Source organism: Ranitomeya imitator, chromosome 4 (genome assembly GCF_032444005.1).
Source record: "Ranitomeya imitator isolate aRanImi1 chromosome 4, aRanImi1.pri, whole genome shotgun sequence".
NCBI classification, from domain to species: Eukaryota; Metazoa; Chordata; class Amphibia; order Anura; family Dendrobatidae; genus Ranitomeya; species Ranitomeya imitator.
The window spans coordinates 702,910,035-704,063,467 of record NC_091285.1 but is presented as its reverse complement, the minus strand read 5'-3'; the positions used below and the strand labels follow the sequence as shown (position 1 = coordinate 704,063,467).

The 1,153,433-nt window shown below is 46.0% G+C and overlaps 2 protein-coding genes and 1 pseudogene across 2 annotated transcripts; 1 reads left to right on the top strand and 2 right to left on the bottom strand.

The window, feature by feature from the left end:
* The first annotated feature begins 300,914 nt into the window (after window positions 1-300,914).
* On the top strand, window positions 300,915-929,297 carry LOC138677399 (uncharacterized). The gene is made up of 32 exons (XM_069767493.1): window positions 300,915-300,959; window positions 341,551-341,849; window positions 352,553-352,594; window positions 354,650-354,949; window positions 360,114-360,410; window positions 447,231-447,530; window positions 463,476-463,775; window positions 508,756-509,058; window positions 525,690-525,992; window positions 577,778-577,819; window positions 591,923-591,964; window positions 597,686-597,733; window positions 601,388-601,411; window positions 603,992-604,045; window positions 634,063-634,107; window positions 640,681-640,719; window positions 653,455-653,508; window positions 656,949-657,002; window positions 664,565-664,609; window positions 664,814-664,852; window positions 727,829-727,855; window positions 740,084-740,128; window positions 740,333-740,371; window positions 806,977-807,087; window positions 850,267-850,349; window positions 852,089-852,147; window positions 854,629-854,855; window positions 884,984-885,252; window positions 900,344-900,472; window positions 918,045-918,174; window positions 918,252-918,302; window positions 928,421-929,297. The coding sequence occupies exons 2-32, from the start codon at window positions 341,573-341,575 to the stop codon at window positions 928,705-928,707; spliced, it is 4,065 nt and encodes a 1,354-aa protein (XP_069623594.1). The 5' UTR covers window positions 300,915-300,959; window positions 341,551-341,572; the 3' UTR covers window positions 928,708-929,297.
* Window positions 929,298-1,009,470: 80,173 nt separating this feature from the next.
* Window positions 1,009,471-1,010,407, bottom strand: LOC138674802 (olfactory receptor 11L1-like; annotated as a pseudogene).
* A 7,581-nt stretch (window positions 1,010,408-1,017,988) lies between these two features.
* LOC138674801 (olfactory receptor 6F1-like) lies at window positions 1,017,989-1,045,460 on the bottom strand. The gene is made up of 3 exons (XM_069762618.1): window positions 1,045,302-1,045,460; window positions 1,024,468-1,025,358; window positions 1,017,989-1,018,096 (listed from the first exon to the last, which is right to left on the bottom strand). Exons 1-3 carry the CDS (start codon window positions 1,045,458-1,045,460, stop codon window positions 1,018,067-1,018,069), a joined length of 1,080 nt encoding a protein of 359 aa, XP_069618719.1. The 3' UTR covers window positions 1,017,989-1,018,066.
* Between the last annotated feature and the right edge of the window lie 107,973 nt (window positions 1,045,461-1,153,433).

Genomic DNA, 1,153,433 nt, shown 5'->3' with positions numbered 1-1,153,433 from the left:
GTCTATTAGATAGTATTAGGTCTAAAAGTGCTGCTCCTCTGGTTGGATTCTGCACCAATTGTGAAAGATAATTTTTCTTGGTTATTAGCAGAAACCTGTTGCCTTTATGGGTTTCACAGGTTTCACTTTCCCAGTTAATATCCGGGTAGTTAAAGTCCCCCATAACCAGGACCTCATTATGGGTTACAGCTTCATCTATCTGCTTTAGAAGTAGACTTTCCATGGTTTCTGTTATATTTGGGGGTTTGTAACAGACCCCAATGAGAATTTTGTTACCATTTTTCCCTCCATGAATTTCGACCCATATGGACTCGACATCCTCATTTCCTTCGCTAATATCCTCCCTTAAAGTGGACTTTAGACAAGACTTTACATAGAGACAAACCCCTCCTCCTCTCCGATTTTTACGATCCTTTCTAAACAGACTGTAACCCTGTAAGTTAACTGCCCAGTCATAGCTTTCATCTAACCATGTCTCGGTTATTCCCACTATGTTAAAGTTACCTGTAGATATTTCTGCTTCTAGTTCTTCCATCTTGTTTGTCAGGCTTCTGGCGTTTGCGAGCATGCAGTTTAGAGGATTTTGTTTTGTTCCAATCTCCTCGCTGTGGATTGCTTTAGAAATGTTCTTACCTCCCTTCTGAGTATGTTTTCCTGGGTCGTCTTTGTTCGAGTCTAATGTTTTTCTTCCCGTCCCCTCTTCTTCTAGTTTAACGCCCTCCTGATGAGTGTAGCGAGTCTTCTGGCGAATGTGTGTTTCCCAGGTTTGTTGAGGTGTAGTCCATCTCTGGCGAGGAGTCCATCGTACCAGTAATTCACACCGTGGTCCAGGAATCCGAATCCTTGTTGTCTGCACCATCATCTTAGCCAGTTGTTTGCATCAAGGATCCTGTTCCATCTCTCTCCTGGTGCCATGCCCGTCTACTGGAAGGATAGAAGAAAAAACTACCTGTGCATCCAGTTCCTTTACTTTCTTCCCCAACTCTTCAAAGTCTTTGCAGATTGTCGGTAGGTCTTTCCTTGCCGTGTCATTGGTGCCAACATGTATCAGAAGAAATGGGTGGACGTCCTTGGAGCTGAAGAGCTTTGGTATCCTATCGGTCACATCCTTGATCATCGCACCTGGAAGGCAGCATACTTCTCTTGCAGTTATGTCCGGTCTGCAGATGGCTGCTTCGGTGCCTCTCAGTAGTGAGTCTCCCACCACCACCACTCTTCGTTGCTTCTTGGCTGTACTTTTTGCTGTCACTTGTTGCTGTGTGCCCTTTTCTTTCTTGCTTGCTGGTATTGCTTCATCCTTAGGTGTGCCATCTTCATCCTCTACAAAGATTTGATATCGGTTCTTCAGTTGTGTGGTTGGTGATTTCTCCATGGTCTTCTTGCTTCTTTTGGTCACATGCTTCCACTCATCTGCTTTTGGAGGTTCTCTGACACTTTTTTCACCTTCTGTGACCAGTAGAGATGCTTCTGTTCTGTCTGGAAAGTCTTCATTCTATTTGATGAGTTTCAAAGTTGCTATTCTTTCTTCCAGACCCCGCACCTTTTCTTCTAAAAGGGCCACTAGTCTACACTTCTGACAGGTGAAATTTGATTCTTCTTCTGGTTGGTCTGTGAACATGTAGCACATGCTGCAGCTCACCATGTAGGTTGTCACATCTGCCATGTTGCTCCTAGATCCTGCTGACTTGCTGTGTGTTTTCCTTCTTGTGTAATCTACTCAGCCAAGCTCTCTTGCAATAATATCCTACAGGAATATGCAAATTAGCCTCCCCAAGCTTGAATCCCTGGTTTCAAGTGTCCTAGTGTTTCCTAGTGTCCTATCAGAAAGAGTATTCAGTGCTGCAGGTTCAATACTAACAGAAAAAACGACTCGTCTGGCTACCAAAAATGTAGATGATCTAACCTTCATTAAAATGAACCACAACTGGATTTCGAAATCTTTTGCCCCACCTTGCCCGGCCGACACCTAGCTTTCCTATGAAAAGGTCTTGCCTGTGGACTATTCTGAATGGCTTTTCCAATCTCGTAATTTTCTGCACCTGATTGTCCAGCATACGACATGTTTACACCTCACTAAATGGCCAAACTCCCCACACGGGGCCGTGGTATCGACACTTGGCGACAGCACCCGTGAGAGTGCTGTTTGTCTGAAGAGGTGGGTGTGCCCGCTTTTGGTCGACGGCACTGCCACTGGGTCCCTCATAGTACAATAAAGTGTCTCTGGCGGTGGTGGTGCGCACCCATTGTCAGACACACCGTTGTAATATGAGGGGCCCTGGGCCTGTACCGCCGGCCACAAGACAGTTCCCCCCCCCCAGCTCAAACAGTGCTCTACCACTTGCAAAATTATCTCACTGCTCCACCAATGTTTAGTCTATGCGCTGACATCCTTCAATGCCTGCCACTGACAATACCATTGTATTGACATTATTGTTATGTTAGGCCTTCGAAGCCTGTCTGCGGTCACTCCTTCCACTATGCCTCCACTGACCACACCACTGCTGCCCGTGTACCCCTGGAACCAATTTAAAATTGCCTACAGCCAGCCCAATTTTTTTACTTTAGGCCTTCGATGCCTGTCTGCGGTCCGTTCTTTCCACTACTACTACACTGACCAGGCCACTGCTGCCCGTGTACCCCTGGAACCAATTTAAAATTGCCTACAGCCAGCCCAATTTTTTTATTCTAGGCCTTCGATGCCTGTCTGCGGTCCATTCTTTCCACTACTACTACACTGACCACACCACTGCTGCCCGTGTACCACTGGAACCAATTTAAAATTGCCTACAGCCATGTGTTATTATTTTAGGCCTTCGATGCCTGTCTGCGGTCACTCCTTACAATATGCCTCCACTGACCACACCTCTGCTGCCCGTGTACCCCTGGAACCAATTTAAAATTGCCTACAGCCAGCCCAATTTTTTTACTTTAGGCCTTCGATGCCTGTCTGCGGTCACTCCTTCCACTAGGCCTCCACTGACCACACCACTGCTGCCCGTGTACCCCTGGAACCAATTTAAAATTGCCTACAGCCATGTGTTATTATTTTAGGCCTTCGATGCCTGTCTGCGGTCACTCCTTCCACTACACCTCCACTGACCACACCACTGCTGCCCGTGTACCCCTGGAACCAATTTAAAATTGCCTACAGCCAGCCCAATTTTTTTATTCTAGGCCTTCGATGCCTGTCTGCGGTCCATTCTTTCCACTACTACTACACTGACCAGGCCACTGCTGCCCGTGTACCCCTGGAACCAATTTAAAATTGCCTACAGCCATGTGTTATTATTTTAGGCCTTCGATGCCTGTCTGCGGTCACTCCTTCCACTACGCCTCCACTGACCACACCACAGCTGCCCATGTACCCCTGGAACCAATTTAAAATTGCCTACAGCCAGCCCAATTTTTTTACTTTAGGCCTTCGATGCCTGTCTGCGGTCACTCCTTCCACTAGGCCTCCACTGACCACACCACTGCTGCCCGTGTACCCCTGGAACCAATTTAAAATTGCCTACAGCCAGCCCAATTTTTTTACTTTAGGCCTTCGATGCCTGTCTGCGGTCACTCCTTCCACTAGGCCTCCACTGACCACACCACTGCTGCCTGTGTACCCCTGGAACCAATTTAAAATTGCCTACAGCCAGCCCAATTTTTTTACTTTAGGCCTTCGATGCCTGTCTGCGGTCACTCCTTCCACTAGGCCTCCACTGACCACACCACTGCTGCCCGTGTACCCCTGGAACCAATTTAAAATTGCCTACAGCCATGTGTTATTATTTTAGGCCTTCGATGCCTGTCTGCGGTCACTCCTTCCACTAGGCCTCCACTGACCACACCACTGCTGCCCGTGTACCCCTGGAACCAACATCAGAAAATATAAAAATAAGTATTTTGCTTATAAAAAAGAAAATACTGGAGAGATATCAAATGCAGACATTTTAACATTAAAAACAAACACATACAACAAAAATCTGGTACAGTACTAAAAATGGCCACCAGCTACAATAACTTTCTCCTGCAAGTAGTTAACTGAAAGTTTTTTTCAATTTAAAACACAGATATGGCATCCACCGAGTGTTGTCCTGTCGCGTCTTCTTTATATTATTGCCAAGAAGATGCAAAACAATGAAAATAATAAAATCATTATTTACCAAAAAAATAGAGTAAGTCAAAACCACATTGCAAATAAACATTCATTACAAATAAAGAAGCAGGGCGCGTCCGAGGGTGAGTATATACCTAATAAGAATATAATCACCCTCGGACGCGCCCTGATTCTTTCCGACAGCCTTCCTTCCTAAGAATCAGCCCTTCCGTGGTGTAGAGAGAGGGTTTGTTACACTCCAAGGTGTTCTCCAGGTTGCCTTTCCTGAGCTTCGATCTTCATGCTCTCGTTTAGTAGTTGTCGGAAAGTAGGCTGCATTAGGCCTACAAATTGGGTATGGGGTGGAGAGAGATGGTGTGTTACACTCCAAGGTGTTCCCCAGGTTTCCTTGCCATTGCTTCGGTCTTCCGACTCTCGTTTATTAGTTGTAGAAAACTACACTGCATTAGGCCTAAAAAATGGGTATCGGGTGGAGAGAGATGGTGTGTTACACCCCAAGGTGTTCCCCAGGTTGCCTTTCCTGAGCTTCGATCTTCCGGCTCTCGTTTAGTAGTTGTTGGAAACTACACTGCATTAGGCCTACAAATTGGGTATGGGGGTGTAGAGAGATGGTGTGTTCAACTCCAAGGTGTTCTCCAGGTTGCCTTTCTTGAGCTTCGATCTTCCGGCTCTCGTTTAGTAGTTCTTGGAAACTACGCTGCATTAGGCCTACAAATTGGGCATGGGGTGTAGAGAGATGGTGTGTTCCACTCCAAGGTGTTCTCCAGGTTTCCTTGCCATTGCTTCGGTCTTCCGACTCTCGTTTAGTAGTTGTAGAAAACTACACTGCATTAGGCATAAAAAATGGGTATCGGGTGGAGAGAGATGGTGTGTTACACTCCAAGGTGTTCCCCAGGTTGCCTTTCCTGAGCTTCGATCTTCCGGCTCTCGTTTAGTAGTTGTTGGAAACTACACTGCATTAGGCCTACATATTGGGTATGGGGTGTAGAGAGATGGTGTGTTCCACTCCAAGGTGTTCTCCAGGTTGCCTTTCCTGAACTTCTATCTTCAGGCTCTCATTAAATTGTAGTTAAACGGAACAACTGCATTTGGCGTACTAGTTGGTTTGGGGCCTACTATCGGTGTCTGCCACTCCTTGCTGTTCTCCTGGTTTCCTGTCCTGAAATTCCGTTTTCAGGCGCTCGTTAAGTAGTTGTTAATGTTAGACTGCATTTGGCCTACTAGTTGGGTTGGGGCCTACTATCGGTGTCTGCCACTCCTTGCTGTTCTCCTCCACTGAACAAAGCTGTGCCGCCTGTTTACTACGGTTGCCAATTTTGAACTGCATTTCGACTACTTACTGATTTGGGCCTACTCTCTGTGTCAGCCTCTCATTCCAGTTGTCCTCCACTGCAATGCCCCCTGGTTATTCCTGTGTTACCAATTTTGAACTGCATTTAGCCAACTTTATTCTTTGGGCCTATATCTGTGTTTCCTCCTCATCCTGCCCATTGCCCAGCCAGTGATAGATGAGTCTGCTGGTACATTGACCCATAACGCAACATTCCCCGTGCACGCTACACAACAACATTGTGACCCTGCTGAAAGTCAGGTTCCTCTTCCCGCATACCATACCACCTTACACGGGGACAAAGAGGAAGGTGCAGATGAAAGTGCAGGTTCCTTCATCAGGTGGGGGGAGGAATACTAGTTGGCGACGTCACTGGCACAGGGCCTCTCATGGTACGCAAAAGTGTTGCTGCCGGTGGGAGGCGCCCCCGCCGTGCAAACACACCGCTGTACTTTGAGGGGCCCTGTGCCAGTGCCAATGCCAACGAGTGGGCCCCCCCTGCTTGCTCAGGTTCACAGCACTTGCAAAGTTGAAATACTTACCTCTCCCTGCTCCACTGCCGTGACGTGGTCCAGATTTCCTGGGCCCACTAATTACTTGAACCAGCCCTACCCACCACAACTTTAGCCAAATGACCCCCAATTTCAAATGCCTTCCAATTATTATAAGGTAAATTACGCTTGACAAGCTTCATTAAGAAGAATGGATGGTTTTGACATTAAAATGGGCACTCTAGGTGTTTTCCTGGCCCCCACTCACTGCCGACTATGCTGCCCCATTGACTTGCATTGGGTTTCGTGTTTCGGTCGATCCCGACTTTACGTCATAATCGGCCGATTTCACTCGACCCGACTTTTGAGATAGTCGGGTTTCGCGAAACCCGGCTCGACTCTAAAAAGGTCAAGGTCGCTCAACTCTAGTCACCACAGCTATCAAGCAACCTGTTATAAGGTGAACAGGGAATACTCCCTCTCATTCTTTGGAAATAAAATAAAGCTGAACTGTCCAAATGCAAGTGTCTGGTGTATCTATAGGATTTTTACATAAAAAGCATGTTTCTTTTTATTTATTCATTTAGTAAATAATATTCAATCATACCCTTTCAATCTTTTAAACATTTCTTGAAGGTTTCTCCTGATCTTATGGTTATTCAGGCTGTATATAATCGGATTCATAATTGGAGTCACCACAATAAACAGCAGAGACTTAAACTTGTTAATGCTCAATGAACTGTTATCTGATGGTGCCATGTACACCATCAAGATGGTTCCATAGTAGATGCAGACAGTGGTGAGATGGGAGCCGCAGGTGGAGAAGGTTTTTCCCCATCCACCAGTGGATGGAAGGATTGATATGGTGAAGAATATCCTAATATAGCTTAAAATAATTAAAGTAAAAGGTGTGACAACCCCAAAGATGGACATAACAAAATCAAACAAGACTAAAATGTTAGTATCAGAGGTAGCCAAATCAATCACTGGTTTGAAGTCACAGAAGAAATGGTCAATGACATTCCGACCACAAAACTTAAGCTGCCAAACCCAAACGATCTCAAATGATAAGTTAAATATCAAGAACCAGGTGGCAAGAACTATCTTGAGGCAAACATGAGGTTGCATTATGGAACTGTAGTGCATAGGGCTGCAAATGGCCAAGTATCGATCATAGGACATAATAGCAATGAGAAAACTTTGGGCAAACCCGAATAGGAAGAATAGGTAGAGTTGGATAATGCAGGACCTCACTGGCACCTCTATCATATCCAACAGTATAATATTGAACATCATGGGCATAATGGTCGTTGTTGTGAGGACATCGGCCAATGCTAGATGCTTGAGAAAGAAGAACATTGGGATATTGAGGTTCTCATTGGTGGACACCAAGAGTATAATAAGAAGGTTTCCAATAAGTATAAGGAAGTAAGAGAAGAGGAAAATGATAAATAAAAGTATTTTATATTTATATAGACCATTAAATCCAAGAAGGAGAAAGTGAGTAACTTCTGTCTGGTTCCCTTCACACATTTTTGTTAAGTGTGAAATTAACAAGAGATGCTGGGTGACATCTCTTCACTGAAATAAAATGGATTAGGTGAGTAATTGCAGAGTACATTAATTTATAATTATACATACACAGCCTAAACTGAGAAACATCAGGAACTATATAGAATTTACAGTAAAGCAAAATCCCAGACATGGGAGATGAGAGCGGAGCTATGTATTTATACAGAACTTGGATTACTCTGTGGCTATCATCATGATCTCGGATGAACACTTCTTACGTCCTACACTGTGTGTAATGTTGGCGATAATCACATGTAAGATATGAAGTTGTCATTGACTTTTCTCTGTAAACATCTATATATATAATTGTCTAAGGGTTTTTCCGTCTGTCTGTCTGTCTGTCCTGGAAATCCCGCATCTCTGATTGGTCGAGGCCGCCAGGCCTCGACCAATCAGCAACGGGCAGAGCGACGATGATTTCATAAAGGACGTAGACATCCCGCGCCTCTGATTGGTCGAGGTCGCCAGGCCTCGACCAATCAGCAACGGGCACAGCGACGATGATGTCATAAAGGACGTAGAAATCCCACGTTTCTGATTCAGCGACGGGCACAGTATCAACGTAGATGTCATAATGGTTGCCATGGCGACGATGATGTCATAAAGGTTGCCTCGACCAATCAGCGACGGGCACAGTCTGCCGCGAATTCTGGATTGATCATTGTCCATATACTACGGGGACATGCATATTCTAGAATACCCGATGCGTTAGAATCGGGCCACAATCTAGTTTATGGATAACTTAGTTGTCTTGGCATGGTCCAGTTCTACTCCATTAGAAGGTTGATAAACTTGTATCAGTGTTAAAACATCTGTACAACCACAAAGGGAACCGCAGTAGTCCAAGCCACCAAGAAAAACCAAAGTCTTCGAGTTTGCTTTTACTATTTTATTGGCTTATAAAAATTCTGAGTTCTGTAAAAAAACAAACAAACAAACAAACATGTTTTATATCTCCTTGTCCAAGAGCTTAATTTTTTCTGTATTACCATCAATGAAGCTTTGTGTTTAGTCACACAGTTTCGGGGTACATAATATGGTTATATTACCTCTTATAGCATTATTTTGCATTATTTCGATGACTAAAACCAGCAATTCTGGTGGGTTTTTTTTTTTTTACTTTACCGATTGGCTTAAAAAATTCTAGATTTTTTATGGATCTGATTTTTTCTGGTCTGGTCATAGTAACATCAAATATATATATATATATATATATATATATATATATATATATATATATATATATATATATATATACAGTACAGACCTAAAGTTTGGACACACCTTCTCATTTAAAGATTTTTCTGTATTTTCATGACTAAGAAAATTATAAATTCACACTGAAGGCATCAAAACTATGAATTAACACATGTGGAATTATATACTTAACAAAAAAGTGTGAAACAACTGAAAATATGTCTTATATTCTAAGTTATTCAAAGTAGCCACGTTTTGCTTTGATGACTGCTTTACACACTCTTGGCATTCTCTTGATGAGCTTCAAGAGGTTGTCACCAGGAATGGTTTTCACTTCACAGGTGTGCCCTGTCAGGTTTAATAAGTGAGATTTCATGCCTTATAAATGGGGTTGGGACCATCAGTTTTGTTGAGCAGAAGTCTGGTGGATACACAGCTGATATTCCTACTTGAATAGACTGTTAGAATTTGTATTATGGCAAGAAAAAAGCAGCTAAGTATAGAAATCGAGATGGTTTGGGGTGAGCTGGACCGCAGAGTGACGGCAAAAGGGCCAACAAGGGCTAAGTATTTCTGGGAACTCCTGCAAGATTGTTGGAAGACCATTCCCGGTGACTACCTCTTGAAGCTCATCAAGAGAATGCCAAGAGTGTGCAAAGCAGTCATGAAAGCAAAAGGTGCCTACTTTGAAGAACCTAGAATATAAGACATAATTTCAGTTGTTTCACACTTTTTTGTTAGGTATATAATTCCACATGTGTTAATTCATAGTTTCGATGCCTTCAGTGTGAATGTACAATTTTCATAGTCATGAAAATACAGAAAAATCTTTAAATGAGAAGGTGTGTCCAAACTTTTGGTCTGTACTGTATATATATATATATATATATATATATATATATACACATATATATATGTATATATATTTTACATTTCTTTATTGATAAATGGGGAAAGGAGGGTGGATTTATTATACGTTTGGTTTGTATTTTTTTTTTTACTTTTTACATTATTTGTTGTTCTTCTTAGTGGACTTTAGCCTGCTATCTTTAAAGGGACTCTGTCACCTGAATTTGGAGGGAACAATCTTCAGCCATAGGGGCGGGGTTTTCGGGTGTTTGATTCACCCTTTCCTTACCCGCTGGCTGCAATATTGGATTGAAGTTCATTCTCTGTCCTCCGTAGTATACGCCTGCACAAGGCAATCAAACACCCGAAAACCCCGCCCCTATGGCTGAAGATTGTTCCCTTCAAATTCCGGTGACAGAGTCCCTTTAATCAAACTAGCTTGGTCTACTAGATCTTCTACCCTAGTGACGTTACGCTTCAGAAGCTTGAATTTTCATTTTGTACGCACTGTATTCCCATCATGTGTCACTATGAGCATTTTCACATCTTCACGCTTGAAGTACAAAACTGCAATATACAAGTCTGGTTCTATATGGAATTGAAAAATGTAGTTATTTAATGTCGGTCTTATACACTCCTCAAAATTTACATTTCAACATCAAGAAGGAAAAGTCATGGATTTATGGAAACCCAGGTATCGATAGCCATATAAATGACAACATTTGAGGAAGGTTCGGCCTCACTGACAGTACTTGTTCACACAAATCATCAAGATCCATTGCTGGCAGATCCCATTGCAATTGCCAATCCATGTCGTCTCAGATGTATGGGATGGAAGTTTTAGCTGCAGGCCATGGTAGCAAATGTAAGTAATGCAGGCTGTTCACAATAGAAAGATAAACATGGCAGCGTTGTGTGGAAAAATAGCTCTGGACACTTTAGACAAATGGTTGTTCCAAGGGTACAACTGTACTTCTAGGATGTTACATAATAAGCCTAAGGTGTCTAACAGTTTCTATACCAGGTCTATCTACTTCACTGATGATTTAAGCTTTTTTTGGATGAAATGATAGCAGGAAATTAATCTGGAGACCGTGTGATCATGGCCATGAAGACATTTGTCATGGAACATTTCGACCATCACATTTCCTATGGGTTGGCATAATATATGGTATCCAATCCCTTTAATATTCACTTCAGGTTTCCTAATATCTCAGAGTTACATTGAATTGACCATGGGACTAGTGGTTCAGCCATTTCACCAAGGTGCGCCAAGAACTCATTTTCTACACAATAGTGCAAGTCTGCATGTTTCTCTTGCTACTTTGAGTAGTCTTTGTGGCCAAACCATGACCACTAGTGTCTCCAGACTTGTTTTCCATCAAGAATTTCCAAATATCACTGGTCGACAGTTGCCAATAGAGCTGCCAGCAGCAAATCTTGATGATCCAAGTACATTTACAAAAGTAGTCCATGCCTCTAACAACCATCAGTAACCTCATTGACAGCAGCCATTTCATGTAAGTTCGTGTTTTTGTGTGCATGGTGCTCATCCTCAACATCAAAATGTTAACACAGTTTTGTTTTCAATTTTTGTATCATTTGCATATCAATGAAATGTCTATTCATTCCAATTGCATTCAGGATTTCCACAATTTCATGACTTTTGCAATTTTTATGTTGAATGTCATTTCTTTAGTTCCAATGTTCCTATTAAAAATAGAGCCAAACATGTTGCACGTCTTTCTGCATTTGTTCTTTGTGATAAATTATGTTATCTGAAATCCTGTTGAAAATCACAAACAATACAACAAATTATCATAAAGCCACTACATATGATGACCCCTAATATCCCTCTACGAGGAACAATAGATTCTATTGATAGTACTTACAATAATTTCCAGACTGGAGATGGGGATGACAAAAGTCTATATGTCTCAGTGATCACATTGCCTTTTATTTATCCTTTATTTCTAACTACATCATCATCTCTGGGATGGTGCTGGGGAATTAATAAAAATGTGATGAGATTTAGTTAATAAGCAGTAAAGGGATTTATTGTTGTAATTACCCCAGGGTCTAAAAAATATTACTGAATTGGGGATAGAGTATTGGAGGCATTTAGGCAGAGTTCATAGCATTAACGTCCTTGGTGCTACCAAGTACAATCAAAAGTCCTTTCATGGCCAAATTAAGTAGAATATTTTTTTAATAACACTGGTCTTAGCTCTGTACAAAATTTAAAATATGCAACGTGTGTGCTAAAGGACATTGAAGAGGACCCGTTATGGTGCACGCAGAGGTCAAGTCTGTGGGACAAGTGAAACTGTAACTCTTGCGGGAGAAGAACAAACATGCTCACCCATGAGCTTCTAACTTCACTTTGCAGGGGTCGCGGGACACCATTGTTGAAGCCAGAACAGTGCAAACAGGTGGTCGGTTGGATTGCAGATAATATTTTCTGCCTGCTTCACAGCATCACCATGTCTTGCACATGTTCCAGTCTCACTAAGCAAGAGTCTGGACCACAAAATCCTCAACCTGATTCACCTTCCTCCCACTACGGCAAGTCTCAGGAGACAATGACCCCACACTTGGACATTCTGAGGAGCTTTTTACCTTTTGATTCATTGATTCTGTCCTCTCAAAATTAAAGAGGGACACAAGGAGATTGTGTGTGGTGGTGCCCAAATATTTGAGCATCCATGGTCAAATGAAACCAATATTAGGGAACCGTAATTGTTCTCAAAAGATAGATGATGATGAGACACAGTTGCCAAAAAGTCATGTTAAGTCAACAAGTCAGGAGGAGGACCAGAGTGAGGACGTGGAAGACGAGGTGGTGGATAATAAAGTCACTCACCAAACCTGGCAAGGTGGTATGCAGAGCAAATACAGCAGCATAGAGTGGGAGGGATCCCCAGAATGTCAACTGTCAGGAAAAGGCAGTGATGTGGCCAGAGGGAGTGGGTGATCAACTGTTACCCAGAACACCCACATGCGGACAGATCCAAGGCCAAGGGTTAGGTTTTCCTCAGTCTGGTACTTTTTTACAGAAAGTGCCGAATACAAGAAAATGGTCATGTGCAACCTGTGCTGTACCAATCTCAGCAGGGCACAGGCCACTACTAGCCTGACCACCACCAGCATGCTCGAGCATATGTCATCCAAGCACCTAAATAAGAAGGCCAAACACCTTGATCCGCACTCAGTGTCTTTGGGTGACACCACTGTCTCTTCCTCTGTACTGCATGCTTCCTAATCCCCTGTCCATGCTGCATTTGCAGGCACCTATCTTCGTCCATTTGTAAGTACCATCAACAGCCACATCCACATCGTTGTCCCTTTGTTCATCTGTCAATATCCCAGGCCTTGTTACACGAGCATAAATTCCAAGTCACACACAGGCCCAAACACTAAACAGACACATATCCAGATTGCTTTCCCAAGAAATGTTGATGTTTAGTCATGTGGATACTAAGGCTTTCCATAACCTCATGGAGGCAGCCGTCAGTCGACACTCGATCTACAACTGACGGTATTTTGCCTGGAGAGCCATCCCTGTCTTACGCCATCATGTGTCCCATGTTATCACCCATGCCCTGGCCAACGCAGTTGCTGGAAATGTTCACTTAACCACCGATACATGGACTAATGCCATGGATGCTACATTTTACTGTCGACACACTCGATGAACGTGGTGGAGGCTGGTACTGATTTGCACCCACGTAAGGCACATGTGCTACTGACACCTAGGATTGCGGGCCCAAATTCCATCAGGTTTTCTTCCTCCTAATTATCCAGCTCCTGCACTCCCTCTACATCCTCATCCTCCATCTCAGAATTATCATCCATATCTGTCGCAATCTGTAAGCACTGCCTCAGTGATGCAACAACAGGCTCTGCTTAAACTCATGTCTAAAAAAAGAGAGAATGGACAGCAGCACCTCCAAAAATCATACACTGATCTAATGCTGCTAGGCAAAAACTGAACATGAGGTTCTAAGTTAAAATTCTGATCAGAGTGTATGAAGCCCACTGCCATGTCACAACGAACCTCCTAGTGTGTCCCTATCGCATTAAAGGAGTGCCGTTTTGCACTAACCACTGCCGCAGCAACAATGCCCCAGCAAGGGCGGGCATCCTGGTCCCTCACAGCGCCCATGCTGCAAGGCTTAGTCCTCATGAATCCAGACCACACCTCCTACAAGCACAAAGCCAAAGCAACAATGACCACCATGCATCAGCAACACCAAATGAAAGGAGCATTAAAACTCTCCTTCCTTAAGCTCTCAAGTGAGAGCAAAAATAGGCTAGACCCCTTTTGCAGTAACCTGCTAATGTAAAATGAACTATGACCAATGGGAGGAGTGCACATCCGGAAAAAAAAGGGCAGAACATGCAATATGGCAAAAAAGAGAGACTGGACAGGACCTCTCAAAATGATACATTGATCTATTGCATCTAGGCAAAAAAATATATATAACTGAACATGAGGTTCTTAGTTAACATTCTGATCGGACTGTATGAAGCCCACTGCCACGTCACAGAGAAACTCTCAGTGGGTCCCTATCACATTAAAAGAGCGGCATCTTGCTCTAACCACGGCTGCAGCAACAATGCACCAGCAAAGCGGAAAGCCTGATGCCTTACACGCTGGCCTGGGCATCTATAGGGCATGTTTTCTGGTCCACTCAAGCTGCATGTATGAACTTTAGAGCAATTCTGGTTCTTAAATTCATCGTCATTTAGGTGTTGCTCAGCTAGTGACATGGTTCAGTGAATGGGGGTACATGGTATTTGCTGAACATTGTGGATATATTTATTTTATATTCAGGAGCTTCAAATCGATATATTGCTGATCGAATCTAGTGAGGGTTAGTCATTGTCATATCATGGGCATAACTAGCCATTTTACCATGCTTTGGTGTTTTTAAATGTTTTTATTTGTCTGTTTTGTTGCATGTGTTGACTCCGACTAATAAAATTAAACATTTCTGTTTTATATTGGGTGTTCTTAATCTTGTGGGCATGCATCTTTTCTTCTTCCTTTTCTCAATGTTTATTCGCATGCATTTGGAGAACCCACATTCATATTATTGCTCAGTGGTGCCCTCCATTCTCTTCCCTTCTCTGATGGTTGTAACCAGTGAAGAGCGAGCACTAAAATGCTCGGGTGCTCGTTGCTGAGTTCAAGCAAATTGGAATTCTCAGGTGCTCGACCCGAGCAATGAGCCCATTGTAAGTCTACGGGAAACTAGAGCATTTTTATTACGACCCACTCGGCAGTCTTTAGAGGGACTAGACATTTTGGAAATCGATGGGAACAGCTTATGGGCAGCACGGTGGCGCAGTGGTTAGCACAGCAGCCTTGCAGCGCTGGGGTCCTGGGTTTAAATCCCACTGAAGGACAACATCTTCAAAGAGTTTGGATGTTCTCCCTGTGTTTGCGTGGGTTTCCTCCGGGTTCTCCGGTTTCCTCCCACATTCCAAAGACATACTGATAGGGAATTTAGATTGTGAGCCCCATCGGGGGCAGCGATAATAATGTGCGCAAACTGTAAAGCGCTGCGGAATATGTTAGCGCTATATAAAAATAAAGATTATTATTATTAACACTGCTCAAATGACATAGGAACAGACTGGGGAAGACCCCTGGAAGCATTTCTGACTCCCAGGTCACTGCTGTAAACAATGTTGTCAGTCTTACACCATTTTTACAGACCCCCAATAAAACATAAAAAAACAAAAACAAAATGGATTTTGCTGGGAATTATGTTAAGGTACATCCTTTCCATGGTAATGACTTGTATATAAGGCAAAATAAATAACCAAAAACAAAAATGTTCCTCCACCACTTGGGCTATGTTCACACGCAGCATTTTTTATGCATTTTTGAACTTTAACATTGCTTTCAACCAATACAAATGCATTCACTGGGAAATGTCATTGTAACATGTAACCCCCCTAGCTGACCATGTAGTGGGTGACACATAAGGAGACACATCTTGTTTCATTTATGAAGGAGGGGCTCTTAAAGTCACAGAGCCTATTTTATAGGGCCAGCAGTCGGCGGCCCTCACTATTCATCCATCAGCCGGCCATGCTTTGCTGTTCTCATTATTAAACAGTGGGTCTCCTATGCTGTTATTGCTTATGCAATGAGTGGCTGGGCTGCCAAAAATTAGGACGCACTCCAATACCCCCTTGAAGAGCCATACAGGAGGGCCTCCAGATAGCAATGATCCCATTATTAGGAAGTTGGTACTCCCATACTGTTTGCCTATGCATTGAATACAAGGCCTGCCCTGCACCAAATTTAGATGCACCCCAATAATCCTTTGAAGAGTTGTACAGAAGGGCAGCCTGAAAGCAATGTTCCCATTATTATGAAGTGGAGGTCCCATATTTTTTCCCTATGCATTGAATGCAAGGCCTGCCCTGCCCCAAAGTTACCCACACCCTAATAAGCCTTTGAAAACATTTACTGGATGAACACATGAAAACCTAGTTCACATTATTCATTTGGTACTGACATACTGTTTGCCTATGCAGTGAATGCAAGTCCTGCCCTGCCCCGCCCCAAATTTAGACGCCCCCCAATAACCCTTTGAAGAGAGGTACAAGAGGGCCTCCTGAAAACAGCATTTAGGGCCGTTCTATGGTGTTGTGCATGCGTTTGTTTTTGCCTCCCATTGACGTGAATGGTGTTCGGTAATATTCGGCGAATATTGCAAATTTGGCGTACATAATCCGAATCGAACATAAACATATTCGCTCATCTCTAAACTTTGAAGCTTTCATAAAGGTTAAAACTGGTCGCAAATGGAGGTTGGTAAATATAATTTTTTTAGATCTTCTTTGTTACTGCATATACTGTATTTATAATATTTACGTCTCATTTGTTGCAGATTTACACTGAACAGTTAGCATTTACAAAAATATCTCAATTCTGATTTATTTCTCAGCTTGTGCTTTTTACTTTATATTAGGGATTTCTCATTGGCAATCTTATTATTATTAATCAGGAATATAAAACGTAAAAGATAACACGGATATATTAGAACATCCTATAATAACTTGAGTAGCCATAGAGATTGGAGAGCTAATGACTATTCAGCTGCTGATGTACCCAGACGGCGTAAAAGAGTGAAAGATCAAGACCAGGAGTCAGAGACAATGTTTTGTGTGGTTATGTTTTAAGTACTAAGTTTCACATTTGCACTCAATGAGTAGTGTTGAGCGATACCTTCCGATATTTGAAAGTATCGGTATCGGATTGTATCGGCCGATATCCGAAAAATATCAGATATCGCCGATACCGATATCCGATACCAATACAAGTCAATGGGACACAAATATCGGAATGTATCCTGTAATGGTTCTCAGGGTCTGAAGGAGAGGAAACTCTCCTTCAGGCCCTCGGATCCATATTCATGTGTAAAATAAAGAATAAAAATAAAAAATATTGATATACTCACCCTCGGACGCGCCCTGGTTGTAACTGCTGCAACCGCCATGCTTCCGTTCCTAAGAATGAGCGCGTGAAGGACCTTCGATGATGTCGCGGCTTGTGTTTGGTCGCGTGACCGCTCATGTGACTGCTCACACGACCAATCACAAGCCGCGACATCATCGAAGGTCCTTCACGCGCTCATTCTTAGGAGTGGAAGCACTCACGCCCGGTTCTGGACTCCCCATCGTGTGCTTACAGGTGAGCACCCTCATAACCTCAGTATGAGTTATGGTTGACCATGGGTTACGGTTAGGGGTTTGGGTGATGGCAGGCTGCCTTCATGTGATCTACTTATAGCATATAACACTTTGTTTGGGATGTGGCAGCTACCCAGCTTAGTATTCGGTGTGGAGTCCTTGGTGCACTCACGTGTTGTTCCTGCATTTAGCATGTACTTTTTGTTTATTATTGTATTTATAGTGTGGTAATAAATTTTCTATTTTTATATATACCTATTTGCTCTCGTGTCCTCCGTATTTATGACTTGTATCCAGTAATGGTTCCCAGGGTCTGAAGGAGAGGAAACTCTCCTTCGGGCCCTCGGATCCATATTCATGTGTAAAATAAAGAATAAAAATAAAAAATATTGATATACTCACCCTCGGACGCGCCCTGGTCGTAACTGCTGCAACCGCCATGCTTCCGTTCCTAAGAATGAGCGCGTGAAGGACCTGCGATGATGTCGCGGCTTGTGATTGGTCGTGTGACCGCTCATGTGACCGCTCAGCAACCAATCACAAGCCGCGACGTCATCGAAGGTCCTTCACGCGCTCATTCTTAGGAGTGGAAGCATGGCGGTTGCAGCGGTTACAACCAGGGCGCGTCCGAGGGTGAGTATATCAATATTTTTTAATTTTTATTCTTTATTTTACACATCAATCTTCATCCCGATACCGATGCCCGATATTGCAAAAATATCGAAACTCGGTATCGGAATTCCGATACCGCAAATATCGGCCGATACCCGATACTTGCGGTATCGGAATGCTCAACACTATCAATGAGTCAACCATTGTATTGTAACCCTCATGTTCACAATGTTGCCCTGCTTTCAGGGCTACGATTAAACTAGGATTATTATAACAGTATTTCCATAGCCCATTCAACTCTGCAGGTTTAAGTCTACTCTACATTATTCACTGTGACTTTCAATGTCAACGCTTTAGAATCACAAAATGAGTTTCCACAGTCGGTGCCAATAAAATACTGATACAATTCATTTCATGAATCAAATCCCGGGAGAATCTCTTGTAACGGCTTCACATAAACAAGCACTGAGATCCCATAAGAAATAAGATCTCATAAGGACGCGTCTATTATGGGAATTATCTGTCCCACACAAATCGTAGATTGCTTATTTGACAACATTAATGGCTGCTAGTTATTTTGTTTTCATCGTATCTGTTTCTCAATTATTTGAAATTAATCCATTAAGGATTCACCTTAATTAGGCACATTGTTAAAGAAGAATATTCAAGAGACATCAGTGGAGGATTCTGTAAAAACTGATTAATATGTATAAATCATCTAAGCAAAATATTAACCATCCTCCTGTAGTCAGCATACACCTCATATACACTCATCTATATCATAATAACGTGGTTGACATTTACAGTGGACTTTCCCATTTATTCTATATCTCCTTAATGTCTCCTCTTCTAATATTTAAACTGCACATTACAAAACCATATTTTCACTAATAATAATAATAATAATAATAATAATTTTATTTATATAGCGCCAACATATTCCGCAGCGTTATACAAATTAAATTAAAGCATGCCTGCTAATGACTTAATATGTTGGGTCTGTCCACATATTACTCAGTAATCATGTTTTAGAAGGTAATTGCTATTTCTAGTCCCTCTTCATACAAAAAATATGTCCAATATAAAGGTGTTTCTCATAAAATTAGAATATCATCAAAAAGTTAATTTATTTCAGTTCTTCAATACAAAAAGTGAAACTCTTATATTATATAGCGTCATTACAAACAGAGTGATCTATATCAAGTATGACCTACTAACAGCTAAATCTAATGGTCACTACTCCATGCTAATTCTCTTGGATCTCTCTGCAGCATTCGACACTGTGGATCATCAGCTCCTCCTCACTATGCTCCGCTCCATCGGCCTCAAGGACACCGTTCTCTCCTGGTTCTCCTCCTATCTCTCTGACCGATCCTTCACTGTATGTTTTGCTGGTTCCTCCTCCTCTCACCTTCCCCTTACTGCAGGGGTTCCTCAAGGATCAGTCCTAGGCCCCCTACTCTTCTCGTTGTATACTGCCCCTATTGGACAAACAATCAGTAGATTTGGTTTCCAGTACCATCTCTATGCTGACGACACCCAATTATACACTTCTGCTCCCGATATCACACCGACCTTTTTAGAAAACACCAGTGATTGTCTTACCGCTGTCTCTAACATCATGTCCTCCCTCTATCTGAAACTAAACCTGTCAAAAACTGAACTCCTCGTGTTTTCTCCCTCTACTAACCTACCTTTGCCTGACATTGCCATCTCCGTGTGCGGTTCCACCATTACTCCAAAGCAACATGCCCGCTGCCTTGGGGTCATCCTTGATTCTGACCTTTCATTCACCCCCTACATCCGATCACTGGCTCGCTCTTCTTACCTGCATCTCAAAAACATTTCTAGAATTCGCCCTTTTCTTAATTTCGACTCTGCAAATACTCTGACTGTTTCACTTATTCATTCTCGTCTGGACTATTGTAACTCTCTACTAATCGGTCTCCCTCTTGCAAAACTCTCCCCGCTCCAATCTGTCCTGAATGCTGCAGCCAGGATCATATTCCTCACCAACCGTTACACCGATGCCTCTACCCTGTGCCAGTCATTACACTGGTTACCCATCCACTCAAGAATCCAGTACAAAACTACTACCCTCATCCACAAAGCACTCCATGGCTCAGCACCACCCTACATCTCCTCTCTGGTCTCAGTCTACCACCCTACCCGTGCCCTCCGCTCCGCTGATGACCTCAGGTTAGCATCCTCAATAATCAGAACCTCCCACTCCCGTCTCCAAGACTTTACACGTGCTGCGCCGATTCTTTGGAATGCACTACCTAGGTTAATACGATTAATCCCCAATCCCCACAGTTTTAAGCGTGCCCTAAAAACTCATTTGTTCAGACTGGCCTACCGCCTCAATGCATTAACCTAACGATCCCTGTGTGGCCTATTTATAATAAAAAAAAAATAAAAAAAAAGGTTCCTCGCATCATGTTCTCATACACTTTATGCAGTATTAGCCCTCTGTGTCTGTACTGCTACATACTTAGGCAGGTAACTGGTTCATGCAGCTTTACATGAACACCTGAGCCTTACACTATAGCTGGTCCGAATAACTAAAGCAATTGTTACCATCCACCTCTCGTGTCTCCCCTTTTCCCCATAGTTTGTAAGCTTGCGAGCAGCAGGGCCCTCACTCCTCCTGGTATCTGTTTTGAACTGTATTTCTGTTATGCTGTAATGTCTATTGTCTGTACAAGTCCCCTCTATAATTTGTAAAGCGCTGCGGAATATGTTGGCGCTATATAAATAAAATTATTATTATTAAGTGTTTATTTCTGTTAATGTTGATGATCATGGCCTACAGCTAATGAAAACCCAAAAGTCATTATCTCAGAAAATTACCAGATACCAAACCACCATGGAACACGAAATCACCAGATAGTCCAAAAGCATGGGAATATTTAAAGATATGTATAAGGATGGCAACAATATAAATATATTAAAAATATGTAATATAAAACTTCCACAAGGACAGGATTACATAATATTCAAACTCAGCAGAATAGCCCCCAATAATAAGGAAATTATATTTTTTTTAGTTGTACATATCATAAGGTGCAAGGGATATCAAATAAAGTGCAATAACTCCATAAAAAATGTGTTTAATTTTTTTTTTATATTTAAAACAATATAAGTGTAAAAATTGCATACAAACGGCTCAATAACATTGTGTAAAGAGTGCCAAGAGTGCATGATAAAAAATAATAATGTATACAAATAACAACACAGTTGTTTTAAAGTGCCCGAGTGCATAGACCTATATAAAGGTCTAACAACATGTGACCAATACCAGGGGTATGATAGCACAGCAATATATCTCTTGTATATACCTGGGGGGTAGGGTGAGTCCTGAACCTGCGGGCGCCCGACGCGTGTTTCGGAGGTATCTCCTTGACCCCCTAGGTTTCGAGTTCCCACTGCCGCACAGGGAAAATCTTGATCCATGTCTGCTGTGGTCTCCCATTCTCCTCCAGCTGCAGTGGAGCCTGCTCAGCGGAGACGTCTATCCCAGCATCTGTCTCAAGCTGATACTGTGCAATTGGTTACTGCTGCCTTTCCAGGATCTGCCTTTGTAGCCAGCACTGATCAGCAACGAGCTGCCATTTCAGGGACTAAGTCCTGGTTTTAGCAGACTGAGCATGCCCATGGGACGACCTCTCATTGGAGGTCTGGGGTCACATGCTCAGATCCTGTTGCAACTCCTATTCTACAATCAGGACGGTCTCGGAGCGCTACTACTATAAAAGGTTCACATGGCCACTCAGCTATGCACTAGTGTAAACCTGTAAACTTCTGTGTGTGGATGTATGCCTGTCTATGTATGAAGGCTCCTAATCATTCCCCTTCTTAGAGTTGTTGACTGCTTGCGAATGGTGGAGCTACCTATCACCTGACAGTGCGATCCCGCACATTTAGCACAAGTTACTGCGTCTCCAGTATTAGCAGCGACCACCAGTGTGGCTCCCTGCGCAGATAGTGTGCTTTCCTGACCCAAGTTAGGGTGGTTAGTGGCGTCTGCCAGAGTGGCGTTGCACGCAGTGTTGTGCGGTAAATCTTAGTTAATTGCCTGACACCACTGTAGCGGTGTTGAGCACAAGAGGTCTAGAGGGATGCTTACCCTTAATCTTGGGGCAGAGTTCTGTGACTCCTTGCTTGCGCTCTCTGTACGCTATCGTGGCCCTGTGACGCAACAGGGTTCGCCTTCTTCATAACGGGTGAAGCTAACCCATGTGTGCCTACTGTTATTGCGATTGCATCTTATATCGCCTCTAATTGATATTTGGTGCTTTCCGCCAGTCTTAACATTACACTAGCGCAAGGGTCTGGCTTGTACTGGCAGATGAACAGCGTCTACACCAGTTTATCCAGCAGCTGGAGGGTAGGTTGGCGGCTCTTGAGCATACAACCTTGGCTGTGGATGTTGCCCCAGTCACTGTTCAGGCTTCTAGTATAGCTGCAGCCAGTTTATCCACTGCTACCCCTGCTCTGACCTTATCCATTCTCCCGCTACCTAATAAGTTTACTGGTGACAGTAAGCTGTGTCGGGGATTCGTGAGTCAGTATGCCAAACACCTTGAGCTCCTGGCTGCACGTTTTCCTTCAGAGCGGGCGAAGGTGGGATTTATAGTATCCCTGTTGTCAGGTAGGGCGTTGGAGTGGACAACACCGCAGTGGGAGCATGACGATCATGTGGTGCAAAGTGCTCCAAGGTTCATGGACTCTCTAAAACAGGTCTTTCTGGGACCTCGTGTCACCCATGATTCGGCGCTCCAACTGCTGGCATTAACACAGGGTTTGTCCATGGTCAGTCATTTTGCCGTCCACTTCCGGACTTTGGCAGCTAAGCTGGAGTGGCCAGATAAAGTCCTTATCTCAATGTTCTGGAAAGGACTGGCTAACTAATTGAAGGACGCCTTGGACACTAGGGAGATTCCTGCCACACTGGAGGAGCTAATAGCTATATGCACTCGCATTGACCTCCATTATCATGAGCGAGGGTTGGAGCGAGCCCAGTGTAGGCAGAGGTTTCCGTAGGTACCTACCTTCACCAGCCCTCTGGAGTCTCCTGTTCAGGCATCCGAGCCCTATGAGGCCATGGAGGTTTCTTGAGCCGGTCCTAAGTCTTGGGCTGCTCAAATACCCATGGTCTGTAATGTATGCCAGCAGTCAGGAAATTATACCAAGAAATGTCCACAGCGGCATGGAAATGACCGTGTCTAGTAACTGTAGGAGGAGGTTCACTAGACATAGCGGCGTTTTCTTCCAAATTGTCCTTGAAGGGGACAATTACCTTTGGCCTTTCCACTATTACGGTCGAACTTTGTGCTGATTCTGCCTTCTCCAAAGAGCAAGCAATACCCCTGGTTATGTTAGCCAAAGCTGTGAACGTAAGAGTGGTGAATGGGTTGACACTACCTTCACACCTTCACAGATTACACACCAGACTACCCAGTTTACATTATCAATGTCTCCATCCCATCAGGAGATCATTTCCCTTCTTGTCATTCCTGACGTAATAGATGAGATTCTGCTAGGGATACCTTGGTTGCGTTACCACTCCCCACATATAGAGTGGTCATCTGGGAGAATTATGGGATGGAGTAAATATTGTGAGGACAGATGTCAGAGGGAGTGCATTCAGGTTGCCACTACGGAGGTATCTGCAGATCTTACCTCTCTCCCCAAACACTATTGGTCTTATGCAGACATATTCTCCAAGATAGCTGCGGAGACTCTTCCGCCTCAAAGTCCCTATGACTGTCCTATTGATCTTGCCAGTGGCAGAGCCTCACCGGGGACGTGTCTATCCCATGTCTCTTCCGGAGACAGAGGCAATGTCACAATACATCCAGGAGAATCTGGCAAGAGGATTCATTAGGAAGTCAGTGTCACCTGCGGGGGTGGGGTTCTTCTTCGTACATAAGAAGAACAGAGAATTGCATCCATGCATTGACTACAAGGGTCTTAATGCCATCATCATTATGAATAAGTACCCTCTGCCCTTGTTATCTAAGCTCTTTGATAGACTACGAGGGGAGAAGGTATTTACTATGCTACATCTGCTGGATGTTTACAACCGGATTCACATCCATGAGGGGGACGAATGGAAGACGGCTTTCAATACCAGGAATGGGCACTATGAATATCTGGTGATGCCCTTTGGGCATTGTAATGCCCCAGCCATCTTCCAAGACTTCATAAATTATATCTTCCAGGATATGCTCTCCTCCTCGGTGGTAGTCTATCTGGATGATATTCTCATCTATGCTCCAGATTTGGACTCCCACCAGAGAGATGTTTGCAGAATCGTCGACCTCCTACGGGCAAACTCCCTCTATTAGGATTAGCTATGGATCCAGCCAAGCTACAAGCAGTGATGGACTGGCAGGAACCTCATTTTCTCATAGTGATACAGCGCCTTATGGGGTTCATTAATCATTATCGTCAGTTCATTCCCCACTTCTCAAATTTGGTAGCTCCCTTGGTAGCCCTCACCAAGAAGGGTGCAAATCCCCAAACTGTGGTCGGAGGAGGTCTCCAAGGCCTTCTTATCTGTTAAGTCTCATTTTTCTAGCACTCCCATTTTACATCATCTCGATGTAAATAAGCCCTTCACTATAGAGGCGGATGCCTCATCCGTCAGTGCTGGAGCGGTCCTCTTTCAAAAGGATGCCCAGGGTCGGAAGCATCCATGCTTCTTTTTCTCCAAGACCTTCACTCTGATGGAGAGGAATTATTCCATCGGGGACAGAGTTATTAGCCATGAAGTTGGCCTTTTCAGAGTGGAGACTCCTCTTGGAGGGGGCTCGCTTTCGCTTCCAAGTTTACACTGACCACAAAAATTTGGTGTATTTGCAAACAGCCCAGTGGCTAAATTCTCGCCAGGCTAGATGGTCTCTGTTCTTTTCCTGGTTCCACTTCACCCTTCATTTACTATCTGGGGAGAAGAAAATTTGCGCCAACGCTCTCTCCCGCTCTGTGGTGTCATCAGAGTAGGAGGAGGAGGAGCCTTGGCTAATTGTCCCCTCTGAGAGTCTAAGAACTGTAGCTTCGGTTTCGCTAGAGTCTTTACCCCCAAGCAAGACTTTTGTGCCGTCTAATTTGCGATCGGAGGTACTTTCTTGGGCTCACTCGTCCAGGGTTGGAGGACATTTCGGGATCAAAAGGACATCGAGCTTCTGGCGAGGACGTACTGGTGGCCGTATAAGGCCCGTGATGACAGAGACTATATTTGGGTGTGTGTCTCTTGCGCCAAGAATAGGTCTCCTCGACAACGGCCTGCTTGGTTACTTTACCCCCTACCGGTTGCATATAGGCCCTGGGAGATGGTCAGGGTGGACTTTGTGGCAGGTTTACCCAAGTCCAGTGGCTGCAGGATTATTTGGGTAGTTACCGATCATTTCTCCAAAATGGTGCATTTGGTGCTTCTTCCACGGTTACTTTCTGCACGGGCCTTGGCGGCATTGTTTGTTAAACATGTTATCCACTTACACGGTATGCCTGACAAGATTGCAAGTGACCGGGGTCCCCAGTTAGCATTGAACTAAATCTCTCTTTAGCGAGAGATAAACGGGTTGGTAGAGAGGGCCAACCAGACCCTGGTCACATACCTACAACATTTTGTCTCGGCCAGGCAGGATGACTGGGCATCCTTGCTGCTGTGGGCAGAGTTTGCCTTGAACAACGCCATAGCCTACTCCACTGGGCAGACCCAATTCCTTCTTAATTTTGACCAGCATCCGCGGGTTCCTGTGCCCATGCCTGTGTTTTCCGCTGACTCTCGGGTGGCAGAATGGGCAGTGGAAGCACGGTACATCAGGGACTACACATAGGATGCCATCTGGGCCTCCAAGGAGAGAATGAGGGTCTCTGCCGATGCACATTGGTGCCCCGCTCTGAACTTTGCTCCTGGTAACTTAGTGTGGCTCTCTGTTGTGAGTTCTGTTTTTGGGCTCCCTCTGGTGGTTACTGATGGTACTGGGTGATTTGTGTTCTGCTGTCTCTGGTGTCCACCTGTTCTATTAGGATTTGGGAGTTTCCTATTTAACCGGGCTTTCTTGTCATTTCCCCGCCGGCTATCAAGGTTATCAGAGTGTTTTGTTACCTCAGCTTCTGGCTTCAGTAATCTTCAGGACAAGCTAAGTTTTTGATTTTCTTGTTCCACGTTTTGCTTTATTTTTGTCTTGTCCAGCTTGCATATAATTGTTTCTTTGCTGCTGGTTGCTCTAGCGGGCTGTAATTGCTCCTCATGTTCCATGAATTGGAACATGAGTTCAAGTAATTACAGGATGGTTTTTTGAAGGGTTTTTTGCTGACCGCGCAGTTTACTTTTGTATCCTCTGCTATCTAGTTTTAGCGGGCCTCATTTTGCTGAATCTGTTTTCATACTGTGTATGTGCCTTCCTCTCATTTCACCGTCATTATATGTGGGGGGCTGCTATTTCTGTGGGGTATTTCTCTGGAGGCAAGAGAGGTCTGTGTTTCTTCTAATAGGGGAAGTTAGATCTTCGGCTGGTGCGAGACGTCTAGGATCAACGTAGGCACGTTCCCCGGCTATTGTTATTTGTGTGTTCAGGTTTAGGGTCGCGGTCAGCTTATGTTCCATCACCCTAGAGCTCGTTGGTGCTTGTCCTTTTGTGATTCCCTGCCATTGGAATCATGACAGCTCTCCACCTGCAATATCAGGCTGTGAGTTGAGTCCACTAAGTTTGCACCTCGCTACTTAGGGCCCTTCAAGGTTCTGGCACAGGTAAACCTTGTGGTCTACCCTCTGGCTCTTCCTCCACGTCGGGGTTTCACTGACACCTTTCACGTGTCCCTCTCAAAGCTAGTTTACATTATCCGGTTTTCTACGTCATCTGCCGGGACATCGGGTTCATCCTGGATGATTACGAGGAATTCTATCTTGGGGTGCAATGTGGTATGTGGCAAAAAGTACTATCTGGTGGACTGGAAGGGTCACAGCCCAGAGGACATAACCTGGGAAGCTGTGGAGCACATTCGGCTCCACTGCTCATTGCAGCCTTTGAACGTAGCAAGGCCCAAGGAAGGGGGCCAATGTTAGGTGTCGATTTCCCACCGCTGCACTGGCAAAATTCTCCTCCAGCCACAGTGGAGCCTGTTCAGCGGAGACATCGATCCCAGCGTCTGGTTCAAGCTGAAACTGTGCGCTTGGTTACTGCTGCCTTCCAGGCTCTGACTTTGTAGCCAGCACTGATCAGCAGTGAGCAGGCATTTCAGTAACTAAGTCCTGCTTTTCTCATACTCACCATTGGAGATCGGGGGTCACATGCTCAGGTCCTGTTGCGACTCCTATTGGAACATCAGGAAGGTCACAGAACGCTACTATTATAAAAGGTTCGCATGAAAGCTCCTAATCATTCCCCTTCCTAGAGTTGTTGACTGCTTGCTAATGGTGGAGCTACCTAGTGCCTGACAGTGAGATCAAGCACATTTAGCACAAGTTACTGCATCTATTAGCAGCGACCGCCAGTGCGGCGCCTTGTGCAGTTAGTGTGCTTTCCTGGCCCAAGTTTGGGTGGTTAGTGGCGTCCACCAGAGTGGCATTGCATTCACTCTTGTGTGGTAAATCTTTACTTTACTTGAATTCCTGACACCACTGTAGCGGTGTCGAGCACAGAGGTCTAGAGGGACTCTTACCGAGTCTTTGGGCAGAATTCTGAGACTCCTTGCTTGCGCTCTCTGTGCTGTATCGTGGCCCTGTCACGCAACAGGTTTCACCTTCTTCATACTGAGTGAAGCTAACCTGTGTGTGTCTCCTCTTAACACCACCATATAGTCCATCATTACCGAGCAGCAGGTGTCTTTTCTGCATTGTGGACTCCGGACTGCGAACGCATCTTATATCGCCACTAATTAATATTTGATGCGTTCCGCCAGTCCTGACACCCAGGTCTACACGTTTCAAGCACACACTCTTATTCCTGTCATTGTGTGTGTCCAAATGCCAAACAGTTGTAAGGGAATAAGTAGAGTAAACATCAATAATAGGAAACTGAGATTGTTCATCACACCATGAAATAATAATAATACATATATTTAGGATAATATGTAGGGTTGAGCGACCTTGACTTTTTTAGAGTCGAGCCGTGTTTCGCGAAACCCGACTATCTTAAAAGTCGAGTCTAGTGGAATCGGCCGATTATCGCGAAAAGTCGGGTATCGACCGAAACACGAAACCCAATGCAAGTCAATGGGGGAGCATAGTCGGCAGTGAGTGGAGGCCAGGAAAACACCTACACTGCCCATTTTAATGGCAAAAACATATATTCTTGTTACAGAAGCTTGTCAATCGTAATTTAGCTTATAATAATTGGAAGGCATTTGAAATTGGGGGTCATTTGGCTAAAGTTGTGGGGGGTAGGGTTGGTTCAAGTAATTAGTGGACCCAGTAAATCTGGACCACGTCACGGCACTGGAGCAGGGAGAGGTAAGTATTTCAACTTTGCAAGTGCTGTGATCCTGAGCAAGCAGGGGGGGCCAACTCGTTGGCATTGGCACTGGCACAGGGCCCCTCAAAGTACAGCGGTGTGTTTGCACGGCGGGGGCGCCTCCCACCGGCAGCAACACTTTTGCGTACTATGAAAGGCCCTGTGCCAGTGACGTCGCCAACTAGCATTCCTCCCCCCACCTGATGAAGGAACCTGCACTTTCATCTGCACCTTCCTCTTTGTCCCCGTGTAAGGTGGTATGGTATGCGGGAAGAGGAACCTGACTTTCAGCAGGGTCACAATCTTGCTGTGTAGCGTGCATGGGGAATGTTGCGTTATGGGTCAATATACCAGCAGACTCATCTATCACTGGCTGGGCAATGGGCAGGATGAGGAGGAAACACAGATATAGGCCCAAAGAATAAAGTGGGCTAAATGCAGTTCAAAATTGGTAACACAGGACTAACCAGGGGGCATTGCAGTGGAGGACAACTGTAATGAGAGGCTGACACAGAGAGTAGGCCCAAATCAGTAAGTAGTCGAAATGCAGTTCAAAATTGGCAACAGTAGTAAACAGGCGGCACAGCTTTGTTCAGTGGAGGAGAACAGCAAGGAGTGGCAGACACCGATAGTAGGCCCAACCAAACTAGTAGGCCAAATGCAGTCTAACATTAACAACTACTTAACGAGAGACTGAAAATGGAATTTCAGGACAGGAAACCAGGAGAACAGCAAGGAGCGGCAGACACTGTTAGTAGGCCCCAAACCAACTAGTATGCCAAATGCAGTTGTTCCATTTAACAACTATTTAACAAGAGCCTGAAGATAGAAGCTCAGGAAAGGCAACCTGGAGAACACCTTGGAGCGGAACACACCGTCTCTACAACCCAGACCCAACTTGTAGGCCTAATGCAGTGTTGTTTCAACAACTACTTAACGAGAGCTAGAAGATCGAAGCTATGGAGAGGCAACCTGGAGAACACCTTGGAGCGGAAGACATCATCTCTATGACCCAGACCCAACTTGTAGGCATAATGTAGTGTTGTTTTCAACAACTACTAAATGAGAGTAGGAAGATCGAAGCAATGGCAAGGAAACCTGGGGAACACCTTGGAGTGGGACACACCGTCTCTACACCCCATACCCAATTTGTAGGCCTAATGCAGTGTAGTTTGCAACAACTACTAAACGAGAGTAGGAAGATCGAAGCAATGGCGAGGAAACCTGGGGAACACCTTGGAGTGGGACACACCGTCTCTACACCCCATACCCAATTTGTAGGCCTAATGCAGTGTAGTTTGCAACAACTACTAAACGAGAGTCGGAAGACCAAAGCAATGGCGAGGAAACCTGGGGAACACCTTGGAGTGGGACACACCGTCTCTAAACCCCATACCCAATTTGTAGGCCTAATGCAGTGTAGTTTGCAACAACTACTAAACGAGAGTAGGAAGATCGAAGCAATGTGGACGAAACCTGGGGAACACCTTGGTGTATAACACACCGTCTCTCTACACCCCATACCCAATTTGTAGGCCTAATGCAGTGTAGTTTGCAACAACTATTAAACGAGAGTAGGAAGATCGAAGCAATGGCGAGGAAACCTGGTGAACACCTTGGAGTGGGACACAACGTCTCTACACCCCATACCCAATTTGTAGGCCAAATGCAGTGTAGTTTGCAACAACTACTAAACGAGAGTAGGAAGATCGAAGCAACGTGGACGAAAACTGGGGAACACCTTGGAGGATAACACACCGTCTCTCTACACCCCATACCCAATTTGTAGGCCTAATGCAGTGTAGTTTGCAACAACTACTAAACAAGAGTAGGAAGATCGAAGCAATGGCGAGGAAACCTGGGGAACACCTTGGAGTGGGACACACCGTCTCTACACCCCATACCCAATTTGTAGGCCTAATGCAGTGTAGTTTGCAACAACTACTAAACGAGAGTAGGAAGATCGAAGCAATGGAGAGGAAACCTGGGGCACACCTTGGGGCGGCATACACCGTTAGTAGGCCCTACCAAAGTAGTAGCCCCAATGCAGTTTTAAAATTCCTAGAGGCTGAAAACAAGACTATTGACGCTCTGCTTTTTTCAAAGGAGGACAGCTGTATTGAGTGGCGCAGACAGACACAGGTAGTAGGACTCAAACCAAAAATGTGGCTCACTGCAGTTTAAAAAAGGTTACAGGGGTACACAGGAAGCATTGCTCTGGGCAGTGGAGGACAATTTCAATAGTGGACCACAGACAGACTTTGTACGCCTACTATTAAAAAAAGGATGCTCTATGCAATTAAAAATAGGTTCCAGGGGTCCACGGGCAGCAGTGGTGTGGTCAGTGGACGAGTATTGGAAGTAGGGACCGCAGACAGGCGTAGTAGGCCTAACATAACAAAATTAGGTTGTAGGCACTTTAAAATTGGTTCCAGGGGTACACGTGCAGCAGTGGTGTGGTCAGCGGAGGACAATTTGAATTAGGGACTGCAGACAGACTTTGTAGGCTGTCCCCTGCATCCAACACATTAACCCAGTGCGCCATAATGGACACGTAACTTTTTGTGGACATGCCTACTGGTCCATGCGTCTCTTGTCAGGTGCGCCTTTCTACTGTTTGATTGCCTGAGTGCTATGACAATGCAGACTTTTTCATGCCGGTGGAGGGCTGGCATGGCTTTTCTCGCAAAAGAAATGTCGACTGGGTAGCTTTAACCGTGGTACAGCGTAGTTCATCTGGGCTTTCTAAATATAAAACAAAGAAAAAAAGGAGGCTCCATGCACTTTCAGCTGGGTTCCAGGGGTACACGGCCAGCATTGGTCTGGTCAGTGGAGAACTATTGGAAGGAAGGACCGCAGACAGGCTTCGATGGCCTAACATAATAAAATTGGGCTGTAGGCACTTTATAATTGGTTCCAGGGATACACGGGCAGCAGTGGTCTGGTCAGTGGAGGAGTAGTAGAAAGAAGGGACCGCAGACAGGCTTCGAAGGCCTAACATAAAAAAATTGGGCTGTAGGCACTTTTAAATAGGTTCCAGGGGTACACGGGCAGCAGTGGTCTGGTCAGTGGAGGAGTAGTAGAAAGAATGGACTGCAGACAGGCTTCGAAGGCCTAACATAATAAAATATGGCTGTAGGCACTTTAGAATTGGTTCCAGGGGTACACGGGCAGCAGTAGACTGGTCAGTGGAGGCCTAGTGGAAGGAGGGACCGCAGACAGGCTTCGAAGGCCTAACATAATAAAATTTGGCTGTAGGCACTTTTAAATAGGTTCCAGGGGTACACGGGCAGCAGTGGTCTGGTCAGTGGAGGAGTAGTAGAAAGAAGGGACCGCAGACAGGCTTCGAAGGCCTAACATAAAAAAATTGGGCTGTAGGCACTTTTAAATAGGTTCCAGGGGTACACGGGCAGCAGTGGTCTGGTCAGTGGAGGAGTAGTAGAAAGAACGGACCGCAGACAGGCTTCGAAGGCCTAACATAATAAAATATGGCTGTAGGCACTTTAGAATTGGTTCCAGGGGTGCAGGAGCAGCAGTAGACTGGTCAGTGGAGGCCTAGTGGAAGGAGGGACCGCAGACAGGCTTCGAAGGCCTAACATAATAAATTAGGGCTGTGGGCACTTTAACATTGGTTCCAGGGGTACACGAGCAGCAGTGGTCTGGTCAGTGGAGGAGTAGTAGAAAGAACGGACCGCAGACAGGCTTCGAAGGCCTAACATAATAAAATATGGCTGTAGGCACTTTAGAATTGGTTCCAGGGGTGCACGGGCAGCAGTAGACTGGTCAGTGGAGGCCTAGTGGAAGGAGGGACCGCAGACAGGCTTCGAAGGCCTAACATAAAACAATTGGGCTGTAGGCACTTTTAAATAGGTTCCAGGGGTACACGGGCAGCAGTGGTCTGGTCAGTGGAGGAGTAGTAGAAAGAACGGACCGCAGACAGGCTTCGAAGGCCTAACATAATAAAATATGGCTGTAGGCACTTTAGAATTGGTTCCAGGGGTGCACGGGCAGCAGTAGACTGGTCAGTGGAGGCCTAGTGGAAGGAGGGACCGCAGACAGGCTTCGAAGGCCTAACATAATAAATTAGTGCTGTGGGCACTTTAACCCCTCTGTGACCTTAGACGTACTATCCCGTCGAGGTGCCCTGGGCTTATCTGACCCTGGACGGGATAGTACGTCATAGCCGATCGGCCGCGCTCACGGGGGGAGCGCGGCCGATCGCGGCCGGGTGTCAGCTGCTTATCGCAGCTGACATCCGGCACTATGTGCCAGGAGCGGTCACGGACCGCCCCCGGCACATTAACCCCTGGCACACCGCGATCAAAGATGATCGCGATGTGCCGGCGGTACAGGGAAGCACCGCGCAGGGAGGGGGCTCCCTGCGGGCTTCCCTGAGCCCCCCGCAGCAACGCGATGTGATCGCGTTGCTGCGAGGGTCTCCTCACCTCCCTCCCTGCTCGAGCCCCGGATCCAAGATGGCCGCGGATCCGGGTCCTGCAGGGAGGGAGGTGGCTTCACAGAGCCTGCTCAGAGCAGGCACTGTGAAGCAGCCTGCACTCCTATCAGATCAGTGATCTGACAGAGTGCTGTGCAAACTGTCAGATCACTGATCTGTGATGTCCCCCCCTGGGACAAAGTAAAAAAGTAAAAAAAAAAATTTCCAAATGTGTAAAAAAAATAAAAAAAAATATTCCAAAATAATGAAAAAAAAAAAAAAATATTATTCCCATAAATACATTTCTTCATCTAAATAAAAAAAAAAAACCAATAAAAGTACACATATTTAGTATCGCCGCGTCCGTAACGGCCCGACCTATAAAACTGGCCCACTAGTTAACCCCTTCAGTAAACACCGTAAGAAAAAAAAAAAAAAAACGAGGCAAAAAACAACGCTTTATTATCATACCGCCGAACAAAAAGTGGAATAACACGCGATCAAAAGGACAGATATAAATAACCATGGTACCGCTGAAAGCGTCATATTGTCCCGCAAAAAAAGAGCCGCCACACAGCATCATCAGCAAAAAAATAAAAAAGTTATAGTCCTGAGAATAAAGCGATGCAAAAATAATTATTTTTTCTGTAAAATAGTTTTTATCGTATAAAAGCACCAAACCATAAAAAAATGATATAAATGAGGTATCGCTGTAATCGTACTGACCCGAAGAATAAAACTGATTTATCAATTTTACCAAACGCGGAACGGTATAAACGCCTCCCCCAATAGAAATTCATGAATAGCTGGCTTTTGGTCATTCTTCCTCACAAAAATCGGAATAAAAAGCGATAAAAAAATGTCACGTGCCCAAAAATGTTTTCAATAAAAACGTCAACTCGTCCCGCAAAAAACAAGACCTCACATGACTCTGTGGACCAAAATATGGAAAAATTATAGCTCTCAAAATGTGGTATTGCAAAAAATATTTTTTGCAATAAAAAGGGTCTTTCAGTGTGTGACGGCTGCCAATCATAAAAATCCGCTAAAAAACTCGCTATAAAAGTAAATCAAACCCCCCTTCATCACCCCCTTAGTTAGGGAAAAATAAAAAAAAATGTATTTATTTCCATTTTCCCATTAGGGCTAGGGTTAGGGCTAGGGTTAGGGCTAGGGCTAGGGTTAGGGCTAGGGTTAGGGCTAGGGTTAGGGCTAGGGTTAGGGTTAGGGCTAGGGTTAGGGCTAGGGTTAGGGCTAGGGTTAGGGCTAGGGTTAGGGCTAGGGCTAGGGTTAGGGCTAGGGTTAGGGCTAGGGTTAGGGCTAGGGTTAGGGCTAGGGTTAGGGTTAGGGCTAGGGTTAGGGCTAGGATTAGGGTTAGGGTTAGGGTTGGGGCTACAGTTAGGGTTGGGGCTAAAGTTAGGGTTAGGGTTTAGATTACATTTACAGTTGGGAATAGGGTTGGGATTAGGGTTAGGGGTGTGTCAGGGTTAGAGGTGTGGTTAGGGTTACCGTTGGAATTAGGGTTAGGGGTGTGTTTAGATTAGGGTTTCAGTTATAATTGGGGGGTTTCCACTGTTTCGGCACATCAGGGGCTCTCCAAACACGACATGGCGTCCGATCTCAATTCCAGCCAATTCTGCGTTGAAAAAGTAAAACAGTGCTCCTTCCCTTCCGAGCTCTCCTGTGTGCCCAAACAGGGGTTTACCCCAACATATGGGGTATCAGCGTACTCAGGACAAATTGGACAACAACTTTTGTGGACCAATTTCTCCTGTTACCCTTGGGAAAATACAAAACTGGGGGCTAAAAAATAATTTTTGTGGGAAAACAAAAAGATTTTTTATTTTCACGGCTCTGCGTTATAAACTGTAGTGAAACACTTGGGGGTTCAAAGTTCTCACAACACATCTAGATAAGTTCATTGAGGGGTCTAGTTTCCAATATGGGGTCACTTGTGGGGGGTTTCTACTGTTTAGGTACATTAGGGGCTCTGCAAACGCAATGTGACGCCTGCAGACCAATCCATCTAAGTCTGCATTCCAAATGATGCTCCTTCCCTTCCGAGCCCTCCCATGCGCCCAAACGGTGGTTCCCCCCCACATATCGGGTATCAGCGTACTCAGGACAAATTGGACAACAACTTTTGTGGACCAATTTCTCCTGTTACCCTTGGGAAAATACAAAACTGGGGGCTAAAAAATAATTTTTGTGGGAAAACAAAAAGATTTTTTATTTTCACGGCTCTGCGTTATAAACTGTAGTGAAACACTTGGGGGTTCAAAGTTCTCACAACACATCTAGATAAGTTCATTGAGGGGTCTAGTTTCCAATATGGGGTCACTTGTGGGGGGTTTCTACTGTTTAGGTACATTAGGGGCTCTGCAAACGCAATGTGACGCCTGCAGACCAATCCATCTAAGTCTGCATTCCAAATGATGCTCCTTCCCTTCCGAGCCCTCCCATGCGCCCAAACGGTGGTTCCCCCCCACATATCGGGTATCAGCGTACTCAGGACAAATTGGACAACAACATTTAGGGTCCAATTTCTCCTGCTAACCTTGGAAAAATACAAAACTGGGGGCTAAAATATAATTTTTGTGGAAAAAAAAATATTTTTTATTTGCATGGCTCTGCGTTATAAACTGTAGTGAAATACTTGGGGGTTCAAAGCTCTCACAACACATCAAGATGAGTTCCTTAGGGGGTCTACTTTCCAAAATGGTGTCACTTGTGGGGGGTTTCTACTGTTTAGGTACATTAGGGGCTCTGCAAACGCAATGTGACGCCTGCAGACCATTCCATCTAAGTCTGCATTCCAAATGGCGCTCCTTCCCTTCCGAACCCTCCCATGCGCCCAAACGGTGGTTCCCCCCCACATATGGGGTATCAGCGTACTCAGGACAAATTGGACAACAACTTTTGTGGTCCAATTTCTCCTCTTACCCTAGGGAAAATACAAAACTGGGGGCTAAAAAATAATTTTTGTGGGAAAAAAATTTTGTTTTATTTTTATGGCTCTGCATTATAAACTTCTGTGAAGCCCTTGGTGGGTCAAAGTGCTCACCACACATCCAGATAAGTTCCTTAGGGGGTCTACTTTCCAAAATGGTGTCACTTGTGGGGGGTTTCAATGTTTAGGCACATCAGTGGCTCTCCAAACGCAACATGGCGTCCCATCTCAATTCCTGTCAATTTTGCATTGAAAAGTCAAACGGCGCTCCTTCCCTTCCGAGCTCTCCCATGCGCCCAAACAGTGGTTTACTGCCACATATGGGGTATCAGCGTACTCGGGACAAATTGGACAACAACTTTTGAGGTCCAATTTCTTCTCTTACCCTTGGAAAAATAAAAAATTGGGGGCAAAAATATAATTTTTGTGAAAAAATATGATTTTTTATTTTTACGGTTCTGCATTATAAACTTCTGTGAAGCACTTGGTGGGTCAAAGTGCTCACCACACCTCTAGATAAGTTCCTTAGGGGGTCTACTTTCCAAAATGGTGTCACTTGTGGGGGGTTTCAATGTTTAGGCACATCAGTGGCTCTCCAAACGCAACATGGCGTCCCATCTCAATTCCTGTCAATTTTGCATTGAAAAGTCAAACGGCGCTCCTTCCCTTCCGAGCTCTCCCATGCGCCCAAACAGTGGTTTACTGCCACATATGGGGTATCAGCGTACTCGGGACAAATTGGACAACAACTTTTGAGGTCCAATTTCTTCTCTTACCCTTGGAAAAATAAAAAATTGGGGGCAAAAATATAATTTTTGTGAAAAAATATGATTTTTTATTTTTACGGTTCTGCATTATAAACTTCTGTGAAGCACTTGGTGGGTCAAAGTGCTCACCACACCTCTAGATAAGTTCCTTAGGGGGTCTACTTTCCAAAATGGTGTCACTTGTGGGGGGTTTCAATGTTTAGGCACATCAGTGGCTCTCCAAACGCAACATGGCGTCCCATCTCAATTTCTGTCAATTTTGCATTGAAAAGTCAAACTGCGCTCCTTCCCTTCCGAGCTCTCCCATGCGCCCAAACAGTGGTTTACTGCCACATATGGGGTATCAGCGTACTCAGGACAAATTGGACAACAACTTTTGAGGTCCAATTTCTTCTCTTACCCTTGGAAAAATAAAAAATTGGGGGCAAAAATATAATTTTTGTGAAAAAATATGATTTTTTATTTTTACGGTTCTGCATTATAAACTTCTGTGAAGCACTTGGTGGGTCAAAGTGCTCACCACACATCCAGATAAGTTCCTTAGGGGGTCTACTTTCCAAAATGGTGTCACTTGTGGGGGGTTTCAATGTTTAGGCACATCAGTGGCTCTCCAAACGCAACATGGCGTCCCATCTCAATTCCTGTCAAGTTTGCATTGAAAAGTCAAATAGCGCTCCTTCCCTTCCGAGCTCTCCCATGCGCCCAAACAGTGGTTTACTGCCACATATGGGGTATCAGCGTACTCAGGACAAATTGGACAACAACTTTTTGGGTCCAATTTCTCCTGTTACCCTTGGTAAAATAAAACAAATTGGAGCTGAAGTAAATTTTTTGTGTAAAAAAGTTAAATGTTCATTTTTATTTAAACATTCCAAAAATTCCTATTAAACACCTGAAGGGTTAATAAACTTCTTGAATGTGGTTTTGAGCACCTTGAGGGGTGCAGTTTTTAGAATGGTGTCACACTTGGGCATTTTCTATCATATAGACCCCTCAAAATGACTTCAAATGAGACGTGGTCCCTAAAAAAAAATGGTGTTGTAAAAATGAGAAATTGCTGGTCAACTTTTAACCCTTATAACTCCCTAACAAAAAAAAAAATTGGTTCCAAAATTATGCTGATGTAAAGGAGACATGTGGGAAATGTTACTTATTAAGTATTTTGTGTGACATATCTCTGTGATTTAATTGCATAAAAATTCAAAGTTTGAAAATTGCGAAATTTTCAAAATTTTCGCCAAATTTCCGTTTTTTTCACAAATAAACGCAGGTACTATCAAAGAAATTTTACCACTATCATGAAGTACAATATGTCACGAGAAAACAATGTCAGAATCACCAGGATCCGTTGAAGCGTTTCGGAGTTATAACCTCATAAAGGGACAGTGGTCAGAATTGTAAAAATTGGCCTGGTCATTAACGTGCAAACCACCCTTGGGGGTAAAGGGGTTAACATTGGTTCCAGGGGTACACGGGCAGCAGTAGACTGGTCAGTGGAGGCCTAGTGGAAGGAGGGACTGCAGACAGGCTTCGAAGGCCTAACATATTAAAATTTGGCTGTAGGCACTTTTAAATTGGTTCCAGGGGTACACGGGCAGCAGTGGTCTGGTCAGTGGAGTAGTAGAAAGAACGGACCGCAGACAGGCTTCGAAGGCCTAACATAATAAAATATGGCTGTAAGCACTTTAGAATTGGTTCCAGGGGTGCACGGGCAGCAGTAGACTGGTCAGTGGAGGCCTAGTGGAAGGAGGGACCGCAGACAGGCTTCGAAGGCCTAACATAATAAAATTTGGCTGTAGGCACTTTAAAATTGGTTCCAGGGGTACACGGGCAGCAGTAGACAGGTCAGTGGAGGCCTAGTGGAAGGAGGGACCGCAGACAGGCTTCGAAGGCCTAACATAATAAAATTTGGCTGTAGGCACTTTAAAATTGGTTCCAGGGGTACACGGGCAGCAGTAGACAGTAGTGTTGAGCATTCCGATACCGCAAGTATCGGGTATCGGCCGATACTTGCGGTATCGGAATTCCGATACCGAATTCCGATACTTCCCGCGTATCGGATACCGGAATCGGAAGTTCCCAGAATTCAAACTGAACGCAGCAGCCAATGAGGAATGATTGGAAGTGTGGGCACATCCTGTTTAGCATGGTGGGCATGTAAGTACTGGCAAGGCTGTGATTGGCTGCTGAAATGATGTCACTCTGCACTATAAAAAACGCTGCCGCCATTTTCCGCTCACTCTGCTGTGATTTCAGTTAGGGACAGGACGCTGTGTTCTAACTGAGGGCCAGTTGAGCTAGCTAATTGCTTTATTTTCCTTTCCAAAGGCTAATTTAGCAAAACGCTGTGTGTTCTTCACTGTTCACCTTCCTCTTGCCTTGCAGCGCTGTTTTAACAGCGTTCTGCAAGGTCTCTGTGTGTGTGTGTGTGTGCAGCTCACTCTGTAGTCTGTGTGCAGCCATATACCCGGTTGTATTCAGCTCAGGGGGGGTTCACACTGCCTCACACAGTTGTCCTTTTTTGCTCATAGTGCAGCCTGCTGCACATTTTTTCTCAAATTTCCTATTAGTGTTTTTCCACCCGTCTACAGCTAAATTGTGGAAAAACACTACATAGGATAACCTAGAGGGGGTTTTTTGGGCCTTGCAGCGCCGTTTACGGCTGTCTGCACGGTCTCCGTGTGAGCCCAGCTCACCCTGTAGTCTGTGTGCAGCCATAGCCGGTTGGATTCAGCTCAGGGTTCGTTACTGGCTCATACCTTGAGAAAAATTTTCCTTTCTTTCAAATAGTGCAGCCTGTTTAAAAATTTTAAAAAAATTCCCTATTAGTGTTTTTCCACCCGTCTCCAGCTAAATTGTGGAAAAACACTACATAGGATAACCTAGAGGGGGTTTTTTGGGCCTTGCAGCGCCGTTTACGGCTGTCTGCACGGTCTCCGTGTGAGCCCAGCTCGCCCTGTAGTCTGTGTGCAGCCATAGCTGGTTGGATTCAGCTCAGGGTTCGTTAATGGCTCATACCTTGAGACAAATTTTCCTTTTTTTCAAATAGTGCAGCCTGTTTAAAAAATGTTTAAAAAAATCCCTATTAGTGTTTTTCCACCCGTCTCCAGCTAAATAGTGGAAAAACACTACATAGGATAACCTAGAGGGGGTTTATTGGGCCTTGCAGCGCCGTTTACGGCTGTCTGCACGTTCTCTGTGTGAGCGCAGCTCGCCCTGTAGTCTGTGTGCAGCCATAGCCGGTTGGATTCAGCTCAGGGTGCGTTACTGCCTCATACCTTGAAAAACAATTTCCTTTTTTTTCAAATAGTGCAGCCTGTTTAAAATTAAAAAAAAAAAATTCCTATTAGTGTCTTTCCACCCGTCTCCAGCTAAATAGTGGAAAAACACTACATAGGATAACCTAGAGGAGGGTTTTTTGGCCTTGCAGCGCCGTTTACGGCTGTCTGCACGGTCTCCGTGTGATTTAAACTAGCTCTGTAGCCCGATCTGCACAAAAAAAAAAGTAAAGTTCACCAAACACAACTTAACACTTGTGTAGGCCACATTTGAAAAATAATAAAGTTTAGTCCACACTTTACAACATTAGTGTTTCTTACACCTGTTAGGAGGAGCATTTCAGGAATAAGCACACTAAGGCCTTAGTACTTTTCTGCTTATCTTTATCTGTCAATCAAGATGAAGAGGGCAGGGAGTAAGGCACGTGGGCGTGGGCGCGGAGCAGGGAGAGGAGCAGGGAGAGGACGTGGTGATTCTGTGCCTGCTGCGGGCGCCGGTGACTCGTCGTCACTCAGTTTCAGCAGGGAACAGTCCTTCATGCGCAGCTTTGTCGGAGACCGCCGTGCACCGCTGCTGCGTGAAGACCAAATTGAAGCCGTTGTCGGGTGGATGGCAGCTAACGCCTCGGCATCGACTTCAGTTAGTGCCACATCCTCTCAGGCACAGAGCACTGGAGAGCAGCCATCTGTCTCTTCACCACCTGCCAAATTGGCCAGGCAGTCAGAGAGCCCAGGACAGGAGCCGTCTCTACTTCTGTTCTCTGAATCTCTTGGCTTGGAAACAGGGGGCCAGCCAAGCAGCATTGGAGAAATGGAAGAAGAGGCAGTGTGCAGTGATGCCCAACAGCTTTTTCTCTCTGACACTGAAGAGGCAGGTGGGCCAGTGCCTCCGGTGACCACAGCGCAGTACGCATCTGATGATGAAACTCAGGTGCCGCTTTCTGATGCGTTCTGTGCTGCCGAGACTACCCAGGAGGAGCAGTTGGTGGCAGAGGGTAGTGGAGATGATGAGGTCCTTGACCCATCGTGGCGTGAGGAACAGGAAGGTGGTGGGAGCAGCTCTGAGGAAGAGCTTCCCCTTACGGGCCAAAGAGGGAGAGGGAGGGGGAAGACTGCGGAGCCTGTAGCCTCCACTTTGGCACCCGTTAGGAGCCTGTCTCTTTCCAAAGCCAAAAAGGGCGCTCCCAAGACTTGCAGTGCCTGGTCCTTTTTTGACACACTTGCAGATGACATTTGTTTTGTCAAATGCAAGCTGTGTCATCAGAAAGTAAAAAGAGGGAAAAATGTCAGCAACCTCAATACCACAAATATGTGGAAACATGTGCGGACCAGGCACGCGGTGGAGTTACAGAAACACATTGAAGACGTAGGCCAACCAACAGCGGCAGCTACCACCTCTTCATCTCGTGTTGCCTCTTCCTCCACTGTTGTCCAGAGACCTAGTGTAATTCCACCCACAGCACCACCTTCCCAGTCATCCTCACACTCCCAGTCTACTCTACAGCCATCGGTAGTACAGGCATGGGAGAAAAGGCGGGCATTCTCGGCCAACCACCCCCGAGCACAGGCTCTGAATGCAGGCATTGCCAAACTGTTGTCCCTGGAAATGCTCTCGTTCAGGCTGGTGGAGACTGACAGCTTCCGTGACTTGATGGCATTGGCAGTCCCACAGTACAAGGTGCCCAGCCGCTTTTACTTCAGCAGGCAGGCTGTCCCTGCCCTGCACAGGCATGTTGAGGCAAACATAAAACATGCACTACTGAACGCCGTCAGTAGCAAGGTCCACCTCACCACCGATGCGTGGACCAGTCAGCATGGACAGGGGCGATATGTTTCCCTCACTGCCCATTGGGTTAATGTTGTTGAGCCAGGTACAGATCGTGCGAGTGGCGCAGGACGTGTCCTGCCCACTCCAAGGATTGCAGGAATCCAGTCTGTACGCATCGACTCCTCCTCTTACACCAGTTCCTCTGATTCCTCTCTGCACAATCCGTCACAGTCCACCTCCACATGGACCCGTGAACGTTTACCTATGACCGACATGAGCACAGCCGTGGCCAAACGTCAGCAGGCCGTCTTGAAACTAGTTTCATTGGGGCATCGAAGCCACACAGCGCAGGAGCTCTGGAATGCCATCAAGCAGGAGAGCGATGTGTGGTTACTGCCAGCGAATCTCCAGTCAGGCATGGTAGTGTGTGACAATGGCCGAAATCTGGTGGCAGCTTTGGCCCTTGGCAACCTCACTCACATCCCATGTCTGGCACATGTGCTCAATTTGGTTGTGCAGAGCTTTCTGAGGGACTATCCGGATCTTGATGCCCTGCTGCACAAGGTCCGCCTAGAGTGTGCTCACTTGTGGCGTTCCAGCTTGGCCAGATCACGCATTGCTGCTCTGCAGCGCCGATTCTGCCTTCCGGAACACCGCATCATATGTGACCTACCTACCCGGTGGAATTCCACGTTACATATGTTGGAGCGGTTGTGTGAGCAGCAGCAAGCAGTTATGGAGTACCAGCTGCATCAGGCGCAAAGAAGTCGCAGTCAGCGCCGATCAGACTTCACAACCACAGAGTGGGCCACTATGAAGGACGTCTGCCAGGTTTTGCGTCCTTTTGATTATTCCACGCGGATGGCAAGTGCAGATGATGCACTAGTCAGCATGACTGTCCCCCTTATCTGCCTGCTTCAGCAAACTTTGCAAGGGTTAAGGGATGATGTTGTGGAAGAGGTGGAGGATGAGGAGTCACCTTTTCCATCAGCTTCTGGAGAAACAGCGCCACGTGGTTCCTCACAAAGGGGTACGCAGGGGCCAATTTGTGAGGAGGATGAGGAGGAGTCAATGGAGGAGGAAGAACTCTGTCCAGAGGAGGGAGCGACACAATTGTCCAGTGGTCAGTGTGTACAGCGAGGGTGGGGTGATGACGAGCGGGCAGAGATCATGTCTCAAGCAGGGGACAGCGTTTCTGGGCCAGTTGGCACTCTGCAGCACATGGTGGATTTCATGCTGCAGTGCCTGAGAAACGACCGCCGCATCGACCACATTCTCAACATGCCTGATTATTGGGTGTTCACCCTCCTCGATCCTCGCTACCGGGACAACGTCCAAAACCTCATCCCTGCGTTGACCCGGGAGCGTAAATTGCGGGAGTACCACGACACACTGGTGAATTCCATCATCTTCTCCTGTCCAACTGAGAGGAGTGCTGCTAGTGCTTTACAAAGCAGCTCAGTGCGTCGAGGCAGTGGGGGAGGCTCTGCCCAAAGAGGGAGCAGAAGCAGTGCCTCTGCCCAAGGCAAGCCCAGTATGGCACAACTCTGGCACACTTTTGTGTGCCCGCCCCAAATGTCTACACCATCACCGGCGGCTCCAGTCAGCAGGAGGCAACGGTTCCGTCAGATGGTGACAGACTACATGGCTTGCCCTCTTACTGTACTCCCAGACGGCTCTTCCCCGTTCAAGTTTTGGGTCTCTAAGCTGGATACATGGCCAGAGCTAAGCCAGTATGCATTGGAGGTGCTGGCTTGCCCTGCGGCTAGTGTCTTATCGGAACGTGTCTTTAGTGCCACAGGTGGTGTACTAACAGACCGTCGCATGCGACTATCCTCCGATAACGTTGACCGGCTTACTTTCCTGAAAATGAACCAGGCCTGGATCTCGCAGGAATTTGCCACTCCTCTGCCTGATTAAGTAATTGGGTGTCATCTAGGTCTCCTGCTGTGTTCATCTTTCTACCACCTGAACTGCTATTCCTGGGCTCCAACACCGCCAGTTGCGGCTCAGAAGTGCAGGCTGCACAGTAAAAACATACGACCCAGTGTTATTGGGTTTCAGTAACATCAGCTGATCCCCATCTGTGTAGCCGGCAATGTGTCCTGCGACCGCCACGCTGGCACAACAACCTAAATGTAAGGGGACCTGACCCCCCCCCCGTCGTTTGTTACTGAAAGAGCCATCTTGTGCAGCAGTAATGCTGCACAAGGAAAAGGTAGCTCTTTTTTTTTAGCTCCTTGCACACGCAGAACTTAACACTTATAAAATGTGTTCACTGATACCGTTATACCGTCCCGGAGCTGGGACTTTCCTTCGTAATGTGACGCAGCACAGCCGTCATTCCTACCCCCTTGGTGCCATGCGCTGCCTCCTCAGCGTTGTTTTAAGCTGTCACGGAGCCTGCGCTGTTCTGTTATCCCTTGGGCATGCCCTATTTGCGCTGCCTGTCTTCTGACATAATTTGGTGTCAGGCTGGCTGCGCCTGTGCGGCCGCGCTGCCCGAGATCCCGCCTCGCAGTGTCTTCTGATTGAGTCACACTGCGGGCCTGGGATCCATGGGCATGCGCAGTGCATATCTTCCCCTCGGGCTCTCGCTCATTTCCCTTCCCTTCTTTAGACTGTGCGCCGTCAGCTGATCCCTAGCATGCCACGGCCGTGACACCGCACAGTCTGAAGAAGAGGGAAGGAGGGGAGTGAGAGTCGAGGTTATGCACTGTGCATGCCCATGGTTCCAAGGCCCGCAGTGGGATTACGTTAGACGAGACTGCGAGGTGGGATCTGGAGCAGCGTGGACGCACAGGCACTGACAGCCTGACACCAAATTATGTCAGAAGACAGGCAGCGCTAATTGGGCATGGCCAAGGGCTAACAGAACAGCGCAGGCTCCGTGACAGCTTAAAACAACGCTGAGGAGGCAGCGCACGGCACCAAGGGGATAGGAATGACAGCTGTGCTGTGTCCCATTACGAAGGAAATTCGCACCTCCGGGACGGTTTAACGGTATAAGGGGACACATTTTTAGTGTTTACTTCGGTGTTTGCAAGGAGCATAATTAAAAGAGCAACCTTTTCCTTTTGCATCCTTAGTGCTGCACAAGATGGCTCTTTCAGCTACAAACGTCTTGGGGGGGGGGGTTAAAGGTTCCCTTTCAACTTGCTCCAATCAGGCTTCGGCCTACACTCTGTTCCTCTGCTCCTCCTGCTGTCCCTGGGCTCTAACACCGCCAGTTGGTGCCTGGAAGTGCTGTGTGCACAGTCAACAGTCGCTCCTCTGTTATTGGGGTTCAGTAACGTCAGCTGATCCCCAGCTGTGTGTGTGGCAATACCTCCAATCTGCTCCTCCTGCTGTCCCTGGGCTCTAACACCGCCAGTTGGTGCCTGGAAGTGCTGTGTGCACAGTCAACAGTCGCTCCTCTGTTATTGGGGTTCAGTAACATCAGCTGATCCCCAGCTGTGTGTGCGGCAATACCTCCAATCTGCTCCTCCTGCTGTCCCTGGGCTCTAACACCGCCAGTTGGTGCCTGGAAGTGCTGTGTGCACAGTCAACAGTCGCTCCTCTGTTATTGGGGTTCAGTAACGTCAGCTGATCCCCAGCTGTGTATCCGGCAACGTGTCATGCGACCGCCATGCTGGCACAACTAAAATGTAAGGGGACCTGTCCCCCCCCCCCCTAGGCGTTTGTTACTGAAAGTGCCACCATGTGCAGCACTAATACTGCACAAGGGAAAGGTCGCTCTTGAAATTATGCTCCTTGCAAACGCTGAACTACACACTCATGTAATGTGTCCCCTCACACCGTCCAACCGTCCCGGAGGTGGGACTTTCCTTTGTAATGTGACGCAGCACAGCCGTCATTGCTACCCCCTTGGCACCGTGCGCTGCCTCCTTAGCGTTGTTTGATTCCGTCATGGACCCTGCGCTGTTATGTTATCCCTTGGCCATGCACAGTTTGCGCTGCCCGTCCTCTGACATCATTTGTTGTCGTCCTGGCTGCGCCTGTGCGTCCAGGCTGCCCGAAATCCAACCTCGCAGTGTCGTCTATTGTGATCCCACAGTGGGCCTGGTATCCATGGCCATGCGCAGTGCATATACTAGCCTCTCACTCCCCTTCACGCTTCTTCAGACTAGGCGGCGTCAGCTGATCCCTAATAGCATGCCACGGCCGTGACGCCGCACAGTCTGAAGAAGCAAGAAGGAGGTGAGTGAGAGGCGATGATATGCACTGCGCATGCCCATGGATCCCTGGCCCGCAGTGGGACTACATTAGATGACACTGCAAGGTTTGATCTCGGGCAGCTTGGACGCACAGGCACTGCCAGCCTGACACCTACATGATGTCAGAAGACGGGCACCGCTAACTGTGCATGGCCAAGGGATAACATTACAGCGCGGGCTCCGTGACAGAACTAAACAACGTTGAGGAGGTGGCGCCTGGCACCAAGGGGGTTGGAATAACGGCTGTGCTGTGTCACATTACAAAGGAAAGTCCCACTTCCGGGATGGTTTGATGGTGTGAGGGGACACATTATATGAGTGTGTACTTCAGCGTTTGCAAGGAGCATAATTTTCGGAGCCACCATTTTCCATGTGCAGTATTACTGCTGTACAAGATGGCTCTTTCAGCAACAAATGCCTGGGGGGGGGTTAAAGGTTCCCTTTCAACTTGCTCCACTGCAGGCTTCGGCCTTCACTCTGCTCCTCTTTGATTCCCTGGGTTTCAACACTGTCAGGTGCCACCTGGAAGTGTTGTCTACACAGAAAAAACACTAGGTGATGTGTCAGTGGGGTTCAGCACCGCCAGCTGTTCCCCTGCTGTGTAGTCGGCATCGTGTCCAGCACAAGCCACGCTGGCACAACAGAACAAAAGCTGCCACCAGTGCAGGCTTCGGCCTACACTCTGCTCCTCTCCTCCTCCTGCTGACCCTGGGCTCAAACACCGCTAGTTTTTGCCCGGAAGTGCTAGCTGCACAGAGAAAAACACCAGCCAATGTGTTAGTGGGGTTCAGCAACGCCAGCTGTTCCCCTGCTGTGTAGCCGGCAACGTGACCTGCAAACGCCACGCAGGCACATGAACTGAAATTAAAGGGAACCTGGCCCCACCCCCCCAGGTGTTTCTATGTATAACAGCCACCTAGTACAGCAGTACTGCTGCATTTGTACAAGGTGGCTGACTTTTTCTCCTTGCCCACGTTTAATTAAACACGTACTAAATGTGTCTCATTGAGACCATTCCACTGTCCCTGAGGTGTGACTTTCCTTTCTAATGATACGCAGCACCCCCCTTGGTAGCGTTTCCCGTCTTTTGACATCATGGTTAGCTGGCTGCGCCTGTGCATCCGCCCTGCTAGAAACAACGCCCCTCGTTGTCATTAGAGTTGAGCGACCTTGACCTTTTTAGAGTCGAGCCGGGTTTCGCGAAACCCGACTATCTCAAAAGTCGGGTCGAGTGAAATCGGCCGATTATGGCGAAAAGTCGGGATCGACCGAAACACGAAACCCAATGCAAGTCAATGGGGCAGCATAGTCGGCAGTGAGTGGGGGCCAGGAAAACACCTAGAGTGCCCATTTTAATGTCAAAACCATCCATTCTTCTTAATGAAGCTTGTCAAGCGTAATTAACCTTATAATAATTGGAAGGCATTTGAAATTGGGGGTCATTTGGCTAAAGTTGTGGTGGGTAGGGCTGGTTCAAGTAATTAGTGGGCCCAGGAAATCTGGACCACGTCACGGCAGTGGAGCAGGGAGAGGTAAGTATTTCAACTTTGCAAGTGCTGTGAACCTGAGCAAGCAGGGGGGGCCCACTCGTTGGCATTGGCACTGGCACAGGGCCCCTCAAAGTACAGCGGTGTGTTTGCACGGCGGGGGCGCCTCCCACCGGCAGCAACACTTTTGCGTACTATGAGAGGCCCTGTGCCAGTGACGTCGCCAACTAGTATTCCTCCCCCCACCTGATGAAGGAACCTGCACTTTCATCTGCACCTTCCTCTTTGTCCCCGTGTAAGGTGGTATGGTATGCGGGAAGAGCAACCTGACTTTCAGCAGGGTCACAATGTTGTTGTGTAGCATGCACGGGGAATGTTGCGTTATGGGTCAATGTACCAGCAGACTCATCTATCACTGGCTGGGCAATGGGCACGATGAAGTGGAAACACAGATATAGGCCCAAAGAATAAAGTGGGCTAAATGCAGTTCAAAATTGGTAACACAGGAATAACCAGGGGGCATTGCAGTGGAGGACAACTGGAATGAGAGGCTGACACAGAGAGTAGGGCCAAATCAGTAAGTAGTCGAAATGCAGTTCAAAATTGGCAACCGTAGTACACAGGCGGCACAGCTTTGTTCAGTGGAGGAGAACAGCAAGGAGTGGCAGACACCGATAGTAGGCCCCAACCCAACTAGTAGGCCAAATGCAGTCTAACATTAACAACTACTTAACGAGAGCCTGAAAATGGAATTTCAGGACAGGAAACCAGGTGAACAGCAAGGAGTGGCAGACACCGATAGTAGGCCCCAAACCAACTAGTACGCCAAATGCAGTTGTTCCATTTAACCACAATTTAATGAGAGCCTGAAGATCGAAGCTCAGGAAAGGCAACCTGGGGAACACCTTGGAGTGTAACACACCATCTCTCTACACCCCATACCCATTTTTTAGGCCTAATGCAGTGTACTTTTCTACAACTACTAAACGAGAGGCGGAAGACCGAAGCAATGGCAAGGAAACCTGGGGAACACCTTGGAGTGTAACACACCATCTCTCTCCACCCCATACCCAATTTGTAGGCCTAATGCAGCGTAGTTTCCGACAACTACTAAACGAGAGCATGAAGATCGAAGCTCAGGAAAGGCATCCTGGGGAACAGCTTGGAGTGTAACACACCCTCTCTCTACACCCCATACCCAATTTGTAGGCCTAATGCAGCGTAGTTTCCGACAACTACTAAACGAGAGCCTGAAGATCGAAGCTCAGGAAAGGCAACCTGGGGAACACCTTGGAGTGTAACACACCATCTCTCTCCACCCCATACCCATTTTGTAGGCCTAATGCAGTGTACTTTTCTACAACTACTAAACGAGAGGCGGAAGACCGAAGCAATGGCAAGGAAACCTGGGGAACACCTTGGAGTGTAACACACCATCTCTCTCCACCCCATACCCAATTTGTAGGCCTAATGCAGCGTAGTTTCCGACAACTACTAAACGAGAGCCTGAAGATCGAAGCTCAGGAAAGGCAACCTGGGGAACACCTTGGAGTGTAACACACCATCTCTCTACACCCCATACCCATTTTGTAGGCCTAATGCAGTGTACTTTTCTACAACTACTAAACGAGAGGCGGAAGACCGAAGCAATGGCAAGGAAACCTGGGGAACACCTTGGAGTGTAACACACCATCTCTCTACACCCCATACCCATTTTGTAGGTCTAATGCAGTGTACTTTTCTACAACTACTAAACGAGAGCCGGAAGATCGAAGCTCAGGAAAGGCAACCTGGGGAACACCTTGGAGTGTAACACAACCTCTCTCTACACCACGGAAGGGCTGATTCTTAGGAAGGAAGGCTGTTGGAAATAAGCATTGCGCGTCCGAGGGTGATTAGATTCTTATTAGGTATATACTCACCCTCGGACGCGTCCTGCTTCTTTATTTGTAATGAATGTTTATTTGCAATGTGGTTTTGACTTACTCTATTATTTTTGTAATTAATGATTTTATTATTTTCATTGTTTTGCATCTTCTTGGCAATAATATAAAGAAGACGCGACAGGACAACACTCGGTGGATGCCATATCTGTGTTTTCAATTTAAAAAACCTTTCAGTTAACTACTTGCAGGAGAAAGTAATTGTAGCTGGTGGCCATTTTTAGTACTGTACCAGATTTTAGTTGTGTGTTTGTTTTTAATGTTAAAATGTCTGCATTTGATATCTCACCAGTATTTTCTTTTTTATAAGCAAAATACTTATTTTTTTATTTTATGATGTTGGTTCAAGGGGTACACGGGCAGCAGTAGACAGGTCACTGGAGGCATAGTGGAAGGAGGGTCCGCAGACAGGCTTCGAAGCCCTAACATCATAAATTGGGCTGCCTGTAGGCAATTTAAAATTGGTTCCAGGGGAACACGGGCAGCAGTAGACAGGTCAGTGGAAGTCTAGTGGAAGGAGTGACGGCAGACAGGCTTCGAAGGCCTAACATAACAAAATTGGGCTGGCTGTAGGCACTTTTAAATTGGTTCCAGGGGTACACGGGCAGCAGTCGTCTGGTCAGTGTAGTAGTAGTTGAAAGAACGGAGCGCAGACAGGCTTCGAAGGCCTAACATAACAAAATTGGGCTGGCTGTAGGCACTTTTAAATTGGTTCCAGGGGTACACGGGCAGCAGTGGTCTGGTCAGTGGAGGCCTAGTGGAAGGAGTGACGGCAGACAGGCATCAAAGGCCTAACATAATAACATTGGGCTGTTGGCAATTTAAAATTGGTTCCAGGGGTACACGGGCAACAGTGGTCTGGTCAGTGGAAGTCTAGTGGAAGGAGTGACGGCAGACAGGCTTCGAAGGCCTAGCATAACAAAATTGGGCTGGCTGTAGGCACTTTTAAATTGGTTCCAGGGGTACACGGGCAGCAGTGGTCTGGTCAGTGGAGGCCTAGTGGAAGGAGTGACGGCAGACAGGCATCAAAGGCCTAACATAATAACATTGGGCTGTTGGCAATTTAAAATTGGTTCCAGGGGTGCACGGGCAACAGTGGTCTGGTCAGTGGAAGTCTAGTGGAAGGAGTGACGGCAGACAGGCTTCGAAGGCCTAATATAACAAAATTGGGCTGGCTGTAGGCACTTTTAAATTGGTTCCAGGGGTACACGGGCAGCAGTGGTCTGGTCAGTGGAGGCCTAGTGGAAGGAGTGACGGCAGACAGGCATCAAAGGCCTAACATAATAACATTGGGCTGTTGGCAATTTAAAATTGGTTCCAGGGGTACACGGGCAACAGTGGTCTGGTCAGTGGAAGTCTAGTGGAAGGAGTGACGGCAGACAGGCTTCGAAGGCCTAACATAACAAAATTGGGCTGGCTGTAGGCACTTTTAAATTGGTTCCAGGGGTACACGGGCAGCAGTTGTCTGGTCAGTGTAGTAGTAGTTGAAAGAACGGACCGCAGACAGGCTTCGAAGGCCTAACATAACAAAATTGGGCTGGCTGTAGGCACTTTTAAATTGGTTCCAGGGGTACACGGGCAGCAGTGGTCTGGTCAGTGGAGGCCTAGTGGGAGGAGTGACGGCAGACAGGCATCAAAGGCCTAACATAATAACATTGGGCTGTTGGCAATTTAAAATTGGTTCCAGGGGTACACGGGCAGCAGTGGTCTGGTCAGTGGAGGCCTAGTGGAAAGAGTGACGGCAGACAGGCTTCGAAGGCCTAACATAACAAAATTGGGCTGGCTGTAGGCACTTTTAAATTGGTTCCAGGGGAACACGGCCAGCAGTGGCCTGGTCAGTGTAGTAGTTGTAGAAAGAACGGACCGCAGACAGGCTTTGAAGGCCTAACATAACAAAAATGTCAAAACAATGGTATTGTCAGTGCCAGGCATTGAAGGATGTCAGCGCATAGACTAAACATTGGTGAAGCTGTGAGAGATAATTTTGCTAGTGGTAGAGCACTGTTTGAGCTGGGGGGGGGAACTGTCTTGTGGCCGGCGGTACAGGCACAGGGCCCCTCATATTACAATGGTGTGTCTGACGTTGGGTGCGCACCACCACCGCCAGAGACACTTTATTGTACTATGAGGGACCCAGTGGCAGTGCCGTCGACCAAAAGCGGGCACACCCACCTCTTCAGACAAACAGCACTCTCACGGGTGCTGGCGCAAATTGGCGATACCACGGCCCCGTGTGGGGAGTTTGGCCATTTTGTTAGGAGTAAACATGTCGTATGCTGGACAATCAGGTGCAGAAAATTACGAGATTGGAAAAGTCATTCAGAAGAGTCCACAGGCAAGACCTTTTCATAGGAAAGTTAGGTGTCAGCCGGGCAAGGTGGGGCAAAAGATTTTGAAATCCAGTTGTGGTTCATTTTAATGAAGGTTAGATCATCTACATTTTGGGTAGCCAGACGAGTCCTTTTTTCAGTTAGTATTGAACCTGCAGCACTGAATACTCTTTCTGATAGGACACTAGCTGACGGGCAAGCAAGCTCCTGCAATGCATATTCTGCCAATTCTGGCCAGGTGTCTAATTTGGATGCCCAGTAATCAAATGGGAATGACGGTTGAGGGAGAACGTCGATAAGGGATGAAAAATAGTTTGTAACCATACTGGACAAATGTTGTCTCCTGTCACTTTGAATTGATGCAGCAGTACCTGTCCTGTCTGCGGTCATAGCAAAATCACTCCACAACCTGGTCAGAAAACCCCTCTGGCCAACGCCACTTCTGATTTCTGCCCCTCTAACTCCTCTGGTCTGCTGGCCCCTGCAGCTCGTGTGAGAACGATCACGGGCGCTGTGTGCAGGGAATGCCAGAAGCAAACGGGCAACAAGAGTTGACTGTTTTGTTGCTAATATTAGTTCCAAGTTCTCATGTGGCATAATATTTTGCAATTTGCCTTTATAGCGAGGATCAAGGAGGCAGGCCAACCAGTAATCGTCATCGTTCATCATTTTTGTAATGCGTGTGTCCCTTTTGAGGATACGCAAGGCATAATCCGCCATGTGGCCCAAAGTTCCAGTTGTCAAATCTGCGGTTGTGCTTGGTTGAGGGGCAGTTGCAGGCAAATCTACGTCACTTGTGTCCCTCAAAAAAACAGAACCCGGCCTTGCCACGCCACCAATTTCCAGTGACCCCGGGAAAGCTTCCTCATTAAAAATATACTCATCCCCATCATCCTCCTCATCCTCCACCTCCTCTTCGCCCGCTACCTCGTCCTGTACACTGCCCTGACCAGACAATGGCTGACTGTCATCAAGGCTTTCCTCTTCCTCTGGTGCAGACGCCTGATCCTTTATGTGCGTCAAACTTTGCATCAGCAGACACATTAGGGGGATGCTCATGCTTATTATGGCGTTGTCTGCACTAACCAGCCGTGTGCATTCCTCAAAACACTGAAGGACTTGACACATGTCTTTAATCTTCGACCACTGCACACCTGACAACTCCATGTCTGCCATCCTACTGCCTGCCCGTGTATGTGTATCCTCCCACAAAAACATAACAGCCCGCCTCTGTTCGCACAGTCTCTGAAGCATGTGCAGTGTTGAGTTCCACCTTGTAACAACGTCTATGATTAGGCGATGCTGGGGAAGGTTCAAAGAACGCTGATAGGTCTGCATACGGCTGGAGTGTACAGGCGAACGGCGGATATGTGCGCAAAGTCCACTCACTTTGAGGAGCAGGTCAGATAACCCCGGATAACTTTTCAGGAAGCACTGCACCACCAGGTTTAAGGTGTGAGCCAGGCAAGGAATGTGTTTCAGTTGGGAAAGGGAGATGGCAGCCATGAAATTCCTTCCGTTATCACTCACTACCTTGCCTGCCTCAAGATCTACAGTGCCCAGCCACGACTGCGTTTCTTGCTGCAAGAACTCGGACAGAACTTCCGCGGTGTGTCTGTTGTCGCCCAAACACTTCATAGCCAATACAGCCTGCTGACGTTTGCCAGTAGCTGCCCCATAATGGGAGACCTGGTGTGCAACAGTGGCAGCTGCGGATGGAGTGGTTGTGCGACTGCGGTCTGTGGACGAGCTCTCGCTTCTGCAGGAGGACGAGGAGGAGGAGGAGGAGGAGGGGGTGCGAACGGCTACAGCCAACTGTTTCCTAGACCGTGGGCTAGGCAGAACTGTCCCAAACTTGCTGTCCCCTGTGGACCCTGAATCCACCACATTTACCCAGTGTGCCGTGATGGACACGTAACGTCCCTGGCCATGCCTACTGGTCCATGCATCTGTTGTCAGGTGCACCTTTGTGCTCACAGATTGCCTGAGTGCATGGACGATGCGCTCTTTAACATGCTGGTGGAGGGCTGGGATGGCTTTTCTGGAAAAAAAGTGTCGACTGGGTAGCTCGTAGCGTGGTACAGCGTAGTCCATCAGGTCTTTGAAAGCTTCGCTTTCAACTAACCGGTAGGGCATCATCTCTAACGAGATTAGTCTAGCTATGTGGGCGTTCAAACCCTGTGTACGCGGATGCGAGGCTAAGTACTTCCTTTTTCTAACCATAGTCTCATGTAGGGTGAGCTGGACTGGAGAGCTGGAGATCGGGGAACTAGCGGGGGTGCCGGTGGACATGGCAGACTGAGAGACGGTTGGAGATGGTATTGTTGCCGCCGGTGCCCTAGATGCAGTGTTTCCTACTACGAAACTGGAGATTCCCTGACCCTGACTGCTTTGGCCGGTCAAAGAAACCTGCACAGATACTGCAGGTGGTGCAGAAAATGGTGGCCCTACACTGCCGGAAGGGATGTTGCGTTGATGACTATCTTCATTGGCCGAGGGTGCTACAACCTTAAGGGACGTTTGGTAGTTAGTCCAAGCTTGCAAATGCATGGTGGTTAAATGTCTATGCATGCAACTTGTATTGAGACTTTTCAGATTCTGCCCTCTGCTTAAGGTAGTTGAACATTTTTGACAGATTACTTTGTGCTGATCAATTGGATGTTGTTTAAAAAAATGCCAGACTGCACTCTTTCTAGCATCGGATACCTTTTCAGGCATTGCAGACTGAGCTTTAACCGGATGGCCACGCTGTCCTCCAACAGGTTTTGACTTTGCCACGCGTTTTGGGCAAGATACGGGCCCGGCAGATGGAACCTGTTGCGATGTTGATGCCTGCTGCGGCCCCTCCTCCTCCGCTTCAGAACTGCTGCCGCCTGCACCCTGTTCCCCCAATGGCTGCCAATCGGGGTCAAGAACTGGGTCATCTATTACCTCTTCTTGTAGCTCGTGTGCAACTTCGTCTGTGTCACCGTGTCGGTCGGTGGTATAGCGTTCGTGATGGGGCAACATAGTCTCATCAGGGTCTGATTCTTGATCAGCACCCTGCGAGGGCAATGTTGTGGTCTGAGTCAAAGGACCAGCATAGTAGTCTGGCTGTGGCTGTGCATCAGTGCACTCCATGTCAGATTCAACTTGTAATGGGCATGGACTGTTAACTGCTTCACTTTCTAAGCCAGGGACGGTATGTGTAAAGAGCTCCATGGAGTAACCCGTTGTGTCGCCTGCTGCATTCTTCTCTGTTGTTGTTTTTGCTGAAGAGGACAAGGAAGCGACTTGTCCCTGACCGTGAACATCCACTAACGACGCGCTGCTTTTACTTTTACCAGTTTCACGAGAGGAGGCAAAAGAGCTAGAGGCTGAGTCAGCAAGATAAGCCAAAACTTGCTCTTGCTGCTCCGGCTTTAAAAGCGGTTTTCCTACTCCCAGAAAAGGGAGCGTTCGAGGCCTTGTGTAGCCAGACGACGAACCTGGCTCCACAGCTCCAGACTTAGGTGCAATATTCTTTTTCTCACGACCACCTGATGCTCCACCACTACCACTACCCTCATTACCAGCTGACAATGAACGCCCCCGGCCACGACCTCTTCCACTAGACTTCCTCATTGTTTTAAAAACGTTACCAAACGAACGGTATTTGTTGCTGTCACACAACTTACACGGTGAGCTATAACTTCAGTATGATTTAGCTACCCCTTTACAGGTGGGTGAGACCACAACAGAAATCAGCCACAATGTTACACACTCTGTTGTTGTTGGCAACAAATGAGATGCCACACACGCAGGACTGTCACTGAAGCGCAAATGTAAATATTTATCTCCCACTGATTTGTGTTTGTTTTTTTTTAAAGGGAGACTTCAGAAAAAATTAAAAAAAAAAAAAAAAAAATTTTTTTACAGAAGAATTTATAAAACAAATAAAATGAAATGATTGTTTCAGGGAGAATTTAGGGAAAAAAAAAAAAGGCTTTGTAGGGCCCACTGAGTGATATAGTACGCACACAGGAGTCAGGAGTGGCACACAAGCCCAGAGGCCAATATTAATCTCCCACTGATTGATTTAGTGATTTTTTGTGGTAGATTTTGGAACCCAAATCAAGCAAAAAAATTAATAGGCTTTCTATGGCCCACAATTGGGGAGAGAGAGAGAGAGATGGCACACCCAGGAGTCAAGACTGGCACACAAGCAGAAGGGGCAATAAGAATCTCCCACAGATTTTTTTTTTTTTTTTTTTTTCAGGGAGACTTTAGAGAAAAAAAAATAATACAAAAAAAATGATTTTTTTCAGGAATAATTTAGAAACCAAAGAAAATAAAATGATTTTTTCAGGGAGAATTTAGAAAACAAATAAAACAAAAAATAGGCTTTCTCGGGCCCACTGAGTGACAGACGACGCACACAGGAGTCAGGAGTGGCACACAAGCCCAGAGGCCAATATTAATCTCCCACTGATTGATTTAGTGATTTTTTCTGGTAGATTTTGGAACCCAAATCAAGCAAACAAATTAATAGGCTTTCTATGGCCCACAATTGGGGAGAGAGAGAGAGAGATGGCACACCCAGGAGTCAAGACTGGCACACAAGCAGAAGGGGCAATAAGAATCTCCCACAGATTTTTATTTTATTTTTTTTTCAGGGAGACTTTAGAGAAAAAAAAATACAAAAAAAATGATTTTTTTCAGGAATAATTTAGAAACCAAAGAAAATAAAATGATTTTTTCAGGGAGAATTTAGAAAACAAATAAAACAAAAAATAGGCTTTCTCGGGCCCACTGAGTGACAGACGACGCACACAGGAGTCAGGAGTGGCACACAAGCCCAGAGGCCAATATTAATCTCCCACTGATTGATTTAGTGATTTTTTGTGGTAGATTTTGGAACCCAAATCAAGCAAAAAAATTAATAGGCTTTCTATGGCCCACAATTGGGGAGAGAGAGAGAGAGATGGCACACCCAGGAGTCAAGACTGGCACACAAGCAGAAGGGGCAATAAGAATCTCCCACAGGTTTTTTTTTTTTTTTCAGGGAGACTTTAGAGAAAAAAAAATACAAAAAAAATGATTTTTTTCAGGAATAAGTTAGAAACCAAAGAAAATAAAATGATTTTTTCAGGGAGAATTTAGAAAACAAATAAAACAAAAAATAGGCTTTCTCGGGCCCACTGAGTGACAGACGACGCACACAGGAGTCAGGAGTGGCACACAAGCCCAGAGGCCAATATTAATCTCCCACTGATTGATTTAGTGATTTTTTGTGGTAGATTTTGGAACCCAAATCAAGCAAACAAATTAATAGGCTTTCTATGGCCCACAATTGGGGAGAGAGAGAGAGATGGCACACCCAGGAGTCAAGACTGGCACACAAGCAGAAGGGGCAATAAGAATCTCCCACAGATTTTTTTTTTTTTTTTCAGGGAGACTTTAGAGAAAAAAAAATACAAAAAAAATGATTTTTTTCAGGAATAATTTAGAAACCAAAGAAAATAAAATGATTTTTTCAGGGAGAATTTAGAAAACAAATAAAACAAAAAATAGGCTTTCTCGGGCCCACTGAGTGACAGACGACGCACACAGGAGTCAGGAGTGGCACACAAGCCCAGAGGCCAATATTAATCTCCCTTTTTTTTTTTCCAGGGAAAATTTATAAACCCAATAAAAAAAAAATAATAAATAGGCTTTCTATGGCCCACTATCTGAGAGAGAGAGATGGCACGCTTAGGACTGGCACACAAGCCCAAAGGCCAATATTAATCTCCCACTGATTGATTGATTGATTTTTTCAGGTAGAATTATGAACCCAAATCAACCAAAAAAATAAATAGGCTTTCTATGGCCCACTATTTGTGAGAGAGATGGCACGCTCAGGACTGGCACACAAGCCCAGAGGCCAATATTAATCTCCCACTTTTTTTTTTTTTTCCAGGGAAAATTTATAAACCCAATAAAAAAAAATAAAATAAATAGGCTTTCTATGGCCCACTATCTGAGAGAGAGAGATGGCACGCTTAGGACTGGCACACAAGCCCAAAGGCCAATATTAATCTCCCACTGATTGATTGATTGATTTTTTCAGGTAGAATTATGAACCCAAATCAACCAAAAAAATAAATAGGCTTTCTATGGCCCACTATTTGTGAGAGAGATGGCACGCTCAGGACTGGCACACAAGCCCAGAGGCCAATATTAATCTCCCACTTTTTTTTTTTTTTCCAGGGAAAATTTATAAACCCAATAAAATAATAAAAAAATAGGCTTTCTATGGCCCACTATCTGAGAGAGAGAGAGATGGCACGCTTAGGACTGGCACACAAGCCCAAAGCCCAATATTAATCTCCCACTGATTAATTTATTGATTTTTTCAGGTAGAATTTAGAACCCAAATCAAGCAAAAAAATTAATAGGCTTTCTATGGCCCACTGAGTGAGAGATGGCACACACAGGAGTAAGGAGTGGCACACAAGCCCTGAGGCCAATATTTTTCTCCCACTGATTGATCTTGTGATTTTTTCTGGTAGATTTTGGAACCCAAATCAAGCAAAAAAATAAATAGGCTTTCTATGGCCCACTGAGTGAGAGATGACACAGACAGGGATGGCACTCTAGCAGAAATGCCAATCTTAATCTCCCACAAAAAAAAAAAAAAAAAGGAACTGTCCTTCAATTACTATCTCCCTGCAGTAATCTCAGCCAGGTATGGCAGGCAGCAATAAGGAGTGGACTGATGCACAAATTAAATAAAAAGTGTGGACAAACAAACAAGATAGCTGTGCAGAAAGGAAGGAACAAGAGGATTTGTGCTTTGAAAAAAGCAGTTGGTTTGCACAGCGGCGTACACACAGCAATGCAGCTATCAGGGAGCCTTCTAGGGCAGCCCAATGAGCTACAGCGCTGAGGAAAAAAAAAAAAAGAAAGGAGCTTCCACTGTCCCTGCACACCGAAGGTGGTGTTGGGCAGTGGAAATCGCTACAGCACAAGCGGTTTTGTGGTTAATGGACCCTGCCTAACGCTATCCCTGCTTCTGACGAAGCGGCAGCAACCTCTCCCTAAGCTCAGATCAGCAGCAGTAAGATGGCGGTCGGCGGGAACGGCCCTTTATAGCCCCTGTGACGCCGCGGACAGCAAGCCAATCACTGCAATGCCCTTCTCTAAGATGGTGGGGACCAGGACCTATGTCATCACGCTGCCCACACTCTGCGTTTACCTTCATTGGCTGAGAAATGGCGCTTTTCGCGTCATTGAAACGCGACTTTGGCGCGAAAGTCGCGTACCGCATGGCCGACCACGCACAGGGGTCGGATCGAGTTTCATGAAACTCGACTTCGCCAAAAGTCGGCGACTTTTGAAAATGTTCGACCCGTTTCGCTCAACCCTAGTTGTCATATTTATTTTGACAGCGAGGGTGTGGTTTATGGGCACGAGCAGTGCATATGTTCGCCTGTCTTAACTCATCTCCTTCCGCCTTCTTCAGACTGTGCGGCCTCCTGGCCGTGGTAGGCGATAAGGGATCAGCTGAGGCCGCCCAGTCTGAAGCAGGTGTAAGGACGTGTGTGAGCGGCCAAAATATTTACTGCTCAAGGCCACGAATCACAGCACCGCAGTGTGACTTTATGAAAAGGCACTGTGGGTCTGGGATTTATGGCCATCGTTAACCGCACCGGCCAACATGAAATGAGGTCATAAGACGGGCAGCTCTAACAGGGCATTGCCAAGGGATAACACAAGAGCACAGACTCCTGTACAGCAAATAACAACGCTCAGGATGCTGCGCCAAGCACCAAGGCATTATTTGGGACACCTGTGCTGCGTCTCCTTAAAAAGACAAGTCACGCCTCCACAACTGTTTGACAGTATAATGGGCTAAATAGTGTACGTGTTTTATTCAGCGTGTGCAAGGAGAAAACTAAATAGAGCAACCTTTTACTTGTGCAGCAATAATGCTGCACAAGGTGTGGCTCTTGTACCTTGCAACACCTGAGGGGGGTTAAAGGTAACCTTTGAAATTGGTTCAACTAGGCTTCGGCCTACACTCTGCTCCTCTACTCCTCCTGCTGACCCTGGGCTCTAACATCGCCAGTTTTTGCCCGGACATGCGATCTGCACAGAGAAAAACACCAGTCAAAGTGTCAGTGGGGTTCAGCAACGCCAGCTGTTCCCCTGCTGTGTAGCTTGCATCGTGTCCAGCACAAGCCACGCTGGCACAACCGACCAAAAGCTGCCACCAGTGCAGGCTTCGGCCTACACTTTTCTCCTCTTCTCCACCTGCTGACCCTGGGCTCTAACACCGCCAGTTTTTGCCCGGACATGCGATCTGCACAGAGAAAAACACCAGTCAATGTGTCAGTGGGGTTCAGCAACGCCAGCTGTTCCCCTGCTGTGTAGCTTGCATCGTGTCCAGCACAAGCCACGCTGGCACAACCGACCAAAAGCTGCCACCAGTGCAGGCTTCGGCCTACACTTTTCTCCTCTCCTCCTCCTGCTGACCCTGGGCTCAAACACCGCCGGTTTTTGCCCGGACATGCGAGCTGCACAGAGAAAAACACCAGTCAATGTGTCAGTGGGGTTCAGCAACGCCAGCTGTTCCCCTGCTGTGTAGCTTGCAACGTGACCTGCAAACGCCACGCAGGCACATGAACTGAAATTGAAGGGAGCCTGCCCCCCACCCCCAGGTGTTTCTATGTATAATCGCCACCTTGTACAGCAGTACTGCTGCATTTGTACAAGGTGGCTGACTTTTTCTCCTTGCCCACGTTTAATTAAACACGTACTAAATGTGTCTCATTGAGACCATTCCACTGTCCCTGAGGTGTGACTTTCCTTTGTAATGATACGCAGCACCACCCTTGTTAGCGCTGCCCGTCTTTTGACATCATTGGTTAGCTGGCTGCGCCTGTGCGTCTGCCCTGCTCGAAACAACGCCCATCGGTGTCTTATTTTTTTGGACAGCGAGGGTGTGATTGATGGGCATGTGCAGTGAATATGTTTGCCTGTGTTCACTCATCTCCTTCCGCCTTCTTCAGACTGGGTGTCCTCATGGCCGCGGCAGGCGATAAGGGATCAGATGAGGCCGCCCAGTCTGAAGCAGGTGTAAGGACATGTGTGAGCGTCAAACATATTTACTGAACAAGGCCACGAATCCCAGCCACGCAGTGTGATTTTTTGAAAACACACTGTGGGTCTGGGATTCATGTCCATCGCTAACCGTAACGGCCGACATGAAATGAGGTCAGAAGACAGGAAGCGCTCACAGCGCATGGCCAAGGGATCACAATAGCGCAGACTCCTGTACAGCAAATTACAACGCTCAGGAATCTGCGCACAGCAGCTAGGTGTAAATTTTGACACCTGTGCTGCATCTCCTTAAAAAGACAAGTCACGCCTTCACTACTGTTTGACAGTATAATGGGCTAAATAGTGTACGTGTTTTATTCAGTGTGTGCAAGGAGCAAATTAAATACAGCAACCTTTTACTTGTGCAGCATTAATGCTGCACAAGGTGTGGCTCTTGTACCTTGCAACACCTGAGGGGGGGTTAAAGGTAACCTTTGAAATTGGTTCAACTAGGCTTCGGCCTACACTCTGCTCCTCTCCTCCTCCTGCTGACCCTGGGCTCAAACACCGCTAGTTTTTGCCCGGAAGTCCTAGCTGCACAGAGAAAAACACCAGTCAATGTGTTAGTGGGGTTCAGCACCGCCAGCTGTTCCCCTGCTGTGTAGTTGGCATCGTGTCCAGCACAAGCCACGCTGGCACAACTGACCAAAAGCTGCCACCAGTGCAGGCTTCGGCCTACACTTTGCTCCTCTCCTCCTCCTGCTGACCCTGGGCTCAAACACCGCTAGTTTTTGCCCGGAACTGCTAGCTGCACAGAGAAAAACACCAGCCAATGTGTTAGTGGGGTTCAGCACCGCCAGCTGTTCCCCTGCTGTGTAGTCGGCATCGTGTCCAGCACAAGCCACGCTGGCACAACCGACCAAAAGCTGCCACCAGTGCAGGCTTCGGCCTACACTCTGCTCCTCTCCTCCTCCTGCTGACCCTGGGCTCAAACACCGCCAGTTTCTGCCCGGACATGCTAGCTGCACAGAGAAAAACACCAGCCAATGTGTTAGTGGGGTTCAGCACCGCCAGCTGTTCCCCTGCTGTGTAGTCGGCATCATGTCCAGCACAAGCCACGCTGGCACAACTGACCAAAAGCTGCCACCAGTGCAGGCTTCGGCCTACACTTTGCTCCTCTCCTTCTCCTGCTGACCCTGGGCTCTAACACCGCTAGTTTTTGCCCGGAACTGCTAGCTGCACAGAGAAAAACACCAGCCAACGTGTTAGTGGGGTTCAGCACCGCCAGCTGTTCCCCTGCTGTGCAGCTGGCAACGTGTCCTGCAAACGACACGCAGGCACATGAACTGAAATTGAAGGGAGCCTGCCCCACACCCCCCCAGGTGTTTCTATGTATAACAGCCACCTTGTACAGCAGTACTGCTGCATTTGTACAAGGTGGCTGACTTTTTCTCCTTGCACACGTGGAACTCAACAAGTACAAAATGTGTCTCATTAGAGACCATTACAATGTCCCTGAGGTGTGACTTTCCTTTTTAATGACACGCAGCACCCCCATTGTTAGCGCTGCCCGTCTTCTGACATCATTGGTTGGCTGGCTGTGCCTGTGCGTCCGCCCTGCCCGACACAATGCCCCTCGTTGTCTCATATATTTTGACTGCGAGGGTGTGATTGATGGGCACGAGCAGTGCATATGTTCCCCTGTCTTCACTCCCCTCCTTCCGCCTTCTTCTGACTGTGCGGCCTCATGGCCGCGGCATGCAATAAGGGATCAGCTGAGGCCGCCCAGTCTGAAGCAGGTGTAAGGACATGTGTGAGCGGCGAACATATTTACTGCACAAGGCCACGAATCCCAGCACCGCAGTGTGACTTTAGGAAAAGCCACTGTGGGTCTGGGATTTATGGCCATCGTTAAACGCACCGGCCAACATGAAATGAGGTCATGAGACGGCCTGCACTAACAGGGTATTGCCAAGGGATAACACAAGAGCGCAGTTTCCTGTACTGCAAATAACAACGGTAAGGAATCTGCGCCCAGCACCTAGGTGTAAATTTGTACACCTGTGCTGCGTCTCCTTAAAAAGACAAGTCACGCCTCCACTACTGTTTGACAGTATAATGGGCTAAATAGTGTACGTGTTTTATTCAGCGTGTGCAAGGAGCAAAATTAAATAGAGCAACCTTTGACTTGTGCATCATTAATGCTGTTCAAGGTGTGGCTCTTGTACCTTGCAACACCTGAGGGGGGGTTAAAGGTAACCTTTGAAATTGATTCAACTAGGCTTCGGCCTACACTCTGCTCCTCTCCTCCACCTGCTGACCCTGGGCTCAAACACCGCTAGTTTTTGCCCGGAACTGCTAGCTGCACAGAGAAAAACACCAATCAATGTGTTAGTGGGGTTCAGCACCGCCAGCTGTTCCCCTGCTGTGTAGCTTGCAACGTGACCTGCAAACGCCACGCAGGCACATGAACTGAAATTGAAGGGAGCCTGCCCCCCACCCCCAGGTGTTTCTATGTATAATAGCCACCTTGTACAGCAGTACTGCTGCATTTGTACAAGGTGGCTGACTTTTTCTCCTTGCCCACGTTTAATTAAACACGTACTAAATGTGTCTGATTGAGACCATTCCACTGTCCCTGAGGTGTGACTTTCCTTTCTAATGATACGCAGCACCACCCTTGTTAGCGCTGCCCGTCTTTTGACATCATTGGTTGGCTGGCTGTGCCTGTGCGTCCGCCCTGCCCGACACAACGGCCCTCGTTGGCTCATATATTTTGACTGCGAGGGTGTGATTGATGGGCACGAGCAGTGCATATGTTCCCCTGTCTTCACTCCCCTCCTTCCGCCTTCTTCTGACTGTGCGGCCTCATGGCCGCGGCATGCGATAAGGGATCAGCTGAGGCCGCCCAGTCTGAAGCAGGTGTAAGGACATGTGTGAGCGGCGAACATATTTACTGCACAAGGCCACGAATCCCAGCACCGCAGTGTGACTTTAGGAAAAGCCACTGTGGGTCTGGGATTTATGGCCATCGTTAACCGGACCGGCCAACATGAAATGAGGTCATGAGACGGCCTGCACTAACAGGGTATTGCCAAGGGATAACACAAGAGCGCAGTTTCCTGTACTGCAAATAACAACGGTAAGGAATCTGCGCCCAGCACCTAGGTGTAAATTTGTACACCTGTGCTGCGTCTCCTTAAAAAGACAAGTCACGCCTCCACTACTGTTTGACAGTATAATGGGCTAAATAATGTACGTGTTTTATTCAGCGTGTGCAAGGAGCAAAATTAAATAGAGCAACCTTTGACTTGTGCATCATTAATGCTGTTCAAGGTGTGGCTCTTGTACCTTGCAACACCTGAGGGGGGGTTAAAGGTAACCTTTGAAATTGGTTCAACTAGGCTTCGGCCTACACTCTGCTCCTCTCCTCCTCCTGCTGACCCTGGGCTCAAACACCACTAGTTTTTGCCCGGAACTGCTAGCTGCACAGAGAAAAACACCAGTCAATGTGTTAGTGGGGTTCAGCACCGCCAGCTGTTCCCCTGCTGTGTAGTCGGCATCGTGTCCAGCACAAGCCACGCTGGCACAACTGACCAAAAGCTGCCACCAGTGCAGGCTTCGGCCTACACTTTGCTCCTCTCCTCCTCCTGCTGACCCTGGGCTCAAACACCGCCAGTTTCTGCCCGGAAGTGCTAGCTGCACAGAGAAAAACACCAGCCAATGTGTTAGTGGGGTTCAGCACCGCCAGCTGTTCCCCTGCTGTGTAGCCGGCAACGTGTCCTGCAAACGCCACGCAGGCACATGAACTGAAATTGAAGAGAGCCTGCCCCCCACCCCCAGGTGTTTCTATTTATAACAGCCACCTTGTACAGCAGTACTGCTGCATTTGTACAAGGTGGATGACTTTTTCTCCTTGCCCACGTGGAACTCAACACGTACAAAATGTGTCTCATTGAGACCATTCCACTGTCCCTGAGGTGTGACTTTCCTTTCTAATGATACAGGATCATGGGGTGCATTAAAAGAGGTCTGGATACACATGATGAGAGCATTATACTGCCTCTGTACAAATCCCTAGTTAGACCGCACATGGAGTACTGTGTCCAGTTTTGGGCACCGGTGCTCAGGAAGGATATAATGGAACTAGAGAGAGTACAAAGGAGGGCAACAAAATTAATAAAGGGGATGGGAGAACTACAATACCCAGATAGATTAGCGAAATTAGGATTATTTAGTCTAGAAAAAAGACGACTGAGGGGCGATCTAATAACCATGTATAAGTGTATAAGGGGACAATACAAATATCTCGCTGAGGATCTGTTTATACCAAGGAAGGTGACGGGCACAAGGGGGCATTCTTTGCGTCTGGAGGAGAAAAGGTTTTTCCACCAACATAGAAGAGGATTCTTTACTGTTAGGGCAGTGAGAATCTGGAATTGCTTGCCTGAGGAGGTGGTGATGGCGAACTCAGTCGAGGGGTTCAAGAGAGGCCTGGATGTCTTCCTGGAGCAGAACAATATTGTATCATACAATTATTAGGTTCTGTAGAAGGACGTAGATCTGGGTATTTATTATGATGGAATATAGGCTGAACTGGATGGACAAATGTCTTTTTTCGGCCTTACTAACTATGTATGTTACTATGTATGATACGCAGCACCCCCCTTGGTAGCGCTTCCCGTCTTCTGACATCATTGGTTGGCTTGTTGCGCCTGTGCGTCCGCCCTGCCTGAATCAATGCTCCTCGTTGTCTTACTTACTTTGACTGCGAGGGTGTGATTGATGGGCATGAGCAGTGCATATCTTCGCCTGTCTTAACTCATCTCCTTCCGCCTTCTTCAGACTGTGCAGCCTCATGGCCGCGGCATGCGAGAAGGATGCGAGAAGGGATCAGCAGAGGCCGCCCAGTCTGAAGCAGGTGTAAGGACGTGTGTGAGCGGCCAAAATATTTACTGCTCAAGGCCACGAATCACAGCACCGCAGTGTGACTTTATGAAAAGGCACTGTGGGTCTGGGATTTATGGCCATCGTTAACCGCACCGGCCAACATGAAATGAGGTCATAAGACGGGCAGCTCTAACAGGGCATTGCCAAGGGATAACACAAGAGCGCAGACTCCTGTACAGCAAATAACAACGGTCAGGAAGCTGCGCCAAGCACCAAGGCGTTATTTGGGTCACCTGTGCTGCGTCTCCTTAAAAAGCCAAGTCACGCATCCACTACAGTTTGACTGTAGAATGGGCTAAATTGTGTATGTCTTTCATTCAGCGTGTGCAAGTAGACAAATTAATAGAGCAACCTTTCACTTGTGCAGCATTAATACTGCACAAGGTGTGTCTCTTGTACTTTGTAACACCTGAGGGGGGGTTAAAGGTTTCCTTTGAAATAGGTTCAAATAGGCTTCGGCCTACACTCTGCTCCTCTCCTCCTCCTCCTCCTGCTTCAACACGGGCTCTAACATCGCTAGTTTTTGCCCGCAAGTGCTAGCTGCACAGAGAAAAACACACGCCATTGTGTTAGTGGGGTTCAGCAACGCCAGCTGTTCCCCCACTGTGTAGCCAGCAAAGTGTCCTGCAAACGCAACGCAGACACAAAGCTGCCTCCAGTGCAGGCTTCGGCCTACACTCTGCTCCCCCTGCTTACCCTTTGCTCCAACACCGCTAGTTGGGGCTCTAGGAAGACAATCTTTAATAGACAACGCATCTGGGTTCCAGCACCTCCAGCTGGTTCTCGGCAGTGTTTTTGTCACAGGTACTCCCTCGTGCCAAACCTGGTTTCAGCACCGTCAACTGTTTCCGGGTTGTGTCAAACTCGCTGAGACGCCTATGCTTGCCCCGTCGTGTTGCAGTCGGGTTAGCCAACTCCAGGGTGCCTCCAGTTTAGGAGCTTCCTATGTGGGCTGCGTGAACTGGTAGTCAAGGCTGGTTCTGTAGTGCCAGTAGGCCCAGCTCCCCCTGTAGGACTGTTGGGGTTCGGTAACTGCGGCTGCCTCGCGGCCTAGCTGTTCTCTCCTCTCCTGTGGGCCTTGGGGTCCACCTCCTGGTTCCAGCACCGTCAGCTGGTTCCGGGCCGAGCCTTTGGCTTAGGTGCCTCCTCCTGGGTATCCCAGTTCCGCCAACGCCAGGCGGTCCTTGGTAGTGCTTTTAAGCGCGGGCACCTACAGCTTAGTAACCGGGTTCCAGCACCGTCAGCTGGTCCTCGGTCGTGCCATTGGCTCTTGCACACTGGGGCAACGCATCCGGGTTCCAGCACCGCCAGCTGGTTCTCGGTAGTGTTCTTGTCACAGGTACTCCCTCGTGCCAAGCCTGGTTTCAGCACCGTCAGCTGTTTCCGGGTTGTGTCAAGCTCACTGAGACGCCTATGCTTGCCCCGTCATGGTGCGGTCGGGTTAGCCAACTCCAGGGTGCCTCCAGTTTAGGAGCTTCCTATGTGGGCTGCGTGAACTGGTAGTCAAGGCTGGTTCTGTAGTGCCAGTAGGCCCAGCTCCCCCTGTAGGACTGTTGGGGTTCGGTAACTGCGGCTGCCTCGCGGCCTAGCTGTTCTCTCCTCTCCTGTGGGCCTTGGGGTCCACCTCCTGGTTCCAGCACCGTCAGCTGGTTCCGGGCCGAGCCTTTGGCTTAGGTGCCTCCTCCTGGGTATCCCAGTTCAACCAACGCCAGGCGGTCCTTGGTAGTGCTTTTAAGCGCGGGCACCTACAGCTTAGTAACCAGGTTCCAGCACCGTCAGCTGGTCCTCGGTGCCATTGGCTCTTGCACACTGGGGCAACGCATCCGGGTTCCAGCACCGCCAGCTGGTTCTCGGCAGTGTTCTTGTCACAGGTACTCCCTCGTGCCAAGCCTGGTTTCAGCACCGTCAGCTGTTTCCGGGTTGTGTCAAGCTCACTGAGACGCCTATGCTTGCCCCGTCGTGGTGCGGTCGGGTTAGCCAACTCCAGGGTGCCTCCAGTTTAGGAGCTTCCTATGTGGGCTGCGTGAACTGGTAGTCAAGGCTGGTTCTGTAGTGCCAGTGGGCCCAGCTCCCCCTGTAGGACTGTTGGGGTTCGGTAACTACAGCTGCCTCGCGGCCTAGCTGTTCTCTCCTCTCCTGTGGGCCTTGGGGTCCACCACCTGGTTCCAGCACCGTCAGCTGGTTCCGGGCCGAGCCTTTGGCTTAGGTGCCTCCTCCTGGGTATCCCAGTTCCGCCAACGCCAGGCGGTCCTTGGTAGTGCTTTTAAGCGCGGGCACCTACAGCTTAGTAACCGGGTTCCAGCACCGTCAGCTGGTCCTCGGTCGTGCCATTGGCTCTTGCACACTGGGGCAACGCATCTGGGTTCCAGCAACACCAGCTGGTTTTCGGCAGTGTTTTTGACACAGGTACTCCCTCGTGCCAAGCCTGGTTTCAGCACCGTCAGCTGTTTCCGGGTTGTGTCAAGCTCACTGAGACGCCTATGCTTGCCCCGTCGTGGTGCGGTCGGGTTAGCCAACTCCAGGGTGCCTCCAGTTTAGGAGCTTCCTATGTGGGCTGCGTGAACTGGTAGTCAAGGCTGGTTCTGTAGTGCCAGTAGGCCCAGCTCCCCCTGTAGGACTGTTGGGGTTCGGTAACTGCGGCTGCCTCGCAGCCTAGCTGTTATCTCCTCTCCTGTGGACCTTGGGGTCCACCACCTGGTTCCAGCACCGTCAGCTGGTTCCGGGCCGAGCCTTTGGCTTAGGTGCCTCCTCCTGGGTATCCCAGTTCCGCCAACGCCAGGCGGTCCTTGGTAGTGCTTTTAAGCGCGGGCACCTACAGCTTAGTAACCGGGTTCCAGCACCGTCAGCTGGTCCTCGGTGCCATTGGCTCTTGCACACTGGGGCAACGCATCTGGGTTCCAGCAACGCCAGCTGGTTCTCGGCAGTGTTTTTGACACAGGTACTCCCTCGTGCCAAGCCTGGTTTCAGCACCGTCAGCTGTTTCCGGGTTGTGTCAAGCTCACTGAGACGCCTATGCTTGCCCCGTCGTGGTGCGGTCGGGTTAGCCAACTCCAGGGTGCCTCCAGTTTAGGAGCCTCCTATGTGGGCTGCGTGAACTGGTAGTCAAGGCTGGTTCTGTAGTGCCAGTAGGCCCAGCTCCCCCTGTAGGACTGTTGGGGTTCGGTAACTGCGGCTGCCTCGCGGCCTAGCTGTTCTCTCCTCTCCTGTGGACCTTGGGGTCCACCACCTGGTTCCAGCACCGTCAGCTGGTTCCGGGCCGAGCCTTTGGCTTAGGTGCCTCCTCCTGGGTATCCCAGTTCCGCCAACGCCAGGCGGTCCTTGGTAGTGCTTTTAAGCGCGGGCACCTACAGCTTAGTAACCGGGTTCCAGCACCGTCAGCTGGTCCTCGGTCGTGCCATTGGCTCTTGCACACTGGGGCAATGCATCTGGGTTCCAGCAACGCCAGCTGGTTCTCGGCAGTGTTTTTGACACAGGTACTCCCTCGTGCCAAGCCTGGTTTCAGCACCGTCAGCTGTTTCCGGGTTGTGTCAAGCTCACTGAGACGCCTATGCTTGCCCCGTCGTGGTGCGGTCGGGTTAGCCAACTCCAGGGTGCCTCCAGTTTAGGAGCTTCCTATGTGGGCTGCGTGAACTGGTAGTCAAGGCTGGTTCTGTAGTGCCAGTAGGCCCAGCTCCCCCTGTAGGACTGTTGGGGTTCGGTAACTGCGGCTGCCTCGCGGCCTAGCTGTTCTCTCCTCTCCTGTGGACCTTGGGGTCCACCACCTGGTTCCAGCACCGTCAGCTGGTTCCGGGCCGAGCCTTTGGCTTAGGTGCCTCCTCCTGGGTATCCCAGTTCCGCCAACGCCAGGCGGTCCTTGGTAGTGCTTTTAAGCGCGGGCACCTACAGCTTAGTAACCGGGTTCCAGCACCGTCAGCTTGTCCTCGGTCGTGCCATTGGCTCTTGCACACTGGGGCAACGCATCTGGGTTCCAGCAACGCCAGCTGGTTCTCGGCAGTGTTTTTGACACAGGTACTCCCTCGTGCCAAGCCTGGTTTCAGCACCGTCAGCTGTTTCCGGGTTGTGTCAAGCTCACTGAGACGCCTATGCTTGCCCCGTCGTGGTGCGGTCGGGTTAGCCAACTCCAGGGTGCCTCCAGTTTAGGAGCTTCCTATGTGGGCTGTGTGAACTGGTAGTCAAGGCTGGTTCTGTAGTGCCAGTAGGCCCAGCTCCCCCTGTAGGACTGTTGGGGTTCGGTAACTGCGGCTGCCTCGCGGCCTAGCTGTTCTCTCCTCTCCTGTGGGCCTTGGGGTCCACCTCCTGGTTCCAGCACCGTCAGCTGGTTCCGGGCCGAGCCTTTGGCTTAGGTGCCTCCTCCTGGGTATCCCAGTTCTGCCAACGCCAGGCGGTCCTTGGTAGTGCTTTTAAGCGCGGGCACCTACAGCTTAGTAACCGGGTTCCAGCACCGTCAGCTGGTCCTCGGTCGTGCCATTGGCTCTTGCACACTGGGGCAACGCATCCGGGTTCCAGCACCGCCAGCTGGTTCTCGGCAGTGTTCTTGTCACAGGTACTCCCTCGTGCCAAGCCTGGTTTCAGCACCGTCAGCTGTTTCCGGGTTGTGTCAAGCTCACTGAGGCGCCTATGCTTGCCCCGTCGTGGTGCGGTCGGGTTAGCCAACTCCAGGGTGCCTCCAGTTTAGGAGCTTCCTATGTGGGCTGCGTGAACTGGTAGTCAAGGCTGGTTCTGTGGTGCCAGTAGGCCCAGCTCCCCCGGTAGGACTGTTGGGGTTCGGTAACTGCGGCTGCCTCGCGGCCTAGCTGTTCTCTCCTCTCCTGTGGACCTTGGGGTCCACCACCTGGTTCCAGCACAGTCAGCTGGTTCCGGGCCGAGCCTTTGGCTTAGGTGCCTCCTCCTGGGTATCCCAGTTCCGCCAACGCCAGGCGGTCCTTGGTAGTGCTTTTAAGCGCGGGCACCTACAGCTTAGTAACCGGGTTCCAGCACCGTCAGCTGGTCCTCGGTCGTGCCATTGGCTCTTGCACACTGGGGCAACGCATCCGGGTTCCAGCAACGCCAGCTGGTTCTCGGCAGTGTTTTTGACACAGGTACTCCCTCGTGCCAAGCCTGGTTTCAGCACCGTCAGCTGTTTCCGGGTTGTGTCAAGCTCACTGAGACGCCTATGCTTGCCCCATCGTGGTGCGGTCGGGTTAGCCAACTCCAGGGTGCCTCCAGTTTAGGAGCTTCCTATGTGGGCTGCGTGAACTGGTAGTCAAGGCTGGTTCTGTAGTGCCAGTAGGCCCAGCTCCCCCTGTAGGACTGTTGGGGTTCGGTAACTGCGGCTGCCTCGCGGCCTAGCTGTTCTCTCCTCTCCTGTGGACCTTGGGGTCCACCACCTGGTTCCAGCACCGTCAGCTGGTTCCGGGCTGAGCCTTTGGCTTAGGTGCCTCCTCCTGGGTATCCCAGTTCCGCCAACGCCAGGCGGTCCTTGGTAGTGCTTTTAAGCGCGGGCACCTACAGCTTAGTAACCAGGTTCCAGCACCGTCAGCTGGTCCTCGGTCGTGCCATTGGCTCTTGCACACTGGGGCAACGCATCTGGGTTCCAGAACGCCAGCTGGTTCTCGGCAGTGTTTTTGACACAGGTACTCCCTCGTGCCAAGCCTGGTTTCAGCACCATCAGCTGTTTCCGGGTTGTGTCAAGCTCACTGAGACGCCTATGCTTGCCCCGTCGTGGTGCGGTCGGGTTAGCCAACTCCAGGGTGCCTCCAGTTTAGGAGCTTCCTATGTGGGCTGCGTGAACTGGTAGTCAAGGCTGGTTCTGTAGTGCCAGTAGGCCCAGCTCCCCCTGTAGGACTGTTGGGGTTCGGTAACTGCGGCTGCCTCGCGGCCTAGCTGTTCTCTCCTCTCCTGTGGACCTTGGGGTCCACCACCTGGTTCCAGCACCGTCAGCTGGTTCCGGGCCGAGCCTTTGGCTTAGGTGCCTCCTCCTGGGTATCCCAGTTCCGTCAACGCCAGGCGGTCCTTGGTAGTGCTTTTAAGCGCGGGCACCTACAGCTTAGTAACCGGGTTCCAGCACCGTCAGCTGGTCCTCGGTCGTGCCATTGGCTCTTGCACACTGGGGCAACGCATCTGGGTTCCAGCAACGCCAGCTGGTTCTCGGCAGTGTTTTTGACACAGGTACTCCCTCGTGCCAAGCCTGGTTTCAGCACCGTCAGCTGTTTCCGGGTTGTGTCAAGCTCACTGAGACGCCTATGCTTGCCCCGTCGTGGTGCGGTCGGGTTAGCCAACTCCAGGGTGCCTCCAGTTTAGGAGCTTCCTATGTGGGCTGCGTGAACTTGTAGTCAAGGCTGGTTCTGTAGTGCCAGTAGGCCCAGCTCCCCCTGTAGGACTGTTGGGGTTCGGTAACTGCGGTTGCCTCGCGGCCTAGCTGTTCTCTCCTCTCCTGTGGACCTTGGGGTCCACCACCTGGTTCCAGCACCGTCAGCTGGTTCCGGGCCGAGCCTTTGGCTTAGGTGCCTCCTCCTGGGTATCCCAGTTCCGCCAACGCCAGGCGGTCCTTGGTAGTGCTTTTGAGCGCGGGCACCTACAGCTTAGTAACCGGGTTCCAGCACCGTCAGCTGGTCCTCGGTCGTGCCATTGGCTCTTGCACACTGGGGCAACGCATCTGGGTTCCAGCAATGCCAGCTGGTTCTCGGCAGTGTTTTTGACACAGGTACTCCCTCGTGCCAAGCCTGGTTTCAGCACCGTCAGCTGTTTCCGGGTTGTGTCAAGCTCACTGAGACGCCTATGCTTGCCCCGTCGTGGTGCGGTCGGGTTAGCCAACTCCAGGGTGCCTCCAGTTTAGGAGCTGCCTATGTGGGCTGCGTGAACTGGTAGTCAAGGCTGGTTCTATAGTGCCAGTAGGCCCAGCTCCCCCTGTAGGACTGTTGGGGTTCGGTAACTGCGGCTGCCTCGCGGCCTAGCTGTTCTCTCCTCTCCTGTGGGCCTTCGGGTCCACCTCCTGGTTCCAGCACCGTCAGCTGGTTCTCGGCAGTGTCTTTTGCTCTTGTACCTTCTGCTCCCCATCCTGGTTCCAGTACCGTCAGCTGGTTCCGGGCAGAGCCTTTGGCTTAGGTGCCTCCTTCTGGGTATCCAAGTTCCACCAACGTCAGGTGGTCCTTGGTAGTGCTTTCAGGCACGGGTACCTCCTGCTTAGTAACCGGGTGCCAGTAACGTCAGCTGGTCCTCGGTAGTTCCATTGGCTCTTGGACCTTCGGCTACCCATCCGGGTTCCAGTAACGTCAGCTGGTCCTCGGTGGTTCCATAGGCTCTTGAACCTTCGGGTAGCCATCCGAGTTCCAGTTCCATCAGCTGGTTCTTGGCATTTTCTCAGCCTTCTTGTACCTTCTGCTACATTTCCAAGTTGAAGACCCTAAAGTCGACGACCCGGAAGACCACCCCGATGACGACGACGACGACCCGGAAGACCACCCCGATGACGACGACGACGACGGCGGAGACGATGACGGCGGAGACGACGACGGCGGAGACGACGACGGCGGAGACGACGACGGCGGAGACGACGACGGCTGAGACGACGACGGCGGAGATGACGACACTGGAGACGACGACCCTGGAGACGACATAGTAACATAGTAACATAGTAACATAGTTAGTAAGGCCGAAAAAAGACATTTGTCCATCCAGTTCAGCCTATATTCCATCATAATAAATCCCCAGATCTACGTCCTTCTACAGAACCTAATAATTGTATGATACAATATTGTTCTGCTCCAGGAAGACATCCAGGCCTCTCTTGAACCCCTCGACTGAGTTCGCCATCACCACCTCCTCAGGCAAGCAATTCCAGATTCTCACTGCCCTAACAGTAAAGAATCCTCTTCTATGTTGGTGGAAAAACCTTCTCTCCTCCAGACGCAAAGAATGCCCCCTTGTGCCCGTCACCTTCCTTGGTATAAACAGATCCTCAGCGAGATATTTGTATTGTCCCCTTATATACTTATACATGGTTATTAGATCGCCCCTCAGACGACATGGAAGACCGAGAAGCAGAAGAACAAGAGGCTGCAGAACAAAGAGCAGAAGAACATTAAGCATAACACTTAATATCAGAGCAAAAGATATTATCTAAATTATATGCAGAAGAAGACTAAGCAGTGTATGGGGGTGAGTCCGTTCCTCCTCGTGGTGCCCCTGGATAAAGCCTGATACTGCAGGCCAAACTGAACGAGGACAAATGTAACTTTTGTGACTGGCAGAACGGAAGGTGTAATCTTCAAACTTTTATAGATAACAACTACGGGAATGCCTGTCACAAATGAGAATATGATGAAGAAGTAGAATAGGAAGAATAATAACAGTGGAATAAAAAGAATATGTAGAATAGGAAGAATAATAATAGTTGAATAAAATGAATATGAAGAATGTAATCAAAAAAAAAAAAAGGTAAAGGATGAAGAAGAAGATGAATAAGGTGAAGAAGAAGATGATGTCGAAGATGCTGATGATGATGAAGATGAAAGTGTGGTAAAAGAAAAAAAAAAATAAAAAAAAGAAGGGGAAGAGCGTGGAATAGTGAAACATCAATATCTGACAAAATAAAAAAAAAAAATTAACATAGTCAATATCTTTGTCACTCCGAACGTCTTAATTGGCATAAACCTCTATGACTTTAATGTCTCCGCCACCTCCCCAAATACATCCGGCATTATTCTTAGTTGTTTTCCTTCATGTAGAATGAACCTACAAGGCAAGAAAGGGTTTATTTTAATTCCGATATTTTGGTCCCATTGACTTGCATTGGGCTCGGGTATCGGTATCGGCGATATCCGATATTTTTTGAATATCGGCCGATCCTATCCGATACCGATACTTTCCGATATCGGAAGGTATCGCTCAACACTAGTAGACAGGTCAGTGGAGGCCTAATGGAAGGAGGGACCGCAGACAGGCTTCGAAGGCCTAACATAATAAAATTGGGCTGTAGGCACTTTAGAATTGGTTCCAGGGGTGCACGGGCAGCAGTAGACTGGTCAGTGGAGGCCTAGTGGAAGGAGGGACCGCAGACAGGCTTCGAAGGCCTAACATAATAAATTAGGGCTGTGGGCACTTTAACATTGGTTCCAGGGGAACACGGGCAGCAGTAGACAGGTCAGTGGAGGCCTAGTGGAAGGAAGGACCGCAGACAGGCTTCGAAGGCCTAACATAATAAAATTGGGCTGTAGGCACTTTGAATTCTCTTGCAGGGGTACACAGGCAGTGGGCACCATTGGTGTTGTCAGCGGAGGCCGATTGTAATGAGTGTCTGCCAGTTAGTAGTCCGAAAAAATCAATACATGTTAATGTCTCGCATTACAACAAATAGAAAAACCAAAAGGGTGCAATCATTAGGTACAGGGTTGGGCTCCTCTGCGTAGTTTCAGACCTAGTAATTTTGCACAAAGTATTTACTTGGGTAAATATCGGACACTGCCCCTGACTATGTTAAGTACCATCATACATGTCAACACAATAAACTAGAAGAAGAGGGGACGGGAAGAAAAACATTAGACTTGAACAAAGAAGACCCAGGAAAACATACTCAGAAGGGAGGTAAGAACATTTCTAAAACAATCCACAGCGAGGAGATTGGAACAAAACAAAATCCTCTAAACTGCATGCTCGCAAACGCCAGAAGCCTGACAAACAAGATGGAAGAACTAGAAGCAGAAATATCTACAGGTAACTTTGACATAGTGGGAATAACCGAGACATGGTTAGATGAAAGCTATGACTGGGCAGTTAACTTACAGGGTTACAGTCTGTTTAGAAAGGATCGTAAAAATCGGAGAGGAGGAGGGGTTTGTCTCTATGTAAAGTCTTGTCTAAAGTCCACTTTAAGGGAGGATATTAGCGAAGGAAATGAGGATGTCGAGTCCATATGGGTCGAAATTCATGGAGGGAAAAATGGTGACAAAATTCTCATTGGGGTCTGTTACAAACCCCCAAATATAACAGAAACCATGGAAAGTCTACTTCTAAAGCAGATAGATGAAGCTGCAACCCATAATGAGGTCCTGGTTATGGGGGACTTTAACTACCCGGATATTAACTGGGAAACAGAAACCTGTGAAACCCATAAAGGCAACAGGTTTCTGCTAATAACCAAGAAAAAATATCTTTCACAATTGGTGCAGAATCCAACCAGAGGAGCAGCACTTTTAGACCTAATACTATCTAATAGACCTGACAGAATAACAAATCTGCAGGTGGTTGGGCATCTAGGAAATAGCGACCACAATATTGTACAGTTTCACCTGTCTTTCACTAGGGGGACTTGTCAGGGAGTCACAAAAACACTGAACTTTAGGAAGGCAAAGTTTGACCAGCTTAGAGATGCCCTTAATCTGGTAGACTGGGACAATATCCTCAGAAATAAGAATACAGATAATAAATGGGAAATGTTTAAGAACATCCTAAATAGGCAGTGTAAGCGGTTTATACCTTGTGGGAATAAAAGGACTAGAAATAGGAAAAACCCAATGTGGCTAAACAAAGAAGTAAGACAGGCAATTAACAGTAAAAAGAAAGCATTTGCACTACTAAAGCAGGATGGCACCATTGAAGCTCTAAAAAACTATAGGGAGAAAAATACTTTATCTAAAAAACTAATTAAAGCTGCCAAAAAGGAAACAGAGAAGCACATTGCTAAGGAGAGTAAAACTAATCCCAAACTGTTCTTCAACTATATCAATAGTAAAAGAATAAAAACTGAAAATGTAGGCCCCTTAAAAAATAGTGAGGAAAGAATGGTTGTAGATGACGAAGAAAAAGCTAACATATTAAACACCTTCTTCTCCACGGTATTCACGGTGGAAAATGAAATGCTAGGTGAAATCCCAAGAAACAATGAAAACCCTATATTAAGGGTCACCAATCTTACCCAAGAAGAGGTGCGAAACCGGCTAAATAAGATTAAAATAGATAAATCTCCGGGTCCGGATGGCATACACCCACGAGTACTAAGAGAACTAAGTAATGTAATAGATAAACCATTATTTCTTATTTTTAGGGACTCTATAGCGACGGGGTCTGTTCCGCAGGACTGGCGCATAGCAAATGTGGTGCCAATATTCAAAAAGGGCTCTAAAAGTGAACCTGGAAATTATAGGCCAGTAAGTCTAACCTCTATTGTTGGTAAAATATTTGAAGGGTTTCTGAGGGATGTTATTCTGGATTATCTCAATGAGAATAACTGTTTAACTCCATATCAGCATGGGTTTATGAGAAATCGCTCCTGTCAAACCAATGTAATCAGTTTTTATGAAGAGGCAAGCTATAGGCTGGACCACGGTGAGTCATTGGACGTGGTATATCTCGATTTTTCCAAAGCGTTTGATACCGTGCCACATAAGAGGTTGGTACACAAAATGAGAATGCTTGGTCTGGGGGAAATTGTGTGTAAATGGGTTAGTAACTGGCTTAGTGATAGAAAGCAGAGGGTGGTTATAAATGGTATAGTCTCTAACTGGGTCGCTGTGACCAGTGGGGTACCGCAGGGGTCAGTATTGGGACCTGTTCTCTTCAACATATTCATTAATGATCTGGTAGAAGGTTTACACAGTAAAATATCGATATTTGCAGATGATACAAAACTATGTAAAGCAGTTAATACAAGAGAAGATAGTATTCTGCTACAGATGGATCTGGATAATTTGGAAACTTGGGCTGAAAGGTGGCAGATGAGGTTTAACAATGATAAATGTAAGGTTATACACATGGGAAGAAGGAATCAATATCACCATTACACACTGAATGGGAAACCACTGGGTAAATCTGACAGGGAGAAGGACTTGGGGATCCTAGTTAATGATAAACTTACCTGGAGCAGCCAGTGCCAGGCAGCAGCTGCCAAGGCAAACAGGATCATGGGGTGCATTAAAAGAGGTCTGGATACACATGATGAGAGCATTATACTGCCTCTGTACAAATCCCTAGTTAGACCACACATGGAGTACTGTGTCCAGTTTTGGGCACCGGTGCTCAGGAAGGATATAATGGAACTAGAGAGAGTACAAAGGAGGGCAACAAAATTAATAAAGGGGATGGGAGAACTACAATACCCAGATAGATTAGCGAAATTAGGATTATTTAGTCTAGAAAAAATACGACTGAGGGGCGATCTAATAACCATGTATAAGTATATAAGGGGACAATACAAATATCTCGCTGAGGATCTGTTTATATCAAGGAAGGTGACGGGCACAAGGGGGCATTCTTTGCGTCTGGAGGAGAGAAGGTTTTTCCACCAACATAGAAGAGGATTCTTTACTGTTAGGGCAGTGAGAATCTGGAATTGCTTGCCTGAGGAGGTGGTGATGGCGAACTCAGTCGAGGGGTTCAAGAGAGGCCTGGATGTCTTCCTGGAGCAGAAGAATATTGTATCATACAATTATTAGGTTCTTTAGAAGGACGTAGATCTGGGGATTTATTACGATGGAATATAGGCTGAACTGGATGGACAAATGTCTTTTTTCGGCCTTACTAACTATGTTACTATGTTACTATGTTACAATGGTATTGTCAGTGGCAGTAATTTACGGATGTCAGCGCATAGACTAAACATAGGTGTAACTGTGAGAGATAATTGTGCAAGTGGTAGAGCACTGTTTGAGCTAGGGGTGGGTGAACTCTCTTGTGGCCGGCGGTACAGGCCCAGGGCCCCTCATGTTACAACAGTGTGTCTGAGGTTGGGTGCGCACCACCACCGCCAGAGACACTTTATTGTACTATGAAGGACCCAGTGGCAGTGCCATAGACCAAAAGCGGGCACACCCACCTCTTCAGACAAACAGCACTCTCACGGGTGCTTGCGCCAAGTGGCGATACCACGGCCCCGTGTGGGGAGTTTGGCCATTTAGGGAGGTGTAAACATGTCGTATGCTGGACAATCAGCTGCTGCAAATTAGTTAAGTCATTCAGAGTAGTCCACAGGCAATACCTTTTCATAGGAAAGCTAGGTGTCAGCCGGGCAAGGTGGGGCAAAAGAATTCGAAATCCAGTTGTGGTTCATTTTAATGAAGGTTAGATCATCAACATTTTTGGTGGCCAGACGAGTCCTTTTTTCGGTTAATATTGAACCTGCAGCACTGAATACTCTTTCTGATAGGACACTAGCTGCCGGGCAAGCAAGCTCCTGCAATGCATATTCTGCTAATTCTGGCCAGGTGTCTAATTTGGATGCCCAGTAATCAAATGGGAATGACGGTTGAGGGAGAACGTCGATAAGGGATGAAAAATAGTTTGTAACCATACTGGACAAATGTTGTCTCCTGTTACTTTGAATTGATGCAGCAATACCTGTCCTGTCTGCAGTCATAGCAAAATCACTCCACAACCTGGTCAGAAAACCCCTCTGTCCAACGCCACTTCGGATTTCTGCACCTCTAACACTTCTGTTCTGCTGCCCCCTGCAGCTCGTGTGAGAACGATCACCGGCGCTGTGTGCTGGGAATGCCTGAAGCAAACGGTCAACAAGAGTTGATTGTTTGGTTGCTAATATTAGTTCCAAGTTCTCATGTGGCATAATATTTTGCAATTTGCCTTTATAGCGAGGATCAAGGAGGCAGGCCAACCAGTAATCGTCATCGTTCATCATTTTAGTAATGCGTGTGTCCCTTTTGAGGATACGTAAGGCATAATCCGCCATGTGGGCCAAAGTTCCAGTTGTGCTGGGTTGAGGGGCAGTTTCAGGCAAATCTACGTCACTTGTGTCCTTCAAAAAACCAGAACCCGGCCTTGCCGCGCCAACAATTTCCAGTGGCCCCGGTAAAGCTTCCTCATTAAAAATATACTCATCCCCATCATCCTCCTCATCCTCCTCCTCCTCTTCGCCCGCTACCTCGTCCTGTACACTGCCCTAACCAGACAATGGCTGACTGTCATCAAGGCTTTCCTGTTCCTCTGCTGCAGACGTCTGATTTTTTATGTGCGTCAAACTTTGCATCAGCAGACGCATTAGGGGGATGCTTATGCTTATTATGGCGTTGTCTGCACTAACCAGCCGTGTGCATTCCTCAAAACACTGAAGGACTTGACACATGTCTTGTATCTTCGACCACTGCACAACTGACAACTCCATGTCTGCCATCCTACTGCCTGCCCGTGTATGCGTATCCTCCCACAAAAACATTACAGCCCGCCTCTGTTCGCACAGTCTCTGAAGCATGTGCAGTGTTGAGTTCCACCTTGTTGCAACGTCTATGATTAGGCGATGCTGGGGAAGGTTCAAAGACCGCTGATAGGTCTGCATACGGCTGGAGTGTACGGGCGAACGGCGGATATGTGAGCAAAGTCCGCGCACTTTGAGGAGTAGGTCGAATAACCCCGGATAAGTTTTCAGGAAGCACTGCACCACCAGGTTTAAGGTGTGAGCCAGGCAAGGAATGTGTTTCAGTTGGGAAAGGGAGATGGCAGCCATGAAATTCCTTCCGTTATCACTCACTACCTTGCCTGCCTCAAGATCTACTGTGCCCAGCCACGACTGCGTTTCTTTCTGCAAGAACTCGGACAGAACTTCCGCGGTGTGTCTGTTGTCGCCCAAACACTTCATAGCCAATACAGCCTGCTGACGCTTGCCAGTAGCTGCCCCATAATGGGACAACTGGTGTGCAACAGTGGCAGCTGCGGATGGAGAGATTGGGCGACTGCGATCTGTGGACGAGCTCTCGCTTCTGCAGGAGGACGAGGAGGAGGAGGAGGGGGTGCGAACGCCTACAGCCAACTGTTTCCTAGACCGTGGGCTAGGCAGAACTGTTCCGAAATTGCTGTCCCCTGTGGACCCTGCATCCACCACATTCGCCCAGTGTGCCGTGATGGACACGTAACGTCCCTGGCCATGCCTACTGGTCCATGCATCTGTTGTCAGGTGCACCTTTGTACTCACAGATTGCCTGAATGCATGGACGATGCGCTCTTTAACATGCTGGTGGAGGGCTGGGATGGCTTTTCTCGAAAAGAAGTGTCGACTGGGTAGCTCGTAGCGTGGTACAGCGTAGTCCATCAGGGCTTTGAAAGCTTCACTTTCAACTAACCGGTAGGGAATCATCTCTAACGAGATTAGTCTAGCTATGTGGGCGTTCAAACCCTGTGTACGCGGATGCGAGGATAAGTACTTCCTTTTTCTAACCAGAGTCTCATGTAGGGTGAGCTGGACTGGAGAGCTGGAGATCGTGGAACTAGTGGGTGTGCCGGTGGACATGGCAGACTGAGAGACGGTTGGAGACGGTATTGTTTCCGCCTGTGCCCTAGATGCAGTGTTTCCTACTACGAAACTGGTGATTCCCTGACCCTGACTGCTTTGGCCTGGCAAAGAAACCTGCACAGAAAATGCAGGTGGTGCGGAAAATGGTGGCCTTATAGTGACGGCAGGGATGTAGCGTTGGTGAGTAGCTTCATTGGCCGAGGGTGCTACAACCTTAAGGGACGTTTGGTAGTTAGTCCAGGCTTGCAAATGCATGGTGGTTAAATGTCTTTGCATGCAACTTGTATTCAGACTTTTCAGATTCTGACCTCTGCTTAAGGTAGTTGAACATTTTTGACAGATGACTTTGTGCGGATCAATTGGATGTTGTTTAAAAAAAAAGGCCAGACTGCACTCTTTCGAGCCTCGGATCCCTTTTCAGGCATTGCAGACTGAGCTTTAACCGGATGGACACGCTGTCCTCCAACAGTTTTTGGCTTTGCCACGCGTTTTGTCCCATCTACGGGCCCGGCAGATGGAACCTGTTGCGATGTTGATGCCTGCTGCGGCCCCTCCTCCTCCGCTTCAGAACTACTGCCGCCTGCACCCTGTTCCCCCAATGGCTGCCAATCGGGGTCAACAACTGGGTCATCTATAACTTCCTGTTCTAGCTCGTGCGCAACTTCGTCTGTCACCGTGTAAGTCGGTGGTAGAGCGTTCATGACGGGGCAACATAGTCTCATCAGGGTCTGATTCTGGATCAGTACCCTGCGAGGGCAATGTTGTGGTCTGAGTCAAAGGACCAGCATAGTAGTCTGGCTGTGGCTGTGCATCAGTGCACTCCATGTCAGATTCAACTTGTAATGGGCATGGCCTGTTAACTGCTTCACTTTCTAAGCCAGGGACGGTATGTGTAAAGAGCTCCATGGAGTAACCCGTTGTGTCACCTGCTGCATCCTTCTCTGTTGTTGTTTTTGCTGAAGAGGACAAGGAAGCGACTTGTCCCTGACCGTGAACATCCACTAACGACGCGCTGCTTTTACATTTACCAGTTTCAAAAGAGGAGGCAAAAGAGATAGGGGCTGAGTCAGCAAGATAAGCCAAAACTTGCTCTTGCTGCTCCGGCTTTAAAAGCGGTTTTCCTACTCCCAGAAAAGGGAGCATTCGAGGCCTTCTGTAGCCAGACGACGAAAGTGGCTCCACAGCTCCAGACTTAGGTGCAATATTTTTTTTCCCACGACCACCTGATGCTCCACTAACACTACCATCATTACCAGCTGACAATGAACGCCCACGGCCACGACCTCTTCCACCAGACTTCCTCATTGTTTTAAAAACGTAACCAAAGTAACGGTATTTGTTGCTGTCAAACAACTTACACGGTGAGCTATAACTTCAGTATGATTTAGATATCCCTTTACAGGTGGGTGAGACCGCAAGGAAAATCAGGCACAATGTTACACACTCTGTTTTCGGTGGCACCAAATGAGAGAGATGCCACACACGCAGGACTGTCACTCAAGCAGAAATGTCAATATTGATCTCCCACTTTTTTTTTTGATTTGTTCAGAGAAAATTTAGAAACCAAATAAAAAAAAAAATAGGCTTTCAATGACCCACTATTTGAGAGAGAGAGATGGCACACTCAGGAGTCAAGACTGGCACACAAGCAGAAAGGGCAATATTAATCTCCCACTGATTTTTTTTTTTAGGGAGACTTTAGAAACAAAATAAAATAAAATGATTTTTTCAGGAAGAATTTAGAAACCAAATAAAATAAAATTATTTTTTAAGGGAGAATTTAGAAACCAAATAAAAAAAAAATAGCCTTTCTATGGCCCATTTGAGAGAGAGAGATGGCACACCCAGGAGTCAAGACTGGCACACAAGCAGAAAGGGCAATATTAATCTCCCACTGATTTCTTTTTGATTTTTTCAGGGAGAATTTAGAAACACAATAAAAAAAAATAGGCTTTCTATGGCCCAGTGCCCACTAGTTGAGAGAGAGAGATGGCACACCCAGGAGTCAGGAGTGGCACACAAGCAGAAAGGGCAATATTAATCTCCCACTGATTTTTTTTTTAATTTTTTCTGGGAGTATTTAGAAACCCAATAAAAAAAAATATAATAGGCTTTCTATGGCCCACTATTTGAGAGAGAGATGGCACACTCAGGACTGGCACAGAAGCCCAAAGGCCAATATTAATCTCCCACTGTATTTTTTTATCAGGGAGAATTTATAAACCCCACAAAAAAAAAATGAAAAGGCTTTCTATGGCCGACTATGTGAGAGAGATGGCACACACAGGGATGGCACTCTAGCAGAAATGCCAATCTTAATCTCCCACAAAAAAAAAAAAAAACAGGGACTGTCCTTCAATTACTATGTCCCTGCAGTAATCTCATCCAGGTATGGCAGGCAGCAATAAGGAGTGGACTGATGCACAAATTAAATAAAAAGTGTGGACAAACAAACAAGATAGCTGTGCAGAAAGGAAGGAACAAGAGGATTTGTGCTTTGAAAAAAGCAGTTGGTTTGCACAGCGGCGTACACACAGCAATGCAGCTATCAGGGAGCCTTCTAGGGCAGCCCAATGAGCTACAGCGCTGAGGAAAAAAAAATGTAGCTTCCACTGTCCCTGCAAACAAAAGGTGGTGTTGGACAGTGGAAATCGCTACAGCACAAGCGGTTTTGTGGTTAATGGACCCTGCCTAACGCTATCCCTGCTTCTGACGAAGTGGCAGCAACCTCTCCCTAAGCTCAGATCAGCAGCAGTAACATGGTGGTCGGCGGTAACGCCCCTTTATAGGCCCTGTGACGCCACAGACAGCAAGCCAATCACTGCATTGCCCTTCTCTAAGATGGTGGGGACCAGGACCTATGTCATCACGCTGCCCACACTCTGCGTTTACCTTCATTGGCTGAGAAATGGCGCTTTTCGCGTCATTGAAACGCGACTTTGGCGCGAAAGTCGCGTACCGCATGGCCGACAACGCACAGGGGTCGGATCGGGTTTCATGAAACCCGACTTTGCCAAAAGTCGGCGACTTTTAAAAATGAACGATCTGTTTCGCTCAACCCTAATAATAAGACAATAATATATTTTATGTCTACATTATAATAATTATAATAATGATGCATACTATTGTTTAATCTTACATGTGTGTATTATTATTATTCCATGGCGTGAAGATTCTGAACAATCCCACTTTCCTGCTATTGGTGTTTACTCTCCCGTTCCATTGCAAATGTTTGGAACTTGGACACGCACAATGTCAGGCCTGTGTCCCCTGGAATCCTTTAAACCCACCCCCTTTCCTTCCCCCCAGTTTGACATTTTTTTTACCTATTTTTTCGTTTTTAAGTCATGTTTTAACTTTACTAAACCTTGCTGCGTTCTCATATAATAAAACAATATTGGTCCCAGGGCAGTTTGCTAATATTTTAAAAACAACCAATTCTCATGACATTGTATATTACATAAACAGCTTCATGAAATCAGTTCAATCATCTGTTCTTTATATAAGGCTCTTTCGCTGTATGTATTTCTCCTCATGCCTGAGGATGTAAGTCTACAGCTCGACATGGAACAAAATCCAAGAAGAGTTTGAGCAAATGAAGAGCTTAGCTCCCATGGAGGGAATATTCACGAAAGTGTTTCTTCAATGAATAATATAAGATGATAAGGAACTTTAAGAAACAACCGAAACCCATTGACTTACAGTTTTAATCAAAATTAGGTAAATTGACAGCACTCACATTGTGGACAACGACATCTAGTTCACTAATATTCTCAGGTTGTTAAATGACTGCTGGAAAAAGTTGAGAAGAGATTTTTGCCTTATACAAAGAAAGAAAAGGATACAAGAAGAAACAAAGACATTGCTCTTAGAGATAGAGCTGGAAAGAAAGTTTGCAAGCTGGAACTTGAAGGACCCTTGACAACACTACCTTGATATGAAGCTTTAATGGTGTTTCTTTTCGGTAACCACTTAAGCCACAAATTACTGGCACTGTCATTTTTTGGCTTTTAATGACCCTACTACTCTGTTTCAAAATTATTTCTTTTTTGAAGCTCATTTGGACATACATAAAAAAAAATTATAAATAGTTATGAGGCTATATGTGGGAAATATGCTGGACCATGTAACATACCAGCTTGATATAGGACCTAGTCGACCAAAAAAGGGCTAGCTTCTGAAGTGGTAACATGTCCCTGTGAATAATCTTCTTTGTTACCAGAAGTAAAGCCTCGAATGATGCAAGATGGCATCAGAACTGAAAAGTTGGTTTTCAGAATTTTCACAGCTCCACAAAAGATCTTGAAATGTACATGTGACGAGAGCCATCATCATTCCAATGCCAATTTCTGAGCTACTCTTCTATTTATCTGTTATAACATTTTATTTTTGTGTTTTCACAGGTACAAAAAGCCCCGCCCAACCTAACTCAAGCCAAGATTCAATTTTACTAGAATATGCCCTTCAAAAATACATTAGTAATACATTATGAATAAAAGCAACCAGCAGGTCACTGAATTTCTTCTCTTAGGTTTCCCAGATATTATCGGCTTTTGGGCCACGGTTTTATTTATTGTGATTTTTGTGGTTTACATTATGACTCTCATGATAAACACTATGGTTATGGTGTTGGTGTCTATCAAGCAGCAGCTCCATTCCCCCATGTACTTTTTCCTTCAGCAATTATCACTTGTTGAATCCATGTTCTTGACCGTTGTTGTTCCTAACATGCTCCGTGTCATCTGGTTGCAAGGAGCCACCATCTCTGTTACCGGTTGTATAACTCAGGCCTATTTGTATTGTGCCATAGGGTGCACAGAGTGTCACCTCCTGACAGTCATGGCTTATGACCGGTATTTGGCCATTTGTAACCCTCTTCGCTACAATACCATCATGGACACTAGACTTCAGAATACCTTGGTCATTTATTGTTGGGTTTTTGGCTTCCTATTAACCCAGATCACTCTTAATTTTATTCGTCAACTTTTTTTCTGTGACTCCAATGTGATTGACCATTTTTTCTGTGATCTTGCTCCATTTGCCGAACTTACATGTTTGCACAAGTTTGCCTTCCAGCTTATGATCTTGATTGTTGCTGTTCCTTTAATGGTTATACCTTTTATATTAGTTATTATCAGTTACATTTGTGTCTTTATAACAATTATTGGCATCTCTTTGGCAAAAGGAAGAAAGAAAACTTTCTCGACTTGTAGCTCTCACCTCACTGTGGTCACCATGTACTATGGAACCCTCATAACTATTTATATGGTCCCGGCTAATGGAGATACTTTGATACTTAACAAATTGATTGCATTTTTGTATATTGTCATAACTCCTCTGTTCAACCCAATCATATATTGCTTGAGAAACCAAGAAATGAGACTTGTCATGGAAAAGTTATTTCATGTGTCCAATAAAAAATAGAGAAAGCACTATAAAAAAATAGCTGTTTGCTTTAGAAAAAAAAACATTTTAAAACTTCTATTGCCTATTCTAGGAGCGAATGTTTGATGCTCCATTGGTGGTACTTGCCTTTGACAGAGGCACTCTAACAGGCACTTTTTCTTTTTTTCCATTGGGCATTTTAGGTTCAGATTGTAAGTGATGATACAGAGGACCATAACTGAATTAAAGGGAATCTGTCACCTGAATTTGGCGGGCTATGTAAATGCTCTGTTACCGGTCTAATGGGTGGAGTTTCTTCATTTTTCCTCCACCCCATCCTTCCCCACTCACCGCAATATTTTCCGGAATTGGAGTAGGTGTCCTCCATAGTTCGCGCGTGCACAATGCAATCTTGTCTTGCGCACGTGGGCAAAGCCGAAAGCTTTACTGCGCATGCGCCAGCGCACTATGTTCCAGAAGTATTTCTCTGTGTTCTGGGACATAGTGTGCCAGCGCATGTGCAGTAATGCTTTTCAGCTTTGCCCGCACATGGGCAAAGCATTCTGCGTGTGTGCGAGACAAGATTGCTTTGCGCACGCGCAAACTATGGAAGACACCTATTCCAATGCTGGAAAATATTCTGGACAGCGGGGAAGGATGGGGTGGAGGAAAAAGTAGAAACACCGGCCATCGGACTGAAAACACGGCATTTACATAGCCGCCAAATTCAGGTGACAGATTCCCTTTAACCCCACATACAAATTATTTGTGTTGAAATTTAATCCTTCAGCTCTGTCTAAAAATGCCTCTACTTATTTATTTAAGGGTTTACAGCTCGATCTCGAACCATAGCCACGTGATGAATTAATGCCCTTTAGGAAGATTAATCTTGTGCAAACCTAGATAGGATCACAATGGTCTTTTCCAATGTTATCTTAGTAGTATTAAGCCATCAGTTTACGAAAACCTGATAATGGCTTTTATTTATGGAAAGATCTTTAGGAAGGTAGTGGGATGCATCTTTCCCTCGAGTCCGGGTATTGCAAGTGGCCCATGGCACGATTCACATTTAAACCTGCAGGTAAGGATTGAGTGTGTTAGTTTTGTGGTTTCTTGTGCAGCTGAGCTGGAGGTTCTGTACATGCCTGGCTGTGTGAGGTTGAACAGAGACCAGAGCCAGAGACTTGGGTAAAGCCATTACCGCACCCGAGATTCTTATAGCGGTTCAGGCACCCATGACAACAACCTATATAAAGACGATCCACGCTGCAATCCAGATGAAAGGGTTTGAATTATATTTGTAAAGTTGGAAAACAAAATCTTTGTTTTGAACTTACTTGGGTCACTGCCTCACTACCATACTGGCATGAAAGCTATCGCCTTGCACTTCATACTATCAAGATAACAGCGGAGAAGATCATGGAGGACATATCTAGGCTTACACAAGATCAATCTTCCTAAACAACATTCATCCATAATAAATTTGTTCTGGCTGTATTTTATCTCTTAAAGATTCTTATTAATACTGTTTTTGATCAACAATTGCAAAAAATCCATCCTACCATCCTCAAGGTGCCCTGATCAGGACAGAACCTACACAGTCTATTATTAAAAACTTTACCATGTGTCAGAGTTAATCTCAGAGTGTAAATAAGGGCAGACAAAAGGATTGGGTCCAAATCTATGGACACCAGTCTGGTGAAGCTTTTAAATGTAATTATCAGCTCAGGAGAGGGAGGCCATACCGGGCTTGCACAAAATGCAAAAATTTTGTATCAGACAATGTAGGTTCTTTCGCGATCAGGGGCACCTTGTCGATGGTTGGATGGCTGTTATGCTATTTTTTTTTAATCAAAAACAGTATTACTAAGACCCCAGTGTCATTTAAATGCACTTTTGCTTTTTACTTATTTAGTTACAGCAGGGTTTTTGCTCATTTTGTTTCTTGAAAGTTTTGTATGCTTTATGGCCAATGTGAACATGTGTTTATGATCTGCAAGTATACTAACTTAATCCAAGCTCAATTGTGGTGTTATTTCTTTGTATTTTTGCATTTTGTGCAAGCAGGAGCGTGGCCTCCCTCTCCTGAGCTGGAGATTACATTGAAAAGCTTCCCCAGACTGGTGTCCATAGATTGGGACCTGGTCCTTTTGTCTGCCCTTATTCACAGCCTGAGGTCAGCTGTGACACATAGTAAGGTTTTTAATATTAGACAGCGTAGGTTCCGTTCTGATCAGAGGCACCTTGTTGACTGTGGGATGGCTTTTAGGCTTATATTGATTAAAAACAGTATTACTAAGAACCCCGAGTTATATAAATACACTTTTGCTTTTTACTTATTTAGTTACAGCAGGGCTTTTGCTAATTTTGTTTCTTGAAGACACAAAAGAGAATGGTAAAACCAAAAACACTCAGTTTGAAAAAATGTTTGCAGTAATCCGCAAGTGCTAGTAAAAGATGTAAATAACAGGGTATTTGGTTGATACGTTTTTTGTAAAAAATGTATACTAAGCTGCTCTACCAATCTTCACGGTATACCCTTATCAGAGCAGTCCTAACTAATGTATGCAATCCCTATCTGATGTATTTAAAAACCTGATCATCTGTATATTACCTGTGTGAACAGGGTTCAGAGAGGAAAAATCCATGTGTGCATACAGGACAGAACAGCTTTTGTGCAGCTAGCCCAAGAGGAGTGGTGGAACTCCCCAGTCTTGTAGACACAAGAGAACAATCATGGAAACAGGAACACATGGGCTACTTGCACAGTGAACAAGTCTGTAAGAACATGTTCACACACCACCAAGAAACCTGAAGACACAAAAGAGAATGGTAAAACCAAAAACACTCAGTTTGAAAAAATGTTTGCAGTAATCCGCAAGTGCTAGTAAAAGATGTAAATAACAGGGTATTTGGTTGATACGTTTTTTGCAAAAAATGTATACTAAACTGCTCTACCAATCTTCACGGTATACCCTTATCAGAGCAGTCCTAACTAATGTATGCAATCCCTATCTGATGTATTTAAAAACCTGATCATCTGTATATTACCTGTGTGAACAGGGTTCAGAGAGGAAAAATCCATGTGTGCATACAGGGCAGAACAGCTTTTGTGCAGCTAGCCCAAGAGGAGTGGTGGAACTCCCCAGTCTTGTAGACACAAGAGAACAATTATGGAAACAGGAACACATGGGCTACTTGCACAGTGAACAAGTCTGTATGATCATGTTCACACACCACCAAGAAACCTGAAGACACAAAAGAGAATGGTAAAACCAAAAACACTCAGTTTGAAAAAATGTTTGCAGTAATCCGCAAGTGCTAGTAAAAGATGTAAATAACAGGGTATTTGGTTGATACGGTTTCTTGGTGGTGTGTGAACATGTTCTTACAGACTTGTTCACTGTGCAAGTAGCCCATGTGTTCCTGTTTCCATAATTTTGTTTCTTGTAGGTTTTAAGTTGCTGAATAGCAACACATAACAGGCATGTAACAACTGATGCAATGATTGTAGTAGAGAGGATGACCTCATAAACAGAGAAGAACGGAGGTATCACTTATGTGCTGCTGAAATCGAAGAATCGGTGAATTTAAAACATTTATTTAAACAGGTTTAAATGTCAATGCGTTTTGATGTCACGCAGGACCTCTTCTTCAGGAGTAACCTGGTGAGACTGCCATTTAAACTGTGTTTCTTGAAAAAGACCACTAAACCTGGAACATGGCATGTCAAAGTTCAAATGTGTCACACGGATGAGCATGGCTGCTTGTCAATTTTCCAATTTGAAAAGCAAAATTAAATTGACACCAGTATACTAGTATGCACGGCAATAAAACTTACAGAACCCAAGGGAGGAATGATGAGATAAATATGCATAATAAATAATGAAAAACATCGCTCAAATAAAAAATATATATAAGATTTGAACTGAGCTACGCATAGCAGTGACTGACACATTAAGGATTAATGGTCATTAAGTGGTCATTATTCCAAATGGTTGCATAATATCCTTCATAACCAGCATAGAAGGATTAGGAAGAATTGCATGCTGGATTCCATTTTTTTTACATCAAGATAATATAATTAAAAAAAAGTTTGTTGAACAAGAATATCCCCACAAGTTAATTACACGTGCTTTTGATTATGCTAGTAATACCAAACAGGAGTGCCTTTTGAAAAAGCTCCTAAATAGACTAACAACATACATGACTACAATTTCATAACTGCTTTTGTATAAATCAAGGTCATTAAAGCAAATAAACAATACAAAGGTGAAATAACGCTGAAACATAATTGATCAAAACAATAGGACACATCCTATATTTCTGGAGTGGAAGTAATGTCCCAACGATTTCCGAGTTTTATTGGCCAATACCAATGTTATCACTTATTGGTGTAATAATGATATCTTTTGTCATTGTAACAAGTAGACAACAAAAAAACTATTAATAACTCAAAATACTACTGTAAGTTATTTATTTTAATAGAAAATGTAATTAAAGAGAAAAGGTAGTTAGAATGAAGGAAAGATAATGAAAAGAATAAAGAAGGTGTTAGGTCTCGAGTTCCCACTTCTGCACAGGGGGAATCTCAAGCCGTCTCCCATTCCTATTCAGCCGCAGTGGAGTCTGCTCAGCAGGGACGTCAGTCCCAGCGTCTTGCTCGGTCTCACTCTGTACAGAGAGTTACTGCTGCTTCTCCAGCTCCTGCCATTAAAGTCAGTGCTGGTCAGCGGCGAGCGGACTTCTCTGGGACTAAGTCCTTGTTTGCGCACACTGAGCATGCCCAGGGCAAGATCTCCCGTTGGAGATCGAGGGTCATGTGCTCAGGCTCTGCAGCACATTCCATTGGTCCTCTTGGCAGGTCTTGGAAGGGCAAAGTTTCTGTGGCCACTTCCTGTCCTGCAACTATATAAACTGCGCATGACCGCACGGCCATGCGCTAGTGTACAATTATTATGTGTGTGTGTAGATGGATGTATGTCGATGGATGAAAGCTCCTAAGTATCCCTCCCTAGAGTTGTTGACTGCTCGCGGATGATGGTAGCTCTCTAGCGCCCGACTATCCATCTGTATGTTACACACATCACAGCGTCCTGTAGCTGTGCCTGCCAGTACGGCGCTGTGCGCTTGCCTTGCGCTTTCCATACCCAAGCCTGGGTGGTTAGTGGCGTCTGTCAGTGCTGCATCGCACGCACTCTTGTGCTCATATATTTCTGATAAGGTTCTCTACACACCCAGTTGCGGTGTTGTGCCAGCAAGGGTCTAATCGGACTTCAATCCCTTTTGGGGTTAAGTTCGCTGACTACTTGCTCGCGCTCTATGTGCGGTACTGCGGTCCTGTGACTTAACAGGATTGCTTTCTTCACGCTGGGTGAGGTTTAACCCACATGTGTATACTTTAAAGTACCGCCATATAGTCTGTCATTTACTAGCAGCGGGTTTCGCCTGCACGGTGGACCCCGGACTGCGAACGCATCTATATCATCTTTCCTGGTGCGTTCCGCCAGTCCTAACATTACACTAGCGCCAGGGTCCGGCTAGTGATGACGGACAAACAGCAATCCTTGCGGTATATCCAGCAGCTGGAGGGTAGGTTGGCGGCTCTCGAGAGCGCAACCTCAGCTGTGGATGTTACCGCAGTTGCTGTACAGGCTGCCAGCGTGGCTGCAGCAACTTTGTCCATTGCCACCCCTGTTCCGACATTTTCTCGCCTCCCGCTGCCAGAAAAATTTTCTGGTGACAGCAAATTTTGTAGGGGATTTGTGAGTCAGTGCTCTATTCATCTCGAGCTTCTGGCTGCACGTTTCCTCACAGAGTGGGCTAAGGTGGGATTTATTGTGTCTCTATTGTCGGACAGGGCGTTGGAATGGGCTACGCCGCTGTGGGTGCGTGGCGATCATGTGGTGCAGAGTGCTCCGCTGTTTTTGAGCACTTTGAAACAGGTCTTTTTAGGACCTCAAGTCACCCATGACACTGCGCTCCAACTGCTGGCATTAACTCAGGGTGAGTCCTTGGTCAGTCATTTTGCCGTCCAATTCCGCACTTTAGCATCTGAGCTGGAATGGTCGGATAAAACTCTTATCCCCATATTTTGGAGGGGCTTGGCTGACCACGTAAAGGACGCTCTGGCCACTAGGGAGATTCCTGCCACACTGGAGGAGTTAATAACAGTCTCCACTCGAATTGACCTCCGTTTTAACGAGCGGAGGTTAGAGCGAGCCCAGTGTAGGCAGAGGTTTCGGCTGGCTCCTACTTTCGCCAAACCTCTGGAATCTCCGGTCCTGGTTCCTGAGTCACATGAGGCCAGGGAAGTGTCACAAGCGGGATCTAAGTCCCGGACCGCTTGTGCACTCAGGGTCTGTCATGTTTGCCAGCAGTCTGGACATCTAGCCACCAGATGTCCTCAGCGGTCGAGGAAACGTCAGCGTCTAGTGGTCGTAGGTGGAGGTACACTAGACACGGCGATGTTTGCCTCTAAATTGTCCTTTAAGGGGACAAATACTTTAGGCTCATTCTCCCACTCGGTAGAGCTCTGCGTGGATTCTGGGGCGGAGGGCAATTTTATGTCTTCTGCCTTCGCCCAACGCCACGCAATACCTCTGGTTATGCTAGCTCAACCTGTAATGGTACGAGTGGTGAATGGGTCGACTCTGCCCTCACAGATAACTCACCAGACCATCCCTTTTACTCTGTCCATGTCGCCATCTCATCAGGAGATTATTTCTCTGCTCGTCATTCCAGAGGGAATTGATGAGGTCCTGTTGGGAATACCTTGGATACGGTACCACTCTCCTCATATCGAGTGGTCCTCAGGCAGAATTCTGGGATGGGGTGAATCTTGTGGGGGTAGGTGTCAGAGGGAGTGCGTTCAGGTTGCTACAACGGAGGTACCCACAGATCTATCCTCTCTCCCCAAGCAGTATTGGTCCTATGCAGACGTGTTCTCCAAAAAGGCGGCGGAGACCCTTCCGCCCCATCGCCCCTATGACTGTCCTATTGACCTCTTGCCTGGTGCTGAGCCTCCCCGGGGTCGAGTCTATCCGCAATCTCTCCCGGAGACGGAGGCAATGTCACAGTACATCCAGGAAAATCTGGCAAGAGGCAAGAGGGTTCATCAGGAAGTCAGTGTCACTTCCTGATGCAGAAGAAGAGTGGGGAATTGCGTCCATGCATAGACTACAGAGGTCTTAACGCCATCACCGTTAAAAATAAGTACCCTTTGCCTTTGATATCTGAGCTCTTCGATAGGCTTCGGGGAGCAAGGGTATTTACTAAATTAGATCTGCGGGGTGCTTACAACCTGATTCGTATCCGTGAGGGGGACGAATGGAAGACGGCTTTTAACACCAGGGATGGGCACTATGAATATCTGGTGATGCCCTTCGGGCTCTGTAATGCCCCAGCAGTTTTCCAAGACTTTGTGAACGATATCTTCCGGGATATGCTTTCCACCTCGGTCGTAGTCTATCTGGATGATATTCTCATCTACTCTCCAGATATTGACTCCCACCTGAGAGATGTTTGCAAAGTCTTCGACCTCCTACGGGCAAACTTCCTCTATGCCAAGTTGGAGAAGTGTATGTTTGAGCAGGAGTCCTTACCTTTCCTAAGCTACATCATCTCAGCCCAGGGATTGGCTATGGATCCTGCCAAACTACAGGCTGTGATGGACTGGCAGGAACCCCATTCTCTTAAAGCGGTGCAGCGCTTTATGGGGTTCATCAATTATTATCGCCAGTTCATCCCGCACTTCTCAACTTTGGTAGCTCCCTTGGTTGCCCTCACCAAGAAGGGGGCAAATCCCAAATTGTGGTCTGAGGAGGTCTCCAAGGCCTTTATCTCTATAAAGTCACACTTCGCTAGCGCTCCCATTCTACACCGCCCCGATGTTGATAAGCCATTTATCATGGAGGTGGATGCCTCTTCTGTTGGTGCTGGAGCAGTCCTCTTCCAAAAGGATGCTCAAGGTCGGAAGAATCCTTGCTTCTTTTTCTCCAAGACCTTCGTACCAGCAGAGAGGAATTATTCCATCAGGGACAGGGAGTTGCTAGCCATGAAGTTGGCTTTCTCGGAGTGGAGACATCTCTTGGAGGGAGCACGTTTTCCCTTCCAGGTCTTCACAGACCATAAAAATTTGGTGTACCTGCAGACAGCTCAGCGGTTGAATTCTCGCCAGGCCAGATGGTCCTTATTCTTCTCCCGGTTTCATTTCACCCTCCATTTCCTTTCTAGGGAGAAGAACATTCGGGCCGACGCTCTCTCTCGCTCCGTTGTGTCTTCTGCGGAGGAGGAGGAGGAGCCTCGGCTTATTGTCCCCTCCGAGAGCTTGAGAACTGTGGCCCCGGTTTCACTGGAGTCTGTGCCCCCGGGCAAGACTTTTGTTCCATCCAGTTTGTGACCAGAGGTTCTCTCTTGGGCGCACTCGTCCAGAGTGGGGGGACATTTTGGCGCCAAAAGGACATCTGAGTTACTGGCGAGGACATACTGGTGGCCGCATATGGCTCGTGATGTCACGGAGTATGTTCGGGCGTATGTCTCTTGCGCCAGGAACAAGACTCCTCGGCAACGGCCAGCTGGTTTGCTTTATCCTCTGCCCGTGGCGGACAGGCCCTGGGAGATGGTCGGGATGAACTTTGTGGTGGGCTTACCCAAGTCTCGTAACTGCACCATTATCTGGGTGATCACCGACCATTTTTCCAAAATGGTGCATTTGGTGCCTCTTCCACGGCTACCATCTGCACGGGCGTTGGCTGTCTTGTTTATCAAGCATATCTTTCGCTTACACGGTATGCCAGACAAAATTGTTAGTGACCGGGGTCCCCAGTTTGCGTCTCGATTCTGGAGGGAGCTTTGTCGTTTACTCAGTATTGAGTTAAATCTCTCTTCGGCATATCATCCCGAGACGAATGGGTTGGTAGAGAGGGCCAACCAGACCTTGGTCACATATCTGCGACATTTTGTTTCTGCCAGGCAGGATGACTGGGCATCCTTGCTACCATGGGCAGAGTTTGCACTTAACAATGCCGTAGCCGACTCCACCGGTCAGACTCCATTCCTCTTAAATTACGGCCAGCATCCGCGTGTTCCTGTGCCCATGCCTGTGTCTTCCGCTGATCCCAGGGTGGCAGACTGGGCTCTGGAGGCACGGGACATTTGGGATCGCACGCAGGATGCCATTCGGGCCTCCAAGGAGAGAATGAGGTCCTCCGCCGATGTTCATCGGCGCCCCGCTCCGACCTTTGCCCCTGGCGACTTGGTGTGGCTCTCCGCCCGTAACATCAGGCTGCGAGTTGAGACCACTAAGTTTGCTCCTCGCTACTTGGGTCCCTTCAAGGTTCTCGAACAGGTTAATCCTGTGGTCTACCGCCTGACTCTTCCTCCACGCTTGGGTATCACCGACACCTTTCATGTGTCCCTCTTGAAACCCATATACATGTCCCGGTTTTCCGAGTCATCTGCCGGGACATCGGGTTCGTCTACGGACGATTACGAGGTGAACGCTATTTTGGGGTGCAAGGTGGTACGCGGCAAAAAGTTCTATCTGGTGGATTGGAAGGGTTATGGTCCAGAGGACAGGTCTTGGGAGCCTGCTAAAAACATTCGGGCCCCACAGCTCATTGCTGCCTTCGAGCGTAGCGAGGCACAAGCAGGGGGGGGCCCTAGGAGGGGGGATAATGTTAGGTGTCGAGTTCCCACTTCTGAACAGGGGGAATCTCGGGCCATCTCCGCTGCGGTCTCCCATTCCTATTCAGCCACAGTGGAGTCTGCTCAGCAGGGACGTCAGTCCCAGCGTCTTGCTCGGTCTCACTCTGTACAGAGAGTTATTGCTGCTTCTCCAGCTCCTGCCATTAAAGTCAGTGCTGGTCAGCGGCGAGCGGACTTCTCTGGGACTAAGTCCTTGTTTGCGCACACTGAGCATGCCCAGGGCAAGATCTCCCGTTGGAGATCGAGGGTCATGTGCTCAGGCTCTGCAGCGCATTCCATTGGTCCTCTTGGCAGGTCTTGGAAGGGCAAAGTTACTGTGGCCACTTCCTGTCCTGCAACTATATAAACTGCGCATGACCGCACGGCCATGCGCTAGTGTACAATTATTATGTGTGTGTAGATGGATGTATGTCGATGGATGAAAGCTCCTAAGTATCCCTCCCTAGAGTTGTTGACTGCTCGCGGATGATGGTAGCTATCTAGCGCCCGACTATCCATCTGTATGTTACACATATCACAGCGTCCTGTAGCTGTGCCTGCCAGTACGGCGCCGTGCGCTTGCCTTGCGCTTTCCATACCCAAGCCTGGGTGGTTAGTGGCGTCCGTCAGTGCTGCATCGCACGCACTCTTGTGCTCATATATTTCTGATAAGGTTCTCTACACACCCAGTTGCAGTGTTGTGCCAGCAAGGGTCTAATCGGACTTCAATCCCTTTTGGGGTTAAGTTCGCTGACTACTTGCTCGCGCTCTATGTGTGGTACTGCGGTCCTTAACAGGATCGCTTTCTTCACGCTGGGTGAGGTTTAACCCACGTGTGTATACTTTAAAGTACCGCCATATAGTCTGTCATTTACTAGCAGTGGGTTTCGCCTGCACGGTGGACCCCGGACTGCGAACGCATCTATATCATCTTTCCTGGTGCGTTCCGCCAGTCCTAACATTAGGGAGAAAGAACAGGATGCGGGTAAGAGCAGAGGGGTGCGATAGGTACGGGACATGTGGCAACCCCCTCGGGTTGGCCTCAATCCCCATCCAGCAGTGGAGAAGATAATATATTATTAATATTGATTTCCTGCCATGAAAGCAGGTTGAAATAGAAGGGCAGTGTTCACATTGTGGAAGCATCAGGAGCGGTTTCAAATGCAAGTTAGGATCCAGATAACCACGAATCCAGTTCTGGGGTTTCTCTGAATACAATCCAGGGAGCCCAAGTATTATAGAATTTTTCGGGGTCCCCAGTGGACTGGTTTATCAGTTATTCCATTCTATAAATATTGTTAAGTTCCACAACAAATTCGGAACACGTGGGGGAACGGTCCTGCTTCCAATATCGGGGGATCAAATTCCTAACAGCCGTGAGGAAATATCTGAGTAGACTCCTCTTGAACCCAGAGATCGACAGGTCACACAAGGACAGAAGGGCTAATTCTACTGTGGGTTGTATTTTGCGAATAGATAATCTACTATATAAAGCTGAATGTGTGTGTGTGTGTATGTGTGTGTGTATGTCCGGGATTGGCATCTGCACCGTCGCAGCTACAGCCACAAAATTTTGCACAGTCACACGTCTGGACCCCGAGAGCGTCATAGGCTATATTGTGGGGTGAAATTTTAACCCCGCGCTTTCCAATTCACCAAACAATTTTGCCCCTATCTACATAATGGGGAAAAAGTGAAATGAAAAGTGTTGGAGGTGTCGCAGCTAAAGCCACAAAATTTTGCACAGTCACACGTCTGGACCCTGCGAGCGTCATAGGCTACGTTGTGAGGTGAAATTTTAACCCTGCGCTTTCCAATTCACCAAACCATTTTTCCCCTATCTACATAATGGGGAAAAAGTGAAATGAAAAGTGTTGGAGGCGTCGCAGCTACAGCCACAAAATTTTGCACAGTCACACGTCTGGACCCCGAGAGCATCATAGGCTATGTTGTGAGGTGAAATTTTAACTCCGCGCTTTCCAATTCACCAAACAATTTTGCCCCTATCTACATAATGGGGAAAAGTGAAAGGAAAAGTGTTGGAGGCAAATTGACAGCTGCCAGATGTGAACAAGGGGGACTTAAAGAATGCGAGCGATGGCGCCAAAGAGTATATACCGTACAGTTGCTAAGGTGGGGCCCCGACATGAGATACTCACCACACATGGGGATATGAACACACACACAAAATGCGCCACACACTACCACGTGCTTGAACACATATACCACCCTCAGCACACATTTCACCACACATACACCAACCTCGCCACATAAAAGTCGAAACACAAAAGTCGCCGCTCAAAACTCACCACGCGCAAAACTCGCCACATGCAAAAAATAGGCTCACGCAAAACTCGCCACAAGTGCAAAACTCACCTCATGGAAAACTTGCCACACGCAAAACTTGCACATGCGGAAAAATTGCCACATGCATAAAATTTGCAACACATGCAAAAGTTGCCTCACACAAAACTTGCACATACTCAAAAGGCACCAGACATAAAACTCACCACGCGCAAAACTCGCCATGCGCAAAACTTGCTGCACACAACTTGCTACACTAACCTGTCACATGCAACTCGACACACAAAAAGTTGCTACACGCATGTTGCCACACAAAACTCATCTCACAAAAGTCGCTACATGCATGTCGCCACACACAACTCAACACACACAACTTGACAAACGAAACTCTCCCTAAAACACACACAAGTCTGGTATTAGCCTTCAAAAATAAAAATCTGATTAATAAGCAGACAAACTACAAGAGCAACAAATGTACCATATAGGAAATACGGCAGCTGTCAGTCACATGACCTGTCTATTATGTGTATGTGTGAGCTAATATATACTGCCAGGGGGAGGGCTTCCTGTTGGCTGGGGATTTATCAGGCTGCCAATTTATCTTACAAATACTGAGGTAAAAATACTGAGCAAATAACATGTTAACGAGGTCTAATACAGGAGATCACACAGGTATATACTATATACAGGAGAGATGACACACAGATATATACTATATAGAGGAGATGACATGCAGGTACATACTATATACAGGAGGAGATGACATACAGGTATATACTATATACAGGAGGAGATGACACACAGGTATATACTATATACAGGAGCAGATTACCTACAGGTATATACTATATACAGGAGGAGATGACATACAGGTATATGCTATATATAGAAGATGACATACATGTATATACTATATACAGGAGGAGATGACACACAGATATATACCATATACAGGGGAGATGACACACAGGTATATACTATATACAGGAGGAGATGACATACAGGTATATACTATATATAGAAGGAGATGACATACAGGTATATACTATATATAGGAGGAGATGACATACAGGTATATACTATATACAGGGGAGATGACACACAGCAGGTATATACTATATACAGGGGAGATGACATACAGGTATATACAATATACAGGAGATGACATACAGGTGTATACTATATATAAGGGAGATGACAAACATGTATATACTGAGGTGAAAATGAGAGGTGTGAGGTGAAAATAAAAAGGTATGAGTGCAAAATGAGAGGAGTGAGGGAAAATAGTGTAGTGATCGGAAAATGACAGATGTGAGGTCGAAATGACAAGTGTTAGGCGGGAATGAGAGGAGTGAGAGAGAAAATGAGAGGTGTGAGGGAGAAAATGAGAGATGTGAGGGGGAAAATGAGAGATGTGAGGGGGAAAATTAAAGATGTGATTGGGAAAATGAGAGGCGTGATGGGAAAATAAGAGAAGTGACGTGCTATAACTAACCACAGATATTTACTATGCCCAGGCAACGCCGGGCTCTTCAGCTAGTTTATTATAAAGATCAAAGACTGACAACCACAGTTTCTTTATAGATGGGCATTCCCACCAGATATGAACATATGTCCCCTTTTCTATTACGCATCTCCAACATGTATCTGGGATCACCGGCTAGACCCCCCCCTCCCCTCGCATTCCATAGTATTATCTGAGTATCACCTCCGATAAGATCACCCTCCAGGTCAACCCACTTCTTATTATATCTGCTGTGATATAGCTCTAAAATGCAAGTTCCAATTGATGCACGACTATAAACCAGAAAATCCGGAAGTCCAATTCCCCCCGTTTTCTTGGATCTGCTTAAAACAAAGTATGATATTCGTGATCTAGTATGATACCAAACGAATCGAGTGACCGCCTTATTAAGACGCGAAAAGAAGGAAGCAGGTAGAAATAATGGGATTGTCTGGAAATAATATAAAAGACGTGGCAATAAGTCCATCTTAATTACATTAACTCTACCAAACCAGGACAACTGAAGTTTGTGCCACCTTTCCAGGTCCAAGTCTGCTTTTTGTAACACCATCTTAAAATTTGCGTCATACATTCCAGAGGTTTTAGCTGTTATTTTGACCCCTAGATATGTAAGCGAGTCAAAGCTCCACCCAAAGGGAAAGGAGGCGCGCAACCAGTCCACCTCTAATAGTGGTAATGATATATTTAAATCACAGATTTAAGGGAGTTCATTTTAAAATTGCTTAGATGACCAAACTTTTGTAATTCTGAGATAACATTTGGTATACTGGTTATAGGGAAAGTAACATATAAAAGAATGTCGTTGGCAAAAAGTGCCAGCTTGTGCTCCTCCGATCGTAGTTTAACTCCCCTAATAGAGGGATTATTACATATGGCGGTGGCCAGATATTCCATCGACAGGATGTACAAGAGAAGAGAAAGTGGGCCCCCGTGCCTCGTGCCATTCCCAATTGCAAACGTATCCGAAAGGGCACCGTTTACCTTTACCTGGGCGCTAGGGGAGGCATATAGGGCCTTAATTCTATGTAGCATATTTTCTCCCAAACCAATCCCTCTCAGGGCTTGAAACAAAAACTCCCAGTGCACACTGTCGAAGGCTGTTTCAGCATCAATCGACAGGATGCACATGGGATCTCCACCCCTGCCCCACCCAGTCTATCAGTGAGATGGTCCGTATGGTGTTATCCCGCACCTCCCTACCTGGGACAAAGCCCACCTGATCCTGATGTATCAAGCCCGGAAGAAGAGGACTCAATCTATTTGCAATCATTTTTGCATAAATTTTAACATCTAAATTTATCAGAGATATTGGACAGTAGTTTTTGCACAAAGAGGGATCCTTATCCAGTTTTGGTAAGACCGTGATGTAGGTGGTTAGAGCCCGATGAGGAAAGGAACCACCGGAGGAAATAGAATTGCACACCGCAAGAAAGATTGGGCTCAATGATGTGGAGAATAACTTATAAAAACCAGCTGAGTATCCATCCGGTCCTGGACTTTTCCCCTGCTTCAAGTCTTTAATAGTTTCTGACACCTCCTCTAACGTAAATTCCCTTTCTAGATCCAGCACCTTATCCTCCGATAGGAGGGGTATATTGTTCTGTTGTAGATATGTGTTGATTTTGTTATGGATTGAAGATGTAGACATATCTTGGTAGTGTCCAGCTATGTTGTATAGGTCTTTGTAGTAATCACTAAAGCCCAAAAGAATGTCCCTGGTATTGTGCACACTCCCCCTTCTCCTATTTTTAATAAAGGGAATAAATGTGTTTGAACCACATGGGTTAATATATCTGGCCAAAATCTTGCCGCTTTTATTTCCAAATTGATAAATGCGATTTCTGAGCCTTTCCCTGAAGCATCGTGATTTTTTATCCAATATGGCGAGCAACTTTTGTCTTGTTGTAGATAGGTGTGCAAACGTAACATCATTAAGATCTCTCTTATGTTGTGTTTCTAAATTATGAATTTGGTCTGATAGTTTAATTATTTCTGCAATTCTCTCCCTCTTCAAGTGTGCGCCATGTGAAATAAGAACGCCCCGTATTAAGCTTTTTAGAGCTTCCCATTTCACAGGAGGAGATGTGGTATCCCCTTCGTGATCTATTATAAAGTTGGAAATCGTTTTCACTACATCGGCTTTGCATAATGTATCTTGAAGTAAATTCTCATTTAGACGCCATGAGAATCCCGGTTTTATGTTGGGATGTAGCAGAATTGAGAAATATATCGGAGCATGATCCGACCACAGGATCGAGCCCACCTCTGCCTCCACTGGTAGATCTAATAAGTTATGTGAGATAAAAAAAATAATCTATTCTGCTATATGTGTTGTGTACCTGTGAAAAAAAGCTATAATCCCTAGCGTCAGGGTGGAGGACCCTCCATATGTCCACCAGTCTCATACCATACATTTGTTTCCTTATCCGACTAATAGGAGAAGAGCAGTAAGAAGTCCTACCTGAGGAGACGTCTACTGCTGGATTCATGGGGATGTTAAAATAACCCCCCAGTATCACAGGAGAGGAGCCGGCGAACTCCCCAAGGCGTCTCCCACACTCCGCCCCAAAATTCTGCTGACCTTGATTCGGAAAATAAACATTCATAACCGCTTTTAACAATCAACATAAAAATATATGTAAAATTATCTAAGACCATTGGTATATTTTATTAAATTATTCTCTTTTGACCAACTGCTACCTTAGGACGTCCTCCTTGATCTTTAGAAGATGTTCTTCAATGAAAAACACACTTGCTCCCAGTAGAATTAATCATAGAATCATAGAATGGCAGAGTTGGAAGGGACCTCTTGGGTCATCTGGTCTAACCCCCTGCTCAAAGCAGGATTCACTAAATCATCCCAGACAGATGTCTGTTCAGCCTCTGTTTGAAAACTTCCATGGAAGGAGAACTCACCACTAGAGTTGAGCGACCTTGACCTTTTTAGAGTCGAGCCGGGTTTCGCGAAACCCGACTATCTCAAAAGTCGAGTCGAGTGGAATCGGCCGATTATCGCGAAAACACCGAAACACGAAACCCAATGCAAGTCAATGGGGGAGCATAGTCGGCAGTGAGTGGGGGCCAGGAAAACACCTACACTGCCCATTTTAATGGCAAAAACATCCATTCTTGTTACAGAAGCTTGTCAATCGTAATTTAGCTTATAATAATTGGAAGGCATTTGAAATTGGGGGTCATTTGGCTAAAGTTGTGGGGGGTAGGGCTGGTTCAAGTAATTAGTGGGCCCAGTAAATCTGGACCACGTCACGGCAGTGGAGCAGGGAGAGGTAAGTATTTCAACTTTGCAAGTGCTGTGATCCTGAGCAAGCAGGGGGGGCCCACTCGTTGGCATTGGCACTGGCACAGGGCCCGTCAAAGTACAGCGGTGTGTTTGCACGGCGGGGGCGCCTCCCACCGGCTGCGACACTTTTGCATACTATGAGGGGCCCTGTGCCAGTGACGTCGCCAATGAGTATTCCTCCCCCCACCTGATGAAGGAACCTGCACCTTCATCTGCACCTTCCTCTTTGTTCCCGTGTAAGGTGGTATGGTATGCGGGAAGGGGGACCTGACTTTCAGCAGGGTCACAATCTTGCAGTGTAGCGTGCACGGGGAATGTTGCATTATGGGTCAATGTACCAGCAGACTCATCTATCACTGGCTGGGCAATGGGCAGGATGAAGGGGAAACAGATATGGGCCCAAAGAATAAAGTGGGCTAAATGCAGTTCAAAATTGGTAACAGGACTAACCAGGGGGCATTGTTTTGTTCAGTGGAGGACAACTGGAATGAGAGGCTGACACAGAGAGTAGGCCCAAATCAGTAAGTATTCTAAATGCAGTTCAAAATTGGCAACAGTAGTAAACCGGCGGCACAGCTTTGTTCACTGGAGGAGAACAGCAAGGAGCGGCAGACACAGATAGAAGGCCCCAACCCAACTAGTAGGCCTAATGCAGTGTTGTTTTCAACAACTACTAAACGAGAGCCAGAAGATCGAAGCAATGGAGAGGAAACCTGGGGAACACCTTGGAGTGGAAGACACCGTCTCTACACCCCAGACCCAACTTGTAGGCCGAATGCAGTGTTGTTTTTAACAACTACTAAACGAGAGTTGGAAGACCGAAGCAATGGAGAGTAAACCTGGGGAACACCTTGGAGTGGAACACACCGTCTCTACACCCCATACCCAATTTGTAGGCCTAATGCAGTGTAGTTTTCAACAACTACTAAACGAGAGTCGGATGATCGAAGCAATGGAGAGGAAACCTGGGGAACACCTTGGAGTGGAACATACCGTCTCTACACCCCATACCCAATTTGTAGGCCTAATGCAGTGCAGTTTTCAACAACTGCTAAACGAGAGTCGGAAGATCGAAGCAATGGAGAGGAAACCTGGGGCACACCTTGGGGAGGCAGACACCGTTAGTAGGCCGTACCAAAGTAGTAGCCCCAATGCAGTTTTCAAATTCCTAGAGGCTGAAAACAAGACTATTGACGCTCTGCTTTTTTCAAAGGAGGACAGCTGTATTGAGTGGCGCAGACAGACACAGGTAGTAGGCCTTAAACCAAAAATGTGGCTCACTGCTTTTTTAAAAAAGGTTACAGGGGTACACAGGAAGCATTGCTCTGGGCAGTGGAGGACAATTTCAATAGTGGACCGCAGACAGACTTTGTATGCCTACTATTAAAAAAAGGATGCTCTATGCAATTAAAAATAGGTTCCAGGGGTCCACGGGCAGCAGTGGTGTGGTCAGTGGACGAGTATTGGAAGGAGGGACCGCAGACAGGCGTAGTAGGCCTAACATAACAAAATTAGGTTGTAGGCACTTTAAAATTGGTTCCAGGGGTACACGTGCAGCAGTGGTGTGGTCAGTGGAGGACAATTTGAATTAGGGACTGCAGACAGACTTTGTAGGCTGTCCCCTGTGGACCATGCATCCAACACATTAACCCAGTGCACCGTAATGGACACGAAACTTTTTCTGGACATGCCTACTGGTCCATGCGTCTCTTGTCAGGTGCACCTTTCTACTGTTTGATTGCCTGAGTGCTATGACAATGCAGACTTTTTCATGCTGGTGGAGGGCTGGGATGGCTTTTCTCGCAAAAGAAATGTCGACTGGGTAGCTTGAACCGGGGTACAGCGTAGTTCATCTGGGTTTTCTAAATAAAAAACAAAGAAAAAAAGGAGGCTCCATGCACTTTCAGCTGGGTTCCAGGGGTACACGGCCAGCATTGGTCTGGTCAGTGGAGAACTATTGGAAGGAGCGACCGCAGACAGGCTTCGAAGGCCTAACATAATAAAATTGGGCTGTAGGCACTTTAAAATTGGTTCCAGGGGAACACGGGCAGCAGTAGACAGGTCAGTGGAGGCCTAGTGGAAGGAGGGACCGCAGACAGGCTTCGAAGCCCTAACATAATAAATTAGGGCTGTAGGCACTTTAACATTGGTTCCAGGGGTACACGGGCAGCAGTAGACAGGTCAGTGGAGGCCTAGTGGAAGGAGGGACCACAGACAAGCTTCAAAGCCCTAACATAATAAATTAGGGGTGTAGGCACTATAACATTGGTTCCAGGGGAACACGGGCAGCAGTAGACAGGTCAGTGGAGGCCTAGTGGAAGGAGGGACCGCAGACAGGCGTAGTAGGCTTAACATAATAAAATATGGCTGTAGGCACTTTAACATTGGTTCCAGGGGTACACGGGCAGCAGTAGACAGGTCAGTGGAGGCCTAGTGGAAGGAGGGACCGCAGACAGGCTTCGAAGGCCTAACATAATAAAATTAGACTGTAGGCACTTTAAAATTGGTTCCAGGGGAACACGGGCAGCAGTAGACAGGTCAGTGGAGGACTAGTGGAAGGAGGGACCGCAGACAGGCTTCGAAGGCCTAACATAATAAATTAGGGCTGTAGGCACTTTAACATTGGTTCCAGGGGTACACGGGCAGCAGTAGACAGGTCAGTGGAGGCCTAGTGGAAGGAGGGACCGCAGACAGGCTTCGAAGGCCTAACATAATAAAATATGGCTGTAGGCACTTGGAATTCTCTTGCAGGGGTACACAGTCAGTGGGCACCATTGGTGTTGTCAGCGGCGGCCGATTGTAATGAGTGTCTGCCAGTTAGTAGTCCCAAAAAATAAATACATGTTAATGTCTCGCATTACAACAAAAAGAAAAACCAAAAGGGTGCAATCATTAGGTACAGGGGTGGGCTCCTCTGCGTAGTTTCAGACCTAGTAATTTGGCACAAAGTATTTACTTGGGTAAATATAGGACACTGTCCCTGACTATGTTAAGTACCATCATACATGTCAACACAATGGTATTGTCAGTTGCAGGAATTTACTGATGTCAGCGCAAACATAGGTGGAACTGTGAGAGATAATTGTGCAAGTGGTAGAGCAATGTTTGAGCTGGGGGTGGGGGAACTCTCTTGTGGCCGGTTGTACATGCCCAGGGCCCCTCATGTTACAACAGTGTGTCTGATGTTGGGTGCGCACCACCACCGCCAGAGACACTTTATTGTACTATGAGTGACCCAGTGGCAGTGCCGTCGACCAAAAGCGGGCACACCCACCTCTTCAGACAAACAGCACTCTCACGGGTGCTTGCGCCAAGTGGCAATACCACGGCCCCGTGAGGGGAGTTTGGCCACTTAGGGAGGTGTAAACATGTTGTATGCTGGACAATCAGCTGCTGCAAATTACGAGATTGGTAAAGTCATTCAGAGTAGTCCACAGGCAATACCTTTTCATAGGAAAGCTAGGTGTCGGCCGGGCAAGGTGGGGCAAAAGAATTCGAAATCCAGTTACATAGTTACATTATTACATAGTTATTAAGGTTGAAGGAAGACTATATGTCCATCTAGTTCAACCCATAGCCTAACCTAACATGTTGATCCAGAGGAAGGCAAAAAAAACCCATGTGCAAAGAGTAAGCTCCACATTGGGGAAAAAAATTCCTTCCCGACTCCACATACGGCAATCAGACTAGTTCCCTGGATCAACGCCCTATCAAGGAATCTAGTGTATATACCCTGTAACATTATACTTTTCCAGAAAGGTATCCAGTCCCCTCTTAAATTTAAGTAATGAATCCCTCATTACAACATCATACGGCAGAGAGTTCCATAGTCTCACTGCTCTTACAGTAAAGAATCTGCGTCTGTTATTATGCTTAAACTTTTTTTCCTCCAACCGCAGAGGATGCCCCCTTGTCCCTGTTTCAGGTCTATGATTAAAAAGATCATCAGAAAGGTCTTTGTACTGTCCCCTCATATATTTATACATTAAAATAAGATCACCCCTTAGTCTTCGTTTTTCCAAACTAAATAGCCCCAAGTGTAATAACCTATCTTGGTATTGCAGACCCCCCAGTCCTCTAATAACCTTGGTCGCTCTTCTCTGCACCCGCTCCAGTTCAGCTATGTCTTTCTTAAACACCGGAGACCAGAACTGTGCACAGTATTCTAAGTGTGGTCGAACTAGTGACTTGTATAGAGGTAAAATTATGTTCTCCTCATGAGCATCTATGCCTCTTTTAATGCATCCCATTATTTTATTTGCCTTTGTAGCAGCTGCCTGACACTGGCCACTGAATTTAAGTTTGTCATCCACCCATACACCCAGGTCTTTTTCATTGACGGTTTTGCCCAGAGTTTTAGAATTAAGCACATAATTATACAACTTATTACTTCTACCCAAGTGCATGACCTTACATTTATCCCCATTAAAGCTCATTTGCCATTTATCAGCCCAAGCTTCTAGTTTACATAAATCATCCTGTAATATAAAATTGTCCTCCTCTGTATTGATTACCCTGCAGAGTTTAGTGTCATCTGCAAATATTGAAATTCTACTCTGAATGCCCCCTACAAGGTCATTAATAAATATGTTAAAAAGAAGAGGGCCCAATACTGACCCCTGTGGTACCCCACTGCTAACCGCTACCCAGTCCGAGTGTGCTCCATTAATAACCACCCTTTGTTTCCTATCCCTGAGCCAGCTCTCAACCCACTTGCACATATTTTCCCCTATCCCCATTATTCTCATTTTATGTATCAACCTTTTGTGTGGCACCGTATCAAAAGCTTTTGAAAAGTCACATAGTAACATAGTAACATAGTTAGTAAGGCCGAAAAAAGACATTTGTCCATCCAGTTCAGCCTATATTCCATCATAATAAATCCCCAGATCTACGTCCTTCTACAGAACCTAATAATTGTATGATACAATATTGTTCTGCTCCAGGAAGACATCCAGGCCTCTCTTGAACCCCTCGACTGAGTTCGCCATCACCACCTCCTCAGGCAAGCAATTCCAGATTCTCACTGCCCTAACAGTAAAGAATCCTCTTCTATGTTGGTGGAAAAACCTTCTCTCCTCCAGACGCAAAGAATGCCCCCTTGTGCCCGTCACCTTCCTTGGTATAAACAGATCCTCAGCGAGATATTTGTATTGTCCCCTTATATACTTATACATGGTTATTAGATCGCCCCTCAGTCGTCTTTTTTCTAGACTAAATAATCCTAATTTCGCTAATCTATCTGGGTATTGTAGTTCTCCCATCCCCTTTATTAATTTTGTTGCCCTCCTTTGTACTCTCTCTAGTTCCATTATATCCTTCCTGAGCACCGGTGCCCAAAACTGGACACAGTACTCCATGTGCGGTCTAACTAGGGATTTGTACAGAGGCAGTATAATGCTCTCATCATGTGTATCCAGACCTCTTTTAATGCACCCCATGATCCTGTTTGCCTTGGCAGCTGCTGCCTGGCACTGGCTGCTCCAGGTAAGTTTATCATTAACTAGGATCCCCAAGTCCTTCTCCCTGTCAGATTTACCCAGTGGTTTCCCGTTCAGTGTGTAATGGTGATATTGATTCCCTCTTCCCATGTGTATAACCTTACATTTATCATTGTTAAACCTCATCTGCCACCTTTCAGCCCAAGTTTCCAACTTATCCAGATCCATCTGTAGCAGAATACTATCTTCTCTTGTATTAACTGCTTTACATAGTTTTGTATCATCTGCAAATATCGATATTTTACTGTGTAAACCTTCTACCAGATCATTAATGAATATGTTGAAGAGAACAGGTCCCAATACTGACCCCTGCGGTACCCCACTGGTCACAGCGACCCAGTTAGAGACTATACCATTTATAACCACCCTCTGCTTTCTATCACTAAGCCAGTTACTAACCCATTTACACACATTTTCCCCCAGACCAAGCATTCTCATTTTGTGTACCAACCTCTTGTGCGGCACGGTATCAAACGCTTTGGAAAAATCGAGATATACCACGTCCAATGACTCACCGTGGTCCAGCCTATAGCTTACCTCTTCATAAAAACTGATTAGATTGGTTTGACAGGAGCGATTTCTCATAAACCCATGCTGATATGGAGTTAAACAGTTATTCTCATTGAGATAATCCAGAATAACATCCCTCAGAAACCCTTCAAATATTTTACCAACAATAGAGGTTAGACTTACTGGCCTATAATTTCCAGGTTCACTTTTAGAGCCCTTTTTGAATATTGGCACCACATTTGCTATGCGCCAGTCCTGCGGAACAGACCCTGTCGCTATAGAGTCACTAAAAATAAGAAATAATGGTTTATCTATTACATTACTTAGTTCTCTTAGTACTCGTGGGTGTATGCCATCCGGACCCGGAGATTTATCTATTTTAATCTTATTTAGCCGGTTTCGCACCTCTTCTTGGGTTAGATTGGTGACCCTTAATATAGGGTTTTCATTGTTTCTTGGGATTTCACCTAGCATTTCATTTTCCACCGTGAATACCGTGGAGAAGAAGGTGTTTAATATGTTAGCTTTTTCCTCGTCATCTACAACCATTCTTTCCTCACTATTTTTTAAGGGGCCTACATTTTCAGTTTTTATTCTTTTACTATTGATATAGTTGAAGAACAGTTTGGGATTAGTTTTACTCTCCTTAGCAATGTGCTTCTCTGTTTCCTTTTTGGCAGCTTTAATTAGTTTTTTAGATAAAGTATTTTTCTCCCTATAGTTTTTTAGAGCTTCAATGGTGCCATCCTGCTTTAGTAGTGCAAATGCTTTCTTTTTACTGTTAATTGCCTGTCTTACTTCTTTGTTTAGCCACATTGGGTTTTTCCTATTTCTAGTCCTTTTATTCCCACAAGGTATAAACCGCTTACACTGCCTATTTAGGATGTTCTTAAACATTTCCCATTTATTATCTGTATTCTTATTTCAGAGGATATTGTCCCAGTCTACCAGATTAAGGGCATCTCTAAGCTGTTCAAACTTTGCCTTCCTAAAGTTCAATGTTTTTGTGACTCCCTGACAAGTCCCCCTAGTGAAAGACAGGTGAAACTGTACAATATTGTGGTCGCTATTTCCTAAATGCCCGACCACCTGCAGATTTGTTATTCTGTCAGGTCTATTAGATAGTATTAGGTCTAAAAGTGCTGCTCCTCTGGTTGGATTCTGCACCAATTGTGAAAGATAATTTTTCTTGGTTATTAGCAGAAACCTGTTGCCTTTATGGGTTTCACAGGTTTCTGTTTCCCAGTTAATATCCGGGTAGTTAAAGTCCCCCATAACCAGGACCTCATTATGGGTTGCAGCTTCATCTATCTGCTTTAGAAGTAGACTTTCCATGCTTTCTGTTATATTTGGGGGTTTGTAACAGACCCCAATAAGAATTTTGTTACCATTTTTCCCTCCATGAATTTCAACCCATATGGACTCGACATCCTCATTCCCTTCGCTAATATCCTCCCTTAAAGTGGACTTTAGACAAGACTTTACATAGAGACAAACCCCTCCTCCTCTCCGATTTTTACGATCCTTTCTAAACAGACTGTAACCCTGTAAGTTAACTGCCCAGTCATAGCTTTCATCTAACCATGTCTCGGTTATTCCCACTATGTCAAAGTTACCTGTAGATATTTCTGCTTCTAGTTCTTCCATCTTGTTTGTCAGGCTTCTGGCGTTTGCGAGCATGCAGTTTAGAGGATTTTGTTTTGTTCTAATCTCCTCACTGTGGATTGTTTTAGAAATGTTCTTACCTCCCTTCAGAGTATGTTTTCCTGGGTCGTCTTTGTTCGAGTCTAATGTTTTTCTTCCCGTCCCCTCTTCTTCTAGTTTAACGCCCTCCTGATGAGTGTAGCGAGTCTTCTGGCGAATGTGTGTTTCCCAGGTTTGTTGAGGTGTAGTCCGTCTCTGGCGAGGAGTCCATCATACCAGTAATTCACACCGTGGTCCAGGAATCCAAATCCTTGTTGTCTGCACCATCGTCTTAGCCAGTTGATTGCATCAAGGATCCTGTTCCATCTCCTGGTGCCATGCCCGTCTACTGGAAGGATAGAAGAAAAAACTACCTGTGCATCCAGTTCCTTTACTTTCTTCCCTAACTCTTCAAAGTCCTTGCAGATTGTCGGTAGGTCCTTCCTTGCCGTGTCATTGGTGCCAACATGTATCAGAAGAAATGGGTGGACGTCCTTGGAGCTGAAGAGCTTTGGTATCCTATCGGTCACATCCTTGATCATCGCACCTGGAAGGCAGCATACTTCTCTTGCAGTTATGTCCGGTCTGCAGATGGCTGCTTCTGTGCCTCTCAGTAGTGAGTCTCCCACCACCACCACTCTTCGCTGCTTCTTGGCTGTACTTTTTGCTGTCACTTGTTGCTGTGTGCCCTTTTCTTTTTTGCTTGCTGGTATTGCTTCATTCTTAGGTGTGCCATCTTCATCCTCTACAAAGATTTGATATCGGTTCTTCAGTTGTGTGGTTGGTGATTTCTCCATGGTCTTCTTGCTTCTTTTGGTCACATGCTTCCACTCATCTGCTTTTGGAGGTTCTCTGACACTTTTTTCACCTTCTGTGACCAGTAGAGATGCTTCTGTTCTGTCTAGAAAGTCTTCATTCTCTTTGATGAGTTTCAAAGTTGCTATTCTTTCTTCCAGACCCCGCACCTTTTCTTCTAAAAGGGCCACTAGTCTACACTTCTGACAGGTGAAATTGGATTCTTCTTCTGGTCGATCTGTGAACATGTAGCACATGCTGCAGCTCACCATGTAGGTTGTCACATCTGCCATGTTGCTTCTAGATCCTGCTGACTTGCTGTGTGTTTTCCTTCTTGTGTAATCTACTCAGCCAAGCTCTCTTGCAATAATGTCCTACAGGCAAAAATTGGTGATGCTTTCTAAGCAGCTGGTCCCGGCTGTACCCAACGATCTTCTAGCTTAGGGAGACTTCGCTTCTCCCAGAAGGCACCTGGAATATGCAAATTAGCCTCCTGAAGCTTGAATCCCTGGTTTGGTGATGCTTTCGAAGCAGCTGGTCCCGGCTGTACCCAACGATCTTCTAGCTTAGGGAGACTTCGCTTCTCCCAGAAGGCACCTGGAATATGCAAATTAGCCTCCTGAAGCTTGAATCCCTGGTTTGGTGATGCTTTCGAAGCAGCTGGTCCCGGCTGTACCCAACGATCTTCTAGCTTAGGGAGACTTCGCTTCTCCCAGAAGGCACCTGGAATATGCAAATTAGCCTCCTGAAGCTTGAATCCATATACACTACATCCACTGGGTTCCCTTGGTCCAATCTGGAACTTACCTCTTCATAGAAACTGATCAAATTAGTCTGACATGAACGGTCCCTAGTAAACCCGTGCTGATACTGGGTCATGAGGTTATTCCTCTTCAGATACTCCAGTATAGCATCCCTTAGAATGCCCTCCAGTATTTTACCCACAGTAGAGGTTAAGCTTACTGGCCTATAATTTCCGAGTTCAGTTTTTGTCCCCTTTTTGAATATTGGCACCACATTTGCTATACGCCAGTCCTGTGGCACAGACCCTGTTATTATGGAGTCTTTAAAGATTAAAAATAATGGTCTATCAATGACTGTACTTAATTCCTGCAGTACTCGAGGGTGTATCCCATCCGGGCCCGGAGATTTGTCAATTTTAGTGATTTTTAGACGCCGCCGCACTTCCTGCTGGGTTAAGCAGGTGACATTTAATTGGGAATTTTTATCACTAGACATTTTGTCTGCCATGGGATTTTCTTGTGTAAATACTGATGAAAAAAAGTCATTTAGCATATTGGCTTTTTCCTCATCCTCATTCACCATTTCACCCAGACTATTTTTAAGGGGGCCAACGCTATCATTTTTTAGTTTCTTACTATTTATGTAGTTAAAGAATATTTTAGGATTATTTTTACTCTCTCTGGCAATGAGTCTCTCTGTCTCAATCTTTGCTGCCTTGATTTGCTTTTTACAGAATTTATTTAATTTTCTGTATTTATTTAATGCCTCCTCACTACCTACTTCCTTTAATTCTCTAAATGCTTTCTTTTTGTCACTTATTGCGCCCCTTACAGCTCTATTTAGCCATATTGGTTTCCTCCTATTTCTAGTATGTTTATTCCCATACGGTATATACTGTGCACAGGTCCTATCCAGGATGTTAATAAACGTCTCCCATTTTCTTTGTGTATTTTTGTGTCTCAGGATATCGTCCCAGTTAATTGCACCAAGATCCTCTCTCATCCGTTGGAAATTTGCCCTCCTGAAGTTTAGTGTCCTTGTAACCCCTCTACTACACATCTTTTTAAAGGATACTTGAAAACTTATTATTTTGTGATCGCTATTTCCCAAGTGACCCCCAACCCTTATATTTGCTATGCGGTCTGGCCTGTTGGTTAATATTAGGTCTAGCAGTGCCCCCCTTCTTGTTGGGTCCTGAACCAGTTGTGAAAGGTAATTGTCTCTCATAATTGTCAAAAACTGATTACCTTTGCTGGAACTGCAGGTTTCTATTCCCCAATCTATTTCAGGGTAGTTGAAATCCCCCATAATAATGACTTCTCCTTGAGTCGCAGCTTCATCTATTTGCTTTACGAGGATATTCTCCATTGCTTCCATTATTTTTGGAGATTTATAACAAACCCCTATCAGTAATTTATTATTTTTTCCCCCTCCCCTTATCTCCACCCACAGGGATTCTACATTTTCATTAAATTCACCTATATTATCGCGCAGGATGGGTTTTAAGGATGATTTTACATATAGACACACCCCTCCCCCTCGCTTATCTGTACGGTCATTTGTGGTTCATTTTAATGAAGGTTAGATCATCAACATTTTGGGTGGCCAGACGAGTCCTTTTTTCGGTTAATATTGAACCTGCAGCACTGAATACTCTTTCTGATAGGACACTAGCTGCCGGGCAAGCAAGCTCCTGCAATGCATATTCTGCCAATTCTGGCCAGGTGTCTAATTTGGATGCCCAGTAATCAAATGGGAATGACGGTTGAGGTAGAACATCGATAAGGGATGAAAAATAGTTAGTAACCATACTGGACAAATGCTGTCTCCTGTCACTTTGAATTGATGCAGCAGTGCCTGTCCTGTCTGCGGTCATAGAAAAATCACTCCACAACCTGGTCAGAAAACCCCTCTGTCCAACGCCACTTCGGATTTCTGCACCTCTAACACTTCTGGTCTGCTGCCCCTGCAGCTCGTGTGAGAACGATCACGGGCTCTGTGTGCTGGGAATGCCTGAAGCAAACGGTCAACAAGAGTTGATTGTTTGGTTGCTAATATTAGTTCCAAGTTGTCATGTGGCATAATATTTTGCAATTTGCCTTTATAGCGAGGATCAAGGAGGCAGGCCAACCAGTAATCGTCATCGCTCTTCATTTTTTTAATGCGTGTATCCCTTTTGAGGATACATAAGGCATAATCCGCCATGTGGGCCAAAGTTCCAGTTGTCAAATCTGCGGTTGTGCTTGGTTGAGGGGCAGTTTCAGGCAAATCTACGTCACTTGTGTCCCTCAAAAAACCAGAACCCGGCCTTGCCACGCCACCAATTTCCAGTGGCCCCGGAAAAGCTTCCTCATTAAAAATATACTCATCCCCATCATCCTCCTCGTCCTCCTCCTCCTCTTCGCCCGCTACCTCGTCCTGTACACTGCCCTGACCAGACAATGGCTGACTGTCATCAAGGCTTTCCTCTTCCTTTGCTGCAGACGCCTGATTTTTTATGTGCGTCAAACTTTGCATCAGCAGACACATTAGGGGGATACTCATGCTTATTATGGCGTTGTCTGCACTAACCAGCCGTGTGCATTCCTCAAAACACTAAAGGACTTGACACATGTCTTGTATCTTCGACCACTGCACACCTGACAACTCCATGTCTGCCATCCTACTGCCTGCCCGTGTATGTGTATCCTCCAACAAAAACATAACAGCCCGCCTCTGTTCGCACAGTCTCTGAAGCATATGCAGTGTTGAGTTCCACCTTGTTGCAACGTCTATGATTAGGCGATGCTGGGGAAGGTTCAAAGACCGCTGATAGGTCTGCATACGGCTGGAGTGTACGGGCGAACGGCGGATATGTGAGCAAAGTCCGCACACTTTGAGGAGCAGGTCGGAGAACCCCGGATAACTTTTCAGGAAGCACTGCACCACCAGGTTTAAGGTGTGAGCCAGGCAAGGAATGTGTTTCAGTTGGGAAAGGGAGATGGCAGCCATAAAATTCCTTCCGTTATCACTCACTACCTTGCCTGCCTTAAGATCTACAGTGCCCAGCCACGACTGCCTTTCTTTCTGCAAGAACTCGGACAGAACTTCCGCGGTGTGTCTGTTGTCGCCCAAACACTTCAAAGCCAATACAGCCTGCTGACACTTGCCAGTAGCTGCCCCATAATGGGACAACTGGTGTGCAACAGTGGCAGCTGCGGATGGAGTGGTTGGGCGACTGCGATCTGTGGACGAGCTCTCGCTTCTGCAGGAGGACGAGGAGGAGGAGGGGGTGCGAACACCTACAGCCAACTGTTTCCTAGACCGTGGGCTAGGCAGAACTGTCCCAAAATTGATGTCCCCTGTGGACCCTGCATCCACCACATTCACCCAGTGTGCCGTGATGGACACGTAACGTCCCTGGCCATGCCTACTGGTCCATGCATCTGTTGTCAGGTGCACCTTTGTACTCACAGATTGCCTGAGTGCATGGACGATGCGCTCTTTAACATGCTGGTGGAGAGCTGGGATGGCTTTTTTTCGAAAAGAAGTGTCTACTGGGTAGCTCGTAGCGTGGTACAGCGTAGTCCATCAGGGCTTTGAAAGCTTCACTTTCAACTAACCAGTAGGGCATCATCTCTAACGAGATTAGTCAAGCTATGTGGGCGTTCAAACCCTGTGTACGCGGATGTGAGGATAAGTACTTCCTTTTTGTAACCAGAGTCTCATGTAGGGTGAGCTGGACTGGAGAGCTGGAGATCGTGGAACTAGCGGGTGTGCCGGTGGACATGGCAGACTGAGAGACGGTTGGAGACGGTATTGTTTCCGCCTGTGCCCTAGATGCAGTGTTTCCTACTACGAAACTGGTGATTCCCTGACCCTGACTGCTTTGGCCTGGCAAAGAAACCTGCACAGATACTGCAGGTGGTGCAGAAAATGGTGGCCTTACAGTGACGGCAGGGATGTAGCGTTGGTGACTAGCTTCATTGGCCAAGGGTGCTACAACCTTAAGGAACGTTTGGTAGTTAGTCCAGGCTTGCAAATGCATGGTGGTTAAATGTCTATGCATGCAACTTGTATTCAGACTATTCAGATTCTGACCTCTGCTTAAGGTAGTTGAACATTTTTGACAGATGACTTTGTGCGGATCAATTGGATGTTGTTTAAAAAAATGTCGGACTGCACTCTTTCGAGCCTCGGATCCCTTTTCAGGCATTGCAGACTGAACTTTAACCGGATGGCCACGCTGTGCTCCAACAGTTTTTGGCTTTGCCACGCAATTTGTCCCATCTACGGGCCCGGCAGATGGAACCTGTTGCGATGTTGATGCCTGCTGCGGCCCCTCCTCCTCCGCTTCAGAACCACTGCCGCCTGCACCCTGTTCCCCCAATGGCTGCCAATCGGGGTCAACAACTGGGTCATCTAAAACCTCCTCTTCTAGCTCGTGCGCAACTTCGTCTGTGTCACCGTGTAAGTCGGAGGTAGAGCGTTCGTGACGGGGCGACATAATCTCATCAGGGTCTGATTCTGGATCAGTACCCTGCGAGGGCAATGTTGTGGTCTGAGTCAAAGGACCAGCATAGTAGTCTGGCTGTGGCTGTGTATCAGTGCACTCCATGTCAGATTCAACTTGTAATGGGCATGGCCTGTTAACTGCTTCACTTTCTAAGCCAGGGACGGTATGTGTAAAGAGCTCCATGGAGTAACCCATTGTTTCGCCTGCTGCATCCTTCTCTGTTGTTGTTTTTGCTGAAGAGGACAAGGAAGCGACTTGTCCCTGACCGTGAACATCCACTAACGACGCGCTGCTTTTACATTTACCAGTTTCAAAAGAGGAGGCAAAAGAGCTAGAGGCTGAGTCTTCAAGGTAAGCCAAAACTGGCTCTTGCTGCTCCGGCTTTAAAAGCCGTTTTCCTACTCCCAGAAAAGGGAGCTTTCGAGGCCTTCTGTAGCCAGATGACGAACCTGGCTCCACAGCTCCAGACTTAGGTGCAATATTTTTTTTCCCACGACCACCTGATGCTCCACTACCACTACCATCATTACCAGCTGACAATGAACGCCCACGGCCACGACCTCTTCCACCAGACTTCCTCATTGTTTTAAAAACATAACCAAAGTAACGGTATTTGTTGCTGTCAAACAACTTACACGGTGAGCTATAACTTCAGTATGATTTAGATATCCCTTTACAGGTGGGTGAGACCGCAAAGAAAATCAGGCACAATGTTACACACTCTGTTTTCGGTGGCACCAAATGAGAGAGATGCCACACACGCAGGACTGTCACTCAAGCACAAATGTCAATATTGATCTCCCACTTTTTTTTTTTTTTTCAGGGAGACTTTAGAAACAAAATAAAAAAAAAGATTTTTTTCAGGAAGAATTTAGAAACCAAATAAAAAAAAATGATTTTTTCAGGGAGAATTTAGAAACCAAATAAAAAGAAAATAGGCTTTCTATGGCCCACTATTTGAGAGAGAGAGATGGCACACCCAGGAGTCAGGAGTGGCACACAAGCAGAAAGGGAAATATTAATCTCCCACTGATTGTTTTTTATTTTTTCAGGGAGACTTTAGAAACAAAATAAAAAAAAAAATATTTTTTCAGGAAGAATTTAGAAACCAAATAAAAAAAAAAATAGGCTTTCTATGGCCCACTATTTGAGAGAGAGAGATGGCACACCCAGGAGTCAGGAGTGGCACACAAGCAGAAAGGGCGATATTAATCTCCCACTGATTTTTTTTTATTTTTTCAGGGAGAATTTAGAAACCCAATAAAAAAAAAAAATAGGCTTTCTATGGCCCACTATTTGAGAGAGAGAGATGGCACACACAGGATTCACGACTGGCACACAAGCAGAAAGGGCAATATTAATCTCCCACTGATTTTTTTTTATTTTTTCAGGGAGACTTTAGAAACAAAATAAAAAAAATTGATTTTTTCTGGAAGAATTTAGAAACCAAATAAAAAAAACATGATTTTTTCAGGGAGAATTTAGAAACCAAATAAAAAAAAATAGGCTTTCTATGGCCCTCTATTTGAGAGAGAGAGATGGCACACCCAAGAGTCAGGAGTGACACACAAGCAGAAAGGGCAATATTAATCTCCCACTGATTTTTTTTTATTTTTTCAGGGAGACTTTAGAAACAAAATAAAAAAAATGATTTTTTCAGGGAGAATTTAGAAACCAAATAAAAAAAAAATAGGCTTTCTATGGCCCACTATTTGAGAGAGAGAGATGGCACACCCTGGAGTCAAGACTGGCACACAAGCAGAAAGGGCAATAGTAATCTCCCACTGATTTTTTTTTATTTTTTCAGGGAGACTTTAGAAACAAAATTTAAAAAAAAGATTTTTTCTGGAAGAATTTAGAAACCAAATAAAAAAAAATGATTTTTTCAGGGAGAATTTGAAACCAAATAAAAAAAATAGGCTTTCTATGGCCCACTATTTGAGAGAGAGAGAGATGGCACACCCAGGAGTCAGGAGTGGCACACAAGCAGAAAGGCCAATATTAATCTCCCACTGATTTTTTTTGATTTTTTCAGGGAGAATTTAGAAACCAAATAAAAAAAAATAGGCTTTCTATGGCCCACTATTTGAGAGAGAGAGATGGCACACCCAGGAGTCAGGAGTGGCACACAAGCAGAAAGGGAAATATTAATCTCCCACTGATTTTTTTTTTATTTTTTCAGGGAGACTTTAGAAACAAAATAAAAAAAAAAATATTTTTTCAGGAAGAATTTAGAAACCAAATAAAAAAAAATAGGCTTTCTATGGCCCACTATTTGAGAGAGAGAGAGATGGCACACCCAGGAGTCAGGAGTGGCACACAAGCAGAAAGGGCAATATTAATCTCCCACTGATTTTCTTTCTATTTTTTCAGGGAGAATTTAGAAACCCCCCCAAAAAAATTAATAGGCTTTCTATGGCCCACTATTTGAGAGAGAGATGGCACACTCAGGACTGGCACACAAGCCCAAAGGCCAATATTAATCTCCCACTGTTTTTTTTTTTCAGGGAGAATTTTTAAACCCCACAAAAAAACAACAGAAAAATAAAAAGGCTTTCTATGTCCCACTATGTGAGAGAGATGGCACACACAGGGATGGCACTCTAGCAGAAATGCCAATCTTAATCTCCCACAACTTATTTTTTTAGGGAGAAAAAAAAAAAAAAAACAGGGACTGTCCTACAATTACTATCTCCCTGCAGTAATCTCAGCCAGGTATGGCAGGCAGCAATAAGGAGTGGACTGCTGCACAAATTAAATAAAAAGTGTGGACAAACAAACAAGATAGCTGTGCAGAAAGAAAGGAGCAAGAGGATTTGTGCTTTGAAAAAAGCAGTTGGTTTGCACAGCGGTGTACACACAGCAATGCAGCTATCAGGGAGCCTTCTAGGGCAGCCCAATGAGCTACAGCGCTGAGGAAAAAAAAAATGTAGCTTCCACTGTCCCTGCAAACAAAAGGTGGTGTTGGACAGTGGAAATCGCTACAGCACAAGCGGTTTGGTGGTTAATGGACCCTGCCTAACGCTATCCCTGCTTCTGACGAAGCGGCAGCAACCTCTCCCTAGGCTCAGATCAGTAGCAGTAAGATGGCGGTCGGCGGGAACGCCCCTTTATAGCCCCTGTGACGCCGCAGACAGCAAGCCAATCACTGCAATGCCCTTCTCTAAGATGGTGGGGACCAGGACCTATGTCATCACGCTGCCCACACTCTGTGTCCACCTTCATTGGCTGAGAAATGGCGCTTTTCGCGTCATTGAAAGGCGACTTTGGCGCAAAAGTCGCGTACCGCATGGCCGACCCCACACAGGGGTCGTTTCGGGTTTCACGAAACCCGACTTTGCCAAAAGTCGGCGACTTATGAAAATGAACGATCCGTTTTGCTCAACCCTAGTCATGGGAGATTTCAACTATCCAGACATTTGTTGGAAATCTCTCTCAGGCAAAACTAACAGGTCAAGCAAATTCTTATCCTCTCTTGCTGACAACTCTTTCTTCCAAAAGGTAGGGGAGAAAACAAGGGGATCCTTGGATCTAATCCTTATAAACAGGGAGGAAATGGTTGAGGAGGAGGAGGTATGAGTGGCTGGGACAATAGGAGGTTCCCGCCGACCGCCATCTTACTGCTGCTGATCTGAGCTTAGGGAGAGGTTGCTGCCGCTTCGTCAGAAGCAGGGATAGCATTAGGCAGGGTCCATTAACCCCCAAACCGCTTGTGCTGTAGCGATTTCCACTGTCCAACACCACCTTTTGTTTGCAGGGACAGTGGAAGCTACATTTTTTTTTCCTCAGCGCTGTAGCTCATTGGGCTGCCCTAAAAGGCTCCCTGATAGCTGCATTGCTGTGTGTACGCCGCTGTGCAAACCAACTGCTTTTTTCAAAGCACAAATCTTGTTGCCCCTTCCTTTCTGCACAGCTTCCTTGTTTGTTTGTCCACACTGTTGACTTTTTTTGTGCAGCAATCCACTCCTTGTTATTGCTTCCTGCCATACATTGCTGAGATTACTGCAGGGAGATAGTAATTGTAGGACAGTCCCCTTTTTTTTTTTTTGTTTCGTTATATCTCTTCAAGCCACTTTCTGCCACAGAAAATATACTCTAGTACAGTGGCCCAGATTTATTCACTAGTCTCCCTGAAGAAGAAAAGAGTGCAGATTAAAATTGGCAAATCTGTATCAGTGGCAGTCCTGTGTGTGGCATCTGTCTCAAATTGTGTACCACATTAAACCTAGTGTGTAATACTGGGTCAAATTTCTTTTAAATTCTCCCTGAAAAAAAAAAAATAGTGGGAGATTAAGATTGGCATTTCTGCTTCAGTGCCACTCCTGTGTGTGCGCCACCTGTCTCTAATTTTGTGCCACAGAACATATACTTTATGAGAGTGGGCCACATTTCTTCAATATTCTCCCAGAAAAAATAAAAAGGGGGAGATTTGAATTGTTATTGTCTGCATCAGCGTCAGTCCTGTTAGTGGCATATCTGTCTGCCACTGAAGCTGTGTACTGTTATACATTGGGCCTGAATTTCCCTGCAGTCTGAACCACCTATAAAGGGATATATAAATCCAACAGAAGTTTGAGTTCACCTTGTAACTGGTTTTACAGTAACAAATACCGTTAGTTTGGTTACGTTTTTCAAACAATGAGGAAGTCTGGTGGAAGAGGTCGTGGCCGTGGGCGGTCATTGCCAGCTGGTAATGATGGTAGTGGTGGTGGAGCATCAGGTGGTCGTGGGAAATGCAATATAGCACCTAAGTCTCGAGTTGTTGAGCCAGGTTCGTCGTCTGGCTACATAAGGCCTCGAACGCTCCCTTTTCTGGGAGTAGGAAAACCGCTTTTAAAGCCGGAGCAGCAAGAACAAGTTTTGGCTTTCCTTGCTGACTCAGCCTCTACCTCTTTCGCCTCCTCTTCTGAAACTGCTAGATGTAAAAGCAGCACGTCGTTAGTGGATGTCCACGGTCAGGGACAAGTCGCTTCCTTGTCTTCTTCACCAAGAACAACAGAGAAGGATGCGTCAAGCGACACAACGGGTTACTCCATGGAGCTCTTTACACATACCGTTCCTGGGGTAGAAAATGAAACAGTTAACAGGCCATACCCATTACAAGTTGAATCGGACATGGAGTGCACAGATGCACAGCCACAGCCAGATTACTATGCTGTTCCTTTGACTCAGACCACAACATTGCCCTCGCAGTGTACTGATCCAGAATCAGACCCTGATGAGACTATGGTGCCCCGTCACGAACGCTATATCACCGGCTTACATGGTGACACAGACGAAGTTGCACACAAGATAGAAGAGGAGGTCATAGATGACCCAGTTGTTGACCCCGATTGGCAGCCATTGGGGGAACAGGGTGCAGGCGGCAGTAGCTCTGAAGCGGAGGAGGAGGAGCCGCAGAAGGCATCAACATCGCAACAGGTTCCATCTGCCACGCCCGTATCTGGCCAAAAACGCGTGGCAAAAACAGTTGTAGGACAGCGTGGCCATCCGGTTAAAGAAGCTCAGTCTGCAATGCCTGAAAAGTAGAGTTGAGCGACCTTGACCTTTTTAGAGTCGAGCCGGGTTTCGCGAAACCCGACTATCTCAAAAGTCGGGTCGAGTGAAATCGGCCGATTATGATGTAAAGTCCAGATCGACCGAAACACGAAACCCAATGCAAGTCAATGGGGCAGCATAGTCGGCAGTGAGTGGGGGCCAGGAAAACACCTAGAGTGCCCATTTTAATGTCAAAACCATCCATTCTTCTTAATGAAGCTTGTCAAGCGTAATTAACCTTATAATAATTGGAAGGCATTTGAAATTGGGGGTCATTTGGCTAAAGTTGAGGTGGGTAGGGCTGGTTCAAGTAATTAGTGGGCCCAGGAAATCTGGACCACGTCACGGCAGTGGAGCAGGGAGAGGTAAGTATTTCAACTTTGCAAGTGCTGTGAACCTGAGCAAGCAGGGGGGGCCCACTCGTTGGCATTGGCACTGGCACAGGGCCCGTCAAAGTACAGCGGTGTGTTTGCACGACGGGGGCGCCTCCCACCGGCAGCAACACTTTTGCGTACTATGAGAGGCCCTGTGCCAGTGACGTCGCCAACTAGTATTCCTCCCCCCACCTGATTAAGGAACCTGCACTTTCATCTGCACCTTCCTCTTTGTCCCCGTGTAAGGTGGTATGGTATGCGGGAAGGGGAACCTGACTTTCAGCAGGGTCACAATCTTGCTGTGTAGCGTGCACGGGGAATTTTGCGTTATGGGTCAATGTACCAGCAGACTCATCTATCACTGGCTGGGCAATGGGCAGGATGAGGAGGAAACACAGATATAGGCCCAAAGAATAAAGTTGGCTAAATGCAGTTCAAAATTGGTAACACAGGACTAACCAGGGGGCATTGCAGTGGAGGACAACTGGAATGAGAGGCTGACACAGAGAGTAGGCCCAAATCAGTAAGTAGTCGAAATGCAGTTCAAAATTGGCAACCGTAGTAAACAGGCGGCACAGCTTTGTTCAGTGGAGGAGAACAGCAAGGAGTGGCAGACACCGATAGTAGGCCCCAACCCAACTAGTAGGCCAAATGCAGTCTAACATTAACAACTACTTAACGAGCGCCTGAAAACGGAATTTCAGGACAGGAAACCAGGAGAACTGCAAGGAGCGGCAGACACTGTTAGTAGGCCCCAAACCAACTAGTACGCCAAATGCAGTTGTTCCATTTAGCCACAATTTAACGAGAGCCTGAAGATAGAAGCTCAGGAAAGGCAACCTGGAGAACACCTTGGAGTGGAACACACCATCTCTCTCCACCCCATACCCATTATGTAGGCCTAATGCAGTGTAGTTTTCTACAACTACTAAACGAGAGTCTGAAGACCGAAGCAATGGCAAGGAAACCTGGGGAACACCTTGGAGTGTAACACACCATCTCTCTCCACCCGATACCCATTTTGTAGGCCTAATGCAGTGTAGTTTTCTACAACTACTAAACGAGAGTCTGAAGACCGAAGCAATGGCAAGGAAACCTGGGGAACACCTTGGAGTGTAACACACCATCTCTCTCCACCCGATACCCATTTTGTAGGCCTAATGCAGTGTAGTTTTCTACAACTACTAAACGAGAGTCTGAAGACCGAAGCAATGGCAAGGAAACCTGGGGAACACCTTGGAGTGTAACACACCATCTCTCTCCACCCGATACCCATTTTGTAGGCCTAATGCAGTGTAGTTTTCTACAACTACTAAACGAGAGTCAGAAGATCGAAGCAATGGCGAGGAAACCTGGAGAACACCTTGGAGTGTAACACACCATCTCTCTCCACCCCATAGCCAATTTGGAGGCCTAATGCAGTGTAGTTTCCAACAACTACTAGACGAGAGCATTAAGATCGAAGCTCTGGAAAGGTAACCTGGAGAACACCTTGGAGTGGAACACACCATCTCTCTCCACCCTATACCCATTTTGTAGGCCTAATGCAGTGTAGTTTTCTACAACTACTAAACGAGAGTCGGAAGACCGAAGCAATGGCAAGGAAACCTGGGGAACACCTTGGAGTGTAACACACCATCTCTCTCCACCCGATACCCATTTTGTAGGCCTAATGCAGTGTAGTTTTCTACAACTACTAAACGAGAGTCGGAAGACCGAAGCAATGGCAAGGAAACCTGGGGAACACCTTGGAGTGTAACACACCATCTCTCTCCACCCCATACCCAATTTGTAGGCCTAATGCAGCCTACTTTCCGACAACTACTAAACGAGAGCATGAAGATCGAAGCTCAGGAAAGGCAACCTGGGGAACACCTTGGAGTGTAACACACCCTCTCTCTACACCACGGAAGGGCTGATTCTTAGGAAGGAAGGCTGTCGGAAAGAAGCAGGGCGCGTCCGAGGGTGATTATATTCTTATTAGGTATATACTCACCCTCGGACGCGCCCTGCTTCTTTATTTGTAATGAATGTTTATTTGCAATGTGGTTTTGACTTACTCTATTTTTTTGGTAAATAATGATTTTATTATTTTCATTGTTTTGCATCTTCTTGGCAATAATATAAAGAAGACGCGACAGGACAACACTCGGTGGATGCCATATCTGTGTTTTAAATTGAAAAAAACTTTCAGTTAACTACTTGCAGGAGAAAGTTATTGTAGCTGGTGGCCATTTTTAGTACTGTACCAGATTTTTGTTGTATGTGTTTGTTTTTAATGTTAAAATGTCTGCATTTGATATCTCTCCAGTATTTTCTTTTTTATAAGCAAAATACTTATTTTTATATTTTCTGATGTTGGTTCAAGGGGTACACGGGCAGCAGTAGACAGGTCAGTGGAGGCCTAGTGGAAGGAGGGACCGCAGACAGGCTTCGAAGGCCTAACATAATAAATTGGGCTGGCTGTAGGCAATTTAAAATTGGTTCCAGGGGAACACGGGCAGCAGTGGCCTGGTCAGTGTAGTAGTAGTGGAAAGAACGGGCCGCAGACAGGCTTCGAAGGCCTAACATAACAAAAATTGGGCTGTAGGCAATTTAAAATTGGTTCCAGGGGAACACGGGCAGCAGTAAACAGGTCAGTGGAGGCCTAGTGGAAGGAGGGACCGCAGACAGGCTTCGAAGCCCTAACATAATAAATTGGGCTGGCTGTAGGCAATTTAAAATTGGTACCAGGGGAACATGGGCAGCAGTGGCCTGGTCAGTGTAGTAGTAGTGGAAAGAACGGGCCGCAGACAGGCTTCGAAGGCCTAACATAACAAAAATTGTGATGTAGGCAATTTACAATTGGTTCCAGGGGAACACGGACAGCAGTAGACAGGTCAGTGGAGGCCTAGTGGAAGGAGGGACCGCAGACAGGCTTCGAAGCACTAACATAATAAATTGGGCTGGCTGTAGGCAATTTAAAATTGGTTCCAGGGGAACACGGGCAGCAGTAGACAGGTCAGTGGAGGCCTAGTGGAAGGAGGGACCGCAGACAGGCTTCGAAGGCCTAACATAATAAATTGGGCTGGCTGTAGGCAATTTAAAATTGGTTCCAGGGGAACACGGGCAGCAGTGGCCTGGTCAGTGTAGTAGTAGTGGAAAGAATGGGCCGCAGACAGGCTTCGAAGGCCTAACATAACAAAAATTGGGCTGTAGGCAATTTAAAATTGGTTCCAGGGGAACACGGCAGCAGTAGACAGGTCAGTGGAGGCCTAGTGGAAGGAGGGACCGCAGACAGGCTTTGAAGCCCTAACATAATAAATTGGGCTGGCTGTAGGCAATTTAAAATTGGTTCCAGGGGAACACGGGCAGCAGTGGCCTGGTCAGTGTAGTAGTAGTGGAAAGAACGGGCCGCAGACAGGCTTCGAAGGCCTAACATAACAAAAATTGTGATGTAGGCAATTTACAATTGGTTCCAGGGGAACACGGACAGCAGTAGACAGGTCAGTGGAGGCCTAGTGGAAGGAGGGACCGCAGACAGGCTTCAAAGCCCTAACATAATAAATTGGGCTGGCTGTAGGCAATTTAAAATTGGTTCAGGGGAACACGGGCAGCAGTAGACAGGTCAGTGGAGGCCTAGTGGAAGGAGGGACCGCAGACAGGCTTCGAAGGCCTAACATAATAAATTGGGCTGGCTGTAGGCAATTTAAAATTGGTTCCAGGGGAACATGGGCAGCAGTGGCCTGGTCAGTGTAGTAGTAGTGGAAAGAACGGGCCGCAGACAGGCTTCAAAGGCCTAACATAACAAAAATTGTGATGTAGGCAATTTACAATTGGTTCCAGGGGAACACGGACAGCAGTAGACAGGTCAGTGGAGGCCTAGTGGAAGGAGGGACCGCAGACAGGCTTCGAAGCCCTAACATAATAAATTGGGCTGGCTGTAGGCAATTTAAAATTGGTTCCAGGGGAACACGGGCAGCAGTAGACAGGTCAGTGGAGGCCTAGTGGAAGGAGGGACCGCAGACAGGCTTCGAAGCCCTAACATAATAAATTGGGCTGGCTGTAGGCAATTTAAAATTGGTTCCAGGGGAACACGGGCAGCAGTAGACATGTCAGTGGAGGCCTAGTGGAAGGAGGGACCGCAGACAGGCTTCGAAGGCCTAACATAATAAATTGGGCTGGCTGTAGGCAATATAAAATTGGTTCCAGGGGAACATGGGCAGCAGTGGCCTGGTCAGTGTAGTAGTAGTGGAAAGAACGGGCCGCAGACAGGCTTCGAAGGCCTAACATAACAAAAATTGTGATGTAGGCAATTTAAAATTGGTTCCAGGGGAACACGGCAGCAGTAGACAGGTCAGTGGAGGCCTAGTGGAAGGAGGGACCGCAGACAGGCTTTGAAGCCCTAACATAATAAATTGGGCTGGCTGTAGGCAATTTAAAATTGGTTCCAGGGGAACACGGGCAGCAGTGGCCTGGTCAGTGTAGTAGTAGTGGAAAGAACGGGCCGCAGACAGGCTTCGAAGGCCTAACATAACAAAAATTGTGATGTAGGCAATTTACAATTGGTTCCAGGGGAACACGGACAGCAGTAGACAGGTCAGTGGAGGCCTAGTGGAAGGAGGGACCGCAGACAGGCTTCAAAGCCCTAACATAATAAATTGGGCTGGCTGTAGGCAATTTAAAATTGGTTCCAGGGGAACACGGGCAGCAGTAGACAGGTCAGTGGAGGCCTAGTGGAAGGAGGGACCGCAGACAGGCTTCGAAGGCCTAACATAATAAATTGGGCTGGCTGTAGGCAATTTAAAATTGGTTCCAGGGGAACACGGGCAGCAGTGGCCTGGTCAGTGTAGTAGTAGTGGAAAGAACGGGCCGCAGACAGGCTTCGAAGGCCTAACATAACAAAAATTGGGATGTAGGCAATTTACAATTGGTTCCAGGGGAACACGGACAGCAGTAGACAGGTCAGTGGAGGCCTAGTGGAAGGAGGGACCGCAGACAGGCTTCGAAGCCCTAACATAAAAAATTGGGCTGGCTGTAGGCAATTTTAAATTGGTTCCAGGGGAACACGGGCAGCAGTGGCCTGGTCAGTGTAGTAGTAGTGGAAAGAACGGGCCGCAGACAGGCTTCGAAGGCCTAACATAATAAATTGGGCTGGCTGTAGGCAATTTAACATTGGTTCCAGGGGAACACGGGCAGCAGTGGCCTGGTCAGTGTAGTAGTAGTGGAAAGCACGGGCCGCAGACAGGCTTCGAAGGCCTAACATAACAAAAATTGGGCTGTAGGCAATTTAAAATTGGTTCCAGGGGAACACGGGCAGCAGTAGACAGGTCAGTGGAGGCCTAGTGGAAGGAGGGACCGCAGACAGGCTTCGAAGCCCTAACATAATAAATTGGTATGGCTGTAGGCAATTTAAAATTGGTTCCAGGGGAACACGGGCAGCAGTGGCCTGGTCAGTGTAGTTGTAGTGGAAAGAATGGGCCGCAGACAGGCTTCGAAGGCCTATCATAACAAAAATTGGGATGTAGGCAATTTACAATTGGTTCCAGGGGAACACGGACAGCAGTAGACAGGTCAGTGGAGGCCTAGTGGAAGGAGGGACCGCAGACAGGCTTCGAAGCCCTAACATAATAAATTGGGCTGGCTGTAGGCAATTTAAAATTGGTTCCAGGGGAACACGGGCAGCAGTGGCCTGGTCAGTGTAGTAGTAGTGGAAAGAACGGGCCGCAGACAGGCTTCGAAGGCCTAACATAACAAAAATGTCAATACAATGGTATTGACAGTGCCAGGCATTGAAGGATGTCAGCGCATAGACTAAACATTGGTGGAGCTGTGAGAGAAAATTTTGCAAGTGGTAGAGCACTGTTTGAGCTGGGGGGGGGACTGTCTTGTGGCCGGCGGTACAGGCCCAGGGCCCCTCATATTACAACGGTGTGTCTGACGTTGGGTGCCCACCACCACCGCCAGACACTTTATTGTACTATGAGGGACCTAGTGGCAGTGCCGTCGACCAAAAGCGGGCACACCCACCTCTTCAGACAAACAGTACTCTCACGGGTGCTGGCGCCAAGTGGCGATACCACGGCCCCATGTGGGGACTTTGGCCATTTAGGGAGGTGTTAACATGTCGGATGCTGGACAATCAGGTGCTGCAAATTACGAGATTGGAAAAGTCGTTCAGAATAGTCCACAGGCAAGACCTTTACATAGGAAAGCTAGGTGTCAGCCGGGCAAGGTGGGGCAAAAGATTTCGAAATCTAGTTGTGGTTCATTTTAATGAAGGTTAGATCATCTACATTTTGGGTAGCCAGACGAGTCCTTTTTTCTGTTAGTATTGAACCTGCAGCACTGAATACTCTTTCTGATAGGACACTAGCTGCCGGGCAAGCAAGCTCCTGCAATGCATATTCTGCCAATTCTGGCCAGGTGTCTAATTTTGATGCCCAGTAATCAAATGGGAATGACGGTTGAGGGAGAACGTCGATAAGGGATGAAAAATAGTTAGTAACCATACTGGACAAATGTTGTCTCCTGTCACTTTGAATTGATGCTGCAGTACCTGTCCTGTCTGCGGTCATAGCAAAAACACTCCACAACCTGGTCAGAAAACCCCTCTGGCCAACGCCACTTCTGATTTCTGCCCCTCTAACACCTCTGGTCTGCTGGCCCCTGCAGCTCGTGTGAGAACGATCACGGGCGCTGTGTGCAGGGAATGCCAGAAGCAAACGGTCAACAAGAGTTGATTGTTTGGTTGCTAATATTAGTTCCAAGTTCTCATGTGGCATTATATTTTGCAATTTGCCTTTATAGCGAGGATCAAGGAGGCAGGCCAACCAGTAATCGTTATCGTTCATCATTTTGTTATGCGTGTGTCCCTTTTCAGGATACGTAAGGCTTAATCCGCCATGTGGTCCAAAGTTCCAGTTCTCAAATCTGTGGTTGTGCTTGGTTGAGGGGCAGTTTCAGGCAAATCCACGTCACTTGTGTCCCTCCAAAAACCAGAACCCGGCCTTGCCGCGCCAACAATTTCCACTGGCCCCGGAAAAGCTTCCTCATTAAAAATATAATCATCCCCATCATCCTCCTCGTCTTCCTCCTCCTCTTCGCCCGCTACCTCATCCTGTACACTGCCCTGGCCAGACAATGGCTGACTGTCAACAAGGCTTTCCTCTTCCTCAGCTGCAGACGCCTGATCCTTTATGTGCGTCAAACTTTGCATCAGCAGACGCATTAGGGGGATGCTTATTATGGCGTTGTCTGCACTAACCAGCCGTGTGCATTCCTCAAAACACTGAAGGACTTGACACATGTCTTGAATCTTCGACCACTGCACACCTGACAACTCCATGTCTGCCATCCTACTGCCTGCCCGTGTATGTGTATCCTCCGACAAAAACATAACAGCCCGCCTCTGTTCACACAGTCTCTGAAGCATGTGCAGTGTTGAGTTCCACCTTGTTGCAACGTCTATGATTAGGCGATGCTGGGGAAGGTTCAAAGAACGCTGATAGGTCTGCATACGGCTGGAGTGTACGGGCGAACGGCGGATATGTGAGCAAAGTCCACGCACTTTGAGGAGCAGGTCAGATAACCCCGGATAACTTTTCAGGAAGCACTGCACCACCAGGTTTAAGGTGTGAGCCAGGCAAGGAATGTGTTTCAGTTGGGAAAGGGAGATGGCAGCCATGAAATTCCTTCCGTTATCACTCACTACCTTGCCTGCCTCAAGATCTACAGTGCCCAGCCACGACTGCGTTTCTTTCTGCAAGAACTCGGACAGAACTTCAGCGGTGTGTCTGTTGTCGCCCAAACACTTCATAGCCAATACAGCCTGCTGACGTTTGCCAGTAGCTGCCCCATAATGGGAGACCTGGTGTGCAACAGTGGCAGCTGCGGATGGAGTGGTTGTGCGACTGCGGTCTGTGGACGAGGTCTCGCTTCTGCAGGAGGACGAGGAGGAGGAGGAGGGGGTGCGAACGGCTACAGCCAACTGTTTCCTAGACTGTGGGCTAGGCAGAACTGTCCCAAACTTGCTGTCCCCTGTGGACCCTGCATCAACCACATTTACCCAGTGTGCCGTGATGGACACGTAACGTCCCTGGCCATGCCTACTGGTCCATGCATCTGTTGTCAGGTGCACCTTTGTGCTCACAGATTGCCTGAGTGCATGGACAATGCGCTCTTTAACATGCTGGTGGAGGGCTGGGATGGCTTTTCTGGAAAAAAAGTGTCGACTGGGTAGCTCGTAGCGTGGTACAGCGTAGTCCATCAGGGCTTTGAAAGCTTCGCTTTCAACTAACCGGTAGGGCATCATCTCTAACGAGATTAGTCTAGCTATGTGGGCGTTCAAACCCTGTGTACGCGGATGCGAGGCTAAGTACTTCCTTTTTATAACCATAGTCTCATGTAGGGTGAGCTGGACTGGAGAGCTGGAGATCGTGGAACTAGCGGGGGTGCCGGTGGACATGGCAGACTGAGAGACGGTGGGAGATGGTATTGTTGCCGCCGGTGCCCTAGATGCAGTGTTTCCTACTACGAAACTGGTGATTCCCTGACCCTGACTGCTTTGGCCTGGCAAAGAAACCTGCACAGATACTGCAGGTGGTGCAGAAAATGGTGGCCCTACACTGCCGGAAGGGATGTTGCGTTGATGACTAGCTTCATTGGCCGAGGGTGCTACAACCTTAAGGGACGTTTGGTAGTTAGTCCAAGCTTGCAAATGCATGGTGGTTAAATGTCTATGCATGCAACTTGTATTGAGACTTTTCAGATTCTGCCCTCTGCTTAAGGTAGTTGAACATTTTTGACAGATGACTTTGCGCTGATCAATTGGATGTTGTTTAAAAAAATGCCAGACTGCACTCTTTCTAGCATCGGATACCTTTTCAGGCATTGCAGACTGAGCTTTAACCGGATGGCCACGCTGTCCTCCAACAGGTTTTGACTTTGCCACGCGTTTTGGGCAAGATACGGGCCCGGCAGATGGAACCTGTTGCGATGTTGATGCCTGCTGCGGCCCCTCCTCCTCCGCTTCAGAACTGCTGCCGCCTGCACCCTGTTCCCCCAATGGCTGCCAATCGGGGTCAAGAACTGGGTCATCTATTACCTCTTCTTGTAGCTCGTGTGCAACTTCGTCTGTGTCACCGTGTCGGTCAGTGGTATAGCGTTCGTGATGGGGCAACATAGTCTCATCAGGGTCTGATTCTTGATCAGCACCCTGCGAGGGCAATGTTGTGGTCTGAGTCAAAGGACCAGCATAGTAGTCTGGCTGTGGCTGTGCATCAGTGCACTCCATGTCAGATTCAACTTGTAATGGGCATGGCCTGTTAACTGCTTCACTTTCTAAGCCAGGGACGGTATGTGTAAAGAGCTCCATGGAGTAACCCGTTGTGTCGCCTGCTGCATTCTTCTCTGTTGTTGCTTTTGCTGAAGAGGACAAGGAAGCGACTTGTCCCTGACCGTGAACATCCACTAACGACGCGCTGCTTTTACTTTTACCAGTTTCACGAGAGGAGGCAAAAGAGCTAGAGGCTGAGTCAGCAAGATAAGCCAAAACTTGCTCTTGCTGCTCCGGCTTTAAAAGCGGTTTTCCTACTCCCAGAAAAGGGAGCGTTCGAGGCCTTGTGTAGCCAGACGACGAACCTGGCTCCACAGCTCCAGACTTAGGTGCAATATTTTTTTTCCCACGACCACCTGATGCTCCACCACTACCACTACCCTCATTACCAGCTGACAATGAACGCCCCCGGCCACGACCTCTTCCACCAGAGTTCCTCATTGTTTTAAAAACGTTACCAAACTAACGGTATTTGTTGCTGTCACACAACTTACACGGTGAGCTATAACTTCAGTATGATTTAGCTACCCCTTTACAGGTGGGTGAGACCACAACGAAAATCAGCCACAATGTTACACACTCTGTTGTTGTTGGCAACAAATGAGAGAGATGCCACACAAGCAGGACTGTCACTGAAGCGCAAATGTAAATATTAATCTCCCACTGATTTGTGTTTGTTTTTTTAAAAGGGAGACTTTAGAAAAAAAAAATAATAAAAAAAAATGATTTTTTAAGGAAGAATTTATAAACCAAATAAAATGAAATGATTGTTTCAGGGAGAATTTAGAAAACAAATTAAAAAAAAATAGGCTTTGTAGGGCCCACTGAGTGAGAGAGGACGCACACAGGAGTCAGGAGTGGCACACAAGCCCAGAGGCCAATATTTATCTCCCACTGATTGATTTAGTGATTTCTTCAGGTAGATTTTGGAACCCAAATCAAGCAAAAAAATTAATAGGCTTTCTATGGCCCACAATTGGAGAGAGAGAGATGGCACACCCAGGAGTCAAGACTGGCACACAAGCAGAAAGGGCAATATTAATCTCCCACTGATTTGTGTTTTTTTTTTTCAGGGAGACTTTAGAAAAAAAAAATACAAAAAAAATGATTTTTTTCAGGAAGAATTTAGAAACAAAATAAAATAAAATGATTTTTTCAGGGAGAATTTAGAAAACAAATAAAACAAAAAATAGGCTTTCTAAGGCCCTCTGAGTGAGAGATGACGCACACAGGAGTCAGGAGTGGCACACAAGCCCAGAGGCCAATATTTATCTCCCACTGATTTAGTGATTTTTTCAGGTAGATTTTGGAACCCAAATCAACCAAAAAAATAAATAGGCTTTCTATGGCCCACAATTGGAGAGAGAGAGAGAGATGGCACACCCAGGAGTCAAGACTGGCACACAAGCAGAAAGGGCAATATTAATCTCCCACTGATTTGATTTTTTTTTTTTTTTTTCAGGGAGACTTTAGAAAAAAAAATACAAAAAAATGAATTTTTCAGGAAGAATTTAGAAACAAAATAAAATAAAATGATTGTTTCAGGGAGAATTTAGAAAACAAATAAAAAAAAAATAGGCTTTGTAGGGCCCACTGAGTGAGAGAGGACGCACACAGGAGTCAGGAGTGACACACAAGCCCAGAGGCCAATATTTATCTCCCACTGATTGATTTAGTGATTTTTTCAGGTAGATTTTGGAACCCAAATCAAGCAAAAAAATTTATAGGCTTTCTATGGCCCACAATTGGAGAGAGAGAGATGGCACACCCAGGAGTCAAGACTGGCACACAAGCAGAAAGGGCAATATTAATCTCCCACTGATTTGATTTTTTTTTTTTTTTCAGGGAGACTTTAGAAAAAAAAATACAAAAAAAATGATTTTTTCAGGAATAATTTAGAAACCAAATAAAATAAAATGATTTTTTCAGGGAGAATTTAGAAAACAAATAAAACAAAAAATAGGCTTTCTAGGGCCCACTGAGTGAGAGATGACGCACACAGGAGTCAGGAGTGGCACACAAGCCCAGAGGCCAATATTTATCTCCCACTGATTGATTTATTGATTTTTTCAGGTAGAATTTAGAACCCAAATCAACCAAAAAAATAAATAGGCTTTCTATGGCCCACTATTTGTGAGAGAGATGGCACGCTCAGGACTGGCACACAAGCCCAGAGGCCAATATTAATCTCCCACTTTTTTTTTTTTTTTCCAGGGAAAATTTATAAACCCAATAAAAAAAAATAATAAATAGGCTTTCTATGGCCCACTGTCTGAGAGAGAGAGATGGCACGCTTAGGACTGGCACACAAGCCCAAAGGCCAATATTAATCTCCCACTGATTGATTTATTGATTTTTTCAGGTAGAATTTAGAACCCAAATCAACCAAAAAAATAAATAGGCTTTCTATGGCCCACTATTTGTGAGAGAGATGGCACGCTCAGGACTGGCACACAAGCCCAGAGGCCAATATTAATCTCCCACTTTTTTTTTTTTTCCAGGGAAAATTTATAAACCCAATAAAAAAAATAATAAATAGGCTTTCTATGGCCCACTATCTGAGAGAGAGAGATGGCACGCTTAGGACTGGCACACAAGCCCAAAGGCCAATATTAATCTCCCACTGATTGATTTATTGATTTTTTCAGGTAGAATTTAGAACCCAAATCAAGCAAAAAAATTAATAGGCTTTCTATGGCCCACTGAGTGAGAGATGGCACACACAGGAGTCAGGAGTGGCACACAAGCCCTGAGGCCAATATTTTTCTCCCACTGATTGATGTTGTGATTTTTTCAGGTAGATTTTGGAACCCAAATCAAGCAAAAAAATTAATAGGCTTTCTATGGCCCACTGAGTGAGAGATGGCACACACAGGAGTAAGGAGTGGCACACAAGCCCTGAGGCCAATATTTTTCTCCCACTGATTGATGTAGTGATTTTTTCAGGTAGATTTTAGAACCCAAATCAAGCAAAAAAATAAATAGGCTTTCTATGGCCCACTGAGTGAGAGATGACACAGACAGGGATGGCACTCTAGCAGAAATGCCAATCTTAATCTCCCACAAAAAAAAAAAAAAAGGAACTGTCCTTCAATTACTATCTCCCTGCAGTAATCTCAGCCAGGAATGGCAGGCAGCAATAAGGAGTGGACTGATGCACAAATTAAATAAAAAGTGTGGACAAACAAACAAGATAGCTGTGCAGAAAGGAAGGAACAAGAGGATTTGTGCTTTGAAAAAAGCAGTTGGTTTGCACAGCGGCGTACACACAGCAATGCAGCTATCAGGGAGCCTTCTAGGGCAGCCCAATGAGCTACAGCGCTGAGGGGAAAAAAAAAATGTAGCTTCCACTGTCCCTGCACATCGAAGGTGGTGTTGGGCACTGGAAATCGCTACAGCACAAGCGGTTTGGTGGTTAATGGACCCTGCCTAACGCTATCCCTGCTTCTGACGAAGCGGCAGCAACCTCTCCCTAAGCTCAGATCAGCAGCAGTAACATGGCGGTCGGCGGGAACGCCCCTTTATAGCCCCTGTGATGCCGCGGACAGCAAGCCAATCACTGCAATGCCCTTCTCTAAGATGGTGGGGACCAGGACCTATGTCATCACGCTGCCCACACTCTGCGTTTACCTTCATTGGCTGAGAAATGGCGCTTTTCGCGTCATTGAAACGCGACTTTGGCGCGAAAGTCGCGTACCGCATGGCCGACAACGCACAGGGGTCGGATCGGGTTTCATGAAACCTGACTTTGCCAAAAGTCGGCGACTTTTGAAAATGAACGACCCTACTGAAAAGGTATCTGATAGTAGAAAGAGTGCAGTCTGGCATTTTTTTAAACAACATCCAAACGATCAGCGCAAAGTCATCTGTCAAAAATGTTCAACTACCTTAAGCAGAGGTCAGAATCTTAAAAGTCTAAATACAAGTTGCATGCATAGACATTTAACCACCATGCATTTGCAAGCCTGGACTCACTACCAAACGTCCCTTAAGGTTGTAGCACCTTCGGCCAATGAAGCTAGTCAGCAACGCTACATCCCTTCCCTCACTGTAAGGCCACCATTTCCCGCACCACCTGCAGCAAATGTGCAGATTTCGTCGCCAGGCCAAAAGCAGTCAGGGAATCACCAGTTTCGTAGTAGGAAACACTGCATGTAGGGCACCAGCAAGAATACCATCTCCAACTCTCTCTCAGTCTGCCATGTCCACCGGCACCCCCGCTAGTTCCACGATCTGCAGCTCTCCAGTCCAGCTCACCGTACATGAGACTCTCGTTAGGAAAAGGTAGTACTCATCCTCGCATCCGCGTACACAGGGTTTGAACGCCCACATTGCTAGACTAATCTCATTAGAGATGATGCCCTACCGGTTAGTTGAAAGCGAAGCTTTCAAAGCCCTGATGGACTACGCAGAACCACGCTACGAGCTACCCAGTCGACACTTCTTTTCGAGAAAAGCCATCCCAGCCCTCCACCAGCATGTAAAAGACCGCATCGTCCATGCACTCAGGCAATCTGTGAGTACAAAGGTGCACCTGACAACAGATGCATGGACCAGTAGGCATGGCCAGGGACGTTACGTGTCCATCACGGCTCACTGGGTTAATGTGGTAGATGCAGGGTCCACAGGGGACAGCAATATTGGGACAGTTCTGCCTAGCCCACGGTCTAGGAAACAGTTGGCTGTAGGCGTTCGCCCCCTCTCCTCCTCCTCCTCATCCTCCTGCAGAAGCAAGAGCTCGTCCAGAGACCGCAGTCGCACAAGCACTCCATCCGCAGCTGCCACTGATGCACACGAGGTGTCCCATTATGGGACACCTAGTGGCAAGCGTCAGCAGGCTGTATTGGCAATGAAGTGTTTGGGCGACAACAGAAACACCGCGGAAGTTCTGTCCGAGTTCTTGCAGAAAGAAACTCAGTCATGGCTGGGCACTGTACATCTTGAGGCAGGCAAGGTAGTGAGTGAAAACGGAAGGAATTTTATGGCTGCCATAGCCCTTTCATAACTGAAACACATTCCTTGCCTGGCTCACACCTTAAACCTGGTGGTGCAGTGCTTCCTGAAAAGTTATCCGGGGTTACCCGACCTGCTCCTCCAAGTGTGCAGACTTTGCTCGCATATCCGCTGTTCGCCCGTGCACTCCAGCCGTATGCAGAACCATCAGCGGTCTTTGAACCTTCCCCAGCATCGCCTAATCATTGACGTTGCAACAAGGTGGAACTCCACACTGCACATGCTTCAGAGACTGTGCGAACAGAGGCATGCTGTGGGAGGATACACATACACGGGCAGGCAGTTGGATGGCAGACATGGAGTTGTCAGGTGTGCAGTGGTCGAAGGTACAAGACCTGTGTCACGTCCTTCAGTGTTTTGAGGAATGCACACAGCTGGTTAGTGCAGACAATGCCATAATAAGCATGAGCATCCCCTCAATGCGTCTGCTGATGCAAAGTTTGACGCACATAAAGGAGCAGGCTTCTGCAGCCGAGGAAGTGGGAAGCCTTGATGACAGTCAGCCATTGTCTGGTCAGGGCAGTCTACAGGACGAGGTAGCGGGTGAAGAGGAGGAGGACAAGGGGGATGATGGGGATGAGTATTTTTTTCTATGAGGAAGCTTCTCCGGGGTCAATAGCAACTGGTGGCGTTGCAAGGCCGGGTTCAGGGTTTTTTAGGGAGACAAGTGACGTAGATTTGCCTGAAACTGCCCCTCAACCCAGCACAACAGCAGATTTGACAACTGGAACTTTGGCCCACATGGCGGATTATGCCTTACGTATCCTCAAAAGGGACCCACGCATTATTAAAATGATGACCGATGATGATTACTGGTTGGCCTGCCTCCTTGATCCTCGCTATAAAGGCAAATTGCAAAATATCATGCCACATGAGAACCTCAAACAAATATTAGCAACCAAACAAGCAACTCTTGTAGACCATTTGATTCAGGCATTCCCAGCACACAGCACCTGTGATGGTTCTCACACGAGCTGCAGGGGGCAACAGGGCAGAGGTGTTAGAGGTGCACAAATCAGAAGTGGCGTTGGACAGAGGGGTTTTCTGACCAGGTTGTGGAGAGATTTTGCAATGACCAATTTGATTACTGGGCATCCAAAATAGACACCTGGCCTGAATTGGCAGAATATGCATTGCAGGAGCTTGCTTGCCCAGCAGCTAGTGTGCTATCAGAAAGAGTATTCAGTGCTGCTGGTTCAATATTGACCGAAAAAAGGACTCGTCTGGCTACCCAAAATGTTGATGATCTAACCTTCATTAAAATGAAACACTCATGGATTTCGAATTATTTTGCCCCACCTTTCCTGGCTGACACCTAGCTTTCCTATATAAAGGTCTTGCTTGTGGACTCGTCTTACTGACTGTTCCAATCTCTTAATTTGCAGCAGCTGTTTGTCCAGCATACAACATGTTTACACCTCCCTAAATGGGCTAACTCCCCCCACGGGGCCGTGGTTGCGCCACTTGGCGCAAGCACCCGTGAGAGTGCCGTTTGTCTGAAGAGGTGGGTATGCCCGCTTTTGGTCAACGGCACTGCAACTGGGTCCCTCATAGTACAACAAAGTGTCTCTGGCAGTGGTGGTGCGCACCCAACGTCAGACACACCGTTGTAACATGAGGGGCCCTGGGCCTGTACCGCCGGCCACAAGAGAGTTCCCCCCCAGCTCAAACAGTGCTCTACCACTTGCAAAATTATCTCTCACAGCTCCACCAATGTTTGGTCTATGCGCTGACATCCTTCAATGCCTGGCACTGACAATACCAATTTGTTGACATGTATGATGCTAGTTAAAATAGTCAGGGTCAGTGTCCTATATTGACACCAGTAAATACTTAGCGCTAAATTACTATGTTTGAAACTCAGCAGAGGAGCCCACCCCTGTACCTAAGTATGCCACCCTTTTGTTTTTTAGTTTTCTTGTTTTGCGAGACATTAACATCTATTTATTTTTTGGGAGTACTAACTGTCAGACACTCCTTACAATCGGCCTCCGCTGACAACACCAATGCTGCCTGTGTACCTCTTCAAGATAATTCAAACTGCTTTGAGCCTATTTTTTTATTTTAGGCCTACTAAGTCTGTCTACGGTCCCTCCTTCCAATTGTCCTCCGCTGAACACACCAATGCTGCCTGTGTACCCCTGCAAGATAATTGAAACTGCTTTGAGCCTAATTTTTTTTTATTTAGGCCTACTAAGTCTGTCTGCGGTCCCTCCTTCCAATTGTCCTCCGCTGAACACAACAATGCTGCCTGTGTACCCCTGCAAGATAAATGAAACTGCCTTGAGCCTAATTTTTTTTTATTTTAGGCCTACTAAGTCTGTCTGCGGTACCTCCTTCCATTTGTCCTCCGCTGAGCACACCAATGCCGACCGTGTACCCATGTAACTTTTTGTCATCCTGCAGTGAGCCTACTTTGTGGTGTAAGGCCTACTAGCAGTGTCTGTCTGCGCCACTTAATACAGCTGTCCTCCTCTAAAAAAAAAAATGGCGGATTTTCAGCTTTTCAGAATTATAAAACTGCATTGGGGCCACAAGTTTCGTTGTGGTCTACATACTGAGTCTTCCGCTCCAAGGTGTTCTCTCTGTTGCCTCTTCTTCGCTTCTATCTTGAAGCTCTTTTTAAGTAGTTGTTGAAACAACACTACATTAGGCCTTCAAGTAACATAGTAACATAGTAACATAGTAACATAGTTAGTAAGGCCGAAAAAAGACATTTGTCCATCCAGTTCAGCCTATATTCCGACATAATAAATCCCCAGATCTACGTCCTTTTACAGAACCTAATAATTGTATGATACAATATTGTTCTGCTCCAGGAAGACATCCAGGCCTCTCTTGAACCCCTCGACTGAGTTCGCCATCACCACCTCCTCAGGCAAGCAATTCCAGATTCTCACTGCCCTAACAGTAAAGAATCCTCTTCTATGTTGGTGGAAAAACCTTCTCTCCTCCAGACGCAAAGAATGCCCCCTTGTGCCCGTCACCTTCCTTGGTATAAACAGATCCTCAGCGAGATATTTGTATTGTCCCCTTATATACTTATACATGGTTATTAGATCGCCCCTCAGTCGTCTTTTTTCTAGACTAAATAATCCTAATTTCGCTAATCTATCTGGGTATTGTAGTTCTCCCATCCCCTTTATTAATTTTGTTGCCCTCCTTTGTACTCTCTCTAGTTCCATTATATCCTTCCTGAGCACCGGTGCCCAAAACTGGACACAGTACTCCATGTGTGGTCTAACTAGGGATTTGTACAGAGGCAGTATAATGCTCTCATCATGTGTATCCAGACCTCTTTTAATGCACCCCATGATCCTGTTTGCCTTGGCAGCTGCTGCCTGGCACTGGCTGCTCCAGGTAAGTTTATCATTAACTAGGATCCCCAAGTCCTTCTCCCTGTCAGATTTACCCAGTGGTTTCCCGTTCAGTGTGTAATGGTGATATTGATTCCCTCTTCCCATGTGTATAACCTTACATTTATCATTGTTAAACCTCATCTGCCACCTTTCAGCCCAAGTTTCCAACTTATCCAGATCCATCTGTAGCAGAATACTATCTTCTCTTGTATTAACTGCTTTACATAGTTTTGTATCATCTGCAAATATCGATATTTTACTGTGTAAACCTTCTACCAGATCATTAATGAATATGTTGAAGAGAACAGGTCCCAATACTGACCCCTGCGGTACCCCACTGGTCACAGCGACCCAGTTAGAGACTATACCATTTATAACCACCCTCTGCTTTCTATCACTAAGCCAGTTACTAACCCATTTACACACATTTTCCCCCAGACCAAGCATTCTCATTTTGTGTACCAACCTCTTGTGCGGCACGGTATCAAACGCTTTGGAAAAATCGAGATATACCATGTCCAATGACTCACCGTGGTCCAGTCTATAGCTTACCTCTTCATAAAAACTGATTAGATTGGTTTGACAGGAGCGATTTCTCATAAACCCATGCTGATATGGAGTTAAACAGTTATTCTCATTGAGATAATCCAGAATAACATCCCTCAGAAACCCTTCAAATATTTTACCAACAATAGAGGTTAGACTTACTGGCCTATAATTTCCAGGTTCACTTTTAGAGCCCTTTTTGAATATTGGCACCACATTTGCTATGCGCCAGTCCTGCGGAACAGACCCTGTCGCTATAGAGTCACTAAAAATAAGAAATAATGGTTTATCTATTACATTACTTAGTTCTCTTAGTACTCGTGGGTGTATGCCATCCGGACCCGGAGATTTATCTATTTTAATCTTATTTAGCCGGTTTCGCACCTCTTCTTGGGTTAGATTGGTGACCCTTAATATAGGGTTTTCATTGTTTCTTGGGATTTCACCTAGCATTTCATTTTCCACCGTGAATACCGTGGAGAAGAAGGTGTTTAATATGTTAGCTTTTTCCTCGTCATCTACAACCATTCTTTCCTCATCATCTATAACCATTCTTTCCTCATGTTGCGTCTGGGTTGCAGAGACGGTGTCTGCTGCTCCAAGGTGTTCTCCAAGTTGCCTCTCCATAGCTTCTATCTTCTAGCTCTCATTAAGTAGTTGTTGAAACAAAACTGCATTAGGCCTACAAGTTGGGTCTGGGTTGTAGAGACGGTGTCTCCAGCTCCAAGGTGTTCTCCAGATTGCCTTTCCATAGCTTCAATCTTCATGCTCTTGTTAAGTAGTTGTTGAAACAACACTGCATTAGGCCTAAATGTTGGGTCTGGGTTGTAGAGATGGTGTCTCCCGCTCCAAGGTGTTCTCCAGGTTGCCTCTTCATAGCTTCAATCTTCATGCTCTTGGTAAGTATTTGTTGAAACAACACTGCATTGAGCCTACAGGTTGGGTCTGGGTTGTAGAGATGGTATCTACTGCTCCAAGGTGTTCTCCAGGTAGCCTCTCCATAGCTTCAATCTTCATGCTCTTGCAAAGTAGTTGTTGAAACAACGCTGCATTAGGCCTACAAGTTGGGTCTGGGTTGTAGAGACGGTGTCTGCCGCTCCAAGGTGTTCTCCAGGTTGCCTCTCCATGGTGTTCTCCAGGTTGCCTCTCCATAGGTTCTATCTTCTAGCTCTCGTTAAGTAGTTGTTGAAACAACACTGCATTAGGACTACAAGTTGGGTCTGGGTTGTAGAGACGGTGTCTCCCGCTCCAAGGTGTTCTCCAGGTTGCCTCTCCATAGCTTCAATCTTCATGCTCTTGTTAAGTAGTTGTTGAAACAACACTGCATTAGGCCTACAAGTTGGGTCTGGGTTGTAGAGACGGTGTCTCCCGCTCCAAGGTGTTCTCCAGGTTGCCTCTCCATAGCTTCAATCTTCATGCTCTTGGTAAGTAGTTGTTGAAACAACACTGCATTAGGCCTAAAAGTTGGGTCTGGGTTGTAGAGACGGTATCTCCTGCTCCAAGGTGTTCTCCAGGTTGCCTCTCCATAGCTTCAATCTTCATGCTCTTGTAAAGTAGTTGTTGAAACAACACTGCATTAGGCCTACAAGTTGGGTCTGGGTTGTAGAGACAGTGTCTGCAACTCCAAGGTGTTCTCCAGGTTGCCTCTCCATAGCTTCAATCTTCATGCTCTTGTTAAGTAGTTGTTGAAACAACACTGCATTAGGCCTACAAGTTGGGTCTAGGTTGTAGAGACGGTGTCTCCCACTCCAAGGTGTTCTCCAGGTTGCCTGTTATGTTTGCTAATGACAGGTATTATGAAGGCAATCCAGAGACACAGTGTGCTTAGCGATCAGAGCGCACACAGTGATCTGACAAATACCCAAAAATACAAGAACAAGCTCTGAGACGTGGAAACTCTGTAGACTGCACACCTGATCCTATCCTAAACACAACTAAAAGCGGCTGTGGATTGCGCCTAACAACTACCTAGGCAACTCGGCACAGCCTAAGAAACTAGCTAGCCTGAAGATAGAAAAATAGGCCTGACTTGCCCCAGAGAAATTCCCCAAAGGAAAAGGCAGCCCCCCACATATAATGACTGTGAGTAAGATGAAAAGACAAAACGTAGGGATGAAATAGATTCAGCAAAGTGGGGCCCGATATTCTAGGACAGAGCGAGGACAGTAAAGCGAACTTTGCAGTCTACAAAAAACCCTAAAGCAAAAACCACGCAAAGGGGGCAAAAAAAACCCACTGTGCCGAACTAACGGCACGGCGGTACACCCTTTGCGTCTCAGAGCTTCCAGCAAAACAAAAGACAAGCTGGACAGAAAAAAAACAACAAAATAGCAAAAAGCACTTAGCTATACAGAGCAGCAGGTCACAGGAACAATCAGGAGAAGCTCAGATCCAACACTGAAACATTGACAAGGAGCAAGGATAGCAGCATCAGGCGGAGTTAAGTAATGAAGCAGTTAACGAGCTCACCAGAACACCTGAGGGAGGAAGCTCAGAAGCTGCAGTACCACTTGTGACCACAGGAGTGAATTCAGCCACAGAATTCACAACAGTACCCCCCCCTTGAGGAGGGGTCACCGAACCCTCACCAGAGCCCTCAGGCCGACCAGGATGAGCCGCATGAAAGGCACGAACAAGATTGGAAGCATGAACATCAGAGGCAAAAACCCAGGAATTATTTTCCTGAGCATAACCCTTCCATTTAACCAGATACTGGAGTTTCCGTCTAGAAACACGAGAATCCAAAATCTTCTGCACAATATACTCCAATTCCCCCTCCACCAAAACCGGGGCAGGAGGCTCAACAGATGGAACCATAGGTGCCACGTATCTCCGCAACAACGACCTATGGAATACATTATGTATGGAAAAGGAGTCTGGGAGGGTCAAACGAAAAGACACAGGATTGAGAACCTCAGAAATCCTATACGGACCAATAAAACGAGGTTTAAATTTAGGAGAGGAAACCTTCATAGGAATATGACGAGAAGATAACCAAACCAGATCCCCAACACGAAGTCGGGGACCCACACGGCGTCTGCGATTAGCGAAAAGTTGAGCTTTCTCCTGGGACAAGGTCAAATTGTCCACTACCTGAGTCCAGATCTGCTGCAACCTATCCACCACAGAATCCACACCAGGACAGTCCGAAGACTTAACCTGTCCTGAAGAGAAACGAGGATGGAACCCAGAATTGCAAAAAAAAGGAAAAACCAAGGTAGCCGAGCTGGCCCGATTATTAAGGGCGAACTCAGCCAACGGCAAAAAGGACACCCAATCATCCTGGTCTGCAGAAACAAAACATCTCAGATATGTTTCCAAGGTCTGATTGGTTCGTTCGGTCTGGCCATTAGTCTGAGGATGGAAAGCCGAGGAAAAGGATAGGTCAATGCCCATCCTACCACAAAAGGCTCGCCAAAACCTTGAAACAAACTGGGAACCTCTGTCAGAAACAATATTCTCAGGAATGCCATGCAACCGAACCACATGCTGAAAGAACAAAGGTACCAAATCAGAGGAGGAAGGCAATTTAGCCAAGGGCACCAGATGGACCATTTTAGAAAAGCGATCACAGACCACCCAAATGACTGACATCTTTTGAGAAACGGGAAGGTCAGAAATGAAATCCATCGAACTATGTGTCCAAGGCCTCTTTGGGACCGGCAAGGGCAAAAGCAACCCACTGGCACGAGAACAGCAGGGTTTAGCCCTAGCACAAATCCCACAGGACTGCACAAAAGTACGTACATCCCGTGACAGAGATGGCCACCAGAAGGATCTAGCCACTAACTCTCTGGTACCAAAGATTCCAGGATGACCAGCCAACACCGAACAATGAAGTTCAGAGATAAGTTTATTAGTCCACCTATCAGGGACGAACAGTTTCTCTGCTGGACAACGATCAGGTTTATTCGCCTGAAATTTTTGCAGCACCCGCCGCAAATCAGGGGAGATGGCAGACACAATGACTCCTTCCTTGAGGATACCCGCTGGCTCAGATAAACCCGGAGAGTCGGGCACAAAACTCCTAGACAGAGCATTCGCCTTCACATTTTTAGAGCCCGGAAGGTATGAAATCACAAAGTCGAAGCGGGCAAAAAATAACGACCAACGGGCCTGTCTAGGATTCAAGCGCTTGGCAGACTCGAGATAAGTCAAGTTCTTATGATCAGTCAATACCACCACGCGATGCTTAGCTCCTTCAAGCCAATGACGCCACTCCTCGAATGCCCACTTCATGGCCAGCAACTCTCGATTGCCCACATCATAATTACGCTCAGCGGGCGAAAACTTCCTGGAAAAGAAAGCACATGGTTTCATCACTGAGCAATCAGAACCTCTCTGTGACAAAACCGCCCCTGCTCCAATCTCAGAAGCATCAACCTCGACCTGGAACGGAAGAGAAACATCTGGCTGACACAACACAGGGGCAAAACAAAAACGACGCTTCAACTCCTGAAAAGCTTCCACAGCAGCAGAAGACCAATTAACCAAATCAGCACCCTTCTTGGTCAAATCGGTCAATGGTTTGGCAATGCTAGAAAAATTACAGATGAAGCGACGATAAAAATTAGCAAAGCCCAGGAACTTTTGCAGACTTTTCAGAGATGTCGGCTGAGTCCAATCATGGATGGCCTGGACCTTAACAGGGTCCATCTCGATAGTAGAAGGGGAAAAGATGAACCCCAAAAATGAAACCTTCTGCACACCAAAGAGACACTTTGATCCCTTCACAAACAAAGAGTTAGCATGCAGGACCTGAAAAACCATTCTGACCTGCTTCACATGAGACTCCCAATCATCTGAGAAGATCAAAATGTCATCCAAGTAAACAATCAGGAATTTATCCAGATACTCACGGAAGATGTCATGCATAAAAGACTGAAACACAGATGGAGCATTGGCAAGTCCGAACGGCATCACTAGATACTCAAAATGACCCTCGGACGTATTGAATGCAGTTTTCCATTCATCTCCTTGCCTGATTCTCACCAGATTATACGCACCACGAAGATCTATCTTAGTGAACCAACTAGCCCCCTTAATCCGAGCAAACAAGTCAGATAACAATGGCAAGGGATACTGAAATTTAACAGTGATCTTATTAAGAAGGCGGTAATCAATACACGGTCTCAGCGAACCATCCTTCTTGGCTACAAAGAAGAACCCTGCTCCCAGTGGTGATGACGATGGGCGAATATGTCCCTTCTCCAGGGATTCCTTCACATAACTGCGCATAGCGGCGTGTTCGGGCACGGATAAATTAAATAATCGACCTTTAGGGAATTTACTACCAGGAATCAAATTGATAGCACAATCACAATCCCTATGCGGAGGTAGAGCATCGGACTTGGGCTCTTCAAATACATCCTGATAATCAGACAAGAACTCTGGGACCTCAGAAGGGGTGGATGACGAAATCGACAAAAATGGAACATCACCATGTACCCCCTGACAACCCCAGCTGGATACCGACATGGAATTCCAATCCAATACTGGATTATGGGTTTGTAGCCATGGCAACCCCAACACGACCACATCATGCAGATTATGCAACACCAGAAAGCGAATAACTTCCTGATGTGCAGGAGCCATGCACATGGTCAGCTGGGCCCAGTACTGAGGTTTATTCTTGGCCAAAGGTGTAGCATCAATTCCTCTCAATGGAATAGGACACCGCAAAGGCTCCAAGAAAAACCCACAACGTTTAGCATAATCCAAATCCATCAGATTCAGGGCAGCGCCCGAATCCACAAACGCCATGACAGAAAACGACGACAAAGAGCATATCAAGGTAATGGACAGAAGGAATTTGGACTGTACAGTACCAATGACGGCAGAAATAGCGGACCGCTTAGTGCGCTTAGGACAATCAGAAATAGCATGAGTGGAATCACCACAGTAGAAACACAGACCATTCAGACGTCTGTATTCCTGCCGTTCAACTCTAGTCATAGTCCTATCGCAATGCACAGGCTCAGGTTTAACCTCAGGCAATACCGCCAAATGGTGCACAGATTTACGCTCGCGCAAGCGTCGACCGATCTGAATGGCCAAAGACAAAGACTCATTCAAACCAGCAGGCATAGGAAATCCCACCATGACATCCTTAAGAGCCTCAGAGAGACCCTTTCTGAACAAAGCTGCCAGCGCAGATTCATTCCACTGAGTGAGTACTGACCATTTCCTAAATTTCTGACAATATACTTCTATATCATCCTGACCCTGGCACAAAGCCAGCAAATTTTTCTCAGCCTGATCCACTGAATTAGGCTCATCGTACAGCAATCCGAGCGCCAGGAAAAACGCATCGACACTACTCAATGCAGGGTCTCCTGGCGCAAGAGAAAATGCCCAGTCTTGAGGGTCGCCGCGCAAAAAAGAAATAATAATCAAAACCTGTTGAATAGGATTACCAGAAGAATGAGGTTTCAAGGCCAGAAATAGCTTACAATTATTTTTGAAACTTAGAAACTTAGTTCTATCTCCAAAAAACAAATCAGGAATAGGAATTCTTGGTTCTAACATAGATTTCTGATCAATAGTATCTTGAATTTTTTGTACATTTATAACAAGATTATCCATTGAAGAGCACAGACCCTGAATATCCATGTCCACACCTGTGTCCAGAATCACCCAAATGTCTAGGGGAAAAAAAAAGTGAACACAGAGCAGAAAAAAAAAAAATGATGTCAGAACTTTTTCTTTCCCTCTATTGAGAATCATTAGTTTGGCTCCTTGTACTGTTATGTTTGCTAATGACAGGTGTTATGAAGGCAATCCAGAGACACAGTGTGCTTAGCGATCAGAGCGCACACAGTGATCTGACAAATATCCAAAAATACAAGAACGAGCTCTGAGACGTGGAAACTCTGTAGACTGCACACCTGATCCTATCCTAAACACAACTAAAAGCGGCTGTGGATTGCGCCTAACAACTACCTAGGCAACTCGGCACAGCCTAAGAAACTAGCTAGCCTGAAGATAGAATAATAGGCCTGACTTGCCCCAGAGAAATTCCCCAAAGGAAAAGGCAGCCCCCCATATATAATGACTGTGAGTAAGATGAAAAGACAAAACGTAGGGATGAAATAGATTCAGCAAAGTGGGGCCCGATATTCTAGGACAGAGCGAGGACAGTAAAGCGAACTTTGCAGTCTACAAAAAACCCTAAAGCAAAAACCACGCAAAGGGGGAAAAAAAAACCCACCGTGCCGAACTAACGGCACGGCGGTACACCCTTTGCGTCTCAGAGCTTCCAGCAAAACAAAAGACAAGCTGGACAGAAAAAAAACAACAAAATAGCAAAAAGCACTTAGCTATACAGAGCAGCAGGTCACAGGAACAATCAGGAGAAGCTCAGATCCAACACTGAAACATTGACAAGGAGCAAGGATAGCAGCATCAGGCGGAGTTAAGTAATGAAGCAGTTAACGAGCTCACCAGAACACCTGAGGGAGGAAGCTCAGAAGCTGCAGTACCACTTGTGACCACAGGAGTGAATTCAGCCACAGAATTCACAACAGTTGCCTCTCCATAGCTTCAATCTTCATGCTCTTGTTAAGTAGTTGTTGAAACAACACTGCATTAGGCCTACAAGTTGGGTCTGCCTTGTAGAGACACATAATCAAAGCTGCATAGAGCCTATTTTGTTATTTTAGGCCTACTAAGTCTTTCTGCGGTCCCTCCTTCCAATTGTCCTCCGCTGAGCACACCAATGAAGACCGTGTACCCATGTAACCTTTTTTAAACCTGCGTCGAGCCAACTTTGTGGTGTAAGGCCTACTTGCAGTGTCTGGCTGCGCCACTCAATACAGCTGTCCTCTTTTAAAAAAATGACCTGCAATTATCAGGTTTTCAGCCAATCAGAATTTTAAAACTGCAGTGGGGCTACTAGTTTGGTTGGGGCCTACTAACAGTGTCTGCCGCTCCAAGGTGTTCTCCTGGTTGCCTTTCCTGAGCTTCTATCTTCAGGCTCTTGTTAAATAGTTGTTAAATGGAACAACTGCATTTGGCCTACTAGTTGGGTTGGGGCCTACTAACAGTGTCTGCCGCACCTTGCTGTTCTCCTGGTTTCCTGTCCTGAAATTCCATTTTCAGGCTCTCGTTAAGTAGTTGTTAATGTTAGACTGCATTTGTCCTACTAGTTGGGTTGGGGCCTACTATCGGTGTCTGCCGCTCCTTGATGTTCTCCTCCACTGAACAAACCAGTGCCGCCTGTTTACTTCTGTTACCAATTTTGAACTGCATTTAGCCTACTTACTGATTTGGGCCTACTCTCTGTGTCAGCCTCTCATTACAGTTGTCCTCCACTGCAATGCCCCCTGGTTAGTCCTGTTGCCAATTTTGAACTGCATTTAGCCCACTTTATTCTTTGGGTCTATATCTGTGTTTCCTCATCATCCTGCCCATTGCCCAGCCAGTGATAGATGAGTCTGCTGGTACATTGACCCAAAACGCAACATTCCCCGTGCACGCTGCACAGCAAGATTGTGAGCCTGCTGAAAGTCAGGTTTCCCTTCCCGCATACCATACCACCTTACACGGGGACAAAGAGGAAGGTGCAGATGAAAGTGCAGGTTCCTTCATCAGGTGGGGGGAGGAATACTCGTTGGCGACGTCACTGGCACAGGGCCCCTCATAGTACGCAAAAGTGTCGCTGCCGGTGGGAGGCGCCCCCACCGTGCAAACACACCGCCGTACTTTGAGGGGCCCTGTGCCAGTGCCAATGCCAACGAGTGGGCCCCCCTGCTTGCTCAGGATCACAGCACTTGCAAAGTTGAAATACTTACCTCTCCCTGCTCCACTGCTGTGAACCAGCCCTACCCCCCACAACTTTAGCCAAATGACCCCCAATTTCCAATGCCTTACTATTATTATAAGGTAAATTAAGATTGACAAGCTTCAGTACCAAGAATGGATGTTTTTGCCATTAAAATGGTCACTGTACATGTTTTCCTGGCCTCCACTCACTGCCGACTATGCTCCCCCATTGACTTGCATTGGGTTTCGTGTTTCGGTCGATCCCCGACTTTTCGCGATAATCGGCCGATTCCACTCGACTGGACTTTTGAGTTAGTCGGGTTTCGCGAAACCCGACTCAACCCTAAAAAACTAAAAGTTGCTCAACCCTACCCATGACCACTATGTCATATTATTTGGAGAACTTGGCTATTTGATGCATAAAGAGTTCACCCATATCTTCAGCTTGCACAGGCGGCCTGTAGTAAATGCCTACAATGATGTAATTTCCGTTGTTATCGCTTTGTATTCTTACCCAAAAAGTTTCCTCAGAATTCCCAGTCTCTGAAACTTCATTCTCTGTGCAGATATACGCTTTTCAAACATAAAATTCGACACCTCCTCCTCGTTTATCAAGTCTGTTTCTTGCAAATAAGTTGTATCCTTCTAGCCTTGTATTCCAATCATGTGTATCGTCCCACCAAGTTTCACTGATTCCATTGACATCATATTTCTTCTAGGGAGAAGGACTGTGCGCCCTTGCCTCGTAATCATCAATTATTTAGCATAAAAAAGCATTTCTAAAAACTGTTCATGCTGCCTTGCCATCTGTAATAGTTTAACACATTTCACTCATCAACAATCTGGCGAGACTTTTTATATAAAAAGGCACATGACATGTGGATCTAGTTTTGTGATATATGTTATTATATGTCCCTGTCAGAAGTTTTGTGTAGGAAGAACTACCCAACTGCTACACAAGAGGTTAACTTCACATCGTTCAAATATACAGAAGGAATTCCTTAAACACGGGCTTTCATGTCATTGCACTTTCACATACAACAAGGAAAACAAAGAATTAAGGATTTTTCCGATGGAGGAGATCCCCATACACATCCATAATCGCTTTGAACATCTCAATCAAAAGGAGATTTTCTCGATATACAAATTGGGCTCACTCACCCCTAATTTTTTAAATGAAATCACCGACACTTTTTTATAGATAATTTATACAAGAATACTGTATGTTCTAATATTTTAAATAATTTTCTAGACATTACCCACCTTAACTTTTTTTACATTTTAAATTTACCCTTTACAGCTAGAATATACGAATTTCTAATATTTGATATAATTCCTAGACACTACACTTTCCACCAATTTTTCATCATAAAAATTATTTCCTTATCGGTTGGATTTAATTATTTTTCTTCTATAGTATCATCACCCACACTTCCCGTTTTTTCTGTCATTTTCTTTTGTGGCTCTTCATCAAGACAGCACAATAAATATAGTTTTTCTTTTTTGTAATAGTTTTTTCTTTTTCCTTTTTATCCTAATATATAACAACTCCATTTTACTTTAATATTGTTTTTTGTCATTTGGATTCATTATCCCTCTCCCGGTATGTGCGTTCTTTGACCCATGTTTGATCTCTAGTGATTTTGCACCTTTTCTGGGGTTTTCTTTACTTAACCCTCGTGGTCCCATGCTGTATCGCTGTCTCATGGTGTTTTTTGCCTCATTTCCTCCCACTTCTTGTTTCCTTTAATGGGTGCCTGTGTAGGCACTGCGGCACTGCATACTGTGGACCTCTCAAGCAATCGTCGTGACCTCTTCGGTATTCTTCTGATTGAACCCACATTTATCCCCACACTTATCCCCATTTCTTTAGTAAGACAATTCCAGTTTTTTGTTTTTATACATATAGTTTTTATACATTTATTTATATACTCACAATAACTGGACACTTTTTCTACACCTTTCTAGGAATATAATATAAATAGTAACTTTATTCACAGACTGTTTCAGTCGACCATTTATACACCCTGCCTGTATACACAGCATCAGTTCATAATAATATTCCAGTTTTTTAGAATCCACTTTTTGCAATGCTCAAAGATTTTTCCATTTTCTATGATTCTTAGAATTTTAAATTAATAATCTTTTCTCTTGTTTTCTATAGTATCGATTTATTATATTTGTTGAAAAGTGCTAAACTGGATCCACAAATTCTTCACTCACTCGCTGGTTTTGACGTCTGCATACTAGTATTCTGCTGTCAATTTAATTTTGCTTTTCAAATTGGAAAATTGTCTAGCAGCCGCGCTCATCCTCGTGACACATTTGAACTTTGACATGCCGTGTGCCCGGTTTGGTGGTTTTTTTTCAAGAAACAGTATAAAAGCCAACTATACCATACAGTCTCACCAGGTTTGTCCTGATGAAGAGGTCCTGGGTGATCTCGAAACGTGTTGACTTTTAAACCTTTTTTAAATAAATGTTTTCATTTCACCGATTATTCGATTTCAGCAGCACATAAGTGATACCTCCGTTCTTCTACTTATTTCATGCAACAAAAATTAAAATTAATTATGTAAAAATCAAACAATGTGATTTTCTAAAGTTTTTTAAGATTCTGTCTCTCACAGTCAAAGTGTACTGTACCTACGATAAAAATGACAGACCTCTCTATACTTATTATTAGGTGGGAAAACTTATTTTCCCCACTGTAGCATTTGAATGGCCATGTACTCTTTACCACTGCTGTCCTGTATGTCAGGCTTCATTCATAGATCCATTTAAAAAAAAAACACATATGTGAAAAATGCTACCGGTATCAGCAGTGTTTTGTCCGTGTGTCCGTTTTTACTATCAGCCAACGATGTTTTGCACAGATGGATCAATAAGTTCTTCTATCCAGGATGCCACCTGTGTTTTTCATGGATCCATACACTTGTGTTGGCTCTTTTGAGTCATGCTGCTGGGAAAAACTAACTTGTCTCCATGAGTTTTGTTTGGACACATGGTCTGTGAAGGAACATGTGAAAAGCACCATAAATTATAGCGGATATGTGTCCTATGTGTGAAAAAAACACATACAACACTAACATTACTTACAGCATGTGTAACAGGGACGTGTGAATGATGCCTTCAAATGAAAGTGTTACAAATAAGGTCAACAATATTCCCCATAGCTTTTTATAGTTAAAAACGATTCTGACAGTGCACCAGATACACAGGAAGACTGATGTGGAAACATAGATGATGTGAAATTCTTAAAAAGCACCTAACCATCTGTGAGGTGGCCATGGTGGCAGTCATGGTGAGGGGCTGCTGCTCCAGCACCCTGCAAAGAAAGGGGAGACTGTGGTACCAAGTGGTGGCCAACCGCATTGTGCTTTTTCCAAGCGTTCTGTGCTTTTCCGTACTGTGAGGCCCTCCGGCCTGTTCTGCCTTTCTCCTGAATCACTCTCCAGCACTTTCTTAACATTACAAATATAATAAGCTGCTTTCCACGGCTCCCACAGACTGACTGAGAATCGTAAAGTCTCCCCTAGAAAAACTCAATCTCTCACTCTTACCCATCGCAACTTGGAAATCCCCAGCTTTACCTATTCTTATACTGGCACCCTAATTTCCTGACTCTATTGTGCCTCGCTAAGCCATAACCAATCCTATCCTACTTTATAGCTATCCTCTTATCTCATCCTTTACATCTTTCCCTAATGTCACAATATCAAAGCACAAAAAACAGATGTAAAGCTCATACACAATATGACAACCACATTGTTGTAAGTAAGGTACACGTAAGCATTATTTACATTACCATACATTAATTGTACGCACATCAGCATTAAGGGGAGATGCGGATGACTCCTACTGTCACACTCTTACACCTTCAAGCATTTCTTCTAAAACACCTCCTTATATCCTTAATGTTGTCGTAGCTAGTGTTGAGCGATACCGTCCGATACTTGAAAGTATCGGTATCGGATAGTATCGGCCGATACCCGAAAAATATCGGATATCGCCGATACCGATACCCGATACCAATACAAGTCAATGGGACACCAAGTATCGGAAGGTATCCTGATGGTTCCCAGGGTCTGAAGGAGAGGAAACTCTCCTACAGGCCCTGGGATCCATAGGGATGTGTAAAATAAAGAATTAAAATAAAAAATATTGATATGCTCACCTCTCCGGCGGCCCCTGGACATCACGCTGGTAACCGGCAGGCTTCTTTGTTTAAAATGAGTGCCTTTAGGACCTGCGAATGACGTCGCGGCATCTGATTGGTCGCGTGCCGCTCATGTGACCGCCACGCGACCAATCAGAAGCCGCAACGTCATTCGCAGGTCCTTAATTCCTAGAATTAGGAGTTTAGTGAATGAGAATGACGTCGCGGCTTCTGATTGGTCGCGTGGCGGTCACATGAGCTGCACGCGACCAATCAGAAGCCGCGACGTCATTCGCAGGTCCTAAAGGCGCTCATTTTAAACAAAGAAGCCTGCCGGTTACCAGCGTGATGTCCAGGGGCCGCCGGAGAGGTGAATATATCAATATTTTTTATTTTAATTCTTTATTTTACACATCCCTATGGAACCGATACCGATACCCGATACCACAAAAGTATCGGATCTCAGTATCGGAATTCCGATACCGCAAGTATCGGCCGATACCCGATACTTGCGGTATCGGAATGCTCAGCACTAGTCGTAGCTGTTTTCGTTCTGACCCAATGTCAGCTGACAGATCACCAGTGAGGCCAAATTGTGGAATTATGCCCGCCATTTTACAAGCGCGCTTGGAGACAAAAAGACACCGCACACATTCTGTGAGCAAGTCACTTTTATCTGAAGTAATAGAGCAAGAAGCAATATTTTATACTATTTACAGCAAATGTAACTCTCAATGCAATTCATGTAGCCCCCACCATCACCCAGGGTCATACTGACCTTTATTCTCTCATGTACCCAGAGCATGTTATGACTGACTATTGAGAACATACATGATAAGAAGTGGAAAGGAGACTAGCAGACTACTACAACAACAGATTCTAGAAATTCAAGCAATTAAAGGCAAAAGGCACTTAAAGGCAAACTACTAACCCTTCTATATCAATGAGAGCAAAGTTATACTATTAAATTCTATCACATCTTCAAAGAGGAGGAGGCCATAGATTTCCATGAGTCCATTAGAATGTGGAAACCTGCATATCTCCGCCCATATCACTGATTGACAGCCATTCACAGTAAATATACAGAGAGCTGCTTATCAGTGGTGGGGTTGGACCAGGAGACACAATACCACTAGTCCTGCAGAGATATTCTCCTGCTGAACAAGCATTGTATTAAACAGCTAACCATAGCCCAGTAAGTGAACACATCACTGTAATTCTCCATTAAATCATGGCGCTCTCGGATTACATAGCAAAGCCCGCTGACAGATCCCCATTAATTATATTATTTACTAGGGTGGGGGTGAGCACAGCGGATAATGAACACAGGGCCTATGGAATAATAGAATGAGTAGGAAATGCACATTATCCCCTTCCCGACATGCATGTACGGCGGCACGATCACGCGGCCTCATGCTCAGCACGATCGCGTGCTGGTGTCAGCTCAGTGTGAGAGATGACACGATGCAGCAATGCCCACAATCGGTGGTAGCACCAATCGATCGCAGGCATTTAACCCCTCTGTCACTGCTGAAAGCAGCATCAAAGAAAATAAGTAAAAAAAATCTATAAATAAAAAGTGTAAAAATAAACATTTTTTTAAATCCTCAAATGCAGAAAAAAGATGCAATTTTTTTTTCCAATAAAGACATTTATTTATGTAAATAAAAAAGATAAACAATAAAAGTGCAGATATTTGGTATCGCTGCATCCGTAATGACCCGCTCTATAAAAATGTCCGACTAATTAACACCTTCTTTTAACACTGTAAAAAATAAATAAAAAATGATTAAAAAAAGAATTCTTTCTCTACATACTGCGGAACAAAAAGTGCAATACAACACGATCAAAAAAATGAATGTAAATAAAAATTGAACCACTGAAAACTTGATATTGTCCCGCAAAAAAACTTGCCATACAGCGTCATCAGTAGAATAATAAAAAAGTTATAGTTCTCATAATAAATTGATGCAAAAGAAATTTTTTCTTCTATAAAATAGTTTTTATTGTGTAGAAGCGCCAAAACATTACATAGTAACATAGTAACATAGTTAGTAAGGCCGAAAAAAGACATTTGTCCATCCAGTTCAGCCTATATTCCATCATAATAAATACCCAGATCTACGTCCTTCTACAGAACCTAATTGTATGATACAATATTGTTCTGCTCCAGGAAGACATCCAGGCCTCTCTTGAACCCCTCGACTGAGTTCGCCATCACCACCTCCTCAGGCAAGCAATTCCAGATTCTCACTGCCCTAACAGTAAAGAATCCTCTTCTATGTTGGTGGAAAAACCTTCTCTCCTCCAGACGCAAAGAATGCCCCCTTGTGCCCGTCACCTTCCTTGGTATAAACAGATCCTCAGCGAGATAGTTGTATTGCCCCCTTATATACTTATACATGGTTATTAGATCGCCCCTCAGTCGTCTTTTTTCTAGACTAAATAATCCTAATTTCGCTAATCTATCTGGGTATTGTAGTTCTCCCATCCCCTTTATTAATTTTGTTGCCCTCCTTTGTACTCTCTCTAGTTCCATTATATCCTTCCTGAGCACCGGTGCCCAAAACTGGACACAGTACTCCATGTGCGGTCTAACTAGGGATTTGTACAGAGGCAGTATAATGCTCTCATCATGTGTATCCAGACCTCTTTTAATGCACCCCATGATCCTGTTTGCCTTGGCAGCTGCTGCCTGGCACTGGCTGCTCCAGGTAAGTTTATCATTAACTAGGATCCCCAAGTCCTTCTCCCTGAAGGACTTGGGGATATAAATTGGGTATCATTGTAATTTTACTGACCTGAAGAATAAAGCTGCCTTATCAGTTTTACCACAAATGGAAAGGTATAAAAACAAAACAAAAAGCAATTCCTGAATTGCTGGTGTTTGTTCATTCTGTCTCTCAAAATTGGAATAGCAGGCAATCAAAAAATGTCATGTGCCAGAAGATAGTACCAATGAAAACATCAGATTGTCTCGCAAAAAAACAAGCCATAACATGATTCTGTAGTCAGAAAAATGGAAAAATTATGGTTCTCAAAATATGGTGATGCAAAACGTAATTTTTACAATAAAAAATGTCTTTTAGTGTGTGATAGCAGCCAAACATAAAAAAAACTAATATAAATCTGGCATCGCTGTAATCGCACCAACCGGAAGAATAATGTCTCCTAATCACTTATACAACACAAGGAACAGCGTAAAAAATGAATAAAATCAATTCTTCACATGCTGTTGATTTTTGTCTCCCAAAGATCGCAGTAAGGATCGGTGCACATTTATTCTGCACTCTCTTCTGAGCTCTTACACCGGGGTTTCCATTTAAATCCATGAAATACGTGATTCAGGCAGAAACCTGGCAGAATATTCCCTACAATGAGGCAGATGAAGGCACTGTGGATGCCATATGACCTGTGATCTGGCGGTATCCATTTTTTTAGGATTGCATAAAAGTGCTGTCGGCCACAGTTTCTTGTCATCCGTAGGCAGGGTGTGTCAGCGTATTTTGCGCATGACATCTTCCGTATGTAATCCGTATGGCATCCATACTGCAAGATTTTCTCGCAGGCTTCCGGATCACTGTTTTGAGGACTTTTCTGCATATTACGGCTGTAAATAAACAGACCGTATTTGAGTATTATGAGTGTGAGGCCGGCCTAAGTCATATTGCAAGACTCGTTAAAAGGTGGATTGTGACTTGTAGGATCGTTACTTCCAACAGGTGGCGCTATAGCGATCAAGTCCTTTTTTTCTCTGAAGAAGCAATTTGCATATTTTTCCCTTCCACATTCCAAAAATTACTGTGAAGCACCTGAAGGGTTAATGAACTTATTGAATGAGGTTTTCAGTATTGTGAGGGGTGCAGTTTTTAGAATTGTGTTATTTTTTTGTATTATCTTTTCATATAGTCACTTCAAATGTGAGGTGGTCGCTAAAATATGGGTTGCTAATTTTGTTGTAAAAATGATAAATCACTGGTCATATTTTAACCCTTATAACTTCTTGACAAAAAATATATATCTTTCAAAAAATTGTGCGATATCACTCTGATTTAAAGGCGAAAAAATTAAACGTTTGAAATTTGCTAAATTTTGCCAAATTTTTGCCAAATTTCCATTTTTTTCACATGTAAATGCAGGATATGTCAAAGAAATTTTACCGCTATCATAAAGTACACGTGAAAAAAGCCTCAGGATCTGTGGGATCCATTGAAGCATTTCAGAGTTATGGCCTAAAGTGACAGTGGTCAGAATTGCAAAAATTGGCCTGGTCAGGAAGGTGAAAACAGGCTTGTGGGTGAAGGGGTTAAATAACAATTTGGGGGTCTGTGCATAATGTATTCATATATTTATGGGGTGGGGAAATTGTGACTATAAGAAAGTAGTAGGATTGTAGGATAGTTGCAGAAAACCACAATGTTAGGACGTTAGCACTGATGTCGAGCCTCAGCCGCAGTCTTGGTGGAGCTCAGCTCGGAATTTAATGCTATAGCTGCACGTTACAGTAAAGGGTCTTTGAAGAACAGGTTTAGGGTTTGGGAGATAACCTTTTGTTTGGGCTGGAATTTCATTGTCGGTTTGTTTCAGAAATGTATCAATCAGATATTAAGATTTTTCTCACGAGAGTCTAGTGTTCAGAAATGCATTTTGGATGGTTTAATAATTAGTTGCCTGTAGAAAAATATTTCTAGTATTATTTTCTGGGATGTTACCAACAGAATAATACATTGTAAAATTTGTGTTAATATTACTGAAAATAAAACTAGCCAGAATTACAGTGGTGGAAATAAATATTTGATCCCTTGCTGATTTTGTAAGTTTGCCCACTGACAAAGACATGAACAATCTATAATTTTGAGGGTAGGTAGATTTTTAAGATTGATTAATAGAAAATCAAAAATAAAATCCAGAAAATCACGTTGTATAAATTATATAAGTTTATCTAATTTATATGGAACATAAAAACTTGAAATGTATGTCCAGAATCGCAGTTTATTCCCTGCTATCAATCACATCTTCCTTTAGTTTGACCTAATTTCACATAAAATGTAAATCCTGATGCCAAAATGTAGATAAAATATAAATGTTACCAATAAACAAATCCTTTCCATTTGAAATGAGAGTTCATTTTTTAAGGATTTTATTTAAAAATCTCTAGTCTCTTACATTACAAAAAAAGTTTTCTCTTTTACTTGATTCCATTCCCGAAATTCTGTCACATTGCCAAAAAAACATTTCTGACTTTTGGGCTGGAAGGATAGCCATGATGGTCCTCACTGTCTTCATGAATTCATGTTTAAGAACACAAAACTCTCCAGCCAACTCACCTCCTTGTAGCGGGAGGCAGGCTCTCCTCCTGGAGTGACAGTTCGGACCTAGGAGCTTTGTCCTGCTGCAGCACATTGTTGGTCTGTCAGGGTACCGTCACACTATACGATTTACCTACGATCACGACCAGCGATACGACCTGGCCGTGATCCTAGGTAAATCGTAGTGTGGTCGCTGGAGAGCTGTCACACAGACCGCTCTCCAGCGACCAACGATGCCGAGGTCCCCAGGTAACCGGGGTAAACATCGGGTTACTAAGCGCAGGACCGCGCTTAGTAACCCGATGTTTACCCTGGTTACCAGCGTAAAAAAAAAACAAACAGCACATACTTACATTCTGGTGTCCGTCAGGTCCCTTGCCGTCTGCTTCCCTCTGCTTCCCGCACTCACTGCCGGCCGTAAAGTGAAAGTGAAAGCACAGCACACGTCACCGCTGTGCTCTGCTTTCACTTTACGGCCGGCAGTCACTGAGTGCGGGAAGCAGAGGGAAGCAGACGGCAAGGGACCTGACGGACACCAGAATGTAAGTATGTGCTGTTTGTTTTTTTTTTACATTTACGCTTGTAACCAGGGTAAACATCGGGTTACTAAGCGCAGTCCTGTGCTTAGTAACCCGATGTTTACCCTGGTTACAAGCGAACGCATCGCTGGATCGCATCGCTAGATCGCTAGATCGGTGTCACACACACCGATCTAGTGATGACAGCGGGAGATCCAGCGACGAAAGAATGTTCCATACGATCTGCTACGACGTACGATTCTCAGCAGGATCCCTGATCGCTGCTGCGTGTCAGACACAGCGATATCGTAACGATATCGCTGGAACGTCACGAATCGTACCGTCGTAGCGATCGAAATGGGACTGTGTGACGGTACCCTAAGTGTTTTGAGTCAGGTATTGCTATATTTGCATATAGAGATAACAGAGGCGTTGAGCAAGCACACCGCTCAGGAAAGTGAGAGCAGTGAATTGGAGAAAAGCTCTGGAAAGGAATGTTGGTGGCCAGCTAATTTTATTGGACTGATAAGAGCAGCAGGCTCAGGAGCTGAGATTTTGTGGAAGAAGATGAGCAGCTGTCTACTGTATAAAAATCAATAGGCTGGAAAGAGTTTGCTGGAAATTCACGAGTAAGCTTCTCACCTGTCAATGTAGCTAATACGCAACCAAGGCCTGATTCTGGTTTCCAAGCTCAAAAAAAAGTGAAAGCCTTGAGCCTTGCATTATTTATGGGGCACCCCTCGGCTGTGTGGACACTAATTGGGCTCTGTCCTTCTCAGCCCTTATCCACATGCGTGTCATTTGACAAACGGTAAGGTTTTAACATTAGACTTAGGATTGTCCCAGTTACAGTTGTCTTGACAAGGCGGGATGGATTTCACATTTTTTAAATCAAAACACATGATAACTAAGGCCTCTTTCACACATCAGTTTTTTTCCATCTTTCACAACCAATATTTTTTTAGAAAAAAAAAACGGATCCAGCAAATGTTGCTGATGGATCTGATTTTTTCTCATAGACTTGTATCAGCGACGGATTGTGACGGATGACCTTCCGTTTCATCTGTAGTTTGACGGATCCGTCGTAACGTCTTTGTCCTTCGGCCAGAGAGAACGGACATAGTAAAGTTTTTCGTGTACATCGAAAAGTCGGACAGCGATGGATCCTGTGCCATCCGTAGTTTGCTGTAATGGAAGCCTATGGGCGCAGGATCTGTCGCTGTCCGTCAAAAGACAGAATCCAGCGACGGATTCCGTTTTTTGAAACTGAGCATGCCTGGAAGAATTTCTATGCCTTTCTTTTAACCCATTTTTCCATTCAGGGTCTCCATCAGTTTTTGACAATCTGCACAGGATCCGTCTTTTCAACACTTTGACGGATTGTGACTGATTCTAAAAAACTGATGTGTGAAAGAGGCCTGAATACCGTCTATTATTTTCATGCACTACGCCATTTGTTTATTTACTGCTGGGTATTTAATGATTACGTTTCTGATTTTGTTTTTTCTTCTGTTCAGTGGCTACTTTGAACATATGCTTACACGTTGCGTGCACACCAATTTATATCCCAGTTGTTACCTTTTGTTTTTTTCACATATAAATTAGGATATAACTTTAATTAACTTTATGAGGAGAGATTCCTCTATTCACTGGCTGCCCAAATACTATGTGAGCTTTATTATGTGGGTCATTACATTTATAACAGCATCAAATTCAATTAGATTTAATTATTTTTACTACTTTTGTTCAATAAATAAACTGAAAGAACACTCATTGCTTCGACATATTCTAAGAGCCAAGTGTTTGCAATGTTCTGTCAATTGAGCTGTCAGGTGACCTATTTTGTGTACGACAATACAGAATTCTCAATTATTTTATTTTCTGTTATATATAATATTTATCTTGATTACTTTTTGCTACACTTGTTTGGGAAGTGGAATATACAAAAGAATCATTAATTCTTCATTGTATTTTTTATTTTATTCAGACACTGTTTATTTTTCAGTTTGACATTAAATTTATTTTGGAAGTTGATATGATAATTAATGACAGTAAATGATTTATGCAGTTTTGTGAGGCTGGGTGAACAAAAACCTGCAATAATGATTTCTAAGAGATCTCATTGAAGTGGGGGACATAGGACTCTTCAACCAAAAGAGGAGAGTATCAGTATCAGCAATATTTTAGAGACCCTCAAAAAAGAGTCTACCACCCAAGAGAGATGGTGTTTGTCTTGAAACTTCTTAAAGTGAACATGTCTGCAAAATTTTGCTAAGTAAACTACATACACTGTCAAGTTGGCATTGTCATTCTGATTAAAATAATACCAGGGGTGAAGAAATCCATCTTGAGGTTCTTGTGTAATCAGTATTAAAAGTTTTCAATGATATGCATAGTTACATAGTTACATAGTTATTAAGGTTGAAGGAAGACTTTAAGTCCATCTAGTTCAACCCATAGCCTAACCTAACATGCCCTAACATGTTGATCCAGAGGAAGGCAAAAAAAAACAATGTGGTAAAGAGTAAGCACCACCTTGGGGAAAAAAATTCCTTCCCAACTCCACATACGGCAATCAGACTAGTTCCCTGGATCAACGCCCTATCAAGGAATCTAGTGTATATACCCTGTAACATTATACTTTTCCAGAAAGGTATCCAGTCCCCTCTTAAATTTAAGTAATGAATCACTCATTACAACATCATACGGCAGAGAGTTCCATAGTTTCACTGCTCTTACAGTAAAGAATCCACGTCTGTTATTATGCTTAAACCTTTTTTCCTCCAAACGCAGAGGATGCCCCCTAGTCCCGGTTTCAGGTCTATGATTAAAAAGATCATCAGAAAGGTCTTTGTACTGTCCCTTCATATATTTATACATTAACATAAGATCACCCCTTAGTCTTCGTTTTTCGAAACTAAATAGCCCCAAGTGTAATAACCTATCTTGGTATTGCAGACCCCCCAGTCCTCTAATAACCTTGGTCGCTCTTCTCTGCACCCGCTCTAGTTCAGCTATGTCTTTCTTATACACCGGAGACCAGAACTGTACACAGTATTCTAAGTGTGGTCGAACTAGTGACTTGTATAGAGGTAAAATTATGTTCTCCTCATGAGCATCTATGCCTCTTTTAATGCATCCCATTATTTTATTTGCCTTTGTAGCAGCTGCCTGACACTGGCCTCTGAATATGAGTTTGTCATCCACCCATACACCCAGGTCTTTTTCATTGATGGTTTTGCCCAGAGTTCTAGAATTAATCGCATAGTTATTCATCTTATTACTTCTACCCAAGTGCATGACCTTACATTTATCCCCATTAAAGCTCATTTGCCATTTATCAGCCCAAGCTTCTAGTTTACATAAATCATCCTGTAATATAAAATTGTCCTCCTCTGTATTGATTACAGAACGAGAAACACATGGGCTACTTGCACAATGAACAAGTCTGTATGAACCTGTTCACACACCACCAAGAAACACAAAAGAGCACAGTGAGGTCAAAAATACTCTGTTGTAAAAAAAATCACAGTAATAAGCAAGTGCTAGTCAAAAGATGGAAAAAAACATGGTATTTAGTTGATACTTTTTTTGCAAAAAAATGTATACTAAGCTGCTCCACCAATAGTGGTGGACGATTGGTAGAGCAGCTTAGTATACATTGTTTGTGCTTCGGGGCGGCCTGTAGGTAGGTGTCAAGACTCTGTAGTTAGGTGTTTTAGGTCCAGGGGCTCCTTTCCTGTCCTTATCGCTAGGGGCACTCTGACTCGCTCTGTTCTCTGGATTACTGCTGATGGTGATGATGCCGAGGCCACAAACCTTGCCAGGTCTCCTTAATCTGCTCTCAGTCTATACCCTTCCCCCAGATTTGCTTGTCCAGATATATCAATAAACCTTCTTCATAGCAGGAGGTAGGGGAAGAGAAATGATGCGTAAAAAGACTAAGTTTGAAATTGAAGACTGTAAAAAATGTACACAGTGAGTGCCATCGCTAAATTGTAATCAGAGAATTTGGCCCAAAAATCAAATTAAGAGAATAGTTTTCGAAGGCATTGTCTGACTGTTGCTTTGAGGATGGAAGACAAAAATGAAATCCAGAAAAGTACGGTAGTCTGAATCTTGTCTAGAATTTTGAAACTTATAAACATTTATGCGCCTCCACCCTTTTTTCTCTTCATTAGTTAAATTAATATATATATATATATAATGTATGTATGTAGGTACGTATATATATATATATATATATATATATATACTGTATATATATATATAAAACATAGCTTTTTTTGGTACCCTCAACCACACTAAAAGTCATAAAATACCATTAAAAACTGTACCTCACCCTCAGAAAACAAGCAGTACACTGTTTTTCTTTCTTTGAAAATAAAAATAAATATATAGTTAATGTCACTTTAAAAGATTTCAAGATTCCAGATTATCTTTTTCAAATTATTTTTCGGTTAACATAGGCATATAATAGATTGTACTTTGTTGGGAAGATGTAGTTTTAAGTACATCTGTTAGGTGCAGGGATTCTTCCTCTGCACAGGATGGATCCAAAGCCTTTGTTCTTCTGCGACTTTCCATTCAATCTCGACCGCAGTGAATGCTGATGAGCAAAGACGTTCTTCTCAGCGTCTTGTTCAGACTCATGCTGTGCGCTTGGTTAATGCTGCCTCTCCAAGTCCAGCTATAGTAACTGGCAATCCTCAGCGGCAAGCAGTCACTCCTGAGACTTAGTCCAGGATTCACTCTACTGAGCATGCTCCTGGGTCGACTGGTCGTTGGTGGTCAACCGTCACATGCTGAGGTACTGGTCTGGCTCTGGACAGGCCAGTGTGCAAGGTCCTGTCAGATTGACAAAAAATATAAAAGGATCTTTGGTGTGCCAAGATTATTTGTGTTATGTTTGTGGAATAGTTTTTGTGTGCTCAGGGCAGGATTATCACCTACTAGAATTCCAGCTTTGTGTGTGTGCATAAGTCCAGCATTCAGCCCTTAGAATTCCGGCACCTCCGGAGAGGAGTTAGTGTGTATGCCCTCGCTGTGTCTGAGTCCACCAACTGTTCCATTGTCACAGTGGACATTGCGTACACCTGTGATGCTAACAGTGTACAAAATTAGCACCATATTTACTCTGCGGCTGTGTGTCGATAAACATAGTCCTGTTGCAGAGTTTCTTTCTGTCGCTGTGTGCGACTGGCACAGTCACATACGTTTCCACTGAGTGACACTGTTAGGTGTCAAGTTCCCACCGCTGCACAGGGGGAATCTCAAACCATGTCCTCTGTTGTCTCTCATTCGTCCCCAGCCACAGAGGAGCCTGCTCAGCAGAGACGTCATCCCCAGTATCGTGCTCAAGCTGATGCCGTGCATCTGGTTACTGCTGCCGTGCATCTGGTTACTGCTGCCATCCCAGGTCCAGCTATTGTAACCAGCATTAGTCATTGGCAAGCAGATGTTCCTGGGACAAAGTCCTGTTTTTTGCCTACTGAGCATGCCCGTGGGACTACCTCTCATTGGAGGTCAGGGGTCACATGCCCTGGTCCTCAAGCAGCTCCGATTGGACCACTGGAAAGGTCCCAGAAGGTTGAAACTATAAAAGGTTCATATGGCTGCTCGGCCATGCGCTAGTATAACTTCACACCATGGTGTGTAAGGATGCATGTCTGTTCTGATGAAAGCTCCTAATTGATCCCCTTCCCTATCGTTGTTGTTTAAGTGTGGGTGATTGGAGCTCACTAGTGCCAGTTAAGTGCCATCCAGCACTAAGCACATTTCCCACAGCGTCATTAGCAACCTTCACCAGTGTGGTGCCGTGTGTAACTACTGCGCTTTATGGTCCCTAGTTAAGGCGGTTAGTGGTGTCCGCCAGAGTGGCGCTGCGCACATTCAGTACACTGAAATCTTTACTATAGTTTTTCCCTGGCACCGCAGGTTTGGCGCTAAAAGCTAGTAGGTCTAGAGGGACTATAACCCCGTGTCCTTGGGGAAAAGTTATGCGACCAAACACTAGTGTTCATACAATGGTATAGCGGCTCTGAGGATCCATATCCATACATACCGGGTGACATTAACCCATATGTTTTCATTATACCGCCATATGTTACTATGTTACTATGTTACTAAGGCCGAAAAAAGACATTTGTCCATCCAGTTCAGCCTATATTCCATCATAATAAATACCCAGATCTACGTCCTTCTACAGAACCTAATAATTGTATGATACAATATTGTTCTGCTCCAGGAAGACATCCAGGCCTCTCTTGAACCCCTCGACTGAGTTCGCCATCACCACCTCCTCAGGCAAGCAATTCCAGATTCTCACTGCCCTAACAGTAAAGAATCCTCTTCTATGTTGGTGGAAAAACCTTCTCTCCTCCAGACGCAAAGAATGCCCCCTTGTGCGCGTCACCTTCCTTGGTATAAACAGATCCTCAGCGAGATATTTGTATTGTCCCCTTATATACTTATACATGGTTATTAGATCGCCCCTCAGTCGTCTTTTTTCTAGACTAAATAATCCTAATTTCGCTAATCTATCTGGGTATTGTAGTTCTCCCATCCCCTTTATTAATTTTGTTGCCCTCCTTTGTACTCTCTCTAGTTCCATTATATCCTTCCTGAGCACCGGTGCCCAAAACTGGACACAGTACTCCATGTGCGGTCTAACTAGGGATTTGTACAGAGGCAGTATAATGCTCTCATCATGTGTATCCAGACCTCTTTTAATGCACCCCATGATCCTGTTTGCCTTGGCAGCTGCTGCCTGGCACTGGCTGCTCCAGGTAAGTTTATCATTAACTAGGATCCCCAAGTCCTTCTCCCTGTCAAATTTACCCAGTGGTTTCCCGTTCAGTGTGTAATGGTGATATTGATTCCCTCTTCCCATGTGTATAACCTTACATTTATCATTGTTAAACCTCATCTGCCACCTTTCAGCCCAAGTTTCCAACTTATCCAGATCCATCTGTAGCAGAATACTATCTTCTCTTGTATTAACTGCTTTACATAGTTTTGTATCATCTGCAAATATCGATATTTTACTGTGTAAACCTTCTACCAGATCATTAATGAATATGTTGAAGAGAACAGGTCTCAATACTGACCCCTGCGGTACCCCACTGGTCACAGCGACCCAGTTAGAGATTATACCATTTATAACCACCCTCTGCTTTCTATCACTAAGCCAGTTACTAACCCATTTACACACATTTTCCCCCAGACCAAGCATTCTCATTTTGTGTACCAACCTCTTGTGCGGCACGGTATCAAACGCTTTGGAAAAATCGAGATATACCACGTCCAATGACTCACCGTGGTCCAGCCTATAGCTTACCTCTTCATAAAAACTGATTAGATTGGTTTGACAGGAGCGATTTCTCATAAACCCATGCTGATATGGAGTTAAACAGTTATTCTCATTGAGATAATCCAGAATAACATCCCTCAGAAACCCTTCAAATATTTTACCAACAATAGAGGTTAGACTTACTGGCTCTTTCCTCGTCATCTACAACCATTCTTTCCTCACTATTTTTTAAGGGGCCTACATTTTCAGTTTTTATTCTTTTACTATTGATATAGTTGAAGAACAGTTTGGGATTAGTTTTACTCTCCTTAGCAATGTGCTTCTCTGTTTCCTTTTTGGCAGCTTTAATTAGTTTTTTAGATAAAGTATTTTTCTCCCTATAGTTTTTTAGAGCTTCAATGGTGCCATCCTGCTTTAGTAGTGCAAATGCTTTCTTTTTACTGTTAATTGCCTGTCTTACTTCTTTGTTTAGCCACATTGGGTTTTTCCTATTTCTAGTCCTTTTATTCCCACAAGGTATAAACCGCTTACAGTGCCTATTTAGGATGTTCTTAAACATTTCCCATTTATTATCTGTATTCTCATTTCTGAGGATATTGTCCCAGTCTACCAGATTAAGGGCATCTCTAAGCTGTTCAAACTTTGCCTTCCTAAAGTTCAATGTTTTTGTGACTCCCTGACAAGTCCCCCTAGTGAAAGACAGGTGAAACTGCACAATATTGTGGTCGCTATTTCCTAAATGCCCAACCACCTGCAGATTTGTTATTCTGTCAGGTCTATTAGATAGTATTAGGTCTAAAAGTGCTGCTCCTCTGGTTGGATTCTGCACCAATTGTGAAAGATAATTTTTCTTGGTTATTAGCAGAAACCTGTTGCCTTTATGGGTTTCACAGGTTTCTGTTTCCCAGTTAATATCCGGGTAGTTAAAGTCCCCCATAACCAGGACCTCATTATGGGTTGCAGCTTCATCTATCTGCTTTAGAAGTAGACTTTCCATGGTTTCTGTTATATTTGGAGGTTTGTAACAGACCCCAATGAGAATTTTGTTACCATTTTTCCCTCCATGAATTTCGACCCATATGGACTCGACATCCTCATTTCCTACGCTAATATCCTCCCTTAAAGTGGACTTTAGACAAGACTTTACATAGAGACAAACCCCTCCTCCTCTCCGATTTTTACGATCCTTTCTAAACAGACTGTAACCCTGTAAGTTAACTGCCCAGTCATAGCTTTCATCTAACCATGTCTCGGTTATTCCCACTATGTCAAAGTTACCTGTAGATATTTCTGCTTCTAGTTCTTCCATCTTGTTTGTCAGGCTTCTGGCGTTTGCGAGCATGCAGTTTAGAGGATTTTGTTTTGTTCCAATCTCCTCACTGTGGATTGTTTTAGAAATGTTCTTACCTCCCTTCTGAGTATGTTTTCCTGGGTCATCTTTGTTCGAGTCTAATGTTTTTCTTCCCGTCCCCTCTTCTTCTAGTTTAACGCCCTCCTGATGAGTGTAGCGAGTCTTCCGTCAGCCTTTACCGAGCAGCAGGTAATATCTCTGCACGGTGATCCCCAACCTGCAAACGCACCTTATATCTTCCTTTATACTATTTGATGCATTCCGCTAGCCCTAACAATATACTGGCACCAGGGTCTGGCTACTAATGGCAGACAAGCAGTGACTGCAGTGGTACATCCATCAGCTGGAGGGCAGGTTGGCGGCTCTCAAGCACACAACCTCAGCTGTGAATGTTACCGCAGTAGCTGTTCAGGTTGCTAGCACTGCTGCAGCCAGTCTGTCCACTGCCACCCCTGTTCTGACTTTATCCCACCTCTCGTAGCCAGGTAAGTTCATTGGCGACAGCAAGTCATGTAGGGGATTCATGAGCCAGTGTACAATACACCTTGAGCTTCTGGCTGCACATTTTCCCACAGAGCTAGCAAAAGTGGGAATTATAATATCCGTCCTTTTGAATAGGGCGTTGGAGTGGGCTATGCCACTGTGGGAGCACGACAATCATGTGGTGCAGAGTGGTCCGCAGTTCCTGAGCATGCTGAAACAGGTCTTTTTGGGACCTCAAGTCACCCATGATACGGGGTTCCAACTTCTGGCACTGACACAGGACTCGTCCATGGTCAGCCATTTTGCCGTCCACTTCCAGACTTTAGCATCTGAGCTGATCTGGCTGGATAAAATCTTCATACCTGTATTTTGGAGTGGGCTGGCTGAACATGTGATGGACGCTCTGGCCACTAGGGAGATTCCTGCCACACTGGAGGAGCTAATAGCGTTATCCACTCTTATCGACCTTCATTTTAACGAGCGAAGGTTGGAGCAAGCCCAGTGTAGGCAGAGGTTTCAGCTGGCTCCCACCATTGTCAGACCTCAGGAATCTCCAGATCAGGTGTCCGAGCCACATGAGGTCATGGAGGTTTCTCAAGCGTGATCTAAGTCCCGGGTCGCTCGAGTACACATGGTCTGTCCTGTCTGACAGCAGCTGGGACATTATGCCAGGAAATGTCCCCAGCGGTCGGGAAACCACCGCGTCTAGTGACCATAAGGGGAGGTTCACTAGACACAGCGGTGTTTTCCTCCAAATTGTCCTTCAAGGAAACAACTACCATTGGCACATCCACTCATACAGTAGAGCTTTGTGTGGATTCTTGGGCGGAGGGCAACTTCATGTCTTCTGCCTTCGCCCAATGACATGCAAACCCCTGGTGATGCTCACCAAACCAGTCACCATACGAGTGGTAAGTGGGTTGACACTGCCCTCACATATAACACCCCAAACCATCCCATTCACTCTTTCCATGTCTCCTTCCCATCAGGAGATTATCTTCCTGTTAGTCATTCCCGAGGGAATTGAGGAGGTCCTCTTAGGGATACCTTGGCTATGTTATCTATCCCCTCATATAGTGTGGTCCTCAGGGAGAATTCTGGGAAGGAGTGAATCTTGTGAGGGTACATGTCTGAGGGATTGCATTCAGGTTGCTACAACCGAGGTACCCACAGATCTTTCCTCTTTCCCTAAGCACTATTGGCCCTATGCAGACGTGTTCTCCAATAAGGTGGTGTAGACCCTTCCACCTCACCGCCCCTATGACTGTCCTACTGACCTCTTGCCTGGTGCTGAGCCTCCCTGGGGTCAAGTCTATCCACCATCTCTCCCGGAGATGGAGGAAATGACTCATTACATCCAAGAGAATCTGGCAAGAGGATTCATTAGGAAGTCTCCCATTCTTCCTCAGCGCCAGAGAAGCCTGCTCAGGAGAGATATTGGTCCCAGCATCTTGCTCAGCTAATGTTGTGCATCTGGTTACTGCTACCATCCCAGGTCCAGCTATTGTAACCAGCATTAGTCAGCGATGAGCAGACATTCCTGGGACTACTGAGCATTCCCTGGGGGATGACCTTTCATTGGAGGTTGAGGGTCACACGCCCAGGTCCTCAAGAAGCTCTGATTGGACCACTGGGAAGGTCCCAGAAGGCTGCAAATATCAAAGGTTCGCATGGCTGCTTGGCCATGCACTAGTGTAACCTCAAAACATGTTGTGTATGGATGCATGTGGGTTCTGGTGAAAGCTCCTAATTGATCCACTTCCCTAGCGTTGTTATCTGTGAGTGGGTGGTTGGAGCTGACTGACTAGAGCCAGTTAAGTGCCATCCAGTACTAAGCATGTTTCCTACAGTATCTTCAGCAGCGTTCGCCAGTGCGGCGCCATGCACAACTAGTGCGCTTTCCAGTCCCTAGTTAGGGCAGGTAGTGGTGTCAGCCAGAGCGGCGCTGCATGCTCTCAGTGCTCTAAATTCTTTTTTATAGCTTTTCCCTGGCACTGCAGGTACTGTGCCGAACCCTAGTAGGTCTAGAGGGACTCTAACCCCATGTTCTTGGGACAGAATCCTGTGACTGAACATCTAGCATTCATTCAGCGGTATTGTGGCTCTGTGACGCAACAGGGTCCGTCTCCACACATACCGAGTGACCTAAGCCCAGGTGTGTTTTCATTATACCGCCATCTACTGTCCGCCATTACCGAGCAGCAGGTAATATCTCTACAAGGCAGACCCTGGGCTCTGAACGCACCTTATATCTTCCGTTATATAATTTTATAATTTGGTGGGTTCTGCTAGCCCTAACAGATGCTACCAGATTGCGAGTCACTTACGTTCACTGCAAGTATCACCATTGTCCTTTAGCTGCAGTTTGCCATCTCTGCATGGTGGACCTCGGGTGGCGAACGCACTTCACTATTACATTTTATTTAGTGCGTTCTGCCAACCCTAACAACATCACTTATTTTACTATATAATGTAGTAGAAATTGGGGAAAAATTGAAACTAGGGTGAATACACTTTCTCATCATCTCCCCGCCTATTTTATTTAATTGTTTGAGGGGATAAAACATTTAAATAATAGTTGTGAACTTTTTTTAGTTGTTTTATACTTATAGGAAAAGAGGATTGCTTAGACTTCACTGCGTGGTCTAGATTGTGTCTATCGGGTTGCAGATTGGAGTCCACCATATGGTAGGCGATTGTATATTATTAACCTGACATTAGAGCCCAAGGAGCATCTACATGTTCGGATTTTCTAGCAGTTGCTCCCCTGCTTCCTCTGGGTTACACATATTATGCAGTACACGTCTTCCTCGGGTTGGTCGGTCTAGTTGCAGTTGCTTCAGATACATCCGGTTATCGGGATGTCACAATCAGCGGCTCTACAATGTTTTCTAATTACATTCCCAGTAGTTTCATTCCCCAATGTTTTACGTTGCATTAATTATTCCCTATTGACTCATCCAGAATAGATACATTGAGTATCATTAATATATAAAAGGATGTGAACAATCCCCTGGACTCATTTCATATAAACTCTGACAATGATTAATCTACGATCTTCACAATGTTGGCAGCAAGATGGAACATGTTGAAATGATATGGCAATATATCTCAGAAAGTGACACCGTAACTATTGCTGGAATAATAATGATGCCTCATTATCATCAACAGCAGATTACCAAATTAGAGGGCCTCTTCATGTACAGTAAGTGCTTAACTCCTTCGCTCCTGGGGCATTATGTTTTTTGTTTTCGTTTTTTGCTCCCCTTCTTCCTAGAGCCATACTGTTTTTATGTTTCCATTTAATATGGCCAAGTGAGGCCTTGTTTTTGTTGGAGTTGCACTTTTGAAAGACACCACTAATTTTACCATATAGTGTACTGGAAAATGGGAAATAAAATTCCAAGTGCACTGAATTTGCAAGAGAAAGTGCAATTCCACAAATGTCTATTTTTTTTTACCATTTTCATTAAATGTTAAAACTAGCCTGCAATTATGATTTTCCAGGTCATTACTAGTTTACAGATACCAAACGTGTTGTTTTTTTATTTAAGCGGTAAAAAAAAATTCAAATGTTGTAAAAAAAAATGTCTCCATTTTTGGAATCTGGGGCTGGGTGATGGCTTATTTTTTGGAGTGCCAAGCTGATGGTTTTATTGATACCATCCTGGGGTAGAGATGGTGTTTTGATCACCTTTTATTGCGTTTTATTGCAATGTTGCATTGACCAAAATACCTAAATCTGCCATTTGGAATTTGTTTCTCGTTACACCATTTACTGTTCAGCTTAATTCTTTTTACATTTTGATAGATGGGGCGTTTCTGAACTAGGCAATGCGCCAAATATGTGTATTTTTTATTTTTTTATTATTTTATTTTGAATAGGGCAAAAGGGGAGGGTGATTTATATTCTTCAAATACGTTCAAACAAATGTTTTTATACTTTTTACATAGTTAGTAAGGCCGAAAAAAGACATTTGTCCATCCAGTTCAGCCTATATTCCATCATAATAAATAAATACCCAGATCTACGTCCTTCTACAGAACCTAATAATTGTATGATACAATATTGTTCTGCTCCAGGAAGACATCCAGGCCTCTCTTGAACCCCTCGACTGAGTTCGCCATCACCACCTCCTCAGGCAAGCAATTCCAGATTCTCACTGCCCTAACAGTAAAGAATCCTCTTCTATGTTGGTGGAAAAACCTTCTCTCCTCTCTTTACTTACTTCAATAGTTCCCTTAGGAGACTAAAAGCTGTGATCTTCTGATCGCTTGTGCTAAACACAGCCATGTTTCAGCCACTGGGCGGTGATCACAGCAGATTGGCAATGAAAACCACGGGGGTCTCCGGTAGGGTTGAGCGACTTTTACTTTTATAGGATCGGGTTGGGTTTCACGAAACCCGACTTTTTCAAAAGTCGGGTCGAGTGAAATCGGCCGATCCTATAAAAAAGTCAGGGTCGGGGTCGGCCGAAACTCGAAACCCAATGCAGTGCATTGGGTTTCCAATGGTTCCCAGGGTCTGAAGGAGAGGAAACTCTCCTTCAGGCCCTGGGATCCATATTTAAGTGTAAAATAAAGAATTAAAATAAAAAATATTGCTATACTTACCCTCTGACGCGCCCTGGTACTAACCAGCAGCCTTCCTTCCTTAGAATCAGCGCGTGAAGGGCCTTAGATGACGTCGCGGCTTGTGATTGGTCGCGCGACTGCCCATGTGACCGCTCGCGCGACCAATCACAAGCCGCGACGTCACCGAAGGTCCTTCAAGCGCTGATTCTTAGGAAGGAAGGCTGCCGGAAAGAAGCAGGGTGCGTCCGAGGGTGAGTATATTCCTATTAGGTATATACTCACCCTCGGACGCGCCCTGCTTCTTTCCGGCAGCCTTCCTTCCTAAGAATCAGCGCTTGAAGGACCTTCGGTGACGTCGCGGCTTGTGATTGTTTGGCGCGCGAGCGGTCACATGGGCGGTCGCGCGACCAATCACAAGCCGCGACGTCATCTAAGGCCCTTCACGCGCTAATTCTTAGGAAGGAAGGCTGCCGGTTAGTACCAGGGCGCGTCAGAGGGTGAGTATAGCAATATTTTTTATTTTAATTCTTTCTTTTACACTTAAATATGGATTCCGATACCGATTTCCGATATTGCAAACATATCGGAACTCGGTATCGGAATTCCGATACCAGATTCAGAAGATCGCCGACCTCATGGCCGACCCCACACAGGGGTCGGGTTTCATGAAACCCGACTTTGCCAAAAGTCGGCGACTTCTGAAAATGGCCGACCCGTTTCGCTAAACCCTAGTCTCCGGCATACACCCAGCTGTCATACCGACCCATCAGGACCACGCAATCATGTGACAGGGCACCAATGTGCATGGTTAGTGATGCTCTCGTGGCATGAGAGTGTTATATGCCGCTGATCAGCTCAGCTGTCATGTGCCAGAAAAGATGCAGGCTCAGTGCCAGAGTCCGCATCAAAGGGGGATACATGACATATGACGTATCTATAAGTCAAATGTTGTGACGGGGTAAAAATATTGGAACTTACTACAAAAAGATAAAAATTTACTTTAGACTAAACTATAAAAGAACAAGAAAATTATGTAATGATCCAATATGACTAGTGAAGAAAATACTATTTCTTGCTCTTAAAGCAACATGTTGGGGTATGTGAACTTTTGATATTTTTTCTGTGTGAATGTGCCCTCCATATTATCCTGCTTTATGTATGTTTTTATATGTATTGTGGTAATAAATTATCTAGTTTAAACCTACCATTATATGGTGTGCAATATTTCTAAAAGGTTATTATTGCGATAATAATGTAGAGAGCAGTGTAGCAGCACCACAAGTATACATTTGCCATGAGTGTAAGAAATGACATAAATCAGTGAAGATCGGTACATACAAGAAACAAGTTACTGCAAAATCTTTATATACATTTTTCTTGTAGGAGTTTATCAATATAGTGTTTACATATGTACAGGTAGATAGGATATAGCAACATAACTGGGAATGACAGTGTTAAATCCCAGCTCTGCAGTGTTCGATTAGAAGCACCTTCATGGTTTCTCTAAGAATCAGGAAGTAGATTCAGGAAGTAGATTTCAGGAAAGCTGGTCGGAGTCTGTCCCTGAATGGAGTGACTGAGGAGCAGCAAATGTGTTAGCTCGTGAATGCACAGACCTTGGACACCATACTGGATGCTTTTTTGAAGCTAAAGAGAGAAAAGAATGTCTGTGTGAGTAAAGTCTGCACCGGCCATGTGCAGAGAACCACAAGTATCACTGGCTACTATGGACAATAGCTGTTTTGTTTGACCAAGCTGGGGGTAGCTCAGCCATATATGAGTAGCCAGAGTCTATACTGCTCAGTTAGTGACCAGACAAGGCTGAGATCTATGTTTATGGTTTCGTTTTGGTGTTGCGCAACTTGCAGAAGCAATAAAAACTGCACATGTTTGGTCTAATACTGCTTTGCTTACGTGAATGATACCTAAGGCCTAATGTCTAATGTCTACAAAAAAGAGGTAATCCTTACACTATATATGTATCTAAATATATAAAAGCCAGACTGACTGTCTCTCTAACACCACACACACCTATACATATACATATATATATATATATATATATATATTCTGACCCTAATATTTTATATATATATATATATATATATATACTGTATATATATATATATATGTTACTGTAAAAGTCAGAAGGACGGTAAAACCTAGGATTTACCGGTCAATCTGGACATTCACCAAGGCCATCGGTAAAAGCTCAAAATTAAAAGTAAAATTGGTCTTTTACCAGTGAAGTCTTGGTAAACGGAACAGGATGCCAAAAAAGGCAGTGTGAGTTACCTATTTTATTTCCTGACTATCTTTTTTATTTTGAACCAAAACAAAATGCTTATTTGAAATTATTTATCTTGCAAATGAGGAGACTCCGCCTCTACCAATAAAGAGAGCTCGGTTGGCGAGTGAGCCGACAGAGACCGCAAAAGATGGCACAGTGTGGCATGAAGTACAAGTGGGGAAACATCTCCATTTGACCCCAATAGAACCGTACCCTACAGATGGAGAGCCAAGTGCTAAGGCCAGACGAAGTGTCCAGAGTCGCCTTCCGAGCTTCCTCTGTTTTATCAGTCTTGACATGCTTCATAGCATTGAAGAATGGACTACTCAACATGCACGTCACACGGAGCAGGTGGATTGGTTCATGGGTCTCCCGGAACTAATGGCATTTATTTCAGTCATTATCTTGCGGGGGGTGACCAAGGTTCCATCACTACGTGACAGCTGGTCAGCAAACCTGGGAAACCCAAGGATTATTGCCACTATGACCCGAAACCGCAGAACTGTAACCACGGACAATTTCTTTACATCATTGTCACTTGCACAATGACTGCTTAGCCGGGAAACCACTATCCTCGGCACAGTCAACAAGAGTCGCCGGGAAATTCCTCAATCCGCTAGACAGATGGCCCGCACTGAATTCACCACTCAGGTGTTTTCAACCACTGGTGCCACACTGACAGTGCATGCACCCAAACGAAAGAAGGCCGTCTACATTCTCAGCAGCATGCACAGCTGTTGTGAATTCTGTGGCTGAATTCACTCCTGTGGTCACAAGTGGTACTGCAGCTTCTGAGCTTCCTCCCTCAGGTGTTCTGGTGAGCTCGTTAACTGCTTCGTTACTTAACTCCGCCTGATGCTGCTATCCTTGCTCCTTGTCAATGTTTCAGTGTTGGATCTGAGCTTCTCCTGATTGTTCCTGTGACCTGCTGCTCTGTATAGCTAAGTGCCTTTTGCTATTTTGTTGCTTTTTTTTCTGTCCAGCTTGTCTTTTGTTTGCTGGAAGCTCTGAGACGCAAAGGGTGTACCGCCGTGCCGTTAGTTCGGCACGGTGGGTCTTTTTTGCCCCCTTTGCGTGGTTTTTGCTTTAGGGTTTTTTGTAGACTGCAAAGCTCGCTTTACTGTCCTCGCTCTGTCCTAGAATATCGGGCCCCACTTTGCTGAATCTATTTCATCCCTACATTTTGTCTTTTCATCTTGCTCACAGTCATTATATGTGGGGGGCTGCCTTTTCCTTTGGGGAATTTCTCTGGGGCAAGTCAGGCCTATTTTTCTATCTTCAGGCTAGTCAGTTTCTTAGGCTGTGCCGAGTTGCCTAGGTAGTTGTTAGGCGCAATCCACAGCCGCTTTTAGTTGTGTTTAGGATAGGATCAGGTGTGCAGTCTACAGAGTTTCCACGTCTCAGAGCTCGTTCTTGTGTTTTTGGGTTTTTGTCAGATCACTGTGTGCGCTCTGATCGCTAAGCACACTGTGTCTCTGGATTGCCTTCATAACACCTGTCATTAGCAAACATAACAGTACAAGGAGACCAAACTAATGATTCTCAATAGAGGGAAAGGAAAAGTTCTGACATCATTTTTTTTTCTCTGCTCTGTGTTCACTTTTTTTTTTTTTTCCCCTAGACATTTGGGTGATTCTGGACACAGGTGTGGACATGGATATTCAGGGTCTGTGCTCTTCAATGGATAATCTCGTTATAAATGTACAAAAAATTCAAGATACTATTGATCAGAACTCTATGTTAGAACCAAGAATTCCTATTCCTGATTTGTTTTTTGGAGATAGAACTAAGTTTCTAAGTTTCAAAAATAATTGTAAGCTATTTCTGGCCTTGAAATCTCATTCTTCTGGTAATCCTATTCAACAGGTTTTGATTATTATTTCTTTTTTGCGCGGCGATCCGCAAGACTGGGCATTTTCTCTTGCGCCAGGAGACCCTGCATTGAGTAGTGTCGATGCATTTTTCCTGGCGCTCGGATTGCTGTACGATGAGCCTAATTCAGTGGATCAGGCTGAGAAAAATTTGCTGGCTTTGTGCCAGGGTCAGGATGATATAGAAGTATATTGTCAGAAATTTAGGAAATGGTCAGTACTCACTCAGTGGAATGAATCTGCGCTGGCAGCTTTGTTCAGAAAGGGTCTCTCTGAGGCTCTTAAGGATGTCATGATGGGATTTCCTATGCCTGCTGGTTTGAATGAGTCTTTGTCTTTGGCCATTCAGATCGGTCGACGCTTGCGCGAGCGTAAATCTGTGCACCATTTGGCGGTATTGCCTGAGGTTAAACCTGAGCCTATGCAGTGCGATAGGACTATGACTAGAGTTGAACGGCAGGAATACAGACGTCTGAATGGTCTGTGTTTCTACTGTGGTGATTCCACTCATGCTATTTCTGATTGTCCTAAGCGCACTAAGCGGTCCGCTAGGTCTGCCGTCATTGGTACTGTACAGTCCAAATTCCTTCTGTCCATTACCTTGATATGCTCTTTGTCGTCGTTTTCTGTCATGGCGTTTGTGGATTCGGGCGCTGCCCTGAATCTGATGGATTTGGATTATGCTAAACGTTGTGGGTTTTTCTTGGAGCCTTTGCGGTGTCCTATTCCATTGAGAGGAATTGATGCTACACCTTTGGCCAAGAATAAACCTCAGTACTGGGCCCAGCTGACCATGTGCATGGCTCCTGCACATCAGGAAGTTATTCGCTTTCTGGTGTTGCATAATCTGCATGATGTGGTCGTGTTGGGGTTGCCATGGCTACAAACCTATAATCCAGTATTGGATTGGAATTCCATGTCGGTGTCCAGCTGGGGTTGTCAGGGGGTACATGGTGATGTTCCATTTTTGTCGATTTCGTCATCCACCCCTTCTGAGGTCCCAGAGTTCTTGTCTGATTATCAGGATGTATTTGAAGAGCCCAAGTCCGATGCCCTACCTCCGCATAGGGATTGTGATTGTGCTATCAATTTGATTCCTGGTAGTAAATTCCCTAAAGGTCGATTATTTAATTTATCCGTGCCCGAACACGCCGCTATGCGCAGTTATGTGAAGGAATCCCTGGAGAAGGGACATATTCGCCCATCGTCATCACCACTGGGAGCAGGGTTCTTCTTTGTAGCCAAGAAGGATGGTTCGCTGAGACCGTGTATTGATTACCGCCTTCTTAATAAGATCACTGTTAAATTTCAGTATCCCTTGCCATTGTTATCTGACTTGTTTGCTCGGATTAAGGGGGCTAGTTGGTTCACTAAGATAGATCTTCGTGGTGCGTATAATCTGGTGAGAATCAGGCAAGGAGATGAATGGAAAACTGCATTCAATACGCCCGAGGGTCATTTTGAGTATCTAGTGATGCCGTTCGGACTTGCCAATGCTCCATCTGTGTTTCAGTCTTTTATGCATGACATCTTCCGTGAGTATCTGGATAAATTCCTGATTGTTTACTTGGATGACATTTTGATCTTCTCAGATGATTGGGAGTCTCATGTGAAGCAGGTCAGAATGGTTTTTCAGGTCCTGCGTCCTAATTCTTTGTTTGTGAAGGGATCAAAGTGTCTCTTCGGTGTGCAGAAAGTTTCATTTTTGGGGTTCATCTTTACCCCTTCTACTATCGAGATGGATCCAGTTAAGGTCCAAGCCATCCAGGATTGGATTCAGCCGACATCTCTGAAAAGTCTGCAAAAGTTCCTGGGCTTTGCTAATTTTTATCGTCGCTTCATCTGTAATTTTTCTAGCATTGCCAAACCATTGACCGATTTGACCAAGAAGGGTGCTGATTTGGTTAATTGGTCTTCTGCTGCTGTGGAAGCTTTTGAGGAGTTGAAGCGTCGTTTTTGTTCTGCCCCTGTGTTGTGTCAGCCAGATGTTTCTCTTCTTTTCCAGGTCGAGGTTGATGCTTCTGAGATTGGAGCAGGGGCGGTTTTGTCACAGAGAGGTTCTGATTCCTCAGTGATGAAACCATGTGCTTTCTTTTCCAGGAAGTTTTCGCCCGCTGAGCGTAATTATGATGTGGGCAACCGAGAGTTGCTGGCCATGAAGTGGGCATTCGAGGAGCTGGCGCCATTGGCTTGAAGGAGCTAAGCATCGCGTGGTGGTATTGACTGATCATAAGAACTTGACTTATCTCGAGTCTGCCAAGCGCTTGAATCCTAGACAGGCCCGTTGGTCGTTATTTTTTGCCCGCTTCGACTTTGTGATTTCGTACCTTCCGGGCTCTAAAAATGTGAAGGCGGATGCTCTGTCTAGGAGTTTTGTGCCCGACTCTCCGGGTTTATCTGAGCCAGCGGGTATCCTCAAGGAAGGAGTCATTGTGTCTGCCATCTCCCCTGATTTGCGGCGGGTGCTGCAAAAATTTCAGGCGAATAAACCTGATCGTTGTCCAGCGGAGAAACTGTTCGTCCCTGATAGGTGGACTAATAAACTTATCTCTGAACTTCATTGTTCGGTGTTGGCTGGTCATCCTGGAATCTTTGGCACCAGAGAGTTAGTGGCTAGATCCTTCTGGTGGCCATCTCTGTCACGGGATGTACGTACTTTTGTGCAGTCCTGTGGGATTTGTGCTAGGGCTAAGCCCTGCTGTTCTCGTGCCAGTGGGTTGCTTTTGCCCTTGCCGGTCCCAAAGAGGCCTTGGACACATATTTCGATGGATTTCATTTCTGACCTTCCCGTTTCTCAAAAAATGTCAGTCATTTGGGTGGTCTGTGATCGCTTTTCTAAAATGGTCCATCTGGTGCCCTTGGCTAAATTGCCTTCCTCCTCTGATTTGGTACCTTTGTTCTTTCAGAATGTGGTTCGGTTGCATGGCATTCCTGAGAATATTGTTTCTGACAGAGGTTCCCAGTTTGTTTCAAGGTTCTGGCGAGCCTTTTGTGGTAGGATGGGCATTGACCTATCCTTTTCCTCGGCTTTCCATCCTCAGACTAATGGCCAGACCGAACGAACCAATCAGACCTTGGAAACATATCTGAGATGTTTTGTTTCTGCTGACCAGGATGATTGGGTGTCCTTTTTGCCGTTGGCTGAGTTCGCCCTTAATAATCGGGCCAGCTCGGCTACCTTGGTTTCTCCATTTTTTTGCAATTCTGGGTTCCATCCTCGTTTCTCTTCAGGACAGGTTGAGTCTTCGGACTGTCCTGGTGTGGATTCTGTGGTGGACAGGTTGCAGCAGATCTGGACTCAGGTAGTGGACAATTTGACCTTGTCCCAGGAAAAGGCTCAACTTTTCGCTAATCACAGACGCCGTGTGGGTCCCCGACTTCGTGTTGGGGATCTGGTTTGGTTATCTTCTCGTCATATTCCTATGAAGGTTTCCTCTCCTAAATTTAAACCTCGTTTTATTGGTCCGTATAGGATTTCTGAGGTTCTCAATCCTGTGTCTTTTCGTTTGACCCTCCCAGACTCCTTTTCCATACATAATGTATTCCATAGGTCGTTGTTGCGGAGATACGTGGCACCTATGGTTCCATCTGTTGAACCTCCTGCCCCGGTTTTGGTGGAGGGGGAATTGGAGTATATTGTGGAGAAGATTTTGGATTCTCGTGTTTCTAGACGGAAACTCCAGTATCTGGTTAAATGGAAGGGTTATGCTCAGGAAGATAATTCCTGGGTTTTTGCCTCTGATGTTCATGCTCCCGATCTTGTTCGTGCCTTTCATGCGGCTCATCCTGGTCGGCCTGGGGGCTCTGGTGAGGGTTCGGTGACCCCTCCTCAAGGGGGGGGTACTGTTGTGAATTCTGTGGCTGAATTCACTCCTGTGGTCACAAGTGGTACTGCAGCTTCTGAGCTGCCTCCCTCAGGTGTTCTGGTGAGCTCGTTAACTGCTTCGTTACTTAACTCCGCCTGATGCTGCTATCCTTGCTCCTTGTCAATGTTTCAGTGTTGGATCTGAGCTTCTCCTGATTGTTCCTGTGACCTGCTGCTCTGTATAGCTAAGTGCCTTTTGCTATTTTGTTGCTTTTTTTTCTGTCCAGCTTGTCTTTTGTTTGCTGGAAGCTCTGAGACGCAAAGGGTGTACCGCCGTGCCGTTAGTTCGGCACGGTGGGTCTTTTTTGCCCCCTTTGCGTGGTTTTTGCTTTAGGGTTTTTTGTAGACTGCAAAGCTCGCTTTACTGTCCTCGCTCTGTCCTAGAATATCGGGCCCCACTTTGCTGAATCTATTTCATCCCTACGTTTTGTCTTTTCATCTTGCTCACAGTCATTATATGTGGGGGGCTGCCTTTTCCTTTGGGGAATTTCTCTGGGGCAAGTCAGGCCTATTTTTCTATCTTCAGGCTAGTCAGTTTCTTAGGCTGTGCCGAGTTGCCTAGGTAGTTGTTAGGCGCAATCCACAGCCGCTTTTAGTTGTGTTTAGGATAGGATCAGGTGTGCAGTCTACAGAGTTTCCACGTCTCAGAGCTCGTTCTTGTGTTTTTGGGTTTTTGTCAGATCACTGTGTGCGCTCTGATCGCTATGCACACTGTTTCTCTGGATTGCCTTCATAACACCTGTCATTAGCAAACATAACACACAGCGTTGTTGAGACTGAGGATACCAACAAAAGGAAGCTAAACACGGTCACACAATACAACCACACAAAGTGCGGTGTGGATGTAATGGACCAAATGGTGCGGGAGTACAGCGTGCGTGCAGGAACACGGAGATGGCCAGTCGCCGTGTTCTACAACATGATTGACATGGCAGCACTCAATGCTCATGTTCTTTATCAGGCATGCACTGGGGTGCAGGAGAGACGGGTGGACTTCCTGGTTGAGCTTGCAAAAGAGTTAGGTGGCCGTCATGTGACTGAAAAGAAGGCACGCAAGGAGAAACTCCTTTGGCAACTTCCTTCCACACCCAGCCGTGGCAAAAAAGGGTGAAGTGTCAGGTCAACCATCGATGCACGAACAATTGTGCAACTGAGAGATGTGTTGACTGCTACAAATACACGTGTGGCAAATGTACCAGGGACATACCCAGGCAGTGCCAAGTATGTTCCGACATGTTCAGACAGACTGCTGAGTGAGTGCTGAAATGCTAGTCACACAAGGACATGCCACTCACACACACACAGCCCCCTGTTATGATTAGGTAATTCAGTACCACAATGGACATAGAAGTCAGAGCACATACAGTGACCTGACAATAACCCAAAAACATAGAACGAGCTCTGAGACGTGGGAACTCTGCTGACCGCAATCCCTAATCCTCTCCAACCACACTAGAGGCAGCCGTGGATTGCGCCTAACGCTCCCTATGCAACTCGGCACAGCCTGAGAAATTAGCTAGCCTGAAGATAGAAAATAAGCCTACCTTGCCTCAGAGAAATACCCCAAAGGAAAAGGCAGCCCCCCACATATAATGACTGTGAGTTAAGATGAAAAGACAAACGTAGAGATGAAATAGATTTAGCAAAGTGAGGCCCGACTTTCTGAACAGAGCGAGGATAGGAAAGGTAACTTTGCGGTCAACACAAAACCCTACAAACAACCACGCAAAGGGGGCAAAAAGACCCTCCGTATTGACTAACGGCACGGAGGTACACCCTCTGCGTCCCAGAGCTTCCAGCAAGCAAGAAAAACCAAATACGCAAGCTGGACAGAAAAAACAGCAAACAAAAATAACACAAGAGCAACTTAGCTATGCAGAGCAGCAGGCCACAGGAACGATCCAGGAGGAAGCAAGTCTAATACTAGAACATTGACTGGAGGCCAGGATCAAAGCACTAGGTGGAGTTAAATAGAGCAGCACCTAACGACTTCACCACATCACCTGAGGAAGGAAACTCAGAAGCCGCAGTACCACTCTCCTCCACCAACGGAAGCTCATAGAGAAAATCAGCCGAAGTACCACTTGTGACCACAGGAGGGAGCTCTGCCACAGAATTCACAACAGCCCCCCACTGCAGCCTATGGAAAATATGTGTGGAATTGTTTTATTCCTTGTAGTTTTTTAACATTTTTATAACAAAAATAAAAAGCATCCTTTGATGCGTGCTCCTTTACTCCCCTACCCCCATGTATTTGTCTTTACCCTTTCCCCCCTCCCCTCTTCCCACTCCTCCACCAACATCCCTCCCTGTTGTATAATTTGATTATATTGTTTTCTTGTTCACTGTTTGATCACATTTGTTTGGCCATGCCGCTTATACACTGCTCATCTTGAAAATGTGACTATTTGTTTGATGTTGGTGTGAAATAACCCTTTAGTGAAAAAAAATCTTATTGGTTTTTAAAAAAAAATAAAACGCATCAAAACAAATAACAGTTGTTCTTTTGTATATTTTTCACACTAAAATTTCAGTCCTCTTGTGCGAATTTTTTTCGCGCCAAATTTGCACAAGAATGAACATGCGGCGATTTTTTTTCGCTAGTGTGATTGAGGCCTAAAGGTACAGTTACACATTACAATCTCGTTGACGATATCATTTTAAAACATCACATGATCACGTCGTTTATGCAATGTCGTTTTCACATCGTTGCGTGGAATGTGAAGATATCGGACGAACACATCGTTGGATCGCTGATCGCAGATTTGAGGTCAGGATCTCAAATCTGACGATCCTCGTCCAATTACGTGTCAGAAGATGTGCAGCATCGTTCAGTGTAACACTGAGATGAACGATTTTGGTCTAAATTCTCCTATTCCTGCCATTGTGAAAAATCGTTCTGCAAACGTTTGCAATGAGGCTAACGCGGAGCCAAAATTTACATAGTTAACAAAATTGTTGCATGTGACGCCTCTTGGACGATGTGAAACTGATTGCACGAACAATGTGATCACGTGACATTTCTAACTATATCGTCGACGAGATCGTAACATGTAACGGTACCTTTGACCGCTGCGGATCCGCAGCAGTTTCCCCTGAGTTTACAGTACAATGTAAACTTATGGGAAACAAAAAACGCTGTGCACATGCTGCAGAAAAATCCGCGCGGAAATGCTGCGGATTACATTCCGCAGCATGTCACTTCTTTTCTGTGGATTTTCACCTGCTCCAATAGGAAACTGCAGATGAAAATCCGCATAAGAAACCGCAGTACAAAACGCAATAAATCCGCAGTAAAAACCGCAATGGGTTTTCACTGCGGATTTTGGAATTCCGCTGCGGAAAAATCCGCAGTGGAATCCGCAAAGTGTGCACATAGCCTTAGACACAAATGCTTCTGGTCATTACTCACAGCTGTACCTTGCTCTAAAATTTCTAATTCTCTATTTAAAAAATATAAAAAATGATTCATTGTTTTAGCGCTTTTTTGCACAAATAATACTAAACTAAGTACAATATGTACAGTCTTTATATTATCAAATACAATAAACTGAACAGAACTAACTTGAAACTTGAAACTACATGGGTAAACTCTATGGAAAACAGCAAACAACCTCCTGTGGTGCAACAGTAATGGCCTTAATTACAGAACAAAAGACAGTGAATAGAGATAAGATAAGCTATAGATAAAATCCTTTAGGTCATTTGACCCTTCTCTGGGTTTCAAAGGTAGAAATGTCAAATGACCCCTCTCTGGGACTTCTAGTGCTAGACCTGTCCTCTGCTTTCGACACGGTTGACCACTGCCTCTTACTACAGATCCTCTCCTCCTTTGGCATCAAAGACATCGCCCTATCCTGGATTTCCTCATACCTTTCCAACCGCACATTCAGCATCTCCCACTCCCACACTACCTCCTCATCCCACCCTCTCTCTGTTGGAGTCCCCCAAGGCTCTGTTCTAGGACCCCTACTCTTCTCCATCTATACACTTGGCTTGGGGCAACTCAAAAAGTCCCATGGATTCCAGTACCACCTCTATGCTGATGACACTCAGATCTACCTCTCTGGCCCAGATGTCACCGCTCTGCTGTCCAGAATCTAAGAGTGCCTATCAGCCATATCCTCCTTCTTCTCCTCTCGCTTCCTCAAACTCAATGTGGACAAATCTGAACTCATCATCTTTCCTCCATCCCATAGATCTTCCTTACCTGACCTATGTATCGCAATCAATGACATCATGCTTTCCCCCGTACCGGAAGTCCGCTGCCTCGGAGTAACCTTCGACTCTGCCTTGTCCTTCAAACCGCTCTTTCCACCTCCTGTCGCCTCCAGCTCTAATATATCTCCAGAATCCGTCCTTTTCTCAACCGTCAATCTACTAAAATGCTTGTGCATGCCCTCATCATCTCCCGCCTTGACTACTGCACATCCTTTTCTGCGGCCTCCCTGCTAACACCCTTGCACCTCTCCAGTCCATTCTTAACTCTGCTGTCCGACTAATTTATATCTCTCCTCACTACTCCTCTGCTTCCCCCCTCTGCAAATCTCTTCACTGGCTCCCATTCCCTCAGTGTATCCAGTTCAAATTACTAATACTGACCTTCAAAGCCATCCACAACCTGTCTCCTCCATATATCTCTGAACTAATCTCCCGATATCTTCCCTCACGTGATCTCCGGTCCTCAAAAGACCTCTTTCTCTCCTCCACACTTATTCGCTCCTTATCCAACCGCCTCCAAGACTTCTCCCGAATATCCCCCATCCTCTGGAATTCTTTTCCCCAACACGTCCGACTATCAACCACATTCGGATCCTTCAGACGGAACCTGAAAACCCATCTCTTCACGAAAGCCTACAGCCTGCACTGACCCCGCTGCTGCCTCATCACTACCGGAGCTACCGCCTCACCAACACCAGAGCTCCTGCAACCCTCAACCTACTGTCTCCTTCCCCATAATCCTGTAGAATGTAAGCCCACAAGGGCAGGGTCCTCGCCCCTCTGTACCAGTCTGTCATTGTTAGTTTCTTTATTGTAAGTGATATCTGTAACTTGTATGTAACCACTTCTCATGTAAAGCACCATGGAATCAATGGTGCTATATAAATAAATAATAATAATAATAATACAGGGTAGATGACACACATGTATATACTATATACAGGAGCAGATGACATACAAGTATATACTATATACAGGAGGAGATGACATACAGGTATACACTATTTATAGGAGGAGATGACATACAAGTATATACTATATACAGGAGGAGATGACATACATGTATATACTATACAGGAGCAGATGACATACAGGTATATACTATATACAGGGGAGATGACATACAGGTATGTACTATATACAGGAGGAGATGACATACAGGTATATACTATATACAGGGGAGATGACATACAGGTATATACTATACACAGCAAAGATGACATACAGGTACATACTATAAACAGGAGGACATTTTCACTTCTGGTGGTTGTGGAGCGCCCCCAGACGCAGGGCCGCGGGTTACTCGGTACCGGTCCTCTCTGTCTCAGTCCTAGGATTGTTACGGTGGCTGGACCCGGTCGGTGACCCTGCTAAGGGGCGCCCAATGAAAGGGTGGTGAAAGTTGTTAGGTGTTTGTGACGCCACCTGTGGTGTTCGGTCAGGGTGACCGACGCTGCTTGGGGTCTGCTGGGGTGATGTGATGGCAGCTAGCTGGTATACCTTCCCATGGGTGAAGTAGATCCCCAGGGCTTCCCAGTGGTGTAGGTGGCGATGGTGTGAGGCGCAGTTAATAACGAGGACACAGGGTTGCAGTCTCTTTACCTCTTTACTGGTGACTTCAGGATCCTCAATCCGGAGCACTGTTAACAGGGCTGGCTGTGACCGGCCGGTCCAAAGGACATTCAGAGTTCCCTTTGCAGGTGGAAATCAGTGCCTACCAACTAGCGCCTGTGTGTTGTAGTCCTTCCCTGCTGAGCATTCGGGATAGTCCTCCCAACTGTCAAATGCTTGGAGTCAGTTACTTCCTCGGCGTTCTGGCCACCGGCTACGCACCTCAGTAGGATGTTGCCGATCTCGGTACACAACTCCTACTGGCTCTCCTTTGTGCTTCGATCTCGTTTCTCACTTCTCCACAATATACTTCGCTTCGTGTCCTTTCTTTAGATGCCGCCGCAAGGTAGTGCAGGCGCGGCTCTGTAACGATCTGTCCTTGTCGCTAAATCACTGCCAGGTTCCCATGCCTGACAGCGACCCCTCTGAATCTTCCCCGCAACACCCTGTGCCATGGGTTGTTGCCTGGACAAAACCCAGCCAGCTTCTGACTAACTTCCTATCCAACCCCCAGTTTTACCAAAGTGTGAGGAGTGGCCTAGTAGATAGAACCTTTTGCTGCCCCTGGTGGCCGGAGTGTGAAATGTAGTGTGTGACTGTGATACCTGGTCAGGTGAACTCCTTTAGTGCCATCAGACGTACCATCACTCCCGTTAGTGGCAGAGCGACATTACTGCAACGACCAGGTCTCTGGGGCGCTGCACTCCCCCGGTTAAATCCAGTACTCCCGGACTGGGAAGAAGAACAACAATACATGTTAGCAAAAGACTTGCAAATTTTTTAAATGCAAGGAACAAATAAATATAACAATGCTTCCCTTTATGGGAGGTGAGAACACTTGAACGTTACAAACGAAAACAAGGTTAAATATTTTAAATAACACTCTGACTATAAAGAACTTCTGGTACCCTGCCGGGTATTCTACTAAGTGCAAATTCTGAACAATAATTTAACTTCTCCTTTAAGGGTGTATAGCCTGAACCCACTAAAGGCTTACCATAAAATACTATAATGCAAACTTAACTTTTTCTTTATTTTTCTGACTTCACAAATGCAGGACCGCCTAGCTCCTTGTCTGGGCCTACTGTCATTGTTCTTCTATCAGCGCAATCAACCATCTCTCTATGGTTCTCAGGAGGACTCTCTAACCCCTACGGGTTCACTGTGTTGAAATTCGGCTTCCAACTTTTCCTGTCCTCAATCTCTAGTAACATTATTAACATTTCCTAAGTCTCAACACTATTACAATTTAACTTTCTTAAGGCAACATTATAATTAAGTGCAACACGTGAACATTCCCTTTAAGAGGGAACTAAGTCTCTTTGAGGTAGTGCAGATTCTCTCTATCTGCAAGTCCTTTGGAATGCAAGAAATTCTATGCTGTATTCAGAAACAGTCTCTTCACAAAGTCTTATTTCTTTGTAAAACTAGTTGAGGGCACGTTTAAGAAGGTGCGAACTATTTGCAAAACCAGTTTGTGAATCATTCACTGTCCATGATTCGGCAGTGTTTTAAACAGTGATGATTTTGTGCAAAATAAAACAAGAGGGGTCCCGGGTAAACAAAGGGACCCCTTTAAGTATTAACCCTAGACGGTGTTAAGGACTGGCGGAACGCACCATGTATAGATGGTACGAAACTAGGTGCGTTCGCAGTCCGAGGTCCACCGTGCAGGTAAAAGACCCTGCAGCTAGCAAGACGGACAATATGGCGGTACACTAAAGGATACACGCGTGGGTTAAACCTCACCCAGCGTGAAGAAAGCGATCCTGTTAATCCACAGGACCGCAGTACCGCACTAGTGCACGAGCAAGTGGTCAGCGGACTTAACCCCAGAAGGGATTGGAGCCCGATTAGACCCTTGCTGGCGTAACACCGCAACTGGGTGTGTAGAGAACTTTAAGAAGTATAAGTGCACAAGAGTGCGAGCGATGCCGCACTAACGGACGCCACTAACCACCCAGACTCGGGTATGGAAAGCGCAAGGCAGGCGCACGGCGCCGTACTGGCAGGCACAGCTACAGGACGCTGAGATGTGTGTCTAGTGCTGTAGGCTAAGTCGGGCGCTAGGTAGCAGCCATACACCTTCCGCGAACAGACATTCAATAGGGAAGGGATTTCAAAGGACGACTTGCACTCACAACATACACACATCAACAATTGTTAGACAATACTAGCGCATGGCCGTGCGGTCATGCGCAGTTTATATAGGAGCAGCACAGGAAGTGGCCACAGCACTTTTGCCCTTCTAGGACCTGCCAAGAGGACCAATGGAATGTGCTGCAGAGCCTGAGCACATGACCCTCGATCTCCAACGGGAGACCTTACGCTGGGCATGCTCAGTACATGCAGACAAGGACTTAGTCCCAGAGAAGTCCGCTCGCTGCTGACCAGTACTGACTTTAATGGCAGAGACTGGAGAAGCAGCACTAACTCTCTGAACAGAGTGAGAATGAGCAAGACGCTGGGACCGACGTCCTTGCTGAGCAGGCTCCACTGCGGCTGGACAAGAATGGGAGACCGCAGCGGAAGTGGCTCGAGATTCCCCCAGTGCAGAAGCGGGAACTCGACCCCTAACATTACCCCCCCTCCTAGGGCCCCCCCCTCCTTGGGCCTCGCTACGTTCAAAGGCAGCAATGAGCTGCGGAGCCCGAATGTGCTCCACAGGCTCCCAGGTTCTATCCTCTGGACCATGACCCTTCCAATCCACCAAATAAAATTTTTTGCCACGTACCACCTTGCTTCCCACAATAGCATTCACCTCAAATTCATCCGTGGATGAACCCGATGTCCCAGCAGAAGACTCAGAAAACCGAGACAAGCGAACGGGCTTTAAGAGGGAAACGTGAAAGGTATCGGTGATACCAAGGCGTGGAGGAATGGCCAAACGGTAAACCACAGGGTTGACCTGTTCCAGAACTTTAAACGGGCCAATGTAGCGAGGAGCAAACTTAGTGGACTCAACTCGCAGCCTGATGTTACGGGCGGAGAGCCACACTAAGTCGCCGGGAGCAAAGACCGGAGCGGGGCGCCGGTGTGTATCAGCCGAAACCCTCATTCTCTCCTTGGAGGCCCGGATAGCATCCTGTGTGCGGTCCCAGATGTCACGTGCCTCCACCGCCCAGTCTGCCACCCTAGAATCGGTGGAGGACACGGGCATGGGCACAGGGACACGCGGATGCTGGCCGTAATTAAGGAGAAAAGGAGTTTGACCAGTGGAATCGGCTACGGCGTTGTTCAGGGCAAATTCCGCCCAAGGTAGCAAAGATGCCCAGTCATCCTGCCTAGCAGAGACGAAATGTCGCAAATATGTCACCAGAGTCTGGTTGGTTCTCTCCACCAACCCATTCGTCTCGGGATGGTAAGCAGAGGAGAGGTTTAACTCTATGCTGAGTAAACGGCAGAGCTCTCTCCAAAACCGAGATGCGAACTGGGGACCCCGATCGCTGACAATCTTATCAGGCATACCATGCAAACGGAAAACGTGTTTAACGAACAACACCGCCAAGGCCCGTGCTGAGGGTAACCGAGGAAGCGGCACCAAATGCACCATCTTAGAGAAATGGTCAGTGACAACCCAAATAATGGAGCAGCCACGCGACTTGGGTAGACCCACCACAAAGTCCATTCCGACCATCTCCCAGGGCCTGTCTGCCACCGGTAGAGGGTAAAGCAACCCAGCAGGCCGTTGCCGAGGAGACCGATTCTGGGCGCAAGAAACGCACGCCTGAATGTAGTCCCTGACATCTCGGGCCATATGCGGCCACCAGTATGTTCTCGCCAAAAGCTCTGATGTCCTCTTTGTCCCAAAATGCCCCCCCACTCTGGAGGAGTGAGCCCAAGAGAGAACCTCCGGTCGCAAGTTAGCTGGCACGAAAGTCTTGCCCGGGGGCACAGACTCTAGCGAAACCGGAGCTACAGTTCTCAGGCTCTCAGAAGGGACAATAAGCCGAGGCTCCTCCTCCTCCTCCTCAGATGACACTACGGAGCGGGAGAGAGCGTCGGCACGAACGTTCTTCTCCCCGGAGAGAAAATGGAGAGTAAAATGGAACCGGGAGAAGAACAGGGACCATCTAGCCTGGCGAGAATTCAGCCGCTGGGCCGTCTGTATATACACCAAGTTCTTGTGGTCAGTGAAGACTTGGAAGGGAAAGCGAGCTCCCTCCAAGAGGTGTCTCCACTCTGAAAAAGCCAACTTCATAGCTAGCAACTCCCTGTCCCCGATGGAATAATTCCTCTCCGCTGGTGTGAAGGTCTTGGAGAAGAAGAAGCAAGGATGCTTCCGACCTTGAGCATCCTTTTGGAAAAGGACTGCTCCAGCACCAACGGATGAGGCATCCACCTCCAAGATGAATGGTTTATCTACATCGGGGCGATGTAGGATGGGAGCGCTAGCGAAGTGTGACTTAATCGAGAGAAAGGCCTTGGAGACCTCCTCTGACCACAACTTGGGATTTGCTCCCTTCTTGGTGAGGGCGACCAAGGGAGCTACCAAAGTTGAGAAGTGTGGAATGAACTGGCGATAATAATTAATGAACCCCATAAAGCGCTGCACCGCTTTAAGAGAATGGGGTTCCTGCCAGTCCATTACAGCCTGTAGCTTGGCAGGATCCATAGCCAAACCCTGGGCAGAAATGATATATCCAAGGAAAGGCAAGGACTCCTGCTCAAACACACACTTCTCCAACTTAGCGTAGAGGGAGTTTGCCCGTAAGAGGTCGAAGACTTTGCGAACATCTCTCCGATGGGAGTCTATATCTGGAGAGTAGATGAGAATGTCATCCAGATAGACTACGACCGAGGTGGTGAGCATATCCCGAAAGATGTCGTTCACAAAGTCTTGGAAAACGGCTGGGGCATTACAGAGCCCAAAGGGCATCACTAGATATTCATAGTGCCCATCCCTGGTGTTAAAAGCCGTCTTCCATTCATCCCCCTCACGGATGCGAATCAGGTTGTAAGCACCCCGCAGATCTAACTTTGTAAATACCTTTGCTCCCCGTAGCCTATCAAAGAGCTCAGATATCAGGGGTAATGGGTACTTGTTCTTAACGGTAATTGCGTTAAGACCCCTGTAGTCTATGCATGGACGTAAGTCTCCAGTCTTCTTCTGTACGAAGAAGAACCCAGCCCCTGCCGGTGACACTGACTTCCTAATGAATCCTCTTGCCAGATTCTCCTGAATATACTGGGACATTGCCTCCGTCTCCGGGAGAGATAACGGGTAGACTCGACCCCGGGGAGGCTCAGCACCAGGCAAGAGGTCAATAGGACAGTCATAGGGGCGGTGAGGCGGAAGGGTCTCCGCAGCTCTTTTGGAGAACACGTCTGCATGGGACCAATAGTGCTTGGGGAGAGAGGAAAGATCTGCGGGTACCTGTGTAGAAGCAACCTGAACGCACTCCCTCTGACATCTACCCTCACAGGATTTACTCCATCCCAAAATTCTCCCAGAGGACCACTCAATATGAGGAGAATGGTAGCGAAGCCATGGCATCCCCAACAGGACCTCATCAATTCCCTCAGGAATGACTAATAGGGAGATTATCTCCTGATGTGATGGAGACACAGATAGGGTGAAAGGAATGGTTTGGTGAGTAATCTGTGAAGGTAGTGTTGACCCATTTACCACTCGAACGGTCACTGGCTGGGCGAGCATCACCAAGGGTATTGCGTGACGCTGGGCAAAGGCGGAGGACATAAAGTTACCCTCTGCCCCAGAGTCCAAGCATAGCTCGACCGTGAGAGTGGATGGGCCTATGGTAATTGTCCCCTTGAAGGACAACTTTGAGGCAAACGTCGCCGTGTCTAGTGTACCTCCTCCAACTGCCACTAGACGCTGACGTTTCCCCGACCGCTGAGGACTCTTGGAGGCAAGACGTCCTGACTGCTGGCGAACATGACGAACCTTATGTGCACGAGCGGACTGAGACTTGGATCCCGCTCGTGTCACCTCCAAGGTCTCATGTGACTCAGATGTCTGGACTGGAGATTTCAAAGGTTTGGCGAAGGTAGGAGCCAGCCGAAACCTCTGCCTACACTGGGCTCGTTCCAACCTCCGCTCGTTAAAACGGAGGTCTATACGAGTAGAAATAGATATTAACTCCTCCAGTGTGGCAGGAATCTCCCTAGTGGCCAGAGCGTCCTTAACATGGTCAGCCAGGCCCCTCCAGAATATGGGGATAAGGGCTTTATCCGACCACTCCAGCTCGGAAGCTAACGTACGGAATCGGACGGAAAAATGGCTGACCAAGGACTCACCCTGAGTTAATGCCAGTAGTTGGAGCGCTGTATCATGGGTGAGTTGAGGTCCTAGAAAGACCTTTTTCAGCGTGCCCAGAAACAACGGAGCACTCTGCACCACATGATCATCACGCTCCCACAGCGGCGTAGCCCACTCCAACGCCCTGTCCGACAACAGCGAGACAATAAATCCCACCTTAGCCCGCTCTGTAGGAAAACGTGCAGCCAGGAGCTCGAGGTGGATAGAGCACTGACTCACGAATCCCCTACAAGTTTTGCAATCTCCAGAAAATTTTTCTGGCAACGGGAGGCGGGATAATGTCGGAACAGGGGTGGCAGTGGACAAGGTTGCTGCCGCCACGCCAGCAGCCTTTACAGCAACTGCGGTAACATCCACAGCTGAGGTTGAGTTCTCGAGAACCTTCAACCTACCCTCCAACTGCTGGATATACCGCAAAGATTGCTGAATGTCCGCCATACTAGCCAGACCTTGGCGCTAGTATTATGTTAAGGACTGGCGGAACGCACCATGTATAGATGGTACGAAACTAGGTGCGTTCGCAGTCCGAGGTCCACCGTGCAGGTAAAAGACCCTGCAGCTAGCAAGACGGACAATATGGCGGTACACTAAAGGATACACGCGTGGGTTAAACCTCACCCAGCGTGAAGAAAGCGATCCTGTTAATCCACAGGACCGCAGTACCGCACTAGTGCACGAGCAAGTGGTCAGCGGACTTAACCCCAGAAGGGATTGGAGCCCGATTAGACCCTTGCTGGCGTAACACCGCAACTGGGTGTGTAGAGAACTTTAAGAAGTATAAGTGCACAAGAGTGCGAGCGATGCCGCACTAACGGACGCCACTAACCACCCAGACTCGGGTATGGAAAGCGCAAGGCAGGCGCACGGCGCCGTACTGGCAGGCACAGCTACAGGACGCTGAGATGTGTGTCTAGTGCTGTAGGCTAAGTCGGGCGCTAGGTAGCAGCCATACACCTTCCGCGAACAGACATTCAATAGGGAAGGGATTTCAAAGGACGACTTGCACTCACAACATACACACATCAACAATTGTTAGACAATACTAGCGCATGGCCGTGCGGTCATGCGCAGTTTATATAGGAGCAGCACAGGAAGTGGCCACAGCACTTTTGCCCTTCTAGGACCTGCCAAGAGGACCAATGGAATGTGCTGCAGAGCCTGAGCACATGACCCTCGATCTCCAACGGGAGACCTTACGCTGGGCATGCTCAGTACATGCAGACAAGGACTTAGTCCCAGAGAAGTCCGCTCGCTGCTGACCAGTACTGACTTTAATGGCAGAGACTGGAGAAGCAGCACTAACTCTCTGAACAGAGTGAGAATGAGCAAGACGCTGGGACCGACGTCCTTGCTGAGCAGGCTCCACTGCGGCTGGACAAGAATGGGAGACCGCAGCGGAAGTGGCTCGAGATTCCCCCAGTGCAGAAGCGGGAACTCGACCCCTAACAGACGGTACTAGCAGCAAAACAGCATGAAGACAAACAATCAACTATTTACAGTTTCAGGTCTCCGAGGTTTACTCTGATTCTGGTGGTCACATGTCCGCCGGCAGCAGTGGGCGGGGCCATCCGCCCGGATACCTGCGGCTACCAGGTGTGGTTCCAGGGGCCCCTTCGTTACAGGCAGGAGTCTGGATGGCTACAGTTCTGGACCCCAAATCGGCCTGGGTACTAGCCGTCACTGAGGCCAACCCTTCGGCTACCAAGGTGGTAGTGGTAGCAACGGTGCAGGTTTTGGTCTTGACAATGGTGCACGTCGGAGTAACCACCATAGTTTCAGTAGTAATGGTAGACCGGTCACAAGGGGGCACCTTTGCTACGGGGGATGGCTGTGCTGGAGCCTTGGCCTGGTGCGCTACCGGACCTTTCTTCTTGTACAAATCCAATGCGAACCAGCCCTTTTCCCCAAAATGTCTGGTGTATGTGACAATGTCCCCCGGGGAGAGATCCCGATCCGGATGTCCCTCCAGGAGGTGCGACTCCACATCCCTGCGGTTGACGAACACCTCCGCATATAGCCCCAGTTCTTTAATGAAGCCCCAGCCTCCATGAAGTCGAAAGGCTACCACTTGGCGCTGCTTCCACAGGGCCGGGTTCGTGTCACGGTCCTTGCGGGCCTTGGCCTTGACCGCCCGGTCTTTCCGGTCGTAGGCCTGACGCTGGGCCTGATATTCGGCCTCCTTCTCCTCCCACTGCCGGGCAAGTTGGGCCTGGTACCTCTCCCAGCTGAGGACCTCCACTCTCTCTCCCTTCCGCTTTTCGACCCCGGGGAACCCCATGAAGTCTGACCCGGGGTTCGCCCAGCGGTATACGGTCCGTTCGGCGTGGACTTCACCCGACAGGGTAGTGGGCTCAGTCGGGGCCTGGAAGAACAGCCCCATACCCGTGACCTGGTCCCAGGGGTCAAAGCGCTGAAGGTGGTGAGTGCCGTAGGGAGGCAGCGCTGCGAACGGGCCCACCCACAGGTCCTCAGTCACAGGGGCAGGATCGGTGTCCTTACCTGCCACCACAGTGTCCTCGGGGTCGGCCGACTCTGCCGACGACAGGCTCGGCGATGGGGTCAGCAGGGGCTCCGGTCACTGCACAAGGGGCGACATCAGCGGCGATGGATCCTCCACAGGCGCCACTGGGTGCGAGGACTTTGTCTTCTCCTGCAGCTGCAGGAGTTGATCGATCAGCTCCTCCATTCCAAGCTGCAGGGACTCGGTATCAGCAGTGAAGGCTCTGCCACGGTGCTACTCCGGGTAGCTGGGGGAGTCTCCGGCTTTGACCCCACATTCCGGCTCCGGGTGGCTTGTCATGGTGTCCTCCATGTGGCTGCTGTCCTCTTTGTCCTTTTCCCGCTCTCTCCTTCGTGGGCGGTTTCGCTACCTTTGTCTCTGCACTGAGGATCAGGAGGCGGATCTCAGCCGCTGTTTGACACGTCATCAAGGTACAGAAATATTTAGACTGAGCGGCCATTGTCTTTCGCGCTCTTCAGCTTGTGCACGCCCACTCCACGCCCTTCTTCTTCTCTTGCGCTCCTCGTGGCACTGCAATGGCGGCAGTTTAGGCGGGAATCCTGCGGCAAATAGCAATACACATTCCTTGCAATAAATCACAGTTCAAGTAAAATTCTAACACAGTTCCAAGGCACACATGACCTGATTCTTCAGGCTTAAGTACATCCTGTTCGTGACCCCAAGTTGGAGCGCCCCCAGACGCAGGGTCGCGGGTTACTTGTTACCGGTCCTCTCTGTCTCAGTCCTAGGATTGTCACGGTGGCTGGACCCGGTCTGTGACCCTGCTAAGGGGCGCCCAATGAAAGGGTGGTGAAAATTGTTAGGTGTTTGTGACGCCACCTGTGGTGTTCGGTCAGGGTGACCGACGCTGCTTGGGGTCCGGTGGGGTGATGTGATGGCAGCTAGCTGGTATACCTTCCCACAGGTGAAGTAGATCCCCAGGGCTTCCCAGTGGTGTAGGTGGCGATGGTGTGAGGCGCAGTTAATAACGAGGACACAGGGTTGCAGTCTCTTTACCTCTTTACTGGTGACTTCAGGATCCTCAATCCGGAGCACTGTTAACAGGGCTGGCTGAGACCGTCCGGTTCAAAGGACATCCAGAGTTCCCTTTGCAGGTGGAAATCAGTGCCTACCAACTAGCGCCTGTGTGTTGTAGTCCTTCCCTGCTGAGCATTTGGGATAGTCCTCCCAACTGTCATTTCTATTCTGATGTTCTGCTTCGTCCCCCAGTTTGTTATGGCTAGGACGCACCCGTATGACGGGTAGGCTCGGAGCTATTCTGGGACCCTAGAGACGCCCCTCTCCACGCTTGCCCCCTATGTCTTCTTAGGTGATGTATGTTAGACAGCCAACCTATAATCAACTGTCCTGCCTCTGTTCGAAGTAATGCTTGGAGTCAGTTACTTCCTCGGCGTTCTGACCACCGGCTACGTGCCTCAGTATGCGCCTCAGTAGGATGTTGCCGATCTCGGGGCACAACTCCTACTGGCTCTCCTTTGTGCTTCGATCTCGTTTCTCACTTCTCCACAATATACTTCGCTTTGTGTCCTTTCTTTAGATGCCACCGCAAGGTAGTGCAGGCGCGGCTCTGTAACGATCTGTCCTTGTCGCTAAGTCACTGCCAGGTTCCCACGCCTGACAGCCACCCCTCTGAATCTTCCCCGCAACACCCCCTGCCACGGGGTGTTGCCTGGACAAAACCCAGCCAGCTTCTGACTAACTTCCTATCCAACCCCCAGTTTTACCAAAGTTTGAGGAGTGGCCTAGTAGACAGAACCTTTTGCTCCCCCTGGTGGCAGGAGTGTGAAATGTAGTGTGTGACTGTGATACCTGGTCAGGCGAACTCCTTTAGTGCCATCATACGTACCATCACTCCCCTTAGTGGCAGAGCGACATTACTGCAATGACCAGGTCTCTGGGGCGCTGCACTTGCATCCAGACCCACAGTTAAAATTAATATGGATACCAAGAAAAGTGTCACAGTAACAAATATGGAATTTTGTCTTCTTCTATTAAAAGATCCCGTGGAATCTGCAGCTGGGATCTCCGTGCACTGGAACTGCTGAATCAGCATGCTGCAGGCAGAGGGTCCGGCTACCGGGCAGCAGCAGCAGCACAGAGACGTGTCCTGGAGATGCAACAATGCGCTGGGAATTGACTGGGCACATACAGGTCCTTCTCAAAAAATTAGCATATAGTGTTAAATTTCATTATTTACCATAATGTAATGATTACAATTAAACTTTCATATATTATAGATTCATTATCCACCAACTGAAATTTGTCAGGTCTTTTATTGTTTTAATACTGATGATTTTGGCATACAACTCCTGATAACCCAAAAAACCTGTCTCAATAAATTAGCATATTTCACCCATCCAATCAAATAAAAGTGTTTTTTAATAACAAACAAAAAAACCAACAAATAATAATGTTCAGTTATGCACTCAATACTTGGTCGGGAATCCTTTGGCAGAAATGACTGCTTCAATGCGGCGTGGCATGGAGGCAATCAGCCTGTGACACTGCTGAGATGTTATGGAGGCCCAGGATGCCTCAATAGCGGCCTTAAGCTCATCCAGAGTGTTGGGTCTTGCGTCTCTCAACTTTCTCTTCACAATATCCCACAGATTCTCTATGGGGTTCAGGTCAGGAGAGTTGGCAGGCCAATTGAGCACAGTAATACCATGGTCAGTAAACCATTTACCAGTGGTTTTGGCACTGTGAGCAGGTGCCAGGTCGTGCTGAAAAATGAAATCTTCATCTCCATAAAGCATTTCAGCCGATGGAAGCATGAAGTGCTCCAAAATCTCCTGATAGCTAGCTGCATTGACCCTGCCCTTGATGAAACACAGTGGACCAACACCAGCAGCTGACATGGCACCCCACACCATCACTGACTGTGGGTACTTGACACTGGACTTCAGGCATTTTGGCATTTCCTTCTCCCCAGTCTTCCTCCAGACTCTGGCACCTTGATTTCCGAATGACATGCAAAATTTGCTTTCATCAGAAAAAAGTACTTGGGACCACTTAGCAACAGTCCAGTGCTGCTTCTCTGTAGCTCAAAAGTGGCTTTACCTGGGGAATGCGGCACCTGTAGCCCATTTCCTGCACACGCCTGTGCACGGTGGCTCTGGATGTTTCCACACCAGACTCAGTCCACTGCTTCCTCAGGTTCCCCAAGGTCTGGAATCGGTCCTTCTCCACAATCTTCCTCAGGGTCCGGTCTCCTCTTCTCGTTGTACAGCGTTTTCTGCCACATTGTTTCCTTCCAACAGACTTACCATTGAGGTGCCTTGATACAGCACTCTGGGAACAGCCTATTTGTTGAGAAATTTCTTTCTGGGTCTTACCCTCTTGCTTGAGGGTGTCAATGATGGCCTTCTTGACATCTGTCAGGTCGCTAGTCTTACCCATGATGGGGGTTTTGAGTAATGAACCAGGCAGGGAGTTTATAAAAGCCTCAGGTATCTTTTGCATGTGTTTAGAGTTAATTAGTTGATTCAGAAGATTAGGGTAATAGGTCATTTAGAGAAACTTTTCTTGATATGCTAATTTATTGAGACAGGTTTTTTGGGTTATCAGGAGTTGTATGCCAAAATCATCAGTATTAAAACAATAAAAGACCTGACAAATTTCAGTTGGTGGATAATGAATCTATAATATATGAAAGTTTATTTGTAATCATTACATTATGGTAAATAATGAAATTTAACACTATATGCTAATTTTTTGAGAAGGACCTGTAGCATCCATAGGGGCTGCAAGGTGACCCGCGCCTCACTGCCGCTGCCTCCTCCCCAGGCATAGTCTATTTCTGTGAGTAAGTGATTAAGCAATGGAGAAATAGTTATATTAAGCAGGGAAAATTATTGTCCAAAAGCATGGCCACAGAGGAGAAATTGGAGAGAAGTGAGGGAAAAGAAGTGAGCTGTGGACCAGGCCACCTAGTAATAACCTCTACAGTGGGTACGGAAAGTATTCAGAACCCTTTAAATTTATCACTCTTTCTTTCATTGCAGCCATTTGGTAAATTATAAAAAAAGTTTATTTTTTCGCATTAACCCCTTTCTGACCTTGGACGTACTATCCCGTCGAGGTGACCTGGGCCTATCTGATCCTCGACGGGATATAGTACGTCATAGCAATCGGACGCACTCACGGGGTGAGCGCGGCCGATCGTGGCCGGGTGTCAGCTGCTTATCGCAGCTGACATCTGGTGCTATGTGCCAGGAGTGGTCTACGGACAAACATGATTGCGGTGTGCCGGTGGTATAGGGAAGCATTGCGCAGGGAGGGGGCTCCCTGCGGGTTTCCCTGAGACCCCCGAGGCAACGCGATGTGATCGCGTTGCTGCGAGGGTCTCTTACCTCCTCCTCCTTGCAGGCTCGGATCCAAGATGGCCACGGGGCTGCATCCGGGTCCTGCAGGGAGGGAGGTGGCTTCACAGCGCCTGCTCAGAGCAGGCACTGTGAAGCCTGGAGCTGTGCATGTCAGATCGCTGATCTGACACACTGCACAGGAAAGTGTCAGATCAGCAATCTAACACTATAACATGATGCCCCCCCCTGGGGCAATGTTATAGTGTAAAAAAAAAAAATATTCCAATGTATAAAAAAAAAATTAAAAAAATTCCAAAAAAATTCCCCCCCCCAAAAAAATATTGTTCCTATAAATACATTTCTTTATCTAAATAAAAAAAACAATAAAAGTACACATATTTAGTATCGCCACGTCCGTAATGACCCCACCTATAAGACACTACCACTAGTTAACCCCTTCAGTGAACACCGTAAAAAAAAAAAAGGAGGTAAAAAACCGCTTTATTCTCATACCGCCAAACAAAAAGTGGTATAACACGCGTTCAAAAAGACAGATATAAATAACCATGGTACCGCTGAAAACGACATCTTGTCCCGCAAAAAACGAGCCATGTTGGACCACGTCACGGCAGTGGAGCAGGGAGAGGTAAGTATTTCAACTTTGCAAGTGCTGTGATCCTGAGCAAGCAGGGGGGGCCCACTTGTTCCCATTAGCACTGGCACAGGGCCACTCAAAGTACGGCGGTGTGTTTGCACGGCGGGGGCGCCTCCCACCGGCAGCGACACTTTTGCGTACTATGAGGGGTCCTGTGCCAGTGATGTCGACAACGAGTATTCCCCCCACCTGATGAAGGAACCTGCACTTTCATCTGCACCTTCCTCTTTGTCCCCGTGTAAGGTGGTATGGTATGCGGGAAGAGGAACCTGACTTTCAGCAGGGTCACAATCTTGCTGTGTAGCGTGCACGGGGAATGTTGCATTATGGGTCAATGTACCAGCAGACTCATCTATCACTGGCTGGGCAATGGGCAGGATGAAGAGGAAACACAGATATAGGCCCAAATAATAAAGTGGGCTAAATGCATTTCAAAATTGGTAACAGGACTAACCAGGGGGCATTGCTTTGTTCAGTGGAGGGCAACTGTAATGAGAGGCTGACACAGAGAGTAGGCCCAAATCTTTAAATAGTCTAAATGCAGTTCAAAATTGGTAACAGTAGTAAACAGGCGGCACTGCTTTGTTCAGTGGAGGAGAACATCAAGGAGTGGCAGACAACGTTAGTAGGCCCCAACCCAACTAGTAGGCCAAATGCAGTGTAATATTAATAACTACTTAACGAGAGCCTGAAAATGGAAGTTCAGGACAGGAAACCAGGAGAACAGCCCGGGTGGCATCAACCGTTATGGGGTATGAGCGTACTCAGGACAAATTGGACAATAACATTTAGGGTCCAATTTCTCCTGTTACCCTTGGAAAAATACAAAACTGAGGGCTAAAAAATAATTTTGGGGGGAAATTTTTTTTTTATTTTCACGGCTCTGCGTTATAAACTGTAGTGAAACACTTGGGGGTTCAAAGTTCTCACAACACATCTAGATAAGTTCCTTGGGGGGTCTAGTTTCCAATATGGGGTCAATTGTGGGGGGTTTCTACTGTTTAGGTACATCAGGGGCTCTGCAAATGCAACATGACGCCTACAGACCAATCCATCTAAGTCTGCATTCCAAATGGCGCTCCTTCCCTTCCGAGCCCTCCCATGCATCCAAACGGTGGTTCCCCCCGACATATGGGGTATCAGCGTACTCAGGACAAATTGGACAACAACTTTTGTGGTCCAATTTCTCCTCTTACCCTCGGGAAAATACAAAACTGTGGGCTAAAAAATAATTTTTGTGGGAAAATATTTTTGTTTCATTCTTACGGCTCTGCATTATAAACTTCTGTGAAGCCCTTGGTGGGTCAAAGTGCTCACCACACATCCAGATAAGTGCCTTAGGGGGTTTAGTTTCCAAAATGGTGTCACTTGTGGGGGGTTTCAATGTTTAGGCACATCAGTGGCTCTCCAAACGCAACATGGCGTCCCATCTCAATTCCTGTCAATTTTGCATTGAAAAGTCAAATTTCCCTCTTTCGCTTCCAAGCTCTGTCATGCGCCCAAACAGTGGTTTACCCCCACATATTGGGTATTCGCGTACTCAGGACGAATTGTACAACAACTTTTGGGGTCCACTTTCTCCTGTTACCCTTGATAAAATAAAAAATTAAAGCTGAAATAAATTTTTTGTGAAATAAAGTTAAATGTTCATTTTTGTTTAAACATTCCAAAAATTCCTGTGAAACACCTGAAGGGTTAATAAACTTCTTGAATGTGGTTTTGAGCACCTTGAGGGGTGCAGTTTTTAGAATGGTGTCACGCTTGGGTATTTTCTATCATATAGACCCCTCAAAATGACTTCAAATGAGATGTGGTTCCTAAAGAAAAAATGGTGTTGTAAAAATGAGAAATTGCTGGTCAACTTTTCACCCTTATAACTCCCTAACAAAAAAAAAGTTGGTTCCAAAATTGTGCTGATGTAAACTAGACATTTGAGAAATGTTACTTATTAAGTATTTTGTGTGACATATCTCTGTGATTTAATTGCATAAAAATTCAAAGTTGGAAAATTGCAAAATTTTCTAAATTTTTGCCAAATATCCATTTTTTTCACAAATAATCACAAGTAATATAAAATAAATTTTACCACTATCATGAAGTACAATGTGTCACGAGAAAATTATGTCAGAATCAGCAGGATCCGTCAAAGCGTTCCAGAGTTATAACCTCATAAATGGACAGTGGTCAGAATTGTAAAAATTGGCCTGGTCATTGACGTGCAAAAGACCCTTGGGGGTAAAAGGGTTAATGTATAATCTGCACCCAATCTTGACTGAAAAAAGCAAAAATGCAGATTGTTTTTGCAAATTTAATAAAAAAATAAAAACTGAAATATCACATGGTCATAAGTATTCAGATCCTTTGCTCTGACACTCATATTTTAGTCACATGCTGACCATTTCCTTGTGATCCTCCTTGAGATGGTTCAACTCCTTCATTGGATTGCAGCTGTGTTTAATTAAACTAATAGGCCTTGATTTGGAAAGGCACACACCTGTCTATATAAGACCTCACAGCTCACAGTGCATGTCAGACAAAATGAGAATCATTATGTCCAAGGAACTGGCCAAGGAGCTCAGAGACAGAATTGTGGCAAGTCACAGATCTGGCCAAGGTTACAACAGCATTTCTGCAGTACTCAAGGTTCCTAAGAGCACAGTGGCCTCCATAATCCTTAAATGGAAGAAGTTTGGGACTACCAGAAGTCTTCCTAGACCTGGCCGTCCAGCCAAACTGAGCACTCATGGGAGAAGAGCATTGGTGAGAGAGATAAAGAAGAACCCCAAGATCACTGTGGCTGAGCTCCAGAGATGCAGTAGGGAGATGGGAGAATGTTCCATAAAGTCAACTGTATCTGTAGCCCTCCACCAATCGGGCCTTTATGGCAGAGTGGCTCAACAGAAGCCTCTCCTCAGTGCAAGACATATGAAAACCCGCATAGCGTTTGCTAAAAAACACATGAAGGACTCCCAGACTATGAGAAATAAGATTCTCTGGTCGGAGGAGATGAAGATAGACCTTTATGGTGATAATTCTAAGTGGTATGTGTGGAGAAAACCAGGCACTGCTCATCAACTGCCCAATACAATCCCAACAGTGAAACATGGTGGTGGCATCATGCTATGGCAGTGTTTTTCAGCGGCAGGGACAGGATGACTGGTTGCCATTGAAGGAAGCATGAATGTGGCTGAATACAGAGATATCCTTGATAAAAACCTCTTCCAGATTAATCGGCATCTCAGATTTGGCTGAAGGTTCATCTCCCAACAAGACATTGACCCTAAGCACACAGCTAAAATACAAAGCAGTGGCTTCAGAACAACTCTGTGACCACTCTTGACTGGCCCAGCCAGAGACCTGACCTTAAACCCAATTGAGCATCTCTGGAGAGACCTGAAAATGGCGTCCACCAGCGTTCACCATCCAGCTGACAGAACTGGAAAGGATCTGCAAGGAAGAATGGCGGAGGATCCCCAAATCCAGGGGTGAAAAACTTGTTGCATCATTCCCAAGAAGACTCGTGGCTGTACTAGCTCAAAAGCTCCTTCTACTCAATACTGAGCAAAGGGTCTGAAGACTTATGACTAGGGTTGAGCGAAACGGATCGTTCATTTTCAAAAGTCGCCGACTTTTGACCTGTGTGGGGTCGGCCATGCGGTACGCGACTTTCGAGCCAAAGTCGCGTTTCAATGACGCGAAGAGCTCCATTTCTCAGCCAATGAAGGTGGACGCAGAGTGTGTGATGACATAGGTCCTGGTCCCCACCATCTTAGAGAAGGGCATTGCAGTGATTGGCTTGCTGTCTGCGGCGTCACAGGGCTATAAAGGGGCGTTCCCACCGACCGCCAAGTTACTGCTGCTGATCTGAGCATAGGGAGATGTTGCTGCTGCTTCGTCAGAAGCAGGGATAGCGTCAGGCAGGGTCCATTAACCCCCAAACCGCTTGTGCTGTAGCGATTTCCACCGTCCAACACCAACTTTTGTTTGCAGGGACAGTGGAAGCAACATTTTTTTTTCCTCAGCGCTGTAGCTCATTGGGCTGCCCTAGAAGGCTCCCTGATAGCTGTATTGCTGTGTGTACGCCGCTGTGCAAACTAACTGCTTTTTTCAAAGCACAAATCCTGTTGTTCCTTCCTTTCTGCACAGCTATCTTGTTTGTTTGTCCACACTTTTGATTTAATTTGTGCATCAGTCCACTCCTTATTGCTGCCTGCCATACCTGGCTGAGATTACTGCAGGGAGATAGTAATTGTAGGACAGTCCCTGTTTTTTTGTCATTTGTGCTTGAGTGCCAGTCGTGTGTGCGATCTCACTCCAATTGTGGGGCACAGAAAGCCTAGTGTCTATAATCCTTTTTTTTTTAAATTCTCCCTAAAAAAAATAAGTTGTGGGAGATTAAGATTGGCATTTCTGCTAGAGTGCCATACCTGTGTGTGCCATCTCTCTCACATAGTGGGCCATAGAAAGCCTTTTTATTTTTCTGTTTTTTTTTTTTGGGGGGGGGGTTATAAATTCTCCCTGAAAAAAAAAAAAAACAGTGGGAGATTAATATTGGCCTTTGGGCTTGTGTGCCAGTCCTGAGTGTGCCATCTCTCTCTCAAATAGTGGGCCATAGAAAGCCTATTTATTTTTTATTTTTTTTAATTTGGTTTCTAAATTCTCCCTGAAAAAATAACAAAAAACCATGGGAGATTAATATTGGCCTTTCTGCTTGTGTGCCACTCCTGACTCCTGGGTGTGCCATCTCTCTCTCTCAAATAGTGGGCCATAGAAAGCCAATTTTTTTTTTATTTGGTTTCTAAATTCTCCCTGGAAAAATAAAAAAAAATCAGTGGGAGATTAATATTGGCCTTTCAGCTTGTGTGCCAGTCCTGACTCCTGGGTGTGCCATCTCTCTCTCTCAAATAGTGGGCCATAGAAAGCCAATTTTTGATTTAATTTGTGCAGCAGTCCACTCCTTGTTATTGCTGCCTGCATACCTTGCTGAGATTACTGCAGGGAGATAGTAATTGAAGGACAGTCCCTGTTTTTTTTTTTTTTTAATTCTTCCTGAAAAAAAATAAATAGTGGGAGATTAATCTTGGCATTTGTGCTTGAGTGCCAGTCGTGTGTGCCATCTCTCTCCAATTGTGGGGTACAGAAAGCCTAGTGTCTATTATCCTTTTTTTTTTTCTCCCTAAAAAAAAAATAGTGGGAGATTAAGATTGGCATTTCTGCTAGAGTGCCAGTCCTGTGTGTGCCATCTCTCTCCAATTTTGGGGCACAGAAAGCCTAGTGTGTAATACTGTGTTAGGACTGGCGGAACGCACCAAGTAAGATGATATAGATGCGTTCGCAGTCCGGGGTCCACCGTGCAGGCGAAACCCGCTGCTAGTAAATGACAGACTATATGGCGGTACTTAAAAGTATAAACCCATGGGTTAAACCTCACCCAACGTGAAGAAAGCGATCCTGTTAAGTCACAGGACCGCGGTACCGCACATAGAGCGCGAGCAAGTAGTCAGCGAACTTAACCCCAAAAGGGATTGAAGTCCGATTAGACTCTTGCTGGCACAACACCGCAACTGGGTGTGAAAAGAACCTTTTCTGCAGTATATGAGCACAAGAGTGCGTGCGATGCCGCACTGACGGACGCCACTAACCACCCAGGCTTGGGTATGGAAAGCGCGAGGCAAGCGCACGGCGCCGTACTGGCAGGAACAGCTATAGGACGCTGTGATGTGTGTAACATACAGATGGATAGTCGGGCGCTAGAGAGCTACCATCATCCGCGAGCAATCAACAACTCTATGGAGGGATACTTAGGAGCTTTCATCCTTCGACATACAGTTAGGTCCATATATATTTGGACAGAGAAAACATTTTTCTAATTTTGGTTCTAGACATTACCACAATGAATTTTAAACAAAACAATTCAGATGCAGTTGAAATTCAGAATTTCAGCTTTCATTTGAGGGTATCCACTTTAAAATTGGATGAAGGGTTTAGGAGTTTCAGCTCTTTAACACGTGCCACCCTGTTTTTAAAGGGACCAAAAGTAATTGGACAATTGACTCCAAGGCTATTTAATGGAAAGGTGTGGGCAATCCCTTCGTTATGTCATTCTCAATTAAGCAGACAAAAGGCCTGGAGTTGATTTGAGGTGTGGTGCTTGCATTTGGAAGATTTTGCTGTGAAGTAAACATGCAGTCAGAGGAGCTCTCCATGCAGTTGAAACAAGCCATCCTTAAGCTGCGAAAACAGAAAAAACCCATCCGAGAAATTGCCACAATATTAGGAGTGGCAAAATCTAGAGTTTGGTACATCCTGAGAAAGAAAGAAAGCACTGGTGTATTCATCAATGCAAAAAGACCTGGGCGCCCACGGAAGACAACAGTGGTGGATGATCGCAGAATAATCTCCATGGTGAAGAGAAACCCCTTCACAACAGCCAACCAAGTGAACAACACTCTCCAGGAGGTCGGCGTATCAATATCCAAATCTACCATAAAGAGATGACTGCATGAAAGTAACTACAGAGGATTCACTGCACGGTGCAAGCCACTCATAAGCATCAAGAAGAAAAAGGCTAGAGTGGACTCTGCTAAAAAACATCTAAAAAAGCCAGCACAGTTCTGGAAGAACATTCTTTGGACAGATGAAACCAAGATCAACCTCTACCAGAATGATGGAAAGAGAAAAGTATGGTGAAGGCGTGGTACAGCTCATGATCCAAAGCATACCACATCATCTGTAAAACACGGCGGAGGCAGTGTGATGGCTTGGGCATCCATGGCTGCCAGTGGCACTGGGTCACTAGTGTTTATTGATGATGTGACGCAGGACAGAAGCAGCCGAATGAATTCTGAGGTATTCAGAGACATACTGTGTACTCAGATCCAGCCAAGTGCAGCAAAACTGATTGTCCATTTGTAGTATGAAACGACGACCAATGACCCAAAACAGAAAGCCAAAGCAACCCAGGAGTTTATTAAAGCAAAGAAGTGGAATATTCTTGAATTGGCCAAGTCAGTCACCTGATCTCAACCAAATTGAGCATGCATTTCACTTGTTAAAGACTAAACTTCAGACAGAAAGGCCCACAAACAAACAGCAACTGAGAACCATCGCAGAAAAGGCCTGGCAGAGCATCAAAAAGGAGGAAACACAGCGTCTGGTGATGTCCATGAGTTCAAGACTTCAGGCAGTTATTGCAAACAAAGGGTTTTCAACCAAGTAATAAAAATGAACATTTTATTTAAAATTATTGAATCTGTCCAATTACTTTTGACCCCTTTAAAAACAGGGTGGCACATGTTAAGGAGCTGAAACTTCTAAACCCTTCATCCAATTTTAATGTGGATACCCTCAAATGAAAGCTGAAAGTCTGAACTTCAACTGCATCTGAATTGTTTTGCTTAAAATTTATTGTGGTAAGGACTATAACCAAAATTAGAAAAATGATGTCTCTGTCCAAATATATATGGACCTAACTGTACATCCATCTACACACACACATAATAATTGTACACTAGCGCATGGCCGTGCGGTCATGCGCAGTTTATATAGTTGCAGGACAGGAAGTGGCCACAGAAACTTTGCCCTTCCAAGACCTGCCAAGATGACCAATGGAATGCGCTGCAGAGCCTGAGCACATGACCCTTGATCTCCAACGGGAGATCTTGCCCTGGGCATGCTCAGTGTGCGCAAATAAGGACTTAGTCCCAGAGAAGTCCGCTCGCTGCTGACCAGCACTGACTTTAATGGCAGGAGCTGAAGAAGCAGCAGTAACTCTCTGTACCGAGCGAGACCGAGCAAGACGCTGGGACCGACGTCCCTGCTGAGCAGACTCCACTGCGGCTGGATAGGAATGGGAGAACGCAGCGGAGACGGCCCGAGATTCCCCCTGTGCAGAAGTGGGAACTCGAGACCTAACATTACCCCCCCTCCTAGGGCCCCCCCCTCCTTGGGCCTCGCTACGCTCGAAGGCAGCAATGAGCTGCGGGGCCCGAATGTTTTCAGCAGGTTCCCATGACCTGTCCTCTGGGCCATAACCCTTCCAATCCACCAAATAGAACTTTTTGCCGCGTACCACCTTGCACCCCAAAATAGCGTTCACCTCATAATCGTCCGTAGACGAACCCGATGTCCCGGCAGATGACTCGGAAAACCGGGACATGTATACGGGTTTCAAGAGGGACACGTGAAAGGTGTCGGTGATACCCAAGCGTGGAGGAAGAGCCAGACGGTAGACCACGGGATTAACCTGTTCGAGAACCTTGAAGGGACCCAAGTAGCGAGGAGCAAACTTAGTGGACTCAACTCGCAGCCTGATGTTACGGGCGGAGAGCCACACCAAGTTGCCAGGGGCAAAGGTCGGAGCGGGGCGCCGATGAACATCGGCGGAGGACCTCATTCTCTCCTTGGAGGCCCGAATGGCATCCTGCGTGCGATCCCAAATGTCCCATGCCTCCACAGCCCAGTCTGCCACCCTGGAATCGGCGGAAGACACAGGCATGGGCACAGGAACACGCGGATGCTGGCCGTAATTTAAGAGGAATGGAGTCTGACCGGTGGAGTCGGCTACGGCATTGTTAAGTGCAAACTCTGCCCATGGTAGCAAGGATGCCCAGTCATCCTGCCTGGCAGAAACAAAATGTCGCAGATATGTGACCAAGGTCTGGTTGGCCCTTTCAACCAACCCATTCGTCTCTGGATGATATGCCGAAGAGAGATTTAACTCAATACTGAGTAGAGGACAAAGCTCTCTCCAGAATCGAGACGCAAACTGGGGACCCCGGTCACTAACAATTTTGTCTGGCATACCGTGTAGGCGAAAGATATGCTTGATAAACAAGACAGCCAACACCCGAGCAGATGGTAGCCGTGGAAGAGGCACCAAATGCACCATTTTGGAAAAATGGTCGGTGATCACCCAGATAATGGTGCAGTTACGAGACTTGGGCAAGCCCACCACAAAGTCCATCCCGACCATCTCCCAGGGCCTGTCCGCCACGGGCAGAGGATAAAGCAAACCAGCTGGCCGTTGCCGAGGAGTCTTGTTCCTGGCGCAAGAGACACACGCCCGAACATACTCCGCGACATCACGGGCCATATGCGGCCACCTGTATGTCCTCACCAGTAACTCAGATGTCCTTTTAGTACCAAAATGTCCACCCACCCTGGACGAGTGCGCCCAAGAAAGAACCTCCGGTCGCAAACTGGATGGAACAAAAGTCTTGCCCGGGGGCACAGACTCCAGCGAAATCGGAGCCACAGTTCTCAAGCTCTCGGTGGGGACAATAAGCCGAGGCTCCTCCTCCTCCTCCGCAGATGACACAACGGAGCGAGAGAGAGCGTCAGCCCGAATGTTCTTCTCCCCAGAAAGAAAATGGAGGGTGAAATGAAACTGGGAGAAGAACAAGGACCATCTGGCCTGGCGAGAATTCAACCGCTGAGCTGTCTGCAGGTACACCAAATTTTTATGGTCTGTGAAGACTTGGAAGGGAAAACGTGCTCCCTCCAAGAGATGTCTCCACTCCGAGAAAGCCAACTTCATGGCTAGCAACTCCCTGTCCCCGATGGAATAATTCCTCTCTGCTGGTGCGAAGGTCTTGGAGAAAAAGAAGCAAGGATGCTTCCGACCTTGAGCATCCTTTTGGAAGAGGACTGCTCCAGCACCAACAAAAGAGGCATCCACCTCCATGATAAATGGCTTATCAACATCGGGGCGATGTAGAATGGGAGCGCTAGCGAAGTGTGACTTTATAGAGATAAAGGCCTTGGAGACCTCCTCAGACCACAATTTGGGATTCGCCCCCTTCTTGGTGAGGGCAACCAAGGGAGCTACCAAAGTTGAGAAGTGCGGGATGAACTGGTGATAATAATTGATGAATCCCATAAAGCGCTGCACCGCTTTAAGAGAATGGGGTTCCTGCCAGTCCATTACAGCATGTAGTTTGGCAGGATCCATAGCCAATCCCTGGGCTGAGATGATGTAGCCTAGGAAAGGTAAGGACTCCTGCTCAAACATACACTTCTCCAACTTGGCATAGAGGGAGTTTGCCCGTAGGAGGTCGAAGACTTTGCAAACATCTCTCCGGTGGGAGTCAATATCTGGAGAGTAGATGAGAATATCATCCAGATAGACTACGACCGAGGTGGAAAGCATATCCCGGAAGATATCGTTCACAAAGTCTTTGAAAACGGCTGGGGCATTACAGAGCCCGAAGGGCATCACCAGATATTCATAGTGCCCATCCCTCGTGTTAAACGCCGTCTTCCATTTGTCCCCCTCACGGATGCGAATCAGGTTGTAAGCACCCCGCAGATCTAATTTAGTAAATACCCTTGCTCCCCGAAGCCTATCGAATAGCTCAGATATCAAAGGCAAAGGGTACTTAGTCTTAACGGTGATGGCGTTAAGACCCCTGTAGTCTATGCATGGACGCAATTCCCCATTCTTCTTCTGCACGAAGAAGAATCCTGCCCCAGCAGGTGACACTGACTTCCTGATGAACCCTCTTGCCAGATTTTCCTGGATGTACTGTGACATTGCCTCCGTCTCCGGGAGAGATAGCGGATAGACTCTACCCGGGGGAGGCTCAGCACCAGGCAAGAGGTCAATAGGACAATCATAGGGGCGATGGGGCGGAAGGGTCTCCGCCGCCTTTTTGGAGAACACGTCTGCATAAGACCAATACTGCTTGGGGAGAGAGGATAGATCTGCGGATACCTCTGTTGTAGCAACCTGAACGCACTCCCTCTGACACCTACCCCCACAAGATTCACCCCATCCCAGAATTCTGCCTGAGGACCACTCGATATGAGGAGAGTGGTACCGTAGCCAAGGTATTCCCAACAGGACCTCATCAATTCCTTCTGGAATGACGAGCAGAGAAATAATCTCCTCATGAGATGGTGACATGGACAGAGTAAAAGGGATGGTCTGGTGTGTTATCTGTGAGGGCAGTGTCGACCCATTCACCACTCGTACCGTTACAGGTTGAGCTAGCATAACCAGGGGTATTGCGTGACGTTGGGCGAAGGCAGAAGACAAGAAATTGCCCTCCACCCCAGAATCCACGCAGAGCTCTACCGAGTGAGAAAATGAGCCTATAGTGATTGTCCCCTTAAAGGACAATTTAGAGGCAAACGTCGCCGTGTCTAGTGTACATCCACCTACGACCACTAGACGCTGACGTTTCCTCGACCGCTGAGGACATCTGGTGGCTAGATGTCCTGACTGCTGGCAAACATGACAGACCCTGAGTGCACAAGCGGTCCGGGACTTAGATCCCGCTTGTGACACTTCTCTGGCCTCATGTGACTCAGGAACCAGGACCGGAGATTCCAGAGGTTTGGCGAAAGTAGGAGCCAGCCGAAACCTCTGCCTACACTGGGCTCGCTCTAACCTCCGCTCGTTAAAACGAAGATCTATTCGAGTGGAGACTGTTATTAACTCCTCCAGTGTGGCAGGAATCTCCCTAGTGGCCAGAGCGTCCTTTATGTGGTCAGCCAAGCCCCTCCAAAATATGGGGATAAGAGCTTTATCCGACCATTCCAGCTCAGATGCAAAGTGCGGAATTGGACGGCAAAATGACTGACCAAGGACTCACCCTGAGTTAATGCCAGCAGTTGGAGCGCAGTATCATGGGTGACTTGAGGTCCTAAAAAGACCTGTTTCAGAGTGCTCAAAAACAGTGGAGCACTCTGCACCACATGATCGCCACGCTCCCACAGCGGCGTAGCCCATTCCAACGCCCTGTCCGACAATAGAGATACAATAAATCCCACCTTAGCCCGCTCTGTGGGGAAGCGTGCAGCCAGGAGCTCAAGATGAATAGAGCACTGACTCACAAATCCCCTACAAAATTTGCTATCACCAGAAAATTTTTCTGGCAGCGGGAGGCGAGAAAATGTCGGAACAGGGGTGGCAATGGACAAAGTTGCTGCAGCCACGCTGGCAGCCTGTACAGCAACTGCGGTAACATCCACAGCTGAGGTTGCGCTCTCGAGAGCCGCCAACCTACCCTCCAGTTGCTGGATATACCGGAAGGATTGCTGTTTGTTTGTCATCACTAGCCAGACCCTGGCGCTAGTGTAATGTTAGGACTGGCGGAACGCACCAAGTAAGATGATATAGATGCGTTCGCAGTCCGGGGTCCACCGTGCAGGCGAAACCCGCTGCTAGTAAATGACAGACTATATGGCGGTACTTAAAAGTATAAACACGTGGGTTAAACCTCACCCAACGTGAAGAAAGCGATCCTGTTAAGTCACAGGACCGCAGTACCGCACATAGAGCGCGAGCAAGTAGTCAGCGAACTTAACCCCAAAAGGGATTGAAGTCCGATTAGACTCTTGCTGGCACAACACCGCAACTGGGTGTGAAAAGAACCTTTTCTGCAGTATATGAGCACAAGAGTGCGTGCGATGCCGCACTGACGGACGCCACTAACCACCCAGGCTTGGGTATGGAAAGCGCGAGGCAAGCGCACGGCGCCGTACTGGCAGGCACAGCTATAGGACGCTGTGATGTGTGTAACATACAGATGGATAGTCGGGCGCTAGAGAGCTACCATCATCTGCGAGCAATCAACAACTCTAGGGAGGGATACTTAGGAGCTTTCATCCTTCGACATACATCCATCTACACACACACATAATAATTGTACACTAGCGCATGGCCGTGCGGTCATGCGCAGTTTATATAATTGCAGGACAGGAAGTGGCCACAGAAACTTTGCCCTTCCAAGACCTGCCAAGATGACCAATGGAATGCGCTGCAGAGCCTGAGCACATGACCCTTGATCTCCAACGGGAGATCTTACCCAGGGCATGCTCAGTGTGCGCAAATAAGGACTTAGTCCCAGAGAAGTCCGCTCGCTGCTGACCAGCACTGACTTTAATGGCAGGAGCTGAAGAAGCAGCAGTAACTTGTAGATTGTGAGCCCTCGCGGGCAGGGTCCTCACTCCTCCTGTACCAGTTATGACTTGTATTGTTTAAGATTATTGTACTTGTTTTCATTATGTATACCCCTCCTCACATGTAAAGCGCCATGGAATAAATGGCGCTATAACAATAAATAATAATAATAATAACTCTCTGTACCGAGCGAGACCGAGCAAGACGCTGGGACCGACGTCCCTGCTGAGCAGACTCCACTGCGGCTGGATAGGAATGGGAGACCGCAGCGGAGACGGCCCGAGATTCCCCCTGTGCAGAAGTGGGAACTCGAGACCTAACATACTGGCCCTGATTTCTTGGCAATTCTCCCTAACAAAAAAAAGTAGTGGGAGATTAAGATTGGCATTTCTGCTAGAGTGCCAGTCCTTTGTGTGCCATCTCTCTTCAATTTTGGGGCACAGAAAGCCTAGTGTGTAATACAGGCCCTGATTTCTTGACAATTCTCCCAGAAACAAAAAAAAAGTGGGAGATTAAGATTGGCATTTTGTGCTTGAGTGACAGTCCTGCGTTTGTGGCATCTCTCTCAAATTGTGGGCCACAGAAAGCCTAATGTCTGCAATACTGTTTTTTTTTTTGGTTTTTAATTCTCCCTTTAAAAAAAAAATGGGAGATTAATATTGGCATTTGTGCTTGAGTGCCAGTCGTGTGTGCCATCTCTCTTAAATAGTGGGCCATAGAAAGCCTAGTGTCTGTTTTTTTTATTTTGGTTTTTAAATTCTCCCTGAAAAAAAAATAAATAGTGGGAGATTAATATTGGCATTTGTGCTTCAGTGCAAGTCGTGTGTGCCATCTCTCTCAAATTGTGGGCCACAGAAAGCCTAGTGTCTGTTTTTTTTTGGGGGGGTTAAATTCTCCCTGAAAAAAAATAAATAGTGGGAGATTAATATTGGCATTTGTGCTTCAGTCTCATTTTGTGCCACAGAAAACCGAGTGTGTAACATTGTGCCTGATTTTCCTTGCGGTCTCACCCACCTATAAAGGGATATCTAAATCATACTAAAGTTATAGCTCACCTTGTAAGTTGTTTTACAGTAACAAATACCGTTACTTTGGTTACGTTTTTAAAACAATGAGGAAGTCTGGTGGAAGAGGTCGTGGCCGTGGGCGTTCATTGCCAGCTGGTAATGACGGTAGTGGTAGTGGTGGAGCATCAGGTGGTCGTGGGAAAAACAGTATAGCACCTAAGTCTCGAGCTGTGGAGCCAGGTTCATCGTCTGGCTACACACGGCCTCGAACGCTCCCTTTTCTGGGAGTAGGAAAACCGCTTTTAAAGCCGGAGCAGCAAGAGCAAGTTTTGGCTTTCCTTGTTGACTCAGCCTCTAGCTCATTTGCCTCCTCTTCTGAAACTGGTAAATGTAAAAGCAGCGCGTCGTTAGTGGATGTTCACGCTCAGGGACCAGTCGCTCCATTGTCCTGTTCAGCAAAAACAACAACAGAGAAGGATGCGTCAGGCGACACAACGGGTTACTCCATGGAGCTCTTTACACATACAGTTCCTGGGTTAGAAAGTAAAACAGTTAACAGGCCATGCCCATTACAAGTTAAATCGGATATGGAGTGCACAGTTGTACAGCCACAGCCAGATTACTATGCTGTTCCTTTGACTCAGACCACCACATTGCCCTCGCAGTGTACTGATCCAGAAACAGACCCTGATGAGACTATGGTGCCCCGTCACAAACGCTATACCACCGGCTTACATGGTAACACAGACGAAGTTGCACATGAGATAGAAGAGGAGGTCATAGATGACCCAGTTGTTGACCCCTATTGGCAGCCATTGGGGGAACAGGGTGCAGGCGGCAGTAGTTCTATAGCGGAGGAGGAGGGGCCGCAGCAGGCATCAACATCGCAACAGGTTCCATCTGCCGGGCCCGTATCTGGCCCAAAACGCGTGGCAAAGCCAAAACCAGTTGGAGGACAGCGTGGCCATCCGGTTAAAGAAGCTCAGTCTGCAATGCCTGAAAAGGTATCCGATGCTAGAAAGAGTGCAGTCTGACATGTTTGTAAACAACATCCAATTGATCAGCGCACAGTCATCTGTCAAAAATGTTCAACTACCTTAAGCAGAGGTCAGAATCTGAAAAGTCTAAATGCAAGTTGCATGCATAGACATTTAACCACCATGCATTTGCAAGCCTGGACTAACTACCAAACATCCCTTAAGGTTGTAGCACCCTCGGCCAATGAAGCTAGTCAGCAACGCTACATCCCTTCCATCACTGTAAGGCCACCATTTTCTGCACCACCTGCAGTATCTGTGCAGGTTTCTTTGCCAGGCCAAAGCAGTCAGGGTCAGGGAATCACCAGTTTCGTAGCAGGAAACACTGCATCTAGGGCACCTGCAAGAATACAGTCTCCAACCGTCTCTCAGTCTGCCATGTCCACCGGCACCCCCGCTAGTTCCACGATCTCCAGCTCTCCAGTCCAGCTCACCCTACATGAGACTGTCGTTAGAAAAAGGAAGTACTCATCCTCGCATCCGCGTACACAGGGTTTTAACGCCCACGTAGCTAGACTAATCTTGTTAGAGATGATGCACTACCGGTTAGTTGAAAGCGACGCTTTCAAAGCCCTGATGGACTACGCTGAACCATGCTACGAGCTACCCAGTCGACACTTCTTTTCGAGAAAAGCCATCCCATCCCTCCACCAGCATGTTAAAGAGCGCATCATCCATGCACTCAGGCAATCTGTGAGTACAAAGGTGCACCTGACAACAGATGCATGGACCAGTAGGCATGGCCAGGGACGTTACATGTCCATCACGGCACACTGGGTGAATGTGGTGGATGCAGGGTCCACAGGGGACAGCAATATTGGGACAGTTCTGCCTTGCTCATGGTCTAGGAAACAGTTGGCTGTAGCCGTTTGCCCCCCTCTCCTCCTCCTCCTTGTCCTCCTGCAGAAGCGAGAGCTCGTCCACAGACTGCAGTGGCACAACCACTCCATCCGCAGCTGCCACTGTTGCACACCAGGTGTCCCATTATGGGGCAGCTACTGGCAAGCGTCAGCAGGCTGTATTAGCTATGAAGTGTTTGAGCGACAACAGACACACCGCGGAAGTTCTGTCCGAGTTCTTGCAGAAAGAAACGCAGTCGTGGCTGGGCACTGTAGATCTTGAGGCAGGCAAGGTAGTGAGTGATAACGGAAGGAATTTCATGGCTGCCATCTCCCTTTCCCAACTGAAACACATTCCTTGCCTGGCTCACACCTTAAACCTGGTGGTGCAGTGCTTATTGAAAACTTATCCTGGGTTCTCCGACCTGCTCCTCAAAGTGCGCGGACTTTGCTCGCATATCCGCCGTTCGCCCATACACTCCAGCCGTTTGCAGACCTATCAGCGGTCTTTGAACCTTCCCCAGCATCGCCTAATCAGCGACGTTGCAACAAGGTGGAACTCAACACTGCACATGCTTCAGAGACTGTGCGAACAGAGGCAGGCTGTTATGTATTTGTGGGAGGATACACATACACGGGCAGGCAGTAGGATGGCAGACATGGAGTTGTCAGGTGTGCAGTGGTCGAAGGTACAAGACATGTGTCAAGTCCTTCAGTGTTTTGAGGAATGCACATGGCTGGTAAGTGCAGACAATGCCATAATAAGCATGAGCATCCCCCTAATGCGTCTGCTGATGCAAAGTTTGAAGCACTCAAAGGAGCAGGCGTCTGCAGCAGAGGAAGAGGAAAGCCTTGATGACAGTCAGCCATTGTCTGGTCAGGGCAGTGTACAGGACGAGGTAGCGGGCGAACAGGAGGAGGAGGACGAGGAGGATGATGGGGATGAGTATTTTTTTAATGAGATAGCTTCTCCGGGGCCACTGGAAATTGGTGGTGTGGCAAGGCCGGGTTATGGTTTTTTGAGGGACACAAGTGACGTAGATTTGCCTGAAACTGCCCCTCAACCCAGCACAACCGCAGATTTGACAACTGGAACTTTGGCCCACATGGCGGATTATGCCTTACGTATCCTCAAAAGGGACACACGCATTATTAAAATGATGACCGATGACGATTACTGGTTGGCCTGCCTCCTTGATCCTCGCTATAAAGGCAAATTGCAAAATATTATGCCACATGAGAACTTGAAACAAATATTAGCAACCAAACAATCAACTCTTGATGGCCGTTTGATCCAGGCATTCCCAGCACACAGCGCCGGTGATCGTTCTCACACGAGCTGCAGGGGGTAGCAGACCAGAGGTGTTACAGGTGCACAAATCAGAAGTGGCGTTGGACAGAGGGGTTTTGTGACCAGGTTGTGGATTGATTTTTCTATGACCGCAGACAGGACAGGTACTGCAGCATCAATTCAAAGTGACAGGAGACAACATTTGTCCAGTATGGTTACTAACTATTTTTCATCCCTTATCAATGTTCTCCCTTAACCGTCATTCCCATTTGATTACTGGGCATCCAAATTAGACACCTGGCCAGAATTGGCAGAATATGCATTGCAGGAGCTTGCTTGCCCAGCAGCTAGTGTGCTATCAGAAAGAGTATTCAGTGCTGCTGGTTCAATATTAACTGAAAAAAGGACTCGTCTGGCTACCCAAAATGTTGATGATCTAACCTTCATTAAAATGAACCACTACTTGATTTCAAATTATTTTGCCCCACCTTTCCCGGCTGACACCTAGCTTTCCAATGAAAAGGTCTTGCTTGTGGACTGCTCTGACTGAGTTTTCCAATCTCGTAATTTGTAGCAGCTGTTTGTCCAGCATACGACATTTTTACACCTCCCTAAATGGCCAAACTCCCCCCAAGGGGCCGTGGTCTCGCCACTTGGTGCAAGCACCCGTGAGAGTGCCGTTTGTCTGAAGAGGTGGGTGTGCACGCTTTTGGTTGACGGCACTGCCACTGGGTCCCTCATAGTACAATAAAATGTCTCTGGCGTAGGTGGCGCGCAACCAACCTCAGACACACCGTTGTAACATGAGGGGCCCTGGGCCTGTACCGCCGGCCACAAGACAGTTTCCCCCCCAGCTCAAACAGTGCTCTACGATTTGCAAAATTATCTCACAGCTCCACCAATGTTTAGTCTATGCGCTGACATCCTTCAATGCCTGGCACTGACAATACCAATGTGTTGACATGTATGATGCTACTTAAAATAGTCTGGGGCAGTGTCCTATATTTACACCAGTAAATACTTTGCGCCAAATTACTAGGTCAGAAACACAGCAGAGGAGCCCACCCCTGTACCTAAGTATGCCACCCTTTTGTTTTTTGGTTTTGTTGTATTGCGAGACATTAACATCTATTTATTTTTTGGGAGTACTAACTGTCAGACACTCATTACAATCGGCCTCCGCTGACAACACCAATGCTGCCTGTGTACCCCTGCAAGATAATTCCAAGTGCCTACAGCCTACTTTTGTTATGTTAGGCCTACTAAGCCTGTCTGCGGTCCCTCCTTCCAATACTCCTCCACTGACCAAACCACTGCTGCCCGTGTACCCCTGGAAGCTTTTTTAAAGTGCCTACAGCCAACTTTTGTTATGTTAGGCCTACTAAGCCTGTCTGCGGTCCCTCCTTCCAATACTCCTCCACTGACCACACCACTGCTGCCCGTGTACCCCTGGAAGCTATTTTAAAGTGCCTACAGCCTACCTTTGTTATGTTAGGCCCACTAAGCCTGTCTGCGACCCTCTTTCCAATACTCCTCCACTGACCACACCACTGCTGCCCGTGCACCCATGGAAGCTTTTTTAAAGTGCCTACAGCCAACTTTTGTTATGTTAGGCCTACTAAGCCTGTCTGCGGTCCCTCCTTCCAATACTCCTCCACTGACCACACCACTGCTGCCCGTGTACCCCTGGAAGCTATTCTAAAGTGCCTACAGCCTACTTTTGTTATGTTAGGCCTACTAAGCCTGTCTGCGGTCCCTCCTTCCAATACTCCTCCACTAACCACACCACTGCTGCCCGTGTACCCCTGGAAGCTTTCTTAAAGTGCCTACAGCCAACTTTTGTTATGTTAGGCCTACTAAGCCTGTCTGCGGTCCCTCCTTCCAATAGTCCTCCACTGACCAGACCAATGCTGCCCGTGTACTCCTGGAACCTATTTTAAATTGCATAGAGCATCCTTTTTTTAATTGTAGGCGTTATAAGTCTGTCTGCGGTCCATAATTGAAATTGTCCTCTACTGACCAGAGCAATGCTGCCTGTGTACCCCTGTAACCTTTTTTAATCTGCATTGAGCCAAATATTTTGTTTAAGGCCTACTACCTGTGTCTGTCTGAGCCACTCAATACAGCTGTCCTCCTCTGAAAAAAGCTGAGCGTCAATAGTCTGGTTTTCAGCCTATAGGAATTTGAAAACTGCATTGGGGCTACTACTTCGGTAGGGCCCAATAACAGTGTCTGCCGCTCCAAAGTGTTCTCCAGGTTGCCTCTCCATAGCTTCGATCTTCTAGCTCTCGTTCAGTAGTTGTTGAAACAACACTGCATTAGGCCTACAAGTTGGGTCAGGGTTGTACAGACGGTGTCTTCCGCTCCAAGGTGTTATCCAGGTTGCCTCTCCATAGCTTCGATCTTCTAGCTTTCGTTAAGTAGTTGTTGAAACAACACTGCATTAGGCCTACAAGTTGGGTCTGGGTTGTAGAGACGGTGTCTTCCGCTCCAAGGTGTTCTCCAGGTTGCCTCTCCATAGCTTCGATCTTCTAGCTCTCGTTAAGTAGTTGTTGAAACAACACTGCATTAGGCCTACAAGTTGGGTCTGGGTTGTAGAGACGGTGTCTTCCGCTCCAAGGTGTTCTCCAGGTAGCCTCTCCATAGCTTCGATCTTCTAGCTCTCGTTCAGTTGTTGTTGAAACAACACTGCATTAGGCCTACAAGTTGGGTCTGGGTTGTAGAGACGGTGTCTGCCGCTCCAAGGTGTTCTCCAGGTTGCCTCTCCATAGCTTCGATCTTCTAGCTCTTGTTCAGTTGTTGTTGAAACAACACTGCATTAGGCCTACAAGTTGGTTCTGGGTTGTAGAGACGGTGTCTGCCGCTCCAAGGTGTCCTCCAGGTTGCCTCTCCATAGCTTCGATCTTCTAGCTCTCGTTCAGTAGTTGTTGAAACAACACTGCATGAGGCCTACAAGTTGGGTCTGGGTTGTAGAGACGGTGTCTTCCGCTCCAAGGTGTTCTCCAAGTTGCCTCTCCATAGCTTCGATCTTCTAGCTCTCGTTAAGTAGTTGTTGAAACAACACTGCATTAGGCCTACAAGTTGGGTCTGGGTTGTAGAGACGTTGTCTTCAGCTCCAAGGTGTTCTCCAGGTTGCCTCTCCATAGCTTCGATCTTCTAGCTCTCGTTCAGTAGTTGTTGAAACAACATTGCATTAGGCCTACAAGTTGGGTCTGGGTTGTAGAGACGGTGTCTTCTGCTCCAAGGTATTCTCCAGGTTGCCTCTCCATAGCTTCGATCTTCTAGCTCTCGTTCAGTTTTTGTTGAAACAACACTGCATTAGGCCTACAAGTTGGGTCTGGGCTGTAGAGACGGTGTCTGCCGTTCCAAGGTGTTCTCCAGGTTGCATCTCAATAGCTTCGATCTTCTAACTCTCGTTCAGTAGTAGTTGAAACAACACTGCATTAGGCCTACAAGTTGGGTCTGGGTTGTAGAGACGGTGTCTTCCGCTCCAAGGTGTTCTCCAGGTTGCCTCTCCATAGCTTCGATACTCTAGCTCTCGTTAAGTAGTTGTTGAAACAACACTGCATTAGACCTACAAGTTGGGTCTGGGTTGTAGAGACGTGTCTTCCGCTCCAAGGTGTTCTCCAGGTTGCCTCTCCATAGCTACGATCTTCTAGCTCTCGTTCAGTAGTTGTTGAAACAACACTGCATTAGGCCTACAAGTTGGGTCTGGGTTGTAGAGACGGTGTCTTCCGCTCCAAGGTGTTCTCCAGGTTGCCTCTCCATAGCTTTGATCTTCTAGCTCTCGTTCAGTTGTTGTTGAAACAACACTGCATTAGGCCTACAAGTTGGGTCTGGATTGTAGAGACGGTGTCTGCCGCCCCAAGGTGTTCTCCAGGTTGCCTCTCCATAGCTTCGATCTGCTAGCTCTCTTTAAGTAGTTGTTGAAACAACACTGCATTAGGCCTACAAGTTGGGTCTGGGTTGTAGAGACGGTGTCTTCCGCTCTAAGGTGTTCTCCAGGTTGCCTCTCCATAGCTTCGGTCTTCTAGCTCTCATTCAGTTGTTGTTGAAACAACACTGCATTAGGCCTACAAGTTGGGTCTGGGTTGTAGAGACGGTGTCTGCCGCTCCAAGGTGTTCTCCAGGTTGCCTCTCCATAGCTTCGATCTTCTAGCTCTCGTTCAGTTTTTGTTGAAACAACACTGCATTAGGCCTACAAGTTGGGTCTGGGCTGTAGAGACGGTGTCTGCCGTTCCAAGGTGTTCTCCAGGTTGCATCTCCATAGCTTCGATCTTCTAGCTCTCGTTCAGTAGTTGTTGAAACAACACTGCATTAGGCCTACAAGTTGGGTCTGGGTTGTAGAGACGGTGTCTTCCGCTCCAAGGTGTTCTCCAGGTTGCCTCTCCATAGCTTCGATCTTCTGGCTCTCGTTAAGTAGTTGTTGAAACAACACTGCATTAGGCCTACAAGTTGGGTCTCGGTTGTAGAGACGGTGTCTTCCGCTCCAAGGTGTTCTCCAGGTTGCCTCTCCATAGCTTCGATACTCTAGCTCTCGTTAAGTAGTTGTTGAAACAACACTGCATTAGACCTACAAGTTGGGTCTGGGTTGTAGAGACGGTGTCTTCCGCTCCAAGGTGTTCTCCAGGTTGCATCTCCATAGCTTCGATCTTCTAGCTCTCGTTCAGTAGTTGTTGAAACAACACTGCATTAGGCCTACAAGTTGGGTCTGGGTTGTAGAGACGTGTCTTCCGCTCCAAGGTGTTCTCCAGGTTGCCTCTCCATAGCTACGATCTTCTAGCTCTCGTTCAGTAGTTGTTGAAACAACACTGCATTAGGCCTACAAGTTGAGTCTGGGTTGTAGAGACGGTGTCTTCCGCTCCAAGGTGTTCTCCAGGTTGCCTCTCCATAGCTTTGATCTTCTAGCTCTCGTTCAGTTGTTGTTGAAACAACACTGCATTAGGCCTACAAGTTGGGTCTGGATTGTAGAGACGGTGTCTGCCGCCCCAAGGTGTTCTCCAGGTTGCCTCTCCATAGCTTCGATACTCTAGCTCTCGTTAAGTAGTTGTTGAAACAACACTGCATTAGACCTACAAGTTGGGTCTGGGTTGTAGAGACGGTGTCTTCCGCTCCAAGGTGTTCTCCAGGTTGCATCTCCATAGCTTCGATCTTCTAGCTCTCGTTCAGTAGTTGTTGAAACAACACTGCATTAGGCCTACAAGTTGGGTCTGGGTTGTAGAGACGTGTCTTCCGCTCCAAGGTGTTCTCCTGGTTGCCTCTCCATAGCTACGATCTTCTAGCTCTTGTTCAGTAGTTGTTGAAACAACACTGCATTAGGCCTACAAGTTGGGTCTGGGTTGTAGAGACGGTGTCTTCCGCTCCAAGGTGTTCTCCAGGTTGCCTCTCCATAGCTTTGATCTTCTAGCTCTCGTTCAGTTGTTGTTGAAACAACACTGCATTAGGCCTACAAGTTGGGTCTGGATTGTAGAGACGGTGTCTGCCGCCCCAAGGTGTTCTCCAGGTTGCCTCTCCATAGCTTCGATCTGCTAGCTCTCTTTAAGTAGTTGTTGAAACAACACTGCATTAGGCCTACAAGTTGGGTCTGGGTTGTAGAGACGGTGTCTTCCGCTCTAAGGTGTTCTCCAGGTTGCCTCTCCATAGCTTCGATCTACTAGCTCTCATTCAGTTGTTGTTGAAACAACACTGCATTAGGCCTACAAGTTGGGTCTGGGTTGTAGAGACGGTGTCTGCCGCTCCAAGGTGTTCTCCAGGTTGCCTCCCCATAGCTTCGATCTTCTAGCTCTCATTCAGTAGTTGTTGAAACAACACTGCATTAGGCCTACAAGTTGGGTCTGGGTTGTAGAGACGGTGTTTTCCACTCCAAGGTGTTCTCTAGGTTGCCTCTCCATAGCTTCGATCTTCTAGCTCTCGTTCAATTGTTGTTGAAACAACACTGCATTAGGCCTACAAGTTGGGTCTGGGTTGTAGAGACGGTGTCTTCCGCTCCAAGGTGTTCTTCAGGTTGCCTTTCCTGAGCTTCTATCTTCAGGCTCTTGTTAAATAGTTGTTAAATGGAACAACTGCATTTGGCCTACTAGTTGGGTTGGGGCCTACTAACAGTGTCTGCCGCTCCTTGCTGTTCTCCTGGTTTTCTGTCCTGAAATTCCATTTTCAGGCTCTCGTTAAGTAGTTGTTAATGTTAGACTGCATTTGGCCTACTAGTTGGGTTGGGGCCTACTATCGTTGTCTGCCGCTCCTTGCTGTTCTCCTCCACTGAACAAAGCTGTGCCGCCTGTTTACTACTGTTGCCAATTTTGAACTGCATTTAGACTACTTACTGATTTGGGCCTACTCTCTGTGTCAGCCTCTCATTACAGTTGTCCTCCACTGCAATGCCCCCTGGTTAGTCCTGTTACCAATTTTGAACTGCATTTAGCCCACTTTATTCTTTGGGCCTATATCTGTGTTTCCTCCTCATCCTGCCAATTGCCCAGCCAGTGATAGATGAGTCTGCTGGTACATTGACCCATAACGCAACATTCCCCGTGCACGCTACACAGCAAGATTGTGACCCTGCTGAAAGTCAGGTTCCTCTTCCCGCATACCATACCATCTTACACGGGGACAAAGAGGAAGGTGCAGATGAAAGTGCAGGTTCCTTCATCAGGTGGGGGGAGGAATACTCGTTGGCGACGTCACTGGCACAGGGCCCCTCATAGTACGCAAAAGTGTCGCTGCCGGTGGGAGGCGCCCCCGCCGTGCAAACACACCGCTGTACTTTGAGGGGCCCTGTGCCAGTGCCAATGCCAACGAGTGGGCCCCCCTGCTTGCTCAGGATCACAGCACTTGCAAAGTTGAAATACTTACCTCTCCCTGCTCCACTGCCGTGACGTGGTCCAGCTTTCCTGGGCCCACTAAATACTTGAACCAGCCCTACCCCCCACAACTTTAGCCAAATGACCCCCAATTTCCAATGCCTTACTATTATTATAAGGTAAATTAAGATTGACAAGCTTCAGTAACAAGAATGGATGTTTTTGCCATTAAAATGGGCACTGTACATGTTTTCCTGGCCTCCACTCACTGCCGACTATGCTCCCCCATTGACTTGCATTGGGTTTCGTGCTTCGGTCGATCCCCGACTTTTCACGATAATCGGCCGATTCCACTCGACTCGACTGTTGAGATAGTCGGGTTTCGTGAAACCCGACTCGACCCTAAAAAACTAAAAGTCGCTCAACTCTACTTATGACTATGTGATATATATTAGTTTTTATTTTTAATAAAAATGTCTACATTTCGGCTTTTTTTTTAGTCAAGTTGGGGTGCAGCGTGCACATCAATGAGAAAAAATGAACTTTTTTTGAAGTTACCAAATGGCTGCAATTGAAACAAAGAGTGAAAAATTTACAGGGGTCTGAATACTTTCCGTACCCACTGTATTATGCGTCAAACGTGACAGCTTTGGCTGTTGTCAAGCTCTGGTCAAGTCCCAAGTTCTGAATCCTCCTGTTCAAAAAGATGAAAATGTTTTTGCATCTGTCTTTACTTTTGCTCATTTAATAACTTTACTTTCTTAACTAGGAATAGAAAAATATAAGAAAATTAATGTCAAACTTTATAACCGTCAGGATCCTTTTTATCATTTTAAAATGTAATTGGACCACAAGGGAAATCTGCCAATGCTTTGTGTTCAGTTTTTTGTTCTCTTATTCTACTTCCACCAAAACACTAAAGATATATAAACAGGGGGGCGTGGCTAGCAGCTGAAGGAGCAGGACGTGTCTCCATTAAGCTCCTCTGCTGGCTGTTCTTATCCAGCTAAATCTGCATCTTTTCACAACCCATCTACTAGATTTAAGGACTTTTCTCATCTCCTCGCTGGCCTAGAGGACTTTTTCACCTCATTTGACCCACAAATTGGCCTTAAATCGCACTCTGGTCCCGAGGCTTGCACGTGGGCCTGAAGCCTGCTAGAGGATCCCCCTTCCCGCCAGTAGTGGGCTGAGTGTTGCGCCCAGTGTGGAGAACTGGCTAGTTTCCCTGCAGTGGGAGTCCCCCACCACCATCTATATCTGGGGTCCCCGCTGCCTGGATCGCCTAGAACGTTTCTATGGTGACTGGAGGTCTGTGCTGCGTTGCCGGGAGGAGGTAAGAAGACCTGAGGGAGACGTGCGCCCTGCGGCCCCGCCGACCCCCCCGGCCACCGAGACCACCGTGGTCCTGCCGCACTCTGGCGGAGAAGAACAGATAGTGGGTGACGTGGCGCCATCTTAGAAACTGACCTACGCCGGAGGAGGCTGCCTCACGGTGGTGCCGCTTCCACCCCCTCGCCCCGGCCCAGCGCTCACACATACCTGCCTCCTGATGTTGCGGACTGTGACCGGAGACCTGCGGAGTCCGTGCCTGCGCCCTCTCACAGCTCTCACCTACGGCCTCTGAGCGCAGGGACGCAGATGGGGAAAACACGGTGCGGACAGATGTGGTGTGGGGTCTGACTGCCTCTCTGGCTCCCGCAGTCTGCGGTCCCTCTGTTCTGGTGGTGGTTCCCGACATCGGTGCCCCTGGGGAAGTTTTCACGCCAACGCCATCTTGGATCCTTCTCTGACGCGGTAAGGGGATTCTGCACTTACTGTCAGTGGGGTGTAGCGGCCTGACTCCCGCTGTCTCCCTTATTCCGAAGGTTCATCTTCCGCTCCCTTCTACTGCCCCATACCCAGAGATAACGGGTGCATATAATAGGACACCGCACATAAAATTAACTCTGAAATTGCTGGCACCCCCGGAGCTTTCTGGCACACCAGCTTATACAATTGGGGCCCTTTGGTGATCGGCGCTGTGACATCTAGTGAGGCTGTTGTTTTGCACCGGGGCCCCCTCCTCCCCCACCTATCCTGTGTGGTGCCAATTGTTTTGAGCTCTTGTTACCTCAGACCGACCAGGAGGCAACTTGTTTTCATTTACAAAGAATAAACTTTACTATAACTCTCCTGCAACCTACTTATAACTACAATCAGAGAATCAGTGGATCTAATATACAGTACTCCACTGACATCTTCTGGTGATATATAGGAACTGCTGCCTCAACCAAATTTTTATTTGATTTTTTTCTGTTTTTACTTTTTCTTTTACAGTTATATTTGTTTTTTTCTGCTCTCTAAATCCGAGAAGAAGCCTGATAGTTACAAGCGCAAACTTTTGCTCGAACAGTAAAAAATCGCTATACACATAACAATGGACTAATACCTTCCGTTTGAATGTTCAAGTGGTGACCATAGCATATCATGCCACCAGAAGCTTTATTATGGGTAAAACAAATAATGAGCATGATAAACACTCAGCTAAACCTCTTGCTGAAATCAGATTCGTAAAACACATGGAAACTTGGAAAAATATCTTAAAAAAGGAACAGAAATGCCTCAGACTCCCTCAAAAAAACCATCTAAAAGACCCATCTCTCTGGATATCTTGGAAGATTCCGATTCTCTTGGTGAGGGCTCAGACTGCGAATCCACTTTAGAAAACTCAGCCCCAATTTCTAGAGCCTTCATGAAAAAATTACTTGCACAAAGTATACAGCCTCTCTTAGAAGAAATATCTGGTTTACGTCCAGACTTACAACATATGGGCCAGAGAGTGGAAAACCTAGAGTCCGCCAACATGGAAGCGACCAAGGCAATATTATCCTTACACGACCAACTCCTACAACAACAACACCAACTTAATACTGCCCTTCTTGCTGCGGAAGACTAGGAAAACCACAGCAGAAGAAAGAATATCAGGTTGAGAGGTGTTCCTGAACCCTTCGCTCGCGAGTCATTGGACAAGGTCGCCAGAGAAATCTTCTCTGATCTCCTGGGCAAAGAGAGAGCGGACTCCATTGTCATCGAAAGAATACATCGTGCCCTTAAACCCAAACCTAAACAAGGGGAACCACCAAGAGACATCATTTGCGGCCTCCTGAGCTTCGTTGATACCGCAGCAATTCTAACTGGCGCAATGGAGAAGGACAATCCCTCGTATGAGGGCGCTCAACTACAACTATTCCAGGATCTAGCCCCATCTACTCTGGCTAAACGGAGAGTTCTTAAGCCACTCCTAACGGAATTGAGATTGCGCAATCTGATGTATAGGTGGCTCCACCCCTTTGGTCTAGCCATCACAATGGGCAACCGCCAGATCACAATACGATCCCCGGCAGACCTTGAGGAAGCCTGGTCGACCCTTGACATCTTGCCGATAGACATTCCCTCCTGGATGCCAGTTGATACAGGATGGAACTTCCCTAAACTGAGAAAACCACAGGATTGGACAGTCAAGAAAAAACACGCTTCTCCTAAGTCGAAGAAGACCGCTTCTAAAGTGCTCCCAACCTGAATTGGGTCAAAAGTGCTGGACTGGTTATTTTATGATCAGGGCGTTAATTGTGGATTGACCCCTGAGTAACATCCCCTTTTTCTACTTTTTGCCTTTCCAGGACTTTTTCTTTATTCTTTCCATTCTGTTGCCAATGTTTTCTCTTCCCATCTCATTGGCTAGAGACGATGGAGTATTGTTTTTCTCTGGACTTGGATAAAACTTTACAGTGTTAAATGTACTATGTTCCTTTTCTCAGCACTAATACTTTTCCAATACTTTGAAAATAATTCCATTGCTACATTCACACGTTTTTGTTATTAAGATAATCTATAGATAAGAGGTCACCACTTGGATTTTTCTCGCTTATGTTTGGGCTCATGTACCCCACGGCGATAAGCGAGCTCTCTTTTGTATACAGTTGGTTAATCACCCTATTCTGTTGTTTTTTTCAGGCCCTATGGTGTGACAGAGGACTTTGAGGAAGGAATGGATGGCAGCTAATCGTGTTGACATGGGTACGGTCACGGTAGCGTCGTTTAATGTGAAAGGTTTAAATTCCCCCGCAAAACGTAGTCAGATCCTCACATTGCTAAAAAAGCAATCTACACAAATAGCCTTCTTTCAAGAAACTCATTTTAAATTGGGTAGAGCCCCAAATATGTCTTTCTCCTCTTTTCCCACATGGTATAATAGCTGTTCTTCCTCCGCTTCTAAGTGTGTAAGTATAGCGCTTAAAAAAGGACTCTCATTCATACTTGAGGACAGTCTGACTGACTCGGAAGGTAGATTTATCTTTATAAAAGGGCTACTAGCAAATACAAAAATAACCTTAGCCAATTTATATTTATCAGACACAATGGATCCTCAAATCACTGGACACTTTACAGCTTTTTAAGGAAGGTCTACTGATTGTGGGTGGAGACCTAAATCTGACACTACAACCCACTCTAGACACCTCTATTGGCTCCTCTTCTTTACCTCAAAAATCGAGACAAAAACTCTTAAATAAATGAAACTCTTTACAATTAATAGACCCCTGGCGCAGCTTCTACCACACTATGAAAGACTATACCTTCTTCTCGCCCCCACACAACTCCTATCACCGCATAGATTATTTTTTAGTACAATCTCGAGCCTTACACTTAATAACGTTTTCTAAAATAGGCGCAATCACTGTATAAGATCATGCTCCTGTTTTCATTGAAATTCTCATCACCACACTACCCAGACCTGCTATGACTTGGAGACTTAATGAATCGTTGCTTGACAGCCCAAAACATGTGAACAAGCTCAAAACCATCATCTCTCAATTCTTCAATGAGAACATAAATACGGGACACCTTACTCCCATTATATGGGAAACGCATAAAGCCGTCCTCAGAGGTGAACTCATCTCACTTAGCTCGTACATTAAAAAACAGAGAGAAAAAGAAATCCAATCTCTTCTCCATCAAATAACTATTGCAGAGCGTGCACATAAAAGCACTAAATCATCTGAGTCTTACCAAGAACTTAGTTTCCTTCGTAACAAACTTAAAGACCTGCTAAACGTAAAGTCGGCTAAATTGTTTATGTATTGCAGACACCACTTTTATTTGCATGGCAATAAAAGTGGGAAACTCACCACACAACTGTAAAAGAAGCAAAAAGAGAAAAAATTCATAAAAAGCATTCTCACGACGGCAAACAAGAGAGTAGTAGATTCAAAAGGGATTGCTGAGACCTTCCGGCAATACTACGAATCCCTCTATAACTTGCCCCTTTCAGATGACATGAAAAATTGCTCGATGGCTACAGCTAAAATTCAAACTTTTCTGGCCCCTCTTTCCCTTCCGACAATTTCCCCTGAAGACTGTAACGCACTCACGGCCAAAATTACACCTAAAGAACTAAATTATATCTTAAACACCACCCCGAGTGGGAAAGCACCTGGCCCTGACGGTTTCCCGGTGGGTTATTATAAAAAGTTTTCTGATATTCTTCTCCCCCACCTAGTAAATCTCTTCAATTCCTTTTTAGAAGGGAAGCTCCCACCTCACCAAGCACTAGAGGCTTACATTGCCATCATACCAAAGGAGGGGAAGGACGACAGCCTGTGCAGCAATTACCGCCCTATCTCATTGCTTAACACTGACTTGAAACTGTGGGCTAAGGTATTGGCTTCAAGGATAAATGGTGTCTTGGGTAGAATCATTCACCCTGACCAGGTGGGTTTCGTGAAGGGTCGCGAAGGCAAAGACAATTCCACTAAAATTCTCCATGCTATTTCTTATGCAAAGAAGACTAAGACTCCATTGACCATTCTGTCAACTGATGCTGAAAAGCATTTGACAGAATTAGTTGGAGATACATGGTCTGCACGTTACAAAAATTTGCCTTCCCACCAGCTTTTATAGACGCTGTAATGTCCCTTTACGTGGACCCATCTGCTAAAGTAGGGGTGAATGGTATTTTTTCCGAACCCTTTGACATAATCAACGGCACCAGACAGGGGTGTCCTCTCTCACCCACCCTATTCATCATGGTCATGGAAACCCTGATGGAAAAGATTAGACAAGATAACGAGATTATAGGCCTTAGGATGGGCAAACTAGAGGTCAAAGTAGCTGCCTTTGCTGACGACCTTTTAGTCTTAACCTCCAACCCCAAAACATATTTTCCGAAGTTAATGTCTCTGTTTGCTGATTTTGGTGAGATCTCTAACTTCAAAATAAACGCAAATAAATCTGAAGCACTAAATGTCTCGGCAAAGATTTCGGACATCCTGGAGTTAAAAGAAAGCACCCCTTTTAATTGGCCAACAGAAAAACTAAAATATCTTGGAATTTATTTAATGGCTGATCCCTCCTCCCTCTACAAATGCAATTACACTCCCCTCCTGGCACGGCTCCAAACAGATCTAAAAATTATGATCTACCTTACTTATCTTGGATGGGAAGAATAAATGTTATTAAATCTTATATTTTCCCAAAAATATTTTATACTATGAATATGGTTCCCATATCACTCCCCAACTCATTCTTCCACTCAGCCAACCAACTGGTTTCTCAATCTATATGGAAATACAAAAAAGCCAGACTCCCTTTTAAAATTCTCTCTCTTCCCAGGAGGTAGGGGTGGTCTTGGCCTTCCAGACATCAAAACTTATTATAAAGCTATACATCTCGCTAGATGGATGAACCTGTTAAAACCTAATCCAGAAAACTTCAACATGAAATTAGAACTCGCTCTACTGGGGGATGAGGTTGATCTTTATCTCTGGTTGTCCTTTAATTGCCCACGTAGAAAACATCTATAAGACGCTCCCTTGTACCAAACCAACTCCCGTACTGTTATTTTCTCGACAATATTCCGATTAAAATCATTCCATGGTTGGTAGACCCTACATATAAGGATGTCTATGACTATAAGGATGTCTATGGATTCTGGACATCCCTTCCAGACATTCCAATCTCTCAATTCCTATCAAACCAAGTGCCTTGCAAGGATAATTGGCCAATCAATGCCTCAAAACAACCTATTAATTTTCTACAAAAACACCAGATATACCACATAATGATGAAATTTAGAACCAAGGTGGGTGACTCTGCGGAATGGCTCTGGCTCGATTTGCTAGTAAGGTTAAAATCTCCAATCACCAAATTGGTTTCTAAATTATACGTGAACCTCCTCAAAAGCCCAACTCAATTTAAACCCTTATATCTCTCTTCCTGGGAAACGGAGTTAGGGATAGCACTATCCTCCCAAGAAACCCAACAGGTACTCACCAACTCTCACGGGTTCTCCAGATGTATTTTATTACAAGAAAACGCGTTTAAAATCCTCTCCAGGTGGTACCGGACCCCAGAAAGGTTGTATCATTTGGGATTGGTGGACTCCCCACTGTGTTGGAGATGCTCTCGATCCGTGGGTTCCTTAGCACATATTTTCTGGTTTTGCCTGGAGTTAATGCAATTCTGGACAGATATAAACAAATCTCTCCACAGTATGGGCCTAATGGATCGAGACCTAGCTCCCCTGGATGTTTTGCTCTCCCTCCCTTCTTCCTCCTTTAACCCAAAGAAACACAACTTATTACCCATTTTACTAGCAGCTGCAAAACATTTGATTTCAATGCACTGGAGAAAAATAACCTCCCCATCGTTTAAAGAATGGACCCCTAAAGTCCAAGACCTATACCGCTTAGAGGAATTGTCCAGCTGGGAAACACGCACCCATGAGAAATTTTGTGCTTCTTGGCTCCCCTGGGTTGAATTCTTATCCCCTACTTCTAGATCTGGATCAGGAAATCTCCCCTGAGGTTTTGTCTCTACCTGTTCTCTACCATGAGTTTCTTCTATTCCTCCTAATTCAAAAATTTCAAGTAAGACACGATGACCGAACCCGCCTTCACATTTGTACCCACTTTTTGCCTATTCCAGTCACTTTTTCTGCCATCCATTCCTCCTCCTCAATCGTCAACAACTTAATTCGCAGTATCTTAGTCCATCCTCTCGCATCTTCTAGCCTCACAAACTTTATTTATAGCTCACATTGGTATCTAGGGCTAGTTTTTGTGGTCCTGAAATCTTGTTATATGTTTTCTATGCTCAACTGTCTTTTTTCCCTAACGAGTATATATTGATACTATAATTTCTCTTGATTATCTTAAGACTTGTTGTAAAATAACATATCATCTGAGATTTGACATGCGAGCTAATGTTTATTATAACCTGTTTTCTTTTCTGTTTCTTGAAAACTTAAATAAAGAATTAAAAATAAATAAATAAATAAATAAATAAATATATATAAACAGGATTTTTATATTTTATGTGATTTTCCAGGCGGTGAACTAATCTGCACTGAATCTACCAGCACAAGTAAGTGTTTTTTTAGAGAACAGTTCCATCAAGTTCAACCTTTCCTGATCGATTATACAATATTTATTGATACTTCAAACCTTCAGCATTTGCTACGAGAATAGCATCCAAGACTTAAACATTGACTTAGTATCTGCCATTACTAGGGTTGAGCAACTTTAACTTTTTTAGGATTGAGTCGGGTTTCGCGGAACGTGACTTCCTCAAAAGTCGGGTCGAGTGAAATCGGCCGATTATCGCGAAAAGTCGGGGATCGACCGAAACACGAAACCCAATGCAAGTCAATGGGGGAGCATAGTCGGCAGTGATTGGAGGCCAGCGAAACACCTACAGTGCCCATTTTAATGGCAAAAACATCCATTCTTGTTGCTGAAACTTGTCAATCTTAATATACCTTATAATAATAGTTAGGCACTGGAAATTGGGGGTCATTTGGCTAAAGTTGTGGGGGGTAGGGCTGGTTCAAGTTTTCAGTGGGCCCAGGAAATGTGGACTGTCACGGCGGTGGAGCATGGAGAGGTAAGTATTTCAACTTTGCAAGTGCTGTGATCCTGAGCAAGCAGGGGGGCCCACTCGTTCCCATTGGCACTGGCACAGTGCCCCTCAAAGTATGGCGGTGTGTTTGCACGGTGGGGGCGCCTTCCACTGGCAGCTACACTTTTGCATACTATGAGGAGCCCTGTGCCAGTGACATCAACAACGAGTATGCTCCCCCACCTGATGAAGGAACCTGCACTTTCATCTGCAATTTCCTCTTTGTCCCTGTGTAAGGTGGTATAGTATGCGGGAAGGGGAACCTGACTTTCAGCAGGGTAACATTCTGGCTGTGTAGCGTGCAAGTGGAATGTAGTGGTCTGGGTCAATGTACCAGCAGACTCATCTAGCACTGGCTGGGCAATGGGCAGGATGAGGAGGAAACACAGATATAGGCCCAAATAATAAAGTGGGCTAAATGCAGTTCAAAATTGGTAACACAGGACTAACCAGGGGGCATTGCAGTGGAGGACAACTGGAATGAGAGGCTGACACAGAGTGTAGGCCCAAATCAGTAAGTAGGCTAAATGCAGTTCAAAATTGGCAACAGTAGTAAACAGGCGGCACAGCTTTGTTCAGTGTAGGAGAACAGCAAGGAGCGGCAGACACCGATAGTAGGCCCCAACCCAACTAGTAGGCCAAATGCAGTTAACAATTTGTAAATATAGGCTGAAAGCCTGAAGATCGAAGCTCAGGAAAACAAACCAGGAGAACACCTTGGAGCGGCAGACACCGTTAGTAGGCCCCAACCAAACTAGTAAGCCAAATGCAGTTTAACATTAAAAATATAGGCCGAAAGCCTGAAGATAGAAGCTCAGGAAATTAAACCAGGAGAACACCTAGGAGCGGCAGACACCGTTAGTAGGCCCCCACAAAACTAGTAGGTCAAATGCAGTTAAATATCTGATATAGGCCGAAAGCCTGAAGATTGAAGCTCAGCTTTTTACCTTGGAGGAAAACACCAAGAGCGGCAGACACCGTTAGTAGGCCCCAAGCAAACTAGTAGCCCAAATGCAGTTTCAGATTAAACATATCAGCTGTATTGAGTTGCGCAGACAGACACAGGTAATAGGCATTAAACTAAAAAGTTGGCTCAATGCAGTTTAAAAAAGGTTACAGGGGTAAACGGGCAGCATTGGTGTGGTCAGCGGAGGATGATTGCAAGGAGGGACCACAGACAGACTTACTAGGCCTAAAATAAAAAAAGTAGGCTCGATGCAGGTTTAAATAGGTTACAGGGGTACACAGGCAGCATTGGTGTGGTCAGCGGAGGACAATTGGAAGGAGTGTCTGACACAGTTAGTAGGCCAAAATAATAAAGTGAGGTTAATGTCAGGCAAAAAAGAAATTTAACAAATAGACAGGTGGCATACCTAGGTTCAGGGGTGGGCTCCTCTGCTGACTTGCAGACAGTGGTATTTGGCGCAAAGTATTAACTGGTGTAAATTTAGGACAGGGCCCCTGAATATTTTTAATAGCATCATACATGTCAACAAATTGGTATTGGCAGTGCCATTGAAGGATTTAACCGCACAGACTAAACAGTGGTGGAGCGGTGAGAGATAATTTTGCAAGTGGTGGAGCACTGTTTGAGCTGTGGGGGAACACTCTCTCGTGGGCGGCGGTACTGGCCCAGGGCCTCTCATGTTACGACGGTGTGTCTGACGTTGGGTGCGCACCACCACCGCCATAGACTCTTTATTGTACTATGAGGGACCCTGTGCCAGTGCCGTTGCCCAAAAGTGGGCACACCCACCTCTTCAGCCAAACGGCACTCGCACGCGTGCTTGCGCCAAGTGGCGACCACGGCCCCGTGGGGGGAGTTAGCCCATTTAGGGAGGTGTAAAAATGGCATATGCTGGACATACAGCAGCTGCAAATGGAGAAATTGGAGCAGTCAGTAAGACCAGTCCAAAAGCAAGACCTTTTTACAGGAAAGCTAGGTGTCAGCAGGGAAAGGTGGGGCAAAAAAATTAGAAATCAATGATTGGTTCATTTTAATGAAGGTTGGATCATCAACATTTTGGGTAGCCAGACGACTCCTTTTTTCAGTCAATATTGAACCCGCAGCACTGAATACTCTTTCTGATAGGACACTAGCTGCCGGGCAAGCAAGCTCCTGCAATGCATATTCTGCCAATTCAGGCCAGGGGTCTATTTTGGATGCCCAGTAATCAAATGGGAATGACTTGTGAGGGAGAACATGGATAAGGGAGGAAAAATAGTTAGTAACCATACTGGACAAATGTTGTCTCCTGTCACTTTGAATTGATGCTGCAGTACCTGTCCTGTCTGCGGTCATTGCGAAATCACTCCACAACCTGGTCAGAAAACCCCTCTGTCCAATGCCACTTCTGATTTGTGCACCTCTAACACCTCTGCCATGTTGCCCCCTACAGCTCGTGTGAGAACCATCACCGGCGCTGTGTGCTGGGAATGCCTGAATCAAATGGTCTACAAGAGTTGCTTGTTTGGTAGCCAATATTTGCTCAAGGTTCTCATGTGGCATGATATTTTGCAATTTCCCTTTATAGCGTGGATCCAGGAGGCAGGCCAACCAGTAATCGTCATCGGTCATCATTTTGATAATGCGGGGGTCCCTTTTTAGGATGCGCAAGGCATAATCCGCCATGTGGGCCAATGTTCCAGTTGTCAAATCTGCGGTTGTGCTGGGTTGGGGGGCAGTTTCTGGCAAATCAACATCACTTGTCTCCCTCAAAAACCCTGTACCTGACCTTGAAAATCCACCAGTTTCTATTGCCCCCTGAGAAGCTTCCTCCTCCCATAAATATTCATCCCCATCATCCTCCTCGTCCTCCTCCTCTTCGTCCACCACCTCGTCCAGGAGACTTCCCTGAGCAGACAGTGGCTGACTGTCATCAAGTCTACCCTCGTCCTCGGCTGCAGACGCCTGCTCCTTTATGTGCGTCAAACTTTGCATCAGCAGTCGCATTAGGGGGATGCTCATGCTTATGATGGCATCGTCTGCACTAACCAGGCGTGTGCATTCCTCAAAACACTGAAGGACTTGACACAGATCTTGTAGCTTCGACCACTGCACACCTGACAACTCCATGTCTGCCATCCAACTGCCTGCCCGTGTATGTGTATCCTCCCACAAATACATAACAGCACGCCTCTGTTCGCACAGCCTCTGAAGCATGTGCATTGTGGAGTTCCACCTTGTTGCAACATCGATTATTAGGCGGTGCTGGAGAAGATTCAAAGATCGCTGATGGTTCTGCATACGGCTGGAGTGTACGAGCGAACGGCGGATGTGCGAGCAAAGTCTTCGCACCTTCAGGAGCAGGTCGGGTAACCCCGGATAACTTTTCAGGAAGCACTTCACCACCAGGTTCAAGGTGTGAGCCAGGCAAGGAATGTGTTTCAGTTGTGAAAGGGCTATGGCAGCCATAAAATTCCTTCCGTTATCACTCACTACCTTGCCTGCCTCAAGATGTACACTGCCCAGCCATGACTTAGTTTCTTGCTGCAACAAGTCGGACAAAACTTCCGCGGTGTGTCTGTTGTCGCCCAAACACTTCATTTCCAACACAGCCTGTTGATGCTTCCCACAAGCTGTTCCATAATGGGACACCATGGTTGCAACACTGGCAGCTGTGGATGGAGTGGTCATGCAACTGCACTCTGTGGATGAGCTTTCACTTCTGGAGGAAGAGGGGCAAATGCCTACAGCTAACTGTTTCCTAGATCGTGGGCTAGGCAGAACTGTACCACTATGGCTGTCCCCTGTGTACCCTGCATCCACCACATTAACCCAGTGCACCGTGATAGACACGTAACGTCCCTGGCCATGCCTACTGGTCCATGCATCTGTTGTGAGGTGCACCTTTCTACTACCTAATTGCCTGAGTGCATGGACAATGTGGTCTTTGACATGCTGGTGGAGGGCTGGGATGGCTTTTCTCGCAAAGAAGTGTCGACTGGGTAGGTCATATCGTGGTACAGCATAGGCCATCAGGGCTTTGAAAGCTTTGCTTTCAACCAACTGGTAGGGCATCATCTCTAACGAGATTAGTCTAGCAATGTGGGCGTTCAAACCCTGTGTACGCGGATGAGAGGATGAGTACTTTTCCTAAGGAGAGTCTCTTGTAGGGTGACCTGGACTGGAGAGCTGCATATGGTGGAACTAGTTGGGTGGTGGTGGTCATGGCAGACTGAGAGAGGGTTGTTGATGGTATTCTTGCTGTTGGCCTACATACAGTTTTTCCTACCAAGAACCTGGTGATTCAATGACTGCTTTGGCATAGCGACGATACCTCCACATTTGCTGCTGGTTGTGTCCTAACCGGTGGGCTTCCAGTGAGGGAAGGAATGTAGCGTTGCTGACTAGCTTCATTGTGAGTGGGTGCAACAACTTTATGGGACGTTAGGTAGTTAGTACAGGCTTGCAAGTGCATGGCGGTTAAATGTCTACGCATGCAACTTGTATTTAAATTTTTGACATTCTGACCTCTGCTAAAGGTCCTTGAGCATTTCTTACAGATCACTTTGCACAGATCATTTGGATCTTGGTTAAAAAATTGCCAGACTTCACTCTTCTTACTATCGAATACCTTTCCAGGCATTGCACACGGAGCTACTTTAACCGGATGGCCACGCTGTCCTACAACTGTTTTTCGTATTGACACACGTTTTTGGCCAGATACAGGCCTGCCAGATGAAAGCTGTTGCGATGTTGATGCCTGCTGTGGCTCCTCCTCCGCTTCAGAGCTACTGCCGGCGGCACCCTGTTCCCCCAATGGCTGCCAATCGGGGTCAACAACTGGGTCATCTATCACCTCTTCTTCTATGTCCTGTGCACCTTCCTCTGTGTCACCGTGTACGCCGGTGCTATAGCATTCGAGACGGGGCACCATAGTCTCATCACTGTCAGATTCTGGCTCAGTACACTGCGAGGGCAATGTTGTGATCTGAGTCAAAGGAACAGCATAATAATCTAGCTGTGGCTGTGCATCAGTGCACTCCATGTCCGATTCATCTTGTAATGGGCATGGCCTGTTAACAATTTCCCTTTCTAACCCAGGCACGGTATGTGAAAAGAGCTCCATGGAGTAACCTGTTGTGTCGCCTGACACATCCTTCTCTGTTGTTCTGGGTGAAGGACACAAGGAAGCGACTTGTTCCTGACCAGGAGCGTCCACTGACGACACGCTGCTTTTAAATTTTGCACTTTCCAAAGAGGAGGCGAAAGAGCTAGAGGCAGAGTCAGCAAGGAAAGCCAAAACTTGTTCCTGCTGCTCCGGCTTTAAAAGTGGTTTTTCCTATTCCCAGAAAAGGGAGCGTTCGAGGCCTTGTGTAGCCAGACGACGAACCTGGCTTCACAGCTCCAGACTTAGGTGCTATTTTGCTTTTCCCACGACCACCTGATGCTCCACCACCACTACCATCATTACCAGCTGGCAATGACCGCCCACGGCCACGACGTCTTCCACCAGGCTTCCTCATTCTTGTAAAAATGTAACTAAACTAACAAACATTATATGGTACTGTAAAACCAGTTAGAAGGTGTACGTAAACTTGTTGTGAGTTTAAATCTCCCTTTATAGGTGTGTGAGACAGCAGGAAAAAATCAGGCCCACTGTATTACACTACACAGTTTGAGTGGCAGAAAGTGGATGACAGATGCCACTAACAGGACTCACGCAGATGCACTTAGTGGCAATATACGTGAATCTCCCTTTTTTATGTGTGGGAGAATGCAGGAAAAAAAAAATCAGGCCCACTGTATTACACTACACAATGTAAGTGGCAGAAAGCGGTTGGCAGATATATAAAAAAATACAAGGACTGTAGTAGAATATCAATCTCCCTACAATGATCAAAGGACAAGTATGGCAGCAATAAAAAGGACTGCTGCACACAAAAGTGTGGACAAAGAAACAAGAGAACTGTGCAGAAAAGAAGGAGCAACAGGATGTTTGCTTTGAAAAAAGCAGTTGGTTTGCACAGCGGCGTACAAACAGCAATGCAGGGAGCCTTCTAGGGCAGCCCAATGAGCTACAGCACTGATGCACAGAAATGTAGCCTCCACTGTCCCTGCAAAGAAAAGGTGGTGTTGGACAGTGGAAATCGCTACAGCACAAGCGGTTTGGTGGTTAATGGACCCTGCCTAACGCTATCCCTGCTTCTTGCGAAGCGGCAGCAACCTCTCCCTAAGCTCAGATCAGCAGCAGTAAGATGGTGGTCGGCGTGCACACCCCATTATAGCCCCTGTGACACCGCAGACAGCAAGCCAATCACTGCAATGCCCTTCTCTAAGATGGTGGAGACCAGGACCTATTTCATCACGCTGCCCACACTCTGCATCCTCCTTCATTGGCTGAAAAATGGCGCTGAAAGCGTCATATGAAACGCGACTTTTGTGCGAAGATTGCGTACTGCATGGCCGATCCCACACAGGGATCGGGTGGGGTTTCATGAAACGACTAATGAAATTGGCCAATCCGTTTCGCTCAACCCTACTCCTGTGCAGTGGCCACAGATTACTGACATGGGCAATGGACAGCCATCATGCGTATAATATTGATACCTTATTGCACAGTTTACAGACAAAGTCATCTTCTGTACTCTCAGTATTACTTATCGGTGACATTCCAGATCCTTGACTTCTTTCTGTAAATAATGAAAAATTTAATCAGTCATTTTAAGAGAATGAGGGCTATTTTACAGACATGAGCAAATCAATTCATTGTGAATCCAGCAAATTTGTGTGATTTGTTTCATTTGGGTCACATTGCAGAAGATTGATCACATGACCTTGGGCATGTTTGCATGAGCTTTCAAAAAATGTCTTACATCTATCACATCAAATACTATAGCACAGATAATCAAGAAGTACTTTCATAGCCTGTATAAAATCCGAGGTAGGGAATACAACAGCCATTTTGTGGTGAATCTGGATAGTGGGAAGACATCATAGCTTACAGCTTAGTAATAACGCAAGGGAGATAAAGCTGTCAGACACTGAACAAACGGTACAGCACAGCAGTGCAAAATAAGTGTGATTAAACGAGTAATATAAATTAATAGTGGAGGGAGATAGAAGAGTAAATGTGTCTGTGAGGCAGAGCCAGGGAGGACTACACAGCCACGTAGCAGCAGCAGTTTGCTTGAGTAGTAAGGTTATAGTCCTGCTGCCATTCAGTAACACATTGTTACCTTTTCAAGGCACTTTTGATTAGCTGTGAATCAATTTACCGTGAATCAAATGTTCTAAAATAATTTTGCAAAGCTGGCAAAATCGAATTTCAAAAGATTTTCTCTTCACTATTTTACAATATTTTCCCCTTGAAAGATTTAGACAAATGATTAGTGTTGAGCATTCCGATACCGCAAGTATCGGGTATCGGCCGATATTTGCGGTATCGGAATTCCGATACCGAATTCCAATACTTCCCGCGTATTGGATACCGGAATCGGAAGTTCCCAGAATTCAAATTGAACGCAGCAGCCAATGAGGAATGAATGGAAGTGTGGGCACATCCTGTTTAGCATGGTGGGCATGTAAGTACTGGCAAGGCTGGGATTGGCTGCTGAAATGATGTCACTCTGCACTATAAAAAACGCTGCCGCCATTTTGCGCTCACTCTGCTGTGATTTCAGTTAGGGACAGGACGCTGTGTTCTAACTGAGGGCCAGTTGAGCTAGCTAATTGCTTCATTTTGCTTTTCCAAGGCTAATTTAGCAAAACGCTGTGTGTTCTTCACTGTTCACCTTGCTCTTGCCTTGCAGCGCTGTTTTAACAGCGTTCTGCAAGGTCTCTGTGTGTGTGTGTGTGTGCACCTCACTCTGTAGTCTGTGTGCAGCCATATACCCGGTTGTATTCAGCTCAGGGGGGGTTCACACTGCCTCACACAGTTGTTCTTTTTTGGTCTTAGTGCAGCCTGCTGCACATTTTTTCTCAAATTTCCTATTAGTGTTTTTCCACCAGTCTCCAGCTCTATTGTGGAAAAACACTATATAGGATAACCTAGAGGGGGTTTTTAGGGCCTTGCAGCGCCGTTTACGGCTGTCTGCACGGTCTCCGTGTGATCCCAGCTCGCCCTGTAGTCTGTGTGCAGCCATAGCCGGTTGGATTCAGCTCAGGGTTCGTTACTGGCTCATACCTTGAGAAAAATTTTCCTTTTTTTCAAATAGTGCAGCCTGTTTAAAATTAAAAAAAAAAAAATTCCTATTAGTGTCTTTCCACCAGTCTCCAGCTAAATAGTGGAAAAACACTATATAGGATAACCTAGAGGAGGGTTTTTTGGCCTTGCAGCGCCGTTTACGGCTGTCTGCATGGTCTCTGTGTGAGCGCAGCTCGCCCTGTAGTCTGTGTGCAGCCATAGCCGGTTGGATTCAGCTCAGGGTGCGTTACTGCCTCATACCTTGAAAAACAATTTCCTTTTTTTCAAATAGTGCAGCCAGTTTAAAATTTGAAAAAAAAAAATTCCTATTAGTGTCTTTCCACTCGTATCCAGCTAAATAGTGGAAAAACACTATATAGGATAACCTAGAGGGTTTTTTTTGGGCCTTGCAGCGCTGTTTACGGCTGTCTGCACGGTCTCTGTGTGAGCGCAGCTCGCCCTGTAGTCTGTGTGCAGCCATAGCCGGTTGGATTCAGCTCAGGGTGCGTTACTGCCTCATACCTTGAAAAACAATTTCCTTTTTTTCAAATAGTGCAGCCAGTTTAAAATTTGAAAAAAAAAATTCCTATTAGTGTCTTTCCACTCGTATCCAGCTAAATAGTGGAAAAACACTATATAGGATAACCTAGAGGAGGGTTTTTTGGCCTTGCAGCGCCGTTTACGGCTGTCTGCACGGTCTCCGTGTGATTTAAACTAGCTCTGTAGCCCGATCTGCACCAAAAAAAAAGTTAAGTTCACCAAACACAACTTAACACTTGTGTAGGCCACATTTGAAAAATAATAAAGTTTAGTCCACAATTTACAACATTAGTGTTTCTTACACCTGTTAGGAGGAGCATTACAGGAATAAGCACACTAAGGCCTTAGTACTTTTCTGCTTATCTTTATCTGTCAACCAAGATGAAGAGGGCAGGGAATAAGGCACGTGGGCGTGGGCGCGGAGCAGGGAGAGGAGCAGGGAGAGGACGTGGTGATTCTGTGCCTGCTGCGGGCGCCGGTGACTCGTCGTCACTCAGTTTCAGCAGGGAACAGTCCTTCATGCGCAGCTTTGTCGGAGAGCGCCGTGCACCACTGCTGCGTGAAGACCAAATTGAAGCCGTTGTCGGGTGGATGGCAGCTAACGCCTCGGCATCGACTTCAGTTACTGCCACATCCTCTCAGGCACAGAGCACTGGAGAGCAGCCATCTGTCTCTTCACCACCTGCCAAATTGGCCAGGCAGTCAGAGAGCCCAGGACAGGAGCCGTCTCTACTTCTGTTCTCTGAATCTCTTGGCTTGGAAACAGGGGGCCAGCCAAGCAGCATTGGAGAAATGGAAGAAGAGGCAGTGTGCAGTGATGCCCAACACCTTTTTCTCTCTGACTCTGAAGAGGCAGGTGGGCCAGTGCCTCCGGTGACCACAGCGCAGTACGCATCTGATGATGAAACTCAGGTGCCGCTTTCTCGTGCGTACTGTGCTGCTGATACTACCCAGGAGGAGCAGTTGGTGGCAGAGGGTAGTGGAGATGATGAGGTCCTTGACCCATCGTGGCGTGAGGAACAGGAAGGTGGTGGGAGCAGCTCAGAGGAAGAGCTTCCTTTTACGGGCCAAAGAGGGAGAGGGAGGGGGAAGACTGCAGAGCCTGTAGCCTCCACTTTGGCACCCGTTAGGAGCCTGTCTCTTTCCAAAGCCAAAAAGGGTGCTCCCAAGACTTGCAGTGCCTGGTCCTTTTTTGACACAGTTGCAGATGACATTTGTTTTGTCACATGCAAGCTGTGTCATCAGAAAGTAAAAAGAGGGAAAAATGTCAGCAACCTCAATACCACAAATATGTGGAAACATGTGCGGACCAGGCACGCGGTGGAGTTACAGAAACACACTGAAGATGTAGGCCAACCAACAGCGGCAGCTACCACCTCTTCAGCTCGTGTTGCCTCTTCCTCCAGCTCACGCACAGCTGGTTTGGCTTCCTCCCAGAGACCTTGTGTAATTCCACCCACAGCACCACCTTCCCAGTCATCCTCACACTCCCAGTCTACTCTACAGCCATCGGTAGTACAGGCATGGGAGAAAAGGCGGGCATTCTCGGCCAACCACCCCCGAGCACAGGCTCTGAATGCAGGCATTGCCAAACTGTTGTCCCTGGAAATGCTCTCGTTCAGGCTGGTGGAGACTGACAGCTTCCGTGACTTGATGGCATTGGCAGTCCCAAAGTACAAGGTGCCCAGCCGCTTTTACTTCAGCAGGCAGGCTGTCCCTGCCCTGCACAGGCATGTTGAGGCAAACATAAAACATGCGCTACTGAACGCCGTCAGTAGCAAGGTCCACCTCACCACCGATGCGTGGACCAGTCAGCATGGACAGGGGCGATATGTTTCCCTCACTGCCCATTGGGTTAATGTTGTTGAGCCAGGTACAGATCGTGCGAGTGGCGCAGGACGTGTCCTGCCCACTCCAAGGATTGCAGGAATCCAGTCTGTACGCATCGACTCCTCCTCTTACACAAGTTCCTCTGATTCCTCTCTGCAGGATCCGTCACAGTCCACCCCCACATGGACCCGTGAACGTTTACCTATGACCGACATGAGCACAGCCGTGGCCAAACGTCAGCAGGCCGTCTTGAAACTAGTTTCATTGGGGCATCGAAGCCACACAGCGCAGGAGCTCTGGAATGCCATCAAGCAGGAGAGCGATGTGTGGTTACTGCCAGCGAATCTCCAGCCAGGCATGGTAGTGTGTGACAATGGCCGAAATCTGGTGGCAGCTTTGGCCCTTGGCAACCTCACTCACATCCCATGTCTGGCACATGTGCTCAATTTGGTTGTGCAGAGTTTTCTGAGGGACTATCCGGATCTTGATGCCCTGCTGCACAAGGTCCGCCTAGAGTGTGCTCACTTGCGGCGTTCCAGCTTGGCCAGATCCCGCATTGCTGCTCTGCAGCGCAGATTCCGCCTTCCGGAACACCGCATCATATGTGACCTACCTACCCGGTGGAATTCCACGTTACATATGTTGGAGCGGTTGTGTGAGCAGCAGCAAGCAGTTATGGAGTCGCAGTCAGCGCCGATCAGACTTCACAACCACAGAGTGGGCCACTATGAAGGACGTCTGCCAGGTTTTGCGTCCTTTTGATTATTCCACGCGGATGGCAAGTGCAGATGATGCACTAGTCAGCATGACTGTCCCCCTTATCTGCCTGCTTCAGCAAACTTTGCAAGGGTTAAGGGATGATGTGGTGGAAGAGGTGGAGGATGAGGAGTCACCTTTTCCATCAGCTTCTGGAGAGTCAGCGCCACGTGGTTCCTCACAAAGGGGTACGCAGGGGCCAATTTGTGAGGAGGATGAGGAGGAGTCAATGGAGGAGGAAGAGCTCCGTCCAGAGGAGGGAGCGACACAATTGTCCAGTGGTCAGTGTGTACAGCGAGGGTGGGGTGATGACGAGCGGGCAGAGATCATGTCTCAAGCAGGGGACAGCGTTTCTGGGCCGGTTGGCACTCTGCAGCACATGGTGGATTTATGCTGCAGTGCCTGAGAAACGACCGCCGCATCGACCACATTCTCAACATGCCTGATTATTGGGTGTTCACCCTCCTCGATCCTCGCTACCAGGACAACGTCCAAAACCTCATCCCTGCGTTGACCCGGGAGCGTAAATTGCGGGAGTACCACGACACACTGGTGAATTCCATCATCTTCTCCTGTCCAACTGAGAGGAGTGCTGCTAGTGCTTTACAAAGCAGCTCAGTGCGTCGAGGCAGTGGGAGAGGCTCTGCCCAAAGAGGGAGCAGAAGCAGTGCCTCTGCCCAAGGCAAGCCCAGTATGGCACAACTCTGGCACACTTTTGTGTGCCCGCCCCAAATGTCTACACCATCACCGGCGGCTCCAGTCAGCAGGAGGCAACGGTTCCGTCAGATGGTGACAGACTACATGGCTTGCCCTCTTACTGTACTCCCAGACGGCTCTTCCCCGTTCAAGTTTTGGGTCTCTAAGCTGGATACATGGCCAGAGCTAAGCCAGTATGCATTGGACGTGCTGGCTTGCCCTGCGGCTAGTGTCTTATCGGAATGTGTCTTTAGTGCCGCAGGTGGTGTACTAACAGACCGTCGCATGCGACTATCCTCCGATAACGTTGACCGGCTTACTTTCCTGAAAATGAACCAGGCCTGGATCTCGCAGGAATTTGCCACTCCTCTGCCTGATTAATTATCTGGGTGTCATCCAGGTCTTCTGCTGTGTTCATCTTTCTACCACCTGAACTGCTATTCCTGGACTCCAACACCGCCAGTTGCGGCTCAGAAGTGCAGGCTGCACAGTAAAAACATACGACCCAGTGTTATTGGGTTTCAGTAACGTCAACTGATCCCCAGCTGTGTAGCCGGCAATGTGTCCTGCGACCGCTACGCTGGCACAACAACCTAAATGTAAGGGAACCTGCCCCCCCCGTCGTTTGTTACTGAAAGAGCCATCTTGTGCAGCAGTAATGCTGCACAAGGAAAAGGTAGCTCTTTTTTTTTTGCTCCTTGCACACGCAGAACTTAACACTTATAAAATGTGTTCACTGATACCGTTATACCGTCCCGGAGCTGGGACTTTCCTTCGTAATGTGACGCAGCACAGCCGTCATTCCTACCCCCTTGGTGCCATGCGCTGCCTCCTCAGCGTTGTTTTAAGCTGTCACGGAGCCTGCGCTGTTCTGTTATCCCTTGGCCATGCCCTATTTGCGCTGCCTGTCTTCTGACATAATTTGGTGTCAGGCTGGCTGCGCCTGTGCGGCCGGGCTGCCATAGATCCCGCCTCGCAGTGTCTTCTTATTGAGTCACACTGCGGGCCTGGGATCCATGGGCATGCGCAGTGCATATCTTCCCCTCGGGCTCTCGCTCATTTCCCTCCGCCTTCTTTAGACTGTGCGCCGTCAGCTGATCCCTAATAGCATGCCACGGCCGTGACAACGCACAGTCTGAAGAAGAGGGAAGGAGGGGAGTGAAAGTCGAGGATATGCACTGTGCATGCCCATGGATCCAAGGCCCGCAGTGGGATTACGTTAGACGAGACTGCGAGGTGGGATCTGGAGCAGCGTGGACGCACAGGCACTGACAGCCTGACACCAAATTATGTCAGAAGACAGGCAGCGCTAATTGGGCATGGCCAAGGGCTAACAGAACAGCGCAGGCTCCGTGACAGCTTAAAACAACGCTGAGGAGGCAGCGCATGGCACCAAGGGGATAGGAATGACAGCTGTGCTGTGTCCCATTACGAAGGAAATTCGCACCTCCGTGACGGTTTAACGGTATAAGGGGACACATTTTTAGTGTTTACTTCTGTGTTTGCAAGGAGCATAATTAAAAGAGCAACCTTTTCCTTTTGCATCCTTAGCGCTGCACAAGATGGCTCTTTCAGCTACAAACGTCTTGGGGGGGGGTTAAAGGTTCCCTTTCAACTTGCTCCAATCAGGCTTCGGCCTACACTCTGTTCCTCTGCTCCTCCTGCTGTCCCTGGGCTCTAACACCGCCAGTTGGTGCCTGGAAGTGCTGTGTGCACAGTCAACAGTCGCTCCTCTGTTATTGGGGTTCAGTAACGTCAGCTGATCCCCAGCTGTGTGTGCGGCAATACCTCCAATCTGCTCCTCCTGCTGTCCCTGGGCTCTAACACCGCCAGTTGGTGCCTGGAAGTGCTGTGTGCACAGTCAACAGTCGCTCCTCTGTTATTGGGGTTCAGTAACGTCAGCTGATCCCCAGCTGTGTGTGCGGTAATACCTCCAATCTGCTCCTCCTGCTGTCCCTGGGCTCTAACACCGCCAGTTGGTGCCTGGAAGTGCTGTGTGCACAGTCAACAGTCGCTCGTCTGTTATTGGGGTTCAGTAACGTCAGCTGATCCCCAGCTGTGTGTGCGGTAATACCTCCAATCTGCTCCTCCTGCTGTCCCTGGGCTCTAACACCGCCAGTTGGTGCCTGGAAGTGCTGTGTGCACAGTCAACAGTCGATCCTCTGTTATTGGGGTTCAGTAACGTCAGCTGATCCCCAGCTGTGTATCCGGCAACGTGTCATGCGACCGCCACGCTGGCACAACTAAAATGTAAGGGGACCTGTCCCCCCCCCCCCCTAGGCGTTTGTTACTGAAAGAGCCACCATGTGCAGCACTAATACTGCACAAGGGAAACGTCGCTCTTGAAATTATGCTCCTTGGAAACGCTGAACTACACACTCATGTAATGTGTCCCCTCACACCGTCCAACCGTCCCAGAGGTGGGACTTTCCTTTGTAATGTGACGCAGCACAGCCGTCATTGCTACCCCCTTGGCACCGTGCGCTGCCTCCTTACCGTTGTTTGATTCCGTCATGGACCCTGCGCTGTTATGTTATCCCTTGGCCATGCACAGTTTGCGCTGCCCGTCCTCTGACATCATTTGTTGTCGTCCTGGCTGCGCCTGTGCGTCCACGCTGCCCGAAATACCACCTCGCAGTGTCGTCTAATGTGATCCCACAGTGGGCCTGGTATCCATGGCCATGCGCAGTGCATATACTAGCCTCTCACTCCCCTTCTTCACGCTTCTTCAGACTAGGCGGCGTCAGCTGATCCCTAATAGCATGCCACAGCCGTGACGCCGCACAGTCTGAAGAAGCAGGAAGGAGGTGAGTGAGAGGCGATGATATGCACTGCGCATGCCCATGGATCCCTGGCCCGCAGTGGGATTACATTTGATGACACTGCAAGGTTGGATCTCGGGCAGCTTTGACGCACAGGCACTGCCAGCCTGACACCTAAATGATGTCAGAAGACGGGCACCGCTAACTGTGCATGGCCAAGGGATAACATTACAGCGCGGGCTCCGTGACAGAACCAAACAACGTTGAGGAGGTGGCGCACGGCACCAAGGGGGTTGGAATGACGGCTGTGCTGTGTCACATTACAAAGGAAAGTCCCACTTCCGGGATGGTTTGACGGTGTGAGGGGACACATTATATGAGTGTGTACTTCAGCGTTTGCAAGGAGCATAATTTTCGGAGCCACCATTTTCCATGTGCAGTATTACTGCTGTACAAGATGGCTCTTTCAGCAACAAATGCCTGGGGGGGGGGTTAAAGGTTCCCTTTACACTTGCTCCACTGCAGGCTTCGGCCTACACTCTGCTCCTCTTTGATTCCCTGGGTTTCAACACTGTCAGTTGACACCTGGAAGTGTTGTCTACACAGAAAAAACACTAGGTGATGTGTCAGTGGGGTTCAGCACCGCCAGCTGTTCCCCTGCTGTGTAGTCGGCATCGTGTCCAGCACAAGCCACGCTGGCACAACCGACCAAAAGCTGCCACCAGTGCAGGCTTCGGCCTACACTTTGCTCCTCTCCTCCTCCTGCTGACCCTGGGCTCTAACACCGCTAGTTTTTGCCCGGAAATGCTAGCTGCACAGAGAAAAACACCAGCCAATGTGTTAGTGGGGTTCAGCAACGCCAGCTGTTCCCCTGCTGTGTAGCTTGCATCGTGTCCAGCACAAGCCACGCTGGCACAACCGACCAAAAGCTGCCACCAGTGCAGGCTTCGGCCTACACTTTGCTCCTCTCCTCCTCCTGCTGACCCTGGGCTCTAACACCGCTAGTTTTTGCCCGGAACTGCTAGCTGCACAGAGAAAAACACCAGCCAATGTGTTAGTGGGGTTCAGCACCGCCAGCTGTTCCCCCGCTGTGTAGCCGGCATCGTGTCCAGCACAAGCCACGCTGGCACAACCGACCAAAAGCTGCCACCAGTGCAGGCTTCGGCCTACACTTTGCTCCTCTCCTCCTCCTGCTGACCCTGGGCTCTAACACCGCTAGTTTTTGCCCGGAACTGCTAGCTGCACAGAGAAAAACACCAGCCAATGTGTTAGTGGGGTTCAGCACCGCCAGCTGTTCCCCTGCTGTGTAGCTGGCAACGTGTCCTGCAAACGCCACGCAGGCACATGAACTGAAATTGAAGGGAGCCTGCCCCCCTCTCCCCCAGGTGTTTCTATGTATAACAGCCACCTTGTACAGCAGTACTGCTGCATTTGTACAAGGTGGCTGACTTTTTATCCTTGCCCACGTGGAACTCAACACGTACAAAATGTGTCTCTTTGAGACCATTCCACTGTCCCTGAGGTGTGACTTTCCTTTCTAATGATACGCAGCACCCCCCTTGGTAGCGCTTCCCGTCTTCTGACATCATTGGTTGGCTAGTTGCGCCTGTGCGTCCGCCCTGCCTGAATAAAATGCTCCTCGTTGTCTTAATTATTTTGACTGCGAGGGTGTGATTGATGGGCACGAGCAGTGCATATCTTCGCCTGTCTTAACTCATCTCCTTCCGCCTTCTTCAGACTGTGCAGCCTCATGGCCGCGACATGCGAGAAGGGATCAGATGAGGCCGCCCAGTCTGAAGCAGGTGTAAGGACATGTGTGAGCGGCAAACATATTTAGTGCACAAGGGCACGAATCCCAGCACCGCAGTGTGATTTTTTAAAAACACACTGTGGGTCTGGGATTCATGTCCACCGCTTACCGCAACGGCCAACATGAAATGAGGTCATAAGACAGGAAGCGCTCACAGCGCATGGCCAAGGGATCACAAGAGCGCAGACTCCTGTACAGCAACTAACAACGCTCAGGAAGCTGCGCCCATGCAAAAAGGTGTTGTTTTCGACACCTGTGCTGCTTTTCTTTAAAAAGACAAGTCACGCCTCCACGACTGTTTTACAGTATAATGGGCTAAATAGTGTACGTGTTGCATTCAGCGTGTGCAAGTAGACAAATTAATAGAGCAACATTTTACTTGTGCAGCATTAATGCTGCAGAAGGTGTGGCTCTTGTACTTTGTAACACCTGAGGGGGGGTTAAAGGTAACCTTTGAAATTGGTTCAACTAGGCTTCGGCCTACACTCTGCTCCTCTCCTCCTCCTGCTGACCCTGGGCTCTAACAACGCTAGTTTTTGCCCGGAAATGCTAGCTGCACAGAGAAAAACACCAGCCAATGTGTTAGTGGGGTTCAGCAACGCCAGCTGTTCCCCTGCTGTGTAGCTTGCATCGTGTCCAGCACAAGCCACGCTGGCACAACCGACCAAAAGCTGCCACCAGTGCAGGCTTCGGCCTACACTTTGCTCCTCTCCTCCTCCTCCTCCTGCTGACCCTGGGCTCTAACACCGCTAGTTTTTGCCCGGAAATGCGAGCTGCACAGCGAAAAACACCAGTCAATGTGTCAGTGTGGTTCAGCAACGCCAGCTGTTCCCCTGCTGTGTAGCTTGCATCGTGTCCAGCACAAGCCACGCTGGCACAACCGACCAAAAGCTGCCACCAGTGCAGGCTTCGGCCTACACTTTGCTCCTCTCCTCCTCCTGCTGACCCTGGGCTCTAACACTGCCAGTTTTTGCCCGGACATGCAATCTGCACAGAGAAAAACACCAGCCAATGTGTTAGTGGGGTTCAGCACCACCAGCTGTTCCCCTGCTGTGTAGCTTGCAACGTGACCTGCAAACGCCACGCAGGCACATGAACTTAAATTGAAGGGAGCCTGCCCCCCACCCCCATGTGTTTCTATGTATAACAGCCACCTTGTACAGCAGTACTGCTGCATTTGTACAAGGTGGCTGACTTTTTATCCTTGCCCACGTGGAACTCAACACGTACAAAATGTGTCTCATTAGAGACCATTACAATGTCCCTGAGGTGTGACTTTCCTTTTTAATGACACGCAGCACCACCCTTGTTAGCGCTGCCCGTCTTTTGACATCATTGGTTAGCTGGCTGCGCCTGTGCGTCTGCCGTGCTCGAAACAACGCCCCTCGGTGTCTTATTTTTTTGGACAGCGAGGGTGTGATTGATGGGCATGTGCAGTGCATATGTTTGCCTGTGTTCACTCATCTCCTTCCGCCTTCTTCAGACTGGGTGTCCTCATGGCCGCGGCAGGCGATAAGGGATCAGATGAGGCCGCCCAGTCTGAAGCAGGTGTAAGGACATGTGTGAGCGTCAAACATATTTACTGCACAAGGCCACGAATCCCAGCCACGCAGTGTGATTTTTTGAAAACACACGGTGGGTCTGGGATTCATGTCCATCGCTAACCGCAACGGCCGACATAAAATGAGGTCAGAAGACAGGAAGCGCTCACAGCGCATGGCCAAGGGATCACACAATAGCACAGACTCCTGTACAGCAAATAACAACGCTCAGGAATCTGCGCCCAGCAGCTATGTGTAAATTTTGACACCTGTGCTGCATCTCCGTAAAAAGACAAGTCATGCCTCCACTACTGTTTGACAGTTTAATGGGCTAAATAGTGTACGTGTTTTATTCATCGTGTGCAAGGAGCAAATTAAATAGAGCAACCTTTTACTTGTGCAGCATTAATGCTGCACAAGGTGTGGCTTTTGTACCTTGCAACACCTGAGGGGGGGTTTAAAGGTAACCTTTGAAATTGGTTCAACTAGGCTTCGGCCTACACTCTGCTCCTCTCCTCCTCCTGCTGACCCTGGGCTCAAACACCGCCAGTTTCTGCCCGGACATGCTAGCTGCACAGAGAAAAACACCCACCATTGTGTCAGTGGGGTTCAACACCGCCAGCTGTTCCCCCGCTGTGTAGCCGGCATCGTGTCCAGCACAAGCCACGCTGGCACAACCGACCAAAAGCTGCCACCAGTGCAGGCTTCGGCCTACACTTTGCTCCTCTCCTCCTCCTGCTGACCCTGGGCTCAAACACCGCTAGTTTTTGCCCGGAAATGCTAGCTGCACAGAGAAAAACACCAGCCAATGTGTTAGTGGGGTTCAACAACGCCAGCTGTTCCCCTGCTGTGTAGTCGACATCGTGTCCAGCACAAGCCACGCTGGCACAACTGACCAAAAGCTGCCACCAGTGCAGGCTTCAGGCCTACACTTTGCTCCTCTACTCCTCCTGCTGACCCTGGGCTCTAACACTGCTAGTTTTTGCCCGGAACTGCTAGCTGCACAGAGAAAAACACCAGCCAATGTGTTAGTGGGGTTCAGCACCGCCAGCTGTTCCCCTGCTGTTTAGCTGGCAACGTGTCCTGCAAACGCCACGCAGGCACATGAACTGAAATTGAAGGGAGCCTGCCCCCCTCTCCCCCAGGTGTTTCTATGTATAACAGCCACCTTGTACAGCAGTACTGCTGCATTTGTACAAGGTGGCTGTATTTTTCTCCTTGCCCACGTGGAACTCAACACGTACAAAATGTGTCTCATTAGAGACCATTACAATGTCCCTGAGGTGTGATTTTCCTTTTTAATGACACGCAGCACCCCCATTGTTAGCGCTGCCCGTCTTCTGACATCATTGGTTGGCTGCCTGTGCCTGTGCGTCCGCCCTGCCCGACACAACGCCCCTCGTTGTCTCATATTTTGGCTGCGAGGGTGTTATTGATGGGCATGTGCAGTGCATATGTTCGCCTGTTTTAAGTCACCTCCTTCCGCTTTCTTCAGACTGGGTGTCCTCATGGCCGCGGCATGCGATAAGGGATCAGATGAGGCCGCCCAGTCTGAAGCAGGTGTAAGGACATGTGTGAGCGGCGAACATATTTACTGCACAAGGCCACGAATACCAGCACCGCAGTGTGACTTTATGAAAAGGCACTGTGGGTCTGGGATTTATGGCCATCGTTAACCGCAACGGCCAACATGAAATGAGGTCATGAGACGGCCTGCACTAACAGGGTATTGCCAAGGGATCACACAATAGCGCAGACTCCTGTACAGCAAATAACAACGCTCAGGAATCTGCGCCCAGCAGCTATGTGTAAATTTTGACACCTGTGCTGCATCTCCGTAAAAAGACAAGTCACGCCTCCACTACTGTTTTACAGTATAATGGGCTAAATAGTGTACGTGTTTTATTCATCGTGTGCAAGGAGCAAATTAAATAGAGCAACCTTTTACTTGTGCAGCATTAGTGCTGCACAAGGTGTGGCTCTTGTACCTTGCAACACCTGAGGGGGGGGTTAAAGGTAACCTTCGAAATTGGTTCAACTAGGCTTCGGCCTACACTCTGCTCCTCTCCTCCTCCTGCTGACCCTGGGCTCTAACAACGCTAGTTTTTGCCCGGAAATGCTAGCTGCACAGAGAAAAACACCAGCCAATGTGTTAGTGGGGTTCAGCAACGCCAGCTGTTCCCCTGCTGTGTAGCTTGCATCGTGTCCAGCACAAGCCACGCTGGCACAACCGACCAAAAGCTGCCACCAGTGCAGGCTTCGGCCTACACTTTGCTCCTCTCCTCCTCCTGCTGACCCTGGGCTCTAACACCGCTAGTTTTTGCCCGGAACTGCTAGCTGCACAGAGAAAAACACCAGCCAATGTGTCAGTGGGGTTCAGCACCGCCAGCTGTTCCCCCGCTGTGTAGCCGGCATCGTGTCCAGCACAAGCCACGCTGGCACAACCGACCAAAAGCTGCCACCAGTGCAGGCTTCGGCCTACACTTTGCTCCTCTCCTCCTCCTGCTGACCCTGGGCTCTAACACCGCTAGTTTTTGCCCGGAACTGCTAGCTGCACAGAGAAAAACACCAGCCAATGTGTTAGTGGGGTTCAGCACCGCCAGCTGTTCCCCTGCTGTGTAGCTGGCAACGTGTCCTGCAAACGCCACGCAGGCACATGAACTGAAATTGAAGGGAGCCTGCCCCCCTCTCCCCCAGGTGTTTCTATGTATAACAGCCACCTTGTACAGCAGTACTGCTGCATTTGTACAAGGTGGCTGACTTTTTATTCTTGCCCACGTGGAACTCAACACGTACAAAATGTGTCTCATTGAGACCATTCCACTGTCCCTGAGGTGTGACTTTCCTTTCTAATGATACGCAGCACCCCCCTTGGTAGCGCTTCCCGTCTTCTGACATCATTGGTTGGCTAGTTGCGCCTGTGCGTCCGCCCTGCCTGAATAAAATGCTCCTCGTTGTCTTACTTATTTTGACTGCGAGGGTGTGATTGATGGGCACGAGCAGTGCATATCTTCGCCTGTCTTAACTCATCTCCTTCCGCCTTCTTCAGACTGTGCAGCCTCATGGCCGCGGCATGCGAGAAGGGATCAGCAGAGGCCGCCCAGTCTGAAGCAGGTGTAAGGACATGTGTGAGTGGCCAAAATATTTACTGCTCAATGCCACGAATCCCAGCACCGCAGTGTGGCTTTATGAAAGGCCACTGTGGGTCTGGGATTTATGGCCATCGTTAACCGCACCGGCCAACATGAAATGATGTCATAAGATGGGCAGCGCTAACAGGGCATTGCCAAGGGATAACACAAGAGCGCAGACTCCTGTACAGCAACTAACAACGCTCAGGAAGCTGCGCCAAGCACCAAGGCGTTATTTGGGACACCTGTGCTGCGTCTCATCAAAAAACCAAGTCACGCATCCACTACAGTTTGACTGTAGAATGGGCTAAATTGTGTACGTCTTTCATTCAGCGTGTGCAAGTAGACAAATTAATAGAGCAACCTTTCACTTTTGCAGCATTAATACTGCACAAGGTGTGTCTCTTGTACTTTGTAACACCTGAGGGGGGGTTAAAGGTTTCCTTTGAAATTGGTTCAACTAGGCTTCGGCCTACACTCTGCTCCTCTCCTCCTCCTCCTGCTTCAACACGGGCTCTAACATCGCTAGTTTTTGCCCGCAAGTGCTAGCTGCACAGAGAAAAACACACGCCATTGTGTTAGTGGGGTTCAGCAACGCCAGCTGTTCCCCCAGTGTGTAGCCGGCAAAGTGTCCTGCAAACGCAACGCAGACACAAAGCTGCCTCCAGTGCAGGCTTCGGCCTACACTCATCTCCCCCTACTTACCCTTTGCTCCAACACCGCTAGTTGGGGCTCTAGGAAGACAATCTTTAATAGGCAAGGCAACGCATCTGGGTTCCAGCACCGCCAGCTGGTTCTCGGCAGTGTTCTTGTCACAGGTACTCCCTCGTGCCAAGCCTGGTTTCAGCACCGTCATCTGTTTCCGGGTTGTGTCAAGCTCACTGAGACGCCTATGCTTGCCCCGTCATGTTGCGGTTGAGTTAGCCAACTCCAGGGTGCCTCCAGTTTAGGAGCTTCCTATGTGGGCTGCGTGAACTGGTAGTCAAGGCTGGTTCTGTAGTGCCAGTAGGCCCAGCTCCCCCTGTAGGACTGTTGGGGTTCGGTAACTGCGGCTGCCTCGCGGCCTAGCTGTTCTCTCCTCTCCTGTGGGCCTTCGGGTCCACCACCTGGCTCCAGCACCGTCAGCTGGTTCCGGGCCGAGCCTTTGGCTTAGGTGCCTCCTCCTGGGTATCCGAGTTCCGCCAACGCCAGGCGGTCCTTAGTAGTGCTTTTAAGCGCGGGCACCTACAGCTTAGTAACCGGGTTCCAGCACCGTCAGCTGGTCCTCGGTCGTGCCATTGGCTCTTGCACACTGGGGCAACGCATCCGGGTTCCAGCACCGCCAGCTGGTTCTCGGCAGTGTTTTTGTCACAGGTACTCCCTCGTGCCAAGCCTGGTTTCAGCACCGTCAGCTGTTTCTGGGTTGTGTCAACTTCACTGAGACGCCTATGCTTGCCCCGTCGTGGTGCGGTCGGGTTAGCCAACTCCAGGGTGCCTCCAGTTTAGGAGCTTCCTATGTGGGCTGCATGAATTGGTAGTCAAGGCTGGTTCTGTAGTGCCAGTAGGCCCAGCTCCCCCTGTAGGACTGTTGGGGTTCGGTAACTGCGGCTGCCTCGCGGCCTAGCTGTTCTCTCCTCTCCTGTGGGCCTTCGGGTCCACCACCTGGTTCCAGCACCGTCAGCTGGTTCCGGGCTGAGCCTTTGGCTTAGGTGCCTCCTCCTGGGTATCCGAGTTCCGCCAACGCCAGGCGGTCCTTAGTAGTGCTTTTAAGCACGGGCACCTACAGCTTAGTAACCGGGTTCCAGCACCGTCAGCTGGTCCTCGGTCGTGCCATTGGCTCTTGCACACTGGGGCAACGCATCCGGGTTCCAGCACCGCCAGCTGGTTCTCGGCAGTGTTTTTGTCACAGGTACTCCCTTGTGCCAAGCCTGGTTTCAGCACCGTCAGCTGTTTCTGGGTTGTGTCAACTTCACTGAGACGCCTATGCTTGCCCCGTCGTGGTGCGGTCGGGTTAGCCAACTCCAGGGTGCCTCCAGTTTAGGAGCTTCCTATGTGGGCTGCGTGAACTGGTAGTCAAGGCTGGTTCTGTAGTGCCAGTAGGCCCAGCTCCCCCTGTAGGATTGTTGGGGTTCGGTAACTGCGGCTGCCTCGTGGCCTAGTTGTTCTCTCCTCTCCTGTGGACCTTCGGGTCCACCACCTGGTTCCAGCACCGTCAGCTGGTTCTCGGCAGTGTCTTTTGCTCTTGTACCTTCTGCTCCCCATCCTGGTTCCAGTACCGTCAGCTGGTTCTGGGCAGAGCCTTTGGCTTAGGTGCCTCCTTCTGGGTATCCAAGTTCCACCAACGTCAGGTGGTCCTTGGTAGTGCTTTCAGGCACGGGTACCTCCTGCTTAGTAACCGGGTTCCAGTAACGTCAGCTGGTCCTCGGTAGTTCCATTGGCTCTTGGACCTTCGGCTACCCATCCGGGTTCCAGTACCGTCAGCTGGTTTTCGGCAGTGTCTTTTGCTCTTGTACCTTCTGCTCCCCATCCTGGTTCCAGTAACGTCAGCTGGTTCCGGGCAGAGCCTTTGGCTTAGGTGCCTCCTTCTGGGTATCCGAGTTCCGCCAACGTCAGGCGGTCCTTGGTAGTGCTTTTTAGCACGGGTACCTCCTGCTTAGTAACCGGGTTCCAGTAACGTCAGCTGGTCCTCGGTAGTTCCATAGGCTCTTGAACCTTCGGGTAGCCATCCGAGTTCCAGTTCCATCAGCAGGTTCTTGGCCTTTTCTCAGCCTTCTTGTACCTTCTGCTACATTTCCAAGTTTAAGACCCTAAAGTCGACGACCAGGAAGACCACCCCGATGACGACGACCCGGAAGACCACCCCGATGACGACGACGACGGCGGAGACGACGACGGCGGAGACGACGACGGCGGAGATGACGACACAGAAGACGACGACCCTGGAGACGACGACATGGAAGACCGAGAAGCAGAAGAACAAGAGGCTGCAGAACAAAGAGCAGAAGAACAATCAGCATAAGACTTAATATCAGAGCAAAAGATATTATCTAAATTATATGCAGAAGAAGACTAAGCAGTGTATGGGGGTGAGTCCGTTCCTCCTCGTGGTGCCCCTGGATAAAGCCTGATGCTGCAGGCCAAACTGAACGCGGACAAATGTAACTTTTGTGACTGGCAGAACGGAAGGTGTAATCTTCCAACTTTTATAGATAACAACTACGGGAATGCCTGTCACAAATGAGAATATGATGAAGTAGTAGAATAGGAAGAATAATAACAGTGGCATAAAAAGAATATGTAGAATAGGAAGAATAATAATAGTTGAATAAAATGAATATGAAGAATGTAATAAAAAAAAAAATAGGTAGAAGATGAAGAAGAAGATGAATAAGGTGAAGAAGTTGATGTCAAAGATGCTGATGATGATGAAGATGAAAGTGTGGGAAAAGGAAAAAAAAGAAGGGGAAGGTCGTGGAATAGTGAAACATCAATATCTGACAAAATAAAAAAAAATTTACATAGTCAATATCTTTTTCACTCCGAACGTCTTTAAAAAAAAAAAAATCATGCTATTCTATTTGATTGGGCTAAACCTCATTGCCTTTAATGTCTCCGCCACCTCCCCCATACATCCTACATTATTCTTAGTTGTTTTCCTTCATGTAGAATGAACCTACAAGGAAAGAAAGGGTTTTTTTTAATTCCGATATTTTGGTCCCATTGACTTGCATTGGGATCGGGTATCGGTATCGGCGATATCCGATATTTTTTGAATATCGGCCGATCCCAACCGATACCGATACATTCTGATATCGTAAGGTATCGCTCAACACTACAAATGATACATTTTATAGTTGAAGTATTTTTTTCAGGATCTGTAACAAGCATGTGAGTATCTGAATGAGCCAAAAGGCTGTAGCTTTGGTGAAATCTTTGACCAATCACTTTGTTGCTTTGTAGCAAGGAAAATTATCATTTTTAATGACCTGATGAAGACTCCAGGGTGTAGGAATCGAAACGCGCCGTCCTGTAATTTTTTATTACCTCAATAAAGCAGATATTTACAGTACAGACCAAAAGTTTGGACACACCTTCTCATTCAAAGATTTTTCTGTATTTTCTTGACTATGAAAATTGTACATTCACACTGAAGGCATCAAAACTATGAATTAACACATGTGGAATTATATACGTAACAAAAAGTGTGAAACAACTGAAAATATGTCTTATATTCTAGGTTCTTCAAAGTAGCCACCTTTTGCTTTGATGACTGCTTTGCACACTCTTGGAATTATCTTGATGAGCTTCAAGAGGTAGTCACTGGGAATGGTTTTCACTTCACAGGTGTGCCCTGTCAGGTTTAATAAGTGGGATTTCTTGCCTTTTAAATGGTGTTGGGACCATCAGTTGTGTTGAGCAGAAGACTGGTGGATACACAGCTGATAGTCCCACTGACTAGACTGTTAGAATTTGTATTATGGCAAGAAAAAAGCAGCTTAGTAAAGAAAAACGAGTGGCCATCATTACTTTAAAAAATGAAGGTCAGTCAGTGCGAAAAATTGGGAAAACTTTGAAAGTGTCCCCAAGTGCAGTTGCAAAATCCATCAAGCGCTGCAAAGAAACAGGCTCACATGAGGACCGCCCCAGGAAAGGAAGACCAAGAGTCACCTCTGCTTCTGAGGATAAGTTTATCCGAGTCGCCAGCCTCAGAAATTGCAGGTTAACAGCAGCTCAGATTAGAGACCAGGTCAATGCCACACAGAGTTCTAGCAGCAGACACATCTCTACAACAACTGTTAAGAGGAGACTTTGTGCAGCAGGCCTTCATGGTAAAATAGCTGCTGGGAAACCACTGCTAAGGACAGGCAACAAGCAGAAGGGACTTGTTTGGGCTAAAGAACACAAGGAATGGACATTAGACCAGTGGAAATCTGTGCTTGGTCTGATGAGTCCAAATTTGAGATCTTTGGTTCCAACCACTGTGTCTTTGTGCGACGCAGAAAAGGTGAACGGATGGACTCTACATACCTGGTTCCCACCGTAAAGGATAGAGGAGGAGGAGGTGTGATGGTGTGGGGGTGCTTTGCTGGTGACACTGTTGGGGATATATTCAAAATTGAAGGCATACTGAACCAGCATGGCTACCACAGTATCATGCAGCGGCATGCTATTCCATCCGGTTTGCGTTTTGTTGGACCATCATTTATTTTTCAACAGGACAATGACCCCAAACACACCTCCAGGCTGTGTAAGGGCTATTTGACCAAGAAGGAGAGTGATGGGGGGCTACGCCAGATGACCTGGCCTCCACAGTCACCAGACCTGAACCCAATCGAGATGGTTTGGGGTGAGCTGGACCACAGAGTGAATGCGAAAAAGGCCAACAAGTGCTAAGCATCTCTGGGAACTCCTTCAAGACTGTTGGAAAACCATTGCTGGTGACTACCTCTTGAAGCTCATCAAGAGAATGCCAAGAGTGTGCAAAGCAGTCATCAAAGCAAAAGGTTTCTACTTTGAAGAATCTAGAATATAAGACATAATTTCAGTTGTTTCACACTTTTTTGTTAAGTATATAATTCCACATGTGTTAATTCATAGTTTTGATGCCTTCAGTGTGAATGTACAATTTTCATAGTCATGAAAATACAGAAAAATCTTTAAGTGAGAAGGTGTGTCCAAACTTTTGGTCTGTACTGTAGATATGACATCTATGAGAATCTCTATACGGGAGTGCCGGCTACATACTGGGATTTTCCTTGCTGTCTATTGTTGTACCACAGATGTCTGAGGGCCTTTTCCGTGTGCCCAGTCGGCCGAGCTCCAGACTGTTCCCATTGGATTCCTGTCGGATTTCCTTTCAATGCTTCATTTTCGCCTTTGACTAGGTGAGTGCAGTTATGTAAGCGTGCAATTTACCCCTAGTTTCTACTGCACTTAGATCGTGCGTGGCTTTGTTTTCTTTTGTTTCCCCATATCCTCAGTGTTGATTGGATTCATTGTTGCTTTGTAATACTTGTATATTTTTTGTTATCTGAACAGCCAATGAGCTGTCAGCATTGAGAGGACACTTCTAAATTACAAGCTAGATAGAGATTATTATTATTATTATTATTATTTATTACAGCACCATTTATTCCATGGCGCTTTACATGTGAGGAGGGGTATACATAATAAAAGACAAGTACAATAATCTTAATCAATACAAGTCACAACTGGTACATAAGGAGAGAGATGAGCAAATGTATTTCAGCGGAACTTAACTTTCTTAGAATTTTACAAAAAATGGCATTCTCCAGAATATGCGTGTTTTCCAATTGGTTCTAAGTTATCTTTGGTCGGAGAATAAAGTTGGAGTGGCAGAGGCTTGAGGCCTTATTCCATTTTGCACATACTGTAGTAACCATATCACTTCAGAGGGAGTTTCAGAATCTACAGATGAGGGATGTCATTAACTTATTAAAAATTTACTTTTGATCAAATATTTAAGAGAATGATAACAGGAAAAGAGCTGAGCTCAGAACAAACACTTATTCACACTATTACAATCTCTGTGTAGATAAGGTGCTCACTGCTATCAGTATGTTGAGCAGCCTGCAAAGATTAAATGCACAATCCAAGTTCCAAACATAGTAAAGGCCCCGTCACACATAGCGACGCTTAAGCGATCCCGACAACGATACGACCTGTCAGGGATCGTTGCTGCGTCGCTATGTGGTCGCTGGTGAGATGTCACACAGTGTGATCTCCCCAACGACGCAGCAGCGATGCGGCGACCTGTAGTGACCTGTAGAACGACGCTATTTCATGACGATTCAATGGGACGTCCTGTCAACGAGGTCGTTGGTAAGGTGTCAAACACAGCGATGTGTGCTACCCAGCGGGACCTCAACGATCAAAAAATGGTCCAGGCCATTCCGACACGACCAGCGATCTCACAGCAGGGGCCTGGTCGCTGCTACGTGTCACACATAGCGAGATCGCTACTGAGGTCGCTGTTGCGTCACAAAACTTGTGACTCAGCAGCGATCTCGCTAGCGATCTCGCTATGTGTGACGAAGGCTTTACTCCAAAATGCATGCAGTACAGTGATATACTGCTCAATATTGTGATAGAAATATTTATATTATGTAGATCTCACTTGCATGTATACTCCCCTATAACCATATATACTGATATAAACGCAAATATATCTATATACATTATAATCAATGGCTTAAAATGGCTGACAAACTAATATAAGCCAGACAGACTGTTCGGTGTTTTCCACCCGAAAAGCAGAAGAACTCCAGATGTATTAAGTGCTGATGAGATGTCTCAACTTTGTCCCAGATGCAGAGAACTTCATTTTAGTTGCTTAATCTGCAGTCATATGTGCATTAATCACAATATTCCATATATATTCAGATAACCAATAACAGAGGAGCTAGACAATATGTTAATTAACTAACCACCCCTAACCACTCCTTTCTATATGCAATTATAAAACTATGTATCAGGAAATAAAGGATCAGTATTGATGGAATGCTTTCCTGTCACAATCGTGTACAGTTTCATTCTTGAGCGCTCAAAATACTCAGTCTTATTGGGAACGGCCACAGCACACACAGGATAGATTTATCCAAGCCAAATTTCCATATCAAATGGCGCCCCGCGAGGCATGGACGAAACACACGCCGACCCCGCTGACCGGAGAGACGGAGGTGTTGGCCATGGCCTTGGTTCACGGGACGGAGACTGAGCAGCTCCATAAGTAAGGTAAGAAAATGTTATAATCTTACCTGAAAGTCCCCTGTGCCCAGTCCGGGTCTATACCTCTTGCCGGTCAGGTGTGGTCACCACCGCATTCCCAGGTAGTGTAAAAAGTCCAAAGCCTGTACCCAAAACCCTGGGATCAAGGTGTCTGCTGTGTGCCGTGTTTGTGTTCTGTGTTTGTGTAAGATCCGGGAGAAGCAAGGAACAGTGACTGTTTGTGGTTGCTGGGTAACAGACCGCAGGAGGTCAAATCGCTCGATAAGTTATTGCAGGATTCCCGTGCATAGGAGGAACAGGTAGTTCCGGAGCAGGTGGCTCCATATCCAGGCACACGGGTAGTGATAACTGTTTTTTTTTCCTTTTTCTTTACTTGTTTTTCATTTTGGTTTTTGCCATGGGGAATAAGGTGGCCAAGCAACAGGAGGGTCTTTTACTTCCTGATGAGAAAACAGCCAACCAGATAGTGGTAGAACACGAAGGTGTTAAGTACGTGAAGAATTTTAGAAGGTATAAAGTATGTGAAATTCATCAGAACGGCAGAATTCAAGCTGCAGAATGGCATGACATAGAAAGGAAAATAAGGGAAGTTAGCTGATGTTACATTGCTCAATGCTGATACATGGTATACAGTAGCAGCAGAGCTTACATCGTTTAGGTGGTACAGAGAGATATGTGAGCAAACCAGGAAGTGATTTTTGTGTGTATAAGACTGGAGATATTGCATCTGCGCAGTCTGCTCTCAGCAGATTCCATGGTATAGGGAGTTTTTGCACAGTATGTGGTGCGCCCCGCCCAACCTTTGTACATGGAGATGGCGCTGTTGCTCTGACCATGGAGTCTCAGGCTGCATCTGCTATCAAAGAAGAAGGAATTTTCTTTTTTTTTTGTCTTTCTCCTCTCCACCCTGATTACCTATTAGGTATATACTCACCCTCGGACGCGCCCTGCTTCTTTCCGGCAGCCTTCCTTCCTAAGAATCAGCCCTTCCAGGACCTTCGGTGACGTCGCGGCTTGTGATTGGTCGCGCGAGCGGTCACATGGGCGGCCGCGCGGCCAATCAAAAGCCGCGACGTCACCGCGACGTCACCGCAAGGTCCTGGAAGGCTGATTCTAAGGAAGGAAGGTTCCCGGTTAGTACCAGGGCGCGTCAGGGGGTAAGTATTGCGATATTTTTTATTTTAATTCTTTATTTTACACTTAAATCTGAATTCCGATACCAATTCCCGATATCTTAAACATATCGGGAATCGGTATCGGAATTCCGATTCTAGATTCAAAAGATCGCCGACTTCATGGCCGACCCCACACAGGGGTCGGGTCGGGTTTCATGAAACCCGACCTTGCCAAAAGTCGGCGACTTTTGAATATTTTCGACCCGTTTCGCTCAACCCTAATAGGAATCATTGTTCCTTACACATCGCCTTGCAATACCCCGTTTTGCCCGGTCAAGGAAAAAAAAAAGACTGTAAAAGGAGAGCCAGCCAAGTTCAAAATGGTACATGACCTGAGAGACGTGAATGACGCCACAGTGTTTGAAACTGCAATTATGCCGAATCCGCACACTCTGCTCTCAAATGTGCCTGCCACAGCAAAAGTGTTCACAGTGACCGACCTGGCTGTTTTCTTCAGTGTTCCCCTTCACCCGGATGACCAGTACCTGTTTGCTTTAACGCACCAGGGGGGACACCACACATGGACAGTGATGCCACAGTGGGCCCAGAACAGCCCTTCACAGTTCACCCAAGCAATGTCCACAGTCCTCACCAACTGGGTCACAGAACATGCAGAAGTAACCCCGCTACAATATGTGGACAATCTACTCCTTTGTGCATGTGTGAAGCCCATTCCTTGTCTCTCCTACTCTACCTGGCGGAGCAGCACTGCAAGGTCTCAAAGAACAATGTCAAATGGTGTCTGAAGCGAGCTACGTTCCAGGGACACTGTATTGCTTACCAGATGAAACACCTGACAGATGACCGGAAGACCACAGTGGAAAGATGGTTCCTCCAACAACTCCAAAGGTGCTACAGGCCTTCCTTGGTCTAGTTTCGTATTGTAGAGCCTGGATCCCTGATGCTTCAGTCCTAATGCAGCCTCTGTATGACTGTGTCAACATAACCCTGTTCCTCCTGACAGATGCAGCCTTCAGCCCGTTCAAGAAGTTAAAAGACTCTGTAGTCTCAGCGCCAGCACTAGGCTTACCTGACTACGAGAAGCCATTCCGTCTCTACCTGATGGAAAAAGAAGACCTTGCTACTGGAGTCCTGACGCAGCTTCAGGGGGGAAAGCCAAGACCTTTGGGCTAATTTTCAGCTTGCTTGGATCCAGTTGCAAGGGAAGCCCCCTCCTGCATGACATCTCAGCAATCCTCAACCAAACCCAGCCAAAACATCTCTCCACTGCCAGGCATCTTCGCCTCCAGTGCTCTGTACTCCTGCCCGACAATGTCACCTGTTATGACCTGGTGGTCAGGACAATAATGGACCTGGTGGTTAAGAGCACACGGAATGACCTGATAGTTACTGATAATAAAGGACGAGCTCTGGGACGTGGGAACTCTGCTGACCGCAATCCCTAATCCTATCAAACACACTAGAAATAGCCGTGGATTGTGCCTAACGCTCCCTATGCAACTCGGCACAGCCTAAGGAACTAGCTAGCCCTGAAGATAGAAAAATAAAGCCTACCTTGCCTCAGAGAAATTCCCCAAAGGAAAAGGCAGCCCTCCCACATATAATGACTGTGAGTAAAGATGAAAATACAAACACAGAGATGAAATAGATCTAGCAAAGTGAGGCCCAACTAACTGAACAGACCGAGGATAGGAAAGGTTACTTTGCGGTCAGCACAAAAACCTACAAAAAGACCACGCAGAGGGCGCAAAAAAGACCCTCCGCGCCGACTCACGGTGCGGAGGCGCTCCCTCTGCGTCCCAGAGCATCCAGCAAGCAAGACAACAATAAAAATAGCAAGCTGGACAGAAAAATAGCAAACCAAAGAAATACAAGCTGGAACTTAGCTTCTGCTGGGAAGACAGGTCACAAGAACGATCCAGGAGAGAACTAGACCAATACTGGAACATTGACAGGTGGCATGAAGCAAAGATCTAAATGGAGTTAAATAGAGCAGCCAGCTAACGAATTAACCTCGTCACCTGTGGAAGGAAACTCAGAAACACCCACCAGAGGAAGTCCATGGACAGAACCAGCCAAAGTACCATTCATGACCACAGGAGGGAGCCTGACAACAGAATTCACAACAGTACCCCCCCCCTTGAGGAGGGGTCACCGAACCCTCACCAGAGCCCCCAGGCCGACCAGGATGAGCCAAATGAAAGGCACAAACAAGATCAGCAGCATGAACATCAGAGGCAGAAACCCAGGAATTATCTTCCTGACCATAACCCTTCCACTTGACCAGGTACTGGAGTTTCCGTCTCGAAACACGAGAATCCAAAATCTTCTCCACCACATACTCCAACTCCCCCCTCAACCAATACCGGGGCAGGAGGATCAACGGATGGAACCACAGGCGCCACGTATCTCCGCAATAACGACCTATGGAACACATTATGGATGGCAAAAGAAGCAGGAAGGGCCAAACGAAATGACACAGGATTGATAACCTCAGAAATCTTATACGGACCAATGAAACGAGGCTTAAACTTAGGAGAGGAAACCTTCATAGGAACATAACGAGACGACAACCAAACCAAATCCCCAACACGAAGTCGGGGACCCACACAGCGCCGGCGGTTAGCGAAACGTTGAGCCTTCTCCTGGGACAATGTCAAATTGTCCACCACATGAGTCCAAATCTGCTGCAACCTATCCACCACAGTATCTACACCAGGACAGTCCGAAGACTCAACCTGCACTAAAGAGAAACGAGGATGGAAACCAGAATTGCAGAAAAACGGCGAAACCAATGTAGCCGAGCTGGCCCGATTATTAAGGGCGAACTCAGCCAACGGCAAAAAGGACACCCAATCATCCTGATCAGCAGAAACAAAGCATCTCAGATATGTTTCTAAAGTTTGATTAGTTCGTTCGGTTTGGCCATTTGTCTGAGGATGGAAAGCCGAGGAAAAAGACAAATCAATGCCCATTCTAGCACAAAAGGATCGCCAAAACCTCGAAACAAACTGGGAACCTCCGTCAGAAACGATGTTCTCCGGGATACCATGTAAACGAACCACATGCTGGAAAAATAATGGCACCAAATCAGAGGAGGAAGGCAATTTAGACAAAGGTACCAAATGGACCATCTTAGAAAAGCGATCACAAACCACCCAAATGACCGACATCTTTTGAGAGACGGGGAGATCCGAGATAAAATCCATAGAAATATGCGTCCAGGGCCTCTTCGGGACCGGCAAGGGCAAAAGCAACCCACTGGCACGAGAACAGCAGGGCTTAGCCCGAGCACAAGTCCCACAGGACTGCACAAAAGAACGCACATCCCGTGACAAAGACGGCCACCAAAAGGATCTAGCCACTAAATCTCTGGTACCAAAGATTCCAGGATGCCCAGCCAACACTGAACAATGAATCTCAGACATAACTCTACTAGTCCATCTATCAGGGACAAACAGTTTCTCCGCTGGGCAACGGTCAGGTCTATCAGCCTGAAATTTTTGCAGCACCCGCCGCAAATCAGGGGAGATGGCAGACAAAATTACCCCCTCTTTGAGAATACCCGCCGGCTCAGGAACACCCGGAGAGTCAGGCACAAAACTCCTTGACAGGGCATCAGCCTTCACATTCTTAGAGCCCGGAAGGTACGAAACCACAAAATCAAACCGGGAGAAAAATAACGACCTTCGAGCCTGTCTTGGATTCAACCGTTTGGCAGACTCAAGATAAGTCAAATTCTTGTGATCTGTCAAGACCACCACGCGATGCTTGGCTCCTTCAAGCCAATGACGCCACTCCTCGAATGCCCACTTCATGGCCAACAACTCACGATTACCAACATCATAATTACGATCAGCAGGCGAAAACTTTCTAGAAAAGAAAGCACATGGCTTCATCACCGAGCCATCAGAACTTCTTTGCGACAAAACAGCCCCTGCTCCAATCTCAGAAGCATCAACCTCAACCTGAAACGGGAGCGAAACATCTGGCTGGCACAACACAGGGGCAGAAGAAAAACGACGCTTCAGCTCCTGAAAAGCCTCTACAGCTGCAGAAGACCAATTAACTACATCAGCACCCTTCTTGGTCAAATCAGTCAACGGTTTAGCAACAATAGAAAAATTAGCGATGAAGCGCCGATAAAAATTAGCAAAGCCCAGGAACTTTTGCAGGCTCTTCACAGCTGTCGGCTGAGTCCAATCGTAAATGGCCTGGACTTTAACAGGGTCCATCTCGATAGTAGAAGGGGAAAAAATGAACCCCAAAAATGAAACCTTGTGAACTCCAAAGAGACACTTTGACCCCTTCACAAACAAGGAATTCGCACGAAGGACCTGGAACACCATTCTGACCTGCTTCACATGAGACTCCCAATCATCCGAAAAGACCAAAATATCATCCAAATATACAATCATGAATCTATCCAGGTACTCTCGGAAGATGTCATGCATAAAGGACTGAAACACTGATGGAGCATTAGAAAGCCCGAATGGCATAACCAGGTACTCAAAATGGCCCTCGGGCGTATTAAATGCTGTTTTCCATTCATCGCCTTGTTTAATACGCACAAGATTATACGCCCCTCGAAGATCTATCTTGGTGAACCAACTAGCCCCTTTAATACGAGCAAACAAATCAGACAGCAACGGCAAAGGATACTGAAATTTGACTGTAATTTTATTAAGAAGGCGGTAATCAATACAAGGTCTCAAAGAACCATCCTTCTTGGCCACAAAAAAGAACCCTGCTCCTAACGGTGATGACGACGGGCGAATATGGCCTTTCTCCAAGGATTCCTTTATATAACTCCGCATAGCGGCGTGTTCTGGCACAGATAAATTGAACAATCGGCCCTTAGGAAACTTACTACCAGGAATCAAATTAATTGCACAATCGCAATCCCTATGAGGAGGTAGGGCACTGGCTTTGGGCTCATCAAATACATCCCGATAATCCGACAAAAACTCTGGAACTTCAGAAGGAGTGGAAGACGAAATAGACAAAAATGGAACATCACCATGTACCCCCTGGCAACCCCAGCTGGACACAGACATAGATTACTGGATTATGAACCTGTAGCCATGGCAACCCCAAAACGACCACATCATGCAGATTATGCAACACCAGAAAGCGGATATCCTCCTGATGTGCAGGAGCCATGGACATGGTCAATTGGGTCCAGTACTGAGGCTTATTCTTGGCCAAAGGCGTAGCATTAATTCCTCTCAATGGAATAGGATACTGCAAGGGCTCCAAGAAAAAACCACAGCGCCCAGCAAACTCCAAGTCCATCAAATTGAGGGCAGCGCCTGAATCCACAAATGCCATAACAGAATAGGATGACAAAGAGCAAATCAGAGTAACGGACAATAGAAATTTAGACTGTACCGTACCAATGGTGGCAGACCTAGCGAACCGCTTTGTCCTAAGCGCACTATCGGAGATAGCAGGAGTGGAATCACCACAGTAAAAACATAGCCCATTCCGACGTCTGTGTTCTTGTCGTTCAGCTCTGGTCAAAGTCCTATCACATTGCATAGGCTCAGGCCCATGCTCAGCTAGTACCGCCAAATGGTGCACAGCTTTATGCTCACGCAAGCGTCGATCAATCTGAATGGCCAAGGACATAGACTCATTCAGACCAGCAGGCATGGGAAATCCCACCATGACATCCTTAAGGGCTTCAGAGAGACCCTGTCTGAAGATTGCTGCCAGGGCACATTCATTCCACTGAGTGAGCACAGACCACTTTCTAAACTTCTGACAATATCTCCGCTTCATCCTGACCCTGACACAGAGCCAGCAAGATTTTCTCTGCCTGATCCACTGAATTAGGTTCGTCATAAAGCAATCCAAGCGCCAGGAAAAACGCATCAACATCACGCAATGCCGGATCTCCTGGCGCAAGGGAAAATTCCCAGTCTTGAGGGTCACCACGTACCAAAGAAATAATGATCTTTACTTGTTGAACAGGGTCAACTGAGGACCTGATAGTTACTGATAATAAAGGACGAGCTCTGGGACGTGGGAACTCTGCTGACCGCAATCCCTAATCCTATCAACCACACTAGAAATAGCTGTGGATTGCGCCTAACGCTCCCTATGCAACTCGGCACAGCCTAAGGAACTAGCTAGCCCTGAAGATAGAAAAATAAAGCCTACCTTGCCTCAGAGAAATTCCCCAAAGGAAAAGGCAGCCCCCCACATATAATGACTGTGAGTAAAGATGAAAATACAAACACAGAGATGAAATAGATCTAGCAAAGTGAGGCCCGACTAACTGAACAGACCGAGGATAGGAAAGGTTACTTTGCGGTCAGCACAAAAACCTACAAAAAGACCACGCAGAGGGCGCAAAAAAGACCCTCCGCACCGACTCACGGTGCGGAGGCGCTCTCTCTGCGTCCCAGAACTTCCAGCAAGCAAGACAACAATAAAAATAGCAAGCTGGACAGAAAAATAGCAAACCAAAGAAATACAAGCTGGAACTTAGCTTCTGCTGGGAAGACAGGTCACAAGAACGATCCAGGAGAGAACTAGACCAATACTGGAACATTGACAGGTGGCATGGAGCAAAGATCTAAGTGGAGTTAAATAGAGCAGCCAGCTAACGAATTAACCTCGTCACCTGTGGAAGGAAACTCAGAAACACCCACCAGAGGAAGTCCACGGACAGAACCAGCCAAAGTACCATTCATGACCACAGGAGGGAGCCCGACAACAGAATTCACAACAGTCACCGTCTCCAGATGCACAGTCCTCAACCCGTCCACTCTACTCCCACTCCCAAGGGGGGATACAGATATGGACCCTCAGATCAAAATTCTGATCAAAATCTGCATGATACCTTCCGTAGGGATCTGAATTTGCTCCGGACAGGTGACCATGATTGCTTCAGCATCATGCAACAGGAAACAGCAGGACTACCTAAGGTGGCAGAAGAGCCACTGACCAAACCAGAGTTGATCCTCTAGATGGATGGCTCCAGATTTGCAGATGATGAAGGAAGATTCCACACGGGATGTGCAGTGACCAGCAATCAAGAGATCCTGTGGTCCAGAAGTCTGCCGCCTAGACTGTCAGCTCAGGAAGCAGAACTGATAGCGCTGACGAAGGCCTGCCAGATTGCAGAAGGCAAAACAGCGAACATATACACCGATTTAAGGTATTCGCATGGCATAGCAGACTACTCTGGACCCGTCTGGACTGCAAGAGACCTCATCACAGCAAGCAGAACAGCCGTGAAGCATCATGGAGCCATCAAGGACCTGCTGGATGCACTCCAACTTCCAAAAAATGGTGGCAGTACTAAAAGTCAAAGCACATGGAAAATTGAACACAGTAGAGGCATGGGGTAACAACATGGCGGATATAGCGGCCAAAGAAGCAGCCAAAAGAAAGGTAATGTGGAGAAGTGGGAGAAGTCGTAAAGCCGGACGGCTACTACATGATGACTGAAGACAAGAAACCTGACCAGATGACGTCCTGGGATCTGCTCAAAAAGCTGCAAGAGCAAGCCCCCCCCAAAAAAAGGACAAGAAGGAATGCTGGATGCGGAAGGGAGCAACACATGAAGAAGGAAGGGTAAAAGCAATGGACTACAAACCCTGGGAATCCCGAAGCATGTATCCTATGGTGGTCCAGTGGGCACAGGCACCCACACACAGATCAAAGACACAGATGAATGATCTGATTGGTGCTTACTGGTTCGCTCCAGTGATCTCCACCCTAACAGCCAAGTTCACTAGCAGCTGTCTGACCTGTGGCAAATGCAACCCTGGAAGAATGGAGAAAGTTCCCACACATCATCTTGCCAGCCCGCTGTACCCCTTCCAGAGGATCCAGATAGACCACATCCAGATGCCGCCAAGTGGAGGTTTTGAATATGCTCTTGTGGTCTTGGACGTGTTCTCAGGATGGCCAGAAGCTTTCCCAGTGAGGAACCAGTCAGCAGAGACTACTGCAAAGAGACTACCCTCAGAGATGAGATACGCAGATATGGGGTCCCAGAAGTGATAGGCAGTGACCAGGGACCCGCATTCACAGCAAATCTCACACGGGAGATCTGGTCAGCACTAGGGTCAGATTTAGGCCTACACACTTCTTACAATCCCCAGAGTAGCGAGAAAATGGATAGACTGAATGGGACCCTTAAGAACAGGATGTTGAAAGTTGCCCAAGAGACACACAAACCATGGCATGAGACACTCCCAATCACACTACTTAGTGTAAGGCACACTCCCAGTGGCCTAGAAAAGCTGTCACCATATGAAATTTTGTTTGGGTCTAGTCCCAGGTTAGGGGTATTCTTTCCCTCAGCAGCTGACTATGCAATATGATACTTTGTCTGCTCATGTAACATACATAGTAACATAGTAACATAGTTAGTAAGGCCGAAAAAAGACATTTGTCCATCCAGTTCAGCCTATATTCCATCATAATAAATACCCAGATCTACGTCCTTCTACAGAACCTAATAATTGTATGATACAATATTGTTCTGCTCCAGGAAGACATCCAGGCCTCTCTTGAACCCCTCGACTGAGTTCGCCATCACCACCTCCTCAGGCAAGCAATTCCAGATTCTCACTGCCCTAACAGTAAAGAATCCTCTTCTATGTTGGTGGAAAAACCTTCTCTCCTCCAGACGCAAAGAATGCCCCCTTGTGCCCGTCACCTTCCTTGGTATAAACAGATCCTCAGCGAGATATTTGTATTGTCCCCTTATATACTTATACATGGTTATTAGATCGCCCCTCAGTCGTCTTTTTTCTAGACTAAATAATCCTAATTTCGCTAATCTATCTGGGTATTGTAGTTCTCCCATCCCCTTTATTAATTTTGTAATTAATTGAACTCACCAAGAAACTTGCTAACATCCATTCTCGAGTTTTATTTTTTCCTTCATCGCCAGATCCAGATTCAGTGTCCAGTACGCACTTCTTGAAGCCAGGAGACTGGGTGGTGGTGAAAAAAGTTTGTAAGGAGAACACCACTGGATCCCAGATCTGATGGTCCTGTCCAAGTGCCGCTGATGACACCAACCTCTGTGAAGCTGGAGGGAAGACCCACTTGGATCCACGCATCGCATGAACGCTCCCCTACCAGAAGATGACACCCAAGCCAGAACGATGCTGTGGATGCCCTGCCTGACCGAACAGATGACCTACATAAAAAATTCACTACACATGCTATTGACTAAGAGACTGATTGCAACTAACCCCCTTTAGGGACAGATCTCCTGATCGCCCACTGCGAAAGTCTGTACAGTGTAGGGCATGGGCACTAGGCTTGCGTCAGTTCGCCGGCAGCACAAAAGAGTTGCAACGCTTTGGGACAGGAGGCTAGGTTTAGGGCAAGTGATATCTAAGGGGGGCTTGTGATAGAAATATTTATATCATGTAGATCTCACTTGCATGTATACTCCTGTCTAACCATATATACTCATATAAACGCAAATATATCTATATACATTATATTCAATGGCTTAAAATGGCTGACAAACTAATATAAGCCAGACAGACTGTTTGGTGTTTTCCACCCGAAAAGCAGAAGAACTCCAGATGTATTAAGTGCTGATGAGATGTCTCAACTTTGTCCTAGATGCAGAGAACTTCATTTTAGTTGCTTAATCAGCAGTCATATGTGCATTAATCACAATATTCCATATATATTCAGATAACCAATAACAGAGGAGCTAGATAATATGTTAATTAACTAACCACCCCTAACCACTCCTTTCTATATGCAATTATAAAACTATGTATCAGGAAATAAAGGATCAGTATTGATGGAATGCTTTCCTGTCACAATCGTGTACAGTTTCATTCTTAAGCGCTCAAAATACTCATTCTTATTGGGAACTGCCACAGCACACACGGGATAGATTTATCCAACCCAAATTTCCATATCAATATTACCAGTGCTCAAGAAGAATGGTCCACTCTCACCTCACTTCTTTCTGTATGCACAAAAGGTACCTTCACACATAACGATATTGTTAACGATATCGTTGCTATTTGTGACGTAGCAACGATATCGTTAATGAAATCGTTCTGTGTGACAGCGACCAACGATCAGGCCCCTGCTGGGAGATCGTTGGTCGCTGAATAAAGTCCAGAACTTTATTTCGTCGCTGGACTCCCTGGAGACATCGCTGGATCGGCGTGTGTGACACCGATCCAGCGATGTCTTCACTGGTAACCAGGGTAAACATCGGGTAACTAAGCGCAGGGCCGCGCTTAGTAACCCGATGTTTACCCTGGTTACCATGCTAAAAGTAAAAAAAAAAAAAACACTAGATACTTACCTACCGCTGTTTGTCCTCCAGCGCTGTGCTCTGCTCTCCTCCTGCACTGGCTGTGAGCCGTAAAGCAGAGCGGTGACGTCACCGCTCTGCTTTCCGGCTCACAGACAGTACAGGAGGAGTGCAGAGCGCAGCGCTGGAGGACAGACAGCGGTAGGTAAGTATCTAGTGTTTGTTTTTTTTTACTTTTAGCATGGTAACCAGGGTAAACATCGGGTTACTAAGCACGGCCCTGCGCTTAGTTACCCGATGTTTACCCTGGTTACCGGCATCGTTGGTCGCTGGAGAGCGGTCTGTGTGACAGCTCTCCAGCGACCAAACAGCGACGCTGCAGCGATCTGGATCGTTGTCGGTATCGCAGCAGCGTCGCTTAATGTGAAGGGGCCTTTACAGTAGCTCCTGCTGGACCGAACAATTGGGTTTACTTTCCAAATAAAAAGGTATAAGCTGTCAGTCATCCATGACTATATTTTTACTTTAGGGCACAGCACTTGAGGGGTTCCATGCACAGGACTAACCATAAGATATGAACATTAGTGATGAGCGAGTATACTCTCCGAGTATTTGTTAGTCCCCAGAGAGTTAGGTTTTGTTGATGCAGCTGCATGATTTACTGCTGCTGGACAGGCTGATTACATGTGGGGATTCCCTAGCAACCAGGCAACCCCCACATGCATTCAGGCTGTCCAGCAGCCGTAAATCATGCAGCTGCTTCGACAAAAACTAAATCTCCGAACAGTAACAAATACTCTGAGATCACCCGAGCAATGAGTTCACTCGCTCATCTCTAATGAACATTTTTGTGATTTCCATTATCCTCATTGTTTGTGAATATTATTACATTTGTCCCATTGACTTACATGATTTAGTCTGGTTGGCCCCTGAGCCGGACCTCTGGTTGGATGCCTGTTCAGCACTGGTTGCATAAAATGCTGTTGTAATATTATCTCTTATCACTAACTCTTATGGTTGGAGAAGGTAGTCAAAATAGAAATCAAACCTTTGCTCTATGTTTCATTTGTTCTCGACAAACACAGAAATCAACATACAACGTTGATAGGGCCTAGAGTGTCAGTGACACAGGAAGCTATGGCCGTCCTCAAGTCCATGATCCTGTGTGCATCATTCATAAAATGGATGGTCAACAAAATGTGGTTTCTAGCACAGGCCTAGGCATGTGAATGGTGAGTGCTCCATGCAAGAAATTTCAGTATTGCAGTATTCTCCACAAACCGATAAAAAAAAAAATAATACTCATAATTGAGGCTGAAATATTTGAATTTCAAAAGACTCAACATCTCTACTGGAGACAGAGAAATAAATGTGCAGCAATAGAAACATGTTACATTTACACTTACTGTGTGGTTCTGAAACTTTTATGTCTTTGTTGACTCTGGGATTGTGCTTATATAAAGTTTGATTAACCTTTTCCTCGCCGTCATCATCCGAGTCTCTGATTACCCCAAACAGAAGTTTTACCACAACCCTCGTATCTGACATTCTCATGATATTATCACATTTCTCTTCTCCCAGCAGACCATTGTGGCACAGATCGATTACAAATGAATTTAGAATCATTGTTCTTTCAATCAGATCTGGTTAGTGTTTGTCTATAAAGAGATCGTCAGCTGTGGAGACAAGAAACGTAAGAATATCAGCAGTGTAATATTATGCTTGAAGCCGCAGCAGTGCAGATTATATTAGTATGATCGGTCTTTATAGTATTAGCATTTGGAGAGAGGTTAACAAGGCCTGTGATGAAAGGAACACCGTTCCTACTGTAAAGCATGAAGGTGGATCGCTGATGTTTTGATGCTACAGAAGCACAGGAAACTTGGTCAAAGTTGAAGAAAAGATTAATGCAGCATGTTATCAACGAATACTGAAGGCAAATTTACACTCATCAATCCAGAACCTGCATATGGGACGCACTTGGACGTTCCAACATGACAATGATCCAAAACACAAGGCCAAGTCGACCTGTCATTGGCTACAGCAGAACAAAGTGAAGGTTCTGGAGTGCCCATCTCAGTCTCCTGATCTCAATATCATTCAGCCACTCTGGGGAGATGTCAAGTGCAGTTCATGCTAGACAGCCAAGGAATTTCCAGGAACTGGAGGCTTTTTTTCCAAGAAGAGAGGGCAGCTTTACCATCTGAGAAAATAAAGAACCTTATTCACAACTACCACAAAAGACTTCAAGCTGTCATTGATGTTAGAGGAGAAAACACAGTAATTTGGCTTCACTCAACCACTAACCATGAGTGTAGAAGAAAAAGTTTTATCATTCATATTCTCTGAAAAATGGCCAAGAAAGCAAACATTCTGCCGTTGTATGTAAACTTATGAGCACAACTGTATATGCTGCTAGTACGAAAATCTCACCCAAACATCACTTTATAAAGGGAAATTCAACATAATACCTCTGTAAGCTTACGCCATACACAGCTGGCATATGCACCACCCCAGAAGGTGTACGGATGCCTGGGTGCAAAATCTGTGTCTGAGGGTGAAACTACTGGCCCTTCCCATGTGTTACGTTATTCCGAATTTGCTGTCCAGGAAGCAGGCGCTGATGCCTCTTGCTCACAACCTTCAGTTGAAGATACAGCAAGAACATTCAGCAACCACATCCACTTTTTGGTGGTCCTAGAGCAGCATTCAGTTGTCCCTTGTCAGCATTTATGTCTCTTCCCAAATTGCTAGTTAGATAGGGCATACATATTTGTCAGCACTTTACGTTGTCCGATGCTGGAAAATGACCATTCCTGGCTTTTCCAGGCTCCTAAATGAGACTTGTTTCTCTTTAGTAAACGTCTTGCTTCCCTTAAATTTTATAGATTTTGGTAAAAAAGAAACGGTGGTGTGGTATTGGTCAGTTTCTGTACATTTTAAGCACGTCTAAGAGACTGGGTTAATCTGCTCCACAGACCTATTCAGGCCACAGCCTTACACATTTTGAAACATGGTCATTGCCAAGCTAAGGCCTTTATCTGAGCTCTGTAGCACTGCCTGTCACCTGAGTAATACACTCTACAGACATCGGCTCTCTAGAACATATCCTCTAATTCCTCCATTGTAGCTCAAAACCATGCAAAATATACATTCTGCCTGGTTCGGTAGTTTCCAGAATAATTGCGTAGGCTTGTGCAGATTGGTCAATGGTAGAGTTGAGCGACCTTGACCTTTTTAGAGTCGAGCCGGGTTTCGCGAAACCCGACTATCTCAAAAGTCGGGTCGAGTGAAATCGGCCGATTATGGCGAAAAGTCGGGATCGACCGAAACACGAAACCCAATGCAAGTCAATGGGGCAGCATAGTCGGCAGTGAGTGGGGGCCAGGAAAACACCTAGAGTGCCCATTTTAATGTCAAAACCATCCATTCTTCTTAATGAAGCTTGTCAAGCGTAATTTACCTTATAATAATTGGAAGGCATTTGAAATTGGGGGTCATTTGGCTAAAGTTGTGTGGGGTAGGGCTGGTTCAAGTAATTAGTGGGCCCAGGAAATCTGGACCACGTCACGGCAGTGGAGCAGGGAGAGGTAAGTATTTCAACTTTGCAAGTGCTGTGAACCTGAGCAAGCAGGGGGGGGGCACTTGTTGGCATTGGCACTGGCACAGGGCCCCTCAAAGTACAGCGGTGTGTTTGCACGGCGGGGGCGCCTCCCACCGGCAGCAACACTTTTGCGTACTATGAGAGGCCCTGTGCCAGTGACGTCGGCAACTAGTATTCCTCCCCCCACCTGATGAAGGAACCTGCACTTTCATCTGCACCTTCCTCTTTGTCCCCGTGTAAGGTGGTATGGTATGCGGGAAGAGCAACCTGACTTTCAGCAGGGTCACAATGTTGTTGTGTAGCGTGCACGGGGAATGTTGCGTTATGGGTCAATGTACCAGCAGACTCATCTATCACTGGCTGGGCAATGGGCACGATGAAGTGGGAACACAGATATAGGCCCAAATAATAAAGTGGGCTAAATGCAGTTCAAAATTGGTAACACAGGAATAACCAGGGGGCATTGCAGTGGAGGACAACTGGAATGAGAGGCTGACACAGAGAGTAGGGCCAAATCAGTAAGTAGTCGAAATGCAGTTCAAAATTGGCAACCGTAGTAAACAGGCGGCACAGCTTTGTTCAGTGGAGGAGAACAGCAAGGAGTGGCAGACACCGATAGTAGGCCCCAACCCAACTAGTAGGCCAAATGCAGTCTAACATTAACAACTACTTAACGAGAGCCTGAAAATGGAATTTCAGGACAGGAAACCAGGAGAACAGCAAGGAGTGGCAGACACCGATACTAGGCCCCAAACCAACTAGTACGCCAAATGCAGTTGTTCCATTTAACCACAATTTAATGAGAGCCTGAAGATAGAAGCTCAGGAAAGGCAACCTGGGGAACACCTTGGAGTGTAACACACCATCTCTCGCCACCCCATACCCATTTTGTAGGCCTAATGCAGTGTACTTTTCTACAACTACTAAACGAGAGTCGGAAGACCGAAGCAATGGCAATGAAACCTGGGGAACACCTTGGAGTGTAACACACCATCTCTCTCCACCCCATACCCAATTTGTAGGCCTAATGCAGTGTAGTTTCCAAGAACTACTAAACGAGAGCCAGAAGATCGAAGCTCAGGAAAGGCAACCTGGGGAACACCTTGGAGTGTAACACACCCTCTCTCTACACCCCATACCCAATTTGTAGGCCTAATGCAGCGTAGTTTCCGACAACTACTAAACGAGAGCATGAAGATCGAAGCTCAGGAAAGGCAACCTGGGGAACACCTTGGAGTGTAACACACCCTCTCTCTACACCCCATACCCAATTTGTAGGCCTAATGCAGCGTAGTTTCCAACAACTACTAAACGAGAGCTGGAAGATCGAAGCTCAGGAAAGGCAACCTGGGGAACACCTTGGAGTGTAACACACCCTCTCTCTCCACCCCATACCCAATTTGTAGGCCTAATGCAGTGTAGTTTCCAAGAACTACTAAACGAGAGCCGGAAGATCGAAGCTCAGGAAAGGCAACCTGGGGAACACCTTGGAGTGTAACACACCCTCTCTCTACACCCCATACCCAATTTGTAGGCCTAATGCAGCGTAGTTTCCGACAACTACTAAACGAGAGCATGAAGATCGAAGCTCAGGAAAGGCAACCTGGGGAACACCTTGGAGTGTAACACACCCTCTCTCTACACCCCATACCCAATTTGTAGGCCTAATGCAGAGTAGTTTCCAACAACTACTAAACGAGAGCCGGAAGATCGAAGCTCAGGAAAGGCAACCTGGGGAACACCTTGGAGTGTAACACACCCTCTCTCTACACCCCATACCCAATTTGTAGGCCTAATGCAGCGTAGTTTCCGACAACTACTAAACGAGAGCATGAAGATCGAAGCTCAGGAAAGGCAACCTGGGGAACACCTTGGAGTGTAACACAACCTCTCTCTACACCACGGAAGGGCTGATTCTTAGGAAGGAAGGCTGTTGGAAATAAGCATTGCGCGTCCGAGGGTGATTATATTCTTATTAGGTATATACTCACCCTCGGACGCGCCCTGCTTCTTTATTTGTAATGAATGTTTATTTGCAATGTGGTTTTGACTTACTCTATTATTTTGGTAATTAATGATTTTATTATTTTCATTGTTTTGCATCTTCTTGGCAATAATATAAAGAAGACGCGACAGGACAACACTCGGTGGATGCCATATCTGTGTTTTCAATTTAAAAAACCTTTCAGTTAACTACTTGCAGGAGAAAGTTATTGTAGCTGGTGGCCATTTTTAGTACTGAACCAGATTTTAGTTGTATGTGTTTGTTTTTAATGTTAAAATGTCTGCATTTGATATCTCACCAGTATTTTCTTTTTTATAAGCAAAATACTTATTTTTTTATTTTATGATGTTGGTTCAAGGGGTACACGGGCAGCAGTAGACAGGTCAGTGGAGGCCTAGTGGAAGGAGGGACCGCAGACAGGCTTCGAAGGCCTAACATAATAAAATGAGCTGGCTGTAGGCAATTTACAATTGGTTCCATGGGAACACAGGCAGCAGTAGACAGGTCAGTGGAGGCCTACTGGAAGGGGGGACCGCAGACAGGCTTCGAAGGCCTAACATAATACAATGGGCTGGCTGTAGGCAATTTACAATTGGTTCCATGGGAACACGGGCAGCAGTAGACAGGTCAGTGGAGGCCTAGTGGAAGGAGGGACCGCAGACAGGCTTCGAAGCCCTAACATAATAAATTGGGCTGCCTGTAGGCAATTTAAAATTGGTTCCAGGGGAACACGGGCAGCAGTAGACAGGTCAGTGGAGGCCTAGAGGAAGGAGGGACCGCAGATGCGCCAATGTTTCCCCCATACCCAATTTGTAGGCCTAATGCAGCGTAGTTTCCAACAACTACTAAACGAGAGCCGGAAGATCGAAGCTCAGGAAAGGCAACCTGGGGAACACCTTGGAGTATAACACACCCTCTCTCTACACCCCATACCCTATTTGTAGGCCTAATGCAGTGTAGTTTCCAACAACTACTAAACGAGAGCCGGAAGATCGAAGCTCAGGAAAGGCAACCTGGGGAACACCTTGGAGTGTAACACACCCTCTCTCTACACCCCATACCCAATTTGAAGGCCTAATGCAGCGTAGTTTCCAACAACTACTAAACGAGAGCCGGAAGATCGAAGCTCAGGAAAGGCAACCTGGGGAACACCTTGGAGTGTAACACACCCTCTCTCTACACCCCATACCCAATTTGAAGGCCTAATGCAGCGTAGTTTCCAACAACTACTAAACGAGAGCCGGAAGATCGAAGCTCAGGAAAGGCAACCTGGGGAACACCTTGGAGTGTAACACACCCTCTCTCTACACCCCATACCCTATTTGTAGGCCTAATGCAGCGTAGTTTCCAACAACTACTAAACGAGAGCCGGAAGATCGAAGCTCAGGAAAGGCAACCTGGGGAACACCTTGGAGTGTAACACACCCTCTCTCTACACCCCATACCCAATTTGTAGGCCTAATGCAGCGTAGTTTCCAACAACTACTAAACTAGAGCCGGAAGATCGAAGCTCAGGAAAGGCAACCTGGGGAACACCTTGGAGTGTAACACGCCCTCTCTCTACACCCTATACCCTATTTGTAGGCCTAATGCAGCGTAGTTTCCAACAACTACTAAACGAGAGCCGGAAGATCGAAGCTCAGGAAAGGCAACCTGGGGAACACCTTGGAGTGTAACACACCCTCTCTCTACACCCCATACCCTATTTGTAGGCCTAATGCAGCGTAGTTTCCGACAACTACTAAACGAGAGCATGAAGATCGAAGCTCAGGAAAGGCAACCTGGGGAACACCTTGGAGTGTAACACACCCTCTCTCTACACCACGGAAGGGCTGATTCTTAGGAAGGAAGGCTGTTGGAAATAAGCATTGCGCGTCCGAGGGTGATTATATTCTTATTAGGTATATACTCAACCTCGGACGCGCCCTGCTTCTTTATTTGTAATGAATATTTATTTGCAATGTGGTTTTGACTTACTCTATTATTTTGGTAATTAATGATTTTATTATTTTCATTGTTTTGCATCTTCTTGGCAATAATATAAAGAAGACGCGACAGGACAACACTCGGTGGATGCCATATCTGTGTTTTCAACTTAAAAAACCTTTCAGTTAACTACTTGCAGGAGAAAGTTATTGTAGCTGGTGGCCATTTTTAGTACTGTACCAGATTTTAGTTGTATGTGTTTGTTTTTAATGTTAAAATGTCTGCATTTGATATCTCACCAGTATTTCGTTTTTTATAAGCAAAATACTTATTTTTTTATTTTATGATGTTGGTTCAAGGGGTACACGGGCAGCATTAGACAGGTCAGTGGAGGCCTAGTGGAAGGAGGGACCGCAGACAGGCTTCGAAGGCCTAACATAATAAAATGGGCTGGCTGTAGGCAATTTACAATTGGTTCCAGGGGAACACGGGCAGCAGTAGACAGGTCAGTGGAGGCCTAGTGGAAGGAGGGACCGCAGACAGGCTTCGAAGCCCTAACATCATAAATTGGGCTGCCTGTAGGCAATTTAAAATTGGTTCCAGGGGAACACGGGCAGCAGTAGACAGGTCAGTGGAAGCCTAGTGGAAGGAGGGACCGCAGACAGGCTTAGAAGGCCTAACATAATAAAATGGGCTGGCTGTAGGCAATTTACAATTGGTTCCATGGGAACACGGGCAGCAGTAGACAGGTCAGTGGAGGCCTAGTGGAAGGAGGGACCGCAGACAGGCTTCGAAGCCCTAACATCATAAATTGGGCTGCCTGTAGGCAATTTAAATATGGTTCCAGGGGAACACGGGCAGCAGTGGTCTGGTCAGTGGAAGTCTAGTGGAAGGAGTGACGGCAGACAGGCTTCGAAGGCCTAACATAACAAAATTGGGCTGGCTGTAGGCAATTTACAATTGGTTCCAGGGGAACACGGGCAGCAGTAGACAGGTCAGTGGAGGCCTAGTGGAAGGAGGGACCGCAGACAGGCTTCGAAGCCCTAACATCATAAATTGGGCTGCCTGTAGGCAATTTAAAATTGGTTCCAGGGGAACACGGGCAGCAGTGGTCTGGTCAGTGGAAGTCTAGTGGAAGGAGTGACGGCAGACAGGCTTCGAAGGCCTAACATAACAAAATTGGGCTGGCTGTAGGCAATTTACAATTGGTTCCAGGGGAACACGGGCAGCAGTGGCCTGGTCAGTGTAGTAGTAGTTGAAAGAACGGACCGCAGACAGGCTTCGAAGGCCTAACATAACAAAATTGGGCTGGCTGTAGGCACTTTTAAATTGGTTCCAGGGGTACACGGGCAGCAGTGGTCTGGTCAGTGGAAGTCTAGTGGAAGGAGTGACGGCAGACAGGCTTCGAAGGCCTAACATAACAAAATTGGGCTGGCTGTAGGCAATTTGCAATTGGTTCCAGGGGAACACGGGCAGCAGTGGCCTGGTCAGTGTAGTAGTAGTTGAAAGAACGGACCGCAGACAGGCTTCGAAGGCCTAACATAACAAAATTGGGCTGGCTGTAGGCACTTTTAAATTGGTTCCAGGGGTACACGGGCAGCAGTGGTCTGGTCAGTGGAAGTCTAGTGGAAGGAGTGACGGCAGACAGGCATCAAAGGCCTAACATAATAACATTGGGCTGTTGGCAATTTTAAATTGGTTCCAGGGGTACACTGGCAGCAGTGGTCTGGTCAGTGGAGGCCTAGTGGAAGGAGTGACAGCAGACAGGCATCAAAGGCCTAACATAATAACATTGGGCTGTTGGCAATTTAAAATTGGTTCCAGGGGTACACGGGCAACAGTGGTCTGGTCAGTGGAAGTCTAGTGGAAGGAGTGACGGCAGACAGGCATCAAAGGCCTAACATAATAACATTGGGCTGTTGGCAATTTAAAATTGTTTCCTGGGGTACACGGGCAACAGTGGTCTGGTCAGTGGAAGTCTAGTGGAAGGAGTGACGGCAGACAGGCTTCGAAGGCCTAACATAACAAAATTGGGCTGGCTGTAGGCAAGTTTAAATTGGTTCCAGGGGAACACGGCCAGCAGTGGCCTGGTCAGTGTAGTAGTTGTAGAAAGAACGGACCGCAGACAGGCTTCGAAGGCCTAACATAACAAAAATGTCAAAACAATGGTATTGTCAGTGCCAGGCATTGAAGGATGTCAGCGCATAGACTAAACATTGGTGAAGCTGTGAGAGATAATTTTGCTAGTGGTAGAGCACTGTTTGAGCTGGGGGGGGGAACTGTCTTGTGGCCGGCGGTACAGGCCCAGGGCCCCTCATATTACAATGGTGTGTCTGACGTTGGGTGCGCACCACCACCGCCAGAGACACTTTATTGTACTATGAGGGACCCAGTGGCAGTGCCGTCGACCAAAAGCGGGCACACCCACCTCTTCAGACAAACAGCACTCTCACGGGTGCTGGCGCAAGGTGGCGATACCACGGCCCCGTGTGGGGAGTTTGGCCATTTTGTTAGGAGTAAACATGTCGTATGCTGGACAATCAGGTGCAGAAAATTACGAGATTGGAAAAGTCATTCAGAATAGTCCACAGGCAAGACCTTTTCATAGGAAAGTTAGGTGTCAGCCGGGCAAGGTGGGGCAAAAGATTTCGAAATCCAGTTGTGGTTCATTTTAATGAAGGTTAGATCATCTACATTTTGGGTAGCCAGACGAGTCCTTTTTTCAGTTAGTATTGAACCTGCAGCACTGAATACTCTTTCTGATAGGACACTAGCTGCCGGGCAAGCAAGCTCCTGCAATGCATATTCTGCCAATTCTGGCCAGGTGTCTAATTTGGATGCCCAGTAATCAAATGGGAATGACGGTTGAGGGAGAACGTCGATAAGGGATGAAAAATAGTTTGTAACCATACTGGACAAATGTTGTCTCCTGTCACTTTGAATTGATGCTGCAGTACCTGTCCTGTCTGCGGTCATAGCAAAATCACTCCACAACCTGGTCAGAAAACCCCTCTGGCCAACGCCACTTCTGATTTCTGCCCCTCTAACACCTCTGTTCTGCTGGCCCCTGGAGCTCGTGTGAGAACGATCACGGGCGCTGTGTGCAGGGAATGCCAGAAGCAAACGGTCAACAAGAGTTGATTGTTTTGTTGCTAATATTAGTTCCAAGTTCTCATGTGGCATAATATTTTGCAATTTGCCTTTATAGCGAGGATCAAGGAGGCAGGCCAACCAGTAATCGTCATCGTTCATCATTTTTGTAATGCGTGTGTCCCTTTTGAGGATACGCAAGGCATAATCCGCCATGTGGGCCAAAGTTCCAGTTGTCAAATCTGCGGTTGTGCTTGGTTGAGGGGCAGTTGCAGGCAAATCTACGTCACTTGTGTCCCTCAAAAAACCAGAACCCGGCCTTGCCACGCCACCAATTTCCAGTGACCCCGTGAAAGCTTCCTCATTAAAAATATACTCATCCCCATCATCCTCCTCATCCTCCACCTCCTCTTCGCCCGCTACCTCGTCCTGTACACTGCCCTGACCAGACAATGGCTGACTGTCATCAAGGCTTTCCTCTTCCTCTGGTGCAGACACCTGATCCTTTATGTGCGTCAAACTTTGCATCAGCAGACACATTAGGGGGATGCTCATGCTTATTATGGCGTTGTCTGCACTAACCAGCCGTGTGCATTCCTCAAAACACTGAAGGACTTGACACATGTCTTTAATCTTCGACCACTGCACACCTAACAACTCCATGTCTGCCATCCTACTGCCTGCCCGTGTATGTGTAGCCTCCCACAAAAACATAACATCCCGCCTCTGTTCGCACAGTCTCTGAAGCATGTGCAGTGTTGAGTTCCACCTTGTTGCAACGTCTATGATTAGGCGATGCTGGGGAAGGTTCAAAGAACGCTGATAGGTCTGCATACGGCTGGAGTGTACAGGCGAACGGCGGATATGTGCGCAAAGTCCACGCACTTTGAGGAGCAGGTCGGATAACCCCGGATAACTTTTCAGGAAGCACTGCACCACCAGGTTTAAGGTGTGAGCCAGGCAAGGAATGTGTTTCAGTTGGGAAAGGGAGATGGCAGCCATGAAATTCCTTCCGTTATCACTCACTACCTTGCCTGCCTCAAGATCTACAGTGCCCAGCCACGACTGCGTTTCTTGCTGCAAGAACTCGGACAGAACTTCCGCGGTGTGTCTGTTGTCGCCCAAACACTTCATAGCCAATACAGCCTGCTGACGTTTGCCAGTAGCTGCCCCATAATGGGAGACCTGGTGTGCAACAGTGGCAGCTGCGGATGGAGTCGTTGTGCGACTGCGGTCTGTGGACGAGCTCTCGCTTCTGCAGGAGGACGAGGAGGAGGAGGAGGAGGGGGTGCGAACGGCTACAGCCAACTGTTTCCTAGACCGTGGGCTAGGCAGAACTGTCCCAAACTTGCTGTCCCCTGTGGACCCTGAATCCACCACATTTACCCAGTGTGGCGTGATGGACACGTAACGTCCCTGGCCATGTCTGCTGGTCCATGCATCTGTTGTCAGGTGCACCTTTGTGCTCACAGATTGCCTGAGTGCATGGACGATGCGCTCTTTAACATGCTGGTGGAGGGCTGGGATGGCTTTTCTGGAAAAAAAGTGTCGACTGGGTAGCTCGTAGCGTGGTACAGCGTAGTCCATCAGGTCTTTGAAAGCTTCGCTTTCAACTAACCGGTAGGGCATCATCTCTAACGAGATTAGTCTAGCTATGTGGGCGTTCAAACCCTGTGTACGCGGATGCGAGGCTAAGTACTTCCTTTTTCTAACCATAGTCTCATGTAGGGTGAGCTGGACTGGAGAGCTGGAGATCGGGGAACTAGCGGGGGTGCCGGTGGACATGGCAGACTGAGAGACGGTGGGAGATGGTATTGTTGCCGCCGGTGCCCTAGATGCAGTGTTTCCTACTACGAAACTGGAGATTCCCTGACCCTGACTGCTTTGGCCTGGCAAAGAAACCTGCACAGATACTGCAGGTGGTGCAGAAAATGGTGGCCCTACACTGCCGGAAGGGATGTTGCGTTGATGACTTGCTTCATTGGCCGAGGGTGCTACAACCTTAATGGACGTTTGGTAGTTAGTCCAAGCTTGCAAATGCATGGTGGTTAAATGTCTATGCATGCAACTTGTATTGAGACTTTTCAGATTCTGCCCTCTGCTTAAGGTAGTTGAACATTTTTGACAGATTACTTTGTGCTGATCAATTGGATATTGTTTAAAAAAATGCCAGACTGCACTCTTTCTAGCATCGGATACCTTTTCAGGCATTGCAGACTGAGCTTTAACCGGATGGCCACGCTGTCCTCCAACAGGTTTTGACTTTGCCATGCGTTTTGGGCAAGATACGGGCCCGGCAGATGGAACCTGTTGCGATGTTGATGCCTGCTGCGGCCCCTCCTCCTCCGCTTCAGAACTGCTGCCGCCTGCACCCTGTTCCCCCAATGGCTGCCAATCGGGGTCAAGAACTGGGTCATCTATTACCTCTTCTTGTAGCTCGTGTGCAACTTCGTCTGTGTCACCGTGTCGGTCGGTGGTATAGCGTTCGTGATGGGGCAACATAGTCTCATCAGGGTCTGATTCTTGATCAGCACCCTGCGAGGGCAATGTTGTGGTCTGAGTCAAAGGACCAGCATAGTAGTCTGGCTGTGGCTGTGCATCAGTGCACTCCATGTCAGATTCAACTTGTAATGGGCATGGACTGTTAACTGCTTCACTTTCTAAGCCAGGGACGGTATGTGTAAAGAGCTCCATGGAGTAACCCGTTGTGTCGCCTGCTGCATTCTTCTCTGTTGTTGTTTTTGCTGAAGAGGACAAGGAAGCGACTTGTCCCTGACCGTGAACATCCACTAACGACGCGCTGCTTTTACTTTTACCAGTTTCACGAGAGGAGGCAAAAGAGCTAGAGGCTGAGTCAGCAAGATAAGCCAAAACTTGCTCTTGATGCTCCAGCTTTAAAAGCGGTTTTCCTACTCCCAGAAAAGGGACGGTTCGAGGCCTTGTGTAGCCAGACGACGAACCTGGCTCCACAGCTCCAGACTTAGGTGCAATATTTTTTTTCCCACGACCACCTGATGCTCCACCACTACCACTACCCTCATTACCAGCTGACAATGAACGCCCCCGGCCACGACCTCTTCCACCAGACTTCCTCATTGTTTTAAAAACGTTACCAAACGAACGGTATTTGTTGCTGTCACACAACTTACACGGTGAGCTATAACTTCAGTATGATTTAGCTACCCCTTTACAGGTGGGTGAGACCACAACGAAAATCAGCCACAATGTTACACACTCTGTTGTTGTTGGCAACAAATGAGATGCCACACACGCAGGACTGTCACTGAAGCGCAAATGTAAATATTTATCTCCCACTGATTTGTGTTTGTTTTTTTTAACAGGGAGACTTCAGAAAAAAAAAAAAAAAAATTATTTTTTACAGAAAAATTTATAAAACAAATAAAATGAAATGATTGTTTCAGGGAGAATTTAGGAAAAAAAAAAAAAAAAGGCTTTGTAGGGCCCACTGAGGGAGAGAGGACGCACACAGGAGTCAGGAGTGGCACACAAGCCCAGAGGCCAATATTAATCTCCCACTGAATGATTTAGTGATTTTTTCTGGTAGATTTTGGAACCCAAATCAAGCAAAAAAATTAATAGGCTTTCTATGGCCCACAATTGGGGAGAGAGAGAGAGATGGCACACCCAGGAGTCAAGACTGGCACACAAGCAGAAAGGGCAATATGAATCTCCCACAGATTGATTTAGTGATTTTTTAAGGTAGATTTTGGAACCCAAATCAAGCAAAAAAATTAATAGGCTTTCTATGGCCCACAATTGGAGAGAGAGAGAGAGATGGCACACCCAGGAGTCAAGACTGGCACACAAGCAGAAAGGGCAATATTAATCTCCCACTGATTGATTTAGTGATTTTTTCAGGTAGATTTTGGAACCCAAATCAAGCAAAAAAATTAATAGGCTTTCTATGGCCCACAATTGGGGAGAGAGAGAGAGATGGCACACCCAGGAGTCAAGACTGGCACACAAGCAGAAAGGGCAATATGAATCTCCCACAGATTTGATTTTTTTTTTTTTTTTTCAGGGAGACTTTAGAGAAAAAAAAATACAAAAAAAATGATTTTTTTCAGGAATAATTTAGAAACCAAATAAAATAAAATGATTTTTTCAGGGAGAATTTAGAAAACAAATAAAACAAAAAATAGGCTTTCTAGGGCCCACTGAGTGACAGATGACGCACACAGGAGTCAGGAGTGGCACACAAGCCCAGAGGCCAATATTAATCTCCCACTGATTGATTTAGTGATTTTTTTTGGTAGATTTTGGAACCCAAATCAAGCAAAAAAATTAATAGGCTTTCTATGGCCTACAATTGGGGAGAGAGAGAGAGATGGCACACCCAGGAGTCAAGACTGGCACACAAGCAGAAAGGGCAATATGAATCTCCCACAGATTTTTTTTTTTTTTTTTTTTTCAGGGAGACTTTAGAGAAAAAAAAATACAAAAAAATGATTTTTTTTCAGGAATAATTTAGAAACCAAATAAAATAAATTGATTTTTTCAGGGAGAATTTAGAAAACAAATAAAACAAAAAATAGGCTTTCTAGGGCCCACTGAGTGACAGATGACGGACACAGGAGTCAGGAGTGGCACACAAGCCCAGAGGCCAATATTAATCTCCCACTGATTGATTTAGTGATTTTTTCTGGTAGATTTTGGAACCCAAATCAAGAAAAAAAATTAATAGGCTTTCTATGGCCCACTATTTGTGAGAGAGATGGCACGCTCAGGACTGGCACACAAGCCCAGAGGCCAATATTAATCTCCCATTTTTTTTTTCCAGGGAAAATTTATAAACCCAATAAAAAAAATAATAAAAAATCTTTCTATGGCCCACTATCTGAGAGAGAAAGATGGCACGCTTAGGACTGGCACACAAGCCCAAAGGCCAATATTAATCTCCCACTGATTGATTTATTGATTTTTTCAGGTAGAATTATGAACCCAAATCAACCAAAAAAAGAAATAGGCTTTCTATGGCCCACTATTTGTGAGAGAGATGGCACGCTAAGGACTGGCACACAAGCCCAGAGGCCAATATTAATCTCCCACTTTTTTTTTTTTTTCCAGGGAAAATTTATAAACCCAATAAAAAAATAAAAAAATAGGCTTTCTATGGCCCACTATCTGAGAGAGAGAGATGGCACGCTTAGGACTGGCACACAAGCCCAAAGGCCAATATTAATCTACCACTGATTGATTTATTGATTTTTTCAGGTAGAATTTAGAACCCAAATCAAGCAAAAAAATAAATAGGCTTTCTATGGCCCACTGAGTGAGAGATGACACAGACAGGGATGGCACTCTAGCAGAAATGTCAATCTTAATCTCCCACAAAAAAAAAAAAAAAAAAAAAAAAAAGGAACTGTCCTTCAATTACTATCTCCCTGCAGTAATCTCAGCCAGGTATGGCAGGCAGCAATAAGGAGTGGACTGATGCACAAATTAAATAAAAAGTGTGGACAAACAAACAAGATAGCTGTGCAGAAAGGAAGGAACAAGAGGATTTGTGCTTTGAAAAAAGCAGTTGGTTTGCACAGCGGCGTACACACAGCAATGTAGCTATCAGGGAGCCTTCTAGGGCAGCCCAATGAGCTACAGCGCTGAGGAAAAAAAAAAAAATGTAGCTTCCACTGTCCCTGCACACCGAAGGTGGTGTTGGGCAGTGGAAATCGCTACAGCACAAGCGGTTTGGTGGTTAATGGACCCTGCCTAACGCTATCCCTGCTTCTGACGAAGCGGCAGCAACCTCTCCCTAAGCTCAGATCAGCAGCAGTAAGATGGCGGTCGGCGGGAACGCCCCTTTATAGCCCCTGTGACACCGCGGACAGCAAGCCAATCACTGCAATGCCCTTCTCTAAGATGGTGGGGACCAGGACCTATGTCATCACGCTGCCCACACTCTGCATTTACCTTCATTGGCTGAGAAATGGCGCTTTTCGCGTCATTGAAACGCGACTTTGGCGCGAAAGTCGCGTACCGCATGGCCGACCACGCACAGGGGTCGGATCGGGTTTCATGAAACTCGACTTCGCCAAAAGTCGGCGACTTTTGAAAATGTTCGACCCGTTTCGCTCAACCCTAGTCAATGGCACTCCTGTCTCTTTCCCTGGAGGAGGCTGCTTCCAAGTAAAATGAGGCTTGTACATATTCCTGACATGGGATTCAGGCCTCACAGACTGACCAAAATAACGGCCCTCGCTTGCATACACTGTATTACTATAATTATTTATTTGTATAGTACCATTAATTTCATGGTGCTGTACATGAGAAGGGGTTACATACAATGATGTCGATATTGTTTGCAGTAAACAATTTACGATGACAGATTGGTACAGAGGGGAGAGGACCCTGTCCTTGCGGACTTACATTCTACGGGATAATGGGGAAGAGCCAGATGGTCGGAGGTGAAGCAGCTCTGGCGGTTGGTGAGGCGGCAGAATGGTCATTGCAGGCTGTAGGCTTTCCTGAAAAGATGGGTTTTCAGGTTCCGTCTGAAGATTACGAGAATGGTGGATAATCGGCATGTTGAGGCACAGAATTCCAGAGGATGGGGGATATTCAGGAGAAATCTTGGAGGCGGTTGTGTGAGAAACGAATAAGTGTGGAGTGGAGTAGGATCGAATATTACGTGAGGGAAGATATTGGGAGATTAGTTCAGAGATATAGGGAGGGGACAGGTTGTGGATGACTTTGTAGGTCAGTGTTAGTAGTTTGAACTGGATTTGTTGGAGAATTGGGAGCCAGTGGAGGGATTTGCAGAGGGGGGAAACAGGGGAGTAACGAGGAGAGAGGTGGATTAGCCGGGCAGCAGAGTTGAGAACAGACTGGAGTGGTGCAAGAGAGTTAGCGGGGAGGCCACAGAGGAGGGTGTTGCAGTAATTGAGGTGGGCGATGATGAGGGCATGCACAAGAGTTTTAGTAGATTGAGGGCTGTGGAAGGGATGGATTCTGGCAATATTTTTGAGTTGGAGGTGACAGGAGGTGGCAAGCGTTTGGATGTGCGGTTTGAAGGACAGGGCAGAGTCGAGAGTTACCCCGAGGCAGAGGATTTCAAGTGCGGGAGAGAGCATGATGTCATTTATCATAATAGATAGGTTGGGTAGTGGAGATACGTGAGAGAGGAAAGTTGATGAGTTTGGGTTTTGTGTACATTGAGTTTTAGGAAGTGAGAGGTGAAGGAGGAGGATATGGCTGATAGACACTCCGGGATTCTGGACAGCTGAGAGGTGACATCTGGGCCAAAGATGTAGATCTGAGGGTCGTCTGCATACAAGTGGTACTGGAAGCCATGGGATTTTATGAGTTGTCCTAGGCCAAGGGTATAGATGGAAAAAAGTAGGAGCCTCAGAACAGAGCCTTGAGGGACTCCAACAGAGAGGGGGCGGTATGAGAAGGTTGTGTGGGTGTGAGAAACGCTAAATGTGCGGTTGGAAAGGTATGAGGCAATCCAGGACAGGGCGAGGTCTTTGATGCCATGGAAAGAAAGAATCTGTAGCAGTAGGCAGTGATCGACTGTGTCAAAGGGAGAGGACAGGTGGAGAAGGAGGAGGATGGAGAACTGTCTGCTAGCTTTGGCTGTAAGTCATTATTAATTTTGGTCAGGGCAGTTTCGGTGGAGTGGTGGGGGCGGAAGCCAGATTGGAGGCTGACAAGGAGAGAATTAGATGAGAGGAGGGAGGAAAGTTGAGCATGGACATGCTGCTCAAGGAGTTTGGAAGCAAATGGGAGCAATGATATGGGGCGATAGCTGGGCATAGCAGATGGTTAGGTTTAGAATTAATTTCTGTATTTAGAATTTAATTCTAATGCTTTTGGTGTCTGGTAGAATACAATTTACTGACATTGATCATACAGCTCCCCAATTCCTGTATTATATTCACCTTACAGCGGCTTCACCACCATGACAGTGACTCTACTGGGGTCTGGTGGCCAAAATGAACTGTGGAACTCACAAAAAAACTCAGCTTTCATGGCACCTGGAGGCCCTCTGAAAGTGTGAAGCGAGGGCCGCATAATGACATGGCGGTGGACATAGTGGTGGTGGTGGTGGTGGGCAAAGTCCATGTGCATGTTTTATCTGGCATTGTAAACGGAGGAGGAAAATGTTTACCTCTATCTTGCTAACAATTTGGAATCAGAGAGGGTCCTCCCAAATTTAGAAATGAGAGCTCGCAAAAATGTTAAAGGAAAAGCTAAGGCTGTGTTCACACGTTTCGTTTTTTTCGCGTTTTTTTCGTGGTTTTTCCCGATAAAAACGCTATAAAACCGCAAAAAAAACGCATACAATAAGCATCCCATCATTTAGAATGAATTCCGCATGTTTTGTGCACATGATGCGTTTTTTTCCGCATAAAAAACGCATCAGGCACAAAATCCGGACATGCTCTATCTTTTTGCGTTTTTTTTGCGGATTTCCCACTCCAAAATGCATTGGGAAGTGTCCGGAAAAAAACGCGTCAAAAACGCGTCAAAAAACGCTGCAAAAACGCATCAAAACCGCGGCAAAAACCGCATGCGGTTTTCTTGCGGATTTCATGCAGAAAATGTCCGGTTTTTAACAGGAATTTTCTGCATGAATTCCTGAACGTGTGCACATAGCCTTAAGCCAAAACGCTCCATGTAACATAGTAACATAGTAAGATAGTTAGTAAGGCCGAAAAAAGACATTTGTCCATCCAGTTCAGCCTATATTCCATCATAATAAATACCCAGATCTACGTCCTTCTACAGAACCTAATAATTGTATGATACAATATTGTTCTGCTCCAGGAAGACATCCAGGCCTCTCTTGAACCCCTCGACTGAGTTCGCCATCACCACCTCCTCAGGCAAGCAATTCCAGATTCTCACTGCCCTAACAGTAAAGAATCCTCTTCTATGTTGGTGGAAAAACCTTCTCTCCTCCAGACGCAAAGAATGCCCCCTTGTGCCCGTCACCTTCCTTGGTATAAACAGATCCTCAGCGAGATATTTGTATTGTCCCCTTATATACTTATACATGGTTATTAGATCGCCCCTCAGTCGTCTTTTTTCTAGACTAAATAATCCTAATTTCGCTAATCTATCTGGGTATTGTAGTTCTCCCATCCCCTTTATTAATTTTGTTGCCCTCCTTTGTACTCTCTCTAGTTCCATTATATCCTTCCTGAGCACCGGTGCCCAAAACTGGACACAGTACTCCATGTGCGGTCTAACTAGGGATTTGTACAGAGGCAGTATAATGCTCTCATCATGTGTATCCAGACCTCTTTTAATGCACCCCATGATCCTGTTTGCCTTGGCAGCTGCTGCCTGGCACTGGCTGCTCCAGGTAAGTTTATCATTAACTAGGATCCCCAAGTCCTTCTCCCTGTCAGATTTACCCAGTGGTTTCCCGTTCAGTGTGTAATGGTGATATTGATTCCCTCTTCCCATGTGTATAACCTTACATTTATCATTGTTAAACCTCATCTGCCACCTTTCAGCCCAAGTTTCCAACTTATCCAGATCCATCTGTAGCAGAATACTATCTTCTCTTGTATTAACTGCTTTACATAGTTTTGTATCATCTGCAAATATCGATATTTTACTGTGTAAACCTTCTACCAGATCATTAATGAATATGTTGAAGAGAACAGGTCCCAATACTGACCCCTGCGGTACCCCACTGGTCACAGCGACCCAGTTAGAGACTATACCATTTATAACCACCCTCTGCTTTCTATCACTAAGCCAGTTACTAACCCATTTACACACATTTTCCCCCAGACCAAGCATTCTCATTTTGTGTACCAACCTCTTGTGCGGCACGGTATCAAACGCTTTGGAAAAATCGAGATATACCACGTCCAATGACTCACCGTGGTCCAGCCTATAGCTTACCTCTTCATAAATACTGATTAGATTGGTTTGACAGGAGCGATTTCTCATAAACCCATGCTGACATGGAGTTAAACAGTTATTCTCATTGAGATAATCCAGAATAACATCCCTCAGAAACCCTTCAAATATTTTACCAACAATAGAGGTTAGACTTACTGGCCTATAATTTCCAGGCTCACTTTTAGAGCCCTTTTTGAATATTGGCACCACATTTGCTATGCGCCAGTCCTGCGGAACAGACCCTGTCGCTATAGAGTCACTAAAAATAAGAAATAATGGTTTATCTATTACATTACTTAGTTCTCTTAGTACTCGTGGGTGTATGCCATCCGGACCCGGAGATTTATCTATTTTAATCTTATTTAGCCGGTTTCGCACCTCTTCTTGGGTTAGATTGGTGACCCTTAATATAGGGTTTTCATTGTTTCTTGGGATTTCACCTAGCATTTCATTTTCCACCGTGAATACCGTGGAGAAGAAGGTGTTTAATATGTTAGCTTTTTCCTCGTCATCTACAACCATTCTTTCCTCACTATTTTTTAAGGGGCCTACATTTTCAGTTTTTATTCTTTTACTATTGATATAGTTGAAGAACAGTTTGGGATTAGTTTTACTCTCCTTAGCAATGTGCTTCTCTGTTTCCTTTTTAGCAGCTTTAATTAGTTTTTTAGATAAAGTATTTTTCTCCCTATAGTTTTTTAGAGCTTCAATGGTGCCATCCTGCTTTAGTAGTGCAAATGCTTTCTTTTTACTGTTAATTGCCTGTCTTACTTCTTTGTTTAGCCACATTGGGTTTTTCCTATTTCTAGTCCTTTTATTCCCACAAGGTATAAACCGCTTACACTGCCTATTTAGGATGTTCTTAAACATTTCCCATTTATTATCTGTATTCTCATTTCTGAGGATATTGTCCCAGTCTACCAGATTAAAGGCATCTCTAAGCTGTTCAAACTTTGCCTTCCTAAAGTTCAATGTTTTTGTGACTCCCTGACAAGTCCCCCTAGTGAAAGACAGGTGAAACTGCACAATATTGTGGTCGCTATTTCCTAAATGCCCAACCACCTGCAGATTTGTTATTCTGTCAGGTCTATTAGATAGTATTAGGTCTAAAAGTGCTGCTCCTCTGGTTGGATTCTGCACCAATTGTGAAAGATAATTTTTCTTGGTTATTAGCAGAAACCTGTTGCCTTTATGGGTTTCACAGGTTTCTGTTTCCCAGTTAATATCCGGGTAGTTAAAGTCCCCCATAACCAGGACCTCATTATGGGTTGCAGCTTCATCTATCTGCTTTAGAAGTAGACTTTCCATGCTTTCTGTTATATTTGGGGGTTTGTAACAGACCCCAATGAGAATTTTGTTACCATTTTTCCCTCCATGAATTTCAACCCATATGGACTCGACATCCTCATTCCCTTCGCTAATATCCTCCCTTAAAGTGGACTTTAGACAAGACTTTACATAGAGACAAACCCCTCCTCCTCTCCGATTTTTACGATCCTTTCTAAACAGACTGTAACCCTGTAAGTTAACTGCCCAGTCATAGCTTTCATCTAACCATGTCTCGGTTATTCCCACTATGTCAAAGTTACCTGTAGATATTTCTGCTTCTAGTTCTTCCATCTTGTTTGTCAGGCTTCTGGCGTTTGCGAGCATGCAGTTTAGAGGATTTTGTTTTGTTCCAATCTCCTCACTGTGAATTGTTTTAGAAATGTTCTTACCTCCCTTCTGAGTATGTTTTCCTGGGTCGTCTTTGTTCGAGTCTAATGTTTTTCTTCCCGTCCCCTCTTCTTCTAGTTTAACGCCCTCCTGATGAGTGTAGCGAGTCTTCTGGCGAATGTGTGTTTCCCAGGTTTGTTGAGGTGTAGTCCGTCTCTGGCGAGGAGTCCATCATACCAGTAATTCACACCGTGGTCCAGGAATCCAAATCCTTGTTGTCTGCACCATCGTCTTAGCCAGTTGTTTGCATCAAGGATCCTGTTCCATCTCCTGGTGCCATGCCCGTCTACTGGAAGGATAGAAGAAAAAACTACCTGTGCATCCAGTTCCATTACTTTCTTCCCCAACTCTTCAAAGTCCTTGCAGATTGTCGGTAGGTCCTTCCTTGCCGTGTCATTGGTGCCAACATGTATCAGAAGAAATGGGTGGACGTCCTTGGAGCTGAAGAGCTTTGGTATCCTATCGGTCACATCCTTGATCATCGCACCTGGAAGGCAGCATACTTCTCTTGCAGTTATGTCCGGTCTGCAGATGGCTGCTTCGGTGCCTCTCAGTAGTGAGTCTCCCACCACCACCACTCTTCGTTGCTTCTTGGCTGTACTTTTTGCTGTCACTTGTTGCTGTGTGCCCTTTTCTTTTTTGCTTGCTGGTATTGCTTCATTCTTAGGTGTGCCATCTTCATCCTCTACAAAGATTTGATATCGGTTCTTCAGTTGTGTGGTTGGTGATTTCTCCATGGTCTTCTTGCTTCTTTTGGTCACATGCTTCCACTCATCTGCTTTTGGAGGTTCTCTGACACTTTTTGCACCTTCTGTGACCAGTAGAGATGCTTCTGTTCTGTCTAGAAAGTCTTCATTCTCTTTGATGAGTTTCAAAGTTGCTATTCTTTCTTCCAGACCCCGCACCTTTTCTTCTAAAAGGGCCACTAGTCTACACTTCTGACAGGTGAAATTGGATTCTTCTTCTGGTCGATCTGTGAACATGTAGCACATGCTGCAGCTCACCATGTAGGTTGTCACATCTGCCATGTTGCTCCTAGATCCTGCTGACTTGCTGTGTGTTTTCCTTCTTGTGTAATCTACTCAGCCAAGCTGTCATGCAATAATGTCCTACAGGCAAAAATTCTTACGGCGCGCGGTTTGGTGATGCTTTCGAAGCAGCTGGTCCCGGCTGTACCCAACGATCTTCTAGCTTAGGGAGACTTCGCTTCTCCCAGAAGGCACCTGGAATATGCAAATTAGCCTCCTGAAGCTTGAATCCCTGGTTTGGTGATGCTTTCGAAGCAGCTGGTCCCGGCTGTACCCAACGATCTTCTAGCTTAGGGAGACTTCGCTTCTCCCAGAAGGCACCTGGAATATGCAAATTAGCCTCCTGAAGCTTGAATCCCTGGTTTGGTGTTGCTTTCGAAGCAGCTGGTCCCGGCTGTACCCAACGATCTTCTAGCTTAGGGAGACTTCGCTTCTCCCAGAAGGCACCTGGAATATGCAAATTCGCCTCCTGAAGCTTGAATCCCTGGTTTGGTGATGCTTTCGAAGCAGCTGGTCCCGGCTGTACCCAACGATCTTCTAGCTTAGGGAGACTTCGCTTCTCCCAGAAGGCACCTGGAATATGCAAATTAGCCTCCTGAAGCTTGAATCCCTGGTTTGGTGATGCTTTCGAAGCAGCTGGTCCCGGCTGTACCCAACGATCTTCTAGCTTAGGGAGACTTCACTTCTCCCAGAAGGCACCTGGAATATGCAAATTAGCCTCCTGAAGCTTGAATCCCTGGTTTGGTGATGCTTTCGAAGCAGCTGGTCCCGGCTGTACCCAACGATCTTCTAGCTTAGGGAGACTTCGCTTCTCCCAGAAGGCACCTGGAATATGCAAATTAGCCTCCTGAAGCTTGAATCCCTGGTTTGGTGATGCTTTCGAAGCAGCTGGTCCCGGCTGTACCCAACGATCTTCTAGCTTAGGGAGACTTCGCTTCTCCCAGAAAGCACCTGGAATATGCAAATTAGCCTCCTGAAGCTTGAATCCCTGGTTTGGTGATGCTTTCGAAGCAGCTGGTCCCGGCTGTACCCAACGATCTTCTAGCTTAGGGAGACTTCGCTTCTCCCAGAAGGCACCTGGAATATGCAAATTAGCCTCCTGAAGCTTGAATCCCTGGTTTGGTGATGCTTTCGAAGCAGCTGGTCCCAGCTGTACCCAACGATCTTCTAGCTTAGGGAGACTTCGCTTCTCCCAGAAGGCACCTGGAATATGCAAATTAGCCTCCTGAAGCTTGAATCCCTGGTTTGGTGATGCTTTCGAAGCAGCTGGTCCCGGCTGTACCCAACGATCTTCTAGCTTAGGGAGACTTCGCTTCTCCCAGAAGGCACCTGGAATATGCAAATTAGCCTCCTGAAGCTTGAATCCCTGGTTTGGTGATGCTTTCGAAGCAGCTGGTCCCGGCTGTACCCAACGATCTTCTAGCTTAGGGAGACTTCGCTTCTCCCAGAAGGCACCTGGAATATGCAAATTAGCCTCCTGAAGCTTGAATCCCTGGTTTGGTGATGCTTTCGAAGCAGCTGGTCCCGGCTGTACCCAATGATCTTCTAGCTTAGGGAGACTTCGCTTCTCCCAGAAGGCACCTGGAATATGCAAATTAGCCTCCTGAAGCTTGAATCCCTGGTTTTCCATGTGAACAGATGCTAAACGGGAGGTATATATATATATAAAATTTTTATTATTATTATTATTTTGTGTTATATGCATGTAATTAAGAAGGAAAAAAATGTTTCTTAGCATTTTTCCCTTTAAAAAAAAAATAGGTTTGGTTTGGTAGGTTTTCTTATAAATCCAAAAAACCAGTGTAAAGTCTGAAAATATTATTCCCAGATCCCATATGTGAGTCAGAAAGGCATGCAGGCATCTTCTCCATGCTGTTCCCATTTAGTTTTAGCTCTTTTCCATCAATTTCATCTTTTTTCTCAGGCCCCAGACCTGTTTGCTGGGTCCAGCAGAAAAATATTTGTACTGATTTTTCCGAATCCAAATATTTCACTATGCCATTAATAAACACAATTCCCAGAGATGAGTGTGAAGATCTATGCCACAGTATATCATACAGCAATATCCTCCAAAAATGATCATTTACTTCTGCGCTATTCCTTGTGTTAGTTTGTATTTCATGAGACGCTACATGATGCTGACACACAGAAATTCTGAACATTTCAGTGTAAAAAGAGCAATACAATACGGTATACAAAATAGAATGGGATTCTCTCAATAAATTAAAATTAATACAAATATATTGCTTCTTTATTAACCCCTATCTGACCTTGGACGGGATAGTACGTCTGAGGTCAGATCCCCTGCTTTGATGTAGGGCTCCGCGGTGAGCCCGCATCAAAGCCGGGACATGTCAGCTGTTTTGAACAGCTGACATGTGCCCGTAATAGGCGCGGGCAGAATCGCGATCTGCCCGCACCTATTAACTAGTTAAATGCCGCTGTCAAACGCAGACAGCGGCATTTAACTACCGCTTCCGGCCAGGCGGCCAGAAATGACGTCATCGCCGACCCCCATCACATGATCGGGGGTTGGCGATGCATCAGGATGGTAACCATAGAGGTCCTAGAGACCTCTATGGTTACTGATGACCGGTGGCTGTGAGCGCCACCCTGTGGTCGGCGCTCACAGCACACCTCCATTTCTGCTACATAGCAGCGATCAGCAGATCGCTGCTATGTAGCTGAGCCGATCGTGCTATGCCTGCTTCTAGCCTCTCATGGAGGCTATTGAAGCATGGCAAAAGTAAAAAAAAAAAGTTTAAAAAAATGGGAAAAAAATAAAAAAAATATAAAAGTTTAAATCACCCCCCTTTCGCCCCAATCAAAATAAATCAATAAAAAAAAAAATCAAATCTACACATATTTGGTATCACGCTCAGAATCGCCCGATCTATCAAATAAAAAAAGCATTAACCTGATTGCTAAACAGCGTAGCGAGAATTATGTTTTTTTGGTCGCTGCAACATTGCATTAAAATGCAATAACGGGCGATCAAAAGAACGTATCTGCACCAAAATGCTATCATTAACAACGTCATCTCGGCACGCAATAAATAAGCCCTCAACTGACCCCAGATCATGAAAAATGGAGACGCTACGCGTATCGGAAAATGGCGCAATTTTATTTATTTATTTATTTTTTTTTAGCAAAGTTTGGAATTTTTTTTCACCACTTAGGTAAAAAATGACCTAGATATATTAGGTGTCTATGAACTCGTACTGACCTGGAGAATCATAATGGCAGGTTAGTTTTAGCATTTAGTGAATCTAGCAAAAAAAACAAGCAAAAAACAAGTGTGGGATTGCACTTTTTTTTGCAATTTCACCGCACTTGGAATTTTGTTCCCGTTTTCTAGTACACGACATGCTAAAACCAATGATGTCGTTCAAAAGTACAACTCGTCCCGCAAAAAATAAGCCCTCGCATGGCCAAATTGACGGAAAAATAAAAAAGTTATGGCTCTGGGAATGAGGGGAGTGAAAAACGAACACGGAAAAACGAAAAATCCCAAGGTCATGAAGGGGTTAATATTCTAAGAGCAGCTGCTCCTTTAAGAAAAAACACCTCAGCTCAGATATCTGGATACAGAAACGCCCAGTACACACGGCTTCATGTGCTCTGATCACAAGAGGAAGTAATACCAGTACGGAAGAGAAGGAATGTGAAAGCCGTGGTCGCTGTCAGAGAGAGGTAGAGAATCTTTGAAGTGTCGGTGGAGGGTCTTTTCCCACAAGTTTCAGTGGAGAATCTTTTCCTAGAAGTTTCGGTGAAGGGTCTTTTCCTAGAAGTTTCGGTGAAGGGTCTTTTCCTAGAAGTTTCGGTGAAGGGTCTTTTCCCACAAGTGTCGGTGAAGGGCCTTTTCCCACAAGTTTATCATTTCTCAAGTTTCTAATTTTTATAATACGTTTAGCATTCTTTATGTGACATCATTTACCTTCACTTTCTTTTGGACTCTGCATAAATAAGATGGAGTAACAGGGTCTTCTACCAGGAGAACGAGGAGGCGCCTTTTATTAAACATCATAAAGGTAAGATTATGGAACTTTTGGAACATTCACACTCCACAGAAATGTATGAGTGCTGTGATCAAAGGTCACTGAAGCCAATTAAAAGTGGGATCTGTTCAAAAGAAATTCTACACAAGAAAACATTGGAGAGGCTGCAGCCATAGGAGGATTTCGAAGCCATGCAAGCTGCTCACAGAAGCATCAGCATCATGTGGGTTGGTGGTGTTTTGCTGAAAAATGGCTCCTGGGACACCTTGGAGAAATGGCTGCACCTCTGGTTCTGCCACCAAATCAATCTAACACCGAGGAGATAGTTCACCTGTAATGAAGACTAAAGAGGTCTAAGTATCGTATACTATGCCAACCCAGGCAATAATTTTTGGAGTAGGAACAGCGTGATGTTCCTTCGTGAAGACCTCGTTATGACACTATTCAATTGGTCTCCAGATCAACATCTGGCTATCATTTTCCAACAGACAAAAGCAGGACTCCCCTCTATTCCGGCTTCCTTTGCCGTCTTGCTCTGCACCATGTCACCCTTTGAGAGCAGTGGCGAAAGGTTAACGAAAAACCTGTAACTTTACATCTGGTGTACTTACAATTTATCTTTACCCCAACTAGACAATCCTACAGATGTAAAAGCACACACGACTATGTAGCCTCCACATAGCAGCAGGGCACCACTAATCGTAGAGATTTTTTTTGATTGAGCCAATAAAATTACAACAATCTCAAATCAAGTAAGATACATTTAAATACACTGTAACAGATTACATTTTAATTACCCCACTCCTGCTGTAATTCCATTTTTTTTTCATTTGTGCATCATTAACTTGTCTATCCAGCCTATGACTTCCATAATGCTATCACTTTCCATTCTTCGGTTGCAAGTGCAATGTTGAGGAGTGAATTTTTGTCTTTTGTAAAACTGATACTCTGCTCACGTCTGGGCCTCCTAGTAGAACCAAGAAAAGATCATGCCCATACAAAGGGGAACACCTCAATATATATAAAAAAAATCCAATGCTTTATTGGTAGAAAACGATACACAGCACAAAGAACATTTAAAAAACACTAAAATTGCAAAATATTTAGAATTGAGAGTCCTCGGTGGTTGATACCTTTTAATGGCCATTAGAAGGTATCAACCACCGAGGACTCTCAATTCTAAATATTTTTCTATCTACTGGCTAACACGGTACCAAGATATATATCTTTCCCGTACTAAAATTGCAAACATGCAAAAGGTACCTATACAAAGATCATACCCTGCTATAGGCGTAGTCAATGTCCTTTATCTGCCTATTGTGGTTTGGATATGGTTAAGCTTGACTATTGCCTATTACCTAGGAGCCATTTTTTGCACATTTTGCACATTGTGTATACTATCTGTATTTATTTGCTCTAGGGGATTATTGGTGTGAGCCATCATTGCCTCTATAGCAGGGTATGATCTTTATATAGGTACCTTTTGCATGTTTGCAATTTTAGTGTTTTTAAATACTCTTTGTGCTGTGTATCGTTTTCTACCAATAAAGCATTGAATTTTTTATATATATATATTGAGGTGTTCCCGTTTGTATGGGCATGATCTTTTCTTGGTTCTACTATGTCTCTTTCCAAGCCCATGGTGGACTCTCTTGTTTATAATTGATGTGTAGTGCCCTCCGCTTTCTTTATTACAGATATGGGCCTCCTGTCATAGGTAGTCACTGAGGGTATTTACCATATCCCATTGTTTGCATAGAAAAGCATAATCTCCTGTATTTGCCTGTGCAGTAAAACTTATACTGATACATATAATCCACATGATGGCTTGATGATAGCATAGACTGTACTACCTTTTGGTCTCCAATGGTTGATGTTGTGAATTCTGCTCTTGGGTTCCCTCCAGTGGTTGTAGGTGGGAATGCAGTTGTCTCTGAGTCACAGTCCTGGCCAGGTGTATCTGCTAATTGCTGTTCTGACTGGGATATTTAAGTGTGCAGGATTCATTAGCCCTTTTTTGTTTTTGTATCTGTGGCACACTGTTGTGTGCTTGTTTCAGTTTATTCCTGCTCTGTTTGTAGGATTCACTGGAGTTGCAGATATACGCTCCTACATCGTTAGTTGGATGTAGGAAGCTTTTTGTATATTCTGCTGTGGATTTTTTGAAGGGTTTTAATACTGACCGCACAGAACTCTGTCCTATCCTGTCCTATCTAGCTAGAGTGGCCTCCTGTGCTAAATCCTGTTTTTTCTGCCTGTGTATGTTTTTTCCTCTCCGACTCACCACCAATGTTTGTGGGGGGCTGTCTATCCTTTGGGGATCTGCTCTGAGGCAAGATAGTATTCTGATTTCCATCTTTAGGGGAACTTAGTCCTCCGGCTGTAACGAGGTGTCTAGGTGTGTTAGGTGCACTCCACGGCTACTTCTAGTTGCGGTTTTAAGTTCAGGTTTGCGGTCAGTATAGTAGCCACTTTCTCCAGTGAAAGTTCTCATGCAGCTCCAAGGTCACCGGATCATAACAGGTTGACTTGTGGCCTATAAGTACTGTACATTTAGCATATGCAGTGGGAGTTTTAATGGCTCATGTACCAAATTTATAAAGTGCTTAAAGAGGTTGTCTACTACCTTTCCATTGACAACCTATCCTTAGGATGGGTCATCAATGTCTGTTCAGCCGGGGACCACCACCTGGAACCCTTGTCGATTGTCTGTTATTGGTGTCTGCAGATGCCGGACAGAAGTACTCACTTTGGAGCTGCTCCATCTTTTGATAGTGGCCACTGCAGGGTACTACACATTCACCTCCTATTGATTTGAATAGGAGGTGGATGTGCAATACCAAGCTCCCACCACTACCAGAAGATGGAGTAGCTTGGTAAGTGAGTACATCCAGCTGGTGATTGCCGCCGACACCGATAACAGGTGATCAGCGAAGTTCCTGGGTGTCAGTCCCTGGCCAATCAGACATCGATGACCTATAGATCATCAATGTAAAACTAGTGGACAATATCTTTAAGATACATATTAGCTAAACACATTTCCTTTTTTTCTTGTTCTTTTCATATTTTATTAATAGCTAAATAGAGATGGGCGCACCAAAACAGGAAAGTTCAGCATCCATACCGACTCTTCGGGCACAGACACCGAACACGGACTACACCAGGAATTCCTTGTTATTGTTTGGGTTCAGCTCCCCAAACACCGGGTGTTGGTTGTGCTGTCATGTGCATCATCATCATCACCGCCGGTCAGACAGCTGCAGTTCCCATGCTGTCAAATGACAACATAAGCCTGCAGCTATATTGAAGGTATAAAGTTTACCTCTGGTCACTGGTGTCGGCTGATGGGACTACTGTTCCTATCAGCTGCCACGTACTGCTGCTAAAAACAGTGAGAGCAGGAGCGGTTAATGGGAGTAATCATCAGCTGCTCCTGCCCTGTAAAGAAATAATTAACAAAAAAATGGCGTGGGTTCCCCCTTATGTTTTTGATTACCAACCAGACAAAACTCACAGCTGGGTGTTGCAACCCTTAGCTTTAGCAAGGCTGGTTATCAAAAATAGAGAGGTCCCCACGCTGTATTTTTTAATTATTTCAATAAATAATCTAAAAAAGTGTGGATTCCCCTCATTTTTTACAAACAGCTTTGCTAAAGCAGACAGCTAAGAACTGGTATTCTCAGTCTGGTAAAGGGCCATGGATATTGCACCCCCCAGCTTAAAAATAGTGGCCCACAGCCGCCAAGAAAAGGTGTATCTATTAGATGTGTGAATTCTGGCATTTTGTATGGCTCTTCTTACTTGACCTGTGGTGGTGGCAAGTGGGGTTGATTTCTGTGGGGTTGATGTCACCTTTGTATTGTCAGGTGACAATGAGCCCATGGATTACTAATGGAGAGGCGTCAATAAGACATCTACCGTGTATACTCGAGTATAAGCTAAGATTTTCAGCCCACTTTTTGGGCTGAAAGTGACCCTCTCGGATTATACTCAAGTCATTGTCGGCGGTGGGTGTTGGCGGGGGAGAGGGAGCGGCACCTGTCACATACTCACCTGCTCCTGGTGCGGTCCCTGCATGTCCGATGATCTCCGGGCAGCTCTTCCTGTGTTCAGTTGTCACGTGGTACCGTGATGAATAAAGAAAGTGATGAATATGGATGCATATCATTACTTTAATAAGCGGTACATGACCGCTGAACACAGGAAGATGCCGCCAGCACCCGAAGACCATCTGACAGTGAGAATAAGAGTATAACAGTATCTATAATATAACGCTGGGAGCGTCACTCTGTCCGAAGCCTTTATAGACTGCGCAGGCGCAAGCGCCGGCGCAGTCTGGGCCTCACAGAGTGACGCTCCCGAGAGATCGCGGTATGCGTTCACACTGAACGCACACCGTGATCTCCAACAGAGAAGCAGGGACCGCCAGGAGGGTGAGTATCGGCCATATTCACCTGTCCTGCGTTCCACCGTTGAGCGCCGCCATCTTCCCGGTCTTCGGCCTGTGACTTTCGGTTCAGAGGGCGCGATGACGCGCTTAATGCGCGCCGGCGCCACCCTCTGACTGAACAGTCACAGCCAGGAGACCGGGAAGATGGCGGCGCCCAGCGGTGGAACGCAGGACAGGTGAATATAGTAAGTGCTGGGGGGCCTGAGCTGGCGGCGATACCAGCACCTGACCCCCACAGCGCGCCGGTGTCCCCGCCTGCTCAGGCCCCCGGATGGGTGCAGCACATGACAGGATGGGGACGCAGGATGGGTGCAGCACATGACAGGATGGGGACTCAGGATGGGTGCAGCACATACCAGGATGGGGACGCAGGATGGGTGCAGCACATGACAGGATGGGGACGCAGGATGGGGATGCAGGATGGGTGCAGCACATACCAGGATGGGGACACAGGATGGGTGCAGCACATGACAGGATGGGGGCACAGGATGGGTGCAGCACATGACAGGATGGGGACGCAGGATGGGTGCAGCACATGACAGGATGGGGACGCAGGATGGGTACAGCACATGACAGGATGAGGACACAGGATGGGTGCAGCACATACCAGGATGGGGACGCAGGATGGGTGCAGCACATGACAGGATGGGGACGCAGGATGGGGACGCAGGATGGGTGCAGCACATACCAGGATGGGGACGCAGGATGGGTGCAGCACATGACAGGATGGGGGCGCAGGATGGGTGCAGCACATGACAGGATGGGGACGCAGGATGGGTGCAGCACATGACAGGATGGGGACGCAGGATGGGTGCAGCAAATGACAGGATGGGGACGCAGGATGGATGCAGCACATACCAGGATGGGGACGCATGATGGGTGCAGCACATGACAGGATGGGGACGCAGGATGGGGACGCAGGATGGGGACGCAGGATGGGTGCAGCACATACCAGGATGGGGACACAGGATGGGTGCAGCACATGACAGGATGGGGACGCAGGATGGGTGCAGCACATACAAGGATGGGGACGCAGGATGGGTGCAGCACATGACAGGATGGGGGAGCAGGATAGGTGCAGCACATGACAGGATGGGGACGCAGGATGGGTGCAGCACATGACAGGATGGGGACGCAGGATGGGTGCAGCAAATGACAGGATGGGGACGCAGGATGGATGCAGCACATACCAGGATGGGGACGCAGGATGGGTGCAGCACATGACAGGATGGGGAAGCAGGATGGGGACGCAGGATGGGTGCAGCACATACCAGGATGGGGACACAGGATGGGTGCTGCACATGACAGGATGGGGGCGCAGGATGGGTGCAGCACATGACAGGATGGGGACGCAGGATGGGTGCAGCACATGACAGGATGGGGACGCAGGATGGGTGCAGCACATGACAGGATGGGGACGCAGGATGGGGACGCAGGATGGGTGCAGCACATACCAGGATGGGGGCTGTTATGAACTGGTGATTCAGAAACACAATGGACCTGGTGGTTAAGAGCACACAAAGTGACCTGATAGTTACTAATAACATAGGACGAGCTCTGAGACGTGGGAACTCTGCTGACCGCAATCCCTAATCCTATCATACCACACTAGAGGTAGCCGTGGAGTGCTCCTGACCAGACCTAGGCGCCTCGGGCACAGCCTGAGAAACTAGCTAGCCCTGAAGATAGAAAAATAAGCCTACCTTGCCTCAGAGAAATTCCCCAAAGGAAATGGCAGCCCCCCACATATAATGACTGTGAGTAAAGATGAAAATACAAACACAGAGATGAAATAGGTTTTAGCAAAGTGAGGCCCGACTTACTGAATAGACCGAGGATAGTAAAGATAGCTTTGCGGTCAGCACAAAAACCTACAAACAACCACGCAGAGGGCGCAAAAAGACCCTCCGTACCGACTAACAGCACGGAGGTGCTCCCTCTGTGTCCCAGAGCTTCCAGCAAGCAAGAAAAACCAATATAGCAAGCTGGACAGAAAAAATAGCAAACAAAAGTAACACAAGCAGAACTTAGCTTATGCAGGGCAGACAGGCTGTTGTGAATTCTGTGGCTGAATTCACTCCTGTGGTCACAAGTGGTACTGCAGCTTCTGAGCTTCCTCCCTCAGGTGTTCTGGTGAGCTCGTTGGCTGCTTTGTTATTTAACTCCACCAGATTCTGTCTACCTTGCTCCTTGTCAATGTTCCAGTGTTGGACCTGAGCTTCTGGATCTTTCCTGTGGCCTGCTGCTCTGCTTAGATAAGTGTTTCTTTGCTTTTGTTGCTACTTTTTCTGTCCAGCTTGTCTATTCGTTTTTGCTGGAAGCTCTAAGACGCAAAGGGTGCACCGCCGTGCCGTTAGTTCGGCACGGTGGGTCTTTTTGCCCCCTTTGCGTGGTTTTTTGCTTTAGGGTTTTTTGTAGACTGCAAAGTTCTCTTTGCTATCCTCGCTCTATCTAGAATATCGGGCCTCACTTTGCTGAATCTATTTCATCCCTACGTTTGTCTTTTCATCTTGCTAACAGTCATTATATGTGGGGGGCTGCCTTTTCCTTTGGGGTATTTCTCTGAGGCAAGTCAGGCTTGTTTTTTTATCTTCAGGCTAGTCAGCTCCTCAGGCTGTGCCGAGTTGCATAGGTAGTGACAGGCGCAATCCACAGCTGCCTTTAGTTGTGTTTAGGATAGGTTCAGGTATTGCGGTCTACAGAGATTCCACGTCTCAGAGCTCGTTCTATTGTTTTTGGGTTATTATCAAATCACTGTATGTGCTCTGATTGCTGGCACACTGTGTCACTGGATTGCCTTCATAACAACAGGCCACAAGACGATCCAGGAGAGAGCAAGACCAATACTGGAACATTGACTGGAGGCAAGGAACAAAGAACTAGGTGGAGTTAAATAGAGCAGCACCTAACGACTTAACCTCGTCACCTGAGGAAGGAAACTCAGAAGCCGCAGCCCCACTCACATCCACCAGAGGAAGCTCATAGACAGAACCAGCCGAAGTACCACCCATGACCACAGGAGGGAGCTTGACCACAGAATTCATAACAGGGGGTGCAGGATGGGTGCAGCACATGACAGGATGGGGACGCAGGATGGGTGCAGCACATGACAGGATTGGGACGCAGGATGGGTGCAGCACATGACAGGATGGGGACGCAGGATGGAGCAGCACATGACAGGATGGGGACGCAGGATGGGTGCAGCACATGACAGGATGGGGACGCAGGATGGAGCAGCACATGACAGGATGGGGGCGCAGGATGGGTGCAGCACATACCAGGATGGGGACACAGGATGGGTGCTGCACATGACAGGATGGGGGCGCAGGATGGGTGCAGCACATGACAGGATGGGGACGCAGGATGGGTGCAGCACATGACAGGATGGGGACGCAGGATGGGTGCAGCACATGACAGGATGGGAACGCAGGATGGGGACGCAGGATGGGTGCAGCACATACCAGGATGGGGGCTGTTATGAACTGGTGATTCAGAAACACAATGAATCTGGTGGTTAAGAGCACACAAAGTGACCTGATAGTTACTAATAGGGTTGAGCGAAACGGGTCGAACATTTTCAAAAGTCGCCAACTTTTGACAAAGTCGGGTTTCATGAAACCCGATCCGACCCCTGTGCGGGGTCGGCCATGCGGTACGCGACTTTCGCGCCAAAGTCGCGTTTCAATGACGCGAAAAGCGCCATTTCTCAGCCAATGAAGGTAAACGCAGAGTGTGGGCAGCGTGATGACATAGGTCCTGGTCCCCACCATCTTAGAGAAGGGCATTGCAGTGATTGGCTTGCTGTCCACAGCGTCACAGGGGCTATAAAGGGGCGTTCCCGCCGACCGCCATGTTACTGCTGCTGATCTGAGCCTAGGGAGAGGTTGCTGCCGCTTCGTCAGAAGCAGGGATAGCGTTAGGCAGGGTCCATTAACCACCAAACCACTTGTGCTGTAGCGATTTCCACTGCCCAACACCACCTTCGGTGTGCAGGGACAGTGGAAGCTACATTTTTTTTTTCCCCTCAGCGCTGTAGCTCATTGGGCTGCCCTAGAAGGCTCCCTGATAGCTGCATTGCTGTGTGTACGCCGCTGTGCAAACCAACTGCTTTTTTCAAAGCACAAATCCTCTTGTTCCTTCCTTTCTGCACAGCTATCTTGTTTGTTTGTCCACACTTTTTATTTAATTTGTGCATCAGTCCACTCCTTATTGCTGCCTGCCATACCTGGCTGAGATTACTGCAGGGAGATAGTAATTGAAGGACAGTTGCTTTTTTTTTTTTTTTTGTGGGAGATTAAGATTGGCATTTCTACTAGAGTGCCATCCCTGTCTGTGTCATCTCTCACTCAGTGGGCCATAGAAAGCCTATTTATTTTTTTGCTTGATTTGGGTTCTAAAATCTACCTGAAAAAATCACTACATCAATCAGTGGGAGAAAAATATTGGCCTCAGGGCTTGTGTGCCACTCCTTACTCCTGTGTGTGCCATCTCTCAGTGGGCCCTAGAAAGCCGATTTTTTGTTTTATTTGTTTTCTAAATTCTCCCTGAAAAAATCATTTTATTTTATTTGGTTTCTAAATTATTCCTGAAAAAAAATCATTTTTTTTTGTATTTTTTTTTTCTAAAGTCTCCCTGAAAAAAAAAAAAAAAATCAAATCAGTGGGAGATTAATATTGCCCTTTCTGCTTGTGTGCCAGTCTTGACTCCTGGGTGTGCCATCTCTCTCTCTCCAATTGTGGGCCATAGAAAGCCTATTAATTTTTTTGCTTGATTTGGGTTCCAAAATCTACCTGAAAAAATCACTAAATCAATCAGTGGGAGATAAATATTGGCCTCAGGGCTTGTGTGCCACTCCTTACTCCTGTGTGTGCCATCTCTCAGTGGGCCATAGAAAGCCTATTTATTTTTTTGCTTGATTTGGGTTCCAAAATCTACCTGAAAAAATCAATAAATCAATCAGTGGGAGATTAATATTGGCCTTTGGGCTTGTGTGCCAGTCCTAAGCGTGCCATCTCTCTCTCTCAGATAGTGGGCCATAGAAAGCCTATTTATTATTTTTTTTTATTGGGTTTATAAATTTTCCCTGGAAAAAGAAAAAAGTGGTAGATTAATATTGGCCTCTGGGCTTGTGTGCCAGTCCTAAGCGTGCCATCTCTCTCACAAATAGTGGGCCATAGAAAGCCTATTTATTTTTTTGGTTGATTTGGGTTCTAAATTCTACCTGAAAAAATCAATAAATCAATCAGTGGGAGATAAATATTGGCCTCTGGGCTTGTGTGCCACTCCTGACTCCTGTGTGCGTCCTCTCTCACTCAGTGGGCACTAGAAAGCCTATTTTTTGTTTTATTTGTTTTCTAAATTCTCCCTGAAAAAATCATTTTATTTTATTTGGCTTCTAAATTATTCCTGAAAAACATCATTTTTTTTGTATTTTTTTTTCTAAAGTCTTCCTGAAAAAAAAACAAAAAAAACAAATCAGTGGGGGATTAATATTGCCCTTTCTGCTTGTGTGCCAGTCTTGACTCCTGGGTGTGCCATCTCTCTCTCTCCAATTGTGGGCCATAGAAAGCCTATTATTTTTTTGCTTGATTTGGGTTCCAAAATCTACCTGAAAAAATCACTAAATCAATCAGTGGGAGATAAATATTGGCCTCTGGGCTTGTGTGCCACTCCTGACTCCTGTGTGCGTCCTCTCTCACTCAGTGGGCCCTACAAAGCCTATTTTTTTTTAATTTGTTTTCTAAATTCTCCCTGAAACAATCATTTTATTTTATTTTGTTTCTAAATTCTTCCTTAAAAAATCATTTTTTTTTTTTTTTTTCTAAAGTCTCCTTTTAAAAAATAAAAACACAAATCAGTGGGAGATTAATATTTACATTTGCGCTTCAGTGACAGTCCTGCGTGTGTGGCATCTCTCTCATTTGTTGCCACCAACAACAGAGTGTGTAACATTGTGCCTGATTTTCGTTGTGGTCTCACCCACCTGTAAAGGGGTAGCTAAATCATACTGAAGTTATAGCTCACCGTGTAAGTTGTGTGACTGCAACAAATACCGTTAGTTTGGTAATGTTTTTAAAACAATGAGGAAGTCTGGTGGAAGAGGTCGTGGCCGGGGGCGTTCATTGTCAGCTGGTAATGAGGGTAGTGGTAGTGGTGGAGCATCAGGTGGTTGTGGGAAAAAAAATATTGCACCTAAGTCTGGAGCTGTGGAGCCAGGTTCGTCGTCTGGCTACACAAGGCCTCGAACGCTCCCTTTTCTGGGAGTAGGAAAACCGCTTTTAAAGCCGGAGCAGCAAGAGCAAGTTTTGGCTTATCTTGCTGACTCAGCCTCTAGCTCTTTTGCTTCCTCTCGTGAAACTGGTAAAAGTAAAAGCAGCGCGTCGTTAGTGGATGTTCACGGTCAGGGACAAGTCGCTTCCTTGTCCTCTTCAGCAAAAACAACAACAGAGAAGAATGCAGCAGGCGACACAATGGGTTACTCCATGGAGCTCTTTACACATACCGTCCCTGGCTTAGAAAGTGAAGCAGTTAACAGTCCATGCCCATTACAAGTTGAATCTGACATGGAGTGCACTGATGCACAGCCACAGCCAGACTACTATGCTGGTCCTTTGACTCAGACCACAACATTGCCCTCGCAGGGTGCTGATCAAGAATCAGACCCTGATGAGACTATGTTGCCCCATCACGAACGCTATACCACCGACCGACAAGGTGACACAGACGAAGTTGCACACGAGCTACAAGAAGAGGTAATAGATGACCCAGTTCTTGACCCCGATTGGCAGCCATTGGGGGAACAGGGTGCAGGCGGCAGCAGTTCTGAAGCGGAGGAGGAGGGGCCGCAGCAGGCATCAACATCGCAACAGGTTTCATCTGCCGGGCCCGTACCTTGCCCAAAACGCGTGGCAAAGTCAAAACCTGTTGGAGGACAGCGTGGCCATCCGGTTAAAGCTCAGTCTGCAATGCCTGAAAAGGTATCCGATGCTAGAAAGAGTGCAGTCTGGCATTTTTTTAAACAACATCCAATTGATCAGCGCAAAGTCATCTGTCAAAAATGTTCAACTACCTTAAGCAGAGGGCAGAATCTGAAAAGTCTCAATACAAGTTGCATGCATAGACATTTAACCACCATGCATTTGCAAGCTTGGACTAACTACCAAACGTCCCTTAAGGTTGTAGCACCCTCGGCCAATGAAGCTAGTCATCAACGCAACATCCCTTCCGGCAGTGTAGGGCCACCATTTTCTGCACCACCTGCAGTATCTGTGCAGGTTTCTTTGCCAGGCCAAAGAAGTCAGGGTCAGGGAATCACCAGTTTCGTAGTAGGAAACACTGCATCTAGGGCACCGGCGGCAACAATACCATCTCCCACCGTCTCTCAGTCTGCCATGTCCACCGGCACCCCCGCTAGTTCCACGATCTCCAGCTCTCCAGTCCAGCTCACCCTACATGAGACTATGGTTAGAAAAAGGAAGTACTTAGCCTCGCATCCGCGTACACAGGGTTTGAACGCACACAGAGCTAGACTAATCTCGTTAGAGATGATGCCCTACCGGTTAGTTGAAAGCGAAGCTTTCAAAGCCCTGATGGACTACGCTGTACCACGCTACGAGCTACCCAGTCGACACTTTTTTTCCAGAAAAGCCATCCCAGCCCTCCACCAGCATGTTAAAGAGCACATCGTCCATGCACTCAGGCAATCTGTGAGCACAAAGGTGCACCTGACAACAGATGCATGGACCAGTAGGCATGGCCAGGGACGTTACGTGTCCATCATGGCACACTGGGTAAATGTGGTGGATGCAGGGTCCACAGGGGACAGCAAGTTTGGGACAGTTCTGCCTAGCCCACGGTCTAGGAAACAGTTGGCTGTAGCCATTCGCACCCCCTCCTCCTCCTCCTCGTCCTCCTGCAGAAGCGAGACCTCGTCCACAGACCGCAGTCGCACAACCACTCCATCCGCAGCTGCCACTGTTGCATACCAGGTCTCCCATTATGGGGCAGCTACTGGCAAACGTCAGCAGGCTGTATTGGCTATGAAGTGTTTGGGCGACAACAGACACACCGCTGAAGTTCTGTCCGAGTTCTTGCAGAAAGAAACGCAGTCGTGGCTGGTCACTGTAGATCTTGAGGCAGGCAAGGTAGTGAGTGATAACGGAAGGAATTTCATGGCTGCCATCTCCATTTCCCAACTGAAACACATTCCTTGCCTGGCTCACACCTTAAACCTGGTGGTGCAGTGCTTCCTGAAAAGTTATCCGGGGTTATCCGACCTGCTCCTCAAAGTGCGTGGACTTTGCTCACATATCCGCCGTTCGCCCGTACACTCCAGCCGTATGCAGACCTATCAGCGTACTTTGAACCTTCCCCAGCATCGCCTAATCATAGACATTGCAACAAGGTGGAACTCAACACTGCACATGCTTCAGAGACTGTGCGAACAGAGGCGGGCTGTTATGTTTTTGTGGGAGGATACACATACACGGGCAGGCAATAGGATGGCAGACATGGAGTTGTCAGGTGTGCAGTGGTCGAAGATTCAAGACATGTGTCAAGTCCTTCAGTGTTTTGAGGAATGCACACGGCTGGTTAGTGCAGACAACGCCATAATAAGCATGAGCATCCCCCTAATGCGTCTGCTGATGCAAAGTTTGACGCACATAAAGGATCAGGCGTCTGCAGCTGAGGAAGAGGAAAGCCTTGATGACTGTCAGCCATTGTCTGGCCAGGGCAGTGTACAGGACGAGGTAGCGGGCGAAGAGGAGGAGGAGGACGAGGAGGATGATGGGGATGATTATATTTTTAATGAGGAAGCTTTTCCGGGGCCAGTGGAAATTGTTGGCGCGGCAAGGCCGGGTTCTGGTTTTTGGAGGGACACAAGTGACGTGGATTTGCCTGAAACTGCCCCTCAACCAAGCACAACCACAGATTTGAGAACTTGAACTTTGGCCCACATGGCGGATTATGCCTTACGTATCCTCAAAAGGGACACACGCATAACAAAAATGATGAACGATGACGATTACTGGTTGGCCTGCCTCCTTGATCCTCGCTATAAAGGCAAATTGCAATATATAATGCCACATGAGAACTTGGAACTAATATTAGCAACCAAACAATCAACTCTTGTTGACCGTTTGCTTCTGGCATTCCCTGCACACAGCGCCCGTGATCGTTCTAACACGAGCTGCAGGGGCCAGCAGACCAGAGGTGTTAGAGGGGCAGAAATCAGAAGTGTCGTTGGCCAGAGGGGTTTTCTGACCAGGTTGTGGAGTGATTTTGCTATGACCGCAGACAGGACAGGTACTGCAGCATCAATTCAAAGTGACAGGAGACAACATTTGTCCAGTATGGTTACTAACTATTTTTCATCCCTTATCGACGTTCTCCCTCAACCGTCATTCCCATTTGATTACTGGGCATCAAAATTAGACACCTGGCCAGAATTGGCAGAATATGCTTGCCCGGCAGCTAGTGTCCTATCAGAAAGAGTATTCAGTGCTGCAGGTTCAATACTAACAGAAAAAAGGACTCGTCTGGCTACCCAAAATGTAGATGATCTAACCTTCATTAAAATGAACCACAACTGGATTTCGAAATCTTTTGCCCCACCTTGCCCGACTGACACCTAGCTTTCCTATGTAAAGGTCTTGCCTGTGGACTATTCTGAACGACTTTTCCAATCTCGTAATTTGCAGCACCTGATTGTCCAGCATCCGACATGTTAACACCTCCCTAAATGGCCAAAGTCCCCACACGGGGCCGTGGTATCGCCACTTGGCGCCAGCACCCGTGAGAGTACTGTTTGTCTGAAGAGGTGGGTGTGCCCGCTTTTGGTCGACGGCACTGCCACTAGGTCCCTCATAGTACAATAAAGTGTCTGGCGGTGGTGGTGCGCACCCAACGTCAGACACACCGTTGTAATATGAGGGGCCCTGGGCCTGTACCGCCGGCCACAAGACAGTCTTCCCCCCCAGGTCAAACAGTGCTCTACCACTTGCAAAATTTTCTCTCACAGCTCCACCAATGTTTAGTCTATGCGCTGACATCCTTCAATGCCTGGCACTGTCAATACCATTGTATTGACATTTTTCTTATGTTAGGCCTTCGAAGCCTGTCTGCGGTCACTCCTTCCACCAGGCCTCCACTGACCTGTCTACTGCTGCCCGGGTTCCCCTGGAACCAATTTTAAATTGCCTACAGCCAGCCCAATTTATTATGTTAGGGCTTCGAAGCCTGTCTGCGGTCCCTCCTTCCACTAGGCCTCCACTGACCTGTCTACTGCTGCCCGGGTTCCCCTGGAACCAATTTTAAATTGCCTACAGCCAGCCCAATTTATTATGTTAGGGCTTCGAAGCCTGTCTGCGGTCCCTCCTTCCACTAGGCCTCCACTGACCTGTCTACTGCCGCCCGTGTTCCCCTGGAACCAATTGTAAATTGCCTACAGCCAGCCCAATTTATTATGTTAGGGCTTCGAAGCCTGTCTGCGGTCCCTCCTTCCACTAGGCCTCCACTGACCTGTCTACTGCTGCCCGGGTTCCCCTGGAACCAATTTTAAATTGCCTACAGCCAGCCCAATTTATTATGTTAGGGCTTCGAAGCCTGTCTGCGGTCCCTCCTTCCACTAGGCCTCCACTGACCTGTCTACTGCTGCCCGGGTTCCCCTGGAACCAATTTTAACCCCTTAATGACCGCCAATACGTCTTTTAACTGACCTTAGATATAAGAGAATAGTATCCCCATACAGATGACAATCCATCATCTGTCGGCTGTACACTGTAGCTGACAACTTGCTGCACCAGCCACGATCAGTATTTGCGCCTTCTAAATCTGTTTAACAACTTAGATGCTGCTGTCAATAGTGACTACATCATTATAAATGGTTAACAGAGTGTGGGGGCTTCCTCTTTATCCCAATTGGTGCCCTCAGATCATGATTTTGTTGTCCTGATGTTTGCCATGGCAATTCATGACCAAATAGCGGCCTTAGAGTCTGACGGCTGTAGTAATCTGTTTAGAAGTTAGCAACATTTAGGTGGTAAAAATACACATTTTCATTTCTGTCATACCACTTTGCATTAATCCCTGTAAAGCACCTGAAGGGTTAATAAACTACCTGACAGCAGTTTTCAATATGTTTAGGGGTGCTGTTTTTAAAATGGTATCACGTTTGGGGGTTTCCCAATATATGGGACCCCTAAAGTCACTTCAAACATGGATAAGTCCCTAAAAAAATAAATTTTGTAAATTTCTTTGAAAAAATGAAAAATTGCTGCTACATTTTTAAACCTCCTAAAATGCTAACAAAATAAAATAACATTTTACAAATGGTCCTGATGTAAAGCAGACATGTGGGAAATGTTATTTATTAATGGTTTGCTGTTGTATGACTATCTGGATTAAAGGGATAATCATTCAAATTTAGAAAATTGCTAATTTTTTAACATTTTTCGCAAATTTTTGATTTTTTTTATAAATAAACACAAAAAATGTTGAACTAAATTTACCATTATCATAAAGTAGAATGTGTCACGAAAAAACAATCTCAAAATCACTGGGATTTGTTGAAGCGTTGCCGAGTTATTACCACATAAAGTGACACTGGTCAGATTTCAAAAATTTGGCTCGGTCACTAAGGGGTTAAATTGCCTACAGCCAGCCCAATTTATTATGTTAGGGCTTCGAAGCCTGTCTGCGGTCCCTCCTTCCACTAGGCCTCCACTGACCTGTCTACTGCTGCCCGGGTTCCCCTGGAACCAATTTTAAATTGCCTACAGCCAGCCCAATTTATTATGTTAGGGCTTCGAAGCCTGTCTGCGGTCCCTCCTTCCACTAGGCCTCCACTGACCTGTCTACTGCTGCCCGGGTTCCCCTGGAACCAATTTTAAATTGCCTACAGCCAGCCCAATTTATTATGTTAGGGCTTCGAAGCCTGTCTGCGGTCCCTCCTTCCACTAGGCCTCCACTGACCTGTCTACTGCTGCCCGGGTTCTCCTGGAACCAATTTTAAATTGCCTACAGCCAGCCCAATTTATTATGTTAGGGCTTCGAAGCCTGTCTGCGGTCCCTCCTTCCACTAGGCCTCCACTGACCTGTCTACTGCTGCCCGGGTTCCCCTGGAACCAATTGTAAATTGACTACAGCCAGCCCAATTTATTATGTTAGGGCTTCGAAGCCTGTCTGCGGTCCCTCCTTCCACTAGGCCTCCACTGACCTGTCTACTGCTGCCCTGGTTCCCCTGGAACCAATTTTAAATTGCCTACAGCCAGCCCAATTTATTATGTTAGGGCTTCGAAGCCTGTCTGCGGTCCCTCCTTCCACTAGGCCTCCACTGACCTGTCTACTGCCGCCCGTGTTCCCCTGGAACCAATTTTAAATTGCCTACAGCCAGGCCAATTTATTATGTTAGGGCTTGGAAGCCTGTCTGCGGTCCCTCCTTCCACTAGGCCTCCACTGACCTGTCTACTGCTGCCCGTGTTCCCCTGGAACCAATTGTAAATTGCCTACATCCCAATTTTTGTTATGTTAGGCCTTCGAAGCCTATCTGCGGCCCGTTTTTCCACTACTACTACACTGACCAGGCCACTGCTGCCCGTGTTCCCCTGGAACCAATTTTAAATTGCCTACAGCCAGCCCAATATATTATGTTAGGGCTTCGAAGCCTGTCTGCGGTCCCTCCTTCCACTAGGCCTCCACTGACCTGTCTACTGCTGCCCGGGTTCCCCTGGAACCAATTTTAAATTGCCTACAGCCAGCCCAATTTATTATGTTAGGGCTTCGAAGCCTGTCTGCGGTCCCTCCTTCCACTAGGCCTCCACTGACCTGTCTACTGCCGCCCGTGTTCCCCTGGAACCAATTGTAAATTGCCTACAGCCAGGCCAATTTATTATGTTAGGGCTTCGAAGCCTGTCTGCGGTCCCTCCTTCCACTAGGCCTCCACTGACCTGTCTACTGCTGCCCGGGTTCCCCTGGAACCAATTGTAAATTGCCTACAGCCAGCCCAATTTATTATGTTAGGGCTTCGAAGCCTGTCTGCGGTCCCTCCTTCCACTAGGCCTCCACTGACCTGTCTACTGCTGCCCGGGTTCCCCTGGAACCAATTTTAAATTGCCTACAGCCAGGCCAATTTATTATGTTAGGGCTTCGAAGCCTGTCTGCGGTCCCTCCTTCCACTAGGCCTCCACTGACCTGTCTACTGCTGCCCGGGTTCCCCTGGAACCAATTTTAAATTGCCTACAGCCAGCCCAATTTATTATGTTAGGGCTTCGAAGCCTGTCTGCGGTCCCTCCTTCCACTAGGCCTCCACTGACCTGTCTACTGCTGCCCGGGTACCCCTGGAACCAATTTTAAATTGCCTACAGCCAGCCCAATATATTATGTTAGGGCTTCGAAGCCTGTCTGCGGTCCCTCCTTCCACTAGGCCTCCACTGACCTGTCTACTGCTGCCCGTGTACCCCTTGAACCAACATCAGAAAATATAAAAATAAGTATTTTGCTTATAAAAAAGAAAATACTGGAGAGATATCAAATGCAGACATTTTAACATTAAAAACAAACACATACAACAAAAATCTGGTACAGTACTAAAAATGGCCACCAGCTACAATAACTTTCTCCTGCAAGTAGTTAACTGAAAGTTTTTTTCAATTTAAAACACAGATATGGCATCCACCGAGTGTTGTCCTGTCGCGTCTTCTTTATATTATTGCCAAGAAGATGCAAAACAATGAAAATAATAAAATCATTATTTACCAAAAAAATAGAGTAAGTCAAAACTACATTGCAAATAAACATTCATTACAAATAAAGAAGCAGGGCGCGTCCGAGGGTGAGTATATACCTAATAAGAATATAATCACCCTCGGACGCGCCCTGCTTCTTTCCGACAGCCTTCCTTCCTAAGAATCAGCCCTTCCGTGGTATAGAGAGAGGGTGTGTTACACTCCAAGGTGTTCCCCAGGTTGCCTTTCCTGAGCTTCGATCTTCATGCTCTCGTTTAGTAGTTGTCGGAAAGTAGGCTGCATTAGGCCTACAAATTGGGTATGGGGTGTAGAGAGATGGTGTGTTCAACTCCAAGGTGTTCTCCAGGTTGCCTTTCCTGAGCTTCGATCTTCCGGCTCTCGTTTAGTAGTTGTTGGAAACTACACTGCATTAGGCCTACAAATTGGGTATGGGGTGTAGAGAGATGGTGTGTTCCACTCCAAGGTGTTCTCCAGGTTGCCTTTCCTGAGCTTCGATCTTCCGGCTCTCGTTTAGTAGTTCTTGGAAACTACACTGCATTAGGCCTACAAATTGGGTATGGGGTGCAGAGAGATGGTGTGTTCCACTCCAAGGTGTTCTCCAGGTTTCCTCGCCATTGCTTCGATCTTCCGACTCTCGTTTAGTAGTTGTAGAAAACTACACAGCATTAGGCCTACAAAATGGGTATCGGGTGGAGAGAGATGGTGTGTTACACTCCAAGGTGTTCCCCAGGTTGCCTTGCCATTGCTTCGGTCTTCCGACTCTCGTTTAGTAGTTGTAGAAAACTACACTGCATTAGGCCTACAAAATAGGTATCGGGTGGAGAGAGATGGTGTGTTACACTCCAAGGTGTTCCCCAGGTTGCCTTGCCATTGCTTCGGTCTTCCGACTCTCGTTTAGTAGTTGTAGAAAACTACACAGCATTAGGCCTACAAAATGGGTATGGGGTGGAGAGAGATGGTGTGTTACACTCCAAGGTGTTCTCCAGGTTTCCTCGCCATTGCTTCGATCTTCCGACTCTCGTTTAGTAGTTGTAGAAAACTACACTGCATTAGGCCTACAAAATGGGTATCGGGTGGAGAGAGATGGTGTGTTACACTCCAAGGTGTTCCCCAGGTTGCCTTGCCATTGCTTCGGTCTTCCGACTCTCGTTTAGTAGTTGTAGAAAACTACACTGCATTAGGCCTACAAAATGGGTATCGGGTGGAGAGAGATGGTGTGTTACACTCCAAGGTGTTCCCCAGGTTGCCTTGCCATTGCTTCAATCTTCCGACTCTCGTTTAGTAGTTGTGGAAAACTACACAGCATTAGGCCTACAAAATGGGTATGGGGTGGAGAGAGATGGTGTGTTGCACTCCAAGGTGTTCTCCAGGTTTCCTCGCCATTGCTTCGATCTTCCGACTCTCGTTTAGTAGTTGTAGAAAACTACACTGCATTAGGCCTACAAAATGGGTATCGGGTGGAGAGAGATGGTGTGTTACACTCCAAGGTGTTCCCCAGGTTGCCTTGCCATTGCTTCGGTCTTCCGAATCTCGTTTAGTAGTTGTAGAAAACTACACTGCATTAGGCCTACAAAATGGGTATCGGGTGGAGAGAGATGGTGTGTTACACTCCAAGGTGTTCCCCAGGTTGCCTTGCTATTGCTTCGGTCTTCCGACTCTCGTTTAGTAGTTGTGGAAAACTACACAGCATTAGGCCTACAAAATGGGTATGGGGTGGAGAGAGATGTTGTGTTGCACTCCAAGGTGTTCTCCAGGTTTCCTCGCCATTGCTTCGATCTTCCGACTCTCGTTTAGTAGTTGTAGAAAACTACACTGCATTAGGCCTACAAAATGGGTATCGGGTGGAGAGAGATGGTTTGTTACACTCCAAGGTGTTCCCCAGGTTGCCTTGCCATTGCTTCGGTCTTCCGACTCTCGTTTAGTAGTTGTAGAAAACTACACTGCATTAGGCCTACAAAATGGGTATCGGGTGGAGAGAGATGGTGTGTTACACTCCAAGGTGTTCCCCAGGTTGCCTTGCCATTGCTTCGGTCTTCCGACTCTCGTTTAGTAGTTGTAGAAAACTACACAGCATTAGGCCTACAAAATGGGTATGGGGTGGAGAGAGATGGTGTGCTACACTCCAAGGTGTTCTCCAGGTTTCCTCGCCATTGCTTCGATCTTCCGACTCTCGTTTAGTAGTTGTAGAAAACTACACTGCATTAGGCCTACAAAATGGGTATCGGGTGGAGAGAGATGGTGTGTTACACTCCAAGGTGTTCCCCAGGTTGCCTTGCCATTGCTTCGGACTTCCGACTCTCGTTTAGTAGTTGTAGAAAACTACACTGCATTAGGCCTACAAAATGGGTATGGGGTGGAGAGAGATGGTGTGTTCCACTCCAAGGTGTTCTCCAGGTTGCCTTTCCTGAGCTTCTATCTTCAGGCTCTCGTTAAAATGTGGTTAAATGGAACAACTGCATTTGGCCTACTAGTTGGTTTGGGGCCTACTAACAGTGTCTGCCGCTCCTTGCTGTTCTCCTGGTTTCCTGTCCTGAAATTCCGTTTTCAGGCGCTCGTTAAGTAGTTGTTAAAGTTAGATTGCATTTGGCCTACTAGTTGGGTTGGGGCCTACTATCGGTGTCTGCCACTCCTTGCTGTTCTCCTCCACTGAACAAAGCTGTGCCGCCTGTTTACTACGGTTGCCAATTTTGAACTGCATTTCGACTACTTACTGATTTGGGCCTACTCTCTGTGTCAGCCTCTCATTCCAGTTGTCCTCCACTGCAATGCCCCCTGGTTATTCCTGTGTTACCAATTTTGAACTGCATTTAGCCCACTTTATTATTTGGGCCTATATCTGTGTTTCCTCCTCATCCTGCCCATTGCCCAGCCAGTGATAGATGAGTCTGCTGGTACATTGACCCATAACGCAACATTCTCCATGCACGCTACACAACAACATTGTGACCCTGCTGAAAGTCAGGTTGCTCTTCCCGCATACCATACCACCTTACATGGGGACAAAGAGGAAGGTGCAGATGAAAGTGCAGGTTCCTTCATCAGGTGGGGGGAGGAATACTAGTTGGCGACGTCACTGGCACAGGGCCTCTCATAGTACGCAAAAGTGTTGCTGCCGGTGGGAGGCGCCCCCGCCGTGCAAACACACCGCTGTACTTTGAGGGGCCCTGTGCCAGTACCAATGCCAACGAGTGGGCCCCCCCTGCTTGCTCAGGTTCACAGCACTTGCAAAGTTGAAATACTTACCTCTCCCTGCTCCACTGCCGTGACGTGGTCCAGATTTCCTGGGCCCACTAATTACTTGAACCAGCCCTACCCACCACAACTTTAGCCAAATGACCCCCAATTTCAAATGCCTTCCAATTATTATAAGGTAAATTACGCTTGACAAGCTTAATTAAGAAGATGGTTTTGACATTAAAATGGGCACTCTAGGTGTTTTCCTGGCCCCCACTCACTGCCGACTATGCTGCCCCATTGACTTGCATTGGGTTTCGTGTTTCGGTCGATCCCGACTTTACGTCATAATCGGCCGATTTCACTCGACCCGACTTTTGAGATAGTCGGGTTTCGCGAAACCCGGCTCGACTCTAAAAAGGTCAAGGTCGCTCAACTCTAGTTACTAATAACATAGGACGAGCTCTGAGACGTGGGAACTCTGCTGACCGCAATCCCTAATCCTATCATACCACACTAGAGGTAGCCGTGGAGCGCTCCTGACCAGACCTAGGCGCCTCGGGCACAGCCTGAGAAACTACCTAGCCCTGAAGATAGAAAAATAAGCCTACCTTGCCTCAGAGAAATTCCCCAAAGGAAAAGGCAGCCCCCCACATATAATGACTGTGAGTAAAGATGAAAATACAAACACAGAGATGAAATAGGTTTTAGCAAAGTGAGGCCCGACTTACTGAATAGACCGAGGATAGTAAAGATAGCTTTGCGGTCAGCACAAAAACCTACAAACAACCACACAGAGGGCGCAAAAAGACCCTCCGTACCGACTAAAAGCACGGAGGTGCTCCCTCTGCGTCCCAGAGCTTCCAGCAAGCAAGCAAAACCAATATAGCAAGCTGGACAGAAAAAATAGCAAACAAAAGTAACACAAGCAGAACTTAGCTTATGCAGGGCAGACAGGCCACAAGACGATCCAGGAGAGAGCAAGACCAATACTGGAACATTGACTGGAGGCAAGGAACAAAGAACTAGGTGGAGTTAAATAGAGCAGCACCTAACGACTTAACCTCGTCACCTGAGGAAGGAAACTCAGAAGCCGCAGCCCCACTCACATCCACCAGAGGAAGCTCATAGTCAGAACCAGCCGAAGTACCACCCATGACCACAGGAGGGAGCTTGACCACAGAATTCACAACAGGGGGCGCAGGATGGGTGCAGCACATGACAGGATGGGGACGCAGGATGGGTGCAGCACATGACAGGATTGGGACGCAGGATGGGTGCAGCACATGACAGGATGGGGACGCAGGATGGAGCAGCACATGACAGGATGGGGACGCAGGATGGGTGCAGCACATGACAGGATGGGGACGCAGGATGGAGCAGCACATGACAGGATGGGGACGCAGGATGGGTGCAGCACATGACAGGATGGGGACGCATGATGGGTGCAGCACATGACAGGATGGGGACGCAGGATGGAGCAGCACATGACAGGATGGAGACCATATACCAATATAAATGCTCGCCACCCGGGCATAGAACGGGTTCAATAGCTAGTGTGAGTATAACAGGGGAGGGTAAGCATTGCGCAACAGCCACCTTCCACGTTCCACCGCTGCACGTTGCTCTGTTTTCTGCCCTCTGGCTGTGACTGTTCAGGTCAGAGGGCGCGATGACGTGATTAGTGTGCACGCACCCTCTGCCTGAACAGTCAGTGCAGAGGATGGAAGACAGAGCAGCGTGCAGCGGTGAAACATGGAAGGTGACTATCGCAAGTGCCGGGGGCCTGAGCGAAGAGAGGTGAGTATGTGATTTTTTTATTTTAATCGCAGCAACAGCATATGGAGCAAATGTGTGGAGCATCTTATGGGGCCATAATGTATGGAGCATTTTATGGAGCATAATCCATGGAGCACCTTATGGGGCCATCAACCTTTATGCAGCATTGTATGGGGCAAATGTTTCTATGGAGCATCTCATGGGGCCATTATTAACCTTTGTGCAGCATTATATGGGGCATATTTTAATATGGAGCATCTTATGGGGCCCATCATGAACTGTATGCAGCATTATATGGGGCTCCTGATTCAATATGGATATTCAAAAACACTTAACCTACTGATGTCTCAATTCATTTTACTTTTATTGGTATCTATTTTTACTTTTGACATTTACCAGTAGCTGCTGCATTTCCCACCCTAGGCTTATACTCGAGTCAGTGAGTTTTCCCAGTTATGTGTGGCAAAATTAGGGGGGTCGGCTTATACTCGAGTATATACAGTATTTGCTACTAATCCTATAGTTGTACGGTAAATAAAGACACAGTCAGAATTAAGTCCTTTACTTGAAATAAAACACAACACTTTTTCTTTTTTATTTAACCCCTTAGTGACGGAGCCAATTTTCAGCTTAATGACCAGGGAAGTTTTACAATTCTGACCACTGTCAATTTATGAGGTTATAGCTCTGAATCACTTCAACTGATCCTACTGATTCTCAGAATCTTTTCTCATGACATATTGTACTTCATAATAGTTGTAAAATTTCTTCGATATTACTTGCCTTTATTTATGAAAAAAGCAGAGAATTACCGAAAATTTTCAAAATTTTGCAATTTTCAAAAGTTGAATTTTTAAGCCATTAAATCAGAGAGATATGTGACTGTCACACAAAATAGTTAATAAATAACATTTCCCACATGTCTACTTTACATCAGCACAATTTTGGAAACAATTTTTTTGTTACGGAGTTATAAGGGTTAAAAGTTGACCAGCAATTTCTCATTTTTACAACAAAATTTACAAAACCATTTTTTTTAGGGACCACCTCACACTTGAAGTCACTTTGAGGGGTTTATATGGCAGCAAATACCCAAAAGTGACACCATTCTAAAAGATGCACCCCTCAAGGTGCTCAAAACCACATTCAAGAAGTTTTATTAACCCTTCAGGTGTTTCACAGGAACTGAAGCAATGTGAAAGGAAAAACTGAACATTTACCTTTTTTTTCACAAGTTTTAATCTGAAGCATTTTTTTTATTATTTTCACAAGTGTACAAAGAAAAAATGAACCACTAAATTTGTTGTGCAATTTCTCATGAGTATGTCGATACCTCATACGTGGGGGTAAACCACTGTTTGGGTGCCCTGCGGAGCTCGGAAGGGAAGGAGCACCATTTGACTTTTTAATCTCTTAACTGTGAGAGCGGATGCCATTTCGGGTTTGTAGATGTGTCTAACAACAGAAACCCCCCACAACTGACCACATTTTGTAAACTACACCCCTCAAAGATTTTATCCTGGGGTATATTGAGCAATTTAAACCCACAGATGTGACACAAAATTTGACAACATTAGGTCATCATGTTGAAAAATTACTGTATTTTCTGGTGTATAAAACGACTGGGCGTATAAGACGACCCCAACTTTTCCATATAAAATATGGAGTTTGGGATATGCCCGCCGTATAAGACGGGGGTCATCTTATACGGCGTGTGCGGTGCGGATGGAGACTCTCCTTCAGGCCCTGGGATCCATATTCATGTAAAAAACAAAGAATTAAAATAAAAAATATTGGATGTACTCACCCTCCGACAGCCCCTGGCTCTCAACAGTGCAAGCGGCGGCCTCCATTCCATAGGATGCAATGAGTGAAGGATCTGCGATGATGCCGCGGTCGCATGACCGTGATGTCATCGCATGTCCTACGCTCAGTGCATCCTTAGGAACGGAGGCCGCTGCTTGCACCGCTGAGAGCCAGGGTTCGTCGGAGGGGTGAGTATTTCAATATTTTTTATTTTAATTCTTTTTTTTTTACATGAATATGGATCCCAGGGCCTGAAGGAGAGTCTCCTCTCCTCCAGACCCTGGGAACCATCCAGGATCGCTCCCTGCCGCTCCTTGCACACGACATACCCGGCGTATAAGATGACCCCGACTTTTGAGACGATTTTCAGTGGTTAAAAAGTTGTCTTATACGCCGGAATATACGGTAGTTTTTTTCACAAAAATCTTGTTTTAGACCTCAATTTCTCACTTTTGTCAGAAATTACACCAAAAAAATGGACCCAACAATTTGTTACCCGCTTTATTATGAGCACGGCGATATCCCATATGTAGTCAAAAAGTTCTGTTGGACAAATGGCAGGGCTCGGACAGAAAGGGGCACAATGTGACAAATTTGGCTTTATTTGAAATAGATTGTTATACCGGCAGAGCTTGTATGGTTCAAGAGCAGCAGAAATCCCCCATAAATGTCATTTTTATAAACTGTACCCTCTAATTTATTTATCTAGAGAGGCAATGAGTAGTTTGATGCCACCATTTTTTATGCAGTTGATGCAACCTGTTTGGAAATTTACAAATTGCATTTTTTTCACTGTCTCTTTTATGATTCTTTTTTGTACGTTCTGGGGAACAAACCTCAGATTTTATTTCACTAGTTTTTAAGTGTTCAGAAATATATCCAATATGGCACCAATGTGAGTACTGGTGACAAAGCAGTGTCTATAATAGATGGCACACCATTTGGTCTTTAGGGTGAAATTGAAGATCCAGAACCCATTCAAAGATTCTAGAGACATTTAGCAAACAAGAAAATCCTTCCAGGAATTATTACTCACAGAGGGAGGCATGCTCCTAAAAACACATTGGCTGATTATAAAATTGGTCTTGCTAACAAAACAGTTGTCCCGCATTTGCGTATATTGTAGCAGGAAGAATAAACTGTACTGGAATGAAGGTGGAGGAGCAAAATGTGTAGGAAAATGCAGCCAACTATGTGGCAAAGCGGAGTTTGTTCCAAAGATGTACGAACACCATCATGGCTAGAATGGCAGACACTTTCAGAGACTGGTCGTACAACGTCCTTTTAGCTCCATCATTCCCTATTTGAAAGACGAATGTGCCAATAGACAGGGTACACCAAAGCAAGCTCCCACCCGCCAAGGTCAGAACCTCTATATGCACAAAACAGCCAGTTCTCTATAGAAAGTATTGTCTGGTACCAGAGGTTCGGCAAGAATCATAAAGTAAAGTCCTTAGTGTATAAGTACGGAACTTCCTCATTTTTTGAAATCCTCCAATATAATGATCATTTCCGTATCATCAACATAAATATAAGTAATATAAATGGAAGTAAAAGTTTTGTGTAGCAAGGCAGTTGTAAAAACAGTCAAAGTTAGATAAATGGTCAAAAATGTTTGTGAGCAATCAAGTTCTAGAATTCATTTTCAGATGATCTGACTTTTCAAGAATGGGATTGATCGAGTCGTAGAATTTTCAGATGACCTGACTTTGCAAGAACATTTGTGGGGTCCACACTCTAGAGCGTACAGACGTGGGTACGTGGATGAGAATTTGTTGGGATAGTAGTTTGGTATGGGATTGATCGAGTCGTAGAATTTTCAGATGACCTGACTTTGCAAGAACATTTGTGGGGTCCACACTCTAGAGCGTACAGACGTGGGTACGTGGATGAGAATTTGTTGGGATAGTAGTTTGGTATGGGATTGATCGAGTCGTAGAATTTTCAGATGACCTGACTTTGCAAGAACATTTGTGGGGTCCACACTCTAGAGCGTACAGACGTGGGTACGTGGATGAGAATTTGTTGGGATAGTAGTTTGGTATGGGATTGATCGAGTCGTAGAATTTTCAGATGACCTGACTTTGCAAGAACATTTGTGGGGCACACACTCTAGAGCGTACAGATGTGGGTACGTGGATGAGAATTTGTTGGGATAGTAGTTTGGTATGGGATTGATCAAGTTCTGGAATTAATTGAGAAATGGGGTAAAATGAGATCTACTAATTAAAATCTTCTTTATCAGTTGTTCCAAATTGTTCTACTGAGGCCACTAAGCAGAAAATAAAAATTATTGAAAAAAAAACAAACTAATAATTGTAGGTGGTGTGGTCGGTCTCCAAACAGGGGGAGATACAAAGGCCTGGTTGGGATGGGCATGTGGGGCAATAGAATCGGGAATCACTCCGTCTGCAAACTCGGCATCTTTTTTGAGGATACCTTTGAGTGGGAGTGATAGGGACAGGGTGAGGAAAATGGCGCTCTGCTAGTCTCTGGGAATCCTCAGAGTCGAAGGCTTCCCCTGGTGCCATTGACTCAAATATGAGACTCTCTAGAATTTTTTCCTGAAAGTGCAGGAACGTAAGTGGTCCTTGGGACTTTTTATTCCGGACAAAGCTATTGTATGTGACAGTTTGAATAAGGTAGATTGCCAACTTTTTGTACCAGGCCCTGGTCTTCCTCTTGACCAGGTATGGTTGCAGAACCTGGTCTGACAAGTCTACGCCACGCATATATTTGTTTTAGTCTGTGATGCAGACTGGTTTTTCCTTGTCCCTAGTGGCACCCCTCTCTCTGACCGTCACAGTGGTGTCTGTATGCAGTGTGGAAAGCATATAGACGTCCTTCCTGTCTTTCCACTTCACTACAAGAAGTTGGTCACTTGCGAGTGAGAATGACGCCCCCCTCTCCAAACGTCTGGATAGTAACTGTGACAGAAACCCCACTCTGTTTTTCCTCACTGTCCCACAGGCCCCTGTATTTGCAGCATGGAGGGATTTATATAGGGGGATGCTCGTGTAATAGTTGTCCATATGCACATGGTACTGTTGTGGAAGAAAGGGCGTCATTAGCTCCCAGACAATTTCCCATGGGATGCCAATTGTGTGGGGCAGTTTGGGGGATCTATTTGGCGGTCCCTACCTTCATATATTAGGAAGGTGGACGTGTACCCTGATGAGCTCTCACAAGTTTTGTATAATTTTATGCCGTATTTGGCTCTCTTGGAGGGAATAAATGGGCGGAATGACAGATGGCCCTTGTAGCTCATCAAGGACTCGTCCACTGCCACATTTTTCTCTGCGGTATCGGAATTTTGAAATTAAGTTATTAGGAGGGAAATTAGGGGTCTCTATTTATTTAGTCGATCGTAGTTGGGGTCAGTTCCTGGGGGAGCATGGGAACTGTCACTGAAGTGGAGGAATCTCATCAGGGCTGCGGAACAGACACGGGACATGACGGCTGCAAATACAGGGGTGCAGTGGACAGCTTTTGTTGCCCAGTAAGAGTGGAGTGTGGGTTTTTTACTAAACCCATATTCAGGGTGAGGCCTAAGAATTTGTTTTAATTTCGGGGACATTTAGTGGGGATCCAGGAATGGGAATGAAAGACAGTGGGTTTTTGGGAAATATATTATTGGGCATATAGGTTTGTTTGGTGGACGATTAATTGCAGGACTTCGGGGCTAATGAAAATTTGGAAAAAATCAATGGGGGTAAAATTAGCGACATCTACTCTTATTCCATGGACTGCAGAAAAAGGGAAAATGAGGTGTCATTATACTGCAGCGGTGGGGGGACTGCGATACTTGGTCCTGCCTCTGACGCTTCAGCAGTGACGACCGACTCCGCAACCATCGGGCTGGGGGATCCCATGGAGGAAGTTGTCGTCACTGCCTGAAAGCTGCCCAGCTTCAGGGGTAGATTCTGTTTCACTGCCGGAGCTGCCGGAGCAATGCAGAGGCTGTAAGCTTGCTCTGCGCTGAAACTTCTGTAGGCCATTTTATTTATTTCCTCTGCTAACCCTAACCCTAATATGTGTAACCCTAAAAAAAAAAATAAAAAAAAATTTGAATTTTTAGAAAAAATTATATATATATTTTTAATAATCCTCTGCTGATGATGCAGGGGTTACGGAGAACGGGGGTAGGTAATCAGGATGCTTGTGGATGCAGAAATTATGTTTTATCACTTTGACAGGGCAGCACTTCAACTGTAGTCTCTCTCTCCTCTACCAGAACAACTATAAGGAGAAAAGAGAGAGGTACAGCCTAAGTGCTGCCATGTTTATCAAATATTAGGGGTTTTGATCGTTGTGATAGGATCTATTACAGTAATGAAAACCCAGCAAGCCCTAGTCTCCTGTAATTAACCAAACATAAAATATATATATATATATATATATATATATATATATATATATATATATATATATATATATATATATATCACTCACCTGTCCATTGTTCTGTCCCATGCTTTTATTCACATCTGGAGGATAAAAAGTTTTTATCCTGGATGCTGTCAAGATGCAACCGTCCAGGCTAAGAACCACTGGTGAATGAGCTGCTTCGAGCGCAGCCTCAGTGACTATCGGTGACATCATCGAGGTTACTGCTGGTCACTGAGGCTCCGTTCCCTGCTGGCTTTAACTGCGGTGACCTCAGTGAGATCCCCTCTAGCACTGTGAAAAAGTCTCATGGCGCAGAGGAGAGTTCACCACAGTTCAAATTCACCACAGTGAAATCCTCCCCATGAACTGCGGTGAACTCGTGCAAAGCTCCAGAATTTTCAAATCTAAGGCTACGTTCACATTTGCGTTGTTGGGCGCAGCGTCGTCGATGCAACCCACAACGCAATACACAATGCTGCGTTTTTTGACGCATGTGTTGACATAAAATAGTAATGTTCATGAATTTTGGCGCAGGGAAAACGCTACAAGTTGCGTAGTCCGCGCCCTGTCTGGTGCGTCAAATTGATGCATGCGTCGTAAAACGCAATACAACGCATACCGGCGCATGTACATGCGCCCCACATGTTAAAGATAGGGGCGCATGACGCATGCGTCGACGACGCTGCGCCCAACAATGCAAATGTGAACATAGCCTAATAGATGCAGCTTTTCTGGGCTGCTGCAGGCTGCTATTTTTAGGCTGGGGGGCCCCCTACCAGCTTGAGAACACCAGCCCCCAGCTGTCTGCTTTAGCAAGCCTGATTGTCAAAAATGGTGGGACCCCACACAGTTTTTTATTTAATTATTTAGATAACTAGAAAAATGCATGGGGACCACAACTTTCTTGATAACAAGACTTGTTGAAGCTGACAGCTGAGGTTTGCAGCCCTCCGCTGTGAGTTTTGGCTTGCTGGCTATCATAAATGCAGGGTAACCCACGCCAGATTTTTTTTATATATATTATTTGTTTACAATACAGGAGTCAGCTGATGAAAACTCCCATCAGTCCCATTCCTCCTGCTCTCACTGTTATTAGCAGCAGCAGGCGTCAGCTGATAAGCGCAGTACTCCCATGAGCTGACACCAGTGACCGGAGATAAACTTTATATCTCACAGCTGCATGCTCACGCTGTCTTTGAAAGCGGGGAAAAGCGTCTGTCTGACCGGCTGTGATGATGTTATCGCTGATCAGAAATGGTGTTTGCTGCACAGTCATGCACATGACAGCGTGGCAGACTTCTGATGTTCGGGCTCTTCATTCAAGTGAATGGACTCTGCGTTCAGGTCTGGGTCCAGATACTGTTCTAGTACCCTACCTTTTTGTAAGTTCGGTTGAGCCCGCCAGACCCAAACATCCATATAATACATGTTTTTGATTTGGCATAAAAATCTTTCCAGTAGCAGTTAAGCAGTTAGTAAATTATTAGTATTGCATTGCACTCTATATTAGGTAACTCTTATTGTATATAATAAAATCATGTATAACTAATTATCAACCAGGCCTGGCCAAATTGCATTTCTGCTCTCCTCTTATTTCCTTGACATAGCTGTGGTGAGATTTAATGATGATAGGTTTTGTAGAAATTTAAACAGATACAGAATTTTGACGTGAATAAAGATGTGAATGGTTATAAACACTAGTAATCCAGACTGAGTTCCATAGAACATTTCAGTTTCCCCATGTACATCTCATAATTACCAGACAAATGATGAACATACACTATTAATCAACATACCTATTTAACAGGCATTGAAAATAGATAAATGCCAAGCCAGAAAATCCACTGTAGAAAGCTTGTTTAGGGGTGTTTACCCATCATCAGTGCATAGTAAAGAAAGGATAGCTGCGTGTAACATAGTAACATAGTTAGTAAGGCCGAAAAAAGACATTTGTCCATCCAGTTCAGCCTATATTCCATCATAATAAATCCCCAGATCTACGTCCTTCTACAGAACCTAATAATTGTATGATACAATATTGTTCTGCTCCAGGAAGACATCCAGGCCTCTCTTGAACCCCTCGACTGAGTTCGCCATCACCACCTCCTCAGGCAAGCAATTCCAGATTCTCACTGCCCTAACAGTAAAGAATCCTCTTCTATGTTGGTGGAAAACCTTCTCTCCTCCAGACGCAAAGAATGCCCCCTTGTGCCCGTCACCTTCCTTGGTATAAACAGATCCTCAGCGAGATATTTGTATTGTCCCCTTATATACTTATACATGGTTATTAGATCGCCCCTCAGTTGTCTTTTTTCTAGACTAAATAATCCTAATTTCGCTAATCTATCTGGGTATTGTAGTTCTCCGATCCCCTTTATTAATTTTGTTGCCCTCCTTTGTACTCTCTCTAGTTCCATTATATCCTTCCTGAGCACCGGTGCCCAAAACTGGACACAGTACTCCATGTGCGGTCTAACTAGGGATTTGTACAGAGGCAGTATAATGCTCTCATCATGTGTATCCAGACCTCTTTTAATGCACCCCATGATCATGTTTGCCTTGGCAGCTGCTGCCTGGCACTGGCTGCTCCAGGTAAGTTTATCATTAACTAGGATCCCCAAGTCCTTCTCCCTGTCAGATTTACCCAGTGGTTTCCCATTCAGTGTGTAATGGTGATATTGATTCCTTCTTCCCATGTGTATAACCTTACATTTATCATTGTTAAACCTCATCTGCCACCTTTCAGCCCAAGTTTCCAACTTATCCAGATCCATCTGTAGCAGAATACTATCTTCTCTTGTATTAACTGCTTTACATAGTTTTGTATCATCTGCAAATATCGATATTTTACTGTGTAAACCTTCTACCAGATCATTAATGAATATGTTGAAGAGAACAGGTCCCAATACCGACCCCTGCGGTACCCCACTGGTCACAGCGACCCAGTTAGAGACTATACCATTTATAACCACCCTCTGCTTTCTATCACTAAGCCAGTTACTAACCCATTTACACACATTTTCCCCCAGACCAAGCATTCTCATTTTGTGTACCAACCTCTTGTGCGGCACGGTATCAAACGCTTTGGAAAAATCGAGATATACCACGTCCAATGACTCACCGTGGTCCAGTCTATAGCTTACCTCTTCATAAAAACTGATTAGATTGGTTTGACAGGAGCGATTTCTCATAAACCCATGCTGATATGGAGTTAAACAGTTATTCTCATTGAGATAATCCAGAATAACATCCCTCAGAAACCCTTCAAATATTTTACAAACAATAGAGGTTAGACTTACTGGCCTATAATTTCCAGGTTCACTTTTAGAGCCCTTTTTGAATATTGGCACCACATTTGCTATGCGCCAGTCCTGCGGAACAGACCCTGTCGCTATAGAGTCCCTAAAAATAAGAAATAATGGTTTATCTATTACATTACTTAGTTCTCTTAGTACTCGTGGGTGTATGCCATCCGGACCCGGAGATTTATCTATTTTGATCTTATTTAGCCGGTTTAGCACCTCTTCTTGGGTTAGATTGGTGACCCTTAATATAGGGTTTTCATTGTTTCTTGGGATTTCACCTAGCATTTCATTTTCCACCGTGAATACCGTGGAGAAGAAGGTGTTTAATATGTTAGCTTCTTCCTCGTCATCCACAACCATTCTTTCCTCACTATTTTTTAAGGGGCCTACATTTTCAGTTTTTATTCTTTTACTATTGATATAGTTGAAGAACAGTTTGGGATTAGTTTTACTCTCCTTCGCAATGTGCTTCTCTGTTTCCTTTTTGGCAGCTTTAATTAGTTTTTTAGATAAAGTATTTTTCTCCCTATAGTTTTTTAGAGCTTCAATGGTGCCATCCTGCTTTAGTAGTGCAAATGCTTTCTTTTTACTGTTAATTGCCTGTCTTACTTCTTTGTTTAGCCACATTGGGTTTTTACTATTTCTAGTCCTTTTATTCCCACAAGGTATAAACCGCTTACACTGCCTATTTAGGATGTTCTTAAACATTTCCCATTTATTATCTGTATTCTTATTTCTGAGGATATTGTCCCAGTCTACCAGATTAAGGGCATCTCTAAGCTGGTCAAACTTTGCCTTCCTAAAGTTCAGTGTTTTTGTGACTCCCTGACAAGTCCCCCTAGTGAAAGAAAGGTGAAACTGCACAATATTGTGGTCGCTATTTCCTAGATGCCCAACCACCTGCAGATTTGTTATTCTGTCAGGTCTATTAGATAGTATTAGGTCTAAAAGTGCTGCTCCTCTGGTTGGATTCTGCACCAATTGTGAAAGATAATTTTTCTTGGTTATTAGCAGAAACCTGTTGCCTTTATGGGTTTCACAGGTTTCTGTTTCCCAGTTAATATCCGGGTAGTTAAAGTCCCCCATAACCAGGACCTCATTATGGGTTGCAGCTTCATCTATCTGCTTTAGAAGTAGACTTTCCATGGTTTCTGTTATATTTGGAGGTTTGTAACAGACCCCAATGAGAATTTTGTTACCATTTTTCCCTCCATGAATTTCGACCCATATGGACTCGACATCCTCATTTCCTTCGCTAATATCCTCCCTTAAAGTGGACTTTAGACAAGACTTTACATAGAGACAAACCCCTCCTCCTCTCCGATTTTTGCGATCCTTTCTAAACAGACTGTAACCCTGTAAGTTAACTGCCCAGTCATAGCTTTCATCTAACCATGTCTCGGTTATTCCCACTATGTCAAAGTTACCTGTAGATATTTCTGCTTCTAGTTCTTCCATCTTGTTTGTCAGGCTTCTGGCGTTTGCGAGCATGCAGTTTAGAGGATTTTGTTTTGTTCCAATCTCCTCGCTGTGGATTGTTTTAGAAATGTTCTTACCTCCCTTCTAAGTATGTTTTCCTGGGTCTTCTTTGTTCAAGTCTAATGTTTTTCTTCCCGTCCCCTCCTCTTCTAGTTTAACGCCCTCCTGATGAGTGTAGCGAGTCTTCTGGCGAATGTGTTTCCCAGGTTTGTTGAGGTGTAGTCCGTCTCTGGCGAGGAGTCCATCGTACAAGTAATTCACACCGTGGTCCAGGAATCCGAATCCTTGTTGTCTGCACCATCGTCTTAGCCAGTTGTTTGCATCAAGGATCCTGTTCCATCTCCTGGTGCCATGCCCGTCTACTGGAAGGATAGAAGAAAAAACTACCTGTGCATCCAGTTCCTTTACTTTCTTCCCCAACTCTTCAAAGTCCTTGCAGATTGTTGGTAGGTCCTTCCTTGCCGTGTCATTGGTGCCAACATGTATCAGAAGAAATGGGTGGACGTCCTTGGAGCTGAAGAGCTTTGGTATCCTATCGGTCACATCCTTGATCATCGCACCTGGAAGGCAGCATACTTCTCTTGCAGTTATGTCCGGTCTGCAGATGGCTGCTTCTGTGCCTCTCAGTAGTGAGTCTCCCACCACCACCACTCTTCGTTGCTTCTTGGCTGTACTTTTTGCTGTCACTTGTTGCTTTGTGCCCTTTTCTTTTTTGCTTGCTGGTATTGCTTCATCCTTAGGTGTGCCATCTTCATCCTCTACAAAGATTTGATATCAGTTCTTCAGTTGTGTGGTTGGTGATTTCTCCATGGTCTTCTTGCTTCTTTTGGTCACATGCTTCCACTCATCTGCTTTTGGAGGTTCTCTGACACTTTTTTCACCTTCTGTGACCAGTAGAGATGCTTCTGTTCTGTCTAGAAAGTCTTCATTCTCTTTGATGAGTTTCAAAGTTGCTATTCTTTCTTCCAGACCCCGCACCTTTTCTTCTAAAAGGGCCACTAGTCTACACTTCTGACAGGTGAAATTTGATTCTTCTTCTGGTCGATCTGTGAACATGTAGCACATGCTGCAGCTCACCATGTAGATTGTCACATCTGCCATGTTGCTCCTAGATCCTGCTGAGTTGCTGTGTGTTTTCCTTCTTGTGTAATCTACTCAGCCAAGCTCTCTTGCAATAATGTCCTACAGGCAAAAATTTTGGTGATGCTTTCCAAGCAGCTGGTCCCGGCTGTACCCAACGATCTTCTAGCTTAGGGAGACTCCTTGCTTTTCCCAGAAGGCACCTGGAATATGCAAATTAGCCTCCTCTAGCTTGAATCCCTGGTTTGGTGATGCTTTCCAAGCAGCTGGTCCCGGCTGTACCCAACGATCTTCTAGCTTAGGGAGACTCCTTGCTTTTCCCAGAAGGCACCTGGAATATGCAAATTAGCCTCCTCTAGCTTGAATCCCTGGTGTGATGCAGGTTTTCATTCAATATAGATTATTTTGTTATGAAAAAGTGGGCAGGTTATTTCATCCTAATTACAAAATAATTTATATACAGATAATGCTACCTCCTGACTTCCATCTGTAGACACTGATAGTACCTGTCACAATTCCTCCCCTAAGCATGTCATGGCGCAGTGAGTGACAGCTCAGTAATCCAATCAGACGCATGGCGCTTTAAGCTGTTAGTGTTTGAATAGATAGCTCAGTCATCCAGTGTGGTGCAGAGGTGTGTTGAGCTGTCTCTATTTTGATTGATGACTCGGCCGTCCAATCCAAGACTGGTAGGTCCTGGGCTTCTTGAAGATGCTCCCAGTTTCTAAACAATTACCAGCCATTCAGCTGAGCTGTCAGCACCAGATCTCTACCAATCATAACGTCCGCTTGGTGGTGCTGATTGCACGCTCATTCTGTGCTCTTTTCTTGATCTATTGCTGCCTGACTGTCTTGGACTTCATTCTGACCAACTGTTTTCTCAGTGCCGTTGCTGTGATCCGCTCATCTCCTGGTATTCCAACTTTGGCCCATGACCTGACCCTGCATTTTTCTTTTCCCTTTTGTTCACTAGGTGCTCTCTAGGTATCTGACCCTGGAATATTTGAGTACCCTGTCTCTCAGCTCTATGTATGGCTCCAGGTTGTCCCCCCACACTTTATGCATGTCACTCTGTATTCCAGTAGTCCCCCACACTTTATGCATGGCCCCCAGTAGCCACCACACAATGTATGTATGATCCCTAGATAACCTCCCACATTGTATGAAAGTCCTCAGTAGTCCCCCCACATTGTATACAGTGTCACCAGTGATGTTCGTGTTTTATAGTCAAAGATGACCATGACTTCAGGGTTAGAAGAGAATTAGTAGTTATGGGTCCGGAGGTGGCTGATGAGTCCAATCCAGGCCCTGAAGGTTTACCCATATACTTGACATAAGGAGGCAGATGTGGTCAGTACACCAGATTCTACTTGTGCCTTGTGGACAACGCGCATTCTTTTTGCATCAAAGACTTTCCTATCTTCAGCTGCACATGCTCCTGAGGTGATCCTGCCCCACCAACCTGAATGATCCAGGGCAAGCTCTTCCCATTCATTGGTGTTCACTTCCAGGTTTTTGAGAGATGCCTTAAGGCAGTCTTTATAGCGCTTCTTCTGCCCCCCAACTGCTCGCTTTCCTTGGCACAGTTCTCCGTACAGCAGTTGTTTCGGTAGTCGGCTGTCGCTGTCAAGCATTCTGACCACGTGTCCAGCCCACCTGGCTTGGACTTTCAGCAGGAGAGTGTAAACGCCGCAGAGCCCAGTTTGTTCCAGAATTGCCGTGTCCGGAACATTGTCTTGCCACCTGATGTGGAGGAGTCTGCGGAGGCAACTCATGTGAAAGTGATTAAGCTGTTTAGCATGCCGGCTGTAGACTGTCCAGGTCTCTAGCATAGAGAAGTGTGGTGAGGACCACCGAGCAATAGACTTTTAGCTTGGTGGTAAGGCTGAGTCCCCTTAATTCCCAGACGTTCTTGCACAGTCTCTCGAAGGCGGCACTGGCTTTTTCAATTCTGTTATTAACCTCAGCGTCTATGGTTACTTCATGGGAAAGTGTGCTGCCTAGATAGGTGAAGTTATTGACTGCTTTGAGGTTTTGCTCCTTCACCGTGATACGTGGCTCCTTGTACAGTTTTCCTGGAACGGGATGATACATGACTTCGGTTTTTCTAATGTTGATCTCAAGACCAAAACTGTCACAAGCTTGCGAACAACAGTCCATTTTATGCTGCATCTGCTGTTCCGTGCTAGCGTTAAGTACACAGTTATCAGCAAATAATTCACGGATAACAGTCTCATGCACTTTCGTAACCGCCTTCAGTCGTTTTGGGTTGAATAGCTTGCCATCAGTCCTGTACCTAACCTGGATTCCATCTTCACAGTTGTTAAAGGCATCACTTAACATTGCAGAGAACAGCATACTGAACAGGGTTGGAGGAAGCACACCACCTTGTTTTACACCGTTTGTTACTGGGAAAGCCTCAGATTCATCTCCATCGTTCACAACCTTCACCATCATGCCATCATGGAACTGCCGGACGATTGAGATGAACCTGCTCGAGCAGTCGAATTTTGCCATGATCTTCCACAGGCCGTCTCTACTGACTGTGTCGAAAGCCTGGGTCAAGTCAACAAAAGTTACATAAAGGTCACGGTGGAATAGTTTGGTCACCGTTTGCATCAGTGCAGGGCCCCCAGCTTTATATACCTCAGCAGGTATAGCATCATTTCCGGGTGCTTTTCCACAAGAAAGTTGTTTTACTGCTTTCCTGACTTCATCTCCACTTGGGAGGACATCAAGGTCCTTGTTGACTTCTCCATGGGGCAAGCGAGCAATAGCCTCATCATTGATATTGGCAGGGCGATTAAGAATATTATTAAAATGCTCAGCCAACCGTTCCAGAATTTGTTTCTTTTCTGTCAACAGCTTAGTTCCATCTGCGTTAAGCAGAGATGAAGAGCTTGATGACTGGGGTCCATATACAGCTTTGAGCGCATCGTAGAAGCGTTTTTGGTCATGGGTATCTGCATAGCCCTGAATTTCGTCGGCCTTCTTGCTAAACCAGTTATCCTGCATCTCGCGTAGCTTGATCTGTACCTTTCTTTTTATGTTGGTAAAGGCACCTTTCTTAGCTAACGACGTGGGGTCATTTTGATACACCTTGTACCGCTGATGTTTCTCTTCTAAGATTGTCTTTATTTCCTCGTCGTTTTCATCGAACCAGTCTTGATTATTTCTGGCTGCTGATCCGCGATGCTCCAGAGCAGTATTATAAACAGCATCCCTCAGAATTGTCCACTGTTCCTCAAAGCCGATTTCCTCTGCCTGCAGTATATTTAACAGTCTGCCATCAAGGTCATTGGCAAATTCCCTTGCAATTCTTTTATTTTGCAGCTTATAGATATTCAGCCTCTTTGTCATTTTCTGCCCCTGGGATCTCCTCGCAGGCAGGATGCGGAGTCTGCACTTAGACACAATGAGGCGGTTGTCAGTCCAGCAGTCTGTACCGCACAAGGCCCTCATCACGCTAAAGTCCATCTCATCCCTTTTCCTGGCAATGATGTAATAAATGAGATGCCAATGCCTCGATCGTGGGTGCATCCATGATGTCTTCTTGCATGTGGGTAAGCGGAATAAAGTGTTGGTGATGACAAGGTCATGTGTGGCACACATCTTGAGGAGCAGCAGGCCATTACTGTTACACTTGCCAGTGCCATGTATCCCAATGACCCTTCCCAGTTTTGATGGTCTGTTCCCACTCTGGCATTAAAGTCTCCAAGTATAATGAGCTTGTCTGCCTGTGGGATTGCTGAAATAAGTGTATCCACCACTATGCTCTGTCAATTGACCCTTGTCTGCCAGGCGTGTTTCGCTGAGAGCTGCTATATCAACCTTGTAACGAGCTAGCTCTCTAGCAACCAATGCCGTTCTTCTCTCTGGTCTGTCTGCCTTAGTATTATCCAGCAGAGTTCTCACATTCCATGTGCTAAGGTTGAGTACCATCATTTTCTTTTTCTTTATTGTGTGTCGACTGCTGTATCAGAAACCCGCCAGCTGTGGTTGGCTATCCAGGTGAAATGAAGCAGACTATGTTTGAGGCACCTTTTCTAGCCCCGTCCTCGATTGAGGTAAGCAGAGTGATCCTGAACAGGACTGCTCAGACACTCAGGAGGCTGCTGAACTCCACTGCTGCTTCAGTCCAGTGGGGAGCGACCATATGGCATGGGCCACCTGCATGCAGGATCATGACTACAGCATCCAGTGACTCCACACCTGCTGTTTTGCCACTCTCCCATCGCCACAGGACTTTAGAGTGGTTGAAGTCATGACTTGCGCTTGACTTGGATTAAAGTGAGAAAGAGTTGTGCAGTCGTCAACCTCACTCTCTCGCCCATACCTATCAAGCCCCAGTGGCAAGAACTAGGCGAGACAACTGGAGATAGGTCAGGATGCAGTGGATGGCCAGCAGTGTCCTATATGTGCCTCGCTGCGCTCTCTCAGTACTCCACAACGCTATGCTGGGAATCGTTTTTCTGTCCGTAGAATCTTGGTTTCTTCTGCACAGTCTACCATATCCATTTTTCACATGCAAGGGTAGGCAAACCCTTGAAAATCACCGTAGGTCTCAAAAAAAGCCAACAGCTACCCTTACCTGGTTTGGCCCGCCTGCCGAGGCTGTGTTCCGGGGTGTACCCACTGCCGCATGCTAGCAGCTACTTGGATGTACAGGTGAGAGTTGAGCATCAGATGAGGACCAAAGATGGAAGAGCTGTCCAGAAAGGACACGGCAGGCACTCCACCAGAGGTGCTACCTCTATCTACAGTAGATACCCCATATACAACAGTGTCACCAGTAGCCTCCTCCACACTGTATGCATGGCATTCTGTAGCCCCCTACATTGTATGTAAGGCCCCCTGTAGCCCAAAACATTGTATGTAAGGCCCCCAATAGACTCACTGTATGGCTGTCCCACAGTGTTCCAGCAGCCCCCTACACTGTATGCATGTCCCCCAGTAGCACCTCTACTAGATGTATAAGATTGTTATGCAGTATAATAAGTATCTTGAGCTATTCCTTGTTTGATAAGCCTGATAAATATAGAATTATCATTTCTATTTATTGAACATTTATTTTCTTAGATCCCAACTTTATGACATAACGATGACGCTGACATTACAAGAGGTCCTGGTTAGAGCTCTAAAGAAGCTGGAGGATTCAAGTTTCCAGAGATTCATAGGGAAACTCAATGTCTGGAAAGTAAAAGATAAATATATAAAGATCCCCAAAAATGAGGTGATGGGAAAAGATCCAGAGCAACTTGCTGATCTGATAAATAAGTACTACAAATATGCCTATGGGGCTGAGGTGACCCTGGCTGTCCTATCGAAAATAAATGAGAAGAGCGTCCGGGAAAGTCTCCAGCTTGATCTGAAAGAAGGTAAGAATTGATAATCCACATCTGACTGTTGTGTTATAATTGTAGTTATCACAATATAGTAATCACAATACAGATGCAAGCAATACAAGTTAGAGAAGAATGTGGAATTTTTAACAGAAATAAATCTTAAAGCATTTCAGAAAGAACAAAAACCATAATAAATGACAATAGATGTAGGTGGCAGCACAAGTGCAGTCAAAATTACCCAACCGCCATTGATAAATGAGGCTCCTATGAAAAAATGTGTTCAGTTTGCAAGAAACACATTAAGCAAAATCTCAACTAATATAAGAAGTGGTTTCTCCAAATTCAGAACAAAATGCCACTTTTATCCACTACTGCATCTTTAGTATTTAGAAACCAACCCAGCCGCATATCAAATGCTAGGAGAATGGGGCACCTATGGTGGCCCACCCTAAAACAGCTACACCAACCCCAAATAACATGGCAAATAGGAGAAAAAGGAGTACCAGGCGATAATTTTACTAAAAATCTGTACAAATATTTATTAAATATCAAAAAGAATAAATTAACCCCTTCCCGACCTGTGACACAGCGTATGCGTCATGAAAGTCGGTGCCAATCCGACCTGTGACGCATATGCTGTGTCACAGAATGATCGCGTCCCTGCAGATCCGGTGAAAGGGTTAACTCCCATTTCACCCGATCTGCAGGGACAGGGGGAGTGGTAGTTTAGCCCAGGGGGGTGGCTTCACCCCCCCGTGGCTACGATCGCTCTGATTGGCTGTTGAAAATGAAACTGCCAATCAGAGCGATTTGTAATATTTCACCTATTATAACTGGTGAAATATTACAATCCAGCCATGGCCGATGCTGCAATATCATCGGCCATGGCTGGAAACACTGATGTGCCCCCACCCCACCCCACCGATTGCCCCCCCCAGCCCTCCGATCTGTCCTTTATGCTGCTCCGCTCCCCTCCGTCCTCCTGTCCGCTCCCCCCCGTGCTCTTGTCCGCTCACCCCCATGCTCCAATCACCCCCCCGTGCTCCAACCACCCCCCCTGCACTCCGATCCACCCCCCCTGCAGTCCGATCCACCCCCCCTGCAGTCCGATCCACCCCCTGATGCTCCAATGCACCCCCCCGTGCTCCGACCCACCTGTTGTGAATTCTGTGGCAGAGCTCCCTCCTGTGGTCACAAGTGGTACTTCGGCTGATTCTCTCTGGGAGCTTCCGTTTGTGGAGGAAACTGGTACTGCTGCTTCTGAGTTTCCTCCCTCAGGTGATCTGGTGAGGTCGTTAGGTGCTTCTCTACTTAACCCCACCTAATGCTTTGATTCATGCTTCCTGTCAATGTTCCAGTGTTGGACTTGTGTTTCTCTGGATCATTCCTGTGGCCTGCTGCTCTGCATAGCTAAGTGCTTCTTTGCTATTTGTTGCTATTTTTTCTGTCCAGCTTGTCTATTTGTTTTGCTGGAAGCTCTGGGACGCAAAGGGTGTACCTCCGTGCCGTTAGTTCGGTACGGAGGGTCTTTTTGCCCCTTTGCGTGGTTTTCTTTAGGGTTTTGTGTAGACCGCAAAGTTATCTTTCCTATCGTCGTTCTGTCTAGAATATCGGGCCTCACTTTGCTGAATCTATTTCATCCCTACGTTTGTCTTTTCATCTTACTCACAGTCATTATATGTGGGGGGCTGCCTTTTCCTTTGGGGTATTTCTCTGAGGCAAGGTAGGCTTATTTTTCTGTCTTCAGGCTAGTTAGTTTCTCAGGCTGTGCCGAGTTGCATAGGTAGCGTTAGGCGCAATCCACGGCTGCCTCTAGTTGTGTTTGGAGAGGATCAGGGATTGCGGTCTGCAGAGTTCCCACGTCTCAGAGCTCGTTCTATTATATTGGGTTATTGTCAGATCACTGTATGTGCTCTGACCTCCATGTCCATTGTGATACTGAATTGCCTTTCATAACATCCACCCCCCCGTGCTCCAATTTACCCCCCTATGCTCTGATCCACCCCCCTGTGCTCCCCCCCACCCCATCATACTTACCGAGCCTCCCGTGGTCCGTGGTCTTCTTTCCTGGGCGCCGCCATCTTCCAAAATGGCGGGCGCATGCGCATTGCGCCCGCCGAATCTGCCGGCCGGCAGATTCGTTTCAAGTGCATTTTGATCACTGAGATAAAACCTATCGCAGTGATCAAAATAAAAAAAATACTGAATGAACCCCCCCCTTTGTCACCCCCATAGGTAGGGACAATAATAAAATAAAGATTTTTTTTTTTCTTCCACTAAGGTTGGGGTAAGAATTAGAATTAGGGTTAGGGTTAGGTGTAGGGTTAGGGGTAGGGGTAGGGTTAGGGTTAGGGGTAGGCTTAGGGGTAGGGTTAGGGGTATGGTTAGGGTTAGGGGTAGGGTTAGGGTTAGGGGTAGGGTTAGTGGTAGGGTTAGGGTTTCGGTATGTGCACACGTATTCTGGTCCTCTGTGGATTTTTCCGCTGCGGATTTATGGCAGATTTACCGCGGTTTTTCTGCGCATTTCACTGCGGTTTTACAACTGCGATTTTATATTGTAGCAGTTGTAAAACCGCTGCGGAATCCGCAGAAAGAAGCGACATGCTGCGGAATGTAAACCGCTGCGTTTCCGTGCAGTTTTTCTCCAGCATGTGTACAGCGATTTTTGTTTTCCATAGGTTTACATTGAACTGTAAACTCATGGGAAACTGCTGCGGATCCGCAGCGTTTTCCGCAGCATGTGCACATACCTTTAGAATTAGGCCATGTGCACACGGTGCGGATTTGGCTGCGGATCCACAGCAGTGTTCCATCAGGTTTACAGTACCAAGTATACCTATGGAAAACCAAATCCGCTGTGCCCATGGTGCGGAAAATACCACGCGGAAACGCTGCGTTGTATTTTCCACAGCATGTCAATTCTTTGTGCGGATTCCGCGGCGTTTTACACCTGTTCCTCAATAGGAATCCGCAGGTGAAATCCGCACAAAAAACACTGGAAATCCACAGTAAATCCGCAGTTAAAATGCAGTGCCTTTTACCTGCGGATTTTTCAAAAATGAAGCTGAAAAATCTCACATGAATCCGCAATGTGGGCACATAGCCTTAGGGTTAGGGTTGGAATTAGGGTTGTGGTTAGGGTTAGGGGTGTGTTGGGGTTAGGGTTGTGGTTAGGGGTGTGTTGCGGTTAGGGTTGTGAATAGGGTTATGGCTACAGTTGGAGTAAGGGTTAGGGGTGTGTTGGAGTTAGAATTGAGGGGTTTCCACTGTTTAGGCACATCAGGGGTCTCCAAACGCAACATGGCGCCACCATTGATTCCAGCCAATCTTGTATTCAAAAAGTCAAATGGTGCTCCCTCACTTCCGAGCCCCGACGTGTGCCCAAACAGTGGTTTACCCCCACATATGGGGTACCAGCATATTCAGGACAAACTGCGCAACAATTACCGGGGTCCAATTTCTCCTGTTACCCTTGTGAAAATAAAAAAATGCTTGCTAAAACATCATTTTTGAGGAAAGAAAAATGATTTTTTATTTTCACGGCTCTGCGTTGTAAACGTCTGTGAAGCACTTGGGGGTTCAAAGTTCTCACCACATATCTAGATAAGTTCCTTGGGGGGTCTAGTTTCTAAAATGGGTCACTTGTGGGGGGTTTCTACTGTTTAGGCACACCAGGGGCTCTGCAAACGCAACGTGACACCCGCAGACCATTCCATCAAAGTCTGCATTTCAAAAGTCACTACTTCACTTCTGAGCCCCGACGTGTGCCCAAACAGTGGTTTACCCCCACACATGGGGTATCAGCGTACTCAGGATAAACTGGAAAACAAATATTGCAGTCCAATTTCTCCTGTAACCCTTGGGAAAATAAAAAATTCTGGGCTAAATAATTATTTTTGAGGAAAGAAAACGTATTTATTATTTTCACGGCTCTGCGTTATAAACTTCTGTGAAGCACTTGGGGGTTCAAAGTGCTCACCACACATCTAGATAAGTTCCTTTCGGGGTCTAGCTTCCAAAATGGGGTCACTTGTGGGGGGTTTCTACTGTTTAGCCACATCAGGGGCTCTGCAAACGCAACGTGACGCCCGCAGAGCATTCCATCAAAGTCTGCATTTCAAAACGTCACTACTTCACTTCCGAGCCCCGACATGTGCCCAAACAGTAGTTTACCCCCACATATGGGGTATCACCGCACTCAGGAGAAACTGGACAACAAATATTGGGGTCAAATTTCTCCTGTTACCCTTGGAAAAATTAAAAAATTCTGGGCTAAATAATTATTTTTGAGGAAAGAAAACATATTTATTATTTTCACGGCTCTGCATTATAAACTTCTGTGAAGCACTTGGGGGTTCAAAGTGCTCACCACACATCTAGATAAGTTCCTTTCGGGGTCTAGTTTCCAAAATGGGGTCACTTGTGGGGGGTTTCTAATGTTTAGCCACATCAAGGGCTCTGCAAACGCAACGTGACGCCTGCAGAGCATTTCATTAAAGTCTACATTTCAAAACGTCACTACTTCACTTCCGAGCCCCGGCATGTGCCCAAACAGTAGTTTACCCCCACATATGGGGTATCACCGTACTCATGAGAAACTGGACAACAACTTTTGGGGTCAAATTTCTCCTGTTACCCTTGGGAAAATAAAAAATTGCAGGCTAAAAATCATTTTTGAGAAAATATTTTTTTATTTTATTTTCATGGCTCTGCGTTATAAACTTCTGTGAAGCACTTGGGGATTCAAAGTCCTCACCACACATCTAGATTAGTTCCTTTGGGGGTCTAGTTTCCAAAATGGGGTCATTTGTGGGGGATCTCCAATGTTTAGGCACACAAGGGCTCCCCAAACGTGACATGGTGTCCGCTAATGATTGGAGCTAATTTTCCAGTTAAAAAGCCAAATGGCGTGCCTTACCTTCCGAGCCCTGCCGTGCGCCCAAACAGTGGTTTACCACCACATATGGGGTATCAGCGTACTCAGAACAAATTATAGAATAACATTTGGGGTCCAATTTCTCCTAATACCCTTGGCAAAATAGGAAATTCCAGACTAAAAATCATTTTTGAGGAAAGAAAAGTTATTTTTTAATTTCTTGGCTCTGCATTATAAACTTCTGTGAAGCAGCTGGGGGTTTAAAGTGCTTAATATTCATCTAGATAAGTTCCTTGGGGGGTCTAGTGTCCAAAATGGGGTCACTTGTGGGGGAGCTCCAATGTTTAGGCACACAGGGGCTCTCCAAACACGACATGGTGTCCGCTAACAATTGGAGCTAATTTTCCATTCAAAAAGTCAAATGGCGCACCTTCCCTTCCGAGCCCTGCCGTGTGCCCAAACAGTGGTTTACCCCCACATATAAAGTATCGGCGTACTCGGGAGAAATTGCCCAACAAATTTTAGGATCCATTTTATCCTATTGCCCATGTGAAAATGAAAAAATTGAGGTGAAAAGAAATTTTTTGTGAAAAAAAGTACTTTTTCATTTTTACAGATCAATTTGTGAAGCACCTGGGGGATCAAAGTGCTCAATATGCATCTAGATAAGTTCCTTGGGGGGTCTAGTGTCCAAAATGGGGTCACTTGTGGGGGAGCTCCAATGTTTAGGCACACAGGGGCTCTCCAAACGCGACATGGTGTCCGCTAAAGAGTGGAGCCAATTTTTCATTCAAAAAGTCAAATGGCGCTCCTTCCCTTCCAAGCCCTGCCGTGCGCCCAAACAGTGGTTTACCCCCACATATGAGGTATCAGCGTACTCAGGACAAATTGTACAACAACTTTCCTGGTTCAGTTTCTCCTTTTACCATTGTGAAATCAAAAAAATTGTTGCTAAAAGATAATTTTTGTGACTAAAAAGTTAAATGTTCATTTTTTCCTTCCATGTTGCTTCTGCTGCTGTGAAGCACCTGAAGGGTTAATAAACTTCTTGAATGTGGTTTTGAGCACCTTGAGGGGTGCAATTTTTAGAATGGTGTCACTTTTGGGTATTTTAAGCCATATAGACCCCTCAAACTGACTTCAAATTTCGTTGTAAAAATTAGAAATCGCTGGTCAAATTTTAACCCTTATAACTTCCTAGCAAAAAAAAATTTTGTTTCCAAAATTGTGCTGATGTAAAGTATACATGTGGGAAATGTTATTTATTAACTATTTTGTGTCACATAACTCTCTGGTTTAACAGAATAAAAATTCAAAATGTGAAAATTGCAAAATTTTCTAAATTTTCGCCAAATTTCCGTTTTTATCACAAATAAACACAGAATTTATTGACCTAAGTTTACCACTAGCATGAAGCCCAATATGTCACAAAAAAACAATCTCAGAATCGCTAGGATCCGTTGAAGCGTTCCTGAGTTATTACCTTATAAAGGGACACTGGTCAGAATTGCAAAAAACGGCAAGGTCTTTAAGGTCAAAATAGGCTGGGTCATGAAGGGGTTAAGTAACCCATACTCCACGGAGGTACAGACAGGAAGAGAGGTAACCACCTCAGCAGTGCAAGGTATCAGGCACTATATTATAGTCAAGAGGCAAAAAAAAGACCATGGAAAAAGGATGCCCCCATATTAATTAAATAAACACACAACACACAGGATAATACCTAAAACGTTCAAGGGGACAAGCTTACCCAGGCCTGTGAGATAGAGAGGCGGTCACCCCAAGGACGGATGTAAGCCCCGACGCACGTTTTGCTGGCACAAATGCAGCTTTCTCAAGGGGAAAGGGGATGGTTACAATGTGCAAATAGGACCTTCAAATAGCCCTTGTGATCAGTCACATGGTCCAAATAGACCAATCAGAATGGCGTCAGTGGTGTACCCCAGGTCCTGCAGCAGCCAGTGCATCACATAATACAGCACTATACTGTTTTTTTAGTAAAATTATCGCCTGGTACTCCTTTTTCGCCTATTTGCCATCTTTAGTACTCAATAATGATAAGTATTGCTCATTACTCACTCGAGCATCAGTGTGCTCAAAATGCTCGTTACTCGGTGAGTATTTTCTGAATGATCGTGCACAAGCTTGAGTCCCATCCCCGCATGTTTGGCGCTTGTTAGACAGCAAATTAACATGTGAGATTGCATGCCAGTCACTGTAATGCCGTAGCCAGGTTGACGGTGGCATTACTGTGATTGGCTGGCCACATAACATCATCAGGTCTATAAAAGACGTGTGACGCCAGGCTTCGCACATTGTACCAATGGAAACAGACCGTGCAGGGAGAGGTGCTGCGAAGCTGAACTAGGGACAGAGTTTTGACTGCATATAGGCAGGGATTAGACAACATTTATATTTCTTTCAACTGCAACAACAGCCCTTCTTAGGGCCAATGATAACCAATATTAATACTGCTGTTAGCAGCACTTAGGGAGAGATTGGGCTGAAAGGATCATGTAGGACAGGATAGGGTGAATTTTATGCCCTAAATTATGTTTATTTAAAACTTGGCTTTTATTAAGCCACATAAAATGTTCCATACAGAAATAGTAAGCAATACATAATGGTGCAAAAAAGACATCACTGACCTACAGTATGTGTTTCAACAGAATGTCTTAACCCGTTCAAGACATGTCCCGTACTAGTACGGCGCATGTCATGTTTCCCCCTTTGATGTGGCTCCAGCGCTGAGCCCACATCAAAGTCGCGACATGTCAGCTGCTTTGTACAGCTGACATGTGCGCGCTATAGCGGTGGGTGAAATTGCGATCCACCCGCCGCTATTAACCTGTCAAATGCCATTGTCAAACACTGACAGCGGCATTTAACCGGTGCTTCCGGCTGCGCGGCCGGAAATAAGTGCATCGCCAACCGCCGTCACATGATCCAGGGTCGGCGATGCGTCTGCATAGTAACCATAGAGGTCCTTGAGACCTCTATGGTTACTGATGCCGGCCTGCTGTGAGCACCACCCTGTGGTTGGTGTTCATAGTAAGCCTGCAATTCAGCTACATAGCAGCGATCTGATGATCGCTACTATGTAGCAGAGCTGATCAGGCTGTGCCAGCTTATAGACTCCCATGGAGGCTATTGAAGCATGGCAAAAGTAAAAAAAAATGTTTTAAAAAATATGAAAACAATAAAAAATATAAAAGTTTAAATCACCCCCCTTTCACCCCATCCAAATTAAAACAATAAAAAAATCAAACCTACACATATTTGGTATCAAAATCATAAAAGAAAAAAGAGCCTAAACTCCCAAATGTAACCATATTGTGCTCAAATAAGTACTATTTGCCATACAGATAATTTTAGAAAAATATATATACAACTTTATTAGTAATTCAATACAAAGACAGGCAAACAATAAGTGTGAATATTAAAAACAAAATCACTGGACAGGTCGAACTAACGATGATGAGGCAATGACCGGCTATCAATACAAACCAGGATATTCCATAAGTTTATAAATATCAACACATTAATAGTAACATATAAACAACATATATATGGGTAGCCTGAGTATAAATATTAGAAATGGGCAAGGTAAGCATAATAAAAAACAGCTACCTCCCTAATGGGTATAGGGTACAGTAACGTCATCAGACCAATAATACACAATCAGTGAATACATGCACCCATAAAGGGAGGGGCCAAAATAGAAAGCATGTGCAACCAAAATATGTCTTACCCATAGGATAACGCCGGTCACCACACAGATACCCCAACGCACGTTTCGCTGCTGCTTCCTCCGGGGGGGCAGTGTGTAAATGTGCCAGACTCTGAGCTTAAATACCCCATTAAGCACCCAGTAACAGGTGACATGCATAAAAGAAAGTCACTTCCGGCCGTGTTGATGGAGCGCATGGGGGCGGGGCCACACACCACCCCGTCATGACACTCGGCGTCAGAAGGCGATGCAGCATGTTTGATATCACCGCGTTCAGAATCACCTAATCTATCAATAAAAAAACATTAACCTGATCGCTAAACAGTGTAGCAAAAAAAAATTAGAAATGCCAGAATTACGTTTTTTTGGTCACCACGACATTGCATTAAAATGCAATATCGGGCGATCAAAAGAACGTATCTGCACAAAAGTAGTATCATTAAAAACTTCAGCTTGGCACGCAAAAAATAAGCCCTCACTCGACCCCAGATCAAGAAAAATAGAGATGCTATGGGTATCGGAAAATGGCGCATTTTGTTTTTATTTCAGCAAAGTTTTGAATTTTTTTTCACCACTTAGATAAAAAATAACCTAGACATGTTTGGTGTCTATGAACTCATAATGACCTGGAGAATCATAATGGCAGCTCAGTTTTAGCATTTAGTGAACCTATCAAAAAAGCCAAACACACAACACTTGGAATTTTTTTCCCGTTTTATAGAACAAGATATGGTAAAACCAATAGTGTTGTTCAAATTTACAACTCTTCCTGCAAAAAATAAGCCCTCACGTGGCCATATTGACCGAAAAATAAAAAAGTTATGGCTCTGGGATGGAGGGGAGCAAAAAACGAAAACACAGCGAAAAAGGGCCACGGCGTGACGGGGTTAATCATGGTCTGTTTGTTGTCTGAAAAAAAAAAAAGCATTTTAAATTAATACGATCAAATTGTAGGAGAGACAATTCTGTGACATAATATCCTGTGAAACAAAGAATGCCAAAATAGAAAACGGAGGTATAAATGTTTATTGTACATATAACACACGTTATAAAATCAGGTTCAGGGAAGTGGCCGTGATGATGATGGTGAGCACAGAGGCCGAGGCAATGGGAAAGGTGAAACTGTGCCTGCTGCGGGAGCACAACAATCACACACATCATGTTGACCTAGCTTCCTGTCCCACTTTGTAGGGGGGGCAGAACTCGCATCTTGAAACCAGGCCGGTGTGAAACGGTGGTTGGATGGATAGAAAATAATGCTTAGTTAGTTTGCCAGCACCACCCTCTCTTCCCCATGATCCAGTCTCACTAGTCGTGAGATTCTGGACCATAAAATCCTCACCCTGATTCTACATTCTCCCACCATGCCGAGTGCCTGGAGACAACTGATCCCACACTTTGACACTTTGAAGAGATGTTTACTATTGATGAGCGATCACTAAAATGCTCGGGTGTTCATTACTCTAGTTGAGCAAATCTTAATACTACGGTGCTCGGCCCAAGTATTGAGTACAATAGAAGTTAATGTAAAAATCTCGCTTTTTCTGGTGCTCCTCCCTCCTGGAGGTCTGGAGGCGTCAAAAAATTGCTCCTCAAATTGATGTAAGACTACTGAAATGGTTTGGGAGGAGCATGGGGAAGAACCCTGGAAGCATCTCTGAATCACAGGTCGCTGCAGGGAACAATGGTGTCAGAGTATTAGGCCACTTACAGGGACTAACAATACAAAACTGAAGATAAAATACATTTTACTGGGAAAATATTAAGAAGGATTCTTTCCAGGATAATGACTTATATATAAGGTAAAATAGTTAAGAGAACAAAAAATGCTCCCCCACACCTTGGGCTATGTTCACATATAGTGTTTTTGCACATTTACATTGCCTTCATTTCTGAAAAAAAATCACCAGGAAATGTAATTTTAACATTTTACTACCTTATCTGGTTATAGGGTGTATGAGACTTGATGGAGCATATCCTGCTTAAATGTGGCGTCCTCAATGACACAGAGACACACAATTTGCCCAGGTTTCCCCAAACTCCATTTATGACTTTACATTACTTTCCTTCATATCTGGTTCCTTTATAAAAGACAAAATAACTCATGATTTCATGGTTTTATATTCACAGTGGATATCACAGGACAAGGACTTGGAACAGGAACATTTACAGGTAAGAGGATGAGAGTGAATGGAGGAGGCATAAATGACATTATACTATTATTGATGGAAACTGGGGAATGAGAGAGCGCAACTAGGTCTTATCTGATAAAACAAGGTTTTGAGAAAAGTGAAATGACTCACCTGGTGAGGCTGCACGAAAGTGAAATATAAAACACCTGGATATCAGCTGCTGCTGGACACCGGCCACAAATGGACCGACTTGAAATGGAGACAGGATGGAGGAGTCACTCAAAGCGCTGCTGATGAAAGCTCCAAAAACGAAAATTACTTGAAAAGATTTATTAGGCAAGTTTTAAGAGTCAACGTGTTTCGAGGTCACACTGGACCTCTTCATCAGGACAAAAACCTAGGTGACACGTCCATCCCATCTCCACTATACCATGATTATTACATGTACCGGAGCAGAGCCTTCATTTATAGGAGGCCCAAAATACCCCAATTGCAACATACAAATTCACCAGTATTAATAAAGGCAGTAGTAGGTGGGGCCCCTTTTTTTTTTTTCCTTTGCAGATTTCAGGCCTAGCATCTTCTAGTCACACCTTTGAAATATGGCCACAATACTTGAACCGTGCGGTTCTTATGCTGCCACTTTGGTCCTCATTTATCACAACAAGAGAGCTTGTTGTCCACAGCTTTCATTTCCTAAACTGCAGTGGAAAAATCCAGTCATTGCCACACTCCACAAGGAGGGTAAGCCCTCAGTCATTGGAGCAGCTGGATGACATCATTCAGCGCCACAGGAGTGGAAGCTGCCGGCTGCTGTGAGGGAGCGCGGTGAAAGGTGTGTGTGATCAGCAGTGCTAAATGGCTGTGGTTGGGACATGGACATCGCTGTGACTAGCTGTGAAATGGGTGTGGTCAGAGGCGTGGCCTAAAATTTGCCACGCGCGCCGCAAATTTTATACCTCCTTCCTTTCTTCAAAAGTTGGGAGGTATGGTACCACATTTGCCAGATCACGGCAAGTGCCGCAAATCCCATAGGGAATGAATGAGGCCGAATCCAGTGTTGCTGTAAGTGATCCGTTACGCGGCAGATGCAGAAAAACTGCCGGATCTGCTGCAAAAGGCGACTTTCACATCAGCGATTCTTGCCAAAGTCACTGCCGATAGTGTCATACTCACCAAAGGGGGAGGCAGCACTAAAAGTGCCTAGGGCAGCAGAAACTCTAAATACGGCCCTGGGGGGCTACATTATATTCTGTGGGGGACCGCAGTATACTCAGGGTACTACATTATATTGTGGGGGGCTACATCATACTATATGAGGGGTTACAGTATACTTTATGGGGGGCTGCATTATATTTTGTGGTGGGGCTGCATTATTCTCTCAGGGGACTACAATATTATGGGGGGCTACATCATACTATATGAGGGGGGCTACAGTATACTCTATGGGGGGCTGCATTATATTCTGTGGTGGAACTGCATTCTCTCAGGGGACTACATTATATTCTGTGGTGGGTTGCATTGTACTATATGAGGGGGGGCTGCATTATACCCTATGGGGGTGCTACATTATATTCTATGGTGGGGACTGTGTCATACCTGAGGGGGTTGCATTATATTTTGTGGGGTGCTGCATTATATTCTATGAGAGGGGACCGCATTATATTTTATGAGGGGGCTACATTATATTCTGTGAGGGGGCTACCCCAACCCCTGCTACATTATTAAGACGTGAACTACCTTATATTATACCCTGATATTAGCGCTTTTTACCACACAATTGATGGTCTTGTATCTATTTCTATGTAGCTACATAGTGGGCCCCAAGAATGATTTTCTCTGGTGGGCCCAAGGTGCTCCAGTCCGACGCTGTTTACACTGGGATTCTCAAATGAAGCATCATCAAAAAGGAAGTATGGTAAAAGAGAATAGGTGTAAAGTTAGGGAAGGAGATGGAGTTTTTACTTCAAAATTATTAGAAAATATTTAAGATTACGGCACTAAATAGATAGGGATTGAGAATGAAATGTGCTTTGCCTTTGGACCACCCTTTAATCTTCTGTTTTTCAATAATATTTTTCTTCTCACGCTATAGACAGAGTTAACTTTATAGAACGGCACCAAGCAGATCTTATTACAAAGATACAAGATGTAGATCCAGTTGTACGTGATCTCCATGACCAAGATCTACTGACTGAGCATCAGTTCTTAGAAGTAATAATGATGAAAACATTCAAGGAGAAGAATGCAAAGCTGTTTGATATTGTCAGTCACTGGGAGGACACTGGAAAGTTTATGGTTTACAGACTGCTCCGGAAACACAATGAAGAACTCATCAAATACTTAGAAATGAAGGACTGGATAAGGAAAAATGCTTATCTACCATTTATCAGGAGTAAGTTTTGCCATCTGATTTACCCATGTAATGTCCTTATTGTTAAGCCCATAACCATTTCTTGGCCCATAATCTATATGTGCAAACTGTTAAAGGTCCATTTAGGCATCCAGGCTTGTCTGGACAGATTCCCAGTTCATTATGATTAAAAAAATAGTTGTCTCAATGTCAAGGTTACAACATTAACCCCTTTACCCCCAAGGGTGGTTTGCACGTTATGGACCGGGCCAATTTTTACAATTCTGACCACTGTCCATTTATGAGGTTATAACTCTGGAACGCTTCAACGGATCCCGCTGATTCTGACATTGTTTTCTCGTGACATATTGTACTTCATGATAGTGGTAAAATTTATTTGATATTACCTGCGCTTATTTGTGAAAAAAACGGAAATATGGCGAAAATTTTTAAAATTTCGCAATTTTCCAACTTTGAATTTTTATGCAATTAAATCACAGAGATATGTCACACAAAATACTTAAGTAACATTTCCCACATGTCTACTTTACATCAGCACAATTTTGGAACCAACATTTTTTTTTTGTTAGGGAGTTATAAGTGTTAAAATTTGACCAGCAATTTCTCATTTTTACAACACCATTTTATTTTAGGGACCACATCTCATTTGAAGTCATTTTCAGGGGTCTATATGATAGAAAATACCCAAGTGTGACACCATTCTAAAAACTAAACCCCTCAAGGTGCTCAAAACCACATTCAAGAAGTTTATTAACCCTTCAGTTGTTTCACAGAAATTTTTGGAATGTTTAAATAAAGATTAACATTTAACTTTTTTTCACAAAAAATTTATTTCAGCTCCAATTTGTTTTATTTTACCAAGGGTTACAGGAGAAAATGGACCCCAAACCTTATTGTACAATTTGTCCTGAGTACGCCGATACCCCATAAGTGGAGGTAAACCACTGTTTGGGCGCATGACAGAGCTCGGAAGCGAAGGAGCGCCATTTGACTTTTTAATGCAAAATTGACTGGAATTGAGATGGGACGCCATGTTGCGTTTGGAGAGCCACTGATGTGCCTAAACATTAAAACCCCCCACAAGTGACACCATTTTGGAAAGTAGACCCCTAAGGAACTTATCTAGAGGTGTGGTGAGCACTTTGACCAACCAAGTGCTTCACAGAAGTTTATAATGCAGAACCGTAAAAATAAAAAATCATTTTTTTTTCACAAAAATTATCTTTTCGCCCCCAATTTTTTATTTTCCCAATGATAAGAGAAGAAATCGGAACCAAAAAGTTGTTGTACAATTTGTCCTGAGTACGCTGATACCCCATATGTGGGGGTAAACCACTGTTTGGGCGCATGGGAGAGCTCGGAAGGGAAGGAGCGCCGTTTGACTTTTCAATGCAAAATTCACAGGAATGAGACGCCATGTTGCGTTTGGAGAGCCACTGATGTGCCTAGACATTGAAAACCCCCACAAGTGACACCATTTTGGAAAGTAGACCCCCTAAGGAACTTATCTAGATGTGTGGTGAGCACTTTGACCCACCAAGAGCTTCACAGAAGTTTATAATGCAGAGCCGTAAAAATAAAACAAAAATTTTTTCCCACAAAAATTATTTTTTAGTCCCCAGTTTTGTATTTTCCCGAGGGTAACAGGAGAAATTGGACCCCAAAAGTTGTTGTGCAATTTTTCATGAGTGCGCTGATACCCCATATGTGGGGGGAACCACCGTTTGGGCGCATGGGAGGGCTCGGAAGGGAAGGAGCGCCATTTGGAATACAGACTTAGATGGAATGATCTGCAGGCGTCACATTGCGTTTGCAGAGCCCCTAATGTACCTAAACAGTAGAAACTCCCCACAAGTGACCCCATATTGGAAACTAGACCCCCAAAGGAACTTATCTAGATGTATTGTGAGAACTTTGAGCCCACAAGTGTTTCACTACAGTTTCTAACGCAGAGCCGTGAAAATAAAAAATAAAAATTCCCCCCAAAATTATTTTTTAGCCCCCAGTTTTGTATTTTCCCGAGGGTAACAGGAGAAATTGGACCCCAAAAGTTGTTGTCCAATTTGTCCTGAGTGCGCTGATGCCCCATATGTGAGGGGGAACCACCGTTTGGGCGCATGGGAGGGCTCAGAAGGGAAGGAGCGCCATTTGGAATGCAGACTTAGATGGAATGGTCTGCAGGCGTCACATTGCGTTTGCAGAGCCCCTAATGTACCTAAACAGTAGAAACCCCCCACAAGTGACCCCATATTGGAAACTAGACCCTCCCACGAACTTATCTGGATGTGTTGTGAGAACTTTGAGCGCCCAAGTGTTTCACTACAGTTTATAACGCAAAGCCGTGAAAATAAAAAATCCTTTTTTTTCCCACAAAAATTATTTTTTAGCCCCCAGTTTTGTATTTTCCCAAGGGTAACAGGAGAAATTGGACCCCAAAAGTTGTTGTCCAATTTGTCCTGAGTACGCTGATACCCCATATGTTGGGGTAAACTCCTGTTTGGACACACGGGAGAGCTCGGAAGGGAAGGAGCACTGTTTTACTTTTTCAACGCAGAATTGGCTGGAATTGAGATCGGACGCCATGTCGCGTTTGGAGAGCCCCTGATGTGCCTAAACAGTGGAAACCCCCAAATTATAACTGAAACCCTAATCCAAACACACCCCTAACCCTAATTCCAACGGTAACCCTAACCACACCTCTAACCCAGACACACCCCCAACCCTAATCCCAACCCTATTCCCAACCGTAAATGTAATCCAAACCCTAACCCTAACTTTAGCCCCAACCCTAACTGTAGCCCCAACCCTAACCCTAACCCTAGCCCTAACCCTAGCCCTAACCCTAACCCTAGCCCTAACCTTAACCCTAGCCCTAACCCTAGCCCTAGCCCTAACCCTAGCCCTAACCCTAGCCCTAGCCCTAACCCTAACCCTAGCCCTAACCCTAGCCCTAACCCTAGCCCTAACCCTAGCCCTAAACCTAGCCCTAACCCTGGCCCTAACCCTAGCCCTAACCCTAATGGGAAAATGGAAATAAATACATTTTTTTAATTTTTCCCTAACTAAGGGGGTGATGAAGGGGGGTTTGATTTACTTTTATAGCGGGTTTTTTAGCGGATTTTTATGATTGGCAGCTGTCACACACTGAAAGACGCTTTTTATTGCAAAAAATATTTTTTGCTTTACCACATTTTGAGAGCTATAATTTTTCCATATTTGAGTTCACAGAATCATGTGAGGTCTTGTTTTTTGCGGGACGAGTTGACGTTTTTATTGGTAACATTTTCGGGCATGTGACATTTTTTGATCGCTTTTTATTCCGATTTTTGTGAGGCAGAATTACCAAAAACCAGCTATTCATGAATTTCTTTTGGGGGAGGCGTTTATACCGTTCCGCGTTTGGTAAAATTGATAAAGCATTTTTATTCTTCGGGTCAGTACGATTACAGCGACACCTCATTTATATCATTTTTTTTATGTTTTGGCACTTTTATACGATAAAAACTATTTTATAGAAAAAATAATTATTTTTGCATCGCTTTATTCTGAGGACTATAACTTTTTAATTTTTTTGCTGATGTTGCTGTATCACGGCTCTTTTTTTGCGGGACAAGATGACGCTTTCAGTGGTACCATGGTTATTTATATCCGTCTTTTTGATCGCGTGTTATTCCACTTTTTGTTCGGCGGTATGATAATAAAGCGTTGTTTTTTATCTCGTTTTTTTTTTTTTCTTACGGTGTTTACTAAAGGGGTTAACTAGTGGGACAGTTTTATAGGTAGGGTCGTTACGGACGCGGCGATACTAAATATGTGTACTTTTATTGTTTTTTTTTTTAATTTAGATAAAGAAATGTATTTATGGGAATACTATTTTTTTTTTTTTTCATTATTTTGTTTTTTTTGTTTTGTTTTTTTTACACACATGTAAAAAAAATTTCAAACTTTTTTACTTTGTCCCAGGGGGGGACAATACAGATAGGTGATCTGCCAGTTTGCACAGCACTCTGACAGATCACCGATCTGTCAAACAGCGCTGCAGCGTTATCAAGTGCCTGCTCTGAGCAGGCACTTGGTAAGCCACCTCCCTCCCTGCACGACCCGGATCCGTGGCTATCTTGGATCCGGGACTTGCTGCATGAAGGAAGGTAGGAGACCCCCGGAGCAACGCGATCACATTGCGTTGCTGCGGGGGTCTCAGGGAAGCCCGCAGGGAGCTCCCTCCCTGCGCAATGCTTCCCTGCACCGCTGACACATCGCGATCATGTTTGATCGCGGTGTGTCGGGGGTTAATGTGCCGTGGTCGGTCCGTGACTGCTACTGGCATATAGTGCCGGATGTCAGCTGCGATAAGCAGCTGACACTCGGCCGCGCTCCCACCGTGAGCGCGGCCGATCGCCTATGACGTACTATTCCGTCCTTGGGAAGTAAAGCCCACCCCACATGGATGGAATAGTACGTTTAATGGCAGAAAGGGGTTAAAGGTAATCTATGAGTAGGATCACCCTCGTAAAACCATCTATATGGACATGTAGGTCATAGGAAACTGAATAAAATGAAACCTTGATATCTGCAATCTGATGCCTTATTCCAGAAAAATCCACATATTTCTTGGCATGTAAATGAGCTATTAAGATCCATGGGTGGGGCATAGGTCACCCCAAGTATCGCCTCCAAAACTTATTTTAAAAGAAAAGGGGTGTTACCAAAGTGAGACATGCAGTTCAGGAGAGCAGACCGTCAGTCGCTGCATTTCTAGGTTAGGTTTGATAGAAATTCATTTTGTTCTACTATATACTGCAACATTGTTGTAATGCGTTACAACCATCCCAATCAAGTCACCTAGAAAGGCTTAAAAATGACTAAACAGCAAATTAAAAACAAGTTTGTATTACTTCAAAACCTTATTGATCATTGAATCCCACTTTTGAATTGCAATAAATAAATTTAAAAAACATATTATGAAAATAAATAACTAATGTCCATGCTCTTAATGCAAGAAGAAAAAGAGAGAAAACACCAGAATCGTCATTTTTATTTTGGCCACTCCACTTCCAAAAACAATAAAAAGTAATTTTGCTTTGTTGTTTTATGGGCATATAAATAAGAAAAATAATTTAGTGAAATAAAAATAAAATGTAATAATATTTTGTCTTTTTCTCATAAATCTCCCTTCACTCAACAGTCAGGATAAACTTTATAAATCGTCACCGGTCAGATCTTGTTAGATGGACATCGGATATTGATTCAGTGTTACGGGATCTTTTTGACCAAAATCTTCTGGATGGTGATCAGTACCAAAATGTGAAAGCCAAGACGACATCGGAGGAGAAGATGGAGGAATTCTGTGATATTATCAGTCACTGGGACGATGCTGGGAAATATGTGGCTTATACCCTTCTCGTAAAATACAATGAGAAAATAAAATACTTCGAAGTGAAGGACTGGATTGACTATTCTGATCACTTGCCGTACTTCACAGGTAAGTCTGAAACCACTATCTGACATTCCACAGCTGATTTATTTTAGATAGAAGATGATTTGATACATTACAGCAGATTTTTTTTAAACTGTTTAATCATTAGACAGCAACATCTCAGATTATTTATTTATTACAGTTGTTCCTGCTGTTTTATACATTTGGTGAATCGTTAGGCTGTATAGTCCGGCTTTACAGCACCTATTATTTTGATTATATTATTTATATCAACATTAATGGTAGGTTTTGTTACATTTTAACCCTTTAATCCCATATGACGTACTATCCCGTCGAGGTGACCTGGGACTTAATTCCCAGTGACGGGATAATACATCATATGCGATCGGTCGTGCTCATTGGGGGAGCTCGGCCGATCGCGGCTGGGTGTCCGCTGACTATCGCAGCTGACATCTGGCACTATGTGCCAGGTTCGTCACGGACCGCTCCTGGCACATTAACCCCCGGAACACTGTGATCAAACATGATCACAGCGTTCTGGCGGCATAGGGAAGCATCGCACAGGGAGGGGGCTCACTGCGTGCTTCCCTGAGCCCCTCGGAGCAACGAGATGTGATTGCGTTGCTCCAATGGTCTCCAACCTCCTCCTCCCTTAAGGCCCTGAATATGGCCGCGGATCCTGCAGGAAGGTGGCTTTGCAAGCGCCTGCTCAGAGCAAGCGCTTGCAAGCGTCCCTACAGTGCCTGTCAGATCGCTGATCTGACAGTGCATTGCAATGTGTCATATCAGCGATCTGACCCTATAACATGATGCCCCCCCCCCCCCCCGGGGCAATGTTATCAAGTAGAAAATATATATATTCACATGTGTAAAAAAAAAATACTAAATAAAGAAAACAAATATATTGCTCCCATAAATACATTTCTTTATCTAAAAACACCCCAAAACAATAAAAATACACATATTTAGTATTGCTGCCTCCGTAACAATCCGACCTATAAAACTGTCCCACTAGTTAACCCCTTCAGTGAACACCGTAAAAAAAAACCAACGCTTTTCCACCGAACAAAAAGAGAAATAACACGCGATCAAAAATGCGGATATAAATAGCCATGGTACCGCTGAAAACATCCTCCTGTTCCGCAAAAAAACGAGCCCCATACAGCATCGTCAGTGAAAAAATAAAAAAGTTATAGTCCTGAGAATAAAGCAATGCAAAAATATTTTTTTCTATAAAAGAGTTTTTATTGTATAAAAGAGCCAAAACATAAAAAATATATAAATGAGGTATCGCTGTAATAGTATTGATCCGAAGAATAAAACTGCTTTATCAATTTTACCAAACGTGGAACGGTATAAACGCCCCTCCAAAAAGAAATTCATAAATAGCTGGGTTTTGGTCATTCTGCCTCACAAAAATCGGAATAAAAAGCAATCAAAAAACGTCACATGCCCGAAAATGGTACAAATAAAAACGTCAACTTGTCCCGCAAAAAACAAGATCTCACATAACTCTGTGGACCAAAATATGGAAAAATTATAGCTCTCAAAATGTGGAGATGCAAAAACTATTTTTTGCAATAAAAAGTGTCTTTTAGTGTGTGACAGCTGCCAAACATAAAAATCTGCTAAAAAAACGCTATGGGTATGTGCCCACGCTGCGGATTTTCCTGCGGATTTTTCCGCAGCGGATTTCGCAAATCCGCAGTGCAAAACCACTGCGGTTTTCACTGCGGATTTTCTTGCGGTTTATTCTGCCGTTTCTTCTGCTGGTTTTCACCAGCACTTTCTTATTGGTGCTGGTTGAAACCGGTTGCGGAATCCGCACAAACAATTGACATGCTGCGGAAAATAATCTGCAGCATTTATGCGCGGCTTTTTCCGCAGCATGTGCACAGCGTTTTTTTTCTCCCCATAGGTTTACATGGTACTGTAAATTTTGGGAAAACTGCTGCGGATCCGCAGCGGTCAAATCCGCTGCGGATCCGCAGCAAAATCCACAGAGTGTGCACACAGCCTATAAAAGCAAATCCAACCCCCCTTCATCAACCCCTTAGTTGGGAAAAAATAATAAAATTTAAAAAATGTATTTATTTCCATTTTCCCAATAGGGTTAGGGTTAGGGTGGGGTTAGGGTTAGAGTTGGGACTAGGGTTAGGGTTAGAGTTGGGGCTAGGGTTAGGGTTGATGCTAGGGTTAGGGATGGGGTTAGGGTTGGGGCTAAGGTTAGGGCTAGGGTTAGGGTTCGGGCTAGGGTTGGTGTTAGGGCTACAGTCAAGGTTGGGGTTAAAGTTAGGGTTATGTTTGGGGCTAAAATTAGGGTTAGGGTTGGGGCTAAAGTTAGAATTAGGGCTAAAGTTAGGGTTAGGATTACCTTTACGGTTGGGATTAGGGTTAGGGTTGTGTCAGGGTTAGGGGTGTGGTTAGGGTTATGGTTGGGATTAGGGTTAGGGGTGTGTTGGAGTTAGTTGTGTCTTGGGGTTAGGGGTATGGTTAGGGGTGTCGTTAGGGTTATGGTTAGAGTTTGAATTAGGGTTAGGGGTGTGTTTGAGTTAGGGTTTCAGTTAGAATTTTGGGCTTCCACTGTTTAGGCAGATCAAGGGCTCTCGAAACGCGACATGGCATCCGACCTGAAATTACAGCCAATTCTGCGTTGAAAAAGTAAAACAGTGCTCCTTCCCTTCCGAGCTCTCCCGGGCGCCCAACAGGGGTTTACCCTAACATATTGGGTATCAGTGTCCTCAGGACAAATTGGACAACAACTTTTGTGATCCAATTTCTCTTGTTACCCTTGCAAAAATAAAAATTTGGGGGGCTAAAAAAACATTTTTGTGGGAAAAAAAATATTTTTTATTTTCATGGCTCTGCGTTATAAACTGTAGTGAAACACTTTGGGGTTCAAAGTTCTCACCACACATCTAGATAAGTTCCTTGGGGGGTCTAGTTTCCAAAATGGTGTCACTTGTGGGGGGTTTCTACTGTTTAGGTGCATCAGGGGCTCTGCAAATGCAATGTGACGCCTGCAGACCAATCCATCTAAGTCTGCATTCCAAACAGCGCTCCTTCCCTTCCGAGCTCTGCCATGTGCCCAAACGGTGGTTCCCTCCCACATATGGGGTATCAGCATACTCAGGACAAATTGACCATCAACTTTTGGGGTCCAATTTCTCCTGTGACCTTTGGGAAAATACAAAACGGGGGGTGTAAAAATAATTTTGTGGAAAAAAAATGATTTTTTATTTTCACGGCTCTGCGTTATAAACTGTAATGAAACACTTGGAGGTTCAAAGTTCTCACAAAATATGTAGATAAGTTCCTTGTAGGGTCTAGTTTTTAATATGGGGTCACTTGTGGGAGGTTTCTGCTGTTTAGGTACATTAGGGGCTCTGCAAACGCAATGTGATGCCTGCAGACCAATCCATCTAAGTCTGCATTCCAAATGGCGCTCCTTCCCTTCCGAGCTCTGCCATGTGCACAAACGGTGGTTCCCCCCCCACATATGGGGCATCAGCGTACTCAGGACAAATTGGACAACAACTTTTGGGGTCCAATTTCTCTTGTTACTCTTGGGAAATAAAAATTGGGAGGGCTAAAAAAACATTTTTGTGGAAATAAAATGATTTTTTTTTATTTCCACGGCTCTACGTTATAAACTATAGTGAAACACTTGGGGGTTCAAAGTTCTCACAACACATCTAGATAAGTTCCTTGGGGGTCTAGTTTCCAATATGGGGTCACTTATGGGGGTTTCTACTGTTTAGGTAAATTAGGGGCTCTGCAAACGCAATGTGACGCCTGCAGACCATTCCATCTAAGGGTATGCGCACACGTTGCGGATTTCCTGCGGATTCGCAGCATTTTTTGTGGTGCAGAAACACTGCAGTTCCGGAGTTTATTTACAGTACAATGTAAATCAATGAGAAAAAAAAAAACGCTGTGAAAAAAAGAATATTTATTTTCACTGCGCTTCGTTATAAACTGTAGTGAAACACTTGGGGGTTCAAAGCTCTCACGACACATCTAGATAAGTTCCTTAGGGGGTCTACTTTCCAAAATGGTGTCACTTGTGTGGGTTTCAATATTTAGGCACATCAGGGGCTCTCCAAAGGCGACATGGTGTCCCTTCTTAATTCCAGTCAATTTTGCATTGAAGAGTCACATGGCTCTCCTTCCCTTCCGAGCTCTGCCATGCGCCCAAACAGTGGTTTACCCCAACATATCGGGTATCAGCGTAGTCAAGACAAATTGCACAACAACTTTTGGTGTCCAATTTCTTCTCTTACCCTTGGGAAAATAAAAAATTGGGGGCGAAAAGATAATTTTTGTGAAAAAATATGATTTTTTATTTTTACGGCTCTACTTCTGTGAAGCACTTGGTGGGTCAAAGTGCACACCTTACATCTAGATAAGTTCCTTAGGGGGTCTACTTTCCAAATGGTGTTACTTGTGTGGGTTTCAATGTTTAGGCATATCAGGGGCTCTACAAACGCAACGTGGCGTCCCATCTCAATTCCAGTCAATTTTGCATTGAAAAGTCAAACAGCGCTCCTTCGTTTCCGAGCTCTGCCATGCGCCCAAACAGTGGTTTACCCCCACATATGGGGTATCAGAGTACTCAGGACAAATTGTGCAACAACGTTTGGTTAAGTACGCTGACATCACTCTATATATGGTATGAGCCCCCACATAGCCCCCCATCTGCTGTATGAGCACACACAGTTCCCTGCATAACTTAAGAGACTCCACATAGCCCCTGTATACAGTATGAACCCCACATAGCTATTTATATACAGTAAGAGCCCCACAAAGCCTTCTATATACAGTATGAACCTCACATAACTTTTATATACAGTATGAGCCCCGCATAGCCCCCTGTATACAGTATGAACCCCACATAGCTATTTATATACAGTATGAGCCCCACATAGCCCCCTGTATACAGTATAAACCCCACATAGCTATTTATATACAGTATGCACCCCACATGGCTCTTTATATACAGTAAGAGCCCCACATAGCTATTTATATACAGTAAGAGCCCCACATAGTTATTTATATACAGTAAGAGCCCCACATAGCTATTTATATACAGTATGAACCCCACATGGCTATTTATATACAGTAAGATCCCCACATAGCTATTTATATACAGTAAGAGCCCCACATAGCTATTTATATACAGTAAGAGCCCCACATAGCTATTTATATACAGTATGAACCCCACATAGCTATTTATATACAGTAAGAGCCCCACATAGCTATTTATATACAGTAAGAGCCCCACATAGCTATTTATATACAGTATGAGCCCCACATAGCCCCCTGTATACAGTATAAACCCCACATAGCTATTTATATACAGTATGAACCCCACATGGCTATTTATATACAGTAAGATCCCCACATAGCTATTTATATACAGTAAGAGCCCCACATAGCTATTTATATACAGTATGAACCCCACATAGCTATCTATATACAGCAAGAGCCCCACATAGCTATTTATATACAGTAAGAGCCCCACATAGCTATTTATATACAGTATGAGCCCCACATAGCCCCCTGTATACAGTATAAACCCCACATAGCTATTTATATACAGTATGAACCCCACATGGCTATTTATATACAGTAAGATCCCCACATAGCTATTTATATACAGTAAGAGCCCCACATAGCTATTTATATACAGTATGAACCCCACATAGCTATCTATATACAGCAAGAGCCCCACATAGCTATCTATATACAGTATGAACCCCACATAGCTATTGATATACAGTATGAACCCCACATAGCTATTTATATACAGTATGAACCCCACATAGCTATTTATATACAGTAAGAGCCCCACATAGCTATCTATATACAGTATGAACCCCACATAGCTATTTATATACAGCAAGAGCCCCACATAGCTATTTATATACAGTATGAACCCCACATAGCTATTTATATACAGTAAGAGCCCCACATAGCTATCTATATACAGTATGAACCCCACATGGCTCTTTATATACAGTTAGATCCCCACATAGCTATTTATATACAGTAAGAGCCCCACATAGCTATTTATATACAGTAAGAGCCCCACATGGCTATTTATATACAGTTAGAGCCCCACATAGCTATCTATATACAGTATGAACCCCACATAGCTATTTATATACAGTTAGATCCCCACATAGCTATTTATATACAGTAAGAGCCCCACATAGCTATTTATATACAGTTAGAGCCCCACATAGCTATCTATATACAGTAAGAGCCCCACATAGCTATCTATATACAGTATGAACCCCACATGGCTATTTATATACAGTAAGAGCCCCACATAGCTATTTATATACAGTAAGAGCCCCACATAGCTATTTATATACAGTATGAACCCCACATAGCTATCTATATACAGTATGAACCCCACATAGCTATTTATATACAGTATGAACCCCACATGGCTATTTATATACAGTAAGAGCCCCACATAGCTATTTATATACAGTAAGAGCCCCACATAGCTATTTATATACAGTAAGAGCCCCACATAGCTATTTATAAACAGTAAGAGCCCCACATAGCTTTTTATATACAGTATGAGCCCCACATAGCTATTTATATACAGTAAGAGCCCCACATAGCTATTTATATACAGTATAAACCCCACATAGCTATTTATATACAGTAAGATCCCCACATAGCTATCTATATACAGTATGAACCCCACATGGCTCTTTATATACAGTAAGAGCCCCACATAGCTATTTATATACAGTAAGAGCCCCACATAGCTATCTATATACAGTAAGAGCCCCACATAGCTATCTATATACAGCATGAACCCCACATGGCTATTTATATACAGGAAGAGCCCCACATAGCTATTTATATACAGCAAGAGCCCCACATAGCTATTTATATACAGTAAGAGCCCCACATAGCTATCTATATACAGTAAGAGGCCCACATAGCTATCTATATACAGTATGAACCCCACATGGCTATTTATATACAGTAAGAGCCCCACATAGCTATTTATATATAGCAAGAGCCCCACATAGCTATTTATATACAGTATGAACCCCACATAGCTATTTATATACAGTATGAGCCCCACATAGCTATTTATAAACAGTATGAGCCCCACATAGCTATTTATATACAGCAAGAGCCCCACATAGCTATTTATATACAGTATGAACCCCACATAGCTATTTATATACAGTGTGAACCCCACATAGCTATTTATATACAGTATGAGCCCCATATAGCTATTTATATACAGTAAGAGCCCCACATAGCTATCTATATACAGTAAGAGCCCTACATAGCTATCTATATACAGTATGAACCCCACATGGCTATTTATATACAGTAAGAGCCCCACATAGCTATTTATATACAGCAAGAGCCCCACATAGCTATTTATATACAGTATGAACCCCACATAGCTATCTATATACAGTATGAACCCCACATAGCTATTTATATACAGTATGAACCCCACATAGCTATTTATATACAATATGAACCCCACATAGCTATTTATATACAGTATGAACCCCACATAGCTATTTATATACAGTAAGAGCCCCACATAGCTATCTATATACAGTATGAACCCCACATAGCTATTTATATACAGCAAGAGCCCCACATAGCTATTTATATACAGTATGAACCCCACATAGCTATTTATATACAGTATGAACCCCACATAGCTATTTATATACAGTATGAACCCCACATAGCTATTTATATACAGTAAGAGCCCCACATAGCTATCTATATACAGTATGAACCCCACATAGCTATTTATATACAGCAAGAGCCCCACATAGCTATTTATAAACAGTATGAACCCCACATAGTTATATATATACAGCAAGAGCCCCACATGGCTATTTATATACAGTAAGATCCCCACATAGCTATTTATATACAGTAAGAGCCCCACATAGCTATTTATATACAGTAAGAGCCCCAAATAGCTATTTATATACAGTAAGAGCCCCACATAGCTATTTATATACAGTATGAACCCCACATAGCTATTTATATACAGTATGAACCCCACATGGCTATTTATATAAAGTAAGAGCCCCACATAGCTATCTATATACAGTATGAACCCCACATGGCTCTTTATATAAAGTGTGAACCCCACATAGCTATTTATATACAGTAAGAGCCCCACGTAGCTATTTATATACAGTATGATCCCCACATAGTTATTTATATACAGTAAGATCCCCACATAGCTATCTATATACAGTATGAACCCCACATAGCTATTTATATACAGTAAGATCCCCACATAGCTATTTATATACAGTAAGAGCCACACATAGCTATTTATATACAGTATGAACCCCACATAGCTATTTATATACAGTAATAGCCACACATAGCTATTTATATACAGTAAGAGCCCCACATAGTTATTTATATACAGTAAGAGCCCCACATAGCTATATATATACAGTATGAACCCCACATGGCTATTTATATACAGTAAGATCCCCACATAGCTATTTATATACAGTAAGAGCCCCACATAGCTATTTATATACAGTAAGAGCCCAACATAGCTATTTATATACAGTATGAACCCCACATAGCTATTTATATACAGTAAGAGCCCCACATAGCTATTTATATACAGTAAGAGCCCCACATAGCTATTTATATACAGTATGAGCCCAACATAGCCCCCTGTATACAGTATAAACCCCACATAGCTATTTATATACAGTATGAACCCCACATGGCTATTTTTATACAGTAAGATCCCCACATAGCTATTTATATACAGTAAGAGCCCCACATAGCTATTTATATACAGTATGAACCCCACATAGCTATCTATATACAGCAAGAGCCCCACATAGCTTTTTATATACACTATGAACCCCACATAGCTATTTATATACAGTAAGAGCCCCACATAGCTATTTATATACAGTATGAACTCCACATGGCTATTTATATACAGTAAGATCCCCACATAGCTATCTATATACAGTATGAACCCCACATGGCTCTTTATATACAGTAAGAGCCCCACATAGCTATTTATATACAGTTAGAGCCCCACATAGCTATCTATATACAGTAAGAGCCCAACATAGCTATCTATATACAGTATGAACCCCACATGGCTATTTATATACAGTAAGAGCCACACATAGCTATTTATATACAGTATGAACTCCACATGGCTATTTATATACAGTAAGATCCCCACATAGCTATCTATATACAGTATGAACCCCACATGGCTCTTTATATACAGTAAGAGCCCCACATAGCTATTTATATACAGTTAGAGCCCCACATAGCTATCTATATACAGTAAGAGCCCCACATAGCTATCTATATACAGTATGAACCCAACATAGCTATTTATATACAGTAAGAGCCACACATAGCTATTTATATACAGTATGAACTCCACATGGCTATTTATATACAGTAAGATCCCCACATAGCTATCTATATACAGTATGAACCCCACATGGCTCTTTATATACAGTAAGAGCCCCACATAGCTATTTATATACAGTTAGAGCCCCACATAGCTATCTATATACAGTAAGAGCCCCACATAGCTATCTATATACAGTATGAACCCCACATGGCTATTTATATACAGTAAGAGCCCCACATAGCTATTTATATACAGCAAGAGCCCCACATAGCTATTTATATACAGTAAGAGCCCCACATAGCTATCTATATACAGTAAGAGCCCCACATAGCTATCTATATACAGTATGAACCCCACATGGCTATTTATATACAGTAAGAGCCCCACATAGCTATTTATATACAGTAAGAGCCCCACATAGCTATTTATATACAGCAAGAGCCCCACATAGCTATTTATATACAGTATGAACCCCACATAGCTATTTATATACAGTATGAGCCCCACATAGCTATTTATAAACAGTATGAGCCCCACATAGCTATTTATATACAGCAAGAGCCCCACATAGCTATTTATATACAGTATGAACCCCACATAGCTATTTATATACAGTATGAACCCCACATAGCTATTTATATACAGTATGAGCCCCACATAGCTATTTATATACAGTAAGAGCCCCACATAGCTATCTATATACAGTAAGAGCCCCACATAGCTATCTATATACAGTTTGAACCCCACATGGCAATTTATATACAGTAAGAGCCCCACATAGCTATTTATATACAGTAAGATCCCCACATAGCTATTTATATACAGTAAGAGCCCCACATAGCTATTTATATACAGTAAGAGCCCCAAATAGCTATTTATATACAGTAAGAGCCCCACATAGCTATTTATATACAGTATGAACCCCACATAGCTATTTATATACAGTATGAACCCCACATGGCTATTTATATACAGTAAGAGCCCCACATAGCTATCTATATACAGTATGAACCCCACAAGGCTCTTTATATACAGTATGAACCCCACATAGCTATTTATATACAGTAAGAGCCCCATGTAGCTATTTATATACAGTATGATCCCCATATAGTTAATTATATACAGTAAGATCCCCACATAGCTATCTATATACAGTTTGAACCCCACATAGCTATTTATATACTGTAAGAGCCACACATAGCTATTTATATACAGTATGAACCCCACATAGCTAATTATATACAGTAAGAGCCCCACATAGCTATTTATATACAGTATGAACCCCACATAGCTATTTATATACAGTATGAACCCCACATAGCTATTTATATACTGTAAGAGCCACACATAGCTATTTATATACAGTATGAACCCCACATAGCTAATTATATACAGTAAGAGCCCCACATGGCTATTTATATACAGTATGAACCCCACATGGCTATTTATATACAGTAAGAGCCCCACATAGCTATTTATATACAGTATGAACCCCACATGGCTATTTATATACAGTAAGAGCCCCACATGGCTATTTATATACAGTATGAACCCCACATAGCTATTTATATACAGTATGAACCCCACATGGCTATTTATATACAGTATGAACCCCACATAGCTATTTATATACAGTAAGATCCCCACATGGCTATTTATATATAGTATGAACCCCACATGGCTATTTATATACAGTAAGAACCCCACATAGCTATTTATATACAGTATGAACCCCACATGGCTATTTATATATAGTATGAAACCCACATGGCTATTTATATAAAGTATGAACCCCACATGGCTATTTATATACAGTAAGAACCCCACATAGCTATTTATATATAGTAAGAGCCCCACATTGCTATCTATATACAGTATGAACCCCACATAGCTGTTTATATACAGTAAGAGCCCCACATAGCTATTTATATACAGTATGAACCCCACATAGCTATCTATATACAGTAAGAGCCCCACATAGCTATTTATATACAGTAAGAGCCCCACATAGCTATTTATATACAGTATGAACCCCACATAGCTATCTATATACAGTAAGAGCCCCACATAGCTATTTATATACAGTAAGAGCCCCACATAGCTATTTATATACAGTATGAACCCCACATAGCTATCTATATACAGTAAGAGCCCCACATAGCTATTTATATACAGTATGAACCCCACATAGCTATCTATATACAGTAAGAGCCCCACATAGCTATTTATATACAGTATGAACCCCACATGGCTACTTATATATAGTATGAACCCCACATGGCTATTTATATACAGTATGAACACCACATAGCTATTTATATACAGTATGAACCCCACATAGCTATTTATATACAGTATGAACACCACATAGCTATTTATATACAGTATGAACCCCACATAGCTATTTATATACAGTAAGAACCCCACATAGCTATTTATATATAGTATGAACCCCACATAGCTATTTATATACAGTAAGATCCCCACATAGCTATTTATATACAGTATGAACCCCACATAGCTATTTATATACAGTATGAACCCCACATAGCTATTTATATACAGTAAGAACCCCACATAGCTATTTATATACAGTATGAACCCCACATAGCTATTTATATACAGTAAGAACACCACATAGCTATTTATATACAGTATGAACCCCACATAGCTATTTATATACAGTATGAACCCCACATAGCTATTTATATACAGTAAGAGCCCCACATAGCTATTTATATACAGTATGAACCCCACATGGCTATTTATATATAGTATGAACCCCACATGGCTATTTATATACAGTATGAACACCACATAGCTATTTATATACAGTATGAACCCCACATAGCTATTTATATACAGTATGAACCCCACATAGCTATTTATATACAGTAAGAGCCCCACATAGCTATTTATATACAGTATGAACCCCACATGGCTATTTATATATAGTATGAACCCCACATGGCTATTTATATACAGTATGAACACCACATAGCTATTTATATACAGTAAGAACCCCACATAGCTATTTATATACAGTATGAACCCCACATAGCTATTTATATACAGTAAGAGCCCCACATAGCTATTTATATACAGTATGAACCCCACATGGCTATTTATATATAGTATGAACCCCACATGGCCATTTATATACAGTATGAACACCACATAGCTATTTATATACAGTAAGAACCCCACATAGCTATTTATATACAGTATGAACCCCACATGGCTATTTATATATAGTATGAACCCCACATGGCTATTTATATACAGTATGAACACCACATAGCTATTTATATACAGTAAGAACCCCACATAGTTATTTATATACAGTAAGAGCCCCACATAGCTATTTATATACAGTAAGAACCCCACATAGCTATTTATATACAGTATGAACCCCACATAGCTATTTATATACAGTAAGATCCCCACATGGCTATTTATATACAGTAAGAGCCCCACATAGCTATTTATATACAGTATGAACCCCACATGGCTATTTATATACAGTATGATCCCCACATAGCTGCCTATATAGCATGAGCACCAAGTAGCTTTCTATGTACAGTATGAACTCGCTTTTCTGTGTACCTGGTGCTCTCCTCTAGTCTCTGATGTGCTGACTAGTGATGAGCAAGCATGCATCTCACTGCTTAAGATATCCAGAACTCGCCAAGTATTTCCAGGGTTGCTCAGCGGAAGCTTGAGTCCCCTCTCTGCATGTTTGGCACTCTGTAGAGAGCCAATAAACATGCAGGGATTGTCTGCCACACACTGTAATGCCACAGCCATGTTGGTTGTGGCATTACAGTGATTGGCTGGCCACACAGCGTCATCAGGTCTATATCAGACCTGGCGCCGCCCTGCTCATCACAGTCTACTCTGGAATCAGGCAGTGTAGGGAGAGGTGCTGCTGAGCTAGGGAGATATTTGCTTGGTTCTTACTTAGTGTCGGTATACCATAAATAATACACATATCCATCTCAACTAACAGTCCTTCTGAGGACTAATAGAGTTGCATAGATATCAGTGCTAGGCAGGCAGTGTATGTGGCAGACTGCAGTGCATATAGCAAGATGGTCCATTCCGGTTCTGTCTACTGCTATTACAGATATTTGTAGACATAGCCTCAGGTATCAGGAGCCAGGAATAATTTTTTTTACATGCCAGCTATTATAAACAGATCAGAGATAAAAAGTGCGCTCAAAATTCTGCCATTTCTGGCCTCCCTTTAAATTTTGTTGCAGTGTGTTAGCCAAGTTATTGACATCAGTGTGCTAGTAAAAATAGTTACCTACAGGCCAGCTATTTAAAATTGTGGTTTGTCCGTCATACGGATCAGAGATAAAAAGTGCGCTCAAAATTATTCTATTTCTGATCTCATTTAAATTTTGCTGCAGAGTGTTAGACCAGTTTCACATGTCCAGATATTTCTGGCACTGGACTGCTGCAGGGGAAACAGCGCTACAGTAAGCGCTGTTCTCCTGCATTTGGTGCTGAAGCCAGCTGTCATCCCTTCTCCCCTGCTCGGCTGCCCAGCAACAAAAGCAGGGGAGAATGAATGTATGAGAATCAGAGGGCACAGGCTCAGTAACTAGCGCTGACGTCACTGAGTCTGTGCTCGCATGCCACGCATGAACTCCTATCACCTCAGGACCGTGGGAGAATGTAAATGATGAGGTCACTGTTACAGAACTTGAACTGCCATGACCCAATCACTTGCATTCTCTCATGCTGCTTCTCATTCATTCCCCAGTAGTTTACATCCGGGAGCGGTCGCATTAGCACTGCTCCCAGTTGTAAACTGCACATTCCCCTAGATATAAACCCATATCAGCATGGGTTTATGAGAAATCGCTCCTGTCAAACCAATCTAATCAGTTTTTATGAAGAGGTAAGCTATAGACTGGACCACGGTGAGTCATTGGACGTGGTATATCTCGATTTTTCCAAAGCGTTTGATACCGTGCCGCACAAGAGGTTGGTACACAAAATGAGAATGCTTGGTCTGGGGGAAAATGTGTGTAAATGGGTTAGTAACTGGCTTAGTGATAGAAAGCAGAGGGTGGTTATAAATGGTATAGTCTCTAACTGGGTCGCTGTGACCAGTGGGGTACCGCAGGGGTCGGTATTGGGACCTCTTCTCTTCAACATATTCATTAATGATCTGGTAGAAGGTTTACACAGTAAAATATCGATATTTGCAGATGATACAAAACTATGTAAAGCAGTTAATACAAGAGAAGATAGTATTCTGCTACAGATGGATCTGGATAAGTTGGAAACTTGGGCTGAAAGGTGGCAGATGAGGTTTAACAATGATAAATGTAAGGTTATACACATGGGAAGAAGGAATCAATATCACCATTACACACTGAACGGGAAACCACTGGGTAAATCTGACTGGGAGAAGGACTTGGGGATCCTAGTTAATGATAAACTTACCTGGAGCAGCCAGTGCCAGGCAGCAGCTGCCAAGGCAAACAGGATCATGGGGTGCATTAAAAGAGGTCTGGATACACATGATGAGAGCATTATACTGCCTCTGTACAAATCCCAAGTTAGACCGCACATGCAGTACTGTGTCCAGTTTTGGGCACCGGTGCTCAGGAAGGATATAATGGAACTAGAGAGAGTACAAAGGAGGGCAACAAAATTAATAAAGGGGATGGGAGAACTACAATACCTAGATAGATTAGCGAAATTAGGATTATTTAGTCTAGAAAAAAGATGACTGAGGGGCGATCTAATAACCATGTATAAGTATATAAGGGGACAATACAAATATCTCGCTGAGGATCTGTTTATACCAAGGAAGGTGACGGGCACAAGGGGGCATTCTTTGTGTCTGGAGGAGAGAAGGTTTTTCCACCAACATAAAAGAGGATTCTTTAACTGTTAGGGCGGTGAGAATCTGGAATTGCTTGCCTGAGGAGGTGGTGATGGCGAACTCAGTCCAGGGGTTCAAGAGAGGCCTGGATGTCTTCCTGGAGCAGAACAATATTGTATCATACAATTATTAGGTTCTGTAGAAGGATGTATATCTGAGGATTTATTATGATGGAATATAGGCTGAACTGGATGGACAAATGTCTTTTTTCGGCCTTACTAACTATGTTACTATGTTACTATGTTATGTTACGGCGTGGGACTGACTGTTTGCCGGACAGGTATGGGTATATTGTTGGTTTAAAAATAAAGAAGAAACTTTGGCAGCACTCACCGGTCTTCTAAAACAGGTACTTTATTGCAAAACTTCACGGCACGGGGGTGTGTACAAAGAAAGTGGCAGCCGAACGATGGCCGTTTCGCGCCCTCCTGGCGCTTCAACGGGTTCGATGGGAGGACAGATGTGACGCCTGAAGTAGCGCCCAACACGAGCGCCCCTCCCTGCGCCATCACCTGCCCTCCCCCGGTACACTAACTAGTTAAAAACAAAAACCATTAAAAACAGAACCTCCAGCACTGTGCACGGAGCTATGAGGGCGCGAAACGGCAACCTAGAAATGAAGGACGATTTAACTATGATAAACCTGGCCGACAGAAAAAGAGGTAGACCGGTGAGTGCTGCCAAAGTTTCTTCTTTATTTTTGCATCATTGATTGTCGTTGTTCTGGCTAGAGCACCTTAGGTCTGCCGGCCGGCTGAAGTCTGTGAGTTTCATGTTTTTTCGGCCTGAGTAGCGGTGGTGCGGTCAGCTGTTCTCTTCCCTGCATGTAGTTACTAAGACTGTTTGTGACCTTGCACACCGCGGGACCGCTGAAATCACAGTGTAGTATACTGTAAGTACATCGAGATCGCTAGCCACGATCATGTTAATAGAAGCTGGATCAGAGCATACAGGTTTACAAGCCGGCAAGGTGGATGTGATTAACTATTTCAAAGAATGCGAGGAGGCCGATGAGGTACACACCTTAAGCACGAAGGCATTGGAGCAGAAACTGTTCACCTTATCGGAAAGAGAGGTGAAATTGTTCTGGACTAACAACTCTTTAACCTCTTATGTGGATAGTGAGAGGGTCCCACGAGGATTAAGGGTGTGGAAGGAGATATCACATTTCACCAATGACCCTGGTTTCCGGACACAGTGGGAACAGATCATGTTAAAATGTTCACAAGAGCTGTTAATGTTGGTCCTTAAATCCAACACCCAGAATTACGAGTCTGTAGAAATGGACATTGAAAAAACACGGACAGAGTTGCAGACGCGACTTACAGATAGTCAATGGATCCAACTTAATAAAAAATTGGAGGCCAAACTTATTCCCATACAGGCTGACATTAAACACAAAAAGCACGACAAGTTCATAAGGGACAAAAAAGACTTTGAACTTGGTCAAATCTTCACATGGAATAAGCAACCTAGAAATGAAGGACGATTTAACTATGATAAACCTGGCCGACAGAAAAAGAGGCCCTGGAGACGCAGCACTCACCAGAGGAGAGACTATGTTACCACCGAATCCGACTCCAGTCAGAGTGAAGGGGCCACGGCCTCAGGAGGCCTGACAGAGGGTCAGGCAGCACGCACCTCCATGATGGGTCTCCCTTTAGGAGAAGAAGGACACACCGAGGAGGCAAGAGGAAACAGATCGGCGCAAGAACGGAAAAGGAAATTTGTGTCATGGAGGCAGAGGAGATGAACATACTCCATGCACAACATATAGTTAATCTGACTGACCACACATTAAATTCTGCTCACCTTTCCTTGCTCGCTAAGGGTTTGAATTTTTGTATCCCTAAGGAGTTCGATTTGGCAGAGTTTAAGATTGACCTTTTTAAGTCTATCCGTAAAATCCACCTATATAAGCACTTTTGTAGTGCTCCTATGGTCCAGCAGACTCTAGAGGGCGAACAACCATGTGTGATTGGATCCCTGGGTTTTATGGCAGGGTCAGGGTTGCACACACTAGCAGATACTTATGGAGAGGCAGAGATACTGGTAAGTTTGACAAAGACTGATTGTTCCAAAACAGGGGGGTATGAAACATCCATTGCCCCTTTCACAGGAGGGGTCGCATCACGATATATGCCCCCGGTGTCCCCTGGGAACACCATAGATTTGTTCGAAACACAGGTTATCAAAGACGTGGAGTCCCTGATTTACCCAAAAGCACCGGCGAATCTCACGGTAGAAGAGCAAACGGCCTTACAAGAAATAAGGGGATGGAGAGACACCGTAGTTCGGCCTGCGGACAAAGGGGGCAAAACGGTGCTGATACCAAAGGACATGTACATCGGAGAGGCCCATAGGCAATTGGCCGATACGGGCACTTATATGAAGCTACAGGGTGACCACACTAACAAATTTAAGAGTGAGTTGAGAACTCTACTTAGAAAAGCGGTAGAGACTAAGGTCTTGTCCATTGGGAGAGCGGAAACATTGCTGCCGGAGTTCCCCAATAAGCCGCACTGGTACCATGTCTCTAAAATACATAAGGCTGTCAATAATCCCCCGGGTCGACCTATAGTGTCGGGGGTGGGATCACTCACAGAACCCCTGTCTAGATATATAGATTGGTTGCTACGCCCCCTACTGACTCATATACCAGCATATATAAAGGACACTAGTGCCTTCCTGCGGCAGGTCCGTTCGTTTAGTTGGCAGCCAACTTTTCAGTTGGCATCAATAGATGTAGTCAATCTCTACACACGGATACCGCAGGATTTAGGAGTTACAGTGGTGCACCATATTCTAGACACCACAGATATGGGGCGGGACACTATAGAATTCATTTGTGACAGCCTTAGTTTTATTTTGACGCACAATGTGGTTACGTTTTTTGACCTCTGGTACCTGCAGACAATTGGTACGGCTATGGGGACTCCGGCAGCTTGCACTTTCGCCAACCTATATTTGGGGTATTTTGAGGAATTATACATGTACTCCTTAAAGAATCCCTACCTCAGGCATATCAGGATGTACTTATGGTATGTCGATGATATGTTTGTGGTGGGGGATGGGTCGCAGGATTCCTTCGGACATTTTGTCTCATATTTGAATGACAATACTATGGGTATGGCCTTTACATCTAATTTTGGGGGGTCACATTTAGAATTTCTGGATGTGTCAGTAGACATAGTGGATGGGGAGGTGAATACCTCGCTGTATCGGAAATCAGTCTCTACTAACGCATTGATGCATTACGCTAGTTATCATCCGGGTCACACTAAACGGTCGTTGCCTTATGGACAATTGGTGCGTACCAGTTGGGCCAAAAACACACGAGAGGGCTTGAAAGTACAAACTCTGGAGCTGGAACAGAGATTGAGCTATAGAGGGTACCCGGGTCACGTTTGGCAAGATGCTTGTGGTAAAATGAGAAGCAGAGATCAGAATAGGAGTGAGGTGCAGCATTCTATGGGCAAAAGATTTACATTCTGCTTCCAATATGGCCCCATGGACCGACAGATCAGGTCCGCAATAAGAAAAAACTGGCACCTGTTGGATAGGGATAAAGAGCTAGCCGAGGTGGCAGCTATGGGCCCTCTTATTTCAAATAGAAGGAGTACTAGGTTACGAGATGAGCTAGTGCAAAATAGCGTGGTGGAGAACAGGACCGACAATTGGTTAAGTAAGAATATCCAGAGGGTGAATTATCGGTGTGGGCACTGCACGTTTTGCAAACAACATATTACCGATAGAGTTCTGCATATTGGGCCGATCGAACACAAGGTGATGCAATTAATTACATGCCAAACTAAAAACGTGGTATATGTAGTGTGGTGCCCGTGCGGGCGCTATTATTTGGGTAAAACTATCAGATGTCTATATGTGCGCTTTAGGGAACACTGCCGTTCTGTTACTACAGGAAAGGGAGTCTCTAGACTCATTAATCATTTGCAGGAGGAACATGGAGGAAATGCAGAGGTATTGACATTTGCAGGGGTGGAACAGGTTAGGGTCCCGACAAGAGGGGGTGACCATCATAATGTCCTATTGAGATGCGAGGCAATGTGGATAATGCGCATAGTGGCCATGGGTCCTGCAGGGCTCAATGATAAAGTTGACATGTCCATCTTTCTGTGAGCGGCATATACTTTTTTTAGTTATGGAGTGGATCGCACTGGTGTTTATAGCCTGTGGGACCGTAGAGCACTATCCTGGATTGCTTTTGTGTTGACATGTTAAGCCTGAGGACATGTAGCAGCGGTGTAGACTGTAGTACCATGTGAGGATTTGAATGGTCAAACGTGATTGTATAGCTATTATACGTGTCGATTCCATAATTACAGCATGACTTCATAAGGTCCATTACATATAATGTCTTAACATTTTCGAATTTGTACAATGTCTATTATCGATATGATCTTAGCTCCGTGCACAGTGCTGGAGGTTCTGTTTTTAATGGTTTTTGTTTTTAACTAGTTAGTGTACCAGGGGAGAGCAGGTGATGGCGCAGGGAGGGGCGCTCGTGTCGGGCGCTACTTCAGGCGTCACATCCGTCCTCCCATCGAACCCGTTGAAGCGCCAGGAGGGCACAAAACGGCCATCGTTCGGCTGCCACTTTCTTTGTACACACCCCCGTGCTGTGAAGTTTTGCAATAAAGTACCTGTTTTAGAAGACCGGTGAGTGCTGCCAAAGTTTCTTCTTTATTTTTGCATCGTTGATGGTCGTTGTTCTGGCTAGAGCACCTTAGGTCTGCCGGCCGGCTGAAGTCTGTGAGTTTCATGTTTTTTTGGCCTGAGTTGCGGTGGTGCAGTCAGCTGTTCTCTTCCCTGCACATATTGTTGGTTTACTATTTTGACTTTTTTTTTACAGGAGATTCAGGGCTTCGCTTGAAAAGGCAGACTGATAAGGAGGGGAAACATTTTGTTGTGTGTGATTTCATTAAAAGACTTTATTCTTACTGTGAAGGATCACCCCTTCCTCCCACGTCACCAATCCATGACGTCACTGCACAGGCACAGCTCTCTGGCGCCCCCTTTGTCTCTCAGGTCAGTAAGGGAACTGCACCTAGAGCAAATGGCCGCCTGGGGGGAGACTGCCCTGTTACCCACACTGGGTATTCTTAGATTCACAATCAGAGTAAAAGGATCAGCCCAAAATTAATTTATGATTTAGGTAATTACAAGAAATATACAATCATAATATATCAAGAGTTACAGTCAGAGTACAATATAATAATACGAGGCTTAAAGGTATAAAGCTGTAGGTCAATTTACCAGGTTGGAGGTCGCTTGTGGAAGCCGGGGGGGCTCAGCCTTCCGCAGGTCCAAAACTTAGTTGCCGGGCAGCCCCCAGAAAGCGTGTGCTTGCTCCCCTCTGGCTGGCATACCCTGTTCCTTAAGATATCATCATCATCTTCTTCTGTGGAGTGAGCCCCCACTCTCCAAGTGTCCATGGCTCTTAAACCTTCTATGCCCCTCCCCCTGTAGCTGGGTGGGCTTAGCAATCTCCACCCCTCTGCCTCTCTGCAAGATTTATTCCAATATCTAATAAATGGGATAACTTCTGTCAGGATGATTGGATCAGTACAGGGGCAGTACCAGCGCCTGTGGTTTGTTCTGCCGGTCGTACAGTGATCAAACTTGGACCCATTTGGCGGCTGTGGGAGGCTGATCTCTGTATTTCGGGTTTCAGAGCTCCCTCGGGCCCGGGAGTCAGACTGCCAGATGCGCAATTTCTTTAGGGTGAGGAGAATGCTTTTTATGAGCCGGTACCTCAGACGATGCGTACATAATTCAAGATTCCATGTTGGAGACGGTTCGACTGGACGGCCATAATAGATGTGTATCCTGTGGCCACTTGACATGCATGCTTTAATTAAGCCCCCAAGCATTTCCAAGCCCCCTGCTGGTGTGGCTTCCTCACTAAGCTTTGAAGTACTTTCTGCATTCTACACTGAGCTCAACCCATTACCATACTAATAGGAACTTTATTCATTAGAAAAGGTGGGGGCCAGAAGCACTCCTCTCTGCAGACCTGTGACCAGGAGACAAAATGGAGTCACGCCAATCTCTGTTAGTATGCCCGTCCAAGATGGCGGCTGTTCCCTCATCACACCTCCCTGCTTTAGAGGGCGCTAGGGGGCATCACATTCCTGTGTTCCCCCGTGCGCCCTTCCGCACCTTCTCCTTGCCGGGACAACCCATCAGCATTACCATGGTCGCTTCCTCTCTCTCCGAGCCTACCTCTGCCTCCTCCTCTCTCTCTCTGAGGCTGTCTCTGCCCCCTCCTCTCTCTCTGAGGCAGTCTCTGCCCCCTCCTCTGTCTCTCTCTGAGGCTGTCTCTGCCCCCTCCTCTGTCTCTCTCTGAGGCTGTCTCTGCCCCCTCCTCCTTCTATCTGAGGCTGTCTCTGCCCCCTCCTCCTTCTCTCTCTGAGGCTGTCTCTGCCTCCTCCTCTGTCTCTCTCTCTGAGGCTGTCTCTGCCTCCTCCACTGTCTCTCTCTCTGAGACTGTCTCTGCCTCCTCCTCCGTCTCTCTCTCTGAGACTGTCTCTGCCCCCTCCTCTCTCTCTGAGGCTGTCTCTTCCTTCTCCTCTCTCTCTCTGATGCTGTCTCTGCCCCCTCCTCCCCTTTCTCTCTCTGAGGCTTTCTCTGCCTCCTTCGCTCTTTCCCTGAGGCAGTCTCTACCTTCTCCTCTGAGGCTGTCTCTGCCCCCTTCTCTCTCTCTGAGGCTGTCTCTGCCCCCTCCTCTCTCCCTGAGGCTGTGTCTGCCCCCTCCTCACTCTCTGAGGCTGTCTCTGCCCCCTCCTCTCTCTCCCAGGCTGTCTCTGCCCCCTCCTCTCTCTCTGTGGCTGTCTGTGCCTCCTCCTCTCTCTCTGAGGTTGTCTCTGCCCCCTCCTCTCTCTCTGAGGCTGTCTCTGCCCCCTCCTCTCTCTCTCTGAGGCTGTCTCTGTCACTAACTGTAAGTCCCTGGGCCCCGCCTCCGGTGAACCCTGCTGGACCGTTTTCCGGTACAGCCATCCCTGGTCCCAGACCACCCGCTCATGGTCTGACTCCCCGGGAGGCTGTGCCACCTGCCCCTTGAGAGCTTTCAGGCAAGCATTAGCTTCCAACGCTGCCTGAAATCCCTGACTCGATGTGGTGAGAATGGACGAAACTGCCACATCCGCTGTCAGCTCCCCGGGATCTGCCTCCTGGCTGCTGTCTGACTCGGCCGCCACTAGGTCAAGAGGGGGAAGCCGTCGGACCTCTGCAAGGCTCCTTGGGCTCCGGCGCTCCCACTCCTGGCGACAGCGGCCACGACCGCTGTGCCCATCGGTAGCGCCTGTTTCCTCCCGGCTCCTGACCAAGTCGCCGGGTCAGGCAGACTTCCCTGCCCTCCTGACATCCCGGGTGTGGGGAACTCCTGCCCTGGGGTCTTACCTGGTGGCTCTTCTCCCGGGACGCCTCCTCCCCCCATGGCCTGTTCCTCTTCCTGCAGGGGCCCTAGACTCAGCAGGCTGGATTCACTTAGGGGCCCTACACTGCCAATAGGAGCCCCTCCCTCCGCCTCTGAGCTCTCCCCTACAGTCTCCTCACCTGTCCTCACTGTGAGCCCTGTGTGTATGGTGTCAGTGCATGGAGTACCCTCAGGTTTCACTCCCTCCCCCACTGTTGGAGGCACATTCAACACATCAACATTCACAGTAGAGTCATGACATCCTTGGGGAGCCGATCTTGGGGGTTCAGTGGCCACATAGTGAGACACTAGCCACCCCAAATCGGTCCCAAGTAATACATTAGCAGGAATATTTGACGTTACTCCAACCTCCCGCACTCCCCTCCTGGCGCCCCAGTCCAAAAACACTTTGGCGACAGGCAGCGCCGGCTCCACGCCTCCAATTCCGGAGACGGAAAGGGTTTTCCCCAATACCAAGTCTTGAGGGGACACAACTAGGGTTCGTTCAGTGCCTGTGTCCCGCAGTCCTATGACCGCTGAGCGGCCGATAGTGATGGGTTGGTAATTGTCCAGGGACCTCCCACCACCCCCTCTGTTGTGAATTCTGTTATCGAACTCCCTCCTGTGGTCATGAATGGTACTTCGGCGAGTTCTGTCCATGGACTCCCTCTGGTGGCTGTGAGTGGAGCTGCTGCTTCTGAGGTTCCTTCCACAGGTGACTTAGTTTATTCTTTGGCTGGCTGCTCTATTTAACTCCACTCAGATCGTTACTTTATGCCAGCTGTCAATGTTCTTGTACTGGTTCAGTTCGGTCTTGGATCTTTCTGGTGACCTGTCTACTCCAGCAGAAGCTAAGTCCCTGCTAGTTTATTATTTGTTCATTGTTTTCTTGTCCAGCTTGCTATCAAGATTTTGCCTTGCTAGCTGGAAGCTCTGGGATGCAGAGTGGCACCTCCGCACCGTGAGTCGGTGCGGAGGTCTTTTTGCACACTCTGCATGGTCTTTTTGTAGTTTTTTGTGCTGACCGCAAAGATACCTTTCCTATCCTCAGTCTGTTTAGTAAGTCTGGCCTCCCTTTGCTGAAACCTGTTTCATTTCTGTGTTTGTGACTTTCATCTTAACTCACAGTCAATATATGTGGGGGGCTTCCTTTACCTTTGGGGAATTTCTCTGAGGCAAGGTAGGCTTTATTTTCTAACTCTAGGGCTAGTTAGCTCTTAGGCTGTGAAGAGGCGTCTAGGGAGAGTCAGGAACGCTCCACGGCTATTTCTAGTGTGTGTGATAGGATTAGGGGTTGCGGTCAGCAGAGCTCCCACTTCCCAGAGCTTGTCCTTTTTTTGTTTAACCATCAGGTCTTTTTGGGTGCTCCTAACCACCAGGTCCATAACAGTACAGCTGGCCCAAAGTATTAATGCATCTCAATAGAGGGATAAGAGAAGTTCTGAGACCATTTTTTTTTTCTCTGCAGCGTGTTTTGTCTTTCTTTTCCCTTTAACCTCTGGGTGGTTCAGGACACAGGTGTAGATATGGACATTCAAGGTCTGTCCTCTTGTGTGGATCATCTCACTGCAAGGGTACAAAACATTCAAGATTTTGTGGTTCAGAATCCGATGTTAGAGCCTAGAATTCCTATTCCTGATTTGTTTTCTGGGGATAGATCTAGGTTCCTGAATTTCAAAAATAATTGTAAACTGTTTCTTGCTTTGAAACCCCGCTCCTCTGGTGACCCCGTTCAACAAGTAAAAATCATTATTTCTTTGTTGCGTGGTGACCCTCAAGACTGGGCATTTTCCCTTGCGCCAGGAGATCCTGCATTGCGTGATGTAGATGCGTTTTTTCTGGCGCTTGGATTGCCTTATGATGAACCAAATTCAGTGGATCAGGCAGAAAAAATCTTGCTGGCTTTGCGTCAGGGTCAGGATGAGGCGGAGGTATATTGTCAGAAGTTTAGAAAGTGGTCTGTGCTTACTCAATGGAATGAGTGTGCCCTGGCGGCAATTTTCAGAAAGGGTCTTTCTGAAACCCTTAAGGATGTCATGGTGGGATTTCCCACGCCTGCTGGTCTGAATGAGTCTATGTCCTTGGCCATTCAGATCGATCGGCGCTTGCGGGAGCACAAAGCTGTGCACCATTTGGCGGTATTCTCTGAGCATAGGCCTGAGCCTATGCAATGTGATAGGACTTTGACCAGAGCTGAACGGCAAGAACACAGACGTCGGAATGGGCTGTGTTTTTACTGTGGTGACTCCACTCATGCTATCTCCGATTGTCCTAAGTGCACTAAGCGGTTCGCTAGGTCTGCCACCATTGGTACGGTACAGTCTAAATTTCTTTTGTCCGTTACTCTGATTTGCTCTCTGTCATCCTATTCTGTTATGGCATTTGTGGATTCAGGCGCTGCCCTGAATTTGATGGACTTGGAGTTTGCCAGGCGCTGTGGTTTTTTCTTGGAGCCCTTGCAGTATCCTATTCCATTGAGAGGAATTGATGCTACGCCTTTGGCCAAGAATAAGCCTCAGTACTGGACTCAATTGACCATGTGCATGGCTCCTGCACATCAGGAGGATATTCGCTTTTTGGTGTTGCATAATCTGCATCATGTGGTCGTTTTGTGGTTGCCATGGCTACAGGTCCATAATCCAGTTTTGGATTGGAAATCTATGTCTGTGTCCAGCTGGGGTTGTCAAGGGGTACATGGTGATGTTCCATTGTTGTCAATTTCGCCTTCCACTCCTTCTGAAGTCCCTGAATTTTTGTCGGATTACCGGGATGTATTTGATGAGCCCAAATCCAGTGCTCTACCTCCCCATAGGGATTGCGATTGTGCTATTAATTTGATTCCTGGTAGTAAGTTTCCTAAGGGCCGACTGTTCAATTTATCTGTGCCAGAGCACGCCGCTATGCGGAGTTATATAAAGGAATCCTTGGAGAAAGGTCATATTCGCCCGTCGTCATCACCGTTGGGACCAAGGTTCTTTTTTGTGGCCAAGAAGGATGGTTGTTTGAGACCTTGTCTTGATTACCGCCTTCTTAATAAGATCACAGTCAAATTTCAGTACCCTTTGCCGCTGCTGTCTGATTTGTTTGCTCGGATTAAGGGGGCTAGTTGGTTCACCAAGATAGATCTTCGAGGGGCGTATAATCTTGTGCGTATTAAACAGGGCGATGAATGGAAAACAGCATTTAATACGTCCGAGGGCCATTTTGAGTACCTGGTTATGCCATTCGGGCTTTCTAATGCTCCATCTGTATTTCAGTCCTTTATGCATGACATCTTCCGAGAGTACCTGGATAGATTCATGATTGTATATTTGGATGATATTTTGGTCTTTTCGGATGATTGGGAGTCTCATGTAAAGCAGGTCAGAATGGTGTTCCAGGTCCTTCGTGCGAATTCCTTGTTTGTGAAGGGGTTAAAGTGTCTCTTTGGAGTTCAGAAGGTTTCATTTTTGGGTTTCATTTTTTTCCCCTTCTACTATCGAGATGGACCCTGTTAAAGTTCAGGCCATTTATGATTGGACTCAGCCGACATCTGTGAAGAGCCTGCAGAAGTTCCTGGGCTTTGCTAATTTTTACCGTCGCTTCATCGCTAATTTTTCTAGTGTTGCTAAACCGTTGACTGATTTGACCAAGAAAGGTGCTGATGTGGTCAATTGGTCCTCTGCGGCTGTAGAGGCTTTTCAGGAGTTGAAGCGTCATTTTTCTTCTGCCCCTGTGTTGTCAGCCAGATGTTTCGCTCCCGTTTCAGGTTGAGGTTGATGCTTCTGAGATTGGAGCAGGGGCTGTTTTGTCGCAAAGAAGTTCTGATGGCTCGGTGATGAAACCATGTGCCTTCTTTTCTAGAAAGTTCTCGCCTGCTGAGCGCAATTATGATGCTGGCAATCGATAGTTGTTGGCCATGAAGTGGGCATTCGAGGAGTGGCGACATTGGCTTGAAGGAACCAAGCATCGCGTGGTGGTTTTGACGGATCACAAGAATTTGACTTATCTCGAGTCTGCCAAACGGTTGAATCCTAGACAGGCTCGATGGTTGCTGTTTTTCTCCCGTTTTGATTTTGTGGTTTCGTACCTTCCGGGCTCTAAGAATTTGAAGGCTGATGCCCTGTCAAGGAGTTTTGTGCCTGACTCTCCGGGTGTTCCTGAGCCGGCGGGTATTCTCAAAGAGGGGGTAATTTTGTCTGCCATCTCCCCTGATTTGCGGCGGGTGCTGCAGAAGTTTCAGGCTGATAGACCTGACCGTTGTCCAGCGGAGAAACTGTTTGTCCCTGATAGATGGACTAGTAGAGTTATCTCTGAGGTTCATTGTTCGGTGTTGGCTGGTCATCCTGGAATCTTTGGTACCAGAGATCTAGTGGCTAGATCCTTTTGGTGGCCTTCTTTGTCACGGGATATGCGTTCTTTTGTGCAGTCCTGTGGGACTTGTGCTCGGGCTAAGCCCTGCTGTTCTCGTGCCAGTGGGTTGCTTTTGCCCTTGCCAGTCCCGAAGAGGCCCTGGACTCATATTTCCATGGATTTTATTTCAGATCTCCCTGTCTCTCAGAGGATGTCGGTCATTTGAGTGGTTTGTGATCGCTTCTCTAAGATGGTCCATTTGGTACCCTTGTCTAAATTGCCTTCTTCCTCTGATTTGGGGCCATTGTTATTCCAGCATGTGGTTCGTTTGAATGGCATTCCGGAGAACATCGTCACGGACAGAGGTTCCCAGTTTGTTTCGAGGTTTTGGCGGTCCTTTTGTGCTAAGATGGGCATTGATTTGTCTTTTTCTTCGGCTTTCCATCCTCAGACAAATGTCCAAACCGAACAAACTAATCAGACTTTGGAAACATATCTGAGATGCTTTGTTTCTGCTGATCAGGATGATTCGGTGTCCTTCTTGCCTTTGGCCGAGTTCGCCCTTAATAATCGGGCCAGCTCGGCTACTTTGGTTTCGCCGTTTTTCTGTAATTCTGGTTTTCATCCCCGTTTCTCTTCAGGGCAGGTTGAGCCTTCGGACTGTCCTGGTGTGGATACTGTGGTGGACAGCTTGCAGCAGATTTGGACTCATGTGGTGGACAATTTGACATTGTCCCAGGAGAAGGCTCAACGTTTCGCTAACCGCCGGCGCTGTGTTTTTCCCCGACTTCGTGTTGGGGATTTGGTTTGGTTGTCGTCTCGTTATGTTCCTATGAAGGTTTCCGCTCCTAAGTTTAAGCCTCGTTTCATTGGTCCGTATAAGATTCCTGAAGTTCTCAATCCTGTGTCATTTCGTTTGGCCCTTCCAGCTTCTTTTGCCATCCATAATGTGTTCCATAGGTCGTTGTTGCGGAGATATGTGGTGCCTATGGTTCCCTCCGTTGATCCTCCTGCCCCGGTGTTGGTCGAGGGGGAGTTGGAGTATGTGGTGGAGAAGATTTTGGATTCTCGTATTTCGAGATGGAAACTCCAGTACCTGGTCAAGTGAAAGGGTTACGGTCAGGAAGATAATTCCTGGGTTTTTGCCTCTGATGTTCATGCTGCCGATCTAGTTCGTGCCTTCCATTTGGCTCGTCCTAATCGACCTGGGGGCTCTGGTGAGGGTTCGGTGACCCCTCCTCAAGGGGGGGGGTACTGTTGTGAATTCTGTTATCGAACTCCCTCCTGTGGTCATGAATGGTACTTCGGCGAGTTCTGTCCATGGACTCCCTCTGGTGGCTGTGAGTGGAGCTGCTGCTTCTGAGGTTCCTTCCACAGGTGATTTAGTTTATTCTTTGGCTGGCTGCTCTATTTAACTCCACTCAGATCTTTACTCTATGCCAGCTGTCAATGTTCTTGTACTGGTTCAGTTCGGTCTTGGATCTTTCTGGTGACCTGTCTACTCCAGCAGAAGCTAAGTCCCTGCTAGTTTATTATTTGTTCAGTGTTTTCTTGTCCAGCTTGCTATCTTGATTTTGCCTTGCTAGCTGGAAGCTCTGGGATGCAGAGTGGCACCTCCGCACCGTGAGTCGGTGCGGAGGTCTTTTTGCACACTCTGCGTGGTCTTTTTGTAGTTTTTTGTGCTGACCGCAAAGATACCTTTCCTATCCTCAGTCTGTTTAGTAAGTCTGGCCTCCTTTTGCTGAAACCTGTTTCATTTCTGTGTTTGTGACTTTCATCTTAACTCACAGTCAATATATGTGGGGGGCTTCCTTTACCTTTGGGGAATTTCTCTGAGGCAAGGTAGGCTTTATTTTCTAACTCTAGGGCTAGTTAGCTCTTAGGCTGTGAAGAGGCGTCTAGGGAGAGTCAGGAACGCTCCACGGCTATTTCTAGTGTGTGTGATAGGATTAGGGGTTGCTGTCAGCAGAGCTCCCACTTCCAAGAGCTTGTCCTTTGTTTGTTTAACCATCAGGTCTTTTCGGGTGCTCCTAACCACCAGGTCCATAACACCCCTCCCACACATAAAACAGAGGATGGTTCCGGGGACACACATAAAACAGAGGACGGTTCCGGGGACAGAGATGGGGCCTTAAGACGCTGGGGACATACAGCCTTGAAGTGTCCCAGCTGGTTGCAGTGATGACAACGTCTGGGTTCTGCGCCTGGCCTGGAGAGGGCAGCAGTGGGGTACACCCCTTGCACTCTGGGGGCTGGGGAAACAGGGGCAGGATTGGGCTTACACCCTCTCCAGGAGCTGCTGGCAGGCTTCTTCGGCTCAGGCGCCTTGTTATTGGCATACTCGTCTGCCAGGGCGGCTGTAGCAGAAGCCCCCTCCGGATTCCGGTCACGGATGAACTGCTGGAGGTCCTCTGGGCAGTTCCACAAGAACTGCTCCGTGACGAACAGTTCCTGGACCTCCTGGCGGGTGGTGAGCGCTAGACCCGAGGTCCAGTGCTCTGCAGCTCTCAGCAGCGCCCGCATGTGGTCGGTCCAGGTGTCCTTTGGGCCCCGCTGCAGGCACTTCTTGCGGTAGGACTCTGGGGTGAGGTTGTAGTGCTGGATCAGGGCGCGCTTGATGCTGCTGTAGTCCTGCTCCGCCTCGGCTTTTTCAGTGGAGGACAACTGTAATGGGAGGAAGACACAGTTAGTAAGCCTAAATAAGTAAGTAGACAACATGCAGTTCAAAACTAGTAAGTGGAGTACACTGGCGGCATAGCTTTGTTCAGTGGAGGACAACTGTAATACAGTAAGTGGCTCAGACAGACAGAGTAGGCCTAAAATAAAAAAAGGTGGCTAATTGCAGTTCAAAATTTGTAAGAGGAGTACACAGGCGGCATAGCGTGGTTCAGCGGAGGAGGACAAGTGTAATAATAATAATAATAATAATAATCTTTATTTATATAGCGCCAACATATTCCGCAGCGCTTTACAGTTTAACAGTTTCAAACACAACAGTCATAGGTAACAATGTTAACAATACAGTAATAAAGCAAAATAAGATGACCCTGCTCGTGAAAGCTTACAATCTACAATGAGGTGGGGGAGATACAAAGTACAGGTGTGTATTTACAATGATGTATTTACAATGATGGTCCAGCCATCTTCAGGGGGTGGGGGGTAGATGGAGATAGTGAATGGGCTACACACATACAAACATAAAATGACTGATTAGGGAACGTGATAGGCCGCTCTGAACAAATGAGTTTTGAGCGAGCGCCTAAAACTATGCAAGTTGTGTATGGTCCTAATATCTTGGGGTAGAGCATTCCAGAGGATTGGCGCAGCACAGGAGAAGTCTTGGAGTCGGGAGTGGGAGGTACGGATTAGTGCAGAGGATAGTCGAAAGTCGTTTGCAGAGCGCAGCGGTCGGCTAGGCCGATAGACAGAAATGAGGGAGGAGATGTAAGGGGGTGCCGCACTGTGGAGAGCTTTGTGGGTGAGAACAAGTACTTTGAATTGTATCCTGTAATGAATGGGCAGCCAGTGTAACGACTGGCGAAGAGCGGACACGTCCGAGTAACGATTAGCCAGATGGACAACCCTGGCTGCTGCATTAAGGATAGACTGGAGAGGGGAAAGTAGCGTGAGGGGGAGGCCAATTAATAGAGAGTTGCAGTAGTCCAGGCGGGAGTGGATTAGGGCGACAGTGAGAGTTTTTGTTGTCTCCATGGTGAGAAAAGGGCGAATTCTAGAGATGTTCTTTAGGTGTAAGCGGCACGAGCGGGCAAGAGATTGTATGTGGGAGGTGAAGGAGTCAAACATAACACCCAGACAGCGTGCCTGCTGCCTAGGCGTTATTATGGTGCCACCCACGGAGAGGGAGATGTCAGATTTAGGGAGGCTAGTAGAAGGCGGGAGCAGAAGAAGTTCAGTTTTGGAGAGGTTGAGTTTCAGATAGAGAGCGGACATGATGTTAGAGACTGCGGACAGACAGTCAGTGGCGTTCTGTAGGACAGCGGGGGTAAGGTCAGGGGCTGACGTGTATAGTTGTGTGTCATCAGCATAATGATGGTACTGAAAGCCAAATCTGCTGATGGTCTGTCCAATTGGGGCTGTGTAGAGGGAGAAGAGAAGGGGGCCAAGGACTGAGCCCTGTGGTACCCCGACAGTGAGAGGAAGAGGAGATGAAGTGGAGCCGGAGAACAGAACACTGAAGGAGCGTTCAGAAAGATAGGAAGAGAACCAGAAGAGAGGAGTGTCCTTAATGCCTAGTGACTGGAGCCTAGAGAGTAGGAGAGGGAGGTCAACAGTGTCGAAAGCTGCAGAAAGATCGAGGAGAATGAGCAGAGAGTGGTGACTAGAGTTGAGCGACCTTGACCTTTTTAGAGTCGAGCCGTGTTTCGTGAAACCCGACTATCTTAGAAGTCGAGTCGAGTGGAATCGGCCGATTATGGCGAAAAGTCGGGTATCGCCCGAAACACGAAACCCAATGCAAGTCAATGGGGGAGCATAGTCGGCAGTGAGTGGAGGCCAGGAAAACACCTACACTGCCCATTTTAATGGCAAAAACATCCATTCTTGTTACAGAAGCTTGTCAATCGTAATTTACCTTAAAATAATTGGAAGGCATTTGAAATTGGGGGTCATTTGGCTAAAGTTGTGGGGGGTAGGGCTGGTTCAAGTAATTAGTGGGCCCAGGAAATCTGGAACACGTCACGGCAGTGGAGCAGGGAGAGGAAAGTATTTAAACTTTGCAAGTGCTGTGATCCTGAGCAAGCAGGGGGGGCCCACTCGTTGGCATTGGCTCTGGCACAGGGCCCCTCAAAGTACAGCGGTGTGTTTGCACGGCGGGGGCGCCTCCCACCGGCAGCAACACTTTTGCGTACTATGAGAGGCCCTGTGCCAGTGACGTCGCCAACTAGTTTTCCTCCCCCCACCTGATGAAGGAACCTGCACTTTCATCTGCACCTTCCTCTTTGTCCCCGTGTAAGGTGGTATGGTATGCGGGAAGAGGAACCTGACTTTCAGCAGGGTCACAATCTTGCTGTGTATCGTGCACGGGGAATTTTGCGTTATGGGTCAATGTACCAGCAGACTCATCTATCACTTGCTGGGCAATGGGCAGGATGAGGAGGAAACACAGATATAGGCCCAAAGAATAAAGTGGGCTAAATGCAGTTCAAAATTGGTAACACAGGACTAACCAGGGGGCATTGCAGTGGAGGACAACTGGAATGAGAGGCTGACACAGAGAGTAGGCCCAAATCAGTAAGTAGTCGAAATGCAGTTCAAAATTGGCAACCGTAGTAAACAGGCGGCACAGCTTTGTTCAGTGGAGGAGAACAGCAAGGAGTGGCAGACACCGATAGTAGGCCCCAACCCAACTAGTAGGCCAAATGCAGTCTAACATTAACAACTACTTAACGAGAGCCTGAAAATGGAATTTCAGGACAGGAAACCAGGAGAACAGCAAGGAGCGGCAGACACTGTTAGTAGGCCCCAAACCAACTAAAACGCCAAATGCAGTTGTTCCATTTAACCACGATTTAACAACAGCCTGAAGATAGAAGCTCAGGAAAGGCAACCTGGAGAACACCTTGGAGTGGAACACACCGTCTCTACACCCCATACCCAATTTGTAGGCCTAATGCAGTGTAGTTTCCAACAACTACTAAACGAGAGCATTAAGATCGAAGCATTGGCGAGGAAACCTGGGGAACACCTTGGAGTGGAACACACCATCTCTCTACACCCCATACCCATTTTGTAGGCCCAATGCAGTGTAGTTTCCAACAACTACTAAACGAGAGCCTGAAGATAGAAGCTCAGGAAAGGCAACCTGGAGAACACCTTGGAGTGGAACACACCATCTCTCTACACCCCATACCCAATTTGTAGGCCTAATGCAGTGTAGTTTCCAACAACTACTAAACGAGAGCATTAAGATCGAAGCAATGGCGAGGAAACCTGGGGAACACCTTGGAGTGGAACACACCATCTCTCTACACCCCATACCCAATTTGTAGGCCTAATGCAGTGTAGTTTCCAACAACTACTAAACGAGAGCATGAAGATAAAAGCTCAGGAAAGGCAACCTGGAGAACACCTTGGAGTGCAACACACCATCTCTCTACACCCCATACCCAATTTGTAGGCCTAATGCAGTGTAGTTTTCTACAACTACTAAACGAGAGTCGGAAGATCGAAGCAATGGCGAGGAAACCTGGGGAACACCTTGGAGTGGAACACACCGTCTCTACACCCCATACCCAATCTTTAGGCCTAATGCAGTGTAGTTTCCAACAACTACTAAACGAGAGCCTGAAGATAGAAGCTCAGGAAAGGCAACCTGGAGAACACCTTGGAGTGGAATACACCATCTCTCTACACCCCATACCCAATTTGTAGGCCTAATGCAGTGTAGTTTCCAACAACTACTAAACGAGAGCCTGAAGATAGAAGCTCAGGAAAGGCAACCTGGAGAACACCTTGGAGTGGAACACACCATCTCTCTACACCCCATACCCAATTTGTAGGCCTAATGCAGTGTAGTTTTCTACAACTACTAAACGAGAGTCGGAAGACCGAAGCAATGTAGACGAAACCTGGGGAACACCTTGGAGTGGAACACACCGTCTCTACACCCCATACCCAATTTGTAGGCCTAATGCAGTGTAGTTTTCTACAATTACTAAACGAGAGTCGGAAGATCGAAGCAATGGCGAGGAAACCTGGGGAACACCTTGGAGTGGAACACACTGTCTCTACACCCCATACCCAATTTGAAGGCCTAATGCAGTGTAGTTTCCAACAACTACTAAACGAGAGCCTGAAGATAGAAGCTCAGGAAAGGCAACCTGGAGAACACCTTGGAGTGGAACACACCATCTCTCTACACCCCATACCCATTTTGTATGCCTAATGCAGTGTAGTTTCCAACAACTACTAAACGAGAGCATGAAGATAGAAGCTCAGGAAAGGCAACCTGGAGAACACCTTGGAGTGCAACACACCATCTCTCTACACCCCATACCCAATTTTTAGGCTCAATGCAGCGTAGTTTCCAACAACTACTAAACGAGAGCATGAAGATCGAAGCAATGGAGAGGAAACCTGGGGAACACCTTGGAGTGGAACACACCATCTCTCTACACCCCATACCCAATTTGTAGGCCTAATGCAGCGTAGTTTCCACCAACTACTAAACGAGAGCATGAAGATCGAAGCAATGGAGAGGAAACCTGGGGAACACCTTGGAGTGGAACACACCATCTCTCTACACCCCATACCCAATTTGTAGGCCTAATGCAGTGTAGTTTCCAACAACTACTAAATGAGAGCATGAAGATCGAAGCAATGGAGAGGAAACCTGGGGAACACCTTGGAGTGCAACACACCATCTCTCTACACCTCATACCCAATTTGTAGGCCTAATGCAGCGTAGTTTCCAACAACTACTAAACGAGAGCATGAAGATCGAAGCAATTGAGAGGAAACCTGGGGAACACCTTGGAGTGGAACACACCATCTCTCTACACCCCATACCCAATTTGTAGGCCTAATGCAGTGTAGTTTTCTACAACTACTAAACGAGAGTCGGAAGACCGAAGCAATGTGGACGAAACCTGGGGCACACCTTGGGGCGGCAGACACCGTTAGTAGGCCTTACCAAAGTTGTACCCCCAATGCACTTTTAAAATTCCTAGAGGCTGAAAACAAGACTATTGACGCTCAGCTTTTTTCAAAGGAACACAGCTGAATTGAGTGGCGCAGACAGACACAGGTAGTAGGCCTTAAACAAAAAATGTGGCTCACTGCAGCTTAAAAATTTACAGGGGTACACTGGCAGCATTGCTCTGGGCAGTGGAGGACAATTTCAATAGTGGACCGCAGACAGACTTTGTACGCCTACTATTAAAAAAATGATGCTCTATGCAATTAAAAATAGTTCCAGGGGTCCACGGGCAGCAGTGGTGTGGTCAGTGGACGAGTATTGGAAGGAGGGACCGCAGACAGGCGTAGTAGGCCTAACATAACAAAATTAGGCTGTAGGCACTTTAAAAATGGTTCCAGGGGTACACGGGCAGCAGTGGTGTGGTCAGCGGAGGAAAATTTGAATTAGGGACTGCAGACAGACTTTGTAGGCTGTCCCCTGTGGACCATGCATCCAACACATTAACCCAGTGCGCCGTAATGGACACGTAATTTTTTGTGGACATGCCTACTGGTCCATGCGTCTCTTGTCAGGTGCACCTTTCAACTGTTTGATTGCCTCAGTGCTATGACAATGCAGACTTTTTCATGCCGGTGGAGGGCTGGGATGGCTTTTCTCGCAAAAGAAATGTCGACTGGGTAGCTTGAACCGTGGTACAGCGTAGTTCATCTGGGCTTTCTAAATATAAAACAAAGAAAAAAAGGAGGCTCCATGCACTTTCAGCTGGGTTCCAGGGGTACACGGCCAGCATTGGTCTGGTCAGTGGAGAACTATTGGAAGGAAGGACCGCAGACAGGCTTCGAAGGCCTAACATAAAAAAATTGGGCTGTAGGCACTTTATAATTGGTTCCAGGGGTACACGGGCAGCAGTGGTCTGGTCAGTGGAGGCCTAGTGGAAGGAGTGACCGCAGACAGGCATCGAATGCCTAACATAATAACAGATGGCTGTAGGCAATTTTAAATTGGTTCCAGGGGAACACGGGCAGCAGTGGCCTGGTCAGTGTAGTAGTAGTAGAAAGAACGGACCGCAGACAGGCTTCGAAGGCCTAACATAAAAAAATTGGGCTGTAGGCACTTTATAATTGGTTCCAGGGGTACACGGGCAGCAGTGGTCTGGTCAGTAGAGGCCTAGTGGAAGGAGTGACCGCAGACAGGCATCGAAGGCCTAACATAATAACATATGGCTGTAGGCAATTTTAAATTGGTTCCAGGTGAACACGGCCAGCAGTGGCCTGGTCAGCGGAGGATGATTGTAATGAGTGTCTGCCAGTTAGTAGTCCAAAACAATACATAAATGTGAATGTCTCACATTAAAATCCAGCGAAAACACTAAAGGGTGCAATCTTTAGGTACAGGGGTGGGATCCTCTGCGTTGTTTCTGACCTACTAATTTGGCGCAAAGTTTTTACTTGGGTAAATAGAGGACACTGCCCCTGACTATGTTAAGTACCATTATACATGTCAACACAATGGTATTGTCAGTGGCAGGAATGGAAGGATGTCAGCGCATAGTCTAAACATTGGTGGAAGTGTGAGAGATAATTGTGGAAGTGGCAGAGCAATGTTTGACCTGGGGGTGGGTGAACTCTCTTGTGGACGGCGGTACAGGCCCAGGGCCCCTCATGTTACAACTGTGTGTCTGACATTGGGTGCGCACCACCACCGCCAGAGACAGTTTATTGTACTATGAGGGACCCAGTGGCAGTGCCGTCAACCAAAAGCGGGCACACCCACCTCTTCAGACAAACAGCACTCTCACGGGTGCTTGCGCCAAGTCGCGATACCATGGCCCCGTGTGGGGAGTTTGGCCATTTAGGGAGGTGTAAACATGTCGTATGCTGGACAATCAGCTGCTGCAAATTAGACATTTGAAAAGTAATTCACAGTAGTCCACAGGCAAGAGCTTTTCGTAGGAAAGCTAGGTGTCTGCCGGGCAAGGTGGGGCAAAAGAATTCGAAATCCAGTTGTGGTTCATTTAAATGAATGTTAGATCATCAACATTTTGGGTAGCCAGACGAGTCCTTTTTTCGGTTAATATTGAACCTGCAGCACTGAATACTCTTTCTGATAGGACACTAGCTGCCGGGCAAGCAAGCTCCTGCAATGCATATTCTGCCAATTCTGGCCAGGTGTCTAATTTTGATGCCCAGTAATCAAATGGGAATGACGGTTGAGGGAGAACATCGATAAGGGATGAAAAATAGTTTGTAACCATACTGGACAAATTTTGTCTCCTGTCACTTTCAATTGATGCAGCAGTACCTGTCCTGTCTGCGGTCATAGCAAAATCACTCCACAACCTGGTCAGAAAACCCCTCTGGCCAACGCCACTTCTGATTTCTGCCCCCCTAACACTCCTGGTCTGCTGCCCCCTGGAGCTCGTGTGAGAACGATCACGGGCGCTGTGTGCTGGGAATGCCTGAAGCAAACGGTCAACAAGAGTTGATTGTTTGGTTGCTAATATTAGTTCCAAGTTCTCATGTGGCATAATATTTTGCAATTTGCCTTTATAGCGAGGATCAAGAAGGCAGGCCAACCAGTAATCATCATCGTTCATCATTTTAGTAATGCATGTGTCCCTTTTGAGGATACGTAAGGCATAATCCGCCATGTGGGCCAAAGTTCCAGTTGTCAAATCTGCGGTTGTGATTGGTTGAGGGGCAGTTTCAGGCAAATCTACGTCACTTGTGTCCCTCAAAAAACCAGAACCCGGCCTTGCCACGCCACCAATTTCCAGTGCCCCCGGGAAAGCTTCCTCATTAAAAATATACTCATCCCCATCATCCTCCTCGTCCTCCACCTCCTCTTCACCCGCTACCTCATCCTGTACACTGCCCTGACCAGACAATGGCTGACTGTCATCAAGGCTTTCCTCTTCCTCTGGTGCAGACGCCTGATCCTTTATGTGCGTCAAACTTTGCATCAGCAGACACATTAGGGGGATGCTCATGCTTATTATGGCGTTGTCTGCACTAACCAGCCGTGTGCATTCCTCAAAACACTGAAGGACTTGACACATGTCTTGTATCTTCGACCACTGCACACCTGACAACTCCTTGTCTGCCATCCTACTGCCTGCCCGTGTATGTGTATCCTCCCACAAAAACATAACAGCCCGCCTCTGTTGGCACAGTCTCTGAAGCATGTGCAATGTTGAGTTCCACCTTGTTGCAACGTCTATGATTAGGCGATGCTGGGGAAGGTTCAAACACCGCTGATAGGTCTGCATACGGCTGGAGTGTACAGGCGAACGTCGGATATGTGAGCAAAGTCCACGCACTTTGAGGAGCAGGTTGGAGAACCCAGGATAAGTTTTCAATAAGCACTGCACCACCAGGTTTAAGGTGTGAGCCAGGCAAGGAATGTGTTTCAGTTGGGAAAGGGAGATGGCAGCCATGAAATTCCTTCCGTTATCACTCACTACCTTGCCTGCCTCAAGATCTACTGTGCCCAGCCACGACTTCGTTTCTTGTTGCAAGAAATCGGACAGAACTTCCGCGGTGTGTCTGTTGTCGCCCAAACACTTCATAGCCAATACAGTCTGCTGACGCTTGCCAGTAGCTAGCCCATAATGGGACAACTGGTGTGCAACAGTGTCAGCTGCCGATGGAGTGGTTGGCCGACTGCGGTCTGTGGAAGAGCTGTCGCTTCTGCAGGAGGACGAGGAGGAGGAGGAGGGGGTGCGAACGCCTACAGCCAACTGTTTCCTAGACCGTGGGCTAGGCACAACTGTCCCGAAATTGATGTCCCCTGTAGACCCTGCATCCACCACATTCACCCAGTGTGCCGTGATGGACACGTAACGTCCCTGGCCATGCCTACTAGTCCATGCATCTGTAGTCAGGTGCACCTTTGTACTCACAGATTGCCTGAGTGCATGGACGATACGCTGTTTAACATGCTGGTGCAGGGCTGGGATGGCTTTTCTGGAAAAAAGTGTCGACTGGGTAGCTCGTAGCGTGGTTCAGCGTACTCCATCAGGGCTTTGAAAGCTTCACTTTCAACTATCCGTTAGGGCATCATCTCTAACGAGATTAATCTAGCTATGTGGGCGTTAAAACCCTGTGTACGCGGATGCGAGGATAAGTACTTCCTTTTTCTAACCAGAGTCTCATGTAGGGTGAGCTGGACTGGAGAGCTGGATATCGTGGAACTTGCGGGTGTGCCGGTGGACATGGCAGACTGAGAGACGGTTGGAGACGGTATTATTTCCGCCGGTGCCCTAGATGCAATATTTCCTCCTACAAAACTGGTGATTCCCTGACCCTGACTGCTTTTGGCTGGCAAAGAAACCTGCACAGATACTGCCGGTGGTGCGGAAAATGGTGGCCTTACAGTGACGGAAGGGATGTTGCGTTGCTGACTAGCTTCATTGGCCGAGGGTGCTACCACCTTAAGGGACGTTTGGTAGTTAGTCCAGGCTTGAAAATGCATGGTGGTTAAATGTCTATGCATGCAACTTGTATTGAGACTTTTCAGATTCTGACCTCTGCTTAAGCTAGTTGAACATTTTTGACAGATGACTTTGCGCTGATCAATTGGATGTTGTTTAAAAAAATGCCAGACTGCACTCTTCCTAGCATCGGATCCCTTTTCAGGGATTGCAGACTGAGCTTTAACCGGATGGCCACGCTGTCCTCCAACAGGTTTTGGCTTTGACACGCGTTTTGGGCCAGATACGGGCCCGGCAGATGGAACCTGTTGCGATGTTGATGCCTTCTGCGGCCCCTCGTCCACCTCCGCTTCTGAACTACTGCCGCCTGCACCCTGTTTCCCCAATGGCTGCCAATCGGGGTCAACAACTGGGTCATCTATTACCTCCTCTTCTAGCTCGTGTGCAACTTCGTCTGTGTCACCGTGTCGGTCGGTGGTATAGCGTTCGTGACGGGGCAACATAGTCTCATCAGGGTCTGATTGTGGATCAGTACCCTGAGAGGGCAATGTTGTGGTCTGAGTCAAAGGACCAGCATAGTAGTCAGGCTGTGGCTGTGCATCAGTGCACTCCATGTCAGATTCAACTTGTAATGGGCATGGCCTGTTAAGTGTTTCACTTTCTAAGCCAGGGACGGTATGTGTAAAGAGCTCCATGGAGTAACCCGTTGTGTCGCCTGCTGCATCCTTTTCTCTTGTTGTTGTTTTTGCTGAAGAAGACAAGGAAGCGACTTGTCCCTGACGGTGAACATCCACAAGCGACGCGCTGCTTTTACATTTACCAGTTTCAGAAGAGGAGGCAAAAGAGCTAGAGGCTGAGTCTGCAAGGTAAGCCAAAACTTGCTGTTGCTGCTCCGGCTTTAAAAGCGGTTTTCCTACTCCCAGAAAAGAGAGCGTTCGAGGCCTTGTGTAGCCAGACGACGAACCTGGCTCCACAGCTCCAGACTTAGGTGGAATATTTTTTTTCCCACGACCACCTGATGCTCCACTACCACTACCATCATTACCAGCTGACAATGAACGCCCACGGCCACGACCTCTTGCACCAGACTTCCTCATTGTTTTAAAAACTTAACCTAAGTAACTTTATTTGTTGCTGTCAAACAACTTACACGGTGACCTATAACTTCAGTATGATTTCAATATCCCTTTACAGGTTGGTGAGACCACAAGGAAAATCAGGCACAATGTTACACACTCTGTTTTCTGTGGCACCAAATCACAGAGATGCCACACACGCAGGACTGTCACTCAAGCACAAATGTCAATATTAATCTCCCACTGTTTTATTTATTTATTTTTTTTCAGGGAGACTTTAGAAACAAAATAAAAAAAAATGATTTTTTCAGGAAAAATTTAGAAACCAAATAAAAAAAAAAAAAGGCTTTCTACGGCCCACTGAGTGAGAGATGGCACACACAGGAGTCAAGACTGGCACACAAGCAGAAAGGGCAATATTAATCTCCCACTGTTTTATTTATTTTATTTTTTTTTTCAGGGAGACTTTAGAAACAAAATAAAATAAAATGATTTTTTCAGGAAGAATTTAGAAACCAAATAAAATAAAATGATTTTTTCAAGGACAATTTAGAAACCAAATTAAAAAAAAAAAAAAAAAAAAAAAAAAAGGCTTTCTATGCCCCACTGAGTGAGAGATGGCACACACAGGAGTCAGGAGTGGAACACAAGCCCAGAGGCCAATATTTTTCTCCCACTGATTGATGTAGTGATTTTTTCAGGTAGATTTTGGAACCCAAATCAAGCAAAAAAATAAATAGGCTTTGTATGGCCCACAATTTGAGAGAGAGAGAGAGAGAGATGGCACACCCAGGAGTCAAGACTGGCACACAAGCAGAAAGGGCAATATTAATCTCCCACTGTTTTATTTATTTATTTTTTTTTTCAGGGAGACTTTAGAAACAAAATAAAATAAAATGATTTTTTCAGGAAGAATTTAGAAACCAAATAAAATAAAATGATTTTTTCAAAGACAATTTAGAAACCAAATAAAAAAATAAATAAATAAAAAAAGGCTTTCTATGCCCCACTGAGTGAGAGATGGCACACACAGGAGTCAGGAGTGGCACACAAGCCCAGAGGCCAATATTTTTCTCCCACTGATTGATGTAGTGATTTTTTCAGGTAGGTTTTGGAACCCAAATCAAGCAAAAAAATAAATAGGCTTTGTATGGCCCACAATTGGAGAGAGAGAGAGAGATGCCACACTCAAGAGTCAAGACTGGCACAAAAGCAGAAAGGGCAATATTAATCTCCCACTGTTTTATTTTATTTATTTATTTTTTTCAGGGAGACTTTAGAAACAAAATAAAATAAAATGATTTTTTCAAGGATAATTTAGAAACCAAATAAAAAAAAAAAAAAAAAGGCTTTCTATGCCCCACTGAGTGAGAGATGATGCACACAGGAGTCAAGAGTGGCACACAAGCCCTGAGGCCAATATTTTTCTCCCACTGATTGATGTAGTGATTTTTTCAGGTAGATTTTAGAACCAAAATCAAGCAAAAAAATAAATAGGCTTTCTATGGCCCACTGAGTGAGAGATGGCACACACAGGGATGGCACTCTAGCAGAAATGTCAATCTTAATCTCCCACAAAAAAAAAAAAAAAACAGGGACTGTCCTACAATTACTATCTCCCTGCAGTAATCTCAGCCAGGTATGGCAGGCAGCAATAAGGAGTGGACTGCTGCACAAATTAAATAAAAAGTGTGGACAAACAAACAAGATAGCTGTGCAGAAAGGAAGGAACAAGAGGATTTGTGCTTTGAAAAAAGCAGTTGGTTTGCACAGCGGCGTACACACAGCAATGCAGCTATCAGGGAGCCTTCTAGGGCAGCCCAATGAGCTACAGCGCTGAGAAAAAAAAAAAATGTAGCTTCCACTGTTCCTGCACACCGAAGGTGGTGTTGGACAGTGGAAATCGCTACAGCACAAGCGGTTTGGTGGTTAATGGACCCTGCCTAACGCTATCCCTGCTTCTGACGAAGCGGCAGCAACCTCTCCCTAGGCTCAGATCAGCAGCAGTAAGATGGCGGTCGGCGGGAACTCCCCTTTATAGCCCCTGTGACGCCGCAGACAGCAAGCCAATCACTGCAATGCCCTTCTCTAAGATGGTGGGGACCAGGACCTATGTCATCACGCTGCCCACACTCTGCGTTTACCTTTATTGGCTGAGAAATGGCGCTTTTCGCGTCATTGAAACGCGACTTTGGTGCGAAAGTCGCGTACCGCATGGCCGACCCCGCACAGGGGTCGGATCGGGTTTCATGAAACCCGACTTTGCCAAAAGTCGGCGACTTTTGAAAATGAACGACCCGTTTCGCTCAGCCCTAGTGGTGACCGTTACATTTTGCTGTTAGAAGGTTATTGGTCACCTTGATGAGTGCAGTTTCTGCTGAATGTAGGGGGCGGAACCCGGACTGTGAAGGGCCTAGGAGGGAATGAGTAATTAGTGGCTCTGACACAGAGAGTAGACCTAAAATAAAAAAGAAGGCTATATTCAGTTCGCAATTGGTAAGAGGAGTACACAGGTGGCCTTGCTGGGTTCAGCGGTGGAGGACAACTGTTGTGAGAGTATGACACAGTTACTAGGCCCAAATAAGTAAGTAGGTAAAATGCTGTTCTAAATTGATAAGAGGAACATACAGGCGGCATAGCTTGGTTCAGCAGAGGAGGACAACTGTAATAAGTGGCTCAGACAGACTGAGTAGGCTTAAAATATAAAAAGTAGGCTAATGTCAGTATAAAATTTGTTTGAGTAGTACACAGGTGGCATAGCTTTGTTCAGCGGGGCACAGTTGTAATGTGTTGCGCAGACAGACAGACAGACAGAGGCCTAAAATAAAAAAAGGTGGCTAAATGCAGTTCGAAAATGCTAGCAGGAATAACCAGGCAGCCTAGCTTGTTTCAGCGGGGGAAAGTTGTAATGTGTTGCGCAGACAGACAGACAGACATCAGCCTAACATAAAAAGGTGGCTAAATGCAGTTCAAAACTGCTAGCAGGACTAACCAGGCGGCCTAGCTTGTTTCAGCGAGGGACAGTTGTAATGTGTGGCGCAGACAGACAGACAGACAGAGGCCTAACATAAAAAAAGGTGGCTAAATGCAGTTCGAAAATGCTAGCAGGAATAACCAGGCAGCCTAGCTTGTTTCAGCGGGGGAAAGTTGTAATGTGTTGCGCAGACAGACAGACAGACATCAGCCTAACATAAAAAGGTGGCTAAATGCAGTTCAAAACTGCTAGCAGGACTAACCAGGCGGCCTAGCTTGTTTCAGGGGGGGACAGTTGTACAATGTGGCGCAGACAGACAGACAGAGGCCTAACATAAAAAAGGTGGCTTCATGCAGTTCAAAGCTGCTAGCAGGACTAACCAGGCGGCCTACCTTGGTTCAGCGTGGGAGGACAACTGTTATGAGAGACTGACACAGTTACTAGGCACAAATAAGTAAGTAGGCTACATGCAGTTCACAATTGGTAACAGGAGTACACAGGTGGCATAGCTTTGTTCAGCAGAGGACAGTTGTTATAAGTGGCTGACACAGTTAGTAGGCCAAAATAATAAAGTGGGCTAAATGTCAGCCAAAAAATGTTCATAAATTAACTGGTGGTATAGCTAGGTAGAGGGGTGGGCTCCTCTGCTGAGTAGTAGACAGTGGTAGTTGGCGAAAAGTATTAACTGGTCTGAATGGAGGCCAGGGCCCCTGTATATTTTTACTATCATACATAGTAACATAGTAACATAGTAACATAGTTAGTAAGGCCGAAAAAAGACATTTGTCCATCCAGTTCAGCCTATATTCCATTATAATAAATACCCAGATCTACGTCCTTCTACAGAACCTAATAATTGTATGATACAATATTGTTCTGCTCCAGGAAGACATCCAGGCCTCTCTTGAACCCCTCGACTGAGTTCGCCATCCGCCATCATCTACCATTGCACCAAATTTGTAATGGCAGTGCCATTGAAGGATTTAACAGCACAGACTACACAGTGGTGGGGCAGGGAAAGGTCAGTTTTGCAAGTGGTAGAGCACAGTTCGAGCTGGGGGAACACTCTCTCGTGGGTGGCGGTACTGGCACAGGGCCCCTCATATTACAGCGATGTGTCTGACATTGGTTGTGCACCACCACCGTCAGAGACACTTCATTGTACTATGAGGGAACCTGTGCCAGTGGCGTCGCCCCAGAGTGGGCACACAAACCTGTCCAGGCAAATGGCACTTGCACAGGTGCTTGCGCCAAGTTGTGACCATGGCCCTCTGGGGGAGTCAGCCTATTTAGGGAGGTATAGAAATGGCCTATGGTGGACATTCGGCACCTGCAAATGGCGGAATTGGAGCAGTCAGTAAGAGGAGGCCAAAAACAAGAAATTTTTCTGGCAAGCTACGTGTCAGCAGGGGAAGGTGGGGAAAAATAATTCAAAATCCATGATTGGTTCATTTTAATGAAGGTTAGATCATCAATATTTCGGGGAGCCAGACGAGTCCTTTTTTCGGTCAGTATTGAACCAGCAGCACTGAAGACTCCGTCTGAGAGAACACTAGCAGCTGGGCAAGCAAGCTCCTGTAATGCATATTCTGCCAATTCGGGCCGTGTGTCTAGTTTAGATGCCCAGTAATCAAAGGGGAATGACCTGTGAGGGAGAACATCGATAATGGCAGAAAAATACTTGGTAACCATACTAGACAAATGCTGTCTCCTGTCACTTTGAATCGATGCAGCAGTAGCTGTCGTGTCTGCGGACATTGTGAAATCACTCCACAACCTGGTCATAAATCCCCTCTGTCCAACGCCACTTCAGCTTTGTGCACCTCTAACACCTCTGCCATGTTGCCCCCTACAGCTCATGTGAGAACCATCACCGGCGCTGTGTGCTGGGAATGCCAGAACCAAACGGTCTGCAAGAGTTGCTTGTTTGGTAGCCAATATTTGCTCAAGTTTCTCATGTGGCATGATATTTTGTAATTTTCCTTTGTATTGTGGATCCAGGAGGCAGGCCAACCAGTAATCGTCATCGGTCATCATTTTGATAATGTGGGGGTCCCGTTTTAGGATACGCAAGGCATACTCTGCCATGTGGGCCAAAGTTCCAGATGTCAATTCACTGCTTGTGCTGGGTTGAGGAGCACTTTCTTGAAAATCTACATCACTTGTGGCCCGCAAAAACCCTGTACCTGACCTTGCAATGCCACCAGTTTCTATTGCCCCCTGAGAAGCATCCTCCTCCCATAAATATTCATCCCTATCATCCTCCTCCTCTTCATCCGCCACCTCGTCCTGGAGATTTCCCTGAGCAGACAATGGCTGACTGTCATCAAGGCTTCCCTCCTCATCGGCTGCAGACGCCTGCTCCTTGATGTGCGTCAAACTTTGCATCAGCAGATGCATTAGTGTTATGCTCATGCTAATGATGGCGTTGTCTGCACTGACCAGCCGTGTGCATTCCTCAAAACACTGAAGGACTTGACAGAGGTCTTGGAGCTTTGACTACTGCACACCAGACAACTCCATGTCTGTCATCCAACTGCCTGCCCGTGTATGTGTATCCTCCCACAAATACATGACAGCATTCCTCTGTTCGCCCATCCTCTAAAGCATGTGCAGTATGGAGTTCCACCTTGTTACAATGTCAATTATTAGGCGGTGCTGGGAAGATTCAGCGATCGCTGATGATTCAGCATACGGCTGGATTGTACGGGCGACCGGTGGATGTGCGAGCAAAGTCTTAGCACCTTCAGGAGCAGGGCTGGTAAATCAGGGTAATTTTTGAGGAAGCACTGCACCACCAGGTTTAAGGTGTGAGCCAGGCAAGGTATGTGTTTCAGTTCTGAAATGGCTATGGCAGCCATAAAATTCCTTCCGTTATCACTGACTACCTTGCCTGCCTCAAGATGTACACTGCCCAGCCATGACTGAGTTTCTTGCCGCAAGTTCTCGGCCAGTACTTCCGCTGTGTGTCTGTTGTCGCCCAAACACTTCATTTGCAGCACAGCCTGCTGATGCTTACCACTAGCTGTTCAATAATGGGACACCTCGTGTGCAACACTGGCAGCTGTGGATGGAGTGGTCGCGCGACTGCGCTCTGTGGATGAGCTTTTGCTTCTGGAGGAGGAGGAGGAGGAGGAGGGGTGGCGAAAGCCTACAGCCAACTGTTTCCTACACCATGGGCAAGGCAGAACTGTGCCACTAGGCTGTCCGCTGTGGACCCTGCATCCACCACATTAACCCAGTGTGCCGTGATGGACACGTAACGTTCCTGGCCATGCCTACTGGTCCATGCATCTGTTGTGAGGTGCGCCTTTCTACTGACTGATTGCCTCAGTGCATGGACAATGCGTTTTTTGACATGTTGGTGGAGTGCTGGGATGGCTTTTCTTGGAAAGAAGTGTCGACTGGGTAGGTCATATCGTGGTGCTGCGTAGGCCATAAGGGCTTTGAAATCTTCGCATTCAAACAACCGGTAGGGCATCATCTCTAACAAGATTATTCGAGCAATGTAGCCATTCAAACCCTGTGTACGTGGATGAGAGGAAGAGTACTTAATTTTCCTAACGAGAGTCTCTTGTAGGCTTAGCTGGACTGGAGAGCTGCATATGGTGGAACTAGCGGGGGTGGTGGTGGACATGGCAGACAGAGAGGGTTGGTGATGGTATTCTTGATGTGGGCCTACCTACAGTGTTTCCAACCAAGAACCTTGTGATTCCCTGACTGCTTTGGCCTTGCGACAATACCTCCACATTTCCTACTGGTGGTGTCATAACCGGTGGGCTAACAGTGAGGGAAGCAATGTTGCTTTGCTGACTAGCTTCAATATGAGCAGGTGCACCAACTGTACGGAACGTTTGGTAGTTAGTCCATGCTTCCAAGTGCCTGCTGGTTAAATGTCTACGCATGCACGTTGTATTTAAATTTTGAACATTCTTCCCTCTGCTAAAGGTCTTGGAGCATTTCTTACATTTAACTTTGGACTGATCATTCGGATCATGGTTAAAAAATTGCCACACTGCACTCGTCCTACTAGGGGGCATTCTTTGCGTCTGGAGGAGAGAAGGTTTTTCCACCAACATAGAAGAGGATTCTTTACTGTTAGGGGAGTGAGAATCTGGAATTGCTTGACTGAGGAGGTGGTGATGGCGAACTCAGTCGAGGGGTTCAAGAGAGGCCTGGACGTCTTCCTGGAGCAGAACAATATTGTATCATACAATTATTAGGTTCTGTAGAAGGACGTAGATCTGGGAATTTATTATGATGGAATATAGGCTGAACTGGATGGACAAATGTCTTTTTTCGGCCTTACTAACTATGTTACTATGTTACTATGTTACTAAGGAATACCCTTTCAGGCTTTGCACGCTGTGCTACTGTCACCGGATGGCCACGCTGTCCTACACCTGTTGTGGTTTTTGACACACGTTTTTGGCCAGATACGGGCCTGCCAGATGACAGCTTTTGCGATATAGATGGCTGCTGCAGATCATCCTCCTCCGCTTCTGAGCTACTGGCAGCGGCACCCTCTTCCCCCAATGACTGCCAATCTGGGTCAACAACTGGGTCATCTATCACCTCCTCTTCAATGTCATGTGCACCGTCCTCTGTGTCACCGTGTAAGGTGCTATAGCGTTAGGAACTGGGCACCATAGTCTCATCAGGGTCAGATTCTGGCTCAGTACACTGCGAGGGCAAAGTAGTGATCTGAGTCAATGGAACAGCATAATAATCTAGCTGTGGCTGTGCATCTGTGCACTCCATGCCCAATTCATCTTGTAATGGGCTTTTAACCCCTTCATGACCCAGCCTATTTTGACCTTAAAGACCTTGCCGTTTTTTGCAATTCTGACCAGTGTCCCTTTATGAGGTAATAACTCAGGAACGCTTCAACGGATCCTAGCGGTTCTGAGACTGTTTTTTCATGACATATTGGGCTTCATGGTAGTGGTAAATTTAGGTCAATAAATTCTGCGTTTATTTGTGATAAAAACGGAAATTTGGCGAAAATTTTGAAAATTTCGCAATTTTCACATTTTGAATTTTTATTCTGTTAAACTAGAGAGTTATGTGACACAAAATAGTTAATAAATAACATTTCCCACACGTCTACTTTACATCAGCACAATTTTGGAAACATTTTTTTTTTCTGCTAGGAAGTTATAAGGGTTAAAATTTGACCAGCGATTTCTCATTTTTACAACGAAATTTACAAAACCATTTTTTTTAGGGACCACCTCACATTTGAAGTCAGTTTGAGGGGTCTGTATGGCTGAAAATACCCAAAAGTGACACCATTCTAACAATTGCACCCCTCAAGGTGCTCAAAACCACATTCAAGAAGTTTATTAACCCTTCAGGTGCTTCACAGCAGCAGAAGCAACATGGAAGGAAAAAATGAACATTTAACTTTTTAGTCACAAAAATTATCTTTTAGCAACAATTTTTTTATTTTTCCAATGGTAAAAGGAGAAACTGAACCACGAAAGTTGTTGTCCAATTTTCCCTGAGTACGCTGATACCTCACATGTGGGTGTAAACCACTGTTTGGGCGCACGGCAGGGCTTGGAAGGGAAGGAGCGCCATTTGACTTTTTGAATGAAAAATTGGCTCCACTCTTTAGCGGACACCATGTCATGTTTGGAGAGCCCCCGTGTGCCTAAAAATTGGAGCTCCCCCACATGTGACCACATTTTGGAAACTAGACGCCCCAAGGAACTTATCTAGATGCATAGTGAGCACTTTGAATCCCCAGGTGCTTCACAAATTGATCCATAAAAATGAAAAAGTACTTTTTTTTCACAAAAAAATTCTTTTAGCCTCAATTTTTTCATTTTCACATGGGCAACAGGACAAAATAGATCCTAAAATTTGTTGGGCAATTTCTCCTGAGTACACCGATACCTCATATGTTGGGGTAAACCACTGTTTGGGCACATGGTAAGGCTCGGAAGGGAAGGAGCGCCATTTGACTTTTTGAATGAAAAATTATCTCCATCGTTAGCGGACACCATGTCACGTTTGGAGAGCCCCTGTGTGCCTAAACATTGGAGCTCCCCACAAGTGACCCCATTTTGGAAACTAGAACCCCCAAGGAACTTATCTACATGCCTAGTGAGCACTTTAAACCCTCAGGTGCTTCACAAATTGATCTGTAAAAATGAAAAAGTACTTTTTTTTCACAAAAAATTTATTTTCGCCTCCATTTTTTAATTTTCACGTTGGCAATAGGATAAAATTGATCCTAATACTTGTTGGGCAATTTCTCCCGAGTACGCCGATACCTCATATGTGGGGGTAAACCACTGTTTGGGCACACGGCAGTGCTCGGAAAGGAAGGCGCTCCATTTGACTTTTTGAATGGAAAATTAGCTCCAATTGTTAGCGGACACCATGTCGCATTTGGAGAGCCCCTGTGTGCCTAAACATTGGAGCTCCCCCACAAGTGACCCCGTTTTGGAAACTAGACCCCCCCAAGAAACTTATCTAGATGCATATTGAGCACTTTAAACCCCCAGGTGCTTCACAGAAGTTTATAACGCAGAGCCATGAAAAAAAAAAAAAAAATTCTTTCCTCAAAAATGATTTTTTAGCCTGGAATTTCCTATTTTGCCAAGGGTAATAGGGGAAATTGGACCCAAAATGTTGTTGTCCAGTTTGTCCTGAGTACGCTGATACCCCATATGTGGGGGTAAACCACTGTTTGGGCGCACGGCAGGGCTCGGAAGGGAAGGCACGCCATTTCGCTTTGTAAATGGAAAATTAGCTCCAATCATTAGAGGACACCATGTCACGTTTGGAGAGCCCCTGTGTGCCTAAACATTGGAGATCCCCCACAAATGACCCCATTTTGGAAACTAGACCCCCAAAGGAACTAATCTAGATGTGTGGTGAGGACTTTGAACCCCCAAGTGCTTCACAGAAGTTTATAACGCAGAGCCATGAAAATAAAAAAAAATATTTTCTCAAAAATGATCTTTTAGCCTGCAATTTTTTATTTTCCCAAGGGTTACAGGAGAAATTGGACCCCAAAAGTTGTTGTCCCGTTTCTCGTGAGTACGGTGATACCCCATGTGTGGGGGTAAACCACTGTTTGGGCACACGTCGGGGCTCAGAAGAGAAGTAGTGACTTTTGAAATGCAGACTTTGATGGAATGGTCTGCGGGCGTCACGTTGCATTTGCAGAGCCCCTGGTGTGCCTAAACAGTAGAAACCCCCCACAAGTGACCCCATTTTGGAAACTAGACCCCCCAAGGAACTTATCTAGATATGTGGTGAGCACTTTGAACCCCCAAGCGCTTCACAGACGTTTACAACGCAGAGCCGTGAAAATAAAAAATCATTTTTCTTTCCTCAAAAATGATGTTTTAGCAAGCATTTTTTTTATTTTCACAAGGGTAACAGGAGAAATTGGACCCCAGTAATTGTTGCGCAGTTTGTCCTGAGTATGCTGGTACCCCATATGTGGGGGTAAACCACTGTTTGGGCGCACGTCAGGGCTCAGAAGTGAGGGAGCACCATTTGACTTTTTGAATACAAGATTGGCTGGAATCAATGCTGGCGCCATGTTGCGTTTGGAGACCCCAGATGTGCCTAAACAGTGAAAACCCCTCAATTCCAGCTCCAACACACCCCTAACCCTTATCCCAACTGTAGCCATAACCCTAATCACAACCCTAACCCCAACACACCCCTAACCACAACCCTAGCCCCAACACACCCCTAACCCTAACCACAACCCTAATTCCAACCCTAACCCTAAGGCTATGTGACCACGTTGCGGATTCGTGTGAGATTTTTCAGCACCATTTTTGAAAAATCCGCGGGTAAAAGGCACTGCGTTTTACCTGCGGATTTACCGCGGATTTCCAGTGTTTTTTGTGCGGATTTCACTTGTGGATTCCTATTGAGGAATAGGTGTAAAACGCTGCGGAATCCGCACAAAGAATTGACATGCTGCGGAAAATACAATGCAGCGTTTCCGCGCGGTATTTTCCGCACCATAGGCACAGCGGATTTGGTTTTCCATAGGTTTACATGGTACTGTAAACCTGATTGGACACTGCTGCGAATCCGCAGGTGCCAATCCGCTGCGGATCCGCAGCCAAATCCGCACTGTGTGCACATAGACTGATTCTAAAGGTATGTGCACACGCTGCGGAAAACACTGCGGATCCGCAGCAGTTTCCCATGAGTTTACAGTTCAATGTAAACCTATGGGAAACAAAAATCGCTGTACACATGCTGCGGAAAAACTGCACGGAAACGCAGCGGTTTACATTCCGCAGCATGTCACTTCTTTCTGCGGATTCCGCAGCGGTTTTACAACTGCTCCAATAGAAAATCGCAGTTGTAAAACTGCAGTGAAATGTGCAGAAAAACCGCGGTAAATCCGCCATAAATCTGCAGCGGTTTAGCACTGCGGATTTATGAAATCCGCAGCGGAAAAATCCGCAGAGGACCAGAATACGTGTGCACATACCGAAACCCTAACCCTAACCCTAACCCCATTCTAACCTTAGTGGGAAAAAAAAAATTCTTTATTTTTTTATTGTCCCTATCTATGGGGGTGACAAAGGGGGGGGGGGTCATTTACTATTTTTTTTATTTTGATCACTGTGATAGGTTATATCTCAGTGATCAAAATGCACTTTGGAACGAATCTGCCGGCCGGCAGATTCGGTGGCGCACTGCGCATGCGCCCGCCATTTTGGAAGATGGCAGCGCCCAGGGAGAAGACGGACGGACCCCGGGAGGAACGGTAAGTATGATGGGGTGGGGGGGAGCACAGGGGGGAAGGATCGGAGCATGGGGGGGTGGATTGGAGCGCGGGGGGGTGGATCGGGCATGGTGGGGGTGGATCGGAGCACGGGGGGGTGGATCGGAGCACGGGGGGTGGATCGGAGTGGAGGGGGGTTGGATCAGAGCACGGGGGGTGATTGGAGCACGGGGGGAGCGGACAAGAGCACGGGGGGAGCGGAGCACAGGACGGAGGGGAGCCGGAGCAGTGTACCGGACAGATCGGTGGCTTGGGAGGGCGATCGGTGGGGTGGGGTGGGGGCACATTAGTGTTTCCAGCCATGGCCGATGATATTGCAGCATCGGCCATGGCTGGATTGTAATATTTCACCAGTTTTAATAGGTGAAATATTACAAATCGCTCTGATTGGCAGTTTCACTTTCAACAGCCCATCAGAGCGATCGTAGCCACGGGGGGGTGAAGCAACCCCCCTGGGCTAAACTACCACTCCCCCTGTCCCTGCAGATTGGGTGAAATGGGAGTTAACCCTTTCACCCGATCTGCAGGGACGCGATCTGTCCATGACGCCACATAGGCGTCATGGGTCGGATTGGCACCGACTTTCATGACGCCTACGTGGCGTCAAAGGTTGGGAAGGGGTTAACAATTTCCCTCTCTAACCCAGGCACGGTATGTGTAAAGATCTCCATGGAGTAAAGTGTAATGTTGCCTGCCGCATTTTTCACTTTTGTTTTGGGTGAAGGACACAAGGAAGCTACTTTTTCCGGACCAGTAACAGCCACTGATGACTCGCTGCTTTTAGATTTCGAACCTTCTGAAGAGGAGGCGAAAGAGCTGGAGGCTAAGTCAGCAAGGAAAGCCAAAACTTGTTCCTGCTGCATCGGCTTTAAAAGCTGTTTTCCAACTCCAAGATAAGGGAGCCTTCGAGGCCTTGTGTAGCCAGACGATGACGCTGGCTCAACATCTTGAGCCTTTGGTGCTATCTTGCTTTTCCCACTACCACCAGATGCTCCACTACCACCACCACCATCAGTACCAGCTGGCAACGAACGCCCACGGCCTCTTCCACCAGACTTCCTCATTTTTATATGGTACTGTTAAACAAGGTAGAAGGTGTATATTAACTTTTGGAGAATTTATATCTCCCTTTTTTTGGCGAAAAGACTGCAGCAAAAAACAGGCCCTGTGTATTACACTACACAATGTAAGTGGCAGAACGTGGCTGCCAGATATACGACCAACAGAACTGACGTATAGAAACTTGTTGGCAATTTAAATCTCCCTTTTTTGGGGGGGAGAATGCAGCAAAAAACAGGCCCAGTGTATTACACTACACAATGTAAGTGGCAGAACGTGGCTGCCAGATATACGACCAACAGAACTGACATATAGAAACTTGTTGGCAATTTAACTCTCCCTTTTATGGAGGAGACTGTAGCAATAAAACAGGCCCATGTATTACACTACACAATCTAAGTGGCAGAACGTGGCTGGAAGATAAATAAAAAAATACAAGGACTGTAGTACAATTTCAATCTCCCTACAATGATCAAAGGACAAGTATGGCAGCAATAAAAAGGACTGCTGCACACAAAAGTGTTGACAAAGAAACAAGAGAACTGTGCAGAAAGGAGCAACAGTATTTTTCCTTTTAAAAAAGCGGTTGGTTTGCACAGCGGTGTGCAAACAGCAATGCAGCTATCAGGGAGCCTTAGAATGCAGCCTAATAAGCTACAGAGCTGATGCACCAAAAATAAACTCCACTGTCGCTGCAAAGAAAAGGTGGTGTTGGACGCTACAGCACAAGCAGTCTCGGTGTTAATCTTCCCTCCCTAACTACAGTATATTCCTTCTTCTGATGAAGCTGCAGCAACCTCTCCCTATGCTAAGATTGGCAGAAGTAAGATGGCGGTCGGCGTGCACGCTCCTTTATAGTCCCTGTGACGCCGCAGAAAGCAAGCCAATCACTGCCATGCTCTTCTCTAAGATGGTGGGGACCAGGACCTATGTCATCACGCTGCCCACACTCTGCATGCTCCTTCATTGGCTGAGAAATGGCACTTAAAGCGTCATACGAAACACGACTTTGGCGCGCAGATTGCCGAACTCATGGCCGATCCCACACTAGGATCGGGTCAGGTTTCACAAAACCTGACTTTGCCAAAAGTCGGTGATTTTTTAAATTGTCCGATCCATTTCGCTCAACCCTACTGGTGATCTAGTGACGGTGGATGATGAGACGTGGAGGAAGGCCTCATTAAAAATAGGCCCAATTTAAAAGAGCAGGTCTCCTATACTTGGAATGCCCATACACTGCATGGGCTGACAAACATTTCCCATGGGGGGGTAAAAAAAAATTTAAAATTGTTTACTGGCATCATAAACACCCTTGCAAAAAACAAGAGTGGCAGTAGCAGCACGGAACACGTTAACCCTGGTGATCTAGTGGGGGTGGATGATGAGACATGGAGGAAGGCCTCATTAAAAAATAGGCCCAATTTAAAAAAGCGGGTTTCCTATACTTGGAATGCCCATACACTAAGTGTATGGGCTGACAAACATTTCCCAATGGGGGGTAATTTTTTTTTTTTTTAATTGTTTACTAGCATTGTTGAGGGAGGATCTAAATTGATCCTTCACGGTTGACTCAGTGATTTCCAAATTAATCTACAGGGCGTTGCCGGCAACTGAAAATGACCAGACGGAGACTCGTGCCTCTGTATGGGGGATCGAGCAGATCTCTGGGCCCCCGTTTATTGTGTATGAGTTTTCATAGTCATAGAAATTATACTTCAACCAATCAGCATAAAGACACGCTCACAGTTCTTAACCTATAAGAATACAGGAAAAATGGAAACTACAGATATGGTCGTGTCTTTTTGGCATAAAAAAGATATTAACAGGTGCCTCAAAGTCTTTTCTAGCGATACACTCCCGAGTCCCCTCCCTGGCTCGGGTTAGCACACTCAAGGTCTTTATACCAATTATAAACCATAGACTAGTTGAATAACAAAAATGATATCTTCATGAGAAACAGGACAGAGTTACTTCATGGAATAACAGAATTTATCTTTAACCAACAAGAAAATGGAGTCAAAGCACAAAATGGAGAATCTTTCATAATTTGTTCCTTCACATTCCCCCCTAGATAAATTTTGTTAATTAATGTCCAGCATCAGAGGTACTATCCCAAGCTATAAGCTCGAGGGGTACTGGTCTTCACATGACTGGTGCCATGTTACCAGCCATGACTGTTGCGGCGTACCTGTCCCCCCTGTATACTAGAATTTACGAATAACAATTATTGATGACGGTGGTGGGGATCTTTTGAAGATAGCCATACGCTTGGCTTCAACATCTTCATCAGATAGCTTTGTGAAATCGATGTAGAGAAGAGCAGGGGTGGCAACGCTTTTGGTTTCATCATTAGTTGTCTTACTGCAGAATTTCCTAATACATACAGAAATACACCAAAGAACAAGTTTTAGTATTACATACATGACAAGGATAAAGGAAGCGATATGAAACAAACTTTGCAAGATTCCAGCTATCCAGCCGCAAGTCCCTCAAACCAATTGGCTGGATTAAGAAACGAGAAGGTGTCTGCCCACCAACTGTCCTTATTACGATCATTGTCTTTATCATATTGATCTCTAAGTCTTTGAATGTCTTCTAACTTTAACTTTAGAGTACTATTGGGATCTGAATAATAACAGAAAGCGGGTCCAATAATCTGACACATACCACCCTGTGCTCCTGTTAAGTAGTCCAGTACTACAGTACATTGATTAGTGACTATGATAAATTGGTTTTGGACAGCGACAGTAGTATTAAGTATATCCAATATATCCCAAATTTGATTATCTAGTTAGTCTGTGGCCCTAAGCAATTTATCCCACATTCGTGTAATCATAGGGTAAATGGAAATAGAACTGACAATTTTATTGGCTATATTCATCTGTACTACTAATCTTTCATGATAATGTACAAACTTATTATTCAAGGATGTTGGGGAATTTAGGCTGTCCCATTCGGTTTTCAATATTATTATATAGCAATACGAAAAACCAAAACATTATGTTCCCTTATTTGCTACTAGTCTGTTTGACCAGATTGCAGTGCGATACGTTGATCCACATCGGCCTTCCTTCCAGCTTTACTGACATAGAAGTGATGAGGAGGACTTGGTAGGGACCGTCATACAAGGGTTCTAGTCTGTGTTTTCTGACATAGCTTTTCACGACCATAAAACCACCAGGCTTCAAATTGTGACAAGTGTTGGTTTCTGCTGAATCTGGAAGGGAAGAAGAAACTAAAACATGGGTGGTAGCAACATTTTTACTAAGCTAAATAACATATTGAACAGCACGGTCAGTTTCTTCGATAACTACTGAAGCTTGAAATTTGCAACTGAGGGCCTAGCACCAAACAATATCTCATATGGGGACAGGCCATGTTTTGCAATAGGGGCAGTACAAATGTGGTACAGTACAATGGGTAGGAGCTCTGGCCATGGAGCCGTAGTCTCCTACATCATTTTGGTCAATTGTCCCTTCAGTGTGCCGTTCAGCCTCTTAATTTTCCCACTAGATTGTGGATGGTACGGAGTATGGAGGGCTACAGTGGATCCAAGCATTGTCAGAACCTCCTGATACACATGAAAAGGAAAGGCCGGGCCTTGGTCACTTTCATCAACTTCTGGAACACCATATCTGCATATAACTTCCATCACCAGTTTCTTTGCTGTGATTTTTGCAGTCATGTTGGTAACGGGGAATGCTTCTGGCCAACTGGAGAACATGTCGACAACCACCAGACAATATTCATACCTTCCAGACTTAGGCAACGTGATGTGGTCCACCTGGAGCCTTTGGAAAAGATAGTCGAGCTTAGCAAGGTGCTTCGGGGGTACACGTTGAAGTTGACCGGGATTGCAGGTCTGACAGATGTTACATGCACGGTTGAGTGCTGTCAGGACTGTAGAAATACCTGGAGTCCAGTAGAATTTTTGTACCAGGGCTAGGGCCTGGTTTTTACCTCGATATGTGGGCCCATGTGCCCACGTGGCAATAGCAGGGTACATCCGCTTAGGGAAACACACAAGTTGGTCCTTTTCCCAGAGACCATTGTCCATACATGCTCCATCAGCTTTCCACTGCTTCATTTCTTCCTTTGGAGACATTCTCTGCATCGTCATTAAGCGGTCTCGCGGGGTCCGGCAGAAAACCTCAGTCTAGCATAGATCATCAGGTTCCTGTAGAGTCAGTGTTTCTTGTAACTGTTTACGCTGAGAGCGTGTGGCCACCATAGCTGGTATGGTCTGTTCAACGGGTAGGAGAGCAGCAGCTTTTGCTCGCATATCCGCAAAGGTGTTACCAACAGTCTGTGGACTGTTCCATAGTACCGTGCTCCTTAACTTTGATAATGGCCACCTGGGTAGGTAATTTGATTGAGTCCATGAGGGTTTTAACAGCTTCAACATTCTTCACTGGAGTCCCGGCAGTAGTATGTTATGACCTGGTGGTAAGGACAATAATGGACCTGGTGGTTAAGAGCACACGGAATGACCTGATAGTTACTAATAATATAGGACGAGCTCTGAGACGTGGGAACTCTGCTGACCGCAATCCCTAATCCTATCACACACACTAGAAATAGCCGTGGATTGCTCCTAACGCTCCCTATGCAACTCGACACAGCCTAAGAAACTAGCTAGCCCTAGAGATAGAAAAATAAAGCCTACCTTGCCTCAGAGAAATTCCCCAAAAGAAAAGGCAGCCCCCCACATATAATGACTGTGCGTAAAGATGAAAATTACAAACACAGAGATGAAATAGATTTAGCAAAGTGAGGCCCGACTTACTGAACAGACAGAGGATAGGAAAGGTAACTTTGCGGTCAGCACAAAAAACTACAAAAAGACCACGCAGAGGGCGCAAAAAGACCCTCCGCACCGACTCACGGTGCGGAGGCGCTCCCTCTGCGTCCCAGAGCTTCCAGCAAGCAAGACAAAAATCAAAATCAAAATAGCAAGCTGGACAGAAAAATAGCAAACCAGAGAAAAACAAGCAGGAACTTAGCTTCTGCTGGGAAGACAGGTCACAAGAACGATCCAGGAGAGAACTAGACCAATACTGGAACATTGACAGGTGGCATGGAGCAATGATCTAAGTGGAGTTAAATAGAGCAGCCAGCTAACGAATTAACCTCGTCACCTGTGGAAGGAAACTCAGAAGCCGCAGCTCCACTCACAACCACCAGAGGAAGCCCATGGACAGAACCAGCCAAAGTACCATTCATGACCACAGGATGGAGCTTGATAACAGAATTCACAACAGTAGTAACAAATCCTCGATTGGCCCATAGGGCTCCGAAATCATGAGCAATACCAAATGCATACTGTGAGTCCGTGTATATATTAGCCTGCCTGTCTTTGGCCAGAACACATGCAGTAGACAGATCCTGAAGTTCTGCTTCTTGTGCTGACAGTAAGGGAGGGAGGGCAGTGTCTTCCGTAGTAACAGCGTATCCGGTATGGAATCTGCCAAAATCATCACCATATCTTGAACAGTCTTTCAGGGCATTGTAGAGAGGTTGCATTATGCGGGATGCGTCCGGTATTCACTGACAACAATAAGTACATAGTCCAAGAAAACGCTGGAGTTCAGTCATCTTTTGGGAAAGGAAGGGAGCTGACGGCTATTTTTCTTTCTTCTGTGAGGTGTCTGGCACCCTGAAGGAGACAGTGACCCAAAAATATAAAATATCACTTGACCAAGGCAGAACTGAAGTCTCGAGGCCGATACCCGACAGTTCAGATCTGCCAGATACTTGAGGAGTCTAACAGTGGCAACAATGGCTTCCTGCTCTGTCCGTGCACACAACAAAAGATCAGCCACAAACTGAAGCAGCGTGACATAAGGATATTCTAACTGCCAGGGAAAAAGACATTGGCCCCTATTTTTTGCAAACTGATTGGGACTGTTTTGGGCCCCTTGTGGCATAACTGTCCACATCAATTGTCGTCCCTGATGAGTGAATGCAAACAGAAACTGGCAATCTGGGTGTAATGGAATGCTGAAGAAGGCATTGGCAAGGTCGATGACTGTGAACCAAGCAGCATCCTGAGATATCTGGGACAAGAGAGTATATGGATTAGGCACCGGAGTTTCCAGAACAGTAGCTGCATTAACTGCCCGTAGATCTTGTACCAGCCAGTACACAGGGGGTTGGCTGGGTGGGGTCTTTTTCTTAACCGGAAACAAGGGCGTGTTACATGGGGAAACACAGGGTACCAGGGCACCATTATCGAGTAACGTTTGTATTTGCCCCTTGAGGCTCTGCTCCTGATCATATTTCAAAGGGTACTGATGGACTTTGGGAAAAGGGGCACCAGGTTTGTTCAACACTTTTACTGGTTTTACAGGCATTATTGGGGGTGGATCCGGGCCTATCAGGGCCATCATCATGGTGGAAAGGGCATGTAAGATATACATCTCATTATGTTCATCTGCATAGGGGTTATATAACGTAAATACCATCTGACCATCATCTTGGAATTATATTCTGGAGCGGAACTGTGATAATAAATCTGCCCCCAGTAAATTTACCGGACATGAGGGAAAGATTACGAACTTAGCAGTAAGTTCAGGGAAGGGTCCCACAGGGATGGGTTTTGTGAGAGTATATTTATTGGGTCTGCCATCTACTCTAATTAAAACAAACTCTTGATCTGAGAATTGACATGGCAGGGCTTGGGAGGGAGATTCCCAGACATACGGTTAAAAAGGGTTATTGGAGTATGGGACTGGATTTGTGTAAGGTGGGAGGAGGGCAGGAGCTGGAGTCTGGTGGGCCACTGATAAGGAACCAGCTGCGTCCTTGCAGCTGTGGGGGGGGGAGCTGAGATTGGAGCAGAAATCGCTGCAGCTACTGATTTAACCCTTGATCTCACTGTTGATGCAGAGCGGGTTAAGTTCTTCTGAAAACTTTGTACTACTTTTTTTTTTCAATGCATCGTCCAGAATGGAAGTCTCAGTATCGGGTCTCATTGACATTATTGCCTCTTTCAATTCAGATTTAAGGCCGGACATCAAAGCTACTGCAAAAAGGTGTGAATGGGCTTTATTATACAGTGAAAACCCCAAATCTTTAAGTACTACCATAAGACGCCCATAGAACTTCTCGGCAGTCTCCCCCTTGTCCTGTGTGACATCTGTGAGGGAGGTAGCTTGGTCCGCTAGTCTATCTTGTGCCCAAACCCTTAAAGCATTACAGAAATCAACATCACTCTCATAGGGTCCCCTGTCCAGGTTCACATTATACATTATGCCACCCTCAATAATTGGAAAATACCCCTCTCCAGCCTTCACCTGGAGTAAGTGTAACAGATCTCTCCGGGGAGTGGAATAAATCTCTCGATTCGCTGCTATTTGTCTATAGAAGGACATGGGGATGTTTCTGAATCGGGTAACTAAAGTAGAAGGGGGTGGATACTCATAACCACTAGCAATACTAAGCATAGCAGGGACTGGTGCTGGCGGTGGCTGATAATAAGTGCCGTCAGCGTTTAGCAAGGGAAAGGTTGGGGCTACAACTCCGGGTCTTCTTGCTTCACAATTGTAACAGACCTGTCTCCACTGAGAATTAGTAACTGCATACATCACAAATCCACCCGGCAGGATCATAGGGTGGGGGCGCACTGAGTTTTGGCAACCCAGGATATATTGGAGCTTTGGGGTTAAGGGGCACAGAGCTTACTGTCGGGAGAAGAGGCTTAATTTCCTGGGGAGGGACCTTATCATCTAGCAGGGAGACCCCCTGTTCCAGATCATCATTTTTAATTGTTTGTCTTTCTAACACATTACCCTCAATCACTTTCTCAGTTCCTTCTTGTACCACAAACATCCAGTTTTTGTCACAGTAATAGACAACTTTCCTTTTTCAACGTAACAAAAACAAATCCGAATTCACGTCCTCTGTTAATCCTTAATTTGCTATATATCAACCATTTAACTTGAAGCAGATGAATCTTTTACCAATCTTTCAATTACACTGATAACCAAACAATCTCTTACAAGTTTCCTTCTAAAACTAGGTGCCATTTTTTACTTTAAACTTACAATAATTCTTTCTAATTCAATACAATATTGTTGTTTTAAATAAAACACAGTTCTCCCAGCACATACTACACAAGGATAGAAAATTCAGAGAGGATGCAGCATTGTGCCCCCTCCATACCAGAGACACAGAACAGATAAGAACATCACAGCATTCCTGAACACAAAAGAAAGCAATAGTGCAGATGTTTGACCCCTCCCATCTTGGAAATTTCACACAGAAACGGAATACAGCAGTTCTCAGACTTAATTAATTTCTACAAAACCTTCATCACACAATTCATATGCCAGAACACCTTAGAAAAACCTATGAATGAGAATATTTTCCTCATCTTTGGGCTAACAATATCAGATTCAACACACAAATTCAAAGTCTTCTCTTACGTCCATGGAAACATGATTCTCCTTTAGAGCTAAATATCCTTACTTTGTCGTGCATAGTACCAGAGCGGCCGTATATAGTCTATTCCACTAGGTTTACCTGTCCCCCGCTGGGACAACCCATAAACGCGGTACTCAGTGAAAGGAGGAGGGCGTCTTAGACATTCCCTCCGGATACCTCTGGATATATATATACTGTATACTTCTATATATTCCTGAGGTACGCATCCTACCCAATCTTCGATCACCTCACCACGCCTGATTCAAACAGTGATCAGGAATTCAGGATATTTTGACTATAAAGAGAATTAGATCACTGGTCAAACCGGGGTGTCCGTGCCTTATGAGGTATGGTTCGAGCACTGGGCTCCCAACGGAACTACACCTCTATATGATTCCACCCAAAAATCACCCCACCATCGGGGACAAACCTCAGATCCTCTTTGCAGCACAAACACAGGAAAACCACACCAAACGGTCAGTCTGGACAGTATAACTGCCAACTTACCGTGGTTGTTGTGGGGGATGATTAGTCCCAATTTTCCAGTGCCTGTGTCAGCTCCGAGGGTCCTTTGTCTGGTTGTCCTCCGGGGGGCAGAGGCGTTCCTGTTTGGGGCCCCACGTTACGGGCGCCAAGCTGTAGAGGTAGGATCTAAATTGATCCTTCACGGTTGACTCAGTGATTTCCAAATTAATCTACAGGGCGTTGCCGGCAACTGAAAATGACCAGACGGAGACTCGTGCCTCTGTATGGGGGATCGAGCAGATCACTGGGCCCCCGTTTATTGTGTATGAGTTTTCATAGTCATAGAAATTATACTTCAACCAATCAGCATAAGAACACGCTCACAGTTCTTAACCTATAAGAATACAGGAAAAATGAAAACTACAGATATGGTCGTGTCTTTTTGGCATAAAAAAGATATTAACAGGTGCCTCAAAGTCTTATCTAGCGATACACTCCCGAGTCCCCTCCCTGGCTTATCTTCATGAGAAACAGGACAGAGTTACTTCATGGAAAAACAGAATTTATCTTTAACCAACAAGAAAATGGAGTCAAAGCAGAAAAAGGAGAATCTAGCACAAAATGGAGAATCTTTCATAATTTGTTCCTTCACAGCATCATAAACACCATTGCAAAAAACTAGAGCGGCAGTAGCAGCATGGAACACGTTAACCCTGGTGATCTATTGGCGGTGGATGATGAGATGTAGAGGAAGGCCTCATTAAAAAATAGACCCAATTGAAAAGAGTGGGTCTCCTATGCTTGGAATGTCCACACACTAAGTGTATGGGCTGAGAAACATTTCCCCATGGGGGAAAAAAATTTTCAAAAATTGTTTACTGGCATCATAAACACCCTTGCAAAAAACTAGAGTGGCTGAAGCAGCACAGAGCATGTTAACCCTGGTGATCTGGTGGCGGTGGATGATGAGACATGGTGGAAGGCCTCCTTAAAAAAAGAACCCAATTTAAAGGAGCAGGTCTCCTATACTTGGAATGCCCATACACTAAGTGTATGGGCTGACAACATTTCCCCATGGAGGGTAATTTAAAAAAATATATATTGGTTACGGGCATCATAAACACCCTTGCAGAAAACTAAAGTTGCTGTAGCAGCATGGAACACATTAACCTTGGTGATCTAGTGAGGGTGGATGATGAGACGAGGAGGAAGGCCTCATTAAAAATAGGCCCAATTTGAAGGAGCAGGTCTCCTAGACTTGTAATACCCATACACTAATGCATGGGCTGACAAACATTTCTCCATGGGGGTACATTTTCCCCCAAAAATTATGGGGATCATAGATACCTTGCCAAAAAATTGACTGGCTGTAGCAGCATAGAACAAGTTCATCCCGGTGTTCTAGTTGTCTGCATTTTCCATTGACATAATGAGGAGGAGGATGAGGTGCACTAGCTTTAGACTGTGGGGGCAACCCTGATTGATGTAGGGCCCACAATCTGTTGCATTGTGAGGCCAAGGTCTTACTGGGTCCCGGCTTCCACTATGTTAACCCAGTGTGCTGTCAGCAAGATGTACTGTCCCTGGCCACAAGCACTTGTCACGTGTCCATGGTTAGATGAACTTTCCCAGTAACTGCATTGTTGAGGGCGCAGGTAATGTTGTGGAACATGTGCTTGTTTAATGTGGGGATGGCGCAGTGGGAGAAATAGTGACGACTGGGGACTGAGTACCTTGGGACAGCCGCCGCCATCAGGTTGCCGAAAGATTCATCCCAATGAGCCTAAAAGCCAACTTTTCCATCGCAAGCAGATGAGAAATGTGTGAATTTAGTACTGTGGCCTGTGGGGCATTGGCTGCGTATTTGCGCCTGCGTTCCAATGACTGGGGTATGGACAACTGAAGGCTGCGCTGGAACAAGGAAGTGGATGTGCTTGATGATGGTGCTATTTGAGTGTGTTCAACGGCAGGTGCAGGGCAGGAGGCATCTTCGCATGGACAGTGGACAGGGGATTGGCTTGCACGCACAACAGTGGAAGAAGCAGTGGTATCACCTGCAGACACTGTTCCTGGAGCCTGGGTTTGAGCCCACAAAGTCGGGTGCTTTGCTGCCATTTGCCTGATCATGCTGGTGGTGGTAAGGCTTGTAATTTTTCTACCCCTACTGATGCTGACACGACAGGTGTTGCAAATGGCCTGTTTGGGGTTACTGGCAGAGTTTTAAAAAAATAACTAGACTTGGGAAGACCTAACAGTTGGACTGGCAACTTCCGTCATGTTGGTGTTACGAGAATGGTTGCCCACCTTGTTTCTGCAGCCACCACACTGCTTCTTCCTGCCTGAAGGGGTGCTACTCCTCCCTCCCCCTGAGTGCTGCTGTCCTCACTCTGCATGTCCTTTTGCCAGGTTGGGTCAGTGACTATTTCATCCACCACCTCATCTTCCACTTCCACAACCTGGTCCTCCTTCTGACTTTCTGGCAATTGTGTATCATCATCCATCTCTTTTGACCATTGGTGCTCAAATATTTGGTCACCACTACATGGAATCTCATCTTGCCTAGCTTCAAGTGGATCGGGCGAGAGGCCCAAATCTAGAAATGGAAAAGTGAATAGCTCTTCAGAGTGTCCGAGTGTGGGATCACTTGACTCAGGGCACTCAGCATGGTGGGAGGAAGGAGGTTCAGGGTGAGTAATGTGCGGTCGAGATTGATAGCTTCTCAGACTTGACCATGTGGAAGACAGGGTGCTAGTGGCCAAGAAACTGGAAGTATTGTCCACTATCCAAACAACAACCTTTTCACACTGCTTTGGCTTCAATAGTGCTATCTTGCTGTGGTCCCCTAGGACTTCGGACACTAAGGTGCAGCGAGAAGATGTGGTTGTTTTTTTGTAGCCCAATTCCAGCTTGCCCGCGGCCTCGGCATGCACCATCGCCATCACGTGCACTTGCCTGTCCCTTGCCACGCGCTTTGCCCATTGTAAATGGACTATAATATTTTACACATTCATTACAAATGGCTGAATTGGGAGCGAACTTGTATGTGATACGTTGTTAGGACTGGCCGAACGCACCAAGTATAAGATGAAATAATATTGTTGTGTTCGCAATCCGAGGTCCACCGTGCAGGTGAAAAACCTGCTGCTAGCAAATGGCAGCGCTATATGGCGGTGGAAGCGGACCCTGTAAAGATAAGTGCAAGCAAGGAGTCAGCGAACTCAATCCCAAGACTCAGGGTTGAAGTCCGTACAGACTACTTGCGCACCACACCGCAACTGGGTGTGTTAGGTATAGTAAGAGCACCGAACTGCGAACTGTGCCGTGCTGGCAGACACCACTAAGTACCCAGACGTGGGATGGGAAGCGCATCACTGGCGCGTGGCGCCACACTGGCAGTCACAGCAATAGACGCTGATTCGTGTGTAACACGTTGAGTGATTAGTCGGGCGCTAGATAGCAGCCATACACCTTACGCGAACAGTCATACAATAGGGTAGGGGTATTTAATGAACGACTTGCACTCACAACAAACACACGTATACAAATGTACAATAGCGAATGGCCGTGCGGTCATGCGAAGCTTATATAGCTGCAGTACATTCAGGACCTTCCAATAAAGGACCAATGGACAGCTGCCACAGAAGTTAGCCCTTTCAGGACCTGCCAGGAGGACCAATGGGAACCACTGCAGCATCTGAGCATGTGACCCTTGATCTCCAACGGGAGATCTCACCCTGGGCATGCTCAGAAGGGAAAAAGCAGGACTTAGTCCCAAAAGCGTCCGCTCGCTGTTGCCCAGCACTGGCTTTAATGGCAAAAGCTGGAAAAGCAACAGCAAGCCTAAGCACAGAGTGAGACTGAGCCAGACGCAAGGACCGATGTTTCTGCTGAGCAGGTTGCACTGCGGCAGGGGAAGAATGGGAGACCGCAGCAGAAGCGGCCCGAGATTCCCCCTGTGCAGAAGCAAAAGCGGGAAATCGACCTCTAACATACGTGTGCGGGAAAACAACACCTTAAACTATCTCGACTGTAGTTAAAAAATATTTTGGGTTATCAAATTGGTGTGAATAAGTAGGGTAACAGACAGTAAAAACACTAGAATATATTGGCCTAAAATGGCCAATTTTTTTTTGCACAGATAGATGAGGCCTGTTACGGAAATACCACACTGCCAAATATGTGGTCTGTATTTTTTTTAATGCAAAATAGTGCTGTATATACTGTAACTAGAGTAATAGACAGGAAAAACACTGGAATACCGGCCTAAAATGCACAAACTTGGAGCACACAGATATTTGAGGCCTGTCACAGAGATACCACACTGCCAAATATGTGGCCTGCATTTTTATTTTTTTTTTAATGCAAAATACTGCTGTATAAAACTAAAGTAACAAAACAAGAAGAACACTGGAATACTGGCCTAAAATACCCAAACTTGAAGCACGCAGATGTGTGAGGCTTGTCACGGAGAAACCACACTGCCAAATATGTGGCCTGGATTTTTTTTGAGGTCTGCTAAATAGTGCTGTATATAACTAGAGTAATAGACAGGAAAAACACTGGAATACAAGCCTAAAATACCCAAACTTGGAGCACACAGATATATGAGGCCTGTCACAGAGATACCACACTGCCAAATATGTGGCCTGTATTTTTTTTGGGGGGTCTGCAAAATAGTGTTGCATATAACTAGAGTAACAAACAGCAAAGAAATGGAATTTAGGCCTAAAATGCCCAAATTTTTAGCACACTGATGTATGAGGCATGTCACAGATGTACCACACTGTAAAATATGTGGCCTGTATGTATTTTTGGTGGGGTTCAGCAAAATGGTGTCAAGAAATTGTGTAAGACACTCAAAAAAAGATTCTACTCTACCGTAGCACAATAAAGATTTTTCTGCGCACTCATAAGTTATTTTGTGACCCCTTTAAAATTGCCGGATTTTCACACTGTGCTAGGAAAAGGATCTGGCTGTATTGTGCAGTGTCAAAAAGCAAATGGAGAAAGAATAGGGCTCTGGATTGCTGTGCAATAAAATAATCTCTATTAACCAGGCAAAAAACATTTTCCTAGCCAATTATACCTGCGGCTAGGTATATACGGTCAATATACGCTATAGGTAGCAGCAGCTGTTAGGGCTAGCGGAACGCACCAAATAATTAAATAGATACAATAAGGTGCGATCGCAGCTCGGGGTCCACCGTGCAGAGATGGAACCTGCTGCTAAGTAATGATGGACTATATGGCGGTACAATGAGGATACACACATGGGTTAACTTCACCCGGTATGAAGAAAGCGATAAATGTTAAGTCACAGGGTCGCGGTACCGCACAGAGAGCGCAAGCAACGAACCACAGAACGCTATCCTAGGACACATGATTAGAGTTAGTGTAGACCTCTTGCGGGTATCAGAGTAACTAATATGCACAGAAGTGCAAGCTGTGCCACACTAGCGGACGCCACAAACCACCCAGACTTGGGTAAGGTAAGCGCTCTAATAGCGCACGGCGCTGCACTGGCGGTCACAGCAGTTAGACGCTGTTTCGTGCGTTAAAGCTGTGAATTCAGCCGGGTGCTAGATTGCAGCCATACACCTTACGCGAACAGTCATACCCAAGAGATGGGTTTTTTAAGGAATGACTTGCAGTCATCAACACACACACGATAACAATTGTATACTAGCGCATGGCCGTGCGGTCATGCAAAGCTTATATAGCTACAGCACGTTCACCTTCCAATAAAGGACCAATGGGATCTGCTGCAGTATCTGAGCATGTGACCCCCGACCTCCAATGGGAGGTCATCCCGTGGGCATGCTCAGAAAGGGAAAATCTGGACACAGTCCCAGAAAGACCTGCTCACTGCTGAACATTGCTAGCTAAAAGAACAAAGCCTGGAAGGGCAGTAGTAACCATTATCCTGAGCCAGATGCTGGGACCGACGTCTCTGCTGAGCAGACTCCACTGCGGCTGGAGAAGAATGGGAGACCGCAGCGGAGATGGTTCGAGATTCCCCCTGTGCAGAGGTGGGAACTCGACACCCAACATCACCCCCCCCAGGGCCCCCACGAACCCCGCTAGGCTCAAAGGCCGCAATGAGCTGTGGAGCTCAAATGTGCTCAGCAGGCTCCCAGGACCTGTCCTCTGGGCCATAACCCTTCCAATCCACCAAATAGAATTTTTTGCCATGTACCACCTTGCACCCCAAAATAGCGTTCACCTCTTAATCGTCCGTAGACGAACCCGATGTCCCAGCAGATGACTCGGAAAACCAGGACATGTATACGGGCTTCAAGAGGAACACATGAAAGGTGTCGGTGATACCCAGGCATGGAGGAAGGGCCAGAAGGTAGACCACAGGATTAACCTGTTCGAGGACCTTGAAGGGACCCAAGTAGCGAGGTGCAAACTTAGTGGACTCAACGCGCAGCCTGATGTTACGGGCGGAGAGCCAGACCAAGTCACCAGGAGCAAAAGTCGGAGCAGGGCGCCGATGTGCATTGGTGGAGGTCCTCATTCTCTCCTTGGAGGTCCGAATGGCATCCTGAGTGCGATCCCAAATGTCCTGTGCCTCCACAGCCCAGTCTGCCACCCTGGAGTCAGCGGAAGACACAGGCATGAGCACAGGGACACGCGGATGCTGTCCGTGATTTAGTAGGAATAGAGACTGACCAATGGAGTCGGCTACGGCGTTGTTAAGTGCAAACTCTGCTCACGGTAGCGAGGATGCCCAGTCATCCTGCCTGGCAGAAACAAAATGTCGTAAATATGTGACCAGTGTCTGGTTGGCCCTCTCAACCAACCCATTTGTCTCGGGATGATATGCTGAAGAGAGATTCAACTCAATTCTGAGTAGACGACAAAGCTCTCTCCAGAATCGAGACGACACAAACTGGGGACCCCGGTCACTGACAATTTTGTCCGGCATACCGTGTAGGCGAAAGATATGCCTGATGAACAACGCTGCCAGAACCCATGCAGAAGGTAGCCGTGGAAGAGGCACCAAATGAACCATTTTGGAAAAATGGTCGGTGACCACCAGATAATGGTGCAGCTACGAGACTTGGGTAAGCCCACCACAAAGTCCATCCCAACCATCTCCCAGGGCATGTCCGCCACCGGCAGGGGGTAAAGCAACCCAGCTGGCCATTGCCGTGGAGACTTGTTCTTTGCACAAGAGGCACACGCCCGAACATAGTCTGCGACATCACGAGTCATATGCGGCCACCAGTATGTCCTCGCCAGTAACTCAAATGTCCTTTTGGACCCAAAAATGTCCACCCACCCTGGATGAATGAGCCCAATAGAGAACCTCCGGATGCAAACTGGATGGTATAAAAGTCTTGCCTGGAGGCACAGACACTAGCGAAACCGGGGCCACAGTTCTCAGGCTCTCGGTGGGGACAATAAGCCGAGGCTCCTCTTCCTCCTGCACAGATGATACAACGGAGCGAGAGAGAGCGTCGGCACGAATGTTCTTCTCCTCAGAAAGAAAATGAAGGGTGAAATTAAACCGGGAGAAGAACAAGGACCATCTGGCCTGGCGAGAATTTAACCGCTGGGCTGTCTGCAGGTACACCAAATTTTTATGATCTGTGTAGACTTAGAAGGGAAAACGAGCTCGCTCCAAGAGATGTCTCCACTCCGAGAAGGCCAACTTCATGGCTGGCAACTCCCTGTTCCCGATGGAATAATTCCTCTCTGCTGGTGAGAAGGTCTTAGAAAAGAAGAAGCAAGGATGCTTCCAACCTTGAGCATCCTTTTGGAAAAGGACTGCTCCAGCACCAACAGATGAGGCATCCACCTCCATTATAAATGGCTTATCTACATCGGGGTGATGTAGGATGGGAGCGCTAGTGAAGTGAGACTTAATGGAGAGAAAGGCCTTGGAGACCTCCTCAGACCACAATTTGGGATTTGCTCCCTTCTTGGTGAGGGCAACCAAGGGAGCTACCAAAGTTGAGAAGTGTGGAATGAACTGGCGATAGTAATTAATGAACCCCATAAAGCGCTGCACCGCTTTAAGACAATGGGGTTCCTGCCAGTCCATCACAGCCTGTAGTTTGGCAGGATGCATAGCCAATCCCTGGGTGGAGATGATATAGCCTAGGAAAGGTAAGGACTCCTGCTCGAACACACACTTCTCCAATTTGGCATAGAGGGAGTTTGCCCGTAGGAGGTCGAAGACTTTGCAAACATCTCTCCGGTGGGAGTCAATATTTGGAGAGTAGATGAGAATATCATCCAGATAGACTACGACTGAGGTGGAGAGCATATCCCGGAAGATGTCATTCACAAAGTCTTGGAAAACGGCTGGGGCATTACAGGGCCCGAAGGGCATCACCAGATATTCATAGTGCCCATCCACGGTGTTAAAAGCCCTCTTCCATTCGCCCCCCTCACGGATGCGAATCAGGTTGTAGGCACCCTGTAGATCTAATTTTGTAAATACTCTGGCTCCCCGAAGCCTATCAAAGAGCTCAGATATCAGGGGCAAAGGATACTTATTCTTAACGGTGATGGCGTTAAGACCCCTGTAATCTATGCATGGACGTAGTTCCCCATTCTTCTTCTGCACGAAGAAGAACCCAGCCCCTGCAGGTGACACTGACTTCCTAATGAATCATCTTGCCAAATTTTCCATGATGTACTGTGACATTGCCTCCGTCTTTGGGAGAGATAACGGATAGACTCGACCCCGGGGAGGCTCAGCACCAGGCAAGAGGTCAATAGGTCAGTCATAGGGGCTGTGACGCGGAAGGGTCTCCGCTGCTCTTTTGGAGAACACGTCTGCATAGGGCCAATATTGCTTGGGGAGAGAGGATAGATCTGCGGGTACCTCAGTAGTAGCAACCTGAACACATTCCCTCTGACATCTACCCCCACAAGATTCACCCCATCCCAAAATTCTGCCTGTGGACCACTCAATATGAGGAGAGTGGTACCGTAGCCAAGGCATCCCCAACAGGACTTCGTCAATTCCCTCAGGAATGACAAGCAGAGATATAATCACCTGATGAGATGGCAACATGGACAGAATGAAAGGGATGGTCTGGTGTGTTATCTGTGAGGGCAGTGTCGACCCATTTACCACTCATACGGTCACTGGTTGAGCTAAAATTATCAGGGGAATTGCGTGACGTTGGGCGAAGGCAGATGACATAAAATTGCCCTCTGCCCCAGAATCCACGCAGAGCTCTACCAAGTGGGAAAATGAGCCTATAGTAATTGTCACCTTATAGGACAATTTGGAGGCAAACATCGCCGTGTCTAGTGTACCTCCACCTACTACCACTAGACGCTGACGTTTCCTCGACCACTGGGGACATCTGGTGGCAAGATGTCCTGACTGCTGGCAAACATGACAAACCTGGAGTGTACGAGTGGTCCAGGACTTAGATCCCGCTCGTGACACTACCATAGGCTCATGGGACTCAGGGGCCTGGACTGGAGATTCCAAAGGTTTGGCGCAGGTAGGAGCCAGCCGAAACCTCTGCCTACACTGGGCTCGCTCTAACCTCCGCTCGTGAAAACGGAGGTCAATACGAGTGGCCACTGCTATTAACTCCTCCAGTGTGGCTGGAATCTCCCTAGTGGCCAGAGCATCCTTCACGTGGTCAGCCAGCCCCCTCCAAAATATCGGAATAAGGGCTTTATCCGACCACTCCAGCTCAGATGCTAGTGTGCAAAAGTGGATGGCAAAATGGCTGACCAAGGACGAGCCCTGAGTTAATGCCAACAGTTGGAGCGCCGTATCATGGGTGACACGAGGTCCTAAAAAGACCTGTTTCAGAGTGCTCAGAAACAACAGAGCATTCTGCACCACATGATTGCCACGCTCCCACAGTGGCGTAGCCCACTCCAACGCCCTGTCCGACAGGAGAGACACAATAAATCCCACCTTAGCCCGCTCTGTGGGGAAACGTGCGGCCAGAAGCTCAAGATGTATAGAGCACTAACTCACGAAACCCCTACAAGATTTACTATCACCAGAATCTTTTTCTGGCAGCGGGAGGCGAGATAGAGTCGGAACAGGGGTGGCAGTAGACAAGGTTGCTGCTGCCACACTAGCAGCCTGAACAGCAACTGCGGTTACATCCACAGCTGAGGTTGTACACTCAAGAGCCGCCAACCTACCCTCCAGCTGCTGGATGTACTGCAAAGATTGGTGCTTGTCCGTCATTACTAGCAGATGCCACAAACCATCCAGACTTGGGTAAGGTAAGCGCTCTAATAGCGCACGGCGCTGCACTGGCGGTCACAGCAGTTAGACGCTTTTTTGTGCGTTAAAGCTGTGAGTTCAGCCGGGCGCTAGATTGTAGCCATACACATTACGCGAACAGTCATACACAAGGGATGAGTTTTTAAGGAACGACTTGCACTCATCAACACACACACGATATCAATTGTATACTAGCGCCATGCGGCCATGCAAACCTTTTATAGCTGCAGCCAGTACAAGACCTTCCAATAAAGGACCAATGGGAAGCTGCCACAGACGTTTAGCACCTTCAGGACCTTAAAATAAAGGACCAATGGGATCTGCTGCAGTATCTGAGCATGTGATCCCCGACCTCCAATGGGAGGTCATCCCGTGGGCATGCCCAGAAAGGGAAAATCTGGACTTAGTCCCAGGAAGACCTGCTCGCTGCTGAACATTGCTGGCTACAAGAACAGAGCCTGGAAGGGCAGTAGTAACCAGTCGTCCAGTATTAGCCTGAGCTAGATGCTGGGACCGACGTCTCCGCTGAGCAGACTCCACTGCGGCTGGAGAAGAATGGGAGACCGCAGCGGAGATGGTTCGAGATTCCCCCTGTGCAGAAGCGGGAACTCAACACCTAACAGCAGCAGACACTAATGGAATGGACCATCTTGATGTATGCAATGATATCTATATACACACATATAGTGCCTCTAGGCCTTTCATTGATACAGTATGTAGATGGAATACCCCCCCATAGGGCAGTGGGGTACTCGGTACCGGGTCCTTTGGTTCTGACAAGGGGGATGTCACGGTGGCTGACCCGGTCTGTGGCCCTAGGGACGTCTGTATTAAAAGGGGAGAGGTCTTTAAAGGGGAAATGTTCATGACACCACCTGTGGTATACAGTCAGGATGACCAACGCTGCTTAGGGATCCGCTGGGGGGATGTTATGGCAGCTAGATGGTATACTTTCCCACAGGTGAAGTATGTCCCCAGGCCTTCCCAGTGTAGATAGTGGATGGAGTGAGGCACAGTGAAGAACGAGAACACAAGGTTGCAGTCTCTTTAACTTTTTACTGAAGGCTTCAGCATCCACAGTCCAGAGCACCAGATCACAGGGCAGGCAGAGTGCAGCCGGCCTGAAGGCAAATCCAGAGTCCCCTTATCCATGTGGAAATCAGTAGCCTTCCTCTAGCGCCTGAGTGTTGTAGTCCCTTCCTGCTGAGCTTCTTTGTAAGGTCCTCACAACGATTGTAGATGTTATGTCTCTCTCTCTGTCCCCCAGATGGATAGGACAAACCCGTATGACTGGTGGCTTGAGGCTTTTTACAGGGACTCTAGCACGCCCCGGCCTCCCACAGTTGCCACCCTGCCTCCTGGGTATATGTGCAGATCAGCAATGTGCAATTAACTGTCCTGCCGGTCTCTGGAGCAAGGCATGGACACGGTTGCTCCCTCATTGTTCCGGCCACCAGATTCTGCGCCTCAGAAGGAGGCAGACTGTTGCAGGGCAGAACTCCTTCTGGTTTCCTCTCCTTTTGCTATGACTTCGTTTCTCACCCTCTACAATACAATTTTCCTTCAATGTCTCTTTCTTAGGATGCTGCCGCATCAGTAGGCAGTCACAGCTCCTTGGCCTTCTCTCTAGGCCTCTGACAGGATCCCACCCCTGTCAGGGACCCACTACCTGAGTGGAGCTCAGATAGCTGCTCACTGGGTGAAACCCAGCTTGCTTTTGCCTCACTTCCTATTCAGACCACCAGTTTTTTACCTAATTGTGAGAAGTGCCCTAATAAATAGGAACATGGCTTCTTCTGGTAGACTGGAGTGTGAAGTGTGATGTGTGGTTGTGATACCTGGTAAAGTGATTTCCTTTATTGCCTTCAGACGTAACATCACTCCTCCTGGTGGAAGAATGACATTACTACAACGATTAGGACCCTGGGGTGCTGCACTCCCCAACCCCCCCCCTTGTTAAATCCAGCACTCTGGAACTGGGAAAAGAATACAATACATTAGCAAAAAGACATGTAAATTTTTGAAATGCTATAAAACAAGTTAATATATTTGATGGGAAGATAGTGCAGATAGAGACCTGGGCACAAATAAGGAAGTTGGGGGTGGCGGTGGCATGGGGGTTGGGGGTAGATCAATTAATAATTTAAGAAAGAATAGAGGTGCAGAGAGGAACATAAAGTGCATGTATACTAATGCCAGAAGCGTCGCCAACAAAATGGACGAATTAGAACTAATGTTGTTGGAGCATAATTATGACATAATGAGGATATCTGAAACATAGCTGGATGAGAGCCATGACTGGGCTGTTAACTTGCAGGGTTATAGTCTGTTCAGAAATGACCGAATGGATAGGCGAGGAGGAGGGGTGTGTCTATATGTAAAATCATCCTTAAAACCCATCCTGCGTGATAATATAGGTGAATTTAATGAAAATGTAGAATCCCTGTGGGTGGAGATAAGGGGAGGGGAAAAAATAATAAATTATTGATAGGGGTTTGTTATAAATCTCCAAAAATAATGGAAGCAGCGGAGAATATCCTCATAAAGCAAATAGATGAAGCTGCGACTCAAGGAGAAGTCATTATTATTGGGCACTTCAACTACCCTGAAATAGATTGGGGAACAGAAACCTGCAGTTCCAGCAAAGGTAATCGGTTTTTGACAACTATGAGAGACAATTACCTTTCACAATTCGTTCAGGACCCAACAAGAAGGGGGGCACTGCTAGACCTAATATTAACCAACAGGCCAGACCGCATAGCAAATATAAGGGTTAGGGGTCACTTAGGGAATAGTGATCACAAAATAATAAGTTTTCATGTATCCTTTAATAAGATGTGTAGTAGAGGGGTTACAAGGACACTAAACTTCAGGAGGGCAAATTTCCAACGGATGAGAGAGGATCTTGGTGCAATTATCTGGGACGATATCCTGAGACACAAAAATACACAAAGAAAATGGGAGACGTTTATTAGCATCCTGGATAGGACCTGTGCACAGTATATACCGTATGGGATTAAACATACTAGAAATAGGAGGAAACCAATATGGCTAAATGGGCCTTACATAATATGTAAGGGGCGCAATAAGTGACAAAAAGAAAGCATTTAGGGAATTAAAGGAAGTAGGTAGTGAGGAGGCATTAAATAAATACAGAAAATTAAATAAATTCTGTAAAAAGCAAATCAAGGCAGCAAAGATTGAGACAGAGAGACTCATTGCCAGAGAGAGTAAAAATAATCCCAAAATATTCTTTAACTACGTAAATAGTAAGAAACAAAAAAATGATAGTGTTGGCCCCCTTAAAAATAGTCTGGGTGAAATGGTGGATGAGGATGAGGAAAAAGCCAATATGCTAAATGACTTTTTTTCATCAGTATTTACACAAGAAAATCCAATATGATCAGTGATAACAAAAAATTCCCATTAAGTGTCACCTGCTTAACCCAGCAGGAAGTGCGGCGGCGTCTAAAAATCACTAAAATTGACAAATCTCCGGGCCCGGATGGGATACACCCTCGAGTGCTGCAGGAATTAAGTACAGTCATTGATAGACCATTATTTTTAATCTTTAAAGACTCCATAATAACAGAGTCTCTACCACAGGACTGGCGTATAGCACATGTGGTGCCAATATTCAAAAAGGGGACAAAAACTGAACTCGGAAATTATAGGCCAGTAAGCTTAACCTCTACTGTGGGTAAAATCCTGGAGGGCATTCTAAGGGATGCTATACTGGAGTATCTGAAGAGGAATAACCTCATGACCCAGTATCAGCACGGGTTTACTAAGGACCGTTCATGTCAGACTAATCTGATCAGTTTCTATGAAGAGGTAAGTTCCGGACTGGACCAAGGGAACCCAGTGGATGTAGTGTATGTGGACTTTTCAAAAGCTTTTGATACGGTGCCACACAAAAGGTTGATACATAAAATGAGAATAATGGGGATAGGGGAAAATATGTGTAAGTGGGTTAAGAGCTGGCTCAGGGATAGGAAACAAAGGGTGGTTATTAATGGAGCACACTCGGACTGGGTCGCGGTTAGCAGTGGGGTACTACAGGGGTCAGTATTGGGCCCTCTTCTTTTTAACATATTTATTAATGACCTTGCAGGGGGCATTCAGAGCAGAATTTCAATATTTGCAGATGACACTAAACTCTGCAGTGTAATCAATACAGAGGAGGACAATTTTATATTACAGGATGATTTATGTAAACTAGAAGCTTGGGCTGATAAATAGCAGATGAGCTTTAATGGGGATAAATGTAAGGTTATGCACTTGAGGTAGAAGTAATAAGATGCATAAGTATGTGCTTAATTCGAAAACTCTGGGCAAAACCGTCAATGAAAATGACCTGGGTGTATGGGTGGATGACAAACTCATGTTCAGTGGCCAGTGTCAGGCAGCTGCTACAAAGGCAAGTAAAATAATGGGATGCATTAAAAGAGGCATAGATGCTCATGAGGAGAACATAATTTTACCTCTATACAAGTCACTAGTTCGACCACACTTAGAATACTGTGCACAGTTCTGGTCTCCGGTGTATAAGAAAGACATAGCTGAACTAGAGCGGGTGCAGAGAAGAGCGACCAAGGTTATTAGAGGACTGGGGGGTCTGCAATACCAAGATAGGTTATTACACTTGGGGCTATTTAGTTTGGAAAAACGAAGACTAAGGGGAGATCTTATTTTAATGTATAAATATATGAGGGGACAGTACAAATACCTTTCTGATGATCTTTTTAATCATAGACCTGAGAAAGGGACAAGGGGGCATCCTCTACGTCTGGAGGAAAGAATGTTTAAGCATAATAACAGATGCAGATTCTTTACTGTAAGAGCAGTGAGACTATGGAACTCTCTGCCGTATGATGTTGTACCCCCAACATTGGGCTTGGGTGGGCTACAAGATGTGTATCCTGACCCGGAATTCTGCCACACCAACGTGTTTTTCTTCAGGTCTGTGAAATAAAGCAGTTTTTACAGCAAGATTAACAGCAGTTTCTGTTAGAGGCAGTCTCTGTAAAAGCCCCCTTGGTAAAACCAGTAAGAAGCACCTTTAAGAAGGTGCAAACTATTTACAATGGACAGTTTGTGATCAGTCACAGTTCATGATTCTACAGTTCGTGGAAATAATAAGAAACGTTGTGCAAAACAGAGGATCCCTTTAAGCAGGGGACCCCTTTAAGAGTTAACCCTAGACGGGTTCAGTACTTTAGCAGCAAACAGTTAACTATGTACATCCTTTTTAGTGTTTCGAGGCTTCATTGCAGTTCTGGAGGTAGCACTGGTGGAGGTAGCTCGGTTGGGTACTGGTGGCTACCAGGTGGTACATAGGGTGCTCCTTCACTCCAGATGGGGGTCTGAGTACCCACTGAGTTCTGTTCAGGGGTAGCCTTAGCACAGGCTACCATTGAAGTTGGCTCAGTAGCCACGACAGTTTCGGTAGTTGAGACAGTGCATGTAGTGGTCCTAATAATGGTGCATGTTGGAGTAACAGTGGTAGTAGTGGTAGTTGCAATGGTCTTAACGCAGGGTGGTGCTGTTGACACAGGAGACGGCATAGCTGGAATTTTGGCATGGTGTGTCATAGTTTCTCTCTGCTTGTTCACATTCAGGGCAAACCAGCCTTTTTCACCAAAATGCCTGGTGTAAGTGACATTGTCTCCTGGGTACAAGTCTCTGTCTGGATGTCCTTCCCAGACGTGAGGTTCTACATTCCTTGGCATTGCAGACTTGGCCCTATCCTGGATCTCATCATACCTAACATACCGGACATTCAGCGTCTCCCACTCACACACCACCTCCTCACCTCGCCCTCTATCTGTCGGAGTCCCACAAGGTTCAGTCCTTGGGCCCCTGCTCTTCTCCATTTACACCTTTGGCCTGGGACAGCTCATAGAATCTCATGGCTTTCAGTATCACCTCTATGCTGACGACACACAGATCTACATCTCTGGACCAGATATCACCTCCCTTCTAACCAGAATCCCTCAATGTCTGTCCACTATTTCATCCTTCTTCTCTGCTAGATTTCTGAAACTTAACATGGACAAAACAGAATTCATCATCTTTCCCCCATCTCACGCGACCCCCCCCAACGAACCTATCCATTACAGTAAATGGCTGCCCACACTCCCCAGTCCCACAAGCTCGCTGCCTCAGGGTAATCCTTGACGCTGATCTCTCCTTCAAACCAAATATCCAAGCCCTTTCTACTTCCAGCTGACTTCAACTCAAAAATATTTCACGAATCCGTTCATTCCTCAACCATGAATCTGCAAAAACCCTAGTCCATGCCCTCATCATCTCTCGCCTTGACTACTGCAACCCCCTGCTCTGTGGCCTCCCCTCTAACACTCTCGCACCCCTCCAATCTATTCTAAACTCTGCTGCCCGACTAATTCACCTGTCCCCCCGCTATTCCCTGGCCTCTCCCCTCTGTCAATCCCTTCACTGCCTCCCCATTGCCCAGAGACTCCACTACAACACCCTAACCATGACGTACAAAGCCATCCACAACATGTCTCCTCCAAACATCTGTGACCTCGTCTCCCGGTACTTACCTACGCGCAACCTCCGATCCTCACAAGATCTCCTACTCTACTCCCCTCTTATCTCCTCTTCCCACAATCGTATACAAGATTTCTCTCGCGGATCACCCCTACTCTGGAACCCTCTACCACAACACATCAGACTCTCGCCTACCATCGAAACCTTCAAAAAGAACCTGAAGACCCACCTCTTCCGACAAGCCTACAACCTGCAGTAACCACCGATCGACCAAACCGCTGCATGACCAGCTCTATCCTCGCCTACTGTATCCTCACCCATCCCTTGTAGATTGTGAGCCTTCGCGGGCAGGGTCCTCACTCCTCCTGTACCAGTTATGACTTGTATTGTTTAAGATTATTGTACTTGTTTTTATTATGTATACCCCTCCTCACATGTAAAGCGCCATGGAATAAATTGCCCTATAACAATAAATAATAATAATAATAATAATTCCTGTGGTTGACAAATATTTCGGCATATAGTCCTTTTTCTTTGATAAAGCCCCATCCTCCTTGGAGTTCAAAGGCTACGACTGTGCCCTGCTTACACGGGGCCTCGTTAGTAGTGCAGTCCTTGTGGGCCTGGGCTTTGACTGCTAGATCACGCTTATCAAAAGCTTTGCATTGGGCCTGATGTCTTTCCTCCTTTTCCTCCCACTTGAGGGCAAGCTGGGCCTGATAGTCCCCCCAACTCAAAACTTCCACAGTCTCTCCTTTCTCTTTGTCTACCCCGGGGATCCCCATAAAATCTGATCCGGGATTCACCCAGCGGTATACAGTCCGCTCTGCATATACTTCACCCATCCGGGTGGTAGGCGCAATTGGGGCCTGCATGAAATGCTCCATCCCCGTTGCCTGGTCCCAAGGTTCGAGACGCTGCAGGCAGTGGGTACCGCGAGGAGGTGGCGCTGCTACGTGGCCTATCAACGAGTCTTCTGTCACCGGGGCAGGGTCAGCGTTCTTACCTGCCACAAAAGTGTCCTCGATGTCGGCTGGCTCTGCTGGCAACGGCTCTGGAAGCGATGTCGGTGGGTCCTCTGCAGGCTTTGTCCGGTACGGGGCCTTGGTGCTTGCCCGCAGCTCCAGGAGCTGGTCGATGAGCTCTTCCACTCTGGCCTGCAGGAAATCAGCATCAGCGGTGGAGGCCTGGTTGCTGTGCCTCTCCAGGTGGCTGTGGGAGTCCTCCGCTCCGACCCCCACGCTTTGTTTCTGGGCGGCTGGCCACGGCATCCTCCACGTGGCTGGCTCCTTCCTTGTCCTTTTCCTGCTTGCTTATCCTGGGGCGGTTTCTGTTTTTTCGTCTCTGCCCGCCATTGAGGATTAGGAGGCGGATCTCGGCTGCTGACGGACACGTCCTCAAGGTGCAGAGGTATTTGGACTGGGCGGCCATTATTTTTTGTGATTTTCAGTTCGTTCACGCCCATGATGACACGCCCTTCTTCTTCTCCTGCGCTCCTCGTGCCGTGGTAGTGGCGGCATTTTTGGTGGGAATTTTTGGCAGTAAATGGCGACACACAGTCTTTCAGCACAAACAGTTCAAATACAATTCTGACACAGTTCTTAGGCGCACATGACCTGATTTTCAGGCTTAAGTAGATCCAGTTCATGACGTCAAGATGGAACGTCCCCCGTAGGGCAGTGGGGTACTCGGTACCGGGTCCTTCGGTTCTCGCAAGGGGGATGTCACGGTGGTTGACCCGGTCCGTGGCCCTAGGGATGTCCGTATTAAAAGGGGGAGAGGTCTTTAAAGGGGAAATGTTCACGACGCCACCTGTGGTATTCGGTCAGGATGACCGACGATGCTTAGAGGTCCGCTGGGGTGATGCTATGGCAGGTAGATGGTATACCTTCCCACAGGTAAAGTATGTCCCCAGGCTTGCCAGTGTAGATAGTGGATGGTGTGAGGTGCAGTGAAGAATGAGGACACAAGGTTGCAGTATCTTTACCTTTTTACTGAAGGCTTCAGCATCCACAGTCCAGAGCACCAGATCACAGGGCAGGCAGAGTGCAGCCGGCCTGAAGGCAAATCCAGAGTCCCCTTATCCAGGTGGAAATCAGTAGCCTTCCTATAGCGCCTGAGTGTTGTAGTTCCTTCCTGCTGAGCTTCTCGGTAAGGTCCTCACAACTATTGTAGATGTTATGTCTCTCTCTCTGTCTCCCAGATGGATAGTAACATAGTAACATAGTAACATAGTTAGTAAGGCCGAAAAAAGACATTTGTCCATCCAGTTCAGCCTATATTCCATCATAATAAATCCCCAGATCTACGTCCTTCTACAGAACCTAATAATTGTATGATACAATATTGTTCTGCTCCAGGAAGACATCCAGGCCTCTCTTGAACCCCTCGACTGAGTTCGCCATCACCACCTCCTCAGGCAAGCAATTCCAGATTCTCACTGCCCTAACAGTAAAGAATCCTCTTCTATGTTGGTGGAAAAACCTTCTCTCCTCCAGACGCAAAGAATGCCTCCTTGTGCCCGTCACCTTCCTTGGTATAAACAGATCCTCAGCGAGATATTTGTATTGTCCCCTTATATACTTATACATGGTTATTAGATCGCCCCTCAGTCGTCTTTTTTCTAGACTAAATAATCCTAATTTCGCTAATCTATCTGGGTATTGTAGTTCTCCCATCCCCTTTATTAATTTTGTTGCCCTCCTTTGTACTCTCTTTAGTTCCATTATATCCTTCCTGAGCACCGGTGCCCAAAACTGGACACAGTACTCCATGTGCGGTCTAACTAGGGATTTGTACAGAGGCAGTATAATGCTCTCATCATGTGTATCCAGACCTCTTTTAATGCACCCCATGATCCTGTTTGCCTTGGCAGCTGCTGCCTGGCACTGGCTGCTCCAGGAAAGTTTATCATTAACTAGGATCCCCAAGTCCTTCTCCCTGTCAGATTTACCCAGTGGTTTCCCATTCAGTGTGTAATGGTGATATTGATTCCTTCTTCCCATGTGTATAACCTTACATTTATCATTGTTAAACCTCATCTGCCACCTTTCAGCCCAAGTTTCCAACTTATCCAGATCCATCTGTAGCAGAATACTATCTTCTCTTGTATTAACTGCTTTACATAGTTTTGTATCATCTGCAAATATCGATATTTTACTGTGTAAACCTTCTACCAGATCATTAATGAATATGTTGAAGAGAACAGGTCCCAACACTGACCCCTGCGGTACCCCACTGGTCACAGCAACCCAGTTAGAGACTATACCATTTATAACCACCCTCTGCTTTCTATCACTAAGCCAGTTACTAACCCATTTACACACATTTTCCCCCAGACCAAGCCTTCTCATTTTGTGTACCAACCTCTTGTGCGGCACGGTATCAAACGCTTTGGAGAAATCGAGATATACCACGTCCAATGACTCACCGTGGTCCTGCCTATAGCTTACCTCCTCATAAAAACTGATTAGATTGGTTTGACAGGAGCGATTTCTCATAAACCCATGCTGATATGGAGTTAAACAGTTATTCTCATTGAGATAATCCAGAATAACATCCTTCAGAAACCCTTCAAATATTTTACCAACAATAGAGGTTAGACTTACTGGCCTATAATTTCCAGGTTCACTTTTAGAGCCCTTTTTGAATATTGGCACCACATTTGCTATGCGCCAGTCCTGTGGAACAGACCCTGTCACTATAGAGTCCCTAAAAATAAGAAATAATGGTTTATCTATTACATTGCTTAGTTCTCTTAGTACTCGTGGGTGTATGCCATCCGGACCCGGAGATTTATCTATTTTAATCTTATTTAGCCGGTTTTGCACCTCTTCTTGGGCTAGATTGGTGACCCTTAATATAGGGTTTTCATTGTTTCTTGGGATTTCACCTAGCATTTCATTTTCCACCGTGAATACCGTGGAGAAGAAGGTGTTTAATATGTTAGCTTTTTCCTCGTCATCTACAACCATTCTTTCCTCACTATTTTTTAAGGGGCCTACATTTTCTGTTTTTATTCTTTTACTATTGATATAGTTCAAGAACAGTTTGGGATTAGTTTTACTCTCCTTAGCAATGTGCTTCTCTGTTTCCTTTTTGGCAGCTTTAATTAGTTTTTTAGATAAAGTATTTTTCTCCCTATAGTTTTTTAGAGCTTCAATGGTGCCATCCTGCTTTAGTAGTGCAAATGCTTTCTTTTTACTGTTAATTGCCTGTCTTACTTCTTTGTTTAGCCACATTGGGTTTTTCCTATTTCTAGTCCTTTTATTCCCACAAGGTATAAACCGCTTACACTGCCTATTTAGGATGTTCTTAAACATTTCCCATTTATTATCTGTATTCTTATTTCTGAGGATATTCTCCCAGTCTACCAGATTAAGGGCATCTCTAAGCTGGTCAAACTTTGCCTTCCTAAAGTTCAGTGTTTTTGTGACTCCCTGACAAGTCCCCCTAGTGAAAGACAGGTGAAACTGTACAATATTGTGGTCGCTTTTTTCTAGATGCCCGACCACCTGCAGATTTGTTATTCTGTCAGGTCTATTAGATAGTATTAGGTCTAAAAGTGCTGCTCCTCTGGTTGGATTCTGCACCAATTGTGAAAGATAATTTTTCTTGGTTATTAGCAGAAACCTGTTGCCTTTATGGGTTTCACAGGTTTCTGTTTCCCAGTTAATATCCGGGTAGTTAAAGTCCCCCATAACCAGGACCTCATTATGGGTTGCAGCTTCATCTATCTGCTTTAGAAGTAGACTTTCCATGGTTTCTGTTATATTTGGGGGTTTGTAACAGACCCCAATGAGAATTTTGTTACCATTTTTCCCTCCATGAATTTCGACCCATATGGACTCGACATCCTCATTTCCTTCGCTAATATCCTCCCTTAAAGTGGACTTTAGACAAGACTTTACATAGAGACAAACCCCTCCTCCTCTCCGATTTTTACGATCCTTTCTAAACAGACTGTAACCCTGTAAGTTAACTGCCCAGTCATAGTTTTCATCTTACCATGTCTCGGTTATTCCCACTATGTCAAAGTTACCTGTAGATATTTCTGCTTCTAGTTCTTCCATCTTGTTTGTCAGGCTTCTGGCGTTTGCGAGCATGCAGTTTAGAGGATTTTGTTTTGTTCCAATCTCCTCGCTGTGGATTGTTTTAGAAATGTTCTTACCTCCCTTCTGAGTATGTTTTCCTGGGTCTTCTTTGTTCAAGTCTAATGTTTCTCTTCCCGTCCCCTCTTCTTCTAGTTTAACCCCCTCCTGATGAGTGTAGCGAGTCTTCTGGCAAATGTGTGTTTCCCAGGTTTGTTGAGGTGTAGTCCATCTCTGGCGAGGAGTCCATCGTACAAGTAATTCACACCGTGGTCCAGGAATCTGAATCCTTGTTGTCTGCACCATCGTCTTAGCCAGTTGTTTGCATCAAGGATCCTGTTCCATCTCCTGGTGCCATGCCCGTCTACTGGAAGGATAGAAGAAAAAACTACCTGTGCATCCAGTTCCTTTACTTTCTTCCCCAACTCTTCAAAGTCCTTGCAGATTGTCGGTAGGTCCTTCCTTGCCGTGTCATTGGTGCCAACATGTATCAGAAGAAATGGGTGGACGTCCTTGGAGCTGAAGAGCTTTGGTATCCTATCGGTCACATCCTTGATCATCGCACCTGGAAGGCAGCATACTTCTCTTGCAGTTATGTCCGGTCTGCAGATGGCTGCTTCTGTGCCTCTCAGTAGTGAGTCTCCCACCACCACCACTCTTCGTTGCTTCTTGGCTGTACTTTTTGCTGTCACTTGTTGCTGTGTGCCCTTTTCTTTTTTGCTTGCTGGTATTGCTTCATCCTTAGGTGTGCCATCTTCATCCTCTACAAAGATTTGATATCGGTTCTTCAGTTGTGTGGTTGGTGATTTCTCCATGGTCTTCTTGCTTCTTTTGGTCACATGCTTCCACTCATCTGCTTTTGGAGGTTCTCTGACACTTTTTTCACCTTCTGTGACCAGTAGAGATGCTTCTGTTCTGTCTAGAAAGTCTTCATTCTCTTTGATGAGTTTCAAAGTTGCTATTCTTTCTTCCAGACCCCGCACCTTTTCTTCTAAAAGGGCCACTAGTCTACACTTCTGACAGGTAAAATTTGATTCTTCTTCTGGTCGATCTGTGAACATGTAGCACATGCTGCAGCTCACCATGTAGGTTGTCACATCTGCCATGTTGCTCCTAGATCCTGCTGACTTGCTGTGTGCTTTCCTTCTTGTATAATCTACTCAGCCAAGCTCTCTTGCAATAATGTCCTATAGGCAAAATGGTGATGCTTTCCAAGCAGCTGGTCCCGGCTGTACCCAACGATCTTCTAGCTTAGGGAGACTCCTTGCTTTTCCCAGAAGGCACCTGGAATATGCAAATTAGCCTCTTCAAGCTTGAATCCCTGGTTTGGTGATGCTTTCCAAGCAGCTGGTCCCGGCTGTACCCAACGATCTTCTAGCTTAGGGAGACTCCTTGCTTTTCCCAGAAGGCACCTGGAATATGCAAATTAGCCTCTTCAAGCTTGAATCCCTGGTTTGGTGATGCTTTCCAAGCAGCTGGTCCCGGCTGTACCCAACGATCTTCTAGCTTAGGGAGACTCCTTGCTTTTCCCAGAAGGCACCTGGAATATGCAAATTAGCCTCTTCAAGCTTGAATCCCTGGGACAAACCCGTATGACTGGTGGCTTGAGGCTTTTTATAGGAACTGTAGCACGCCCCGGCCTCCCATAGTTGCCACCATGCCTCCTGGGTATATGTGCGGATCAGCAATGTGCAATTAACTGTCCTACCGGTCTCTAGAGAAAGGCAAGGAGTCGATTGCACCCTCGGTGTTCCTGCCACAGGATTCTGCGCCTCAGAAGGAGGCAGCCTGTTGCAGGGCAGAACTCCTTCTGATTTCCTCTCCTTTTGCTATGACTTCATTTCTCACCCTCTACAATACAATTCTCCTTCAATGTCTCTTTCTCAGGATGCTGCCGCATCGATAGGCAGTCGCAGCTCCGTGGCCTTCTCTCTAGGCCTCTGACAGGATCCCACCCCTGTCAGGGATCCACTACCTGAGTGGAGCTCAGATAGCTGCTCACTGGGTGAAACCCAGCTTGCTTCTGCCTCACTTCCTATCCAGACCATGAGTTTTACCTAATTGTGAGAAGTGCCCTAATAAATAGGAGCATGGCTCCCCCTGGTGGACTGGAATGTGAAGTGTGTTGTGTGGTTTGTGATACCTGGTAAAGTGATTTCCTTTATTGCTGATGCAACATCACTCCCCCTGGTGGAAGATTGACATTACTGCAACGACCAGGATCCTGGGGTGCTGCATATAGAGCAACGTACACTCCCCTGCCTACCTAACACTGCAGCCTATATACTCCTGAATAAGTCCTTAGAAGGACTGTTGGTTTAGCTGGATTTGAATAGTTTAGCCTGGCTGTGCTATATACTACATGGCTGTTTTATCTACTGCATGGGCTGTGTTACATACTACGTGCCTGTGCTATATACTATGTGTCTGTGCTATACACTACATAGCTACTATATACTATGTGTCTGTGCTATATACTACGTGGCTGTGTTATATACTACATAGCTGTGCTATATACTACATGGCTGTGCTTTATACTACGTGGCTGCTATATACTACGTGGCTGCTATATACTACGTGGCTGTGCTATATACTACGTGGGCTGTGTTATATGCTAAGTGAGCTGTGCGACTCTTTCGCCCGGGGCCCTCAAAAACCTGCAGCTGACGCTGCCTTCACTGATTGGTCGAATCCTGTGTATTGATTGCATTATTCTGAAATCTTCCTAAATAAACTACATACATATTCTAGAATACCCGTTGCGCTAGAATCAGGCAACCATCTAGTATTTTCATAAATACAAAATGCATTAACTGAAATTTATATAATAATAAAGTACAATTCTTTGAATAATTTTGGAAAGAAAAGCATTCTAGATACAAAATTACATGTCAGGTTTGAACAAATTGGGCTTCGTACTGTAGTCCAAAATAGGCAGCATTATAAAGGGGTGAAATCCATGTCATCACCTAAAACACAGATGAAGGCTTTACTATGTAAGCAGAAAAAATAGAGAAATCCAGATGTAACTATTTTTACCTTTGTCTTGATTCTTCCTTCACACTGCAGGCATTCTACACTTTATAGACCATCACCGGTCCGATCTTATTAGATGGATAAGACATGTAGATCCAGTTCTCCATGATCTCCATGACGAATATCTACTGACTGAGGAACAGTACAATGGTCTGAAGGAGAAGACAACATCCAAGGACAAGATGAAAGAACTGTGTGATATTATCAGTCACTGGGAAGATGCAGAAAAGTATAAAGCTTATATGATTCTCCGAGAACACAATGAAGCCATTATTCAATACTTGGAAATGAAGGACAGGACAAGTAGTGAGGACCACACATTGTACTTTAAGGGTTAGTATTCACTACTATCCAAAACTCCATATTGATGCAGGTTAGGTGTAAGGATGAAGAAGATAATTCTGCAGTGTATGTATAGATGGCGTATTAAAGGGAATCTATTGCTAGGCTTTGCTATCCCTTCTGAGAGCGCTTATTCTGCAGGGGCAGCAGAGACCATGACTCCAGCGATTTTTCACTTTCTGTAGTTAAATGTTTGCTCTACTCCTGAAAACTGATGTGAAAAACTTACTGCTCCTAATAAAGTTTTAATATTAGGATTAGGTGAAGATTACTACAGTATGAGGAGTGGAGGTCTCCTATGAGCCAACAGGACTACTATAATTTGGGACTGAAATTGATATAAATTATGGTGCAAATAAGCCTGATATTCTTATTCACAGACAGGAGGATATGAGACAAATATATTCATACATTAGAAGCATCGGGCTCTAGCTAGCTTCATATTAGAAACAGCATATTGTTAGGACTGGCGGAACGCACCAAATAATAATATTAAAGAATATGAGGTGCGTTCACAGTCCGGGGTCCACTGTGCAGAGATGGTACCTGCTGCTGAGTAATGTCAGATGGACGCTTGCTCACACGTGATTTAGACCTCACCCAGTGTGAATGGAAGCGAACTCTGTTGCTTCACAGAGTCGCCGTAATTACGCTGCGCCCTGTTAGCAGTCACAGGGTGCAGCTGAAAGACACTAGTGGGATCCCTATGAATCACCCCCACTAAACTGGTGATTGGACTCGCTCTGACCCTCGGTGGCTTTTAAGCCCGCGCCTGAGGACGCCCTGAGTGAGATGCTGAGTCCAAGCGGGAATTCCCACTCTACTCTGACCGGTTGTCTGGAAAGCATACTGATTGCACATGGTGCCATAAAGACAGGCACTGCAGATAGATACTGAAACGTGTGCTTAGTGTGCAGGTAGCCCTGCCGGGCGCTAGGTAGCTTCCACCATTCGCGAGCAGTCATCAACACAAGGAATGGGAATGATTAAGGAGCTTTCATCCATCGACAGACATTCATCTACACACACACCTATCAATTCTATACTAGCCCATGGCCGTGCTGCCATGCAAACCTTTTATAGCTGTAGTACTCAAGGACCTTCCTAGTGGTCCAATAGGAGCTGATACAGGACCTGAGCATGTGACTCCCGACCTCCAATGGGAGGTCGTCCTGTGGGGGTGCTCAGTATGGGAAAAGCAGGACTTAGTCCCTGAATCGCCTGCTCGCTGCCGATCAGTACTTGCTACAAATGTAGAGCCAGGAAAGGCTGCAGTAACTAAGCACACAGTATCAGCTTGAGCCAGATGCTGGGACCAACGTCTCTGCTGAGAAGGCTCCACTGCGGCTGCAGGAGAATGGGGGACTGCAGCGGACATGGTTCCAGATTCCCCTGTTCTGCAGCGGGAACTCGACTCCTAACATTACCTGCCTCCTAGAGCCCCCTCCCCCTTGATCCTCACTATGCTCAAAGGCTGCAATAAGCAGCGGAGCGCGAATGTGCTCAACAGGCTCCCAGGTCCTGTCCTCCGAGCCATGACCCTTCCAATCCACCAGATAGAATTTTTTTTGCCACGTACCACCTTACACCCCATGATAGTATTCACCTCGCAATCGTCCGTCGAAGAGCCCGATGTCCTGGCAGATGATTCGGAAAACCAGGACATGTGAACGGCTTTTAGGAGGGACACATGAAAGATATCGGTGATAGGCGTGGAGGAAGGGCCAACCGATAGAACACATGATTGACTTGTTCCAGGATCTTGAAGTGGACTATGTAGCGAGGTGCAAACTTAGAGGACTCAACTTGTAGCCTGTTGTTACGGGCGAAGAGCCACACTAAGTCGCCAGGAGCAAATGTCGGACCGGGGCACCAATGTGCATTGGCAGAAACCCTCATTCTCTCCTTGGAGGCCCGGATGGCATCCTGTGTGCGGTCCCAAATGTCACGTGCCTCCACCGCCCAGTCTGCCACCCTAGAATCGATGGGTGATATGGATGCATGGGCACAGTGACACGCAGATGCTGCCCGTAGTTAAGGAGGAATGTAGTCTGCCTGTTGGAGTCGGCTACGGCGCTGTTCAATGCAAACTCTGCCCATGGTAGCAAAGATGCCCAGTCATCCTACCTGGCGGAGTCAAAATGTCACAGGTATGTGACCAGAGTCTGGTTGGCCCTCTCCACCAACCCATTCGTCTCGAGGTGGTACGCAGAAGTGAGATTCAGCTCAATGCTGAGTAAACAACAGAGCTCTCTCCAGAACCAAGACGCAAACTGGGGACCCCGTCACTGACAATTTTGTCTGGCATGCCATGTAGTCTTAAAACATGTTTAATGAACAACGCCGCCAAGGCCCGTGCAGAAGGTAACCGTGGAAGCGGAACCAAGTGTACCATTTTAGAAAAATGGTCAGTGACTACCCAGATAATGTTGCAGCTACGAGACTTGGGTAAGCCCACCAACAAGTCCATCCCGACCATCTTCCAGGGCCTGTCTGCCACCCAACAGGCCGTAGCCCAGCAGGACGTTGCCGAGGAGACCAATTCTTGGCGCAGGAGAAACACACCCGAATACAGTCCCAGATGTGACGGGCCATATGCAGCCACCAGTACATCCTCGCCTGAAACTCTAATGTCCTCTTGGTGCCAAAATGTCCACCCACCCTGGACGAGTGAGCCCAACAGAAAACCTCCGGTCGTAAGTTAGATGGAACGAAAGTCTTGCCTGCGGGCACAGACTCTAGAGAAACCTGAGCCACAGTTCTCGGGCTCTCCAAAGGGACAATAAGCCGAGGCTCCTCCTCCTCCTCCTCTGATGACACAAAGGAGCAGGAGAGAGTGTCGGCCCAAGTGTTCTTCTCCCCTGAGAAAAAATGGAGGGTAAAGTGGAACCGGGAGAAGAACAGGGACCATCTTGCCTGGCAAGACTTTAGCCGCTGGGTGGATTGTAAGTGCACCAAATTTTTGTGGTCGGTAAATATTTGGAAGGGGTAGGGAGCCCCCTCCAGAAGATGTCTCCACTCCGAAAAGGCCAACTTCATGGCTAGCAGCTCCGTGTCCATGATGGAAAAATTCTTCTCTGCCGGTATGAAGGTCTTGGAGAAGAAGAAGCAAGGATGCTTGGTGCTCTAGCACCAAGGGAAGAGGCATCCACCTCCATAGTAACATAGTAACATAGTAACATAGTTAGTAAGGCCGAAAAAAGACATTTGTCCATCCAGTTCAGCCTATATTCCATTATAATAAATACCCAGATCTACGTCCTTCTACAGAACCTAATAATTGTATGATACAATATTGTTCTGCTCCAGGAAGACATCCAGGCCTCTCTTGAACCCCTCGACTGAGTTCGCCATCACCACCTCCTCAGGCAAGCAATTCCAGATTCTCACTGCCCTAACAGTAAAGAATCCTCTTCTATGTTGGTGGAAAAACCTTCTCTCCTCCAGACGCAAAGAATGCCCCCTTGTGCCGGTCACCTTCCTTGGTATAAACAGATCCTCAGCGAGATATTTGTATTGTCCCCTTATATACTTATACATGGTTATTAGATCGCCCCTCAGTCGTCTTTTTTCTAGACTAAATAATCCTAATTTCGCTAATCTATCTGGGTATTGTAGTTCTCCCATCCCCTTCATTAATTTTGTTGCCCTCCTTTGTACTCTCTCTAGTTCCATTATATCCTTCCTGAGCACCGGTGCCCAAAACTGGACACAGTACTCCATGTGCGGTCTAACTAGGGATTTGTACAGAGGCAGTATAATGCTCTCATCATGTGTATCCAGACCTCTTTTAATGCACCCCATGATCCTGTTTGCCTTGGCAGCTGCTGCCTGGCACTGGCTGCTCCAGGTAAGTTTATCATTAACTAGGATCCCCAAGTCCTTCTCCCTGTCAGATTTACCCAGTGGTTTCCCATTCAGTGTGTAATGGTGATATTGATTCCCTCTTCCCATGTGTATAACCTTACATTTATCATTGTTAAACCTCATCTGCCACCTTTCAGCCCAAGTTTCCAACTTATCCAGATCCATCTGTAGCAGAATACTATCTTCTCTTGTATTAACTGCTTTACATAGTTTTGTATCATCTGCAAATATCGATATTTTACTGTGTAAACCTTCTACCAGATCATTAATGAATATGTTGAAGAGAACAGGTCCCAATACTGACCCCTGCGGTACCCCACTGGTCACAGCGACCCAGTTAGAGACTATACCATTTATAACCACCCTCTGCTTTCTATCACTAAGCCAGTTACTAACCCATTTACACACATTTTCCCCCAGACCAAGCATTCTCATTTTGTGTACCAACCTCTTGTGCGGCACGGTATCAAACGCTTTGGAAAAATCGAGATATACCACGTCCAATGACTCACCGTGGTCCAGCCTATAGCTTACCTCTTCATAAAAACTGATTAGATTGGTTTGACAGGAGCGATTTCTCATAAACCCATGCTGATATGGAGTTAAACAGTTATTCTCATTGAGATAATCCAGAATAACATCCCTCAGAAACCCTTCAAATATTTTACCAACAATAGAGGTTAGACTTACTGGCCTATAATTTCCAGGTTCACTTTTAGAGCCCTTTTTGAATATTGGCACCACATTTGCTATGCGCCAGTCCTGCGGAACAGACCCTGTCGCTATAGAGTCCCTAAAAATAAGAAATAATGGTTTATCTATTACATTACTTAGTTCTCTTAGTACTCGTGGGTGTATGCCATCCGGACCCGGAGATTTATCTATTTTAATCTTATTTAGCCGGTTTCGCACCTCTTCTTGGGTTAGATTGGTGACCCTTAATATAGGGTTTTCATTGTTTCTTGGGATTTCACCTAGCATTTCATTTTCCACCGTGAATACCATGGAGAAGAAGGTGTTTAATATGTTAGCTTTTTCCTCGTCATCTACAACCATTCTTTCCTCACTATTTTTTAAGGGGCCTACATTTTCAGTTTTTATTCTTTTACTATTGATATAGTTGAAGAACAGTTTGGGATTAGTTTTACTCTCCTTAGCAATGTGCTTCTCTGTTTCCTTTTTGGCAGCTTTAATTAGTTTTTTAGATAAAGTATTTTTCTCCCTATAGTTTTTTAGAGCTTCAATGGTGCCATCCTGCCTTAGTAGTGCAAATGCTTTCTTTTTACTGTTAATTGCCTGTTTTACTTCTTTGTTTAGCCACATTGGGTTTTTCCTATTTCTAGTCCTTTTATTCCCACAAGGTATAAACCGCTTACACTGCCTATTTAGGATGTTCTTAAACATTTCCCATTTATTATCTGTATTCTCATTTCTGAGGATATTGTCCCAGTCTACCAGATTAAGGGCATCTCTAAGCTGTTCAAACTTTGCCTTCCTAAGGAGACACCGTTCTCTCCTGGTTCTCCTCCTATCTCTCTGACCGATCCTTCACTGTATGTTTTGCTGGTTCCTCCTCCTCTCACCTTCCCCTTACTGTTGGGGTTCCTCAAGGATCAGTCCTAGGCCCCCTTCTCTTCTCGTTGTATACTGCCCCTATTGGACAAACAATCAGTAGATTTGGTTTCCAGTACCATCTCTATGCTGACGACACCCAATTATACACTTCTGCTCCCGATATCACACCGACCTTTTTAGAAAACACCAGTGATTGTCTTACCGCTGTCTCTAACATCATGTCCTCCCTCTATCTGAAACTAAACCTGTCAAAAACTGAACTCCTCGTGTTCTCTCCCTCTACTAACCTACCTTTGCCTGACATTGCCATCTCCGTGTGCGGTTCCACCATTACTCCAAAGCAACATGCACGCTGCCTTGGGGTCATCCTTGATTCTGACCTTTCATTCACCCCCTACATCCGATCACTGGCTCGCTCTTCTTACCTGCATCTCAAAAACATTTCTAGAATTCGCCCTTTTCTTAATTTCGACTCTGCAAAAACTCTGACTGTTTCACTTATTCATTCTCGTCTGGACTATTGTAACTCTCTACTAATCGGTCTCCCTCTTGCAAAACTCTCCCCGCTCCAATCTGTCCTGAATGCTGCAGCCAGGATCATATTCCTCACCAACCGTTACACCGATGCCTCTACCCTGTGCCAGTCATTACACTGGCTACCCATCCACTCCAGAATCCAGTACAAAACTACTACCCTCATCCACAAAGCACTCCATGGCTCAACACCACCCTACATCTCCTCCCTGGTATCAGTCTACCACCCTACCCGTGCCCTCCGCTCCGCTAATGACCTCAGGTTAGCATCCTCAATAATCAGAACCTCCCACTCCCGTCTCCAAGACTTTACACGTGCTGCGCCGATTCTGTGGAATGCACTACCTAGGTTAATACGATTAATCCCCAATCCCCACAGTTTTAAGCGTGCCCTAAAAACTCATTTGTTCAGACTGGCCTACCGCCTCAATGCATTAACCTAACGATCCCTGTGTGGCCTATTTATAATAAAAAAAAAAAAAAAAAAAAAGGTTCCTCGCATCATGTTCTCATACACTTTATGCAGTATTAGCCCTCTGTGTCTGTACTGCTACATACTTAGGCAGGTAACTGGTTCATGCAGCTTTACATGAACACCTGAGCCTTACACTATGGCCGGTCCGAATAACTAAAGCAATTGTTACCATCCACCTTTCGTGTCTCCCCTTTTCCTCATAGTTTGTAAGCTTGCGAGCAGGGCCCTCACTCCTCCTGGTATCTGTTTTGAACTGTATTTCTGTTATGCTGTAATGTTTATTGTCTGTACAAGTCCCCTCTATAATTTGTAAAGCGCTGCGGAATATGTTGGCGCTATATAAATAAAATTATTATTATTTATTATTATTCCTAAAGTTCAATGTTTTTGTGACTCCCTGACAAGTCCCCCTAGTGAAAGACAGGTGAAACTGCACAATATTGTGGTCGCTATTTCCTAAATGCCCAACCACCTGCAGATTTGTTATTCTGTCAGGTCTATTAGATAGTATTAGGTCTAAAAGTGCTGCTCCTCTGGTTGGATTCTGCACCAATTGTGAAAGATAATTTTTCTTGGTTATTAGCAGAAACCTGTTGCCTTTATGGGTTTCACAGGTTTCTGTTTCCCAGTTAATATCCGGGTAGTTAAAGTCCCCCATAACCAGGACCTCATTATGGGTTGCAGCTTCATCTATCTGCTTTAGAAGTAGACTTTCCATGCTTTCTGTTATATTTGGGGGTTTGTAACAGACCCCAATGAGAATTTTGTTACCATTTTTCCCTCCATGAATTTCAACCCATATGGACTCGACATCCTCATTCCCTTCGCTAATATCCTCCCTTAAAGTGGACTTTAGACAAGACTTTACATAGAGACAAACCCCTCCTCCTCTCCGATTTTTACGATCCTTTCTAAACAGACTGTAACCCTGTAAGTTAACTGCCCAGTCATAGCTTTCATCTAACCATGTCTCGGTTATTCCCACTATGTCAAAGTTACCTGTAGATATTTCTGCTTCTAGTTCTTCCATCTTGTTTGTCAGGCTTCTGGCGTTTGCGAGCATGCAGTTTAGAGGATTTTGTTTTGTTCCAATCTCCTCACTGTGGATTGTTTTAGAAATGTTCTTACCTCCCTTCTGAGTATGTTTTACTGGGTCGTCTTTGTTCGAGTCTAATGTTTTTCTTCCCGTCCCCTCTTCTTCTAGTTTAACGCCCTCCTGATGAGTGTAGCGAGTCTTCTGGCGAATGTGTGTTTCCCAAGTTTGTTGAGGTGTAGTCCGTCTCTGGCGAGGAGTCCATCATACCAGTAATTCACACCGTGGTCCAGGAATCCAAATCCTTGTTGTCTGCACCATCGTCTTAGCCAGTTGTTTGCATCAAGGATCCTGTTCCATCTCCTGGTGCCATGCCCGTCTACTGGAAGGATAGAAGAAAAAACTACCTGTGCATCCAGTTCCTTTACTTTCTTCCCCAACTCTTCAAAGTCCTTGCAGATTGTCGGTAGGTCCTTCCTTGCCGTGTCATTGGTGCCAACATGTATCAGAAGAAATGGGTGGACGTCCTTGGAGCTGAAGAGCTTTGGTATCCTATCGGTCACATCCTTGATCATCGCACCTGGAAGGCAGCATACTTCTCTTGCAGTTATGTCCGGTCTGCAGATGGCTGCTTCGGTGCCTCTCAGTAGTGAGTCTCCCACCACCACCACTCTTCGTTGCTTCTTGGCTGTACTTTTTGCTGTCACTTGTTGCTGTGTGCCCTTTTCTTTTTTGCTTGCTGGTATTGCTTCATTCTTAGGTGTGCCATCTTCATCCTCTACAAAGATTTGATATCGGTTCTTCAGTTGTGTGGTTGGTGATTTCTCCATGGTCTTCTTGCTTCTTTTGGTCACATGCTTCCACTCATCTGCTTTTGGAGGTTCTCTGACACTTTTTGCACCTTCTGTGACCAGTAGAGATGCTTCTGTTCTGTCTAGAAAGTCTTCATTCTCTTTGATGAGTTTCAAAGTTGCTATTCTTTCTTCCAGACCCCGCACCTTTTCTTCTAAAAGGGCCACTAGTCTACACTTCTGACAGGTGAAATTGGATTCTTCTTCTGGTCGATCTGTGAACATGTAGCACATGCTGCAGCTCACCATGTAGGTTGTCACATCTGCCATGTTGCTCCTAGATCCGGCTGACTTGCTGTGTGTTTTCCTTCTTGTGTAATCTACTCAGCCAAGCTCTCTTGCAATAATGTCCTACAGGCAAAAATTTGCGCAGTAGACATGTCCACAAAAAGTTACGTGTCCATTACGGCGCACTGGGTTAATGTGTTGGATGCATGGTCCACAGGGGACAGCCTACAAAGTCTGTCTGCAGTCCTTAATTCAAATTGTCCTCCGCTGACCACACCACTGCTGCACGTGTACCCCTGGAACCAATTTTAAAGTGCCTACAACCTAATTTTGTTATGTTAGGGCTACTACGCCTGTCTGCGGTCCCTCCTTCCAATACTCGTCCACTGACCACACCACTGCTGCCCGTGGACCCTTGGAACTGATTTTTAATTGCATAGAGCATCCTTTTTTTTAATATTAGGCGTACAAAGTCTGTCTGCGGTCCACTATTGAAATTGTCCTCCACTGCCCAGAGCAATGCTGCCTGTGTACCCCTGTAACCTTTTTTAAGCTGCAGTGAGCCACATTTTTGGTTTAAGGCCTACTACCTGTGTCTGTCTGCGCCACTTAATACAGCTGTCCTCCTTTGAAAAAAGCAGAGCATCAATAGTCTTGTTTTCAGCCTCTAGGAATTTTAAAACTGCATTGGGGCTACTACTTTGGTAGGGCCTACTAACGGTGTCTGCCACCCCAAGGTGTTCCCCAGGTTTCCTCTCCATTTTTTCGATCTTCCTACTCTCGTTTAGTAGTTGTTGCAAACTACACTGCATTAGGCCTACAAATTGGATATGGGGTGTAGAGAGACGGTGTGTTCCACTCCAAGGTGTTCCCCAGGTTTCCTCTCCATTGCTTTGGTCTTCCGACTCTCGTTTAGTAGTTGTTGCAAACTACACTGCATTAGGCCTACAAATTGGGTATGGGGTGTAGAGACGGTGTGTTCCACTCCAAGCTGTTCCCCAGGTTTCCTCTCCATTGCTTTGGTCTTCCGACTCTCGTTTAGTAGTTGTTGCAAACTACACTGCATTAGGCCTACAAATTGGGTATAGGGTGTAGAGAGACGGTGTGTTACACTCCAAGGTGTTCCCCAGGTTTCGTCCACATTGCTTCGATCTTCCTACTCTCGTTTAGTAGTTGTTGCAAACTACACTGCATTAGGCCTACAAATTGGGTATGGGGTGTAGAGAGACGGTGTGTTACACTCCAAGGTGTTCCCCAGGTTTCGTCCACATTGCTTCGATCTTCCTACTCTCGTTTAGTAGTTGTTGCAAACTACACTGCATTAGGCCTACAAATTGGGTATGGGGTGTAGAGAGACGGTGTGTTACACTCCAAGGTGTTCCCCAGGTTTCGTCCACATTGCTTCGATCTTCCTACTCTCGTTTAGTAGTTGTTGCACACTACACTGCATTAGGCCTACAAATTGGGTATGGGGTGTAGAGAGACGGCGTGTTACACTCCAAGGTGTTCCCCAGGTTTCGTCCACATTGCTTCGATCTTCCTACTCTCGTTTAGTAGTTGTTGCAAACTACACTGCATTAGGCCTACAAATTGGGTATGGGGTGTAGAGAGACGGTGTGTTCCACTCCAAGGTGTTCCCCAGGTTTCGTCCACATTGCTTCGATCTTCCTACTCTCGTTTAGTAGTTGTTGAAAACTACACTGCATTAGGCCTACAAGTTGGGTCTGGGGTGTAGAGACGGTGTCTTCCGCTCCAAGGTGTTCTCCAGGTTGCCTTTACTGAGCTTCTATCTTCAGGCTCTTGTTAAATAGTTGTTAAATGGAACAACTGCATTTGGCGTACTAGTTGGTTTGGGGCCTACTAACAGTGTCTGCCGCTCCTTGCTGTTCTCCTGGTTTCCTGTCCTGAAATTCCATTTTCAGGCTCTCGTTAAGTAGTTGTTAATGTTAGACTGCATTTGGCCTACTAGTTGGGTTGGGGCCTACTATCGGTGTCTGCCACTCCTTGCTATTCTCCTCCACTGAACAAAGCTGTGCCGCCTGTTTACTGCGGTTGCCAATTTTGAACTGCATTTCGACTACTTACTGATTTGGGCCTACTCTCTGTGTCAGCCTCTCATTCCAGTTGTCCTCCACTGCAATGCCCCCTGGTTAGTCATGTGTTACCAATTTTGAACTGCATTTAGCCAACTTTATTCTTTGGGCCTATATCTGTGTTTCCTCCTCATCCTGCCCATTGCCCAGCCAGTGATAGATGAGTCTGCTGGTACATTGACCCATAACGCAAAATTCCCCGTGCACGCTACACAGCAAGATTGTGACCCTGCTGAAAGTCAGGTTCCTCTTCCCGCATACCATACCACCTTACACGGGGACAAAGAGGAAGGTGCAGATGAAAGTGCAGGTTCCTTCATCAGGTGGGGGGAGGAATACTAGTTGGCGACGTCACTGGCACAGGGCCTCTCATAGTACGCAAAAGTGTTGCTGCCGGTGGGAGGCGCCCCCGCCGTGCAAACACACCGCTGTACTTTGAGGGGCCCTGTGCCAGTGCCAATGCCAACTAGTGGGCCCCCCCTGCTTGCTCAGGATCACAGCACTTGCAAAGTTTAAATACTTACCTCTCCCTGCTCCACTGCCGTGACGTGTTCCAGATTTCCTGGGCCCACTAATTACTTGAACCAGCCCTACCCCCCACAACTTTAGCCAAATGACCCCCAATTTCAAATGCCTTCCAATTATTATAAGCTAAATTACGATTGACAAGCTTCAGTAACAAGAATGGATGTTTTTGCCATTAAAATGGGCAGTGTAGGTGTTTTCCTGGCCTCCACTCACTGCCGACTATACTCCCCCATTGACTTGCATTGGGTTTCGTGTTTCGGGCGATACCCGACTTTTCGCGATAATCGGCCGATTCCACTCGACTCGACTTCTAAGATAGTCGGGTTTCGCGAAACACGGCTCGACTCTAAAAAGGTCAAGGTCGCTCAACCCTAATGGAGAGGTGTCAATGAGACATGTGAACTGTAGCTTGGGAAAATATTCAGAAACTTTCCCACGCTACAGTTCATATGAGTACAAGCCGCCAGGGGGCAGAGTTTTGGTGATGTCACCGCTAGTCACCGAAGCTCCGCCCCTGCATTTCATTCATTCCCCAGTCTTTTACAGCCTGGATCAGCAGAATTAGCACCGCTCCTGGTTGTAAATGAATTAACCCCTTCAGATGGATTACTGCATGGGACATGAATGTATGGCGGACAGGTATGGGATATTGTTGCTTTTTTTATTTTGGAATTTTTTACAGGACAGGGAGGGTCTTCGGTTGGATTGAGCGTACAATAAACATATTAAAAACCTGTGTGTTTCTTTCTTTCTTTAAATAAAATACTTTATTCTTTGTGTGTGTGTATTTTTAACTCTTTCCTACTAATGGATTAGTAATAGATAGGTGTCTCATTGACACCTCTCCATTATTAACACAGCTTAATGTCACCTTACAATAGCAAGGTGACATTAACCTCTTGTTACCACATATGCCAATGCCACAGGGGGAGAGAGGCTAAGGCTGGGGTGGCTGGGGGCAGACTTTTTTAGCCAGGGGTGGACAATAACCATTGTCCCTCTCTAGGCTATTAATATCTGCCCTCAGTCACTGGCTTTCCCTCTCTGGCGGAGAAAATTGCGCGGGAGCCCACGGCACTTTTTTCCATGAAATAACCCTTTAAATTTAACACCTAGAGCTACCAAATTTTACACACAAACACTACTAACATTATTAGTGAGGTATATAGAAAAGTATAACAGATATGCAATGGTTTACTGTATGTAAACCATGTCTCATATTCTGTTGTGTTCGGGAATTGTTAAGCAAAAGCCGATAATTAAATTACTGGCTTTTTTGCTATCTAGCGCTGTATGAAATACATATATATATACCTCTATACTATGTGTAGACATTTATTTTAGCTATTCTATTTTAACCTGTCAGTATGATTTTACTGTACACCGCACTGAATTGCTGACTTTTCTATAGAACACCGCTGCGTATTTCTCGCAAGTCACGCTGATGGTCCTTGTGTAATCTGTATTTTTCTCGCCCCCATAGACTTGCATTGGCATATTTTTGGAGGAATACGGTGACAAATGCAGCATGCTGCGATTTTCTCAGCCCATAAAATATAGTCGAGAAATATAAGGCAGATAGGAGCTGCCCCGTAGAGAATCTTTGGTCCGTGTGCAATGCGTAGTTTTTGCGCCTCTCATACGTCCGTATTTCTCTTTAGCGTGACCCCGGCCTAAAAGTTATTCACCTACAAAATGTGATGAGTGGTTTTGTTGGAACTAAAACTTTCATGATCGGACATTTTTTCAGGAGATACTAATATTTCCTGAGAATTCTCTAGGTTGATAGGTTCCCCTTATTATAGGAGGTAATGAAATTCTATTTCCAGCAAACTGTGTTGCTTGTCTACTTAGTGGCAATTTTTTTGCCACCGCCAAGGCATTCAGTTTGCGTTAATTCTAGATTCTTCTCAAAAGCTGTTTTTATAATTTCTTTGGGGTACCTTTTTTCTATAATCCTTGTCTTTAATCATTTGGATTAAGTCACATAATTCTTAGTCAATGTACAATTCCTCCTAATGAGGCGGAATTGACTCCAAGCTATATTTTATCTCTATTTTGTAAAATATGAGCTGTAAAAATCTAAATAACTGTTGCCATCTACAGGCTTATAATTGATTTTATTCATCATTTCTTTTATATGGAATAACTCCAAATCTAAAGAATAATTTTATCTTTAGCAATGTGCGCAGTAAAAGTTATTCCCCAATCATTACCATTCAGTTCATTAACAAATGCAAAGTCTTCAGATTCAGTGCTGCACCATATGAAGAACAAGTCATCGATACAACGCCGGTGATATCTGATATGTGTGCAATAGATGCCAGACTTAGTCAGCGATAGGGACTCGAATCTCCCAATAAAGAGATTGGAAAAACTTGGGTCAACCTTGTGTCCGCATTGTAGTCCAAAATCGCTGTAAATCCTGTTATTCTGGACAGAAAATGTATTATGTTTCAATATCAACCTAAAGCCATTCAGAAGAAAGGTTCTAAGATGAGAATTCATGTGTCCGCATGTGGCGATTTGAGCTTCACGGAGGAAGAAAGGAGGACGTAAGCTGCCATCCACAGCCCTCCTCAACGCAAGTGTGAAACCACCTTTAAATAAATTGGTCCTATGTTGTTCCTGAAATGTCAGTGTCCTGCGAGTGTAATGAGAACACAAAATGATTTATATCACCTAACATCCAAATGACACCCCAATAACATGCAATTTTAACATTCGCTTTTACATAGAGTAATTTTCTGTCATTTTATACCGTAGTTCTCAACAGAAAAATTCTTCAACACATATATCTTAGTTGGATCGATAGAAATAAATAGAAATATATAGAGAGATAATAGAAATAGAGAGATAGATGTAGATTGCTAGTGAGATAATAGAGAAATAGATATAGATAGATAATAGAAAGAGAGAAGTAGAATATAGATAGATAATAGAAAAAGACATAAATAATAGATACAAATATGTGAGTGATTTATGCATTTGCCAATGCAAAGCTGACATCAACCCCAATACTATCACCCCATTTGCCACCACACCAGGGCAAGTGGAAAGAGTGAGGGTAAGTGCCATAAATGGAACAACTTGGAAATGCTCCTTTTCTTGGGCAGCTGAGAGCAGGTGTTCTTAGTCATGGAGGGGCCAATATCCATGGCCATTTCTTAGTCTATTAATATCAGCCAGCAGCTGTCTTCCTAGCCTATGCTGGTTAATAAATATAGGGGTACTCAACATCATTTCTTGGGGGGTCCCCATTTTAATAACTGGGAAAGGCTAAGTATACAGCTGTGAGCTGATATTAATAGCCTGGGAAGGGTATTACCTCCTTCCCATGCTATAAATATCTGCCCCAGCTGTCAGCTTTGCATCTGCTGGTAAATAAAATTTTGTGGGATCCCATGCCATTTTTTCAGAAATGTAGTTATTCAGTAATGAAATCCATGAACAGTAAGGGGCACTAATTCTATATGTGACTGACATCTTTATATCTACCTATTCTATGTGTATATATGTATTCTATCTATTCTATTCATTTGGGTCACACTGTGATTTTGCACGATTGATGAAATGTTGGGTTTTTAAGGAGTCAGGTATGTAAAAATCAGATGACATTAGCACGGTCCATATGCCGTGCATTTTTTTTCTCGCACCCATTTACTTATATTGGTGAGTTTCATCTGAGATACAAGGAAAATCGCAACGTGCTTTGATTTTTTTTTCTCAGTCTGAGAAATATATTGCAGATGAGCAAGGAGTCATAGAATAACATGTAATCCAAATTATTTATATCAACCAATATGTCCAAAAATTAGGGGGGCCCTTCTACACACGATATCACAAAAAATCTCATCTTGTATAATACTCATCATGGGAATATGAAGAGATCCCGAATGTAGTAAGGTTAAAACATAACTTTTATTTAGTAATACATAAAAAACAGTAAAACCAATTACATTTTTAATTGGTTTTACTGTTTTTTATGAATTACTAAATAAAAGTTATTTTTTACCTTATTACATCGGGATCTCTTCATATTCCCATAAGTATTATACAAGATGGGATTTTTGTGAAATCTGATTTATTTGCAGATTGCTCTCGTCCATTTTTCTTGCTGTAACAGTATGGGCCCATAAGGTTCAAAACTGATCGCACTATCACTGATATCACTTTAATGAACTCTGTCAAGCTTGCATTACACCGGTTTGAGCGGAGAGGTCCGGGCATGTCTGTTGGAATATTTTCAATATATAATGCATAAATATTATTAGTGAATAGGCTTTGCATGTACAGTATAACTTAAAATCTAGATGTGTCAGGCAAATTCAGAGTTTATATTTGGAATCGGCGAGTTCAATTTAGTATAAATCACATGTTTTACTCTCAGTTGAAAAAATTGTTGCATGGTGCAATTAACTAAAAAAAACTGCGATTTTTAGAAAAAATTGTCTAAAATGATATATTTTCATAAATACAAAATGTATTAACTGAAATTTATATAATAATAAAGTACAATTATTTGAGTAATTTTGGAATGAAAAGCATTCTAGAGTCAATATCACATGTCAGGTTTGAACAAATTGGGCTTCGTGCTGTAGCCCCAAATAGGCAGCATTATAAAGAGGCGAAATCCATGTCATCCCCTAAAAAACACAGACAAATACTTTACTATGATATGAAGCAGAAAAAATAGAGAAATCCAGATGTAACTATTTTTACCTTTGTCTTGATTCTTCCTTCACACTGCAGGCATTCTACACTTTATAGACCATCACCGGTCAGATCTTATTAGATGGATAAGACATGTAGATCCAGTTCTCCATGATCTCTACGACCAATATCTACTGACTGAGGAAGAGTACAATGGTCTGAAGGAGAAGACAACATCCAAGGACAAGATGAAAGAACTGTGTGATATTATCAGTCACTGGGAAGATGCAGAAAAGTATAAAGCTTATATGATTCTCCGAGAACACAATGAAGACATTATTCAATACTTGGAAATGAAGGACAGGACAAGGAGTGAGGACCACACATTGTACTTTACGGGTTAGTCTTCACTACTATCCAAAACTCCATATTGATGCAGGTTAGGTGTAAGGATGAAGAAGATAATTCTGCAGTGTATGTATAGATGCCGTATTAAAGGGAATCTATTGCTAGGCTTTGCTATCCCTTCTGAGAGCACTTATTCTGCAGGGGCAGCAGAGACCATGACTCCAGCAATTTTTCACTTTCTGTAGTTAACTGTTTGCTCTACTCCTGGAAACTGATGTGAAAAACTTACTGCTCCTAATAAAGTTTTAATAATAGGATTAGGTGAAGCAGAGGAGTAGCTAGGGTTTTGGTCCATAGGGGGCAAAGCTTCTTAGTGGGCCCCTAACCAGGTAACCTTGATTATAACTCGTGATGCGCCCTAATAGTGGAGGAGAACCTCAGCAGATGACCGCGCTGCTACTGAAGATAATCTTTATATGAGGACAAACATGGATATTACCGCCATATGGTCAGTGGTAGATACCAGTCCTACAGAACATAGATCACAGCACAGTTACAGATAATGACTTACCACTGACGTTCTTTCTGATGGATTTGTCACTTTTCCCATCTTTTCCATCTGGCCCAGACCGACATGACAACTTTTTCCAGCCAGGACTCGTCTGCAGAGAATACAACAAAGACACTTTTTGGAAGTGCATTGAGCAGCAAAGTGGATTGCAGCTGAGGGGAAAAAGAAAAAAAAAATATTCTTTAAATCTTCAGCTTAGCGACTGTGAACGAGCTGAGTGTGACCTGAGTGTAAGTGTGGATAAAGACAAAACACACGGCACTCAAGGATCCTGTGTGGTGCCCAAGTCAGGTTTCCAGCCGGTCAATCCAATAGTAATACATCACTTGGCACTCAAATGGTCCCCGGGACTACTCCACACAGCGCGACGGACCGGACGTCTATGAGCGCCATATGCAGCGGCGGATACATGCCCTCCTTCTCCCTTCAGGATCCGTGAGACGTTCCAGGTGCGCTTTCCATTCCGGGTTGCCTAGGCTCATATACCCCATTGTTCAATGCTTCCAGTTTTGTTAAAGATATTTCTGATGAAGGTCTTGTGATTTGACCGAAAACGTTTAAATAATCTTTGAACTGGATGCACAAATAAATGGGATGTTCACTTTTTCATCTGAAAGAAACCATTTGAGCGCCAAGTGATTTATTACTACTGAGTGTAAGTGTGACTTGTGATTCAGTGAAGAGGTACTTTGAAAGCCTTTAACAAATACCTGTGTGAATTGGTGTGAGTTGCTGAATTGGGAGTAGCTTATTCATAAGGGGTTAACTTAGGGTGGGGGCTCATAATTAAGGGTTTATAAGGGGCAGCTGTTTGGGGCTCAAGTCCTTTTTGGAAGAGCATTGAACAGCAAAGTGGATTGCAGCTGGGGGGAAAAAGAAAAAAAATATTCTTTAAATCTTCAGCTAACTGAGTGTGACCTGAGCATAAGTGTGGACGGCGGTAAGTGTGACTTGTGATTCAGTGACTTTGGATTCAGGGAGTTTCCAAGGGAGGAATTACTGAATTGCTGTCTGTGTTTTATTAATACTTTCAATTTTTTTTTTTATTTTTTTTTTATTTAACTTTTCTGTCTGGTGCAATCCCCATAAGGCAATGTGCTCCACTATTGTTATTAATAATAATAATAATTTTATTTATATAGCGCCAACATATTCCGCAGCGCTTTGAATGCCATCCAGTGCACATCTTGCCACATGTATGCAATCCTTGATCAGCCGGTCGAGGGTGCATACTGCTGTGTGAGATGTGAGCACGTTGTGCATTTGGAAGCCCAGATTCTGTATCTAAATGTGCAGCTGGCAACACTGAGATCCATCGACAATATGGAGAGGAGTCTTCTGCTCACTGAGCAGACGCTCAATGGGATAGATGAGGGTGGGGTGGTGGGATCGAGCTGCAGGACGATGAAGTAGCAAGCTGGGTGACAGTTAGAAGGCCGGGTAGAGGGAAGAGTGCCAGGGAGGCTAGTCCTGATCTGGAACACCCCAATAAGTTTGCTAAGTTGGCAGATGAGGGGGTGCCAGTAAAGGGGTAGCACTGCTGCAGCCAGGCATGTCCTCTGAAAGCCGGAGGAGTGACTGCTCCAGTAAGGATGGAAATAGGAGAGCAGGGCAGGCCAGACAGGTGCTGGTAGTGGGCGACTCAATTATTAGGGGAACAGATAGGGCAATCTGTCACAAAGACAGGGATCATCGAATGGTGTGCTGCCTACCTGGCGCTCGAGTCCGACACATCACTGATCGGGTGGACAGATTACTGGGAGGGGCTGGTGAGGACCCAGCGGTCATGGTGCACATTGGCACAAATGACAAAGTTAGAGGTAGCTGGAAGGTCCTTAAAGATGATTTCAGGGAATTAGGCTGCAAGCTGAAAGCAAGGACCTCCAACGTGGTATTTTCCGAAATACTGCCTGTACCACGTGCCATGCCAGAGAGGCAACGAGAGATTAGAGAGGTTAATAAGTGACTCAAGAATTGTTGTAGGAAGGAGGGGTTTGGGTTCCTGCAGAACTTGGCCGACTTCTCAGTTGGCTACAGGTTCTGCGCTAGGGACGGGCTGCACCTCAATGGTGAAGGTGCAGCTGTGCTGGGGGAGAAAATGGCTACAAGGTTGGAGGAGTGTTTAAACTAGGAATTGGGGTGGACGGTATTCATTTTATAGGAGTGGAAGATAGTGCAGACAGAGACCTGGGCACAAATAAGGAAGTTGGGGGTGGCGGTGGCATGGGGGGTGGGGTTAGAACAGGTAATAATTTAAAAAAGAATAGAGGTACAGAGAGGAACATCAAGTGCATGTATACTAATGCCAGAAACCTCGCCAACAAAATGGACGAATTAGAACTAATGTTGTTGGAGCATAATTATGACATGGTGGGGATATCTGAAATGTGGCTGGATGAGAGCCATGACTGGGCTGTTAACTTGCAGGGTTATAGCCTGTTCAGAAATGACCGTACAGATAAGCGAGGGGGAGGGGTGTGTCTATATGTAAATTCGTCCTTAAAACCCATGCTGCGTGATAATATAGGTGAATCTAGGGGATCCTAGTTAATGATATTGGGGATCCTAGTTAATGATAAACTTACCTGGAGCAGCCAGTGCCAGGCAGCAGCTGCCAAGGCAAACAGGATCATGGGGTGCATTAAAAGAGGTCTGGATACACATGATGAGAGCATTATACTGCCTCTGTACAAATCCCCAGTTAGACTGCACATGGAGTACTGTGTCCAGTTTTGGGCACCGGTGCTCAGGAAGGATATAATGGAACTAGAGAGAGTACAAAGGAGGGCAACAAAATTAATAAAGGGGATGGAAGAACTACAATATCCAGATAGATAAGCGAAATTAGGATTATTTAGTCTAGAAAATAGACGACTGAGGGGCAATCTAATAACCATGTATAAGTATATAAGGGGACAATACAAATATCTCGCTGAGGATCTGTTTATACAAAGGAAGGTGACGGGCACAAGGGGGCATTCTTTGCGTCTGGAGGAGAGAAGGTTTTTCCACCAACATAGAAGAGGATTCTTTACTGTTAGGGCAGTGAGAATCTGGAATTGCTTGCCTGAGGAGGTGGTGATGGCGAACTCAGTCGAGGGGTTCAAGAGAGGCCTGGATGTTTTCCTGGAGCAGAACAATATCGTATCATACAATTATTAGGTTCTGTAGAAGGACGTAGATCTGGGGATTTATTATGATGGAATATAGGCTGAACTGGATGGACAAATGTCATTTTTCGGCCTTACTAACTATGTTACTATGTTACTAATGAAAATGTACAGTCCCTTTGCGTGGAGATAAGGGGAGGGGGAAAAATAATAAATTATTGATAGGGGTTTGTTATAAATCTCCACAAATAATGGAAGCAATGGAGAATATCCTCGTAAAGCAAATAGATGAAGCTGCGACTCAAGGGGAAATAATTATTATGGGGGACTTCAACTACCCTGAAATAGATTAGGGAACAGAAACCTGCAGTTCCAGCAAAGGTAATCGGTGTCTGACAACTATGAGAGACAATTACCTTTCACAACAGGTTCAGGACTAGTGTTGAGCGATACCATCCGATATTTGAAAGTATCGGTATCGGATGGTATCGGCCGATATCCGAAAAATATCGGATATCGCCGATACCGATATCCAATACCAATACAAGTCAATGGGACACAAATATCGGAAGGTATCCTCTATGGTTCCCAGGGTCTGAAGGAGAGGAAACTCTCCTTCAGGCCCTGGGATCCATATTCATGTGTAAAATAAAGAATAAAAATAAAAATTATTGATATACTTACCCTCGGACGCGCCCTGGTTGTCACCGCTGCAACCGCCATGATTCCCTTCCTAAGAATGAGCGTGTTAAGAACCTTCGATGACGTCGTGGCTTGTGATTGGTCGCGTGAGCGTCATTTGACCGCTCACACGACCAAACACAGACCGCGACGTCATCGAAGGTCCTTAACGCGCTCATTCTTAGGAATGAGCGCGTTAAGGACCTTCGATGACGTCGCGGCTTGTGATTGGTCGTGTGAGCAGTCACATGTGACCGCTCACGTGACCAATCACAAGCCGCCACGTCATCGAAGGTCATTAACGCGCTCATTCTTAGGAAGGGAAGCATGGCGGTTGCAGCGGTGACAACCAGGGCACGTCCGAGGGTAAGTATATCAATATTGTTTATTTTTATTCTTTATTTTACACATGAATCTTAATCCCGATACCGATTCCCGATATCACAAAAATATCGGAACTCGGTATCGGAATTCCGATACTTGCGGTATCGGAATGCTCAACACTATTCAGGACCCAACAAGAAGGGGGGCACTGCTAGACCTAACATTAACCAACAGGCCAACGGCATAGCAAATATAAGGGTTGGGGGTCACTTGGGTAACAGTGATCACAAAATAATAAGCTTTCATGTATCCTTTAATAAGATGTGTAGTAGAGGGGTTACAAGGACACTAAACTTCAGGAGGGCAAATTTCCAACGGATGAGAGATGATCTTGGTGCAATTAACTGGGACGATATCCTGAGACATAAAAATACACAAAGAAAATGGGAGACGTTTATTAGCCTCCTGGATAGGACCTGTGCACAGTATATACCGTATGGGAATAAACATACTAGGAATAGGAGGAAACCAATATGGCTAAATAAAGCTGTAAAGGGCACAATAAGTGACAAAAAGAAAGAATATAGAGAATTAATGGAAGTAGGTAGTGAGGAGGCATTAAATAAATGCAAAAAATTTAATAAATTCTGTAAAAAGCAAATCAAGACAGCAAAGATTGAGACAGAGAGACTCATTGCCAGAGAGAGTAAAAATAATCCCAAAATATTCTTTACATAAATAGTAAGAAACTAAAAAATGATAGTGTTGGCCCCCTTAAAAATAGTCTGGGTGAAAGTGCGGCGGTGTCTAAAAATCACTAAAATTGACAAATCTCTGGGCCCGGATGGGATACACCCTTGAGAACTGCAGGAATTCAGTACAGTCATTGATAGACCATTATTTTTAATCTTTAAAGACTCCATAATAACAGGGTCTGTACCACAGAACTGGCGTATAGCAAATGTGGTGCCAATATTCAAAAAGGGGACAAAAACTGAACTCGGTAATTATGAGCCATTAAGCTTAACCTCTACTGTGGGTAAAATCCTGGAGGGCGTTCTAAGGGATGCTATACTGGAGTATCTGAAGAGGAATAACCTCATGACCCAATATCAGCATGGGTTTACTAGGGACCATTCATGTCAGACTAATTTGATCAGCTTCTATGAAGAGGTAAGTTCCGGATTTGACCAAGGCAACGCAGTGGACGTAGTGTATATGGAATTTTCAAAAGCTTTTGATACGGTGCCACACAAAATGTTGATAAATGAAATGAGAATAATGGGGATAGGGGAAAATATGTGTAAGTGGGTTGAGAGCTGGCTCAAGGATCGGAAACAAAGGATGGTTATTAATGGAGCCCACTCGGACTGGGTCGCGGTTAGCAGTGGGGTACCACAGGGGTCAGTATTGGGCCCTCTTCTTTTTAACATATTTATTAATGACCTTGTAGGGAGCATTCAGAGTAGAATTTCAATACTTGCAGATGACACTAAACTCTGCAGGGTAATCAATACAGAGGAGGAAATTTTATATTACAGGATGATTTATGTAAACTAGAAGCTTGGGCAGATAAATGGCAAATGAGCTTTAATGGGGATAAATGTAAGGTCATGCACTTGGGTAGAAGTAATAAAATGTATAACTATGCGCTTAATTCTAAAACTCTGGGCAAAACCGTCAATGAAAAAGACCTGGGAGTATATGTGGATGACAAACTCATGTTCAGTGGCCAGTATCAGGCAGCTGCTACAAAGGCAAATAAAATAATGGGATGCATTAAAAGAGGCATAGATGCTCATGAGGAGAACATCATTTTACCTCTATACAAGTCACTAGTTCGACCACACTTAGAATACTGTGCACAGTTCTGGTCACCGGTGTATAAGAAAGACATAGCTGAACTAGAGCGGGTGCAGAGAAGAGCGACCAAGGTTATTAGAAGACTGGGGGGTCTGCAATACCAAGATAGGTTATTACTAGTGTTGAGCGATACCTTCCGATATCGGAAAGTATCGGTATCGGATTGGATCGGCCGATATTCAAAAAATATCGGATATCGCCGATACCAATACCCGCTCCCAATGCAAGTCAATGGGACCAAAATATCGGAATTAAAATAAACCCTTTCTTTCCTTGTAGGTTCATTCTACATGAAGGAAAACAACTAAGAATAATGCAGGATGGATTTGGGGAGGTGGCGGAGACATTAAAGTCATATAGATTTAGCCCAATCAAATAGAATAGCATGTTTTTTTTTTTTTTTAAAGACGTTCGGAGTGACAAAGATATTGACTATGTAAATATTTTTTTTATTTTGTCAGATATTGATGTTTCACTATTCCACGCCCTTCCCCTTCTTTTTTTTTTTACTTTTCCCACACTTTCATCTTCATCATCATCAGCATCTTTGACATCAACTTCTTCTTCACCTTATTCATCTTCTTCTTCATCTTCTACCTATTTTTTTTTAATTACATTCTTCATATTCATTTTATTCAACTATTATTATTCTTCCTATTCTACATATTCATTTTATTCAACTGTTATTATTATTCCTATTCTACTTCTTCATCATATTCTCATTTGTGACAGGCATTCCCGTAGTTGTTATCTATAAAAGTTGGAAGATTACACCTTCCGTTCTGCCAGTCACAAAAGTTACATTTGTCCGCGTTCAGTTTGGCCTAGAGCATCAGGCTTTATACAGGGGCACCACGAGGAGGAACGGACTCACCCCCATACACTGCTTAGTCTTCTTCTGCATATAATTTAAATATCTTTTGCTCTGATATTAAGTGTTATGTTTAATGTTCTTCTGCTCTTTGTTCTGCAGCCTCTTGTTCTTCTGCTTCTCGGTCTTCCATGTCGTCGTCTCCAGGGTCGTCGTCTCCAGGGTCGTCGTCTACGCCGTCGTCGTCTCCGCCGTCGTCATCGTCATTGGGGTGGTCTTCCGGGTCGTCGACTTTAGGGTCTTCAACTTGGAAATGTAGCAGAAGGTACAAGAAGGCTGAGAAAATGCCAAGAACCAGCTGATGGAACTGGAACTCGGATGGCTACCCGAAGGTTCAAGAGCCTATGGAACTACCGAGGACCAGCTGACGTTACTGGAACCCGGTTACTAAGCAGGAGGTACCCGTGCTAAAAAGCACTACCAAGGACCACCTGACGTTGGTGGAACTTGGATACCCAGAAGGAGGCAACTAAGCCAAAGGCTCTGCCCGGAACCAGCTGACGGTACTGGAACCAGGATGGGGAGCAGAAGGTACAAGAGCAAAAGACACTGCCGAGAACCAGCTGACGGTGCTGGAACCAGGTGGTGGACCCGAAGGTCCACAGGAGAGGAGAGAACAGCTAGGCCACGTGGCAGCCGCAGTTACCGAACCCCAACAGTCCTACAGGGGGAGCTTGGCCTACTGGCACTACAGAACGAGCCTTGGCTGCCAATTCACGCAGCCCACATAGGAAGCTCCTAAACTGGAGGCACCATGGAGTTGGCTAACCCGACCACAACACGACGGGGCAAGCATAGGCGTCTCAGTGAGTTTGACAGTACCCGGAAACAGCTGACGTTGCTGGAACCAGGCTGGGCATGAGGGAGTACCCGTGACAAAAACACTGCCGAGAACCAGCTGGCGGTGCTGGAACCCGGATGCGTCGCCCCAGTGTGCAAGAGCCAATGGCACGACCGAGGACCAGCTGACGGTGCTGGAACCCGGTTACTAAGCTGTAGGTGCCCGCGCTTAAAAGCACTACCAAGGACCGCCTGACGTTGGCGGAACTCGGATACCCAGGAGGAGGCACCTAAGCCAAAGGCTCGGCCCGGAACCAGCTGACGGTGCTGGAACCAGGTGGTGGACCAGAAGGTCCACAGGAGAGGAGAGAACAGCTAGGCCACGAGGCAGCCACAGTTACCGAACCCCAACAGTCCTACAGGGGGAGCTTGGCCTACTGGCACTACAGAACCAGCCTTGACTACCAATTCACGCAGCCCACATAGGAAGCTCCTAAACTGGAGGCACCCTGGAGTTGGCTAACCCGACCGCAACACGACGGGGCAAGCATAGGCGTCTCAGTGAGCTTGACACTACCCAGAAACAGCTGACGGTGCTGGAACCAGGCTGGGCACGAGAGAGTACCCGTGACAAAAACAATGCCGAGAACCAGCTGGCGGTGCTGGAACCCGGATGCGTCGCCCCAGTGTGCAAGAGCCAATGGCACGACCGAGGACCAGCTGACGGTGCTGGAACCCGGTTACTAAGCTGTAGGTGCCCGCGCTTAAAAGCACTACCAAGGACCGCATGACGTTGGCGGAACTCAGATACCCAGGAGGAGGCACCTAAGCCAAAGGCTCGGCCTGGAACCAGCTGACGGTGCTGGAACCAGGTGGTGGACCAGAAGCTCCACAGGAGAGGAGGGAACAGCTAGGCCGCGAGGCAGCCGCAGTTACCGAACACCAACAGTCCTACAGGGGGAGCTTGGCCTACTGGCACTACAGAACCAGCCTTGACTACCAATTCATGCAGCCCACATAGGAAGCTCCTAAACTGGAGGCACACTGGAGTTGGCTAACCCGACCGCAACACGACGGGGCAAGCATAGGGGTCTCAGTGAGCTTGACACTACCCGGAAACAGCTGACGGTGCTGGAACCAGGCTGGGCACGAGGGAGTACCCGTGACAAAAACACTGCCGAGAACCAGCCTGGTGGTGCTGGAACCCGGATGCGTCGCCACAGTGTGCAAGAGCCAATGGCACGACCGAGGATCAGCTGACGGTGCTGGAACCCGGTTACTAAGCTGTAGGTGCCCGCGCTTAAAAGCACTACCAAGGACCGCCTGACGTTGGCGGAACTCGGATACCCAGGAGGAGGCACCTAAGCCAAAGGCTCGGCCCGGAACCAGCTGACGGTGCTGGAACCAGGTGGTGGACCAGAAGGTCCACAGGAGAGGAGAGAACAGCTAGGCCGCGAGGCAGCCGCAGTTACCGAACACCAACAGTCCTACAGGGGGAGCTTGGCCTACTGGCACTACAGAACCAGTCTTGACTACCAATTCATGCAGCCCACATAGGAAGCTCCTAAACTGGAGGCACCCTGGAGTTGGCTAACTCGACCGCAACACGACGGGGCAACGCATAGGCGTCTCAGTGAGTTTGACAGTACCCGGAAACAGCTGACTGTGCTGGAACCAGGCTGGGCACGAGGGAGTACCCGTGACAAAAACACTGCCGAGAACCAGCCTGGTGGTGCTGGAACCCGGATGCGTCGCCACAGTGTGCAAGAGCCAATGGCACGACCGAGGATCAGCTGACGGTGCTGGAACCCGGTTACTAAGCTGTAGGTGCCCGCGCTTAAAAGCACTACCAAGGACCGCCTGACGTTGGCGGAACTCGGATACCCAGGAGGAGGCACCTAAGCCAAAGGCTCGGCCCGGAACCAGCTGACGGTGCTGGAACCAGGTGGTGGACCAGAAGGTCCACAGGAGAGGAGAGAACAGCTAGGCCGCGAGGCAGCCGCAGTTACCGAACACCAACAGTCCTACAGGGGGAGCTTGGCCTACTGGCACTACAGAACCAGTCTTGACTACCAATTCATGCAGCCCACATAGGAAGCTCCTAAACTGGAGGCACCCTGGAGTTGGCTAACTCGACCGCAACACGACGGGGCAACGCATAGGCGTCTCAGTGAGTTTGACAGTACCCGGAAACAGCTGACTGTGCTGGAACCAGGCTGGGCACGAGGGAGTACCCGTGACATAAACACTGCCGAGAACCAGCTGGCGGTGCTGGAACCCGGATGCGTTGCCCCAGTGTGCAAGAGCCAATGGCATGACCGAGGACCAGCTGACGGTGCTGGAACCCGGTTACTAAGCTGTAGGTGCCCGCGCTTAAAAGCACTACCAAGGACCGCCTGGCGTTGGCGGAACTCGGATACCCAGGAGGAGGCACCTAAGCCAAAGGCTCGGCCCGGAACCAGCTGACAGTGCTCTAACCAGGTGGTGGACCACAAGGTCCACAGGAGAGGAGAGAACAGCTAGGCCGCGAGGCAGCTACCGAACCTCAACAGTCCTACAGGGGGAGCTTGGCCTACTGGCACTACAGAACCAGCCTTGACTACCAATTCACGCAGCCCACATAGGAAGCTCCTAAACTGGAGGCACCCTGGAGTTGGCTAACTCGACCGCAACACGACGGGGCAACGCATAGGCGTCTCAGTGAGTTTGACAGTACCCGGAAACAGCTGACTGTGCTGGAACCAGGCTGGGCTCGAGGGAGTACCCGTGACAAAAACACTGCCGAGAACCAGCTGGCGGTGCTTGAACCCGGATGCGTCGCCCCAGTGTGCAAGAGCCAATGGCACGACCGAGGACCAGCTGACGGTGCTGGAACACGGTTACTAAGCTGTAGGTGCCCGCGCTTAAAAGCACTACCAAGGACCGCATGGCATTGGCGGAACTCGGATACCCAGGAGGAGGCACCTAAGCCAAAGGCTCGGCCCGGAACCAGCTGACGGTGCTGGAACCAGGTGTTGGACCACAAGGTCCACAGTAGAGGAGAGAACAGCTAGGCCGCGAGGCAGCCGCAGTTACCGAACACCAACAGTCCTACAGGGGGAGCTTGGCCTACTGGCACTACAGAACCAGCCTTGACTACCAATTCATGCAGCCTACATAGGAAGCTCCTAAACTGGAGGCACCCTGGAGTTGGCTAACTCGACCGCAACACGACGGGGCAACGCATAGGCGTCTCAGTGAGTTTGACAGTACCCGGAAACAGCTGACTATGCTGGAACCAGGCTGGGCACGAGGGAGTACCCTTGACAAAAACACTGCCGCGAACCAGCTGGTGGTGCTGGAACCCGGATGCGTTGCCCCAGTGTGCAAGAGCCAATGGCATGACCGAGGACCAGCTGACGGTGCTGGAACCCGGTTAATAAGCTGTAGGTGCCCGCGCTTAAAAGCACTACCAAGGACCGCCTGGCGTTGGCGGAACTCGGATACCCAGGAGGAGGCACCTAAGCCAAAGGCTCGGCCCGGAACCAGCTGACGGTGCTGGAACCAGGTGGTGGACCAGAAGGTCCATAGGAGAGGAGAGAACAGCTAGGCCGCGAGGCAGCCGCAGTTACCGAACCCCAACAGTCCTACAGGGGGAGCTTGGCCTACTGGCACTACAGAACCAGCCTTGACTACCAATTCACGCAGCCCACATAGGAAGCTCCTAAACTGGAGGCACCCTGGAGTTGGCTAACTCGACCGCAACACGACGGGGCAACGCATAGGCGTCTCAGTGAGTTTGACAGTACCCGGAAACAGCTGACGGTGCTGGACCAGGCTGGGCTCGAGGGAGTACCCATGACAAAAACACTGCCGAGAACCAGCTGGTGGTGCTGGAACCCGGATGCGTCACCCCAGTGTGCAAGAGCCAATGGCACGACCGAGGACCAGCTGACGGTGCTGGAACCCGGTTACTAAGCTGTAGGTGCGCGCGCTTAAAAGCACTACCAAGGACCGCCTGACTTTGGCGGAACTCGGATACCCAGGAGGAGGCACCTAAGCCAGAGGCTCGGCCCGGAACCAGCTGACGGTGCTAGAACCAGGTGGTGGACCAGACGGTCCACAGGAGAGGAGAGAACAGCTAGGCCACGAGGCAGCCGCATTTACCGAACAACAACAGTCCTACAGGGGGAGATTGGCCTACTGGCACTACAGAACCAGCCTTGACTACCAATTCATGCAGCCCACATAGGAAGCTCCTAAACTGGAGGCACCCTGGAGTTGGCTAACTCGACCGCAACACGACGGGGCAACGCATAGGCGTCTCAGTGAGTTTGACAGTACCCGGAAACAGCTGACGGTGCTGGAACCAGGCTGGGCACGAGGGAGTACCCGTGACAAAAACACTGCCGAGAACCAGCTGGCAGTGCTGGAACCCGGATGCGTTGCCTATTATAGATTGTCTTCCTAGAGCCCCAACTAGCGGTGTTGGAGCAAAGGGTAATCAGGGGGAGCAGAGTGTAGGCCAAAGCCTGCACTGGAGGCAGCTTTGTGTCTGCGTTGCGTTTGCAGGACACTTTGCAGGCTACACAGTGGGGGAACAGCTGGCATTGCTGAACCCCACTGACACAATGGCGGGTGTTTTTCTCTGTGCAGCTAGCACTTCCGGGCAAAAACTAGCGGTGTTAGAGCCCAGGGGCAGCAGGAGGAGGAGAGGAGCAGAGTGTAGGCCGAAGCCTAGTTGAACCAATTTCAAAGGAAACCTTTAACCCCCCCTCAGGTGTTACAAAGTACAAGAGACACACCTTGTGCAGTATTAATGCTGCACAAGTCAAAGGTTGCTCTATTAATTTGTCTACTTGCACACGCTGAATGAAAGACGTACACAATTTAGCCCATTCTACAGTCAAACTGTAGTGGAGGCGTGACTTGTCTTGTTAAGGAGACGCAGCACAGGTGTCCCAAATAACGCCTTGGTGCTTGGCGCAGCTTCCTGAGCGTTGTTATTTGCTGTACAGGAGTCTGCGCTCTTGTGTTATCCCTTGGCAATGCCCTGTTAGCGCTGCCCGTCTTACGACCTCATTTCATGTTGGCCGGTGCGGTTAACGATGGCCATAAATCCCAGACCCACAGTGCCTTTTCATAAAGTCACACTGCGGTGCTGGGATTCGTGGCCTTGAGCAGTAAATATTTTCGCCGCTCACACACGTCCTTACACCTGCTTCAGACTGGGCGGCCTCTGCTGATCCCTTCTCGCATGCCGCGGCCATGAAGCTGCACAGTCTGAAGAAGGCGGAAGGAGATGAGTGACGACAGGCGAACATATGCACTGCTCGTGCCCATCAATCACACCCTCGCTGACAAAATAAATAAGAAACCGAGGGACGTTGTTTCGAGCAGGGCGGACGCACAGGCGCAGCCAGCTAACGAATGATGTCAAAAGACGGGAAGCGCTACCAAGGGGGGTGCTGCATATCATTAGAAAGGAAAGTCACACCTCAGGGACAGTGGAATGGTCTCAATGAGACACATTTTGTACGTGTTGAGTTCCACGTGGGCAAGGAAAAAAAGTCAGCCACCTTGTACAAATGCAGCATTACTGCTGTACAAGGTGGCTGTTATACATAGAAACACCTGGGGGTGGGGGGCAGGCTCCCTTCAATTTCAGTTCATGTGCCTGCGTGGCGTTGGCAGGTCACGTTGCCGGCTACACAGCAGGGGAACAGCTGGCGGTGCTGAACCCCACTAACACATTGGCTGGTGTTTTTCTCTGTGCAGCTAGCACTTCCAGGCTTCAACTGGCGGTGTTATAGCCCAGGGGCAGCAGGAGGAGGAGAGGAGCAGAGTGTAGGCCGAAGCCTGCACTGGTGGCAGCTTTTGGTCTGTTGTGCCAGCGTGGCTTGTGCTGGACACGATGCCGGCTACACAGCAGGGGAACAGCTGGCGGTGCTGAACCCCACTGACACATTGGCTGGTGTTTTGCTCTGTGCAGCTAGCACTTCCGGGCAAAAACTAGCGGTGTTAGAGCCCAGGGTCAGCAGGAGGAGGAGAGGAGCAGAGGGTAGGCCGAAGCCTAGTTGAACCAATTTCAAAGGTAACTTTTAACCCCCCCTCAGGTGTTGCAAGGTACAAGAGCCACACCTTGTGCAGCATTAATGCTGCACAACTAAAGGTTGCTCTATTAATTTTTCTCCTTGCACACGCTGAATAAAACACGTACACTATTTAGCCCATTATACTGTCAAACAGTAGTGGAGGCGTGACTTGTCTTTTTAAGGAGACGCATCACAGGTGTCAAAATTTACACCTAGGTGCTGGGCGCATATTCCTGAGCGTTGTTATTTGCTGTACAGGAGTCTGCGCTATTGTGATCCCTTGGCCATGCGCTGTGAGCGTTGCCTGTCTTCTCACCTCATTTCATGTTGGCCGGTGCGGTTAGCAATGGCCATGAATCCCAGACCCCCAGTGTGTTTTCAATAATTCACACTGCGTGGCTGGGATTCGTGGCCTTGTGCAGTAAATATATTTGCCGCTCACACATGTCCTTACACCTGCTTCAGACTGGGCGGCCTCAGCTGATCCCTTATCGCCTACCACGGCCATGAGGCCGCACAGTCTGAAGAAGGCGGAAGGAGATGAGTTAAGACAGGCGAACATATGCACTGCACATGCCCATCAATCACACCCTCGCAGCCAAAATATGAGACAACGAGGGGGGTTGTGTTGGGCAGGGCGGACGCACAGGCACAGGCAGCCAACCAATGATGTCAGAAGACGGGCAGCGCTACCAAGGGGGGTGATGCGTGTCATTAAAAAGGAAAGTCACGCCTCAGGGACATTGTAATGGTCTGTAATGAGACACATTTTGTACGTGTTTAATTCAACGTGGGCAAGGAGAAAAAATCAGCCACCTTTACTAATGCAGCAGTACTGCTGTACTAGGTGGCTGTTATACATAGAAACACCTGGTGGGGTGGGGCCAGGTTCCCTTTAATTTCAGTTCAGGTGCCTGCATGGCGTTTGCAGGACACGTTGCCAGCTACACAGCAGGGGAAGAGCTGGCGGTGCTGAACCCCACTGACACATTGACTGGTGTTTTTCTCTGTGCAGCTAGCACGTCCGGGCAAAAACTGGCGGTGTTAGAGCCCAGGGTCAGCAGGAGGAGGAGAGGAGCAAAGTGTAGGCCGAAGCCTGCACTGGTGGCAGCTTTTGGTCTGTTGTGCCAGCGTGGCTTGTGCTGGACATGATGCCGGCTACACAGCAGGGGAACAGCTGGCGGTGCTGAACCCAACTAACACATTGGCGGGTGTTTTTCTCTGTGCAGCTAGCACTTCCAGGCTACAGCTGGTGGTGTTATAGCCCAGGGTCAGCAGGAGGAGCAGAGTGTAGGCCGAAGCCTACTTGAACCAATTTCAAAGGTAACCTTTAACCAACCCTCAGGTGTTACAATGTTGAAGAGCCAAACCTTGTGCAGCAGTAAAGCTCCACAAGTTAAAGGTTGCTCTTTAAGTTTTGCTCATTGCACACGCAGAATGAAAGACGTACACAATTTAGCCCATTGAACAGTAGTTCAGTTCTGTATTGGAGGCGTGACTTGTCTTTTTAAGGAGACGCAGCACAGGTGCACATAAATAACGCCTTGGTTCTGGGCGCAGCCTCCTGAGCGTTGTTATTTGCTGTACAGGAGTCTGCGATATTGTGATCCCTTGGCCATGCGCTGTGAGCGCTGCCTGTCTTCTCACCTCATTTCATGTTGGCCGGTGCGGTTAGCAATGGCCATGAATCCCAGACCCGCAGTGTGTTTTCAAAAAATCACACTGCGTGGCTGGGATTCGTGGCCTTGTGCAGTAAATATGTTTGCCGCTCACACATGTCCTTACACCTGCTTCAGACTGGGGGGCCTCAGCTGATCCCTTATCGCCTACCACGGCCATGAGGCCGCACAGTCTGAAGAAGGCGGAAGGAGATGAGTTAAGACAGGCGAACATATGCACTGCACATGCCCATCAATCACACCCTCGCAGCCAAAATATATGAGACAACGAGGGGGGTTGTGTCGGGCAGGGCGGACGCACAGGCACAGGCAGCCAACCAATGATGTCAGAAGATGGGCAGCGCTACCAAGGGTGGTGCTGCGTACCATTAGAAAGGAAAGTCACACCTCAGGGACAGTGGAATGGTCTCAATGAGACACATTTTGTACGTGTTGAGTTCCACGTTGGCAAGGAGAAAAAGTCAGCCACCTTGTACAAATGCAGCATTACTGCTGTACAAGGTAGCTGTTATACATAGAAACACCTTGGGGTGGGTGGCAGGGTCCCTTTAATTTCAGTTCATGTGCCTGCGTGGCGTTTGCAGGTCACGTTGCCGGCTACACAGCAGGGGAACAGCTGGCAGTGCTGAACCCCACTAACACATTGGCTGGTGTTTTTCTCTGTGCAGCTAGCAGTTCCGGGCAAAAACTGGCGGTGTTAGAGCCCAGGGTCAGCAGGAGGAGAAGAGGAGCAGAGTGTAGGCAGAAGCCTGCACTGGTGGCAGCTTTTGTTCTGTTGTGCCAGCGTGGCTTGTGCTGGACACGTTGCCGACTACACAGCAGGGGAACAGCTGGCGGTGCTGAACCCCACTGACACATCAGCTAGTGTTTTTTCTGTGTAGACAACACTTCCAGGTGGCAACTGACAGTGTTGAAACCCAGGGAATCAAAGAGGAGCAGAGTGTAGGCCGAAGCCTGCAGTGGAGCAAGTTGAAAGGGAACCTTTAACCCCTCCCCCAGGCATTTGTTGCTGAAAGAGCCATCTTGTAAAGCAGTAATATTGCACATGGAAAATGGTGGCTCCTAAAATTATGCTCCTTGCAAAGGCTGAAGTACACACTCATATAATGTGTCCCCTCACACCGTCAAACCTTCCCGGAAGTGGGACTTTCCTATGTAATGTGACACAGCACAGCCGTCATTCCAACCCCCTTGGTGCCGTGCGCCACCTCCTCAACGTTGTTTGGTTCTGTCACGGAGCCCGCGCTGTAATGTTATCCTTTGGCCATGCACAGTTAGCGGTGCCCGTCTTCTGACATCATTTATGTGTCAGGCTGGCAGTGCCTGTGCGTCCAAGCTGCCCGAGATCCAACCTCGCAGTGTCATCTAATGTAATCCCACTGCGGGCCAGGGATCCATGGGCATGCACAGTGCATATCATCGCCTCTCACTCACCTCCTTTCTGCTTCTTCAGACTGTGTGGCGTCACGGCCGTGGCATGCTATTAGGGATCAGCTGACGCCGCCTAGTCTGAAGAAGCATGAAGAAGGGGAGTGAGAGGCTAGTATATGCACTGCGCATGGCCATGGATACCAGGCCCACTGTGGGATCACATTAGACGACACTGCGAGGTGGGATTTCGGGCAGTGTGGACGCACAGGCGCAGCCAGGACGACAACAAATGATGTCAGAGGACGGGCAGCGCAAACTGTGCATGGCCAAGGGATAACATAACAGCGCAGGGTCCATGACGGAATCAAACAACGCTAAGGAGGCAGCGCACGGTGCCAAGGGGGTAGCAATGACGGCTGTGCTGTGTCACATTACAAAGGAAAGTACCACCTCCGGGACGGTTGGACGGTGTGAGGGGACACATTACTTGAGTGTGTAGCTCAGCGTTTGCAAGGAGCATAATTTCAAGAGCGACCTTTTCCTTGTGCAGTATTAGTGCTGCACAATATGGCTCTTTCAGAAACAAACGCCTGGGGGGGGGACAGGTCCCCTTACATTTTAGTTGTGCCAGCGTGGCGGTCGCATGACACGTTGCCGGATACACAGCTGGGGATCAGCTGACGTTACTGAACCCCAATAACAGAGGAGCGACTGTTGACTGTGCAGACAGCACTTCCAGGCACCAACTGGCGGTGTTAGAGCCCAGGGACAGCAGGAGGAGCAGATTGGAGGTATTGCCGCACACACAGCTGGGGATCAGCTGACGTTACTGAACCCCAATAACAGAGGAGCGACTGTTGACTGTGCAGACAGCACTTCCAGGCAGCAACTGGCGGTGTTAGAGCCCAGGGACAGCAGGAGGAGCAGAGGAACAGAGTGTAGGCCGAAGCCTGATTGGAGGAAGTTGAAAGGGAACCTTTAAACCCCCCCCAAGACGTTTGTAGCTGAAAGAGCCATCTTGTGCAGCACTAAGGATGCAAAAGGAAAAGGTTGCTCTTTTAATTATGCTCCTTGCAAACACAGAAGTAAACACTAAAAATGTGTCCCCTTATACCGTAAAACCGTCCAGGAGGTGGGAATTTCCTTCGTAATGGGACGCAGCACAGCTGTCATTCCTATCCCCTTGGTGCCATGCGCTGCCTCCTTAGCGTTGTTTTAAGCTGTCACGGAGCCTGCGCTGTTCTGTTATCCCTTGGCCATGCCCAATTAGCGCTGCCTGTCTTCTGACATAATTTGGTGTCAGGCTGTCAGTGCCTGTACGTCCACGCTGCTCCAGATCTCACCTCGCAGTGTCGTCTAATGTAATCCCACTGCGGGCCTTGGATCCATGGGCATGCACAGTGCATATCCTCGACTCTCACTCCCCTCCTTCCCTCTTCTTCAGACTGTGCGGTGTCACGGCCGTGGCATGCTATTAGGGATCAGCTGACGGCGCACAGTCTAAAGAAGGCGGAGGGAGATGGGCGAGAGCCCGAGGTGAAGATATGCACTGCGCATGCCCATGGATCCCAGGCTCGCAGTGTGATTCAATCAGAAGACACTGCGAGGTGGGTTCTCGGGCAGCGCGGGCGCACAGGCGCAGCCATCCTGACACCAAATTATGTCAGAAGACAGGCAGCGCAAACTGGCCATGGCCAAGGGATAACAGAACAGCGCAGGCTCTGTGACAGCTTAAAACAATGCTGAGGAGGCAGCGCATGGCACCAAGGGGGTAGGAATGACGGCTGTGCTGCGTCTCATTATGAAGGAAAGTCCCAGCTCCGGGACGGTATAACGGTATCAGTGAACACATTTTATAAGTGTTAAGTTCTGCATGTGCAAGGAGCTAAACTAAAAGAGCTACCTTTTCCTTGTGCAACATTACTGCTGCACAAGATGGCTCTTTCAGTAACAAACGCTGAGGGGGGGGGACAGGTTCCCTTACATTTAGGTTGTTGTGCCAGCGTGGCGGTCGCAGGACACATTGCCGGCTACACAGCTGGGGATCAGCTGACTTTACTGAAACCCAATAACACTGGGTCGTATGTTTAGACTGTGCAGCCTGCACTTCTGAGCTGCAACTGGCGGTGTTGGAGCCCAGGAATAGCAGTTCAGGTGGTAGAAAGATGAACACATCAGGAGACCTGGATGACACCCAATTACTTAATCAGGCAGAGGAGTGGCAAATTCCTGCGAGATCCAGGCCTGGTTCATTTTCAGGAAAGTAAGCCGGTCAACGTTATCGGAGGATAGTCGCATGCGACGGTCTGTTAGTACACCACCTGCGGCACTAAAGACACGTTCCGATAAGACACTAGCCACAGGGCAAGCCAGCACCTCCAATGCATACTGGCTTAGCTCTGGCCATATATCCAGCTTAGAGACCCAAAACTTGAACGGGGAAGAGCCGTCTGGGAGTACACTAAGAGGGCAAGCCATGTAGTATGTCACCATCTGACGGAACCGTTGCCTCCTGCTGACTGGAGCCACCGGTGATAGAGTAGACATTTGGGGCGGGCACACAAAAGTTTTCCACAGTTGTGCCATACTTGGCTTGCCTTGGGCAGAGGCACTGCTTCTGCTCCCTCTTTGTGCAGAGCCTCCTCCTCCACTGCCTCGACGCACTGAGCTGCTTTGTAAAGCACTAGCAGCACTCCTCTCAGTTGGACTGAAGAAGATGATGGAATTCACCTGTGTGTCGTGGTACTCCCGCATTTTACGCTCCCGCGTCAACGCCGGGATGAGGTTTTGGACATTGTCACGGTAGCGAGGATCGAGGAGGTCGTACACCCAATAATCAGACACGTTGAGAATGTGGTCGATGCGGCGGTCGTCTCTCAGGCACTGCAACATGAACTCAACCATGTGCTGCAGACTGCCAACTGGCCCAGAAACGCTGTCCCCTGCTTGAGACATGATCTCTGCCCGCTCTTCATCACCCCACCCTCGCTGTGCTGTACACACTGACCACTGGACAATGGTGGAACTCCCTCCTCTGGACGTAGATCTTCCTCGTCCATTGACTCCTCCTCATCCTCCTCACAAAGGGTCCCCTGCCGACCCCTTTGTGAGGAACCACGTGGCGCTGACTGTCCAGAACCTGAAAAGGTGACTCCTCATCCTCCACCTCTTCCACATCATCCCTTATCCCTTGCAGGGTTTCTTGAAGCAAGCAGATAAGGGGGACAGTCATGCTGACTAGTGCATCATCTGCACTTGCCATCCGCATTGAATAATCAAAAGGTCGCAAAACCTGGCAGACGTCCTTCATAGTGGCCCACTCTGTGGTTGTGAAGTCTGAGCGGCGCTGACTGCGACTTTTTTGCTCCTGATGCAGCTGGTACTCCATTACTGCTTGCTGCTGCTCACACAACCGCTCCAACATATGTAACGTGGAATTCCACCTGGTAGGTAGGTCACATATGATGCGACGTTCAGGAAGGCGAAACCGACGCTGCAGAGCAGCAATGCGGGATCTTACCAAGCTGGAACGCCGCAAGTGAGCACACTCTAGGCGGGCCTTGTGCAGAAGTGCATCAAAATCCGGATAGTCCCTCAGAAATCTCTGCACAACCAAATTGAGCACATGTGCCAGACATGGGATGTGAGTGAGGTTGCCAAGGCCTAAAGCTGCCACCAGATTTCGGCCATTGTCACACACTACCATGCCTGGCTGGAGATTCGCTGGCACAAACCACACATCGCTCTCCTGCTTTAGGGCATTCCAGAGCTCCTGCGCTGTGTGGCTTTGATTCCCCAAAGAAACTAATTTCAAGACGGCCTGCTGACGTTTGGCCACGGCTGTGCTCATGTCAGTCATAACAGGTAAACGTTCACAGGTCCATGTGGAGGTGGACTGTGACGGATCCTGCAGCGAGGAATCTGAGGAACTGGTGTAAGAGGAGGAGTCAATGCGTACAGACTGGATTCCTGCAATCCTTGGAGTGGGGAGGACACGTCCTGCGCAACTCGCACGGTCTGTACCCGGCTCAACAACATTAACCCAATGGGCAGTGACGGAAAGGTATCGCCCCTGTCCATGTTGACTGGTCCACGTATCGGTGGTGAGGTGGACCTTGCTACTGATGGCGTTCAGTAGCGCATGTTTGATTTGTCCCTCCACATGCTTGTGCAGGACAGGGACAGCTTGCCTGCTGAAGTAAAAGCGGCTGGGCACCTTGTACTGTGGGACTGCCAATGCCATCAAGTCACGGAAGCTGTCAGTCTCCACCAGCCTGAATGAGAGCATTTCCAGGGACAGAAGTTTGGCAATGCCTGCATTCAGAGCCTGTGCTCGGGGGTGGTTTGCAGAGAATGCCCGCCTTTTCTCCCATGCCTGTACTACCGATGGCTGTAGACTAGGCTGGGAGTGTGAGGATGACTGGGAACGTGGTGCTGTGGGTAGAATTACACAAGGTCTCTGGACAACAGTGCCAGAGGTTCTTCCATGGCGATCCAAGGAGGAAGCCGAACCAGCTGTGCGTGAGCTGGAGGAAGAAGCAACACGAGCTGAAGAGGTGGTAGCTGCCGCTGTTGGTTGGCCTAGGTCTTCAGTGTGTTTTTGGAACTCCACCGCGTGCCTGGTCCGCACATGTTTCCACATATTTGTGGTATTGAGGTTGCTGACACTTTTACCTCTTTTTACTTTCTGATGACACAGCTTGCATTTGACAAAACAAATGTCATCTGCAACTGTGTCAAAAAAGGACCAGGCACTGCAAGTCTTGGGAGCACCCTTTTTGGCTATTGAAAGAGACAGGCTCCTAACTGGTGCCAAAGTGGAGGCTACAGGCTCCGCAGTCTTCCCCCTCCCTCTCCCTCTTTGGCCCGTTAGGGGAATCTCTTCCTCTGAGCTGCTCCCACCACCTTCCTGTTCCTCACGCCACGATGGGTCAAGGACCTCATCATCTCCACTACCCTCTGCCACCAACTGCTCCTCCTGGGTAGTCTCGGCAGCACAGTACGCACCAGAAAGCGGCACCTAAGTTTCATCATCAGATGCGTTCTGCGCTGTTTTCACCGCAGGCACTGACCCACCCGCCTCTTCAGAGTCAGAGAGACAAAGCTGTTGGGCATCACTGCACACTGCCTCTTCTTCCATTTCTCCAATACTGCTTGGCTGGCCCCCTGTTTCCAAGCCAAGAGATTCAGAGAACAGAAATAGAGACGGCTCCTGTCCTGGGCTCTCTGACTGCCTGGCCAATTTGGCAGGTGGTGAAGAGACATATGGCTGCTCTCCAGTGGTCTGTGCCTGAGAGGATGTGGCACTAATTGAAGTCGATGCGTTAGCTGCCATCCATCCGACAACGGCTTCAATTTGATCTTCACGCAGCAGCGGTGCACGGCGCTCTCCGACAAAGCTGCGCATGAAGGACTGTTCCCTGCTGAAACTGGGTGATGGTGAGTCACCGGTGCCCGCAGCAGGCATAGAATCACCATGTCCTCTCCCTGCTCCTCTCCCTGCTCCACGCCCACGCTCACGACCCTTACTCCCTGCCCTCTTCATCTTGGTTGACAGATAAAGATAAGCAGAAAAGTACTAAGGCCTTAGTGGGCTTATTCCTGAAATGCTCCTCCTAACAGGTGTAGGAAACACTAATGTTGTAAAGTGTGGACTAGACTTTATTATTGATAAAATGTGGTCTACACAAGTGTTAAGTGGTGTTTGGTGAACTTTACTTTTTTTTTTTTGGGCAGATCGGGCTACAGAGCGAGTTTAACTCACACGGAGACCGTGCAGACAGCCGTAAACGGCGCTGCAAGGCCCAAAAACCCTCCTCTAGGTTATCCAATCTAGTGTTTTTCCACTATTTTGCTGGAGACGGGTGGAAAGACACTAATAGGAAATTTTAGAAAAAATGTGCAGCAGGCTGCACTATGAGCAAAAAAGGACAATGGATAGAAATGTGTGAGGCAGTGTGAACCCCCCTGAGCTGAATGCAACCTGGTATATGGCTGCACACAGACTGCAGAGTGAGCTGCACACACACACACACACTGAGACCTTGCAGAACGCTGTTAAAACAGCGCTGCAAGGCAAGAGCAAGGTGAACTGAACAGTGAACACAGCGTTTGCTAAATTAGCCTTGGAAAAGCAAAATAAAGCAATTAGCTATCTCAACTGGCCCTCAGTTAGAACACAGCGTCCTGTCCCTAACTGAAATCACAGCAGAGTGAGCGCAAAATGGCGGCAGCGTTTTTTATAGTGCAGAGTGACATCATTTCAGCAGCCAATCACAGCCTTGCCAGTACTTACATGCCCACCATGCTAAACAGGATGTGCCCACACTTCCATTCATTCCTCATTGGCTGCTGCGTTCAGTTTGAATTCTGGGAACTTCCGATTCCGGTATCCGATACGCGGGAAGTATCGGAATTCGGTATCGGAATTCCGATACCACAAGTATCGGCCGATACCCGATACTTGCGGTATCGGAATGCTCAACACTAGTTATTACACTTGGGGCTATTTAGTTTGGAAAAATGAAAACTAAGGGGTGATCTTATTTTAATGTATAAATATATGAGGGGACAGTACAAAGACCTTTCTGATGATCTTTTTAATCATAGACCTAAGACAGGGACAAGGGGGCATCCTCTACGTCTGGAGGAAAGAAGGTTTGGGCATAATCACAGATGCGGGTTCTTTACTGTAAGAGCAGTGAGACTATGGAACTCTCTGCTGAATGATGTTGTAATGAGTGATTCATTACGTAAATTTAAGAGGGGATTGGATACTTTTCTTGAAAAGTATAATGTTGCAGGGTATATATACTAGATTCCTTGATAGGGCGTTGATCCAGGGAACTAGTCTGATTGCCGTATGTGGAGTCGGGAAGGATTTTTTTTCCCCCAAAGTGGAGCTTACTATTTGCCACATGGTTTTTTTTTTGCCTTGCTCTGGATCAACATGTTAGGGCATGTTAGGTTAGGCTATGGGCTGAACTAGATGGACTTAAAGACTTCCTTCAACCTTAATAACTATGTTACTATGTTACTATGTTTCTTTTCACCTCTCATATTCCAGCCATCACCATCTATTCCCAACCTGCACAAACTCCCCATCTTACTGATACCCCAAAACTGAGCCGCTGCTGTATGTGTCCCTATTACTGCACCTGATACCCCAATACTGAGCCACTGCGGCCGTATGTGTCCCTATTACTGCCCCTGATACCCCAATACTGAGCCGCTGCTGCCGTATGTGTCCCTATTACTGCACCTGATACCCCAATACTGAGCCGCTGCTGCCATATGTGTCCCTATTACTCCACCTGATATCCCAATACTGAACCGCTGCTGCAGTGTGTTCCTATTACTGCCCCTGATACCCCAATACTGAGCCGCTGCTGCCCTATGTGACCCTATTACTGCCCCTGATACCCCAATACTGAGCCGCTGCTGCAATATGTGTCCCTATTGCTCCACCTGATATCCCAATACTGAACCGCTGCTGCCGTATGTGTTCCTATTACTGCCCCTGATATCCCAATACTGAGCCTCTGCTGCCGTATGTGTCCCTATTACTACACCTGATACTAGAATACTGAACCGCTGCTGCCGTATGTGTTCCTATTACTGCCCCTGATACCCCAATACTGAGCTGCTGCTGCCCTATGTGACCCTATTACTGCCTCTGATACCCCAATACTGAGCTGCTGCTGCCGTATGTGTCCCTATTACTGCACCTGATACCCCAATACTGAGCCGCTGCTGCCGTATGTGTCCCTATTACTGCACCTGAAACCCCAATACTGAGCCGCTGCTGCCGTATGTGTCCCTATTACTGCCCCTGATACCACAATACTAAGCCGCTGCTGCTGTATGTGTCCTTATTACTTCACCTGACACCCCAATACTGAGCCGCTGCTGCCGTATGTGTCCCTATTACTCCACCTGATATCCCAATACTGAACCGCTGCTGCCGTATGTGTTCCTATTACTGCACCTCATACCCCAATACTGAGCAGCTGCTGCCGTATGTGTCCTTATTACTGCACCTCATACCCCAATACTGAGCAGCTGCTGCTGCTTGTGTCCCTATTACTGCCCCTGATACCCCAATACTGAGCCGCTGCTGCCGTATGTGTCCCTATTACTGCACCTGACACCCCAATACTGAGCCGCAGCTGCCGTATGTGTCCCTATTACTGCCCCTGATAAACCCAATACTGAGCCGCTGCTGCTGTATGTGTCCCTATTACTGCCCCTGACACCCCAATACTGAGCCACTGCTGCCGTATGTGTCCCTATTACTGCCCCTGATACCCCAATGCTGAGCCGCTGCTGAGCCGCTGCTGCCTTATGTGTCCCTATTACTGCACCTATATCCTGATACTGAGCCGCTGCTGCCGTATGTGTCCCTGTTACTGCCCCTGATACCCCAATATTGAGCCGCAGCTGCCGTATGTTTCCCTATTACTGGACCTGATACCCCAATACTGAGCCGAAGCTGCCCTATGTGTCCCTATTACTGCCTCTGATACCCCAATGCTGAGCCGCTGCTGCCTTATGTTTCCCTATTACTGCACCTAAATCCTGATACTGAGCCATATTACTGCACCTGCTGTGTGGTTCTCTATAGTAATGCCGGGTGCAAGTGCCCTAGATAACAGTGCCACATTTTGCCCCTAGAAAGTAATAATGCCCTGTGTGCGAATTTGACAGTCACATTAACCTGAGTTCCCCTATAACACTAAGTGCCCACTTAAAATTGAATAATGTCCTGATTCTCCCCCTGTACAGTTCCCCTATACACAATATAATACTCTCTTATGCACAGTATAATGCCCCCCCACTGCATAGTACCACCCACACAGTATACTGGCCCCTTAGTAGCCCCCAAACTGTTTGATGGCTCCAACACTGTAAGATGACTCCCTCACTGTAATCTCCACACTGTATGATGGCCCCCTAGATAGCCTCCATATAGTATAATGCACCAGATAGTCCTCAATATAGTATAATGTACTCCCCATAGGCCTCCATATAGTATAAAACACCCCCATAGGCAGATTCTAGAGCATAAGGCTGCTCCCATAGGCAAACTCTATAGCATAAGGCAGCCCCCATAGGCAGACCCTGTAGTATAGAACAGCACCCCATAGGCCAACCCAGCAGTATAAGGCAGCCCCCCATAGGCAGACCCTGCAGTATACGGCAGCCCCCCATAGGCAGACCCTGCAGTATAAGACAGCACCCCATATGCAGACTCGGTAGTATAAGGCAGCACACACACCCCTTCCACAGGCAGACTCTGTAGTATAAGGCAGTCCCCCACAGGCAGACTCTGTAGTATAAGGCAGAACAACCCTCCTCCCCACAGGCAGACTCTGTAGTATAAGGCACCACATCCCCCTCCCCACAGGCAGACTTTGTAGTATAAGGCAGCTCCCCCTTCCCCAGGCAGACTCTGAGGTATAAGGCAGCCCTCCACAGGCAGACTCTGTAGTATAAGGGAGCACATCCCCCTCCCCACAGGAAGACTCTGTAGTATAAGGCAGCCCCCTCCTCCCCACAGGCAGACTCTGTAGTATAAGGCAGCCCCCCACAGGCAGACATTGTAGTATAAGGTGGCCCCCCTCCCAACAGACAAACTCTTTAGTATAAGTCAGCCCTTCTCCCCACAGGCAGACTCTGCAGTATAAGGCACCCCCCTTCCCCAGGCAGACTCTGAAGTATAAGGCAGCCCTCCCCTCCACACAGGCAGACTCTGTAGTATAAGGCAGCACCCCCCTCCCCACAGACAGACTCTGTGGTATAAGGCAGCACCCCCTACCCACATGCAGACTCTGTAGAATATGGCAGCCGCCCTCCACACAGGCACTCTGTAGTATAAGGTAGCACCCCCCCTCCCCACAGGCAGACTCTGTAGTATAAGGCAGCCCTCCCTTCCCACAGGCACTCTATTATAAGGGAACCCTCCCCTCCCCACATGCATACTCTGTAGTATAAGGCAGCACCCCCTACCCACAAGCAGACTCTGTAGAGTAAGGCAGCCCTCCCTTCCCACAGGTAGACTCTATTATAAGGCAGCCCCCCTCCCCACAGGCAGACTCTGTCGTATAAGGCAGCCCTCTCCTCCCCACAGGCAGACTCTGTAGTATAAGGCAGCCCCCCCACAGGTATACTCTGTAGTATAAGGCTGACCCCCTCCCCAGAGACAGACTCTGCAGTGTAAGGCAGCCCCCCTCCCCCTGGGCAGACTCTGAAGAATAAGGCAGCCCCCCCTTCCCACAGGCAGACCCTGTAGTATAAGGCAGCACTGTTGTGAATTCTGTGGCAGAGCTCCCTCCTGTCGTCACAAGTGGTACTTCGGCTGATTCTCTCTGGGAGCTTCCCTTTGTGAAGGGAAGTGGTACTGCAGCTTCTGAGTTTCCTCCCTCAGGTGATCTTGTGAGCTCGTTGGGTGCTTCTCTACTTAACTCCACCTAATGCTTTGATCCATGCTTCCTGTCAATGTTCCAGTGTTGGACTTGTTTTTCCCTGGATCATTCCTGTGGCCTGCTGCTCTGCATAGCTAGGTGCTTCTTTGCTATTTGTTTGCTATTTTTTCTGTCCAGCTTGTCTATTTATTTTGCTGGAAGCTCTGGGACGCAGAGGGTGTACCTCCGTTGTTAGGACTGGCGGAACGCACCAAGAGAGATGTAATGGATGCGTTCGCAGTCCGGGGTCCACCGTGCAGGTGAAACCTGCTGCTAGGACATGACAGACGATATGGCGGTACTCATAAGTATACACGCGTGGGTTAAACCTCACCCAGCGTGAAGAAAGCGATCCTGTTGCGTCACAGGATCGCGGTACCGCACATAGAGCGCGAGCAAGTGGTCAGCGAACTAGACCCCAACAGGGATAGTAGTCCGATTAGACCCTTGCTGGCACTACACCACAACTGGGTGTGAAAAGTATATACAATAGAGGCACCGAAGTGCAAACTGTGCCGTGCTGGCAGGCACCACTAAGTACCCAGACATGGGTCAGGAAGCGCACACAGGCGCGTGGCGCCGCACTGGCGGTCACAGCAGAGGACGCTGACACGTGTGTGACACGTTGAGTGTTAAGTCGGGCGCTAGATAGCAGCCATACACCATACGCGAACAATCATACAGTAGGGTAGGGGTATTTAAAGGACGACTTGCACTCACAACAAACACACGTATAAAGTTGTACACTAGCGCATGGCCGTGCGGTCATGCGCAGTTTATATAGCTGCAGGACAGGAAGCGGCCACAGAAACTTTGCCCTTCCAAGACCTGCCAAGAGGACCAATAGAATGCGCTGCAGAGTCTGAGCACATGACCCTCGATCTCCAACGGGAGATCTTGCCCTGGGCATGCTCAGTGTGCGCAGACAAGGACTTAGTCCCAGAGAAGTCCACTCGCTGCTGACCAGTATTGGCTTTAAAGGCAGAAGCTGGAGAAGCAGCAGTAACTCTTCTCACAGAGTCAGACTGAGCGAGACGCTGGGATCGACGTCCCTGCTGAGCAGGCTCCACTGCGGCTGGAGGAGAATGGGAGACCGCAGCGGAGACGGATCAAAATTCCCCCTGTGCAGCAGAGGAAACTCGACTCCTAACATCCGTGCCGTTAGTTCGGTACGGAGGGTCTTTTTGCCCCCTTTGCGTGGTTTTCTGTAGGGTTTTGTGTAGACCGCAAAGTTATCTTTCCTATCCTCGCTCTGTTTAGAAAGTCGGGCCTCACTTTGCTGAATCTATTTCATCCCTACGTTTGTCTTTTCATCTTACTCACAGTCATTATATGTGGGGGGCTGCCTTTTCCTTTGGGGTATTTCTCTGAGGCAAGGTAGGCTTGTTTTCTATCTTCAGGCTAGTTAGTTTCTCAGGCTGTGCCGAGTTGCATAGGCAGAGTTAGGCACAATCCACGGCTGCCTCTAGTGTTGTTTGGAGAGGATTGGGGATTGCGGTCTGCAGAGTTCCCACGTCTCAGAGCTCGTTCTATGATTTTGGGTTATTGTCAGATCACTGTATGTGTTCTGACCGCTATGTTCATTGTGGTACTGAATTGCCTTTCATAACAAGCACACCCCCCACAGGCAGACTCTGTAGTATAAGGCAGCTTCCCTCCCCACAGGGAGACTCCGTAGTATAAGGCAGTCCCACCACAGGCAGACTCTGTAGTATAAGGTAGCCCCCCTCCCCACAGGCAGACTCTGTAGTATAAGGCAGCCCCCTCCCCACAGGCAGACTCTGTAGTATAAGGCTGACCCCCTCCCCAGAGACAGACTCTGCAGTGTAAGGCAGCCCCCCTCCCCACAGGCAGACTCTGAAGAATAAGGCAGCCCCCTCCCAAGAGGCAGACCCTGTAGTATAAGGCAGCACCCCTCCCCACAGGAAGACTCTGTAGTATAAGGCAGCCCCCTCCCCACAGGCAGACTCTGTAGTATAAGGCAGCCCCCCACAGGCAGACTCTGTAGTATAAGGCAGCTTCCCTCCCCACAGGGAGACTCCGTAGTATAAGGCAGTCCCACCACAGGCAGACTCTGTAGTATAAGGCAGCCCCCCTCCCCTCAGGCAGACTCTGTATTATAAGGCAGCCCCCTCCTCGCAGGCAGACTCTGTAGTATAAGGCTGACCCCCTCCCCAGAGACAGACTCTGCAGTGTAAGGCAGCCCCCCTCCCCACAGGCAGACTCTGAAGAATAAGGCAGCCCCCTCCCAACAGGCAGACCCTGTAGTATAAGGCAGCACCCTCCCCACAGGAAGACTCTGTAGTATAAGGCTGACCCCCTCCCCAGAGACAGACTCTGCAGTGTAAGGCAGCCCCCCTCCCCACAGGCAGACTCTGAAGAATAAGGCAGCCCCCCTCCCAACAGGCAGACCCTGTAGTATAAGGCAGCACCCCTCCCCACAGGCAGACTCTGTAGTATAAGGCAGCCCCCTCCCCACAGGCAGACTCCGTACTATAAGGCAGCCCCCTCCCCACAGGCAGACTCTGTAGTATAAGGCTGACCCCCTCCCCAGAGACAGACTCTGCAGTGTAAGGCAGCCCCCCTCCCCACAGGCAAACTCTGAAGAATAAGGCAGCCCCACTCCCAACAGGCAGACCCTGTAGTATAAGGCAGCACCCCCCACAGGCAGACTTTGTAGTATAAGGCAGCTCCCCTCCCCACAGGAAGACTGCATAGTATAAGTCAGTTCCCCCACAGGCAGACTCTGTAGTATAAGGCAGCCCCCCTCCCCACAGGCAGACTCTCTAGTATAAGGCAGCCCAGTCCCCACAGGCAGACCCTGTAGTATAAGGCAGCACCCCCCTCCCCACAGGCAGACTCTGTAGTATAAAGCAGCACCCCCATAAAGAAAACAAGAAATAAATACTCATCTCTCTTCCTCCTTGTTCCTGCTCTGCTCCCTGCTTCTGCTCTCTTCCGGACCACTGGCGGCGGGAAGTGACGTAATCGCGTCTTTTTTCAATGGCTACATCGTTGACGTCAGGCGCTGACAGGGGATGATGGGAGAAGGAGCATAGTCCTCCTTCTCCCATCAATGTGGTCAGCTGCATCGGCTAGATGCTGATACAGCTGACCCTGCGATGACAGGCAGCGGGCCCACTGCTGGCACTGGGGCCCCCCTGCCTGCTTAGGGGCCCCATAGCAGCCGGATGCAGAGCAGGGAGATCGGGCCACCTCACATTTGAAAATTTGGGGGGTCAATATAATGCAAAAGTGAACCATTCTAAAAACTGCACCCTCAAGGTGCGCAAAACCACACTCAAAAAGTTTATTAACCCCTCAGGTGCTTCACAAGAATTAAAGGAATGTGGAAGGAAAAAATGAACAAAAAAATTTACTTTGGAACCATTTTTTTTATTTTCACAAGGGTATCAGGAGAAATTGGGCCACAAAATTTTTTTTTTGTGCAATTTCTCCTGAGGATGATGAAACCCGGTGTATGGGGAAAGCCACTGTTTGGGCGCATGGCAGAGCTCAGAAGGGAGGGAGCAGCATTTGACTTTTAGCTGGAAACTTAGCTGGAATCAATGGTGGCATCATGTAGCAATTGGAGACACCCTGATGTACTTAAACAGTGGAAACCCCAATTCTAACTCCAAACCTAACGCCAACACACCCCTAACAATAATATCACACAGCCCTAACTCCAACAAGCCCCTAACCATAATACAAACCCTAACCTCAACACACCCTTAACCCTAATCCCAACCCTAAGCATAACCCTAACCACAAACCTAATCCTAACATACCCCTAACCCTAATCTCAAGTATAACCATAATCTCAAACATAACCACAACCCTAGCCTAATCCTAACTTTAGCCCCAACCCTAATCCTAGCCTCAAACCTAATCCTAGCCCAACTCTAACTCTTGCTTTTGCCTAACCCTAACTTTAGCCCAAGTCACTTTAGCTCAACTCTAACTCTACTGGGAAAATGGAAATAATTTTTTTATGTCATTATTTTTACCTAACTAAGGGGGTGATCTAAATTAACCGATTGGAAGAATTTCCTATTGTTGGTGGGTGCCGGCTGACAGATCTCGGTGGGGGGATTGCGCATGCGCCCGCTATTTTGTTCATGGAAGACAAAAAACAGACTAAAATCATGTTCTCTGGGGTTTAAGCTACCCTCGGTAGCTGAGACCCCGAAGACACTCTCTGGGGAATACTATAAACTTATTTCTCAGCGCCATTAAAAAAGCAACGCTGAGGCATAAGTACCCTTAACTGCCACTGTTAAAAGCCATATTGGCAGTAGTTAAAAGGTTAAAGTGTCAACATTTTTTTCGTTTTTATTTCATAAATTAGTATTATACGTAAAATAAGAAACTTTATAATAGATCTTAGTTTTTTGGGAAATGTTGTATTTCTTGTTAGTGGAAAAATTTCTTCGATATAACTAGGGTTTATTTATGAAAAAAATGAAATTTGGCAAAAGTTTAGAACATTTTACAATTTTCAAACTTTTATTTTTGTGCCCTTAAATCAGAGAGTGGTGTCACACAGAATAGTTAATAAATAGCATTTCCCACATGTCTACTTTACATCAGTACAATTTTTGAAGCATATTTTTTTGTTAAAACGTTATAAGGGTTAAAAATTGACCAGCAATTTCCAATTTTTTCAACAAAATTTACAAAACCATTTTTTTAGGGACCACCTTACATTTCAAGTGAGATTAGGAGGGTTAATATAACAGAAAATACCCCAAAGTGACACCATTCTAAAAACTGCACCCCTCGTGGTGCGCAAAACCACATTCAATAAGTTTATTAACCCTTCAGATGCTTCACAAGAACTAAAGCAATATGAAAGGAAAAAATGAACATTTGACATTTTCAACAAAAATTTACTTTGGAACCAAATGTTTTTATTTTCACAAGGGTATCAGGAAAAAATGGACCACAAAATTTATTTTCCAACTTCTCCTCTGTACGCCGATACCTGGTATATGGGGGAAAGCCACTGTTTTGGCACATGGCAGGGCTCAGAATAGAGGGAGCATCGTTTGACTTTTGAACTCAAAATTAGCTGCACTCAATGGTTGCTCCATGTCACAATTGGAGACCCCCTGATGTACCTAAACAGTGGAACCCAAAATTCCATCTCCAATCCTAACTCCAACAAACCCCTAACCCTAATCCCACCCCTAACCACAACCCTAACCCCAACACACCCCTAACCCTAATCCCAACCCTAACCGTCATCTCAAACTTCACCACAACCCTAGCCCAACCCTAACTTTAGCCCAACCATAACTTTAGCTCCAACCCTAACCCTAGCCTCAAACCCTCAAACCTTACCCTAGCCAACCTTAACCCTATTCTGACCCTATCTCTAGCTTTAGCCCAACCCTAACTCTATCTTTAGCCCAAATCACTTGATCTCAATTCTCTTTAGCCCAAATCTAACCCTAATGGGAAAATGGAAATAAATATATATTTTTTATTTCCTTATTTTTACCTAACTAAGGGGGTGATCAAAATGAACCAATAGGAAAAAGTTCCAATTGTTGCCGGGTGCGGGCTGACAGATCTCGGCGGGGGCACTGCACATGCACCTGCCGTTTTGTTCCCAGAAGAAGACACCAGAAGCCTGGGTTACTTCACGGGTGGTTGCAGGGACACCGGAGGTAACAGGCGGAATCGGAGGACCCAATTTCTCTTTCCTGTGAAGTGCGATCACATCAGAGGAGAGAGAAATTAAATGGGAAATCTGACTTTTTTGTGGTCGCCATTATTCTGTTAATAGCGGCTATTGTAACGCAGGGGCAGGTAAAAACCAACCCAAATCATGTTATCTGGGGTCCCAGCTACCCTCAGTAGCCAAGACCCCGAAGAAAGTCTCTGGGGAACGCTATACAATTATTTCTCAGCGCCATTAAAAAGTGGCGGTGAGGCATTAGTACCCTTAACTCCTACTGTTAAAAGGCATATTGGTGGTCGTTAAAGGGTCAAAGTGTCACCATTGTTTATATTTTTATTGCATAATTCAATATTACACGTTAAGATATTACAAATTTTCTTATTTTATCAGAAGAATCTGCTTTTTTCTCCTCCTGAGCTGACCATTATTTCTTAAAATTCTCAAATCATGTTTGAAATTTGCATTCAGTGAACACAGATCTTCCCATTACTGAGATAGGAGACAACAGTTGGTGTTCATACATTGCTATGGAGAACGATACCTGTCATAACAGGAGAACTTGCCTCAGTATTCTTTGTGTCTGCCGCTTGTTCCTCCCTCTCTCCTCTCCACAGAAGCGTATGAACACCAACTTTCATCTCTTTTCTCAGTAATATGCATGTGTCTTCAATGAATATAGATTTTACCCATGAATTGAGAGTCACAACGATGTTCCAGAGATTTAATGCTTACATCATAAAAATGATGATAATTAAAAAAAAAAAAAAAAGAAACATAATTGACGACCATCATCCCCATCAATAAAACGGTATCGGTGTCAGCTGCCACCAGTACTCTCTTGTGGAACTTAACGTCTTCTGATAGTGGCCACTGCAGGGTACTACACAACCACGTCCCACTGATTTGAATAGGAGGCCCCTAAATCGGCCATTACAAGAAGAAGGAGCAGCTCGGCAAGTGAATTCTTTTGTCTGTTGGCCGCTGCCTCCGACTCCACTAACAGCAGTTGGGCATGCCAGGTGTCGGACCCCGGCTCATCAGACATTGATGACCTATCCTGAGGATGATTCATCAGTGTAAAAGTAGTGGACAACCTCTTTCATATGTTTCACAGCATGGCCTATAATTCTGCAGCAGCAGCATTTTGTTACACCAAATTTATTAACTATTTCCATATTGACAGATGATGAATTGTTTTTTGACAAATAATTCTTTAATTCACCTTTTTTCAATAAACTGGGTAATATTGTGTTCTTAAGAGTTATTCACCTACAAAATGTGATGAGTGGTTTTGTTGGAACTATAACTTTCAGGATTGGACATTTTTCAGGAGATACTAATATTTCCTGAGAATTCTCTAGGTTGATAGGTTCCCCTTATTATAGGAGGTAATGCAATTCTATTTCCAGCAAACTGTGTTGCTTGTCTACTTTGTGGCTATTTTTTTGCCACCACCAAGGCATTCAGATTGCCTTAATTCTAGATTCTTCTCAAAAGCTGTTTTTATAATTTCTTTGGGTACCTTTTTTCTATAAACCTTGTCTTTAACCCTGCTGTTCTGTTCGTTTCCACTATAAACTTGTACTGCTCTGGCCATGTTTGACCGGACCTATTAAAATGCTGTTTTAGCTACTTAAATTTTTTTTTTAATACCTGTTGCATTATTATACTGTATGTGAACACGGTTGGTCATTATAAAAAAAAAAACGTAAAAAACTCAATTTTTTTAATTTATTTTGTGTTTATATAGGTTACAAGGGCTTATTGAATTCTGCACATAAATTACAAATTTGAGCTTAACTAACTAACTATAACAACAACTACTACTACTACTATAACAACTATAACTAACTATAACTATAACTAAAATTAGAGGTAAAAAAAGGAACAGCACAACGTTTTAACTTATCTGCGGGTGCAAAGCCTTCAGGAAGCCCGTCCACCGGCTAACCTTAGTCCATAGATTCAAGCAAAAAACAGGCAGCACTCCATTGTCTTGAATATCTTGTGCAGAGTTTATTCAGACCCACATGTCTTTATCACGACGTTTCGGCTCGAACTGAGCCTTTCTCAAGCAGTGAGTGAACCATTTGTGTGCATATAAATACATTCTAAGCCATAACCGGCCTTAATTAGCCATTAGTGAACAGTATATGTGTTTATAGTTACTTATAAAAATACTAATTAGTATCATAAAGTGCTACAGTGCATGCCTTCTGTGCTAGTGCTACTGTGTATCGTTATCCTTATTATACACTTCTTACTTACGGAGCTGCTTACAGGCAATGTAGGACATCTTCATACACCTCGGCGTTCTCTAAGCGCAACTGCGCATGTCCGCTACGTCACACCACTGTGCTAGACCGCGGACCAATCAGCACCGTCAGCGCCTGCGCATTAGCACTACATATCACCATATTGGTAGTGGCATCTCATACAAGGAGGTCAATTCTCTTCTCAAGAGACAGCGCCTGCGCATATAGCGCTACACGGCACTTAACGCCACCCTTCACTTGCCAGCACTAATTCCAACTTCTGTGGGACCATAATGAACTTAGAGCTATAGTTCTTTGTTCTCACAATATATCTTCATTTCACCGGGCTTACCATTGCCTCTACTAATTCGTGCCCTATGGACCTTTCAACGCATATAATCGCCCTGACACTACGGGCTGAACCATATAACGGCCAATGCCCGTAGGTCATACAGTCACATGCCTAGCAGCGAGTCAACCCTCTCAGGTCAGCTCGCCCCAGGCTTAGACTGTAACAGTGATAGCGTCTACGTCCCGGCATATAAACTCTACTGAAGTTAAAGTTAATAAACAACTGCTGTATAATATTTTACCTGCTTTTATTTATCAATCCGCGGTCCGATACAGTATGGAACCAAAAAAAACAGAGGATATATATAACTTTCTTCAAACTCAAATATTTATCTGAATGTCCTCCATGTCCGTAAACACTTCTCCGACAATCTTCAGCTCCCATAAGGGCATCAGATGAAATCTAGATAAAATTAGAAAAATACATTTTCGTGAATTTCACAGTATTATCTAAAATTAAAAACAAGTAGTCACATTACTGACTCATTGGGACCCAAAATATCATACAACAGAGTTCATGGACATTATTAGATGATTGTATGCATTTTAAAATCTGCATTAAGTCCTCCCGGTCTCAGGGTATTAAGTTCGTAAATCCACATAAGTTCTTTTTTCTTAAGTATCAACTCCCTATCACCTCCTCTTCTCTGTATCGGAACAGCATCTATGATTTTACATTTAAGGTCCTTTTCAGTGTGTTTGCAGTCAGCAAAATGTTTTGGGACAGGAAGGAATTCCGATTCCAGATTCAAAAGATCGCCGACTTCATGGCCGACCCCACACAGGGGTCGGGTCGGGTTTCATGAAACCCGACCTTGCCAAAAGTCGGCGACTTTTGAAAAATTTCGACCCGTTTCGCTCAACCCTACTAATTAGTATTTTTATAAGTAACTATAAACACATATACTGTTCACTAATTAAGGCCGGTTATGGCTTAGAATGTATTTATATGCACACAAATGGTTCACTCACTGCTTGAGAAAGGCTCAGTTCGAGCCGAAACGTCGTGATAAAGACATGTGGGTCTGAATAAACTCTGCACAAGATATTCAAGACAATGGAGTGCTGCCTGTTTTTCTTGCTTGAATCTATAACTAAAATTAACTATAGTATAAAATTTTACTGTGTGCAAACATTTTGAAAAAAAAATAGTAAAAATAATAAAAAAAATAAAAAAATCTGTTTTTTTTTCAGAAAATCTTCACATAATTCTATTGTTACATTCAGGACAACAATAATACACATGTCTGCCTAGTCCATTATCATGTCCGGCTTTCTCTCTTCTCGATTGCTTATTGCATCATCATTGTGCATTGTGCTCATAAGTATCACTGGTTTATTTTTTTTTGGAACATAAGAAACTACTGTTGTGTCTTGAGTGAAATAAAACATGGAACTATGTACACCTCTTTTGCTGAGAATACCTTGTGGAAGCTCAGGCTTGTTTGCACAGAACTGTACTGAAAGCCAATATGTTTTTTTTTTGTTTAGACTTGTACTGTTCCCGGTCAAAAATGACCGAATAGCATTTTAGCTAATTTTATGGTTTGTACTGAAAGAATCTATAAAAAGCAACTATTTACTTCATAAACAATAGTAGATGCAATTAGTAGTCTCAAAAGAAATAACAACTCATTTACTCAAAACATGGCTGAAATTAGCTAAAATGCTATTCGGTGATTTTTGAACCATAACAGTACAAGTGTAAAAAAAAAATGTGGCGCAAAAACTAAACAAAAAAAGAGTACCCTTAGAAAGAACCCCTCAAATTAGGAAAATAAAAGTAACCACACGTTTCAGAACCACATAATGAATTGTTTAAAAAATGTCAAAGATCAAAAACGGTCATTTTTGACCAAACAGTACAGCAGGGTTAGGCTGGTTTCACACTTGCGTTTTCATCTGCAGCGTTTTGTTTTTTTTTAAACGCATGCGTTTTTTTGCCTATATTTAACATTAAAAGTGCATGCGTTTTTTTGTACGCGTTTGGTCGCGTTTTTTCTGCATGCGTTTTTTTCTGCATGCGTTCATTTGCATAAATGCAACCTGTAGTAATTTTAAGGGGCGTTTTTTGCCGAAAAAAACGCATGCGTTCGTATGCATATTTTTTGCGGCAAAAAATGCATTGGAGTCAATGGAAACGCATGCGTTTTTTTGGACATGCGTTTTCATGCATTTTTGGACGCATGTGTTTTCATTAAGATAAGGATGTCTAGACACTGATAAGCCACCCTCTAGCTTCAAGATGATAAAAAGGAGCTTGGGGGAAGTTTCAGGACACTTCTCATCAGACTCCCAAGAAGACAAGACTCTGTCGGACAGCATTTTAGAGGCCAATACACAGGACAATGTGAGTATATCCTAACCAATGCCTTTATTTTTTAATTTTTTGCTCTACATGTCCTAATTTCTTACATTTATTTTTTTTCAAATGCGTCAGAATGTCTTCTTTGGAGTCTTCATCTGGTGAGGAGTTTGAGCCACGCCAATCGGAAGTGGAGCATGTCAGTGAGGTTAGTATTTGCTTCGTCAGCTGGGTAAGTATTCACTGTCACACTGACACATGTGACAATTTGAATTTTTCCTTTTTTTTAGAGCACTTCTACTGAGGCACAAACTGGGCCGGAGCAGCGGAGTCAAGGTCCGGTGGAAAGACGGCAGCGGGTACGTATACAAGGCTGACTGTCCTCATTGTTATAATCTGGAATCTTCATTTCTTTACACTCGTATTTCTTTTAATTTTTCATCTTGAATCCTTTTGTATGTTGACTTTTATATTCTTGCCTTTTCTCAGCATCTGTTCTCTTTCTTTTACTTATGTGATTGAGCAAACTTAAATTATGTTCTTTTAATTATAGGTTTCACGACGGGACGATGAGCATATAGATAGACCTCCTGATAACCCTTGTCCAGGAGCGAGTCCCGTTGTGGGACAGCCGGGATCCACAGCACGCAGTGAACAGCATGCTCCGTCCGTTGTGGAGTGAGGTGGCCCAAGCGTTGTGGGATGGCTGGGACAATGCCCCGCCACGGGTCCGTAGTGCATTTGGTAAGTATTGCAATGCACTGTGAAGCAGCAGAGACCTTGGCCGTGCTCTCTTGACTGTGTGTGATGAAAGAAACTCTGCGTAGTTTCTTTCATCACACATAGTTGTCTTTGCGCGGCCAAAAGTCCGATCATTATATTTTATTTTTATTTCACAGTGGAAAAACTAAGAACACGTTGGCGTTCCATGAAGGACCGCTTCAACAAGGACCTGCGCGAAGAGAGTCATGTAGCAAGTGGTTCAGGAGCGAGGATCATACTGTACAAATACCACCGTGTGCTGTCTTTTTTAAAACCGGTCCTTCTCATGAGAACGTAAGTATTTCTCACATGCTTTCGGTTGTATTGCATTGACATAATATGTATTTTCAAATTCCACAGGACCTAGCGTCTGGTTATTTTTTGGTATGAATTTTCTGTTTCCTTTTTTCACAGCACACACAGCACGACTGTCGCCCCAGGTTCTGGAGCGGTCCTTCAGCCGGCAGCCATGGACCAGTCCCAGCCATCCAGCAGCGCAGCAGCAGGTGGGCCTTCCACACTCACTGGAGACCAGGGAGCTGGCCCATCAGGTATTCCCCTTTCGCAGTCCTCTTCCACTGCACCTTTTTTTGCGGGCTCATCCCGGCAGCGACAGAGGGCTTCGGATAGGTCCCTCATGCCCGAGTTTTTGCACTTGAGCTCGGTTTTACATGAAGCAATCAAGGCTTTAGGTGACCGAATGGATGTGTCTCATAACCTGTTAAATTGCCGTATCCAGGAGGTCACCAAAAGCCTTGATCAAGTTAAAACCGACCTCCAGAGGCCAGCTCATCATTTTTTCAACCAAATTGAACAGGGCATGTCGGAACACCTTAGCCCTGATATTCAGCTCAGTGTGATGCAGGTCTGCAATGCTGCTTTTGTGCAGGCTATGCAGCAGAGTCGCAATTTACAGCAGACAGTGGCATCATATCCAGCTGTGCCATCACTGTCACGATTAACATCCCTTCTTACCTCTGCTGCATACCACTGCACGGCCACCTCTATTCCTTCCACAGGTGGACTTCACTACAGCGGCAACACCATTACCAGTGCTGTTGGACATCCCACCGCCACCACCGTGACAACCGCTGCTCCGGCTTGGACCTCCTCAACTGACACCATGAGGCCGCAGGACCCTGACATGGCTTTCCGGGCTGGACCCCCCCCCCTGATGCAGCAGGACCAAGGCATGGCTTTCCGGGCAGCCCCCCCCATGCAGCATGACCCAGGCATGGCTTATCGGGCCAGCACCACCACTATGCAGCAGGACCCTGGCAGTGCTTTATGTTCCCCCCCAAACGATGCTGCAGGACCCTGGCAGGGCTTTATGTTCCCCCCTACGACGCAGCAGGACTCTGGCGAGGCCGAGCGATCGTCAAGCGTAATGGACTTTGACACAGTGCTGCCGGCCCCTGATGTGTCTCCCGCCACCACGGTACAGCATATAAGCCCACCAAGACGTCCCCCTACCAGGCAAACCCAAACAAAAACTAATAAAAAAAAAACACTTAGTATTCCTCCCCCTTCACCTACCGATGTCTCTGTATTGTCAGTTTTGTCTCACCCTTCCAGTGCGTCTCAAGCCTCTCATGTGTCAAGCCCCATCCCCGAGCTTCCAGACCCATCGAGTTTCATTGCCCATTCTCCTGCCACCTCAGCGTCGACCACGGTTAGCCAGGCCTCAGTGCTTCACACCCCCCGTTTACATCACTCTACCCCAAGCCGTCGCGGCACAAGCCGTCGCGGTACCAAAAAATAATTTTTACTATTTGTTTAAAAAAATAAAAAAAGTTTTATTTGCCTCAATTATGTTTGGTTTATTGTGTCTATCGCCCCCGGCAATCCAAACCGTGCACCATGAAACTTCGCCATACACGTAGTGTTTGGGCCACAACATATCTCAAGTAGATAAAAATACTAGACAGCAGCTATATGTGTGTCTTTTGTATGGAGATATGAGGTGGCACAAAAAATATAACATTTATTTCCATACTCTGGTTTTGTGTATGCCTAGTGTGACAGTACAAAGAGAATATGGTGAATATACAAGGTAGTTATCAACTCAATAGGTCAGGTGTCAAAAAAACTAAGTTAGGACACCTGACCTATTGAGTTGATAACTGCCTTGTATATTCACCATATTCTCTTCTTTCTACCTATGGTATTTCACACCAATTGAGGTGACAATTGTTGTTACACGCTGCATATCTATGCTCGCCTGCCCAGGGGTAAGAATGAGTGAATTCATCAGCCTGTATATATTTATTATGAATTCATTGTTTCTGACACTTTACTTGATGAGTATAAATAGCGTGACAAGACTTGTCACAGTGTCGACGTAATGACGTCAACGAGGTTACCAATAAATCAGCATGTTTGCCATTATTAGAAGTATGTGGACAGTGTTTGATATCATTATTTTTAAACCAAAATAGGGAGTGAGTGAAAGGTCAATTATGAAAATAAAATAATAACTAATACCTCTGCCTAAAGTTTATTGATTTGAAAGTTTTTTTTAATTGCAGAAAATTACTGTTTAAGGGACACTGTCACCTGAATTTGGAGGGAACAATCTTCAGCCATGGAGGCGGGGTTTTGGGGTTTTTGATTCACCCTTTCCTTACCCGCTGGCTGCATGCTGGCTGCAATATTGGATTGAAGTTCATTCTCTGTCCTCCATAGTACACGCCTGTGCAAGGCAATATTACCTTGTGTAGGCATGTACTACAGAGGACAGAGAATGAACTTCAATCCAATATTGCAGCCAGCATGCAGCCAGCGGGTAAGGAAAGGGTGAATCAAACACCCGAAAACCCCGCCTCCATGGCTGAAGATTGTTCCCTCCAAATTCAGGTGACAGTGTCCCTTTAAAGAAAAATATACCACAAGACATTTATACAACATTGTCCTGCCATGACACACGTCCAATATCTGATACAAAATAGGCCGCAAATTGGTCCCGCATGAGACCAACGGCCTCAGTTGACCGCAGCGGGTGATGCTGGAAATCAGGCAGAGGGTGTGCAACTGGTTCATCCAGTTCAATGTGGGGTCGCTCCTTATTAATTATGTAATTGTGGAGAACCACACAGGCTTTGACCACCTCGTCGACTGTTTCCACTTTTAGATTTATGGCGGTTGCAAGAATGCGCCATTTAGCAACCAGAATGCAAAAGGTACACTCTACTGTTCTCCGGGCCCTGGTCAGTCTGTAGTTGAAGATCCTTCTAGTGTGGTCCAAGTCCCGACTGGAATATGGCTTCAGTAGATTTTCACACATCTGGAAGGCCTCATCCCCAACCATAACAAATGGCTGCGGTGGGCCTTGAGTGTTGGGGAGAGGCTGTGGAGGATTAAAATTAAAATTTTTGCCATACAAACGACGGCCCATATCAGAGCTTTTGAAAGTGTTGGAATCAATGCCATGGCCAAAAGCTCCTATGTCCATGGCGATGAAGCGACAGTCCGCATCAGCTATTGCCATCAGCACTATAGAAAAATATTTTTTGTAGTTGAAAAACTCCGATCCGGTTCTGGCAGGTTTGATAATGTGGATGTGCTTTCCATCCACCGCCCCTAAAAAGTAGGGGAAATCACACACATTCAAAAATTTATCTGCAATTTCACGCCACATGTCCACGGTGGGTACTGGTATAAACTCCTCCCGTAGTACGTTCCATAAAGCCCGACAGGTGTCCACAACTATTCCGGATAGGGTGGATATTCCAAGCCGGTATTGGAAGTGGAGTGAAGATAAACTCTCCCCTGTCGCAAGAAATCTAGAAGAAAAACACACAAAAAAAATTACAATCTACTCTTTTTATGGTGTGGTTTAAAAGAAAAAAAAAGAGGAAAACATAACAAAAACCATTCAGAATAAAAAAAAAAGGACTATCATTGGTTCAGATTTTGAACGTACCTTAATGTGACCAGCAGACGTTCCTCGGGTGGTATCGCTCTACGGAGCTGGGTGTCCTGGCACCGTATGACTCTTTGGAACGAGACAGCAAATCCCGGAACGATGCTTGTGACATTCTCGTCTACTCATGGAACTTCTCCGGGTTGGTATTCAGCTCAGCATAGAGCGTGTGATAGGCTCCACGGCTCTCACGCACTTCTATTATGGGGTGCCTCCAAAAATGCCTACGTTGTCTCCTCCATCTTTCGCGGTTTCGGTCTTGCTCACAAGCAAAAGCACAGGCCAGAAAAATCTTGAAGCTGAAATCAAGGTTGAAATAAAAGCTCTCCATTCTAAGATCCATCATGACACAGGAAACAGTAGCAAGCTGTTACATTTCATTAGCCCTAGGGTCTATATATAGAGAGCCCATCATATACGCCCTCTCTATTCCCATTGGTGGTGTCACGTTATCTTTTTTTGGCTCCTGTGATAATTTTGGACTTATGCTAAAAAAAACGCAAACGCATGCAAAAACGCATGTAAACGCGTGTAAACGCTGCGTTTTTTTAGACGCATGCATTAACGCATGCGGCTAAAAAATGCGGCGTTGACATGCGTTTACATGCATTTTTGCATGCGTTTGAAACGCGTTAAAAACGCATGCAGATGAAAACGGAAGTGTGAAACCAGCCTTAGAGATGATGCCCAACCGCTTGGTTGAAAGCGAAGCTTTAAAAGACCTGATGGCCTACGCAGAACCGCGCTATGACCTACCCAGTCGGCACTTCTTTGCGAGAAAAGCTATCCCAGCCCTCCACCAGCATGTCAAACAGCGTTGACATGCGTTTACATGCGTTTTTGCATGCGTTTGAAACGTGTTAAAAACGCATGCAGATGAAAACACAAGTGTGAAACCAGCCTTAATCATTTGGATTAAGTCACATACTCCTTAGATAATGTACAAGTCCTCCTAATGAGGTGAAATTGACTCCAACTATATTTTATCTCTATTTTGAAAAATATGAGCTGTAAAAATATAAATAACTGTTGCCATTTGCCATCTACAGGCTTATAATTGGTTTTATTTATCATTTCATTTATATGGAATAACTCCAAATCTGAAGAATAATTTTATCTTTAGCAATGTGCACAGTAAAAGTTATTCCCCAATCATTACCATTCAGTTCATTAACAAATGCAAAGGCTTCATATTCAGTGCTGCACCATATGAAGAACAAGTCATCGATATAATGCCGGTAATATCTGATGCCAGACTTAATCAGCAATAGGGACTCGAATCTCCCAATAAAGAGATTTGAAAAACTTGGGTCAACCTTATGTCCGCATTGTAGTCCAAAACCGCTGTAAATCATGTTATTCTGGATAGAAAATGTATTATGTTTCAATATCAACCTAAGGCCATTCAGAAGAGAGGATCTCTTTTCTGGCTTAATGTTTGGTTCTGTTGATTAATAATAGTCCACGGCTCTGAGACCCAATTCATGATCTACAGTATATTTGAGTATAGAGCAGCAACATCTATTGTAATAAAGAAAAAGTTTATATATTTATAGTCTAATCCATTAATTGGGTAGAATCTCTAAGATGGGATGGAAGATTTAAAACAAAATCTTGTAAAAGAGATCAACATAGTGTGACAGGGAACCAATTGACCTGATATAATGGGACCTCCTGTTTTTTCTATTTTTGTGAACTTTTGGCAGATGATAAAAAAAATATTAAATTTGCGGAATTGAGAGTAAAATATCATTCCAAGAAGAGAAAGAATATTTCTCTTATATTCTATATTAAAAAGTTGCTTATTTTCATGTGTCTATTGATTTATGAAATCAAAATTAAAATGAAAATTAAAATGTTTGGCACAAATCTGAATGACAAGTGCTTTATAAAAAATATAGAAACATCCACAGTTGTGTAATGATGCGTATCATTCTTCTAATTCTTCCTTACACTACAGACAAGACAAACTTTATAGACCATCACAGATCAGTTCTTATTCGGAGGATAACTGATATAAATCCAATTCTACGTAATTTTCGGAACCAAGAACTTCTGACTCTAGAACAGTACAATGATGTGATGGAAAAGACAACACCCAGGGAGAAGATGCGACAACTGTGTGATATCATCAGTCACTGGGAGGACACTGGAAAGTTTTTGGCTTATATTGTTTTAAAAAAATACAATGAAGAAATTATCAAAGACTTGGAAAAGGTGGACTGGAGGAGGTCAGCTCTAGATCACTCAGTACTATTCATTGGTAAGTCTAGACACTCTTTCATACACATTTGATGCTCTAATTTATTTTAGTCAAAGAAATGAGTGGAATGGTTCAATCCACAGAAGATTGACTTCAAGTTGAATTTCCTCAAATTTGCAGGCCCCTGCGAATTCGAACACTTCACAAATTGAGTATTGGCCCCAAAAATGTAATGACTGCTGCAGAGTCACAGAGTTAGCTAATGACCTCACTCATGGGCACCATGTTTAATGACACATAACACCTCAAATGGCCTAGCGCAACCTGACTGGTCAGGTGGAGGGACTATCACAGCCAGTATAAAAGATGGGCACAAGAAGCACAAGTTTATTATGAGCACGCTGGTGTTGCATTCACATATTTGGCCATCATGTGAACCCTGCCTTACATTTGTGGTTAGACAAGCACTCCCATAAAGGTTTTTATCCTCTCAATATATTGCAGTCACCATATTATATAGCACTGTGTACTTACAATTGCTCATTTTATTTTACAATTGCTCATATCATTACTTGTTTGGCCCATACAAAAACTTATCCTCAAAATCATAATCCTCATAGCATCTGTTCACACACCCTTTATGAACTTAATAGCCCTCTGTGCAATACACATACTGGCTGATCACCGGTTAATGCAGCGTTATGTGCATACTGTATTTAGTATGTTAAAAAATTATTAATATTTGCCTTTCTAGTTAACTATTTTTTCCATTAGATCTATGACATCACGTGATACCTCTGCCACTTCCACTGTTCTATGTGTACCCCAATGTAGATGAAGATGCCTCCCACTCTGCACCTGTTGTTGCATACTTTCAACCACCATCAACAATCACATCCACGTCCTTGCCCTAGTGCAGCATTTAGTTTTCCCTACTCAAGCTCATGGAACGCAAGTATAAATATACAGCCACCCACCCACAGGCATCAATACTAAACGGACACATTTCCAGACTTCATGCCCTGAAAATGTTGCCATTTAGGCTTGTGGAGATGGAAGCTGTCCAAAACCCCATGGCGGTGGCCATTCCTTAGTATTCAGTACCCATCCACCATTATTTCTCCCAGTGTGCTATCCCTGCCTTACACAAGCACGTGTCCGATAACATCAGCCGTGCCTTGAACAACACTGTTACTAGGAAGGACCACTTAACCATGGACACCTGGACAAGTGATTGTGGCTTGGGACGCTACATTTCCATGACGGCATACTGGGTGAACATTGTGGAAGCCAGGACACAGTCGAACCCTGGGATGAAACACGTACTACCGACACCAAGGATTGCGGAACCAGGTTCAATCAGGGTTTCCCCGACTTTTACAGCAATTCCTGCACCTGCTCCTCCTTACCCTTCATCTCAGAAATGTCAACATCAGTCACAAGCTAGAAGCATTGCAGCAATGCATCGGCCAAGCGGCAACAAGCTCTGCAAATGCTAATCTGCTTAGTTTACAAACCACACACTGCCGCAGAGTTATGGAAAGGTTTAACAGAAAATACTGATTTGTGGTGCTTATCCCTAAACCTACAAAAAGACATGATCAAGTGTGACAATGGCTGTAATGTGGTGGCAGCTCTAAAGCTTGGCAACCTCGCACATGAACCATGCCTGGCTCAAGTGCTCAACTTAGTGGTTAAGAGTAGTGATGAGCAAACGTGCCCGCCACTACTCATTACTCACCCGAGTATCACTATGCTCGATGTACTCGGCGAGCACCGAGTATTTCCGGGATTATTTGGCGGGAGCTCGGGTCTCCACCCTGCAGGCATTGTCAGCCATGCACTGTAATGCCGCAGCCATCTTTGCTGTGGTATTACAGTGATTGGTTGGCCGCACAGCGTCATCAGGTCTATAAGAGACCTGGTGCCGCCCTGCTCGCCACATTCTGCTCCGGACTTAGTGAGTGTAGGGAGAGCTGCTGCCAAGATAGGGTCAGAATTGTGCTTTTAATAGTTAGTGTAGGGCTGCAACTGTTCAGTCCACAACTCCTGAGACACCAACAGTAATTTTTAGTGCTAATTCGGGGGTCCCGAGATTGCAGCGCTAGGTAGGCAGGGGAGTCAATGTGCATTTATTCACATAAGTGCAAGGCCTGGAAGCACTGTATATGAGTACATAGATCTCACTGCATGCCTCCAAAAGCTCCATTACTGTCTGCTGCTTTTGCTTATTTAATATATATCTAGCTGCAGTTTTATGTGGCTTTTTTGTTTTTTCCTCACCTGATACCTGCTCCTTTTATTCTAAAGCAATCCATAGCCCCCCTTATTTTAACGTTTATTTGCTTGTTCATGCTGCCTACTACAGCCAGGTTATTGAAATCTAAGAACTTGCAAATCTACCATTTTGTTTGGTCCAGACACCAGATGTGAGTGTGCCAAGAAACATTTTTGTGTGTGTCAAAGCCAACTTGTTGACAAAATTTAGTTGTGCCCCCAAAAACCAAGGCCACATTTAGATCAGTCTGTTATCTGAGGCAGACGGCTGGTGTATCAGTGGTGGAAAAATCGTAATTTTGCAGGCAAACATATCATAATTCTGTGTGCTAGCCTTGTTCTCCATTTTTTTTTTTTTTAGTCAAAAATTCACGCAAAAAAAAAATATTTTGTACAGTCTGTTATTTCAGGCTGAGGCCTGGTGTACATGTATTTGAAAAATCATATTTCCGCAGGCATACGAAGCAAAGTTCTGTGTGCTAGCCTTGTTATTTTTTTTTTTCTAAAGATCACCAAAAACAAATAAATAATTTATAAAGTCTATGTCAGGCTGAGTCCTGGTGTATCTGTGTTGGAAAAATTGTATTTTCACAGGCATACGTAGCATAGTTCTGTGGGCTAGCCTTGTTCTACTCTTTTTTGTTTGCTTTTTTAAATTCACCAAAAAGCAAAAACATATTTAAGACAGTCTGATATGTCAGGCTGAGGCCTGGTGTATCTGTGTTTGAAAAATCTTATTTCTGCAGGCATAGGTATCATAGTTCTGTGTGCTAGCCTTGGGCTATTATTATTTTTTTTTTAAATTCACAAAAAAGCAAAAAAAAAAATGTAATACAGTCTGTTATGTCAGGCTGAGGCCTAGTTTTTCTGTGCTTGAAAAATCGTAGCTTTGCAGCCGTACTGATCAGATATAATTTAGCTCCAAATAAATACATTTGTGTTGAACTTTTGAAATAGTGCAGCATTCCATTTAAAATGGGCAAGGCAAGGGGCAAGGGATGGGGAAGTGGACGTGATGCTGATGGTGCATGCAGAGGACGAGGACGTTGCCAAGCTGAAAGTGGGCAACAACAAAGACCCTTCTCGCTTGACCTTCCTGTCCCAGTTTCTAGGGGACCACAGCACACCACTATTGAAGCTAGAGCAGTGAAACGGTTGTTGGTTGGATAGAAGATAATGCTTCCAGTCACTTAGCCACCACCACCACCATGTCTTCCATATGGTCAAGTCTAAGTAGCCATGAGTGTGGACCTGATATTCCTCACCCTGATCCTCATTCCTCCCACCATGCTGAGTGCCCTGAGAAAACTGATCTCACACTTGGACACTCCAAAGAGCTGTTCACTTTCAAGATTCCTGACTCTCGACGGTCAACTTGAAGTGGGGCCAGATGAGATCGCATGTAGCGATGCCCAAAGCTTTGAACAGTCACGGTCTTATGAAGGTGATGGTGGGAAAGTGTCACAAGGGATGGACGATGATGAGACACAATTGCCAGAAAGTCAGGAGGATGAGCAGGGGGATGTGGAAGACGAGGTGGTGGATGATATAGTGACTGACCCAACCTTAAAGGATGACATGCAGAGCGAGGACAGCAGCACACATGGTGAAGGACGCATCTCAACCCAACATGCAGGAAGAAGCAGTGTAGTGGCCACAGATAGAAAATGTGCATCCATTCCCCGTAACACTAACATGAGGGAAGTTGCCATTCCAATCTTTCCAAGTCTGATTATTTTGTAAAGACTGCTCTGATAACCCCAAATAGGCCATTTGCAACATCTGCCATGCCTGCATCAGCAGGGATAGCAAAACTACCAGCCTGTCCACCACCAGCATGATCAGGCACATGGCAGCAAAGCACCCAACTTTGTGGGCCGAACCCCAGGCTCCAGGAACACTATCTGGAGGTGACACCACTGCTTCTTCCACTGTTTTGCGTAGAAACCAATCCCAGTCCACCGTGCATGTGAAGATGCCTCTAGCTCTGCACCTGTTGTTGCCGACAGATAAGCAGCACCATCATAAAGCCCGTCCACGGCCTTGTTCCAGCCCAGCCTTCAGTTGTCTATACCCCAGTCACTGGAAATCAAGCGTAAATACCCAGCCAATGCCCCACAGGCCACAGTACTAAATTGTAACATTTCTCTTCTGCTTGTGCTAGAAATGTTGTCTTCTCATCTCATTGAGATGGAAGCTATCCACAACCTGATGGCGGCAGCCGTACCAAGGTACTCGGTCCCCATTCACCACTATTTCTCCCGCTGTGCCATAGCAGCATTACACCTGCATGTGTCCCACATTACCCGTACCCTCAACAATCCTGTTACAGGGAAAGTCCACATCACCACGGACACGTGGAAAAATGCTTGTGGCCAGGGATGGTACATCTCACTGATGGCACACTGGGTTAACATAGTGGAAGCCGGGATCCAGTCGGACCTTGGGATGGAACACATCCTCCCCACGCCAAGGTTTGTGGGCCCTACATCAATCAGGGTTGCCCCCACAGTGTACAGCTCCGGCAGCTCTCCCTCCTCCTCCTCCTCTTCAGCCTCCATCTCTGAAATCAACACATTAGTCAGAAGCTGGAAGCACTGCAGCACTGCCTCAGCCAAGCTGCAACAGGCTGTGCTGAAGCTAATCTGGATAGGTGAAAAGCAGCACAATGCAGAAGAGTTGTGGACAGCGCTGAAAGAGCAGTCAGATATTTGAATGACACTGTTGAACCTACAGCCAGGCACGGTCGTGTTTGACAATTGGTGGAACCTGGTGGCGGCTCTGAGGCAAGGTGACCTCAAACATGTACCTTGCCAGGCCCATGTAATTAACGTTGTGGTTCAACTTTTTCTGAAAAGCTACCAGGAGCTGCCGGATTTGCTAGTGAACGTACACCATCTGTCTGCCCATTTTAGAAAGTCAGCTACAGCTTCAGCCACCCTTGCCGTGTTTCAGCAGTGTTTGCAGCTTCCAGCTCACCGACTGGTGTGTGATGTCCCCACGCATTGGAACTCTACACTGCATATGTTGGAAAGGATTTGTGAGCAGAAGAGGGCAGTTGTTGACTATCAACATCAACAAGGCCGTCGATATTCAGTTCAGACTCCACACATAAGACCTCAAGAGTGGACATGGATGTCAGACATAAGTACCATCCTACAAACTTTGAGGACTGCACCAAGATGGTGAGTGGCGATGACGCCAAAATTAGCGTCACCATCCTGCTTCTCAGTATTCTGAAAACCTCTCTGCTCACAATTAATGAGGATGCATTGCAGGCAGAGCACAAGGACATAGATCAAGGGACCATAAAGGGGGATTACACTCATCCCAGCCTCATGTCATCCCTACGTGGATTGGTAGACAATGAGGAGTAGGAGAAGGAAGAACAGGAGCTGCTTTCATGAGCCATAGACTGTACTACAAGCATGGCTGTCATACCGTCTGTTCAGTGGGTATGGCCTGAGGACAGGGAGGAGGAGGAGGATGAGGAGGACAGCATGGCCAGTCATCCTGCTGGTGAGGACCCAGAAGTCTTGCATGTTAGCAGTCTGGCACACATGGCTGACTTTATGTTGCATTGCATTTCACGTGACCCTCGCATTATCAAAATTTTGTTTTGGGTGATACTAATTACTGGTTGGTGACACTTCTAGACCCACACGACAAGCAGAACTTTCAATCTCTTCAGCCAGATGCAGATAGGTGTACTAAAATGTTGCAGTACCAGAGAGCCCTTGTAGCGGAATTACTTAGAAAATTCCCATGTGAGAACGCTGGCAGCAGACGTCAGAGTTTGTTGTACAACCAAGGAGTCCAAGCGAGAGAGACAGAAGTACAATCCAGCTGAGGCAGGGGTACAATGGCAAAGTTCTAGGACAGTTTTATCAGACCCTTCCATGGTGTCGGCACAGAGGCAAGGGGTGCTGTCACAAGAAGTGCAATGTTTGGGAAGATGCTGAGGGAGTACCTTGTAGATCGTACAAATGTCCTCCAAGCTGGACACATGGCATGAACTGGCTCTCAACGTCTTGGAGGTCCTGGCCTGCCCTGCCTTGCTGCTAGCCTTCTGTCTGAGCGGGTACTTAGTGCTGCTGGTGGAATTATAACAGATAAGTACATCCACCTGTCAACAGAAAATGCTGACAGGCTGACTCTTATAAAAATGAAGAAGGGCTGGATTGGGCAAGACTTCTATACACCACCAAGTGAAAACAGCTAAACATAACCTCTAATACATTCTGTTTTTGTATTCTCATGCACCTCTTCACAACCACACATGGGTATATGCTTCCAGATTTTGTCTGTTTGGCGTTATCCTCCTCCTTATCTTCATCCTCATCATCCACAACCAGTAGAACACCAGGTTGAATGGATTCCGTGATGCCAAAGTCACACATTTTTTTGTGCAAGGGTGTTTTTATGATGCCCGTTACTAATTGGAAACCAACACAAATGTTACTCCCTCAGAGGTAAATGTCATAAAAAAGTGATGTACGTCTATTATTCCCATTTATTCTTATATTTTCCATTTTCCCAATCTCTGGACAGTCCTCTAAAGACGTTGTGTTTACCTCTACAATAGAAAATTATTCAAAGACTTTTATATTATATTTTTATTTATAGCCCTGTCTCTGAGCTGTTGCTAGGGACAAACATATCTCGTTAGACACATTCTGGGTTCAAATCTATGAACCTGTGTTCACCCCTCCCTTTTGTTAATTAAATTTATCGGTGGATTCACATCCTTTATTTATTTGTTTGATTTCATTATGATTTATCTTTATGCCTCCTCATTCTCCACTACTAGATCACCAGGCTTAACGTCTTCTGTGTCGCTACAGGCAGTCCATGTTTTTGCAAGGGTGTCTATGATGCCCATAGTATATTTTTTAAAAATGTATCCCCCTTGGGGAAATGTTTGTCAGCCCAAGCACTGCGTGTATGGGCATTACAAGTGTAGGATACACACTCCTTTACATTGGGCCTAGTTTTTAATGAGGCCTTAAGCAATGTCTACTCCTTCTCCACCACTAGATCACCACTCTGAACATGTTCTGTGCTGCTATAGGCAGTCAATTTTTTTGTCAAGGGTGTCTAAGATGCCCATAGTATATTTTTTTAAAATGTATCTCCCTTGGGGAAATGTTTGTCAGCCCATGCACTGCATGTACGGGCATTACAAGTGTAGGATACACACTCCTTTACATTGGGCCTAGTTTTTAATGAGGCCTTCAGCAATGTCTCCTCATTTTCCACCACTAGATCCCCATGCTGAATGTGTTCTGTGCTGCCATAGGCAGTCCATTTTTTGGCAAGGGTGTCTTTGATGCCCATAGTATATTTTTTTTAAAAAATGTATCCTCCTTGAGAAAATGTTTGTCAGCCCATGCACAGTGTGTATGGGCAGTACTTGTCTAGGTAACCCGCTCCTTAGCATTGTACCTGGTTTTTAATAATGCCTTCCTCCACATATCATCATTCGCCGCCACTCGAACATCATGGTGAACATGTTGTATTCTGCTACAGCTATTCAATTTTTAGGCAAGGGTGTATATGATACCCATGAATACATTTTTAAAACTGTAACCCCCATGGGGAAATGTTTGTCAGCCATAGCACTTCGTGTATGGGCATTACAAGTCTAGGAGACATGCTCCTTAATATGTAGCCTAGTTTTTAATGAGGCCTTCCTCCACCTCTCATCATTTTCCACCACTAGATCACCAGGGTTCACGTTTTCCATGTTGCTATAGACAGTAAATTTTTTGACAAGGGTGTCTATAATCTCTATTTAAATATTTTTTAAAAATGTACCCCCCATGGGGAAATGTTTGTTAGCCCAGGCACTTAGTGTATGGGCATTACCAGTCCCTTTGTAATGGGACAGTTTTCTTTATGAGGCCCTCCTCCATGTTTCTTCCAAGGAAGGATTGGGGTGCTTTCAAATTTGGGTCAAGGCAGCCCTTGCATTCATTGCATAAGGAAACAATATGGCAGGACCAACTGAAGAATGTAAAGTTAGTTTTCCTGCGGCCATCCATTACCTGGGTTCAAAGGCTTATTGGGGTGCATATGACTTGATAGCAGGGCAGGCCTTGCATCCAATGAAACATTTCTTCAGGAAGCCTTCCTGTACCTCTCATGAAAGGGGTATTGGAGTGCATAATTGTTGGCAGCGCAGTCATTCACCTTATAGGCAATAACAGCATAGGAGAGCCACTGTTTAATAATGGACCTTTAAGAATATTAATGCCGACTGATGCCCCTCTAAAAATAGGCTTTGTGACTTTAAGAGTCCCTCCTTCATAAATGAAACAAGATGGGTCTCCTTATGTGTCACACACCACATGGCCACCTAGGGGTGTTCAATGTTACAATGACATTTCCCAGTGAATGCATTTGTATTGGTTGAAAGCAATGTTACAGTTGAAAAACGCATAAAAACGCTGCGTGTGAACATTGCTCATGTGGCGGAGGAACATTTTGGTCTGGGGTTAATTATTTTGCCTCATATACAAGTCATAACCCTGGAAAGGATGTAACTTAATATATTTCTCAGCAAAATCCATTTTGGTTTTGTTTTTGTATGTTTTTTGGTGCACCTGTAAAAATGGCGTTAAACTTTGACAACATTGCTTACAGCTGTGACCTAGGAGTCAGAAATGCTTCCAGGGGTGATCCCCATGATGTGCCTGTGTCTTTTGAGCAGTGTTTCCATCATTTTCTGATATTTTTAGACCTTAAAGGACCACCGAGGGGGATCACAGTAAAAATACTCAGGTTTCCCAAAGACTTACATTGTCGACTACCCGAGTATTCCAATTTGCTCGACCCGAGCAACGAGCACCCGAGCATTTTAGTGCTCGCTCATCACTAGTTAAGTGGTTTATCAAAACCTACCCAGATCTGCCTGAACTATTTGTGAAAGTATGCAGAGTGTGTGCTTATTTCCTCAAGTCAGCTACAGCTACTGCTGCCCTAGCAGTGATGTAGCAGAGTTTGCAACTTCCAGCTCACCGACTGATGTGCTATGTCTGGGATTATTGCCCTATAAGTCCTAAGCCTTGCTGCTGCTTTTTCCATGGACTTATTGATTGATTCATGTTTTTTATGGTGATCTTTATTCAGAAATTCATCAAAGCAGGGAAAATTAACTGATTTAATGTGTTCATTCACAGCTTCTCTCTAACATCTGTATGTAAGAGGTAGTGAAGGGAGACTATACATTTCTGGAGCTGGAATTACCACTTCAGAACTCTCGAGTTCTTTGCTTCCATCTACTTCTAGGAGCTTCTTGAAGTTTGGGATTATTGTTCTGCTGGAAGACCCATGACCTAGGATGCAAAACCAGCTTTCTGACCCCGGGCGCTACATTGCGACCCAAAATCCTTTAAGAATTTTCACATTTCATGATGCCTTGTGCACAGTCAAGGCACTCAGGGCCTGAGGCATCAAAACAACCCCAAAATATCTTTAAACCGCCACCATATTTGACAATAGGTACTTTGTTTTTTATTTGTAGGTCTCATTCCATCTACAGAAAACAGTAGAATGATGTGCTTTACCAAAAAACAAAATCTTGATCTCATCTGGACACCTACTGGCCCTCCGAGTTTCAAACTCTACAGTATTATACGAAAAATGTGCCCACCTCATATTAATAAACTATATTATAGTAGCAATATAAGGGTATTCCAATCCCTCCAAAAATGCTTTTTGATGGCTGGCTGCTGGCCCTCTAATATTAGAGTGAGGACTGCCTGATGGCCCTTGGACAATAGTGAGGCCCACCTGCTTGCCCTCTAACAATAGTAAAGGCCTCCTAATGGCCCTGAAAAAAAAATGTGACTTACTGAGTACCTCCTTCATAAATGAAACATGATGTGTCTGATCATGTCTAACACACCACATGGCCAGATAAGGTATTAGAATGCTAAAATTACATTTCCTGTAAAATGTTTTTTTCAACATTGAAAGCAATGCAAATGTGCAAACACTACATGTAAACATATCCCAAGGTGTGGAGGATCATTTTATTCTCTTACTTATTTTACTTATATACAAGTCATTATCCTGGAAAGAATGTTTCTTAACATTCTTTCCAGGAAAATTTATTTCATGTTTGTTTTTGTGTGTTATATTGTCAATTCATAAAAGTGGCAAAATACTCTGACAACATTGTTCCCAGCACCGACCTGCGATTCAGAGGTGCTTCCAGAGGTCTTCTCTTTGCTGATCCCATGCCATTTCAGCTCTGTTTCAATCGATTTGAGCAATTTTTAGACCCCTTTGATGGGGCTGCCCAAAAAATGTTTGAGTTTCCCATTGACTTGATTATACTCGTTACATTTGATGAGCACCTGACCTGAGCATTGTGATTTACTTGACATGAGTAACGAGCACCAGAGCATTTAATTGCTCACTTGTCATTACAGGTAACCTCACTGTAATGATAGCTGTCACTGTCCATGGAATTCTGGCAGCTCTTACAGGCATCTATGGGCGAGTTTTGTGCACACCACAGTTTCTAGTAGATTCCAGAGGAACCCTAGCCTTCATCTTTTAACTCATGTACAGGGAACTGTACTTTACCAGGGTCTTCTGGATTATGTCCTTGGAATGGTTGCAGGACAGTGGAATGGGCTGGCAGTAGTTTGTCAAAAAGCCAAGTCAATACCAATATGTCAGGAACTGGAAAAGAAATGTGAAGCAGACAATTATGCATAACAAAAGCCAAAGTTAAAAACAGGAGTCCTACTAGCTAGGTAGAAGCAGAGGAGTGAAGCCTATAACTGGCACCTCTATGCAGTATACTGAGCGTTTAACCCCTTCATGACCCAGCCTATTTTGACCTTAATGACCTGGCCGTTTTTTGCAATTCTGACCAGTGTCCCTTTATGAGGTAATAACTCGGGAATGCTTCAACAAATCCTAGCGGTTCTGAGATTGTTCTTTCATGACATATTGGGCTTCATGTTAGTGGTAAATTTAGGTCGATAATTTTTGCATTTATTTGTGAAAAAAGTGGAAATTTGGCTAAAAGTTTGAAAATTTAGCAATTTTCAAATTTTGAATTTTTATTCTGTTAAACGAGAGAGATATGTGACACAAAATACTTAACAAATAACATTACCCACATGTCTACTTTACATCAGCACAATTTTGGAAATACATTTTTTTTTTTGCTAGGAAGCTATAAGGGTTAAAATTTGACCAGCGATTTCTCATTTTTACAACGAAATTTACAAAACCATTTTTTTAGGGACCACCTCACATTTGAAGTCAGTTTGAGGGGTCTATATGGCTGAAAATACCCAAAAGTGACACCATGCTGAAAACTGCACCCCTCAAGGTACTCAAAACCACATTCAAGAAGTTTATTAACCCTTCAGGTGCTTCACAGCAGCAGAAGCAACATGGAAGGAAAAAAATAACATTTAACTGTTTAGTCACAAAAATGATGTTTTAGCAACAATTTTTTAATTTTCTCAAATGTAAAAAGGAAAACTGGACCCCAAATATTATTGTACAATTTGTCCTGAGTATGCTGATACCCCATATGTGGTGGGAAACCACTGTTTGGGCGCACGACAGGGCTCGGAAGGGAAGGAGCGCTAGTTGACTTTTTCAATGAAAAATTGGCTCCAATCTTTAGCGAACACCATGTTGCATTTGGAGAGCCCCTGTGTGCCTTAATATTGGAGCTCCCCCACAAATGCCCCTATTTTGGAAACTAGACCCCCCAAGGAGCTTATCTAGATACACAGTGAGCACTTTGAACCCCCAGGTGCTTCACAAATTGATCCGTAAAAATGAAAAAGTACTTTTTTTCCACAAAAAAATTATTTTAGCCCCAATTTGTTCATTTCCACGTAGGCAACAGGATAAAATGGATCCTAAAATTTATTGGGCAATTTCTCCTGAGTACACCGATACCTCATATATGGTCACAAACCACTGTTTGTGTACACGGCAAGGCTAGGAAGGGAAGGAGCGCCATTTGAATTTTGAATGAAAAATGATCTCCTATCGTTAGCGGACACCATGTCGCGTTTGGAGATCCCCTGAGTGCCTAAACATTGGAGCTCCCCCACATGTGACAACATTTTGGAAACTAGACCTCACATGGAACTAATCTAGATGTGAGGTGACCACTTTAAACTCCCAAGTGCTTCACAGAAGTTTACAACGCAGAGCCGTGAAAATAAAAAATCATTTTTCTTTCCTCAAAAAATATGTTTAGCTAGCAATTTTTTATTTTCACAAGGGTAGCAGGAGAAATTGGACACCAATAATTGTTGCCCAGTTTGTCCTGAGTACACTGATACCCCATATGTGGGGGTAAACCACTGTTTGGGCACTCGTCGGGGCTTAGAAGGGAAGTAGTGACTTTTGAAATGCAGACTTTGATGGAATGGTCTGTGGGCGTCACGTTGCGTTTGCAGAGCCCCTGATGTGCCTAATCAGCAGCAACCCCCAAAAGTGACCCCATTTTGGAAACTAGACCCCCCAAGGAACTTATCTAGATGTGTGGTGAGCAGTTTGAACCCCCAAGTGCTTCACAGAAGTTTACAACGCAGAGCCATGAAAATAAAAAAATCATTTTTCTTTCCTCAAAAATGATGTTTCAGCAAGCAATTTTTTATTTCCACAAGTGTACCAGGAGAAATTGGACCCCAATATATGTTGCCCAGTTTGTCCTGAGTATGCTGGTACCCCATATGTGGGGGTAAACCACTGTTTGGGGGCACGTCAGGGCTCGGAAGGGAGGGAGCACCATTTGACTTTTTGAATGCAAGAATCAATGGTGGAATCAATGGCTGGAATCAATGGTGGCGCCATGTTGCGTTTGGAGACCCCTGATGTGGCTAAACAGTGGAAACCCCTCAATTCTGACTCCAACACTAACCCCAACACACCCCTAACCATAATCCCAACTGGAGCCACAACCCTAATCACAACCCTAACCCCAACACACCCCTAACCCTAATCCCAACCCTAACTGTTGTGAATTCCGCTCTTGGGCTCCCTCCGGTGGTTGTAAGTGGCACTTTTGTGAGTTCTGCTCTTGGGCTCCCTCTTGTGGTTTCTAGTGGTATGGCTGCTCCTTGGAGTTAGCTGTCATCAGCTGCCTCCACTTATCGTCTCTTCTGCTCGGCTATTTAGGTCTGGCTCTTTCTTCAGCCAGTGCCACTTGTAAATGGTTCCTGGTTGGATTCACATCTCTTTGGAGTTCCCTGTTATCCTGACCAGTTCAGCTAAGCTAAGTTTTTGCTTGCTCTTTTCTGTCCATAGATTGTGGACTTATCCATTCTGTGCTTTCTATGTTTGTCCAGCTTATCAGTGTGAATTAATTCTGTCTTGCTGGAAGCTCTGGGAGGCAGATTTGCCCTCCACACCTTTAGTCAGGTGTGGAGATTTTTTGTAAACTCTGCATGGATTTTTGTAGTGTTTTATTGGAATTGCTTGCCTGAGGAGGTGGTGATGGCGAACTCAGTCGAGGGGTTCAAGAGAGGCCTGGATGTCTTCCTGGAGCAGAACAATATTGTATCATACAATTATTAGGTTCTGTATAAGGACGTAGATCTGGGGATTTATTATGATGGAATATAGGCTGAACTGGATGGACAAATGTCTTTTTTCGGCCTTACTAACTATGTTACTATGTTACTATGTTATACTGACCGCACAGTATTCCATCCTGTCCTATCTATTTAGCTAGACTGGCCTCCTGTGCTCATCTTGGTTTCATTCTGTGTATGTCTTTTCCCTCTCCACTCACAGTCATTATTTGTGGGGGGCTAATCTATCCTTTGGGGATTTTCTCTGAGGCAAGATAGTTTTCCTGCTTCTTTCTTTAGGGGTAGTTATTTCTTAGGCTGTGACGAGATGCCTAAGGAGAGTTAGGAACATTCCACGGCTACTTCTAGTGTTGTGTTGAGCTTAGGGACTGCGGTGAGTACAGATACCACTTCCTTCAGAGCTCGTTCCATGTTGCTCCTAGACCACCATATCATAACACCTAACCCTAATCGTAACCCTAATCCCAACCCTAACCCTAATCCTAACCCTAACCCTAACCACAAGCCTAACCCCAACACACCCCTAACCATATCCTTAACCACAGTCTAATCCTAACCCTATTTCCAACCCTAGCCCTAATTCCAACCCTAACTCTAATTCCAACCCTAACCCTAAGGCTATGTGCCCACGTTGCGGATTCGTGTGAGATTTTTCTGCACCATTTTTGAAAAATCCGCAGGTAAAAGGCACTGTGTTTTACCTGTGGATTTCCAGTGTTTTTTGTGCAGATTTCACTTGTGGATTCCTATTGAGGAACATTTGTAAAACGCTGCGGAATCCGCGCAAAGAATTGACATGCTGCGGAAAATACAACACAGCATTTCCGCACCATGGGCACAGCGGATTTTGTTTTCCATAGGTTTACGTGGTACTGTAAACCTGATGGAAAACTGCTACGAATGCGCAGTGGCGAATCCGCTGCGGATCCGCAGCCAAATCCGCACCATGTGCACATAGCCTAATTCTAACCCTAACCCTAGTTCTAACCATAATTCTAACCCTAACACTAACCCTAGCCCTAGCCCTAACCCTAACCCTTGCCCTAGCCCTAACCCTAGTGGGGAAAAATTTTTATATTTTCATTGTTTTATTTTTGTCCCTACCTATGGGGGTGATAAAGGGGGGGTATTTATTATTTTTTTTATTTTGATCGCTGTGATAGAACCTATCACAGCGATCAAAATGTACTTGTAACGAATCTGCCGGCCGGCAGATTCGGCGGGCGCATTGCGTATGCGCCCGCCATTTTGCAAGATGGCGGCGCCCATGGAGAAGACGGACGGACACGGGGAGGGACACGGGAGGTCGGTAAGTATGATGGGGGGGATCGGACAGCAGGGGGAGGAGATCGGACAGCGGGGGAGCGGACAGGAGGACGGAGGGGAGCTGAGGACAGCTAATGACCGGACGGAGGGGAGGAGATGAGTGGCGGTGGGGGGGTGACATCACGATCTCCAGCCATGGCTGATGCTATTGCAGCATTGGCCTTGGCTGGATTGTAATATTTCACCAATTTTCATTGGTGAAATATTACTATTGTTCTGATTGAAAGTGAAAGTGAAACATCACTTTCAACAGCCAATCAGAGCGATTTGTAGCCACGGGGGGCGAAGCCACCCCCCTCGGCTCAAGTACAACTCCCCCTGTCCCTGCAGGTCGGGTGAAATTACAGTTAACCCTTTCACCCGGCCTGCAGGAGCGCGATCCGACCATGACGCATATGTTGGGTCACAGGTCGGATTGGCACAGGTTTTCATGACGCATACGGTGCGTCAAAGGTCAGGAAGGGGTTAATAGGTGTGATGCTGTCTGTGGTGCTAATGGCCATATCATGGAGCTGATTACTCCTTAGTAGGACACACACCAATAGTGGACACTATTAATGTCAACTACTCAAAGCTACTAGTCATAATGTTTACTTCATTACCACCCACAGAATGTCACCTGGAACTGCCATACTCCCAAACAGATGTCATTGTAACAGGTCCAGGACAAGATTTGACACTCACTTGGTTGAGAGGAATGTACAGAAAGATCCAGGCTGGGGGAGGTGTGCTGAGGACTGTTGTAATCACTAGGATGGAGTATAATATAGGAGGAGATCTTATTTTAGAGGATAGCTATATGAATCACTGACACAACAGGGATAGTCCTGGAAATTACTTGAGTTCCTTATTTTTTTTTTATTATTTTCTTGTTGTGCATTAATGAACATAAACATTGGGTTTTGCTGTGAGAGTCTTTACAAAAAGAAATTCTTGACATCAAATAGTGAATCGAAAATTGGTTGCTGATGATCTTATAACCTTTCCAAGATTGAAAAGCTTAAATAATTATTTCTTTGTGGTTATGACTGACGCAATTTCTTCTTGGAACAATGCAGACACAAAGGGAGCGATTCCACTGTCTTCTTTTCTGCTTAGAAAAAGATGAGGAAGTGCAGCTATCATTTGGTTTTTGATGTGGTCAACAATAACGTGCCAGACAAAACAATAATGAAGTGTAATATTTTTTAGAACATATTGTTGTAAATCTATTATCAGTGAATTGTACATTTCATGGCTCTAGCTCCACAGATACATCCTTTTAACGATGTTATATCACCTTGTCGAGTGAGTCAAGTATTTAAAAACACAAAATAAACATGGTCTGTGGCAAAAAGAGGCATTTCAGGAGCCTTTAGTTTAGCATGTTGTCTCTATTGTATCAGAAGTTGAAAAACAGGAACAATTTTCTTAAGTGAAATAGTCAGTGAGGAATAATCGAGGAGCATCTTCAGACATGTAATTAAAGGTATATTTATCTCTTTATTTTCCCCCACTCTGCAGACAAAACAAATTTTATAGACCGTCATCAATCAACTCTTATTAGACGGATAAAGTATGAGTTTCTCATTCTAAGAGATCTCTGGTACCTACATCTGCTGACTGAGGAACAGTACAATACTGTGATCCAGAAACCGACATCGAAGGAGAGGATACGAGAACTGTGTGATATTATCAGTGACTGGGAGGACACGGAGAAGTTTATGGCTTATGCTGTTATAAAAAAATACAATGGAGAAGTCATTGTAACGTTGGAAAAAAAGGACTGTGAAATGAAAAGAAGATATCGACCAAAGCCCATCTTTAGTAAGTCTGACTCATTACGCAACACTCTGTCTTTTTTACTTTACATTTTATGAAGGAAGCTGATGATCTCTACAGATGTGCAAATCCTTAAAGCATACTTGTGATTTCAGGTGAGTATTCATAACTTTTCATGTGTATATAAGGAATATCATTTGAAAGATCAAATTTCAAGAATCATTTCTGTCCATTATATGTGTCACGGGTGTGCCGGGTGCAACAGACAGTCATTTTGGATCTGGCTGTAGAAGGACATTGCTCTTGGCTTTGCAAACACTTTCTTGATTTGTGCATCTCTGTTATGGAGTGATATCCTTCTCCCTTTAGGACCTAGCAGTGACCTCCACCTTGTGCTGCTTATTGAAACACTCTTGCTGGTTGTTTAATTACCCTGAGTCCCTTCAGCAAGGTACTACTGTTAGCTCTATTTACCTCTGCCAGATGGAAGTGCTAGAAGTTTACTAGTTTCTTCTTGGATTGCTTGCTTGTGTCATCTCAAGCTAAGTGTATTCCTCATTTTGTCCTCCTGCTTTATCTTTAGTGGTAAGGGGGGCTGACTAGTGACACCCCGTCCCCTCATTATCCAGGGTCAAAGGGGCGAGGGGCAGTCAGGGATTAGGTTCCTGATCAGTGATAAGTGCAGAACCGATTTAGGGATATTAGGGCAGACAAGGTTTTGTAATATCTGTCTAGGGGTTCCCACTCTCTCCTTTCCTAGTGTTTGGACTCCCTCACCCTCTTAGCATTGTTATGCACCTAGCTTCTCCCTCACCCAGGCAGACAATATGACTCAATAGCATTTTTAAAGGAAACCTGTCACCTCCAAAATGGAAGGATACATCGGGGGCTTAGCTACAGCATTACATAATGCTGTAGATAAGCCCCTGATGCCGGTGGGCTTAGCTCAATTTCCATTTTTGGGGGTGTCAGGTTCCCTTTAAGAGCTTTTTGTCTCATTGTAGTTTACTTTCAGTAAACATGTAGGACGTCATGCAGCACTACTGAGCAGTGTAGCGGAAAGTCTAGAACTGGTCAGATAAAAAATTCATAGAAAACAACCGCATGTAGGGAATTATACAGCAGCATTGAGGAGTGTTGTTGTGAATCCAGCTTTAAGGTGAGGTACAATTCCTAATAGAAAGCAGCAGCATAGGCTATGTGAATCTGTGCCAAACTCTTTGCTTCTCCTCATTCTCCCGCTCTACATAGACTTCAATATTGAGCTGTGATCTATAGCAATGAGATATCAGTACACCTTACCTTGATTGTGACTTATTTTTGCAGTTTTCAAACTGAATGATCAGCTCAAGAATGAAGTGGTGAAGGAAGCATATTTCTATGATTATTGTTATGATCTGGTGATTAAGGAGCGGCATGCGTCTAGCTCTGAGCAGGTGACAACTATACTGACCGCAATCCCTAAGCTCAACACAACACTAGAAGTAGCCGTGGAATGTTCCTAACTCTGCCTAGGCATCTCGTCACAGCCTAAGAGCTAACTACCCCTAAAGATAGGAGCAGGAAAACTATCTTGCCTCAGAGAAAATCCCCAAAGGATAGATTAGCCCCCCACAAATAATGACTGTGAGAGGAGAAGGAAATGACATACGTAGTATGAAACAAGATTTAGCACAGGAGGCCACTTCTAGCTAGATAGAAATAGTACAGGACAGAATGCTGTGCGGTCAGTAATAAAAACTAGAAAAAGTCCACCGCAGAGAAATGCAAAAATCTCCACACCTGACTAAAGGTGTGGAGGGCAAACTCTGCTGCCCAGAGCTTCCAGCTTAGCTGAATAGATCTATACTGAAAAGCTGGACAAATGAACAAAAACAAAGAAAGTGCTGAACAACAAAGTCCACAACAAGTGAACCGCAAAAGGACAAGCAAGGACTTAGCTTTTGATGAACTGGTCAGAGTGTCAGGAAAGTCCTAAGAGCAATGACTCCAGGCAGGAACAATTGACAACTGGCATTGAATGAGGGATAAGGCCAGACAAATATAGCTGAGCCAGAAAGACGATCAGTGAAAACAGCTGCTGAAGCTAAATCTAAGAAGCAGCCATACCACTAAAAACAACAGGAGGGAGCCCAAGAGCAGAACTCACAAAAATGCTACTTACAACCACCGGAGGGAGCCCAAGAGCGGAATTCACAACAGTACCCCCCCCTTAAGGAGGGGTCACCGAACCCACACCAGAGCCCCCAGGCCGATCAGGATGAGCCAAATGAAAAGCACGAACCAAATCGGCGGCATGAACATCGGAGGCAACAACCCAAGAATTATCCTCCTGGCCATAACCCTTCCACTTGACAAGATACTGAAGCTTCCGCCTCGAAAAACGAGAATCCAAAATTTTCTCAACCACATATTCCAACTCCACCTCAACCAACATCGGGGCAGGAGGATCAACAGATGGAACAACGGGCACCACATATCTCCAAAACAAAGATCTATGGAAAACATTGTGGATGGCAAAAGAGGCTGGAAGGACCAAATGAAAATACACAGGATTGATAATCTCAGAAATCGTATAAGGACCAATAGACCGAGGCTTGAACTTAGGGGAAGAAACCTTCATAGGAACATGACGAGAGGACAACCGAACCAAATCCCCCACACAAAGCCGAGGACCAACACACCGACGGCGGTTAGCAAAACGCTGAGCCTTTTCCTGGGACAACGTCAAAATGTCTACCACATGAGCCAAATCTGCTGTAACCTGTCCATCACAGAATCTACACCAGGACAATCAGAAGGCTCAACCTGCCCAGAAGAAAAACGAGGATGGAAACCAAAATTACAAAAGAAAGGCGAAACCAAAGTAGCCGAACTGGCCCGATTATTAAGGGCAAACTCAGCCAACAGCAAGAAAGTCACCCAATCATCCTGATCAGCAGACACAAAGCATCTCAAATAGGTTTCCAAGGTCTGATTAATTCGCTCAGTTTGGCCATTTGTCTGAGGATGGAACGCCGAAGAAAAAGACAAATCAATTCCCATCCTAGCACAAAAGGCCCGCCAAAACCTGGAAACAAACTGGGAACCTCTGTCAGACACAATATTCTCCGGAATGCCATGCAAACGAACCACATGCTGAAAAAACAATGGAACCAAATCAGAGGAGGAAGGCAATTAGGCAAAGGTACCAAATGGACCATTTTAGAGAACCGGTCACAAACAACCTAGATAACAGACATCCTCTGGGACACAGGAAGATCCGAAATAAAATCCATGGAAATATGCGTCCAAGGCCTCTCCGGGACGGGCAAAGGCAAAAGCAACCCACTAGCGCGGGATCAGCAAGGCTTAGCCTGGGTACAAGTCCCACAGGACTGCACAAAAGAACGCACATCCCGCGACAAGGAAGGCCACCAAAAGGACCTAGCAACCAAATCTCTGGTACCAAAAATCCCAGGATGACTGGCCAACACAGAACAATGGACCTCAGAAATTACCTTACTTGTCCATCTGTCAGGAACAAACAGCTTCCCCACAGGACAGCGGTCAGGCTTATCAGCCTGAAATTCCTAAAGCGCCTGCCGCAAATCAGGGGAGATGGCAGACAGAATCACCCCTTCCCTAAGAATGCCAACGGGCTCAAGGACTCCAGGAGAATCCGGCAAAAAACTCCTAGAGAGGGCATCTGCCTTAACATTCTTAGATCCTGGAAGATATGAGACCACAAAATCAAAACGGGAGAAAAACAGGGACCACCGAGCCTGTCTAGGGTTCAGCCGCTTGGCCGACTCAAGGTAAATCAAATTCTTATGATCGGTCAAGACCACAATGCGGTGCTTGGCTCCCTCAAGCCAATGTCGCCACTCCTCAAATGCCCACTTCATAGCCAACAACTCCCGATTGCCGACATCATAATTGCGTTCCACAGGTGAAAACTTTCGGGAAAAGAAGGCACATGGCTTCATCAAGGAACCATCAGAATTCCTCTGTGACAAAACGGCCCCTGCCCCAATCTCAGAAGCGCAACCTCAACATGAAAAGGAAGAGAAACATCCGGCTGACGCAAGACAGGGGCAGAAGTAAATCGGCGTTTAAGCTCCTGAAAGGCCTCAACAGCCTAAGAGGACCAATTAGTCACATCAGCGCCTTTCTTCGTCAAATCGGTCAGGGGTTTAACCACACTAGAGAAGTTGGCAATGAAACGGCGATAAAAATTAGCAAAGCCCAAAAATTTCTGAAGGCTCTTCACAGATGTGGGTTGAATCCAGTCATGAATGGCTTGGACCTTAACAGGATCCATTTCTATAGACGAAGGAGAAAAAATAAACCCCAAAAAAGAGATCTTCTGAACTCCAAATAAGCACTTAGACCCCTTCACAAATAGAGCATTATCACGAAGGATCTGGAATACCATCCTAACCTGCTTCACATGAGACTCCCAATCATCGGAAAAAATCAAAATATCATCCAAATACACAATCAAGAATTTGTCAAGATAATTGCGGAAAATATCATGCATAAAGGACTGAAATACAGAAGGAGCATTAGAAAGCCCGAATGGCATCACCAGGTATTCAAAATGGCCTTCGGGCGTATTAAATGCAGTCTTCCATTCGTCACCCTGTTTAATACGAACAAGATTATATGCCCCTCGAAGGTCAATCTTGGTAAACCAACTAGCCCCCTTAATCCTAGCAAACAAGTCAGAGAGCACAAGTAAAGGGTATTGGAATTTGACCGTGATCTTATTAAGAAGGCGATAATCAATACAGGGTCTTAAGGAGCCATCCTTCTTGGCAACAAAAAAGAATCCCGCTCCCAATGGTGACGAAGACGGCCGAATATGCCCCTTCTCTAAAGACTCCTTAACATAGCTCTGCATGGCGGCATGCTCTGGCACAGACAGGTTGAAAAGTCGGCCCTTAGGGAACTTACAGCCAGGAATCAAGTCAATAGCACAATCACAGTCCCTATGTGGAGGAAGGGAACTGGACTTGGGCTCATCGAATACATCCTGGAAATCTAACAAAAATTCAGGAACATCAGAAGAGGGGGAAGAGGAAAGAGGAAATTGACATCAAAGGAACGTCACTATGTGCCCCTTGACAACCCCAACTAGTCACAGACATTGATTTCCAATCCAGCACAGGATTGTGTACTTGTAACCATGGAAAACCCAGTACAACAACATCATGTAAATTATGCAACACCAGAAAACGGCAATCTTCCTGATGTGCAGGAGCCATGCACATAGTCAGCTGAGTCCAATACTGAGGTTTATTCTTGGCCAATGGTGTAGCATCAATACCCCTCAAGGGTATGGGACTCTGCAAAGGCTGCAAAGAAAAACCAGAGCGCCTAGCAAATTCTAAGTCCATTAAGTTCAGAGCAGCGCCTGAATCCACAAATGCCATGACAGACAAAGATGACAATGAGCAAATCAGGGTCACAGACAGGAGAAACTTAGGCTGCACAGTACTAATGGTAACAGATCTAGCGACCCTCTTAATACGCTTAGGGCAATCAGAAATAGCATGAGCAGAATCACCACAGTAAAAGCACAGCCCATTCTGACGTCTGTATCCCCTCTGTTCCGCTCTAGTCAAAATCCTATCACATTGCATGGGCTCAGGACTTTGCTCAGAGGACACTGCCATATGGTGCACCACTTTGCATTCGCGCAGGCGCCGATCAGTCTGAATGGCCAGAGACATAGATTCGCTCAAACCAACAGGCGTGGGAAACCCCACCATAACATCTTTAAGGGCTTCAGAAAGACCCTTTCTGAAAATTGCTGCCAGAGCGTCCTCATTCCATTTAGTGAGCACAGACCATTTTCTAAATTTCTGGCAGTATAATTCTGCCGCTTCCTGACCCTGACACAGGGCCAACAGTGTTTTCTCAGCATGCTCTAAAGAGTTAGGTTCGTCATACAATAATCCGAGCGATTGAAAAAAATGCATCTACATTAAGCAATGCCGGATTCCCTGACTCAAGAGAGAATGCCCTGTCCTGAGGGTCGCCACGCAGCAGAGAAATAACTATCTTTACTTGCTGAATGGGGTCACCAGAGGAACGGGGTTTCAGAGCAAAAAACAATTTGCAGTTATTTTTAAAGTTCAACAACTTAGATCTATCCCCGTAAAACAAATCCGGAGTAGGAATTCTAGGCTCTAAGGCCGGAGTCTGAACAACATAATCTTGAATACTCTGTACTCTTGCAGCAAGGTGATCCACACGAGAAAACAAACCCTGAACATCCATGCCTGCATCCAAATCCCGAATCAACCAGAGATCAAGAGGAAGGAAAAAGACAAAACAAACTAAAGAAAAATAAATGGCTCAGAACTCTTTTTCTCTTCCTTCTTTTGAGATGCATTCAGCTCATATTTGGCCAGTTGTACTGTTATGATCTGGTGATTAAGGAGCGACATGCGTCTAGCTCTGAGCATGTGGCAACTATACTGACCGCAGTCCCTAAGCTCAACACAACACTAGAAGTAGCCGTGGAATGCTCCTAACTCTGCCTAGGCATCTCGTCACAGCCTAAGAGCTAACTACCCCTAAAGATAGAAGCAGGAAAACTATCTTGCCTCAGAGAAAATCCCCAAAGGATAGATTAGCCCCCCACAAATAATGACTGTGAGAGGAGAAGGAAATGACATACGTAGTATGAAACAAGATTTAGCACAGGAGGCCACTTCTAGCTAAATAGAAATAGTACAGAACAGAACGCTGTGCCGTCAGTAAAAAAAACTAGAAAAAGTCCACCGCAGAGAAATGCAAAAATCTCCACACCTGACTAAAGGTGTGGAGGGCAAACTCTGCTGCCCAGAGCTTCCAGCTTAGCTGAATAGATCCATACTGAAAAGCTGGACAAATGAACAAAAACAAAGAAAGTGCTGAACAACAAAGTCCACAACAAGTGAACCGCAAAAGGACAAGCAAGGACTTAGCTTTGATGAACTGGTCAGAGTGTCAGGAAAGTCCTAAGAGCAATGACTCCAGGCAGGAACAATTGACAACTGGCATTGAATGAGGGATAAGGCCAGACAAATATAGCCGAGCCAGAAAGACGATCAGTGAAAACAGCTGCTGAAGCTAAATCCAAGAAGCAGCCATACCACTAAAAACCACAGGAGGGAGCCCAAGAGCAGAACTCACAAAAATGCTCCTTACAACCACCGGAGGGAGCCCAAGAGCGGAATTCACAACAGATTATGCAATAATTTTTCAAAGTTTCTCGAATTAATTTATAATATAGCTATATTATTATTATTTATTGTTATAGCGCCATTTATTCCATGGCGCTTTACATGTAAGGAGGGGTATACTTAATAAAAACAAGTGCAATAATCTTAAACAATACAAGTCATAACTGGTACAGGAGGAGAGAGGACCCTGCCAGCGAGGGCTCACAATCTACAAAGGATGGGTGAGGATACAGTAAGTGAGGGTAGAGCTGGTCATGCAGCGGTTTGGTCGATCGGTGGTTACTGCAGGTTATAGGCTTGTCAGAAGTGGTGGGTCTTCAGGTTCTTTTTGAAGGTTTCGATGGTAGGTGAGAGTCTCATATGTTGTGGTAGAGAGCTCCAGAGTAGGGGTGATGCGCGAGAGAAATCTTATATACGATTGTGGGAAGAGGAGATAAGAGGGGAGTAGAGAAGGATATCTTGTGAGTAGTGCTGAACATTCCGATACTGCAAGTATCGGGTATCGGCCGATATTTGCTGTATCGGAATTCCGATACCGAGTTCCAATATTTTTCTGATATCGGAAATCGGAATCGGAAGTTCCTAGTCATCTTCGGCGTGTGCGGTGCTTGTGGTTCCCAGGCTCTGGAGGAGAGGAAGCTCTCCTTCAGGCCCTGGGATCCATATTAATGTACAAAATAAAGAAAAAAATATGGATATACTCACCTCTCCAGCGAACCCTGGCTGTCACCGCTGCGAGCGTCAGCCTCCGTTCCTGAGAATGCAGGTCACCTGACCGCGACGTCATCGAAGGTCCTTCACTCTCTGCATTCTTGTGAACGGAGGGAGACGCTCGCAGCAATGACAGCCAGGGTTCGTCAGAGGGTGAGTATATCCATATTTTTTATTTTTAGTCTTTTTTTTACATTAATATGGATCTCAGGGCCTGAAGGAGAGTTTCCTCTCCTTCAGACCCTGAGAACCATCCAGGATACATTCCGATATTTGTGTCCCATTGACTTGCATTGGTATCGGGTATCGGTATCGGCAATATCTGATATTTTTTGGATATCGGCCGATACCATCCGATACCGATTCTTTCAAATATCGGAAGGTATCGCTCAACACTACTTGTGAGGATTGGAGGTTGCGTGCAGGAAAGTACCGAGAGACCAGGTCACAGATGTATGGAGGAGACAGTTTGTGGATGGCTTTGTATGTAATGGTTAGGGTTTTGTACTGTAGTCTCTGAGCAATGGGGAGCCAGTGAAGGGATTGACAGGGGGGAGAAGCTGGGCAATAGCGGGGGGACAGGTGGATTAGTCGGGCAGTAGAGTTTAGAATAGATTGGAGGGGTGTGAGAGTGTTCGAAGGGAGGCCACAGAGCAGGAGGTTGCAGTAGTCATGGCGAGAGATGATGAGAGCATGGACTAGGGTTTTTGCAGATTCTTGGTTGAGGAATGAACGGATTTGTGAAATATTTTTGAGTTGAAGTCGAAAGGAAGTTGAAAGGGCCTGGATATGTCGTTTGAAGGAGAGATCAGCGTCAAGGATTACCCCGAGGCAGCGAGCTTGTGGGACTGGGGAGAGTGGGCAGCCATTTACTGTAATGGATAGGTTCGTTGGGGGGAGTCACGTGAGTTGGGGGAAAGATGATGAATTCTGTTTTGTCCATGTTAAGGTTCAGAAATCTAGCGGAACGTGATTTCTGAAATGTTTGCTGAAATGACAGAGAAAAAAAATATATATATACAGTTAGGGCCAGAAATATTTGGACAGTGACACAATTTTCGCGAGTTGGGCTCTGCATGCCACCACATTGGATTTGAAATGAAACCTCTACAACAGAATTCAAGTGCAGATTGTAATGTTTAATTTGAAGGGTTGAACAAAAATATCTGATAGAAAATGTAGGAATTGTACACATTTCTTTACAAACACTCCACATTTTAGGAGGTCAAAAGTAATTGGACAAATAAACATAACCCAAACAAAATATTTTTATTTTCAATATTTTGTTGCAAATCCTTTGGAGGCAATCACTGCCTTAAGTCTGGAACCCATGGACATCACCAAACGCTGGGTTTCCTCCTTCTTAATGCTTTGCCAGGCCTTTACAGCCGCAGCCTTCAGGTCTTGCTTGTTTGTGGGTCTTTCCGTCTTAAGTCTGGATTTGAGCAAGTGAAATGCATGCTCAATTGGGTTTAGATCTGGAGATTGACTTGGCCATTGCAGAATGTTCCACTTTTTGGCACTCATGAACTCCTGGGTAGCTTTGGCTGTATGCTTGGGGTCATTGTCCATCTGTACTATGAAGCGCCGTCCAATCAACTTTGCAGCATTTGGCTGAATCTGGGCTGAAAGTATATCCCGGTCCACTTCAGAATTCATCCGGCTACTCTTGTCTGCTCTTATGTCATCAATAAACACAAGTGACCCAGTGCCATTGAAAGCCATGCATGCCCATGCCATCACGTTGCCTCCACCATGTTTTACAGAGGATGTGGTGTGCCTTGGATCATGTGCCGTTCCCTTTCTTCTCCAAACTTTTTTCTTCCCATCATTCTGGTACAGGTTGATCTGTGTCTCATCTGTCCATAGAATACTTTTCCAGAACTGAGCTGGCTTCTTGAGGTGTTTTTCTGTCTATTTTTGGTATTGATGAATGGTTTGCATCTAGATGTGAACCCTTTGTATTTACTGTCATGGAGTCTTCTCTTTACTGTTGACTTAGAGACAGATACACCTACTTCACTGAGAGTGTTCTGGACTTCAGTTGATGTTGTGAACGGCTTCTTCTTCACCAAATTAAGTATGCGGCGATCATCCACCACTGTTGTCATCCGTGGACGCCCATGCCTTTTTGAGTTCCCAAGCTCACCAGTCAATTCCTTTTTTCTCAGAATGTACCCAACTGTTGATTTTGCTACTCCAAGCATGTCTGCTATCTCTCTGATGGATTTTTTTCTTTTTTTTCAGCCTCAGGATGTTCTGCTTCACCTCAATTGAGAGTTCCTTTGACCGCATGTTGTCTGCTCACAGCAACAGCTTCCAAATGCAAAACCACACACCTGGAATCCACCCCTGACCTTTTAACTACTTCATTGATTACAGGTTAACGAGGGAGACACCTTCAGAGTTAATTGCAGCCCTTAGAGTCCATTGTCCAATTACTTTTGGTCCCTTGAAAAAGAGGACGCTATGCATTACAGAGCTATGATTCCTAAACCCTTTCTCCGATTTGGATGTGGAAACTATCATATTGCAGCTGGGAGTGTGCACTTTCAGCCCATATTACATATATAATTGTATTTCTGAACATGTTTTTGTAAACAGCTAAAATAACAAAACTTGTGTCACTGTCCAAATATTTCTGGCCCTAACTGTATACACTGCTCAAAAAATAAAGGGAACACTCAAATAACACATCCTAGATCTGAATGAATTAAATATTCTCATTGAATGTTTTGTTCTGTACAAAGTTTAATGTGCTGACAACAAAAGTCACACAAAAATCATCAATGGAAATCAAATTTACCAATAGAGGCCTGGATTTGGAGTCACACACAAAATTAAAGTAGAATGTATTGTCCTTAAAACAAGTCAAAATGATGCTCAGTATTGTGTGTGGCCTCCAGGTACCTGTATGACCTCCCTACAGTGCAACGCCTGGGCATGCTACTGATGAGGCAGCGGATGGTCTCCTGAGGGACCTCCTCCCAGACCTGGACTAAAGTGTTTGCCAACTCCTGGACAGTCTGTGGTGCAACGTGATGTTGGTGGATGGTGTGAGACATGATGTTCTAGATGTGTTCAATCGGATTCAAGTCTGGGGAATGGGCCGGCCAGTCCATAGCTTCAATGCCTTCTTGCAGGAACTGCTGACACATTCCAGCCACATGAGGTCTAGCATTGTCCTGCATTAGGAAGAAACCAAGGCCAATTGCACCAGGATATGGTCTCACAAGGGGTCTGAGGAGCTCATATCAGCACCTAATAGCAGTCAGGCTACCTCTGGTGATCATATGGAGGGCTGTGCGTCCCTCCAAAGAAATGCCACCCCACACCATTACTAACCCACTGCCAAACCGGTCATGCTGAAGGACGTTGCAGGCAGAAGATCGCTCTCCACAGCATCTCCAGACTGTCACATCTGTAACATGTGCTCAGAATGAACCTGCATTCATCTGTGAAGAGCACAGGATGATAGTGGCGAATTTGCCAATCCTGATGTTCTGTGGCAAATGCCAAGCGTCCTGCACAGTGTTGGGCTGTGAGCACAACCCCCATCTGTAGATGTCAGGCCATTAGACAGGTGTCAGGCCATCCTCATGGAGTCAGTTGCTAACCAATTGTGCAGACACATGCACATTTGTGGCCTGCTGGAGGTCATTTTGAAGGGCTCTGGCAGTGCTCCTCCTGTTGCTCCTTGCACAAAGGCTGATGTAGCGGTCCTGCTGCTCGGTTGCTACCCTCCTACGGCCCCCTCTATGTCTCCTGGTGTGCTGGCTTGTCTCCTGGTAATGTCTCCTGCCTTGGGACACTACGCTGACAGACACAGCAAACCTTCTTGCCACAGCTGGCATTGATGTGCCATCCTGGATGAGCTGCACTACCTGATCCACTTGTGTGGGTTGTAGAGTCCGTCTCATGCTACCACGAGTGTGAAAGCACAACCAACATTAGAAAGTGACCAAAACATCAGCCAGAAAGCAATGGTACTGAGATGTGGTCTGTGGTCCCCACCTGCAGAACCACTCCTTTATTGAGAGTGTCTTGATAATTGCCAATAATTTCCATCTGTTGTCTATTCCATTTGCACAACAGCATGTGAAATTGATTGTCAATCAGTGTTGCTTCCTAAGTGGACAGTTTGATTTCACAGAAGTTTGCTTTACTTGGAGTTAGATTCTATTGTTTAAGGGATCTATACTGGGAGCAGTGGGGACCGCAGGGATCTGTACTTGGAGCAGTGGGGACCGCAGGGATCTGTAATGCAAGCAGTGGGGACCTAAGGGATCTGTACTGGGAGCAGTGGGGACCGCAGGGATCTGTGCTGGGAGCAAGGGGGACCGCAGGGATCTGTACTGGGAGCGAGGGGGACCGCAGGGATCTGTACTGGGAGCAAGGGGGACTGCAGGGATCTGTACTGGGAGCAGTGGGGACCACAGGGATCTGTACTGGGAGCAGTGGGGACCGCAGGGATCTGTACTGGGAGCAGTGGGGACCGCAGGGATCTGTCCTGGAAGCAGTGGGTACCACAGTGATCTGTGCAAGGACTGATTCTTTTTAACCTCATTATTAATGACCTTGTGGATGGGATTGAGAGTGAAGAGTCAGTCTTATTCTTATTCTTTGCTGGCGACACCAAACTATGTGGGATATAAAAATCTGACCCTGACATTACAATATTCCAAAATGATCTGAATAAGACGTCTGATGGGCAAACACCTGGCAAATGAGATTTAATGTGGATAAATGTAGAGTAACTCACTGACGACGGAGTAGTCCTATAGCTGCACATACATTAGAAGGGAGAATACTCGGGACTACGAAATAGGACGGGGGACTCTGGTTACAAGTAAGCGGAGCAGCAGCACTCAATGTCAAGCAGCAGCCGCAAAAGCAACAAGATTTCAGCAATAGGAGATAAAATCCCATGATCCCAACATACGGTATTGTCATCCCTTTATAAATCACTGGTGAGGCCACATTTAGAATATGGGATCTAGTTTTGGGCTCAATATTTTAAAAATGATTTCAGAAGTTAGAATCAGTTCAAACACGGGCAACTAGATTATTACATGGGATGAGGTCTCTCATTTTATGAGAGGTGGGAAAAGTTGGGCTTGTTTAGCTTAGAAAAAAGACACCTCAGAGGAGATCTTATTTACATGTATAAATTTATGAGTGGCCAGTACAGAGGAAGGCGCATGACTTATTCCTTCCAAAGACCACATTAAGGACCACGGGGCTCTCATTACAGGTGGAAGAAAGGTGATTCTGGCAGCTAAATAAGAAAGGGTTCTTTACAGTTAGAGCAGTCAGACCGTGTAATGCCGACCACAAGAGGTAGTAATGGCCGACACTAGAACAGCTTTTAAAAAATGGCTGGACGATTTCCTTGATACACATAACATTGCGGATTACAGCTAAATTAGTGACGAAATGTACAATTGGTGGAGAAAGGGAGAACTTGATGGACCGAGGTTTTTTGCAACCTATGTAACTAAATATAATCCAGTCAAATTTACCCTACAAAAACAAAATATTCTTCTTCCTTTCCGAGAACAGGCATCTGCCCAAACACTAAATTCCGACCATATATGACATTTTATCTCAAGTGAAATTGCACAACAAAGCGTTTCAATTTTCACCCTTTACCTTTTTGAAAAGCAAAAATTTGGGCTTCAAGACACATTTTAGTGAACAAAATGTATTTTTCATTTGTTTCTGCCAGAATTCATGAATTACTGTGAAGCACCTAAAGATAAAAAAAAAATACTAAATTATGTTTTGGCCATGTTGATGGGTGCAGATTAAAAAATGTGGTGGGGCATACAAGTCTTTGGACATATAGGGTATCAAATTATCTTCAGAAGTAAAATTGTCACATAAATACAGAATTTGTGTAATTTCATCAAAAAGGGGAACAATTACTCCTGACGAAGCCACATAGGTGAAGGTCTCTTTGAGGTGCTCTTCTCTTCTCCTGCTACGTGCTTAGGTGCTTACATCATGTCACAAGGTATTCCAATCAAGCATCAACACTGTCATTGATATATTCATGTTTACTCCTTGCACTTTTTTTGATCGTCTTGATCTCATGCATATCCAAAACAGGCTTGACAGCATGGCCACCAGATTTTCTTATGTACGCATGCTTTGATGGCTCCTTCACAGTGATTGAGATATATAGAAGCTGTTTATTGGCACTGGACATAGTCTATTAGGAACAATACTGATATTGTCTCATCATTATGTACAATATTCTCCTACAGCATTTACTGCTTCCATGGCTGTAGCCATTGCTTTGGATCTGCAGGATATATCTCTCCTTCGGACTAATTGCTATCCATCTGACGGTTTTTGTGGATTTTGTGTAATATCACATAGCAACTGATATTTCCAGTTTATATATACCCATCAGCACCTTGCAGCTCAATGGTTAGTTATATGCTATGCGAGCTGCATCTGATATTACTAATGGACTATAGGCCTACTTACCTAGGGTGCGTAGGGTTTCTGGGGAAAGAGATGAGTTTCCATAGGGGGTCTTTATGTTCCACGCTTTCTTCTTACACATTTTTAGCCATTCCCCTCACCAATTACTATGTGTGTTATCAATGTTTGTATTTTTGTCAATAAATTCTGATACCGTTTTTCTGATCCTAGTGTTTTTAGGTTTCTTATATGGCACAACCTTGTATATGTGCACGTTTTACATTTAGCCATTTGTTGATACCCACGTTTGTTCTTGGCCTTATATTCTTCTACTAGGATTTCTTTTAGGTTAAAATTCTTGCTAAACTTTTAAACCTTTTAACACCCTAAGAAAAAAGTTATTTAAAAAATTATGATGATGTAAAGTACAATTGTGAAAATGTTGCTTACTTCTTAACTCATACTGTGTGACTAATAGTCATGAACGAACATGCTCAGATAATGGGTCATCCAAGCACGTTTAGATGCTAACAGTATCTTCGGCATGCTCGAAAAATAGGTCTGAGTCCCCACGGCTGCATGTCTTACGGCTTTTAGACAGCTGCAACTCACGCGGGGATGGCCTGTTTGTTAGCCAATCTCTGCATGTGTTGCGACTGTTGAATAGCCGTAAGACATGCAGCTGCGGAAACTCAAACCTATTTTTTGAGCTCACCAAAGATACTACTAGCACTTAAGTGTGCTCAGATAACACCATATTCGAGCATGTTCACTCATCACTAACGGCTACCCATTTTAATAGCATAAACATTAAAACTTCAAAATCTAATTTTTTAAAATTTTTGTATTAGTCTTCAATAGGGTTGAGCGACCTTTACTTTTATAGGATCGGGTCGGGTTTCACGAAACCCGACTTTTGAAAAAGTCGGGTCGAGTGAAATCAGCCGATCCTATAAAAAAGTCTGGGTCGGGGTCGGACGAAACCCGAAACCCAATGCAGTGCATTGGGTTTCCATGGTTCCCAGGGTCTGAAGGAGCGGAAACTCTCCTTCAGGCCCTGCGATCCATATTTTAGTGTAAAACAAAGAATTAAAATAAAAAATATCGCAATACTTACCCTCTGACGCGCCCTGGTACTAACCGGGAACCTTCCTTCCTTAGAATCAGCCTTCCAGGACCTTGCGGTGACGTCGCGGTGACGTCGTGGCTTGTGATTGGCCGCGCGGCCGCCCATGTGACCGCTCGCGCGGCCAATCACAAGCCGCGATGTCACCCGCGACGTCACCGAAGGTCCTGGAAGGGCTGATTCTTAGGAAGGAAGGCTATTCACCCTCGGACGCGCCCTGCTTCTTTCCGGCAGCCTTCCTTCCTAAGAATCAGCCCTTCCAGGACCTTCGGTGACGTCGCGGGTGACGTCGCGGCTTGTGATTGGCCGCGCGAGCGGTCACATGGGCGGCCGCACGGCCAATCACAAGCCGCGATGTCACCGCGGTGTCACCGCAAGGTCCTGGAAGGCTGATTCTAAGGAAGGAAGGTTCCCGGTTAGTACCAGGGCGCGTCAGAGGGTAAGTATTGCGATATTTTTTATTTTAATTCTTTATTTTACACTTAAATCTGAATTCCGATACCAATTCCCGATATAAACATATCGGGAATCGGTATCGGAATTTCCGATTCTAGATTCAAAAGATCGCCGACTTCATGGCCGACCCCACACAGGGGTCGGGTCGGGTTTCATGAAACCCGACCTTGCCAAAAGTCGGCGACTTTTGAAAAATTTCGACCCGTTTCGCTCAACCCTAGTCTTCAATTAATCAAAATTAAACACAAATCATATTGACCTAAATTTATTACTATCATGAAGTACAAAGCGTCACAAAAAAACTCTCAAAATCACTGATACAAGTAGAATCTCCAGAGTTATTACCACATTAAGGGACACTTGTCAGAATTAAAAAAAATTGACTTTCTTAGAATGGTGAAAACATTCCTCAGGGTTAAGAGGTTAATCCCCTTAAACAATATGACTGATTAAAAAAAATTGGAATCAAAAACACTTTTGCCTATGTAGTTTATGTAATTTCCCTGTGTAAAAAAAGATAAAAAATAACTCCTAAATAAAGAAAAAAAACATATATATATATATATATATATATATATATATATTTTATTCCCATAAATACATTTATTGATCTAAATAAAAAAAACAATAAAAGTACACATATTTAGTATAACCGCGTCCGTAACGACCCAACCTATAAAACTGTCCCACTAGTTAGCCCCTTCAGTAAACACCGTAAGAAAAAAAAAAACGAGGCAAAAAACAACGCTTTATTACGATACCGCCGAACAAAAAGTGGAATAACACGCGATCAAAAAGACAGATATAAATAACCATGGTACCGCTGAAAACGACGTGTTGTCCCGCAAAATACGAGCCGCGATACAGCAACATCAGCAAAAAAATATAAAAGTTATAGTCCCCAGAATAAAGCGATGCAAAAATAATTATTTTTTCTATAAAATAGTTGTTATCGTATAAAAGCGCCAAAACATAAAAAAATGATAAAAATGAGGTATCGCTGTCATCGTACTGACCCATAGAATAAAACTGCTTTATCAATTTTACCAAACGCGGAACGGTATAAACGCCTCCCCCAAAAGAAATTCATGAATAGCTGGATTTTGGTCATTCTGCCTCACAAAAATCGGAATAAAAAGCGATAAAAAAAGTCACGTGCCCGAAAATGTTAACAATAAAAACGTCAACTCGTCCCGCAAAAAACAAGACCTAACATGACTCTGTGGACTCAAATATGGAAAAATGATAGCTCTCAAAATGTGGTAAAAAAAAAGCATCTTTCAGTGGGTGACGGCTGTCAATCATAAAAATCCGCTAAAAAACCAGCTATGAAAGTAAATCAAAACCCCCTTCATCACCCCCTCAGTTAGGGAAAAATAAAAAAAATTAAAAAAATGTATTTATTTCCATTTTCCCATTAGGGTTAGGGCTAGGATTAGGGCTAGGGTTAGGGTTAGGGCTAGGGTTAGGGCTAGGGTTAGGGTTAGGGCTAGGGTTAGGGTTGGGGCTAGGGTTAAGGCTACAGTTAGGGTTGGGGCTAAAGTTAGGGTTAGGGTTGGGGCTAAAGTTAGGGTTAGGGCTTGGATTACATTTACGGTTGGGAATAGGGTTGGGATTAGGGTTAGGGGTGTGTCAGGGTTAGAGGTGTGGTTAGGGTTACCGTTGGATTAGGGTTAGGGGTGTGTTTGGATTAGGGTTTCAGTTATAATTTGGGGGTTTCTACTGTTTAGGCACATCAGGGGCTCTCCAAACACGACATGGCGTCTGATCTCAATTCCAGCCAATTCTGCGTTGAAAAAGTAAAACAGTGCTCCTTCCCTTCCGTGCTCTCCCGTGTGCCCAAACAGGGGTTTATCCCAACATATGGGGTATCAGCATACTCAGGACAAATTGGACAACAACTTTTGGGGTCCAATTTCTCCTGTTACCCTTGGGAAAATACAAAACTGGGGGCTAAAAAATAATTTTTGTGGGAAAAAAAAAGATTTTTTCACGGCTCTGCGTTATAAACTGTAATGAAACACTTGGGGGCTCAAAGTTCTCACAACACATCTAGATAAGTTCCTTGGGGGGGTCTAGTTTCCAATATGGGGTCAATTGTGTGGGTTTCTACTGTTTAGGTACATTAGGGGCTCTGCAAACGGAATGTGACGCCTGCAGACCATTCCATCTAAGTGTGCATTCCAAATGGCGCTCCTTCCCTTCCGAGTCTTCCCATGCGCCCAAACGGTGGTTTCCCCCCAAATATGGGGTATCAGCATACTCAGGACAAATTGAACAACAACTTTTGGGATCCAATTTCTCCTGTTACCCTTGGGAAAATACAAAACTGCAGGCTAAAAAATAATTTTTGGGGGAAAATTTTTTTCTTATTATTTTCACGGCTCTGCGTTATAAACTGTAGTGAAACACTTGGGGGTACAAAGTTCTCAAAACACATCTAGATAAGTTCCTTGAGGGGTCTAGTTTCCAATATTGGGTCACATGTGGGGAGTTTCTACTGTTTAGGTACATTAGGGGCTCTGCAAACGCAATGTGACGCCTGCAGACCAATCCATCTAAGTCTGCATTCCAAATGATGCTCCTTCACTTCCAAGCTCTGCCATGTGCTGAAACGGTGGTTCCCCCCCACATATCGGGTATCAGCGTACTCAGGACAAATTGGAGAATAATATTTAGGGTCCAATTTCTCCTGTTACACTTGGAAAAATATAAAACTGGGGGCTAAAAAATAATTTTTGTGGAAATTTTTTTTTTTATTTGCATGGCTCTGCGTTATAAACTGTAGTAAAACACTTGGGGTTCAAAGCTCTCACAACACATCTAGATGAGTTCCTTAGGGGGTCTACTTTCCAAAATGGTGTCACTTGTGGGGGGTTTCTACTGTTTAGGTACATTAGGGGCTCTGCAAACGCAATGTGACACCTGCAGACCATTCCATCTAAGTCTGCATTCCAAATGGCGGTCCTTCCGTTCCGAGCCCTCCCATGCGGCCAAACAGTGGTTCCCCCCCACATATGGGGTATCAGCGTACTCAGGACTAGTGTTGAGCATTCCGATACCGCAAGTATCGGGTATCGGCCGATATTTGCAGTATCGGAATTCCGATACCGGGTTCCGATATTTTTGTGATATCGGGAATCGGTATCGGGATTAAGATTCATGTGTAAAATAAAGAATAAAAATAAAAAATATTGATATACTTACCCTCTGACGCGCCCTGGTTGTCACCGCTGCAACCGCCATGCTTTCCTTGCAAAGAATGAGCGCGTTAAGGGCCTTCGATGACGTCGCGGCTTGTGATTGGTCGCGTGAGCGGTCACATGAACGCTCAGCGACCAATCACAAGCTGCGACATCATCGAAGGCCCTTAACGCGCTCATTCTTTGCAACGAAAGCATGGCGGTTGCAGCGGTGACAACCAGGGCGCGTCAGAGGGTAAGTATATCAATATTTTTTATTTTTATTCTTTATTTTACACATGAATATGGATCCCAGGGCCTGAAGGAGAGTTTCCGCTTCAGACCCTGGGATCCATTACAGGATACCTTCCGATATTTGTGTCCCATTGACTTGTGTTGGTATCGGATATCGGTATTGGCGATATCCGATATTTTTCAGATATCGGCCAATACCATCCGATACCGATACTTTCAATTATCGGACGGTATCGCTCAACACTACTCAGGACATATTGTACAACAACTTTTGGGGTCCAATTTATTCTCTTATCCTTGGGAAAATAAAAAATTGGGGGCAAAAAGATAATTTTTGTGAAAAAATATGATTTTTTATTTTTATGGTTCTGCATTATAAACTTCTGTAAAGCACTTGGTGGGTCAAAGTGCTCACCACACCTCTAGATAAGTTCCTTAGGGGGTCTACTTTCCAAAATGGTGTCACTTGTGGGGGGTTTCAATGTTTAGGCACATCAGTGGCTCTCCAAACGCAACATAGCGTCCCACCTCAATTCCAGTAAATTTTGCATTGAAAAGTCAAATGGCGCTCCTTCCCTTCCGAGCTCTGTCATGCGCCCAAACAGTGGTTTACCCCCACATATGGGGTATCCGCATACTCGGGAAAAATTGTTCAACAACTTTTGGGGTCAATTTTCTCCTGTTACCCTTGGTAAAATAAAACAAAATTGGAGCTGAAGTAAATTTTTTGTGAAAAAAAGTTAAATGTTCATTTTTATTTAAACATTCCAAAAATTCCTGTGAAACACCTGAAGGGTTAATAAACTTCTTGAATGTGGTTTTGAGCACCTTGAGGGGTGCAATTTTTAGAATGGTGTCACATTTGAGTATTTTCTATCATATAGACCCCTCAAAATGACTTCAAATGAGATGTGGTCCCTAAAAAAAAATGGTGTTGTAAAAATGGGAAATTGCTGGTTAACTTTTAACCCTTATAACTTCCTAACAAAAAAAAAATTGGTTCCAAAATTGTGCTGATGTAAAGTAGACATGTGGGAAATGTTACTTATTAATAGTGTTGAGCGATACCTTCCGATATCGGAAAGTATCGGTATCGGTTTGGATCGGCCGATATTCAAAAAATATCGGATATCGCCGATACCGATACCCGATCCCAATGCAAGTCAATGGGACCAAAATATCGGAATTAAAATAAACCCTTTCTTTCCTTGTAGGTTCATTCTACATGAAGGAAAACAACTAAGAATAATGCCGGATGTATTTGGGGAGGTGGCGGAGACATTAAAGTCATAGAGGTTTATCCCAATCAAATAGAATAGCATGTTTTTTGTTTTTTTTTAAGACGTTCGGAGTGACAAAGATATTGACTATGTAAATTTTTTTTTTATTTTGTCAGATATTGATGTTTCACTATTCCACGCCCTTCCCCTTCTTTTTTTTCTTTTTTTTTTTCTTTTCCCACACTTTCATCTTCATCATCATCAGCATCTTTGACATCAACTTCTTCACCTTATTCATCTTCTTCTTCATCTTCTACCTATTTTTTTTTTTTTATTACATTCTTCATATTCATTTTATTCAACTATTATTATTCTTCTTATTCTACATATTCTTTTTATTCCACTGTTATTATTCTTCCTATTCTACTTCTTCATCATATTCTCATTTGTGACAGGCATTCCCGTAGTTGTTATCTATAAAAGTTTGAAGATTACACCTTCCGTTCTGCCAGTCACAAAAGTTACATTTGTCCGCGTTCAGTTTGGCCTGCAGCATCAGGCTTTATCCAGGGGCACCACGAGGAGGAACGGACTCACCCCCATACACTGCTTAGTCTTCTTCTGCATATAATTTAGATAATATCTTTTGCTCTGATATTAAGTCTTATGCTTAATGTTCTTCTGCTCTTTGTTCTGCAGCCTCTTGTTCTTCTGCTTCTCGGTCTTCCATGTTGTCGTCTCCAGGGTCGTCGTCTCCAGTGTCGTCATCTCCGCCGTCGTCGTCTCCGCCGTCGTCGTCGTCGTCATCGGGGTGGTCTTCCGTGTCGTCGTCATCGTGGTGGTCTTCCGGGTCGTCGACGTTAGGGTCTTCAACTTGGAAATGTAGCAGAAGGTACAAGAAGGCTGAGAAAATGCCAAGAACCAGCTGATGGAACTGGAACTCGGATGGCTACCCGAAGGTTCAAGAGCCTATGGAACTACCGAGGACCAGCTGACGTTACTGGAACCCGGTTACTAAGCAGGAGGTACCCGTGCTAAAAAGCACTACCAAGGACCGCCTGACGTTGACGGAACTCGGATACCCAGAAGGAGGCACCTAAGCCAAAGGCTCTGCCCGGAACCAGCTGACGTTACTGGAACCAGGATGGGGAGCAGAAGGTACAAGAGCAAAAGACACTGCCGAGAACCAGCTGACGGTACTGGAACCCGGATGGGTAGCCGAAGGTCCAAGAGCCAATGGAACTACCGAGGACCAGCTGACGTTACTGGAACCCGGTTACTAAGCAGGAGGTACCCGTGCCTGAAAGCACTACCAAGGACCACCTGACGTTGGTGGAACTTGGATACCCAGAAGGAGGCACCTAAGCCAAAGGCTCTGCCCGGAACCAGCTGACGGTACTGGAACCAGGATGGGGAGCAGAAGGTACAAGAGCAAAAGACACTGCCGAGAACCAGCTGACGGTGCTGGAACCAGGTGGTGGACCCGAAGGTCCACAGGAGAGGAGAGAACAGCTAGGCCGCGAGGCAGCCGCAGTTACCGAACCCCAACAGTCCTACAGGGGGAGCTGGGCCTACTGGCACTACAGAACCAGCCTTGACTACCAGTTCACGCAGCCCACATAGGAAGCTCCTAAACTGGAGGCACCCTGGAGTTGGCTAACCCGACCGCACCACGACGAGGCAAGCATAGGTGTCTCAGTGAGCTTGACACAACCCGGAAACAGCTGACGGTGCTGAAACCAGGCTTGGCACGAGGGAGTACCTGTGACAAAAACACTGCCGAGAACCAGCTGGCGGTGCTGGAACCCGGATGCGTTGCCCCAGTGTGCAAGAGCCAATGGCACGACCGAGGACCAGCTGACGGTGCTGGAACCCGGTTACTAAGCTGTAGGTGCCCGCGCTTAAAAGCACTACCAAGGACCGCCTGGCGTTGGCGGAACTCGGATACCCAGGAGGAGGCACCTAAGCCAAAGGCTCGGCCCGGAACCAGCTGACGGTGCTGGAACCAGGTGGTGGACCCCAAGGTCCACAGGAGAGGAGAGAACAGCTAGGCCGCGAGGCAGCCGCAGTTACCGAACCCCAACAGTCCTACAGGGGGAGCTGGGCCTACTGGCACTACAGAACCAGCCTTGACTACCAGTTCACGCAGCCCACATAGGAAGCTCCTAAACTGGAGGCACCCTGGAGTTGGCTAACCCGACCGCACCACGACGAGGCAAGCATAGGTGTCTCAGTGAGCTTGACACAACCCGGAAACAGCTGACGGTGCTGAAACCAGGCTTGGCACGAGGGAGTACCTGTGACAAAAACACTGCCGAGAACCAGCTGGCGGTGCTGGAACCCGGATGCGTTGCCCCAGTGTGCAAGAGCCAATGGCACGACCGAGGACCAGCTGACGGTGCTGGAACCCGGTTACTAAGCTGTAGGTGCCCGCGCTTAAAAGCACTACCAAGGACCGCCTGGCGTTGGCGGAACTCGGATACCCAGGAGGAGGCACCTAAGCCAAAGGCTCGGCCCGGAACCAGCTGACGGTGCTGGAACCAGGTGGTGGACCCCAAGGCCCACAGGAGAGGAGAGAACAGCTAGGCCGCGAGGCAGCCGCAGTTACCGAACCCCAACAGTCCTACAGGGGGAGCTGGGCCTACTGGCACTACAGAACCAGCCTTGACTACCAGTTCACGCAGCCCACATAGGAAGCTCCTAAACTGGAGGCACCCTGGAGTTGGCTAACCCGACCGCACCACGACGAGGCAAGCATAGGTGTCTCAGTGAGCTTGACACAACCCGGAAACAGCTGACGGTGCTGAAACCAGGCTTGGCACGAGGGAGTACCTGTGACAAAAACACTGCCGAGAACCAGCTGGCGGTGCTGGAACCCGGATGCGTTGCCCCAGTGTGCAAGAGCCAATGGCACGACCGAGGACCAGCTGACGGTGCTGGAACCCGGTTACTAAGCTGTAGGTGCCCGCGCTTAAAAGCACTACCAAGGACCGCCTGGCGTTGGCGGAACTCGGATACCCAGGAGGAGGCACCTAAGCCAAAGGCTCGGCCCGGAACCAGCTGACGGTGCTGGAACCAGGTGGTGGACCCCAAGGCCCACAGGAGAGGAGAGAACAGCTAGGCCGCGAGGCAGCCGCAGTTACCGAACCCCAACAGTCCTACAGGGGGAGCTGGGCCTACTGGCACTACAGAACCAGCCTTGACTACCAGTTCACGCAGCCCACATAGGAAGCTCCTAAACTGGAGGCACCCTGGAGTTGGCTAACCCGACCGCACCACGACGAGGCAAGCATAGGTGTCTCAGTGAGCTTGACACAACCCGGAAACAGCTGACGGTGCTGAAACCAGGCTTGGCACGAGGGAGTACCTGTGACAAAAACACTGCCGAGAACCAGCTGGCGGTGCTGGAACCCGGATGCGTTGCCCCAGTGTGCAAGAGCCAATGGCACGACCGAGGACCAGCTGACGGTGCTGGAACCCGGTTACTAAGCTGTAGGTGCCCGCGCTTAAAAGCACTACCAAGGACCGCCTGGCGTTGGCGGAACTCGGATACCCAGGAGGAGGCACCTAAGCCAAAGGCTCGGCCCGGAACCAGCTGACGGTGCTGGAACCAGGTGGTGGACCCCAAGGCCCACAGGAGAGGAGAGAACAGCTAGGCCGCGAGGCAGCCGCAGTTACCGAACCCCAACAGTCCTACAGGGGGAGCTGGGCCTACTGGCACTACAGAACCAGCCTTGACTACCAGTTCACGCAGCCCACATAGGAAGCTCCTAAACTGGAGGCACCCTGGAGTTGGCTAACCCGACCGCACCACGACGAGGCAAGCATAGGTGTCTCAGTGAGCTTGACACAACCCGGAAACAGCTGACGGTGCTGAAACCAGGCTTGGCACGAGGGAGTACCTGTGACAAAAACACTGCCGAGAACCAGCTGGCGGTGCTGGAACCCGGATGCGTTGCCCCAGTGTGCAAGAGCCAATGGCACGACCGAGGACCAGCTGACGGTGCTGGAACCCGGTTACTAAGCTGTAGGTGCCCGCGCTTAAAAGCACTACCAAGGACCGCCTGGCGTTGGCGGAACTCGGATACCCAGGAGGAGGCACCTAAGCCAAAGGCTCGGCCCGGAACCAGCTGACGGTGCTGGAACCAGGTGGTGGACCCCAAGGCCCACAGGAGAGGAGAGAACAGCTAGGCCGCGAGGCAGCCGCAGTTACCGAACCCCAACAGTCCTACAGGGGGAGCTGGGCCTACTGGCACTACAGAACCAGCCTTGACTACCAGTTCACGCAGCCCACATAGGAAGCTCCTAAACTGGAGGCACCCTGGAGTTGGCTAACCCGACCGCACCACGACGAGGCAAGCATAGGTGTCTCAGTGAGCTTGACACAACCCGGAAACAGCTGACGGTGCTGAAACCAGGCTTGGCACGAGGGAGTACCTGTGACAAAAACACTGCCGAGAACCAGCTGGCGGTGCTGGAACCCGGATGCGTTGCCCCAGTGTGCAAGAGCCAATGGCACGACCGAGGACCAGCTGACGGTGCTGGAACCCGGTTACTAAGCTGTAGGTGCCCGCGCTTAAAAGCACTACCAAGGACCGCCTGGCGTTGGCGGAACTCGGATACCCAGGAGGAGGCACCTAAGCCAAAGGCTCGGCCCGGAACCAGCTGACGGTGCTGGAACCAGGTGGTGGACCCCAAGGCCCACAGGAGAGGAGAGAACAGCTAGGCCGCGAGGCAGCCGCAGTTACCGAACCCCAACAGTCCTACAGGGGGAGCTGGGCCTACTGGCACTACAGAACCAGCCTTGACTACCAGTTCACGCAGCCCACATAGGAAGCTCCTAAACTGGAGGCACCCTGGAGTTGGCTAACCCGACCGCACCACGACGAGGCAAGCATAGGTGTCTCAGTGAGCTTGACACAACCCGGAAACAGCTGACGGTGCTGAAACCAGGCTTGGCACGAGGGAGTACCTGTGACAAAAACACTGCCGAGAACCAGCTGGCGGTGCTGGAACCCGGATGCGTTGCCCCAGTGTGCAAGAGCCAATGGCACGACCGAGGACCAGCTGACGGTGCTGGAACCCGGTTACTAAGCTGTAGGTGCCCGCGCTTAAAAGCACTACCAAGGACCGCCTGGCGTTGGCGGAACTCGGATACCCAGGAGGAGGCACCTAAGCCAAAGGCTCGGCCCGGAACCAGCTGACGGTGCTGGAACCAGGTGGTGGACCCCAAGGCCCACAGGAGAGGAGAGAACAGCTAGGCCGCGAGGCAGCCGCAGTTACCGAACCCCAACAGTCCTACAGGGGGAGCTGGGCCTACTGGCACTACAGAACCAGCCTTGACTACCAGTTCACGCAGCCCACATAGGAAGCTCCTAAACTGGAGGCACCCTGGAGTTGGCTAACCCGACCGCACCACGACGAGGCAAGCATAGGTGTCTCAGTGAGCTTGACACAACCCGGAAACAGCTGACGGTGCTGAAACCAGGCTTGGCACGAGGGAGTACCTGTGACAAAAACACTGCCGAGAACCAGCTGGCGGTGCTGGAACCCGGATGCGTTGCCCCAGTGTGCAAGAGCCAATGGCACGACCGAGGACCAGCTGACGGTGCTGGAACCCGGTTACTAAGCTGTAGGTGCCCGCGCTTAAAAGCACTACCAAGGACCGCCTGGCGTTGGCGGAACTCGGATACCCAGGAGGAGGCACCTAAGCCAAAGGCTCGGCCCGGAACCAGCTGACGGTGCTGGAACCAGGTGGTGGACCCCAAGGCCCACAGGAGAGGAGAGAACAGCTAGGCCGCGAGGCAGCCGCAGTTACCGAACCCCAACAGTCCTACAGGGGGAGCTGGGCCTACTGGCACTACAGAACCAGCCTTGACTACCAGTTCACGCAGCCCACATAGGAAGCTCCTAAACTGGAGGCACCCTGGAGTTGGCTAACCCGACCGCACCACGACGAGGCAAGCATAGGTGTCTCAGTGAGCTTGACACAACCCGGAAACAGCTGACGGTGCTGAAACCAGGCTTGGCACGAGGGAGTACCTGTGACAAGAACACTGCCGAGAACCAGCTGGCGGTGCTGGAACCCGGATGCGTTGCCTTGCCTATTAAAGATTGTCTTCCTAGAGCCCCAACTAGCGGTGTTGGAGCAAAGGGTAAGCAGGGGGAGATGAGTGTAGGCCGAAGCCTGCACTGGAGGCAGCTTTGTGTCTGCGTTGCGTTTGCAGGACACTTTGCCGGCTACACACTGGGGGAACAGCTGGCGTTGCTGAACCCCACTAACACAATGGCGTGTGTTTTTCTCTGTGCAGCTAGCACTTGCGGGCAAAAACTAGCGATGTTAGAGCCCGTGTTGAAGCAGGAGGAGGAGGAGAGGAGCAGAGTGTAGGCCGAAGCTTAGTTGAACCAATTTCAAAGGAAACCTTTAACCCCCCCCTCAGGTGTTACAAAGTACAAGAGACACACCTTGTGCAGTATTAATGCTGCACAAGTGAAAGGTTGCTCTATTAATTTGTCTACTTGCACACGCTGAATGAAAGACATACACAATTTACCCCATTCTACAGTCAAACTGTAGTGGATGCGTGACTTGGTTTTTTGATGAGACGCAGCACAGGTGTCCAAAATAACGCCTTGGTGCTTGGAGCAGCTTCCTGAGCGTTGTTATTTGCTGTACAGGAGTCTGCGCTCTTGTGTTATCCCTTGGCAATGCCCTGTTAGCGCTGCCCATCTTATGACATCATTTCATGTTGGCCGGTGCGGTTAACGATGGCCATAAATCCCAGACCCACAGTGTCTTTTCATAAAGCCACACTGCGGTGCTGGGATTCGTGGCCTTGAGCAGTAAATATTTTGGCCGCTCACACACGTCCTTACACCTGCTTCAGACTGGGCGGCCTCTGCTGATCCCTTCTCGCATGCCGCGGCCATGAGGCTGCACAGTCTGAAGAAGGCGGAAGGAGATGAGTTAAGACAGGTGAAGATATGCACTGCTCGTGCCCATCAATCACACCCTCGCAGTCAAAATAATTAAGACAACGAGGAGCATTATATTCAGGCAGGGCGGACGAACAGGCGCAAGTAGCCAACCAATGATGTCAGAAGACGGGAAGCGCTACCAAGGGGGGTGCTGCGTATCATTAGAAAGGAAAGTCACACCTCAGGGACAGTGGAATGGTCTCAAAGAGACACATTTTGTACGTGTTGAGTTCCACGTGGGCAAGGAGAAAACATCAGCCACCTTGTACAAATGCAGCAGTACTGCTGTACAAGGTGGCTGTTATACATAGAAACACCTGGGGGTGGGGGCCAGGCTCCCTTCAATTTCAGTTCATGTGCCTGCGTGGCGTTTGCAGGTCACGTTGCAAGCTGCACAGCAGGGGAACAGCTGGCGGTGCTGAACCCCACTAACACATTGGCTGGTGTTTTTCTCTGTGCAGCTAGCATTTCCGGGCAAAAACTAGCGGTGTTTGAGCCCAGGGTCAGCAGGAGGAGGAGGAGAGGAGCAAAGTGTAGGCCGAAGCCTGCACTGGTGGCAGCTTTTGGTCGGTTGTGCCAGCGTGGCTTGTGCTGGACACGATGCCGGCTACACAGCGGGGGAACAGCTGGCGTTGCTGAACCCCACTAACACATTGGCTGGTGTTTTTCTCTGTGCAGCTAGCATTTCCGGGCAAAAACTAGCGTTGTTAGAGCCCAGGGTCAGCAGGAGGAGGAGAGGAGCAGAGTGTAGGCCGAAGCCTAGTTGAACCAATTTCAAAGGTTACCTTTAACCCCCCCTCAGGTGTTACAAAGAACAAGAGCCACTCCTTCTGCAGCATTAATGCTGCACAAGTAAAAGGTTGCTCTATTAATTTGTCTACTTGCACAAGCTGAATGCAACACGTAGACTATTTAGCCCATTATACTGTTTAACAGTAGTGGAGGCGTGACTTGTCTTTTTAAAGAAAAGCAGCACAGGTGTCGAAAACAACACCTTTTTGCATGGGCGCAGCTTCCTGAGCGTTGTTAGTTGCTGTACAGGAGTCTGCGCTCTTGTGATCCTTTGGCCATGCGCTGTGAGCGCTTCCTGTCTTATGACCTCATTTCATGTTGGCCGTTGCGGTTAGCGATGGACATGAATCCCAGACCCACAGTGTGTTTTTAAAAAATCACACTGCGGTGCTGGGATTCGTTCCCTGGTGCAGTAAATATGTTTGCCGCTCACACATGTCCTTACACCTGCTTCAGACTGGACGGCCTCATCTGATCCCTTATCGCCTGCCGAGGCCATGAGGACACCCAGTCTGAAGAAGGCGGAAGGAGATGAGTGAACACAGGCAAACATATGCACTGCACATGCCCATCAATCACACCCTCGCTGTCCAAAAAAATAAGACACCGAGGGCCGTTGTTTCGAGCAGGGGAGATGCACAGGCGCAGCCAGCTAACCAATGATGTCAAAAGACGGGCAGCGCTAACAAGGGTGGTGCTGCGTGTCATTACAAAGGAAAGTCACACCTCAGGGACATTGTAATGGTCTCTAATGAGACACATTTTGTACGTGTTGAGTTCCACGTGGGCAAGGAGAAAAAGTCAGCCACCTCGTACAAATGCAGCAGTACTGCTGTACAAGGTGGCTGTTATACATAGAAACACCTGTGGGTGGGGGGCAGGCTCCCTTCAATTTCAGTTCATGTGCCTGCGTGGCGTTTGCAGGTCACGTTGCAAGCTACACAGCAGGGGAACAGCTGGCGTTGCTGAACCCCACTGACACATTGACTGGTGTTTTTCTCTGTGCAGATTGCATGTCCGGGCAAAAACTAGCGGTGTTAGAGCCCAGGGTCAGCAGGAGGAGGAGGAGAGGAGCAAAGTGTAGGCCGAAGCCTGCACTGGTGGCAGCTTTTGGTCGGTTGTGCCAGCGTGGCTTGTGCTGGACACGATGCCGGCTACACAGCGGGGGAACAGCTGGCGGTGCTGAACCCCACTAACACATTGGCTGGTGTTTTTCTCTGTGCAGCTAGCATTTCCGGGCAAAAACTAGCGGTGTTTGAGCCCAGGGTCAGCAGGAGGAGTAGAGGAGCAGAGTGTAGGCCGAAGCCTAGTTGAACCAATTTCAAAGGTTACCTTTAACCCCCCCCCTCAGGTGTTGCAAGGTACAAGAGCCACACCTTGAACAGCATTAATGATGCACAAGTCAAAGGTTGCTCTATTTAATTTTGCTCCTTGCACACGCTGAATTAAACACGTACACTATTTAGCCCATTATACTGTCAAACAGTTGTGGAGGCGTGACTTGTCTTTTTAACGAGACGCAGCACAGGTGTCAAAATTTGCACCTAGGTACTGGGCGCAGATTCCTGAGCGTTGTTATTTGCTGTACAGGAGTCTGCGCTCTTGTGTTATCCCTTGGCAATACCCTGTTAGTGCAGGCCGTCTCATGACCTCATTTCATGTTGGCCGGTGCGGTTAACGATGGCCATAAATCCCAGACCCACAGTGGCTTTTCCTAAAGTCACACTGCGGTGCTGGGATTCGTGGCCTTGTGCAGTAAATATGATCGCCGCTCACACATGTCCTTACACCTGCTTCAGACTGGGCGGCCTCAGCTGATCCCTTATCGCATGCCGCGGCCATGAGGCCGCACAGTCAGAAGAAGGCGGAAGGAGGGGAGTGAAAACAGGGGAACATATGCACTGCTCGTGCCCATCAATCACACCCTCGCAGTCAAAATATATGAGACAACGGGGGGCGTTGTGTCGGACAGGGGGGACGCACAGGCACAGCCAGCCAACCAATGATGTCAGGAGACGGGCAGCGCTAACAATGGGGGTGCTGCGTGTCATTAAAAAGGAAAGTCACACCTCAGGGACATTGTAATGGTCTGTAATGAGACACATTTTGTACTTGTTGAGTTCCACGTGTGCAAGGAGAAAAAGTCAGCCACCTTGTACAAATGCAGCAGTACTGCTGTACAAGGTGGCTGTTATACATAGAAACACCTGTGGGTGGGGGGCAGGCTCCCTTCAATTTCAGTTCATGTGCCTGCGTGGCGTTTGCAGGTCACGTTGCAAGCTACACAGCAGGGGAACAGCTGGCGTTGCTGAACCCCACTGACACATTGACTGGTGTTTTTCTCTGTGCACATTGCATGTCCGGGCAAAAACTAGCGGTGTTAGAGCCCAGGGTCAGCAGGAGGAGGAGGAGAGGAGCAAAGTGTAGGCCGCAGCCTGCACTGGTGGCAGCTTTTGTTCTGTTGTGCCAGCGTGGCTTGTGCTGGACACGTTGCCGACTACACAGCAGGGGAACAGCTGGCGGTGCTGAACCCCACTAACACATTGGCTGGTGTTTTTCTCTGTGCAGCTAGCATTTCCGGGCAGAAACTGGCGTTGTTTGAGCCCAGGGTCAGCAGGAGGAGTAGAGGAGCAGAGTGTAGGCCGAAGCCTAGTTGAACCAATTTCAAAGGTTACCTTTAACCCCCCCCTCAGGTGTTGCAAGGTACAAGAGCCACACCTTGAACAGCATTAATGATGCACAAGTCAAAGGTTGCTCTATTTAATTTTGCTCCTTGCACACGCTGAATTAAACACGTACACTATTTAGCCCATTATACTGTCAAACAGTTGTGGAGGCGTGACTTGTCTTTTTAACGAGACGCAGCACAGGTGTCAAAATTTGCACCTAGGTACTGGGCGCAGATTCCTGAGCGTTGTTATTTGCTGTACAGGAGTCTGCGCTCTTGTGTTATCCCTTGGCAATACCCTGTTAGTGCAGGCCGTCTCATGACCTCATTTCATGTTGGCCGGTGCGGTTAACGATGGCCATAAATCCCAGACCCACAGTGGCTTTTCCTAAAGTCACACTGCGGTGCTGGGATTCGTGGCCTTGTGCAGTAAATATGATCGCCGCTCACACATGTCCTTACACCTGCTTCAGACTGGGCGGCCTCAGCTGATCCCTTATCGCATGCCGCGGCCATGAGGCCGCACAGTCAGAAGAAGGCGGAAGGAGGGGAGTGAAAACAGGGGAACATATGCACTGCTCGTGCCCATCAATCACACCCTCGCAGTCAAAATATATGAGACAACGGGGGGCGTTGTGTCGGGCAGGGGGGACGCACAGGCACAGCCAGCCAACCAATGATGTCAGGAGACGGGCAGCGCTAACAATGGGGGTGCTGCGTGTCATTACAAAGGAAAGTCACACCTCAGGGACATTGTAATGGTCTCTAATGAGACACATTTTGTACGTGTTGAGTTCCACGTGGGCAAGGAGAAAAAGTCAGCCACCTCGTACAAATGCAGCAGTACTGCTGTACAAGGTGGCTGATATACATAGAAACACCTGTGGGTGGGGGGCAGGCTCCCTTCAATTTCAGTTCATGTGCCTGCGTGGCGTTTGCAGGTCACGTTGCAAGCTACACAGCAGGGGAACAGCTGGCGTTGCTGAACCCCACTAACACATTGGCTGGTGTTTTTCTCTGTGCAGCTAGCATGTCCGGGCAGAAACTGGCGTTGTTTGAGCCCAGGGTCAGCAGGAGGAGGAGAGGAGCAAAGTGTAGGCCGAAGCCTGCACTGGTGGCAGCTTTTGGTCGGTTGTGCCAGCGTGGCTTGTGCTGGACACGTTGCCGACTACACAGCAGGGGAACAGCTGGCGGTGCTGAACCCCACTAACACATTGGCTGGTGTTTTTCTCTGTGCAGCTAGCATTTCCGGGCAAAAACTAGCGGTGTTTGAGCCCAGGGTCAGCAGGAGGAGTAGAGGAGCAGAGTGTAGGCCGAAGCCTAGTTGAACCAATTTCAAAGGTTACCTTTAACCCCCCCCTCAGGTGTTGCAAGGTACAAGAGCCACACCTTGTGCAGCATTAATGCTGCACAAGTAAAAGGTTGCTCTATTTGTTTTGCTCCTTGCACACGCTGACTAAAACACGTACACTATTTAGCCCATTATACTGTCAAACAGTTGTGGAGGCGTGACTTGTCTTTTTAACGAGACGCAGCACAGGTGTCAAAATTTGCACCTAGGTACTGGGCGCAGATTCCTGAGCGTTGTTATTTGCTGTACAGGAGTCTGCGCTATTGTGATCCCTTGGCCATGCGCTGTGAGCGCTTCCTGTCTTCTGACCTCATTTCATGTCGGCCGTTGCGGTTAGCGATGGACATGAATCCCAGACCCACAGTGTGTTTTTAAAAAATCACACTGCGGTGCTGGGATTCGTGCCCTGGTGCACTAAATATGTTTGCCGCTCACACATGTCCTTACACCTGCTTCAGACTGGGCGGCCTCATCTGATCCCTTATCGCCTGCCGCGGCCATGAGGACACCCAGTCTGAAGAAGGCGGAAGGAGATGAGTGAACACAGGCAAACATATGCACTGCACATGCCCATCAATCACACCCTCGCTGTCCAAAAAAATAAGACACCGAGGGCCGTTGTTTCGAGCAGGGGAGATGCACAGGCGCAGCCAGCTAACCAATGATGTCAAAAGACGGGCAGCGCTAACAAGGGTGGTGCTGCGTGTCATTACAAAGGAAAGTCACACCTCAGGGACATTGTAATGGTCTCTAATGAGACACATTTTGTACGTGTTGAGTTCCACGTGGGCAAGGAGAAACAGTCAGCCACCTCGTACAAATGCAGCAGTACTGCTGTACAAGGTGGCTGATATACATAGAAACACCTGTGGGTGGGGGGCAGGCTCCCTTCAATTTCAGTTCATGTGCCTGCGTGGCGTTTGCAGGTCACGTTGCAAGCTACACAGCAGGGGAACAGCTGGCGTTGCTGAACCCCACTGACACATTGACTGGTGTTTTTCTCTGTGCAGATTGCATGTCCGGGCAAAAACTAGCGGTGTTAGAGCCCAGGGTCAGCAGGAGGAGGAGGAGAGGAGCAAAGTGTAGGCCGAAGCCTGCACTGGTGGCAGCTTTTGGTCGGTTGTGCCAGCGTGGCTTGTGCTGGACACGATGCCGGCTACACAGCGGGGGAACAGCAGGCGGTGCTGAACCCCACTAACACATTGGCTGGTGTTTTTCTCTGTGCAGCTAGCATGTCCGGGCAGAAACTGGCGTTGTTTGAGCCCAGGGTCAGCAGGAGGAGGAGAGGAGCAAAGTGTAGGCCGAAGCCTGCACTGGTGGCAGCTTTTGGTCGGTTGTGCCAGCGTGGCTTGTGCTGGACACGTTGCCGACTACACAGCAGGGGAACAGCTGGCGGTGCTGAACCCCACTAACACATTGGCTGGTGTTTTTCTCTGTGCAGCTAGCATTTCCGGGCAAAAACTAGCGGTGTTTGAGCCCAGGGTCAGCAGGAGGAGTAGAGGAGCAGAGTGTAGGCCGAAGCCTAGTTGAACCAATTTCAAAGGTTACCTTTAACCCCCCCCTCAGGTGTTGCAAGGTACAAGAGCCACACCTTGTGCAGCATTAATGCTGCACAAGTAAAAGGTTGCTCTATTTGTTTTGCTCCTTGCACACGCTGACTAAAACACGTACACTATTTAGCCCATTATACTGTCAAACAGTTGTGGAGGCGTGACTTGTCTTTTTAACGAGACGCAGCACAGGTGTCAAAATTTGCACCTAGGTACTGGGCGCAGATTCCTGAGCGTTCTTATTTGCTGTACAGGAGTCTGCGCTATTGTGATCCCTTGGCCATGCGCTGTGAGCGCTTCCTGTCTTCTGACCTCATTTCATGTCGGCCGTTGCGGTTAGCGATGGACATGAATCCCAGACCCACAGTGTGTTTTCAAAAAATCACACTGCGTGGCTGGGATTCGTGGCCTTGTGCAGTAAATAGGTTGGCCGCTTACACATGTCCTTACACCTGCTCCAGACTGGGCGGCCTCAGCTGATCCCTTATCGCCTACCACGGCCAGGAGGCCGCACAGTCTGAAGAAGGCGGAAGGAGATGAGTTAAGACAGGCGAACATATGCACTGCTCGTGCCCATAAACCACACCCTCGCTGACAAAATAAATATGACAACGAGGGGCGTTGTTTCTAGCAGGGCGGATGCACAGGCGCAGCCAGCTAACCATGATGACAAAAGACGGGAAACGCTACCAAGGGGGGTGCTGCGTATCATTACAAAGGAAAGTCACACCTCAGGGACAGTGGAAAGGTCTCAATGAGACACATTTTGTACGTGTTGAGTTCCACGTGGGCAAGGAGAAAAAGTCAGCCACCTTGTACAAATGCAGCAGTACTGCTGTACTAGGTGGCTGTTATACATAGAAACACCTGGGGGGGTGGGGCCAGGTTCCCTTTTAATTTCAGTTCCTGTGCCTGCATGGCGTTTGCAGGTCACGTTGCCGGCTACACAGCAGGGGAACAGCTGGCGTTGCTGAACCCCACTAACACATTGGCTGGTGTTTTTCTCTGTGCAGCTAGCACTTCCGGGCAAAAACTAGCGGTGTTTGAGCCCAGGGTCAGCAGGAGGAGGAGAGGAGCAGAGTGTAGGCCGAAGCCTGCACTGGTGGCAGCTTTTGTTCTGTTGTGCCAGCGTGGCTTGTGCTGGACACGTTGCCGACTACACAGCAGGGGAACAGCTGGCGGTGCTGAACCCCACTGACACATCACCTAGTGTTTTTTTCTGTGTAGACAACACTTCCAGGTGGCAACTGACAGTGTTGAAACCCAGGGAATCAAAGAGGAGCAGAGTGTAGGCCGAAGCCTGCAGTGGAGCAAGTTGAAAGGGAACCTTTAACCCCCCCCCCCAGGCATTTGTTGCTGAAAGAGCCATCTTGTACAGCAGTAATACTGCACATGGAAAATGGTGGCTCCGAAAATTATGCTCCTTGCAAACGCTGAAGTACACACTCATATAATGTGTCCCCTCACACCGTCAAACCATCCCGGAAGTGGGACTTTCCTTTGTAATGTGACACAGCACAGCCGTCATTCCAACCCCCTTGGTGCCGGGCACCACCTCCTCAACGTTGTTTGGTTCTGTCACGGAGCCCGCACTGTAATGTTATCCCTTGGCCATGCACAGTTAGCGGTGCCCGTCTTCTGACATCATGTAGGTGTCAGGCTGGCAGTGCCTGTGCGTCCAAGCTGCCCGAGATCCAACCTTGCAGTGTCATCTAATGTAGTCCCACTGCGGGCCAGGGATCCATGGGCATGCGCAGTGCATATCATCGCCTCTCACTCACCTCCTTCCTGCTTCTTCAGACTGTGCGGCGTCACGGCCGTGGCATGCTATTAGGGATCAGCTGACGCCGCCTAGTCTGAAGAAGCGTGAAGAAGGGGAGTGAGAGGCTAGTATATGCACTGCGCATGGCCATGGATACCAGGCCCACTGTGGGATCACATTAGACGACACTGCGAGGTGTGATTTCGGGCAGCGTGGACGCACAGGCGCAGCCAGGACGACAACAAATGATGTCAGAGGACGGGCAGCGCAAACTGTGCATGGCCAAGGGATAACATAACAGCGCAGGGTCCATGACGGAATCAAACAACGCTAAGGAGGCAGCGCACGGTGCCAAGGGGGTAGCAATGACGGCTGTGCTGTGTCACATTACAAAGGAAAGTCCCACCTCCGGGACGGTTGGACGGTGTGAGGGGACACATTACATGAGTGTGTAGTTCAGCGTTTGCAAGGAGCATAATTTCAAGAGCGACCTTTCCCTTGTGCAGTATTAGTGCTGCACATGGTGGCTCTTTCAGTAACAAACGCATAGGGGGGGGGGGGGGACAGGTCCCCTTACATTTTAGTTGTGCCAGCGTGGCGGTCGCATGACACGTTGCCGGATACACAGCTGGGGATCAGCTGACGTTACTGAACCCCAATAACAGAGGAGCGACTGTTGACTGTGCACACAGCACTTCCAGGCACCAACTGGCGGTGTTAGAGCCCAGGGACAGCAGGAGGAGCAGATTGGAGGTATTGCCGCACACACAGCTGGGGATCAGCTGACGTTACTGAACCCCAATAACAGAGGAGCGACTGTTGACTGTGCACACAGCACTTCCAGGCACCAACTGGCGGTGTTAGAGCCCAGGGACAGCAGGAGGAGCAGAGGAACAGAGTGTAGGCCGAAGCCTGATTGGAGCAAGTTGAAAGGAAACCTTTAACCCCCCCCCCCAAGACGTTTGTAGCTGAAAGAGCCATGTTGTGCAGCACTAAGGATGCAAAAGGAAAAGGTTGCTCTTTTAATTATGCTCCTTGCAAACACCGAAGTAAACACTAAAAATGTGTCCCTTTATACCGTTAAACCGTTCCGGAGGTGCGAATTTCCTTCGTAATGGGACACAGCACAGCTGTCATTCCTATCCCCTTGATGCCGTGCGCTGCCTCCTCAGCGTTGTTTTAAGCTGCCACGGAGCCTGCGCTGTTCTGTTAGCCCTTGGCCATGCCCAATTAGCGCTGCCTGTCTTCTGACATAATTTGGTGTCAGGCTGTCAGTGCCTGTGCGTCCACGCTGCTCCAGATCCCACCTCGCAGTCTCATCTAACGTAATCCCACTGCGGGCCTTGGAACCATGGGCATGCACAGTGCATAACCTCGACTCTCACTCCCCTCCTTCCCTCTTCTTCAGACTGTGCGGTGTCACGGCCGTGGCATGCTAGGGATCAGCTGACGGCGCACAGTCTAAAGAAGGCGGAGGGAAATGAGCGAGAGCCCGAGGGGAAGATATGCACTGCGCATGCCCATGGATCCCAGGCCCGCAGTGTGACTCAATCAGAAGACACTGCGAGGCGGGATCTCGGGCAGCGCGGCCGCACAGGCGCAGCCAGCCTGACACCAAATTATGTCAGAAGACAGGCAGCGCAAATAGGGCATGCCCAAGGGATAACAGAACAGCGCAGGCTCCGTGACAGCTTAAAACAACGCTGAGGAGGCAGCGCATGGCACCAAGGGGGTAGGAATGACGGCTGTGCTGCGTCACATTACGAAGGAAAGTCCCAGCTCCGGGACGGTATAACGGTATCAGTGAACACATTTTATAAGTGTTAAGTTCTGCGTGTGCAAAGAGCTAAAAAAAAAGAGCTACCTTTTCCTTGTGCAGCATTACTGCTGCACAAGATGGCTCTTTCAGTAACAAACGACGGGGGGGGGGGGGACAGGTTCCCTTACATTTAGGTTGTTGTGCCAGCGTGGCGGTCGCAGGACACATTGCCGGCTACACAGCTGGGGATCAGCTGACGTTACTGAAACCCAATAACACTGGGTCGTATGTTTTTACTGTGCAGCCTGCACTTCTGAGCCGCAACTGGCGGTGTTGGAGCCCAGGAATAGCAGTTCAGGTGGTAGAAAGATGAACACAGCAGGAGACCTGGATGACACCCAATTACTTAATCAGGCAGAGGAGTGGCAAATTCCTGCGAGATCCAGGCCTGGTTCATTTTCAGGAAAGTAAGCCGGTCAACGTTATCGGAGGATAGTCGCATGCGACGGTCTGTTAGTACACCACCTGCGGCACTAAAGACACGTTCCGATAAGACACTAGCCGCAGGGCAAGCCAGCACCTCCAATGCATACTGGCTTAGCTCTGGCCATGTATCCAGCTTAGAGACCCAAAACTTGAACGGGGAAGAGCCGTCTGGGAGTACAGTAAGAGGGCAAGCCATGTAGTCTGTCACCATCTGACGGAACCGTTGCCTCCTGCTGACTGGAGCCGCCGGTGATGGTGTAGACATTTGGGGCGGGCACACAAAAGTGTGCCAGAGTTGTGCCATACTGGGCTTGCCTTGGGCAGAGGCACTGCTTCTGCTCCCTCTTTGGGCAGAGCCTCCCCCACTGCCTCGACGCACTGAGCTGCTTTGTAAAGCACTAGCAGCACTCCTCTCAGTTGGACAGGAGAAGATGATGGAATTCACCAGTGTGTCGTGGTACTCCCGCAATTTACGCTCCCGGGTCAACGCAGGGATGAGGTTTTGGACGTTGTCCCGGTAGCGAGGATCGAGGAGGGTGAACACCCAATAATCAGGCATGTTGAGAATGTGGTCGATGCGGCGGTCGTTTCTCAGGCACTGCAGCATGAAATCCACCATGTGCTGCAGAGTGCCAACCGGCCCAGAAACGCTGTCCCCTGCTTGAGACATGATCTCTGCCCGCTCGTCATCACCCCACCCTCGCTGTACACACTGACCACTGGACAATTGTGTCGCTCCCTCCTCTGGACGGAGCTCTTCCTCCTCCATTGACTCCTCCTCATCCTCCTCACAAATTGGCCCCTGCGTACCCCTTTGTGAGGAACCACGTGGCGCTGACTCTCCAGAAGCTGATGGAAAAGGTGACTCCTCATCCTCCACCTCTTCCACCACATCATCCCTTAACCCTTGCAAAGTTTGCTGAAGCAGGCAGATAAGGGGGACAGTCATGCTGACTAGTGCATCATCTGCACTTGCCATCCGCGTGGAATAATCAAAAGGACGCAAAACCTGGCAGACGTCCTTCATAGTGGCCCACTCTGTGGTTGTGAAGTCTGATCGGCGCTGACTGCGACTTCTTTGCGCCTGATGCAGCTGGTACTCCATAACTGCTTGCTGCTGCTCACACAACCGCTCCAACATATGTAACGTGGAATTCCACCGGGTAGGTAGGTCACATATGATGCGGTGTTCCGGAAGGCGGAATCGGCGCTGCAGAGCAGCAATGCGGGATCTGGCCAAGCTGGAACGCCGCAAGTGAGCACACTCTAGGCGGACCTTGTGCAGCAGGGCATCAAGATCCGGATAGTCCCTCAGAAAACTCTGCACAACCAAATTGAGCACATGTGCCAGACATGGGATGTGAGTGAGGTTGCCAAGGGCCAAAGCTGCCACCAGATTTCGGCCATTGTCACACACTACCATGCCTGGCTGGAGATTCGCTGGCAGTAACCACACATCGCTCTCCTGCTTTATGGCATTCCAGAGCTCCTGCGCTGTGTGGCTTCGATGCCCCAATGAAACTAGTTTCAAGACGGCCTGCTGACGTTTGGCCACGGCTGTGCTCATGTCGGTCATAGGTAAACGTTCACGGGTCCATGTGGGGGTGGACTGTGACGGATCCTGCAGAGAGGAATCAGAGGAACTGGTGTAAGAGGAGGAGTCGATGCGTACAGACTGGATTCCTGCAATCCTTGGAGTGGGCAGGACACGTCCTGCGCCACTCGCACGATCTGTACCTGGCTCAACAACATTAACCCAATGGGCAGTGAGGGAAACATATCGCCCCTGTCCATGCTGACTGGTCCACGCATCGGTGGTGAGGTGGACCTTGCTACTGACGGCGTTCAGTAGCGCATGTTTTATGTTTGCCTCAACATGCCTGTGCAGGGCAGGGACAGCCTGCCTGCTGAAGTAAAAGCGGCTGGGCACCTTGTACTGTGGGACTGCCAATGCCATCAAGTCACGGAAGCTGTCAGTCTCCACCAGCCTGAACGAGAGCATTTCCAGGGACAACAGTTTGGCAATGCCTGCATTCAGAGCCTGTGCTCGGGGGTGGTTGGCCGAGAATGCCCGCCTTTTCTCCCATGCCTGTACTACCGATGGCTGTAGAGTAGACTGGGAGTGTGAGGATGACTGGGAAGGTGGTGCTGTGGGTGGAATTACACAAGGTCTCTGGGAGGAAGCCAAACCAGCTGTGCGTGAGCTGGAGGAAGAGGCAACACGAGCTGAAGAGGTGGTAGCTGCCGCTGTTGGTTGGCCTACATCTTCAGTGTGTTTCTGTAACTCCACCGCGTGCCTGGTCCGCACATGTTTCCACATATTTGTGGTATTGAGGTTGCTGACATTTTTCCCTCTTTTTACTTTATGATGACACAGCTTGCATTTGACAAAACAAATGTCATCTGCAACTGTGTCAAAAAAGGACCAGGCACTGCAAGTCTTGGGAGCGCCCTTTTTGGCTTTGGAAAGAGACAGGCTCCTAACGGGTGCCAAAGTGGAGGCTACAGGCTCCGCAGTCTTCCCCCTCCCTCTCCCTCTTTGGCCCGTAAGAGGAAGCTCTTCCTCTGAGCTGCTCCCACCACCTTCCTGTTCCTCACGCCACGATGGGTCAAGGACCTCATCATCTCCACTACCCTCTGCCACCAACTGCTCCTCCTGGGTAGTCTCAGCAGCACAGTACGCACGAGAAAGCGGCACCTGAGTTTCATCATCAGATGCGTACTGCGCTGTGGTCACCGGAGGCACTGGCCCACCTGCCTCTTCAGAGTCAGAGAGATAAAGCTTTTGGGCATCACTGCACACTGCCTCTTCTTCCATTTCTCCAATGCTGCTTGGCTGGCCCCCTGTTTCCAAGCCAAGAGATTCAGAGAACAGAAGTAGAGACGGCTCCTGTCCTGGGCTCTCTGACTGCCTGGCCAATTTGGCAGGTGGTGAAGAGACAGATGGCTGCTCTCCAGTGCTCTGTGCCTGAGAGGATGTGGCACTAACTGAAGTCGATGCCGAGGCGTTAGCTGCCATCCACCCGACAACGGCTTCAATTTGGTCTTCACGCAGCAGCGGTGCACGGCGCTCTCCGACAAAGCTGCGCATGAAGGACTGTTCCCTGCTGAAACTGAGTGACGACGAGTCACCGGCGCCCGCAGCAGGCACAGAATCACCACGTCCTCTCCCTGCTCCTCTCCCTGCTCCGCGCCCACGCCCACGTGCCTTACTCCCTGCCCTCTTCATCTTGGTTGACAGATAAAGATAAGCAGAAAAGTACTAAGGCCTTAGTGTGCTTATTCCTGTAATGCTCCTCCTAACAGGTGTAAGAAACACTAATGTTGTAAATTGTGGACTAAACTTTATTATTTTTCAAATGTGGCCTACACAAGTGTAAGTTGTGTTTGGTGAACTTAACCTTTTTTTTGGTGCAGATCGGGCTACAGAGCTAGTTTAAATCACACGGAGACCGTGCAGACAGCCGTAAACGGCGCTGCAAGGCCAAGAAACCCTCCTCTAGGTTATCCTATATAGTGTTTTTCCACTATTTAGCTGGATACAAGTGGAAAGACACTAATAGGAATTTTTTTTTTCAAATTTTAAACTGGCTGCACTATTTGAAAAAAAGGAAATTGTTTTTCAAGGTATGAGGCAGTAACGCACCCTGAGCTGAATCCAACCGGCTATGGCTGCACACAGACTACAGGGCGAGCTGGGCTCACACGGAGACCGTGCAGACAGCCGTAAACGGCGCTGCAAGGCCAAAAAACCCTCCTCTAGGTTATCCTATATAGTGTTTTTCCACTATTTAGCTGGATACGAGTGGAAAGACACTAATAGGAATTTTTTTTTTCAAATTTTAAACAGGCTGCACTATTTGAAAAAAAGGAAAATTTTTCTCAAGGTATGAGCCAGTAACGAACCCTGAGCTGAATCCAACCGGCTATGGCTGCACACAGACTACAGGGCGAGCTGGGCTCACACGGAGACCGTGCAGACAGCCGTAAACGGCGCTGCAAGGCCAAAAAACCCTCCTCTAGGTTATCCTATATAGTGTTTTTCCACTATTTAGCTGGATACGAGTGGAAAGACACTAATAGGAATTTTTTTTTTCAAATTTTAAACAGGCTGCACTATTTGAAAAAAAGGAAAATTTTTCTCAAGGTATGAGCCAGTAACGAACCCTGAGCTGAATCCAACCGGCTATGGCTGCACACAGACTACAGGGCGAGCTGGGCTCACACGGAGACCGTGCAGACAGCCGTAAACGGCGCTGCAAGGCCAAAAAACCCTCCTCTAGGTTATCCTATATAGTGTTTTTCCACTATTTAGCTGGATACGAGTGGAAAGACACTAATAGGAATTTTTTTTTTCAAATTTTAAACAGGCTGCACTATTTGAAAAAAAGGAAAATTTTTCTCAAGGTATGAGCCAGTAACGAACCCTGAGCTGAATCCAACCGGCTATGGCTGCACACAGACTACAGGGCGAGCTGGGCTCACACGGAGACCGTGCAGACAGCCGTAAACGGCGCTGCAAGGCCAAAAAACCCTCCTCTAGGTTATCCTATATAGTGTTTTTCCACTATTTAGCTGGATACGAGTGGAAAGACACTAATAGGAATTTTTTTTTTCAAATTTTAAACAGGCTGCACTATTTGAAAAAAAGGAAAATTTTTCTCAAGGTATGAGCCAGTAACGAACCCTGAGCTGAATCCAACCGGCTATGGCTGCACACAGACTACAGGGCGAGCTGGGCTCACACGGAGACCGTGCAGACAGCCGTAAACGGCGCTGCAAGGCCCAAAAACCCCCCTCTAGGTTATCCTATGTAGTGTTTTTCCACAATAGAGCTGGAGACTGGTGGAAAAACACTAATAGGAAATTTGAGAAAAAATGTGCAGCAGGCTGCACTAAGAGCAAAAAAGAACAACTGTGTGAGGCAGTGTGAACCCCCCCTGAGCTGAATACAACCGGGTATATGGCTGCACACAGACTACAGAGTGAGCTGCACACACACACACACAGAGACCTTGCAGAACGCTGTTAAAACAGCGCTGCAAGGCAAGAGCAAGGTGAACAGTGAAGAACACACAGCGTTTTGCTAAATTAGCCTTTGGAAAGGAAAATAAAGCAATTAGCTAGCTCAACTGGCCCTCAGTTAGAACACAGCGTCCTGTCCCTAACTGAAATCACAGCAGAGTGAGCGCAAAATGGCGGCAGCGCTTTTTTATAGTGCAGAGTGACATCATTTCAGCAGCCAATCCAAGCCTTGCCAGTACTTACATGCCCACCATGCTAAACAGGATGTGCCCACACTTTCATTCATTCCTCATTGGCTGCTGCGTTCAATTTGAATTCTGGGAACTTCCGATTCCGGTATCCGATACGCGGGAAGTATCGGAATTCAGTATCGGAATTCCGATACCGCAAATATCGGCCGATACCCGATACTTGCGGTATCGGAATGCTCAACACTACTTATTAAGTATTTTGTGTGGCATATCTCTGTGATTTAATTGCATAAAAACTCAAAGTTGGAAAATTGCGAAACTTTCTAAATTTTTGCCAAATTTCTTTTTTTTTCACAAATAAACACAGGTAATATCAAAGAAATTTTACCACTATCATGAAGTACAATATGTCACGAGAAAACAGTGTCAGAATCACTGGGATCCGTGAAAGCGTTCCAGAGATATAACCTCATAAAGGGACAGCGGTCAGAATTGTAAAAATTGGCCCGGTCATTAACGTGCAAACCACCCTTGGGGGTAAAGGGGTTAACATATTTCCCTACAAAATCCATTTTGGTTTAGTTTTTGTATGTTTTTGAGAGCACCTGTAAAAATGGCGTAAAACTCTGACAACTTTACTTATAGCTGTGACCTAGGAGTCAGAAATGCTTCCAGGGGAGATCCCCATGATGTGCCTGTGTCAATTGAGCAGTGATTCCATGATTTTCAGATGTTTTTAGACCTTAAAAGGACGCCCGGGGGTTGAGGCAAAAATAGATGTATATGGGGCTCATTGCTCGAGTATTCCAATTTGCTCGACCCAAGCAACTAGCACCCGAGCATTTTAGTGCTTGCCCTCCACCTAGTTATCATTCATATTCTCTGGAAAAAGGACAAGAAAGCAAAAATTCTGCCGTAGTATGTTAACTGTTGAGCATGACTGTATATTTCTCAAAGTGCTATTGACATGAAATTTTCACCGAATATCGGTAAACCATCAAATCAACAGGTAAAGAAATCAAACCATAGATGTCCATAAATGAAATTGTGTATCAATGAAAGATTACACAGGGCAAACGTATTGAAGAATCTGAGGTTGAAAAAACCCTGGGAAGTCATAACATCAGCTGAAATGTATCAGCAATTAGATAGCAATCCTGCCTCTTAGTGGCAAATAATATCAGCTAGTTCAACCAATGGCATATAAAAATGTGCCTCGTTACCAATGTGTCACACAAGAAACACAGGAAACATCTCCTGATGGATAAAACCAGTAAGCTGTTTCAAGACCTTTGCAACCTTATTGTTGCAAAACATAATGATGGCATTGGTTACAGAAGAATTTTTAAACTACTGAAGATTTCTGTGATCACTGTTTGGGCCATAATACGGAAGTAAAAAGAATATAATTTCACCATATACTGGCCACAACTGATTGCTCCCTGCAAGATTTCAGACTAGTGAAAAGAGTTATGAGCAGTGTTGTCCAAGAACCAATGCCCACCTGTGGAGAGCTACAGAAAGACTTGGAATCAACAGGTACAAATAGCACAAACACATGTTTGGAGACCAGAAGGCAATGCATATCACCCCAAAAACACCATACCAAAAGTGATGTTTAGAGGTGGTAACATCATGGTGTGGGGCTGTTTTTCAGTATACGGTACTGACATGCTTCTTGTAATTGAAGGAAGGACTAATGTACAAATGTACTGAGACATTATTGATGAATATTTGCTCCCATCTACCATTATCAAGACAATGATTCCAAACAAACTACAAAGGGAACCCTCCATTAGTTTCAGAGAAAGAAAAAAGCTGCTAAATTGGTCCAGCCAATCACCTGACTTGAATCCAACAGAATAATGTACAGAAGGAACTAAAGCTCAGAGTAAATGGAAGGAAACAATAGTACCCTCAGGATATGAAAATTGTGTGGAAGAATGGGAAAAAAAAATCACACTTGGGCAATACCTACAACTAGTTTCTCCATACAGGAGACATTAGAAAACTGTCATCACCAACAAAAGCTTTTTTATGAAGTACTAGCTGAAGAGCCCGGCGTTGCCTGGGCATAGTAAATATCTGTGGTTAGTTATAGCACGTCACTTCTCTTATTTTCCCATGACGCCTCTCATTTTCCCAATCACATCTTTAATTTTCCCCCTCACACCTCTCATTTTCTCCCTCACACCTCTCATTTTCTCCCTCACTCGTCTCATTCCTGCCTAACACTTGTCAGTTCGACCTCACATCTGTCATTTTCCGATCACTACACTATTTTCCCTCACTCCTCTCATTTTGCACTCACACCTTTTCATTTTCACCTCACACCTCTCATTTTCACCTCAGTATATACAGTGGGGCAAAAAAGTATTTAGTCAGTCAGCAATAGTGCAAGTTCCACCACTTAAAAAGATGAGAGGCGTCTGTAATTTACATCATAGGTAGACCTCAACTATGGGAGACAAACTGAGAAAAAAAAATCCAGAAAATCACATTGTCTGTTTTTTTATCATTTTTTTTGCATATTATGGTGGAAAATAAGTGTTTGGTCAGAAACAAACAATCAAGATTTCTGGCTCTCACAGACCTGTAACTTTTTCTTTAAGAGTCTCCTCTTTTCTCCACTCATTACCTGTAGTAATGGCACCTGTTTAAACTTGTTATCAGTATAAAAAGACACCTGTGCACACCCTCAAACAGTCTGACTGCAAACTCCACTATGGTGAAGACCAAAGAGCTGTCAAAGGACACCAGAAACAAAATTGTAGCCCTGCCCCAGGCTGGGAAGACTGAATCTGCAATAGCCAACCAGCTTGGAGTGAAGAAATCAACAGTGGGAGCAACAATTAGAAAATGGAAGACATACAAGATCACTGATAATCTCCCTCGATCTGGGGCTCCATGCAAAATCCCACCCCGTGGGGTCAGAATGATCACAAGAACGGTGAGGAAAAATCCCAGAACCACGCGGGGGGACCTAGTGAATGAACTGCAGAGAGCTGGGACCAATGTACAAAGGCCTACGATAAGTAACACACTACGCCACCATGGACTCAGATCCTGCAGTGCCAGACGTGTCCCACTGCTTAAGCCAGTACATGTCCGGGCCCGTCTGAAGTTTGCTAGAGAGCATTTGGATGATCCAGAGGAGTTTTGGGAGAATGTCCTATGGTCTGATGAAACCAAACTGGAACTGTTTGGTAGAAACACAACTTGTCGTGTTTGGAGGAAAAAGAATACTGAGTTGCATCCATCAAACACCATACCTACTGTAAAGCATGGTGGTGGAAACATCATGCTTTGGGGCTGTTTCTCTGCAAAGGGGCCAGGACTACTGATCCGGGTACATGAAAGAATGAATGGGGCCATGTATCATGAGATTTTGAGTGCAAACCTCCTTCCATCAGCAAGGGCATTGAAGATGAAACGTGGCTGGGTCTTTCAACATGACAATGATCCAAAGCACACCGCCAGGGCAACGAAGGAGTGGCTTCGTAAGAAGCATTTCAAGGTCCTGGAGTGGCCTAGCTAGTCTCCAGATCTCAACCCTATAGAAAACCTTTGGAGGGAGTTGAAAGTCCGTGTTGCCAAGCGAAAAGCCAACAACATCACTGCTCTAGAGGAGATCTGCATGGAGGAATGGGCCAACATACCAACAACAGTGTGTGGCAACCTTGTGAAGACTTACAGAAAACGTTTGACCTCTGTCATTGCCAACAAAGGATATATTACAAAGTATTGAGATGAAATTTTGTTTCTGACCAAATACTTATTTTCCACCATAATATGCAAATAAAATGTTAAAAAAACAGACAATGTGATTTTCTGGATTTTTTTTCCTCAGTTTGTCTCCCATAGTTGAGGACTACCTATGATGTAAATTACAGACGCCTCTCATCTTTTTAAGTGGTGGAACTTGCACTATTGCTGACTGACTAAATACTTTTTTGCCCCACTGTACATGTTTGTCATCTCCCTTATATATAGTATACACCTGTATGTCATCTCCTGTATATAGTATATACCTGTATGTCATCTCCCCTGTATATAGTATATACCTGCTGTGTGTCATCTCCCCTGTATATAGTATATACCTGTATGTCATCTCCTCCTATATATAGTATATACCTGTATGTCATCTCCTCCTATATATAGTATATACCTGTATGTCATCTCCTTCTATATATAGTATATACCTGTATGTCATCTCCTCCTATATATAGTATATACCTGTATGTCATCTCCTCCTATATATAGTATATACCTGTATGTCATCTCCTTCTATATATAGTATATACCTGTATGTCATCTCCTCCTGTATATAGTATATACCTGTGTGTCATCTCCCCTGTATATAGTATATATCTGTGTGTCATCTCCTCCTGTATACAGTATATACCTGTATGTCATCTTCTATATATAGCATATACCTGTATGTCATCTCCTCCTGTATGTAGTATATACCTGTAGGTAATCTGCTCCTGTATATAGTATATACCTGTGTGTCATCTCCTCCTGTATATAGTATATACCTGTATGTCATCTCCTCCTGTATATAGTATGTACCTGTATGTCATCTCCTCCTTTATATAGTATATACCTGTGTGTCATCTCTCCTGTATATAGTATATATCTGTGTGTCATCTCCCCTGTATATAGTATATACCTGTGTGATCTCCTGTATTAGACCTCGTTAACACGTTATTTGCTCAGTATTTTTACCTCAGTATTTGTAAGATAAATTGGCAGCCTGATAAATCCCCAGCCAACAGGAAGCCCTCCCCCTGGCAGTATATATTAGCTCACACATACACATAATAGACAGGTCATGTGACTGACAGCTGCCGTATTTCCTATCTTATTAATCAGATTTTTATTTTTGAAGGCTAATACCAGACTTGTGTGTGTTTTAGGGCGAGTTTTGTTTGTCAAGTTGTGTGTGTTGAGTTGTGTGTGGCGACATGCATGTAGCGACTTTTGTGAGATGAGTTTTGTGTGGCAACATGTGTGTAGCAACTTTTTGTGTGTCGAGTTGCATGTGACAGGTTAGTGTAGCAAGTTGTGTGCAGCAAGTTTTGCGCATGGCGAGTTTTGCGCGTTGTGAGTTTTATGTGTGGTGCCTTTTGAATATGTGCAAGTTTTGTGTGAGGCAACTTTTGCATGTGTTGCAAATTTTGTGCATGTGGCAATTTTTCCGCATGTGCAAGTTTTGCATGTGGCGAGTTTTCCATGAGGTGAGTTTTGCACTTGTGGCGAGTTTTGCGTGAGCCTATTTTTTGCATGTGGCGAGTTTTGCGCGTGGTGAGTTTTGAGCGGCGACTTTTGTGTTTCGACTTTTATGTGGCGAGGTTGGTGTATGTGTGGTGAAATGTGTGCTGAGGGTAATATGTGTTCAAGCACGTGGTAGTGTGTGGCCCTTTTTGTGTGTGTGTTCATATCCCCGTGTGTGGTGAGTATCCCATGTCGGAGTCCCACCTTAGCAACTGTACGGTATATACTCTTTGGCGCCATCGCTCTCATTCTTTAAGTCCCCCTTGTTCACATCTGGCAGCTGTCAATTTGCCTCCAACACTTTTCCTTTCACTTTTCACCATTATGTAGATAGGGGAAAAATAGTTTGGTAAATTGGAAAGCGCGGAGTTAAAATTTCACCTCACAACGCAGCCTATGACGCTCTCAGGGTCCAGACGTGTGACTGTGCAAAATTTTGTTTCTGTAGCTACGACGCCTCCAACACTTTTCCTTTCACTTTTTTCCCCATTATGTAGATAGGGGCAAAATTGTTTGGTGAATTGGAACGCGCGGGGTTAAAATTTCGCCTCACAACATAGCCTATGACGCTCTCGGGGTCCAGACGTGTGACTGTGCAAAATTTTGTGGCTGTAGCTGCGACTGTGCAGATGCCAATCCCGGACATACACACACACACACACACACACACACACACACACACACACACACACACACACACACACACACACACACATTCAGCTTTATATAGTAGATTAAATAAATTAAAATAAGCATGCTCATCACTTTTTCCCTTTGCAATTTCTGATTGTTACATATAACTGAATTTATGATGGGTTGTTGCCATAATCTGATGAGTGTTTCCTGCTAATAGCACCTTTAGAAATATATTTACTTAGAAAATGTATGATGTTTTTAAAAATTATTTAACTTGCTGTATGTACACTTACTGTTAAGGACTGACCTGGTTTTGAGTAGTGATATTGAAACCATTAGGGGCAGCATTTGCAGGTACTCTTGTCAGGGATAGCCAAGGAGTTGATACACAGGGACAACAATGTACTTTGAAAGAATAAGCAGTAATCCTAGTCAGAAAAGCCAGAGGTCAATATTGGGAACAGCAGTGTCGTTTGAAGGAATAAGCAATAATCGTAGTCTGGAAAGCCAGAGGTCGACATCAAGAATAGCAGTGTTGTTTGAAGGAATAATCAGCAGGTGGAAGGAAGCTTGACTAGAGACTGGCTCAATAATCATGCAAGGAAAGGCGTGCAAGGCCAGGTTTAAATAGGTTGTGCAATCAGGATGAGCCAATCAGAAACTCAGGGTGGAGTTATCAGCAACAACATAGGTACACGTATTTGAGTTAACATGGAACTGTCCAGCAAGCTGAATAGCTCAGAGGGTTGAGCTGCCGTCTGGTGCACAGGAGCTGCTAGGTTGAATCGTGACACTTACCATATTTTTTGGTTTGTAGGACGCACTTTATTTCTCCCAAATTTTGGGGGGAAATGGGGTGCGTCTTACAAAGCGGATATACCGCTAAGCGGTACCGTTGCAGGCTGGGACGAGGGGGTGTCCGCCGCTGCTGCCCAGGGTGTCTGCCGCTGCCCAAGGTTAGGCTGGCATTTCCGGTGCTGTGGGGGCTCTGTCGACATTTTGTGAAAGGCCAGAGCCCCCTGGCAGTTCGTCCATGCTCTCCTGTGAGACGGACTTCAGTAAAATGGCCGACGGGAGGCGGCACATGCGCAGATAGAGATCTCAGCACCAAGATCTCTGGAGATGAGATTTCAGGGCTGAGATCTCATCTCTCGAGATCTTGGTCCCGAGATCTCAAGACAGCCATTTTCCCGAAGTCCACCGCACAGGAAAGCATGGACGAACTGCTGCGCCTTTCACAAAATGTCAGCAGAGCCCCCCTAGAGCAACTGAAATGCAAGCATCACCGGAGACCACCCCGCATCATAGGAGCCTCCGTGCAGCACAGGAGCCTCCCGCAGCACAGGATACCTGCACACCCCCTCATCCCAGCCTGCAGCAACGCTCCACTCCTGCCTCCTCCAGCAGCGACCCTGGGACCCCGCTTCACCATAAGCAATAAGGTGCATGGATTATAAGAAGCACCACCAATTTATTAAAAAAAAGTTTTTTTCCTATTTTTCGGTACATATATACGGTACATATATACATATTTTACACATACTGTGAGACAGTAAGAGGAATATTATGCAAGAGTCATTATGTGTCCCCTAGGATGTACATAGAAGCATATATTAAACCCGCTGTATTGCGTTGTAATCACATCCACAGCAGCGGTTGCAATGCAAAATAAAAGAGAGTGGATTTGGTCAAACTATTTGACCAAGTCAGATTTAAGAAAACCTGACATGGGCTTTTATTTTTGAAGAGACCTGCAGCATGGCAGTGGGGCGAGTCTCTTCATCCATTCCAGGTTTTGAAAGCAACCCGTGCCCATGATTCACACTTAAACTTTATGTTGAGGTTGGAGTGTTTCAGTGTTTGGTTTACAGGCTTGTGAGCAGGATCTTTCTGCAGTAAAGGTCTGTGTGAGACTGCACAAAGGCCAGAGCCAGAGGAAACAAAGCCACTGACTCACCCAAGAGCGATAAGTGTTGTTGTCGCTCACCGGAACGAAGTGTTATTGACTATCACTGACTGTTATGGACGATCCGGCTGCGTTCCGGAGGATAATGTTTGCCTTTTTGTTGTGAGTTTCCATAATAAAGACTTTTAAGTTGGACTAACCTGGGTCACTGCCACCACCACACTGTGAGAACACAGCTGCATTACAATGCATACAAACATATTCACATACATTCACTTTCAGATACATGTACACACATTAGGGATGCTTTTACATCCTTGGATTGAAGCGGTCAGCCAGTTACACAGTGTTCACCTCTCGGCTTGTCTCCCGTACGGCCCACACTCTTGCCAAGACATCTTCTCTGGTAGGCCATCCATACTGTGGGTTATCGGTCTATCAGACATGGCCACACACAGCATGCCGCACAGCCACGTCTGCTATACTGTGATGCCGTCGGGACAGCAAAGTTTCAAGTGAAAAGTGCAGAGCCGGCTCGCGTCTGATAAACAGGCAGGCGTGCAAGTTGCCTTGAACAGCTGCTTGGGGACTGTTCCGGGGAGCATGTGCCCCTCTGACCCTTCCGGTCCACACTGTCCCTAAATGTGACCCACATATAATCTTCATATGTCAGCCTTCAGTATATACATAAAAGATCAGACATAATAATCTGTTCACCTCATCGCATGTATAACTGATTGCTCTTCTCCCCTAAGGTCACTGATATTATTGCTCTACAATGGTAAGAAGTTTAGTTATTGATTTTAGCTTCTGTCTCCTGTATGACATGAAAATTTCTTCTCTACCATAGAAATCCCATCCTGGAGACTTCAGTCATCAATACAAGATAGCGGTAAGTGTAAAAAATGTAAATGTGGCCAATGTAAATCCTACTCATCCTTTCCTCAATGTAAGAAGAGGGACAATAATCTGCTTCCCTCATCATATTGTAACGATGCTTCTCACTTGGGGGCAAGGTATCATGGGAACTGTTTCTATTTAAAAGTCTGACTGTTTTTTTGCCATCCTCATAATCAACATCACAGGAAACTCAAATACAACTGTTGTCCTGCACAAAGTAACATGAAGCAAAAAGTTCTTATAATAGTGCTGTTTAGGCTGCATGGTTTAGAGTCAAGCTTCTTAGTCCTTCAGAAAAGGCACTCATCCAGGAGATCTGCACACCTCCTTAAACACATGTGGGACAAATAGGCCCCATTTTATGAAGTGAATCACACACAGGGGTGGAGATATGGTAAACAGCTGTCTCTCCCAACTCTTCAGTTGCTCACAATCAACCTGTCATGGCCAATTAACCCCTTTTAGTCTATATGTACTAAAGCATTACTCCAGGTTTATCTCCCATTAACTATGTGACCGTCATCCTCCTTACAATATGTAGACTGATCCTTCTCTCTGGACATGACTAACCTTTTCTTGTTTCTTGTTGATATTAACCCCCTGCATGATCTGAATATTTTGGTGTTCTGTTTATTACTTATTTCACCCGCTGAAATTCTGCCTTAAACCTTATGCCTTAAACAATGATCTGCTCAGCCATCGAAAGTAAATTTTTTTTACAGAAATGGGAAAAGAAAATTAACAATTTCACTGATTGAAATACTAGTCAGCCACGCCACGGTTGTTTGGTGGGTTAGTAAGTGGATTTCCTTCAGTATTTTGCCCCTGTGCTGCCCCTGCTTTTATCTTGAGGGACCCGCTGCATCCTGTTTGTGCATTTGTGTCAGGACTACTGATGAGCGAGTATACTCGTTGCTCGGGTTTTCCCGAGCACGCTCAGGTGATCTCCGAGTATTTGTTAGTGTTCGGAGATTACGTTTTCTTTGTGGCAGCTGAATGATTTACAGCTACTAGCCAGCTTGAGTACATGTGGGGATTTACTAGCAACCAGGCAACCCCCACATGTACTCAGGCTGGGTAGTAGGTGTAAATCCTTCAGCTGAGGCGATGAGCTCCAAACACTAACGAATACTTGGAGATCACCCGAGCGTGCTCAGGAAAACCCGAGCAACGAGTACACTCGCTCATCACAAGTCAGGACATGATTTTGCAAGTATCACTCTCTCAGTGATATTTTTTCAGCCATCGAATGTAGACTGATTACTCTTCTTCCCGGGCACAACTAAAATCATCCGTACTATAATTTTACAATATTACATTGCAGATTGTGACGGGTAATGAGCAAGTGTGCTCGTTGCTCGGGTCCTCTCCAGTCGTGCTCGGAGATTTAGTTGTTATCGATGCAGCTGCATGATTTGCGGCTGCTAGACAGCCTGAACACATATGGGGATTCGCTAACAAACAGGAAACCCCCACATGTATTCAAGCTGTCTAGCAGCTGCAAATCATGCAGCTGCAGCAAAACAAACTAAATCTCTGAACACGTCAAAATACTCGGAGAACACCCGAGCATGCTCAGAAAACCTGAGCAACAAGTATACGCGCTCATCACTACTTGTCACTCTTGTATGATCCTTATATTACTTGTTACTACAGATGACATATCCTTTAGGCTCCAATGTTCAAGAATACCTATAAATTATAAATATGACCCAAGTATATTCTACATGTATCATTCCTAAAAAAAACTTTGAATTTTTGTAAAAGTATCAGCTCACTGTTAATGCACTTGTCTATTGGGTGTAGAGGGATGCCAAGTAAGATGCAGGGAAAAGCTTTCCATGGCTGATCTCCAGGTATTAGTAACGTAGTTCATGTTCAGTAATTTCTAGTATCATCAGCTAAGATAGCCCCTTCTCAACATAAGACTTACACATGACTATATCCTACATAAGGTGCAGCGTTAAAGAATTATGAGCTGTTGAGGGTATAAATTTACTATATACTGCAATATCATAGCATAGAACAAGTGAACAAATTAAACATTGTTTTCGGTGGCCACACTTCCACCCCCCAATAAATGCAATAAAAAGAAATTAAAAAGTTTTTAATGCAAAAAAACATTATTCATAAAACTCCACAGGACATTCAAATAAGAATCCCTCACACAGCTCCACATCAGAACATTTTTAAAAAGTAACAGTCTTAGAAAATGGCCATGTTATATATTTTTTAAAATGTTATTTTAACCAATAAAATATGTAAAAAAATGTACAAACAAAATACAATTATCAAATGGCATGATTTCATTTGCTTCACCATTTCAACCTCTTTTATTTATTTTTTCATTTTTCATACATTATATGAATTAATTCAATCAAAACTGTAACTCATCCGGCAAAAAATTGTAAAATTGCTTTGGCATAATGGAGATAAAATATGTTCCTATATTAGATCATGCAAAAACATTTTGGACATGTATGCTCAAAAAATGTTACAAAAATATTGTAGGCTTATGGGTGGAAAGATTATCTGGAGAAACCAAAAATTAGGTATGGGGAGATGGGGCAGAGAGAGGGGGAAATAACAAAAATATATTATTAATTAATTAGAATTTTTAAATTAGAAAACGTTTTGTCACTGTATAACTTAAATGTACAGTTTGCTAATGCACCGTAATACAAGAGATCTGTTTTGTAATTTAACCTAATGGTAAATGAGTGTCTAAAATCCATTTAAAAAAAACTGCTTTTGTTCAGTCTTCTATTCATTTGGGTTCGTGAAGCCTTTTGATGCCGAATATTTCATGGTCTCCAGGGTATGTGTTATCTCCTGACAAAGATCGTTTGGACAATATATCATATCTTTGTGAATCCGTTGTGTGTTCTTATAATCTGTTTTAATTTTCTTTTTGTATAACATTTTTTCTGTTTTCTGCAGCTGTTGAAATATGTCTGACACAATATATGTATTGTGTTATGGTTTCTTAATGACTTTATGTATTTTGGAGCGTTCTTTTGAGATGAGATTTTTTTTATTTTACTCGTGTATTTTGAAGCACTGAATACTATCACACAAGTATGACTCTTGGCAGAATAGCCTGATTTCATAATGGATGTTCAGTTCCGTAGAGAAACCTGGCAATGGCTGGTACCCAAAGTGAATAATCTCTTTTGAACTTGCCAAAAGTTACATAGTTACATAGTTATTAAGGTTGAAGGAAGACTATAAGTCCATCTAGTTCATCCCATAGCCTAACCTAACATGCCCTAACATGTTGATCCAGAGGAAGGCAAAAAAAAACCATGTGGCAAAGAGTAAGCTCCACACTGGGGAAAAAATTCCTTCCCGACTCCCCATACGGCAATCAGACTAGTTCCCTGGATCAACGCCCTATCAAGGAATCTAGTGTATATACCCTGTAACATTATACTTTTCCAGAAAGGCATCCAGTCCCCTCTTAAATTTAAGTAATGAATCACTCATTACAACATCATACGGCAGAGAGTTCCATAGTCTCACTGCTCTTACAGTAAAGAATCCGCGTCTGTTATTATGCTTAAACATTCTTTCCTCCAGACGTAGAGGATGCCCCCTTGTCCCTGTCTCAGGTCTATGATTAAAAAGATCATCAGAAAGGTCTTTGTACTGTCCCCTCATATATTTATACATTAAAATAAGATCACCCCTTAGTCTTCGTTTTTCCAAACTAAATAGCCCCAAGTGTAATAACCTATCTTGGTATTGCAGACCCCCAGTCCTCTAATAACCTTGGTCGCTCTTCTCTGCACCCGCTCTAGTTCAGCTATGTCTTTCTTATACACCGGAGACCAGAACTGTGCACAGTATTCTAAGTGTGGTCGAACTAGTGACTTGTATAGAGGTAAAATTATATTCTCCTCATGAGCATCTATGCCTCTTTTAATGCATCCCATTATTTTATTTGCCTTTGCAGCAGCTGCCTGACACTGGCCACTGAATATGAGTTTGTCATCCACCCATACACCCAGATCTTTTTCATTGACGGTTTTGCCCAGAGTTTTAGAATTAAGCGCATAGTTATACATCTTATTACTTCTACCCAAGTGCATGACCTTACATTTATCCCCATTAAAGCTCATTTGCCATTTAGCAGCCCAAGCTTCTAGTTTACATAAATCATCCTGTAATATAAAATTGTCCTCCGCTGTATTGATTACCCTGCAGAGTTTAGTGTCATCTGCAAATATTGAAATTCTACTCTGAATGCCCCCTACAAGGTCATTAATAAATATGTTAAAAAGAAGAGGGCCTAATACTGACCCCTGTGGTACCCCACTGCTAACCGCTACCCAGTCCGAGTGTGCTCCATTAATAACCACCCTTTGTTTCCTATCCCTGAGCCAGCTCTCAACCCACTTGCACATATTTTCCCCTATCCCCATTATTCTCATTTTATGTATCAACCTTTTGTGTGGCACCGTATCAAAAGCTTTTGAAAAGTCCATATACACTACATCCACTGGGTTCCCTTGGTCCAATCCGGAACTTACCTCTTCATAGAAACTGATCAAATTGTCTCAACTCACTTTTGAAATTTTAGATGAATTTTGACCTTGAAATAAAATGGTGATATGATGTTTTATTATATTTGCCATCTGACCAGAATCTGTACTGTCAGGTGTTGAAAATTCTAAGTTGTTACTATACTGAGGTCTCTTTTCTTTCTTTTTTCTTGATACGCATTATTCCTGTGTTTCAGAATTATCGATTGATTTGACTTTTATTAATGTGTTGTCTTAGTTTTCCATTAGCTGACACTTCTGTGTGCAGGTTATATCTGCACATTGTGCTAATTTGAGCTTTTGTATAGATGAGTTTTTAGCAGCAAATATGGTTAGATTGGTAACTAGTAGAAGGTAGTGATGAGCGAGCACTAAAATGCTCGGGTGTTCGTTGCTCGGGTCGAGCAAATTGGAATACTCGGGTACTCGGACAGAACAACGAGCCCAATGTAAGTCTATGGGAGACCCGAGTATTTTTACTGTGATTCCCCCAGGGGTCGATTTAAGGTCTTAAAATGTCTGAAAATGATGGAAACAGTGCTCAAATGTCACAGGAATATAATGGTAATCGCCCCTGCAAGCATTCCTGACTCATAGATCACAGCTGTAAACAATGTTGTCAGAGATTCACGACATTTTTACAGGTGCACCAAAAAACATGCAAAAACAAAACCAAAATGGATTTTGCTGGAAAATATGTTAAGGTACATCCTGTCCATGGTAATGACTTGTATATAAGGCAAAATAATTAACCCCAGACCAAAACGTTCCTCCACCACTTGGGCTTAGTTCACACGCGTCGTTTTTTATGCATGTTTCAACTTTAACATTGCTTTCAACCAATACAAATGCATTCACTGGGAAATGTCATTGTAACATTTAACACCCCTAGCTGACCATGTGGTGTGTGACACATAAGCAGACCCATCTTGTTTCATTTATGAAAGAGGGACTCAAAGTCACAAAGCCTATTTTTAGAGGGGCATGAGGCAGCATTAATATTTTTAAGAGCCCTTATTAAACAATGGGTCTCCAATGCTGTTATTGCTTATGAAGTAAGCCAACAATTACAATGCACCACAGTACCCCTTTCACGAGAGGTAAAGGAGGGCTTCCTGAAGAAATGTTGCAATGAATGCAAGGCCTGCCCTACTATCAAGTCATATGCACCCCAATAAGCATTTGAACCCAGGTACTGGATGACCAAAGGAAAACACACTTCACATTCTTCAGTTGTTCCTGCCATACCGGTTCCTTATGCATTGAATGCAAGGGCCACCTTAACCCAAATTTGCCCGCATCCCAATCACCACTTGGAAGAAACATGGAGGAGGGCCTCATAAAAAAACTGTTCCATTACAAAGCAGAGTGTCTCCTAGACTCGTAATGCCCATACAGTAAGTGAATGAGCTGACAAACATTTCCCCATGGGGGATATTTAAAAAAAAATACTCTATGGGCATCATAGACACCCTTGTCAAAACGTGGACTGCCAGTAGAGCACAGAAGACGTTAAGCCTGGTGATCCAATGGTGGAGAATGAGGAGACATAAAGATAAATCATAATAATGGGAGGGTCTGAGAAAGCTGTCCCAGAACTTTGCCATTGTTCCCCTGCCTGAGCTGGATTGTACTTCTGTCTCTCTCGCTTGGACTCCTTGGTTGTACAACAAACTCTGACATCTGCTGCAAGCGTTCTCCCATGGGAATTTTCTAAGTAATTCCACTACAAGGGCCCTCTGGTACTGCAACAAATTAGTACACCTCTCTGCCTCTGGCTGAAGAGATTGAAAGTTCTACTTGTCGTGTGGGTCTGGAAGTGTCACCAACCAGTAATGAGTGTCACCCAAAATTTTGATAATGCGAGGGTCACGTGAAATGCAGCGCGACATGAAGTCAGCCATGCGTGCCAGACTGCTAACAGGCAAGACTTCCGTGTCCTCACCAACAGGATGACTGATCATGCTGTCCTCCTCCTCATCCTCCTCCTCCCATCCTCAGGCCATCCCCACTGAACAGACGGTATTACAGCTGTGCTTGTAGTACCATCTATAATGCATGAAAGTAGCTCCTGTTCTTCCTCCTCCTCCTCATTGCCTACCAATCCACTTCAGGAAGACATGGAGGCAGGGCTGAGAGTAATCTTCCTGTATGGTTCCTTGATTCATGTACTCGTGCTCTGCCTGAAATGCATTCTCTTTAGTTGTGTGCAGAGAGGTTTTCATAATGCTGAGAAGCGGGATGATGATGCTAATTATGGCGTCATCACCGCTCACCATCTTGGTGCAGTCCTCAAAGTTTTGTAGGAAGGTACATATGTCTGACATCCATGTCCACACCTGAGGTCTTATGTGTAGAGTCTGAACTGAAAATCAATGGCCTTGTTGATATTGGTAGTCAACAACTGCCATCATCTGCTTACAAATCCTTTCCAACATATGCAGCACAGAGATCCAGCGCGTGGGGATATTATACACCAGTTGGAGAGCCGGAAGCTGAAAACGCTGCTGAAGCAAGACAAGGGTGGCTGAAGCTGTAGCTGACTTTCTAAAATGGCCAGACAGACAGCATATTTTCACTAGCAGATCCAGGCAGTTCTGGGTAGCTTTTCAGAAAACATTGAACCACGAGGTTAAGCACATGGACCAAGCAAGGTACATGTGTGACCTCACCTTGCCATCACCAGGTTCCGGCCATTGTAACACATGACCATGCCTGTTTGTAGGTTTAGTGGTGTCATCCATATATCAGACTGCTGTTTCAGCGCTGTCCACAACTCTTCTGCATTGTGCGGTTTGTCACCTATGCAGATTAGCATAAGCACAGCCTGTTGCCATTTGGCTGAGGCAGTGCTGCAGTGCTTCCAGTTTATGACTGATGTGTTGATTTTAGAGATGGAGGCTGAAGAGGAGGAGGTGCAGGAGCTCTACACTGTGGGGGCAACCCTGATTGACGTAGGGCCGCAATCTTTGGTGTGGGGAGGATGTGTTCCATCCTAAGGTCTGACTGGTTCCCAGCTTCCAATATGTTAATCCAGTGTGCTGTCAATTAGATGTACCATACCTGGCTACAAGCACTTGTCCACATGTCCGTGGTTAGGTGGATTTGCCCAGTAATATCATTGTTGAATGCATTGTTGTGGGACACATGCTGGTGTAATGCTGGTACGGCACACTGGGAGAAAAAGTGGCAACTGTGGACCGAGTACCTTGAGACAGCCGCCGCCATCAGATCTCAGAAAGCTTCCGTCTCAATGAGCCAAAAAGGCAAAATTTTGAGCGCAAGCAGAAGAGAAATGTTAGAATTTTGGACTATGGCCTGTGGGGCGTTGGCTGGGTATTTCCCCTTGTGTTCCATTGACTGTGGTATTGGCAACTGAAGGGTGTGCTGGGACAAGGACGTGGACGGGCTTGATGATGGTGCTGCTTGACTGTGGGCAACAACAGGTGCAGGGCTAGAGGCATCTTCACATGCACAGTGGACTGGGGATTGGCTTCTACTCAAAACAGTTGAAGAAGCAGTGGTGTCACCTGCAGACAGTGTTCCTGAAGCCTGAGGTTCGGCCCACAAAGTCAGGTGCTTTGCTGCCATGTGACTGATCGTGCTGGTGATGGACAGGCTGGTAGTTTTTATACCCCTGCTGATGCGGGCATGGCAGGTGCTGTAAATGGCCTGTTTTGGGGTTAGCGGCAGAGTCTTTACAAAATAACCAGACTTGGGAATATCTAACAGTAGGAATGGCAATTTCCCTCATGTTGGTTTTACAGGGAATGAATGCATGCCTTCTGTCTGTGGCCACCACACTGCTTCTTCCTACCTGTTGGGGAGATACGCCTCCTTCTCCATGTGTGCTGCTGTCCTCCTGCAAGGTTGTGTCAATCACTAGGTCATCCACCACCTCGTCTTCCACATCTGCACCCTGCTCCTCCTCCTGACTTTCTGGCAATTATGTTTCATCATCGTTCACCTCTTGTGACTCTTTCCCACCATCACCTTCATGTGACCGTGGCTGTTCAAGGCTTTGGGCATCGCTACATGCGATCTCATCTGACCCCACTAGAAGTTGACCGGCCAAGAGTCCGGAATCTAGAAAGGGAAAACTGAACAGCTCTTCAGAGTGTCCAAGTGTGGGATCAGTTATCTCAGGGCTCTTGACATGGTGGGAGGAAGGAGGATAAGAGTGAGGAATATCCGGTCCACACTCACGGCTACTCAGACTTGATCATGTGGAAGACATGGTGGTGGTGGTGACTAAGTGACTGGAAGCATTATCCACAATCCAACCAAGAGCCGTTTCACACTGCTTTGGCTTCAATAGTGGTGTGCTGCGATCCCCTAGAAACTGGGACAGGAAGGTCGAGCGAGAAGATGTGGGTCTTTGTTGTGGCCCACTTTCAGCTTGGCCACGTCCTCATCCTTTGCATGCACCATCAGCATCACGTCCACTTCCCTGTCCCTTGCCTTGCCCATTTTAAATGGACTACACCACTATTTCAAAAGCTCAACACAAATGTTTTTATTAGGATCTAAATTATATCTGTTCAGTTTGCATGCAAAGCTATGATTTTTCAAACACAGAAACACCAGGACCCAGCCTGACATAACAGACTGTATTTTTTTTTTTTTTTCTTTTTGGTAAATAAAAAAAAAAAAAAGAGTAGGACAAGGCTAGCACACAGAACTATGCTACGTATACCTGCGGAAATATGATTTTTCAAACACAGAAATACCAGGCCTCAGCCTGACATAAGACTGTATTAAATATATTTTTGGTGAGTCTAAAAACACAAAAAAATAGAAAGAGTAGAACAAGGCTAGCACTATGCCACGTACGCCTGCAAAACTACGATTTTTCCATTACTCATACACCAGGCCTCTGCATGAAATAACAGACTGTATTAATTTTTTTTTTTTTATGCTTTTTGGTGAATTTAAAAAAAAAAGAAGAACAAAAGGAGTAGAACAAGACTAGCAAACAGAACTATGATACGTATGCTTGCGGAAATACAATTTTTCAAACACAGAAACACCAGGCCTGATATAGACTGTATAAATTATTTTTTGTTTTTTGGTGAATTTAAGAAAAAAAATTAATGGAGCATTTGGAGGGATGCAGTGAGAGCTATGTACGCACATACAGTGCCTGCAGGCCTTGCACTGATGTGGATATGTGCACATAGACTCCCCTGCCTACCTAACGCTGAAATCTCGGGAACCTCAAATTAGCCCTAAAAAGGACTGTTGGTTTCTCAGGAGTTGTGGACTGGACAGTTGCAGACCTACACTAACTATTAAACCACGATTCTGACCCTATCTCAGCAGCAGCTCTCCCTACACTAGATATATCCAGAGCAGAATGTGGCGAACAGGGCGGTGCCAGGTCTCTTATAGACCTGATGACGCTGTGCGGCCAGCCAGTCACTGTAATACCACAAAAAAGATGGCTGAGGCACTACAGTGCATGGCAGACAATCCCTGCAGGGTCATTGGGTCTCTAAAGAGAGCCAGAATTGCAGGCCGGAGACGTGAGCTCCCGCCTAAGAAATCCGGGAAATACTCGGTGCTCGCCTAGTATTCTGAGCATAGTGATACTTGGACGAGTACAGAGTAGTGGCGAGCACGTTCGCTCATCACTAGTGGCAGGTGGTGTAGTGTTGGCGCTGGTAGGTCTCTAGGAAGAGCTGTTTAATTCCCATCCAGATGAAATGAGAACATTATGGGTCTCGAAAAATGGCGACATAAGCAAATTTTTTTTCTTTCAAATTTTGTATTTTTTTCCCCACTAAAAAGCCTCTGCCTATACATGTTTGAAATCTGCATACTCGTACTAACCAGAAGAATCATATTACAAGGTAAGTTATACTATATTGTGAACATGGTAAATAATAAATTGCTACACCCAGAAACCCCTCTAACCTTATTAATATTCCCTGCATGCCTGCTGTCTCTTTCAATTGTGCCCTTTGGAATTCTCGCTCTGTGTGTAATAAACTCTCCTTCATTCATGACTTCTTCCTTTCTAATTCTCTTAATCTCCTGGCTCTTACTGAAACCTGGATCCAGCAGTCAGACACCACCGCTGCTGCTGCTCTTTCATATGGTGGACTACACTTTTCTCATACCCCAAGATCAGACAACAGAGCAGGTGGAGGCGTTGGTCTGCTCCTTTCACCCAAATGTACTTTCCAAGTTATCCCCCAAGTACCCTCACTTGTCTTCCCTTCCTTTGAGGTCCATGTGGTCAGACTCTACGTCCCCTTCTCCATGCGAGTGGCGGTGGTGTATCGTCCTCCCGGCCCCTCTCATCAGTTCCTGGATCACTTTGCCACCTGGCTTCCACACTTTCTCTCCTGTGACACCCCCACCCTTATCATGGGTGATTTCAACATCCCCATTGCCTCTCCCCTCTCCCCATCTGCTTCTCACCTTTTATCTCTATCCTCCTCTTTTGGCCTTTCGCAGCATACTAACTCTCCAACACATGAAGATGGAAACTCCCTTGACTTGGTCTTCTCCCGACTTTGCTCAGTGGATGACTTCACAAACTCCCCTCTCCCGCTCTCTGACCACAACCTTCTTTCATTCTCTATCAAGAACTGCCATCCCGCTCAGGTCACCCCCACTTTCCACACCTATAGAAACATACAGGCCATTAACACCCAGAAACTTATGATGAACTTGCAGTCCTCATTGGCCCCTATTTCCTCCATCTCATGTCCTGATTCTGCATTGAAGCATTACAATGAAACCCTGCAAAGTGCTCTGGATGAAGCTGCTCCTCCTATACATAAAACAACTCGGCACAGACGGCAACAACCGTGGCACACGCTGCAAACACGTTTCCTGCAGCGGTGCTCCAGGTGCGCAGAACGTCTGTGGAGAAAATCTAATCTACCCGAAGATTTCATCCATTATAAGTTCATGCTAAAGACATACAATTCTGCCCTTCACCTCTCCAAACAAACCTACTTCAACACCCTCATCACCTCCCTGTCCAATAACCCTAAACGTCTCTTTGACACGTTCCAGTCCCTACTCAACCCAAGAGAGCAGGCCCCAACCACGGATCTCCGTGCTGACGATCTGGCCAATTACTTCAAAGAAAAAATTGACCACATTCGACAGGAAATCATCTCCCAATCTCTTCATACCATGCACTGTCCTCCCTCCCCCACTGCATCTAGTTCACTCTCTGACTTTGAAGCAGTTACAGAAGAAGAAGTAAGCAGGCTCCTTGCATCTTCTCGCCCGACCACTTGCACCAGTGACCCCATTCCGTCACATCTCCTCCAGTCCCTTTCCCCGGCTATCACCTCTCACCTAACAAAAATATTCAACCTTTCCCTCACTTCCGGTATTTTTCCCTCCTCATTTAAGCATGCCATCATACATCCATTACTTAAAAAACCATCCCTCGATCAAAACTGTGCCGCTAATTATAGACCTGTCTCTAATCTTCCCTTCATCTCTAAACTCCTCGAACGCCTGGTCCACTCCCGTCTTACCCGCTATCTCTCAGATAACTCTCTTCTCGACCCTCTTCAATCTGGCTTCCGCTCTTTACACTCTACTGAAACTGCCCTCATTAAAGTCTCTAATGACCTACTAACAGCTAAATCTAATGGTCACTACTCCATGCTAATTCTCTTGGATCTCTCTGCAGCATTCGACACTGTGGATCATCAGCTCCTCCTCACTATGCTCCGCTCCATCGGCCTCAAGGACACCGTTCTCTCCTGGTTCTCCTCCTATCTCTCTGACCGATCCTTCACTGTATGTTTTGCTGGTTCCTCCTCCTCTCACCTTCCCCTTACTGTTGGGGTTCCTCAAGGATCAGTCCTAGGCCCCCTACTCTTCTCTTTGTATACTGCCCCTATTGGACAAACAATCAGTAGATTTGGTTTCCAGTACCATCTCTATGCTGACGACACCCAATTATACACTTCTGCTCCCGATATCACACCGACCTTTTTAGAAAACACCAGTGATTGTCTTACCGCTGTCTCTAACATCATGTCCTCCCTCTATCTGAAACTAAACCTGTCAAAAACTGAACTCCTCGTGTTCTCTCCCTCTACTAACCTACCTTTGCCTGACATTGCCATCTCCGTGTGCGGTTCCACCATTACTCCAAAGCAACATGCCCGCTGCCTTGGGGTCATCCTTGATTCTGACCTTTCATTCACCCCCTACATCCGATCACTGGCTCGCTCTTCTTACCTGCATCTCAAAAACATTTCTAGAATTCGCCCTTTTCTTAATTTCGACTCTGCAAAAACTCTGACTGTTTCACTTATTCATTCTCGTCTGGACTATTGTAACTCTCTACTAATCGGTCTCCCTCTTGCAAAACTCTCCCCGCTCCAATCTGTCCTGAATGCTGCAGCCAGGATCATATTCCTCACCAACCGTTACACCGATGCCTCTACCCTGTGCCAGTCATTACACTGGCTACCCATCCACTCCAGAATCCAGTACAAAACTACTACCCTCATCCACAAAGCACTCCATGGCTCAGCACCACCCTACATCTCCTCTCTGGTCTCAGTCTACCACCCTACCCGTGCCCTCCGCTCCACTAATGACCTCAGGTTAGCATCCTCAATAATCAGAACCTCCCACTCCCGTCTCCAAGACTTTACACGTGCTGCGCCGATTCTTTGGAATGCACTACCTAGGTTAATACGATTAATCCCCAATCCCCACAGTTTTAAGCGTGCCCTAAAAACTCATTTGTTCAGACTGGCCTACCGCCTCAATGCATTAACCTAACGATCCCTGTGTGGCCTATTTATAATAAAAAAAAAAAAAAAAGGTTCCTCGCATCATGTTCTCATACACTTTATGCAGTATTAGCCCTCTGTGTCTGTACTGCTACATACTTAGGCAGGTAACTGGTTCATGCAGCTTTACATGAACACCTGAGCCTTACACTATAGCTGGTCCGAATAACTAAAGCAATTGTTACCATCCACCTCTCGTGTCTCCCCTTTTCCCCATAGTTTGTAAGCTTGCGAGCAGGGCCCTCACTCCTCTTGGTATCTATTTTGAACTGTGATTTCTGTTATGCTGTAATGTCTATTGTCTGTACAAGTCCCCTCTAGAATTTGTAAAGCGCTGCGGAATATGTTGGCGCTATATAAATAAAATTATTATTATTATTATTATTATTATAAATCCAAAAGACAATTGTGAAATTGCACTTTTTTGTAAGTTCAACACATTGGATTTTTTTTCATACTTTTCTGTGCATCACATGATAAATGAAAGGTGTCATTCAAAAATACTAATTACCCTGCAAAAAACAAGCCCTCACACGGCAAAGTGGATGGGAAAATATAAATGTTGTGGCTCTTGGAAGAAGTGGAAAAAAAAACGAGAGTTCAAAAACAGAAAATCCAAAGGTGGTGAGGGGGTTAATAGGAAAACATGTTTTTCATTAGAATTATCTTTTGCATCATTATTATTATCTGCACCACAATGTTATTAAGTATAATGTTAGATTTACCATTCTGAACCTTGTGTGATCTGCATACTTCATGTCTCTACAGCTAAATATGCATCTGAATATCATAAATCATCAGAAAATGTTGGTAAGTATGAATGAGACCCATAGATATTTTATATGTGTATACATATACATACATTTCCTACCAACAGAAAGGAGGGTGGTCGAGGCTTGATAAACATCCTAGCCACCATCATGGATGAAATAAGTAGTATCCAGGAATTCATCAGAAAAATGGCACCAAAAGATGAGATGCTCAGAGAAAGCCTAAGACAGTAACAACAACAGATCTGGAAGGAAGAACCGGAACATGAAGCACCATGGCAAGACAAGCCGCTGCATGGGATGTACCATCGACATATATTAGAGGTGGCTGACATGGAGAAATCCTAAAAGTGGCTGGAGTAAGGTGGACTCAGACAGCACAGAGGCACTAATCATAGAGGCATAAGAGCAAGCAGCGTCGGACTGGAGCACCTTGGGCCCACCAGAGAAAATCATTCTTGGGGCCCACTATGTAGCTACATAGAAATAGATACAAGACCACCAATTGTGCGGTAAAAAGCGCTAATATCAGGGTATAATATAAGGTAGTTCACGTCTTAATAATGTAGCAAGGGTTGGGGTAGCCCCCTCACAGAATATAATGTAGCCCCCTCATAAAATATAATGCGGTCCCCTCTCATAGAATATAATGCAGCACCCCACAAAATATAATGCAACCCCCTCAGGTATGACGCAGTCCCCACCATAGAATATAATGTAGCACCCCATAGGGTATAATGCAGCCCCCTCATATAGTATAATGCCACCCACCACAGAATATAATGTAGTCCCCTGAGAGAATGCAGTTCCACCACAGAATATAATGCAGCCCCCCCATAGAGTATACTGTAGCCCCCTCATATAGTATGATGTAGCCCCCATAATATTATGTAGTCCCCTGAGATAATAATGCAGCCTCACCACAGAATATAATGCAGCCCCCCACAGAGTATACTGTAACCCCTCATATAGTATGATGTAGCCCCCCATAATATAATATAGTACCTTGAGTATAATGCAGTCCCCCCACAGAATATAATGTAGCCCCCCAGGGCCGTATTTAGTGTTTCTGCTGCCCTAGGCACTTTTAGTGCTGCCTCCCCTTTTGGTGAGTATGACACTATCGGCAGTGACTTTAGCAAGAATCGCTGATGTGAAAGTCGCCTTTTGCAGCAGATCGGACAGTTTTTCTGCATCTGCCGCGTAACGGATCACTTACAGCAACACTGCGTTCGGCCTCATTCATTCCCTATGGGATTTGCGGCACTTGCCGTGATCTGGCAAATGTGGTACCATACCTCCCAACTTTTGAAGGGAAGGAGGTATTAAGTTTGCGGCGCGCGTAGTGCGCAGCGGCAAAATTTAGGCCACGCCTCTGACCAGACCCATTTCACAACTAGTCACACCGCTATCCACGTCCCAACCACAGCCATTTAGCACTGCTGATCACACTGTTTTATATACAATAATTATAAGCAAACAAAAATAAATATGGCCACACAGTGCTCCATACTGTATAATGGCCACACATGATGCTCCATACTGTATAATGACTGCACATGATGCTCCATACTGTATAATGGCCACACATGATGCTGCATACTGTATAATGGCCACACAGTGCTCCATACTGTATAATGGCCACACATGATGCTCAATACTGTATAACGGCCACCACACATGATGCTCCATACTGCATAATGGCCACACATGATGCTGCATACTGTATAATGGCCACACATGATGCTGCATACTGTATAATGGCCACACATGATGCTCCATACTGTATAATGGCCACACATGATGCTCAATACTGTATAACGGCCACCACACATGATGCTCCATACTGTATAATGGCCACACATGATGCTGCATACTGTATAATGACCGCACATGATGCTCCATACTGTATAATGGCCGCACATGATGCTCCATACTTTATAATGACCGCACATGATGCTCCATACTGTATAATGGCCACACATGATGTGCCATACTGTATAATGTCCATTGGCCACACATGATGCTCCATACTGTATAATGGCCACACATGATGCTCCATACTGTATAATGGCCACACATGATGCTCCATACTGTATAACGGCCACACACGATGCTCAATACTGTATAATGACCCCCCTCCTGTATGCATGGCTCATCTCCCTCCCATATACATAGCTCATATTACCCCCTCCTGTATGCATGACTCATATCTCCCCATGTATGCATGGCTCATTTTCCCCCCCACCTATGCATGGCTCATATCCACCCCCGGATGCATGGCTTATATTCCCCCCTGTATGAATGGCTCATAGTCCGCCCCTGTATGCGTGGCTCATATCCCCCCCCTGTATGCATGGCTTATATTCCCCCTGTATGAATGGCTCATAGTCCGCCCCTGTATACATGGCTCATATCCCCCCCCCCGTATGCATGGCTTATATTCCCCCCTGTATGCAAGGCTCATATTCCGCCCCTGTATACATGGCTCATAGTCCGCCCTGTATGCATGGCTCATATTCCACCCCTGTATGCATGGCTCATAGTCCCCCCTGCATGGCTTATATTCCCCCCTGCATGGCTCATAGTCCGCCCTGTATGCATGGCTCATAGTCCCCCCTGCATGGATCATATTCCCCCCTGTATGGCTCATATTCCCCCTGTATGCATGGCTTATATTCCCTCCTGTATGGCTCATATTCCCCCCTGTATGGCTCATATTCCCCCCTGCATGGCTTATATTCCCCCCTGTATGGCTCATATTCCCCCCTGCATGGCTCATATTCCCCCCTGTATGGCTCATATTCCCCCTGCATGGCTCATATTCCCCCCTGCATGGCTCATATTCCCCCCTGCATAGCTCATATTCCCCCCTGCATGGCTCATATTCCCCCCTGCATGGCTTATATTCCCCCCTGTATGCAGGCTTATCTCTCCGCACCCGCACCCGCTCCCGCTCCTGCTCGGCGCGCCGGCTTATGTCCTCCTTCATCCCCCCCGTTCCCCCGTCCCTCATACTCACCTGTCCCACTGCACGGCCGTGCCGACATCCCTCGCGCTCTGTCCCGACTCCAGGCGGCGGCGCCGGCGCAGCACCTTCTTCCTGCTTGAGCGGTCATGTGACACCGTTCATTAAGATCATGAATATGTGCATATTCATGATCTTAATGAGCGGTGTCACGTGACAGCTCGTTCAGGACGAGCCGCAGTGCAGACGCCGAGACCATCGCTGGAGCAGGCAGGGTGAGTATTCAAGGCGGGCGGCGGCGGCGGGGGAGGGGGCCCTGGAGCAGGGGGAGGCCCTGGAGCGGGGGGAGGCCCTGCCAGCAGGTGTCAGTGCCAGGGCCCACCTGAGGATCCTCAGGTTCCCTGGTGGGCCAGTCCGAGCCTGAGAGCAAGCACTAAGTGACATATTCATAGAAGCAGGAGTCTACCACACAAGACAAGACCCAAGGTGCAGACTATGCAAAGACACCTCAGAAACCATCCAACACATAGTGGCAGGATGCAAAATGCAGGAACAGAGTATGATGAATGCCACAACCAAGTAGCGTGAATTGTATACAGGAACATCTGCACAGCATATGGGCTAAATCCCCTTAAGTCCAGGTGGGAGACCCCAGAAAAAGTGGTGGAGAAAGAAAGGGATAAATTCTTGTGGGACTTCAAGACGGATAACCAGGTGTTGGCTATCCAACCAGACATTGTCATAATAAACAAGGATCAGAAGACAGCAATGATAATAGATATGGCAGTGCCAAGTGACAGCAAAATCAGGAAGAAGGAATATGAAAAGCTGGAGAAATACCTGGGCCTCAAAGAAGAACTGGAGAAGATGTGAAAGGTGAAGTCACCAGTGATTCCAGTGGTGATAGGAGCAGTTGGAGCATTGATCACTAAATTGGGAAAATGGCTACAACAGATCCCAGAAGCAACATCTGAGCACTCTGTCCACAAAAGTGCGATGCTGGGAACAACTAAGATCCTGCATAGAACCCTCAAACTCACAGTCCTCTGGTAGAGGATCCAAGAAAGAGAAAAGACAGAAAAAGATCACCCCCATTGTGGGGTGAGAAGGAAGTTTTTATACACGTCCATCTTATTTACGTCCATCTTGAACTGTCCTTCCATCTCTCGTCCTACTCCCTCTTTGACAGCTTTCAATCTGGCTTCCGGCCGCATAACTCCACTGAAACTGCCCTAACTAAAGTAACCAATGACCTATTAACTGCCAAAGCCAAACAACACTACTCTGTCCACCTCCTCCTAGACCTGTCCTCTGCCTTTGACCTTTGATCATTCCCTACTATTACAGACCCTCTCATCTCTTGGCATCACTGACTTGGTCCTATCTTGTATTTCATCATACGTAACAGACTGGACATTCATCATCTCCCACTCACGCACCACCTCCTCACCTCGTCCCCTATCTGTCGGAGTCCCGCAAGGTTCAGTCCTCGGACAGCTCATAGAATCTCATGGCTTTCACTATCATCTCTATTCAGACAACACACAGATCTACATCTCTAGACCAGATATCACCACCCTACTAACCAGGATCCCACAATGTTTGTCTGCTATTTCATCCTTCTTCTCAGCTCGATTTCTAAAACATAATATGGACAAAACAGAATTCATCATCTTTCCCCCATCACACTCAACTCCCCAACAGACCTATCCAGTAAAGTAAATAGCAGCTCACTCTTCCCTGTCCCACAAGCTCGCTGACTCAAGGGTAATCCTTGACACTGATCTCTCCTTCAAACCACATATCAAAGTCCTTTCCACTTCCTGCTAACTTCAACTCAAAAATATTTCCCAGATCCATACATTTCTAAACCAAGAATCTGAAAAAACCTAGTCCACCTAGTCCATGCCCTCATCATCTCCCGCCTTGAGTACTGCAACCTCCTGCTTTGTGGCCTCACCTCTCACACTCTCGCACTCCTCCAATCTGTTATAAACTCTGCTGCCCAACTAATCCACCTATCCCCCTGCTATTCCCCGGCCTCTTCCCCCTGTCAATCCCTGCACTGGCTCCCCATTACCCAAAGACTCCAGTTCAAAACCCTAACCATGACATGCAAAGTCATCCACAACCTGTGTCCTCCATACATCTGTGACCTTGTCTCCTGGTACTTACCTGCATGCAACCTACTATCCCCACAAGATCTCCTCCTCTACTCTCCTCTTATCTCCTCTTCCCACAATCGCATACAAGATTTCTACTTCGCATCCCCCATAATCTGGAAATCTCTACCCCAACAAATCCGACTCTTGCCTACCGTTGAAACCTTCAAAAAGAACCTGAAGACCTACCTCTTCTGACAAGCCTACAACCTGCAGTATCTACTGATTAACCAAACTCCTGCATGACCAGCTCTACTCTCACATACTGTATTCTCACCCATCCATTGTAGATTGTGAGCCCTCACGGGCAGGATTCTCTCTCCTCTTGTACCAGTCGTGACTTGTACTGATTAAGATTATTGCACTTGTTTTTATTATGTATCCCCTCACATGTAAAGTGCCATGGAATAAATAACGCTATATTATTAAATAATAATAGTAATAATAATAATATACTATTTCATCCTCCTGTATATACATTAGACAATAATTTTTTCTACCCATCATATGTTGACTGACCGCCCTTCATTTCAGACTTTACAAACTTCTGCTCTACAACGGTGTCAAGTATAATGGTAGATTGTATATACTTACATCTGCATGATCCAAATATTTATTATCTCTACACCAGGTACAATTGTGGCTCAAGGTGCATCTTTTGAATCATTACCAGATTTTCGTAAGTATAAATGTGACCAAGGGTTAGCTTACAAATTTTAGTCTAGGGTGCAATTAGAAAGCACTGACTCATGAGTTGATATGGCCTGCTTATCTCTGGGCGCTGCAGTAAAGGTACCTTCACACATAACGATTTCGTTAACGATATCGTTGCAACGTCACACTTTTTGTGATGTAGCAACGATCGCGCTAACGATCTCGTGATGTGTGACAGCGACCAATGATCAGGCCCCTGCTGGGAGATCGTTGGTCAATGGGGAATTATCAGGACCTTTTTTTGGTCACTGATCACCCGCTGTCATCGCTGGATCGGCGTGTGTGATGCCGATCCAGCGATGTGTTCACTTGTAACCAGGGTAAATATCGGGTTACTAAGCGCAGGGCCACGCTTAGTAACCCAATATTTACCCTGGTTACCATTGTAAAAATAAAAAAAATAAAAAACTGTACATACTCACATTCCGATGTCCTTCACGTCCCCCGACGTCAGCTTCCCTGCACTGACTGTCAGCGCCAGCCGTAAAGCAGAGCACAGCGGTGATGTCACTGCTGTGCTCTGCTTTACGGCCGGCGCTGACACAGTCAGTGCGGGAAGCTGACGGCGGGGGACGTGATAGACATCGGAATGTGAGTATGTAGTGTTTTTTTTTTTTTACTTTTACAATGGTAACCAGGGTAAACATCAGGTTACTAAACGCGGCCCTGCACTTAGTAACCCGATGTTTACCCTGGTTACCAGGGGACTTCGGCATCGTTGAAGACAGTTTCAATGATGCCAAAGTCGTTACCCTGATCGTTGGTCGCTGGACAGAGCTGTCTGTGTGACAACTCCCCAGCGACCACAAAACGACTTACCAACGATCACGGCCAGGTCGTATCGCTGGTCGTGATCATTGGTAAGTCATTTAGTGTAACGGTACCTTAAGCAACAGATATAACAGGCTTTAAAAATAATAGTAAAGGGTACAAAGATATGGAAATTGAATGGGGCACATGACATAGACACGCATAGAGAACTTATCTTTCTACATAGATACGGGACCATAAATGAGCTTGCAACATAGAAACAAGAGTATAACTGAATTTACTACATAGATACGAGGACAGAAAAGAGTTTACTACATAGATATGGGGTTATGGGGACCGAACTAATCTTTCGAAATAGATTGAAAAACATAAAGGCGTTTACTACATATATGTGAGGACAGAACCAAGTTTGCTACATAAATACAAGAATGTAACTGAGTTTACTATATAGATATAGAAACATATCCAAGCTTACTGCATAAAGATGTGAGCAGAATCAAGCTTCCTATAGAGATATAGGTACAAAACAGAGTTTCTTACATAAATACGGGAACAGAGCCAAGCTTACTGTATAAGTACCTTATCAAAATTAAGCTTACTGTGTAGAAAATGAAACAGAACAAAGCTTACTGCATAGATATGAGAACAGAACTAATCTTACTCTACAGATACAGGAGCACAACTGAGCTTTCTAAATAGTTATGAGAACAGAACCAAGTTTACTTAATGAATAAATAATCAGAATTGAGCTAACTACATAGATGCAAGAACATGTTTGAGTTTACAACATACTTACAGGAACAGAACCAAGCTTACTGCATAGCTACTCAGACTGAATCAAACGTGCTGCATAGATATTGGAACAGAACTTAATAGCGTTGTGAACTTGCCTGGCACTGCAACTTTGAGCCTCGCTGCCAGAATGAAATGAACGTTATGTCCCAATGCATTGCTTGGTTTCCAATCATAGCGGTGGCACCGGTGCAGGTTCAGTAACTGTTCTGTGCCTATAGACCATTCTGTGCATTATACCCCGCTGTCAGTCAGCTCCAGGGGTGCAGTTACAGCGGAAAATTTCTATAAACTTAGAAGTGACTGATCCAGAGCCAACGCCTGCTCTATGACTTTAAGTTGACGGGAATAAAGGGCATTTCCGCCTGACAGCCAAGGCTTTAAGTTCCAGCCCAGGCAGGTTCAGAAAGCTACTAATCTGCAGATTAACCCCACATCTGTAGGTTAATATTTTTTTTTTTTAGGTGATAGATTCCCTTTAAAAATCATTAAAATCAGCAAATGAGCATTTTGCTCATTTGAGACCCATTGATAATATATATGTGTCAGTCAGCTCCAGGGGTGCAGTTACAGCGGAAAATTTCTATAAACTTAGAAGTGACTGATCCAGAGCCAACGCCTGCTCTATGACTGGAAGTGGACGGGAATAAAGGGCATTTCTTCCTGACAGACGAGACTTTAAGTTCCAACCCCGGGCAGGTTCAGAAAGCTACCAACCTGTAGATTAACCCCACATCTGTAGGATAATATTTTTTTTGGCGATAGATTCCCTTTATAAATCATTAAAATCATCAAATGAGCATTTTGCTCATTTGAGACCCATTGATAATATATATGTGTATACATATACATACATTTCCTACCAACAGAAAGGAGGGTGGTCGAGGCTTGATAAACATCCAAGCCACTGTCACAGATGAAACAAGGAGTATCCAGGAATACCTCAGAAAAATGGCACCAAAAGATGAGACGCTGAGAGAAAGCCCAAGGCAGCAACAACAACAGATCTGGAAGGAAGAACAGGAACATGAAGCGCGATCTCAAGACAAGCCGCTGAATGGGATGTACCATCGACAGATAATGGAGGTGGCTGACATGGAGAAATCCCAAAAGTGGCTGGAGATAGCTGGACTCAGACAGGACAGAGACACTAATCATAGAGGCATAAGAGCAAGCACTAAGTGACATATTCATAGTAGCAGTAATCTACGACACAAGACAAGACCCAAGGTGCAGACTATGCAAAGACACCTCGGAAACCATCCAACACATAGTGGCAGGATGCAAAATACAAGCAGGAATAGAGAATACCAAACACCACAACCAAGTAGCCGGAATTGTATACAGGAACATCTGAACAGCATATGGGCTAAATCCCCCTAAGTTCAGGTGGGAGACCCCAGAAAAAGTGGTGGAGAAAGAAAGGGATAATTTCCTGTGGGACTTCAAGACGCAGATGAATAAGCAGGTATTGGCTAACCAACCAGATATTGTGATAGTAGACAAGGGTCAGAAGACCACAATGATAATAGATGTGGCAGTGCCAAGTGACAGCAACATCAGAAAGAAGGAATATGGGAAGTCGGAGAAATACCAGGGCCTCAAAGGAGAACTGGAGAAGATGTGGAAGGTGAAGGCAACAGTGATTCCAGTGGTGATAAAAGCACTTGGAGTAGTGATCCCTAAATTTGGAAAATGGCTACAACAGATCCCAGGAGCAACTTCTGAGCACTCTGTCCACAAAAGCGCGATGCTGGGAACAACTAAGATCCTGCATAGAACCCTCAAACACATAGGCGTCTGGTAGAGGACCTGAGAATAAGAAAAGACAGAAAAAGATCACCACCATTGTGGGATGAGAAGGAAGTTTTTATATACTGTTTCATCCTCCTGTGTATACATTAGAGATCAGACAATAATTTATTCTACCCATCATATGTTGACTGATCCTTCACTTTGGACTTTACTAACTTCTGCTCTACAATGGTGTCAATATAATGGTAGATTGTATATACTTACATCTGTATAATCCAAATATTTGTTATCTCTACACCAGGTAACATGATGCCTCAGAATCAAGGTGCGTCTTTGAAATCATTACTAGATTGGCGTAAGTATAAATGTGACCAAGGGTTGGCTTACAAATTTTAGTCTAGGGTGCAATTAGAAAGCACTGACTCATGAGTTGAAATGGCTTATCTTTAACCTGCTTATCCCTGGGCGCTGCAGTAAGGCAGCAGATATAACAGGCTTTAAAAATAATAGTAAAGGGAACAAAGATATGGAATTAGAATGGGGCACATGACATAGTCACGAGTACAGAACTTAGGTTTCTACATAGATACGGGGGCATAAATGAGCTTGCAACATAGAAACAAGAGTATAACTGAATTTACTACATAGATATGAGGACAAAAACTAGTTTACTACATATGTATGGGGTTATGGGGACATAACTAATCTTTCCAAATAGATTGAAGAACATAAGTGAGCTTTCAACATATATGTGAGGACTGAACCAAGTGTGCTACATACAGTAAATACAAGAATGTAACCGAGTTTACTACATAGATACAGAAACATATCCAAGCTTACTGCATAAAGATGTGAGCAGAATCAAGCTTCCTACAGAGATACAGGTACATATATACGGGAACAGAGCCAAGCTTACTGTATAAGTACCTTATCAAAATTAAGCTTACTGTGTAGAAAATGAAACAGAACAAAGCTTACTGCATAGATATGTGAACAGAACTGATCTTACTATACAGTTACAGGAGCACAAATGAGCTTTCTAAATAGTTATGAGAACAGAACCAAGCTTACTAAATGAATACATAATCAGAATTGAGCTAACTACATAGATGCAAGAACATGTTTGAGTTTACAACATACTTACAGGAACAGAACCAAGCTTACTGCATAGCTACTCAGACTAAATCAAACGTGCTGCATAGATACTGGAGCAGAACTTAATAGCATTGTGAACTTGCCTGGCACTGCAACTTTGAGCCTCGCTGCCAGAATGAAATGAACGTTATGTCCCAATGCATTGCTTGGTTTCCAATCATAGTGGTGGCACCGGTGCAGGTTCAGTAACTGTTCTGTGCCTATAGACCATTCTGTGCATTATACCCCGCTGTCAGTCAGCTCCAGGGGTGCAGTTACAGCGGAAAATTTCTATAAACTTAGAAGTGACTGATCCAGAGCCAACGCCTGCTCTATGACTGGAAGTGGACGGGAATAAAGGGCATTTCCACTTGACAGCCAAGGCTTTAAGTTCCAGCCCAGGCAGGTTCAGAAAGCTACTAATCTGCAGATTAACCCCACATCTGTAGGTTAATATTTTTTTTTTTTAGGTGATAGATTCCCTTTAAAAATCATTAAAATCAGCAAATGAGCATTTTGCTCATTTGAGACCCATTGATAATATATATGTGTATACATATACATACATTTCCTACCAACAGAAAGGAGGATGGTCGAGGCTTGATAAACATCCAAGCCACTGTCACAGATGAAACAAGTAGTATCCAGGAAGACATCAGAAAAATGGCACCAAAAGATGAGACGCTGAGAGAAAGCCTAAGGCAGCAACAACAACAGATCTGGAAGGAAGAATCGGAACATGAAACGCGATCTCAAGACAAGCCGCTGCATGGGGTGTACCATCGACAGATAATGGAGGTGGCTGACGTGGAGAAATCCCAAAAGTGGCCGGAGATAGCTGGACTCAGACAGGACAGAGACACTAATCATAGAGGCATAAGAGCAAGCACTAAGTGCCAGATGCATAGTAGCAGTAATCTACGGCACAAGACAAGACCCAAGGTGCAGACTATGCAAAGAAACCTCGGAAACCATCCAACACATAGTGGCAGGATGCAAAATACAAGCAGGAATAGAGAATACCAAACGCCACAAACAAGTAGCTGGAATTGTGTACAGGAATATCTGCACAGCATATGGGCTAAATCCCCCTAGGTTCAGGCGGGAGACCCCAGAAAAAGTGGTGGAGAAAGAAAGGGATAATTTCTTGTGGGACTTCAAGACTCAGATGAATAAGCAGGTATTGGCTAACCAACCAGATATTGTGATAGTAGACAAGGATCAGAAGACCACAATGATAATAGATGTGGCAGTGCCAAGTGACAGCAACATCAGAAAGAAGGAATATGGGAAGTCGGAGAAATACCAGAGCCTCAAAGGAGAACTGGAGAAGATGTGGAAGGTGAAGGCAACAGTGATTCCAGTGGTGATAAAAGCACTTGGAGTAGTGATCCCTAAATTGGGAAAATGGCTACAACAGATCCCAGGAGCAACTTCTGAGCACTCTGTCCACAAAAGCGCGATGCTGGGAACAACTAAGATCCTGCATAGAACCCTCAAACACATAGGCGTCTGGTAGATGACCTGAGAATAAGAAAAGACAGAAAAAGATCACCACCATTGTGGGGTGAGAAGGAAGTTTTTATATACTGTTTCATCCTCCTGTGTATACATTAGAGATCAGACAATAATTTATTCTACCCATCATATGTTGACTCATCGTCCTTCACTTTGGACTTTACTAACTTCTGCTCTACAACGGTGTCAATGTAATGGTAGATTGTATATACTTACATCTGTATAATCCAAATATTTATTATCTCTACACCAGGTGACATGATGCCTCAGTGTGAAGGTGCGTCTTTTGAATCATTACTAGATTGGCGTAAGTATAAATGTGACCAAGGGTTGGCTTACAAATTTTAGTCTAGGGTGCAATTAGAAAGCACTGACTCATGAGTTGAAATGGCTTATCTTTAACCTGCTTATCCATGGGCGCTGCAGTAAGGCAGCAGATATAACAGGCTTTAAAAATAATAGTAAAGGGTACAAAGATGTGGAATTAGAATGGGGCACATGACATAGTCACGAGTACAGAACTTAGGTTTCTACATAGATACGGGGGCATAAATGAGCTTGCAACATAGAAACAAGAGTATAACTGAATTTACTACATAGATATGAGGACAAAAAAGAGTTTACTACATAGATATGGGGTTATGGGGACAGAACTAATCTTTCCAAACAGATTGAAGAACATAAGGGTGTGTGCTACATATATGTGGGGACAGAACCAAGTTTGCTACATAGTACAAGAACATAACCCAGTTTACTATATAGATACAGGAACATATCCAAGCTTACTACATGAAGATTTGAGCAGAATCAAGCTTCCTACATAGATTCAGGTACAAAATAGAGTTTCTTACATATATACGGGAACAAAGCCAAGGTTGCTATATGAGTACCTTATCAAAATGAAGCTTACTGTGTAGAAAATGAAACAGAACAAAGCTTACTGCATAGATATGAGAACAGAACATATCTTTCCATACAGATACAGGAGCACAACTGAGTTTACTAAATAGTTATGAGCACAGAACCAGGCTTACTACATGATTACAGAAACAGAATTGAAATAACTACATAGAAACTTACAGGAACAGAATCAAGCTAACTATATAGATATGAGTGTGGAAAAAAACTTCCTACATAGGTATACAATACAGACCAAACGTTTGGACACACCTTTTCATTTAAAGATTTTTCTGTATTTTCATGACTATGAAAATTGTACATTCACACTGAAGGCATCAAAACTATGAATTTACACATGTGGAATTATATACTTAACAAACAAGTGTGAAACAACTGAAAATATGTCTTATATTCTAGGTTCTTCAAAGTAGCCACCTTTTGCTTTGATGACTGCTTTGCACACTCTTGGCATTCTCTTGATGAGCTTCAAGAGGTAGTCACCGGGAATGGTTTTCACTTCACAGGTGTGCACTCTAAGGTTTAATAAGTGGGATTTCTTGCATTATAAATGGGGTTGGGACTATCAGTTGTGTTGTGCAGAAGTCTGGTGGATACACAGCTGATAGTCCTACTGAATAGGCTGTTAGAATTTGTATTATGGCAACAAAAAAGCAGATAAGTGTAGAAAAACGAGTGGCTATCATTACTTTATGAAATGAAGGTCAGTCAGTCTGAAAAATTGGGAAAACTTTGAAAGTGTCCCCAAGTGCAGTGGCAAAAACCATCAAGTGCTACAAAGAAACTGGCTCACCTGAGGACCGCCCCAGGAAAGGAAGACCAAGAGTCACCTCTGCTTCTGAGGATAAGTTTATCCGAGTCACCAGCCTCAGAAATTGCAGGTTAACAGCAGCTCAGATTAGAGACCAGGTCAATGCCACACAGAGTTCTAGCAGCAGACACATCTCTGCAACAACTGTTAAGAGGAGACTTTGTGCAGCAGGCCTTCATGGTAAAATAGCTGCCAAGAAATCACTGCTAAGGGCAGGCAACAAGCAGAAGACACTTGTTTGGGCTAAAGAACACAAGGAATGGACATTAGACCAGTGGAAACCTGTGCTTTGGTCTGATGAGTCCAAATTTGATATCTTTGGTTCCACCCACCGTGTCTTTGTGCGACGCAGAAAAGGTGAACGGATGGACTCTACATGCCTGGTTCCCACCGTGAAGCATGGAGGAGGAGGTGTGATGGTGTGGGGGGGCTTTGCTGGTGACACTGTTGGGAATTTATTCAAAATTGAAGGCATACTGGACCAGCATGGCTACTACAGCATCTTGCAGCGGCATGCTATTCCATGCGGTTTGCGTTTAGTTGGACAATCATTTATTTTTCAACAAGACAATGACCCCAAACACACATCCAGGCTGTGCAAGGGCTATTTCACCAAGAAGGAGAGTGATGGGGTGCTACGCCAGATGACCTGGCCTCCACAGTCACCAGACCTGAACCCAATCGAGATTGTTTGGGGTGAGCTGGACCCGCAGAGTGAAGGCAAAAGTGCCAACAAGTGCTAAGCATCTCTCGGAACTCCCTCAAGATTGTTGGAAAACCATTCCCGGTGACTACCTCTTGAAGCTCATCAAGAGAATGCCAAGAGTGTGCAAAGCAGTCATCAAAGCAAAAGGCGCCTACTTTGAAGAATCTACAATTTCAGTTGTTTCACACTTTTTTGTTAAGTATATAATTCCACACGTGTTAATTCATAGTTTTGATGCCTTAAGTGTGAATGTACAATTTTCATAGTCATGAAAATACAGAAAAATCTTTAAATGAGAAGGTGTGTCCAAACTTTTGGTCTGTACTGTAGGTACAAATCATAGCTTTATGCATAAATGTGGGAACAGAACCATAGCTACTCAGACTGAACCAAACTTACTGCATAGATATTGGAACTGAACTTAACAGCGTTGTGAACCTGTCTGACACTGGAACTTGGAGCCTCACTGCAAGATTGAAATTAACTTTATCTCCCCGGCATTGTTTGGCTTCCAGTCATAGGGGCGGCACCGGTGCAGGTTCAGACACTGTTCTGTGTCTATAGACCATTCTGTGCATTAGACCCCATTGTCATTCAGTTCCAGGGGTGCAGTTACTGCTGCTGCTTTTTACACACTGAGCGATGACTGAACCAGAGCCGACACCTTCTCTTTGGCAGGAATTTGACGGGAATAAAGGGCATTTTCTCCGGACAGCTGAGGCTCCATCCCAAGGCAGGTTCAGAAAGCTACAAACCTGCAGATTAATCCCACACCTGAGGTTAATATTGTATTTTTTAGGTGATAGGTTTCATTTAAAAATTAAAATCAGCAAGTGAGCATTTTGCTCATACTTTACATAACTAATAATCTGCTCATATTGGCCAATTCCTGGGAAGATAGCGTCCCTTAGAACACAAGGCAGAAGGCTATTTTTTTAACCTGTGATGCTATGATCGATTGTAGTATATACTGCTGTACCTCACTTCTGCAGTATGTTGTGACATGGATATCTCCTTAGGAGCTGCATCCTCATGGCAAACATTCAGCAACTGGGGGGAGCTTGGGTGTGGGCTGATGGGATCTTGTGAGCCCATGCATCGGTCACTGATCTATTTAACTACTGCGGTCAGTAATTGACATTGGTTTTAGAAGAGTTAAACAGCGGAGATTGAGACTAGCTCTGATTGCTGCTGTTTCAGCTGGATCCTGACCATGTATCCCAGCTGTCATCTGCAGTGTATGGGTGGGCTCCTCGCCTAGTAGCCTCAGTGAAACATATCTCCCCTCAAGCATTATGCCAGTGACTTTGTCACAACACATGCAAACAATTCTACATGTATAACCACAAATATTATATATATACAAAAGTTTACATACCCCGGCGGAATTTTTGCTTTCTTGGCCTTTTTTCAGAGGAAATGAAAAATAACAATTATAAAAACCTCATTCCAGCTGACCCTGTTGCTCTATGCTAATCCACCTGGGGCTCAGACACAGGCCTCACCCTGGCCTCTAATAAAGAATAATACAAAAAATTAGAAAACGGCTCAACGGGTCTGGATTTTCCTTTTCTTTTTCTTTTTCAAAAGAAAATATATTGCATACAAAAGAAAAATGTACATGGTCAAATGACCCAGTCGGCACATTTCGACTGCACTAGGCAGCCATACTCAAGACTAATGGTCAGATAACATGCAGTCATTTGTATAGTATTTTACAAGGTATAACACAGATGTTCTTACTTCACTTAACAATTGGGTGTTACATATAGAAAGCGATGTAGCAAATACTAGAATGACACTGCAAAACTGCTAATTATTAGTGTCCATGAATTTTTCCACAGTGCAGGTGAAAAAAATCTACTATATAAAGCTGTCCGGGATTGGCATCTGCACCGTCGCAGCTACAGCCACAAAATTTTGCACAGTCACACGTCTGGACCCCGAGAGCGTCATAGGCTATGTTGTGAGGTGAAATATAAACCCCGCGCTTTCCAATTCACCAAACAATTTTGCCCCTATCTACATAATGGGGAAAAAAGTGAAAGGAAAAGTGTTGGAGGCGTCGCAACTACAGCAACAAAATTTTGCACAGTTGCACGTCTTGACCCCGAGAGCGTCATAGGCTATGTTGTGAGGTGAAATTTTAACCCCGCACTTTCCAATTCACCAAACAATTTTGCCCCTATCTACATAATGGGAAAAAATGAAAGGAAAAGGGTAGGAGGCAAATTGACAGCTGCCAGATGTGAACAAGGGTGACTTAAAGAATGAGAGCGATGGCGCCAAAGAGTATATACCGTACAGTTGCTAAGGTGGGGCCTCGACATGGGATACTCACCACACACGGGGATATGAACACACACAAAATGCGCCACACACTACCACGTGCTTGAACACATATTACCCTCAGCACACATTTCACCACAAATACACCAACCTCGCCACATAAAAGTCAAAACACAAAAGCCGCCACTCAAAACTCGCCACGCGCAGAACTCGCCACATGCAAAAACTAGGCTCTTGCAAAACTCGCCATAAGTGCAAAATTCTCCTCATGAAATACTCGCCACACGCAAAACTTGCACACGCGGAAAAATTGCCACATGCACAAAAGTTGCAACACATGCAAAAGTTGCCTCATACAAAACTTGCACATACTCAAAAGGCAGCACACTTAATACTCGCAACGCGCAAAACTCGCCATGCGCAAAACTTGCTGCACACAACTTGCTACAATAACCTGTCACATGCAACTCGACACACAAAAAGTTGCTACACGCATGTTGCCACACAAAACTCATCTCACAAAAGTCGCTACATGCATGTCGCCACACGCAACTCAACACACACAACTTGACAAACGAAACTCGCCCTAAAACACACACAAGTCTGGTATTATCCTTCAAAAATAAAAATCTGATTAATAAGCAGACAAACTACAAGAGCAACAAATGTACCATATAGGAAATATGGCAGCTGTCAGTCACATGACCTGTCTATTATGTGTATGTGTGAGCTAATATATACCTCCGGGGGGGGGGGGCTTCCTGTTGGCTGGGGATTTATCAGGCTGCCAATTTAGCTTACAAATACTGAGGTAAAAATACTGAGCAAATAACATGTGAATGAGGTCTAATACAGGAGGAGATGACACACAGGTATATACTATATACAGGGGAGATGACACACAAGTATATACTATATAGAGGAGGAGATGACATACAGGTACATACTATATACAGGAGGAGATGACATACAGGTATATGCTATATATAGAAGATGACATACAGGTATATACTATATACAGGAGGAGATTACACACAGATATATACTATGTACAGGGTGTTAGGAGTCGAGTTTCCTCTACTGCACAGGGGGAATCTCGATCCGTGTCTGCTGCGGTCTCCCATTCTGCATCGGCCGCAGTGGGGTCTGCTCAGCAGAGACGTCGCTCCCAGCGTCTCGCTGAAGCTGATTCTGTGCATAGGGTCACTACTGCCTTTTCTGGCTTTCCTATGGTACCCTGCACTGATCTGTGGCGAGCAGGCTTCTCTGGGACTAAGTCCTTATTTACACACACTGAGCATGCCCAGGGCAAGAGCTCCCATTGGAGGTCGAGGGTCACATGCTCAGGTACTGCAGCGCATCCCATTGGTCCTCCAGGAAGGTCCTGAAAGGGCAAAACTTTGATAGCAGCTTCCTGTGCTGCAACTATATAAGCTGCGCATGACCGCACGGCCATGCGCTAGTATTGTCTTTGATATATGTGTGTGTGTAGATGGATGTATGTCGAAGGATGAAAGCTCCTAAATATCCCTCCCTGGTGTTGTTGACTGCTCGCGGATGATGGTAGCTATCTAGCGCCCGACTAGCCATCTGCACGTAACACACATCACAGCGTCCAGTTGCTGTGTCCGCCAGTACGGCGCCGTGCGCTTTCTCTGCGCTTTCCTTACCCAAGCCTGGGTGGTTAGTGGCGTCCGTCAGTGCGGCACCGCACGCACTCTTGTGCCTTATATATTATTATTTATGTTTCTCTGACACCCCAGTTGCGGTGTCGAGCGCATGGGATCTTCTGAACTCAAATCCCCAGTCTCGGGTTTGAGATTAGAGACTCCTTGCTAGCACTCTATGTGCGGTACCGCGGTCCTGTGACGCAACAGGGTCGCTTCCTTCACACAGGGTGGAGTTAACCCATGTGTGTGTATTCTTATAGTACCGCCATATAGTCCGTCTTTACTAGCAGCAGGGTTTTTACCTGCACGGTGGACCTCGGACTGCGAACTCATCTAGTTCCATATCATCTTACACTTGGTGCGTTCCGCCAGTCCTTAACATAATACTAGCGACAAGGTCTGGCTAGTAAATGGCGGACATTCAGCAATCTTTGCAGTATATCCAGCAGCTGGAGGGTAGGTTGACGGCTCTCAAGAGCTCAACCTCAGCTGTGGATGTTACCGCAGTTGCTGTACAGGCTGCTAGCGTGGCTGCAGCAACCTTGTCCATTGCCACCCCTGTTCCGACATTATCTCGTCTCCCGTTGCCAGAAAAATTTTCTGGAGATTACAAAACTTGTAGGGGATTCGTGAGTCAGTGCTCTATCCACCTCGAGCTCCTGGCTGCACATTTTCCTACAGAGCGGGCTAAGGTGGGATTTATTGTCTCTCTCTTGTCTGACAGGGCGTTGGAGTGGGCTACGCCGCAGTGGGAGCGTGGTGATCATGTGGTGCAGAGTGCTCCGTTGTTTCTGAGCACTCTGAAAAAGGTCTTTTTAGGACCTCAAGTCACCCATGACACAGCGCTCCAACTACTGGCATTAACTCAGGGTAAGTCCTTGGTCAGCCATTTTTCCGTCCGCTTCCGTACTTTAGCTTCTGAGCTGGAGTGGTCGGTTAAAGCCCTTATCCCCATATTTTGGAGGGGCCTGGCTGATCACGTTAAGGACGCTCTGGCCACTAGGGAGATTCCTGCCACTCTGGAGGAGTTAATAACTGTCTCTACTCGTATTGACCTCCGTTTTAACGAGCGGAGGTTAGAGCGAGCCCAGTGTAGGCAGAGGTTTCGGCTGGCTCCCACCTTCGCCAAACCTTTGGAATCTCCAATCCAGGCATCTGAGTCACATGAGGCCTTAGAGGTGACACGAGCGGGATCCAAATCTCAATCCGCCCGTGCACATAGGGTCCGTCATGTTTGCCAGCAGTCAGGACATCTTGCCTCCAAGGGTCCTCAGCGGTCGGGGAAACGTCAGCGTCTAGTGGCAGTTGGAGAAGGTACACTAGACACGGCGACGTTTGCCTCAAAGTTGTCCTTCAAGGGGACAATTACCATAGGCCCATCCACTCTTATGGTCGAGCTATGCGTGGATTCTGGGGCAGAGGGTAATTTTATGTCTTCCTCTTTTGCCCAGCGTCACGCTATACCCTTGGTGATGCTCGCCAAGCCTGTAACCGTTCGAGTGGTAAATGGGTCAACACTACCCTCACAGATTACCCACCAAATCATTCCTTTCATGCTTTCTGTGTCTCCATCACATCAGGAGATAATCTCCCTATTAGTCATTCCTGAGGGAATTGATGAGGTCCTGTTGGGGATACCATGGCTTCGCTACCATTCTCCTGATATTGAGTGGTCCTCTGGGAGAATTTTGGGATGGAGTAAATCCTGCGAGGGTAGATGTCAGAGGGAGTGCGTTCAGGTTGCTACTACACAGGAACCCGAAGATCTTTCCTCTCTCCCCAAGCACTATTGGCCCTATGCAGACGTGTTCTCCAAAAGAGCTGCGGAGACCCTTCCGCCTCACCGCCCCTATGACTGTCCTATTGACCTCTAGCCTGGTGCTGAGCCTCCCCGGGGTCGAGTCTATCCGTTATCTCTCCCGGAGACGGAGGCAATGTCTCAGTACATCCAAGAGAATCTGGCAAGAGGATTCATTAGGAAGTCAGTGTCACCGGCAGGGGCTGGGTTCTTCTTCGTACAGAAGAAGACTGGAGACTTATGTCCATGCATAGACTACAGGGGTCTTAACGCCATCACTGTTAAGAACAAGTACCCATTACCCCTGATATCTGAGCTGTTTGATAGGCTACGGGGAGCGAGGGTATTTACAAAGTTAGATCTGCGGGGTGCTTACAACCTGATTCGCATCCGTGAGGGGGATGAATGGAAGACGGCTTTTAACACCAGGGATGGGCACTATGAATATCTGGTGATGCCCTTCGGGCTCTGTAATGCCCCAGCCGTTTTCCAAGACTTTGTGAACGACATCTTCCGGGATATGCTCACTATTGTGAATTCTGTGGCAGAGCTCCCTCCTGTGGTCACAAGTGGTACTTCGGCTGATTCTCTCTGTGAGCTTCTGTTGGTGGAGGGAAGTGGTACTGCGGCTTCTGAGTTTCCTCCCTCAGGTGATCTGGTGAGGTCGTTAGGTGCTTCTCTACTTAACTCCACCTAATGCTTTGATCCTGGTTTCCTGTCAATGTTCCAGTGTTGGACTTGCTTTTCCCTGGATCATTCCTGTGGCCTGCTGCTCTGCATAGCTAAGTTCTTCTTGCTATTTGTTTGCTATTTTTTCTGTCCAGCTTGTCTAATTTGTTGCTGGAAGCTCTGGGACGCAAAGGGTGTACCTCCGTGCCGTTAGTTCGGTACAGAGGGTCTTTTTGCCCCCTTTACGTGGTTTTCTTTAGGGTTTTGTGTAGACCGCAAAGTTACCTTTTCTATCCTCGATCTGTTAAGAAAGTCGGGCCTCACTTTGCTGAATCTATTTCATCTCTACGTTTGTCTTTTCATCTTAACTCACAGTCATTATATGTGGGGGGCTGCCTTTTCCTTTGGGGTATTTCTCTGAGGCAAGGTAGACTTATTTTCTATCTTCAGGCTAGTTAGTTTCTCAGGCTGTGCCGAGTTGCATAGGCAGAGTTAGGCGCAATCCACGGCTGCCTCTAGTGTTGTTTGGAGAGGATTAGGGATTGCGGTCTGCAGAGTTCCCACGTCTCAGAGCTCGTTCTATGATTTTGGGTTATTGTCAGATCACTGTATGTGCTCTGACCGCTATGTCCATTGTAGTACTGAATTGCCTTTCATAACAGTACAGGAAGCCAAAAGTACTAATGATTCTCAATAGAGGGAAAAAAGAAGTTCTGAGACCATTTTTTTTTCTTTGCACTGTGTTTTGCCTTTTTTTTTCCCTAGACGTTAGGGTGGTTCAGTACACAGGTGTAGCGATGGACATTAGAAGTCTGTCTTCATTTGTGGATCAGCTCTCGGCAAGAGTACAAAAGATTCAAGACACTATTGATCAGAAAGCTATGTTGGAACCAAGAATTCCTATTCCTGATTTGTTTTTTGGAGATAGAACTAAGTTTCTGAATTTCAAAAATAATTGTAAATTATTTCTGGCCTTGAAACCTCGCTCCTCTGGTGATCCAGTTCAACAGGTTTTGATTGTTATTTCTTTTTTGCGCGGCGACCCTCAGGACTGGGCATTTTCTCTTGCGCCAGGAGATCCTGCATTGAGTAATATCGATGCGTTTTTCCTGGCGCTCGGATTGCTGTACGATGAACCTAATTCAGTGGATCAGGCAGAGAAAAATTTGCTGGCTCTTTGTCAGGGTCAGGATGAGATAGAGGTATATTGTCAGAAATTTAGAAAGTGGTCCGTGCTCACTCAATGGAATGAATATGCGCTGGCAGCTATGTTCAGAAAGGGTCTCTCTGAAGCCCTTAACCCCTTCATGACCGGGGGATTTTTCGTTTTTCCGTGTTCGTTTTTCGCTCCCCTCCTTCCCAGAGCCATAACTTTTTTATTTTTCCGTCAATTTGGCCATGTGAGGGCTTATTTTTTGTGGGACAAGTTGTACTTTTGAACGACATCATTGATTTTAGTATGTCGTGTACTAGAAAACGGGAAAAAAATTCCAAGTGCGGTGAAATTGCAAAAAAAGTGCAATCCCACATTGGTTTTTTGTTTGGCTGTTTTGCTAGGTTCACTAAATGCTAAAAATGACCTGCCATTATGATTCTCCAGGTCATTACGAGTTCATAGACACCAAACATGACTAGGTTGTTTTTTATCTAAGTGGTGAAAAAAAATTCCAAACGTTGCTAAAAAAAAAAAAAAAAAAATTGCGCCATTTTCCGATACTCGTAGCGTCTCCATTTTTCATCATCTGGGGTCGGTTGAGGGCTTATTTTTTGCGTGCCGAGATGACATTTTTAATGATAGCATTTCGGTGCAGATACGTTCTTTTGATCGCCCGTTATTGCATTTTAATGCAATGTCGCGGCGACCAAAAAAACGTAATTCTGGCGTTTCGAGTTTTTTTACCGCTATGCTGTTTAGCGATCAGGTTAATACTTTTTTTTATTTGATAGATCGGGCAATTCTGAGCGCGGCGATACCAAATATGCGTAGATTTGATATTTTTTTTATTGATTTATTTTGATTGGGGCGAAAGGGGGGTGATTTAAACTTTTATGTTTTTTTTATTTTTTTCACATTTTTTTAAACTTTTTTTTTTTACTTTTGCCATGCTTCAATAGCCTCCATGGGAGGCTAGAAGCAGGCACAGCACGATCGGCTCTGCTACATAGCAGCGATCTGCTGATCGCTGCTATGTAGCAGAATTGCACGTGTGCTGTGAGCGCCGACCACAGGGTGGCGCTCACAGCGACGGGCAATCAGTAACCATAGAGGTCTCAAGGACCTCTATGGCTACAATGGAGACGCATCGCCGACCCCCGGACATGTGACGGGGGTCGGCGATGATGTCATTTCCGGCCGCCCGGCCGGAAGCGGTAGTTAAATGCCGCTGTCTGTGTTTGACAGCGGCATTTAACTAGTTAATAGGTGCGGGCAGATCGCGATTCTGCCCGCGCCTATTACGGGCACATGTCAGCTGTTCAAAACAGCTGACATGTCCCGGCTTTGGTGCGGGCTCACCGCGGAGCCCTGCATCAAAGCAGGGGAGCCGGCATCGGACGGTATAGTACGTCCGATGCCGGTAAGGGGTTAAGAATGTCATGGTGGGATTTCCTATGCCTGTTGGTTTGAATGAGTCTATGTCTTTGGCCATTCAGATCGGTCGACGCTTGCGTGAGCGTAAATCTGTGCACCATTTGACGGTATTACCTGAGATTAAACCTGAGCCTATGCAGGGTGATAGGACTATGACCAGAGTTGAACGGCAAGAACACAGACGTCTGAATGGGCTGTGTTTCTACTGTGGTGATTCCACTCATGCTATTTCTGATTGTCCTAAGCGCACTAAGCGGTCCGCTAGGTCTGCCACCATTGGTACGGTACAGTCAAAATTTCTTCTGTCCGTTACCTTGATCTGCTCTTTGTCATCGTATTCTGTCATGGCATTTGTGGATTCAGGCGCTGCCCTGAATTTGATGGACTTGGAGTTTGCTAAGCGTTGTGGTTTTCTCTTAGAGCCCTTGCAGTGTCCTATTCCATTGAGAGGAATTGATGCCACGCCTTTGGCCAAGAATAAGCCTCAATACTGGACCCAGCTGACCATGTGCATGGCTCCTGCACATCAGGAGGTTATTCGCTTTCTGGTGTTGCATAATCTGCATGATGTGGTCGTGTTGGGGTTGCCATGGCTACAAGCCCATAATCCAGTATTAGATTGGAAATCCATGTCGGTGTCCAGCTGGGGTTGTCAGGGGGTACATTGTGATGTTCCATTTCTGTCAATTTCGTCATCCACCCCTTCTGAGGTTCCAGAGTTCTTTTCTGATTACCGGGATGTATTTGATGAGCCCAAGTCCGATGCCCTACCTCCGCATAGGGATTGTGATTGTGATATCAATTTGATTCCTAGTAGTAAATTCCCAAAAGGTCGACTGTTTAATTTATCCGTGCCTGAGCACGCCACTATGCGCAGTTATGTGAAGGAATCCCTGGAGAAGGGGCATATTCGCCCGTCATCGTCACCATTAGGAGCAGGGTTCTTTTTTGTAGCCAAGAAGGATGGTTCGCTGAGACCTTGTATAGATTACCGCCTTCTAAATAAGATCACGGTTAAATTTCAGTACCCCTTGCCATTGTTATCTGATTTGTTTGCTCGGATTAAGGGGGCTAGTTGGTTCACCAAGATAGATCTTCGTGGTGCGTATAATCTGGTGCGAATCAGGCGAGGAGATGAATGGAAAACTGCACTTAATACGCCCGAGGGTCATTTTGAGTATCTAGTGATGCCATTCGGACTTGCTAATGCTCCATCAGTGTTTCAGTCCTTTATGCATGACATCTTCCGAGAGTACCTGGATAAATTCCTGATTGTGTACTTGGATGACATTTTGATCTTCTCGGATGATTGGGAGTCTCATGTGAAGCAAGTCAGAACAGTTTTTCAGGTCCTGCGTGCTAATTCTTTGTTTGTGAAGGGATCAAAGTGTCTCTTTGGTGTGCAGAAGGTTTCATTTTTGGGGTTCATCTTTTCCTCTTCTACTATCGAGATGAATTCTGTTAAGGTCCAAGCCATCCATGATTGGACTCAGCCGACATCTCTGAAAAGTCTGCAAAAGTTCCTGGGCTTTGCTAATTTTTATTGTTGCTTCATCTGCAATTTTTCTAGTATTGCCAAACCATTGACCGATTTGACCAAGAAGGGTGCTGATTTGGTCAATTGGTCTTCTGCTGCTGTGGAAGATTTTCAAGACTTGAAGCGTCGTTTTTCTTCTGCCCCTGTGTTGTGTCAACCAGATGTTTCTCTTCCATTCCAGGTCGAGGTTTATGCTTCTGAGATTGGAGCAGGGGCTGTTTTGTCGCAGAGAGGTTCTGATTGCTCAGTGATGAAACCATGCGCTTTTTTTTCCAGGAAGTTTTCGCCTGCTGAGCGAAATTATGATGTGGGCAACCGAGAGTTGCTGGCCATGAAGTGGGCATTCGAGGAGTGGTGTCATTGGCTTGAAGGAGCTAAGCATCGCATGGTGGTATTGACTGATCATAAGAACTTGACTTATCTTGAGTCTGCTAAGCGGTTGAATCCTAGACAGGCTCGTTGGTCGCTGTTTTTTGCCCGTTTTGACTTTGTGATTTCGTACCTTCCGGGCTCTAAAAATGTGAAGGCGGTTTCTCTGTCTAGAAGTTTTGTGCCCGACTCTCCGGGTTTGTCTGAGCCGGCGGGTATCCTCAAGGAAGGAGTCATTGTGTCTGCCATCTCCCCTGATTTGCGGCGGGTGCTGCAAAAATTTCAGGCTAATAAACCTGATCGTTGTCCAGCGGAGAGACTGTTTGTCCCTGATAGGTGGACCAATAAAGTTATCTCTGAGGTTCATTGTTCGGTGTTGGCTGGTCATCCTGGAATCTTTGGTACCAGAGAGTTGGTGGCTAGATCCTTTTGGTGGCCATCTCTGTCGCGGGATGTGCGTGTTTTTGTGCAGTCCTGTGGGATTTGTGCTCGGGCTAAGCCCTGCTGTTCTCGTGCCAGTGGGTTGCTTTTGCCCTTGCCGGTCCCAAAGAGGCCTTGGACACATATCTCTATGGATTTTATTTCTGATCTTCCCGTTTCTCAAAAGATGTCAGTCATTTGGGTGGTCTGTGATCGCTTTTCTAAGATGGTCCATCTGGTACCCTTGTCTAAATTGCCTTCCTCCTCTGATTTGGTGCCATTGTTCTTCCAGCATGTGGTTTACATGGCATTCCAGAGAATATCGTTTCTGACAGAGGTTCCCAGTTTGTTTCAAGGTTTTGGCGAGCCTATTGTGGTAGGATGGGCATTGACTTGTCTTTTTCCTCGGCTTTCCATCCTCAGACTAATGGCCAGACCGAACGAACCAATCAGACCTTGGAAACATATCTGAGATGCTTTGTTTCTGCCGATCAGGATGACTGGGTGTCCTTTTTGCCTTTGGCTGAGTTCGCCCTTAATAATCGGGCCAGCTCGGCCACCTTGGTTTCGCCATTTTTCTGCAATTCTGGGTTCCATCCTCGTTTCTCTTCAGGACAGGTTGAGTCTTCTGACTCTCCTGGTGTGGATACTGTGGTGGACAGGTTGCAGCAGATTTGGACTCATGTAGTGGACAATTTGACCTTGTCCCAGGAGAAGGCTCAACGTTTTGCTAATCGCAGACGCCGTGTGGGTCCCCGACTTCGTGTTGGGGATCTGGTTTGGTTATCTTCTCGTCATATTCCTATGAAGGTTTCCTCTCCTAAGTTTAAACCTCGTTTCATTGGTCCGTATAGGATTTCTGAGGTTCTTAATCCTGTGTCTTTTCGTCTGACCCTTCCAGATTCTTTTTCCATACATAACGTATTCCATAGGTCATTGTTGCGGAGATACGTGGCACCTATGGTTCCATCTGTTGATCCTCCTGCCCCGGTTTTGGTGGAGGGGGAATTGGAGTATATTGTGGAGAAGATTTTGGATTCTCGAGTTTCTAGACGGAAACTCCAGTATCTGGTTAAATGGAAGGGTTATGCTCAGGAAGATAATTCCTGGGTTTTTGCCTCTGATGTCCATGCTCCCGATCTTGTTCGTGCCTTTCATGTGGCTCATCCTGGTCGACGTGGGGGCTCTGGTGAGGGTTCGGTGACCCCTCCTCAAGGGGGGGGTACTGTTGTGAATTCTGTGGCAGAGCTCCCTCCTGTGGTCACAAGTGGTACTTCGGCTGATTCTCTCTGTGAGCTTCTGTTGGTGGAGGGAAGTGGTACTGCGGCTTCTGAGTTTCCTCCCTCAGGTGATCTGGTGAGGTCGTTAGGTGCTTCTCTACTTAACTCCACCTAATGCTTTGATCCTGGCTTCCTGTCAATGTTCCAGTGTTGGACTTGCTTTTCCCTGGATCATTCCTGTGGCCTGCTGCTCTGCATAGCTAAGTTCTTCTTGCTATTTGTTTGCTATTTTTTCTGTCCAGCTTGTCTAATTTGTTGCTGGAAGCTCTGGGACGCAAAGGGTGTACCTCCGTGCCGTTAGTTCGGTACGGAGGGTCTTTTTGCCCCCTTTGCATGGTTTTCTTTAGGGTTTTGTGTAGACCGCAAAGTTACCTTTTCTATCCTCGATCTGTTAAGAAAGTCGGGCCTCACTTTGCTGAATCTATTTCATCTCTACGTTTGTCTTTTCAATATAACTCACAGTCATTATATGTGGGGGCTGCCTTTTCCTTTGGGGTATTTCTCTGAGGCAAGGTAGGCTTATTTTCTATCTTCAGGCTAGTTAGTTTCTCAGGCTGTGCCGAGTTGCATAGGCAGAGTTAGGCGCAATCCACGGCTGCCTCTAGTGTTGTTTGGAGAGGATTAGGGATTGCGGTCTGCAGAGTTCCCACGTCTCAGAGCTCGTTCTATGATTTTGGGTTATTGTCAGATCACTGTATGTGCTCTGACCGCTATGTCCATTGTAGTACTGAATTGCCTTTCATAACAGTTCACCACCTCGGTCGTAGTCTATCTGGATGATATTCTCATCTTCTCCCCAGATATTGACTCCCATCTGAGAGATGTTCGCAAAGTCTTCGACCTCTTACGGGCAAACTCCCTCTACGCCAAGTTGGAGAAGTGTGTGTTTGAGCAGGAGTCCTTGCCTTTCCTTGGTTATATCATCTCTGCCCAGGGTTTGGCTATGGATCCTGCCAAGCTACAGGCTGTAATGGACTGGCAGGAACCCCATTCTCTTAAAGCGGTGCAGCGCTTTATGGGGTTCATTAATTACTATCGCCAGTTCATTCCACACTTCTCAACTTTGGTAGCTCCCTTGGTTGCCCTCACCAAGAAGGGAGCAAATCCCAAGTTGTGGTCAGAGGAGGTCTCCAAAGCCTTTCTCTCGATCAAGTCACACTTCGCTAGCGCTCCCATCCTACATCGCCCCGATGTTGATAAACCATTTATTTTGGAGGTGGATGCCTCATCCGTTGGTGCTGGAGCAGTCCTTTTCCAAAAGGATGCTCAAGGTCGGAAGCATCCTTGCTTCTTCTTCTCCAAGACCTTCACACCAGCGGAGAGGAATTATTCCATCGGGGACAGGGAGTTACTAGCCATGAAGTTGGCTTTTTCAGAGTGGAGACATCTCTTGGAGGGAGCTCGCTTTCCCTTCCAAGTCTTCACTAACCACAAGAACTTGGTATATCTACAAACGGCCCAGCGGCTGAATTCTCGCCAGGCTAGATGGTCCCTGTTCTTCTCCCGGTTCCATTTTACTCTCCATTTCCTCTCCGGGGAGAAGAACGTTCGTGCTGACGCTCTCTCCCGCTCCGTAGTGTCATCGGAGGAGGAGGAGGAGGAGCCTCGGCTTATTGTCCCTTCTGAGAACCTGAGAACTGTAGCTCCGGTTTCGCTAGAGTCTGTGCCCCCGGGCAAGACATTCGTACCAGCTAACTTGCGACCGGAGGTTCTCTCTTGGGCTCACTTCTCCAGAGTGGGTGGGCATTTTGGGACCAAGAGGACATCTGAGCTTTTGGCGAGAACATACTGGTGGCCGCACATGGCCTGAGATGTCAGGGACTATATTCAGGCGTGCGTTTCTTGCGCCCAGAATCGGTCTCCTCGGCAACGGCCTGCAGGGTTGCTTTACCCTCTACCGGTGGCAGACAGGTCCTGGGAGATGGTCGGGATGGACTTTGTGGTGGGCTTACCCAAGTCGCGTGGCTGCTCCATTATTTGGGTTGTCACCGACCATTTCTCTAAGATGGTGCATTTGATGCCGCTTCCTCGGTTACCCTCAGCACGGGCCTTGGCGGTGTTGTTCATTAAGCACGTTTCCGATTGCATGGTATGCCTGATAAGATTGTCAGCGATCGGGGTCCCCAGTTCGCGTCTCAGTTTTGGAGAGAGCTCTGTCATTTACTCAGCATAGAGTTAAACCTCTCCTCTGCATACCATCCCGAGACGAATGGATTGGTGGAGAGAACCAACCAGACTCTGGTGACATATTTGCGACATTTCGTCTCTGCTAGGCAGGATGACTGGGCATCTTTGCTACCTTGGGCGGAATTTGCCTTGAACAACGCCGTAGCCGATTCCACTGGTCAAACTCCTTTTCTCCTTAATTACGGCCAGCATCCACGTGTCCCTGTGCCTATGCCCGTGTCATCCACCGATTCTAGGGTGGCAGACTGGGCGGTGGAGGCACTTGACATCTGGGACCACACACAGGATGCCATCCGGGCCTCCAAGGAGATAATGAGGGTTTCGGCTGATACACACCGGCGCCCCGCTTCCGGTCTTTGCTCCTGGCGACTTAGTGTGGCTCTCCGCCCGTAACATCAGGCTGCGAGTTGAGTCCACTAAGTTTGCTCCTCGCTACATTGGCCCGTTTAAGGTTCTGGAACAGGTCAACCCTGTGGTCTACCATTTGGCTATTCCTCCACGCCTTGGTATCACCGATACTTTTCATGTTTTCCTCTTAAAGCCCGTTCATTTGTTCCGGTTTTCTGAGTCATCTGCTGGGACATCGGGTTCATCCACGGATGAGTTTGAGGTGAATGCTATTGTGGGGTGCAAGGTGGTACGTGGCAAGAAATTTTATCTGGTGGACTGGAAGGGTCACGGCCCAGAGGATAAAACCTGGGAGCCTGTGGAGCACATTCGGGCTCCGCTGCTTATTGCAGCTTTTGAGCGTAGTGAGGCTCAAGGAGGGGGGGGGCTAGGAGGGGGGGGTAATGTTAGGAGTCGAGTTTCCTCTGCTGCACAGGGGGAATCTCAATCCGTGTCTGCTGCGGTCTCCCATTCTGCATGGGCCACAGTGGGGTCTACTCAGCGGAGATGTCGCTCCCAGCGTCTCGCTGAAGCTGATTCTGTGCATAGGGTCACTACTGCCTTTTCTGGCTTTCCTATGGTACCCTGCACTGATCTGTGGCGAGCAGGCTTCTCTGGGACTAAGTCCTTATTTACACACACTGAGCATGCCCAGGGCAAGATCTCCCGTTGGAGGTCGAGGGTCACATGCTCAGGTACTGCAGCGCATCCCATTGGTCCTCCAGGAAGGTCCTGAAAGGGCAAAACTTTGGTAGCAGCTTCCTGTGCTGCAACTATATAAGCTGCGCATGACCGCACGGCCATGTGCTAGTATTGTCTTTGATATATGTGTGTGTGTAGATGGATGTATGTCGAAGGATGAAAGCTCCTAAATATCCCTCCCTGGTGTTGTTGACTGCTCGCGGATGATGGTAGCTATCTAGCGCCCGACTAGCCATCTGCACGTAACACACATCACAGCGTCCAGTTGCTGTGTCCGCCAGTACGGCGCCGTGCGCTTTCTCTGCACTTTCCTTACCCAAGCCTGGGTGGTTAGTGGCGTCCGTCAGTGCGGCACCGCACGCACTCTCGTGCCTTATATATTACTAGATTGTGGCCCGATTCTAACGCATCGGGTATTCTAGAATATGCATGTCCCTGTAGTATATGGATAATATGGACTGATTGGTCGAGGCAACCTTTATGACATCATCGTCGCCATGGCAACCATTATGACATCTACGTCGATACTGTGCCCGTCGCTGAATCAGAAACGTGGAATTTCTATGTCCTTTATGACATCATCGTCGCTGTGCCCGTTGCTGATTGGTCGTGGCCTGGCGGCCTCGACCAATCAGAGACGCGGGATGTCTACGTCCTTTATGACATCATCGTTGCTGTGCCCGTTGCTGATTGGTCGAGGCCTGGCGGCCTCGACCAATCAGAGATGCGGGAATTCTACATCGATGCTGTGCCGGTCTCTGATTGGTCGAGGCCTGGCGGCTTCGACCAATCAGAGACGCAGGATTTCCAGGACAGACAGACAGAAAGACAGACAGACAGACAGACAGAAAGACAGACAGAAAGACAGACAGACGGAAAAACCCTTAGACAATTATATATATAGATTACTTATGTTTCTCTGACACCCTAGTTGCGGTGTCGAGCGCATGGGATCTTCTGAACTCAAATCCCCAGTCTCGGGTTTGAGATTAGAGACTCCATGCTAGCGCTCTATGTGCGGTACCGCGGTCCTGTGACGCAACAGGGTCGCTTCCTTCACACAGGGTGGAGTTAACCCATGTGTGTGTATTCTTATAGTACCGCCATATAGTCCGTCTTTACTAGCAGCAGGGTTTTTACCTGCACGGTGGACCTCGGACTGCGAACGCACCTAGTTCCATATCATCTTACACTTGGTGCGTTCCGCCAGTCCTTAACACAGGGGAGATGACACACAGGTATATACTATATACAGAAGGAGATGACATACAGGAATATACTATATATAGAAGGAGATGACATACCTGTATATACAGGGGAGATGACACACAGCAGGTATATACTATACTAGATTGTGGCCCGATTCTAATGCATCGGGTATTCTAGAATATGCATGTCCCCGTAGTATATGGACAATGATGATTCCAGAATTCGCGGCAGACTGTGCCCGTCGCTGATTGGTCGAGGCAACCTTTATGACATCATCGTCGCCATGGCAACCATTATGACATCTACGTCGATACTGTGCCCGTCGCTGATTGGTCAAGACGAATTCGCAGCAGACTGTGCCCGTCGCTGATTGGTCGAGGCAACCTTTATGACATCATCGTCGCCATGCTGTGCCCATCGCGCATTGGTCGAGGCCTGGCGGCATCGGGTATTCTAGAATATGCATGTCCCCGTAGTATATGGACAATGATGATTCCAGAATTCGCGGCAGACTGTGCCCGTCGCTGATTGGTCGAGGCAACCTTTATGACACCATCGTCGCCATGGCAACCATTATGACATCGTCGCTGTGCCCGTTGCTGATTGGTCGAGGCCTGGCGGCCTCAACCAATCAGAGACACGGGATGTCTACGTCCTTTATGACATCGTCGCTGTGCCCGTCGCTGATTGGTCGAGGCCGCCAAGCCTTGACCAATCAGAGACGCGGGATTTCTACTTCGATACTGTGCCCGTCGCTGATTGGTCGAGACCGCCAGGCCATCGGGTATTCTAGAATATGCATGTCCCCGTAGTATATGGACAATGATGATTCCAGAATTCGCGGCACACTGTGCCCGTCGCTGATTGGTCGAGGCAACCTTTATGACATCATTGTCGCCATGGCAACCATTATGACATCTACGTCGATACTGTGCCCGCCGCTGAATCAGAAACGTGAGATGTCTACGTCCTTTATGACATCATCGTCGCCGTGCCCGTTGCTGATTGGTCGAGGCCTGGCGGCCTCGACCAATCAGAGACGCGGGATGTCTACGTCCTTTATGACATCATCATCGCTGTGCCCATCGCTGATTGGTCGAGGCCTGGCGGCCTCGACCAATCAGAGAGCCGGGATTTCCAGGACAGACAGACAGACAGACAGAAAGACAGACAGACAGACAGACTGACAGACGGAAAAACCCTTAGACAATTATATATATAGATACAGGGGAGATTACATACAGGTATATACTATATACAGGAGATGACATACAGGTGTATACTATATATAAGGGAGATGACAAACATGTATATACTGAGGTGAAAATGAGAGGTGTGAGGTGAAAATAAAAAGGTGTGAGTGCAAAATGAGAGGAGTGAGGGAAAATAGTGGAGTGATCGGAAAATGACAGATGTGAGGTCGAAATGACAAGTGTTAGGGGGGAATGAGAGGAGTGAGGGAGAAAATGAGAGATGTGAGGGGGAAAATGAAAGATGTGATTGAGAAAATGAGAGGTGTGATGGGAAAATAAGAGAAGTGAGGTGCTATAACTAACCACAGATATTTACTATGCCCAGGCAACGCCGGGATCTTCAGCTAGTTATATATAAAGTCATACACCAAAATTATAAACATGCAATAGTGTAATTTAACCCCTTAACCCCCTTAACCCCCCAAGGGTGGTTTGCAAGTTAATGACCGGGCCAATTTTTACAATTCTGACCACTGACCCTTTATAAGGTAATAACTCTGGAACTCTTCCATAGATCCCGGTGATTCTGACAATGTTTTCTCGTGACATATTTTACTTTATGATAGTGGTAAAATTTATTTGATATTACCTGCAAATTGTCATGCCCTTAAATCACAGAAATATGTCACACAAAATACGTAATAAGTAACATTTCCCACATGTCCACTTTATATCAGCAAAATTTTGGAACCAATTTTTTTTTTTGTTAGGGAGTTATAAGGGTTAAAATTTGACCAGCAATTTCTCATTTTTACAACACCATTTTTTTTAGGGACCACATCACATTTGAAGTAACTTATCTATATGATAGATAATATCCAAAAGTGACACCAGTCTAAAAACTGCACCCCTCAAGGATCTCAAAACTACATTCAAGAAGCTTATTAACCCTTCAGGTGCTTCACAGGAATATTTGGATTTTTTTTTTTTTAAATTAACATTTAACTTTTTTTCACGAAAAATTTACTTCAGATCCAATTTTTTTATTTTACCAAGGGTAACAGGAGAAATTGGACCCCACAAGTTGTCCAATTTGTCTTGAGTACGCCTACACCCCATATGTAGGGGGACTCACTGTTTGGGCGCCCGGCAAAGCTCGGAAGGGAAGCAGCGCCTTTTGACTTTTTCAAAGTATATTTGGCTGGAATTGAGATGGGACGCCATGTCGCATTTGGAGAGCCCCTGATGTGCCTAAGCAGTGGAAACCTCCCAAAAGTGACCAAATTTTGGAAACTAGATCCCCAAAGGAACTTATCTAGATATGTGGTGAGGACTTTGAACCCTAAAGTGCTTCACAAAAGTTTACAAAGTAGAACCGTAAAAATAAAAAATCATATTTGTTTCACAAAAATTATCTTTTTGCCCCCAATTTTTTATTTTCACAAGGGTAAGCGTGCAATCCGCCCAATTCTACCTCCAACTCTAACCCCAACAAATCCCTAACCCTAATCCCAGCCCCAACTATAACCCTAACCACAAACCTAACTCTAACACACCCCTAACCCTAATCCCAACCCTAACCCTAATCGAAACCCTAACTTTAGCCTCAACCCTAACCCTAACTTTAGCCCCAATCCTAACCCTAACTTTAGCCCCAACCCTAGCCCTAACTGTAGCCCCAACCCTAACCCTAACATTAGCCCCAAACCTAACCCTAACTTTAGCCCCAACCCTAACCTTAACTTGAGCCCCAACATTAACCCTAACTTAGGCCCCAACCCTAATCCTAACTTTAGCCCGAATCCTAACCCTAAATTTAGCTCTAACCCTAAGCCAAATGGGAAAATTGAAATAGAAACATTTTTTACATTTTATTATTTTCCCTAACTAAGGAGGTGATAAAGGACGCTTTGATTTACTATTTATAGCATTTTCTAATAGCGGGTTTTTATATTTAGCAACTGTCACATATTGAAAGACGCTTTTTATTGCAAAAAAAATAGTTTTTAGAGAGATATAATTTTTCCATATTTTGGCCAACAGAGTCATGTGAGGTCTTGTTTTTTTGCAGGACGAGTTGACATTTTTATTGGTACCATTTTCGGGCACATGACATTTTTGATCGCTTCTTATTACGATTTTTGGGAGGCAGAATGAACAAAAACAAGCAATTCATGAATTTTTTTGGGTGGGGCGTTTACACCATTCTGTGTGTGGTAAAATTAATAAGGCAGTTTTATTCTTCGGGTCAGTACGATTACAGCGATATCTCATTTATATCCTTTTTTATGTTTTGGTGCTTTTAAAATACAATAAAAACTTTTTTACATAGTTAATAATTATTTTTGCATCACTTTATTCTGAGGACTATAACTTTTTAATTTTTTCGCTGATGACGCTGTATGGCGGCTCGTTTTTTGTGGGACAAGATGACGTTTTAAGTGGTGCCATGTTTATTTATATCCGTCTTTTTGATCGCATGTTATTCCACTTTTTGTTCGGTGGTATGATGATAAAGAATTGTTTTTGCCTCGTTTTTTATTTATTTTTTAGACAGTGTTCACTGAAGGGGTTAACTAGTCGGACAGTTTTATAGGTCGGGTCGTTACGAATGCAGCGATCCTAAATATGTGTACTTTTATTGTTTTTTTTATTTACATAAAGAAATGTATTATGATGTATTCACACTGCCGGGCTGGGAATCTGGCGCCTGCGCAGTGGAGTGGGTCACCGTGCTCTTCGACAGAAGTGCCAATTTCTTGCGAGACTTCACAAATCTTGTGAGACATCGGCACTATCTTCATTGGAGCATGGTGACCCGCTCCACTGCGCCGGTGCCAGGTTCCCAGCCCTGCAGTGTGAATACATCATAACACACAGCGGGGCGGGATCTGAGGCCTCCGCTACAAGCCGGCGTGATATCCTGATGTAAGTTCCCGGGCAGTGCGCACTGCGCATGACCAAGAACTGATTGCTGAGCATAGGCACCAGTGAAGTTACTTACTAGAAAGAGAGGAGGGGGCGTCCAGAAGACAGAGGGGGAGGATGGATGGCTGCGAGGCGGTTGAGTCAGGGGGAGAAAACATACCTCCCTGGCTCAATAGAGGTATGGCGGGAAACCTATAAAACAAATTATTTCAGCGTTCCTAGGGATAATAAACATAAGAGCCACCTTCACAGAATGCAGCCTTAGTGCTTCTGAAGGAGGCTCTTTTACTTTAATAGGCCCTGCGAGGGGTGACAGGTTCCCTTAAAGCAGCTGTTTTGGGACTTCTTCGGGGAGCATGTGTCATCCGAACCACTCGATCCCTCCGGATTAGCCTGTCCCCGAATATAACCGATGTCTATTCTTCATATGTCAGCCCCCTGTGCATACATAAAATATCAGCCATAACACAGGTCAGCAAAAAAAAATTTTCAAGAGCTGTTTTGGTTATTCCACATAATCTTTATATTTTTAAGTGCACTGAATCCGAAAATCACCTCTCTTGTCATAGGACATCACGTTTTCTGACAATTTAAGTAACTATGTTAAATAAGACAATACCTCAAAATAAATGAAAATAGACTCATAAAATTAATTTTTTATTCCAAATGTTTCATGAAAATCAGTTTTTAACTGCAATGAGCTCACTAACACACTAACATCGCTTCTTCTTCCCTGTGAGGCTTCTCTTGGTACTGTAAGACTCATGTCGGTGTGGTAGTTGGGGGCAGGTATATCTCGCCCAGGTATTTGTCCTATGTGAATTAGGACACTCAGTATCTTCAGGATGCTAATGGGTTAACAAGTGCAGGAATAAAGGATGACCAGCTGGGGGTTTCCGGCGTCAGCCTGGGACACACAGATTGCCTGTCTGTGTGAGACAAACGTGAGTGAGAGCTGTGCTCAAGAATTGTGTGATGTTAGCTGGGTGGAAGAAGCCCCCCAGTTGTTGAGATAGCAACGTGTAGGTTTAGTTAGCGCCGGACAGGCTAGGATTTATTTTTATGTTTTGTTTTTTCTATGTTGCTTTCACGTTAATAAATCTGACCTGAGGTCAGCCTGCTCAGAAATCTTGCTGTATGCCTCAGATTCAATGCACAAACCACGTGGCCTTTGACCCCAGCAAAGGCGATCCCGGAGTGTTGTGTCACATTGTGGTGGAGAACGTGGGCATACCGTGGCACAGGCGACAGCATGGAAGACGTGGTGAAAGCCTTAGTACAGTCCACTGCCGTACAGCAGCAGGCCACTGCCGCACAGCACGAAGCTAATCGCTTGATGGCCGCACAGCTGAAGGAGTTAGTGGACATGACGGCTGCAGACCGTCAACTTCTCCAACAGGTGGCGCAGCGCCTGGTGAGCATACCTGACACTGACCCGGAAGCAGAGTCCAGAAGGATCCATGTGAGTCGATACTGGCAAAAGTTGACTGCAGAAGATGACGTCGAGGCATACCTGACAACGTTTGAGCGGACGGCATTGAAAGAGAAGTGGCCGAAGGCACGATGCGCCGATTTGATTGCCCCGTTTCTCACCGGCGAGGCCCAAAAAGCTTACCATGATTTGGACCCGGAGGTCGCTCAGGACTTTGAGAAGCTTAAAGCTGAGATCCTGGCACCGGCTGGGTGTGACGACGGCTGTCCGGGCACAGAGGGTACATCAGTGGACATACCAGCAAGATAAACCGGCGCAGTCTCAGATGTTCGACCTGATCTACTTGATAAAGAAATGGCTGCAACCCGAGGTACTGACAATACCCGAAATAATCCAGCGGGTTGTCCTGGACAAGTACCTGAGAGTACTACCACCAGCGCTGAAAAGGTGGGTAAGCCAAGGAAATCCCACGACAGCGGATCAACTTGTGGAGTTGGTCGAGCGTTATTCCGTGGCAGAAGGACTTCCCGACGACACCGCCAGCCCTCGGTCTGTGCCTCCTCCTCGTGGAACTGGTAAGACTGTTCCAGGGACCACGGGTGAAGGAAAATCGCTTAAAACTGTGGGGGAGGAACCCGGGACTGCTCGCACTCCGAGACCGAGACTATTGGACGGAGGTGTCAGTAGGGGACCTGTTAGGTGTTTCCGCTGCCATGAGAAGGGCCATGTTTCTGCGAACTGTCCTGTTACCGCTGAACCCATGCAGTGTGACGTTATAGACTCTTAAAAACGCATGTCTTTGGTTACACGGCTAGTGAGTGTGAATGCGGGTCAAAATGATACAGCGAAACACCTGTGTGAATTATCTGTTGATGGGAAAAATGTTGTGGCATTAATAGACTCTGGAAGTGTGGTGACTCTGGTGAAAGCTAGTCTGGTGGCACTTCCATCTGGTCCGTCTGACAAGTTTTCTGTAATGTGTGTGCATGGTGACACCTGCTCGTACTTAACAGCGGTCATATGGATTTCCACTCCCTATGGGTCAGTGCAGCACAAAGTGGGACTCGTTCCCGCATTGTTACAGGATGTAATCCTGGGCAGGGATTTTCCCTATTTCTGGCAGTTGTGGGAGAATCAGTTGCTCCTTCACGGTAGCTGTACCCGTGAATCTTCTCCCATGCCATCTGGAGGTCCCGAGTCCCTAGAGGAGACCCCACAGGAAGATGTTGCTGGGGAGGTTAGTGAATCTAACCTTCAGTACCCCTTCTCCGTCATGGCGGGGGAAACGGAGGAAACTGAGGAACCTCAGCGAGAGGCGGAGGCAGACAGCCATCCGGCACCCTGCCTGCCAGATTTGGGGGTCCAGTTGGATGACTTCCACAGCGAGAAAATTAAAGATCCTACCCTGACTCCGGCTAGGAAAAATGTAAAAATGATAGATGGGGTACCCGTAGATCCTGACACTAAGCTAGCGTACCCGTATATGCTTCTTGAAAATGATTTGCTCTACCAGGTAGAAAAAAAAGGGGAAGACACAGTGCAACGGTTAGTGGTACCCAAACCTTATCGGCGGAAGGTACTGGACTTGGCCCACGGACATATAATGGGGGGACATCTGGGGGTACAGAAAACCACAGAAAGGATATTGCATTGTTTTGTGTGGCCTGGAATACATAATGATGTTTGTAACTATTGTGAGTCCTGTCCAGAGTGCCAAATCGCGGCACCTAAACCTTGGTTCCGTAGCCCCTTGGTACCCCTTCCTATCATTGGAGTCCCTTTTTGAGAGAATCGGAATGGATTTGGTTGGGCCCCTTCCCCGATCCGCACGTGGGCACCAACATATCCTCGTCATCGTGGACTATGCCACTCGTTACCCGGAAGCCATCCCTTTGCGTAACATAGCTACCAAGACGATCGCCAAGGAATTGGTACAAGTGTTTAGTCGGGTGGGAATTCCAAAACAGATACTCACCGACCAGGGGACTCCCTTTATGTCGAGGGTAATGAAGGAGCTCTGCAGACTCTTACAAATAGACCCGTTGCGTATGTCTGTCTATCACCCTCAAACAGATGGCCTAGTTGAGCGGTTCAACAAAACCTTAAAACAGATGCTCCGGAAGGCGATAGACAAAGATGGGAAGAACTGGGATTACTTGTTACCCTATTTGCTGTTTGCCATTAGGGAAGTTCCCCAGTCTTCCACAGGGTTTTCGCCTTTCGAACTGTTGTACGCCCTTCGTCCCCGGGGACTGTTGGACGTCGCAAAAGAAACCTGGGAAGGTCAAGTCACTTCCTTTAAAACGGTGATCGACCATGCAACACAAATGCAGGATCGTATTGCCGCTGTCATGCCCATTGTTAGGGACCATATGTTACAGGCCCAGAAAGCCCAGAGGCAAAGTTATGATAGAGGCGCTAAGGTCCGTACATTTGCATCTGGGGATAGGGTGTTGGTCCTAATCCCTACGGTGGATAGTAAATTTCTGGCGAAATGGCAGGGCCCATTTGAGGTCCTGGAAAGAGTTGGTGAAGTGAACTATAAAGTGTACCAGCCTGGTAAGAGAAAACCAGAACAGATTTATCATGTGAATCTGATAAAACCCTGGAAAGACCGCTCTGCCCTAACGGCGGATCTGCCCTGTCCGGTTTGTTCACCTACCGTACCGGAGGTGCAGGTTGCCGAGACTCTCTTGGAACGACAAAAATCTGAGGTTAAGCAGTTTTTGTTATAGAACCGACAGTTTTTCTCGGAAAAACCTGGCCGGACTAAGCTAGTGAAACATGAGATTGTCACAGAGCCTGGCGTCACCGTTCATGTGAAGCCCTACCGTATTCCGGAAGCATGCCGTGAAGCCGTCTCCCGGGAAGTGATGGCAATGTTGGACTTAGGAGTCATTGAGGAGTCGCACAGCGCCTGGTCCAGTCCAATCGTGTTGATACCTAAACCGGATAGCTCCATACGGTTTTGTAATGACTTTAGGAAACTGAATGCGGTTTCTAAATTTGATGCGTACCCTATGCCCTGGGTTGATGAGTTGATCGACCGGCTTGGTAAAGCCCGATACATTACGACCCTGGATTTAACAAAGGGGTACTGGCAGATCCCTCTGGCCGAGGCGGCCAGAGAGAAGACGGCATTTGCTACACCGGAAGGTCTGTTCCAGTATGTCTACATGCCGTATAGACTTCACGGAGCTCCCGCAACGTTCCAGAGATTGATGGATCGAGTCTTGAGGCCCCACAGACAGTACGCTTCTGCCTACCTGGATGACATCGTAATTTACAGCATGGACTGGGAAACTCACCTCCGGAAGGTACCAGCGGTGATTGATGACCTGCGAGATGCAGGCTTAACGGCAAACCCCAAGAAATGCCACATCGGGCTTGAAGAAGCCCGATACTTGGGCTACGTGATTGGCAGAGGAGTGGTTAAACCCCAGATCGACAAAATACAGGCAATTCAGGGCTGGCCACAACCAGTGAACAAAAAACAAGTACAAGCTTTCCTGGGGATTGCCGGCTATTATCGCCGGTTCATACCCAATTTTGCAGCCATGGCTACCTTCTTGACGGATCTTACCAAAGGGAAGGGTTCCGTCATGGTAAAATGGACCTCAGCTGCTGAAGAGGCCTTTCACAGCCTGAAACGGGCTTTGTGCTCTCAGCCCGTACTAGTGACTCCTGATTTCAGCAGCGAGTTTGTGGTACAAACTGATGCCTCTGATACTGGTGTCGGAGCTGTACTTTCCCAGGTGAGGGACGGAGTCGAACACCCGGTCCTCTACCTCAGTCGGAAACTGAATGTACAAGAGCAGAGGTATGCGGTGGTTGAAAAAGAGTGCCTAGCCATTAAATGGGCTCTCGACTCCCTCAAGTATTACCTGGCCGGTAGGAAGTTTAGGCTGGTCACGGACCATGCCCCTCTCAAGTGGATGCACCTCCACAAGGACCGTAATAGTCGGATAACCCGGTGGTTCCTTGCCCTGCAGGCTTACTGTTTTATGGTGGAGCACCGACCTGGGGTGCAGATGGGGAACGCCGATGCCCTGTCCCGAGTGCACTGTTTCAAGAGTGTTCTTGCTCGACCGGAGTGGTCTGAGCAAGGGGGGGGATATGTAAGACTCATGTCGGTGTGGTAGTTGGGGGAAGGTATATCTCGCCTAGGTATTTGTCCTATGTGAATTAGGCCACTCAGTATCTTCAGGATGCTAATGGGTTAACAAGTGCAGAAATAAAGGATGACCAGCTGGGGGTTTCCAGCGTCAGCCTGGGGCACACAGATTGCCTGTCTGTGTGAGACAAACGTGAGTGAGAGCTGTGCTCAAGAATTGTGTGATGTTAGCTGGGTGGAAGAAGCCCCCCCAGTTGTTGAGATAGCAATGTGTTGGTTTAGTTAGCGCCGGACAGGCTAGGATTTATTTTTATGTTTTGTTTTTTCTATGTTGCTTTCAGATTAATAAATCTGACCTGAAGTCAGCCTGCTCAGAAAACCTGCTGTACGCCTCAGATTCAATGCACAAACCACGTGGCCTTTGACTCCAGCAAAGGCGATCCCGGAGTGTTGTGTCACAGTACATATATGCTTGTGAGAAGCATCTGGAATGTCTCTCTGAAGCGTCCCACAGTAGTCAGCCATCGTTGTAATGCTCCATCTTCCCTGGTATCTACTTTCCATCTCTTTAATGTCCTGGTGGAATCGTTCACCTTGCTCTTTACTCGCAGGTCCCAAATTTTCAGGAAAGTTGTCAAGGTGGGAATGGAGGAAATTAACTTTCAAACTCAGCAGGCAACCGAAAGCTTGAAAAGATTTCAGCATTCGTGCGACGATTTTTTTGTAGTCAGGGTCTTATATATCTTCAATGCATTGATGTGAATTAATTAATAGTAATTTTGAATTTCAAAACGCTAAGATAAAAAAAATACCAAAAATTTAGAAAAATATACAACATTTGAAGAGCATTTTGCAATTTGTGGCAAATCCTGAAGTCCAGGATTTTTTTCAATTTTTTTCGTTTTCCGCACACCAAAATACATGGAAATTAGATGAAGATAATCAAACAGCTTTTTAGTCGCAGACCTGTGTAACCTGTTCCCCTCATCACATGTATAACTTATTGTTCTTCCCCCCTGAGCTCACTAATTTTATTGTTCTACAATGGTAAAAAGCTTAATGACAGATTATAGCTTCCGTCTCCTATATAATCTGCATATTACTTATCTCTACAGGAGGAGCCCCACGCCAGATAAATAAATTATCAACAGGTGAAATCGGTAAGTGTAAATGACCCATATAAATCCCAAACATCCTCTACTCTATATAAGGCCGGTTTCACATGTCAGTGGCTCCGGTACATGAGGTGACAGTTTCCTCAGGTACCTGAGACACTGACTTACGTAGACACATTGAAATCAATGTGTCCCTGCACATGTCAGCGTGTTTTCACAGACCGTGTGTCCGTGTGCAAAACATGGAGACATATCAGTGTTCGTGGTAGCACACGGATTACACGGACCCATTAAAGTCAATGGGTGTTAGGACTGGCGGAACGCACCAAGACAGATGATATAGATGCGTTCGCAGTCCGGGGTCCACCGTGCAGGTGAAAACCTGCTGCTAGCAATTTGCAGACTATATGGCGGTACACTAAAGTATACACGCGTGGGTTAAACCTCACCCAGCGTGAAAGAAGCCATCCTGTTAAGTCACAGGACCGCGGTACCGCACCTAAAGCGCGAGCAAGTAGTCAGCGAACTCAACCCCAACTAGGATTGAAGTCCGATTAGACCCTTGCTGGCACAACACCGCAACTGGGTGTGTAAGGAAACTGAATAACAATATTAAAGCACAAGAGTGCATGCGGTGCCGCACTGACGAACACCACTAACCACCCAGGCTTGGGTAAGGAAAGCACAGAGGAAGTACACGGCGCCGTACTGGCGGTCACAGCAACTGGACGCTGTAATGTGTGATTCGTGCTGTAGGCTAAGTCGGGCGCTAGATAGCAACCATACACCTTCCGCGAACAGACATTCAATAGGGTAGGGGTATCCAAGGACGATTTGCACTCACAACATACACACATTAGCAATTGTTAGACAATACTAGCGCATGGCCGTGCGGTCATGCGCAGTTTATATAGTAAATAGACCAAATTCTTGTGATCCGTGAAAACTTGGAACGGGAACCGAGCACCCTCCAAGAGATGTCTCCACTCCGAAAAGGCCAACTTCATTGCCAGCAACTCCCTATCCCCGATGGAGTAATTTCTCTCCGCTGGTGTGAAGGTCTTTGAGAAAAAGAAGCATGGGTGCTTCTGACCCTGAGCATCCTTTTGATAGAGGACTGCTCCTGCACCAACGGATGAGGCATCCACTTCCAAAAGGAATGGCTTACCCACATCGGGATGATGTAAGATGGGAGCGCTAGCAAAATGGGACTTGATAGAAGTGAAGGCCTTGGAGACCCCTTCGGACCACGATTTGGAATTCGCTCCCTTCTTGGTGAGGGATACCAAGGGAGCTACCAAAGTTGAGAAGTGGGGAATGAACTGGCGATAGTAATTTATGAACCCCATAAAGCGCTGCACCGCTTTAAAAGAATGGGGTTCCTGCCAGTCCATCACTGCTTGTAGTTTGGCAGGATCCATAGCCAATCCCTGGGCCGAGATGATATAGCCCAGGAAAGGTAAGGACTCCTGCTCAAACACACACTTCTCCAACTTTGCATATAAGGAATACGCCCGTAAGAGTTCGAAAACTCTGCCAACATCTCTCCGGTGGGAGTCAATATCTGGGGAGAAGATGAGAATATCATCCAGATAGACTACGAGCGAGGTAGAAAGCATATCCCGGAAGATATCGTTGACAAAGTCCTGAAAAACGGCTGGGGCATTACAGAGCCCGAAAGGCATCACCAGGTACTCATAGTGCCCATCCCTGGTATTGAAAGCCGTTTTCCACTCGTCCCCCTCACGGATGCAAATCAGATTGTAGGCACCGCGCAGATCTAATTTGGTGAATATTTTAGCTCCCCTTAATCTGTCAAAGAGCTCCGATATCAGGGGCAATGAGTATTTGTTCTTAATAGTGATAGCATTGAGACCCCTATAATCGATGCAAGGACGTAACTCCCCGTTCTTCTTTTGCACGAAGAAGAATCCCGCCCCTGCCGGAGACACTGACTTCCTTATAATCCCTCTTGCCAAATTCTCCTGAATGTATTGAGACATAGCCTCCGTCTCCGGGAGAGAGAGGGGATATACCCTTCCCCGAGGAGGTTCGGCTCCAGGCAAGAGGTCGATAGGACAGTTGTAAGGGCGATGGGGCGGTAGAGTCTCAGCAGCCTTTTTAGAGAACACGTCTGCATAACACCAATAATACCTGGGAAGTGATGAAAGATCTGCGGGTACCTCGGTAGTAGAGACCTGTACACACTCACTCACACACCTGCCCAAACAAGACCTACTCCAACCCAATATTCTCCCTGAAGACCACTCAATATGTGGGGAGTGGAAACGGAGCCAGGGTATTCCCAGAAAATCTCATCCATTCCCTCAGGAAGGACAAGAAGGGAAATAATCTCCTGGTGGGAAGGAGATATGGACAGCGAGAACGGAACTGTCTTGTGTGTGATTTGCAGTGGGAGTGTCGCCCCATTCACAACTCTAACCGTTATTGGTTTGGCGAGCATGACTAGTGGTATAGCATGACGTGTAGCAAAAGCAGAGGACATGAAGTTTCCCTCTGCTCCTGAATCCACACAAAGCTCGACTGTTAGAGTGGAGGAGCCTAACAGGATTGTCCCTTTAAAGGACAGTTTGGAGAAGAATGCTGCTGTGTCTAGTGAACCTCCCCCAATGGTTACTAGACGCGATCGTTTCCCGACCTCCGCGGACATTTATTGGCGTAATGTCCATGTTGTTGACAGTTTTTACAAACCACGGGTACTCGAGCGGCTAGAGATTTAGGTCCCGCTCGAGAAACCTCCATGGCCTCATGGGAATCTGACGCCAAGACAGGGGATTCCAGAGGTCTGGCGAAAGTTGGAGCCAGCCGAAACCTCTGCCTACACTGGGTCCGATCCAACCTCCGCTCGTGAAAACGGAGGTCGATGCGGGTAGACACAGAAATAAGTTCCTCCAGTGTGGCCGGTATCTCCCTAGTGGCCAAGGCGTCCTTCACATAGTCTGCCGGTCCCCTCCAGAACACCGGAATAAGAACTTTGTCTGGCCACTCTAACTCTGAAGCTAAAGTCCGGAACTGGATGGCAAACTGGCTGACCACAGACGTACCCTGCATAATAGACAACAATTGGAGTGCGGTGTCGTGGGTAACCCAAGGCCCTAAAAAGACCTGCTTCAGAGTGTCCAAGAAGAGAGGAGCACTCTGTACCACACGATCATCTCGCTCCCAGAGTGGCGTTGCCCACTCCAACGCCCTGCCCGACAAGAGAGATAGGATAAATCCCACTCTCGCCCGCTTCGTAGGAAAACGTGACGCCAGGAGCTCAAGATGTATAGAGCACTGGCTCACGAATCCGCGACAATGTTTACTGTCGCCAGCAAATTTGTCAGGAAGCGGGAGATGGGATAAGGTCGGAGCAGTGGTGGCAGCGGACAAACTGGCTGCGGCTACACTAGCAGCCTGCACAGCTAAAGCAGTGACATCCACAGCTGAGGTTGTACGCTCAAGAGCCGCCAACCTTCCCTCCAGCTGCTGGATGTACCTCTGTAAACGCTGGTCGTCCGCCATTTTACTAGCCAGACCCTGGCGCTAGTATTCTGTTAGGACTGGCGGAACGCACCAAGACAAATGATATAGATGCGTTCGCAGTCCGGGGTCCACCGTGCAGGTGAAAACCTGCTGCTAGCAATTTGCAGACTATATGGCGGTACACTAAAGTATACACGCGTGGGTTAAACCTCACCCAGCGTGAAAGAAGCCATCCTGTTAAGTCACAGGACCGCGGTACCGCACCTAAAGCGCGAGCAAGTAGTCAGCGAACTCAACCCCAACTAGGATTGAAGTCCGATTAGACCCTTGCTGGCACAACACCGCAACTGGGTGTGTAAGGAAACTGAATAACAATATTAAAGCACAAGAGTGCATGCGGTGCCGCACTGACGAACACCACTAACCACCCAGGCTTGGGTAAGGAAAGCACAGAGGAAGTACACGGCGCCGTACTGACGGTCACAGCAACTGGACGCTGTAATGTGTGATTCGTGCTGTAGGCTAAGTCGGGCGCTAGATAGCAACCATACACCTTCCGCGAACAGACATTCAATAGGGTAGGGGTATCCAAGGACGACTTGCACTCACAACATACACACATTAACAATTGTACACTAGCGCATGGCCGTGCGGTCATGCGCAGTTTATATAGTTGCAGCACAGGAAGTGGCCACAGAAACTTTGCACTTCCAAGACCTGCCAAGAGGACCAATGGAATGTGCTGCAGAGCCTGAGCACATGACCCTCAATCTCCAACGGGAGATCTTGCCCTGGGCATGCTCAGTGTGTGCAGACAAGGACTTAGTCCCAGAGAAGTCCGCTCGCTGCTGACCAGCACTGACTTTAATGGCAGAAGCTGAAGAAGCAGCAGTAACTCTCTGTACAGCGTGAGACTGAGCAAGACGCTGGGACCGACGTTCTCGCTGAGCAGACTCCACTGCGGCTGGATAAGCATGGGAGACCGCAGCGGAGATGGCTCGAGATTCCCCCTGTGCAGAAGCGGGAACTCGAGACCTAACATAACCCCCCCTCCTAGGGCCCCCCCTCCTTGGGCCTCGCTATGCTCGAAGGCAGCAATGAGCTGTGGGGCCCGAATGTTTTCAGCAGGCTCCCATGACCTGTCCTCTGGGCCATAACCCTTCCAATCCACCAGATAGAACTTTTTGCCGCGTACTACCTTGCACCCCAAAATAGCGTTCACCTCGTAATCGTCCGTAGACGAACCCGATGTCCCGGCAGATGACTCGGAAAACCGGGACATGTATACGGGTTTCAAGGGGGACACATGAAAGGTGTCGGTGATACCCAAGCGTGGAGGAAGAGCCAAACGGTAGACCACAGGATTAACCTGTTCGAGAACCTTGAAGGGACCCAAGTAGCGAGGAGCAAACTTAGTGGACTCAACTCGCAGCCTGATGTTACGGGCGGAGAGCCACACCAAGTCGCCAGGAGCAAAGGTCGGAGCGTGACACCAATGAACATCGGCGGAGGACCTCATTCTCTCCTTGGAAGCCCGAATGGCATCCTGCGTGCGGTCCCAAATGTCCCGTGCCTCCACAGCCCAGTCTGCCACCCTGGAGTCAGCAGAAGACACAGGCATGGGCACAGGAACACGCGGATGCTGGCCGTAATTTAGGAGGAATGGAGTCTGACCGGTAGAGTCGGCTACGGCATTGTTAAGTGCAAACTCTGCCCACGGTAGCAAGGATGCCCAGTCATCCTGCCTGGCAGAAACAAAATGTCGTAAATATGTGACCAAGGTCTGGTTGGCCCTCTCTACCAACCCATTCGTCTCGGGATGATATGCCGAAGAGAGATTCAACTCAATACTAAGTAGACGACAAAGCTCTCTCCAGAATCGAGACGCAAACTGGGGACCCCGGTCACTAACAATTTTGTCTGGCATACCGTGTAGGCGAAAGATATGCTTGACGAACAAGACAGCCAACGCCCGTCGGGCGCTAGATAGCAACCATACACCTTCCGCGAACAGACATTCAATAGGGTAGGGGTATCCAAGGACGATTTGCACTCACAACATACACACATTAGCAAGTGTTAGACAATACTAGCGCATGGCCGTGCGGTCATGTGCAGTTTATATAGTTGCAGCACAGGAAGTGGTAACAGCACTTTTGCCCTTCCAAGACCTGCCAAGAGGACCAATGGAATGTGCTGCAGAGCCTGAGCACATAACCCTCGATCTCCAACGGGAGATCTTACCCTGGGCATGCTCAGTACGTGCAGACAAGGACTTAGTCCCAGAGAAGTCCGCTCGCTGCTGACCAGCACTGACTTTAATGGCCGAGACTGGAGAAGCAGCAGTAACTCTCAGAACAGAGTGAGAATGAGCAAGACGCTGGGACCGACGTCTTTGCTGAGCAGACTCCACTGCGGCTGGAGAAGAATGGGAGACCGCAGCGGAGGTGGCTCGAGATTCCCCCTGTGCAGAAGCGGGAACTCGACCCCTAACAATGGGTCCGTGTAAAACACGCACCGCACACGGACGTTGTCTGTGTGCCGTGCAGGAGACAGCGCTACAGTAAGCGCTGTCCCCCCCACATGGTGCTGAAGCTGTGGCCAGGACAGGACACTGCGAGGGAGCCGGGTGAGTATTTTAGTAACAGCGGGCGGGCGCACAGGGGTGGGAGGGGGATGGGGACAGAGATCTTTATTTTAAACAAGAGAAACAAAAAAAAAAGGATTTTTCATATCTTCTCTACAGCAAACGCTGCTGCAGAGATGATATGAATCGCGGCTTCAGCACTAGATGCAGGGGACAGTGGTTATCTCTAGCACTGTCTCCTGCATGGTACGTGTGGTACCCAGTCGGCACTTGGGCAGCACACGTGTGCCACACTGATGTGCCACAGAAACGCACAGGCACACCGACACGGACAATTCCGGTACCGAATTTTCCGGTACCGGAATTATCTGGACGTGTGGGACTGCCCTAAAGAGGCACAATAATCTGCTCCACTCTTCATAAGTAGACTGATCGTCTTTCTCTCTGCACATCACTAGCCTTTCTGCTCTATAATGGTGTCACGTATAGTGTCACATTACTGATCTTAACCTTCTGTATGATCCAGATATTTCTTGTTACTGTAGGTGACCTGTCCTTACAGCTCCGTGGCTTAATACCACCTGGTAAGTTAACATTGGAGAATATATTTTAGTTGAATTTAATTATTTTCAAATTTTATAAAAATGCTCATTCACCAAACTGCATTTTTTTGTAATTCAGTTACATTCAGATTCAACAAGATAGAGGCCTAAAAGTGACAACAAACACTAAATTAAAAAAATCTTATTCTCACCTTACTGTTCACCTCTCCGGTCTCTCCGTAGTGGAGATCACAAGATGCAGTGAGGAGCAGATGGTTGATGGTGAGGAGCATAAATGCTGGAGAGGTGAGAAGTTAGGTGACTTTATAAGCATTTATTTTTCAATAAAATGTTCAGATGGTCGTTACTCGAACCAAACAAGCTCTGGTGCTTATTTCGAGTAACAAGTATAATGGGAGCCAATAAAAAATCTGAACTTTTTTCCAGCAGACCCTACAAGGAGGTCTGGGGGGGCAGTGAACATGTAGATATGGATGGAAAAAGGTTCTAAATGGAAGGAGAACTGCATGGGGAAGATTCATGAAAGCATCTCTGACTCCCAGATTGCTGCTGAGAACAATGGTGTCACATTTTTATTTCACTTTAAGGGCTGACAAAAAAACATTCAAAATCAACAAGAAATTGGAATTTACATGAAAAAAAAAGTTAAGAGACCTTTTATCCTGCATAATGACTTGTATATAAAGCAAGATTTAAAATTATTTAAAAAAAATATATTTTAAGTGAACCAAAATTGATTTCTTATCAAAAAATTGGAAATTTCAGTGTAATTTATGAAGGAAGCAAGAAGTGCCAAAAATGACGGACTCGGACGAGCTCAGAGGGACTCAGCTAAACACTGTATTAGACATAACGGAGGGTCTCATACACATTCTGTTCAAATTGTTATTTAGTATTACAACTAGACTAATAAAGGCTCTGCACTAATTGCAAATCCTGCCAACAGTTACAAGCAGGGCCATCCATACACCCTGGAAGGCACCAACTGTAGTGCCTCATTCAAATATTGTGAACAAAATATGGTTATGTACTCCTACATTCATATAAGCTCTGCACACAGTGAAAAAACTGCCAATAATTACAAGCAGAGTGCCTCAGAAAAATATTAAGAAAGTGAAGTTGTGGTACACTCATAATAGCTTTGCACAAAAGGAACAAAGCAAGGAAAAAAAATAAAAGTTGGGTCATCCAGTAACCATAGACCCTAGAAGACAACAACTGGTGGGCCTCATTCAAATATTGAACATTAAAAACACTTTATGTGCTGCTGTAATTTGGTGGTGTGGAAACGTCTTTGCTCATTTTTATCACAGTGAGCCAGTCAGAATATTGTGTTGGCCGGTGAAAGTGCCTGTCGGTTATGACCCCACCCGGTGGCACTAGCAACCCATTCAGATAGGAAGCTAGCGGCAGGGCAGCACAACGAGTCCAAGGTATAGAGCAATAGCTCATGTCATGTGTCCAGATTTGACACCCAATAGCTGAAGGTTGCAGAGGAATTAGGGAGTAAAATGAGCCAAACAGTTCAAAGAATTTATCCAAACCCCATTAAATTCAATGTGAGGCCAAATCAAACATATACACAACACCTTAAGGGATGACAAAAAGCTTCTCAAACAGCTAAAATTAGGGGCATACATCACAAAAAGTGACATCAATTGACCTTCAGTAGAAATTTGCAAATGGCACAGAAGCAGTCCGCCATGGGCCATGTATGAGGTATCATGATCTGGGCCAGCATTTACAACTTTGAATTGAAGTTTCAATGAGGACCTTACATAGTAACATAGTTAGTAAGGCCGAAAAAAGACATTTGTCCATCCAGTTCAGCCTATATTCCATCATAATAAATCCCCAGATCTACATCCTTCTACAGAACCTAATTGTATGATACAATATTGTTCATAGTAACATAGTTAGTAAGGCCGAAAAAGGCCTTGTGGATAAGGCAGCTGTGTAAGCCTTATTTGCGGTGAGTCCTGCAACAGCTTCATTTTTTTCATTCCACACTAAGATGGTACAAACCTTCATAGAGTGCTATTGTTAGAAAAATGTAAGGATAGCAACACCGGTTGCTAAATGAATGTAAGCACAGGCCTGCCTGTCTGGTAGACCAACTTCTACAAGCAAGTTATTGTCTCTAAGGGTATGTGCACACGTATCTTTGAGGGCTGCGGATTTTTCCTGCGGATTTATCGCGGTTTCTATTGCGGATTCCGCTGCAGTTTTCTATTGGAGCAGGTATAATCTGGCAGCGGAATCCGCACAAAGAATTGACATGCTGTGGAATGTAAACCGCTGCGCTTCCGCGCAATGTTTTCCACAGCATGTGCACTGCGGATTTCGTTTCCCATAGGTTTACAGTATACTGTAAACGCATGGGAAACCGCTGCGGACCCGCAGCTAAATCCACAGCGTGCGCACATACCCTAAAATGGCATCAATTTCCACAGAGCAGAAGCAATATAATAGGTCTCTGACACACCTTTCACTACAGGGCACCCACCAGATGGAGACCCAACTTCCAGTCTCCACATTTCAAAAAATTGTTTGTAACATCAGCAGCCGTAGCAACTGCAGGCACAGAAGCGACAATAAAGTTGGCACAGACTGCAATAATGCAAGATCAGTCTTTATTTTAATAAATAATCTTCATTTTTTATACAGCGCTAACATATTCCGCAGCGCTTTACAGTTTGTACACATTATCATCACAGTCCCCGATGGGGCTCACACTCTAAATTCCCCATCAGTATGTCTTTGGAATGTGGGAGGAAACTAGAGAACCTGGAGGAAACCAATGCAAAACACGGGGAGAACATACAAACTCCGTGCTGATGTCTTTGGTGTTATTTGAACCCTTGACTACAGCGCTGCAAGGCTGCAGCGCTAACTAGGGTTGAGCGAAACGGATCGGAAAATTTCAAAAGTCGCTGTCTTTTGGCAAAGTCGGGTTTCATGAAACCCGACCCGATTCTAGTGTGGGATTGGCCATGCGGTTGGCGATCTTCGCACCAAAGTCGGGTTTCTTATGATGCCTTCAGCGCCATTTTTATATATATATATATGTGTCATTGAGACACATATATATGTATATTTACTTCAGCGCGATATAGCAGAAAAGTCGGTAATTCAATTGTCGGCTTTTCATTTCTCCTTCCTAAACCCGACATGATATAAGACATGGTTTACATACAGTAAACCATGTCATATTCCCATTTTTTTTGCATATTACACACTACTAAAGTTAGTAGTGTGTATGTGCAAAATTTGGGCACTGTAGCTATTAAATTTAAGGGTTAAATCGCGGAAAAAATTGACGTGGGCTCCCGCGCAATTTTCTCCGCCAGAGTGGTAAAGCCAGTGACTGAGGGCAGATATTAATAGCCTAAAGAGGGTCCACGGTTAAAAAAAACACACACACAATATTGCAAAGTATTTTAATGAAATAAACACACAGGTTGTTGTAATATTTTATTCCACTCTCAATCCACCTGAAGACCCTCGACCTGTAACAAAATAAAAATAATAAACCAACAATATCTCATACCTTCCGTCGATCTGTCTGAAGATGTAAATCTATCTGAAGGGGTTAAAATATTTTACAGGCAGGAGCTCTGCTATAATGCAGCTGTGCTTGTGCCTGTAAAACCCCGGGGAATGAAGGTAATGTAGGTCAATGACCTGTAGTTACCTTCAGTCGCGGTGATGCGCCCTCTGCTGGATGTCCTCATATGAACTCGAGCCTGGAAACTTTTCAAAATATTTTCCCACGCTCGAGGGACATCCAGCAGAGGGCGCATCACCGCGAATGAAGGTAACTACAGGTCATTGACCTACTTTCCATTCATTCGCTGGGGTTTTACTGCCAGGAGCACTGCTGCATTAGCAGAGCTCCTAGGTGTAAAATTATTTAACCCCTTCAGATGGATTTACAGCGTGAGACGTGACAGATCATCGGAAGGTATGGGATATTGTGTTTTTTTTATTTTTCCTTTGTTACAGAGCGAGGGTCTTCAGGTGGATTAAGAGTCTAATAAAATATTACAACAACCTGTGTCTTTACTTCATTAAAAGACTTTGTAATAATGTGTGTGTGTGTTTTTTAACCATTTCATGCTATTGGATTAATAATGGATAGGTGTCATAATTGACGCCTCTCCATTATTAATCTGGCTTAATGTCACCTTACAATAGCAAGGTGACATTAACCCTTCATTACCCCATATCCCACCACTACACGGGAGTGCCAGAATAGTCGCATTTTCCAGTAGTGTGGAATATGCAAAAAAAAATGGGGATATGACATGGTTTACTGTATGTAAACCATGTCTCATATCATGTCAGGTTTAGGAAGGAGAAATGAAAAGCCGGCAATTGAATTACCGGCTTTTCTGCATTATTGCGCTGAAGTTAATATAAATATATAGAGATTTCCCATTGACTTGCATTGGGTTTTGTGTTTCGGCCAATCCCCCAAACCCGACTTTTCAAGATAATCGTATGATTTCACTCGACTCGACTTTTGAGAAAGTCAAGTTTCATGAAACCCGACTCGACCTGAAAAAAGGAAAAGTCGCTCAACCCTAGCGCTGAACGCGTCATATGAAACGCAACTTTGGCGCGAAGTTCGCTGACCACGTGGCCGACCCCACACAGGGATCGGGTCAGATTTCATGAAACCCAACTTTGCCAAAAGTCGGCAACTTATGAAAATGATCGATCCGTTTAGCTCAACCCTAGGATGCATGTATTTATATAGTATGTTTGTATTATATAGTATGTTGTATGTATGTATATATCTAGTATGTATGTAGTATGTATGTTGTATGTATGCAGTATGTTGTATGTACAGTCATGGCCAAAAGTATTAACACCCCTGCAATTCTGTCAGATAATACTCAGCTTCTTCCAGAAAATGATTGCAAACACAAATTATTTGGTATTATTATCTTCATTTAATTTGTCTTAAATGAAAAAACACAAAAGAGAATGAAGCAAAAAGCAAAACATTGATCATTTCACACAAAACTCCAAAAATGGGCCAGACAAAAGTATTGGCACCCGCAGCCTAATATTTGGTTGCACAACCCTTAGCCAAAATAACTGCGACCAACCGCTTCCGGTAACCATCAATGAGTTTCTTACAATGCTCTGCTGGAATTTTAGACCATTCTTCTTTGGCAAACTGCTCCAGGTCCCTGATATTTGAAGGGTGCCTTCTCCAAACTGCCATTTTTAGATCTCTCCACTGGTGTTCTATGGGATTCAGGTCTGGACTCATTGCTGGCCACCTTAGAAGTCTCCAGTGATTTCTCTCAAACCATTTTCTAGTGCTTTTTGAAGTGTGTTTTGGGTCATTGTCCTGCTGGAAGACCCATGACCTCTGAGGGAGACCCAGCTTTCTCACACTGGGCCCTACTGTTGTGAATTCTGTTGTCGAACTCCCTCCTGTGGTCGTGAATGGTACTTCGGCGAGTTCTGTCTATGGGCTCCCTCTGGTGGCTGTGAGTGAAGCTGCTGCTTCTGAGGTTCCTTACACAGGTGACGTGGTTTATCCTTTGGTTGACTGCTCTATGTAACTCCCCTCAGATCGTTACTCCATGCCAGCTGTCAATGTTTTTGCATTGGTTCAGTTCGCTCCTGGATCTCTCTGGTGACCTGCCTTCCCCTGCAGAAGCTAAGTTCCTGATAGTCATTATTTGTTCATTGTTTTCTTGTCCAGCTGGTTTTCATGATTTTGTCTTGCTAGCTGGAAGCTCTGGGATGCAGAGTGGCCCCTCCGCACCGTGAGTCGGTGTGGAGGGTTTTTGCACACTCTGCGTGGTCTTTTGTAGGTTTTTGTGCTGATCACAAAGTTACCTTTCCTATCCTCTGTCTATTTAGTAAGTCTGGCCTCCCTTTGCTGAAACCTGTTTCATTTCTGCGTTTGTGACTTTCATCTTTACTCACAGTCAATATATGTGGGGGCTGCCTTTGCCTTTGGGGAATTTCTCTGAGGCAAGGTAGGCTTTATTTTCTATGTCTAGGGCTAGATAGTTCTTAGGCTGTGACGAGGTGCCTAGGTCTGGTCAGGAGTTGAAGCGTCGTTTTGCTTCTGCCCCTGTGTTGTGCCAGCCAGATGTTTCGCTCCCTTTTCAGGTGGAGGTTGATGCTTCTGAAATTGGAGCAGGGGCTGTTTTGTCGCAAAGAAGTTCTGATGGCTCAGTGATGAAACCCTGTGCCTTCTTTTCTAGAAAATTCTCGCCTGCTGAGCACAATTATGATGTGGGCAATCGGGAGTTGTTGGCCATGAAGTGGGCATTCGAGGAGTGGCGACATTGGCTTGAAGGAGCTAAACATCGCGTGGTGGTCTTGACGGATCACAAGAATTTAACTTATCTCGAGTCTGCCAAACGGTTGAATCCTAGACAGGCTCGATGGTCGCTCTTTTTCTCCTGTTTTGATTTTGTGGTTTCATACCTTCCGGGATCTGTCAAGGAGTTTTGTGCCTGACTCTCCGGGTGTTTTCCGGAGCCGGCGGGTATTCTTAAAGAAGGGGTAATTTCCCCTGATTTGCGGCGTGTGTTGCAAAAGTTTCAGGCTGATAGACCTGACCGTTGTCCTACGGAGAAACTGTTTGTCCCTGATAGATGGACTAGTAGAGTTATCTCGGAGATTCATTGTTCAGTATTGGCTGGTCATCCTGGAATCTTTGGTACCAGAGATTTAGTGGCTAGATCCTTTTGGTGGCCTTCTTTGTCACGGGATGTGCGTTCTTTTGTGCAGTCCTGTGGGATTTGTGCTCGGGCTAACCCCTGCTGTTCTCGTGCCAGTGGGTTGCTTTTGCCCTTGCCGATCCCGAAGAGGCCCTGGACGCATATTTCCATGGATTTTATTTCTGATCTCCCTGTTTCTCAAAAGATGTCGGTCATTTGGGTGGTTTGTGATCGCTTCTCTAAGATGGTCCATTTGGTACCCTTATCTAAACTGCCTTCCTCCTCTGATTTGGTGCCATTGTTTTTCCAGCATGTGGTTCGTTTGCATAGCATTCCAGAGAACATCGTCTCGGACAGAGGCTCCCAGTTTGTTACTAGGTTTTGGCGGTCCTTTTTGCGCTAAGATGGGCATTGATTTGTCTTTTTCTTCGGCTTTCCATCCTCAGACTAATGGCCAAACCGAACGAACTAATCAGACTTTGGAGGCATATCTGAGATGCTTTGTTTCTGCTGATCAGGATGATTGGGTGTCTTTCTTGCCTTTGGCTGAGTTCGCCCTTAATAATCGGGCCAGCTCGGCTACTTTAGTTTCTCCTTTTTTCTGTAATTCTGGTTTCCATCCTCGCTTCTCTTCAGGGCAGGTTGAACCTTCGGACTGTCCTGGTGTGGATGCGGTGGTGGACAGGTTGCAGCAGATTTGGACTCATGTGGTGGACAATTTGACATTGTCCCAGGAGAAGGCTCAATGTTTCGCTAACCGCCAGCGTTGTGTTGGTCCCCGACTTCGTGTTGGGGATTTGGTTTGGTTGTCATCTCGTCACGTTCCTATGAATGATTCCTCTCCTAAGTTTAAGCCTCGTTTCATTGGACCATATAAGATTTCTGAGGTTCTTAATCCTGTGTCATTTCGTTTGGATCTTCCAGCTTCTTTTGCCATCCATAATGTGTTCCATAGGTCGTTGTTGCGGAGATACGTGGCGCCTATGGTTCCCTCCGTTGATCCTCCTGCCCCGCTGTTGATCGAGGGGGAGTTGGAGTATGTGGTGGAGAAGATTTTGGATTCTCGTGTTTTGAGATGGAAACTCCAGTACCTGGTCAAGTGGAAAGGTTATGGTCAGGAAGATAATTTCTGTGTTTTTGCCTCTGATGTTCATGCTGCCGATCTTGTTTGTGCCTTTCATTTGGCTCATCCTGATCGGCCTGGGGGCTCTGGTGAGGGTTCGGTGACCCCTCCTCAAGGGGGGGTACTGTTGTGAATTCTGTTGTCGAACTCCCTCCTGTGGTCGTGAATGGTACTTCGGCGAGTTCTGTCTATGGGCTCCCTCTGGTGGCTGTGAGTGAAGCTGCTGCTTCTGAGGTTCCTTACACAGGTGACGTGGTTTATCCTTTGGTTGACTGCTCTATTTAACTCCCCTCAGATCGTTACTCAATGCCAGCTGTCAATGTTTTTGCATTGGTTCAGTTCGCTCCTGGATCTCTCTGGTGACCTGCCTTCTCCTGCAGAAGCTAAGTTCCTGATAGCCATTATTTGTTCATTGTTTTCTTGTCCAGCTGGTTTTCATGATTTTGTCTTGCTAGCTGGAAGCTCTGGGATGCAGAGTGGCCCCTCTGCACCGTGAGTCGGTGCGGAGGTCTTTTTGCACACTCTGCGTGGTCTTTTGTAGGTTTTTGTGCTGATCACAAAGTTACCTTTCCTATCCTCTGTCTATTTAGTAAGTCTGGCCTCCCTTTGCTGAAACCTGTTTCATTTCTGCGTTTGTGACTTTCATCTTTACTCACAGTCAATATATGTGGGGGGCTTCCTTTGCCTTTGGGGAATTTCTCTGAGGCAAGGTAGGCTTTAATTTCTATCTCTAGGGCTAGATAGTTCTTAGGCTTTGACGAGGTGCCTAGGTCTGGTCAGGAGCGCTCCACGGCTATTTCTAGTGTGTGTGATAGGATTAGGGCTTGCAGTCAGCAGAGCTCCCACATCCCAGAGCTCGTCCTGTATTAGGTTTAACTATCAGGTCATTTCGGGTGCTCCTAACCACCAGGTCATAACACCCTACACTGGGCCCTACATCATGCTGCAAAATGTGTTGGTAGTCTTCAGACTTCATAATGCCATGCACACAGTCAAGCAGTCCAGTGGCAGAGGCAGCAAAGCAACCCCAAAACATCAGGGAACCTCCGCCATGTTTGACTGTAGGGACCGTGTTCTTTTCTTTGAATGCCTCTTTTTTTCTCCTGTAAACTCTATGTTGATGACTTTGCCCAAAAAGCTCTACTTTTGTCTCATCTGACCAAAGAACATTCTTCCAAAACGTTTTAGGCTTTTTCAAGTAAGCTTTGGCAAAATGCAGCATGGCTTTTTTATGTCTCGGGGTAAGAAGTGGAGTCTTCCTGGGTCACCTACCATACAGTCCCTTTTCATTCAGATGCCGTCGGATAGTACGGGTTGACACTGTTGTACCCTCGGACTGCAGGGCAGCTTGAACTTGTTTGGATGTTAGTCGAGGTTCTTTATCCAACATCCGCACAATCTTGCGTTGAAATCTCTTGTAAATTTTTCTTTTCCGTCCACATCTAGGGAGGTTAGCCACAGTGCCATGGGCTTTAAACTTCTTGATGACACTGCGCACGGTAGACACAGGAACATTCAGGTCTTTGGAGATGGACTTGTAGCCTTGAGATTGCTCATGCTTCCTCACAATTTGGTTTCTCAAGTCCTCAGACAGTTCTTTGGTCTTCTTTCTTTTCCCAATGCTCAATGTGGTACACACAAGGGCACAGGACAAAGGTTGAGTCAACTTTAATCCATGTCAACTGGCTGCAAGTGTGATTAAGTTATTGCCAACACCTGTTAGGGGCCACAGGTAAGTTACAGGTGCTGATAATTACACAAATTAGAGAAGCATCACATGACTTTTCGAACAGTGCCAATACATTTGTCCACCCCCTTTTTATGTTTGGTGTGGAATTATATCCAATTTGGCTTTAGGACAATTCTTTTTGTGTTTTTTCATTTAAGACAAATTAAATGAAGATAATAATACCAAATAATTTGCGTTTGCAATCATTTTCAGGAAGAAAATGAGTATTATCTGACAGAATTGCAGGGGAGTCAATACTTTTGGCCATGACTGTATGTATATATCTAGTATGTATGTTGTATGCATGTAGTTTGTTGTATGTATGTTGTATGTATGTAGTATGTATGTTGTATGTAGTATATTGTATCTATGTTTGTGGTTTTTTTTTGCATTCAACACATTAGCCGGATGATGGGACTACTACTGTCCCATCATTGGCTAATATGTCAATCACTGTCATTGTAGCAGGCATAGCCTGATGGCACTTGTAGTCCCATCGGATGATGCCTGTACACAGACACAAAGACCCCCGAGAGGCCCGCATAGACCCCCGAGAGGCTCGCACAGACCCCCGGCAGGCCCGCACAGACCCCCGAGAGGCCCATACAGACCCCGCCCACACACATAGACACGCACAGACTCTGCCCACGCACTGCCCACGCTCTTCTCCCCTCCCGAACTGGATGTGCAAGGAAAGAAAGGGTTTATTTTCATTCCGATATTTGTGTCCCATTGACTTGCATTGGTTTCTGCTATCGGAATCGGTGATATCCGATATTTTTTGGGTATCGTTCCAATCCAATCCGATCCGATATTTCCTGATATTGGAAGGTATCGCTCAATACTAGACAAGACCCAAGGTGCAGACTATGCAAAGACACCTCAGAAACCGTCCAACACACAGTGGCAGGATGCACAATGCAAGCAGGAACAGAGTATACCGAATGCCACAACCAAGTAGCAGGAATTGTATACAGGAACATCTGCACAGCATATGGGCTAAATCCCCTTAAGTCCAGGTGGGAGACCCCAGAAAAAGTGGTGGAGAAAGAAAGGGATAAATTCCTGTGGGACTTCAAGACCCAGATGGATAACCAGGTGTTGGCTAACCAACCAGACATTGTCATAATAGACAAGGATCAGAAGACAGCAATGATAATAGATATGGCAGTGCCAAGTGACAGCAAAATCAGAAAGAAGGAATATGAAAAGCTGGAGAAATACCTGGGCCTCAAAGAAGAACTGGAGAAGATGTGAAAGGTGAAGGCAACAGTGATTCCAGTGGTGATAGTAGCACTTGGAGCAGTGATCACTAATTTGGGAAAATGGCTACAACAGATCCCAGAAGCAACATCTGAGCACTCTGTCCTCAAAAGTGCATTGCTGGGATCAACTAAGATCCTGCATTGAGCCCTCAGACTCATAGGCCTCTGGTAAAGGATCCAAGAATGGGAAAAGACAGACAAAGATCACCCCCATTGTGGGGTGAGAAGGAAGTTTTTATACACGTCCATCTTATTTACGTCCATCTTGAACTGTCCTTCCACCTCTCTTCCTACACCCTCTTCGACCGCTTTCAATCTGGCTTCCGGCCACATCTCTCCACTGAAACTGCCCTAACTAAAGTCACCAATGATCTATTAACTGCCAAAGCCAAGCGACACTACTATGTTCCCTACTATTACAGACCCTCTCATCTCTTGGCATCACTGACTTGGCCCTATCTTGCATTTCGTCATACGTAACAGACCGGACATTCAGCGTCTCCCACTCGCAGACCACCTCCTCACCTCATCCCCTATCTGTCGGAGTCCCGCAAGGTTCAGTCCTAGGGCTTCTGATCTTCTCCATTTACACCTTTGGCCTCAGACGGCTCATAGAGTCCCATGGCTTTCATTATCATCTCTATGCAGACAACACACAGATCTACATCTCTAGACCAAATATCACCACCCTACTAACCAGAATCCCACAATGTTTGTCTGATATTTCATTCTTCTTCTCAGCTAGATTTCTAAAACATAATATGGACAAAACAGAATTCATCATCTTTCCCCCATCTCACTCAACTCCCCCAACAGACCTATCAAGTAAAGTAAATAGCTGCTCACTCTTCCCAGTCCCACAAGCTCGCTACCTCAGGGTAATCCTTGACACTGATCTCTCCTTCAAATCACATATCAAAGTCCTTTCCACTTCCTGCCGACTTCAACTCAAAAATATTTCCCGGATCCATACATTCCTAAACCAAGAATCTGAAAAAACCTAGTCCATGCCCTCATCATTTCCCGCCTTGAGTACTATAACCTCCTGTTCTGTGGCCTCACCTCTCACACTCTCGCACCCCTCCAATCTGTACTAAACTCTGCTGCCCAACTAATCCACCTGTCCCCTCGCTATTGCCCAGACTCTTGCCTTTGTCAATCACTGCACTGGCTCCCCATTACCCAAAGACTCCAGTTCAAAAACCTAACCATGACATGCAAAGCCATCCACAACCTGTGTCCTCCATACATCTGTGACCTTGTCTCCCGGTACTTACCTGCATGCAAGCTATGATCCTCACAAGATCTCCTTCTCTACTCTCCTCTTATCTCCTCTTCCCACAATCGCATACAAGATTTCTACTTCGCATCCCCCATAATCTGGAAATCTCTACCCCAACAAATCAGACTCTCGCCTACCATGGAAACCTTCAAAAAGAACCTGAAGACCTACCACTTCTGACAAGTCTACAACCTGCAGTATCTGCTGATCGACCAAACTCCTACACGACCAGCTCTACTCTCGCCTACTGTATTCTTACCCATCCATTGTAGATTGTGAGCCCTCGCTGGCAGGATTCTCTCTCCTCTTGTACCATTCGTGACTTGTACTGATTAAGATTATTGTGCTTGTTTTTATTATGTATCCCCTCCTCATGGCGCTATATTATTAAATAATAATAATAATAATAATAATAATAATAATATACTGTTTCATCCTCCCGTATATACATTAGAGATCAGACAATAATTTAATCTACCCATCATATGTTGACTGATCGTCCTTCAATTCGGACTTTACAAACTTTTTCTGCTCTACAACAGTGTTCAGTATAACGGTAGATTATATACCATTTATATAGTATGGTTATATATTATATACCATATATACATACTTACAGTACATCTGTATGATCCAAATATTTATTATATCTGCACCAGGTCGAAGTCAGCTTCAGTATCAAAGTGCATCTTTTGAAGCATCACCATATTGGCGTAAGTATAAATGTGACCAACGGTTAGCTTACAATTTTCAATCTAGGGTGCAATTACAAAGCACTGACTCATGAGTTGATATGGCTTATCTTTAGCCTGCGTATCTCTGGGCACTGCAGTAAGGCAGCAGATATAACATGCTTTAAAATAATAGTAAAGGGTACAAAGATATGGAATTTGAATGGAGCACATGACATAGACACGCATACACAACTTAGCTTTCTACATAGATACGGGAGCATAAATGAGCTTGCAACATAGAAATAAGAGTATAACTGAATTTTCTACATAGATACTGTTAGGGCTAACGGAACGCACCAAATAATAAGATAGAATAAGGTGCGTTCACAGCCCGGGGTCCACCGTGCAGAGATGGAACCTGCTGCCAAGTAATGACGGACTATATGGCGGTACAATGTGAATACACACACGGGTTAACTTCACCCTGTGTGAAGGAAGCGAACCCTGTTGCGTCACAGGGCCGCAGTACCGCAAGTAACAAAACTAATAATTAAATAGCACGAGAGTGCGAACTGTGCCGTACTGGCGGACGCCACTAACCACCCTGACTTGGGTTAAAGAAGTGCTCTAATGGTGCGTAACACCGTACTGGCAGTCACAGCAGTAGGCGCTGTTTCATGTGTAAACGCTGTGAGTTCAGCCGGGCGCTAGATTGCAGCCATACACCTTACGCGAACAATCATACACAAGGGAGGGGTTTTTTAAGGAACGACTTGCACTCATCAACACACACACGAATACAATAGTACACTAGCGCATGGCCGTGCGGTCATGCGCAGCTTATAAAGCTGCAGCACGTTCAGGACCTTCCAATAAAGGACCAATGGAAAGCTGCCACAGAAGTTAGCACCTTCAGGACCTTTCATGAGGACCAATAGGAACCGCTGCAGCATCTCCAACGGGAGATCTCACCGTGGGCATGCTCAGAAGGGAAAAAGCAAGACTTAGTCCCAAAAGCATCTGCTCGCAGCTGCCCAGCACTGGCTTCAATGGCAGAAGCAGGAAAAGCAGCAGTAATCCTATGCACAGAGTCAGACTGAGCAAGACGCTGGGAACGACGCCTCTGCTGAGCAGACTCCACTGCGGCTGGAGAAGAATGGGAGACCACAGCAGAGATGGTTCAAGATTCCCCCTGTGCAGAGGCAGGAACTCGACACCTAACAGATACAATGCCAAAAAATAGTTTACTACATATGTATGGGGTTATGGGGACAGAACTAATCTTTCCAAATAGAATGAAGAACATAAGTGAGCTTTCAACATATATGTGGGGACTGAACCGAGTGTGCTACATACAGTAAATACAAGAATGTAACCGAGTTTACTACATAGATACAGAAACATATCCAAGCTTACTGCATAAAGATGTGAGCAGACTCAAGCTTCCTACAGAGATACAGGTACATATATACGGGAACAAAGCCAAGCTTACTGTATAAGTACCTTATCAAAATTAAGCTTACTATGTAGAAAATGAAACAGAACAAAGCTTACTGCATAGATATGAGAACAGAACTGATCTTACTATACAGTTACAGGAGCACAAATGAGCTTTCTAAATAGTTATGAGAACAGAACCAAGCTTACTAAATTAATACATAAACAGAATTGAGCTAACTACATAGATGCAAGAACATGTTTGAGTTTACAACATACTTACAGGAACAGAACCAAGCTTACTGCATAGCTACTCAGACTAAATCAAACTTGCTGCATAGATACTGGAACAGAACTTAATAGCGTTGTGAACCTGTTGGGCACTGCAACTTTGAGCCTCGCTGCCAGAATGAAATGAACGTTATGTCCCAATGCATTGCTTGGTTTCCAATCATAGCGGTGGCACCGGTGCAGGTTCAGTCACTGTTCTGTGCCTATAGACCATTCTGTGCATTATACCCCGCTGTCAGTCAGCTCCAGGGGTGCAGTTACAGCGGAAAATTTCTATAAACTTAGAAGTGACTGATCCAGAGCCAACGCCTGCTCTATGACTTTAAGTTGACGGGAATAAAGGGCATTTCCACTTGACAGCCAAGGCTTTAAGTTCCAACCCCGGGCAGGTTCAGAAAGCTACTAATCTGCAGATTAACCCCACATCTGTAGGTTAATATTTTTTTTTTTAGGTGATAGATTCCCTTTAAAAATCATTAAAATCAGCAAATGAGCATTTTGCTCATTTGAGACCCATTGATAATATATATGTGTATACATATACATACATTTCCTACCAACAGAAAGGAGGGTGGTCGAGGCTTGATAAACATCCAGGCCACCATCACAGATGAAACAAGTAGTATCCAGGAAGACATCAGAAAAATGGCACCAAAAGATGAGACGCTGAGAGAAAGCCTAAGGCAGCAACAACAACAGATCTGGAAGGAAGAACCGGAACATGATGCGCCATGGCAAGACAAGCCGCTGCATGGGGTGTACCATCGACAAATAATGGAGGTGGCTGACATGGAGAAATCCCAAAAGTGGCCGGAGATAGCTGGACTCAGACAGGACAGAGGCACTAATCATAGAGGCATAAGAGCAAGCTCTAAGTGACATATTCATAGTAGCAGTAATCTACGACACAAGACAAGACCCAAGGTGCAGACTATGCAAAGAAACCTCGGAAACCATCCAACACATAGTGGCAGGATGCAAAATACAAGCAGGAATAGAGAATACCAAACACCACAACCAAGTAGCGGAATTGTATACAGGAACATCTGAACAGCATATGGGCTAAATCCCCCTAAGTTCAGGCGGGAGACCCCAGAAAAAGTGGTGGAGAAAGAAAGGGATAATTTCCTGTGGGACTTCAAGACCCAGATGAATAAGCAGGTATTGGCTAACCAACCAGATATTGTGATAGTAGACCAGGATCAGAAGACCACAATGATAATAGATGTGGCAGTGCCAAGTGACAGCAACATCAGAAAGAAGGAATATGGGAAGTTGGAGAAATACCAGAGCCTCAAAGGAGAACTGGAGAAGATGTGGAAGGTGAAGGCAACAGTGATTCCAGTGGTGATAAAAGCACTTGGAGTAGTGATCCCTAAATTTGGAAAATGGCTACAACAGATCCCAGGAGCAATTTCTGAGCACTCTGTCCACAAAAGCGTGATGCTGGGAACAACTAAGATCCTGCATAGAACCCTCAAACACATAGGCCTTGGTAGAGGACCTGCGAATAAGAAAAGACAGAAAAAGATCACCACCATTGTGGGGTGAGAAGGAAGTTTTTATATACTGTTTCATCCTCCTGTGTATACATTAGAGATCAGACAATAATTTATTCTACCCATCATATGTTGACTGATCGTCCTTCACTTCGGACTTTACTAACTTCTGCTCTACAACGGTGTCAATATAATGGTAGATTGTATATACTTACATCTGTATAATCCAAATATTTATTATCTCTACACCAGGTAACATGATGCCTCAGAATCAAGGTGCGTCTTTGAAATCATTACTAGATTGGCGTAAGTATAAATGTGACCAAGGGTTGGCTTACAAATTTTAGTCTAGGGTGCAATTACAAAGCACTGACTCATGAGTTGATATGGCTTATCTTTAGCCTGCTTATCTCTGGGCGCTGCAGTAAGGCAGCAGATATAACAGGCTTTAAAAATAATAGTAAAGGGTACAAAGATGTGGAAATAGAATGGGGCACATGACATAGTCACGAGTACAGAACTTAGGTTTCTACATAGATAGGGGGGCATAAATGAGCTTGCAACATAGAAACAAGAGTATAACTGAATTTACTACATAGATACGAGGACAAAAAAGAGTTTACTACATAGATATGGGGTTATGGGGACAGAACTAATCTTTCCAAATAGATTGAAGAACATAAGGGAGTGTGCTACATATATGTGGGGACAGAACCAAGTTTGCAACATAGTACAAGAACATAAACCAGTTTACTATATAGATACAGGAACATATCCAAGCTTACTACATGAAGATTTGAGCAGAATCAAGCTTCCTACATAGATTCAGGTACAAAACAGAGTTTCTTACATATATATACGGTAACAAAGCCAAGGTTGCTATATGAGTACTTTATCAAAATGAAGCTTACTGTGTAGAAAATGAAACAGAACAAAGCTTACTGCATAGATATGAGAACAGAACAGATCTTACCATACAGATACAGGAGCACAACTGAGTTTAGTAAATAGTTATGAGAACAGAACCAAGCTTACTACATAAATACAGAAACAGAATTGAAATAACTACATAGATACTTACAGGAACAGAATCAAGCTAAATATATAGATATGAGAGTGGAAAAAAACTTCCTACATAGGTATACAATACAGACCAAAAGTTTGGACACATCTTCTCATTTAAAGATTTTTCTGTATTTTCATGACTATGAAAATTGTATATTCACACTGAAGGCATCAAAACTATGAATTTACACATGTGGAATTATATACTTAACAAAAAAGTGTGAAACAACTGAAATTATGTCTTATATTCTAGGTTCTTCAAAGTAGCCACCTTTTGCTTTGATGACTGCTTTGCACACTCTTGGCATTCTCTTGATGAGCTTCAAGAAGTAGTCACCGGGAATGGTTTTCACTTCACAGGTGTGCCCTGTCCGGTTTAATAAGTGGGATTTCTTGCCTTATAAATGGGATTGGTCATCAGTTGTGTTGAGCAGAAGTCTGGTGGATGCACAGCTGATAGTCCTACTGAATAGACTGATAGAATTTTTATTATGGCAAGAAAAAAGCAGCTAAGTAAAGAAAAACGAGTGGCCGTCATTACTTTACGAAATGAACGTCAGTCAGTCCGAAAAATTGGGAAAACTTTGAAAGTGTCCGCAAGTGCAATGGCAAAAACCATCAAGCGCTACATAGAAACTGGCTCACATGAGGTCCACCCCAAGAAAGGAAGACAAAGAGTCACCTCTGCTTCTGAGGATAAGTTTATCCGAGTCAACAGCCTCAGAAATCGCAGGTTAACAGCAGCTCAGATTAGAGACCAGGTCAATGCCACACAGAGTTCTAGCAGCAGACACATCTCTACAACAACTGTTAAGAGGAGACTTTGTGCAGCAGGCCTTCATGGTAAAATAGCTGCTAGGAAACCACTGCTAAGGACAGGCAACAAGCAGAAGAGACTTGTTTGGGCTAAAGAACACAAGGAATGGACATTAGACCAGTGGAAATCTGTGCTTTGGTCTGATGAGTCCAAATTTGAGATCTTTGGTTCCAACCAACGTGTCTTTGTGCGACGCAGAAAAGGTGAACAGATGGACTCTACCTGCCTGGTTCCCACCGTGAAGCATGGAGGAGGAGGTTTGATGGTGTGGAGGTGCTTTGCTGGTGACACTGTTGGGGATTTATTCAAAACTGAAGGCATCCTGAACCAGCATGGCCACCACAGCATCTTGCAGCGGCATGCTATTCCATCCGGTTTGCGTTTAGTTGGACCATTATTTATTTTTCAATAGGACAATGACCCCAAACACACCTCCAGGCTGTGTAGGGGCTATTTGACCAAGAAGGAGAATGATGGGGGGCTACACCAGATGACCTGGCCTCCACAATCACCAGACCTGAACCAAATCGAGATGGTTTGGGGTGAGCTGGACCACAGAGTGAAGGCAAAAGGGCCAATAATTGCTAAGCATCTCTGGGAACTCCCTCAAGATTGTTGGGAGACCATTTCTGGTGACTACCTCTTGTAGCTCATCAAGAGAATGCTAAGAGACTGCAAAGCAGTCATCAAAGCAAAAGGTGGCTACTTTGAAGAACCTAGAATATAAGACATAATTTCAGTTGTTTCACACTTTTTTGTTAAGTATATAATTCCACATGTGTTAATTCATAGTTTTGATGCCTTCAGTGTGAATATACAATTTTCATAGTCATGAAAATACAGAAAAATCTTTAAATGAGAAGGTGTGTCCAAACTTTTGGTCTGTACTGTAGGTACAAATCATAGCTTTATGCATAAATGTGGGAACAGAACCATAGCTACTCAGACTGAACCAAACTTACTGCATAGATATTGGAACAGAACTTTACAGCGTTGTGAACCTGTCTGACACTGGAACTTGAAGCCTCACTGCAAGATTGAAATTAACTTTATCTCCCCGGCATTGTTTGGCTTCCAGTCATAGGGGCGGCACCGGTGCAGGTTCAGACACTGTTCTGTGTCTATAGACCATTCATGCATTAGACCCCACTGTCATTCAGTTCCAGGGGTGCAGTTACTGCGGCTGCTTTTTATACACTGAGCGATGACTGAACCAGAGCCGACACCTTCTCTTTGACAGGAATTTGACGGGAATAAAGGGCATTTTCTCCGGACAGCTGAGGCTCCATCCCAAGGCAGGTTCAGAAAGCTACAAACCTGCAGATTAATGCCACACCTGAGGTTAATATTGTATTTTTTAGGTGATAGGTTTCATTTAAAAATTAAAATCAGCAAATGAGCATTTTCCTCATACTTTACATAACTAATAATCTGCTCATATTGGCCAATTCCTGGGAAGATAGCGTCCCTAAGAACACAAGGCAGAATGCCATTTTTTTAACCTGTGATGCTATGATCGATTGTAGTATATACTGCTGTACCTCACTTCTGCAGTATGTAGTGACATGGATATCTCCTTAGGAGCTGCATCCTCATGGCAAACATTCAGCAACTGGGGGGAGCTTGGGTGTGGGCTGATGGGATCTTGTGAGCCCATGCATCGGTCACTGATCTATTTAACTACTGCGGTCAGTAATTGACATTGGTATTAGAAGAGTTAAACAGCGGAGATTGAGACTAGCTGTGATTGCTGCTGTTTCAGCTGGATCCTGACCATGTATCCCAGCTGTCATCTGCAGTGTATGGGTGGGCTCCTCGCCTAGTAGCCTCAGTGAAACATATCTCCCCTCAAGCATTATGCCAGTGACTTTGTCACAACACATGCAAACAATTCTACATGTATAACCACAAATATTATATATATGCAAAAGTTTACATACCTCAGCGGAATTTTTGCTTTCTTGGCCTTTTTTCAGAGGATATGAAAAATAACAATTATAGAAACCTCATTCCAGCTGACCCTGTTGCTCTATGCTAATCCACCTGGGGCTCAGATACCGGCCTCACCCTGGCCTCTCATCAAGAATAATACAAAAAATTGGAGACCGGTTCAACGGGACTGGATTTTCCTTTTCTTTTTATTTTTCAAAAGAAAATATAGTGCATACAAAAGAAAAATGTACATGGTCAAATGACCCAGTCGACGCATTTCGACTGCACTAGGCAGCCATACTCAAGACTAATGGTCAGATAACATGCAGTCATTTATTTGATATTACCTGCAAATTTTCATGCCCTTAAATCACAGAGATATGTCACACAAAACACTTAATAAGTAACATTTCCCACATGTCTACTTTACATCAGCAAAATTATGGAACCAATTTTTTTTTTGTTAGGGAGTTATAAGGGTTAAAAGTTGACCGGCAATTTCTCATTTTTACAACACCATTTGTTTTTAGGGACCACATCACATTTGAAGTAACTTATCTATATCATAGATAATATCCAAAAGTGACACCAGTCTAAAAACTACACCCCTCAATGATCTCAAAACTACATTCAAGAAGCTTATTAACCCTTCAGGTGCTTCACAGGAATATTTGGATTTTTTTTTTTTAATGAACATTTAACTTTTTTTCACAAAAAATTTACTTCAGATCCAATTTTTTTATTTTACCAAGGGTAACAGGAGAAATTGGACCCCAAAAGTTGTCAAATTTGTCCTGAGTACGCTGACACCCCATATGTGGGGGGACTCACTGTTTGGGCACCCGGCAAAGCTCGGAAGGGAAGCAGCGCCTTTTGACTTTTTCAAAGTATATTTGGCTGGAATTGAGATGGGACGCCATGTCGCATTTGGAGAGCCCCTGATGTGCCTAAGCAGTGGAAACCTCCCAAAAGTGACCAAATTTTGGAAACTCGATCCCCAAAGGAACTTATCTAGATGTGTGGTGAGCACTTTGAACCCCAAAGTGCTTCACAAAAGTTTACAAAGTAGAACCGTAAAAATAAAAAATCATATTTTTTTCACAAAAATTATCTTTTTGCCCCCAATTTTTTATTTTCACAAGGGTAAGTGTGCAATCCGCCCAATTCTACCTCCAACTCTAACTCCAACAAATCCCTAACCCTAATCCCAGCCCCAACTATAACCCTAACCACAAACCTAACTCTAACACACCCCTAACCCTAATCCCAACCCTAATCCCAACCCTAACCCTAATCGAAACCCTAACTTTAGCCTCAACCTTAACCCTAACTTTATCCCCAACCCTAACCCTAACTTTAGCCCCAACCCTAGCCCTAACTGTAGCCCCAACCCTAACCCTAACATTAGCCCCAAACCTAACCCTAACTTTAGCCCCATCCCTAACCCTAACTTTAGCCCCAACCCTAACCCTAACTTTAGCCCCTACCCTAGCCCTAACTTTATCCCCAACCCTAACCCTAACATTAGCCCCAACCCTAACTCTAACTTTAGCCCCAACCTTAACCCTAACTTAGGCTCCAACCCTAACCCTAACTTTAGCCCCAATCCTAACCCTAAATTTAGCTCTAACCCTAAGCCAAATGGGAAAATTGAAATAGAAACATTTTTTACATTTTATTATTTTCCCTAACTAAGGCGGTGATAAAGGACGCTTTGATTTACTATTTATAGCGTTTTCTAATAGCGGGTTTTTATATTTAGCAACTGTCACATATTGAAATTGTTTTTTGCAGGACAAGTTGAAATTTTTATTGGTACCATTTTCGGGCACATGACATTTTTGATCGCTTCTTATTACGATTTTTGGGAGGCAGAATGAACAAAAACAAGCAATTCATGAATTTTTTGGGGTGGGGCGTTTATACCATTCTGTGTGTGGTAAAATTAATAAGGCAGTTTTATTCTTCGAGTCAGTACAATTACAGCGATATCTCATTTATATCCTTTTTTATGTTTTGGTGCTTTTAAAAAACAATGAAAACTTTTTTACATAGTTAATAATTATTTTTGCATCACTTTATTCTGAGGACTATAACTTTTTAATTTTTTCGCTGATGACGCTGTATGGCGGCTCGTTTTTTGTGGGACAAGATGACGTTTTAAGTGGTACCATGTTTATTTATATCCGTCTTTTTGATCGCGTGTTATTCCACTTTTTGTTCGGGTGTATGATGATAAAGAATTGTTTTTGTCTTGTTTTTTTTTTATTTTTTATACAGTGTTTACTGAAGGGGTTAACTAGTCAGACAGTTTTATAGGTCGGGTCGTTACGAATGCAGCGATACTAAATATGTGTACTTTTATTGTTTTTTTTTATTTACAAAAAGAAATCTATTATGATGTATTCACACTGCAGGGCTGGGAATCTGGCACCTGCGCAGTGGAGTGGGTCATCGTGCTCCTCGACAGAAGTGACGATTTCTTGCGAGACTTCACAAATCTTGCGAGACATCGGCACTATCTTCATTGGAGCACGGTGACCCGCTCCACTGCGCAGGTGCCAAGTTCCCAGCCCTGCAGTGTGAATACATCATAACACACTGCGGGGCGGGATCTGAGGCCTCCGCTACAAGCAGGCGTGATATCCTGATGTAAGTTCCCGGGCAGTGCGCACTGCGCATGACCAAGAACTGATTGGTGAGCATAGGCACCAGTGAAGTTACTTACTAGAAAGAGAGGAGGGGGCGTCCAGAAGACAGAGGGGGGTGATGGATGGCTGCGAGGCGGTTGAGTCAGGGGTAGAAAACATACCTCCCTGGCTCAATAGAGGTATGGCGGGAAACTTATAAAGCAAATTATTTCAGTGTTCCTAGGGATAATAAACATAAGAGCCACCTTCACAGAATGCAGCCTTAGTGCTTCTGAAGGAGGCTCTTCTACTTTAATAGGCCCTGCGAGGGGTGACAGGTTCCCTTAAAGCAGCTGTTTTGGGACTTCTTTGGGGAGCATGTGCCATCCGAACCACTCGATCCCTCCGGATTAGCCTGTCCCTGAATGTAACCTATGTATATTCTTCATATGTCAGCCTCCTTTGCATACATAAAATATCAGCCATTACATGGGACAGCAAAAAAAAAATTTCAAGAGCTGTTTTGGTTATTCCACATAATCTTTATGTTTTTAAGTGCGCTGAATCCGAAAATGACCTCTGTTTTGTCATAGGACATCACGTTTTCTGACAATTTAAGTAAATATGTTAAATAAGACAATACCTCAAAATAAATGAAAATAGACTCATAAAATTAATTTTTTATTACAAATGTTTCATGAAAATCATTTTTTAACTGCAATGAGCTCACTAACACACACTAACATCGCTTCTTCTTCCCTCTTGGTCCATTTACGCTTGTGAGTAGCATCTGGAATGTCTCTCTGAAACATCCTACAGTAGTCTGCCATCATTGTAATGCTCCATCTTCTTTGGTATCTTCTTTCCATCTCTTTCATGTCCTGGTGGAATCGTTCACCTTGCTCTTCACTCACAGCTCCCAAATTTTCAGGAAAGTTGTCAAGGTGGGAATGGAGGAAATGAACTTTCAAACTCATCAGGCAACCGAAAGCTTGAAAAGATTTCAGCATTCGTGAGACGATTTTTTGTAGTCAGGGTCTTGTATATCTTCAATGCATTGATGTAAATTAATTAATAGTAATTTTGACTTTCAAAACCCCAAGATAAAAAAATATACCAAAAATTGAGAAAAATATACTAAATTTGAAGAGCATTTTGCATTTTGTAGCAAATCCTGAAGTCCAGGATTTTTTTCAATATTTTTTTTCGTTTTCAGCACACCAAAATACATGGAAAATAGATGAAAATAATCAAACAGGTTTTTAGTCGCAGACCGGTGTAATCTGTTCCCCTCATCACATGTATAACTTATTGTTCTTCCCCCCCTGAGCTCACTAATTTTATTGCTCTACAATGGTGAAAAGCTTAATGACAGATTATGGCTTCCGTCTCCTATATAATCTGCATATTACTTATCTCTACAGGAGGAGCCCCACGCCAGAGAATTAAATTACCAACAGGTGAAATCGGTAAGTGTAAATGACCCATATAAATCCCAAACATCCTCTACTCTATTTGTAGAGGCGCAATAATCTGCTCCACTCTTCATATGTAGACTGATCGTCTTTCTCTCTGCACATCACTAGCCTTTCTGCTCTATAATGGTGTCATGTATAGTGTCACATTACTGATCTTAACCCTCTGTATGACCCAGACATTTCTTGTTACTGCAGGAGATCCGTCCTTACAGCGCCATGGCTTAACACCACCTAGTAAGTTAACATTAGAGAATATATTTTAGTTGAATTTAATTACTTTCAAATTCTATAAAAATGCTCATTCACCAAACTGCATTTTTTTGTAATTCAGTTCCATTCAGATTCAATAAGATAGCGGCCAAAAAGTGACAACAAACACTAAATAAAAAAAATCTTATACTCACCTTACTCTTCACCTCTCCGGTCTCTCCGTAGTGGAGATCACAAGATGCAGTGAGGAGCAGATGGTTGATGGTGAGGAGCATAAATGCTGGAGAGGTGAGAAGTTAGGTGACTTTATAAGCATTTATTTTTCTTTAATAAAGTTGAGCGAGCAATAAAATGTTCCGATGGTAGTTACTCAAACCAAACAATCTCTAAAGCTCGAGTGCGCATTTCGAGTAACAAGGATAATGGGAGCCAATAAAAAATCTAAACTTTTTTCCAGCAGACCCTACAAGGAGGTCTGGGGGGCAGTGAACATGTAGATATGGATGGAAAAAAGTTCTGAAGGAGAACTGCATGGGGAAGACTCTTGAAAGCATCTCTGACTCCCAGATCGCTGCTGAGAACAACGGTGTCACATATTTATTTCACTTTAAGGGCTGACAATAAAATTAACAAGAAATTGGAATTTAAATGAAAAAAAAAATGTTAAGAGACCTTTTATCCTGTATAATGACTTGTATATAAAGCAAGATTTAAAATTATTTTAAAAAAATATATTTTAAGTGAACCAAAATTGATTTTTTTATCAAAAAATTCAGTGCAATTTATGAAGGAAGAAAGAAGTGCCAAAAATGACGGACTCGGGCGAGCTCAGAGGGACTCAGATAAACCCTGTATTAGACATAACGGAGGGTCTCATACACATTCTGTTCAAATTGTCAATTAGTGGTACAGCTAGACTAATAAAGGCTTTGCACTAATTGCAAATCCTGCCAACAGTTACAAGCAGGGTCATCCATACACCCTGCAAGGCACCAACTGTAGTGCCTCATTCAAATATTGCGAACAAAATATGGTTATGTACTCCTACATTCATATAAGCTCTGCACACAGTGAAAAAACTGCCAATAATTACAAGCAGAGTGCCTCAGAAAAATATTAAGAAAGTGAAGTTGTGGTACACTCATAATAGCTTTGCACAAAAGGAACAAAGCCAGGAAAAGAAATAAAAGTAGGGTCATCCAGTCACCATAGACCCTAGAAGACAACAACTTTTGGGCCTCATTCAAATATTGAACATTAAAAACACTTTATGTGCTGCTGTAATCTGGTGGTGTGGAAACGTCTTTGCTCATTTTTATCACAGTGAGCCAGTCAGAATATTGTGTTGGCAGGTGAAAGTGCCTGTCTGTAATGACCCCACCCGGTGGCACTAGCAACCCATTCAAATAGGTAGCTAGCGGCAGGACAGCACAACGAGTCCAATGTATAGAGCAATAGCTCATGTCATGTGTCCAGATTTGACACCCAATAGCTGAAGGTTGCAGAGGAATTAAGGAGTACAAATGAGCCAAACAGTTCAAAGAATTTATCCAAACCCCATTAAATTCAATGTGAGGCCAAACAAAACATATACACAACACCTTAAGGGATGACAAACAGCTTCTCAAACAGCTAAAATTAGGGACACCACAAAAATTGACATCAATGGACACACACGAATACAATAGTACACTAGCGCATGGCCGTGTGGTCATGTGCAGCTTATATAGCTGCAGCATATTCAGGACTTTCCAATAAAGGACCAATGGGAAGCTGCCACAGAAGTTAGCACCTTCAGGACCTTCCAGGAGGACCAATGGGAACCGCTGCAGCATCTGAGCACGTGACCCTCCATCTCCAACGGGAGATCTCACCCTGGGCATGCTCAGAAGGGAAAAAGCAGGACTTAGTCCCAAAAGCGTCTGCTCGCCGCTGCCCAGCACTGGCTTCAATGGCAGAAGCAGGAAAAGCAGCAGTAATCCTATGCACAGAGTGAGACTGAGCAAGACGCTGGGAATGACATCTCCGCTGAGCAGACTCCACTGTGGCTGGAGAAGAATGGGAGACCACAGCAGAGATGGTTCGAGATTCCCCCTGTGCAGAGGCGGGAACTCAACACCTAACATTACCCCCCACCTAGAGCCCCCCCTCCCCCCCCTGGACCTCGCTACGCTCGAAGGCAGCAATGAGCTGAGGAGCTCGAACGTGTTCAGCAGGCTCCCAGGACCTGTCCTATGGGCCATAACCCTTCCAATCCACCAAATAAAATTTTTTGCCACGTACCACCTTGCACCCCAAAATAGCATTCATCTCATAATCGTCCGTAGACGAACCCGTTGTCCCAGCAGATGACTCGGAAAACCGGGACATGTATACGGGTTTCAAGAGGGACACATGAAAGGTGTCGGTGATACCCAAATGTGGAGGAAGGGCCAGACGGTAGACCACAGGGTTAACCTGTTCGAGGACCTTGAAGGGACCCAAGTAGCGAGCTGCAAACTTAGTGGACTCAACACGCAGCCTGATGTTACGGGCGGAGAGCCACACTAAGTCGCCAAGAGCAAAGTACGGAAGAGGGCGCCGATGAGCATCGGCGGAGGACCTCATTCTCTCCTTGAAGGCCCGAATGGCATACTGAGTGCGGTCCCAAATGTCCCGTGCCTCCACAGCCCAGTCTGCCACCCTGGAGTCAGCGGAAGACACAGGCATAGGCACAGGGACACGCGGATGTTGGCCGTAATTTAGGAGGAATGGAGTCTGACCGGTGGAGTCGGCTATGGCGTTGTTAAGCACAAACTCTGCCCACGGTAGCAAGGATGCCCAGTCATCCTGCCTGGCAGAGACAAAATGTCATAAATATGTGACCAAGGTCTGGTTGGCCCTCTCTACCAACCCATTCATCTCGGGATGATATGCCGAAGAGAGATTCAACTCAATACTGAGTAGACGACAAAGCTCTCTCCAGAATTGAGACGAAAACTGGGGACCCCGGTCACTAACAATTTTGTCTGGAATACCGTGTAGCGGAAGATATGTTTGATGAACAACACAGCCAGAGCCCTTGCAGAAGGTAGCCGTGGAAGAGGCACCAATTGCACCATTTCAGAAAAATGGTCAGTGATCACCCAGATAATGGTGCAGTTACGAGACTTGGGTAAGCCCACTACAAAGTCCATCCTGACCATCTCCCTGGGCCTGTCCACCACCGGCAGAGGGTAAAGCAAACCAGCTGGCCGTTGCCGAGGTGACTTGTTCTTGGTGCAAGAGACACACACCCGAACATATTCTGCGACATCACGAGCCATATGCGGCCACCAGTATGTCCTCGCCAGTAACTCAGATGTCCTTTTGGAACCAAAATGTCCACCCACCCCGGACGAGTGTGCCCAAGAGAGAACCTCCGGTCGCAAACTGGATGGTACAAAAGTCTTGCCCGGAGGCACAGACGCTAGCAAAACCGGGGCCACAGTTCTCAAGCTCTTGGTGGGGACAATAAGCCGAGGCTCCGCTTTCTCCTCGACAGAAGACACAATGGAGCGAGAGAGAGCGTCGGCCCGAATGTTCTTCTCCCCAGAAAGAAAATGGAGGGTGAAATGAAACCGGGAGAAGAACAAGGAACATCTGGCCTGGCGAGAATTTAACCGCTGCGCTGTCTGCAGGTACACCAAATTTTTATGATCGGTGAAGACTTGGAAGGGAAAACGAGCTCCCTCCAAAAGATGTCTCCACTCCAAGAAAGCCAACTTCAGGGCTAGCAACTCCCTGTCCCCGATGGAATAATTCCTCTCTGCTGGTGAGAAGGTCTTAGAAAAGAAGAAGCAAGGATGCTTCCGACCTTGAGCATCCTTTTGGAAGAGGACTGCTCCAGCACCGACAGATGAGACATCCACCTCCATGATAAATGGCTTATCTACATGGGGGCGATGTAGGATGGGAGTGCTAGCGAAGTGTGACTTTATGGACTTAAAGGCCTTGGAGACCTTATCCCATCACAGCCTGTAGTTTGGCAGGATCCATAGCCAATCCCTGGGCGGAAATGGTATAGCCTAGGAAAGATAAGGACTCCTGCTCGAACATACACTTCTCCAACTTGGCATAGAGGGAGTTTGCCTGTAGGAGGTCGAAGACTTTGCAAACATCTCTCCGGTGGGAGTCAATATCTGGAGAGTAGATGACAATATCATCCAGGTAGACTACGACTGAGGTGGAGAGCATATCCCGGACGATGTCGTTCACAAAGTCTTGGAAGACGGCTGGGGCATTACAGAGCCCGAAGGGCATCACCAGATATTCATAGTGCCCATCCCTGGTGTTAAAAGCCATCTTCCATTCGTCCCCCTCACGGATGCGAATCAGGTTGTAAGCACCCCGCAGATCTAACTTAGTAAATACCCTTGCTCCCCAAAGCCTATCGAAGAGCTCAGATATCAAGGGCGATGGATACTTATTCTTAACGGTGATGGCGTTAAGACCCCTGTAGTCTATGCATGGACGCAATTCCCCATTCTTCTTCTGCATGAAGAAGAACCCTGCCCCAGCAGGTGACAATGACTTCCTAATGAATAACAATAAAATAATCTTTATTTTTATATAGCGCTAACATATTCCGCAGCGCTTTACAGTTTTGCACACATTATCATCACTGTCCCCGATGGGGCTCACAATCTAAAATCCCTATCAGTATGTCTTTGGAATGTGGGAGGAAACCGGAGTGCCCGGAGGAAACCCACGCAAACACGGAGAGAACATACAAACTCTTTGCAGATGTTGTCCTGGGTGGGATGTTGTCCTGGGTGGGATTAGAACCCAGGACCCCAGCGCTGCAAGGCTGCTGTGCTAACCACTGAGCCACCGTGCTGCCCTCTTGCCATATTTTCCTGGATGTACTGTGACATTGCCACCGTCTCCGGGAGAGATAACGGAAAGACTCGACTCCGGGGAGGCTCAGCACCAGGCAAGAGATCAATAGGACAGTTATAGGGGCGATGGGGCGGAAGGGTCTCTGCCGCCTTTTTGGAGAACATGTCTGCATAAGACCAATATTGCTTGGGGAGAGAGGATATATCTGCGGGTACCTCTGTAGTAGCAACCTGAACGCAATTCCTCTGACACCTACCCCCACAAGATTCACCCCATCCCAGAATTCTGCCTGAGGACCACTCGATATGAGGAAAGTGGTACCGTAGCCAAGGTATTCCCAACAGGACCTCATCAATTCCCTCAGGAATGACGAGCAGAGATATAATCTCCTGATGGGATGGCGACATGGACAGAGTAAAAGGGATGGTCTGGTGTGTTATCTGTGAGGGCAGTGTCGACAAATTCACCACTCGTACCGTTACTGGTTGAGCTAGCATAACCAGGGGTATTGCGTGACGTTGGGCGAAGGCAGAAGACATAAAATTGCCCTCCGCCCCAGAATCCATGCAGAGCTCTACCTAGTGGGGGGATGAGCCTATAATAATTGTCCCCTTAAAGGACAATTTGGAGGCAAACGTCGCCGTGTCTAGTGTGCCTCCACCCACTACCACTAGATGCTGACGTTTCCTCGACCGCTGGGGACATCTGGTGGCAAGATGTCCTGACTGCTGGCAAACATGACAGACCTTGAGTGCACAAGCGGTCCGGGACTTAGATCCCGCTCATGACACTTCCATGGCCTCATGTGACTCAGGAACCAGGACCGGAGATTCCAGAGGTTTGGCGAAGTTAGGAGCCAGCCGAAACCTCTGCCTATACTGAGCTCGCTCTAACCTCCGCTCGTTAAAACGGAGGTCAATACGAGTTGAGACAGTTATTAACTCCTCCAGTGTGGCAGGAATCTCCCTAGTGGCCAGAGCGTCCTTCACGTGATCAGCCAACCCCTTCCAAAATATGGGGATAAGGGCTTTATCCGACCACTCCAGCTCAGAAGCTAAAGTGCGGAAGTGGACAGCAAAATGGCTGACCAAGGACTCACCCTGAGTTAATGCCAGCAGTTAGAGCGCAGTATCATGGGTGACTTGAAGTCCTAAAAAGACCTGTTTCAGAGTGCTCAGGAACAGCGGAGCACTCTGCACCACATGATCGCCACGTCCCCACAGCGGCGTAGCCCATTCCAATGCCCTGTCTGACAAGAGAGACACAATAAATCCCACCTTAGCCCGCTCTGTGGGAAAACGTGGAGCCAGGAGCTTGAGGTGAATAGAGCACTGACTCATGAATCCCCTACAAGATTTGCTATCTCCAGAAAATTTTTCTGGCAGCGGGAGGCGAGGTATTGTTGGAACAGGGGTGGCAGTGGACAAGGTTGCTGCAGCCACGCTAGCAGCCTGTACAGCAACTGCGGTAACAGCTGAGGTTGAGCTCTCGAGAGCCGCCAACCTACCCTCCATCTGCTGGATATACCACAAGGATTGCTGTATGTCCGTCATTACTAGCCAGACCCTGGCACTAGTGTAATGTTAGGGCTAACGGAACGCACCAAATAATAAGATAGCTTAAGGTGCATTCGCAGCGTGGGGTCCACCGTGCAGAGATGGACCCTGCTGCCAAGTAATGACGGACTATATGGCGGTACAATGTGAATACACACACGGGTTAACTTCACCCTGTGTGAAGGAAGCGAACCCTGTTGCGTCACTGGGCCACAGTACCGCAAGTAGCAAAACTAATAATTGAATAGCATGAGAGTGCGAACTGTGCCGTACTGGCGGACGCCACTAACCACCCTGACTTGGGTTATAGAAGCACTCTAATGGCGCGTAGCACCGTACTAGCGGTCACAGCAATAGGCGCTGTTTCGTGTGTAAACGCTGTGAGTTCAGCTGGGCGATAGATTGCAGCCATACACCTTACGCGAACAGTCATACACAAGGGATGGGTTTTTTAAGGAACGACTTGCACTCATCAACACAAACACGAATACAATAGTACACTAGCGCATGGCCATGCGGTCATGTGCAGCTTATATAGCTGCAGCACGTTCAGGACCTTCCAATAAAGGACCAATGGGAAGCTGCCACAGAAGTTAGCACCTTCAGGACCTTTCAGGAGGACCAATAGGAACCGCTGCAGCATTTGAGCACGTGACCGTCCATCCCCAACGGGAGATCTCACCCTGGGCATGCTCAGAAGGGAAAAAGCAGGACTTAGTCCCAAAAGCGTCTGCTCACCGCTGCCCAGCACTGGCTTCTATGGCAGAAACAGGAAAAGCAGCAGTAGCCCTATGCACAGAGTGAGACTGAGCAAGACGCTGGGAACGACGTCTCCGCTGAGCAGACTCCACTGCGGTTGGAGAAGAATGGGAGACCGCAGCAGAGATGGTTCGAGATTCGCCCTGTGCAGAGGTGGGATCTCGACACCTAACAGATACGATGCCAAAAAATAGTTTACTACATATATATGGGGTTATGGGGACAAAACTAATCTTTCCAAATAGATTGAAGAACATAAGTGAGCTTTCTACATATATGTGGGGACTGAACCAAGTGTGCTACATAAATACAAGAATGTAACTGAGTTTACTACGTAGATACAGAAACATATCCAAGCTTACTGCATAAAGGTGTGAGCAGAATCAAGCTTCCTACAGAGATATAGGTACAAAACAGAGTTTCTTACAAAGATACGGGAACAGAGCCAAACTTACTGTATAAGTACCTTATCAAAATTAAGCTTACTATGTAGAAAATGAAACAGAACAAAGCTTACCGCATAGATATGAGAACAGAAGTGATCTTACTATACAGTTACAGGAGCACAACTGAGCTTTCTAAATAGTTATGAGAACAGAACCAAGTTTACTAAAAGAATACATAAACAGAATTGAGCTAACTACATAGATGCAAGAACATGTTTGAGTTTACAACATACTTACATGAACTTACTTACTGCATAGCTACTCAGACTGAATCAAACGTGCTGCATAGATATTGGAACAGAACTTAATAGCGTTGTGAACCTGTTGGGCACTGGAACTTTGAGCCTCGCTGCCAGAATGAAATGAACGTTATCTCCCAATGCATTGCTTGGTTTCCAATCATAGCGGTGGCACCGATGCAGGTTCAGTAACTGTTCTGTGCCTATAGACCATTCTGTGCATTATACCCCGCTGTCAGTCAGTTCCAGGGGTGCAGTTACAGCGGAAAATTTCTATAAACTTAGATGTGACTGATCCAGAGCCAACGCCTGCTCTGTGACTTTAAGTTGACGGGAATAAAGGGCAGTTCCGCCTGACAGCCAAGGCTTTAAGTTCCAGCCCAGGCTGGTTCAGAAAGCTACTAATCTGCAGATTAACCCCACATCTGTAGGTTAATATTTTTTTTTAGGTGATAGATTCCCTTTAAAAATCATTAAAATCAGCAAATGAGCATTTTGCTCATTTGAGACCCATTGATATTATATATGTGTATACATATACATACATTTCCTACCAACAGAAAGGAGGGTGGTCGAGGCTTGATAAACATCCAGGCCACCATCACAGATGAAACAAGTAGTATCCAGGAATACATCAGAAAAATGGCACCAAAAGATGAGACGCTGAAAGAAAGCCTAAGGCAGCAACAACAACAGATCTGGAAGGAAGAACCGGAACATGAAGCGCGATCTCAAGACAAGCCGCTGCATGGGGTGTACCATCGACAAATAATGGAGGTGGCTGACATGGAGAAATCCCAAAAGTGGCTGGAGATAGCTGGACTCAGATAGGACAGAGGCACTAATCATAGAGGCATAAGAGCAAGCACTAAGTGCCAGATTCATAGTAGCAGTAGTGTTGAGCGATACCTTCCGATATCGGAAAGTATCGGTATCGGATTGGATCGGCCGATATTCAAAAATTATCGGATATCGCCGATACCGATACCCGATCCCAATGCAAGTCAATGGGACCAAAATATCGGAATTAAAATAAACCCTTTCTTTCCTTGTAGGTTCATTCTACATGAAGGAAAACAACTAAGAATAATGCAGGATGTATTTGGGGAGGTGGCGGAGCCATTAAAGGCATATAGGTTTAGCCCAATCAAATAGAATAGCAGGATTTTTTTTTTTTTAAAGACGTTCGGAGTTACAAAGATATTGACTATGTTAAGATTTTTTTTATTTTGTCAGATTTTGATGTTTCACTATTCCACGCCCTTCCCCTTTATTTATTTTTTTTACTTTTCCCACACTTACATCTTCATCATCATCAGCATCTTTGGCATCAACTTCTTCTTCTTCACCTTATTCATCTTCTTCTTCATCTTCTACAATTTTTTTTTTTTTTTTTATGACATTCTTCATATTCATTTTCTTCAACTATTATTAACTAGATTGTGGCCCGATTCTAACGTATCGGGTATTCTAGAATATGCATGTCCCCGTAGTATATGGACAATGATGATTCCAGAATTCGGGGCAGACTGTGCCCGTCGCTGATTGGTCGAGGCAACCTTTGACATCATCGTTGCCATGGCAACCATTATGACATCATCGTCGCTGTGCCCGTTGCTGATTGGTCGAGGCCTGGCGGCCTCGACCAATCAGACGCGGGATATCTACGTCCTTTATGACATCATCGTCGCTGTGCTCGTCGCTGATTGGTTGAGGCCTGGCGGCCTCCACTAATCAGAGACGCGGGATTTCTACGTCGATGCTGTGCCCGTCTCTGATTGGTCAAGGCCTGGCGGCCTCGACCAATCAGAGACGTGGGATTTCCAGGAGAGACAGACAGACAGACAGACAGACAGATAGACAGACAGAAAGACAGAAAGACAGACAGACGGAAAATCCCTTCGGCAATTTTTATATATAGATAAGAATATGATGAAGAAGTAGAATAGGAAGAATAATAATTTATTATTCTTCCTATTCTACTTCTTCATCATATTCTTATTTGTTACAGGTAGTGTTGAGCATTCCGATACCGCAAGTATCGGGTATCGGCCGATATTTGCGGTATCGGAATTCCGATACTGAATTCCGATACTTCCCGCGTATCGGATACCGGAATCGGAAGTACCCAGAATTCAAATTGAACGCAGCAGCCAATGAGGAATGAATGAAAGTGTGGGCACATCCTGTTTAGCATGGTGGGCATGTAAGTACTGGCAAGGCTGGGATTGGCTGCTGAAATGATGTCACTCTGCACTATAAAAAAGCGCTGCCGCCATTTTGCGCTCACTCTGCTGTGATTTCAGTTAGGGACAGGACGCTGTGTTCTAACTGAGGGCCAGTTGAGCTAGCTAATTGCTTTATTTTCCTTTCCAAAGGCTAATTTAGCAAAACGCTGTGTGTTCTTCACTGTTCACCTTGCTCTTGCCTTGCAGCGCTGTTTTAACAGCGTTCTGCAAGGTCTCTGTGTGTGTGTGTGTGTGTGTGCAGCTCACTCTGTAGTCTGTGTGCAGCCATATACCCGGTTGTATTCAGCTCAGGGGGGGTTCACACTGCCTCACACAGTTGTTCTTTTTTGCTCTTAGTGCAGCCTGCTGCACATTTTTTCTCAAATTTCCTATTAGTGTTTTTCCACCAGTCTCCAGCTCTATTGTGGAAAAACACTACATAGGATAACCTAGAGGGGGGTTTTTGGGCCTTGCAGCGCCGTTTACGGCTGTCTGCACGGTCTCCGTGTGAGCCCAGCTCGCCCTGTAGTCTGTGTGCAGCCATAGCCGGTTGGATTCAGCTCAGGGTTCGTTACTGGCTCATACCTTGAGAAAAATTTTCCTTTTTTTCAAATAGTGCAGCCTGTTTAAAATTTGAAAAAAAAAATTCCTATTAGTGTCTTTCCACTCGTATCCAGCTAAATAGTGGAAAAACACTATATAGGATAACCTAGAGGAGGGTTTTTTGGCCTTGCAGCGCCGTTTACGGCTGTCTGCACGGTCTCCGTGTGAGCCCAGCTCGCCCTGTAGTCTGTGTGCAGCCATAGCCGGTTGGATTCAGCTCAGGGTTCGTTACTGGCTCATACCTTGAGAAAAATTTTCCTTTTTTTCAAATAGTGCAGCCTGTTTAAAATTTGAAAAAAAAAATTCCTATTAGTGTCTTTCCACTCGTATCCAGCTAAATAGTGGAAAAACACTATATAGGATAACCTAGAGGAGGGTTTTTTGGCCTTGCAGCGCCGTTTACGGCTGTCTGCACGGTCTCCGTGTGAGCCCAGCTCGCCCTGTAGTCTGTGTGCAGCCATAGCCGGTTGGATTCAGCTCAGGGTTCGTTACTGGCTCATACCTTGAGAAAAATTTTCCTTTTTTTCAAATAGTGCAGCCTGTTTAAAATTTGAAAAAAAAAAAAATTCCTATTAGTGTCTTTCCACCAGTCTCCAGCTCAATTGTGGAAAAACACTACATAGGATAACCTAGAGGTTTTTTTGGGGGCCTTGCAGCGCCGTTTACGGCTGTCTGCACGGTCTCTGTGTGAGCGCAGCTCGCCCTGTAGTCTGTGTGCAGCCATAGCCGGTTGGATTCAGCTCAGGGTGCGTTACTGCCTCATACCTTGAAAAACAATTTCCTTTTTTTCAAATAGTGCAGCCAGTTTAAAATTTGAAAAAAAAAATTCCTATTAGTGTCTTTCCACTTGTATCCAGCTAAATAGTGGAAAAACACTATATAGGATAACCTAGAGGAGGGTTTCTTGGCCTTGCAGCGCCGTTTACGGCTGTCTGCACGGTCTCCGTGTGATTTAAACTAGCTCTGTAGCCCGATCTGCACCAAAAAAAAGGTTAAGTTCACCAAACACAACTTACACTTGTGTAGGCCACATTTGAAAAATAATAAAGTTTAGTCCACAATTTACAACATTAGTGTTTCTTACACCTGTTAGGAGGAGCATTACAGGAATAAGCACACTAAGGCCTTAGTACTTTTCTGCTTATCTTTATCTGTCAACCAAGATGAAGAGGGCAGGGAGTAAGGCACGTGGGCGTGGGCGCGGAGCAGGGAGAGGAGCAGGGAGAGGACGTGGTGATTCTGTGCCTGCTGCGGGCGCCGGTGACTCGTCGTCACTCAGTTTCAGCAGGGAACAGTCCTTCATGCGCAGCTTTGTCGGAGAGCGCCGTGCACCGCTGCTGCGTGAAGACCAAATTGAAGCCGTTGTCGGGTGGATGGCAGCTAACGCCTCGGCATCGACTTCAGTTAGTGCCACATCCTCTCAGGCACAGAGCACTGGAGAGCAGCCATCTGTCTCTTCACCACCTGCCAAATTGGCCAGGCAGTCAGAGAGCCCAGGACAGGAGCCGTCTCTACTTCTGTTCTCTGAATCTCTTGGCTTGGAAACAGGGGGCCAGCCAAGCAGCATTGGAGAAATGGAAGAAGAGGCAGTGTGCAGTGATGCCCAACACCTTTTTCTCTCTGACTCTGAAGAGGCAGGTGCGCCAGTGCCTCCGGTGACCACAGCGCAGTACGCATCTGATGATGAAACTCAGGTGCCGCTTTCTCGTGCGTACTGTGCTGCTGAGACTACCCAGGAGGAGCAGTTGGTGGCAGAGGGTAGTGGAGATGATGAGGTCCTTGACCCATCGTGGCGTGAGGAACAGGAAGGTGGTGGGAGCAGCTCAGAGGAAGAGCTTCCTCTTACGGGCCAAAGAGGGAGAGGGAGGGGGAAGACTACGGAGCCTGTAGCCTCCACTTTGGCACCCGTTAGGAGCCTGTCTCTTTCCAAAGCCAAAAAGGGCGCTCCCAAGACTTGCAGTGCCTGGTCCTTTTTTGACACAGTTGCAGATGACATTTGTTTTGTCAAATGCAAGCTGTGTCATCATAAAGTAAAAAGAGGGAAAAATGTCAGCAACCTCAATACCACAAATATGTGGAAACATGTGCGGACCAGGCACGCGGTGGAGTTACAGAAACACACTGAAGATGTAGGCCAACCAACAGCGGCAGCTACCACCTCTTCAGCTCGTGTTGCCTCTTCCTCCAGCTCACGCACAGCTGGTTTGGCTTCCTCCCAGAGACCTTGTGTAATTCCACCCACAGCACCACCTTCCCAGTCATCCTCACACTCCCAGTCTACTCTACAGCCATCGGTAGTACAGGCATGGGAGAAAAGGCGGGCATTCTCGGCCAACCACCCCCGAGCACAGGCTCTGAATGCAGGCATTGCCAAACTGTTGTCCCTGGAAATGCTCTCGTTCAGGCTGGTGGAGACTGACAGCTTCCGTGACTTGATGGCATTGGCAGTCCCACAGTACAAGGTGCCCAGCCGCTTTTACTTCAGCAGGCAGGCTGTCCCTGCCCTGCACAGGCATGTTGAGGCAAACATAAAACATGCGCTACTGAACGCCGTCAGTAGCAAGGTCCACCTCACCACCGATGCGTGGACCAGTCAGCATGGACAGGGGCGATATGTTTCCCTCACTGCCCATTGGGTTAATGTTGTTGAGCCAGGTACAGATCGTGCGAGTGGCGCAGGACGTGTCCTGCCCACTCCAAGGATTGCAGGAATCCAGTCTGTACGCATCGACTCCTCCTCTTACACCAGTTCCTCTGATTCCTCTCTGCAGGATCCGTCACAGTCCACCCCCACATGGACCCGTGAACGTTTACCTATGACCGACATGAGCACAGCCGTGGCCAAACGTCAGCAGGCCGTCTTGAAACTAGTTTCATTGGGGCATCGAAGCCACACAGCGCAGGAGCTCTGGAATGCCATAAAGCAGGAGAGCGATGTGTGGTTACTGCCAGCGAATCTCCAGCCAGGCATGGTAGTGTGTGACAATGGCCGAAATCTGGTGGCAGCTTTGGCCCTTGGCAACCTCACTCACATCCCATGTCTGGCACATGTGCTCAATTTGGTTGTGCAGAGTTTTCTGAGGGACTATCCGGATCTTGATGCCCTGCTGCACAAGGTCCGCCTAGAGTGTGCTCACTTGCAGCGTTCCAGCTTGGCCAGATCCCGCATTGCTGCTCTGCAGCGCCGATTCCGCCTTCCGGAACACCGCATCATATGTGACCTACCTACCCGGTGGAATTCCACGTTACATATGTTGGAGCGGTTGTGTGAGCAGCAGCAAGCAGTTATGGAGTACCAGCTGCATCAGGCGCAAAGAAGTCGCAGTCAGCGCCGATCAGACTTCACAACCACAGAGTGGGCCACTATGAAGGACGTCTGCCAGGTTTTGCGTCCTTTTGATTATTCCACGCGGATGGCAAGTGCAGATGATGCACTAGTCAGCATGACTGTCCCCCTTATCTGCCTGCTTCAGCAAACTTTGCAAGGGTTAAGGGATGATGTGGTGGAAGAGGTGGAGGATGAGGAGTCACCTTTTCCATCAGCTTCTGGAGAGTCAGCGCCACGTGGTTCCTCACAAAGGGGTACGCAGGGGCCAATTTGTGAGGAGGATGAGGAGGAGTCAATGGAGGAGGAAGAGCTCCGTCCAGAGGAGGGAGCGACACAATTGTCCAGTGGTCAGTGTGTACAGCGAGGGTGGGGTGATGACGAGCGGGCAGAGATCATGTCTCAAGCAGGGGACAGCGTTTCTGGGCCGGTTGGCACTCTGCAGCACATGGTGGATTTCATGCTGCAGTGCCTGAGAAACGACCGCCGCATCGACCACATTCTCAACATGCCTGATTATTGGGTGTTCACCCTCCTCGATCCTCGCTACCGGGACAACGTCCAAAACCTCATCCCTGCGTTGACCCGGGAGCGTAAATTGCGGGAGTACCACGACACACTGGTGAATTCCATCATCTTCTCCTGTCCAACTGAGAGGAGTGCTGCTAGTGCTTTACAAAGCAGCTCAGTGCGTCGAGGCAGTGGGGGAGGCTCTGCCCAAAGAGGGAGCAGAAGCAGTGCCTCTGCCCAAGGCAAGCCCAGTATGGCACAACTCTGGCACACTTTTGTGTGCCCGCCCCAAATGTCTACACCATCACAGGCGGCTCCAGTCAGCAGGAGGCAACGGTTCCGTCAGATGGTGACAGACTACATGGCTTGCCCTCTTACTGTACTCCCAGACGGCTCTTCCCCGTTCAAGTTTTGGGTCTCTAAGCTGGATACATGGCCAGAGCTAAGCCAGTATGCATTGGAGGTGCTGGCTTGCCCTGCGGCTAGTGTCTTATCGGAACGTGTCTTTAGTGCCGCAGGTGGTGTACTAACAGACCGTCGCATGCGACTATCCTCCGATAACGTTGACCGGCTTACTTTCCTGAAAATGAACCAGGCCTGGATCTCGCAGGAATTTGCCACTCCTCTGCCTGATTAAGTAATTGGGTGTCATCCAGGTCTCCTGCTGTGTTCATCTTTCTACCACCTGAACTGCTATTCCTGGGCTCCAACACCGCCAGTTGCGGCTCAGAAGTGCAGGCTGCACAGTAAAAACATACGACCCAGTGTTATTGGGTTTCAGTAACGTCAGCTGATCCCCAGCTGTGTAGCCGGCAATGTGTCCTGCGACCGCCACGCTGGCACAACAACCTAAATGTAAGGGAACCTGTCCCCCCCCCCCCCCGTCGTTTGTTACTGAAAGAGCCATCTTGTGCAGCAGTAATGCTGCACAAGGAAAAGGTAGCTCTTTTTTTTTAGCTCTTTGCACACGCAGAACTTAACACTTATAAAATGTGTTCACTGATACCGTTATACCGTCCCGGAGCTGGGACTTTCCTTCGTAATGTGACGCAGCACAGCCGTCATTCCTACCCCCTTGGTGCCATGCGCTGCCTCCTCAGCGTTGTTTTAAGCTGTCACGGAGCCTGCGCTGTTCTGTTATCCCTTGGGCATGCCCTATTTGCGCTGCCTGTCTTCTGACATAATTTGGTGTCAGGCTGGCTGCGCCTGTGCGGCCGCGGTGCCCGAGATCCCGCCTCGCAGTGTCTTCTGATTGAGTCACACTGCGGGCCTGGGATCCATGGGCATGCGCAGTGCATATCTTCCCCTCGGGCTCTCGCTCATTTCCCTCCGCCTTCTTTAGACTGTGCGCCGTCAGCTGATCCCTAGCATGCCACGGCCGTGACACCGCACAGTCTGAAGAAGAGGGAAGGAGGGGAGTGAGAGTCGAGGTTATGCACTGTGCATGCCCATGGTTCCAAGGCCCGCAGTGGGATTACGTTAGATGAGACTGCGAGGTGGGATCTGGAGCAGCGTGGACGCACAGGCACTGACAGCCTGACACCAAATTATGTCAGAAGACAGGCAGCGCTAATTGGGCATGGCCAAGGGCTAACAGAACAGCGCAGGCTCCGTGGCAGCTTAAAACAACGCTGAGGAGGCAGCGCACGGCATCAAGGGGATAGGAATGACAGCTGTGCTGTGTCCCATTACGAAGGAAATTCGCACCTCCGGAACGGTTTAACGGTATAAAGGGACACATTTTTAGTGTTTACTTCGGTGTTTGCAAGGAGCATAATTAAAAGAGCAACCTTTTCCTTTTGCATCCTTAGTGCTGCACAACATGGCTCTTTCAGCTACAAACGTCTTGGGGGGGGGGGGGTTAAAGGTTTCCTTTCAACTTGCTCCAATCAGGCTTCGGCCTACACTCTGTTCCTCTGCTCCTCCTGCTGTCCCTGGGCTCTAACACCGCCAGTTGGTGCCTGGAAGTGCTGTGTGCACAGTCAACAGTCGCTCCTCTGTTATTGGGGTTCAGTAACGTCAGCTGATCCCCAGCTGTGTGTGCGGCAATACCTCCAATCTGCTCCTCCTGCTGTCCCTGGGCTCTAACACCGCCAGTTGGTGCCTGGAAGTGCTGTGTGCACAGTCAACAGTCGCTCCTCTGTTATTGGGGTTCAGTAACGTCAGCTGATCCCCAGCTGTGTGTGCGGCAATACCTCCAATCTGCTCCTCCTGCTGTCCCTGGGCTCTAACACCGCCAGTTGGTGCCTGGAAGTGCTGTGTGCACAGTCAACAGTCGCTCCTCTGTTATTGGGGTTCAGTAACGTCAGCTGATCCCCAGCTGTGTGTGCGGCAATACCTCCAATCTGCTCCTCCTGCTGTCCCTGGGCTCTAACACCGCCAGTTGGTGCCTGGAAGTGCTGTGTGCACAGTCAACAGTCGCTCCTCTGTTATTGGGGTTCAGTAACGTCAGCTGATCCCCAGCTGTGTATCCGGCAACGTGTCATGCGACCGCCACGCTGGCACAACTAAAATGTAAGGGGACCTGTCCCCCCCCCCCCCTAGGCGTTTGTTACTGAAAGAGCCACCATGTGCAGCACTAATACTGCACAAGGGAAAGGTCGCTCTTGAAATTATGCTCCTTGCAAACGCTGAACTACACACTCATGTAATGTGTCCCCTCACACCGTCCAACCGTCCCGGAGGTGGGACTTTCCTTTGTAATGTGACGCAGCACAGCCGTCATTGCTACCCCCTTGGCACCGTGCGCTGCCTCCTTAGCGTTGTTTGATTCCGTCATGGACCCTGCGCTGTTATGTTATCCCTTGGCCATGCACAGTTTGCGCTGCCCGTCCTCTGACATCATTTGTTGTCGTCCTGGCTGCGCCTGTGCGTCCACGCTGCCCGAAATCACACCTCGCAGTGTCGTCTAATGTGATCCCACAGTGGGCCTGGTATCCATGGCCATGCGCAGTGCATATACTAGCCTCTCACTCCCCTTCTTCACGCTTCTTCAGACTAGGCGGCGTCAGCTGATCCCTAATAGCATGCCACGGCCGTGACGCCGCACAGTCTGAAGAAGCAGGAAGGAGGTGAGTGAGAGGCGATGATATGCACTGCGCATGCCCATGGATCCCTGGCCCGCAGTGGGACTACATTAGATGACACTGCAAGGTTGGATCTCGGGCAGCTTGGACGCACAGGCACTGCCAGCCTGACACCTACATGATGTCAGAAGACGGGCACCGCTAACTGTGCATGGCCAAGGGATAACATTACAGTGCGGGCTCCGTGACAGAACCAAACAACGTTGAGGAGGTGGTGCCCGGCACCAAGGGGGTTGGAATGACGGCTGTGCTGTGTCACATTACAAAGGAAAGTCCCACTTCCGGGATGGTTTGACGGTGTGAGGGGACACATTATATGAGTGTGTACTTCAGCGTTTGCAAGGAGCATAATTTTCGGAGCCACCATTTTCCATGTGCAGTATTACTGCAGTACAAGATGGCTCTTTCAGCAACAAATGCCTGGGGGGGGGGTTAAAGGTTCCCTTTCAACTTGCTCCACTGCAGGCTTCGGCCTACACTCTGCTCCTCTTTGATTCCCTGGGTTTCAACACTGTCAGTTGCCACCTGGAAGTGTTGTCTACACAGAAAAAAACACTAGGTGATGTGTCAGTGGGGTTCAGCACCGCCAGCTGTTCCCCTGCTGTGTAGTCGGCAACGTGTCCAGCACAAGCCACGCTGGCACAACAGAACAAAAGCTGCCACCAGTGCAGGCTTCGGCCTACACTCTGCTCCTCTCCTCCTCCTGCTGACCCTGGGCTCAAACACCGCTAGTTTTTGCCCGGAAGTGCTAGCTGCACAGAGAAAAACACCAGCCAATGTGTTAGTGGGGTTCAGCAACGCCAGCTGTTCCCCTGCTGTGTAGCCGGCAACGTGACCTGCAAACGCCATGCAGGCACAGGAACTGAAATTAAAAGGGAACCTGGCCCCACCCCCCCAGGTGTTTCTATGTATAACAGCCACCTAGTACAGCAGTACTGCTGCATTTGTACAAGGTGGCTGACTTTTTCTCCTTGCCCACGTGGAACTCAACACGTACAAAATGTGTCTCATTGAGACCATTCCACTGTCCCTGAGGTGTGACTTTCCTTTGTAATGATACGCAGCACCCCCCTTGGTAGCGTTTCCCGTCTTTTGTCATCATGGTTAGCTGGCTGCGCCTGTGCATCCGCCCTGCTAGAAACAACGCCCCTCGTTGTCATATTTATTTTGTCAGCGAGGGTGTGGTTTATGGGCACGAGCAGTGCATATGTTCGCCTGTCTTAACTCATCTCCTTCCGCCTTCTTCAGACTGTGCGGCCTCCTGGCCGTGGTAGGCGATAAGGGATCAGCTGAGGCCGCCCAGTCTGGAGCAGGTGTAAGGACATGTGTAAGCGGCAAACCTATTTACTGCACAAGGCCACGAATCCCAGCCACGCAGTGTGATTTTTTGAAAACACACTGTGGGTCTGGGATTCATGTCCATCGCTAACCGCAACGGCCGACATGAAATGAGGTCAGAAGACAGGAAGCGCTCACAGCGCATGGCCAAGGGATCACAATAGCGCAGACTCCTGTACAGCAAATAACAACGCTCAGGAATCTGCGCCCAGTACCTAGGTGCAAATTTTGACACCTGTGCTGCGTCTCGTTAAAAAGACAAGTCACGCCTCCACAACTGTTTGACAGTATAATGGGGTAAATAGTGTACGTGTTTTAGTCAGCGTGTGCAAGGAGCAAAACAAATAGAGCAACCTTTTACTTGTGCAGCATTAATGCTGCACAAGGTGTGGCTCTTGTACCTTGCAACACCTGAGGGGGGGGTTAAAGGTAACCTTTGAAATTGGTTCAACTAGGCTTCGGCCTACACTCTGCTCCTCTACTCCTCCTGCTGACCCTGGGCTCAAACACCGCTAGTTTTTGCCCGGAAATGCTAGCTGCACAGAGAAAAACACCAGCCAATGTGTTAGTGGGGTTCAGCACCGCCTGCTGTTCCCCCGCTGTGTAGCCGGCATCGTGTCCAGCACAAGCCACGCTGGCACAACCGACCAAAAGCTGCCACCAGTGCAGGCTTCGGCCTACACTTTGCTCCTCTCCTCCTCCTCCTGCTGACCCTGGGCTCTAACACCGCTAGTTTTTGCCCGGACATGCAATCTGCACAGAGAAAAACACCAGTCAATGTGTCAGTGGGGTTCAGCAACGCCAGCTGTTCCCCTGCTGTGTAGCTTGCAACGTGACCTGCAAACGCCACGCAGGCACATGAACTGAAATTGAAGGGAGCCTGCCCCCCACCCCCCCAGGTGTTTCTATGTATAACAGCCACCTTGTACAGCAGTACTGCTGCATTTGTACAAGGTGGCTGACTTTTTCTCCTTGCACACGTGGAACTCAACAAGTACAAAATGTGTCTCATTACAGACCATTACAATGTCCCTGAGGTGTGACTTTCCTTTTTAATGACACGCAGCACCCCCATTGTTAGCGCTGCCCGTCTCCTGACATCATTGGTTGGCTGGCTGTGCCTGTGCGTCCCCCCTGCCCGACACAACGCCCCACGTTGTCTCATATATTTTGACTGCGAGGGTGTGATTGATGGGCACGAGCAGTGCATATGTTCCCCTGTTTTCACTCCCCTCCTTCCGCCTTCTTCTGACTGTGCGGCCTCATGGCCGCGGCATGCGATAAGGGATCAGCTGAGGCCGCCCAGTCTGAAGCAGGTGTAAGGACATGTGTGAGCGGCGAACATATTTACTGCACAAGGCCACGAATCCCAGCACCGCAGTGTGACTTTAGGAAAAGCCACTGTGGGTCTGGGATTTATGGCCATCGTTAACCGCACCGGCCAACATGAAATGAGGTCATGAGACGGCCTGCACTAACAGGGTATTGCCAAGGGATAACACAAGAGCGCAGTTTCCTGTACTGCAAATAACAACGGTAAGGAATCTGCGCACAGCACCTAGGTGTAAATTTGTACACCTGTGCTGCGTCTCCTTAAAAAGACTAGTAGTCACGCCTCCACTACTGTTTGACAGTATAATGGGCTAAATAGTGTACGTGTTTAATTCAGCGTGTGCAAGGAGCAAAATTAAATAGAGCAACCTTTGACTTGTGCATCATTAATGCTGTTCAAGGTGTGGCTCTTGTACCTTGCAACACCTGAGGGGGGGGTTAAAGGTAACCTTTGAAATTGGTTCAACTAGGCTTCGGCCTACACTCTGCTCCTCTACTCCTCCTGCTGACCCTGGGCTCAAACACCGCTAGTTTTTGCCCGGAAATGCTAGCTGCACAGAGAAAAACACCAGCCAATGTGTTAGTGGGGTTCAGCACCGCCAGCTGTTCCCCTGCTGTGTAGTCGGCAACGTGTCCAGCACAAGCCACGCTGGCACAACAGAACAAAAGCTGCCACCAGTGCAGGCTTCGGCCTACACTTTGCTCCTCTCCTCCTCCTGCTGACCCTGGGCTCAAACAGCGCCAGTTTCTGCCCGGACATGCTAGCTGCACAGACAAAAACACCAGCCAATGTGTTAGTGGGGTTCAGCACCGCCTGCTGTTCCCCCGCTGTGTAGCCGGCATCGTGTCCAGCACAAGCCACGCTGGCACAACCGACCAAAAGCTGCCACCAGTGCAGGCTTCGGCCTACACTTTGCTCCTCTCCTCCTCCTCCTGCTGACCCTGGGCTCTAACACCGCTAGTTTTTGCCCGGACATGCAATCTGCACAGAGAAAAACACCAGTCAATGTGTCAGTGGGGTTCAGCAACGCCAGCTGTTCCCCTGCTGTGTAGCTTGCAACGTGACCTGCAAACGCCACGCAGGCACATGAACTGAAATTGAAGGGAGCCTGCCCCCCACCCCCCCAGGTGTTTCTATGTATAACAGCCACCTTGTACAGCAGTACTGCTGCATTTGTACAAGGTGGCTGACTTTTTCTCCTTGCACACGTGGAACTCAACAAGTACAAAATGTGTCTCATTACAGACCATTACAATGTCCCTGAGGTGTGACTTTCCTTTTTAATGACACGCAGCACCCCCATTGTTAGCGCTGCCCGTCTCCTGACATCATTGGTTGGCTGGCTGTGCCTGTGCGTCCCCCCTGCCCGACACAACGCCCCCCGTTGTCTCATATATTTTGACTGCGAGGGTGTGATTGATGGGCACGAGCAGTGCATATGTTCCCCTGTTTTCACTCCCCTCCTTCCGCCTTCTTCTGACTGTGCGGCCTCATGGCCGCGGCATGCGATAAGGGATCAGCTGAGGCCGCCCAGTCTGAAGCAGGTGTAAGGACATGTGTGAGCGGCGAACATATTTACTGCACAAGGCCACGAATCCCAGCACCGCAGTGTGACTTTAGGAAAAGCCACTGTGGGTCTGGGATTTATGGCCATCGTTAACCGCACCAGCCAACATGAAATGAGGTCATGAGACGGCCTGCACTAACAGGGTATTGCCAAGGGATAACACAAGAGCGCAGTTTCCTGTACTGCAAATAACAACGGTAAGGAATCTGCGCACAGCACCTAGGTGTAAATTTGTACACCTGTGCTGCGTCTCCTTAAAAAGACTAGTAGTCACGCCTCCACTACTGTTTGACAGTATAATGGGCTAAATAGTGTACGTGTTTAATTCAGCGTGTGCAAGGAGCAAAATTAAATAGAGCAACCTTTGACTTGTGCATCATTAATGCTGTTCAAGGTGTGGCTCTTGTACCTTGCAACACCTGAGGGGGGGGTTAAAGGTAACCTTTGAAATTGGTTCAACTAGGCTTCGGCCTACACTCTGCTCCTCTACTCCTCCTGCTGACCCTGGGCTCAAACACCGCTAGTTTTTGCCCGGAAATGCTAGCTGCACAGAGAAAAACACCAGCCAATGTGTTAGTGGGGTTCAGCACCGCCAGCTGTTCCCCTGCTGTGTAGTCGGCAACGTGTCCAGCACAAGCCACGCTGGCACAACAGAACAAAAGCTGCCACCAGTGCAGGCTTCGGCCTACACTTTGCTCCTCTCCTCCTCCTGCTGACCCTGGGCTCAAACAACGCCAGTTTCTGCCCGGACATGCTAGCTGCACAGACAAAAACACCAGCCAATGTGTTAGTGGGGTTCAGCACCGCCTGCTGTTCCCCCGCTGTGTAGCCGGCATCGTGTCCAGCACAAGCCACGCTGGCACAACCGACCAAAAGCTGCCACCAGTGCAGGCTTCGGCCTACACTTTGCTCCTCTCCTCCTCCTCCTGCTGACCCTGGGCTCTAACACCGCTAGTTTTTGCCCGGACATGCAATCTGCACAGAGAAAAACACCAGTCAATGTGTCAGTGGGGTTCAGCAACGCCAGCTGTTCCCCTGCTGTGTAGCTTGCAACGTGACCTGCAAACGCCACGCAGGCACATGAACTGAAATTGAAGGGAGCCTGCCCCCCACCCCCCCAGGTGTTTCTATGTATAACAGCCACCTTGTACAGCAGTACTGCTGCATTTGTACAAGGTGGCTGACTTTTTCTCCTTGCACACGTGGAACTCAACAAGTACAAAATGTGTCTCATTACAGACCATTACAATGTCCCTGAGGTGTGACTTTCCTTTTTAATGACACGCAGCACCCCCATTGTTAGCGCTGCCCGTCTCCTGACATCATTGGTTGGCTGGCTGTGCCTGTGCGTCCCCCCTGCCCGACACAACGCCCCCCGTTGTCTCATATATTTTGACTGCGAGGGTGTGATTGATGGGCACGAGCAGTGCATATGTTCCCCTGTTTTCACTCCCCTCCTTCCGCCTTCTTCTGACTGTGCGGCCTCATGGCCGCGGCATGCGATAAGGGATCAGCTGAGGCCGCCCAGTCTGAAGCAGGTGTAAGGACATGTGTGAGCGGCGAACATATTTACTGCACAAGGCCACGAATCCCAGCACCGCAGTGTGACTTTAGGAAAAGCCACTGTGGGTCTGGGATTTATGGCCATCGTTAACCGCACCGGCCAACATGAAATGAGGTCATGAGACGGCCTGCACTAACAGGGTATTGCCAAGGGATAACACAAGAGCGCAGTTTCCTGTACTGCAAATAACAACGGTAAGGAATCTGCGCACAGCACCTAGGTGTAAATTTGTACACCTGTGCTGCGTCTCCTTAAAAAGACTAGTAGTCACGCCTCCACTACTGTTTGACAGTATAATGGGCTAAATAGTGTACGTGTTTAATTCAGCGTGTGCAAGGAGCAAAATTAAATAGAGCAACCTTTGACTTGTGCATCATTAATGCTGTTCAAGGTGTGGCTCTTGTACCTTGCAACACCTGAGGGGGGGGTTAAAGGTAACCTTTGAAATTGGTTCAACTAGGCTTCGGCCTACACTCTGCTCCTCTACTCCTCCTGCTGACCCTGGGCTCAAACACCGCTAGTTTTTGCCCGGAAATGCTAGCTGCACAGAGAAAAACACCAGCCAATGTGTTAGTGGGGTTCAGCACCGCCAGCTGTTCCCCTGCTGTGTAGTCGGCAACGTGTCCAGCACAAGCCACGCTGGCACAACAGAACAAAAGCTGCCACCAGTGCAGGCTTCGGCCTACACTTTGCTCCTCTCCTCCTCCTGCTGACCCTGGGCTCAAACAACGCCAGTTTCTGCCCGGACATGCTAGCTGCACAGAGAAAAACACCAGCCAATGTGTTAGTGGGGTTCAGCACCGCCTGCTGTTCCCCTGCTGTGCAGCTTGCAACGTGACCTGCAAACGCCACGCAGGCACATGAACTGAAATTGAAGGGAGCCTGGCCCCCACCCCCAGGTGTTTCTATGTATAACAGCCACCTTGTACAGCAGTACTGCTGCATTTGTACAAGGTGGCTGATGTTTTCTCCTTGCCCACGTGGAACTCAACACGTACAAAATGTGTCTCTTTGAGACCATTCCACTGTCCCTGAGGTGTGACTTTCCTTTCTAATGATACGCAGCACCCCCCTTGGTAGCGCTTCCCGTCTTCTGACATCATTGGTTGGCTACTTGCGCCTGTTCGTCCGCCCTGCCTGAATAAAATGCTCCTCGTTGTCTTAATTATTTTGACTGCGAGGGTGTGATTGATGGGCACGAGCAGTGCATATCTTCGCCTGTCTTAACTCATCTCCTTCCGCCTTCTTCAGACTGTGCAGCCTCATGGCCGCGGCATGCGAGAAGGGATCAGCAGAGGCCGCCCAGTCTGAAGCAGGTGTAAGGACGTGTGTGAGCGGCCAAAATATTTACTGCTCAAGGCCACGAATCCCAGGACCGCAGTGTGGCTTTATGAAAAGACACTGTGGGTCTGGGATTTATGGCCATCGTTAACCGCACCGGCCAACATGAAATGAGGTCATAAGATGGGCAGCGCTAACAGGGCATTGCCAAGGGATAACACAAGAGCGCAGACTCCTGTACAGCAAATAACAACGCTCAGGAAGCTGCGCCAAGCACCAAGGCGTTATTTTGGACACCTGTGCTGCGTCTCATCAAAAAACCAAGTCACGCATCCACTACAGTTTGACTGTAGAATGGGGTAAATTGTGTATGTCTTTCATTCAGCGTGTGCAAGTAGACAAATTAATAGAGCAACCTTTCACTTGTGCAGCATTAATACTGCACAAGGTGTGTCTCTTGTACTTTGTAACACCTGAGGGGGGGGTTAAAGGTTTCCTTTGAAATTGGTTCAACTAGGCTTCGGCCTACACTCTGCTCCTCTCCTCCTCCTCCTGCTTCAACACGGGCTCTAACATCGCTAGTTTTTGCCCGCAAGTGCTAGCTGCACAGATAAAAACACACGCCATTGTGTTAGTGGGGTTCAGCAACGCCAGCTGTTCCCCCAGTGTGTAGCCGGCAAAGTGTCCTGCAAACGCAACGCAGACACAAAGCTGCCTCCAGTGCAGGCTTCGGCCTACACTCATCTCCCCCTGCTTACCCTTTGCTCCAACACCGCTAGTTGGGGCTCTAGGAAGACAATCTTTAATAGGCAAGGCAACGCATCCGGGTTCCAGCACCGCCAGCTGGTTCTCGGCAGTGTTCTTGTCACAGGTACTCCCTCGTGCCAAGCCTGGTTTCAGCACCGTCAGCTGTTTCCGGGTTGTGTCAACTTCACTGAGACGCCTATGCTTGCCCCGTCGTGGGGCGGTCGAGTTAGCCAACTCCAGGGTGCCTCCAGTTTAGGAGCTTCCTATGTGGGCTGCGTGAACTGGTAGTCAAGGCTGGTTCTGTAGTGCCAGTAGGCCCAGCTCCCCCTGTAGGACTGTTGGGGTTCGGTAACTGCGGCTGCCTCGCGGCCTAGCTGTTCTCTCCTCTCCTGTGGGCCTTGGGGTCCACCACCTGGTTCCAGCACCGTCAGCTGGTTCCGGGCCGAGCCTTTGGCTTAGGTGCCTCCTCCTGGGTATCCGTGTTCCGCCAACGCCAGGCGGTCCTTGGTAGTGCTTTTAAGCGCGGGCACCTACAGCTTAGCAACCGGGTTCCAGCACCGTCAGCTGGTCCTCGGTCGTGCCATTGGCTCTTGCACACTGGGGCAACGCATCCGGGTTCCAGCACCGCCAGCTGGTTCTCGGCAGTGTTCTTGTCACAGGTACTCCCTCGTGCCAAGCCTGGTTTCAGCACCGTCAGCTGTTTCCGGGTTGTGTCAACTTCACTGAGACGCCTATGCTTGCCCCGTCGTGGGGCGGTCGAGTTAGCCAACTCCAGGGTGCCTCCAGTTTAGGAGCTTCCTATGTGGGCTGCGTGAACTGGTAGTCAAGGCTGGTTCTGTAGTGCCAGTAGGCCCAGCTCCCCCTGTAGGACTGTTGGGGTTCGGTAACTGCGGCTGCCTCGCGGCCTAGCTGTTCTCTCCTCTCCTGTGGGCCTTCGGGTCCACCACCTGGTTCCAGCACCGTCAGCTGGTTCCGGGCCGAGCCTTTGGCTTAGGTGCCTCCTCCTGGGTATCCGAGTTCCGCCAACGCCAGGCGGTCCTTGGTAGTGCTTTTAAGCGCGGGCACCTACAGCTTAGCAACCGGGTTCCAGCACCGTCAGCTGGTCCTCGGTCGTGCCATTGGCTCTTGCACACTGGGGCAACGCATCCGGGTTCCAGCACCGCCAGCTGGTTCTCGGCAGTGTTCTTGTCACAGGTACTCCCTCGTGCCAAGCCTGGTTTCAGCACCGTCAGCTGTTTCCGGGTTGTGTCAACTTCACTGAGACGCCTATGCTTGCCCCGTCGTGGGGCGGTCGAGTTAGCCAACTCCAGGGTGCCTCCAGTTTAGGAGCTTCCTATGTGGGCTGCGTGAACTGGTAGTCAAGGCTGGTTCTGTAGTGCCAGTAGGCCCAGCTCCCCCTGTAGGACTGTTGGGGTTCGGTAACTGCGGCTGCCTCGCGGCCTAGCTGTTCTCTCCTCTCCTGTGGGCCTTGGGGTCCACCACCTGGTTCCAGCACCGTCAGCTGGTTCCGGGCCGAGCCTTTGGCTTAGGTGCCTCCTCCTGGGTATCCGAGTTCCGCCAACGCCAGGCGGTCCTTGGTAGTGCTTTTAAGCGCGGGCACCTACAGCTTAGCAACCGGGTTCCAGCACCGTCAGCTGGTCCTCGGTCGTGCCATTGGCTCTTGCACACTGGGGCAACGCATCCGGGTTCCAGCACCGCCAGCTGGTTCTCGGCAGTGTTCTTGTCACAGGTACTCCCTCGTGCCAAGCCTGGTTTCAGCACCGTCAGCTGTTTCCGGGTTGTGTCAACTTCACTGAGACGCCTATGCTTGCCCCGTCGTGGGGCGGTCGAGTTAGCCAACTCCAGGGTGCCTCCAGTTTAGGAGCTTCCTATGTGGGCTGCGTGAACTGGTAGTCAAGGCTGGTTCTGTAGTGCCAGTAGGCCCAGCTCCCCCTGTAGGACTGTTGGGGTTCGGTAACTGCGGCTGCCTCGCGGCCTAGCTGTTCTCTCCTCTCCTGTGGGCCTTGGGGTCCACCACCTGGTTCCAGCACCGTCAGCTGGTTCTCGGCAGTGTCTTTTGCTCTTGTACCTTCTGCTCCCCATCCTGGTTCCAGTACCGTCAGCTGGTTCCGGGCAGAGCCTTTGGCTTAGGTGCCTCCTTCTGGGTATCCAAGTTCCACCAATGTCAGGTGGTCCTTGGTAGTGCTTTCAGGCACGGGTACCTCCTGCTTAGTAACCGGGTTCCAGTAACGTCAGCTGGTCCTTGGTAGTTCCATTGGCTCTTGGACATTCGGCTACCCATCCGGGTTCCAGTACCGTCAGCTGGTTCTCGGCAGTGTCTTTTGCTCTTGTACCTTCTGCTCCCCATCCTGGTTCCAGTAACGTCATCTGGTTCCGGGCAGAGCCTTTGGCTTAGGTGCCTCCTTCTGGGTATCCGAGTTCCGCCAACGTCAGGCGGTCCTTGGTAGTGCTTTTTAGCACGGGTACCTCCTGCTTAGTAACCGGGTTCCAGTAACGTCAGCTGGTCCTCGGTAGTTCCATAGGCTCTTGAACCTTCGGGTAGCCATCCGAGTTCCAGTTCCATCAGCTGGTTCTTGGCATTTTCTCAGCCTTCTTGTACCTTCTGCTACATTTCCAAGTTGAAGACCCTAACGTCGACAACCCGGAAGACCACCCCGATGACGACGACCCGGAAGACCACCCCGATGACGACGACGACGACGACGGCGGAGACGACGACGGCTGAGACGACGACGGCGGAGATGACGACACTGGAGACGAAGACCCTGGAGACGACAACATGGAAGACCGAGAAGCAGAAGAACAAGAGGCTGCAGAACAAAGAGCAGAAGAACATTAAGCATAAGACTTAATATCAGAGCAAAAGATATTATCTAAATTATATGCAGAAGAAGACTAAGCAGTGTATGGGGGTGAGTCCGTTCCTCCTCGTGGTGCCCCTGGATAAAGCCTGATGCTGCAGGCCAAACTGAACGCGGACAAATGTAACTTTTGTGACTGGCAGAACGGAAGGTGTAATCTTCCAACTTTTATAGATAACAACTACGGGAATGCCTGTCACAAATGAGAATATGATGAAGAAGTAGAATAGGAAGAATAATAACAGTGGAATAAAAAGAATATGTAGAATAGGAAGAATAATAATAGTTGAAGAAAATGAATATGAAGAATGTAATAAAAAAAAAAAATAGGTAGAAGATGAAGAAGAAGATGAATAAGGTGAAGAAGTTGATGTCAAGGATGCTGATGATGATGAAGATGAAAGTGTGGGAAAAGAAAAAAAAAAAAGAAAAAAAAGAAGGGGAAGGGCGTGGAATAGTGAAACATCAATATCTGACAAAATAAAAAAAATTTACATACTCAATATCTTTTTCAATCCGAACGTCTTTAAAAAAAAAAAAAAAACATGCTATTCTATTTGATTGGACTAATCCTCATTGCCTTTAATGTCTCCGCCACCTCCCCCATACATCCTACATTATTCTTAGTTGTTTTCCTTCAGGTAGAATGAACCTACAAGGAAAGAAAGGGTTTATTTTAATTCCGATATTTTGGTCCCATTGACTTGCATTGGGATCGGGTATCGGTATCGGCGATATCCGATATTTTTTGAATATCGGCCGATCCAAACCGATACCGATACTTTCCGATATCGGAAGGTATCGCTCAACACTAGTTACAGGCATTCCCGTAGTTGTTATCTATAAAAGTATGAAAATTACACCTTCCGTTCTGCCTGTCACAAAAGTTACATTTGTCTGCGTTCAGTTTGGACTGCAGCATCAGGCTTTATCCAGGGGCACCACGAGGAGGAACGGACTCACCCCCATACACTGCTTAGTCTTCTTCTGCATATAATTTAAATATCTTTTGCTCTGATATTAAGTGTTATGCTTAATGTTCTTTTGCTCTTTGTTCTGCAGCCTCTTGTTCTTCTGCTTCTCGTTCTTCCATGTCGTCATCTCCAGGGTCGTCGTCTCCGTCTCTTTAGGGGCTTGTACTTGGAAATGTAGCAGAAGGTACAAGAAGGCTGAGAAAATCCCGAGAACCAGCTGATGGAACTGGAACTCGGATGGCTACCCGAAGGTCCAAGAGCCAATGGAACTACCGAGGACCAGTTGACGTTACTGGAACCCGGTTACTAAGCAGGAGGTACCCATGCTAAAAAGCACTACCAAGGACCGCCTGACGTTGGCGGAACTCGGATACCCAGAAGGAGGCACCTAAGCCAAAGGCTCTGCCCGGAACCAGCTGACGGTACTGGAACCAGGATGAGGAGCAGAAGGTACAAGAGCAAAAGACACTGCCAAGAAACAGCTGACGGTACTGGAACCCGGATGGGTAGCCGAAGGTCCAAGAGCCAATGGAACTACCGAGGACCAGCTGACGTTACTGGAACCCGGTTACTAAGCAGGAGGTACCCGTGCCTGAAAGCACTACCAAGGACCACCTGACGTTGGTGGAACTCGGATACCCAGGAGGAGGCACCTAAGCCAAAGGCTCTGCCCGGAACCAGCTGACGGTACTGGAACCAGGATGGGGAGCAGAAGGTACAAGAGCAAAAGACACTGCCGAGAACCAGCTGACGGTACTGGAACCCGGATGGGTAGCCGAAGGTCCAAAAGCCAATGGAACTACTGAGGACCAGCTGACGTTACTGGAACCGGTTACTAAGCAGGAGGTACCCGTGCCTGAAAGCACTACCAAGGACCGCCTGACGTTGGCGGAACTCGGATACCCAGGAGGAGGCACCTAAGCCAAAGGCTCGGCCCGGAACCAGCTGACGGTGCTGGAACCAGGTGGTGGACCCGAAGGCCCACAGGAGAGGAGAGAACAGCTAGGCCGCGAGGCAGCTGCAGTTACCGAACCCCAACAGTCGTACAGGGGGAGCTGGGCCTACTGGCACTACAGAACCAGCCTTGACTACCAGTTCACGCAGCCCACATAGGAAGCTCCTAAACTGGAGGCACCCTGGTGTTGGCTAACCTGACCGCACCACGACGGGGCAAGCATAGGCGTCTCAGTGAGCTTGACACAACCCGGAAACAGCTGAAGGTGCTGAAACCAGGCTTGGCACGAGGGAGTACCTGTGACAAAAACACTGCCGAGAACCAGCTGGCGCTGCTGGAACCCGGATGCGTTGCCCCAGTGTGCAAGAGCCAATGGCACGACCGAGGACCAGCTGACGGTGCTGGAACCCGGTTACTAAGCTGTAGGTGCCCGCACTTAAAAGCACTACCAAGGACCGCCTGACGTTGGCGAAACTCGGATACCCAGGAGGAGGCACCTAAGCCAAAGGCTCGGCCTGGAACCAGCTGACGGTGCTGGAACCAGGTGGTGGACCCGAAGGCCCACAGGAGAGGAGAGAACAGCTAGGCCGCGAGGCAGCCGCAGTTACCGAACCCCAACAGTCCTACAGGGGGAGCTGGGCCTACTGGCACTACAGAACCAGCCTTGACTACCAGTTCACGCAGCCCACATAGGAAGCTCCTAAACTGGAGGCACCCTGGTGTTGGCTAACCCGACCGCACCACGACGGGGCAAGCATAGGCGTCTCAGTGAGCTTGACACAACCCGGAAACAGCTGACGGTGCTGAAACCAAGCTTGGCACGAGGGAGTACCTGTGACAAAAACACTGCCGAGAACCAGCTGGCGCTGCTGGAACCCGGATGCGTTGCCCCAGTGTGCAAGAGCCAATGGCACGACCGAGGACCAGCTGACGGTGCTGGAACCCGGTTACTAAGCTGTAGGTGCCGGCGCTTAAAAGCACTACCAAGGACCGCCTGATGTTGGCGGAACTCGGATACCCAGGAGGAGGCACCTAAGCCAAAGGCTCGCCCTGGAACCAACTGACGGTGCTGGAACCAAGTGGTGGACCCGAAGGCCCACAGGAGAGGAGAGAACAGCTAGGCCGCGAGGCAGCCGCAGTTACCGAACCCCAACAGTCCTACAGGGGGAGCTGGGCCTACTGGCACTACAGAACCAGCCTTGACTACCAGTTCACGCAGCCCACATAGGAAGCTCCTAAACTGAAGGCACCCTAGGGTTGGCTAACCCGACCGCAACACGACGGGACAACGTATAGGCGTGTCAGTGACCTTGACACTACCCGGAACCAGCTGGCGGTGCTGAAACCAGGATGCGTTGCCCCAGTGTGCAAGAGCCAATGGCACCGAGGACCAGCTGACGGTGCTGGAACCCGGTTACTAAGCTGTAGGTGCCCGCGCTTAAAAGCACTACCAAGGTCCGCCTGACGTTGACGGAACTCGGATACCCAGGAGGAGGCACCTAAGCCAAAGGCTCGGCCTGGAACCAGCTGACGGTGCTGGAACCAGGTGGTGGACCCGAAAGCCCACAGGAGAGGAGAGAACAGCTAGGCCGCGAGGCAGCCGCAGTTACCGAACCCCAACAGTCCTACAGGGGGAGCTGGGCCTACTGGCACTACAGAACCAGTCTTGACTACCAGTTCACTCAGCCCACATAGGAAGCTCCAAAACTGGAGGCACCCTGGGGTTGGCTAACCCGACCGCAACACGACGGGACAACGTATAGGCGTGTCAGTGACCTTGACACTACCCGGAACCAGCTGGCGGTGCTGAAACCAGGATGCGTTGCCCCAGTGTGCAAGAGCCAATGGCACCGAGGACCAGCTGACGGTGCTGGAACCCTGTTACTAAGCTGTAGGTGCCCGCGCTTAAAAGCACTACCAAGGACCGCCTGACGTTGGCGGAACTCGGATACCCAGGAGGAGGCACCTAAGCCAAAGGCTCGGCCCGGAACCAGCTGACGGTGCTGGAACCAGGTGGTGGACCCGAAGGCCCACAGGAGAGGAGAGAACAGATAGGCCGCGAGGCAGCCGCAGTTACCGAACCCCAACAGTCCTACAGGGGGAGCTGGGCCTACTGGCACTACAGAACCAGCCTTGACTACCAGTTCACGCAGCCCACATAGGAAGCTCCTAAACTGGAGGCACCCTAGGGTTGGCTAACTCGACCGCACCACGACGGGGCAAGCATAGGCGTCTCAGTGAGCTTGACACAACCCGGAAACAGCTGACGGTGCTGAAACCAGGCATGGCACGAGGGAGTACCTGTGACAAAAACACTGCCGAGAACCAGCTGGCGCTGCTGGAACCCGGATGCGTTGCCCCAGTGTGTAAGAGCCAATGGCACGACCGAGGACCAGCTGACGGTGCTGGAACCCGGTTACTAAGCTGTAGGTGCCCGCGCTTAAAAGCACTACCAAGGACCGTCTGACGTTGGCGGAACTCGGATACCCAGGAGGAGGCACCTAAGCCAAAGGCTCGGCTTGGAACCAGCTGATGGTGCTGGAACCAGGTGGTGGACCCGAAGGCCCACAGGAGAGGAGAGAACAGCTAGGCCGCGAGGCAGCTGCAGTTACCGAACCCCAACAGTCCTACAGGGGGAGCTGGGCCTACTGGCACTACAGAACCAGCCTTGACTACCAGTTCACGCAGCCCACATACGAAGCTCCTAAACTGGAGGCACCCTGGGGTTGGCTAACCCGACCGCAACAAGACGGGACAACTTATAGGCGTGTCAGTGACCTTGACACTACCCGGAACCAGCTGGCGGTGCTGAAACCAGGATGCGTTGCCCCAGTGTGCAAGAGCCAATGGCACCGAGGACCAGCTGACGGTGCTGGAACCCGGTTACTAAGCTGTAGGTGCCCGCGCTTAAAAGCACTACCAAGGACCGCCTGACGTTGGCGGAACTCGGATACCCAGGAGGAGGCACCTAAGCCAAAGGCTCGGCCTGGAACCAGCTGACGGTGCTGGAACCAGGTGGTGGACCCGAAGGCCCACAGGAGAGGAGAGAACAGCTAGGCCGCGAGGCAGCCACAGTTACCGAACCCCAACAGTCCTACAGGGGGAGCTGGGCCTACTGGCACTACAGAACCAGCCTTGACTACCAGTTCACGCAGCCCACATAGGAAGCTCCTAAACTGGAGGCACCGTGGGGTTGGCTAACCCGACCGCAACACGACGGGACAACGTATAGGCGTGTCAGTGACCTTGACACTACCCGGAACCAGCTGGCGGTGCTGAAACCAGGATGCGTTGCCCCAGTGTGCAAGAGCCAATGGCACCGAGGACCAGCTGACGGTGCTGGAACCCGGTTACTAAGCTGTAGGTGCCCGCGCTTAAAAGCACTACCAAGGACCGCCTGACATTGGCGGGACTCGGATACCCAGGAGGAGGCACCTAAGCCAAAGGCTCGGCCCGGAACCAGCTGACGGTGCTGGAACCAGGTGGTGGACCCGAAGGCCCACAGGAGAGGAGAGAACAGCTAGGCCGCGAGGCAGCCGCAGTTACCGAACCCCAACAGTCCTACAGGGGGAGCTGGGCCTACTGGCACTACAGAACCAGCCTTGACTACCAGTTCACGCAGCCCACGTAGGAAGCTCCTAAACTGGAGGCACCCTAGGGTTGGCTAACTCGACCGCACCACGACGGGGCAAGCATAGGCGTCTCAGTGAGCTTGACACAACCCGGAAACAGCTGACGGTGCTGAAACCAGGCTTGTCACGAAGGAGTACCTGTGACAAAAACACTGCCGAGAACCAGCTGGCGCTGCTGGAACCCGGATGCGTTGCCTATTCAAGATTGTCTTCCTAGAGCCCCAACTAGCGGTGTTGGAGCAAAGTGTAATCAGGGGGAGGAGATTGTAGGCCAAAGCCTAATTGAACCAATTTCAAAGGTAACCTTTAACCCACCCTCAGGTGTTACAATGTAGAAGAGCAACACCTTGTGCAGCAGTAATGCACCACAAGTGAAAGGTTGCTCTTTAAATTTTGCACATTACACACGCTGAATGAAACACGTACACAATTTTAACCATTATACAGTAAAAATGTATTGGAGGCGTGACTTGTATTTGTAAGGAGACGCAGCACAGGTGTCAAAAATAACGCCTTTTTGTTGGGCGCATTCTCCTGAGCGTTGTTATTTGCTGTACAGGAGTCTGCGCTCTTGTGTTATCCCTGGCCCATGGCCTGTTAGCGCTGCCCGTCTTATGACCTAATTTCATATTGGCCGTTGCGGTTAACGATGGGCAGGAATCCCAGACCCACAGTGTATTTTCATAAAGTCACATTGCGGGGCTGGGATTTGTGCCCTTGTTGCAGTAAATATGTTTGCCGCTCACACATGTCTTTACACCTGCTTCAGACTGGGCGGCCTCAGCTGATCCCTTATCGCATGCCGTGGCCATGAGGCCGCAAAGTCTGAAGAAGGCGGAAGGAGATGAGTGAAGACAGGCGAAGATATGCACTGCAAATGCCCATCAATCACACCCTCGCAGTCAAAATATATGAGACAACGAGGGGGGTTGTGTCGGGCAGGGCGGACGCACAGGCGCAGGCAGCCAACGAATGATGTCAGAAAACGTGCAGCGCTACCAAGGGGAGTGCTGCGTATCATTACAAAGGAAAGTTACACCTCAGGGACACTGTAATGGTCTCTAATGAGACACATTTTGTACGTGTTGAGTCCCACGTGGGCAATGAGAAAAAGTCAGCCACCTTGTACAAATGCAGCATTACTGCTGTACAAGGTGGCTGTTAGACATAGAAACACCTGTGGGTTGGGGGGCAGGCTCCCTTCTATTTCAGTTCAGGTGCCTGCGTGGCGTTTGCAGGTCACGTTGCCGGCTACACAGCAGGGGAACAGCTGGCGGTGCTGAACCCCACTGACACATTGACGGGTGTTTTTCTCTATGCAGCTAGCACTTCCGGGCTAAAACTAGCGGTGTTAGAGCCCAGGGTCAGCAGGAGGAGGAGGAGAGGAGCAGAGTGTAGGCCGAAGCCTGCACTGGTGGCAGCTTTAGGTCTGTTGTGCCAGCGTGGCTTGTGCTGGACACGTTGCCGGCTACACAGCAGGGGAACAGCTGGTGGTGCTGAACCCCACTGACACATTGGCTGGTGTTTTTCTCTGTGCAGCTAGCAAGTCCGGGCAAAAACTAGCGGTTTTATAGCCCAGGGTCAGCAGGAGGAGGAGGAGGAGAGGAGCAGAGTGTAGGCCGAAGCCTAGTAGAACCAATTTCAAAGGTAACCTTTAACCCCCCCTTAGGTGTTGCAAGGTACAAGAGCCACACCTTCTGCAGCATTAATGCTGCACAAGTAGAAGGTTGCTCTATTAATTTAGCTCCTTGCACACGCTGAATAAAACACGTACATAATTTTGCCCATTATACTGTCAAACAGAAGTGGAGGCGTGACTTTTCTATTTAAGGAGACACAGCACAGGTGTCAACATTTACACCTCAGTTATGGGCGCAGCTTCCTGAGCATTGTTATTTGCTGTACAGGAGTCTGCGCTCTTGTTATCCCTTGGCCATGCGCTGTGAGCGCTGCCTGTCTTCTGACCTCATTTCATGTTGGCCGCTGCGGTTAGCGATGACCAGGAAACCCTGAACCGCAGTGTGTTTTCTTTAAGTCACACTACGGGGCTGGGATCCGCGGCCTTGTTGCAGTAAATATGTTCGCCGCTCAAACATGCCTTTACACCTGCTTCAGACTAGGCGGCCTCAGCTGATCCCTTATCGCATGCCGCGGCCATGAGGCCGCACAGTCTGAAGTAGGCGGAAGGAGATGAGTGAAGACAGGCGAACATATGCACTGCTCGTGCCCATCAATCACACCCTCGCAGTCAAAATAAGTAAGACAAGGAGGGGCATTGTGTCAGGCAGGGCGTTCGCACAGGCGCAGCCAGCCAACCAATGATGTCAGAAGACGGTCAGCGCTACCAAGGGGGGTGCAGCGTGTCATTACAAAGGAAAGTCACACCTCAGGGACACTGTTATGGTCTCAATGAGACACATTTTGTACATGTTGAGTTCCACGTGGGCAAGGAGAAAAAGTAAAGCCACCTTGTACAAATGCAGCATTACTGCTGTACAAGGTGGCTGTTGTACATAGAAACACCTTAGGTTGGGTGGCAGGGTCCCTTTAATTTCAGTTCATGTGCCAGCGTGGCTTGTGCTGGACACGATGCCAGATACACAGCAGGGGAACAGCTGGCGTTGCCGGACCCCACTAACACATTGGCTGGTGTTTTTCTCTGTGCAGCTAGCAAGTCCGGGCAGAATCTGGCGATGTTTGAGCCCAGGGACAGCAGGAGGAGGAGAGGAGCAGAGTGTAGGCCGAAGCCTGCACTGGTGGCAGCTTTTGGTCAGTTGTGCCAGCGTGGCTTGTGCTGGACACGTTGCCGGCTACACAGCAGGGGAACAGCTAGCGTTGCTGAACCCCAGTAACACATTGGCTGGTGTTTTTCTATGTGCAGCTAGCAAGTCTGGGCAGAAACTGGCGGTGTTTGAGCCCAGGGTCAGCAGAAGGAGGAGAGCAGCAGAGTGTAGGCCGAAGCCTAATTGAACCAATTTCAAAGGTAACCTTTAACCCACCCTCTGGTGTTACAATGTTGAAGAGCCACACCTTGTGCAGCAGTAAAGCTCCACAAGTTAAAGGTTGCTCTTAAAGTTTTGCTCATTGCACACGCAGAATGAAAGACGTACACAATATAGCCCATTGAACAGTAGAACTGTTTTGGAGGCGTGACTTGTCTTTTTAATGAGACGCAGCACAGGTATCCAAAAATAACGCCTTGGTGCAGGGCGCAGCCTCCTGAGCATTGTTATTTGCTGTACAGGAGTCTGCGCTCTTGTTATCCCTTGGCCATGCGCTGTGAGCGCTGCCCGTCTTATGACCTCATTTCATGTTGGCTGGTGCGGTTAACGTTGGCCATGAATCCCAGACCCACAGTGCCTTTTCATAAAGTCACACTGCGGGGCTGAGATTCATGGCGTTGTGCAGTAAATTTGTTCGCCGCTCACACATGTCCTCACACCTGCTTCAGATTGGGCGGCCTGAGCTGATCCCTTATCGCATGCCGCGGCCATGAGGCCGCAAAGTCTGAAGAAGGCGGAAGGAGATTAGTGAAGATAGGCGAACATATGCACTGCAAATGCCCATCAATCACACCCTCGCCGTCCAAATTGATCAGACAACGAGGGGCGTTGTGTCGGGCATGGCGGACGCACAGGCACAGGCAACCAACCAATGATGTCAGAAGACGGGCAGCGCTACCAAGGGGGGTGCTGCGTGTCATTAGAAAGGAAAGTCACACCTCGGGGACAGTGGAATGGTCTCTAATGAGACACAGTGTGTACGTGTTGAGTTCCACGTGGGCAAGGAGAAAAAGACAGCCACCTTGTACAAATGCAGCATTACTGCTGTACAAGGTGGCTGTTATACATCGAAACACCTTGGGTTGGGTGGCAGGGTCCCTTTAATTTCAGTTCATGTGCCTGCGTGGCGTTTGCAGGTCACTTTGCCGGCTACACAGCAAGGGAACAGCTGGCGTTGCTGAACCCCACTACCACATTGGCTGGTGTTTTTCTCTGTGCAGCTAGCAAGTCCGGGCAAAAACTGGCGATGTTTGAGCCCAGGGTCAGCAGGAGGAGGAGAGGAGCAGAGTGTAGGCCGAAGCCTGCACTGGTGGCAGCTTTTGGTCAGTTGTGCCAGAGTGGCTTGTGCTGGACACGTTGCCGACTACACAGCAGGGGAACAGCTAGCGTTGCTGAACCCCAGTAACACATTGGCTGGTGTTTTTCTATGTGCAGCTAGCAAGTCTGGGCAGAAACTGGCGGTGTTTGAGCCCAGGGTCAGCAGGAGGAGGAGAGCAGCAGAGTGTAGGCCGAAGCCTAATTGAACCAATTTCAAAGGTAACCTTTAACCCACCCTCTGGTGTTACAATGTTGAAGAGCCACACCTTGTGCAGCAGTAAAGCTCCACAAGTTAAAGGTTGCTCTTAAAGTTTTGCTCATTGCACACGCAGAATGAAAGACGTACACAATATAGCCCATTGAACAGTAGAACTGTTTTGGAGGCGTGACTTGTCTTTTTAATGAGACGCAGCACAGGTATCCAAAAATAACGCCTTGGTGCAGGGTGCAGCTTCCTGAGCGTTGTTATTTGCTGTACAGGAGTCTGCGCTCTTGTTATCCCTTGGCCATTCGCTGTTAGTGCTGCCTGTATTCTCACCTCATTTCATGTCGGCCGGTGCGGTTAGCGATGCCTATGAATCCCAGACCCACAGTGTGTTTTCAAAAAATCACACTGCGATGCTGGGATTCATGGCCTTGTGCAGTAAATATGTTTGCCGCTCACACATGTCCTTACACCAGCTTCAAACTGGGCAGCCTCAGCTGATCCCTTATCGCCTACCACAGCCATGAGGCCGCCCAGTGTGAAGAAGCCGGAAGGAGATGAATGAAGACAGGCGAAGATATGCACTACATATGCCCATCAATCACACCCTCGCAGCGAAAATATATGAGACGAGGGGGGTTGTGTCGGGCATGGCGGACGCACAGGCACAGGCAGCCAACCAATGATGTCAGAAGACGGGCAGCGCTACCAAAGGGGGTGCTGCGTATCATTAGAAAGGAAAGTCACACCTCGGGGACAGTGGAATGGTTTCTGATGAGACACAGTGTGTACGTGTTGAGTTCCACGTGGGCAAGGAGAAAAAGACAGCCACCTTGTACAAATGCAGCATTACTGCTGTACAAGGTGGCTGTTATACATCGAAACACCTTGGGTTGGGTGGCAGGGTCCCTTTAATTTCAGTTCATGTGCCTGCGTGGCGTTTGCAGGTCAGTTTGCCGGCTACACAGCAGGGGAACAGCTGGCGTTGCTGAACCTCACTAACACATTGGCTGGTGTTTTTCTCTGTGCAGCTAGCAAGTCCGGGCAAAAACTGGCGATGTTTGAGCCCAGGGTCAGCAGGAGGAGGAGAGGAGCAGAGTGTAGGCCGAAGCCTGCACTGGTGGCAGCTTTTGGTCAGTTGTGCCAGCGTGTCTTGTGCTGGACACGTTGCCGGCTACACAGCAGGGGAACAGCTAGCGTTGCTGAACCCCAGTAACACATTGGCTGGTGTTTTTCTCTGTGCAGCTAGCAAGTCCGGGCAGAAACTGGCGATGTTTGAGCCCAGGGTCAGCAGGAGGAGGAGAGGAGCAGAGTGTAGGCCGAAGCCTGCACTGGTGGCAGCTTTTGGTCAGTTGTGCCAGCATGGCTTGTGCTGGACACGTTGCCGACTACACAGCAGGGGAACAGCTAGCGTTGCTGAAACCCAGTAACACATTGGCTGGTGTTTTTCTATGTGCAGCTAGCAAGTCCGGGCAGAAACTGGCGGTGTTTGAGCCCAGGGTCAGCAGGAGGAGGAGAGCAGCAGAGTGTAGGCCGAAGCCTAATTGAACCAATTTCAAAGGTAACCTTTAACCCACCCTCTGGTGTTACAATGTTGAAGAGCCACACCTTGTGCAGCAGTAAAGCTCCACAAGTTATAGGTTGCTCTTAAAGTTTTGCTCATTGCACACGCAGAATGAAAGACGTACACAATATAGCCCATTGAACAGTAGAACTGTTTTGGAGGCGTGACTTGTCTTTTTAATGAGACGCAGCACAGGTATCCAAAAATAACGCCTTGGTGCAGGGCGCAGCCTCCTGAGCGTTGTTATTTGCTGTACAGGAGTCTGCGCTCTTGTTATCCCTTGGCCATGCGCTGTGAGCGCTGCCCGTCTTATGACCTCATTTCATGTTGGCTGGTGTGGTTAACGTTGGCCATGAATCCCAGACCCACAGTGCCTTTTCATAAAGTCACACTGCGGGGCTGAGATTCATGGCGTTGTGCAGTAAATTTGTTCGCCGCTTACACATGTCATTACACCTGCTTCAAATTGGGCGGCCTCAGCTGATCCCTTATCGCATGCCGCAGCCATGAGGCCGCAAAGTCTGAAGAAGGCGGAAGGAGATTAGTGAAGACAGGCGAACATATGCACTGCAAATGCCCATCAATCACACCCTCGCAGTCCAAATAGATCAGACAACGAGGGGCATTGTGTCGGGCATGGCGGACGCACAGGCACAGGCAGCCAACCAATGATGTCAGAAGACGGGCAGCGCTACCAAGGGGGGTGCTGCGTGTCATTAGAAAGGAAAGTCACACCTCGGGGACAGTGGAATGGTTTCTAATGAGACACAGTGTGTACGTGTTGAGTTCCACGTGGGCAAGGAGAAAAAGACAGCCACCTTGTACAAATGCAGCATTACTGCTGTACAAGGTGGCTGTTATACATCGAAACACCTTGGGTTGGGTGGCAGGGTCCCTTTAATTTCAGTTCATGTGCCTGCGTGGCGTTTGCAGGTCACTTTGCCGGCTACACAGCAGGGGAACAGCTGGCGTTGCTGAACCTCACTAACACTTTGGCTGGTGTTTTTCTCTGTGCAGCTAGCAAGTCCGGGCAAAAACTGGCGATGTTTGAGCCCAGGGTCAGCAGGAGGAGGAGAGGAGCAGAGTGTAGGCCGAAGCCTGCACTGGTGGCAGCTTTTGGTCAGTTGTGCCAGCGTGTCTTGTGCTGGACACGTTGCTGGCTACACAGCAGGGGAACAGCTAGCGTTGCTGAACCCCAGTAACACATTGGCTGGTGTTTTTCTCTGTGCAGCTAGCAAGTCCGGGCAGAAACTGGCGATGTTTGAGCCCAGGGTCAGCAGGAGGAGGAGAGGAGCAGAGTGTAGGCCGAAGCCTGCACTGGTGGCAGCTTTTGGTCAGTTGTGCCAGCATGGCTTGTGCTGGACACGTTGCCGACTACACAGCAGGGGAACAGCTAGCGTTGCTGAAACCCAGTAACACATTGGCTGGTGTTTTTCTATGTGCAGCTAGCAAGTCTGGGCAGAAACTGGCGGTGTTTGAGCCCAGGGTCAGCAGGAGGAGGAGAGCAGCAGAGTGTAGGCCGAAGCCTAATTGAACCAATTTCAAAGGTAACCTTTAACCCACCCTCTGGTGTTACAATGTTGAAGAGCCACACCTTGTGCAGCAGTAAAGCTCCACAAGTTATAGGTTGCTCTTAAAGTTTTGCTCATTGCACACGCAGAATGAAAGACGTACACAATGTAGCCCATTGAACAGTAGAACTGTTTTGGAGGCGTGACTTGTCTTTTTAATGAGACGCAGCACAGGTATCCAAAAATAACGCCTTGGTGCAGGGCACAGCCTCCTGAGCGTTGTTATTTGCTGTACAGGAGTCTGCGCTCTTGTTATCCCTTGGCCATGCGCTGTGAGCGCTGCCCGTCTTATGACCTCATTTCATGTTGGCTGGTGCGGTTAACGTTGGCCATGAATCCCAGACCCACAGTGCCTTTTCATAAAGTCACACTGCGGGGCTGAGATTCATGGCGTTGTGCAGTAAATTTGTTCGCCGCTTACACAAGTCATTACACCTGCTTCAAATTGGGCGGCCTCAGCTGATCCCTTATCGCATGCCGCGGCCATGAGGCCGCAAAGTCTGAAGAAGGCGGAAGGAGATTAGTGAAGACAGGCGAACATATGCACTGCAAATGCCCATCAATCACACCCTCGCAGTCCAAATAGATCAGACAACGAGGGGCATTGTGTCGGGCATGGCGGACGCACAGGCACAGGCAGCCAACCAATGATGTCAGAAGACGGGCAGCGCTACCAAGGGGGGTGCTGCGTGTCATTAGAAAGGAAAGTCACACCTCGGGGACAGTGGAATGGTTTCTAATGAGACACAGTGTGTACGTGTTGAGTTCCACGTGGGCAAGGAGAAAAAGACAGCCACCTTGTACAAATGCAGCATTACTGCTGTACAAGGTGGCTGTTATACATCGAAACACCTTGGGTTGGGTGGCAGGGTCCCTTTAATTTCAGTTCATGTGCCTGCGTGGCGTTTGCAGGTCACTTTGCCAGCTACACAGCAGGGGAACAGCTGGCGTTGCTGAACCCCACTAACACATTGGCTGGTGTTTTTCTCTGTGCAGCTAGCAAGGCCGGGCAAAAACTAGCGGTGTTAGAGCCCAGGGTCAGCAGGAGGAGGAGAGGAGCAGAGTGTAGGCCGAAGCCTGCACTGGTGGCAGCTTTAGGTCTGTTGTGCCAGCGTGGCTTGTGCTGGACACGTTGCCGGCTACACAGCAGGGGAACAGCTAGCGTTGCTGAACCCCACTAACACATTGGCTGGTGTTTTTCTCTGTGCAGCTAGCAAGTCCGGGCAGAAACTGGCGGTGTTTGAGCCCAGGGTCAGCAGGAGGAGGAGAGCAGCAGAGTGTAGGCCGCAGCCTAGTAGAACCAATTTCAAAGGTAACCTTTAACCCCGCCTCAGGTGTTGCAAAGTACAAGAGCCACACCTTGTGCAGCATTAATGCTGCACAAGTCAAAGGTTGCTTGATGGATTTTTCTACTTGCACACGCACAATGAAACACAAACACAATTTAGTCCATTATACAGTCAAACTGTAGTGGAGGCGTGATTTGTCTTTTTAAGGAGACACAGCACAGGTGTCCCAAATAACACCTTGGTGCATGGGTGCAGCTTCCTGAGCGTTGTTATTTGCTGTACAGGAGTCTGCGCTCTTGTTATCCCTTGGCCATGCGCTGTTAGTGCTGCCTGTATTCTCACCTCATTTCATGTCGGCCGGTGCGGTTAGCGATGCCCATGAATCCCAGACCCACAGTGTGTTTTCAAAAAATCACACTGCGATGCTGGGATTCATGGCCTTGTGCAGTAAATATGTTTGCCGCACACACATGTCCTTACACCAGCTTCAAACTGGGCAGCTTCAGCTGATCCCTTATCGCCTACCACAGCCATGAGGCCGCCCAGTGTGAAGAAGCCGGAAGGAGATGAATGAAGACAGGCGAAGATATGCACTACATATGCCCATCAATCACACCCTCGCAGCGAAAATATATGAGACGAGGGGGGTTGTGTCGGGCATGGCGGACGCACAGGCACAGGCAGCCAACCAATGATGTCAGAAGACGGGCAGCGCTACCAAAGGGGGTGCTGCGTATCATTAGAAAGGAAAGTCACACCTCGGGGACAGTGGAATGGTTTCTGATGAGACACAGTGTGTACGTGTTGAGTTCCACGTGGGCAAGGAGAAAAAGACAGCCACCTTGTACAAATGCAGCATTACTGCTGTACAAGGTGGCTGTTATACATAGAAACACCTGGGGGTGGGGGTCAGGGTCCCTTTAATTTCAGTTCATGTGCCTGCGTGGCGTTTGCAGGTCACGTTGCCGGCTACACAGCAGGGGAACAGCTGGCGGTGCTGAACCCCACTAACACATTGGCTGGTGTTTTTCTCTGTGCAGCTAGCACTTCCGGGCAAAAACTAGCGGTGTTAGAGCCCAGGGTCAGCAGGAGAAGGAGAGGAGCAGAGTGTAGGCCGAAGCCTGCACTGGTGGCAGCTTTTGTTGTGTTGTGCCAGCATGGCTTGTGCTGGACACGTTGTCGACTACACAGCAGGGGAACCTGTTGTGAATTCTGTGGCTGTATTCACTCCTGTGGTCACAAGTGGTACTGCAGCTTCTGAGCTTCCTCCCTCAGGTGTTCTGGTGAGCTCGTTGGCTGCTTTGTTATTTAACTCCGCCTGATTCTGTCTTCCTTGCTCCTAGTCAATGTTCCAGTGTTGGATCTGAGCTTCTGGATCTTTCCTGTGGCCTGCTGCTCTGCTTAGATAAGTGCTGCTTTGTTTTTGTTGCTACTTTTTCTGTCCAGCTTGTCCATTCGTTTTGCTGGTAGCTCTGAGACACAAAGGGTGTACCGCCGTGCCGTTAGTTCGGCACGGTGGGTCTTTTTGCCCCCTTTGCGTGGTTTTTTGCTTTAGAGATTTTTTGTAGACTGCAAAGTTCTCTTTGCTATCCTCGCTCTATCTAGAATATCGGGCCTCACTTTGCTGAATCTATTTCATCCCTACGTTTGTCTTTTCATCTTGCTAACAGTCATTATATGTGGGGGGCTGCCTTTTCCTTTGGGGTATTTCTCTGAGGCAAGCCAGGCTTGTTTTTCTATCTTCAGGCTAGTCAGTTTCTCAGGTTGTGCCGAGTTGCCTAGGTAGTGTCAGGTGCAATCCACAGCCACTTTTAGTTGTGTTTAGGATAGGTTCAGGTTTGCAGTCTACAGAGATTCCACGTCTCAGAGCTCGTTCTATTGTTTTTGGGTTATTGTCAGATCACTGTATGTGCTCTGATTGCTGGCACACTGTGTCACTGGATTGCCTACATAACAGTACTAGGAGCCTACCTAATGATTCTCAATAGAGGGAAAAAAAGAATTTCTGACATCATTTTTTTTTTTCTCTCAGCTCTGTGTTCAGTTTTTTTTTTTTTTTCCCCTAGACATTTGGGTGTTTCAGGACACAGGTGTGGACATGGATATTCAGGGTCTGTGCTCTTCAATGGATAATCTCGTTACAAATGTACAAAGGATTCAAGATACTATTGATCAGAAATCTATGTTAGAACCAAGAATTCCTATTCCTGATTTATTTTTTGGTGATAGAACTAAGTTTCTTAGTTTCAAAAATAATTGTAAGCTATTTCTGGCCTTGAAACCTCATTCTTCTGGTAATCCTATTCAACAGGTTTTGATCATTATTTCTTTTTTGCGCGGCGACCCTCAGGACTGGGCATTTTCTCTTGCGCCAGGAGACCCTGCATTGAGTAATGTCAATGCGTTTTTCCTGGCGCTCGGATTGCTTTACGATGAGCCTAATTCAGTGGATCAGGCTGAGAAAAATTTGCTGGCTTTGTGCCAGGGTCAGGATGATATAGAAGTATATTGTCAGAAATTTAGGAAGTGGTCAGTACTCACTCAGTGGAATGAATCTGCGCTGGCAGCTTTGTTCAGAAAGGGTCTCTCTGAGGCTCTTAAGGATGTCATGGTGGGTTTTCCTATGCCTGCTGGTTTGAATGAGTCTATGTCTTTGGCCATTCAGATCGGTCGACGCTTGCGCGAGCGTAAATCTGTGCACCATTTGGCGGTATTGTAACATAGTAACATAGTAACATAGTTAGTAAGGCCGAAAAAAGACATTTGTCCATCCAGTTCAGCCTATATTCCATCATAATAAATACCCAGATCTACGTCCTTCTACAGAACCTAATAATTGTATGATACAATATTGTTCTGCTCCAGGAAGACATCCAGGCCTCTCTTGAACCCCTCGACTGAGTTCGCCATCACCACCTCCTCAGGCAAGCAATTCCAGATTCTCACTGCCCTAACAGTAAAGAATCCTCTTCTATGTTGGTGGAAAAACCTTCTCTCCTCCAGACGCAAAGAATGCCCCCTTGTGCCCGTCACCTTCCTTGGTATAAACAGATCCTCAGCGAGATATTTGTATTGTCCCCTTATATACTTATACATGGTTATTAGATCGCCCCTCAGTCGTCTTTTTTCTAGACTAAATAATCCTAATTTCGCTAATCTATCTGGGTATTGTAGTTCTCCCATCCCCTTTATTAATTTTGTTGCCCTCCTTTGTACTCTCTCTAGTTCCATTATATCCTTCCTGAGCACCGGTGCCCAAAACTGGACACAGTACTCCATGTGCGGTCTAACTAGGGATTTGTACAGAGGCAGTATAATGCTCTCATCATGTGTATCCAGACCTCTTTTAATGCACCCCATGATCCTGTTTGCCTTGGCAGCTGCTGCCTGGCACTGGCTGCTCCAGGTAAGTTTATCATTAACTAGGATCCCCAAGTCCTTCTCCCTGTCAGATTTACCCAGTGGTTTCCCGTTCAGTGTGTAATGGTGATATTGATTCCCTCTTCCCATGTGTATAACCTTACATTTATCATTGTTAAACCTCATCTGCCACCTTTCAGCCCAAGTTTCCAACTTATCCAGATCCATCTGTAGCAGAATACTATCTTCTCTTGTATTAACTGCTTTACATAGTTTTGTATCATCTGCAAATATCGATATTTTACTGTGTAAACCTTCTACCAGATCATTAATGAATATGTTGAAGAGAACAGGTCCCAATACTGACCCCTGCGGTACCCCACTGGTCACAGTGACCCAGTTAGAGACTATACCATTTATAACCACCCTCTGCTTTCTATCACTAAGCCAGTTACTAACCCATTTACACACATTTTCCCCCAGGCCAAGCATTCTCATTTTGTGTATCAACCTCTTGTGCGGCACGGTATCAAACGCTTTGGAAAAATCGAGATATACCACGTCCAATGACTCACCGTGGTCCAGCCTATAGCTTACCTCTTCATAAAAACTGATTAGATTGGTTTGACAGGAGCGATTTCTCATAAACCCATGCTGATATGGAGTTAAACAGTTATTCTCATTGAGATAATCCAGAATAACATCCCTCAGAAACCCTTCAAATATTTTACCAACAATAGAGGTTAGACTTACTGGCCTATAATTTCCAGGTTCACTTTTAGAGCCCTTTTTGAATATTGGCACCACATTTGCTATGCGCCAGTCCTGCGGAACAGACCCTGTCGCTATAGAGTCACTAAAAATAAGAAATAATGGTTTATCTATTACATTACTTAGTTCTCTTAGTACTCGTGGGTGTATGCCATCCGGACCCGGAGATTTATCTATTTTAATCTTATTTAGCCGGTTTCGCACCTCTTCTTGGGTTAGATTGGTGACCCGTAATATAGGGTTTTCATTGTTTCTTGGGATTTCACCTAGCATTTCATTTTCCACCGTGAATACCGTGGAGAAGAAGGTGTTTAATATGTTAGCTTTTTCCTCGTCATCTACAACCATTCTTTCCTCACTATTTTTTAAGGGGCCTACATTTTCAGTTTTTATTCTTTTACTATTGATATAGTTGAAGAACAGTTTGGGATTAGTTTTACTCTCCTTAGCAATGTGCTTCTCTGTTTCCTTTTTGGCAGCTTTAATTAGTTTTTTAGATAAAGTATTTTTCTCCCTATAGTTTTTTAGAGCTTCAATGGTGCCATCCTGCTTTAGTAGTGCAAATGCTTTCTTTTTACTGTTAATTGCCTGTCTTACTTCTTTGTTTAGCCACATTGGGTTTTTCCTATTTCTAGTCCTTTTATTCCCACAAGGTATAAACCGCTTACACTGCCTATTTAGGATGTTCTTAAACATTTCCCATTTATTATCTGTATTCTTATTTCTGAGGATATTGTCCCAGTCTACCAGATTAAGGGCATCTCTAAGCTGGCCAAACTTTGCCTTCCTAAAGTTCAGTGTTTTTGTGACTCCCTGACAAGTCCCCCTAGTGAAAGACAGGTGAAACTGTACAATATTGTGGTCGCTATTTACTAGATGCCCGACCACCTGCAGATTTGTTATTCTGTCAGGTCTATTAGATAGTATTAGGTCTAAAAGTGCTGCTCCTCTGGTTGCATTCTGCACCAATTGTGAAAGATAATTTTTCTTGGTTATTAGCAGAAACCTGTTGCCTTTATGGGTTTCACAGGTTTCTGTTTCCCAGTTAATATCCGGGTAGTTAAAGTCCCCCATAACCAGGACCTCATTATGGGTTGCAGCTTCATCTATCTGCTTTAGAAGTAGACTTTCCATGCTTTCTGTTATATTTGGGGGTTTGTAACAGACCCCAATGAGAATTTTGTTACCATTTTTCCCTCCATGAATTTCAACCCATATGGACTCGACATCCTCATTCCCTTCGCTAATATCCTCCCTTAAAGTGGACTTTAGACAAGACTTTACATAGAGACAAACCCCTCCTCCTCTCCGATTTTTACGATCCTTTCTAAACAGACTGTAACCCTGTAAGTTAACTGCCCAGTCATTGTCTAAGATTAAACCTGAGCCTATGCAGTGCGATAGGACAATGACCAGAGTTGAACGGCAAGAACACAGACGTCTGAATGGTCTGTGTTTCTACTGTGGTGATTCTACTCATGCTATTTCTGATTGTCCTAAGCGCACTAAGCGGTTTGATAGGTCTGCCGTCATTGGTACTGTACAATCCAAATTCCTTCTGTCCATTACCTTAATATGCTCTTTGTCATCGTATTCTGTCATGGCGTTTGTGGATTCAGGCGCTGCCCTGAATCTGATGGATTTGGATTATGCTAAACGTTGTGGGTTTTTCTTGGAGCCTTTGCGGTGTCCTATTCCGTTGAGAGGAATTGATGCTACACCTTTAGCCAAGAATAAACCTCAGTACTGGACCCAGCTGACCATGTGCATGGCTCCTGCACATCAGGAAGTTATTCGCTTTCTGGTGCTACATAATTTGCATGATGTGGTCGTGTTGGGGTTGCCATGGCTGCAAACCCATAATCCTGTATTGGATTGGAACTCTATGTCGGTATCCAGCTGGGGTTGTCAGGGGGTACATGGTGATGTTCCATTTTTGTCTATTTCGTCATCCACTCCTTCTGAGGTCCCAGAGTTCTTGTCTGATTATCAGGATGTATTTGAAGAGCCCAAGTCCGATGCCCTACCTCCGCATAGGGATTGTGATTGTGCTATCAATTTGATTCCTGGTAGTAAATTCCCTAAAGGTCGATTATTTAATTTATCCGTGCCTGAACACGCCGCTATGCGCAGTTATGTGAAGGAATCCCTGGAGAAGGGACATATTCGCCCATCGTCATCACCACTGGGAGCAGGGTTTTTTTTTGTAGCCAAGAAGGATGGTTCGCTGAGACCGTGTATTGATTACCCCCTTCTTAATAAGATCACTGTTAAATTTCAGTATCCCTTGCCATTGTTATCTGACTTGTTTGCTCGGATTAAGGGGGCTAGTTGGTTCACTAAGATAGATCTTCGTGGTGCGTATAATCTGGTGAGAATCAGGCAAGGAGATGAATGGAAAACTGCATTTAATACGCCCGAGGGTCATTTTGAGTATCTAGTGATGCCGTTCGGACTTGCCAATGCTCCATCTGTGTTTCAGTCTTTTATGCATGACATCTTCCGTGAGTATCTGGATAAATTCCTGATTGTTTACTTGGATGACATTTTGATCTTCTCAGATGATTGGGACTCTCATGTGAAGCAGGTCAGAATGGTTTTCCAGGTCCTGCGTGCTAATTCTTTGTTTGTGAAGGGATCAAAGTGTATCTTCGGTGTGCAGAAAGTTTCATTTTTGGGGTTCATCTTTTCCCCTTCTACTATCGAGATGGATCCGGTTAAGGTCCAAGCCATCCAGGATTGGACTCAGCCGACATCTCTGAAAAGTCTGCAAAAATTCCTGGGCTTTGCTAATTTTTATCGTCGCTTCATTTGTAATTTTTCTAGCATTGCCAAACCATTGACCGATTTGACCAAGAAGGGTGCTGATTTGGTTAATTGGTCTTCTGCTGCTGTGGAAGCTTTTCAGGAGCTGAAGCGTCGTTTTTGTTCTGCCCCTGTGTTGTGTCAGCCAGATGTTTCTCTTCCGTTCCAGGTCGAGGTTGATGCTTCTGAGATTGGAGCAGGGGCGGTTTTGTCACAGAGAGGTTCTGGTTGCTCAGTGTTGAAACCATGTGCTTTCTTTTCCAGGAAGTTTTCGGCTGCTGAACGTAATTATGATGTGGGCAACCGAGAGTTGCTGGCCATGAAGTGGGCATTCGAGGAATGGCGTCATTGGCTTGAAGGAGCTAAGCATCGCGTGGTGGTATTGACTGATCATAAGAACCTTACTTATCTCGAGTCTGCCAAGCACTTGAATCCTAGACAGGCCGTTGGTCGTTATTTTTTGCCCGCTTCGATTTTTTGATTTCATACCTTCCGGGCTCTAAAAATGTGAAGGCGGATGCTCTGTCTAGGAGTTTTGTGCCCGACTCTCCGGGTTCATCTGAGCCGGTGAGTATCCTCAAGGAAGGAGTCATTGTGTCTGCCATCTCCCCTGATTTGCGGCGAGTGTTGCAAAAATTTCAGGCGAATAAACCTGATCGTTGTCCGGCGGAGAAATTGTTCGTCCCTGATAGGTGGACTAGTAAAGTTATCTCGGAACTTCATTGTTCGGTGTTGGCTGGTCATCCTGGAATCTTTGGTACCAGAGAGTTAGTGGCTAGATCCTTCTGGTGGCCATCTCTGTCATGGGATGTACGTGCTTTTGTGCAGTCCTGTGGGATTTGTGCTAGGGCTAAGCCCTGCTGTTCACGTGCCAGTGGGTTGCTTTTGCCCTTGCCGGTCCCAAAGAGGCCTTGGACACATATTTCGATGGATTTCATTTCTGACCTTCCCGTTTCTCAAAAGATGTCAGTCATTTGGGTGGTCTGTGATCGCTTTTCTAAAATGGTCCATCTGGTGCCCTTGGTTAAATTGCCTTCCTCCTCTGATTTGGTGCCTTTGTTCTTCCAGCATGTGGTTCGTTTGCATGGCATTCCTGAGAATATTGTTTCTGACAGAGGTTCCCAGTTTGTTTCAAGGTTTTGGCGATCCTTTTGTGGTAGGATGGGCATTTACCTATCTTTTTCCTCGGCTTTCCATCCTCAGACTAATGGCCAGACTGAACGAACCAATCAGACCTTGGAAACATATCTGAGATGTTTTGTTTCTGCTGACCAGGATGATTGGGTGTCGTTTTTGCCGTTGGCTGAGTTCGCCCTTAATAATCGGGCCAGCTCGGCTACCTTGGTCTCTCCATTTTTCTGCAATTCTGGGTTCCATCCTCGTTTCTCTTCAGGACAGGTTGAGTCTTCGGACTGTCCTGGTGTGGATTCTGTGGTGGACAGGTTGCAGCAGATCTGGACTCAGGTAGTGGACAATTTGACCTTGTCCCAGGAGAAGGCTCAACTTTTCGCTAATCGCAGACGCCGTGTGGGTCCCCGACTTCGTGTTGGGGATCTGGTTTGGTTATCTTCTCGTCATATTCCTATGAAGGTTTCCTCTCCTAAATTTAAACCTCATTTTATTGGTCCGTATAGGATTTCTGAGATTCTCAATCCGGTGTCTTTTCGTCTGACCCTCCCAGACTCCTTTTCCATACATAATGTGTTCCATAGGTCGTTGTTGCGGAGATACGTGGCACCTATGGTTCCTTCTGTTGAGCCTCCTGCCCCGGTTTTGGTGGAGGGGGAATTGGAGTATATTGTGGAGAAAATTTTGGATTCTCGTGTTTCTAGACGGAAACTCCAGTATCTGGTTAAATGGAAGGGTTATGCTCAGGAAGATAATTCCTGGGTTTTTGCCTCTGATGTCCATGCTCCAGATCTTGTTCGTGCCTTTCATGTGGCTCATCCTGGTCGGCCTGGGGGCTCTGGTGAGGGTTTGGTGACCCCTCCTCAAGGGGGGGGGTACTGTTGTGAATTCTGTGGCTGTATTCACTCCTGTGGTCACAAGTGGTACTGCAGCTTCTGAGCTTCCTCCCTCAGGTGTTCTGGTGAGCTCGTTGGCTGCTTTGTTATTTAACTCCGCCTGATTCTGTCTTCCTTGCTCCTAGTCAATGTTCCAGTGTTGGATCTGAGCTTCTGGATCTTTCCTGTGGCCTGCTGCTCTGCTTAGATAAGTGCTGCTTTGTTTTTGTTGCTACTTTTTCTGTCCAGCTTGTCCATTCGTTTTGCTGGTAGCTCTGAGACGCAAAGGGTGTACCGCCGTGCCGTTAGTTCGGCACGGTTGGTCTTTTTGCCCCCTTTGCGTGGTTTTTTGCTTTAGGGTTTTTTTGTAGACTGCAAAGTTCTCTTTGCTATCCTCGCTCTATCTAGAATATCGGGCCTCACTTTGCTGAATCTATTTCATCCCTACGTTTGTCTTTTCATCTTGCTAACAGTCATTATATGTGGGGGGCTGCCTTTTCCTTTGGGGTATTTCTCTGAGGCAAGCCAGGCTTGTTTTTCTATCTTCAGGCTAGTCAGTTTCTCAGGTTGTGCCGAGTTGCCTAGGTAGTGTCAGGCGCAATCCACAGCCACTTTTAGTTGTGTTTAGGATAGGTTCAGGTTTGCAGTCTACAGAGATTCCACGTCTCAGATCTCGTTCTATTGTTTTTGGGTTATTGTCAGATCACTGTATGTGCTCTGATTGCTGGCACACTGTGTCACTGGATTGCCTACATAACAGGAACCGCTGGCGGTGCTGAACCCCACTGACACATCAGCTAGTGTTTTTTCTGTGTAGACAACACTTCCAGGTGGCAACTGACAGTGTTGAAACCCAGGGAATCAAAGAGGAGCAGAGTGTAGGCCGAAGCCTGCAGTGGAGCAAGTTGAAAGGGAACCTTTAACACCCCCCCCCCCAGGCATTTATTGCTGAAAGAGCCATCTTGTACAGCAGTAATACTGCACATGGAAAATGGTGGCTCCTAAAATTATGCTCCTTGCAAACGCTGAAGTACACACTCATATAATGTGTCCCCTCACACCGTCAAACCGTCACGGAAGTGGGACTTTCCTTTGTAATGTGACACAGCACAGACATCATTCGAACCCCCTTGGTGGCGTGCGACACCTGCTCAACGTTGTTTGGTTCTGTCACGGAGCCCGCGCTGTAATGTTATCCCTTGGCCATGCACAGTTAGCGGTGCCCGTCTTCTGACATCATTTAGGTGTCAGGCTGGCAGTGCCTGTGCGTCAAAGCTGCCCGAGATACAACCTCGCAGTGTCATCTAATGTAATCCCACTGCGGGGCAGGGATCCATGGGCATGCGCAGTGCATATCATCGCCTCTCACTCACCTCCTTCCTGCTTCTTCAGACTGTGTGGCGTCACGGCCATGGCATGCTGTTAGGGATCAGCTGACGCCGCCTAGTCTGAAGAAGCGTGAAGAAGGGGAGTGAGAGGCTAGTATTTGCACTGTGCATGGCCATGGATCCCAGGCCCACTGTGGGATCACATTAGACAACACTGTGAGGTGGCATTTCGGGCAGTGTGGACGCACAGGCGCAGCCAGGACGACAACAAATGATGTCAGAGGACGGGCAGCGCAAAATGTCCATGGCCAAGAGATAACATAACAGCGCAGGGTCCATGACGGAATCAAACAACGCAAAGGAGGCAGCGCACGGTGCCAAGGGGGTAGGAATGACGGCTGTGCTGCGTCACATTACAAAGGAAAGTCCCACCTCTGGGACGGTTGGACGGTGTGAGGGGACACATTACATGAGTGTGTAGTTCAGCATTTCCAAGGAGCATAATTTCAAGAGCGACCTTTTCCTTGTGCAGTATTAGTGCTGCACACGGTGGCTCTTTCAATAACAAACGCCTAGGGGGGGGGACAGGTCCGCTTACATTTTAGTTGTGCCAGCGTGGCGGTCGCATGACACGTTGCCGGATACACAGCTGGGGATCAGCTGACGTTACTGAACCCCAATAACAGAGGAGCGACTGTTGACTGTGCACACAGCACTTCCAGGCACCAACTAACATAGTAACATAGTAACATAGTTAGTAAGGCCGAAAAAAGACATTTGTCCATCCAGTTCAGCCTATATTCCATCATAATAAATCCCCAGATCTATGTCCTTCTACAGAACCTAATAATTGTATGATACAATATTGTTCTGCTCCAGGAAGACATCCAGGCCTCTCTTGAACCCCTCGACTGAGTTCGCCATCACCACCTCCTCAGGCAAGCAATTCCAGATTCTCACTGCCCTAACAGTAAAGAATCCTCTTCTATGTTGGTGGAAAAACCTTCTCTCCTCCAGACGCAAAGAATGCCCCCTTGTGCCCGTCACCTTCCTTGGTATAAACAGATCCTCAGCGAGATATTTGTATTGTCCCCTTATATACTTATACATGGTTATTAGATCGCCCCTCAGTCGTCTTTTTTCTAGACTAAATAATCCTAATTTCGCTAATCTATCTGGGTATTGTAGTTCTCCCATCCCCTTTATTAATTTTGTTGCCCTCCTTTGTACTCTCTCTAGTTCCATTATATCCTTCCTGAGCACCGGTGCCCAAAACTGGACACAGTACTCCATGTGCGGTCTAACTAGGGATTTGTACAGAGGCAGTATAATGCTCTCATCATGTGTATCCAGACCTCTTTTAATGCACCCCATGATCCTGTTTGCCTTGGCAGCTGCTGCCTGGCACTGGCTGCTCCAGGTAAGTTTATCATTAACTAGGATCCCCAAGTCCTTCTCCCTGTCAGATTTACCCAGTGGTTTCCCGTTCAGTGTGTAATGGTGATATTGATTCCTTCTTCCCATGTGTATAACCTTACATTTATCATTGTTAAACCTCATCTGCCACCTTTCAGCCCAAGTTTCCAACTTATCCAGATCCATCTGTAGCAGAATACTATCTTCTCTTGTATTAACTGCTTTACATAGTTTTGTATCATCTGCAAATATCGATATTTTACTGTGTAAACCTTCTACCAGATCATTAATGAATATGTTGAAGAGAACAGGTCCCAATACTGACCCCTGCGGTACCCCACTGGTCACAGCGACCCAGTTAGATACTATACCATTTATAACCACCCTCTGCTTTCTATGACTAAGCCAGTTACTAACCCATTTACACACATTTTCCCCCAGACCAAGCATTCTCAATTTGTGTACCAACCTCTTGTGCGGCACAGTATCAAACGCTTTGGAAAAATCGAGATATACCACGTCCAATGACTCACCGCGGTCCAGCCTATAGCTTACCTCTTCATAAAAACTGATTAGATTGGTTTGACAGGACCGATTTCTCATAAACCCATGCTGATATGGAGTTAAACAGTTATTCTCATTGAGATAATCCAGAATAACATCCCTCAGAAACCCTTCAAATATTTTACCAACAATAGAGGTTAGACTTACTGGCCTATAATTTCCAGGTTCACTTTTAGAGCCCTTTTTGAATATTGGCACCACATTTGCTATGCGCCAGTCCTGCGGAACAGACCCTGTCGCTATAGAGTCCCTAAAAATAAGAAATAATGGTTTATCTATTACATTACTTAGTTCTCTTAGTACTCGTGGGTGTATGCCATCCGGACCCGGAGATTTATCTATTTTAATCTTATTTAGCCGGTTTCGCACCTCTTCTTGGGTTAGATTGGTGACCCTTACTATAGGGTTTTCATTGTTTCTTGGGATTTCACCTAGCATTTCATTTTCCACCGTGAATACCGTGGAGAAGAAGGTGTTTAATATGTTAGCTTTTTCCTCGTCATCTACAACCATTCTTTCCTCACTATTTTTTAAGGGGCCTACAGATTCAGTTTTTATTCTTTTACTATTGATATAGTTGAAGAACAGTTTGGGATTAGTTTTACTCTCCTTAGCAATGTGCTTCTCTGTTTCCTTTTTGGCAGCTTTAATTAGTTTTTTAGATAAAGTATTTTTCTCCCTATAGTTTTTTAGAGCTTCAATGGTGCCATCCTGCTTTAGTAGTGCAAATGCTTTCTTTTTACTGTTAATTGCCTGTCTTACTTCTTTGGCGGTGTTAGAGCCCAGGGACAGCAGGAGGAGCAGATTGGAGGTATTGCCGCACACACAGCTGGGGATCAGCTGACATTACTGAACCCCATTAACAGAGGAGCGACTGTTGACTGTGCACACAGCACTTCCAGGCACCAACTGGCGGTGTTAGAGCCCAGGGACAGCAGGAGGAGCAGAGGAACAGAGTGTAGGCCGAATCCTGATTGGAGCAAGTTGAAAGGGAACATTTAACCGCCCCCCCCCCAAGACATTTGTAGCTGAAAGAGCCATCTTGTGCAGCACTAAGGATGCAAAAGGAAAAGGTTGCTCTTTTAATTATGCTCCTTGCAAACACAGAAGTAAACACTAAAAATGTGTCACCTTATACCGTAAAACCGTCCCGGAGGTGGGAATTTCCTTCGTAATGGGACGCAGCACAGCTGTCATTCCTATCCCCTTGGTGCCGTGCGCTGCCTCCTCAGCGTTGTTTTAAGCTGTCACGGAGCCTGCGCTGTTCTGTTATCCCTTGGCCATGCCCAATTAGCGCTGCCTGTCTTCTGACTTAATTTGATGTCAGGCTGTCAGTGCCTGTGCGTCCACGCTGCTCCAGATCTCACCTCGCAGTGTCGTCTAATGTAATCCCACTGCGGGCCTTGGATCCATGGGCATGCACAGTGCATATCCTCGACTCTCACTCCCCTCCTTCCCTCTTCTTCAGACTGTGCAGCATCACGGCCGTGGCATGCTATTAGGGATCAGCTGACGGCGCATAGTCTAAAGAAGGCGGAGAGAGATGGGCGAGAGCCCGAGGTGAAGATATGCACTGCGCATGCCCATGGATCCCAGGCTCGCAGTATGATTCAATCAGAAGACACTGCGAGGCGGGTTCTCGGGCAGCGCGGGCGCACAGGGGCAGCCATCCTGACACCAAATTATGTCAGAAGACAGGCAGCGCAAACTGGCCATGGCCAAGGGATAACAGAACAGCGCAGGCTCCGTGACAGCTTAAAACAACGCTGAGGAGGCAGTGCATGGCACCAAGGGGGTAGGAATGACGGCTGTGCTGCGTCACATTATGAAGGAAAGTCCCAGCTCCGGGACGGTATAACGGTATCAGTGAACACATTTTATAAGTGTTAAATTCTGCGTGTGCAAGGAGGTAAAATAAAAGAGCTACCTTTTCCTTGTGCAACATTACTGCTGCACAAGATTGCTCTTTCAGTAACAAACGCCGAGGGGGGGGGGGGGCGGGGGACATGTTCCCTTACATTTAGGTTGTTGTGCCAGCGTGGCGGTCGCGGGACACATTGCCGGCTACACAGCTGGGGATCAGCTGACGTTACTGAAACCCAATAACACTGGGTCTTATGTTTTGACTGTGCAGCCTGCACTTCTGAGCCTCAACTGGCGGTGTTGGAGCCCAGGATTAGCAGTTCAGGTGGTAGAAAGATGAACACATCAGGAGACCTGGATGACACCCAATTACTTAATCAGGCAGAGGAGTGGCAAATTCCTGCGAAATCCAGGCCTTGTTCATTTTCAGGAAAGTAAGCCGGTCAATGTTATCGGAGGATAGTCGCATGCGACGGTCTGTTAGTACACCACCTGCGGCACTAAAGACACGTTCCGATAAGACACTAGCCGCAGGGCAAGCCAGCACCTCCAATGCATACTGGCTTAGCTCTGGCCATGTATCCAGCTTAGAGACCCAAAACTTGAACGGGGAAGAGCCGTCTGGGAGTACACTAAGAGGGCAAGCCATGTAGTCTGTCACCATCTGACGGAACCGTTGCCTCCTGCTGACTGGAGCCGCCGGTGATGGTGTAGACATTTGGGGCGGGCACACAAAACTTTTCCACAGTTGTGCCATACTGGGCTTGCCTTGGGCAGAGGCACTGCTTCTGCTCCCTCTTTGTGCAGAGCCTCCTCCTCCACTGCCTCGACGCACTGAGCTGCTTTGTAAAGCACTAGCAGCACTCCTCTCAGTTGGACTGGAGAAGATGATGGCATTCATCAGTGTGTCGTGGTACTCCCGCATTTTACGCTCCCGTGTCAACGCCGGGATGAGGTTTTGGACATTGTCACGGTAGCGAGGATCGAGGAGGGCGTACACCCAATAATCAGGCACGTTGAGAATGTGGTCGATGCGGCGGTCGTCTCTCAGGCGCTGCAACATGAAATCAACCATGTGCTGCAGACTGCCAACTGGCCCAGAAACGCTGTCCCCTGCTTGAGACATGATCTCTGCCCGCTCTTCATCACCCCACCCTCGCTGTACACACTGACCACTGGACAATGGTGTAACTCCCTCCTCTGGACGTAGCTCTTCCTTGTCCATTGACTCCTTCTCATCATCCTCACAAAGGGTCCCCTGCCGACCACTTTGTGAGGAACCACGTGGCGCTGACTGCCCAGAAGCTGATGGAAAAGGTGACTCCTCATCCTCCACCTCTTCCACATCATCCCTTATCCCTTGCAGGGTTTCTTGAAGCAAGCAGATAAGGGGGACAGTCATGCTGACTAGTGCATCATCTGCACTTGCCATCCGCGTGGAATAATCGAAAGGATGCAAAACCTGGCAGACGTCCTTCATAGTGGCCCACTCTGTGGTTGTGAAGTCTGATCGGCGCTGACTGCGACTTTTTTGCGCCTGATGCAGCTGGTACTCCATTACTGCTTGCTGCTGCTCACACAACCGCTCCAACATATGTAACGTGGAATTCCACCTGGTAGGTAGGTCACATATGATGCGATGTTCAGGAAGGCGAAACCGACGCTGCAGAGCAGCAATGCGGGATCTTGCCATGCTGGAACGCCGCAAGTGAGCACACTCTAGGCGGGCCTTGTGCAGAAGTGCATCAAGATCCGGATAGTCCCTCAGAAAACTCTGCACAACCAAATTGAGCACATGTGCCAGACATGGGATGTGAGTGAGGTTGCCAAGGCCTAAAGCTGCCACCAGATTTCGGCCATTGTCACACACTACCATGCCTGGCTGGAGATTCGCTGGCACAAACCACACATCGCTCTCCTGCTTTAGGGCATTCCAGAGCTCCTGCGCTGTGTGGCTTCGATTCCCCAAAGAAACTAATTTCAAGACGGCCTGCTGACGTTTGGCCACGGCTGTGCTCATGTCGGTCATAGGTAAACATTCACGGGTCCATGTGGAGGTGCACTGTGACGGATCCTGCAGCGATGAATCTGAGGAACTGGTGTAAGAGGAGGAGTCAATCCGTACAGACTGGATTCCTGCAATCCTTGGAGTGGGCAGGACACGTCCTGCGCCACTCGCACGGTCTGTACCCGGCTCAACAACATTAAAACAATGGGCAGTGACGGAAAGGTATCGCCCCTGTCCATGGTGACTGGTCCACGCATCGGTGGTGAGGTGGACCTTGCTACTGACGGCGTTCAGTAGCGCGTGTTTTATTTGTCCCTCCACATGCTTGTGCAGGGCAGGGACAGCTTACCTTCTGAAGTAAAAGCGGCTGGGCACCTTGTACTGTGGGACTGCCAATGCCATCAAGTCACGGAAGCTGTCAGTCTCCACCAGCCTGAATGAGAGCATTTCCAGGGACAGAAGTTTGGCAATGCCTGCATTCAGAGCCTGTGCTCGGGGGTGGTTTGCCGAGAATGCCCGCCTTTTCTCCCATGCCTGTACTACCGATGGCTGTAGACTAGGCTGGGAGTGTGAGGATGACTGGGAACGTGGTACTGTGGGTGGAATTACACTAGGTCTCTGGACAACAGTGCCAGAGGTTCTTCCATGGCGATCCAAGGAGGAAGCCGAACCAGCTGTGCGTGAGCTGGAGGAAGAAGCAACACGAGCTGAAGAGGTGGTAGCTGCCGCTGTTGGTTGGCCTAGGTCTTCAGTGTGTTTTTGTAACTCCACCGCATGCCTGGTCCGCACATGTTTCCACATATTTGTGGTATTGAGGTTGCTGACACTTTTACCTCTTTTTACTTTCTGATGACACAGCTTGCATTTGACCAAACAAATGTCATCTGCAACTGTGTCAAAAAAGGACCAGGCACTGCACGTCTTGGGAGCGCCCTTTTTGGCTTGTGGGAGAGATAGGCTCCTAACGGGTGCCAAAGTGGAGGCTACAGGCTCCGCAGTCTTCCCCCTCCCTCTCCCTCTTTGGCCCGTTAGGGGAATCTCTTCCTCTGAGCTGCTCCCACCACCTTCCTGTTCCTCACGCCACGACGGGTCAAGGACCTCATCATCTCCACTACCCTCTGCCACCAACTGCTCCTCCTGGGTAGTCTCGGCAGCACAGTACGCACCAGAAAGCGGCACCTGAGTTTCATCATCAGATGCGTACTGCGCTGTGGTCACCACAGGCACTGACCCACCCGCCTCTTCAGAGTCAGAGAGACATAGCTGTTGGGCATCAGTGCACACTGCCTCTTCTTCCATTTCTCCAATGCTGCTTGGCTGGCCCCCTGTTTCAAAGCCAAGAGATTCAGAGAACAGAAGTAGAGACGGCTCCTGTCCTGGGCTCTCTGACTGCCTGGCCAATTTGGCAGGTGGTGAAGAGACAGATGGCTGCTCTCCAGTGCTCTGTGCCTGAGAGATTGTGGCACTAACTGAAGCCGATGCCGAGGCATTAGCTGCCATCCACCCGACAACGGCTTCAATTTGATCTTCACGCAGCAGCGGTGCACGGCGCTCTCCGACAAAGCTGCGCATGAAGGACTGTTCCCTGCTGAAACTGAGTGACGACGAGTCACCGGTGCCCGCAGCAGGCACAGAATCACCACATCCTCTCCCTGCTCCTCTCCCTGCTCCGCGCCCACGCCCACGTGCCTTACTCCCTGCCCTCTTCATCTTGGTTGACAGATAAAGATAAGCAGAAAAGTAATAAGGCCTTAGTGTGCTTATTCCTGAAAAGCTCCTCCTAACAGGTGTAAGAAACACTAATGTTGTAAAGTGTGGACTAAACTTTATTATTTTTCAAATGTGGCCTACACAAGTGTTAAGTGGTGTTTGGTGAACTTTACTTTTTTTGTTTTATGCAGATCGGACTACAGAGCAAGTTTAACTCACACGGGAACCGTGCAGACAGCCGTAAACGGCGCTGCAAGGCCCAAAAACCCTCCTCTAGGTTATCCTATGTAGTGTTTTTCCACTATTTAGCTGGAGACAGGTGGAAAGACACTAATAGGATTTTTCTTTAAAATTTTAAACAGGCTGCACTATTTGAAAAAAAGGAATTTTTTTTTCAAGGTATGAGGCAGTAACGCACCCTGAGCTGAATCCAACCGGCTATGGCTGCACACAGACTACAGGACGAGCTGCGCTCACACAGAGACCATGCAGACAGCCGTAAACGGCGCTGCAAGGCCCAAAAACCCTCCTCTAGGTTATCCTATCTAGTGTTTTTCCACTATTTTGCTGGAGACAGGTGGAAAGACACTAATAGGAAATTTTTTAAAAATTTTTAAACAGGCTGCACTATTTGAAAAAAAAGAAATTTTTTTTCAAGGTATGAGGCAGTAACGCACCCTGAGCTGATTCCAACCGGCTATGGCTGCACACAGACTACAGGACGAGCTGCGCTCACACGGAGACTGTGCAGACAGCCGTAAACGGCGCTGCAAGGCCCAAAAACCCTCCTCTAGGTTATCCTATCTAGTGTTTTTCCACTATTTTGCTGGAGACGGGTGGAAAGACACTAATAGGAAATTTTTTTTAAAATTTTAAACAGGCTGCACTATTTGAAAAAAAGGAAATTTTTTTTCAAGGTATGAGGCAGTAACGCACCCTGAGCTGAATCCAACCGGCTATGGCTGCACACAGACTGCAGGGCGAGCTGTGCTCACACGGAGACCGTGCAGACAGCCGTAAACGGCGCTGCAAGGCCCAAAAAAAAACCTCTAGGTTATCCTATGTTGTGTTTTTCCACAATTTAGCTGGAGACGGATGGAAAAACACTAATAGGAAATTTGAGAAAAAATGTGCAGCAGGCTGCACTATGAGCAAAAAAGGACAACTGTGTGAGGCAGTGTGAACCCCCCCTGAGCTGAATAAAACCGGGTATATAGCTGCACACAGACTACAGAGTGAGCTGCACACACACACACACACACACAGACCTTGCAGAACGCTGTTAAAACAGCGCTGCAAGGCAAGAGCAAGGTGAACAGTGAAGAACACACAGCGTTTTGCAAAATTAGCCTTGGGAAAGGAAAATAAAGCAATTAGCTATCTCAACTGGCCCTCAGTTAGAACACAGCGTCCTGTCCCTAACTGAAATCACAGCAGAGTGAGCGCAAAATGGTGGCAGCGTTTTTTATAGTGCAGAGTGACATCATTTCAGCAGCCAATCACAGCCTTGCCAGTACTTACATGCCCACCATGCTAAACAGGATGTGCCCACACTTCCAATCATTCCTCATTGGCTGCTGCGTTCAGTTTGAATTCTGGGAACTTCCGATTCCGGTATCCGATACGCGGGAAGTATCGGAATTCGGTATCGGAATTCCGATACCGCAAGTATCGGCCGATACCCGATACTTGCGGTATCGGAATGCTCAACACTAAGTAGCAGTAATCTACGACACAAGACAAGACCCGTGGTGCAGACTATGCAAAGAAACCTCAGAAACCATCCAACACATAGTGGCAGGATGCAAAATACAAGCAGGTATAGAGAATACCAAACGCCACAAACAAGTAGCCAGAATTGTGTACAGGAACATCTGAACAGCATATGGGCTATATCCCCCTAAGTTCAGGTGGGAGACCCCAGAAAAAGTGGTGGAGAAAGAAAGGGATAATTTCCAGTGGGACTTCAAGATCCAGATGTATAAGCAGGTATTGGCTAACCAACCAGATATTGTGATAGTAGACAAGGGTCAGAAGATAGCAATGATAATAGATGTGGCAGTGCCAAGTGACAGCAACATCAGAAAGAAGGAATATGGGAAGTCGGAGAAATACCAGGGCCTCAAAGGAGAACTGGAGAAGATGTGGAAGGTGAAGGCAACAGTGATTCCAGTGGTGATAAAAGCACTTGGAGTAGTGACCCCCAAATTGGGAAAATTGCTACAACAGATCCAGGAGCCACTTCTGAGCACTCTGTCCACAAAAGCGCGATGCTGGGAACAACTAAGATCCTGCATAGAACCCTCAAACACATAGGCGTCTGGTAGAGGACCTGAGAATAAGAAAAGACAGAAAAAGATCACCCCCATTGTGGGGTGAGAAGGAAGTTTTTATATACTGTTTCATCCTCCTGTGTATACATTAGAGATCAGACAATAATTTTTTCTACCCATCATATGTTGACTGATCGTCCTTCACTTCGGACTTTACTAACTTCTGCTCTACAACGGTGTCAATATAATGGTAGATTGTATATACTTACATCTGTATAATCCAAATATTTATTATCTCTACACTAGGAGGTGAAATGCTGCCTCAGTTTCAAGGTGAGTCTTTTGAATCATTACTAGATTGGCGTAAGTGTAAATGTGACCAAGGGTTGGCTTACAAATTTTAGTCTAGGGTGCAATTAGAAAGCACTAACTCATGAGTTGAAATGGCTTATCTTCAGGCTGCTTATCTCTGGGCGCTGCAGTAAGGCAGCAGATATAATAGGCTTTAAAAATAATAGTAAAGGGTACAAAGATATGGAATTAGAATGGGGCACATGACATAGTCACGAGTACAGAACTAAAGGTACCGTTACACTAAACGATTTACCAACGATCACGACCAGCGATACGACCTGGCCATGATCGTTGGTAAGTCGTTGTGTGGTCGCTGGGGAGCTGTCACACAGACAGCTCTCTCCAGTGACCATCGATCAGGGGAATGACTTCGGCATCGTTGAAACTGTCTTCAACGATGCCGAAGTCCCCGGGTAACCAGGGTAAATATTGGGTTACTAAGCGCAGGGCTGCGCTTAGTAACCCGATATTTACCCTGGTTACCATTGTAAAAGTTAAAAAAAAAAACAGTACATACTCACATTCCGATATCTGTCACGTCCCCCGCCGTCAGCTTCCCGCACTGACTGTGTCTGCGCCGTCCGTAAAGCAGAGCACAGCGGTGACGTCACCGCTGTGCTCTGCTTTACGGCCGGCGCTGACAGTCAGTGCAGGGAAGCTGACGGCGGGGGACGTGACAGACATCAGAATGTGAGTATGTACTGTTTTTTTTTTAACTTTTACATGTGGGGACAGAACCAATTTTTCTACATAGTACAAGAACATAACCGAGTCTACTATATAGATACAGGAACATATCCAAGCTTAATGCATGAAGATTTGAGCAGAATCAAGCTTCCTACATAGATGCAGGTACAAAACAGAGTTTCTTACGTATATACAGGAACAAAGCCACGGTTGCTATATGAGTACCTTATCAAAATGAAGCTTACTGTGTACAAAATGAAACAGAACAAAGCTTACTGCATAGATTTGAGAACAGAACAGATCTTATCATACAGATAAAGGAGCACAACTGAGTTTACTAAATAGTTATGAGAACAGAACCAAGCTTACTACATGAATACATAAACATAATTTAAATAACTACATTGAAACTTACAGGAACAGAATCAAGCTAACTGTATAGATATGAGAGTGGAAACAAACTTCCTACATAGATATACAGTACAGACCAAAAGTTTGGACACACCTTCTCATTTAAAGATTTTTCTGTATTTTCATGACTATGAAAATTGTACATTCACACTGAAGGCATCAAAACTATGAATTAACACATGTGGAATCATACACTTAACTAAAAGTGTGAAACAACTGAAATTATGTCTTATATTCTAGGTTCTTCAAAGTAGCCGCCTTTTGCTTTGATGACTGCTTTGCACACTCTTGGCTTTCTCTTGATGAGCTTCAAGAAGTAGTCACCGGGAATGGTCTTCACTTCACAGGTGTGCCCTGTCAGGTCTAATAAGTGGGATTTCTTGTCTTATAAATAATGTTGGGACCATCAGTTGTGTTGAGCAGAAGTCTGGTGGATACACAGCTGATAGTCCTACTGAATAAACTGTTAGAATTTGTATTATGGCAAGAAAAAAGCAGCTAAGTAAAGAAAAACGAGTGGCCATCATTACTTTAAGAACTGAAGGTCAGTCAGTCCGAAAAATTGGGAAAACTTTGAAAGTGTCCCCAAGTGCAATGGCAAAAACTATCAAGCGCTACAAAGAAACTGGCTAACATGAGGACCACCCCAAGAAAGGAAGACCAAGAGTCACCTCTGCTTCTGAGGATAAGTTTATCCGAGTCGTCAGCCTCAGAAATTTCAGGTTAACAGCAGCTCAGATTAGAGACCAGGTCAATGCCACACAGAGTTCTAGCAGCAGACACATCTCTACAACAACTGTTAAGAGGAGACTTTGTGCAGCAGGCCTTCATGGTAAAATAGCTGCTAGGAAACCAATGCTAAGGGCAGGCAACAAGCAGAAGAGACTTGTTTGGGATAAAGAACACAAGGAATGGACATTAGACCAGTGGAAATCTGTGCTTTGGTCTGATGAGTCCAAATTTGAGATCTTTGGTTCAAACCACCGTGTCTTTGTGCGACGCAGAAAAGGTGAACGGATGGACTCCACATGCCTGGTTCCCACCGTGAAGCATGGAGGAGGAGGTGTGATGGTGTGAGGGGGCTTTGCTGGTGACACTGTTGGGGATTTATTCAAAACTGAAGGCATCCTGAACCAGCATGGCTACCACAGCATCTTGCAGCGGCATGCTATTTCATCCGGTTTGCGTTTAGTTGGACCATTATTTATTTTTCAACAGGACAATAACCCCAAACACACATCCAGGCTGTGTAAGGGCTATTTGACCAAGAAATAGAGTGATGGGGTGCTACGCCAGATGACCTGGCCTCCACAATCACCAGACCTGAACCAAATCGAGATGGTTTGGGGTGAGCTGGACCGCAGAGTGAAGGCAAAAGGGCCAACAAGTGCTAAGCATCTCTCGGAACTGCCTCAAGATTGTTGTAGGACCATTCCCGGTGACTACCTCTTGAAGAATAACAAATCTGCAGGTGGTCGGGCATTTAGGAAATAGCGACCACAATATTGTGCAGTTTCACCTGTCTTTCACTAGGGGGACTTGTCAGGGAGTCACAAAAACATTGAACTTTAGGAAGGCAAAGTTTGAACAGCTTAGAGATGCCCTTAATCTGGTAGACTGGGACAATATCCTCAGAAATAAGAATACAGATAATAAATGGGAAATGTTTAAGAACATCCTAAATAGGCAGTGTAAGCGGTTTATACCTTGTGGGAATAAAAGGACTAGAAATAGGAAAAACCCAATGTGGCTAAACAAAGAAGTAAGACAGGCAATTAACAGTAAAAAGAAAGCATTTGCACTACTAAAGCAGGATGGCACCATTGAAGCTCTAAAAAACTATAGGGAGAAAAATACTTTATCTAAAAAACTAATTAAAGCTGCCAAAAAGGAAACAGAGAAGCACATTGCTAAGGAGAGTAAAACTAATCCCAAACTGTTCTTCAACTATATCAATAGTAAAAGAATAAAAACTGAAAATGTAGGCCCCTTAAAAAATAGTGAGGAAAGAATAGTTGTAGATGACGAGGAAAAAGCTAACATATTAAACACCTTCTTCTCCACGGTATTCACGGTGGAAAATGAAATGCTAGGTGAAATCCCAAGAAACAATGAAAACCCTATATTAAGGGTCACCAATCTAACCCAAGAAGAGGTGCGAAACCGGCTAAATAAGATTAAAATAGATAAATCTCCGGGTCCGGATGGCATACACCCACGAGTACTAAGAGAACTAAGTAATGTAATAGATAAACCATTATTTCTTATTTTTAGGGACTCTATAGCGACAGGGTCTGTTCCGCAGGATTGGCGCATAGCAAATGTGGTGCCAATATTCAAAAAGGGCTCTAAAAGTGAACCTGGAAATTATAGGCCAGTAAGTCTAACCTCTATTGTTGGTAAAATATTTGAAGGGTTTCTGAGGGATGTTATTCTGGATTATCTCAATGAGAATAACTGTTTAACTCCATATCAGCATGGGTTTATGAGAAATCGCTCCTGTCAAACCAATCTAATCAGTTTTTATGAAGAGGTAAGCTATAGGCTGGACCACGGTGAGTCATTGGACGTGGTATATCTCGATTTTTCCAAAGCGTTTGATACCGTGCCGCACAAGAGGTTGGTACACAAAATGAGAATGCTTGGTCTGGGGGAAAATGTGTGTAAATGGGTTAGTAACTGGCTTAGTGATAGAAAGCAGAGGGTGGTTATAAATGGTATAGTCTCTAACTGGGTCGCTGTGACCAGTGGGGTACCGCAGGGGTCAGTATTGGGACCTGTTCTCTTCAACATATTCATTAATGATCTGGTAAAAGGTTTACACAGTAAAATATCGATATTTGCAGATGATACAAAACTATGTAAAGCAGTTAATACAAGAGAAGATAGTATTCTGCTACAGATGGATCTGGATAAGTTGGAAACTTGGGCTGAAAGGTGGCAGATGAGGTTTAACAATGATAAATGTAAGGTTATACACATGGGAAGAGGGAATCAATATCACCATTACACACTGAACGGGAAACCACTGGGTAAATCTGACAGGGAGAAGGACTTGGGGATCCTAGTTAATGATAAACTTACCTGGAGCAGCCAGTGCCAGGCAGCAGCTGCCAAGGCAAACAGGATCATGGGGTGCATTAAAAGAGGTCTGGATACACATGATGAGAGCATTATACTGCCTCTGTACAAATCCCTAGTTAGACCGCACATGGAGTACTGTGTCCAGTTTTGGGCACCGGTGATCAGGAAGGATATAATGGAACTAGAGAGAGTACAAAGGAGGGCAACAAAATTAATAAAGGGGATGGGAGAACTACAATACCCAGATAGATTAGCGAAATTAGGATTATTTAGTCTAGAAAAAAGACGACTGAGGGGCGATCTAATAACCATGTATAAGTATATAAGGGGACAATACAAATATCTCGCTGAGGATCTGTTTATACCAAGGAAGGTGACGGGCACAAGGGGGCATTCTTTGCGTCTGGAGGAGAGAAGGTTTTTCCACCAACATAGAAGAGGATTCTTTACTGTTAGGGCAGTGAGAATCTGGAATTGCTTGCCTGAGGAGGTGGTGATGGCGAACTCAGTCGAGGGGTTCAAGAGAGGCCTGGATGTCTTCCTGGAGCAGAACAATATTGTATCATACAATTATTAGGTTCTGTAGAAGGACGTAGATCTGGGTATTTATTATGATGGAATATAGGCTGAACTGGATGGACAAATGTCTTTTTTCGGCCTTACTAACTATGTTACTATGTTACTAAGCTCACCAAGAGAATGCCAAGAGACTGCAAAGCAGTCGTCAAAGCAAAAGGTGGCTACTTTGAAGAACCTAGAATATAAGACATATTTTCAGTTGTTTCACACTTTTTTGTTAAGTATTTAATTCCACATGTGTTAATTCATAGTTTTGATGCCTTCAGTGTGAATGTACAATTTTCATAGTCATGAAAATACAGAAAAATCTTTAAATGAGAAGGTGTGTCCAAACTTTTGGTCTGTACTGTAGGTACAAATTATAGCTTTATGCATAAATGTGGAAACAGAACCATAGCTACTCAGACTGAACCAAACTTACTGCATAGATATTGGAACTGAACTTAACAGCGTTGTGAACCTGTCTGACACTGGAACTTGGAGCCTCACTGCAAGATTGAAATTAACTTTATCTCCCCGGCATTGTTTGGCTTCCAGTCATAGGGGCGGCACCGGTGCAGGTTCAGACACTGTTCTGTGTCTACAGACCATTCTGTGCATTAGACCCCATTGTCATTCAGTTCCAGGGGTGCAGTTACTGCGGCTGCTTTTTACACACTGAGCGATGACTGAACCAGAGCCGACACCTTCTCTTTGGCAGGAATTTGACGGGAATAAAGGGCATTTTCTCCGGACAGCTGAGACTCCATCCCAAGGCAGGTTCAGAAAGCTACAAACCTGCAGATTAATGCCACACCTGAGGTTAATATTGTATTTTTTAGGTGATAGGTTTCATTTAAAAATTAAAATCAGCAAATGAGCATTTTGCTCATACTTTACATAACTAATAATCTGTTCATATTGGCCAATTCCTGGGAAGATAGCGTCCCTAAGAACACAAGGCAGAATGCCATTTTTTTAACCTGTGATGCTATGATCGATTGTAGTATATACTGCTGTACCTCACTTCTGCAGTATGTAGTGACATGGATATCTCCTTAGGAGCTGCATCCTCATGGCAAACATTCAGCAACTGGGGGGAGCTTGGGTGTGGGCTGATGGGATCTTGTGAGCCCATGCATCGGTCACTGATCTATTTAACTACTGCGGTCAGTAATTGACATTGGTTTTAGAAGAGTTAAACAGCGGAGATTGAGACTAGCTCTGATTGCTGCTGTTTCAGCCCGATCCTGACCATGTATCCCAGCTGTCATCTGCAGTGTATGGGTGGGCTCCTCGCCTAGTAGCCTCAGTGAAACATATCTCCCCTCAAGCATTATGCCAGTGACTTTGTCACAACACATGCAAACAATTCTACATGTATAACCACAAATATTATATATATACAAAAGTTTACATACCTCGGCGGAATTTTTGCTTTCTTGGCCTTTTTTCAGAGGATATGAAAAATAACAATTATAGAAACCTCATTCCAGCTGACCCTGTTGATCTATGCTAATCCACCTGGGGCTCAGACACAGGCCTCACCCTGACCCCTCATCAAGAATAATACAAAAAATTGGAGACCGGATCAACGGGTCTGGATTTTCCTTTTCTTTTTCTTTTTCAAAAGAAAATATAGTGCATACAAAAGAAAAATGTACATGGTCAAATGACCCAGTCGACGCATTTCGACTGCACTAGGCAGCCATACTCATGACTAGGGTTGAGCGACTTTTACTTTTATAGGATCGGGTCTGGTTTCATGAAACCCGACTTTTTCAAAAGTCGGGTTGACTATAAAAAAGTCGGGGTCGGGGTCGGCTGAAACACGAAACCCAATGCAGTCCATTGGGTTTCCAATGGTTCCCAGGGTCTGAAGGAGAGGAAACTCTTCTTCAGGCCCTGCGATCCATATTTAAGTGTAAAATAAAGAATTAAAATAAAAAAATATTGCTATACTCACCCTCTGACGCGCCCTGGTACTAACCGGAGGTCTTCCTTCCTTAGAATCAGAATGAATGACCTTAGATGATGTCGCGGCTTGTGATTGGTTGCGCGACCGCATATGTGACCGCTCACGTGACCAATGAGAAGGCTGCCGGAAAGAAGCAGGGCGCGTCCAAGGATGAGTATATTCCTATTAGGTATATACTCACCCTCGGACGCGCCCTGCTTCTTTCCGGCAGCCTTCTTTCCTAAGAATCAGCGCTTGAAGGACCTTCGGTGACGTCGTGGCTTCTGATTGGTCACATGAGCGATCACATGGGCGGTCGTGCAACCAATCACAAGCCGCGACGTCATCTAAGGTCATTCACGCGCTTATTCTAAGGAAGGAAGACCTCCGGTTAGTACCAGGGCGCGTCAGAGGGTAAGTATAGCAATATTTTTTATTTTAATTCTTTATTTTACACTTAAATATGGATTCCGATACCGATTTCCGATATTGCAAACATATCGGAACTCGGTATCGGAATTCCGATTCCAGATCAGAAGATCGCCGACCTCATGGCCAACTCCACACAGTGGTCGGGTCAGGTTTCATGAAACCCGACTTTGCCAAAAGTCGGCGACTTCTGAAAATGGCCGACCCGTTTCGCTCAACCCTACTCATGACTAATGTTCAAATAACATGCAGTCATTTGTATATTCTTTTACAAGGTATAACACAGATGTTCTTACTTCACTTAACAATTGGGTGTTACATATAGAAAGCGGTGTAGCAAATACTAGAATGACATTGCAAAACTGCAAATTATTAGTGTCCATGAATTTTTCCACAGTGCAGGTGAAAAAATTATATATAAAGTCATACACCAAAATTATAAAATAACACATGCAATAGTGTAATTTAACCCCTTAACCCCGAAGGGTGGTTTGCTTGTTAATGACCGAGCCAATTTTTGCAATTCTGACCACTGTCCCTTTATAAGGTAACAACTCTGGAACTCTTCGATAGATCCCGGTGATTCTGACAAAGTTTTCTCGTGACATATTTTACTTTATGATAGTGGTAAAATTTCTTTGATATTACCTGCGTTTAGTTGAATTTTCATGCCCTTAAATCACAGAGATATGTCACACAAAATACTTAATAAGTAACTTTCCCACACGTCTACTTTACATCAGCACAATTTTGGAACCAATTTTTTTTTTGCTAGGGAGTTATAAGGGTTAAAAGTTGACCGGCAATTTCTCATTTTTACAACACCATTTTTTTTTTAGGGACCACATCACATTTGAAGTAACTTATCTATATCATAGATAATATCCAAAAGTGACACCAGTTTAAAAACTGCACCCCTCAATGATCTCAAAACTACATTAAAGAAGCTTATTAACCCTTCAGGTGCTTCACAGGAATATTTGGAATTTTTTTTTTTTAATGAACATTTAACTTTTTTTCACAAAAAATTTACTTCAGATCCAATTTTTTTATTTTACCAAGGGTAACAGGAGAAATTGGACACCAAAAGTTGTCCAATTTGTCCTGAGTACGCTGACACCCCATATGTGGGGGGACTCACTGTTTGGGCGCCCGGCAAAGCTCGGAAGGGAAGCAGCGCCTTTTGACTTTTTCAAAGTATATTTGGCTGGAATTGAGATGGGACGCCATGTCGCATTTGGAGAGCCCCTGATGTGCTTAAGCAGTGGAAACCTCCCAAAAGTGACCAAATTTTTGAAACTAGATCCCCAAAGGAACTTATCTAGATGTGTGGTGAGCACTTTGAACCTCAAAGTGCTTCATAAAAGTTTACAAAGTAGAGCCGTAAAAATAAAAAATCATATTTTTTCACAAAAATTATCTTTTTGCCCCCAATTTTTTATTGTCACAAGGGTAAGCATGGAATCTGCCCAATTCTTCCTCCAACCCTAACCCCAACATACCCCTAACCCTAATCCCAGCCCCAACTATAACCCTAACCACAAACCTAACTCTAACACACACCTAACCCTAATGCCAACCCTAATCCCAACCCTAACCCTAATCAATACCCTAACCCTATCTTTAGCTACAACCCTAACCCTAACTTTAGCCCCAACCCTAACCCTAACTTTAGCCCCAACCCAAACCCTAACTTTAGCCCCAACCCTAGCCCTAACTTTAGCCCCAACTGTAACCCTAACATTAGCCCCAACCCTAACCCTAACTTTAGCCCCAATCCTAACCCTAACTTTAGCCCCAACCTTAACCCTAACTTTAGCCCCAATCCTAACCCTAAATTTAGCTCTAACCCTAAGCCAAATGGGAAAATTGAAATAGAAAAATTTTATTATTTTCCCTAAGGGGGTGATAAAGGACGGTTTGATTTACTATTTATAGTGTGTTCTAATAGCGGTTTTTTTATATTTAGCAACTGTCACGCTTTTTATTGCAAATAAATTTTTTTTAGAAAGATATAACTTTTCCATATTTTGGCCAACAGAGTCATGTGAGGTCTTGTTTTATGCAGGACGAGTTGACATTTTTATTGGTACCATTTTCGGGCACATGACATTTTTGATCGCTTCTTATTACGATTTTTGGAGGCAGAATGAACAAAAACCCGCAATTCATGAATTTTTTTTGGGTGGGGCGTTTATACCATTCTGTGTGTGGTAAAATTAATAAGGCAATTTTATTCTGCGGTCAGTACGATTACTGTGATATCTCATTTATATCCTTTTTAATGTTTTGGCGCTTTTATACAATAAAACCTTTTTTACATAGTTAATAATTATTTTTGCATCACTTTATTCTAAGGACTATAACTTTTTAATTTTTTCGCTGATGACACTGTATGGCGGCTCGTTTTTTGTGGGACAAGACAACGTTTTAAGTTTATTTATATCCGTCTTTTTGATCGCGTTTTATTCCACTTTTTGTTCGGTTGTATGATGATAAAGAATTGTTTTTGTCTTGTTTTTTATTTATTTTTTATACAGTGTTTACTGAAGAGGTTAACTAGTCGGACAGTTTTATAGGTCGGGTCGTTACGAATGCAGCGATACTAAATATGTGTACTTTTATTGTTTTTTTTTATTCACATAAAGAAATGTATTATGATGTATTCACACTGCAGGGCTGGGAATCTGGCGCCTGCGCAGTGGAGTGGGTCACCGTGCTCTTCGACAGAAGTGACGATTTCTTGCGAGACTTCACAAATCTTGCGAGACATCGGCACTATCTTCATTGGAGCACGGTGACCCGCTCCACTGCGCAGGTGCCAAGTTCCCAGCCCTGCAGTGTGAATACATCATAACACACTGCGGGGCGGGATCTGAGGCCTCCGCTACAAGCCGACGTGATATCCTGATGTAAGTTCCCGGGCAGTGCGCACTGCGCATGACCAAGAACTGATTGGTGAGCATAGGCACCAGTGAAGTTACTTACTAGAAAGAGAGGAGGGGGCGTCCAGAAGACAGAGGGGGGTGATGGATGGCTGCGAGGCGGTTGAGTCAGGGGTAGAAAACATACCTCCCTGGCTCAATAGAGGTATGGCGGGAAACTTATAAAACAAATTATTTCAGCGTTCCTAGGGATAATAAACATAAGAGCCACCTTCACAGAATGCAGCCTTAGTGCTTCTGAAGGAGGCTCTTTTACTTTAATAGGCCCTGCGAGGGGTGACAGGTTCCCTTAAAGCAGCTGTTTTGGGACTACTTTGGGGAGCATGTGCCATCCGAACCACTCGATCCCTCCGGATTAGCCTGTCCCTGAATGTAACCTATGTATATTCTTCATATGTCAGCCTCCTGTGCATACAAAAAATATCAGCCATAACATGGGTCAGCAAAAAAAATTTTTCAAGAGCTGTTTTGGTTATTCCACATAATCTTTATGTCTTTAAGTGCGCTGAATCCGAAAATGACCTCTGTTTTGTCATAGGACATCACGTTTTCTGACAATTTAAGTAACTATGTTAAATAAGACAATACCTCAAAATAAATGAAAATAGACTCATAAAATTAATTTTTTATTACAAATGTTTCATGAAAATCATTTTTTAACTGCAATGAGCTCACTAACACACACTAACATCGCTTCTTCTTCCCTGTGAGGCTTCTCTTGGTTCATTTACGCTTGTGACTTGTGAGCGTCCCACAGTAGTCAGCCATCATTGTAATGCTCCATCTTCCTTGGTATCTTCTTTCCATCTCTTTAAGGTCTTGGTGGAATAGTTCACCTAGCTCTTCACTCACAGCTCCCAAATTTTCAGGAAAGTTGTCAAGGTGGGAATGGAGGAAATGCACTTTCAAACTCATCAGGCAACCGAAAGCTTGAAAAGATTTCAGCATTCGTGCGACGATTTTTTTGTAGTCAGGGTCTTGTATATCTTCAATGCATTGATGTGAATTAATTAATAGTAATTTTGACTTTCAAAACCCTAAGATAAAAAAAATACCAAAAATTGAGAAAAATATACTAAATTTGAAGAGTATTTTGCATTTTGTGGCAAATCCTGAAGTCCAGGATTTTTTTCAATATTTTTTTTCGTTTTCAGCACACCAAAATACATGAAAATTAGATGAAAATAATCAAACAGCTTTTTAGTCGCAGACCTGTGTAATCTGTTCCCCTCATCACATGTATAACTTATTGTTCTTCCCCCCCTGAGCTCACTAATGTTATTGCTCTACAATGGTGAAAAGCTTAATGACTAGTGTTGAGCGATACCGTCTGATACTTGAAAGTATCGGTATCGGATAGTATCAGCTGATACCCGAAAAGTATCGGATATTGCCGATACCGATATCCGATACCAATACAAGTCAATGGGACACCAAGTATCGGAAGGTGTCCTCATGGTTCCCAGGGTCTGAAGGAGAGGAAACTCTCCTTCAGGCCCTGGGATCCATATTAATGTGTAAAATAAAGAATTAAAATAAAAAATATTGATATATTCACCTCTCCGGCGGCCCCTGGACATCACCGCGGGTAACCGGCAGGCTTCTTTGTTTAAAATGAGCGCGTTTAGGACCTGAGAATGACGTCGCGGCTTCTGATTGGTCGCATGCCGCTCATGTGACCGCCACACGACCAATCAGAAGCCGCGACGTCATTCGCAGGTCCTAAATTCCTAGAATGAGGAGTTTAGTGCCTGAGAATGACGTCGCGGCTTGTGATTGGTCGCGTGGCGGTCACATGAGCGGCACGCGACCAATCAGAAGCCGCGACATCATTCTCAGGTCCTAAACGCGCTCATTTTAAACAAAGAAGCCTGCCGGTTACCAGCGGTGATGTCCAGGGGCCGCCGGAGAGGTGAATATATCAATATTTTTTATTTTAATTCTTTATTTTACACATCACTATGGATCCGATACCGATACCCGATACCACAAAAGTATCGGAACTCGGTATCGGAATTCCGATACCGCAAGTATCGGCCGATACCCGATACTTGCGGTATCGGAATGCTCAACACTATTAATGACAGATTATAGCTTCCGTCTCCTATATAATCTGCATATTACTTATCTCTACAGGAGGAACCCCACGCCAGAGAATTAAATTACCAACAGGTGAAATCGGTAAGTGTAAATGACCCATATAAATCCCAAACATCCTCTACTCTATTTGTAGAGGCGCAATAATCTGCTCCACTCTTCATATGTAGACTGATCGTCTTTCTCTCTGCACATCACTAGCCTTTCTGCTCTATAATGGTGTCATGTATAGTGTCACATTACTGATCTTAACCCTCTGTATGATCCAGATATTTCTTCTTACTGCAGGAGATCCGTCCTTACAGCGCCATGGTTTAACACCACCTAGTAAGTTAACATTAGAGAATATATTTTAGTTGAATTTAATTACTTTCAAATTCTATAAAAATGCTCATTCACCAAACTGCATTTTTTTGTAATTCAGTTCCATTCAGATTCAATAAGATAGCGGCCAAAAAGTGACAACAAACACTAATTTAAAAATATCTTATACTCACCTTACTCTTCACCTCTCCGGTCTCTCCGTAGTGGAGATCACAAGATGCAGTGAGGAGCAGATGGTTGATGGTGAGGAGTATAAATGCTGGAGAGGTGAGAAGTTAGGTGACTTTATAAGCATTTATTTTTATTTAATAAAGTTGAGCGAGCAATAAAATGTTCCGATGGTAGTTACTCAAACCAAACAATCTCTAAAGCTCGAGTGCGCATTTCGAGTAACAAGGATAATGGGAGCCAATAAAAAATCTAAACTTTTTTTCCAGCAGACCCTACAAGGAGGTCTGGGGGGCAGTGAACATGTAGATATGGATGGAAAAAAGTTCTGAAGGAGAACTGCATGGGGAAGACTCTTGAAAGCATCTCTGACTCCCAGATCACTGCTGAGAACAACGGTGTCACATTTTTATTTCACTTTAAGGGCTGACAATAAAATTAACAAGAAATTGGAATTTAAATGAAAAAAAAAATGTTAAGAGACCTTTTATCCTGTATAATGATTTGTATATAAAGCAAGATTTAAAATTATTTTTAAAAAATATATTTTAAGTGAACCAAAATTGATTTTTTTATCAAAAAATTCAGTGGAATTTATGAAGGAAGAAAGAAGTGCCAAAAATGACGGACTCGGGCGAGCTCAGAGGGACTCAGATAAACCCTGTATTAGACATAACGGAGGGTCTCATACACATTCTGTTCAAATTGTCATTTAGTGGTACAACTAGACTAATAAAGGCTCTGCGCTAATTGCAAATCCTGCCAACAGTTACAAGCAGGGTGTTAGGGGTCGAGTTCCCGCTTCTGCACAGGGGGAATCTCGAGCCACTTCCGCTGCGGTCTCCCATTCTTGTCCAGCCGCAGTGGAGCCTGCTCAGCAAGGACGTCGGTCCCAGCGTCTTGCTCATTCTCACTCTGTTCTGAGAGTTAGTGCTGCTTCTCCAGTCTCTGCCTTTAAAGTCAGTGCTGGTCAGCAGCGAGCGGACTTCTCTGGGACTAAGTCCTTGTCTGCATGTACTGAGCATGCCCAGCGTAAGGTCTCCCGTTGGAGATCGAGGGTCATGTGCTCAGGCTCTGCAGCACATTCCATTGGTCCTCTTGGCAGGTCCTAGAAGGGCAAAAGTGCTGTGGCCACTTCCTGTGCTGCTGTTATATAAACTGCGCATGACCGCACAGCCATGCGCTAGTATTGTTTTACAATTGCTTATGTGTGTATGTTGTGAGTGCAAGTCGTCCTTGGAAACCCCTACCCTATTGAATGTCTGTTCGCGGAAGGTGTATGGCTGCTACCTAGCGCCCGACTTAGCCTACAGCACTAACACACATCACAGCGTCCTGTAGCTGTGCCTGCCAGTACGGCGCCGTGCGCCTGCCTTGCGCTTTCCATACCCGAGTCTGGGTGGTTAGTGGCGTCCGTTAGTGCGGCATCGCTCGCACTCTTGTGCACATAGATTTCTTAAGGTTCTCTACACACCCAGTTGCGGTGTTACGCCAGCAAGGGTCTAATCGGGCTCCAATCCCTTCTGGGGTTAAGTCCGCTGACCACTTGCTCGCGCACTAGTGCGGTACTGCGGTCCTGTGAATTAACAGGATCGCTTTCTTCACGCTGGGTGAGGTTTAACCCACGCGTGTATACTTTAGTGTACCGCCATATTGTCTGCTAATTGCTAGCAGCAGGTTCTCACCTGCACGGTGGACCCCGGACTGCGAACGCACCTTTATCATCTGTCTTGGTGCGTTCCGCCAGTCCTAACAGAATACTAGCGCCAGGGTCTGGCTAGTAAAATGGCGGACGATCAGCGTTTACAGCGGTACATCCAGCAGCTGGAGGGAAGGTTGGCGGCTTTTGAGCGTTCAACCTCAGCTGTGGATGTTACTGCTGTCGCTGTTCAGGCTGCAAGTGTGGCTGCAGCTACCTTGTCCACTGCCGCTCCTGTACCGACGCTATCTCGCCTCCCGCTACCAGAGAAATTTTCTGGTGACAGTAAGTCCTGTAGGGGTTTCGTGAGTCAGTGCTCAATACATCTCGAGCTTCTGGCCTCTCGTTTCCCTACAGAGCGGGCTAAGGTGGGCTTTATAATTTCCTTATTGTCGGACAGGGCGTTGCAGTGGGCTACGCCGCTGTGGGAGCGTGGCGATCATGTGGTGCAGAGTGCTCCGTTATTCCTGAGCACTCTGAAACAGGTCTTTCTTGGACCTCGTGTCACCCATGACACGGCGCTCCAACTGTTGGCACTGACTCAGGGCTCGTCCTTGGTCAGCCTTTTTGCCGTCCATTTCCGCACTCTGGCATCTGAGCTGGAGTGGTCGGATAAAGCCCTTATCCCTATATTTTGGAGGGGGCTGGCTGACCACGTTAAGGACGCTCTGGCCACTAGGGAGATTCCCGCCACACTGGAGGAGTTAATAGCAGTATCTACTCGCATTGACCGCCGTTTTCACGAGCGGAGGTTAGAGCGAGCCCAGTGTAGGCAGAGGTTTCGGCTGGCTCCCACCTTCGCCAAACCTTTGGAATCTCCAGTTCAGGCTCCTGAGGTTCAGGAACCTAAGGTGGTGTCACGAGCGGGATCTAAGTCCCAGACTGCTCGTGCACTCCAGGGTTGCCAGGTTTGCCAACAGTCAGGACATCTTGCCACCAGATGTCATCAGCGGTCGAGGAAACGTCAGCGTCTAGTGGTAGTAGGTGGAGGTGCACTAGACACTGCGACGTTTGCCTCCAAATTGTCCTTTAAGGGGACAATTACCTTTGGCTCATCCTCCCACTCGGTAGACCTCTGCGTGGATTCTGGGGCGGAGGGCAATTTTATGTCTTCTGCCTTCGCCCAACGTCACGCAATACCCCTGGTTATGCTATCCCAACCAGTAACGGTACGAGTGGTGAATGGGTCGACACTCCCCGCACAGATAACACATCAGACCATCCCTGTTACTCTGTCCCTGTCGCCATCCCATCAGGAGATTATTTCTCTACTCGTCATTCCTGAGGGTATTGATGAGGTCCTGTTGGGGATACCTTGGCTACGGTACCACTCTCCTCACATCGAGTGGTCCTCAGGCAGAATTCTGGGATGGAGTGAGTCATGTGGGGGTAGGTGTCACCGAGAGTGCGTTCAGGTTGCTACTACTGAGGTACCCGCAGATCTATCCTCTCTCCCCAAGCAATATTGGTCTTATGCAGACGTGTTCTCCAAGAAGGCGGCGGAGACCCTTCCGCCCCATCGCCCCTATGACTGTCCTATCGATCTCTTGCCTGGTGCTGAGCCTCCCCGGGGTCGAGTCTACCCATTATCTCTCCCGGAAACGGAGGCAATGTCTGAGTACATACGAGAGAATCTGGCAAGAGGGTTCATTAGGAAGTCAGTGTCACCTGCTGGGGCAGGGTTCTTCTTCGTGCAGAAGAAGAATGGAGAACTACGTCCATGCATAGACTACAGGGGTCTTAATGCTATCACAGTTAAGAACAAGTACCCTTTGCCGTTGATATCTGAGCTTTTCGATAGGCTTCGGGGAGCTAGAGTGTTTACAAAACTAGATCTGCGGGGTGCTTACAACCTGATTCGCATCCGTGAGGGGGACGAGTGGAAAACGGCATTTAACACCAGAGATGGGCACTATGAGTATCTGGTGATGCCCTTCGGGCTCTGTAATGCACCTGCCGTTTTTCAAGACTTTGTCAACGACATCTTCCGGGATATGCTTTCCACCTCGGTTGTAGTCTATCTGGATGATATTCTCATCTTTTCTCCAGATATTGACTCCCACCGGAGAGATGTTGGCAGAGTCTTCGACCTCCTACGGGCAAACTCTCTTTACGCAAAGTTGGAGAAGTGTGTGTTTGAGCAGGAGTCCTTACCTTTCCTGGGCTATATCATCTCCGCCCAGGGATTGGCTATGGATCCTGCCAAACTACAGGCTGTGATGGACTGGCAAGAGCCCCATTCTCTTAAAGCGGTGCAGCGCTTTATGGGGTTCATAAACTATTACCGCCAGTTCATTCCCCACTTCTCAACTCTGGTGGCTCCCTTGGTAGCCCTCACCAAGAAGGGAGCGAATCCCAAATTGTGGTCGGAAGAGGTCTCCAAGGCCTTCACTTCTATTAAGTCCCACTTTGCTAGCGCTCCCATCTTACATCGTCCCGATGTGGATAAGCCATTCCTACTGGAGGTGGATGCCTCGTCCGTTGGTGCTGGAGCAGTCCTCTACCAAAAGGATGCTCAAGGTCGGAAGCATCCATGCTTCTTCTTCTCCAAGACCTTCACGCCAGCGGAGAGGAACTACTCCATCGGGGACAGGGAGTTGCTAGCAATGAAGTTGGCCTTTTCGGAGTGGAGACACCTTCTGGAAGGTGCGCGGTTTCCCTTCCAAGTTTACACGGACCACAAAAATTTGGTCTATTTGCAGACAGCCCAGCGGCTAAATTCTCGCCAGGCCAGATGGTCCCTGTTCTTCTCCCGGTTCCACTTTTCCCTGCATTATCTCGCCGGGGAGAAGAATATCCATGCTGACGCTCTCTCTCGCTCCCTTATGTCAACTGAGGAGGAGGAAGAGGAGCCTCGGCTTATTGTCCCTTCCGAGAGTCTGAGAACCGTGGCGCCGGTATCGCTAGAGTCTGTGCCTCCGGGCAAGACTTTTGTGCCCATTAATTTGCGACCGGAGGTTCTCTCTTGGGCTCATTCGTCCAGGGTGGGTGGACACTTTGGGACAAAGAGGACATCGGAGCTACTGGCGAGGACGTACTGGTGGCCGCATATGGTCCGGGATGTCAGGGATTACGTTCTGGCGTGTGTCTCCTGCGCCAAAAATAAATCTCCGCGTCAAAGGCCAGCTGGTTTGCTCTATCCCTTGCCGGTGGCAGATAGGCCCTGGGAGATGGTCGGGATGGACTTTGTTGTGGGTTTGCCCAAGTCTCGCGGCTGTACCATCATTTGGGTCATCACCGATCATTTCTCAAAAATGGTGCATTTGGTGCCGCTGCCGCGGTTACCTTCTGCACGGGCCTTGGCAGCGTTGTTCATCAGACATATCTTCCGCCTACATGGTATGCCAGACAAAATTGTCAGTGACCGGGGTCCCCAGTTTGCGTCTCGGTTCTGGAGAGAGCTCTGTCGTCTTCTCAGTATTGAGTTGAATCTCTCTTCCGCTTATCATCCCGAGACGAATGGTTTGGTAGAGAGGGCCAACCAGACCTTGGTCACATACCTGCGACATTTTGTTTCAGCCTGGCAGGATGACTGGGCATCCTTGCTATCATGGGCAGAGTTTGCACTGAACAACGCCGTTGCCGACTCCACTGGACAAACCCCATTCCTCCTCAACTATGGTCAGCATCCACGGGTCCCTGTGCCTATGCCCGTGTCTTCCGCCGACTCCAGGGTGGCAGACTGGGCTGTGGAGGCACGGGATATTTGGGACCGCACTCAGGATGCCATTCGGGCCTCTAAGGAGAGAATGAGGTCCTCCGCTGATGCTCATCGGCGCCCCGCCCCGACCTTTGCTCCTGGCGACTTGGTGTGGCTCTCCGCCCGTAACATCAGGCTGCGAGTTGAGTCCACTAAATTTGCTCCTCGCTACTTGGGTCCATTCAAGGTCCTCGAGCAGGTTAATCCTGTGGTCTATCGTTTGGCCCTTCCGCCACGCCTGGGTATCACCGACACCTTTCATGTGTCCCTCTTGAAACCCGTGTATATGTCCCGCTTTTCCGAGTCATCTGCTGGGACATCGGGTTCGTCTACGGACGATTATGAGGTGAACGCTATTTTGGGGTGCAAGGTGGTGCGTGGTAAAAAATTTTATTTGGTGGACTGGAAGGGTTATGGCCCCGAGGACAGGTCCTGGGAACCTGTTGAGCACATTCGGGCCCCGCAGCTCATTGCTGCCTTCGAACGTAGCGAGGCCCAAGGAGGGGGGGGCCCTAGGAGGGGGGGTAATGTTAGGGGTCGAGTTCCCGCTTCTGCACAGGGGGAATCTCGAGCCACTTCCGCTGCGGTCTCCCATTCTTGTCCAGCCGCAGTGGAGCCTGCTCAGCAAGGACGTCGGTCCCAGCGTCTTGCTCATTCTCACTCTGTTCTGAGAGTTAGTGCTGCTTCTCCAGTCTCTGCCTTTAAAGTCAGTGCTGGTCAGCAGCGAGCGGACTTCTCTGGGACTAAGTCCTTGTCTGCATGTACTGAGCATGCCCAGCGTAAGGTCTCCCGTTGGAGATCGAGGGTCATGTGCTCAGGCTCTGCAGCACATTCCATTGGTCCTCTTGGCAGGTCCTAGAAGGGCAAAAGTGCTGTGGCCACTTCCTGTGCTGCTGTTATATAAACTGCGCATGACCGCACGGCCATGCGCTAGTATTGTTTTACAATTGCTTATGTGTGTATGTTGTGAGTGCAAGTCGTCCTTGGAAACCCCTACCCTATTGAATGTCTGTTCGCGGAAGGTGTATGGCTGCTACCTAGCGCCCGACTTAGCCTACAGCACTAACACACATCACAGCGTCCTGGAGCTGTGCCTGCCAGTACGGCGCCGTGCGCCTGCCTTGCGCTTTCCATACCCGAGTCTGGGTGGTTAGTGGCGTCCGTTAGTGCGGCATCGCTCGCACTCTTGTGCACAGATTGCTTAAGGTTCTCTACACACCCAGTTGCGGTGTTACGCCAGCAAGGGTCTAATCGGGCTCCAATCCCTTCTGGGGTTAAGTCCGCTGACCACTTGCTCGCGCACTAGTGCGGTACTGCGGTCCTGTGAATTAACAGGATCGCTTTCTTCACGCTGGGTGAGGTTTAACCCACGCGTGTATACTTTAGTGTACCGCCATATTGTCTGCTAATTGCTAGCAGCAGGTTCTCACCTGCACGGTGGACCCCGGACTGCGAACGCACCTTTATCATCTGTCTTGGTGCGTTCCGCCAGTCCTAACAGAGGGTCATCCATATACCCTGGAAGGCACCAACTGTAGTACCTCATTCAAATATTGCGAACAAAATATGGTTATGTACTCCTACATTCATATAAGCTCTGCACACAGTGAAAAAACTGCCAATAATTACAAGCAGAGTGCCTCAGAAAAATATTAAGAAAGTGAAGTTGTGGTACACTCATATTAGCTTTGCTCAAAAGGAACAAAGCAAGGAAAAAAAATTAAAGTTGGGTCATCCAGTCACCATAGACCCTAGAAGACAACAACTGGTGGTCCCCATTCAAATATTGAACATTAAAAAAACTTTATGTGCTGCTGTATTCTGGTGGTGTGGAAACGTCTTTGCTCATTTTTATCACAGTGAGCCAGTCAGAATATTGTGTTGGCAGGTGAAAGTGTCTGTCTGTTATGACCGCAGCCGGTGGCACTAGCAACCCATTCAGATAGGAAGCTAGCGGCAGGACAGCACAACGAGTCCAAGGTATAGAGCAATAGCTCATGTCATGTGTCCAGATTTCACCGCACTCTCTGTAGATCAATTATGCAAAAAGTTATATCAATTTATTTAAGAAGAACTAGGAGCGTAACAGAATATTGTATGCGATTTACAACGTTTCGGCTCAACCAGAGCCTTTGTCACGTATTCGCTGTGAAAAAAAGAAATATACAAAACAAAACAAAATAAATAACATAAATGAAAATGACATGATAAGTTGTCAAAACAATGGTAGGTCGTCCTAGGGGTAAAAGAGGGAAAGACACATGTCCACCAACAGAAACATACAGGGACGTCTGTAGAAGTGACGAATCAGGGATCGAGTGTCAGGGTAGAGTGCAAAAAGATCCTGCGTATCCTGCGGGTAGGGATGGTATAGTGAGTATCCATAAATGGTAGGGTATAAACATTAGTCAGAAAGAGACACAAGAGATGGTAGAAATCACATTGCAGATACCATACATGTAAATCACATGACCTAATGTTAACATAATGCTCCAAGACCCATAGTCTGTGACAGTTGCACAGATAGTTACCTTATTCCAGTTAGAGAATAGCGTGCAGAGAGGGAAAAAGTCCCAGCGGTGAGATATAAGCTCTGCGGGAAATAGTGAATAATGGTTAGCATGGATAAGCTAGGGAAAATGTGCCCATAGAGAAAATACCTTAAACAATGCACTGAGTATGTTTATAGAGGCTCCCTAGATGCAGTGTTTCCTACTATGAAACTGGTGATTCCCTGACTGCTTTGGGCTGGCAAAGAAACCTGCACAGATACTGCAGGTGGTGCGGAAAATGGTGGCCTTACAGTGACGGAAGGGATGTAGCGTTGCTGACTAGCTTCATTGGCCGAGGGTGCTACAACCTTAAGGGACGTTTGGTAGTTAGTCCAGGCTTGCAAATGCATGGTGGTTAAATGTCTATGCATGCAACTTGTATTGAGACTTTTCAGATTCTGACCTCTGCTTAAGGTAGTTGAACATTTTTGACAGATGACTTTGCGCTGATCAATTGGATGTTGTGTTATGTCTGCTAATGAAAGGTGTAATGAAGGCAATCCAGAGACACAGTGTGCCTAGCGATCCGAGCGCACACAGTGATCTGACAAATACCAAAAAACAAAAGAACGAGCTCTGAGACGTGGAAACTCTGTAGACCACACACCTGATCCTATCCTAAACACAACTAATAGCGGCTGTGGATTGCACCTAGCAACTACCTATGCAACTCGGCACAGCCTAAGAAACTAGCTAGCCTGAAGATAGAAAAATAGGCTTGACTTGCCCCCAGAGAAATACCCCAAAGGAAAAGGCAGCCCCCCACATATAATGACTGTGAGTAAGATGAAAAGACAAAACGTAGGGATGAAATAGATTCAGCAAAGTGGGGCCCGATAATCTTAGACAGAGCGAGGATAGTAAAGCGAACTTTGCAGTCTACAAAAAACCCTAAAGCAAAAACCACGCAAAGGGGGCAAAAAAAGACCCACCGTGCCGAACTAACGGCACGGCGGTACACCCTTTGCTTCTCAGAGCTACCAGCAAAACAAAAGACAAGCTGGACAGAAAAAAAGCAACAAAATAGCAAAAAAGCACTTAGCTATACAGAGCAGCAGGTCACAGGAACAATCAGGAGAAGCTCAGATCCAACACTGGAACATTGACAAGGAGCAGGGATAGCAGCATCAGGCGGAGTTAAGTAACGAAGCAGTTAACGAGCTCACCAGAACACCTGAGGAAGGAAGCTCAGAAGCTGCAGTACCACTTGTGACCACAGGAGTGAATTCAGCCACAGAATTCACAACAGTACCCCCCCCTTGAGGAGGGGTCACCGAACCCTCACCAGAGCCCCCAGGCCGACCAGGATGAGCCGCATGAAAGGCACGAACAAGATCGGGAGCATGAACATCAGAGGCAAAAACCCAGGAATTATCTTCCTGAGCATAACCCTTCCATTTAACCAGATACTGGAGTTTCCGTCTAGAAACACGAGAATCCAAAATCTTCTCCACAATATACTCCAATTCCCCCTCCACCAAAACCGGGGCAGGAGGCTCAACAGATGGAACCATAGGTGCCACGTATCTCCGCAACAACGACCTATGGAATACATTATGTATGGAAAAGGAGTCTGGGAGGGTCAAACGAAAAGACACAGGATTGAGAACCTCAGAAATCCTATACGGACCAATAAAACGAGGTTTAAATTTAGGAGAGGAAACCTTCATAGGAATATGACGAGAAGATAACCAAACCAGATCCCCAACACGAAGTCGGGGACCCACACGGCGTCTGCGATTAGCGAAAAGTTGAGCCTTTTCCTGGGACAAGGTCAAATTGTCCACTACCTGAGTCCAGATCTGCTGCAACCTGTCCACCACAGAATCCACACCAGGACAGTCCGAAGACTCAACCTGTCCTGAAGAGAAACGAGGATGGAACCCAGAATTGCAAAAAAATGGAGAAACCAAGGTAGCCGAGCTGGCCCGATTATTAAGGGCGAACTCAGCCAACGGCAAAAAGGACACCCAATCATCCTGGTCAGCAGAAACAAAACATCTCAGATATGTTTCCAAGGTCTGATTGGTTCGTTCGGTCTGGCCATTAGTCTGAGGATGGAAAGCCGAGGAAAAGGATAGGTCAATGCCCATCCTACCACAAAAGGCTCGCCAAAACCTTAAAACAAACTGGGAACCTCTGTCAGAAACAATATTCTCAGGAATGCCTTGCAACCGAACCACATGCTGAAAGAACAAAGGCACCAAATCAGAGGAGGATGGCAATTTAGCCAAGGGCACCAGATGGACCATTTTAGAAAAGCGATCACAGACCACCCAAATGACTGACATCTTTTGAGAAACGGGAAGGTCAGAAATGAAATCCATCGAAATATGTGTCCAAGGCCTCTTTGGGACCGGCAAGGGCAAAAGCAACCCACTGGCACGAGAACAGCAGGGCTTAGCCCTAGCACAAATCCCACAGGACTGCACAAAAGTACGTACATCCCGTGACAGAGATGGCCACCAGAAGGATCTAGCCACTAACTCTCTGGTACCAAAGATTCCAGGATGACCAGCCAACACCGAACAATGAAGTTCAGAGATAAGTTTATTAGTCCACCTATCAGGGACGAACAGTTTCTCCGCTGGACAACGATCAGGTTTATTCGCCTGAAATTTTTGCAGCACCCGCCGCAAATCAGGGGAGATGGCAGACACAATGACTCCTTCCTTGAGGATACCCGCTGGCTCAGATAAACCCGGAGAGTCGGGCACAAAACTCCTAGACAGAGCATCCGCCTTCACATTTTTAGAGCCCGGAAGGTACGAAATCACAAAGTTGAAGCGGGCAAAAAATAACGACCAACGGGCCTGTCCAGGATTCAAGCGCTTGGCAGACTCGAGATAAGTCAAGTTCTTATGATCAGTCAATACCACCACGCGATGCTTGGCTCCTTCAAGCCAATGGCGCCATTCCTCGAATGCCCACTTCATGGCCAGCAACTCTCGGTTGCCCACATCATAATTACGCTCAGCGGGCGAAAACTTCCTGGAAAAGAAAGCACATGGTTTCATCACTGAGCAATCAGAACCTCTCTGTGACAAAACCGCCCCTGCTCCAATCTCAGAAGCATCAACCTCGACCTGGAACGGAAGAGAATCATGTGGCTGACACAACACAGGGGCAGAACAAAAACGACGCTTCAACTCCTGAAAAGCTTCCACAGCAGCAGAAGACCAATTAACCAAATCAGCACCCTTCTTGGTCAAATCGGTCAATGGTTTGGCAATGCTAGAAAAATTACAGATGAAGCGACGATAAAAATTAGCAAAGCCCAGGAACTTTTGCAGACTTTTCAGAGATGTCGGCTGAATCCAATCCTGGATGGCTTGGACCTTAACTGGATCCATCTCGATAGTAGAAGGGGTAAAGATGAACCCCAAAAATGAAACTTTCTGCACACCGAAGAGACACTTTGATCCCTTCACAAACAAAGAATTAGCACGCAGGACCTGAAAAACCATTCTGACCTGCTTCACATGAGACTCCCAATCATCTGAGAAGATCAAAATGTCATCCAAGTAAACAATCAGGAATTTATCCAGATACTCACGAAAGATGTCATGCATAAAAGACTGAAACACAGATGGAGCATTGGCAAGTCCGAACGGCATCACTAGATACTCAAAATGACCCTCGGGCGTATTGAATGCAGTTTTCCATTCATCTCCTTGCCTGATTCTCACCAGATTATACGCACCACGAAGATCTATCTTAGTGAACCAACTAGCCCCCTTAATCCGAGCAAACAAGTCAGATAACAATGGCAAGGGATACTGAAATTTAACAGTGATCTTATTAAGAAAGCGGTAATCAATACACGGTCTCAGCGAACCATCCTTCTTGGCTACAAAGAAGAACCCTGCTCCCAGTGCTGATGATGATGGGCGAATATGTCCCTTCTCCAGGGATTCCTTCACATAACTGCACATAGCGGCGTGTTCGGGCACGGATAAATTAAATAATCGACCTTTAGGGAATTTACTACCAGGAATCAAATTGATAGCACAATCACAATCCCTATGCGGAGGTAGGGCATCGGACTTGGGCTCTTCAAATACATCCTGATAATCAGACAAGAACTCTGGGACCTCAGAAGGGGTGGATGACGAAATCGACAAAAATGGAACATCACCATGTACCCCCTGACAACCCCAGCTGGACACCGACATGGAATTCCAATCCAATACTGGATTATGGGTTTGTAGCCATGGCAACCCCAACACGACCACATCATGCAGATTATGCAACACCAGAAAGCGAATAACTTCCTGATGTGCAGGAGCCATGCACATGGTCAGCTGGGCCCAGTACTGAGGTTTATTCTTGGCCAAAGGTGTAGCATCAATTCCTCTCAATGGAATAGGACACTGCAAAGGCTCCAAGAAAAACCCACAACGTTTAGCATAATCCAAATCCATCAGATTCAGGGCAGCGCCTGAATCCACAAACGCCATGACAGAAAACGACGACAAAGAGCATATCAGGGTAATGGACAGAAGGAATTTGGACTGTACAGTACCAATGACGGCAGACCTAGTGGACCGCTTAGTGCGCTTAGGACAATCAGAAATAGCATGAGTGGAATCACCACAGTAGAAACACAGCCCATTCAGACGTCTGTATTCTTGCCGTTCAACTCTGGTCATAGTCCTATTGCACTGCATAGGCTCAGGTTTAACCTCAGGCAATACCGCCAAATGGTGCACAGATTTACGCTCGCGCAAGCGTCGACCGATCTGAATGGCCAAAGACAAAGACTCATTCAAACCAGCAGGCATAGGAAATCCCACCATGACATCCTTAAGAGCCTCAGAGAGACCCTTTCTGAACAAAGCTGCCAGCGCAGATTCATTCCACTGAGTGAGTACTGACCATTTCCTAAATTTCTGACAATATACTTCTATATCATCCTGACCCTGGCACAAAGCCAGCAAATTTTTCTCAGCCTGATCCACTGAATTAGGCTCATCGTACAGTAATCCGAGCGCCAGGAAAAACGCATCGACACTACTCAATGCAGGGTCTCCTGGCGCAAGAGAAAATGCCCAGTCTTGAGGGTCGCCGCGCAAAAAAGAAATAATAATCAAAACCTGTTGAATAGGATTACCAGAAGAATGAGGTTTCAAGGCCAGAAATAGCTTACAATTATTTTTGAAACTTAGAAACTTAGTTCTATCTCCAAAAAACAAATCAGGAATAGGAATTCTTGGTTCTAACATAGATTTCTGATCAATAGTATCTTGAATCTTTTGTACATTTATAACGAGATTATCCATTGAAGAGCACAGACTCTGAATATCCATGTCCACACCTGTGTCCAGAATCACCCAAATGTCTAGGGGAAAAAAAAAAAAGTGAACACAGAGCAGAGAAAAAAAAATGGTGTCAGAACTTTTTCTTTCCCTCTATTGAGAATCATTAGATTGGCTCCTTGTACTGTTATGTCTGCTAATGAAAGGTGTAATGAAGGCAATCCAGAGACACAGTGTGCCTAGCGATCCAAGCGCACACAGTGATCTGACAAATACCAAAAAACAAAAGAACGAGCTCTGAGACGTGGAAACTCTGTAGACTGCACACCTGATCCTATCCTAAACACAACTAATAGCGGCTGTGGATTGCACCTAGCAACTACCTATGCAACTCGGCACAGCCTAAGAAACTAGCTAGCCTGAAGATAGAAAAATAGGCCTGACTTGCCCCCAGAGAAATACCCCAAAGGAAAAGGCAGCCCCCCACATATAATGACTGTGAGTAAGATGAAAAGACAAAACGTAGGGATGAAATAGATTCAGCAAAGTGGGGCCCGATAATCTTAGACAGAGCGAGGATAGTAAAGCGAACTTTGCAGTCTACAAAAAACCCTAAAGCAAAAACCACGCAAAGGGGGCAAAAAAAGACCCACCGTGCCGAACTAACGGCACGGCGGTACACCCTTTGCTTCTCAGAGCTACCAGCAAAACAAAAGACAAGCTGGACAGAAAAAAAGCAACAAAATAGCAAAAAAGCACTTAGCTATACAGAGCAGCAGGTCACAGGAACAATCAGGAGAAGCTCAGATCCAACACTGGAACATTGACAAGGAGCAGGGATAGCAGCATCAGGCGGAGTTAAGTAACGAAGCAGTTAACGAGCTCACCAGAACACCTGAGGAAGGAAGCTCAGAAGCTGCAGTACCACTTGTGACCACAGGAGTGAATTCAGCCACAGAATTCACAACAATGTTGTTTAAAAAAAATGCCAGACTGCACTCTTTCGAGCATCGGATCCCTTTTCAGGCATTGCAGACTTAGCTTTAACAGGATGGCCACGCTGTCCTCCAACATGTTTTGGCTTTGCCACGCATTTTGTCCCATTTACGGGCCCGGCAGATGGAACCTGTTGCGATGTTGATGCCTGCTGCGGCCCCTCCTCCTCCGCTTCAGAACTACTGCCGCCTGCACCCTGTTCCCCTAATGGCTGCCAATCGGGGTCAACAACTGGTTCATCTATAACCTCCTCTTCTACCTCGTGTGCAACTTCGTCTGTGTCACCGTGTAAGTCGGTGGTATACCGTTCGTGATGGGGCAACATAGTCTCATCAGGGTCTGATTCTGGATCAGTACCCTGAGAGGGCAATGTTGTGGTCTGAGTCAAAGGACCAGCATAGTAGTCTGGCTGTGGCTGTGCATCAGTGCACTCCATGTCAGATTCAACTTGTAATGGGCATGGCCTGTTAACTGTTTCACTTTCTAAGCCAGGAACGGTATGTGTAAAGAGCTCCATGGAGTAACCCGTTGTGTTGCCTGCTGCATCCTTCTCTGTTGATGTTTTTGCTGAAGAGGACAAGGAAGCGACTTGTCCCTGACCGTGAACATTCACTAACGACGCGCTGCTTTTACATTTACTAGTTTCAAAAGAGGAGGCAAAAGAGCTAGAGGCTGAGTCAGCAAGGTAAGCCAAAACTTGCTCTTGCTGCTCCGGCTTTAAAAGCGGTTTTCCTACTCCCAGAAATGGGAGCGTTCGAGGCCTTGTGTAGCCAGACGACGAACCTGGCTCCACAGCTCCAGACTTAGGTGGAATATTTTTTTTCCCACGACCACCTGATGCTCCACTACCACTACCATCATTACCAGCTGACAATGAACGCCCACGGCCACGACCTCTTCCACCAGAATTCCTCATTGTTTTAAAAACGTAACCAAAGTAACTTTATTTGTTGCTGTCAAACAACTTACATGGTGAGCTATAACTTCAGTATGATTTAAATATTACAGGTGGGTGAGACCGCAAGGAAAATCAGGCACAATGTTACACACTCTGTTTTCGGTGGCACCAAATGAGAGATATGCCACACACGCAGGACTGTCACTCAAGCACAAATGTAAATATTAATCTCCCACTCTTTTTTTTTTTTTTTTTTCAGGGAGAATTTAGAAACCAAATTTTAAAAAATGATTTTTTTCAGGGAGAATTTAGAAACCAAATTAAAAAAAATAGCTTTTTTTCAGGGAGAATTTAGAAAACATGCATACAGGAAGGGGATGTTGTGAATTCTGTGGTCAAGCTCCCTCCTGTGGTCATGAGTGGTACTTCGGCTGGTTCTGTCCATGGGCTTCCTCTGGCGGATGTGAGTGGGGCTGCGGCTTCTGAGTTTACTTCCACAGGTGACGAGGTTAAGTCGTTAGGTGCTGCTCTATTTAACTCCACCTAGTTCTTTGCTCCTTGCCTCCAGTCAATGTTCCAGTATTGGTCTTGCTCTCTCCTGGACCATTCTTGTGACCTGTCTTCCCTGCATAAGCTAAGTTCTGCTTGTGTTTCTTTTGTTTGCTATTTTTTCTGTCCAGCTTGCTATTTTGGTTTGTCTTGCTTGCTGGAAGCTCTGGGACGCAGAGGGAGCACCTCCGTACCGTTAGCCGGTGCGGAGGGTCTTTTTGCGCCCTCTGCGTGGTCTTTTGTAGGTTTTTGTGCTGACCGCAAAGCTATCTTTCCTATCCTCGGTCTATTCAGTAAGTCGGGCCTCACTTTGCTAAATCTATTTCATCTCTGTGTTTGTATTTTCATCTTTACTCACAGTCATTATATGTGGTGGGCTGCCTTTTCCTTTGGGGAATTTTTCTGAGGCAAGGTAGGCTTATTTTTCTATCTTCAGGGCTAGCTAGTTTCTTAGGCTGTGCCGAGGCGCCTAGGTCTGGTCAGGAGCGCTCCACGGCTATTTCTAGTGTGGTGTGATAGGATTAGGGATTGCGGTCAGCAGAGTTCAGGTCATTTTGTGTGCTCTTAACCACCAGGTCCATTGTTGTTCTAACCACCAGTTCATAACAGGGGGAATATGAGCCTCAACCATGCATACAGGGGGGAAATTATGAGTCATGCATACATGAGGGGGGATATGAGCCATGCATACGGGGGGGAATTATGAGCCATGCATACAGGAGGAGGGATTATGAGCCATGCATACAGGAGGGGAGTGGAATATGAGCCATGCATACAGGAGGGGGGAATATGAGCCTCAACCAAGCATACAGGGGGGAGTTATGAGCCATGCATACAGAAGGGGGGATATGAGCCATGCATACAGGGGGGGAATTATGAGCCATGCATACAGGGGGGGATTATGAGCCATGCATACAGGTGGGGGGAATATGAGCCATCATACATGAGGGGGGAAATATGAGCCATGCATACAGGAGGGGGACGGTGCTGGAATATGAGCCATGCATACAGGAGGGGGGATTATGAGCCATGCATACAGGAGGGGGGTGGAATATGAGCCATGCATACACGAGGGGGGGAATTATGAGCCATACATACAGGGGGGATTATGAGCCACGCATACAGGAGGGGGGGATATGAGCAATGCATACAGGAGGGGGGGAATTATGAGCCATGCATACAGGGGGATATGAGCCATGCATACAGGAGGAGGGGGGGATATGAGCCATGCATATGGGATGGGAGGGAGATGAGCCACACATACAAGATGGGAGGGGGCATTATACAGTATTGAGCATCATGTGGGGTCATTATACAGTATGGAGCATCATGTGGGATCATTATACAGTATGGAGCATCATGTGGGGTCATTATACAGTATGGAACATCATGTGGGGCCATTATACAGTATACAGCATCATGTGTGGCCATTATACAGTATTGGGCATCATGTGTGGCCATTATACAGTATGGAGCATCATGTGTGGCCATAATACAGTATGGAACATCATGTGTGGCCATTATACAGTATAGAGCATCATATATGGCCATTATACAGTATTGAGCATCATGTGGGGCCATTATACAGTATTGAACATCATGTGGGGTCATTATACAGTATGGAGCATCATGTGGGACATTATACAGTATGGAGCATCATGTGTGGCCAATGGCCATTGTACAGTATGGAGCATCATGTGTGGCCATTATACAGTATGAGGCATCATGTGTGGCCATTATACAGTATAGAGCATCATGTGTGGCCATTATACAATATGGAGCATCATGTGTGGCCATTACACAGTATGGAGCACTGTGTGGCCATATTTATTTTTGTTTATAATTATTGTATTTGAAACAGTGTGATCAGCAGTGCTAAATGGGTGTGGTTGGGACGTGGATATGGGTGTGACTAGTTGTGAAATGGGTGTGGTCAGAGGCTTGGCCTAAAATTTGCCACAGCGCACAACGTGCGCCGCAAACTTTATACCTCTATCCCTTTTTCAAAAGCTGGGAGGTATGGTACCACAATTGCCAGATCATGGCATGTGCCACAAATCCCATGGGGAATGAATGAGGCCAAACGCAGTTTTGCCATAAGTGATCCTTTACACGGCAGATGCAGAAAAACCGCCCCATCTGCTGCAAAAGGCTACTTTCACATCATTGATTCTTGCCAAAGTCTATGCCAATAGTGTCATACTCACCAATGGGGGAGGCAGCACTAAAAGTGCCTAGGGCAGCAGAAACTTTAAATACGGCCCTGCTGGCCACTGAACCTGAGTTTGTCATCCACCCATACACCAAGGTCTTTTTAATTGATGGTTTTGCCCAGAGTTTTAGAATTAAGTGCATAGTTATACATTTTATTACTTCTACCCAAGTGCATGACCTTACATTTATCCCCATTAAAGCTCATTTGCCATTTATCAGCCCAAGCTTCTAGTTTACATAAATCATCCTGTAATATAAAATTGTCCTCCTCTGTATTGATTACCCTGCAGAGTTTAGTGTCATCTGCAAATATTGAAATTCTGCTCTGAATGCCCCCTACAAGGTCATTAATAAATATGTCAAAAATAAGAGGGCCCAATACTGACCCCTGTGGTACCCCACTGCTAACCGCGACCCAGTCCGAGTGTGCTCCATTAATAACCACCCTTTGTTTCCTATCCCTGAGCCAACTCTTAACCCACTTACACATATTTTCCCCTATCCCCATTATTCTCATTTTATGTATCAACCTTTTGTGTGGCACCGTATCAAAAGCTTTTGAAAAGTCCATATACACTACGTCCACTGGGTTCCCTGTTGTGAATTCGGTTGTCGGGCTCCCTCCTGTGGTCATGAATGGTACTTCGATTTATTCTGTCCATGGACTTTCTCTGGTGACTGTGGGTGTTTCTGAGTTTCCTTCCACAGGTGACGAGCTTGGTTCGTTAGCTGGCCACTCTATTTAACTCCACTTGGTTCATTGTTAGATGCCAGCTGTCAATGTAGTACTATGGTCTAGTTCGCTCCGGATCGTCTGTTTGCCTGTTTGCTACTGCTAAAGCTAAGTTCTTCCTGCTTTTTTCTGTTTTTTTGTATTTTTTCTGTCCAGCTTGTTTTGTGAATATTCTTTGCTTGCTGGAAGCTCTGGAACGCAGAGGGGCGCCTCCGCCCGTTAGTCGGTGCGGAAGGTTTATTTTTCCCTGCTCTCTCTGCATGGCTTTTTGTAGGGTTTTGTGCTGACCGCAAAGTTATCTTTCCTATACTCGGTCTGTTTAGTAAGTCGGGCCTCTCTTTGCTGAATCTATTTCATCTCTGTGTTTGTGATTTCATCTTTACTCACAGTCAATATATGTGGGGGGCTGCCTTTTCCTTTGGGGAATTTCTCTGAAGCAAGGTAGGCTGTATTTTCTTCTTCTAGGGCTAGTTAGCTCTTAGGCTGTGCCGAGACGTCTAGGGAGAGTCAGGTACGCTCCACGGCTATTTTTAGTGTGTGTGATAGGAGTAGGGATTGCGCTCAGCAGAGTTCCCATTTCCCAGAGCTTGTCCTATGTTTTTGTAGCGATCAGGTTTTTTCCGTGTGCTCCTGATCATCTGGTCCACTCTTGTCCTAACCACCAGGTCATAACAGTTCCCTTGGTCCAGTCCGGAACTTACCTCTACATAGAAGCTGATCAGATTAGTCTGACATGAACGGTCCCTAGTAAACCCGTGCTGATACTGGGTCATGAGGTTATTCCTCTTCAGATACTCCAGTATAGCATCCCTTAGAATGCCCTCCAGGATTCTAAGTAGAGGTTAAGCTTACTGGCCTACAATTACCGAGTTCAGTTTTTGTCCCCTTTTTGAATATTGGCACCACATTTGCTATACGCCAGTCCTGTGGCACAGACCCTGTTATTATGGAGTCTTTAAAGATTAAAAAAATATTGGTCTATCAATGACCGTACTTAATTCCTGCAGTACTCGGGGGTGTATCCCATCTGGGCCTGGAGATTTGTCAATTTTAGTGATTTTTAGACGTTGCCGCACTTCCTGCTGGGTTACGCAGGTGACATTTAATTAGGAATTTTTATCACTAGATATTTTGTCTGCCATGGGATTTTCTTGTGTAAATACTGATGAAAAAAAGGCATTTAGCATATTGGCTTTTTCCTCATCCTCATCCACCATTTCACCCAGACTATTTTTAAGGGGGCCAACACTATCATTTTTTCGTTTCTTACTGTTTATGTAGTTAAAGAATATTTTGAGATTATTTTTACTCTCCCTGGCAATTAATCTCTCTGTCTCAATCTTTGCTGCCTTGATTTGCTTTTTACAGAATTTATTTAATGTTTTGTATTTATTTAATGCCTCATCACTACCTACTCCCTTTAATTCTCTAAATGCTTTCTTTTTGTCCCTTATTGCGCCCCTTACAGCTTTATTTAGCCATATTGGTTTCCTCCTATTTCTAGTATGTTTATTCCCATACGGTATATACTGTGCACAGGTCCTATCCAGGATGCTAATAAATGTCTCCCATTTTCTTTGTGTATTTTTGTATCTCAGGATATCGTCCCAGTTAATTGCACCAAGATCCTCTCTCATCCGTTGGAAATTTGAAGTTTAGTGTCCTAGTAACCCCTCTATTACACATCTTATTAAAGGATACATGAAAACTTATTATTTTGTGATCACTATTCCCTAAGTGACCCCCAACCCTCACATTTGCTATGCGGTCTGGCCTGTTGGTTAATATTAGGTCTAGCAGTGCCCCCCTTCTTGTTGGGTCCTGAACCAGTTGTGAAAGGTAATTGTCTCTCATAGTTGTCAGACACCGATTACCTTTGCTGGAACTGCAGGTTTCTGTTCTCCAATCTATTTCAGGGTAGTTGAAGTCCCCCATAATAATGACTTCCCCTTGAGTCGCAGCTTCATCTATTTTCTTTACGAGGATATTCTCCGTTGCTTCCATTATTTTTGGAGATTTATAACAAACCCCTATCAGTAATTTATTATTTTTTCCCCCTCCCCTTATCTCCACCCACAGGGATTCTACATTTTCATTAAATTCACCTATATTATCACGCCGGATGGGTTTTAAGGATGGTTTTACATATAGACACACCCCTCCATCTCGCCTATACATTCGGTCACTTCTGAACAGACTATAACCCTGCAAGTTAACAGCCCAGTCATGGCTCTCATCCAGCCAGGTTTCAGATATCCCCACCATGTCATAATTATGCTCCAACAACTTTAATTCTAAATCCTCCATTTTGTTGGCAAGGCCTCTGGCATTAGTATGCATGCGGCTTTAAGTCCCCTCACCTCGACATGCTTATCATGTCACTCTCCACAAGGAGGAACGATACTTCTTGGACCCCCAAAATGGTGAAATCTTTGGCAGCCCATGCCCTTTGTGTATGAGCTTTACAAGTGTAGGAGACCCGCTCCTTTACATTCGACCTAGTTTTTACTGAGGCCTTCATTAATGTTTCCTCATTCTCCACCACTAGATCACCAGGTGTAACGTGTTCTGTGCTGCTACACCAGTGCAATATTTGGCAAAAATGTCTATATGATTCCCGTTACTAATTTGAAACCAAAAGAAATGTTACCCCCAACGTGAAAATTTGTATAAAGGAGATGTACATATGTTATTCCCATTTATTCTTATATTTTCCATTTCTACTATCTCTGAACAGTCCTGTAATGAGGTAGTGCATACCTCTACAATTAAAAAATTATTCAAATACTTTTATATTATATTTGTATTTAAATCCCTGTCTCTGAGCAGTTGCTAGGTTCAAACATATCTGGCTGGACACATTCTGGCTTCATATTTATGAACCTGTGTTCGCTAGTCCTTTTTGTTATTTTCTTTCATAGGTGGATTCACATTTTTTATTTATTTCTTTGATTCCAGTAAGATTTATATTATGTCTCCTCATTCCCCACCACTAGATCACCAGTTTTAATGTGCTTTGTTTTGCAAGACCAGTGTAATTTTTGGCAAGGGTGTCTATGATGCCCATAACATATTTTTAAAAAATTGAACCCCAATGGGGAAATGTTTTGCAGCCCATGCCCTTCGTGTATGAGCTATATAAGTGTTGGAGACCCACTCAATTACATTAGGCCTAGTTTTCACTGAGGCCTTCATTAATGTCTCCTCATTCTCTGCCACTAGATCACCAAGGCTAAAGTGAACCTGTCACCCCCAAAATCGAAGATGAGGTAAGCCCACTGGCATCAGGGGCTTAGCTACATCCCCCGATGTATCCTGAAAGATGAGAAAAAGAGGTTAGATTATACTCACCCAGGGGCGGTCCCACTGCGGTCCGGTCCGATGGGCGTCGCAGTCCGGTCCAGGGCCTCCCATCTTCATAGGATGATAACCTCTTCTTGTCTTCACGTGTGGCTCCGTCGCAGGCATACTTTGTCTACCGTGTTGAGAGCAGAGCAAAGTACTGCAGTGCGCAGGCTCCAGGCCTCTATGACCTTTCCCGGCACCTGTGCACTGCATTACTTTGCTCCGCCCTCAACAAGGCAGACAAAGTATGCCTGTGCCGGAGCCGCAGCATGAAGACAAGAAGACAAGAAGAGGATGTCATTGTAAGAAGATGGGAGGCCCCACATCGGACCACGACGCCCATCGTAGCTGGCCACCCCTGGGTGAGTATATTCTAACCTCTTTTTCTCATCTTTCATGATACATTGGGGGCTTATCTACAGCATTACAGAATGCTGTAGATAAACCCCTGATGTTGGTGGGCTTACCTCATCTTCGATTTTGGGGTAATGGGTTACCTTTTATGTGTTCTGTGCTGCTACAGCCACTGTACTTTTTCAAAAAGGAGTCTATGATGCCCAGGAAATTGTTTTACATAATGCACCCCACATGGGGGAATGTTGGTCAGCCCATGCAGTTCGTGTATGAGCATTGCAAGTCCCGATACCTTACATTGGGACTAGTTTTTAATGAGGCCTTTATATTATGTCTCCTCATTCTCCACCACTAGATCACCAAATTTAACATGTTTTGTGTTGATACACCAAGGTGTCTATGATGCCCAGAAAATGGTTTTAAAATATGTACACCCCATGGGGAAATGTTTGGCACCCCATGCACTTCGGGTATGGGCATTACAAGTCTAAGAGACCCAATAATTTACATTGGGCCTAGTTTTTAATGAGACCTTCATCAATGTCTCCTCATTCTTCACCACTAGATCACCAGGGTTAACGTGTTCTGTGCTGCTACAGCCAGTACAGATTTTGGCAAAAGTGTCTATACTGTATGATGCCGTTACCAATTTTAAATCAAAAGAACTGTTACTCCCCCAGGAAAAATTTCATAATAAGGAGATGTACATATAGTCTTCCCATTTATTTTTATATTTTCCATTTTTCAGAGATTTGGACCATCCTCTAATGAGCTAGTGTATACCTCTGCAATAGAAAAATATTGAAATACTATTATATTATATTTTAATTTATATCCCTGTCTCTGAGCTGTTGCTAGGGACCAATATATCTTGTTGGACACATTCTGGCTTCATATCTATGAACCTGTGTACGCAGCTCCCTTTTGTTATTTTCTTACATAGGTTGATTCACATTTGTTATTTATTTATTTATTTAATTTCAGTATGATTTATCTTATGTCTTCTCATTCTCCACCACTAGATCACCAGGGTTAACGGGTTTTGTGCAGCTACAGCTAGTCCAATTTTTGCCAAAGGTGTCTATGATGCTCATAAAATATTTTTTAAAAACTTAACCCCCATGGGAAAATGTTTGTCAGCCCATGCACTTACTGTATGGGCATTACAAGTCTAGCAGACCCGCTTCTTAACATTGGGCCTAGTTTTTAATAATGCCTTCCTCAAGATATCATCATTTGCTGCCACTAGAACACCATGGTGAACGTGTTGTATGCTGCTACAGCAATTTAATTTTTGAGTAAGGGTGTGTTAGGGCTAGTGTAACGTACCAAATAATAATAATATGAAAGGTATAAGGTGCTTTCGCTGCCCGGGGTCCATCTTGCAGAGAACTCCTGCTACTTGGTTATGGCAGATGCTATATTGCGGTATAGTAGATGAACACAAGCGGGTTAACAACACCTGGTGTGTACAGAGGCAGACTCTGTTACTTCACAGAACTGCACCAACAAGGAATATAAAATCCGTAGCCTGTTAAAGCTCACAGAGCCAAGCAAAGTGAGCGTTAGTGTATAGTCACAGAACTCCGCCCCAAGGTCACAGGGCTAGAGTCCCTATAGACCAGTGTTCCCCAACTCCGGTCCTCGAGAGCCACCAACGGGTCATGTTTTCAGGATTTCCTTAGTATTGCACAGGTGATTGAATGCTTGCCTGGCCAGGTGATGCAATTACCACCTGTGCAATACAAAGGAGATCCTGAAACCATGTACCGTTGGTGGCTCTCGAGGACCGGAGTTGGGGAACACTGCTCTAGACCCACAAGCACTCAGCACCGAAACTGCGTTGCAAGAGAGAAAAACCTCAACATACAGATTTACTGCACAAAGTGCATACAGTGCCGCTCTGGAGGATGCCACTAACCACCCTAACTAGGGCCTGGAAAGCGCTCTAGTTGCGCATGGCGTGACCCTGGTGGTCGCTGCTGATTTGACACAGTATCTTGTGCTATTTGTGCTGGATTGCACCATCATTCGCGAGCGTTCAAAATCACTAGGAATGGTTATGATTAGGAGCATTCACCAGAACATGCATACATCCACACACACAGTAACAGGTTTATACGAGCACAAGGCCGTGCGGCCATGCAATCTTTTTATAGCGGAACCTCTCCGGGACCTTCCTAGTGGTCCAATAGGAGCTTCTACAGGACCTGAGCATGTGACCAACGACCTCCAATGAGAAGTCGTCCCTTTGGGCATGCTCAGTAGAAGAAAAGCAGGATTTAAGCCCTGAAATGTCTGCTCACTGCTAATCATTGCTGGTTACAAAGGCTGGGCCTGGAAAGGCAGCAGTTATCAAGTGCACAGTATCCGCTTGAGCCAAATGCTGGGATCGATGTCTCTGCTGAGCAAATTTCACTGTGGCTGGAGGAGAATGGGAGACTGCAGCGGACATGGTTCGAGATTCCCCCTGTGCAGCAGTGGGAACTCGACCCCTAACATTACCCCCTCCTAGTGCCTCCCCCTCCTTGGGCCTCACTAGGTTCAAAAGCTGCAATGAGCTGAGGAGCCTGAATGTGCTCAACAGGTTCCCATGTCCTGTCCTCTGGGCCACGACACTTCCAGTCCACCAGATAGTACTTTTTGCCATGTACCACCTTAAACCCCATGATGGCGTTCACCTCGTAATCGTCCGTGGAAGAACCCGATGTCCCGGCAGATGACTCTGAAAACTGGGACATATGAATGGGTTTTAGGAGGGACACAAGAAAGGTGTCGGTGATACTTAGGCGTGGAGGAAGGGCTAGACGGTAGACCACAGGGTTAACCTTTTCCAGGACCTTCAAGAGACCTAAGTAGCGAGGCACAAACTTAGTGGACTTGCAAGCCTAATATTACGGTCTGAGAGCCACACTAAATCACCAGGAGCAAAGGTCAGAGCGGGGCGCCGATGTGCATCAGCAGAGGCCCTCATTCTCTCCTTAGAGGCCCGAATGGCACCCTGTGTGCCGTCCCAAATGTCATGTGCCTCCCCTGCCCAGTCTGCCACCCTGGAGTCAGCAGAAGACACGGGCATGGGCACAGGAACCTGCAAATTCTGACCGTAGTTCAGGAGGAATGGGGTCTGCCCAGTGAAGTTGGCTACGACATTGTTCAGCGCAAACTCCGCCCATGGTATCAAGGATGCCCGGTCATTCTCCATGGCAGAAACAAAATGTCGCAGGTATGTGACTAGGGTCTAGTTGACCCTCTGTACCAACCCATTTGTCTCGGGATGGTATGCTGAAGAGAGATTCAGCTCGACACTGAGTAGACGACAAAGCTCTCTCTAGAACCGAGATGCAAACTAGGGACCCCGGTCACTGACAACTTTGTCTGGCATACCGTGTAGGTGAAAAATGTGGTTAATGAACGACGCCGCCAAGGCCCGTGCAGAAGGTAGCTTTGGAAGAGGCACCAAGTGCACCATTTTGAAAAAATGATCGGTGACTACCCAAATAATGGTGCAACTACGGGACTTGGGTAAGCCCACCACGAAATCCATCCTCACCATTTCCCAGGGCCTGTCCGCCACTGGCAGGGGGTAAAGTAGCCCAGCAGGCCATTGTCCAGGAGACCTATTCTTGGCGCAGGAGACACAAGCCCAAATATAGTCTCTGATGTCACGGGACATATGCAGCCACCAGTACGTCCTCGCTAAAAGCTCAAATGTCCACCCACCCTGGATGAGTGAGCCCAAGAGAGGACCTCTGATCGCAAATTAGATGGCACAAAAGTCTTTCCCGGGGGCACAGACTCTAGCGAAACCTGGGCCATGGTCCTCTGGCTCTCCGAAGGCACAATTAGATGAGGCTCCTCCTCCTCCTCTACTGATGACACTATGGAACGGGAGAGAGCTTTGGCACGGATGTTCTTCTCCCTGGAAAGATAATGGAAGGTGAAGTGGAAGCGGGAGAAAAACAAGGACCATCTAGCCTGGTGAGAGTTTAGTCGCTTGGTGGTCTGCAGACCAAATTTTTGTGGTCATTATACACTTGGAAGGGAAAATGAGCCCCCTCCAGGAGGTGTCTCCACTGCGAGAAGGCCAACTTCATAGCTAGCAACTCCCTGTCCCCGGTGGAATAATTCCTCTCTGCTGGTGTGAAGGTCTTGGAGAAAAAGAAGCAAGGATCCTTCCAACCTTTTGCATCCTTTTGGAAGAGGACTGCTCCAGCACCGACGATTGAGGCATCCACCTCCATTATAAACAGTTTATCTACATCAGGGTGATGTAGGATGTGAGCGCTAACAAAATGTGACTTAATAGAGAGGAAGCCCTTCGACACCTCCTCCGACCACAATTTGGGATTTGCTCCCTTCTTGGTGAGGGCTACCAAGGGAGCTACTAAAGTTGAGATGTAGGGAATGAACTGTCGATATTAGCTAATGAACCCCATAAAACGCTGTACCGCTTTGAGATAATGGGGTACCTGCCAGTCCATCACAGCCTGTAGCTTGGCCGGATCCATTTCCAATCCCTGGGCAGAGATGACATAGCCAAGGAAAAGCAAGGACTCCTGCTCAAAGACACACTTCTCCAACTTGGCATAGAGGGAGTTTGCCCATAGGACATCAAAGACTCTGCAAACATCTCTCCAGTCAGAATCTAAATCTGGAGAGTAGATGAGAATATCATCCAGATAGACTACCACCGAGGTGGAGAGCATATCCCGGAAGATATTGTTCACAAAGTCTTGGAAAATGGCTGGGGTATTGCAGAGCCCGAAGGGCATCAACAGGTATTCATGGTGCCCGTCCCTGGTGTTAAAAGCCATCTTCCAGTCATCCCCTTCACGGATGCGTATTAGGTTGTAAGCACCCCGCAGATCTAGTTTAGTAAATACCATTGCTCCCTGTAGCCTATCAAAGAGCTCAGATATCTTGGGCAGAGGGTACTTATTCTTAACGGTGATGGCGTTAAGACCCCTGTAGTCTATGCATGGATGTAGTCCTCCATTCTTCTTCTGCATAAAGAAGAACCCCACCCCTGCAGGTGACAGTGACTTCCTAATGAACCCTCTTGCCAAACTCTCCTGGATGTATTGAGACATTGCTTTCATCTCTGGGAGAGACAGAGGATTGACCCGACCCGGGGATGCTCTGCCTCTTGCAAGAGATCAATAGGACAGTCATAGGGGTGGTGAGGTGGAAGGGTCTCCGCAGCCTTCTTGGAGAACATGTCCACATAGGACTAATAGTGCTTGGGGAGAGAGTAGAGATCTGCGGGTACCTCTGTAGTAGCAACCTGAACGCACTCCCTCAGACATCTACCCTCACAAGATTAACTCCGTCCCAGAATTCTCACTGAGGACCACTCTATATGAGGAGAGTGGTAGCATAGCCATGGTATCCCCAACAGGACCTCATCAATTCCCCCGGGGATTACTATCAGGGAGATTATCTCCTGATGAGAAGGAGTCATGGATAGAGTAAATGGGATGGTTTGGTGTGTTAGTTGAGAGGACAGTGTCGACCCATTTACCACTCGTACAGTCACAGGTTTGGTGAGCATCACCAGGGGTATTGCGTGCCATTGAGCAAAGGCAGATTACATAAAATTGCCCTCCACTCTGGAATCCATGCAAAGCTCTACAGTAAGAATGGATGGGCCTATGGTAATTGTCCACTTGAAGGACAGTTTTGAAGAAAATGCCGCCATGTCTTGTGTACCTGCTCCTACAACCACTACATGCTGACGTTTTCCCGACCACTGGGAACAACAGGAGGCAAAATGTCCTGACTGCCGGCAGACATGACAGACCTTGAGTGCACGAGCGGTCTGGGAATTAGATCTTGCTTGTGACACCTCCATGGCCTCATGTGATTCGGACACCTGGAATTGAGATACCAGAAGTTTGGCTAAAGTGGGAGCCAGCCGAAACCTCTGCCTACACTGGGCTCGCTCAAACTTTCGCTCATTAAAAGGAAGGTCGATGCAAGTAGATACAGCTATTAGCTCCTCCAGTGTGGTGGGAATCTCCCTAGTGGCTAAAGTGTCCTTCACATGGTCATCCAGCCCCCTCCAAAATACAGGGATGAGGCCTTTATCGGTCCACTCCAGGTCAGATGCTAAAATCCGGAAGTAGACAGAAAAATTACTGACCAAGGATGAGCCCGTTGTCAGTGTCAGTGTTTGGAGCGCCATATCATGGGTGACTTGAGGTCCCAAAAAGACCTGTTTCAGAGTGCCTTGTTCCTATTTCCCTATTGTACAGTGTACTTTTTTGCATTATATTTTTTAATTGATATCAATAAAATATTTATATTTTATATTTGGTTAGTACCTCCCTCTCGCTTGGATATATGTGACTTTTTTGGTGGTACACCATATGTATTTATTTGGTCTAAATTTTTGGGTAAACTGATTGATTTTCTGTGTTTTCACAGTCTTTTGACCATGGATATTAAAGCTAGAGACCAGTTATGGCTCTCCAACATTGATACGATTTTCAAGGGTGAACATGTGCAGAGTATGGGTAATGAGAATGGGAGCACTACTGAAATAAAAAATTCATTCAAATTTCTTATTAAGAAAAGAGCACGAGTCTGGTGGAATAAAGCTTCACTTGAAAACTACTTAATGAAAAGTCTGATACCTCGGGGTCTGAGAGTCAGAATCCTACCGTCATTCCCTGTAGAAGATGCATTTTTTCGCAATAGATGGGAGGAGACTTGCACTATTTGTTCCAGATCTCTTATGGAGATCCTCATTGGCATGAACAAGAAGATCCTAGAAACATTGGAAGGGGAGATTGAGGCCCTCCAAGTGAAGTTAACTAACACCTTACCCGCCACTGAGATGGAGCTATTCAGAAGTGAGATGGACAAACTTCTGACGTCTTGGGTTAAAGAAATCCAGGATACAAAAACTAAGAAGTTCCAGCGTGACCTTAATGACATTCAGAGTAACAACGTATATAGGTGGCAGCAACCACGCCCACTTCAGAGGGCTCCATCCAGTTCATCACTGTCTTCAGTCGAGAGTGTACCCGGAACTCACTCCTTCAAAGGAGGCTCTGGTAACAGGAACAGGCGTGGAGGTGGCCATAGATTCAGCCCCTACCAACATAGGAATCTGAGATCCTCTAATAAATCATCTAAACTTCAGGTAATTAACCTCTCTGATATTGATTTATCCGTGGATCAAATTGATGTTCTCAGCTTGGGTTTAACATTTTCCCCTGTGGCATCTTTTGACTACTTCACAGCCGTAAAGGATCTACACTTATTTGCCAGGAAGCTGGTCCTTAAAAAGTTACATGATAAGCCATCAATTGCGAGTGAGTGGTCCTCCCAGGAACAAGAAACCATTGCCATACTCGAGGAACTGAGTGATGAAACTCCAACACCCTCCACCGTGAGTAAATTCCCGACCTTAAAATCTAAAAAGTTTCCACCGCTTAGTCTTTATCCTGACATTGATTTGTTTGTGCGTCTTGTTTCTGATGAATTCCGTCGTATCCCTACTGGGATACAACATGACAATCTAACGAGACGACAGAGGAAGGCCCTTAAAGAGTTAAAATCACTTGACAATGTTGTCATCAAACCCTCTGACAAAGGGGGAAATATTGTACTGTGGCCCTCCCCAATGTATGAAAAGGAAGCATATAGGCAGTTGAATGATTCAAACTGCTATAAACGCCTGACTTTCAACCCCACTAATGTCTATCAAAAACAATTGAGGGATTTGGTGGATCAAGCATTTTATAATGGCACAATATCCAAAGAAATCATGGATGGATTGATCCCGGAGACACCACGTACACCTTGTCTGTACTTACTTCCTAAAGTGCACAAATCTACCACCAACCCCCCGGGACGTCCCATTGTCTCGGGGGGGGAGGACTCTGCGAACAGGTCAACAAATTTCTGGATTTCCATTTAAAACCTATGGTGGAAAATCTCCCATCATATATTCAGGACACAGGTGATGTGCTTCGTAAATTGATGGACATTCCACTGGAGGATGATATGTGGCTGGCAACCTTCGACGTAGAGTCACTATATACGTCTATCCGTCATGATGATGGGATTGAGGCTGTGAGAAGTTTTCTTCACATGTCAAATAAGGACAATGATCTGATTGAATTTCTCCTTACACTATTGGAGTATGCTCTCAGTCATAATTTCTTTATGTTCAAGGAAATCCTCTATCTCCAATTGCAGGGGACTGCTATGGGGGCTGCATTTGCACCCTCATATGCGAACCTATTTATGGGGTCATGGGAGCGCACAATTTTTCTGACTGATGTCATCCCTCTGATCGAGAAAGTATGTACCTGGGTAAGATTTATAGATGACATTTTTGTCATCTGGCAGGGTTCTAAAGAGGACCTTATTTCCTTTATACAGCTCCTGAACAACAACACACTAAATATCAAGCTGACCTGTAAGTACAGTCAATCACATATTGACTTCTTGGACACCAAAATTTTTAAAGGAGAGGATGGGTTCTTACATACTGAAGTATTTAGAAAAGAGACCTCTGTCAATTCGATGCTACACGCTACTTCATCGCATCCCAGACCGTTAAAAGATAATATTCCATATGGGCAGTTCCTGAGGACTAGGCGAATCTGCTCTATGGAATCTTCATTTCAAACTCAATCCCTTGAACTGGCACAGCGTTTCTCACAGAGGGGATATTCAAATCGGACAATCCATCGGGGTTGGTCTAAAGCCAGTAACAAATCGAGGAATGAATTGTTACAGCAGAAACCAAGAAAATCTTTGAACACACCGAGCCTGGTGAGATTCATCTCGGACTACAATGAGAAATGGAAACCAATGAGACAAGCCCTCTCAAAGTTCTGGCCCATTATTATGGGTGATCCGTTATTGGCGAAAAAATATCCCTGAAGTACCAACGATTACATACAGGAGATCGCAGAATCTCAAGGACATGTTGGTCCATAGCCAGTACAAGGGGACTACCATTCGAAATGCCTTCAGCTCTAGAGGACCAAGTTGGGGTTTCTTCCCCTGTAAAAAATGCTTGGCCTGTAGAAATATGGACCGAGCTAAAGAATTTAAGGATACTCAGGGTAGGATTTTTCACATCACTCACAACATCACATGCAGCACGGACTGTGTGATATATTATGCCACTTGTCCGTGCGATTTCATATACATTGGCATGACCTCCAGACAATTGAGAGTACGGACTCGAGAACATGTCCGGGATATAATCAATGCTCGTGAAGTGACGGACTCGACACTTTTAAAACCAATACCGCGACACTTCCGAGCAGTCCACAACTGCGATCCAAGTGCATTAAGGGTAATTGGTATTGACAGAATACTGAAGGACTCCAGAGGTGGAAACTTTAAAACTAGACTGGCTCAGCTCGAGACCAAATGGATCTCGAGGATAGGCTCCGTCCAACCCAAAGGCCTTAATGAAGTTATAAGCTTTGCTCCCTTTCTTTAAATGATCTATTCATAGTGCTGTTTTAATCATTATATCTATTTTTATCCTCTTACACATATACGTCTGCATGACTTTTATGCTACCGTGTATGTTATATGTTCTTTTTAAGTATATATTTTATATCTATTTTATATATGTGATATTAATACCGTGTGTTGTCTCCTCTTTTACAGTATTTTGTATTCTATATATGCGATTGTTATGTGATCGGTTGCTGCTACTCACCTTATTCCCCTTCTTCATGTGATGTTATCCGTTTCGGCTTCACCATGCACAAGAGAAGAATCCTGTCATCTACAAAATATATAAAGTTTTGTTTATTGTCATTATACACCAATTTTGATATACTGTATTAGTATGTTATTTATTCTTTTTATTTTGCCTTCCTTGTTACATGCACTTTTTTGTGTATATATATTGGTATACTCAGTCTCTAGCACATTACCATTGTTTCTGTATATGTCAGGGTTTTCCCTGTATTTATATACTATCTGTGGTATGCTTAGCATATTTCACTTCTGTCCATTATTAGTCAGACAAACACTTCCCTTTCACCATTCCCCCACATTTATTCACACAACTTTGCAACTGATCTGTTACACGTCCTCCCTTTCAGGGTCACTTCCATATTCTCCAGCCACACATCACACTACTCGTGCTCAGCGCATATATCCCACTGTCCTTTCTTATGTCTCCAAGTAGCTATTCTTTGGTGCTTTTCATTTGCAGCGTAGTGCGCTTGCGCCCGTCGGCCTTATCGGGTTGCCGCGGTAACGCGTCCCGTAGCGTCACCCTGCTCCCCCCCGCTCTGACGCGTCAGAGTTGGGCGGGACTTGGTGACGTGGGACGCCGGATCTGCCGCTTCCTGGTCTGTGCTCTATGGACGCCAGCGCCTAGACAACCGCCGCATATATAAGCTCCGCACTGTGTCCCCCTCACTAACACGACCCCCAGGAAGAAGCTACGGTGCGAAACGCGCGTCGGGGTTTCCCACCCTCCAGCGATCCACCCATCTACAGGTATCTATACCCTGCGTCCCACTATACCTAGAGCTCGCTTTGTTGCCCCATATTTTGCTGCACTAGCCTAATATTTGCACATGCATTAGCACTTTAAATTAACTCTGGACAATTATATACTGTCATTATAGCTCATATCGCACTGACACTTTACTTCTTTTTATAGTGTTGCCTCCTGCACACTTTATTAATTTGCTGAGCCCCTCACCATCTATGGGTTTAATGACTTATGCACTTTTTTTGAGCTGTACATACGTATACATGTAGGTATATGGACCTCTCTTTTTGCATTGATATATTAATTATTATGAGATTTGTACCTGCTAATGTACTGTACATATTGTTACCTGTCACTTTGACATAATTCAATTTATATATGTACATTTAATTATTTAATATTTACTTGGATTGCTTGAGGGTTACTCTGCCTTGTTCCTATTTCCCTATTGTACAGTGTACTTTTTTGCATTATATTTTTTAATTGATATCAATAAAATATTTATATTTTATATTTGGTTAGTACCTCCCTCTCTCTTGGATATATGTGACTTTTTTGGTGGTACACCATATGTATTTATTTGGTCTAAATTTTTGGGTAAACTGTTTCAGAGTGCTCAGGAACCGCGGATCACTCTGCACCACATGATCGTCGCGCTCTCACAGCGGCGTAGCCTACTCCAACGCCCTTTCCGACAAGAGAGAAATAATGAATTCCACTTTAGCCTGCTCTGAGGGGAAATGTGCTGCCAGGAGCTCAAGGTGTATCGCACACTGGTTCACGAATCCCCTGCATGACTTACTATCGCCAGAGTACTTATCTGGCAGCGGGAGGTGGGATAAAGTCGGAACAGGGGTGGCAGTGAACAAATTAGCTGCAGCCACTCTAGCAGCCTGAACAGCTACTGCGGTAACATCCACAGCTGAGGTTGTTCCCTCGAAAGCCACCAAACTGCCCTCCAGCTGCTGGATGTACCGCTGCAGTCACTGTTCGTCCGCCATTGCTAGCCAGACCCTGGCACTAGTGTAATATTAGGACTAGCGAAACACACCAAATAATAATACTATGAAAGGTATAAGGTGCGTTGGCTACCCGGGGTCCACCATGCAGAGAACTCCTGCTGCTCGGTAACGGCAGACGCTATATGGCGGTATAGTAGATGAACTCACGCGGGTTAAATGTCATAAAAATAAGATGTACATCTATTCTTCCCATTTATCCTTATATTTTCCATTTTTCCTATCTCTGAATCATCCTCTTATGACATAGTGTATAACTCTCCAATATATATATTTTTTAAATACTATGTAAAATTTTTATTTAGATACCTGTCTCTGAGCTGTTGCTAGGGACCAACATATCTCGTTGGACACATTCTGGCTTCATATGCATGAACCTGTGTTCACCCCTCCCTTCTGTTATTTTATTTCATAGGTCGATTCACATCCTTTATTCATTTTTTATTTCTGTATGATTGATCATTCATTATGTCTCCTCAATCTCCGCCACTAGATCACTAGGGCTAATGGGTTCTGTGCTGCTACAGCCAGTCCAATTTTTGGAAAGGGTGTCTGTGATGACAATAAAATATTTTTTAAAAAATGTGCCCCCCCTATGAAGAAATGTTTGTACAATTTTAGTACTCCAAATCTTTTATTTTATTGTCAGAACCTACTTATGGACACAATTTTGGTGGTCCAAAAAAAACCAATAACACATTTTGATCACTCTGTTATCTCCGTCAGACGCATGATGTATCTGTGGTGTCCAAATCCTTCCTTTGCAGGCATACATTGCATTTTATGGTCTGCTAGACTGCTACCTTTGGTATATACAGTATTTTTTGGTTTTGAAAATTTTAAAAAATACATTGCACATATTTAAACAGTCTGTTATCTCAGTCAGACGTCTGTTCTATCATTTGTCTTCAAATCTTGGCTTTTTAGCCATACATTCCAGTCTTTGGTCTGATACCCTTGGTGTATACATTATTTTGTGGTTTGAAAATTTTTAAAAATACAGGCCACGTATTGAAACAGTCTGTTATCCCCATCTGACGGACATTTTATGTGTGGTTTAAAACAGTTTTTTTCATGCATACATTCCAATTTTTGTTCTGTCTAATACCCTAGGTCTATACACTATCTTGGTTAAAACAAAAAAAATGTATAGTGTTGTAGTTCCGTGACACGCCTCATCTATCTGTGGGCTAAAAAGTGTGCTTTTGAGGCTTCCATTCTCCTTTTTTGCTGTGTGTTACCCTCGCCCAAAACAGTAAACATTATTTTGCCATGAATTTTGCTTTTTTTAAAATTTACCCCCCATGGGGAAATTTTTGTCAGCCCATACACTTAGTGTATGGGCAGTACGAGCCTAGGAGACCCGCACCTTGGTAATGGGACTGTTTTGTTTAGAATGCCCTCCTCCATGTTTCTTCCAAGGGGGGATTGGGGTGCATGCAAATTTGGGTCAAGGTGGCCCTTGCATTCAATGATTAAGGAACCTGTATGGCAGGACGAACTGAAGACTTTGAAGTGGGTTTTCCTGTGGCCATCCAGTACCTGGGTTTAAAGGCTTATTGGGGTGCATATGAATTGATAGCAGTGCAGGATTTGCATTCAATACATTTTTTCAAGAGGCCCTCTTGTACCTCTCATGAACGTGGTATAGGGGGGCATTGTAATTCTTGGCTGCCCAGCCACTCACTGCATAGGCAATAACAGTGTTAGGATTTGAACCTGTGACTCTTTGTTTGTTAGTCTGTTCCTTTGCTTGAGGAGCTATTCGGAACTTGCTTGACTTCTGTCTGAAACCATATGAACTTCATCTGGATAGAGATCATCACTGCCCTGTTGATTTGTCCCTGCCCTGACTGAGCTTGATTGGACCTGCTATATATACCTGGCCCTGTGCAGCTTCCTATTGCTGAGTATTTTGTGTGCTCAGTCTAACTGAGTGAAGCAATCTCTGAGCTCCTGGTTGGAAGGTGTCTTGCTGGCATCTCTCTGCTTCTTACGGATATTCTGCTGCTACTACCCTGAACTCCTGCTGCTCATACGGACTTTGTGCATGTGTGTAATACAGGCCGGCCCTTGCTCGGGATGGTGCCTGCCATGTCCACCACCACCCCCGCTAGTTCCACCATATGCAGCTCTCCAGTCCAGCTCACCTTACAGGAGACTCTTGTTAGGAAAAGAAAGTACTCATCCTGTCATCCACGTACACAGGGTTTGAACGCCCACATTGCTAAACTAATCTCGTTAGAGATGATGCCCTATTGGTTGGTTGAAAGCAAAGCTTTCAAAGCCCTGATGGCCTGCGCAGTACCACGCTATGACCTACCCAGTTGACACTTCTTTGCAAGAAAAGCCATCCAGCCCTCCACCAGCATGTCAAAGACCGCATTGTCCATGCACTGAGGCAATCAGTCAGTAGAAAGGTGCACCTCACAACAGATGCATGGACCAGTAGGCATGGCCAGGGACGTTATGTGTCCATCACGGTGCACTGGGTTAATATGGTGGATGCAGGGTCCACAGGGGACAGCCATAGTGGGACAGTTCTGCCGAGCCCATGGTCTAGGAAACAGTTTGCTGTAAGCGTTCGCCACCCCTCCTCCTCCAGAAGTGAAAGCTCGTCCACAGAGCGCAGTCGCATGACCACTCCATTCGCAGCTGCCAGTGTTGCACACGAGGTGTCCCATTATGGAACAGCTAGTGGTAAGCGTCAGCAGGCTGTGTTACAAATGAAGTGTTTGGGCGATAACAGACACACCACAGAAGTACTGGCCGAGTACTTGCAGCAGGAAACTCAGTCATGGCTGGACAATGTACATCTTGAGGCAGGCAAGGTAGTCAGTTATAACGGAAGGAATTTTATGGCTGCCATAGCCCTTTCAGAACTGAAACACATTCCTTGCCTGGCTCACACCTTGAACCTGGTGGTGCAGTGCTTCCTGAAAAATTATCCGGAGTTACCAGCCCTTCTCCTAAAGGTGCGAAGACTTTGCTCGCACATCCGCCGGTTGCCCGTACACTCAGCCGTATGCAGAACCATCAGCGATCGCTGAATCTTCCCCAGCACCACCTAATAATAAAATTGCAACAAGGTGGAACTCCACATTGCACATGCTTCAGAGGCTGTGCAAACAAAGGCATGTTGTCCTTTATTTGTGGGAGGATACACATACACGGGCAGGCAGTTGGATGGCAGACATTGAGTTGTCTGGTGTGCAGTGGTCGAAGCTCCAATGCACATGGCTGGTAAGTGCAGACAAAGCCATCATAAGCATGAGCATCCCACTAATGTGTCAGCTGATGCAAAGTTTGACGCACATCAAGGAGCAGGCGTCTGCAGCCGAGGAGGAGGGAAGCCTTGATGACAGTCAGCCATTGTTTGGTCAGAAAACTCTCCTGGATGAGGTGGCGGATGAAGAGGAGGAGGAGGAGGATGATGGGGATGAATATTTATGGGAGGATGCTTCTCAGGGGGCAATAGAAACTGGTGGTGTTGTAAGGTCAGGTGCATGGCTTTTGCGGGCCACAAATGATGTTGATTTGCAAGAAAGTGCTCCTCAACCCAGCACAAGCATTGAATTGACACCTGGAACATTGGCCCACATGGCAGAGTATGTCTTGCGTATCCTAAAAAGGGACCCCTGCAATATCAAAATGATGACCGATGACGATTACTGGTTGGCCTGCCTCCTGGATCCATGATATAAAGGAAAATTACAAAATATCATGCCACATGAGAACCTGGAGCAAATATTGGCTACCAAACAAGCAACTCTTGTAGACCGTTTGGTTCAGGCATTCCCAGCACACAGAGGTGGTGATGGTTCTCACACAGGCTGTAGAGCGCAAAAAGGCAGAGGTGTTAGAGGTGCACAAATCCGAAGTGGCGTTGGACAGAGGGGTTTTATGACCAGGTTGTGGAGTGATTTCGCAATGACCGCGGACACGACAGGTACTGCTGCATCGATTCAAAGTGACAGGAGACAGCATTTGTCCAGTATGGTTACCAACTATTTTTCCTCCCCTATCGATGTTCTCCCTCACAGGTCATTCCCCTTTGATTACTGGGCATCTAAAATAGACACCTGGTCTGAATTGGCAGAATATGCATTACAGGAGCACGCTTGCCCAGCTGCTAGTGTGCTATCAGAAAGATTCTTCAGTGCTGCTGGTTCAATACTGACCGAAAAAAGGACACATCTGGCTACCCGAAATGTTGATGATCTAACCTTCATTAAAATGAACCAATCATGGATTTCAAATTATTTTGCCCCACCTTCCCCTGCTGACACGTAGCTTGCCTTAAAAATGTATTGCTTTTGGCTTCCCCTTACTGACTGCTCCAATCCCTCCATTTGCAGCTGCTGAATGTACACCATAGGCCATTTTTATACTTCCCTAAATGTGCTGACTCCCCCCACAGGTCCATGGTCACCACTTGGCGCAAGCACCAGTGCGAGTGCCGTTTGCCTGGACAGGTGGGTGTGCCCACTCTTGGGCAACGGCACTGGCACAGGGTCCCTCATATTACAATGAAGTGTCTCTGATGGTGGTGGTGCACAACCAACGTCAGACACACCGTCGTAATATGAGGGGCCCTGTGCCAGTACCGCCGCCCACGAGAGAGTGTTCCCCCCCAGCTCGAACGGTGCTCTACCACTTGCAAAACTTACCTCTCCCTGCTCCACCACTGTGTAGTCTGTGCTGTTAAATCCTTCAATGGCACTGCCAATACAAATTTGTTGAAATGATAGATGATAGTAAAATTATACAGGGGCCCTGGCCTACCTTTAGTCCAGTTAATACTTTGCGCCAACTACCACTGTCTACTACTCAGCATAGGAGCCTACCCCTGTACCTAGCTATGCCACCAGTTTATTTATGAACATTTTTTGGGCTGACATTTAGCCCACTTTATTATTTTGGCCTACTAACTGTGTCAGCCACCTATTACAGTTGTCCTCCACTGAACAAAGCAATGCCACCTGTGTACTCATCTTACCAATTTTGAACTGCATTTAGCCTACTTACTTACTTGGGCCTAGTAACTGTGTGAGCCTCTCATAACAGTTGTCCTCCTTCGCTGAAAAAAGCAATGCTGCCTGTGTACTCCTCTTACAAATTTTGAACTGCATTTAGCCAAATTACTTACTTGGGCCTAGTAACTGTGTGAGCCTCTCATAACAGTTGTCCTCCTCCGCTGAACAAAGCTATGCCGCCTGTGTACTCCTCTTACCAATTTTGAACTGCATTTAGCCTACTTTTTTATTTTAGGCCTACTAAGTCTGTGTGAGCCTCTCATTACAGTTGTCCTCCTCCGCTGAACAAAGCCTACTTACTTACTTGGGCCTAGTAACTGTGTCAGCCACTCCTTAGAGTTGTCCTCCGCTGAACAAAGCAATGCCGCCAGTTTAGTCCTGTTAGTAATTTTAAACTGCATTTAGCCTACTTACATATTTAGGCCTACTAACTGTATCTGCCCTTCATTACAGTTGTCCTCCGCTGAACAAAGCAATGCCGCCTGTTTAGTTCTGTTTGCAATTTTGAACTGCATTTAGCCTACTTTCTTATTTGGGCCGACTAACTGTGTGTGCCCCTCATTACAGTTGTCCTCCACTGAACAAAGCAATTCTGCCAGTTTAGTCATGTTAGCAATTTTGAACTGCATTTAGCCTACTTACTTACTTGGGCCTAGTAACTGTGTCAGCCACTCCTTACAGTTGTCCTCTGCTGAACAAAGCAATGCCGCCAGTTTAGTCATGTTACCAATTTTGAACTGCATTTAGCCTACTTTCTTATTTGGGCCTACTAACTGTGTCTGCCCCTCATTAGAGTTGTCCTCCACTGAACAAAGCAATGTCGCCTGTTTAGTTCTGTTTGCAATTTTGAACTGCATTTAGCCTACTTTCTTATTTGGGCCTACTAACTGTGTCTGCCACTCATTACAGTTGTCCTCTGCTGAACAAAGCAATGCCGCCAGTTTAGTCCTGTTAGCAATTTTGAACTGCATTTAGCCTACTTACTTATTTGGGCGTAGTAACTGTGTCTGCCCCTCATTACAGTTGTCCTCCACTGAACAAAGCAATTCTGCCAGTTTAGTCGTGTTAGCAATTTTGAACTTCATTTATCCTACTTACTTATTTGGGCCTAGTAACTGTGTCAAACACTCCTTACAGTTGTCCTCAGCTGAGCAAAGCAATGCCGCCAGTTTAGTCTTGTCAGCAATTTTGAACTGCATTTAGCCTACTTACTTTTTGGGGCCTACTAACTGTGTCAGCCTCTCATTACAGTTGTCCTCCGCTGAACAAAGCAATGCCGCCTGTTTAGTCCTTTTACCAATTTTGAACTGGATTTAGCCTACTTTCATATTTGGGCCTATATCTTTGATTCCTCCTCATCCTGCCCATTGCCCAGCCACTGCTAGGTGAGTCTGCTGGTACTTTGACCCAGACAACTACATTCCCCTTGCACTCTACACAGCCAGAATCTGACCCTGCTGAATGTCAGGTTCCCCTTCCCACATACTATACCACCTTACACGGGGACAAAGAGGAAGGTGCAGATAAAAGTGCAGGTTCCTTCATCAGGTGGGGGGGCCATACTCATTGGCACTGTCACAGGGCCCCTCATAGTACGCAAAAGTGTCTCTGGCAGTGGGAGGCGCCGCCCACCATCAAACACACCGCCGTACTATGGGGGCCCTGTGCCAGTGCCAACTAGTGGGCCCACCTGCTTGCTCAGGATCACAGCACTTGCAAAGTTGAAATACTTACCTCTCCCTGCTCCACCGCCGTGACGTATTCTGCATTTCCTGGGCCCACAAAAATCTTGAGTTAGCCCTACCCACCCACAACTTTAGCCAAATGACCCCCTGTTTTCAATGCCTAACTATTATTATAAAGTAAATTAAGATTGGCAAGCTTATGTAATAAGAATTGATGTTTTGGGCATTAAAATGTCCTCCACTCACTCCCGACTTTGATTCTCCATTGACTTGCATTGGGTTTCGTGTTTCAGTTGGCCCCCGACTTTTCGCAATAATCGGCCGATTTCACCCGACCCAACTTTTGAGAAAGTCGGGTTTCACGAAACCCGACTCGATCCTAAAAAAAGTAAAAGTCGCTCAACTCTCGTGGAGACATCATCTTCAAGGGGATGCACAGCAAATTTTGGTGTTGACCGATCATCGTAATATAGAGTTTATCAGGTCTGCAAAATGCCTCTCTGCTCGGCAGACCAGTTGGAGTCTATTTTTTAATCAGTTTAATTTTGTAATTTCATATCGACCAGACACCCGTAACAAGAAGGCAGACGCATTATCCCGAATGTTTTCAAGTGATGTTAACCTCGTAACAACACCCAAACCTATTGTGACCGATACTAAAATTGTGGGAGTATTACATGATGGAGATTTACTGGAAGATCTGAAAGCAGCATACGAAACAGACTCTTTTCTATCACGTCCATCAGGGGACATACACCTATTTTTCAAAAATCAAGTATGGACTGATGGTCGACGACTATATGTGCCAGAAGCAGGTCCATTAAAAGTTCTACAACTAGTGCACGACTCTAAAGTTGCAGGGCATAAAGGGTTACAGAAAATGCAGGAGTTTTTGTCATGTTTCTTTTGGTGGCCGAACTTTCAAGAAGATGTGAAGAAGTACGTCAAGTATTGTGTTATCTTTGCCAGAAATAAGACCCCACGTGCATCTCCTATGGGACTATTGCAGCCTCTCGCCATTCCAACACGGCCATGGGGATCGATTTCAATGGACTTTATAGTGGATCTACCTGATTCCAAGGGAAAGACATCCATCCTTGTAGTAGTAGATCGACTTACAAAAGCAGCACATTTTATCCCGTGTACAGGTCTGCCTTCAGCAAAAGATACAGCTGATCTGATAATTTGCAATATTTTTCATCTCCATGGAGTGCCGGATGAAGTTCTCTCAGATCGAGATGTGCAATTTACATCTAAATTTTGGCGCAGTCTGAGCTCAGCACTAGACATCAAGGTACGATTGTCAACCGCTTATCATCTGCAATCTAACGGTCAAACAGAACGTACGAAGCAGACGCTGTAGCAGAATCTTCATTGTTGTATTTGCCATCTGCAAGAAGACTGGGTAGATTTGTTGCCATTTGCGGAGTTTTCATACAACAATTCACAGAATTCCTCTACGGAAAATACACCATTTTTTGCAAATCTTGGATATCATCCAAACATCGTTCCCAAGAATCCTGTGGCACCATTAATACCAGCAGTCACAGAAAGAATCTCTCTCCTACAGAAAAATCTGAATGTCCTGAAAGACACATTAAGGGAAGTTCAGGAGAAATATAAAAAAGCTGCTGACAGGTATCGTAGATCCACTCTCACGTTTAGGATTGGAGATCGAGTGTGGTTATCCACCAAGAATTTGAAATTGAAGATTCCTTCTCCTAAATTAGGACAAAAGTTTGTGGGACCATACAAAATCAATAAGATTGTGAGTCCATTTACTGTACGCTTACAGTTACCAAAATCAATGAAGAGTCGTCCCGTATTCAACGTGTCTTTGTTGAAAACCGCCACAGCCAATCCATTCCCAGAGCGATCCCCTCCGCCTCCCGATTCAATTGAAGTGGATGGACAGGAGCAGTTTGTGATGGAGAAGATCTTGGATTCTCGAATTCATAGAAATGGTTTACAATATTTGATCAAATGGCAGGGCTACGACAAGGAAGAAATTTCATAGGAACCGGTAGGCAATGTCAATGCTCCCCGTTTGATTAGACAATTTCATCAGCGGTATCCTGCAAAGCCTGGGCAAATTGCGTCCAGAGGCCGCCGTTAAAAGAGGAGTATTGTTAGGATTTGAACCTGTGACTATTTGTTAGTCTTTTCCTTTGCTTGAGGAGCTATTCGGAACTTGCTTGACTTCTGTCTGAAACCATATAAACTTTGTCTGGATAGATATCATCACTGCCCTGTTGATTTGTCCCCGCCCTGACTGAGCTTGATTGGACCTGCTATATATACCTGGCCCTGTGCAGCTGCCTGTTGCTGAGTATTTTGTGTGCTCAGTCTAACTGAGTGAAGCAATCTCTGAGCTCCTGGTTGGAAGGTGTCTTGCTGGCATCTCTCTGCTTCTTATTGATATTCTGCTGCTACTACCCTGAACTCCTGCTGCTCATACGGACTTTGTGCACGTGTGTGATCCAGGCCGGCCCTTGCTCGGGCTGGTGCCTGCATCTGCAGATATACAGGTCCTTCTCAAAAAATTAGCATATAGTGTTAAATTTCATTATTTACCATAATGTAATGATTACAATTAAACTTTCATATATTATAGATTCATTATCCACCAACTGCAATTTGTCAGGTCTTTTATTGTTTTAATACTGATGATTTTGGCATACAACTCCTGATAACCCAAAAAACCTGTCTCAATAAATTAGCATATTTCACCCATCCAATCAAATAAAAGTGTTTTTTAATAACAAACAAAAAAAAACATCAAATAATAATATTCAGTTATGCACTCAATACTTGGTCGGGAATCCTTTGGCAGAAATGACTGCTTCAATGCGGCGTGGCATGGAGGCAATCAGCCTGTGACACTGCTGAGATGTTATGGAGGCCCAGGATGCTTCAATAGCGGCCTTAAGCTCATCCAGAGTGTTGGGTCTTGCGTCTCTCAACTTTCTCTTCACAATATCCCACAGATTCTCTATGGGGTTCAGGTCAGGAGAGTTGGCAGGCCAATTGAGCACAGTAATACCATGGTCAGTAAACCATTTACCAGTGGTTTTGGCACTGTGAGCAGGTGCCAGGTCGTGCTGAAAAATGAAATCTTCATCACCATAAAGCATTTCAGCCGATGGAAGCATGAAGTGCTCCAAAATCTCCTGATAGCTAGCTGCATTGACCCTGCCCTTGATGAAACACAGTGGACCAACACCAGCAGCTGACATGGCACCCCACACCATCACTGACTGTGGGTACTTGACACTGGACTTCAGGCATTTTGGCATTTCCTTCTCCCCAGTCTTCCTCCAGACTCTGGCACCTTGATTTCCGAATGACATGCAAAATTTGCTTTTGTCAGAAAAAAGTACTTGGGACCACTTAGCACCAGTCCAGTGCTGCTTCTCTGTAGCCCAGGTCAGGCGCCTCTGCCGCTGTTTATGGTTCAAAAGTGGCTTTACCTGGGGAATGCGGCACCTGTAGCCCATTTCCTGCACACGCCTGTGCACGGTGGCTCTGGATGTTTCCACACCAGACTCAGTCCACTGCTTCCTCAGGTTCCCCAAGGTCTGGAATCGGTCCTTCTCCACAATCTTCCTCAGGGTCCGGTCTCCTCTTCTCGTTGTACAGCGTTTTCTGCCACATTGTTTCCTTCCAACAGACTTACCATTGAGGTGCCTTGATACAGCACTCTGGGAACAGCCTATTTGTTGAGAAATTTCTTTCTGGGTCTTACCCTCTTGCTTGAGGGTGTCAATGATGGCCTTCTTGACATCTGTCAGGTCGCTAGTCTTACCCATGATGGGGGTTTTGAGTAATGAACCAGGCAGGGAGTTTATAAAAGCCTCAGGTATCTTTTGCATGTGTTTAGAGTTAATTAGTTGATTCAGAAGATTAGGGTAATAGGTCGTTTAGAGAAACTTTTCTTGATATGCTAATTTATTGAGACAGGTTTTTTGGGTTATCAGGAGTTGTATGCCAAAATCATCAGTATTAAAACAATAAAAGACCTGACAAATTTCAGTTGGTGGATAATGAATCTATAATATATGAAAGTTTAAATGTAATCATTAGGGTTGAGCGAAACGGGTCGAACATTTTCAAAAGTCGCCGACTTTTGGCTAAGTCGGGGTTTCATGAAACCCGATCCGACCCCTGTGCGGGGTCGGCCATGCGGTACGCGACTTTCGCGCCAAAGTCGCGTTTCAATGACGCGAAAAGCGCCATTTCTCAGCCAATGAAGGTAAACGCAGAGTGTGGGCAGCGTGATGACATAGGTCCTGGTCCCCACCATCTTAGAGAAGGGCATTGCAGTGATTGGCTTGCTGTCTGCGACGTCACAGGGGCTATAAAGAGGCGTTCCCGCCGACCGCCATCTTACTGCTGCTGATCTGAGCTTAGGGAGAGGTTGCTGCCGCTTTGTCAGAAGCAGGGATAGCGTTAGGCAGGGTCCATTAACCACAAAACCGCTTGTGCTGCAGCGATTTGCACTGTCCAACACCACCCTCGGTGTGCAGGGACAGTGGAATTTTTTTTTTTTTTTTTTTTCCCCTCAGCGCTGTAGCTCATTGGGCTGCCCTAGAAGGCTCCCTGATAGCTGCATTGCTGTGTGTACGCCGCTGTGCAAACCAACTGCTTTTTTCAAAGCACAAATCCTCTTGTTCCTTCCTTTCTGCACAGCTATCTTTTTTGTTTGTCCACACTTTTTATTTCATTTGTGCATCAGTCCACTCCTTATTGCTGCCTGCCATACCTGGCTGAGATTACTGCAGGCAGGGAGATAGTAGCTGCCTGCCATACCTGGCTGAGATTACTGCAGGCAGGGAGATAGTAATTGTAGGACATTCCCTGTTTTTTTTTTTTTTTGTTTTTTTGGTGGGAGATTAAGATTGGCAATTTGGCATTTCTGCTAGAGTGCCATCCCTGTGTGTGCCATCTCTCTCACATAGTGGGCCATAGAAAGCCTTTTCATTTTTCTGTATTTTTTTTTGTGGGGTGTATAAATTCTCCCTGATAAAAATACAGTGGGAGATTAATATTGGCCTTTGGGCTTGTGTGCCAGTCCTGAGTGTGCCATCTCTCTCACAAATAGTGGGCCATAGAAAGCCTATTTTATTTTTTTTTGGGTTTTATAAATTCTCCCTGAAAAAAAGGGAGATTAATATTGGCCTCTGGGCTTCTGTGCCAGTCCTGAGCGTGCCATCTGTGCCAGTCCTGAGCGTGCCATCTCTCTCACAAATAGTGGGCCATAGAAAGCCTATTTAAATATTTTTTTGGTTTTATAAATTCTCCCAGAAAAAAAGGGAGATTAATATTGGCCTCTGGGCTTCTGTGCCAGTCCTGAGCGTGCCATCTGTGCCAGTCCTGAGCGTCCCATCTCTCTCACAAATAGTGGGCCATAGAAAGCCTATTTTATTTTTTTTTTGGGTTTCAGAAATTCTCCCTGGAAAAAAAAAGGGAGATTAATATTGCCCTTTGGGCTTGTGTGCCAGTACTAAGCGTTCCATCTCTCTCTCTCTCTCAGTCAGTGGGCCATAGAACGCATATTTTTGGTTTTATTTGTTTTCTAAATTCTCCCTGAAAAAATCATTTTATTTTATTTGGTTTCTAAATTCTTCCTGATAAAATCATATTTTTTTTATTATTTTTATTTCTAAAGTCTCCCTGAAAAAAAAAAAAAAAAAAAACAACCAAAAAAACAGTGGGAGATTAATATTGGCCTTTCTGCTTGTGTGCCAGTCTTGACTCCTGGGTGTGCCATCTCTCTCTCTCTCTCTCTCTCTCTCTCTCTCTCTCTCTCTCTCTCCAATTGTGGTCCATAGAAAGCCTATATTTTTTTTCCTTGATTTGGGTTCTAAAATCTACCAGAGAAAATAACTACATCAATCATTGGTAGAAAAATATTGGCCTCTGGGTTTGTGTGCCACTCCTGACTCCTGTGTGCGTCATCTCTCAGTCAGTGGGCCATAGAACGCCTATTTTTGGTTTTATTTGTTTTCTAAATTCTCCCTGAAAAAATTATTTTATTTTATTTGGTTTCTAAATTCTTCCTGATAAAATCATATTTTTTTTATTATTTTTTTTTCTAAAGTCTCCCTGAAAAAAAAAAAAAAAAACAGTGGGAGATTAATATTGGCCTTTCTGCTTGTGTGCCAGTCTTGACTCCTGGGTGCGTCATCTCTCAGTCAGTGGGCCATAGAACGCCTATTTTTGGTTTTATTTGTTTTCTAAATTCTCCCTGAAAAAATCATTTTATTTTATTTGGTTTCTAAATTCTTCCTGATAAAATCATATTTTTTTTATTATTTTTTTTTCTAAAGTCTCCCTGAAAAAAAAAAAAAAAAAACAACCAAAAAAAACAGTGGGAGATTAATATTGGCCTTTCTGCTTGTGTGCCAGTCTTGACTCCTGGGTGCGTCATCTCTCAGTCAGTGGGCCATAGAACGCCTATTTTTGGTTTTATTTGTTTTCTAAATTCTCCCTGAAAAAATCATTTTATTTTATTTGGTTTCTAAATTCTTCCTGATAAAATCATATTTTTTTTATTATTTTTTTTTCTAAAGTCTCCCTGAAAAAAAAAAAAAAAAAAACAACCAAAAAAAACAGTGGGAGATTAATATTGGCCTTTCTGCTTGTGTGCCAGTCTTGACTCCTGGGTGCGTCATCTCTCAGTCAGTGGGCCATAGAACGCCTATTTTTGGTTTTATTTGTTTTATAAATTCTCCCTGAAAAAATCATTTTATTTTATTTGGTTTCTAAATTCTTCCTGATAAAATCATATTTTTTTTATTATTTTTTTTTCTAAAGTCTCCCTGAAAAAAAAAAAAAAAAAACAACCAAAAAAAACAGTGGGAGATTAATATTGGCCTTTCTGCTTGTGTGCCAGTCTTGACTCCTGGGTGCGTCATCTCTCAGTCAGTGGGCCATAGAACGCCTATTTTTGGTTTTATTTGTTTTCTAAATTCTCCCTGAAAAAATCATTTTATTTTATTTGGTTTCTAAATTCTTCCTGATAAAATCATATTTTTTTTATTATTTTTTTTTCTAAAGTCTCCCTGAAAAAAAAAAAAAAAAAAACAACCAAAAAAAACAGTGGGAGATTAATATTGGCCTTTCTGCTTGTGTGCCAGTCTTGACTCCTGGGTGCGTCATCTCTCAGTCAGTGGGCCATAGAACGCCTATTTTTGGTTTTATTTGTTTTCTAAATTCTCCCTGAAAAAATCATTTTATTTTATTTGGTTTCTAAATTCTTCCTGATAAAATCATATTTTTTTTATTATTTTTTTTTCTAAAGTCTCCCTGAAAAAAAAAAAAAAAAAAACAACCAAAAAAAACAGTGGGAGATTAATATTGGCCTTTCTGCTTGTGTGCCAGTCTTGACTCCTGGGTGTGCCATCTCTCTCTCTCTCTCTCTCCAATTGTGGTCCATAGAAAGCCTACATTTTTTTTCCTTGATTTGGGTTCCAAAATCTACCAGAGAAAATAACTCCATCAATCATTGGTAGAAAAATATTGGCCTCTGGGCTTGTGTGCCACTCCTGATTCCTGTGTGCGTCATCTCTCACTCAGTGGCCCATAGAAAGCATATAGTTTGTTACATTTGTTTTCTAAATTCTCCCTGCAAAAATCTATTTTTTTTTTTTGGGGGGTTTCTAAAGTGTTCCTGAAAAAAATAAAAATAAAAAAAAAATAATAGTGTGACATTAATATTAACATTTGTGCTTCAGTGACAGTCCTGCGTGTGGGGCATCTCTCTAATTTGCAGCCACCAAAAAAAGAGTGTGTAACATTGGGCCTGATTTTCGCTGTGGTCTCACCAACCTGTAAAGGGGTAGCTAAATCATACAGAAGTTATAGCTCACCGTGTAAGTTGTGTGACTGCAACAAATAACGTTAGTTTGGTTACGTTTTTAAAACAATGAGGAAGTCTAGTGGAAGAGGTCGTGGCCGGGGGCGTTCATTGTCAGCTGGTAATGAGGGTAGTGGTAGTGGTGGAGCATCAGGTGGTCGTGGGGGAAAAAATATTGCACCTAAGTCTGGAGCTGTGGAGCCAGGTTCGTCGTCCGGCTACACAAGGCCTCGAACGCTCCCTTTTCTGGGATTAGGAAAACCGCTTTTAAAGCCGGAGCAGCAAGAGCAAGTTTTGGCTTATCTTGCTGACTCAGCCTCTAGCTCTTTTGCCTCATCTCGTGAAACTGGTAAAAGTAAAAGCAGCGCGTCGTTAGTGGATGTTCACGGTCAGGGACAAGTCACTTCCTTGTCCTCTTCAGCAAAAACAACAACAGAGAAGAATGCAGCAGGCGACACAACGGGTTACTCCATGGAGCTCTTTACACATACCGTCCCTGGCTTAGAAAGTGAAGCAGTTAACAGTCCATGCCCATTACAAATTGAATCTGACATGGAGTGCACTGACGCACAGCCACAGCCAGACTACTATGCTGGTCCTTTGACTCAGACCACAACATTGCCCTCGCAGGGTGCTGATCAAGAATCAGACCCTGATGAGACTATGTTGCCCCATCACGAACGCTATACCACCGAACGACACGGTGACACAGACGAAGTTGCGCAGGAGGTACAAGAAGAGTTATTAGATGACCCAGTTCTTGACCCCGATTGGCAGCCATTGGGGGAACAGGGTGCAGGCGGCAGCAGTTCTGAAGCAGAGGAGGAGGAGGGGCCGCAGCAGGCATCAACATCGCCACAGGTTCCATCTGCCGGGCCCGTATCTTGCCCAAAACGCGTGGCAAAGCCAAAACCTGGTGGAGGACAGCGTGGCCATCCGGTTAAAGCTCAGTCTGCAATGCCTGAAAAGGTATCCGATGCTAGAAAGAGTGCAGTCTGGCATTTTTTTAAACAACATCCAATTGATCAGCGCAAAGTCATCTGTCAAAAATGTTCTACTTCCTTAAGCAGAGGTCAGAATCTGAAAAGTCTCAATACTAGTTGCATGCATAGACATTTAACCACCATGCATTTGAAAGCTTGGACTAACTACCAAACGTCCCTTAAGGTTGTTGCACCCTCGGCCAATGAAGCTAGTCATCAACGCAACATCCCTTCCGGCAGTGTAGGACCACCATTTAGCGCACCACCTGCTGTATCTGTGCAGGTATCTTTGCCAGGCCAAAGCAGTCAGGGTCAGGGAATCACCAGTTTCGTAGTAGGAAACACTGCATCTAGGGCACCGGCGGCAACAATACCATCTCCCACCGTCTCTCAGTCTGCCATGTCCACCGGCACCCCCGCTAGTTCCACGATCTCCAGCTCTCCAGTCCAGCTCACCCTACATGAGACTATGGTTAGAAAAAGGAAATACTTAGCCTCGCATCCGCGTACACAGGGTTTGAACGCCCACATAGCTAGACTAATCTCGTTAGAGATGATGCCCTACCGGTTAGTTGAAAGCGAAGCTTTCAAAGACCTGATGGACTACGCTGTACCACGCTACGAGCTACCCAGTCGACACTTTTTTTCCAGAAAAGCCATCCCAGCCCTCCACCAGCATGTTAAAGAGCGCATCGTCCATGCACTCAGGCAATCTGTGAGCACAAAGGTGCACCTGACAACAGATGCATGGACCAGTAGGCATGGCCAGGGACGTTACGTGTCCATCACGGCACACTGGGTAAATGTGGTGGATTCAGGGTCCACAGGGGACAGCAAGTTTGGGACAGTTCTGCCTAGCCCACGGTCTAGTAAACAGTTGTCTGTAGCCGTTCGCACCCCCTCCTCCTCCTCCTCCTCGTCCTCCTGCAGAAGCAAGAGCTCGTCCACAGACCGCAGTCGCACAAACACTCCATCCGCACCTGCCACTGTTGCACACCAGGTCTCCCATTATGGGGCAGCTACTGGCATACGTCAGCAGGCTGTATTGGCTATGAAGTGTTTGGGCGACAATAGACACACCGCGGAAGTTCTGTCCGAGTTCTTGCAGCAAGAAACGCAGTCGTGGCTGGGCACTGTAGATCTTGAGGCAGGCAAGGTAGTGAGTGATAACGGAAGGAATTTCATGGCTGCCATCTCCCTTTCCCAACTGAAACACATTCCTTGCCTGGCTCACACCTTAAACCTGGTGGTGCAGTGCTTCCTGAAAAGTTATCCGGGGTTATCCGACCTGCTCCTCAAAGTGCGTGGACTTTGCGCACATATCCGCCGTTCGCCTGTACACTCCAGCCGTATGCAGACCTATCAGCGTTCTTTGAACCTTCCCCAGCATCGCCTAATCATAGACGTTGCAACAAGGTGGAACTCAACACTGCACATGCTTCAGAGACTGTGCGAACAGAGGCGGGCTGTTATGTTTTTGTGGGAGGATACACATACACGGGCAGGCAGTAGGATGGCAGACATGGAGTTGTCAGGTGTGCAGTGGTCGAAGATTCAAGACATGTGTCAAGTCCTTCAGTGTTTTGAGGAATGCACACGGCTGGTTAGTGCAGACAACGCCATAATAAGCATGAGCATCCCCCTAATGCGTCTGCTGATGCAAAGTTTGACGCACATAAAGGATCAGGCGTCTGCACCAGAGGAAGAGGAAAGCCTTGATGACAGTCAGCGATTGTCTGGTCAGGGCAGTGTACATGACGAGGTACCGGGCGAAGAGGAGGTGGAGGATGAGGAGGATGATGGGGATGAGTATATTTTTAATGAGGAAGCTTTCCCGGGGGCACGGGAAATTGGTGGCGTGGCAAGGCCGGGTTCTGGTTTTTTGAGGGACACAAGTGACGTAGATTTGCCTGCAACTGCCCCTCAACCAAGCACAACCGCAGATTTGACAACGGGAACTTTGGCCCACATGGCGGATTATGCCTTGCGTATCCTCAAAAGGGACACACGCATTACAAAAATGATGAACGATGACGATTACTGGTTGGCCTGCCTCCTTGATCCTCGCTATAAAGGCAAATTGCAAAATATTATGCCACATGAGAACTTGGAACTAATATTAGCAACAAAACAATCAACTCTTGTTGACCGTTTGCTTCTGGCATTCCCTGCACACAGCGCCCGTGATCGTTCTCACACGAGCTCCAGGGGCCAGCAGACCAGAGGTGTTAGAGGGGCAGAAATCAGAAGTGGCGTTGGACAGAGGGGTTTTCTGACCAGGTTGTGGAGTGATTTTTCTATGACCGCAGACAGGACAGGTACTGCAGCATCAATTCAAAGTGACAGGAGACAACATTTGTCCAGTATGGTTACAAACTATTTTTCATCCCTTATCGACGTTCTCCCTCAACCGTCATTCCCATTTGATTACTGGGCATCCAAATTAGACACCTGGCCAGAATTGGCAGAATATGCATTGCAGGAGCTTGCTTGCCCGGCAGCTAGTGTCCTATCAGAAAGAGTATTCAGTGCTGCAGGTTCAATACTAACAGAAAAAAGGACTCGTCTGGCTACCCAAAATGTAGATGATCTAACCTTCATTAAAATGAACCACAACTGGATTTCAAAATCTTTTGCCCCACCCTGCCCGGCTGACACCTAGCTTTCCTATGAAAAGGTCTTGCCTGTGGACTATTCTGAATGACTTTTCCAATCTCGTAATTTTCTTCACCTGATTGTCCAGCATACGACATGTTTCCACCTCACGAAATGGCCAAACTCCCCACACGGGGCCGTGCTATCGCCACTTTGCGCTTGGACCCTTGAGAGTGCTGTTTGTCTGAAGAGGTGGGTGTGGCCGCTTTTGGTCGACGGCACTGCCACTGGGTCCCTCATAGTACAATAAAGTGTCTCTGGCGGTGGTGGTGCGCACCCAACGTCAGACACACCGTTGTAATATGAGGGGCCCTGTGCCTGTACCGCCGGCCACAAGACAGTTCCCCCCCCCAGCTCAAACAGTGCTGTACCACTAGCAAAATTATCTCTCACAGCTTCACCAATGTGTAGTCTAGCCGCTGACATCCTTCAATGCCTGGCACTGACAATACCATTGTTTTGACATTTTTGTTATGTTAGGCCTTCGAAGCCTGTCTGCGGTCCCTTCTTTCTACAACTACTACACTGACCAGGCCACTGCTGGCCGTGTTACCCTGGAACCAATTTAAAAGTGCCTACAGTCAGCCCAATTTTGTTATGTTAGGCCTTCGAAGACTGTCTGCCGTCACTCCTTCCACTAGACTTCCACTGACCATACACTGCTGCCCATGTACCCCTGGAACCAATTTAAAGTGCCTACAGCCAGCCCAATTTTGTTATGTTAGGCCTTCGAAGCCTGTCTGCGGTCACTCCTTCCACTAGACTTCCACTGACCAGACCACTGCTGCCCGTGTACCCCTGGAACCAATTTAAAAGTGCCTACAGCCATGTGTTATTATTTTAGGCCTTCGATGCCTGTCTGCGGTCACTCCTTCCACTAGGCCTCCACTGACCACACCACTGCTGCCCGTGTACCCCTGGAACCAATTTAAAATTGCCTACAGCCAGCCCAATTTTTTTATTTTAGGCCTTCGATGCCTGTCTGCGGTCCATTCTTTCAACTACTACTACACTGACCAGGTCACTGCTGCCCGTGTACCCCTGGAACCAATTTAAAATTGCCTACAGCCAGCCCAATTTTTTTATTTTAGGCCTTCGATGCCTGTCTGCGGTCCATTCTTTCAACTACTACTACACTGACCAGGTCACTGCTGCCCGTGTACCCCTGGAACCAATTTAAAATTGCCTACAGCCATGTGTTATTATTTTAGGCCTTCGATGCCTGTCTGCGGTCACTCCTTCCACTAGGCCTCCACTGACCACACCACTGCTGTCCGTGTACCCCTGGAACCAATTTAAAATTGCCTACAGCCATGTGTTATTATTTTAGGCCTTCGATGCCTGTCTGCGGTCACTCCTTCCACTAGACTTCCACTGACCAGACCACTGCTGCCCGTGTACCCCTGGAACCAATTTAAAAGTGCCTACAGCCAGCCCAAGTTTGTTATGTTAGGCCTTCGATGCCTGTCTGCGGTCCATTCTTTCAACTACTACTACACTGACCAGGTCACTGCTGCCCGTGTACCCCTGGAACCAATTTAAAATTGCCTACAGCCAGCCCAATTTTTTTATTTTAGGCCTTCGATGCCTGTCTGCGGTCCATTCTTTCAACTACTACTACACTGACCAGGTCACTGCTGCCCGTGTACCCCTGGAACCAATTTAAAATTGCCTACAGCCATGTGTTATTATTTTAGGCCTTCGATGCCTGTCTGCGGTCACTCCTTCCACTAGGCCTCCACTGACCACACCACTGCTGTCCGTGTACCCCTGGAACCAATTTAAAATTGCCTACAGCCATGTGTTATTATTTTAGGCCTTCGATGCCTGTCTGCGGTCACTCCTTCCACTAGACTTCCACTGACCAGACCACTGCTGCCCGTGTACCCCTGGAACCAATTTAAAAGTGCCTACAGCCAGCCCAAGTTTGTTATGTTAGGCCTTCGATGCCTGTCTGCGGTCCATTCTTTCAACTACTACTACACTGACCAGGTCACTGCTGCCCGTGTACCCCTGGAACCAATTTAAAATTGCCTACAGCCAGCCCAATTTTTTTATTTTAGGCCTTCGATGCCTGTCTGCGGTCCATTCTTTCAACTACTACTACACTGACCAGGTCACTGCTGCCCGTGTACCCCTGGAACCAATTTAAAATTGCCTACAGCCATGTGTTATTATTTTAGGCCTTCGATGCCTGTCTGCGGTCACTCCTTCCACTAGGCCTCCACTGACCACACCACTGCTGTCCGTGTACCCCTGGAACCAATTTAAAATTGCCTACAGCCATGTGTTATTATTTTAGGCCTTCGATGCCTGTCTGCGGTCACTCCTTCCACTAGACTTCCACTGACCAGACCACTGCTGCCCGTGTACCCCTGGAACCAATTTAAAAGTGCCTACAGCCAGCCCAATTTTTTTATTTTAGGCCTTCGATGCCTGTCTGCGGTCCATTCTTTCAACTACTACTACACTGACCAGGTCACTGCTGCCCGTGTACCCCTGGAACCAATTTAAAATTGCCTACAGCCATGTGTTATTATTTTAGGCCTTCGATGCCTGTCTGCGGTCACTCCTTCCACTAGGCCTCCACTGACCACACCACTGCTGTCCGTGTACCCCTGGAACCAATTTAAAATTGCCTACAGCCATGTGTTATTATTTTAGGCCTTCGATGCCTGTCTGCGGTCACTCCTTCCACTAGACTTCCACTGACCAGACCACTGCTGCCCGTGTACCCCTGGAACCAATTTAAAAGTGCCTACAGCCAGCCCAAGTTTGTTATGTTAGGCCTTCGATGCCTGTCTGCGGTCACTCCTTCCACTAGGCCTCCACTGACCACACCACTGCTGCCCGTGTACCCCTGGAACCAATTTAAAATTGCCTACAGCCAGCCCAATTTTTTTATTTTAGGCCTTCGATGCCTGTCTGCGGTCCATTCTTTCAACTACTACTACACTGACCAGGTCACTGCTGCCCGTGTACCCCTGGAACCAATTTAAAATTGCCTACAGCCAGCCCAATTTTTTTATTTTAGGCCTTCGATGCCTGTCTGCGGTCCATTCTTTCAACTACTACTACACTGACCAGGTCACTGCTGCCCGTGTACCCCTGGAACCAATTTAAAATTGCCTACAGCCATGTGTTATTATTTTAGGCCTTCGATGCCTGTCTGCGGTCACTCCTTCCACTAGGCCTCCACTGACCACACCACTGCTGTCCGTGTACCCCTGGAACCAATTTAAAATTGCCTACAGCCATGTGTTATTATTTTAGGCCTTCGATGCCTGTCTGCGGTCACTCCTTCCACTAGGCCTCCACTGACCACACCACTGCTGTCCGTGTACCCCTGGAACCAATTTAAAATTGCCTACAGCCATGTGTTATTATTTTAGGCCTTCGATGCCTGTCTGCGGTCACTCCTTCCACTAGACTTCCACTGACCAGACCACTGCTGCCCGTGTACCCCTGGAACCAATTTAAAATTGCCTACAGCCAGCCCAATTTTTTTATTTTAGGCCTTCGATGCCTGTCTGCGGTCCATTCTTTCAACTACTACTACACTGACCAGGTCACTGCTGCCCGTGTACCCCTGGAACCAATTTAAAATTGCCTACAGCCAGCCCAATTTTTTTATTTTAGGCCTTCGATGCCTGTCTGCGGTCCATTCTTTCAACTACTACTACACTGACCAGGTCACTGCTGCCCGTGTACCCCTGGAACCAATTTAAAATTGCCTACAGCCATGTGTTATTATTTTAGGCCTTCGATGCCTGTCTGCGGTCACTCCTTCCACTAGGCCTCCACTGACCACACCACTGCTGTCCGTGTACCCCTGGAACCAATTTAAAATTGCCTACAGCCATGTGTTATTATTTTAGGCCTTCGATGCCTGTCTGCGGTCACTCCTTCCACTAGGCCTCCACTGACCACACCACTGCTGTCCGTGTACCCCTGGAACCAATTTAAAATTGCCTACAGCCATGTGTTATTATTTTAGGCCTTCGATGCCTGTCTGCGGTCACTCCTTCCACTAGACTTCCACTGACCAGACCACTGCTGCCCGTGTACCCCTGGAACCAATTTAAAAGTGCCTACAGCCAGCCCAAGTTTGTTATGTTAGGCCTTCGATGCCTGTCTGCGGTCCATTCTTTCAACTACTACTACACTGACCAGGTCACTGCTGCCCGTGTACCCCTGGAACCAATTTAAAATTGCCTACAGCCAGCCCAATTTTTTTATTTTAGGCCTTCGATGCCTGTCTGCGGTCCATTCTTTCAACTACTACTACACTGACCAGGTCACTGCTGCCCGTGTACCCCTGGAACCAATTAAAAATTGCCTACAGCCATGTGTTATTATTTTAGGCCTTCGATGCCTGTCTGCGGTCCATTCTTTCAACTACTACTACACTGACCAGGGCACTGCTGGCCGTGTACCCCTGGAACCAACATCAGAAAATATAAAAATAAGTATTTTGCTTATAAAAAAGAAAATACTGGTGAGATATCAAATGCAGACATTTTAACATTAAAAACAAACACACAACTCTAATCTGGTACAGTACTAAAAATGGCCACCAGCTACAATTACTTTCTCCTGCAAGTAGTTAACTGAAAGTTTTTTTAAATTGAAAACACACATATGGCATCCACCGAGTGTTGTCCTGTCGCGTCTTCTTTATATTATTGCCGAGAAGATGCAAAATAATGAAAATAATAAAATCATTAATTACCAAAATAATAGAGAAAGTCAACACCACATTGCAAATAAACATTCATTCCAAATAAAGAAGCAGGGCGCGTCCGAGGGTGAGTATATACCTAATAAGAATATAATCACCCTCGGACGCGCAATGCTTATTTCCAACAGCCTTCCTTCCTAAGAATCAGCCCTTCCGTCGTGTAGAGAGACGTTGTGTTACACTCCAAGGTGTTCCCCAGGTTGCCTTTCCTGAGCTTCGATCTTCCGGCTCTCGTTTAGTAGTTCTTGGAAACTACTCTGCATTAGGCCTTCAAATTGGGTATGGGGTGTAGAGAGATGGTGTGTTCCACTCCAAGGTGTTCCCCAGGTTGCCTTTCCTGAGCTTCGATCTTCCGGCTCTCGTTTAGTAGTTGTTGGAAACTACGCTGCATTAGGCCTTCAAATTGGGTATGGGGTGTAGCGAGAGGGTGTGTTACACTCCAAGGTGTTCCCCAGGTTGCCTTTCCTGAGCTTCGATCTTCCGGCTCTCGTTTAGTAGTTCTTGGAAACTACACTGCATTAGGCCTTCAAATTGGGTATGGGGTGTAGAGAGAGGGTGTGTTACACTCCAAGGTGTTCCCCAGGTTGCCTTTCCTGAGCTTCGATCTTCCGGCTCTCGTTTAGTAGTTGTTGGAAACTACGCTGCATTAGGCCTTCAAATTGGGTATGGGGTGTAGCGAGAGGGTGTGTTACACTCCAAGGTGTTCCCCAGGTTGCCTTTCCTGAGCTTCGATCTTCCGGCTCTCGTTTAGTAGTTCTTGGAAACTACACTGCATTAGGCCTTCAAATTGGGTATGGGGTGTAGAGAGAGGGTGTGTTACACTCTAAGGTGTTCCCCAGGTTTCCTTGCCATTGCTTCGGTCTTCCGACTCTCGTTTAGTAGTTGTAGAAAAGTACACTGCATTAGGCCATACAAAATGGGTATGGGGTGGAGAGAGATGGTGTGTTACACTCCAAGGTGTTCCCCAGGTTGCCTTTCCTGAGCTTCTATCTTCAGGCTCTCATTAAATTGTGGTTAAATGGAACAACTGCATTTGGCGTACTAGTTGGTTTGGGGCCTACTATCGGTGTCTGCCACTCCTTGCTGTTCTCCTCCACTGAACAAAGCTGTGCCGCCTGTTTACTACGGTTGCCAATTTTGAACTGCATTTCGACTACTTACTGATTTGGCCCTACTCTCTGTGTCAGCCTCTCATTCCAGTTGTCCTCCACTGCAATGCCCCCTGGTTATTCCTGTGTTACCAATTTTGAACTGCATTTAGCCCACTTTCTTCTTTGGGCCTATATCTGTGTTTCCACTTCATCGTGCCCATTGCCCAGCCAGTGATAGATGAGTCTGCTGGTACATTGACCCATAACGCAACATTCCCCGTGCACGCTACACAACAACATTGTGACCCTGCTGAAAGTCAGGTTGCTCTTCCCGCATACCATACCACCTTACACGGGGACAAAGAGGAAGGTGCAGATGAAAGTGCAGGTTCCTTCATCAGGTGGGGGGAGGAATACTAGTTGGCGACGTCACTGGCACAGGGCCTCTCATAGTACGCAAAAGTGTTGCTGCCGGTGGGAGGCGCCCCCGCCGTGCAAACACACCGCTGTACTTTGAGGGGCCCTGTGCCAGTGCCAATGCCAACGAGTGGGCCCCCCCTGCTTGCTCAGGTTCACAGCACTTGCAAAGTTGAAATACTTACCTCTCCCTGCTCCACTGCCGTGACGTGGTCCAGATTTCCTGGGCCCACTAATTACTTGAACCAGCCCTACCCCCCACAACTTTAGCCAAATGACCCCCAATTTCAAATGCCTTCCAATTATTATAAGGTAAATTACGCTTGACAAGCTTCATTAAGAAGAATGGATGGTTTTGACATTAAAATGGCCACTCTAGGTGTTTTCCTGGCCCCCACTCACTGCCGACTATGCTGCCCCATTGACTTGCATTGGGTTTCGTGTTTCGGTCGATCCCGACTTTACGTCATAATCGGCCGATTTCACTCGACCCGACTTTGGACATAGTCGGGTTTCGCAAAACCCGGCTCGACTCTAAAAAGGTCAAGGTCGCTCAACTCTAGTAATCATTACATTATGGGAAATAATGAAATTTAACACTATATGCTAATTTTTTGAGAAGGACCTGTATTGAACTATCACTGCCATATATTGCATCTCCAGAGGTCTTTCCATGGTGCGGTCACTTGTATACACTGTTTAATGGCCCTTTAAGAAGATTAATGCCGCCTGATGCACCAGTAAAAATAGGCTCTGTGACTTTAAGAGACCCTCCTTCGTAAATGAAACAAGATGGGTCTGCTTATGTGTCACACACTACATGGCCAGCTAGGGTTGTTAAATGTTACAATGATATTTCCCAGTGAATGCATTTGTATTGGTTGAAAGCAATGTTAACCCCTTCAAGTCGTGGCCCTTTTTCATTTTTGGGTTTTCGTTTTTCACTTCCCTCCTTCCCTGAGCCATAACTTTTTTATTTTTCCATCAATATGGTCATGTGAGGGCTTATTTTTTGCAGGACATGTTGTACTTTTGAACGACACCATTGGTTTTACCATGTCTTTTACTAGAAAACGGGAAAAAAATTCCAAGTGCGGTGAAATTGCAAAAAAAGTGCAATCCCACGCTTGTTTTTTGTTTGGCTTTTTTGCTAGGTTCACTAAATGCTAAAGCTGAGCTGCCATTATGATTCTCTAGGTCAGTACAAGTTCAAAGACACCTAACATGACTAGGTTATTTTTTATCTAAGTGGTGAAAAAAAATTCCAAACTTTGCTAAAAAAAAAAAGTGCCATTTTCCGATACCCGTAGCGTCTCCATTTTTCGTGATCTGGGGTCGGTTGAGGGCTTATTTTTTGCGAGCTGAGCTGATGTTTTTAATGGTACCATTCTTGCGCAGACACATTCTTTTGATCGCCCGTTATTGCATTTTAATGCAATGTCGCAGCAACCAAAAAAACGTAATTCTGGCGTTTCGGATTTTTTTCTCGCTACGCCGTTTAGCGATCAGGTTAATGCTTTTTTTTACTTGATAGATCGGGCGATTCTGAACACGGCGATACCAAATATGTGTATGTTTGATTTTTTTTTATTGTTTTATTTAGAATGGGGCGAAAGGGGGGTGATTTAAACTTTTATATTTTTTATATTTTTTTCATATTTTTAAAAACATTTTTTTTTTACTTGTGCCATGCTTCAATAGCCTCCATGGGAGGCTAGAAGCTGGCATAGCCTGATCGGCTCTGCTACATAGCAGCGATCATCAGATCGCTGCTATGTAGCTGAAATGCAGGTGTGCTGTGAGCGCCGACAACAGGGGGGCGCTCACAGCCACCGGCAATCAGTAACCATAGAGGTCTCAAGGACCTCTATGGTTACCTTCCTGATGCATCGCCGACCCCCGATCATGTGACGGGGGTCGGTGATGATGTCATATCCGGCCGCCCGGCCGGATGCGGTAGTTAAATGCCGCTGTCTGTGTTTGACAGCGGCATTTAACAGGTTAATAGCGGCGGGTGAATAGCGATTTCACCCGCCGCTATTGCACTCACATGTCAGCTGTACAAAACAGCTGACATGTCGCGACTTTGATGTGGGCTCACCGCCGGAGCCCACATCAAAGGGGGATTCACGGCATGCGCAGTACTAGTACGGCGCATGTCGTGAAAGGGTTAAGGTTGAAAATGCATCAAAAACGCTGCGTGTGAACATAGAAAGAGTGGTGGAGGAACATTTTGGTCTCGGGTTAATTATTTTGCCTTATATACAAGTCTGTTATGGCTGGCAATCAGGCAACACAGCGTGCAGTAATCAGCGCACATACAGAGATCTGGCAATAACCAAAAACAATAGGACGAGCTCTGAGACGTGGAATCTCTGTAGACTGCAGTACCTGATCTATCCTCACACAACTATAAGCAGCAGTGGATTGCGCCTAACAACTACCTATGCAACTCGGCACTGCCTGAGGAGCTGACTAGCCTGAAGATAGAAATACAAGCCTGACTTACCTCAGAGAAATACCCCAAAGGAATAGGCAGCCCCCCACATATAATGACTGTTAGCAAGATGAAAAGACAAACGTAGGAATGAAATAGATTCAGCAAAGTGAGGCCCGATATTCTAGACAGAGCGAGGATAGCAAAGAGAACTATGCAGTCTACAAAAAACCCTAAAACGAAAACCACGCAAAGGGGCAAAAGACCCACCGTGCCGAACTAACAGCACGGCGGTGCACCCCTCTGCTTCTCAGAGCTTCCAGCAAAAGACAATAGCAAGCTGGACAGAAAAAAACAGAAAACAAACTAGAAGCACTTATCTAGCAGAGCAGCAGGCCCAAGGAAAGATGCAGTAGCTCAGATCCAACACTGGAACATTGACAAGGAGCAAGGAAGACAGACTCAGGTGGAGCTAAATAGCAAGGCAGCCAACGAGCTCACCAAAACACCTGAGGGAGGAAGCCCAGAGACTGCAATACCACTTGTGACCACAGAAGTGAACTCAGCCACAGAATTCACAACAGTACCCCCCCCTTGAGGAGGGGTCACCGAACCCTCACCAGAACCCCCAGGCCGACCAGGATGAGCCACATGAAAGGCACGAACAAGATCTGGGGCATAAACATCAGAGGCAAAAACCCAGGAATTATCTTCCTGAGCATAACCCTTCCATTTGACCAGATACTGGAGTTTCCGTCTAGAGACACGAGAATCCAAAATCTTCTCCACAATATACTCCAATTCCCCCTCCACCAAAACAGGGGCAGGAGGCTCCACAGATGGAACCATAGGTGCCACGTATCTCCTCAACAACGACCTATGGAATACATTATGTATGGAAAAGGAGTCTGGGAGGGTCAGACGAAAAGACACCGGATTGAGAATCTCAGAAATCCTATACGGACCAATAAAACGAGGTTTAAATTTAGGAGAGGAAACCTTCATAGGAATATGACGAGAAGATAACCAAACCAAATCCCCAACACGAAGTCGGGGTCCCACACGGCGTCTGCGATTAGCGAAAAGCTGAGCCTTCTCCTGGGACAAGGTCAAATTGTCCACTACCTGAGTCCAGATCTGCTGCAACCTGTCCACCACAGAATCCACACCAGGACAGTCCGAAGACTCAACCTGTCCTGAAGAGAAACGAGGATGGAACCCAGAATTGCAGAAAAATGGAGAGACCAAGGTAGCCGAGCTGGCCCGATTATTAAGGGCGAACTCAGCCAACGGCAAAAATGACACCCAATCATCCTGGTCAGCGGAAACAAAACATCTCAGATATGTTTCCAAGGTCTGATTGGTTCGTTCGGTCTGGCCATTAGTCTGAGGATGGAAGGCCGAGGAGAAAGATAGGTCAATGCCCATCCTACCACAAAAGGCTCGCCAGAACCTCGAGACAAACTGGGAACCTCTGTCAGAAACAATATTCTCAGGAATGCCATGTAAACGAACCACATGCTGGAAGAACAAAGGCACCAAATCAGAGGAGGAAGGCAATTTAACCAAGGGCACCAGATGGACCATTTTAGAAAAGCGATCACAGACCACCCAAATGACCGACATTTTTTGAGAAACGGGAAGGTCAGAAATGAAATCCATCGAAATATGTGTCCAAGGCCTCTTCGGGACCGGCAAGGGCAAAAGCAACCCACTGGCACGTGAACAGCAGGGCTTAGCCCTAGCACAAATTCCACAGGACTGCACAAAAGCACGCACATCCTGTGACAGAGATGGCCACCAGAAGGATCTAGCAACCAACTCCCTGGTACCAAAGATTCCTGGATGACCGGCCAGCACCGAACAATGAAGTTCAGAGATAACTTTACTAGTCCACCTATCAGGGACGAACAGTTTCTCGGCCGGACAACGATCAGGTTTATTAGCCTGAAATTTCTGCAACACTCTCCGCAAATCAGGGGAGATGGCAGACACAATGACTCCTTCCTTGAGGATACTCACCGGCTCAGATAACCCCGGAGAGTCGGGCACAAAACTCCTAGACAGAGCATCCGCCTTCACATTTTTAGAGCCCGGAAGGTATGAAATCACAAAATCAAAACGAGCAAAAAATAACGACCAACGGGCCTGTCTAGGATTCAAGCGCTTGGCAGACTCGAGATAAGTCAAGTTCTTATGATCAGTCAATACCACCACGCGATGCTTAGCACCCTCAAGCCAATGACGCCACTCCTCGAATGCCCACTTCATGGCCAGCAACTCTCGGTTGCCCACATCATAATTACGCTCAGCAGCAGAAAATTTCCTGGAAAAGAAAGCACATGGTTTGAACACTGAGCAACCAGAACCTCTCTGTGACAAAACCGCCCCTGCACCAATCTCAGAAGCATCAACCTCGACCTGGAACGGAAGAGAAACATCAGGTTGACACAACACAGGGGCACAGCAAAAACGACGCTTCAACTCCTGAAAAGCTTCCACGGCAGCAGAAGACCAATTAACCAAATCAGCACCCTTCTTGGTCAAATCGGTCAATGGTCTGGCAATGCTAGAAAAATTACAGATGAAGCGACGATAAAAATTAGCAAAGCCCAGGAATTTCTGCAGACTTTTTAGAGATGTCGGCTGAGTCCAATCCTGGATGGCCTGAACCTTAACCGGATCCATCTCGATAGTAGAAGGGGAAAAGATGAACCCCAAAAATGAAACTTTCTGCACACCGAAGAGACACTTTGATCCCTTCACGAACAAGGAATTAGCACGCAGTACCTGGAAAACCATTCTGACTTGCTTCACATGAGACTCCCAATCATCTGAGAAGATCAAAATGTCATCCAAGTAAACAATCAAGAATTTATCCAGATACTCACGGAAAATGTCATGCATAAAAGACTGAAAAACAGATGGAGCATTGGCAAGTCCGAACGGCATCACCAGATACTCAAAATGACCCTCGGGCGTATTAAATGCCGTTTTCCATTCATCTCCCTGCCTGATTCTCACCAGATTATACGCACCACGAAGATCAATCTTAGTAAACCAACTAGCCCCCTTAATCCGAGCAAACAAGTCAGAAATCAATGGCAAGGGATACTGAAACTTAACAGTGATCTTATTAAGAAGGCGGTAATCAATACACGGTCTTAGCGAACCATCCTTCTTGGCTACAAAAAAGAACCCTGCTCCCAATGGTGACGACGATGGGCGAATATGTCCCTTCTCCAGGGACTCCTTCACATAACTGCGCATAGCGGTGTGTTCAGGTACGGACAAATTAAATAAACGACCCACCATTACATCCTTAAGAGCTTCAGAGAGACCCTTTCTGAACAAAGCCGCTAGTGCAGATTCATTCCACAGAGTGAGTACTGACCATTTCCTAAATTTCTGACAATATACTTCTACATCATCCTGACCCTGGCATAAAGCCAGCAGATTTTTCTCAGCCTGATCCACTGAATTAGGCTCATCGTAAAGCAATCCGAGCACCAGGAAAAATGCATCAACATTACTCAATGCAGGATCTCCTGGTGCAAGAGAAAACGCCCAGTCCTGTGGGTCGCCGCGCAAAAAAGAAATAATAATCAAAACCTGTTGAATAGGATTACCAGAAGAATGAGGTTTCAAGGCCAAAAATAGCTTACAATTATTTCTGAAGCTCAGGAACTTAGTTCTGTCACCAAAAAACAAATCAGGAATCGGAATTCTTGGTTCTAGCATCGATTTCTGATCAATAGTATCTTGAATCTTTTGTACATTTACAACGAGATTATCCATTGAGGAGCACAGAGCCTGAATATCCATGTCCACAGCTGTGTCCTGAAGCACTCTAATGTCTAGGGGAAAAAAAAGACTGAAGACAGAGCTAAGAAAAAAAAATGATGTCAGGATTTCTTTTTTCCCTCTATTGGGAATCATTGGTGAGGCTCCTTGTACTGTTATGGCTGGCAATCAGGCAACACAGCGTGCAGTAATCAGCGCACATACAGAGATCTGGCAATAACCAAAAACAATAGGACGAGCTCTGAGACGTGGAATCTCTGTAGACTGCAGTACCTGATCTATCCTCACACAACTATAAGCAGCAGTGGATTGCGCCTGTCACTACCTATGCAACTCGGCACTGCCTGAGGAGCTGACTAGCCTGAAGATAGAAATACAAGCCTGACTTACCTCAGAGAAATACCCCAAAGGAATAGGCAGCCCCCCACATATAATGACTGTTAGCAAGATGAAAAGACAAACGTAGGAATGAAATAGATTCAGCAAAGTGAGGCCCGTTATTCTAGACAGAGCGAGGATAGCAAAGAGAACTATGCAGTCTACAAAAAACCCTAAAACGAAAACCACGCAAAGGGGCAAAAGACCCACCGTGCCGAACTAACAGCACGGCGGTGCACCCCTCTGCTTCTCAGAGCTTCCAGCAAAAGACAATAGCAAGCTGGACAGAAAAAAACAGAAAACAAACTAGAAGCACTTATCTAGCAGAGCAGCAGGCCCAAGGAAAGATGCAGTAGCTCAGATCCAACACTGGAACATTGACAAGGAGCAAGGAAGACAGACTCAGGTGGAGCTAAATAGCAAGGCAGCCAACGAGCTCACCAAAACACCTGAGGGAGGAAGCCCAGAGACTGCAATACCACTTGTGACCACAGAAGTGAACTCAGCCACAGAATTCACAACACAAGTCATTACCCTGGAAAGGATGAACCTTAACATATTTCCCAGCAAAATCCATTTTGGTTTAGTTTTGTTTGTTTTTGCACCTGTAAAAATGGCGTTAAACTCTGACAACATTGTTTACATCTGTGAACTAGTAGTCAGAAATGCTTCCAGGGGTGATCCCCATGATGTTCCTGTGCCATTTGAGCAGTATTTCCATCATTTTCAGACATTTTTAGACCTTAAAAGGACCCCCGGGGGGATCACGGTAAAAATACTCGTGTCTCCCATAGACTTACATTGGGCTCGTTGTTCTGTCCGAGTAACCGAGTATTCCAATCTGCTCAACCCGAGCAACGAGCACCCAAGCAATTTAATGCTCGCTCATCTCTAATCAGAACAAAACAAATGAGCTTTCACCCTGCCCCAAATCCTGAAATGAGAACATTATGGGTCTCTTAAAATCGTGACATAAGCCTTTATTTCCTTTCAAATTTTAGAATTTTTGTTCCCACTACATATATAAAAAGCCAATGCACATATGCATGATTGGTATCTGTGTATTTGTATTGACCTGAAGAACCATATTGCCAGGTAAGGTATACTATACAGTGAACATGGTAAGTAACAAACCTAAATAACATTGTGAAATTGCACTTTTTTTGCAATTTCAATACATTGGATTTTTTTTCCCTCTTTTCCGTGCATCACATAATAAAATTAGTGCTGTCATTCGAAAGTACAAAAACAAGCCATCGTACGGCTAAGTGGATGGAAAAATTTAAAAGTTATGGCTCTTAGAAGAAGGGGAAGAAAATATGAAAGTCCAAAAATGGAAAATTGCAAGGTGGTGAATGGGTTAATAGGAAAAATGCTGTCTAAACCTGTGGTGCCTCTAAATGGTAATATGCATCTTATAGTCTAAAAAATACGGCATTAGAATTATCTTTTGCTTCATTATTATTATCGGTACCACAATATAATTAAGTATAATGTTAGATTTTCCATTCTGAACCTTGTGTGATCCGTATATTTCATGTCTCCACAGCTGAATATTTATCTGACCTTCCGAAATCATCAGAAGATGATTTTCAGTTAGCCATTAAAAGGTATCAACCACTGAGGACTCTCAATTCTAAATCTTTTTCAGAAGATGCCGGTAAGTATAAGTGAGACCCACTGATATACATTAGAGATCAGACAATAATTTATTCTACCCATCATATGTTGACTGATCGTCCTTCACTTCGGACTTTACAAACTTCTGCTCTACAACGGTGTCAATATAATGGTAGATTGTATATACTTACATCTGTATTATTCAGATATTTATTATCTCTACACCAGGTCCCAGTTCGCCTCAGACTCGACCTGTATATTATGAATCATTATCACAGCGGTGTAAGTATAAGGCTATGTGCACACGTTGCGGATTAGGCAATTTCTGGTGCAGATTCACAAAAAAGAAGTGACATGCTACTTCTTTTAACCCGCAGCGTTTCCGCAGCGGATTTTCCGCAAAGTGTGCACAGCATTTTTTTTTTCATTGATTTACATTGTACTGTAAATCAATTGCGGATCTGCAGCGTTTCTGCAGTGCAAAAAACGCTGCGGATCCGCAGAGATTCCGCAACGTGTGCACATAGCCTATGTGCAATTGGAAGACACTGACTCACGAGTTGAGGTGGCTCATCTTTAGCCTGCTTATCTCTGCGTGCTGCAATAAAGCAGCAGTGTGCAGCAGAGATAACAGGCTTTAAAAATAAGGGTAACTGGTACAAAGATATGGAATTGGAACATAACCAAATGCTATTCAAGTCAATGGAAGACCAAAACCGTCATATACACAACACCTTCAAACTAGCCCAAAAGCTGCCAAAACACATCAAATGAGGGGAGACATCAGGAAAGTGGCCTCAAGTTTCCCACAGTACAAATTGTGGCATGGCACAGCAGCAATCAGCCATGCATGACGTATCGGAGTCTGGGCCAGAATTTACAGCTTTGAACTGAACGTCACAGTAAGACGTGGTAGGTGAGGAATCTTTCTAGGCCTGCTGTGCTGGGAGCCCTGATGCCACATGCAACAGCTCAACCTGCTTTCATGCTCAAATACACTCAGGTGGCACAATTATCACTTTTGTAGGCTACTATTGTCAGAAAAACATAAGCACAATAGTAACACAGGTAGTTGACTCAAAGAACGTGGAGGCCTTCTGGTCTCGGAGGCCTACTGCTACAGGCAACACGCATGAAGGAGATCCAACCAGGAATCTACACATTTCCAAAAATTATTGTCAGACAAAACCAAATTGGCATCAATTTTAGAAGAGTAGAAATAGTATGATAAGGTCTGACTCGCCTTCCACTACAGCCAACCCAGCAGATGTAGACCAACCATGACTGTTCATATTTTCACAAATTTGTGTTAACATCATCAGCAGCAGCAGCCACAGCAGGCCCAGAAGCCACACTAAAGATATCACAGAGTGCAATTATGTGACATTAATGCATCACGCTAAAAAGTGCAAAATCACCTAGTCTGTGCAGTCTGCAATTGTGGTGCAAAAGTCCTTGGAGGTCCATGACGTGTTCATCTTGATGAAAGTTAGGCGGTCAACACTTTCAGGGGACATCTGGCTGCGCTTATCTGTCAGGACTCCACCCGCAGCTCTGAAGGCATGTCAGAGAGAAGGCTGGCTGCCAGGCACGATAAAACCTCCAAGGTTAAAGAGGCAACCTCAGGCCACTCATCCATTTTTGAAGACCAAAATGTGAAAGGGTCCAAACCTTCCATCATGGTATTGATATTCAGTTCTAGATACTCCTGCGCTATCCTCTCCTTTCATTCACCACGTGTCATACTTGAACTCTGTTGTGCTAGTGCATGAACTGGTCTAAACAAAGTGTGAAAGGACTCACAGAAATTCCTTCTTCCCCTTACACTGCTGCTGCTGCTAATGTTTTGGCATTGACAAATTGATGTGCCAGAGGTTGCAAGTCTAGAGATGCGATGCACACTGTGTGTCTCACTGCTGTCTTGGGGAAAACATCTCTTAACGCTTTGTAAAAGCTCTGTTGTACTAGAGCATTTGCAGGTCCTTTTCCAGTCATCTGTCAAAATTAGGTTTCATAGCGTGGATCTAACAAAATGGCAACCCAGTAGTCAGTACTTTGAAGATTAACTATACATGGATCATGTTCCAGTGCAGCAAGAAGGCACTCATATGTCGGGCTCTTCAAAAAGGTCGAAGCCCATGCTGTGTTGGTGGCTGAGAAACACTGATGCTTGCTTCCTCCGTCCCCTCATCAACCACAAACAACAGATAGTGGATGATTATCCTCTTCAACTCCTGACAGTTTCTAGTCCATCACCATATTCCTCCTCCATTTGTTCCTCAGCTCTTGCACCTTCCCTAACAGTTTGCCTGTTATCACCAGCCCCACTCGATCGCAGTAATGGACCCTCCATTTGCACACGCTTGTATGATGAAAGTCTGGAACTTTGAAACAATGTTATCCATTCCGCATCCTCCTCTTCTTCCTTTTCTTCTTCTGGGAGCACCACCTTCTCCCACAGGCTATACAAAGTCTGCTTCAGCATATAGATGACCAGAATAGTAATGCTGATGATAGCATCATCAGTGATAACCATTTTGGTAGCCATTTCAAAACTGTGCAGAAGGGTGCAGAGGTCTTTAATCTGTGCCCACTCTGTAAACATAATATGCGCCACGTCCATTCTGCGTTGATCCAGGTTATACGACATGACATGAGGGATCGTTGCTACTGCCACAGTAGTTGCAACATGTGCAAAGTGGAATTCCCTACAGCTGCAGCTTAGATAAACCAATCTGTTGCACAACTCTCAGGGTAAATAGTAGATAGCAGCTGGAAGAGTATAACCCAATAAAATTAAAACATAACTTTTACTAATACTATTAAAAATGGACAAAAAATACACAACACAAATACAAAATAAAGGTGCTCACGCCGAAAACTGTGCTCTAATAAAAAACTGGTTTGGTCTCACCAATTGTGGAGGAGGGTACCCATGCCAATAATAGAGGGTCCCAGGGAGGGTCCAGTAGTTGTAGGATTAGACAGAGGGGACGGGGACCCTGGGAGGCGTTTACTACATCTTACACGGTGGGGTGTGTCCGTAGTAGGGCTCATTTGGGCCTGTCCTTGTGAGGACAGGAGTTATTGCTGGGGCACGACAGGGGTTTAGGAATAAGGTCCCCATCCCCTCTGTCTAATCCTACAACTACTGGACCCTCCCTGGGACCCTCTATCATTGGCATGGGTACCCTCGTCCACAATTGGTGAGACCAAACCAGTTTTTTATTAGAGCACAGTTTTCGGCGTGAGCACCTTTATTTTGTATTTGTGTTGTGTATTTTTTGTCCATTTTTAATAGTATTAGTAAAAGTTATGTTTTAATTTTATTGGGTTATACTCTTCCAGCTGCTATCTCCTCTCCTCTCCCAAAGTGGAATTCCACCATATCGGCACATCGCATATCAACCTGTTAGCTGTCATCGACAAATAACTCTGTATCGATTAACATCGATGACCTGAGAGTTGTGAATAGCAGAAGTGAGCACACAACTTTCATGCTTTCTGCAGCAGCTCACTCAGGCCAGGATAGTGGCAAAGACAATGTTGTACCACCAGGTTGATGATGTGATCCATGGAAGGCACATGTGTGAGCTTGCCTCTTCATAGAGCTTCCACCAGGCTCACACCATTATCGGACATGGCCTTTATTGGATGCAGCTTCAGTGGAGAAAGCCATTGATCAAACTTGGCCTTGAGAGCTGTCCACAACTGTTCAGCTGTATGACTGCGATCTCCAAGGCATATCAATTTTAACACTGCCTGATTGCTGTGAGCCCTGGCTGTGCAGTACAGAGGTGGAGGGGATTTGCTCAGCACTGTTGGAATGTGTGTCTCATTAGGGAAGGGGATGGGGTCGTAGGTGGAGGACCTAGAGGATGTGGAGGAGGCAGAAGCAGTGGAGGAAGTGTTAAATGTAGAGGTTTGTCCTGCAAACCTTGGGGATTACAAGACTTGTAGAGCAGCGCTTGCCCCCACAGCCACCAAAGTCACCCAGTGCCCAGTCAGTGAGATGTAACGCTCTTGGTCTTGCTTACTTGTCCAAGTGTCTGTGGAGAAATGCACCCTGGCAGACAAATAGTTAGTCAAAGAAAAGGTGATGTCGTCTGCGACATGCTAGTGTAACACAAGCACAGCTTTCGTAGAAAAGTAATGGAGAATGGGCAACTGGTAGTGGGGGACTGCGATGGCCATCAGTTTTCCAAAATGGTATGTATCTACCAGGCAGAAAGGCAGCTTTTCCATGATGAACAGAATGGAGATGGTGGAGTTCAACCTCTTAGCTTTTTCATGTGTATGAGGAAATGATTACTTATGTCACCACAACTGGGGGCCTTGTCTGTGGACCTCAGTAATGGCACAAAAAAAAAATATAATGGATGGTCTATTTCACAGCCACACAGGACACTAGCTAGCTAAACTATCTGACTAATAAACATCCGGCTAGCTAATTATCTAAAATGTAGCAGCAAACAGTCCCAGCATCAGGAGCGGCCTCTCTGTGGTGTTACAGTGTCAACATGGTGCTAAAACAAGATGTCCGCTCTATATATGGAGAGGGACATGTGATTTCAGCAGCTAATGACAAAAGACGTTGTATCAGGACATTGTGGATATTTCCTGCATCCTGATTGGCTTGCCGCAATGTGCACACATAAAGTAACAAGAAAAAAAATTAGTTTACAAGCACGCCGTTCCTCTGAGCCCTGCAATCCCCCTACCCTCTTCAAACACGTGCCCCACACTCATCATACACCACCATTATCAAAGCCAAAGTGCTGAAAATACTTTTTTGGCAATTTAAAAATTTTCCAGCACTTTTAACCAAATGTTTCCAATTTTTTACGATTTTATAAAATTTTGCTTGTGTTTCCGATCACAAATCCAAATGTGCCGCATTCGTGGCGATTTTATGTTTGTCGATCGTTTTTCAAACAAATTTTCTCATCACTAATTACCAACAATGATGATTTTAAAGCAAGCTTAAAGGGAACATGTCACCTGGAAATATGCTATCACCCTGCAGATATGGAGATAATAATCTAAAAGGTTAATAGTGTTGCGAACCTGTCTGGCACTGGAACGTGGAGTCTCGATGCCAGAATGAAATTAATTTTAATCACCTTGGCATTGTTTGGCTTTCAGTCATAGGGGCGACACTGCTGGTTCAGCCACCGTTCTGTCTATAGACTACTCTGTTAATCAGACCCTGCTGTCAGTCAGTGCAGGGGGTGCGATTAGAGTTGCCACTAACTATGCACTGAGAGGTGACTGAACCTGCGCCGCCGCCTCCTCTATGACTGGAAGTTGATGCTGGCAGGGAAATAAAGGTCACTTGCTGCCAGCAGCGAAACTCTAAGTTCCAGCCCAGGGCACGTTCAGAATACTATTAAGCTGCATATTAACCCCACAGCTGAAGGTTAATAGCAATTTTTTAAGGGGTTCCCTTTAAAAATCATTAAAGTTAACAAATGAGCATTTTTCTTGTACTTTAGATGACTGATAATCTGTTCATATTGGCCAATTACTGGGAAGAGAGCGTACCTAAGATCATAAGGAAAAATGCCATCCTTTTTTAAAAAAAACTGTGATCCTGTGATCGATTGTAGTGTATACTGCTGTACCTCAGTTCTACAGTATATAATGACATGGATATCTCCTTAGAAGCTTCAGCCTTATAGCAACCATTCAGCAACTGAGGAGCTTTGGTTTGGGCCGATGGAAGCTTGTGAGCCCATGCATCAGTGATTTTTCTATCTAAGTACCGCGGTCAGAAAATGGTGGTAAATAAAAATACTTAAACAGTGGAGATTGAGACTAGCTGTGACTGCTGCTGTTTCAGCCGGATCCTGACCATGTATTCCAGCTGTCATCTGCTGTGTATGGGTGGGGTCCTCTCCTGAACCCATTCTATACACAATCACCCAGATTTTCATCCACAGTACAACAGGGTGTCCTAAAGAGGTTGATTTCACCAGTCTGTTCCTAAAATTGGAAAGCAGATGGAATAAACTAACAAAGATATGGAAGACCCTCAACAGATTCATTCAACGTGCCCAAACATACCAGTGTTTTCACACATAAATCACTGTAATACAGTACTATGAACACGCACATATTAATAACATATTTTCTATTCCAGATGCACATACATGTACATATAAATGAATGCCTACAATTCTGCATGCATATGCAAATGCACACATATGCATATACACTTATAAAGAATTAAATGTGCATAACCACAAATACATATCATTTATGTGTGTATAATACATACATATACTGTATATACAATACACACATTATGTATGGCAGGTGGACAAGTCCTACATGAAGTGTTGTATCACCGCAGTACCTGGCCTCAATGATGTGAAACCTGGAAAGAAGACTCTGACACTTATAAATGTTAAGAGGTTTGCTTTTTGGGGCAGCATGAGTTCAGGTTTAAGGAATAGCTGGTAGAGATGGACAGGACAGGACAGGTCATACCCATCCTCCAATCCAACAGTTGATCAGATTTAAAAGGGCAGCTTAATTGCTTTATAAATGTCTGGAAGTAGAGGTGGAAATACCTCTCGTATTTGTATCTGAACATGGAGGTGAAAAGATCTTGGATAAGTTGCTTAGGCTCTGCCAGTCTGTTGGATTGTTTTCAAAAGGAGATTTGTAGTTAAAATTCTGCGCTGCCGCTAAGATGAATTTCAGGAGAGTAAAGTTGATTCACAGTGGTTTGATTCAACGCGATTCAGGGGTCTCATGCCCCCTTCATCAGGAAATACCACACAGAACATACAGGCATCACAGGTATAAATAGTTTTGCTAGGTTACAAAAAAAAGGGCACCAACAGGTCAGATGACTCAGTGTCAAAGTTCAATGATGACACACAATTAACAAATCAAACGATTAGGGAGGTATATACAATGAAAAAAATAATGCAATGACTTCTTTTTTATTTCTAGACGATATTTCCAAATTTGAAGCATTTAAGCAAAAAAAAAAAAAAAAAACACGATCTCTACTTAAATGGACAAGAACCTGTAAGAAAAGTAATTACTCCAGTTCAGAAGCAAATGCCCTACAGATGAGCTACCATGTGGAATCAACAAGCTGCTTATTCTTATCGAAAATCCATTGGAATCTTTACATTGAATATGGAATAAAATCATGTTTTATTATTTTACATTAAAAAATATAACTATATATATATATAAAGATTAATTTGTGGTAGTTTGTGGTGATCTAAATTTCCGAAAATTATAATTAGTGAGTTTAAAATTGTGTCACGTACATAAAAGTAAAAATTTAAGCAGCAGTAACCAGCGCTCGAAGTGAGCGCAGAAACAAAGTGAAAGTAACACTTCACCGTCCAGGGATCAATGATAGATATCATATGTAACAAGAGACAATATGGCATTGCCAAGAGAGGGGAATGAATGAATACACAGCACTCAGTGATCACAAAGAACAGCAGCATGAGAAGGGACACCCAGCACCAGAGTGAAGGAGGATTGGGATAAGTGCTCCTGTCGGGAGGGGTCATTACACCCTGTGAAGCTGCCAAAATCAGCTCTATCTCCCAGAATTTTTTTTTTCTTTTTTTAATACTTTTATTTATTTATATATATATTTAATGAAACTACAAAGATTTTATCTGAATGCACAGCCCTCCTCCTTTTTTAAGGATTCGATATTTCTATATTTATATTTTTATTTGTATAGCTATGATAGATTTTTTAATCCTTTGTGCTTTGAGCCATTTAAGATTTATATATACATTTATATTTAGGATTATCTTGGAGTTGTTCATTGATATGTTTTGTTGTAATTCATGTAATTCCTTTTTTTATAAGAAAATTCTTCTTCCTCTGCCCTGTATTGATCAAATTCCTCATGTAGGCATAGTCTGAGTTCTGCCTGGGAGAGGAGCGCTTTCACTCCTTTATCCATACAAATTTTACTCTTGGGATTAAATCCTGGGAGATAGAGCTGATTTTGGCAGCTTCACAGGGTGTAATGACCCCTCCCGACAGGAGCACTTATCCCAATCCTCCTTCACTCTGGTGCTGGGTGTCCCTTCTCATGCTGCTGTTCTTTGTGATCACTGAGTGCTGTGTATTCATTCATTCCCCTCTCTTGGCAATGCCATATTGTCTCTTGTTACATATGATATCTATCATCGATCCCTGGACGGTGAAGTGTTACTTTTACTTTGTTTCTGCGCTCACTTCGAGCACTGGTTACCGCTGCTTAAATTTTTACTTTTATGTACGTGACACAATTTTAAACTCACTAATTATAATTTTCGGAATTTTAGATCACCACAAACTACCACAAATTAATCTTTATATATATATAGTTATATTTTTTAATGTAAAATAATAAAACATGATTTTATTCCATATTCAATGTAAAGATTCCAATGGATTTTCAATAAGAATAAGCAGCTTGTTGATTCCACACGGTAGTTCATCTGTAGGGCATTTGCTTCTGAACTGGAGTAATTACTTTTCTTACAGGTTCTTGTCCATTTAAGTAGAGATCGTGTTTTTTTTTTTTTTTTTTTTGCTTAAATGCTTCAAATTTGGAAATATTGTCTAGAAATATAAAATAAGTCATTGCATTATTTTTTTCATTGTATATATCTCCCTAATCATTTGAATTGTTAATTGTGTGTCATCATTGAACTTTGACACTGAGTCATCTAACCTGTTGGTGCCCTTTTTTTTGTAACCTAGCAAAACTATTTATACCTGTGATGCCTGTATGTTCTGTGTGGTATTTCCTGATGAAGGGGGCATGAGACCCCTGAAACGCGTTGAATAAAACCACTGTGAATCAACTTTACTCTCCTTAAATTCATTTTAGCGGCAGCGCAGAATTTTAACTACAAATCTCCTTTTGAAGACATTATTTTCTCTGGTCGGTGAAGACCTGTGGATCTGCAGCAGCCGCTATCTATATGCTCTAATCTCATCCTAACCAGGTGAGCATATTTTGGTATATATTCTCCTCTGTGTAACGTGGATAAGACCCTATTGCGCTCTTTGTCTCCCCATTCTTTTACAATAGTCTGTTGGATTAGCACTAATAGTTAAAGGGGTGAGCCTGTGTTTTTTGTGGGACTTTTTATTTAGTATTGTACCTTTTTGCCATACTGAAAGACTTGTTTTACTTTCGGTTGGAACTTTATGGACTCTATAAAACTTCTAAAATTTGTGGATAAAGCAAACAAATAATCCCAAGAAGCACAGGTGATTGCTGGATAAAGTCTATATGTCCTGGGTAAAGAGAGTGCACTCACTACCTAAATCTGTTCAAAAAGATGCGAGGGGGGGTATGGCATGCAAAATAATTGTAAACGGGGTGCAAGTGAAAGGACATTTGGGCTCTGGAAGTTTAGTGACCCTGGTATGAGCCATGTTTCTACATGTGCCAGTCTCTGAGAAGGTGGTAAGCATTAGGTGTACCCATGAAGATGCCAAGAACATTCCTTTGGCCTAGGTTGAGTCGTCAAAAATTTGGTGCATCCTGGAAAAATTTATCATGATTTTACTCTATTTTGAGATTTTTTGGTGGAAACCATTACTGATTTGTAGCTTGCCTGATAACCAGGTCACAACTGAAGAAACCTCATTGCATGCTACAGATGACAAGATTCCGTTGTCGATATTGGAGGGCTACAAGAAGGAGGAAGCATCTCCTGAAGTCAATATTCCTGAGCTCTAGGTGTCTAGAGTAAACTTTGGAACCGCCAACTCAGAGACTTCAGTAAAGAAAAAATTCAGGAAAAGTAATTGCATTAAATGTTGTTCACCAGGAGCTGGGAATCAGTTTTCAGGTTACGTGTTTGGCTATGTATAATGATCGGTTATGTCAAGGAACCAAGGTGATGGTCAGCGCAAAAGAGTGCCTTTTCAAAGCATGATCCAGGGGGTGTAGTCCATTGATTCGAGTGAAACAATTTAAACCTGTGGATCAAGTGAAGTTGTTGGCGCCCACAGTGGGAAACATTCCTTATGAAGTAATGAGAAGTGTTGGTTAGGGACAATATAAAGTTTACCAACCAGTGACTAGAAAACCTCGGCAAGTATGTCATATTAGCTTGTTCAAGCCTTGGTGGGTTTCTTATTGGTTGGATAAAGATGCCTAGCCCAGGTTTGAGCAGAGGGGAATATGTAAGATAGCAGCTAAACAAGTCCTTCATAGAGGATATTTATCTCTAAAGTGCCAGGCCTCAGAGACGTGAATCCTGAAAAGAAGGCTCCATCATTGATAAATATTTAGAAGTTAGTTTAATGAGGCAGCATGGGTCCAAGTTTCAGAAATGGCTGGAAAAGATGAGTAGGAATGGTCAATCAAACCAAAAAATGAAAATCAAACTGTAGTTGTCCATAATCTATGTGATATAATGACAAATGACAGTAATTTGAAAGCAATCCTTCCACTTAGTGAAAAGTAATATCAGCTGGCTCAACTGAAGGTCTATAAAAAGGTGTCTCATTACCAAGGTGCCACATTACAAACATCACATAATGAGTTAAACCAGTGAGCTGGCTCAAGATCTTCATATCCTTATTTTTTTGCAAAATTATTGATGGTATTGGAAACAGAGGAATTTCAAAGCTAATGAAGGCTTATGTGAGCACTGTTGAGGTCATAATATGTAAGTGAAAAAAACTTTATAGCAATAATAAGGTCACTTGTTTAATCAAAACAAAACCAAAAAAGAAGACCTCTAAAAAATATACAGTATCTTTTATTAGTTTATTTAAAAGACAAAAATTCCAGCATGCGTTTTGGGGGCCTTTTAGGCCCCCATGCTTACTTTTTTGCTATTATCTGCAAAATTACTTAAGTTAGAATTTTGAAACTCCAGGTATTCCTCAAGTATGTCATTGTTGGTAATATCCAGCTGTTCATATAATTTTTTTCATAGGCATTTTGGTGTAACACTGCTTTTTTGGTGAAAACCACATCTGTACGGATTGGGGCCTTTTATGCCCCCATGTATTTTTTATCATGTTCTCAGTAGTGTTTGTGTCTCAAATTACTTTTTTTGTGCTCAGTAGTGCTGGTGGAGGGGCCAGGGTGTGGATAATAACATGTGAGGATGTCATGTGATTTTTGGAGGGAGAGATAAGGCTATGACATCATCGCAGGTCCTTCTGAACACAGTAGTGAGCTGTGTAGAGAGTAATGATGACAGTACACACTGTGAGCAAATTTACTTTTACTTTTACTGCTGGCAGGGAGTCAAAAATCGTATGATGTTCCAATGCGAGAATTATTTCTGGGCCCACTTTCTGATCCACACTATAAGGCGACAATGTCAGTGGACAGATATGAGGAAATTAGAAGACACATTCAATTTGATGATAAGCGAACACGTGCATTGAGGTTTGAAACAGACAAATTAGCCCCTATCAGTTATATCTGGAACATATTTATCAAAAATTGCACCAAACTTCACAATCCTAGTACTAATGTTACAGTAGATGAGCAACTTGTACCGTTCAAAGGACGCTGCAAGTTCATACAATACATGCCCAGCAAGCCAGCCAAATATGGAATCAAAATCTTCTGGATGTGTGATTCTGCAAAATATTATGGCATAAATGGCGTAATCTACTGTGGCAAAGAGGTTGGTGCACCAGTACAGAAGGATCTGGGGTCTGCAATTGTCAAAACCCTTGCTGTTCCAATATTCAATTCAGGTAGAAACATTACCATGGACAAATATTTCACCAATGTTGATCTAGGCAATTTTCTGCTTCAAAAAGCTATTACACTTGTTGGTACTATCAAGCCAAACCAACGAAACATTCCAGAAGCAGTGAAACACAATCGTCGGCGAGCACTTTATGAGAGTGTCTTTGGATTCAATAACAAAGCAACTTTGGTATCTTACAAAGCGAAGAAGGAGAAATCAGTGATTTTACTCAGTACCATGCATCACAATTGCAGTATTGACAGCAATGACAGAAAATTAAAACCAGAAATCATCCTGCATTAAAATAAAACAAAAGGAGGTGTAGACAAAATGGATGAGATGGTGGGAGAATATTCATGCAAGAGGCAAACAAAACGATGGCCTGTAGTACTTTTTTCAAATATGCTTGATGTAGCAGCCCTAAATTCATTCATCATTTATACAGAAACTCATCTAGAATTCCATGTACGGAGGAAGGACTGGAGACATCTATTTTTGAAGAACTTTTGTCATGAACTTGTAATGCCTCACATGATACAGCGAAGTGACGTGAAAGGCTTGCTAAAGCAAACTAAAGAAGCAAAGAAACATAGTGGCGTACAGTTTCAGATGATTCCAGGGCCAGGAGGAAGAAAAAGAAAGCGCTGTTTCATGTGTTCAAGAAACATAGAAAGGAAAACTGAGAGATTTTGTTCAATTTGTAAGGAAAATGTCTGCAAAGAACATTCTTCCGAAAAAAATAAGTTGTCAAAATCTTTTGGAAGACTAATGCAATAGAAAAAAAAAACATAAGAGAAATTTTTGGTGTTTTCGGTGAAAAATTATAATTAAAATGTTGTTTACTAATCATATTTTATTTAGCAGTTTTAAAATAAACTTGTAAAAGTTATATGTTTTTCCATATGATTTGCATGGGGGCCTAAAAGGCCCCCAATACGTTGATATGAAGATTTCTGATGTCACGCATACTAGGGTTAAAAGGGTTCAGATAATGCAAAAATTTGCAAAACAATGTATGGTCCAGAGATGGCATAGGTACTAGGGCTAATCTCTCCCTAGAAAGGCCCTAGCACTTGCCCTGCGTGTCTGCGGATGTTGGCACCCTGATTGTAGATGTGATGGCGCCCCCGCTCAATGTTGGCGTCCCTGGTACCCCTAATGCACCCTGAACATACCACTCAATATACACAAAAAACACATACGCAAAATAGTACTCCAAATAACTAGATATATAAGTTTCTCATAGTAAATGTAGACTAATTTCAAATCAAGATGTGTAATCACATCATAAAGCCAGGACAAAAGAAAACCAAGAATGGACCAAATTAAATGGTAACTCCATTCTTCTAAGCTACAATCTCGCCAGAATAATTCTCAATATTGCATCTATTGCACAGTGCCCATTAGCATCATATGCTCCGGCCTGCAGCATCACCCCACTCCTGCCTCCTCCAGCAGCGATCCTGGGACCCCACTTCACCACAGCCACCACCCCTGATAAGCAATAAGATTCATGGATTATAAGAAGCACCAACATTTTATTAAAACAAATGATATTTTCTCCTCTAAATTTGGGGTGGGTCTTATAATCCAGAGCGTTTTATAATATAAAAAATACGGTATATATCCTGGCTTGTTGATACTTCATTTTTTCTCAGTTTTGGATATTGCATTTGGAGTACTCCACTGTATTTATCATTTTGATTATGGCTGGGGAGAGCTTGATATGATTATGCTCTCAGCCCCGTTACATGATTTGTATTTTTTGATTACCTTTTCTGTAGCGTATTATAGAGGCCTGATCCAGAGGCTACAAAAAAATTCTTCTGTTATTAACATCATACACTAGGGGACCTGACTTTCAATTTGTTTGTAGCATAACTTCCTTGTAATACAGACCTCATCCACATTCAAACAATTCAACAATTCTTTTTTTCAATGACTAACACGATACAGCATGCCATATTTCAACTTGGAATTTACTGTCACTGAAATTCAGCTGTTTGCAAAGGTGGTGCAGGGTTTAAAATCTATTTTTTTGCTGCTAATACTGTGCTCCTATCACACTATCTGAGCACTATAACTGGGGAAAAAGCAATGCCGTAGTCGAAGGTGAATTAGGCTTGGTGTTCAAGGTGTACGTGGGGAGGGGGTAATGTTTGTGAAAGCACTAGTGGAGCAACGTCACGTCCTATACAAAGACAACTGACAACTTATGTTACTGGACAGGTTACAACACTACATTTCTTTGATATATGCACAGCGGTACACCTTGTCAATGATGCCCAGAAAGAGCATGTACTCGTGTGGATGGCAAGTGCAGCTTCAAGTTGCCTCTCATCCTCTTCCTCCACCTCAACATCACACTCAAAACAGTCCACAGAGGTGGCACCCAAATTCCCCTTGCTTCCCATATGTCCCAACTATCCAACTGTTTAACTGACTGTACAGAAACACTGATGGATGAGTCTGAAGAGTTGTTCACAAATTCTATGCCATGTTCATCAGAATTGTACTCAAAAGCTTTCCAGAGTCAAGAGGAGGAAATCTGTACCGATGCTCACAATTTTTTTCAGCTTGGATCCGGGGCAGGACGAAGTAGAGTCCGAACAGTTGGCGTGAACATAGAGGCACAAGGCTGAGTAGGTAATAAGAGAAGGATGACAGGGAGGTTGCATTCCAATGTACGTAGCATACACCTAGTGATGCAGCCACGACAAGCAATGCATCCTCAGTCACAACTGTGTCTGTGACCAGCAGGGTCCACGAGTCTGCAGCTTGTAGGGGTGGCAAGGGTTGCCTGGCCTGTGCCTTTTTTGACACTGCAAAGGATGAGTCAAATTTGCAAAAAAATACTAAGTCGAGTTAAATAGTACAATAATTTGATTACTACATGTATGAACCTTCACGTGCGCAATCAACATGCTTTACTGTTGGAATCCCATTGCTCAAAAATGTGGACCAGCAGACCTCAACAATCATCAGACACCCTATCAATCGCATCTGCAGTTTCTTCCTCTTCCTCTGTTACCATGTCAACTATTGAGATGCAGGTCTTCAAATGCAGAACCTCGGGTTCTTTACCCACTTCAGTCACGATGACTGAGAGCCCACCTTCAGCTGTAATGGAAGCGGACTTGCCTGCTGTTTTTGACAGATCTCAGAAAACGAGCACACCTCAAGTTTCCTGATCCACCATAACATCTCCACCTGCATCTTTCTCTCCAGCAGTTTATCCGGTTTACCGTACTCCGCCCTCTCTCAGCACTACAGCCAGCCCACGGTTCCACGGTTGTGGTCATGTAAAAGATTGTTTCCTCCTATGCATGACAAAGCTAAGAGGTTGAACTCCACCATCTCCAATGTGCTGGCCATAGAAATGATTCCTTTCTGTCTGGTATATACAGATGGTGTCCGAAAGCTGATGACTGTCACAATCCCCCCAGTGCCAATTACCCAGTTGCCATTACTTTTCTAAGAAAACTGTGCCTGTGGTACACCAGCATGTTGCATACATCATCACCCATTCCTTGACAAAATCTCTGTTTGCAAGGGTGCATTTCACCACAGACACTTAGATGAGTAAGCATGGCAAAAGGCATTACATCTCGCTGACTGGGCACTGGGTGACTCTGGTGGCGGTGGGGACAGGCGCTTCTCCACAAGACTGGGAATCCCCAAAGCTTGCAGGACAAACCTCTACATTTCACACTTCCTCCACTTCTTCTGCCTCCTCTTTCTCCTCTAGGCCTTCACGTGCACCATCAACCTCTGTCTTAACAAGACATGCGTTCCAACAATGCAGAGCAAACCCCTACCACCTCTGCACTGCGCAGCCAGGGCTCACTGCAATCAGGCAGTATTAAAATTGATATGGCTTGGAGATTGCAGTAATACAGCTGAAGAGTTGTGGACAGCTGTCCAGGCTGAGTTTGATAAATAGCTGTCTCTACTGAACCTGCATCCAGGCAAGCTCAACCACATGTCTTGAATGGCTCATGCCCTCAACCTTGTGGTACAGCTTTTTCTCCACCACTATTATAGCTTGGTTGAGCTGCTCCAGGAAGCACGTAAGCTGTGCGCTCATTTCCACCGTTCGCACCACTCTGGTCATCGACTTGCATCAATACAGAGGTGTTTTTTCATGCCAGTTAATAGGTTGATATGTCATATGCTAACATGATAATGTGTGCAAGCTGTAAAGCGCTGCGTAATATGTTAGCGCTATGTAAAAATAAATATTATTATTATTATTATTAATTCCACTCAGTACATGTTGCAGTGACTGTGACAGCAGCAACGAGCCCTGATTCAGTATGTCATGTCATATAGCCTGGGCCAATGCAGTACGGACGTAGTGCATATCACGTCTGCTGAGTGGGCACAGATTAAGGGCCTCTGTAGCCTTCTGCACAGTTTTAAAATGGCTACTAAGATGGTTAATTCTGATGACGCTGTCATCAGCATCACTATTCTGGTCATCTATATGCTGGAGCAGACTTTGAATTCCTTGCGGGAGGAGATGGTGGTCTCAGAAGAAGAGGAAGAAGCAGAGGAGGCTGTGGAAGGGATAACATTGTCTCGAAGTTCAAGACTGTTGTCACAAAGATGGGTGCCAAGGGAGAGTGGATTACTGCCATCGAGGGGGGCTGGTGAGAGACAAACTGTTGTCAAAGGAGGATGCAGAAGGGATACCATTGTTTCAAAGTTCCAGACTGTTATCTCACAAGCATGTGCCAGTGGAAAGTGGATTACCGTGATCTAGCTGGGCTGGTGATAACAGGCCTGTTAATGAAGGTGCAAGATCCGAGGAACAAATGGAGGAGGAAGAGGTGATGGGCTAGCAACTGAGATAAAGAGGATAATCCTTCCCTCTCTGTTGTTTCTTGGTTAACTGGATGGGCAGAGGAAACATTGTTACCCAGCCTCATTGTTACCCAGCCACCTGCACAGCATGGGCTTCAACCTCATGGTAGAGCCCAACATATGAGTGCCTTCTTGCTGCACTATCTACAAAATGATCCCTGTATAGTTATGATTAGGAATAATGCTGACTACTGGGTTACCACTCTGTTAGATCCACGGTATGAAACCAAGTTTTACCAAATGATTTCCACCATAGATAGGAATCCGCGAATACTGGAATATTGACCATGCTTTTACAGAACATTAAGAGAGCTTTTCCCCAGGGTAACAGTAAAACTACCTCCAGTATGTCAATTCGTCAACACCAAAACATTAGCAGCAGCAGTGGTGGAAGTGAAAGAAGCAACTTCTTTGACTCTTTTGATGCTACTTTTAGACCAACTCGAGCAACAGCACAACAGAGTCCAAGTTTTACACGTGGTGAACGAATGGAGAGGATGGTGCAGGAGTATCTAGAACTGAATATAAATACCATCAGGAAGGGTTTCGACCCTTTCCCATTATGGTCATCCAAAATGGAGGAGTGGCCTGAGCTTGCCTCACATGCCTTGGAGGTTTTATCATGCCCGGCAGCCAGCGTTCTCTTAGAACATGTCTTCAGCACTGCTGTTGGTATCCTGATGGATAAGTGCATTCAGCTGTCCCCTGAAAGTTTAGGCCACCTGACTTTCATCAGGATGAACAAGTCATGGATCTCCAAGGACTTTTGCACCCCAATCGCAGACTGTACAGACTAGTTGACATTGTATTTTTTACTATGATGAATTAATGTCACATAACTGCACTCTGTGATATCTTTAGTGCGGCTTCTGTGCCTGCTGTGTCTGCTGCTGATGTTAAAACAAATTTCTGGAAATGTGAACGGTCATGGTTGGTCTACATCTGCTGTGTTAGCTGTAGTAGAAGATGTCTCATTTCTAATTATACCATTTATATTCTCGTGACAGTTATTCCACTTTCGTGGTGTCAGGCCCTCATTTTTTAAAAGTGAGTAGTGTCAGAAAAGAGAGGATGATGATTAGGTTGTAGATCCCACTTAGTGTGAACCCAGAGATATGTGCTGAGTAGCTCAGCAGGGGAGGTGGATGAGGAAGTTGAGGAGGTTATGTTGCGGCTTCCCACAAAGACACAACGTGATACAACCACGACAAGCACTGCATCCTCAGCCCCAACCCTGACTATGGCCAGCACCGATTGTGATTGTGTAGTTCACAGGGATGGCAAGGTTTGCCTAGCTTGGACATTTTTTGAGACCGCAAAGGATGACCCAATACACGTTATTTGTCAAATTTGCTAAAAAACGCAGTAAAGGCAAAAATTGCAATAATTTGACAACTACATTAATGAATGCATGATCAACATGTCATATTGTTTTAATCTCACTGCTCTAAAAGGAGGACTAGCGGGCCTCGCCAATTACTGGCTGCCCCATCAACCTCATCTGCTCCTTCTTTCTAGTCCGTCACCATTTCAAGTCTCACACAGGTCACCGGCCATAGAAACTACAATTGTTTACCCACGACAATCGGGGTGAGTGAGGCCCGGTCAGCTGTTAAGGAAGTAGACATGACTGCTGCTTTTGTGTCACGTAGCACAAAACATCTTTGTAAATCCATCATAACATCTCCACCTGCACCTCACGCACAGTCCAGCAGTTGTCCGGTCCTAAGTACTCCACCCTCTCTCAGCACAGGAGCCAGTCACCGATCCCACCATTGTGATCACATAAAAGAATGTTTCCTCATACACATGGTAAAGCTAAGAGCTTGAACTCCATTTGTTATGATCCGGTGACCTTGGAGCAGCATGAAAACTTTCACTGGAATAGGTGGTAACTGTACTGACCGCAAACCCTGATCTTAACACCGCAACTAGAAGTAGCCGTGGGGTGTGCCTAACAAACCCTAGACACCTCATGTTAGGTCTCGAGTTCCCGCTTCTGCACAGGGGGAATCTCGAGCCATCTCTGCTGCGGTCTCCCATTCTTATCCAGCCGCAGTGGAGTCTGCTCAGCAGGGACGTCGGTCCCAGCGTCTTGCTCAGTCTCACTCTGTACAGAGAGTTACTGCTGCTTCTTCAGCTTCTGCCATTAAAGCCAGTGCTGGTCAGCAGCAAGCGGACTTCTCTGGGACTAAGTCCTTGTCTGCACACACTGAGCATGCCCAGGGCAAGATCTCCCGTTGGAGATCGAGGGTCATGTGCTCAGGCTCTGCAGCACATTCCATTGGTCCTCTTGGAAGGTCTTGGAAGGGCAAAGTTTCTGTGGCCACTTCCTGTGCTGCAACTATATAAACTGCGCATGACCGCACGGCCATGCGCTAGTGTACAATTGTTAATGTGTGTATGTTGTGAGTGAAAGTCGCTCTTTAAATAACCCTCCCTATTGAATGTCAGTTCGCGGAAGGTATATGTTTGCTATCTAGCGCCCGACTTATCCTACAGCACGAATCACATATTACAGCGTCCAGTTGCTGTGACCACCAGTACGGCGCCGTGCACTTCCTCTGTGCTTTCCTTACCCAAGCCTGGGTGGTTAGTGGCGTTCGTCAGTGCGGCACCGCATGCACTCTTGTGCCTTAATATTATTATTTAGTTTCCTTACACACCCAGTTGCGGTGTTGTGCCAGCAAGTGTCTAATCGGACTTCAATCCTAGTTGGGGTTGAGTTCGCTGACTACTTGCTCGCGCTCTATGTGTGGTACCGCGGTCCTGTGACGCAACAGGATTGCTTCCTTCACGCTGGGTGAAGTTTAACCCACGTGTGTATACTTATGAGTACCGCCATATAGTCAGTCATTACTTGGCAGCAGGTTCCATCTCTGCACGGTGGACCCCGGGCTGCGAACGCACCATACTCTATCTGTCTTATTATTTGGTGCGTTCCGCTAGCCCTAACATTACACTAGCGCCAGGGTCTGGCTAGTAATAACGGACAAACAGCAATCCTTGCGGTATATCCAGCAGCTGGAGGGTAGGTTGGCGGCTCTTGAGAGCGCAACCTCAGCTGTGGATGTTACCGCAGTTGCTGTACAGGCTGCTAGCGTGGCTGCAGCAACCCTGTCCATTGCCACCCCTGCTCCGACATTTTCTCGCCTCCCGCTGCCAGAAAAATTTTCTGGTGATAGCAAATTTTGTAGGGGATTTGTGAGTCAGTGCTCTATTCACCTCGAGCTCCTGGCTGCACGTTTTCCCACAGAGCGGGCTAAGGTGGGATTTATAGTGTCTCTCTTGTCGGACAGGGCGTTGGAATGGGCTACGCCGCTGTGGGAGCGTGGTGATCATGTGGTGCAGAGTGCTCCGCTGTTTCTGAGCACTCTGAAACAGGTCTTTTTAGGACCTCAAGTCACCCATGATACTGCGCTCCAACTGCTGGCATTAACTCAGGGTGAGTCCTTGGTCAGTCATTTTGCCGTCCAATTCTGCACTTTAGCTTCTGAGCTGGATTGGTCAGATAAAGCTCTTATCCCCATATTTTGGAGGGGCCTGGCTGACCACGTTAAGGACGCTCTGGCCACTAGGGAGATTCCTGCCACACTGGAGGAGTTAATAACTGTCTCCACTCGAATTGACCTCCGTTTTAACGAGCGGAGGTTAGAGCGAGCCCAGTGTAGGCAGAGGTTTCGGCTGGCTCCTACCTTTGCCAAACCTCTGGAATCTCCGATCCTGGTTCCTGAGTCACATGAGGCCAGGGAAGTGTCACAAGCGGGATCTAAGTCCTGGACCGCTTGTGCACTCAAGGTCTGTCATGTTTGCCAGCAGTCAGGACATCTAGCCACCAGATGTTCTCAGCGGTCGAGGAAACGTCAGCGTCTAGTGGTAGTAGGTGGAGGTACACTAGACACGGCAACATTTGCCTCTAAATTGTCCTTTAAGGGGACAATTACTATAGGCTCATTCTCCCACTCGGTAGAGCTCTGCGTGGATTCTGGGGCGGAGGGCAATTTTATGTCTTCTGCCTTCGCCCAACGTCACGCAATACCCCTGGTTATGCTAGCTCAACCAGTAACGATACGAGTGGTGAATGGATCGACACTGCCCTCACAGATAACACACCAGACCATCCCTTTTACTCTGTCCATGTCGCCATCTCATCAGGAGATTATATCTCTGCTCGTCATTCCTGAGTTAATTGATGAGGTCCTGTTGGGAATACCTTGGCTACGGTACCACTCTCCTCATATCGAGTGGTCCTCTGGCAGAATTCTGGGATGGGGCGAATCTTGTGGAGGTAGGTGTCAGAGGGAGTGCGTTCAGGTTGCTACTACAGAGGTACCCGCAGATCTTTCCTCTCTCCCCAAGCAGTATTGGTCTTATGCAGACGTGTTCTCCAAAAAGGCGGTGGAGATCCTTCCGCCCCATCGCCCCTATGACTGTCCTATTGATCTCTTGCCTGGTGCTGAGCCTCCCCGGGGTCGAGTCTATCCATTATCTCTCCCGGAGATGGAGGCAATGTCACAGTACATCCAGGAAAATCTGGCAAGAGGATTCATTAGGAAGTCAGTGTCACCTGCTGGGGCAGGGTTCTTCTTCGTGCAGAAGAAGAATGGGGAATTGCGTCCATGCATAGACTACAGGAGTCTTAATGCCATCACCGTTAAGAATAAGTATCCTTTGCCCTTGATATCTGAGCTCTTCGATAGGCTTCGGGGAGCAAGGGTATTTACTAAACTAGATCTGCGGGGTGCTTACAACCTGATTCGCATCCGTGAGGGGGACGAATGGAAGACGGCTTTTAACACCAGGGATGGGCACTATGAATATCTGGTGATGCCCTTCGGGCTCTGTAATGCCCCAGCCGTTTTCCAAGACTTTGTGAACGATATCTTCCGGGATATGCTTTCCACCTCGGTCGTAGTCTATCTGGATGATATTCTCATCTACTCTCCAGATATTGACTCCCACCGGAGAGATGTTTGCAAAGTCTTCGACCTCCTACGGGCAAACTCCCTCTATGCCAAGTTGGAGAAGTGTATGTTTGAGCAGGAGTCCTTACCTTTCCTGGGCTACATAATCTCTGCCGAGGGATTGGCTATGGATCCTGCCAAACTACAGGCTGTGATGGACTGGCAGGAACCCCATTCTCTTAAAGCGGTGCAGCGCTTTATGGGTGTTAGGGGTCGAGTTCCCGCTTCTGCACTGGGGGAATCTCGAGCCACTTCCGCTGCGGTCTCCCATTCTTGTCCAGCCGCAGTGGAGCCTGCTCAGCAAGGACGTCGGTCCCAGCGTCTTGCTCATTCTCACTCTGTTCAGAGAGTTAGTGCTGCTTCTCCAGTCTCTGCCATTAAAGTCAGTACTGGTCAGCAGCGAGCGGACTTCTCTGGGACTAAGTCCTTGTCTGCATGTACTGAGCATGCCCAGCGTAAGGTCTCCCGTTGGAGATCGAGGGTCATGTGCTCAGGCTCTGCAGCACATTCCATTGGTCCTCTTGGCAGGTCCTAGAAGGGCAAAAGTGCTGTGGCCACTTCCTGTGCTGCTCCTATATAAACTGCGCATGACCGCACGGCCATGCGCTAGTATTGTCTTGTTATTATGTGTGTGTGTAGATGGATGTATGTCGAAGGATGAAAGCTCCTAAATATCCCTCCCTAGTGTTGTTGACTGTTCGCGGATGATGGTAGCTATCTAGCGCCCGACTTGCCATCTACACGAAACACACATCTCAGCGTCCTATAGCTGTGCCTGCCAGTACGGCGCCGTGCGCTTGCCTTGCGCTTTCCATACCCGAGTCTGGGTGGTTAGTGGCGTCCGTTAGTGCGGCATCGCTCGCACTCTTGTGCACATATTTGTCCTAAGGTTCTCTACACACCCAGTTGCGGTGTTACGCCAGCAAGGGTCTAATCGGGCTTCAATCCCTTCTGGGGTTAAGTCCGCTGACCACTTGCTCGCGCTCTAGTGCGGTACTGCGGTCCTGTGAGTTAACAGGATCGCTTTCTTCACGCTGGGTGAGGTTTAACCCACGCGTGTATACTTTAGTGTACCACCATATTGTCTGCCAATTACTAGCAGCAGGTCTCCACCTGCACGGTGGACCCCGGACTGCGAACGCACCTTTATCATCTGTCTTGGTGCGTTCCGCCAGTCCTAACAGAATACTAGCGCCAGGGTCTGGCTAGTAAAATGGCGGACGACCAGCGTTTACAGCGGTACATCCAGCAGCTGGAGGGAAGGTTGGCGGCTCTTGAGCGTACAACCTCAGCTGTGGATGTCACTGCTGTAGCTGTGCAGGCTGCAAGTGTAGCCGCAGCCAGTTTGTCCACTGCCACCCCTGCTCCGACTTTATCCCGTCTCCCACTACCTGACAAGTTTGCTGGAGAGAGCAAACATTGTCGTGGATTCGTGAGCCAGTGCTCTATCCATCTCGAGCTCCTGGCTGCACGTTTTCCTACAGAGCGGGCTAAGGTGGGATTTATTGTCTCGCTGTTGTCGGGCAGGGCGTTGGAGTGGGCTACGCCGCTGTGGGAGCGTGATGATCATGTGGTGCAGAGTGCTCCGTTGTTTCTGGGCACGCTGAAAGAGGTCTTTCTAGGACCTCAACTCACCCATGATACAGCGCTCCAACTACTGGCATTAACTCAGGGTGAGTCCTTGGTCAGCCATTTTTCCGTCCGATTCCGTACTTTAGCTTCCGAGCTGGAGTGGTCGGATAAAGCCCTTATCCCCATATTCTGGAGGGGCCTGGCTGACCATGTTAAGGACGCTCTGGCCACTAGGGAGATTCCTGCCACACTGGAGGAGTTAATATCTATTTCTACTCGTATAGACCTCCGTTTTAACGAGCGGAGGTTGGAACGAGCCCAGTGTAGGCAGAGGTTTCGGCTGGCTCCTACCTTCGCCAAACCTTTGAAATCTCCAGTCCAGGCATCTGAGTCACATGAGACCTTGGAGGTGACACGAGCGGGATCCAAGTCTCAGTCCGCTCGTGCACATAAGGTTCGTCATGTTTGCCAGCAGTCAGGACGTCTTGCCTCCAAGAGTCCTCAGCGGTCGGGGAAACGTCAGCGTCTAGTGGCAGTTGGAGGAGGTACACTAGACACGGCGACGTTTGCCTCAAAGTTGTCCTTCAAGGGCCAATTACCATAGGCCCATCCACTCTCACGGTCGAGCTATGCTTGGATTCTGGGGCAGAGGGTAACTTTATGTCCTCCGCCTTTGCCCAGCGTCACGCAATACCCTTGGTGATGCTCGCCCAGCCAGTGACCGTTCGAGTGGTAAATGGGTCAACACTACCTTCACAGATTACTCACCAAACCATTCCTTTCACCCTATCTGTGTCTCCATCACATCAGGAGATAATCTCCCTATTAGTCATTCCTGAGGGAATTGATGAGGTCCTGTTGGGGATGCCATGGCTTCGCTACCATTCTCCTCATATTGAGTGGTCCTCTGGGAGAATTTTGGGATGGAGTAAATCCTGTGAGGGTAGATGTCAGAGGGAGTGCGTTCAGGTTGCTACTACACAGGTACCCGCAGATCTTTCCTCTCTCCCCAAGCACTATTGGTCCCATGCAGACGTGTTCTCCAAAAGAGCTGCGGAGACCCTTCCGCCTCACCGCCCCTATGACTGTCCTATTGACCTCTTGCCTGGTGCTGAGCCTCCCCGGGGTCGAGTCTACCCGTTATCTCTCCCAGAGACGGAGGCAATGTCCCAGTATATTCAGGAGAATCTGGCAAGAGGATTCATTAGGAAGTCAGTGTCACCGGCAGGGGCTGGGTTCTTCTTCGTACAGAAGAAGACTGGAGACTTACGTCCATGCATAGACTACAGGGGTATTAACGCCATTACCGTTAAGAACAAGTACCCATTACCCCTGATATCTGAGCTCTTTGATAGGCTACGGGGAGCAAAGGTATTCACAAAGTTAGATCTGCGGGGTGCTTACAACCTGATTCGCATCCGTGAGGGGGATGAATGGAAGACGGCCTTTAACACCAGGGATGGGCACTATGAATATCTAGTGATGCCCTTTGGGCTCTGTAATGCCCCAGCCGTTTTCCAAGACTTTGTGAACGACATCTTTCGGGATATGCTCACCACCTCGGTCGTAGTCTATCTGGATGACATTCTCATCTACTCTCCAGATATAGACTCCCATCGGAGAGATGTTCGCAAAGTCTTCGACCTCTTACGGGCAAACTCCCTCTACGCTAAGTTGGAGAAGTGTGTGTTTGAGCAGGAGTCCTTGCCTTTCCTTGGTTATATCATTTCTGCCCAGGGTTTGGCTATGGATCCTGCCAAGCTACAGGCTGTAATGGACTGGCAGGAACCCCATTCTCTTAAAGCGGTGCAGCGCTTTATGGGGTTCATTAATTATTATCGCCAGTTCATTCCACACTTCTCAACTTTGGTAGCTCCCTTGGTCGCCCTCACCAAGAAGGGAGCAAATCCCAAGTTGTGGTCAGAGGAGGTCTCCAAGGCCTTTCTCTCGATTAAGTCACACTTCGCTAGCGCTCCCATCCTACATCGCCCCGATGTAGATAAACCATTCATCTTGGAGGTGGATGCCTCATCCGTTGGTGCTGGAGCAGTCCTTTTCCAAAAGGATGCTCAAGGTCGGAAGCATCCTTGCTTCTTCTTCTCCAAGACCTTCACGCCAGCGGAGAGGAATTATTCCATCGGGGACAGGGAGTTGCTAGCCATGAAGTTGGCTTTTTCAGAGTGGAGACACCTCTTGGAGGGAGCTCGCTTTCCCTTCCAAGTCTTCACTGACCACAAGAACTTGGTGTATATACAGACGGCCCAGCGGCTGAATTCTCGCCAGGCTAGATGGTCCCTGTTCTTCTCCCGGTTCCATTTTACTCTCCATTTTCTCTCCGGGGAGAAGAACGTTCGTGCCGACGCTCTCTCCCGCTCCGTAGTGTCATCTGAGGAGGAGGAGGAGGAGCCTCGGCTTATTGTCCCTTCTGAGAGCCTGAGAACTGTAGCTCCGGTTTCGCTAGAGTCTGTGCCCCCGGGCAAGACTTTCGTGCCAGCTAATTTGCGACCGGAGGTTCTCTCTTGGGCTCACTCCTCCAGAGTGGGGGGGCATTTTGGGACCAAGAGGACATCAGAGCTTTTGGCGAGAACATACTGGTGGCCGCATATGGCCCGAGATGTCAGGGACTACATTCAGGCGTGCGTTTCTTGCGCCCAGAATCGGTCTCCTCGGCAACGGCCTGCTGGGTTGCTTTACCCTCTACCGGTGGCAGACAGGCCCTAGGAGATGGTCGGGATGGACTTTGTGGTGGGTCTACCCAAGTCGCGTGGCTGCTCCATTATTTGGGTTGTCACTGACCATTTCTCTAAGATGGTGCATTTGGTGCCGCTTCCTCGGTTACCCTCTGCACGGGCCTTGGCGGTGTTGTTCGTTAAACACGTTTTCCGTTTGCATGGTATGCCTGATAAAATTGTCAGCGATCGGGGTCCCCAGTTCGCATCTCGGTTTTGGAGAGAGCTCTGCCGTTTACTCAGCATAGAGTTAAACCTCTCCTCTGCTTACCATCCCGAGACGAATGGGTTGGTGGAGAGAACCAACCAGACTCTGGTGACATATTTGCGACATTTCGTCTCTGCTAGGCAGGATGACTGGGCATCTTTGCTACCTTGGGCGGAATTTGCCCTGAACAACGCCGTAGCCGATTCCACTGGTCAAACTCCTTTTCTCCTTAATTACGGCCAGCATCCGCGTGTCCCTGTGCCCATGCCCGTGTCCTCCACCGATTCTAGGGTGGCAGACTGGGCGGTGGAGGCACGTGACATCTGGGACCGCACACAGGATGCTATCCGGGCCTCCAAGGAGAGAATGAGGGTTTCGGCTGATACACACCGGCGCCCCGCTCCGGTCTTTGCTCCCGGCGACTTAGTGTGGCTCTCCGCCAGTAACATCAGGCTGCGAGTTGAGTCCACTAAGTTTGCTCCTCGCTACATTGGCCCGTTTAAAGTTCTGGAACAGGTCAACCCTGTGGTTTACCGTTTGGCCATTCCTCCACGCCTTGGTATCACCGATACCTTTCACGTTTCCCTCTTAAAGCCCGTTCGTTTGTCTCGGTTTTCTGAGTCATCTGCTGGGACATCGGGTTCATCCACGGATGAATTTGAGGTGAATGCTATTGTGGGAAGCAAGGTGGTACGTGGCCAAAAATTTTATTTGGTGGATTGGAAGGGTCATGGTCCAGAGGATAGAACCTGGGAGCCTGTGGAGCACATTCGGGCTCCACAGCTCATTGCTGCCTTTGAACGTAGCGACGCCCAAGGAGGGAGGGGCCCTAGGAGGGGGGGTAATGTTAGGGGTCGAGTTCCCGCTTCTGCACTGGGGGAATCTCGAGCCACTTCCGCTGCGGTCTCCCATTCTTGTCCAGCCGCAGTGGAGCCTGCTCAGCAAGGACGTCGGTCCCAGCGTCTTGCTCATTCTCACTCTGTTCAGAGAGTTAGTGCTGCTTCTCCAGTCTCTGCCATTAAAGTCAGTACTGGTCAGCAGCGAGCGGACTTCTCTGGGACTAAGTCCTTGTCTGCATGTACTGAGCATGCCCAGCGTAAGGTCTCCCGTTGGAGATCGAGGGTCATGTGCTCAGGCTCTGCAGCACATTCCATTGGTCCTCTTGGCAGGTCCTAGAAGGGCAAAAGTGCTGTGGCCACTTCCTGTGCTGCTCCTATATAAACTGCGCATGACCGCACGGCCATGCGCTAGTATTGTCTTGTTATTATGTGTGTGTGTAGATGGATGTATGTCGAAGGATGAAAGCTCCTAAATATCCCTCCCTAGTGTTGTTGACTGTTCGCGGATGATGGTAGCTATCTAGCGCCCGACTTGCCATCTACACGAAACACACATCTCAGCGTCCTATAGCTGTGCCTGCCAGTACGGCGCCGTGCGCTTGCCTTGCGCTTTCCATACCCGAGTCTGGGTGGTTAGTGGCGTCCGTTAGTGCGGCATCGCTCGCACTCTTGTGCACATATTTGTCCTAAGGTTCTCTACACACCCAGTTGCGGTGTTACGCCAGCAAGGGTCTAATCGGGCTTCAATCCCTTCTGGGGTTAAGTCCGCTGACCAATTGCTCGCGCTCTAGTGCGGTACTGCGGTCCTGTGAGTTAACAGGATCGCTTTCTTCACGCTGGGTGAGGTTTAACCCACGCGTGTATACTTTAGTGTACCGCCATATTGTCTGCCAATTACTAGCAGCAGGTCTCCACCTGCACGGTGGACCCCGGACTGCGAACGCACCTTTATCATCTGTCTTGGTGCGTTCCGCCAGTCCTAACAATGGGGTTCATTAATTATTATCGCCAGTTCATCCCGCACTTCTCGACTTTGGTAGCTCCCTTGGTTGCCCTCACCAAGAAGGGGGCGAACCCCAAATTGTGGTCTGAGGAGGTCTCCAAGGCCTTTAACTCTATAAAGTCACACTTCGCTAGCGCTCCCATGCTACATCACCCCAATGTTGATAAGCCATTTATCATGGAGGTGGATGCCTCTTCTGTTGGTGCTGGAGCAGTCCTCTTCCAAAAGGATGCTCAAGGTCGGAAGCATCCTTGCTTCTTTTTCTCCAAGACCTTCTCACCAGCAGAGAGGAATTATTCCATCGGGGACAGGGAGTTGCTAGCCATGAAGTTGGCTTTCTCGGAGTGGAGACATCTCTTGGAGGGAGCACGTTTTCCCTTCCAAGTCTTCACAGACCATAAAAATTTGGTGTACTTGCAGACAGCCCAGCGGTTGAATTCTCGCCAGGCCAGATGGTCCTTATTCTTCTCCCGGTTTCATTTCACCCTCCATTTTCTTTCTGGGGAGAAGAACATTCAGGCCGACGCTCTCTCTCGCTCCGTTGTGTCATCTGCGGAGGAGGAGGAGGAGCCTCGGCTTATTGTCCCCACCGAGAGCTTGAGAACTGTGGCCCCGGTTTCGCTAGAGTCTGTGCCCCCGGGCAAGACTTTTGTTCCATCCAGTTTGCGACCGGAGGTTCTCTCTTGGGCACACTCGTCCAGGGTGGGTGGACATTTTGGTACCAAAAGGACATCTGAGTTACTGGCGAGGACATACTGGTGGCCGCATACGGCTCGTGATGTCGCAGAGTATGTTCGGGCGTGTGTCTCTTGCGCCAAGAAGAAGACTCCTAGGCAACGGCTAGCTGGTTTGCTTCATCCTCTGCCGGTGGCGGACAGGCCCTGGGAGATGGTCGGGATGGACTTTGTGGTGGGCTTACCCAAGTCTCGTAACTGCACCATTATCTGGGTGATCACCGACCATTTTTCCAAAATGGTGCACTTGGTGCCTCTTCCACGGCTACCTTCTGCACGGGCGTTGGCTGTCTTGTTCGTCAAGCAAATCTTTCGCCTACACGGTATGCCAGACAAAATTGTTAGTGACCGGGGTCCCCAGTTTGCGTCTCGATTCTGGAGAGAGCTTTGTCGTCTACTCAGTATTGAGTTGAATCTCTCTTCGGCATATCATCCCGAGACGAATGGGTTGGTAGAGAGGGCCAACCAGACCTTGGTCACATATTTACGACATTTTGTTTCTGCCAGGCAGGATGACTGGGCATCCTTGCTACTGTGGGCAGAGTTTGCACTTAACAATGCCGTAGCCGACTCCACCGGTCAGACTCCATTCCTCCTAAATTACGGCCAGCATCCGCGTGTTCCTGTGCCCATGCCTGTGTCTTCTGATGACTCCAGGGTGGCAGACTGGGCTGTGGGACCGCACGCAGGATGCCATTCGGGCCTCCAAGGAGAGAATGAGGTCCTCCGCCGATGTTCATGGTGTGGCTCTCCGCCCGTAACATCAGGCTGCGAGTTGAGTCCACTAAGTTTGCTCCTTGCTACTTGGGTCCCTTCAAGGTTCTCGAACAGGTTAATCCTGTGGTCTACCGTTTGGCTCTTCCTCCACGCTTGGGTATCACCGACACCTTTCATGTGTCCCTCTTGAAACCCGTATACATGTCCCGGTTTTCCGAGTCATCTGCCGGGACATCGGGTTCGTCTACGGACGATTACGAGGTGAACGCTATTTTGGGGTGCAAGGTGGTACGCGGCAAAAAGTTCTATCTGGTGGATTGGAAGGGTTATGGTCCAGAGGACAGGTCATGGGAGCCTGCTGAAAACATTCGGGCCCCACAGCTCATTGCTGCCTTCGAGCGTAGCGAGGCCCAGGGAGGGGGGGCCCTAGGAGGGGGGGTAATGTTAGGTCTCGAGTTCCCGCTTCTGCACAGGGGGAATCTCGAGCCATCTCCGCTGCGGTCTCCCATTCTTATCCAGCCGCAGTGGAGTCTGCTCAGCGTCGGTCCCAGCGTCTTGCTTAGTCTCACTCTGTACAGAGAGTTACTGCTGCTTCTTCAGCTTCTGCCATTAAAGCCAGTGCTGGTCAGCAGCGAGCGGACTTCTCTGGGACTAAGTCCTTGTCTGCACACACTGAGCATGCCCAGGGCAAGATCTCCCATTGGAGATCGAGGGTCATGTGCTCAGGCTCTGTAGCACATTCCATTGGTCCTCTTGGCAGGTCTTGGAAGGGCAAAGTTTCTGTGGCCACTTCCTGTGCTGCAACTATATAAACTGTGCATGACTGCACGGCCATGCGCTAGTGTACAATTGTTAATGTGTGTATGTTGTGAGTGAAAGTCGCTCTTTAAATAACCCTCCCTATTGAATGTCTGTTCGCGGAAGGTGTATGTTTGCTATCTAGCGCCTGACTTATCCTACAGCACGAATCACATATTACAGCGTCCAGTTGCTGTGACCGCCAGTACGGCGCCGTGCACTTCCTCTGTGCTTTCCTTACCCAAGCCTGGGTGGTTAGTGGCGTTCGTCAGTGCGGCACCGCATGCACTCTTGTGCCTTAATATTATTATTTAGTTTCCTTACACACCCAGTTGCGGTGTTGTGCCAGCAAGTGTCTAATCGGACTTCAATCCTAGTTGGGGTTGAGTTCGCTGACTACTTGCTCGCGCTCTATGTGTGGTACCGCGGTCCTGTGACGCAACAGGATCGCTTCCTTCACGCTGGGTGAAGTTTAACCCACATGTGTATACTTATGAGTACCGCCATATAGTCCGTCATTACTTGGCAGCAGGTTCCATCTCTGCACGGTGGACCCCGGGCTGCGAACGCACCATACTCTATCTGTCTTATTATTTGGTGCGTTCCGCTAGCCCTAACACCTAATCACAGCCGGAGGACTAAATACCCCTATAGATGGAAATAAAAATTCTACCTTGCCTCAGAGCAGAACCCCAAAGGATAGGCAGCCCCCACAAATATTGGCTGCGAGTAGGAGAGGAAAGACACACACAGGCAGAAAACAGGATTTAGCACAAGAGGCCACTCTAGCTAAAATAGGAAAGGATAGGACAGAGTACTGTGCAGTCAGTATTAAAACCCTTCCAAAAATATCCATAGCAGATTATACAAAAGTTCCTCCATCTAACTAAAGACGTGGAACGTATATCTGCAACTCCAGAGAATCCTACACTCAGAGCAGGAATACAATAAAAAAACAAGCACACAGCACGTGTGCCATAGAAAAAGAAACAGACACTTATCTTTGCTGAATTGGCAGCTAAGCTGGAGAAACAGACAGAGGTCCAACACCTCCCAAGAACCATTGACAACTGGCAAGGACTAATGAGTCCTGCAAACCTAAATACCCCAGTCAGAATTGCAAACAGCAGATACACCTGGCCAGGACTGCAGCCCAGGGACAACTGCATTACCACCTACAACCACGGGAGGGAGCCCAAAAGCAAAATTCACAACAGTAACCCCCACTTGAGGAGGGGTCACCGAACCCTCACCAGAGCCCCCAGGCCGATCAGGATGAGCCAGATGAAAGGCACGAACCAAATCAGCGGCATGGACATCAGAGGCAAAAACCCAAGAATTATCCTCCTGGCCATAACCCTTCCATTTGACAAGGTACTGAAGCCTCTGCCTCGAAAAACGGGAATCCAAAATCTTCTCAACAACATATTCCAACTCCCCATCAACCAACACAGGGGCCGGAGGATCAACAGAGGGAACAACGGGCTCCACATATTTCCGCAATAAAGATCTATGGAAGACATTATGGATCGCAAAAGAGGCCGGAAGCGCCAGTCGAAAAGACACCGGATTAATAATCTCAGAAATCCTATAAGGACCAATAAACCGAGGCTTAAACTTAGGAGAAGAAACCTTCATAGGAACATGACGGGAAGATAACCAGACCAGATCCCCAACCCGAAGCCGGGAACCAACACACCGATGACGGTTAGCAAAACGTTGAGCCTCCTCCTGAGACAACACCAAATTGTCCACCACATGAGCCCAAATCTGCTGCAACCTGTCAACCAAAGAATCCACATCAGGACAGTCAGAAGGCTCAACCTACCCAGAAGAAAAACGAGGATGAAAACCAAAAATTACAAAAGAAAGGCGAAACCAAAGTAGCCGAACTAGCCCGATTATTAAAGGCAAACTCGGCCAATGGCAAGAAAGCCACCCAATCATCCTGATCAGCAGACACAAAGCATCTCAAATAAGTCTCCAAAGTCTGATTAGTTCGCTCGGTCTGACCATTTGTCTGAGGATGAAACGCAGGCAGAAGAAAAACACAAATCAATGCCCAGCCTAGCACAAAAGGCCCGCCAAAACCTAGAAACAAACTGGGAACCTCTGTCAGACACAATATTCTCTGGAATACCATGCAAACGGACCACATGCTGAAAAAACAACGGAACCAAATCCGAAGAGGAAGGCAATTTAGGCAAAGGCACCAAATGAACCATCTTAGAGAACCGGTCACAAACAACCCAGATAACCGACATCCTCTGGGAAACCAGAAGTTCAGAAATAAAATCCATAGAAATATGCGTCCAGGGCCTCTCAGGGACCGGCAATGGCAAAAGCAACCCACTAGCACGGGAACAACAAGGCTTGGCCCACGCACAAGTCCCACAGGACTGCACAAAAGAACGCACATCATGCGACAAAGAAGGTCACCAAAAGGACCTTCCAACCAAGTCAAAAATGCCAGGATGACCAGCCAACACGGAACAGTGAACCTCAGAAATGACTCTACTAGTCCATCTGTCAGGAACAAACAGTTTCCCCACAGGACAGCGGTCAGGTTTGTCAGCCTGAAATTCCTGAAGAACCCGTCGTAAATCAGTGGAAATGGCAGAAAGGACCACCCCTTCTTTCAGAATACCGACCGGTTCTAAGACCTCAGGAGAATCAGGCAAAAAACTCCTAGAGAGGGCATCAGCCTTAATGTTCCTAGAACCCGGAAGGTACGAGATCACGAAATCAAAATGGGAAAAAAACAAGGACCATCGAGCCTGTCTAGGATTCAGCCGTTTGGCAGAATCGAGGTAAATCAAATTCTTATGATCGGTCAAGACCACAATACGGTGCTTAGCTCCCTCAAGCCAATGTCGCCACTCCTCAAACGCCCACTTCATAGCCAACAACTCCCGATTGCTGACATCATAATTGCGTTCAGCAGGCGAAAACTTACGGGAAAAGAAGGCACATGGTTTCATTAAGGAACCAACAGGATCCCTCTGAGACAAAACGGCCCCTGCCCCAATCTCAGAAGCGTCAACCTCAACCTGAAACGGAAGAGAAACATCCCGTTGGTGCAACACTGGAGCAGAAGTGAATCGACGTTTAAGCTCCTGAAAGGCAGAGACAGCCGCAGAGGACCAATTCGCCACATCAGCGCCTTTCTTCATCAAATCGGTCAAGGGTTTAACGATGCTGGAAAAATTAGCAATGAAACGGCGATAAAAATTTGCAAAACCCAAAAATTTCTGAAGGCTCTTCACGGATGTGGTCTGAATCCAATCATGAATGGCCTGAACTTTAACCGGATCCATCTCTATAGACGAGGGAGAAAAAATGAAGCCCAAAAGAGAAACCTTCTGCACCCCAAAGAGACACTTAGACCCTTTCAGAAACAGGGCATTGTCACGAAGGATCTGAAATACCATCCTGACCTGTTCCACATGAGACTCCCAATCATCGGAAAAAATCAAAATATCGTCCAAATATACAATCAAGAACTTATCAATATAAGTCCGGAAGATATCATGCATGAAGGACTGGAAAACAGATGGAGCATTAGTGAGCCCGAATGGCATCACAAGGTATTCAAAATGGCCTTCGGGCGTGTTAAATGCAGTTTTCCATTCATCTCCCTGCTTAATATGAACAAGATTATATGCCCCCCAAAGGTCAATCTTCGTAAACCAACTAGCTCCCTTAATCCAAGCAAACAAATCGGTAAGCAAAGGTAAAGGGTATGGAAACTTGACCGTGATTTTATTCAAGAGGCGATAATCAATATAGGGTCTCAAGGAGCCATCTTTTTTAGCAACAAAAAAGAATCCCGCTCCCAACGGTGAAGAAGATGGTCAAATATGCCCTTTCTCCAAAGACTCCTTAATATAGCTCCGCATGGCGGTATGTTCAGGCACAGACAGGTTGAAAAGTCGACCCTTAGGAAACTTACAGCCTGGAATCAAGTCAATAGCACAATCGCAGTCCCTGTGCGGTGGAAGGAAACTGGACTTGGGCTCATCGAATACATCCTGAAAATCAGACAAAAACTCTGGAATTTCAGAAGAGGAAAAAGAGGAGATTGACATCAAAGGAACATCATTATGAACCCCCTGACAATCCCAACTAGTCACAGACATGGACTTCCAATCCAACACAGGATTATGTACCTGCAACCACGGAAAACCCAGCACGATAGCATCATGCAAATTATGCAACACCAGAAATCTACAATCTTCCTGATGGGCTGGCGCCATGCGCATGGTCACCTGTGTCCAAATCTGGGGCTTATTTTTAGCCAAGGGTGTAGCATCAATGCCCCTTAAAGGAATAGGGTTCTGCAAAGGCTGCAAGGGAAAACCACAACACCTGGCAAACTCAAAGTCCATTAAGTTCAAGGCGGCGCCTGAATCCACAAATGCCATGACAGAAAATGATGACAATGAGCAGATCAAGGACACAGATAACAGAAATTTAGGTTGTACAGTACTGATGGTAAATGAACTAGCGATCCTCTTTGTCCGCTTAGGGCAGACTGAAATTACATGAGAAGCATCGCCACAATAGTAACACAACCTATTCTGACGTCTGAATCCTTGTCGTTCCGTTCTAGACAGAATCGTATCACACTGCATTGGCTCAGGAATCTGCTCTGAGGACAACGCCACAGCGCGCACAGTTCTGCGCTCCCGCAAGCGCCGGTCAATCTGAATGGCCAGAGACATAGAATCACTCAGACCGGAAGGCGTGGGAAACCCCACCATAACTTCTTTAACGGATTCAGAAAGACCCTTTCTGAAAATTGCCGCCAAAGCTTCATTATTCCATTTAGTCAACACAGATCATTTTCTGAATTTCTGACAATACAATTCTGCCGCCTCTTGACCCTGAGACAGGGCCAACAAGGTCTTCTCAGCTTGATCCACAGAATTAGGTTCATCATATAATAATCCTAAAGCCTGAAAAAAGGAGTCTACATTAAGCAAAGCCGGATTCCCAGATTCCAGGGAAAACGCCCAATCCTGTGGATCGCCACGCAGCAGGGAGATGACGATTTTAACCTGCTGAATGGAATCACCGGAGGATCGAGGTCTCAAAGCAAAAAACAGTTTACAGTTGTTTTTAAAACTCCAAAATTTGGACCTGTCACCAAAAAACAAATCAGGAGTAGGAATCTTCGGTTCTAAAACAGGAGTCTGAACAATATAATCAGAAATACCCTGTACCCTAGCAGCAAGCTGGTCTACATGAGAAGCTAATTCCTGAACATCCATGCTAGCACAAGACTCCTCAGCCACCCAGAGAAAAAGAGGGAAGAGAAGATAAAGCAGACTGCAGAAAAAAAAATGGCTCAACACCTTTCTTCCCTTCTTCTGAGATGCATTTAACTCATTATTGGCCAGTTGTACTGTTATGATCTGGTGACCTTGGAGCAGCATGAAAACTTTCACTAGAGTAGGTGGTAACTGTACTGACCGCAAATCCTGATCTTAACACCGCAACTAGAAGTAGCCGTGGGGTGTGCCTAACAAACCCTAGACACCTCATCACAGCCGGAGGACTAAATACCCCTATAGATGGAAATAGGAATTCTACCTTGCCTCAGAGCAGAACCCCAAAGGATAGGCAGCCCCCCACAAATATTGGCTGTGAGTAGGAGAGGAAAGACACACACAGGCAGAAAACAGGATTTAGCACAAGAGGCCACTCTAGCTAAAATAGGAAAGGATAGGACAGAGTACTGTGCGGTCAGTATTAAAACCCTTCCAAAAATATCCACAGCAGATTATACAAAAATTCCTCCATCTAACTAAAGACGTGGAACGTATATCTGCAACTCCAGAGAATCCTATACTCAGAGCAGGAATACAATCAAAAAACAAGCACATAGCATGTGTGCCATAGAAAAAGAAACAGACACTTATCTTTGCTGAATTGGCAGCTAAGCAGGAGAAACAGACAGAGGTCCAACACCTCCCAAGAACCATTGACAACTGGCAAGGACTAATGAGTCCTGCAAACCTAAATACCCCAGTCAGAATTGCAATCAAATAGAACACTAGAGTGTAAAAATATAAGATCACCAACATTATAATCTAACCCAAATAGGGTATATAAATATCTAGAAAGAATGGGACCAGGGAACGGACCATAGCGGACCAACTGCAATCAAGTAGACAAAAACCAACAAAGAACAAAGAAGCAGCATATAGTCCAGGTGAAAATGTAGAAAAAACTTTATTAATCATCATGCCAGATTAAAAACGACAGAGGGAAATTATCCCCGTGCTGACTCAGCACGCACCTAAACGGACAGGGAACAGGTGCCTATAATACAGAGGAATCCACATCGTAACCAAAACAGGTATTACAAGGCAGTTGAAAAAATATGTGCAGGCAAAAACAAGTGTAGCTAAATATTTTGGACACACAGGTCCAAAGAAGTATATAGGAAAGCACATGCACAATAGATACCGCTGGTATACATACCGGTCAGTGTGGAAATCAATCACGGCGTGGACTGGCACCTCACCCCTGTCTCCCCCGACGCGCGTTTCGGCTGATGCCTTTCTCAAGGGGTACCTTAGTGTAGTGCTGGGTTCAGTATATATAGAAAAAGAGCACAGACTGGTGGGACTAAAATTACAGGGCTGACCAATGACCTCGCAGTACCTAAACACTCTGCTCCTGATACACCTGGACGCCGCTCATCAGAGAACACATGGGGCCCCATGCGTCTCCACAGAGATTGCGTCATGAGACCGGGGACAGAGGAAGTAGCTCCGGATGGCCACGTGATCATAAAGCGCCCGCACCTGCGCACATCGCGCCAGGCGGCCATATACATGTGGACTATATCCACACTCAATTTTGCGGCCATCTTAATGAAGCCTGTCATGCGCAGAAAAGACGGCGCGGCCATGTTGGTGAAGGCTAGAGCATGAAGCATCGGAGAGGCCATTAGATTGTAGCCGGACATGCGCAAATGGAAGTCATACGGCCATATTCATGTGGACTATATCCACGCTTGGCATTACGGTCATATTAATGAAACCAGACATGCGTAGATGGAGAAACGTGGCCATGTTGGTAGAGCCCGTGGATTATAACCAGAGATGCGAGGATAGAAGCCAGCGGCCATGTTAGAGAAGACAGCCATGTAAGTAATGTGGGTAGGGTAACAGAGAAGCAGATCATCATAATAATATGGAACGATGTGCCACCGTGCAGCCCATCCATCACAAGAAAATACTACAAATGTATATATACATAGCAAAACTAGCTATATATGGTCCACCAGAACATAGAAAAACATTAAAACAGTGCAACAACATACTTAAATAAAGTAAAGAAAAAAGAGACAACGGTAGCGTGAACCATCAATATCAATATCTCGGCTAGCATGCGTATGGAGAAACTAACCAGAACTCCAAACAAATGGAAATGATCTTACACTAGTAGGCAAAGGGATGGTCAAAGTCCAGAAAAACATCCCCATGTACAATGCACATATAGGGGGAGAGTCCATACGAAGAATAATAATAATATAGTCCAAGTGAATCCATCGTATATATATAGAGAGTTCCAGTGGATTTCTTCGACCAACCTGGTCATGTGTTGCCCACAGATTCATATATAATCCATCAAGATGATTGACCTGCTCACAGGTAAGCAGCCGAGTAGACGTCCGTCTGAGGGAACACGTTCTGGGGATACAGGCGGCCGGTGGCCACGCGGACGCTTCCATGCTTAAAACTTTGCCTAGGCATTTCAAGGAGTTCCACGGATGTAATGCATCATTATTAAGGGTTAGAGGAATTGATACCCTAAAGATTAATATCAGGGGTGGCCAATTATCCAAAAAGCTTGCGAAACTGGAGACGCAATGGATATGGCGCCTCCAGACTATCCACCCGGAGGGTCTAAATGAAAATATTTCATTTGCCCCATTTTTGTAGTCCGCCGGCTGCTGTCTGTATTCCTATGTATGGCTCCGCATGCACTTGATTTTATTTTGATTTTAATGGGTGTTTTTTCCTTTTAGTACTGATGTTTGTGGCACGTGAAGAACGTCTACTCGGCTGCTTACCTGTGAGCGGGTCAATCATCTCGATGGATTATATATGAATCTGTGGGCAACACATGACCAGGTTGGTCGAAGAAATCCACTGGAACTCTATATATACGATGGATTCACTTGGACTATATTATTATTATTCTTCGTATGGACTCTCCCCCCTATATGTGCATTGTACATGGGGATGTTTTTCTGGACTTTGACCATCCCTTTGCCCACTAGTGTAAGATCATTTCCATTTGTTTGGAGTTCTGGTTAGTTTCTCCATACGCATGCTAGCCGAGATATTGATATTGATGGTTCTCGCTACCGTTGTCTCTTTTTTCTTTACTTTATTTAAGTATGTTGTTGCACTGTTTTAACGTTTTTCTATGTTCTGGTGGACCATATATAGCTAGTTTTGCTATGTATATATACATTTGTAGTATTTTCTTGTGATGGATGGGCTGCACGGTGGCACATCGTTCCATATTATTATGATGATCTGCTTCTCTGTTACCCTACCCACATTACTTACATGGCTGTCTTCTCTAACATGGCAGCTGGCTTCTATCCTCGCATCTCTGGTTATAATCCTCGGGCTCTACCAACATGGCCGCGTTTCTCCATCTGCGCATGTCTGGTTTCATTATTATGACCGTAATGCCAAGCGTGGATATAGTCCATATGAATATGGCCGTATGACTTCCATTTGCACATGTCCGGCTACAATCTAATGGCCACTCCTATGCTTTATGCTCTAGCCTTCACCAACATGGCCGCGCGGTCTTTTCTGCGCATGACAGGCTTCATTAAGATGGCCGCAAAATTAAGTGTGGATATAGTCCACATGTATATGGCTGCCTGGCGCGATGTGCGCAGGTGCGGGCGCTTTATGATCACGTGGCCATCCGGAGCTACTTCCTCTGTCCCCAGTCTCATGACGCTATCTCTGTGGAGACGCATGGGGCCCCATGTGTTCTCTGATGAGCGGCGTCCAGGTGTATCAGGAGCAGAGTGTTTAGGTACTGCGAGGTCATTGGTCAGCCCTGTAATTTTAGTCCCACCAGTCTGTGCTCTTTTTCTATATATACTGAACCCAGCACTACACTAAGGTACCCCTTGAGAAAGGCATCAGCCGAAACGCGCGTCGGGGGAGACAGGGGTGAGGTGCCAGTCCATGCCATGATTGATTTCCACACTGACCAGTATGTATACCAGTGATATCTATTGTGCATGTGCTTTCCTATATACCTCTTTGGACCTGTGTGTCCAATATATTTAGCTACACTTGTTTTTGCCTGCACATGTTTTTTCAACTGCTTTGTAATACCTGTTTTGGTTACGATGTGGATTCCTCTGTATTATAGGCACCTGTTCCCTGTCCATTTAGGTGCGTGCTGAGTCAGCACGGGGATTATTTCCCTCTGTCGTTTTTAATCTGGCATGATGATTAATAAAGTTTTTTCTACATTTTCACCTGGACTATATAGAATTGCAATCAGCAGATACATCTGGCCAGGACTGCAGCCCAGGGACAACTGCATTACCACCTACAACCACCGGAGGGAGCCCAAATGCAGAATTCACAACATCCATTATCTCCAATCTGTTTTCCATGGAAATGCTGCCTTTTCACCTGATGGATGCTGATGGTTTCCAAAAGTTGATGGTTGCCACAGTCCCCCAGTACCAGTTTCCCTCTCGCCATTACTTCTTTAAGGAAGTTGTGCCTGCAGTACATCAGCATGTCACCAAGAACATCACTCGTTTCCTGAAAAAATCTATGTATGCCAGGGTGCATTTCACCACTGACACCTGACTGAGCAAACAAGAGCAAGAGTGTTACATCTCGCTGACTGGGAACTGGATGAAAATCGTGGCTGTGGGGCAGGCAGTCATTTTGCTGTTCCACAAATCTTGGAACCCCCAAGACTTGTAAGACAAACTTCTGTATCCAACAGTTCCCCAACCAACTTTGCCTCCTCCAGCTCACCTCGTTCCTCTACCTGTGACCTCAACCTCTCTCTTAATCAGACACATTTTAACAGTGCAGATGGAATCTCCCCCACCTCCATACTGCACAGCCATGGATCACCGGAATCAGGCATTGTTTAAATTAATATGCCTTGGAGATTGCAGTCACACAACTCCAGAGTTTTGTATATATTTCCAGGCGGAGTTAGAGCAATGGCTGCCTCTGTTAACCTGGAGCCAAGGAAGACCATGTGCGATAACGGTGCAAACATGGAGGCGGCCAAACGTTGGGACAACCTCACACACGTGTCTTGCATGGCTCACATCCTCAGCCTGGTGTTACAGCAATTTCTACACAATTATCCAGGCCTGTTCTGAAACTACTCATTAAATGTGGTAATTTCCTTACATTTTTCATCCAATATCACTGTATGAAACTGATGTTTGTGTCATCTGAGTGTGGCTGTAAAAAAAAAATAAATGGAGGTGTTTCATGAGGTGTCGGTGTCCCAGATAAAAAGGCTTACACTGCTCTCTTATCCACCACATCTTCATTGAAACATCCATTCAAAGCTCTAAATGCTGGTTCAGACCCTGATACCAAATTCCAGGCACATGGCTAACTACTGCTGTGCCATTATGAAATGTCTTCTGTAGGTAAATTGATGACACATTTCCTGTTGTCTGCTCCTAATTTGGGGAAATATTTGTGTACCAACTTGTTTTTCCGTCATGTGTGGTACCTGTTGCAGACCTGCAGGCCTGCACTTAGTTTTAGTCAACTACCACTGAATGGGAAACCACTGGGTAAATCTGACAGGGAGAAGGACTTGGGGATCCTAGTTAATGATAAACTTACCTGGAGCAGCCAGTGCCAGGCAGCAGCTGCCAAGGCAAACAGGATCATGGGGTGCATTAAAAGAGGTCTGGATACACATGATGAGAGCATTATACTGCCTCTGTACAAATCCCTAGTTAGACCGCACATGGAGTACTGTGTCCAGTTTTGGGCACCGGTGCTCAGGAAGGATATAATGGAACTAGAGAGAGTACAAAGGAGGGCAACAAAATTAATAAAGGGGATGGGAGAACTACAATACCCAGATAGATTAGCGAAATTAGGATTATTTAGTCTAGAAAAAAGACGACTGAGGGGCGATCTAATAACCATGTATAAGTATATAAGGGGACAATACAAATATCTCGCTGAGGATCTGTTTATACCAAGGAAGGTGACGGGCACAAGGGGGCATTCTTTGCGTCTGGAGGAGAGAAGGTTTTTCCACCAACATAGAAGAGGATTCTTTACTGTTAGGGCAGTGAGAATCTGGAATTGCTTGCCTGAGGAGGTGGTGATGGCCAACTCAGTCGAGGGGTTCAAGAGAGGCCTGGATGTCTTCCTGGAGCAGAACAATATTGTATCATACAATTATTAGGTTCTGTAGAAGGACGTAGATCTGGGTATTTATTATGATGGAATATAGGCTGAACTGGATGGACAAATGTCTTTTTTCGGCCTTACTAACTATGTTACTATGTTGCCAGTGTTGATAAAAAAAACTAAAAAAAAATTGTGCTGTTGCATGATGTATCTGAGCTACCAGTTAAGAAGGATTGCACCACTCCCTTAACCAGCAGGTCCTCATTAAAACTTAAATTTCAAGCTGTAAATGTTGGACCAGACCCTGATTACTCACACATGGGCCACGACTGACTGTTTTTGTGTCATTATAAAAGGTTTTACTGTTGGTCAATTGATCAGTTAACTACCTGTGTTACTTTCCTTACATTTTTCTATCAATAGTAGTTTATGAAACTGATGTTTGTGCCACCTGAGTGTGGCTGGAATAATAAAACAAGAATGGAAGTGTTGCATGAGGTGTCAGGGCTCCAAGATAAGAAGACTTACACCACTCCCTTAATCACTGGCTCTTCATTCAAATTTCGATTTCAAGCTGTAAATTCATGGCTGACTGCTGCTATGCCATTTGCAAATTTCTACTGTGGGTCAATTGATGCCAGTTTTTATGGTGTCTATCCCTCATTTTAGCTGTTTGGGAAGCTATTTGTCACCCCTTAAGGTCTTGTGTATACGTTTGGCTTCTCCTTCCATTGAAATTAATGGAGTTCAGATACGTTCGTCGAACATGTTCGGCGAATCTATAATCATTTGGCGAATCGAACTGAACTGAACCTTGACAGTTTTACTCATCACTATTTCTCACCGCTCTCATCCAGCAGCCAGAGATTGCTGTAGTGGCTAATGGACCACGTGTCATGGTTCCACCCCTCAATGTGTCTGGGATGCAGCTACTGGCCACACGACCGTTCAATCTGGTTTAGGGGTATGCTGAAGCTGTCAGTACGTTGACTGACAGCTTGGCCATTCAATCTGGTATGGGGGCTTACTGAGCTGTCAGTGTGTTGATTGACAGCTCAACTCTCCAATCTGAGATTGTGAGGCGTCAGTTGTCTCCATGTGTTTATTATTCCAGCTGATTTCCATGCTTCTTAACTGAGCCGTCTCCCAGAACTGTACCAGACGTACATTCAACTTGTGAGGTTTGTGTTGTGCTCTCCTGTCCCATGAGTTCTGTATGATTGATCTGTTGCCTGACGTTGGACTTCATTCTGTCCATCCATCTGTTTAACCCCTTTAGCTCTGATCCGTTATCCTCTCGGAACTCTGACTTTGGAATGTTACCTGACTAAGCTTTTGTCTCTTCCTTCTGCTTATGACGTACACTCCTGGCTTCTGACCTTGGACTCCTTGACCACTCTGATTCACGGCTTGGCTGTGAGAAGTGACTGGCTTCACACCTATTTCTACAAGGCAATTTGAAACAACTCTAATATTTACTTTTACATGCAATGCATTTATTAATTAAATTCATTACTTTTTTATGATATTTTGAGCGTTTTCTAGATGTTATCTCTTTTTAATATCCATGGTCTAATTATTTAGGTCTAAGCACACCCAAAAGAGCCCCAATTATAAAATCTCAGTCAAATAAAAATGCCTGATACTATTTACATTTACAGAACTAAGTCATGCAATGGAGAAGCCTCAACTGTGTCCTGTGGAGATGACTGTAGATAACATCAGCTGCAAACTCTGTGGCAAGGTAAATTTATCCTTTTACTACAATTATGATTACACAGGTATGCAAAATATGAGTTTTTGAATTTTTTTAAAATCAAATGACCGATTCTTATGCTTTCTTATGCCCTGACGTCAAACTATCACAACTTAACCATCAAGTATGGATTTTGCACAAAATGCATGAGAAATTTTGTAACAGCAAGATAAACAAAAAAAAAATCTTTACTGTAGCCAAAAAAGTAGAAAATATAACATAAAAATTAATTGAACTTCATTCTGCAACATTATTGGAAATTAATACTTGCGCCCTTTCATTTTCTCTTCAAAGCCTCTTTTGATACTGTTTCTCTTACAGAAGGCCGGATCATTTCTATGATGCATCCATCAGTAGTACCCCATCATATTCACATTCCATCTACCTTGGTATAGTCATTCTATCTCCTTTATATCCTGAAATCATCACCAGACAACTTAAGGCTTTGAAACATTTCAGCATGTTCTCCACGATGGACTTACATTTTCTATCTTTGATGTTAAATAGAAATTTCTTCATGATTTCGTTAAGGAATTTCAAACCCTAGAAGCTGGCACAACTCGATCAGCTCAGCTACATAGGAGCCATGCTCAGATGGCTCCTATGTAGCTGAATTACAGGCTTGCTATGAGCGCCGACCACAGGGTGGTGCTCATAGCAACCCGGCATCAACAACCATAGAGGTCTCAAGGAGACCTCTGGTTGCCATGCCGGAGCATCGCTGACCCCCGATCATGTGACGGGGTCAGCGATAAGCGCATTTCCAGTTGGATGGCCAGAAGCGGTAGTTAAATGCCGCTGTCACTGTTTGAAAGTGGCATTTAACTAGTTAATAGCGGTGGATGGATTGCGATTCCACTTGCCGCTATTGCGGACACATGTCAGCTGTTCAAAACAGCTGACACGCCCAGGCTTTAATGTGGGCACCCCGCCGGAGCCCACCTCAAAGTGGGGGTTCTGACCTTGGATGTACTATCCCGTCCAAGGTCAGAAAGGGGTTATTTGTAACTCCCATCTCAGGAGAAGGGAGGCCACAAATGTGGCAAAAGTTGTCGGCTGAATTACGACATCACCTTGTGGCCATTTTGATCACTTTTTTAGTAACAGAACTTTATCCCAACCCAACCACTAAATACTGAAAGTAATCATGGTAAGCACACCACAACAATCTTATGAACTCTGTCTACAAAAAATCTGCCTTTTTTCCACATAACAATCACAACGCAGCTTTCAGTTCTTAAACAGCTGAGGTAAAATGAAACATATGCTATGATTGGATGCTATGGACACCACCACACTCTTTGGAAGCGCGGTTAAGAATGTTTTTTTTTCTGTCCACATCAGTCAATTGCAGCACAATGTCCATTAATTTCTAACCAATCTCATGACACCAAAATCATCCAACCAAAGGTCACGCAAAGCGGTCAAAGTATGGGTCAAGAAAAAGTCTATGGAGTCAGTGCTTGTGAAAAAACTATGTGAAAGAATTTTTGGGCATTTTTACTGAGTTCAAAGATCAAAGTATATAAAAAAATCACCTCTTACTTTTCAAACAATTTACCATTGCAGAACTGTGTTATTTTTGTCATCTAATTTCACTCTAAATATTGGTGAACAATGTGAAAATTGAAAAATTAGTTTGACTCTAAATATATTCAGTGTAGCAGAATTCATTTTATAATTGCTTTTAAATATTATGCTTCTGTCATTTCCATGTATTTACTCAGGAAAAAGATCAGGAAGAGGAGTTAGCGGAAGTAGTCAGCACTGATGGCGGCGTGTACCGGTAAATTGTGCTTAGCTTTCCCAATCAGACATGAGATTTCTGATCAAATTTGTTTCCAAAATGTGCAAATAAGAATAGAGTTTTATGTAAGGAAAAAATGAAATAGTAAATCACTGTTTTGTGTCAGCGAGTGATATGCACAACATTTTTCATTTATCTGAGTCACCAGCTAATTCCTTTTTTAGACACAAAAGAGAATAGTAAAACCAAAAACACTCAGTTTGAAAAAATGTTGCAGTAATCCGCAAGTGCTAGTAAAAGATGTAAAAAACAGGGTATTTGGTTGATACGTTTTTTGCAAAAAATGTATACTAAGCTGCTCTACCAATCTTCACGGTATACCCTTATCAGAGCAGTCCTAACTAATGTATGCAATCCCTATCTGATGTATTTAAAAACCTGATCATCTGTATATTACCTGTGTGAACAGGGTTCAGAGAGGAAAAATCCATGTGTGCATACAGGGTAGAACAGCTTTTGTGCAGATAGCCCAAGAGGAGTGGTGGAACTCCCCAGTCTTGTAGACACAAGAGAACAATTATGGAAACAGGAACACATGGGCTACTTGCACAGTGAACAAGTCTGTATGATCATGTTCACACACCACCAAGAAACCTGAAGACACAAAAGAGAATAGTAAAACCAAAAACACTCAGTTTGAAAAAATGTTGCAGTAATCCGCAAGTGCTAGTAAAAGATGTAAAAAACAGGGTATTTGGTTGATACGTTTTTTGCAAAAAATGTATACTAAACTGCTCTACCAATCTTCACGGTATACCCTTATCAGAGCAGTCCTAACTAATGTATGCAATCCCTATCTGATGTATTTAAAAACCTGATCATCTGTATATAACCTGTGTTATATACACATGGATTTTTCCTCTCTGAACCCTGTTCACACAGGTTATATACAGATGATCAGGTTTTTAAATACATCAGATAGGGATTGCATACATTAGTTAGGACTGCTCTGATAAGGGTATACCGTGAAGATTGGTAGAGCAGCTTAGTATACATTTTTTGCAAAAAACGTATCAACCAAATACCCTGTTTTTTACATCTTTTACTAGCACTTGCGGATTACTGCAACATTTTTTCAAACTGAGTGTTTTTGGTTTTACTATTCTCTTTTGTGTCTTCAGGTTTCTTGGTGGTGTGTGAACATGATCATACAGACTTGTTCACTGTGCAAGTAGCCCATGTGTTCCTGTTTCCATAATTCCTTTTTTAGTTTTAAGTCTTTACAGATCTGTTTCTTTGTGTTGATGTATAGTGTAATTATAAGAATGATTGCGGCCCAGTTTAACATTTTTCCATAGTTAAAAAAAAGGAAAAAGTGATCAGTGTTTATTTACAGTTGGTAGATTTCTGAGACTATAGTTTTAGTTTTCTTCAGGGAATTGTGGTTTGTGTTTTGCCCAGTGAATACCATATATATCCGAGTATAAGCCGACCCGAGAATAAGCCGACCCCCCTAATTTTGCCACAAAAAACTGGGAAAACTTAATGACTCGAGTATAAGCCTAGGGTGGAAAATGCAGCAGCTACCGGTAAATGTCAAAAGTAAAAATAGATACCAATAAAAGTAAAATTAATTGAGACATCAGTAGGTTAAGTGTTTTTGAATATCCATATTGAATCAGGAGCCCCATATAATGCTCCATACAGTTCATGATGGGCCCCATAAGATGCTCCATGGCTTGTCCCTTGTGTCCCTCATCTGCTGGAGCCATTGAATTCACTAAAGGACTATTTCTATTTCCCTGGTGTCAGATTAGCGAGTGGCGCCCCCGGATCTGCTCCCTTTGTGTGGATTCATTGTGGACTCATTGTGGACTTCTTACGGACACTGCAGAACTACGTTCATTTGTGTTATCCCAGTTCCCTGGTCGAATAAATCTTGTTGGATTGTCTATCGGCCTGGTGTCTCTTTCTGCTCTGTCGCAAACCACGTCACAGGGGCCAAAATCCCTTCTGTAATGTGTGCAAACCTGTTCAAGAACTACAGGAAACATCTGACCTCTGGAATTGGAAACAAAGATTTCTGTAACAAATATTAAGTTTGGTTTTCTATTGTATCAAATATTTATTTCATGCAATAAAATGCAAATTAGTTATGTAAAAATCATACAATGTGATATTCTGAATTTTTTTTTAGATTCTGTCTCTCATAGGTGAAATGTATCCTACGATAAAAATTACAGGCCTCTCTATTCTTTGTAGATGGGAAAACTTGCAAAATAGGCAGTGTATCAAAAACTAATTTTTTGTAGGTAAAATGTTTTTATCTTTTGTTTGACATTGGAATTATATCTAAATACAAAACCTCTAAAATGGATAGTTTTGACTTTAGTTGTTTTAATATATAACTTTCTAATTCGATGTTGCTAATATTTCACACACTTTTAGTTATCCTAGCTCAGTTTCTCCACTGTAGATTTTATAATTTACGAATCACTCAATCTTCTCTTGTTCTTTCAGATTAGAGCTGAACTCTCCCGGTCTCTACCACTGCCGGAAAACTGGAATTAAATTCCTGGTGAAGGGTCCAGTTATTATTGAATATAAACCTGAATCTTGGGTTGATCACCTAAAACAAATCCCAGACAGCACATATGAGATTTTGGGTTCGCTGTTTAACATAAAGACGAGTGGTGATCCCAACGCTGTGTCAGCTGTGCACCTGCCTCATTTCCTGTGTTTAAAGGGTAAGTCCAATATTATAATGAGCACAAAATGCTTGACCAACACATGGCATGTATTTTCTCAATTTCAATGCATTATTTGTTCAAAAGCAACATGATACATGACTATTTTGGTTCTATACTAAATAAGCTATGCTGTAAGGTCTTAACTGCCAAATTGTTTTTGATATTCCTGCTCTACTTTTTAACCTTTTTTTCAAATAGCTCCACTGATGTAATGTTTAGATCCAGTGTGTGGAGAAACGGGGTCAGTGGGTGCTCTCATCCACTGGCCCGGCTGTCTTTAGCAAGACTGCATGGATCATGGCTCATACCACTGAACGCCCGCTCTATCTCCCAGTGGGCAATACACTACACAGACAACACAGGGTTAAGGTAAAACAGTGTGGCAATACTTTATTGAACAACACACAATAGCAAACTGAACAATCCCACCATGGCTGGAATGGCTTGGTTACATGGGCGCATATAAAAGATCACTGCGTCTCCACATATTTCCAGTATGACATGATGTCAGAGCTTCCAGGGTCACTACTTCATCTGTGGATGCACGCACAGAGAAGAGGTAACGACAAGCATAGGGAGATGACCAAGAACTGTCCATAGAGTCCATACAAGTTCCAAAGCCATTTGACACGAGATTCACCACCTGGCTTATCTGACCATCTCCATGGAACCAGATGACCAGCGGGTCCCAAACCTGGCTTTCTCCAAACATATCCATGGTTCAGAGATGGTCACTGGGTCAGATCTGTATCCTTTCAACCGGAGCCGAAAACCCCTAGGTTGTTTCCTATAGAATCATAGATCAGTGTCCCTTGTAATGGTGCCATAATGAATTGGCTGCAGTCCTTTCTCTTGTCTGTTGGGTGGTTTGCAGAATGTGTGGCTGGTAGCAATGTGTTACTTCAGTCTGCCAGGATGTGATCTCTGAGTCTTTTTATACCCAAGGCATGTAAGCTATTTTTAGAATTACCCAGGGTCCTTCAGTCCAACATCAAGATATGGCAAACAATGGTGATGGGATTAAGTAGCACTATTAGCATGTAAGCACACATCAATAAACAAAGCTTAACGCTACTAGCATTGTGACACAACACTCCGGGATCGCCTTTGCTGGGGTCAAAGGCCACGTGGTTTGTACATTGACTCTGAGGCGTACAGCAGGTTTTCTGAGCAGGCTGACCTCAGGTCAGATTTATTAACGTGAAAGCAACATAGAAAAAACAAAACATAAAAATAAATCCTAGCCTGTCCGGCGCTAACTAAACCAACACGTTGCTATCTCAACAACTGGGGGGGCTTCTCCCATCCAGCTAACATCACACAATTCTTGAGCACAGCTCTCACTCACGTTTGTCTCACACAGACAGGCAATCTGTGTGCCCCAGGCTGACGCTGGAAACCCCCAGCTGTGTTGTGAATTCTGTGGCAGAGTTCACTCCTGTGGTCACAAGTGGTACTTCGGCTGATTCTCTCTGGGATCTTCCGTTTGTGGAGGAAAGTGGTACTGCAGCTTCTGAGTTTCCTCCCTCAGGTGATCTGGTGAGCTCGTTAGCTTCTTCTCTACTTAACTCCACCTGATGCTTTGATCCATGCTTCCTGTCAATAATCCAGTGTAGGACTTGTTTTTTCCCTGGATCATTCCTGTGGCCTGCTGCTCTGCAAAGCTAAGTTTTGCTTATGTTATTTTGTTGCTATTTTTCAGTCCAGCTTGCTTTATTGGTTTTTCTTGCCTGCTGGAAGCTCTGAGACGCAGAGGGACCACCTCCGTACCATTAGTCGGTGCGGAGGGTCTTTTTGTCCCCTCTGCGTGGTTATTTATAGGTTTTTGTGCTGACCGCAAAGTTATCTTCCCTATCCTTGTTCTGTTCAGCTAGTCGGGCCTCACTTTGCTAAATCTGTTTCATCTCTATGTTTGTGTTTTCATCTTACTCACAGTCATTATATGTGGGGGGCTGCCTTTTCCTTTGGGGAATTTCTCTGAGGCAAGGTAGGCTTATTTTTCTATCTTCAGGACTAGCTAGTTTCTCAGGCTGTGACGAGGCGCCTAGGTTCTGGTCAGGAGCGCTCCACGGCTACCTTTAGTGTGGTTTGATAGGCTTAGGGATTGCGTTCTGCAGAGTTCCCACGTCTCAGAGCTCGTTCTATTGTTTTGGGTTGTTGTCAGATCACTGTATGTGCTCTGACCTCCATGTCCATTGTGATTCTGAATTGCCTTTCATAACAGTACAGGAAGCCAAAAGTGCTAATGATTCTCAATTGAGGGAAAAAAGAAGTTCTGAGACCATTTTTTTTTCTTTGCACTGTGTTTTGTCTTTTTTTTCCCCTAGACATTTGGGTGGTTCAGGACACAGGTGTAGCAATGGACATTAAAGGTCTGTCTTCATGTGTGGATCAGCTCACGGCAAGAGTTCAAAATATTCAAGATTTTGTGGTTCAGAATTCTTTGCTAGAACCGAGAATTCCTATTCCAGATTTGTTTTTTGGAGATAGAACTAAATTTCTGAGTTTCAAAAATAATTGTAAACTATTTCTGGCTTTGAAACCTCGCTCTTCTGGTGACCCAATTCAACAGGTTAGGATCGTCATTTCTTTTTTGCGCGGCGACCCTCAGGACTGGGCGTTTTCTCTTGCGTCAGGAGATCCTGCATTGAGTAATATCGATGCGTTTTTCCTGGCGCTTGGGTTGCTGTACGATGAGCCTAATTCAGTGGATCAGGCAGGAAAAAAATTTGCTGGCTCTTTGTCAGGCTCAGAATGAGATAGAGGTATATTGTCAGAAATTTAGAAAGTGGTCAGTGCTCACTCAATGGAATGAATCTGCGCTGGCAGCAATATTCAGAAAGGGTCTCTCTGAAGCCCTTAAGGATGTCATGGTGGGATTTCCTATGCCTGCTGGTTTGAATGAGTCTATGTCTTTGGCCATTCAGATCGGTCGACGCTTGCGTGAGCGTAAATCTGTGCACCATTTGGCGGTATTACCTGAGCTTAAACCTGAGCCTATGCAGTGTGATAGGACTTTGACCAGAGTTGAACGGCAAGAACACAGACGTCTGAATGGTCTGTGTTTCTACTGTGGTGATTCCACTCATGCTATCTCTGATTGTCCTAAGCGCACTAAGCGGTTCGCTAGGTCTGCCACCATTGGTACTGTACAGTCAAAATTTCTTCTGTCCGTTACCTTGATCTGCTCTTTATCATCGTATTCTGTCATGGCATTTGTGGATTCAGGCGCTGCCCTGAATTTGATGGACTTGGAATATGCTAAGCGTTGTGGGTTTTTCTTGGAGCCCTTGCAGTGTCCTATTCCATTGAGAGGAATTGATGCTACGCCTTTGGCCAAGAATAAGCCTCAATATTGGACCCAGCTAACCATGTGCATGGCTCCTGCACATCAGGAGGTTATTTGCTTTCTGGTGTTGCATAATCTGCATGATGTAGTCGTGTTGGGGTTGCCATGGCTACAAGCCCATAATCCAGTATTAGATTGGAAATCCATGTCGGTGTCCAGCTGGGGTTATCAGGGGGTACATGGTGATGTTCCATTTCTGTCAATTTCGTCATCCACCCCTTCTGAGGTCCCAGAGTTCTTGTCTGATTACCGGGATGTATTTGATGAGCCCAAGTCCAATACCCTACCTCCGCATAGGGATTGTGATTGTGCTATCAATTTGATTCCTGGTAGTAAATTCCCAAAAGGTCGATTGTTTAATTTGTCCGTGCCTGAACACACCGCTATGCGCAGTTATGTGAAGGAATCCCTGGAGAAGGGGCATATTCGCCCGTCGTCGTCGCCATTAGGAGCAGGGTTCTTTTTTGTGGCCAAGAAGGATGGTTCGCTGAGACCTTGTATAGATTACCGCCTTCTTAACAAGATCACGGTTAAATTTCAGTACCCCTTGCCATTGTTATCTGATCTGTTTGCTCGGATTAAGGGGGCTAGTTGGTTCACCAAGATAGATCTTCGTGGTGCGTATAATCTGGTGCGAATTAAGCAAGGCGATGAATGGAAAACTGCATTTAATACGCCCGAGGGTCATTTTGAGTATCTCGTGATGCCGTTCGGACTTGCCAATGCTCCATCAGTGTTTCAGTCCTTTATGCATGACATCTTCCGAGAGTACCTGGATAAATTCCTGATTGTGTACTTGGATGACATTTTGATCTTCTCGGATGATTGGGAGTCTCATGTGAAGCAGGTCAGAACGGTTTTTCAGGTCCTGCGTGCTAATTCTTTGTTTGTGAAGGGATCAAAGTGTCTCTTTGGTGTGCAGAAGGTTTCATTTTTGGGGTTCATCTTTTCCCCTTCTACTATCGAGATGGATCCTGTTAAGGTCCAAGCCATCCATGATTGGACTCAGCCGACATCTCTGAAAAGTCTGCAAAAGTTCCTGGGCTTTGCTAATTTTTATCGTCGCTTCATCTGCAATTTTTCTAGTATTGCTAAACCATTGACCGATTTGACCAAGAAGGGTGCTGATGTGGTCAATTGGTCTTCTGCTGCTGTGGAAGCTTTTCAAGAGTTGAAGCGTCGTTTTTCTTCTGCCCCTGTGTTGTGTCAACCAGATGTTTCTCTTCCGTTCCAGGTCGAGGTTGATGCTTCTGAGATTGGAGCAGGGGCTGTTTTGTCACAGAGAGGTTCTGGTTGCTCAGTGATGAAACCATGCGCTTTCTTTTCCAGGAAGTTTTCGCCTGCTGAGCGAAATTATGATGTGGGCAACCGAGAGTTGCTGGCCATGAAGTGGGCATTCGAGGAGTGGCGTCATTACATAGTAACATAGTAACATAGGCCGAAAAAAGACATTTGTCCATCTAGTTCAGCCTATATTCCATCATAATAAATCCCCAGATCTACGTCCTTCTACAGAACCTAATAATTGTATGATACAATATTGTTCTGCTCCAGGAAGACATCCAGGCCTCTCTTGAACCCCTCGACTGAGTTCGCCATCACCACCTCCTCAGGCAAGCAATTCCAGATTCTCACTGCCCTAACAGTAAAGAATCCTCTTCTATGTTGGTGGAAAAACCTTCTCTCCTCCAGACGCAAAGAATGCCCCCTTGTGCCCGTCACCTTCCTTGGTATAAACAGATCCTCAGCGAGATATTTGTATTGTCCCCTTATATACTTATACATGGTTATTAGATCGCCCCTCAGTCGTCTTTTTTCTAGACTAAATAATCCTAATTTCGCTAATCTATCTGGGTATTGTAGTTCTCCCATCCCCTTTATTAATTTTTTTGCCCTCCTTTGTACTCTCTCTAGTTCCATTAAATCCTTCCTGAGCACCGGTGCCCAAAACTGGACACAGTACTCCATGTGCGGTCTAACTAGGGATTTGTACAGAGGCAGTATAATGCTCTCATCATGTGTATCCAGACCTCTTTTAATGCACCCCATGATCCTGTTTGCCTTGGCAGCTGCTGCCTGGCACTGGCTGCTCCAGGTAAGTTTATCATTAACTAGGATCCCCAAGTCCTTCTCCCTGTCAGATTTACCCAGTGGTTTCCAATTCAGTGTGTAATGGTGATATTGATTCCTTCTTCCCATGTGTATAACCTTACATTTATCATTGTTAAACCTCATCTGCCACCTTTCAGCCCAAGTTTCCAACTTATCCAGATCCATCTGTAGCAGAATACTATCTTCTCTTGTATTAACTGCTTTACATAGTTTTGTATCATCTGCAAATATCGATATTTTACTGTGTAAACCTTCTACCAGATCATTAATGAATATGTTGAAGAGAACAGGTCCCAATACTGACCCCTGCGGTACCCCACTGGTCACAGCGACCCAGTTAGAGACTATACCATTTATAACCACCCTCTGCTTTCTATCACTAAGCCAGTTACTAACCCATTTACACACATTTTCCCCCAGACCAAGCATTCTCATTTTGTGTACCAACCTCTTGTGCGGCACGGTATCAAACGCTTTGGAAAAATCGAGATATACCACATCCAATGACTCACCGTGGTCCAGCCTATAGCTTACCTCTTCATAAAAACTGATTAGATTGGTTTGACAGGAGCGATTTCTCATAAACCCATGCTGATATGGAGTTAAACAGTTATTCTCATTGAGATAATCCAGAATAACATCCCTCAGAAACCCTTCAAATATTTTACCAACAATAGAGGTTAGACTTACTGGCCTATAATTTCCAGGTTCACTTTTAGAGCCCTTTTTGAATATTGGCACCACATTTGCTATGCGCCAGTCCTGCGGAACAGACCCTGTCGCTATAGAGTCCCTAAAAATAAGAAATAATGGTTTATCTATTACATTACTTAGTTCTCTTAGTACTCGTGGGTGTATGCCATCCGGACCCGGAGATTTATCTATTTTAATCTTATTTAGCCGGTTTCGCACCTCTTCTTGGGTTAGATTGGTGACCCTTAATATAGGGTTTTCATTGTTTCTTGGGATTTCACCTAGCATTTCATTTTCCACCGTGAATACCGTGGAGAAGAAGGTGTTTAATATGTTAGCTTTTTCCTCGTCATCTACAACCATTCTTTCCTCACCATTTTTTAAGGGGCCTACATTTTCAGTTTTTATTCTTTTACTATTGATATAGTTGAAGAACAGTTTGGGATTAGTTTTACTCTCCTTAGCAATGTGCTTCTCTGTTTCCTTTTTGGCAGCTTTAATTAGTTTTTTAGATAAAGTATTTTTCTCCCTATAGTTTTTTAGAGCTTCAATGGTGCCATCCTGCTTTAGTAGTGCAAATGCTTTCTTTTTACTGTTAATTGCCTGTCTTACCTCTTTGTTTAGCCACATTGGGTTTTTCCTATTTCTAGTCCTTTTATTCCCACAAGGTATAAACCGCTTACACTGCCTATTTAGGATGTTCTTAAACATTTCCCATTTATTATCTGTATTCTTATTTCTGAGGATATTGTCCCAGTCTACCAGATTAAGGGCATCTCTAAGCTGGTCAAACTTTGCCTTCCTAAAGTTCAGTGTTTTTGTGACTCCCTGACAAGTCCCCCTAGTGAAAGACAGGTGAAACTGCACAATATTGTGGTCGCTATTTCCTAGATGCCCGACCACCTGCAGATTTGTTATTCTGTCAGGTCTATTAGATAGTATTAGGTCTAAAAGTGCTGCTCCTCTGGTTGGATTCTGCACCAATTGTGAAAGATAATTTTTCTTGGTTATTAGCAGAAACCTGTTGCCTTTATGGGTTTCACAGGTTTCTGTTTCCCAGTTAATATCCGGGTAGTTAAAGTCCCCCATAACCAGGACCTCATTATGGGCTGCAGCTTCATCTATCTGCTTTAGAAGTAGACTTTCCATGGTTTCTGTTATATTTGGGGGTTTGTAACAGACCCCAATGAGAATTTTGTTACCATTTTTCCCTCCATGAATTTCGACCCATATGGACTCGACATCCTCATTTCCTTCGCTAATATCCTCCCTTAAAGTGGACTTTAGACAAGACTTTACATAGAGACAAACCCCTCCTCCTCTCCGATTTTTACGATCCTTTCTAAACAGACTGTAACCCTGTAAGTTAACTGCCCAGTCATAGCTTTCATCTAACCATGTCTCGGTTATTCCCACTATGTCAAAGTTACCTGTAGATATTTCTGCTTCTAGTTCTTCCATCTTGTTTGTCAGGCTTCTGGCGTTTGCGAGCATGCAGTTTAGAGGATTTTGTTTTGTTCCAATCTCCTCGCTGTGGATTGTTTTAGAAATGTTCTTACCTCCCTTCTGAGTATGTTTTCCTGGGTCTTCTTTGTTCGAGTCTAATGTTTTTCTTCCCGTCCCCTCTTCTTCTAGTTTAACGCCCTCCTGATGAGTGTAGCGAGTCTTCTGGCGAATGTGTGTTTCCCAGGTTTGTTGAGGTGTAGTCCCTCTCTGGCGAGGAGTCCATCGTACAAGTAATTCACACCGTGGTCCAGGAATCCGAATCCTTGTTGTCTGCACCATCGTCTTAGCCAGTTGTTTGCATCAAGGATCCTGTTCCATCTCCTGGTGCCATGCCCATCTACTGGAAGGATAGAAGAAAAAACTACCTGTGCATCCAATTCCTTTACTTTCTTCCCCAACTCTTCAAAGTCCTTGCAGATTGTCGGTAGGTCCTTCCTTGCCGTGTCATTGGTGCCAACATGTATCAGAAGAAATGGGTGGACGTCCTTGGAGCTGAAGAGCTTTGGTATCCTATCGGTCACATCCTTGATCATCGCACCTGGAAGGCAGCATACTTCTCTTGCCGTTATGTCCGGTCTGCAGATGGCTGCTTCGGTGCCTCTCAGTAGTGAGTCTCCCACCACCACCACTCTTCGTTGCTTCTTGGCTGTACTTTTTGCTGTCACTTGTTGCTGTGTGCCCTTTTCTTTCTTGCTTGCTGGTATTGCTTCATCCTTAGGTGTGCCATCTTCATCCTCTACAAAGATTTGATATCGGTTCTTCAGTTGTGTGGTTGGTGATTTCTCCATGGTCTTCTTGCTTCTTTTGGTCACATGCTTCCACTCATCTGCTTTTGGAGGTTCTCTGACACTTTTTTCACCTTCTGTGACCAGTAGAGATGCTTCTGTTCTGTCTAGAAAGTCTTCATTCTCTTTGATGAGTTTCAAAGTTGCTATTCTTTCTTCCAGACCCCGCACCTTTTCTTCTAAAAGGGCCACTAGTCTACACTTCTGACAGGTGAAATTGGATTCTTCTTCTGGTCGATCTGTGAACATGTAGCACATGCTGCAGCTGACCATGTAGGTTGTCACATCTGCCATGTTGCTCCTAGATCCTGCTGACTTGCTGTGTGTTTTCCTTCTTGTGTAATCTACTCAGCCAAGCTCTCTTGCAATAATGTCCTACAGGCAAAAAGGTTTGGTGATGCTTTCCAAGCAGCTGGTCCCGGCTGTACCCAACGATCTTCTAGCTTAGGGAGACTTCGCTTTTCTCAGAAGACACCTGGAATATGCAAATTAGCCTCCTCAAGCTTGAATCCCTGGTTTGGTGCTGCTTTCCAAGCAGCTGGTCCCGGCTGTACCCAACGATCTTCTAGCTTAGGGAGACTTCGCTTTTCTCAGAAGACACCGGGAATATGCAAATTAGCCTCCTCAAGCTTGAATCCCTGGTTTGGTGATGCTTTCCAAGCAGCTGGTCCCGGCTGTACCCAACGATCTTCTAGCTTAGGGAGACTTCGCTTTTCTCAGAAGACACCTGGAATATGCAAATTAGCCTCCTCAAGCTTGAATCCCTGGTTTGGTGATGCTTTCCAAGCAGCTGGTCCCGGCTGTACCCAACGATCTTCTAGCTTAGGGAGACTTCGCATTTCTCAGAAGACACCTGGAATATGCAAATTAGCCTCCTCAAGCTTGAATCCCTGGTTTGGTGATGCTTTCCAAGCAGCTGGTCCCGGCTGTACCCAACGATCTTCTAGCTTAGGGAGACTTCGCTTTTCTCAGAAGACACCTGGAATATGCAAATTAGCCTCCTCAAGCTTGAATCCCTGGTTTGGTGATGCTTTCCAAGCAGCTGGTCCCGGCTGTACCCAACGATCTTCTAGCTTAGGGAGACTTCGCTTTTCTCAGAAGACACCTGGAATATGCAAATTAGCCTCCTCAAGCTTGAATCCCTGGTTTGGTGATGCTTTCCAAGCAGCTGGTCCCGGCTGTACCCAACGATCTTCTAGCTTAGGGAGACTTCGCTTTTCCCAGAAGGCACCTGGAATATGCAAATTAGCCTCCTCAAGCTTGAATCCCTGGTTTGGTCATGCTTTCCAAGCAGCTGGTCCCGGCTGTACCCAACGATCTTCTAGCTTAGGGAGACTTCGCTTTTCCCAGAAGGCACCTGGAATATGCAAATTAGCCTCCTCAAGCTTGAATCCCTGGTTTGGTGATGCTTTCCAAGCAGCTGGTCCCGGCTGTACCCAACGATCTTCTAGCTTAGGGAGACTTCGCTTTTCTCAGAAGACACCTGGAATATGCAAATTAGCCTCCTCAAGCTTGAATCCCTGGTTTGGTGATGCTTTCCAAGCAGCTGGTCCCGGCTGTACCCAACGATCTTCTAGCTTAGGGAGACTTCGCTTTTCTCAGAAGACACCTGGAATATGCAAATTAGCCTCCTCAAGCTTGAATCCCTGGTTTGGTGATTCTTTCCAAGCAGCTGGTCCTGGCTGTACCCAACGATCTTCTAGCTTAGGGAGACTTCGCTTTTCTCAGAAGACACCTGGAATATGCAAATTAGCCTCCTCAAGCTTGAATCCCTGGTTTGGTGATGCTTTCCAAGCAGCTGGTCCCGGCTGTACCCAACGATCTTCTAGCTTAGGGAGACTTCGCTTTTCTCAGAAGACACCTGGAATATGCAAATTAGCCTCCTCAAGCTTGAATCCCTGGTTTGGTGATGCTTTCCAAGCAGCTGGTCCCGGCTGTACCCAACGATCTTCTAGCTTAGGGAGACTTCGCTTTTCTCAGAAGACACCTGGAATATGCAAATTAGCCTCCTCAAGCTTGAATCCCTGGCTTGGTGATGCTTTCCAAGCAGCTGGTCCCGGCTGTACCCAACGATCTTCTAGCTTAGGGAGACTTCGCTTTTCTCAGAAGACACCTGGAATATGCAAATTAGCCTCCTCAAGCTTGAATCCCTGGTTTGGTTATGCTTTCCAAGCAGCTGGTCCCGGCTGTACCCAACGATCTTCTAGCTTAGGGAGACTTCGCTTTTCTCAGAAGACACCTGGAATATGCAAATTAGCCTCCTCAAGCTTGAATCCCTGGTTTGGTGATGCTTTCCAAGCAGCTGGTCCCGGCTGTACCCAACGATCTTCTAGCTTAGGGAGACTTCGCTTTTCTCAGAAGACACCTGGAATATGCAAATTAGCCTCCTCAAGCTTGAATCCCTGGTTTGGTGATGCTTTCCAAGCAGCTGGTCCCGGCTGTACCCAACGATCTTCTAGCTTAGGGAGACTTCGCTTTTCTCAGAAGACACCTGGAATATGCAAATTAGCCTCCTCAAGCTTGAATCCCTGGTTTGCTGATGCTTTCCAAGCAGCTGGTCCCGGCTGTACCCAACGATCTTCTAGCTTAGGGAGACTTCGCTTTTCCCAGAAGGCACCTGGAATATGCAAATTAGCCTCCTCAAGCTTGAATCCCTGGTTTGGTGATGCTTTCCAAGCAGCTGGTCCCGGCTGTACCCAACGATCTTCTAGCTTACGGAGACTTCGCTTTTCCCAGAAGGCACCTGGAATATGCAAATTAGCCTCCTCAAGCTTGAATCCCTGGTTTGGTGATGCTTTCCAAGCAGCTGGTCCCGGCTGTACCCAACGATCTTCTAGCTTAGGGAGACTTCGCTTTTCCCAGAAGGCACCTGGAATATGCAAATTAGCCTCCTCAAGCTTGAATCCCTGGTCATTGGCTTGAAGGAGCTAAGCATCGCGTGGTGGTATTGACTGATCATAAGAACTTGACTTATCTCGAGTCTGCCAAGCGCTTGAATCGTAGACAAGCTCGTTGGTCGTTGTTTTTTGCCCGTTTTGACTTTGTGATTTCGTACCTTCCGGGCTCTAAAAATGTGAAGGCGGATGCTCTGTCTAGGAGTTTTGTACCCGACTCTCCGGGTTTATCTGAGCCGGCGGGTATCCTCAAGGAAGGAGTAATTGTGTCTGCCATCTCCCCTGATTTGCGGCGGGTGCTGCAAAAATTTCAGGCTAATAAACCTGATCGTTGCCCAGCGGAGAAACTGTTCGTCCCTGATAGGTGGACTAGTAAAGTTATCTCTGAACTTCATTGTTCGGTGTTGGCTGGTCATCCTGGAATCTTTGGTATCAGAGAGTTAGTGGCTAAATCCTTTTGGTGGCCCTCTCTGTCGCGGGATGTGCGTGCTTTTGTGCAGTCCTGTGGGATTTGTGCTCGGGCTAAGCCCTGCTGTTCTCGCGCCAGTGGGTTGCTTTTGCCCTTGCCGGTCCCGAAGAGGCCTTGGATACATATCTCTATGGATTTTATTTCTGACCTTCCCGTTTCTCAAAAGATGTCGGTCATTTGGGTGGTCTGTGATCGCTTTTCTAAGATGGTCCATCTGGTACCCTTGTCTAAATTGCCTTCCTCCTCTGATTTGGTGCCTTTGTTCTTCCAGCATGTGGTTCGTTTGCATGGCATTCCAGAGAATATTGTTTCTGACAGAGGTTCCCAGTTTTTTTCGAGGTTTTGGCGAGCCTTTTGTGGTAGGATGGGCATTGACTTGTCTTTTTCCTCGGCTTTCCATCCTCAGACTAATGGCCAGACCGAGCGAACCAATCAGACCTTGGAAACATATCTGAGGTGCTTTGTTTCTGCTGATCAGGATGACTGGGTGTCCTTTTTGCCTTTGGCTGAGTTCGCCCTTAATAATCGGGCCAGCTCGGCTACCTTGGTTTCACTGTTTTTCTGCAATTCTGGGTTCCATCCTCGTTTCTCTTCTGGACAGGTTGAGTCTTCGGACTGTCCTGGTGTGGATACTGTGGTGGACAGGTTGCAGCAGATTTGGACTCAGGTAGTGGACAATTTGACCTTGTCCCAGGAGAAGGCTCAACTTTTCGCTAATCGCAGACGCCGTGTGGGTCCCCGACTTCGTGTTGGGGATCTGGTTTGGTTATCTTCTCGTCATATTCCTATGAAGGTTTCCTCTCCTAAGTTTAAACCTCGTTTTATTGGTCCATATAGGATTTCTGAGGTTCTTAATCATGTGTCTTTTCGTCTGACCCTTCCAGATTCTTTTTCCATACATATGGTCCCATTCCATTCCATAGGTCATTGTTGCGGAGATACGTGGCACCTATGGTTCCATCTGTTGAGCCTCCTGCCCCGGTTTTGGTGGAGGGGGAATTGGAGTATATTGTGGAGAAGATTTTGGATTCTCGTGTTTCAAGACGGAAACTCCAGTATCTGGTTAAATGGAAGGGTTATGCTCAGGAAGATAATTCCTGGGTTTTTGCCTCTGATGTCCATGCTTCCGATCTTGTTCGTGCCTTTCATGTGGCTCATCCTGGTCGGCCTGGGGGCTCTGGTGAGGGTTCGGTGACCCCTCCTCAAGGGGGGGGTACTGTTGTGAATTCTGTGGCAGAGTTCACTCTTGTGGTCACAAGTGGTACTTCGGCTGATTCTCTCTGGGATCTTCCGTTTGTGGAGGAAAGTGGTACTGCAGCTTCTGAGTTTCCTCCCTCAGGTGATCTGGTGAGCTCGTTAGCTTCTTCTCTACTTAACTCCACCTGATGCTTTGATCCATGCTTCCTGTCAATGTTCCAGTGTAGGACTTGTTTTTTCCCTGGATCATTCCTGTGGCCTGCTGCTCTGCAAAGCTAAGTTTTGCTTATGTTATTTTGTTGCTATTTTTCAGTCCAGCTTGCTTTATTGGTTTTTCTTGCCTGCTAGAAGCTCTGAGACGCAGAGGGACCACCTCCGTATCTTTAGTCGGTGCGGAGGGTCTTTTTGTCCCCTCTGCGTGGTTATTTATAGGTTTTTGCGCTGACCGCAAAGTTATCTTCCCTATCCTCGTTCTGTTCAGCTAGTCGGGCCTCACTTTGCTAAATCTGTTTCATCTCTATGTTTGTGTTTTCATCTTACTCACAGTCATTATATGTGGGGGGCTGCCTTTTCCTTTGGGGAATTTCTCTGAGGCAAGGTAGGCTTATTTTTCTATCTTCAGGACTAGCTAGTTTCTCAGGCTGTGACGAGGCACCTAGGTTCTGGTCAGGAGCGCTCCACGGCTACCTTTAGTGTGGTTTGATAGGCTTAGGGATTGCGTTCTGCAGCGTTCCCACGTCTCAGAGCTCGTTCTATTGTTTTGGGTTGTTGTCAGATCACTGTATGTGCTCTGACCTCCATGTCCATTGTGATTCTGAATTGCCTTTCATAACACAGCTGGTCATCTTTCATTCCTGCACTTGTTAACCCATTAGCATCCTGAAGATACTGAGTGGCCTAATTCACATAGGACAAATACCTGGGCGAGATATACCTGCCCCCAACTACCACACCGACATGAGTCTTACATATCCCCCCCCCTTGCTCAGACCACTCCGGTTGAGCAAGAACACTCTTGAAACAGTGCACTCGGGACAGGGCATCGGCGTTCCCCATCTGCACCCCAGGTCGGTGCTCCACCGTAAAAGAGTAAGCCTGCAGGGCAAGGAACCACCGGGTTACCCGACTATTACGGTCCTTGTGGAGGTGCATCCACTTGAGAGGGGCATGGTCCATGACCAGCCTAAACTTCCTACCGGCTAGGTAATACTTGAGGGAGTCGAGAGCCCATTTAATGGCTAGACACTCTTTTTAAACCACCGCATACCTCTGCTCATGTACATTCAATTTCCGACTGAGGTAGAGGACCGGGTGTTCGACTCCGTCCCTCACCTGGGAAAGTACAGCTCCGACACCAGTATCAGAGGCATCAGTTTGTACCACAAACTCGCTGCTGAAATCAGGAGTAACTAGTACGGGCTGAGAGCACAAAACCCGTTTCAGGCTGTGGAAGGCCTCTTCAGCAGCTGAGGTCCATTTTAGCATGACGGAACCCTTCCCTTTGGTAAGATCCGTCAAGGGGGTAGCCCAGGGCTGCCACTAGAAATTTCGGGGCCCTTAACTGGCAAAATTTTTGGGGCCCCCTTGAAACTCCGCCCAGGCTCCACCCTAGCCCCGCCTCCAGGCTCCACCCCACGAACTGTCCACAGTCCCACCGCTCTCTCTTGGAAAATCTCCACTTCTCACTTATCACACATTGACAGTTCCCATCACCAGATCACACATATAGCCGGCAGCTTTTGTTTTGGCCAAAAGATTTTTTAAGCCACCACCACAACAAGGTAGACACTTTTGGCCGGGCCCTACTCTACTGTAACCTACTAAATATTTGTTAAAATATGCAATACAATTTAGGTATATTTTTATTTATTTTTCAATTTTTAAAATGACCTATAATACTACATACAAGGAACAAATACCACAGCACTATGACCAGATGACATATTACCACCACAGTGATCGAATAATATAAAATACAAGGAACAAATGCCGCTACACCATGACCAGACCGCATATTACCACCAATGACTGAATACTACAATACTGATCAGTAATAAAAAAAAAAAAAACACAATACTATCACCATCAGTGCCATTATACACAGGAGATCTGTAATTAGTAAGCAGTGTCTGTGTACAGGTAATACAGTGATCACCGGTGACATTACACACAGGAGCTCTGTATATAATGTATAGGTAATACAGTGATCACTGGTGACATTGTACACAGGACCTCTGTATATAGTATACAGTGTATAGTGTCAGTGTATAGGTAACACTGACTCACCAGTGACGTCTCTAGGTGAAGTCTTTCATCTTTCATCCAGCACAGACCGCCATCACTTCATCCAGCCAGGACTCGTCTCTGCAGGAAATAAAACAGTTATCTCGAGTTCCGCTTGTAGAACACATTACTTAATTTTCCCAACTTCTACATTACACCACATGAAGAAGGCAACATAGTATCACTCTACACAGTAACAGGACCGCTCCCCCCATTTAAAACAGAATACTCAAAAAATAAAATAAATACATCACTGCAATAATAATATCCCTTAATTAGCCCCTATGGTAATATTCGCCATCCTAGCCCCCGTGTGTCTCATTCCAGGCTCCAGCCATATGTTCTCCCATCCTGCCCTCATAAGTATCCATTCTGCCCCATATGATCTCCCCATCCTGCCCCATCTGTCTCCATCGTATCCATCCTGCCCCATCTGTCTCCAATCTTGCCCCATCTGTCTCCATTCTGCCCCATCTGTTTCCAATCCTGCCCCATTTATGTCCAGCACTCTGCCCCATCTGTGTCCAGCACTCTGCCCCATCTGTGTCCAATCCTGCCCCATCTCTGTCCAGCACTCTGCCCCATCTCTGTCCAACACTCTGCCCCATCTCTGTCCAACACTCTGCCCCATCTCTGTCCAACACTCTGCCCCATCTCTGTCCAATCCTGCCCCTTCTCTGTCCAGCACTCTGCCCCATCTCTGTCCAGCACTCTGCCCCATCTATGTCCAGCACTCTGCCCCATCTCTGTCCAGCACTCTGCCCCGTGTCCAGCTTTCTGCCCCCCATGTGTCCAGCTTTCTGCCCCCCCTGTGTCCAGCTTTCTGCCCCCCCCGTGTCCAGCTTTCTGCCCCCCTCCTGTGTCCAGCTTTCTGCCCCCCCGTGTCCAGCTTTCTGCCCCCCCCTGTGTCCAGCTTTCTGCCCCCCCGTGTCCAGCTTTCTGCCCCCTCTGTGTCCAGCTTTCTGCCACCCCTCTGTGTCCAGCTTTACTGCCCCCTCTGTGTCCAGCTTTACTGCCCCCTCTGTGTCCAGCCTTCTGCCCCCCCTGTGTCCAGCTTTACTGCCCCCCTGTGTCCAGCGGCCTTCTGCCCCCCGTGTCCAGCTTTACTGCCCCCCTGTGTCCAGCTTTACTGCCCCCCGTGTCCAGCTTTACTGCCCCCCTGTGTCCATCGGCCTTCTGCCCCCTCTGTGTCCAGCTTTACTGCCCCCTCTGTGTCCAGCCTTCTGCCCCCCGTGTCCAGCTTTACTGCCCCCCTGTGTCCAGCGGCCTTCTGCCCCCTCTGTGTCCAGCTTTACTGCCCCCTCTGTGTCCAGCCTTCTGTCCCCCCCCCCCCCCGGATCGCCGCTCTCAATAGAAAAAAAAAAAGTTCTGCTTACCTGCCGCGCTCCTGATCTCTCCACGCAGCTGCACCGTGCACTCGCCGGCGACTGACAATGACGTCAGACGCCGGCGACCTGCACGCTGCGGCTGGCGGCTGTTAACTATTGACGTGCGGGCGCGGGCCCGCATGTCAATAGCCTACAGCTGTAGCGCCGGCCGCCGCTAAGGGCCCGGTTCAGCCTGCGGCTGCCGGTAGGGGCCCGGTCCTCACCGGGCCCCATACGCCAGTCACGGCTGTAATGCCCTGATGGCGGCCCTGGGGTAGCCATGGCTGCAAAATTAGGTATGAATCGGCGATAATAGCCGGCAATCCCCAGGAAAGCTTGTACTTGTTTTTTCTTCACTCGTTGTGGCCAGCCCTGAATTGCCTGTATTTTGTCGATCTGGGATTTAACCACTCCTCTGCCAATCACGTAGCCCAAGTATCGGGCTTCTTCAAGCCCGATGTGGCATTTCTTGGGGTTTGCCGTTAAGCCTGCATCTCGCAGGTCATCAATCACCGCTTGTACCTTCCAGAGGTGAGTTTCCCAGTCCATGCTGTAAATTACGATGTCATCCAGGTAGGCAGAAGCGTACTGTCTGTGGAGCCTCAAGACTCGATCCATCAATCTCTGGAACGTTGAGGGAGCTCCGTGAAGTCCAAACGGCATGTAGACATACTGGAACAGACCTTCCGGTGTAGCAAATGCCGTCTTCTCTCTGGCCGCCTCGGCCAGAGGGATCTGCCAGTACCCCTTTGTTAAATCCAGGGTCATAATGTATCGGGCTTTACCAAGCCGGTCGATCAACTCATCGACCCAGGGCATAGGGTACGCATCAAATTCAGAAACCGCATTCAGTTTCCTAAAGTCATTACAAAACCGTATGGAGCCATCCGGTTTAGGTATCAACACGATTGGACTGGACCAGGTGCTGTGCAACTCCTCAATGACTCCTAAGTCCAACATTGCCATCACTTCCCGGGAGACGGCTTCACGGCGTGCTTCCGGAATCCGGTAGGGCTTCACATGAACGGTGACGCCAGGCTCTGTGACAATCTCATGTTTCACTAGCTTAGTCCGGCCAGGTTTTTCCGAGAAAAACTGTCGGTTCTGTAACAAAAACTGCTTAACCTCAGATTTTTGTCGTTCCGAGAGAGTCTCGGCAACCTGCACCTCCGGTACGGTAGGTGAACAAACTGGACGAGGCAGATCCGCCGTTAGGGCAGAGCGGTCTTTCCAGGGTTTTATCAGATTCACATGATAAATCTGTTCTGGTTTTCTCTTACCAGGCTGGCACACTTTATAGTTCACTTCACCAACTCTTTCCTGGACCTCAAATGGGCCCTGCCATTTCGCCAGAAATTTACTATCCACCGTAGGGATTAGGACCAACACCCTATCCCCGGATGCAAATGTACGGACCTTAGCGCCTCTATCATAACTTTGCCTCTGGGCTCCCTGGGCCTGTAACATATGGTCCCTAACAATGGGCATGACAGCGGCAATACGATCCTGCATTTGTGTTACATGGTCGATCACCGTTTTAAAGGGAGTGACTTGACCTTCCCAGGTTTCTTTTGCGACGTCCAACAGTCCCCGGGGACGACGGGCGTACAACAGTTGGAAAGGCGAAAACCCTGTGGAAGACTGGGGAACTTCCCTAATGGCAAACAGCAAATAGGGTAACAAGTAATCCCAGTTCTTCCCATCTTTGTCTATCGCGTTCCGGAGCATCTGTTTTAAGGTTTTGTTGATCCGCTCAACCAGGCCATCTGTTTGAGGGTGATAGACAGATGTACGCAACGGGTCTATTTGTAAAAGTCTGCAGAGCTCATTCATTACCCTCGACATAAAGGGAGTCCCCTGGTCAGTGAGTATCTGTTTTGGAATTCCCACCCGACTAAACACTTGTACCAATTCCTTGGCGATCGTCTTGGTAGCTGTGTTACGCAAAGGGATGGCTTCCGGGTAACGAGTGGCATAGTCCATTATGACGAGGATATGTTGGTGCCCACATGCGGATCGGGGAAGGGGCCCAACCAAATCCATTCCAATTCTCTCAAAAGGGATTCCAATGATAGGAAGGGGTACCAAAGGGCTACGGAACCGAGGTTTAGGTGCCGCGATTTGGCACTCTGGACAGGACTCACAATACTTACGCACATCATTATGTATTCCAGGCCACACAAAACAATGCGATATCCTTTCTGTGGTTTTCTGTACCCCCAGATGTCCCCCCATTATATGTCCGTGGGCCAAGTCCAGTACCTTCCGCCGATAAGGTTTGGGTACCACTAACCGTTGCACTGTGTCTTCCACTTTTTTTTCTACCTGGTAGAGCAAATCATTTTCAAGAACCATATACGGGTACGCTAGCCTAGTGTCAGGTTCTACGGGTACCCCATCTATCATTTTTACATTTTTCCTAGCCGGAGTCAGGGTAGGATCTTTCATTTGCTCGCTGTGGAAGTCATCCAACTGGACCCCCAAATCTGGCAGGCAGGGTGCCGGATGGCTGTCTGCCTCCGCCTCTCGCTGATGTTCCTCAGTTTCCTCCGTTTCCCCCGCCATGACGGAGAAGGGGTACTGAAGGTTAGATTCACTAACCTCCCCAGCAACCTCTTCCTGTGGGGTCTCCTCTAGGGACTCGGGACCTCCAGATGGCATGGGAGAAGATTCACGGGTACAGCTACCGTGAAGGAGCAACTGATTCTCCCACAACTGCCAGAAATAAGGAAAATCCCTGCCCAGGATTACATCCTGTAACAATGCGGGAACGAGTCCCACTTTGTGCTGCACTGACTCATAGGGAGTGGAAATCCATATGACCGCTGTTAAGTACGAGCAGGTGTCACCATGCACACACGTTACAGAAAACTTGTCAGACGGACCAGATGGAAGTGCCACCAGACTAGCTTTCACCAGAGTCACCACACTTCCAGAGTCTAGTAATGCCACAACATTTTTCCCATCAACAGATAATTCAAACAGGTGTTTCGCTGTATCATTTTGACCCGCATTCACACTCACTAGCCGTGTAACCAAAGACATGCGTTTTTAAGAGTCTATAACGTCGCACTGCATGGGTTCAGCGGTAACAGGACAGTTCGCAGAAACATGGCCCTTCTCATGGCAGCGGAAACACCTAACAGGTCCCCTACTGAGACCACCGTCCAATATTATCGGTCTCGGAGTGCGAGCAGTCCCGGTTTCCTCCCTCACAGTTTTAAGCGATTTTCCTTCACCTGTGGCCCCTGGAACAGTCTTACCGGTTCCACGAGGATGAGGCCCAGACCGGGAGCTGGCGGTGTCGTCGGGAAGTCCTTCTGCCACAGAATAACGCTCGACCAACTCCACAAGTTGATCCGCTGTCGTGGGATTTCCTTGGCTTACCCACCTTTTCAGCGCTGGTGGTAGTACTCTCAGGTACTTGTGCAGGACAACCCGCTGGATTATTTCGGGTATTGTCAGTACCTCGGGTTGCAGCCATTTCTTTGTCAAGTAGATCAGGTCGAACATCTGAGACCGCGCTGGTTTATCTTGCTGGTATGTCCACTGATGTACCCTCTGTGCCCGGACAGCCGTCGTCACACCCAGCCGGGCCAGGATCTCAGCTTTCAGCTTCTCAAAGTCCTGAGCGACCTCTGGGTCCAAATCATGGCAAGCTTTTTGGGCCTCGCCGGAGAGAAACGGGGCAATCAAATCGGCCCATCGTGCCTTCGGCCACTTCTCTCTCAATGCCGTTCGCTCAAACGTTGTCAGGTATGCCTCGACGTCATCTTCTGCAGTCAGCTTTTGTCAGTATCGACTCACATGGATCCTTCTGGACTCTGCTTCCGGGTCAGCGTCAGGTATGCTCACCAGGCACTGCGCCACCTGTTGGAGAAGTTGGCGGTCTGCAACCATCATGTCCACTAACTCCTTCAGCTGTGCGGCCATCAAGCGATTAGCTTCGTGCTGTGCGGCAGTGGCCTGCTGCTGTACGGCAGTGGACTGTACTAAGGCTTTCACCACGTCTTCCATGCTGTCCCCTGTGCCACGGTATGCCCGCGTTCTCCACCACAATGTGACATAACACTCCGGGATCGCCTTTGCTGGGGTCAAAGGCCACGTGGTTTGTGCATTGAATCTGAGGCGTACAGCAGGTTTTCTGAGCAGGCTGACCTCAGGTCAGATTTATTAATGTGAAAGCAACATAGAAAAAACCAAACATAAAAATAAATCCTAGCCTGTCCGGCGCTAACTAAACCAACACGTTGCTATCTCAACAACTGGGGGGGCTTCTTCCACCCAGCTAACATCACACAATTCTTGAGCACAGCTCTCACTCACGTTTGTCTCACACAGATAGGCAATCTGTGTGCCCCAGGCTGACGCTGGAAACCCCCAGCTGGTCATCTTTTATTCCTGCACTTGTTAACCCATTAGCATCCTGAAGATACTGAGTGGCCTAATTCACATAGGACAAATACCTGGGCGAGATATACCTGCCCCCAACTACCACACCGACATGAGTCTTACAGCATATAATCACACATCAATAAACAAAGCTTAACACACCCTACGTACAGTCACTATTACAGACTTACACAGTATGTTAGATATTGTATCAGTTGGCAAGTCTGTCTTCTCGACCCACCAGACATAAACACTTAAATTCACAAGCCAATATACAGATAAAAAGCCAGTTCTTTTGGTTTTGCAAAACCATGTGTTAGGGGTCGAGTTCCCGCCTCTGCACAGGGGGAATCTCGGGCCATCTCCGCTGCGGTCTCCCATTCTTCTCCTGCTGCAGTGGAGCCTGCTCAGCGGAGACGTCAGTCCCAGCGTCTGACTCTGTACAAAGGGTTACTGCTGCTTTTCCTGCTTCTGCCATTGAAGTCAGTGCTGGGCAGCGGCGAGCAGATGTTTCTGGGACTAACTCCTGCTTTTCTAGTTCTGAGCAGGCCCAGAGTAAGATCTCTCAGTGGAGATCGAGGGTCACATGATCAGATACTGCAGCTAAAGCCATTGGTCCTTCAGGAAGGTCCTGTAGGAGCTCACGCTCAGTGGTAGCCTCTCATTGGTCCTTCTATGAAGGTCCTGTATGTGCTGCAACTATTTAAGGCTTGCATGGCCACACGGCCATGCGCTAGTATTGTTCTATGTTATGTGCTTTGTGCCAGTGTGGTCATGTGAGTTTGTGTTCAGGGACTTGGCTGAAATAAGCCCCTAGAATGCTGGCACCTCCGGCGAGAAGATTTTGTGTGAATGTTTTCAGGGACCTGGCTGAAATAAGCCCCTAGAATGCTGGCACCTCCGGCGTGGAGTTTTTGTGTGCATGCATGACCACTGTCTGCTCTCAGTTGGGTAGTTAGCCTGTGCCACTGTGAAGTCAACCAGGGCGCAGTGCTTTGAGTTCATGGCTACTCTGTGAAGTAACAGAGTTAGCTCATACCGCCATATAGTTCCGCCGTTTGCTAGCAGCAGGTTCTCCTGCACGGTGGACCCCGGGCTGCGAACGCATCAATTATAATAAAACCTCTATATTTACTTGTTGCGTTCCGCTAGCCCTAACACCATGGTTGTCTGGAAAATTAAGATACAATCTGCTTTCTTCACATTCCTACCCCATCTTAATTAACCAGACATGATAGACTTCCGATCATCCAGTTTCTTTAGAGCATATTCCATATGCTCCTTACGTAAATAAACTCCATACGTAATTGAAGAGTAACAACTGGTATCCATCGGGTCCACGCATGGCTTCCTCCATATTCCGTAGCTCCTGCATTAAATTCTATTCAATCCTTTGAAGCTGGAACATCTCCTGTAGTTTCCGTTTCTTGTTGAGGTCATATAGCTACTCTGGTCCTCTTCCCAAGGCCGATTTGGTGGGGTTGGATACAGTGGCATCTGAAACCTGTTGTGCATGCCTCATCAATGGTCTGCTGGGTCTGTCTGTACACCTCCCTGGTTGTGAAGCCCTGAACGGTGTCTATAAACACAAGTCCCCTGCAGCTCCATGATTCTGCCAGGCTGAGTAGTGTCCCACTGCTCCCACCAATTGTGGAGAAATGGGGTCAGTGGGTGCTCTCGTCCGCTGGCCCGGCTTTCTTTAGCAAGACTGAATGGACCACGGCTCATACCACTGAACGCCCGCTCTATCTCCCAGTGGGCAATATACTACACAGACAACACAGGTTTAAGGTAAAACAGTGTGGCAATACTTTATTGAACAACACACAATAGCAAACTGAACAATCTCCCCATGGCTGGAATGGCTTGGTTACATGGGCGCATATAAAAGATCACTGCGTCTCCACATATTTCCAGTATGACATGAAGTCAAAGCTCCCAGGGTCGCTACTTCATCTGTGGATGCACGCACAGAGAAGAGGTAATGACAAGCATAGGGAAATGACCAAGAACTGTCCATAGAGTCCATACAAGGTCCAAAGCCAGTTGACACGAGAGTCACCACCTTGCTTATCTGACCATCGCCATGGAACCGGCGACCAGCGGGTCCATAACCTGGCTTTCTCCAAACATATCCATGGTTCAGAGATGGTCACTGGGTCAGAACTGTGTCCTTCCAACCGGAGCCAAAAAACCCTAGGTTGTTTCCTATAGAATCATAGATCAGTGTCCCTCGTGATGGTGCCATGATGAATTGGCTGCAGTCCTTTCTCTTGTCTGTTGGGTGGTTTGCAGAATGTCTGGCTGGTAGCTCTGTGTTACTTCAGTCTGCCAGGATGTGATCTCTGAGTCTTTTTATACCCAAGGCATGTAAGCTATTTTTAGAATTACCCAGGGTCCTTCAGTCCAACATCAAGATATGGCAAACAATGGTGATGGGATTAAGTAGCACTATTAGCATGTAAGCACACATCAATAAACAAAGCTTAACACACTCAATGTACAGTCACTATTACAGACTTACACAGTATGTTATATAGGATATCAGTTGGCAAGTCTGTCTTCTTGACCCATCAGACATAAACACTTAAATTCACAAGCCAATATACAGATAAAAAGCCAGTTCTTTTGGTTTTGCAAAACCATGGTTGTCTGGGAAATTAAGATACAATCTGTTTTTTTCACACAGTGAATCCACTTTCTGCTGACTAAAGTAATCAATCTTTACGCCTAAGCGACGGAAACAATTTTAACCTTAATGATTAGGCCAATTTTTTAAAATCTAACCTGTGTTATTTCATGTAGTAATAACTCTGGAATGCTTCACTGTATCCCAGTGATGCTGAGTTTGTTTTTCATGAAACATTGCACTTTATGTTAGTTGCAAATTTAGGTCAATATGCTTTGCACTTGTTTGTGAAAATATCCGAATTTTGGCAAAAATTTTGAAATATTTGCAATTATTAAACTTTCTAGCTTTATATCCTTAATTCCTTATAGACTGAGCCATTTTGCACATAAATGAATAAGCTTAATTCTATAACCAGGGATTCAAGCTTCAGGAGGCTAATTTGCATATTCCAGGTGCCTTCTGGGAGAAGCGAAGTCTCCCTAAGCTAGAAGATCGTTGGGTACAGCCGGGACCAGCTGCTTCGAAAGCATCACCAAATTTTTGCCTGTAGGACATTATTGCAAGAGAGCTTGGCTGAGTAGATTACACAAGAAGGAAAACACACAGCAAGTCAGCAGGATCTAGGAGCAACATGGCAGATGTGACAACCTACATGGTGAGCTGCAGCATGTGCTACATGTTCACAGATCGACCAGAAGAAGAATCAAATTTCACCTGTCAGAAGTGTAGACTAGTGGCCCTTTTAGAAGAAAAGGTGCGGGGTCTGGAAGAAAGAATAGCAACTTTGAAACTCATCAAAGAGAATGAAGACTTTCTAGACAGAACAGAAGCATCTCTACTGGTCACAGAAGGTGCAAAAAGTGTCAGAGAACCTCCAAAAGCAGATGAGTGGAAGCATGTGACCAAAAGAAGCAAGAAGACCATGGAGAAATCACCAACCACACAACTGAAGAACCGATATCAAATCTTTGTAGAGGATGAAGATGGCACACCTAAGAATGAAGCAATACCAGCAAGCAAAAAAGAAAAGGGCACACAGCAACAAGTGACAGCAAAAAGTACAGCCAAGAAGCAACGAAGAGTGGTGGTGGTGGGAGACTCTCTACTGAGAGGCACAGAAGCAGCCATCTGCAGACCGGACATAACTGCAAGAGAAGTATGCTGCCTTCCAGGTGCGATGATCAAGGATGTGACCGATAGGATACCAAAGCTCTTCAGCTCCAAGGACGTCCACCCATTTCTTCTGATACATGTTGGCACCAATGACACGGCAAGGAAGGACCTACCGACAATCTGCAAGGACTTTGAAGAGTTGGGGAAGAAAGTAAAGGAACTGGATGCACAGGTAGTTTTTTCTTCTATCCTTCCAGTAGACGGGCATGGCACCAGGAGATGGAACAGGATCCTTGATGCAAACAACTGGCTAAGACGATGGTGCAGACAACAAGGATTCGGATTCCTGGACCACGGTGTGAATTACTGGTATGATGGACTCCTCGCCAGAGACGGACTACACCTCAACAAAGCTGGGAAACACACATTCGCCAGAAGACTCGCTACACTCATCAGGAGGGCGTTAAACTAGAAGAAGAGGGGACGGGAAGAAAAACATTAGACTCGAACAAAGACGACCCAGGAAAACATACTCAGAAGGGAGGTAAGAACATTTCTAAAACAATCCACAGTGAGGAGATTGGAACAAAACAAAATCCTCTAAACTGCATGCTCGCAAACGCCAGAAGCCTGACAAACAAGATGGAAGAACTAGAAGCAGAAATATCTACAGGTAACTTTGACATAGTGGGAATAACCGAGACATGGTTAGATGAAAGCTATGACTGGGCAGTTAACTTACAGGGTTACAGTCTGTTTAGAAAGGATCGTAAAAATCGGAGAGGAGGAGGGGTTTGTCTCTATGTAAAGTCTTGTCTAAAGTCCACTTTAAGGGAGGATATTAGCGAAGGGAATGAGGATGTCGAGTCCATATGGGTTGAAATTCATGGAGGGAAAAATGGTAACAAAATTCTCATTGGGGTCTGTTACAAACCCCCAAATATAACAGAAAGCATGGAAAGTCTACTTCTAAAGCAGATAGATGAAGCTGCAACCCATAATGAGGTCCTGGTTATGGGGGACTTTAACTACCCGGATATTAACTGGGAAACAGAAACCTGTGAAACCCATAAAGGCAACAGGTTTCTGCTAATAACCAAGAAAAATTATCTTTCACAATTGGTGCAGAATCCAACCAGAGGAGCAGCACTTTTAGACCTAATACTATCTAATAGACCTGACAGAATAACAAATCTGCAGGTGGTTGGGCATTTAGGAAATAGCGACCACAATATTGTGCAGTTTCACCTGTCTTTCACTAGGGGGACTTGTCAGGGAGTCACAAAAACATTGAACTTTAGGAAGGCAAAGTTTGAACAGCTTAGAGATGCCCTTAATCTGGTAGACTGGGACAATATCCTCAGAAATGAGAATACAGATAATAAATGGGAAATGTTTAAGAACATCCTAAATAGGCAGTGTAAGCGGTTTATACCTTGTGGGAATAAAAGGACTAGAAATAGGAAAAACCCAATGTGGCTAAACAAAGAAGTAAGACAGGCAATTAACAGTAAAAAGAAAGCATTTGCACTACTAAAGCAGGATGGCACCATTGAAGCTCTAAAAAACTATAGGGAGAAAAATACTTTATCTAAAAAACTAATTAAAGCTGCCAAAAAGGAAACAGAGAAGCACATTGCTAAGGAGAGTAAAACTAATCCCAAACTGTTCTTCAACTATATCAATAGTAAAAGAATAAAAACTGAAAATGTAGGCCCCTTAAAAAATAGTGAGGAAAGAATGGTTGTAGATGACGAGGAAAAAGCTAACATATTAAACACCTTCTTCTCCACGGTATTCACGGTGGAAAATGAAATGCTGGGTGAAATCCCAAGAAACAATGAAAACCCTATATTAAGGGTCACCAATCTAACCCAAGAAGAGGTGCGAAACCGGCTAAATAAGATTAAAATAGATAAATCTCCGGGTCCGGATGGCATACACCCACGAGTACTAAGAGAACTAAGTAATGTAATAGATAAACCATTATTTCTTATTTTTAGTGACTCTATAGCGACAGGGTCTGTTCCGCAGGACTGGCGCATAGCAAATGTGGTGCCAATATTCAAAAAGGGCTCTAAAAGTGAACCTGGAAATTATAGGCCAGTAAGTCTAACCTCTATTGTTGGTAAAATATTTGAAGGGTTTCTGAGGGATGTTATTCTGGATTATCTCAATGAGAATAACTGTTTAACTCCATATCAGCATGGGTTTATGAGAAATCGCTCCTGTCAAACCAATCTAATCAGTTTTTATGAAGAGGTAAGCTATAGGCTGGACCACGGTGAGTCATTGGACGTGGTATATCTCGATTTTTCCAAAGCGTTTGATACCGTGCCGCACAAGAGGTTGGTACACAAAATGAGAATGCTTGGTCTGGGGGAAAATGTGTGTAAATGGGTTAGTAACTGGCTAAGTGATAGAAAGCAGAGGGTGGTTATAAATGGTATAGTCTCTAACTGGGTCGCTGTGACCAGTGGGGTACCGCAGGGGTCAGTATTGGGACCTGTTCTCTTCAACATATTCATTAATGATCTGGTAGAAGGTTTACACAGTAAAATATCGATATTTGCAGATGATACAAAACTATGTAAAGCAGTTAATACAAGAGAAGATAGTATTCTGCTACAGATGGATCTGGATAAGTTGGAAACTTGGGCTGAAAGGTGGCAGATGAGGTTTAACAATGATAAATGTAAGGTTATACACATGGGAAGAGGGAATCAATATCACCATTACACACTGAACGGGAAACCACTGGGTAAATCTGACAGGGAGAAGGACTTGGGGATCCTAGTTAATGATAAACTTACCTGGAGCAGCCAGTGCCAGGCAGCAGCTGCCAAGGCAAACAGGATCATGGGGTGCATTAAAAGAGGTCTGGATACACATGATGAGAGCATTATACTGCCTCTGTACAAATCCCTAGTTAGACCGCACATGGAGTACTGTGTCCAGTTTTGGGCACCGGTGCTCAGGAAGGATATAATGGAACTAGAGAGAGTACAAAGGAGGGCAACAAAATTAATAAAGGGGATGGAAGAACTACAATACCCAGATAGATTAGCGAAATTAGGATTATTTAGTCTAGAAAAAAGACGACTGAGGGGCGATCTAATAACCATGTATAAGTATATAAGGGGACAATACAAATATCTCGCTGAGGATCTGTTTATACCAAGGAAGGTGACGGGCACAAGGGGGCATTCTTTGCGTCTGGAGGAGAGAAGGTTTTTCCACCAACATAGAAGAGGATTCTTTACTGTTAGGGCAGTGAGAATCTGGAATTGCTTGCCTGAGGAGGTGGTGATGGCGAACTCAGTCGAGGGGTTCAAGAGAGGCCTGGATGTCTTCCTGGAGCAGAACAATATTGTATCATACAATTATTAGGTTCTGTAGAAGGACGTAGATCTGGGTATTTATTATGATGGAATATAGGCTGAACTGGATGGACAAATGTCTTTTTTCGGCCTTACTAACTATGTTACTATGTTACTATGTTACTATACTCTGATATGTCATTTTGAGGCAATAACTTTGAAACCCTTCAATATATCCCAGTGATTCTTTTTTCATGACACGTTGTACTTCATATTAGTGGAAAATTTTGGTTAATATGATTTGCAAAACATATTTATGAAAATATTGAAAATTTTACCAAAAATTTTAAAAATGTCTCATATTTCAAACTTTGAGTTTTTATGTTTTTATGTTAGATAGCTATTCCACACAAAATAGTTTATAATTACATTTATTATATGTCTGCTTTACATTATCAAGAAATACTAGAGATAAAAGTTCAATACGGTCTTATCCAGTTCAAATGGATATTTTTTTTTTTCTTGAAGAAGTATGGTAGTCTAAAATGCGCAGACAAAATAATAAAAATAGTTCATTATCCTAGTGTGTACCTGGTTTTATTATCATTCACCAGCAGTACATATTTTTCAACTTTTTACTTTCCCCACAATTATTTACATTAGTATCCTTTTATGAATGTGAATATGTGTGGGGAAAACTACAGTTTGGGTACATGGTAGGGCTCACAAGGGAAGGAGCACCATTTGTCTTTTGGAGTGCAAAATTTTCTGAATACGGATGCCATGTCGCATTTCGAGAGCTACTGGTGTGCCTAAACAATGGAAACTTCCTACAAGTGACCCCCATTTTGGAAACTGCACCTCTCAAGGAATTTCACATTCACAGACTTCAATTGGCAAGTACCATCCGAAATGCAGAAGACCAGTACATTCAGTGATATCTTAACACGCATATTTGGTCTGTATTAAACTGTGATTTGAATAGCTCGCTTGCATAACATTGGTCTTAGTGCTGTTTTTGTGGGGTCAGGTTTTATTTTTGACTGACAGCACTTAGACTGAAAATACAACTGTGTGAACGTAGCATTGATAGTACTTGGTGCAATAAAGCTTATCAGAACAAGTATTAGCAGTTGATCAATTAATTAGTAAATTGGGAGAATTGGACACAAATCCACAGCAGGGAGCATTGTGGGGGGTTTAACCCTTTCCTGAGGATATTCAACAGCACAATAACATATAAGCTCAATGTAAAAAGGGATGTAAGGATTAACCCTCACGCAAAGGTGAGGAGGCAGCAGAGTACATGTTGGAGCAGCAGAAATGCAGTTTAAGGAGCACATAGAATATCCCATGTGAAGGCTGCCTGCAATAAAGGCGAGGGGGCTCTTCACTGTTGGAGCCATTTTTTACTAGGAATATAAGTGTTATCTCCAATCAGCATTTTATCTGACAGTTATGGGGTTAATTGTGAAAGGAGGCGGTGCTGGTGCTGTGACATAATCAGCACAGCAGACACAATGCCGCCTCCTAGGTGTTATTTACTACAGTAGCGGCTCCACTCAGAAGCTACTTTCCTATTTTATGTGCAGCTGATGGGTATCTTAGATCCAGCTTTCCTCCTGAATATTTCTGCCGAAGTGTGAGCAGCTCTGCAAGCTGAGCAGCACCATATCCACCAATGAGAAGACAAAATCACCATGTGGGTGGGGCTACTATCAGAATGACGATTCTGAGAAAAAACAGAATTGTAGATCAGTCTCTTTCATGCTCTATGGCTTGAGTGTCAGCCGGCCGGACAGGGATCAGGGACAGTCAGAAGGCCAGATGTGGCCCACGAGCCGCAGTTTGCCCTGGCTTGAACTAGACAAAACTATCTATTATAAGGATGCTTCTGAAGTGCAAAGTTGAGAATAACCCTTAAAATTATAACATTGTCCCTTCATATAGTACTTGTAAGATCTCTAACAGCACCCCCTTATCAGAATGTAATGTATTTTTTGTTTCCCGTAGGCAATCATGAAGACAGAGCGCTGATTAAATGTGCTCACTTTCAAGATGGAAACCTGACGCTGGTGAACCCAACACAGATTGATCCATTTTATATCGTATTAGAGAATCCCATATTTTCTTGTCTAGGACCTCTCTTGTCAATTGGAAAGAAGAAGATCCCAATACATGGAATTGTGTTGATTTATTTCAAGATAATGTGTAAAGGTGATCCAGCGGAGGAGTACAGAATCCATCTCTATGTACTGCCCCATACAATAAATGCTGAAGAGGTGAGTGGTAATGAAAAAAGATAGTTAACTTTCAGGAATGGAGCAAAATCAAACAGGAGGCACTTCTAGACCTAACATTAACCAATAGGCCAGGCATAATATCAAATTATTAGGTTGGAGGTAACTTGTTTAACCCCTTCATGACATTGGGATTTTCAATTTTTCCGTGTTCGTTTTTCACTCCCCTCCTTCCCAGAGCCATAACTTTTTTATTTTTCCATCAATATGGCCATGTGAGGGCTTATTTTTTGCAGTTGTACTTTTGAACAACATCATTGGTTTTACCATGTCATGTACTAGAAAATGGGAAAAAAAATTCCTAGTGCGGTGAAATTTCAAAAAAAGTGCAATCCCACACTTGTTTTTTGTTTGCCTTTTTTGCTAGGTTCACTAAATTCTAAAACTGACCTGATATTATGATTCTCCAGGTCATTACGAGTTCATAGACGCCAAATATGTCTAGGTTCTCTTTTATCTAAGTGGTGAAAAAAAATTCCAAACTTTGCTAAAAAAACAAAAATTGTGCCATTTTCCGATACCTGTAGCGTCTCCATTTTTCGTGATCTATGGTCAGGTGAGGGCTTTTTTTTTTGCGCGCCGAGCTGACATTTTTATTGATAACACTTTTGTGCAGATACGTTCTTTTGATCGCCCGTTATTGCATTTTCGCGGTGACCAAAAAAAACGTAAGTCTGGCGTTTCTAATTTTTTTATCGCTGCGCCGTTTAGCGATCAGGCTAATGCTTTTTTGTTGTTGATAGATCGGGCGATTGTGAATGCGACGATACGAAATATGTGTAGGTTCACTGGTCTCACTTTATGGCAAAAGCTGCATGGGAACTTTCTCACACAGCAATGCCAAAATGAGACTAGGGACTATTTTTTTACAGCGGCAGAGGAATACAGTGCGGTATTATACCTTCCTTCCATCATTGTAATCCTGGAGCCCCTAGAGAGCTGTTGCATCAGCTGATGCTGCTGTTCTCCACAGGAGATCGTCGTGGCACACTCATGGATTTCTGTGAGTCAGAGAGTATATTGGTTGTTTGTTATTTTAATATTTTTACAGATGACAATGGCTTCGGGGATCAAAGTGACAAGTGATGGTGAGTATGTCCTCTATGGTATATGTACTGTATGTCTATATGTATGTATTGTATGCAATGTATGAATGTTTTGTATGTAGTATGTATGTATTATGTACAGTGCCTACAAGTAGTATTCAACCCCCTGCAGATTTAGCAGGTTTACACATTTGGAATTAACTTGGCATTGTGACATTTGGACTGTAGATCAGCCTGGAAGTGTGAAATGCACTGCAGCAAAAAAGAATGTTAATTTTTTTTTTTTTTTAAATTGTGAATAGTCTTTTCAGAGGGTCATTTATTATTCAACCCCTCAACCCACCAGAATTCTGTTTGGTTCCCCTAAAGTATTAAGAAGTAGTTCAGGCACAAAGAGCAATGAGCTTCACATGTTTGGATTAATTATCTCTTTTTTCCAGCCTTTTCTGACTATTTAAGACCCTCCCCAAACTTGTGAACAGCACTCATACATGGTCAACATGGGAAAGTCAAAGGAGCATTCCAAGGCCATCAGAGACAAGATCGTTGAGGGTCACAAGGCTGGCAAGGGGTACAAAACCCTTTCCAAGGAGTTGGGCCTACCTGTCTCCACTGTTGGGAGCATCATCCGGAAGTGGAAGGCTTATGGAACTACTGTTAGCCTTCCACGGCCTGGACAGCCTTTGAAAGTTTCCTCCCGTGCCGAGGCCAGGCTTGTCCGAAGAGTCAAGGCTAATCCAAGGACAACAAGGAAGGAGCTCCGGGAAGATCTCATGGCAGTGGGGACATTGGTTTCAGTCAATACCATAAGTAACGTACTCCACCGCAATGGTCTCCGTTCCAGACGAGCCCGTAAGGTACCTTTACTTTCAAAGCGTCATGTCAAGGCTCGTCTACAGTTTGCTCATGATCACTTGGAGGACTCTGAGACTGATTGGTTCAAGGTTCTCTGGTCTGATGAGACCAAGATCGAGATCTTTGGTGCCAACCACACACGTGACGTTTGGAGACTGGATGGCACTGTATACGACCCCAAGAATACCATCCCTACAGTCAAGCATGGTGGTGGCAGCATCATGCTGTGGGGCTGTTTCTCAGCCAAGGGGCCTGGCCATCTGGTCCGCATCCATGGGAAGATGGATAGCACGGCCTACCTGGAGATTTTGACCAAGAACCTCTGCTCCTCCATCAAGGATCTTAAGATGGGTCGTCATTTCATCTTCCAACAAGACAACGACCCAAAGCACACAGCCAAGAAAATGAAGGCCTGGTTCAAGAGGCAAAAAATCAAGGTGTTGCAGTGGTCTAGTCAGTCTCCTGACCTTAACCCAATTGAAAACTTGTGGAAGGAGCTCAAGATTAAAGTCCACATGAGACACCCAAAGAACCTAGATAACTTGGAGAAGATCTGCATGGAGGAGTGGGCCAAGATAACTCCAGAGACCTTTGCCGGCCTGATCAGATCTTATAAAAGACGATTATTAGCTGTAATTGCAAACAAAGGTTATTCCACAAAATATTAAACCTAGGGGTTGAATAATAATTGACCCACACTTTTATGTTTAAAATTTATAAAAATTTAACTGAGCAACAAAACTTTTTGGTTTGTAAGATTTATGCATCTGTTAATAAATCCTGCTCATGTTTGAAGTTTGAAGGCTCTAATTTATTTGCATCTTATTAAACCTGCTAAATCTGCATGGGGTTGAATACTACTTGTAGGCACTGTATGTATGTATGTAGTATGTATATAATATGTATGTTGTATGTATGTATGTAGTATATTGTATGCATGTTGCATGTATGTGGTATGTTGTATGCATGTTGTATGTACAGTACAGACCAAAAGTTTGGACACACTTTCTCATTTAAAGATTTTTCTGTATTTTCATGACTATGAAAATTGTACATTCACACTGAAGGCATCAAAACTTTGGATTAACATATGTGGAAATATATACTTGGCATTCTCTTGATGAGCTTCAAGAGGTAGTCACCAGGAATCATCTCCCAACAATCTTGAAGGAGTTCCCAGAGATGCTTAGCACTTGCTGGCCCTTTTCCCTCCACTCTGCAGTCAAGCTCACCCAAAACCATCTTGATGGGGTTCAGGTCTGGTGACTGTGGAGGCCAGGTCATCCCGCATAGCACCCCATCACTCTTCTTCTTGGTCAAATAGCCCTTACACAGCCTGGAGGTATATTTTGGCTCATTGTCCTGTTGAAAAATAAATGATGGTCCAACTAAACGCAGACCGGATGAAATAGCATGTCGCTGCAAGATGCTGTGGTAGCCATGCTGGTTCAGTTATCCTTCAATTTTGAATAAATCCCTAACAGTGTCACCAGCAAAGCATCCTCACACCATCACACCTCCTCCTCCATGCTTCATGGTGGGAACCAGGCATGTAGAGTCCATCCGTTCACCTGTTCTGCGTCGCACAAAGACACGGTGGTTGGAACCAAAGATCTCAAATTTGGACTCATCAGACCAAAGCACAGATTTACCCTGGTCTAATGTCCATTCCTTATGTTCTGTAGCCCAAACAAGTCTCTTCTGCTTGTTGTCTGTCCTTAGCAGTGGTTTCCTAGCAGCTATTTTACCATGAAGGCCTGCTGCACAAAGTCTCATCTTAGCAGTTGTTGTAGAGATGTGTCTGCTGCTAGAACTCTGTGTGGCATTGACCTGGTCTCTAATCTGAGCTGCTGTTAACCTGCGATTTCTGAGGCTGGTAACTCAGATAAACTTATCCTCAGAAGCAGAGGTGACTCTTGGTCTTCCTTTCCTGGGGCAGTCCTCATGTGAGCCAGTTTCTTTGTAGCGCTTGATGGTTTTTGCCACTGCATTTGGGGACACTTTCAAAGTTTTCCCAATTTTTCGGACTGACTGACCTTAATTTCTTAAAGTAATGATGGCCACTCATTTTTCTTTACTTAGCTGCTTTTTTCTTGCCATAATACAAATTCTAACCAACTATCAGCTGTGTATCCACCAGACTTCTGCACTACACAACTGATGGTCCCAACACCATTTATAAGGCAAGAAATACCACTTATTAAACCTGACAGGGCACACCTGTGAAGTGAAAACCATTCCCGGTGAATACCTCTTGAAGCTCATCAAGAAAATGCCAAGAGTGTGCAAAGCAGTCATCAAAGCAAAAGGTGGCTACTTTGAAAAACCTAGAATATGAGACATATTTTCAGCTGTTTCACATTTTTTTGTTAAGTTTATAATTCCACATGTGTTAATTCATGGTTTTGATGCCTTCAGTTTGAATGCACAATTTTCATAGTCATGAAAATACAGAAAAATCTTTAAATGAGAAGGTGTGTTCAAACTTTTGGTCTGTACTGTATGTGGTATGTTGTATGTATGTTGTATGTATGTATGTATGTAGCATGTATGTATGTAGTATGTATGTAGTAGGTTGTATGTATGTAGTATGTTGTATGTATGTATGTAGTATGTATGTATGTTGTATGTATGTAGTATGTATGTATGTAGTATGTTGTATGTATGTATGTAGTATGTATGTATGTTGTATGTATGTAGTATGTATGTATGTAGTATGTTGTATGTATGTTTGTGGGGAGTTTTTTTACATTCGGATGATGGGACTACTACTGTCCCATCATTGGCTAATGTGTCAATCACTGTCATTGTAGCAGGCATAGCCCGATGGGACTTTTAATCCCATCGGACGATGCCTGCACACAGATACAAAGACCCATGGCAGGCCCACAGAGACCCCCGAGAGGCCCGTACAGACCCCCGGAAGTCTCGCACAGACCCCAGAGAGGCCTGTAAGGCCCCGGCAGGCCCGCACAGACCCAGAGGACCGTACAGGCCCCGGCAGGCCCGCACAGACCCCCGAGAGGCCCGGCAGGCCCGCACAGACCCCCAAACGGCCCGCACAGACACCGCCCACACACACAGATACGCACAGTCTCTCCCCATGCACCGCCCACACTCTTCCCTCCTCCCAAACTGGATGTGCAAGGAAAAAAGGGTTTATTTTCATTCCGATATTTGTGTCCCATTGACTTGCATTGGTTTCCGGTATCGGAATCAGAGATACCCGATATATTTGTGGTATCGGTCAAATCTGATTCGATATTTCCCAATATCGGAAGGTATCGCTCAAATCTAGCCACCACACTGCTTCTTGCATTTTGCAGAGCTATGCCTCCCTCCCCCTGTGTGTTTGTGTGATGCTGTCCTCGCTCTGCATGTCCTGTTGCCAGGTTGGGTCAGTTACTATACCATCCACCACCTTGTCTTCCACTTCTACCCCCTCCTGACTTTCTGGCAATTGTGTCTCATCATCGTCCACCTCTTGTGACACTTTCCCTTGTGACCGTGGCTGCTCAAATATTTGTGCATCACTATATGCGATCTCCTCTTGCCCCGCTTCAAGTGGACCAGGTGAGAGGCCCGAATCTATAAATAGAAAAGTGAACAATTCTTCTGAGTGTCCAAGTGTGGGACAAGTTGTCTCCGGGCACTCAGCATGGTGGGAGGAAGTAGGATCAGGGTGAGAAATATGCTGTCCAGACTCACGGCTATTGAGTCTTGACCATGTGGAAGAAAGGCTGGTAGTGGTGGCAAAGTGACTGGAAGCTGTATTCGCTATCCAACCAACAACCTTTTGCCACTGCTCTGGGTTCAATAGTGGTGTGCTGCTGCGGTACCCTAGTAATTGTAACAGGAAGGTCAGGCGACAAGATGTGGGTGTTTGTTGTGGCACAATTTCAGCCTGCCCAAGGCCTCAATCTCTGCATGCACCATAACCATCACGTCCAGTTACCCGTCCATTGCCATGCGCCTTGCCCATTTGAAATGGAAGACAATATTTTCCACATTTACTACAAATGGCTGAATTTGGAGTACAGTTATATGTGATCCGTGTGACAGAAAATCACAGTTTTAAATAGCTGGCCTGTAGGTAACTATTTAAAACAGCACACTGGTGTCAATAACATCGCTAACACACTGAAACAAAATTGAAATGGAGGGCAGAAATGGTAGAATTTGGAGCGCAGTTATATGTGATCCGTGGGGTGTAAAACCGCAGTTATAAATAGCAGGCTTGTAGGTAACTATTTTTTACAGCAAACTGGTGTCAACAACTTCGAGAACACACTGCAACAATTTTTTTGCGCTGTTATATGAAAAGGATCTACTGTATTATGCAGTGCTGTATTATGCAGTGTAACGGGGTCTACTGTGCTGTAGTACCTCTTTCAGCACCCCCCGTGTTTCAGGAGGTCCACTCTGCTTTTGCTGGATTCTGAATGAAGGACGCTGGCTGGAATTCCTTGATTACGTGAGAGCATATAAAAGCTGACTGCTACTCCACGTATTTCCAGTCTAAAAGAACACACTTTATTCACAGCACACAGAATATATAAGACAGATACACAGGGCAGGCCAATAGAAAAACAGGCCAGACATACATTACAATAGCCGCAGAGGGCCGGAGCCTGCTGGTATTTACTTGTGGGAATTACAAAGGTGGGGGAGGTCAGAAGGAGAATATCTTGTCCCCTCTGCCCAGGGATGCAGCCTGTGGACTTATGCATTTCACATGGAACCTATTATACATAATATATACTGCATAACATATTCTTGGTGCTGGGGGTTCTGTAACACGGCTCCCCTTTTCAGCGACGCGATCGGCATACACAGTCTAATCCTTAACGGATCGGTTTGGGGATGACCGAAGTTTATGGGGTTGGTACAAGTTCCGTTTGTCGACTTAGTCCATCGGCATTACCGCTTTGTTTGCCGGGTCTGTAGTAGATGGTGAAGTCCAGAGGTTGTAGGGCTAAACTCCACCGCAGTAATCTGGCGTTGTCTCCGGAGACCCGATTAAGCCAGACTAGGGTATTATGGTCCGTTAGGAGAGAAAACTGTCGTCCATACAAATATGGTTGTAACTTTTTGAGTGCCCATACTATTGCCAGGCACTCCTTCTTGATGGCCGCATAGCTCACTTCACAGGGCAGTAGTTTCCGGCTACCGGGTGTTCTTGGCCGTCCGGCCCGACTTGGCTTAATACTGCCCCCAATCCAAACATAGAAGCATCGGTGTGAACAATGAAACATTTAGTTGGATCGGGTGCGGCCAATACAGGGGTATTGGTGAGGGCGTCCTTTAGCTGGAGGAAGGCTTCCTCACACTCTGGGGTCCAGGTTACCTGGCGGGGTTGGTTCTTATGGGTCAGATCAGTGAGGGGCTTGGCCACGCTGTTGTAATTGGGAACGAATTTCCAGCAATACCCCGCTGTCCCTAGAAATGCCATGACCTGGGTTTTAGTGCATGGGGTGGGCCATTTGGCTATGGCCTCAATCTTGGCTGGTTCTGGTCTCTGTTTCCCACTTCCCACCCAATGCCCTAAATACTGAACCTCTGCTTTGCCCATGTGACACTTGTTTGGGTTCAGGGTGATTCCGGCCTTGTGGATCCTGACTAATACTGTCTCTAGGTGATTTAGATGCTCTTCCCATGTCGCGCTGTAGATGGCGATGTCATCCAGGTAGGCACATGCATAGTCCTGGAGACCATCCAGAAGCCGGTCAGCCAGCCTCTGGAAGGTCGCCGGGGCAGTCTTCATCCCGAATGGCATAACTCGAAACTGGAATAAGCCAAACGGGGTGACAAATGCCGACTTGGGAATAGCATCAGGACTAAGGGGAATCTGCCAGTAGCCTTTGCATAGACCGATGGTGGTCAAATACTTTGCCCCCAACAGCCGGTCTAACAACTCATCCACATGCGGCATGGAATACGCATCCGTCACTGTTTTCTCATTGAGCTTACGATAGTCTACACAAAACTGTGTAGTCCCATCCTTCTTGGGCACTAACACTACGGGGGATGCCCAGGGACTATCTGACTCTTCAATGACCCCTAAACGCAACATCTCTTGCATCTCTTGTCGCATCCCTTCTCGTACAGACTCAGGGATGTGGAAGGGGGGTTGTCGCAGGGAGGTCTGATCCTGGGTCTCAACCTTGTGTTGTGCCAGGTGAGTGTACCCGGGTTTCCCCGAAAACATCCTCTGTCGCTGCCTCAACAACTCCTCCGCCTGCTGTCTCTCCCGGGGACCTAAGTCTTCACCCCAGTGTACCTGGTCCCATGTTTTAGACTGAGTCCTCTCCCCTAAGACATCAGGCAAGGGAAGACCGGCTAAATCCTCTGCTTCTGGTGCACAGATGGCCACTACCTCTTCAGGGCGCTCCTGATAGGGCTTCAGCATATTCACGTGGAACATGCGGATAACCCTAGGGTCGTCACAATTGGCGACATTATAGGTGGTGTCGGCTATTTTCCCCACTACCTGGTAGGGATCCTGCCATGCAGCTTGGAACTTGTTCTGCCTAGTGGACTCTAGCGCCAGGATCTTCTGCCCTATTTCCAAGGTGCGCTCTCTGGCCCTCCGATCGTACCATACGCGCTGGCACCGCTGGGCCACCTGCATGTTCCCACATACAGCCTGGGTCAGCTCCTGTAGGCGGTCCTGGAATTTCAGCTCATAGGGTACAATAGGAACCCCTTCTATGATGCCCTCCTCTTCCCAGTGTTCTAGCACTAAGTCTAGGGGTCCCCTTACCCATCTCCCGTATACCAATTTGAATGGGGAGAACCCCATGGATTCTTGGGGCACCTCTCGATAGGCAAACAGGAGGTGAGGCAAGAATTTCTCCCAGTCCATGTAGGTCCTGGTAAAAGTCCAAATGAGTTGTTTTAACATCCCGTTAAAGCATTCACACAACCCATTGGTTTGCAGGTGGTACGGGGAGCTTCTAATGGACTTTACGCCGCACAGCTTCCACAGTTGGTTGGCCACCTCTGCTGTAAACTGGGTACCCTGGTCTGAGAAAATCTTCCAGGGAAATCCAACCCGTGAGAAAACCTTGAGCAGGGCAGCCACCACCGTCTCTGCCAGTATATTAGGTAATGCAACCGCCTCTGGATACCATGTGGCATAATCTACCACTGCCAATATATACCTTTTCCCCGACAGACTGGGTTTGGCTAACGACCCTATCAGATCAACTGCTACTTGGCTAAATGGTTCCTCCACAATGGGGAGGGGGCGTAATTTGACCTTGCATCGATCTCCCCTCTTGCCAATGCGCTGGCAACTGTCACAGGTCTGGCAGTATTGACGAACATCATAGGTTACCCCGGCCAAAAGAAGTTTTGTGTCAGATGATGCCTGGTGCGACTGACGCCGAAGTGCCCGGCCAAGGGTATGTCATGAGAAATTTGCAGTAACTCCTGCCTATACTTCTTGGAAACTACCAGCTGTCATTTTATAGTGGGGCTCATCCCTGTGTGGTGCTGCTCTGTGATCCGATAGAGGAGTCCCTGCTTAAATATAAACTGTTCACCTTCCAGTACCCCTCTCCCCTCCTGTGCCTTCCCACGATATCCCTCCAATGAAGGATCCTCAAGTAACTCCCTCTTAAATTCATCTGGGGTGGCCCAAGAAATGTGTCTGGCTATGGGAATACGTGTAGGGCTGGGATGTCTTACCTGGGCCTCCTCTGAGTGGGATTCCGCCTCCGCAGCACGAGCTTGTCTCCGGGTGGTCACAGGATATGTCTCAGCCAGAGGGGCAACCGAGAAGGCAGACAACATGGGCCCCAAGTCATTTCCCAGCAAAACGTCTGCAGGCAAATCATCCATCAAGCCGACCTCAACAAGGCCATCCCCAACTCCCCAGTTCAGGTGAATCCTGGCAGTGGGCAGTCGATGTATGTATGGCTCCCCCTGCTACATGGACTGCCACTGTCCGGTCCGTCTTATCTTGGTCCCGGACGAGATGAGGCTTCACAAGGGTCAAAGTTGCTCCAGAATCTCTTAGTCCCTGCATGCGTTTCCCATTAACCCACACGACCTGTCGATGCTGTTGTCGATTATCTGCCCGGGCTGCCTGCACGGGGTCTACTTCTTGCAGCACTTCCTCCATGTCTTCCACCCCTTGGTTAGTTGTAGCCCCCAATGCCGGGTCAGCTTCGCCTTGGTAGCAGTGTACAGCGGCCCGGCAGAAGGTAGCTGTTCCCGCCTTTGGCCACTGGGTATGCTGAGTCCGGTTGGGACATTGTCTTTGCAGGTGGCCCAGTGGACGGCAGGTGTGGCATCGCGCCCCAGGGGAACTGTGGTAGGCCGTGTTTCTAGCTGGTCCCCCTACAATCTTCGGTGGTTTGGGGCCCTCCAGGTCCATGGGCGGACCCCTAGTGACCATCTTTGATCCGGACAACTGAGGCCTCCTGGCGTCATGATGTTCATCGGTCAGATGAGCGGCTTCCTCAAGAGTCATTGGCCGCCTGTCCTGAAGCCATTCCTGTGTCTCGGGGTTTAGTCCATTAAAGAATCGTTCTAACAATAAGAGCTGGAGGACGTCCTCCTTAGTGGTTGCTTGGCTCCCTTGTACCCACTGTAGCAGTGACCGCCGTAATTTACAGGCCCATTCAGCGTGGGTATCGGTTACTCGTTTTATAAGTCCGCGGAACTTTTGGCGGTATGCCTCTGGTGTCAGCGCATACCGGGCCAAGATCACTTCTTTGATCCGCTCATAGTCCAAACAGTCCTCATCAGGTACCGTGCTATAGGCGTTTGCTGCCCGGCCTGTCAGCTTGCTGGCCAGAATTTGAACCCATTCCTCCGGCTTCACTTGATGAAGGGCACACTGCCGCTCAAAGTCCTGCAGAAAGCCATCAATGTCTTCCTCTGCCTCCCCCAACTGTCGGAACGCATTATACTGGATCTTTTTGTGGCTTACTGTTGAAGGTACCTGGGCGGAGGCCAGAGCTCCCCTTGCTCGCTGACTCTCCTCTCTCCACTCTGCCATCTCCATCTTGGCCAGCTCCACTTTGGTCCGCTCTGCCTTCTCCATCTTGGTTAGCTCTATCCTGGTCCGCTCGGCCATCTCTTCCTTCAGATCAGTACGCACATCAGCCATCACCTCTCGTATGATCTCTGCTGCAGGGTTTGGGCCATAGAACGCCAGTCTGTTCTTTACCTCCCTCTGGAATTCAGTCTCCTCCACGTTCACATTGGGGAGCGCTGCACTGTCGTGTTCCATGATGGCTGCTATCAAATCCACTTTTGTTTTGTTGCTGGCGAATTAACCCTCGGGCTTCCACCAGATCTTTTAGTGTAGTCCTCTTTAACTTCTGGTAGTTGTCTTCCATTCATTCCTTTCCTCCTGTATAAGGGGTATCACATCCCGCTGTCTGCCACCAGTGTAACGGGGTCTACTGTGCTGTAGTACCTCTTTCAGCACCCCCCGTGTTTCAGGAGGTCCACTCTGCTTTTGCTGGATTCTGAATGAAGGACGCTGGCTGGAATTCCTTGATTATGTGAGAGCATATAAAAGCTGACTGCTGCTCCACGTATTTCCAGTCTAAAAGAACACACTTTATTCACAGCACACAGAATATATAACACAGATACACAGGGCAGGCCAATAGAAAAACAGGCCAGACATACATTACAATAACCGCAGGGGGCCGGAGCCTGCTGGTATTTACTGTGGGAATTACAAAGGTGGGGGAGGTCAGAAGGAGAATATCTTGTCCTCTCTGCCCAGGGATGCAGCCTGTGGACTGATGCATTTCACATGGAACCTATTATACATAATATATACTGCATAACATATTCTTGGTGCTGGGGGTTCTGTGACACGCAGTATCTATGCAGCTGGATTAGTCCTCAGAAGGACTGTTAGTTGAGATGGATATGCGTAGAATTTATTGCAGTATACCTATACTAACTAATAAACAAGCAAATATTTCCCTAGCTAAGCAGCACCTCTCTCTACACTGCCTGATTACAGAGTAGACTGTGACGAACTTGGTATTACCAAGTCTGATATAGACCTGATGATGCTGTGCAGCCAGACAATCAATGTAATGCCACAACTAACATGGCTGCGGCATTACATTGTGTGGCAGACATTCCCGGCATGTTCATTGTCTCTCTAAAGAGCGCCCAACACGCAGGGTGGGGACCCGAGCTCCCACTGAGCAACCCCAGAAATACTCGGCGATCTCCAAACATCTCGAGCAGTGAGATGCTCGGGCGAGTACAGAGTAGTGATGAGCATGCCGACACATCACTAGACACAATATTCCAAATGAGGCCTGACCAAGGAGGAGTAGAGGGGCATAATTACTTCATGTTATCTAGACTCAATGCTTCTCTTTTTACATCCCAGAACTGTGTTTGCCTTTTTTGCTGCTGCATCACACTGATGACTCATCTGCAGTCTGTGATCTATTAGTATAGTCAAGTCTTTTTCTCACATGCTGTTGCTTAGTTCAATTCTTCCCATTCTGTACATGTAATTTTCATTTTTCTTGAGCAGATGTAAAATCTTGAATTTCTCCCTGTTAAATACCATTCAGAATGAATCACCCCCTGTAGCCAGAAAGATAGATACATCGTAATAGAGGGCCAAAATGACCAAACCTGCCAAACGAGTAATGGAAAGTACTAAATACCATGTATCCTATCTGGAGCATATATATCCCTATAATAAGATGAAAAGGAGATATTGTTTGCTAAATGTCTCATTTTGAAAATACAGTTAGAAATTAATATGTGCATTTGCACTTTATGTATTGCGTCTTAACCTTAGGCTGCGCTGGCTTCTCCCCTTTTTTTGCTCTGTTATTGGTAAGTGGCTGACCACCACTGTTGCCGTGCGCCACACCTGGTTATGTGCGCCATTCTTTCTGTGTCTCAGTGATTGATAGGCTGCTGTTCACAGACAGCAGCCCTGCCCTGCCTCAGGATTTGTTTAATTATGCACCTGTGCCTCAGCCTGTTTCACTCTTCATCTGTGGCTCTAGATGGGCAGTGTGGAGGTTGGATCCGAAATGTCTGTCTGGACCTGGTCAACCTTTATCCTCTCTTGCCTACTCTGGCGCCATGGGGGTGACTCAGTATATGCTCCAGGTACAGCATGTTTTTAATGTGGTCTTGCATTTAGTTCATTTAGGAGGCCTTTATGGCACAGCGAATATAAAAAACGTAGTGTAGGACTGCCCCAATATGAGATTGCCGTGAAGAGGCGGGGTGGCTCAAAGAATTGATCAATTGTTTGCTAAATGTCTCATTTTGAAATTACCGTTAGAAATTAATATGTGCATTTGCACTTTATGTATTGCGTCTTAACCTTAGGCTGCGCTGGTTTCTCCCCTTTTTTTGCTCCGAAAAGGAGATATGTCTCACCATATGGGCAGTATTTGACTGAATAAGCAGATCGGCCCTATAATGTACTATCAGTTAGAGTAATATGTCACATAATAGAAATGGATGGAAGATCGAGACACTCCAATACATTTATCTCAAAAATGAGTTCAAAGAAAAATCATGTACAGTTATTCTGAGAATACTCTAAAGTCCTAAGTACCCCAGTAGTGAAATTCCCAGATCAATAGAGGGTATTTACACCTCTGTAGATAGTGCCCCATGAAAATGGACAGCCAACAACAGCTGAAATAGGAATTCTACTAGCTCATTGTCAAAGCTTAGGTCTGATAGACTGTGCAAATGTATAAAAAATACCGGTATCAAATAGTTTTGGAGCTTCATGTGAGCTTGAGCCCATTGTGATATGAAGAGATACAATAATATATGTGGCTAAAGTAATGAACACAAAACATAGCATGGCAGTCCATCAAAAGTTTTGTAGATGACGTGGATGAAGTCAAGATGAATCTTGATCAGTCTGCAGACAGACCAAAACAATCTTCTAGAGCCTAACAAATTAAAAAGGAAAAAAAGAGGTGTTTGTTAGAAAGGAAATGTATTAATGAAAATCATGTATATATGTTTACAGAAACAAAAGGCAAAATTCAAGATACAAAGAAGAGCAAAAAAGTAGGCTAACTCAAAAAAACCCTGAAGAACAATACTTCATTGAGCCCTGACTGGACAACTGATTGGAGCTCAATACTTGGCTTGGCTGTGAAGTCTCTGGAAGTGCCCACATCCTAAAAGCTTGTTGATTGGTTGTCCTGCAGCCTTTCAACAAACTTTATTCAGCACCGAACCCACCATGTTTCCAGTTCAAAACCCGTATTTTACAGTTTGGGTTCACTTATCCCTATTTGTAAGCCAAAACCAGGAGTGGATGAACAATACAGAAGTGTTTCTGTTAAACTTTACCTCTGATTGTTCCACTCTTTGTTTTGGCTTATGAAACTGATGTAAAATACTGACCAAATACTGACAGCCTTAGGCTAGGGCCACGTGAGCATGTAAAAAATTGCTCCTATTCTCATCCAGAAAATTGGGACGATTTGTTTATCACTTGTTGTTATCCATGTGCTGTCGATGTGCGGTCTGTTTTTTTAAATTAGCAGCAATTAATCTTTTACAGAACCATTTAGATTTCCCATATCTTACATAATTGCATTATATCTGTAAAAATTGGATGCCTTACTGTTTTCTTACATGATTTCAGAGTCAAGTTGTAGCATGCTGAATACAGCTAAGAAAAACATGATCTGCACTGTCTCATTGAATAACATTGGTCTGAGTGCAATCCCCTTTTTATCAGACTGCATTCATAATAATAATAATAATAATAATAATTTTATTTATATAGCGCCAACATATTTATACCCTCGTGTGAGCGAGCCCTTATTCCTGCACTACAGATTTACCATTCTCCAGCTCCATTAATGTATGATGTGAGGTGAGAAAGCATTAATATAGCACAAAGTTGTGTGATAATATATCAGTATAGCAGAGACTTAACAGCCTAGAATCAAGGACATGAGATTGTCACACTGCTCACAGAGGAATGCCTACACTGATATATCTTATCATAAACCCCTTCAACCGTGTAGACTTTAAGAAGTTTTCTGAGTAAAAAAACATCATTGGAATAAATGTCTTAATTTTATTGTAGTTAAGATCTGATTTCTTTGGCTACATTTGGGATGTGGCTGATGTTTTGCATTTCTTAATTCATTGTTTTTGCTTTATTTTTATTTTAGAATCTTGATAAAGGAAACAAAAAATTTGGCTTTCAAAGAATCAAAAAACCTGAACAGACCATAGACACAGTATATACAAGAGTAAAATACCTTGTCACAGGCCGTCCAGGAGTATTGATCTGTCCTGAGGTATTTGGGGTCCTAAAATTGCTGGTTGGGTTGTTGCTTTAAATGATATATTTCTACTATCTTCAATAACTAACAATGGGTGCAAAAATCTATATTATGATCTTATATGTCAAGAATTATTTCAATTTTTATTTTATTTAAAGCAAAATGCATATCACATAAACTTCAGGCACTGTATATGAGTCTGCAGGCTGAAGTGCACAAAGATATACAAAGACTGACGGCCCACAATAACAATACACGTGCAAACTATTGCAGACACCTTATACAGAGGAAGTTGGAGATAACAGGACCTAAGAAGACAATAAGTACATAAAAATGGTGTATAAGCCTAAGATTAATGACCTGACCTTATAAAATATATCAACGTACTTACATTCAGAAAAAAATGTACAATTTTTCAGATAATTTGTATCGTCATACAAATGGTATCCACACGGAATTCAATGTTATAAATAAACAGTAAAGATGAGGGAAACCGAAAAGTACGAGGATCAGTCCCAGATACCTAATGTTCGTGCACGGGACCCGAACGCACACTTCTGCAAGAAGTCCGTGTTACTGTTTGGGTTCGGCATCCGGAAAAAAGCTTGTTGAAAACCAGCCAAGCATAAGCAGCCAGCTGAGGGCTGATATTCTAATACTGGGAAGGGGCCATCGGTACTGGCCCTCCTCAGCCTAAAAATGGCAGGCTGCAGCCACCCCAGAAAAAGTGTACCAATTAAATGCATGAATTCTGGTGTTTTTCCTGGCTCTTTCCCCTTGCATTGGTGCAGTGACAAGTGGGATAATAGCTTTGGGGTTGATGTCAGATTTGTATGCCAGATGACATCAAGCCCAAGTGTTAGTAATGGAGAGCAATCTATCAGACACACCCATTACTAATCCATAGAAGTAATAAAGGCACACACAGAAAAAGACCTTTACTTTAACAAAACACACAGAAAAAAGTGCCTTAATTTAATCCCTTAGAGACAGAGCCAATTCGTTAATGACCTTAAAGCTTAATAACCAGGCCAATTTTTACAATTCTCACCACTGTCATTTTATGTGGTTATAACTTTGGAATGCTTCAACAGATTATGACAATGCTTTTTCATGACATATTGTACTTCATGTTAGAGGTAAAATTTATTTCATATGACTTGTGTTTATTTATGAAAAAATGGAAATATGGCGAAAATTTTGAAAATTATGCAACTTTCAAATTTTGAATTTTTATGCCCTTAAATCAGAGAGTGGTGTCACACAAAATACTTAATAAATAATATTTCCCACATGTCTACTTTACATAAGCATGTCATAATCCCAACCCTAACTGTAATCCCAACCACAACCCTAACCATAGCCCTAACCTTAACTTTAGCCCAACTCACTTTAGCCAACCCTAACTTTAGCTCAACTCACTCTAGTCCAACCCTAATACTAACTTTAGCCCAACTCCCTTTAGCCAAAATCTAACCCTAATGGAAAAATGGAAATAAATACTTTTTTAAATTTTATTATTTTAGATAACGAAGGGGGTGATAAAGGGGGTTTGATTTACAATATTTTTTATTTTGATCACTGTGATGGGGTCTTTCACAGTGATCAAATGAACCAATAGGGAAAATTTCTTATCGTTGCCGGGTGCCAGCCTATAGATCTCGGCAGGCGCACTGCGAATGCGCCCACTATTTTCTCCCAGAAGAAGACACTGGCGGCCCAGGGTACTTCACAGGGACATGCAGGGAAACTAGAGGTACCAAAGGGCGTGATCGGGGACCGGGGGACCCTTTTTCTCTCTCCGCTAATCTGCGAACACATCAGAAGAGAGAGAAATTAAATGGAAAATCTGATTTTTTTTGTGATTGTCGTTATACCATTAATAGCGGCAATCGCAACATCGGGATCGGAAAATATTCAGAAACTTTCCCACGCTACAGTTCATATGAATTCATGCCACCAGGAAGCAGAGCTTCGGTAACGTCACTGCTAGTCATGCATTCCCAAGTCTTTTACAGCCGTGAGTGGCAGCATTAAAACCCCTCCTGATTGTAAATTAATTTAACCCCTTGAGATGGATTACAGCATGGGACATGACTGTACGGTGGACAGGTATGGGAAATTGTTGCTTTTTTATTTTGGATTTTTTTACAGGAGAATGAGGGTCTTCAGTTGGATTGAGCGTACAATAAACATATTAAAAACCTGTGTGTTTCTTTCTTTCAATAAAGTACTTTATTCTTAATGTGTGTGTGTATTTTTAACCCTTTCCTACAATTGGATTAATAATGGATAGGTGTCTCATTGATACCTCTCCATTATTAACCAGGCTTAATGTCACCTTACAATAGCAAGGTGACATTAACCCCTTTTTACCCCATATGCCAATGCTACAGGGCAGTGGGAAGAGAGAAACTAAGTGCCGGGTGGCTGGGGGCAGATACTTTTAGCCGTTGGGCAATAACCATGGTCCCTTTCTAGGCTATTACTATCTGCCGTCAGTCACTGGCTTTCCCTCTCTGGAAGAGAAAATTGTGCGGGAGCCTACGCCAGTTTTTCCGTGAATTAACTCTTAAATTTAACACCTACTGCTCCAAAATTTAACACACAAACACTACTAACATTATTAGTGAGGGATGTATAAAAATATAACAGATATGCGATTGTTTACTCTATGTATGTTAGGGGTCGAGTTCCTGCCTCTGTACAGGGGGAATCTCGAGCCATCTCCGCTGCTGTCTCCCATTCTTCTCCTGCCGCAGTGGAGCCTGCTCAGCGGAGGCGTCGGTCCCAGCGTCATGCTCAGTCTGACACTGTGCAAAGGGTTACTGCTGTCCTTCCAGCTTCTGCCTTTGTGGCCAGTACTGGTCAGCAGTGAGCAGACGTCTTGGGACTAAGTCCTACTTTTCCCTTCTGAGCATGCCCAGGGTAAGATCTCTCATTGGAGATCAAGGGTCACATGCTCGGGTACTGCAGCAAATCCTATTGGTCCTCTAGGAAGGTCCTGAAGGTGTTCAACATCTGTGGCAGTCTCTCATTGGTCCTTCTAGGAAGGTCCTGTACTTGCTGCAGCTATAAGAGGTGCGCATGACCGCACGGCCATGCGCTAGTGTCATTTTATGTACGAGCTCAGTGCCAGTGTGGTCATGTTTGTGTGTGTATTCAGGGACCCGGCTGAAATAAGCCCCTAGAATGCTGGCACCTCCAGCGAGCAGTTTCATGTTTGCATTTGACTGCATGACTACCATCTGCTCTACTAAGTAGCTGTGTTCCTCTGTGAGCCAAACAGGGCACAGCGTTATCTTTGCTAACAGACTCTGTGAAATAACAGAGTCTGTTTATACTACTAAAAAGTACCGCCATATCTAGCTGCAGGTGCTTCCCTGAACGGTGGATCCCGGGTTGCGAACGCACCAACTTCTTCTAATCTAATATATAAAGCTGAATGTGTGTGTGTGTGTGTGTGTGTGTGAGTGTGTGTATGTCCAGGATTGGCACCTGAACCGTCGCAGCTACAGCCACAAAATTTTGCACAGTCACACGTCTGGACCCTGAGAGCGTCATAGGCTATGTTGTGAGGTGAAAGTTTAACCCCGCGCTTTCTAATTCACCAAACAATCCCTATCTACATAATGGGGAAAAAGTGAAAGGAAAAGTGTTGGATGCAGATTGACAGCTGCCAGATGTGAACAAGGGGGACTTAAAGAATGAGAGCGATGGCGCCAAAGAGTATATACCGTACAGTTGCTAAGGTGGGGCCCCGACATGGGATACTCACCACTAGGGTTGAGCGAAACGGGTCGAACATTTTCAAAAGTCGCCGACTTTTGGCGAAGTCGAGTTTCATGAAACCCGATCCGACCCCTGTGCGTGGTCGGCCATGCGGTACGCGACTTTCGCGCCAAAGTCGCGTTTCAATGACGCGAAAAGCGCCATTTCTCAGCCAATGAAGGTAAACGCAGAGTGTGGGCAGCGTGATGACATAGGTCCTGGTCCCCACCATCTTAGAGAAGGGCATTGCAGTGATTGGCTTGCTGTCTGCGGCGTCACAGGGGCTATAAAGTGGAGTTCCCGCCGACCGCCATGTTACTGCTGCTGATCTGAGCTTAGGGAGAGGTTGCTGCCGCTTCGTCAGAAGCAGGGATAGCGTTAGGCAGGGTCCATTAACCACCAAACCGCTTGTGCTGTAGCGATTTCCACTGTCCAACACCACCTTCGGTGTGCAGGGACAGTGGAAGCTCCTTTTTTTTTTTTTTTCCTCAGTGCTGTAGCTCATTGGGCTGCCCTAGAAGGCTCCCTGATAGCTGCATTGCTGTGTGTACGCCGCTGTGCAAACCAACTGCTTTTTTCAAAGCACAAATCCTCTTGTTCCTTCCTTTCTGCACAGCTATCTTGTTTGTTTGTCCACACTTTTTATTTAATTTGTGCATCAGTCCACTCCTTATTGCTGCCTGCCATACCTGGCTGAGATTACTGCAGGGAGATAGTAATTGAAGGACAGTTCCTTTTTTTTTTTTTTTTTTTTTTGTGGGAGATTAAGATTGACATTTCTGCTAGAGTGCCATCTCTGTCTGTGTCATCTCTCACTCAGTGGGCCATAGAAAGCCTATTTATTTTTTTGCTTGATTTGGGTTCCAAAATCTACCAGAAAAAATCACAACATCAATCAGTGGGAGAAAAATATTGGCCTCAGGGCTTGTGTGCCACTCCTGACTCCTGTGTGCATCATCACTCACTCAGTGGGCCATAGAAAGCCTATTAATTTTTTTGCTTGATTTGAGTTCTAAATTCTACCTGAAAAAATCAATAAATCAATCAGTGGGAGATTAATATTGGCCTTTGGGCTTGTGTGCCAGTCCTAAGCGTGCCATCTCTCTCTCTCAGATAGTGGGCCATAGAAAGCCTATTTATTATTATTTTTTTTTATTGGGTTTATAAATTTTCCCTGGAAAAAAAAAAAAAATGGGAGATTAACCCCTTTACCCCCAAGGGTGGTTTGCACGTTAATGACCGGGCCAATTTTTACAATTCTGACAACTGTCTCTTTATGAGGTTATAACTCTGGAACGCTTCAATGGATCCTGGTGATTCTGACATTGTTTTCTCGTGACATATTGTACTTCATGACAATGGTAAAAATTATTTGATAGTACCTGCGTTTATTTGTGAAAAAAACGGAAATTTGGCGAAAATTATGAAAATTTCGCAATTTTCCAACTTTGAATTTTTATGCAATTAAATCACAGAGATATGTCACACAAAATACTTAATAAGTAACATTTCCCACATGTCTACTTTACATCAGCACAATCTTGGAACCAAAATTTTTTTTTGTTAGGGAGTTATAAGGGTTAAAAGTTGACCAGCAATTTCTCATTTCTACAACACCATTTTATTTTAGGGACCACATCTCATTTGAAGTCATTTTGAGGGGTCTATATGATAGAAAATACCCAAGTGTGACACCATTCTAAAAACTACACCCCTCAAGGTGCTCAAAACCATATTCAAGAAGTTTATTAACCCTTCTGGTGCTTCACAGGAATATTTTGAATGTTTAAATAAAAATGAACATTTAACTTTTTTTCACAAAAAATTTAATTCAGCTCCAATTTGTTTTATTTTACCAAGGGTAACAGGAGAAAATGGACCCCAAACATTGTTGTACAATTTGTCCTGAGTATGCCAATACCCCACATGTGGGGGTAAATCACTGTTTGGGCGCATGGCAGAGCTCGGAAGCGAAGGAGTGCCATTTGACTTTTCAATGCAAAATTGACTGGAATTGAGATGGGACGCCATGTTTCGTTTGGAGAGCCACTGATGTGCCTAAACATTGAAACCCCCCACAAGTGACACCATTTTGGAAAGTAGACCCCCTAAGGAACTTATCTAGAGGTGTGGTGAGCACTTTGACCCACCAAGTGCTTCACAGAAGTTTATAATGTAGAACCGTAAAAATAAAAAATCATATTTTTTCACAAAAATTATCTTTTTGCCCCCAATTTTTTCTTTTCCCAAGGGTAAGAGAAGAAATTGGACCCCAAAAGTTGTTGTACAATTTGTCCTGAGTACGCGGATACCCCATATGTGGGGGCAAACCACTGTTTGGGTGGATGGGAGAGCTCGGAAGGGAAGGAGCGCCGTTTGACTTTTCAAAGCAAAATTGACAGGAATTGAGATGGGACGCCATGTTGCGTTTGAAGAGCCACTGATGTGCCTAAACATTGAAACCCCCCACAAATGACACCATTTTGGAAAGTAGACCCCCTAAGGAACTTATCTAGAGGTGTGGTGAGCACTTTGACCCACCAAGTGCTTCACAGAAGTTTATAATGCAGAGCCGTAAAAATAAAACAAAATTTTTTTCCCACAAAAATTATTTTTTTAGCCCCCAGTTTTGTATTTTCCTGAGGGTAACAGGAGAAATTGGACCCCAAAATTTGTTGCCCAATTTGTCCTGAGTGCGATGATACACCATATGTGGGGGGAACCACTGTTTGGGCACATGGGAGGGCTCAGAAGCGAAGGAGTGCCATTTGAATGCAGACTTAGATGGAATGGTCTGCAGGTGTCACATTGCGTTTGCAGAGCCCCTAATGTACCTAAACAGTAGAAACCCCCCACAAGTGACACCATTTTGGAAAGTAGACCCCCTTAGGAACTTATCTAGATGTGTGCTGAGCGCTTTGACCCACCAAGGGCTTCACAGAAGTTTATAATGGAGAGCCGTAAAAATAAAACAAAAATTTTTTCCCACAAAAATTATTTTTTAGCCCCCAGTTTTGTATTTTCCCGAGGGTAAAAGGAGAAATTCGACCCCACAATTTGTTGTCCAATTTGTCCTGAGTGCGCTGATACCCCATATGTGGGGGGGAACCACTGTTTGGGCGCATGGGAGGGCTCGGAAGGGAAGGAGCTCCATTTGGAATGAGGACTTAGATGGAATGGTCTGCAGGTGTCACATTGCATTTGCAGAGCCCCTAATGTACCTAAACAGTAGAAACCTCCCACAAGTGACACCATTTTGGAAACTAGACCCCCTAAGGAACTCATCTAGATGTGTTATGATAGCTTTGAACCCCCAAGTGTTTCACTACAGTTTGTAACGCAGAGCCGTGAAAATTAAAAAAAAAAATCTTTGCCCCCAAAATTATTTTTTAGCCCCCAGTTTTGTATTTTCCCGAGGGTAAGAGGAGAAATTCGACCCCAAAAGTTGTTGTCCAATTTGTCCTGAGTACGCTGATACCCCGTATGTTGGGGGAAACCAACGTTTGAGCGCATGGCAGAGCTCGGAAGGGAAGGAGCGCCATTTGGAATGCAGACTTAGATGGAATGGTCTGCAGACGTCACATTGCGTTTGCAGAACCCCTAATGTACCTAAACAGTAGAAACCCCCCACAAGTGACCCCATATTGGAAACTAGACCCCCCAGGGAACTAATCTAGATGTGTTGTGAGAACTTTGAACCCCCAAGTGTTTCACTACAGTTTATAACGCAGAACCGTGAAAATAAAAAATCTTTTTTTTTTCCCACAAAAAATATGTTTTAGCCCCGAGTTTTGTATTTTCCCAAGGGTAGCAGGAGAAATTGGACCCCAAAAGTTGTTGTCCTATTTGTCCTGAGTACGGTGATACCCCATATGTTGGGGTAAACCCCTGTTTGGGCACACGGGAGAGCTCGGAAGGGAAGAAGCACTGTTTTACTTTTTCAACGCAGAATTGGCTGGAATTGAGATCGGACGCCATGTCGCGTTTGGAGAGCCCCTGATGTGCCTAAACAGTGGAAACCCCCCAAATATAACTGAAACCCTAATCCAAACACATCCCTAACCCTAATCCCAACAGTAACCCTAACCACACCTCTAACCCTGACACACCCCTAACCCTAATCCCAACCCTATTCCCAACCGTAAATGTAATCTAAACCCTAACTGTAACTTTAGCCCCAACCCAAACTGTAGCCCTAGCCCTAACCCTAGCCCTAACCCTAATCCTAACCCTAGCCCTAACCCTAGCCCTAACCCTAGCCCTAACCCTAACCCTAGCCCTAACCCTAGCCCTAACCCTAGCCCTAACCCTAGCCCTAACCCTAGCCCTAACCCTAGCCCTAAGCCTAGCCCTAACCCTAACTCTAACCCTAGCCCTAATGGGAAAATGGAAATAAATACATTTTTTTAATTTTTCCCTAACTAAGGGGGTGATGAAGGGGGGTTTGATTTACTTTTATAGCGGGTTTTTTAGTGGATTTTTATGATTGGCAGCCGTCACACACTGAAAGACGCTTTTTATTGCAAAAAATATTTTTTGCGTTACCACATTTTGAGAGCTATAATTTTTCTATATTCTGGTCCACAGAGTCATGTGAGGTCTTGTTTTTTGCGGGACGAGTTGATGTTTTTATTGGTAACATTTTCGGGCACGTGACATTTTTTGATCGCTTTTTATTCCGATTTTTGTGAGGCAGAATGACCAAAAACCAGCTATTCATGAATTTCTTTTGGGGGAGGCGTTTATACCGTTCCGCGTTTGGTAAAATTGATGAAGCAGTTTTATTCTTCGGGTCAGTACGATTACAGCGACACCTCATTTATATCATTTTTTTATGTTTTGGCGCTTTTATACGATAAAAACTATTTTATAGAAAAAATAATTATTTTTGCATCGCTTTATTCTCAGGACTATATTTTTTTTATTTTTTTGCTGATGATGCTGTATGGCAGCTCGTTTTTTGCGGGACAAGATGACGTTTTCAGCGGTACCATGGTTAGTTATATCTGTCTTTTTTATCGCGTGTTATTCCACTTTTTGTTCGGCGGTATGATAATAAAGCGTTGTTTTTTGCCTCGTTTTTTTTTTTTTTTCTTACAGTGTTTACTGAAGGGGTTAACTAGTGGGCCAGTTTTATAGGTCGGGCCGTTACGGACGCGGCGATACTAAATATGTGTACTTTTATTGTTTTTTTTTTTATTATTTAGATAAAGAAATGTATTTATGGGAATAATATTTTTATTTTTTTTTTCATTATTTTGGAATATTTTTTTTTATTTTTTTTTACACATTTGAAATTTTTTTTTTTTACTTTTTTACTTTGTCCCAGGGGGGGACATCACAGATCAGTGATCTGACAGTTTGCACAGCACTCTGTCAGATCTCTGATCTGATAGGAGTGCAGGCTGCTTCACAGTGCCTGCTCTAAGCAGGCTCTGTGAAGCCACCTCCCTCCCTGCAGGACCCGGATCCGCGGCCATCTTGGATCCGGGGCTGGAGGGAGCAGGGAGGGAGGTGAGACCCTCGCAGCAACGCGATCACATCGCGTTGCTGCGGGGGGCTCAGGGAAGCCCGCAGGGAGCCCCCTCCCTGCGCGGTGCTTCCCTGTACCGCCGGCACATCGCGATCATCTTTGATCGCGGTGTGCCGGGGGTTAATGTGCCGGGGGCGGTCCGTGACCGCTCCTGGCACATAGTGCCGGATGTCAGCTGCGATAAACAGCTGACACCCGGCCGCGATCGGCGGCGCTCCCCCCGTGAGCGCTGCCGATCGCATATGACGTACTATTGCATCCTTGGGAAGTAAAGCCCACCCCACATGGACGCAATAGTACGTCTAATGGCAGAAAGGGGTTAATTTTGGCCTCTGGGCTTGTGTGCCAGTCCTGAGCGTGCCATCTCTCTCACAAATAGTGGGCCATAGAAAGCCTATTTATTTTTTGGGTTGATTTGGGTTCCTAATTCTACCTGAAAAAATCAATCAATCAATCAGTGGGAGAAAAATATTGGCCTCAGGGCTTGTGTGCCACTCCTTACTCCTGTGTGTGCCATCTCTCACTCAGTGGGCCATAGAAAGCCTATTAATTTTTTTGCTTGATTTGGGTTCCAAAATCTACCTGAAAAAATCACTAAATCAATCAGTGGGAGATTAATATTGGCCTCTGGGCTTGTGTGCCACTCCTGACTCCTGTGTGCGTCATCTGTCACTCAGTGGGCCCTAGAAAGCCTATTTTTTGTTTTATTTGTTTTCTAAATTCTCCCTGAAACAATCATTTTATTTTCTTTGGTTTCTAAATTATTCCTGAAAAAAATCATTATTTTGGTATTTTTTTTTCTCTCAAGTCTCCCTGAAAAAAAAAAAAAAAAAAAAATCTGTGGGAGATTCATATTGCCCCTTCTGCTTGTGTGCCAGTCTTGACTCCTGGGTGTGCCATCTCTCTCTCTCTCTCCCCAATTGTGGGCCATAGAAAGCCTATTAATTTTTTTGCTTGATTTGGGTTCCAAAATCTACCAAAAAAAATAACTAAATCAATCGGTGGGAGATTAATATTGGCCTCTGGGCTTGTGTGCCACTCCTGACTCCTGTGTGCGTCCTCTCTCACTCAGTGGGCCCTACAAAGCCTTTTTTTTTTTTTTCTAAATTCTCCCTGAAACAATCATTTCATTTTATTTGTTTTATAAATTCTTCTGTAAAAAATAATTTTCTTTTTAATTTTTTTTTTTTCTGAAGTCTCCCTTTTAAAAAAAAACAAACACAAATCAGTGGGAGATAAATATTTACATTTGCGCTTCAGTGACAGTCCTGCGTGTGTGCCATCTCATTTGTTGCCAACAACAACAGAGTGTGTAACATTGTGGCTGATTTTCGTTGTGGTCTCACCCACCTGTAAACGGGTAGCTAAATCATACTGAAGTTATAGCTCACCGTGTAAGTTGTGTGACAGCAACAAATACCGTTCCCCTGGAACCAATTTTAAATTGCCTACAGCCAGCCCATTTTATTATGTTAGGCCTTCGAAGCCTGTCTGCGGTCCCTCCTTCCACTAGGCCTCCACTGACCTGTCTACTGCTGCCCGTGTTCCCCTGGAACCAATTTTAAACTGCCTACAGGCAGCCCAATTTATTATGTTAGGGCTTCGAAGCCTGTCTGCGGTCCCTCCTTCCACTAGGCCTACACTGACCTGTCTACTGCTGCCCGTGTACCCCTTGAACCAACATCATAAAATAAAAAAAAAAGTATTTTGCTTATAAAAAAGAAAATACTGGTGAGATATCAAATGCAGACATTTTAACATTAAAAACAAACACACAACTAAAATCTGGTACAGTACTAAAAATGGCCACCAGCTACAATTACTTTATCCTGCAAGTATTTAACTGAAAGGTTTTTTAAATTGAAAACACAGATATGGCATCCACCGAGTGTTGTCCTGTCACGTCTTCTTTATATTATTGCCGAGAAGATGCAAAACAATGAAAATAATAAAATCATTAATTACCAAAATAATAGAGAAAGTCAACACCACATTGCAAATAAACATTCATTCCAAATAAAGAAGCAGGGCGCGTCCGAGGATGAGTATATACCTAATAAGAATATAATCACCCTCGGACGCGCAATGCTTATTTCCAACAGCCTTCCTTCCTAAGAATCAGCCCTTCCGTGGTGTAGAGAGACGTTGTGTTACACTCCAAGGTGTTCCCCAGGTTGCCTTTCCTGAGCTTCGATCTTCTGGCTCTCGTTTAGTAGTTGTTGGAAACTACGCTGCATTAGGCCTTCAAATTGGGTATGGGGTGTAGAGAGATGGTGTGTTCCACTCCAAGGTGTTCCCCAGGTTGCCTTTCCTGAGCTTCGATCTTCCGGCTCTCGTTTAGTAGTTCTTGGAAACTACACTGCATTAGGCCTTCAAATTGGGTATGGGGTGTAGAGAGAGGGTGTGTTACACTCCAAGGTGTTCCCCAGGTTGCCTTTCCTGAGCTTCGATCTTCATGCTCTCGTTTAGTAGTTGTCGGAAACTACGCTGCATTAGGCCTACAAATTGGGTATGGGGTGTAGAGAGAGGGTTTGTTACACTCCAAGGTGTTCCCCAGGTTGCCTTTCCTGAGCTTCGATCTTCCGGCTCTCGTTTAGTAGTTGTTGGAAACTACGCTGCATTAGGCCTTCAAATTGGGTATGGGGTGTAGAGAGATGGTGTGTTCCACTCCAAGGTGTTCCCCAGGTTGCCTTTCCTGAGCTTCGATCTTCCGGCTCTCGTTTAGTAGTTCTTGGAAACTACACTGCATTAGGCCTTCAAATTGGGTATGGGGTGTAGAGAGATGGTGTTTTCCACTCCAAGGTGTTCCCCAGGTTGCCTTTCCTGAGCTTCGATCTTCCGGCTCTCGTTTAGTAGTTCTTGGAAACTACACTGCATTAGGCCTTCAAATTGGGTATGGGGTGTAGAGAGAGGGTGTGTTACACTCCAAGGTGTTCCCCAGGTTGCCTTTCCTGAGCTTCGATCTTCATGCTCTCGTTTAGTAGTTGTCGGAAACTACGCTGCATTAGGCCTTCAAATTGGGTATGGGGTGTAGAGAGAGGGTTTGTTACACTCCAAGGTGTTCCCCAGGTTGCCTTTCCTGAGCTTCGATCTTCCGGCTCTCGTTTAGTAGTTGTTGGAAACTACGCTGCATTAGGCCTTCAAATTGGGTATGGGGTGTAGAGAGAGGGTGTGTTACACTCCAAGGTGTTCCCCAGGTTGCCTTTCCTGAGCTTCGATCTTCCGGCTCTCGTTTAGTAGTTCTTGGAAACTACACTGCATTAGGCCTTCAAATTGGGTATGGGGTGTAGAGAGAGGGTTTGTTACACTCCAAGGTGTTCCCCAGGTTGCCTTTCCTGAGCTTCGATCTTCCGGCTCTCGTTTAGTAGTTGTTGGAAACTACGCTGCATTAGGCCTTCAAATTGGGTATGGGGTGTAGAGAGATGGTGTGTTACACTCCAAGGTGTTCCCCAGGTTGCCTTTCCTGAGCTTCGATCTTCCGGCTCTCGTTTAGTAGTTCTTGGAAACTACACTGCATTAGGCCTTCAAATTGGGTATGGGGTGTAGAGAGAGGGTGTGTTACACTCCAAGGTGTTCCCCAGGTTGCCTTTCCTGAGCTTCGATCTTCCGGCTCTCGTTTAGTAGTTCTTGGAAACTACACTGCATTAGGCCTTCAAATTGGGTATGGGGTGTAGAGAGAGGGTTTGTTAAACTCCAAGGTGTTCCCCAGGTTGCCTTTCCTGAGCTTCGATCTTCCGGCTCTCGTTTAGTAGTTGTTGGAAACTACGCTGCATTAGGCCTTCAAATTGGGTATGGGGTGTAGAGAGAGGGTGTGTTACACTCCAAGGTGTTCCCCAGGTTGCCTTTCCTGAGCTTCGATCTTCCGGCTCTCGTTTAGTAGTTCTTGGAAACTACACTGCATTAGGCCTACAAATTGGGTATGGGGTGGAGAGAGATGGTGTGTTACACTCCAAGGTGTTCCCCAGGTTTCCTTGCCATTGCTTCGGTCTTCCGACTCTCGTTTAGTAGTTGTAGAAAAGTACACTGCATTAGGCCTACAAATTGGGTATGGGGTGGAGAGAGATGGTGTGTTACACTCCAAGGTGTTCCCCAGGTTGCCTTTCCTGAGCTTCTATCTTCAGGCTCTCATTAAATTGTGGTTAAATGGAACAACTGCATTTGGCGTACTAGTTGGTTTGGGGCCTACTATCGGTGTCTGCCACTCCTTGCTGTTCTCCTGGTTTCCTGTCCTGAAATTCCATTTTCAGGCTCTCGTTAAGTAGTTGTTAATGTTAGACTGCATTTGGCCTACTAGTTGGGTTGGGGCCTACTATCGGTGTCTGCCACTCCTTGCTGTTCTCCTCCACTTTACTACGGTTGCCAATTTTGAACTGCATTTCGACTACTTACTGATTTGGCCCTACTCTCTGTGTCAGCCTCTCATTCCAGTTGTCCTCCACTGCAATGCCCCCTGGTTATTCCTGTGTTACCAATTTTGAACTGCATTTAGCCCACTTTATTCTTTGGGCCTATATCTGTGTTTCCACTTCATCGTGCCCATTGCCCAGCCAGTGATAGATGAGTCTGCTGGTACATTGACCCATAACGCAACATTCCCCGTGCATGCTACACAACAACATTGTGACCCTGCTGAAAGTCAGGTTGCTCTTCCCGCATACCATACCACCTTACACGGGGACAAAGAGGAAGGTGCAGATGAAAGTGCAGGTTCCTTCATCAGGTGGGGGGAGGAATACTAGTTGGCGACGTCACTGGCACAGGGCCTCTCATAGTACGCAAAAGTGTTGCTGCCGGTGGGAGGCGCCCCCGCCGTGCAAACACACCGCTGTACTTTGAGGGGCCCTGTGCCAGTGCCAATGCCAACAAGTGGGCCCCCCCTGCTTGCTCAGGATCACAGCACTTGCAAAGTTGAAATACTTACCTCTCCCTGCTCCACTGCCGTGACGTGGTCCAGATTTCCTGGGCCCACTAATTACTTGAACCAGCCCTACCCCACACAACTTTAGCCAAATGACCCCCAATTTCAAATGCCTTCCAATTATTATAAGGTAAATTACGCTTGACAAGCTTCATTAAGAAGAATGGATGGTTTTGACATTAAAATGGGCACTCTAGGTGTTTTCCTGGCCCCCACTCACTGCCGACTATGCTGCCCCATTGACTTGCATTGGGTTTCGTGTTTCGGTCGATCCCGACTTTTCGCCATAATTGGCCGATTTCACTCGACCCGACTTTTGAGATAGTCGGGTTTCGCGAAACCCGGCTCGACTCTAAAAAGGTCAAGGTCGCTCAACTCTACTCACCACACATGGGGATATGAACACACACACAAAAGGCGCCACAAACTACCACGTGCTTGAACACATATACCACCCTCAGCACACATTTCACCACACATACACCAACCTCGCCACATAAAAGTCAAAACACAAAAGTCGCCGCTCAAAACTCGCCATGCGCAAAACTCGCCACATGCAAAACTAGGCTCACGCAAAACTCGCCACACGTGCAAAACTCACCTCATGGGAAAACTCGCCACATGCAAAACATGCACCCGTGGAAAAATTGCCACATGCACAAAAGTTGCAACACATGCAAAAGTTGCCTCACACAAAATTTGCACATACTCAAAAGGCACCACACATAAAACTTGCCACGTGCAAAACTCGCCATGCGCAAAACTTGCTGCAAACAACTTGCTACACTAACCTGTTACATGCAACTCGACACACAAAAAGTTGCTACACGCATGTCACCACACAAAACTCATCTCACAAAAGTCGCTACATGCATGTCGCCACACACAACATAACACACACAACTTGACACATGAAACTCGCCCTAAAACACACACACAAGTCTGGTATTATCCTTCAAAAATAAAAATCTGATTAATAATCAGACAAACTACAAGAGCAACAACTGTACCATATAGGAAATACGGCAGCTGTCAGTCACATGACCTGTCTATTATGTGTATGTGTTAGCTAATATATACTGCCAGGGGGGGAGGGCTTCGTGTTGGCTGGGGATTTATTAGGCTGCCAATTTAGCTTACAAATACTGAGGTAAAAATACTGAGCAAATAATGTGTGAATGAGGTCTAATACAGGAGGAGATGACATACAGATATATACTATGTACAGGGGAGATAACACACAGGTATATACTATATACAGGAGAAATGACACACAGGTATATACTATATAGAGGAGGAGATGACATACAGGTACATACTATATACAGGAGGAGATGACACACAGGTATATACTATATACAGGAGCAGATGACCTACAGGTATATACTATATACAGGAGTAGATGACATACAGGTATATACTATATATAGGAGGAGATGACATACAGGTATATACTATACACAGTGGAGATGACACACAGCAGGTATATACTATATACAGGGGAGATGAAATACAGGTATATACTATATACAGGAGATGACATACAGGTGTATATTATATATAAGAGAGATAACAAACATGTATATAATGAGGTGAAAATGAGAGGTGTGAGGTGAAAATGAAAATGTATGAGTGAAAAATGAGAGGAGTGAGGGAAAATAGTGGAGTGATCGGAAAATGACAGATGTGAGGTCGAAATGACAAGTGTTAGGGGGGAATGAAAGGAGTGAGGGAGAAAATGAGAGGTGTGAGGGAGAAAATGAGAGATGTGAGGGGAAAATGAGAGATGTGAGGGGGAAAATGAAAGATGTGATGGGGAAAATGAGAGGCGTGATGGGAAAATAAGAGAAGTGAGGTGCTATAACTAACCACAGATATTTACTATGCCCAGGCAACGCCGGGCTCTTCAGCTAGTAAATATATATATTCGGTGCATTCTGCCAACCCTAACAATGTTTAACCATGTCTCATATCCTGTCGGGTTCGGAAATTATTTAGCAAAAGCCGACAATTGAATTACTGGCTTTTTTGCTATCTAGCACTGTTTGTCAATTATATATATATATATATATATATATATATATATATATATATATATATATATATATATATATATATATATACGTATATATATATCCCTATACTATGTGTAGACATTTATTCTATATTTTCTTTTTTAACCTGTCAGTGTGATTTTACTATACACTTCACTGAATTGCCGGCTTTTCTATAGAACACCAGTCCGTATTTCTTGCAAGTCACACATGTGGTCCGTGTGTAATCAGTAGTGTTGAGCATTCCGATACTGCAAATATCGGGTATCGGCCAATATTTGCTGTATCGGAATTCCAATACTGATATTCCATTCCGATATTTTTGTGATATCGGAAATCGGAATCGGAATTTCCTGGCTGTCACCGCTGCAAGCATCTGCCTCCGTTCCTAAGAATGCAGAGAGTGAAGGACCTTCGATGACGTCGCAGTCATGTGAGCGGTCAGGTGACCGCTCACATGACCGCAACGTCATCGAAGGTCGTTCACTCTCAGCATTCTCAGGAACGGAGGCAGACGCTTGCAGCGGTGACAGCCAGGGTTTGTCGGAGGGGTGAGTATATCCATATTTTTTATTTTTATTCTTTATTTTTTACATGAATATGGATCCCAGGGCCTGAAGGAGAGTTTCCTCTCCTTCAGACCCTGGGAACCATCCAGGATCACCTCTGATATTTGTGTCCCATTGACTTGCATTGGTATCGGGTATCGGTATCAGCGATATCCGATATTTTTGGGATATCGGCTGATCCCATCCGATACCGATACTTTCAAATATCGGAAGGTATCGCTCAACACTAGTAATCAGTATTTTTCTCGCCCCATAGACTTACATTGGCATATTTTGGGTGTAATACGGTGACAATACTGCGATTTTACTCGCACGTATAATATGGTTGAGAAAACAACGGATGATAGGAGCTGCCCCATAGATTAACATTGGTCCGAGTGCTATGTGATTTTTTTTTTATGGCACAGCATCGGTCCGTATTACGCTCTAGTGTGACTCCCGCCTTAGGGGCACATGTCAGCTGTTCAAAATACCTGACATGTGCCAGGAAACATGTGGGCTCATCTCCAGATCCCACATCAAAGGTAGAGACATGACATGAGCAGTTCATGTACAGCGCATGTCATGAAGGGTTTACAACATTTTTTCCAATAAAATCAGTATAAAATATAAAAATAGCAAAATATGTTGTTCGATTGCAAATTTACAGGAAGTCGTTACCTAGACATTTTATTGTTATGGACAAGATTATTGTTATATATATTTTTTTTATTATTTATCTTTGTATTTTACATTTTTTCAGACTGTGAAGTTCCAAGCAGAACGTTATAATTTTACAGAGATTCAACTGAAGGAAAAAGATGTCAATATTTGTTTGTATGTATCTGAAAAAAACACTGGAGATGAAGTTTGGCAAGTCCACCTGACAAAAAGTATTCCTTACATTTTACCTTTATAATAATTATGTAATCAATTACTTTTATATTTATCCAGATTTTTTATTTTATAGGTGACATTAATGATATTATACAATCGCTTTCACAACTTACAATCTGTGAAGGTAAGACTTATGTCACATATCACTATTTTAATTTCCCACTTTTCAATTTTGCAATTGAAAGTCAATACAAATTCTATTTAAATGTAGCACAGGCTTTGATTCGTTTTTTTCTTTCTTTCATAGTAACATAGTAACATAGTTAGTAAGGCCGAAAAAAAGACATTTGTCCATCCAGTTCAGCCTATATTCCATCATAATAAATCCCCAGATCTACGTCCTTCTACAGAACCTAATAATTGTATGATACAATATTGTTCTGCTCCAGGAAGACATCCAGGCCTCTCTTGAACCCCTTGACTTTCTTTCTTTCTTTCTTTATTGGAGGAAAATCATTGAGGTGTTTTAATGATAAATATTGAATTTTATGTGAATTTTCTTGTCTACAAATGTGGAAATCTTAAAATTGGAAATCATAAATGTTGCCATGTGTTTTGTAAACTCCAATAATCGATCACAAGCACTGAAGATTACCAAACATTCTCCTAATAACTGAAAGGTCAATTCTCTGCTCCGGTTGCAGCACTCAGAGAGTATTACCCCAGTGGACCATCACAACCAACCCTCCCTTTCAATTGTCACCTTGTCCAAAAATGGCAAAACTCATAGTCTTCATAACCTCAAAGTCTTGAAAAAGTCTTGATAATCCCGATTCAATTGATATTGTTGTAAATTTATCTTTTCTCGCAGTGTGCAAGTGCTGCTCTGAGTTGTTAGATTCCTCATTGTGACCACACAGAAGATCACAATAGGGGTATATATACAAATGCTATAATCCCAGGTAAAGTGGGATATAGAACATTGAAAGCAGACCACAATAAGTCAAAATCAAATACGAATTCTCCTCAGAATTGCAACAGTATAGATGTGTCTTCATACAATGATGGAAAGCAACTTCCTTCTGGTACCATAGAATTTGTCATGTCAGACATCAAAAATAGTATTCCAAAATCTCTGATAATCTGTGGAAGGGAGGCTTGTAATAACACTTTGGGGTGTTTGACACCACCAATACCATACCTCCAAAATCACCTTTCATACCCAATACGTTGGGGAATGGACCACTTCATGTGATGTTTAGTGACCAGCCACTTTTCCATGTTGCCCCACTCATCCGATGAAACCAATCTCTTAGATAGTAATAGAATACTGTCATCAATCAATGTCCATATTGTTAGACCCAAGGTGAACTGCAACAAAATCACTTCTTTTTTCCCCCACAAAGAACCTCAAATCCCAACCGTCCGCAAAAAAAAGCCATTACATTGGATGCAAGAGATGAATTAGAAGCAGATCCTCCTCTAACTAATGGTTCACTTGTTTATTTTTCCTAATAATATCAGAAAGTTTGCAAGCATATATTATATACTTAATTTAATATGACCAAGGCATGTGGTATGGGAAGAGGAAGTGGACGTGCTGCTGATGGGGCACTCATAGGTCGAGGCCATGGGCCAGAGGAACAGTCTCTCTACTCCTCTACGTCCATCTGCTGGCCGGCTCTGCTGCTAGCATTTTGTCAGAATGGGTTTTTAATTCCGCTGGGGACATAATAGCTGATTTGCATATTCACCTATAAACTGAAAATACTGACAGGCTTACTCTTATCACAATGAACAAGGTCTGGATTGGCCAATACTTCTCAACCCCACCGCATGACAGCAACGGAACATAAAGCAAATTCTAATTCTCCTTTTTTTCTGGTGTTCTCCCATATACCCTTCCCACCCAAACAAGGTTTCTAATATTTCTTGTCTATCCTCTTCCTCCTCCATCATCATCATCATCTGGTTCTTGCATCAAGTTTTTAGAGGGTCATCAGGTGACCCTCACTCATAATATTTGGAGGGACATCAAGTGGCCATCACTCAGCAGTAATCCTGCATTCTGACAAGGTGGCTCTTTTAGTTATTGGTGCAGTAAATGCAGAAATAATAAGTTTTGTAATTTCTCCAAAATACCTGTCTTCAGTCCTGGAGGCAAGTCTTTCCCCCCCTGCTGCACATGCCACACAGCCGTCACTCAACTGTCTTCTCAGCGCCAGGCGCCGCCTCCTCAGTGCTGTTTTCAAATCATCCGGCGCCTGTGCTGTTTTGTCCTGCCTTGGGTAGGCGCAGTGAGCGCTGCCCATCTGACCTCAGATGCTGTCTCGCATACAAGCAGGGTGGCCACACAGGTGCAGTCTGCGAGACTGCATATGAGGTCAGACGGGCAGCACTCACCCGCAGTGTGCACAGGGATGCAAGTCATCCATGGTAACCTGGTCTCGGATGTGGACATTCCTGAGCCCGGAGGTTGATGTCCAGTGCCCAAAAGAGGACTGATATGTGTAATGTAAGATTGCTCTCACTAAGTGTATTGGGGGACACTCGCTTGGCACGGGATTAACGTAGTCAGGCACGATTTTTGAACACAAAACAGTCCATGCGGTTTATTAAAGGTCATAAACCGGGATATGCACAGTTCATATTATACTTTCATCAAGCACAATAGGCACCAACTGGTGATATTAACTTGCAGCTCTATCTTAAACACTTCTTTTATGGCTTTTCCCCCACCCCCAGCGGTCAACACGTAGGCCTTGAGCTTTGGCCGTTTTGTCACAGTCTGTCTGTGTCACCAAACTTTTAGTCACCACACTTTCCAAGTGTGCCCCATTGCCTGGCCTTTCTCTCCAAGGCCGCCACCCATGGTTGGTGCGGTCATGAGTCCCACTTACTGTCTGGCCAGAGTTTGCCCCTTTGTCACCACTTTTGCTACAAGGTCTCCCACCTATGTCACTCAGTCCTGAGTTAGCTGAGGCGACACCACTTCTTTCATCTGACAGGGTACTCCCACCCCTTCGTTTGTCCACATTTCGGGTCGAAAGTGGTCGCCATCTTCCATCAAATGGGCGCAGCAGTCCTGTAAGGCGCCGTTCTTCAACCCTTAACTGCTTTATATCCTTCAGCCATACCATGCGATATTCTAGCAGAGTCCACATTTTGTTAAGACTCTCCACTGTTCCTACCATGAAGAAGGGAACCATACCCTTTTCCCGGGGTAACTGGTCATTGTGGACACCAGGTATTCTCAACCTCACCACTCCAGATTTATCCACCATCTCTTGCAAGGCTTGACCACTCCTTAAAATGACCTTCTTCACCATAAAGACGGGTACCTGTATTACCCCTTCCTGAAGACTCCGAGCTTTCCTCATATGCTCCAGCCGCCTAGCAGCGTCTTCATTCTTCAATTGGGCCATCCACTTTGTGCGCACATATCTCAAGTGCACGTCACTCAGGGTGGCTACTCTCTTTGCTGTGACCTCAGTTGTGGACAGTATCACTAACTGACTTGTTTCCGGAGTCCAGTTCACCTTACAGGCCCCCATAGCTCTCTTAAACCCTTCATGCATAGACTCCCTCCCACATGCCTCTCTCAGGTCTTCAGGTACGTCTATCATGCACTTGAGCAAGGATGTCTCCTTCTCTTCTGCTGTCAGACACCCATCTTGTTCCGCTTCCAGAGCTAACTTCTTCTGAATGTCACCAGCTTCCAGATGTTTGGCCAGGATAGACACCTGCCGCTCCATCTTCTCCCAAGCTGCTTTATTCATTGCCTGGCTTTCTGCCAGGCGATCTCTGAGCTCCGCCACCTCTTTCTCTAAGGTCCCCACACGGCACTCAGCAGCCTGTCTCCGAAGCTCCTCTTGCTTCAACCGGGTATCCGCTTAAGACCCCACTCCTTTGATGGCCTCCTCCACTTCTGCACCCTCAGAATCAGCACTGTCAGCGTCAGCCCTCTCTTGGGTCTCAGCGGTGACATCCTTAGGTTCGTCCCGTTCCCCTGGGACTTTAAAGTACTCCAGACACTTCAAGTGCTCAGCACGAGGTTTTCTGGAGCCTTCACCCTCTTCCGTCACATCTTCACAAGGTGCAACTGGTACAGCCCCTTTGCCTTTTCTACGTCTCCGGCGACGGGAGGTAGATTTGACATTTGTACCTGAGTCAGCTTTACTGCACTCTTTCCCACTGGCGTCATCATCTGAATGAGAGTCACCACAATAGTCTGTCTCACACCCCACAACCTGGTGAACCCTCAAGTCACTCTTTAACCGGGTATCAGCTTCATAGGCTTTAGTAACCACGTCACCTAAAGTCAAATTGGGGTACCCATCAGGTGACATGTCCGTAAGTTGGGCAGATGCATCTTCCCCACTGGTCAACCCATCGTCTGACCCACCAACTTTGGGAGATATAAATGCTTTAAGGTATGCAACCCCACCAGCTGAGAGTCCTTCATTCTCCTGTTGTAAAGAAGCTCCCTTCTTCCACAATTCTGTGAACAACCTAGAGTCCCGGCCAATTATCACTGGGCAGGGTAAGGTTGAGACTATGGCCACATCATGGATTGCACGGTCCTTGGCCGTCTCGAGGACCACCCTGGCCACTGGATAGCCCTCAGTGTGCCCATGGATGCAGGTTACACTGAGTCTCCTATCAGGCATTTCAAAACACTCGGGTGCAACCCTCACTAGAGTCACGGGGCTCCTAGAATCGACCAGTCCGCACATTTCCATCTCATGCATCCGCAGGGCACACCCCCGTAAACTTTCACCAGGTTAACACAGCATACCAGACACACATAACTTACTCGCCCTGGGCACCATTTTGCCTGCGGTACCTTTTTGGGACGCTCCACCCCCTTTTGGGAAACCACCATTTCCCGAGATTCCACCTTTTTTTGGGCTCCTACCCCTCTTCGGGTTACCGCCCCTTTTGGGACTCCGCCCCCTTTTGGGCAACCATCCCCGTTTGGGTCCCCGCCCACTTTTAGGGACACCCCCTTCCCTGGGGTACACCCTATGGTTTTCCCTACGGCACTCAGGCCCCAGTTCGCACAGTACACCACTATGTCTCTGGGCTTGTACTGGCCCTTTAAGAGTCTGCACGATCTGAGAGGAAAAAAAAATTTTTTTTTCCTTTTTTTATAAGTCACTTCACCAGCTCCTGCTGGTACTGCCACAGCTCCCGCTGCAAACACATATAACCGGCACCTCCGGCTGCCGACGACAAGCCACTGCCACTGCAGCTTCGGCTGCTGCGGAACCTCTTGCTGCAACTGCAGCTACACTCCACAAGGCTCTGCACGGCTCCACCGCAAACTTTGTGGACCCACCAATCCACAGCAAGCCGCTTGTCACCTTCATGGACCCGCCGATCCACAGCAAGCCGCTTGTCACCTTCATGGCCCCGCTGAGCCACAGCAATTAACTCCACACGTGCCACCTGGAACGTTGCCCGCATTCGAACGCGATATTTAAGATTGCTCTCACTATGTGTATTGGGGGACACTCGCTTGGCACGGGATTAACGTAGTCAGGCACGATTTTTGAACACAAAACAGTCCATGCGGTTTATTAAAGGTCATAAACCGGGTTATGCACAGTCCATATTATACATTCATCAAACACAATAGGCACCAACTGGTGATATTAACTTGCAGCTTTATCTTAACACTTCATTTACGGCTTTGTTTCATGGACACTAAACATGCTGGGCCTCTCACTTCGCCCAGTATCATGGGTGTCCGTACGCCGTACACTTCACCAATGTCCATTGAGCACAACAGGCACCAACATACGACATTACAGGTTTGCAGCAACTAAACACGCTGGTCCTCCCCTGACCAGTTGCCGTGGGTTACCACACAGTTCATTTCACAAGTACCAACAGTCTGTATAAGTACCTGACGGGAGCTCCTGCTCCACCTGCTGACTCCTTGTCAGTCCTCTGGGAAAGCTGCCTCACAGGGATCACCAACTTGCCTTTGCAGCATAACTTAGTCAGTCCAGACCCACCGAAGGACGGTTGCTTCCCCACATGAACCGCACATGTGACCTGTCCAGGTGCTATTCAGGACCTTGTCCAACACCCCAGGCCACCAGCAAGTCCAAAGCCCCACCATGTGCTATTCAAGACTCCTAATCCCAGGAAATCCAACACAGGTTGTTCAGTGTGCTATTCAGGACTCCTACTCCCAGGAAATCCAACACAGGTTGTTCAGTGTGCTATTCAGGACTCTTACTCCCAGGAAATCCAACACAGGTTGTTCAGTGTGCTATTCAGGACTCCTACTCCCAGGAAATCCAACACACCAGGCCCACCAGGTCCAATGCCCCACCATGTGCTATTCAGAACTCCTACTCCCAGGAAATTCAACACAGGTGGTTCAGTGTGCTATTCAGGGATCCGGTCCTACTCCCAGGACCTCCCAACACACAGACTCTCCAGGACCTTCCACTGGAACCACACAGGTCACTCACAGCGACCATACACAGGCACCATGTGACCCACACCCTGGTCACATTATATATCCTTAACCACTCCCCTGGGTGGGAGTGTGGATGTGTGGCTAGTTTGTCCCACTCATCTCACACAACTAGCCTAGTAAGTCTCCCTTACAGCTACACCATACATATACACTCTTGAGAGACTACAGGTCCCAGAACAACAACATTGCATCAGACTTACTACGCAGACTCCCTCTGCAACACATATCGGCCATTCACAACACAGCCAGTCACTGTGTCACCACAATTATCACAATAGATATGCCTCCATGCACATCCCAAGGAGCACACACAGCGCCCCCTAGCTGTCACAGGGGTCACTGCATCACAGTAACGATTGTAAACAGATGGATATGGTGCCCGGCTGCTCTCCAGAGGATATCCTGGACTGTGTACGGTTGTGTGAGTAAAGAGTCTGTGATACAGGACACCCACGGAAACTAGTCAGAGGAGGGCTGGTGTATGTAGTGTCTGTAACATGTGAAGCTGTGTTTGGAGACTGTAATATGGCGTGCGGTCGCCCCATGGATACTGGACAAGGAGAGGTCCGGCGTGTTTAGGGACTGCAATCTAAAAGCCATATGATGTGTTTTGCTATGAAACGAGCACTGAGATGAGAGACAACTGTTTGTATTGAACTTTGATGACATGTAATATAAAATGCTATGCACCTTTATGTGTGAAGTAACACATTAAAGAGACTTTTGTGCTTGAACTTAGTGGGTCACTGCCTCTTCACTGCGCATGGTGCTACAGCTGCATTACAAAGGGTATACAGGTGCAGGCCCTACTTTATAGGGAAAATACCTGCTGACAGGTTCCCTTTCACTATTATTGGGGGTGTCAGATGAGCTGGAATGAGACTGATGCTGACTCTAGCTGATCGTGTCGCTGTCAGAGGCTTTTTTTTTACTGAATCTCGCAAATTGAATCACAGGTTGTTCGAATTTGCATGGAACCTCGGATTTCCAGAATTTCAATCTGCTCATCACTAAAAGTAGGCTTTTACTTCTGTAAAATCAGTGCTGGTCTAGTTTCCTGTATTTTAAACCTGCACATTTTCTTGAAGGTTATTATTATTATTTATTTCTATAGCACCATTGATTCCATGGTGCTGTACATGAGAAGGGGTTACATACAAATTACAGATATCACTTACAGTAAGCAAACTAACAATGACGGACTGATACAGAGGGGCGAGGACCCTGCCCTTGGGGGCTTACATCCTACAGGATTATGGGGAATTCTTAGAGCATCCAACTATGGGCTGTGAGATGTGCTCAAAAGAACAATAGGAAGTGCATCCTATAATGTATTTCAGCAGGAAAGTCACACAGACTTTAAAAAAGTTACAGTCCTACTTGCATGCAAATGATTTATGCTAATTACTGATCATAATTCTCTTGTATGGTTTTAAAAGGTTGCTGGAAATTATTGAAAATTTCTCAGATTGACTTTAACTGTTTAGAAATAAGCTTTCACTGCTAAGCACAAGAAGAGTAGCAAATAGAGAAAAAGAGGATCAGTCACAATTGAAATGTGATGGTTTGTGCCGACTTTCCTGGAACATTTGTTTTGCAGGGAAGTTATTCTCCGTGAATTTACTGTCCCTGATTATACTCAGGGACCTCTCAAAACTCCAGTGCACATTAAAAGAAAACATTATACTCACCTCTCCAAACCCTCTGCACCTCATCATGACCTGTCCGGCTCTTGCCACACTCACCATCAGATAGACACTTCTAATGATGAAATCCCTGTGCTTCTCACACTGATCTGGGACTTCTGGCTCCGATGAGGCCCAGGAGGGCTCTGTACAAGGTCACAGCATCACATTGGCACTTGCAGAAGTTGGGGAATTCAGCCAGAGTGGTGACGATTAGTGTTGAGCATTCCGATACCGCAAGTATCGGGTATCGGCCGATACTTGCGATATCGGAATTCCAATACCGAGTTCCGATACTTTTGTGGTATCGGGAATCAGTATCGGATCCATATTAATGTGTAAAATAAAGAATTAAAATAAAAAATATTGATATACTTACCTCTCCGGAGGCCCCTGGACATCACCGCTGGTAACCGGCAGCCTTCTTTGCTTAAAATGAGCGGGTTTAGGGCCTTCCATGACGTTACGGCTTCTGATTGGTCGCGTGCCGCTCATGTGACCGCCACGCGACCAATCACAAGCCGCGACGTCATTCTCAGGCCCTAAACTCCTCATTCTAGGAATTTAGGACCTGAGAATGACGCCACGGCTTGTAATCAGAAGCCGTGACGTCATGGAAGGCCCTAAACACGCTCATTTTAAGCAAAGAAGGCTGCCGGTTGCAGCGGTTACAACCAGGGCGCGTCCGAGGGTAAGTATATCAATATTTTTTATTTTTATTCTATATTTTACACATCAATCTTCATCCCGATACCGATTCCCGATATCGCAAAAATATCAGAACTCGGTATCGGAATTCCGATACCGCAAATATCGGCCGATACCCGATACTTGCGGTATCGGAATGCTCAACACTAGTTATCACTCATTGATAGATTAAAAAAAAAAACACAATCCTCACCTCTCCTCATGCCACGTGCTGCTCCAGGTGCTCCAGGCACCGCTCTGGTTTCAGCAGCTGCAGTCTGCCCGACACACAGCAGGTACGCGATGATATGATGTTATCATACACCCGCAGTGTCAGAGGCAGAGGGGAATGATGGGAGAGGGAGAGTCATCTAACGCTCTCTCCTCCATCATTGCATTCAACTGTACTGGCGTCATAGACGCCGGTATAGTTGAATGCTGCGGCGCTGACGGGGGGGTGAGTCACCTGTATTCCAGACAGCGTGAGTGGGCCCCCCGTCTCACCAGGGCCCCGGCACTTGCGTGGGTACGCCGGGTACTGATGCTGGCCCTGGTTGCGCTGTCAGCCTTTAAAAGAGAAACGTGTCAAAATTCTAACACATCCATATATTAGATACAATCAATCTGCAAAAACTTTAGGTTAATCAAAAATACTAATTTAGGTGATCAGTGTGCCATTTTTGTGGCTAAGTGGCTCAAAGCACCTTTCTGCCAACTGATTTTGCATAACCTTCGCTTCCCTCGCTGGTGATTGACAGGTGTGACGTGTCCATATTGAGCTCTGTCTGCAGCTCAAACAAGTCATCATTATGAATCACCAGCGAGGGAGATGGTGCAATACTAAACCAGTGGGACAGTGTGCTGAAACTTTATGCCATGCCAAAGAAGCGACAGCACCCTATTTAGCCTATCTGATTAATATTCCGTTTCTCTTGAATGAAGGCAGCAATTAAAAGACTAAGGCTCTGTGCCCACTTTGCAGAATGTATGCAGAATTTTCCTGAACAAAACCTGACTCCTTGCGCAGGAAATCCACTCTCATTTTTCTAGCTTTTTTGTGCGCTTTTGCACTTTTTTTTCCCGGAGTTTCCAAATACAATTATATTGCGGCAAAAAAAGTGGAAATTCCGCAACATTAATGAATATGCTGCGTTTATTTACCTCGATGCGCTTTTTTTCACGGAAAAAAATGCATCATGGGCACAACAATGTGGAATTCCATTGGAAATACTGGAAAGCATTTTTTAAATGTTTTTACTGTGAAAAAAACGCGGCAAAAATGTGAAAAAACCGCAACGTGTGCACATAGCCTAAAGGTCCATTGTTAATAGGGGCTCCAAGGCTGGGTGCTTAGTTAATACTGTCAGCTTGCGGTGAAACGGAATTGTAAAATGATTAAAAATGTACAATAAACTAATAATATATTTTTTGTAGTTGCAGGTGCCTGTTCAATTCACTTTATGGAAAAACACATGGCAGCTTTGATACAAAGGACAACAAGCATTAGACCTGTCACTGATAATCTACTGAGCCAGAAAGTGCTGACCCAGGAGCAGTATGACACTGTGCGCAGTAGAACACCCCACCAACAGGCGATGAGGCAGCTCTACGAGTATATGCGGAGCTGGGGTAACATCGAAAAGGACAAATTTTACGAAGCTGTAAAGAAACACAATAGGCATCTCATCACAGATCTGGAAGCTAGTGACGACACAGACTGAGTCTATCAATAGTGGGGGAAAATAAAAAGGCAAAAACGATGCTATAGAATTATGTCTGAAATACAATCTGGTATCGCGCACGTCATCTCTATAGGTTCATCTTCCTTGTCTCCAAACATTATAGTAATGTAAACCTACTAAATTAGATCTTTATCAGCTGATTTATAATGAATCCAAATTGTGAAAAAATGAATGATCTAGCCTTTCCTCCACTTCTACACGGCATAGTTCCTGTTAGTCAAAGTAGATTCTTCAGATGTGTAAAAGCGCAACAATCTCTATGTAAAAATAATCATCGAACAGTGTAGGGCTACATATAATTCTAAGCAGCAGTTTGATTCTAGATGATTTGCACTGATTTTGTCATCAAACTCTTTTTCCTCCTGGCTGCCATAATTTCAATACATGATAAATGACAAAATAGTCCGTTCAGATATGTAATTGTATTTGTTTTTGTACTTTTAATGAAACAATTAAAACCACATTTTATAAAGAAATCTACAAAAAGACTGAAATGTGCTTCTTGCTTCTCCTGCTTTCCTGCTGCATTCACCTTCCACACTAAAGCGCTGTATCAATTCAGGAGAGTCCAGGAGTTCTCGCTAGCTTCTAAATCCAATGAAGTTAAAGAAAGGCAGCACTCACCGATCCTTCCAAGTCAGGTATCTTTATTGATTCGTGATAAAAATCTTCACGGCCGGGTGTACAGGTGTAAAGAATGCGGCAGGCCTGACGATGGCCGTTTCGCGCCCCTCTGGCGCTTCTACGGGACCCGTAGAAGCGCCAGAGGGGAGCGAAATGGCTGTCATCAGGCCTGCCGCACTCTTTACACCTGTGCCCCCAGCCGTGAAGATTTTTATCACGAATCAATAAAGATACCTGACTTGGAAGGATCGGTGAGTGCTGCCTTTCTTTAACTTCATTGGATTTATCGGCATGTGTTGTCGGCAAGAGCACCTGAGGTCCGGCGGTTGTATCTCCACAATAGGCGTGAAGGCTCAGCTGTGACCACAGGAGGTGGTGCGGTCTACTGCATTTCTACTAGACTGCTCGCTAGCTTCTGTATGCAAATTGCCTCTTAAGAGCACAGGTCGAGCCATGGTTGTCTTGGTGACAGAGGTATTTGCTGAGATATCACTGCATGTCAGGCCAAAGGTTAACTGTCTTGTGAAAAAAGAAAGGGAAAAGTACTGACCATTTCACTACTGGCCACTAGGGTTGAGCGAAACGGGTCGTTCATTTTCAAAAGTCGCCGACTTTTGGCAAAGTCGGGTTTCATGAAACCCGACCCGACCCCTGTGTGGGGTCGGCCATGCGGTACGCGACTTTCGCGCCAAAGTCGCATTTCAATTACGCTAAAAGCGCCATTTCTCAGCCAATGAAGGTGGACGCAGAGTGTGGGCAGAGTGATGACATAGGTCCTGGTCCCCACCATCTTAGAGAAGAGCATTGCTGTGATTGGCTTGCTGTCTGCGGTGTCACAGGGGCTATAAAGAGGCGTTCCCGCCGACCGCCATCTTACTGCTGCTGATCTGAGCATGGGGAGAGGTTGCTGCCGCTTCGTCAGAAGCAGGGATAGCGTTAGGCAGGGTCCATTAACCACCAAACCGCTTGTGCTGTAGCGATTTCCACTGTCCAACACCACCTTTTGTTGCAGGGACAGTGGAAGCTACATTTTTTTTTCTCAGCGCTGTAGCTCATTGGGCTGCCCTAGAAGGCTCCCTGATAGCTGCATTGCTGTGTGTACGCCGCTGTGCAAACCAACTGCTTTTTTCAAAGCACAAATCCTCTTGTTCCTTCCTTTCTGCACAGCTATCTTTTTTGTTTGTCCACACTTTTTATTTAATTTGTGCATCAGTCCACTCCTTATTGCTGCCTGCCATACCTGGCTGAGATTACTGCAGGGAGATAGTAATTTTAGGACAGTCCCTTTTTTTTTTTTTTTAATTCTCCCTACAAAAAATAAGTTGTGGGAGATTAAGATTGGCATTTCTGCTAGAGTGCCATCCCTGTGTGTGCCATCTCTCTCACATAGTGGGCCATAGAAAGCCTTTTTTTTTGTTTTGGGTTTATAAATTCTACCTGAAAAAATAAAAAAAAAATCAGTGGGAGATAAATATTGGCCTTTGGGCTTGTGTGCCAGTCCTGACTCCTGTGTGTGCTGTTATGAAAGGCAATTCAGAATCACAATGGACATGGAGGTCAGAGCACATACAGTGATCTGACAATAACCCAAAATAATAGAACGAGCTCTGACACGTGGAACTCTGCAGACCGCAATCCCTAAGCCTATCAAACCACACTAAAGGTAGCCGTGGAGCGCTCCTGACCAGAACCTAGGCGCCTCGTCACAGCCTGAGAAACTACCTAGTCCTGAAGATAGAAAAATAAGCCTACCTTGCCTCAGAGAAATTCCCCAAAGGAAAAGGCAGCCCCCCACATATAATGACTGTGAGTAAGATGAAAAAACAAACATAGAGATGAAACAGATTTAGCAAAGTGAGGCCCGACTAGCTGAACAGAACGAGGATAGGGAAGATAACTTTGCGGTCAGCACAAAAACCTATAAATAACCATGCAGAGGGGACAAAAAGACCCTCCGCACCGACTAACGGTACGGAGGTGGTCCCTCTGCGTCTCAGAGCTTCCAGCAGGCAAGAAAAACCAAATAAGCAAGCTGGACTGAAAAATAGCAACAAAATAAGATTAGCAAAACTTAGCTTTGCAGAGCAGCAGGCCACAGGAACGATCCAGGAAAAAACAAATCCTACACTGAAACATTGACAGGAAGCAAGGATCAAAGCATCAGGTGGAGTTAAGTAGAGAAGAAGCTAACGAGCTCACCAGATCACCTGAGGGAGGAAACTCAGAAGCTGCAGTACCACTTTCCTCCACAAACGGAAGATCCCAGAGAGAATCAGCCGAAGTACCACCTGTGACCACAGGAGTGAACTCTGCCACAGAATTCACAACAGTACCCCCCCCTTGAGGAGGGGTCACCGAACCCTCACCAGAGCCCCCAGGCCGACCAGGATGAGCCACATGAAAGGCACGAACAAGATCGGGAGCATGGACATCAGAGGCAAAAACCCAGGAATTATCTTCCTGAGCATAACCCTTCCATTTAACCAGATACTGGAGATTCCGTCTTGAAACACGAGAATCCAAAATCTTCTCCACAATATACTCCAATTCCCCCTCCACCAAAACCGGGGCAGGAGGCTCAATAGATGGAACCATAGGTGCCACGTATCTCCGCAACAATGACCTATGGAATACGTTATGTATGGAAAAAGAATCTGGAAGGGTCAGACGAAAAGACACAGGATTAAGAACCTCAGAAATCCTATACGGACCAATAAAACGAGGTTTAAACTTAGGAGAGGAAACCTTCATAGGAATATGACGAGAAGATAACCAAACCAGATCCCCAACACGAAGTCGGGAACCCACACGGCGTTTGCGATTAGCGAAAAGTTGAGCCTTCTCCTGGGACAAGGTCAAATTGTCCACTACCTGAGTCCAAATCTGCTGCAACCTGTCCACCACAGTATCCACACCAGGACAGTTCGAAGACTCAACCTGTCCAGAAGAGAAACGAGGATGGAACCCAGAATTGCAGAAAAACGGTGAAACCAAGGTAGCCGAGCTGGCCCGATTATTAAGGGCGAACTCAGCCAAAGGCAAAAAGGACACCCAGTCATCCTGATCAGCAGAAACAAAGCACCTCAGATATGTTTCCAAGGTCTGATTGGTTCGCTCGGTCTGGCCATTAGTCTGAGGATGGAAAGCCGAGGAAAAAGACAAGTCAATGCCAATCCTACCACAAAAGGCTCGCCAAAACCTCGAAACAAACTGGGAACCTCTGTCAGAAACAATATTCTCTGGAATGCCATGCAAACGAACCAAATGCTGGAAGAACAAAGGCACCAAATCAGAGAAGGAAGGCAATTTAGACAAGGGTACCAGATGGACCATCTTAAAAAAGCGATCACAGACCACCCAAATAACTGACATCTTTTGAGAAACGGGAAGGTCAGAAATAAAATCCATAGAGATATGTGTCCAAGGCCTCTTCGGGACCGGCAAGGGCAAAAGCAACCCACTGGCACGAGAACAGCAGGGCTTAGCCCGAGCACAAATCCCACAGGACTGCACAAAAGTACGCACATCCCGCGACAGAGAGGGCCACCAAAAGGATCTAGCCACTAACTCTCTGGTACCAAAGATTCCAGGATGACCAGCCAACACCGAACAATGAAGTTCAGAGATAACTCTATTCGTCCACCTAACAGGGACAAACAGTTTCTCCGCTGGGCAACGATCAGGTTTATTAGCCTGAAATTTTTGCAGCACCCGCCGCAAATCAGGGGAGATGGCAGACACAATTACTCCTTCCTTGAGGATACCCGCCGGCTCAGATAAACCCGGAGAGTCGGGTACAAAACTCCTAGACAGAGCATCCGCCTTCACATTTTTAGAGCCCGGAAGGTACGAAATCACAAAGTCAAAACGGGCAAAAAACAACGACCAACGAGCTTGTCTAGGATTCTAGCGCTTGGCAGACTCGAGATAAGTCAAGTTCTTATGATCAGTCAATACCACAACGCGATGCTTAGCTCCTTCAAGCCAATGACGCCACTCCTCGAATGCCCACTTCATGGCCAGCAACTCTCGGTTGCCCACATCATAATTTCGCTCAGCAGGCGAAAACTTCCTGGAAAAGAAAGCGCATGGTTTCATCACTGAGCAACCAGAACCTCTCTGTGACAAAACAGCCCCTGCTCCAATCTCAGAAGCATCAACCTCGACCTGGAACGGAAGAGAAACATCTGGTTGACACAACACAGGGGCAGAAGAAAAACGACGCTTCAACTCTTGAAAAGCTTCCACAGCAGCAGAAGACCAATTGACCACATCAGCACCCTTCTTGGTCAAATCGGTCAATGGTTTAGCAATACTAGAAAAATTGCAGATGAAGCGACGATAAAAATTAGCAAAGCCCAGGAAATTTTGCAGACTTTTCAGAGATGTCGGCTGAGTCCAATCATGGATGGCTTGGACCTTAACAGGATCCATCTCGATAGTAGAAGGGGAAAAGATGAACCCCAAAAATGAAACCTTCTGCACACCAAAGAGACACTTTGATCCCTTCACAAACAAAGAATTAGCACGCAGGACCTGAAAAACCGTTCTGACCTGCTTCACATGAGACTCCCAATCATCCGAGAAGATCAAAATGTCATCCAAGTACACAATCAGGAATTTATCCAGGTACTCTCGGAAGATGTCATGCATAAAGGACTGAAACACTGATGGAGCATTGGCAAGTCTGAACGGCATCACGAGATACTCAAAATAACCCTCGGGCGTATTAAATGCAGTTTTCCATTCATCGCCTTGCTTAATTCGCACCAGATTATACGCACCACGAAGATCTATCTTTGTGAACCAACTAGCCCCCTTAATCCGAGCAAACAGATCAGATAACAATGGCAAAGGGTACTGAAATTTAACCGTGATCTTATTAAGAAGGCGGTAATCTATACAAGGTCTCAGTGAACCATCCTTCTTGGCTACAAAAAAGAACCCTGCTCCTAATGGCGACGATAACGGGCGAATATGCCCCTTCTCCAGGGATTCCTTCACATAACTGCGCATAGCAGTGTGCTCAGGCACGGACAAATTAAACAATCGACCTTTTGGAAATTTACTACCAGGAATCAAATTGATAGCACAATCACAATCCCTATGCGGAGGTAGGGTATTGGACTTGGGCTCATCAAATACATCCCGGTAATCAGACAAGAACTCTGGGACCTCAGAAGGAGTGGATGACGAAATTGACAGAAATGGAACATCACCATGTACCCCCTGACAACCCCAGCTGGACACCGACATGGATTTCCAATCTAATACTGGATTATGGGCTTGTAGCCATGGCAACCCCAACACGACTACATCATGCAAATTATGCAACACCAGAAAGCGAATAACCTCCTGATGTGCAGGAGCCATGCACATGGTCAGCTGGGTCCAATATTGAGGCTTATTCTTGGCCAAAGGCGTAGCATCAATTCCTCTCAATGGAATAGGACACTGCAAGGGCTCCAAGAAAAACCCACAACGCTTAGCATATTCCAAGTCCATCAAATTCAGGGCAGCGCCTGAATCCACAAATGCCATGACAGAATACGATGACAAAGAGCAGATCAAGGTAACGGACAGAAGAAATTTTGACTGTACAGTACCAATGGTGGCAGACCTAGCGAACCGCTTAGTGCGTTTAGGACAATCAGAGATAGCATGAGTGAAATCACCACAGTAGAAACACAGACCATTCAGACTTCTATGTTCTTGCCGTTCAGCTCTGGTCAAAGTCCTATCACACTGCATAGGCTCAGGTTTAAGCTCAGGTAATACCGCCAAATGGTGCACAGATTTACGCTCACGCAAGCGTCGACCGATCTGAATGGCCAAAGACATAGACTCATTCAAACCAGCAGGCATAGGAAATCCCACCATGACATCCTTAAGGGCTTCAGAGAGACACTTTCGGAATATTGCTGCCAGCGCAGATTCATTCCATTGAGTGAGCACTGACCACTTTCTAAATTTCTGACAATATACCTCTATCTCATCCTGAGCCTGACAAAGAGCCAGCAAATTTTTTTCTGCCTGATCCACTGAATTAGGCTCATCGTACAGCAATCCGAGCGCCAGGAAAAACGCATCGACATTACTCAATGCAGGATTTCCTGACGCAAGAGAAAACGCCCAGTCCTGAGGGTCGCCGCGCAAAAAAGAAATGACGATCCTAACCTGTTGAATTGGGTCACCAGAAGAGCGAGGTTTCAAAGCCAGAAATAGATTACAATTATTTTTGAAACTCAGAAATTTAATTCTATCTCCAAAAAACAAATCTGGAATAGGAATTATCGGCTCTAACATAGATTTCTGATCAATAGTGTCCTGAATCTTTTGTACTCTTGCCGAGAGCTGATCCACACATGAAGACAGACCTTTAATGTCCATTGCTACACCTGTGTCCTGAACCACCCAAATGTCTAGGGGAAAAAAAAGACAAAACACAGTGCAAAGAAAAAAAAATGGTCTCAGAACTTCGTTTTTCCCTTTATTGAGAATCATTAGCACCTTTGGCTTCCTGTACTGTTATGAAAGGCAATTCAGAATCACAATGGACATGGAGGTCAGAGCACATACAGTGATCTGACATTAACCCAAAATAATAGAACGAGCTCTGAGACGTGGAACTCTGCAGACCGCAATTCTTAAGCCTATCAAACCACACTAAAGGTAGCCATGGAGCGCTCCTGACCAGAACCTAGGCGCCTCGTCACAGCCTGAGAAACTACCTAGTCCTGAAGATAGAAAAATAAGCCTACCTTGCCTCAGAGAAATTCCCCAAAGGAAAAGGCAGCCCCCCACATATAATGACTGTGAGTAAGATGAAAACACAAACATAGAGATGAAACAGATTTAGCAAAGTGAGGCCCGACTAGCTGAACAGAACGAGGATAGGGAAGATAACTTTGCGGTCAGCACAAAAACCTATAAATAACCACGCAGAGGGGACAAAAAGACCCTCCGCACCGACTAACGGTACGGAGGTGGTCCCTCTGCGTCTCAGAGCTTCCAGCAGGCAAGAAAAACCAAATAAGCAAGCTGGACTGAAAAATAGCAACAAAATAAGATTAGCAAAACTTAGCTTTGCAGAGCAGCAGGCCACAGGAACGATCCAGGAAAAAACAAATCCTACACTGAAACATTGACAGGAAGCAAGGATCAAAGCATCAGGTGGAGTTAAGTAGAGAAGAAGCTAACGAGCTCACCAGATCACCTGAGGGAGGAAACTCAGAAGCTGCAGTACCACTTTCCTCCACAAACGGAAGATCCCAGAGAGAATCAGCCGAAGTACCACCTGTGACCACAGGAGTGAACTCTGCCACAGAATTCACAACAGTGTGCCATATCTCACTCAGTGGGCCATAGAAAGCCTATTTTTTTTTTATTTGGTTTCTAAATTCTACCTGAAAAAATAAAAAAAAAATCAGTGGGAGATAAATATTGGCCTTTGGGCTTGTGTGCCACTCCTGACTCCTGTGTGTGCCATATCTCTCTCTCACTCAGTGGGCCATAGAAAGCCTATTTATTTATTTTTTTATTTGGTTTCTAAATTCTACCTGAAAAAAAAAATAAAAAATCAGTGGGAGATAAATATTGGCCTTTGGGCTTGTGTACCACTCCTGACTCCTGTGTGTGCCATCTCTCACTCAGTGGGCCATAGAAAGCCTATTTATTTATTTTTTATTTGGTTTCTAAATTCTACCTGAAAAAAAAAAAAAAATCAGTGAGAGATAAATATTGGCCTTTGGGCTTGTGTGCCACTCCTGACTCCTGTGTGTGCCATCTCTCACCCAGTGGGCCATAGAAAGCCAATTTTTTTTTTTATTTGGTTTCTAAATTCTGCCTGAAAAAATCCCACAAAAAAAAAACAGTGGGAGATAAATATTGGCCTTTGGGCTTGTGTGCCGCTCCTGACTCCTGTGTGTGCCATCTCTCACTCAGTGGGCCATAGAAAGCCTATTTGTTTTATTTTTATTTGGTTTCTAAATTCTACCTGAAAAAATCAAACAAAAAAATCAGTGGGAGATAAATATTGGCCTTTGGGCTTGTGTGCCACTCCTGACTCCTGTGTGTGCCATCTCTCTCTCTCTCTCAAATAGTGGGCCATAGAAAGCCTTTTATTTTTTTTTATTTGGTTTCTAAATTCTACCTGAAAAAATAAAACAAAAATCAGTGGGAGATAAATATTGGCCTTTGGGCTTGTGTGCCACTCCTGACTCCTGTGTGTGCCATATCTCTCTCTCACTCAGTGGGCCATAGAAAGCCTATTTATTTATTTTTTTATTTGGTTTCTAAATTCTACCTGAAAAAAAAAAATAAAAAATCAGTGGGAGATAAATATTGGCCTTTGGGCTCGTGTGCCACTCCTGACTCCTGTGTGTGCCATCTCTCACTCAGTGGGCCATAGAAAGCCTATTTATTTATTTTTTATTTGGTTTCTAAATTCTACCTGAAAAAAAAAAAAAAATCAGTGAGAGAAAAATATTGGCCTTTGGGCTTGTGTGTCACTCCTGACTCCTGTGTGTGCCATCTCTCACCCAGTGGGCCATAGAAAGCCTATTTATTTTTTTTTATTTGGTTTCTAAATTCTACCTGAAAAAATCCCACAAAAAAAAATCAGTGGGAGATAAATATTGGCCTTTGGGCTTGTGTGCCACTCCTGACTCCTGTGTGTGCCATCTCTCACTCAGTGGGCCATAGAAAGCCTATTTATTTTATTTTTATTTGGTTTCTAAATTCTACCTGAAAAAATCAAACAAAAAAATCAGTGGGAGATAAATATTGGCCTTTGGGCTTGTGTGCCACTCCTGACTCCTGTGTGTGCCATCTCTCTCTCTCTCTCTCTCTCAAATAGTGGGCCATAGAAAGACTTTTAATTTTTTTTTATTTGGTTTCTAAATTCTACCTGAAAAAAAAAAAAAAAAATCAGTGGGAGATAAATATTGGCCTTTGGGCTTGTGTGCCACTCCTGACTCCTGTGTGTGCCATCTCTCTCTCTCACTCAGTGGGCCATAGAAAGCCTATTTATTTTTTTAAAATTTGGTATCTAAATTCTACCTGAAAAAAAAAAAAAAATCAGTGGAGGATAAATATTGGCCTTTGGGCTTGTGTGCCACTCCTGACTCCTGTGTGTGCTATCTCTCACTCAGTGGGCCATAGAAAGCCTATTTTTTTTATTTGGTTTCTAAATTCTACCTGAAAAAAAAAATCAGTGGGAGATAAATATTGGCCTTTGGGCTTGTGTGCCACTCCTGACTCCTGTGTGTGCCATCTCTCTCTCTCTCAAATAGTGGGCCATAGAAAGCCTTTTAATTTTTTTTATTTGGTTTCTAAATTCTACCTGAAAAAATAAAAAAAAAATCAGTGGGAGATAAATATTGGCCTTTGGGCTTGTGTGCCACTCCTGACTCCTGTGTGTGCCATCTCTCTCTCTCACTCAGTGGGCCATAGAAAGCCTATTTATTTTTTTTATTTGGTTTCTAAATTCTTCCTGAAAAAATCAATAAAAAATCAGTGGGAGATTAATATTGGCCTTTGGGCTTGTGTGCAACTCCTGACTCCTGTGTGTGCCATCTCTCTCTCTCAAATAGTGGGCCATAGAAAGCCTTTTTTTTTGTTTATTTGGTTTCTAAATTCTACCTGAAAAAATCAAAAAATAAATCAGTGGGAGATAAATATTGGCCTTTGGGCTTGTGTGCCACTCCTGACTCCTGTGTGTGCCATCTCTCACTCAGTGGGCCATAGAAAGCCTGTTAGGGCTAGTGGAGCGCACCAAATAATAAGACAGATAGAGTATGGTGCGTTCGCAGCCCGGGGTCCACCATGCAGAGATGGAACCTGCTGCCAAGTAATGACGGACTATATGGTGGTACTCATAAGAATACACACGTGGGTTAAACTTCACCCAGCGTGAAGGAAGTGATCCTGTTGCGTCACAGGATCGCGGTACCGCACATAGAGCGCGAGCAAGTAGTCAGCGAACTCAACCCCAACTAGGATTGAAGTCCGATTAGACCCTTGCTGGCACAACACCGCAACTGGGTATGTAAGGAAGCTAAATAACAATATTAGGGCACAAGAGTGCATGCGGTGCCGCACTGACGAACGCCACTAACCACCCAGGCTTGGGTAAGGAAAGCACAGAGGAAGTGCACGGCGCCGTACTGGCGGTCACAGCAACTGGACGCTGTAATGTGTGATTCGTGCTGTAGGATAAGTCGGGCGCTAGATAGCAATCATACACCTTCCGCGAACAGACATTCAATAGGGAAGGGGTATCCAAGGACGACTTGCACTCACAACAAACACACATATGCAAATGTACACTAGCGCATGGCCGTGCGGTCATGCGCAGTTTATATAGTTGCAGCACAGGAAGTGGCCACAGAAACTTTGCCCTTCCAAGACATGCCAAGAGGACCAATGGAATGTGCTGCAGGGCCTGAGCACATGACCCTCGATCTCCAACGGGAGATCCTGCCCTGGGCATGCTCAGTGTGTGCAGACAAGGACTTAGTCCCAGAGAAGTCCGCTCGCTGCTGACCAGCACTGGCTTTAATGGCAGAAGCTGAAGAAGCAGCAGTAACTCTGTACAGAGTGAGAGTGAGCAAGACGCTGGGACCGACGTCCCTGCTGAGCAGACTCCACTGCGGCTGGATAAGAATGGGAGACCGCAGCGGAGATGGCTCGAGATTCCCCCTGTGCAGAAGCGGGAACTCGAGACCTAACATTACCCCCCCTCCTAGGGCCCCCCCTCCTTGGGCCTCGCTACGCTCGAAGGCAGCAATGAGCTGTGGGGCCCGAATGTTTTCAGCAGGCTCCCATGACCTGTCCTCTGGGCCATAACCCTTCCAATCCACCAGATAGAACTTTTTGCCGCGTACCACCTTGCACCCCAAAATAGCGTTCACCTCGTAATCGTCCGTAGACGAACCCGATGTCCCGGCAGATGACTCGGAAAACCGGGACATGTATACGGGTTTCAAGAGGGACACATGAAAGGTGTCTGTGATACCCAAGCGTGGAGGAAGAGCCAAACGGTAGACCACAGGATTAACCTGTTTGAGAACCTTGAAGGGACCCAAGTAGCGAGGAGCAAACTTAGTGGACTCAACTCGCAGCCTGATGTTACGGGCGGAGAGCCACACCAAGTCGCCAGGAGCAAAGGTCGGAGCGGGGCGCCGATGAACATCGGCGGAGGACCTCATTCTCTCCTTGGAGGCCCGAATGGCATCCTGCGTGCGGTCCCAAATGTCCCGTGCCTTCACAGCCCAGTCTGCCACCCTGGAGTCAGCAGAAGACACAGGCATGGGCACAGGAACACGCGGATGCTGACCGTAATTTAGGAGGAATGGAGTCTGACCGGTGGAGTCGGCTACGGCATTGTTAAGTGCAAACTCTGCCCACGGTAGCAAGGATGCCCAGTCATCCTGCCTGGCAGAAACAAAATGTTGTAAATATGTGACCAAGGTCTGGTTGGCCCTCTCTACCAACCCATTCGTCTCGGGATGATATGCCGAAGAGAGATTCAACTCAATACTGAGTAGATGACAAAGCTCTCTCCAGAATCGAGACGCAAACTGGGGACCCCGGTCACTAACAATTTTGTCTGGCATACCGTGTAGGCGAAAGATATGCTTGACGAACAAGACAGCCAACGCCCGTGCAGAAGGTAGCCGTGGAAGAGGCACCAAGTGCACCATTTTGGAAAAATGGTCGGTGATCACCCAGATAATGGTGCAGTTACGAGACTTGGGTAAGCCCACCACAAAGTCCATCCCGACCATCTCCCAGGGCCTGTCCGCCACCGGCAGAGGATAAAGCAAACCAGCTGGCCATTGCCGAGGAGTCTTGTTCTTGGCGCAAGAGACACACGCCCGAACATACTCTGCGACATCACGAGCCATATGCGGCCACCAGTATGTCCTCGCCAGTAACTCAGATGTCCTTTTGGTACCAAAATGTCCACCCACCCTGGACGAGTGTGCCCAAGAGAGAACCTCCGGTCGCAAACTGGATGGTACAAAAGTCTTGCCCGGAGGCACAGACTCTAGCGAAACCGGGGCCACAGTTCTCAAGCTCTCGGTGGGGACAATAAGCCGAGGCTCCTCCTCCTCCTCCGCAGATGACACAACGGAGCGAGAGAGAGCGTCGGCCCGAATGTTCTTCTCCCCAGAAAGAAAATGGAGGGTGAAATGAAACCGGGAGAAGAATAAGGACCATCTGGCCTGGCGAGAATTCAAGCGCTGGGCTGTCTGCAGGTACACCAAATTTTTATGGTCTGTGAAGACTTGGAAGGGAAAACGTGCTCCCTCCAAGAGATGTCTCCACTACGAGAAAGCCAACTTCATGGCTAGCAACTCCCTGTCCCCGATGGAATAATTCCTCTCTGCTGGTGAGAAGGTCTTGGAGAAAAAGAAGCAAGGATGCTTCCGACCTTGAGCATCCTTTTGGAAGAGGACTGCTCCAGCACCAACAGAAGAGGCATCCACCTCCATGATAAATGGCTTATCAACATCGGGGCGATGTAGGATGGGAGCGCTAGCGAAGTGTGACTTTATAGAGTTAAAGGCCTTGTAGACCTCCTCAGACCACAATTTGGGATTCACCCCCTTCTTGGTGAGGGCAACCAAGGGAGCTACCAAAGTTGAGAAGTGCGGAATGAACTGGCGATAATAATTAATGAACCCCATAAAGCGCTGCACCGCTTTAAGAGAATGGGGTTCCTGCCAGTCCATCACAGCCTGTAGTTTGGCAGGATCCATAGCCAATCCCTGGGCAGAGATGATGTAGCCTAGGAAAGTTAAGGACTCCTGCTCAAACATACACTTCTCCAACTTGGCATAGAGGGAGTTTGCCCTTAGGAGGTCGAAGACTTTGCAAACATCTCTCCGGTGGGAGTCAATATCTGGAGAGTAGATGAGAATATCATCCAGATAGACTACGACCGAGGTGGAAAGCATATCCCAGAAAATATCGTTCACAAAGTCTTGGAAAACGGCTGGGGCATTACAGTGCCCGAAGGGCATCACCAGATATTCATAGTGCCCATCCCTGGTGTTAAAAGCAGTCTTCCATTCGTCCCCCTCACGGATGCGAATCAGGTTGTAAGAACCCCGCAGATCTAGTTTAGTAAATACCCTTGCTCCCCGAAGCCTATCGAAGAGCTCAGATATCAGGGGCAAAGGATACTTATTTTTAACGGTGATGGCATTAAGACCCCTGTAGTCTATGCATGGACGCAATTCCCCATTCTTCTTCTGCACGAAGAAGAACCCTGCCCCAGCAGGTGACACTGACTTCCTAATGAATCCTCTTGCCAGATTTTCCTGGATGTACTGTGACATTGCCTCAGTCTCCGGGAGAGATAGCGGATAGACCCGACCCCGGGGAGGCTCAGCACCAGGCAAGAGATCAATAGGACAGTCATAGGGGTGATGGGGCGGAAGGATCTCCGCCGCCTTTTTGGAGAACACGTCTGCATAAGACCAATACTGCTTGGGGAGAGAGGAAAGATCTGCGGGTACCTCTGTAGTAGCAACCTGAACGCACTCCCTCTCACACCTACACCCACAAGATTCGCCCCATCCCAGGATTCTGCCAGAGGACCACTCGATATGAGGAGAGTGGTACCGTAGCCAAGGTATTCCCAACAGGACCTCATCAATTCCCTCAGGAATGACGAGCAGAGATATAATCTCCTGATGAGATGGTGACATGGACAGAGTAAAAGGGATGGTCTGGTGTGTTATCTGTGAGGGCAGTGTCGACCCATTCACCACTCGTACCGTTACTGGTTGAGCTAGCATAACCAGGGGTATTGCATGACGTTGGGCGAAGGCAGAAGACATAAAATTGCCCTCCGCCCCAGAATCCACACAGAGCTCTACCGAGTGGGAGAATGAGCCTATAGTAATTGTCCCCTTAAAGGACAATTTAGAGGCAAACGTCGCCGTGTCTAGTGTACCTCCACCTACTAGCACTAGACGCTGACGTTTCCTCGACCGCTGAGGACATCTGGTGGCTAGATGTCCTGACTGCTGGCAAACATGACAGACCTTGAGTGCACAAGCGGTCCGGGACTTAGATCCCGCTTGTGACACCTTCCTGGCCTCATGTGACTCAGGAACCAGGACCGGAGATTCCTGAGGTTTGGCGAAGGTAGGAGCCACCCGAAACCTCTGCCTACACTGGGCTCGCTCTAACCTCCGCTCGTTAAAACGGAGGTCAATTCGAGTGGAGACAGTTATTAACTCCTCCAGTGTGGCAGGAATCTCCCTAGTGGCCAGAGCATCCTTAACGTGGTCAGCCAGGCCCCTCCAAAATATGGGGATAAGAGCTTTATCCGACCAATCCAGCTCAGAAGCTAAAGTGCGGAATTGGACGGCAAAATGACTGACCAAGGACTCACCCTGAGTTAATGCCAGCAGTTGGAGTGCAGTATCATGGGTTACTTGAGGTCCTAAAAAGACCTGTTTCAGAGTGCTCAGAAACAGCGGAGAACTCTGCACCACATGATCGCCACGCTCCCACAGCGGCGTATGTTGTGAATTCTGTGGCAGAGCTCCCTCCTGTGGTCACAAGTGGTACTTCGGCTGATTCTCTCTGTGAGCTTCTGTTGGTGGAGGGAAGTGGTACTGCGGCTTCTGAGTTTCCTCCCTCAGGTGATCTGGTGAGGTCGTTAGGTGCTTCTCTACTTAACTCCACCTAATGCTTTGATCCTGGCTTCCTGTCAATGTTCCAGTGTTGGACTTGCTTTTCCCTGGATCATTCCTGTGGCCTGCTGCTCTGCATAGCTAAGTTCTTCTTTGCTATTTGCTTGCTATTTTTTCTGTCCAGCTTGTCTAATTTGTTGCTGGAAGCTCTGGGACGCAAAGGGTGTACCTCCGTGCCGTTAGTTCGGTACGGAGGGTCTTTTTGCCCCCTTTGCGTGGTTTTCTTTAGGGTTTTGTGTAGACCGCAAAGTTACCTTTTCTATCCTCGATCTGTTAAGAAAGTCAGGCCTCACTTTGCTGAATCTATTTCATCTCTACGTTTGTCTTTTCATCTTAACTCACAGTCATTATATGTGGGGGGCTGCCTTTTCCTTTGGGGTATTTCTCTGAGGCAAGGTAGGCTTATTTTCTATCTTCAGGCTAGTTAGTTTCTCAGGCTGTGCCGAGTTGCATAGGCAGAGTTAGGCGCAATCCACGGCTGCCTCTAGTGTTGTTTGGATAGGATTAGGGATTGCGGTCTGCAGAGTTCCCACGTCTCAGAGCTCGTTCTATGATTTTGGGCTATTGTCAGATCACTGTATGTGCTCTGACCGCTATGTCCATTGTAGTACTGAATTGCCTTTCATAACAGGCGTAGCCCATTTCAACGCCCTGTCCGACAAGAGAGACACTATAAATCCCACCTTAGCCCGCTCTGTGGGAAAACGTGCAGCCAGGAGCTCGAGGTGAATAGAGCACTGACTCACAAATCCTCTACAAAATTTGCTATAACCAGAAAATTTTTCTGGCAGCGGGAGGCGAGAAAATGTCGGAGCAGGGGTGGCAATGGACAGGGTTGCTGCAGCCACGCTAGCAGCCTGTACAGCAACTGCGGTAACATCCACAGCTGAGGTTGCGCTCTCAAGAGCCGCCAACCTACCCTCCAGCTGCTGGATATACCGCAAGGATTGCTGTTTGTCCGTCATTACTAGCCAGACCCTGGCGCTAGTGTAATGTTAGGGCTAGCGGAACGCACCATATAATAAGACAGATAGAGTATGGTGCGTTCGCAGCCCGGGGTCCACCGTGCAGAGATGGAACCTGCTGCCAAGTAATGACGGACTATATGGCGGTACTCATAAGAATACACACGTGGGTTAAACTTCACCCAGCGTGAAGGAAGCGATCCTGTTGCATCACAGGATCGCGGTACCGCACATAGAGCGCGAGCAAGTAGTCAGCGAACTCAACCCCAACTAGGATTGAAGTCCGATTAGACCCTTGCTGGCACAACACCGCAACTGGGTGTGTAAGGAAGCTAAATAACAATATTAGGGCACAAGAGTGCATGCGGTGCCGCACTGACGAACGCCACTAACCACCCAGGCTTGGGTAAGGAAAGCACAGAGGAAGTGCACGGTGCCGTACTGGCGGTCACAGCAACTGGACGCTGTAATGTGTGATTCGTGCTGTAGGATAAGTCGGGCGCTAGATAGCAACCATACACCTTCCGCGAACAGACATTCAATAGGGAAGGGGTATCCAAGGACGACTTGCACTCACAACAAACACACATATGAAAATGTACACTAGCGCATGGCCGTGCGGTCATGCGCAGTTTATATAGTTGCAGCACAGGAAGTGGCCACAGAAACTTTGCCCTTCCAAGACCTGCCAAGAGGACCAATGGAATGTGCTGCAGGGCCTGAGCACATGACCCTCGATCTCCAACGGGAGATCCTGCCCTGGGCATGCTCAGTGTGTGCAGACAAGGACTTAGTCCCAGAGAAGTCTGCTCGCTGCTGACCAGCACTGGCTTTAATGGCAGAAGCTGAAGAAGCAGCAGTAACTCTCTGTACAGAGTGAGACTGAGCAAGACGCTGGGACCGACGTCCCTGCTGAGCAGACTCCATTGCGGCTGGATAAGAATGGGAGACTGCAGCGGAGATGGCTCGAGATTCCCCCTGTGCAGAAGCGGGAACTCGAGACCTAACAAAGCCTATGTATTTTTTTTATTTGGTTTCTAAATTCTACCTGAAAAAAAAAAAATCAGTGGGAGATAAATATTGGCCTTTGGGCTTGTGTGCCACTCCTGACTCCTGTGTGTGCCATCTCTCTCTCTCTCAAATAGTGGGCCATAGAAAGCCTTTTTTTTGTTTATTTGGTTTCTAAATTCTACCTGAAAAAATAAAAAAAAAAATCAGTGGGAGATTAATATTGGCCTTTGGGCTTGTGTGCCACTTCTGACTCCTGGGTGTGCCATCTCTCTCTCTCACTCAGTGGGCCATAGAAAGCCTATTTATTTATTTTTTTTATTTGGTTTCTAAATTCTACCTGAAAAAAATCAAAAAATAAATCAGTGGTAGATAAATATTGGCCTTTGGGCTTGTGTGCCACTCCTGACTCCTGTGTGTGCCATCTCTCTCTCTCACTCAGTGGGCCATAGAAAGCCTATTTATTTATTTTTATTTGGTTTCTAAATTCTTCCTGAAAAAATCAATAAAAAATCAGTGGGAGATTAATATTGGCCTTTGGGCTTGTGTGCCACTCCTGACTCCTGTGTGTGCCATCTCTCTCTCTCTCTCTCAAATAGTGGGCCATAGAAAGCCTTTTTTTTGTTTATTTGGTTTCTAAATTCTACCTGAAAAAATAAAAAAAAAAATCAGTGGGAGATTAATATTGGCCTTTGGGCTTGTGTGCCACTTCTGACTCCTGGGTGTGCCATCTCTCTCTCTCACTCAGTGGGCCATAGAAAGCCTATTTATTTATTTTTTTATTTGGTTTCTAAATTCTACCTGAAAAAAATCAAAAAATAAATCAGTGGTAGATAAATATTGGCCTTTGGGCTTGTGTGCCACTCCTGACTCCTGTGTGTGCCATCTCTCTCTCTCACTCAGTGGGCCATAGAAAGCCTATTTATTTATTTTTATTTGGTTTCTAAATTCTTCCTGAAAAAATCAATAAAAAATCAGTGGGAGATTAATATTGGCCTTTGGGCTTGTGTGCCACTCCTGACTCCTGTGTGTGCCATCTCTCTCTCTCTCAAATAGTGGGCCATAGAAAGCCTTTTTTTTTTTTTTTTTTTTTTGGTTTCTAAATTCTACCTGAAAAAAAAAATACAGTGGGAGATTAATATTGACATTTGTGCTTGAGTGACAGTCCTGCATGTGTGGCATCTCTCTCATTTGGTGCCACAGAAAACAGAGTGTGTAACATTGTGCCTGATTTTCCTTGCGGTCTCACCCACCTGTAAAGGGATATCCAAATCATACTGAAGTTATAGCTCACCGTGTAAGTTGTTTGACAGCAACAAATAAAGTTACTTTGGTTAAGTTTTTAAAACAATGAGGAAGTCTGGTGGAAGAGGTCGTGGCCGTGGGCGTTCATTGTCAGCTGGTAATGATGGTAGTGGTAGTGGAGCATCAGGTGGTCGTGGGAAAAAAAATATTCCACCTAAGTCTGGAGCTGTGGAGCCAGGTTCATTGTCTGGCTACACAAGGCCTCGAACGCTCCCTTTTCTGGGAGTAGGAAAACCGCTTTTAAAGCCGGAGTAGCAAGAGCAAGTTTTGGCTTACGTTGCTGACTCAGCCTCTAGCTCTTTTGCCTCCTCTTTTGAAAATGGTAAATGTAAAAGCAGCGCATCGTTAGTGGATGTTCTTGGTCAGGGACAAGTCGCTTCCTTGTCCTCTTCAGCAAAAACAACAACAAGAGAGAAGGATGCAGCAGGCGACACAAAGGGATACTCCATGGAGCTCCTTACACATACCGTCCCTGGCATAGAAAGTGAAACAGTTAACAGGCCATGCCCATTACAAGTAGAATCTGACATGGAGTGCACTGATGCACAGCCACAGCCAGACTACTATGCTGGTCCTTTGACTCAGACCACAACATTGCCCTTGCAGGGTACTGATCCAGAATCAGACCCTGATGAGACAATGGTGCCCCGTCACGAACGCTATACCACCGACTTACACGGTGACACAGACGAAGTTGCACACGAGCTAGAAGAGGAGGTTATAGATGACCCAGTTGTTGACCCCGATTGGCAGCCATTGGGGGAACAGGGTGCAGGCGGCAGTAGTTCTGAAGCGGAGGAGGAGGGGCCGCAGCAGGCATCAACATCGCAACAGGTTCCATCTGCCGGGCCCGTAGATGGGACAAAACGCGTGGCAAAGCCAAAACATGTTGGAGGACAGCGTGGCCATCTGGTTAAAGCTTAGTCTGCAATTCCTGAAAAGGGATCCGATGCTCGAAAGAGTGCAGTCTGGCATTTTTTTAAACAACATCCAATTGATCAGCGCAAAGTCATCTGTCAAAAATGTTTAACTACCTTAAGCAGAGGTCAGAATCTGAAAAGTCTCAATACAAGTTGCATGCATAGACATTTAACCACCATGCATTTGCAAGCCTGGACTAACTACCAAACATCCCTTAAGGTTGTAGCACCCTTGGCCAATGAAACTAGTCAGCAACGCTACATCCCTTCCGTCACTGTAAGGCCACCATTTTCCGCACCACCTGCAGTATCTGTGCAGGTTTTTTTGCCAGCCCAAAGCAGTCAGGGTCAGGGAATCACCAGTTTCGTAGTAGGAAACACTGCATCTAGGGCACCGGCGGAAACAATACTGTCTCCAACCGTCTCTCAGTCTGCCATGTCCACCGGCACACCCGCTAGTTCCACGATCTCCAGCTCTCCAGTCAAGCTCACCCTACATGAGACTCTGGTTAGAAAAAGGAAGTACTTATCCTCGCATCTGCATACACAGGGTTTGAACGCCCACATAGCTAGACTAATCTCGTTAGACATGATGCCCTACCGGTTAGTTGAAAGCGAAGCTTTCAAAGCCCTGATGGAGTACGCTGAACCACGCTATGAGCTACCCAGTCGACACTTCTTTTCGAGAAAAGCCATCCCAGCCCTGCACCAGCATGTTAAACAGCGCATCGTCCATGCACTCAGGCAATCTGTGAGTACAAAGGTGCACCTGACAACAGATGCATGGACCAGTAGGCATGGCCAGGGACGTTACGTGTCCATCACGGCACACTGGGTGAATGTGGTGGATGCAGGGTCCACAGGGGACATCAATTTCGGGACAGTTGTGCCAAGCCCATGGTCTAGGAAACAGTTGGCTGTAGGCGTTCGCACCCCCTCCTCCTCGTCGTCCTCCTGCAGAAGCGAGAGCTCGTCCTCAGACCGCAGTCGCCCAACCACTCCATCGGCAGCTGTCACTGTTGCACACCAGTTGTCCCATTATTGGGCAGCTACTGGCAAGCGTCAGCAGGCTGTATTGGCTATGAAGTGTTTGGGCGACAACAGACACACCGCGGAAGTTCTGTCCGAGTTCTTGCAGCAAGAAACGCAGTCGTGGCTGGGCACAGTAGATCTTGAGGCAGGCAAGGTAGTGAGTGATAAGAGAAGGAATTTCATGGCTGCCATCTCCCTTTCCCAACTGAAACACATTCCTTGCCTGGCTCACACCTTAAACCTGGTGGTGCAGTGCTTCTTGAAAAGTTATCCGGGGTTCTCCGACCTGCTCCTCAAACTGCGGGGACTTTGCTCACATATCCGCCGTTCGCCTGTACACTCCAGCCGTATGCAGACCTATCAGCGGTCTTTGAACCTTCCCCAGCATCGCCTAATCATAGACGTTGCAACAAGGTGGAACTCAACACTGCACATGCTTCAGAGACTGTGCGAACAGAGGCGGGCTGTTATGTTTTTGTGGGAGGATACACATACACGGGCAGGCAGTAGGATGGCAGACATGGAGTTGTCAGGTGTGCAGTGGTCGAAGATACAAGACATGTGTCAAGTCCTTCAGTGTTTTGAGGAATGCACACGGCTGGTTAGTGCAGACAACGCCATAATAAGCATGAGCATCCCCCTAAAGCGTCTGCTGATGCAAAGTTTGACGCACATAAAGGATTAGGCATCTGCAGCAGAAGAAGAGGAAAGCCTTGATGACAGTCAGCCATTGTCTGGTCAGGGCAGTGTACAGGACGAGGTAGCGGGCGAAGAGGAGGTGGAGGATGAGGAGGATGATGCGGATGAGTATATTTTTAATGAGGAAGCTTTCCCGGGGGCACTGGAAATTTGTGGCGTGGCAAGGCCGGGTTCTGGTTTTTTGAGGGACACAAGTGACGTAGATTTGCCTGAAACTGCACCTCAACCAATCACAACCGCAGATTTGACAACTGGAACTTTGGCCCACATGGCGGATTATGCCTTACGTATCCTCAAAAGGGACACACGCATTACTAAAATGATGAACGATGACGATTACTGGTTGGCCTGCCTCCTTGATCCTCGCTATAAAGGCAAATTGCAAAATATTATGCCACATGAGAACTTGGAACTAATATTAGCAACCAAACAATCAACTCTTGTTGACCGTTTGCTTCAGGCATTCCCAGCACACAGCGCCCGTGATCGATCTCACACGAGCTGCAGGGGGCAGCAGACCAGGAGTGTTAGAGGTGCAGACATCAGAAGTGGCGTTGGACAGAGGGGTTTTCTCACCAGGTTGTGGAGTGATTTTGCTATGACCGCAGACAGGACAGGTACTGCTGCATCAATTGAAAGTGACAGGAGACAACATTTGTCCAGTATGGTTACTAACTATTTTTCATCCCTTATCGATGTTCTCCCTCAACCGTCATTCCCATTTGATTACTGGGCATCAAAATTAAAGAGTATTCAGTGCTGCAGGTTCAATATTAACCGAAAAAAAGGACTCGTCTGGCTACCCAAAATGTTGATGATCTAACCTTCATTAAAATGAACCACAACTGGATTTCGAATTCTTTTGCCCCACCTTGCCCGGCCGACACCTAGCTTTACTATGAAAAGGTCTTGCCTGTGGACTACTCTGAATGGCTTTTCCAATGTCGTAATTTGCAGCAGCTGATTGTCCAGCATACGACATGTTAACACCTCCCTAAATGGCCAAACTCCCCACACGTGGCCGTGGTATCGCCACTTGGCGCAAGCACCCGTGAGAGTGCTGTTTGTCTGAAGAGGTGGGTGTGCCCGCTTTTGGTCGACGGCACTGCCACTGGGTCCCTCATAGTACAATTAAGTGTCTCTGGCGGTGGTGGTGCGCACCCAACGTCAGACACACTGTTGTAACATGAGGGGCCCTGGGCCTATACCGCCGGCCACAAGAGAGTTCCTCCACCCCCAGCTCAAACATTGCTCTCCCACTTGCACAATTATCTCTCACAGTTCCACCAATGTTTAGTCTATGCGCTGACATCCTTAAATTCCTGCCACTGACAATACCATTGTGTTGACATGTATGCTGGTACTTAACATATCCAGGGGCAGTGTCCTATATTTAACCAAGTAAATACTTTCCGCCAAATTACTAGGTCTGAAAAGACGCAGAGGAGCCCACCCCTGTACCTAATGATTGCACCCTTTTGTGTTTTCGTTTTGTTGTAATGCGAGACATTAACAGGTATTTATTGTTTGGGAGTCGGACTACTAACTGGCAGACACTCATTACAATCGGCCTCCGCTGACAACACCAATGCTGCCTGTGTACCCCTGCAAGAGAATTCCAATTGTCTACAACCTAAATTTATTATGTTAGGCCTTCGAAGCCTGTCTGCGGTCCCTCCTTCCACTTGTCCTCCACTGACCAGACCACTGCTGCCCGTGTACCCCTGGAACCAATTATAAAGTGCCTACAGCCCAATTTTATTAAGTTAGGCCTTCGAAGCCTGTCTGCGGTCCCTCCTTCCACTAGGCCTCCACTGACCAGACCACTGCTGCCCATGTACCCCTGGAACCAATGTTAAATTGCCTACAGCCCAATTTTATTATGTTAGGCCTTCAAAGCCTGTCTGCGGTCCCTCCTTCCACTTGTCCTCCACTGACCAGACCACTGCTGCCCGTGTACCCCTGGAACCAATTCTAAAGTGCCTACAGCCCAATTTTATTATGTTAGGCCTTCGAAGCCTGTCTGCGGTCCCTCCTTCCACTAGTCCTCCACTGACCAGACCACTGCTGCCCGTGTACCCCTGGAACCAATTTTAAATTGCCTACAGCCCAATTTTATTATGTTAGGCCTTCGAAGCCTGTCTGCGGTCCCTCCTTCCACTAGGCCTCCACTGACCAGACCACTGCTGCCCGTGTACCCCTGGAACCAATTTTAAATTGCCTACAGCCCAGTTTTATTATGTTAGGCCTTCGAAGCCTGTCTGCGGTCCCTCCTTCCACTTGTCCTCCACTGACCAGACCACTGCTGCCCGTGTACCCCTGGAACCAATTATAAAGTGCCTACAGCCCAATTTTATTATGTTAGGCCTTCGAAGCCTGTCTGCGGTCCCTCCTTAAACTAGTCCTCCACTCACCAGACCACTGCTGCCCGTGTACCCCTGGAACCAATTTTAAATTGCCTACATCCCAATTTTATTATGTTAGGCCTTAGAAGCCTGTCTGCGGTCCCTCCTTCCACTAGGCCTCCACTGATCAGACCACTGCTGCCCGTGTACCCCTGGAACCAATTTTAAATTGCCTACAGCCCAATTTTATTATGTTAGTCCTTCGAAGCCTGTCTGCGGTCCCTCCTTCCACTAGGCCTCCACTGACCAGACCACTGCTGCCCGTGTACCCCTGGAACCAATTATAAAGTGCCTACAGCCCAATTTTATTATGTTAGGCCTTAGAAGCCTGTCTGCGGTCCCTCCTTCCACTACTCCTCCACTGACCAGACCACTGCTGCCCGTGTACCCCTGGAACCAATTATAAAGTGCCTACAGCCAAATTTTATTATGTTAGGCCTTCGAAGCCTGTCTGCGGTCCCTCCTTCCACTAGGCCTCCACTGACCAGACCACTGCTGCCCGTGTACCCCTGGAACCAATTTTAAATTGCCTACAGCCCAATTTTATTATGTTAGGCCTTCGAAGCCTGTCTGCGGTACCTCCTTACACTTGTCCTCCACTGACCAGACCAGTGCTGGCCGTGTACCCCTGGAACCCAGCTGAAAGTGCATGGAGCCTACTTTTTTTCTTTGTTTTATATTTTTTAAAAAAAGATGAACTACTCTGTACCATGGTTCAAGCTACCCAGTCGACACTTCTTTTGCGAGAAAAGCCATCCCAGCCCTCCACCGGCATCAAAAAGTCTGCATTGTCATAGCACTCAGGCAATAAAACAGTAGAAAGGTGCACCTGACAAGAGACACATGGTCCAGTAGGCATTTCCACAAAAAGTTACGTGTCCATTACGGCGCACTGGGTTAATGTGTTGGATGCATGGTCCACAGGGGACAGCATACAAAGTCTGTCTGCAGTCCCTAATTCAAATTGTCCTCCGCTGACCACACCACTGCTGCCCGTGTACCCCTGGAACCAATTATAAAGTGCCTACAGCCCAATTTTATTATGTTAGGCCTTCGAAGCCTGTCTGCGGTCCCTCCTTACACTTGTCCTCCACTGACCAGACCACTGCTGCCCGTGTACCCCTGGAACCAATTATAAAGTGCCTACAGCCCAATTTTATTATGTTAGGCCTTCGAAGCCTGTCTGCGGTCCCTCCTTCCACTAGGCCTCCACCGACCAGACCACTGCTGCCCGTGTACCCCTGGAACCTATTTTTAATTGCATAGAGCATCCTTTTTTTAATAGTAGGCGTACAAAGTCTGTCTACGGTCCAAAATCTTAATTGTCCTCCACTGAACAAACCAATGCTGCCTGTGTACCCCTGTAACCTTTTTTTAACTGCATTGAGCCACATTTTTGGGTTAAGGCCTTATAACTGTGTCTGTCTGCGCCACTCAATACAGCTGTCCTCCTTTGAAAAAAGCTGAGCGTCAATAGTCTGGTTTTCAGCCCCTAGGAATTGGAAAACTGCATTGGGGCTACTACTTCGGTAGGGCCTACTAACGGTCTCTGCTGCTCCAAGGTGTTCTCCAGGTTTCCTCTCCATTGATTCAATCTTCATGCTTGTGTTTAGTAGTTGTTGAAACAACACTGCATTAGGCCTACAAGTTGGGTCTGGGGTGTAGAGACGGTGTGTTCCACTCCAAGGTGTTCCCCAGGTTTCCTTGCCATTGCTTCGATCTTCCGACTCTCGTTTAGTAGTTGTTGAAAACAACACTGCATTAGGCCTACAAATTGGGTATGGTGTGTAGAGACGGTGTGTTCCACTCCAAGGTGTTCCCCAGGTTTCCTTGCCATTGCTTCGATCTTCCGACTCTCGTTTAGTAGTTGTAGAAAACTACACTGCATTAGGCCTACAATTTGGGTATGGGGTGTAGAGACGGTGTGTTCCACTCCAAGGTGTTCCCCAGGTTTCCTCCCCATTGCTTCAATCTTCTGACTCTCGTTTAGTAGTTATTGAAAACATCACTGCATTAAGCCTACAAATTGGGTATGGGGTGTAAAGACGGTGTGTTCCACTCCAAGGTGTTCCCCAGGTTTCCTCGCCATTGCTTCAATCTTCTGACTCTCGTTTAGCAGTTGTTGAAAACATCACTGCATTAGGCCTACAAATTGGGTATGGGGTGTAGAGACGGTGTGTTCCACTCCAAGGTGTTCCCCAGGTTTCGTCTCCATTGCTTCGATCTTCTGGCTCTTCTGAAGTAGTTGTTGAAAACCACACTGCATTAGGCCTACTAGTTGGGTTGGGGCCATCTATCTGTGTCTGCCGCTCCTTGCTGTTCTCCTACTGTGAACAAAGCTGTGCCGCCGGTTTACTACTGTTGCCAATTTTGAACTGCATTTAGAATACTTACTCATTTGGGCCTACTCTCTGTGTCAGCCTCTCATTCCAGTTGTCCTCCACTGAACAAAACAATGCCCCCTAGTTAGTCCTGTTACCAATTTTGAACTGCATTTAGCCCACTTTATTCTTTGGGCCCATATCTGTTTCCCCCTCATCCTGCCCATTGCCCAGCCAGTGATAGATGAGTCTGCTGGTACACTGACCCATAACGCAACATTTCCCGTGCACGCTACACTGCAAGATTGTGACCCTGCTGAAAGTCAGGTCCCCCTTCCCGCATACCATACCACCTTACACGGGGACAAAGAGGAAGGTGCAGATGAAGGTGCAGGTTCATTCATCAGGTGGGGGGAGGAATACTCATTGGCGACGTCACTGGCACAGGGCCCCTCATAGTACGCAAAATTGTTGCTGCCGGTGGGAGGCGCCCCCGCCATGCAAACACACCGCTGTACTTTGAGGGGCCCTGTGCCAGTGCCAATGCCAACGAGTGGGCCCCCCTGCTTGCTCAGGATCACAGCACTTGCAAAGTTGAAATACCTACCTCTCCCTGCTCCACTGCCGTGACGTGGTCCAGATTTCCTGGGCCCACTAATTACTTGAACCAGCCCTACCCCCCACAACTTTAGCCAAATGACCCCAAATTTCCAATGCCTTACAATTGTTATAAGCTAAATTACGATTGACAAGCTTCAGTAGCAAGAATGGATGTTTTTGCCAATACAATGGGCTCTGTACATTTTTTCCTGGCCTCTACTCACTGCCGACTATGCTCCCCCATTGACTTGCATTGGGTTTCGTGTTTCGGTCGATCCCCGACTTTTCGCGATAATCGGCCGATTCCACTCGACTCGACTTTTGAGATAGTTGGGTTTCGCGAAACCCGCCTCGACTCTAAAAAGGTCAAGGTCGCTCAACTCTACTGGCCACAGTGGTCAGATGTCATGCCCTGATTGTGTGCAGACCCTAGAGCTCAGCATTTCCGAACAAGGTTGGCGCATCAAAGTACTAGACACACCCTTCCCCAGATTCAGCAATTTGACCCAGGTGTTGACTTTTCATCTCTCTAAATCAGCCTGGCATATAGATAGATAAATTGTGAAGTGTTTTGGTGTCAAAGATTCACTGTTGAATAGTATTGCAAAGTCTCGTATCAGTGTCATCATAAGCTGTTTTCTGTCTGTATCTGTTTGTATTGTGTATGACTTGCCGGCAGGAGGCCTACTAGACTATAGTTAAAGTTTCAAACTCATTCTGTATATATTCATTGTGAGATTAGAGAATTAGTTATAAACTGGTTTCATTTTTGCACACATTTGAATTGTAAAGTTGGTTATTAAAAGTATTGAAGTTGTTTCACTTGTACAGACATCGGTGATAACTGGATAGCTGCTGTGGTTAATCATTCACTAACGATGATGCATTTTTTTGTGTGACACTTATGAGCTGATGTTGGTTAAAGTGAAAGTTTTGTAAAAGCAGATAGCAATTCATCAGCTGTTTCTAGAATAGAATTGAATTTTTTAAATACCTTGGTGGTGGAATAGACAAATTGTTAGTTAACCTCCTATATCAGTGTGCTCAAGGTAACTAGATGTTACAATATTGCCGAAACCCCTTTCCCTGGATATAAAGAGTACATATAGCTTTCCCAGTCACATGCCCAGAATTTAAAAGCACTTAGATTAAGTATACCTACCACATTAACTATTCAAAGCCTCGTGGGAACTTTGTCTCAATAAATAGACGCGTCCCAGTGTAAGGTATTTTGAGGTCTTTCAGGACCCGGAAGCATTTTATAAGATGGCAAAGAAAGTGAGAAGACAGGCATATGACAATAATACTGAATGGAAAACGTGTCATTTGCAGCATCTGCATTACAGCCATTGATATCTCCTATATACATTCCCGACAACTGGACATGTGACAACGGTCCAACACAGAATGCAGAATATCGTGACACTTGTTCTGACTGTCAGATGATCAACCCAAACAGTCCCTTCTATTCCCAGTAATTTATGTAGATGACACTCCCTATGCCAGCTCCCGTCCAGCATCAACTGTAGCTCCATTAATTAATGCAGCCTATAAAAAGAATAATAAACTAAAAGATGAGGATGACATGGAGTTACATGATCCAGGAGAACAGGGAAGACAGGAATCAACAGATCTGATAATCCACAGTATCCCATGAACAAGACCCAGCATCCACCACTATATGGTGGGGGGATATCATCATCATAATCACCTTTATCCAAAGCTTACGCCTTGACACACAATCTGTTCCCCGCAAGGACTCCTGGAAACACCAGGAAACAGATATCCTAGTGAACAGCTTGCTAGATTTCCTCATAAGGTTTATGACTGGGCTAAGAATCGCATACCAGCCCAGACCTCCACTCTCCAGGATGTCATGCAGGAAAAAGGGGAATCTGTGAAGTTTTTCTTCCACCGATTTAATCAAAAGTTTCAGAATCTCAGATTTGAAAGGAAAATTAGTCCCCGATTGGAAGAAGCTTTGACACCAGCATCAGCAACTCCTAGGACCACCATCACTGAGCTCCAGACCATAATAGGATATTGGCCTACTGAATCCGCAAATAACACAAGTACGTACACTCGTACAGCCCACAAAAATGGACAAAAGGACCAATGCCGACTACCAAGATAGAGATTGAGGGTAAACCCCTCAATTTGCTGGTGAGTACCATAGCCAGAAGTGTCTATTAGTCTCATCAGGCCTACTATCAAAGCTACAAGCCAACACAGCTACAGTCCTTTCTTGGACTTGTATCCTACTGCCGTCCCTGGATCCTGGATGCCTCCCTACACATTCAACCCCTGTATGACTGCCTCAAGGACATTCCCTTCAGTCTAACCAAGGTAGCCATCAAAGGGTTCTACATACTAAAAGCTGTAATCACATCCTCTCCCACTCTAGGACTACCAGACTACAACAAACTATTCTGCCTGTTTGTCATGGAGTAGCACGGCCATGCAACTGGAGCCCTGACATAACTTCAAGGAGGAAGACAACGCCCTCTGACAGACTTGACCCAGTTACCCGTGAAGCACCAACCTGCATGAGAGCCATGTTTGAAACCCACCTGTTGCTGGTTAAATACCTCTGACATCATTCTGATCATTCTAGGCCATCAGCTGAAGATAATGGTGCCCCATTCTGGCTCAGACACAGCCAAAACATCTGTCTGCCACATACATCTGCAATGCCCTATTCTGCTCCCAGACATTATCACCATCTCCAGATGTGCTGTCCTTAACTCAGCTACTCTCCTACCTCTGCCAAGGGGGGTGAGGATGAAGATCACATCTCTTACACACTAGTGGAAGAGGTAGTCAACTCTGAAATGGCTCAACATGATTGTCTCGCTATCATGAGGCAAGAAACCTCCGGATTTGATTCAATCATTAATGTATTTTTGGAAGATCCTGACCTGTTGCTTTTTGTGGATGGATCAAGGTATGCAGACCAGAAGGCTGTTCGTACACTGGTATAGCAGTAGGCACAGAAGATACTGTGCTGCTAGCAAAACCATGCAGAGGCAGAACTGCAGGCCATGACAGAAGCATGCAAGATACCTCCCATATAGTGAATTGTAAATAAAAAAAAAATCCAAAAAATAATTGTGGAACTGCATTTGTTTTGCAATTTCAACGCACTTGGATTTTTTTTGTCCGCTTTCTAGTGCATCACATGATAAAAATGATTAGTGTTGTTCAAGATCACAACTTGTCCAGAAAAGTAAAAAAAAAATGTTTTAGTTCTTGGAAGAAGAGGATGAAAGAAATGAAAAAAATGGAAATGGGACACAGAATGAAGGGATTATTTACACAGTTCTGCAGCCAAATTAAATCCGAAATGAAAACAGTTGAACTTAATAAATTTTTGTCTCTCTGAAAATGGATCTGATGTTTAGATTTGCTGATTGGCTCTAGTTTTTAAGATCCAGAGGAGGTTATAATTACTTTATGACACTTTTCATGCATATAGAAAAATTGTGTCTTTCTAATTCCTCCTCACTATTGCATTGATAGTAGCTCGTCTATTAAATCATCTACTCAGTGTATTGAGCCTTCAGTGTTCTATCATCTTAGGGTGATCAATCAAAAAACGTCAACTCGGCTCTGATGACATCATACTATTAACAGGTGCATCACCTACTTTTATAAATGCTCTTTGTGTAAGGTATACAGTTTTAGGATTTCATAGCTTAATTTCTTAGCATATTTACATATTTCCTTATGTTTTTTTTTTCAGATATGCATTTTTCTTGAATTAACAAAGCAGATAATTTTTCTAAATAATGTTTTTCAAACATTCCATCTGCAATTCACCCAGTAGCACATACAGAAGAACTGCCAGCTCCAAAAGCACCAGAAACATTTTGAGTCGAATCAAGTGAGTAAGAAGAGGGCTCTTGGTGTGATGAAGCATCTTCCTCTCACGACCTAGACTTTCTGTCAGCAATCTCAACTGAACCGCACCTTACAGGCACAAAGTGGACTGAAAAGTCTTGCTAGAGATTTGGATCTGCCCAAGAGTAACGCTGAGCTCTTTAGTTCCCGGCTACAGCAGTGGAATCTTCTAGTGGGTGACGTTTGGATTTCTTTATTTCGCAACAGTGATAAAGATTTGGTCCAATAATTCTTCATTGAGGGAGGTCTTGTGGCATGCAATAACATCAACAGATAAATGGAAGCTCTGGAGATAAGTAATGATCCAGAGGAATGGAGGTTCTTCATTGATTTGTCCTAAACAAGCTTAAAAGCAAACTTGTTGCATAATGGCAATGTGCTGCCTGAAATTTCAGTTGGTTATGCCGTCCACATGAAATAAACCTATGACAACCTGAAAAAAGCTGTTGAGAAGTCTGAACTATGACCAACATCTGATGCTCCTCTGTGGTGATATAAATGTAGTTACCTTCTTCATCTTTAGAGTGGACATGCAAACACCTGCTTTCTGTGTGAGTGGGATAGTCATGCAATAGAATATCACCACAATAAAAAAGACTAGCCACTCTGACAGTCTCTACAACCAGGCAGTAAAAGTGTCCGGCAACCACATAAGACCCACATAAGAGTTTATTAACACCATTGCACAACAAGTTGGGCCTAATGGAGAGTTTTGTACAGATAATGGATAAAAATGCAAAAGCATTCAGGGAGCGTGGCCAGCAGCTGATGGAGCAGGACTTGCTCTCCCTGAGCTCCTCTAATAGCTGCAATAATTTGATTACTCTAACGTTTTTTTGAAGACCCATAAATATCTTTAAAAGGCTACATCTATTTGTCCTCGAGTCCTAGCAACACTATTTTGTCATCTTGGGCACAATTTTATGCTCCAGGCACAGCGAAAAACTGAGGCCTACAAGCAGGCCTGAAACCTGTCTGAGGTGCTCCCTGCCCACCACTTGTTTGTGACATCCTTTACATCTCTCCTTTCTCCGGACAGGAGACTACACCAAGTAAGGCTGTGGTGGTGCACCCCCCTGTATATATAAGGACCCGGTGTGCTTTATTGGACGGGCTCCGGCATCTGTAAGCATTGAGAAGGCCTGAGTTGGGTGAACTGGCTGCAAATCCTTCCTGCAGCAGCTGCCACAGCCTCGGCCCATCTAGCTCAGGGACTGTGCACCACAAAAGGATGATTCACATCACTCTCCTGATCACTGGACTCCCCGGAGCTGCCTCTCAGCCGTGGTGTCCACCTTCCTACCATGCCTCCTGACGCCTGATCCCTCGCCGCGGCCGCCGACAGGAAGCCAATTGCAGAGAGGAACTAGTACACCTGGTGCAGATGCCAGGGAAGATCCGACCTCCGGCTCCACTCTCCCGTGCCTGACGCTCCTATAACTAGTGGTGAGTCACATATGCTGCGAAGATCAGAGTGTCTCTGACAAATTACACCCCCATAATAGGAGATCCCACCCAGATCTCCCTGGAGAGAAACAAATACAGCATAGAGCTTGAGTGCTACATGGCCCCTACACCTCGGGCTGTTTGAGAGGAGGCCTTGATTGGATAGAGAGGGGACACTTTCTTTTGGATGGTGTCTGAAGGGGGGATAGGGGCACTGGCGGATTTCCTGCCTAAACTGGCAACATCCACAACCCTTATACAGAAGCCCTATTTGTGCTCTATGCTAGAGAGGAAACAGCTTAACCCTCTAAACCTTCTCCATCAGCATTTAACTCTGTTATTCTATTCCCGACTCCTCTAGCCATTTAATTTTATAGCCAGACTCCTTGAAACTAGAGCCTACAAGACCACATAAGCAGTCAATTGTGGTCCAATGCTAACACCTAATGGCTGCATAAAGGAACTGTTATCCTCTTTCTTTTTCTCAGAACCTGATATGGGTTCTAGCTGCAAAGACCAACTGGTGACACGTTCCTTTATCAAGCGAATCTTATCCAAGGCCATTGAGCCCATTGGAAAAGAGCTAACTAATATCAAACAGGAAATATCTCAACAAGGTCATAGACTGGAGACCTTGGAAAGTGCACAGAACAGCTGTACAGAATACTCCAATGCTATCTTGTCCTGTATTAAAGCCCAAGAGGAGCAATCGCAAATTGTCCACTTCACTCTAGAGGACCATGAAAATCGAGAGCGCAGAACCAACATTCGGATAAAAGGCCTACCGGAATCTGTCGCCTCTGACGCTACTGAAACCTTCCGCTCTCTCCTATTAGAACAAGACCCCCAAGACATTGAAATTGGAAGAATACATAGAGCACTTCATCCTAAGCCTAAACAAGGAGACCCACCTCGAGATGTGCTGTGTAGATTCCTAGACTTTCGCATCAAAGATCTGATACTAAAACATGCAAGGGAAGCACAAGACATTAAATTTGAAGGTTCGCATCTCAAACTATTCCAGGACCTCTCAGCATCAGCAATAAATCTGAAGAAACGTACACCAAGACAGTTCTCCAGATAAAGCTCCAATACAGCTTTCTGTGTCCTTTTGGGATACAGGTCATCACTGAAGATAAAAGACGACAAGCCAGATTTTCAGCTGACATCTGAAAGATATGCAAAGAACTAAACATCTCCCTAGACCAGAACCCAGACATCGAGACCTTCCATGCAGCCTCTTCACTACAACCTCTCCGCCTCTCTACCCCATGGCGCTCAGTATCTACACCTAAATCTCAGATAACAAGACGTAACATCTCCAGAACTAATCCCACTAAAGATCCGGACCCCTGAAGAGATCATTTCAATTTTATTAATAACTCCAACAGCATTGTGATCTTCTATAACCAGCCCTAATACTGAGCTTTTGTTAAGTAGCCAATTGTATAAATCTTCTATGTTATTTAGAAGTAATGTTTTCACTTTAGTAATGTAACTGTTGTTACAGTTTAATTTGCCTCCTTGTTAGCTGCCAGTAATTTACTATATCCAGCTCCATTTTCCAATAAGTTGCACTCAGTTGAGTGCTATGTTGTGCTTCTTCATTTTCTAATGTTTCAATTCCTTATTCTGTCCATTCCCTCAGGCACCTTGGGGTGACTACCTACGGTGGAAGATACATCCAGATGGCTGACAATCAGAAGATATTTAAATTACTCACTTTTAACACTAATGGGTTCAATTCTCTGTCATCCAGAGGCCAAATCCTCTCACATTTCAAGAAAAAAGGAATTGACTTACTGCTCCTACAAGACACTCACTTCACTAATAGCAAAGTTCCTTCATTTGGTAAAGCATATTATGACAGATGGTTCCATGCCACTTCACCCCAACCAAAATCGAAAGGACTGTCAATAACCATTGCTAAAAACATTCCATTTCTACTCCATGACCAGATGGCAGATACAAATGGCCGCTACTTATTGAAAAAAGGAATCATGGCTGGGGTGGCTGTTACCATTTGTAACATTTACACACCAAATAAAAGGCAATTAAAATGGCTTTTGGCCTTATTTAAGAAAATAAGATACTTCAGGGAAGGCATTCTCCTACTGGGAGGAGACTTTAATCTGGCTCTTGAACCGTCCAAAGATACAATGAAAAGAAAAAGTGCAATCTCCCTAAGAGACCTGGCAAGGTTAAAAAATGCTCTCCACTCTCGAAACCTAATAGAAATATGGCGCTACATACATTCGGCTAAATGTGACTTCACTTTTTTCTCTCACCCATCATGGTTCATACCATCGAATTGGTTACTTGTTTGCTCCTAGATCTTTATTACCCAATAGACAGCAAACGGATATAATCCCCTCACTGTTTTCCGATCACTCGTACGTAACTGCTGCTTTAATTATTCCCAAATAATTTTCCCCAAGCAGGTACTGGCAACTAAACGAATCTATACAAGATAACCCCTCCACTAAACCTCGTATTCATAAGGCTTTTCAAGCATACTTTGAAATAAATGACAAAACTGAAACATCACCCTTAATACTTTAGGAAGCACACAAATCCGTGACACGGGAAGAACTCATTTCTATTGTGTCCCACTTAAACAAATTAAAAAAACAGGAATTAGACTCTCTTCATGGAGATATAATCCGTTTAGACCCCAACACAAAAAAAACACAACTACCTCAAAATCTCCTAGAGCTTACAGTCAAAATACAAAAACTAAAAGACATCCTTAGGGAACAATCAGCTAAGTTCTTTACTTACTGGAAAAACCACATATTTGTTCATAGAGATAAAGCCTCTAAACTAACCATGTCACTAATCAAGAAGAGGCAGGCTCGCACATTTATACATACTATAAAAGATACAGATGGCTCTAGAACTCAGAACTACTCCCAGATAGAAAAATAATTCCTACAATATTACAAATCCTTATACCAACTATGCCCAAACGAAGGGGAAGAGGAAAAAAGTCAAAGAAAACAGGACATCCAAACCTTCCTAAATAATCTCCCAACCCTATCTATCTCTCAACAACAGCTGGCCAAACCATTCACTCTGGTTGAGCTCCAGTCTACCCTGTCGAAATGTCCCAAAGGGAAAGCCCTAGGACCGGACGGCTTCACAGCATACTACTACAGACCCAATTCAGGAATTATACTTCCCTATCTACTTAATATGTGCAATTCTCTTCAGGGAGGAGGAAAGACAACACGCCAATTTCTGGAAGCCAGAATTTCACTGATTTATAAAGAAGGAAAAGATCCGGAACAATGTGGCAGCTGCAGACCTACAGTATATCATTGTTGAATACGGATCTAAAACTTTATGCGAGAATGATGGCTAACAGGATTGCTGTCGTGCTGCCTCAACTAATTTCCCTGAGCCAATCTGGATTTGTGAAGGGAAGAGAAGGGACAGATAATACATATAACATTCTACACATTATCCAATATGCAAAACTAAGGAAAATACCGCTAGCACTAATGAGTATACAGTAGATGCTGAAAAAGCATTCGATAGGGTTGACTGGATCTTTCTACAGGAAACTTTATTAAAATTTGGCTTTCCCCCACCGTCAATATCAGCAATTATGGGAATGTATTCAATGCCCACAGCAAGAATTAGACTGAATGGATCTCTCACGTCACGAACTCTTTCCAGATTTTTAATGGTACGAGGCAAAGCTGCCCACTGTCTCCATTACTCTTTGTCCTATCACGTGAACCACTCTTACAGGCCATTCAGCAATGTGTTGAAATAGAAGGCCTGAAAATCAAAGACACCCACTACAAAACAGCGGCGTTTGCGGACGACCCCTTATTAGTAATTTCTAAACCCCTAAGGAGCATCCCAGCCATGATAGAAATATTATAGATCTATAACTCACTCTCCAATTTTAAAATAAATGAAACAAAGTCAGATTGTTAAATCTGGGCTTACCAAACGAAGCAGTAGAGAGGCTCAAATCTACATTCCCCTTTCCCTGGCAATCGAAAAGCTTAACGTATTTGGGCATACAACTGAGTACATTGGATAAAGATCTTTTTACACTTAATTTTAATAAGCTACTAGAAAACACGTCCACATGTTTTTACTCCAGGAAGGACTCATTCCTAATTCTGCCAAAATGTCTTTATATTTTTAACATGCTTCCAATTAAAACCCCCTCTTCTGATTTAGCTAAAGTACACTGTCTATTTTTCAAATATATTTGGCAAAAGGGTAAAACCATGTATTAACTCTCAATCCCTCTCAACCAAAAGATATGGGAGGGATGGGAGCCCCGGACATTGTAAAGTATTATTATGCAGCACATTTATCTAGAACAATCATCTGGGTCAGAAACTCAGAGGATATACAATGGTTTAAAATAGAAGAAGCAATGTCCCCTCTTCCCTTGCGCTCCATATTACTTGAACAAAACAATGATCCGATTTTAACTAAATTAAAAAATATTCATACTTTAGCCACAATCAAAATATGGAAAAAACTTTGTAGTGATTTAGCTCCTCCTCTCTCACCACTAACTAAAGATACACACCTTTTTGATTCCCTCCCTGGCCGGGCTGCACATATCCCGTTAGAGCAATTGTTTGAAGATGGAGCAATCCTCTCACTAACAGAATTGCACAAAATCCCTGAACTATTCAGTCTAACCTTCTTGCAACATGGTAAACTCTCCCATCTCTCTCATCTCTCTAGCCAATGGAACCACTCGATCGATTTCATTAGACCTTTAACCCCCTATGAAGTCCTGTGCGCCAAAACAAAAACTCCTACCAAGGTTCTCTCAATAATTTACCAATCCTTACTCAAAATAGATAAACCATTGAGACGAGCATATCTAGCCCGATGGGAAAAAGACATAGGTACCACTTTCTCTGAATCACAAGTCAAACATATATACAGACACTCCCACGGACACTCTACATGTGTACGCATTCAAGAAAAATCATATAAAATAATTTGCAGATGGTATATTACACCCAAACGGATACACAGATGGCATCATGCTACAGCCACTAACTGTTGGAGATGTGGAGATGAAGAGGATAGCTATATACATATTTGGTGGTCCTGTCTGATGCTCTCCCCTTTTTGGAACAAGGTAACCTCTATTATGCATAATATATTAGACAAGCGTATTACCCTGAACCCAGAAAATATCTTCCTAAATATTCCAATCTGGCTAAACGAAAAGAATGCTAACACACTAGCTCAGCACATCATAGCAGCAGGGAAATGCTTGATCCCATCAAATTGGAACTCGAGTACCATACCCACTGCTCAACAACTCCACTCCAAAATTGAACAATTGTACCATATAGAGGATCTAGCTGCGAAGGTCCATCATACCACTGCTAACTTTTATAGCATCTGGAAGCCTTGGGCCCAATTCAGGATGCAATCGACGTTCTATTCTGCAATATTGCCATAAATACCTATCCATCCCAAGGTGCTACTATACCCCTACCCCCTATATTCCATCCCCTTTCTCATTCACCCACCTATACTTCCACCTTTTCTATTTGCTCTCTACTTTATGTTTAAGTAAACTCTCATTTACAAAATTGAAAACATATGTAAATTCAATATTAACCCCTTAATCCCATATGACGTACTATCCCGTCGAGGTGGGGTGGGCCCGTATGACCATCGACAGAATAGTATGTCATATGCGATCGTCCACGCTCCCCCCGTGATCGCGGCTGGGATCAGCTGACTATCGCAGCTGACATCCGGCACTATGTGCTAGGAGCAGTCACGGACCACTCCTGACACATTAACCCCTGGAACACTGTGATCAAACATGATCACAGCATTCCGGCGGTACAGGGAAGCATCGCACAGGGAGTGGGCTCCCTGCGTGCTTCCCTGAGACCCTGGGTACAAGGCGATGTGCTCACCTTGTACAGAGCACCTCGTCCCTGCAGGCCCCAGATCCAAAATGGCCACGGGGCTACATCCGGGTCCTGCAGGGAAGTGGCTTACCAGCGCCTGCTCAGAGGGCTGTGCAAAGTGTCAGATCAGCGATCTGACCCTATAACATGATGCCCACCTGGGGCAATGTTATAAAGTAAAAAAAAAAATATTCACACGTGTAAAAAAAAAAAAAATCCTAAACAAAGAAAAAATATATATATTGTTCCCTAAAATACTTCTTTCTACAATAAAAGTACACATAATTAGTATCGCCGCATCCGTAACGACCCCACCTATATAACTGTCCCGCTTGTTAACCCCTTCAGTGAACATGGTAAAAAAAAGGCAAAAAACAATGCTTTATTATCATACTGCCGAACAAAAAGTGGAATAACACGTGATCAAAAAGACAGATATAAATAACCATGGTACTGCTAAAAACGTCATCTTATCCTGCAAAAAACTAGCTGCCATACAGCATCTTCACCGAAAAAATAAAAAAGTTATAGTCCTCAGAATAAAGCGATGCAAAAATAATTATTTTTTCTATAAAATAGTTTTTATTGTATAAAAGTGCCAAAACAAAAAAATATATAAATGAGGTATCGCTGTAATCGTACTGACCTGAAGAATAAAACTGCTTTATCAAGTTTACCAAACGTTGAACGATATAAATGTCCCCCCAAAAGAATTTCATGAATAGCTGTTTTTTGGTTATTGTGCCTAACAAAAATCGGAATAAAAAGCGATCAAAAAATGTCACGTGCCCAAAAATGTTACCAATTTTTGCAATAAAAAGCATCTTTTAGTGTGTGATGGCTGCCATTCATAAAAATGCGCTAAAAAACCCGCAAAAAAAGTAAATCAAATCCCCCTTCATCACCCCTTTAGTTAGGGAAAAATAGAAAAATTAAAAAAATGTATTTATTTCCATTTTCCCATTAGGGTTAGGGCTAGGGCTAGGGTTAGGATTAGGGTTAGGGCTACGGTTAGGGCTAGGGTTAGGGCTAGGGTTAGGGCTAGGGCTAGGGTTAGGGCTAGGGTTGGGGCTAGGGTTAAGGTGAGGGCTGGGGCTAGGGTTAGGTTTGGGGCTAGGGTTAGGGTTTCTGTTAGAATTGGGGGTTCCACTCTTTAGGAACATCAGGGGCTCTCCAAACGCGACATGGCGTACGATCTCAATTCCAGCCAATTCTGAGAGGAAAAAGTAAAACAGTGCTCCTTCCCTTCTGAGCTCTCCTGTGCACCCAAACAGGGGCCAAACACTCCAATATTTGGGATATAAGCGTACTCAGGACAAATTAGACAACAACTTTTGGGGTCCAATTTCTCTTGTTACCCTTGGGAAAATAAAAATTTGGGGTGCTAAAAACATTTTCGTGGGAAGCAAATGATTTTTTATTTTCACAGCTCTGCGTTATAAAATGTAGTGAAACACTTGGGGGTTCAAAGTTCTCACAACACATCTAGATAAGTTCCTTGGGGGTCTAGTTTCCAATATGGGGTCATTTATGGGGATTCTACTGTTTAGGTACATTAGTGGCTCTGAAAACGCAATGTGACACCTGCAGACCATTCCATCTAAGTCTGCATTCCAAATGGCACTCCTTCCCTTCCGAGCTCTGCCATGCACCCAAACGGTGGTCCCCCCCCACATATGGGGTATCAGCGTACTCAGGACAAATTGGACAACAACTTTTGGGGTCCAATTTCTCCTGCTACCCTGGGGAAAATACAAAACTGGGGGCTAAAATATAATTTTTGTGGGGAAAAAAATAATTTTTATTTTCACGGCTCTGCGCTATAAACTGTAGTGAAACATTGGGGTTCAAAGCTCTCACAACACATCTAGATAAGTTCCTTAGGGGGTCTACTTTCCAAAATTGTGTCACTTTGGGGGGGTTTCAATGTTCAGGCACATCAGTGGCTCTCCAAACGCAACATGGCATCCCATCTCAGCTCCAGTCAATTTTGCATTGAAAAGTCAAATGGTGCTCCTTCTCTTCCGAGCTCTGCCATGCACCCAAACAGTGGTTTACCCTCACATATGGGGTATCACCATACTCAGGACAAATTGCACAACAACCTTTGGGGTCCAATTTCTTCTCTTCCCCCTGGGAAAATAAAAAAATTGGGGGCGAAAAGATCATTTTTGTGAAAAATATGATTTTTTATTTTACGGCTCTGCATTATAAACTTCTGTGAAGCACTTGGTGAGTTAAAGAGCTCACTACACATCTAGATAAGTTCCTTAGGGGGTCTACTTTCCAAAATGGTGTCACTTGTGGGGGTTTCAATGTTTAAGCACATCAGGGGCTCTCCAAAACGCGACATGGCGTCCTATCTCAATTGCAGTCAATTTTGCATTGAGAAGTCAAACGGCGCTCCTTCACTTCCGAGCTCTGCCGTGCACCCATATAGTGGTTAACCCCCACATATGGGGAATCAGCATACTCAGAATAAATTGTACAATAACTTTTGAGGTCCAATTTCTCCTGTTACTCTTGGAAAAATAAAATAAATTGAAGCTAAATAAATTTTTTGTGAAAAAAGTTAAATGTTCTTTTTTTTAAACATTCCAAATATTCCTGTGAAATACCTGAAGGGTTAATAAACTTCTTGAATGTGGTTTTGAGCACGTTGAGAGGGTGCAGTTTTTAGAATGGTGTCACACTTGGTTATATTCTATTACATAGACCCTTTAAAATGACTTCAAATGAGATGTGGTCCCTAAAAAAAATGGTGTTGTAAAAATGAGAAATTGCTGGTCAACTTTTAACCCTTGTAACACCCTAACAAAACAAATTTTGGTTCCAAAATTGTGCTTATGTAAAGTAGACTTAAGTATTTTGTGTGACATATCTCTGTGATTTAAGGGCATAAAAATTCAAAGTTGAAAAATTGCTAAATTTTCAAAATTTTCCCCAAATTTAGTTTTTTTTCCACAAATAAAGGCAAGTCTTATCGAAGAAATTTTACCACTGTCATGAAGTACAATCTGTCACGAGAAAACAATGTCAGAATCACTGGGATCCGTTGAAGCGTTCCAGAGTTATAACTAGTGTTGAGCATTCCGATACCGCAAGTATCGGGTATCGGCCGATATTTGCGGTATCGGAATTCCGATACTGAATTCCGATACTTCCCGCGTATCGGATACCGGAATCGGAAGTTCCCAGAATTCAAATTGAACGCAGCAGCCAATGAGGAATGAATGAAAGTGTGGGCACATCCTGTTTAGCATGGTGGGCATGTAAGTACTGGCAAGGCTTGGATTGGCTGCTGAAATGATGTCACTCTGCACTATAAAAAAGCGCTGCCGCCATTTTGCGCTCACTCTGCTGTGATTTCAGTTAGGGACAGGACGCTGTGTTCTAACTGAGGGCCAGTTGAGCTAGCTAATTGCTTTATTTTCCTTTCCAAAGGCTAATTTAGCAAAACGCTGTGTGTTCTTCACTGTTCACCTTGCTCTTGCCTTGCAGCGCTGTTTTAACAGCGTTCTGCAAGGTCTCTGTGTGTGTGTGTGTGCAGCTCACTCTGTAGTCTGTGTGCAGCCATATACCCGGTTGTATTCAGCTCAGGGGGGGTTCACACTGCCTCACACAGTTGTTCTTTTTTGCTCTTAGTGCAGCCTGCTGCACATTTTTTCTCAAATTTCCTATTAGTGTTTTTCCACCAGTCTCCAGCTCTATTGTGGAAAAACACTACATAGGATAACCTAGAGGGGGGTTTTTGGGCCTTGCAGCGCCGTTTACGGCTGTCTGCACGGTCTCCGTGTGAGCCCAGCTCGCCCTGTAGTCTGTGTGCAGCCATAGCCGGTTGGATTCAGCTCAGGGTTCGTTACTGGCTCATACCTTGAGAAAAATTTTCCTTTTTTTCAAATAGTGCAGCCTGTTTAAAATTTGAAAAAAAAAATTCCTATTAGTGTCTTTCCACTCGTATCCAGCTAAATAGTGGAAAAACACTATATAGGATAACCTAGAGGAGGGTTTTTTGGCCTTGCAGCGCCGTTTACGGCTGTCTGCACGGTCTCCGTGTGAGCCCAGCTCGCCCTGTAGTCTGTGTGCAGCCATAGCCGGTTGGATTCAGCTCAGGGTTCGTTACTGGCTCATACCTTGAGAAAAATTTTCCTTTTTTTCAAATAGTGCAGCCTGTTTAAAATTTGAAAAAAAAAATTCCTATTAGTGTCTTTCCACTCGTATCCAGCTAAATAGTGGAAAAACACTATATAGGATAACCTAGAGGAGGGTTTTTTGGCCTTGCAGCGCCGTTTACGGCTGTCTGCACGGTCTCCGTGTGAGCCCAGCTCGCCCTGTAGTCTGTGTGCAGCCATAGCCGGTTGGATTCAGCTCAGGGTTCGTTACTGGCTCATACCTTGAGAAAAATTTTCCTTTTTTTCAAATAGTGCAGCCTGTTTAAAATTTGAAAAAAAAAATTCCTATTAGTGTCTTTCCACTCGTATCCAGCTAAATAGTGGAAAAACACTATATAGGATAACCTAGAGGAGGGTTTTTTGGCCTTGCAGCGCCGTTTACGGCTGTCTGCACGGTCTCCGTGTGAGCCCAGCTCGCCCTGTAGTCTGTGTGCAGCCATAGCCGGTTGGATTCAGCTCAGGGTGCGTTACTGCCTCATACCTTGAAAAACAATTTCCTTTTTTTCAAATAGTGCAGCCAGTTTAAAATTTGAAAAAAAAAATTCCTATTAGTGTCTTTCCACTTGTATCCAGCTAAATAGTGGAAAAACACTATATAGGATAACCTAGAGGAGGGTTTCTTGGCCTTGCAGCGCCGTTTACGGCTGTCTGCACGGTCTCCGTGTGATTTAAACTAGCTCTGTAGCCCGATCTGCACCAAAAAAAAGGTTAAGTTCACCAAACACAACTTACACTTGTGTAGGCCACATTTGAAAAATAATAAAGTTTAGTCCACAATTTACAACATTAGTGTTTCTTACACCTGTTAGGAGGAGCATTACAGGAATAAGCACAATAAGGCCTTAGTACTTTTCTGCTTATCTTTATCTGTCAACCAAGATGAAGAGGGCAGGGAGTAAGGCACGTGGGCGTGGGCGCGGAGCAGGGAGAGGAGCAGGGAGAGGACGTGGTGATTCTGTGCCTGCTGCGGGCGCCGGTGACTCGTCGTCACTCAGTTTCAGCAGGGAACAGTCCTTCATGCGCAGCTTTGTCGGAGAGCGCCGTGCACCGCTGCTGCGTGAAGACCAAATTGAAGCCGTTGTCGGGTGGATGGCAGCTAACGCCTCGGCATCGACTTCAGTTAGTGCCACATCCTCTCAGGCACAGAGCACTGGAGAGCAGCCATCTGTCTCTTCACCACCTGCCAAATTGGCCAGGCAGTCAGAGAGCCCAGGACAGGAGCCGTCTCTACTTCTGTTCTCTGAATCTCTTGGCTTGGAAACAGGGGGCCAGCCAAGCAGCATTGGAGAAATGGAAGAAGAGGCAGTGTGCAGTGATGCCCAACACCTTTTTCTCTCTGACTCTGAAGAGGCAGGTGGGCCAGTGCCTCCGGTGACCACAGCGCAGTACGCATCTGATGATGAAACTCAGGTGCCGCTTTCTCGTGCGTACTGTGCTGCTGAGACTACCCAGGAGGAGCAGTTGGTGGCAGAGGGTAGTGGAGATGATGAGGTCCTTGACCCATCGTGGCGTGAGGAACAGGAAGGTGGTGGGAGCAGCTCAGAGGAAGAGCTTCCTCTTACGGGCCAAAGAGGGAGAGGGAGGGGGAAGACTGCGGAGCCTGTAGCCTCCACTTTGGCACCCGTTAGGAGCCTGTCTCTTTCCAAAGCCAAAAAGGGCGCTCCCAAGACTTGCAGTGCCTGGTCCTTTTTTGACACAGTTGCAGATGACATTTGTTTTGTCAAATGCAAGCTGTGTCATCATAAAGTAAAAAGAGGGAAAAATGTCAGCAACCTCAATACCACAAATATGTGGAAACATGTGCGGACCAGGCACGCGGTGGAGTTACAGAAACACACTGAAGATGTAGGCCAACCAACAGCGGCAGCTACCACCTCTTCAGCTCGTGTTGCCTCTTCCTCCAGCTCACGCACAGCTGGTTTGGCTTCCTCCCAGAGACCTTGTGTAATTCCACCCACAGCACCACCTTCCCAGTCATCCTCACACTCCCAGTCTACTCTACAGCCATCGGTAGTACAGGCATGGGAGAAAAGGCGGGCATTCTCGGCCAACCACCCCCGAGCACAGGCTCTGAATGCAGGCATTGCCAAACTGTTGTCCCTGGAAATGCTCTCGTTCAGGCTGGTGGAGACTGACAGCTTCCGTGACTTGATGGCATTGGCAGTCCCACAGTACAAGGTGCCCAGCCGCTTTTACTTCAGCAGGCAGGCTGTCCCTGCCCTGCACAGGCATGTTGAGGCAAACATAAAACATGCGCTACTGAACGCCGTCAGTAGCAAGGTCCACCTCACCACCGATGCGTGGACCAGTCAGCATGGACAGGGGCGATATGTTTCCCTCACTGCCCATTGGGTTAATGTTGTTGAGCCAGGTACAGATCGTGCGAGTGGCGCAGGACGTGTCCTGCCCACTCCAAGGATTGCAGGAATCCAGTCTGTACGCATCGACTCCTCCTCTTACACCAGTTCCTCTGATTCCTCTCTGCAGGATCCGTCACAGTCCACCCCCACATGGACCCGTGAACGTTTACCTATGACCGACATGAGCACAGCCGTGGCCAAACGTCAGCAGGCCGTCTTGAAACTAGTTTCATTGGGGCATCGAAGCCACACAGCGCAGGAGCTCTGGAATGCCATAAAGCAGGAGAGCGATGTGTGGTTACTGCCAGCGAATCTCCAGCCAGGCATGGTAGTGTGTGACAATGGCCGAAATCTGGTGGCAGCTTTGGCCCTTGGCAACCTCACTCACATCCCATGTCTGGCACATGTGCTCAATTTGGTTGTGCAGAGTTTTCTGAGGGACTATCCGGATCTTGATGCCCTGCTGCACAAGGTCCGCCTAGAGTGTGCTCACTTGCGGCGTTCCAGCTTGGCCAGATCCCGCATTGCTGCTCTGCAGCGCCGATTCCGCCTTCCGGAACACCGCATCATATGTGACCTACCTACCCGGTGGAATTCCACGTTACATATGTTGGAGCGGTTGTGTGAGCAGCAGCAAGCAGTTATGGAGTACCAGCTGCATCAGGCGCAAAGAAGTCGCAGTCAGCGCCGATCAGACTTCACAACCACAGAGTGGGCCACTATGAAGGACGTCTGCCAGGTTTTGCGTCCTTTTGATTATTCCACGCGGATGGCAAGTGCAGATGATGCACTAGTCAGCATGACTGTCCCCCTTATCTGCCTGCTTCAGCAAACTTTGCAAGGGTTAAGGGATGATGTGGTGGAAGAGGTGGAGGATGAGGAGTCACCTTTTCCATCAGCTTCTGGAGAGTCAGCGCCACGTGGTTCCTCACAAAGGGGTACGCAGGGGCCAATTTGTGAGGAGGATGAGGAGGAGTCAATGGAGGAGGAAGAGCTCCGTCCAGAGGAGGGAGCGACACAATTGTCCAGTGGTCAGTGTGTACAGCGAGGGTGGGGTGATGACGAGCGGGCAGAGATCATGTCTCAAGCAGGGGACAGCGTTTCTGGGCCGGTTGGCACTCTGCAGCACATGGTGGATTTCATGCTGCAGTGCCTGAGAAACGACCGCCGCATCGACCACATTCTCAACATGCCTGATTATTGGGTGTTCACCCTCCTCGATCCTCGCTACCGGGACAACGTCCAAAACCTCATCCCTGCGTTGACCCGGGAGCGTAAATTGCGGGAGTACCACGACACACTGGTGAATTCCATCATCTTCTCCTGTCCAACTGAGAGGAGTGCTGCTAGTGCTTTACAAAGCAGCTCAGTGCGTCGAGGCAGTGGGGGAGGCTCTGCCCAAAGAGGGAGCAGAAGCAGTGCCTCTGCCCAAGGCAAGCCCAGTATGGCACAACTCTGGCACACTTTTGTGTGCCCGCCCCAAATGTCTACACCATCACCGGCGGCTCCAGTCAGCAGGAGGCAACGGTTCCGTCAGATGGTGACAGACTACATGGCTTGCCCTCTTACTGTACTCCCAGACGGCTCTTCCCCGTTCAAGTTTTGGGTCTCTAAGCTGGATACATGGCCAGAGCTAAGCCAGTATGCATTGGAGGTGCTGGCTTGCCCTGCGGCTAGTGTCTTATCGGAACGTGTCTTTAGTGCCGCAGGTGGTGTACTAACAGACCGTCGCATGCGACTATCCTCCGATAACGTTGACCGGCTTACTTTCCTGAAAATGAACCAGGCCTGGATCTCGCAGGAATTTGCCACTCCTCTGCCTGATTAAGTAATTGGGTGTCATCCAGGTCTCTGCTGTGTTCATCTTTCTACCACCTGAACTGCTATTCCTGGGCTCCAACACCGCCAGTTGCGGCTCAGAAGTGCAGGCTGCACAGTAAAAACATACGACCCAGTGTTATTGGGTTTCAGTAACGTCAGCTGATCCCCAGCTGTGTAGCCGGCAATGTGTCCTGCGACCGCCACGCTGGCACAACAACCTAAATGTAAGGGAACCTGTCCCCCCCCCCCCCCCGTCGTTTGTTACTGAAAGAGCCATCTTGTGCAGCAGTAATGCTGCACAAGGAAAAGGTAGCTCTTTTTTTTTAGCTCTTTGCACACGCAGAACTTAACACTTATAAAATGTGTTCACTGATACCGTTATACCGTCCCGGAGCTGGGACTTTCCTTCGTAATGTGACGCAGCACAGCCGTCATTCCTACCCCCTTGGTGCCATGCGCTGCCTCCTCAGCGTTGTTTTAAGCTGTCACGGAGCCTGCGCTGTTCTGTTATCCCTTGGGCATGCCCTATTTGCGCTGCCTGTCTTCTGACATAATTTGGTGTCAGGCTGGCTGCGCCTGTGCGGCCGCGGTGCCCGAGATCCCGCCTCGCAGTGTCTTCTGATTGAGTCACACTGCGGGCCTGGGATCCATGGGCATGCGCAGTGCATATCTTCCCCTCGGGCTCTCGCTCATTTCCCTCCGCCTTCTTTAGACTGTGCGCCGTCAGCTGATCCCTAGCATGCCACGGCCGTGACACCGCACAGTCTGAAGAAGAGGGAAGGAGGGGAGTGAGAGTCGAGGTTATGCACTGTGCATGCCCATGGTTCCAAGGCCCGCAGTGGGATTACGTTAGATGAGACTGCGAGGTGGGATCTGGAGCAGCGTGGACGCACAGGCACTGACAGCCTGACACCAAATTATGTCAGAAGACAGGCAGCGCTAATTGGGCATGGCCAAGGGCTAACAGAACAGCGCAGGCTCCGTGGCAGCTTAAAACAACGCTGAGGAGGCAGCGCACGGCATCAAGGGGATAGGAATGACAGCTGTGCTGTGTCCCATTACGAAGGAAATTCGCACCTCCGGAACGGTTTAACGGTATAAAGGGACACATTTTTAGTGTTTACTTCGGTGTTTGCAAGGAGCATAATTAAAAGAGCAACCTTTTCCTTTTGCATCCTTAGTGCTGCACAACATGGCTCTTTCAGCTACAAACGTCTTGGGGGGGGGGGTTAAAGGTTTCCTTTCAACTTGCTCCAATCAGGCTTCGGCCTACACTCTGTTCCTCTGCTCCTCCTGCTGTCCCTGGGCTCTAACACCGCCAGTTGGTGCCTGGAAGTGCTGTGTGCACAGTCAACAGTCGCTCCTCTGTTATTGGGGTTCAGTAACGTCAGCTGATCCCCAGCTGTGTGTGCGGCAATACCTCCAATCTGCTCCTCCTGCTGTCCCTGGGCTCTAACACCGCCAGTTGGTGCCTGGAAGTGCTGTGTGCACAGTCAACAGTCGCTCCTCTGTTATTGGGGTTCAGTAACGTCAGCTGATCCCCAGCTGTGTATCCGGCAACGTGTCATGCGACCGCCACGCTGGCACAACTAAAATGTAAGGGGACCTGTCCCCCCCCCCCTAGGCGTTTGTTACTGAAAGAGCCACCATGTGCAGCACTAATACTGCACAAGGGAAAGGTCGCTCTTGAAATTATGCTCCTTGCAAACGCTGAACTACACACTCATGTAATGTGTCCCCTCACACCGTCCAACCGTCCCGGAGGTGGGACTTTCCTTTGCAATGTGACACAGCACAGCCGTCATTGCTACCCCCTTGGCACCGTGCGCTGCCTCCTTAGCGTTGTTTGATTCCGTCATGGACCCTGCGCTGTTATGTTATCCCTTGGCCATGCACAGTTTGCGCTGCCCGTCCTCTGACATCATTTGTTGTCGTCCTGGCTGCGCCTGTGCGTCCACGCTGCCCGAAATCACACCTCGCAGTGTCGTCTAATGTGATCCCACAGTGGGCCTGGTATCCATGGCCATGCGCAGTGCATATACTAGCCTCTCACTCCCCTTCTTCACGCTTCTTCAGACTAGGCGGCGTCAGCTGATCCCTAATAGCATGCCACGGCCGTGACGCCGCACAGTCTGAAGAAGCAGGAAGGAGGTGAGTGAGAGGCGATGATATGCACTGCGCATGCCCATGGATCCCTGGCCCGCAGTGGGACTACATTAGATGACACTGCAAGGTTGGATCTCGGGCAGCTTGGACGCACAGGCACTGCCAGCCTGACACCTACATGATGTCAGAAGACGGGCACCGCTAACTGTGCATGGCCAAGGGATAACATTACAGTGCGGGCTCCGTGACAGAACCAAACAACGTTGAGGAGGTGGTGCCCGGCACCAAGGGGGTTGGAATGACGGCTGTGCTGTGTCACATTACAAAGGAAAGTCCCACTTCCGGGATGGTTTGACGGTGTGAGGGGACACATTATATGAGTGTGTACTTCAGCGTTTGCAAGGAGCATAATTTTCGGAGCCACCATTTTCCATGTGCAGTATTACTGCTGTACAAGATGGCTCTTTCAGCAACAAATGCCTGGGGGGGGGGTTAAAGGTTCCCTTTCAACTTGCTCCACTGCAGGCTTCGGCCTACACTCTGCTCCTCTTTGATTCCCTGGGTTTCAACACTGTCAGTTGCCACCTGGAAGTGTTGTCTACACAGAAAAAAACACTAGGTGATGTGTCAGTGGGGTTCAGCACCGCCAGCTGTTCCCCTGCTGTGTAGTCGGCAACGTGTCCAGCACAAGCCACGCTGGCACAACAGAACAAAAGCTGCCACCAGTGCAGGCTTCGGCCTACACTCTGCTCCTCTCCTCCTCCTGCTGACCCTGGGCTCAAACACCGCTAGTTTTTGCCCGGAAGTGCTAGCTGCACAGAGAAAAACACCAGCCAATGTGTTAGTGGGGTTCAGCAACGCCAGCTGTTCCCCTGCTGTGTAGCCGGCAACGTGACCTGCAAACGCCATGCAGGCACAGGAACTGAAATTAAAAGGGAACCTGGCCCCACCCCCCCAGGTGTTTCTATGTATAACAGCCACCTAGTACAGCAGTACTGCTGCATTTGTACAAGGTGGCTGACTTTTTCTCCTTGCCCACGTGGAACTCAACACGTACAAAATGTGTCTCATTGAGACCATTCCACTGTCCCTGAGGTGTGACTTTCCTTTGTAATGATACGCAGCACCCCCCTTGGTAGCGTTTCCCGTCTTTTGTCATCATGGTTAGCTGGCTGCGCCTGTGCATCCGCCCTGCTAGAAACAACGCCCCTCGTTGTCATATTTATTTTGTCAGCGAGGGTGTGGTTTATGGGCACGAGCAGTGCATATGTTCGCCTGTCTTAACTCATCTCCTTCCGCCTTCTTCAGACTGTGCGGCCTCCTGGCCGTGGTAGGCGATAAGGGATCAGCTGAGGCCGCCCAGTCTGGAGCAGGTGTAAGGACATGTGTAAGCGGCAAACCTATTTACTGCACAAGGCCACGAATCCCAGCCACGCAGTGTGATTTTTTGAAAACACACTGTGGGTCTGGGATTCATGTCCATCGCTAACCGCAACGGCCGACATGAAATGAGGTCAGAAGACAGGAAGCGCTCACAGCGCATGGCCAAGGGATCACAATAGCGCAGACTCCTGTACAGCAAATAACAACGCTCAGGAATCTGCGCCCAGTACCTAGGTGCAAATTTTGACACCTGTGCTGCGTCTCGTTAAAAAGACAAGTCACGCCTCCACAACTGTTTGACAGTATAATGGGCTAAATAGTGTACGTGTTTTAGTCAGCGTGTGCAAGGAGCAAAACAAATAGAGCAACCTTTTACTTGTGCAGCATTAATGCTGCACAAGGTGTGGCTCTTGTACCTTGCAACACCTGAGGGGGGGGTTAAAGGTAACCTTTGAAATTGGTTCAACTAGGCTTCGGCCTACACTCTGCTCCTCTACTCCTCCTGCTGACCCTGGGCTCAAACACCGCTAGTTTTTGCCCGGAAATGCTAGCTGCACAGAGAAAAACACCAGCCAATGTGTTAGTGGGGTTCAGCACCGCCAGCTGTTCCCCTGCTGTGTAGTCGGCAACGTGTCCAGCACAAGCCACGCTGGCACAACAGAACAAAAGCTGCCACCAGTGCAGGCTTCGGCCTACACTTTGCTCCTCTCCTCCTCCTGCTGACCCTGGGCTCAAACAACGCCAGTTTCTGCCCGGACATGCTAGCTGCACAGAGAAAAACACCAGCCAATGTGTTAGTGGGGTTCAGCACCGCCTGCTGTTCCCCCGCTGTGTAGCCGGCATCGTGTCCAGCACAAGCCACGCTGGCACAACCGACCAAAAGCTGCCACCAGTGCAGGCTTCGGCCTACACTTTGCTCCTCTCCTCCTGCTGACCCTGGGCTCTAACACCGCTAGTTTTTGCCCGGACATGCAATCTGCACAGAGAAAAACACCAGTCAATGTGTCAGTGGGGTTCAGCAACGCCAGCTGTTCCCCTGCTGTGTAGCTTGCAACGTGACCTGCAAACGCCACGCAGGCACATGAACTGAAATTGAAGGGAGCCTGCCCCCCACCCACAGGTGTTTCTATGTATATCAGCCACCTTGTACAGCAGTACTGCTGCATTTGTACAAGGTGGCTGACTTTTTCTCCTTGCCCACGTGGAACTCAACACGTACAAAATGTGTCTCATTACAGACCATTACAATGTCCCTGAGGTGTGACTTTCCTTTGTAATGACACGCAGCACCACCCTTGTTAGCGCTGCCCGTCTTTTGACATCATTGGTTAGCTGGCTGCGCCTGTGCATCTCCCCTGCTCGAAACAACGGCCCTCGGTGTCTTATTTTTTTGGACAGCGAGGGTGTGATTGATGGGCATGTGCAGTGCATATGTTTGCCTGTGTTCACTCATCTCCTTCCGCCTTCTTCAGACTGTGCGGCCTCCTGGCCGTGGTAGGCGATAAGGGATCAGCTGAGGCCGCCCAGTCTGGAGCAGGTGTAAGGACATGTGTAAGCGGCAAACCTATTTACTGCACAAGGCCACGAATCCCAGCCACGCAGTGTGATTTTTTGAAAACACACTGTGGGTCTGGGATTCATGTCCATCGCTAACCGCAACGGCCGACATGAAATGAGGTCAGAAGACAGGAAGCGCTCACAGCGCATGGCCAAGGGATCACAATAGCGCAGACTCCTGTACAGCAAATAACAACGCTCAGGAATCTGCGCCCAGTACCTAGGTGCAAATTTTGACACCTGTGCTGCGTCTCGTTAAAAAGACAAGTCACGCCTCCACAACTGTTTGACAGTATAATGGGCTAAATAGTGTACGTGTTTTAGTCAGCGTGTGCAAGGAGCAAAACAAATAGAGCAACCTTTCACTTGTGCAGCATTAATGCTGCACAAGGTGTGGCTCTTGTACCTTGCAACACCTGAGGGGGGGGTTAAAGGTAACCTTTGAAATTGGTTCAACTAGGCTTCGGCCTACACTCTGCTCCTCTACTCCTCCTGCTGACCCTGGGCTCAAACACCGCTAGTTTTTGCCAGGAAATGCTAGCTGCACAGAGAAAAACACCAGCCAATGTGTTAGTGGGGTTCAGCACCGCCAGCTGTTCCCCTGCTGTGTAGTCGGCAACGTGTCCAGCACAAGCCACGCTGGCACAACAGAACAAAAGCTGCCACCAGTGCAGGCTTCGGCCTACACTTTGCTCCTCTCCTCCTCCTGCTGACCCTGGGCTCTAACAACGCCAGTTTCTGCCCGGACATGCTAGCTGCACAGAGAAAAACACCAGCCAATGTGTTAGTGGGGTTCAGCACCGCCTGCTGTTCCCCCGCTGTGTAGCCGGCATCGTGTCCAGCACAAGCCACGCTGGCACAACCGACCAAAAGCTGCCACCAGTGCAGGCTTCGGCCTACACTTTGCTCCTCTCCTCCTCCTCCTGCTGACCCTGGGCTCTAACACCGCTAGTTTTTGCCCGGACATGCAATCTGCACAGAGAAAAACACCAGTCAATGTGTCAGTGGGGTTCAGCAACGCCAGCTGTTCCCCTGCTGTGTAGCTTGCAACGTGACCTGCAAACGCCACGCAGGCACATGAACTGAAATTGAAGGGAGCCTGCCCCCCACCCACAGGTGTTTCTATGTATATCAGCCACCTTGTACAGCAGTACTGCTGCATTTGTACAAGGTGGCTGACTTTTTCTCCTTGCCCACGTGGAACTCAACACGTACAAAATGTGTCTCATTACAGACCATTACAATGTCCCTGAGGTGTGACTTTCCTTTTTAATGACACGCAGCACCCCCATTGTTAGCGCTGCCCGTCTCCTGACATCATTGGTTGGCTGGCTGTGCCTGTGCGTCCCCCCTGCCCGACACAACGCCCCCCGTTGTCTCATATATTTTGACTGCGAGGGTGTGATTGATGGGCACGAGCAGTGCATATGTTCCCCTGTTTTCACTCCCCTCCTTCCGCCTTCTTCTGACTGTGCGGCCTCATGGCCGCGGCATGCGATAAGGGATCAGCTGAGGCCGCCCAGTCTGAAGCAGGTGTAAGGACATGTGTGAGCGGCGAACATATTTACTGCACAAGGCCACGAATCCCAGCACCGCAGTGTGACTTTAGGAAAAGCCACTGTGGGTCTGGGATTTATGGCCATCGTTAACCGCACCGGCCAACATGAAATGAGGTCATGAGACGGCCTGCACTAACAGGGTATTGCCAAGGGATAACACAAGAGCGCAGTTTCCTGTACTGCAAATAACAACGGTAAGGAATCTGCGCACAGCACCTAGGTGTAAATTTGTACACCTGTGCTGCGTCTCCTTAAAAAGACTAGTAGTCACGCCTCCACTACTGTTTGACAGTATAATGGGCTAAATAGTGTACGTGTTTAATTCAGCGTGTGCAAGGAGCAAAATTAAATAGAGCAACCTTTGACTTGTGCATCATTAATGCTGTTCAAGGTGTGGCTCTTGTACCTTGCAACACCTGAGGGGGGGGGTTAAAGGTAACCTTTGAAATTGGTTCAACTAGGCTTCGGCCTACACTCTGCTCCTCTACTCCTCCTGCTGACCCTGGGCTCAAACACCGCTAGTTTTTGCCCGGAACGGCTAGCTGCACAGAGAAAAACACCAGCCAATGTGTTAGTGGGGTTCAGCAACGCCAGCTGTTCCCCTGCTGTGTAGTCGGCAACGTGTCCAGCACAAGCCACGCTGGCACAACTGACCAAAAGCTGCCACCAGTGCAGGCTTCGGCCTACACTTTGCTCCTCTCCTCCTCCTGCTGACCCTGGGCTCAAACAACGCCAGTTTCTGCCCGGACATGCTAGCTGCACAGAGATAAACACCAGCCAATGTGTTAGTGGGGTTCAGCATCGCCAGCTGTTCCCCTGCTGTGTAGCTGGCAACGTGTCCTGCAAACGCCACGCAGGCACATGAACTGAAATTGAAGGGAGCCTGCCCCCCACCCCCCCAGGTGTTTCTATGTATAACAGCCACCTTGTACAGCAGTACTGCTGCATTTGTACAAGGTGGCTGACTTTTTCTCCTTGCACACGTGGAACTCAACAAGTACAAAATGTGTCTCATTACAGACCATTACAATGTCCCTGAGGTGTGACTTTCCTTTTTAATGACACGCAGCACCCCCATTGTTAGCGCTGCCCGTCTCCTGACATCATTGGTTGGCTGGCTGTGCCTGTGCGTCCCCCTGCCCGACACAACGCCCCCCGTTGTCTCATATATTTTGACTGCGAGGGTGTGATTGATGGGCACGAGCAGTGCATATGTTCCCCTGTCTTCACTCCCCTCCTTCCGCCTTCTTCTGACTGTGCGGCCTCATGGCCGCGGCATGCGATAAGGGATCAGCTGAGGCCGCCCAGTCTGAAGCAGGTGTAAGGACATGTGTGAGCGGCGAACATATTTACTGCACAAGGCCACGAATCCCAGCACCGCAGTGTGACTTTATGAAAAGCCACTGTGGGTCTGGGATTTATGGCCATCGTTAACCGCAGCGGCCAACATGAAATGAGGTCATGAGACGGCCTGCACTAACAGGGTATTGCCAAGGGATAACACAAGAGCGCAGTTTCCTGTACTGCAAATAACAACGGTAAGGAATCTGCGCACAGCACCTAGGTGTAAATTTGTACACCTGTGCTGCGTCTCCTTAAAAAGACTAGTAGTCACGCCTCCACTACTGTTTGACAGTATAATGGGCTAAATAGTGTACGTGTTTAATTCAGCGTGTGCAAGGAGCAAAATTAAATAGAGCAACCTTTGACTTGTGCATCATTAATGCTGTTCAAGGTGTGGCTCTTGTACCTTGCAACACCTGAGGGGGGGGGTTAAAGGTAACCTTTGAAATTGGTTCAACTAGGCTTCGGCCTACACTCTGCTCCTCTACTCCTCCTGCTGACCCTGGGCTCAAACACCGCTAGTTTTTGCCCGGAACGGCTAGCTGCACAGAGAAAAACACCAGCCAATGTGTTAGTGGGGTTCAGCAACGCCAGCTGTTCCCCTGCTGTGTAGTCGGCAACGTGTCCAGCACAAGCCACGCTGGCACAACTGACCAAAAGCTGCCACCAGTGCAGGCTTCGGCCTACACTTTGCTCCTCTCCTCCTCCTGCTGACCCTGGGCTCAAACAACGCCAGTTTCTGCCCGGACATGCTAGCTGCACAGAGATAAACACCAGCCAATGTGTTAGTGGGGTTCAGCATCGCCAGCTGTTCCCCTGCTGTGTAGCTGGCAACGTGTCCTGCAAACGCCACGCAGGCACATGAACTGAAATTGAAGGGAGCCTGCCCCCCACCCCCCCAGGTGTTTCTATGTATAACAGCCACCTTGTACAGCAGTACTGCTGCATTTGTACAAGGTGGCTGACTTTTTCTCCTTGCACACGTGGAACTCAACAAGTACAAAATGTGTCTCATTACAGACCATTACAATGTCCCTGAGGTGTGACTTTCCTTTTTAATGACACGCAGCACCCCCATTGTTAGCGCTGCCCGTCTCCTGACATCATTGGTTGGCTGGCTGTGCCTGTGCGTCCCCCTGCCCGACACAACGCCCCCCGTTGTCTCATATATTTTGACTGCGAGGGTGTGATTGATGGGCACGAGCAGTGCATATGTTCCCCTGTCTTCACTCCCCTCCTTCCGCCTTCTTCTGACTGTGCGGCCTCATGGCCGCGGCATGCGATAAGGGATCAGCTGAGGCCGCCCAGTCTGAAGCAGGTGTAAGGACATGTGTGAGCGGCGAACATATTTACTGCACAAGGCCACGAATCCCAGCACCGCAGTGTGACTTTATGAAAAGCCACTGTGGGTCTGGGATTTATGGCCATCGTTAACCGCAGCGGCCAACATGAAATGAGGTCATGAGACGGCCTGCACTAACAGGGTATTGCCAAGGGATAACACAAGAGCGCAGTTTCCTGTACTGCAAATAACAACGGTAAGGAATCTGCGCACAGCACCTAGGTGTAAATTTGTACACCTGTGCTGCGTCACCTTAAAAAGACTAGTAGTCACGCCTCCACTACTGTTTGACAGTATAATGGGCTAAATAGTGTACGTGTTTAATTCAGCGTGTGCAAGGAGCAAAATTAAATAGAGCAACCTTTGACTTGTGCATCATTAATGCTGTTCAAGGTGTGGCTCTTGTACCTTGCAACACCTGAGGGGGGGGGTTAAAGGTAACCTTTGAAATTGGTTCAACTAGGCTTCGGCCTACACTCTGCTCCTCTACTCCTCCTGCTGACCCTGGGCTCAAACACCGCTAGTTTTTGCCCGGAAATGCTAGCTGCACAGAGAAAAACACCAGCCAATGTGTTAGTGGGGTTCAGCACCGCCAGCTGTTCCCCCGCTGTGTAGCCGGCATCGTGTCCAGCACAAGCCACGCTGGCACAACCGACCAAAAGCTGCCACCAGTGCAGGCTTCGGCCTACACTTTGCTCCTCTCCTCCTCCTCCTGCTGACCCTGGGCTCTAACACCGCTAGTTTTTGCCCGGACATGCAATCTGCACAGAGAAAAACACCAGTCAATGTGTCAGTGGGGTTCAGCAACGCCAGCTGTTCCCCTGCTGTGTAGCTTGCAACGTGACCTGCAAACGCCACGCAGGCACATGAACTGAAATTGAAGGGAGCCTGCCCCCCACCCACAGGTGTTTCTATGTATAACAGCCACCTTGTACAGCAGTACTGCTGCATTTGTACAAGGTGGCTGACTTTTTCTCCTTGCCCACGTGGAACTCAACACGTAGAAAATGTTTCTCATTAGAGACCATTACAATGTCCCTGAGGTGTGACTTTCCTTTGTAATGACACGCAGCACCACCCTTGTTAGCGCTGCCCGTCTTTTGACATCATTGGTTAGCTGGCTGCGCCTGTGCATCTCCCCTGCTCGAAACAACGCCCCTCGGTGTCTTATTTTTTTGGACAGCGAGGGTGTGATTGATGGGCATGTGCAGTGCATATGTTTGCCTGTGTTCACTCATCTCCTTCCGCCTTCTTCAGACTGGGTGTCCTCATGGCCTCGGCAGGCGATAAGGGATCAGATGAGGCCGTCCAGTCTGAAGCAGGTGTAAGGACATGTGTGAGCGGCAAACATATTTACTGCACCAGGGCACGAATCCCAGCACCGCAGTGTGATTTTTTAAAAACACACTGTGGGTCTGGGATTCATGTCCATCGCTAACCGCAACGGCCAACATGAAATGAGGTCATAAGACAGGAAGCGCTCACAGCGCATGGCCAAAGGATCACAAGAGCGCAGACTCCTGTACAGCAACTAACAACGCTCAGGAAGCTGCGCCCATGCAAAAAGGTGTTGTTTTCGACACCTGTGCTGCTTTTCTTTAAAAAGACAAGTCACGCCTCCACTACTGTTAAACAGTATAATGGGCTAAATAGTCTACGTGTTGCATTCAGCTTGTGCAAGTAGACAAATTAATAGAGCAACCTTTTACTTGTGCAGCATTAATGCTGCAGAAGGAGTGGCTCTTGTTCTTTGTAACACCTGAGGGGGGGTTAAAGGTAACCTTTGAAATTGGTTCAACTAGGCTTCGGCCTACACTCTGCTCCTCTCCTCCTCCTGCTGACCCTGGGCTCTAACAACGCTAGTTTTTGCCCGGAAATGCTAGCTGCACAGAGAAAAACACCAGCCAATGTGTTAGTGGGGTTCAGCAACGCCAGCTGTTCCCCCGCTGTGTAGCCGGCATCGTGTCCAGCACAAGCCACGCTGGCACAACCGACCAAAAGCTGCCACCAGTGCAGGCTTCGGCCTACACTTTGCTCCTCTCCTCCTCCTCCTGCTGACCCTGGGCTCAAACACCGCTAGTTTTTGCCCGGAAATGCTAGCTGCACAGAGAAAAACACCAGCCAATGTGTTAGTGGGGTTCAGCAACGCCAGCTGTTCCCCCGCTGTGTAGCCGGCATCGTGTCCAGCACAAGCCACGCTGGCACAACCGACCAAAAGCTGCCACCAGTGCAGGCTTCGGCCTACACTTTGCTCCTCTCCTCCTCCTCCTGCTGACCCTGGGCTCAAACACCGCTAGTTTTTGCCCGGAAATGCTAGCTGCACAGAGAAAAACACCAGCCAATGTGTTAGTGGGGTTCAGCAACGCCAGCTGTTCCCCCGCTGTGTAGCCGGCATCGTGTCCAGCACAAGCCACGCTGGCACAACCGACCAAAAGCTGCCACCAGTGCAGGCTTCGGCCTACACTTTGCTCCTCTCCTCCTCCTCCTGCTGACCCTGGGCTCAAACACCGCTAGTTTTTGCCCGGAAATGCTAGCTGCACAGAGAAAAACACCAGCCAATGTGTTAGTGGGGTTCAGCACCGCCAGCTGTTCCCCTGCTGTGCAGCTTGCAACGTGACCTGCAAACGCCACGCAGGCACATGAACTGAAATTGAAGGGAGCCTGGCCCCCACCCCCAGGTGTTTCTATGTATAACAGCCACCTTGTACAGCAGTACTGCTGCATTTGTACAAGGTGGCTGATGTTTTCTCCTTGCCCACGTGGAACTCAACACGTACAAAATGTGTCTCTTTGAGACCATTCCACTGTCCCTGAGGTGTGACTTTCCTTTCTAATGATACGCAGCACCCCCCTTGGTAGCGCTTCCCGTCTTCTGACATCATTGGTTGGCTACTTGCGCCTGTTCGTCCGCCCTGCCTGAATAAAATGCTCCTCGTTGTCTTAATTATTTTGACTGCGAGGGTGTGATTGATGGGCACGAGCAGTGCATATCTTCGCCTGTCTTAACTCATCTCCTTCAGCCTTCTTCAGACTGTGCAGCCTCATGGCCGCGGCATGCGAGAAGGGATCAGCAGAGGCCGCCCAGTCTGAAGCAGGTGTAAGGACGTGTGTGAGCGGCCAAAATATTTACTGCTCAAGGCCACGAATCCCAGCACCGCAGTGTGGCTTTATGAAAAGACACTGTGGGTCTGGGATTTATGGCCATCGTTAACCGCACCGGCCAACATGAAATGATGTCATAAGATGGGCAGCGCTAACAGGGCATTGCCAAGGGATAACACAAGAGCGCAGACTCCTGTACAGCAAATAACAACGCTCAGGAAGCTGCTCCAAGCACCAAGGCGTTATTTTGGACACCTGTGCTGCGTCTCATCAAAAAACCAAGTCACGCATCCACTACAGTTTGACTGTAGAATGGGGTAAATTGTGTATGTCTTTCATTCAGCGTGTGCAAGTAGACAAATTAATAGAGCAACCTTTCACTTGTGCAGCATTAATACTGCACAAGGTGTGTCTCTTGTACTTTGTAACACCTGAGGGGGGGGTTAAAGGTTTCCTTTGAAATTGGTTCAACTAAGCTTCGGCCTACACTCTGCTCCTCTCCTCCTCCTCCTGCTTCAACACGGGCTCTAACATCGCTAGTTTTTGCCCGCAAGTGCTAGCTGCACAGAGAAAAACACACGCCATTGTGTTAGTGGGGTTCAGCAACGCCAGCTGTTCCCCCAGTGTGTAGCCGGCAAAGTGTCCTGCAAACGCAACGCAGACACAAAGCTGCCTCCAGTGCAGGCTTCGGCCTACACTCATCTCCCCCTGCTTACCCTTTGCTCCAACACCGCTAGTTGGGGCTCTAGGAAGACAATCTTTAATAGGCAAGGCAACGCATCCGTGTTCCAGCACCGCCAGCTGGTTCTCGGCAGTGTTCTTGTCACAGGTACTCCCTCGTGCCAAGCCTGGTTTCAGCACCGTCAGCTGTTTCCGGGTTGTGTCAACTTCACTGAGACGCCTATGCTTGCCCCGTCGTGGTGCGGTCGAGTTAGCCAACTCCAGGGTGCCTCCAGTTTAGGAGCTTCCTATGTGGGCTGCGTGAACTGGTAGTCAAGGCTGGTTCTGTAGTGCCAGTAGGCCCAGCTCCCCCTGTAGGACTGTTGGGGTTCGGTAACTGCGGCTGCCTCGCGGCCTAGCTGTTCTCTCCTCTCCTGTGGGCCTTGGGGTCCACCACCTGGTTCCAGCACCGTCAGCTGGTTCCGGGCCGAGCCTTTGGCTTAGGTGCCTCCTCCTGGGTATCCGAGTTCCGCCAACGCCAGGCGGTCCTTGGTAGTGCTTTTAAGCGCGGGCACCTACAGCTTAGTAACCGGGTTCCAGCACCGTCAGCTGGTCCTCGGTCGTGCCATTGGCTCTTGCACACTGGGGCAACGCATCCGGGTTCCAGCACCGCCAGCTGGTTCTCGGCAGTGTTTTTGTCACAGGTACTCCCTCGTGCCAAGCCTGGTTTCAGCACCGTCAGCTGTTTCCGGGTTGTGTCAAGCTCACTGAGACACCTATGCTTGCCTCGTCGTGGTGCGGTCGGGTTAGCCAACTCCAGGGTGCCTCCAGTTTAGGAGCTTCCTATGTGGGCTGCGTGAACTGGTAGTCAAGGCTGGTTCTGTAGTGCCAGTAGGCCCAGCTCCCCCTGTAGGACTGTTGGGGTTCGGTAACTGCGGCTGCCTCGCGGCCTAGCTGTTCTCTCCTCTCCTGTGGACCTTCGGGTCCACCACCTGGTTCCAGCACCGTCAGCTGGTTCCGGGCCGAGCCTTTGGCTTAGGTGCCTCCTCCTGGGTATCCGAGTTCCGCCAACGCCAGGCGGTCCTTGGTAGTGCTTTTAAGCGCGGGCACCTACAGCTTAGTAACCGGGTTCCAGCACCGTCAGCTGGTCCTCGGTCGTGCCATTGGCTCTTGCACACTGGGGCAACGCATCCGGGTTCCAGCACCGCCAGCTGGTTCTCGGCAGTGTTTTTGTCACAGGTACTCCCTCGTGCCAAGCCTGGTTTCAGCACCGTCAGCTGTTTCCGGGTTGTGTCAAGCTCACTGAGACACCTATGCTTGCCTCGTCGTGGTGCGGTCGGGTTAGCCAACTCCAGGGTGCCTCCAGTTTAGGAGCTTCCTATGTGGGCTGCGTGAACTGGTAGTCAAGGCTGGTTCTGTAGTGCCAGTAGGCCCAGCTCCCCCTGTAGGACTGTTGGGGTTCGGTAACTGCGGCTGCCTCGCGGCCTAGCTGTTCTCTCCTCTCCTGTGGACCTTCGGGTCCACCACCTGGTTCCAGCACCGTCAGCTGGTTCCGGGCCGAGCCTTTGGCTTAGGTGCCTCCTCCTGGGTATCCGAGTTCCGCCAACGCCAGGCGGTCCTTGGTAGTGCTTTTAAGCGCGGGCACCTACAGCTTAGTAACCGGGTTCCAGCACCGTCAGCTGGTCCTCGGTCGTGCCATTGGCTCTTGCACACTGGGGCAACGCATCCGGGTTCCAGCACCGCCAGCTGGTTCTCGGCAGTGTTTTTGTCACAGGTACTCCCTCGTGCCAAGCCTGGTTTCAGCACCGTCAGCTGTTTCCGGGTTGTGTCAAGCTCACTGAGACACCTATGCTTGCCTCGTCGTGGTGCGGTCGGGTTAGCCAACTCCAGGGTGCCTCCAGTTTAGGAGCTTCCTATGTGGGCTGCGTGAACTGGTAGTCAAGGCTGGTTCTGTAGTGCCAGTAGGCCCAGCTCCCCCTGTAGGACTGTTGGGGTTCGGTAACTGCGGCTGCCTCGCGGCCTAGCTGTTCTCTCCTCTCCTGTGGGCCTTGGGGTCCACCACCTGGTTCCAGCACCGTCAGCTGGTTCCGGGCCGAGCCTTTGGCTTAGGTGCCTCCTCCTGGGTATCCGAGTTCCGCCAACGCCAGGCGGTCCTTGGTAGTGCTTTTAAGCGCGGGCACCTACAGCTTAGTAACCGGGTTCCAGCACCGTCAGCTGGTCCTCGGTCGTGCCATTGGCTCTTGCACACTGGGGCAACGCATCCGGGTTCCAGCACCGCCAGCTGGTTCTCGGCAGTGTTTTTGTCACAGGTACTCCCTCGTGCCAAGCCTGGTTTCAGCACCGTCAGCTGTTTCCGGGTTGTGTCAAGCTCACTGAGACACCTATGCTTGCCTCGTCGTGGTGCGGTCGGGTTAGCCAACTCCAGGGTGCCTCCAGTTTAGGAGCTTCCTATGTGGGCTGCGTGAACTGGTAGTCAAGGCTGGTTCTGTAGTGCCAGTAGGCCCAGCTCCCCCTGTAGGACTGTTGGGGTTCGGTAACTGCGGCTGCCTCGCGGCCTAGCTGTTCTCTCCTCTCCTGTGGGCCTTGGGGTCCACCACCTGGTTCCAGCACCGTCAGCTGGTTCCGGGCCGAGCCTTTGGCTTAGGTGCCTCCTCCTGGGTATCCGAGTTCCGCCAACGCCAGGCGGTCCTTGGTAGTGCTTTTAAGCGCGGGCACCTACAGCTTAGTAACCGGGTTCCAGCACCGTCAGCTGGTCCTCGGTCGTGCCATTGGCTCTTGCACACTGGGGCAACGCATCCGGGTTCCAGCACCGCCAGCTGGTTCTCGGCAGTGTTTTTGTCACAGGTACTCCCTCGTGCCAAGCCTGGTTTCAGCACCGTCAGCTGTTTCCGGGTTGTGTCAAGCTCACTGAGACACCTATGCTTGCCTCGTCGTGGTGCGGTCGGGTTAGCCAACTCCAGGGTGCCTCCAGTTTAGGAGCTTCCTATGTGGGCTGCGTGAACTGGTAGTCAAGGCTGGTTCTGTAGTGCCAGTAGGCCCAGCTCCCCCTGTAGGACTGTTGGGGTTCGGTAACTGCGGCTGCCTCGCGGCCTAGCTGTTCTCTCCTCTCCTGTGGACCTTGGGGTCCACCACCTGGTTCCAGCACCGTCAGCTGGTTCCGGGCCGAGCCTTTGGCTTAGGTGCCTCCTCCTGGGTATCCGAGTTCCGCCAACGCCAGGCGGTCCTTGGTAGTGCTTTTAAGCGCGGGCACCTACAGCTTAGTAACCGGGTTCCAGCACCGTCAGCTGGTCCTCGGTCGTGCCATTGGCTCTTGCACACTGGGGCAACGCATCCGGGTTCCAGCACCGCCAGCTGGTTCTCGGCAGTGTTTTTGTCACAGGTACTCCCTCGTGCCAAGCCTGGTTTCAGCACCGTCAGCTGTTTCCGGGTTGTGTCAAGCTCACTGAGACACCTATGCTTGCCTCGTCGTGGTGCGGTCGGGTTAGCCAACTCCAGGGTGCCTCCAGTTTAGGAGCTTCCTATGTGGGCTGCGTGAACTGGTAGTCAAGGCTGGTTCTGTAGTGCCAGTAGGCCCAGCTCCCCCTGTAGGACTGTTGGGGTTCGGTAACTGCGGCTGCCTCGCGGCCTAGCTGTTCTCTCCTCTCCTGTGGGCCTTGGGGTCCACCACCTGGTTCCAGCACCGTCAGCTGGTTCCGGGCCGAGCCTTTGGCTTAGGTGCCTCCTCCTGGGTATCCGAGTTCCGCCAACGCCAGGCGGTCCTTGGTAGTGCTTTTAAGCGCGGGCACCTACAGCTTAGTAACCGGGTTCCAGCACCGTCAGCTGGTCCTCGGTCGTGCCATTGGCTCTTGCACACTGGGGCAACGCATCCGGGTTCCAGCACCGCCAGCTGGTTCTCGGCAGTGTTTTTGTCACAGGTACTCCCTCGTGCCAAGCCTGGTTTCAGCACCGTCAGCTGTTTCCGGGTTGTGTCAAGCTCACTGAGACACCTATGCTTGCCTCGTCGTGGTGCGGTCGGGTTAGCCAACTCCAGGGTGCCTCCAGTTTAGGAGCTTCCTATGTGGGCTGCGTGAACTGGTAGTCAAGGCTGGTTCTGTAGTGCCAGTAGGCCCAGCTCCCCCTGTAGGACTGTTGGGGTTCGGTAACTGCGGCTGCCTCGCGGCCTAGCTGTTCTCTCCTCTCCTGTGGGCCTTGGGGTCCACCACCTGGTTCCAGCACCGTCAGCTGGTTCCGGGCCGAGCCTTTGGCTTAGGTGCCTCCTCCTGGGTATCCGAGTTCCGCCAACGCCAGGCGGTCCTTGGTAGTGCTTTTAAGCGCGGGCACCTACAGCTTAGTAACCGGGTTCCAGCACCGTCAGCTGGTCCTCGGTCGTGCCATTGGCTCTTGCACACTGGGGCAACGCATCCGGGTTCCAGCACCGCCAGCTGGTTCTCGGCAGTGTTTTTGTCACAGGTACTCCCTCGTGCCAAGCCTGGTTTCAGCACCGTCAGCTGTTTCCGGGTTGTGTCAAGCTCACTGAGACACCTATGCTTGCCTCGTCGTGGTGCGGTCGGGTTAGCCAACTCCAGGGTGCCTCCAGTTTAGGAGCTTCCTATGTGGGCTGCGTGAACTGGTAGTCAAGGCTGGTTCTGTAGTGCCAGTAGGCCCAGCTCCCCCTGTAGGACTGTTGGGGTTCGGTAACTGCGGCTGCCTCGCGGCCTAGCTGTTCTCTCCTCTCCTGTGGGCCTTGGGGTCCACCACCTGGTTCCAGCACCGTCAGCTGGTTCCGGGCCGAGCCTTTGGCTTAGGTGCCTCCTCCTGGGTATCCGAGTTCCGCCAACGCCAGGCGGTCCTTGGTAGTGCTTTTAAGCGCGGGCACCTACAGCTTAGTAACCGGGTTCCAGCACCGTCAGCTGGTCCTCGGTCGTGCCATTGGCTCTTGCACACTGGGGCAACGCATCCGGGTTCCAGCACCGCCAGCTGGTTCTCGGCAGTGTTCTTGTCACAGGTACTCCCTCGTGCCAAGCCTGGTTTCAGCACCGTCAGCTGTTTCCGGGTTGTGTCAACTTCACTGAGACGCCTATGCTTGCCCCGTCGTGGTGCGGTCGAGTTAGCCAACTCCAGGGTGCCTCCAGTTTAGGAGCTTCCTATGTGGGCTGCGTGAACTGGTAGTCAAGGCTGGTTATGTAGTGCCAGTAGGCCCAGCTCCCCCTGTAGGACTGTTGGGGTTCGGTAACTGCGGCTGCCTCGCGGCCTAGCTGTTCTCTCCTCTCCTGTGGGCCTTCGGGTCCACCACCTGGTTCCAGCACCGTCAGCTGGTTCTCGGCAGTGTCTTTTGCTCTTGTACCTTCTGCTCCCCATCCTGGTTCCAGTACCGTCAGCTGGTTCCGGGCAGAGCCTTTGGCTTAGGTGCCTCCTTCTGGGTATCCAAGTTCCACCAACGTCAGGTGGTCCTTGGTAGTGCTTTCAGGCACGGGTACCTCCTGCTTAGTAACCGGGTTCCAGTAACGTCAGCTGGTCCTCGGTAGTTCCATTGGCTCTTGGACCTTCGGCTACCCATCCGGGTTCCAGTACCGTCAGCTGGTTCTCGGCAGTGTCTTTTGCTCTTGTACCTTCTGCTCCCCATCCTGGTTCCAGTAACGTCAGCTGGTTCCGGGCAGAGCCTTTGGCTTAGGTGCCTCCTTCTGGGTATCCGAGTTCCGTCAACGTCAGGCGGTCCTTGGTAGTGCTTTTTAGCACGGGTACCTCCTGCTTAGTAACCGGGTTCCAGTAACGTCAGCTGGTCCTCGGTAGTTCCATAGGCTCTTGAACCTTCGGGTAGCCATCCGAGTTCCAGTTCCATCAGCTGGTTCTTGGCATTTTCTCAGCCTTCTTGTACCTTCTGCTACATTTCCAAGTTGAAGACCCTAACGTCGACGACCCGGAAGACCACCACGATGACGACGACACGGAAGACCACCCCGATGACGACGACGACGACGGCGGAGACGACGACGGCGGAGATGACGACACTGGAGACGACGACCCTGGAGACGACAACATGGAAGACCGAGAAGCAGAAGAACAAGAGGCTGCAGAACAAAGAGCAGAAGAACATTAAGCATAAGACTTAATATCAGAGCAAAAGATATTATCTAAATTATATGCAGAAGAAGACTAAGCAGTGTATGGGGGTGAGTCCGTTCCTCCTCGTGGTGCCCCTGGATAAAGCCTGATGCTGCAGGCCAAACTGAACGCGGACAAATGTAACTTTTGTGACTGGCAGAACGGAAGGTGTAATCTTCAAACTTTTATAGATAACAACTACGGGAATGCCTGTCACAAATGAGAATATGATGAAGAAGTAGAATAGGAAGAATAATAACAGTGGAATAAAAAGAATATGTAGAATAAGAAGAATAATAATAGTTGAATAAAATGAATATGAAGAATGTAATAAAAAAAAAAAAATAGGTAGAAGATGAAGAAGAAGATGAATAAGGTGAAGAAGTTGATGTCAAAGATGCTGATGATGATGAAGATGAAAGTGTGGGAAAAGAAAAAAAAAAAGAAAAAAAAGAAGGGGAAGGGCGTGGAATAGTGAAACATCAATATCTGACAAAATAAAAAAAAAATTTACATAGTCAATATCTTTGTCACTCCGAACGTCTTAAAAAAAAACAAAAAACATGCTATTCTATTTGATTGGGATAAACCTCTATGACTTTAATGTCTCCGCCACCTCCCCAAATACATCCGGCATTATTCTTAGTTGTTTTCCTTCATGTAGAATGAACCTACAAGGAAAGAAAGGGTTTATTTTAATTCCGATATTTTGGTCCCATTGACTTGCATTGGGATCGGGTATCGGTATCGGCGATATCCGATATTTTTTGAATATCGGCCGATCCAAACCGATACCGATACTTTCCGATATCGGAAGGTATCGCTCAACACTAGTTATAACCTAATAAATGGACAGTGGTCAAAATTGTAAAAATTGGCCCGGTCATTAACGTGCAAACCACCCTTGGGGCTTAAAGGGTTAATGGTAATTTACTGTTTAAAGGATAGATATTCAGAAATCAGTTTACCAGTTACGCAAATAAATATTTGTATAATGTTTTCGATTACCTTCATCTGAAGATGTTTGTTATTTATTAAATTATCAAAAAAAGAACATTGAAAGAAAAATGCAAAAGCATTCAAGTATCTAATTGATAAATTTCCAAGATTTGGTTAAGCAAAGATGATGGAATTATTGGACCTCAGTTTCATAAGCTTCTGCAAGATGCGGAGCTGCTCCACTTGTTGCAGAACAAGGAAAAGGCTGCACTGATAGCATTCACATTAGTGGTAACTAATTTTTGGGGAAACTCAAGAACAGATAGCTATGAAGAGTTGGTGGAAAATCTCCTCGAAACACATCAGGATCTTGGCTGTAACATGTCCTTCAAGATTAATTTCTTACATTGGCATTCAGACTTTTTTCCAACAAACTCCAGAGCAGTGAGATACAAGCACGGTGAGAGATTTCACCAAGATATTATGGATATGGAGATAAGATATTAAGGAAAATAGATTTCATCAATGCTGGCAGATTACTGATGGACAATTGTAAGAGATGATCCAATGCAGGAGAACAAGAGATGAAAAAAAGCGTTGTTACGGAACCCCACCGCACCAAGACTATGTTGTGCAGTTATATGTATGTATAATAGGTTCCAGGTGAAATGGATATCCCTAATGTATCAGCCCACAGGCTGCGCCCCTGGGCAGAGAGGACAAGATATTCCCCTTTTGGCCTTCCCCACCTTTGTAATTCCCACAGTAAATATCGGCAGGCTCCGGCCACCTGCGGCTATGGTAATGTATGTCTGGCCTTCCGCTTTTCTATTGGCCTGCCCTCTGTATCTGTGTGAAAGATATTTTGTGTCCTGTGAGTAAAGTTTGTCATACTGGAAATATGTGGAGACGCAGTGATCTTTTATATGCGCCCATGTAATCAAGGAATTCCAGCCAGCGTCCTTCATTCCGACTCCAGCCAAAGCAGAGTGGACCTCCTGAAACATGGGGTGGTACTGAAAGAGGTACTCCAGCATGGCAGACTCCATTACAAGCGTTGTCACTAGGGTTGAGCGAAACGGGTCGTTCATTTTCAAAAGTCGCCGACTTTTGGCAAAGTCGGGTTTCATGAAACCCGATCCGACCCCTGTGCGGGGTCGGCCATGCGGTACGCGACTTTCGCGCCAAAGTCGCGTTTCAATGACGCGAAAAACGCCATTTCTCAGCCAATGAAGGTAAACGCAGAGTGTGGGCAGCGTGATGACATAGGTCCTGGTCCCCACCATCTTAGAGAAGGGCATTGCAGTGATTGGCTTGCTGTCTGCGGCGTCACAGGGGCTATAAAGGGGCGTTCCCGCCGACCGCCATGTTACTGCTGCTGATCTGAGCTTAGGTAGAGGTTGCTGCCGCTTCGTCAGAAGCAGGGATAGCGTTAGGCAGGGTCCATTAACCACCAAACCGCTTGTGCTGTAGCGATTTCCACTGCCCAACACCACCTTCGGTGTGCAGGGACAGTGGAAGCTACATTTTTTTTTTTTTCCTCAGCGCTGTAGCTCATTGGGCTGCCCTAGAAGGCTCCCTGATAGCTGCATTGCTGTGTGTACGCCGCTGTGCAAACCAACTGCTTTTTTCAAAGCACAAATCCTCTTGTTCCTTCCTTTCTGCACAGCTATCTTTTTGGTTTGTACACACTTTTTATTTAATTTGTGCATCAGTCCACTCCTTATTGCTGCCTGCCATACCTGGCTGAGATTACTGCAGGGAGATAGTAATTGAAGGACACTCCCTGTTTTTTTTTCTTTTTTTTGTGGGAGATTAAGATTGACATTTCTGCTAGAGTGCCATCTCTGTCTGTGTCATCTCTCACTCAGTGGGCCATAGAAAGCCTATTTATTTTTTGCTTGATTTGGGTTATAAAATCTACCTGAAAAAATCACTACATCAATCAGTGGGAGAAAAATATTGGCCTCAGGGCTTGTGTGCCACTCCTGACTCCTGTGTGCATCATCACTCACTCAGTGGGCCATAGAAAGCCCATTTTTTTTTTTTTTTTGCTTTATTTGGGTTCTAAATTCTACCTGAAAAAATCAATAAATCAATCAGTGGGAGATTAATATTGGCCTTTGGGCTTGTGTGCCAGTCCTAAGCGTGCCATCTCTCTCTCTCAGATAGTGGGCCATAGAAAGCCTATTTATTTTTTATTTTTTTTATTGGGTTTATAAATTTTCCCTGGAAAAAAAAAAAAAGTGGGAGATTAATATTGGCCTCTGGGCTTGTGTGCCAGTCCTGAGCGTGCCATCTCTCTCACAAATAGTGGGCCATAGAAAGCCTATTTATTTATTTTTTTTTTGTTTTATAAATTCTCCCTTACAAAAAAAAAGGGAGATTAATATTGGCCTTTGGGCTTGTGTGCCAGTCCTAAGCGTGCCATCTCTCTCTGTCTCTCAGATAGTGGGCCATAGAAAGCCTATTTATTATTTTTTTTATTGGGTTTATAAATTTTCCCTGGAACAAAAAAAAAAAAGTGGGAGATAAATATTGGCCTCTGGGCTTGTGTGCCACTCCTGACTCCTGTGTGCGTCATCTCTCACTCAGTGGGCCATAGAAAGCCTTTTTTTGTTTTATTTGTTTTCTAAATTCTCCCTGAAAAAATCATTTTATTTTCTTTGGTTTCTAAATTCTTCCTGAAAAAATTATTTTATTCTATTTTTTTTTTCCTAAAGTCTCCCTGAAAAAAAAAAACAAATCAGTGGGAGATTAATATTGCCCTTTCTGCTTGTGTGCCAGTCTTGACTCCTGGGTGTGCCATCTCTCTCTCTCTCTCCAATTGTGGGCCATAGAAAGCCTATTATTTTTTTAGCTTGATTTGGGTTCCAAAATCTACCTGAAAAAATCACTACATCAATCAGTGGGAGATAAATATTGGCCTCTGGGCTTGTGTGCCACTCCTGACTCCTGTGTGCGTCATCTCTCACTCAGTGGGCCATAGAAAGCCTTTTTTTGTTTTATTTGTTTTCTAAATTCTCCCTGAAAAAATCATTTTATTTTATTTGGTTTCTAAATTCTTCCTGAAAAAATCATTTTATTCTATTTTTTTTTCCTAAAGTCTCCCTGAAAAAAACAAACAAAAAAAAACAAATCAGTGGGAGATTAATATTGCCCTTTCTGCTTGTGTGCCAGTCTTGACTCCTGGGTGTGCCATCTCTCTCTCTCTCTCCAATTGTGGGCCATAGAAAGCCTATTATTTTTTTAGCTTGATTAGGGTTCCAAAATCTACCTGAAAAAATCACTACATCAATCAGTGGGAGATAAATATTGGCCTCTGGGCTTGTGTGCCACTCCTGACTCCTGTGTGCGTCATCTCTCACTCAGTGGGCCATAGAAAGCCATTTTTTGTTTTATTTGTTTTCTAAATTCTCCCTGAAAAAATCATTTTATTTTATTTGGTTTCTAAATTCTTCCTGAAAAAATCATTTTATTCTATTTTTTTTTTTCCTAAAGTCTCCCTGAAAAAAAAACAAAAAAAAAACAAATCAGTGGGAGATTAATATTGCCCTTTCTGCTTGTGTGCCAGTCTTGACTCCTGGGTGTGCCATCTCTCTCTCTCTCTCCAATTGTGGGCCATAGAAAGCCTATTATTTTTTTAGCTTGATTTGGGTTCCAAAATCTACCTGAAAAAATCACTACATCAATCAGTGGGAGATAAATATTGGCCTCTGGGCTTGTGTGCCACTCCTGACTCCTGTGTGCGTCATCTCTCACTCAGTGGGCCATAGAAAGCCTTTTTTTGTTTTATTTGTTTTCTAAATTCTCCCTGAAAAAATCATTTTATTTTATTTGGTTTCTAAATTCTTCCTGAAAAAAATCATTTTATTCTATTTTTTTTTTTCCTAAAGTCTCCCTGAAGAAAAAAAAAAATCAAATCAGTGGGAGATTAATATTTACATTTGTGCTTCAGTGACAGTCCTGCGTGTGTGGCATCTCTCTCATTTGTTGCCACCAACAACAGAGTGTGTAACATTGTGCCTGATTTTCGTTGTGGTCTCACTCACCTGTAAAGGGGTAGCTAAATCATACTGAAGTTATAGCTCACCGTGTAATTTGTGTGACAGCAAAAAATACCGTTAGTTTGTTTACGTTTTTAAAACAATGAGGAAGTATGGTGGAAGAGGTCGTGGCCGGGGGCGTTCATTGTCAGCTGGTAATGAGGGTAGTGGTAGTGGTGGAGCATCAGCTGGTCGTGGGAAAAAAAATATTGCACCTAAGTCTGGAGCTGTGGAGCCAGGTTCGTCGTCTGGCTACACAAGGCCTCTAACGCTCCCTTTTCTGGGAGTAGGAAAACCGCTTTTAAAGCCGGAGCAGCAAGAGCAAGTTTTGGCTTATCTTGCTGACTCAGCCTCTAGCTCTTTTGCCTCCTCTCGTGAAACTGGTAAATGTCAAAGCAGCGCGTCGTTAGTGGATGTTCACGGTCAGGGACAAGTCGCTTCCTTTTCCTCTTCAGCAAAAACAACAACAGAGAAGAATGCAGCAGGCGACACAACGGGTTACTCCATGGAGCTCTTTACACATACCGTCCCTGGCTTAGAAAGTGAAGCAGTTAACAGTCCATGCCCATTACAAGTTGAATCTGACATGGAGTGCACTGATGCACAGCCACAGCCAGACTACTATGCTGGTCCTTTCACTCAGACCACAACATTGCCCTCGCAGGGTGCTGATCAAGAATCAGACCCTGATGAGACTATGTTGCCCCATCACGAACGCTATACCACCGACCGACACGGTGACACAGACGAAGTTGCACACGAGCTACAAGAAGAGGTAATAGATGACCCAGTTCTTGACCCCGATTGGCAGCCATTGGGGGAACAGGGTGCAGGCGGCAGCAGTTCTGAAGCGGAGGAGGAGGGGCCGCAGCAGGCATCAACATCGCAACAGGTTCCATCTGCCGGGCCCGTATCTTGCCCAAAACGCGTGGCAAAGCTAAAACCTGTTGGAGGACAGCGTGGCCATCCGGTTAAAGCTCAGTCTGCAATGCCTGAAAAGGTATCCGATGCTAGAAAGAGTGCAGTCTGGCATTTTTTTAAACAACATCCAATTGATCAGCGCAAAGTCATCTGTCAAAAATGTTCAACTACCTTAAGCAGAGGACAGAATCTGAAAAGTCTCAATACAAGTTGCATGCATAGACATTTAACCACCATGCATTTGCAAGCCTGGACTAACTACCAAACGTCCCTTAAGGTTGTAGCACCCTCGGCCAATGAAGCTAGTCAGCAACGCAACATCCCTTCCGGCAGTGTAGGGCCACCATTTTCCGCACCACCTGCAGTATCTGTGCAGGTTTCTTTGCCAGGCCAAAGCCGTCAGGGTCAGGGAATCACCAGTTTCGTAGTAGGAAACACTGCATCTAGGGCACCGGTGGCAACAATACCATCTCCCACCGTCTCTCAGTTTGCCATGTCCACCGGCACCCCCGCTAGTTCCACGATCTCCAGCTCTCCAGTCCAGCTCACCCTACATGAGACTATGGTTAGAAAAAGGAAGTACTTAGCCTCGCATCCGCGTACACAGGGTTTGAACGCACACATAGCTAGACTAATCTCGTTAGAGATGATGCCCTACCGGTTAGTTGAAAGCGAAGCTTTCAAAGCCCTGATGGACTACGCTGTACCACGCTACGAGCTACTCAGTCGACACTTTTTTTCCAGAAAAGCCATCCCAGCCCTCCACCAGCAAGTTAAAGAGCGCATCGTCCATGCACTCAGGCAATCTGTGAGCACAAAGGTGCACCTGACAACAGATGCATGGACCAGTAGGCATGGCCAGGGACGTTACGTGTCCATCACGGCACACTGGGTAAATGTGGTGGATGCAGGGTCCACAGGGGACAGCAAGTTTGGGACAGTTCTGCCTAGCCCACGGTCTAGGAAACAATTGGCTGTAGCCGTTCGCACCCCCTCCTCCTCCTCTTCGTCCTCCTGCAGAAGCGAGAGCTCGTCCACAGACCGCAGTCGCACAACCACTCCATCCGCAGCTGCCACTGTTACATAGTAACATAGTAACATAGTTAGTAAGGCCGAAAAAAGACATTTGTCCATCCAGTTCAGCCTATATTCCATCATAATAAATACCCAGATCTACGTCCTTCTACAGAACCTAATAATTGTATGATACAATATTGTTCTGCTCCAGGAAGACATCCAGGCCTCTCTTGAACCCCTCGACTGAGTTCGCCATCACCACCTCCTCAGGCAAGCAATTCCAGATTCTCACTGCCCTAACAGTAAAGAATCCTCTTCTATGTTGGTGGAAAAACCTTCTCTCCTCCAGACGCAAAGAATGCCCCCTTGTGCCCGTCACCTTCCTTGGTATAAACAGATCCTCAGCGAGATATTTGTATTGTCCCCTTATATACTTATACATGGTTATTAGATCGCCCCTCAGTCGTCTTTTTTCTAGACTAAATAATCCTGGCACACCAGGTCTCCCATTATGGGGCAGCTACTGGCAAACGTCAGCAGGCTGTATTGGCTATGAAGTGTTTGGGCGACAACAGACACACCGCGGAAGTTCTGTCCGAGTTCTTGCAGAAAGAAACGCAGTCGTGGCTGGGCACTGTAGATCTTGAGGCAGGCAAGGTAGTGAGTGATAACGGAAGGAATTTCATGGCTGCCATCTCCCTTTCCCAACTGAAACACATTCCTTGCCTGGCTCACACCTTAAACCTGGTGGTGCAGTGCTTCCTGAAAAGTTATCCGGGGTTATCCGACCTGCTCCTCAAAGTGCGTGGACTTTGCTCACATATCCGCCGTTCGCCCGTACACTCCAGCGGTATGCAGACCTATCAGCGTTCTTTGAACCTTCCCCAGCATCGCCTAATCATAGACGTTGCAACAAGGTGGAACTCAACACTGCACATGCTTCAGAGACTGTGTGAACAGAGGCGGGCTGTTATGTTTTTGTGGGAGGATACACATACACGGGCAGGCAGTAGGATGGCAGACATGGAGTTGTCAGGTGTGCAGTGGTCGAAGATTCAAGACATGTGTCAAGTCCTTCAGTGTTTTGAGGAATGCACACGGCTGGTTAGTGCAGACAACGCCATAATAAGCATGAGCATCCCCCTAATGCGTCTGCTGATGCAAAGTTTGACGCACATAAAGGATCAGGCGTCTGCAGCTGAGGAAGAGGAAAGCCTTGATGACAGTCAGCCATTGTCTGGCCAGGGCAGTGTACAGGACGAGGTAGCGGGCGAAGAGGAGGAGGAGGACGAGGAGGATGATGGGGATGATTATATTTTTAATGAGGAAGCTTTTCCGGGGCCACTGGAAATTGGTGGCGCGGCAAGGCCGGGTTCTGGTTTTTTGAGGGACACAAGTGACGTTGATTTGCCTGAAACTGCCCCTCAACCAAGCACAACCGCAGATTTGAGAACTGGAACTTTGGCCCACATGGCGGATTATGCCTTACGTATCCTCAAAAGGGACACACGCATAACTAAAATGATGAATGATGACGATTACTGGTTGGCCTGCCTCCTTGATCCTCGCTATAAAGGCAAATTGCAAAATATAATGCCACATAGGAACTTGGAACTAATATTAGCAACCAAACAATCAACTCTTGTTGACCGTTTGCTTCTGGCATTCCCTGCACACAGCGCCCGTGATCGTTCTCACACGAGCTGCAGGGGCCAGCAGACCAGAGGAGTTAGAGGGGCAGAAATCAGAAGTGGCGTTGGCCAGAGGGGTTTTCTGACCAGGTTGTGGAGTGATTTTGCTATGACCGCAGACAGGACAGGTACTGCAGCATCAATTCAAAGTGACAGGAGACAACATTTGTCCAGTATGGTTACAAACTATTTTTCATCCCTTATCGATGTTCTCCCTCAACCGTCATTCCCATTTGATTACTGGGCATCAAAATTAGACACCTGGCCAGAATTGGCAGAATATGCATTGCAGGAGCTTGCTTGCCCGGCAGCTAGTGTCCTATCAGAAAGAGTATTCAGTGCTGCAGGTTCAATACTAACAGAAAAAAGGACTCGTCTGGCTACCCAAAATGTAGATGATCTAACCTTCATTAAAATGAACCACAACTGGATTTCGAAATCTTTTGCCCCACCTTGCCCGGCTGACACCTAGCTTTCCTATGAAAAGGTCTTGCCTGTGGACTATTCTGAATGCCTTTTCCAATCTCGTAATTTTCTGCACCTGATTGTCCAGCATACGACATGTTTACACCTCACTAAATGGCCAAACTCCCCACACGGGGCCGTGGTATCGACACTTGGCGACAGCACCCGTGAGAGTGCAGTTTGTCTGAAGAGGTGGGTGAGCCCGCTTTTGGTCGACGGCACTGCCACTGGGTCCCTTCTAGTACAATAATGTGTCTCTGGTGGTGGTGGTGCGCACCCAACGTCAGACACACCGTTGTAATATGAGGGGCCCTGGGCCTGTACCGCCGGCCACAAGACAGTTTCCCCCACCCCAGCTCAAACAGTGCTCTACCACTTGCAAAATTATCTCACAGCTCCACCAATGTTTAGTCTATGCGCTGACATCCTTCAATGCCTGCCACTGACAATACCATTGTATTGACATTTTTATTATGTTAGGCCTTCGATGCCTGTCTGTGGTCACTCCTTCCACTAGGCCTCCACTGACCACACCACTGCTGCCCGTGTACCCCTGGAACCAATTTAAAATTGCCTACAGCGAGCCCAATTTTTTTATTTTAGGCCTTCGATGCCTGTCTGCGGTCCATTCTTTCAACTACTACTACACTGACCAGGGCACTGCTGCCCGTGTACCCCTGGAACCAATTTAAAATTGCCTACAGCCATGTGTTATTATTTTAGGCCTTCGATGCCTGTCTGCGGTCCATTCTTTCAACTACTACTACACTGACCAGGGCACTGCTGCCCGTGTACCCCTGTAACCAATTTAGAATTGCCTACAGCCATGTGTTATTATTTTAGGCCTTCGATGCCTGTCTGCGGTCACTCCTTCCACTAGGCCTCCACTGACCACACCACTGCTGCCCGTGTACCCCTGGAACCAATTTAAAATTGCCTACAGCCATGTGTTATTATTTTAGGCCTTCAATGCCTGTCTGCGGTCCATTCTTTCAACTACTACTACACTGACCAGGGCACTGCTGCCCGTGTACCCCTGTAACCAATTTAGAATTGCCTACAGCCATGTGTTATTATTTTAGGCCTTCGATGCCTGTCTGCGGTCACTCCTTCCACTAGGCCTCCACTGACCACACCACTGCTGCCCGTGTACCCCTGGAACCAATTTAAAATTGCCTACAGCCATGTGTTATTATTTTAGGCCTTCGATGGCTTTCTGCGGTCACTCCTTCCACTAGGTCTCCACTGACCACACCACTGCTGCCCGTGTACCCCTGGAACCAATTTAAAATTGCCTACAGCCATGTGTAATTATTTTAGGCCTTCGATGCCTGTCTGCGGTCACTCCTTCCACTAGGCCTCCACTGACCACACCACTGCTGCCCGTGTACCCCTGGAACCAATTTAAAATTGCCTACAGCCAGCCCAATTTTTTTATTTTAGGCCTTCGATGCCTGTCTGCGGTCCATTCTTTCAACTACTACTACACTGACCAGGGCACTGCTGCCCGTGTACCCCTGGAACCAATTTAAAATTGCCTACAGCCATGTGTTATTATTTTAGGCCTTCGATGCCTGTCTGCGGTCACTCCTTCCACTAGGCCTCCACTGACCACACCACTGCTGCCCGTGTACCCCTGGAACCAATTTAAAATTGCCTACAGCCAGCCCAATTTTTTTATTTTAGGCCTTCGATGCCTGTCTGCGGTCCATTCTTTCAACTACTACTACACTGACCAGGGCACTGCTGCCCGTGTACCCCTGGAACCAATTTAAAATTGCCTACAGCCATGTGTTATTATTTTAGGCCTTCGATGCCTGTCTGCGGTCACTCCTTCCACTAGGCCTCCACTGACCACACCACTGCTGCCCGTGTACCCCTGGAACCAATTTAAAATTGCCTACAGCCATGTGTTATTATTTTAGGCCTTCGATGGCTTTCTGCGGTCACTCCTTCCACTAGGCCTCCACTGACCACACCACTGCTGCCCGTGTACCCCTGGAACCAATTTAAAATTGCCTACAGCCATGTGTTATTATTTTAGGCCTTCGATGCCTGTCTGCGGTCACTCCTTCCACTAGGCCTCCACTGACCACACCACTGCTGCCCGTGTACCCCTGGAACCAATTTAAAATTGCCTACAGCCATGTGTTATTATTTTTGGCCTTCGATGGCTTTCTGCGGTCACTCCTTCCACTAGGCCTCCACTGACCACACCACTGCTGCCCGTGTACCCCTGGAACCAATTTAAAATTGCCTACAGCCATGTGTTATTATTTTAGGCCTTCGATGCCTGTCTGCGGTCACTCCTTCCACTAGGCCTCCACTGACCACACCACTGCTGCCCGTGTACCCCTGGAACCAATTTAAAATTGCCTACAGCCAGCCCAATTTTTTTATTTTAGGCCTTCGATGCCTGTCTGCGGTCCATTCTTTCAACTACTACTACACTGACCATGGCACTGCTGCCCGTGTACCCCTGGAACCAATTTAAAATTGCCTACAGCCATGTGTTATTATTTTAGGCCTTCGATGCCTGTCTGCGGTCACTCCTTCCACTAGGCCTCCACTGACCACACCACTGCTGCCCGTGTACCCCTGGAACCAATTTAAAATTGCCTACAGCCAGCCCAATTTTTTTATTTTAGGCCTTCGATGCCTGTCTGCGGTCCATTCTTTCAACTACTACTACACTGACCAGGGCACTGCTGCCCGTGTACCCCTGGAACCAATTTAAAATTGCCTACAGCCATGTGTTATTATTTTAGGCCTTCGATGCCTGTCTGCGGTGACTCCTTCCACTAGGCCTCCACTGACCACACCACTGCTGCCCGTGTACCCCTGGAACCAATTTAAAATTGCCTACAGCCAGCCCAATTTTTTTAATTTTAGGCCTTCGATGCCTGTCTGCGGTCCATTCTTTCAACTACTACTACACTGACCAGGGCACTGCTGCCCGTGTACCCCTGTAACCAATTTAGAATTGCCTACAGCCATGTGTTATTATTTTAGGCCTTCGATGCCTGTCTGCGGTCACTCCTTCCACTAGGCCTCCACTGACCACACCACTGCTGCCCGTGTACCCCTGGAACCAATTTAAAATTGCCTACAGCCATGTGTTATTATTTTAGGCCTTCGATGCCTGTCTGCGGTCACTCCTTCCACTAGGCCTCCACTGACCACACCACTGCTGCCCGTGTACCCCTGGAACCAATTTAAAATTGCCTACAGCCATGTGTTATTATTTTAGGCCTTCGATGCCTGTCTGCGGTGACTCCTTCCACTAGGCCTCCACTGACCACACCACTACTGCCCGTGTACCCCTGGAACCAATTTAAAATTGCCTACAGCCATGTGTTATTATTTTAGGCCTTCGATGCCTGTCTGCGGTCACTCCTTCCACTAGGCCTCCACTGACCTGTCTACTGCTGCCCGTGTACCCCTGGAACCAACATCAGAAAATATAAAAATAAGTATTTTGCTTATAAAAAAGAAAATACTGGAGAGATATCAAATGCAGACATTTTAACATTAAAAACAAACACATACAACAAAAATCTGGTACAGTACTAAAAATGGCCACCAGCTACAATAACTTTCTCCTGCAAGTAGTTAACTGAAAGGTTTTTTCAATTTTAAACACAGATATGGCATCCACCGAGTGTTGTCCTGTCGCGTCTTCTTTATATTATTGCCAAGAAGATGCAAAACAATGAAAATAATAAAATCATTATTTACCAAAAAAATAGAGTAAGTCAAAACCACATTGCAAATAAACATTCATTACAAATAAAGAAGCAGGGCGCGTCCGAGGGTGAGTATATACCTAATAAGAATATAATCACCCTCGGACGCGCCCTGCTTCTTTCCGACAGCCTTCCTTCCTAAGAATCAGCCCTTCCGTGGTGTAGAGAGAGGGTTTGTTACACTCCAAGGTGTTCCCCAGGTTGCCTTTCCTCAGCTTCGATCTTCCGGCTCTCGTTTAGTAGTTGTTGGAAACTACGCTGCATTGGGCCTACAAATTGGGTATGGGGTGTAGAGAGATGGTGTGTTCCACTCCAAGGTGTTCCCCAGGTTGCCTTTCCTGAGCTTCGATCTTCCGGCTCTCGTTTAGTAGTTGTTGGAAACTACGCTGCATTAGGCCTACAAATTGGGTATGGGGTGTAGAGAGATGGTGTGTTCCACTGTAGAGAGATGGTGTGTTCCACTCCAAGGTGTTCCCCAGGTTTCCTCGCCAATGCTTCGATCATCATGCTCTCGTTTAGTAGTTGTTGGAAACTACGCTGCATTAGGCCTATAAATTGGGTATGGGGTGTAGAGAGATGGTGTGTTCCACTCCAAGGTGTTTTCCAGGTTGCCTTTCCTGAGCTTCGATCTTCCGGCTCTCGTTTAGTAGTTCTTGGAAACTACACTGCATTAGGCCTACAAATTGGGTATGGGGTGTAGAGAGATGGTGTGTTCCACTCCAAGGTGTTCCCCAGGTTTCCTCGCCAATGCTTCGATCTTCATGCTCTCGTTTAGTAGTTGTTGGAAACTACACTGCATTAGGCCTACAAATTGGGTATGGGGTGTAGAGAGATGGTGTGTTCCACTCCAAGGTGTTCTCCAGGTTGCCTTTCCTGAGCTTCGATCTTCCGGCTCTCGTTTAGTAGTTCTTGGAAACTACACTGCATTAGGCCTACAAATTGGGTATGGGGTGTAGAGAGATGGTGTGTTCCACTCCAAGGTGTTCTCCAGGTTGCCTTTCCTGAACTTCTATCTTCAGGCTCTCATTAAATTGTGGTTAAACGGAACAACTGCATTTGGCGTACTAGTTGGTTTGGGGCCTACTATCGGTGTCTGCCACTCCTTGCTGTTCTCCTGGTTTCCTGTCCTGAAATTCCGTTTTCAGGCGCTCGTTAAGTAGTTGTTAATGTTAGACTGCATTTTGCCTACTAGTTGGGTTGGGGCCTACTATCGGTGTCTGCCACTCCTTGCTGTTCTCCTCCACTGAACAAAGCTGTGCCGCCTGTTTACTACGGTTGCCAATTTTGAACTGCATTTCGACTACTTACTGATTTGGGCCTACTCTCTGTGTCAGCCTCTCATTCCAGTTGTCCTCCACTGCAATGCCCCCTGGTTATTCCTGCGTTACCAATTTTGAACTGCATTAAGCCAACTTTATTCTTTGGGCCTATATCTGTGTTTCCTCCTCATCCTGCCCATTGCCCAGCCAGTGATAGATGAGTCTGCTGGTACATTGACCCATAACGCAACATTCCCCGTGCACGCTACACAACAACATTGTGACCCTGCTGAAAGTCAGGTCCCCCTTCCCGCATACCATACCACCTTACACGGGGACAAAGAGGAAGGTGCAGATGAAAGTGCAGGTTCCTTCATCAGGTGGGGGGGAGGAATACTAGTTGGCGACGTCACTGGCACAGGGCCTCTCATAGTACGCAAAAGTGTTGCTGCCGGTGGGAGGCGCCCCCGCCGTGCAAACACACCGCTGTACTTTGAGGGGCCCTGTGCCAGTGCCAATGCCAACGAGTGGGCCCCCCCTGCTTGCTCAGGTTCACAGCACTTGCAAAGTTGAAATACTTACCTCTCCCTGCTCCACTGCCGTGACGTGGTCCAGATTTCCTGGGCCCACTAATTACTTGAACCAGCCCTACCCACCACATCTTTAGCCAAATGACCCCCAATTTCAAATGCCTTCCAATTATTATAAGGTAAATTACGCTTGACAAGCTTCATTAAGAAGAATGGATGGTTTTGACATTAAAATGGGCACTCTAGGTGTTTTCCTGGCCCCCACTCACTGCCGACTATGCTGCCCCATTGACTTGCATTGGGTTTCGTGTTTCGGTCGATCCCGACTTTACGTCATAATCGGCCGATTTCACTCGACCCGACTTTTGAGATAGTCGGGTTTCGCGAAACCCGGCTCGACTCTAAAAAGGTCAAGGTCGCTCAACTCTAGTTGTCACTGAATGAGGAGCAAATTCTGCAATAGTTTATAATTCAGACTAGTGTTTAGACTATTTGAATTGTTGCTAATTTTCCTCTAAATAAAAATCAGAAAATTGGTCTAACTAATTATTCTGCATCTTTGTATTTGCAAAAATAATAATGTTGGGATTTTTATGCATTAATTACATGTAGCAATAAAAAGAAAACAGTTTGATATCATAGAAACAAGAGACAAAAACAATGTTCATTGTCAGATTTTAATTTGAGAGGTAAAAATCATTTAGAATTGGCTGATTTCATGAATTTGTAGAACAGTGTTATCAGTTGTACTTGATGGGGCCAGATAAAGAGCAATAAATTATCTAATTTGAAGGGCAGAAGACATTTTTCTTTTTAGCTTTTGAAATGCCTGCTTAATATCTCTGTTACTCAGACTGTATATCATAGGGTTGAGGAGCGGGGTTATAACCGTGTAGAACAGGGAGAGGGTTTTCTTTACATTTTGCTTATTTGGAAATAAATAGATACTGAGAAGACCCGTAATATAAAGACACCACGGCCAGGTGGGAGCTGCAGGTGGAGAAGGTCTTCTGCCGTCCGGTCACAGAGGGGATCTTCAGTATGGTGATGATAATATAGGCATAAGAGACCACAATTACAATAAACGGAGACAATGCAAATGATGCAGCCAATATAATATTTTCTATTTTCATCAAGAAAGTGTCTGAGCAGGAAAGTTCAAGTATGGGATCTGAATCGCAGAAGAAATGGTCAATGACGTTTGGTCCACAGAACCAAAAATAACTCATGGTTACTGAAAGTACCAATATAACGGCAGAGATCATCAGCCAACATGAGAGAACGGCTTTTACACAAAATGTGAGGGTCATCACTGAGGTGTAATGTAGAGGATGACAGATGGCCTGATACCGGTCGTAGGACATCACAGACAAGAGAAGACATTCCAATGCCTCAGAGTATGAAAAAAAGTAAAATTGTATCAAACAGCCGATAAAAGACACTGAACTTCCCTCATATAACACGATAGGCAGCATGTTGGGTAATATGGTGGTGCTCAGTAATATGTCCAAGGAAGAGAGCTGTGTGAGGAAGAAGTACATGGGAGAGTGGAGCGATCGGCTGGAGGACACCACCAGAATGATGAGAAGGTTCCCACATACTGTCACACAGAAGATGATCAGAAGCAGAAGAAAGAAGAAAATCCTAAAGCCTTGTAAATTCTGAAATCCTAAGAGCACAATTTCCGTCACTGTGTTGGAATTGCTGGATTGCATCTTCAGAAGGATGAAATTTCTAGTGAACATAAAACAAAAACAAGCAAGTAATAGTGATGAGCGAGTGGACTCGTTGCTCTGGTTTTCTAGAGCACACTCGGGTGGTCTCCGAGTATTTGTGACTGCTCGTAGATTTAGTTTTCCTTGCCGCAGCTGAATGATTTACAGCTGCTAGACAGCTTGATTACATGTGGAAGTTGCCTGGTTGCTAGGGAATCCTCACATGTAATCAAGCTGTCTAGTAGCTGTAAATCATTCAGTGGCGGCAAGGAAAACTAAATCTCCGAGCAGTCATATATACTCAGAGACCACCTTAGCGTGCAATGAAAACCCGAGCAATGAGTACACTCGCTCATCACTAGTAAGTAATAAGACTTCTCTAAAGTGCTCCGAAAATAGTAATATTTGGACATTGGGATGACAGGATCTCTTACGAGTTCTATTACAGAGTCTAGTCCATAATATAAAGGGAATCTATCAACCAGATATTTGGGTGCAGAGTTATCAAGAGCTCACGATTATGGAGGACTATATGGCAACAGGTTTATTAGACCTCTAGTGATAATCTCCTGCTGACAAAACAATGATTTTATTATAAATACAGCAGACAGCCCCGTAAGTGGAACAAGGTCTCCACATTATGCTGCTCTCAGATTTGATAGCAACAACTTGATGACTATTCCTCCTTAATAAAAATAAATAAAAAGTATATAAAAATAAAAAAAAGTGTACAGATTTTATTCTGCTTACCTTTGTGAAAAAAAAAGGGAATTACGCAGACAAAAATGTTCTGCTGCTACAGAAAACAAAATAATAGAAATACTGTGTGGCAAAATAAATAGAACATCGTTAAAACTGCAAATACAAATCATATAAATATAAAATAGGCATCTGAAAAAAAATATATAAAATGCAACATATTTGACAAAGGTCAATAAATAGTTTATAGGCCATAGTTGTTCAAAATCAGAAAAAAATTAATGTCATGGAACAATTGTTTTTTTCAACAAAATGCGGAACAAAAAATATTTATCAAAGCTTTCGAAAACAATAAGAAAATATTATTTTTTCTTAATGAACATTTATTCATATTTGTGCTGGAAAGAAATACAATTCTATTACCGTACGTTCTTTAAAAGTGAAATTTAGTTTAGCAAAAATCTTTTTACATTAAATAGAAAAGGCAGATGGCTATGGATTGAACGGAGATCACGAACTGCCTGCCTAGGGCAGGAAAATAATGTATTCTTGTGTGAGAGTATACCACACATAAGACTCTGATTTATAGAGGAAATATTACATTAATAGCAGAACAAATCATTGGAGATTTCACTAATGGTCTCCGAAGAGAAAAATCACATTTTTTTTCTAACATTGGTTTTAAAGATTTATGAAACTAATTTAGAATTAGGAAATTGTTTCCAGATCTTAAGACTCTATAACACAAAATCCTCCATCAGAAGATCCCTCAAAATCCCCTAAATCCTCAAAATAATTGCAATCTTTACAGTATATTAAATAATATTAGCAAATAAGTTTAGCTAACAACAAACAGATTGGGCAGAAATTCAAATTTAACTCTTTGTGCACTTTTTTCCCCAAGAAATTTTGATTTTTAACCCATTACTTGCCAAATGAGCAACTTTCATTTTTTTTTAATGACAGATTTTCAATGATTTGGGTCCTAATGAATCAGAAACATAATTAGCAAAATTTTTTCAAGTACGGATTTTTCAGAAAAGGGCGTCTCAATATTCAATTAAAAATGACACTGACATGATTTCCTATTTTGAAAACATTCATTTTACAAACACAACGCAAAAAAATTGGACCTAATTATAAAAATTATAAAATCTTAGTTGCTAGAAGCTAAAGATTAGGCGTCCCAAAAAAAGGACATTGGTAGATAATGGGTTAAAGAAGCTATTCTCCACAAATACAATGTCCCTTATTGCGCTCCGGGGTCTCATGAGATTACAGATAATATTAAATATAATATTAAAAAAAAATAAAATAAAAAATCTCTATACTCCCATTAGATCTGATTTTCCTGGTCCGTCTGCTTCTTCTCTTCGCATCTTCCGATCCCCGTTGCACACACTGAAACCCATGCAAGGACGCGTAAGGTCAGAACAACACTATGTGATCACTAATCTTGTGCATGCATCTGCAGATCTTCCCTGGGCTTCAGCAGAGCTGATGTCATGGCTTAGGGCAGAGACAGACTGCCGTATCTCTCGTGCGAGAATCGCATTATAAACCTCGTACTGGCTCTCGCCTCTCCTGATCTGAGCTTGACGGCTGCCTAGAAGTTCATCATACTGTCTCTCAGGTCAAGAGAGGTGCCGGGCCGGTGCGTGCAGTTTGATGCGATTCTCGCGCGAGTTATTCGGCAGTCTGTCTCTGCCTTTAGCGTGAGTAGCCCAGGGATTTCGTCGAGAGCAGAGGGGATCACACGATGCAATGAATAGGGTTGAGCGACTTTTACTTTTATAGGATCGGGTCGGGTTTCACGAAACCCGACTTTTTCAAAAGTCGAGTCGAGTGAAATCGGCCGATCCTATAAAAAAGTAGTGGTCGGGGTCGGCCGAAACACGAAACCCAATGCAGTGCATTGGGTTTCCAATGGTTCCCAGGGTCTAAAGGAGAGGAATCTCTCCTTCAGGCCCTGGGATCCATATTTAAGTGTAAAATAAAGTATTAAAATAAAAAATATTGCTATACTCACCCTCTGACGCGCCCTGGTACTAACCGGCAGCCTTCCTTCCTAAGAATCAGCGCTTGAAGGACCTTCAGTGACGTCGCGGCTTGTGATTGGTCATGCGAGCGGTCACATGGGCGGTCACGCGACCAATCACAAGCCGCGACGTCACCGAAGGTCCTCCACGTGCTGATTCTAAGGAAGGAAGGCTGCCGGTTAGTACCAGGGCGCGTCAGAGGGTGAGTATAGCAATATTTTTTATTTTAATTCTTTATTTTACACTTAAATATGGATTCCGATACCAATTTCCGATATTGCAAACATATCGGAACTCGGTATCGGAATTCCGATACCAGATTCAGAATATCGCCGACTTCATGGCCGACCTCACACAGGGGTCGGGTCGGGTTTCATGAAACCCGACTTTGCCAAAAGTCGGCGACTTCTGAAAATGGCCGACCCGTTTCGCTCAACCCTAGCAATGAAGACCAGAGAGGGTATGGCGATGAGAGTCTAAACTTTAGGTCGTCTTTTCTTTGGTGACTTTTACTAAAAAATAGCGTCCATTTCGCTGTATCTGAATGAAAGCGAATGACTAAAAAATCCCTATTTTGGTGAATGCAGATTTTTTAAAAATGTTAGTAAAATTCAATTCCATTTAAATGTATTGAATCATCTATAGTTCACACCATAATAATTAATTCATATGATCTGATCTTTAACACTTTAACCCCTTCACCGCCCCCAGGCCATTTTCTTTTTTTTTTTATTTTTGTTTTTTTTCTACCCTTCTTCCAAGAGCTATAGCGTTTCGTGTATTCCATCAATACGGCCATATGACGGCTTGTTTTTTTGTAAGATGAGTTGTACTTTTTAATGACCCCAGTCATTCTACTACAAAGTGTACAGGAAAATGGGAAAGAAATTCCAACTGCAGTGAAATTGCAAAATAAGTGCAATTACAAAATTGTTTTGGGGGTTTTTATTTACCATATTTAGTGTAAAAACTGATGTAGCAACATGATTCTCCAGGGCAGTACAAGTACGCAGATACCAAAGAGGTTTAGTTGTTTTTTTTATATAAGTGATGGAGAAAAATTCAGACATTTGTATGAAAAAATATTTTATGTTTTCATTTGTTGGGATATGTGGCTGTTTGAATGCTTTACTTTTGTGAACGTAGTTGATGTTTTTTTTATACCATTTGGGAGTAGATACAATGTTTTGAGTGCCTCATTGCAATATCGATTTAACTTTATATTTTATTTATTTTTATTCCTATTATTATTTTTTTTATTTTATATTTTGATAGATCAGAAATGTCTGCAAGTGTTAATACCAAATATGTCCATTTTTTTTATTTATTTTCAATTGTTTTATTTTCAATGGGGCAAAGTGGGGGTGATTTGAACATTTGCGTTGTTATTTTTTTCATATTTTTAAAAACTTTTTCTTTACTTTTTAATCTACTAAATAGTCCTTTTAGGGGACTTGAAGCTGTGATCATCTGATCGCTTGTAATATGCTCAGCAGTTCACCAGCACTACAGTGTATAGCAGAAACCACAATCTATGAACACCAGGCCAGCGCTCACTGAAGGATTATAACGACAGGCATAGGGGCCATCAGCAGACCGCCTACTGTCGTTCATGTAATGGGCGTGCCTATTGGTGAGACGAATGATGCATTCCCACCCGTTGCATTTTAAATCCCATTGTCAGGGATTGACAGTGGGATTTAGCAAGTTAACAGCCATGGACACATTACTGCTTCACCCACGGCTCTTAGAGGCACAGAATGGCTTATTAAATCATCTGTCATGTGTGGGAAGGATGCAGGCTCGGCGTGCAAGGCAGTTTCAAAGGCAGGGACCCAACCTATGACATACACGTACATCATAGGTTGTAAAGGGGATGAAGATATTAAGATTTAAAACTTTTCACTATCATAATCAGCACTTCATTTTTCACCACTATAGTATAGCCCCAAAAAATTCTATCTGACCTCGGACGGGATAGTACGTCCGAGGTCAGATCCCCTGCTTTGATGCAGGGCTCCGCGGTGAGCCCGCACCAAAGCCGGGACATGTCAGCTGTTTTGAACAGCTGACATGTGCCCGTAATAGGCGCCGGCAGAATCGCGATCTGCCCGCACCTATTAACTAGTTAAATGCCGCTGTCAAACGCAGACAGCGGCATTTAACTATAAAGCCAAAAAAAGAAAAACAGCTAACAAAAGCCGCAACCAGCTCACCAACCAGACCATCAGATGTGGAGCACGAAAGTAAGTCCTGACCCGGGACTCCAAGCAGCAGCAGATCCAACCATGTATATACTCCAGCTCCAGATAAATGGTAAAAAACTTTTTCTTTATTGATCCAACGTAATAAAAACAGGATAATCCTTACAGATGGCAGACAGAATAAGTGATTGCGCAGAGAACGGCTACGCGTTTCGACCACAACGGGTCTTACTCATGCCTAGATAATCTCAGAAATGGTAGCTATATATATAGCACCCTAGAACCTATCACAAGCATTTCATCCATCACATGACTAAATACACAGGTCCTGGAAGTGCATAAAAGACAAATACAGATAGTGCATATAAAAGTAAAATAACGCATACATAAATGCAAAATATAAAATTGTCAAACCTACCTATTGCCCTAATTAGCAATAATGGTAAATTATTTTGTTTCTTTTATTCATACCCGCGGGGAAGCGAGTGTTCAGACTGTACATCCAAAACGCCTCCCTAGTAAGTAGGCGTCTTTTTATATCACCCCCGCGGCTTTGAGGAAAAACTCTCTCTATGCCGTGTACTCTAAGAGCTGCGGTGTCTCCATTATGTGTCATACCGAAGTGTTTGGATACCATTGAGATATTCCTATTAATCATGTTGTAATTTTTTGCGTCCCTGAGATGTTCGGAGACGCGTGTTTTCAACTTTCTTGATGTGCACCCTATGTATGAAATTTGGCAAATTAAACAGTCTATTTTGTAGATCACATTTTTATTGTGACAATTTATAAAACTATTAATTTTGTAACTTTTAGTTTTTTCGGTATTTTGAAAGGTGTTGCCTACACAAGAATGCGCACTGGTACTGCAAGCCGCAGTGCCGCATCTAAAGAAACCCTTGCATTCAAGCCAGGTTTTGGATCCTGATTAGTCAGAAACGAATTCGGAGCTACTAGATCCCCGATAGTTCGAGCCCTTCTCGCCACCACATTAACCCCATCTTTCAGAATATTCATGAGTGTATGGTCTTCATATAAAATAGGTAATCTATGATTGTTAATTTTTTTGATTTGATTAAACTGATAACTGAACTGTAAACATCAAGAAAAGCAATGGTGTGCAAAAATCACACCATACATATACCCTCTGGCTCAAGAACAGAATCAGCTGTGGAGGATATCCACTAATAAAACATAACTTTTAATATTAAATGCTAAAAAATGCACATCCAACAGGACACAAACAATAACAATACATATAAAGTGCTCAGGTGAACCAGTGCTCAATAAAAAATGGTTAGATCTCACCCAAGCTGCCGGACACTGTATACTTCCATACGACACGGTAAAGATCCGATTAGATGAGAAGAGGCAGGGCTAAAATAATATATATTTACCCTGTAGCCCCTATGTAACTCCTGTCCTAACAAGGACAGGCCCCAAATGGACCTCGCTCTAAGGGACCAGCCCACCCAGTGTGTATAAAGGCAAAGTCCCAAAAGCCTCTTGAGATGTAGATGCTGGGAGGAAGATACTACATCTCAAGAGGCTTTATACACACTGGGTGGGCTGGTCCCTTAGAGCGAGGTCCATTTGGGGCCTGTCCTTGTTAGGACAGGAGTTACATAGGGGCTACAGGGTAGATATATTATTTTAGCCCTGCCTCTTCTCATCTAATCGGATCTTTACCGTGTCGTACGGAAGTATACAGTGTCCGGCAGCTTGGGTGATATCTAACCATTTTTTATTGAGCACTGGTTCACCTGAGCACTTTATATGTATTGTTATTGTTTGTGTCCTGTTGGATGTGCATTTTTTAGCATTTAACATTAAAAGTTATGTTTTATTAGTGGATATCCTCCACAGCTGATTCTGAACTGTAAACATACATGAGGTTTATCACTTAATCTCTTTTTATTAGATCCACTCATAGCACTATTTACCAAAAGATCTTCTCTGCGTTTTTTGTCCACTATATTTTTGGCCCTATTAATCGACCAATTGGGGTATTTACAGGCTTTTAATTTTTCGTTAAGTTCACTGAATTCTTTTAGTTTATCCTCATCCCTACTGCAATTACGTTTTAACCTAGTGAACTCCCCCACAGGTATAGATTTTATTGTGTGGGCTGGGTGGCTACTGGTCGCATGGAGAATAGTATTTCCACTGATGGGCTTTACATTGGTTTTACTAGCTATAGGTTCATCAACTATACCATACAGATTTGAATCAAGAAAGGAAATGTTACTTTGATCAAAAACATAAGTGAACCTAATACCAAAATCATTTGTATTAATATAGTCAACAAATCCTGGTATGGCAGACACATGGCCCCCCCCAAATAATGAGCGTATCAACGATGTATCTGCCATACCAGGAGATGTGATCAATAAAAGGATTGTCTGGAGAATACAAATATTGCTGTTCCCAATGGGCCATTGTCAAATTAGCTAAAGATGGCGAATATTTAGCCCCCCTAGGAACTCCTGACTTTTGAACAAATATTTCATCACCAAATGAAAAAACATTGTGTCTCATAAGGAAGAAAATAACCTGCAATGCAAAATTAATTAAGTCCTGTGAATAATGTCCATAATCTGTTATATGAAACTGTAAAGCTCTCATAGCTACATCATGAGGTATATTTGTGTACAAAGACACAACATCACAGCTCAGCCAGACATAATTCTTTCTCCAAGTCCAGTTAGAAAGTATTTTTAACACCTCTCTTGAGTCTTTGATATAACCTGGCATTTTCGTGACTATAGGTTGCAGCAGTGAGTCAACCCACTCACACAGGTGTTCCGTCACGGATCCGATCCCGGATATGATGGGACGCATTGCTGGAAATCCATCACCCTTATGCATCTTAGGCAACCCATACATGATGGGTAATTTGTGGGATTGTACAAACAGATAGTCAGCTTGCTTTTTATTAATAACTGACAAATTTAGACCTTCCTCAATAATTTCTGCAATTTCTTCATTAAATTCTTTCGTTGGATTTCTTCCCAGTTTTTCATATATAGTTGTGTCTGACAATAGTTCACACATTTTATTTTTGTAGTCATTCTCATTCATCACAACGATGGTACCACCCTTATCACTTCTTTTAATTGTGATGTTTTTTAGTTGTTTCAATTCTTCCAATGCTTTCCATTGTTGCTGAGTTAAATTTCTCCGATTTTGTTTGTAATTCCAATCCTCCTGTAAATTTTTTAGATCTTTTTCAACCAATTCTTGGAACCTATCCATGCATTCAGCCCTTGTTTGGATGGGATAAAAATAGGGATTTTTAGTTTTAAATTTCTCCGAAGTGTTCAACAATCCTTCCGATAGATCCCCATGTTGTTCTCTCGATAATTTCAGCAGACAATTCAGGGTGACCTGTTCTTTAAAATCCAAATTCTCAAATTCGTTATTTTCCGATACCACATCATGTGTGAGAATTGGTGTCTCTTCCGAAAAAAAATGCTTTTTAATGGTAAGATCTCTCACAAATTTATTTATGTCTAAAATTGTCATAAAGAGATTGAAATTAGTCTCTGGTACAAAATTAAGCCCAAGCGCCAATACGTCCAATTGCTCCTGCGTTAGAATATGGGATGACAAGTTGACCACACTACTCTTTACTACTTGTTGTGCTTCTTTCTGTGTCGTGTCATTATTCCTGAATGGCTTTTTGTGCTTCCTCCCGCCTCATCTTTTCCGTTTTTTGCCGTTTTTCCATGCTTCTTCTTATTAGTTTGTTTGAAGCTCACCTTAGACGTATCTGATGTGCTGGCATTTGTATCAGAGGATTCGGGTTCGGTAGAGGAAAAAACCACCTGAGGCCTGTTGGTAAATTTGCGTCGAGTCTGGCTTTTTTTCAAAATTGATTTGGGTGACTTATATGTATTTTCCCAATGTCCCCATTCATACACACAATCGGTAGAGTAATCATTGAGATCTCTCTCAAATTTACGCCTCTTTCTACTCATTATTTCATCTTCAAGAGTGCGTACATTTTCTTGCATTTGTTTTACCGACTGCTCATAATGCGGCAATGATTTATATTCATCCAAAGTAATTTTAATTTTCTCTACATTTCTTTGCGTTTCTTCCAATTTTGCTTCTTCATTTTTTATAATTAGTCTCATTAAATTCAGGGAACAATTAGTAAGGATTTGGTTCCATTCCCTTTTAAATTCATCTGAATAGAGGGTTGTGGAGATTTTTTTAATCCTTAAGCCTCTTGGAACCATCTCCTTCGCCACACAGTTTTGGAGAGTGGTGTGATTCCACCATAATTTTGTTTCGCTTTTCATAAGTCTCTCAGCTTCATTTAGACATGTGGTGAAATCACAATTCCCCAGCAAGTCCACTCCTGTGTCTCTGAACACCTGCGCCACTTTAGCTAATCTATCCTGGGATTGCATAGTGGTAAATGCAGGAAACGAAATACAATGAACTATAGCAATACACTTAAAGTCCGCCTCTATTAAAACTGTAGAAATGTGGTTAGGAGACCTCGGCACAGTCAAATAGCGGCATTTAAGTACCGCTTCCAGCCGGGCGGCCGGAAATGACGTCATCGCCGACCCCCGTCACATGATCGGGGGTCGGCGACGCGTCTGGATGGTAACCATAGAGGTCCTTGAGACCTTTATGGTTACAGATTGCCCGTCGCTGTGAGCGCCACCCTGTGGTCGGCGCTCACAGCACACCTGCATTTCTGCTACATAGCAGCGATCAGCAGATCGCTGCTATGTAGCAGAGGCGATCGAGTTGTGCCTGCTTTTAGCCTCCCATGGAGGCTATTGAAGCATGGAAAAAGTTAAAAAAAAGTTAAAAAAATGTGAAAAAAATAAAAAAAATATAAAAGTTTAAATCACCGCCCTTTCGCCCCAATCAAAATAAATCAATAAAAAAAATCAAATCTACACATATTTGGTATCGCCGTGCTCAGAATCGCCCAATCTATCAAATGAAAAAAAGCATTAACCTGATCGCTAAACGGCGTAGCGAGAAAAAAATTTGAAACGCCAGAATTACGTTTTTTAGGTCGCCGCGACATTGCATTAAAATGCAATAACGGGCGATCAAAAGAACGTATCTGCACCAAAATGCTATCATTAATAACGTCATCTCGGCAAGCAAAAAATAAGCCCTCAACCGACCCCAGATCATGAAAAATGGAGACGCTACGAGTATCAGAAAATGGCGCAATTGTTTTTTTTTTTTTTTTTTAGCAAAGTTTGGAATTTTTTTTCACCACTTAGATAAAAAATAACTGAGTCATGTTAGGTGTCTATGAACTCGTACTGACCTGGAGAATCATAATTGCAGGTCAGTTTTAGCATTTAGTTAACCTAGCAAAAAAGCCAAACAAAAAACAAGTGTGGGATTGCACTTTTTTTGCAATTTCACCGCACTTGGAATTTTTTTTCCCGTTTTCTAGTACACGACATGCTAAAACCAATGATGTCGTTCAAAAGTACAACTCGTCCCGCAAAAAATAAGCCCTAAAATGGCCAAATTGACAGAAAAATAAAAAAGTTATGGCTCTGGGAAGAAGGGGAGTGAAAAATGAACACGGAAAAACTAAAAATCCCAAGGTCATGAAGGGGTTAAAGATCACAGATTGAAGACCCAGTGGCGATGATTATCATTGTCATCACTACCCGGTGCCTGTGAACAGAATCGGGGAACATGGACTACTTCGACCTGAGAAAGTGTGTATTTATTTTATTTCTGTCATTTTATGTCTTCAAGGTATCCTTTTTGGACTACTTCCGATTACTTTGATTACTTTAGACCTGCATGGGATTTTTTTAAACAAATTAGTGAAAAGGGGATAATGTGAGGAAATTTTCATTCAAATAAATGTGTGTGTGTGTGTGTTTTTACTTTTTATTACTGGGTTAGAAATGGGGGTGTATGATAGACGCCTCTTCATTACTAACCCCAGGGGTTGATGGAAGCTGTTATTTTTCACAAATCGTGGCTGAAAAGGAACCCCAACTACTATTACCCCTACTGCACCAAGGCAATCGGGAAAAGCCAGGCAAAGTGCCAGAATTGGCACATCTAATGTGATGAGCCAATCCTGGGGTGGCTACGGGCTTGTATTTTTAGGCCGAGAAAGACCCAATAACCAGGGACCATCCTTAATATAAGCCTGCAGCTGTCTGCTTTACCTTAACCGGTTATAAAAATAAGGGTGACCCCACATCAGTTGCAAAATGTTGTATTTATTTATTAGATTAAAAACACCTGCATTAACGCACTTACAACAATTTGCTTTTTTAACTGAGGATTTACCAAATCTAATGCAAGTACACACGTGGTAAAAATTGTTGGTACCCTTTGTTTAATGACAGAAAACCCCACAATGGTCACAAAAATAACTTGAATCTGATGAAAGTAATAATAAATAAAAGATCTGTGAAAATGAACAAATGAAAGTCAGACATTGCTTTTCAACCATGCTTCTGCAGAATTAAAAAAAAATAAAACTCATATGCCTTTATGCCTGCTCTAATCTAAGCTCTCCCTCCTACATCAACTCTGCCGAGCATCCCATCATCGGGTCTTATATATGATCCAATGACGCGATGTGGAAAGCCAATCACAGTAATGCCAGAAGACAACATGGCTGCAGCCTTACTATGTATGGCAGGCAATCCCTGTATGTTATTTGGCTGCCTAACAGCTGTGAAATATGAGGGACGGAACTCAAACATGGCACTCGAGCATCCACGATACTTGATCAAGTAACAAGCGTTTACGAGCACCCAAATGGTTGATCGAGTATCACTAATGCACTTGTAAAAATGAAAAACCCCTCCAAGTATAATGCTAAAAAATAATACCTAAAGGAGGAGTTGTTTCTATTGTTATGGCATCGCTCCAAAGAGAAAATCAACAAATTAAATGATAAGGGATAATGGGGTGCCAGTGTGGCACCACAGGGTCCTGGTCGTCACAGTGTATTGCTTTCCTTTCGGGTAGAGTGATACTGCATTTGAAGGCAAAGAAGGATAACTGCATCCAGGTATCACAAACATGCAACACATTTCACACACCAGACCACCAGGGGGAGCTTTTGCTCCTATTTATTAGGTAACTCCCCATATATATATAACTGGTAGTCTGTAGGGAGAGTTAGCTAGTTCCAGACGGGAGTCCTGGTAGAACGTTCCAGACCTGAGTCTGAGGTGGACAGATGTTGTGAATTCTGTTATCGAACTCCCTCCTGTGGTCATGAATGGTACTTCGGCGAGTTCTGTCCATGGACTCCCTCTGGTGGCTGTGAGTGAAGCTGCTGCTTCTGAGGTTCCTTCCACAGGTGACGTAGTTTATTCTTTGGCTGGCTGCTCTATTTAACTCCACTCAGATCGTTACTCCATGCCAGCTGTCAATGTTCTTGTACTGGTTCAGTTCGCTCTTGGATCTTTCTGGTGACCCGTCTACTCCAGCAGAAGCTAAGTCCCTGCTAGTTAATTATTTGCTCATTGTTTCCTTGTCCAGCTTGCTATCATGATTTTGCCTTGCTAGCTGGAAGCTCTGGGATGCAGAGTGGCACCTCCGCACCGTGAGTCGGTGCGGAGGTCTTTTTGCACACTCTGCGTGGTCTTTTGTAGTTTTTTGTGCTGACCACAAAGTTACCTTTCCTATCCTCAGTCTGTTTAGTAAGTCTGGCCTCCCTTTGCTGAAACCTGTTTCATTTCTGTGTTTGTGACTTTCATCTTAACTCACAGTCAATATATGTGGGGGGCTGCCTTTTCCTTTGGGGAATTTCTCTGAGGCAAGGTAGGCTTTATTTTCTATCTCTAGGGCTAGTTAGCTCTTAGGCTGTGATGAGGCGTCTAGGCAGAGTTAGGTACGCTCCACGGCTATTTCTAGTTGTGTGATAGGATTAGGGGTTGCGGTCAGCAGAGCTCCCACTTCCCAGAGCTTGTCCTGTGTGAGTTTAACCATCAGGTCGTTCCGGGTGCTCCTAACCACCAGGTCCATAACAGACAGAGGGTCCACGGAGCTGTGCATGCCCTCAGAGCTGCAGCTCCCAGAAAGATACATTCAGAAGTCAGAACTGTATTGCAGTGAGCGTGAAGGAAAGCAAAGCAAAGGAGAGGATACCAGAAGGGGACCAGCCCTGCACAGGCTGCCTCCTTCTGAGGCGCAGAAGCCCAGTAGTTTGAACACCAAGGGAGTAAGGACCTTTATACTTTGCTCCAGAGACCGGCAGGACAGCTAATTGCAGGTTACTTGTGCGCACCTATACTCAGGAGGCTCGGTGGCACCCTTCAGAGGCCGGGGCATGATAGAGTCCCTATAAACAGCCTCAAGCCACCAGTCATATGGGTTTGTCCTATCCTATATGGGGGACAGAGAGAGCGAAACACCACATCTGTGAGACCCTTATGTGAAGCCATAGGCAGTAGGGACTACACCACTACAGCACAAAGCAAGGCTGTTGATTTCTACCTGGATACAGGGACTCTAGATTTGCCTCCAAACCGGCCGGACCCTGCCTGCCCTGTGATGTGGTGCCCTGGACTGTGGATGCTGAAGTCTTCAGTAAAGGTAAAGATACTGCAACCTTGTGTCCTCGTTCTTCTCTGCGCCTCTCTCCATCCACCATCTACACACCCGGAAGCCCTGGGGATACCCTTCACCTGTGGGAAGGTATACCATCTAGCTGCCATAACATCACCCCAGCGGACTCCTTAAAGCAGCGTCGGTAACCCTGACCAAATACCACAGGTGGTGTCACGAACACAAACTTTATCCTTTTAAAGACCTTTCCCTTTTACACAGATGTCCCAGGGCCACGGACCAGGTCAGCTACCGTGACATCTCCCTGTGAACCGCAGGACTGGTACTGAGTACCCCACGGCCTCTTGGGGGGCGATCCACAAGCAAACTACCATGGACAAGTTGGCGGTTCAGTACAATAAAATTGCACCTGTCTAAAATGCAGAGCTCGGTTCAGTTTGTTCCATAGTCCTACAGTTCGATGCCATTTGTTAATTCATTGTCAATGTAGATAGTAGATAAAAGTCAGCTGCAAATTTATACGTTGGTCATGGATTTTACGTCAAGTGACAAATTTATGGATTATGTTACATGCTGCTTCCTTAATATCTTTATTTCTGAAACTATATATTATAGGGTTAATCATAGGGGTAAATACAGTATACAGCAAGGATAGGACTTTAGTGATGGTCATTGTTTGCTTCTTTGTTGGGACAACATAGACACTGAATATGGTCCAGTAGAATATGGAGACCACAGTGAGGTGGGAGCTGCAGGTGGAGAAGGCTTTCTGTCTGCTAGTATTGGATGGGATTCTTAGAATAACAAGAACAATATTAGTATAAGAAAAGATTATGATTGAGGTTGGCATAAAGATGGCGGGTACGCTTAGTACAAAGCTCTCTATTTGTACCATGAAAGTGTCGGAACAGGCAATTTCTAGCAAAGCAAGAATATCACAGAAAAAATGGTCAATGATATTTGATCCACAAAATGAAAGAATAGATATTGAAATCGTGTCAAGTAATGAAATAGCAAAGCCAAGTAACCAAGAAATAATTGTTAATTTCACACAATATGCACTTGTCATAATAGAGGTGTACCGAAGAGGGTTACAAATGGCCACATATCTGTCGTAGGACATCACTGTGAGAAGAAAACATTCAGATGCTTCCATAGCACCGAAACAACAAAACTGAGTGATGCAACCAGCAAAAGAAATGGTAGCCCCTTCATTTAGTAGAACGTGAAGCATGTTGGGGACAATATTTGTGGTCACCAAGATGTCACTGATGGACAGTTGTGAGATGAAGAAGTACATTGGAGTGTGGAGGTTCTTGCTGGTGGACACCAGGGTGATGATCAGGAGATTCCCACATATTGTCCCACAGTAAATCACCAGGAGAAGACAGAACAAGGAGATTCTGAAGCATTGACTACCTTGGAAGCCTAAGAGAAAAAATTCTTTGACCACAGTCAAGTATTTCTCCTAGAATAAAAAGAAAATGATCAGCAATAAGATTTCATCAACTAGAAACAATTTATAATTAAGGCAGCACTTAGTATTTTACAATTTTTGCATGACTTCTTTACAATAGCTACACACAAAAAAATGTATTAATCTTTTGACAGCCATAAACGTTGCAGTTTTTATCCTATGTGATGAGTTCTTTTTTTTCATGAAAATTCAAGAAAAACTAATCTGATGAGATTCCAATTTTGCATATTGCGCAAATTTTGTTGGAGAAAATCAGTTTGCATCATATCATGCAATTCAAGTCTTTCTTAATAATGTGTCACCACACGTCACAATGTCACAACATTACAACGTGCTCCCCCCGTAAGGTGCTGACGAGGCTTTGAACAATGTGTGTCATAATGTCATGATCCAGGATGAATAAATAATGATTTTTTTTTCTGTGCTGCCAAGAGGTCTAATAATGAGAGAAGAATGTTCTGAAGAAGTAAGTGAACTCCACAATGCGTTGGAAATGTAACTGATCTTGAATTTCTCCTGGTTCATCCATGATGTCCGCCTCTCCTTATTGGACTTTTTAGCAATGAAGAAATAAACCCTTTTCCTTGTTTATTTCTTCTGGGCCATTTTGCAGGTCTGTAACAGCCAACACCAATCGCTATCATGTTGTTGTGGTCACACAACTTTTCGAGGTGAGCAAATTCCCTTCTACTGATTTCTTTTGCTATTGGGATAAAACCCTATTGCGCTATTGCTTTTTCCAAATGAGGTCATCATGTCACAACGCATATCACAACATCTGGGCACTACTCAATTGCAGGAGCCATGAACCAAGGGAAGATTGTCAAAAGAAATGGGAGGAGACACAGATTACCAGAGCGAGGGCTGTCTTGGCAGGACAGATAATGCTGTGAAGGTTTTTTTTTAACCATTTTGCTTACCATAAGATAATTTAGGAAGACAAGCAAAAGATGTTTCAGTAAGAAATGGTTAATTGTTAGGAATTAGTGTATGTACCTGGATTAAGGAGCAATTGATGTTGGATTCATGTGCAGAACACATTGACCAAATGATACTTGGACCGGATAACGTCTGTCCTACGGACACCCCTAATATAAGATGTCCATGCCGGAGACAGCACTATTCAATTATTACAAAATATACACAACTGCAAAATATGGTGGAGCCGGACTTCATCACAGGGAAAAAAAATTCAATTCACGGTAAGTTTTTTCTCCTTCTTTTAAGAACCAAAACTTGTTTTGTTTGTTTTTCCATTAACGAGGTCAAATGAATGAGCAGGAGGAGTTTTAGTTTTCAGTGACATCATTCCCTTCACTAGATGATATACTAAAAATGATGAAAAATAAAGTCCAAGCGGAATTAAATGAATGTACAGCAATCCCTCTATAATTTGTTTGGTTTGGACTACAGAGTTCATATCGAGGTAAAACTTATGTCTTCAGTGGATATCAAACTTGTGCTTGTTAATTCAAACTTTTTTATTTTTTTTTAAATATTTTTAAAAACATGCCTCATTATTTTCTGTCCATCCAGGGGACGTGAACATGCGATTGTATGACTGCTTGCATTATAGTCTCAAATATATTTTGCATTGCGCTATTGAACATAAATGTACAAGGGAACAAAATATGCAAATTGCCTCTTCTGAGAAAAAGAGGACTTAAACTCTACAGCGCCACCTGTTGGAAGTAGCGATCCTACAAGTCACAATTAACTCTTTAACGAGTCGTGCAATATGACTTAGAAAAAAAGGGAACAAAAGACACCAGAAATGTTCTATGCATCAAAATTGTCAATAATTAGTGGTGTCAGTATGGAAAGAGAATGGGGAAACCACTCAGATCAGCAAGAGAAACCAGAGGGAAAGGGAAGCCGAGGCGTGGTCAGATGGATGGACAATAAAGAATTGGATGTAAATAAAATGCCTTTATTAACTAATACAAGGTGGCAAAGAAGGCACTCACAATCGGTAAAAATATATATTTATGAAAATACTCAGGAAGGTAAAAACACAGCCGCAGGTATTAGAGACAAGTGGATGTATCAATAAAGTGCAATGTGATAGCCGCAAAAAAAAAAAATATATATATATACACTGTAAATATATATATATATATATATATATATATATATAACAAAGGGTAAACAATTGAGCAATGCTGCTACAGGTGAAAGTAAAGGGAAGCATATATTGATACACATAAGTTGTCAAAAAGAACAACTGTAAAACCACAGAGACTGGAGAAGTTATTAAATGGACATACAGTTAGTTATGAGCGATTATACTCGTTGCTCGGGTGGTCTCCGAGTATTTATGAGCGCTCGGAGATTTCGTTTTTGTTGATGCAGATGCATGATTTGTGGCTGCTAGACAGCTTCAATACATGTGGGGATTCCCTAGCTACTAGGCAACCCCCACATGTACTCAGGTCATAAATCATGCAGCTGCGTCAACAAAAACTAAATCTCCGAGCAGTCACAAATACTCAGATCACCAGAGCGAGCTCGGGAAAGCCCAAGCAATGACTATTCTTGCTCATCACTACATGCAGTAATTACTAACCAATTTTTGGAGCCATTTTTTTTTGTTAGGAAGTTATAAGGGCTAAAAGTTGACCAAAGATTTCTCATTTCTACAACACCATTTTTTTTAAATGACCACATCACATTTGAAGTCACTTTGAGGGATCTATATGATAAAAGATACCCAAAAGTGACACCATTTTAAAAACTGAACCTTTCAAGGTCCGCAAAACGACGTTCAAGAAGTTTATTAACCCTTCAGGTGCTTCACAGGAATTTTTGAAATGTGGAGAAAAAAATAACTTTTTTACAAAAAATGTACTTCTGATCCAAATTGTTTTTTATTTTGGCAAGGGAAACAAGAAAAAATTGACCACAACATTTGTCGTGTAAATTCTCCTGTGCATGATAATACCCCATATGAGGTAGAAAATGACTGTTTGGGCGCATGGCAGAGCTCGGAAAGGAAAGGAGCGCCATTTGACTTTCTGAATGCAAAATTTGTTGGAACAATTGGTGGACGCCATGTCGTATTTGCAGAGCCTCTGATGTGCCTAAACAGTGAAAAACCCTTGCATATAACCACATTTTCGAAACTAGACCCCTCAAGGAACTGATCTAGATGTGTGGTGAGCACATTGAACCCTCAGGTGCTTCACAGAAGTTTAGAATGTTGAGTAATAGAAATAAAAAAATACAATTTTCCCTACAAAGATGTATTTAGCACAAAATATTGCATTTTCATAAAGGGTAGCAGGAGAAATTGCACCATACAATTTGCTGTGCAATTTCTCCTGAGTACACGGATACCCCATATTTGGGGGAATATTACTTTTGAGGCACAGTTCAAAGCTCAGAAAGGAAGAGGCGCCATATTGGAGTTCAGATATTGCTGGAATGGTTTAATGGTGCCATGTCATATTGGCAAAGCCCCTGAGGTGCCAGAACAACAGAAACCCCCTATATGTGAACTGATTTTATTAACTGCACTCCCCAATGAATTCATCTAGGGGTGCAGTGATCATATTGACACCACATGTGCCTCACAGAGTTTTATACCACTGAGCAATGAAAAAAGAATAAATTACATTTTTACCACTAAAATGTTGTTGTAGCCCCAAGCTTTTAATTTTTCTAAGGTTTAATAGGATTTATTTTTACAACAAACTGAGGTACATTTTTTCCTGAGTGCAGCAATACCCCACATGTAACTGGGAAATATTTTTCAGGCACAGTACAAAGCTCAGAAGTCAAGGAGCGCCCAATTTTACTGTTATGGTTTGCAGGTGCCATGACCCACTGGGAGAGCTGTTATGGACCTGGTGGTTAGGAGCACCCGGAACGACCTGATGGTTAAACTCACAAAGGACAAGCTCTGGGAAGTGGGAGCTCTGCTGACCGCAACCCCTAATCCTATCACACAACTAAAAATAGCCATGGAGCGTACCTAACTCAGCCTAGACGCTTCTTCACAGCCTAAGAGCTAATTAGCCCTAGAGACAGAAAATAAAGCCTACCTTGCCTCAGAGAAATTCCCCAAAGGAAAAGGCAGCCCCCCACATATATTGACTGTGAGTAGAGATGAAAGTCACAAACACAGAAATGAAACAGGTTTCAGCAAAGGGAGGCCAGACTTACTAAACAGACTGAGGATAGGAAAAGTATCTTTGCGATCAGCACAAAAACTACAAAAAGACCACGCAGAGTGTGCAAAAAGACCTCCGCACCGACTCACGGTGCGGAGGTGCCACTATGCATCCCAGAGCTACCAGCTAGCGAGACAAAATCATGATAGCAAGCTGGACAAGGAAACAATGAACAAATAATTAACTAGCAGGGACTTAGCTTCTGCTGGAGTAGACAAGTAACCAGAAAGATCCAAGAGCGAACTGAACCAGTACAAGAACATTGACAGCTGGCATGGAGTAACGATCTGAGTGGAGTTAAATAGAGCAGCCAGCCAAAGAATAAACTACGTCACCTGTGGAAGGAACCTCAGAAGCAGCAGCTCCACTCACAGCCACCAGAGGGAGTCCATGGACAGAACTCGCCGAAGTACCATTCATGACCACAGGAGGGAGTTCGATAACAGAATTCACAACAGTACCCCCCCCCCTTGAGGAGGGGTCACCGAACCCTCACCAGAGCCCCCAGGCCGATCAGGATGAGCCAAATGAAAGGCACGAACTAGATCGGCAGCATGAACATCAGAGGCAAAAACCCAGGAATTATCTACCTGACAATAACCCTTCCACTTGACCAGATACTGGAGTTTCCGTCTCGAAATACGAGAATCCAAAATCTTCTCCACCACATACTCCAACTCCCCCTCGACCAACACCGGGGCAGGAGGATCAACGGAGGGACCCATAGGCGCCACGTATCTCCGCAATAACGACCTATGGAACACATTATGGATGGCAAAAGAAACTGGAAGGGCCAAACGAAATGACACAGGATTGAGAACTTCAGAAATCTTATACGGACCAATGAAATGAGGCTTAAACTTAGGAGAGGAAAACTTCATAGGAACATAACGAGACGACAACCAAACCAAATCCCCAACACGAAGTCGGGGACCAACACAGCGCCGGCGGTTAGCGAAACGTTGAGCCTTCTCCTGGGACAATGTCAAATTGTCCACCACATGAGTCCAAATCTGCTGCAACCTGTCCACCACAGTATCCACACCAGGACAGTCCGAAGGCTCAACCTGCCCTGAAGAGAAATGAGGATGGAAACCAGAATTACAGAAAAAAGGCGAAACCAAAGTAGCCGAGCTGGCCCGATTATTAAGGGCGAACTCAGCCAAAGGCAAGAAGGACACCTTTCTTGGTCAAATCAGTCAACGGTTTAGCAACACTAGAAAAATTAGCGATGAAGCGACGGTAAAAATTAGCAAAGCCCAGGAACTTCTGCAGGCTCTTCACAGATGTCGGCTGAGTCCAATCATAAATGGCCTGTACTTTAACAGGGTCCATCTCGATAGTAGAAGGGAAAAAATGAAACCCAAAAATAAAACCTTCTGAACTCCAAAGAGACATTTTGACCCCTTCACAAACAAGGAATTCGCACGAAGGATCTGGAACACCATTCTGACCTGCTTCACATGAGACTCCCAATCATCCGAAAAGACCAAAATATCATCCAAATATACAATCAGGAATCTATCCAGGTACTCTCGGAAGATGTCATGCATAAAGGACTGAAACACAGTTGGAGCATTAGAAAGCCCGAATGGCATAACCAGGTACTCAAAATGGCCCTCGGGCGTATTAAATGCTGTTTTCCATTCATCGCCCTGTTTAATTCGCACAAGATTATAGGCCCCTCGAAGATCTATCTTGGTGAACCAACTAGCCCCCTTAATCCGAGCAAACAAATCAGACAGCAGCGGCAAAGGGTACGGAAGTTTGACTGTGATCTTATTAAGAAGGCGGTAATCAATACAAGGTCTCAAAGAACCATCCATCTTGGCCACAAAAAAGAACCCTGCTCCCAACGGTGATGACGACGGGCAAATATGACCTTTCTCCAAGGATTCCTTTATATAACTCCGCATAGCGGCGTGCTCTGGCACAGATAAATTAAACAGTCGGCCCTTAGGAAACTTACTACCAGGAATCAAATTAATAGCACAATCACAATCCCTATGAGGAGGTAGGGCACTGGATTTGGGCTCATCAAATACATCCCGGTAGTCTGACAAAAACTCAGGGACTTCAGAAGGAGTGGAAGGCAAAATTGACAGCAATGGAACATCACCATGTACCGCCTGACAACCCCAGCCGGACACAGACATAGATTTCCAATCCAATACTGGATTATGGACTTGTAGCCATGGCAACCCCAAAACGACCACATCATGCAGATTATGCAACACCAAAAAGCGAATATCCTCCTGATGTGCAGGAGCCATGCACATGGTCAATTGAGTCCAGTACTGAGGCTTATTCTTGGCCAAAGGCGTAGCATCAATTCCTCTCAATGGAATAGGATACTGCAAGGGCTCCAAGAAAAAACCACAGCGCCTGGCAAACTCCAAGTCCATCAAATTCAGGGCAGCGCCTGAATCCACAAATGCCATAACAGAATAGGACGACAAAGAGCAAATCAGAGTAACGGACAAAAGAAATTTTGACTGTACCGTACCAATGGTGGCAGACCTAGCGAACCGCTTAGTGCGCTTAGGACAATCGGAGATCGCATGAGTGGAATCACCACAGTAAAAACACAGTCCATTCCGACGTCTGTGTTCTTGCCGTTCAGCTCTGGTCAAAGTCCTATCACATTGCATAGGCTCAGGCCTATGCTCAGAGAATACCGCCAAATGGTGCACAGCTTTGCGCTCACGCAAGCGCCGATCGATCTGAATGGCCAAGGACATAGAATCATTCAGACCAGCAGGCGTGGGAAATCCCACCATGACATCCTTAAGGGCTTCCGAAAGACCCATTCTGAAAATTGCCGCCAGGGCACACTCATTCCATTGAGTAAGCACAGACCACTTTCTAAACTTCTGACAATACACCTCCGCTTCATCCTGACCCTGACACATAGTCAGCAAGATTTTCTCTGCCTGATCCACTGAATTAGGTTCATCATAAAGCAATCCAAGCGCCAGAAAAAACGCATCTACATCACGCAATGCAGGATCTCCTGGCGCAAGGGAAAATGCCCAGTCTTGAGGGTCACCACGCAACAAAGAAATAATGATTTTTACTTGTTGAACGGGGTCACCAGAGGAGCGGGGTTTCAAAGCTAGAAACAGTTTACAATTATTTTTGAAATTCAGGAACTTAGATCTATCCCCAGAAAACAAATCGGAATTGGAATTCTAGGCTCTAACATCGGATTCTGAACCACAAAATCTTGAATGTTTTGTACCCTTGCAGTGAGATGATCCACACAAGAGGAAAGACCTTGAATGTCCATATCTACACCTGTGTCCTGAACCACCCAGAGGTTAAGGGGAAAAGAAAGACAAAACACACTGCAGAGAAAAAAAATGGTCTCAGAACTTCTCTTATCCCTCTATTGAGATGCATTAATACTTTGGGCCAGCTGTACTGTTATGGACCTGGTGGTTAGGAGCACCCGGAACGACCTGATGGTTAAACTCACACAGGACAAGCTCTGGGAAGTGGGAGCTCTGCTGACCGCAACCCCTAATCCTATCACACAACTAAAAATAGCCGTGGAGCGTACCTAACTCGGCCTAGACGCCTCTTCACAGCCTAAGAGCTAACTAGCCCTAGAGACAGAAAATAAAGCCTACCTTGCCTCAGAGAAATTCCCCAAAGGAAAAGGCAGCCCCCCACATACATTGACTGTGAGTAGAGATGAAAGTCAGAAACACAGAAATGAAACAGGTTTCAGAAAAGGGAGGCCAGACTTACTAAACAGACTGAGGATAGGAAAGGTATCTTTGTGATCAGCACAAAAACTACAAAAAGACCACGCAGAGTGTGCAAAAAGACCTCCGCACCGACTCACGGTGCGGAGTGTTGTGAATTCTGTGGCAGAGCTCCCTCCTGTGGTCACAAGTGGTACTGCGGCTTCTGAGTTTCCTTCCTCAGGTGATGTGGTGAAGTCGTTAGGTGCTGCTCTATTTAACTCCACCTTGTGCTTTGCTCCTGGCCTCCAGTCGATGTTCTAGTATTGGTCTTGCTTCCTCCTGGATCGTTCCTGTGGCCTGTCTGCTCAGCATAAGCTAAGTTCTGCTTGTGTTTATTTTGTTGCTATATTTTCTGTCCAGCTTGCTTTTTGGGTTTTGCTTGCTTGCTGGAAGCTCTGAGACGCAGAGGGGGCACCACCGTACCGTTAGTCAGTGCGGAGGGTCTTTTTGCCCCTCTGCGTGGTTGTTTGCAGGTTTTTGTGTTGACCGCAAAGCTATCTTTCCTATCCTCGATCTATTCAGTAAGTCGGGCCTCACTTTGCTAAATCTATTTCATCTCTGTGTTTGTATTTTCATCTTACTCACAGTCATTATATGTGGGGGGCTGCCTTTTTCTTTGGGGAATTTCTCTGAGGCAAGGTAGGCTTATTTTTCTACCTTCAGGGCTAGCTAGTTTCTCAGGCTGTGCCCGAGGCGCCTAGGTCTGGTCAGGAGCGCTCCACGGCTACCTTTAGTGTGGTATGATAGGATTAGGGATTGCGGTCAGCAGAGTTTCCACGTCTCAGAGCTCGTCCTATGTTTTGTGGGTTTTGTCAGGTCACTTGTGTGCTCTGAACTTCAAGGTCCATTGTGGTTCTGAATTACCTAATCGTAACAGTACTGGAGGCCCAAAGTACTAATGCTTCTCAATAGAGGGAAAAAAGAAGTTCTGAGACCATTTTTTTTTCTTTGCACTGTGTTTTGCCTTTTTTTCCCCTAGACATTTGGGTAGTTCAGGACACAGGTGTAGTGATGGACATTAAAGTTCTGTCTTCATGTGTGGATCATCTCACTACAAGAGTACAAAATATTCAAGACTTTGTGGTTCAGAATTCTATGTTAGAACCAATAATTCCTATTCCTGATTTGTTTTCTGGAGATAGAGCAAAATTTCTGAGTTTTAAAAATAATTGTAAACTGTTTCTGGCTTTGAAACCTCGCTCCTCTGGTGACCCAGTTCAACAAGTTAAGATCATTATTTCTTTATTACGTGGCGACCCTCAAGACTGGGCATTTTCCCTTGCGCCAGGAGATCCTGCATTAAGTAACATTGATGCGTTTTTACTGGCGCTCGGATTGCTGTACGATGAACCTAATTCGGTGGATCAGGCAGAGAAAAATTTGCTGGCTCTGTGTCAGGGTCAGGATGAGATAGAGATTTATTGTCAGAAGTTTAGAAAGTGGTCCGTGCTCACTCAATGGAATGAAGGAGCGCTGGCAGCTATCTTCAGAAAGGGTCTCTCTGAAGCCCTTAAGGATGTCATGGTGGGATTTCCCATGCCTGCTGGTCTGAATGAGTCTATGTCTTTAGCCATTCAGATCGGTCGACGCTTGCGTGAGCGTAAATCTGTGCACCATTTGGCGGTATTATCCGAGCATAAACCTGAGCCTATGCAGTGTGATAGGACTTTGACCAGAGTTGAACGGCAAGAACACAGACGTCAGAATGGGCTGTGTTTCTACTGTGGTGATTCCACTCATGCTATCTCCGATTGTCCTAAGCGCACTAAGCGGTTCGCTAGGTCTGCCACCATTGGTACGTTACAGTCAAAATTTCTTTTGTCCGTTACTTTGATCTGCTCTTTGTCATCTTATTCTGTCATGGCATTTGTGGATTCAGGCGCTGCCCTGAATTTGATGGACTTGGAGTATGCTAGGCGTTGTGGGTTTTTCTTGGAGCCCTTGCAGTGTCCTATACCATTGAGAGGAATTGATGCTACGCCTTTGGCCAAGAATAAGCCTCAGTACTGGACCCAGCTGACCATGTGCATGGCTCCTGCACATCAGGAGGATATTCGCTTTCTGGTGTTGCATAATCTGCATGATGTGGTCGTGTTGGGGTTGCCATGGCTACAAGTCCATAACCCAGTATTAGATTGGAAATCAATGTCTGTGTCCAGCTGGGGTGGTCAGGGGGTACATGGTGATGTCCCATTTCTGTCTATTTCGTCATCCACCCCTTCTGAGGTCCCAAAGTTCTTGTCTGATTACCGGGATGTATTTGATGAGCCCAAGTCCAATGCCCTACCTCCGCATAGGGATTGTGATTGTGCTATCGATTTGATTCCTGGTAGTAAGTTTCCTAAAGGTCGACTGTTTAATTTATCTGTACCTGAGTACGCCGCTATGCGGAGTTACGTGAAGGAGTCCTTGGAGAAGGGTCATATTCGCCCGTCATCGTCGCCATTGGGAGCGGGGTTCTTTTTTGTGGCCAAGAAGGATGGTTCACTGAGACCTTGTATAGATTACCGCCTTCTTAATAAAATCAAGGTCAAATTTCAGTACCCCTTGCCGCTGCTATCTGATTTGTTTGCTCGGATCAAGGGGGCTAGTTGGTTCACCAAGATAGATCTTCGTGGTGCGTATAATCTTGTGCGTATTAAGCGGGGCGATGAATGGAAAACTGCATTTAATACGCCCGAGGGCCATTTTGAGTACCTAGTTATGCCTTTCGGACTTGCCAATGCTCCATCGGTGTTTCAGTCCTTTATGCATGACATCTTCCGAGAGTACCTGGATAAATTCCTGATTGTATACTTGGATGATATTTTGGTCTTCTCGGATGATTGGGAGTCTCATGTGAAGCAGGTCAGAATGGTGTTCCAGGTCCTGCGTGCTAATTCTTTGTTTGTGAAGGGATCGAAGTGTCTCTTTGGTGTTCAGAAGGTTTCATTTTTGGGGTTCATTTTTTCCCCTTCTACTATCGAGATGGACCCTGTTAAGGTCCAGGCGATCTATGATTGGACTCAGCCGACATCTCTGAAGAGTCTGCAAAAGTTCCTGGGCTTTGCTAATTTTTATCGTCGCTTCATCTGTAATTTTTCTAGTATTGCTAAACCATTGACCGATTTGACCAAGAAGGGTGCTGATGTGGTCAATTGGTCTTCTGCTGCTGTGGAAGCTTTTCAAGAGTTAAAGTGTCGTTTTTCTTCTGCCCCTGTGTTGTGTCAACCAGATGTTTCGCTTCCGTTCCAGGTCGAGGTTGATGCTTCTGAAATTGGAGCGGGGGCTGTTTTGTCGCAGAGAAGTACTGATTGCTCGGTGATGAAACCATGCGCCTTCTTTTCCAGGAAGTTTTCGCCTGCTGAGCGAAATTATGATGTTGGCAATCGAGAGTTGCTGGCCATGAAGTGGGCATTTGAGGAGTGGCGTCATTGGCTTGAAGGAGCTAAGCATCGCGTGGTGGTCCTGACTGATCACAAGAACTTGACTTATCTCGAGTCTGCCAAACGGTTGAATCCTAGACAGGCTCGTTGTTCGCTGTTTTTCTCCCGTTTTGACTTTGTGGTTTCGTACCTTCCGGGCTCTAAAAATGTGAAGGCGGATGCCCTGTCTAGGAGTTTTGTGCCCGACTCTCCGGGTTTGTCTGAGCCGGCGGGTATTCTCAAAGAGGGAGTAATTTTGTCTGCCATCTCCCCTGATTTGCGGCGGGTGCTGCAAAAATTTCAGGCTAATAAACCTGATCGTTGCCCAGCGGAGAAACTGTTTGTCCCTGATAGGTGGACGAATAAAGTTATCTCTGAGGTTCATTGTTCGGTGTTGGCTGGTCATCCTGGAATCTTTGGTACCAGAGATTTAGTGGCTAGATCCTTTTGGTGGCCGTCTCTGTCGCGGGATGTGCGTTCTTTTGTGCAGTCCTGTGGGATTTGTGCTCGGGCTAAGCCCTGCTGTTCTCGTGCCAGTGGGTTGCTTTTGCCCTTGCCGGTCCCGAAGAGGCCTTGGACACATATCTCTATGGATTTTATTTCGGATCTCCCCGTCTCTCAAAAAATGTCGGTCATTTGGGTGGTTTGTGATCACTTCTCTAAGATGATCCATTTGGTACCCTTGTCTAAATTACCTTCCTCCTCTGATTTGGTGCCATTGTTCTTCCAGCAATGTGGTTCGTTTACATGGCATTCCAGAGAACATCGTTTCTGACACAGGTTCCCAGTTTGTTTCGAGGTTTTGGTGAGCTTTTTGTGCTAGGATGGGCATTGATTTGTCTTTTTCCTCGGCTTTCCATCCTCAGACTAATGGCCAGACCGAACGAACCAATCAGACCTTGGAAACATATCTGAGATGCTTTGTTTCTGCTGATCAGGATGATTGTGTGTCCTTTTTGCCGTTGGCTGAGTTCGCCCTTAATAATCGGGCCAGCTCGGCTACCTTGGTTTCGCCGTTTTTCTGCAACTCTGGGTTCCATCCTCGTTTCTCTTCAGGGTAGGTTGAGTCTTCAGACTGTCCTGGTGTGGATACGGTGGTGGACAGGTTACAGCAGATTTGGACTCATGTAGTGGACAATTTGACCTTGTCCCAGGAGAAGGCTCAACGTTTTGCTAATCGCAGACGCTGTGTGGGTCCCCGACTTCGTGTTGGGGATTTGGTTTGGTTGTCATCTCGTCATATTCCTATGAAGGTTTCCTCTCCTAAGTTTAAGCCTCGTTTCATTGGTCCATATAGGATTTCTGAGGTTCTTAATCCTGTGTCTTTTCGTTTGACCCTTCCAGATTCTTTTTCCATCCATAACGTATTCCATAGGTCATTGTTGCGGAGATACGTGGCACCTATGGTTCCATCTGTTGACCCTCCTGCCCCGGTTTTGGTGGAGGGGGAGTTGGAGTATATTGTGGAGAAGATTTTGGATTCTCGTGTTTCGAGACGGAAACTCCAGTATCTGGTTAAGTGGAAGGGTTATGGTCAGGAAGATAATTCCTGGGTCTTTGCCTCTGATGTCCATGCTGCCGATCTGGTTCGTGCCTTTCATGTGGCTCATCCTGGTCGGCCTGGGGGCTCTGGTGAGGGTTCGGTGACCCCTCCTCAAGGGGGGGGTACTGTTGTGAATTCTGTGGCAGAGCTCCCTCCTGTGGCCACAAGTGGTACTGCGGCTTCTGAGTTTCCTTCCTCGGGTGATGTAGTGAAGTCGTTAGGTGCTGCTCTATTTAACTCCACCTTGTGCTTTGCTCCTGGCCTCCAGTCAATGTTCTAGTATTGGTCTTGCTTCCTCCTGGATCGTTCCTGTGGCCTGTCTGCTCAGCATAAGCTAAGTTCTACTTGTGTTTATTTTGTTGCTATATTTTCTGTCCAGCTTGCTTTTTGGGTTTTGCTTGCTTGCTGGAAGCTCTGAGACGCAGAGGGGGCACCTCCGTACCGTTAGTCGGTGCGGAGGGTTGTTTGCAGGTTTTTGTGTTGACCGCAAAGCTATCTTTCCTATCCTCGATCTATTCAGTAAGTCGGGCCTCACTTTGCTAAATCTATTTCATCTCTGTGTTTGTATTTTCATCTTACTCACAGTCATTATATGTGGGGGGCTGCCTTTTCCTTTGGGGAATTTCTCTGAGGCAAGGTAGGCTTATTTTTCTACCTTCAGGGCTAGCTAGTTTCTCAGGCTGTGCCCGAGGTGCCTAGGTCTGGTCAGGAGCGCTCCACGGCTACCTTTAATGTGGTATGATAGGATTAGGGATTGCGGTCAGCAGAGTTTCCACGTCTCAGAGCTCGTCCTATGTTTTGTGGGTTTTGTCAGGTCACTTGTGTGCTCTGAACTTCAAGGTCCATTGTGGTTCTGAATTACCTAATCGTAACAGCGGAGGTGCCACTCTGCATCCCAGAGCTTCCAGCTAGCGAGACAAAATCATGATAGCAAGCTGGACAAGGAAACAATGAACAAATAATTAACTAGCAGGGACTTAGCTTCTGCTGGAGTAGACAGGTCACCAGAAAGATCCAAGAGCGAACTGAACCAGTACAAGAACATTGACAGCTGGCATGGAGTAATGATCTGAGTGGAGTTAAATAGAGCAGCCAGCCAAAGAATAAACTACATCACCTGTGGAAGGAACCTCAGAAGCAGCAGCTCCACTCACAGCCACCAGAGGGAGTCCATGGACAGAACTCGCCGAAGTACCATTCATGACCACAGGAGGGAGTTCGATAACAGAATTCACAACAGAGAGCCCAAGAGGTGCCAGAACAGCCGAATCCCCCATAAGCGACCCCATTTTAAAAATTACACCTCTCAATGAATTTATCTAGTTGTGTAGTGACTATATTGACATCATGGTTGTGTCACAGAATTTTATACCATTGGGCAGTAAAGACAAAATAACTGCATTTTTAACACCAAAATTTTGTTTTAGCCAAAGATTTTACATTTTCAAACAAGAAGTGGGTAAAAATGGCAACACAATTTTTCCCAGAATTTCTACTGAATATGGCAATACCCCATATGTGGCTGTACAGTACTGCTTAGCCATAGAGAGAGACTCGGGAGGAACGGAGCGCTATTTGCCTCCTGGACCACAGATTTTCCTAAAATACATTGCGGACTCCACATACAGAGCCCCTAATTTCTAGAAGAGCAGATTTTTTTTAACTACAGATGTAGTCATAATTTTGACTCTTTGGGTATTTTCCAGAAACGAGTAGAAATTTATGTTGCCAAGTGAAAATTGCAAACTGCCTTTGTAGTAACCAGTACGCTGTAGTGAACAGTATGCTGTAGTGACCAGTATGTTGCAGTCACCAGTACATTTCAGTCACCAGTACGTTTTGCCCAACCTGTGCTTCTGGAGGCATGCACCCATAAGTTAGGAGGGCTCTCATCACTTCAGAAATGCCAAACGTGAACGCAGTATGTGGTTTAGGTAAACTATGGGGCTCAGAAGGGAGGGGGCATTTGAATTGGGGAGTGCAGAGTTTGCTGAATTTCTTTTGACAGATAAGGAGACATTTCACTTTTTCAGAGCCTTTATGCTACCAGTAATGTGGAAGCCCCCTATATTTCCATTAACATATGACAGAAGTGGGTGAGGATTTGATTTTTTGTGGATTGAGTTGAAGCTTTTATTGGGAACATTATACATAATGTTTGGAGTCACATTTATCCGGCGCTCGACCCTGAGCACTTACTTTGGGGTCCCCATCGAAATCTCTGAGTGACATGATTCAGATGAAACCTCCGAGAGATCCATTCACTTTAATGATTCAGAAAATTTATTCTGGACTCCGTTTGCCCTATGTTCAGAGGTGTCCTTCTTTTTCAAAATTGCACAAAACTGTGGCCGACGGCACTTTTATGCAATCCTAAAAAGACGTACACCGCTGGTTCACAGGTCAGACAGCGTCCACAGTGACTCCATCTGCCTCATTATAGTGAATATACTGCAGGGAGTTCCATCTGATTTATGTATTTCAGAGATTTAAACGGAAACCCCGGTGCAAGCGCTCAACACAGTGCACAGGATAAATGTGCACTGAGCCTTACTGCGATCTTTGGGAGGCAGAATGAAAAAATCAACAGCATGTGTAGAATTGGTTTTATTTATTTTTATGTCGTCCCTTGTGTGGTATAAGTGAATAGGCATCTTCATTCTTCAAGTTGGTACGATTACGGTGATACCAGATTTATATTGGTTGTTCATGTTTGGCAGCTGTCACACACTATGTTAGGGCTGGCGGAATGCACCAAATAATATAAAGGTAGTAGCATGTTACGTTCGCAGCTCGGGGTCCACCATGCAGAGATGTTACCTGCTGCCCGGTAATGTCAGACGCTTTATGGTGGTATAATAGATAAACACACATCACCTGGTGTGTACAAAGGCAGACTCTGTTGCCATAGCCTGTTAAAGCTCACAGAGCTCGGCAAGGTGAGCGTTAATGTATAGTCACAGGACTCTGCCCCAAGGACACAGGGTTAGAGTCCCTCTAGATCCACTAACACTCAGGGTCACAACTGCGGTGCCAGGGAGAGACTACACTAAAAGATTTAGCACACAAAGTGCACACAGCGCCTTTCTGGCGGATGCCACTAACCACCCTGACCAGGGCCTGGAAAGCGCATCAATTGCGCACGGCGCCGCACTGGCGGTCGCTGCTTAATTGACGCAGTATGCTTGCGCCTAGTGCTGGATGGCACAATCTGGTGCTAGTTAGCTCAAACACCCAACTGCATGCAACAACGCTAGGGAGGGGGATGATTTAGGAGCTTTCACCAGATTTCAAACACACATCCACACACACATTTTCAGTTTATATACTAGCACATGGCCGGGCGGCCATGCAAACCTTTTATAGTTGCAGCCTTCCGGGATCTTCGCAGTGGTCCAATCAGAGCCGCAACAGGATCTAAGCATGTGACCTCCGACCTCCTATGAGTGGTCTTCCCACGGGCATGCTCAGTAGACAAAAAGCAGGACTTAGCTGCTGGAGCATCTGCTTGCCACTGAATAATGCTGGTTACAATAGCTGGACTTGGGACAGCAGCAGTAACCAGACACACTGCATCAGCTTGAGCAAGACGCTGGGACCGACGTCTCTGCTGAGCAGACTCCTCTGTGACTGTGGAGGAATGGAAGACCGCAGAGGACATGGTTTGAGATTCCCCCTGTGCAGAGACGGGAACTCGAGACCTAACATACTATAAGACATTTTTTATTGCGAAAACTAGTTTTTGCATCACCATATTTTGAGAGCTATAATTTTTGCAAGACGAGTTGAAGTATTTATTAGCACCATTTTCAGGCACATTACGTTTTTTATCGCGTTTTATTCCGATTTTTAAGAGGCAGAATGAACAAAAACCAGCGGTTCAGGAACTTTTTTTTTTTGGGGGGGGGGGTATGCTGTTCCGTGTGTGGTGAAACAGATAAAGTTTTTTCTGTTTTGGGGTTTTTATACAATAAAAACTATTTTATAGAAAAAATAATTATTTTTGCATCACTTTATTCTGAAAGCTAGTACTTTTTTATTTTTCTGCTGATGGAGCTTGTTTTTTGCTGGACAAGATGATGTTTTCAGCTGTACCATGTTTATTTATATCTGTATATATGGTGATAAAGCATTTTTTGCCTTGTTTTTTTATGGTGTTTACTAAAGGGGTTAACTATTGGGACAATTTTAAAGACAAACTTGCTCATCATGCCCTGACACGATTAACAAGTTTTCTGTGTCTGGTTACCCAGATGTCGTCATGATGTCATTGGGTCACCATGGCAACGATTGGGACCCTGCGGGGTCTCCGATCCAAAGGCAGAGAGGCTGTCAGTCCTCTGCCAGCTCCGGGAATGCTGTGATCTCATTCGATCGCAGCATTTTGGGTTTAAAGTGCCGGGAGGCAGTCTGTGACTGCTCCTAGCACTTAGAACCAGGTGACAACTGTCAGAATCAGCTGACACCTAGTGTCCATTGCCCTCACATCCCCTTGTGTGTGGGTGATTGTGCAGATGTAATAATATATCCCTGTCACGGTTCCACGCGTCAGGGTGTCTGGAATGCAGTTACTGATAGCTCAGCCGTCCAATCTGGCATAGGGATGTGATTAAGCTGTCAGTACTTTGATTGACAGCTTGTCCATCCAATCCAGTGCAGGGGTGTGCTGATTGACAGCATGACTATTGAATCTGAGATGGTGAGGAGTCGGCTGTCTCCAGGTGTTCGCTGTTTCATGTAATTGCCATGCTTCTTAACTGAGTTGTGTCACCCAGAACTCTACCAGAGGTACATTCAGCTTGTGAGGTTTGTGCTTTCATGGGCTTTGAGCTCTGTATGCTTGATCTGTTGCCTGACCTTGGACTTTGTTCTGACCATCTGCCTGTTTAACCCCTTAATCTTTGATCTGTTTTCCTCCCAGCACTCTGACCTCGGGACGTTATCTGACTACGCTTTTGTCTCTTCTTTCTGTTCATGATGTACCATCCTGGCTTCTCACCTTGGACTCCTTTACCACTCTGACTCATGGCTTGGCCATGAGAAGTGACTAGTGTCTGATACATTTTTCTTTTTTGCCAGTATGGAACTTATTCACACACTTTGTGACCTGGTGGCAAATTTAATGCTGGTGACTCAGGATCTGGTGAAGGATCCTGAGTCATCCAGGGTCTGGAGTCATCCCAATATCAGTTGCAGGGTCAGATAAACAACTTGATGAAGACCCCCCAAAGACCCTACTGCCGGCAGTGGCTGTGACGTCAGTACCCTCTGATGTACAGTTGGTCTCCCATGAACCTGTGATATCCCTCCCTTATACATTTTCAGGGGAAAAAGACCAGTTTAGAGTATTTGGGGAGTGCTGTAAGCTATTTTTTACCCTGCGCCTCCTGGTCGTCAGGGGAGGAGTTCCAGCGGGTGCGAATAATCATGTCCCTACTTTGACGGAGTCCTCACACCTGGAAAATGTCATTGTTCCCACCAGCCCCAGAACGGTTTACTGTTGATGCCTTTTTTGACAGTTTAGGTCTGATATATGATGAACCCGACAGAATCCAGGTAGCTGAGGCTAAGATCATGAACATGGCACAGGGGGGTCGCACAGCTGAGCACTACAATACTGAGTTTCTGCAGTGGTCCACCAAAGTTCTATGGAACGATACTGCTATTAGGTTTCAGTTCCAAAGAGGCCTTTCCAAGACACTCAAAGATGCTCTGGTCCTCCATGATGCCCCTTGTTCTCTGATGGAGGCCATAACTCAGGCAATATGAATAGATTGCGGAATCTGTGAGTGAAATTGTGAACAGCAGACTGCAGGTTATACTTCCCCGGAGCAGGTCCATTTACCCGAGGTTAGAGTTGCCAGTCATCGTGTTGTGGATTGAAGACGGAGACAAGATCTCAACTCTGTCTATACTCTGGCCTCTCTGGACATTTTCATAAGAATTGTCTAACTCGTCCTCAAGCTATCAAACCATCAGGAGAACATCTGAGTCTGGGTAATGGCTGAGGAGGTCACCGAGACTCCCAGGTACCTTTTACTTCCTCTGATAAATGCAATGATTTCCTCTGAGAACTAGGTGTTATCAACACTGGTGTTTATTGACTGTGCGTCTGCTGCTAACGTTATTGATTCAGGACTGGTTCTGAATTTAGGGTTAGGGACAGTTAGTTTAGAAAGATCCATTCAAATCATTGCCCTTGACAAGATACTGTTAGTTCACAATTTGGTCAAGAAAGCAATGGTGGATTACACTCTCCAGGTGGGAGCACTCCACTCCACTGAATCCATCTCCTGTTTTGTGTTGGATAATTTACCTGCTGGATTGGTACTGGGGATTCTATGGTTGCAGATTCACCATCCAGTTATTGATTGGTGTCAGAAGGAGATTGTGAAATGGAGCCCCAATTGTTACAAGAAATGTCTGAAAAATGTACAAATATGCTACGCTAGTCTTGAGGTATTCTGGGGTACCTGAAGGACTTTGATGATGTGTTCTCAGAAACAGAGATACTACCTCTCCATTGTCCCTATAATTTTGATATTGATCTTATTCCTAGCGCCAAGTTGACAAAAGCTTGCATTTACAATTTGTCGGGGCCTGAATGGACCACCATGAAAGAATATGTTAACAAAAGTTTACTGAAGAGTAATATCCATCCTTCCTCCTCCCCTATAACTGCTGAATTTTTCTTTGTTAAAAAGAAAGATGGGGGTCTCCGTCCTTGCCTTGATTTCCGAGAGTGAAATAAGATCACGGTTAAAAATGCTTATCCACTTCCAATCATCCCTGACATATATAATCAGCTTCTGGAGGCCAGGATGTTTTCTAAACATGATCTTAGAGGGGCTTACAATTTGATACGCATCCGGAAAGAGTGATGAGTGGAAAAGGTGTTTTTAATGTCTGAGGGTCTGTTTGAAAACCGTGTCATGCCTTTCGAATTATCTAATGCACCTGCTGTGCTTAACAATTTTATGAATTATATTTTCTCTGATTGCACTGGAAGATTTGTTGTAATTTACCTCAATGACGTTCTAATTTTATAGACTTGGAGACTCACCAGGAACATGTCCTGGTTTTGTTTACACAGATAATGGGGCGAGAACTCTCTGTTTGCTAAATTAGAGAAATATGTTTTCTCCTTGCACAAAATATCTTTCTTGGGGATTATCTTGTCAGCAGAAGAGTTTAGGGTGGACCCTGTGAAGGTACAGGCCATAATTGATTGGGTTCAACATCATGATCTAAAGGCTTTGCAGCATTTTCTGGGATTTGCTAACTGTTATAGAAAATGTATCAGGGAGTTTTCACAGATTACTAAACCACTTACTGACCTCAAGATTTGGTCATCAGGTGCTATCAGGGCTTTTGAAAGATTAAGGCAATGTGCACACGTTGCAGATTTTTTGTGTTTTTTCGGTGGTTTTCCGCAGCAAATATGCTTAAAAAATGCTTATATTAAGCATCCTATCATTTTAATGCATTCCGCAATTTTTGTGCACATTTTGTTTTTTTTTCCGAGATAAAAGCGCATCACGGAAAAAAACGCAGTATGTTCATTAATTTTGCTGATTTTTCTCGGATTTCCAACTATATTATTGCATTGGGAAGCTCTGGAAAAAACGTGAAAAATCCGCAAAAAATTCGCAAATATCGCATGAGGATTTCCTGTGAAAGTAGTGTGGATTTGCTCAGGAAAATTCTGCACACTTTCCTGAACATGGGCACATAGCCTAAGAGTGTTTTAGGTCTGCACCCATTCTGATCCAAACTGATCCCCAAGAACCATTCATTGTGGAGTTGGATGCTTCGGAGAATGGAATGGGGGCAGTCTTATCGCAGGTGCCCAAAACTCTGACTAACCTGTGTCCATGTGTTTTTCTTTCTAAAAAAAATTTCACCGGCGGAGAGAAATTATGATCTTGGGAATCGGGAGTTACTTGCTGCTAAATTGCCCTTTGAGGAATGGAGGCATTTTTTGGAGGGAGCAGTTTATACAGTTAGAGTGATCATGGATTACAAGAATTTAGCTTAAATTGTATCGGCTAAAAAGTTAGCTCCTAGACAGACCAGGTGGTCCTTGTTTTTCTCTCATTTTAATTTTTCTATTACATTCAGGCCAGAGTCTAAGAATGTGAAAGCTGATGCTTTATCTCGTTGTATAGATTCCATTTCTCCTCCAGAACATCCTTCCTCCATTATTTCTCAGGGTATTATGGTGTCTATGGTAACCTCGGACATGGAAGAGGAGATTCACAAAGCCCAGTCGTTGGCTCCTTCTACTTCCCCAGGGTCCAAAATATTTGTAGCTGTGTACCTAAGATTACCGATGTTACAGGAATTTCATGATTGCGTTTTACGTGGCCATCCTGGGGTTACTGCCTTAAGGAAAGCCATTGCTAGACTTTTTTGGTGGCCATCCATGCATAACGATGTTAAAGATTTTGTATCTGCGTGTGAAGTCTACGCACGCGCAAAAGTCAGCCATAACCGGCCAGCTGGGGAATTGGCTCCATTGTCTATTCCAGAAAGACCATGGACTCATTTGACCATGGATTTCATTACAGATTTGCCTCTGTCTAATGAGAAGACTGCTATTTGGGTGGTAGTTGATCGATTTAGCAAACAAGCTCATTTTGTTCTTTTGTCAGGATTACCTAATAAAAAGACACTCTCTGGTTGTTTATTTCTCATATTGCAAGGTTACATGGGATCCTGTTGTGAATTCTGCTCTTGGGTTCCCTCCAGTGGTTGTTGGTGGGAATGCAGTTCTCTCTGACTCGCAGTCCTGGCCAGGTGTATCGGATGATTACTATTCTGACTGGGATATTTAGGTGTGCAGGATCCTTTAGCCCTTGCCAGTTGTCAATGTTCCTTGTGAAGTGTTGGATCACTTTCTGACTTCCCCTGCTTGCTGCCAAATTGAGCAAAGATACGTGTTTTATTTTTGTATCTGTGGCACACTGCTGTGTGCTTGTTTCAGTTTATTCCTGCTCTGTTTGTAGGATTCACTGGAGTTGCAGATATACGCTCCAACATCTTTAGCTAGATGTAGAAAGTTTTTTGTATATTCTGCTGTGGATTTTTTGAAGGGTTTTAATACTGACCGCACAGAACTCTGTCCTATCCTGTCCTATATAGCTAGAGTGGCCTCCTGTGCTAAATCCTGTTTTTCTGCCTGTGTATGTTTTTTCCTCTCCGACTCACCGCCAATATTTGTGGGGGGCTGTCTATCCTTTGGGGATTTTCTCTGAGGCAAGATAGTATTCCGATTTCCATCTTTAGGGGTATTTAGTCCTCCGGCTGTGACGAGGTGTCTAGGTCTGTTAGGTACACTCCACGGCTACTTCTAGTTGCGGTGTTAAGTTCAGGATTGCGGTCAGTATAGTGGCCACTTTCTCCAGTGAAAGTTCTCATGCAGCTCCAAGGTCACCGGATCATAACAGTACAACTGTCCAACAATGAGTTAAATGCAACTCAGAAGAAGGGAAGCCATTTTTTTTTCTCCAGTCTGTTTTGTGTTCTCTTCCCTCTTAATATCTGGGTGGCTGAGGAGCCTGGTGCAAGCATGAATGTTCAGGAATTAGCTTCTCGTGTAGACCAGCTTGCTGCTAGGGTGCAAGGTATTTCTGATTATATTGTTCAGACTCTGCTTTAGAACCGAAGATTCCTACTCCGGGTTTGTTTTCTGGTGCAGGTCTAAATTTTTGAGTTTTAAAAACAACTGTAAACTGTTTTTTGACCTGAGACCTCGATCCTCTGGTGATTACATTCAGCAGGTAAAAATCGTAATCTCCCTGCTGCGTGGCGACCCGCAGGATTAGGCGTTTTCCCTGGAATCTGGGAATCCGGCTTTGCTTAATATTGACTCCTTTTTTCAGGTTTTAGGACTATTATATGATGAACCTAATTCTGTGGATCAAGCTGAGAAGACCTTGTTGGCCCTGTCTCAGGGTCAAGAGGCGGTAGAATTGTATTGTTAGAAATTCAGAAAATGGTCTGTGTTAACTAAATGGAATAATGATGCTTTGGCGGCAATTTTCAGAAGGGGGCTTTCTGAATCCGTTAAAGATGTTATGGTGGGGTTTCGCATGCCTTCCGGTCTGAGTGATTCTATGTCTCTGGCCATTCAGATTGACCGACGCCTGCAGGAGCGCAGAACTGTGCGCGCTGTGGCGTTATGCTCAGAGCAAATTTCTGAGCCTATGCAATGTGATAGAATTCTGTCTAGAACGGAACGACAAGGTTTCAGACGTCAAAATAGGTTGTGTTATTATTGTGGCGATGCTTTTCATGTCATTTCTGTCTGCCCTAAGCGGACAAAGAGGATCGCCAGTTCAATTACCATCAGTACTGTACAACCTAAATTTCTGTTATCTGTGTCCTTGATCTGCTCATTGTCATCATTTTCTGTCATGGCGTTTTTGGATTCAGGCGCCGCCTTGAATTTAATGGATTTTGAGTTTGCCAAGCGTTGTGGTTTTCCCTTGCAACCATTGCAGAACTCTATTGATTTAAGGGGCATTGATGCTACACCCTTGGCTAGAAATAAACCCCAGTTTTGGACACAGGTAACCATGCGCATGGCGCCAGCCCATCAGGAAGATTGTCGATTTCTGGTGTTGCATAACTTGCATGATGTTATTGTGCTGGGTTTTCCATGGTTGCAGGTACATAATCACTGTGTTGGACTGGAAGTCCATGTCTGTGACTAGTTGGGGTTGTCAGGGGGTTCATAATGATGTTCCTTTGATGTCAATCTCCTCTACTTCACCTTCTGAAATTCCAGAGTTTTTGTCTGATTTTCAGGATGTATTCGATGAGCCCAAGTCCAGTTTTCTTCCACCGCACAGGGACTGTGATTTTGCTATTGACTTGATTCCAGGCTGTAAGTTTCCTAAGGGTCGACTTTTTAATCTATCTGTGCCTGAACATACCGCCATGCGTAGCTATATTAAGGAGTCTTTGGAGAAAGGGCATATTCGGCCATCTTCTTCACCGTTGGGAGCGGGGTTCTTTTTTGTTGCTAAAAAAGATGGTTCCTTGAGACCCTGTATAGATTATTGCCTCTTGAATAAAATCACGGTCAAGTTTCAATACCCTTTACCTTTGCTTTCCGATTTGTTTGCTAGGATTAAGGGAGCTAGTTGGTTTACCAAGATTGACCTTCGAGGAGAATATAATCTTGTTCGTATTAAGCAGGGTGATGAATGGAAAACTGCGTTTAACACAACCGAAGGCCATTTTGAATACCTTGTGATGCCATTTGGACTCTCTAATGCTCCATCTGTTTTTCAGTCCTTCATGCATGATATCTTCCGGATTTATCTTGATGAATTCTTGATTGTATATTTGGACGATATTTTGATTTTTTCCGATGATTGGGAGTCTCATGTGCAACAGGTCAGGATGGTATTTCAGATCCTTCGTGACAATGCCCTGTTTGTGAAAGGGTCTAAGTGTCTCTTTGGGGTGCAGAAAGTCTCTTTTTTGGGCTTCATTTTTTCTCCTTCGTCTATAGAGATGGATCCGGTTAAGGTTCAGGCCATTCATGATTGGATTCAGCCCACATCCGTGAAGAGCCTTCAGAAATTTTTGGGTTTTGCAAATTTTTATCGCCGTTTCATTGCTAATTTTTCCAGCGTGGTTAAACCCTTGACCGATTTGATGAAGAAAGGCGCTGATGTGGCGAATTGGTCCTCTGCGGCTGTCTCTGCCTTTCAGGAGCTTAAACGTTGATTTACTTCTGCTCCAGTGTTGCACCAACCGGATGTTTCTCTTCCGTTTCAGGTTGAGGTTGACGCTTCTGAGATTGGGGCAGGGGCCATTTTGTCTCAGAGGGATCCTGTTGGTTCCTTAATGAAACCGTGTGCCTTCTTTTCCCCTAAGTTTTCACCTGCTGAACGCAATTATGATGTCGGCAATCGGGAGTTGTTGGCTATGAAGTGGGCGTTTGAGGAGTGGCGACATTGGCTTGACGGAGCTAAGCACCGTATTGTGGTCTTGACCGATCATAAGAATTTGATTTACCTCGAGTCTGCTAAACGGCTGAATGCTAGACAGGCTTGATGGTCCTTGTTTTTTTCCCGTTTTGATTTTGTGGTCTCGTACCTTCCGGGTTCTAAGAATATTAGGGCTGATGCCCTCTCTAGGAGTTTTTTGCCTGATTCTCCTGAGGTCTTAGAGCAGGTCGATATTCTGAAAGAGGGGGTGGTCCTTTCTGCCATTTCCCCTGATTTACGGCGGGTTCTTCAGGAATTTCAGGTTGTCAAACCTGACTGCTGTCCTGTGGGGAAATTGTTTGTTCCTGACAGATGGACTAGTAGAGTGATTTCTGAGGTTCACTGTTCCGTGTTGGCTGGTCATTCTGGCATTTTTGGTACCAAAGATTTGGTTGGTAGGTCCTTTTGGTGGCCTTCATTGTCACGTGATGTGCGTTCTTTTGTGCAGTCCTGTGGGACTTGTGCGCAGGCCAAGCCTTGTTGTTCCCATGCTAGTGGGTTGCTTTTGCCATTGCCAGTCCCTGAGAGGCCCTGGACGCATATTTCGATGGATTTTATTTCTGATCTTCCGGTCTCCCAGAAGATGTCTGTTATCTGGGTTGTTTGTGACCGGTTCTCTAAGATGGTTCATTTGGTGCCCTTACCTAAATTGCCTTCCTCTTCTGATTTGGTTCCATTGTTCTTTCAGCATGTGGTTCGTTTGCATGGTATTCCAGAGAATATTGTTTCCGACAGAGGTTCCCAGTTTGTTTCTAGGTTTTGGCGGGTTTTTCTTCTGCATTTCATCCTCAGACAAATGGCCAGACCGAGCGTACTAATCAGACCTTGGAGACTTATTTGAGATGCTTTGTGTCTGCTGATCAGGATGATTGGGTGGCCTTCTTGCCATTGGCCGAGTTTGCCCTTAATAATCGGCTAGTTCTGCTACCTTGGTTTCGCCTTTCATTTGTAATTTTGGTTTTCATCCTCGTTTTTCTTCTGGGCAGGTTGAGCCTTCTGACTGTCCTGGTGTGGATTCTGTGGTGGACAGGTTGCAGCAGATTTGGGCTCATGTGGTGGACAAGTTGGTGTTGTCTCAAGAGGAGGCTTAACGTTTTGCTAATCGTCGTCGGTGTGTTGGTTCCCGGCTTCGGGTTTGGGATCTGGTCTGGTTGTCTTCCCGTCATGTTCCTATGAAGGTTTCTTCTCCTAAGTTTAAACCTCGGTTTATTGGTCCTTATAGGATTTCTGAGATTATTAATCCGGAGTCTTTTCGACTGGCGCTTCCGGCCTCTTTTGCTATCCATAATGTCTTCCATAGATCTTTGTTGCGGAAATATGTGGAGCCCGTTGTTCCCTCTGTTGATCCTCCGGCCCCTGTGTTGGTTGATGGGGAGTTGGAATATGTTGTTGAGAAGATTTTGGATTCCCATTTTTCGAGGCGGAAGCTTCAGTACCTAGTCAAATGGAAGGGTTTTGGCCAGGAGGATAATTCTTGGGTTTTTGCCTCTGATGTCCATGCTGATGATTTGGTCCGTGCCTTTCATCTGGCTCGTCCTGATCGTCCTGGGGGCCCTGGTGAGGGTTTGGTGACCCCTCCTAAAGGGGGGGGGTACTGTTGTGAATTCTGCTCTTGGGTTCCCTCCAGTGGTTGTTGGTGGGAATGCAGTTGTCTCTGACTCGCAGTCCTGGTCAGGTGTATCGGATGATTACAATTCTGACTGGGATATTTAGGTGTGCAGGATCCTTTAGCCCTTGCCAGTTGTCAATGTTCCTTGTGAAGTGTTGGATCACTTTCTGTCTTCCCCTGCTTGCTGCCAAATTCAGCAAAGATAAGTGTTTTGTTTTTGTATCTGTGGCACACTGCTGTGTGCTTGTTTCAGTTTTATTTCTGCTCTGTTTGTAGGATTCACTGGAGTTGCAGATATATGCTCCTACATCTTTAGCTAGATGTAGGAAGTTTTTTGTATATTCTGCTGTGGATTTTTTGAAGGGTTTTAATACTGACCGCACAGAACTCTGTCCTATCCTGTCCTATCTAGCTAGAGTGGCCTCCTGTGCTAAATCCTGTTTTTCTGCCTGTGTATGTTTTTTCCTCTCCAACTCACCGCCAATATTTGTGGGGGGCTGTCTATCCTTTAGGGATTTTCTCTGAGGCAAGATAGTATTCCGATTTCCATCTTTAGGGGTATTTAGTCCTCTGGCTGTGACGAGGTGTCTAGGTGTGTTAGGTACACTCCACGGCTACTTCTAGTTGCGGTGTTAAGTTCAGGATTGCGGTCAGTATAGTGGCCACTTTCTCCAGTGAAATTTCTCATGCAGCTCCAAGGTCACCGGATCATAACAGGATCCCTCTGAACATTGTGTCTGATAGGGGAGTTCAATTTGTCTCTAAATTTTGGAGAGCTTTTGCAATAAACTAGGGATTGACTTGTCATTTTCATCAGCTTATCATGCTGAAACCAATGGTCAGACTGATAGGACAAATTATTTTTTCAAACAAATTTTAATGTGCTTTGTGGTAGCACGATAGAAGAACTGTTCTTCATTTTTACCTCTTGCTGATTTTGCATTTAACAGTCGAGTAAATCAATCTACGGAACCTCACCATTCTTCAGTAATTATGGTTTTCATCCCCATTTTGGAGATTTTTCTAGGATTAGTTCTCAATGCCTTGAGGTGGAAGTCACTGTGCAGAAACTTGGGGATGTCTGGAGGGAGATTCAAAAGAATATTGGGACTGCCCAGATTCGCCAAAAACCAAAGGCCGATAGAAGACGGTCGGTTAACCCTGTTTTAAAGATTGGGGATAAGGTTTGTTTGACATCTAGGGAACATTAAACTTAAAGTGCTGTAGGCAAAGTTGAGTCCAAAGTTTATTGGTCCATATGAGATCCTAGAGGTTGTCAATCCTATGGCATTTAGATTAAAGCTTCCTCCATCCCTTTGCATCCTTTACACATTCCACAAATCCCTATTAAAGGAGTATGTCCCTTCTGCTTTGTCTCCCTTACACCTGCCTCCTCTGCATTCAATAGACGTTAGCTTGGAGTATGAGGTTCAGAGGATTGTGGATTCTCTAAGGATCCGTAATTATCTCTAGTACCTCATCCACTGGAGAGGATATTGACCAGAGGAGAGATCCTGGGTCCCTTCTAGAGATGTGAAGGTCATTAGTTAGTCAGGGCCTTACATCTAAAATTTCCTGGGAAGCCTGAGGGTCCAGTGACCTTCCTATAAGAGGTAGTACTGTCACAGCTCCACCATTCAGGGTGTCTGGGACTCACAGCTTGGCCATCCAATCTGGTGCAGGGGCGTGCTGAGCTGTCAGTGTGTTGATTGACAGATCGGCTGTCCAATCTGAGATGGTGAGGCTTTGGCTGTCTCCAGGTGTTCACTGTTTCATGCAATTGCCATGCTTCTAACTGAGCTATGTCTCCCAGAACTCTACCATACTTACATTCATCTTGTGAGGTTTGTGATTTTCTGTGCATTGTTCGCAGAACAGTTCACTGAAAGTACCTGAACCCAGTTGAATTTAATATGATGCAAAACCAAATGCATAGACAATACCTTAAGGGGGGCAAAATAGCTTCACAAACAGCTGAAATTAGGGGAAGACACCAGAAAAACTAGCATCAAATGATCCATATAACAAAAAACTATAATTGTGCAGCATGGATACATGTGACAGGGCTTGGACCAGCATTTCTAACTGAAGCACTAATCAGTAAAATGTGGATGAGTGACAGGTGTAGGCCTGTTACTCTAAGAGGCTTGCCAAATTCAGTCAACACACATGAAGGAAACCAAACTTGGAGTTCAATTATTTACAACAATTAGGGGCAGTCAACAGGAATAGTGGCATCAATTGACCCACAATAGAAATTGATAATGGCACAGCAGCAGTCAGCCATGTGCTATGCAGGGCCAGCATTTATAGTTTTTAATTTAAGTTTAAATCCCCTGAAACTGAAACTGCCCTCACTACAGTCTCTAATGATCTAATAACAGCTAGATCCAAAGGTCATTGTTCCCTGCTGATTCTCCTGGATCTCTCCGCAGCATTCAACACTGTGGATCATCAGCTCATCCTCTCTATGCTCCGCTCTATAGGCCTCAAGGACACAGCCCTCTCCTGGTTTTCCTCCTACCACTCTGACCGCTCCTTCACTGTATCTTTTGATGGCTCCTCTTTCTCTCCTCGTCCTCTTACTATCGGGGTTCCGCAGGGCTCAGTCCTAGGCCCCCTCCTCGTCACTCTATACACTGCCCCTATTGGACAAACAATCAGCAGGGGGGAGGAGGCAGAAGCAGTGGATGAAATGTTAGATAGAGAGTAGTGTTGAGCATTCCGATACCGCAAGTATCGGGTATCGGCCGATACTTGCGGTATCGGAATTCCGATACTGAGATCCGGTACTTTTGTGGTATCGGATATCGGAATCAGATCCACATTAATGTGTAAAATAAAGAATTAAAATAAAAAATATTGATATATTCACCTCTCCGGCGGCCCCTGGACATCACCGCTGGTAACTGGCAGGCTTCTTTGTTTAAAATGAGCGCGTTTAGGACCTGAGAATGACGTCGCGGCTTCTGATTGGTCGCGTGCCGCTCATGTGACCGCCACGCGACCAATCACAAGCCGCGACGTCATTCGCAGGCACTAAACTCCTCATTCTAGGAATTTAGGACCTGCGAATGACGTCGCGGCTTCTGATTGGTCGCGTGGCGGTCACATGAGCGGCACGCGACCAATCAGAAGCCGCGACGTCATTCGCAGGTCCTAAACACGCTCATTTTAAACAAAGAAGCCTGCCGGTTACCCGCGGTGATGTCCAGGGGCCGCCGGAGAGGTGAATATATCAATATTTTTTTATTTTAATTCTTTATTTTCCACATTAATATTGATCCCAGGGCCTGAAGGAGAGTTTCCTCTCCTTCAGACCCTGGGAACCATCAGGATATCTTCTGATACTTGGTGTCCCATTGACTTGTATTGGTATCGGATATCGGTATCGGCGATATCCGATACTTTTCGGGTATCGGCCGATACTATCTGATACCGATACTTTCAAGTATCGGACGGTATCGCTCAACACTAATAGAGAGGTTTGTCTCTGAAGCCGTGTTGATTCCAAGACTTGAAGAGCAGCTTCAACTCAGAATTATAGAGTGTGAGATGTTAAGATGGAGCAAGAGGAAGAGAGACCACTTGATGCAGCACTTTCCATACACTGTAGCACATGCTCTTTCTGGCCCTCATCTATAAGGCATACCTCTGTGCAGCTGCCAGAGAAAAGGAGTTGAGTATCCCATCCAGTAACAGATGTTGGCAGTTGTCTCTGGATAGGATGAGACAGTGTTTGTTCAGTAGAGCTTTCAGTAACATTCCCACCTAACCCACATACACGTGGAACACCAAGTCTACTCCCCCTTTCACCACAACTTCACTTTTTCCCATTCATGTTGGATGTACCCTTCCCCTCTATTAAACCAGATGTTTCACGACCCTAGACCCAGACCTGTCAGTCACCTGTCACTAAATTAACAATCACTTTTTATTTTATGAAATAATGTGTCTGCAGAACAATATTAACCCAAACGAAGGAAATGTGGACTACTGCCTTCCTCCTAATATTAACCCAAATGATTTTGATTAGTTAATGGGGCCTCCTACCTGCACTTTTTGGATTACAAAATGTGATCTCCTGAGTCCTGACTATAACACAATATTAGCCAAAATTATCAGGGTTGGGAAATGACGCCTGGTACCTTCACCCCAATATTAGCCCAAATGATTTTGATTAGTAAATGTGACAATAACTTTTTATTTTATGAGACAATGTGTTAGGGGTCGAGTTCCCGCCTCTGCACAGGGGGAATCTCGGGCCATCTCCGCTGCGGTCTCCCATTCTTATTCTGCTGCAGTGAAGCCTGCTCAGCGGAGACATCGGTCCCAGCATCTTGCGCAGTCTCACTCTATGCAAAGGGTTGCAGCTGCTTTTCCAGCTTCTGCCATTTAAGTCAGTGCTGGGCAGCGGCGAGCAGATGCTTTTGGGACTAAGCCCTGCTTTTCCCTTTCTGAGCATGCCCAGGGCAAGATCTCTCGTTGGAGATCGAGGGTCACATGCTCAGATACTGCAGGGGATTACACCGAAACGCGCGTCGTGGTGGGTTTGAGTCGGCCTGGTTTCCTGCATATACTGGTATGTTTATACTGTGATGCCATATGACATATTTCCCACTTGGATTAATATTTACTTATGTATTTTGCATGCATCTAGCTTGATATGTTTCTTGTGGCAGTTCATACCTTGTTCATATGCAGTATTCACCACCCTGCTCTTTGCTTCCATGTTGTATGCTATTATGTGTTCCCCAATTTTTATTCCCATATTCTTTGCTGTTTTCTTGTATTTATAATAAATTCTTTGTTTCGCATATACTTTGGACAATGTCACTAGTTTCTTTTAGTAGTTTTGTTAGTTGTTAATAGTGTGTCCTACACACCTCCATGCACAGGCCTGGTATATGGGACATTTCCCGTTTATTAATATGATTTTTCATTGTTACCATTGCCTGTTTTGTTTGCCTTGTTTTCAATACAATATTAGCCCACACAACTTTTGCATCGGGGGCCTTGTTCCTGCATCCCAATATTAACCCAAATGTTCTCCTCTTCCCACAGGTATGCAGTAACTTTTCCCCAGCTCTCCCTGGCTTCTGAATGTCTCTATATATTGCATTGATTTTCCATGGTATGCAGTAACTTTTCCCCAGCTCTCCCTGGCTTCTGAATGTCTCTATATATTGCATTGATTTTCCATGGTATGCAGTAACTTTTCCCCAGCTCTCCCTGGCTTCTGAATGTCTCTATATATTGCACTGACTTTTCTATGCTTCCCCTGGATCTGAGTGTCTTGGTGCAGCACATATAATCCTTTTAGTATGCTTTCTTACCTATCAGCTTGTTTCCATGACCTGTTTTCATGTATCTCATTGCGTGATCCTGGCATCTCTTTGAGTGGTCAGTCTTACCCCTCCCTCACTTTATGACCTTTGCTTAACTCTCTACATCTGGTCTCCCATACCCAGCCACCTCCTCATTCACACCTGATTGCCCTTAACTGGGGATATATTCACATGCAGGAGTCTGCTACAGACTCAGTCTGCTGCAATTCATCTTTTAACTTCCATCTTTTAACCCCTTTACCCCCAAGGGTGGTTTGCATGTTATGGACCGGGCCAATTTTTACAATTCTGACCACTGTCACTTTATGAGGTTATAACTCTGGAACACTTCAACGGATCCCGGTGATTCTGACAATGTTTTCTCGTGACATATTGTACTTCATGATAGTGGTAAAATTTCTTTGATATTACCTGCGTTTATTTGTGAAAAAAACGGAAATATGGCGAAAATTTTGAAAATTTCGCAATTTTCCAACATTGAATTTTTATGCAATTAAATCACAGAGATATGTCACACAAAATACTTAATAAGTAACATTTCCCACATGTCTACTTTACATCAGCACAATTTTGGAACCAAAATTTTTTTTTGTTAGGGAGTTATAAGGGTTAAAAGTTGACCAGCAATTTCTCATTTTTACAACACAATTTTTTTTTAGGGACCACATCTCATTTGAAGTCATTTTGAGGGGTCTATATCATAGAAAATACCCAAGTGTGACACCATTCTAAAAACTGCACCCCTCACGGTTCTCAAAACCACATTCAGGAAGTTTATTAACCCTTCAGGTGTTTCACAGGAATTTTTGGAATGTTTAAATAAAAATTAACATTTAACTTTTTTTCACAAAAAATTTACTTCAGCTCCAATTTGTTTTATTTTACCAAGGGTTACAGGAGAAAATGGACCCCAAACCTTGTTGTACAATTGGTCCTGAGTACACCAATAGCCCATAAGTGGAGGTAAAACACTGTTTGAGCGCAGGACAGAGCTTGGAAGCGAAGGAGCGCCATTTGACTTTTTAATGCAAAATTGACTGGAATTGAGATGGGACGTCATGTTGCGTTTGGAGAGCCACTGATGTGCCTAAACATTGAAACCCCCCACAAGTGACACCATTTTGGAAAGTAGACCCCCTAAGGAACTTATCTAGAGGTGTGGTGAGCACTTTGACTCACCAAGTGCTTCACAGAAGTTTATAATGCAGAACCGTAAAAATAAAAAATCATTTTTTTTCACAAAAATTATCTTTTCGCCCCCAATTTTTTATTTTCCCAATGGTAAGAGAAGAAATTGGAACCAAAAAGTTGTTGCACAATTTGTCCTGAGTACTCTGACACCCCATATGTGGGGGTAAACCACTGTTTGGGCGCATGGGAGAGCTCGGAAGGGAAGGAGCGCCGTTTGACCTTTCAATGCAAAATTGACAGGAATTGAGATGGGACGCCATGTTGCGTTTGAAGAGCCACTGATGTGCCTAAACATTGAAACCCCCCACAAGTGACACCATTTTGGAAAGTAGACCCCCTAAGGAACTTATCTAGAGGTGTGGTGAGCACTTTGACCCACCAAGTGCTTCACAGAAGTTTATAATGCAGAACCGTAAAAATAAAAAATCATTTTTTTTCACAAAAATTATTTTTCGCCCCCAATTTTTTATTTTCCCAATGGTAAGAGAAGAAATTGGAACCAAAAAGTTGTTGCACAATTTGTCCTGAGTACTCTGATACCCTATATGTGGGAGTAAACCACTGTTTGGGCGCATGGGAGAGCTCGGAAGGGAAGGAGCGCCGTTTGACCTTTCAATGCAAAATTGACAGGAATTGAGATGGGACGCCATGTTGCGTTTGAAGAGCCACTGATGTGCCTAAACATTGAAACCCCCCACAAGTGACACCATTTTGGAAAGTAGACCCCCTAAGGAACTTATCTAGAGGTGTGGTGAGCACTTTGACCCACCAAGAGCTTCACAGAAGTTTATAATGCAGAGCCGTAAAAATAAAACAAAAATTTTTTCCCACAAAAATTATTTTTTAGTCCCCAGTTTTGTATTTTCCCAAGGGTAACAGGAGAAATTGGACCCCAAAAGTTGTTGTGCAATTTGTCCTGACTGTGCTGATACCCCATATGTGGGGGGAACCACCGTTTGGGCGCATGGGAGGGCTCGGAAGGGAAGGAGCGCCATTTGGAATACAGACTTAGATGGAATGGTCTGCAGGCGTCACATTGCGTATGCAGAGCCCCTAATGTATCTAAACAGGAGAAACCCCCCACAAGTGACCCCATATTGGAAACTAGACCCCCCAAAGAACTTATCTAGATGTGTTGTGAGAACTTTGAGCCCCCAAGTGTTTCACTACAGTTTCTAACGCAGAGCCGTGAAAATAAAATAAAAAATTCCCCCCAAAATTATTTTTTAGCCCCCAGTTTTGTATTTTCTCGAGGGTAACAGGAGAAATTGGACCCCAAAAGTTGTTGTCCAATTTGTCCTGAGTGCGCTGATGCCCCATATGTGGGGGGGATCCACCGTTTGGCTGCATGGGAGGGCTCGGAAGGGAAGGAGCGCCATTTGGAATGCAGACTTAGATGGAATGGTCTGCAGGCGTCACATTGCGTTTGCAGAGCCCCTAATGTACCTAAACAGTAGAAACCCCCCACAAGTGACCCCATATTGGAAACTAGACCCCCCCACGAACTTATCTAGATGTGTTGTGAGAACTTTGAGCCCCCAAGTGTTTCACTACAGTTTATAACGCAGAGCCGTGAAAATAAAAATTCTTTTTTTTTCCCACAAAATTTATTTTTTAGCCCCCAGTTTTGTATTTTCCAAAGGGTAACAGGAGAAATTGGACCCCAAACGTTGTTGTCCAATTTGTCCTGAGTACGCTGATACCCCATATGTTGGGGTAAACTCCTGTTTGGACACACGGGAGAGCTTGGAAGGGAAGGAGCACTGTTTTACTTTTTCAACGCAGAATTGGCTGGAATTGAAATCGGACGCCATGTCGCATTTGGAGAGCCCCTGATGTGTCTAAACAGTGGAAACCCCCCAATTATAACTGAAACCCTAATCCAAACACACCCCTAACCCTAATCCCAACAGTAACCCTAACCATACCCCTAACCCTGACACACCCCAAACCCTAATCCCAACCCTATTCCCAACCGCAAATGTAATCCAAACCCTAACCCTAACTTTAGCCCCAACCCTAACTGTAGCCTTAACCCTAGCCCTAACCCTAGCCCTAACCCTAACCCTAGCCCTAACCCTAGCCCTAACCCTAGCCCTAACCCTAACCCTAACCCTAGCCCTAACCCTAACCCTAGCCCTAACCCTTGCCCTAACCCTAGCCCTAGCCCTAACCCTAGCCCTAACCCTAACCCTAACCCTAACCCTAACCCTAGCCCTAACCCTAACCCTAGCCCTAACCCTAGCCCTAACCCTAGCCCTAGCCCTAACCCTAACCCTAGCCCTAGCCCTAACCCTAGCCCTATCCCTAACCCTAACCCTAGCCCTAACCCTAGCCCTAACCCTTGCCCTAACCCTAGCCCTAGCCCTAGCCCTAGCCCTAACCCTAACCCTAGCCCTAGCCCTAACCCTAGCCCTAACCCTAACCCTAGCCCTAACCCTAACCCTAACCCTAGCCCTAACCCTAACCCTAGCCCTAACCCTAGCCCTAACCCTAGCCCTAGCCCTAACCCTAGCCCTAACCCTAACCCTAACCCTAACCCTAGCCCTAACCCTAATGGGAAAATGGAAATAAATACATTTTTTTAATTTTTTTTATTTTTCCCTAACTAAGGGGGTGATGAAGGGGGGTTTGATTTACTTTTATAGCGGGTTTTTTAGCGGATTTTTATGATTGGCAGCCGTCACACACAGAAAGACGCTTTTTATTGCAAAAAATATTTTTTGCGTTACCACATTTTGAGAGCTATAATTTTTCCATATTTGAGTCCACAGAATCATGTGAGGTCTTGTTTTTTGAGGGACGAGTTGACGTTTTTATTGGTAACATTTTCGGGCACGTGACATTTTTTGATCGCTTTTTATTCCGATTTTTGTGAGGCAGAATTAGCAAAAACCAGCTATTCATGAATTTCTTTTGGGGGAGGCGTTTATACCGTTCCGCGTTTGGTAAAATTGATAAAGCAGTTTTATTTTTCGGGTCAGTACGATTACAGCGACACCTCATTTATATCATTTTTTTATGTTTTGGCGCTTTTATACGATAAAAACTATTTTTTAGAAAAAATAATTATTTTTCCATCGCTTTATTCTGAGGACTATAACTTTTTTATTTTTTTGCTGATGTTGCTGTATGGCGGCTCGTTTTTTGCGGGACGCTTTCAGCGGTACCATGGTTATTTATATCTGTCTTTTTGATCGCGTGTTATTCCACTTTTTGTTCGGCGGTATGATAATAAAGCGTTGTTTTTTGTCTCGTTTTTTTTTTTTTACGGTGTTTACTGAAGGGGTTAACTAGTGGGCCAGTTTTATAGGTCGGGTCGTTACGGACGCGGCGATACTAAATATGTGTACTTTCATTGTTTGTTTTTTTTATTTAGATAAAGAAATGTATTTATGGGAATAATTTTTTTTTTTTTTTTTTCATTATTTATGATTTTTTTTTCTTTTTTACACACTTGTAAATTTTTTTTTTTACTTTTTTACTTTGTCCCAGGGGGGGACAATACAGATCGGTGATCTGCCAGCTTGCACAGCACTCTGACAGATCACCGATCTGTCTGAGCAGGCACTTGGTAAGGCACCTCCCTCCCTGCAGAACCCGGATCCGCGGCCATCTTGGATCCGGGACTTTCTGCAGGGAGGAAGGTAGGAGACCCCCGGAGCAACGCGATCACATCGCGTTGCTGCGGGGGTCTCAGGGAAGCCCGCAGGGAGCCCCCCCCTGCGCGATGCTTCCCTGCACCGCCGGCACATCGCGATCATGTTTGATCGCGGTGTGCCGGGGGTTAATGTGCCGGGGGCGGTCCGTGACCGCTCCTGGCACATAGTGCCGGATGTCAGCTGCGATAAGCAGCTGACACCCGGCCGCGATCGGCCGCGCTCCCCCCGTGAGCGCGGCCGATCGCCTATGACGTACTATTCCGTCCTTGGGAAGTAAAGCCCACCCCACATGGACGGAATAGTACGTCTAATGGCAGAAAGGGGTTAAATTACATCTTTTTAATTATGATTTTGAATTAGACTGAATTGGACTGGAATTGACTGGAAGGTAACAGAATACCAACCACTACAATGTTTCGGTTTCTTTTCTCTTTCACACCCATACTACTTTCCTTCTTACAATCTCCTGCAATCCCTCCACCTAGTAAGGAACTAGTCATTTCTTCCTCCATCCTCGCCAGCCATCTCACCTTCTCCTCAGAACTGTTCCTCCACATACAATCCTTTTTCTCCAGACTCACACGGCCACATCATGTTCTATCCTGCTCCCACCTTCTAATATTCTGTCTGCTACTCCTCATCGCTGGTGACATATCCCCAAATCCCGGCCCTCCCCAACTCATCCCCACACTCATTTCTAACCCCCTGCCACGATCCTCCGCACGTTTTCCCAACTATGACAACCTCATACCCATTCATCCAGCCCCCACTCCCCCGCTCCCCTTACCTGGAGCACTATGGAACGCACGCTCCATCTGCAACAAACTGACATTTATCCACAACCTCTTCATCACCAACAAACTCTCCTTCCTCGGCCTCACTGAAACCTGGCTCACCCCCTCTGACTCTGCCTCTCCAGCTGCGCTCTCCTATGGCGGATTCCACCTCCAGGGATTCAAGCTACAGGAGGCTAATTTGCATATTCCAGGTGCCTTCTGGGAGAAGCGAAGTCTCCCTAAGCTAGAAGATCGTTGGGTACAGCCGGGACCAGCTGCTTCGAAAGCATCACCAAACCAGGGATTCAAGCTTCAGGAGGCTAATTTGCATATTCCAGGTGCCTTCTGGGAGAAGCAAAGTCTCCCTAAGCTAGAAGATCGTTGGGTACAGCCGGGACCAGCTGCTTCGAAAGCATCACCAAACCGCGCGCCTTACGGCACGCGAATTTTTGCCTGTAGGACATTATTGCAAGAGAGCTTGGCTGAGTAGACTACACAAGAAGGAAAACACACAGCAAGTCAGCAGGATCTAGGAGCAACATGGCAGATGTGACAACCTACATGGTGAGCTGCAGCATGTGCTACATGTTCACAGATCGACCAGAAGAAGAATCCAATTTCACCTGTCAGAAGTGTAGACTAGTGGCCCTTTTAGAAGAAAAGGTGCGGGGTCTGGAAGAAAGAATAGCAACTTTGAAACTCATCAAAGAGAATGAAGACTTTCTAGACAGAACAGAAGCATCTCTACTGGTCACAGAAGGTGAAAAAAGTGTCAGAGAACCTCCAAAAGCAGATGAGTGGAAGCATGTGACCAAAAGAAGCAAGAAGACCATGGAGAAATCACCAACCACACAACTGAAGAACCGATATCAAATCTTTGTAGAGGATGAAGATGGCACACCTAAGAATGAAGCAATACCAGCAAGCAAAAAAGAAAAGGGCACACAGCAACAAGTGACAGCAAAAAGTACAGCCAAGAAGCAACGAAGAGTGGTGGTGGTGGGAGACTCACTACTGAGAGGCACCGAAGCAGCCATCTGCAGACCGGACATAACTGCAAGAGAAGTATGCTGCCTTCCAGGTGCGATGATCAAGGATGTGACCGATAGGATACCAAAGCTCTTCAGCTCCAAGGACGTCCACCCATTTCTTCTGATACATGTTGGCACCAATGACACGGCAAGGAAGGACCTACCGACAATCTGCAAGGACTTTGAAGAGTTGGGGAAGAAAGTAAAGGAACTGGATGCACAGGTAGTTTTTTCTTCTATCCTTCCAGTAGACGGGCATGGCACCAGGAGATGGAACAGGATCCTTGATGCAAACAACTGGCTAAGACGATGGTGCAGACAACAAGGATTTGGATTCCTGGACCACGGTGTGAATTACTGGTATGATGGACTCCTCTCCAGAGACGGACTACACCTCAACAAACCTGGGAAACACACATTCGCCAGAAGACTCGCTACACTCATCAGGAGGGCGTTAAACTAGAAGAAGAGGGGACGGGAAGAAAAACATTAGACTCGAACAAAGACGACCCAGGAAAACATACTCAGAAGGGAGGTAAGAACATTTCTAAAACAATCCACAGTGAGGAGATTGGAACAAAACAAAATCCTCTAAACTGCATGCTCGCAAACGCCAGAAGCCTGACAAACAAGATGGAAGAACTAGAAGCAGAAATATCTACAGGTAACTTTGACATAGTGGGAATAACCGAGACATGGTTAGATGAAAGCTATGACTGGGCAGTTAACTTACAGGGTTACAGTCTGTTTAGAAAGGATCGTAAAAATCGGAGAGGAGGAGGGGTTTGTCTCTATGTAAAGTCTTGTCTAAAGTCCACTTTAAGGGAGGATATTAGCGAAGGGAATGAGGATGTCGAGTCCATATGGGTTGAAATTCATGGAGGGAAAAATGGTAACAAAATTCTCATTGGGGTCTGTTACAAACCCCCAAATATAACAGAAAGCATGGAAAGTCTACTTCTAAAGCAGATAGATGAAGCTGCAACCCATAATGAGGTCCTGGTTATGGGGGACTTTAACTACCCGGATATTAACTGGGAAACAGAAACCTGTGAAACCCATAAAGGCAACAGGTTTCTGCTAATAACCAAGAAAAATTATCTTTCACAATTGGTGCAGAATCCAACCAGAGGAGCAGCACTTTTAGACCAAATACTATCTAATAGACCTGACAGAATAACAAATCTGCAGGTGGTTGGGCATTTAGGAAATAGCGACCACAATATTGTGCAGTTTCACCTGTCTTTCACTAGGGGGACTTGTCAGGGAGTCACAAAAACACTGAACTTTAGGAAGGCAAAGTTTGAACAGCTTAGAGATGCCCTTAATCTGGTAGACTGGGACAATATCCTCAGAAATGAGAATACAGATAATAAATGGGAAATGTTTAAGAACATCCTAAATAGGCAGTGTAAGCGGTTTATACCTTGTGGGAATAAAAGGACTAGAAATAGGAAAAACCCAATGTGGCTAAACAAAGAAGTAAGACAGGCAATTAACAGTAAAAAGAAAGCATTTGCACTACTAAAGCAGGATGGCACCATTGAAGCTCTAAAAAACTATAGGGAGAAAAATACTTTATCTAAAAAACTAATTAAAGCTGCCAAAAAGGAAACAGAGAAGCACATTGCTAAGGAGAGTAAAACTAATCCCAAACTGTTCTTCAACTATATCAATAGTAAAAGAATAAAAACTGAAAATGTAGGCCCCTTAAAAAATAGTGAGGAAAGAATGGTTGTAGATGACGAGGAAAAAGCTAACATATTAAACACCTTCTTCTCCACGGTATTCACGGTGGAAAATGAAATGCTAGGTGAAATCCCAAGAAACAATGAAAACCCTATATTAAGGGTCACCAATCTAACCCAAGAAGAGGTGCGAAACCGGCTAAATAAGATTAAAATAGATAAATCTCCGGGTCCGGATGGCATACACCCACGAGTACTAAGAGAACTAAGTAATGTAATAGATAAACCATTATTTCTTATTTTTAGTGACTCTATAGCGACAGGGTCTGTTCCGCAGGACTGGCGCATAGCAAATGTGGTGCCAATATTCAAAAAGGGCTCTAAAAGTGAACCTGGAAATTATAGGCCAGTAAGTCTAACCTCTATTGTTGGTAAAATATTTGAAGGGTTTCTGAGGGATGTTATTCTGGATTATCTCAATGAGAATAACTGTGTAACTCCATATCAGCATGGGTTTATGAGAAATCGCTCCTGTCAAACCAATCTAATCAGTTTTTATGAAGAGGTAAGCTATAGACTGGACCACGGTGAGTCATTGGACGTGGTATATCTCGATTTTTCCAAAGCGTTTGATACCGTGCCGCACAAGAGGTTGGTACACAAAATGAGAATGCTTGGTCTGGGGGAAAATGTGTGCAAATGGGTTAGTAACTGGCTTAGTGATAGAAAGCAGAGGGTGGTTATAAATGGTATAGTCTCTAACTGGGTCGCTGTGACCAGTGGGGTACCGCAGGGGTCAGTATTGGGACCTGTTCTCTTCAACATATTCATTAATGATCTGGTAGAAGGTTTACACAGTAAAATATCGATATTTGCAGATGATACAAAACTATGTAAAGCAGTTAATACAAGAGAAGATAGTATTCTGCTACAGATGGATCTGGATAAGTTGGAAACTTGGGCTGAAAGGTGGCAGATGAGGTTTAACAATGATAAATGTAAGGTTATACACATGGGAAGAGGGAATCAATATCACCATTACACACTGAACGGGAAACCACTGGGTAAATCTGACAGGGAGAAGGACTTGGGGATCCTAGTTAATGATAAACTTACCTGGAGCAGCCAGTGCCAGGCAGCAGCTGCCAAGGCAAACAGGATCATGGGGTGCATTAAAAGAGGTCTGGATACACATGATGAGAGCATTATACTGCCTCTGTACAAATCCCTAGTTAGACCGCACATGGAGTACTGTGTCCAGTTTTGGGCACCGATGCTCAGGAAGGATATAATGGAACTAGAGAGAGTACAAAGGAGGGCAACAAAATTAATAAAGGGGATGGGAGAACTACAATACCCAGATAGATTAGCGAAATTAGGATTATTTAGTCTAGAAAAAAGACGACTGAGGGGCGATCTAATAACCATGTATAAGTATATACGGGAAGAAAAACATTAGACTCGAACAAAGACAACCCAGGAAAACATACTCAGAAGGGAGGTAAGAACATTTCTAAAACAATCCACAGTGAGGAGATTGGAACAAAAAAAAATCCTCTAAACTGCATGCTCGCAAACGCCAGAAGCCTGACAAACAAGATGGAAGAACTAGAAGCAGAAATATCTACAGGTAACTTTGACATAGTGGGAATAACCGAGACATGGTTAGATGAAAGCTATGACTGGGCAGTTAACTTACAGGGTTACAGTCTGTTTAGAAAGGATCGTAAAAATCGGAGAGGAGGAGGGGTTTGTCTCTATGTAAAGTCTTGTCTAAAGTCCACTTTAAGGGAGGATATTAGCGAAGGGAATGAGGATGTCGAGTCCATATGGGTTGAAATTCATGGAGGGAAAAATGGTAACAAAATTCTCATTGGGGTCTGTTACAAACCCCCAAATATAACAGAAAGCATGGAAAGTCTACTTCTAAAGCAGATAGATGAAGCTGCAACCCATAATGAGGTCCTGGTTATGGGGGACTTTAACTACCCGGATATTAACTGGGAAACAGAAACCTGTGAAACCCATAAAGGCAACAGGTTTCTGCTAATAACCAAGAAAAATTATCTTTCACAATTGGTGCAGAATCCAACCAGAGGAGCAGCACTTTTAGACCTAATACTATCTAATAGACCTGACAGAATAACAAATCTGCAGGTGGTTGGGCATTTAGGAAATAGCGACCACAATATTGTGCAGTTTCACCTGTCTTTCACTAGGGGGACTTGTCAGGGAGTCACAAAAACATTGAACTTTAGGAAGGCAAAGTTTGAACAGCTTAGAGATGCCCTTAATCTGGTAGACTGGGACAATATCCTCAGAAATGAGAATACAGATAATAAATGGGAAATGTTTAAGAACATCCTAAATAGGCAGTGTAAGCGGTTTATACCTTGTGGGAATAAAAGGACTAGAAATAGGAAAAACCCAATGTGGCTAAACAAAGAAGTAAGACAGGCAATTAACAGTAAAAAGAAAGCATTTGCACTACTAAAGCAGGATGGCACCATTGAAGCTCTAAAAAACTATAGGGAGAAAAATACTTTATCTAAAAAACTAATTAAAGCTGCCAAAAAGGAAACAGAGAAGCACATTGCTAAGGAGAGTAAAACTAATCCCAAACTGTTCTTCAACTATATCAATAGTAAAAGAATAAAAACTGAAAATGTAGGCCCCTTAAAAAATAGTGAGGAAAGAATGGTTGTAGATGACGAGGAAAAAGCTAACATATTAAACACCTTCTTCTCCACGGTATTCACGGTGGAAAATGAAATGCTAGGTGAAATCCCAAGAAACAATGAAAACCCTATATTAAGGGTCACCAATCTAACCCAAGAAGAGGTGCGAAACCGGCTAAATAAGATTAAAATAGATAAATCTCCGGGTCCGGATGGCATACACCCACGAGTACTAAGAGAACTAAGTAATGTAATAGATAAACCATTATTTCTTATTTTTAGGGACTCTATAGCGACAGGGTCTGTTCCGCAGGACTGGCGCATAGCAAATGTGGTGCCAATATTCAAAAAGGGCTCTAAAAGTGAACCTGGAAATTATAGGCCAGTAAGTCTAACTTCTATTGTTGGTAAAATATTTGAAGGGTTTCTGAGGGATGTTATTCTGGATTATCTCAATGAGAATAACTGTTTAACTCCATATCAGCATGGGTTTATGAGAAATCGCTCCTGTCAAACCAATCTAATCAGTTTTTATGAAGAGGTAAGCTATAGACTGGACCACGGTGAGTCATTGGACGTGGTATATCTCGATTTTTCCAAAGCGTTTGATACCGTGCCGCACAAGAGGTTGGTACACAAAATGAGAATGCTTGGTCTGGGGGAAAATGTGTGTAAATGGGTTAGTAACTGGCTTAGTGATAGAAAGCAGAGGGTGGTTATAAATGGTATAGTCTCTAACTGGGTCGCTGTGACCAGTGGGGTACCGCAGGGGTCAGTATTGGGACCTGTTCTCTGCAACATATTCATTGATGATCTGGTAGAAGGTTTACACAGTAAAATATCGATATTTGCAGATGATACAAAACTATGTAAAGCAGTTAATACAAGAGAAGATAGTATTCTGCTACAGATGGATCTGGATAAGTTGGAAACTTGGGCTGAAAGGTGGCAGATGAGGTTTAACAATGATAAATGTAAGGTTATACACATGGGAAGAGGGAATCAATATCACCATTACACACTGAACGGGAAACCACTGGGTAAATCTGACAGGGTGAAGGACTTGGGGATCCTAGTTAATGATAAACTTACCTGGAGCAGCCAGTGCCAGGCAGCAGCTGCCAAGGCAAACAGGATCATGGGGTGCATTAAAAGAGGTCTGGATACACATGATGAGAGCATTATACTGCCTCTGTACAAATCCCTAGTTAGACCGCACATGGAGTACTGTGTCCAGTTTTGGGCACCGGTGCTCAGGAAGGATATAATGGAACTAGAGAGAGTACAAAGGAGGGCAACAAAATTAATAAAGGGGATGGGAGAACTACAATACCCAGATAGATTAGCGAAATTAGGATTATTTAGTCTAGAAAAAAGACGACTGAGGGGCGATCTAATAACCATGTATAAGTATATAAGGGGACAATACAAATATCTCGCTGAGGATCTGTTTATACCAAGGAAGGTGACGGGCACAAGGGGGCATTCTTTGCGTCTGGAGGAGAGAAGGTTTTTCCACCAACATAGAAGAGGATTCTTTACTGTTAGGGCAGTGAGAATCTGGAATTGCTTGCCTGAGGAGGTGGTGATGGCGAACTCAGTCGAGGGGTTCAAGAGAGGCCTGGATGTCTTCCTGGAGCAGAACAATATTGTATCATACAATTATTAGGTTCTGTAGAAGGACGTAGATCTGGGGATTTATTATGATGGAATATAGGCTGAACTGGATGGACAAATGTCTTTTTTCGGCCTTACTAACTATGTTACTATGTTACTATATAAGGGGACAATACAAATATCTCGCTGAGGATCTGTTTATACCAAGGAAGGTGACGGGAACAAGGGGGCATTCTTTGCGTCTGGAGGAGAGAAGGTTTTTCCACCAACATAGAAGAGGATTCTTTACTGTTAGGGCAGTGAGAATCTGGAATTGCTTGCCTGAGGAGGTGGTGATGGCGAACTCAGTCGAGGGGTTCAAGAGAGGCCTGGATGTCTTCCTGGAGCAGAACGATATTGTATCATACAATTATTAGGTTCTGTAGAAGGACGTAGATCTGGGTATTTATTATGATGGAATATAGGCTGAACTGGATGGACAAATGTCTTTTTTCGGCCTTACTAACTATGTTACTATGTTACTATGTTACCTCTCTCACACCCCTCGCCCCAGCAACAAACGTGGTGGAGGAGTTGGATTGCTCCTGTCTGACACCTGCTCCTTTACTCCAATCCCGCTACCACCCTCCGCTAATCTTCCCTCGTTTGAGGTGCACTCTGTCCGCATCTACTCCCCCTCCAACCTCCAGCTGGCTGTCATCTACCGCCCCCCAGAACTAGCCATCTCCACTAGGGTTGAGCGAAACGGGTCGGCCACTTTCAGAAGTCGCCGACTTTTGGCAAAGTCGGGTTTCATGAAACCCGACCCGACCCCTGTGTGGGGTCGGCCATGAAGTCGGCGATCTTCTGAATCTGGAATCGGAATTCCGATACCGATTCCTGATATGTTTAAGATATCGGGAATTGGTATCGGAATTCAGATTTAAGTGTAAAATAAAGAATAAAAATAAAAAATATCGCTATACTTACCCTATTAGGTATATACTCACCCTCGGACGCGCCCTGCTTCTTTCCGGCAGACTTCCTTCCTAAGAATCAGCGCTTCCAGGACCTTCGGTGACGTCACGGTGACGTCACGCCTTCTGATTGGTCGCGCGGCGGTCACATGGGCGGTCGCGCAACCAATCACAAGCCGCGACGTCACCGCGACGTCACCACAAGGTCCTGAAAGCGCTGATTCGAAGGAAGGAAGGTTCCCGGTTAGTACCAGGGCGCGTCAGAGGGTAAGTATAGCGATATTTTTTATTTTTATTCTTTATTTTACACTTAAATATGGATCGCAGGGCCTGAAGGAGAGTTTCCTCTCCTTCAGACCCTGGGAACCAGTGGAAACCAAATGCACTGCATTGGGTTTCGAGTTTCGGCCGACCCCGACCCTGACTTTTTTATAGGATCGGCCGATTTCACTCGACCCGACTTTTGAAAAAGTCGGGTTTCGTGAAACCCGACCCGATCCTATAAAAGTAAAGGTCGCTCAACCCTAATCTCCACCTTTCTCGACCACTTCACCACCTGGCTACTTCATTTCCTCTCTGTCTACATCCCCACTATCATCATGGGTGATTTCAATATCCCCATTGACACTTCCACGTCAGCTGCCTCTAAACTTCTATCACTGACTACCTCCTTTGGCCTCACTCAATGGTCCTCTGAGGCCACTCACAAAGATGACCACACGCTGGACCTCATCTTCACCCGCCTCTGCTCCCTTACTAATCTCATTAACACACCCCTTCCCCTGTCTGACCACAACCTACTGACATTCTCTTCCCTCTCCTCTCCTAATGTGCAACCCCCACTCCACAAACTCCCTCGCAGAAATCTCAAACATCTCAACTTACAATCACTCTCGGAGTCCCTTCTCCCTCTCACAGACATAGCCACCCTTCATGACACAGATGCTCCTGCCACTTTTTATAGCACCACAATAACAGCAACACTCGATTCGGCCGCCCCGCTCATGCATAGTAAAACTCGTACAATTAACAGGCAGCCTGTTATGATTAGGTAATTCAGAACCACAATGGACCTGGTGGTTAAGAGCACACAAGTGACCTGATAGTTGCAAACAAAATAGGACAAGCTCTGAGACGTGGGAACTCTGCTGACCGCAATCCCTAATCCTATCATACCACACTAGAGGTAGCCGTGGATTGCGCCTAACGCTCCCTATGCAACTCGGCACAGCCTGAGAAACTAACTAGCCCTGAAGACAGAAAAATAAGCCTACCTTGCCTCAGAGAAATTCCCCAAAGGAAAAGGCAGCCCCCCACATATAATGACTGTGAGTAAACATGAAAATACAAACACAGAGATCAAATAGATTATAGCAAAGTGAGGCCCGACTTACTGAATAGACCGAGGATAGGAAAGAGAGCTTTGCGGTCAACACAAAAACCTACAAACAACCACGCAGAGGGGCAAAAAGACCCTCCGCACAGACTAACGGTACGGAGGTGCTCCCTCTGCGTCTCAGAGCTTCCAGCAAGCAAGAAAAACCAAAATAGCAAGCTGGACAGAAATTATAGCAACAAAAGTAACACAAGCAGAACTTAGCTTATGCTGAGCAGACAGGCCACAGGAATGATCCAGGAGAAAGCAAGACCAATACTGGAACATTAACATAGTAACACAGTAACATAGTTAGTAAGGCCGAAAAAAGACATTTGTCCATCCAGTTCAGCCTATATTCCATCATAATAAGTACCCAGATCTACGTCCTTCTACAGAACCTAATAATTGTATGATACAATATTGTTCTGCTCCAGGAAGACATCCAGGCCTCTCTTGAACCCCTCGACTGAGTTCGCCATCACCACCTCCTCAGGCAAGCAATTCCAGATTCTCACTGCCCTAACAGTAAAGAATCCTCTTCTATGTTGGTGGAAAAACCTTCTCTCCTCCAGACGCAAAGAATGCCCCCTTGTGCCCGTCACCTTCCTTGGTATAAACAGATCCTCAGCGAGATATTTGTATTGTCCCCTTATATACTTATACATGGTTATTAGATCGCCCCTCAGTCATCTTTTTTCTAGACTAAATAATCCTAATTTCGCTAATCTATCTGGGTATTGTAGTTCTCCCATCCCCTTTATTAATTTTGTTGCCCTCCTTTGTACTCTCTCTAGTTCCATTATATCCTTCCTGAGCACCGGTGCCCAAAACTGGACACAGTACTCCATGTGCGGTCTAACTAGGGATTTGTACAGAGGCAGTATAATGCTCTCATCATGTGTATCCAGACCTCTTTTAATGCACCCCATGATCCTGTTTGCCTTGGCAGCTGCTGCCTGGCACTGGCTGCTCCAGGTAAGTTTATCATTAACTAGGATCCCCAAGTCCTTCTCCCTGTCAGATTTACCCAGTGGTTTCCCGTTCAGTGTGTAATGGTGATATTGATTCCCTCTTCCCATGTGTATAACCTTACATTTATCATTGTTAAACCTCATCTGCCACCTTTCAGCCCAAGTTTCATTGACTGGAGGCCAGGATCAAAGCACTAGGTGGAGTTAAATAGAGCAGCACCTAACGACTTAACCTCATCACCTGAGGAGGGAAACTCAGAAGCCGCAGTACCACTCACATCCACCAACGAAAGCCCAAAGACAGAATCAGCCGAAGTACCACTTATGACCACAGGAGGGAGCTTGACCACAGAATTCACAACAGTACCCCCCCTGTCATGATTCCAATGGCAGGGAATCACAAAAGGACAAGCACCAACGAGCTCTAGGGTGATGGAACCTGAGCTGACCGCGACCCTAAACCTGAACACACAAATAACAATAGCCGGGGAACGTGCCTACGTTGATCCTAGACGTCTCGCACCAGCCGAAGATCTAACTTCCCCTATTAGAAGAAACACAGACCTCTCTTGCCTCCAGAGAAATACCCCACAGAAATAGCAGCCCCCCACATATAATGACGGTGAAATGAGAGGAAGGCACATACACAGTATGAAAACAGATTAAGCAAAATGAGGCCCGCTAAAACTAGATAACAGAGGATACAAAAGTAAACTGCGCGGTCAGCAAAAAACCCTTCAAAAAACCATCCTGTAATTACTTGAACTCATGTTCCAACTCATGGAACATGAGGAGCAATTACAGCCCACTAGAGCAACCAGCAGCAAAGAAACAATTATATGCAAGCTGGACAAGACAAAAATAAAGCAAAACGTGGAACAAGAAAATCAAAAACTTAGCTTGTCCTGAAGATTACTGAAGCCAGAAGCTGAGGTAACAAAACACTCTGATAACCTTGATAGCCGGCGGGGAAATGACAAGAAAGCCCGGTTAAATAGGAAACTCCCAAATCCTAATAGAACAGGTGGACACCAGAGACAGCAGAACACAAATCACCCAGTACCATCAGTAACCACCAGAGGGAGCCCAAAAACAGAACTCACAACAGTACCCCCCCCCTTGAGGAGGGGTCACCGAACCCTCACGAGAACCACCAGGGCGACCAGGATGAGCCTTATGACAAGCGCGGACCAAATCATCAGCATGAACATCAGAGGCAACCACCCAAGAATTATCCTCCTGACCATAACCCTTCCACTTGACCAAATATTGGAGTTTCCGTCTGGAAACACGAGAATCCAAGATCTTCTCCACAACATACTCCAATTCTCCCTCCACCAGCACCGGAGCAGGAGGCTCAAGCGAAGGAACAACAGGTACCTCATACCTCCGCAACAACGACCGATGGAACACATTATGAATAGCAAACGATGCCGGGAGATCCAAACGAAATGACACAGGGTTAAGAATTTCCAAGATCCTATAAGGACCGATGAACCAAGGCTTGAACTTAGGAGAAGAGACCTTCATAGGAACAAAACGAGAAGACAACCACACCAAGTCCCTAACACGAAGTCGAGGACCCACGCGGCGACGGCGATTAGCAAACTGCTGAGCCTTCTCCTGGGACAACTTCAAATTGTCCACCACATGACTCCAAATCCGATGCAACCCATGCACCACCATGTCCACTCCAGGACAATCAGAAGGCTCCACCTGACCAGAGGAAAAACGAGAATGAAACCCCGAATTACAAAAGAAAGGAGAAACCAAGGTAGCAGAACTAGCCCGATTATTAAGGGCAAACTCGGCCAGCGGCAAAAAGGTAACCCAGTCATCCTGATCAGCAGAAACAAATCACCTCAAATAAGTTTCCAAGGTCTGATTAGTTCGCTCCGTCTGGCCATTCGTCTGAGGATGGAATGCAGACGAAAAGGACAAATCAATGCCCATCTTAGCACAGAACGTCCGCCAAAATCTAGACACAAACTGGGATCCCCTGTCAGAAACGATGTTCTCCGGAATCCCATGCAAACGAACCACGTTCTGGAAAAACAGAGGGACCAACTCAGAGGAGGAAGGCAACTTAGGCAAGGGTACAAGATGAACCATTTTAGAAAAGCGGTCACACACAACCCATATGACGGACATTTTTTGAGAGACAGGGAGATCCGAAATGGAGGTCTCTTCTCCTAAGTTCAAGCCTCGGTTCATCGGTCCTTATAGGATCTTGGAAATTCTTAACCCTGTGTCGTTTCGTTTGGATCTCCCGGCATCGTTTGCTATTCATAATGTGTTCCATCGGTCGTTGTTGCGGAGGTATGAGGTACCTGTTGTTCCTTCGCTTGAGCCTCCTGCTCCGGTGCTGGTGGAGGGAGAATTGGAGTATGTTGTGGAGAAGATCTTGGATTCTCTTGTTTCCAGACGGAAACTCCAATATTTGGTCAAGTGGAAGGGTTATGGTCAGGAGGATAATTCTTGGGTGGTTGCCTCTGATGTTCATGCTGATGATTTGGTCCGCGCTTTTCATAGGGCTCATCCTGGTCGCCCTGGTGGTTCTCGTGAGGGTTCGGTGACCCCTCCTCAAGGGGGGGTACTGTTGTGAGTTCTGTTTTTGGGCTCCCTCTGGTGGTTACTGATGGTACTGGGTGATTTGTGTTCTGCTGTCTCTGGTGTCCACCTGTTCTATTAGGATTTGGGAGTTTCCTATTTAACCGGGCTTTCTTGTCATTTCCCCGCCGGCTATCAAGGTTATCAGAGTGTTTTGTTACCTCAGCTTCTGGCTTCAGTAATCTTCAGGACAAGCTAAGTTTTTGATTTTCTTGTTCCACGTTTTGCTATATTTTTGTCTTGTCCAGCTTGCATGTAATTGTTTCTTTGCTGCTGGTTGCTCTAGTGGGCTGTAATTGCTCCTCATGTTCCATGAGTTGGAACATGAGTTCAAGTAATTACAAGATGGTTTTTTGAAGGGTTTTTTGCTGACCGCGCAGTTTACTTTTGTATCCTCTATTATCTAGTTTTAGCGGGCCTCATTTTGCTTAATCTGTTTTCATACTGTGTATGTGCCTTCCTCTCATTTCACCGTCATTATATGTGGGGGGCTGCTATTTCTGTGGGGTATTTCTCTGGAGGCAAGTCCATGGAGGAGTCCATGGAAATGTGCGTCCAAGGCCTCTTCGGGATAGGCAAAGGTGACAACAATCCACTGGCTCGAGAACAGCAAGGCTTAGCCCGAGCACAAACCTCACAAGACTGCACAAAAGAACGCACATCCCTCGACAAGGAAGGCCACCAAAAAGACCTGGCCACCAAGTCTCTAGTACCAAATATTCCAGGATGACCTGCCAACGCAGAAGAATGGACCTCGGAGATGACTCTACTGGTCCAATTATCCGGAGCAAACAGTCTCTCAGGCGGACAACGATCAGGTTTACCCGCCTGAAACTCCTGCAAAGCACGTCGCAAGTCTGGGAAGACGGCCGACAAAATCACCCCATCCCTAAGGATACCAGTGGGCTCAGAATTTCCAGGGGAGTCAAGCACAAAACTCCTAGAAAGAGCATCCGCCTTCACATTCTTTGAACCTGGCAGGTATGAAACCACAAAATTGAAACGAGAGAAAAACAGTGACCAACGAGCCTGTCTAGGATTCAGACGCCTGGCAGACTCAAGGTAAATCAGATTTTTGTGATCAGTCAAGACCACCACACGATGTCTAGCACCCTCCAGCCAATGACGCCACTCCTCAAATGCCCACTTCATGGCCAAAAGTTCCCGATTACCCACATCATAATTCCGCTCAGCGGGCGAAAATTTTCTAGAAAAGAACGCACATGGCTTCATCACCGAGCAATCGGAGCTTCTCTGTGACAAAACTGCCCCCGCTCCAATCTCGGAAGCATCAACCTCAACTTGGAAAGGAAGCGAAACATCAGGCTGACGCAACACAGGAGCAGAAGAAAACCGGCGTTTAAGTTCCTGAAAGGCCTCCACAGCCGCAGGAGACCAATCAGCAACATCAGCACCCTTCTTAGTCAAATCCGTCAAAGGCTTAACAACACTAGAAAAATTAGTTATAAAACAACGATAGAAATTAGCAAAGCCCAAGAACTTCTGCAAACTCTTAAGAGATGCAGGCTGCGTCCAGTCACAAATAGCCCGAACCTTGACGGGATCCATCTCAATAGTAGAAGGGGAAAAAATATACCCCAAGAAAGAAATCTTCTGGACTCCAAAGAGAGACTTTGAGCCCTTTACAAACAAGGAATTAGCCCGCAGGACCTGAAACACCTTCCTGACCTGCTGAACATGAGACTCCCAGTCATCAGAAAAAACCAAAATATCATCCAAATACACAATCATAAATTTATCCAGATATTCACGGAAAATATCGTGCATAAAGGACTGGAAGACTGAAGGAGCATTAGAAAGTCCGAAAGGCATTACCAAATACTCAAAATGGCCCTCGGGCGTATTAAATGCGGTTTTCCACTCATCACCTTGCTTTATTCGTATAAGATTATACGCACCCCGAAGATCAATCTTAGTGAACCATTTAGCCCCCTTAATGCGAGCAAACAAATCAGTCAACAAAGGCAAAGGATACTGATATTTTACGGTAATCTTATTCAAAAGACGATAATCTATACAAGGCCTCAAGGACCCATCTTTTTTGGCCACGAAAAAAAAACCTGCTCCCAAAGGGGACGAAGATGGACGGATATGTCCCTTTTCCAAGGACTCCTTAACATAATCCCGCATAGCAGTATGCTCTGGCACTGACAGATTGAACAAACGACCTTTAGGAAATTTACTACCAGGAATTAAATCTATAGCACAATCGCAATCCCTGTGAGGAGGAAGCGAACTGAGCTTAGGCTCCTCAAAAACATCCCGATAATCAGACAAAAATACAGGAACCTCAGAAGGAGTAGATGAAGCGATAGAAATCGGAGGTGCATCATCATGAACCCCCTGACATCCCCAGCTTAACACAGACATTGTTTTCCAGTCAAGGACTGGATTATGAGTTTGTAACCATGGCAGACCAAGTACTAGAACATCATGTAAATTATACAATACCAGGAAGCGAATCACCTCCTGATGAACGGGAGTCATACGCATGGTCACTTGTGTCCAGTACTGAGGTTTATTCATAGCCAAAGGTGTAGAGTCAATTCCCTTCAAAGGAATAGGGACTTCCAGAGGCTCAAGACTAAACCCACATCGCTTGGCAAATGACCAATCCATAAGACTCAGGGCAGCGCCTGAATCTACATAGGCATCGACGGAAATGGATGATAATGAGCAAATCAGAGTCACAGACAGAATGAACTTAGACTGTAACGTACTAATGGCAACAGACTTATCAACCTTTTTTGTGCGTTTAGAGCATGCTGATATAACATGAGCTGAATCACCACAATAAAAGCACAACCCATTTTTCCGCCTATAGTTTTGCCGTTCACTTCTAGACTGAACTCTATCACATTGCATTGTCTCAAGTGCCTGTTCAGAAGACACCGCCAAATGGTGCACAGGTTTGCGCTCCCGTAAACGCCGATCAATCTGAATAGCCATAGTCATAGACTCATTCAGACCCGTAGGCGCAGGGAACCCCACCATAACATCTTTAATGGCCTCAGAAAGGCCATCTCTGAACTTTGCAGCCAGGGCGCACTCATTCCACTGAGTAAGCACTGACCATTTCCGAAATTTTTGACAATATATTTCTGCTTCATCTTGCCCCTGAGAGAGAGCTATTAAAGCTTTTTCAGCCTGAATCTCCTGGTTAGGTTCCTCATAGAGCAAACCCAATGCCAGAAAAAACGCATCCACATAAAGCAACGCAGGATCCCCTGGTGCCAATGCAAATGCCCAATTTTGAGGGTCACCCCGCAGGAAAGATATAATAATCTTAACCTGCTGAGCAGGGTCTCCAGAAGAGCGAGATTTCAAAGAAAGGAACAGCTTGCAATTGTTACTAAAATTCAGAAAACTAGATCTATCTCCAGCAAAGAACTCTGGAATAGGAATTCTAGGTTCAGACATAGGAGCATGTACAACAAAATCTTGTATATTTTGAACCTTAGCAGCAAGATTATTCAAGCTGGAAGCTAAACTCTGGACGTCCATGGTAAACAGCTAAGGTTAGAGCCATTCAAGGATTAAGAGGAGGAAAAAAAAAAAAATCAGCCAGGTTGCAATTAAGGCTAAACAGCAACCTCAGAGGAGAGAGAAAAAAAAAAACTTCCTCAGACTACTTTTCCTCCTACTTCAGCCCAAACATTTTTTGGCCGGCTATACTGTCATGATTCCAATGGCAGGGAATCACAAAAGGACAAGCACCAACGAGCTCTAGGGTGATGGAACCTGAGCTGACCGCGACCCTAAACCTGAACACACAAATAACAATATCCGGGGAACGTGCCTACGTTGATCCTAGACGTCTCGCACCAGCCGAAGATCTAACTTCCCCTATTAGAAGAAACACAGACCTCTCTTGCCTCCAGAGAAATACCCCACAGAAATAGCAGCCCCCCACATATAATGACGGTGAAATGAGAGGAAGGCACATACACAGTATGAAAACAGATTCAGCAAAATGAGGCCCGTAAAACTAGATAACAGAGGATACAAAAGTAAACTGCGCGGTCAGCAAAAAACCCTTCAAAAAACCATCCTGTAATTACTTGAACTCATGTTCCAACTCATGGAACATGAGGAGCAATTACAGCCCACTAGAGCAACCAGCAGCAAAGAAACAATTACATGCAAGCTGGACAAGACAAAAATAAAGCAAAACGTGGAACAAGAAAATCAAAAATTTAGCTTGTCCTGAAGATTACTGAAGCCAGAAGCTGAGGTAACAAAACACTCTGATAACCTTGATAGCCGGCGGGGAAATGACAAGAAAGCCCGGTTAAATAGGAAACTCCCAAATCCTAATAGAACAGGTGGACACCAGAGACAGCAGAACACAAATCACCCAGTACCATCAGTAACCACCAGAGGGAGCCCAAAAACAGAACTCACAACACCCCCCCTTGAGGAGGGGTCACCGAACCCTCACCAGAGCCCCCAGGCCGACCAGGATGAGCCATATGAAAGGCACGAACAAGATCAGCCGCATGGACATCAGAGGCAAAGACTCAGGAATTATCTTCCTGACCATAACCCTTCCACTTAACCAGATACTGGAGTTTCCGTCTCGAAACACGAGAATCCAAAATCTTCTCCACTATAAACTCCAACTCCTCCTCCACCAAAGCCGGGGCAGGAGGATCAACAGATGGAACCATAGGTGCCACGTATCTCCGCAACAACGACCTATGGAATACGTTATGGATGGAAAAAGAATCTGGAAGGGTCAAACGAAAAGACACAGGATTAAGAACCTCAGAAATCCTATACGGACCAATGAAACGAGGCTTAAATTTAGGAGAGGAAACCTTCATAAAAATATAACGAGATGACAACCAAACCAAATCCCCAACACGAAGTCAGGGACCCACACAGCGTCTGCGATTAGCGAAACGTTGAGCCTTCTCCTGGGACAAGGTCAAATTGTCCACTACATGAGTCCAAATCTGCTGCAAGCTGTCCACCACAGTATCCACACCAGGACAGTCCGAAGACTCAACCTACCCTGAAGAGAAACGAGGATGGAACCCAGAATTGCAGAAAAACGGTGAAACCAAGGTAGCCGAGCTGGCCTGATTATTAAGGGCGAACTCAGCCAACGGCAAAAAGGACACCCAATCATCCTGATCAGCGGAAACAAAGCATCTCAGATATGTTTCCAAGGTCTGATTGGTTCGTTCAGTCTGGCCATTTGTCTGAGGATGGAAAGCTGAGGAAAAAGACAAATCAATGCCCATCCTAGCACAAAAGGCTCACCAAAGCCTCGAAACAAACTGGGAACCTCTGTCAGAAATGATGTTCTCTGGAATGCCATGTAAACGAACCACATGCTGGAAGAACAATGGCACAAAATCAGAGGAGGAAGGTAATTTAGACAAGGGTGTTGCTCCAGCAATTTGGAGGCATAAGGGAGAAGAGATATCGGGCGATAGCTAGACACAGAGGATGGGTCGAGGGAGGGCTTTATGAGGATGGGTGTGATCTTGGCATGCTTGAAGGATGAGGGGAAGACACCTGTTGTGAGTGAGAGGTTGAAGAGGTGTGTTAGGGTTGGGATGAAGACCATGGAAAGGTTAGGGATGAGGTGGGATGGGAGCGGGTCAAGCGTGCAGGTGGTGAGGTGTGATCTTGACAGGAGGGTGGAGAGCTGATCTTCTGTCATGGTGGAGAAGCTGGTTTTGGAGGAGCAGGGTTGAGCAGCTAAGAGGGGCAGTGGGCGCTGTGGGCCAAAGCTTTCTCTGATCGTTTCGATCTTCTGTTTAAAGAAAGAGGTGAAGTCTTCAGCAGAAATGAGGGGGGAGGGAGGGGGTGCTGGGGGACGGAGTAGAGAATTGAAAGTGTTGAAAAGCTGTTTAGGGTTGTGAGACAGGGAGGATATGAGAGATGAGAAGTAAGTTTGTTTTGCGGCAGTGAGTGCAGACTTGAAGCTGGTGAGGGACTGCTTGTATGTAGTGAAGTGGTCGGCAGAGCGGGATTGCTTCCATCTCCGCTCAGCAATCCTGGAAGCCCGTCTTAATTCTTTGGTCAGGCTGGTCAGCCAGGGCTGCTGTTGTGAATTCTGTGGTCAAGCTCCCTCCTGTGGTCATAAGTGGTACTTCGGCTGATTCTGTCTTTGGGCTTTCGTTGGTGGATGTGAGTGGTACTGCGGCTTCTGAGTTTCCCTCCTCAGGTGATGAGGTTAAGTCGTTAGGTGCTGCTCTATTTAACTCCACCTAGTGCTTTGTTCCTGGCCTCCAGTCAATGTTCCAGTATTGGTCTTGCTTTCTCCTGGATCGTTCCTGTGGCCTGTCTGCCCAGCATAAGCTAAGTTCTGCTTGTGTTACTTTTGTTGCTATATTTTCTGTCCAGCTTGCTATTTTGGTTTTTCTTGCTTGCTGGAAGCTCTGAGACGCAGAGGGAGCACCTCCGTACCGTTAGTCGGTGCGGAGGGTCTTTTTGCCCCTCTGCGTGGTTGTTTGTAGGTTTTTGTGTTGACCGCAAAGCTCTCTTTCCTATCCTCGGTCTATTCAGTAAGTCGGGCCTCACTTTGCTATAATCTATTTCATCTCTGTGTTTGTATTTTCATCTTTACTCACAGTCATTATATGTGGGGGGCTGCCTTTTCCTTTGGGGAATTTCTCTGAGGCAAGGTAGGCTTATTTTTCTGTCTTCAGGGCTAGCTAGTTTCTCAGGCTGTGCCGAGTTGCATAGGGAGCATTAGGCGCAATCCACGGCTACCTCTAGTGTGGTATGATAGGATTAGGGATTGCGGTCAGCAGAGTTCCCACATCTCAGAGCTTGTCCTATTTTGTTTGTAACTATCAGGTCACTTGTGTGCTCTTAACCACCAGGTCCATTGTGGTTCTGAATTACCTAATCATAACAGTACTGGAGGCCCATAGTACTAATGCATCTCAATAGAGGGAAAAAAGAAGTTCTGAGACCATTTTTTTTTCTTTGCACTGTGTTTTGCCTTTTTTTTTCCCCTAGACATTTGGGTGGTTCAGGACTCAGGTGTAGTGATGGACTTTAAAGGTCTGTCTTCATGTGTGGATCATTTCACTGCAAGAGTACAAATTATTCAAGACTTTGTGGCTCAGAATTCTATGTTAGAACCAAGAATTCCTATTCCTGATTTGTTTTCTGGAGATAGAGCTAAATTTCTGAGTTTCAAAAATAATTGCAAACTGTTTCTGGCTTTGAAACCTCGCTCCTCTGGTGACCCAGTTCAACAAGTTAAGATTATTATTTCTTTGTTACGTGGCGACCCTCAAGACTGGGCATTTTCCCTTGCGCCAGGAGATCCTGCATTATGTAATATTGATGCGTTTTTTCTGGCGCTCGGATTACTGTACCATGAGCCTAATTCAGTGGATCAGGCAGAGAAAAAATTGCTGGCTCTGTGTCAGGGTCAGGATGAGATTGAGATTTATTGTCAGAAGTTTAGAAAGTGGTCCGTGCTCACTCAATGGAATGAATGTGCGCTGGCAGCTATTTTCAGAGAGGGTCTCTCTGAAGCCCTTAAGGATGTCATGGTGGGATTTCCTATGTCTGCTGGTCTGAATGAGTCTATGTCTTTGGCCATTCAGATCGGTCGACGATTGCGTGAGCATAAATCTGTGCACCATTTGGCGGTATTATCTGAGCATAAACCTGAGCCTATGCAGTGCGATAGGACTTTGACCAGAGCAGAAAGGCAGGAACACAGACGTCGGAATGGGCTGTGTTTCTACTGTGGTGATTCCACTCATGCTATCTCCGATTGTCCTAAGCGCACTAAGCGGTTCGCTAGGTCTGCCACCATTGGTATGGTACAGTCAAAATTTCTTTTGTCCGTTACTTTGATCTGCTCTTTGTCTTCCTACTCTGTCATGGCATTTGTGGATTCAGGCGCTGCCCTGAATTTGATGGACTTGGAGTTTGCTAGGCGCTGTGGGTTTGTCTTGGAGCCCTTGCAGTGTCTTATTCCATTGAGAGGAATTGATGCTACGCCTTTGGCCAAGAATAAGCCTCAGTATTGGACCCAGCTGACCATGTGCATGGCTCCTGTGCACCAGGAGGATATTCGCTTTCTGGTGTTGCATAATTTGCATGATGTGGTCGTGTTGGGGTTGCCATGGCTACAAGTCCATAACCCAGTATTAGATTGGAAATCAATGTCTGTGTCCAGCTGGGGTTGTCAGGGGATACATGGTGATGTTCTATTTCAGTCTATCTCATCATCCACCCCTTCTGAGGTCCCAGAGTTCTTGTCTGATTACCGGGATTTATTCGATGAGCCCAAGTCCAATGCCCTACCTCCGCATAGGGATTGTGATTGTGCTATCGATTTGATTCCTGGTAGTAAGTTTCCTAAGGGTCGACTGTTTAATTTATCTGTACCTGAGCACGCCGCTATGCGGAGTTACGTAAAAGAATCCTTGGAGAAGGGTCATATTCGCCCGTCGTCATCGCCATTGGGAGCAGGGTTCTTTTTTGTGGCCAAGAAGGATGGTTCACTGAGACCTTGTATTGATTACCGCCTTCTAAATAAAATCACGGTCAAATTTCAGTACCCCTTGCCGCTGCTATCTGATTTGTTTGCTCGGATAAAAGGGGGCTAGTTGGTTCACCAAGATAGATCTTCGTGGGGCATATAATCTTGTGCGTATTAAATGGGGCGATGAATGGAAAACTGCATTTAATACGCCCGAGGGCCATTTTGAGTACCTAGTTATGCCATTCGGACTTGCCAATGCTCCATCGGTATTTCAGTCCTTTATGCATGACATCTTCCGAGAGTACCTGGATAAATTCCTGATTGTATACTTGGATGATATTTTGGTCTTCTCGGATGATTGGGAGTCTCATGTGAAGCAGGTCAGAATGGTGTTCCAGGTCCTGCGTGCTAATTCTTTGTTTGTGAAGGGATCAAAGTGTCTCTTTTGTGTTCAGAAGCTTTCATTTTTGGGGTTCATTTTTTCCCCTTCTACTATCGAGATGGACCCTGTTAAGGTACAGGCCATTTATGATTGGACTCAGCCGACATCTCTAAAGAGTCTGCAAAAGTTCCTGGGCTTTGCTAATTTCTATCTTCGCTTCATCTGTAATTTTTATAGTATTGCTAAACCATTGACCGATTTGACCAAGAAGGGTGCTGATGTGGTCAATTGGTCTTCTGCTGCTGTTGAAGCTTTTCAGGAGTTGAAGCGTCGGTTTTCTTCTGCCCCTGTGTTGTGTCAGCCAGATGTTTCGCTTCCGTTCCAGGTCGAGGTTGATGCTTCTGAAATTGGAGCGGGGGCTGTTTTGTCGCAAAGAGGTTCTGATTGCTCGGTGATGAAGCCATGCGCCTTCTTTTCCAGGAAGTTTTCGCCTGCTGAGCGAAATTATGATGTTGGTAATCGAGAGTTCCTTGCCATGAAGTGGGCATTCGAAGAGTGGCGTCATTGGCTTGAAGGAGATAAGCATCGCGTGGTGGTCTTGACTGATCACAAGAACTTGACTTATCTCGAGTCTGCCAAACGGTTGAATCCTAGACAGGCTCGTTGGTCGCTGTTTTTCTCCCGTTTTGACTTTGTGGTTTCGTACCTTCCGGGCTCTAAAAATGTGAAGGCGGATGCCCTGTCTAGGAGTTTTGTGCCCGACTCCGGGTTTGCCTGAGCCGGAGGGTATTCTCAAAGAGGGAGTAATTGTGTCTGCCATCTCCCCTGATTTGCGGAGGGTGCTGCAAAAATTTCAGGCTAATAAACCTGATCGTTGCCCAGCGGAGAAACTCTTTGTCCCTGATAGGTGGACGAATAAGGTTATCTCTGAGGTTCATTGTTCGGTGTTGGCTGGTCATCCTGGAATCTTTGGTACCAGAGATTTAGTGGCTAGATCCTTTTGGTGGCCGTCTCTGTCACGGGATGTGCGTTCTTTTGTGCAGTCCTGTGGGATTTGTGCTCGGGCTAAGCCCTGCTGTTCTCGTGCCAGTGGGTTGCTTTTGCCCTTGCCGGTCCCGAAGAGGCCTTGGACACATATCTCTATGGATTTTATTTCGGATCTCCCCGTCTCTCAAAAAATGTCGGTCATTTGGGTGGTATGTGATCGCTTCTCTAAGATGAACTGTCCTCCCACCTCTCCTCCTGCTCCCTCTTTGATCGGTTACAATCAGGCTTCCGTTCCCATCACTGAACTGAAACTGCCCTAACTAAAGTCACCAATGACCTACTAACTGCCAGGAGCAAGCGACACTACTCTGTCCTCCTTCTCCTGGACCTGTCTTCTGCCTTTGACACTGTGGACCACTCCCTTTTGCTACAAATTCTCTCATCTCTTGGCATCACAGACTTGGCCCTTTCCTGGATCTCGTCATATCTGACAGACCGAACATTCAGTGTCTCCCTCCCCCACACGACCTCCTCACTTCGCCCCTTGTCAGTCGGTGTTCCTCAAGGCTCTGTTCTAGGACCCATACTCTTCTCCATCTACACTTTTGGCTTGGGACAGCTCATAGAATCCCACGGTATGCAGTACCATCTCTACGCTGATGACACGCAGATCTACCTATCCGGACCTGACCTCACCTCCTTGCTTACCAAAATCCCGCACTGTCTGTCTGCTATTTCAGCCTTCTTTTCTGCTCGCTTTCTACAACTGAACATGGACAAAACAGAATTCATCATCTTTCCCCCATCTCACTCTACCCCTCCACCAGACCTATCCATCAATGTCAATGGCTGCTCACTTTCCCCAGTCCCACACGCCCGGTGCCTCGGGGTGATCCTCGACTCTGCCCTCTCTTTCAAGCCACATATCCAAGCTCTTGCCTACTCCTGCCGTGTCAAACTCAAAAATATTTCCTGGATCCGTGCTTTCCTTGACCGCGTCACCGCAAAACGCTAGTGCATGCCCTTATCATCTCCCGCCTCGACTACTGCAACCTCCTACTCTCTGGACTCCCCTCTAGCACTCTGGCACCGCTCCAATCCATCCTACACTCTGCTGCCCGACTAATCTACCTGTCTCCCCGCTATTCCCCAGCCTCTCCCCTATGTCAAGCCCTTCACTGGCTTCCTATCGCCCAGAGACTCCAGTTCAAAACCCTCACAATGACATACAAAGCCATCCACAACCTTTCTCCTCCATACATCTGTGACATGGTCTCCCGGTACCTACCTACACGCAACCTCCGATCCTCTCAAGACCTCCTTCTCTACTCCCCTCTCATCTCTTCTTCCCACAACCGCATCCAAGACTTCTCCCGTGCTTGCCCCATACTCTGGAACTCTCTACCCCAACACATCAGACTCTCGCCTACCATAGAAACCTTGAAAAAGAACCTGAAGACTCATCTCTTCTGACAAGCCTACAGCCTGCAGTGATCCTGAAGTTACTGAACCGCCGCGCAACCTGCCCTACCCTCTCCTAGTGTTTCATCACCCATCCCCTGCAGACTGTGAGCCCTCGCGGGCAGGGTCCTCCCTCCTTATGTACCCGTGTGCCTGTTATCTGCTCATGTTTAATGTATTTGTCTATATTTGCCTCGTATTTACATGTAAAGCGCCATGGAATAAATGGCGCTATAAAAATGTATAATAATAATAATAATAATTAGGAAATGTGACCTTCTGTATCAAGACTGCAGCACAGTATTAGCCCAAAAGATTTGGATTTGAAAATGTGAATTCCTGCCTGCACAACACGAATAGCACAAATGAGTTTGATGCTGGAAGGACGATTTCACACAGGACAGGATCCTATCCATGTATATGACAACTTACAGCAGTAGGAGTGGACGCTCTGTGCTGTTGCACTGACAAAATGGCACCAGCAAAACAACATTTCCTCTTTTTATATGGAGAGAGACATATGACTTTGGCAGCCAATGACAGAAGCCCTTGTGCCTGGATGCTGTGGATAGTTTCTGCACCCTGATTGGCTGCCAGAATTCTCCACACATTAAGTTAACCCCTTCCCGACCCATGACGCCACGTAGGCGTCATGAAAGTCAGTGCCAATCCGACCCATGACGCCTATGTGGCGTCATGGAAAGATCGCGTCCCTGCAGATCAGGTGAGAGGGTTAACTCCCATTTCACCCGATCTGCAGGGACAGGGGGAGTGGTAGTTTAGCCCAGGGGCTACGATCGCTCTGATTGGCTGTTGAAAGTGAAACTGCCAATCAGAGCGATTTGTAATATTTCACCTATTATAACTGGTGAAATATTACAATCCAGCCATGGCCGATGCTGCAATATCATCGGCCATGGCTGGAAACACTAATGTGCCCCCACCCCACCCCACCGATCGCCCCCTAAGCCACCGATCTATCCGGTACACTGCTCCGGCTCCCCTCCGTCCTGTGCTCCGCTCCCCCCGTGCTCTTGTCCGCTCCCCCATGCTCCAATCACCCCCCCGTGCTCCAATCACCCCCCTGCACTCCGATCCACCCCCCGTGCTCCGTTCCACCCCCCATGCTCCGTTCCACCCCCCGTGCTCCGTTCCACCTCCCCCGTGCTCCGTTCCACCCCTCCCATGCTCCGATCCACCCCCCCATGCTCCGATCCCCCCCCCCCGTGCTCCCCCCCACCCCATCATACTTACCGATCCTGCCGGGGTCCGTCCGTCTTCTCCCTGGGCGCCGCCATCCTCCAAAATGGCGGGCGCATGCGCAGTGCGCCCGCCGAATCTGCCGGCCGGCAGATTCGTTCCAAAGTGCATTTTGATCACTGAGATATAATCTATCACAGTGATCAAAATAAAAAAATAATAATAAATCACTCACCCCCCCTTTGTCACCCCCATAGGTAGAGACAATAAAAAAATATTTTTTTTTCCCACTAATGTTAGAATAGGGTTAGGGCTAGGGTTAGGGCTAGGGTTAGGGTTAGGGCTAGGGTTAGGGTTAGGGCTAGGGTTAGGGCTAGGGTTAGGGTTAGGGCTAGGGTTAGGGCTAGGGCTAGGGTTAGGGCTAGGGTTAGGGTTAGGGCTAGGGTTAGGGCTAGCGTTAGGGTTAGGGTTTCGGTATGTGCACACGTATTCTGGTCCTCTGCGGATTTTTCTGCTGCGGATTTGATAAATCCGCAGTGCTAAACCGCTGCGGATTTATGGCGGATTTACCGCATTTTTTCTGCGCATTTCACTGCGGTTTTACAACTGCGATTTTCTATTTGAGCAGTTGTAAAACCGCTGCGGAATCCGCACAAAGAAGTGACATGCTGCGGAATGTAAACCGCTGCGTTTCCGTGCAGTTTTTCCGCAGCATGTGTACAGCGATTTTTGTTTCCCATAGGTTTACATTGAACTGTAAACTCATGGGAAACTGCTGCGGATCCGCAGCGCTTTCCGCAGCGTGTGCACATACCTTTAGAATTAGGCTATGTGCACACGCAGCGGATTTGGCTGCGGATCCGCAGCGGATTGGCTGCTGCGGATTCTCAGCAGTGTTCCATCAGGTTTACAGTACCATGTAAGCCTATGGAAAATACCGCGCGGAAACGCTGCGTTGTATTTTCCGCAGCATGTCAATTCTTTGTGCGGATTCCGCAGCGTTTTACACCTGTTCCTCAATAGGAATCCGCAGGTGAAATCCGCACAAAAAACACTGGAAATCCGCGGAAAATCCGCAGGTAAAACGCAGTGCCTTTTACCCGCGGATTTTTCAAAAATGATGCTGAAAAATCTCACACGAATCCGCAACGTGGGCACATATCCTTAGGGTTAGGGTTGGAATTAGGGTTGTGGTTAGGGTTAGGGGTGTGTTGGGGTTAGGGTTGTGGTTAGGGTTATGGCTACAGTTGGGATTAGGGTTAGGGGTGTGTTGGGGTTAGGGGTGTGTTGCGGTTAGGGTTGTGATTAGGGTTATGGCTACAGTTGGGATTAGGGTTAGGGGTGTGTTGGGGTTAGTGTTGGAGGTAGAATTGAGGGGTTTCCACTGTTTAGGCACATCAGGGGTCTCCAAACGCAACATGCTAAAAGATAATTTTTGTGACTAAAAAGCTAAATGTTCATTTTTTCCTTCCATGTTGCTTCTGCTGCTGTGAAGCACATGAAGGGTTAATAAACTTCTGGAATGTGGTTTTGAGTACCTTGAGGGGTGCAGTTTTTAGAATGGTGTCACTTTTGGGTATTTTCAGCCATATAGACCCCTCAAACTGACTTCAAATGTGAGGTGGTCCCTAAAAAAAATGGATTTGTAAATTTCGTTGTAAAAATGAGAAATCGCTGGTCAAATTTTAACCCTTATAACTTCCTAGCAAAAAAAAATTTTGTATCCAAAATTGTGCTGATGTAAAGTATACATGTGGGAAATGTTATTTATTAACTATTTTGTGTCACATAACTCTCTGGTTTAACAGAATAAAAATTCAAAATGTGAAAATTGCGAAATTTTCAGAATTTTCGCCAAATTTCCATTTTTATCACAAATAAACGCAGAATTTATTGACCTAAATTTACCACTAACATGAAGCCCAATATGTCACGAAAAAACAATCTCAGAACCGCTAGGATCCGTTGAAGCATTCCTGAGTTATTACCTCATAAAAGGACACTGGTCAGAATTGCAAAAAACGGCAAGGTCTTTAAGGTCAAAATAGGCTGGGTCATGAAGGGGTTAATTAAAAAAGAAATAAAATTACACTCTGCCTCTCCTCTGACCATTACACTTCCTCTCCCATCATAAAACATGTCCCCGCATTCATCATATAGCACCACTATCCTTGCTAATTCCTCACAAAAGTATTAGTGGAAACGTGATCACTTACTAAGCTGTGATAGAAAAATATTTAGAATTGAGAGTCCTCAGTGGTTGATACCTTTTAATGGCTAACTGAAAAGATGGTAACAAACTGCAGCTTTCGAGACTACACAGGTCTCTTCATCAGGCAAAGACTAAAACAAATTCTGAAGAATCACATATTTATGCACAACATAGTATAGGAAAAAAAAAAAAAGGGAAAAAAAAAAACCATGGATAAGCCAGGTGACATGAAGCAGAATTACCATGGGTGATAAACAGTTACGTCCATAAATTTTGGGCCAATTCTTAGATAAGGATTGTTTTATTGTCCTGTGATTAGGGTCTCTGTTGTAATGACCCTTCATGGTCTGAGGGGCAAGTTCCTTAGTTGATGTAAAAAGACATAAATCCATGTGACACATTCATTCCTGCACTGAGACTGTCAAAGGTCATCATCAGTTTATATTCCCAGACTCTTCTATCTCTCTGGGATTTGAAGTTTCCTTTCAATACAAGTAATTTCATATCCATAATGTTATGATTTGGGAGACAGAAATGTATTGCCACCGGTAGATCCATTCTTTTTTCTCTTATTGTATGGCGATGGGAGTTCATTCTTGTTCTAAGCTTCTGCCCTGTCTCCCCCACATACAGACCCCCAGTTGGACATTTAGTACAAATAATTAAGTACACCACATTAGAAGTGATGCAGATGAAAGTACCTGGGATCTTGTAGTCCTGATGTGAATTGGGGATCTTTATCTTGTCTGTGGTCATTATAAAAGGACAGGTTTTACATTTTTTCTGGTTGCAAGGAAAGGTTCCTGCAGCTGTTGGAGAGGACAGGGAGCTCTTGACAATGATGCTTCTTAGATTTGGGGGCTGCCTAAAACACAGTAGTGGGGGGTCTGGAAAAATGGATTGTAATCGGGCATCTTTTTGCAGTAAAGGTTGTAATTTTTGTGCAGCTCCCCTCAGCACCTCCAGATTTGGGTTGTAGGTAACCACTAGAGGTACCCGGTTATTTTCTTCTTTAGTTTTGTAATGTAGCAGGTGATTCCTTGATATTCTGGTGGCTCTTGTGATCTGATTTTCAATTGTTCTTGGATGGTAGCCCTGATTCAAAAAGATCTTTCTGAGGCGACCAAGGTGCTCATCCCTATCCGTGGGGTTGGAACATATACGATTGTATCTGATGGCTTGGCTGTAGACAATAGAGTTTTTTATGTGTTTTGGATGGAAACTGTCCCATTTAAGGTATGTTGGGCGGTCGATTGGCTTCTGAATCAGAATCAGGGCTACCATCCAAGAACAATTGAAAATCAGATCACAAGAGCCACCAGAATATCAAGGAATCACCTGCTACATTACAAAACTAAAGAAGAAAATAACCGGGTACCTCTAGTGGTTACCTACAATCCAAATCTGGAGGTACTAAGGGGAGCTGCACGGAAATTACAACCTTTACTGCAAAAAGATGCCCGATTACAATCCATTTTTCCAGACCCCCCACTACTGTGTTTTAGGCAGCCCCCAAATCTAAGAAGCATCATTGTCAAGAGCTCCCTGTCCTCTCCAACAGCTGCAGGAACCTTTCCTTGCAACCAGAAAAAATGTAAAACCTGTCCATTTATAATGACCACGGACAAGATAAAGACCCCAACTCACATCAGGACTACAAGATCCCAGGTACTTTCAGCTGCGTCACTTCTAATGTGGTGTACCTAATTATTTGTACTAAATGTCCAACTGGGGGTCTGTATGTGGGGGAGACAGGGCAGAAGCTTAGAACAAGAATGAACTCCCATCACCATACAATAAGAGAAAAAAGAATGGATCTACCTGTGGCAATACATTTCTGTCTCCCAAATCATAACATTATGGACATGAAATTACTTGTATTGAAAAGAAACTTCAAATCGCAGAGAGACAGAAGAGTCTGGGAATATAAACTGATGATGACCTTTGACACTCACACTGCAGGAATGAATGTGTCACATGGATTTATGTCTTTTTACATCAACTAAGGAACTTGCCCCTCAGACCATGAAGGGTCATTACAACAGAGACCCTAATCCCAGGACAATAAAACAATCCTTATCTAAGAATTGGCCCAATATTTATGGACGTAACTGTTTATCGCCCATGGTAATTCTGCTTCATGTCACCTGGCTTATCCATGGTTTGTTTTTTTTCCCTTTTTTTTTTTCTATACTATGTTGTGCATAAATATGTGATTCTTCAGAATTTGTTTTAGTCTTTGCCTGATGAAGAGACCTGTGTAGTCTCGAAAGCTTGCAATTTGTTACCATCTTTTCAGTTAGCCATTAAAAGGTATCAACCACTGAGGACTCTCAATTCTAAATATTTTTCTATCCACTGGCTAACACGGTACCAAGATATATTTCTTTCCTGTATCTAAGCTGTGATAGAATTTTGCTGACTTTAAGGGAAAATGCTCATCAATCCGATCAGAAATCCAAATGAGCTAAGTTTGTGCCAAATTTGAGATTGGTGAACATTTTCTGAACAAATTTGCTCATCTCTTCTAATATACCGCATATTTGAATTCTTGTCTCCTCATCCTCTTTTCCACTGGCAAAGCAGGTTTAACCCATTTGATTCCAGTTTGCACCCAAGACTTCATAATGTGCAAATTCTTTTACATTTTATTCATAAATAAGAGGCTCTTATCAGTTTTATGGGTTTCCTTTGCAACTTTTCTAACTCCAAAAACCCTGAATAAAGCTGCCAACAACTGAAACGCGTAGGTTTATCATATGAGCTGCTGGACATGGAGAACATTTACACGACTTTAAAATGAATCAATAAATGTGGATTTTTTACCTTCATCAAACTGTCTCACTGGAATCCACTCTTTCCTAATTTTCTAAATCCAAGGCATCGTTTCTAAGAGCTGGAGCCCAGAAGTGAACTACATGTTCTAGATGAGCTCACGATAATGCTTTGTACAAGATTTCATCCATGACCCACAATTCCATGCCCTTTTTAATACATGTCAATATCCTGTTGACCTTAGAAACTATCTATTGACATTGCGTGCTGTTAGTTAGTCTGTGATCTACAACTACTGAAACTTATGAACATGCTCCATAGACTGCACTATATATACTTCACTATAGTTTGGCATCATCTTCAAAACATAACAACTTTTATTCCCATCTACTACAATTCAAATTCAGTTTTTATTTAAAATTCCAGCTTTTGCCAAAATCAAGACAAAATTCCACACATTTTAAAGAAAATCTAATAAAATCTAATAAATAAGAAATAAAATACAAACAGGCAGAAAATGTATATGTCTGTCAGACCCTATGTGTACATAAGTGCCCAGGCACATGAAGTCTTTCTCTTGAAAAATAATTAGTATGTATGGTGCTTATAGAAATGATGTGCACCTTTAGTTAAGGTGTAGGTATTTTATGAATGATCAACTTCTTGAGGAAAAGGCAATTTTTCTGCTTTCATTTTTTTTTTCCAAAAAGCATTATTTTTTTACGTTTTGTCAAAAGAGCTGTATGCGAGCTTGTTTTTTTGGGTTAAGCTGATGTTCTCAACCAAACTATTTTCAAATTGTTATGTTTTTAGCACTTTCTATAGTATTTCTGTTGGGAGTTGTTGTGATTAGAGTTAAGCGAATATGTTCAGAATTGGTCTCCGAATCTGAATTTGCCATATTTGTGCCATATTGGTACTTTAATCATGCAAAATGTATATTTGATGAACGATTCCAGACATATTAGTTAATTTCTAATCCCATTGACTCCAATGAAGTTCGGCTGTGTTCAGTGAATATTTAAAAAACAATATTCCCCGCCGATCGCAATCGGAACCAAATTTTTAAAAATTTGCTTAACTCAAGTAGTGATAAAAAAGCCGCTGCAATTTTTCTTGCCAAGATGATTATCAATTATACTAATTCATTTCAAGTTGTGTTAGATTGGATTTTTGCAGACAAGACAACATTAAATATATTTGTTATTATCATTAAAAATGATAAAAATAATAATATTAATTGCTTTTAATGGGGAAAAATGATGTTGATTCCATTCTTTAATTTTTCTTACATTTTTAAAAACTTTTCTTTATTTTACTTTTTAATCCCCTTGAATCTGCCATCATCCAACTGCCTATACCATGGTATTGCAGTATATAGTGAAACTAGTGGTCTCCCACCTATGAAGCTCAGCAGTTTATATCCTGCACCAACAGAAGTTGATAATTAATTTGTCAATTGAATAAGCAAAAGAGGCACAAATCTTGTTCTGAATACCATTTTAAAGAAACCATTTTATCGGCTTGTTGGCCTACAATTATTTCTTCCAACTCCCTCATATATGTAAATTATCAACTCTTATAGGAATTCCTGTGTACTCTATGGATAAAGAAGACCCAACTTATCTGCCTAGATATCAAAAAGATGTGGGAAAATAATTCAAAGCGCCCCATCCTTATCTCCATTGGCATTACCAGTCATGAGACATGTGAAAGGCTGATAATCATCTAATTATTCCTAAATTAGTTGATTTGACTTTTGTACAGGGGCCTTAAATTAGCAGTTCAATTAGCTTAAGGTGTCGTGGAAGTGGTATGAAGGCATCATATACTCACATACAACTGTTGAGAATCAGGAACTACCTATAGCTTAATAATAAGGACACCAAGCCTAAGAACATGCTCTGTTGGAAACGCATCTGGTGATTACATGTTTTTCCACCCAAGTTCCCTCCATTTTCCAATATTTCCTACTAAATACTTTGGATAGTCCCTTTTTTTATGGAAAAAATAAATAGATGATTTTATCTACAACGTACCGGGAGCTGGATCATTTATTTCTCCACATCATACTGGTAGATGCAGTAATTTATATTTAGTGAGATATGGTCTATGCAGTAACGTTTTTCCTTGCGGAAACTGACAAGCCAAGCCTGGCATGTCAGAGTGAGGAGACTTATCAGTTGTGCTTGCTCCTCTTGGAAATTAGATATGCAAATTGTCTCTTTAAAGAGGAAGATGAGTAGAATCATGGCACCAGAGTTCTTGTCTTCTTCCTCTCAGAAGAGACAATTTGCCTGTCTAGGAAGATGAGAGTTATCACTATACCAATATAATGTCTCAAGAAGAATTTGTGGGTTACTTACATCTGGGAACTTCATGGCGCTGCTGCATAATGTTACAGCAGTGACATTAATTTATCTGTGTTCAATCTCAGATCAATACTCTAAAAAGATCCCGGAGATCCCTCACTTCCATTCTAGTTGTCTCACTTTGGGTGGATGCCATACACATGAGTCCTCCGATGACTGCCTGTATATATACACAGCATGGTAACAAGGGACTGAGATCTCTTGCCGTGAGATCGTTTGTATCATTATCACATCAGTCTCTTGGGTTTTTGTCCATTGTGGAATAGAAAATAGTAAAATATATAATTAATAAAAGCGCAGACAAGTCGGTCAAGATTTACTTTACATGTAAGACAACAATAGGCTGACATATAAAAATCTAAAAACAGTCAACATTTTAAATAAATAGTGATATTTTGCAGTCAGATGTGTTGTACTAGAGTAACGATATGCAGTATACATTGTATATTTTAACATAAGAGGGTAAAAACCTCAGCTTGCTTGTTATTGCTGTTTTGAAACACATACAGTTCTGCTCAAAAGTTTATATACCCCGGTAGAATTTTCGATTCTTGTCCTTTTTTCAGAGACTATAAATGGTAACACCAAAACTTTTTCTCCACTCATGGTTAGCGGTTGGCTGAAGCCATTTATTGTTAAACTACTGTGTTTTCTCTTTTTAAATCATAATGACAACCCAAAACATCCAAATGACCCTGATTAAATGTTCACATCCCCTGGTGATTTTGGCCTTATAAAATGCCCAGAAGTTGACACAAATGGGTTTGAATGGCTACTAAAGGTAACATCGTCACCTGTGACCTGTTTGCTTGTAATCAGAGTGTGTGCATAAAAGCTGAGTGAGTTTCTGGGATCCAAACAGACTCTTGCATCTTTCAGCCAGCAACTGACATTTCTGGAATGGGAGTCATGTGGAAAGCAAAAGAATTGTCAATGGATCTATGGGAAAATGTGTTTGATCTGTGTAAAACAGGAAAGGGATGCAAAATAGATATCCAAGGAATCAATAATGCCAGTCAGCAGCGTTCAAACTGTGATAAACAAATGGAAAATCAGTGGCACTGTAAAAACAAAACCACAGTGAGACAGACCAACAAAAATGTCATCCACAACTGCCAGGAATATTTTTTAGATGCAAAGAAAAACCTACAAATAACATCAGCTGAAATATAGGACTGTCTGAATACTAGCGATGTGGCTGCGGTGAACTCGCCTCTGCACTGGTGATGTGGTAGCTCCAGATTGGCCAACGGGCGATGCCCCATCTGATTGGGGATGAGTATTTGGGGTGGATCCTAGTGCTTATAAGGCTTCAAGTGGCGCACGCATGTGTGCTAGCGTCAATTGTGTTTTGGCAATGTATATGTGGGTGGATACGCTACCACTCTAAAATTGAGTTGACACCAAACATCAGTCGGACAAGAGTCAATTTCCTAGACCTCACTATTAATTTAGAGTATAATCACCTATTAACAAGATGCTATCAGAAGGGGGTTGACTCTAACAGTTTTATACATTTAAGTAGTTGTCATCGTCCAATATGGCTTACAAATGTCCCCAAGAGCCAATTTACCCACATTAGGCAAAACTTCACCAAGATAGAGGACTACAACAGCGAATCTAAAGGGCTAAAGGATATCTGATGGCTGTCTTGGAAAAAACAAGGCAAGATGTTAAAAACATCTCTAGGAGAAATCTTATTCACAAACTTACACCCAATGAAACTTCAACCAGTTTGCAACAACAAATTCATCAGCTACCCTTTGTGACAATATCACTCTGGTTGTGTCAAATTTAACAAGATCATTCAGAAGTATTGGCCCATTCTCCAAGGAGACAAACATAGAGGAGATTTATTACCCCCTCATCCGAAATTTGTACATAGAAGGGCCCAGAATTTGGGCCAAATTTTAGCCCCCACAACCAAATCCGTCATATCCACAAGGGAACCCTCTTCTAACCATTTTCTATTCATCCAAAATGGTTTCAGACCTTATGGAAGGTGTTCATGTTGTATACGTACATCTATTATAAGAGTCCTCCAAACTACCTTTATAGATTCCAATCAAACTAAGGTGTACAGTATAAAAACTGCAATTCCTGCCAATCCAAAGGGATTACTTTTACTGTATATTAAGGTGCCTCTGTGACAAAATTGATGTCGGTCAAATGAAGAGACGGCTCGCAGATAGGATCAAGGAAAACCTGGACAATATTAGTAAAGGTTATAAGGGCCATCCCCTTTCACAACACTTCACGGACATACATAATCATTCTTGTCAGGGGATTACATTTTGTGGCATTCAACTTGTCAGTCCACATCCAAGGGGAGGAAACTTTTTACAACAGATGTCAAGAATAGAATCCAAACGGACCTTTTTAATGGATAGCCTAGTCCCTAAGGGGCTAAATCATGAAATTGAATTTTATGCATGTCAATAGGTCCAGTACTCCTACAGTATATGTATGGGTTGAACGGCACTTACACGCATACTTGGTATGCATACATAGTACTTTTGTGTGTGCCTGTACATCAGTTCCCCAGAATTTTTATCCTTGTAGAGGCTTTTTATCACTTTTTATATCCATTATCATTCCTTAGTTTGTTATAACACCTAATATTTTTTTTTTTTTTTACTTCATACAAATTTTAACCTGATAGCATAAACTTATTTAGCTTAATAAAGGCATTTGTATAGCTAGATAAAGCTATTGTGCTCAATCTTTTTTCTTTTCGCCCCCCCACCGAGGCCTCTTTTTTACATATCTACACTAACTGTTTTAATTTTATTTATAAGATAATAAAACACTGTTGTTAACCTGTTTTAGTTCATATATGCAACTTTTTGGGTCACATGATTAAGCATGCATCCCATTTTAATTTTTGTTTTCATTGAATCATATCCCAACACTCCATCCTGATTGATGCATATTTTCCACATCAAACCCACACTTTAAATAATTAATATGGTAAATATACTTGTCAGTATCAATAGAAGGCAGAAGAGATGAGGGTGCCTCCGCTATATAAGAATGTGTAGGGATAGCAGATGTAACCATGATGAAGAAGGACCGAGTCCTTTGAATCGCGTTGGTCGGCTTGACTTCTCCATGCACCAGTCTCTATCAGCTGTTATGATGCGGTGGTCTAGGAGCAACATGGAACGAGCTCTGAAGGAAGTGGTAAACTGTACTGACTGCAGTCCCTAAGCTCAACACAACACTAGAAGTAGCCGTGGAATGCTCCTAACTCTCCCTAGGCATCTCGTCACAGCCTAAGAGCTAACTACCCCTAAAGACAGAAGCAGGAAAACTATCTTGCCTCAGAGAAAATCCCCAAAGGATAGATTAGCCCCCCACAAATAATGACTGTGAGTGGAGAGGGAAAAGACATACACAGAATGAAACCAGGATGAGCACAGGAGGCCAGTCTAGCTTGATAGATAGGACAGGATGGAATACTGTGCGATCAGTATAAAACACTACAAAAATCCACGCAGAGTTTACAAAAAATCTCCACACCTAACTAAAGGTGTGGAGGGTAAATCTGCTTCCCAGAGCTTCCAGCAAGACAGAATTAATTCATACTGATAACGCTGGACAAACATAGAAAGCACTGAACAGATAAGTCCACAATCTGTGAACAGAAAACCGCAAACAAAAACTTAGCTTTGCTGAACTGGTCAGATAACAGGGAAAGAGATGTGAATCCAACCAGGAACCATTTACAAGTGGCACTGGCTGAAGAAAGAGCCAGGCCTAAATAGCCGAGCAGAAGAGACAGTAAGTGGAGGCAGCTGATGACAGCTAACTCCAAGGAGCAGCCATACCACTAGAAACCACAAAAGGGAGCCCAAGAGCAGAACTCACAAAAGTGCCACTTGCAACCACCGAAGGGAGCCCAAGAGCGGAATTCACAACAATCAGCCCTGTGACGCCATGCCCTGGGTTTACCTCTCTCTCGCTTTGGTGGATATTCCAGCAGGGACCCGCTGTTATGGTTGGCGGAACGCACCGAGTATAAATATATGTAATAATATGTGCGTTCGCAACCCAGGGTCCACCGTGCAGGAGAGGAACCTGCTGCTGGCAAATGGCGGCGCTTTATGGCGGTATTAGCGAACTGTGCTACTTCACAGAAACGCTAGGATAGGGAAAGCTGTGCCCTGTTAACCTTACAGAGGAACACAGCTACCAAACAGAGCAAAACTGTGGTCATGCAGTCAGCATAGCACACAAACAACTCCTCATCGGAGTTGCCGGTATTCTGCGGGCTTATTTCAGCCAAGACCTGAATCCAAACATACAAAACTCGTCACCGGAGGTGCCAGTATTCTAGGGGTTTATTTCAGCCAACCCTGACCTCATGCAAACATGACCGCATAGTAGCAAGGCTCAAAACATAGGTTGATACAAGCGCATGGCCAAGCGGCCATGCAAACCTTTTATAGCTGTAGCAGACAAGGACTTTCCAAAACCCAAAAAGTCAGAAGGATCGTGAGGCCCCGCTTTCACGGTCTGTATTCAAACTGAAAATCAAGATCAAGCGAGCTTTTGCCCTTCTGCTCCACAGGACCTGAGCATGTGACCCCAGTCCTCCAATGGGAGGTCGTCCCGTGGGCATGCTCAGTATGGGGAAAGCAGGACTTAGTCCCAGAAAGACCTGCTCACTGCAGAACATTGCTGGCTACATTGATAGAGCCTGGAAGGGCAGTAGTAACCAGTCAGCCAGACGCTGGGACCGACGTCTCCGCTGAGCAGGCTCCACTGCAGCTGGAGGAGAATGGGATACCGCAGCAAACATGGTTCGAGATTCCCCCTGTGCAGCAGCGGGAACTCGACACCTAACATCACCTCCCTCCTAGGGCCCCCCCACTCCTTGGACCTCGCTACGCTCGAAGGCAGCAATGAGCTGCGGAGCTCGAATGTGCTCAGCAGGCTCCCAGGACCTGTTCTCTGGGCCATCACCCTCAATTCCACCAAATAAAATTTTTTTGCTACATACCACCTTGCACCCAAAAATAGCGTTCACCTCGTAATCGTCTGTAGATGAACCAGATGTCCTGGCAGATGACTCGGAAACCAGGGACATGTGTACAGGCTTTTAAAGGTTCACATGAAAGGTGTCGGTGATACCTAGGTGTGGAGTATGAGCCAGACGGTAGACCACAGGGTTAACCTGTTCGAGGACCTTGAAGGGACCCAAGTAACGAGGTGCAAACTTAGTAGACTCAACTCGCAGCCTGATGTTATGGGCAGAGAGACACACTAAGTTGCCAGGGGCAAAGATCAGAGCAGGGCGCCGATGTGAATCGGCGGAGGACCTCATTCTCTTCTTGGAGGCCCGGATGGCATCCTGAGTGTGGTCCCAAATGTCCCATGCCTCCACAGCCAAGTCTGCCACCATGGAGTCGGCGGAAGACACTGGCATAGGCACAGGAACCTGCGGATGCTGGCCGTAATTAAGGAGGAATGGAGTCTGACCAGTGCAGTTGGCTACGGCGTTGTTAAGTGCAAATTCAGCCCACGGTAGCAAGGATGCCCAGTTATCCTGTCTGTCAAGAAGCAAAATGTCGCAGATATGTAACCAGAGTCTGATTGGCCCCCCTACCAACCCAGCTGGCCGTTGTCGAGAAGTCTTTGGCACAGGAAACACGTGCCCGAGCATAATCTCTGAAGTCACGGGCCATATGCGGCCACCAGTACGTCCTCGCCAGCAGCTCAGACGTCCTTTTGGTCCCAAAATGTCCACCCACCCTGGATGAATGAGCCCAAGAGAGAACGTCCAGATGCAAATTTGAAGGAACAAAAGTCTTGCCCGGGGGCACAGACTCTAGCGAAACCGGAGCCACGGTTTTCAGGCTCTCAGAAGAGACAATAAGCCGAGGCTCCTCTTCCTCCTCCTCAGATGATACAAAGGAGCAAGAGAGAGCATCGGCACAAATGTTCTTCTCCGCAGATAGAAAGTGGAGAGTGAAATGGAACTGGGAGAAGAACAGGGACCATCTGGCCTGGCGAGAATTTAGCCGCTAGGCTGTTTGCAAGTAGACCAAATTTTTGTGGTCTGTGAATACTTGGAAGGGAAAGCGAGCCCCTTCCAAAAGATGTCTCTATTCTGAGAAAGCCAACTTCATTGCTAGCAACTCCCTGTCCCCAATGGAATTATTCCTCTTCGCTGGTGTAAAGGTTTTGGAAAAGAAGAAGCAAGGATGCTTCAGACCTTGAGCATCTTTTTGGAAGAGGACTGCTCCAGCAAAAACGGATGAGGCATCCACCTCCATTATAAACGGCTTATCTACATCGGGACTATGTTGGATAGGAGCGCTAGCAATATGAGACTTAATAGAAGTGAAGGCTTTGGAGACCTCCTCAGACCACAATTTGGGATTTGCTCCCTTCATGGTGAATGCTGCCAAGGGAGTTACCAAAAATGAGAAATGAGGGATGAACTGGCGGTAATAGTTAATGAACCCCATAAAGCGCTGCACCGCTTTAAGAGAATGGTCTTCTTGCCAATCCATCACAGCTTGCAATTTGGCAGGATCCATATCAAATCCCTGGGCGTAGATGAAATAGCCCAGGAAAGGTAAGGAATCCTGCTCAAACAAACATTTCTCTAACTTAGCGTAGAGGGAATTCGCCCTTAAGAGGTCGAAGACTCTGCAAACATCTCTCCGGTGGAAGTCAATATCTGGAGAGAAGATGAGAATATCATCCAAATAGACTACAACCAAAGTGGAAAGCATATCCCGTAAGATATCATTAACAAAGTCTTGGAAAATGGCTGGGGTATTACAGAGCCCAAAGGGCATCACTAGGCATTCATAGTGCCCATCCCTGGTGTTAAAAGCCGTCTTCCATTCGTCCCCCTCACGGATGCGAATCAGGTTGCAAGTACCCCGCAGATCTAGTTTAGTAAATACTAGTGTTGAGCATTCCGATACCGCAAGTATCGGGTTTCGGCCGATACCTGCGGTATCGGAATTCCGATACCGAGTTCCGATACTTTTGTGGTATCGGGTATTGGTATCGGATCCATAGTAATGTGTAAAATAAAGAATTAAAATAAAAAAATATTGATATATTTACCTCTCCGGAGGCCCCTGGACATCACCGCTGGTAACCGGCAGCCTTCTTTGTTTAAAATGAGCGCGTTTAGGGACTCCCATGACATCATGGCTTCTGATTGGTCGCGTGCCGCTCATGTGACCGCCACGCGACCAATCAGAAGCCGCGACGTCATTCTCAGGCCCTAAACTCCTCATTCTAGGAATTTAGGACCTGAGGAATGATGTCGCGGCTTCTGATTGGTCGCGTGGCGGTCACATGAGCGGCACGCGACCAATCAGAAGCCGCGACGTCATTCCTCAGGTCCTAAACTCCTCATTCTAGGAATTTAGGACCTGAGGAATGACGTCGCGGCTTCTGATTGGTCGCGTGGCGGTCACATGAGCGACACGCGACCAATCAGAAGCCGCGACATCATTCTCAGGTCCTAAACGCGCTCATTTTAAACAAAGAAGGCTGCCGGTTACCAGCGGTGATGTCCAGGGGCCTCCGAAGAGGTAATTATATCAATATTTTTTATTTTAATTCTTTATTTTACACATTAATATGGATCCCAGGGCCTGAAGGAGAGTTTCCTCTCCTTCAGACCCTGGGAACCATCAGGATACCTTCCGATACTTGGTGTCCCATTGACTTGTATTGGTATCGGGTATCGGTATCGGCGATATCCGATACTTTTCGGGTTTCGGCCGATACTATCCGATACCGATACTTTCAAGTATCGGACGGTATCGGTCAACACTAGTAAATACCCTTGGTCCCCGAAGTCTATCAAAGTGGTCAGATATCAAGGGAAGAGGATACTTATTCTTAACGGTAATGGTGTTAAGACCCCTGTAGTTTATGCATGGATGTAGTTCCCCATTCTTCTTCTGCACGAAAAACCCCACCCCAGCAGATGACACTGACTTCCTAATGAATCCTCCTGCCAGATTTTCCTGGATCTACTGTGACATTGCCTCCATATTCGGAAGAGATATTGGATAGATTCGATCCGGGGAGGCTCAGCACCAGGCAAGAGGTCAATAGGACAGTCATAGGGTCGGTGAGGTGGAAGGGTCCCCGCAGCCCTTTTGGAGAACACGTTTGCATAGGGCCAATATTGCTTGGGGAGTGAGGTTAGATCTGTGGGTACCTCAGTAGTAGCAACCTGAACACATTCCCTCTGACATGTACCTCCACAAGGTTCACCCCATCTCAAAATTCTGTCTGTGGACCACTCAATATGAGGAGAGTGATGCCGTAGCCAAGGTATCCCTAACAGGACCTCATCAATTCCTTCAGGAATGACGAGCAGAGATATAATTTCCTGATGAGATGGCGACATGGACAAAGTAAAAGGTATGGTCTGGTGTTTTATCTGTGAGGGCAGTTATCTGTGTGTTATCTGTGAGGGCAGTGTCGAAACAATTCACCACTAATGCGGTTACTGGTTGAGCAAGCATCACCAGGGGTATTGCATGACGTTGGGCGAAGGCAAAAAACATAAAATTGCCCTCCGCCCCAAAATCCACGCAGAGCTCTACCGAATGAGTGGATGAACCAATTGTAATTGTCCCCTTAAAGGACAATTTGGAGGCAAACATTGCCGTGTCTAGTGTACCTCCACCTACTACCACTAGACGCTGACGTTTCCCCGACTGCTGGGAACATCTGGTGGCAAGATGTCCTGACTGCTGGCAAACATGACAGACCTTGAGTGCACGAGCGGTCCGGGACTTAGATCCCTCTCGTGACACTCCCATGGCCTCATGTGACTCAGGGGCTTGGACCGGAGATTCCAAAGGTTTGACCACGGTGGGAGCCAGCCGAAACCTCTGCCTACACTGGGCTCGCTCTAACCTCCGTTCGTTAAAACGGAGGTCAATACTAGTGGACACAGCTATTATCCTCCAGTGTGGTGGGAATCTCCCTAATGGCCAAAGTGTCATTCACATAGTCAGCCAGCCCCTTCCAAAATATTTCTGGCAGCAGGAGGCGAGATAGAGTCGGAACAGGGGTGGCAGTGGACAAACTGGCTGCAGCTACACTAGCAGCCTGAACAGCGACTGCGGTGACATCCACGGCTGAGGTTGTGCACAAGAGAGCTGCTAACCTACACTTTAGCTGCTGTTTGTTCCGCAGTAGAAGCTGATCGTCCGCCATTTACAAGCCAGACCCTGGACCTAGTATTATGTTAGGGTTGGCGGAACGCACCGAGTGTAAATATATGTAATAATAGGTGCGTTCGCAGCCCGGTGTCCACCATGCAGGAGAGGAACCTGCTGCTAGCAATTGGCGGCACTATATGGCGGTATTAGCGAACTCTGTTACTTCACAGAATCGCTAGGATAAGGAAATGCTGTGCCCTGTTAACCTCACAGAGGAAAACAGCTACCAAACAGAACAAAACTGTGGCCATGCAGTCAGTATAGCACACAAACAACTCCTCACCGGAGGTGCCAGTATTCTAGGGGCTTATTTCACCCTGCGGCCATGCATTCCTTATTAAAGAGCTTTGGAAATTGCACAACTGTGTATTCCTTTAATTTTCACCAACACAGTTAAATTACCATATTTTTTGGACTATAAGATGCACCGGACCATAAGATGCACCTCAAATTTTGGGGTGGAGAATAGCAAAAAAAAGATTTTATAAGATGTGGGTCCATCTTATCATCCAAGTTTAATGTATCTTACCTGAGGGCTGGCGGTGGTAGAGCAGGTCAATGGAGGCATGGTCCCTTTCTAAAGCAGAGGTGCGGCAATGCTGCAGTCCCAGGGTATCCTAACTGTGCAATGCTTCAGGTCTGGTGATGGCAGTGAGACAGAGCAGAGTGCGTTACATGGAGCAGGGTCCCTTTCTCAGGATGATGGCGGCAGAAATGTGGAGATGTTGCAGCCTGGTGTCCATGGGGAACAGAGCCGAGTGCATCATTGGTTTCTTGGTGGTCATTTTCCTGAAGCAGAGGGCCGCTGAGATCTCAATCTGAGCACGTGTTGCCTCTGGCAGCCATTTTCCTGAAGCCCACAGCCTCAGGAAAATGGAGCACAAGATGCCCAGCCGACATGACAATCGGCGTACACGCAGCTTCCGGCGGCCCACGGCTTCAGTAAGATAGCAGCACGGAAACCAATGTCCACTGTGCACTGCTCACCGCTGACAACAAGCTTCAGCATTGCCGCACTTCTGCTGCTGCCAGTTCTCTGAGGAAGGGACACTGCTACACCACTGCCACAACCCCTGGTAAGCCTGCGTTCAGACTATAAGACCCCCCCATATTCCTCCCAAATTTTTTGGGGAAAAAGTGCATGTTATAGTCCGAAAAATACGGTAATCCCAAAAACATTTAAATTAATGCTCTAAAAACATTATTGGTTGCCACCAAAAAGCCATAGGAAGCAATCAGAATGTATTACACACCTCAAAATAGTCGAAATAAGATCATTAGTTCAACATGCAAAAAAACTCCAAGCCCTTAGACAGTTCCAAAATACTGGTTTTAAGGAAAATACAGCTCGGGTAAAAATTAAGTGACCACTGCAAAATGTTCAGTTTGTCTGATTTTTCTCTTTAAAGATATATTTTTGAGTACAATGTAAATTTCCAAGCAATAGATTTTGTAATTTTTTTTGGAAAAGAAGAAAACGTCAACATTTTTTTAACCCCTTAGCGACCGCCGATACGCCTTTTAACGGCGGCCGCTAAGGGTACTTAAACCACAGCGCCGTTAATTAACGGTGCTGTGGAAAAAGTAAATAGCGCCCCCCAGAGTCGGATTTTCTCCAGGGTCTCGGCTGCCGGGGGTAGCCGAGACCCCCGAGAACATGATTCGGGGTTTTTTTTACCCACCCCGCTTTTGCGATCGCCGGTAATTAACCGTTTACCGGCGATCACAAAAAAAACGCGATTTCTTTTTAATTTCTCTGTCCTCCGATGTGATCGCACATCAGAGGACAGAGAAAAGGGGAGAATAAGGGGTCCCCGATCGCCCCCGATACTCACCTATCTCCCCCGGTGCTCCTCGTGGCTCCCGGTGAGCGCCGCCATCTTCAAAATGGCGGGCGCATGCGCAGTGCGCCCGCCGGCCGGCCCCGGTAGAATCTTTGGGGTCTCGGCTGCCGGGGGTAGCCGAGACCCCAAAGAGCATGATCGGGGTCGGTTTTACCGACCCCTGTTTTGCGATCGCCGGTAATTAACTGGCGACCGCAAAAAAAAAAGATAAGTGTAATTCTCTGTCCTCTGATGTGATCACACATCAGAGGACAGAGAAATAGGGGGATTCGGGGACCCTATCATACTTACCGGTGTCCCTGGGTCCTCCTGCTGCTCCTCCTGGCCGCCGGCGTCTTCTGGGGAAAAGAAAATGGCGGGCGCATGCACAGTGCGCCCGCCATCTGTCTCCATCTGCCGGCCGGCAGGAGAAGAGCAGTTGGGGCTAAAATTAGGGTTAGGGGTAGTGTTAGGGTTAGGGGTAGGGTTAGGGCTAGGGTTAGGGGTAGGGTTAGGGTTAGGGGTAGGGTTAGGGTTAGGGGTAGGGTTAGGGGTAGGGTTAGGGGTAGGGTTAGGGGTAGGGTTAGGGGTAGGGTTAGGATTAGGGGTAGGGTTAGGGTTAGGGTTAGGGGTAGGGTTAGGGTTGGGGGTAGGGTTAGGGCTAGGGTTAGGGTTAGGGCTAGGGTTAGGGTTAGGGCTAGGGCTAGGGTTAGGGGTAGGGGTAGGGTTAGGGTTAGGGCTAGGGTTAGGGGTAGGGTTAGGGGTAGGGGTAGGGTTAGGGCTAGGGTTAGGGTTAGGGTTAGGGGTAGGGCTAAATTTAGGGTTAGGGTTGGGGCTAAATTTAGAGTTAGGGTTGGCGCTAAATTTAGGGTTAGGCTTTTTTCACACTTACGTGGGTACGGGGCCGTCGCAATGAATCGGCCTGACATACCGACGCACGTTGTGAAAATTGTGCACAACGTGGGCAGCGGATGTAGTTTTTCAACGCATCCGCTGCCCAATCTATGTCCTAGGGAGGAGGGGGCGGAGTTACGGCCACGCATGCGCAGTCAGAAATGGCGGATGCGACGTACAAAAAAACGTTACATTGAACGTTTTTTTTGTGCTGACGGTCCGCCAAAACACTGATCCAGTGCACGACGGACGCGACGTGTGGCCATCCGTCACGATCCGTCGGCAATACAAGTCTATGGGCAAAAAACGCATTCTGCGGGCACATTTGCAGGATCCGTTTCTTGTCCAAAACGACGGATTGCGACGGATGCCAAACGACGCAAGTGTGAAAGTAGCCTTAGGGCTAGGGTTAGGGTTGGGGCTAAAGTTAGGGCTAGGGTTGGGGCTAAAGTTAGGGTTAGAGCTGGGATTAGGGTTAGGGTTTGGATTAGGGTTGGTATTAGGGTTAGGGTTAGCATTAGGGTTACACTTGGGATTAGGGTTAAATTTGGGATTAGGGTTAAGGTTAGGGTTGTGATTAGGGGTGTATTGGGATTAGGGTTAGGTTTGAGGTTAGGGTTGAGATTAGGATTAGGGGTGTGTTGGATTTAGGGTTTTGATTAGGGTTATGGTTAGGGTTGACATTAGGGTTGTTTTGGGGTAAGGGTTGTGATTATCGTTAAAGTTAGTGATTAGGATTATGGATCAGGTTGGGATTAGGGTTAGGGGTGTGTTGGGGTTAGGGTTGGAGCTAGAATTGGGGGGTTTCCACTGTTTAGGTACATCAGGGGGTCTCCAAACAGGACAGCCAATTTTGCGCTCAAAAAGTCAAATGGTGCTCCCTCCCTTCTGAGCTCTGCCATACGCCCAAACAGTGGGTTACCCCCACATATGGGGCATCAGTGTACTCGGGATAAATTGGACAATAAATTCTGGGGTCCAATTTCTCCTGTTACCCTTGTGAAAATAAAAACTTGGGGGCTCCAAATCATTTTTGTGGAAAAAAAAATATTTTTTATTTTTATGACTCTGCATTATAAACTTCTGTGAAGCACTTGGGCATTCAAAGTTCTCACCACACATCTAGATAAGTTCCTTGGGGGGTCTAGTTTCCAAAATGGGGTCACTTGTGGGGGGTTACTACTGTTTAGGTACATCAGCGGCTCTGCAATCGCAACATAACGCCCACAGACCATTCTATCAAAGTCTGCATTCCAAACCAGGGATTCAAGCTTTAGGAGGCTAATTTGCATATTCCAGGTGCCTTCTGGGAGAAGCGAAGTCTCCCTAAGCTAGAAGATCGTTGGGTACAGCCGGGACCAGCTGCTTCGAAAGCATCACCAAACCAGGGATTCAAGCTTTAGGAGGCTAATTTGCATATTCCAGGTGCCTTCTGGGAGAAGCGAAGTCTCCCTAAGCTAGAAGATCGTTGGGTACAGCCGGGACCAGCTGCTTCGAAAGCATCACCAAACCGCGCGCCGTAATTTTGCCTGTAGGACATTATTGCAAGAGAGCTTGGCTGAGTAGATTACACAAGAAGGAAAACACACAGCAAGTCAGCAGGATCTAGGAGCAACATGGCAGATGTGACAACCTACATGGTGAGCTGCAGCATGTGCTACATGTTCACAGATCGACCAGAAGAAGAATCCAATTTCACCTGTCAGAAGTGTAGACTAGTGGCCCTTTTAGAAGAAAAGGTGCGGGGTCTGGAAGAAAGAATAGCAACTTTGAAACTCATCAAAGAGAATGAAGACTTTCTAGACAGAACAGAAGCATCTCTACTGGTCACAGAAGGTGAAAAAAGTGTCAGAGAACCTCCAAAAGCAGATGAGTGGAAGCATGTGACCAAAAGAAGCAAGAAGACCATGGAGAAATCACCAACCACACAACTGAAGAACCGATATCAAATCTTTGTAGAGGATGAAGATGGCACACCTAAGAATGAAGCAATACCAGCAAGCAAAAAAGAAAAGGGCACACAGCAACAAGTGACAGCAAAAAGTACAGCCAAGAAGCAACGAAGAGTGGTGGTGGTGGGAGACTCACTACTGAGAGGCACAGAAGCAGCCATCTGCAGACCGGACATAACTGCAAGAGAAGTATGCTGCCTTCCAGGTGCGATGATCAAGGATGTGACCGATAGGATACCAAAGCTCTTCAGCTCCAAGGACGTCCACCCATTTCTTCTGATACATGTTGGCACCAATGACACGGCAAGGAAGGACCTACCGACAATCTGCAAGGACTTTGAAGAGTTGGGGAAGAAAGTAAAGGAACTGGATGCACAGGTAGTTTTTTCTTCTATCCTTCCAGTAGACGGGCATGGCACCAGGAGATGGAACAGGATCCTTGATGCAAACAACTGGCTAAGACGATGGTGCAGACAACAAGGATTTGGATTCCTGGACCACGGTGTGAATTACTGGTATGATGGACTCCTCGCCAGAGACGGACTACACCTCAACAAACCTGGGAAACACACATTCGCCAGAAGACTCGCTACACTCATCAGGAGGGCGTTAAACTAGAAGAAGAGGGGACGGGAAGAAAAACATTAGACTCGAACAAAGACGACCCAGGAAAACATACTCAGAAGGGAGGTAAGAACATTTCTAAAACAATCCACAGTGAGGAGATTGGAACAAAACAAAATCCTCTAAACTGCATGCTCGCAAACGCCAGAAGCCTGACAAACAAGATGGAAGAACTAGAAGCAGAAATATCTACAGGTAACTTTGACATAGTGGGAATAACCGAGACATGGTTAGATGAAAGCTATGACTGGGCAGTTAACTTACAGGGTTACAGTCTGTTTAGAAAGGATCGTAAAAATCGGAGAGGAGGAGGGGTTTGTCTCTATGTAAAGTCTTGTCTAAAGTCCACTTTAAGGGAGGATATTAGCGAAGGGAATGAGGATGTCGAGTCCATATGGGTTGAAATTCATGGAGGGAAAAATGGTAACAAAATTCTCATTGGGGTCTGTTACAAACCCCCAAATATAACAGAAACCATGGAAAGTCTACTTCTAAAGCAGATAGATGAAACTGCAACCCATAATGAGGTCCTGGTTATGGGGGACTTTAACTACCCGGATATTAACTGGGAAACAGAAACCTGTGAAACCCATAAAGGCAACAGGTTTCTGCTAATAACCAAGAAAAATTATCTTTCACAATTGGTGCAGAATCCAACCAGAGGAGCAGCACTTTTAGACCTAATACTATCTAATAGACCTGACAGAATAACAAATCTGCAGGTGGTTGGGCATTTAGGAAATAGCGACCACAATATTGTGCAGTTTCACCTGTCTTTCACTAGGGGGACTTGTCAGGGAGTCACAAAAACATTGAACTTTAGGAAGGCAAAGTTTGAACAGCTTAGAGATGCCCTTAATCTGGTAGACTGGGACAATATCCTCAGAAATAAGAATACAGATAATAAATGGGAAATGTTTAAGAACATCCTAAATAGGCAGTGTAAGCGGTTTATACCTTGTGGGAATAAAAGAACTAGAAATAGGAAAAACCCAATGTGGCTAAACAAAGAAGTAAGACAGGCAATTAACAGTAAAAAGAAAGCATTTGCACTACTAAAGCAGGATGGCACCATTGAAGCTCTAAAAAACTATAGGGAGAAAAATACTTTATCTAAAAAACTAATTAAAGCTGCCAAAAAGGAAACAGAGAAGCACATTGCTAAGGAGAGTAAAACTAATCCCAAACTGTTCTTCAACTATATCAATAGTAAAAGAATAAAAACTGAAAATGTAGGCCCCTTAAAAAATAGTGAGGAAAGAATGGTTGTAGATGACGAGGAAAAAGCTAACATATTAAACACCTTCTTCTCCACGGTATTCACGGTGGAAAATGAAATGCTAGGTGAAATCCCAAGAAACAATGGAAACCCTATATTAAGGGTCACCAATCTAACCCAAGAAGAGGTGCGAAACCGGCTAAATAAGATTAAAATAGATAAATCTCCGGGTCCGGATGGCATACACCCACGAGTACTAAGAGAACTAAGTAATGTAATAGATAAACCATTATTTCTTATTTTTAGTGACTCTATAGCGACAGGGTCTGTTCCGCAGGACTGGCGCATAGCAAATGTGGTGCCAATATTCAAAAAGGGCTCTAAAAGTGAACCTGGAAATTATAGGCCAGTAAGTCTAACCTCTATTGTTGGTAAAATATTTGAAGGGTTTCTGAGGGATGTTATTCTGGATTATCTCAATGAGAATAACTGTTTAACTCCATATCAGCATGGGTTTATGAGAAATCGCTCCTGTCAAACCAATCTAATCAGTTTTTATGAAGAGGTAAGCTATAGGCTGGACCACGGTGAGTCATTGGACGTGGTATATCTCGATTTTTCCAAAGCGTTTGATACCGTGCCGCACAAGAGGTTGGTACACAAAATGAGAATGCTTGGTCTGGGGGAAAATGTGTGTAAATGGGTTAGTAACTGGCTTAGTGATAGAAAGCAGAGGGTGGTTATAAATGGTATAGTCTCTAACTGGGTCGCTGTGACCAGTGGGGTACCGCAGGGGTCGCTGTGACCAGTGGGGTACCGCAGGGGTCGGTATTGGGACCTGTTCTCTTCAACATATTCATTAATGATCTGGTAGAAGGTTTACACAGTAAAATATCGATATTTGCAGATGATACAAAACTATGTAAAGCAGTTAATACAAGAGAAGATAGTATTCTGCTACAGATGGATCTGGATAAGTTGGAAACTTGGGCTGAAAGGTGGCAGATGAGGTTTAACAATGATAAATGTAAGGTTATACACATGGGAAGAGGGAATCAATATCACCATTACACACTGAACGGGAAGCCAATGGGTAAATCTGACAGGGAGAAGGACTTGGGGATCCTAGTTAATGATAAACTTACCTGGAGCAGCCAGTGCCAGGCAGCAGCTGCCAAGGCAAACAGGATCATGGGGTGCATTAAAAGAGGTCTGGATACACATGATGAGAGCATTATACTGCCTCTGTACAAATCCCTAGTTAGACCGCACATGGAGTACTGTGTCCAGTTTTGGGCACCGGTGCTCAGGAAGGATATAATGGAACTAGAGAGAGTACAAAGGAGGGCAACAAAATTAATAAAGGGGATGGGAGAACTACAATACCCAGATAGATTAGCGAAATTAGGATTATTTAGTCTAGAAAAAAGACGACTGAGGGGCGATCTAATAACCATGTATAAGTATATAAGGGGACAATACAAATATCTTGCTGAGGATCTGTTTATACCAAGGAAGGTGACGGGCACAAGGGGGCATTCTTTGCGTCTGGAGGAGAGAAGGTTTTTCCACCAACATAGAAGAGGATTCTTTACTGTTAGGGCAGTGAGAATCTGGAATTGCTTGCCTGAGGAGGTGGTGATGGCGAACTCAGTCGAGGGGTTCAAGAGAGGCCTGGATGTCTTCCTGGAGCAGAACAATATTGTATCATACAATTATTAGGTTCTGTAGAAGGACGTAGATCTGGGTATTTATTATGATGGAATATAGGCTGAACTGGATGGACAAATGTCTTTTTTCGGCCTTACTAACTATGTTACTATGTTACTATGTTACTATGTAAAACGGCGCTCCTTCGCTTCCGGGCTCTGCTGTGTGCCCAAACAGTGGTTTACCCCCACATATGGCACATCAGCGTACTCGGGATAAATTGTACAACAACTATTGCAGTCCAATTTCTCCTGTTACCCTTGTGAAAATAAAAACTTGGGGGCTACAATATCTTTTTTGTGGAAAAAAAAATATTTTTTATTTTCACGACATTGCATTCTAAACTTCTGTGAAGCACTTGGGCATTCAAAGTTCTCACCACACATCTAGATAAGTTCCTTGGGGGGTCTAGTTTCCAAAATGGGGTCACTTGCGGAGGGTTTCTACTGGTTAGGTACATCAGGGGCTCTGCAAACGCAACATAACGCCCGCAGACCATTCTATCAAAGTCTGCATTCCAAAACGGCGCTCCTTCCTTCCGAGCTCTGCCGTGCGCCCAAACAGTGGTTTACCCCCACATATGGGGTACCAGCATACTCAAGACAAATTGGACAACAACGTTTGGGGTCCAATTTCTCTTGTTACCCTTGTGAAAATAAAAACTTGGGGGCTAAAAAATCTTTTTTGTGGAAAAAAAAATATTTTTTATTTTCACGACTCTGCATTCTAAACTTCTGTGAAGCACTTGGGCATTCAAAGTTCTCACCACACATCTAGATTTGTTCCTTGGGGGGTCTAGTTTCCAAAATAGGGTCACTTGTGGGGGGTTTCTACTGTTTAGGCACATCAGGGGCTCTCCAAACGCGACATGGCGTCCGATCTCAATTCCAGACAATTCTACATTGAAAAAGTAAAACGGCACTCCTTCTCTTCCAAGCTCTGCGGTGCGCCCAAACAGTGGTTTACCCCCACATATTGGGTATCGACGTACTCCGGAGAAATCGCAAAACAACTTTTGTTGTCTAATTTCTCCTGTTACCCTTGTGAAAATAAGAATTTGTGGGCGAAAAGATCATTTTTGTGTAAGCAAAAGCGATTTTTTATTTTCACGGCTCTACGTTATAAACTTCCGTGAAGCACTAGGGGGTTCAAAGTGCTCACCACACATCTAGATAAGTTCCTTAAGGGGTCTAGTTTCCAAAATGGTGTCACTTGTGGGGAGTTTCCACTGTTTAGATACATCAGGGGCTCTCTAAACGTGAAATGGCGTCCGATCTCAATTCCAGCCAATTCTGTATTGAAAAAGTCAAACGGCGCTCCTTCACTTCCAAGTTCTGCGGTGCGCCCAAAAAGTGGTTTACCCCCACATATGGGGTATTGGTGTATTCAGGAGAAATTGCATAACAAAATTTATGGTCACATTTCTGTTTTTACACATGTGAAAATAAAAAAAATGGTTCTGAATTAAGATGTTTGGAAAAAAAAGTTAAATGTTCATTTTTTCCTTCCACATTGTTTCAGTTCCTGTGAAGCACGTAAAGGGTTAATAAACTTCTTGAATGTGGTTTTGAGAACCTTGAGGGGTGCAGTTTTTAGAATGGTGTCACGCTTCATTATTTTCTATCATATAGACCCCTGTTATGAACAGGTGATTCAGAACCACAATGGACCTAGTGGTTAAGAGCACACAAGTGACCTGTTTAGTTACTAACATAGGACGAGCTCTGAGACGTGGGAACTCTGCTGACCGCAATTCCTAATCCTATCATACCACACTAAAGGTAGCCATGGAGCGCTCCTGACAAAACCTAGGCACCTCGGCACAGCCTGAGAAACTAGCTAGCCCTGAAGATAGAAAAATAAGCCTACCTTGCCTCAGAGAAATTCCCCAAAGGTAAAGGCAGCCACCCACATATAATGACTGTGAGTAAGATGAAAATACAAACACAGAGATGAAATAGATTTTAGCAAAGTGAGGCCCGACTTACTGAATAGACCGAGGATAGGAAAGATAGCTTTGCGGTCAGCACAAAAACCTACAAACAACCACGCAGAGGGGACAAAAAGACCCTCCGCACCGACTAACGGTACGGAGGTGCTCCCTCTGCGTCTCAGAGCTTCCAGCAAGCAAGAAAAACCAATATAGCAAGCTGGACAGAATATATAGCAAACAAAAGTAACATAAGCAGAACTTAGCTTATGCAGGGCAGACAGGCCACAGGAACGATCCAGGAGATAGCAAGACCAATACTGGAACATTGACAGGAGGCCAGGAACAAAGAACTAGGTGGAGTTAAGTAGAGCAGCACCTAACGACTTAACCTCGTCACCTGAGCAAGGTAACTCAGATGCCGCAGCCCCACTCACATCCACCAGAGAAAGCTCATAGACAGAACCAGCCGAAGTACCACTCTTGACCACAGGAGGGAGCTTGACCACAGAATTCACAACAGTACCCCCCCTTGAGGAGGGGTCACCGAACCCTCACCAGAGCCCTCAGGCCAACCAGGATGAGCCAAATGAAAGGCACGAACCAGATCGGCAGCATGAACATCAGAGGCAAAGACCCAGGAATTATCTTCCTGACCATAACCCTTCCACTTAACCAGGTACTGGAGTTTCCGTCTCGAAATACGAGAATCCAAAATCTTCTCCACTATATACTCCAACTCCCCCTCAACCAAAACCGGGGCAGGAGGATCAACGGATGGAACCACAGGTGCCACGTAACAATGACCTATGGAACAAGTTATGGATGGAAAAAGAAGCTGGAAGGGTCAAACGAAAAGACACAGGATTAAGAACCTCAGAAATCCTATAGGGACCAATGAAACGAGGCTTAAACTTAGGAGAGGAAACTTTCATAGGAATATGACGAGATGACAACCAAACCAAATCCCCAACACGAAGTCGGGGACCCACACAGCGCCTGCGGTTAGCGAAACGCTGAGCCTTCTCCTGAGACAATGTCAAATTGTCCACCACATGAGTCCAAATCTGCTGCAAATTATCCACCACAGTATCCACACCAGGACAGTCAGAAGACTCAACCTGCCCTGAAGAGAAACGAGGGTTTCTGAGGGATGTTATTCTGGATTATCTCAATGAGAATAACTGTTTAACTCCATATCAGCATGGGTTTATGAGAAATCGCTCCTGTCAAACCAATCTAATCAGTTTTTATGAAGAGGTAAGCTATAGACTGGACCACGGTGAGTCATTGGACGTGGTATATCTCGATTTTTCCAAAGCGTTTGATACCGTGCCGCACAAGAGGTTGGTACACAAAATGAGAATGCTTGGTCTGGGGGAAAATGTGTGTAAATGGGTTAGTAACTGGCTTAGTGATAGAAAGCAGAGGGTGGTTATAAATGGTATAGTCTCTAACTGGGTCGCTGTGACCAGTGGGGTACCGCAGGGGTCAGTATTGGGACCTGTTCTCTTCAACATATTCATTAATGATCTGGTAGAAGGTTTACACAGTAAAATATCGATATTTGCAGATGATACAAAACTATGTAAAGCAGTTAATACAAGAGAAGATAGTATTCTGCTACAGATGGATCTGGATAAGTTGGAAACTTGGGCTGAAAGGTGGCAGATGAGGTTTAACAATGATAAATGTAAGGTTATACACATGGGAAGAGGGAATCAATATCACCATTACACACTGAACGGGAAACCACTGGGTAAATCTGACAGGGAGAAGGACTTGGGGATCCTAGTTAATGATAAACTTACCTGGAGCAGCCAGTGCCAGGCAGCAGCTGCCAAGGCAAACAGGATCATGGGGTGCATTAAAAGAGGTCTGGATACACATGATGAGAGCATTATACTGCCTCTGTACAAATCCCTAGTTAGACCGCACATGGAGTACTGTGTCCAGTTTTGGGCACCGGTGCTCAGGAAGGATATAATGGAACTAGAGAGAGTACAAAGGAGGGCAACAAAATTAATAAAGGGGATGGGAGAACTACAATACCCAGATAGATTAGCGAAATTAGGATTATTTAGTCTAGAAAAAAGACGACTGAGGGGCGATCTAATAACCATGTATAAGTATATAAGGGGACAATACAAATATCTTGCTGAGGATCTGTTTATACCAAGGAAGGTGACGGGCACAAGGGGGCATTCTTTGCGTCTGGAGGAGAGAAGGTTTTTCCACCAACATAGAAGAGGATTCTTTACTGTTAGGGCAGTGAGAATCTGGAATTGCTTGCCTGAGGAGGTGGTGATGGCGAACTCAGTCGAGGGGTTCAAGAGAGGCCTGGATGTCTTCCTGGAGCAGAACAATATTGTATCATACAATTATTAGGTTCTGTAGAAGGACGTAGATCTGGGTACTTATTATGATGGAATATAGGCTGAACTGGATGGACAAATGTCTTTTTTCGGCCTTACTAACTATGTTACTATGTTACTATGTTACTATGAGGGTGGAAACCGGAATTGCAGAAAAACGGCGAAACCAAAGTAGCCGAGCTGGCCCGATTATTAAGGGCGAACTCAGCCAAAGGCAAAAAGGACACCCAATCATCCTGATCAGCAACAGAAACAAAACATCTCAGATGTGTTTCCAAGGTCTGATTGGTTCCTTCAGTCTGGCCATTTGTCTGAGGATGGAAAGCCAAGGAAAAAGACAAATCAATGCCCATCCTAGCACAAAAGGCTCGCCAAAACCTCGAAACAAACTGGGAACCTCTGTCAGAAACGATGTTCTCCGGAATGCCATGTTAACGAACCACATGCTGGAAGAACAATGGCACCAAATCAGAGGAGGAAGGCAATTTAGACAAGGGTACCAAATGGACCATCTTAGAGAAGCGATCACAAACAACCCAAATGACCGACATTTTTTGAGAGATGGGGAGATCCGAAATAAAATCCATAGAGATATGTGTCCAGGGCCTCTTCGGGACCGGCAAGGGCAAAAGCAACCCACTGGCACGAGAACAGCAGGGCTTACCCGAGCACAAATCCCACAGGACTGCACAAATGAACGCACATCCCGCGACAGAGATGGCCACCAAAAGGATCTAGCCACCAAATCTCTGGTACCAAAGATTCCAGGATGACCAGCCAACACCGAACAATGAACCTCAGAGATAACTCTACTCATCCATTTATCAGGGACAAACAGTTTCTCCGCTGGGCAACGGTCAGGTCTATTAGCCTGAAATTTTTGCAGCACCAGCCGCAAATCAGGGGAGATGGCAGACAAAATTACCCCCTCTTTGAGAATACCTGCCAGCTCAGACAAACCTGGAGAGTCGGGCACAAAACTCCTAGACAGGGCATCCGCCTTCACATTTTTAGAGCCCGGAAGGTACGAAACCACAAAGTCAAAACGGGAGAAAAACAGCGACCAACGAGCCTGTCTAGGATTCAACCGCTTGGCAGACTCGAGATAAGTCAAGTTCTTGTGATCAGTCAAGACCACCACGCGATGCTTAGCTCCTTCAAGCCAATGACACCACTCCTCGAATGCCCACTTCATGGCCAGCAACTCACGATTGCCAACATCATAATTGCGCTCAGCAGGCGAAAACTTCCTGGAAAAGAAGGCGCATGGTTTCATCACCGAGCCATCAGAACTTCTTTGCGACATAACAGCCCTTGCTCCAATCTCAGAAGCATCAACCTCGACCTGCAACGGGAGCGAAACATCTGGTTGGCACAACACAGGGGCAGAGGAAAAACGACGCTTCAACTCTTGAAAAACTTCCACAGCAGCAGAAGACTAATTGACCACATCAGCACCCTTCTTGGTTAAATCAGTCAACGGTTTAGCAATACTAGAAAAATTATTGATGAAGCGACGATAAAAATTAGCAAAGCCCAGGAACTTTTGCAGACTCTTCAGAGATGTCGGCTGAGTCCAATCATGAATGGCTCGAACTTTAACAGGGTCCATTTCGATAGTAGAAGGGGAAAAAATGAAACCCAAAAATGAAACCTTCTGAACACCAAAGAGACGCTTAGACCCCTTCACAAACAAAGAATTCACACGCAGGACCTGGAACACCATTCTGACCTGCTTCACGTGAGACTCCCAAACATCCGAGAAGACCAAAATATCATCCAAGTGTACAATCAGGAATTTATCCAGGTACCCAAAATGGCCCTCGGGCATATTAAATGCTGTCTTCCATTCATCGCCCTTTTTAATACGCACAAGATTATACGCACCACGAAGATCTATCTTGGTGAACCAACTAGCCCCCTTAATCCGAGCGAACAAGTCAGACAGCAAGGGCAAGGGGTACAGAAATTTGACCGTGATTTTATTTAGAAGGCGGTAATCAATACAAGGTCTCAGTGAACCATCCTTCTTGGCCACAAAAAAGAACCCTGCTCCCAATGGCGATGACGACGGGCGAATATGACCCTTCTCCAAGGATTCCATTACGTAACTCCGCATAGCGGCGTGCTCAGGTACAGACAAATTAAACAGTTGACCTTTAGGAAACTTACTACCTGGAATCAAATCGATAGCACAATCACAATCCCTATGCGGAGGTAGGGCACTGGACTTGGGCTCATCAAATACATCCTGGTAATCCGACAAGAACTCTGGGACCTCAGAAGGGGTGGATGATGAAATAGACAGAAATGGAACATCACCATGTAACCCCTGACAACCCCAGCTGGACACAGACATTGATTTCCAATCCAATACTGGGTTATGGACTTGTAGCCATGGCAACCCCAACACGACCACATCATGCAGATTATGCAACACCAAAAAGCGAATATCCTCCTGATGCGCAGGAGCCATGCACATGGTCAGCAGGGTCCAGTACTGAGGCTTATTCTTGGCCAAAGGCGTAGCATCAATTCCTCTCAATGGAATAGGATGCTGCAAGGGCTCCAAGAAAAACCCACAGCGCCTAGCATACTCCAAGTCCATCAAATTCAGGGCAGCGCCTGAATCCACAAATGCCATGACGGAATAGGATGACAAAGAGCAGATCAGAGTAACGGACAAAAGAAATTTCGACTGTACAGTACCAATGGTGGCAGACCTAGCGAACCGCTTAGTGCGCTTAGGACAATCGGAGATAGCATGAGTGGAATCACCACTAGGGTTGAGCGAAACGGGTCGTTCATTTTCAAAAGTCGCCGACTTTTGGCAAAGTCGGGTTTCATGAAACCCGATCCGACCCCTGTGCGGGGTCGGCCATGCGGTACGCGACTTTCGCGCCAAAAGCGCCATTTCTCAGCCAATGAAGGTAAACGCAGAGTGTGGGCAGCGTGATGACATAGGTCCTGGTCCCCACCATCTTAGAGAAGGGCATTGCAGTGATTGGCTTGCTGTCTGCAACGTCACAGGGGCTATAAAGGGGCGTTCCCGCCGACCGCCATGTTACTGCTGCTGATCTGAGCTTAGGGAGAGGTTGCTGCCGCTTCGTCAGAAGCAGGGATAGCGTTAGGCAGGGTCCATTAACCACCAAACCACTTGTGCTGTAGCGATTTCCACTGCCCAACACCACCTTCGGTGTGCAGGGACAGTGGAAGCTACATTTTTTTTTTTCCCCTCAGCGCTGTAGCTCATTGGGCTGCCCTAGAAGGCTCCCTGATAGCTGCATTGCTGTGTGTACGCCGCTGTGCAAACCAACTGCTTTTTTCAAAGCACAAATCCTCTTGTTCCTTCCTTTCTGCACAGCTATCTTGTTTGTTTGTCCACACTTTTTATTTAATTTGTGCATCAGTCCACTCCTTATTGCTGCCTGCCATACCTGGCTGAGATTACTGCAGGGAGATAGTAATTGAAGGACAGTTCCTTTTTTTTTTTTTTTTGAGGGAGATTAAGATTGGCATTTCTGCTAGAGTGCCATCCCTGTCTGTGCCATCTCTCACTCAGTGGGCCATAGAAAGCCTATTTATTTTTTTGCTTGATTTGGGTTCCAAAATCTACCTGAAAAAATCACTACATCAATCAGTGGGAGAAAAATATTGGCCTCAGAGCTTGTGTGCCACTCCTGACTCCTGTGTGCATCATCACTCACTCAGTGGGCCATAGAAAGCCTATTTTTTTTTTTTGCTTTATTTGGATTCTAAATTCTACCTGAAAAAATCAATAAATCAATCAGTGGGAGATTAATATTGGCCTTTGGGCTTGTGTGCCAGTCCTAAGCGTGCCATCTCTCTCACAAATAGTGGGCCATAGAAAGCCTATTTTTTTTTTTTTTTGGTTTTATAAATTCTCCCTGAAAAAAAAAAGGGAGATTAATATTGGCCTTTGGGCTTGTGTGCCAGTCCTAAGCGTGCCATCTCTCTCTCTCTCAGATAGTGGGCCATAGAAAGCCTATTTATTATTTTTTTTATTGGGTTTATAAATTTTCCCTGGAAAAAAAAAAAAAAAAAGTGGGAGATTAATATTGGCCTCTGGGCTTGTGTGCCAGTCCTGAGCGTGCCATCTCTCTCACAAATAGTGGGCCATAGAAAGCCTATTTATTTATTTTTTTTTGGTTTTATAAATTCTCCCTGAAAAAAAAAGGGAGATTAATATTGGCCTTTGGGCTTGTGTGCCAGTCCTAAGCGTGCCATCTCTCTCTCTCAGATAGTGGGCCATAGAAAGCCTATTTATTATTTTTTTATTGGGTTTATAAATTTTCCCTGAAAAAAAAAAAAAAAGTGGGAGATTAATATTGGCCTCTGGGCTTGTGTGCCAGTCCTGAGCGTGCCATCTCTCTCACAAATAATGGGCCATAGAAAGCCTATTTATTTTTTTGGTTGATTTGGATTCTAAATTCTACCTGAAAAAATCAATAAATCAATCAGTGGGAGATAAATATTGGCCTCTGGGCTTGTGTGCCACTCCTGACTCCTGTGTGCGTCATCTCTCACTCAGTGGGCCATAGAAAGCCTATTTTTTGTTTTATTTGTTTTCTAAATTCTCCCTGAAAAAATCATTTTATTTTATTTGGTTTCTAAATTCTTCCTGAAAAAATCATTTTTTTTATTTTTTTTTCTAAAGTCTCCCTGAAAAAAAAAAAAAAAATCAAATCAGTGGGAGATTAATATTGCCCTTTCTGCTTGTGTGCCAGTCTTGACTCCTGGGTGTGCCATCTCTCTCTCTCTCTCCAATTGTGGGCCATAGAAAGCCTATTTATTTTTTTGCTTGATTTGGGTTCCAAAATCTACCTGAAAAAATCACTAAATCAATCAGTGGGAGATAAATATTGGCCTCTGGGCTTGTGTGCCACTCCTGACTCCTGTGTGTGTCATCTCTCACTCAGTGGGCCATAGAAAGCCTATTTTTTGTTTTATTTGTTTTCTAAATTCTCCCTGAAAAAATCATTTTATTTTATTTGGTTTCTAAATTCTTCCTGAAAAAATCATTTTTTTTATTATTTTTTTTTTCTAAAGTCTCCCTGAAAAAAAAAAAAAAATCAAATCAGTGGGAGATTAATATTGCCCTTTCTGCTTGTGTGCCAGTCTTGACTCCTGGGTGTGCCATCTCTCTCTCTCTCTCTCCAATTGTGGGCCATAGAAAGCCTATTTATTTTTTTGCTTGATTTGGGTTCCAAAATCTACCTGAAAAAATCACTAAATCAATCAGTGGGAGATAAATATTGGCCTCTGGGCTTGTGTGCCACTCCTGACTCCTGTGTGCGTCATCTCTCACTCAGTGGGCCATAGAAAGCCTATTTTTTGTTTTATTTGTTTTCTAAATTCTCCCTGAAAAAATCATTTTATTTTATTTGGTTTCTAAATTCTTCCTGAAAAAATCATTTTATTCTATTTTTTTTTTTTCCTAAAGTCTCCCTGAAAAAAAAAAAAAAATCAAATCAGTGGGAGATTAATATTTACATTTGTGCTTCAGTGACAGTCCTGCGTGTGTGGCATCTCTCTCATTTGTTGCCACCAACAACAGAGTGTGTAACATTGTGCCTGATTTTCGTTGTGGTCTCACCCACCTGTAAAGGGGTAGCTAAATCATACTGAAGTTATAGCTCACCGTGTAAGTTGTGTGACAGCAACAAATACCGTTAGTTTGGTTACGTTTTTAAAACAATGAGGAAGTCTGGTGGAAGAGGTCGTGGCCGGGGGCGTTAATTGTCAGCTGGTAATGAGGGTAGTGGTAGTGGTGGAGCATCAGGTGGTCGTGGGAAAAAAAATATTGCACCTAAGTCTGGAGCTGTGGAGCCAGGTTCATCGTCTGGCTACACAAGGCCTCGAACGCTCCCTTTTCTGGGAGTAGGAAAACCGCTTTTAAAGCCGGAGCAGCAAGAGCAAGTTTTGGCTTATCTTGCTGACTCAGCCTCTAGTTCTTTTGCCTCCTCTCGTGAAACTGGTAAATGTAAAAGCAGCGCGTCGTTAGTGGATGTTCACGGTCAGGGACAAGTCGCTTCCTTGTCCTCTTCAGCAAAAACAACAACAGAGAAGAATGCAGCAGGCGACACAACGGGTTACTCCATGGAGCTCTTTACACATACCGTCCCTGGCTTAGAAAGTGAAGCAGTTAACAGTCCATGCCCATTACAAGTTGAATCTGACATGGAGTGCACTGATGCACAGTCACAGCCAGACTACTATGCTGGTCCTTTGACTCAGACCACAACATTGCCCTCGCAGGGTAATGATCAAGAATCAGACCCTGATGAGACTATGTTGCCCCATCACGAACGCTATACCACCGACCGACACGGTGACACAGACGAAGTTGCACACGAGCTACAAGAAGAGGTAATAGATGACTCAGTTCTTGACCCCGATTGGCAGCCATTGGGGAACAGTGTGCAGGCGGCAGCAGTTCTGAAGCGGAGGAGGAGGGGCCGCAGCAGGCATCAACATCGCAACAGGTTCCATCTGCCGGGCCCGTATGTTGCCCAAAACGCGTGGCAAAGCCAAAACCTGTTGGAGGACAGCGTGGCCATCCGGTTAAAGCTCAATCTGCAATGCCTGAAAAGGTATCCGATGCTAGAAAGAGTGCAGTCTGGCATTTTTTTAAACAACATCCAATTGATCAGCGCAAAGTCATCTGTCAAAAATGTTCAACAACCTTAAGCAGAGGGCAGAATCTGAAAAGTCTCAATACAAGTTGCATGCATAGACATTTAACCACCATGCATTTGCAAGCTTGGACTAACTACCAAACGTCCTTTAACCCCTTCATGACCCAGCCTATTTTGACCTTAAAGACCTTGCCGTTTTTTGCAATTCTGACCAGTGTCCCTTTATGAGGTAATAACTCAGGAACGCTTCAACGGATCCTAGCGGTTCTGAGATTGTTTTTTCGTGACATATTGGGCTTCATGTTAGTGGTAAATTTAGGCCAATAAATTCTGCGTTTATTTGTGATAAAAACGGAAATTTGGCGAAAATTTTGAAAATTTCGCAATTTTCACATTTTGAATTTTTATTCTGTTAAACCAGAGAGATATGTGACACAAAATAGTTAATAAATAACATTTCCCACATGTTTACTTTACATCAGCACAATTTTGGAAACAAAATTTTTTTTTGTTAGGAAGTTATAAGGGTTAAAATTTGACCAGCGATTTGTCATTTTTACAACGAAATTTACAAAACCATTTTTTTAGGGACCACCTCACATTTGAAGTCAGTTTGAGGGGTCTATATGGCTGAAAATACCCAAAAGTGACACCATTCTAAAAACTGCACCCCTCAAGGTACTCAAAACCACATTCAAGAAGTTTATTAACCCTTCAGGTGCTTCAAAGCAGCAGAAGCAACATGGAAGGAAAAAATGAACATTTAACTTTTTAGTCACAAAAATTATCTTTTAGCAACAATTTTTTTATTTTCCCAATAGTAAAAGGAGAAACTGAACCACGAAAGTTGTTGTCCAATTTGTCCTGAGTACGCTGATACCTCATATGTGGGGGTAAACCACTGTTTGGGCGCACGGCAGGGCTTGGAAGGGAAGGAGCGCCATTTGACTTTTTGAATCAAAAATTGGCTCCACTCTTTAGCGGACACCATGTCACGTTTGGAGAGCCCCCGTGTGCCTAAAAATTGGAACTCCCCCACAAGTGACCCCATTTTGGAAACTAGACGCCCCAAGGAACTTATCTAGATGCATAGTGAGCACTTTGAACCCCCAGGTGCTTCACAAATTAATCCGTAAAAATGAAAAAGTACTTTTTTTTCACAAAAAAATTTTTAGCCTCAGTTTTTTCATTTTCACATGGGCAGTAGGGTAAAATGGATCATAAAATTTGTTGGGCAATTTCTCCCGAGTACACCAATACCTCACATGTGGGGGTAAACCACTGTTTGGGCACATGGTAAGGCTCGGAAGGGAAGGAGCGCCATTTGACTTTTTGAATGAAAAATTATTTCCATCGTTAGCGGACACCATGTCGCGTTTGGAGAGCTCCTGTGTGCCTAAACATTGGCGCTCCCCCACAAGTGACCCCATTTTGGAAACTAGACCCCCCAAGGAACTTATTTAAATGCCTAGTGAGCACTTTCAACCCTCAGGTGCTTCACAAATTGATCTGTAAAAATGAAAAAGTACTTTTTTTTCACAAAAAAATTCTTTTCGCCTCAATTTTTTCATTTTCACATGGGCAGTAGGGTAAAATGGATGATAAAATTTGTTGGGCAATTTCTCCCGAGTACGTCGATACCTCATATGTGGGGGTAAACCACTGTTTGGGCACTCGGCAGCGCTCGGAAGGGAAGGCGCGCCATTTGACTTTTTGAATGGAAAATTAGCTCCAATTGTTAGCGGACACCATGTCGCGTTTGGAGAGCCCCTGTGTGCCTAAACATTGGAGCTCCCCCACAAGTGACCCCATTTTGGAAACTAGACCCCCCAAGGAACTTATCTAGATGCATATTGAGCACTTTAAACCCCTAGGTGCTTCACAGAAGTTTATAACGCAGAGCCATGAAAATAAAAAATAATTTTTCTTTCCTCAAAAATGATTTTTTAGCCTGGAATTTCCTATTTTGCCATGGATAATAGGAGAAATTGGACCCCAAATATTGTTGTCCTGTTTGTCCTGAGTACGCAGATACCCCATATGTGGGGGTAAACCACTGTTTGGACGCACGGCAGGGCTCGGAAGGGATGGCACGCCATTTGGCTTTTTAAATGGAAAATTAGCTCCAATCATTAGCGGACACCATGTCACGTTTGGAGAGCCCCTGTGTGCCTAAACATTGGAGATCCCCCAGAAATGACACCATTTTGGAAACTAGACCCCCAAAGGAACTAATCTAGATGTGTGGTGAGGACTTTGAACCCCCAAGTGCTTCACAGAAGTTTATAACGCAGAGCCATGAAAAAAAAAAAAAAATTATTTTCTCAAAAATGATCTTTTAGCCTGCAATTTTTTATTTTCCCAAGGGTAACAGGAGAAATTTGACCCCAAAAGTTGTTGTCCAGTTTCTCCTGAGTACGATGATACCCCATATGTGGGGGTAAATAACTGTTTGGGCACATGCCGGGGCTCGGAAGTGAAGTAGTGACGTTTTGAAATGCAGACTTTGATGGAATGCTCTGTGGGCGTCACGTTGCGTTTGCAGAGCCCCTGATGTGGCTTAACAGTAGAAACCCCCCACAAGTGACCCCATTTTGGAAACTAGACCCCCAAAGGAACTTATCTAGATGTGTGGTGAGCACTTTGAACCCCCAAGTGCTTCATAGAAGTTTATAATGCAGAGCCGTGAAAATAATAAATACGTTTTCTTTCCTCAAAAATAATTATTTAGCCCAGAATTTTTTAATTTTCCCAAGGGTAACAGGAGAAATTTGACCCCAATATTTGTTGTCCAGTTTCTCCTGAGTACGGTGATACCCCATATGTGGGGGTAAACTACTGTTTGGGCACATGCTGGGGCTTGGAATTGAAGTAGTGACGTTTTGAAATGCAGACTTTGATGGAATGCTCTGCGGGCGTCACGTTGCGTTTGCAGAGCCCCTGATGTGCCTAAACAGTAGAAACCCCCCACAAGTGACCCCATTTTGGAAACTAGACCCCGAAAGGAACTTATCTAGATGTGCGGTGAGCACTTTGAACCCCCAAGTGCTTCATAGAAGTTTATAAAGCAGAGCCGTGAAAATAATAAATACGTTTTCTTTCCTCAAAAATAATTATTTAGCCCAGAATGTTTTATTTTCCCAAGGGTTACAGGAGAAATTGGACCCCAAAAGTTGTTGTCCAGTTTCTCCTGAGTACGCTGATACCCCATGAGTGGGGGTAAACCACTGTTTGGGCACACGTCGGGGCTCAGAAGGGAAGTAGTGACTTTTGAAATGCAGACTTTGATGGAATGGTCTGCGGGTGTCACGTTGCGTTTGCAGAGCCCCTGGTGTGCCTAAACAGTAGAAACCCCCACAAGTGACCCCATTTTAGAAATTAGACCCCCCAAGGAACTTATCTAGATATGTGGTGAGCACTTTGAACCCCCAAGTGCTTCACAGACGTTTACAACGCAGAGCCGTGAAAATAAAAAATGATAAATGTAAGGTTATACACATGGGAAGAAGGAATCAATATCACCATTACACACTGAACGGGAAACCACTGGGTAAATCTGACAGGGAGAAGGACTTGGGGATCCTAGTTAATGATAAACTTACCTGGAGCAGCCAGTGCCAGGCAGCAGCTGCCAAGGCAAACAGGATCATGGGGTGCATTAAAAGAGGTCTGGATACACATGATGAGAGCATTATACTGCCTCTGTACAAATCCCTAGTTAGACCGCACATGGAGTACTGTGTCCAGTTTTGGGCACCGGTGCTCAGGAAGGATATAATGGAACTAGAGAGAGTACAAAGGAGGGCAACAAAATTAATAAAGGGGATGGGAGAACTACAATACCCAGATAGATTAGCAAAATTAGGATTATTTAGTCTAGAAAAAAGACGACTGAGGGGCGATCTAATAACCATGTATAAGTATATAAGGGGACAATACAAATATCTCGCTGAGGATCTGTTTATACCAAGGAAGGTGACGGGCACAAGGGGGCATTCTTTGCGTCTGGAGGAGAGAAGGTTTTTCCACCAACACAGAAGAGGATTCTTTACTGTTAGGGCAGTGAGAATCTGGAATTGCTTGCCTGAGGAGGTGGTGATGGCGAACTCAGTCGAGGGGTTCAAGAGAGGCCTGGATGTCTTCCTGGAGCAGAACAATATTGTATCATACAATTATTAGGTTCTGTAGAAGGACGTAGATCTGGGGATTTATTATGATGGAATATAGGCTGAACTGGATGGACAAATGTCTTTTTTCGGCCTTACTTACTAACTATGTTACTATGTTACTATTTTTCTTTCCTCAAAAATGATGTTTTAGCAAGCATTTTTTTTGATTCACAAGGGTAACAGGAGAAATTGGACCCCAGTAATTGTTGCGCAGTTTGTCCTGAGTATGCTGGTACTCCATATGTGGGGGTAAACCACTGTTTGGGCACACGTCAGGGCTCGGAAGTGAGGGAGCACCATTTGACTTTTTGAATACGAGATTGGCTGGAATCAATGGTGGCGCCATGTTGCGTTTGGAGACCCCTGATGTGCCTAAACAGTGGTAACCCCTCAATTCTACCTCCAACACTAACCCCAACACACCCCTAACCCTAATCCCAACTGTAGCCATAACCCTAAACACAACCCTAACCGCAACACACCCCTAACCACAACCCTAACCCCAACACACCCCTAACCATAACCACAACCCTAATTCCAACCCTAACCCTAAGGCTATGTGCCCACGTTGCAGATTCGTGTGAGATATTTTCGCACCATTTTTGAAAAATCCGCGGGTAAAAGGCACTGCGTTTTACCTGCGGATTTTCCGCGGATTTCCAGTGTTTTTTGTGCGGATTTCACCTGCGGATTCCTATTGAGGAACAGGTGTAAAACGCTGCGGAATCCGCACAAAGAATTGGCATGCTGCGGAAAATACAATGCAGCGTTTCCGCGCGGTATTTTCCGCACCATGGGCACAGCGGATTTGGTTTTTCATATGTTTACATGGTACTGTAAACCTGATGGAACACTGCTGCGAATCCGCAGCGGCCAATCCGCAGCCAAATCCGCACAGTGTGCACATAGCCTAATTCTAAAGGTATGTGCACACGCTGCGGAAAACGCTGCGGATCCGCAGCAGTTTCCCATGAGTTTACAGTTCAATGTAAACCTACGGGAAACAAAAATCGCTGTGCCCATGCTGCGGAAAAACTGCACGGAAACGCAGCGGTTTACATTCCGCAGCATGTCACTTCTTTGTGCGGATTCCGCAGCGGTTTTACAACTGCTCAAATAGAAAATCGCAGTTGTAAAACCGCAGTGAAATGCGCAGAAAAACCGCGGTAAATCCGCAGCGGTTTAGCACTGCGGATTTATCAAATCCGCAGCGGAACAATCCGCAGAGGACCAGAATATGTGTGCACAAACCGAAACCCTAACCCTAGCCCTAACCCTAGCCCTAACCCTAACCCTAACCCTACCCCTAACCCTAACCCTACCCCTAACCCTACCCCTAACCCTAACCCTACCCCTAACCCTAACCCTACCCCTACCCCTAACCTTAACCCTAACCCTACCCCTAACCCTACCCCTAACCCTAACCCTAACCCTATTCTAACATTAGTGGAAAAAAAAAATTTCTTTATTTTTTTATTGTCCCTACCTATGGGGGTGACAAAGGGGGGGGGGGTCATTTATTATTTTTTTTATTTTGATCACTGAGATAGATTATATCTCAGTGATCAAAATGCACTTTGGAACGAATCTGCCGGCCGGCAGATTCGGCGGGCGCACTGCGCATGCGCCCGCCATTTTGGAAGATGGCGGCGCCCAGGGAGAAGACGGACGGGACCCCGGCTGGATCGGTAAGTATGATGGGGTGGGGGGGGACCACGGGGGGGGATCGGAGCACGGGGGGGGAATCGGAGTGCGGGAGGGGTGGAACGGAGCACGGGGGGCGTGGATCGGAGTGCAGGGGGGGTGATTGGAGCACGGGGGGGTGATTGGAGCACGGGGGGAGCGGACAAGAGCACGGGGGGGAGCGGAGCACTGGACGGAGGGGAGCCGGAGCAGTGTACCGGCCAGATCGGAGGGCTGGGGGGGCGATCGGTGGGGTGGGGTGGGGGCACACTAGTATTTCCAGCCATGGCCGATGATATTTCAGCATCGGCCATGGCTGGATTGTAATATTTCACCCGTTATAATAGGTGAAAAATTACAAATCGCTCTGATTGGCAGTTTCACTTTCAACAGCCAATCAGAGCGATCGTAGCCACGAGGGGGTGAAGCCACCCCCCCTGGGCTAAACTACCACTCCCCCTGTCCCTGCAGATCGGGTGAAATGGGAGTTAACCCTTTCACCCGATCTGCAGGGACGCGATCTTTCCATGACGCCGCATAGGCGTCATGGGTCGGAATGGCACCGACTTTCATGACGCCTACGTGGCGTCATGGGTCGGGAAGGGGTAAAGGTTGTAGCACCCTCGGCCAATGAAGCTAGTCATCAACGCAACATCCCTTCCGGCAGTGTAGGGCCACCATTTTCCGCACCACCTGCCGTATCTGTGCAGGTTTCTTTGCCAGGCCAAAGCAGTCAGGGTCAGGAAATCACCAGTTTCGTAGTAGAAAACACTGCATCTAGGGCACTGGCGGCAACAATACCATCTCCCACCGTCTCTCAGTCTGCCATGTCCACCGGCACCCCCGCTAGTTCCACGATCTCCAGCTCTCCAGTCCAGCTCACCCTACATGAGACTATGGTTAGAAAAAGGAAGTACTTAGCCTCGCATCCGCGTACACAGGGTTTGAACGCCCACATAGCTAGACTAATCTCGTTAGAGATGATGCCCTACCGGTTAGTTGAAAGCGAAGCTTTCAAAGCCCTGATGGACTACGCTTTACCACGCTACGAGCTACCCAGTCGACACTTTTTTTTCCAGAAAAGCCATCCCAGCCCTCCACCAGCATGTTAAAGAGCGCATCGTCCATGCACTCAGGCAATCTGTGAGCACAAAGGTGCACCTGACAACAGATGCATGGACCAGTAGGCATGGCCAGGGACGTTACGTGTCCATCACGGCACACTGGGTGAATGTTGTGGATGCAGGGTCCACAGGGGACAGCAAGTTTGGGACAGTTCTGCCTAGCCCACGGTCTAGGAAACAGTTGGCTGTAGCCGTTCGCACCCCCTCCTCCTCCTCCTCGTCCTCCTGCAGAAGCGAGAGCTCGTCCACAGACCGCAGTCGCACAACCACTCCATCCGCAGCTGCCACTTTTGCACACCAGGTCTCCCATTATGGGGCAGCTACTGGCAAACGCCAGCAGGCTGTATTGGCTATGAAGTGTTTGGGCGACAACAGACACACCGTGGAAGTTCTGTCCGAGTTCTTGCAGAAAGAAACGCAGTCGTGGCTGGGCACTGTAGATCTTGAGGCAGGCAAGGTAGTGAGTGATAACGGAAGGAATTTCATGGCTGCCATCTCCCTTTCCCAACTGAAACACATTCCTTGCCTGGTTCACACCTTAAACCTGGTGGTGCAGTGCTTCCTGAAAAGTTATCCGGGGTTATCTGACCTGCTCCTCAAAGTGCGTGGACTTTGCTCACATATCCGCCGTTCGCCCGTACACTCCAGCCGTATGCAGACCTATCAGCGTTCTTTGAACCTTCCCCAGCATCGCCTAATCATACACGTTGCAACAAGGTGGAACTCAACACTGCACATGCTTCAGAGACTGTGCGAACAGAGGCGGGCTGTTATGTTTTTGTGGGAGGATACACATACACGGGCAGGCAGTAGGATGGCAGACATGGAGTTGTCAGGTGTGCAGTGGTCGAAGATTCAAGACATGTGTCAAGTAGTGTTGAGCGATACCGTCCGATACTTGAAAGTATCGGTATCGGATAGTATCGGCCGATACCCGAAAAATATCGGATATCGCCGATACCGATATCCGATACCAATACAAGTCAATGGGACATCAAGTATCGGAATGTATCCTCATGGATCCCAGGGTCTGAAGGAGAGGAAACTCTCCTTCAGGCCCTGGGATCCATATTAAAGTGTAAAATAAAGAATTAAAATAAAAAATATTGTTATATTCACCTCTCCGGCGGCCCCTGGACATCAGCGGGAGGATCCGGCGTCCGGCACGGCTTCTTTCTTCAAAATGCGCGCCTTCAGGACCTGTGGAATGACGTCCCGGCTTCTGATTGGTCGCGTGCCGCCCATGTGACCGCCACGCGACCAATCAGAAGCCGCGACGTCATTCCTCAGGTCCTAGAAGGCGCTCATTCTAGGACTTTAGCTGAGGAATGACGTCGCGGCTTCTGATTGGTCGCGTGGCGGTCACATGGGCGGCACGCGACCAATCAGAAGCCGGGACGTCATTCCACAGGTCCTGAAGGCGCGCATTTTGAAGAAAGAAGCCGTGCCGGACGCCGGATCCTCCCGCTGATGTCCAGGGGCCGCCGGAGAGGTGAATATAACAATATTTTTTATTTTAATTCTTTATTTTACACTTCCGATACCGATACCCGATATCACAAAAATATCGGATCTCGGTATCGGAATTCCGATACCGCAAGTATCGGCCGATACCCGATACTTGCGGTATCGGAATGCTCAACACTAGTGTCAAGTCCTTCAGTGTTTTGAGGAATGCACACGGCTGGTTAGTGCAGACAACGCCATAATAAGCATGAGCATCCCCCTAATGCGTCTGCTGATGCAAAGTTTGACGCACATAAAGGATCAGGCGTCTGCAGCTGAGGGAGAGGAAAGCCTTGATGACAGTCAGCCATTGTCTGGTCAGGGCAGTGTACAGGACGAGGTAGCGGGCGAAGAGGAGGAGGAGGACGAGGAGGATGATGGGGATGATTATATTTTTAATGAGGAAGCTTTTCCGGGGCCACTGGAAATTGGTGGCGCGGCAAGGCCGGGTTCTGGTTTTTGGAGGGACACAAGTGACGTGGATTTGCCTGAAACTGCCCCTCAACCAAGCACAACCGCAGATTTGAGAACTGGAACTTTGGCCCACATGGTGGATTATGCCTTACGTATCCTCAAAAGGGACTCACGCATTACTAAAATGATGAACGATGACGATTACTGGTTGGCCTGCCTCCTTGATCCTCGCTATAAAGGCAAATTGCAAAATATAATGCACAGCGCCCGTGATTGTTCTCACACGAGCTGCAGGGGCCAGCAGACCAGAGGTGTTAGAGGGGCAGAAATCAGAAGTGACGTTGGCCAGAGGGGTTTTCTGACCAGGTTGTGGAGTGATATTGCTATGACCGCAGACAGGACAGGTACTGCAGCATCAATTCAAAGTGACAGGAGACAACATTTGTCCAGTATGGTTACAAACTATTTTTCATCCCTTATCGACGTTCTCCCTCAACCATCATTCCCATTTGATTACTGGGCATCCAAATTAGACACCTGGCCAGAATTGGCAGAATATGCATTGCAGGAGCTTGCTTGCCCGGCAGCTAGTGTCCTATCAGAAAGAGTATTCAGTGCTGCAGGTTCAATACTAACAGAAAAAAGGACTCGTCTGGCTACCCAAAATGTAGATGATCTAACCTTCATTAAAATGAACCACAACTGGATTTTGAAATCTTTTGCCCCACCTTGCCCGGCTGACACCTAGCTTTCCTATGAAAAGGTCTTGCCTGTGGACTATTCTGAATGACTTTTCCAATCTCGTAATTTTCTGCACCTGATTGTCCAGCATACGACATGTTTACACCTCACTTAATGGCCAAACTCCCCACACGGGGCCGTGGTATCGCCACTTGGCGCCAGCACCCGTGAGAGTGCTGTTTGTCTGAAGAGGTGGGTGTGCCCGCTTTTGGTCGACGGCACTGCCACTGGGTCCCTCATAGTACAATAAAGTGTCTCTGGCGGTGGTGGTGCGCACCCAACGTCAGACACACCGTTGTAATATGAGGGGCCCTGGGCCTGTACCGCCGGCCACAAGACAGTTCCCCCCCCCCAGCTCAAACAGTGCTCTACCACTTGCAAAATTATCTCTCACAGCTCCACCAATGTTTAGTCTATGCGCTGACATCCTTCAATGCCTGGCACTGACAATACCATTGTATTGACATTTTTGTTATGTTAGGCCTTCGAAGCCTGTCTGCGGTCCTTCCTTCCACTAGGCCTCCACTGACCATTGTACTGCTGCCCGTGTACCACTGGAACCAATTTTAAATTGCCAACAGCCCTATTTTTTTATGTTAGGCCTTCGATGCCTGTCTGCGGTCACTCCTTCCACTAGGCCTCCACTGACCACACCACTGCAGCCCGTGTACCCCTGGAACCAATTTAAAATTGCCTACAGCCAGCCCAATTTTTTTATTTTAGGCCTTCGATGCCTGTTTGCGGTCACTCCTTCCACTAGGCCTCCACTGACCACACCACTGCTGCCCGTGTACCCACGGAACCAATTTAAAATTGCCTACAGCCATGTGTTATTATTTTAGGCCTTTGATGCCTGTCTGCAGTCACTCGTTCCACTAGGCCTCCACTGACCACACCACTGCTGCCCGTGTATCCCTGGAACCAATTTAAAATTGCCTACAGCCAGCCCAATTTTTTTATTTTAGGCCTTCGATGCCTGTTTGCGGTCACTCCTTCCACTAGGCCTCCACTGACCACACCACTGCTGCCCGTGTACCCACGGAACCAATTTTAAATTGCCAACAGCCCTATTTTTTTATGTTAGGCCTTCGATGCCTGTCTGCGGTCACTCCTTCCACTAGGCCTCCACTAACCACACCACTGCTGCCCGTGTACCCCTGGAACCAATTTAAAATTGCCTACAGCCAGCCCAATTTTTTTATTTTAGGCCTTCGATGCCTGTTTGCGGTCACTCCTTCCACTAGGCCTCCACTGACCACACCACTGCTGCCCGTGTACCCACGGAACCAATTTAAAATTGCCTACAGCCATGTGTTATTATTTTAGGCCTTCGATGCCTGTCTGCGGTCACTCCTTCCACTAGGCCTCCACTGACCACACCACTGCTGCCCGTGTACCGCTGGAACCAATTTAAAATTGCCTACAGCCAGCCCAATTTTTTTATTTTAGGCCTTCGATGCCTGTTTGCGGTCACTCCTTCCACTAGGCCTCCACTGACCACACCACTGCTGCCCGTGTACCCACGGAACCAATTTTAAATTGCCAACAGCCATGTGTTATTATGTTAGGCCTTCGATGCCTGTCTGCGGTCACTCCTTCCACTAGGCCTCCACTGACCACACCACTGCTGCCCGTGTACCCCTGGAACCAATTTAAAATTGCCTACAGCCAGCCCAATTTTTTTATTTTAGGCCTTCGATGCCTGTTTGCGGTCACTCTTTCCACTAGGCCTCCACTGACCACACCACTGCTGCCCTTGTACCCACGGAACCAATTTAAAATTGCCTACAGCCATCTGTTATTATGTTAGGCCTTCGATGCCTGTCTGCGGTCACTCGTTCCACTAGGCCTCCACTGACCACACCACTGCTGCCCGTGCACCCCTGGAACCAATTTAAAATTGCCTACAGCCAGCCCAATTTTTTTATTTTAGGCCTTCGATGCCTGTTTGCGGTCACTCCTTCCACTAGGCCTCCACTGACCACACCACTGCTGCCCGTGTACCCACGGAACCAATTTAAAATTGCCTACAGCCATGTGTTATTATGTTAGGCCTTCGATGCCTGTTTGCGGTCACTCCTTCCACTAGGCCTCCACTGACCACACCACTGCTGCCCGTGTACCCCTGGAACCAATTTAAAATTGCCTACAGCCATCTGTTATTATGTTAGGCCTTCGAAGCGTCTCTGCGGTCCTTCCTTCCAATAGTTCTCCACTGACCAGACCAATGCTGGCCGTGTACCCCTGGAACCCAGCTGAAAGTGCATGTAGCCTCCTTTTTTTCTTTGTTTTATATTTAGAAAGGCCAAATGAACTACGCTGTGCAACGGTTCAAGCTACCCAGTCGACATTTCTTTTGCGAGAAAAGCCATCCCAGCCCTCCACCGGCATGAAAAAGTCTGCATTGTCATAGCACTCAGGCAATCAAACAGTAGAAAGGTGCACCTGACAAGAGACGCATGGACCAGTAGGCATGTCCACAAAAAGTTACGTGTCCATTACTGCGCACTGGGTTAATGTGTTGGATGCATGGTCCACAGGGGACAGCCTACAAAGTCTGTCTGCAGTCCCTAATTCCAATTTTCCTCCGCTGACCACACCACTGCTGCCCGTGTACCCCTGGAACCAATTTTACAGTGTCTACAGCCTAATTTTGTTATGTTAGGCCTACTACGCCTGTCTGCGGTCCCTCCTTCCAATACTCGTCCACTGACCACACCACTGCTGCTTGTGTACCCCTGTAACTTTTTTAAGCTGCAGTGAGCCACATTTTTGGTTTGAGTCCTACTACCTGTGTCTGTCTGCGCCACTCAATTCAGCTGTGTTCCTTTGAAAAAAGCTGAGCGTCAATAGTCTTGTTTTCAGCCTCTAGGAATTTTAAAACTGCATTGGGGGTACAACTTTGGTAGGGCCTACTAACGGTGTCTGCCTCCCCAAGGTGTTCCCCAGGTTTCCTCGCAATTGCTTCGATCTTAATGTTCTCGATTAGTAGTTGTTGGAAACTACGCTGCATTAGGCCTACAAATTGGGTATGGGGTGTAGAGAGATGGTGTGTTACACTCCAAGGTGTTCCCCAGGTTTCCTCTCCATTGCTTCGATCTTCATGCTCTCGTTTAGTAGTTGTTGGAAACTACGCTGCATTAGGCCTACAAATTGGGTATGGGGTGTAGAGAGATGGTGTGTTACACTCCAAGGTGTTCCCCAGGTTTCCTCTCCATTGCTTCGATCTTCATGCTCTCGTTTAGTAGTTGTTGGAAACTACACTGCATTAGGCCTACAAATTGGGTATGGGGTGTAGAGAGATGGTGTGTTCCACTCCAAGGTGTTCTCCAGGTTGCCTTTCCTGAGCTTCGATCTTCATGCTCTTGTTTAGTAGTTGTTGGAAACTACGCTGCATTAGGCCTACAAATTGGGTATGGGGTGTAGAGAGATGGTGTGTTACACTCCAAGGTGTTCCCCAGGTTTCCTCTCCATTGCTTCGATCTTCATGCTCTCGTTTAGTAGTTGTTGGAAACTACACTGCATTAGGCCTACAAATTGGGTATGGGGTGTAGAGAGATGGTGTGTTCCACTCCAAGGTGTTCTCCAGGTTGCCTTTCCTGAGCTTCGATCTTCATGCTCTCGTTTAGTAGTTGTTGGAAACTACGCTGCATTAGGCCTACAAATTGGGTATGGGGTGTAGAGAGATGGTGTGTTACACTCCAAGGTGTTCCTCAGGTTTCGTCCACATTGCTTCGATCTTCATGCTCTCGTTTAGTAGTTGTTGAAAACTACACTGCATTAGGCCTACAAATTGGGTATGGGGTGTAGAGAGATGGTGTGTTACACTCCAAGGTGTTCCCCAGGTTTCCTCTCCATTGCTTCGATCTTCATGCTCTCGTTTAGTAGTTGTTGGAAACTACGCTGCATTAGGCCTACAAATTGGGTATGGGGTGTAGAGAGATTGTGTGTTACACTCCAAGGTGTTCCCCAGGTTTCCTCTCCATTGCTTCGATCTTCATGCTCTCGTTTAGTAGTTGTTGGAAACTACGCTGCATTAGGCCTACAAATTGGGTATGGGGTGTAGAGAGATGGTGTGTTCCACTCCAAGGTGTTCTCCAGGTTGCCTTTCCTGAGCTTCGATCTTCATGCTCTCGTTTAGTAGTTGTTGGAAACTACGCTGCATTAGGCCTACAAATTGGGTATGGGGTGTAGAGAGATGGTGTGTTACACTCCAAGGTGTTCCCCAGGTTTCCTCTCCATTGCTTCGATCTTCATGCTCTCGTTTAGTAGTTGTTGGAAACTACACTGCATTAGGCCTACAAATTGGGTATGGGGTGTAGAGAGATGGTGTGTTCCACTCCAAGGTGTTCTCCAGGTTGCCTTTCCTGAGCTTCGATCTTCATGCTCTCGTTTAGTAGTTGTTGGAAACTACGCTGCATTAGGCCTACAAATTGGGTATGGGGTGTAGAGAGATGGTGTGTTACACTCCAAGGTGTTCCCCAGGTTTCCTCTCCATTGCTTCGATCTTCATGCTCTCGTTTAGTAGTTGTTGGAAACTACGCTGCATTAGGCCTACAAATTGGGTATGGGGTGTAGAGAGATGGTGTGTTACACTCCAAGGTGTTCTCCAGGTTGCCTTTCCTGAACTTCTATCTTCAGGCTCTCATTTAATTGTAGTTAAATGGAACTACTGCATTTGGCGTACTAGTTGGTTTGGGGCCTACTATCGGTGTCTGCCACTCCTTGCTGTTCTCCTGGTTTCCTGTCCTGAAATTCCATTTTCAGGCTCTCGTTAAGTAGTTGTTAATGTTAGACTGCATTTGGCCTACTAGTTGAGTTGGGGCCTACTATCGGTGTCTGCCACTCCTTGCTGTTCTCCTCCACTGAACAAAGCTGTGCCGCCTGTTTACTACGGTTGCCAATTTTGAACTGCATTTCGACTACTTACTGATTTGGGCCTACTCTCTGTGTCAGCCTCTCATTCCAGTTGTCCTCCACTGCAATGCCCCCTGGTTAGTCCTGTGTTACCAATTTTGAACTGCATTTAGCCCACTTTATTCTTTGGGCCTATATCTGTGTTTCCTCCTCATCCTGCCCATTGCCCAGCCAGTGATAGATGAGTCTGCTGGTACATTGACCCATAATGCAAAATTCCCCATGCACGCTACACAGCAAGATTGTGACCCTGCTGAAAGTCAGGTTCCTCTTCCCGCATACCATACCACCTTACACGGGGACAATGAGGAAGTTGCAGATGAAAGTGCAGGTTCCTTCATCAGGTGGGGGGAGGAATACTAGTTGGCGACGTCACTGGCACAGGGCCTCTCATAGTACGCAAAAGTGTTGCTGCCGGTGGGAGGCGCCCCTGCCGTGCAAACACACCGCTGTACTTTGAGGGGCCCTGTGCCAGTGCCAATGCCAACGAGTGCCCCCCCCCTGCTTGCTCAGGATCACAGCACTTGCAAAGTTGAAATACTTACCTCTCCCTGCTCCACTGCCGTGACGTGGTCCAGATTTACTGGGCCCACTAATTACTTGAACCAGCCCTACCCCCCACAACTATAGCCAAATGACCCCCAATTTCAAATGCCTTCCAATTATTATAAGGTAAATTACGATTGACAAGCTTCTGTAACAAGAATGGATGTTTTTGCCATTAAAATGGGCAGTGTAGGTGTTTTCCTGGCCTCCACTCACTGCCAACTATGCTCCACCATTGACTTGCATTGGGTTTCGTGTTTCGGGCGATACCCGACTTTTCGCCATAATCGGCCGATTCCACTCGACTCGACTTCTAAGATAGTCGGGTTTCGCGAAACACGACTCGACTCTAAAAAGGTCAAGGTCGCTCAACCCTAATCACCACAATAAAAACACAGCCCATTCTGATGTCTGTGTTCTTGCCGTTCAGCTCTGGTCAAAGTCCTATCGCACTGCATAGGCTCAGGTACACGCTCAGATAATACCGCCAAATGGTGCACAGTTTTACGCTCACGCAAGCGTCGACCGATCTGAATGGCCAAAGACATAGACTCATTCAGACCAGCAGGCATAGGAAATCCCACCATGACATCCTTAAGGGCTTCAGAGAGACCCTTTCTGAAAATTGCTGCCAGAGCGCATTCATTCCACTGAGTAAGCACAGACCACTTCCTAAACTTCTGACAATATATCTCTACCTCATCCTGACCCTGACACAGAGCCAGCAAATTTTTCTCTGCCTGATCCACTGAATTAGGTTCATCACACAGCAATCCAAGCGCCAGAAAAAACGCATCAATATTACATAATGCAGGATCTCCTGGCGGAAGGGAAAATGCCCAGTCTTGAGGGTCGCCGCGTAATAAAGAAATAATGATCTTTACTTGTTGAACTGGGTCACCAGAGGAGCGGGGTTTCAAAGCCAGAAATAGTTTACAATTATTTTTGAAATTCAGAAATTTAGCTCTATCTCCAGAAAATAACTCAGGAATAGGAATTTTAGGTTCTAACATAGGATTCTGAACCACTAAATCTTGAATGTTCTGTACACTTATAGCGAGATTATCCATCAAAGAGGACAGACCTTGAATGTCCATCCCTACACCTGTGTTCTGAACCACCCAAATGTCTAGGGGAAAAGAGAGATAAATCACACTGCAAAGAAAAAAAAATGGTCTCAGAACTTCTCTTTTCCCTCTATTGAGAAGCATTAGTACTTTGGGCCTCCAGTACTGTTATGAACAGGTGATTCAGAACCACAATGGACCTAGTGGTTAAGAGCACACAAGTGACCTGTTTAGTTACTAACATAGGACGAGCTCTGAGACGTGGGAACTCTGCTGTCCGCAATTCCTAATCCTATCATACCACACTAAAGGTAGCCGTGGAGCGCTCCTGACAAAACCTAGGCGCCTCGGCACAGCCTGAGAAACTAGCTAGCCCTGAAGATAGAAAAATAAGCCTACCTTGCCTCAGAGAAATTCCCCAAAGGAAAAGGCAGCCCCCCACATATAATGACTGTGAGTAAGATGAAAATACAAACACAGAGATTAAATAGATTTTAGCAAAGTGAGGCCCGACTTACTGAATAGACCGAGGATAGGAAAGATAGCTTTGCGGTCAGCACAAAAACCTACAAACAACCACGCAGAGGGAACAAAAAGACCCTCCGCACCGACTAAAGGTACGGAGGTGCTCCCTCTGCGTCTCAGAGCTTCCAGCAAGCAAGAAAAACCAATATAGCAAGCTGGACAGAAAATATAGCAAACAAAAGTAACATGAGCAGAACTTAGCTTATGCAGGGCAGACAGGCCACAGGAACGATCCAGGAGATAGCAAGACCAATACTGGAACATTGACAGGAGGCCAGGAACAAAGAACTAGGTGGAGTTAAGTAGAGCAGCACCTAACGACTTAACCTCGTCACCTGAGGAAGGAAACTCAGAAGCCGCAGCCCCACTCACATCCACCAGAGGAAGCTCATAGACAGAACCAGCCGAAGTACCACTCATGACCACAGGAGGGAGCTTGACCACAGAATTCACAACAGACCCCTCAAAATGACTTCAAATGTGATGTGGTCCCTAAAAAAAATGGTGTTGTAAAAATGAGAAATTGCTGGTCAACTTTTAACCCTTATAACTCCCTAACAAAAAAAAAATTTGTTTCCAAAATTGTGCTGATGTAAAGTAGACATGTGGGAAATGTTATTTATTAACTATTTTTCGTGACATATCTCTCTGATTTAAGGGCATAAAAATACAAAGTTTGAAAATGGCAAAATTTTAAAAATTTTCGCCATATTTCCGTTTTTTTCATAAATAATCACAAGTAATATCGAAGAAATGTTACCACTAACATGAAGTACAATATGTCACGAAAAAACATTCTCAGAATCAGCGGGATCCGTTGAAGCGTTCCAGAGTTATAACCTCATAAAGGGACAGTGGTCAGAATTGCAAAAATTGGCTCGATCATTAAGTACCAAATTGGCTCTGTCACTAAGGGGTTAAAATACCCAGTGCTTTCAGACCTCAAATAATGGAAAGAAAACAAGTTCATAATCATTTAGAAACAACAATACTAATGTTAAAACTCAAGAAGAGTTCAGAAATCAATATTTTGTGGAATAACCATGATTTGTAATCACAGCTTTCATGCGTCTTGGCAGCTTTCCACTAGTCTTTCACACGTCTCCTGGTACAATAATGTAAGCAGTTTTTCTTTGTTTGATGGTTTGTGACTGTCCATCATCATCTTGATTACATTCCAGAGGTTTTCATTGGAGTTCAGGTCTGGAGATTGGGCTGCCCATGACAGGGATTTGATGTGGCGGTCTCTTAATTTTTGCCAGAGCTGCATACTGAAACTGAAAGATATTTATTATTAGAACTGCTATTATTTTATTCATTAGGTCTTTTCAATGATTTGTGTCCTATTTTGTAACATTCAGAAAGTCTCTCTGGTTAAGGCCCACCTGTTCTGATTATTTGCTCTCAGACGACATTTGACATTTTCATTCCCGAATAATTCAAAATATTTAAATTCACTATTACTTTTCACGACACTTAAGGTTTTTAGAACTTTTTATAAGTATTGTTAATATATTCAAAGTTGTCAATTTTTTTTATCTATAGTACATCCTTCATAATATAAGTCACACATAATGCAATGGACATTTTTTTACCTTCACTTGCAGGTTTAGTGACTTCATGTTTGGATGAGCCTCATAGTTTTTCTGGTGAACCTTAGCATGTCTGGATTGTGGTGATATGTTGCTCCTTCTTTGCATGGTAGTGTTTTCACCCTTTTGAGACCGGGCCAATTTTTACTATTCTGACCACTGTCAATTTATGAGGTCATAACTCTGGAACGCTTCAACGGATCCTGGTTATTCTGAGAATCTTTTCTTATGACATATTGTACTTTATGAAATCTCTAAAATGTCCTCGATATGACTTTTGTTTATTTGTGAAAAAAATGGAAATTTAGTGAAAATCTTGAAAAGTTTGCAATTTTGAAACTTTTAATATTTATGCCCTTAAATCAGAGAGTCATATCGCACAAAATAGTTAATAAATAACATTTCCCACATGTCTACTTTACATCAGCACAATTTTGGAATCCAAGTTTTTTTTTGTGTTTTGATGTTTTAAGGGTTAAAAGTTGACCAGCGGATTTCTCATTTTTTTTCAACAAATTTTACAAAACCATTTTATTTAGGGACCACCTCACATTTGAAGTCACTTTGAGGGGTCTATATGAAAGAAAATGCCCCAAAATGACATCATCCTAAAAACTGCACCCCTCAAGGTGCTCAAAACCACATTCAAGAAGTTTATTAACCCTTCAGGTGCTTTACAGGAATGAATGGAATGTCGAACGAAAAAATAAACATTTACTTTTCTTTCACAAAAATTTTCCTTTAGACCTATTTTTTTTTTACTTTTGCAAGGGTAACAAGAGAACATTGACAATACATATTGTTTTGCAATTGCAAGTCGATACCCCATATGTGGGGGACCTCTTTTTGGGGGGCTCAGAAGGGAAGGAGCGCCATTTCACTTTTTTAATGTAAAATGTGCTGAAATAATTAGCGCTTGCCATGTCGTGTTTGCAGAGCCCCTGGTGTGCCTAAACAGTTTAAACTCCAAACAAGTGACACCATTTTGGAAACTAGACCCCTTAGGGAACTTATCTAGCTGTGAATTGAGCACCTTGAACCCAGAGGTGCCTCACAGAAGTTTATAAGGTAGAGCCGTGGAAATAAAAAAAAATAAAATTTTTTCACAAATAAATATTTTTAGCTTCATATTTTGCATTTTCATAAAGGTAACAGGAGAAATAGCACCATGCATTTTGTTGCGCAATTTGTCCTGAGCACGCCAATACCCCATATGAGAGGGAATACTACTGTTTGGGAACTCGGCAAGGCTCGGAAGGGAAGGAGCGCCATTTGACTTTTGAAATGCAAAATTGGCTGGAATCGATAGCGGACATCATGTTGCGTTTGGAGAGCCCCTGTGTGCCTAACCAGTGGAAACCCCCAACAAGTGACCCCATTTTGGAAACTAGACCCATCAATTTATCTAGATGACTAATGAGCACTTTGAACCTCCAGGTTCTTTTTATAATATTGAGCCGTCAAAATAAAAAAAAAAACATGCTATTTTAGCCCCCACTATTTTATTTTCACATTGGTAGCAAAAAAAATGGACCCCGAAGTTTGTTGTGCAATTTCTCCTGACTTATGCCAATACCCAGAATGTGGTGGAAACTACTGTCTGGGAGCACGGCAGGGCATGAAAGGGTAGGAGCACCATATTATAGTGCAGGTTTTGCTGCATTGGTTTGAGGGGCCAGGTCACATTGGCAAAACCCCTGAGGTGCCAGAACAGCAGAAACCCCCATAATTGACATCATTTTTCTAGGGGTGCAGTGATCATATTGACACTACAAGTGAGTCACAAAATTTGATACCATTGGGCAGTGAAGAAAAAATAATTACATTTTTACCACAAAAAAATTGTTTTAGCCCAAGGTTTCACATTTTTACACTGGGAAATGGGTACAAATTGTGCCAAAATATGTTACACAATTTCTTCTGAACTTGACAATACCCCATATGTGGCTGTACAGTACTGCTTAGCCACACAGCAAGACTCTGGAGGGATGGAGCGCTATTTGGCTCTTGGAGAACAAATTATTATAGAATAGTTTCCAGACTCTATATAAAGAGCCTCTAAATGTCATAAAAGCAGAATCCCCCCTCAAGTGACCCCAGTTTGGAAATTATACCCTTTTAGGAATCGATCTACAAGTGTACTGATGATTTTGACTCCATAAGGGTTTTCCAGAAACAGGCGGCAATGCTGAGTGAAAAATGCAAACTACCGTTGTAGTGAGCAGTACTCTGCAGTCACCAGTATGTTATACCCAGCTCATGCTTCTGGATACATCCGCCCATAAATTAAGCGGGCTCTCAACACTACAGAAATGCCAAAAATGTGTATGATATATGTAGTTTTGGTACACTGTGGGGCTCAGAAGGGAGGGGAGCATTAGAATTTGCAAGCACAGAAATTCTTTTAGGGGGGTGAGTAGCCATAACGCTTTTCCAAAGCCTTTGTACTAGCTCCCTATATTTCCATTAACAGATGACAGACCTGAGTGGGGTATTGTTTGTGATCACATTTATCTGGCGCTCTACGCTGACCACTTACTTTGGGGTTTCTATCTAAATCTCTGAGTGACCTGACAGATGAAACCCTGAGGGATCCATTCACTGTAATGAGGCAGCAGGGTTACTTTGGACTCTGTCGGGCCTCTGTTTAGTGGTGTCCTTCTTTTCAGAGAAAACTGGCTGACTGCGCTTTTATGTATGACTAAAATGGCATCCACAGTGCGTCCATCTGCCTCATTATAAGGAATCTTCCGCTGGAGGTTCCATCTAAATCACCTATTTCTGTGATTTACATGGAAACTCTGGTGTAAGTGCTCAGCACAGTGTGAGGGATAAATGTGCGCCAAGCCTTACTGCGATCTTTGGGAGGCAGAATGAAAAAACCAACAGCATGTGAAGAATTGGTTTTATTTATTTTTTATGATGTTCGTCATGCAGTATAAGTGATTAGGTGACTTTATTCTCTGGGTAGGTGTGATTACAGCGATATCAGATTCATATCGGGTTTTTATGTCAGGCAGCTCTCACACACCAAGGCCGGTTTCACACGTCCTGATATTTCCGGTACGGGAAAAAATGGTACCGGAGATATCAGTGTCCGTGTGTGTACTACACGCGACACATGTGTGGCAACCATGTGGTGCCCGTGTACCACACGGACAGCCACCAGGGAAGTAGCGCTACTGTAAGCGTTGTTCACTGGTGGCTGGTGCTGAAAGTGGCTGTCCTAACCCTAACCTTAAGGGTAGAATGAATCAATGAGAAGCAGCAGACACAGGCTCATTAACTAGCACTGATGTCATTGAGTTTGTGCTTGCTGCCGGCATGAACTCCTGTGACCTCAAGACTGTGGGAGAATGCAAGTGATGAGGTCAAGGAAGTTAACGCTCTGTCACAGAGACCTCATCAATTGCATTGTCCCACGTTCCTGTTATGAAAGATAATTCAGAACCACAATGGACATAGAGGTCAGCGCACATACAGTGACCTGACAATAACCCAAAAAACGAGAACGAGCTCTGAGACGTGGGAACTCTGTTGACCGCAATCCCTGATCCTAACAAACCACACTAGAGGCAGCCGTGGATTGCGCCTAACACTGCCTATGCAACTCGGCACGGCCTGAGAAACTAGCTAGCCTGAAGATAGAAAATAAGCCTACCTTGCCTCAGAGAAATACCCCAAAGGAAAAGGCAGCCCCCACATATAATGACTGTGACTAAAGATGAAGAGACAAACGTAGAGATGAAATAGATTTAGCAAAGTGAGGCCCAACTTTCTGAACAGAGCGAGGATAGGAAAGGTAACTTTGCGGTCAACACAAAACCCTTCAAAAACCACGCAAAGGGGGCAAAAAGACCCTCCGTACCGAACTAACGGCACGGAGGTACACCCTCTGCGTCCCAGAGCTTCCAACAAGCAGAAAAAAACAAATAGACAAGCTGGACAGAAAAAAACAGCAAACAAATAGCAAAGAGGAACTTAGCTATGCAGAGCAGCAAGCCACAGGAACGATCCAGGAGGAAACAGGTCCAACACTAGAACATTGACTGGAGGCCAGGATCAAAGCACTGGTGGAGTTAAATAGGGAAACACCTAACGACCTCACCACATAACCTGAGGAAGGAAACTCAGAAGCCGCAGTACCACTTTCCTCCACCAACGGAAGCTCACAGAGAGAACCAGCCGAAGTACCACTTGTGACCACAGGAGGGAGCTCTGCCACAGAATTCACAACAGTACCCCCCCATGAGGAGGGGTCACCAAACCCTCACCAGAGCTCCCAGGATGACCAGGATGAGCTATATGAAAGGCACGAACAAGATCGGGAGCATGGACATCAGAGGCAAAGACCCAGGAATTATCTTCCTGAGCATAACCCTTCCACTTAACCAGATACTGGAGTTTCCGTCTTGAAACATGAGAATCCAAAATCTTCTCCACAATATACTCCAACTCCCCCTCCACCAAAACCGGGGCAGGAGGATCAACAGATGGAACCATAGGTGTCACGTATCTCCGCAACAATGACCTATGGAATACGTTATGGATGGAAAATGAATCTGGTAGGGTCAGACGAAAATACACAGGATTAAGAACCTCAGAAATCCTATACGGCCCAATAAAACGAGGTTTAAACTTAGGAGAGGAAACCTTCATAGGAATATGACGAGAAGATAACCAAACCAAGTCCCCAACCCGAAGTCGGGGACCCACACAGCGTCTGCGATTAGCGAAACGTTGAGCCTTCTCCTGGGACAAAGTCAAATTGTCCACTACATGAGTCCAAATCTGCTGCAACCTGTCCACCACAGTATCGACACCAGGACAGTCCGAAGACTCAACCTGCCCTGAAGAGAAACGAGGATGGAACCCAGAGTTGCAGAAAAACGGTGAAACTAAGGTAGCCGAGCTGGCCCGATTATTAAGGGCGAACTCAGCCAAAGGCAAAAAGGACACCCAGTCATCCTGATCAGCAGAAACAAAGCATCTCAGATATGTTTCCAAGGTCTGATTGGTTCGTTCGGTCTGGCCATTAGTCTGAGGATGGAAAGCCGAGGAAAAATACAAGTCAATGCCCATCCTACCACAAAAGACTCGCCAAAACCTCGAAACAAACTGGGAACCTCTGTCAGAAACGATATTCTCTGGAATGCCATGCAAACGAACCACATGCTGGAAAAACAATGGCACCAAATCTGAGGAGGAAGGCAATTTAGACAAGGGTACCAAATGGACCATCTTAGAGAAGTGATCACAGACCACCCAAATGACTGACATCTTTTGAGAGACGGGAAGATCTGAAATAAAATCCATAGAGATATGTGTCCAAGGCCTCTTCGGGACCGGCAAGGGCAAAAGCAACCCACTGGCACGAGAACAGCAGGGCTTAGCCCGAGCACAAATCCCACAGGACTGCACAAAAGTACGCACATCCCGCGACAGAGATGGCCACCAGAAGGATCTAGCCACTAACTCTCTGGTACCAAAGATTCCAGGATGACCAGCCAACACCGAACAATGAACCTCAGAGATAACTTTATTCGTCCACCTATCAGGGACAAACAGTTTCTCCGCTGGGCAACGATCAGGTTTATTATCCTGAAATTTTTGCAGCACCCGCCGCAAATCAGGGGAGATGGCAGACACAATTACTCCCTCTTTGAGGATACCCGCCGGCTCAGATACACCCGGAGAGTTGGGCACAAAACTCCTAGACAGAGCATCCGCCTTCACATTTTTAGAGCCCGGAAGGTATGAAATCACAAAGTCAAAACGGGCAAAAAACAACGACCAACAAGCTTTTCTAGGTTTCAGGCGCTTGGCGGACTCGAGATAAGTCAAGTTCTTATGATCAGTCAAGACCACCACGCGATGCTTTGCTTCTTCAAGCCAATGACGCCACTCCTCGAATGCCCACTTCATGGCCAGCAACTCTCGATTGCCCACATCATAATTACGCTCAGCAGGCGAAAACTTCCTGGAAAAGAAGGCGCATGGTTTCATCACCGAGCAATCAGAACTTCTCTGCGACAAAACAGCCCCTGCTCCAATCTCAGAAGCATCAACCTCGACCTGGAACGGAAGCAAAACATCTGGTTGACACAACACAGGGGCAGAAGAAAAACGACGCTTCAGTTCTTGAAAAGCTTCCACCGCAGCAGAAGACCAATTGACCAAATCAGCACCCTTCTTGGTCAAATCGGTCAATGGTTTAGCAATACTAGAAAAATAGCAGATGAAGCGACGATAAAAATTAGCAAAGCCCAGGAACTTTTGCAGACTTTTCAGAGATGTCGGCTGAGTCCAATTATGGATGGCTTGGACATTAACAGGATCCATCTCGATAGTAGAAGGGGAAAATATGAACCCCAAAAATGAAACCTTCTGAACCGCAAAGAGACACTTTGATCCCTTCACAAACAAAGAATTAGCACGCAGGACCTGAAACACCGTTCTGACCTGCTTCACATGAGACTCCCAATCATCCGAGAAGATCAAAATGTCATCTAAGTACACAATCAGGAATTTATCCAGGTACTCTCGGAAGATGTCATGCATAAAGGACTGAAACACTGATGGAGCATTGGCTAGTCCGAATGGCATTACTAGATACTCAAAATGGCCCTCGGGCATATTAAATGCAGTTTTCCACTCATCGCCTCGCTTAATACGCACAAGATTATACGCACCACGAAGATCTATCTTAGTGAACCAGCTAGCCCCCTTAATCCGAGCAAACAAATCAGATAACAACGGCAAGGGGTACTAAAATTTAACCGTGATCTTATTTAAAAGGCGGTAATCTATACAAGGTCTCAGTGAACCATCCTTCTTGGCTACAAAAAAGAACCCTGCTCCCAATGGCGACGATGACGGGCGAATATGCCCCTTCTCCAAAGACTCCTTCACATAACTCCGCATAGCGGCGTGCTATGGCACAGATAAATTAAACAGTCGACCTTTAGGGAATTTACTACCAGGAATCAAATCGATAGCACAATCACAATCCCTATGCGGAGGTAGGGCATCGGACTTGGGCTCATCAAATACATCCCGGTAATCAGACAAGAACTCAGGAACCTCAGAAGGGGTGGATGAAGAAATAGTCAGAAATGGGACATCACCATGTACCCCCTGACAACCCCAGCTGGAAACAGACATGGATTTCCAATCTAAAACTGGATTATGAACTTGTAGCCATGGCAACCCCAACACGACCACATCATGCAGATTATGCAACACCAGAAAGCGAATAACCTCCTGATGTGCAGGAGCCATGCACATGGTCAGCTGGGTCCAGTACTGAGGCTTATTCTTGGCCAAAGGCGTAGCATCAATTCCTCTCAATGGAATAGGACACTGCAAGGGCTCCAAGAAAAACCCACAACGCCTAGTATACTCCAAGTCCATCAAATTCAGGGCAGCGCCTGAATCCACAAATGCCATGACAGAATACGATGACAAAGAGCAGATCAAGGTAACAGACAGAAGAAATTTTGACTGTACCATACCAATAGTGGCAGACCTAGCGAACCGCTTAGTGCGCTTAGGACAATCAGAGATAGCATGAGTGGAATCACCACAGTAGAAACACAGCCCATTCAGACGTCTGTGTTCTTGCCGTTCAACTCTGGTCAAAGTCCTATCGCACTGCATAGGCTCAGGTTTAAGCTTAGGTAATACCGCCAAATGGTGCACAGATTTACGCTCGCGCAAGCGTCGACCGATCTGAATGGCCAAAGACATAGACTCATTCAGACCAGCAGGCATAGGAAATCCCACCATAACATCCTTAAGGGCTTCAGAGAGACCTTTTCTGAAAATAGCTGCGAGCGCACCTTCATTCCACTGAGTGAGTACGGACCACTTTCTAAATTTCTGACAATATACCTCTATTTCATCCTGACCCTGACACAGAGCCAGCAAATTCTTCTCTGCCTGATCCACAGAATTAGGCTCATCGTACAGCAATCCGAGCGCCAGGAAAAATGCATCGATATTACTTAATGCAGGATCCCCTGGCGCAAGGGAAAATGCCCTGTCCTGAGGATCGCCACGCAAAAAAGAAATAACGATCCTAACTTGTTGAACTGGGTCACCAAAGGAGCGAGGTTTCAAAGCCAGAAATAGTTTACAATTATTTTTGAAACTCAGAAATTTAGTTCTATCTCCAAAAAACAAATCACGAATAGGAATTCTCGGTTCTAACATAGAATTCTGAACCACAAAGTCTTGAATACTTTGTACTCTTGCCGTGAGCTGATCCACACATGAAGACAGATCTTTAATGTCCATTGCTACACCTGTGTCCTGAACCACCCAAATGTCTAGGGGAAAAAAAAGGCAAATCACAGAGCAAAGGAAAAAAAATGGTCTCAGAACTTCTTTTTTCCCTCTATTGAGAATCATTAGTACATTGTCCTCCAGTACTGTTATGAAAGATAATTCAGAACCACAATGGACATAGAGGTCAGCGCACATACAGTGACCTGACAATAACCCAAAAAACGAGAATGAGCTCTGAGACGTGGGAACTCTGTTGACCGCAATCCCTGATCCTAACAAACCACACTAGAGGCAGCCGTGGGTTGCGCCTAACGCTGCCTATGCAACTCGGCACGGCCTGAGAAACTAGCTAGCCTGAAGATAGAAAATAAGTCTACCTTGCCTCAGAGAAATACCCCAAAGGAAAAGGCAGCCCCCACATATAATGACTGTGAGTAAAGATGAAAAGACAAACGTAGAGATGAAATAGATTTAGCAAAGTGAGGCCCAACTTTCTGAACAGAGCGAGGATAGGGAAGGTAACTTTGCGGTCAACACAAAACCCTTCAAAAACCACGCAAAGGGGGCAAAAAGACCCTCCGTACCGAACTAACGGCACAGAGGTACACCCTCTGCGTCCCAGAGCTTCCAGCAAGCAGAAAAAAACAAATAGACAAGCTGGACAGAAAAAAACAGCAAACAAATAGCAAAGAGGAACTTAGCTATGCAGAGCAGCAAGCCACAGGAACGATCCAGGAGGAAACAGGTCCAACACTAGAACATTGACTGGAGGCCAGGATCAAAGCACTGGGTGGAGTTAAATAGGGAAACACCTAACGACCTCACCACATAACCTGAGGAAGGAAACTCAGAAGACGCAGTACCACTTTCCTCCACCAACGGAAGCTCACAGAGAGAACCAGCCGAAGTACCACTTGTGACCACAGGAGGGAGCTCTGCCACAGAATTCACAACAGTTCCTGAGGTCACAGGAATTCATGCCGGCAGCAAGCACAGACTCAGTGACATCACCGTTGGTTACTAAGCCTGCGCCCGCTGCCTATCATTCATTCCCCAGTAGTTTACAGCCAGGTCGGTCGCATTGGCACTGCTCCTGGTTGTAAGCTGTACATTCCCCAGTTATGGATTACGGCATGGGACTGACTGAATGATGGACAGGTATGGGTATATTGTTGGTTTATTATTTTTGTTTTTTTTTACAGGAGATTGAGGGCATCACATGGATTACCAGTATAATTTATATGACAAAACTGTGTGGTGTATGATTTCAATAAAAGACTTTATTCTTACTGTGTGGTGTTTATTTATCCCTTTGCTAACTATAGGATTAGTAATGGATAGGTGTCTTATTGACACTTCTCCATTACTAAGCCGGGCTTAATGTCACCTTACAAAAGGAAGATGACATTAACCCTCCATTACCCCACTTGCCAACTCTACAGGGCAAGTGGGAAGAATTCATCAAAGCTCTAGAATGGGGCACCTAATCGATGCGTCTTCTCTTTGCAGCTGTGGGCTGCTATTTTTAGCCTGGGGGGCCCATATACATGGCCCCTTACCAGCCTGAGAATAGCAGCACGAACCAGTGAGTTTTGCCGGGTTGGTTTAAAAACATAGGGGAACCCCACGTCGGGTTTTTCATTCATTCTCACCTGCTCACGCTGCTCGCCTACAGAGCAGGGAAGAATGGATGAAAGCCGCGTTCAACACCAGTCATTGGGGAACAACGGCTAACAGTAGCGCTTCTTCCCAGGTGGCCATTCGTGCACATGGAGGACAGCGTGCACTGTTCTCTGTGTGCACGTGTGTGGCACGTTTTGCTGCCTGTGTGTCTTTGTGAAAACGGACATGTCTGCGTGTTTTGCACAAAGACACATGGTCTGTGAAACAAGCTGACATGTGCATACATCCATTCATTTGAATGTATCTATGTGTGTCAGTGTCTCTGGTACATGAGAAAACTGTCACCACATGTACCGTAGACACTGATGTGTGAAGCCAGCCCAAAGGACGCTTTTTGTTGCAAAAACAAGTTTTTGCATCACTATAATTTGACAACTTTTTCATATTTCGGCCAACACAGTAATTTGACAGCTTGTTTTTTGTGGGATGACCATTTTTGGGCACATGACGTTTTTTGATCGCTGTCTATTCAGATTTTTGGGAGACAATGATCAAACACCAGGAATTCAGGATTTTTTTTTTTTTAATGATGTTCCATGTGTAGTAAAATTAATAAGGCAGCTTTATTTATTATGCCGCTTTTTCACAATAAAAACTATTTTATAGAAAAAATAATTGTTTTTGCATCACTTTATTCTGAAAGCTATAACATTTTTATTTTCGTGCTGCTGTAGCTGTATGGTGGCTTGTTTTTTTGCGGGACAAGATGATGTTTTCAGCGTTACCATTTTTATTTTGATCTGACTTTGACTGACGGCATCTGGAAGATAGCAAAGGGTTAACATCATTGGGCCCTGATCTAATCAGGTTTGATAATGTCACCTGTCAGAGCAAATGCTCTGCGCAGGAATCGCAACGCTTGTAGGACCCTGAGGGTCCTGAGCACTGCGAGACCACCGACCGCTTATAAATGTTGGCGCTGCGCAAAGCCCTGCAAGCGCCAATGTTTATGTACAGTGTGAGGTCAGGAAGCGGTTAATACAGAAGAAAAGGGGCATAACTGCCCTGGTCTCTGAATAAATGCAGTAAAAAATGTCAGCAACACAGGTGCAAAATACTGATGGGGCAACCACTCACAGCCTACCAATTCATTGGGGGGGGGCCTCTTTTGTGCAGTCGTATACTAAGCCATCAC

What these genes read in the sequence shown, in the direction of transcription:
- LOC138677399 (XM_069767493.1), top strand. Translation starts at nt 341,573, where the DNA reads ATGACGCTGACATTACAAGAGGTCCTGGTTAGAGCTCTAAAGAAGCTG. An exon ending in TAAATCATCAGAAAATGTTG is followed by an intron (nt 591,965 to 597,685) that starts GTAAGTATGAAT and finishes TCTCTACACCAG; the next exon opens with GTACAATTGTGGCTCAAGGT. An exon ending in GCAAGTCCACCTGACAAAAA is followed by an intron (nt 918,175 to 918,251) that starts GTATTCCTTACA and finishes TTTATTTTATAG; the next exon opens with GTGACATTAATGATATTATA.
- LOC138674801 (XM_069762618.1), bottom strand. Translation starts at nt 1,045,460, where the DNA reads ATGGCCTGTACCTTCACAGGGTCCACCCTAAACTCTTCTGCTGACAAG. An exon ending in AAAACCAGGACATGTTCCTG is followed by an intron (nt 1,025,359 to 1,045,301) that starts GTGAGTCTCCAA and finishes TTTTTATTCTAG; the next exon opens with GAGAAATACTTGACTGTGGT. An exon ending in GAAATAAAGATATTAAGGAA is followed by an intron (nt 1,018,097 to 1,024,467) that starts GCAGCATGTAAC and finishes CGAAAATGCCAG; the next exon opens with GTTATATCAAAGACTCAAGA.